At 47.1% G+C, this 975,306-nt stretch overlaps 3 protein-coding genes, 1 long non-coding RNA gene, 2 other non-coding genes and 2 pseudogenes across 7 annotated transcripts; 4 read left to right on the plus strand and 4 right to left on the minus strand.

Annotated features, from left to right (window-relative positions):
• Positions 1–7,036: 7,036 nt before the first annotated feature.
• On the plus strand, positions 7,037–11,741 carry LOC138429749 (small ribosomal subunit protein eS1-like; annotated as a pseudogene).
• Positions 11,742–42,878: 31,137 nt separating this feature from the next.
• On the plus strand, positions 42,879–46,241 carry TNFRSF17 (TNF receptor superfamily member 17). The gene is made up of 3 exons (XM_069569983.1): positions 42,879–43,167; positions 43,739–43,870; positions 45,720–46,241. Exons 1-3 carry the CDS (start codon positions 43,050–43,052, stop codon positions 46,004–46,006), a joined length of 537 nt encoding a protein of 178 aa, XP_069426084.1. The 5' UTR covers positions 42,879–43,049; the 3' UTR covers positions 46,007–46,241.
• A 1,042-nt stretch (positions 46,242–47,283) lies between these two features.
• LOC138428979 (uncharacterized) lies at positions 47,284–49,881 on the minus strand. Its single transcript, XR_011252641.1, has 2 exons — positions 49,509–49,881; positions 47,284–48,381 (listed from the first exon to the last, which is right to left on the minus strand). It is a non-coding gene; the product is annotated as an uncharacterized lncRNA (long non-coding RNA).
• A 22-nt stretch (positions 49,882–49,903) lies between these two features.
• SNX29 (sorting nexin 29) lies at positions 49,904–652,922 on the plus strand. Of its 2 annotated transcripts, XM_069569984.1 has the most exons (21): positions 49,904–50,032; positions 76,289–76,353; positions 79,227–79,279; positions 99,722–99,846; positions 121,613–121,793; positions 125,130–125,200; positions 126,762–127,010; positions 128,968–129,343; positions 139,426–139,544; positions 142,836–142,911; positions 145,243–145,325; positions 189,220–189,283; positions 191,625–191,753; positions 272,428–272,510; positions 347,051–347,157; positions 415,898–416,014; positions 452,592–452,647; positions 456,621–456,702; positions 531,462–531,602; positions 582,312–582,451; positions 647,588–652,922. In XM_069569984.1, the coding sequence occupies exons 1-21, from the start codon at positions 50,026–50,028 to the stop codon at positions 647,715–647,717; spliced, it is 2,454 nt and encodes an 817-aa protein (XP_069426085.1). In that variant the 5' UTR covers positions 49,904–50,025; the 3' UTR covers positions 647,718–652,922. The 2 variants fall into 2 exon arrangements, with proteins under 2 accessions (XP_069426085.1, XP_069426086.1); XM_069569985.1 differs by lacking the exon at positions 647,588–652,922 and having other exon boundaries at positions 49,911–50,032; positions 126,762–126,818; positions 582,312–583,660.
• On the minus strand, positions 110,563–111,518 carry LOC138429667 (large ribosomal subunit protein eL43-like; annotated as a pseudogene).
• On the minus strand, positions 627,531–627,637 carry LOC138429802 (U6 spliceosomal RNA). Its single transcript, XR_011252892.1, has one exon. It is a non-coding gene; the product is annotated as a U6 spliceosomal RNA (small nuclear RNA).
• A 93,118-nt stretch (positions 652,923–746,040) lies between the features above and the next one.
• CPPED1 (calcineurin like phosphoesterase domain containing 1) lies at positions 746,041–879,518 on the minus strand. The gene is made up of 4 exons (XM_069571290.1): positions 879,147–879,518; positions 851,962–852,180; positions 781,623–782,045; positions 746,041–749,078 (listed from the first exon to the last, which is right to left on the minus strand). The coding sequence occupies exons 1-4, from the start codon at positions 879,505–879,507 to the stop codon at positions 748,849–748,851; spliced, it is 1,233 nt and encodes a 410-aa protein (XP_069427391.1). The 5' UTR covers positions 879,508–879,518; the 3' UTR covers positions 746,041–748,848.
• TRNAC-ACA (transfer RNA cysteine (anticodon ACA)) lies at positions 830,626–830,697 on the plus strand. Its single transcript has one exon. It is a non-coding gene; the product is annotated as a tRNA-Cys (tRNA).
• Positions 879,519–975,306: the final 95,788 nt, after the last annotated feature.

Raw genomic sequence — 975,306 nt, forward strand, 5'->3', positions numbered from 1 at the left:
AGAATCACTTCTTGAGAACATGGAACCTCACCTAGGGTGACCAACTGACCCAGTTTCCCTGGGATGGAGTGGTTTCCTGGGATGCAGGACTCAAGGTACTAACACTGGGGAACTCACAAGCAAACAGAGAAGCTGGTCACCCGATGACCTCACCAAATACAATATTGAAGCGCTTCTAATGAATTGTTGAACCTTGGCATCCATGGCTACTAATGCCACAGAAAGTCAATCATTGTGTGCCTCTGATGAATACACACCCAACACCACTTCTGAAATTTTTTTTTTTGGCACAAAATCTGAACCTAAATATAAAGAAATCTGTAGATATAATCAGTTAATAGGAAATACAGAGGACCATGGATGATGTGAAATGATTGCACATAGACACTCTAGGACAAATGACAGATGACCTAAATTCTTCAGTGAATAAATTGGAAGGGGAAAAAACAGGGATGGAGGGAGGATCTGTAGGTTGAAAGACACTTAAGAAGCATGTCAACTGATTGCCTTATGCAGATCTTATTTTTTAAAATATTTTATTTATTTACTTGGCCGCACTGGGTGTTAGTTGAGCCTTGTGGTAACTTTAATCTTCATTGCAGCATGTGACTTCTCAGTTGTGGCTTGTAGGATATAGTTTCCTGGCCAGGGATTGAACCTAAGCCTGCTGCCTTTGGAGTACGGAGTCTTAGCTACTGGACCACCAGAGAAATCCCTATATCTTTTTTTTTTTTCCCTAAATATTTATTCATTTGGCTGCACTGGGTCTTAATTGCTACATGTGGGATCTTGGTTCCCTGACCAGGGATCGAACCCAGGTCCCCTGCATGGGAAGCAATGAATCTTAGCCACTAGGCCACGAGGGAGGTCCCACCCAGATCTTATTTGGATCCTGATTTGAAGAAATTAAGAGAGTGTCTGTGTGTTGTGGAATATCTAACGAGATATTTGATGATATTAAGAAATTATTGGTATATCAGTTCAGTTCAGTTCAGTCGCTCAGTCGTGTCTGACTCTTTGCGACCCCATGAACCGCAGCACGCCAGGCCTCCTGGTCCATCACCAACTCCCGGAGTCCACCCAAACCCATGTCCATCGAGTCGGTGATGCCATCCAACCATCTCATCCTCTGTTGCCCCCTTCTCTCCCTGCCCTCAATCTTTCCCATCATCAGGGAATGAGTCAGCTGTTCGCATCAGGCGGCCAAAGTATTGGAGTTTCAGTTTCAACATCAGTCCTTCCAGTGAACACCCAGGACTGATCTCCTTTAGGATGGACTGGTTGGATCTCCTTGCAGTCCAAGGGACTCTCAAGAGTCTTCTCCAACACCACAGTTCAAAAGCATCAATTCTTCGGCTCTCAGCTTTCTTTATAGTCCAACTCTCACATCCATAATAAGGATTTACTGTAGAGCACAACAAACTATATTCAATATCTTTCAATAATCTGTATTAGAGAAGAATTGGGAAAATTTTATATGTATAACTGAATCATTTTGCCGTACACCTGAAAGTAACACAATATTGTAAATCAAATATACTTCAATTTTTAAAATTATTGGTATAATACTGTATTGCGGTTAAACTTTCTCAGAAAGAATCCTTACCTGTTAGATATAAGTACTGAAATATTTGCAGTCAAAATGGTATGATGTCTGGGGATTGCTTCAAAATAATCTGGGAGGAAGTGAGTGGGGGTCACACTAAGACATGTTGGCCTGTAGTTGATAATTTCTGAAGCCACGTGATGGTATATGAGGGTTGTTATATTGTTCTCTTTACTTTTTGAATGGTTGACATGTTCCCTTTTCAGAACAATTAAAAGCAACAGCATGGTGTTCTTGTCTTGTCTATGTAACCCTCCCTGCTTGGGGGCTATTCTTAGTCACAAGTAGGTCAGGGTCTCACCAGAATTTAGAATTTCACAAAATTCTGTGAATTTTCCAACAATTTGGGTGAAGGACAAGGCCAACTTTTCCTTATGCCAAATTAAAACAAAAAAAACCCAGGAACTTCCACAGTGGTCCAGTGGCCAAGACTCTGCAGTCCCCAATGCAGAAGCCTAGGGTTCGATCCCAGGTCAGGGAACTAGATCCCACATGCCACAGCTTACACCCAGCGCAGCCAAATAAGTAAATAGAGTGGGTAGCCATTCCCTTCTCCAGGGGATCGTCCCAACCTATGGACTGAACCAGGGTCTCCCACATTGCAGGCAGATTCTTTACCATCTGAGCCATCAGGGAAGCCCAAATTAAAAATATTAGAAAACAGAAAAGAAAACCAAACAACAATTTAAAACTCCCATCTACTTTCAGCATCATTTCATTAAAGGAAGAGCATACAGACACCAAAAACATCATTTCAGAAGAGTTCAGCCTTTCACCTGGGCACAGTGAGCCTCATGGACAGCCTTGTTCTGGGTCCCCCTTGTGTCACTTCACCCTGAGACTGGCTATACGAACACCCTGGGGACAGAAAGGGAGGCTGGAGGGCCAGCTGCTCTCACTTCTTTCCTGCTAATGAGGGAAGGACTTGGAGGCTCCTGTCATTACCATATGTAGGGCTCTGAAACCTTCAGCCTCTCCAGAGGTTCAGGTGAGGGTCCCCCCCAACTGTGTCCCCTGGGACTCATGAACGCACTTCCTTTTCTATTGAATCCTAGCAGTGTGTCTGTGGGAGGAAAGGGAGTTGTAAACTCAGGGAGGGCTTTTCTGCTTAATGAAATGCTTTATACTTGAATGGAAAATAACGGCTGGGCTCAAGGCAGCAAGGGCCCTCTGTCTGTGCTCAGCTGTGGTGAGGGCTCCTCTGAGACCTCAGGAGAGTGGAGCTGGCCTTGCTGTTTGCATCCATTGGCTGTCTGGCTGTGCCCCTGAGACCCAAGCTACCACCTCATACACTGTGACTTGCTCCATTTTCCTTCTCTTCCTCCTCTCTCTAGCACCCCACCTAACAAGGGATTTTGATTTTTTTCTGAAGGCAATACATTTCGGGATCAGAGCCTCCTTTTCCTTGAAACTCAGGCACATGGAAGACAGATCTTTTTTGGGTGAAGAAATGTTCTAAAACTAGATATGGTGGTAGTCACAGCACAATGTTGTAAACGCATGACATGCCACTAATGGTAGATTATGTGTTATGTGTTTATTCATCATTCATTCAGTTGCTCAGTCGTGTCTGAATCTTTTGCAGCCCCATGGACTGTAGCCCTCCAGGCTCCTCTGCCCATGGGATATCCTGGACAAGAATACTAGAGCGGGTTGCCATTTCCTTCTCCAGGGGCTCTTCCCAACCCAGGGATCGAACCCACTTCTCCTGCATTGGCGGGCAGATTGTTTGCCACCGTGTCACCTGGGAACGAGAATCCCAGGGACGGGGAAGCCTGGTGGGCTGCCGTCTGTGGGGTCGCACAGAGTCGGACACGACTGAAGCCACTTAGCAGTAGCAGCAGCAGTTATATGTATTTTACCGCAATTAAAATAAGAAACAAACAAAAAGAAACAGACTGTCCCTTCTGTTCTCTTTGGGGAAGACTCTTAAGAAGGTCCAATATTAGAATATCAGAAATCGAAGAGATCTTAGAGGATGTCTGGTCTACCCTGGCAATTCATAGATTAAAGATTCTGAAGTTCATCCTGGAGCAGTGATGGACCTCAGGACCCTCAAAACCGCACATCAATTTAGACAGAATTTCACCCTCTACTAATGGCTCTTGGTCCTGATGACGGAGAGGCACAGGTCTTGTGTCTTTTCACAGTAATGATCTCTTGGACCTGGGCACCCTCAATTTATATGCAGCCACCAGACATGTTTTGTTTGGCTGTATTGTGTTTAATATTCAAAATTAATTGCTAGCATTTAAAGTCAGGCAAATTCTGGGATTTCCCTAGCAGTCCAGTGGTTAAGACACGACTTCCTATGCAGGGTGTGAGTTTGATCCCTGTTTAGGGAATTAAGGTCCTACAGGCTATGGGGTGTGCAGCCAAAAAAAAAAAAAAAATCAAATAAAATCAAGCAAATTCACATAAATATCCAGATTTCCAGCATCTTCTAACAGAAAGTTCTGACAGCGTTGGGCCCGTATTCCCACATGGCAGTGATGGGAGATGATAAGGACTGGGTTCTTCCCAGTTCTCAATAGTCGCCACCCCTTCCCACTGGCCACTTATCCTCAGCCATCTGTTGTTTTTCTAATGTTCAGCCTGCTTCTGTAATTTCTCCTGCCTGCCTGCCCTGGGGAGGCAGGAGGATTGGCAGCCCTGCTTCAGCCTGGACTGGAGGACTGTGGGTCTCTGAACATTTTTCCTAGGTGCATTTCAGCTGCTGGATGGAGTACAGTTGGCCCTTTGTGTCTGCAGTTTATCCGCATCTGTGGGTTCAACTAATCATGGATCAAAACTGTTGCAGGAAGGGGGACCTGTTCCAGGGACTGCAAGTGGGCTCTTGTCTAACACTCAGAAGTGTTAGTCCAAGGAGACTCACGTGCTGACAAGGCAAGAGACTTTCCTGGGAAGAGGTGCCCAGGCGGAGAACAGTAGGGGAAGGGAACTCAGGAGGACTGCTCTGCCACGTGGCTTGCAGTCTCAGGTTTTATAGTGATGGGATTAGTTTCGGGTTGTGTTTGGCCAATCATTCTGACTCATGGTCCTTCCTGGTGGTGCACGCCTTGTTCAGCCAAGATGGATACCAGAGAGGATTCTGAGAAGTGGTCGGACACGTGGCATCTCCTTTTGACTTTTCCCAAACTCTTCTGGTTGGTGATAGCATATTAGTTCCGTGTTCCTTACCAGAACCTCCTGTCGTAAAACAACTCACACAAATGGTTACTACGGTGCCTGGCCAGGGTGGGTGGTTTCAGTCAGTGTGCTTCACCTAACAAAACTATCTGGGGTGGGACTTCCCTGGTGGCCCACACTTCTAATGCAGGGGGTGTGGATTCAATCCCTGGTTGGGGAACTAAGCTCCCATACACCTCTCTGTGTGGCCAAAAGCAAGACAAAACAAAAAGCTATTTTTGGGGAAAAAAATCCAGATAGTTCCAAAAAACAAAACCAAAATTTGAATTTGCCACATGCTTTGGCAACCATTTACATAGCATTCATGTTGTATTAGGTTTTATAAGTAATCGAGAGATGATTTAAAGTATATGGGAGGATGTACGTTGGTTACATGCAAATATTACACCATTTTACATAAGGACTTAAGCATCCATGGATTTTGGTATCTGAGGGGCAGTGCCCTTTGGTCCTGGAAGCAGTCCCCCTTGGATAATGAGGGATGACTGTACACCTGGAGTTCTGTTTATCTTATCCATTTCAGCTCCACCTACACTGTGGCCCCAAGATATTGTGGACTAGCTTTGGCTGAAGAACTTGCTTCTCTGTGGTGCCTTGCCTTTAAGAAATGTTCCCATTTTACAGATGGGGAAGCTGTAAGAGAAACAAACAGGGATGTGTCCAGAGAAGAAAGTCACTTGAAGGCTTGGCACTGTGTGTGAATGGTTGCAGGCTTAGAGTGGTACCTCCACACGATGGGATATTATTCAGCCATAGAAAGGAATAAAGTTCTGATACATGCCACAGTGTGGATGCACCTTGAAAACACAACGCCAACGAAAAGACACGTTTCGTATGACTTGACTTATATGAGGTACTTAGAAGAGGCAAATTCACAGAGACAGAAAGTAGAACAGAGGTTACTAAGGACTGGAGGGAAGCGGGGATGAGAAGGTATTATTAAATGAACATAGAGTTTCTGTTAGATGTGGTGAACAATTTTGGGAAAAGAAAGTGATTATGGTTGTAGGACATGCTGAATATTATTAATGCCACAGCATGGTTCACTTAAAAATGGTTAAAATGCTACGTTTTATGTTATATACATTTTATCACAATAAACACAATAAGGAAATAACAGAGAAAAATGTTAACATCTGCAAGAAGTTACATGTGGTATTGCTGCGTCTTTCTCTAAATACAGAGGCAGAGAGTGTAATTTCTCTAAGTACAGATATGGTACTAAATACAGAGAAACAGGAATAAACATTTTTAAAAGTTTTGTTATCATCTAGGACACCCCTGAGAAGTGAGTGGCCATTCGATTCCTGCTCTTGACAACAACAACTCATTCCTCACACAGCAGTTCACCTGTTGCGCCCCTGTCCTTTGCACTCCCAGAATTTTGCATTCACAGCATTTAGTAAGTTGCAGTGTATCATCTTTCAGGGTGATGATCTGATTAATGTGTTTTCTCACTTGGTTATAAGCATCACAGCATCATGAGCGTAGGAATCGGGCCTGGTTTTTGGTTCAGCATTATATCCCCAGCGTTTAGCCCAGGGCCTGGCATATAGTTAGGATCTCAACAGATATTTCATGAATGAAAAGACTAGAAGTTTACTCTTTGTGACCCCATGGACTGCAGCCTACCAGGCTCCTCCCTCCATGGGATTCTCCAGGCAAGAGTACTGGAGTGGGTTGCCATTTCCTTCTCCAATAAAGAAGGTGTACTGAAGGTCAAAGTGTCACCAGGGAAGACACATATTCTGTAGCTGCCATGTTGCCCAGAGGGTACTTCCACTATGATTCATGAGGCTTGGGGTTATTCTCCATTTTTGCTAGCCAGAGTTTCTTTCTTCTGCTTGGAACCAAAAAACAAAACAAAACAAAAAAAACACCTTCCATTATATAATCTCCCTGAGCCTGAGTTTTCTCTACCTGTAAAATATAGGTAATAATAGCTTGCCACTGTTGGGACAATTGTGCTTAGTTGTATCTGACTCTTTGCAACCCCATAGACTATAGCCCACCAGGCTCCTCAGTTCATGGGATTGTCCTGGAAAGAATACTGGAGTGGGTTGCCATTTCCTCCTCCAGGGGATCTTCCCCACCCAAGGATCAAACCCGTGTTTCCTGCATTGCAGGCAGATTCTTTACCACTGAGCCACCAGGGAAGTCCAGTAATGGAAGGTACTAATTAGTACCTTCCATGTATTCATTTTAATAAGGATTACATCAATGAACTAAGTGTTCACCAAGATGATGAGAGAAAAGGAGGAGAAAGATGGTGCCAAGTATATTTCCTATCCTGCTGTAACAAATTACCACATATTAAATGGCTTAAAACAACCACAATTATTCTCGTATAGCTCCAGATATGGAAAGTCCGAATTGGGTCAGCAGAGCTGCCTTCCTTCTGGAGGTTCTAGAGAAGAATCCATTGCCTTACCTTTTCTAGGGTTGCCCTTTCTTTCTAAAGGTCACCCGCATTCCTTGGCCCATGATCCCCCATCATTCCAACCTCTGTTCCTGTTGGGATCCCTCCTTCTCTGCCTCTTACCCTCTTATCTCTCTCATATAAGGACGCTTGTGACTGCACTGAGCCCATCTGGAGAGTCTATGATGGTCTCTCCATCACAAGATGCTTAACTCAATCTGCAGACTCATTTTGCCAAGTGCCTTTTGTTATGTAAGGTATCACTTTTTTCTTTGGAGGGCTCTTATGCAGCCTACCACTCCATGTGTCTGAAGTTTTGATTTGTAACTGTTTATGTGGTTATAAATATTCCAAGATTCCAAGAAAAATAAGTTATCTTCCCTGACTTCAATGCTTACTATACTGTTGGGGAAACGAACCATTTACCAGTCCGTGAAGCCCCAGGCAGTGCTCAGTGCTGCCCTGAGAGGTGAAGGTGATGTTTTGAGAATATGAAGATGAATGTAAGGATCCTTTGTTTCACTGGGTATCTCCTCTGCTTAGACCTGCAGCTTACAACCTCAATAGGCTGTGCCTGCTCAGATTCTGGGGGCCACCTTCCCAGGAAAGATGATGGGAGTGTTGTCTCCTGGAAGTGTGTGACACAGCATTCCTACCTTCTCCTCACAGGAAGTGGGAGCTTTGGGAAGGGCAAGGTGGAATCTCTTCACTAGATCAGCACATGTCTTTACTTTCTACTTTTGTAGATTCCTGTGGTCTGCATGTCTGTGTTTTCCCCAAATTCACATGTTGAAATCCTAACCCTAAATGTGACAGCATCGGATGTAGGGTGTTTGGGAGGTGCGTAAGTCACGAGGGCAGAGCTCTTCTGAATGAGATTAGTGCTCTTATAAAAGAGCGCCACAGTGGATAATAACCTGTCTGCCAATGCAGGGGACACAAGTTCGATCCCTGGTCTGGGAAGATTCCATGTGCGGCGGAGCAACTAAGCCCATGGGCCACAACTACTGAGCCCTCACACATAGAGTCTGTGCTCCTCAACAAGAGAAGCCACCACAATGAGAAGCCCGTGCCCTGCAATGGATAGTAGCCTCTGTTTGCCACAACTAGAGAAAGCCTGTGGGCAGCAACAAAGACCCAGGGCAAACATAAATAAATATTTTAAAAATTAAATTAAAAAAAATAGAAGAGTTGCCAAAGAGCTCCTCTCTCCCCTTGGGCCTTGTGAGGCCACAGCAGCAACTGTGCACCACTTACCTGCTCACGCTGCTCCCCTGATCTTGGACTTACAGCCTCTAGAACTGTGAGCACTGCATTTCTGCTGTTTATAATGCACCCAGTCTGTGGTATTTTTGTTATAGCAGCCCTAACAGACTGAGACTCTGATGATTTGGTAAATTTCGTATGTACCCTACGACCCTTAGCATTAATTTTGGCTTAGGGTCAGACAGGTAAATTGATGGTTAAAAAGAGGTAAGTGTCAAGGGGAGAAGGCATGTCCCCCTCCTCCAGCTTCCCAGAGCCCTGGAGAAATTGTGTCAGTTAGAAATAGGACAGGATGATCTGAAGAGCAAGAAATTGGCTGCTGGATCACCCAGGGTGATGCAGCGTGCGTTATTCCTGGAAAGCAGGAAACCACGCCCTTCTCTCATCAAGATAGCAAAGCCCCACAGCCAACAGAGATAAAGACAGTCTGTGAGCAATTTAACGGGGGTGCTTCAAGGGGGCCTACCACCGTGCGTCCAGATAGACGTTACTCAGCTTCCAAGCCCTCAGGTAGCTGACTCTGCGTCTGGCATGTGGCTAGAATGAGTTAGGTCGTTCATTGGTGAGTTCTTAGTTTTTCAACTGGCATCTGTCCTGGGACCTGGTCCATGAACTCTGCTTTCCTGGAATAAAAATTGTGATGTGTATCTCAGTAAGGATTATTTGATATGTGTGAGCTCTGTGCCAAATACGAAGGTTTTAAAACTCACTTATATGTCAAATTTAAAAAATTTTTATTATGTGTTTATTCATTTGGCCTTGTTGGGTCTTCGTTGCTGCATGCAGACTTTTTCCCCTAATTGCAGCGAGCAGGAGCTTCTCTCTAGTTGCGGTGCGCAGGCTTCTCATTGTGGTGGCTTCTCTTGTTGCAGAGCTCAGCCTCTCGGACGCCTGGGCTTCAGTCGTTGTGGCCCACGGGCTTAGTTGCTCCGCATCAGGTGGGATCTTCCTGGAGCAGGGATCGAACCCATGTCTCCTGCATGGGCAGGTGGATTCTTTCCCATTGAGCCACCAGGGAAGCCCTTATTGTGGTTTTGATTTGCAGTTCCTTGATGGTTAATGATGTTGAGCATCTTTTCTTGTGCTTATTGGCTGTTTGTATATCTTCCTTGGAGAAATATCTGTTCAGATCCTTTGCCCATTTTGTAATGAGTATATTCAATCTTGAAGGCTCTCCTAAATGATTACATACAGCAGCCACTATAGAATAGTGATTCATTGTGGGCCCTCTGCTGTTGGTGGCCTTGGTTTGAATCTCACTTTGGCCACATATTAGTACATGACCTTGACCATTCTCTCCAGACCTCAGTTTTTCCTGTCCTATTGGGACAGAAATATTAGTGACTTCTTAAGGTTGTTGTAAGGATTAAAAAGGCAGCACATATCAAATGCTTAGTAAGAATTAATAAGGACTCAGTAAATATTATTAATACCCATAATGGAAATAATATTAACACTTACCAAGCATACAACATCTCATTTTGTCTACACAGCCATCTTGCAAAATAGTTTTAATCATCTCCATTTTACAAGCAAGGAAACTGAAGCTCAGGGAGATGAGGGAATGTGTCCCCGGCTACACAGCTGGTAAGAGACCGAGCAGATTCCTACCTGGATCTGAATGACTGCAGTGCTGTGCCGTGCTTAGTCGCTCAGTCATGTCAGGCTCTTTGTGACCCCCTGGACTGTAGCCCGCCAGGCTCCTCTGTCCATGGAGATTCTCCAGGCAAGAACATTGGAGTGGGTTGCCATTTCCTCCTCCAGGGGATCTTTCTAACCCAGGGATTGAACCCAGGTCTCCCAAATTGCCTGCGGATTCTTTACCATCTGAGCCACCAGGGAAGCCCATATTTGTATGGTGGCTTCTGATTTTCCACCTTTAATATGAGAGAGGTTGCTCCGGTTTATGGAGGGAAATGCCTCCACCGTAGTGGCCCTGATTGGAGCAGGACTTTGTGACTTCCAACACAGTAACTGACTGAAGGGCCCTCCTCAAACGTTAGTCTCTGGAAAGGTTTTAGGTTCCTGCTATCCAAGCGCAGTTGTCATTAAGCAAATACTGTCAGAAAAGAATCAGTCTTTTGGCTCTCTGAGCAGCACAAGAACAAGAGCCTTATGAAAGGTGGTGAAAAGGGAGCCAAGATGAAAGCGGTCGACCCATTTTTTAAGAAAGATTGGTATGATGTGAAAGCACCAGCTGCTTTCAGTGTAAGAAATATTGGGACAACATTTGTCATGAGACCTCAAGGAACCAAAATCGTATCTGATGGCCTCAAGGGTTGTGTTTTTGAAGTGACCCTTGTTGATCAGTAGGATGATGAAGTTGCATTGAGAAAATTCAGACTCATTACTGAGGATGTTCAGGGCAAATACTGCCTAATTTCCACGGCCTGGATCTCGTCATTGACAAAATATGCTCCATGGTTAAAAAAATGGCAGACCATGATTAAAGCTCATGTTGATGTCAAGATTATCGATGGTTATTTGCTTCATCTGTTCTGTGTGGGTTTTACTAAAAAATGCAACAATCAGATTTGGAAGGCTCCTATGCCCAGCACCAAAATGTCCACCAGACCTGCAAGAGGTTGATGGAAATCATGGCCTGAGAAGTGCAGATAAATGACTTGAAAAAGGTGGTCAATAAGTTGATTCCAGGGCTTCCTTTTTAGTGCAGTGGCTAAGAATCTGCCTGCCAATGCAGGGGCACCAGTTCAATCCCTGGTCAGGGAAGATCCCACATACCGCAGGGCAACTAAGCTCATGTCCTGCAACTACTGAGCCTGCACTCTGGAGTCCCATAAGCCGCAACTACTGAGCCCATGTGCTGCGACTCCTGAAGCCCGTGCACCTAGAGCCTGTGCTCCGCAACGAGAAGCCTCCACAGTGAGAAACTCCACGTACTGCAATGAAGAGTAGCCCCCACTCGCCGCAACTAGAGAAAGCCTGAGCGTAGCAGTGAAGACCAGCACAGCCAAAACTACCATTGAATCAAATACATTGATTCCAGACAGCATTGGAAAAAACACAGAAAATTCTTGCCAACTTTTCCACTCCATGATGTATCTGTTAGAAAAGTAAAAATGCTGAAGAAGCCCAAATTTGAATTAGAAAAACTCATGGAGCTGCACGGTGAAGGTAGGTAGCAGTTCTGGAAAAGCTGCTGGGCATGAGACAGGTAGTAAAGCTGAACAAACTGATGGATCTGAGCCACCTCTCCAATATATATTTTTTTTAATTCAGACTTTTAATGGCGACAAATAAAAGGTATTGTTTGTGACATTTTTTGCGGTCATTCTTTTTAGATAGTCTGACAGCTTGTTGAATTATGTGTTCTGATTTGATAGTAATGTGAATTTTTCTGGGAAAAAAAAAGGAATCAGAGAAGAACATAGTCATGAAATCATCACCAGCTTATTTGGACAGAGAAAAGCTATAGCATCCCATGGCCAAGGATGTGTTCATTTCACTTTGGGCAGGTTTTTGAGTCAGAGGATCTTTTCGTACAACCCTGGCAAGCTCTCCCTGTTTAGCATGGCTTCTCCTTCGAGAATCACAGAGCTAACCGGAAAAGGATGAAAGACAAGGATCTATGGAGGCTCCCTCTTTTCCCAGAACCACTATTTAAGATTCTTATGTAGTTCCCTATAGTGACATTAGGTGTCACCTTTGAGTCGTCTGAGGCCAGTCTCTGAGCAACTGACAAAATGCCTCATTTCCCAAGAGTTTCTGGCTCTCTAAAATCCAGTTTGGAGGCATTCATTACCAGCACCCCGGATCCAAAGCAGTTTTAATAACCTGGTTCTGATTTACAGAACCAAGCTTGTCCCTAGGAAGAGGCTCCCAACAGCTGGATAAGCTACAAGGGGCTCTGTGCCTGTGACTTTACAACTGATTTCTCTGTTGTTGAAAGGGGGAGGTGATGGATGAGGCGTCCCTGATGGCTCAGCAGGTAAATAATCTGTTTGCAATGCAGGAGACATAGGAGACGTGGGTTCGATCCCTGGGTTGGGAAGATCCCCTGGAGGAAGGCATGGCAACCTACACCAGTATTCTTGCCTGGAGAATCCCATGGACAGAGAAGCCTGGCAGGCTACAGTCTATGGGGTCACAAAGACTGAAGTGACTAGGCATGCATGCATGATATATGGATAAGAGACAGTTAATGCAAAGGCCCTACCAGCTCAGAGCCCTATTCTCCCAGAGTTCTCTGCTCTGCCCTGTCTCATTGGGTCACACCTGTGTCTACACTAGGCTGTGAGCAACTGTGGGCAATGGGGGAGTGGGGACTCTTTCCTTTCCTCCCTTCTTCCCTCCCTCCCTTCTTCCCTCCTTTCTTTTCTTCTTTTCTTCCCTTCCATCTTTCCTCCTTCTCTCTCTTGCTTCCTTCCATTCCATGCATGTTAAGTGCCAGACACTGGAGCTAAAACAGAGAACAAAACAGCCAGTCTCTATTCCTTCGTGGAACTGACATTCTGATTCCTTATTTGTCTGTAAGTTCTCAGCACTTAGCACGTAGTAGGCACTTAACTGCTTTCATGGCTTGGTGTATACTCTTCCAGTTTTTTCCTATGTGTATACTAACACAATACATGATATTTAAATTTTAGATGGAAATGAGATCATATATACATATATACTATATATATATACTATATATATATACTATACATATATACTATATGTATATATATTTTCTGTAACTCACTACCCCCCACCCCAGCTTAATAGTGTCTCGTGGCCATCTTTCCAGGTTAGAATATAAAAATCGACTTCAGGGTTTGAATGTCCCCAAGATGCTATTTGGGCTTCCCAGGTGGTGCTAGTGGAGGTGCTAGGGAAGATCCCCTGGAGAAGGGCATGGCAACCCACTCCAGTATTCTTGCCTAGAGAAATCCCATGGACAGAGGGGCCTGGTATGCTACAGTTCATAGGGTCACACACAGTCGGACACGTCTTAAGGGACTTAGCAAGCAAGCGAACAAGCAAGATGCTATTTGGAGTTGCTCCACCCCTTGGAGTCTAGAAAAGACTGGCTTCAGCCCAAATTAATTCCCTGTGGAATCTCAGGGTCAGGTTAAGACTGTGAATGGGCCAGGTGTTCATGTTCTCATGGCTCCTTTTAGTCCCTGTTTATGCTTCTTCTGTTAATTTCATTCAATATATTTGATTAATCTCCTACTATTAGACACTGAGATTGTTTCCAGTCTTTTCCTATCGCAAACAGTGCTGTAGTGAAAAAGCTTGTTTATCCTTTGTTTTATGTGTGTTGAATAAATTGTTGTAACTGGCATTGCTGGGTCAATTTAGCAACATATATTGCTATAGATACAGCTATTATAATATCTATGAATACTGTTCAATTCCCTTCACGAAAGCTGTACTACTTTTCATTCCCAATAGAATATGTTACAAATTGTGATCTTTGCTTAACTGTGCAAATATACACACACACCCATCTTTTCTTTCCTATTCTTTTCCTTTTTGGTTTTTTTTTTTGGAATTGTTGATCTACAGGAGCTTTTTACCTGTCAGAGAAACTATCCTTTTGTAACTTAAAGTACAGATATTTTTTCTTAGTTTATTATTTATTTTCTTATCATCCTTTTTTTAAAAAACAGCTGCTTAGTATCCCATAGATAATTTTAAGCAGTCTTTTTTTGCTAGACATCTTGGTTGTTATCAATTGTTGGCTGTTATAAATGACGCAGATCTTTCTACTAATCTGCAGTGCATCTCTTTATGCTAAATTCCTAAAGTGGAACAGCTTGGTGAAAGCAAGTGCTGTGCTGTGCTTAGTCGCTCAGTCATGTCCAGTTCTTTGTGACTGCATGGACTGTAGTCCGCCAGGCTCCTCTGTCTTTGGGGATTCTCCAGTTATGAATATTGGAGTGGGTTGCCATGCCCTCCTCCAGGGGATCTTCCCAACCCAGGAAATGAACTGAGATTTCCTGCATTACAGGCAGATTCTTAGCCAGCTGAGCTACCAGGGAAGCCGTATTGAAAGGATATGGACCATAACAAGTCTTTTGATACATATTGGGCCTTGGATGTTTTTAAAATCTTGTATTTATTTATTTGACTTCTTTGTTTGGTTGCACTGGGTCTTAGGTGCAGTACGCAGGGCCTTTAGTTTTAGCTGTGGCATGTGCGATCTAGTTCCCTGACCAGGGATTGAACCCAAGCCCCTTGCATTGGGAGCGTGCAGACTTAGCCACTAGACCACCAGGAAGTCCTTCTTTTTATTATTTAAAAACAACAATTATTTAGTAGTTAAAAAAAAAAAGCCCTATGTCCCAGTGGCCCATCCACTCAGAGTGGTGAGTCTAATCTATCCTCTCACCCCTTTTCACTTGCTCTGTATTATTTCGAACCAAATCATTTCATCTATAAAGATCAAAGGATATAGAGAGATGCTATCTTTGGATGAGAAATTCACCATCTCTCCCTCCAATTCTTCTAGGTAGTGACAATGGAAATCTACCACGAGGCTGTTTAGAGTCTTCCTCCTGGAGCCTGCTGGGGGGCGAACATTGCATCCCATTGACATACCCCTTCTCTGGAGCTCTGCTCTTGTTTTGCAGACAGGACAAAATGTTCACCCACATGGATGACTCAGCTAGCCCCAAGCCTCTTTGGTTCACTGCAGAATCCCCATAGACCCAAAAGCTTTGCTTCAACTGTGCGTTTTCACTTATTTATTTTTTATTCATTCCAGAGGCAGGCAGGAAATTGCTATTGGTCCATGAGTCATGCAGGAATCTTTCCTCTGCCCTTTCCCATTTGGATGTGGCTTCCTTGAAAAATACCCAGGTGGACGGGCGCTTCTCCCACGCAGTCTTGACCTCGTGGGCACTGACTCTGGCTGGTGGAGGGCTCTACCTGTTCACGGCTGAGCCCCAGAGCCTTGGGGTGTTGCCCAGAGCCTACCCAGGACCCTCCAGGCCATATTCTGAAAATTCCTCCTGCTTCTGACTGGCCTCCAGTCTCCTTCCTTAGTTGGCTTCACCCCAGGGGTTCTGGGCATTGAGGGGGTTGGGGTGGACACTGTCAGCCAGGCCCGCTTCCTCATTTACACAGCACCAGTTATTGCCAAGACAGCTGCTAGCTCTCAGAATTTGGGAAGCAGAGAATCAATAGGGGTGCAGCAGTATCCATAGCAGCTGCTGGCTGCCTGGCTGTCTCTGCACGAATGACCTGACCCAGTGCAGGCACCATGGTGCTGGGGCCTTCCCACCTAGCTCACTAAAGCCTCCAGTGCCCTGCAGACAGGCATTTCATTATTCTGATTTTACCCAAGAGGCTCTCAGAGAGACCAGGGGACTCAATGAAAGTTATATAGCTTGAGCAGGTCCTGGTACCGGAGTTTTGAATCCAGGTCCTTAAGCTGGAATTTTGACCCTAAGGTACTCAACCTTTTGATTCATTTTTAAAATTCATTTTATTTTTATTTGTTTATTTGGCTGTGTCAGGTCTTAGTTGTGATACTTTGGGGCGCTTAGCTGTGGCTTAAGGGTTTGGTTTCCCCTGGCATGTGGGGTTTTAGTTCCTCGACCAGGGATCAAACCCACGTTCCCTGCACTGGAAGGCAGATTCTGAACCACTGGGCCACCAGGCAAGTCCTTTGATTCATTTTTTTAAAACAAAGCAGGTATAGGTCATAGCAGAGAGGCTGTCCAATCAAATCCCACTCTGAGGCCCAACCTGGAGAAACCAAGGGCAGTGAGATCAGGTTGGGGGTGGCATGAACAGTGGCTAATGACACTTTTCTGGGTATAAGTGATTGCCAGATGAGGCTTCTAGAGGGAAAGTTTGCTTGTAAATAATGGCTTCTGACCTCTTTGGGCTACTATCTGTGTTACTGAGTGCAAGCTTCTATCGCTTGCCACGTGACAGGACAGTAAATTGAGAGATGAGTTGTTGGGGCAAGGAATAGCAGCTTATTCAGAAAGCCAGAAAACTGAAAGATGGTGGACAAGTGTCACAGAGAGTTGGACATGCCTTAACGACTGAACAAGTGTCCCAAAGAACCATCTTTCCTGAGTTAGAATTCAGGCTTCTTTTATACAAAGTGGAGGAGGTAAAGTCCTGATTCTGGTCAGATTCTGGAAGAGATGTCTTAATTTCTTCCCCCTTATAGTCGTTCACATGTGGGTCTGGTCAGGAGGTTTCTATTAGGTAACAATGGTATTTTAGCTTAACATTCATTACATGGGAGCCAGGGTTCTCAGAGATAGGGCATTACGTATGATTTAATCCTATAGGCAATATCCCTTTTGTGATTAACTTGCGGACGACAGAGAATGAGATGGTTGGATGGCATCACCGACTCAATGGACATGAGTTTGAGTAAACTCTGGGAGTTGGTGATGGACAGGGAGGCCTGGCATGCTGTAGTCCATGGGGTCGCAAAGAGTCGGACACAGCTGAGCAACTGAACTGAACTGACTGAACTGCAGCAAAAGCAATGGAAAACAAAGCATAAAGTAAAAGAAACAGATCCAATACGGAGTCAGAATTATAGCTAGAGGCGAGAGGGGGACCTCTCAGTTCAGCAATGGGCCGCATGGGGGGCTTTGGAATGTTCTCCTGTCACTCTGAATGGCCAGCCCTGTACCTCCATGCAGAGTGGAGTACTTTGCCCAAGTGGGGATGCTGGGGCTGTGGTCTTCTTTGCCCACCTCATCAAAACTCTGAGCCACCAGGGGAGCTATGGAACATCAACGTGGTAGAAATTTTCCCTTCTTATAAGGAGAGGGAAATTTGCTCACGGACAGACACCTGGGAGAATGCATCTGAGGTATCTGATAGAGGCAAATATTGGAGCCAAGGAATACCAAGGATTGCTGGCAGTGTCCAGAAGCTGGAAGGAGTGAGGAAGGTTCTAGAGCCTCCAGAAGAACCAAGCCTACCAACACCTTGATTTCAGACTGCTGACCTCTGGAACCAGGAGATATGTCTGTTGTTTCAAGCCACTCAGTTGTGAAAGTTGTTACCTAGGAAACAAACAGTCAGTTAATTATTTTGTTTGCTTCCTTGCTTATGGTTTTTCCTCCAATTGACGAGACTCTTATTGGTTTATTCTCTCTTGTATCCCTAGTGCCCAGCTGTGGGTTGAACACAGAAAGAACTCGCCACGTATTTTTAGATGAATTAAATCTCTCACGTAATCAGCCATAGCATCTTGTCAGCTGTAGCTTGTCTTGTGTTCATTGCCTTGTATTATGTTCTTTGCTCTCACTTTAGGTCATCGTCTCCCTCTGAGGTTTTTTTGGGGCAGCTGGGTGTATCTTCCTTGCTGTGCCCGGGGTTTCCCTAGCTGTGGCAAGTGGGCTTCTCATTGCAGTTGCTTCCCTTTTTGGGGAGCACAAGCTCTAGGGAGCTCAGGGTTCAGTAGTTTCAGCTCAGCAGTTGTGGCTCCAGGGCATGTGGGATCCTCCCCGAAGAGAGATTGACCCCTTGTCTCTTAACTGTTGCACCATCAGAGAAACCCTCTCCCTCTGAATTTTTGCAGGAGCCTTCCATCTTGTCTCCTTGCAGTTTAACTTTTTCTCTTCTTTTTAACACAAATCTGATCTTCTCACTTCCCCATTGTAAACCCTTTTTTCTTTCCCCGCTGTCTATATTAGCTGTTGGACCTTGGGTGTGGGTATGTGTGACCATGTGTGTGTTCAGCTGTGACCCCATGGACTGTAGCCCACCAGCTTCTTCTGTCCATGGAATTTTCCAGGCAAGAATACTGGAGTGGGTTGCCATGTCCTTCTCCAGGGGATCTTCCTGACCCAGGGATTGAATCTGCATCTCTTGCGTTGGACCTGGGGTATGCGCCATAAACTCTCAGTCTCAGTTTCCTCATCTGCGGAGTGGGAGAATAATTGCACCTACCTCCCACCAAGTTGATGTGAAGATTAGCTGAGAATCAATTGATTCTCACAGAGCACAATGGCCAGCACATCACAGGGTCCCTGTGAATGCTGGCTTTCACCATTAGGTCAGCATTTGTGTGGGACTGAGGCTAGAGACCTGAGGCCATATAAAACGAGTCCTTTGTTAAGATGGAGAAAAGCATTTTAAAAATCATGCATTCAAAATTGGCTTGCCCAACAAAGTGATTAAAAAGCAGAGTTTGTCTGGCCTTTTGGCTTGTTAAAGTTTGGAGAAGACATCTGTTTTGAAAGCATGAGTTTGCATATCATTAAACACACAATGAAAACACATTTAGTGAAAAACTTAATGTAGGCTCATGTTTATATTAAAATTATATCATTTGTACCATAGACATAATCTTAAATGTGGGAATAAAGGAATTGATTTTAATCATGGCTCAGAATTGATGCTCTCTATTTCTAAAAACCTCTTAATCAGGAAATTTCCCAAGAGAAATTGTTTAAAATACAGGGTAACACATGTGAGAGCAATTCCAAACTTTAATGTGTGCAAATTATTCATATATTCATAATTTTATTATAGCATATTGGATTTGGGGAATTAAGCCCAGGTGAAGAGAAGCTTAAAAAAGGCCCATAAGTGAAATGAATTTAAATATTGCAACTACCTTCCTGTCGACCTAGAGCGTTCACTAAAGCACTAGCAATTTTAATAAGATTGGAAGTTCTTGTTGATTTGAAAGGCTAAATTGGTGAGACCCTCTTTTTTTAAAAAAAGCTTTCTTTCAAAAAGTCAGACTTTCTGTAGAATTGAACAATTCTGTAACGTGGTCAGATGCTCTTCTCAAACTGCTTTGTTTGATTTGGCAAGTTTTAAAGATAGTGCCAGCAGGAAGAGAGTAAATGATTGAAAACAGAAATATGAACATGGCTTGCTAGTATTATTATTTACTACTTATTAAAATTAGAAATTCTCTTAAAAGTTAATAGGTGAGTGACTTCCCTGGTGGTCCAGTGGTAAAGACTTCACCTTCCATTGCAGGAGGTGTAGGTTTTGATTTCGGGTCAGGGAGTTAAGATCCCACATGCCTCGTGGCCCCCCAAATCCAAACATAAAACAGAAGTAATATTGTACCAAATTCAATGAAGACTTTATCAAATGGTCCACATCAAAAGAAAAACAATCTTAAAAAAGTTAATAGGCGAGACAGAGAGGCTTTTGGCCAAAGTATAGTAGACTGGGAGGGCACCCTCGTGTGTGTGTGTGTGTGTGTGTGGTGTGTTTAATGACCTTTCTGCCTTGTGATGCATCTATTTCTGGACCCGTCTCAGTCATTGCGGATCCTTTTCTTCCTAGAATCACTGAGAGGAGGTAAAGACTGTTTGACAAGAAGACCGGAGATTTTACTGTCTCCTGGGAGTGTATCAGGCCATGGAAAATTGAACCATGACTTGGGCCTGTGCCCAGTCATGGGAGAACTCTCTCCACTGTCTTATTTTATTCAGTTCAGTTCAGTTCAGTTCAGTTCAGTTGCTCAGTTGTGTCCGACTCTTTGCAACCCCATGGACTGCGGCACGCCAGGCTTCCCTGTTCATCACCAACTCCCGAAGCCTGATCAAACTCATGTCCATTGAGTCAGCGATGCCACCCAACCATCTCATACTCTGTCATCCCCTTCTCCTCCCACCTTCAATCTTTCCCAGCATCAGAGTCTTTTCCAGTGAGTTGGTTCTTCACATCAGGTGGTCAAAGGATTGGAGTTTCAGCTTCAGCATCAGTCCTTTGAATAAACATTCAGGACTGATTTCCTTTAGGATTGACTGGTTGGATCTCCTTGCAGTCCATGGGTCCATCACAGTTCAAAAGCATCAATTCTTCGGTGCTCAGCTTTCTTCACAGTCCAACTCTCACATCCATACATGACTACTAGAAAAACCATAGCTTTGACTAGATGGGCCTTTGTCTTATTTTGTTAAAAAGTTAAATCTAAAATGGTCTTTGCTTACACACATATACCTTCATGTTGTATACAATGAAAACAATACAGACAGAAACTTTCCTGGTGGTCCAGTGGGTAAGGCCCCATGCTCCCAATTCAGGGGGCCCAGGTTCAAGCCCTGGTCAGAAAACTAGATCCCACATCCCGCAGCTAAAAGAGCCCACATACTGCAACTAAACATCCCGTATCCCAGGACGAAGCTTGACGATCACACGTGCTGTAAGCAAGACCCAGAGCAGCCAAATAAACAGGGAAAGAAAGAAAATAGTACGGATGAAATGATAGTGTCGCTTGACCCTCTTACTCTCCCCTCCCCCCTCCACTTGGGACCCTGGTTTCTCATTCCAAGTTCAACAGCCATCGTTGTTACCATTTCCATGCATCTCCTTCCAGATATTTTCTCTGCATTTGTAAACACGTATGCATGGAGAAACCGAGTTTGTACATGGTTTCTAATGCACATTAATAAAAAATTCCAAGCTATACGTGCTCCTAGTTGAAGGCTCCAATCATTAAGCAAGTTCTGCAGGAGGAACAGCAGGCCCACCTGGCCCTGTTTCTAGTACCCTGTTCACGGTGCCCTAAAGTGAACACTTTCAACTCGTGCCTGATCCCTCTCTAACTCTCAGTAACGTGCTTAGATGTCTACTTCAGATGTTTTCAGCTTCAGGCATTGTCTTTTGACTTCCCAGGGTGGAAGAGGCTTCAGACTTCAGTTTTAGGCTATCGCCAGCAATCGCTCAACCCCCTTCTGTGCTCCTCTCATTGTGGTACCAAAATCTTGGTTAGATCAATATTTGCAGTGTTATAAACATGGATGTGCCTTTCACCCCTGAGCCATGTTGAATACCATGGAGTTCAGGGGTCTGTTTTTTATTTGCTTTCTTGACATTAGTAATGGTTAAGTTTCCCCATGTGTGTCACATTCTATATTCTCACCACTAATTAAGCTGTAAGCTCTCTCTCCAGATCATCCCCACTGCTATATGCATTAGGTTTTCCATCAGCCTTATCCTGGAGTGACTCTCCAGGAGCCTTTTGACCTGGCCCATTTGGGACTATCTTCTCTCTAAGCTCCATGTACAGATGTTGGGAACTTTCTTTCCATCACCCTGGGATTGCTTCTCCTTTCTCTTGAGCTGGATTTCCTATTGCTTGGGTATCTTCCTCTTTCTTGGTGTGTTTATTTATTACCCCCTCCAGTAGATTTCTGAGGAAAGATACATGGGTATTATGTGTAGTTTTTCTGTAAGAGAGATCTTATTAGACTGTTGTTCTATATTACTCCTTTTTTCCACTTAGCCTTGTGTTTTGACAATATCTCCCCATTGGTGTGAATAATTTCCCTCTTATTTTAATGGTTGAGTAGATCATAGAAACCCTCTTAACTGAAACAATTGGCATTCTCTGTTGGATACTTGGCTTCCCATGTGGCGCTAATGGTAAAGAATCCACCTGCCAACACAGGAGACTCCAGTTCGAACCCCGAGTGGGACATTCCATAGACAGAGGAGCCTGGCAGGTTAAAGTCTATGGGTCTGCAAAGAGTTGGACACAACTGAGCATGCACGATACTTCATTGAAAATCAGAACCATAAGAAAGACCTACAGTGGCAAAGAGTGGCTCAAAGCTCACCAATTCTATTCTAGTCTTTTCCTCCCAAGAAGACTCCCCTGCAGTTAGGGTGGGGGCCGTGTACCAGGGATTGACCAAAGATAAGTGAAATATGCAAATGTATGTATTAGGGTTCTCCAGAGGGACGGAACCAATAGGGTATATATAGAGAGATTTATTATAAGGAATTGAGCACAGAGGCTGAGAAGTCCCAAGATTTGTAGTCAGCCAGCTGGACACCCAGAAAGCCAATGGTTTGGTTCTAGTCTAAGTCTGAAGGCTGATATCCCAGCTCCAAGACAGTTGGGCACAGAGGGTGGATTTTTGAGCCTTTTTATTCTATTCAGGTCTTCAGTGAATTAGATGAGGCCCACCCACACTGGCGAGGGCCATCTGCTTTCCCTAGTCTACCAACTCATATGCTCACCTCATTCAGAAACATCTTTATAGACAGAGGCAGAATGATATTTGACCAATATCTGTGCACCCTGTGGCCCAGTCAAGTTGGCACATATGACGTATCATCGCAATGTGATAGGTCACTTGCAGACCTCGCCCTAATGCCCCTCGTGGATTCCTCCATATAGTCTTTCTTTCCTTTCTGTGGTGCTTTTGGAGGCCACATATTAGAGGTGATGGAGTCAGAGGGACGGTGCCTGGACCCCTGGTTCACCATCTGTCCATAATGATATTAACAAATGAATGAATGAATAACCGGGAAAGAAGGAAAAGCCCTTCTTTACAGAACAATGCCAACTCGCACATGTACAAGGAACGATGGAATTAGAAAGTCACCATCTGGCAGCCACCGCAGTGAGGAGTGTTTCGGGCAAAAATCTTCAATGGATGCTAAAATTAGTAGATGAAAGATTGACGAGAAACTGGATATTTGCATAGTTTCAAAATAAATCCGAGTACGATATTTATAAATCAGGAAGGTTTAAAAAGTAATAATTCAGAATGCAGAAACCTGGCTAAGACCATCTTAACCAGTAATCCAAATGGACGTCACCAGCAGTGTGTCAAATATACATCCTGTGCCTTTGACACAAAGCACTGAGAGGGACCAATATCACGTCTGTGGTGTTCTGATCATGTGTGCATCAGGGGGAAAAATGCACTGAACTCCAAGCAAGGGACCTTCTAAAAAAAGAATAGGCCTGTGCTCTTTTAAAAATTGTTTGCTTACTTATGGCTGTGCTGGGCCTTCTTTGCTGGTTGGACTCTTCTCTGTTTGTAGTAAACAGGGTCCACTCTCTAGTGGTAATGCATGGGCTTCTCATTGCAATGGCCCCTCTTGTTGCAGAGCATAGGCTCAGGAGTTGTGGAGCATGGACTTAGTTGCTCCCAGGCATGTGAGATCTTCCCGACCCAGGGATCAAACCCATGTCTCTTGCATTGGCAAGTGAATTCTTTACCACTGAGCCGCCAGGAAATCCCTGGACCTGTGCACTTTTTGGTTTTTTGTTTTTTCATTTATCTTTTGGCCATGCAGCTTGTGGGATCTTAGTTCCCCAACCAAGGATTGAACCCAGGCCCTCAGCAGTGAGTGGCTTCCCTGGTGGCTCAAATGGTAAAGAATCAGCCTGCAATGCAGGAGACCTGAGTTCGATCCCTGGGTCAGGAAGATTCCCTGGAGAAGGGAATGGCTGCCCACTCCAGTATTCTTGCCTGGAGAATTCCATGGACAGAGGAGCCTGGCAGGTTGCAGTCCATGAGGTCTCAAGGAGTCAGACACGACTGAATGACTAACACTCAGCAGTGAGAGGAAGGAATCCTAACCAAGGAGTTCCCAAGAATAAACTTTTAAAATTTATTTTTATTAGTTTTCTCTATTTTTTGTGCACATCACCCTGCATATAGGATATTAGTTCCCTGACCATGGATTGAACCCAGGTCCCCTGCAATGGAAGGGTGGTGTCTTAACCACTGGACCACCAGGGGTGTCCTAAGGGCCTGTGCTCTTTGAGGAATGCTCAGACAGTGAAAGGCAAAGACAGAGGAAGAGTTCCAGAGTCAAGGAGAATTGCTTTGTTCCTGAATTGGATTCTAGACCAGGAAAAAAAGCTGTTTTCTTTTGCTATTCGTGGGAAATTGGTGAAATCTGAATAAGGTCTTAGATGATAGTATCCATGTTCATTATCATCAATATTAATTTCCCGATTTTAACAATCATACTGTACCTGTGTTCGTCTTTGTTTTTAGGGAATACACACCGACATATTTAAGGGTGAAGAAATATTATGTCTGCAAGTTGATTCCTAAATCATTCATAAAAATGACAAAAATGACAAAATTATGTATATATAAAGAGAGACCCTGATGCTGGGAAAGACTGAAGGCAAAAGGAGAAGAGGGCGACAGAAGAGATGGTTAGATAGCATCACTGACTCTTTGGACGTGAACTTGAGCATACTCCGGGAGATAGCGAAGGACAGGGAAGCCTGGTGTCCTGCAGTCCATCGGGTCTCAAAGAGTCGGACACGACTTAGTGACTAAACAATGACAACAGAGAGAGGATGCTCTGGAGAGAGGTAGAATTACAGAGCAAGGGCAAAATGTCAGCGTTTCTGTAAGTATGAAATTTTGTCAAAACAGAGTTCAGGGAAGTTCCTGATGGTCCAATAGCTAGGATTTGGCTCTTTCATTGCCAAGTACCTGGGTTCAATCCCTGGTTAGGGAACTAAGATCCTGCCAGCTGCACAGTGTAACCAAAACCAAAAATAAATTAAAAAAAAAAAACCAAAATGAAAATTAAAAAGTTAAAAATAAATCGGCGCAATAGGGAACCCTCTGCCATCATAAATCTCAATGTTGATTTCACCACAGTGAATTTTCTGAAAACTAATTTTCAGGTAGGATGTACTTTTTGTTACATAGTGACAATTATCATTGTAATTTTCTTTATTCTATGAAGGGATCTATTAATCAAACATTAAATGTGTTTAATGTTTAATGAATGTGACGTTAAATGTGTCAAAGAAAATATATAGCAAGTTGCTTTTTAAAAATGTCTAATGCTTTTAGGTATTTTTGTGGATAGTTTGGATGGTATACTTATTTCCACTCAGCCTGAGAGGTTTGAATTCATGGGGCTTACAAAATATCCCACAATATTGACAGAAATAAAAAAATGTATAAAAACAGAAAAACTCAAGAATGTACTTCTACCAAGAGACAATATTTACCCAAGTAAAAGCTGTTGTGCTTTGGGACTTCCTTGGTGATCCAGTGGGTAAGACTCTGTTCCCAATGCAGAAGGCCCGAGTTCAATCCCTGCTCAGGGAGCGAGATCCCTCATGCTGCAACTAAGACCTGGTGCAGTTGAAAACAAGCAAACAAAAGATCATGCTTATTAAAAAAAAATTGATGTGCTATTATCAAGTCTTTCCAAAGTGTTCAAATTAGTTTTCAAATACACACTAACTCTTTTTATTTTTCACATTTTTACTGGTTTATGTGATATTTACACAAACAATGATAAGAACGAATACAAATGTAAATAGGTCTGGAAACCCAGACAATAAACTTTTGGAATAAACATGCAGTTCAACAAATGGGAACAAACGTTCACCTCTGTGTGGTAGTTCAGCGTCTCCTCCCACGCTTGCTGTGGGCCCCACATGGTTGATCTTACAGACTGGCGAATATTGATTAGTCCAGCTGGTTGGGTAATTGGAGATGATTAAAGGAAATTCGGTTTTCCCTGGTGGCTCAGTGGTAAAGAATCTGCCTGCTGATGCTGAAGATCCAGGTTCAATCCTTGGGCTAGGAAGATCCCCGGAAGAAGGAAATGGCAATGCACTCGAGTATTCTTGCCTGGGAAATCCCACGGACAGAGGAGCCTGGTGGGCTACAGTCCATGGCTCTCAGAGTTGAACACGACTAGAGACTAAACACCACCACCAACACCACCGCCAAAGGAAATTCACATTCTATTAACTAGTATGCATTTACTGTATTTGGCTTGCCTGGTGACTCAGTGGTAAAGAGTTGCCTGCTGATGCAGGAGAGGCAGGTTTGGTCCTTGGGTTAGGAAGATCTGCTGGAGAGCTTATTTGGCTTAATCATTCCCCTAGTGATGGACATTTCAAGAAGATATTCTAAGCCCTGATAATACAGTGTGTTCTAGTTATGACCCATCTCTATGGCAAAACAGATAACAAGAGAGGAAAGGGAAGCCATCCCTGATACTGTCTTGTTTAGGGGTTTTCAATGTTTCACAGCTGGCAAGAGTCGGACACGACTGAGCGACTGAACTGACAGTTGGGCAACGCCACTCCTAAATTCAGCATGATGTTTTAAAAAGCCTGATGAGGGTCTTTCCTGACAGTCCAGCTGTAAAGAATCCACCTTCCAATGTAGGGGACATTGGTTTGATCCCTGGTCAGGGAAACTAAGATCTCACATGCCTCAGGGCAACCAGAGAAAGCTTGCATACTGAAACAAAGACCCCAGACACTTCAACGAAGACCCAGTGCAGTCTAAAATAAAATAAAATAAAATAAAAAAGAGCCTTGTTGCTAGCATTTTCACATTGATGGGATTGAGTGTCTATTAGAGAAAGCCAGAAGTAGCTCATTGTATTGGTCAGGACTCTTTGAAATGCAAGACAGGGACTTGCCTGGTGGTCCAGTGGTTAAGACTCTGTGCTTAACAATGAAGGGGGCTCAGGTTTGATCCCGGGTCAGGAAAATAACATCCCACATTCCATGTGGCCAAAAAAATAAGTTAAAAATACATTTAAAAAAATGTAAGAGACAGAAAAGAAACTCATATGTGTTCAAAGGAAAGGAATTTATTGGCATATCTGAAAAATCCCTAACTTTTGGCACTGCCACCTTCAGAAGTTCAAATAGGTAAACATTTCCATTAAATTTATCTCTTCCTCCCAAATATTGAGATTCATTAAAGGGAGTGAATCATTTATTGGCTGGAGAAGTGTATCGATTAGTCATACATGCCTGTATATTTTAGTCTACGATGTATGTATCTGTAACAGCATTTCCTGAAATGGGTTCCTTAGGACATTAATTCTGTTATTAGATGTTCTGTGAAAAAGGGTCGGATATGTTTGGGAAACACTGAACTCTGTGCTATACAATAGAACCTCGCTGTTCACCCATCCTATGTAAAAGCTTACGTTCTGTATAAAAGCTTGCATCTGCTAACTCCAGCTTCTCATTCCATCCCTCCTCCGATCCCTTCTCTGGCAGCCACCTGTCAGTTCTCTGTGTCCATGGTTCTGTTTCTGGTTCATTTGTGCCATATTTTGCATTCCACACGTAAGTGGTATCATACGGTGTTGTCTTTCTCTTTCTGACTTACTTCACTCAGTATAATCATCTCTGGGTCCACTCAGATTGGGGAACATCTCATTCCTTTTTATGGCTGAGCAGTATTCTATTGTGTACACGTATCACACCCTCTTTGGCTTCCCAGGTGGCCCAGTGGTAAAGAATCCCCCTGCCAATGCTGGAGATGCAGGAGACATGGGTTCGATCTCTGGGTCAGGAATATCCCCGAGAGTAGGAAACGGCTACCGACTCCAATATCCTTGCCTGGAAAATTCCATGGACAGAGGAAACTGGGGGGCTACGGTTCATGAGGTCACAAAGAGTCGGAATGGCTGAGTGACTGAGCTCTCACGCACACCACACCTTTATGCATTTATCTGTCCATAGACGTTTAGGTTGTTTCCATGTCTTGGCTATTGTGAGTAATGCTGCTATGAACATGTGTCTTTTTGAATTATAGTTTTGTCTGATATATTCCCAGGAGTGGGATTGGTGGATCATTTTTTGTTGAACTTGACATCCTAATGGGATAGACAACTGTTAAATAATTATGCCATCTCTTTTGATAAGCCATAGGGTATTTTTTTAAGTTATTTATTTTTTAATTGAAGGATAATTGCTTTACAGAATTTTGTTGTTTTCTGTTAAACATCAACATGAATCAGTCATAGGTATACATATGTCCCCTCCCTCTTGAACCTCTCTCCTAGCTCCCTCCCCACCCCACCCCTCTAGGTTGATACAGAGCCCCCATGTGAGTTCCCTGAGACATCAGTAAATTCCCATTGGCTGTCTATTTTGCATATGGTGATGTAAGTGTCCATATTACTCTCTCCATACATTTCACCCTCATCTCCCTTCTCCCCATGTCCATAGGTCTGTTCTCTATGTCTGTTTATCCACTGCTGCCTTGCAAACAGATTCATTAGTACCATCTTTGTAGATTCCATTTATATGCAGTAGTATACAATATTTATCTTTCTCTTTCTGACTTCACTCTGTATAATAGGCTCTAGGTTCATCCACCCCATTAGAACTGATTTAAATGCGTTCCCTTTTAAGCCGTAAGTTTTTAGGCACTCAGTCATGTCCGACTCTTTGCAACATGGACTGTGGCCCTACCAGGCTCCTCTGTCCATGGATTTTCCAGGCAAGAGTACTGGAGTGGGCTGCCATTTCCTTCTCCAGAGGATCTTCCTGATCCAGGGATTGAATGCAGGTCTCCCATATTGTAGGCAGATGCTTTACCATCTGAGCTACCAGGGAAGTCATAAGGTATTTTAAGCAATAGGGTATTTATAAATAATATTCTTGGCATGTTAACTGATAATCTTTTTGAGATACAATATGTCCAGATTATTAGACTCCATGAAATATTGTTAAATATTTGTAGATGAACATTAATTGGTGACATGGAAAAAATCATGTAACAGTGTTCGTGATATTCACCTAAGTGATGTAGAAGTTGTATATTATGGAACTACTCAAACTTTAAAAATATTTATCAAACATGTATAACAAGCCCACTTGGAGACTGGTTCCTATGTTCTAGGCCCTGTAATAATTGTATTCTATAGATTGTTTTGCAATATCCTTACAACAGCCCTCTGAGGTAGACGGCTCAGTGGAGAAGGGAATAGCTATCTACTGCAGTGTTCTTACCTGAAAAATCCCATGGACAGAGGAGGCTGGCAGGCTATAGTCCATGGGGTTGCGGAGAGTCGGACACAGCTGAGCTACGGAACAGGCACACGTGCATGCATGAAGCAGGTGACTGATGAGGACCTACTGCACAGCACGGGGAATGCTCCTCAGTGCTCTGTGGTGGCCTAACTGGAAAGGAAATCCAAGGAAGAGGGGATACATGTGTATGTGTGGCTGACTCACTTTGCGGTACAGCAGAAGCTAACACAACATTGTAAAGCAGCTCTACTCCAATTAAATAATAAAAAAATAAAAGAAAGGCCCATGGAAATCATAGAGGGCTGCTTCCCAAACACACCTGGAGACTGGCAGTCATGACAGTGACCCCCGGAGGGGTGTGCCGCTGGGTTCCTGCCTTCCTGACCATCCCAGGTGCCACCGCTCATCACTGCTTCCCCACCGAGACTCCCAGTCGGGCCCAAGCACAGTCATGGGGCTAGCGCATCAAGCCCATTCCTGTGAGACCCAGGACCCCTTGTAGGAAGCTTGCGCTCAAGAACTGCTGCACTCCCCCTCCCCAATCAGCCTGGCCTTGGCTGCAGCCCGAGACATTTGCTACCCAGTGTCTTCCTTGCCTTCTTCAGTGGCATCAGATCTGCATTATGGCCTGAAGTTTCTTCCCCCTTCTCTAGCTCCTTTCTTGTGCTTTTCACAAGTGCGTGCACGCTAAGTCCCTTCAGTCGTGTCTGACTCCTTGCGACCCTGTGGACTGTAGCCCGCCAGGCTCCTCTGTCCACAGGATTCTCCAGGCAAGAATACTGGAGTAGGTTGCCATGTCCTCCTCCAGGGGATCTTCCTGACCCAGGGATCAAACCCTCATCTTTTATGTCTCCTGCATTGGCATTCTTTGCTACCAGCACCACCTGGGAAGCCCTATTCTTTACAAGCGCTTTTCTTCAAAACCTGTCGCAATCTAATTCCACTTTGGTGACTGCTTCTCAGAGGGCCTCCAACTCACAGTTGAGTTTCTTTCCACTGTACCTTCAGCCCTCACTCACCTCTTTTCAGGCTTTCTCTTAGCACCATGCTTTTCCCTTAATATCACTTTCACAATTTTAGGTAGTTAAAAAAAATTTTTTTTTCTGTGTCCTCCACTAGACTGTAAACTCTGTTAGGGCAGGAACCACATCTAAAATGAACTCACTGTTATATCCTGGTGCCTGACATAGCGCCTAGGACGAAGTGGGCACTCAGTCAGTATTTATAGAGTGGGAGGAATTTTCTCTGCTTCTCAAGTCATCTAGTGACCCAGGCCCCACTGGGTCAGCATGCTCTGTATGTTGAGGGTATTGGTATTTACAGTGGAGACAAAAAGTGTCATGGGGAGAAGTCATTAGTTTGAAAAACAAGAATTCAGATTTCTCTGCCATGATGAGTCTTAGAAATAGTCAGGACCCCCTGGAAATCAGAGTGAAGCCACTTTGAGAAATTACAAAGAGCTAATAGAAGGTGGCATTTCCAAAGAAGTTAGAGAAGGCAGGAGTTCAGAGAGGCTGGTCTTCAAAGGAAATCTTCTTGGAAAACTAGCAGACGACCTTGAGACTTGGCCCCAAATCAAATTAGCCTTTTCATGTTCACAAGCAAACAGGTGTCTGAGGGATGCAGAGATCTGAGTACGAGGGAGAGGGGGAGGAAGAAGGCCTTTGTATGGGACTCTGCCATTGCAGGATTTACCCAGCAGAGACGCTGATGCTTCACTAGATCCTGGCTCTGAGCTGTTCCATCTCCTCCAGCTCTCCTTAGCACAAGCCCAGCCTCCCCCAGGCTCTGTTTCAGGTCTAAGAAGAAACCCAATCATCTGCAATTTATGGATATATGCCAGAGGGCCAGTGTTTCTGGCTTAACGTTTGCTGTTCCTTTCTGTTCCTGTTAGTTTTGTGTTCTTTTGAAGTTTCTTTCATTTTGGACTGCAGTACACTAGCAAAGGGCTTCCTGGGTGGCTCAGTGGTAAAGAATCCACCTGCCAGTGTAGGAGACACGGGAGGTGCGGTGTTAGAACTGGCAACCCATTCCAGTATTCTTGCTTGGGAAATCCCTTGGACAGAGGAGCCTGGTGGGCTATATAGTGGATGGGGCAAAAGATTGGACACGACTTAGTGACAACACAACCACAACACTAGCAAAGGCTTGTTTGGAGATATTTAGTGCTCATAAAGAAGTTTTCAGTGGTAGTGAAGAGGCAGTGCTGCCCAATGGTTAATATCGTGGCTTTGGATGCTGTATCAGTCAGGGTACACAAGGCCATGATGCAGTAACAAACATCACCCAGGTCTCATTCACGCCACATGTCTCAGGATGCATGCATTACTATTACAGAATATCATAGGCTGGGTGGATTAAACAACAGACATTTATTTCTATTGTTTAGAAATAAATTCTAAGTCTGGGCAGTCCGAGATCAACGTGCCAGCAGGTGTGGTGTCTGAGAGCTCCCTTCCCGGCTCATAGCCAGCTGCCTTCTCCCTGTGGTCTCCCGTGGCACTTGAGTGCTCACGTTCTCTGGTGGGGACTCTGCTCAACGTCATGTGACAGTCTGGATAGGAGGGGAGTTTGGGGGAGAATGGATACATGTATACGTTTGGCTGGGTGGCTCTGCTGTGCACCTGAACCCATCACAACATTTTTCTCTTTGAATTTAGTCTTGGCTGCCCTGAGTCTTGCTGCTGCATGCGGGCTTGTCTAGTTGTGGCCAGCAGAGGCTACTCTCTAGTTGTGGTGTGCAGGCTTCTCGTGGTGGCTTCTCTTGTTGCAGAGCACAGACTCTAGGGTGTGCGGACTTCAGTAGTCGTGACTTCCATGGGCTTAGTTGTCCCATGGTATGTGGAATCTTCCTGGACCAGGGATTGAACCTGCGAACCTGGCACTGGCAGGCAGATTTTTAACCACTGGACCACCAGGGAAATGCTATCACAATATTGTCTATTGCTACGTTCCAATATAAAATAAAAAGTTTAAAACTTGTTTTAAAAAAAGAAGAAAGTTCCCTGGTATCTCTTCTTGTAAGGGCACTAATCTCATCATAATGGCCTTCCCCCTCATGACCTCATCTAAGCTTCATCACCTCCCAAAGGCCTCACCTCCAGATACCATCACATTGGGAATTCGGGCTTCAACAGATGAATCTGGGGCACAAACATTCAGCCCGTCACAGTTTCCTTCCTGGGTCATCTGGGGCTGTGCTTCTGTCATCCTCCCATTGGAATCCAGGCTCAGGAAGCTGTCAGCATCTGGGGCATTGCTATTCAGCATGGCAGAGGGAAAGAGAACATGGTTGAATTAAGCCCTGACCCCTGTCTTCAAGTGACATGTGTCTCTTCTGCCCGCATTCAAAAAAAGTCATTCATCTATGTATGACTTCAAAGAGGGGCATAGAAAGCACAATCCTGGCTTTTGCTTAGGCGAGCACTGTATTACTGGGCACAGCTCCAGCGATCGCCAGAGTCACACAGTCTAGACATTGCCATGAAAATATTTTCTAGATGTGACTAACATTCAAATCAGTGGACTGTCAATAATGCAGATTACCCTCAAGAGCAAAGACTGAAGTTTGCTTTTCCCCAAAATCATTTGGCCTCAAGCCTGCAACTTTTAAACCCTAGAATTTCCAGACTGCCTGGCTTGCTTTCTGGATTTTGGACTCAATACTGTAACATCAACTCTTCCCTGTATTTTTAGCCTGTTAGGCTGCCCTATGATTTTGGCCTTGTAGCCCCCGCAACTGCATGAGACAGTTCCTTAAAATACCTGTCTGTCTATCTATCTCTGTTTGAAATGTATGTATTTGTTGGCTATGCTGGGTCTTCGTTGCTGCAAGAGGGCTTTCTCTAGTTGAGGAGAGTGGGGGCCACTGTGATGCGTGGGCTTCTCTTGCTGCAGAGCACAGGCTCTAGGGCACTCGAGCTTCCCTCGTTGCAGCTCATGGACTCCATAGTTGCAGCTCTCAGGCATTAGAACACAGGCTCAGTAGTTGTGGTGCACGGATGTAGCTGCCTCAAAGCATCTTCCTGATCCAGGGATTGAACTCATGTCCCCTGCATTGGCAGACAGAGTCTTACCCACTGGACTACAAGGGAAGCCCTATCTATCTCCTTTTGGTTCTGTCTTTCTGGAATAACTTGGCTAATACACAGTTATACCCCGATTATACAATTAACCCCTCAACCTGTCAACGTCCAGTCCAGAGCTAAGCCTTGTTTTCTTGAACCTGCTTCCAGATCACCTAATACAAATGCAAATCCTGTAATGAGAACTGTCTAACCTTCTCTAATAAAAAGGATGCACTAAATAATAATTATCAAAATAATGTGTCATAATAAATACCATGTACATCTACCAAAGTAAATGACATTAAAAGTATCTAGCTTTTGACAGTATCGCAACAATATTTGAATTTCTAGAAGCTATTTTTCTACTTTGAGAGAAAGTAAGGGTTTTGGGCTAAACCTGTGGATTTCCTGTAGGCTATTATGCTAGCTCTGTGCTAGCAGAGTCATCAGTCATCCTATAAAAAGAGAATTCTTGGGACTTCCCTTGTGATCCCGTGGGTAGGACTCTGTGCTCCAATGCAGCAGGCCTGGGTTTGATCCCTGGTCAGGGAATTAGCTTCCACATGCTGCAACTAAAGATCCCACATGCTGTAAGGAAAATTGAAGATCCCATGTGCTGTAGCTAAGACCTGGAACAGCCAAATAAATAAATAAATATTAAAAAAGAAAAAAAGAACTCTTGCTTTTGCTCTCTACTCATTACTTTATACTAACCCCTTGCCTTAACGTATCTCTCAAACTCAAGTACATTCTGTCCTCCACCCTTGCAGTGACTCTTTCTTTCATCAGCCTTTGAAATTCTAGCATTTATATTTTTAAATAAATTAATTGATTTATTTGAAATTTCAGCAATTCATGAATGATATTGTTTTCCTGGCTTTAGTTTTGGGGAATCCCATTGGATAGCAAGGAGATCAAACCAGTCGATCCTAAAAGAAATCAACCCTGAACATTCATTGGAAGGACTGATGCTGAAGCTGAAATACTTTGGCCACCTGATGTGAAGAGCCGACTCATTGGAAAAGACCCTGATGCTTGGAAAGATTGGGGGCAAGAGGAGAAGGGGGCAACTGAGGATGAGATGGTTGGATGGCATCACTGACTCAATGGACATGAGTTTGAGCAAACTCTGGGAGATAGTGAGGGACAGGGAAGCCTGGTATGCTGCAGTCCATGGGGTTGCAAAGGGTTGGACACAACTTAGCAACTGAACAACGGCAGCATTTATGTGGGATCTCCTCCTGGTTATACTGCTCTAGCCAGCTTTGGACAAACAACCTTCCCAGAAGTTTATTAGCTCTGGGCTTCTTTTTAATAATAACAAAATCACTAAAATTTGCTGAGCACTTATTCTGGGCTTGAAACTGTGCTCATAAATTATTTGCACATAAACTTAAGTGTTCTAGAAATCATCTTACTTAATCCTTGCAACAGTTCCACAAAGTTGATATATTATCAAGGACATTTCTGTAGATAAGGAATTTGAGGCTCAGAGAGGTTAAGCTACTTGCCCAAGGTCACACATTGTGGTGGGGCTGGGCTTCAGATTTTTCTGGCTCCAAAGCTTGTGCCTTAATCATAATGTGCCACTATGCAGGCAGGATTCTGGACAGTTCTGAGAGAAACTCTCTTTCTTTTAAAACATTTATTTATTTATTTGGCTGTGTCAGGTCGTAGTTGCAACATATAGTCTTTCACTGCAGCGTGTGAGCTCCAGAACACTCAGACTGAGTAGTTGCGGGATGAGGCTTTGTTGACCCTGCAGCACGCGGAATCTGAATTTCCTCACTAAGGATCCAATCCGCATCTTCCACACTGGAAGGTGGATTTTAACCACTGGACCAGCAGGGAAGTCCCCAGGTGGATATTTCAACAGCAAGAGTAAAGAGGTATATTAGTCAGGGGTGGTCATGGGAGCTGAGCCACCGTGGGTAGTAGAGTATCTGGGACATATTATAGAAATAAGACCTTCCATAGTTGTGGAGGGAGCTGGGGAGCTGAAGACCAGCGGAATCACTGACCAGTTGATCTGAGGAGTCAGGAACGTCCAGCTGCTAACATGGCGCTGTGAGAGGGAGCTTATGGGATTTGTCTAGGTTGCCTCTGTGCAGCCCCTGCCTCTGTGAATCAGCAGGTAAGCTGATGGCAAAATGGTGGGGCTGGAGCCACTGTTGGTCAGCAGGGCGTCAGGTGGGAAGAAGAGCCAAATGCAGAGCAAAGGAGAATGAGGATGTGCCTGAACCCATGAGGCGTCTTTGTTACCATCCATCACTGCACGTGACAGTGATGCCCTTCAGAGAACAGGAAGCTGCCACTTCCTATGCTCTTTCCCAGTCTCATGCGTGCTCCTCTGTGGGTCAACTCTGCCCGGGAGCCGTGCGGGGATGCTGGGAGACACAGCTCCCAGAGAAACCTAGGGGACATAGGACTACAGAGCACAGAGCTCACTCAAGGTGGTCAACAGAAGGCAAGGACTGGGTATGCAGTTAAGGTGTTGCTGGAAGGGGGACCCCTTCCAGGGCTTGAGAGAGGGCTCTTGTCTAATACTCGGAAATGAATTGGCCAAGGAGACACATGTGCTGAAAAAGCAAGAGACTTTATTGGGAAGGGGCGCCCCAGGTGGAGAACAGGAGGGTCAGGGAACCCAGGAGAACTCCTGGGCCACGTAGCTTGCAGTCTGGGGTTTTATGGTGATGGGATTAGTTTCTGGGTTGTCTTTGGCCAATCACTCTGACTCAGGGTCTTTCCTGGTGGCGTATGCCTTGCTCAGCCAAGATAGGTTCCAACAAAAAGGATTCTGAGAGGGGGTAAGACACATGGTGTCTCCTTTTGTGCTTTCCCGAACTCATCCGGTTGGTGGTGGCTTATTAGTTCCATGTTCCTTACCAGGACCTCCTGTCGTAAAATAACCCATGGAAATAGATACTATGGTGCCTGGTCAGAGTGGGCAGTTTTAGTCAGTGTGTTTCCCCTAATGAAAGGCCCTGATTTTTGTTTTTTAAAATATTTATTATTTATTTATTTTGGCTGGGCCAGGTCTTAGTTGCAGCATGTGGGGTCTAGTTGTCTGACAAGGGGGTGAACCCCGGGCCCCTGAATTTGGTGCATGGAGTCTTAGCCACTGGACCACCAAGGAAGTCTCTTGTTCAGGGCCTTGTGATGGTGAATTTTGTGTGTCAGTTTGATGGGCCAAGGGGTACCCAGATACTTGGTCAAATGTTATTCTGGGTGGGTCTGTGTGGATGTTTTTGGATTTATTAACATCCAAATGGGGCTTCCCTGGTGGCTCAGACAGTAAAGAATCTGCTTGTAATGTGGGAGACTCGGGTTTGATCCCTGGATCAGGAAGATACCCTGGAGAAGGGAATGGCTACCCACTCCAGTATTCTTGCCTGAGAAACCCCATGGACAGAGGAGCCTGGCGAGCTACAGTCCATGGGGTTGCATAGAGTTGGACATGACTGAAGCAACTTAACACGGCACAGCATCTGAATGAATGTACTGAGTAAAGCAGATTGCCCTCGTCCAAAGAGTTGAAGGTCTGCCAGCCTGCTGAGCTGGGACCCCAGTCTTTTCCTGGCTGGACTCAAGCTGAAATATCAGCTCTGTTTGGGTCTGGAGCCTGCTGGTTCTTGAGCTGGAACTTTAAACTCAGACTGAAATGATACCATCACTGTTGATTTTCCTGGGTCCCCAGCTTGCCAACTGCACATCTTAGGACTTTTCAGCCTTCTTTTGCGAACCAATTTCTTATAGTAAATCTCTTTCTGTCTATATATACATCCTGTTCATTCTGTTTCTCTGGAGAACCCTGACAAACATAAGTCTAGAGAAATCTACTAAAACCCTTGGAAAAACTTGTGTACTGTTGGTTTGGAGTTAAGAGCTAAAGATCAGTGTGTTCTGCTGTGAAAACTTGCTAGTTGTTTCGTAATCTGGAAAAAAGATATTTTAATTGAGTGGATTTTCCTTGCAATTGGGAGCTGTTATACTAGTCGGTTATACTTACATAACACGCTAATGGCTTTGGAGTTTGAGGCAGCGTCTTTTCGCTTCTTTAGGGCGTTGAGTGACTGCTGAAGCTTGATACCAACTCAGGGATTGGTTTTCCTCCCTGTTTTCTCTGTGTAAAGTGAGGTCAGACTCAGGACTCTTTTGGTGATGTTATTATATCTACAAAATTTTTTCAGGAAACTTAAAAAAAAAATCCTTGTTGTTAAAACATGCTATTTACTTCTGTTTTATTATTTTGCTGAATCCCCAAATCACAGTCTTTGCAGACTAGAGAGAATTGTAGAGATAATCGGGCCTGACTTTTCCCAAATCGTGTTCACAAAACATTTATTCCTAAATTTTCATAGGTGATCCTTCAAAAAAGGGATTCAGTGACCATGTAGGTTTGAAAAGGCAGCATACACGCCCTCCCCCTTTTGAAGAGTCCAGCACTTTAATAAAGCTTGAGATACCTCTTTTAAAAAAATATTTATTTGTTTGGCTGTGCCGGGTCTTAGTTGCAGCACACTGCATCTTTAGTTGTTGTTGCAACATGTGGGATCTTGTTCCCCAACCAGGGATCAAACCTGGTTAGGAACACAGAGTTTTAGCCACTGGACCATCAGGGAAGTCCACCCAAATGCACTTTAGTAAAGTTTGAGATACTTCTTAAACTTTTAAATGGATGTATCAAGTAGGCAGTTGGTAGACGGGTCTGGATTTCAGGGTCAGGGTTGGAGTCGAATATACAGATTTGGAAGGTAAAATATTTAATATCATGGGAACAGAAGAGACAAGTAAGGAGGGTTTAGAAGGCATGAGTGTGTGAGGGCTGGAAGTGGTGCAGCTCCCTTGTGACCATGAGTGAAAGATCTAGGAATGGAGCCAAGATTCAGAAGATGTCATTGATGAGGCAACTGACAGAGAGAAACTTCAGCTATGATAGCTGATTCTACTATACTTTCCAGCTATAATACTAGTAAATTCTTTTTGAACTTAAGTTTTTATATTGTTTCTATGGGAAGAGTCCTGACTAACATAACATCTCCCAATCCCTTATCTCTGTCTCCTATATTTCCCCATCGCCTTTGCTGTCATGGAGGAGAATCAGCCGACCCAAAGATGCCAGAATCCATGTGTTCTGCTGTGAAAACTTGCTAGTTGTTTAGTAATTTGGGAAAAGGATCTTTTAATTGAGTGGAATTTTCCTTGCAATTGGAAGATGTTATACTAGTCCCCCTTATCCTCAGGAGCAAAGGGGAAGGCACAGCTTACCTCAGTCAGTGTCTGTTCTGGACATTTCAAGCAAGAGTGGAGGAATCAGTTAAGAATGGGTGAATATGGTTAAGGATTTTATGTTTGGATTATTAGCAATCAACCCAAACTGACTCTGGCTAACATAAGCCAAAAAGGAGCTTTATTGGAAGGATCACGGGTTTCCCCCACAAAGTCAGAGCAAGCTGAACAGCAAACCTGGGGAAGGCGAGGGACCAGAGCTGCCCTGGGGAGCCTCAGCAGGCTGGCATTACCCTCCTCTCTGGGCTGCCCATCCACTGATGGGATACAGCTGCAAGTTCTACTTTCTCTGGTTCAGGCTTGAAATGACTTGGAGAAAGATGCTTTTGGGGAGAGACTGTGAGGTAAGATGAAGATCCCCAGCCTGGTTCCCAGGCGTCCACCCAGCGCATCTGAGATGCTTGGCAACAGGTCAGGAGGCGATTGCCATGACCTCTGTGAGGATGGAGCCATTCTTGGGCTTCTCCAGGATGCTCGAGGCCTACAAGGGATTAAGAACAACCTCTGCAGGGACTTGCCTGGCAGTCCAGGGGCAAAGACTCTGTGCTCCCAATGCAGGGGACACAGGTTCAATCCCTGGTCAGGGAACTAGATCCCACATGCTGCAACTAAGAGTGCATGGCGCAACTAAAAAAGATCCTGTGTGCTGCAACTAAGACTTGGTGCAGCCGAAGAAATAAATTATTTTTGTTGTTCAATTGCCAAGTTGTGCCAGACTCTTGGTGAGCCCATGGACTGCAGCACACCAGGCCTCCTTCCCTGTCCTTCACTATCTCCCAGAGTTTGCTCAAATTCATGTCCATTGAGTCAGTGATAAATAAATACTTAAGAAAAGAAAAAGAACAAGCCCTGGAGGCCTTCATTGCTTGTAAGTCCCAGTGAGGGTGCTTTGGCCCTCACACTGTCTCAGGCTCTGCCCATCCTGGTCTGACATCTTATAATCTTTATTCTTTCCCCTTTAGACTACGATCTTCATCTTTGGGTAACTTTCCTTTTACTCTACTCTTTTACTCTACTCTCCTCCGAGCTCCCCAGCTACTATAGACAGAATTAGTGAGAAGACAGCTCGCTGTGTGTGGGCTCTCACCAGACACCAAATCTGCTGACACCTTTATCTTAGAGTGCCCAGAGCTGGGGAAAATAGAGTTCTGCTGTTCATAAGCCATCCAGTCTATGGTATTTTATATAGTAGTCTGAATGGACTAATAGAGCACGCTTTAAAAAAAATGATTCTATTGAAAAAATAATCATTACTATTAAAAATAATTATTCACATAGTACCAAAATTTTTCAATGAAAAGTAAATTTGTTTTTCCATCCTGGACTTTTTGTCTCTTGCTGGAGGCAATGATTACTGTCTCCTGAGCATCTTTTCGGATGTAGTGTATGTTTATATCTCTATATAGACCCTACCTGGAGAAGGCAATGGCACCCCCACTCCAGTACTCTTGCCTGGCAAATCCCATGGATGGAGGAGCCTGGTAGACTGCAGTCCATGGGGTCGCTAGGAGTCGAACACGACTGAGTGACTTCACTTTCACTGTTCACTTTCATGCATTGGGGAAGGAAATGGGAGCCCACTCCACTGTTTTTGCCTGGAGAATCCCAGGGATGGAGGAGCCTGGTGGGCTGCCGTCTATGGGGTCGCACAGAGTCGGACACGACTGAAGGGACTTAGCAGCAGCAGACCCTACATTTTTTTGTTTGTTTGTCTTTTTAAATTTCACTTTTAAAAATATTTAAAAAACATTACATATTTTATTTGTAAACACAACAAAGAAGATTTGAAAACACACTCTTCAGTACTTTGCATTTTCCACTTAGTGATGTACTGTTCACATCAGAGGGCATTGGTTTCATTCTTTGCATAGTATTGAATTCTTCGCATAGAACTCTGCGTGGTTGCATAGTCTTCTGCTGTGAGGTTCCCCATGATGGAGAGGCTCGTGTGACCACCAGCGACGCTGCAGTGAACATCTCTCTACATAGTACTTCAGGCACCTGAGCCAGCACATCTGTCAGAAACAGCAGTGCTTTCCACCAGACTTCCCCAGCATGGCCTAGTTTGGCCACTTCCTCTTTCTCTCTGCTCCTTAAGTACCCTCAATATGCTGACTGACCGACTCAAAGGTCACCAGTGACCCCTTCCCTAGTGCATCAACTCTGACTTTTCCACAGAATTTGATCCCACTTCCTATCCTTCTCTGAAACTCTCCTTGCTTGGCTGATGGGAGAGATAACCTTTGTCCTGGCCTGTCTCTAATCGGGCTTTTCCTGTGTCCTTTCCTGTCTCCCAGGGTCACCATTTGGCAGGAGCCTGAGGGCGTGGGACCTGCTGGGCCGGCCCTTTCAGCTCTTGGTTGTCCCACCCAGGCTGTCACACCCATTGACCTCACCTCTGGAGGAATGTGAGATTTTGATCAATCTAAGTTCAAACTTTCCTCTAGGCTCAAGCCCTTCATTAAAAAAAAAAAAAAAAAAAAAGGTGTGCTCTTTTTAATTCTTGCATTTTATTTTATTATCATTGTTTTCATATCAAAAAGTGTAAAGAATAACCAAAAGTAAAACAAAAGAATAACACAGAAAATGTCAACTTGTCTACCACTCAGCTTAATAAAATGTGACCAACATAGGTGAAGCCTCTTTTGCCCCTTTTCTGCCCCCTAGAGATATGCACTGTCCTTAATCTGAGATTTTTTTTCTGTCCTTGCGGTTTACTTGAGTCCTGTATTTCTGATTGACTTCTTTGGACATTTCCATATGGGTATCTCTCAGTATGATTAAATGCAAACACACGTGATTCCATTTATGTAAAAGGAATGTGCTACATGAATCAATCAATCGATCAATCAATCTGGCCACCTACAGAAGTCCTTCCAGAAAGATCTATATCACAAATTGGCTAAATAGAACACGTTGGCAATAGCATGGGGGACTCCACTCTATAATAACCCATATGGGAAAAGAGTATGAAAAAGAATAGATATGAGAATATGTATAACTGAATCACTTCGTATAATACAACATCATAAATCAACTATACTCCAATATAAAGTGAAAACAAACAAACAAAGAACACACTGGTAGGCCTGTTTGCAAATTCTGTTTCACACACCCCAATATTAACAGTGATTGTTTCTGTATGCTACGACTATGGATAATTTTGCTATATGCACAACTGTTTTTTCAAAGTTTTTAACAGTGGAACACAGACATTGGAACATTCAATAGACATTGGCTAGACGTCCAACAGTGGAATATAGACATGACATAGACATATGTTATAATATTATGTTAATTTATTATTGTTGTTCAGTTGCTAAGTCTTGTCCGACTCTTTTTGACCCCATGGACTGTAGCACACCAGGCTTCCCTGTCCTTCACTATCTCCCAGAGTTTGGTCAAACTCATATACATTGAGTCGGTGATGCCATCCAACCATCTCACCCTCTGTCACCCCCTTCTTCTCCTGCCTTCAGTCCTTCCCAGCATCAGGGTCTTTTCCAATGAGCTGGCTCTTCACATCAGATGGCCAAAGTGCTGGGGCTTCGGCTTCAGCATCAGTCCTTCCAGTGAATACTCAGTGTTGATTTCTTTCAGGATTGACTGGTTTGATTTCCATGCTGTCCAAGGAACTCTCGAGAGTCTTCTCCAGTACCACAATTCGAAAGCATTATATTAATAGTCATATATTATTATTATGTCCCAAATATGTCTTCCTCTAGCCCTCTTTTACCTACCTCTTTTTTTTTTAACCTATTTTACCCTAGAAGTAAAAATAGAAGTTGCCTCTTTTACCCTAGAAGTCTCTATTTGTTGGAATTCTGGGATTCTTCCTAGGTTTAAAACTTGGTAGTCATGCTTCATACTCCTTTTTTCTCACATTCTTCTTTCTTAAAAAAAAATTGTTCATCTGGCTTCATGGTCTTAGTTTCGACATGCAGAATCTTTAGTTGCAGCAAATGAATGCTCAGTGGGATCTAGTTCCCTGACCAGAGATCGAACCCGGGCCCCCTGCATTGGGCATGTGGAGTCTTAGCCACTGGATTACCAGGGAAGTCTCCCCCTCTCACATCCTCTCTTCCCACTATACTTTGTGGTTATTTGAGTGCATTTCTATCTCCTCTAAGAAATGGCAACCCACTCCAGTATTCTTGCCTGAAAAATCCTATGGACAGAGGAGCCTGGTGGGCTCCAGTCCAAAGGGTCTCAAAGAGTTTGACACAACTGAGTGACTAAACAGGCCTCCTCACTGTCTCCTCTGTTAGGTTTTAAGTTCTTCAGTGGCTCAGACCTTGTCTTATCTCTCTCCTTGGGGCCCATCACACAGGACAGCTCACAGAACAGATGCTCCAGAAATGGTTACTGAACCTTTTGCTTGATGCTTCAGGCTTGTTGACAATGCCACAATTGTCACCTGCCTGAGAAATTTCTTCTATAAATAAATAGTTTCTGTTTCAAGTATGGTTTGCTCTTGCTGCATATACCCCCTCTCTTACTCCACTCAAGCCTCAAACTTAGAAACTGGAATTAGTGTTGGTATTCAAATCCTTAGCCACAGTGCAAAGAGTCAGCCCCCTTAAGAACCAAGTCATCAGTGTGAAGTTTGTTTTCTTCCTCGACATTCCGGCTGCCGTCACTACATTTGCTGAGGAATTCTCAACAAGAGCTCACTTGTCCTTCCATGCCATTCTTTCTGCGGTTTCCTTGTTTCTTTTTGTGATCCAGTTCCAGATGGCTCAGCGGTGCTCCCCAAACGAGTATTTTGACAGATTGCTGAATTCTTGCATATCGTGTCAACTTCGGTGCCCTAATACTCCTCCCGTAATATGTCAGCATTATTGTAACACAAGTAAGTAATCCTGTTTGAATGATCACTCATTGGTGTGAAGTATTTGCTCTGTGTGTGTGTGTGCTTAGTTGCTCAGCTGTGTCTGACCCTTTGTGACACTATGGACTGTAACCCACCAGGCTCCTCTATCCATGGGGATTCTCCAGGCAAGAATACTGGAGTGGGTTGCCATGCCTTCCTCCATGGGAATCTCCCCAACCCAGGTCTCCCACGTTGCAGGCAGATTCTTTACCCTCTGAGCCACCAGGGAAGCCCAAGAATACTGGAGTTGACTGTTTATTCAAAGAAGAAACATTATGGGAAGGTGGTGAGATTTTCTGAATCAAAAAGAGAAAGAAAATAAGGCAATCATTTAAATGCCAACAGGAATGGATACTTTTTCAGAGCTCAACTCTATTTTATTCTGCAATCTTAGCAACATAGATTTTTATCATCTCTCCTAATTAAGTATTAACTTAGAATTTAAAAGTCAAAGCTGAGGAATTAGGGGAACTGGATGGCAAATAATCTTTACCTGATGTGAATATTATGTTATCAAGTTCATTCTCTCTCTGACGTTCTTTTGATTCAGTGAAAGGAACAAATACATTTCTCTGGACCTGTTTGGGCCTGAGCTTGATAGTTTCCTTGACAGTTTTCGTATTGATGTTCTTGCTAAGGAAGATGAGCTCCGAACCATTAAAGGACAAACTTAAAAACACAGGTTGGTTTGATGGTTGATCTTTGAAATCTCTTTCCAAGAGGTGGCTATTGTGAATTTCAATTCCTTTTTTTCCTTTCATGTTGTGTATCTCATCTGGTAAGTGCCCTTTTGGGTATGTTAGATGACAGTTGGGTTAAATGAACTTGGGAGAAGGGAGCTTCCTTTCTGATGTTTACACCTTCTTTGTTGATATTGTACCATGTCAACCTTCCTCAACATTCTTCCTTTGGTATTTACTCTTTTGAAGTACTGAGGCCTCTTTGGGAAATATCCATCTCTTTGACCAACGTCAGGACATTGATTAAACATCACACTATCAGAAATAGCTAGCCGGGTCTGGTACTATCCGAAAAAAATGTATTTGACAAGATTGGTGGCCGTATTTTTATACAAATACAAGTGTTGTTTGCTCAGATGAACAGTCTACTGCTGAAAAAAAGCTAGAAATGAATACCAATTGCTCCTGGATTATTTAAGCAATCATCTCAAAGATCTTTATTAAGCAGTAGAGAATCAGTCCCAGAGAAGTGAATATTCTGCGGAAGAGTTTTTTTTTTTTTGAAGAGTTTCTTAAGAGAAAAATATTTCGGCACCTTTGCCCATGATCTAATTTCTAGTCTGCTTTGCAGTCATTGCCCTATTTCTTTATGTGTGTATTTTCCATGCAGAATCTATAAGGCAACATTTCGTCTGCTTTCTAGTGCAGAAAGGGGAGGAAGATGGCTGTTTCATATCATTTACTCATTTCTCTTTTTTTGCCTGGGGCCTGAGAGACAGGTGGGGAGTGACTTTAAGTGTGACATTTTGGACGATGGAGGTATACCATGGAACGTTGGGAAAGTATTAAAACATGCCTGCGCAGGAGTGTAATGGGGACACAGCGGAGACTCCTTCCTTATGGGATCATGAAAGTTTCATTAAAAAAAAAAAGTAATCTGCCCAATGTGCTGTAAGAGAAACATCTTTACTTTGAATTGTGAAGTGTCACCCAAGACTCATTTTGGTATGCTGTAACACACGCTGAGCCGTCAGTTCACAGTTGTAAAAAGGGTCGGTATCTTAATGCATCCAAGGGCCAAGTGGGTCAGAAACGAATGTAGTGGGTCACTGGAGGTTCGGTGATAGGGGACCGCGTGCCCAGCCTGAGGAAGACAAAGGCTATGGACTTCCAAGTGTTTTCTTGTGGGAATGTCAGTTCCCACTGGCCACATTTTTTGTCTTAAAAAAAAAATAAGGTAAAAGAGGGACTTCCAGGGTGGTCCACTGGTTAAGACTCTGTGCTTCCACCGAAGAGGGTATGACTTTGATCCCTGGTGGGGGAAATTCTGCGACCCTTTGGACTTTGTGACCCTGTGAACTGTAGCCCACCAAGCTCCTCTGTCTGTGGGATTCTCCAGGCAAGAATACTGGAGTGGGTTGCCATTTCCTCCTCCAGTGGATCTTCCTGACCCAGGGATTGAAACTGTGTCTCCGTGTCTCTGCAGTGCAGGCGGATTCTTTACCGCTAAATCACCTGGGAAGCACCCCCAAGTCATGAGATGTGGCCACAAAAAAGAGAGAGAGATCAGTTGTCTAGATTTGTATGTACAATCTCTTGATTTTCAAACGCGGGCCAACATTAAACAGATAAGCAAACACTGTAAAAATACTGTGTGCCATAAAGCGAGCATGTCTTTGAACCCAACATGGTCCATGGTCTTTCAGCTCATGACTTGGGGTGTAAGGCCTGCTTCTTTTGGGGAAAGACTTTTGGCTCCTGTTGCTTTGATCCCTGATGCATGCTGCTAAGTGTGGCACAACCAAGCACCCTGAAAGCTTTAGGATAACGGTTCTGTTTTTGTGCAATCAGGAGCGGTTCTCCAGAAGAATGCTAACGCAGACCTGGATGTTAACAATAACAGCAGTATTGTGGCTGAACCTCTTCTTTTGAGAGGCCTGGGGTACACAGTAGAAGAATGTACGTGTGAAGACTGTGTCAGGAGCAAACCGAAGGTCGATTCTGACCATTTCTTCCCCCTCCCAGCCATGGAGGAAGGCGCGACCATTCTTGTCACCACGAAAACAAATGGCTACTGCGACAGTCTGCTAGCTGCCACCAGTGTCACGGGGATGGAGAAATCAATTTATACCAGATAATTAACCATGTTAAGGGTATAGAGTTACTTGGAAAATCTTTGTCCTAAGGGAAGGATGGTGTCTCAGATCTCTTTAAGATGATTGTATTTATCAGCAGATGATATGGCTTTCCGTCCTCTAATTTTGGAAAATCTTTATGTTAGCTATATTTTTCTACCTTATTGTTGGGAGCTTAACTCTGAAAACTTCCTTGGTTTCATGATTAAATTGACTCACTGAAAAAAAAAACAAAAAATCACTGCGATGTGTAGATTCCATAGTCACATATTTCTATGGTTAGGCAGCTTCTCTCCTACACATGGGCACATACATTTCAGGACAGACTAGATTTCTCTCTTTATTGTTAAAGGAAAGCAATGTATTCTCTGTATATAGGAGAAGCCTGGAGTCAGCCACCCTCTTCAGTGTGCAGGGCATGACTGGTTCCTGACTTTGGGAGCTTTCAGCTTCATGGAGTCATACAGGCATTATTATAATCATATGAATGAATGTGTAGCTGCAAACTGTGATAAAGGTGTACTCGGTATCATTTTTTGCAGTTAACACAGGAAGTAATAATGACAGACAGCATTTATTTAGCCTTTCTAATGTACCAGGGGTTGTTCCAAGTGCTTTACCTGTACTAAGGCATTTAATGTACACAACAAATCACAAGGTAAGTGGACCATTACTATCGCCCTGTTACACATGACAGAAAGGGAGTCAGGGCAAGGGTCACATAGACGGTAAATGAAGAGCCAAAGTGAAACCCAGACATTCTGATCTATCCCTTTTTCTTCTTCTCACATCAATTTAATTCCATTTCTGAGTTTCTCATCTCACTGGGTTACCCATTATTGGGAGAGGGTTGCCTTCCTTGGGTTGTGCAAAGGTCCTGGGGTGTTATGGAAACAGGCAATGCCCTCTGGTGTCTGTTGACTTTGATCATTCTTAAGATAATGCCCATTAGCACTACATCAGAGAACCTCGAGGTCTTGGGGCTTTGTGGCTTTTGTGTTGGGTTTGGGATATGGAGAAACTTGGTGAGACATTTCTACCAACTTGGGGCCCATCATGGCTCCATTCCAGGGCCTTGAGGGCCATAGATGATACAACATAGTGGTGAAGACACTGGCTCTTCGAGTTTGAATCCTGACTCTGTTACTAGGAAGTTATAGACGCTGAGTGATTGAGAAAGTTAACCACCCCGCTTCAGTTTCCCCATCTGTAAAATGGGGATCATAAGAGTATCTACTTATAACATTGTTTTGAAGATTAAACGAAAATATACACACACGTACATTTATTATTTATTTTTTCCCATGATAAGTTTCTGGGTCATGATAAGCACCTTGTGTTAGTTCCATCGCCATTGTGGTTTTTATTAGTGCTTTGAGGTCTAGTTTCTCTGAGGGCAGGCAGATGCTCCTTGTCTGTTATATGGCCTGGGAATATTCCTCCTAGCTTCTCACAGCCCTTCTTCCTTCTCTCCTTATTGCTCCATTCCCCGCAATGAGTTTAGATTTTTCCAAAAGCCCAGAAGCGCTATTGACCTGAGGCTTTTGATTCTTGGTTCTCCAGTACCGGGCTAAGTCATAGGAGGAAGGAATTACCGTACTTAAAGGGAGTAGCTGGTGGTGGAGGATGTGAAGTACACGCTACATGTTCAAAGTGCCAAGAAGACAAGGCACAGGGCACTGTAAGAAGGTGTATCACTGCCTGACAACTCCGTGAATCAGGTATGTGATGGCTCAGCAAAGTCACAGAGGCAGACAGACCTCACCTAGACTTTCGGGGGGAAGAGAAGGGATTCAGACACACTAACGCTTTAACTAGAGTAACAGATTAGCAACAAGTGTAAAGCACAATTTTGAACATGGAGAAAAAAACTACCTTAACAACCAAAGAATTTTAAAGAATTCCCCAACACAAGAATTTCTACATTCTATCACAGTCCCTACACATGACTGTATTTTGACACAAGTGTAATCATAGCGTACAGACCATTTTGCATGTGGCTTTTTAAAATTACTGTATTATCTTTGGCCTTTCCTTGTGTTTCCGTTACCTTTATAATTAGCATTTTCAAATACTGTGAGGTGGGCCATGATTTGCTTAGCTATTCTCTAACCTGGCTTTGGTGCTTTCCACTTTCTATTATAAACAGCGCTGCAGAGAGAGCATCCTTCTAAAGATCTCTCAACCTCTGCTGAGTCCACAAGGTAAATTCCCAGGGGCCAGAGATGACGTGTAGAGAAGCAAGGTAATAGCAGAAGACCACGGGCTGTAGGTCATGCACAGCTGGGCTGGCATTCTGGCTCCATTTTCCCATGCAGCCTCAGTTCAGTGTTTTGTGGATCAAGTCTTGGGAGTGGATCAATCGTTCTCAGTCAACACTGGGAAAGAAAAACAAAAAATCGAAGAGAATACATTCCCTGCAGAATTTTGTTAAATAGTTTCTTAAACGTATGCATTTGTGTGCTGAGTTGTGGTGTAAAATGTTTTCTTTTACTCTGGGTGGAGGGCTACAGTTCACAGGATTGCAAAGAGTCCCACAGGACTAAGCGATTAACACTTTGCCTTTCTTTTCCTTGGGCCAAAAGAGTTGGGAAAATGCTTCTTCACTCTTTCTGACCCCTCTTTCTCTTATCTGTAAAATGGGGCAGTAAAAACTTTTCCAACACAACCCATCCACATTAATGCCACTGCTACCACCCTAGCCTCAGGCACTCACACTTCTTGCTGAACAACTGCAGTGACCCCCTAACCAGCAGCCCTTTCTTCCACCCTGACCCACACACTACAATTCACTCTCAACCCCGGAAGAGGAATCATCTTAAAACCTCCTTGTGTCCTCTGCTTCAGTTCAGTTCAGTTCAGTTCAATCACTCAGTCCTGTCCGACTCTTTGTGACCCCATGGACTGCAGCACCCCAGGCCTCCTGTCCATCACCAACTCACGAAGCCTACTCTAACTCATGTCCATCGCCTTGGTGATGCCATCCAACCAACTCATCCTCTGTCATTTCCTTCTCCTCCTGCCTTCAATCTTTCCCAGCGTCAGGGTCTTTACCAACGAGTCAGTTTTTCGCATCAGGGGCCAAAATACTGGAGTTTCAGCTTCAACATCAGTCCTTCCAATGAATATTCAGGACTGATTTCCTTTAAGATGGACTGGTTGGATCTCCTTGCAGTCCGAGTCCTCTGCTTAAACTCCTGTAATGATTTCCCACTCCCTACCTCCCTTCCCTGGTGGTTCAGACGGTAAAGAATTCGCCTGCACTGCAGGAGAGCTAGGTTTGATCCCTGGGTTAGGAAGATCCTCTGCAGAAGGGAACAGTTACCCACTCCAGTATTTTCCCCTGGATAATCCCCATGGACAGAGGAGCCTGGCGCTAAAGTCCATGGGCTCCCAAAGAGACACGACTGAGCGGCTTTCACTTTCACCTCCTTAGAGTGAGGCAGAAAAGCCCAACCTCTTCACCCACATCTTCCATCTCTTTCAAAGCCCTTTTCTGGCTCACCCTTTGGCTCCAGGCAACCCCTCCAGGCAGGAGGTTCCTTCCGGAACACCCTTCCTGCAGATCTTCCCGGGCAGCCGTCCTCTTACCATCCCCGGACTCTAAAGTCATCTGCAAAGAGAGGCCCTCCGGGACTTCCCGCCTCCCTTGTCCCCACGCTTTGGCCCATTCCTCTTTTTTAATTTCCCCGTTCCGCTCCTAGGGCTCTCGTAGCCACCTCCCCGCCTGGCTTCCCCACAGAGGTGTGAACTCAGGCTGGCGGGTAGGCGTCCCAGCCGGTGTGTCTACGGGGCACCTGCAACCTCGGCACAGCAATCCGCGCCTCAGTCTGGCCACCTCGCTCGGGTGCCCGTGTTTACCTTCCGGGTCGGGGGGCGGGACCGCGGCGTCCGCGCTCCACTTCCGGGGCGGGGCGGCAGGCGGGGCGGGGCGCGCCGTCTCCTGGCCTGTCTGGAGCGCAGCAGCGGCAGTGGCGGCAGTGGTGGCGGCGCGGTAGGCACCGGCCGGGGGGAGCAGCACCATGAGCGGTGAGTGGCGGCCTGGCCGCTGTCACCCGCCCCGGCCGCTCCAGCTCCCGCCGCTCCAGCTACACACTCCAGCCCCCGAGTCCCTGCGTCCCGCTTGCTCGCGGACCCCGTCCTGTCGCTCCCAGTTTCCGGACCCCTGTACCCCAGGTCCTGGCCCCTGGTCACCTGCACTTTTCTGGAGTGCCGAGTCCAGGCACTCCTAGTCCCTTGACCCCTGTCCATCACTTACACAGCCTGCTGCTGGACACCTGTCCCCCGGATCCCTCAGTCCCTTCCCATCCTCCGACCCCCTTGTCCAGTTACCAGACCCCCAGTTCTCAGACCTCCTGTATCTCAGTCCCTCCTAACTCCTCCTAACTCCTCGACCCTCTGAGTTGCACTCCTGGGCCCCCCTGCTCCCCAGCCACTCCCGAGGCCTCTGTCCCCAGTCACTCCAGTCTCCGCAGGGGCAAAGAGTGTTGCTGACCATTCTGTTGCCGGTCATTCTTAGTTTGCTGACCCCTGTGCTCCGCGTTCCCCCAGCTCTCGGTTCCCAGAGGACTTTGAGTTCTCCATCCTCTTTGTCTTCCCCGACTCTGCGGTTCCCTGCTCTCCTCCTCCCCCAGTTCTTTGCTGTTCCAGTCCCCAGTTGTTCCCAGTTTCTCATTGTCCCTCTCTGAGCCTTGCTTCTTGCATTTTGGTTATTTTTTCATTTTTCAGCTCCTTCCATTTCTTCTCCTGCTCATTTGAGGTCTCACTTGACCTGCCCTGCAGCCCTTCCCCTGCTGTCCAGTGTTGAGCCCATCTGGGGGTCTCCGCCCTTCCCGTCCACTCCTCTCCCTTCCACTGGAGTGCTGGGTGGTTTTGGTGGGAGGCTGGGAGGGGTGTGTGTACAGCCTGTCCTCAGCGTTTCTGAAGTTTAGTCCCTAGGCTTGGACGGGTATTCTCAGCCGTTTCCACTCACGAGATCTGTTGTGTTTTGCTGCTAAGTCATCCCTGGGTATAGTATGTGGAGACGGGAGTGACTCAGGGAAGCCTCCCAGCTACCCTGACTGGGATCTGGATTTACTTAGGAGGACCCGCCTACCCTCCTTCTGCCTGTTTTCCCCTCACTGTGGAATTGCCTCTACAGAATCCTTGCAACCAGCGCTGCTGGCCCTGACCTTGGACCCAGGCTTTTCTGGAGGTTGAGGCAGGGCAAAGTGAAGGCCCTGTGTCTCTCTTCATCTTTAACTTTTAAGTTAACTCTGTGGATCATTTCCAACAACTTAGGTGCCTTTTGTTTTGCTATTCATGAATAATGTTTGTGAAATTGATGATGCTGTAGCGGGGAGCTTGGGAGGGGCGTTTTCCTGGGAGGTGGTCCAGCTTCTGTTGTCAGACGATTTTTGGTCTACTTAAGGGTTTCTGGTCCTTGAACTTTAGTGATACCACAACAAAGATGTGATGATTTCATCCAGGAGGTAATGTAGCCTGGGGTAAGTGCAGACCCTGGGGGCAGACAGCTTGGGTTCAAATCCCAGCTTTGCCGCAGAAAGCCATGTGATTTAGGGCAAGGTGCTTGAACATTCTCGAAGTCGCGGCAAAATGAGGATAAATAATAGCATCTGACTCTTAGGCTTGTTGCAGTGACTAAATAACATTACTCAGGTAAAGTGATTGGTACTGTGCTTCTCACATGGTAAGGAGCTTGGAGCTGCTATTATTGTTTCTGTAAGGACCCTGTGGGGTTCAGTTAGGGTTGTTTTCTGGCTTCCCTTCTGGGACAAGGGCTGGAGCTAAGTAGCGCTGGAAATCTCTTCCTTTTTATGTGAGCATGGTGTCTCCACCTTAGACTGTCAATCCTGAACCCTTCTTTCTGCTGCCTACATTGTGAGAGCCAGTGAAATTGATAAGCCAAGGGAAAGACCAATGTAGCCTTCAGGGAGCAACTTAGTATCAAAATTAAAGAAATTTTAAAATTCAGTTGAAAAACCCCATTAGGTTTAAGGTTAAACAAATTATAGAAGGGAACTAACACATGAACTTTTTTTTAGGAAAAAGCATTAAGCAAGGATGAAAGTCTTCTTTTGGAAAGATTGTAACTGAGGCAGAAAAAGTGGTTGCTGATGGTTGGGAGGGAAAGTCCAAGGTGTTTTTCGCCTATGGGATTAATTGGCACAAAAAAACTGTGGCATGGAACTGTTTCCTGTCTTCTGTTCTTTTTTCTTTTTTTAATTTAAGAAAATTTCAAGGCAAAAAAAAAAAAGTGGTGAGAATAGTCTAATGAACCGTTACTGACTCATGACCATTTCACCCATATACCTATCTACTTCCTGCCTTCCTCCCCAGTTTAATTTGAAGCAAGTCCAAGATACTGTATCATTCCATCTGTAAGTTTTTAAAAAATATGTGTCTCTAAGCTATAGGGATCCTTTTTAAAAAACACAGTTCCATTATCATACCTCTGAGAAATAAGCAGTGATTCATTAATATCAGATATTCAATGTTCAAATTTCCATGATTGTCTTATAATTTTATTTTATAGTATATTTTTTTTTGGAAAAGGGGGGCCAAGCTGCACTACTTGCGGGAATTTAGATCCCCGACCAGGGACTGAACCCACCCCCGCACTAAAAGTGCTGAGTCCTAGCTGCTCGACTACCAGAGAATTCCTTATGGTGTACTTTTAAAATCTCAGGGTCTAAATAAGGTTTAAACAATGCAGATTGGTTTGTCTTTTACTTTTTTTTAGATCTCTCTTTTTTTGTTTCTTTAAATTTTTGCCATATTCACAGAATTGTGCAAGCATCACCATAATAAATTTTAGAACATTTTCATTACTCCAAAAAGAAACTTCATGCTGATTAACAGCTGTTCTTCATTTTCCATTTCCTCAGCCCCAAGCAACCGCTGATCTACTTTTTCTCTCAATGGATTTGCCTATTCTGGATATTTTGTATAAATCAAATCATATAATAGGCGGCCTTTTGTGTCTGACTCTTTTCACTAAGTATCATGTTTTGAAGCTTCATCATGTAGCATGTATATGCATTTCATTCTTTTTAGTGACCAAATAATATTCTGTTGTGTGGGTATTCCATATTTTGTTTGTCCATTCATCATTTGATGGACGTTGACTTGTTTCCACTTTTGGGGTATTATGAATAATGCCACTGTGAACATTCACATATAAGTTTTTGTGTGGATAGTAGGTTTTCATTTCTCTTGGGTAGATATCTAAGAATAGAATTGCTGAGTGCATTTTTAAAAGTAATTAATTAATTGTGCTGGGGCTGTGTTGCTTTGTGTGGGCTTTTCCTCTAGCTGCAGCCAGTGGGGGTTACTCTTCGTTGTGGTGTGCAGGCTTCTTGTTTTGGTGGCTTGTTGCAGGGCACAGGGTCTAGGCACGTGGGCTCAATAGTTGTGGCTCACAGGCTTAATTGTTCCAAGGCATGTGGAATCTTCCTGGACTGGAGATCACCCGTGTCCCCTGCATTGGCAGGCAGATTCTTTTTATTTATTTTTTCTTTTTAATTGGAGGCTAATTACTTTACAGTATTGTGGTGGTTTTTGCCATACATTCACATGAATCACCCATGGGTGTACATGTGCTCCCCATCCTGACCCTCCCTCCTGCATCTCTCTCCATCCCATCCCTCAGGGTCATCCCACTGCACCAGCCCTGAGCACGCTGCGTCATGCATTGAACCTGGACTGGCAATCTATTTCACATATGTCAATATACATGTTTCAATGCTATTTTCTCAAATCATCCCACCCTCGCCTTCTCCCTCAGAGTCCAACAGTCTGTTCTTTACATCTGTGTCTCTTTTGCTGTCTTGCATATAGGGTCATCATTACCATCTTTCTAAATTCCATATATATGCATTAATATACTGTATTTATATAGTTTATTATATACTGGTGTTTTTCTTTCTGACTTACTTTGCTCTGTATAATAGGCTCCAGTTTCCTCCACCTCATTAGAACTGGTTCAAATGCATTCTTTGTAATAGCTGAGTAATATTCCATTGTGTATATGTACCACAGCTTTTCTTATCCATTTGTCTGCCGAGGACATAGAAGCAACCTAGATGTCCATTGGCAGGCAGATTCTTATCCACTGAGCCACTGGGGAAGTCTTGTTGAGTGCATTTGAAGAACTGTCAGACTATTTTCCAAAGTAGCTGCACCATTTTCCATTCATCCAGCACTGTAAGAAGGTTCTGGTTTCTTCATGTCCTCACCAGTGCTCTTTTTGATAATAGCCATTCTAGTGAATGTGAACTGATATCTCTTTGTGGTTTTGATTTGCATTTCCCTGATGAGATCCAACCAGCCAATCCTAAAGGAAATCAGTCCTGAATATTCATTGGAAGGACTGATGCTGAAGCCCCAATACTTTGGCCACCTGATGCGAAGAACCAACTCATTAGAAAAGACCCTGATGCTGGGAAAGATCGAAGGCAGGAGAAGGGGACGATAGAGGATGAGACGGTTGGATGGACGTGAGTTTGAGTGGGCTCCAGGGGTTGGTAATGGACAGGGAAGCCTGGCCTGCTGTAGTCCATGGGGTCGCAAAGAGTCGGATACGACTGAGCGGCTGAACTGACTGATGAGTGTGGATACTGAGCATCTTTTCATGTGCTTGTTGGCCATTTGTGTATTTTCTCTGGAGAAAAGTCTGTTCAGATTCTTTGTCCATTTTTCTTTTTTTGAACTGGGTTTTTCTTTATTGCTGAGCTGTAAGAATTCTATATGATTTCTGGCTACAAGTCCCTTATTATAGCTTTACAATGTTTTTTTCTCCCGTCTGTAGGTTGTTTTTTCACATTCTTCATGGTATCCTTTGAAGCACAAAGTCTGTTTTTAAACTATGGATTCCCCTTTCATCTCTCTCTCCCTTTTTGCCCCCCTGACATTTTTATGGAAGGAAACACTTGACTTTGGTGGGATTTTGCTGATGGCATCCTTTTGGTGTGGTTCATTGACCTGTTTCTCAGTCTCTCACATAGCCTGTAAATTGGCAATTAGAGTTTGCTGTTTTGCAGTTGAAAATGTTCCAGTAGAGGCAGAGGTCAGATGGCTACAAGGCCCAATACATTAAGTGCAAATAACCAGGAAGTGGAGTGGTTAGGTAATGCACGCACAAGATAAATGGGCATCGCGGGGCCAGAAACAGCTAAGATGAGCACTGATAGGGCAGTGGACATGTGTGTGTGGCATGGTCACATGGTGGGAGACCGCAGAGATGTTAGAAGGGATGAAACAGATTTATACACATCAGCGTGACTATGTCTTACCGTTCAGTTCAGTTCATTTCAGTCGCTCAGTCGTGTCTGACTCTTTGCAACCCCATGAACTGCAGCACGCCAGGCCTCCCTGTCCATCACCATCTCCCGGAGTTCACTCAGACTCACGTTCATCGAGTCCGTGATGCCATCCAGCCATCTCATCCTCTGTCATCCCCTTCTCCTCCTGCCCCCAATCCCTCCCAGCATCAGTCTTTTCCAATGAGTCAGCTCTTCGCATGAGGTGGCCAAAGTACTGTTAGTGTTCTCTAAAAAGAAGCAGGGTGCAGAATTACACCTAAGATATACACCTTGATGTACATTAAGACGTGCACGTAAAACAGTGTTTATGGACTCGTGTGTGTGTAGAAGGAGACAAGTTGCCAGGATGATGGCCACCTGCTGGATGTGGGTGGTTGTCTTAGCACGATAGTGTCGTGATCTGCTTGTTTCTCATTGAAGAATCTGGTAGGTGGGAATGCTTGATCACCAGCCTGTCAGCTAAGGCATTCTGATTTTCAGATAACGCTTTTGCCCTTATTGGGAAAAGTAGCACTTGTAGGGGCAGAAAGTCATTATTATGGTTCTCAGGCACTGTCTTTGTAAGACTTTATGTTTGAAGCTCCTTGGTACTCATTTCAATCAGTAATTATTCTGTCATGAATCCTTCTTACATTAGAAAGACCCTGAAATCCTGGCTTCAAGGTCTGGGGAAAGCCAGACCCAGAGAGGTCAAATAATGAGTGAAACAGACAAGCTCTAAAGGGTGGAAACACCAGAGTTTGGGGGCTTAGTGGGTAGTTTACTGCTGCGACTTGCCTGATGTTTAGGTGCGTTCTGGCAGCTTTTTCTTATTTTTCTGGAATGTTGAAGATTTTCTCTCAGATTTTCATGACTTTTTTCATGGTTGTCATGATTTTCTGTCTGGCATTTACTTCCTCATCTCCAGCAGTGGCTTGTGTTTGGAATAAAGGAGCGGCTGATGGCAGGGTTGGGGGGAGACAAATTAGGAGTTTAGGATTAACAGCTAGACACTACTATATATAAAATAGTTAACAATAAGGACCTACTGTATAGCACAGGGAGCTATATTCAATATCTCTTAATCAACTGTAATGAGCCTATAATGGAAAAGAAAATGAAAAAGAACGTGTGTGTGTGTGTGTGTGTGTGTGTGTGTGTGTATATATATATATATATAATACATATAATATAGGTTTCCCTGGTGGCTCAGATGGTTATATATATTATATATCTGAATCACTTTGTTATATACCTGAAACTAACAGAACATTGTAAGTTGCCTATACTTCAATTAAAAAAAGTGGTTTAAAAGCAAAGAATGAGCTGAAATGCATGAGTGGAGAAGAGAACAGCTGTGGTTTCCATTCAGGGCAGAAAAGGGGCTGATGGCACACCTGGAGCCCCCCACCCCAGCTGAGGGCCCTGGGCTGGTCTGTTACAGCGGGTGTGAGAAGAAGGGGTCCCGCTGTCAGCAGACATTCGACGGCCTCCCTTGTCAGCAAGTGGCACTGGGCTCGGTTCCATGGATCCCCACTCCCACTTCCCTGTTGCATGGCTGTGCCTGGGTGACCAACAGGAAGTCAAATGCTCAGAGGGCTTGCATTTTGAAACTGAATCCGCTAAATTCTGGCAACGTGAACATTCGTCGTCATCATCGTCGTTGTTCCTTCGCTAAGTTGTGTCCGACTCTTGGCAACCCAATGGACTGCAGCGTGCCAGGCTCCTTTGTCCTTCACTGTCTGTCGGAGTTTGCTCAGACTCATGTCCACTGAGTTGGTGATGCCATCCAGCCGTCTCATCCTCTGCCACCCTCTTTTCCTTTTGCCTTCTGTCTTTCCCAGCATCAGGAGTTTTCCAGTGAGTTGGCTCTTTGCATCAGGTGGCTTCAGCTTCAGCATCAGTCCTTCTCGTGAATATTCAGGGTTGATTTCCTCGAGGATCGACTGGTTGGATCTCCTTGCAGTCCAAGGGACTCTCAGGAGTCTTCTTCAGCACCACAAAATCCCAGATAAAGCAGCTCCCGTCCTGCCTGCACATCAGTTGTGAGTTTTCAGCAGGTGATATCACCCCTGTGGAGGTGAAACATCTGCTCTTGTGCCCAAGGCACAGATCTGCATGATGTACAGATTATCGGTATTGAGATTTCATGGAGGGAGTGATGAAGAAAAAATGTCTAGGAAGGATCCTAGGAGGGAAGGAGAAAAAGCTTGAGAAACACATAGGCTGAAGTAATTTTAGCACTATCACATAAATTCGTGTTTGCTTTTACCCTTAACATTTCTGAATAATACTTTATCATATTGCTATGTGGTCTTCATATGGATCACTTATATGGACTTCACAATCCGTCAGTAATCCATCATTATGCATGTGACATATTTTTAAACCACTGACTTGCAGAAACTTTTCCACCCCCTCTATTTTTTCTTTTCCCCTTTTCTGGCTGTGCTGGGTCGTCTTTGCAGCGCACAGGCTTCACTAACTGCGGCATGCAGGCTTATCTGGCTGTGGCGCATGGGCTTAGCTGCCCCATGACATGTGGGGTCTTGATTCCCTGACTAGGGATTGAACCATGTACCCTGCACTGGAAGGCAAATTCTTTACCACTGGACCACCAAGGAAGTCCTTCCCCCCGCCTCACTCCCCCGCCCCGTTCAAGGTAGTCTTCCTTTCTTTCGATGATGTCTTGAGGATAATTTCCCTAAAGTAACCTTAATGTGAAAGTTTTGATGGTTCTTGATTTCTCTTTCTGCCAAAGCCATTGCAACGTGTTTAAAATGCTACCAGTGAGAGTGAGGCGCTAGTGGCAGCAGAGTCCGGCTGGAAATTCAGGGTTCAGCATTCCGCAGGCTTTTATTGGGTGACAGTTTGGCGCATCTTCTGTCACGTAACAAAAGGTTGCACTCTCAGTGTTTGTTGAAGGGAGTTGAATGAATGTACCCAAAGTGTTAGAGTAATGTATGTGTTAGCCAGGACTCTATAATTGCACGTGGTGGAAGCTGATTCCGGACACTAGGAATTTATTTATTTTTAACTGTACATAATTCTGTATATTTAATCATTTCTGGCTGTGCTGGGTCTTTGTTGCTGTGCTCGGGCTTTCTCTAGTTGTGGCAAGCAGGGGCTACTCTAGTTGCGTGCACGGGCCCAGTAATCGCGGTTGGTGGGCTTCAGTAGTTGTGGCACATTTTAGTTACCCTGTTGCATGTGGAGTCTGCCTGGACCAGGGATCAAACCCCTGTCCTCTGCACTGGCAGGCGGATTCTTAACCACTAGACCACCAGGGGAGTCCTCAATGGGAGTTTAAAATATCTTGTGCTGGGAAGGTCTAGCATAGGCGTCTTCAGGCTCAGCTGGCGCTTAGAGAGTCATCAGGATTACCTTTCTGTCTGGCTGGCCACTATCTTCATCTCTGTTGGCTTTGCCCTCAGGCAACCTCCCCACCATGGAGGCAGGAGGGCCACCAGCAGCTCTTGGGTCACATCCTACAATGTAGCAACACCCGAGCAGGGCAGGCCTTTCCCAATTGCTCCGGCAGAAATCCTGGGGCTCACTCAGCTGTCTGGCTTGCTGTGCAGCCATCCTGGAACTGACTGGTCACCGTGGCCCTAGCTGCCCAGGCCTGGGTTCTATGCCCAGTCCAGAGCCCAAGGGTGGCATCCGTCCTACCTGTCATCTGGTTGGAGGATGAACTAAAGGGGGAGGGCTCTTGCAGTTGGGAGCGGGGTGCTCAAGGAAGACCTCGTGGGAAGGTTCCGTTTCAGCAGAGACCTGAGGGAGGGGAGAGGCTCCTGAGCTGCTAGACGGGTCAGAATTCCTTTTGCAGAGGTGGGGAGGGGTGTGGGAGAAGCAGCTGAGGCCCCAAGGGGAGGGAGGACCCTTCCTCTCCCTGACTTCAGCTCGTCCATCTGTCCATCTCGAAGCCTTCCCCTCCCTGCCCCGCCACCCTTTGCTGGCTTCCCATGAGGGGGGAAACTTGCCCTCAATATCTCGTTTCTCCCTACCCACCTTGGCATATTTTGGAATCTTCCCTTTCCTCCTTCTCCTTAAAAAAATTAAGCAAAACTCTGAAATGATACCAAAGATTACTATGATAACATAACAGACCTATAAATATATTTACCTTTCTAGCATATTAACTGTTTAGATAACTTCTCTCTGTGCATTGCAGGCAGATTATTTACCATCTGATCCACCAGGGAAGGCCTGACTATGTTCAGAGCACAGGCATTTTACCCAGTTGCATTGAGTCTACACTTGAATTAGTATTTCCATTTATTATAACATTTTCCTGTGTTCCTTCTCCTCACAATTCTTTAGAAATGTGTAACATTCCACTAAATTGATGTGCCGCAGTCATTTAACCATTCTTCTAGTGCAGGAAAAGATAGTAAATTCCGTTTTTGATGTTCTGGGATGGAGCTGGCAAATGTTTTCTGTAAAGGGCCAGATAGTAAATATTTTGTGCTTTGCGGGCCATCTGGTCTCCGTCCCAGCTACGCATTGCTGTTGTACAAAAGCAGCACAGGCGATATGTAAGTGAAAGGACGTGGCTGTGTTCCAATAAAACTTTATTTAGAAGAACTGCAGTGGTTCGGATTGGCTTGGGGGCTGTTGTTTGCTGCCCCCTGTGCTAGAACAGGGCTGGAAAAATCTGCCCCGACACCGGGTTTAGGTAGGGGTCATGGGGTCACTAAGAGTCGGACGCGACTGAGTGAATTCACTTTCATGCATTGGAGAAGGAAATGGCAACCTACTCCAGTGTTCTTGCCTGGAGAATCCCAGGGACGGCGGAGCCTGGTGGGCTGCCGTCTACGGGGTCGCACAGAGTCGGACACGACTGAAGCGACTTAGCAGCAGCAGCAGCAGCATGTTGCAGTGGAAAGTGATGTGAACTCAAGCAGTCCCGCGTTTAGCTCCCTACTTGAAGAACCTGGGCAGGTTGTTGAACTCTGGCTCTTTATTGGTTTATTTTTGTTTTATTCTGTGGCTTCCTTGCTGCACGCGGGCTTTTCCTAGTCATGGAGAGCGAGGGCTGTTCTCTCGTCGTGGTACGCGAGCTTCTCATTGCAGTGGCCTCTCTTCCTGTGGAGCACAGGCTGTAGGCACAGGGGCTTCAGGAGTTGCGGCTTGCAGGCTCTCAGGCGCTCGGGCTTCAGTGGTTGTGGCTGGTGGGCTCGCTAGTTGCAGCATGAGGGCTCTGGAGCACATGCTCGGTACTTGTGGCCCACGGGCTTAGTTGCTCTGAGGCCTGTGGGATCTTCCCAGACCTTTCTTATCTACTGTGCCACCAGGGAAGTCCATGAACTTCTCTGACTCTTAATTCCCTCATCAGAAGATGGAGATGAAAGTGAGTGATGGCGGCTTGCTTGCCTGGTGGTCCAGTGGTTAAGAATTCAACTTGCAGAGCAGGGGATGTGGGTTCTCTCCCTGGTCAGGGAAGTGAGATCCCACATTCTGCAGAGCAACTAAGCCTGTGTTAGTTGGGATCTACTAGGGTCCTGCATGCTGAAACTAAGATGCCATGTAGCCAAATAAATAAATATTAAAAAAAAAAAAGAAAGTGAGTGATGACTGTGAGTGTTGTTACTTTCCTCATCACCCACGCTACACCCCACCCCTTTCCACCCCCTCCACCCTTTCCACCTTAGTTTAGGTTCCCAGGGGTCAGGAAGGTGCTTTGATATTCTTGTAGCTTTTGGTGTTTCCTATACCTTGCTTTCCAGTCTCTGGACCACTCCTCATTACCAGTAGTTCATTCCTATTTCCCTGAAGCTTTACCTGCAGTGGGGAATTCATTTTTTTTTTTTTAATAAATTGAAGTCTAATTGATTTATGATGTTGTACTAGTTTCAGATGTATACCAAAATGATTCAGTTATATGTGTATTCTTTTTTCCATTATAGGTCATAAGATATTGAATATAGTTCCCTATGCTATACAGTAGGACCTTGTTGTTTATCTACTTTATATATAGTAGTGTGTATCTGTTAATCCCAAACTCCTAATTTATCCCCCTCTCAAATTACTGTACAATTGCACTCATCTCACACGCTAGCAAAGTAATGCTCAAAATTCTCCAAGTCAGGCTCCAACAGTACGTGAACCAAGAACTTCCAGATGTTCAAACTGGATTTAGAAAAGGCAGAGGAACCAGAGATCAAATTGCCAACATCCGTTGAATCATAGAAAAAGCAAGAGAGTTCCAGAAAAACATCTACTTCTGTTTTATTGACTACACCAAAGCCTTTGACTTTGTTGTGTGGATCACAACAAACTGTGGAAAATTCTTTAAGAGATGGGAATACCAGACTGCTTTTACCTGCCTCCTGAGAAATCTGTGTGCAGGTCAAGGAGCAACAGTTAGAACCAGACATGGAACAATGGACTGATTCCAAATTGGGAAAGGAGTATGTCAAGGCTGTGTATTGTCACCCTGCTTATTTAACTTCTATGCAGAGTACATCATGTGAAATGCCAGGCTGGATGAAGCACAAGCTGGAATAAGTTGCTGGGAGAAATATCAATAACCTCAGATATGCAGATGACACCACTCTTATGGCAGAAAGCGAAGAAGAACTGAAGAGCCTCTTGATGAAAGTGAAAGAGGAGAGTGAAAAAGCTGGCTTAAGACTCAACGTTCAAAAAATGAAGATCATGGCATCCAGACCCATCATTTCATGGCAAATAGATGGGGAAACAATGGAAATGGTGACAGACTTTATTTTCTTGGGCTCCAAAATCACTGCAGATGGTGATTGCAGCCATGAAATTAAAAGACACTTGCTTCCTGGAAGAAAAGTTATGACAAACCTAGACAGCATATTAAAAAGGAGACACATTACTTTGCCGACAAAAGTCCGTCTAGTCAAAGCTATGGTTTTTCTAGTAGTCATGTACCGGAAAGTGTACATGTGAGAGCTGGACCAGACTGCCTTACCTGCCTCCTGAGAAATCTGTATGCAGGTCAAGAAGCAACAGTTCTTGACCTGCATACAAGCAAATGTACATGTGAGATATGAGAGTTGGACCATAAAGAAAGCTGAGCACTGAAGAACTGGTGCCTTTGAACTGTGGTGTTGGAGAAGACTCTTGAGAGTCCCTTGGACTGCAAGGAGATCAAACCAGTCAATCCTAAAGGAACTCAATCGTGAATATTCATTGGAAGAACTGATGCTGAAGCTGAAGCTCCAATACTTTGGCCACCTGATGCGAAGAACTGACTCATTGGAAAAGACCCTGATGCTGGGAAAGATTGAAGGCAGGAGGAGAAGGGACAACAGAGGATGAGATGGTTGGATGGCATCACTGACTGGATGGACATGAATTTGAGCAAGCTCCGGGAGTTGGTGATGGACAGGGAGTCCTGGCGTGCTGCAGTCCATGGGATCACAAAGAGTTGGACACAACTGAGCGACTGAACGGAATTGAACTGAACCCCCTCTCTGTCCCCACTGGTAGCCATAAGTTTGTTTTCTGCCTGTGAGTCTGTTTCTGTTTTGTAAATAAGTTCATTTGCATCAGTTTTTTAGATTCCATATATAAGTGGTATCATAGGGTATTCGTCTTTCTCTGTCTTGACTTCACTTAGTATGGTAATCTCTGGGTCCATCCATATTGCTGTAAATGCCAATATTTCATTCTTCTTTATGGTTGAGTAGGATTCCATTGTATATATGTACCACATCTTCTTTTTTAAATGAATTAATTAATTTGGCTGCAATGGATGTTTGCAGCTCAGGGAATTGTCGATCTTCATTGCAGCATGCAGGATCTTTAGTTGTGGCACGTGGGATCTAGTTCCTCGACCGGGGATCGACCCCCTGCCTCCTGCATTGAGAGTGCAGAGTCTTGGCCACTGGACCACCAGGGAAGTCTGTATGAAATCTTCTTTATCCATTCATCTACCTACGGACATTTATGTTGCATATCTTGGCTGTTGTAAATAGTGCCTTTGTGAGCATAGGGGTGGCAAGTATCTTTTTGAATTAGAGTTTTTCCCAGATATGTGCCTAGGAGTAGGATTGATCCACTCTCTGTTTGTAATAGTTTACATCTGCTAATCCCACATGCCCAGTCCTTGCCTCGCCCACCTCCACCCCCTTGGCAAACACGTGTCTGTTCTCTGTGTCTGTGAATCTGTTCCTGTTTTGTAGGTATATTTAAATAAATTTTTTTTTTTTTTCTCTGGGTCTCCCTTGCTTTGCGTGGGCTTTCTCTGGCTGTGGCAAGCAGGGGCTGCTCTGCAGTGTGTGGGCTTCTCTTGTTGTGGAGCCCAAGCTCTAGGCACACGGGCTGCAGTAGTTGCAGCGCGCGGAGTCAGTAGTTGAGGCTCGCGGGCTCTAGATCGCAGGCTCGGTAGTTGTGGCTCATAGGCTTTCATTGCTCCATGGCCTGTGGAATCTTCCTGGACCAGGGATCGGGCCTGTGTACCCTGCATGGGCAGGTGGATCTCATCTACTGCACCACCAGGGAAGTCCTTTGCCACATTTTAGATTCCACATAATTAATACCGTATGGTATTTGTCTTTCTGACTTACTTCACTTAGTATGATAGTCTCTAGTTGCGTCCGTGTTGCTGCAGATGGCATTACTTCATTCTTCTTTATGGCTGAGTAGTATTCCATTGTATATACCCACCACACCTTCTTCACCCAGTCATCTGTGGATAGGGATTTAGGTTGTTCCCTTGTACTGGCAGTTGTGAATAGTGCTGCTATGAACAGAGGAGTGCATGTGTCTCTTGGAATTACGGTTTTGTCCAGGTATATGCCCAGGAGTAGGATTGTTGGATCATATAAATTTCTATTTTCAATTTTCTGAGGCACCGCCACACTGTACCAATTTACATTCCCATCAACCGTGTGGGAGGGTCCCCTTTTCTCTACATCCTCTCTGGTATTTGTTATTTGTAGACTTTCTGATGATGGCCATTCTGATCATTGTGTTTCCCTGGAGCTTCCCCTGTGGCTCAGCTGGTAAAGAATCTGTGTGTAATGCGGGAGACCTGGGTTCGATCCCTGGTTTGGGAAGATCCCCTGAAGACAGGAAAGGCTACCCACTCCAGTGTTCCGGCCTGGAGAATCCCGTGGATTGTATAGTTCACGGGGTTGCAGAGAATTGGACACGACTGAGTGACTTTCACTTCACTTGCCAGCAAATGGGGAATTTCATTTTAAATGTTTCTTGGTGAATTTACTGGGTGTACAGTGATAACAAGTAAGACAAGGCTGTGGTCCTAGTGTGATTAGATTGACTAGTTTTCTGTGAGTACCCAAGATGGGCAGGTCATGGTGGAGAGGTCTGACAGAATGTGGTCCGCTGGAGAAGGGAATGGCAGACCACTTCAGTGTTCTTGCCTTGAGAACCCCATGAACAGTATGAGAAGGCAAAATGATAGGACACTGAAAGAGGAACTCCCCAGGTCAGTAGGTGCCCAATATGCTACTGGAGATCAGTGGAGAAATAACTCCAGAAAGAAGGAAGGGATGCAGCCAAAGCAAAAACAATACCCAGCTGTGGATGTGACTGGTGATAGAAGCAAGGTCTGATGCTGTAAAGAGCAATATTGCATAGGAACCTGGAATGTCAGGTCCATGAATCAAGGCAAATTGGAAGTGGTCAAACAGGAGTTGGCAAGAGTGAACGTCGACGTTCTAGGAATCAGCGAACTAAAATGGACTGGAATGGGTGAATTTAACTCAGATGACCATTATATCTACTCCTGTGGGCAGGAATCCCTCAGAAGAAATGGAGTAGCCATCATGGTCAACAAAAGAGTCCGAAATGCAATACTTGGATGCATCTCAAAAACGACAGAATGATCTCTGTTTGTCTCCAAGGCAAACCATTCAATATCACAGTTATCCAAGTCTATGCCCCAACCGGTATGCTAAAGAAGCTAAAGTTGAACGGTTCTATGAAGCCCTACAAGACCTTTAAGAACTAACACCCAAAAAAGATGTCCTTTTCGTTATAGGGGACTAGAATGCAAAAGTAGGAAGTCAAGAAACACATGGAGTAACAGGCAAATTTGGCCTTGGAATGCGGAAGTAAGCAGGACAAAGACTAATAGAGTTTTGCCAAGAAAATGCACTGGTCATAGCAAACACCCTCTTCCAACAACACAAGAGAAGACTCTGCACATGGACATCACCAGATGGTCAACACTGAAGTCAGATTGATTATATTCTTTGCAGCCAAAGATGGAGAAGCTCTATACAGTCAACAAAAACAAGACCGGGAGCTGACTGTGGCTCAGATCATGAACTCCTTATTGCCAAATTCACACTTAAAGAAAGTAGGGAAAACTGCTAGACCTTGGTGATGGACAGGGAGGCCTGGCGTGCTGTGATTCATGGGGTTGCAAAGAGTCGGACACGACTGAGAGACTGAACTGAACTGAACAGTGATAACACGTGATGGCTGCCGTGGTAAATTTGCAGTCTGCATTTCTCTAACCGTGAAGGAAGATACACTATCTCTTCATAGAGTTTGCAGCCTCACTTTTCCTACAGCAAAGATTGGCAAGCCTGTTTTGTAAATAAAGCTTTATTGGAACCCAGCCACACCCTTTCTAGCTGTTGCCTCTGGCTGCTTTTGCACTCTGATGGCAGAATCAAGTAGCTGTAACAGGGACCAACTGGTTTGAAAAGCCAAAAATATTTACCATCTTGCTCTTTACAGAAAATATGTGGCGACCTCTGCTCTAGAGCGAATCCTTTGCCTGTTTATGAGTCCACTGTTGAGCCAGCCTTTGTTTTCAGGCATCACAAGGCCACTTGGACGGCCTGAGCCCATCTGCCTCCAGCACAGGCTGCCTCTCTCCATTGTGTGGTGGCGGACAGCCTGTCCTTTTGTCCTCGTCCACTTGCGCCACTTTGCCCAACAGTACCGGGAACCAGCGCCCTGACTCTGGGGGTGAATGTCTGTCCGTTTTATCTGTTCATGTGCTAATGCAGTCAGAGCTGGTGCTTCACTCATGCTGCGCGTTGCACACTCGAGGCTGCTGCTATGTCCGGGCGTTCGGGTGTTCTCCCTTCCTTCTTTCCCTCCCTCCTTTCTTTCCATTTCTGCCTCTCTGTCTTTCTCTCTTTCCCCCTCCCTCCCACCATTCGTTCCTTCTTCCTTCCTTTTTCTCTTTCTGTCTTTTGCCACGCTCCACGTGGGATCTTTAGTTCCCTGTCCAGGGATCAGACCCGTGCTGCCTGAAGTGGAAGCTCACTCAGAGTCTTAACCACTGGACCACCAGGGAAGTCCCGAGACTGCTCCATTTAAAGCAGGCGCTTGGGGGACCAGAGAACGGAACCCGCGTCTTTTAGAGATTATTTATGCATTTATTGGCTTTGCTGGGTCTTCGTTGCTGTGTGGGCTTTGCTCCAGTGGCAAGCGGGGCTCCTCTCCAGCTGTGTGCACAGACGTCTCCTGTGGCGGCTTCTCCTGCTGCAGAGCGTGGGCTCAAGGGTGCTTGGACTTGAGTAGTTGCGGCGTGTGGGCTCGGTCATTGCAGCTCTCGGGCTGTAGCGCATACGCTCGATGGTTGCGGTGCTCGGCTTAGTGCGCTGAGGCACGTGGGGTCTTCCTGGATCAGGAGCTGAACCTATGTCTCGTGCATTGGCGTGCAGATTCAATACCACTGAGCCGGCAGGGAAGCCTCAACCCTGGAGTCTTGATCCAGCAGCTGTTGAGTTCCTTCTGTGAGGAGGGGAACCAGAAACACAAATCGTCCACGATAACATCCCCTGCCTACAGGACTCCACAGACACACCATGTGAATTGCAGTCACAGGGTATAATATCACTGCAGGTATCTTGTGTTTGTTGTATAATATCAGTGAGTCATCTGCTGTGTTTTCATCTGTGCTTTCAGGTGTTATGGCCCCAGTGTAGATAATTTGGTGCAGAAGGACATGGGAACAAAGGAGCTTTGGGCCAGAGCGGGGAACAGCTGTTGTGGAAGCAGTGGCCCTCACCGAGGGCCTGGCCGCTGTCGTGAAGGAAGAGCTCTGCTGGACAGGGCGGCAGAGGAGTGGGGTTGCGGCTGGAACAGCATGTGGGAGCATGGTTTTTATTAAACTGTGGGCAAATATTATGACATCCCCGTATGCCGCAAGAATTGCATACATGAGAAGAGAGAATTGAAGATGTAGGAAAAAGATGCTGGAGTATCTTGTATATCTGTCTTGGAGCAGGTGAGAAGAGGTGGGGTTCAGAGCACAAGTAGAGGTTTATGTGTTTTCGCCTCTCAGAGCCTCAGTTTCGTTATCTGTGCAATGGGATAATTGAACTTACGAGACAGCAGAATTTCCCAGTTTCGGCCCTCTTGACATTGTGCTGGATAATTGTGTCAGGCTGTCCTGTACATGTGGTAAACGCCAGCAGCAGCCCCCTAGTTGTGTCAAAAATGTCTCGATGTTGCCAAGCATCCTGTTAAGGGGAGGAATCCTGGTTGATGATTGCTTCTCCCTCCCACTCCTCTGTTGTTGTTGTTGTTTAGTTGCTAAGTTGTGCCTGACTCTTTGTGACCCCGTGAACTCTAGCAGCCCGCCAGGCTCCTCTGTCCGTGGGGATTCTCCAGGCAAGAATACTGGAGTGGGTTGCCACGTCCTTCTTCAGGGGATCTTCCCAACCCAGGGACCGAACCCTCATCTCCTGCATTGGCAGGTGGATTCTTTACCACTGAGCCACCTGGGAAGCCTCCTCCTCTGCAGGGATCCCTTGTATTAAGTAAACCTCCTTGAATTCTCCTCACTTGAGAGTGCCTGCCACTTCCTGTTAGGGGCCTGACTGGTACATCAGGCAGACACTCCCTCCTCTCAGTGTAATCAGAAACATGGAAGAGACGTGAGCTGGGCTTTTCTGCCCTGTGTCTCCAGCGGGGGCTGGGCACTCTCTGGAGTCCTGTCCCACCCCCAGGGGGTGCCTGCTGTGCTGGCTCCTTTGGCCTTAAATGGGCTCAATCTGTTGTCCTTCCCACAGAATATCGTCTTATTGAGGTGAAATTCAGATACCCTCATGTCAGGGAACCTTTTCTTTGGACTTTCCTGGTGGCTCAGTTGGTAAAGAATCTGCCTGTGATGCAGGAGGCGGGTTCGAGCCCTGGGTGGGGAAGATCCTCTGGAGAAGGGAATGGCACCCCACTCCAGTGTTCTTGCCTGGGAAATCCCGTGGACAGAAGAGCCTGGCAGGCTGCAGTCCACGGGAGTCACAAAGAGTCGGACCCGACTGAGTGACTAAACCACCACCGCAGTGTGAAACCCTGTATGCTTTTAATACAGTTAAAACAGTGAACAGTTATGAAGTTAGAAATTTAAGCATTATAAAAACAATTAACCAGTTTACAATTTTTAACTGTTTAAAAATGAACAGTTCAGGGGCAATTTAGCACATGGGAAATGTCATGTACTCACCACGTCCGTCTAGTTCCTAAACACCTTCCCCACCCCCAGAGGACACCCTGTACCCATTAAGCAGTTGTGTTCTCTCAGTGTGGATTTTCCTCTTCTTTCCTGTTTTTTATTTTATTTTTTCCCAATTATTTGTTTGTTTGTTTTTGGCTGTGCTGGGTCTTAGTTGCTGCATGTGGGCTTTTTTCTTTTCTCCATGCATGTGGAGCATGGGCTCCAGGGTGCACAGGCTTCACTAGTTGTGGTGCTTGGATTTTTAGTAGTCCCAAGACATGTGGAATCTTTCTGGACCAGGGATCAAACCCAGGTCCCCGGCATGGGCAGGTGAATCCCGAGCAGGTGGACCACCAGAGAAGTTGCCTTCCTGTTTTTTTTAAAGCACAGCTCAAGTTCCTGCCTTCCCTGGTGGCTCAGTCGGTAACGAATCTGCCTGCAATCCAGGAGACCACTTGCAATGCAAGAGACCTGAGTTTGATCACTGCATTGGGAAGATTCCCTGGAGAAGGAAATAGCAACCCACTGTAATATTTTTGTCTGGGAAATCCCATGGACAGAGGAACCTGGTGAGCTACAGCCACTGGGGTCGCAAAGAGTTGGATGTGACTTAGTGACTTAAACCACCACCAAAATCCCACTCTTGCAGTCTGCTTCCCCTGGCCCCCAGCAGGCCAGCAGTGTGGTGTGGAAGGTCAGCAGACCAGGTCTCAGCAGTGCTTTGCTCCCTGGTCCCCAGAGAACCTTGCCATATTCTTTTCTTATCTCTTGTACCCACTAAGTGAATTGCCAAGGCTGATGTTGTTGTTGTTTAATCCTTAAGTTGTGTCTGACTCTTTGTGAACCCATGGATCATGGCCCACCAGGCTCCTCTGTCCATGGGATTCTCCAGGCAAGAATACTGGAGAGGGTGGCCGTTTCCTTCTCCAGGGGATCTCCCCGACCCAGGGATTGAACCCACTATTCTTTACTGCTGAGCTACCAGGGAAGCCCAAGGGTTGGCCTTAGACCAGAGAAATGACGTTCCCTCGGCTACTGCGTAGAGAGGTAAGGAAATACTGCTCTGTCAGCCTTGACCAAGTGACCTGACTCCTCTGTGGACAGGAACCGTGTTTACCTTGACCTCCTGGATTTTGACAGGGGTGGGAGAAGGAATATACACCTTGGGGGCATCTTGCTGGTTTTTCCCTCCCCAGATGCCAGAGATGCGTTTTCACCTTCATACTCCCCTGGGCCACAGCTACAGAGACCTGGATTGGATTGCTTTGGCTGTGGTCCAGATGAAAGTACTTCTTAGAACTAGAGGTCTTAGACCTCTGGGATGTAGGGCTGCCCACAACAACAACAGCAACAACAACAAGTGAAGTGAAGTAGCTCAGTTGTGTCCGACGCTTTGCGACCCCATGGACTGTAGCCCACCAGGCTCCTCTGTCCATGGGGTTTTCCAGGCAAGGATACTGGAGTGGGCTGCCAGTTCCTTCTCCAGCAACCACAGTCAGCATGTATAAAGTGCTGGGTGTCTACCAGGCGCTGTTCTAGATGCGTGATGCCTGTTCACTCATTTACTAACTGTGGGAGGTGCAGAGAAGTTAAGTAACTTGTCCATGGTCCCACAGCTGGTGACTTTCGCTACTCTTAACCCTTGCTCTGCCTCCCCGGGAGGTCCCTGAAGGCTGGGGGTTTGTGGGAAAAAATTAGAGTAGGATCTGAAGGCTTCTAAAAATGAGAGACAACAGGGAGGCGCGTGAACCGGGTTTCTGATTTTCATCGCAGGTGATTTCTAAGTCAGAGCTTCAGGGGACCACTGTGGCCCCCGGGGGCATTCCCTGGGGCGCCGCTCAGTTTCTGTTTTCCTTTTGATGGTGCTCTAACAAGAAACTGGGCTTCCCTGGCGGCTCAGACGGTGGAGTCTACGTGCAGTGCAGGAGACCCAGGTTGATCCCTGGGCTGGGAAGATCCCCGGGAGAAGGGAATGGCAACCTACTCTAGTATTCTTGCTTGGAAAATTCCATGGACAAAGGAGCCTGGCGGGCTGCAGCCCATCAGATCACGAAGAGTCGGTCATGACTGAGCGACTAACACTTTCACTTCAACAAGAAATTAAAAAGAAGCCTGTTCCGTGAATCACTTTGCTGTACACCTGAAACTCACACAGTATTGTGAATCAACTCTACTCCAGTTTTTTTTTTTTTTTTTTAGAAAAGGAAGCCTGTTCTGGCTCATCTGACTGATAGTGTTGACTCAGGGCCATTGTTGCGGAAGGAAGGAAGCAGAAAGGCTGGGCTTTTATAGAGAAATTGTTCCTGAATTGGCGCTGGGGCTGTCTCTGCAGGTTTCTTACAGGTTGAGGGTGAGCAGGATTTAACAGAGGGCCGAATCAGTGGACTTGAAGTTGAATCCCTCCGTGAGCACTGGCCACGAGTGAAGGTCTTTCCCTCTCAGCCTCAGTGCTCTGTTGAGTGGAGCCCACCTTTCCTTCTTCGTGAAGGATTAGATGCGTGTGTACCCAGTCACTCAGTCGTGTCGGACTCTGTGTGACCCTGTGGACTGTAGCACTCCAGACTCCTCTGTCAATGGGATTTCCCAGGCAAGAATACTGGAATAGGTTGCCTTTTCCTTCCAGGGGATCTTCCAACCCAGGGATCAGACCCGCATTTTCTGCATTGGCAGGTGGATTCTTTACCTCTGAGCCACCTGGCAAGCCCTGAAGGGTTAGATGCTGGCCGCTTCATGGGCTTAGCCCAGCGTGAGGCTCAGCAGGTGGGCACCTGCTCTCGCTCCTCCTGGTCCTTGGAGAAGGTAGGAAAGAGCCTGGTAGCATTGCTTGCTTTGCCTGCCGTCCCAGAACAGAGGCCCCAGGTTTGCAGACTGCAGAGCTTGGAGGGTATGATCTCATGCAGAAACCAGTGTCCTGAGAAGGGAAGTGACTGTCTCCGTCACAGGGCCAGCAAGCAGCCTGGCCGGGATGAGAACTCATGATGCCTTGTGACTTCCCTCCAGCACTCCTTCCACGGAGCCTTGTGGCCCTGGGCCTCCTGGGCACCTCCTGCCATCGGTGAATGTTGCCAAGGGCACCTGTGCTCCCCCTGCCTTGGGAGATGCGGGTCCCTTAATCCCATTTAGGGCTGGGATGGTCATGGGCACCCCTCCACGGGTCAGGATTGTCTCCTTCAAGTGCACTTCTTGTCTGGGGAGGGTGCATGGCAGGCTGTTTCTCTAGAGAGCAGGCTTTCTTCCCACCGCAGAGAAGCTTTGCAGGGTGAGGCAGGGAAGGCTGCTGGCGGCTCCAGGAAAGTAGTGTTGCAGATTCCGTAGGAAAGCTCTGGGGTCCTTGCTAGGGGTAGACACTATCCTCGCTCTTCCCTTGTGCGTCAGGAACCAGCAGCATCAGCAGCACGTGGGAGCTTCTGAGAAATGCAGAGTCCCAGGCCCCACCCAGCCCTTGAATTAGAACCTGCCTTTTAGCCAAGACCCCAGGAGATTTCTGTGCAGGTGAAAGCTTGTGAATTACTGCACTAACAATGATCAGTAAGGAGATGATGGAGATTTTTATTTTCTTTGTCAATCCTGCGCCCCTCCCACGCTATGTTGTTATTGTACTTCTTCACGTGAATTACTTTATAAAAAAATTGTGGTGAAATACAGGTAACATAAAATTTGCCATCCTCACCATTTTTGGAATATTTATGTATTTATTTACTTTTGGCTGTGCTAGAGCGTCGTCGCTGTGTCGGGCTTTTTCTCTAGTTGTGATGAGCGGGGCCTACCTACTCCCTAGTTGCGATGCGAAGGCTTCTCATTGCGGTGGCTTCTCTTGTTGCAGAGCATGGCCTTTAGGGTGCTTGGGCTTCAGTAATTGTGGTTCCCGGGCTCTAGGTCACAGGCTCGGTAGTCGTGGCACGTGGGCTTGGTTGCTCTGCGGCACGTGGGACCTTCCCGGATCAGGGAGTAAACCCCTGTCTCCTGCACTGGCAGGCGGGTACTTTACCACTGAGTTGCAGCACACGCGATCTTTAGCTGTGGTGTGACTAGTTCCCTGATTGGGGATCGCACCTGGGCCCCTGCATTGGGAGCAGGGAGTCTTAGTCTGGACCGCCAGGGAGGTCCCCATCTTAAGCATTTTTAAGTGTACAGTTTGGTGGCATTAACTACCTCTGACTGTTGTGTGGCCGTCACCACCACCCATCCCCAGGCCTCTCTTCATCTTGTAAAAGTGCAGACGTGTAGCTGTGAAACTCTAACCCCCCATTCTCTTCCCTCGCCTCCCCTGACAACCACCATTATGCTTTCTTTCTTTATGAGTTTGATTACTCTTAGTATGTCATGTAATTGGAGTCATGCAGTGTTTTCTCTGTCTGTGTCTGCTTTATTTCACTTAGTGTGACGTTCTTCAAGGCTCATTTGTGTTGCAGCATACTGCAGAGTTGCCTTGCCTTTTAAGGCTGACTAATACCCATTGTATGTGCAAGCCACATTTTGCGTCTCCATTCAGCTGTTGATGTACACAGGAGTTGCTTCCACGTCTTAGCTACTGTGAATAATGCTGCTGTGAACGTAAGCATATAAATAGCTCTTCAAGACTGTGCTCTCAATTCTTTCGAGCATATACCCAGAAGTTCTGGGTTGTGTATGATAATTCTAAAACACGAATTATTTTTATGATCAGAAAAAATAGCAAAAGCACTTCAAGGGGGAAAACCTTGTCACGTTTCCAGTTGGCATCGCCCAAGGGCAAGTAGAGTTGTTGGGTGCAGTACTTGGAAAAAGGAAGAAAGCAAGACTGCCTTCCCCATTTTGGTGTTAGAGGGAAAAGAGCAGAAACTTGCCCTCCTGCTGCCTGAGGAGCAGGGTGTGTTGATAGAGGTGTGTGTGAGGCCCTCAGGCAGGTGGGGTTTCTAGCCATCCTGAAAGACGCTTCAGGATGGCCTCTTGTCTGGTGGGAAGGGTGCGTGGGCTGACCTCTCTCAAGACCTTTTCCAGAAAAAATTACAGTGGCAGTGTTTGGGAAGTCAGTTTCATTACTGTGTGTCCATAGAGAGTCTGTGGACTGGTTTAAACTCCTGGCCTGGGATAAGGCAGGAGCCCACACGATAGTCCTGCCATAGCCCTTAAGGGGCATGGTCTCCAGTTAGGGGGATGGTTCCAATGACTAGTGTTCAAATTAGAACAAAAACCTGAACCCGGTGTCATGGTCCACCAGGCCTTTGTGACTGGCCCCTGCCTGCCTCTCTGATCTTGGCTTCCCCTTTTCTGCTTTCTGCTTAAGTCACTGGAGGCTTCCTTCAGGTCCTGGGAGACGGAAGCCAGGCTGTTTTTGCCTCTCTTCCCTGGCTGTTTGCTCCGCCTGGAACGCTGCTACTGCTAAGTCACTTCAGTCGTGTCTGACTTTGTGCGACCCCATAGACAGCAGCCCACCAGGCTCCCTCGTCCCTGGGATTCTCCAGGCAAGAACATTGGAGTGGGTTGCCATTTCCTGGAACACTAGTCTCTCATAACTTTCCGTGACTGCTCCTCCACATTATAAAGGGCTCAGCTGGGGTGTCGTGTGTGCAGGGAGACTTTCCACGACCGCCCTGGCAGACGTGGACCTCCAGCTTCCTCCTGGTCTCTTCACTTCATCTGGTTTTTCTTCCTAGTGTGACTCTCTAACACCTTCTCCTCTGTTAGTTTACTTAGGAACCATTTGTTTCTTCCTAATAGCATTTTCATTCCATGAGAAGATGGCTCTTTTATACCACTGAACTCCTGTGTCCCCAGCACTTAGAACACTGCCTGGCACCCAGTAGAAGTTCAGCAAATGTCGAGTGGGTCAGCATGTGCACTTGCTCATCCTCTGAGCTTCTGTATCCCCATGTGCGATTCAGGGATCCTAATACCTGGCTGGTAGGGTGGTCATGAAAATTACAGGACGCAGTGCATTCAGAGGACTCAGTTTGGTGCCTGGTGTACAGGAAGTGCTCAGCACATGGGCACGGTTGTTAGCAACTGGGTGGCCCTGGCATGACTTGGATGAAACCCTGACCATCTCGCTCTATCTTTAAAAACGATGTTAATCTGTCTATTTATTTGGCTATGCCGGGTCTTAGCTGCAACATGCAGGATCTTTTTGTTGTGGCATGTGAGATCCAGTTCCCTGGTTGAACCCGGGCCCCCTATACTGGGAGCCAGTGGACCACCAGGGAAGTCCCCACACTGACTTCCCTTGTGATCCTAAATTTGGGTCTCCTGTGAAGCAATTGTGTTCAGTGTCTGGGGTATCATAACACGTAGCCACATCTCTGGATTGGAGTCACTGGGCCCCCTGTGGAGCATCAGATGTGGTTCTGACAGTGTTCCACCTGGGCCTTTGAAGTGGCCTAGCATGCGTCTGTGCTCAGTTGCTCAGCTGTGTCTGATTCTGTGCAACCCCGTGGACTGTAGCCCACCAGGATCCTCTGTCCATGGGATTCTCCAGGCAAGAATACTGGAGTGGGTGGCCATTTCCTACTCCAGGGGATCTTCCTGACCCAGGGATCGAACCCGCCTCTCCTGCATCTCCTGGATTGTCAGGCAGATTCTTTACCACTGAGCCACCTGGGAAGACAGAATTGGCCTTGCCCCACACCCTCTTAAATGGGAGTTTGGTGTATGACATGTGTATTGTTTGGAAATGCTTTTGACTGTAAGTAACCACCCAGTGTACAGGGCTTGAACAAATGGAATGATTTGTTCTGTGACAGCTCTGAGATTTCTAGTTTGGTTCAGCAGCAAAATGACATCAGGGCTGGTGTCTTTGTGATTCTCTTGGGCTTCCCTGCAGATGCTGCTCTGGCTTCCCCCAATGTGTTTAGGATGCAGGCATGAGGGATGCAAGCAGGAATGAAGCCATTAGCATCTGTCCTTTTTCCCCCAGGCCCCTCCCAGCGCTCTTCTGCTTACATCTCATCAGCTGGAACTTCTTAAGGTCAGCCTTAAAAGAGAGGCTGAGTAATTAGGTTTTTCATGGGAAAATGACGTTAGAGATGATGGTGAGGTCAGCTCACCAGCAGTGCCTGCTGTGCTAGGAAACCTATGTTTTAAGTTAGACTATTGCTTCTCAACTGGGGGCAGTTTTGTTCCCCAGAGGATATCTGGCAGAATCCGGAGATTTTTGTTGCCACAACTAGGGGTGTGTGTGTGTGTGTGTGTGTGTGTGTGTGTGTGTGTGCGCGCGTGCGTGTGCGTGCGCGTGCATGCACACTAATGGTATCTCGTGGGTAGAGGCCAGGGATGCTGCCAGACATCTTAACAGTTCACAGGGCGGTTGCAGAGAGTTATCTGATCCACATGTCAGTGACACCAAGGTTGAGAAACCCTTAAGTTAGATCATTCCAGAAACATCATCCAGATTTGGGAAACACTAGTTTAGTTGCTTTCCTGTGATGTAGTGACAGGAAAGGGGTCAGACCTCATTGTATTGGTGCAGATTATTGATACCTGGTCTTGTTATTGATTTTATTAAAGAGAAAGTTGATGCTGGCTGAGAACAGCCAAGTGGTGCATGTCAGAGTCTTAGTAGAAGGCGAATGTCAAACAGACCTAATCAAGCCCCTTGCCTTCTAGGAACACAGAACAATGACATGAAAAGACAGTTTCTGCTGGAGCGACTGCTGGATGCAGTGAAACAGGTAAGAAGGAAGCACACGTTGGACTTTGAGCTCAAGTCATAGTGTTAGATGATGAACGTAGAAGTCATTTCTGCCCTTCTGTCTACACAGACCTACTTCTGCCTTGAATCTGGGAGGCTCTGTGAGGCTAACCATTTCCCCCAGCAAGTAACAGTGATCAGAGATGGGGACAGAGGGGCTCCTGTGTGATGATATCCTAAAGCCCCCGGAGGACCCACCCCCATCCTTCAGTGATGTCCCTTTGAGAAGGGCATTAATGTGGGTTTCAAAGTCTTATTTCCAAGCAGTTATTTTTGTTTGTTTTTGCTGCGTTGCATGGCTTGTAGTAAAATGCAGGAACTAAAATCCCCAGATTGAACCCAGGCCCTTGGCAGTGAGAGCAGGGTCCTGACCGCTGGACCGCTGGGGAATTTCCAAAGCAGACCTGGGTTCAATCCCTGGATTGGGAAAATCCCCTGGAGAAGGGAAGGGCTACCCGCTCCAGTATTCCGGCCTGGAGAATGCCGTGGACTGCAGTCCATGGGGTTGCAAAAAGTCGGACACGACTGAGTGACTTTCACTTTCTAAGGGTGCTGCAGTGCTGGTTGGGAGTCAGGGCCCCTGTGAGCACAAGGACAGAAATCAGGCCGTGCTCAGGGTTGAATGGCATCTCCAGATGGGCTCTGCTTGGTTTGGCTGACGCTGAATTGGTGCCTGGCTTTTGGCTGGGTGTGGAAGCGGGTGTTGACACAAGGTTGGCATCAGGCTGTCTGCTTATAACTACCCGACAGGCCGCGTTCCTTGCACGTTCATCTTGTGTCTGGTGCTCTGCTGAGTGCTTTCCATCGAATCCTTCCAGCCACCCTGTGAGATAGTTCTTGCAATTATTGCCATTTTACAGATGAAGGAATGAAGAACTGAAGCTCAGGTCCAATAACTTGCTGCCCGTGTCATAGTTAATAAGCAGCAGAGCTGGGATCCAGCCCTAGGAATTCACGTTTCAGAAGGGGTGACTGGCGGTTACCAGCGTGTCATCACAATATAGGGAGATAAGTATGTCCTTTAATGGGAGTACCTCTTAAGGGTTGATGTGAGCTCAGAGAATTTAGCATCTGTCCAAGCCTCGAGGCATCCAGTCGTGGCAGAAAGGACGCAGACTCAGGGGTAGCTGTGTTGGAAGGCCAGCTTTGTCTCCTGACAGCTGTGTGTGCTGGGGCAACTTACCCAGCCTCTCTGAGCATCCTTCTTCTCTTTAATTGGGTCCCCATCTCTATAGGGCTGTGGAGGGAATTGCTTAAAGGGGTAGAGGGCCGTGGCCAGTGCTTGGTCCCCGATAAATGCAGAGCTGACATTATTAGTTTTTTTTCTTTCTTTGTTCCAGAAATGGAACGCAAAATAAGATGAAGAGTTAACTCCAACCACTTCAAATGTAGCAGTTAAACAGAAATAACTTGGATCTTCCACCCAGAGCTATGATTACCATTTGGGAGAGTGAAAGTGTTGTATATATGCCTTTAAAAAACCAACTTTAGTTATTACAGTGCTTGGCAAATAGTAATTTCTCAATACGTAAAATTTAATAGTTTGCTACTGCTGCTGCTGCTAAGTCTCTTCAGTTGTGTCCGACTCTGTGTGACTCTGTAGATGGCAGCCCATCAGGCTCTGTCGTCCCTGGGATTCTCCAGGCAAGAACACTGGAGTGGGCTGCCATTTCCTTCTCCAATGCATGAAAGAGAAAAGTGAAAGTGAAGTCGCTCAGTCGTGTCCGACTCTTAGCGACCCCATGGACTGCAGCCTTCCAGGCTCCTCCATCCATGGATTTTCCAGGCAAGAGTACTGGAGTGGGGTGCCATTGCCTTCTCCGATTTAATAGTTTAGTTTTCTTTAATATCTTGAGTGTTGAGATTGAAACCCTATTCAATTTAGGATTAATTGGACTGGGTAACCTGCTAGTTTTTACTTCATGTTTACTATGTGTATCTTTTCATATGCATGTGGAATACACTATGATTTCTTAGCTTCATTAAGAAATTAAAATTTCTTCAAGTTGGAAAGAAAAAAAATAAAAACCAACTTTATTAAGGTGTGATTTGCATACAATAAAAATGCCAATTTTAAATGTGCAGTTCTGTGAGTTTTGAGCGAAGTATCATTTAGATTTCTATATACATACACACACACCCCCCTGCACACATATGTGATAATAAATTTAGGAATCTGGTAAACCTGCTACCCACAGTGGAGGCTCTGTACCTTTGAAAGAGAGTAGTGGAGAGTGGTAATGGCTGCTCAATATTGTGAATTGAGTTGCATGACTGAAAATGGTTGAAATGGTAAATCTTATGTTATCTACATTTCAGCACCGTTAAAGAAAAAAAAAAAAGAAAGTTTGCTTTTGTTTCCACCCTCCCTGGGTGAATTGTCATTTGGCACAACCAGAGGGCTTGTTTGAAGCTTGATTTCTGCTGTCATAACTTCACAGCAGCCATAACAACTCTGGGCCCTGTCAGAAGGGACCGTCATCATCACAGATTTGTGGCAGTTTTAATTATTGCCTGTTAAGAGCTCTGCGTTATTGACAGGCAGCTGCTGACAGATAGAAGCAGCTTCCTAGAGACTCTGCAGGCGGCTTCTGTTTTCCTCTTAGCGCTGTCTTTGCGTAGGGCTCCCTTCTGTACAAGCGAGAGGTAGAAGGGCTTCCTCCTTCAAATGGCGGCTGGAAGGCTGGGGTGCTCGCCATCCCACTTCTTGGGCTGACCCCCAGGGCTCAGGGATGCCCTGATTCGGCCACCAGGGTTTCTGGCCCTGGGTCACCCCAGACCCCAAAGGCTCCTGGGGGTGGTTTTGTGTGTCCATCCCAATGGCTGATCTCAGCGACTCTTTTTTCCCTGCAGTGCCAGATCCGCTTCGGAGGGAGAAAGGAGATCGCCTCAGATTCCGACAGCAGGTAAATAATGTAGCCTCTGAAGCCCATTACCCTCAAGGCCAAAAAGGTAGCCAGAGATTCACCAGCTTTTATATTCTGCCACTGCAGCCAAGTGGGGCGGTGATTACGTTACCAAGTTTGAGTTTGGACAGCAAGCCAATAATTGAGAGACGAGTTGTTGGGGCAGAGAATAATGGCTTGATTCAGAAAACCAGCTAACCAAAAGATGCTGGGCTTGTGTCTCCAAAGAACTGTCTTGCCTGAGTTAGCATTCAGGCCCCTTTTATAATAAAAGGGGAGGGGATAAAGTCAGACACTGCTGGTTCCCATTGGCCTCCAAAGGGATGTGTTAATTTCTCCTTCCTGTAGTCATTCCCTGGTGGTCCTGGTCAGGAGGTTTTCTATGAGCTAAACCAAAGTATTTTAGCTTAATGCTCATTAGCTGGGAAGCAGGGTTCCCAGAAATGGGCCATTATGTGTAATTTAAACTTCTAGGTAACATCCTTTTAGTGATTAACTTGTAATAGAATGCAAAAATTCTTCTCTGTCACAATTACATTTGGTGGGGGTGGGGGGCAGTGTAGATCTAGTCAGTGACTACTTGTCTAAAGTACTCCCAGCTCCCTGTCATCCTCTTTCTAGGAATCTTCTCTGAGGGAATTACTTGAAATGCCTTTCCACGTGAAGTTATTTTCACAGTAATTTATAATGATGAAAACTCAGACATCTGAAGGCTCAACAAGTGGGAAGTGGTGAATAATGAAGCATAGTGCATCAGTAGTTTGAAATGTTCTATAGCCCATTACACTGATGTCCATACAGAATTTGTTATAAGCAGAAAAATGCAAATCTAGGAATTTAAAAGAAATATATTTAGTAAAAATTAAAAGAGCAGCATTCAGAGTTAATATGGATGCAGAGTATTAAACGACTCTGGCAAAAAAAACATACCAAAATGTAAACAGAGATCATGTTGAGGTTAAGACTATTGGGATTCTGTATCCTTTCTGTTACTTTGTCACATTTTATACTGTGATCATGTGTCCCTTTTATAATTAGAAAGAGTCCTAAAAATGGCCATTGACCTTCATGACCCAGGAAAGGCTGACATGACTGAATAAGCTTGTATAAGAGATACACGCATTTGCTGGAAATGCGCAGTGACGTTCAAGGCTGCTTTGTGCTCTGCAGCTAGGGAAGAGCAGGAGGAACATTCCTGAAAAGGAAGAGATGGGAGGGAACTCACTGCTCAGCACTCGTCTCAGTCTGGAGACGTGTGTGTTCCCTCTGACCCTGACCTACCCAGCCCAGCCAGTTCCTACTCTGTCCCTCCAACCCTTGCTCTTCTGTTGGCACTTTACCAGCCATGAGCAGAGCATGCAGCGCTACCTTTACGTGGATTTATGGGGACTGTTTGAAACCAGTGCAGATTTAAAATTCTACCCCTCACCCCTACAGTCTCTGCCTCTTCTTTGCCCAGTTTTTCTCCACAGCACCGACTAATGACTGTATATTGTGCTTTGTAAATTTCTTAGTTCATTTCTTCCAGTTTCCCCATACCATAATGTCCACTCTGCAGGCAGAGAGGTTTGGTTGTCTTGTTCAAGGTGCATCCTCAGCCTGGAAGCATCTAGAAGTTGTTTAGGGAGATCCGTTGTCTGGTTGATTGTGTGCCTGGCTTCCTACCACATATGGCCAAGGGTGTAAAGATCTGTGAGCTTGGAGGGCAAAGGGGCAGCTTCTCCATTTCTTTCTGAGTATTTTGCACAGACGTTCTGTGCCTGTCACTCCTGAGGTTCTCTACATGTTTGTGGCATTAGATCATTAAATTGATTGATTGCTTCAGTTCTTCCTGAGGACCTACTATGGGGCTGCGTCTCCATCAGTGCAGGGGTCCTCCTTTTGGGACCAGGGTTACCTGCATGAGAACGGGAGTCTTTGATCTCCTGAACTAGGAGGAAGATGTGTGTGTGTGTGTTTATGGGTGCGTGGTATATGTAGTCAGGAGTTCTTTATCATTTTTTTAAATAATTATGCTTTTTATTTCCTTAGAGAAGCCATCTCTGAATGTTAGATGAACATGTTCTTATATAGTAGAGCTTACCATTATAACTTTCATTCTGTAAACTGTTGTTTATAGTGGAATTTACGAAGTTAATTCCTCCTGTGGTATTAATAACCATGGTTTCCGGCTTCCAGCAAGACCCTGCTCCATCATGATAATGATGGTTACCGTCTCTGACTGTTCCTGCCGCTCCTTGTTTGTGTCGACTCTTAGTCTCAGGGCAGCCCCAGGAGGAGCATAATTCTTTCTTCACAGATGAGAAAACAGAAGCCCGGAGAGGGAAGCTAATACAGCCTCGGTGTACCGTCTCAGCAGTGTTAGGGTTGAAGGTTGGACCCTCGTTTCTTGGGCTCCAAAATCTGTTTTTTCCGTGTTATATCACATTTAGCAATTGCATCAGTTGTGAGCTCGGTTAAATTTTTTTTTCCCCCCCAAAAGGTTCCTTCTCAATATCTGAGTCTTAGTCCCCTCTTGCCATGTGTCTGGCTAAAGGTGGCACCACCTTTGTGTAGGGAAGGCCACATCATTGTCCTTATTTGGTGAGAAAGTCTAACCTCGAGGGAAAGTCAGTAACTGTTTTAAAGCCACTGTCTTGAGGTCTGAAAAGAAAGGTGATTCGCCTCTCTCCGCATCCTTTCAGACAGCCTGGCACCAGGATGGATCTCAAATCCATTGGCTTCTCTCCAGACCCCCAGCTGTCGCCCATCACCGTCACCCCGCGGCTCACAGGGTGACCGCCGTGGACCTTCCCCCGTCTCCTTTCTTTCCCTGCCTCCTCTGCATCCAGCGGGCTCTGCAGAAGCAGATTCCTGTCTATCACCCCTCCACGGAAAACCTTCCACCGCCTTCTCTTTGCTCTTGGGCAGGCGACCCACATGCTGCATGACCTGAAGGGCCCCCTAGCTCTCCCCTGGCTCTGTGCCCTGCCACTCTGGCCTGGCCTTTTCTGGTTTTTGTTTTTTGTTCTTAAAGCCTTTCAGTCATTTTTCAGGGAAGCCGTCCAGGTCCCTGATATGAATCCTCCACACCCTTCTCCAGCCCTGGCCGCCTGGGCTGTTTCCTTGCTCTGTACCAGGGACTGGCAGACTCTTGCTGTTAAGGCTCGGATTTGTCCTCAGGCTGTACTGTGCTGACCTGGCTCTGTACCGTTCGAGGCTATAAACCTCTGTGGGATGACTGCATTACATCTGTCTGCTCAACTAGATGACCAGCTGGAGAGAAGCCTGGTTTGTTCACGCTGCTTCCACGGTACCTGACACACATAAGTGCTTGTGTGTGTGTGTGTGTGTGTGTGTGTGTGTGCTGAGTTTCTTCAGTCGTGTCTGACTCTGCAACCCTATGGATTGTAGTCTGCCAGCCTTCTCTGTCCATGGAATTCTCCAGGCAAGAATCTTGGAGTTGCCATGCCCTCCTCCAGGGGATCTTCCTGACCCAGGGTTCGAACGTGCGTCTCCTGCATTGGCAGGTGGGTTCTTTCTCCCTGAGCCACCAGGGAAGCCCAACAGTGAGTTACTGAGTGCCTGCTTGGTGTAACATTCTGTGCTTGGCACTGGGGCTTCCTGAGTATTTCTCACATGTTTCTGCCCTGAGATGACTCCGTGTCCACCAGGGAATATAGTCCAGTGAGGCAGCGATGACAGAATGTGGCACTGAGGTGACATCTTAGGGGCTGTTGGATGCCCTGCACAGCCGGGCTTTGAATGCTGTCCCTCCCCTTTCCAGCTTTGTCTCTCACCTCTCTAAGTTCAGGAGTTAGATCCACTGTCATACTGTGATTTATAATAAGAAATATGCATTATTGCCCGTTGCTTCTGGTACTACGCTCTTAAAACCCCTGAAATTTCCAAAGCAATGAGAGCCAGTAAGGTATCTTTTGTAATGTTAATATAGTGACTTTGGAAAGCACTCAAGGTTGGGGGCTGGCTGCCAGGAGGACCAACCACATGATTAAGGGGTTGGAACTTTCAGTTCTATCTCACGACCACCGGGGAGGGGAGAGGGGCTGGAGATGGAGTTCAGTTGCCAGTGGCCAATGACTTAACCAATTAAATCTGTATAATGAAGTCTCCATAAAAATCCTGGGGTTTAGAGAGCCTCTGGGTCAGTGAGCGCTTACAGGTGCAAGGAGAGCCGGCCCCTGGGGGAGTGGGTCTCTGGGGGCGGGGCCGCTGGGGGGAGTGGCCCACTGGAAGCCCTGTGCTCTCTTCCGGTGTCTTTCTTCTATCTGGCTGTTCCTGAGTTACATCCTTTAGAATAAACCGGCAATCTAGTAAATAAAAGGTTTCTCTCAGTGCTGGGAGCTGCTCTAGCAAATTAATTGAACCCAAGGAGGAGGTCATGGGAACCCCTGAGATACATAACTGGTCAGTCAGAAGCGCAGGTGACAGTCTGGACTTGTGATTGGCTTCTGAAGTGGTGGTTGGGGCAGAAGGTGCTACTCTGTCTAGGGCCCACAGTGCTGGCTTTGCACTTGCAACAGTGATTTTTCCCTTTAAAAGAGCTTTATACATGTGGAAAAAGTGAGTCGGACTCCAGACAAGTAAATAATAGAAACATCTTCAGGCCTTCCCTGGCAGCCCAGTGGCTAACACTTCCCCTTCCACTGCAGAGGGTGAGGGCTTAATTCCTGGTCGGCGAGCTAAGATCCCACATGTCTCACGGCCAAAAAAACAAAACATGAAATAGAAGCGGTGTTGCAACAAATTCACTAAAGACTTTAAAAATGGTCCAGATCCCCCCCAAAAAAAACCAGGGAAAGAAAAAGAAAAACCCTCACAAATGACAGAAGTGGCCGAGGTCTCCGTGAATGACTGAAGTTGCGGAAAGAGAGAGCTGGCCAGAGCTCCACTATGTTCAGTACTCTTTGGCTAAAATCCCGATTGCAGAGCACGTCTGTGTCTGTGTCTGTGTGAGAGATGTGTTTGGTTTTGCAAGATGACACGGCAAGGTGCAGCAGCCCTCGCATGAAGTATAAAACAACGCCGACAGGAGGCAGATGACAGTCGGGCCTCGTTTTTTCCCCTCGGGTTTTGTCCTCGGTAAACCTCTCGGGAGGAAGAGGTGGTGGTCATAAGGCTCCATCCTGCACTCATTTCTCCTCTGTTGGCCTTGTTCTCCTGCTCTGTTTTCTCCTAAGGACAAGGACACATTCTTGTGCTTCATTAAGCTGATTGCTCATTCCATCAGTCACACTGGCCTGTGGGGAGGCAGTAACATATCTTTTGAATAGTTTGCCTTCTAGAAAGAATGGCCTGAGAACTAGCTGATGCTGAAGGTCTTTGAAGATACATACGCCGGTGCTCCACAGGTGCATCTTCTTCCCATGTGGGATTATGGAACATGCTAACGTTTCCCGTGGAATTAGAAAGAGCAGCCCAAACCAGGGGGCAGCAGCGTGAGCGTGGGATATAGAGCTCAGAGCTTGAATCCTGGTGTTGCCAGTTTGCGGTTGTGTTGGACAAGTTTCTGACTTCCTTGTGCCTCAGTGTTCTCATCTGTAAATGGGGAGAGTAGTGATAATATTCACTCCATAGAGCTGTGAGTTAGTTCATGTGCAGCCCTTAGGTTAGTGCCTGGCAGCTAGTAAGCTTCTAGCAACTGTTAGCTGTTCGGCTTCCCTGGTGGCTCAGATGGTAAGGAATCTGCCTGCAATGCAGGAGACCCAGGGTTGATCCCTGGGTCAGGAAGATTCCCTGGAGGAGGGAATGGCTACCTATTCCAGTATTCTTGCCTGGGAAATTCCATGGACAGAGGAACCTGGTGGGCTACAGTCCACGGGGTCCGAAAGACTTGGACATGACTGAGCAACTAACACTTTTACTTTCAGTTTTCACTGCCATTATAATTTTCTGTGAAGTGTCTTGACACTTGGTAAATATTCTCTGCACATGGGTCTCTCCTGTTGTAGGTGGCAATGAGTTGGCTTTGGGTGTTTGTAGATTTTGTGACTTGTTCTTGTGACTTTGTCAGAAGGAATCAGAGGGAAGCATTCTCCTTCTAAAACATGCCAGGGAAGAGTTCTTGTTTTGGTGATTTTTCTTTGTTGTTATTCAGTCACTCAGTCATGTCCAACTCTTTTGCCACGTCGTGGACTGTAGCCCACCAGGCTCCTCTGTCCGTGGGATTTCCCAGGCAAGAATACTGGAGTGGGTTGCCATTTCCTTCTCCAGGGGATCTTCCAACCCAGGAATTGAATCTGCATCTTGTGCACTGGCAGGTGGATTCTTCACTGAGCCACCTGAGATTTTTCTTTACCTGTTAAGGAATTCGAAACTGTGTTGAACTTTTTAGGAAGCGAAAGAACGAAACCAGCTGCCCTTTGCTGTTCCCCAATGTTATTTCCGAGACACCATTGAAAACTGTCCTGTGTGTTCCTCTGGACACTTATGAAACTGAATGGCTTTTTCACATTCCTTTTCCTCTTTTAAATGTCTCTGGATGTTCGTCTTGTGTTTTTTTTTTTTTTTTTTAAATGTTCAGTTCGTCACAGATTTACCAGCCTCTTAGTGGTTTGAGGTGTTGACCGGGTATTCTAATTCTCATCCTGGCAAAACCCCCTGGGGTTCGTTAATTGGATTTCTTATCTCCGCTGCCTGAGCCCTTGCTTTCCACCTTGAGGCTCTAGCAGTGGATAGTTCCATATTGCATTTGCTTTCATTTTACTCTGTGGATCAAATTAATTGATTTCTTTTTGGGGAAAGATTATTTTTAGCAAATGGGGGGGCCCTAGGGCATTTAGCAAATCTGAGCACATTTCCATCTGAATTTTAATAAATATTTGTGTCTTTATATTGGTAATTGTCGAGAGCAGTGCTTGGCCCATAGGGAATCACGCGTCAGCACGGTCATCACCGTCATCGCCACCATCCTGGTGTGGAGAGAGGCCTTGAGCATGAAGGGTGAGCTTTGGAGTCAGGCATACTTACCTTCATGCTCACGCGGTCCACAGATCACCAGTCGTACCTGTGGGTTAAGTCAGGTGGTACTAGTGGTAAAGAACCTGCCTGACGGTGCAGGAGACGTAGGAGACCCAGGTTCGATCCCTGGGTCAGGAAGATTCCCTGGAAGAGGGCAGAGCAACCCAGTCCAGTACTCTTGCCTGGAGAATCCCATGGATAGAGGAGCCTGGCAGGCTACAGTCCATAGGGTTGCAAAGAGACACAATTGAAGCCTCTTAGCATGCACACACATGGCATCTCTAGACCTTTCTTGCAGCATCTGTAAAATTAGATGATGAGGGTTTTCCTGGTGGCTCAGTGGTGAAGAATCTGCCTGCCAATGCAGGAGACTCAGCTTCAGTCCCTAGTCCACGAAGATCCCACATGCCGTGGAACAGCTAAGCCAGTGCTCCATCCTGTTGAGCCTGTGCCCTAGAGACCACACTCCACAATAAGAGAAGCCACCTCAGTGAGAGTTCACAGACCACAGCTAGAGAGTGGCTCCTGTTCATGGCAACTCGAGAAAAGCCCTCGCAGCAATAAGGACCCAGCATAGCCAAAAATAAATAAAGAGATAAGTAAAATAGAATAGATAAACAGATCATTAAAAAAATTAGATGGTGATCGTGGACCCAACTTCCTGGAATTGAAGTGAGGATTAGATATAATAGTGTTTGCTCGACACACCCAGTGAGAACTTAGTAAGTGCAATACATTTTCTTCCTGTGACTAGACATACCAGTATTTTGGCTAATTTGGAAACTGAAGGCTAGAATGATTCTCGTTAATTCCTTCATTCAGCAGATACTTATTTATAGTCACTGAGTCGGCATTGGTGCTGCAAGCTGGATGAGATGGTTGACGTTCTGAAGGAACTCAGAGCTGAGCCTGGGCAGTGGGCGTGTAAATTGCACACAGTCATGGTGGCCTGTAGTAATAATTACGTAGTGTAGACTTGAGAGGTGAGTACAGGGTCTTCAGTTGTCAGATGGGCAGGATGGGGCTTCCAGGCAGCAGGAATAGCAAATGCACAGGCGTGAGAGAAGGTCTTGGGGTTGGGATGGTGTGTTGCTTGTGCCGGAAGTTTGGCTGGAAAGTCAATAGATTCTTGACTTGCTGTCATAGGGAAGCATTTGAACTTTATCCAATAGAGTGTTATTTTTTTAAGCTATGGCTATTTGTATAAGATTTTCACAATTTTTGCCACTCCCCTGTACTGTTTGTGCCAGAGATTGGCTCGAGGTGGAATTTTAAGGCCTCCCTTTTTCTACTCAGATCTTGTCAGTGAAATCAAAGATTGATGGCTGCTGAAATATTTTTCTTGACATAGTAAAATGATTAACCTGAAAACGTCATTTTGTGGTCCCCCTAAAATCGTCATGTAACCCGAGCAGAATGTGGCAAGAAGGAAAATGATGTCAGGTTTGCATTTCAGGAGGGTGGCTTCTGATCAGCAGGCCAGGAAGGTGGGCCAGGGAGATGGGGTCAGGGTTACAGTGAGAGAGGGGCTGCTCTGCACAGCGGACGAGGAAGCTGGATAGAGCTGGTGGGCCAGGGAGATGGGGTCAGGGTTACAGTGAGAGAGGGGCTGCTCTGCACAGCGGACGAGGGAGCTGGATAGAGCTGGCAGTGCTGGGAGAAGGGACAGAAAGCTTAGGGGGGCTGCTCTGCACAGCGGACGAGGAAGCTGGATAGACCTGGCGGTGCTGGGAGAAGGGACAGAAAGCTTAGGGGGGCTGCTCTGCACAGTGGACGAGGAAGCTGAATAGAGCTGGTGGTGCTGGGAGAAGGGACAGAAAGCTTAGGGTGAGCCTGGATGAGACTGACTGGCCGGGGGATGAGAACTAAACGCTCTGGCTCTAAGGTATGGCCAGAAATCAGAACAAATGTATATTGTTTTAGATTTTGTTTATTTTTTAAAAAAACTATTTTTTTTGGCTCTAATAATAGGCTGCAAATTTTATTCTGAGCCGCCTTTGCTTTCCCAAAGATTTATCTATACTGCGGGATGGTTTGCATCTTACCTGTTTCTTTGTTTCTTATTGGAGATAGTTGCTTTACAATGCTGTGTGAGTTTCAGGTGTCAGGCAAACTGATTCAGTTTTGTGAATATATGTTGTTTGTTGTTTTGTCTCCAAATTGTGTCCGACTCTTGGCAACTGCGTGGACTGTAACCTGCCGCCAGGCTCCTCTGTCCAGAGGATTTCCCAGGCAAGGATACTGAAGTGGGTTGCCATTTCCTTCTCCAGGGGATCTTCCCGACCCCAGGATTGAACCTGCATCTCCTGTACTGGCAGGCGATTCTTTACCACCGAGTCACCAGGGAAGTCTATCTATCTATCTACTCTTTTTTAGGTCCTTTTGCCATTTAGGTCATTACAGAAATATTGAGTAGAGTTCCCTGTGCTATACAATAGGTCCTTATTATTATTTCATGTAGAGTAATATAGACACCAGTTCCAATCTATCCTCCCCCACAACCCCCCACCTGCCCCCGCCCAATAATTGTAAGTTTGTTTCCTCCATCTGTGACTGTATTCTTTGTTGAAAGGAAACTTTTGGTGGGGAGTTTTCTTTCTTCCAGGTTATGGACTCTGACCAAACTGGGAGATCCATTGGCTGCTGGACCTGATGTCACGTCTCTGCTTCCTGATTTCCCGTTTACTCGGTCCTTCTGCACTGAGCGTCTCTTGGCTTTCTCCACCCTCTTTTTCCCTTTCGATTTGTCAGCTCCCTAGACTGATGCCTTCTCAGCTTTCACCTCCCATCCCTGACTTTGAAGCTCCTCATCTGCCAGAAGAATCCCAAGTGCAAGCCTGTGTTTGCATCTGGACCAAAGCTTGAGGGTCTGTCTGCCCCAGAGAAGACAGTTGCTGTGTTTTTATGTGTGTGTATTTAAATTAATAAATTAATGTTTATTTATTTGTTTGGCTACACTGAGTCCCACCAGGGAGGTTCCTATAGTTGTTTTGTGTTTCTTTTTTTTTTTCCGGCCAAGCTGTGCAGCTTGTGACATCCTAGTTCCCCAACCAAGGACTGTACCCACGCTGCCTGTATTGGAAGTGCAGAGTCTTAACCACTGGACCACCTGGGAAATCCAGTTACTGTATTTATTTTAGTAACTTTAAAAAATGGTCAGAAATGATTTAACTCATTTAAAAATAGGTTATTTTTTCGATTTCCGGTTCCTCTGGTAGAATATCCGTCTGATTTCTTTTGACATGCCCATCTGCCATCCTCAGGCCTAATAGTATCTTGAAAACTGTTGGCTTGTGAGTTTTCACTGTTACCAAGCTTGCATTTTTTTCCAGTTCTTTGTTACCTGCTTTTTTTTTTTTTTTTCCTCCCCCTCTTTTTTTCTATCCCATCTCTTCTTCCTCCCTCTGGGTAACTTATGTTAATGATTAAGAATCATTTGTTGTGTGTATTTCTCCACAGTCTTAGAAATAAAATACGAATATGTATACACACACACGTACACAGGTTTTATTGCCATTGTCTTCCACAAATTCAATTATATATAATGTTCTGCATCTGTATTTTCTCTCTTGGCACTATCCTGTCAAATCCTTTCCAAGTTAAGAGTTCTGAAAATTCTTCTTAAAAAGCTGCACTAAATTGTATTATGTGAAATGTACCAACAGTTGCCTACGAAGTAATACTGACTTTATGTCCAGTTTTTACTACTTTGGACAGTGAGACAGTAGGCATCCTTGAGCATCTTTTCTCATGTATTGAGGGTTTTATTTGTTTGACAGAGATTTCCGGGAGCTGAGTTGCTGGGCCAAAGAGAATGTGTTTATTTTTAACAGTTGTGGCCAGGTATCTTTCTAAAAAACTTCTACTGGTAGTGCGTGAAACTACCCTTTTCTTCCTTTCTAATAATAGTTTTGAGTGTTTTTGAAGTTTTGTCAGTCTGAACGGTGAAAAGAGGTGGCTCACTTGTCATTGTAACTTGCTTCTGTTGATTGCCAGTGAATTTCAGTTTTTTATTTTTTTAACATTTGTTGGCTATTTGACTTTGCTCTTTTGTGCAGAGGAGCTTCATATTCTTTGCCCTGTTTTCCGTTGGATTAGTTGTCCCCTTATCAGTTTGTGAGAGCTCTTTGTCTATTACAGTAATTAATTAACCTTTCACCTGTTTTTTGCATTGCAAATATTTTTCAGATCTGTCCATTATCTTTGTAAGTACAGATAATAGTATCTATTATAATACTACATTGAAATAAAAAAAAGTATTTTTGGCTGTTCTGGGCCTTCATTACTGCATGTGGGCTTTCTGTAGTTGCGGTGAGCGGGCTTCTCATTGCAGTGGGTTTTCTTGTTGCGGAGCGCAGGCTCTGTGTGCTCGGGCTTTAGTAGTTGTGGCGCCCAGGCTTAGTTGCCCCAAGGCACGTGGAATCTTCCTGCCCCAGGGATCGAACCTGTGTCCCTTGCATTGGCAGGCAGATTCTCAACCACTGGACCACCAGGGAAGTCCTTGAATTTTTTACACAATTAAATGTCTCTTTATTGGTCCATATATTAACCTGCCAGTTTCTGGGTTTTCAGTGTTTTATGATCTTCCTCGACGTTAGAGAGTGTGTGTGGTCTTTTACATTTTCCTGTAAGATTTTTATTGTTTACAGTTAAGCCTTTGATCCTTCTGGGATTTATCTTTGTATAGTTCCTGGGATAAAATTAAAACCAGTTTCAGTTTCTTCTAGACAGATGCTACCGTTCTCAGAGATCTTTTTGGCTCTTTACTCCTGGTCTGCTGTTTACTTGCGTCCCATTTACCTAGCACAGAGAGAGGACGCTCTGGGCCAAAGCAGGGAGGACTGATTGAGAGCACCGCGCTGATTTGGTTCACTGGCCCATGGACCCCTGGCTCAGCAAGGAGCGGGCGAGAACTTCGCATGTTGGCGCTGCCATGCTGTGGGTGAGGAGCCCAGCCTCACCTCCCAGCCCTCATTACCCTTCTCTAGATGTGCTGGCCTGAGTTTCCAAGGATGCTTCCATCCTCTCACATAGTGTAGGTGATGTGAATAACTGAGGCCCACTCCTCTTCCTCTTCCTCCTCCTTCAGACAGGAATCCTACCATTTCTATTACTCTGTAACTTCATTTTAAAAAGAAACAAACACCTGGGCATGTATTGTGGACCTTGTTCCAGGTCACCGGGTAACATAATGGTGCAGCCTGCCGTCAGTGGCTTCTTAGTAAAGAACAGCGAGTGTCAGCTTTCACTGGGTAGTTCCATCGACTGTGAGCACACCTGGATTTCCGAGGCCTTAAAATGTGGGGAGAAAGGTGCTGCTTAGGTTGTTTAGATTTGGCATCTCATTCTTTTAAAATTTCTACCTAGTATTTGGTAGTGTGGCGGTCCTGTAACTTATTAGTGTTTTCCTGTTAAGGGGCGTTCAGGCTGTGTCTAGTTTTGTTTCTGCTTTTACTGTTATAACAGTGCCACAATAGAGATGTTTGTGTATATGTCTATCTTTGCCTTCTCGTGCTTTTATATTTGTTTATTTTGGCTTTTAATTGTGAGATGATTATGGAGGCACAGGCAATTGTAAGAAATAGATCCCATTTATCTTTTACTCAGTTTTCTCCGGTGGTCTTACCTTGTAAGATTCTTGGGTGGTAGGTATTTCAAATTTTGCTAGTTTCACTTGTGTGTGTGTGTATTTAGCTCTGTGCAGTTTTATCACTCTGTAGGTTCACGTGTCCCCACCATAGTCGAGATACAGAATAACTTAATCACCACAGGGTACCTCCTGTTTTTTTTTCTGTTCTTTTTTTTTAACCATACCCACCTTCCTCCTGTCCCCTCCCTCCCTATCCCGAACTCCTGGCCACTACCACTCTCTCCTCCAGTTCTATAATTTTGTCATTCTAAGAATGTTATGTAAATAGAATCATGCAGTGTGTAACCTTTTGGGACTGGCTTTTTTTTTTTTTTTTTTTTTGCCAATCAGGGTAATTTCTTGAGATTCATCTGGACTGTTGCATGTATAAATAGTGTGTGCTTCTTTTTATTGCCAAGTAGTATTCTGTGGCCTGGATGCCCCACAGTCTGTTTATTCCCTGAAGGATGTCTGGGTTGTCAGTTTTTCGCTAGTGCAAATGATGCTTCTGGAGACATTTATGTACAGGCTATTGCTGTGAACCTAAGCTTCCATTTCTCTGAGATAAGTGCTCCAGAACACAGTTTCTGGGTTGTGTGACATTCGCATGTTCGGTTTTATAAGAAACTGCCAACCCTTTTCCATGTTGACTATGCCATTTACATTCCCTCCAGCAACGTGTGAGTGATCCAGTTCCTCTGCCTTCTTGTTGTCTTTTAATATTCTTGTGGTTTCCTGTTTTAGCCATCCTGTAGGTGTGTAGGCGCATCTCACTGTAGTGTTAACGTGCATTTCTGTAACGGCAAATGACGTTGAACATATTTTCATGTTCTTGGACATGTGTATCCTCTTTGGTGAAGTGTCTGTTCATGGTTTTTGCTCATTTCTAATTAGTAGTGCTTTTATTTTTATAGGATAAATTCCTAGAAGTAGGATTGCTGATTCAAAGGGTCTGTGCTTAGTTGCTGTCCAACTCTTGGTGACCACATAGACTATAGCCTGCCAGGTTCCTCTGTCCATGGGATTTCCCAGGCAAGGATACTGGAGTGGGTTGCTATTTCCTTCTCCAAAGGATCTTCCCGACCCAGGAATTGAAGCTGCATCTTCTGTGTCTCCTGCATTGCAGGCCGGTTCGTTACCCACTGAGCCATCTGGGACAAAAGGTGTAGGCTTTTAAAAAAAATTATATTGCCTGGTCTCTTTGTAGAGAGATGTAGCAATTCACATTCATATTCCTATCAACAGGACCCACTTGTTTGTACTTTTGCTAGATCTGTGACTGGTTTTAAATCGATAGCCCCCAGTTGGTATCTTAGTATAGATCTGTGACTGGTTTTAAATCTATAGTCCCCAGTTGGTATCTTAGTTTTGCAGCATTGAGATTGAATATTTTTTCTGTGTGTGTTTGTTGGGCAACTGTATTTCCTCCTTTCATGGTGTATTTGTTCATCTTCTTTAATAGTTTTTTTTTATTTTTGGAGTTGCTTGTCTTGTCCATCTGTAGAAACTCTCCAGGTACTCTGGCCTTTAATTTTTTTCCAGTTATGTGCATTGTAAATGTTTTCTCTAGTCTATCATTTATTGCTTTACCATATTTATCATATCTTTTGCTATGTTGAAATTTAAAACTCTTTTGTGGTTAATTCTATAAACCTTTAAAGTTCTGCTTTGAGAGTATCCTGTCCTGCAGTTCTCCTGTATTTTTCTCTATAATTTTTTACAGGTTTATTTTTCTTGTTGGTGTTGTTCAGTTGCTAATTGTGTCCAACTCTTTGCTACCCCATGGACCGCAGCATGCCAGCTTCCCTGTCCTTCCCTGTCTCTCGGATTTTGCTTAAGTTCATGTCCATTGAGTTGGTGATGCTACTTAACCATCTCATCCTCTGCTGTCCTCTTCTTCTTTTGCCTTCAGTCTTTCCCAGCAGCAGAGTCTTTTCCAATGACTCAGCTCTTTGCATCAGGTGGCCAAAGTGTTATTTTTCTGCACTTATATATATTTTCTTGATCTTGACGCACACTTATATATTTTCTTGATCTTTATGCATGTGGAATTTAGTTCTGTGGTTGTTTGAGACAAAAGTTTATTCTTAATTTTCTTTCAGCCCTGTAGCTACTTGTGTCAGTGACACTGTTAAGTAGCTCATTCTTGCCCATCTGAATTGAAGTACTTCCATTATTATATATAAAATGTTTCCATATTTATTTGGATTTTGGGGGGCAGGGAGGTTCTCTATACTGCTCTATTAATGCTTATCACTGTACCCAGAACTACACTGGACCAAATTCTTCCTGTGATTAGTATTGGAATTGTATTAAATGTATATGTTAATTTGGGAAGAATTGACATTTTTATTTAAATGAACCTTCCCATTTAGGATAGCAATGTTTCTATTTATTTTGATCTTTATACCTTTTAAGAATATTGTGGTTTTATTCATGTAAGACATGTATCTTTCTTATTAAAAATATGATTTATTTTACTTTTGTTACTATTGTGAATGTTGTTCCCCTCCACCATTTTGTTGACTTAAAAAAATCAGCTTTTAATGTTACTGTTTCTTTTATTGCAACTTTTAAAATTTGCTGGTTAAAAACATTTTTATATCTTTTTGTAGGTCTCCTTTTTTTGGCTTAACTTTATAATCTATGCTTTTAAACAATGCTATTTCAAATTCTCTGCAAATAATGATTGCATGAGTTTTTTTTTTCCTCAGTATAACTTTGATGCCATATTTTTTCATTCTTTGTAGCTCAGGGTAGCAATGTTTCTGGTTCTTGAGACATGAATACTTTTTAAATGCAAAAAAAAGAAGCTAAGTGAGAAAAACATAGAGGTAAGAAAGACATCCCCAGTAATTATTTTACCAAGTTGCTGTTAATTTTTTACATAATTCCCTTCAATTTTTTTTAGCATAGTTGAAAACATACTTAATATACAGTTGCATACCCTGCTTATGTTTCATTTCATATTATAAACCTGTTGGCTTATCATTATAAACTCTTGATAAATATTTTAAAGGCTAAATGGCATTCAATTATATGTTGTATTACCATTTAACCAATTCCCCAAATGTCAAATCTTTATGTATTTTTAACTTTCCACAGTTGTAAAGGATGTTTTGAATGTTTTCATTCTGAAATCTTTATCTGACTTGTAGATTACAGTTGAGGATTGATTGGTGCTAGTAAAATTCAGCCAGAAAGGATGTGCACTTTTCTGAAAATTTGTAACACACAAATGTAGGGCATGGCCCATTTCAAATGACTGTCATGTGGTGATGGCCTTGCTGTAGCAAGGCTGGTTGATTGCACTGTCTTAAATCTGAGATGTGGCTAATGCTGTTAATGGCTGGTTTTTATGGGTATAATCGACTGTTCTAGGTGACTTTGGAGCTTTCCACATGAGGACAGTCCAGTCCATTTTCACTATTGTACTTGCTTTTCACCAAAACATTCCAGTAAAGCTATAACATAGTGAAAGGATCTGTTTGAAGTTACGCCCTCTGTCACCAGGTTAATTTGATGTGGTTCTTAAAAGGCAGCTTTTATTACTGATCCTGTCTGTCTCAAATTCACCATAAATGTCTCATAGTTGCCATAAAAAAGTACAGGATTCTTAGGATTCTTATTAAAGATTAATGTGACAGGTTAAGCAGTCTTGAAATATAGGACGCAGCTCAGGAAAACCAGTGCCTGCAGAATTTTAGCAGTAAAGCAGTTAAGCTCGTGCAAAGTCCAGCTGTGCTGCTGGTGGTGGGAGACAGTTTTAGCAGGAGAAGGTTATTTCAGTTTTAGCAGGAGAAGGTTATTTCATTTTCCACTCGTTAACTCCTTCACTCCTTCACTGAGCACCCTGAGGGCAGGTTTTATTATTATTTTTTTAACTTAATTGAAGTCTAATTTACTTCCCATAAAAATCTACTCCTTGTACATGTACAATGCAGTGAATTTTTAAAAGTAAATTTATAGAGTTGTGCAGTCATCACCCCAGTTCAGTTTCAGAGCATTTTCATTACCCCAAAGAGTTTCTTTATGCCAGTTTACAGTTAATCCCTGATTCCAGCCTTAGGCGAGCACTAATGTAATGGCCAAAAAGTTCTTTTGGGTTTTTCCATAAGTTGTTAGAGAAAGGCTACCCACTCCAGTATTCGGGCCTGGAGAATTCCATGGACTGCAGTCCATGGGGTCGCAAAGAGCTGGGACACTACTGAGTCACTTTCACTTTCACATAAGAGGTTTTGGCCAACCCAACACTTGCAGTTTCTGTATATTTACCTTTTCTTGGCATTTCATGGAGTCATGCAGTGTGTGGCTTTTGGGCCTGATCTCTTTCCTTTAGCATAATGCTTTCAAGGCTCGTCGTTGTTGTAGCGTGTGTCAGTACTTTTTTCCTTTTTATTGCTGAATAGTATTCCATTGTATCAATATAGGGGCTTCCCAGGTAGCGCTAGTGGTAAAGAACCTGCCTGCCAGTGCAGGAAACTTAAGAGACACAGGTTCGATCCCTGGGTATGGAAGATCCCCTGGAGGAGGGCATGGCCACCCACTCCAGTGTTCTTACCTGGAGAATCCCATCGGTAGAGGAGCCTGGTGGGCTGCAGTCCATAGGGTCGCACAGAGTCGGACACGACTGAAGCAATTTAACACACACACACACACACACGCGTGTATCAACATGCCACATTTTATTTATCACTCATCTGGTAAACAGCTGCAGACATAAAAACTTGAAGTGATTTTCTTGGCTGGTGCTTTTTAAAAAAAATTAAAACATCCACTGTTTTAAGTGCCCCGCTTAATTAAAAACATGGCCAATTCATTAACTCAGATAGATGTGAGAAAATGCTGTGGAGGCAGCCAGTCCTTCCCCCAACCCTCAACATGGATCTCAGAGAACACTCAGTGGAGAGCATCCTGGAAAATAGGAGAGACTGAGCTGAGAAAACAGCTCCATGAAAGCAGGTGCCCTGTTCTGCAGGAAGTATCATCTTGCCCTCAGTCAGATGAGAAGAAATGGAACAGCTTCAGGTGACATGATTATAAGTATCCATAGCACGCCCACTACAAGATGAAGGGTGTAGATTCCTGTGGTTGGACAAGTGTGTTCTCTTTGGTTCCCTAGTCATAACTGACCTGGATTCCACCTTATACAAGATCTCCAGAGATGCCCCTCTTAGCTAAGTAGACGTCAAGTCCATGTTCTGAGTTCTTCGAGGGGAGGGACAGTTCTGGTCACATACATTGCAGAAGCCGGGTGTCTTGCCAGGTGCTGGAGCAACTAAGATGATGGAGGCGTGATCTTGGCTGTCAGGGAACTTGAGTTAGCCAGAGGAGACAGCGGTGGAGAGCAGATTGTTCACAGAGAGATTGGCCAAGTGCTGCAGCCTGAGGAAGCACTCAGGAAGGCTTCCTGGAGGAGGGGCTCCTTGAGCTAAGTCTTGAATGACCTGTAGATATAAGCTCAGGTCAAATGGGGAGGGTGAGAAATAGAATGGCCTTCAGTAAGGCAGACATTTTGTAATAAACTAATTATAGGACTACCGCCCACCTTGGTTTTCTGCTGTGTTGGTTTGATTGTGACCTAGGTGCATCTGGAAGGTAATACTGCTGACATAAACCAAACCTCAGGGGGTGGGTTAATGCTGTTCCCTTGCATTCCATTCCCCTTAGAGGCCAGGTGTTATTATAGAGTTGGTGGGGCAGTTATTGACTTGTGCATTGGAGCCAAACAACCTGACTAGGATTGTGGAGTTAATCATTGTATTTGCTGATGATTCATTTAAAGATAGAGGCTGTGGTTTAATATGGAGACCTCTAAACACAGACCAAGGTTCCCCCTCCCCCTCCTCACCCCACTGCCCCGAGACAGGGCCCTGGGTCAGGCTCCGCTTTATCATGTCTCTGTTTTGGTTTCTGTGGGATTTAACTTTGGTGGGTGTCCTAGCTTTGCAGGGAGCCCTCAGGAGTGTGCCTCTGTGGATGCACAGACAGACGAGCACATGCATATCTAATGTCTGAGTGGCATCTCCCCAGCGAGGAGGGTTGTTTCAATGTGGGGGAGTGTTCTGGGGCCGAGGTTCCTCACCCTTTTACAAACCCGCTGAAAAAGCAAATACGGAGCACACGCTGTGTGCCAGGCACTGCGTGAACTAGCTGCAGGGGAGCCAGGAGGACCAGCAGGAGTTGGAAGCCAGAAGGTGTAGGTGAGGACACATGTTAGGTTTGGGATGCAAGAAGGGACTCCTTCCTTTGGAGGGCTAACTTTGATCATTGGCAGTAGTAGCCTGGAAGGCTGGGATGGATTAGTGATGTCTGCCACAGGCACAGACTAGAGAGTCAGTGTACATGTGCTGTGTATTTGCTGATACTGTGTTAGGGTTTCCTGGAATAGACAGAACACTCGAGTAAAGGTGGCGTATGGGAGAAGGTGAACTTTTGTCTTAGAATAAAGCCTGTTTGTTGTGGTACAGAGTGTAGTGGGAACTACCTTGGATAGCATGGGGGTGGGTAGGTCTGGAGTACGGATATTACTGTTAATTATGTACTTATTATGTGCTCTTTAGGGTCTCTAAGCCTGAGTTTCCTGACATGTAAAATGCAGGTAATAATACCTGCCCCAATCATATCATCCTGGGAGTAGCTAGTGAAATCATGGATGTAAAAATGTTTACCACCCAGAGCGTGATGAATACTTGGAGTATAATTACTACATGTGTGGGGGTGGGTGGGGCAGGAAATGCCTGCAGTTAGGCAGGCATGAGCCAGGTGGTGGTGGCCTCGGGATCTTTGCACTGCACCCCTCTGCCCAGCCTGCTGCCTCTTGTCGCGTCTAGGTCATGACTCTAAGGTACCTCCTTTCAGGCCACAGCATCTAAGCCTGTTCTTGCCTTGGCTCTATCTACCACCTCATCTTGTTTTATTTTCTTCAGAGTGCTCGTCAGCTGATGGGATCTGGTTGGCTTATTTGTGAATCTCTTCCTGCTAGAACCTTATCTGTCTGACTCCCACCTTTGTATCCTCAGAGTCTAGCACAGTTCCTGGCACCTGGGACAAGTTCTGGATTTCTTAACGTTTGTTGCCTGAGTGAATGGAAGACTTTCTGAGGTCCACAGATCCAGTCGGGCTGGGGGCCCAGGAGCCCTGGGAGGACTGTTAAGAGTCCAGTGTGGTTATGGTGACCTCATCTCTGTGAACGTGTTCCTGAATCTCCCATTTCTTTGGTTATTGAGAAATAAATTCAATTAAATGCACAGTAATTGTAACAATTGAAAATTCCATCAACTCCAGATCTGCCTTCAACAATGTAATCTCTTAACAACAAAATAAAGAACTAAGAATCAGAATTCATATTATTTCTTTAGGGTATGTGGCCATGAAATTATACAGTGTTTTCAATTTGGCAGACCTGCGAATTCAATCTCTTAGAAGATAATCTTGTTTCATAAAGGACATGATATGAATTAGAGTTGAAACTTGTGAATTGGATACAAATTAACACCCAACCCCTCCCTGCACACAACTGATTTGTTTTTAAATTGTTTTGTTTTTTTTTTCTCCCCCACCCCCGCTGGCTGGCACCAATTCCATTTCCCCTTGTCTCTTGTGAATCGTTACTGTGCTTTCACCAGTCTGATGAACAGGGGCTGGACTGCATGGGGCTGCCCTGAGTTAACCTGAAAGGAGCATAGATGGGGAAAGCTAGTGAGGAGTCACTTACATGTCAGTTACCTGCCTGTAAATCCTGGCATCTAAAAATGTGTTCCTTCACTCGCTCCCCCGGGAGATGCTGACACCACCCTGGTTGTTTTTCTCCCTTCCCAGGGTGGACTGATGAGTCACTGGTTCTCTTGCAGGGTAACCTGTCTGTGTGCCCAGTTTGAAGCCGTCCTGCAGCACGGCTTGAAGAGGAGTCGAGGGTTAGCACTCACGGCGGCCGCGATCAAACAGGCAGCAGGCTTTGCCAGCAAAACCGAAACAGGTACTGCTCAGCCGGGTGAACTCCAGAGCATATCCCTTCCTCTCTGCCCTTTTAATTTTTATTTATTTTTTAGTAACAAGCAAGGCAGTCATTGTGCGGGACTGCTGGGGGCGGGAGGCCCGTGGTGATGCGGAAATCCACGGTAAGGAGGTCTCACTCGCAGTCAGTACCTGTGTTGTCTGGCATGTTAATTGAAAGGAAGCCACCGTTTGTGCAGAATTCTCAGAGCCACGTGTTGGTGGTCTCAAGGGACTCCAGGGGGGGGCCTGCTGCTGAGGTGCTTATTTCCCCAGTGTAGTGTAGCAATTGCTGAGAAGTGAATAATCTGTTCTGATTTGATGCACAAGGATGGCACGGCATTTCATAATTAAATCTGTCTTTAGTAACAGTGACAAGAATCAGGCAGATCTCTGAGCTTAGAATTCTGCCACCATCCATTTTAAAGTTGTCACAGCATTTTGCTTGTCCTGTGCTCTTGTGTCTTTGAATGACAGGAATGATGCTTGTAATAATAACTCTTAGCACCCATGGGTACTTACTGTCAGCCTGGCAGGTTGTTAGCCTTTCGCATAATTTAACTCGCTCAATTCACAGGACAGTCCTGTGAGTGCTCGGGACCTTTGTCTGTGTTCTCTGCAGTGCAGCCATCATTTGTTCAGTGGTTTGCTTTGGATCTGAACTTTTTTTGGTCTTCTTTCTTAATTTATTTATTTTTAGTTGAAGGACAGTTGCAATGCTGGTTTCTGCCTGGATCTGAACTATTTTGTTTTTAATATTTATTTATTTATTTGGCTGTGCCTGGTCTCAGTTGTGGCATGTGGGATCCAGCTCCCCGACCAGGGATCGAACCCAGGACCCACCTGCATTGGGAGCGCTGAGTCTTAGCCACTGGACCACCAGGGAAGTCCCTGGATCTGAACTTTGAAGTGTATCAAGTTGTATAAACTGCCCCCCCGCCCCGATTTTGAAGAGCAGATTCTTTAAGACCCTGCTTGTGGGTGCCACCTTGAATTCCTGAATCTTTCTGCTGGGACGTTAGTGTCCCTGCTGAATGAAATGTGTTAACTTTTGCTGGTCCAACTCCTTTCACATCGAGAAATCAGACCTGGCCATGTTTGGTAGAGCCGTCTGGAAATTCTCTGCCGACTGCCTTTCCCTCTCACCCAAGTTGGCATATCTCCCTTCCCCTTTCTCTCAGCCCTCCAGCAAGTCTTTGATCCTGTTCATCTCACCAGCTGCTCTTTTTCAAAAATGAATGTGGTTCCTCTTGGGCCTGCAAGAAGGATTCCTGTCACCATTGATTTTTCTTCCACCTTCCTGGGTCACAGTGGGCCAGTTCAGAGAAGAGCCAGCTTCATGGGCCTCAGTCTTTGTAGAAACTGCAGCTAGCTGCCTTGGCCTCCTTGAATGTCAGCCTCAATAGGCTCCGTGGCACTTAAAAAGAAAAAAAATTTGTCTGAGCCAGATCTTAGTTGTGGCACGTAACATCCTTGATCTTCGTTGCAGCATGCAGACTCTTAGTTGGGACATGCGGGATCTACTTCCTTGACTGGGACTGAACCTGGGCCCCGTACCTTCGGAGTGCAGAGTCTTAGCCACTGGACCACCGGGGAAGTCCCTTGGTGGCATCGTATGTCGAGGACGCTTCCCTGAGCTCTGTGTGGAGGTGGTTTAGGGCTGATTGATGGCTATTTGAGGACATGGCTTCTCCGAGAGTCCCCTCCAGCTTGCTGGCCCCTCTTTCTTTTTATTTCCTTCTTACTGTCTATGGGGAGCTACCTTGGAGAAACTGGTGTGGAACAGACCACAAGGCTATGGACAGTTCCTGGGCATGGCAGAGGCAACCATGGCTTTGGAGTCAAACTCCGAGGGTAAGCCTGGCATGACCCTGGGAAAATGCCCCTCCTTGCCTTCCATTTTCACTTGTAAAGACAGAGCGTCTCTCTCCCTAGGGGGTTGTCAGGCGGATTCACAAGATAACCTCATTGAAGCACCTGCTTCATTTCAGAGACATGCGCACCCCCTCCAATTGTTTAACCAGTTACCTTCTCCTAAACACCCTTTACACGTCTAATCTCTTTCTCCACCTCACCCCTTCTTGAGGCTCTGACCTTTTGACCGTGAAGAATGGCTCTTTCTATTCCCATCCAGACTAGAATTCCTGTCTTTTTGTTACTGGCCCTGATGATCACAGAAATACCTACACATTTGCGAGGCATCACCAGCCTTCGCATTCTCACTGTTTCCCTGCATCTTAGCATGATTTCTACCCTTGCGTCTTGGAGACGCTGATGAGCGAGTGACCTCTGGCTTTGTTTCTACTGGGGAGTGTGTGCTGCACCGTCTCCTGGCCGGTTAGAAGTAAAGCAAAGACCAGACTAGCTTCACCCCTGAGTGGCTGCCAGGGGCTTCTGTCATCATTGTCGGCAGCAGTAATTAACCATTCACAGGTGCAGGATGGGCCTTGGCTGATTAAAACCTCTTTCCTGCCATTGAATGTTTGATTAAAAACCTCATGGGGGTGGGCAGGTGTTTTTTCAGCTGCTAAGAGTTGGGAAGGATCAGATAAATGGCTTTTTATGGTTGTTCTTAAAGCCATTGGAATGGCCTTGCCAGGCAGAATGGAGAAAAGGAAATCCTAAGAGATGGATCAGACAGAAATGAGCCTTGTCCAGCTCCCTCGTCCCTCCTGGCTGCGGGGCTGGGCCCTCTGTGTAGCTTAGTGATCGGGAAGCAGGGTTGAAATCCCCTCTCCACGACTTGTCACACACAAGCTCTCTGGGACATCTTCTCTCTGAGCTTCTGTTTCCTCTGTGTAAAATAAAGACCGTAGCAGGATCTGCCTCGTAGGGTTGTGGCAGGGGCTTGAGGCATTGGTATTGATCTGCCTGAACTGGTGCATGGTGATAACGTTCCAGTTACTTTCCAGCGTAGGTGCTGGTGTCCTCGCTTTTCAAATGATGACACTGAGTCTCAAGTTAGTTAATAAGTTGCCTAAGTTCCCATCTACAGCTGGTAGATGGCAGAGCTGAGGATTCCAGCCCAGGTCAGACCCGTGTCAAATTCCTGGCTCTTGCCTGCTCCCCGCCTCCAGGGGCAGCCAGCCTGATGCCCTTTATTGCTCCTCTGTGGACCTCTCCAGCTCCACTAACTGAATTGAAAGTGACAGGAGAGAGTGAATAATGGTGAATTAATCCACAAGGCTGTTGCATTAGCTCTGTTTCTAAATGAAGAGAGAAAAGCTGAACTTCAGCGTAATGATTGAACAAAATGACATTGTTGGAAATCACAATAATGGGATAATACTGAGAGTCTACCAGGGGCATGCCTGCTGCGTTTGGTTCTCGGGGTTTAGGCTGCATGTAGGGCTGAATTTGGAAGTCGGTGCCCTCACAGGGTGTGATTTTTAATTGATTTGTTATGATACTACTTATTTTGTGTATGTTCTGGTTTCTTGGCCCCTGAAGCACATGGGATCTAGGCTCCCTGACTGGGCTCGAATCTGCACCACCTGCATCGGAAGGTGAAGCCTTACCCTGGACTGCCAGGGAAATCCTTTGTAGAGTGTGTTTAAAAATTTGTTTTTAAGATTCCAACATTGAATGATTATGAGATCTTATGTGGAGATACGGATTTGTAGGTGTTCTTGAACTTGGGGACCTGCGACTCTGGGCCCATGTTGACAGTTGACCCCTTGGGGGCCCCGCACCCCTGCCCTCTGTCGGTGGGCCAGAACTGCTTCATCCACCACAGTCTGCACCCCTCCCTGGGGCCCCTGAGCCTCGAGATGGCATGTTGGCTGCCACTGATTGTGGTCCTGTTAGCACTGTTCCCCCCTCCTTATCAGGAATTCAGCAGTTTTCAAGAGTAAGCCACGCCCAGGTTGGAAGCCACTGAAGCCAGTTTCTGGAGTGTCGGAGCCGTCGTTCGTGTCGGATTTGTCCAGCTTTATCACTGCTTTCAGGGCGGGGATTTGTTAACCTTCTCGCCGGCCTGTAGCCAAAAGTCCGCTATTTCTTGTTTTTGTTTTCCTTTTGAATCCGCTCTTGTCTTTGCACGGTATCTGGTTATTTTCGACTGAATGCCAGATGTTGTGTGTGAACAAGGGTAGAGATACTTTGAAGTTCGGGATGGTGCTCTCTTTCTTCAGAGAGGGTTTACTGCTGCTTCTCAGACAGTTAGGGCAGAGGGAGACCCACTTAGTCCAGTCAAGGGTCAAGCCGGTTCACACCTGGGCTTTAGTATTTATGATGGCCCATGTATTTCCAGGGTGTAGTTTTTTGGGGTTTCCAGCTTATATCAGCTTGCCGGAGCTGCCATGGCAAATCTGCACACTGTGGGTGGTTCAAGACCACAGAGAGATAATTTACCTTTTCACAGCCTGGAGGCCAGGAGTCCAAAATCCAGGTGTCCTCAGGGTTGCTTCTGGAAGGTTCTGGGGGAGGGTATGTTCCTGGCATGCAGTGCTTGTCGGCAGCCCCTTTGTCACTCCCGCCGCCGCCTCAGTCTTCACATGGCCTTGTTTCCCTCGTGTCCACATCCCTCCGTGTCCCCTCCTCTCCTTAGGTGGACTCCGGTTGTATCAGACTAGGCGCCCTCCCCGCTCCCTGGCTGCAGTATGACCGCCTCTCAACTAATGACATCGCCTAGAGCCTTCCCCCAAATAGTCACGTTCTGGGGCTCCGCGTGGACTTGAATTCTGGGGGGGACGTAGTTGACGTGCTTACCAGTGCCCCTCTGCTTCTGCAGGTCCTGACCTCTGTTTTCTTTCCTTCTTCTGTTTTCTTTTTTAAGACTGTGGGAATTCTGAAAGCTCCTCTTAAGTTCTCACCAGAGTTGCTCTGTAGTTGGAAAAAGCCTCAGAGCAAAACCTGGCTCTCCATGTAGTTAGGACTCATGTCTGTAGACGTCCCTTCTCTTTGGGATCTGAGTTCCTCATGTCTTTCCTGTCTTTGCAGAGCTCCCAGGACTTCAGTTTTGTTTTGGTTCTTTTTAAAAACAAGTCTGGCTTTTGCAGTTGCTGCTGTTTTTCTGGGGAAGTTGGTCTGGTTCAAGCGAATCTCCCATAGCTGACGGTATGTCCTTAAATGGTGCTTCCACTGTGTGCCTTTTCCCGTGGCCCAGTGTGCCTTATCTGTGCATGACCATTCTCAATTACCTTCATACCAGTCAGGTACCAGGATTTCTCCTGGGATCAGCTGTAGTCTGGGAAAGGGTGTTTGCAGGCAGTTTTCCTTAGTTTTGTGATGACTTTAATCCCTAGCTATATATTGCATATCTCCCTTTCCCTAGTTTGCTGTCTGTTAGGTGTTTTTGTCTTGTTGGTTTTTTAATTGATTTTTATTGGAGTATAATTGCTTTACAATATTGGATTAGTTTCTTCTGTACGCAGAGTGAATCAGCTATACATATTCATATAATGCGTCGTTTTTAGACTTCCTTCCCTTTTAGGTCACCACAGAGAATTGAGTAGAGTCCCCTGTGTTACACAGTAGGTTCTCGTAAGTTATCTCTTTTATTATATATAGTAGTGTATATTTGTCAATCCCAGTCTCCCAATTCATCCCACCCCCTCCCTGCTTTGATATCCATACATTTGTTCTCTATATCTGTCTCTATATGTGCTTTGCAAATAAGTTCATCTATACCATTTTCCTAGATTCCACATATAAGCGTGAATTTCGACACTTGTTTTTCTTGCTGACATACTTCACTCTGTATGACAGTCTCTAGGTCTGTCCACGTCTCTGCAGATGGTACTGTGTAGTTCTCTTTTATGGTTGAGCAGTAGTCCGTTCTCTGTAGGTACCACGTCATCTTTATCCACTCCTCTGCCGGTGGACATTTCAGTTGCTTCCATGTCTTGGCTGTTGTAAACCATGCTGCAGTGAGTGTTGGGGCGCATGTGTCTTTTGAATTATGGTTTTCTCCCAGTATGTACCCAGTAGTGGGATTACTGGGTCATATGGTAGTTCTGTTTTTCGTTTTTTAAGGAACCTCTCTAGTGTTCTCCATAGTGGCTGTAACCAATTTACATTCCCACCAACAGGGTTGGAGGGGTTGCTTTCCTCCATATCCCCTCCAGCATTTATTGTTTGTAGATTTTTTTGATAATAGCCATTCTGACCGGTGTGTCTTTTGTTTGTTTTTGATTTTGGCTTAGCATTCAGATTTCTCTTTGTTTTTGACTTGGGGAGTTTTTCCCCATTTCACCCCCTATTAGTAACCCCTGTTAGTAAGGTAAGCATTACTCTAAGCATTACTCTACACTGCCAGCTGAGCTGTGTCTTGGTGGGCATCCCAAACTGTGATCCCTTTGAATAGACTCTCCAGTGAGTTGGGTTACACAGGACCCAGAGAAACTTGGAATAAGGTCACTTGATGTGTCTCGTTTAGAATTCAGACCCCAGAAATAAGAGCCTGCCGTGCCTGGTAGAGTCGTTTCCTCTGACTTTGACAAGTGACTGGGTTTATTTGCTCAGACTGTTGATTTGCTGGTGATGAGATAGGAACCTGTGTTTTCTGAGTCTGGTCCTGCAGTTTGTTTAACTTTTGCATTGCAGTTACGCAAGTGAGCATGAATAATTAAAACAGACGGTGGTAATTCCCCACCCTGCAGTCCCTTCTTTCTTGCTAATGTAATTTGTTCTAACGTTGGGTGGCCACCAGCTTCTGCCCTGAGGCGGGCTGCAGGGGGAGTGAATCTGGGTCCGATCAGGCCAGCTGTAATGAATTCCATGCTGGCAGTAGTTGACTTAGGAGTAGGCCTGAGATGCAGTCCTGACCAAAGCGAAGGAAAGAGAGGTCTGCCAAGAGGCTTCTGAGCAGGCCTCTTGCCATTCAAATGAAGACACAGAAAGGCTTATCTTATGGCCGTGGGCTGTTGTGTGAGACCTGTGTGATGTTTGGAGCTGTGGCAGTGATCTTATGACCATGAGGATGGAACAAGTCTGAAGACGAAAGTCAGTACACTCAGGATGGGAGCTCAGAACGATGGGAAATACCTGGCCCCTGATAATGTCACTGCACTACCGAATCAACCAACCCTGGACTTAGTGTTACGTGAGATAATTAATTCTGTAATATTTTAAGGCACTTTAAATTGGATTTCTTTTTACTCATATCCAAAATCATCCTAACTTAAATGAGAGAGAAAAGCAAGACAACTTAAGAAAAGTCAGAGCCTGTGTGCCGGAAATGGGAGGAATGATGTGATTAGCACGTTCAAACACATTCATCCTAGAAATGACACCTGGGTGTTTTCCGCTCCTTTCCTTGAACCACAGGCCTGGCTTTCTTAGTGTTTGCTGGTGACTCATGCTGAGCAGCTCTGTGACCTAGGGGGTTTGTTAGGCTGTTTGTGCTCATTTTTCTATTTTATTGTTGAAATGATTATGCAGACTGAATGACAGCATCCTCATTTTACATATGAAAAAAAAATTAGGCTCAAAGAAATGAAATAATTTTATTAATGGACCAGAGCCAAAAGTGGCAGAGCTGGAGTTTCTATTCAGGCCTCCATGATTGTGATTCTGAAGCTCCTGACTTTAAACAAAGCTCTCCTGACTTCTAAATAAAGCTCCTGACTTTATTTATTTGGTTGCTCGTGGTCCTAGTCGCGGCATGTGGGATCTAGTTCCCCCACCAGGGATGGAACCTGGGCCCGTTGCATTGGGAACCTGAAGTCCTAGCCACTGGACCACAGAGAATTCCCTGAAGCTCCTGATTTTATTCTTAATGGCATATTGTTTCCAGAAAGAGCACTCTCTGAAATATCACAATCACCCAGTTTGAACTTGTGAGTAAATTAAGCAGTAAGTGTTGAGTAAGTTAGGATCACTCAGTGTAGAGGTCAGCAGACCCCGTCCCACCTCCTGCTTTTGTAAATGGAGTTCTGTTGGAACACAGTCACAAACATTCATGTGTCTACTGTCTGTGGGTGCTTTTAGGCGAAAGTTGTGACTGAGGCCATGTGGCCCATAAAGTCTTAAGCAGATATTAGCGAGTTCTTTACAGAAAAAGCGTGCCAAGTCCTGTCTTCGAGAACAAAGGTCAGAGGATGCCACCAAAACCTGTTGCCACACTGTGTTCAGATGTCCGTGGTCCATCTACCCCACTAGATGGTGTGCACTGGGCGTGCCAGGCACCGTGTCTGTTTCACTTCCTCCTGACTTCCCAGCTCTTGGCATGGTGTCTAGAAGTATATGGGTTCTTCAATAAAATTATGCTCAATAAATATCCTCTGGTGGGAAGGCAGCGCATTGTTCAGTGTGCACAGTACTGTGCTTCGTGATTCCTGAGGCACCTCGGGCCGTGGCCACTCTTGAGTCGCTTCCTTTTGCTGGTTCATAGCCTGTGCCTCTGACTGTGCTCTCATGTGTTAGAAGGAACCTCTTTTAATCCCATTCACGAGGGCGCCACCCTCATCACCAAAGTCCACTCAAAGCCCCATATCCTAATATCATCATCTTTGGGGGTTAGAATTTCAACAGATGAATTTTGAGGGGACCCACTCAATTATAAAAGTGGCATTTCAATGCAGTTACCCTGGAATTTGATGTTCTTGTAGATCACCATCAGGTTATGTGTCGGCAGGCTGTTACAAGGTGATGGGCCTGATTCTGAACACACCAGAGGCTCATTTATTACCGAGATGCCCGTCTTATAAAACTTAAATGTAATTTTCCTTATCTGCTCAGCAGCCTTTGTCACCTCCGACCTTGACACTTCGTCTTCTCTCTTCTGTAATGCCAGGGCCCAGCCTCGTGGCGCACTTGCTACTTCTCTGCAGACCCTCCCTGGCATGTCACCCTCACCCTCAGACATTAAATATTACTTATCCTTGGATTGGGCTTCCCAGAATCTGCCTGCCAAGGCAGGAGACAGAAGAGACTCAGGTTTGATCCCTGGGTTGGGAAGGTCCCCTGGAGGAGGGCATGGCCACCCACTCCAGTACTCTTGCCTAGAGACTCCCATGGACAGAGGAGCCTGGTAGGCTACAGTCCGTGGGGTCGCAAAGAGTCCGACATGACTGAAGTGACTTAGCATGTATGTATCCTTGGATTCTGTTGTTGACTCTTGTTTCTACACATTCTGTCTGAATTTCTTGGTGAAAATTGCTCTCTCTGTGTTGATTAAGTTGTGTCTCCCACAGGTCAACTCCGGGTCTTTCTCCCGAGTGTCTCCGTTTGAATGTACAAAGGCTTGTGAAAAAGTCTGCATGACTGAGTCGTCATCCCTCCCCTCACCCCCGTGTTTGCTCCTGTGTTCCCTGCTTAGTACACGGCTCTGCCCTTCACCCAGGTCCCCTGGCCAGCCCTCGGGCTTCCTCCCAGCCTCCTCCTCCCCTGCAACTGCTCAAACTTCTATTTTTTCTCTCTCTCTTTTAAAAATTGTCATAAAGTTCAGTCGCTCAGTCATGCCGACTTTTTGTGACCCCGTAGACTGCAGCATGCCAGGCTTCCCTGTCCATCACCAACTCCCGGAGCTTGCTCAAACTCATGTCCATTAAGTCGGTGATGCCATCCAACCATCTCATCCTTTGTTGTCCCCTTCTGCTCCGCCTTCAGTCTTTCCCAGCATGAGGATCTTTTCCAATCTGTCAGTTCTTCGCGTCAGATGGCCAAAGTATTGGAGCTTTAGCTTCAGCATGAGTCCTTCCAGTGAATATTCAGGACTGATTTCCTTTAGGATGGACTGGTTTTATCTCCTTGAAAAGATCAAAAAAGTATCCACACCATTGAAACGTCCATTTTAACCTTTTTTAAGTGTACAGGTAAAAGGCATTGAGTGCATTCACATTATACAGCCATCACCACCGTCCGTCTTCAGAACCTTTTCATCTTCCCAAATTGGAATCCTACCCCCATTAAGTAACAGCTCTCCATGTACCCTCCCACTAGCCCCTGGCAACCACCAATCTATGTCTCTATGAATTTGATGACTTTAGGTCCTTCATATGAGTAAAGTCATGTAGTATTTGTCCTTTTGTATTTGGCTTATTTCACTTAGCATAATGTCTCCAAGGTTCATGCATTTGTAGCATGTGTCAGAATTTTCTCCTCTTTTAAGGTTAGGTGATAATCCATTGCATGGATAGACCACACTGTGTTTATCCACTTGTCTGTCGATGGGTTACTTCTGCTTATTGGCTACTGTGAAAAGTGCAGCCGCGAACATGGGTGTACAAATAATTGTTCCAGCTCCTGCTTTCAGTTCTTTTGGGTGCCCACTCGGAAGCAGAAGGCTGGATCACATGGTAATTCTGCGTTTACTTTTCCGAAGAGCCGCCATACTGTTTCCACACTGGATGTTTCTTTTAAAATTCCCACCAGCAATGCACAAGAGTGCCAGTCTCTCCATAATACATAAGAGTTCCAATTTCTCCACGTCTTTACCAACATTGTTACTTGTGTGTTTGTATTTTAAAATTTTGTTACATAAATTAACCTATCTATTATGGGCTAAAAGTGAAAGTATTAGTTGCTCAGTTGTGTCTGATTCTTTGTGCCCCCATGGACTGTAGCCAACTAAGCTCCTCCGTCCATGGAATCCTCCTGGGAAGAATTCTTCCTCATGGGAAGAATACTGGAGTGGGTTGCCATTTCCTTCTTCAGGGGATCTTCCTGACCCAAGGATGGAACCCACCGTCTTTTGCGTCTCCTGTATTGGCAGCCGGGTCCTTTACCACTAGCGCCACCTGGGAAGCTAGCACCACTATCCAGTGGTGGTGCTTCTCCTGGTCCTCAGTTCCTTCGGGCTTCTTTCTGATGCAGCCTTCACTGTGGCGGCAGAGCTGGTGGTGAAGGTCCAGGCACCACCAGCTGCTGTTCTCACACAGGAACCGCAGTGCCAAGTGCCCACGGCTCGTCTCTTCTTGGTTTTGCCGCAGAAGGAGCAGGTGTGCTTGGCATGCTGGCTTCGGTTTTCTTCACCGTTTTCTTGAGGGAGGCATCATAATGGGTCCCATATTTGCTCATGATTCTGACCTCCTTGGTGCATTTCGCCAGGTTGCCACCACTTACATCTGAGCCCAAGAGCTATTTGTGTTCTTTCTGATGACAGCCATTCTGCCAGCTGCCAGGTGCTATCTCATGGTGGTTTTGATCTCTTCTCTCTTGAAGTTTCAGATATCTCTCAAAGTCATTCACGAGCTGCCCACCAGTTCAGCCTGACAGTGCCCCTCCTCTTGGTTCCTGCTGCCCGCCCCGCCCTCCCGTAGTCCTGAGTCCTCCTCTTGACAAACCTCAGTATGATGCCACCTGGTTTCTTGTCTCCCTTTCTCAGTGGTCTGGGGCTGGGTCCATTCTTGCTCACATTGCAGCCCCAGTGTACTAGAAGGACCTGGCCGTAGAAAGACTGCATTCAGAATGATGACTGGAGGACCCAGACTTCAGGTCTTGCTGCTCATTCTCCTGGGGTGCCAAGCCCTGCCCCTTCTGTCTGTGCATCTTCACAGTCGAAAGCATGTGGTATTAGTATACCTCCAACTCTAAAATTAGAGAAACCAACTCCCGTGATCCTTGGTGGGGATTTTTGAAAATGGTTGATTGCATTTAAATCAAATCTCAGTTTATATTTTACTTCACCACGTCACCTTGGGTAACAATTTCATTTCTGTAGAAAATTATTTGTGGAGGAAGCTGCCTGTGCCAGAAGAGCCCCGGGCCCATCCTTTTGATCGTGAGGGGAAGTCCACCCTCCCCACCCTTCCATCCCTGTCATGTTTTCAGTTCCCTGTTTTTATTTCTCTGTTGAATTCGCAAACTTGCAAATCGGCTAGGTCTGGTGAAAGAGACATTGGGAGGATGTTTGCTGAAGGGGCAGAGAAGATGTCCAGATTGGCAATAAAAATGTTCAGCAGCTGGTGGGGAAATCCTGGCTTTAGGGAGGGAGCCAGTGTGCTGTCCCCATGGGTGAGGTGTTAACCAGTGAGATGCTAGATTCGGGCAATGTCCACAGAGTCCTGGGGAGGGTCCTTGACCGCTGGGGTGGCTGAGGGCTTGGGCCAGTGGCCACTTAGAAAGGGGAACAAAACCATTTCAGGATATTAGGATCTGGGGCTTCCCAGGTGGCGCTAGTGGTAAAGAACCCGCCTGCTAATGCAAGAGTCGTAAGAAAGACGGGTTTGATTCCTGGGTCGGGAAGATCCCCTGGAGAAGGGAATGGCTACCCACTCCAATATTCTTGTCTGAAGAATCCCATGGACAGAGGGGCCTGGCAGGCTACAGACAATGGGGTCACAAAGAGCTGGACAGGACTGATAGACTTAGCACGCCCATATTAAGATCTGCTGTAACCAGACTGGTGTCTCTTGGCCGGAGGGGACCTCTGGCTGTTTCAGAGGTGTTTAATCTTGATGTCCTGTATGTTAAGTCTCAGACTCAGAGACTTCCCTGGTGGTCCAGAGGCTGGGAATCTGCCTTCCAGTGCAGGGGATGTGGGTTCGATCCCTGGTTGGGGAATTAAGATCTGACATGCCACAACCACAGAGAAGGAAATGGCAGCCCTCTCCAGTATTCTTGCCTAGAGAGTCCTGTGGACAGAGGAGCCTGGTGGGCTGCCGTCTGTGGGGTCGCACAGAGTTGAACACGACTGAAGCGACTTAGCAGCAGCAGCATACCATAACTAAGACCTGATGCTGCCAAGTAAATAATTTTTTTTTTTCCAAAAGGCTCAAACTTGGGCTCAGAGTTGTCAGTTTCGAGTTATTATCCAGCCTATTGGTTCCGTGGGTCCTTCACCCTGTCAGCGTGAAAATGGCTCTTGCACGGAGGATGGATTACACCCCTAGAGGCAAACGGGGCACAGGTTTGGGAAGCGCTGGAGGAGGTTCCCACTGGGAGCATGAAGGAGGTGCCGCGTGGACCCCTGTGTCACGTGGACGAGGGCCAGCTGTGCCGGGCTGAGGTGTTAGAGCTGGGAACCAGACGCCAGCTGCTCCCAGGACCGGACAGCCCCCAGAGGTGAGTGAGGAGGGCGCCAGGAAGAGGCGGCACCTGTTAGGCATGTGGCCCCTGTAGAGCAAGCTGGGACGTGTGGTCCGTCTGTGGGCTCAGGTGGAAGCGAGGACAGAGTTAGTTGAGCCTGCAGCAGTCTGCCATGGTGGAGGTTTTCCTCTTCTCTATAGAGTACTCAGATGGGGACATTAGAATAGAGCCCAAAGGAAGGGAAGGAGTTAGCCATCCTGTTATTGGGAGAAGGAATCCCAGGCGGTTCAACAAGTTCAGTGTATGGCAAAAACCACCACAATGTTGTAATTAGCCTCCAATTAAAATTTAAAAAAAAGAAATTTTCTTGCCTGAAAGACAGACACACACACACACACACACACGCACACACACACACAGACACACACACACACACACACACAGAATCCTGCAGAATTCAGTCATGTGTTTGCTCTCCAGTTGACTCCCTGCCCTTCCCTTCAAGCTGTTTCCCAGGCCCCCTCACCCATCCTTTCAGTAGGAGGTGGTGATGCGGGGGCCAGGTGAGAGGACAGGGAGGCAGCTTGATTGGGGGGGCATCTCTAGCAGTGACAGTGCTTCCTGTGGTCCGTGGAGGTCCCCTTCTGCTGCCGGTCAGGCCTTCCTCTTGTTTGCCTCCTTTACCCCTTGGTCCCTCTGCCACAGTCCAGCCGGTACCCACAGCCACGGTAGCGTCACCTGGCACCACCTTTGGTTCCTCTGGCTCTAGGGTTGGGTCCTTTTTTGTTTTGGCCACAACACATGGCATGCAGGATCTTCCCCGACCAGGAATCAAACCCATGTCCCCCCGCACTGGCTGTGCTCCCCCACATTGGGAGCATGGAGTTCTTAACCACTGGACCACCCGAGAAGTCCAAAATGGTTTGGATGTCTGACGTCAGTTGTCTCTGGGTTCCCTCGGTATCTCCTATTTGCTTTTTGGCTTCCACGGTCTCTGTAACAGTTGTCTTATGTGAAGTTCCTTCAGTGGGCTAGCTCTTGTGGTTTCTGTTTTTGTGGCTGGGTGGGCCCTGGGATGGAGCAAGCTTGGCTTGTTGGAAGAATGGCCAGGAGCCCCGGGGGATTGTCGCAGGGTGAGTGACAGCGAGAGTGTGATGAGGTGAGGCGGAGAGGGAGGCGGAGCAGGCAGCCAGGTCCCGTCTGGGCAGTAAGTGCCAATTCCCTCCTTTCCTTGCTTTATTCCTGTAATTTCCGTTCACCCCCACCAAGATAATTGGCACTTGTTCTTTAGAGTCAGTAGGGATATTTACGTTTAAATCTGCTGAAGTCTTCAAAAGCAATCTCAGATCATTGTGTATTTATTTATTCTTTAAAAATGCATCAAGTTCTGAATTATGCGCTTTAAAATGCTGAATTTTATATTCAGTGAATTTTACTACAATTGAAAAAAAAAACCAAAAACAGGACAGTGGCTAAGTTGCCTTTACTGGCAAGTTTGTTTTCCTAACTGAAAGGGAATTTAATAGCAGAGTTAATTTCAATTTCAGAATGTAAAATGGTATAGCTGCTGTGGAAAATGGTTTGATGGTTTCTCGAAAAATTAGCATAGATTTACCAAACAATCCTGCAATTCTATTCCTAGATGCAGACCTAAAAAACTGAAAGCAGGGAGTCACAAATATTCATAGCAGGATTATTCACAAGAGCCAAAACAAAGAAACAAGAACCCAAACATGCATCCATCGACAGGTGAATGGTAACAAAGTGTGGTGTTTACTCTGTGTGTATGTTTGCGCTCAGCCACTCAGTCATGTCTGACTCTTGCAACCCCATGGACTGTGTCCCACCAGGCTCCTCTGTCCATGGGATTTTCCAGGCAAGAATACTGGAGTGGGCTGCCATTCCCTTCTCCAGGGGATCTTTCCAACCCAGGAATCAAACCTGTATCGCCTGCATTGGCAGGCAGACTCTTTACGATGGCGCCATCTGGGAAGCCCATACTATTTATAATGAAATATTATTCAGTCATAAGAAGACATGCTGCTACTTACTATAACATGGATGAGTGTTAAAAACATACCAAGTGAAAGTTGTCAGACACAAGCGATCACATGTTGTGTGATTCCACTTACACGTAGACTCTAGAATAGTCAAATTCATGGAGAAAGTGTGTGGAATAGAGGTTTACGGGGGGCGGGATGTGGGAGGGGAGGATGGGGAGAGAGGTAGTGTTTAATGGCTGTGAGGTTTCTGTTTCGATGGTGAAAAAGTTCTGGAAATGGAGAGTGGTGGTAGTTGCATGACTCTGTGAATGTACTTCATTCACACACTGAATCACACACTTGAAATGGTTAAAGTGGTAAATTTTATTATGTATGTTTTGCCACAATTTGAGAGAGCGAAAAAAAGTTTCTCGTTTACATATTTGTATGGGTCTTTCTCATGTGTTCCTTGTGGGCAAAGCCCAGGCCCTGTGCTCCAGTCCCAGGAGGCGGCCCTGTGGCTGATCGACTCATGGACAAGTGAGAAAGCCACGGCCCCTCGTTGGAAGCTCGGCTTTGCCAGCGCACTTGTGTCTCGTCGTCAGGCTCGCCGAGGTGTGCCTGGGCTTTGAGGACACCTGTGGTCACCCAGGTCTCAGACGGAAATGTGGAAGCACTTGGCTTGCCTTTTGTTCCTGGGATGGTTGATACTGTGTATGGCTGATTCTGTTGTTGGTTTCCTACTGAAAGATCCATCCCTCTTTTCTTCTTTGGCTTATCATAGCCCTGATTGTGCTTGGGGCTGTGGAGTGTCCTTCTCTAGGTCAAAGCTCATGAGCGGTTTAGCCAGTCTTGACATGTTCTTCACGCTCTTGTGTGCATTTATCCTTGTCTGAAAAAAAACGGGGTAATAGAGCTGGCTTTATCTTAACCTCTTTCTTCTGTTCCCGTTGTGAATGCGAGGCCCAGAATGGCCACCTGATGCGAAGAGCCGACTCACTGGAAAAGACCCTGATGCTGGGAAGGATTGGGAGCAAGAGGAGGAGGGGGCGACAGAGGATGAAGTGGCTGGGTGGCATCACCGACTCAATGGGCATGAGTTTGAGCAAACTCCGGGAGATAGTGAAGGACAGGGAAGCCTGGCGTGCTGCAGTCCATGGGGTCGCAGAGAGTCGGACACGACTGAGCGACTGAACGATAGTGGAGTGGTGGCAGTGCCCTGAGACAGTGAGGTGAAGGCCAGGAGGGTGGGTGTTCTGCCATGACAGAGCCTTCCCACCGGCTGTCTGTACCTCCAGACTGAACGTGTCTTTTGTTGTTTTCAGGGAGCCCAGCTCCTTGTCTTTGTGTTTTCTGTTTCTTGTTGAGCAGTGCTTTGTTTGTTTATTTTTTATTTTAATATAATTTTTAAGGTTTTTGGTCATACCCCATAGCATGTGGACCTTAGTTCCTCGACCAGGGGTTGAACTCGCACGCCCTACATTGGAAGGCAGAGTCTTGACCACTGGACTGCTGCAAGAGGCCCTGTTTCTTGTTTAATTTTGAAGGATATCTCCCCGCCCCCAGAGCCTGCCATCTTGTGGGTCCCCCTGAAGTGACTGTCAGGTGATTGAAGAACATGCTCCCTGCATTAGGCTTCTTCTGGTTGCAAGTGACAGCCAGACCCGCAGACAGCCCGAAGCAGAAAAGGGCACTTCCTGACTGGAGTATAGGAAAACTAGGGGTGGAGCCGGATCCAGGGGCTCCGCATCCCCCACGTCTGTCCCTGGGTCTCTCTCGTCACCACTTCTCTGGGTTGGCCTCTCTCCCAGGTGGACCACTCTACATGAGAGGGGGTACAGTGGCTCCAGAAAGCTCCAGATTGACATGGCTATGAAGAGTTCCTACCTCTAGCACAGAAGTTGGCAAACTTCTTCCTTAAGGGATCGAATAGTGAGTACAGTACTTTAGGCTTTGTGGGCTGTAAGTTTTTATAACAGCTCTGCCTTTGTAGTAGGAACGCAGCCACAGACGACTTGTAAACACATGCACACAACTGCATTCCAATAAAATTTATTTGCACACACAGTGATGGGGCTGCTGAATCTGGCCCTTTGGTGGTTGTTTTCTGACTTCGCTCTGAAAAGAGACAAAGCCTGTCTTCTAGCGGTTCAGGTAGAGTCGTGGAGAGGGCCCACTGGTCCAGGGCTGGGACCAGGGTGAGGCCAGGGGAATACTCACTTTAGGCAGAGAATTGCAGGGAGTTCCAAAAACCCTCAGCAATCAAGATCAATCATATTTTTATATAATATTAAAAAATTAAAAACACAGAAAAGACTCTATCACACGAAGGTCACACAAAAGTCATACAAAATGTCAAACAGGGCCAGAACGAGGGGGCGCTGAGTAAGGCGATTTGAGGTGCCCACCCTGCTGTGGCCAGGTGGCTGCTCAGCCTGGGTCACCTGCCGAGCCCTGTGCGAGACAGTAGTTGTTAGTGCTAAGGGCACATTATAGAGAACCAAACGGAACACAGATCCCCTGGGAAAGAGAGGCACAGGGGCCAGAAGAAAGGACAAGGCTTGCTGTTTGCCTGTCTTGGCCATGAAGTACTTCATATACACATGCTTTATTTCTTCAATTTTTTCCCCCTCATCTCAAACCTCAAAGGTAGGTAGTTATCCCCATTTTACAGATGAGGAAAATGAAGGAAAGAATAAGCTGCCCAGGGTCACACAAGGCCTGAACTAGAATTTGAGCCAGGGTTTTTGTCCGCCAAAGTGCATTCTTTGAATTGGCATCAGTTAGTGTTAAAACTTTGCAAAAATCCTCTGTCATCCTCTGTCAGCAGGGACCCCCAGATAGCTCACCTTAGTGCTCCCCTCCTGGCTCTTGTTCTTGTCAGCAGATGGCTTTCAGGAGCTGGGAGAACCAGAAGCCCTCACCCCCTTTTGGAATCCGCCTCTGGTTTGAAGCAGTAAGCAATCAGTGTATGCGCCCCAATTAAATTATGGACACTGCAGGTGTTAAGTGGCAGGTGAGCTGCGCTTTAAATAGACCACGTTAATTCTGGCAGTGGGAGCGGAGCCCTGCTGGGCTATTGATGATCAGCAGCCGCATCACTCAGGCGAGCTTTAGAAGGGTTCCGGAGCGGTAAGCAATTTAGAAATGGAAAGGTGAAAACACACCTTCAAGTGTTTCATGAATTTTCAAGGTCAGAGGGAGGTGACTGCAGTTTTCAGAAGAGACAGATGCAGGTGAGAGTCTCTGGACTGAAGTTGTGCTGGATGTAGGGATGGTTGTCTGGTGGGTTACAATGCAAGTTATTGGCTGCCTGGCCGGCTGGCCCCGAGTGATACTCTCAGCAAATGTCCTGTCTTGGTTTCTGAGAGAGGCTTCAAGTAGAAGCTTTCCTTTGCTTTATTCTATCTTTATGTACAGACACTGACTCAGAGTAATTTCATGCAACACTTTGCTGCCTAGCCCAATTTTTTTTAAAAGAAAAAATTTTAACTTTTAAATAGGAAACATGTTAAAAGAAAAGTTATGCATTTGTGTGGTTTGGACTGATCTAATGGGTTTCAGGGGACTTTCCTGGTGGTCCAGTGGCTGAGACTCCATGCTGGCAATGCAGGGGGTACAGGTTCGATCTCTGGTCAGGGAACTAGATCCCACATGCTGCAAGTGAGTTAAAATTTTAAAGAAGTAACTAGTGGGTTTCAGAAGGGGGTTGGTTTGGCATCTGGGGATTGAGAGAAGGCATTCTCAGTGATCCACTTGGCCGGTGGTTTTACCAGTCCTTCTTGGGATGTTTCTTTGAAATGATTTCAGAGATTGACTTGATCCACAAATGCACATACACACTTGTACATATGTACACATTTAGATGCTGTGAAAAGAAAAAGGAAAAGAGGAAACAACCTGTATGCTCTCGGATAAGAAGGTAATTCTTCAGCAAACAGTGGTTGGCCACCATGGGCTGGACGTCACGCTCAGTGTTTTATCTCCGTTTTCTCCAGTTACCCCAGAAACCCTGGGGGAGTCTACACTTCGGGGCTTCTGTTAAGAGAGAGGGGTCTGAAGCTTAGCATGCTTGAGGGATCTGCCCAAAGGCATTCCCCCAAAGACCTCCTCACCTGTTGTCCTGCCCACGAGACCAGAAGCTTGTTAGGGACACGTCCTTCTTGTCTACCTGGGGGCCCATAGCTTTGCCCAGTTCATGGCTCCCAGGAAGAAGGCAGTCTGTGCTCCCTGAGGTGAATTGCAATCTTAGACTGAGCTTGTCAGCCTGGTGTCCAGTTTATGGAGATGTGCGTATTCACATCCTTCTAAAAGGAAGGTTCAAAGATCTTGTCACCTTCTCAGAGGGGTCAGTGAGTCTGTTTAGCTCCTGGGTTCGAATCCATCAAGCAATTGTGAACACGATCCTTTTCAAGGAGGCAGAGCCCCCCTCACTTTGCAAGATGGTGTGATGACATGGTTCACAGTGAGACAGCTCTGAGGTCCTGCTGTCCCACTTATAACTGTGTATCACTGGGCCAGTTACTTCACGTGGCTGGGTCTCAGCCTTGTCTTTGGCATGGAGACGGCCATGGTGGTTGAGAGGACTGAGATTAGATGAAAAGTGTGGAGTGCAGTGGCTGGTACATGCTTAATGCTCAGTAAGTAGCAGTGGCTGTTGCTGTTGTTGCTGTTACTATTATTGACAGCATTGAAAAGTATTGATAAACTACTATTAAGTAAAGAAAATTAGGTATATACTAGGATCACACCTATGAAAAAAATCTGTGTGTATGGACAAAAAAGGCAGGATGTGAAGTGATGTGATGACTATTTTATGGATAAAAACACACTTCCTAGCTTTCCCTTAAAGCCTTAAATCTGTTCCTATTATTAGACATACAGAAATCTCCCTGAAGGAACTAGAAATGAGGACGGTTAGTTATGCACAGGGATGTTCAAAGCACTACACAGGGAAAATTGGCATTGTATTATGTTCCCAGCAGTCATGAAATAAATTGTATTTTACTGGGGAGCCATCGAAAATCATGTTTCCGAAGATATTTAAATGTTATGGAGAAAATGTCCATGATCTAGACAAGGAAAGAAACAAGTCCAGATACAAAGCTACGTATGTGTGGTGTGTATATATATATATTTAAATGTACCCGTGTCCCCTGGAGGAGGGCATGGCAACCCACTCCAGTATTCTTGCCTGGAGAATCCCATGGACAGAGGAACCTGGTGAGCTACGGTCCATAGGGTCACAGAGAGTCAGACGTGACTGAAGTGACGGAGTGCGCACACACACACACACACAGCACACAGTATGACGATATGTTAATTTCTTACTGCTGCTCTAACAAATTGTTGCAAACTTTGTGGCTTACAACACGACGAATTAATTTTCCGACATTTATGGAGGGCAGAAGTCCAGAGTCAGTCTCACTGGGCTAAAGGCAAGGCGATGGCAGGGCTGGTGGCTTCTGGCGGCTCCCGGGCAGGATCTGTTCCTTGCCTCTTCTGGCTTCTGGCAGCTTCTGGCAGTTTCCAGCACCCCTGGGCTGCGGCTGCATCACTCCAGGCGCTGCTTCTCTGGTCATGCTGCTGCCTTCCCTTCTGCCTCAGATCTCCCTTCCTGTCCCTCTTTTCTTGTAAAACTTGTACCATTTATTTTTATATTTTTGGCTGTGCTGGGTGTTCGTTGCTGTGCACAGGCTTTCTCTAGTTGTGGAGCGCAGGGGCTACTCTGTGTTGTGGTGCATGGGATTCTCATTGCGGTGGGTTCTCTTGCTGTGGTTCCTGGGCTCTAGAGCACAGGCTCAGTGGTTGTGGCACACGGGCTTCTCATTGCCGTGGGTGCTTTTGTTGGGGGGCACGGGCTCTCGGGTGAGTGGGTTTCAGTAGCTGAAGCATGTGGGTCCACTGGTTTTGGTTCCCGGGCTCAATGGTTGTGGCGCACGGGCTTCTTATTGCTGTGGGTGCTTTTGTTGGGGGGCACGGGCTCTCGGGTGAGTGGGCTTGAGTAGCTGAAGCGTGTGGGTCCACTGGTTTTGGTTCCCGGGCTCAATGGTTGTGGCGCACGGGCTTCTTATTGCCGTGGGTGCTTTTGTTGGGGGGCACGGGCTCTCGGGTGAGTGGGCTTCAGTAGCTGAAGCATGTGGGTCCACTGGTTTTGGTTCCCAGGCTCAATGGTTGTGGCGCATGGGCTTAGTTGCTCCAAGGCATGTGGGATCTTCCCGGACCAGGGATCCAACCCATGTGTCCTGCATTGATTGACAGGTGGCTTCTTTACCCTGAGCCACCGGGGAAGCCCTCCCCCTACCTCTTTTAAAGATACCTGTGGTTATGTCAGGCCCAGAGAGACTATCCAGGGTAATCACCCCGTCTCAAGATCCTGAATTTAGTCACAGCTACAGAGTCCCTTGTGCCATGTAAGGTAAGATGTCCAGATTCCAGGGTTTATGATGTGGTTATCTTTGGGAGTCACGATTCAACTATCACAGATGTCAGTTTTGTAGAAAAAAACAAAGTGCAGGCAAAGAGATTGATTTGAAAATGTTAACAGTGATCACCTCTGGATGGTGATCAGGTCATTTTTTTTGTTTGTTTTTTTCCTGCACCAAGCAGCTTGTGGGATCTTAGGTTTCCTGACCAGGGATCGAACCCAGGCCACGGCAGTGAAAGCCCTGAATCCTAACCACTGGCCTGTCAGGGAATTCCCTGGGTAGGAGGGGTTATGTTTATTTTGGGTATACTCTCCGGTATCTTCCTTTTCCTTGCTAAGAAGTAACTCTTTTATCATCATCAACACGGCCCCTGGATGCTCCTCTGCACGCGATGTGCGTCCCACGGCGTGGTCCCCTGTCTCCACAGAGCCCGTGTTCTGGTTCTACGTGAAGGAGGTGCTCAGCAAGCACGAGCTACAGCGCTTCTACGCCCTGCGCCACATCGCCTCGGATGTGGGCCGCGGCCGCGCCTGGCTGCGCTGCGCCCTCAACGAGAACTCCCTGGAGCGCTACCTGCACATGCTCCTGGCTGACCGCGGCCGGCTCAGGTACCTGGGCAGGGCGGGGGAGCGGGTGCCCCCAGGGCAGGGGTGACCATCGCAGGATCTGCCTGCCTGCGTCCGGGACGGCCAGGTTCCCCTCTTCCAGCCCCAGCTTGTCTGGCTGGGCCGTTGGGCACAGTCCACCAGAGACCAGGTGAAGATGCCTGTCGGGCTCCGTCCACGCAGCAACTGCACGCAGCAGGCACTCAGTAGATGCCTGTTATTAATAAGGCCTGGGGTGTGGCGTGAGCTGTTGTCTTAGGACACGTGTGCCCCTCTTGGCAGAATTTTAGCTGTTGTCTTAGGACACGTGTGCCCCTCTTGGCAGAATTTTAGTCTCGGTTTCTTTCAGATTCAGGCTTTCTTGCTCTTTAGAAGTCGGGTGTTCAGTGCCCTGCCTCTTGCCGTGTATCTCCTGGCACACTCGGCACTGGATGGTTCTTCTGGCCTTTTTTCGTGTTTTTTTAAAGAGGTTTGTTGATCTCAAACTGATGGGAAGTAACGGGCGTTTTAAGTTGAGAGAAGTTGTTTGTTATTAGAAACAACCCCTCCCATCCTTTTGTTTTCTTTTTCTCTTGATCATACAGTTTATTCCATCAGTTAGTAGAGGCGCGGTTGCGCTGCCGTAACAAGCGTTTTGGAAACCTCAGTGGCTTGAGACCACTAGGTCTGTGCCTTCTGCCTGCTGCGTGTCTGTCGTGGGTTGAGGGTCTCATCTCAGAGACCCAGGCTGACAGAGGCACATCTCTGCATGTGCTTTCTGGACTGCCGAGGCAGACAGGGGGCTCTGGCTAAGGGAAACGCTGGCCCTCCAAGCTTCTGCCCACCGTGAAGCTTCACTTCCATGCATATTTTATTGGCCAGCAAGTCACACCGCCATGGGCTAGCTCAGCAGGGTGGGCGAGGTATGGTTATTCCACAGCGATAGGGAGAAGGCACTCGATATGTATCAGTGAGAGTGCAGGCGGCCACCTTCCCTTCAGGGACGTTTGATGGATGCTGTAGAACCCGCTGGGACAAGACTGAAATCACTCGCAAACTGCATAGACGAAGCCCTGCTGGCGTGTCGGTGTGTTTTCCTGTCATTGTGCCCGTGTGCCGATCTTTATGACTTCTCTCTCTGTCTCCCTCTCTCCACCCCTCCCTCCCTGTCCCTCTTCCTCCCTCCTTCTCTCACGTTATTATTTTCCCTCTGAGACGGGGGGACCAGACGTGTTGTTTTGTGTCATGTGATGGTCCACAGAGACAGTGATCAATTCCGCCCCGGCCCCTTGAGTAACTTCCACATCCAGCGGTGCCCAGGTCCTCAACAATGAAGTGTCACCTAATTCAGTAAGCTGGCATTTGTTCCATCAGTGCTGGGGCACATTCCTGTGATTTCCTACGTTGCTGTGCGTTCCCTGGCTCAGGTCTCCTCTGCTGTTTGTTCTGCTGCTCGAGGTCATCCTTCTTCCAATAGTTTAGGTGTTCCGATGTTGGGTGTTCCAGGCTTGTGCACTAAGGCTGTCAAAGATACCCTTGAAGTTCTCTTATTTGATGTGGCCTGTGATACAGCCTGTCCAGCTGTGTGTTCAGACCCTGTAGCGATGAAAAGGGAGGGATGGGGGCCAGGAAGACTGGCGATAGCAGTACCCACACGGTGCTTAGGACTACTCATGTCTGAGCTGGGAGGCTGTGCATGTCTGTGGGTACCTCTGAGCACTAACCAGCTTTCACGAAAGAAAACACACTCATGATTTTTGGTTTTCTGGCGGCTCAGCGGTAAAGAATTTGCCTGCCAATGCAGGATAGGCGGGTTCAGTCCCTGGATCAGGAAGATCCCCTGGTGAAGGAAATGGCAACCCAACTCCCGTATTCTTGCCTGGGAAATCCCACAGACAGAGGAGCCTGGTGGGCTGCATATAATCCACGGGGTCGCAAAAGAGTCAGACATAACTAAGCGACTAAACAATAGCTCATGTTTCTTAACAGTAGTTTTTTTTTTTTTTTTTTTGCGAAGCTCTTTCCAGCAGATTATTTACAAGTGCCATCTGCCATCCATATCCCCAGGTTCTGCATCTGTGGACTCAACCAGCCATGGATTGAGTGCTGTGTTTAAGACCTTTGGCTGGTTGAACCCACGGTGGCAGAATTCGCAGATTTGGAGAGCTACCTGTATGATGCTCTTGTATGTAAGCATCCTCAACTTTGGTATCCATAGTGGGTCCTGGAGCCAATCCCCCATGGATGCTGAGGGACAGGTGTCCTTCAGAGTCGTACTCTCAGTGTCAAGGTTGAATGCGACAGTGAGCAATAGATGGGAATCTGCTGTTAAGACTCACCGTCGTACTTTGCTGAATCATTAGCCTCTAAATCAGTGTGGGAAAACCAAGTTCATTTACATGCAAGAAAACTGGCTCCAGTCTAAAGAATCACAGTTTGGGGAATCAGAGGTCTGACTGCACTGCCAGCTTGAAGATACAGCCTGTGCTTCCACTGACTTCTTTGCTAGGTTGAGTCTGTTGACAATGATGTCTGTCTTTTCTTTCTCTGTTGGTTGTATTCAGTCATTTCAGCAGCTATGTATCCGATCTTTTGCTGAACTCCAGGTCACCCATCACTGCCCGTGCTTCAGTGAAATTGAATTTTGACTCCATTGGTTTAGAGTTCTCTGACCTGGTGGGGAAGTCAGAGATGAGGATATTTACTTGTTAAACAAGCTGGGGGTCGGCTAAAGAGCTGGGTCGTGGGGCTGGGAGAGCTGCCTTTGAGCCCAGGCTGTACCATTTATTGCTGAATGACCTTGGAAAATGAGATGTCCGATTGGCCTCTACAACTGCCGTTTAGGTCTGTGGGCTTTTTTAGCTTCCCAGCCCATTCCAGGGGGTAATTTGGGCTTTTGAGATTGCTGCCCAAACTGGTGTTACATACAGATGCCTCGGTTGAAGGGCCCAGGGAACTAAAATTTCATTCTGAAATCGTCTCTTCTTGTGTGTGTCCACTCGGGGGTTCCTGTGGGCTGGCTTGGATTTCCTGTCTTATTTCTTAGAAACGTTGCTTGAGGGAAAGTCACCACTGTCTGTCCCCTTTTCCTTTCTGTTTCATAAACAGTGTGTTTCCATCTCATGCCTGTCTTGGTACTCTCAGGCCCTAACGATCTCAGGGGACCCATGAGGAAGTTGTAGGGTATACATATTCAATCCTTTGTTTATAACCAAAAGACCCAGCAGCAGAGACCCTGCATGGCCACTTTGGCGTGGACAGGCACGAGCTTTCCAGGGAGCCGTATGAAGGAACTGTCTGGCTAACGGATGCTGAGAACGCCGGTTCAGAGCATTCCCTCTCTCTCTTTTCCATGTGCAGCACGTTTTATGAAGACTGGGCTTTTGTCATGGATGAAGAAAGGTCTAGCATGCTTCCCACCATGGCGGCTGGTAAGCTTGGCCAGGGTCAGGGGTGCGGGGCGGGGGGTCCTGTGAAGCTTGGTGAGCAGAGGAGCTGCCTGGGAGTGAATGTGTAACTCCACGGGGTGCTGTGGGTTCCCCGTCCCTCACTGAATGAAAGGGCCACTCATCACTCGCCACTATCCTTCCTTTAGTGGTGATGAACACTGAGGCCATTTATCTAGAATTGTGATACCCTGGCTGGGAAAGCGTGGGGTTGCAGGGTTTTGGCTGAGGCTTTGCAAGTGTGAGATAAAGATCCAGGGAACTGGGGGAGGAGACACGTCTTGGAAGCCTGGCTCTCCCTCCCTCTGGCAGGTGGCCTGAGGCAGATCCGTTGAGTTTTTTACCTTTACCTTCCACTTCTGCAAGGTGGGAATCCTGATGGCACTGCAGTCACATTGATAGGGTTGTGAACGAATCAGATGAGAGAGTCAGTATCTGATTTGTCCTGGTGAGAGCCCTGCCTTGATCCTAGTTGACGAAGTATAAAATTGTCTAACGTTTGACTCTCACTCAAAAGGGGAATGCAACAGAAGTGGGTACCTTGCTTCTTTCTTCCAAATCCTCTGTGGCCTCCCCTTTCTCTCTTTCCTGAAAGTTTTCACTGAGTCCCACCTACTGAGTTACATTAGGCTTGCCCATTGAAGAGGAAAAGTCAGATGACCTTGATGTTGTACATAGGTCATAGGAGACCAGTGCGCATTTTTGCCTGAAGATGTAATGGACATGATATTGGTGCACTTTTTTTTTTTTAATTGGAGGATAATTGCTTTACGGTGTTGTATTGGTTACTGCCATATGACAACGTGAATCAGCCATAATTTTATATATCCCCTCCTTCTTGATTGGAGAAGGAAATGGCAACCCACTCCAATATTCTTGCCTGGAGAATTCCATGGACAGAGGAGCCTGGTGGGCTCCAGTCCATGGGGTCGCAGAGAATCGGACATGACTGAGCGACTGTCACTCACTCCCTCCCTCCCTCTTGATCCTCCATCCCCCTCCTCCTATCCCACTCTGCTAGGTCATCACAGAATGCCAGGCTGGGCTTCCTGTGTTTTATAGCAGCTTCCTGCTAATTACCTATTTTGCACAATAGTGTGTATATGTCATTTTTTGATTGATTACCAAGCTGATTTTGGTGGGTGACGGTCTTTAATACTCTGTAAGAGATGCTGTTGTCCCTGTTTTATAGGTAAAGAAACTGAGGCTCAGAGAGGTCGTGAATGGCTTGACCAAGGTCTCAGAGCTACTGAGTGCCCAGGCAGTCTGACCCCAGAATTTAAGCCTTCCCCTCCCCATGACTGACTTCTTATTTGCATTTGTCTTCCTGACAGATAGGGAGAGACTTTGGAAGACTTAGCTCCCATGATAGTGGTGTCTCCTGACCCCAGTTTTGTGGGAGTTTTTTGTTTGTTTTTTTAAGTCACCGTTTGAGACAAGTGTGTACCCTCTTGTGTCCTCTAACGTCTGCAGCTTGTTTATTGTGTTGGAATGTGACTGTTGAATAGCAGACACTCCAGACTTTTCCCTTTTCGGGGGAGGGTAGGTCTGAACTCCATACTCTTCGCAATTAACATCGACAACAAGGACTTAAACGGACAGAGTAAGTTTGCTCCCACCGTCTCGGACCTCTTGAAGGAATCCACGCAGAATGTGACCTCCTTGCTGAAGGAATCCACGCAAGGAGTGAGCAGCCTTTTCAGGGAGATCACAGCGTCCTCGGCTGTCTCCATCCTCAGCAGAGCTGAGCAGGAGACCGACCCCCTGCCGGTGGTGTCCAAGCACGTTGGTGCTGGTGAGAGAGGACGGGCCGGGCGGGGTGGCGACTGGGGGTCGGGTGGGGATGAGATGAGAGCACCAGGGAAGTGGAATCCGATACACTGGTATTTTTCAGTTCACGCTTGTGTTTGTCTTTCTTACTCTTATTCACTCAGAAGGGTGCTGAGAGGCTTCCTGGGACGTGAAGATGACAGGGTAGCCAAGCCAACAGCTCAGTCAGAGCAAACCGAGAGGGAGGGCATGATGGTCACGTGAAGTCGGAGGAGGTTGCCCCTCCTGCCTTTGTCCCTGCGTCGTTCGTTTAATTATCCTTCTGATCAGTGGGATGGAAGCCCAGCGTAGGGTGCTATGGAGAACGTAGACTGTTGAGGGGGTGACGTTTAAGTGGAGGCCGGGGAAAGAGAGGAGGTGGTTGGCTTTGACTCTAGGCTCTGGGGAGGCAAAGGAAAGTGGATTCAGTTCTGATTAATTTCGTAAGAAGTTTTACAGTGCCCCTTGAACCTTCTGGGACATCCAGAAGGTTCCAGCAAAACAGGAAATTTTGGGTATAAGGGCTTAATCCTGATATTCTCAAATCCCTTAAATAAGTCAGTAATCATGATCTTCCCTTTGGAGTTATTAATGATGGGGAAGCTCAGAATTCTGTGAAGTCTTTGGTATACACTGGCTTTCTCCTTTTTTTTTTTAAATTATTAAATAATTTTTTTTGGCTGTGCTGCAGAACACGTGGGGTCTTAGTTCCCTGACCAGGGATCGAACCTATGCCCCGTGCACTGGAAGTGCAGAGTCTTAACCACTGGACCACCAGGCGGGCCCACCCTCTCCTTCTTGAGCAGAGATCTCATGCAAATGACATGGACTGTTGGTGACTGTACCAGAGATGCTGGGATTTGTACACCCAAAGGAGTATCTTTTCCATCCATTTTGGGAACTCTGCTTTTGACATTGTCTCCAAGTTGTGACACACTGGTGATACATCACCATGTCACACCTTAGTGGATGGATTTGTCTTTTTGGAATTGGCTCCAAAGTGCTTCACACCCAAGGTTGATGATTAAGATGAGTGAACAAGCTGGCTCACCTAAGTGCTAGGCACCAAGGCAGTCTTGACTTCTGTTTCAGTTTGTCTTTGCTGTGTAACAAACAGCTCCAGAATGTAGTAGCTTAAAACAGACAACCTCAGTTTATTCCTTTTTTGTGAGTCTGTGGGTTGGCGGGATGGTTCTACTGGTTTCACCTGGGCTCCCTCATGGGGCTGCATTCAGCTGATGACTGAGCTGGAAGGTCCAAGGTGGCCCCACTCACGCATCTGGAGTTGGTGCTGACTCTTGGCTGGGGCATCTCAGTTTCCCCTATGTTAGCCTCTTGTCCTCCAATAAGGTAGACTGGCTTCTTCTGTGGTAGTTTCAGGGCATTATTGCATGAGGGTAATGCCTCAGCTCTAGAACTCACACATTTGTTATTTCTGCCACCTTCTGTTCTTAAAAACACAGCACTAAGCTGGCCTAGCGTCAAGAGGGTGGAGAAGTAGGTACCACCCATGATGGGAGCAGTCCTGCTGAAAAGGGGCATCTTGCAGGGTTGGGAGAAACTGGGGCTGTTGAACAATCAGTTATTATCCCTAAACTGATTTTCTTGGTCTCATCTCCCAGCCATGAGAGTGTTTTCCAGAGTGAACGGGTAAAAATCATTTCAATTATGATTCATCTTTTGAATCAAAGTGCTTGGAAAGATTGCTTAGAAGGAATGGTTGTAATGTGTGCTCTGTGACGTATTTCAAACCAGAAGTAGAGGTCTGTATCCATTTTGCTTGGTCTTGCATAGACAGATTCCACCCCCTTCCCAAGGATTAAAAAAAAAAGATCTGAGTTTATCTTCAATTTTTTTTTTGAGTAGAATAGTAAGAGATTTTCCACAGTCTAGAGGCAGGATGGGTCAATCATCGCTTTTTCTTATCTCATATCTTTTGCCAGATGCCAAATGTAAACGGGAGCGGAAGAAGAAAAAGAAGGTGACCAACATCATCTCATTTGATGACGAGGAAGATGAGCAGAGCTCTGGGGATGTTTTTAAGAAGATCCCTGTGGCGGGGGAGAGCTCAGAGGAGAACTCCGACCGGTCCTCGATCAATATCCTGTCGGCCTTCGAAAGCCCCTTTGGGCCAAACTCTAACGGAAGTCAGGGCAGCAACTCTTGGAAAATTGATTCTCTGTCTCTGAACGGGGAGTTTGGGTACCAGAAGCTGGATGTGAAAAGCATTGATGATGAAGACGCAGACGAGAACGAGGAAGACGTGTACGGGAGCACGCCGGGAAGGAAACGTCCGGGCCACTTGGAGTCGCCAGAGAAGTAAGTTCCACCTGAGAGCTTCTACGAAAGGGTAGTAGGGGACTTCCCGGGTGGTCCAGCGGCTAAGACATCACCTTCCAGTGCAGGAGGTGTGGGTTCGATCCTTGGCCAGGGAGCTGAGATCCCATGTGCCCCAAGGTCAAAAAACCAAACGTGAAAAACAGAGGCAATATTGTGAGAAAGTCAATAAAGACTTTAAAATGGTCCGCATCTCAGGAATCTGCCTGCCAGCGCAGGTGACACGGGCGTGATCCCTGGTCTGGGAGGATTTCGCCTGCCTCGGAGCAGCTAAGCCCATGCACCACCAGTGCTGAGCCTGTGCCCTAGGGCCTGAGAGCTGCTAGCTGCAACTGAGCTGTTGGCTGCTGAGCCCGTGGACTGCAATGATTAAAGCCTGCACCCCCTGGCGCCCGTGCTCCGCAACAAGAGAAGCCACTGCAATGAGAGGCCCAGGCACCACAACTAGAGACAGTGCAGAGTAGCCCCTGCTACTAGAGAAAAAGCCCACGCAGCAACAAAGACCCAAGTAAATAAGTTAAAAAAAAAGATCCACAGCAAAAAAAAAAAAAAAAAATCAAACCTTAAAAAATGAAAAAAAAAAAAAAAGGTTGGGGGTGGTACACAGGCTGCTGGCTCTTTGTGCAGTTTTGGGTGATGTTAGACTGCAAATGTTTTATTTGTTTGCGGCATCTTTCGTTATTCAGATCTTGATTTTGGGGGAAGGAGCATGAACTTACTTTCTCCTGAGAACTAAGTGGAGGGAACCTATATATTATTGGAAGGTACTTACAGCGTTGGTGTCAAGATGTAAGACCTAAAATTCTTGCTTTGTGTTCATGTCTTTCATTTTATAACTTGAATTTTGCTCGCATGTCTTACTTGCCACCAGCCCAGGAAGTTCAGGAAAGAGGCAAGGTATTTTAGAGAACAGTCTCAGGCTGGTAATATCTGTGTTTATTTGCAGGGTAACTTGCCTGCACTTATTGCCTTAACACTGGGGCTGTAGTATGTTTATACCTTCAAGAGGGGCTTGATGCAGGTGAACGTGTGAAGCAGAAGAGCGAAGTCAGGAGATTGAACCTTAGAATCATGATGACCCGGGCTCTCATTTGCTAGCTCCGTGGCTTAGTTTAGACTAGGACGGACAAGTTTCTTCACCTCCCAGAGCCTCAGGCCTCCCCTGAGATCTGAGAGAACAACAGCACGTGCTTTGTCGAGTTGTTGTCCCGTCCGTGGGACCCTGCGAGTGAGGCCTTGGGCACTGGTGCTGGCACGTCGAGAAGGACAGCCCCGCAGCAGTGGCTGCTGTGGCGCTATAACCCTTGTAATCATTCCTGTCCTTGTTCTTACCCTCCTTCTTGACCGTGCTGGGTCTTCATTGCAGTGAGGGCTTGTCTCCAGCTGCAGAGAGCGGGGGCTGCTCTCACTTGAGGTGCACAGGTTTCTCACTGTGGTGCCTTCTCTTTTGCAAAGCATGGGCTCTGGAGAGTGGGCTCGGTAGTTGCGGCGCACGGGCTTAGCTGCCCCGTGGCCTGTGGGATCTTCCCAGACCAGGGATTGAACCCACTTCGCCTGCATTGACAGGTGGACTTTTAACCACTGAGCCACCAGGGAAGTCCTGCTCTTACTCTTGATGCTGAATCAGCTAGTGACCTCTTCACCCGAGCTCTGGAGTGTGCATGCGTCCTAGTCACGGCCGTCTTCAAAACCAGCTGCGAAAGTGCGCAGTGAAGAGACCGAGGCCCCATGGGGCGCCAAAGAGGCCAAGTGGCCTCCAGTCCTATGCTTGGCGTCTCCCTGTGTTGAGTCAGAGTTTTTCTTCTTTCTAGTGAGACTGCCTGTTTTTGTCTTCGATTTTTATTCTTATCCTCATTCACGTGCCTGCTTATGATAGGAGCGTTGCCTCTGTATCATCTAGGAGAGGCCAGATGCAGCAAGCTGCAGACATGCTGTATCCTAATACTTAGACTGGTCCCAGGGGTTCGTGGGTGTCACCCACTTGATGGATGGAAGAACCAGATTCTTTAATGCAGAGTTGAGATTTGTCAAAGCAATGGGCAAGACCAGGATTAAGGTTAGGTTGTGCTGGCTCCAGTTTTTTTCCTGCCCAAGGTTTTTCCTCCCCCTGCTGTATGTTAGGGAAGTCCCACTGTGGCATTGCTCTTGCCCATTGGGTATGGAGGATTTTGCACCTGGGTCCAGTCTTGTGAACCATGCTGTTAGAGTTCTCCAGAGAAACAGAACCGATAGCGTACGTGTGTGTGTTTCTGCATGTGTATGTTTGTATGTATTCATCTACAGAGATCTACTTTAAGAAAATTGGCTCATGTGATTGTGGAACTTAACAAGTCTAAAATCTGCAAGGTAGGCCTGCAAACTGGAGGCCCAGGGAAGGACTCAGTTCGAATCTGAAGACAGTCTGCTGACAGAATTTCTTCTTCTTTGGGGGGAGAACGTCTGTGTTTTTCTACTGAGGCTTTTAACTGATTAGGTGAGACCCCCCCCCCGACTTATGGAGGGTGATCTGCTTTACTTGCACTCTCCTGACTTACATTTTAATCTCATCTAACCAAATACCTTCCCAGAGACATCAAGAATGATGTTTGGTCAAATATTTGGGTACCGTGGCCTAGCCAGTTTGACACATAATGTTAACCATCACACCTGCCTATGGTTCTTCCCCTGGGCCTTTTAGGAAATGCCATTTGCATTTTCTGTCACTCTAGGCAAGCGCATCTCCCGAGTTGCTTCACTCCATGAGTTGGTTTTGTGGCCTCAGACAGTTTCTCTTTCTGCTGGACCAGCGCCAGTGAGGGGAGGCCAGCTTGTGAGCCGGGGCAGCCGCCGGCATTGTGATGTGTGAGCCACAAAACAGTGCAGCCTGACCTTTGCAGGCTTGGCCCTCCGATGCTGCTGGACCTCCTGTGGACTATGGACAGCTGCTCCCTGGCATAAAGAGGGGATCTCGAGCCAACATCCTGCAGAGCATCTTGGGGAAAGAGCAGTGATGAGATGGCCTACTGAGTAATGCTTTGATTTTGCTTCTAAGCTAGATTCATGTGAAAGGTCTGGGAACCTGGAGGGCCGAGACTTTGGAGTTTAATAGCGCGGCCAGGTTTGTGGGAGGAAAGGGGCCAGGCCGGGAGAAGCACGTGCTGGGTGGCAGTGGCCTCTGGCAAAGTCAAATGCTCTGATTGTTTTTCATTAATAGATGTGCTGTTGGCCAAATACTGGGTTTACACCTCCATGTGCCAGCAATTAAACCACTTCTTGGATGACTGAGGAAAGATCTTGTGCCTCCCACCTCAGTATTTATAAGTGGTTCAGTTCAGCTCAGTCACTCAGTTGTGTCTGACTCTTTGTGACCCCATGAATCGCAGCACTCCAGGCTTTCTTGTCCATCACCAACTCACGAAACTTGCACAAACTCATGTCCATCGAGTCAGTGATGCCATCCAACTATCTCATCTTCTGTTGACCCCTTCTCCTCCTGCCTTCAGTCTTTCCCAGCATCAGGGTCTTTTCCAAGGAGTCAGTTCTTCGCATCAGGTGGCCAAAGTACTAGAGCTTCAGCTTCGCATCAGTCCTTCCAGTGAATATTCAGGACTGGTTTCCTTTAGGATGGACTGGTTTGATATCTTTGCAGTCCAAGAGACTCTCAAGAGTCTTCTCCAACACTACAGTTCAAAAGCATCAATTCTGTGGTGCTCAGCTTTCTTTATAGTCCAACTCTCATATCCATACATGACTACTAAAAAAACCATAGCTTCGACTAGACCGGCCTTTGTCTTGTTTTGTTAAAAAGTTAAATGTCCTAAAATGGTCTTTGCTTACACACATAGATCTTCATGTTGTATACAATGAAAACAATAGAAACAGGAACTTTTCTGCTGGTCCAGTGGGTAAGGCCCTGTGCTCCCAAGGCAGGGAGCTCCCAATGCAGTGCTCAGCTTTCTTTATGGTCCAACTCTCACATCCATACATGACTACCGGAAAAACCATAGCTTTGACTAGATGGACCTTTGTCGGCAAAGTAATGTCTCTGCTATCTAGGTTGGTCATAGCTTTTCTTCCAGGGAGCAAGCGTCTTTTAATTTCATGGCTGTAGTCACCATCTGCAGTGATTTTGGAGCCTGAGAAATAAAGTCTGTCACTGTTTCTGTTGTTTCCCCATCTATTTGCCATGAAATGATGGGACTGGATACCATGATCTTCTTTTTTTGAATGTTGAGTTTTAAGCCAACTTTTTCACTCTCCTCTTTCACTTTCATCAAGAGGCTCTTTAGTTCTTCTTCACTTTCTGCCATAAGGGTTGTGTCATCTGCGTATCTGAGGTTATTGATATTTCTCCCGGCAGTCTTGATTCCAGCTTATGCTTCTTCCAGCCCAGCATTTCTCATGATGTACTCTGCATAGAAGTTAAATAAGCAGGGTGACAATATACAGCCTTGACGTACTCCTTTTCCTATTTGGAACCAGTCTATTGTTCCATGTCCAGTTCTAACTGTTGCTTCATGACCTGCATACAGATTTCTCAAGGGGCAGGTCAGGTGGTCTGGTATTCCCATCTCTTGAAGACTTTTCCACAGTTTGTTGTGATCCACACAGTCAAAGGCTTTGGCGTAGTCAATAAAGCAGAAAGTAGATGTTTTTCTGGAACTCTCTTACTTTTTCAATGATCCAGCAGATGTTGGCAATTTGATCTCTGGTTCCTTTGCCTTTTCTAAATCCAGCTTGAACATCTGGAAGTTCCTGGTTCATGTACTGTTGGAGCCTGGCTTGAAGAATTTTGAGCATTACTTTGCTAGTGTGTGCTGCTAAGTCACTTCAGTCGTGTCCGACTCTGTGTGACCCCATAGATGGCAGCCCACCAGGCTCCCCTGTCCCTGAGATTCTCCAGGGAAGAACACTGGAGTAGGTTGCCATTTCCTTCTCCAGTGCATGAAAGTGAAAAGTGAAAGTGAAGTCTCTCAGTCGTGTCCGACTCTTAGCAACCCCATGGACTGCAGCCTACCAGGTTCCTCCATCCATGGGATTTTCCAGGCTAGTGTGTGAGATGAGTGCAATTGTGCGGTAGTTTGAACATTGTTTGGCATTGCCCTTTGGGATTGGAATGAACACTGACCTTTTCCAGTCCTGTGGCCACTGCTGAGTTTTCCAAGTTCTCTGGCATATTGAATGCAGCACTTTCACAGCATCATCTTTCAGGATTTGAAGCAGCTCAACTGGAATTCCATCACCTCCACTAGTTTTGTTCATGGTGATGCTTTCTAAGGCCCACTTGACTTCACATTCCAGGATGTCTGGCTCTAGGTGAGTGATCATACCATTGTGATTATCTTGGTCATGAAGATCTTTTTTGTACAGTTCTGTGTATTCTTGCCACCTCTTCTTAATATCTTCTGCTTCTGTTAGGTCCATACCATTTCTGTCCTTTATCGAGCCCATCTTTGCATGAAATGTTCCCTTGGTATCTCTAATTTTCTTGAAGAGATCTCTAGTCTCTCCCATTGTATTGTTTCCTCTATTTCTTTGCACTGATCACTGAGGAAGTCTTTCTTATTTCTCCTTGCTATTCTTTGGAACTCTGCATTCAGATGGGTGTATCTTTCCTTTCTCTCCTTTGCCTTTAGCTTCTCTTCTTTCCTCAGCTGTTTGTAAGGCCTCCTCAGACAACCATTTTGCCTTTTTGCATTTCTTTTTCTTGAGGATGGTCTTGATCACTGCCTCCTGTACAATGTAACGAACCTCCGTCCTTAGTTCTTAAGACACTATATCAGATCTAATCCCTTGAATCTATTTGTCAGTTCTGCTGTGTAACTGTCAGGGATTTGGTTTAGGTGGATTTGATTGATAGGTGGTAGCTTTTCTTGTTTTTGACTGTGCTGCGTGGCATTTGGGATCCTTGACCAGGGACTGAACCCATTCCTGCAGTGGAAGCGCAGGCTTAACCACTGGACTGCCAGGGAAACCCCTGATTATTTTTCTTAAGAAAGAATAATGCCTTTATTATAAAAAGGGGTTTTCCTGTCACTTTATATGTGCTGCATGAAACCAACAGGGAAGTGCGGTGAAAACATAATTCGAAAAGAACTACAAGCCTGAAAAAAGCTGCATTTAAATAGCAATTATGTAGACGCAGAGTGAAACCAGACCCTGCACTTTGCCATCATCTTCATCACATTTGAAAAAGAGAATTAGGTGGAGGGCGGGCCTGGGTGAGTGCCCTGCCAGGACGGCTGGCTGTCTGTGCCCTCCACGGTCAGCATCTGCCAGACACACAGTAGGCATTAACTCGTACAATGATCAGGCCAACCCTCGCTCACATCATCCTGACCGAGCATCGGCCGCGTCCACAGCCTCTGGGGAGAAAGTGTGACACAACGTCAGGAGCCTTAAAAATGTTCCGTTGCTGTTCTTCAGTCACGCAGTCGTGTCCGACTCTCTGCGGCCCATGGACCGCAGCACTCCAGGCTTTTCTGTCCTTCACCATCTCCACGTCCACTGAGTCGGTGATGCCATCCAACCATCTCATCCTCTGTCGTCCCCTTCTCCTCTTGCCCTCAATGTTTAGTCCCCTTGACTTAGTGCTGTGCTGAGGACGGAAAGCTGTGCTGAGGACGGGTCTCAGGACAAAGGCTGTTGCCTCCAGATGACAACGTGCTGATTTAGAGACAGTGCAGGGGACCTGACCAAAAGGTGCAGGCACAGAGGAACCACTCACAGTGAACAGCGGAGTATTTCATAGTTCAGATCTGAAATCTTAAGGTTCAGGATCTTAAGCATCTTAAATGGCATCTGAGAGTATCCACATAGTGTGAGGATGAACTTATACATTGAATGAAAAAAGGAAATTATAAAAACCTATATTTAGTTGTGTTACAACCTCTTAAAGAGAAGTATGCAAGTCAAGAAAAAGACACTGAGGTGATCGTGTCCAGGTCAGTCATGTTTTGGATAATGTGCCTTTGGGTATGTTATTTTCCCTTTCCTCTTTGGGCTTCTCTGGTGGCTCAGATGGTGAAGAGTTTGCCTGCAATGCAGGAGACCTGGGTCCCATCCCTGAGTCAAGAAGATCCTCTGGAGAAGGGAATGGCAGCCCACTCCAGTGTTCTTGCCTGAAGGATCTCTTGGACAGAGGAGCCTAGCGGGCTGTCGTCTCTCGGGTCACAAAGAGTCAGACACGACTAAGCAACTAACACTACCCTCCTCTTCGTGGCATTTTCTAGTTTTTTTTTTTTTTTTAAAGTATCTTCTCTAATGAAAAGCAACACCCATTCTAGTGTTGGCATTGTATTCTGAATTGGTCTCTGCCTCAGGAATGACTTCAGTGTAATCCCTTTTTGAGATGGGGGTCCCTTGCCCACTTTTATGTGGATCCGAACCTCAGCTGGTGGGGCCTGACTTCACCTTGCGCTCTGCATGTGTAGTTGGAAAGTGGCAAGATGTATGTCCCCTTAGAAACAGCAGAGTAGCGTAGAAACATACCTACTGCCATATGTAAGCGAGATAGCCAGTGGGAATTGGCTGTATGACACAGGAATCTCAACCTGGTGCTCGCTGACAACCTAGAGGGATGAATTGCGGTGGGAGGTGGGAGGGAGGTTCATGAGGGAGGGACCATATATATTACCCATGGCCATTTCATGTTGATGTGTGGCAGAAACCAGCACAACATTGTAAAGCAGTTATTCTCCAGTTAAAAATAGATAAATTAAAAAAATTGCCAAAGTAAAGATTCAACAACAAGAAAAAGCAGCAGCGGGAAACCCCACCCGCCTGGAGCCGGCACAGCAGCCGAGAGAGGACTGTGGTTTCGTAGCCGTGTCCCGAGGGGCACCCTGGCTGCCTCTGGGCGTCTGTCTGGGAGCCCCCCTGGTTGCCAGCTGCTGGATCGAAGCCCCGAGCAGGCAGGCAGTTCTTTACCGATTTAGAGGCAGAGCCACGTTCACCCCAGCACCCAGCTCTGCTGCGGGGCACACAGGCAGGGCGCTTCCTCTCCCATGCCTCACGGAGTGCCTTACCTGCAGGCCTGAGTCACAGAGCTGGCGAAAGTCTGTTAAGGTCACTTCTCCCTGTGTGTCTTGCTGAATGTCACATGTGGAGAATGGCTACAGGACAGGCCTTAAAGGAAGAGTCGGCAGGGACTTCCCTGATGGCAGAGTGGTTAAGAATCTGCCTGCTAGTGCGGGGGACACAGGTTCGATCCCTGGTCCAGGAAGATCCCACACGCCATGGAGCAACTAAGCCCCGTGCCCAGCAACTACTGAAGCCCTAGCGCCCTAGAGCCCATGCTCTGCCGCGAGAAGCCACCATGTGGGCAGCCCGGCCCCTCAGTGGGGCATAGCCCCCACTCACCACAGCTAGAGAAATCCCACACATAGCAATGAAGACGCAGTGTAGCCATAAATAAAGAAATAACATTTTTAAAAAGTTTTAAAAAAGAGCTGGCAAACTAGCCTGTTGGCCAAATCTACCCCCAGGCCAAGAATGGCTGTTAAATTTTTTAAAGCTTTGTAAACCAATCAAAAAAAAAAAAGTATACTGGATGAGATGGTTAGATAGCATCACCAGCTCAGTGGACATGAATTTGAGCAAACTCCAGGGGATGGTGAAGGACAGGGGAGCCTGGCGTGCTGCAGTCCATGGGGTTGCAAAGAATTGGACACAGCTACTGAACAGCCACAATGGCCACAGAGCCTAAAGTGTTGACTGTCTGGTCCTTTTCAAAAAATTTTTGTTAATCTCTGCTCCATATGAAAGAAATATATACATCGTGTATCGTGATGGGCAGTGGCCAGGAGACTCATAGTAACTGGATCTGGAAGACCTGGGCTGAATTCTACCAGCCTTGGTCCTGGCCAGGTGATAGACTTGGACCAATCGCCTGATCTCTCTGAGTTGTTTTTGTCCCCTCTTTTTCCCTCCCCATCCTCTCCTTTTCCTTCCTCCTCCTCCTTCTCTCTGCCTCCCTCCCTCCATTAAGTAGCTATGACTATGGTCTTCTTTACATCTGATTTATGACATGAGTTTATAAACCTTCAAGTCCTGCACAGATGCATCTTGGTATTTATCAGTGTTGGCTTCTTGCCCAGAAGTAGATGCTGCAGTGGGCAGATACTTTCTCAAACCCATGTAACCGAACCAGCTTGGCGTTACAAAGGTCGAACAGGCTAGTTTGGCAATGGTGGGTAAGGTGACACTGTAACAGATCATATGAGCCTGGTTAATATTCGAGCTGACCCCCTTTCTTGGAAGTGGCCCAGACACAGTCTGGTCTGGTTCTGTCCTTTTACTCCTGAGGGTTTGAGAACCAGTGAGGCAGAGGGACACTGGCTCAAGCTTATTGCAGAACCCAGAGCCCATGGGGCCTCCTCTCGCTTCAGCCCTGGCATGTGCCGCCCCCCACTTCCATCCCTGTTCCCCCCTCCACCTCCCCTCGTGGCCCCAGCGCTTCCCTCCCCACTCACTTCAAACCTCCCTTCTTCATAGAATCTTTCCACCAGCCAGCCCCATGGACCTGAGCTGCCGTTTCTCACTTTGTTGTGGGATCATATGTTTCATGTCAGGCTTCCCAGGTGGTGCTAGTGGCAGAGAATCCACCTGCCAGTGCAGGAGATGTAAGAGACGTGGGTTCGATCCCTGGGTCGGGAAGATCCCTCTGAGAAGGGTATGGCAACGCACTCCAGTATTCTTGCCTGGAGAATCCCTGGAGTCTGGTGGGTCACAGAGTCTGGTGGTCACAGAGTCAGACATGACTTACGTGACTTAGCACGCACGCACATACTTCATGTCTGCACCCCCCAGCAGACTGTAAGCTCCGTGAGAGCAGGGTGGACCTTGCTGGCTGGCTCTTCGCCAGCACAGTGTGTGTGTGCACGCGTGTGTATGCATGCACGTGTGTGTGTTCACTGCCTGGCAGGTAGGAGGGGCTCAGTACACATGGGCTGAGAGAGCGAGCGCAGGAGGGCCGGCTCCTGGCTCCCGCCCTGGCCTCTCATGTTCTCAGCCCCTCCCGGCCTGGGGGGTTCCCTGGGGGGGCTGGGTGGGGCCCTGACCCGCAGCTGTGTTCTCTCCCCCAGGCCACGGGATGGGGGCGCCTGCCTCTCCCAGATGCACAGCTGGGCCCCGCTGCAGGTGCTACATGGCCACGCCGAGGTGCTCTTCCCGGTCAGCGGCGTGGGCTCCTACGGGCCTGCAGGTGGGTATCTCCGGTTCCTCCCTGCCTCCCGCGCGGGCTGTGGCCAGAGCAGTGGCAGGAGAGGCTGGATCAGGGGTCACATCTGTGGGCAAGGGTGGGGGGAAGGGAGGCAGGGAGGCTGGGGCTCAGGGCAGGCAGCCCCTCTCAGCAGGGGAGCCCCAGTGGCTTTGGCTTGTCTCCTCGCTGAACCAGGGTATTTTGCGGAGCTCTTGCCTGAGGGGGTGTTGGCCTGTCACCCGGGAGCCCCCAGGCCCGCTTCCTTCTTATTGGTGATCTGTTGAACTTGCAGATTACAAACGGTGACCATTATTTTTGCCTTTCAGGAGGAGGGAGGTCAGAACCTTTAGCTCTAAAGACCCTCGCGCCCTTAGCAGCTGAGGGCTTGGGGGTCAAGGGAGTAAGCGTGCCGAAAAGTGGGCAAGCCTTTCTGGCCCGTTCCTTGTGACTTAGGGGGGCGCACGTGTGGTTTGTTATTATTTTCTTTAGCTAGAGCAGGTCGGGTGGTGGGTGTCTGGGTGAAGGTGGGAGTCGTGGCTGAGCCCGGTGCTCCCGGTGGGGTGGGTGTGCATGGCGCCTGGCATGGCGGAGCGCTGGGTCGTTCCGGTGCCCCTGCAGCCCCACCGTGTCGGCGAGGCCTCCCCGCACCCGCAGTGTGGGTGCCCCTCTTGCCCTCGTGGGCCCAGGTTTAGGAAGCCGTGGACGGTTGTGAATGGGGGCCCACCGGCTGCTCAGGAAGCTGTCGACGTTCTGAGCCTGATGACAGACGGTTGTCATGGTGCCGCGTGAGGAACAGAAACCCCCTCAGACTAGCTCGGGGAGGGCGGGCCCGTGCCCGGGTGCAGTCGAGGCTGGGGGGCGCGGCGGTCACCTCGAAGTTGCCGGGGGTAGGGGGGTGGGGGCGGGGCAGGTGGCCGCCCGCGAGGCGGTGTTGCTGGTGTGAGTGACCGCCGTCCGCCAGGCTGGTCTCCTCTCTGGGGAAGTGTGGACGGCGGCGATGAACTCGCGGTGCTCGTCAGGGTTAGCTGAGTCCCTCCTGACCGCAGCCCGCGAGGAAGGGGAGGCACTGTTCAGACGTGGGGCGGAGCTCCCCCGAGGGAGCCTGAGAGGAGAGGCCGGGCACGCAGGAGGGCCCGGGCAGGCGCCCTGCTGGCTTCGTACCCGTGGGGTGACGGGGGGCGTCCTGGGGCCCGGCCTGGCCTGCAGTCCTCCTGGTCCTGTGCCCCCCTTCCTGGAGGGGGTCTGCCCCTCTGCTCTCCCCGCTGGCCGCTCTGTGTTCCTTCAGCCTTCTCCCCCTCCCATCTGGTCTGTACCTGGCTGAGGTGCCAACAAAGCACCTTCTGTACCAACCAGAGCTTCTGTCTGGGTCTCGGGTGAAGCCCGGGGCGGGCCGGTCTGGGAGCCCCTGCCCTCCTTCCGCTCGAGTGACCAGCCTGGGTCCGAGCCCCCGCAGCCTGGGGACATGGTCACCTCGCCCTTGCCCGTGCAGGGGCAGTGCAGACTCGGGCGGAGTGTCTGAGAAGTGGGGGTGGCTGGCAGGAAGTAGGTGGTCCTCACGTGTGTCTAGGACCCCTGGAGGGTTTCCAGGGCTTGTTCACAGCATCTGAGTTGGGGTCCATGCTCCTTACTCTACTCCCCACCGACGGGCCTTTTGGCCGGGTTGTGAGCTGTCACTGGGCTGGCGTGTCAGGCTGCCCCTAGGGCTTGGCTGTGTGCTGTTCATGTTGGGGTTTAGTCACCAACCCCGGTGTTCTGGCTGGCCTCTGGGATCCACGCCGGGAGGCGTCCCCCGACCTGGCAGGTTTCTCTCAATCCCTCCTCCGGCTGTCAGCCTCGCAGACCCAGAGGCTCCATCTTGTCCCTGGTGAGTGGACCCCGAGCTCCAGCTGGTCTAGACCGTCCTCACCAGGGATGCTGGGTGTGAGCCCGTCTGCCAGCTTTTTGATTTACTATAGTAATGAAGCTGCCAGAAGTCTTGGAAGCTTGTGGCAGCGGGCACACCCGCTGTTGGTGGGAGCATTGCACGGGCAGGCGTGTTATTCTCAGGCTGCTCACAGATGCTAGAATCAGAGCTGGAGGAGCCGCGGCCCGGCGGGCGTGCCACTCAGATCCCGGCTCTGCGTAGCTCAGGGAACTCAGTGCTCTGTGGTGACCCAGAGGAGAAGCAAATCCAAAAAAAGAGGGAATATATATATATATGTATCTCAGATTCACTTTGCTGTGTAGTAGAAACTAACACAGCATTGTAAAGCAACTCTAATAGAAATTAAGAAGAATAAGAGGTGGGGGTGAGTGGAGTAGCTTCATGAGGACAGCGGGTGGAAGGGAAAGCGAGAGAATGCTTTTCCTCGTAGGATTCCCTTTTTCAACCCTTTAAGAGCCGGGAATCTTGAGCAGAGCTAGGTGAAAACGGACGAGGTCACAGGACAGATGGCTTAGGGAGCGGGACGGGCTCCCTTCCGTCCCCTGTCCCGACCCAGGCCTTGACACACCAGGACTTTGTCTGGCGCGCAGATGTTCTCCTGAGTGACATTGGCCTTGATGTCCCCCAGGGGCACGGATTTTGCCCTTTTTCCCAGAAAGAGACAAGAGCAAAAGCCAGTACATCTCTGAAGGCCCGTGCTGCCTCTTGCCTGTTGATAAGATGACTTATGGCCTTCCGTCTTCCAAATGCCTTTCCCGCTTGCTGCAGGGCTCTTGAGAGAGTGGCAGTCACGCGGTTGTGACAGGGACACTGCTGCCCCCGTGTGGCCATCTCCAGACATTGCAGGCGGGAGCCCTTTTTGTCTTACAGCTGATTTATTATTCTCCGGTTCTGAGGTTGTTTCTGGATATGGACTTCATGCATAATTCCAGGTGGCTCAAGATCAGAAAGGTTAATAAATAAAGTCATAGGGAATGTAGTCAGTACTATTGTAATAACCGTGGGTGACAGATAGTTGCTGGATTTATTGCGGTGATCAATATGTAATGTAATCAGTTTCTAATATAAATGCTGAATCGCCATGCTGTACACCTGGAACTGATAAGAGCATTGTGTGGGAGCCATACTTCAGGGAAGGGAAAAAAAAACTGAAGTGGGAGAACAGGGCCTCCAGCCAGTGACTGATGCCAAGTCTGAGATGACGGCTGAAAAAAATGAAATGGGCGGCAGATGAAAGTCCAGCGTACAGATGGGGAAGGCCTTGCATGTCAGTTAGCAGGCGAGTCAGTGTCTGCCCCGTGTCCTGTCTCATGGGGGAGCTGAGGGTGAGAGCAGAACCCTGACTGTCTCTGCGGCTGCTGTCTGTGCAGATGCCCCCCTCGGGAGCCTGGAGAACGGGATGGGACCCGAGGACCACATCCTCCCGGAGCCGGGACCCCGATACAGGTGAGCGTGCAGCCCCCACCCCTGGCTGCCTCTGGGGCCGGGCTGCCCTCTTCACAGCTCCGCCTTTCTTCTTTTTGAAAGTCCCTCTGATGGGCTTGAAGGGCAGGGCCTCACTTCACAGGGATTCAGTCCAGTGTTGGTCTGACATCCAAGGGCACCAAGTGGCCAAGGGTCTCAGGCCCGAGACCTGGTGTCGGTCACATTTCATTTGCTACCACCTTTACTTTCCTTCTTTGGGGCATGACTAGGTACTTCCACTGTCGTAATTTGCTTGATTTAATATTTGGCAATAAACCATTGGACAATTTTAGTATTACACTTTACAGTTTTAGTATTATGTAATATTTAAACCTGGGGAAGGAAATGGCACCCCACTGTAGTATTCTTGCCTGGAAAATCCCATAGACAGAGGAGCCCGGTGGGCTGCAGTCCATGGAACTGCAAAGAATCAGACAGCTGAGCACACACACACACATAATATTGGAACCCCTTTGGTATCAGGTATTTGTGAAGCGCCTAGGGCTTCTCCGGTGGCTCAGTGATAGAGAATCTGCCTGCAGTGCAGGAGACAAGGGTTCGATCTCTGGGTCAGGAAGATCCCCTGGAGGAGGAAATGGCAGCCCACTCCAGTATTCTTGCCTGGAGAATCGCTTGGACAGAGGAGCCTGGCGGGCTGCTGTCTGTAAAGTCGCACAGAGTCAGATGTGACTGAAGCGACTTAGCACACACGCACCACGTCAGGTTGTTTTTTTAAATCAAATCCAAGTTTCTCAAGGGAAAGCTGAGCTGTTCACAGTCATGGACGTTAGGTGGCGGAGCTGAGATGGACCCTGAGGAGCCCCTGCAGCCACTGCGATCTTCGCTGCCCTTACAGCGCTCTCCTTCCTCCTTGGCTTTAATTTGGTGTCTCTGAGATACAGTGTCTGCGTTTTCAACCTTGGCCCCCGGGTGTGGGCGCTGTTTCCCTCCACCCGTGCTTGGTGCTCCAGTCTCGCCCTGCTTTCAGAGAGGCGCTGCCTGTAGGAGGCTTGTACAAGTTAGTGCGGTGCCAGAAAGGGTTGGTGTCAACACGCAGGAAGCATCAGTCCTCCCAGTGAATATTCACGATTGACTTCCCTTAGGATTGACTGGTTTCATCCCCTTGCTGTCCAAGGGTCTCCCAAGAGTCTTCTCCATCACTGCAGTTTGAAGGCATCAGTTCTTTGGCGCTCAGCCTTCTTTATGGTCCAACTCTCACATCTATACACGACTACTGGAAAAACCATAGCTTTGACTGTATGGGCCACTGGGTATTCCCCTAGCTGTGAAGGATTATTTTTCCATGTTGCAAATTCTTGTCACTGTACAGTCAGTGCTCGTTATTTCTGGTGGTCGTGGTCTCTCAAGACGGAGCCATTGCTCCTGGGTCCGTAGGACTGTGTCTGGTCACAACATTTTGGTCAGTGGATCACTAGGGACCTTTGTTTTCTGTCTGCTCCTGTTTAAAGACATCTCATCTAACATCTGCTGTTGATTCACTGACAGGGAACTCATGACCAACAGCATTGTCAACATGTATGTGTGTGTGCTAAGTTGCTTCAGTCTTGTCTGACTCTTTTGCGAGCCCATGGACTGTAGCCCACCAGGCTCCTCTGTGCATGGGATTCTCCGGGCAAGAATACTGGAGCGGGTTGCCGTGCCTTCCTCCGGGGGATTTTCCCATACCAGGGATCCAGCCCGCATCTCCCGCATTGGCAGGCGGGTTCTTTAGCACACGGCACCATCAGGCTGAATAGAGGCTGCCTCACACAGGTTTCTTCCAAGAGGCACCGCACAGTCCTGTGTTTAGTAGCAACAGACAGCACTTTGGGCTTCCTAGGAGGTGCTAGTGTAAAGAACTTGCCTGCAATGCAGGAGATGTAAGAGACTTTTTGGTTCTATCCCTGGGTCAGGAAGATGCCCTGGAGGAGGAAATGGCAACCCACTCCAGTATTCTTGCCTGGAGAATAATCCCATGGACAGAGGAGCCTGCCTGGCTACAGTCCATGGGGTTGCAAAGAGTTGGACACGGCTGCAGCAACTGAGCACACGTACACGTGTACGTGTTCACACATGACCATCTCAGCCCCGAGAGTGTGGAGTTCTGGGGTTACAGGTAAACTTCAGGGAGTAGGCGAATGTCCAGATACGGAATCCACACAGAGAGGATGGACTGTGACCTCAAAGGGCCGCCTTCCCTTCCTTGGAGTCGGGAAACCTGAGTGAGCTCAGTGCCGGCTGCGTTTGTTTTGAATGTCGAGGTGGCGTGTTTTAAGTGGCTGACTCTTAACTTCCCTCTTCTTGCCTTTCCAGTGTGGAAGCGAGTCCTCCAGGCCAGGAGAGTCCTCTGAGCAGCCTGTTACCTTCTGCCTCGGTGCCAGAGTCCATGACAGTTAGTAAGTACTTTCTGGGCAGTGTCCGCCATCCCTGGCTGACCCTGGGGCCTGCACATCCTGGAGGCTGTGCCTTTGTGCTGGTTCTTGCATGACCGCGCACTTTACAGAGTCTGGGAGGAAGTCAGGGGTGTGGGTGCCTGGTTGTGGACTTGAATTGTGGTGTGTGGTCCTTAAGCTCCCTGAGCTGTGAAACCTGATACCTGGGTTCATGCATCATTTTGTTAAAGCAGGAGCCCCCAACCTTTATGCCCCTAGGGGCCAGTTTCATGGAAGACAATTTTTCCATTTACCCAGGGGCAGGGATGGTTTCTGGATGATTTAGGCGCTTTACCTTTATTATGCCACTGCAGACGTGACGGGAGGCGGAGCTCTGGCAGTTACGCACGTGATGGGCAGTGGCTGTGAATGCAGATGAAGGTTCTATCACTCACTGCCTTTCCCTTCTTGCTGTGTGGCCCGGTTCCCAGCAAGTCTTGAACTGGTACCAGCTCGGGGGTTGAGGATCCCTGCTATAAAGGACACAAAGGTGGAGCAGCAGGGAGGCTGAGGGATCCGTGTCCTTCACGGTTTCAGGGTTTGCCTCCTGCCAGGAGCTACAGAGGAGGTTTCTAGTTGGGTTTCCTTTGTATCCCTGGAGGAATCACTTTTGTACGTAAGGGAGAGTGTGTCTCTCAAAGATGGGTGAAGGTTGCTAATGATCAGGTGCAACATGTTGACAACCTTACCACTCAGAAAAGGTACAGCAATTAAGGTTAGGTTTCAGTCCAGTTCAGTCGCTCAGTCGTGTCCGACTCTTTGTGACCCCATGGACTGCAGCATGCCAGGCCTGTCCATCACCAACTCCCGGAGCTTGCTCAAACTCATGTCCATAGAGTCAGTGATACCATCCAACCATCTCATCCTCTGTCGTCCCCTTCTCCTCCTGCCTTCAGTCTTTCTCAGCATCTTTCTCAGAGTCTTTTCCAGTGAGTCAGTTCTTCACATTAGATGGCCAAGAAATTGGAGTTTCAGCTATAGCATCGGTCCTTTCAGTGAATATTCAGGACTGATTTCGTTTAGGATTGACTGTTTCGATCTCCTTCCAGTCCAGGGGACTCTCAAGAGTCTTCTCCAACACTACAGTTCAAAAGCATCAATTCTTCAGTGCTCAGCTTCCTTTATGGTCCAACTCTCACATCCATACATGACTACTGGAAAAACCATAGCTTTGACTAGACTGACCTTTGTTGGCAAAGTGATGTCTCTGCTTTTTAATATGCTGCCTAGATTGGTCATAGCTTTTCTTCCAGGGAGCAAATGTCTTTTAATTTCGAGGCTGCAGTCACCGTCTGCAGTGATTTTGGAGCCCAAGACAATAAAGTCTGTCACCTTTTCCATTGTTTCCCCATCTGTTTGCCATGAAGTGATGGGACCGGATGCCAAGATCTTTGTATTTTGAATGTTAGTTTTAAGCCAGCTTTTTCACTCTCCTCTTTCACTTTCATCAAGAGGCTCTTGATGAAAGGTTAGGTTTGAGTGGCTTTATATAATAAAGAATAAACCAACCAGCTGTGGCTTAACATGATAGAAATCACCTTTCTGTCCAGAGGTAGGTAGCCTGGGCCAGTGTGTGGCACCAGAGAGTAGGGCTTCTTCTGTCTTGCCTCATTGTCCAAAATGGCTGTGTTAGGTCCAGCCGTCTCATTCTCATCCCAGGTATCAGGAATGAGGAGAGGGCAAAGGAGAAACTTCCTCCATTTCCTTAGGTAGGATTCAGGAATCTGAACTTGGAAAAGAAATTACAACTTTTCCTCTAGCCTCTGACTGAAATTTAGTATTCAGTATTGCCTTCATTTTTTATTAATTTATTTTTAAAAAATTAATTAACTTTGTTCCTGCCTGTGCTGGGCCTTCTTGCTGCATGGAGATGTTCTCTCACTGTGACGCGCAGGCTCTAGAGAGTGGGCTTAGTGGTTGTGGTGCACAGCCTCAGTTACCCTGTGGCGGGTGGACTCTTCCTGGACCAGGGATTGAACCCATGCACCCTTCACTGGCAGGAGGATTCTTAACCACTGGACCACTTGGGAAATCCTTAATTTATTTATTTTTAGTTGAAGTTTTATTTACAATATTATTAGTTCCAGGTGTCGGAGAAGGCAATGGCATCCCACTCCAGTACTCTTGCCTGGAAAATCCCATGGATGGAGGAGCCTGGTAGGCTATAGTCCTTGGGGTCGCTAAGAGTCAGACACGACTGAGCGACTTCACTTTCTCTTTTTGCCTTCATGCATTGGAGAGGGAAGTGGCAACCCACTCCAGTGTTCTTGCCTGGAGAATCCCAGGGACGGGGGAGCCTGGTGGGCTGCCGTCTATGGGGTCGCACAGAGTCGGACACGCCTGAAGCAACTTAGCAGCAGCAGCAGTTCCAGGTGTACAACGCAGTGATTCAGCGTGTTTATGGGTTATGTTGGGTACAAAGCCACTGTGATGCGTTGGCTGTGGTCTCTGTGCCCCTGTAGTTTATTTTGCCCATCGTCGTTTGTACTTCTCACCTTCCCTCCATTTTGCCCCTTCCCATTGTCTCTCCCTCCTGGTAACTGCTCGTTTGTCCTCTGTATCCATGAGTCTGTTATTCATTTGCTGTGTTCTTTTGTTTGTTTTATTTTAAGATTCCACGTATAAGTGATATCATACAGTATTTATCCTTTTCTGTATAAGTGTGGTACCTTCTGAGTCCATCTCTGTTGCTTCTGATGGCAAAATTTCATTCTTTTTCATGGCTGAATAATATTCTTCTCTGTGTGTGTGTGTCTCTGTGTGTGTTTGTGTGTTTCTGTGTATCTTCTTCATCCACTCATCTGCTGATGGATGCTTAGATTGCATTTTCTTTAAGGTTGAAAGTAGCAGCGAATCATAGAAACCTTAGGAGTCTCAGTCATGCAAGCGATAGAAGTCACTGGCTCCTGTAACAGTGATATGAAAAAGATCTCACGATGTCACTGCTGCTTGGAAATAGAGTTTTTTTAATGAGAAAATGTAAAATCCTGTGTAGTAGTCTGTCACTTGTCTTTTTTACATTTTGGTAATTCTGTTTTAGTATAATCAGTTTCCTTTGTAATCTTGAGTGTTTTATGTTATGTATTTTAAAACATTTTTCAGAGAAGAGACCCATGGGCTTCATCACCAGACAATGCAGTGGGTCTCTGGCACAAAGAAGATGAACCTTTCCCCTCCCCCAAGCAGTAAGGACCCTTCCTAGAAAGCGCACACAGGTTCCCACTTGTGTGGCTGACATCCGTCCCAAGGCCTCCCCGACCACTCAGGAGACAACGTGTCCATCCCGTTTTCTCCCCAAAATAACCCCACGGCTAAGGAAGGAAGAGGGTTTCCCTGGTAGCTTAGCTGGTAAAGAATCTGCCTGCAATGCAGAAGACCCCGGGTTGATCCCCTGGGTTGGAAAGATCCCCTGGAAAAGGGAAAGGCTACCAACTCCAGTGTTTTTCTGTGGAGAGTTCCATGGACTGTATAGTCCATGGGGTCACAAAGAGACACGACTGAGTGACTTTCACTAAGGAAGAGTGGAGTCGGAGGGGCATCCAATGGTCTTTTATTTATTTAAAAAGAAATTTTTTATTTTTGACTGCGCCGGGCCTTAGGTGTGGCATGTGGGATCCATCTCTGACCAGAGATTGAGCCCAGGCCCCCCACATTAGCAGTGCGGCGTCCTAGCCACTGAACCACCAGGGAAGTCCTAGAAATGGAGTTTTATGTGATTCCTGCACTGGAGAGAGCCACTCTTGGCTGCCTTGAGTAGCAGGTAACTGAAAATAAAGACAATGAAGAGGAGCCAGCGCTAGTGGGTTGGCCCGGACATGGTTGCCTGTCTAAGGATGAGAATGGTGCCAGCACTATCTCAGTGCCAAAGGCAGGTGTTACTGTGTTTCCAGAAGTCAGCAGGATGAGTGGAAGCGGGCAGAGGCATTGTCTCTCTGCCTGTCAGACGCCTGTCTTCTCGGCCCCTGCGGTGCTGCTGTGGGTCACACCGTGACGGGGAGGGCTGAGCCCTTACTGTGGCGCCAGGTGCATCTGCTCTGAATCACACCAGTTTTCACCTCATTTGCATTTGTTTTGAAAACAATGATGACCCTGAGATTGAGGGCAGGAAGGCCAGACTTCCTTGGTGCCTCGGCCTGGGCTCCATTAGCAAGGATACGAATGCCTCAGTGCTCCGCACCCCGCCCGGCCCCGGGGCGCCCAGCAGTGTGCTCTCGCGTGGGCCTCCTGCACCCTGGGATGTGATCTCGCCATCTCAGACACGATGGGCTTTGTCAGCTACTCTTCAGGGTCAAGAGAGATCGTGGTCTGTGGGTCTGCCTCAGACATCTTCTGACTTTGAGGAAGATGCTGGCCCGTGTTTCAATAAGGACATGCCTCTGAATGCACTTGACTTATGCTGATGGCAGGGATCTAGACCGGTTTTTTATTTTTAGTTGTACGCTTTAAATAGAAAAAGGGCTTCCCTGGTGGCTCAGATGATAAAGAATTTGCCTGCAATGCAGGAGACCTGAGTTTGATCCCCGGGTCGGGAAGATCCCCTGGAGAAGGGAAAGGCACCTTCCCTTGGACAGAGTAGCCTGGCAGGCTACAGTCCAAGGGGTCGCAAAGGGTCGAACAGCTGAGCAACTGTCACTTTTTAAAACACAGTTTTACTTGTTTTTATTTTTGGCTGTGCTCGGCCGTCATCGCCTGCGAGAATGGCACTCTGGCTGTGGTGCTGGGCTTCTCGTTTCGGTGGCTTCTCCTGGTACGGGTCCCGGGCTCTGGAGCACAGGCTCAGTAGTTGTGGCACATGGGCTTAGTTGCTCCATGGCATATGGGATCTTCCTGGACCAGGGACAGAACCCCTGTCTCCTACACTGGCAGGTGGATTCTTTACCACTGAGTCCCCCGGGAAACCCAGCCCTACACTTTTCTAACAGTGTGAATCTGGTTTTCTTATTTGGTATCTTTGGCAAATCCAGAGCTTACAGCCTGCATCTCTGAAGAAAAGCTTCACTACATCCACATTTTGACCTTTGACACCCGGTAGCAGTGTGGATTGTGGGGGATAAGGGTGTGTATGGTGGGGGTTCTGTTTCTGCGGTGGTGGCTGTAAATTTCAGGGAACCTTCACAGAAATTCTTGTCTGTCCTGTGGGTGTTCCAGACGAGAGATCAGAACCCTTAGAAGTTTTGCCAGCGTGGGTGCTTTTGACTTGTACCCTCCCCATCTCGCCCCTGCCTCCTGTGTTATTGCAAAAAAAAAAAAAAAAAAAGAGAGCTAGCCTGTCTGGGTATCCAGGGAGTATTATTGTACTTTGCTAGGGTTGCTGTTAACCAAGTACCCCGCATTGACAGCGTAAACAGCAGAAGTGTGTTTCTCGTAGTTCTGGAGGCTGGAAGTCCCCTAGGACCCAGGCGCTGGCAGTCTGGTTTCTGGTGAGGCCTCTCTCTTGGCTTGGCGCCTTCTCTCTGTGAGCGTGCATCCCTGGGTCTCTTCTTCTCATAAAGAAGCTTTAATTGCCTCTTTAAAGTTCCTACCTCCAAATGTAATCAAAACACACGAATTTGAGAGAGACGAAATTCCCAGGTGGCCCAGCGGTTAAGAACCCACCTGCCAATGCAGGAGACTTGGGTTCGATCCCTGGGTGGGGAAGATCCCCTGGAGGAGGGCATGGCAGCTCACTCCGGTATTCGCGCCTGGAGAATCCCACGGACAGAGCAGCCTGGTGGGCCGCAGTCCACGGGGTCGCAGTCGGACACGACCGAAGGGACTGAGCGTGCACGCCCACACGTACGTATGTGCAGCAGCTTGGATTCCTCTCCAGAGGAGACGCTCAACTCTCACGAGCCCCAGAGGAGCCTGGCGGGGAGCCCCAACTCTGTCCCCTGGACGTTGCCCTGATGTCCCACCAGGCGACCCCCAGCCCGCGTTGTAGCCGCGTCACCCTGTCAGAGGGTCCTCCGCTGCCCACCCTGGCGCCCCAGTCTTGGACTTCCGGCCCCAGAACGGTGAGCAGTACATTTCTGTTGTTTATCAGCCGCCCAGTCTGCTGTGTCCTGTTATTGCTGCTCAAACGTACTGAGACCCTGAGGGTCAGTGAGGTCGTGACCCTGGCCGTGCTGAGCCCACGTCGCCTCTCGGCCTCCCAGTCCATCCTTCCCTGAACGCTCCCGCAGTCGCGGCTGACACCCGCTGTCCTGGGTTCATGTGCCACCTAGTGGATGGTCCGGGAACTCGCCCTGCAGTCTCTCCCCGCACCTCTCCACCGCTCCCTGCTCAGAACCCAGGGCCTCTGCCACTCTTCTTCCTGCAGATGGCTCTCGGAATTTCACCTGAAAAGTTTAAAGCGAAAGGCGTTCAGTCGTGTCCGACTCATGTGACTCCAGTCCATGGAATTCTCCAGGCCAGAACACTGGAGTGGGTAGCCTTTCCCCTCTCCAGGGGATCTTCCTAACCCAGGAACTGAACCCAGGTCGCCCACATTGCAGGTGGATTCTTTAGCAGCTGAGCCACCAGGAAAGCCCAAGAATGCTGGAGTGGGTAGCCTGTCCCTTCTCCAGCGGGTTTTCCCGACCCAGGAATTGAACCGGGAACCTCTTGCATTGCAAGCGGATTCCTTACCGACAGAGCTACCAGGGAAGCCAGAGGCGATCATTTTCACATCTTCCTGAAATAACAAATATTTAATTTAATTATTATTCAGATCCTTTTAACTCCCGTTCTCTTTTCTCCACCTTTATTTCAGAAATCTTTGTCTCTCTTTTATGGGATCAAAGTATGACCTTATTTTGAAGGGGTAAATAGAAAAAGAGTTTGCCTAATATACTGGAATGGACACAAAAGAAAATCGTATATTTTTGAAGTGAACCTGGATGCAAGAAATCCGTGTGGTTCACCTCTAAGGCCTTTAAAAATACCCAGCAGGACTTCTCATTCTACCCTGGAATTGGCACAATATAGCTTTCCACCTTGTCATCATTTGCTGTTGAAGCTGACTTATTCCAGACACCAAATTTTATGATGAATAAAATTCCATTTTCCGTTTTGCAGTTCCGTTTAACTTTTGGTATTCTTTTAAACTGAACTTGTGGCAACAGTGTTTCAACAGAATTTTAGATTAAATAGTCCTCAGATCCTAGTCTGGGGTCCATGAGGGTCCAGATGGGGGCGGTGGGCATGAGAGTAGCCGTGCAACAGCACCGTCACGATGGAGGTTGACCCAGGCCCCACGGGTGTTTCTGGAATAGCAGGCATCTCTGTTTTGGCCAGGTGTGCGTTAGTAAGCAGGGTTAGCTAATACTGAGGACTCGCAGGCAAGCGTGGTTCACGGGAATGGCAGAGGAGGGGCTCTTGGTGGTCAGTGATAATTATGATGATGATTGCTGCTAAGTTGCTAAGTCACTTCAGTTGTGTTTGACTTTGTGCGACTTCATAGATGGCAGCCCACCAGGCTCCCCCGTCCCTGGGACTCTCCAGGCAAGAACACTGGAGTGGGTTGCCATTTCCTTCTCCAATGCATGAAAGTGAAAAGTGAAAGGGAAGTCGCTCGGTCGCATATGACTCTTCGTGACCCCATGGACTGCAGCCTACCAGGCTCCTCCATCCATGGGATTTTCCAGGCAAGAGTACTGGAGTGGGGTGCCATTGCCTTCTCCAATGACGATGATTAATACTCATTAAATGGTATCACCTCAGTCAATGCCAGAAACACAGTCCATCACTCACCAGTTTCCTTCCACCCTCTGACAGGCTGGTTGAATGATGAAGAGCGCTTAACATATGATCTTCCCTCTTGGCAAATTTTTGAAGAGTGCTTTTCTGGATGAAAAAAAAAGTGCACTTTCCTTTTGTCCCTTTCTTTCTTCTTTCTCCCATTCTTCCACTATTTGATATATTTTTTCTTTTTGCACGTTCAGAACCTTTTTATGCCACTGCTGACCGACTGGTTGACAGATACAGCGATGCTCCTTGCTTGCACTTGGCAGAGCAAGAGACCAGAGTCTTGCCCTGGGGCTCAGCAGGCCGGTGGGAGGAGACATGTGGCGGGGTGCTGGGGGGCTCAGCAGGCTGATGGGAGGAGACACGGGGGGGGGCGAGTTCTGGGGGGCTCAGCAGGCCGGTGGGAGGAGACATGGGGGGGTGCTGGGGGGCTCAGCAGGCCAATGGGAGGAGACACGGGGGGGGTGCTGGGGGGCTCAGCAGGCTGGTGGGAGGAGACACGGTGGGGGAGTGCTGGGGGGCTCAGCAGGCCGGTGGGAGAAGACACGGGGGGGGGGTGGTTCTGGGGTCTCAGCAGGCCGGTGGGAGGAGACACGGGGTGGGGGGGTGCTGGGGGGCCCAGCAGGCCGGTGGGAGGAGACACAGGGGGGTTCTGGGGGGCTTAGCAGGCTGGTGGGAGGAGACACGGGTGGGGTTCTGGGGGGCTCAGCAGGCTGGTGGGAGGAGACATGCAGGGGGGATGCTGGGGGGCTCAGCAGGCCGGTGGGAGGAGACACGGGGGGGTGCTGGGGGAATCAGCAGGCCGGTGGGAGGAGACATGGCGGGGTGCTGGGGGAATCAGCAGGCTGGTGGGAGGAGACATGCAGGGGGGATGCTGGGGGGCTCAGCAGGCCGGTGGGAGGAGACACGGGGGGGTGCTGGGGGAATCAGCAGGCTGGTGGGAGGAGACATGCAGGGGGGATGCTGGGGGGCTCAGCAGGCTGGTGGGAGGAGACATGGGGGGGTGCTGTTTTCAGGTGTGTTACTCTGGAAGGTCTCTCTCTCGGGAGTCAGGCTGCAGGACGCGGCGCCGGGGCTGGGCTTGGGGGCACCTGGGCGGAGGTGAGGGGGTGAGCTGAGCCGGAGGGCCTGGGTTTTACCCCCAGCGCAGCAGCACGTCAGTGCGGGGTCTGAAGCAGGAACCACCTGACTCTCGCCACTCGTTCTTGCAGAGCGCAGACTGTTGAGCTGCGTGCCTGCCTTTCTCCTTCCTGGAGAAGGAGAGTGGTAAGAGGCAGCCCTTCCTCTCCCGAGTGGACCCTGAAGGGCCTCCCTTGTGCCTCGCAGTTGACTCTGCCATCCTCACTTTCTCAAGCACTGACAGTGCCTAGTGGGTGCCCTGAGTGCGGGGCGCTGACACCCATAGTCCAGACAGACGTGCTAAGGGCGACGGTGGGAGAGGCTTGGGGTAGCAGGCCATTCTGGAGCCTCTGTCCTGGGGTCAAGCCCCAGCTCCAGGAACTTCCCAGCCACGTTTCTCTTTCCTAAATATTTATTTGTTTGGCTTCACCGGGTCTTAGTTGTGACATACGAACTCCCAGTTGGTGGCACGCACCCCGACCAGGAATCAAACCTGGGCCGTCCACCTTGGGAGCACGGAGTCTCAGCCTCTGGACCACCAGGGAAGTCCCTTGGTTTCTTTTCCTTTTTCCCCGGACTCTCTGGGCCCTGGTTCCTCATTGGTAAAATGAAGATACTTACATTGGCTTGTCAGGGTCGATTGGAGGGTTAAATGCTCTAACATCCCAAGGCACAAAACCTGAGGCCTGAACCAGGCGTTTTATGGGGTCAGAGCCTTCTCCTGTGTGGAGAAGCTTCCATAGATGGTGAGCGTTGCTTATCTGGTTCTTCAGAGTCGGGTCATTGCCTGTGGAGGCTGAGGACCTGGCTGAGGACGGAGAACAGTGAGAGACTCAGTGAGACGTCCAGGGTCATCTCACCGTGTGCAGGCATCAGGCAGTGGTGTCACCCCAGGCCCCAGGGAGGCCAGCTCTTCCCAAAATTTTTTCTGGGGATCCTCTTTGGGGATCAGCTCTGAGTCCATTCAGTAGCCCCAAGGGTCCACACTCTAAATCCTGTTGTTGTGGTTTAGTCCCTAAGTCATGTCCAACTGTTTCACGATCCCCATGGATCGCCCAACAACCAGGCTCCTCTGTCCGTGGGATTTCCCAGGCAAGAATACTGCAGTGGGTTGTCATTTCCTCCTCCAAGGGATCTTCCCCACCCAGGGACAGAACTGGCATCTCCTGCATTGGCAGGCAGGTTCTTTACCACTGAGCCACCTGGGAAGCCCACGCTCTCAGCCTTAGTCAGAGCTAAACCTGTAGGATTCTTGACTCTGGTCTCCTGTTTCCATGCTGGTTGTTTCCAGATGATGCCTGCTAGGCTTCAGATACCAGATCCACCTGTAAGTTCGTACTTACTACTGGGGGCAACTAGAGATCTTCTTTCACGGAGGGCCTGGAAAAGATGAATAATGTAGGTGTCTCCCCGTGTATTTTCCAGCTGTGAACCAGGCTGTGTCTAAGCTGTCACTCAATTTTCCCAGCACTCCTGCAAAGTGGGGGTGTTGGCTTCATTTTGCAGTTGGAGAAGTGGAGGCTGTGGTGAAGGTAGGTCCCACTGCGAGGACTTGGGGGAGCCTGGGTTCCTCTCCCACTGCTGTTCCTGGACACTTGCAGCTTCTGGAACGCTCTGCCCTCAAGCAAAGCATTCAGGCCTGTTGAAATGACCCCATGGGAGAGGCTTCCCTTCTCTGGCTGCCCATCTGAGGGCCTGCTACCGTCACCCGCCTCTTAACACCCACCTTTTTGTCTGCCGGCTCCTCCAGTCCCGGTGCCTAAAACCCTGCCGGCCGTGTACTTGCTGCTCAAAGACACTTTAGTTGGGACTTCCCTGGTGGTACAGTGGGTGGGAATCTGCCTGCCAGTGCAGGGGACAGGGGTTTGATCCCTGGTCGGGAAGATCCTACATGCCGCGGAGCAGCTAAGCCCGTGCACCATGACTACTGAGCCTGCAGCTGCAACCACTGAAGCCTGTGCCCCATGGCCAGAGAGGCCACCGCGCCGAGACCCCGTGCACCACAGCTAGAGAGCAGCCCCTGCTCGCCATGACTAGAGGAAGCCCGCACAGCAGTGAAGACCCGGCACAGCCGAAAACAAACAAACAATAAAAGACACTTTAGTTGAAGGCGTAAAGGAAGGAAAGCACGGATGTGTATTCTCGTTCTAACACATGAAAAATCACAAAGGCTCTGAGGAATGAGCTGAAAGTGAGCTCCCCGAGCACAAGCATACACCTGTTCTCATCACCTTGGCAGTCCTCGCCTGGTCCTCGGGAAAAACCCTAGACTATGAAGCTGTCTGCGGAGTGGAGGAGTGCGTGACTGTTTGCCCCATTCTCCGTTGCATCAGGGAGGAGGCAGCTGGGGCAGAGGGAGCACCAGCCTGTGAGTCGGGAGCACCTGGTTCTGATTCTGGCTCCAATAGCGGCAGGCCCTTGCTCCTCTCTGGGCCTCAGTTTCCCCAGCTCTAAAGCGGAGGAGCCCACCCTCAGGGGCTCCTTGCTCTTCTAGCCATCTGTTCCAAGAAAAGGCCCTGATGTTCACAACCCCCTTTGCAGCCATTCCAGCACTGTGTTGTCGAAGTCCGGATGATTCCAGCGTCAGGCCTGGTCTCCTGGGCTGTCCTGATGGTGAGGCAGGCCTGTGCATCTCCCTCTCGCTGAATGTTTCCTCTGCAAATGTGTCGACTGTTGCATTGACTTTGAGTGACCTTTGGCTGCGGGAGCTGGTATCCATGATCACACTGGGTCTGATATTTGGCCTGCAACTTTCTCGACTCTGGGCCAGGTGTTGGTCGATGTGGGAAGTGTGACTGGGCCCAGGCTCCTGGAGACTGCTTTGAAACGATGCTGTCTTCCAGAATGTGTAAAGCAGCATCAGCATTCTTTATGAGAGGCAAAGGTCACCTTCAGGTTTTCATTCTGAGAGGCCAGCAGCCTTCCCACGATCACTGCCAAGTTTCCGTCATCGGTCCTGCTAGTCCATACATGTACACCCATTGTCTCTGTGCATCCCTGTTTTTCTGGTGCCTGGTGTGGGTGGTGGTGGATGGATTGCTGTGAAGGCAGCCTTTCGGGGTGGAAGGAATGCTGGAGTCAGGCAGCCCACAGTGCTGCTGTTCGAGAGCTGTGTGACCATGGGCAAATGCCGTGCCTTCTCTGACCTCGGCTTCCCAATCCATGAAATGGAAGTCATGTTACCTGCTTGCAGGATTCTTCTGAGGTCTAGCCCAGAGCCTAGGCTATATTGTCTAGGAGCTTCTCAGAGGCCCACAGATAGTTTACGAGACCTCAGAAGCCTCTTGCAGTTGTGTGAAAAATGATGTTTGTGTATTTGTGCTCCTTTGTGAATTTTCCTGGAGAGAAGGTCCTTTGCTTTTATCACTCTCCTTCAAAGGATTGCAGACCTCAGAAAGAAGTAAGAGGACTTTGTGATAATTGCACCTGGCATCTGCCACAACCTTCAGAATCTCGGTATCGTTATTCTGCTTCCTCACGGTCCTTCCAGCCAGACTGACTGTGTTCTTACCCACCTCCTTCCTCAGATTAGCAGTGGGGAGTTATTTAACCTGTCCGGGCCTCTGTGTTCTCCTCTATATAAAATGAGTCTCTGCTAATCGCACGCGTCTGACAGGGTCGTGAGGATTCAACAAATGAATCCGTGAAAAATGCTCAAGATGGTTTATATAAATTATACCTTTATAGGAAAAACGAAACGTAACGTGACTAGGAAGAGTGCCTGGCATATTAAATGCACACTATGTCTGGAAGGTGCTATTTTGTTGTTAACATCCTGAAGGGGTACCTTGCTGGCTAGTCATCCTGCAAACAGCGTCTGGGCCTTCTCGTTGACCTGCAGGTGGACAGACCTGATTTTCAGTTTTCCCAACATCGTCCTTCCCTCAGAGGCCCCTTGGGGGTGCCTTCTTGTGGCGTCTCCTCCTCAATCTCCCCTCTCCTCTAGAGGAGATGAACCTGTGTACTCCTTCTGTGAGGCCAGTGGCCTCAAGAATGGAAGTGTGGGGCTTTCCTGGGCGTCCAGTGGTTAAGAATCCACCTGCCAACGCGGGGGACGCGGGTTTGATCCCTGGTCCGGGAAGATCCCGCATGTCGGGGCGACGAAGCCCCACACTCCTGAAGCCTGTGCACCTTGAGCCTGTGCTCTGCAACCAGGGAAGCCACCTCAAGGAGAAGCTGTGCACTGCAGTGAGGGGCAGCCCTGATCACTGCATCTAGAGAAAGCCGGTGTGCAGCAGCACAGACTCAGCACAGCCACAAGGAGATAAATCTTAACAAAGGAGAGAGGGAATGGGTGTGTGATGAGATAGGACAGTGGCTCTCAGCCGGGAGTGAGCTCAACCCCTAGGGGGCACTTGGCAATGACCGCGGACGATTTTGGTCATCACGGCTGGGATACGGATGCTGCTGGAATCTGGTGGGTGATCCCCAGGGATTGCTGCCAAATGCCCTGCAGCACATGGGCCAGGCCCCACAGTGGAGAAGTATGCAGCCCCAAATGCTGGTGCCCAGGATGAGAAACCCTGAACAGGCAGTGGGGCTATTTTCCAGGAGCCATATTTTTATTTTAGAGTTGGGTTTTTTTTTTTTTTTGGTTGTTGTTTTTAAACCACCTGCCTCCTGCATGATTCAGGGAGTGAAACAGGCTAAAAATGAACCTGAACGAAATGACAGATCCCAGAAAGCATTCGTTCTTGCCTGTGCACTGGGGAGCTGTTTAGTTCTCTCACCTCTGCACTGAAGGTGATTTAGAGGGGCTGTAGGGTGCATAAGGACGAACACCTGTAAAAGTTACCAGAATAAATGATCTCAGCCTGATGGCCGCAGTGACAGTCACACCCAGCGTGTGTAGCTCATTCGACTCTTTTGCGACCCCCTTGGACTGTGTAGCCTGCCAGGCTCCTCTGTCCGTGGGATTTCCCAGGCAAGAACACTGGAGTGAGTTGCCATTTCCTGCTCCGGGGGTCTTCCTGACCCAGGGATGAAATTGGAGCCTCCTGCACTGCAGGCGGATTCTTTACCACTGAGCCACCAGGTGCTGTTTTCCAAGAAGATAATTGAAAGTCCCTTCAGTTGATACTTACTGGCATTCATGTCAGCCTTGTGTTCCTTCACTTTCTCTTTAGAAAATGAGTTTCTGCCCTCTAATTTATTTCTTTGTTTGAATATATGATGATTTGGGAAGTTGCAAGAAACCAGGCTCAGCCTAATCTCTGTTGGTTGCAGGAAGAGCAGCTCTGGAGCCACTAGGGGGCGCTCTAGCCCTGTCTCTGCCTGCCTCTCCCTTGCTTTCCTTCTAGGGCTTGCTGCTGGCTCAATTTCTGATGTCCAGCGCCGGTGCCCTATTTTAATGGTGCGGGGGTGGTGGGGGCAATGGTCTTTTCTAGAGGAAAACATCACGCGCTCACAGAACATCCTATTTGCTGTCAGCACAGTTGTGGCGGTAGGTTGCTAGTCACTTTCTGGATTAGGTGTCTGGCTGTGTTTTTGAAATGCAATATACAGCTAATTAGAAAATATTTCTCTTTGTTGTTACTTTTCATGAGATATAATTGATTATCCAGGGATATTATTCAGCACTTGAATCCCAATCATTGCCTTCTTTTTCCTTTTTTGGGCGGCGGAGGGAGTGATAGGTAGAGGGGAGAGTTAAGCCCAGATAATCAACCTGATTGCTTCCCTTTGATTTCTCCCCACTTCTGATCTTGAGCCCAGGCAGAGGGGGCAAGAGAAACATCCTCGGTTGTCAGCAGGCCTGGCTGAGCGTGTCCTTTTTCCTCCTGGCTATTGTGGGAAGGGATTCTCAGTACTAGTGAGGAGGTCTGGCTGGTTGCCTGGCAACGCAGTTCCAAACACTGGGCAGCTTGGAGAGCCCATAGTAAATGATTCAGAGGGAGATGGCCAGGCCCCCACTGCCTGGGTGAGGGCTTGACAATGCAGTTTCAGGAGGAGGTAGTGGGCCAGCAGCCCACACGCTGGTTGTGCAACCACACGGAGTGAATCTAGTTGGTGTGTGTACATGCCAAGTCGCTTCAGTCATGTCCGACTCTTTGTGACCCCAAGGACTGTAGCCTGCCCTTGGGATTCTCCAGACAAGAATACTGGAGTGGGTTGCCATGTCCTTCGCCAGGGGATCTTCCCGACCCAGCTTTTGAACCCGCGTCTCTTATGTCTCCTGCATTGGCCCGCGGATTCTTTATCACTAGAGCCACCTGGGAAGCCCAAATTTAGTTGGTATAGTTGACACAAAGCCTCAGATTGGGCAGGTTTCTTGCAAGGGGAAATTTCCCACTGAATTTTGTCTATTAGACTTTCAGTGCCTGACTTGGTAATTGGAACATTCTAGATGGAATTTATTTCATTTATTAAAAAAAAGTTAGTTTTAAAAATCAGGAGTATAGTTGCTTTACAATGTTGTGATGGTTTCTGCTGAACTATGATGTGAATCAGCTATATCCATACATATATTCCCTCCCTCTTGAGAGGATGGAATTTAGACATATGTCTCCATTCTTTATTCATCTGTTATTCAGCCCACAAAGATTTACTGAGCACCTGTCACATGCCGGGCCCTGGGGAGTCCAGGTGACCATGACCCAGCTCTGCCCTCAGAGGCCCTGGGCCTGAGGGTCACCGTCATCCAGGTGCAGATCATAAGAGAACCAGCATCTGAGTCGTGTGGACCAGATGAATTGGTGCGGATGAAGGGCTCCATGCCCCTGCGCTCAGGACCTGGTCGATGGGAGCTCCTGCTGCACAGCCACTGCCCACCGGGAGCTGAACATTCAGGGGAAATAACAGTGGCCATTAAATACAGAAACAAAGAAAATAAAATACTGAGACAGAGAGCGATTGCACAGAGGGAAAGGAAGGCAGTTGGATCCCTCCCCCCTGGGGTGATGGGTTCTTTGTTACCTGTGTGTGACCTCCGCGGTGACCTTCCCCCACCCTTACCCTGCAAGAGTTCCCCCCCATCCCGGAAGCGGGGAATCCTGATCCGAGTTTCAGATCAGCAGCACAGCTCCAGCCTCTTACCTGGAGCCACAGAGGCCTGGAACCACGCTGGGGGCGGGGCGGGATGATCGGAAGTCACACAGACCGTGTTTCCGCGCGTTCCTTAAACAGCAAGGGGCAGATCAGTGCCAGTGGGGGAGATGAGGGTGGTGAGGGTGCGGGCTCGCTGGGGAGAGGGCAGTGGAGGAGGAGAGGGTACAGGGGTGGGAGTGAGGGAAGCCTGGACGAGGAGGAACAGGCATGCCCAGAGAGGGGCGGCTGCCAGGACCCCCGGGCGGTCGGAGGGGCTTTTCCCACCCTAGGGGCGGTGGGGGGTGGAGGAGATGGGGCCACCGCAGCTCAGTCCCTTGCCCTGTTCACTCCGCCTCCACCACGACCCCCCCCCCCCGTCTCCCCCCCCCCCCCCCCGTCTCCCCCTCCCCCGCGTCCCCCGCCTCCCCCCTGCCCCCACCGGCCCCGCCTCCCCCCCGGCACACCCCCCCCTCCCCCTGCGCCGCCCACACCCCCACTACCCCCCACCCCCCGCCATGTGCCTGCAGCCTCGCCCCAGCCCCGGCCCAACCGCTCCCCAGGGCCTTTCCAGGAAGGAGTCTCCCTTGCAGTGCTTTAGGAGGTGGCACTGCCCTTGCAGGACTTCCCTTGTGGCTAGCTGGTAAAGAATCTGCCTGCAGTGCGGGAGACCCGGGTTCAGTCCCTGGGTTGAGAAGATCCCCTGGGGAAGGAAAAGGCTACCCACTCCAGTATTCTGGCCTGGAGAATTCTGTGGACTGTATAGTCCATGGGGTTGCAAAGAGTTGGACGGGACCGAGCGACTTTCCCTTTCACTGCCCTTGCAAAGCTCCCCCCACCCACAGCAGGTAGGCAGGGGGCGGCTGTGAGCTCCTGGTCTCAGCGTCCTCTCGGTTCTTTTTTGAGCCACACATGATCTATTTTTTTCCTTTTGAGTTTTCTCCTTTCAGTAGAGGTCGGTTGATCCCCGCAAGAGTCACCCTTAATAACTCTGACTCCTCATTTGTCCACACATGTTGGAAGGAGGGAGCTCCTGGCCCCTAAGCCAGGATGACTTTGAACTTGAGCTTCCTTGTCCTCTCTCTCAGCCCGGCCTGGTTGCAGCTTATGTAACAGCTCGGTGTGGTTCACGGCGGGTCCGGGTCCGAAACAGGCTTCTTGCTCAGCTGATGAGGCACCAGTTGCACCCGTTTGAAGTGTCAGCTTTGCTGCCAGGAGAGCCAGGAGGTGGGGGCCGTTTAGAAGGTGGGGGTCGCCTGGCTGGGTGTGGATGGGACCAGTCACCCTGGGCTGTGCCTTGAAAGGAGAGGGGTGGTGAGAACACCCCAGCTCCTACAGCCCTGGCCCTGCCGGGCCCACTCATTCCACTCCGTGGGCCCCTTTTCCTTATTTCTAAAAGGAGCTAATAACACCCACCGGTGAGGAGCCACTCGTTCAGCTTGGGGGCCTGATCAGTGAACCGGAGGGGGCACCTGTGTGTCGGTTGTGCCCAAATTCTTCCAACTCTTCCTTCCTCCAACTCCACTTCCTCCCCACTTCGCCCCCCCCACCCCGATCTTAAACATCAACTTAAAAAATTACTGTTAACATTTTTTGTTTTATATATTAATACACTTATGTGGGTTGAAAAACCTCAACAGGTAACTGCTGGGCACAGCGAAGTTTCCCTTCCTGTCTCATCTCAGCCCCAGCTCCCCCTGCAGGGTTCTTAGCTTTGCAGTTCAACATCTGGGAGCCCACAGCCGTCAGGCCGAATTGGGGGTCAAAGGGACAAAGCTGGCGCTCGCCTGTGACCGTCCTCGAGTGCTTTGCAGTGATGCCCCCATGTTTTGGCGGCTCTGGGCTGCTCCGGGGCTCTGCACGCAGGGTCAGGTTCTGCCAGCCGTGCCGCCCGGCTGCCTGGGGCATCCTTCCCTCCCCAAACCCCCCACCCTTCCTTTTTTGGCCTGCGTAGCACTTCCTCATCCTTTAAGATTCGGCTCAGATGTCACCTCATCTAGACAGAGAGATGCAGATCAAAATGGTAGCTTGTTATTAAATCAAGTTGATTGTGAAACAGAGCTTTAAGCCCGTGGGCAGGTGGGCCTGTATAAGCACCATCTGAGTGCCTCCTGAGTGTACACCGTGGCGGGTGGGCCGTGGCTGTACCCCCGAGAGAGGGGGAGACCCTGCGGGTGCTGGATCTGGCCCAGTACCCCCTCTGGGCTCTGGAGTGCGACCAGTCACCTCTCTCCTGGGAGCAGAGAGTGAGGAGCGGAGAGATGGGATGGGGGCAGGGGGAGCCTTGTTCCAGGTAGAAATGGACAGTTAGGGACTTGGCAGTTCCCTTCCAAGCTCCTTGCTTGGGAAGAGACATCGAGATTTCAGGCTGTTTTTAGGTGTATGATCAGAGGTCAGTGACTTTGCTAAGGCAGTTTTTTCCTTCTGCAAAACAGGGTCACTAACCCATCCCCCCCAGATCTGCTGGGAATGTTTGGTGAGATAAAGCAGGTCAGGACAGGTGCGTGAATCTGTGGGGTGAGCGACTCCCACGAGGCATCCGTGCAGCAGACAGTTGCTGAGGGCCTCCACGTGCCAGGTGCCGTGTGGACTCTAGGGCAGGAGCCTCAGCCTCCACGTGGTTTCCTGTGAGTTAGATTACTCCCTGTCTTGTGCTCTGGAGGGTGTTGCCAGCATCCCTGGCCTCTGCCCATTAGATGCCAGCACCCCCGCCCCAGCTGTGACCCCTGAACTGTCTCTGGCGTTGCCAGGTGTTCCCTGGGGGGATGTCACTGCTCCAGCAGGAGACATGGGGCTTCCGTCCCAGAGGGGGAGCATGGACACCACAGACGTGTGTCAGGCGAGGGACTGTTGGAGCAGTGAAATGGAACGAGAGCACAGATGGAGGGGGCCAGAGGGGCTGTGGGTCCTGTTGTCTGTGAAGGTCCATCTTCACAGGGGGACTCGTGAGTCAAGGCCTGGACGGAGTGGGGAGGGGTGTTCCCAGCAGAGGGACAGCCCGTGCAAAGGCCCTGGAGTCGGAGGGTGCTAGGTGTGGCTTAAGCAGAATAAGTCTTGGACGGTAGCTGGTGAGGGTAGGGCAGGTGGGGAGGCTTTTGCTTTTACTCTGAATGAGACGGGGAACCATCAGGGGCTTTAGTGCAGGGGAGGGACTCCATCTGACCTGTGTCCACTGGGTGGAGAGTTGATCGGGGGGAGGGGCTGGAGGGCCAGGGAGACGGCAGGGGCAGCAGCTGGTCCAGGCAGGAGATGCTGGCCACACAGAGGCAGGTGTAGGACTCTCCTTGTAAGAAGGTGACCTCAGACGGTGAGTGCAGTACACGTCCATGCTCTCCACCCGGCGCACCTCTCTCCACCCCAGCCCCGCTCCTCCAGGGATTAAGAGGCTCTCCCCATCTTTTAGCTGCCATTGCCACCCTCTTCTTGACCCACCATTTCTTGAGTGAGCACTTCGTAGCTTTCTATCACTTTCTGCTAGGATGGGGAGGCGTGGTGTGTCTTGAGCCCTTTTCTGGGCTGGAGGCGGCAACCTCTTCTGTTCTCCTTGCTCAAGGCTCTTTTTCCCCTCATCTAATTGAGACATCCTAAGGTAGCTTTCCCCCCGGCTTTGTCTTTCAGGATCTTTGGTTTCTCTCTCAGTGTCTTCCTCCCTCTAATGAACAGTTGACCCCTAATTAATTTTAATCATTTTATACTGGCAACTTGAGTTAGTCACAGCTGTCCCTTGATGTCTTTTTAATGCATCCTTGTTTTTCCATTTATCATCTCTCCATGGTGTTCTTGTAATCATTAATTTATTCATTCATTCCTAGAGGCCTAACTGTGTGATTAGGGCCCTTCTAACATTTACTGGTAAAAAGATGAAATATACTTGAGAAAAATAACTTCCTCTCACTTCCTAGAATTGAAAACTCTCGTCTTGAGAGCCAGGCTCTCCCCGCAGAGGCGGCAGCCCCGAGTCAGAACTGGTCTCCTTGAAACTGTGGCTGCCCTGGTCCCGGACCATCTGACCCTTAGATGCTTTGTTTGAAAACCAAGCTGTCGTTTGATGCTTGTGGGCGCTTAGGTGACAGGAGAATCTTCTCATTGGATCCCAGACATAGACGTCACCCTCCCCCGAGATCTCTGAGGCCAGCGCTTTTGGGAATGTTCTTGTCACCTGAGTTGCCTGGCCAAGTGGCCTCACCTGTGGTCACCCGGGATCAGTTCTGGGTTTGGGATCCTTTTCGTGCGCTGTGTCCACACTGCTCTTTGTTTTGGTTTGGGCTCCGGCAGGTCTTTGTTGTGGCGCGTGGGCTTTGTCTCGTTGCGGTGCTCAGGCTCCAGAGCACAGACTCAGTAGTCGTGGTGCAGCCTGTGGCATGTGGGATCTTAATTCCCCAGCCAGGAGTTGAACCTGCGTCCCACGCACTGGAAGGCGGATTCTTAACCGCTGGACCACCGGGGAAGTCCCAGGAATGATTTTTGTAGTGCACAGAATAGGTGATGTAGCGATGGCTATGGAAATCTCTTAACTTTCTCTGTGAAGGTCTTTGATGAAAGTAGTTGGTGACCCTTGGCTTTATTGCCAGAGCCTTCTTTGCCTTGTGGAGATAGGTCCCAAGGAATGACTATGCCAAGTAGAAGGACCTAGAAAGGATGCCAGAGGCTGGTCCCGCATTCCATGTCTGCGGGAATGTGGCTGGCTCCCCTCCCGCAGGCGTGCCTGGCTGCCTCCAACCTGCCTGCACTTCATCTCCACTTCTTCGTGCCCTGTTCCTGGTCAGTCAACCCAGGGAGGAATGGAGGCTTACCCTGCGTTTCCAGGAAGTCAGCCTGCATCCTTAAAGTGTGAGAAACACCCTGCACATTTGTCTTCACAGTGAGACCCACAATCGAGCCCAGTATGAAGCCGGGCTGTATGAAGAATCCAGTTTTAACACATTATTGACCAGGGGATTTTTGCAGAAACTAATGCCTGTGGCTGGTGACTTGTTTTATAAGTGAATACTGAAACGTCTCTGATCAATAATGTTTGGGTAACAAAAGATGTATTGATAAGTCTCTAGTCAATAGATTGTTAAAAGAGTATTTCGGGAATAAGTCCATTAACGAATTTATGATGAAGTTTGACCCTTGAGTCTAAATTAGATTTTTCTTTTTTTCCCCCCTCTTCTGAGTAGCACTGATCACTTAACACAGGAGATGTCTTTTATCAGGTAATAAGTTAGCAATCCCTGGTGGCTCAGTGGTTAAGAGTCTGCCTGCCAACGCAGGAGATGCAAGAGATGTCGGTTCCATCCCTGGGTTGGGAAGATCCCCTGAAGCAGGAAGTGGCAACCCACTCCAGTGTTCCTGCCTGGAAAATCTGTGGACAGAGGAGCCTGGCGGGCTACAGTCCATGGGGTCCCAAGAGTCGGACGTGACTGAATGACTAAACAACAATAACAAAGTTAGCAATAGACTACAATGGCGACATTTTGCAGAAGCTAATGCCTGTGGCTGGCCACCTGTGTTTCCAGAGATTCCTGCACCCCCCCCCACCCCCCCAGATTCATCACCTGGTCCTGTGACGTTGCCCCAAAGTGGAGCAATCACTCTGGAGAGGCGAGTCTGGCCGAGTTCTCTTTGTGTGGGTGTTAAGTTCAGGTGACTGAGCGGAGAAGTTGGGACTGAGGGACCCCGACTGGATGTCTTTAATGCCGTTTGGTCTGTGTCAGAGGAGACAGAGCAACTGCTTTCTGGAGGGCAGCCTCCATTATCCGTCTTCACTGAGGCAGCTCCTCCCCGGGTACCGAGCGGATGTCTCCCTGTAAGTCAGGGGAGGGAGGTGGCAGAGACGCTGCAGCGAGATCAGCTCAGCTTCCTGCGAGATGCTTCCATCAGGGACCTGGGAGGCCCCGCCTCTGTGAATCTCCTCCGCTCTTCCTGGCTGGCGTGGGCTGAGAGATGGGACCAGTCACCCCGCCAGCACGTTCTTTGCTGCGTCGGGAGGTGTGACTGTCGGGCCTCGGGCAGGAAGTTGCTCTGTAACAAGGACCCAGAGTAACACTGGTCTAGACAGGCTAGAATTTGATTTCTCCCCACACAGCAGCTGGGGACCCAGTGTCCTCTCATCTGGTCGCTCTGTCGTCTCTCCCCATTGCCCTCGTCCGCCTGCACGTTTCTGCCCGAGAGGAGGCACGGTCCCTGCTCCTGAGGGTGCGGACCCCAAGTTTCTAGCCTTGCTTCCACCCACCTCGCCTCGCCTGGAGGGAGTTAGAGAGTCACTTCCAGCTGCTGCGGAAGGTGGAAGGTGTATTTATTCCACGTGGTCCTGTGGTCAGCTGTGCACATGGACGGAGGTGCGCAACACCATCAATCTGACCAGTGCATTTTCTTGGAAAATATGTATTTATAAACACACACACATGCACACACACACACATGGGCTTCCCGGGTGGCACCGTGGTAAAGCATCTGCCTGCCAATGCCAGAGACACTAGAGATTTGGGTTTGATCCCTGGGTCAGGAAGATCCCCTGGAGGAGGAAATGGCTACCCACTCAGTCTTCTTGCCTGGAAAATCCCATGAACAGAGGAGCCTGGAGGGCTACAGTCCATGGGGTCGCGAAGAGTTGGACACGACTGAGTGACTTGAGCACATGCACAGATAATATAGAAAATTTTCTGTTCAAAAGATTTTAAGCCTCACAAGAATTTATAAATTGTAGTAGAGAATTTCCACATGCCATTCCCTCAGCTTCCCTCGATAGCATCCTACAGAACAATAGCACATTGTTAGAACCAGGGAAAGGACACTGCTACAGACCTTATCTGGGTCCCGCCAGTTCTCACGTGAGCTGTTGCACGTGTTTGGAGTGGTGAGAGATGCTGTCACTTACGCTGGATCCGCGTGGCCAGCGCCATAGGTGGCCCCTTTGAAACTCCCTTCGTGGTTGCCCATCCGCGGGGGTCAAGTCTGGGGCTTCCGTGAGCAGCCCCCACCTCGTCTCCCATAGCCCTGTGCCCTTGACCTGCACACAAACAGCTGGTTCCGGCGCTTACTGTGTGGTCGCTTCACTTCGTGCCTTTGCTTATACCCATAGGTGCCAAACTAGCGGGCCACAGAGGGGTTCTGTTTGGGCTGTGCAATGATGAAAACCTTCTTAGAAATTAGTTGCTGACATTGAGTCATCAAGAGATTTTTGTGTTAGAAACAGCATCAATAAACCAGTACATTTGACCTCAGTGGAAAAACCTGAACCTTTGTGGTCCTTGGGCGTGTTTGCATAGCCGCATCCTTGTAGAAGGCCATTACTATACTCCTTCCAGCCCCATCCAGGGGTCCCCAGGGAGCTGAGTGTGCCCTTCCTGACAGAAGTAGTTTCCTCTGTTGTGGGGGTCTTACTCAATTTGGGGGTGACTCCTCCTCACTCCAAGCCTCTGTGCAGGTATCTTTCCTCCGAGGAAGGGCTCCTTGGCCCCCTTCACCCACAGGCTTTTGGGGGCCTCTGCAGTCTTTGCTGGCCTCCATCACTCAGCTCCCTGCCCACTGTTAGCCTGGCAGCTGCCCCTGCAAGTCTTCAAGCTCCTGGAGGGCAGGGGGCTGGCTCAGGCGTCGTCTCTTCTTTCCTCCTCTGTGTGTTGGCAGCGTTGTGCCTGGTGCCTGGCCCTTCGTGAGTGATTCATCACTGCTGGTCGAGTGAACAGAACAGAATCAAGGTGATTAATAGGTGATGGGTAGGTGTCAGCGCATGGGCTGCCCTCCTGCAGCAGGACTCTGCCCTGAGCCGCATGCTCGCGCTTCTTCCCCAAGATCCTGGGGGAATTTGTTCTCTTGTCCATCTTATGTGTGAAAACCTGCAGCCTGGAGAGGCCACAGAGCTGGTTTTCAATGATAGAATGAGATACTTACCGGCGAAGCTATGACATGACTTTGGCCATGGGCTTTTTTTTTTTTTTTAATGGCCACGGATTGATTGACAGCCCCAGATTGAGACATAAATATGTATTAAGAATTGCCAGAAAAGCACAGGAAAAAGGGAAAGGTCAGTGTTGAGGCAAAGAGATTTCCTGTTGATGTATCAATTGCTGTTGGAAGTCCCCAAGAGGATAATTATGCCAGTCCAGCCGAGATGGCAGACGGGCCTGGCATCGGAGGAGAGGTTCTTCCTGGACGATCCTCGGGGCATGAGAAGCCTCCTGGTGGCAGGGGACGCTGACTTTTCCTAACCTTCCCTGATTCTCTTCGAGAGGCACCGAGGGAGATGAGGAAGGGGTCGGAGCAAGGTTGGAGGAGGATGCTGCCTGGCTGTCAGGCCAGGTTTCCCGTTCCGGTGCCTCTTCAAGGAAAGTGCTGTGCCAGGCCCTGGGGAAATACACTTGGTGACTTTCGCGAGGCAGAAAGACCTGACCCCGGAGAGCTGGGAGCCCCTGGATGCTGGCTCTGGCTCCAGCCTTTTAAACCTTCGCGTGTTGGAGGTGCAGTGTCTTTTCTTTTAAAATTTTCGGCTGCCCTGGGTCTTCATTGCAGCACATGGGCTTTCTCTGGTTGCGGCATGGGATCTTAGTTCCCCAACCAGGGTTTGAACCCACGTCCCTGCATTGGAAGGCGGGTTCTTAACCACTAGATCCCCCAGGGAAGTCCTCTCTCCTTTTAGGAGAGGGTTAGAGGTGTCCAGGCTTGTGGGGCCCCTACTGTTGTATGTGGGCACTGTGTGGCAGGAGCTCTTCCGGCCTGAACTCACTCAGTTCCCCTGGCAGCCCTGTGAGTTGGGTGGTCATACCCCTGTGCCCAGAGGCCACCGCTGGGGACCAGGGAGGTCAGTTTGGCTCCTCAGAATTACCCAGCCGGTGCTTGCTGGGACAGGGACTCGACGCAGGCTCAACCCTGAGGCCTGTGCCCTGTTCGCCACGCCATGTGGTGGCCTGACTCCTGCCCTGGTCCTGACCGACTGCACGTGCGGCCCTGTCATCACGCCGTGGGGCCGCGGCGGCAGGAAGCTGTCCAGCTCAGAGGCAGCACCCGCTCTAGAAAGCTCTTGTGAGAAAGACAGGAAAATCCGTACTGAACCTGGCGTTAACCTCTCTAGCTTCTGGTGGCCTCGTCTTTGAAATGGAGTGAATCCACCTGCCCGCTTTCCTTGCAGGACACAGCGAGTGTGGTGTTTGCGGGGGTCAGCGTTGGAGGTGAGGCTTGGGCTCTGAGCTGGCGGGCTGTTCCTCAGCCTCGGCTCGTCTGTCTCAGGTGACTCTCTGCTCGGGAGGCGTTTGGCCCTCCGACAGGGTTCCCGAGGCGGGAGAGGGGTGGACATGTTATTTGTTTACTTCTGCTCAGTCAGGCCTGGCCCTCAACGGGGTTCAGCAGCCCGCCCTCCCCAGTTTAATATCTCTGGCCGCCCACCGTGGTGCCTGTGTATTCGTCTGATTAAAGACTAATTTTCTAGCTCCCAAGGTGGAACTTGGCATAGGTTTTCTTCTTGTCTCCAGATGAGTGGGTTTTACACAGATGCCTCAGACTGTAAGCTGTGAGGAGCCCAGAGGCAAGCTTGCAGGGTGCCCCACCACAAGGATGAAGATGAGGAGGGGAGGGGGTCCCGGTCACAGGGCAGCTGTGTGGGCTGGCCGGCTTAACTCCCTGGCGTCCGCAGGGCTTAGCACCGGCCCACCGTCATCTCCCCCCAGGCCTGTTAGGCACAGGCCCTGAGCCCCTGGAAGACAGGCTGGCAGCCTGGGAGAGGAAACCTGATTAGGAGTAGAAAAGAACATTTTCCCCAGGGTTTAAATAATTGGAATGTGTGCAGGGATGCCTGGAAAGAGATACTGAAGCGTCGTCCACAGCACGCTCGCCCTCTTGAGGGGACGGCGGTTTGCCTGGGCAGATGGGAAGGGGGAAGTCCACCTCCACCCCCATCCTTCCCCCACCCCTGGATCCCCTCAGTGACCTTTTTCTGCACTTGGGGCAAAAGCAAATTCCTGTCACGGCCTTTAACACCCCCATGGCCTTTCTGCCCACCCCTGCCACGTTATCTCTGTCCTGACACACGGCCCTTCGGGATGCCAGGCAGACCCTTCTGCTTGAAGTTCTCCCCACCCTCTGCCCAGCTGAGGCCTCTTACTTCATCACCTCCAGTTTCACCTTTTTCTGCCTCAGCTTCACCTAGCAACGCCCCCCCCCGCCCCCCCCCCCCCCCCCCCCCAACGAGCTTCCCTTACCCTTCCCGGCATCAGTGGTGAGGATTTCACCCAGCTGGTCGGAGCGCTGGACTCCCACACCCCATCCGCTGGGGTTTCTGCCCCTCCCCTCCTGCCTCTGGCATCAGGAGCGGCCTGGGCAGGTGAAGTGGGGCCTGAGCCAGAAGGGCATGTGCTGTGGGCTCAGGCTGAGCCTGGTTCTCTGTGTGGCTCCCGCTGTGTGACCCTGGGGTCTCCTCTTTCCTCTCGAGGGGTGCCCTGTAGGTGGGATTAGGGTGCCTGCCTGCTGCTCCTTCCAGCCTCTGGGCTCTTGCTCTGTGTTCCATCAGGAGGCCTGCTGCTGGCTCTCTCTGGCCTCCGTCTCCCACCCTTCCTTCCTCCGTTGGTTTCTGCGGGGGGTTTAGCGTCTCCGGGGGGGGAGTCGATGCAGCCCAGGAGTGTAACTCTCACCCCCAGGAGCACCCGGAGAACACCATCATCTTTCCTCACTCTGCCTCCAGGTATGAGTTCCGAGCCCAGCTGCGCTATCTGAAAGCTGGAGGGCCTGCTCTCTGCGGCTTTTTAAATCTCCAGGGGCCAGGATTCAGCACAGAAGACGGGGGCTCATCCTCCTGGACGGTATTCTGTGAGGTGCGAAGCCCCAGCTGAGTCCAGGGTGACCGTTTCTGCTGGAAGGAGGTTTTCAGCCTGTTTACCTGGGGCAGCGCTTTTCCTTCCAGACTTTGGCCCGGGCTGGGGAAGGGGGTTGAGAGGAAGTTGGCTGCACAGCCTTGGCTTTCACTAATAAAGCCAAGGTGGCCGTGTTGGCTTCCTTTGGAGGGTTTGCTCTTGGTACCGAACCAAACTTGGGTCCGCTCATCTGTGAGCAGTCAAGCCTTTCTACTGACACCGGGTTGTGGTGAAGGAAAATGCCGCGTTTAGTGCAGGGATAAGCAAGGAGACTAGGCAGGCAGTGCTCAGAAGCCCTGATGGTGACTTTCAGTGTAGGGGGGGCATGTGACCAGCTCGTGGCTGTTCTTCTGATTGGTTGGTGGTGGGGTCATCGGAAGTCAGCGTGACCCTTCTGGTTCCAACCTGCCTGGGGTCCACGGGCTTGTGGTCGTCATGCAGTTAACTTCTTCCACCTGGTGGGGGTTTCGGTCTGTGCAAAACAGTTCACAGGATTTGGCTCAGAATATTACTTCTGGCCCTTGAGAAGGAACTAAAGGTCCTTGACTTTTGTTTAATCGCTAAACTTATTATATTGTCTTGCTTGACTGTTTTCTTTTTCCTTGCATTTTTTTTTTCACTTCTCTGATTATCAGAGAAGGCCCGGGAGGCTTAAGTTTTTCTGCAAGCAAGAGGCAGAGGACATGATGGGGTGGGGTGGGGGGAGGTGTCGCGTCTGGGAAGGCCCCATAGGGTCCCCGACACTGTGAGGTGGTTCTGCCCTGAGGAGGGGGGCGGGCAGGATAGGAGGCAGGGAGGAGACCAGCTTTCTCTTCATCCTTCACTAATCCCCACAACAGCCAGTGGAGGTCAGGTGAGGAAATGGGTTCAGAGAGGTTAATTCATTTGCTTGAGGTAAAACAGCAGGTACCGGACAGAGCCAGGTGCGTAAGCTCACCTGACCACCAGGCAGGGCTGTGTTATTGGCTGCGCTGCCTCCAGGGAAGTCTGTGAGCACTTCCGTGTGTGATAGGTTGTCACACCCTGTCAAGTATTTTATCTCGTTGACTCTCCAGGACCAACCCATGGCGTGTGTGGGTAGTATGACCCCACTGTGGCAGCTGGGGATGCTGAGGCTTGGGGATGACAGGTAACCTGGCTCAGCGTGGGGTCTAGACTCTGTGTGGGGTGGTCCCAGGGAGGCCTTCAGGGACAAAGAGGGTCCACGTCACTGCTCAGGTCCAGGTGGGCCCGAGAGGGGTGCTGTGTGGAGGCGGAAAGTCAGTGAGGAACGCTCTCAGCTCCAAGTAATTGAAAACCCAGGAACAGCGGCTTAAGCAGGCATTCATCTTCCTCTAGAATGTGAAATGGGAGGGGAGGGGTTACTGGCCTGATTCTGCAGCGCAGTGCTGCCAAGGATTCAGGTTCCTTCTTGCCCCAGCCTCTTCGGTTGTTAGTTTTCATCCCAGTTTTGGTTGCCTCATGTTTGCAAGATGGTTGCTCCTGTTCTGGCGACAACACCCGTTGTCAAGCAGGAAGCAAGGGAGAAGGGGTAGCCCCTGCCGTTTCTTCCCTTCACCAGGAAAATAGAAACCTTTCCGCGAGCCCACCTGACCCTGCAAGCAGAGCTGAGCCACGTGGTCCCTCCACCTGCAGGCACAGCGCCAGGCTGTGGGTGGAGGGAAAGTCTGAGGTGACAGGCTCATTCCTGCTCACACAGAACTCGCCATGTTGCAGGGAGGTTGTGAAAGGTAAGGCTGAGGCCCTTGGGCACCCCAAGGAGAGGAATTGGCTTCATTTGATGGAGTCCAGAAGGCCTCCTTCGGGAAAGGACAGCTGAGCTGGGTTTTCAGGGTGTCGTTGGAGTGAAGTGTTATATCCTGACTGTGAAAGGCCCTGCTGGGTCAGTCTCCAGTGATATTCCTCCTCCAGTGGGGTGGCTCTGAGCTTAGCAGTCTCCTTACCTGCACTGAGGGCTTCCCCAGATAGTTCAGCGGTGAAGAATCTGCCTGCCAGTGCAGGAGATGCACGTTCAATCCCTGGGTTGGGAAGATCCCCTGGAGAAGGAAATGGCAACCCACTCCAGTATTCTTGCAGGGACAGTCCCATGGACAGAGGAGCCTGGTGGGCTGCAGTCCAGGATCACAGCTGGACACAGCTGAGTGGCTGAGCACGCACACGTACCTGCACTGAGAGCAGTGTGACAGGGCTGGGGCTGTCATATCTTGCCCACGGTTAGAGGTCACCTCTGCTCCTGAGCCACCAGGGTGCTTGGAGAGAGCGTGCGGGGCACTGGGCAGCAGTGGAGGACGCAGGACGCCCAGGGAGAGCGTGGTGGCCTCGGCACCCGGAGAGCCCGGCCACGTGCATCGTTTCTCAGCCGCTCATGTCCTGCTGTGTGTCTCGGGGTGGTCACTCTGCCTTTCTGGTCTTCACTGTGAGACTTGGGAGCATCGTTCCACCTCCCTTCCCTCCCGCTCATGATTGAGGAGGCGGCTTGAGGGGCTCAGCCAGACATCAGCTCACCTTTCACTGACCGAGCTCCGCGTGCCCCCTCCCCCTCTGTAACTTTGGAGCTGGACGAGCTGCCATCATGTCCAATTCGGGGGGTGGGGAGGCAGGTTCAGAGACGGTGACGGACATGCCCACGGCTGCACAGGAGGTTGGTGGCAGAGCTGGGACTGGAACCTGCTCCTTGGCCACAGGGAGCTGGTGTTCTGTGCAGCAGGCCTGAAAGCGTCCAAATGGGGAGCAGGGCAGAGCAGAGTCGGTGTGACTGTGTCTGGCGTGAGGTCCACCCGAGCCCTCTCAGTAGCTGTGTGCTTCTAATTAATTGCACTTTACGTGCCTGGGTCTGTTTGACAATTGCCCACACACACGATGCCACTGCCTAAGGGTAGACGGAAGCTCTGCCGCGGATGGCTCAGTTATTTATGCACATTTCACATGCGGTTAGTCTTCCTGGCTGCCAACCCCACCACCACGCTGTGCGTGAGCTGGCTCTCAGTGGGGGCTGGTATAACTGCGCCCTGGGTGGACCCGAGGGCCTTAAACAGGTCAGGGTCCTGTTTGTGCTGGTTGCAGTCCGCAGCCCAGCCACGCACAGGCAGCCAGCGGGTAGAACAGATGGAGGGGGACGCCTGGTGCTCCCCATCTGCTTGCAGGAGCCAGAAACATGCAGGAAGGCTCATCGACTCTGGCTGATGATCCCAGAGTCTCGGAGCCAGGAGGGTTCCGCAGGGTCAGCTCGTCTCACTTCCTCATCTTACAGACCGAACGTCTCAGACCCAGAGTGCGTTGATGTGCCGAACGTACCCTGCCAGCTTGCGGCTGGACCAGCCGTGGACCTGGCATCCTTATCTGTTCCTTGTCGTCACACGGCGCATCTCTGCTTATGCTGTTTTCTCGTGTTCTGTGTCTCCCAGCTTGCTGGCCGCAGGTGTGGTATGGTGGCCAGGGGCCCCTCCTGTGGGTTCCCAGGTGCAGCAGGAGAGGGGTGATTCCTTTGGTCGAAGGTGGCAGAAACCAGCTCCAACCTCTTAAGTATGGGAATGTGGTTGCCCCCAGACCTGAAGCCCCCAGGGTGCCTGTGGCATTGAGACTGCCTGGACCCCCAGACTCAGGGTGGACTCCAGGGCTCCTCCTGAGGGCAGCTAATGGAGTGATGAGGAGACACATGTCCGTGACCTCTGGCCAAGCTGACTCTGCCCAAACCCTCTGAGGCTTGGTTCTTTAATGAAAATCTTGAGAATGTTGATTTTTTGGGGGAGGTGGGTAAAATACAGGCTGGCTTGGGGCCCTGGCCTCCTCTTTCTATCCCACCGTGGGGCTGGGGGAAGAGTATAGAGTGGTAGGTATGATTAGGGGGAGGTCATGATGTCAGATGTCTTTTATTCTGATCTCTGTGTCTGTTTCTTTATGTATAAAAATAGATTTGACTCGAGCACCTGCTTTGTGGGGCTGTTTGGAGGGCTTAAGGAGACGGTTTACGAACACTTTCACCCAGTGTCTGGCACGTGGCCTGGGCCTCCTAGCAGCTGTTAGGAAAGTCATTTCACATCTTGTTTTTTCCACCTATAAAGCAGGGGGCTGACACCACCAGTTCTGTGAAATAAGAAACTTGGTTCCTTTAGTACAGCCAAGGTCAGACCCATGCTTCAAGCTTGGTAGTGGATGAAAAATTGCCACACACAGAGGGGCCCTAGACCCTGAGGCCCTGTTTTCTCTCCACTGACTTTTCCCTTTCGGGTGTTCCCATCGCCCTGAAACCCCATGTCTTCTCTGGGGGGATGTTAACACTCACGGTGCCATGGACGGGGCAAGGCTAGATTAGTTAACAGGGATTGTCTGAATGTTGGGGTATAGGTATCGGCTTCCTATACAGAGAAACCAACTGTGCTTGTTCAGGACCAAGGACAGAGGCCTCCCCCACCGCCCCCACCCCGCCCGAGCTGGCTCTGCTGCTACATGGTGAGGAACAGGCTCTAGGCCTGGCAGACGCCCTAGCTTCCTAGCTGTGTGTCTCTGAGCAGATTGTTCAGCCTCTCCGAGCCTTGATTTGTGCACCTGAAAAATAGGAACAGTGATGGCCTGTGCTTGTTGGGAGGAGTGATTGAGGTAACATCTGTGAGGCTCTCTGGACAACGCCTGGCCCTCAGTAGGAGCTTTGGAATGATAACTGCTGCCCTTTCTGCCATGCTGAGTCGCCTTCAGCCTGGGGTCTCCAACAGCAACTTCTTTTTAGTTTCTGGTTTTAGTTCTTTTGGTGAATACCTCTTTAAAGCTAAATGATGTACCAGAGCTGTTTTCTTTTTCTTCAATTTTCAGAGAATGAATGTAGATTTTTGACTCCTGGATACAGAAAAAGATGTTAAAAAGCATGAAATTATTCAATAAAGGAGATCCGCCTCTTCCCCTTTATTCCTTCTAACCTTCTGACAGTTTCGTGTGTTCTCAGGTACTCTCTTTTCTGGGCCTTTCTGGTGGGGGCAGGCGTGCCTGGATGCTTTTTGGTCCCCAGGTGAATCACTCTGAGGTTCTTGAGGAACTGCCTTTAGGGGGTTGTATGTGCAGCCCCTGCCCATTCCCTCTGTCTCCTGGCGATCTCTGCCTCCATTAGCGCCCCCTCAGATGCTACGCTTCTGACATTCTCTGATGTGGAACGTACGGCTGACTTTTCAGAAACGGCCGTGCGCTGTCGTGTGTACTCATCTTGACATTTTCAAAATGATGGGTCAGGAACTCAAACTTCCGGGTTGGGGGTCTCAAAGTGGGGTCCCAGAGCTGTCATCTGTTGGGCCAGCCTGGAAAAAAACTTTTGTAAGAATATAAAGATACATACAGATAAAGATAAGTTACATAAAATCAGATTTGTGTAAGAACATGGCTGCTGGTTTCTTGGAGCCAGGCTGCGTCCCTGTGGGGGACAGTGGGCTGGAGGCAGGGCTGCCACTTGGCTGAGCACGTCTGCCCGCTACCCAAGGTCCCTGCTCCCTGCTGAGCCCCTCATAGCATCCACTGCTATTACTTGTTGGTCCTGTGTCTACTTTGGGGACCCCTGCCTAAACAACTTGCTTTCCAAGTCACTATAAAGAAACACTGTGTGTGTGTGTGTGTGTGTGTGTGTGTGTGTGTGTATACACGTACACGTGCACTTCTGTGTGAGACCACACACAGACAAGTGAGAAAACCCACCATTGCACATATGGAGAAGTTCACAAAAATTTATCAAGTTATTGAACTTTATCAAGTACATTTTTATCTCCTGTGATTTCCTTGTAGTTCTCATTCTGTTTGCATGGGCTCCTCAAACCTTTTCTTATTTCCAGATTATGTAGAAACAATTGTTTTAAAGTGGAGTGAGGGCTTAGGGGACAGAATTTCATCAGATTCCTGATTTTCCTGGGGAGCGCAGAGGAAGGTTGGGAGAGTTGCTGGAGGCTGTACGCTGGGAGCTGGTTGAGTGTTGAGGGTGTGTGCTCCGTCCTGGGGGTGGCTAGGCCTGGTGCTGCCAGCTCAGCTTGGGGACAGGCCCCCCAGGGGACCTGACCTGGCTGGGTCCTTGCTCCACAACCTTCTGGTTGTGTGACCCGGGGCAAGACCCTTCGCTTCTCTGGGCCTCCGTTTCCTCATGCACATAACGGGCGTAGTACACTTTGCTTCTCACTGAGGTTGTGAGAATTCAGTGAGATTGTGTGATTCAAGTGCTTTTCGCCTTGCTGGGTATACAGGAAATGACGCATAGCAGCCACTGGCCATGTGAACACTGGGAACATATCCTGAGGCATTTTAATTTTTCATCATAGCCAACTGCAAAACAGAAACTCGGGTGGGCAGGGGGAAAGGGGAGGCAGGAAGGAGAAACAGAACAAAGAGCTCGAATGGGCCCGAGATCGACTTAAAAAGTTATGTTTTGGAGCTCAATATAGTTCATCCTTTCTTTTAGAGATAAAAGGAACGGGAGTGGGTAGTCAGAAAAAGATATAAAAAGCGGTTATAAGTTTGGAGAACGGTGGCGTAGGTTAAGTATATATCCACAGAAGAGCTCTCACTGTTTATTTCTGTGTATGTGCCCTCACGAGCCCTCTCTTTAAATATCACTACGTACGGGCCCCAGGGGAGTGTTTGTAAAGGCTCTTTGAGGTCTTTGAAAAAAGATGCTATATAAAGCCGAAGAATTATTACCCAGATTTATGTATATGGGAGCGAGCATGTGCGTATGCTTGCACACGTGTGCACAAGCCCAGATGTCTAGCTACAGCCTTCTAGTTTTCTCCCTTTAATCTTGAAAAGGGAATTAAAGATCAGTTGATCTCAAGACAGTTTCCCTCCTGGAAGGTCTCTGTGGGCTGCGGGTGGGAAGGCTCTCTTTAAAGCCGCTGTTTCCAGCAGCCTCTGACGCCCACCCTCACTGTGTGAGTGGGGCGTTCCCTGCAGTGCCTTTGTTTCCCTTCGGGTGCTTAGCCACTGGTGGTTGGCCCCTGCGCTGCTCGTCTGTTTCAAGTCGGGGGTTCGTGTGTCGATAGGGGCGGGGGGATGGTTTTGCAGGCTCACCTAGTTCTAGGTCACGGTCATGATATTTAAGAATCCATCTTTTCCTTCCTATGTGTATCCATTCATGAGGCTCCTATTGGAAAAAAGTGAGTCTGAATCCCCGTCACTGGGGCAGGAAATTGCAGCCGTGAACTGGTAGTTAGTTCCTCTAAGTGAAGCCTTGAACTTATTATTAAACACACTCGACATTTCTGCCCGGCCCATCCTGTGTTCGGTTCCGGGAGCTGAGGGGCAGATTCTAGCAGTGGGCGTCAGTCAGTCACTCACTCGTTGATTAATGATGCGCTTATTCATCCGGCCTTGGGTTCATTCTCCCAGTCTCATGGGTGCCGGGCCCAGGGGTCCCTGCTTTGAGGGGCCCCACAGGCTTGTGGAGGGGGGGCTCTGCCAGCCACGCCCACAGAAGGGCGAGTCCATCCTGATGGGTGGAGCGTTCATGGAGGTGAGAATGGACAAGGTGCAGTGGGGCTTAGGGAGAGTAGGGGCCACGAGCTCTCCTTGGCTTGTTGGGCTGGACTCAGAACCTCTCAGGTGAGAACCACAGTGGGGAGGTTATGGGGGCTCCTGGCGGCCTGGCTGCTGGGTGCCCGCCTGCCTGCCTCAGTCCTGGGGCGGCTCAGTCTCTCCTGGCTGATCCCAGAGAGCTGTCTTGGCAGTACTAGTGTGGCCAGAGACCAAGCCAGCCAGTGGTGAGTTCACCCCCTCAACAGGAACTCTGTTCAGAGTCTGGGTTCCCGTGTCCCATTGTCAGTCTGCAGGGCATGCGTGACATCTCCGATGCCAGCCACTTGGCAAAAACTCAGCCTTCTCTCTGCGCTGAGTGGTCTTGCCCCTCCCTGAGGGGCTCTACTGGCTTTATATCTTTGGGCTTCTGTCTGGGAATTGCATCTTACGTGTCCCTGGCCAGGCCCCTGCACCTGGCGACTAACTGGGCCCAGCGCCCTGTCCTGTCCTTGGCTAAGCTCTCAGCAGGTGGATCCTGGTGGAGCGATTTAGAACTGTTAGCGTTCGGGCCAGGTGCCTCTGCTCCCATCCTGCTGTATCCCTGATTGGAGCTGGTGGCCCATCCCAAACTTCTGGAAGTCTCTATCAGAGTCGGCCAGCCACCTTGGGTCTCAGCACTATCTTCAACCTGCGGACGCCCAAAGCGCCAAGCCCATGTGCAGCCCAGGCCCTCTGCTGGCTCACCTCCGGGGAACCGTTGTATGTAGAAGATGATGTAGGGCAGGGGGCCGAGCCGGGCCTGCCAGAGGGATGGAGGTGAAGCCAAGGGGACCGGTGAAGAGGCAAGAGGGATCTGCAGTGTCTTAAGACAGCAACGGGTCCTGGCTGTGTTGCTTCTATGAACAGTCTGGGTTCTAGCCATTGGGCCCCACCATCAACGCCATGTCTGGCAGGCCGCACACTAGCTGCAGAGGGCCCGCGTAGGAGAACGCTGTGGTGGGGAGCAGGGCCAGGAGCTCCTGGGGACCTTCTCATCTTTTCTGTAAAGCCTTGATGGCCAGTGGTTTAGGCCCTGCGGCCCTGCAGACTGCATCCCTGTGGCTCAGTTCTGCTGCTGCGGCGTGACCGCAGAACAGACAGGTTGAGAACGGACGGCAGGGCTGTGACCTAGGAAAACTGGTGCTGCGCCCCGCCCTGTCCCACGAGGCCTGCTGTACCAGTGCCAGTTTTTTTTTTTTTTCTTTTCCAGCTGAGGGGATGGAGAGGGAGAGGGGCCCAGGAGACCAGTGGGATCTGGGGCTTGATTAGAAAACCTGTGTTCTTCCTGCTCTGCCTGTTCGCTGCCTTGAAGAGCTTAGTTTCCACAATGGACCAGTTTTCTGTCAGATTGGGCTTCAAGGTACAAAAGTTAAAAAAACAAAACTATCATTTCCTTAATCGACTTGTTCTTTGCTTGCATATTGAGATGGGCCGCTGTTGCTGCAAGATGGCGTAAATGTTTGTTTCCATATTTATACTGTTTTTATTGCTGCATTTCACATATTTAAATTACGCTTTCTGAACTTTATGTTGATATATAGTACCAACAGAGATTTAAGTCTTGTTTCTTGCTCCCAAAATGGTTCCCTTCCCCGGCAACACTTATGGACCGGTTCATCCTTTTCGCTTTCCAGGTGGCTCAGTGGTTAAAGAGTTCGCCTGCCAATACAGGAGATGCAGGTTTGATCTCTGGGTCAGGAAGACGCCCTGGAGAAGGAAATGGCAACCCACTCCAGTATTCTTGCCTGGAGAATCCCAGGGACAGAGGAGCCTGGTGGGCTACAGTCCACGAGGTCGCAAAGAGTCAGACACTACTGAGTGACTAAACAGCCGTCCTTTCTGCAGTAATTTCAAATGCTCTTTAACCAGACTGATTTCCCGTGGTTAACCTTCTCCCGTGTTTTTGACTGGATTTGCTCTTCAGTTCTTCGAAGCCAAGCATGAAACCGATTTCTCAATAAATCATTCTTTGCCCTTCAGCCTTAGGAGGGAGAGCCCCTGACTCAGCCGGCTCTGCAGAGGCTGCAGAAAGACTGTGCTGCTGTCCCTCGAAACGTGCAGCGGCAGGTAATAAAGACGAAAGGAATCACCATGGTAGAGACTAAACAAATCATGGGATGCGGGTGCCTGGAGAGGAGAGAAAATTACAAGCTAGGCAGCAGTTCTGCTGAAGTGTGTCCCTGAGCCTGCAGAAAGTAGATTGTTTACATGAGGTAGGGGAATCAGCCCCTTGGCGTTACCCATCCCAGAAAAATCAGCAGAGCGAATGCATATAAAGTTGTGTGTGTGTGCGCTCATTTGCTCAGTTGTGTCTGACTCTTTGTGACCCCTTAGACTGGAGCCCACCAGTCTCCTCTGTCCATGGAGTTTTCCAGGCAAGAATACTGGAGTGGGCTGCCATTTCCTTCTCCAGTGGATCTTTCTGACCCAGGGATGGAACCCGGGTCTCTGTGTCTCCGGCATTGGCAGGTGGATTCTTTACCACTGCACCACCTGGGATGCCCATGTCAAGTTGAAGCCTGTCAAGAGGGATTTTTTTGGGGGGTGGGTGTTGGCTGGGGGAGGATACCCGCTCTTAGGCTGTTGCCTTTTTTTTACCATCGCCAGGAGTGTTCCGTTACGGTAACTCAGGGAAGGCTAAGGGCACAGTCTTCTTTGAAATATTTACAGTATCAGAGTCCTGCTGGACCTGTGTTTGTGTCCTCTGAAATTTAGATGTTGGTGCCGACACAGGCCCTGTGTCAGGGGGTACAGAGCATGCAGGGCCAGGGAGGGAAGGGTTATGATGGAGGATGCTGTGGTTCAGCAGTGGTGCTCATCCCCTGGCTTCTCTGGCTTCCGTGTGGACCAGTTGTAAGTGAAGTCGCTCAGTCGTGTCCGACTCTTTGCGACCCCGTGGACTGTAGCCCACCCAGCTCCTCCGCCCATGGGATTCTTCAGACAAGAATACTGGAGTGGGTTGCCAGGACCAGTTGTGGCCCCTGCAAAGTGCACTTGTGGCCAAGATGTCTCATTGCAGCTGGTCGTGGCTCTTCTTTGCCCCAAGGGCATCCATGTTTTCTAGGCCCTCCTGGGAAACCCTTCCTCCTCCAGTTTTCTTCCCGCACGGATTGCGCAGTTTCAGCTGCATAATTCCTAGTATTCGGGATCCCCGGATTGTTTTTGTTGTCAGTTGCTAAGTCTTGTCTGACTCTTTGCAATCCCATGGACTGTAGCCCGTCAGGCTCCTCTGTCCATGGGATTTGCCAGGCAGGAATACTGGAGTGGGTTGCTGTTTCCTGCGCCAGGGGATCTTCCCGATCCAGGGATCGAACCCGCACCTCCTACATTGGCAGGTGGATTCTTTACCACTGAGCCACCTGGTCATGCCATGCCTAAAAGCCCAGCGCCCCGACCTCACTTCTGCGGTTCCCTCTAACTGACATCTCACTCTCCAGGTCTGATTTCCCACGTTGCCCGTGCTGAGCTGGTTTGATGGCTCATAAAAGTCTATTATCTAGTCTGTTGCCCTAGGGCATAGACCACTTAAAAAAATTCCTTTTCATTTCCCAGGGTTGAGGTCTGCAGGAGCTCAGTAAACCCTGGAACTCCTGAACATGTGCCCGGCTGAGTCCAGCCGCGCTTGGGCAGCCACTGCTGCCTTGTCCTCGTCCCTGCTGTGGGAGGGACGGGTGCTCATTTATGGTGATCAGTAACATTTACTGGATGCTTTCTTTGTGCTGGGCGTCGTGTCGTTATAATGCTCATGTGAGGTAGTGACCGAAAAGATCCCATTTATAGATAAAGGAATCAATGCTCAGAGAAGGTGGGTAACTTGCCCAAGGTTACCCGGCTACAGAGGCAGAATTCGAACCTGGGACCTGACTCTAGAGGTTGTGCTCTGAACCACCTCCTTGCATTAGCTGCAGTGCGGAGCACCCCCAGGGAGCTTTAATTTACTCTTACATCCTGCAGGGAATTCCTCTTTTGTATTTCTCCGAGCTAGAAAGCCCGTCCAGGTTACCCAGCAGTTTGATGGCTGAGCTGGGGCTTGAATACAGGTCTCCCCAGGCCCAGGGTCTGGTGGTAGCAACCTTCCATGGGTCCTATTCCTGTTGTTAGAATGGAAGCTGTTGGAACCACCGCCCCCTCCACCTGGCCTTCTTGCCCCCGGCAGGTCCCTGCTGAAGCCCTTTATCTCTCTCCAGCTCTTGGACCTGCGCAGGACAGTATCCACGATCTCTGTCCTTAGAGAGGGTTTGGAAGGTGACTTGGAGCTCTGCGGGCAGCTTGACTTGTCCCACGTGGGTCCCTGCTCTGTGTTTCTGAGCATCCTCATCAGGTGAGAAATGAAACGAGGCTTCAGCCCATGTGTCAGCAGACAAAGGCGTGCCTGCCACGTGACAGCTGGTACCTTTGTTCTCCGTTTTAGTAGTGTTGTGCTCAGGTAGACGTCATCTCTCTGCATCACTTACTTTCCATAAACCTTGACCAAGCACTGGTGGGCCTCGCAGGTGGTAAAGAATGCACCTGCCAGGGCAGGAGATACGGGTTTAATCCCTGGGTGGGGAAGATCCCCTGGAGAAGGAAATGGCCGCCCACTCCAGTATTCTTGCCTGGACAAGCCCATGGGCGGAGGAGCCTGGTGGGCTGTAGTCCATGGGGTCGCAGAGAGTCAGACATGACTGAGTGGCTGAGTGTGCACACACGTGCGCAAGCGCCTGGTGTGTGAGAGCCCTGGGGACCCCAGGTGCATGGCACGCTGTGTGCCTTGACGTTGTGAGGTGATTGCAAGAGGCAGAGGCAGTTGGCTGGTGCACGCTCTGCTGCAGCTTCCTGCAGGGTAGGGGAATCATGGTGGGCTTCTTGGCCGAGGTGTCTTTTTCATCCTGGTCTGGATAGACGAGTTTCATCAGATCAGGATGAGGGGGTGGTGGTGAACACGAGGAAATCCGTGAAACAACAATGCATTGGAATGTTGTTCAGCCTTAAAAAGGAAGGCATTCCTACCACAGGTGACAACATGGATGAACCTGGAGGACTTTATGTTAAGATGAGCTGGATCCAGAAGGACAAACACTGTGTAACTCCGCTTGTGTGAGGAATCTAATGGTCGAACTCTGAAACGCAGAGTGGAAGGGTGGTTGTCAGGGGCTGGGGCAGGAGGGAGTGGGGAGATGCCCTGGGTGTCAGGCTTCAGGCCAGCCACAAGGGTCAGCTCCAGAGCCCTGGTGTGTGATGACGTTGTGCTCGGACATGGCCATTAACATCTGTGAGGAGGGGGATCGCGGGTGAAGTGTTCTCAGCACAATGGAAAACTCCGCTGGGCTTGCGTCTTATTCAGGGAGAGGCGCTCACATTTGGGGGGAGGAACAAAATAGTGCAGCCCCATCACTGAAGAGCGTCCTTAGGGAGGCTGGCTCGGAGGCCGCTGGCCCAAGGGGATCACTGTCCGCAGGTCAGGCCAGGTAAAGGGGTTGGTGACGCCAGGTGGGGGCGCGACACCGACATCTCAGCATAAGGATCGTGCCTGTGGGTGGTGAGCCGCTCCCTCTAGGAGAAGCCTGGCACGGGAGGGACCAAGGGCTCTGGAACCTGAGCCTTCTGCCCTGCTGGGTCCAGGGTGCCAGGCGCCCTGGCCGTGGGTGTGTCTGCTCCAGGCACATGTGCCCTGCTGAGCTCTCATCCCACTTATACCCAGGGCATATGTAAATCAGGCAGGCATGTGGCACACTCTGCAGATCAGAAGGCTGGCGTGATCTCTTTGATCAAGAGATTTCATCAGGGCTTGATGGGGAGGGAGATGAGCAGGCGGAGCACGGGGAGGTTTAGAGCAGTGAAACTGTGGCGATCCTGTCATGGTGGATTCATGTCGTCGTACAGATTTCCAGACGCAGGGGACATGCAACCCTACGGGCGAAGCCTGATGTGACGGTGGGGATTGTGATGTGTCAGTGTGGGTTTGTCATTTGTAACAAACGTCCGGCTCTGGTCGTGTCGGTCATGAGGGAGGCTGTGCGTGAGCAGGGGCTGCTGGTAGATGGGGGGACCTCTGTACCTTTCGCCTGATTTTGCTCTGAACCTGAAACTGCTTTATAAAATAGTTTGTTAAAAAAAAAAAAAAAGACATCACTTCTTCTAACCTCATGTTGCGACGATGAACAACATATCCAGTCTTCTGCTTCTGTAAGAAGCATGGGGCAGCTGAGACCTCCAGAAGAAGTCCTCGTAAGAAGACTCAGATGTCACTCAAGCCTTGGAGTGAAGGAGCAGCTTCCTGAGCCTGGGTCTCCAGTACCCGGCTGCAGCCTTGCCCTCTGCTCTGGGTTTCTTGAAGATAAGTGCCAGAGAGATATCACTCAGCTGGTCTTCAGTGATGTATTAAGTCTTGATTCCCACCCCCACCCCCCCCCCCACCCTTGGCTATGGTGTCACAGAATTAGATTACCGGCTTGTTTTTATTTTTACAGGTTTACCAGTGTTTTCAGTTACCATAAAAGTGTGAAATCTAGCGTCATGTCAGGTTCTTCTAAATCGTTAGTGCTCTCTGCTGCCGCCTTTGAGAGGCAGCGTCTTTACTTGGCACCGCCTTGCACCGTCTGGTTTCTCCTCTGAAGGTTACAGCGCTCTAGAGAGGTGGAAAGGTGGGTGCTGTTCACCCCCAAAAGAAAGGCTTGAAGAGGCTAGACCCTGGTACAAGGCTGAGAACCAGGGCCCTCGTTACCTGGTCACGTTCAGCATGCAGTCAGACAGACTGTCTCCTTGTGGGGGCGTGTGACTGTGTGTGTCTGTCCTCCATTAAGAAATGCTCTGTTGAGGACACTCCTCCCTTAGGTAAGTCGGGAGCCTGGCTCTCTCCTTGGGAAGGGGCCTTATAGCCAGCAGGCAGGCACTCAGTAGCTGCTTGTGTGGTTGATGTTCAGTTGCTCAGTCGTGTCCGACTCTCTGTGACCCCATGGACTGCAGCACACCAGGCCTCCCAGTCCCTCACTATCTTCCAAAGTTTGCCCAAGTTCATGTCCACTGACTTGGCGATGCTATCCAACCATCTCATCCTCTGCTGCCCTTTTCTCCTTTTGCTCTTTCCCAGAATCAGCGGCCCTGGTTCTGGACACAGCATACCATGTCCCATTGGGCCGGGGTCTCCTCCCCTGCTGGTAGGACGCTTGGCTTCCTTCCTGGCTCTGACATGGAAAGGTGCATGGTTGCACAGCTTATTTCATGACGTCTCAGGTTCTTCTGCCTTAATATCACTGTGATATTAATTGCTGCAAGTGAGTGGTGGTGATCACCACTGGTTCCTGGGGTTGAAGGCAGAGATGGGAACTGGACAGATTTGGACACCAGCTGTGACTTTACATCTTCTCTCTGAGCCCGGTTAAAGTTGCTGTAGAAGGGACTGGGAGACCACTTCCCCGAGAGTCATTCTGTGACACCAGCAAGGCTGTGTGCCCGGGGCGCTTGCCTGGTGGGCACTGGAGTTGTCATCCAGTCCTCAAGTCTCCAAGCTTGCTGGGGGCTGGGCCACGTGGCCCTTGCTGGTGTGCCCTGCCTCCTCGCGTGGCCCGGCTCGCGCCTGCCCCGGGGCCTTGGCATGTGCCCTGTGCCGCATGGAGTGTGTCCCCCCATCCAGCAGCATACTGGCTCCCTGTCTCCCTGGGGGCCCCCAGAGAGGCCTTCCCAGCACAGCCCACAAAATGACACCCTCCCACCACCTGTCTTTGCACCCCACCTGGCTTTCCTCCCAGCGTGTTTTGTCATCCCATCTGTTCCATGTTGGTTGGTGTGTCTTCCCTCCTAGGGAGGAGGCCCTGCCTCCTGCAGGCAGCGACTTTGGTTTTCTCTATTCCTTCTTTACCCACAGCGCCAAGAGCAGCTCTTGGACCTTGTAGGTGCTCAGTAAGTTTGCGTCGACCCAGTGAATTTCGAATTTTCTTTGGCAACACCTTGGTTGACCCCAGAAGAGGGACACCTCAGATCCTCCTCGTCACCAGCACCTTGCAGGGCCTGGTTCCTCACCATGTGACTTGCAGGTTTCACACGGTCACAGGTGTGATGGGGAAGCCAGGCCTCGACCTCCTAGCTGTGTCCTTGTGATGCCTACGTGGCTGTTCTGGGTCAGAAAAGACAGGGGAGGGCCTATTTTTTGACCCAGAGGCTGAGCAGGAGCCCTTGTGATTCCTCATCCTTCCCTTTCTTCCTCTGAGACCTGGATGGTGGGCTTCCGCCCCCTCTGTGGCTGCCTGTGGACAGCGTGGGTCCTGGGACCCGTTTCTTGCCTCAGAGTCTTTGGGCCTCTTTCTGCCTAGGTATCCTGAGTATAAGGGGACAGAGGGACCACCTATTTATCTTGCCCTCATCCTCCCCCATTTCTTCCTCCTTCCCAATTCATTTGTACCCCAACAACGTGGGGTAGTGTTTCTTAGGTGTGTGTAAAGGAGTAAACGAGATAACGCCAGTGTGGGCTTTGAACAGAGCTTGACGAGTAGAATTTGAATTTTAGCTAAAGAGAGGATACCAACAAACCATACTTCTTTCCAAAAGAGGACTTGAAGCAGCATATTAAAACAGTTTAAAAAACGGAGTGAACGGGTTATTTGTAAATTGGCCCCAGGTGGAAAGACAGCTTGGTGGTCAGAGGGAGGGTTAGGGCATGTTGTGGTCGCATGGCCAAGTGGTTGTGCTGGATGTGTGACTTTGGTTGTGAGACTTTGGCTGGGAGCTTCTTTGCAGCCAGTTCTAAGAGGCTTGATTAGGGGAAAAAAAAAAAACAACAAAAACTGGCTTTCCGGGGGAAATTCACAAGTTCCTGGGCTTGAGATCTGAGCGTTACGGTAAATAGTCCGCTGTGGGTAGACAATGACAACAGGTAAGCTTGCTGTAGATGGAAGACTTGGATGCTTATTGAATTTAAAGGTGTGATTCTCTATCAGTGAATTGCTGTCCCACATTGAAGATGTCAGGAGAGCTGCTTCTGCGAGTGATTATGAACTGTATGTTGGAGGGGTCCCATCCCCCTTCACAGTATTTGGGAGTCAGCCCAAGAAGACCAGATCTCTCAGTAACCTTGAGTGTGTCTGGGTCAGGATGGGCTTCCCATGTGGCTCAGTGGTAAAGAATCTGCCTGCCGATGCAGGAGATGTGGGTTCGACCCCTGGGTCAGGAAGATCCCCTGGAGGAAGAAATGGCAACCCACTCCAGTATACTTGTCTGGAGAATCCCATGGACAGAACAGCCTGGTGAGCTCCAGTCCACGGGGTCGCAAAGAGTCGGACACGACTGAACACGCAGAAGCATGAAGTCAGTTTCATGAGATCTGCTGTCTGACCGGTGGTTGATAACTGGCTCTAACTGGGAATAGATCAGGGTTCAAAGCAGATGCTGTCCGGTTAGCAGGGACTTGGAAAAACACTCAGAAGTCATCAGTCTGTAACTTCCTTAGCGGCTGGTTATGTTCACCAAGGAAACGCCTCCACATTTATTCTCATCCTGCCCTGCTTTTGGATTCTGTGTGGCTAATAAGAGTGATTGACTGAGCCCACTGGATCTCCTATTCTGTATAGGAATTATTTTTGAAAGGGAAAAGGGAACTCGTCTAGACAAGTGGCCCTAAATAGCACATAATCCAGACCGGTGAGGGGCGGTGTAGCAGGCGGGCTCTGCCGGTTAATTTGGACTTGGCTTTCTTCCCTTAGGTGACCTGCGACAAGCCATCGTGGCCATGATGAACAGGAAAGACGAGCTGGAGGAAGAGAACAGGTATCCAGCGCTGGGGCTGGAGGGGCCGCTCCTTCACAGAAGTCCTCCCTCTGGGGCAGGGAGAAGATCACCAGGAAGGAGGTTTTGCTTCAGGGGCAGAATTGTGACCAGTGATTTCTGATTTTTTGTTCTGAGATGTATTACTTTAGTTTTTTCAACTTTTTATTTTATGTTGGAGTAGAACCAACTGACAGTGTTGTGATAGCTTCTGGTGAACAGCAAAGGGACTCAGCCGTGTATATACATGTATCCATTCTGGGATGTACCACGTTAGTATATGTAACGTGGCTTGAGTGTTAATAAGGAATGAAACGATCATGCTCTATCTTAGAACAAACGAGAATTTGTAAAGCAGTCTTTTTAATTTAAAAAAAAATAGCCTTTGAGATATAATTCACATATCATATAATTCATAGATTATATAATTTAAATATCATATAAAACATAAAACAAAGTATTCAGTGGTTTTTAGCATACTCACAGATATGTGCAACCATCTCACCACAGTCAATTTTAGAACATTTTCTTTGCCTCAAAATGAAGCTCCATCCTCACAGCTGTCACCCTGAGCCCCCCTTAAGCAGCAGGTAACCTTTCATTGAGGTTCTGTCCACCACGTTCCAAGCACTATCGTACTTAACATTTTCTCAAATTGGGGTACCTATAGCAAGATGGTGTGTGGAGTCTTTTGATTTTCCCCAAAGCCCTGTTGCAGACACTGAGAGGCCAAAGGGTTTTATTCATTTTGATTCCCTGTTGAAACCAGGGCTAGATACCAGACAGCTGTTAGCTGTGTTGCCTCTGTCTAGCTGCCCAAAGGCGAACCGCTCCAGTGCCAGGACCTTGTCTGGGCTACAGGCTGGTCAGGAGAGGGGTCTGCCTGTGGTTATCTGCAGAGCCTCTGTGAGCACAAGTCGGGGGGTCGGGGAGTAGGTGTGTATGTATGCACACGCGTGCGCACGCTCATGCCACCCTCTTATGCTTGCCCCTGAGCAGGAATTGTGTCCCTGGGGATGTGCATGCTGATTCTCCTTTTTAAAACTTGCTTTGGGCGCTGCTTGACAAGCTTCTCCCTCATCCTTTATGGAAACATACAAGAGCAAACAAATGTGATTTGGAAAAACAAGTGTTTTTTTTTTTTTTTTTTTTTTTTTTTTTACAAGTGTTTTTAAAAAGGAGTCTTCAGACAGTGTGATTTTTCCAGTGAAAATAAATCTCAGTGACAGGCTGTGGACTTTGTAGGATGCTTTTTCCTTTTTTCAGCTGGGGCCATTATCTTGGAAAAAGCCACAGGTTTTGTGTTATTTTATAAAGAACCATAGTCACTGTTGGGTCATTTCTTCTCCTTCCCAGCAAGAGAAAAAAAAAACCACATCCAGTTTGTGTTGGGGGGCTGGTTTTCAGGCCCTTAAAGGGGAATTTTTTCAAAACTTTCAAGGAGCGTTGAAACACACCATGTTTATTTTTGGAGCGGAGGTTCAGTGAGCAGTGGGGGTGGGATGGTGCAGACACTACTGCTTGTGGTCTGGTGTCTCATGGCAAGTGTCCTCTAGATTTAGGAGGCAGCCGCACCAAAGTTAGTAAATGTTTTCGAGAAATAGCCATTTGAGGTCCATCGATGGTCACCAGAACCCTGCTTGGCTCAATTCTAGGTGGTAACTTGTGGTTATGTCTGGAAGAGCCGCTGTCTTTTCTGCTATTTAAGACCAAAGGTGACAGACATTCAAGCGAATTGTTTGCAGGGTGAACATGCTCCAAATACAGTATAAAGCACGCTCATTGCAATGTCAGGTTATCCATCTCCGTAAGACAGTCTGTATGCTTGTTTAACCTGGAGGTGGTGACGGAGCAAGGGTGAGGGCGTTTTGTGAGATCGTGGGCAAAGGAGAAATGAGACTCCCGTCGTCCATCAGATAACTGGAGCCTGTCTTCTGTGTTTGTGGCTCAGGTGGTTTTTTTTGGCCTGTCCTGGCAGCCCTTCCTTTGTTAAATCTCGTACGTAGTGTGGCTCCAAAAGGTCTCCGTTGAGCATGCACACCTCAGTGTGGGATGTCTGGGAGGGGGCGTGCCTGAGGTAGGCTCAACTCATTGGTTTCCCTTGGTTTAAACCACCAAACCCACAAGCTCTCAGAGCCAGGCCTCTGGTGGTCCCCAGGGCTCATCCTAATTATGACGCAGAGACTCTTGAGCAGAATTGGGTAGCTCCTCAAAGCAGTTTGTACGAGATGGACGTGAACTGCGGTTTCTGCAGAGCCTTGTGGAAGATGAATGAACTAGGACTTGACTCTGTGAACTCCGGGCTGGCAGCCTCTGAACAGGTGGGATCTCCTCCTCCTCCCAGGTCGCTGCGGAACCTGCTTGACGGCGAGATGGAGCACTCGGCCGCGCTCCGCCAGGAGGTCGACACCTTGAAGCGGAAGGTGGCTGAACAGGAGGAGCGGCACGTCACGAAGGTCCAGGCGCTGGCGAGGTAGGGGGTGGAGGGGTTGGGGGAGGCCCTGGCAAGGCAGACGGGCGGAGGGGCTGGGGGAGGCGCTGGCCAACCCTCAAGCACACCTTTCATCAGTACTTACTAATTTAAAGTGACAACTGGAAATAATACTTACATAGCTGAAATTTTAACTTATTAAATATTGAGTAAGTATTAAATAGTATACATGCACATGGTTCAAAATACAAAAGTCACGAATGGTTAAACTCTGCGATTGCTGGCTCACCCCTGGAGGGTGGGCAGCGTTACCGCCCAGAGGTGCCCCTTGTGTACTCGAGTGGATGTGAACATTCAGATACATGAACTTTCTCTTCTTCTCATCTCCCTCCTCTTCTCTCTTTCTTCCTTGACACAAATGGTCCCGTATCCTGCACCCTACTCCCTCCACGGCTTAGAGACCGTCCTGCTCTGGGTACACAGACTTGCCGTCTTTCTAACGGCTCCTGATAGCCCACCGTCCACCCGCAGTAGGACTCATTTGGCCGACGTGCCAGCAGCCAGGTGTCTGAGTCAATTCTAGCCCTTTGCTTCTGCTGATAATCTGTGCAGTTGTTGTTGTGTCCTCGTATGAGTGTATTTGCCAGAAAAGCTCTTGGAAGTAGAATTGCTGGGTCAAAGCACTGTGTTTTTCTTTTCTTTTATTACTTGTTTGTTTAATTTATTTGGCTACTCCGGGCCTTAGTTGTGGCACGTAGGATCTTTGATCTTAGTTGGGGCCTGTGGGGTCTAGTTCCCTGCCCAGGGACTGAACCTGGGCCCCCTGCGTTGGGAGTGTGGAGTTTTAGCCAGTGGAGCACCAGGGAAGTCCCCACAGTGCTTTCTGAGTTGGATAAAGGTCGTCAGCCTGCCTTTAACGAGGGCTGGGTCTCCGCCAGCACAGCCCTGCCTCTGGCGGATCCAGCTTTGGGGCTCTTTGATAAAATCACAGGGGAAAGCAGTGCTGGCGAAATATTTTTCATTTCCCTGGTTTAGAGTATGGTTGAGCCTCTTTATCGCTGAGTCATCTTATTTTCTTTTCCATGACTTTGTTTATATCTAGTTAAAGAAAACTGTAAAGCACCTCCCCCCTACCTCCAAGCTCCAGCTGCCATAATGAGATTTTACTGAATTTGTCGCGTGCAAACTTATTTTTATGGGCTCTACTTGAAATCTCCAGCCCGTCACTTCCTAGGCCGTGCCCTTCTACGTAGTAAAAGCTTCATTGCCACCATTTTTATGGGCCTGGATGTGGCATTTCATTGAGCTAGTGCACCATATGGAAGAACCATTTCAGATTGCTGGACATTTGAGTTGTTCCAGTTTTTTCCCCATTTCATGTAAGATAAGCACTTTCACTGGTTGTTCTTTGTTGTTGTTGTTCAGTCACTCAGTTATGTGTGACTTTTTGCAACCCCATGGACTGTGGCACGCCAGGCTTCCCTGTCCTTCACCATCTCCCAGAGTTTGCTGAACTCCACTGAGTTGATGATGCCGTCCAGCCGTCTCATACTCTATCATCACCTTCTCCTCCAGCCTTCAATCTTCCCCAGCATCAGGGTCTTTTCCAGTGAGTCAGCTCTCTGCATCAGGTGGCTCAAGTATTGGAGCTTCAGCCCTTCTGATGAATATTCAGGGTTGATTTCCTTTAGGATTCATGTGGCCTGATTCCCTTGCAGGCCAGGGGGCTCTCAAGAGTCTTCTCCAGTGCCACAGTTCAAAAGCATCAATTCTTTGGCGCTCAGCCTTCTTTATGGTCCAACTTTCACATCTTTACATGACTGTTGGAAAAACCATAGCTTTGACCATACGGATTCTTTAAGACTACTTTAAAAATAGACCGGGAGATGCATCTATCTTGTCGGGGGTTGTGGTGGGGGAGCCCAGGGTTAAGGAAACTCAATAGCAGCAGCATTACCATCCCCGTGCTGTCAGCTGTTGTGAATGACACTAATGTAATTGTTATGTACATGTAACGGGAAGTTGGCAGTGTGATCCCATACTTATTTATTTGTTGGCTGTGCTGGGTCTTCATTGTGGCCTGTAGGCTGAGTAGTTGTGGCACACGGGCTTAGTTGCTCCGCAACTGTGTCCCCTGCCATGGAAGGCAGTTTCTTAACCACTGGACCACCGGGAAGTTCCTCTGTGTTTAATTTCAATTTGAACTTCTCTCCTGCATTCACGTTTGAAAATGACATATCCAGAGCGTCAGAAACAAGTCCCCCCCACCCCCCCCCAAAAAAAAGAAACAAGTCCCAGGTGCCTGATACGGCATTTTCTCACCTGGCGCCCATCTTACCTGGCCATGCCAGGGTTCCGTGGTGCGATTTTGTTCTGTGTTCTCAATAAAGACTGTAGTCTGTGGAGACCCGGGTTCTGAATCATTGAAGACAGACAGACTTCCATCCTCTGTCATTTTTAATTGTGTCAGGAGCCAGCTCAGCCTCGAGTTGCTGCTCCATTGCTTGCAAATTTGGTGTTGGGTCTGAACCACTTCACTTCCACAGGTGTGCGTTTCTTCGGTTATGAAATGGATGGGATGGTCTTATCCCCCTGAGAGGGCCCACTGAGGAAAGTGTGCGAAAGTCCATAAGGCAGTGGCGAGTGATTGGAGTGTGTTTTACAGTAAATGTGTTTTGAGTATATGATAATTTTGGGATAAATTTTCTTTAGCCCATGAATGAAATAGAAAAAGGTAACTTCTTAACCACGCTATTCTGTAATCTGGTTTCCCCAGTTAAACAGTGGGGTAGCTGAGAGTTTGGGCTTCCTTGGTGGCTCAGGGGTAAGGAATCTGCCCGCCAGTGCAGGAGACGTGGGTTTGATCCCTGATTCAGGAAGATCCCCTAGAGAAGAAAATGGCAAACCCACCCCAGTATTCTTACCTGGGAAATCCCATGGACAGAGAAACCTGGCGGGCTATAATCCCTGGGGTCACAAAAGAGTTGAACACAACTTAAGTGACTAAATACACAGACAGCTGAAAGTTTAAGGTGCCTGCAAGTTTGCAGTTTGCAGGTAGAAGGAACTTGGATAAAGCGGGCAAACACTTCAGGAGGAAACGGACAGAGCAGTGGGACGTGGTTTGAAAGACTCGGCTGCTGACATTGCACACGGACTTCTGCCAGCTGTCAGAAGTTTCTCATTGCTTCTGGCCGCAGGAGGAGTGGCTGTCCTTGTTGTCAGATGGTGGGTCCCCGTGGTGAGCTGTGGTTGATGGCCTGCGGGTGCTGTCATCCATGGGTCACAGGCAGGGTGTGGAGGGTCAGGGGTGGGGGTGAGGCCCACACGCGGCACCAGGGTAGCCCTGTTCTAGGTCCCCATGTGTCCAGATGGCAGGTTTCATAATGCAGGTAGTTTAGCCTAGTGGTTGGTGGTACTGATTCTGGCACTGGATCCTGGGGGTCCATTCATGGCTGTGCTGCTTATTAGCTATGTGATCTTGAGCAAGTTACTTAACTGTCTGTTTCCTTGGTTATAAAATGAAGAGAACTCTATCTCATAGAGTAGTTAGGTGGTAAAATGAGAGACCATATGTCAGCTCCATGAATGGGCTTCATAAATGCTCCAACACATTACCTATCATTATCATTTCTCTCTAGGATAGTAATTGTATTATTACTAAGGAACCTTGCCTAATCAAAAGTTGTATTTTAACAGCAGTGGTGCAGAAAGAATTAAGAATTAGGCTATTTCAGACACAGGGCAGTGAAATTATTTTTGCTGTATTGCTGAGAAGCGTGTTCGGGTGTATGTGTGTCTTCCTGGCCCTGAGTATAGAGTTGTGAAATGAGGACATCCCTGAGCAAACGAAGTGTCGTATTACACATTCATTTTGCTCAGAATTAATGGCTTTCCTTTCATGCCATCACGGCTCAACAAAGAGCGAGGTCATATAAGCAGCCCAGTGCCTTTGTGGCGCCAAGCGTCTGCGCCTTTCCGGGCGGAGTCCTCGTGATCAGTAGTGGTTCAGGATCAGTCAGTCTCCCTCCCTGTATAATGGATTGCCTTACTTCCTGGGTAAGTAAGAAATCTCAAGCTCAACAAGGTCTTAGTGTTTAAGCACAGGGAGCTATATCCCATATCCTGTGATAAACAGGATAGGAAATGGAAAAGAACATGAAGAGAAATGTGTGTGTATATATGTGTGTGTGTGTGTATGTGTATAACTGAATCACTTTGCTGTATAGCAGAAACATTGTAAATCCACTCTATGTACTTCAATTAAAAAAAAAAAAAGCTCATCCTGTGACATAGGTGTGAGCAGAAAGAAAACACACGTTAACCGAGCAGAAGTGCCTCTGAGGGGTGCAAGCGGCCAGGGCTGTGGGGTTGTTGTGGGCATTTCTGTTTCTGCTCTATTTATTTATTTGTTTGTTTGTTTGGCGCATCAGGTCTTAGTTGTGGCACGAGGGAGCTTTGTTGTGGCACGTGGGCCCTTTCCCTGTGGTGCACGGACTCTCTGGTTAGGGAGCACTGGCTCAGTAGTCGTGACATACAGGCTTAGTTGCTCCACAGAGTGTGGGCTCTTAGTTCCCCAACCAGGGATCAAACTGGCGTCCCCTGCATTGTAGGGTGGTTTCGTAACCACTGGAACACCAGGGAGGTCCCGGGCTCTGCTTTTTTTGTTTTAGATACCCCTGGCTGTGTAACAAATGATCTCCAAACTTGACAGCTTAAAACAGGGAATGTTGAGGATCCTCCGCAATTCCCACGAGTTGGGAATGTGGGAATGGCTCAGGGTTCCTTATAAGGTTGTGGTCAAGCGTTAACCAGAGCTGTGGTCATCTGAAGGCTTGACTGCAGTGGAGGGTCCACTTTGGAGCTCGCTCGCGTGGCTGTTGGCAGAAGGCTTTGGTTCCCTGCTATGTGGACTGCTCTGTAGGGTTGCTCACAACCTGGCAGCTGGCTTCCCGGGGCGAGTAACCCAAGCGGCAAGGGAACACACCCAACACAGAAGCCACTGTGACTTTTGTGACCTAAGGCCGGAAATGACAGATGACCACATCTGCCGTATTCTGTTGTCACGCAGCTCAAGCCTGGTTCAGCGTGGAAGGGGTCTACACGTGGACGTCAGTACCAAGAAGCAGGGGTCTTGGGGGCCACCCTGGAGGCTGTCTGTCACACCTACCCGGGGACAGCACTACCCCAGTCTTCCTTGGCTGGGTCTTCCTCCTCTCCGTTCTGTCCCGGTGCTTTGGCAGGAGTAACCCCACCACTGCCCCGCCGGGGCTCCGGAGCATGGCAGATGTCACCAGCCTGGACAGTTAGCTTGTTCCATCCCGTGGCCACCATGATTGGGCTGTGAGCAGTCCCTCAAGAGCAAACTCATGTGCTGGCAGAATCGTGGAGATGAGAACTCAAGTCCCAAAGCCAGAAGGGCAGAGTCATACGTGAGACTGAAAAAGGGAGACTTCCTTTCTCATTCTTTCATGATGTCCCATCCTTCAGTTCTGTTTTCTTTCTTACAGCATTAGCATTTTATTAATATATATTTAGGTCATTATAATCTTTTTCTTCAAACTTTGAACTTTTTATTTTGTATTGGGGATATAACCAATTAACAGTGTTGTGGTAGTTTCAGGTAAACAGCGAAGGGACACAGCCATACATATATATGTATCCATTCTCCCCCAACCTTCCCCCGCTCTCCCTCCAGCTTCAGGCTGCCACATGACATTGAGTAGAGTTCCCTGTGCTTACACAGGTGGTCCTTGGTGATTGTCCATTTTGATGTTCAGTTCTACGTCATTAAAGAAACATGTTCTGGAGGACTTTTCAAGCCCATTATGTAAAGCAAAACTGCAGTCAGAGTGAGTGGAGACCAGAGTCCAGTTTTTGTCTGTATGTTTTTCAGAAGATTAGCATTTGCTTTGCTGCCTGATTCTAAAGGCCTGTGGTTGCAGCCTGAGGGTGGGGCTCCCCCATTAGAAGAGTTGCTGTAGTATCATTTCCTGAAAAGCTACCCCTTTTATTTTCCCCACGCTAGAGGATCAGCCATCAGTTCAGTTCAGTTAATCAGCCGTGTCCGACTCTTTGCGACCCCATGGACTGCAGCATGCCAGGCCTCCCTGTCCATCACCAACTCCCGGAGCGTACCCAAACTCATGTCCATTGAGTTAGTGATGCCATCTAGCCATGTCATCCTCTGTCGTCCCCTTCTCCTCCTGCCCTCAGTCTTTCCCAGCATCAGGGTCTTTTCCAATGAGTCAGTTCTTCGCATCAGGTGCCCAAAGTATAGCAGTTTCAGCTTCAACATCAGTCCTTCCGATGAACACCCAGGACTGATCTCCTTTAGGACAGACTGGCTGGATCTCCTTGCAGTCCGAGGGACTCTCAGCCTTCTCCAACACCACAGTTCAAAAGCATCAATATTTTGGCACTCAGCTTTCTTTATAGTCCAACTCTCACATCCATACATGGCTTGGTTTAAAAAAGTTTTTTCCCTCTTGGTTGGTTGTAGGGGTTGAACTCTCCCAAGCACCAAGGCATCAGCTCTGATCTGTCTAATCTGGTCAAGATAATTCCATCTCCTTTCCGAAATGATTGGTTCAGGTAACCATGGCTTGACCCAACTTGGATTTAGTTCAGGAAATGAGCATGAGGTCTAATTCTGGCCATGGAGATGTGGTTGAGGTTTGCTAGGGCTTTGGAAGAAGATGGTCCTTTGCTTGTTAGATGGCTGGAGTGGCTCCCTTTGGAACACGTGCTGTGAGGTACAGAGGCTGGAACTGCTGCAGCCATTTTACCACCATGAGGGAGACAGCTTCAGGGTAAAGCTCACACGACAACTTGGGAGGGAGAGGAGGGGTGAGAACGTTTAATGTGAAGTGATGGGAACCCACCAGGAACTGGCTTGTGAAGAAGTGCCCTTGATTGGCCTGTGTAGCTGACAAATTTCGAGAAGAGCTAGCGCTCTGCCCAGCTGGACCCAGGGACCCTGGGGGCGTCACGTGGGATCCTTATCCTTCTGTATCTCCCCTTCTTTTCCTTGGTCGTAGCTTCATTCTCAGTCCTGCTCTTCTCGCATAGTGACAAGAGGGCCCCTAGGCATTGCTAGGCATAAATCCTGTTGGCTCAGTACCCAGAGGAAGGAGAGCGTGTCTTCCTGAAAGCTCATGAGACAGTTCTGGGATTCGCTCATTTTCCTGGCAGGATGTGTTATCCTCGCTGTCCCGGCCTGTGTCACGTGCCCCCTGGAGACTTGCTTTTCCTTACCTGGCCACGTGGAGCAAGAGCAAACGACAGGGGCATTTCTTCAAGAGGACAGCTGGGGAGCTCGTTCTGTCAGATGGGGGTGAGTGGCGGTCAAGCAGAGACTGTGGGTGTCCCCTGCCACGGGGACACATTTGGAAATTGTCGGTTCCCCAGTGTAGAAACTCTGCACCCTAGAGCCAGCCCTCCCGCGAGTGATGGTGAAGTCTGGGCTTCAGGTCATCCCACTGTCCCTGCGTGTCTTTCCTTGGTGGGATGTTTACATCAGATGCAATTTGACCTTGTTAGCAAGCACCTGGTCCAGCCACTTTGGCCTCCTTAGATGTATAGGTCTCAGTACCAGCCTCAGTATCCCTTTAAAATAAAAATCAACCCTTTTATTTTACTATCCTGAAATGAAATTCATAGCTAACACACCCTGCCTGCACAAATAATTTAAAAAATCAGTATAATACCCTAACTGTAATCTGAAGGAGAAGTAATAGGGAAGTAATTTATAATACAAAGTAGATTGCAGTATACATGGGCTGGGCATGACCTTGCCCGAAAAACATGAAGTGGTAAAGTGCTCTTACCTAGTTATAATGCACATGTTTGGATTTAAAGGCGGTCAAGTCAGAAGTCACTCTTTAGAAGAAATGCAGAAAATGGAAGAATAGAGCATGGGTGGGCCCCAGGGTAAAAACTGGTATATCCAGTGTACAGTTAATTTGAGGATAGGTTCAGATTACAAACAAGCCTTTTTTTTTTTTTAATATATTTTTTTATTTGAATGCACCGGGTCTTAGTTCTAAGCAGCACTTAGGATCTTTGATCTTCACTGTGGCCTGTGGAAGCTTTTCCAGTTGTGGCCTGTGAGATCTAGTTCCCTGACCAGGGATTGAACCCAGGCGCCCTGCATTGGGAGCATGGAGTCTCAGCAACCGGACCACCAGGGAAGTCCTTACCGATAAGCTTTTCACCCACATAAAGGGCCATCAGGATGATGGAAAGCAGGGCAGGATATAGTTTGCTCTTGGTCTTTCAGGACAGTTTGTAGCCTCAGCCCCACTCTCTTAATGCTGGTAACACCGTCATCTTGGTGACCAAAGCATCTCTACACTTTGGCCTTGCTTAGCCTTTGCCATGCATTACAAGTCATCGGGGAGCTTTAAAACAGTGTCCACACCCAGTTGAGAACCACTGCTTTCGCCCTTTCTGTGTTCTTGTCTTCAAGTTTGTAAACGTACCTTTAGAATTTTGTTCCCACAGCCTTGCGGTCCACGGTCACGTGGCCTCTCTTTTGGTGTCCTTGGCCGAGGACCGAACCCTGATCACACGGATACTCTGTTGAGTCCCTGGTGTCCCCCTCCCTTCGCTACTCCCGTCCTTCACTTCTCCCTGAGCAGGAAACTGGCATCCCCAGGTCGCCGGCTCTCTCGCCCCGCTGGGTCTCATTAGCCGAGGGAGCTGTGCTCTTCCTCATTCCTCAGCACGTCCCTGTCAGGAGCTGACAGGTCCTTAGTGATGAACCCCAGAGCAGCCGAGGAGAGCTGAGTGCACGGGGTGGGACAGGGTGAAGATGGGACACACGTGTCCAGGCAGGAGACAAAGCAACGGCCCAGGAGGAGGAGCTGGCTTCCTGAATTTTAATGCTGCCGGGATCCAGTGAAGGATGGCTGGTCGGTTAATACCCATTCACTGATGAGTTGATTCACCCATCAGACACCTATTCTGAGTGAGCTGGGTCCATCAGAGAGAAACAGGATACAGCTGACTAACCTCTAGGGGCTGAACATCAGGGGAGGAACAGATAAACACAGACTTTAACCTTTTACTGATAATTCCCTGCGCTCTGGTTAAGGTGGCTGGTCTTGGAAGGAAGTGCAGGGCAAGCCTGGGCTCGAGTCCAGCCTCTTTCTTTCATTTTGGCTGCACTGGGTCCTTGTTGTGCTGCGCAGGCTTTCTCTGGTTGCGCTGCGTGGGGGCTTCTCTTGTGAAGCACGGGCTCTAGAGCACGCGGGGTCAGCAGTTGTGTGCGAGCTTCCTTGGTGGCTCAGATGGTAAAGAATCTGCCTTTAATGCAGGAGACCCAAGTTCAATCCCTGGGTTGGGAAGATCCCCTTGAGGAGGGTAGGGCTAACCTACTCCGGTATTCTTTCCTGGAGAATCCCATGGACAGAGGAGCCTGGTGGGCTGCAGTTCATGGGGTCACAAAGGGTTGGATGCCACTGAGCGACTAACACTTAATTACTTGCCCTCCGGCATGTAGGGTCTTAGTTCCCTGACCAGGGATCGAACCTGTGTCCCCTGCACTGGCAAGCGGATTCTTAACCACTGGACCACCAGGCAAGTCCTTTGAGTCCAACTTCTGTAGGACTGGACTCGAGTGAGGTGAGTGAGGCCCCTCGGTGCAGAAAAAGGGAGGCGCTTGCTCACTCTGAGGGCCCTGCGAGTGCTTCTTGCGCTTCTAGATGTTTTCTCGACTGGTCATTCCACCCCTGATGCTTCTCACCTAGAAACCCGAGACCGCGGTAGACCCTTCTTGTAGACAGCACACAAACGATACTGCAGGGCCAGTGTGGAGCACAGTGGAGCCCTGCCTAAGTCCTTAGGAAAGGCCAGCTGTGTCTGCGCTTACGAGTTCCGTGTAAGTCAATTTTTCTTCCATACAAGGCTGCACAGAGTCATTTTCTGGAGTTAATCTCACCCGCTGTTACTTAGATGTAACTAACTATCTAATTAAGAATTCTCTGGGCTGAGGAACTACATGCTTTGTTTAGTTCTGGCTGTAGATACATGGCAGTCACCAGGGGAGCTTTTAAAACTGCGACGACCAGACCACCCTCCAGACCAGTTCCATCAGGATCTCTGGAGGCAAGACCCAGACCGCTCAGGTGCAGCCAAAGTTGACAGTACATGGCTCAGAGCAGTGCGTTTCAAACCATAACATGCCCGCCCTGCCCCTGGGGGTCACAGTGGCCCTCAGACTCTGATTCCATGGGCCTGGGGGGCGGGGGGCCTGAGAGCGAGCATTTGTAGCAAGCTCCCGGGTGGTGCTGACGCTGCCGGCGTCCACACCGCACTGTGAGTGGCCCGGGCTCACACCGATGCTGGTGAGAGGAAGTTCAGTGGTTCAAAACACCTGGGCTGTTAGAATGACGTGAAGGCACTTGTGATTGTTTTTCGAATCTCAGAACCAAGTCAGGCTGTTGGCCTGTTTGAAGCGTACGGAGAATGCTGTACGATCACTACAAAATTAGCACTGTTCGCGTTTGTCGTCTCTGCTTTCAATTTTATTTTTAAGTGAACTATAAACAACATGCCATCTTGTTGTCTGTGGGTTCTGAAAGATCTGCGTGTGGGCTTTTGACTCGAGCCTATCCGTCTGCAGCTTGCCTGGCTTGACCCCGCATCAAGTGGAAGGCTTTTAAGGTTAAGATGCCCACAAGGGGGATCCTGGGCTGGAATTCAGTCGTAACTGGCCAGTGTGAGATTTCTTAAAAAAAGCTCTTGTTTTTCTGCTTACAAAAATTACATTTAAGTTGTGAAAGCACCATAACAACTTGAAATGGAGAAGAGAGTCCTCAGTCTCATGACCCTGGCATGACAGCTATTCCTATTCTTTGTCCACTTAAGTACTATTTTTACATAGGTATGCAACCGTTAGCGTGTACATGTAATTGTAAAAAGAAGTATAGTTGATTTACAATGTTGTATTAGTTTTTAGTGTGCAGCAAAGTGATCAGTTATATGTGTGTGTGTATATATTCTTTTCCAGATTCTTTTCCGTCATAAGTTTTTACAGTATATTGAGTAGAGTTCCCTGTGCTATACAGTAGCGTTTTATTGTTTATATATAGCAGTGTTTATCTGTTAATCTCCAGCTCCTAATTTATCCCTCCCCTCCCATTTCCCCTTTGGTAAGTATGAATTTGTTTTTTATGTCTGAGTCTATTTTTGTTTTGTAAACAAGCTCATTTGTGTCATGTTTTAGATTCTATGTGAAAGTGACGTGACGTGGTGTTTGTCTTTCTGACTCACTTCACTTGGTGTGAGCATCTCCAGGTCCATCCATGTTGCTGCAGATGGCATTGTTTCATTCTTTTTAAACGGCTGAGTAATACTTTATTGTGTAGCTATATCACATCTTCTTTATCCATTTATCTGTCTCTGTAAACATTTGGTTGTGTCTGTTCTTGGCTGTTACAAACACTGCTTCACTGAACACTGGAGTGCATGTATCTTTTGTTGAATTAGAGTTTTCTCCAGATATATGTCCAGGAGTTGGATTGCTGAATCATATGATAGCAATTTTTGGTTTTTAAAGGAACCTCCATGCTGTTTCTCATAGTGGCTTTAAATTTGCCACCAACAGTATGCATGTGGGCATGCTAAGTTGCTTCAATCGTGTCTGACTCTTTGTGACCCCATGGACTGTGGCCCACCAGGCTCCTCTGTCCGTGGGATTCTCCAGACAAGAATACTGGAGTGGGTTGCCATGCCCGTCTCCGGGGGATCTTCCCCCTCCAGGGATTGAATCTGCGTCTCTTATGTCTCCTGCTTCGGCAGAAAAGCTCTTTACCACTAGTGCCACCTGGGAGGCCCCACAAACAGGATAGGATTTATATATACATACAATTTATTATTCTGTTTATAATATTTTCTTATGTTTCTATGTAGGTTTCAAATGATGTTTAAGTAGAGATTTTTACCCTTGGAATAGAAAGAAAGGGTACAAATTACACAGAAGAGTTTAAAGAAGAAAATCATTTGGACACAGTTACTGTTAATGTGTTTTATTCCATTTATGTGTACATTCATTTTATACAAATCAGATCATTTTGAGTTCATAAGTTGATGGTCTGTTTTGAAAGCCACTGAAGAGTAAGTAACATGTCCTCCTCCTGTTCTCTTACATGGACGTTACTTATGATGGTCGTGTAGAATTTTGTGTTTAGATATGTCTTTGATTCTCATACCATTTCCCCCCTTCCCGTCTTTATAGCAGTAGTCCTTCTGTGAACATTTTTTGAGGGGTGGGTCAACTCTTCCTTTTATTAAAAAAGAAAAGTCTTAAGCTGGATTTCTGGAATTGGAATTCTCATTTTAGAAAGTGTGAGTATCTGTAAAGACTCTTGATTCAGAGGAAAGAGGTCTTGCTTAACCACCCCTGCGGGCACCCGCCCTTCCCATTAGCATCTGGAAGGCCTGCTCCTCCCATCAGCATCTGGAAGGCCTGCCCTTCCCATCAGCATCTGGAAGGCCTGCTCCTCCCATCAGCATCTGGAAGGCCTGCTCCTCCCATCAGCATCTGGAAGGCCTGCTCCTCCCGTCAGCATCTGGAAGGCCTGCTCCTTGTATCAGCATCTGGAAGGCCTGCTCCTCGCATCAGCATCTGGAAGTCCTGCCCTTCCCATCAGCATCTGGAAGGCCTGCTCCTCCCGTCAGCATCTGGAAGGCCCGCCCTTCCCATCAGCATCTGGAAGGCCTGCCCTTCCCATCAGCATCTGGAAGGCCTGCTCCTCCATCAGCATCTGGGAGGCCTGCTCCTCGCATCAGCATCTGGAAGGCCCGCCCTTCCCATCAGCATCTGGAAGGCCCGCCCTTCCCATCAGCATCTGGAAGGCCTGCTCCTCCATCAGCATCTGGAAGGCCTGCCCTTCCCATCAGCATCTGGAAGGCCTGCTCCTCCATCAGCATCTGGGAGGCCTGCTCCTCCATCAGCATCTGGAAGGCCTGCTCCTCCCGTCAGCATCTGGAAGGCCTGCTCCTCCATCAGCATCTGGGAGGCCTGCTCCTCCATCAGCATCTGGAAGGCCTGCTCCTCCCGTCAGCATCTGGAAGGCCTGCTCCTCCGTCAGCATCTGGGAGGCCTGCTCCTCCATCAGCATCTGGAAGGCCTGCTCCTCCGTCAGCATCTGGGGGGCCTGCTCCTCCGTCAGCATCTGGGGGGCCTGCTCCTCCGTCAGCATCTGGGGGGCCTGCTCCTCCGTCAGCATCTGGGGGGCCTGCTCCTCCGTCAGCATCTGGGGGGCCTGCTCCTCCGTCAGCATCTGGGGGGCCTGCTCCTCCGTCAGCATCTGGGGGGCCTGCTCCTCCGTCAGCATCTGGGGGGCCTGCTCCTCCGTCAGCATCTGGGGGGCCTGCTCCTCCGTCAGCATCTGGGGGGCCTGCTCCTCCGTCAGCATCTGGGGGGCCTGCTCCTTTGGCCTTGCCAGTGCCTGTGTAGCACACCGCGGTTTACTTTGCGTGTTTTCATGTGGGTCAGCGTCTAGGCTGCTTCTAGTTTCCTGAGATTGTAGGTAAAGGTTTGGGAGATATCCCTTTGTCTGTGGCTTGTTCTTGCCTCTGTCAGTTTCTTCCCTCAGTGTGTATTTCAGGGGTGAGGTCACAGGGCAAAGGATTTGAAGGTTTTACTAGCACACAGGTTGTGTGGTTCTGGCTCCAGGGTGAGGCAGGAGGACCCACCCACTAGAGCTTGAGCTGGTCCTGTCATGATTTCGTCATTGCTTGACCCCTGCTTTCCTGACCATGAAGGTGAAGGTATCCTTGGCATGACTGATTTCCCAGCTGACTTTCCTTTTGGGAGCAGAGGTGTGGGAATCCCAAGCGCATCCATTATCTGAACTTGGAACCGTGGACACTGGAGAGACATATACATCCCTTCAGGGCCTTTCAGAAGTCTGTGACCTCTGTCACTTTCCTTGATTTTTTTTTTTCCAAATGAGAATGGTGGGTAGGAACAGCTGGAGAAACAGGAGCACGGCAGCGTCTCTTAAAGCAGTCACGTGCACGGGAGAAAGCCACGTGCTAGTTTATTTTCTCTGACGCCTCTCGAATGCAATCAAAGACCCAGGTTTTGTTGCCGAACTCAAATTTTTAGGGAGTAAGCAGCAAGGTATATTTGCAGGCCCATCTGCATCTTGGAGCCCGTGCCCCCGTGGAATGGCTCGGCGTCTGAGCCATTAGCCTTCGGTGCCAGATGTTCCCCACAAAATGTGCACCAAACGCGGACTTGGGTGGCTCATCAAGATGCGAGAACCAAACAGCTGTTCAGGGAAGAGGGAGCTGCTTGTGTCTGCAACGTCGCTTGAGCCCATCGCTTTTCCCCATCAAAGCTCAGAAACAGGAGGAGATAAAAAATTACCCCAACCAATCAGTGCGATAGAACTCTCATTAAAAGGTTATGACAATTATCTACGGAGGAGGCAAATGTGTTTACCATTCATTAACGCTCCGCTTGCTGTCTTTTCTAATGAGAAGTAGGTAGAAACGTCTAGAGGAGTAAATAAAAATAAGAGAATGGCTTTGAGGGAGAATAGAAGAGCCCAGGAAAGGAGCCCAATTGAGAGAGAGAGAGAGAGAGAGGACGCTACCAAGTGAATGTCAGGGTTTGTGTTACTTGAGAGAAAATGGTTGAAATGAAACAGCCAGACCTGGGTGATCCTAGGAGCTGGAGCCCTTTGCTCCCTTGAACACCCTGGCTTCTTCCTCTTTGCCTTGGGAGAGGCAGAGTTGGCAACCTGATTCTTCACAGAAAATACTTTTTCCAGCCTTGCCTTTCCGGTGCGGTTCACAAGGTGGCAATTTCCATGTCACTGAACATGAAGGCCGGGTCTTAAATATAGCCGGCAAGTGAATGCCCTGCAGGCGGTGCCAGTGGCGGTGACATCACTGCTGAGCCGCTTCTTGTTATTTTGGAGCCGGGGAGGGGAGCAGCAGGAAGCTCAGGGAGAGGAGATATTCTCGGCAGCAGCAGTAATGCACTTTCAGGAGAGGCAGCTGTCACGTCTACTGGCTCTGGAAGTTTGCAGAGTTTATTTGTTCCGCGAGCAAACAAAAGTTCACTGAGTTCATCCCGGGTGCCAAACGTAGACAAGGTACAGACATGTGAGACACTTACCTACCGTCACGCGGCTCACGCCAAACAGCCATCACAAACACGTTTTTATTTTAGGCAGAAGAACTGTTTCTTCAAGTGCAGTCTTTCTTGGAAGCTCCAGATGTGGCCTACCTGAGAGCTGAGCTGCATGGGTTGGAGTGGAGGGCGCCCAGGTCCTGGAACACCACCTCCTGAGCCCCTAAACCCCCACATGAACCACACCTAAAAAGGCAGTTTAGAAGTGATCTGCTTGTGTGGAACAGGTTTTCCTTCGAGTTCGTTTCCCTTGTTTCTGGTAACGTGGAATAAGGAGTTGTTGGGACTGAACAAAACCCACAGAGGGTCCCTGTAGCTCCTCCGTGGTGAGGCTGATTGCTTTCCCCGGGTGGTTTTGCCGAAAGTGGAGGTAACTGTGTCTCATGAGACATTGCTGTTTACCTCCTCCGTCAGTTGCTGGTCCGTCACGTCTCAAGTTCAGTCTCTCCCTTTCTCAGGCCCTTTATTTTGCTCTTGTCCTTTTTTCTGTAGCATCGATCATCCTCTGATGTGTTACTGATTAGAATCAGGTGTTACTGCCTTGTCCTCTTATACTGTGAACCTCGTGGGGGCAGGGACCTTTGTCTCAGTCTGTTCACAGGTGGGCCTGTCTTGTGGGCTTGTGTGTTGCCTGGCGCCAGTAGAGCTAGAAATCTGTCAGATGAACAAATGAGTACTTCTGTGTTGTTGCTCTGCTGTGTTTCTTAAGTTTCTAAGTTCCTCATGGTCTAAGATGGCTGCTAGAGCCCCAGCCATTACGTCTACATTCTAGGTAGCAGGAAGAGGGAAGCAGAGGAAGGGTAAAAAGAATATGTGCCAGCTTTTTTAAGGAGGTTACCCACAACTCAGCCAAAGTATTTTCTTTCACATTTCATTGGCTGTACTGTGTTAGGGATTTTGAGAAATGCGTGTGTGTGTGAGTGTGTGTGTAGTAGAACATATTATCACCCTAATTAAAACAGAAGAAGGGGACAACAGGTATTTTGGAAGATAAACAGTGGTCTGTGTTCTGTGCCTTGAACATAGTAAATTCTCATAGAACTAAACTGAACATAGAAAAACCCACTTCTGTTGTTCCATGGAGTGATGAAACAGCTTAAGTTCTGTTCTGTGGACATTAGTATATCAGGTTGACCTCATGGTGATTAACAAAACAGCTTTTGAGTCAGAAAGACCTTGGCTCAAATTCCTGTGTGAAGCTGTGCTACCTTTGACAAGTTTCTTCACCTCTCTGAGCCTCTATTTAAAAAAATCTGTGAGACGGGGATAATATAGAACCTCTTCAAGGGTGTTCAGTTCAGTTCAGTTCAGTTCAGTCGCTTAGTCGTGTCCAACTCTTTGCAGCCCCATGAAGGTGAGGATTAAGTGAGGTGATGCAGGTAGAGAAATGGGGCCTGGTGTCGGAAGCCTGGAAAGTTCGTAAATGGAGGTTGTTATATGTTATCACTGTCCTCAGGTATATTTTCTAGATGTCATCCACAGATGACAGATGATTTCTGTGTTTCAGAAGCTCACAGAGGGCATTCTGGAAAGAGAGAACTGTTTGTGCAAAGGGAGAGAGGAAGGAAGCAGGGAGACGTGCTGAGAAAGCTGCAGGTTGCTCTCGATGGCTGTGGCTCAGGGTCCTGGAGTCCAGGGTATGTCTGGGGAGTGACTGAGGAAGGTTCTTGAAGGGCAGCTTCGGGACAGAGCCGAGAGGCCCTAGAGGCATTTGGACAGTGGGGAACTAATGAGCAAGGCCTTTAGGAAGGAGAGTAACGGATCAGATCTGTTCTATGGACTGTCCCCTCTCCAGGGCCCCACGGAGAAGTGGATGGAAGAAGGGAGGGGAGAGTCTGGGCTGGAGATGCCCTGAGCTGTTCAGGCAAGAGATGACGCTGGTCACAACTAACCAGGGCCTGTGATTCTAGAGGGAAGATGTGGTGGGTGAGAGCGAGGGAGCGTCTACACTGGCTAGCACGAGGCTACTTGTCCTTCTGGGGTCAGAGTCTGTTTTCCCAGTAGACTTGGTTACATGTGGGGTGGAAGGACGATAAACAGGATGTCAATGAAGTATTTCATATGACCAACATAAATTTCCAGGTAGAAGATCAGGTCAACCCAGGTCCTTGCTGTGCTGTGCTATGCTAAGTTGTTTAATGGTGTCGGACCTTTGTGACCCCATGGACTGCAGCCCACCAGGCTCCTCTGTCCATGGGGATTCTCCAGGCAAGAATACTGGACTGGGTAGCCATTCTCTTCTCCAGGGGATCTTCCCAACCCAGGGATCAAACCCAGGTCTCCCTCACTGAAGGTGGGTTCTTTACCAGCTGAGGCACCAGGGAAGCCCCACATTGTTGCTAGCACCAATATTTTCACTCTAGACATTTAGTTCTGAGCCTGTGCCTCTTTGTTAACCTGAGCCAAGCAGTGGCAGGTCTTTTGAAGAGCGAGTCAGCAGCGAAGCTTTAAAAACCTGCACCCGGTGCCCAGGAACGACAGCTAATGAACTAATTATTGCCCATCAGTCGCATCTTGAGATTGCATGTGCGAACCTGCATCCCTTCGTTATTACTGTGGTCACAGGGGCAGCTGGCCTCGAGCTTACAGGAAGGAAGTTGTCCCTGGGTCACCCGTGGGGTCACAGCCTATGATTTCGGTTCATTTGTGCAGATTGGGGCTAATTTGTTTAGGTTCTTTTATCTGAAATAGAAATTGCTCAGCAGAGACAAGAGATGTAGTCATTTAACAAACAGATGTGCTGGGATGGGGAGTGTGAGGTGGGATGTGACCTGGGTTTTCCTCCAGGTTCATTGCTAATAGAGGTGACCTTGGCTTTCAGAAGACCTTAACCAGGTCAAGATGCCTTTTCTCCCTCTGCATGTGACCATAGAGAGAAACTTCGAATTGTTGTTCGGTCGGCAAGTCATGTCCAACTCTTTGCCACCCCATAGACTGCAGCACACCAGGCTTCCCTGTCCTTCACCATCTCCTGGAGCTTACTCAGACTCATATCCATCACGTCAGTGATGCCATCTAACCATCTCATCCTCTGTTGTCCCCTTCTCCTCCCAGCTACAATCCTTCCCAGCATGAGGGTCTTTTCTAATGAGTTGGCTCTTTGCATCAGGTGGCAAAAGTATTGGAGCTTCAGCATTGGTCCTTCCAATGCATATTCAGGGTTAATTTCCTTAGAATTTCCTTAGTTTGATCTCCTTGCTGTCCTAGGGACTCTCAAGTATTTGCTTATGTTGCTCCTTTAACTTTTTTAAGTACATCTTTCAAATACGTACTAAAGTAGATGGAAGAAGTATAACAACCCCCATGCACTCGTCACCTAGCCTCGCAGTTATCCATATTGTATTGCTCTTGTTTGCATCCCATTCCACTCTCTCCTTTTTTTTTTTTTTTAAGAAAATATTTATTTGTTTATTTGGCAGCTCTGGGTCTTAGTTGCAGCATGTGACCCACAGGTCTGGGGAACAGAGGCTGCCTGTTAATGATGGGAAAATTGTCTTTACATTTTTTTGTCTAATTTTAATACACTTTTTAAAGGTTACCTTCCAGTTACAGTCATTATGAAATATTGGCCGTATTCCCCATGTTGTAAGTGCACCCTTGAGCCTGTCTTACACCCATGACTTTGTACCTCCCACTCCTCTGCCCCCTCCTCGCCTCCCCACTGGTTAAGCACTAGTTCTCTGTGAGTCTGCTGCTTTTATGGCAAAACATATTGTGCCAACTAGCTTGTAAGTGTTTTCTCTGTACCAGGGCTTGTTCTGTCCCCTGTATGTCTGCTCAGTTAATTTGCATAGCGCTCCCACCTGAGTGCTGAGTTTTTCTAATGGTGGATGAAGCAGCTTGAGGTCACGGGACTGGGACTTGAACTTCTGTCTGCCTCCAGACCCTGTTGTCAGCCCCCCTGGACAGCCACTCTTATTTTAAAAAAACAACAAAGTTTATTTATTGGCTGTGCTGAGTCTTCATGCTGTGTGGGCGTTTCCCTAGTTGTGGCATGCAGGGGCTACTGTCTGGTTGGGGTGCGCAGGCTTCTCGTTGCGGTGACCTCTCACTGCGGAGCACGGTCTCTAGAGTGTGTGGGCTTCAGGAGCTGCAGTTCCCGGGCCCCAGAGCACAGGCTCAGTAGCTGTGGCGCACGGGCTTCGTGGCTCCGCTGCTTGTGACTCTTCCTGGACCAGGGATCAAACCTGTGTCTCCTGCGTTGGCAGGCAGATTCTTTACCACTGAGCCACCAGGGAAGCCTGACAGCCACTCCTGATGATCGTCAGATGGTTTTGGTCCTGCGCGATTGTGACTCGTGCAGGAACTCTCTTTTCTGCCTCTCGCTGTAGGTTTTCTGGTCCCTGCCATGGCTGCTTTTAGTCAGCGAGGTTGACAGTTTAAAAAGGGGCTGAGTCCTTCATTTTTGGCTGCCAGGGGGGACATTTCATCTTCCAGAATTGTCTGATTCTGAACGCTCCATCTTGCTCCCCGTCTAAACTTCTCGGCCAGGCTCATCTCAAGTTGTAACACATGCTGAAAATGCCCCACATTTTGCCTTTCCTCTAAATCTTTATGGTGAAAGCGGCTTCTTCAGGATGTTTTATGTAGCAAGACGTTGTGACAGGAAGACAAATTGTGGAGCTTTAAATCGAAGAAAAACAGAAGGCTGTTTGTCTGATGTGTTCCAGTTCTGTTCTTCTCCCTTCCTTGAGTTTGAATCATGGAGACAATTTCCTTTCACGTTGAAGGTTAAATTGCTGGGAGGTGGTTTCTCAGGGAATGTTCTGTTAAAGCGTTAAGAACAATTGGATGTAAAGTCCTTTCCTTTCTCTGCAGATTTTGACATGGAAATCATTGAAAGTGTGGCTGTCTTTTACGTTTCTTCAAAGAATTCTAAAAGCCCCGGAATGAAATGTATTTTAGGGGGTGTCAGGCTGCAGGCTTAACCGTAGTTGCCCAGAGAGAGAAAACACATTCTTAATTTTGGAGGTTGAAGCTAAATCCCTAGGCCCGAGTGGTCTTGGTAGGGCAGGCTGTCCCTTCCTCTTGGAGGTCCCTGCAATGGAGTAGGCTGTTCTTTTCCTCCTGGTCTCACTCTGGTTTATGATTATGTATGTGTGTGCATCTGTGATTAGAGTCTGTCTCCTCTGCGAGAGACTTGAGACTTGGGGGTGGAGCGTGGAGGGGATCTTGGCTTTTGCTCTCGTCTCTGGCTCTTCATTCCCAGGTCTGAATCTAACACACAGAGGATGCTTGGTATCTTTGAAATTTGAGGAATGAGTGACCTTAAGTCAGGCTTTCCTTCTTACTCTCCACCCCTGGCCGTTCCACCTGTGCTTCTTTCTGCTAGATGCCCTCCTGCTGGCATTTCACTTGTCCACTTCCCGTTGGTGCTGGCTGACTCTCCTTTCCCCAACCCCAGGCTCCTCTGGTGTTTGTTGCTAGAGTGGTAATCCAAGGAGAAAACTCCAACCCACAGGAAATGCGTTTGGTTGGGAGGTTTGTGACAGTGTAATTAGGTAGTTGTGTGTGCTTGGAAATATTCTGAGTATGATGTTGGTAGAAAAGCATTGTATTAATTCAGGAAACTCAGAACATGTACAATTCAGCAAGCCTTTGGGAACACTAGCAAACATTGAGAAATGAGATGCTGAATGGGATACAGTCATTAGCAAGTAGAGGAAAGGGACTGACTTGGGTGGAAGGACCCCAGACCCCTCAGTGGCCTGGTAGAGACCCAGTTCTCAGTGAGAGGCAGTCCTGAGTGAGTTTGAGTAGAGGTTGGTGCCATGTGCTTCGATGAAAAATGAAAGGGCAGGCTGAGCTGGGTGGCTCCGAGCACCTTGGGCCTGAAACTGTCTCTAGTTTATCCTACTGGAGCGGCCACCCCAGCCAACAGGCCCAGTGACACGCCCTGGACAGCCAGGCTGACCTGGGTGGAGTCCTGACCCCTCGCTTCCTGCTGTGTGACTCTGGGCACGTCTGAGCCTGCGTGTGAAGTGGGAGGACAAAATGCAGCCCGAAGCCCCGTGCTCAGACCTGGTTGTTGACCACTAAGTGTAGACCCTGCCCCACGTTTCCCAGTTCAGGCCCAACTGGAAACGAAATCTTCTTGGTCCGTGGGGGTCAGTTGTTTCTCTAACGGTGGATTCAGGTGGATTCAGGATGGGATTTGCACACACTTGCTGTTGGTTTTAGTTCAGTCCTCTTGTCAGGAACACTCTGAAATTAATATGGTGTGGATGTTGGTAGAAAGCACGTCTTGTTCATTATCTTAGCAATTAGCCCAAATGGAGCTTCCAAGTGACCCCTGCCGAGGACACCAGCCTGGCAAAGGCTTTTGGCTCCAGCAGTGGCTGGTTCTTCTACAGGGCGTGATGATTCCCGCCAAATTAATCCCCAGCTTTGCCTAATCCTCATTGCCAACAGAGCCTGCAGAGTACTCCAGGGAGTTGGCTGCGTTCCCCACTCCAGCATTCTCTCAGAGCTGATGGCTCAGAAATCTATGTGTTTGGCCGCATCTCTGAACAGAGGCGGGGTCTGAATCCTGGTAATCAGAGAGCCCAGCAGTGAGCCGAGACAGGAGGATCTGAGAACTCTCACCGTTTCACTTGATAGACTTTGGCTCCAGGTGTCCTGGACTGAGCTTTTTCCTGCAAAGATGGTGAAATTTCACCAGCTATGCTGATGACATTTGAGGCCCCCTAGACGGAGAAGGCGATGGCACCCCACTCCAGTACTCCTGCCTGGAAAATCCCATGGACGGAGGAGCCTGGGAGGCTGCAGTCTATGGGGTCGCTGAGGATCTGACACGACTGAGCGACTTCACGTTCACTTTTCACTTGCATGCATTGGAGAAGGAAATGGCAATCCACTCCAGTGTTCTTGCCTGGAGAATCTCAGGGACGAGGGAGCCTGGTGAGTTGCTGTCTATGGGGTCACACAGAGTCGGACACGACTGAAGGGACTTAGCAGCAGCAGCAGACTATATCTGCTTGGAGATGGAGCACTGTATTAATTAGGAGTTTATCTCACCAGTAGGAGGAGAATAGAAATCTCTACTAAGAGAACTCACACCTGGTGGGTACAGGGTTCATGCCCCTGATGAACCTCCCTAGGAGGGAGGGAAATCAGGGGCGTTTGCTAAAGTGTTGCATCCTATGCACACAGCAGACCCTGTAATTAATCACTGCTCTCTGCTGTAACCCCATCTAAGGGCCCTGATATCTAAGTGCCCCAGTATTTCGGGTCCCTAGCATCTAAGTGCATCAGTATATAAAGTCCCAGGCGTCTAAAGAGTCCAAGTATCTAGAGTCCCTGGCATCTAAGTGTTCCAGTATCTAAGGTCCCTAGCATCTAGTGCCTCAGTATCCAGGGTCCCTAGCATCTAAGTGCGTCAGTATTGAGGGTCCTTAGCATCTATGTTCCCCAGTATCCTGTACCCCTAGGGTCTAAATATACTACTCCAAGCTTCCTAGCATCTAAGTGCTGAAGTGGCTGGGTCTCAACCATCTCTCTGCACCAGGGTATAAAGACTCTAGTATATAAGTGTCCCAGGATCTAGGGTCCGGTCCCTGGCATCTTAGTGTCCCGGTGTCTAGGGTCCTTAGCAACTAAGTGCCCCAGTACCTAGGGTCTCTAGCATCAAAGTTCTGAATTATATAGGGTCACAGCATCTTAGTGCCCTAGTATCTAGGCTCCTTAGCATCTAAGTGCTCTAGTATCTAGCCTCCTTAGCATCTAAGTGCTCAAGTATCTAGGGTCCTTACGTCTAGTGCCCCTGTATCTGGGGTCCTTAGCATCTCAGGGTCCCAGTATCCATGGTCCCAGTATCCATCTAAGTGCCCCAGTGTGTAGGGTCCTTACATCTAAGTGTCCCTGTATCTAGGGCCCTTAGCATCTAAGTATACCAGTGTCTAGGGCTTTAGCATGTCAGGGCCCCAATATCTAGGGTTTCTACTATCTGCTGCTAAGTCACCCCAGTCGTGTCCGACTCTATGCGACCCCATAGATGGCAGCCCACCAGGCTCCCCCATCCCTAGGATTCTCTAGGCAAGAACACTGGAGTGGGTTGCCATTTCCTTCTCCAATGCATGAAAGTGAAAAGTGAAAGTGAAGTCGCTCAGTCATGTCCGACCCTTAGCGACCCCATGGACTGCAGCCCACCAGGCTCCTCCGTCCATGGGATTTTCCAGGCAAGAGTACTGGAGTGGGGTGCCATCACCTTCTGCTATCTAAGTGCCCTGTATTATCTGAGGTCCTTAGCATCTATCTGCCTTAGCATCTTGGGTCTCTAGCATCTCAGTGCCTGAATATCGAGGTAGTCACTTCTGGTCAGAGTTTTTTCTTCAGTGAAAACCTATTCTTTGCCTTTCCTATTTCTGTGAACCCTAATAAGGATGCTATGGAAAGGGCAGGCTAGACAAACATCTCAAATAACGTGGTTCGAAGACCTCGGAGGATGGCAGGCTTCACCATAGCCAGGAGGAGCAGCGAGCCCATACTCACGGGCAGGCGTGGTGATGACGCCAGTGAAGCTGAGTGTCCGTGGTCTGTCCTGTTCCTGCTGGGCCCCCAGAACTTCCTCCACGCCACTTTCTCTCCATATCTGTGCTGCAGGTGGGCATCGTAGGAGTAAATGTCAAGCTGTAACGTGAAGAAGCCCTTGTCTGCATGGAGAATGCTGGGGCTGCATGTAATTTGGACCCACAGTCTTAGTCCTCTAAGCTGACCACCTGGGTGACATAACAGGGGTGAGTGTGCTCTTCTGGCAGCTCACGAGCTTTGACAGGTCACCGCCAGAAAGATGGTCTGAACACAGCGGTGAAGAATTCCGTGGTGCTGTTGTCTGACTGCGGGCATGAGTGATGGGCAGAATAGACAGATTTACTGGGATGCAAAGGTGACTGGCTGTCAGCCCAGGAATGGGCTGGAGGCAGCTAAGAAGGACTTTCTGATTGATATGGGTTTCTTTAGGGGTGGTGAAAGTGCTCTGGAATTAGTGCTAATTGTTGTAGAACCTTGGGAATATACTGAGGTCGACTGAATTGTGCATTTTAAATGAGTGAATCGTGAATTATGTATATCTCAATAAAAGTAGAAAGCAGTACATGGGGATTTTAAGCTAAACAAAATCATATGTTCATAACAGCTGTCATTAGTCAAAGAGTGGAAAACTAACTGGGCACGAGGGTCAGTACCAATTCCTGTTTGTTGATGACTTTGGAACATCAGCATGAGGCCGATGGTGACTTTCCCTTTTGGGTCCAAAGCAGTAGAGACTTGATTGCTTTCATCTCTGGCTCTGTGCTGTGAGCACCACATATGTGCATGCTTTTAAGATATGCAGTCTTTTTTTTTCTGGTTTTCCTAATTCCACTCAGAGATGCTGATGTGCTGTAATTGATCAAAGCACACACCAGTTACATTTTTGACAGAGATCCAGTAATAACATTTTCATCTTTCATTTGCTTCAGTTTTTCCCCCCCAGAGTGTCTGTCTGGTACTTCACAACAGTCTTGGGGTTGATATGATTAATCTCACTGATGGCCCTTAAAATGACACTGACCTCTTTTCTGACCTTCAGATGTACAGATATGCATGTACCTTGCTCTGTGCCCCAGGAAGCGCACCTTGATGGCCTGGGTCACCGGGCTCTGCTGCCCCCAGCTTCCGGTGGGGCTTGGCCCCTTTTGGTCCAGTGGGAGGCTCAGGCAGGAGGAAGGCAAGGTCAGAGCATTCTTCTTCCAGCCCCTACCTGCCAGGCTATGGGTTGTGTTCTCGTCCTGGAGGCCACGGCTCCTCGTCTGCCCACCTATATCCCAGTGGGTCTGGGAACTGCTTCCTCTCTCCCCCTCCAGGCCTGGAGGATTCCAGGGCGGGGTGGGGGGGGGGGCGGTTCCACCATCACCAGCCCCTGTGTCCCTCCCCATCCCTTCTTGGTTTCCCTTCGCCTCCTCTTCTTCTTGGTAGAGAGTCTCTTCATTAAGCCCCATGACCTCTGGCTCCGTGCCATGTGTTTCCTGCTGGGCTGTGACTGAAACACCAGGCCTGGTCTAGCTTCATGACTTTGCACTTGGTTATTCCCCCTCCAAGAGACGCTCTTTCCCCAGGTCTTGGCCTGGATGGGTCCTTCCCAGACTGTCACTGCTTGAGGGGCCTTGGCTGTCTACCCTCTAAGTCACTCTATCCTAGTCTCAAGGCTTCCTTTCTTCATAGTACTTTGACCTTTAAATCATCTTTGACATAGTTGACTGGCTTGCCTTGTCCAGGGCGTCCTCCTAAGTTGACCAGGAGTCAGCAGACATTTTCTGTAAAGGGCCAGAGCATAAATAGTTTCGTCTTTGCAGGCCATCGGCGCTTTTATAGTAGGAAGGTGGTCACAGATAAGGCATGAATGAATGCGTGTGTCTATATTCCAATAACAGTTTATTTACAAAAACAGTGGAGCAGAAATTTGTGGTTGTTGTTGTTCAGTCTCTAAGTCGTGTCTGACCCTTTGTGACCCCATGGACTGCAGCACGCCAGGCTTCCCTGTCCTTCCTTATCTCCTGGAGTTTGCTCAGACTCACGTCCCTTGAGTCAGTGATGCCATCTAATCATCTCATCCTCTGTCACCCTTCTCCTCTTGCCTTCAATCTTTGCCAGCATCAGGGTCTTTTCCAATGAGTCGGCTCTTCGCATCAGGTGGCCAAAGTATTGGAGCTTCAGCATCAGTCCTTCCAATGAATATTCAGGGTTGATTTCCTTGAGGATTGACTGATTTGATCTCCTTGCTGTCCAAGGGACTCTCAAGATTTGTGGTAGGTAAATTTTATCTCAGTAAAGCTATTAAAGCAGCAAAATAGGCAGCGCAATGTATTTAGCCTGTGGGTCATAGTTTGAGAACCCTGAACTAGACTGAGAACTCCGTGAGCATTAAGACCTTCCCGTCTTACTCATTTTGGGCCCCAGATTTGGATGGGGCCCTGAACGCACACATAGTGAACGCCCCTGTGTAGGTTGTTGTGTTGAGCAGTGGCAACAGTGGAAAAACAAGACAAAACCCCTTTGACCTTGCTGCCCTGGAGGACACGCAAGCATGTGTTCATTGTACAGCACAACTAGTGGTCCCGATGAAGGGGAAAGTGCCTTGTGGGAGCTCACAGCTGACTCGGCTCACCTGCTGGGAAGATCGGGAACTGGCCTTTAAGGGGAGCACCCTTGAGCTGCATTGGGTTTTGGCAGGTGGACGGGTGGGGGGATATTAGGAAGGCAGGCTTTTCGAGAAGGGTGGGAGAAGTACAGTATGTTTCAGGGCCTGGACTCTGCAAACCCAAGGCAACGCAGGACCCAGAGGAACATTCTGGACAGGGGCCAGATCCTGGAGAGTCCTGTGTGCTGTGTGGGACTTGGTGGCCAGTGTCCTGGCCTGCAGGAGGCTGAGCTGAAGAATTGTCAGCTGGCAGGTTGTCATCACGGGTGGTACAGAGGCTGGGCTGGGGGCGCAGGTGGCAGCAGAAGATAGGCTGTCTAGAGTCTCCTTGCCTAGAGGCAGGTCTTGGTCTGGGGTGGGGTCTTGAGAGGGTGTATAGTTCTTCAGGCTGTATTTTACCTTCAGCCAGGACCACGGACTGTTCCCTGCCTTGAACTTGGTGTGGGTGCGAATGGAAGGCAGGCTGTTGGGCGGCACTGCTGTTGGTTCAGGAGGATGAGTGGGTGATGGTGAGGAGGGTTCACATCTCCACATTCTGGTGGGGTGGGCTGGGGAGAAGAGACAGTCGCAACTACTCTCGACCCTTGAACAACTTGAGTTTGAACCGCATGGGTATTTTTCCGTAGTAAATACTACAGTACTACATGGTCCCTGGTTGGTGGACTCTGTAGATGCGAGGACTATACCAACTTGCATATATCAAGTTGTATGCAAATTAACCCTTGCGTTGGTCAAGGGTCAACTGTAACTGAAAAATTTCCGAGAGTATGAGTACTGAGAAGATGGTAAAAAGTGGTGGATGTGCAGCAGGTGGGGGGACGTATGCCGGCAGCTGTTTCCCTAGTTGTTGTTCAGTTGCTCAGTCGTGTCCGACTCTTTGTGACCCCGTGGACTGCAGAGGCCAGGCTTCCCTTTTTGTTGCTCAGTCGTGTCCGAATCTTTGTGACCCCGTGGACTGCAGAGGCCAGGCTTCCCTGTCCTGCGCTGTCTCCTGGAGTTTTCTCAGTCTCGTCCATTGAGTTGGTGATGCCATCCAACCATCTTACACTCTGTCACTCTCTTTTCCTCCTACCCTCAATCTTTCCCAGCATCAGGGTCTTTTCCAGTGAGTCAGTTCTTCGCATCAGGTGGCCAAAGTATTGGAGCTTCAGCATCAGTCCTTCTAATGAATATTCAGGCCTGATTTCCTTGAGGATTGACTGGTTTGATCTCCTTGCAGTCCAAGGAACTCTCAAGAGTCTTCACCAGCACCACTTGGTGGGGGTTCAGGGATGGAGGAGTTGGGATTGGAAAGTTGAGAAAGCACCAAATCTCCCATGATTGGGGCCAGATTGATCCAGATAGAGGGAATGCCCTGAGGTGACGATGAGTGTGGGGTGTGTAAGGATTGCAGAGAAGGCCAGTGTGACTAGTGCAGAAGGGGAATGAGACACAGAATTAGCCTGGTGATACTCCAGGAGCCGCGTCATGCAGGCAGCCATAAGAAGTCTGGGAAACAGAATTTCCAGTTAATTGAGATTTCTAGTGAATAGGATACTAGCTAGCTATGCCACTTTAAGAGAACTGGTACCCTAGTGGATTGGGCTGCTTCCCAGGTGGCGCTAGTGTACAGAATCTGTCTGCCAGTGCAGGAGACCTGGGCTCAATCCCTGGGTTGGAAGGATCTTCTGGAGAATGAAATGCAACCCACTCCAGTATCCTTGCCAGGAGAATCCCACGGACAGAGGAGCCTGGCGGGCTATAGTCCATGGGATCACAGAGTCGTACGCAACTTAGCAAGCGAACAACAGCAAACATAGTGACTTGCTATGTAGTGGGAGTTTATGAGACACACTTGGGAATCCCTGATAGCGCAGGTGCGAGGCTTTCAGAAGTCGAGCTGTTGCATTGTTTCTTCTGGCCCAGCGTTACAACTTTGAGACTTAGTACTGTTTACGAGTGTGTTCCTCTTCAGTTGTTAATATTAAAAAAAAAAAAAAAAACTTCTCACTTTGAAATGGGCTGGCATTCGAAAGCTGTGTGAGCAGTCTGAGCATTTGGCTTGTTTTTAATCCTGGGATTTTCTTATTTTGGGCAGTGAGATTCACATGGAGTGTGTTTATTCATGCTTCCTTGACTCGCTTCTCCCACGACTGTTCTTGAATTTGCATTGCCACTGTATGAATGAGTCAAGAATCTGTCAGGTTTAGTCTTTTGAGGAACAGATAAGGAGAGCTGATCAGAACTTTCCAAGAGGCATTAGCTTCTTATTAAGTGGAAAATACATGGTTTTCCACAGAAGCGAGTGTAAATAGCATAGGCCCGTGTTTTTGCTTTGGACTCATCGTCACTCGGTCTGCCTTGCAAAATGTGCTTTTTCTGGGTAATTGTCCTAAAGCATAGAGTAGGTTGAATGACACTCACCTGCAAACATCTTTTTCCTATCACACCGTGCTTTCTAGTTATCAGATGGTGCAATGTGACTTGTCCAGCCACTCAGCTTTTAGTGGCACGGAAAGTGGCTCCATCATTTTTTTTTGTCTCGGGTCAACTCGCTTAAGCTTAAGAAACAGCGAGAATAGTCTGTGCAGCCAAAATTGTCAATCCTTTCATTTCTCCATGCTTATTCAGCTGAACATTTTTTTTATAAGCCTACTTTATAGTCCTGGTTTTATCATTCAAATATTAAAAATAAACTGATTCCTTGAGCACTTTTGGAGGGCATGTGTATCCTTTAGGGCTCTTGGTGATAAGTGTCAGAAAATCCAATGCAAATTGACAGAAGCAGAAAGGTGATTCAGGAGCTCCCATGAGCCAGTTAGGTTTGGCTTCAGGCACAGCTGGATCCAAGTTCCATTTCTGTTCTGTCTGTCTGGGCCTCCTTTGTAGAGAGTTTCTGCTTTCCATGTTTTCCAAGCATGAGATAGCCACCACAGTGGCTCCAGACCTCCTGTCTTTTCAGTGTTACGTCCAGTGGGCAAGACAGAGTTTCTGGCCTCGGAGCAATCAAAGAGGAGACTCAGGCTTGACTCTCTCTGGCTCATATTGGGCCAAAACATACGTCCATCCCTGAGTCGGTCCCTGTTGCTGGGAAGAGTGAAGGCCAGATTAGCCTGCTCTGAATTCTGCACCCACCCTCGGAGGTGAGGTAGGTGGAGGTATCTACTCCCAGGTGGGCATCCTGGGAGAAAACCAGGTATGCAGTTGATGTTCCTGTGTGCTGCCCCCTGAGCTGTGTCCTGTCTGTGTGTATCCCCCTGGTGCCCCACGGGAGCCCAGTGCAGCGCCTCACCTGTACTGGTTAGATTCAGAAATGTCCTCCGAATCTGACTACCTGTCCCCGAGAAGCTGCAGGTGAGGCTGAGTGCAGGCTGGCCAGAGAGGGCGCTGCGGGGCAGGGCTGTGTTCCCAAGTTTGCAGACAAGGATGGTCTCTCTTGTTACACAGATGAATATTTTTATTTCCCTAATTACCTTTATTTGGCTAAGTTTTAGAAAATAGAATATAACCCGTCAAATCTGAGTTTTCATATTCCACTGTTTAGGACAAGGTGGTGTAAGAAAGTGGGTCAAGTAAAAAAATATCACAGAAACATTAGCACGGGTTCCATTGTTGTTCAGTCAGCCAGTCATGTCTGATTCTTCGTGACCCCATGGGCAGCAGCACACCAGGCCTCCCTGTGGTACAAAGCTTGAGAGTGACTGCTGTGTGCGCAGGCCTGGCCCAGGGACAGGTCAGGGGGTGGGTTTTGAGGCAGAGCGCCCAGAACCCCCTGGCTCTGCGCACATGGGCTGTGTGACCTTGGACTTCTGGCCTCCCCTCTCTGGGCCAGTCCCCCTGTGAAGTGGGGCTTCACTGGAGGGTGGTTGGGAGGATTATCTGAAGCGCTTAGGATAGTGCTAAACCCGTGGTGCAAGTTTAGTCTGTATTGGGCGTCAGGAGTCGTAGTACTCGTGGTACCAGCACTACTGCTAGTAGAGTTAGGGACGTGCCTCAGGGTTAAGCGTGTGGGTTGGAGGGTCAGTGAAGCAGGCGCGTTAGTTCATTATAGAGGTGTGCTCACTAAGCCTCTGCCCTGTGCTGGCTGTGGGGGTGAGCAGGCAGGGCTCCAGCGCCTGCGGTCGAGGAGGGGGCCTCGTTTTGGTCAGGCCTGATTATGTCCTTTGGGTCATTTCATCATCACATCCTTTCACCACCTACTTCTCAGGTGGCGGAGCAGGTGGGGGGCAAATTGTAAATCCACAGCTCCTGGCAAGTGTGAAGACCCTGTGTGTCTTTCCTCCCTTTGAGGTTCTCTGTTTAAGAACTGCCACCAGCCGCTTCACACATTAGAGGGTGTGTGCGTGTGTTTAAAATCAGTGGAACGTGATACACTTTTAAAAAAACGATTGCAGAGAATCCCTGGTCTAACCTTATGCTGTGAATTTAATAACTGTAATTACTGGTCTGCTTGGACTATTTATGTTAATTTTGCAAAGCAATATTAACTTTGGGCTGCAGCATGGACCTCCCTTTAGAGGGGTCTGCCAGTGGTCAGTGGGACCACTGGGCCAGTGGGCCAGTGGGTGGTCAGCCAGGGACGTTCTATCTCGACTCCCCACGTGGCTCATTAGCTCGATTCCTGTCTCTTTTGAATCCAGAGGAATGTTTGACTTTATGAGGGGCCCTGTAATAAAGTCTTATCTTTGCCAGCTAAACCAGGAAAACTGACTTCTGGCCAGCTCTCAGCAGGTGAGGTCCTTGTCCTCATTTGGAAATGGAAGCGCTGTGTCATTTTTTCCCCCTGCCTCTTGAGGAATCTGAGTTCAGTGACCCATGACTGTACCAGGTGGTTGGCTGACTCAGAGCTGGAGTCACCCAGTGGTCTTTGTCTGAGCTCTGCCAGGGATGCAGGTGGGTCAGCTGAGAGGTGACCGGCGGGCCACCTGTCTGGCCATCCAGACTGGCCAGACAGTCACCTCTCTCAGCTGACCCGCCTAGAGCCTCTGTGTGCCCCAGAAGAGTGCTTGAAATCTTTCATAGCTCACCTGTCAGCATTGGCTTCATCCTCCTCCTCTGCAGTAATATGGTCATTAATATTAATATGGTCTTGGCAGCCACCACTGACCAAGTGCCTAGGGTTGGGAGATCCAGTCATTTTCTCTTATCACCACCATCATTAATTATAGCTTTAATGGTTATGACAGCTCTCATACACTCACTGCTTACTTTGTTCCAGCCATTGTTTTGTTGTTGTTGTTCAGTTGCTCAGTTGTGTCCGACTCTTTGTGAGCCCATAGTCTGCAGCACAGCAGACTTCCCTGTCCATCACCAACTCCCGGAGTTTGCTCAAACTGACGTCTGTTGAGTCCGTGATGCCATCCAACCGTCTCATTCTCTGTCGCCCCTTCTCCTCCTGCCCTCAATTTTTTCAGCATCAGGGTCTTTTCCAGTGAGTCATCTCTTTGCATCAGGTGGCCAAGGTATTGGAGCTTCAGCTTCAGCATCAGTCCTTCCAATGAATAGTCAGGGTTGATTTCCTTTAGGATTGACTAGTTTGATCTCCTTGCTGTCTAAGGGACTCTCAGGAGTCTTCTCCAGTGTCACAGTTTGAAAGCATCAGTTTCTCAGTGCTCAGCTGTCTTTATGGCCATTGTTTAATCTTCCCAAAGCCCTGATCTGATACATGAAACCTTGGCACAAAGAGGTTAGGCCACTTGTCCAAGTTACCCTTGCAGGGGAGCAACCTGGGCAGGATTCAGATTCACACAGTGTGACTCTGGAGCTGAAGTTGTCAACTATGGCCTGTGGGCCCACCAGCCATTCTTGTAAGTCATGTGTTGCCTGTAGCTCAGCCATGGCCACCCGTTTAGCCCCTCATTTACAAACTGTCTCTGGTGGTTTTGCATTACAGCAGCAGAGTTGAGTGGCCTGGCCCTTTTCTGAAAATGTTTGCCAGCGCCTGCTCTGCACCCAAACTCTCAGCCACTAAGCCTCCCTGAAACTCACAAAGAAAACTAAAAGCACAGAGTTCATACCGCGTGCCAGGCACTGGGAGACAGTGATGAGTCAGTGGACACGTGTCACCTTCTGGTGGGGGGCAGGTGGTAGCCAGGCACTTACCTTATTAGTAAATGTGTGTTTATAAACAGAACTATCTGGAAGAAAAGCGTAGTCTGTGTGAAAGCAGGAAAGAGGCTCTCAGTGCTGGAACACACGTGGTAGAGGATTCTACCTGAGAGAGGAACCCCAGGGAGAAACCACAGGATGTGCAGAGGCCTGGGGGTACGCAGCAGGGTGTAGGAGAGGACCCTGCTTTGGAAAGTCTCCTTCCAAACGAGGAAACCCAGGCTCAGAAGCTGAAGGGGTCCTGCTCTAGGTCACATGGTGAGGTGAAAAGTCACACAGAGAACCGAACCCACCTTTGCTTCTCCACCCACATTGTTCCTCCTGTTCTGTTCCTCCGCTTGCAATGTCCGTCTCCTTACCTGCAGTGTCCCAGTTGGAACCATCTTCTCATAATGGAACAGGGCCCTGGGACCCCAGGATGCAGCCTGGACCCGGGCAGACAGTAGCACTGATGACCCTGGGCCACGAGAGCCTAGGGTACCTTTGGAGCCTGCCCTACTTTGCCTTCCTGGTTTCCTCCTTGAGAGCTACTTCTTCTCATCCCTCATCACAGGGATGCAATTGGAGTACCTTCCCGAGTTCCCTTTGCTGCTCGAATGTTTTGATGATAACATCTTGAGTTATTATTAGATGGTTACATAAATTCCTATCTGTTCACTTTGGTAGCATGCCCTCTGAAGTGATCCTTTAGGGGACAAAAGAAAGTCATAGGAGGAAGGTGTGAGTGAAAGTTGATTTGCATTCCCCTTGCCCCGAATCATCTCCATAAAGGGCTGAGTGGTTGGCACCTGGGGGTCAGGTGGGGAGGGGGCTGTCCCACTTCTGAACAGGACCCGTCGGGAGGACAGTCCTACGATAGGGTTTCCCTCCCGAAGATCACGGCCATAACTGAAGGTCGGCTTTGGAGGTGGCTTCAGAACTTCCTCAGCTCATGCTAAGGGCAGGCTTGATAAAACAGTGTGTGTATGAGGGGGAGGGGGATTCGTTAAACATGTTCCCAGGATATTAGTTGTGTCGTTATTGTTTTTCAGTCGCTCAGTCGTGTCCGACTCTTTGCCACCCCACGGACTGCATAATGCCAGGCTTCCCTGTCCTTCACTGTCTCCCAGAGCTTGCTCAAACTCATGTCCATTGAGTCGGTGATGCCATCCAACCATCTCATCCTTTGTTGTCCTCCTCTTCTCCTGCGTTCAACCTTTCCCAGCATCAGGGTCTTTTCCAGTGAGTCAATTCTTCGCCTCAGGTAACCAAAGTGTTGGAGCTTCAGCTTTAGCATCAGTCCTTCCAATGAGTATTCAGGGTTGATTTTCTTTAGGATTGACTGGTTTGATCTCCTTACTGTCCAGAGGGCTCTCAGGAGTCTTCTCCAACACCACAATTCTTTGGTGCTCAGCCTTCTTTATAGTCCAACTCTCAAATCCATACACGACTACTAGAAAAATGATAGCTTTGATTACACGGACCTTTGTCGGCAAAGTAATGGTATTCATTTTTAAAATAAGCTAGTGTCCCTTGCACGCAGGCACTGGAAAAAACAGAAAAGATTCTAGAGGTTTGGGCCCGTGTGTACTTGTGTGCAGGTATGTGCTTGTGTGTGAGTGTGTCCTTGTGTGCATGTACACCGCCTGCCTTTTATCAGCAAGGGAGGTCTTGGGCACATGAGCCGTAGGAATCATGCCTGGACGCCAGAGAGCTGGTGACGCATCCCAGCAGCTACTTATAGTTCAGTCTAGTGTGTCCAAGGCCTCTGTCCTCAGAGAGGACTGCACTGCTGTTGGGGAGAAAGGCTGGGGTGGCCTCAGGCTATGGGCAGGGGCCAGTGAGGAGAGGGTGGCAGAGACCCAGGCGGTCAGGGGGGCTATCCCTGAGGGCTGCTGTGAGGGTGGAGAAGGGCACCCACAGGCGAGTTTAAGAGGTGGGCTCCAGGAGGCGGGTTGGTTACAAAGAGGGAACTTGGAGGCTGATGTTCGGGTCTCTGTTTGAAGGCGCATGTGTATGAGGGGGTGGTGTGTGCTTGTGTGTGTTGATGGTGACCCCAGCTGAGGACTCGACTCTTTGCAGCACCCTGAGGCCTCCAGGAGCATTGATTCCAGGTAGACGGTGGTAGGGTTTATTCATGGCCCTGGAGAAGAATTGTGGCTGGTGCTTTACGGGTCTTGGGGAAGTGATGTGGTTTCATATCTTAGGTTACCCTGTCAGCTTGGAGGAGGGCTGGGGAGACCTTCCACGAGGGCCAGGGGTATCCCTGGTGGTCGGTAACTCCTTGTCCAGCTCCCGATGGACCCAGAGGAGGGCGCTGACCCTCCTCCCTGTTTGGCCGAGGCTCCCGGGTGGACCAGCTGAGGGGTCCTGCAGAATCATGCCGCTCCTGTGGTTAACTGGGGATTTTACACAACTGCCCACCCCGTCTTCATGTGATGACCGAGGACACCAAATTGGACCCGGCTCTGGGGTTGGCTGTTGCATAAGCCTCTCGAGAAGGCTGAAATGTATACAAAGGGAGGGAAAGTCATTCCCAGTCACTTCCGTCTTAGATCAGCCCACGTCAGGTAGCAGGGAAGGTCTGGTCTGGGTGTGTCTTCCTCTGAGCTTGAGTGTGTCAGGTGGGATCCATGGTCTCTATCGTCTTGAGCCTGCGCTGTCTCAGAGGGGCTGTTGAGGGTAGGGGGGATCACCATCCCCCCCGCCCCACACTCCCCTCTGGCTGGTGCTCGTGGTTGTCAGTCTTCACAGAGGAGAGTGTGGTTCAGGACAGTAGCCCTCCTGTAGTCTGTGGGTGTTCTCTCTAGGCATGTTGACTGTAGGGGAAGCTGTATGTGTGAGGATTCTGGGTTGCAAATCAAAGGATCCCAACTCAGATGAGTTTGTATAAAACAAACAATACCCAAACCCAAGGAATCTATGGGTGGTTTGTGGTTTAGTCACTAAATCGTGCCTGACTCTTGTGACTCCACGGACTGTAGCCTGCCAGGCTCCTCTGTCCGTGGGATTCTCCAGGCATGAATATTGGAGTGGGTTGCCTTTTCCTTCTCTTGGGGATCTTCCTGACCCAGGAATCAAGCCCAGGTTTCCTGTGCTGCAGGCAGATTCTTTACCAACTAAGCTACAAGGGAAGCCCATAGGAGTCGCCAAAAAGTTTATTTGTACTTGTTTTTATTTGTACTTGTACTTGTACTTGTACTGTATTTGTACTTGTTTATTTGTATTGTTTTTCTGTACTCTCTGAAAAGGGGACTTCCAGTCCATTGGTTAAGGCTTTGCCTTCCAGTGGAGAGAGTGTGGGTTTGATGCCTGGTCGGGGAGGGCCTGACCTGGTAGGCCAAAAAAAACCCAAAAACCCCAAAACATAAAAACAGAAGCCGTATAGTTACAAACTCAATAAAGACTTGGTCCACATGAACAAAATATCTTAAAAGCTTATGGAAAAATCTGAATGAACTTTTTGGCCAACCTAATACCAGGTTAATGTAACTGGGAGCCTCCAGGGGCTGGTGTGGGCTTCCGGTAGGTCTGGCTCCAGAGCAGTGCTCATATCACCAGCCTTCGAGTCTCCACACCCCTGCCCCCGACCCCGAGCTTGCTGTCTGGGTTGATGTCATGTTCAGGTGGGCTTTCTCCAGAGGTGGCACGCAGGGCTTTCTCAGAGCCAGGCTTCCATTCTCCTTGCAGGTCAGAGTCTCAGCAAAGCGAGCACCCCAGTCCCTTCCCCATAGGGCCCCCGGCTAGCCCCCTGTGGGTCCTAGGGCCTCCCGGGCTCAGTCTTCGGTTCTGGAGGGATGAGCCAGCTAGGGTCACGTGCCTACCCCTGGGAGGGAAGGCGGGGCTGTGTGATTGACACACCCACCAGCATCTCATGAAGGGCAGTTTCTGGAAGGAAGAGAAATGGGATGGCCCCCAAATAGAAGAGTTTCCTCCACCTGAAACCTTGGCAAGTGCCAATGGCCCCAACATCCCAGATTGCAAGTTTTTGAAACAGAATAGAGAAATTTCTCCTGGTCAGAAGGGTAGGGAGCCTTGTTTTCAGGCGTAATACAGCATTTGGGTCAAAATCATGTTTCTTGTTATAGGTCCACTTTTGAAATGGCCTCGAATTCCTTCTGTGTCCGCAGCTCAGTGCTTGGTGGGTGGCCCAGCTGTTTAATTTGGTCAAGGACTTACTCTTAATTCTCAACTCTGCTTCTTGCCGGCTGTGCGCCTTCAGGCAAGTCTCTTGACCTCTCTGGGCCTTGTTGCCAGTAAACACCAAGTCTGCCAGCCTCTCACAGTGCTTTTGTGAGGATCCCACGAGAGTCCTGACTTGGTCAACTGTGCAGTTCCTAGCCGACATCTTTGCTGTTACTTACTGGTGTTGTTGTGCTAGGACACATGTATTTGGTTGTTGTTGAAATTGCGTCCGAAACTTTGAATCTTTATTCTGGAAGTGTTGCTGCTGCTGCTGCTAAGTCACTTCAGCCATGTCCGACTCTGTGTGACCCCGTAGACGGCAGCCCACCAGGCTCCCCTGTCCCTGGGATTTTCTAGGCAAGAACACTGGAGTGGGCTGCCATTTCCTTCTCCAACGCATGAAAGTGAAAAGTGAAAGGGAAGTCGCTCAGTCATGTCCCACTTTTTGCGACCGCATGGACCGCAGCCTACCCAGGCTCCTCTGTCCATGGGATTTTCCAGGCAAGAGTATTGAAGTGGGGTGCCATTGCCTTCTCCAAAAAAACTTTTTAAACCTGCTACACAATGTGAACTGTTATATACAAATGAAATGCTCATCGAGACCCTGAGGCTTTGATCAGCAGCTGAGAAGTAGTCCGTGTCTGTTGTTAAAATAAACACAGGATGGCAAACTGTTCTTGGCAGTTTATTTATTTAAAAATATTTATTTATTTATTTGACTGCATGGAGTCTTAATTACGACATATGGGGTCTTTGTCTGCAACATGGAGGCTTCTCTAGTTGCCATTCATGAGCTTCCAGGCCCTCTGGCCTGTGAGATCTTAGTACTTCAAGGCAGATTTGTAACTGCTGGACCACCAGGGAAGACCCTTCTTGGCAGTTTAAATGGGGAGGGAGTGGAAAGGAGAAGAGGGACAGGGCTGGATGGAAAGTGTAGAGGCGGTCCAGAGGGTACTGCAGGGGCCTGAGATCTGTTACTTCATTGCTCAGGGGTCGACCCCTCCGGCGTCCTTGTCCCTGGGGTGTGAAAGAGCAGAGGGCAGGGGCCGGGCTAGGTCATCACTGTTGGTCAATATCCTTCATTTCTTGGTCAGCATCCTTCATTTCTCTGAGTCTTATTTCCTCATCTATAAAATTGTTACCTTTCTCATAGTGTTGTCGGGATTCAGTAAAACAATCCAGGCAAAGTGCTCAGAATGCTGTCTGACAGATGCTAGGGGCTCAAAGAATTGTCATCATCATTAGTATCATGTTTTAATGAATGAATATGATTTTTACAACCCTTTGAGATATGAAAGATGGATTGTCATTCTGTTCTCATTTTAGGGATAATGGACGCAGATTCAAAAATGTAAAATAACTTCTGTGAGGTGTCACATGGGATCACAGACTTTGTAAAAGACCAGGTAGTAAATATTTTCAGGTTTGTGGGCCATCTGGCCTCTGCAGCAGTGACTCAGCACTGCCATTGTAGCGTGAAAGCAGCCACGGATGACACGTCAACTGATGGTCGTGACTCTGTACCAATAAAACTTTATTTATAAGAACTTTATTTGCAAGGCTGGATTTGCTCTGTGGCTGCAGTTTCCTGACCCCTGATGGAGCTGGTGAACGTCCAGGTGCTGAGTTAGGTCTTGAGTCTGGGTCTTCTGGCTCAGAATTCTAACCCTGTCCCCTGTGACACATAGCTTCCTATGTGGCCCAGGAGAGGCTTATCCACCAACCAGGAGCCGAGCACCTGTTTCTGGAGCTGCTTAGAGCCTTCGGGAGAAGGGAAGGCTGCATTCCCAGCCTGTGAGATGCCTGCAGACACTTTCTCTCTTACGGCTTGATGTGTTGTGAATCCCCTGATACTCAGGTGGGTGTTGCCGCCCCTCTGCTGCTGGTTGACAGTTCAGCAAAAGTGAACCCTGTGAGCTGGAAGTCGTGACCTGGACTGGCAGGCCCGTCTCAGTCTGCAGGGCAGGTCAGCTGCCTCCCTGGTGCCCTGCTGCTGTTGTGCATCTCTAGGGTGGTGGCTGGGCATCTCTGTGCTCCTAAGCTGCTGGGATAACCACGTGGGAGGCATGGAGGAACAAAACCCACCAAGAGAGCCAGCGGCCCTCAGTTATCCTGTGGCCAGTCTGCTGAAAGTCAGGGCAAGAAGTCCCATCTTGGCAAGAGGAGTCATTGGCACTTTCAGCCTTGACCTCTTCTCAAAGGGAAGGGTGTACACAACCGGTTGTTGCTGCCAGCGTCAGCTCTGGGCACATGAGAGGCAGAGAGATTTATCATTGGATTTCAGCCAACCCTGCAGCAGCCTTAGCGCTGGGAGCTGGGCTGGGAGAGGGCTTGACGGTGACAGAGAGACCAGCTCATGTGTCAGTCACCAACTTTCAAGGTGGCGTTTGAACCAGCACAAAAGAATTCTGAAAGCTCATTTAAAAACTGGAGGAATAGATCTATTTTCCACATGGTAACTCAGTTGGTGCTTTATAAATAATAATAAAAAGATTAGGAGGCGACAGAATAATATGAAAATGGACCCTGTGCGGGGTGGCTTGTTGGAAAGTTGCTGTGTTCTCCCCTACCTCTGAATAATAAACCACATGTTTGATGAGAGTTTGTCTTTGGTGGTTTTGCCTTTTTGTATTTTGGGGGCAGGAAAATGATTCTGTAAATTGAAAGTGTTGTTAAGATTTCAAAATTCTCAATCCTTTTGTCCCTGAGGTAGGAGGGTTAGTACATGGCGTAGTGTTCTCTCCTGAGAAGCCTAACAAAAAAATGTTAATTATATTTCATTTACCGCTTAGGTAGTTTCTAAAGGGAGATTGGCTTGGGAGTAATTATTTGGGGATTATTCTGTTTTTAGGATTGCTGTTGAAGGATTACCTAAATTGTTGCTGATCTGTCTCTAGACTGCCTTTTTCTCACTGCCTCTGTTGTAAGTTTGCAGCGGACTTTGGCTCCCGAGGTGGGTCACTGTTTGTTATGGACTGTGTTGTGTCCTCCCAGAATTCATGTGCTAAGACCTCTGGTGCCCAGTGTGACTGTATTTGGAGACAGGGTCTTTAAGAAGGTTGATGCTGTTCAGTCGCTAAGTCATGTCTGTCTCTTTGCGATCCCATGGACTGCAGCACGTCAGGCTTCCCTGTCCTCCACCGTTCCCCAGAGTTTGCCCAGGTTCATGTCCATCGAGTCGGTGATGCTATCTAACCATCTCATCCTCTGCCGCCCCCTTCTCCTTTTGCTGTCAATCTTTCCTAGCATCATGGTCTTTTCCAGTGGGGCAGCTCTTCGCATCAAGTGGCCAAAGTATTGAAGCTTCAGCATCAGTCCTTCCAATGAATAGTCAGGGTTGATTTCCATTAGGATTGACTGGTTCGATCTCCTTGCTGTCCAAGGGGCTATCAAGAGTCCTCTCCAGCACCACAGTTCAAAAGCACCGATTCTTCAGTGCTCAGTCTTCTTTGTGGTCCAGCTGTCGTGTGTGTACATGACTGCTGGAGAAACCATCGCCTTGACTATGTGGACCTTTGTTGGCAAAGTGATGTCTTGATGTCTCTGCTTTTTAATATACTGTCTAGCAATGGCACCCCACTCCAGTCCTCTTGCCTGGAAAATCCCATGGACAGAGGAGCCTGGAAGGCTGCAGTCCATGGGGTTGCGAAGAGTCGGACACGACTGAGCAATGTCACTTTCACTTTCCACTTTAATTCATTGGAGAAGGAAATGGCACCCCACTCCAGTGTTCTTGCCTAGAGAATCCCAGGGACGGGGGAGCCTGGTGGACTACCGTCTGGGTTCCACAGAGTCAGACACGACTGAAGCGACTTAGCAGCAGCAGCTTTATCATAGTTTTCCTTCCAAGGAGCAAGCATCTTTTAATTTTATGGCTGCAGATCACTGTCTGCAATGATTTTGGAGCCCAAGAAATAAAAATCTGCCATTGCTTCCACTTTTCCGCTTCTATTTGCCATGAAATGATGGGATTGGATAATCTTAATTTTTCTAATGTTGAATTTTAAACCAGCTTTTTCACTTTCCTCTTTCACTCTCATTAAGAGGCTTGTTAGTTTCTCTTCACTGTCTGCCACTAGAGTGGTATCATCTGCATATCTGAGGTTGTTGATATTTCTCCCGGCAATAATTAAAGTTAAAATGAGGTCATGAGAGTGAGACTCAACTCTCATATGGTGGATGTTCTTATTAGAGGAAGACATGCCAAGAATGTGCACACACAGGTTCAACCGTGTGAAGACAGGGAGAGAAGGCGGCCGTCTGGAAGCCTGGGGGAGAGGTCTCAGGAGAAACCAGACCTCCTACACCTGGGTCTTGGGTTTCAGGTGCTCAGAACTCTGAGACATAAATACCTGTTGTCAAGCCACCTGGTCTGTGGCATTTGATGATGGCAGCCAGTGTACCCTTAACTGATGTCTCGTCTCCCAGCTTCTGACGGGTACAGGTTCATCCTGGGTCCACTGCTTACCTGCTGTGAGCACTTGGGACAAGCCGATTAATCTGAGTTTCGGTTTTCTTCTCTGTAAAATAAGGAGTGTGTCCTAGAAACTATGCGTTGTGTGTGTCTGTGCTGTTTCTGTGTTTGTGTGTGAATTGTGAAAGGGGCTGACCCCAGCTTAGCCTTGCTGTCTCTGGATAAGCGCACATGCCGAGGTCCAGTGTCCCTGCGGGATCCTCCTGTGTTTCCAGTGACTCGCGCTCGTTGCTGCTGGAAGCAGGCATCGCACCAGCATTGATGACGAAGGCGGGGTGCTGTGCGGGGGAGTCAGTCTGCTCAGTGTCCATCTCAGCGCTGCTGCTGCTGGCTGTGGCCATTGGCTGGCTGTGCTCCTGCTCAGCCTCAGTTTACTCAGCCGAAAATGGGAGTGGCCGTAGAGTTGGGCTGGGTTACTAGTGTTCTTATATGTGATACAAACCCTGATTCTGGAACTCCCGTTTTAGGAACCCAAACGGGACTCGGCTTTGCATGACTGTCCTTGTGGCTTCTCTTACCTTGAAAAGTATTAGCCTGTTTAAGGTCTTAAATGAAAGCCGTGTTGATCTTGAGAGGCAGACCTTGCTGGTTATATTCTCTTACATTGCCGTGACTGTCTGAGTGCCTGGTATATAGCAGATGCTCAGTTATTTTTATTTTTTTTAACAGCTTTATTGAGATACAATTCATACTAATACATATAGTTCATACTAATTCATACAAGTCACTTGTCTAGAGAATGTAGTTCGGTGATTTCCTTTTTTAAGTATATATGGAGTGCTCAATTATTTATTTATTTTTGGCTCTGCTGGGTTTTTGTTTAGTTTCCCCTTGGCATGTGGAATCTCAATTCCCTGACCAGGGATCAAACTCGTGTCCCCTGCATCGGAAGGCCAATTCTTAACCACTGGACCACCAGGGAAGTCCCCTCGGTTACTTTTTTGTCTCAATTATTTTTTAAAATAAGTGAATGGATGCTTTATCTGTTGCTCCATATGTAGTGTTTATTCATTCATTCAGTGTGGGCCAAGTGCCTGCTGAATGGAAGGTCAGCTGCTAACTGCACCACTGGGGATCCAGCAGTGGCCCCGTCAGGTGACAATCCCTGCCTTCATGGAGCTCACATTTTTGTCAGGAGGTCATCGTGAACCAAGAGTTGGTAACGTATCTATCTGTCCCATAACTTATCTCTGCTTACTGAGCAGAGCTACCTTACAATAACCCAGAGTCCACACGATCTTAGACTTCCCTGTCCCTGCCATCCCCAGCTGGCCAGTATAGGCTCTATGCCTTTGTAGTTTTCATCTGATCAGTGTTCACAAGACAAGGGGAGGGCCCAGGGACAGGAGAGTGAGGCTGGAGGTTACAGGATTCCACGAGCTGCAGAGGCTGACATGTGCCGGGGCCTCTTAGGAGCAGTGTCTTCTGGTGACGAGGTGTGGCTGCAGCGGTGGAGTCAGCTCTTAGGAGCAGCGTCTTCTGGTGGCGAGGTGTGGCTGCAGTGGCGGATTCGGCTCTTCTGGGTTTTTCTGGTCATTTTCCCCTCCCTTTGCCACGGTCTGTGGGTGGTTCTTGTGCTGGAAGGGGGCTGGTGTAAGCTGTTACTCCTGTGGGCAGAGGTGGGAGGTTGAGTCATGCTCGTTTGAGAGTGCAGCTAGAGACAGGCGTTGCTTTGGTTCCACGGAACACAGCCCTCAGTCTGGACACCAACCAGATCTCAAGATTCCACAAACCAACATCCTCTTTTAAGTCAATCCAGGACCCAAAAGGTCAGACCTCCTTCAGAAAAAGGCCTTGATGTGCTGAAAACAGTCTGAAACTCGAATAGTCAGGAAGCTTGATTTCTAGGCCTTTCTGTGTTTGTTTTGGAGCAGAGAATACTAGGTGATCGGATTTACCAAAGATGAGTCAGAATGGAACTTCCCAGTGCCCTTTACACTTGAACATCAGTCTGGTGGCCCTAAAATCCTTAGGTTGCATCATCTGGAGTATCTTAAATATGTTACTACATTTTGGAGAAGCATTGCTGCCAAAGTTGGAGGATAATTAAATTTTTTTTCCCTTCAAAGTCACTTGCCCAAAGGAGTTTTTCCCTGTGTCTGAAGTTCACTAGTTTTACTAGGATGCATCTCGGTATTAGTTACTCAGAATTAGCACTCTCAGGTACCTGGTGGGCTCCTATATGTGATTTCCGTCTATTTATTTCAGCAAAGATGATTCAAATCGTAATTTAGTGTCTGTTCCTTCCCTTTGGTTTTCCTCCCTGGGGGCTTCTGTTTCCTGTATGTTGGATCCTGTCTTTAAAATTTGTCGCTTTCTTGCTAATCTTTATTCTTTGTTCACGTCTTAGTGTTTTTTTTTTTTTTTTTTTAAAGCATAAAGGGGTTTATTACTAGCTCAAGCCAGGGCCCAGGTTTCATCCAGCACAGCGGAATCTGACAAGGGCCCCGAGTTCTGAATCACATATACTTTTTTTTTTTTTTAAATTTTATTTTATTTATTTATTTTTTTCTTTTTTAAATTTTAAAATCTTTAATTCTTACATGCATTCTCAAACATGAACCCCCCCTCCCACCTCCCTCCCCATAACATCTTTCTGGGTCATCCCCATGCTCCTAGTTTTTTTTTTTTTTTAAGCTTCCTCTCTTCACCTTCGAGGTGTTCTTTCCAGGCTGGTCGTTTCTGAAAACTTTCCTTTAATTTCCTGAGTTGTGTCGCTTCACCATTGAGCTTTTCTAATTCTGGTCCGTGTTGTTCTTTCATGTCTCGTACCATCTCCGCAGTGTCATTTAGTTTGGATTGAAATAGAAAGCTGCAGTTACGTGGGTATTTCTGGCATGCCTTCATTGTCTGTGGAAACATTCTGCTTCTTCCTCTTGTTTCCTTACAGCTTCTGTACGGGGTGCTCTCTGGCCATCTCTCTGTTGTTCTTTCTGCATGGTCAAGAAACCAAACAGTTAGAGGGAGGGGGTAAGGTTGCGGGCAGCTCTTTCTACCTTCTTGTATTCACGGAGGGACCAGGTGTGTGACAGCTTGCTTTCAGAGACTCCTAGTTTGGTTCTTCTCCCTGACTTTCTTTTTTAAAAGTTTCTTTTCTTTCTTTTTTTGATGTGGACCATTTTTACAGTCTTTATTTAATTTATTACAGTATTGCTTCTCTTTTATGTTTTGGGTTTTTTGCCAGGAGGCATGTGGATCTTAGCTCCCTGACTAGGGATTGAACCCACACCCCCTGCATTGGAAGGCAAAGTCTTCACCACTCGGTCAGCAGGGAGGTCCGTCCTCCCTGACTTGAATTTAGATCTTTGCTTCCCTTCACCTCTAGTGTCTCTGTTGTGCCCAGTGTGATTCCACTCGAGCAGTTGTTTCTTTCTTTCCCGCCCCCCTGCGTTGCCCTGACCTGACAGGGAGCCCGAGGGGGCCAGTTTGGAGGAGGGGAGGCCTGCCTGAGGTATCCCCTTGGGGTTCACCTCACGTCCCTTGCACTCACTGCTGTTGGGAGAAGGGAATCTCTTCTGGCTTTGTTAGAGTTCTCAACTTGGTCCAGCATGCTCTCCTTTCCAGGACGGCCACTGGCAGTTTGGGGGTTCTTTTCTCAGGGTGTCTCGTCAGGTGCCCGTTGCTGCTTCCTTCTCTGTCCGTCTGCACAGATGCGGATGCCCTGCAGGCCTTGAGGCTGTCAGTCTGGCCTTACCTGCTTGCATTTTGGGTTTGGGGGCTTCCTTGTCTCCTAGTTTTTTTGTGTGTGTGTATTGTCCATCAACTTTGGGTTTTGTTCTATATTATTTACAGAGATTAAAAATTAGACTGCCATCACACGTGTCTTCCCAGAATCTCTTTCTAAATAGACATTTAAAACACTACAGATAAATGCCCCCTTAATGATGATCCCACCAGACAAAGCACAAAAGAAGGAAGCTGCCTGTGAGAGTGAAACAGGGTGAGCAGGCAGGCTGGTAACAGGCCGATTGGTTAACTCATTTTGCTTCACAAAAGCGGTTGCTCTGCTGGTTCCTCGCAACCTTGGTCCATTCAGAGCAGAGCTTCCCCGCCAGGGCACTGCAGAGGCTCCCCGGGCCGAGATAGCGATGCTTTCAGCCCTCGGCGCTGTCGGAGGGACCCAGACGGCGGGACCCCTGCCTGTTGCCTCCAGCCTAAGCGGTTTTGTCTTTTCACCCTCAGTGGGATACAGAAATGTCATTTTGAGCCCTGCTTATGGATATATTTATTCATCAAACATTTCTTTTCTTTTTTTTTTTAAATTGCCTTCACTTTTAATTTTGAAGAATTTCAACTTGACAGGAAAGGGGCAAGATGAGTGTAGTGAACTTGGGTACACACAGCCTTTACCTGGGTTCACCAGTTAGTGTCTTGCACGTGTGTCTTTGTTTGCACTCTTTTTTATTACTAGATGAACAACGGAATAAGTACGTGTGTGTTTATCTATTTATTTCTGTATTTTTTCTGCCCTGTTAAAAGTTGTTTCAGGCTTTGTGATTCTTGATTCCTAAATCTTTCTACGTTTCTCTCCTAAGAACAAGGGTGGACAGCTACATTGCCACAGTATTATCATTACACCGGAGAAAATGGACAGTAATTCTACTATCTGATATGCTGTCCATATTCACAACTGCCTCATTGTTCCTTACATGTCATTTTTAACTATTTCTCCCCTGTGATTCAGGATCCAAAAAGGTTTATGCTTCATGTTTGGTTGTCAGGTCATCAGACCGTAGCCCAAGTTCCATGCCGTGTGCTATGCCAGATGTTGGGGACCTGGCAATCAGGTGGGCCCCAGATCCTTCTTTCACGGAGCTCGTGGTCTGGAAGCAGCCAGGTTAAAATAAGAGCGGTACAGAATTGGACTTCCTAGGGTCTTCATGCTAGTAGTTATATTCCTAAGAGTTTTGACTCACCTTGGTAACCAGTAACATCCAGCTCACTCCTGGTTTTCAAGTCCTCCATGCCTGCTCAGCTTCCTGGAATCTATGGGAATCCATTCATGTTTGGGCCCTTGACATGTATTAATATATAGGCATCTTAAAAGCCTTCTAGCACACTGTCTTGATCCTCTTGACATTCTATTCTACCAGGACACTGGAGACCCCAGAACATACCTTCCTTATATTTAGTGGTGTCTTCTATAGTTTCTCAATAACTTATCCCCAAGATGTGCGATGAAATGGAACCCAGAGGAAAAATGTTTTAATCAAGTGAAGGCAAGCAGCGGTGATAGACAGTTTGAAGGAGCCTCATTTTCTTTTTGCTTTGTCAGCTTGCAGTCATTAACTGTCAAGGGGGAAGTGATTGTGTTTCCTCAGCAGTGTGTTTTGTTGGCCAGATCTTTGGGGATTCTTGTTCCCTCAAGGCAGGAGTGCTGGTTGGAGCTTGCCAAAGGCAGTTTGAACCATAGTCTCCGAATTATAAGCCACCCTCCCAGGGAGGAGTGTAAGCCTGGACTTAGAACTCAGTGGTGACCTACTAATAACTTCTCTATCACGTTCATGATTTGACCCTGAAATTCCCATCCCATAGCTGCCTCTGGAATTTTGTCGGCATCCCAGTAGGGGATCTTAAACAGGAATTCCGACAAACGGCCTGGTAGTTAATGGAAGTGGATGAAGCAGGTCACCTGTGAGAGGACAAGGGCACGGGGCTCTGAAAAGCGCTTGTGTGAAGAAGCAGCCGTGCCAGCTGCAATGGCCTCAAGAGCATGTGAGTTTGGTTAGACACTTGGATTTTTGAAGAAAAGTTGGAAACATTGATTTGTAAGGGAAATATCTTGATTGCTAATGATTTGCACCTAATTAAAGAAAGACATCACACACACACTCACACACTGCTCTGGGAGGCAACAGAGCATGTCTGCCAGCCAGATGGTCCTTGCATCCAGGAGGCGTGGTAATCTGCACCCTGCTTGGGTAATCTTTGTCTCTCTCTCTGCTCTGTGGCCTCCGTTGCTGTGTTTTGTTGTTACCTTTTTATGTTTGCTTCATTCACAGTCCCTGTCTCCTGCCTGTGGTCTCAAGAGGCTGGAATTTGATGGGATTCCTGTGACTTGTTCAAGAGCCAAATTGAGTTTTCAACTTGGAATTCAGATGCAGGATGTCTCTCTCTCCTAATGCTGTATCAGTAACAATAGCTCCTCTGTGGCCCATCACAATCCCCAGACTCCACTCTGCCTCGTGGAGAGAAAGAGGCCCTTTCCTGGCCTTTACCCGCCCCCCCTTTCCTCATATGCGGGTGTGAGATAATAACAGTGATTTAACACCTTTGTTCCCAAATGTGCCTTGAATTGTTTTTCTAGGTTCTACGTGGTCCTGCCGGCATTGCCATGAAGGAGGTGGGCGGATTTCATGAGCGGCACTTTTCTGAACCACGATGTTTGTCAAAGTAATAATAGTGGCTGGGCCTTGTTGTTCCCAGACACTGTTTAATATTTAACATACTGTATTTATATTTACCAAGCAAATTTCCTTGGCTTTTCAGTGCCAGTTATGAGTTATTCACTTAATTAACCTTTGCAGCTCTAGTGTGTGGGCTGTTATGATAAGCCCCTATTTTTGTTGGTTGGGAGTTTTTCTTTCCAAAGAGTTCTTTTTTTTAAAAAAATTATTGTTTTGAAATAAATTTGCTGAAGAATTGCAAGAATTGTAAAAGAATTCTCATGTTCCCTTTCAGTTCAGTTCAGTTCAGTCGCTTAGTCGTGTCCGACTCTTTGCGACCCCATGAATCGCAGCACGCCAGGCCTCCCTGTCCATCACCAACTCCCGGAGTTCACTCAGACTCACGTCCATCGAGTCAGTGATGCCATCCAGCCATCTCATCCTCTGTCGTCCCCTTCTCCTCCTGCCCCCAATCCCTCCCAGCATCAGAGTCTTTTCCAATGAGTCAGCTCTCTTAGCATGAGGTGGTCAAAGTACTGGAGTTTCAGCTTTAGCATCGTTCCTTCCAAAGAAATCCCAGGCTGATCTCCGTTAGAATAGACTGGTTGGATCTCCTTGCACTCCTCCTCCAACACCACAGTTCAAAAGCATCAATTCTTCGGTGCTCAGCCTTCTTCACAGTCCAACTCTCACATCCATACATGACCACAGGAAAAACCATAGCCTTGACTAGACGGACCTTAGTCGGCAAAGTAATGTCTCTGCTAGGTTCAATTCAGTCCAGTCATTAACTCATGTCTGACTGTTCGTGACCCCATGGACTGCAGCACGCCAGGCTTCCATGTTCTTCACTGTCTCCCAGAATTTTCTCCAACTCGTGTCCATTGAGTTGGTGATGCCTTCCAACCATCTCATCGTTTGTCATCCTCTTCTCCTCCTATCTTTAGTCTTTCCCAGCACCAGAGTCTTTTCCAGTGAGTTGGCTCTTCATATCAGGTGTCCAAAGTTAGGTAGATTGACTAGGTGTTAATATTTTGCTATATTTGAGATAGATTTATCTATTATCTTCATCTGCATTTACCCATATAAACTTTTTTTTCTGACCCATTTAAGAGTTGATTGTGAACATTATGACCTTTTACCCTTAAGTACTTGTATTTCCTGAGAACAAGGGCCCTTTCTTACATCACTGCAGTGTGAAGATCAGATTCAGGAAATTTAACATGATGCAGTATTATTAGGTAAAGTACAGGTAATATTCAGAGAAGGCAATGGCCCCCCACTCCAGTACTCTTGCCTGGAAAATCCCATGGACGGAGGAGCTTGGTGGGCTGCAGTCCATGGGGTCGCTGGGACTTGGACATGACTGAGCGACTTCAGTTTCACTTTCCACTTTCATGCATTGGAGAAGGAAATGGCAACCCACTCCAGAGTGCTTGCCTGGACAATCCCAGGGATGGGTGAGCCTGATGGGCTACTGTCTGTGGGGTCGCACAGAGTCGGACACGACTGAAGTGACTTAGCAGCAGGTCATATTCATTTTTCTCCAACTGGGCCAGTGAGGCCCTTTGTGGCCATTTACTTTGCCTAATTCAGGAACTGGTCCAGAACCAGCCATTGCATTGAGTTGTCCCTTCGCTTTAATTGCCTTTAATCTGGAACACTTCCATAGCTTCTTTGTTTTTCCTGACCTTGACTTTTTTGCATTCCTCTCCTGACGAGTTGCTTTGTAGGGCGCTCCTCAGTTTGGATTTGTCAGCTGTTTCCTGATAATTAGATTTGCGTTATGCATTTTTGACAGGACCTCATGGGTTTAAAATCCATTTCCTCTTGGCCTAATAAAGGGACATGAACACACAGTAGACTTCTGGTCTTACAGATGGCAGAGCTTGATACGAAGAGGTGACAGTCAAGAGCAGAGTGGGACTTGGTGGCCCCAGGAGGATTTCAGCTCACAGATGTGCTTTCTTTGGCATACGATATATTTTTTAAAAATGTGAATTAGTGTTTTAAGACCTATAGACTTCACAGAGAAATCCAGACTTGCAGCTGCTCTTGAAGACTTTGACACTGGGGCTACCCTCCCATGTGCTTGGTGTTGAGCTGTGATGTGCCCTGCATACAAGCATGTGCTCTCCACTGTGACCTTCACACGATGCCTGACACGCATTGCTCCCAGCCGGATTCACTCCTTTATGTTACTTGCCTGCCTCTTGTAGCTCCCTGACTCCAAAACCTTCAGGATAGGTACGTTCTCTAAGTATTCTGCTCCTGTATGTCGTATACATTCATCTTGGGGCCCATCAGGAAACAGTTTTCCAGGTCGCGTCTACTCTCCTTGCCTATTCTTACCTCTTCTGGGGAGGGTGATTTATTGGAACACCCATTCTTACGCAGTGACCCTGTTTGCATTCACTCTTCATTAAAGTAGACTGTCACGTGGAAGACCTTTGGGCATTCCTGACTGGCTCCCGTGGATGCCCAATTCATAGAGAGACTCCTTCAGCTCCCAGTTAATGTAGGGACTGCCACATTCCAAAGAGACCTACATGAACCTGGGGAGACCACCCAAGTATTTTCTGAGGAGGTGAGGTTGACTTGGTAATGCATTGAATTAGCTAGGCAACAGGCTGAAGTAAGAGGACTGAATACTGATGCCGGACCTGGAAATCTGACCAGGAATGACTGGAGCATCACTCCAGGTTTTCCCTGCCTTTTTGATTCCATGGAGAAAACAGACCTGTTTGGATTAGAATATGATGACAGTGGAGCCCTGGCTTACAATTTATGGCTAATGATTAATAGTGATAATAAAAATAACAGCTAATTATTTAGTGCTAATTTTTTAGTACTTATTATATACCAGGGATTGAACTTATGCCTATGACAATGAGAGCATGGAGTTTTAACCACCTGAACCACCAGGGAATTCCCTGTGCCAGATACTCTGTCTGACAGCTTTGATCCTTGGGTTGGGACGGTCCCCTGTAGAAGCGAAAGGCTACCCACTGGCTTGGAGAATTCCATGGACTGTATGGTCCATCGGGTCACAAAGAGTCAGACAGACACGACTGAGCGACTTTCACTTGCCAGCAAAAGGGATTTTATTTGGGAGTAGGCAGAGGATTTGGAATTCAGAATGTGTGAACTGTGGTGGACCATAGGCAACTCTGAAGAACTTGCCTTTATGGGGAAAAGGGGCGTAGTTCAGATGGGCTCTGATAATCAAAGAGTCAGTTGAAGGAATCTAGGAGTCCAAAGTATCGAGGCTTCTCACTGCTATGCCCAAGGTCCCAATCCCCAGAACTGAGAGAACAAGACATCCACAGCAATGCAAACGCAAAAAGGGAATTTATTGCTAGCTTGAGCCAGGACCCAAGTTTCATCCAATGCCATGGAATGGAACAAGGGCCCTGAGCCCTGAATTACAGCAGTATTTATAAGGTTAAGACAAAGACAGGCGTTGGCAGGGGCGGATTGGTTGCAAGGGTTCCTTAGCATCTGCTAATTGGCTAGATTTTCGCGCGCGTGGGCTTTCTCGGGGGTTTTCGTCCTCGTCCTGATAAGCTTGAACCAGGCTACAGGGAGTATACTGATTGGTCGAGTCCTGGCGCCTGCAGAGGATGATCTCAGCTCCTCCTTGGCAATAACTCAGCCCCTCTGTGAAGGAGACTTAGGCCTGTCTTGGCCCCCTGAAGCCTGTCATGGCGCCTGTTTGGTCCTAACACTCACTGGGTGGGCTGGTACAGTCTGATTGGCTGGGCTGTCATTGGGTGGAGAGTTTTTTCCTGCTGGATAGTAAAGTCGGCAACATCTTTTTGTTTGGAGTAGTTGATGTGCTCTGGGGAGCTTTCCCTACAGGCCTGTCCTGACTCTGATTTTTACAGTCAGGTTTCTTTAATTAATTTCACATTTCCCCCTTTTGATCAAGATCTTTTTGTTTTTTGGAAGAATTGCAGATCAGGAGTCAGGACCTTTGTAGGCAGTGGTTTGTCCCTCAGTGCCAGGTGGGACCTTTCCTGGTTGACATCTCCCACTTTGTAGGGAAAGTACACAAACTAGACACTTCACGAGGCCACATTTGAGGAACAAGGAAAGGTGGTAGGGAGAACTTTCAGATGTTTCATATTTGGAGTCTGCTTCATCAGTGCTGGAGCACTAGAAATTATCTTCAAATGCTGAGCTAACATAACTTTATTAGGCCTCTCAATTTTACAAAAGTTCAATAAACAGTAGGTGCAGAACTTAACAGTAAGTATACTATATAAGAGCAGAATTAAAAACATTCCAAACCTAGTTTGCAAGATGGTTCTAAACCAGATCTGAAGGTAGTCAGCTGAGCAAAGAGAGTAGATTGCCAGGTGAAATTTGCTGTAACCAAGGTACTTGTTTTTAATTTTATGTAATTGGGTCTTTACTTCCCCAAAGGCATTTATCCACATCCAAGAGGTGTTTGCTCTTGCACAGACACTTCCTTGCTCAGCAAGTATACAATCCAGGGCTGTGTGATTACCCAGTGAGTTAAGTGGCCATTGCTGTGCTGAAACTGTGTTGGCTGTGGAGTCCACTAACTCTCCTAATGTCAGGGAGAGGTTTCTGAGTGAGTGATCTTGCTCACTTCAATTTGTGAGAAGAAAGCTCTCCCTACAGAGGCAAAGCCAGAGTCACATCCGCTGCTTGAAAGTTTTTGCTGAAGATGGTTATAGAGGTTTAATGGGATGCACCAACCTGAGGCTTCTGTTTGGTTATGTAGGAAGTACAGGAAGGGAATACAGCAAGGGCACACTGTCCTTGTATTCCCCAGTTGTCAAGGCAATGAGGGGCCCAAGAATTAAGGGCGTTCCTCAAACCTCTACCTGTGAAGTTGTGACCAAGGGGTGCACACAGGGCATAAGTCGTAGTATCTGATGGAGTGATTTCATTGGTGCACAGAAAGCCAAAGCTCAGAAGTTATATTGTTACAGCCTGAACAGTTACCTAGGTATATAGATATGTCAGCCAGTTTACAAATGCCCTGACTTGCATTACCAACTCCACAGAGCCTTTCACACCAGTATTTACTCATGGTTGGGTAAAACTGAAGTGAAGAATAATTTTAGGCAGGCTTGTCATCCTGACTCTATGTGATGGGTCTGTGGAATAATTTGGTGAGAAAAGAGTATCTTGAACCCCAGTGAAATTACCTATAGGGTGAACCAGAGGGTCATTGCTCTCTTGCAGAGCTGAGGTTTCTGATGGGAAATCCAATGATCAGAGAGTTTTCCTTTTTTTGTAAAGGGTTGGGAAATATGGATGAGGGCATTTCTCATGGGGAAAAAAAAAGAGGGAGAAAGCAAGATAACAGACAATATTGAAACAAAGGCATACAGGCCTGGTCCAGACATCTTGGGAAAGCCGTCATCCTCAGATATCATCTGCTTCTGAGCCTAGTAAGTTTTCCCTTCAGGTTACTGGATGGTGTGTAGGTTTAATGGGGTTCATTGCTTTCTTTAGGTGTGACACATGGATCCAGGGGTCTACTCCCTGGAGTTTGGTAATGCAAGGGTTAGTCAACAGGACTTGAATGGGACTCTTTTAGCGAGACTGGAGAGAGAGTGCTTTTGGAGGTGCTTTTTCAGAATACAAGAGCTCTAGGCTGTAGGGTGTGACATCTGGGATCTTTGTCTTCCGTGAATGTGCTACAAAAAGAGTGTTCTACCAGTGCGTGGTTATTTTGAATAGAAGCAGTTAGGCCTTTACAGCATAGAAAGAAGTACATGGTTTCCTTTATTATTTGTGGATCAAAAGAAGCACCTCCGAAAGGAGACTCTCTTCATCCTTATTAGAACGACCCCTGTCAGGTCTAAGTGGCTGAGTACCTTGGGCATCTTGTGATTACATCAAAGGGTGAGAGCTTATGATTCTTGAAGGGGGTAGGCCTAAGAGTCAGAAGGACAGTGGCGATGCTCTTGGCCAGGATAGCTTGAGAGCTTCTGCAGACTTCATAAAGGAATTTTATGTACTTATCCATTTTGGCTGTGCTGGGTCTTTGTTGCCGCATGGGCTTTTTTCTCTCGTTGCGGCGAGTGGGGGCTGCTGTCTGGTTTCCACATGTGACGTTCTTGTGGCTTTTAGTTGCGGATCATGGCCTCTTGGGCACGTGGGCTTCAGTCATTGTGGTGCACAGGTTCAGTAATAGTTGTGGCCCCTGGGCTGTAGGGCACAGGCTCAATAGTGTGGGGCATAGGCTTAGTTTCTCTGTGGCATGTGGGATCTTCCTGGACCAGGGATCGAGCTCAAGTCTCCTGCATTGACAGGCAGATTCTTTACCACTGAGCCACCAGAAAAGTCACCAGTTTCTTCTTAATGACATCATTAAGTGTGTTTGAGCAGCCCAGAGGATTGAGGACGATTAGCAAAAAAGTGTTGCAGAACTGGTCAAATGGCACAAACGTGCTGTAGTATTTGGCTTACAAAGTAATTACTGAAGTTAAGAAGGTATTCCCCTAGCTGGGAATGGTCTTTTCCAACAGGACTTCAGACACAGCAAAGAGATTAGCTTGTTAACAAAGGAAGGCTTCTGTCCAGTGAACAGTGTACAAACCGTGGCCAGAGCATAAAAGCCAGTTTCCCAAGCTGGGATGGTCCTTTGGGCCTTTTAAAGTGTCCAAGAGCAGGATAGCCAAGTTTCCCTGAATTAGATGCTGGGCGGGTAGGGCAAGGAAAATGAGTGCTTTCTGCAGCTTTGTTGATATTTTCCCAACAGTATTGATGCATCAAAGCTATCTTTTATTGGTTGACCAGTGATTTCAGGGCAGGGACGATGGGCAAAAATAGGAACTCTAAAGTCTTTGGTGTGACCGAGTGGTTATTTAGGCCTGAACCAGAACTGCTTTTTTTTTTTTTTAATCAAGGTGGTAAATGTTGAATTTCCCATCTTATTTTTCTTTTTCTGAAGCAAATGGTTGGTTTTCTGAAATCCGTTTTTCTAAGCTCTCATTGAGGAAAACTTCCGGGTAGATCATGACAGAGGTTTGGCTGTGATTGGCTCCCTTTTTTTGCTGAACTGTCAAGATGGTTTCCCTTATCAGTCTTTAGAGCTTTGTTTAGAATATCCTGGAATCTGAATTAACAAACAGCCAAGGCAGCAGGGACGATTATGGCAGCCGATGGTTCTGAACATAAGGACTATTCTTAGCTTTATCTCCACTGGAAGTGAGGAAGCTATGTTGTTTCTGTAGCATCTCAGCGTCTCCGGCCACCCTGAAAGCCTACCTGCTGTCGGTAAAAAGGTTGGCAGCCTTGCCCCAAGGTTACTGTACAGGCTTGAGTAAGCGCATATAATGGACCTCTTGGGCCAAAGTAGCCAAGGGCAAGGGTGCCACTTGCCATTGTCATGTTTGAAATCAGAGCCAACAGAAAACTATGAGATGTCAGCATCACTCAGAGGAGTTTCTTGTAGGTCATGGCAGTCAAGTGGGAGGGGGGAGGGTTGCTTAGAGGGTGGTTCATCCATGTTTAACAGTTGTGGGGATTTCATCAGTAACAGAGGAGATGAGTAGCAGGGTTATGGTTATTATAACGAGAGCTATATGAGAAGAGGTTAGTAAGAGAATCTCATGAGAGGTGAGATGGATAGCAGGAAGACGTGGTGCATGGTGAGAATTTAGAAAGGCTTCCACTGCCTGAGTTAGGAAAATGGGCAAAGGAGAGCCTACGACTGTTTCTTCGGATGTTGCTTAGTCACTAAGTCATGCCTGTTTGCAACCCCGTGGTCTGTACCCTGCCAGGCTCCGATGTCCATGGGATTTCCCATGCAAGAGTCCTGGAGTGGGTTGCCATTTCCTACTCCAGGGGATCTTCTCAACCCAAGGATCGAGCTCACATCTCCTGCATTGCAGGTGGTTTCTTTACCACTGAGCCACCCGGGAACACATTTCTTCAGTGGTCTTAGCCAAAAAGGCAGTGGCAGGGGATGGCTCTCAGGCAGGGAGAGTATCCTTGTGCTACAAGGTGTGGTTGTTGACTGAGGTACCCTCTGGGCCAGCGGTGATCCTTGTGTTTTTGATCCCAGGACCATTCTCTTCTTTCTTACGCATGACAAGGAAAGCTGGTAGTTGATATTTGGGATGCCTAAGAGCAGGAGTTTTCATTAAACTTTCCTTTAAGGCTTTAAAGGGTATTCATCCTATTCTCTCCACAGAATCGAGTTGGGATGGTGATTATTATTATGATTTTCTCCTAGTAAAATGAACAGGGATTTGGTTGTAACAGAAAAAATTTGGAATCCAGTTCTGACAATGGCAAACCTCTTAACTGGCATCTAGTTTTGGGTTTTGAGACCCTCAGGATGCTATGAACCTGGTCTGGATCTAGATTGTAGCCTTTGTTTCAATATCACAGTGACCTTCCCAGGTGGCGCTAGTGGTGAAGAATTGGCCTGCCGACGCATGAGATGCAGGTTTCATCCCTAGGTCAGGAAGATCCCTTGGTGGGGGAAATGGGAACCCACTCCAGTATTCGTGCCTGGGACATCCCATGGACAGAGGAGCCCGGTGGCCTATAGTCCATGGGGTCACGGAAGAGTGAGACACGACTTAGCAGCTGAGCACACACAGACACCAATCTTGGGTTTGGACATACTACAGTCTCTCTTGGCGACCTTGTGTCTTTTCAGAGCTAGAAGTCTTGGTGAATGGATGCTGTCTTCCTGTGAGGAGGCCTGGGAGGGAGAACAAAGCTGTTAAGTTGTCTACTGAGGGCCACAGAGTAGAGCCTCTGGGAGGCCGTCTGTTATTCAGGTCAGCCTTTGGGACTTGTGAAAAGTAAGGACTTTAAGTAAAGGCTTGAGGCTTTGCTGTCCAGGTAAATTGTTTTTCCCCCCTCTGTGAAAGCAAAAAGGTACCGGCTGGCTTTGTCAACCAGATTAGGGAATGAAGGCACTGCATAAATCAACTACTGTAAAGAATTTGCTTCCAGCTGGGGTGGATCCCAGTAATGTACCAGAGTTAAGAACAACTGGGTGCCTTGGGTCGACCATGTTATTTATCAGTTGGAAGTCTTGTTCAAATCTCCATCTTTAGCCACTGGATTTGTTCACAGATAAAACAGAGATGTTTGCGCAAGGGACAGTAGGCCTTGGGCCTCCATTATTAGCCTATTGCTGTAGTTGTTTAGTTGCTAGAATCCTGTCCGACTCTCTTGAAACCCCATGGGCTTTAGCCCGCCAGGCTCCTCTGTACTAGGGGGCCTCTTTATTTGTAGGGTGCTGGTTAATTTTGGGGAGAGGCTTTCCAGGCTCTCTTTGCATGTTGGTATGAGGTGCACTGTGGAGTCTGCCAGTATCTGTGCAGACTTTGCCCATGAGGAAGGAGGCAGCTGATCTAATAGGGATGAATGACTAGTGTTTGAGTTAGTTTTGCTAAGAGAACAGATAAAAGATGTTTTATGATCATTTAATTTACCCAGGTGGCTATTTTGGTTGTTGCTGCTACTGCTGTAACTAGACTCTGAAATTATTTCCCCATTTTGGAAGAAAGAACTAGCAGCATGGAATTTTTCTAAGAAATCTTGGCCCAGCAGATGAATAGGAGCACAGAGACCAAGAAGAAAAGGATGGGTGTCTCTCAGAAGGTCCAGACAGAAAGGAAAGGGTATGGAACAAGAGTTGTTGAGACCCTCCTGTCTGAACTGTCAAATGCCTCGAGGTGGGGCTGTTAACTGGCGGTGGGGTTGAACACCGGCACCTCCATGGATGGGAAAAAACGCTCAAAGATTCGTTCTCAGTCTGGAGAAGGGGTTTCCCCAAGCCGATTAGGGGGAATGATAGGAACAAGGCCCTGTGGTTCCTGGGAGCCTTGTCACTGGGGACTGGGTTGGTTGAGGGTTGAAAACACCCGGAACGCGTTAAGCTTGCGACAGTCCTTCTTTCAGTCTCCTGGCCTCTTGCAATAACGGCAGAAACCAGGAAGGTTTTGGTTCTGTTTAGGGGTCTCCTTTGGTTGTAGTGGAAAATTTACGTGTATTTGCATTTGCACCACACTTCTTTTCCTGCTCCCTAGTTTCTGAAGTAGGTGCTTTGGCCATCTCATTTTGCAGGTGCTTAAACCAGAATCAGGGAGGTCAAGGGACTTGCCTAAGGTCACACAGAAGCTAGGCCAGCCTTCACATTAGGCCTCTCTGACCTCAAAGCAAACACTTTTAATGGCACTGAGGACTGAAGTGAGCAATGAGCTGCCTGCTTGATACATAAATGCACCAAGAAGGTAACTTTAAAAAGAGTTTTGAGTGAGTGAAATGACAGTCTGATATGATTCTGGCTATTAAGTTTGGAACCCTGTGATTTTCCTGTTGTGCTCAGGATAATTTTGGGTGTGTGTCATCTGCAATTAATTACCTTCATGGGTTGCTGGAGTTGTTCGGGCTGTTTCCCTGGCTCTGGATATGAGTTTCGGGGGCCAGCGTGCCATTCTGTGGGGATTTACCAGGTGGCTAATGAGATGGGGTTTATAAAAGAAACAGAGAAGTGATGGGAACAGGGGAGCGAGCCCTAAAAATCAAACAAGCTTCTTACGGCTCCCCCATGCCCTCCAGCTGGCGGTGAGATGCTGCAGAGGCCAGGTGAGAGAACAGTCAAGGAGAAATGCCAATCCCTGGAACTTGAGTTCCCTGGCAGCCCCGGCTGAGAAAGGAGTAGTAGTCAGATATCTTGGGGTGAGGAGACCCCTCTTTTCTGAGGAGTGTTCAAAGGAGGATCCTCGCCCTTTTCTGGGTTCTTCATCTGATTGGCATGTGGTGGGTGTGCACAGGGCGGTGTGTGGTCCTTGGACTCAAGTGTGGCCTGGTAGTGTCCTGGAAACTGGTTAAAATGCATGTGCCAGGCCCACCCCAGGACCTGTCTGCTGATGGCAGGGGCCTGGGGGCCTGCTTTTTACTTTTCACTTTTTTTCAAATCACAGAATATTAGGATGTGTCTCCTACAAACAGGACATTTCTCCTTCATAACTGTGCACAACAATCAAAATTGGAAAATCCACAGCCACGTATTCCTACCGTCGAGCCCTCCCCTCCTGTTCAGCTCTCACATCTTGCCTCTGCTGGCAGATTGATTACGTCCGGACTGACTTGTGGCATGTGACTGTCAGGCTTCTTCTGTCTGGAGCAGTCTCTCTCTTTCCTGGCCTGTCGTGACCTCGACACCTTTGACGATTACAGGCCGGTTTGTTTTGTAGCCTTTTCCTCAGTTTGCTTTGTCTGCTGTTTCCTCAGAGGTGCAGCTTCTGTGTCTGTGGTGCTAATATCTCAGAGGTGATGCGTGTTCTTCTTAGAGCGTCCTGACGGGTATTGCAAGGCCTCAGTTTGTTCCTACGATCGTGTTAACTCTGATCCTTTGATTAAGGTCATGTCTGCCCCTTGCTCCTCTGTGAAGTTACCCTTTTCCCCTTTGCAATTAATGTGTGTTTTGTGGGGCAGTAGTTAGAGCCTGTGTAAACATCACTTTATATTGGCTTGGCCAGAAAGTTCGTTCAAGTTTTTTCCCATACAACGTAATGGAAGAACCCAAAGGAACTTTTTGGCCAACCTAGTGGCGGGTCAGATGGTAAAGAATCTGCCCACAGTGCGGGAGACCCTGGTTCGATCCCTGGGTCAGGAAGATCCCCTGGATAAGGGAATGGCTACCCACGCCAGGATCCTTTCCTGGAGAATTCCATGGCCAGAGAAGCCTGGCGGGCTACAGTCCATGGGGTCACGAAGAGTCAGACGTGACTGAGTGACTAACACATGCATACCTAACACATTAAATGCTCCATTTATTCATTTTTGTATTCCTGGGTTCCTATTTCATTTAGTAGCTCACAGTCGCTTACTGTCACTGTTTAGATGTTCAGCTTGCCCCAGATTTGTCCAGTGGGAACACTTCTGAACTGGCATCCAGGCCCTTCTGAAATGACCCCATGAGTTGACACCAGCATCTTGAATTGCAGTCCAACACCGTGATGTTGACTTCTGGGTTTCTCCCTGGACATATTTGTCACTCCCTCCTCAGACAGCAGGGAGCCTGTCTCCCGTTGTCTGCTGTGTGTTGAGGTATTTGCCCACCCCCCTCCCTTTTTTTTTTGAAGACTCACAATCTTGTTTGAGAAAAAAGCAAAACAAAACTCATGACTGTCCTGGGTCTTCCTTGTGGCTCATGCACTTTCTCTTGTTGTGGCGTGGCTGGGCTTCTCTAGTTACCAAGCATGGGCTCTGCAGTGTGCGAGTTCAGTAGTTCCAATGCATGGGCTTAGCCCCATGGCAGGTGGGATCTGAGTTCCCTGACTAGGGATTGAACCCATGTCCCCTCCATTGACAGGAGGATTCATAAGCACTAGATCACCAGGGAAGTCCTTTTCCCACTCGTCTTATGAGCTGGGAATAAGCTCTCCCAGCCAATTCTGCTTTAGGAGAACCTCCTTCCTCTGACCGTGTTGCCAGAACCCTGGCCTAGTGCTTGAGGGTGTGGACTTTGAAGTTGCCCAGATGCCAATCTCAACTCCACTCCCAAGTGACCTGGATGAGCCACCAGCCCCACAAGTGTGGACCATGGTGATGCATACTTCATGGTTACAGGGGCTGAAATGAGCTAAGGAAACTCCGGCTGCTCTCCCGCAGGTCTCACTGGGGAAGACCAGCCCCCACCAGGGGTAGTAAAGGCTTAGACTTGCGCCTGGAGCTTATAGGGGTGAGGTGGAGGCAGAAGGGGGGTGGTGGTCACAAACCCTGGAAGGGGGACTTGGGGTCAACCAGCAGAGCTCAGAGAGAAGATGGCCTCCAGGGAGACTCCTGCAGAGGTCATAGGCGATCACCAGGGAGCTGGAGCGGGTGGGAGAGCCTGGCTGGTTGTGAGCGCCAGTGAGGAGCTGGTGGCCAATCCCGGGGTGGGGGTGGGTTCTGCGTCAGCCCATCCCCTGAGCCACGGGGTGGGGTCAGTGGCCCTCGGGAAAGCCTGGGGCAGGCTCCCCGTACCCCACACTGTGGCCTGGGGTCATGCTCTGAAGGTATCCTCTGCTTCCTCCCCTGCCCCTCACTGCCTGGGTGGTGGTTGACTGTGCGTGCCAAGTCGCTTTAGTCGTGCCCACTCTTGGTGACCCCATGGACTGTAGGCTGCCAGGCTCCTTTGTCCATGGGATTCTCCACACTGGGTTTTACTGCTTCAAACTTCTTGTGCTTTTTTTCCTGTGGAGAGAGGAGTGGTCTGGTTCTGACTCGGAGTCACACTTCCCAGCTTGTAATCCTAGCCCGGCCTCTTGCCCAGCCGTCACTTGCCTGTGCGTCCCCTTGGAGGTGTGTGTGTGTGTGTGTCTGTAGATGGTTGAGAGCCTGCCTGAGCCACTCCCCGGCCCTCCTCGCCAGTCAGTGCTGGACAAGCCTTAGCTTCTAGTCGCTCTCATGGTGAGGTTAGCTAAAGAGGATGTGAGCACAGAAATGCCCTGCGAAGGACGATGCAGAAACACATGTGCTCATTTCAACAACGGGGGTGAGGTTGTGTGCCCTCCAAAAGGAGGTGGGACTGGAGCTGGAGGTCTGAGGAACACACACAGTTTTGGAAAAATGTGTGTTACTTTGCAGGGAGCTTGGGGGTGACTGTAAACACCACAGAGGTGGGGGATTTATGCCTCCTTCCTGTCTTTTGTTGCTGCCAGCTTGGGACATCATTTTCGGATAGCTTGGTCGCTGAGCCACATTCTTCTAGTAATCGGGTGTGGTTATGGGTTGGTTGGTACTTAGTAGACCAGCCCATTCTTTGCTACCCTGGCGCCCGTGCCTGGCTGGGGGAAGGCAGTATTCCTGTTCCTGCCTTTCTCTGTAATGCTTTGATGCCTGCAAATTACCAAATGCACTCAACAGGTTCGTTGGTTTTGTTTTGAGTAATTACCCTTTGAGTGGTGCTGTCTGGAGCTGCCGGTTGTTTGTTCCTGGGGCAGGCGTAATTGCTTTGACTTAAACACATTAATTATTGCAGTCATTGGAGGCTGTTCTAGAGGTACTTTCCCCCTCCTTGATGGTTTGCTTCCTTTCCTGATGCCTTAAAACTGCAGGGTGGCCCACAGGCGTGTTTGGGGCTGGGGGTGGGAGCTGGCAGGGCTGTTTGGAATCCTAGAGATGAGACCCCAACGCATCTCTGTCTCAGCTGCCGCCACCCCAGTGCTTGGTCCTGGCCGTCGTCATCTCTTCCCTGGATGGAGAAGCATGGCAGCTTCCTTCTGGTCTGACATTGTCCCCTCTCCACCCTGCTGTTTGTCTCTCCCACGTAGCCTGCCGTTCCCCTGCTGACCACCTTCTCTTGGCTGCCCTTGGGGCTTAGACTGAGGTTCACACCTCGAGGTCCCTCATGATCCTCACCTGCTCCAGCCTCGTTGGCTTCCCTGAGTTCCAGGAACAGGCCAGGCACCGGCCTTGTGGCTTTTCCTTGGTTTGTTTCTCTGCCCAGAACGTCAGTGCTCCAGCTGTGGTCCAAGGTCTGGTAACACTGGCGTCTTTAGAGGGCCTGGTCGAAACGCCTCCTCAGGCTCCACCCAGACAAGCTGAGTCAAAAATCTGGATTTTTGCAGGGTCCCCAGGGGCCATCTTCCCCCACTGTCACACTTTCTTGAGGTCTTGCCTCTTTGTCACCTTTTAGAAAGGCCTTCTCAGATGACCCTACCTAAAATACCCTTTGTATCTGTTTTTCTTGTTTCATTTATTTATTTTTACATTAGTAGGCTGTGGGGAGCAGTTTTAGATTTACAGGAATGTGAACAGACAGCCCAAAGGTTCCCACATGCAGCAATGCCCTCCTCCCCAGGCTCCTCTGTTATTAGCATCTTGGGTTGAGTTGGCTACATTTGTTACAATCAGTGAGCAATGTGGATCCTTGATTACCAATCAGAGTCCATGTTTACATTAGGGGTCCCCCTTGATGGTGGACATTCTGTGGGTCTGGACAGATGGTGACATGTGTCTACCGTCGCACTCTTACACAGGCCAGTTTCATCGTCCTAAAGGTCTTCTGTGCTTTACCTGTTCATCCCTGCCTTCGAATCCCTGTCAACCACTTCTGTGATCTTTTTACTGTCTCAAGTTTTGGCTTTCTCAGAGTGTCATATAGTTGGAATCATGAAGTTAGTAACCTTTTCAAACTGGCTTCTTTCACTTAGCAATATGCATTTCCGTTTCCTCCGTGTCTCTCTATAACTTGATCGCTCATTTCTTTTCACTGCTGAATGATATTCCATTGTCTGGATAGACCATTTGTTTATCCATTCACCTATCAGAGGACATCTTGATTACCTCCAAGTTTTGGCAATTATGAGTAAAACTGTTAAATATTGTGTGCAAGGTTTTGTGGGGATGCTCATTCTTAACTCCTGTGGGTAGACACCAAGCAGTGTCATTTCTGGATCATCTGGGAAGAGTGTGTTGAGTTTGTGAGAAGCTGCCAGACTGTCTTCCAGCGTGGTTGTCAGCATTTTGCATTCCCACCAGCAATGAATGGCGGTTCCTGCTGCCCCACAGCCTCGCCAGCCTTTGCACTTGTCGGTGTTCTGGGTTTTAGCCGCTCTGCCAGGTGTGGCTTTAACTCTTGATAGTTCTCATTGTTCTCCAGAGCCTGTGCCTTGGCTGGTTTGACCACCGCCCCTTCTGCGAGTGTACAGACTTAGTCTTTCTCGTTCCCGCCTCCATTTCTGTTTTCCAAACAATACCTGGTACACAGTGGGTTTCAGGAAAGCCTCTGTTGAATAAATTATATACCTCCTGCGACAATCCGGTGAGGCCCGCACTATTCTTCTGTTGTTTAGGTGAGTGGATGGAGCTGCAGAGAGAGACACTACCCTTGCACACACTTGTCTAGAGGTGAAGTCGCCCAGACTGCAGGGCTTTGACAGATGAGGGACTCGTGGGGCGGGAACGAGTCACCTTGGGCACATTATTTGTCCTGTTTGTCATTCTTACCTCTCTGTTCCTTGGCCCGAATTTGAGAATCAAAATCCCTGATAGAATAGTTCTAAGGGTTAAATGAATATAATAAGTAAAGCTATATTAATTATCAGGTGTGTAACAAAGTAACCCGAAGTTTAGTAGATTAAAACAACACGTTTATTTATTTAAAACAATTAAGGGATACATTTATTTATTTGGCTGCCCTGAGTCTTAGTTGCAGCATGCAGGATCTTTCATTGTGACCTACGAACTCTTCGCAGCATGTGGGGTCTAGCTCCCTGACCAGGGAGGGAACCTGAGCCCCTGACGTTGAGAGCATGGAGTCTTAGCCACTGGACCACCAGGGAGGTTCTCAACAACCTGGTTATTATCTCATGGTTTCTGTAGGTCAAGAATCTGGACATGGCTTAGCTGGTGCCTCTTACTCAAGGTCTAATGGTGTCGTAGTCAGGACACTGGGTGGAGTTGTGTTCATTTCAAGGCTCCGCTGGGCTTCGAAAACCTGCCTCTTAAGTTTACTCAAGTGGCTGCTGGCAGACTCCTTCCTCACTGTGTGGTCCTCTTTCAGCTGGCCTGGGTGTCCTCAAGACAGGGATCCGGTGACCAGAGGAGAGAGGGAGGAGGGGAGAGGAGGGAGGGAGGGAACGTGCAGAAGCTGGGGAGTGTCCAGGTAGCTGTCATAATCTCTCGCTCTCTCCTTTTTTCTCTACATCAGTATTATATCTTATTTATTTATTTTTGGCACTAGTGGTAAAGAACCCGCCTGCCAGTGCTGAAGTTCCAGGAGTCAAGGGTTCAGTCCCTGGGTGAGGAAGATCCCTGGGGGAGGGCATGGCTACCCACTCCAGTATTCTTGCCTGGAGAATCCCATGGACAGAGGAGCCTGGTAGGCCACAGTCCGTAGGGTTGCAAAGAGTCAGACACGACTGAAGTGATTTAGCAGGCGTGCATATTTATTTATTTTTTTTTCTTTTAAAAAGTTTATTTATTTTTTAATTGAAGGATAATTGCTTAACAGAATTTTGTTGATTTCTGCCAAACATCAACATGAATCAGCCATCAGTATAAATGTCCCCTCCCTCCGGAACCACCTTCCCATCTTTCTGCTGATCTCACCCTTGTAGGTTGATACCAAGCCCCAGTTTGAGTTCCCTGAGTCGCAGCAAATTCCTGTTGTCTTTGTATTTTACATATGGTAATGCAGTAAAGTAATGTTCAAAATTCTCCAAGCCAGGCTTCAGCAATACACGAACCGTGAACTTCCTGATGTTCAAGCTGGTTTTAGAAAAAGCAGAGGAACCAGAGATCAAATTGCCAACATCCGCTGGATCTTGAAAAAAGCAAGAGAGTTCCAGAAAAACATCTATTTCTGCTTTATTGACTATGCCAAAGCCTTTGACTGTGTGGATCACAAGAAACTGTGGAAAATTCTGAGAGAGATGGGAATACCAGACCACCTGACCTGCCTCTTGAGAAATCTGTATGCAGGTTAGGAAGCAACAGTTAGAACTGGACATGGAACAACAGGCTGGTTCCAAATAGGAAAAGGAGTACGTCAAGACTGTATATCGTCACCCTGCTTATTTAACTTATATGAGAAACTCCGGACTGGAAGAAACACAAGCTGGAATCAAGGTTTCCGGGAGAAATATCAATATCCTCAGATATGCAGATAACATCACCCTTATGGCAGAAAATGAAGAGGAACTCAAAAGCCTCTTGATGAAAGTGAAAGAGGAGAGTGAAAAAGTTGAGTTAAAGCTCAACATTCAGAAAATGAAGATCATGGCATCCAGTCCCGTCACTTCATGGGAAATAGATGGGGAAACAGTGTCAGACTTTATTTTGGGGGGCTCCAAAATCACTGTAGATGGTGATTGCAGCCATGAAATTAAAAGACGCTTACTCCTTGGAAGAAAAGTTATGACCAACCTAGATAGCATATTCAAAAGCAGAGATATTACTTTGCCGACTAAGGTCCGTCTAGTCAAGGCTGTGGTTTTTCCTGTGGTCATTTATGGATGTGAGAGTTGGACTGTGAAGAAGGCTGAGAGCCGAAGAATTATGCTCTTGAACTGTGGTGTTGGAGAAGACTCTTGAGAGTCCCTTGGACTGCAAGGAGATCCAACCAGTCCATTCTGGAGGAGATCAACCCTGGGATTTCTTTGGAAGGAATGATGCTAAAGCTGAAGCTCCAGTACTTTGGCCACCTCATGCGAAGAGTTGACTCATTGGAAAAGACTCTGATGCTGGGAGGGATTGGGGGCAGGAGGAGAAGGGGACGACAGAGGATGAGATGGCTGGATGGCATCACTGACTCGATGGACGTGAGTCTGAACTCTGGGAGTTGGTGATGGACAGGGAGGCCTGGTGTGCTGCGATTCATGGGGTCGCAAAGAGTCGGACACAACTGAGTGACTGAACTGAACTGAATGCAAGTTTCCATGTTACTCTGTCCATACATCTTCCCCCTGCATATTTATTTTTTAATCAGAAGATAACTGCTTTACAATGTTGTGTTAGTTTCTGCTGCACAGCAGTGTGGATCAGCTCTGTGTGTACATATGTCCCCTCCCCCATGAGCCTCCCTCATAGTCTGTTAATAACTGATCTCACAGCTGACAGCCCATCCCTTCTGCTATTGGAAATGAGTAGTAAGACCCATCTGAACTCAGTTCAAGGAGTGGTTATTACACACAGTTGCTAACCCTGGGGTCTCTGGGAGACAGTCCAGAGCTGGCTCGCCACAGCAGTGTGCAGGACAGCACTTGGTGCCCGGTGAGCCCCTCATCAGGGTTTCGATGGTGCTGCCGCCACCACCCCCACTGTGCCCCTCTCTTCCTTCCTCCACCACTGCTAAGGTGGCATCGAGGAGCTGGTCAGAACTGGAGCTGAGAGCCGCGCCCAGCTTTGTCTGCTTCCGGATGTTTCCAGTTTCCTCCAGTTGATCATCTGCTCTGCATCGTGGTTGCCTGAACCACCTCCCCACCCCCTGACCCCCCACATCAGCCTTTTTCAGTGGATGCTTTTTGATGACCGTGCTGGTAAAACCCTCCTCAGTGTAACCTGTGCTGGTCATGAGAACGGAGTCCCCCTTTGTGCATCCTGGGAAAAACCCACTCTTTAAAGTGCAGCCATTGGCAGGAGCCCAGGTTTTATGTGATTTGGGTCTAATGCATGTTTCTAAAGAAAAAGAGGAATGGCTGTGAGTGAGTGCCTGAGTGTTGGTCGCTGACTTTCTACCCACTGTCTCTCATTGTCTCAAGCCTGCAAGGCTCCTCACCTCCTACTTGGAAACTGAGGAGTCCTGGGCTCAGAGAACGGTTGGCCCCCATCTGGAGGGACAGGACGGGTATGTGAACCCAGACTTGGATAACGCTCTAGCCAGACAACCTGCTTCCTGTTTGGCTTTATGTGTATAAAGGATTCAGTGTTTTACAGTAAAAGCCTGCCAGGATATAAGTCCAATACTGATCAAAGAAACTAAAAGCCTGAAGCAATTGGAAACAGTGGGTATTTGGTTACTTTTTTAGGTGTGATGCTGGTGTGGGGATTAGATTCAAATAAAGACTCCATGGCACTGAGAGGTAGGTCCTGATGCTTTTATGGATGATGTTCTGTGTCTGAGATTGACTTCAGAATAAGTTGGCGAGGGGGCCGAGGGTGTATATGTGCGTGTGCTCAGTTGTGTCCAACTTTTTGTGACCGCGTGGACTGTAGCCCGACAGCCTCCTCTGTCCAGGGAATTTTCCAGGCAAGGATACAGTGAGTTGCCGTTTCCTGCTCCAGGGGATCTTCTCAAACCTGGGATTGAACCATGTCTCTCGCATCTCCTGTCCTGGCAGGCGGGTTCTTTCCCACTGTGCCACCTGGCAAGCTCTGGGGCTGTGGTAGGTGAGGCTTGAAAAGAAACATTATCAGGTGTGAATTGGAGAGCTGGGTGGTGGGTCCATGGAAAGCTGGCTAAGGCTAACCAGGAACCCAGAGTCTGGTTAGCTCCTGGAGACAGTCTTATGCATGTTTGGAATAGAGCCTTACTTCACTTTTCAACTTAAGCAGCTTGTACCTATTCAAAAGGAAAAATTAAGTTAAAAGAATTGGGGAATAAGTAAAGCTCAGAGAGGCCAGGGAATTTTTTCCTTTTTGTTTGTTTGTTCATGTGTTTTCAGCACCTCGATCAATGCCTGGTAGTCAGTAATACCTGCTGAATGAATGAGAGAATTGATCCCTTTTTGTAGCCAACACTCTAGCCCCCATCTGGCTGATGCTTTTGTTAAACTAGTGATGCATTCAGTAGAGGTTAAATCCAGTTGTCTGGCCACGTTCACACCCTGCTCTGATCTGTTTGGATTTTAAGCCATCTTATGCCCTGGATGTGAGCAGTCAATTTCCAGACGAGAGCTGGGCTGTGAAGAAGGCTGAGTGCCAAGGAATTGATGCTTTTGAACTGTGGTGTTGGAGAAGACTCTTGAGAGTCCCTTGGACTGCAAGGAGATCCAACCAGTCCATTCTGAAGGAGATCAGCCCTGGGATTTCCTTGGAAGGAATGATGCTAAAGCTGAAGCTCCAGTACTTTGGCCACCTCATGCGAAGAGTTGACTCATTGGAAAAGACTGTGATGCTGGGAGGGACTGGGGGCAGGAGGAGAAGGGGACGACAGAGGATGAGATGGCTGGATGGCATCACTGACTCGATGGACGTGAGTCTGAGTGAACTCTGGGAGTTGGTGATGGACAGGGAGGTCTGGCGTGCTGCAATTCATGGGGTCGCAAAGAGTTGGACACGACTGAGCAACTGAACTGAACTGAAAACACTTGAATCTAGAATGGAACATAAACTGATTTTTAAATATTTAATTTTATTTTTTATAATTTTCTTTCTTTTTGGCTTTGTTGGGTCTTCATTGCTGCAAGGGAGCTTTGTCTGGTTTCTGCAAGGGGGGGCTCCTCTTTAGCTGTGGTGTGTAGAGGCTTCTCATTGCAGTGGCTTCTCTTATGATACATTGGCTTAGCTGCCCTGTGGCATGTGGAATCTTCCCGGACCAGGGATTGAACCTGTGTCCCCTGCATTGGCAGGCGGGTTCTCAACCAGTGGACCACCAGGGAAGTCTTCAGCTGGTTTTTGATTCTGCAGTTGAGTCAGGATCTCCGGAAGGAAAGTTCAGGCCTCTGTTGAATCCCGCAGTCCTCACTGCCCTGAAGTTGCACGGGGCTGCTGCAGTGTACGGACCTCTGCGTGCTGGAGCAAGCCAGGCTCGGCTGTCCTCTTTGTGATGATGTCCTCGTGTGAAGCTCGTTTATGCCTCATGAGTCTTTTGGAGCCACGTCTCAAACTGAGTTTCGATTTGGCATCTCCTTTCATCAGAGCCACATTCAAAGCTGCACCCCTGTCGACGGTAACGTTTGCTTGATCGTCTTTTTTAAAAGGAGATAAACCATAGAGACAGCAAGTAGCATGGTGGCTGCCAGGGGCTGTCGGGATTGAGTGGGAATGGAGGGTTATTGTTCAGTGGGTGTGGAGTTTTTGTTTTTCAGATGAGAAACGTTCCGGAGATGGGTGGTGCTGATGGGGGCTCTGAAATGTGAAGGTGCCTAGCTCCACAGCACCGTATGCTTAAAGGTGGTTAAGATGGTAAAGTTTATGGCACGTGTACTTTATCACAATTAAAAATAAAAACTGAAGAGAGAAAAGCGGGCAAACCAAGTCTGCTCTGTCAGATGCTCGCTCTGTTACTGTTGCTCTTTTCTGTCTTCCCCCCTGCCCCACCCCTCCGCACTTGGCATGCCCGTGGCTGTGTGATGTCCTTTTCAGAGGCGTGTGATGGACCCTGGTCAGCCTCCTCCTGTCTCACTCTTTTCTTTATTCACTAAATATTTTGGGTTTAATGTCCACAGTTAAATTCAAGTTTTAAAGGTATTTAGTTGGCATGAGTTGTAAGCTATACATTGAAGAATGTAACCCCACCACTGCAGTCAGGAGACGACCATTCCATCTCCTCCAGGAGGTCTTGCCCACGGCCCCCTTGTGGTCTCTGCCCTCATGCCTAACTCTTGTCTGCCAATGGCCTATCCTTCTCCCCTGTAGTTTCAACTTTTCTAGAGTGTCAAATACATGAAATCACTGTATGTATATATATCACTATATATACTGTATAGCCTCTGGGGACTGGTTTCTTTTATTTAGATGTTTCTGAGATACATCCAAGTCGTAACATCCCTGGATAACACATTCAGTTTTATTGACCAGCAGTATCACTTTGTATGGATGGACCAGGGTTTAACCATTTGCTCATTGAAGGGCATTTGAATTGTTTGCCGTTTTTGGTGATTATGCCTGGTGCGGCTGTAAACATTCATGGAGAGATTTTTGTGTGAAAAATGAAAGGTTATTTCCCCAGGAAAAATACTCAGAAGTGAGTTTCTGGGTCATAGGACAGGTTTCTAAAAAGCTGTTTTACTGCTTTCCAGAGTCACCAAACTTTTGTGTATTCCTGCTCGGTGGAATTAAGAGTTTTAGTTGCTTCAAGATCCTGCTGGTACTTGATGTTGTCATTTGATTGTTTAAAGCGATTTTAATAGATTCATAGAGCTGTTTCGTGGGTTTTGATGCCTGACGTCTTTTCCTGTTCTTCTTTACTGTCTGTTTACCTTCTTTGGTGAATTGTTCGGGTCCTTTGCCCTCCTCTCCTGCCTTTCTTTGGTTACTCTTGTTTGTTTGTTCTGAGAGTTCTTTCAGATAGGAGTCCTTTATCTGGTTTGTAAATACTTTCTTCCCCTCTGTAGCTTGTCTTCTGCTCTTAACAATGACTTTCACAGAGCAAATCAAGTTTAACTTTTTTTTTTTTTTAAATTATGGCTCATGCTTTTGGTGTTAAATATAAGAACTCGGTGCCAACCCCCGTGTAGGCATGAAGACTTCCTCAACTTTTGTACTTTCATGTTTTACATTTATGTATCTTTCAGTTTGACTTAATATTTGTATAAGGTGTGAAGTATTAGTTGAAGTTTATTTTTTGGTGTATGAATAGCCAGCTGTTCCCAAACTGTTGAAAAGGTCATCCTTGTTTCTGAATTGCCCTTGTACCTTGGTCAAAAATTACTTGGCCATATTCGTGCGAATTTATTTCTGGGCTGTGTTCTGTTGATCTGTGTCTTTCCTTTGCCTGTGTTATGTTCCTTGATTAAAGCTTTATAGAGAGTCTTAGAATAGTATGAGTCCTTCGAATTTTGCTTCTATTTTACAGTGATGTTGGCTTCTATAGTTTCTTTGCCTTTCTGTGTGAATTTTAGAATGAGCTAATGTATATGTGTAAGATATCCTACTGGGATTTTTGTTGTACTTGCATTCAATCTATAGATCAATTTGTGGATGGACATCTTACATCTTAACGGTTTTGAGTCTTACAGCCTATGAACCTGTTATTTACATCCATTCAGTTCTGTTTTGATTTCTTACACCAGTGTTTTATGGTTTTTAGCACACAGATCCTGGATATGTTTTTATTGGATTTATGCCTGTGTCTTTCATCCTTTATTTTTTTTTTAAAAACAACAACAACAACAAACTGATTTCACTAGGTAGGACCTCCAGTACTGTGCTGAATAGGAGAGGTGAGAGAGGCTTCCTGGCTTGTTCTCAGCCGCATGGGGAAACCGTTCAGTCTTTCACCACTGAGTGTGGTGTCAGCTGTACACTTGCTCTTGTGTTTTGTAGGTCTGCTCTTAGTTGTCATATGTTGTTTTTTTCTAGTCTGCTAGTGAAGTGTGTTGATGGCATATTAAAATTCATTTCTCCTGATTTCATCGTTCGGAAACAAGCTCTGTTGATACTGTGATACTGTTGATACTGTGCGGTGTGTATACGCCTTCCTTCCGCTGTGTCTTAGTTATGGCACACAGATCTTTGTTGTTTCATGTGGAATCTTTTGTTGTGGCTCATGGACTCTCTAGCTGTGGCACGCAGGCTTCAGTATTTGCAGCACTCGGGCTTAGCTACTTGATGACATGTGGGATCTTAGTTCTCTGACCAGGGATTGAACCCACTTCTCCTGGATTTCAAGGCAGATTCTTTACCGCTGGACCACCAGGGAAGCCCCAATATCCTGGCATGTATGTTTCTAGTGCAAATGAAAAGTGAAAGTCGCTTAGTCGCGTCTGACTCTTTGTGACCTCATGGACTGTAGCCTGCCAGGCTCCTCTGTCCATGGAATTCTCTAGGCGAGAATACTGGAGTGGGTTGCTGTTTCCTTCTCCAGGGGATCTTCCCAACCCAGGGATCAAAACCACCTGATGCAGATATATGCCAGTAAATATACCTGAGGGGTTAAACATACTTTCTTTGTTCTCTGCTACATTCACGTCATCCTATATCATAAATGTTTATCTACGTTAATAGACATGTATATTCATTAGGGTTTCCCTGGTGTCTTAGTGGTGAAGAATCTGCCTACCAGTACAGGAGACATGGGTTCGATCCCTGGGTCGGGAAGATCCCCTGGAGAAGAAAATGGTAACCCACTCCAGTGTTCTTGCCTGGAAGAATTGTGTCCTCCTGGACAGAGGAACCTGGAGGGGTACAGTCCCTGGGGTTGCAAAGAGTTGGACACGACTTAGTGACTAAACAACAAGCAACAACAATGATATTCATCACACAAACAGTGTCCTGTTACAGATGGATAAACAGTATCAATGTCTTCACTCTCCCAATGTCAGCAGTTAATTTGTAACCAATTTCTTTCTGATAACATTCACAACATTGCATGTGTATGTTTTGAGACTTCGCTTCTTATTTCCTGAGCATTGTTTCCTAGAAGTGGAGCTGTTGTCTCAAAAGATATGCAGTTCTTGAGGCTGTTGATTCATATTTAGAAACAGCTCACCTCAGACCCCCTGTTTCCTTTTGTGAGCTGTCTGCTGATGGGCAGCAGAGACTTGAGCTGTGTAACCCTAGGATAGCCCCTTAACCTCGGAGCAAAGCTGGTCAGGAGACTGCTCTTAAGGTTTGCACAGCAGGCCGACCAACCAGGAGATCCTGCAGACCCATGCTCATCCTTCATCATTTCCCAGTGGACTCACTCGAAGGCTTTACATTTTCAACTTTGTCCTGTTCATTTAATTCCCTGAATTTTTATGATCCCAGCAAAAGACTTTGGAGTTAAAGGACATGGATTTGAATCCTAGGTGTATTTATGTTGTTTGACTCTCTGGGCCTCAGCTTTCCCATCTGCAAAATGGGTACAGTACAACCAACCTCATGAGGCATTGTTGATGCCCCAGCGAGAGCAAGTGTGTGGTTGAAAGGAGAAGGACATGGAGTGAGTTGGGGAGACTTGAGTGTGAATGGTGGCCCTGCCTAGTATAGCGGTGTGAATTGTTTTTTATTGACCACTGAACCTCTCTGAGCTTCAGTACCTTCAGCTATAGAAATGCGAGTAATAAAAGTCAGGGACAGTCACCCCTCTCGCAGATCTGTTGTGCAGACTGAACGAGAGCAGGCCATGTCTGCAACCCCTCGAATGTTCAGAGCCCCTCTCGGAGGGGAGCACTCTTGTGTTGCAGGTTCAATTCACTCAGTCGTGTCCGACTCTTTGTGACCCCATGGAGCACACTGGGCCTCTCTGTCCTTCACCAACTCCTGGAGCCTGCTCAAACTCATGTCCATTGAGTCGGTGATGCCATCCAACCATCTCATCTTCTGTCATCCCCTTCTCCTCCCGCTTTCAATCTTTCCCAGCATCAGGGTCTTTTTGAATGACTCAGCTCTTCACATCAGGTGGCCAAAGTATTGGAGTTTCAGCTTCAGCATCAGTCCTTGCAGTGAACACCCAGGACTGATTTCCTTTAGGGTTAACTGGTTGGAACTCCTTGCAGTCCAGGGGACTCTCCAGAGTCTTCTCCAACACCATAGTTCAAAAGCATCAATTCTTCAATGCTCAACTTTCTTCACAGTCCAACTCTCACATCCATACATGACCACTGGAAAAACCATAGCTTTGACTAGATGGACCTTTGGCAAAGTAATGTCTCTGCTTTTGAATATGCTGTCTAGGTTGGTTGTAACTTTTCTTTCAAGGAGTAAGTGTCTTAATTTCATGGCTGCAGTCACCATCTGCAGTGATTTTGGAGCCCCCCAAAATAAAATCTCTCACTGTTTCCATTGTTTCCCCATATATTTGCCATGAAGTGATGGGACTGTACGCCATAACCTTTGTTTTCTAAATGTTGAGTTTTAGCCAACTTTTTCACTCTCCTCTTTCACTTTCATCAAGAGGCTCTTTAGTTCTTCTTCACTTTCTGCCATAAAGGTGGTGTCATCCGCGTATCTGAGGTTATTTATATTTCTCCTGGTAATCTTGATTCCAGCTTGTGCTTCATCCAGCCCAGCATTTCACATGATGTACTCTGCGTATAAGTTGCAGGGTGACAATATATAGACTTGACATACTCCTTTTCCTATTTGGAACCAGTCTGTTGTTCCATGTCCAGTTCTAACTGTTGCTTCTTGACCTGCATATAGGTTTCTCAGGAGGCAGGTAAGGTAGTCTGGTATTCCCGTCTCTTTCAGAATTTTCCACAGTTTGTTGTGAACTACACAATCAAAGACTTTGGCATAGTCAATAAAGAAGAAGTAGAGATTTTTCTAAAACTCTCTTGCTTTTTCAATGATCCAACAGATGTTGGTGCTTTGATTTCTGGTTCCTCTGCCTTTTCTAATTCCAGCTTGAACATCTTGAAGTTCATGGTTCATGTAATGTTGAAGTCTGGCTTGGAGAATTTTGAGCATTACTTTGCTAGTGTATAAGATAAGTGCAGTTGTGTGGTAGTTTGAACATTCTTTGGCATTACCTTTCTTTTGGATTAGAATGAAAACTGACCTTTTCCAATCCTGTGACTGGTGCTTAGTTTTCCAAATTTGCTGACATATTGAGTACAGCACTGAAATAGTTCAACTGGAATTCCATCTCCTCCACTAGTTGTTCGTAGTGATACTTCCTAAGGCCCACTTGACTTCGCTTTCCAGGATGTCTGGCTCTAGGTGAGTGATCACTCCATCATGGTTATCTGGGTCATTGAGATCTTTTTTGTATAGTTCTTCTGTGTATTCTTGCCACCTCGTCTTAATATCTTCTGCTTCTGTTAGGTCCATACCATTTATGTCCTTTATTTTGCCCATCTTTGCATGAAATGTTCCCTTGGTATCTCAAATTTTCTTGAAGAGATCACTAGTCTTTCCCGCTCTATTGTTTTCCTCTATTTCTTTGCATTGTTCACTTAAGAAGCTTTCTTATCTCTCCTTGCTATTCTTTGAAAATTTACATCAATTTGGGTATATCTTTCCCTTTTGCTTCTCTTCTTTTCACAGCTACTTGTAAGGCCTCCTCAGACAACCATTTAGCCCTTTTGCATTTCTTTTTCTTTGGAATGGTCTTGATCACTGCCTCCTGTACAATGTCACAGACCTCTGTCCATAGTTCTTCAGGGACTCTGTCTATCAGATCTAATCCCTTGAATCTGTTTGTCACTTCCACTGTATAATCGTAAGGGATTTGATGTAGGTCATACGAGAACGGTCTAGTGGTTTTCCCTCCTTTCTTCAATTTAAGTCTGAATTTGGCAATAAGGAGTTCATGATCTGAGCCACAGTCAACTTGTGGTCTTACTTTTGCTGACTGTATAGAGCTTCTTCATCTTCGGCTGCAAAGAATATAAACAACCTAATTTCGGTATTGACCATCTGGTCATGTCCATGTGTAGAGTCTTCTCTTGTGTTGTTGAAAGAGGGTGTTTGCTATAACCAGTGCATTCTCTTGGCAAAACTCTGTTAGCCTTTGCCCTGCTTCATTTTGTTCAGGTAGAAAGTGTGTTGCAGGTAGGAAACCTGTGTTGCAGGTAGAAAGGCATATTTCCTATTTTTCATGGAGGGAGCTTCTGAATGAAGTTTTCCCCGTAGGAGGTCTTGGCACTGAGCTGCCTCTTACGTCTTAACTGGCACAGAGGGATTTCAAGGAGGTAGAAGCATCACAAATGCCCATCTCTGCCATGCCCACATGGACAGTGCTTTTCTATCAGAGACGTGGTTCTCTTGCCCTAGGATTTCTTTCCCATTCCTAGAGGGCTGTGCCCAGTATGAAAATGCAGCATTTCACAAACTATTCGGTTTGAGGAGTTAATAGACAGTCAGTGTACATAAATATATTGAGGGCTCTGAGAAGCCCTAGGGAGGAGGGGAGGAAGATGGAACTTTCCTAATGTTTCTAAACATCTCTAACTCTGTTCTCCCGTCCGTCTGTCTTGGAGTCCGTTGTCATCCCTGGGAATACAATTTGGAAAGGACTCTGTAAGCAAAGGTCTCCTTATACGCTCATTTTCTCTAAAGCGAAGGTTCTCTTCCTCAGATCTGTCACTGCCCTCGTGGTCTTTGCCACGTGGTGTACTGCCCGTTACTCATTCCATAATGTTTATCGTGCAGTCCATTCACTTTTAAAAACTTTTACATGCCTTTCCAAGGATTCTTTATATCAGGGGTTCCCAATCTCTGGGACCTAATGCCTGATGATCTGAGGTGAAGCTGATGTAAATAATAGTAGAAATAAAGTGCACAAATAAATGTAATGCACTAGAACCACCCCGAAACCGTTCCTCACCCTCTGGTCCATGGAAATACTCTTTTCACAAAACTGGTCCCTGGTGCCAAAAAGCATGGGGACTGCTGCTGCTCTATATCATTTATGTGCCATACGTGGAAAACTGGTGTTTTTGAAACATACGGGAAGAACTGCCTAGGTGTTAAAATACGAACAGTTCGGTGAAGCCCGCAGACGATCTCCAGGATGTACCGCTTTGGGAGATCCTGTTCTGGTTCATCCTCTGTTTTTTTTTTTCATTTCCCTGAACTGTGAGGAAGTTCTATTCATCCCTACCTCCCTTCAGAGTGGAAAGAACTGGGTGGTTACTAAAGAGGCGACAGGGAGGGGGATGTCTTCGGGTTTCTCTTCCCTTTCACAGGATGCGCTTAATCATTGACCCATCCTGTCATCTCATGAGGTGGCAAAGGAAACGGCATTCTTATTTGATCATCAGGATCGATACATTCTATATGCTTCCTTTGTCTACAGATTCAAGTTCTATTGTGTGTTAATCACCCAGTCATGTCTGACTCTTTGCGACCCCTCGGACTGTAGCCTACCAGGCTCTTCTGTTCATGGGATTCTCTGGGCAAGAACACTGGAGTGCGTTGCCATTTCCTCCTCCAGGGGATCTTCCCAACCCAAGGATTGAACCTAGGTCTCCTGCGTTGCAGGCAGATTCTTAACTGTCTGAACCACCCGGGAAGTCCAGAGTTCTATTGGCTGGTTGCAAATTAGTCATTCAGAGCCTAGGAACTATTTTCTCGGGCCATTGGCTTGTTAGGTGTTTGTTTGTGTGTTGGTTTGGCTGCCTCAGGTCTTAGCTGTGGTGCGCACACTCTCTAGTTGTGGCGAGGGGCTCAGTAGTCGTGGCACTAGGGCAGCTCCTGCCCCCAGACCCTCTTGTCTTATTTGTGTTACTCAAGTCTCGTCTGTCTGCCTGCTGTGGTCATTTGAGCCTGTCTCTCATCCTCAGATTGTTACGAACATCAGTTAAAATACTGGGCTGGATAGAACCACATGCACGACGTGACCATGTCAGCGTCCTGGATTTGCCATCAGAGCGCAGTTACAGGAGGTGTAACCCCCAGGGGAGGCTGGGCCGAGGGTACACAGGACCGCTCAGTAATATCTTTGCAACTTTCTGGGTCTATAAGTACTTCAAAATAAAAATTGAAACAAAGGCCTCATCTTTCCCGGAGTCAGTAGCCAGTTGCCTCCCTGGGGCAGTCGGTGTGTCCTCCCGATGTTCGTGTTTGTGTCGGGAGCAGCTCTACTGACCCGACAGTGTTCCTTTCCCACGGAAGCCAAACAAGGTCACTGAGGCAAAGTTGGCTAGGATGAATTTATGGTTCCTAAAGCTGCCCATCAATGGTGTATTCTCTACGACATCTCATCATTTTGATGAAAGTTGGATTTGTATTAAAGTTTTTGATCTTCGCCTGTTAGGTCGATCTCTGTTGTGGCATGCAGGATCTTTAGTTGGGGCATGCTATCTCTTAGTTGTGGCAGGTGGGATCTAGTTCCCTGACCAGGGGTCGAACCCAGGCCTGTTGCATTCGGAGGGTGGAGTCTTAGCTGCTGGACCACCATAGAAGCCTTGATATTTAGATAGTGTTAAGATGTTGTTAAAAGATGCCTCCAAACCAGAAGAAAAGCAGCCTCTTGAACATTTCAGTACTGGCTGCAGAATTGACAGTGAACTAGGCAGCTGAGGCGGTGGGGGGGGGGGGGGGGCTTGGATGGTGTGCTTGGGCAAACTGAGGCTTGACAGCCCGACACAACTCACCAGTTGGTGGGCCTGAGTAAACCTACCTCTTCTTGCCTCTTGCACAACATTCTGAACGTATCACTGTTAAATTAGGCCATTTGTTGTTCAACCTAAGTCTTGTCCTTGCAACCCCATGGACTGCAGTTCACCAGGCTTCCCTGTTCTTCATTATCTCCTGGAGTTTTCTCAGATTCATGTTCACTGAGTAGATGATGCCATCTAACCATCTCATCCTCTGTTGCCCCTTTCTCCTCCTGCCCTCAATCTTGTCCAGCATCAGGGTCTTTTTTAACGAGTCGGCTCTTCACATCAGGTGGCCAAAATATTGGAGCTTCAGCATCAGTCCTTCCAATGATATGCAGGACTAATTTCCCTTAGGATTGACTGATTTGATATCCTTGCAGTCCAAGGGACCCTTGAGCGTCTTCTCCAGCCCTGCAGACCGTACAGAGATGCATATCAATTTCTTTTTGTCCCTTATTTTAGGCTGTGTGCTTGGAATTCACACGAGGGGATTAGGAGTAAGCTGGGATGAGTGACAAGAGCTGGCAGGGGGATCCAGGAAAAGCAGCTGTGTCAGCATGTCCGCTGGGGAGTGTTTTCCTGCCCGCAGATCTCGAGATTCCTTAGTTGTTTATTAGCCTCAGACACTGGCTCTTTGTATCACAGAGAAAGTGCAGCTGCCAATAGAAATATTTGTGACAGGCTGTCTAGGAGGAGGACGATAATTAAGAAACTCCTTCATGTCTGACTTTCTTTCCAAGTTTCTGAGATGAATGCACAGTTTTAGGCGACACCTCAGTATATGGTCGTGTCTGCAGTTGGTACTTGTGTTCTTTCTGCCAAAACACAGTGCAGAAAAGCACAATGCAGAGTGCTGTCTCTGTGGGCTGAGGTATAGGAAGATGCATCAGAAACAGAGTCAGTGATTTACAGTCCGTAGTTTTTCCACTGAGCATATATGTGGCATATTATTACCAAGGAATGGCATCTCCATCCATAAATAGATGGAATCAGAAGCTTACCTTGGTGAATTGTTAAATGAGATAAACCAGTTGCAGAAAAATTTATAGTAGGACCCGGCTGCATAAAGTAAACTCTGTGTGTATCAGGTTTGTAGGGACCCTGTGAACATGGAGGAGACATGAAATGTGTGTACCAGAGGTTTAATGGTGGTTGCCATGGCGAAGGATGTGTGGGACAGTAAACAGAGGAAAAAAGTCTTCAAACAGAAAAATTTTGAGGCGTGTGAAAGATGTTTCACCTGTGAATAATTATATTCAGTGATGTACGTATGTGTGCATGTTCAGGTGAGAGTTCATAGGATGGAAGTAAAAATGTTGTTGTTCTTCCGTTGCTCAGTGGTGTCTGACTCTTCATGACCCCAGAGGCTGCAGCACATCCCTTTCCTTCACCATCTCCCGGACCTTGCTCAACCTCATATCCGTTGAGTTGGTGATGCTGTCAGACCATCTTGTCCTCTGTCGCCTGTCTGTCCTCCTGCCTTCTGTCTCCCCAGCCTCAGGGTCTTTTCCGAGTCGGTTTTTTGCATCAGGTGGTCAAAGTATTGGAGCTTCAGCTTTAGCATCAGTCCTTCCAGTGAATATTCAGGGTTGATTTCCTTTAGGATTGACTGCTTTGATCTCCTTGCTGGTAAGAGACTCTCAAGAGTCTTAAGAAGTTAGTGAGATTTATTTCAAGGATTTTTAGTGGAATTTTTACATTCCTTCTTAAATGTGTTCTGATTGAGTATTTTGCAATGAGTGTTTTATTTTTTATAGTCATAAGAGACACCCAGTCATAACGCTGTTTTCATCGTAAGGCAATATTCCAGCATGTGTAAGAACACTCAGGCTAAAAACCTTGTTGGATAGGGAATGCGTAGAAGCAGAAAGTGTGGAAGAGGCATTTGTCTCTGGGGCCAAGGTAAGAAACCAGTTTCAAATCCCAAGAGAGACAGAGAAGCGCTCACTGGGGCCTTGGAGACATAGACCTGGGTTTGTATCCAGACTGTGTGTCTTACGTATGACCTTGGCGTTGGCCATGTGACCTTCTCCGTGCCCCAGCTCCTCTCCTGCAGAACGACATATTGTTAGGTACTTAAGAAACATGTCTCCACTGAATGAAGAGCGGATGAATGTATATATGCGTGCTTGATTCACTGAGGTCATATTTGTAAAGTCTGAACTGTGTGGTAAGTTCTCAACAGATGGTCTTTTTCTCTCCTGACCTTCATGTCCTAGTCCTCAGCCAGGGTACCTGGAGAGTGAATTTAGTAGAGTGGGATCTTGTCACTGCCCGAGTTTCAAGCTTCATTCTACAGTCTCACATGGGGAGAGGGGTGGGGCATAACTGCTTTTCATCATTGTACCACACTTTGCTCATCTGTAAAATGGGGGTTGTTGTGTTAATATGTACCTTGGAAGGTTTGACTGAGATAATAAAGACTTTATGTGGTGCCTGGCAAATAATGTTTAATACATGTTCAGTTCAGTTGCTCAGTCGTGTCCGAATACATGTAGTAGTTACTAAAAACACTGAGTGTTCCCCAAGTAAACAATACCTATGTGTTTCTGTAAATGGACACACTGTAACTTTGTCCATTTTTAGTTTCTGTAAACACTACAGAATGCCTGACACAGCCGGCACCTAACAGGTTGTTAGACTCAAGTAACCTGGGGACAGCACATGCCAGCATCCTGACTGTGTGGATGCTGAAACCAGGTAGCGCTTATTTCCACCATGAATGAGCGGTTCTTGAAGGTGTTACACAAACGCGCCTTCGCTAACGTTGTCATTTCCAGCAATGATCTCTAAAACAGAATGTATTAATATTTACCAGACGCACACTGTGTATTTTCCTTACACAGATTCTCTTCCTTCCTTGGGTCTAAGTTGCCAATTTTAAAATACATTTTTCTGACATTCTTGTACCCACAGAGAAAATGAAGTACTCAAAGTGCAACTGAAGAAATACGTAGGCGCTGTCCAGATGCTGAAAAGAGAAGGTCAAACAGCCGAAGGTGAGGGGCAGAGGGAACCCGAGTGGGGCGGGGGCTGCACCTTTTCATCTTGATCACCCCTGTGCCTGGCCCGGCAGACACTCAGCATGGGATGAATACACCTGCAGATGAGTTAGAAAAACCGTGCTGCTTAGGATCCTGGAAAATTAATTAGATGAAAGACCCTGCTCTTCATTCTTGCAAAACTGTAAGACTTACTTGCTAGACTGTTAGCAATCATTGTATCAGTCTGTGCAGTTAGGGAGTTTTATGACTAAAGTCCTAAGATATTTGCAAGGTGGTGAACTTGTAGCATGATTAAGTCATGTCAGGCCATGGGTGAACGCAACAGAATGCCAGAGTGGCAGAGAACCAGTGGCGTTAGGCTGATCAGGCTCCAACCCCAGCTCCAGTTCTGTTTCTTAATCTCTCTGTACCTCAGTTTTCTCATCTATAAAATGGGGGCAGCTGGCAGCCCCTGTCTCATGAGGCAATCCACGTAGACGTCTTAGCATAATGCCTACCAGAGAGGGAGTACTGAGTAAGTTGTTCAGTCACTAAGTCTTGTCCAACTCGTTGCGACCCCATGGATGGCAGCACACCAGGCTTCCCTGTCCTTCACCATCTCCTGGAGTTTGCTCAGACTCATGTCCTTTGAGTCAGTGATGCCATCCAACCATCTCATTCTCTGTTTTCCCCTTCTCTTCCTGCCATCAATCTTTCCCAGCATTAAAATCTTTTCCAGTGAGTCAGTTCTTCACATTAAGTGGCCAAAGTGTTGGAGCTTCAGCATCAGCCCTTCCAATGAACATTCAGGGCTGATTTCCTTTAGGATTGACTAGTTTGATCTCCTTGCAGTCCAAGGTCCTCTCAAGTCTGCTCCAGCACAGTTTGAAAGCATCAATTCTTCGGCGCTAAGCTTTCTGTATAGTCCAACTCTCACATCTGTACATGACTCCTGGAGTAGAGTTTAGCTGCAAATAATAATAGTATTCTTGGTCAGAAATACGAGTAGATAGAAAAGTGATCACCTGGCCAAGATCCCGCTGGATAAGGTGGCGCTGTATGCTTCCTCCCTGTGTAGTCCAGCCGCACTTTAGCTGCCGTGACTCTGCTGAAGCCTTTCTGAGGTCAGCCTGAAGACAGGGTGTTTAACTTTAGCTGAAGTGTCTTGCGACCTTCAGCCAACTGACCAGAACAAGATTTTCTTATACAAAAACAAGCCCTCGGAGTGTGGACGTTTTAACAGAGGGCAGTATGCTCTATGCCCACAGGTCTTGGGAGTCAGCCAGTCCTGAATTCGAGGTCAGGCGCATCCTCCATGACTTAGGCGCATCCTCACTCCTCTTGGAGTGACTTAGCCATCTGAAAGAGGAAACGCCACACCAGTGTTAGAGGAAATCACACCAGTGGCGTGAGGGTTGTTGTGGGGATTTACCAAAACAGTGGCTGCAAAGCCTTCATTCATGTGGCAGCCAGTGTACAGTTGGTGTCCGGTACAGGTAGTTATTTTCCTGTGTCATAGAGGCAGGATTATACTCTCAGTGTGATTTGCATAAAAAGACAGGATTATACTCTCAGTGTGATTTGCATAGTAATATCATGAAAGATTGGAATTTTTTTTGAGTGTTTGTATTTATTATGGTCTCCATTTGATGAGGTTCAACACGTTGATTTTCTTTCTGCTTTTCTTTGATAGCATGCCTTGCTTTCTTCATCACTAGTTTGTAACTGCTGCCAGTCTGGGGGTTATCACTGCAGCATTAATCTTGTCTTTCTCAGGGGGACCATCACCCTTTCCATATGGGTACTGCTTGTGTGGCCCGGACTCCATCTCATTACACTGGGTTGTGTCTGCGTTGGCCTTGTGACTCCTCACTTCTCATCTTTGTTTCCCCAGCACCTGGCTTTTGCAGCCATTCATTTCATTCACTGCATGTTTGGAATGAGTCGTTTAGCCCTTTATCCTTTCCAAGCAAGTTCAAGTCTATTCACATTTGACTCAGTAATCCTGGGATGAGCAGGTGTTTCCCCTGTGTTTTAAAATATTCATTATTAGAGGTTCAGGAGAGCTTAAAAGTCTTGTCTGTGGCTTTGGGGTGGAAATGAACTCCGGTCATTTCCTTCTAAATCCCTGATTCTTTGCCTTATGAACTTCTGAACTCGTGTTCAGAGGCCTTTCCTGGGGAGCCAAGTGCCTGTGCCTCATCTCGGGATCACGGGCTGGGGGGGCTCTCGATTTGCACGTTTCGATGTCTGACTCTTGTGCAGGTGACCTGTGGACTGCGCCACCACCGTTCCTGAAAGCTATACTCTGCCCTCACAGAAATTTAATTTGATCCTGTAAGAAAATTAAACCTGGGGTGGGGAGTACCACTGGGCTTGAGTTTGGTTTAAAATCTGCAATACTATGTAGTACATTTCTGAGTAGGAGCATTTTTGGAATGAGTCGTCCCCCCCGAGCCCCCAAAACAGAAGCTACAACATACAGAAGGGTTTCTCACCGCAGCCAAAGTCAGTTTTCCAAAGACCCAGCCTGAATGTGCTGAGCCAGAGCTGGGCATGTGATAACCCTTAAGTGGAACAGAGCAGAGAGGATGAAGCATGCCTTGCCGCTCATTTGTGGTCCTTTTCTTGTTTGTTGCTCAGTTGCTTGGCTCAGTTCAGTCACTCAGTTGTGTCTGACTCTTTGTGACCCCATGGACTGCAGCACGCCAGGCCTCCATGTCCATCACCAACTTCTGGAGTTTACCCAAACTCATGTCAATTGAGTTGGTGATGCCATCCCACCATGTCATCCTCTGTTGTCCCCTTCTCCTCCTGCCTTCAATCTTTCCCAGCATCAGGGTCTTTTCCAATGAGTCAGTTCTTCACATTAGGTGGCCAAAGGATTGGAGTTTCAGCTTCATCATCAGCCCTTCCAATGAATATTCAGGACTGATTCCCTTTAGGATGGACTGCTTTGTTTTCCCTGCAGTCCAAGAGAGACTCTCAAGAGTCTTCTCCAACACCACAATTAGGAAGCATCAGTTCTTCAGCACTCAACCTTCTTTATGGCCCAACTCTAACATCAGTACATGACTACTGGAAAAATCATAGCTTTGACTATCTAGAACTTTGTCGGCAAAGTCCCTTTTGCAGTCTCTTACCACTCTATTTTCACCAGGTCACAGAAGACCATCTCCCATATCTGGGAGTCATCCTGGGTGGAAGGTCTTTAGGAAAGTCCTTCAGTGCAGGCACGAACTGAGTGATGCCCTTCTCTTCCTTGTTTAAGTCCAGCATTTTATTCTTTCTTCCACTTACGTAAAATTGTGAGCACCAGCTAACATGCCAGACACCAGCAAGCAGCCTGATTGGAAGATGTGCTTTCGGAAATTGTGTTCTGGCCTTTCCAGTGCCTTTACCTAATTTTCAAGTGATGTCATCTACTACTCAGAGAAATTGGGGCTCACTCCTCAACCCCAGCCAGCTGCTGATTCAATTTGTTGAAAACTATGGAGTATGTGCCTTGGCCAGATTGGGGTGCCTTGGGGTGCCCTTGTCAGGCTGTGGTATCTTGGGGGTGTCCTAGACAGGTTGGGGTGGGGGACTTGGTGTTTCCGGGGAGCTGGGGACAAGGGGAAGGGGGAGGTTGGCCAGGGAGAGTCTTTTCTGATCCAGGATTTGCGTGGCTCCTGATGTTAGGTGGACATAGAGGTGTGGACCAGCTTCTCAAAGTCTAGGTGAGAGTTCAGAATGCTTTTTCCACTAGAGAATCCTTTTAGGTTGAGGCTATAAAGCTTTTTCTTTTCTTTTCTTTTTTTTTTTTTAATCATTTGGACAACAAATTGTGAAACTGAGCTCATCAGTAGGGAAAAGGGTGAGAAATCACTGAAGCCCCAAATGCCTTCGGGATTGAATAGATGGCTGAGGGCTATGTTGGGATCATTATATTCATTGTTGTTGTGGGAAGTGCCTTCAAGATGAAGAAAAAAAAGGTCAACTTAAAATGGACCTTTAGAATAGATTGCTGACAATCTTTAAGATGTCAGTCGGTAACTTTATTTCAGTTCTGAGGTTATCATGACTCTCCTTCCTCCTCATGTTCTTGATGAAACATCGACGTAGGCATCTGACAAAAGTGTTCCAAATGATGTCTTTATTACTGACAGTTGGTTGGAAACTCCAGTTTGACTGAAGCCAGAATCACACTCCCCAGTGCATTGTCTCCCAAGTATAGCGCCCGGGACCCCCTTGTGAGGCATTGTTGGGTCTGCTGAATGATGCCCACCCAGTGGGGACCAAGGAGGAGGACGATCCAGGGGGGCCGCATTCTCTGTTTAACCCAGCATCTCCATTTGGCGGAGGCTCTCACAGTCATGTAGGAGGTGGGGAGTGAGGCCGAGTGTGTGTTAATGGGGGATGTCTTCTCATGGATGTGTGGCCCAAGGTGGGGGCCCTTTGGTTAAGACCTGTGATGACGGCAGATCTTTCTGGGTGCCTCCTGAGGGAGACGCCAGCAGCAGGGCTGGGTCAGCAGTGGCGTTCCCTGAGTAGGCATCTCCTCCATCACGCCTGACCATCTGGGGAAAGGCTCTGTCAACAGAAGAAGGCTTGTTTCACCTGTAGCTGTGACATTTATCTCCAAAGGAGTCACCGCATCCTAGTCCCTGTACATGTCCTGACCGAAATAGTGGTCATGGCCAAAGCGTTTGGAAATCACTGTGCATTCCACATTCTTCTTGCTCGTCGTAAATGACATTAGTGGACGAGGGACCCCTGTGCCAAAGACACTGAGGACTTCCCCAGGGCAACTGACTTAGAGGCCAGGTAAGTTTCTATGCCTCAGTTTCTTCCTCTGTAAAATGGGAACTGTAAGAATACCTTCCTTATAGGGTGTTGGGGGAAGAAGGGATAAATTAGTATATGGAAAGCACTTAGAATAATGTCTGATATGTAGCAGCCACTCAGTAAATATGACAGTTATTGTTATTGCTATTTTTACTGTCTCACTTTCTCTCTCATGGCCCCTGTGAACACTTGTAAAATTAGGATTTATTAAAATAGTATATATACTTAAGAGGTTGTTGTGAGGATTAGCTGTTAAGAGGTGTGATTCAGATGACATGCTGGGATCTAGAAAACGCTGGGGGTGGGTGGAAAGTCGGGCCTCCAGAGATGTCTGTGTCCTGATCCCTGGAATCTGTGCCCACACCGCCTTCTGTGGTGAAAGAGACTAGTTGTTGCTGTTCAGTTGCTTAGTCATGTCTGACTCTTGTGACCCCATGGACTGCAGCCCGTCAGGCTCCTCTGTCTGTGAGATTCTCCAGGCAAGAATACTGAAGTGGGTTGCCATTTCCTCCTCCAGGGAATCTTCCCAACCCAGGGATCAAACCCACATCTCTTGCATTAGCAGGAGGATGCTTTACCACTGAGCTACCAGGGAAGCCAGAGATAGACTTTCCGGATGTGATTAATATAAGGGTTTTGACAGGCAAAGGAGAAGAAGGCAGCAGAGGATGAGATGGTTAGACAGCATCACTGACTCAATGGATGTGAATTTGAGCAAACTCTAGGAGACAGTGAAGGACAGGGGAGCCTGGCGTGCTGCAGTCCATGGGGTTGTAAAGAGTCAGATACGATTTAGTGACTGAACAACCACGGGGTTGCGTCTGCATCTGGGGAGTCTGGGTTCTCTGAGTGCCCCATGGTGGGGGTGGGGCTGGTCTCATGGAGGTCTTCCCTGCAGAGCAGCCCCTTGGTGGGTGTTGGGCTTCTCCTGGGCTTTCCCAAGGAGCATTTGCCCGTGAGTTGGAGCTGGTTCTCAGTACCAAGGAAGAGGTTCTACAGGGGCAGCTGAAGGTGGGATTCCAGACGCGCCCGCGTCCTCCTGCGTCACGCGGCTCTGGCCGCCGCCCCCGGCTGGCGTGGTGGCCGTCTCTGGCTGTGTGGTGTTAGGTTGCCTGTGCTCCAGCTTCTCTGGGCCTGGCGTCCTCACTCAGAGTCAGCCCCGTGATGTCGATGAGGCCCTACCCTCCATCCTGCCTTTGACCTCAGCCGACTGGCTCCAGCTGGGCCTCAGGGCTCTGCTAGGCTGTCGGGAGGAGTTCTTTCCCGTCAGGCCTGGAAGGCTGGAGCCACTGTAGTTACCTTGTCTCCGAGTGGAGCCTGAGTGTGAGGCCGTCACACAGGGCGAGGAGCTGAGCTGAGAGGCAGAGGGGCACTGGGGGTCGATCGTGTCCTTCGAATCCCCGAATCCAGCCGTCCTGATGTGACGACGGTTCAGCCCTAAACGTACTGTTAACAAGAGCAATAATTCACTAGCTTCCCCTGCCACTGTCTTCAAGCTTGGGTTGGGTTTCCGTAGCTTGGATGCACATGCGCTCAATTGTGTCTGATGCTTTGAGAACCCATGGGCTGCAGCTCACATGAGATCCCTCTGTCCATGAACTTCTCCAGGCACGAATACCGGAGTGGGTTCCATTTCCTCCTCCAGGGGATCTTCCTGACCCAGGGAGAGAACCCTCGACTCCTGCATCTCCTGCACTGGTAATCGAATTCTTTACCATTGAGCCCCTGGGAAGCACAGTCATGGCAAACTGTTTGCTCTTTGCTGGATGCAGGGTCTGTTCTGTCTTCAGGGGGAGCTGTCGTTTCTCTGAAGCCTGTCTTTCCTAACCTGCCGTGTCTGTATGTTGTGAGGTCCTTCCTTCTGGCCCCCTCCTCTCATGAGGTCCCCTCCCCCAGAATCATCTGTCCTGGCCTCCGTAGTCAGTCCTATTCTGTGGTGATGGATTTTAAGGCTGCAAGCTCTTGTTGGCATCGCCGTTTAATTCATCAGCCACAGGCTCAGGGGCAGAGGGAGAAGCAATGGCCTGTTGCTGGTGGAAATCAGAGTAATCAGCAGTGAGAGCAGGCGATCAGGGGGAGGAACTTGATGGATGAGGGAGGCTTGGGAGCAGTTTTAAAAGTTTAAGAAATAAAAGAAGTTTAAAAAAAAAAGAAAAGGAAGCTGTCAGCCTGTGTGCCGTGTCGTGTCTCTGCCTGCGTGTGACTCGCCCAGTGACCCCTCGCTCCCACACCTGCCTGCGCTCCATGTGCTCCTCGGGGTCTCACTTCCCCGGGCTCTGGGAAGTGGGGCGGGACCGTGGAGAAGCCTGGTCCTGTAATGACGCAGCGTCAAAGGCGAGAGGATTCACGGAGCTTGGGGGCTTCAGGGTGCGTGTGGTACTGTGGGACCTTTCAACCTGCAGCTTCCCTCAGTGGCTGCAGGCACTGGGCTGTCTCCGTTGGTGGCCGCATATTCTTGTCCCCCGTGTGCACACAGGCGGAGAGGTCTTCGTTTGAGGCAGGCTGCTTTGGTTGCAACGGAAGCAAGCTTGGGAGTCGTGTGCGTGTGTCTGGTTCTAGCGCGATCAGCACTGGACCTCGTGGAGACTCTGCTAAGATCTCGTCGCTCTGCTGTTTAAAACTCAATCCACAGTTTAAAAAAAAGATTATTTTGGTTGTGCTGAGTCTTTGCTGCAGCCTGCAGGGGCTTCCTCTAGCTGTGCACCACAGGCTCTAGAGCACATAGGCTCAGTTGTTGTGGCACGTGCTCTTCGTTGCCCTGCAGGATGTGGGACCTTAGTTCCCTGACCGGGGCTCTAACCCACGCCCCCTGCAGTAAAGCACAGAGCCTTAACCACTGGGCCACCAGGGACGTCCAGTCTGGACTTTTTGATGAGGGCCTGCAGTGCTCGGCGTGGTCCGGCTCTTCCCTACTTCCCAGCCCCGTCTCCTCCTGGCCGCACTGGCCTTACCAAGTAACACCTCTAGACCTTGGCTGTTGCTCTCCTTCGGGAATGCTTCTCCCTCATCTCTGAAAGGCTGGTCCTGCCTCGTCAGGCAGTCCCTGTTCAGGTGTCACCTCCCCTGGCCACCCCGCCTCTCCTTCCTCCTTCGTCCCGTCGCTTCCTTGATCTAGCGCCTCAGCGTGTCTCGACTGTCTCTTCCCTTCCTTGTTCACTGTCCGTGTTCCGCCCTGCAGTGTACCGTTCAAGGAGCAGAGACCTTGCCTGTTCTTCCCTCTGCTGTGTTCAGAGGGTCCCGCTCAGGCTTCACCAAAGGGATGCGTTCCATAAATATATTTTTTAAAATAATTTATTCTTTAATTGGAGGGATATTGCTTTACAATGTTGTGTTGGTTTCTGCCATACAACAACGCAATTCAGCCATAATTATGCATACATCGCCTCCCTCCCCTCCTCCCATCCCTCTGGGTCATCACAGAGCACCAGGCTGGGCTGCCTGTGCTGTGTAGCAACTTCTCACCAGCTGTCTCTTTTGCTCATGGTAGTGCACATATGTTGATGCTGCCTTCTCCATTCATCCCACCCTCTCCTTCCCTTGCTGTGTCCTCAAGTCCATTATCTATATCTGTGTCTCCATTATCTATATCTGTGTCTCGATTGCTTCTCTACAAATAAGTTCATCAGTGTCATTTTTCTAGATTCAATAGATATGCATGGACTGTAGCCTGCCCGGCTCCTCCATCTGTGGCATTCTCTAGGCAAGAATTCTGGAGTGGGTTGCCATTTCCTTCTCCAGATAGATGCATCAATACACAATATTTGCTTTTCTCTTTCTGACTTAATTCACTCTGTATAGCAGGCTCTAGGTTCATCCACCTCACTGAAACCAACTCAGATTCATTCTTTTTTTATGGCTGAGTCGTACGGCATTGCCTATATGCAGCACATCTTTATCCATTCCTCTCTCAGTGGCCGTCTGGGCTGCTTCCACGTCCTAACTGTTGTAAACAGTGCTGCTGTGGACCCTGAGGCGCGTGTGTCTTTCTCAGTCATGGTCTTCTCAGGGTATATGCCCAGGAGTGGGATTGCTGGGTCTTACAGTAGGTTTATTCCTAGTTTTTGAGGAATCTCCATACCCTTCTCTATGGTGGCTGTCTCAATTTGCATTCCCACCAACAGGGCAGGAGGGTTCCCTTTTCGCCACATCCTCTCCAGCATTGATTGTTTATAGATTTTTTGATGATGGGCTTTCTGACCGGTGTGAGGTAATATTTCATTGTAGTTTTGATTTACATTCCCCTAATAATGAGCGATGTTGGTGTCTTCATGTATCTGTTGGCCATCTTCCATAAATGTTCATAACACGAATGATTAGAAATGAATAGAAATACAGGAGGAGTTGTTGTAGAACCTGATTGAAAACCCACAGCAATTAGGGAGAGCTCAGCAGTGGGCGGGAGAAGGCAGTGGCACCCCACTCCAGCACTCTTGCCTGGAAACTCCCATGGGCGGAGGAGCCTGGAGGGCTGCAGTCCATGGGGTCACTAAGAGTCGGACACGACTGAGCGACTTCACTTTCACTTTTCACTTTCATGCATTGGAGAAGGAAATGGCAACCCACTCCAGTGTTCTTGCCTGGAGAATCCCAGGGACGGGGGAGCCTGGTAGGCTGCTATTTTTGGGGTCGCACAGAGTCAGACACGACTGAAGCGACTTAGCAGCAGCAGCAGCAGCAGCAGCAGTGGGCGAGGTTGTGGGTCTTCATTCTAAGGTCACTGATAACATGCTGTACCACATGTAACTGCATTTTTCAGTTGTGCCTCCAACCAGATTCTTCTGATCACATGTAGTTTTGGCTCCTTATAACTGTACTTATTAGCACATGACTTTGACTCGTTGAGGGTTTCATCATTCAGAGCTATTTTGATTACAAGAATCATAAAAACCCAATTTAATCGGTTTTCAGTTAAACAGCAGAAATCCAGGAGTGTCTGTCTTTAGGAATGGCTTGATCCCGGGGCTCAAACAATATCATTAGGAAATGTTTCTTGTTTTTCGTTTTTTAACTCAACTCTGTCCCCCTTCCTCCCAATATCAGCAGTGTGGTGCTGCTAAATGTTGGACCACCAGCCCTCAGAGGAAAGCACTAATTTCCATGGTGTCCGTGCTCCACTGTGGTCAGTTTCAAGCTGTTCACATGACGTCACTGAACGCAAAGTTAGGAAGAGATGCACCCGTGGGCTCCCGTGACTGGTGTGCCCCAGCTTTGCAATGCCCCCTCGTTGTCGCTTCCTTTTTCAGGCAGGTGTTCTTATGGTGACAGTAAGCTCCCAGCAGCTCTTGTTTCCGTCTTCCCAGCAACCCAATCAGAGAGCGCTTCTTCCCACTAGTTTCCTTATAAACCACTCTCCCCTCCTTCCCCTCGTGGAGCAGAGCTTCTCATCTGGGCTCCATTTGAGTCACCTGGGGAGTTTTAAAGCCTCCCAGTGCTTGACCACTTGCAACCACCACGTTAGAGGATGTTGTTTCCAAGCTGATGAAGTGATGCGTGCCACTGCACCATCAAGTTATGAAGTGCTTCAAATGTGTCAGGGTCCGTTGATTCTTGGCGGTAGAAACCTTGACTCACGTGGACATAAGAAATTAATAATTGCAGTCATCCTGCTCCAGAGTGGCTGAGCCAAAATTCCTCCCCAGGTGTAAGCTGAGGCCGTGTTTCCCCTGCGCCCCTGAGTTGATTCTCCCAGAGATGTCTTAGGTGATAAACCTCAGTGTCTGGCAGGTGACTGAGAGATGCTTGTTCTGCAGGAGGCAGCCTGTGCCTGGGATGGCTGGCCCAGCTGGTTCAAATCTCCGCCTTCACTTTATCCTGAAAACCCTGCTCTATTCCCCTGTCCTCATGGGTCCCCGAAACCCGATCACGTGCTGTTGCCAACACGGGCAGCCAAGCCAGAGCATGAGGGGCTCAGAGCTGGGCGTCAGCTGGGGACAAACAGACGGGCTTCTTGGCAGCAGTGCTGGGTGTGGACCAGATGTGCTGTGGACGCAGTGAAAGCTCTTCCTTCCACTGGAAAGAGAAGCCTCTGCCTTGAGAAGGAACTCAGAAAAGGCGATAGCAGAGCTTGGAGGCCAAAGGCAGGCACACGTTTTCCATTTGAGGGGATCTGGCTTGAACCTCAGCCTCATCGTCTAGCAGCTCTGAAGTCTTGGACCAAGTTTTAATCTTGGAGCCTCAGAGTTTTTATTTGAACAGAGTGATAATAGTTTTGACTTCCTAGCATTATTGAAGTTTAAAAGAGATGATGTATGTAAAGTACCAGGCAAATGTTGACATTATTTTGGGTTATAGAAGCATTTTGAAGGGTCAGGGTCCATTAGCAGAACACCTGTTCATTAATTTCTGAAAGTGGGTGAATAATTATGGTCATAATTGTAGAGTAAACCTCTTTGAAAGCTTTTGCAGTCCATTATCCTGGTAAAACAATATTTGTGTGATTAGCCAATTTCCTGACCTTTAAATAAAAATCTGAACTGGTAGCCTCAGTCCCTGGCCCTTGCTGAGCACTCAGTACTGCCAACACCAGGAAGAGCCTCCAGGGATGGTGGCCACAGATTTTAGCTTTGATAGTTTGAAGTTAGAATTTGCTGGAAAAGTTCAGAGAGTAATGTACCCATCACCCAATGTACTCACCACCACCTAGATATAAAAGATGAATTTCCATATTGATTTCAGATTAATAAAAAGACTTAAAAGTTGCAAGTGTAGTTCAGGATGTCCTTACTGATTGTGTGCACAGATGTTTCCAGGTTAATTCTGCTTGGCCCGCTTCGGGGGGGGGGCAGGCCTCACTTAGACTAATGCTGGGTACTTGGGGGTGTATGTGTGTCAGGGAACTTAGAACTTCGGTGGGAGCAGCTCCACCCAAACATTCTGGATTGAGAAGGGAGAGGGGCAGGCCTCCAAAAGTAAGAGATGGGTTTTGCCAAGAGAGGATATTGAGGAGGAAACAGATAGGGGTTGTTGCATCTGGCGTGACAGGGGCAATTGGTAACACCAGCATCTTTAGGTAGAAGGGGTTTGGTGGTTTTGTTGGAAAGGGGGTTTGAAGGCATTTTCCGGAGACTGTATCTGCATAGCATGCTGTCCATTTTTGTTGAGTTTGTATGTTTACGTGGGATAGTGTAACTAGATTTAGCATCTTGAAGAAGGAAACCTAGGCACCACTGACTTCCGCAGGTCTTATTTCTTACCTCATGGAAGCCTAGAAGTAAATAGTTTAGCCCAGGGCTAGTGTGATCGTTTCATGGTTGTTGTTAACTCAAGCTACTCTTTTCATTCTGCTCTACTATCCTCAGTACGTGGTTTTTTGGCTTCGTGATTGCCTCATGGTATATATGTTGTGGCTAGTGCCCCAGCCATCACATCTCTATTTCAGGCCAGTAAAAGCAAAAGTGGGGAAGGGCAGAGAGTGCATTTTACAGCTGAAGTCTGTAAGGATTTAAAACTTTAGGATCATCAGCTTTCTTTAAGGAGCTTTCCCACTCCAAATGACTTCTTTAGAGCTCTTGAAGGTGTTAGTTGCTTAGTCATGTCCTATTCTTTGTCACCCTATGGACTGTAGCCCGCCAGGCCCCTCTGTCCATGGGATTCTCCAGGCAGGAATACTGGAGTGGGTAACTGTTCCTTTCTCCAGGGGATCTTTCCGACCTAGGCAATGAACCCTGGTCTCCTGCATTGCAGGCAGATTTTTTATTTTTTTTAACGTCTGAGCCACCAGGGAAGCCCTTAGAGCTCTTAGGCCCCCCCTAATTATGAGGAAACATGGTTGCCTGATTGGCACATAAGGAAACAGGGAACACGGAGATGAGGTCGGCAGCCAGCAGCCCTGGCCCCAGGTGGCTTTGAGAGAGGTGAGGCTGATGACGATGACACCGGAGTGGATGGAGGGAGGGTGTTTCTCAAGTCCCCCCAAGCCACCCCTGAGTGCCATAGCTGCGGGGGAAAAGCTTCATCAAGGATACAGGGTCAGAGCTGCAAGATCATCCATTTGCTGGTTCTGGAAGTGGCGCCTGTCTCTCTGGAGACCTCCCGTAAGAGTTCATGTTTTATTTGCTCCACCGAACTTCATTCCCTGCAAGATGCTTTCCTCTCCTAAATCACTGCAGGAGCAATTGCCTGAAAATGCCAGGGATCGATCCATGATTTTTGTTCATTTCCTTTTTATTGTTTGGCAGGAAACAAAGGCCCAGAGAGAACAGGAGCACTTGGAGTGCCTCCGCTCCCTCCTTAGAGGCCTAGCCCAGACATGCATTTATCTTTGTCATCGTGACTTTTTTCTGGCCCTGCAGGCTTTGTGCTTCTCCCAGAGCAGTTCGTCTGTCGGTGCCTCCTCTGGTGTGGGCGCCTCCCCTTCCTGGAAGCCGGCAGGTGGCTCGTTTTATTAAATGCCACTTTCATTCTGACAACTACTCTGCTTTAAGTTTCTAATTACAGTTTTCATCAGGCAACTGGTCATTTTGCTTTGCTTGAGTGGGTAATGATGCTTCTAACCTGGGCAGAGAGTGACTTGCCTAAATGTTTCTTTTGCACTTGGACTGAACAGAGAAAATAGACATCCTTCCTATAAAGAGATAAAGCCCATCTCTTGGTCTGTGGTTATTTCACTGGTTTATGGCCTCAGTTTCATTCTTTGCGTTGCAGGAGAAATGCAGCCCCTCCTCACCCCTCTCCATACCTTCTCTTCGTTCAGTTTAGAATCTATCTTCTGTCCGGTACCTCTCCTGTTTACAGGCTGATGTCGTTGCTCCAGAAGCCCAAATGGAGCTCACCATCATTTCCCCTAGTGGGTCACTCCCAGATCTATTGTGTGGCTGCGTACTTTGTGCTTTAAAATTCTGATTTCTTCCTTTCTTTAGTGACATATTCAGTAAACATTTAGCAGGATGTAAGCTCCATGAGAATGGGGACTGACTTGGTTTTTTTTAAAATTTTTTATTTTGTGTTGAGGTATGGGTGATTAACAATGTTGATAGTTTCAGGTGGACAGCGAAGGGACTCGGCCATACATACGCATGTATCCATTCTCCGCTCCCATCCAAGCTGGCACATAACATTGAGCAGAGGTCCCTCTGCTGTACTGCAGGCCCTTGTCGGTTATCCATTTAAAATATAGCAGTGTGTACATGTCCATCCCACGCTCCCTAAATATCCCTCTCTCCCAGCCTTCCCCCCGGCAACCATAAGTGGGACTGACTCGGTTTTGATATCGTTGTGCACTCAGCTTCTAAAACAGATCGCTGATCCTTGGTGGGTAGATGTTTGATAAGTGATTGACTGACTGGGTTTATAATAATAATAATAGCAACTATGGGTTAAGCACCATATGCCATACCCTCTGTTAACTACTCAATAGGCAACCTTCCTGTGAGGTGAGTACTCTTAGCAACCCCACTTTACAGGTGGGGAAACTAAGGCCAAGAAAAGTTAGATAGTATAGGAGAGCCAAACTGTCTGCTTTGAAGTCCTTCCCATATCCCGTGTGAGATCGTTGTTACTGTCAACATCAGGGTCAAGTGCTCTGCCCACGGCACACAGCGGGTGAGCCGGGGGCTGGGCCACTGATGCTCAGACACAGAAAGGCACGACACACAGTAGCTATTGCCCTGGAGCTCTCAGACGGGGTGCCTGGGTGTGTCCAGTAACCTGGGCTCCGGGAGAGTGTGTGCCTGGTCCTTCCAGTCCCAGTTTGTTCCCAGCCAGCCAAGCCTGGGCAGAGTAGGCAAGGATGTGGACAGGGGCCAGGGGATGTGGTGCCCTTGAACTGAGTTCCTGGGCGGCATTCTAGTTCGTTGTTCAGTTGCTTAGTCGTTTCTGACTCTTTGCGACCCTGTAGACTGCAGCATGCCTGGCTTCCCTGTCCTTCACTGTCATCCGGAGTTTGCTCAGACTCTTGTCCATTGAGTCAGTGATGCCATCCAACCATCTCATCCTCTGTTGCCACTTCTCCTTTTGCCTTCAGTCTTTCCCAGCATCAGGGTCTTTCCCAGTGAGTCGGCTCTTTGCATCAGGTGGCCAAAGTGTTGGAGATTCAGCTTTCAGCATCAGTCCTTCCAATGAACATTTGGGTTGATTTCCTTTAGGATTGACTGGTTTGATTTCCTTGCAGTCCAAGGGACTCTCAAGAGTCTTCTCCAGCACCACAATTCAAAATCATAAATTCTGGTCCATGCTGTACCCCAAATGGCTCACCTTGCCAGGCTCCCCCATTACCTTTTCATTTTAGACTTAGAATCTCACTGTTTCTGAGGCCCAGTCCCTCCAAAAGCACCCTCCTTTCCCCAGGTGGAGAGCCAATTAGGCTAAGCTCAACTCCACCTTTAATTACTTTTGCCCTTATTTGCATCTGATTTGTCTCATTTTAATGCTATTCACAGCATGGCAGCCAGGCACGGTGCATACACAGTTTCGAGGTCTTGGCTTCCTTCTGAGTAAAATGAAGGACTTGGAATAGACGCAGGCACACACGTACCCATTGGCCAGGAGCAGCCTGCTGAACTCACCCGGCTGGCCTGAAAATTCTTTCAACAACTTTATGTGGAAGAACAACTTGTTAAAAAATGAAACCATATTCATTGCAGAGAATTAAAAAAGATAGGGACAAAAAATAAAGGAGAAAAATCAAAATCACAAACCCTCAAGCATTATTAATACTCTGGGATAGGTCCTTCCAGATTGGTGTCACACTTCTTTCTGGGAACTCTTGGGCTAAACACATTCTGCCTGAAGAGCCTGGGGGTCCCTTATCCCCTGCTTGACACACGGACTTCATGGGCTAAGAGGAGAACTGGATCGTATTTTAAAAAAACATGCCAATAACAAAGAATTGGTAGGGATTTTAATAGGAAAATGAGGCAGTGGTCTCACAGGACTGCAAATCATGCCAAGGTCCTGTCATAACAAGCCACACGTGTGCCAGAATGACGGGACGTGTCGTTCGATGGGCTGGGAGACTGGTTACTGCTGTCTTTACCTCTTTTTCCAGAGGAAGACGGGACAGCATTCATGAAGGCTGCCCATCCTGTGTTAGAGCGTGAAGGTGTAGACCGTCCCACGGGTTTGGTCTGGAAGGCCCTAGCTCTGCCTTTTGCCAGCAGTGTGACCTTGGGCATATAGCCTGGCTTTTTTGTGTGTGCTTTCCTTTTCCTTTCTACATGTCTATTTTATTTAAAAAATAATCTTACTCGTTTGTTGGGTTACTTTCGGCTGTGCCCGCTCTTGCTGCTGCGTGTGGGCTTTCTGCAGTTGTGGGGGGCAGGAGCTCCTCCCCAGATGCAGTGCTCAGGCCTCTCAGCGTGGCTTGTCTTGCTGCGGAGCACGGCCTCTAGGCAGGCGGGCTTCAGCGTTGCAGCGCATGGGTTCTGGAGTGCGGGCTCAGTCGTTGAGGCACATGAGCTTAGTTGCTCTGAGGCCTGTGGCATCTTCACAGACCCGGGATCAGAGTGGCGTCCCCTGCACTGCAAGGTGGTCTCTTAACACTGGACCACCAGGGAAGCCTTCTGTATGTTTGTGTTTTGAGAGTCTCTGTTGCCAGGTCTTCACGTTTGCTCCGTTCTTCTGCAGTTTGCTGTGACACTTCACAGTGGCTGTACTCGGCTGTGGGGACGCTGGGGAACATTGTCTCTTCGTTTTCGGCCCGCGTGTCCAAGCGCCCAGCAGGTAGTTGATGTTTCTCTTTGTAGGGGCTTCCCTCATAGCTCAGTTGGTAAAGAATCCTGCTGCAAACGTGATGTTTTTCTTACTGCAGAAGAAAGATTGGCTATTAGGGGATACTAGCCTTAGAGGATATGCGCATTTTCAATAATTGCTACTCTGCTTTTGATGAGCAAGTGGAAGCAAAGTGCTAGCTTTTTGGGCAGCGGCACTAATGGGGATCAGTTTCAGTGGAGAAATGAGGAGAAGTGAAATGTGAAAGATGATCTCTGCTCAGCACTTGGAAACTCTCACCATTTGGTGACACAGGAGTCGTCATCTTCATTTTAAGAAGTAAGACAGTCAGCTGCTATGTGTCCCAGGTTTATTTCCCCTGTGAATCTAGAGTGCTGTTGTGGTCTGAAGGGTTAGACTTATCATGGGCGTGTGTCCTGCCGATCAGCTAGCTCAGTGCCAAGAGAATTTGGTTGAACTAGAATTGAGACCCAGGTCCGAATCTTGGCTTACTGCTCTTCCTGATCGTGCTATTTTCAGATGGTGTAAACTCATGCTTGCCACCTATACAACTCCCTGGCCCAGGGAACAGTGGATCCCAGGGTTATGAAATCAAGTTTTAAACTGTTCTTTCTATATAATTTTGTCTCCCACTGGGAGAGGAGAATAAACTTAACAGTATTTTCTTGGTTTCCCATGACGTGTTATTGTACTTTCTACCTTTCTTGGATAATTTCTATCTGGAGAGTATGACAGTTGACATTCAATTAAATATGAAATATAGAAGGTCTCTTCTGTTACTTGCAATGATAAAAATATTGGTTTAATATGTTAGAATTGATTTCAATGAAAGCAGTCACAGCATAGCTTGTTTGCCATACGTTGTTTTTTATAGTTGAGTATTTTATTGGAATTTAAAAAATGAGTTATTTTTAATGTTTCATAACAGGTCCAACAATATAAAGGAGTATAAAAAAGACGTATAAAGGAGTAATCTCCCTTAATCCTCCCTACTTAAGATAACCAGGGTAAATTGATGTACATACACTTTGGCAGATCTATACTCTACAAACATGCTCTACTTATTCCATTTTTTTCCCTTCCAAAATGGGATTACAGTCTCTTATCAGGGGTTGGCAAACTCTGACCCATGGGCATGCCACTATTTTTGTAAAGTTTTATTGGAACGCAGCCACACCCATTTGTTATGAATTGCCTGTGTGCTTTCTCTATACAACGGAGGGGTTGAGTGGTTCCAACAGAGACACGTGGCCTGAAAAACTGAAGACCACCTAGCCCTTTAAAGAAAGTTTGCTGTTCCCTGATCTAATCTGCTTTGACTTTCCCAGGCAATGGTATATAATTGAACAGTTATACCTCTTCACTCCAGATCAGTAGATACAGATCTAAGTCATTCATTTTATTTATTTATTTATTTCTATTTTTTGGCCACCCCCCAAAGCAAACAGGATCTTAGCTGCCAAACCAGGAATCGGACCCTTGTCCCCTGCAGTGGGAGCGTGGTGTCTTGACCACTGGACCGCCAGGGAGGTCCTTACGTCTCTCATTTTAACTTCATGTGCCCCTGCATGTCAGAGTTTATCATGTGACTGTGCTATGATGGTTGAAATCACTCCCCCATAGATGGCATATAGGTTGATTCCAGGATTTTGCCATAATAAACAGTATTTCATAAACCCCATATGAGTGTATTTTTATATCCCGGGGGCTTCATTTACGTGGGAAGGATTAACAGAAGTACCGTTGCTGAAGGAAAGCCTGGATTCTTCGCCCATCAGTTGCCTTTTGGTTTGAAACCCACGTGTCATGTCATCGGATGTTCTTTCTGATCTGACACCTCTTTTGGGAATCTGACACTTGTTATAAAAGTGGTTTTCAATCCCTGTTGACTCTGGCTCACAGTAATAAATCTGCTGCTGAAGCAGACATTTTCAAGTATATATATACTTGATACCCAACCTTCCTAGCATAGTACTTAAGCCTTACGACATGCAGAACAGTCTCATGTTTTATATCCTGTTTGGTTCCATCTTAACAAACATCAGTTGTAACTCTCTAAATTGTTCTCATCACCCCAGTAAAGGGACACAGCCTGTAGTTTGAGAGACTGCCCTTTTCTAGAAAGGGTACTATTCTGAATCTTGTGATCTGGTTAAGTTTGATGTTTTATCTGTTGTTCAGGGCCATTCTTCTTCCTTCCCTTCTTTATTTAAGGTAAAAACTTTGTTCTTCTTAGTGAAAATTCATGCATATTTTAATGCATAATGTCTTTGGAGTTGTGAGGTGGGATACAGGCCAGTTTCCTTTGGAAATGGGAGTCGTCCTTGGTCTTCATGTGTTTCCCCAGAGAGACCAAATACCTGGACTTTGCCATCATGCAGTGTGGATGTACCTGTTAGCTGAGCCACCTCATGGGTGATTTGTCCTCTTTTGGGTCTAGCCCAGTGGCTCACACATGGATCCTGACCACTGTCCACGCGCATCCTCGCCCCCTGCTCAGCTTCGACTCCCACCTGTCCTCTGCTCGGTGCTCTGTTGCCTTTGGTCTAGATAGATCAGTCATAAATGCTGTGATTCCATTCTTCCCTCTGAGGCTGTTGAGACCTGCAGCCTTATGTTAGTAATAGAACTTTTCCCCGCTTTTGCAAACCAAGAAACCAGTCAGAAAGGGTTTTCTCTCGCAGAACTTCTTCGGGGGCAGGTCTGGCTGGATCCAGGTGTGCACAAGCGGTTTACCAGGAAGATCTCTTCTCTCTTCCCCTTCACCCTGCTTCAGATTCTGGTAGCTTTGTTTCATTTTCAGACAGCTTATCTTTTCTGGGGGAGAAAGCGATCGGATAGCCGGAAAGACAGGCAGGGGTCAGAGCAAAGGTCACTCCACGTGACCTGCAGAGATGCTTGGACTTCATCCTCAGGCTGGGGAACCTTTGAAAAATTTAAAGTGGAGAATGACATGAGTCAATCTGTGTGTCCGCCCCTCCCCCCCGCCCCTCCCCCCCGCCCCCGCCCCCGCCCCCGCTACGAGGGTCTGCCCCATGTGTCTTACTGGTCTATGCACATCAGAAACCAGATTCTTCCTTTAGAGGGACAGTTACTTTCAGACACCTAAAATATTTTTCTTTTTCTCTCTCTCTTTTTTTTTTTTGAAATTTCTGACATTGTTTGAATTTAATGATTCATATTACGAATTATTCATGAAAATGATCTTTTAAGCTTCTTATAATAGCTGAAATTATCCTTCATTAGGAGACTGACAGTTCCTGTGATGGGTGTAATTATAAAAAAAAATATTCTTAGGCTGGCTATATTCTGCAGTGTTAAAATTACGCAAATGAGCAAGAGATAAGAATAGCAGCTGAGTAGGATGGTCAGATTTTATGGGAAAAGGGGGGATGGCAGCATTGCAACTTTTCTAAAAATGAATAAAAATGTGCCGCACACATTAAGTGCGTTTTTATTACTGTCTGCCGTGATGTTTGCCCTCTCCTCATTGGCCCGGGAGTGCATTAATTTTAGCGCCCTGAATTGTTTGTAGCTCTTGCCCATATATGAATCGCATCAAGGAGAGTTTTTTTTTTTTTTTTCTCTTTCCTCCTTCTTTCCACTCAGCATTTTCTGCAAGGCAGGCTGTAGTAATCTCTGATAGTTCCTGAGAATGGCACGCTTGTTGCTAATACAGAGAAAGCTGAGATGGGAGGGTGGGGGCAGGGAGTCAGGTGCCACGGTGAGGGGTGGGTCTCTGGGTAATGAGACTGAGAAATCAGGTCTGCATCATGTTCACGTTCCAAGGATGGCCAGGTGGGGTGTTCATGGCTGATAGGGGTCAACCTACTTCCTGGGATTAACCTTGTCAGCCTTGTAGGGACAAGAAGAATTGAGGAGCCATATAGCACATGACATCCAGGGGCCCCACACGACCTGCTCCTGCCTGACCCCCTCAGGGTCTCTGTTAATAATACCCTATTCTGCCTCTTCCCCACGTGGTCCCATCCCTTCTTGGGGCTGTACAGAACCTCCCCACCCCACCAGAGAGTGATTAGGGTGAATAGGGTACCATCAGTGGCCGTACAGCCTCAGATCAACTCACACGTAAAGCAGATGGAGTGAATTCTCCCATCTCCCTGCCTTTGAACTGGACCAATCAGTGAAATGAAAAGTAGAGGGTGATTTCAAAAAGAAAAAGGCTAAGATGTAAGTAGTGCTTACTCATCTGAAGAACTGTCCATGTACTCATTTAATCCTCACATCCATATGATGTGTTGGATGCTATTATGATCTTTAGTCTGCATGTGAGGAAACATAAACGGAGAGCTTAACTCACTTTCCCAAGATCACGCAGCAAGTCAGGAGGGTGAAACAGTGCTGGTAAATTTCCACTGATTGATGATGGCTGGGGTGGGGACCTGATCAGCTCACCCAAGAGGCTCTCCAACAGGCTTGGGTTTATTCACACAGATGTGGCTTCCAGCTCTCTCCTTACACTTTAACCTCTTGTAACCTCATCCCGCTTCTTTTCAGCTTCTGGGCGCCCACCGTGATGGCTGCTTCTGTGCCCAGTTCGGTGTGTATCACCACCCCTTGTATAGCGTGTTCCTGCAGTGATGGCTGCTTGCTGTCTTCCTCCCTTGCACCTGGGCAGCCCTCCACCTTGGTGTTTGGTTTTCTTCTAGAATGTGCACAAACCTCATTATGCCTTCAGATGACAAGAAGTAGATGCTTACTTTCCATTATGTCTTAGAGCCCAGAGGTTGGCAAACATGTTTTTTTGTAAAGACCCAGTCATAAGTATTTTAGGGATTGCAGCTGGTCTGTCTGCTTCTTCCTTTTCTCTTTCTCTCCTTGTTTGCATTTCCTCCCCTCTCTGTTCCCCCTCCTCCTCTCCTAATTATGTTCAGTTTTTACTATAACATAGACCTCAGGCTGGATTTCACTCAGGGGGTGTAGTTGGCCAACCCATCTTGTGGATATCCTTTGGTATTAAACTGCCTCTCTTAAAAAATGGAACTGTCCTTGTTCCTGTAGGTCTGATTTTTGCTTCAGCTGGTCCTTCTCGCACGTACTCTGTCTGCTGATTTCTGAAGCCTCCGGGACCCACTTGTCTGCTGTTTTCCATTCCCTGAATCTCCTCTCTCTCTTGCCTGCTCTGGTTTTGCTCCGGCCAGGCTGGTTCTCTGGACATTTTTGCAGAGCTGCAGACCCAGTGGAGTTAAGGGTGATGCTTATTTGTTCTTTCAGACTTTTTTTTTCCTTAGTTTACATGGGGAAAAGCCTGCTTGATAAAGAAGGTAAACCACCAACCTGTGTGTTTACACCTGGCTATTTCTTTGAGGTGGCTTCTCCCAGAGTGTCCGGTGTTGCAGGAGGAGGTGTGGGGCGGACGCTGTGTGCTCTGCAGGTACGGTCCTATGACCCATCCTTCACCAGCCTGCTGAGGTCACTGGCGTAGATGCCCTTCTCCTCACTTCCAAGTGAGAGAACAGGCTCCATGCAGAGTTCTGCACCCAGCCCACGACAGAGCTGGCGAGTCAGTTAGGTCTTTAGGTGGCACATCTGGGACTCCAGCTGGAGCCTCCTCTGGACATGAGTAATTCTTTTTTGTACAGTTCACTTTTTTATTTAATATATTTTTTGGCTCTGCCACATGGCTTGTGGGATCTCAGTTCCCCGACCAGGCGTTGAACCCTCGTCCAGTGCAGTGGAAGTGCAGAGTCTTAACCATCAGGGAGTCTCTGGATGTAATACTGGAATGCTCTCCTCACTGTGCTTATGGTTCAAAGCAGGGTTTCTGGAGTCAAGACCATCTGGGGGTGAGCCCAGCTCTACCCCTCAGCAACTGCGTGATATTGGGCATGGCATCACCAACCCAATGGACATGAGTTTGAGCAGGAGTTGCTGGTGGACAGGGAAGCCTGCAGTCTGTGGGGTCTCAAAGAGTCAGACACGACTGAGTGATTGAACTGACTGTCTGGACCTCAGCTTTCTTACATGTAAAACTGATCTAATAGTACCATCCTCATGAATTGTTATGACTATAGAATGAAACCATTAAAATGATGCTCAGGAAACATTAACTGTCCTTGTTTAGTCGCTCAGTCATGTCTGACTCTTTGCGACCGGGTCGACTGTAGCTCTTCCAGGCTCCTCTGCCCATGGGATTTCCCAGGCCAGAATACTGGAATGGGTTGCCATTTCCTTCTCCAGGGGATCATTCCAACCCAGGGATTGAACCTGAGTTCCCTGCTTGGCAAGCGGATTCTTTACCACTGAGCCACTTGAGAAGCCCCCAACTGTCATTGCTATTTCTTTTTTCTTAAATAAATTTTATTTTTTATTATAGTGAAATACACATAACAATTTACCGCCTTAACTGCCGATAAGCGTGCACTTGGGCAGTGTGAGTACATGCACGCTGTTGTGTGGCTGATGTCTGGCACTCCTGTGGTCTCTGAGATCTGAAGCTCTGTCCCCAGCCCCCTGCCTGGCTCTTTTAAACAAGCAGATGAGAGCAGCAGGCACTTGACTGAATTGAGCCCAGCACCTGCCATCCGTGGACAGCTGTTCTGCTCAGCCCTGTGGGTGGCCTGACTCCAGCGGTGAGGGTGGGGAGGCGTTGAGACTTGGGGATCGTCTCCCTCCCACCCGGCCCAGGCACCTGCAGTTTACTGCCCGCTTTCTCTTCTCGGGCTGTTGGCTCAGCAGTTCTCGGTCAGCACCTCTCGGAGTCCACGCCACCATGCTTTCTGGCGTGTTCTCGAGTTCCTCTGTTTTACCTAAGAAGAAACTGAGTCTCAGGGAGGCTCAGCAGTGTCTGTCAGACCACGAGGTTCAGACGCCCTCCCCGGGGCTGCTCTGCCGCCGGTGGCCTTGCCTCCCACCCCCCGGTTCTTGTTACTGTACAGCTGTGTTGAGAGTTCTTTCTCATTGCTTTCCTCAGCACATGAAATACTGATCCACTTGAGTGGGTTATTGGAGCACCCGCCTCTAACTTCAGGAGTGGACTTTTGTTGCTAGTCACCCAGTCATGTTCAACTCTTTGGGATCCCATGGACAGTAGCCCACCAGGCTCCTCCGTCCATGGGCTTCTCCAGGCAGAAATACTGGAGTGGGGTGCCATTTCCTCCTCCAGGGGATCCTCCTGACCCAGGGAGTGAACCCACATCCCCTGCCTTGGCAGGTGAGTTCTTTACTGCTGAGCTTCAAGAGTGCAATAGCTGCGGCAAATTCTGCATCTCCCCGCTGCTTCCCCTCCCCTTCCCTCTCCTCCCACCCCCTCCCTTCCTGCTTCTCCTGGGGCTGCTGCTTTCTCTAACACATCTTTATGGAGGGCCTGCCTTGGGCCAGGCCCAGTACCCGATGCCTGGATGCGAACGCGAAACAAAGTTACTGCCCTCAGAGCTCGTGGATGAGAAGGGCAGACAGATGAGCAGGAAGAAGTGGCGGTGCAGCGTGCTAATGCCCCCTGGAGCGACGCCGAGGGGAGTCCAGGTGGACACGAGTCTGGGGGAGCCCTGCTCGTTCAGGGTCCGGGGCGAGCATCAGCTTCTTAGAGAAGTACCGCCTGGTTTGAGGGTTGCGAATTGAGTAGGAATTTTCTGGGTCAAAGAAGGAAGGATGAGATGACCACAGCTTTCTGAAGAAATCTAAAGCAACCAGCTGTTCAAAAACAGTGGGTCATTGAATTTAATCTTTCTCTAATAAGATTTTTAAAACAATTTTAATTTATTTTTGGCGCTGGATCTTCGTTTCTGCGTGTGGGCTTTTCTCAGGTTATGGCCGGCGGGGGCTACTCTGCAGTTGTGGCACTCGGGCTTAGTTGCCCCGCAGCGTGTGGGACCTTCCCTGACCAGGGATCAAACCCGTTTTCCCTGCATTGGCAGCTGGATTCTTAATCTCTGGACCACCATGGAAGTCCCCCCACCCCACTCCGCCATTTTTATTTTTTTAATAGCAAGCAGAAACAAAACCAGGTAATCCACCAAGACAAGCTTGCTTAAGTCCCAGCTCAGGGTCCTGGCTCATGGAACTTCCAAGAGTACCACATAGAAGACAGATGTAACAGCATCCCAAGGCAGGATCAGTTAAGTTAACTAGGGTTTTGGATCGGTTGGCTGCATGCAAGACCAGGTTAGAATCCAGCCCTGCACCTCCCAGCATGGGAAGGCTGCTGGGCTTCCTGAATGTTACACTCTGTTCAAGCAAGGACAGAGGGTGTGCTTAGCACTCCTGACTAACCTGTGAGTCTCAGCCTCCCTGTGCCGCTGTTGTTGTTCAGTTGCTCAGTCGTGTCCGACTCGTTGTCACGCAAATGGACTGCAGCACGCCAGGCTTCCCTGTCCTTCACTGTCTCCCACAGTTCGCTCAGACTCGTGTCCATTGAGTCAATGATGCCCTCCAACCATCTCATCCTCTGTCGCCCCCTTCCATACTTGACTCTGGGTGTGCTGTAAAGTGTGCAGTAGGCGTCCAGGTCAGCTGAGGTCCAGGGTGCAGGGTCAGAAGCGGCATGGCAAGTTTAAGATTCTTTCCTGAATTGTTTGAAGAGTGGAGGAGCTGAGGTAGGAGTGTCACCACGTCTCAGCAAAGCCCAAGCAAGCCGTGGCAGTGAACTCAGCAAGCCTCTTTCTGTTAAAAAATGCATTGACTTTGCAGCCTGCAGCCCCATGTTCACTCTGCCATCCTCACTGTCGTTAACTCTACAGTAATATACCAGAGTTAATGAAGAGGCCCTCTGCCTTTAAACAAACCCCAGCTAGACAGATGAAACAGTTGAGCTCTGTGTTTTACACATGGAAACCAGGGCAGCATTCAGCCCTCATCCTCCAGGATTCCAACAAGAGGTGAATTTATCCGAGGTATGAAATCCCTCACATACAAATGACTTCTCTGCCATCCCAGTCCTTTCCTAACAGTTAATCCTGGTGATGATTAATCTTTTCATTCTTACTTTGTCTAAAGAACAGTCTTGTTCAACATTCTGGAAGCCTGAAAAGTGCTGTATGTGTTTAATATTTATATGCAACCACTCAGAAAGGTGCAGAATAAATGGAATTAATATTGTCTGGGAGTTTGGGAGGTGGTAAACCAGCAGAGGCCCCAAAGTGAGGTGTCTGCTGGTGGAAATCATGAATCACCTCCATGCAACAGGAGAATGTTCTCATGATTTTTTAATGGTCCCCCCTGAAAATGAATGTGTGCTATTAAGGTAAACTCTTTAAAAATTAAGGCTTTTGTAATTCTGTGAGTTTAAAAGGGAGAGAGAGAAAGAAAAGAATCTGTGGACTGTGTGATTCAGAGGAGGCAGCTCTTGGGACTGGCTGGGCAACAGGGAGCTGCAGGGTCTCTCTTCATCATAAAAAGGAGACTTTGGTTTCCTGGACACCCAAATGCCTTGAACTAAGGTTTCAGGTTTGAGGAATGTTTATTTAACACCCAGTCCACTGCCCACCTGATCCTATTTGCCGTCAGCAGGGTCTGGCTACAGTCCTTGATCCAGAGCTGATTTGGATCTGACCAAACTGGGAAACTGGGACTTGGCCAACTCATATTAGTTGGGAGTGTGGACCAAGAGTGTGGTGGAGTTCCAGACACAGGACGCAGTTCCCGTTTGGGGCTGAAGAGCCAGCCTTGCTGTCAACATGCAGTGCAGCCAGGTGTCCAGCAGGGGGCGCGGTGCTGTCTTCTGGGGAACCAGCTGCAGCTCTTTGTTTCCTCACTATACCCCCATCATTCCTTGGAGCTTAGAGTTCAGACAATAGCCCCGTAGTTAGAATCAGCCTGTTAAGCAGATTTCTCGCCTGTGCATTTTCATTACTTCTTACCTTTGCGTGCTAAGTCGCTTCAGTCGTGTCCGACTCTGCAACCCTATGGACTGTATCCTCTGTCCATGGGGATTCTCCAGGCAAGAATACTGGAGTGGGTTGCTATGCCCTCCTTCAGGTGATCTGCCCCACTCAGGGACCGAACCCGTGTCTCTTACATCTCCTGCACTGGCAGGTGAGTTCTTTACCTTACCCTCACCCAAATGATCTTCAGCTCAGTAAGGATGAGGTGCAGGTCCCTAGACGATGTGTAATACACATGTGTGATGTTGGTGATATTCTAGGGCGACACTTTTAATGGACAGCTACCTGGAATGTTTCAGAGTTCTCTTTACTTCAGTCGAGAGCTGAAAGTCACGCACATGCAGAAACAAACAACAACAGACCCAGCTTGGCTCAGTCAGCCTTTTTTCTTTTAAAGATTTATTTTTTATTTGTTTCTTTATATCTGTCTGCACTGGGTCCTCGTTGCTGTGCATGGGCTTTCTCTAGTTGTGGGAAGCAGGGGCCGCTCTTTGTTGCAGTGAACAGGCTTCTCACTGCAGTGGGTTCTCTTTGGTGTGGAGCCCAGGCTCCAGGGCACACAGGCTTTCAGTACTTACAGCACGAGGGCTCAGTAGCTGTGGTCCATGGGCTTAGCTGCTCTGAGGCATGTGGGATCCTTTGAAACCAGGGATCAAACCAGTGTCCCCCACATTAGCAGGCAGATTCCTAACCACTGGACCACTAGGGAAGCCCTCAACGTTTGTTGAGTGTCCTTCCGTGTGGAGCCCTGGGAGCTGCTGTTCATCCTGTACAAATCTGTGGGGGCAGAAAAGAGTACACACTCTACATTAGTGCTGTTTAAAGTGACGTCTCTGGACCAGAGGATTGGCGTCATCACCCTGGAATATGAGTGAAACGCAGAATCTCAGGCCCCATCCCGAGCCCCACTGTTTCAGAACCTGTACCTTAAGGCCCCCCATGTTACAGTGTGAGCAGCTCTGCTCCAGGTTTCTGTAGACAGAGGACGTGTATTGACATCTGTTACTATTACTCCCTGTCCTATGCCTGTGGCAGGCATCACTAATCAAACCAGATACTTTTTCTCCCAATGAGCCCCGTACGAGCTTCATAATCCTTGTCACCACAGTGGTCCAGGCAGTCACTTCCAGCTGTTTTAGAGCAGGTAGTCAAGGTGAGGTTCAGTCACTGTACCCCACCTCCATCCAGTCCACGATTACCTCTTACCTGGACAACAGTGATGTCCTGGGACCCCTTCCTTTCTCACCTCCCTCTCTTCCTGTTCTCTGTAACACAGTCATCTTTTAAAAGTCAAAGCTACCCTGCTTCAAGCCCTTTAGTGACTTTCTGTTGCAATTGAAATAAATCCGAATTCCTTACGACGACTTGCAAGACCCTGTCTGACCAGGCCCTGCTCAGCGCCTCCCTCCCCAGTCCCTCCTGCTTGCCTGCTGCTCTCCGCCGCTCTGGCCTGGTGCCAGGTCCTGTCCCCGTGAGAAGGTGGAGGACATGGAGGTTTGGTCTGCCTGAGGCCTCAAGGCCAGTCAGAGCCCCCCTGAGTGTCGGCTGAGTCTTCCTGCCCTTCTGTAACAGCAGGAAGAATGCCCCCCTTCCTAGGCTCCTCCTCGGCTAGCACGCTGTGTGGCTGGCTCCTCTTCGTCCCTCGGGGCTGGCCTGGGGCCTGTCGCCTCCTGAGAGGCCGCTGCTGGCTGTTGTGGTCAAGCAGCCCCCACATTCTCTGTCTCGGTGCTCTGGGGAGCTTGTCATCATCTGCAGTTCGTTTTCTAAACTCTTTTCTCGGAATTAGAACCACTCTGCAGTGTTGTGTTAGTTTCTGTGGTGCACCAACATGAGTCAGTCATAACCGCACACGCATACCCCCTCCTGAGGCTCACACCCGCTCCCCGACCCCAGCCCGCTAGGTCACCCCAGAGCCCGGGCTGAGCTCCCGGCGCCACACAGCAGCTTCCCGCTGGCTCTCTCCTGCACGCACGGCAGTCCGTGGATGTCAGGGCTCCTCTCCCGGTTCATCCCACCCTTGTGCGGTTAGTTTTATGTATTTGTTGTTGGGCTAGTGTTCAGTCCCTGGAGAAGATGGTAACCTTCTTGGTGACAGGATTCCTGTTTGTGTTACTGGCCCCTCACCCAAAGCACCAGCAGTGTGCCTGGCACATAGTAGGTGTTCACTAAACACAGTCTGACCATACACGGGAATGAGGGACGCAAGTGCAGGACAGTCCTCACGTTTTGGGCTTGATTTGCACTCAAGAGCACATCTGACCGGGTCTCCACTGTGTTCATAGGGTGAGGCTGAGAAATGGAGAGGTCTGATCTGCTGCAGGCCAAGTGGCCAGTCAGATCCAAGGGATTTTGTTTACCTGCATGGATGGTTTTTAAAATATTTGTTTATAATAGGCAGGCTGCGCCAGGTCTCAGCTGTGGCACAAGGGACCTTTACTTGGGGCATGTGAGCTTCTAGTTGCAGCCTGTGGGATCTAGTTCTCTGACCAGGGATCCAATTTGTGTCCCTGAATTGGGAGCATTGAGTCTTAGCCACTGGACCACCAGGGCGGTTCCTACGCAGATGCTTTTTGAAGTTATCAGATAGCTCCAAAAAAATATTTTTCATACCATTTTTATCTTATTCCCTTTGAAGATTTGCCGGGGTCCAGCCCCGGTGGATCCAGGGTGATTCGAAGGTGGGGACGGAGTCGGCGTCTTTGGGAAAATACATATTTAATTACAGATATAGAGAGATTAGAAATGGATAGTGTAGTAGGAAGATTAGTGGAGAAAAGGAGGCTGAATAACTTGGATTACGTGGAATAGCATCCATGCTCCAGATGGGAATTCAGCCAGAAAAACGGGAGCAAGAAAGAAGCGACATGGGGGAATCAGTCTTTCCGGAAACTGATCCGATTTCTTTATTTTTGGGTTTGCTTATATACCTTTTGTTACACATAGGGATGAATACAGAGTCACGTGGGAGTCAGCAGTCCTGACCTTTGTCAAAATCAGGTGCTTCACATAAATGTATAAAAAAAAGGTCTTAGGAATATTACATCATCTTCTGGCCATGAGTGAGACCTGCTGACATTTTATGATCCTTTCTTTCTGATAACCAAAAACTTATTTCTTCCAAGGGTGTTTTTTCTTAAACCAGGCACCACCCTCCAAATAAAGTTACATTCCTATAGGGTGAGGGTGTAGTGAGTTACAATCAAGAAAGGAATTTATTTAACCCAAAGTTAACATGATTAGTCTTAAAGGTTAATACTTATTTCTCCTATATGCTCAAAGGTTAATACTTATTTCTCCTATATGTTAGTTATATTCATTATAAGGGTAGGGAACATGGAGATTTAGCAGCAAACATCAGCCCAACAAATGAAAATCCTTTCACCAATGCTCCCCTTAAGATCTATTTAGTCTTAAGATATGATAAAGTTACATTCTTACATAGCAAGGACACAGTGATTTATAACAAAGTACAGTGATCTATTACAAAAGAGAAAATCCATTAACTCAAAAAGTCTAGTATTGCTAACATAAAAAACTACTATATTTCCTTTGCTATATTCCAAATATATTGATTAATATATTCCCAGGTGCCTAAGGATATAGAGGCCTGGTGGCAATCATTGACTCAACAAGAAGAAAAAGTCCTATGCTAATTAATACTCCAAAACTCTCTGTGCTGTTTACGGTTGAGAGGTAGTAAACAATCATGTGCCTAGTGGCAGCAGTATGGATAATCCTGTCACACAAGCTAGTCTGTCAGCAGAGAGGTTTGACCTGAAACATCCTTGTCCCACCCAGAGCAGGGAATTAGCAGCAATTATTGACACAACAAATGAAGAACCCTTCACCAATATAATTCCTAACCAACACACTATACTAATAATTTCCAACTCCCCAAAAGATTTTGCCTTTAGTAAGTCTAAAACATCTCGTGCCTCTCAGGTTGGGAGGCTGTAAACAATCACATGTGGCCGGACAAACCTATACAGGTGGGCTAGATAACCTTCAGAGGAGTCCGTAAGCTGAAACACTCTTGTCACGCCCAAGAATTTTTATTGCCTTGGAGCTGCACGTTTACTCCTTCTCCGAGAGAAACGGTTATGGGGGAGAGCCCCCCGTAAAGTCAGAGGTGTAGGTGAGAGCATAAAACAGACTCTGGTTTTGGGGTTAGATGCTCGGGAACAGGGGGTGTCCTGAGGCTTGATCACGCCTTTGCGTATGCCAAGCCTCCTTCCTCATGACCTTTGCCATGGGCGGAGTTCCTCACGCTGGCCCCCGGCAAAGAATGGTGTGTTTTCAGACTGTCGAGTGAATTTTTTCCCTCAGTCCAGTGAGCCCCTTTTTGCCTTCTGCAGGATCTTTTATCAGCAGAATTTAGCTAGAATCTGAAATGGGGGGTTGCTTTCCGGGGGTGGACAGCCTCCGCAGGATGGTGTCTGTGAGCCGCCTCGGAAGGGATGACCTGTGTGGCTTGGCGTGCCGTCTGTGGTCCTTCCTGTGTTGTGGCAAGGTCCCTACAGGCAGCTCAGTCCCATCTCGCGCTTGTCTGTTTGGACTCACGGGGTGACTCAACTGAATTGCCTTCATTCTTCCTAGGATAGAAGTCAGCACATTTGTTCTCTAAAGGTCCAGATATTACTATTTCTGGTTCTGTTGACCAGAGGGGTGTTTGTCACAGCTACTCAACTCTGCTCTCCTAGTGCAGAAGCAACCCTAGACATTATAATATAGGCACTGTTGAGTGCCAGTGAAACTATTTACAAAAACAGACATTAGCCCAGGTTTGGCCTGAGGGCCATAGCTTGAGGTCTTTGTTCTAAGGTGTCCACCTTAAAAACAAAGCCAAAACTTAAGTGTTAGATAGCTTTCATTTCTTGTCAAATTTGTTTGCAGAGTGCCTCAGAAGACAGATTTGAAGCTGTTCTTGGGACTCAGGAACTGATTTTTAAACTTGAGAAACCTCATTGTTTTTCACTTCCTGTTTGGGCAAAGAGTCAAGCAGTGATTTCTCAGTTGCAAAAAATACTTCTTATTTTTCAAATAAACAATCACATTCCCTTCATTAGTCACCCATCTGCTGAGCTCCCTGCTGTTTCAAGGAAAGCTTCTTTTTGTCAACAGTACAGGATTGCATTGTCTAAACTAACCTTGCTTTTTGAGTGATGGCTCTTTTGTCAAGACTGGGCTGTTCTGCATGTGGGTCTATCACCCTTGCCCAGATGCTGGGAGGGTCAGCGTTAGTGGAAATGTCAATATACTTGCAGATTGATCCAACAAAACTGCGCGTGGACAAGTTTCAGCATTTGTTTTTGACCAACGAACAGTCGATAGGCCTGGAATGTCCCAAAAGCTTATCTCTGAATTAGGTTGGGGGAAAAAGTACAAAACTAAATCTGGAAGTGAGAATGAATACTGCCTTGCCCCTTAAATAATTTGGGTTGAAAGTAGCCATTGTGGCTCTGAAGAATAAGGTTTGTTTTCCTTTGAAACAAGTCATGTAAAGGTTGAACCAGCTGATGAAGAAACTGAGTCTCTGGTTGGTTTGAAAGGGTGCGGATGTCACTCTCCTGGGCTCGGAAGCTTGGTCTCTCTTCACCCCACCGAGCCCCTTCACTGCAGAAAATGAGGAAAACAGGACTTCCTTCAGATTTTTCTGGGACTTCTCTGGTGGTCTAGTGGTTAAGAATCCATCTTGCCCTGCAGGGGATATGGGTTCGATTCAACCCATACTAATTTATTGGCTCAAACCCAGATAAAACCCACGGTACCTGGTTTCAGGACCTAATGAAGCTCAGGTTCTTGATATCTCATTGCAGAAAGAACTCAGTGAGAGACAAAGTGATAGGTGAGAAGTGGATTTACTCAGATTCAGAGAGAAGCACACTCCACAGACAGAGTGTGCGCCATCACCGAGGGTGAGTGTGGCCGCGAAATGTGGTGTGGTTGGTTTTTATAGGCTGGTTTTTAAAATTTCACATGTCAGTGAGTGGGAGGATTCAGTTCAGTTGCTCAGTTGTGTCTGACTCTTTGTGACCCCATGGACTGCAGCACGCCAGGCTTCCCTGTCTATCACCAACTCCCAGAGCTTGCCCAAACTCATATCCATCAAGTCAGTGATGCCATCCAACCATCTCATCCTCTGTCGCCCCCTTCTCCTCCCACCTTCAATCTTTCCCAGCATCAGGGACTTTTCCAGTGAGTCAATTCTTCGCATCAGGTGGCCAAAGTATTGGAATTTCAGCTTTATCATCAGTCCTTCAAATGAATATTCAGGACTGATTTCCTTTAGGATGACTGGTTGGATTTCTTTGCAGTCTAGGGGACTCTCAAGAGTCTTCCGCAACACCACAGTTCAAAAGCATTAATTCTTTGGTGCTCAGTTTTCTTTATAGTCCAACTCTCACATCCATACATGACCACTAGAAAAACCATAGCTTTGACTAGACGGACCTTTGTTGGCAAAGTGTTGTCTCTGCTTTTTAATATGCTGTCTAGGTTGGTCATAGCTTTTCTTCCAAGGAGCAAGCGTCTTTTAATTTCATGGCTTCAGTCACCATCTGTAGTGATTTTGGAGTCCAGAAAAATAAAGTGGGAGGATGATTCCAGCTGTTTCTGGGAAGAGGTAGAGACTTCTGGGATTTGGCCCACTCCCCCGCCTTGGTCTTCTAACAGTGCCTTGGAACTGTCATGGCGCCTCTGAGTGCGTCATGTCACTTGCTGGTTGAGGATCAGTGTCCAGTTGAAGTTGACTTGTCTGCCATCTTGATCCCATTTGATTCTACTTGATTTATGTTGTGTCCTCGGGCTCTGTCATTCTTTCAAAAGTTGTGCCCTGCCCCCTTCCCTCCTGGTGCAATAACTTGAGTCTGTAACAACTGCATGCCTATCCATCTAGAGGACGGCCAGAGTTTCTTTAGCCCATTTCCTATTCTTGGGCTTTAAAAAAAAAAAAAAAATAACACAACTCTTACATTACTGACAGTGCTGCAGTGAATGTCTTTTGTATCCAAAAACTTCCCGGGTTTCCAGGTTATTTGGGGAATGTGGTACCGTAAACTGGTTTGCTGGATGGTGTGTTGTGACTTTTCTGACTTCTGTTAAAAATTTCTGTGCTGCTCTGCAGAAGGACTGTATCCATCGGAATGTGTCGCCTGACCACATTCCATTCTCTCCAGCAGGAATGGGTGCTTGCCATTTGAATTCTGGTAGGCAAAAATGGATGGCTTTCCCGGTGGCTCAGTGGCAAAGAATTTGCCTGCAGTGCAGGAGCTGCGGCTTCGATCCCTGGGTCTGGAAGATCCCCTGAAGGAGGAAATGGCAGCCCACTCCAGTATCCTTGCCTGCAGAATCCCATGGACAGAGAAGCCTGGTGGGCAGCAGTCCACGGGGTCGCACAGAGTTGGACACAGCTGAAGCAACTGAGAGCACACACAAGCAAAGACGTAGCTGATTGTACTTCCCGAGTCGCTATGGAGACGAAATGCTTTTTCCCCCCTCTGTTTATGAATTGAATTTCCTTTTGGTGGATTATCAGCTCATTTCCATGGTGTTTCTGTCTTAGGGATTTTTCCTGATGGTTGTGTGAGGGTTTGGCCTCAGTCACGATGCTGGCTCTTTGCTTTAATGGGCTCACAGTTCTAGCAATGGTCAGAGGTTGTCCTCTGCTTTTGCAGTGCTCCCCGGTTGAGGTTTTCAGTGGGTGGCCTGGTTAGGGCACTTTGGCAGGCCGTTTTTCGAGACTGAAACCTTCACGCCTTTGTTTGAAGGTACTTAATGGGGGCTTATGGCCATGAAGTGGAGAAAAGCATCAGGCAGCCCCACTGAAAGCCCCTGTCATCTTTTCTATGGTATAATTACTTCGGTAGTGGATGTGTCTGAATTCTTTTCTTCTGGTAAACAAGAGAACAGCTCTGGTGTATAATCCCCCTCCGAGTCCCACAACAGGCTGGCAGGAAACTTGGGGAAATCTGGCTACACTCACAAGAGCGTAATTCTCCCTGAAAGCTGTCTTAGACACTGAGTACTGTGCACCGCCCGTGATGGCCAGAAGCACAGCAGGCTTTGGAGACCGCCAGTGTTGATGGGGGGTTCCTTGATAGCTCAGTTGGTAAAGAATCTGCCTGCAATGCAGGAGACCCCGGTTCGCTTCCTGGGTGGGGAAGATCCTCTGGAGAAGGGATAGGCTACCCACTCCAGTATCCTTGGGCTTCCATTGTGGCTCAGCTGGTAAAGAATCTGCCCGCAATGCGGGAGACCTGGATTGGGAAGATCCCCTGGAGAAGGGAAAGGCTACCCACTCCACTATTCTGGCCTGGAGAATTCTATGGACTGTATAGTCCATGTGGTCGCAAAGAGTTGGACACGACTGAGCGACTTTGACTTCATTTCAGTGTAGACGGGCATATTTAAGCCCTTGCTTAAATAAAGTTAAAGCCTTGTGCTGAGCTCTGGAGGAATAGGAGAGGGAGACTGCCTCAGGGGTGGATCGGGGCCAGACCCTTTCTTGAGCTGCCTGCCTTGTGACCTTTACATCCCTTACCTGGAAAATGGGTGTGGTGACAGGTCCCTGACTGCTGTCCTGAGATGGAGCCAGTCCAAGCCCGATCCAAGTCTCTGGTACAGGCGGGACTCCAGTGAGCAGTTTTCTTCCTTGTCCTCCATCTGACATGGATGTGCCTTGAGTTTATAAAGTGCTTTTGTATCTGTTACCTCCATTCTATGCATTTGTTAAATTTTTGGCCACCTGGGCCTTTGTTGCTGCACGTGGGCCTTGGCCACCTGGGTCTTTGTTGCTGCACGTGGGCCTTTCTCTAGTTGCGGCTTGTGGGTGCTCCTCTCTGGTTTCGGTGAGCAGACTTCTCACTGCAGGGCCTTTTCTTCTCGCGGAGCAAGGCTCTAGGACATGGGGGCTTCAGTAGTTGCAGCTTGTGGGCTCAGTGGTCGCGGCTCACAGGCTTACCTGCTCCACAGCCTGTGGGGTCTTCCCAGATCAGGGGTCAAACCCGCGTCCCCTGCACTGGCAGATGATTCTTAACCCCTGGACCACCAGGGAAGCCTGCCTCTAGTTTAATTTTGAAAATGACTGCATGGATTCTGGTCTTTTGAACATGCAAATTGAACAAGACCATTGTGTCACTGTTTAAGCCCCTTCTTTGGTCTCTCATTGCTCTCGGAGGTCAGCTCTCATCAGCATTTCCTGGCTTGAGGTCCTCCCCCCTCATTCCCTCATCTCCAGTCCCCTGCCCCACGCAGGTACCCCTTCCCCACGCAGGTACCCCTTCCCCCTTCCCTGTCTGCTCCAGCAATGTGGGCCTCTCTCTTCCTCCAGCTTCTAGGGGCCGTGCCCTTTTTCCTCTTAAGGCCTTTGCACTGATCACGTTCTCCTTTCCTTGAACCCCCTCTGGTGGGGGGAGGGGGGAAAGAGCCAATTCCTTCCCCTTGCTGACTGGCCCGCGCCTGCGTCCTTAGGCCTCGGCCCAGGGCATGAGGTCTAAGAGGCCCAGGGACCGGGGATTAAGGAGGTGCTGGGGCAGATGGCTCTAGCGCTGGAGCTGTTGGCTGGGCTTGTGTCCAGTTGCACGTGCGTCATCATTCGTGTGATTCTGCATCCAGTCTGGCTTCCCCCCTGGAAGCAGCCACTCCCAACCCTCCTCCCTCCGGCCTCTGGCAACATCTCCTCTGCTCCTTGTCTCTGGAGGTTTGCCTCCAGACATTTCAGATAGGATGGTGTAACACGTGACCTTGTGTGTCTGACTTCTTTCATTCACTGTGACGTGTGCAAGGTTCGTCCATGCAGTAGCAGGTATCAGTACTTCGTGCCTTTTTATGTTGGAATCATGGTCCCGTGTGTGGATATATTGTACCGTCTTTATTCATTCATCACTTGTAGACCTTCGGGCTGTTCCCACTGTTCGGCTCTTGTGAATAACGTTGCTGTGAACGTTCACGAATGGTCATGTTGTGTGGCCGTGTTTTTTCTCATTTCTCTTGGGTGCGTACTCAGGAGTGGCGTTGCGAGGCAAGTGGTGGCTGTGTTTCACTGTTTGAGGAACTGCCATGCTGGTTTCCGAAGTGACTGCGCCTCCCACCAGCGCTGGGTGAGGGTTCCAGTGATTCCGCCTCCTTGCCAACCTTGGCTGCCATCTGCCTTTTTATTACAGGCATCCTAGTAGGTGTGAAGTCGTATCTCATCGTGGTTTTGATTTGCATTTCCCTGATGGCAAGCGATGCTGGTGATCTTTTCCTGTGCTTACCGGCCATCTGCCTATCTTCCTTAGGGAGATGTCTCTTCAGATCCTTTGCCTATTGCTGGATTCAGCTGTCTTTTGAATTGTTGAGTTGTGAAAGTTGTTTGTATGCTCTGGACACCAGGCCCTTATCAGATATATGATGTGCAAGTATTTTCTCCCACTTCGTGGATTGTCTTTTCACCTTCTCGATGGTGTCCTTGAGGCATACACGGTTTCAGTTTTGATGAAGTTCATCTGTTTTTCCTGTTAACATGTATTTTTGGTGTCATACCAAATTTAGTGGTTTTTTTTTTAAAATCATTGGTTCTGTCAACTAATTTTATGCCCCAAGATGATGTGATATTTAGAGATTACCCTTTGGCTCTGGCCCAGTGGCCCAAGGGGGGTCTTGAATGGAGGAGCCCCGTCATGCTGCATTTACACACCCCATTATTGTCACCAGGCACCCACGACTGGAGTCACTGGTAGTAGATCTGTCTCCTGCTGGGCATCGTGGTGGGTGCTCAGATGGCAAAACAAAGCACTTCGCATCGAGGCCGGGGTCACTCTTTCTTTGGTTCTGTGTTGCTGCTTGCCTGTTCTGTTCTCTCTCCGTAAGTGTGTTTGCTGGGCGTGTGTGTGTGCCAGCATTCCCCATCCTCCTCGCCTGTGCTCTCCTTTTGATTCTCTCTCCTCTCTTTCTCTCCTTGTTTGCAGCCTCTTGGTCTCTGCTTGGGTCCCTCTGGCTCGGTCTCTTCATTTCCCTCAGAATCTCTCCCTCTCCTGCTGTCTTTTTTTTTTCCTCATTCTTCTTCTGAGCGGTTTACCCCCATCAGATGCTCTTGCAGGTGACTGACAGCAGGCCTGCTCTCTCTCTCTCTTCCTGTCTCTTCCTTTCCTCCCTTCCTCCTTTTCTCTCTCTTTGCTGTCTCTCCCCCATCCTCCCTGCGTCTCTTCTTCCTTTCCTTTCCTGTCTCTCTCCTTTCCTTTTCTTTCTGCCTCCCTCCCTGCCTGTCTCCCTCCCCCTCCCTTCCTTCTTTCCACCCTGTTTCCTTTCCTTTCCTGTCTCTCTCCTTTCCTTTTCTTTCTGCCTCCCTCCCTGCCTGTCTCCCTCCCTCTCCCTTCCTTCTTTCCACCCTCTTTCCTTTCCTTTCCTCTCTCTCTCCTCCCACCCCCCTCTCTTTCTTTCCTGTCGCTTCAGTTTTCTTGGTGTTTAATGCGTTTGGAGATGTTTTACACAAACTGTTGCTTCCTCTTTGCTGATTGGCCGGGGCTGGCAGACGTTGCTCGGGACCCTTTGGCCCCCGGGCTGCAGCGCTTGAGTTTCCAGCTCGCTGTCTGCAACTCTGTCCCCCGGGCCTGCGGTACTTAATTTGAAATTTGGTTAGCAAGCTGCCGATACACATTTTCACATTCCGAGGTACTATTTTGGCCTGTCGGATGGGATCTGTGCAGGCAGATTTTTCCCTGTGCGCTACTGCTGGCGTTTGTCAGAAGCTTTATTATGAAAATAACCATTTCTGCCTTTCTATTCTCCCAGGTTGCTCTCCTCTACTGATGTATTTTCACCTGTACAATGTTGGGCTATCCTTCAGGGTTCTTGCTTTCTGATTCAGTGGCAAGACTCAAAATAACACAGAGGAAAGAAATGGAAAAACCTCTGGGTAAAAAAGATTTGCACTCCACATTTCTTCTGTTGAAAGGAAAATTAATCAGAGTTCTGAACAGAAAACATAAATGCAATAAAAGGTGGATGAAAACATAGGTTGTAAATTTGATCTGTGTGTCTGTGTATGTTTGGAGTGCAGATTCTTATTTATAGGCTCAGTTCTTCGGGGGCATTGTACAGAAACCTGAGGGAACTGAATAGTAACAGGTAGGGATTCAGAAATAAATAACAATTGAGGGGCTATTGGGCAAGTACAGTATTCTGTTTCTGGAGAACTTGTTTCTGCCTGGAAGAGGGGCTGAAATATGTGAGCTAAAACCTGATCTCTCTCTTTAATATACGCCAGGTCTGCTTGCACAGATAACCCAGAACTGCTTTGCCTATTTATTTCCCAGTACTATAGGTTTGGATTTTATTTCTCTGATTTCTTCATGTTAATGTGACACAAATCTCATTAAATAAATATCCATCAACTGTTTTCCAACAGTTAACTGTATCCTGTTGGTTGAACCAAAAGACTGGATTGGAGAAAGGAAGATGGTCATGTTCAGATTTTGAGTATTTTATTTAATTCTAATTGAAGGATCATTGCTTTACAGTGTTGTGTTGGTTTCTGCTGTACAACAGTGTAGACCAGCTATCAGTGTATGTGTACACTCTCCCTCTCAGGCTCCCTTCCCATAGCACCTCCCCCGCCACCCCAGATCATCACAAAACAGCAAGCTTAGCTCCCTGTGCTTATAGCAGCTTCCTGCTAGCTATCTTTTTTATACGTGGTAGTGTATATATGTCAGCGCTTCCGTGGTGGCTCGGTGGTAGAGAGTCTGCCTGCAGTATAGGAGATGCAGGAGACACGGGTTTGATCCCTGGTTTCGGAAGATCCTCTGGGGAAGGCAGTGACAGCCCACTCCAGTATTGCCTAGGAAATCCATAGACAAAGGAGCCTGGCAGGCTGTAGTCCATGGGATCGCGCTAAGAGCCAGACACAACTTCAGCCACCTAACAACAGTGTATATCATTTAAAAATATGTTTCTGTTTATTTACTGAGGCTTTGTGGGGCCTTTGTTCGTGTGGGTGGGCTTTCCCTAGCTGAAGCAAGCAGGGGCTGCTCTTTTGTTGCAGAGCACACGCTTTAGCTGCCCTGCAGGATGTGAGATCTTGCTGCTCAGACCAGGGGTGGAACCCATGTCCCCGGCGGTAGCAGGTGGGTTCTTAACCACTGGACACAAGGGAAGTCCCTGTGAATATCATTCTGTGTTCTCCCATTTCACTTGGGATCGTATCATGAGCATTTTTAAAGGTGGTTAAATATTTTAACAGTCTTAAAGGCCACATTATGTCTCATACTTTCTGTGGCTGGGCACTGACCCTGTTCTTAGGTGAATTGTTTTAGTTTATGATTCTAATGGTTTCTCTGGGGTCAGCTCCTGTGAAGAGAATCACTGGGTCATTTAAGGCTCTTGACAAAGATGGCAGCTTGTTTTCTAGAAAGAGGATATCGATGGCAGGTGTGTGCATGTGTGTTGATGGCAGCTGTGTGTGTGTGCATGTGTGTGCACACATATGTGCCCGGTTGTTTCTCACTGGTAGAGTTAGGATTTTTTTTTTTATCATTAGGATTTTAACTCTTAAAATGGTTGGATTTTTTCAAGAGTGTTGACCATTTGTTGTTGTTTTGTTTTTTTGCTGAAAGAAGTAATTTACAGACTTCCCTACTATCCTCCCCCAATCTGATTTTTAGATTTTCTGGTTTTGATTTGGGCATCCTTCTTGTTTATATGAATATCACTATGTGGCCTTTATGGGCAAATATTTATTTTCCATTCATTTTTCTGTGTAATGTTTTTTTGATATATGATAGTTTTTAATTGTCACTAAATCAAATCTATTGACTTTTCTTTAGAAATTCCTTACAGATATGAAACACTAGTGTTTGCTTATTTGACTTATTTCAAACTTTTAACTCTCTTTAATACATCTGGAATTTATTTTAGTGAAAGGTTTTAGAAGAGGATGTGACCTATCCCCCTCCCACCCTCACCCACTGATGAAACAGTTATTTTGTTCTGCATCATTTAGCAATGATTCTTTTCCTTCAGTAATTTGTAATGCTTTCTGTCTTTGTTATAACATTAAAAAAGAGAGAGAGAGAACATTTTTAGGGCCTGTATCTGGCTGTCTTTTCTGTTGCAATAAATCTATTGGTGAACACTTGTTATGTTGATTATTATGTTATTTATTATGTTAATTATTATGTTTGTAGTATGTGTCACGTGTTGGACAACTCTCAACTTACTGTTCTGAGAAGTAACTGTTTATTTGATCATTTTCTTGATGGACTTTGAAATGTATTAGATTAAAAATGAATTAATTAGGATTCCAATAGTAATCTTATGAAAATGCCTGGATGGCTTATAAGAGGATTAATGATTATTGGGTAAGCTCCTCTTGTCTAGTTTGGCCTGGTGGGTCCCTCAGAAGTCATTGTTGTTGAACAGAGGAAGACCGTTGACTTAGTACTGAGACAGGGAACCCGGAAAATCACTAATCCAGTTTTATATTAAAGGGGAGTTTATTGATATAGGTAACAAAAGTTCTTTGGCTTTAGCCAGTGCTTGATCGAGGACTTGGTGTTACCAGGACCTAGTCTGTCTCTGGGTCTGTCTGTCTCTGCTTGTGTGCGTTTGTCTGTTAGTACCTCTCTGTTCCTTGTCCGTCTTGCTTGCTCTCTGTCTTTTGAAAACATTTTTTATTGGACTGTAGTTGCTTTACAGTGTTGTGTAGTTTCTGCTGTACAGCAAAGTGAATCAGCCACACATACACGTGTATCCCTGCTTCCCTGGACCTCCTTCCCGTTCAGGTCGCCACAGAGCCTTGAGCAGAGTTGCCTGTGCTGTGCAGCATGTTCTCATTAGTCGTCTGTTTTATACGTAGGATCAGTAGTGTATAGTGTCAGTCCCAATCTCCCAATTCATCCCCTCCCCTCCCTTCACGCTTGTATCCATACTTTCCTTCTCTGCCTGCCTCTCTCTATTTCTGTCTCTCGCCCATGTAGCCTCTGTTACCAGACCCATCAGTCTCCCGACATGACTGTAAGGTGACAGCAGCAGCTTGGATCCTTAGGTCGATAGTAATTTCTTGAGAGTGGTGGATTATTCTCTCCACCTTGGAGAGAGGGGAGAAGGGAGCCGTGAGGGGCTGGTGGAGGAAGCTACCAGTGCCCTGACTTCTTCCATTCAGTCCTGATCTCGAATCCTGTGAGGGTTGCTGTTTCTAGCCGCCTTCTTTTTTTTTTGTCTTGAAAGCAGCCAGTTGTCAAAGAGCTCTAGGCTACTCAATTTCAGGGGAAGAGCGTTGATCTCAGGAGTTCCGTTACGTGGGCTGTGGCTGCCTTTCATTATTACTGGAGGATCCGAGTCACACCTTCATCCACCAGAAAACGGAGGCACTGTTGTCAATTTTTTACCTCCTCAACAGGTGATTTCTCATAGGATGAAGCCAGGCAGACAGTAATTGCGTGAACATTGCTGCAAAGCAAGACGATGGTAGTGGTTCATCAAGAAGTCGCATCATGACCTTGTGGGTCAGGGATGGCTGAGAGGGGAAGCATATGAGTGCTTTGAAGAAGGCAGAGAGTACGAGTTAAAGCACCTAGGTTTAAGGAAAATGAGTTCCAGTATCAAAAAGCACAGTTAACTTTCAAGTGTTTTCCTCCTTTTTAAAAATATTGAGCGTGGCAAGTGTTTGAGTGTAACGTTTTATTAGCTGTTTGGCTGTGTTGGGTCTTCGTTGCGGCAGGTGGGATCTTTTGTCGCTGAGTGTGGGCTTAGTTGCCCCACGGCATGTGGGATCTCAGTTACCCAACCGGGGATTGATCCTGCGTCCCCTGTGTTGGAAGGTGAATTCTTAACCACTGGACCACCAGAGAATTCCCCTTCAAGTTTTTCCTTGTCGTTCGAGATTCTCTGACACATTGTTCTGTGGCCTTGGGTGGTATGCTGTGTTGCCGTGAAAGGTATTGCCAAGCTTCAAATTAAGTGGCTTTTTGATTGAGTCATTAGTGGCCTCCAGAGAGGCCTCTAATCTATCCGGGAATGCTGATAGCTTGTTTGGACCTGCCTGCTGGCTCAGACCCTTGAGAAGCATTTAACTGGGTTGAATAGCTGTTTGGTTGGGTTTCAGGCCCATCTGCTCAGATGACTCTGAAGGCTTTGGTTGCAGGCCTGGCGCAGCCCTTGTGGATCTTGGTGACTGTCAGCATCCCTGGGTACCAAGTAGTCTTGCGGCTCAAACAGAAGAGCGGCTGGTCACTGGTCACACTTGCATCAGCAGGTCATGTCGATTAAGGAGGATAAAATCCATGAAGATTCTGGGTCATCGTGGATGTGCATTCAGCGCTCCAGCGTCTTTTGTCTAATGCCGCAGAGCCCTTTGTGACCGTTGCAGAGTTTTGTTTCTCACCAGCGTGGATGGTGACAGTCACTAATAATTAGAAATACTCTGGAGAATCTCTCAGGAAGTTACCATTTTGGAGATGCTCCTTCTTCCAGCAGTGGAACAGATTGCCATTTCTGAAGTCAAACACCAGATGCAGTGGCTGGTGAGTATTTAAGAAATAGGCTGTATTATAGACGCACACACTGACACACACACTCTCTCTCTCACACATACACACACACTCTCTCTCTTTGTTAAACCCTACAGCCTCTCACTTCAGCAGGAGCCTCGTGCAGGGAGGAGCACGTGGCTGCTCAGACTCTTGGGGAGTAGCCATTCCCACACCTGCCCGAGCACGTCCCAGCTCACAAGCTAGGGGAGTGGAACTGTGGGGTGGCACTGACCTTATTTCTCTGCTTTTCCTTTCTTTATGTGTGTCTCGGTGCAGGTCTGATGGCCTTCATGTACACGCCAATCCACACACATAGTTGACTCTGAAAAAACTAAATGTGCTACAAACTAAAAACTAAACGTGGACACAGCCAGGTATTAGGCACATTGCTTGAAAATGTGTGGCTTATTTTCAAACATCTTTGATATTGATTTCTAACTGAATTCTACAGTGATAAGAGAACAGACTCTGTATGATTTCAGCACCTTTAGACCATGAAATTTTTGCAGCTTGTTTTATGTCCCTGGATATGTTCCACTGTCTCCTAGTTTATAGTCTGTGAGAACCGGAACAGAACTTTCACTCTGCTGCTGGGTGAAAATTGTATAGATCTTAGTCGTGCTGAGTTGGTTCATGGCGCTTTTCAGGCCTACTGTATCCTTCTATTTTTCTGTATGCTCACTTATTCTATTAATTTTTGAGAATTTGATATTGAAACTCAAGCTAAAAGTCTTAATTTATTGTCTTAAAGTATAATTCTAATATATCGTTGTTCAGTTGTGTCTGACTCTCTGTGACCTCACGAACCTCAGCACGCCAGGCTTCCGAGTCCCTCACTATCTCCCAGAGTTTGCTCAAACTCATGTCCATTCAGTCGGTGATGCCATCCAACCATCTCATCCTCTGTTGCCCCCTTTTCCTCCTGCCCTCAATTTTTCCCAGCATCAGGGTCTTTTCCAGTGAGTCGACTCTTGGCATCAGGTGGCCAGAGTATCGGAGCTTCAGCTTCAGCATCAGTCCTTCCAATGAATATTCAGGGTTGACTTCCTTTAGGAGTGACTGGTTTGATCTCCTTGCTGTCCAAGGGATAGTAGAACTATCTGTAACTTTGTTTTGTTATCTTCCAAGTCTCCTGTAAAGGTCTTATCATAGTTTCATAATGTGAAAAATAAGAAATAGAAAAATAAAAGAGAAAAAAAGAATGCATTGGGCAGAGGCTGTTGTGGGACATGAGGTTGTTGGGTAACTGGATCCTGGTTAGTATCCTTGTCCCCTCAGAGGGATACAGAGGGGTCTAGAATTCTGAAAGTGGAAGAGAGAATTCCTTTTTTTCCTTCATATAAGTGAACAAATGACGTGTGTTCAGTGGAGAGTTTCTTGTGCTTCCTAGAAGCAAAGCTCCCCTCTCAGTACTGACCTGGGCCCCATATGATCTACATGGAAGGTGATTTCCTTCTCTGAGGAGCCAGGGCCGCAGAGCTGATGCGAGTGGGTTAACGAGAGGCTTGTGGGTTAATGTTCCGCCGCAGATGTGTGTTGCTCCCAGAGTCACGCTTCTCACCATTTGTTACTGTTACTTAATTTGAAACTATAGTTTCGTGTTCTCAAAAGAACTGTCCCGTTTCTCCTAGAGTTGTTGTGGCAACTTATTCAGCAGATCTAATTATGTTTGTTCGAGGAGGTCACACTGTAGGGCCTACCTAAGTGTTAATAGCACCACTTTAAAAATAAGTCTGAAAGGGCATGTTTTCCTTATAATAATGGAGAACATTGTTCCCCCCCCGCCCCCCACCACCACTTACGTGAATTGCTAAGTGGTAAACTCATGCGGTCACAAAGAGTCGGAAACGACAGAGCGACTGAACTGAACTGAAACTTACTGAGAAATGGTGTCTCCCTTTCTTGTTGGATCTGTCTTGTGCCGGCTGAGCGCTTCGGCCCTGGCGTTGGTCCACATCCTGGCGCAGCTCCTTGCTTGCTGCCTGCCTGTGGGTGAGTTGTGTGATGTGGTGTAGCCTCAGTTTCACCTTGGGCGGTGAGGTTGCTAGGATACATACAGGTCTGTGATGGTGCTGTGACTGTGCGTGGCAGGCACTTAGTAGGGCAGCCCTAGAAACTGCCGAATACATGTGGTTCTCATTAGGGTTACTTTCAGTTTTTGTCATCTGTTTGGGTATTGCTTCACACTGACACCTTCTTAAGTTTCCTCAAGCATATGAGAGATGCTGACTCTTCCTAGCTGTGTTTCAGGGAAAAGTTCTCTTAAACCTGTGTAAGAGTGTAGTCCTTAAATACATTTAATTTTGTCCTTTTTAAAATTTCCTTCTTGACCCAACTAAACCCTGTGGTTGGCATTTATTATGCCTCTGCCCACACTTAGCCCTCACCCCATCCCCAACTTATGGCAGTACTCACAGGTCTTGGTTGCTGGATTCCGAAACAAATGTTCTTTGCTCCCAAAGCGTCACCTGTTTCTTGGACTAGAAACACACTTGTGCTGGGTGCTCTGGTGTAGGCCAGTTTTGTGGTTGATGTTGTGTTGTGGACAGCTGAGAAACTGCAAAAACTGGATGGCTTGATTGACAGTGGAAGTGTTACATGTTTGGACTTACCAGCCTTTTGACCTTGGGTTAGTAATTCCCTTAAGCCTTGTTTTTCTTACCTGTGGAATTAGGGATATTAACAATGTTTACTTTGTAGAGCTTTTTTTTTTTTTTTTCCTCTCTCACAGATTAAAAGAGTGCACAAAAGGTAACTAACACAGTACCTGGTATGTAGTAATAAGCGCATCATAAATGTTAACTGGTAGGTTTTTTTTTTTATTTTATTGCTTTCATTGTAAAGCACTAATGATGACCCAGAGAGTATCTACATGCATGGACTCTGTTACCTTTCTCCTTGGAGTCTGTGTATTGTATTAATACATAACTTTATACACACACACATATATACACTGAAGTAAGTTCAGTCATCAGTGAGTTAAGGTGATACCCTTACTAAAGAGATGGGCACATCTCTTCATGGCTCTGAGAACATCTAGCTTGCAGAGATTTTAACACAGGGCTTTGGATGGTCTGAAGAAGAGAAATGATGCTGGGGATGGAGGCAGAACTAACAGTATTTACAGCTAATGATCCCTCCTCCTTTTTGGATGGGTCATAGTTGAGATGAGTCTTTGGATCAAAAACAGCGCTGAGCTTGATCATTAATGATTACGTCCTAGAGTCAGAGAATAGTCTTTATGTGTGACCCGCGCAGAAGGGCCAGTTTGTGGTCTGCTGAGAACAAGGACGCCAGGCCCAGCAGTCCCTGTTCAAAGCAGCAGCTTCAGAGTGCTCAGGCCTGGGGGTTGGGCGTTTGTACGGGTTAGAGACGGCTTCTCGGGAGGAGACGGTGGAGCTCAGATCTGAAAGGAGGAGGGTGTTTGCATTTCCTCACCAGGCCTACGGCCTGAGGAAGGAGGGAAGCAAGGAGTTAGGGGGACTGAGGAGGGCCTGGTGTCATTGGAGCTTGGAGCTCGAGGGGACTGTCATGGAGCCCAGGGCGCCAGGGGCCCCATGGCTGCCAGGAAGGAGTTTGATCTTTATTCCAAGAAAAATGGAAAGTCTTTGAAGAGTCACGAATAGAAGACTGGCAGGATCAGAGCTGCATTTTGAATTTACCACATTCCCTGTGCTATGGAGAGAGAATTGATGAAACAGAGGCCTCTGTGGGGTGACCCGCTGGCCACCAGCAGTCACTCAGCCTGGCGTGCTGGTGGGCATGCAGGGTGGGGACGATGGGAATTAAGATCAGAGGAACCAGGAGAGGCGTGGGAAATAACGTGGACAGGACGAGGAGCCCACATCTTGAATTTTTTGATGGAATTCTTTCTTATCAGACTGTGTTCATTCGTTAGTCTTTCTGCCTGAACTTGGTTTTCCTCTGACCTGCATAGTCTGTTTCCTTTTGCTTTTCCTGAAAACGATTCTTTGGGGTAAAAATAAGTATCTTCCAGCTTAGAGCAGCTCCTCTTCCACATGAAGCAAATGAGAGTACCCGAAATGAGCCGTGACTTGTGCTGAGAAAGGAGCCGGTGAGCCTCGACTGACCCAGGTGCAGTGCTTCCTCCCAGAGAGCCGTCAGGTCTGTGTGCCATTCACAGAATGCACGGCGGGGCCTGCGTTTGGTGATGGCGTGACCCAGTGGGGCATCACGGCGTCATGTAGTTTATCGCCAGCCTCGGTTAAGGTTGAAACGTCCCACTTCCAGGCAGTCTCCAGACTAGGGTTGCTTTTCGTCCCGTTGGGTTCCTTACGTGGCATGCTCAGGAGGTGCTACCGAAGTGAGTCTTAACTAAGGAAACCAGCTGTGTGGCAGCCATGTACGTTTCCTGTTCCAGCCCTGAAGTTCAGGAATGACAGTCAGTCTCATTTTTATCCCGAGAAAGGCAGGTCTGCCTCTGGGCGGTGTTGACCACTGAGGGGTTACCATGGAAACATGGCTAAGGCAAGCATCCCTCAGCCCTGCCACCTCCCCGTCCAAGCCATCATCACATACCTCCTTCTCCCTGCTTCCTCTCTGGCCGACCTGCCCCTTCTCCGCTGTCAGGGTGGTGCTTCGAGAAGCATCTCTCCCCAGACTCTGACTCTCAGGCTTTCCTTCATCCTGAGGATGGTGAGGCCCTGAGGGTGGTCCTCTGGACCCCGCGCAGCCTGGCCCTGCCCTCCTTTGTCCTGTCTGTCTCCCCCCACCATCGTGTCCAGACGCCTTCCCTCCTTCCTCTCTGGCGAGGCTTGGTCTTGGGCCCCTTGCTCCTGCTGCTCCTGTGGCCTGGAATGTTCTCCTTTTGGATCTTTGTATAGCTTCCCTGTCCTCCAGGTTTCTGCTTCAACATCACACCATCAAGAGGCCATCCTGTGTGGAATAGCTCCCCCGACACGGGCATGTGCAAAAGCCTAGAAATGAGAGGAAAGTGTGGTTGATGGGGGACCCGAAAGAATTATGGTGGGGACGTCTGCCCCGCTTCTGTGGAGAGATGGACTGGTGGTTTGCCACTTGTCAGGCTGGGCAGGCACAGGGTCCCTGAGGATGAGATGTCAGTGGGAGCCCCAGGACAGGGAGCCCCGAGTGGAGTCTGGGCAGGTGGCCAGTTGGTCCTCAAGCTGGAAGAGCCTGGCAGAGAGAAGAGGGTTTCCAGCAGCAATGAAAGAGACGTCGGTTGGCCAAGAGCCGGCCTGAAGTGCACGTGTTCAGCTATAGCATGTGTGAGGTGGGGAGGGCAGAGAGACGGGCTGTAAGGGTGACTCAGGGCAGACTTCCTGGAGGAGGTGACATCGGTGCTCAGTGTAGAAAGGCAAGCATGGATTTTCTGAGAAAGCCCTGTGTACATCCGGTGATAGGACCCGTGATTGCATTCTCTTCCAGGAGCAGGCAAGGTCACTCACAGCCAGCCTAGTTTGGGGCACAGACCACTGACCCAGGAGACTCTGATACATACGGAGACTTGGGGTGCCGGGGAAAATGGCACAACAGAGGGCTGCCCGCTGCTCCTCCTCTGAGCTCCCTGAGGGTCCCTTTCTGGCCTCTGGGGCCCTGCCCTTTGGGCCACAGGCTGTCCTCACGATCTGTGTGGTGTGGTGCCCTCCCCACACCTGCCTTAGGACTGCCTCTCCCTGCTTCTGGCGGCTGTGTCTCGGGAAGCTCCACCCCTGGGGTCACACCGCTAAAACGCAGCAGCCCTTCGAAGGGCTCTAGATGCCCCACCACGCAAAGCCTCTGGGCCCCCAGCTGCCTCTCCAAGTGGCGTGGTGCCTGCAGCGAGGGAGCGGCTGCCTCTTCCAGCTGTCTACCTGCGTATCAGGTCCACTTGGGCTCCAGCTTAACAGATGTCACTCCTCACCCCAAGCCGCCTTTTCCATGATCTGCCCACCAGTCCAGGAGTGGAGTGGGTGGGGGGTCACAGGTTGGGTGGGAGGAGCGTTCAGGCCCAGATGGAGGAGCTGGTGGTGTCTGGGCCTCTGAGTCATCTCTGGGGGCCCAGTGATCCCAGAGGACTGGTACTGTTTTGCTCACTCAGCAGATGTCCTCTGCTCCCTACCACGTGCTGGGCAGATCTGGAGATGACAGAAAGGTGGAGGGACACAGTCGTCCGGGCCGTATCCCCCTGGTAATTGGGCCCTTGCCTGCACGTTGTTATGTGCTCGTTCATCCATTCATTTATTGTTTTAGTGAATACTCATTAAGCGTCTCTCATGGGCCAGGCACCCTTCTGGGCATTTGCATAAACAGTGGACAGAACAAGGATTCCTGCCCTTGTGGAGTTACAGTCCAGCTTGGGGGAGATGGATGACCGTCCCCACGGGTGACCCATACTGTGTGGCCGGTTGGAAGGTGATGGTTGCGATGGAAGAAGAGTCAAGGGTAGAGCAGGCTGAGGGGGCTCAGGAGGGCGGGGACTGCAGACATAAGAGGATGCGCTTCACTGGGAAGGCGATGCTTGAGGACAGACGTGAAAGAGGGGAGGAGTGGCCGTCAGGCGGGAGAATGTTCCAGGGGGAAGGGGCAGCCTGGCACCAGCTGGGGGAGGGGGCATGCCCGGCGTGTCTCAGGACCATCAAGCAGGTGACTTAACATTTTCAGTCACTGCCTTGGCTGCTGTCTGGGGACGGAGGTGGAGCAGGCAGGAGTAGAAGCTGTTGACTGAGCTGAGTTTTGCTTTGGGCAGAGTAGAGGCTTTGTTGGGGGCGGGGGCAACGACGAGTTGTGGTGTGGATGTGCGGAGTCTGAGATGCGTGGGCATCTGGAGGGAGACAGGTGGGAGGTGTGCGTCCTGGGAGTTTAGAGGAGATGCCGGGGCTACTACAGACTTGGAAGGTTTGGACCTATCAAGGCATTTAGACCCCAAGACTGGAAGAGGTGCCCCAAGAAGGCATGTGTAGATGGACCAGGACTGAGCCCCAGGACCTCCCCTCACGAAGAGGATGCAGGAGACAAAGAGGCACCAGCAAAGGAGATGGAGAGAGAATGTCTGAGAAGGCAGGGGGGACCCGAAGGAGTGTGGGGTCCTGGAAGCCTGAAGGATGTTGAGCAGCTGTGCCCGCGGCTGCTGGTGGGCCAAACAGGAGGGGGCAGGTAGGCTTTGGGATCATTGAGGGGTGAGCATTTGGGTGATGTTGACAGCAGATCGGTAGACTTGTGTGATTAGAGGATGTTGAAGCGAGAGCAGGAGAAGAGGAGCTGGGTACAGCAGGTGTAGACAGGGCTTCCCAAGAGGCTCAGTGGTAAGGAATCTGCCTGCAGTGCAGGAGATGCGGGTTCGATCCCTGGGTCAGGAAGATCCCCTGGAGGAGGAAATGGCAACCCACTCCAGTATCCTTGCCTGGAGAATCCCTTGGATGGAGGAGCCTGGTGGGGTCACATGGGGAGTCCATGGGGTTCATGGGGTCACAGAGAGTCAGATACGACTGAGCCTGAAGTGTAGACAGCTCCCTCGAGGAGGATGAGTGCACAGGAGAGAGAGGAAGCGTGGCAGTGAACGTCAGGGATGTGGATGACACTTATCTTTATTTATTTGGCTGTGCTGGGTCTTCCTTGTGGCACATGGAATCTTTAGTTGAGACGTGGGATCTAGTTCACTGACCAGGAATTGAACCAGGGCCCCCTGCATTGAGAGCACCGAGTCTTAGCCATTGGACCACCACGGAAGTCCTGAGCGAAGCTTTTTCTCTTTTCTAAGAGAGAACAATCATTCATTCAACAGTTGTTCATGGAGCATCTGCTTTGTGCCAGATACCGTGTTCCTGTCTGACTTACGTGATTCCTGATATATGTGGGACTTGCATCCGCTGGGGGTCGCCATGGGAGAGGCAGGTGTGACCGCTGACCTCCACACTTGCTCCGGTCATGCGTCATCAGCTGCCACCTTGCCTTCTCCTCTTGGGTTTATGGAAGCTGAAAGGGAAGGCCTGTTCTTCCTCCCAGCCCTCCTGTCTCCTCCCGAGTCCTCTCGGTTGTGTAAGTTTCTTCTCCCTACAGTAACAGGTGGTCAGAGCCTTAGTTGCTTGGAAACCACACAGATTATCTTTCGGGTCTGGAAGCCATGGACCTCTCTGGGTTTTGGCAGGATTGTGTTCTTACTGGAAGCTCCAGGGGAGAATCCCATTTCATTGCTCACTCGGGTGCTAAAGAATTCAGTTGCAGTGGCTTGTAGAGCCAAGGTCTTCATTTCTTTGCTGGCTTTCAGCAGGGGTCGCCCCTGGCTTCTATCAGCTTTTCTGCACACGGCTCTGCATCTCAGAACCAGCGGTGGCAGGCTGGGTTCTTCTCACGCTTGGACTCTGACTTGCCGTGGTCAGTGTCTCCTGCCTCCCTCTTCTGCCACCTCTCTCGTGGGCTTCCAGCCAGAGAACGTTCTCTCCTTTTAAGGACTCATGTGATCGGATTCCAAAATCATCTCCCCCCTCAAGGCCCTAATCCCATCTACACAATCCCTTTTTTCTATCTAAAGAGAATATTTCCATAGCTTCTGGGAATTAGGGCCTGGACATTTAGGGGAGGGAGCCATCCTTCCCATCCACCCATCTCAGGAAATGCTACCAGCTGGCTGCCCAAACCAAACATCTCGGCATCATCCTGTTTCTCTGGATACTTCGGCTCCCATGTCCAGCCCACCAGGAAGTCCTGTCGGCTCTGAGATTCTTCCCAAGGTGACGGATGGACCATTTCTGACCATCTCACTGTGGCTGGCCTGGATCAGGCACCACTGTCTCTTGCCGGGACCTTTCCAGTAACTCCTATCTGGTCTCCTCTCTTCCGGTCTTGCTCCTTTGTAGCCCATTCTTCACAGAGAAACCAGGGTGATGTAAAAAGAACAGAAGCTGCTCCTAGCACGCCTGTCACTCAGGAGATTACAAGGCTTTTAGAGCCCTGTGTCAGGAACCGGCTCAAAGACCTGCATATATTTCATAGTGTTTTATGATTACTTTGTCTCTCCATCTTATTAACTTAGGGGAAGAAATACTTCCCAGCTGCCCTTGTCTCATGGGACTTGTAAAGGGCTGGGAGTCGGTTCCTGAATTTGGTGTCTCCCCAGTCAGAGGTGCCAAGTGTGGAAAGAATGGTTATTTTTTATCTAATATATACAATCAGACACCCTCGAGGACTTCCAGTCTCCCTTGGGAAATTTCCTTGAATCTCAGCAGGAGGAGGACTTCTGGCTTGTGTTATCATCTGACTGTAATAGTCAAGTACAGAGAGACTTCCTTAGCGGACCAGAGCCATCCCATCAGCGCAGAGGCAGAGAAGTGGACTTAACCCTGTGGCTTGGAACGTTCCAGTTCCTTCCCCCAGGTTCCTCCTTGCCTCTCTCTCGCCTGTCCTCTGCTTCCTCCCTCCAGATCTTTTTTGCTTTGGGCTCTTAGAAATAAGGTTTTTTGGGAAGTTGTCAGAGCTGCAGAACATCTCTGTGGGCTTTTTGAAGTGGCCTCTGGTCTGTCATTTATTAGCATGTTGTTCCAGATACATCAGGGTCTCTTTGTCACGTAGGAGAGAAACACCCCAGGTGCTCAGAACGCCCAGTGGTTGTGGCTGGGCCGCTGAGTCCTTTGGCCCCGTCTTTGGGGAGGAGGCAGGGTGCACTCGCTGGCTGTTCTAACAAGCCCGAATTATGCTGGGAGCCCCGAGGAGCAAGATCGGCCCAGCCCTGGGGGAGAAACCTTGGATGGGGCTGTTCTCCCATCTCCTAGTCTCTGTAAGACATCCTCTCAATGTTTCATGCTCTGGTTCTCAAACATAGCTTGTGAATGGAAATCGAGCTGGTGTTTGTTAAAAATGCAGATTCCTGGCGCTTCTCTCGGACCCACTGAAGTAATTGCTTGGAGTTGAGGCCCAGGAACCTGCTACTGACATCTTCTCACTCCCACCCCGTCCCTCTCCAAGTCATTCCAAAGAGGGGCACCTACAGTCCACCCTTAGAGCCATGCTGACCCGGTAGGCCTCTCTGCCAGGGTCACCACCATGCCCCTGAGCGCCTGCCCCATGTCCCTGTGTCTACAGCCTCCCCCCACCCCACCCCCACCCCCGCCCCGCCTCCCAAATGGAGCCATGCAGACCTTTGCTCCTCTCTGCCAGCCGCTGCTTTTCTTGTTTTCCTGTCCCCCTAGGAGGCAGCTGCCAGGTTGAGGCTTCTCCGTGATCCCCTTTTTCTTTGCATCATGACCTGACCCCATGGCTTCTTTAGAGATGTGAGCTTTCAACATGATTTCTTTTCTAAAGCGGTCTCTTCTTACCCCTCGAAACATTAGGCTTCCCCGTGACCTTGAGTCTCAGAGATGATGGCTTTTCTTTTCCTGCCTGTGTTCTAGGCAACCTTTGACACTGCTCTCTGGTGGGTCCTTGGAGCAGGGAAAGATTTTGAATTTTCAACATTATTTTGTGAGTGTTTTTTTTTAACCTCTTCTGATAAAATCCTCTTTCTTGCCTTCTACAGTGTGGCTTTCCTCCACTGGCTTTGTCCTTTGGGCTTCCAGTGGGGAGGGTCCTCAGGTACTTGCAGGTGTTGCCTGAGGGCTGGATGAGTCATCCTGCGGAGCCCAGCCTCCTGTCCCTTGCAGCAGGGGTGGGGGTGTCCCTGCTCCGTAGCCTGAGGGTCCTGGAGACCCAAGGACGGGGTACATTTCAGCCTCATGCTGTCTGTCCACACACTTACTCCAGCCCCACAGTGACTTTGTCATGCTTCCTCTGCAGCTTAGGGTTTAAGCAATGAATATTCAAACCAAAAAAGTCCTCTGCGGGTCCCATTGGCGAGGGTGCTGAGGCCTGTGGAAGCGAAGTTGTTGTTCAAGGTCGCTGGACACTCTGTGAGAGTCTGGGGGTAGGGAACATGCATCAGCTCTCAGAATTGAAACCGTATCCCCCCCTTGACCCCCCAACTCCATCTCAAGGACTCCATCACAAAGAAAGCTTTACACACATGCAGACAGAGATGGGTATGAGGCTGCAGAGACGGCGTTGTTCAAATGGGGGATCAGTAAAAGAAGGATGGGATAGATTGTGGTTCCCTCTGGAAATGCAGCCACTGTAAAGAAAGAGGTGGGTTTGTCTGTGCCTTGGGGCATGGTCGCCCTTGGTGGTTGTGGAGGGAAAGGTAACTGTGCCCTGTGTGCCCCTTGTGGTTTATAAAGATCAGAACCTGTAAGAGAACATCAGAGTGTGTGCACATCTGTACATGCCTGGAAGAATAATCCTGGGATAGTGGTGGGGGGAATGCGATTGGAGGAGGAAAGGTGAGCCCTGGTAGAGGGTGCCCTGCACTTAAAAAAAAATTTCTGTTGAAGTATAACAGAAAGTGAAGAGGAGCTAAAGAGCCTCTTGATGAAAGTGAAAGAGGAGAATGAAAAAGTTGGCTTAAAGTTCAACATTCAGAAAACGAAGATCATGGCATCTGGTCCCATCACTTCATGGGAGATAGATGGGGAAACAGTGTCAGACTTTATTTTTTTGGCTCCAAAATCACTGCAGATGTTGATTGCAGCCATGAAATTAAAAGACGCTTACTCCTTGGAAGAAAAGTTATGACCAACCTAGATAGCATACTCAAAAGCAGAGAGACATTACTTTACCGACTAAGGTCCGTCTAGTCCAGGCTATGGTTTTTCCAGTGGTCATGTATGGATGTGAGAGTTGGACTGTGAAGAAAGCTGAGCACCAAAGAATTGATGCTCTTGAACTGTGGTGTTGGAGAAGACTCTTGAGAGTCCCTTGGACTGCAAGGAGATCCAACCAGTCCATTCTAAAGGAGACCAGCCCTGGGTGTTCTTTGGAAGGAATGATGCTAAAGCTGAAACTCCGGTACTTTGGCCATCTCATGCGAAGAGTTGACTCATTGGAAAAGACTCTGATGCTGGGAGGGATTGGGGGCAGGAGGAGAAGGGGATGACAGAGGATGAGATGGCTGGATGACATCACTGACTCGATGGATGCGAGTCTGAGTGAACTCTGGGAGTTGGTGATGGACAGGGAGGCCTGGTGTGCTGCGATTCTTGGGGTCGCAAAGAGTTGGCCACGACTGAGTGACTGAACTGATAGTTGATTTACAATGTTGTTAATTTCTGCTCATCAATCCAAAGTGATTCTTTGCTGTATATATATATATATATATATATATATATATAGAGAGAGAGAGAGAGAGAGAGAGAGAGAGAGAGATTTCTATGTTCTTTTTTTAATGTTCTGTTCCATTATGGTTTATCATAGGATACTTTTTTAGCTGGGGGATAATTGCTGTGCAGTGTTGTGTTAGTTGCTGCTGTACAGCAACGTGCCTCAGCTGTGAGTATGCATATATTCCCTCCCTCTCCAGCCTCCCTCCCACCCCGCTAGGTCATCACAGCCTTGCTCTTTCTATGCCCAATGCTTAGGCATTTGAATTTTTTATTGAGATATAATTTGCATACCATGCAGTTCGCCTGTTTTAAGTGCACGGTTCAGTGTTTTTTAGTGTGTTCACCAAGTAGTGTAACCGTTACCATTTTATCACTTCATTTTTATCACCCTGAAAGGAAACCCTGAATCCATTAACAGTCACTCCCGCCCTCTTCTACCCCAGACCACAGCAGCTATGAAATTACTTCTGTTTCTACTGATTTGCCTATTTTGACATTTCGTGTAAATGGAGTCACAGTGTATGTGTCCTTTTGTGTCTGGGTTCTTTTACTTGGTGTCATGGCCTCAGAATTCCTCCACTTTGTGGCATCTGTCCGCACTTCATTCTGTCTGCACTTCATTCTTTTAAAAGTATTTGAATATTTTAAATCGTGGTGACATAACATATAACGTGTAACTGGCCATCGTAACTGGTTTGAAATGTACAGTTTGGTGGCAGTAAGTCCATTCATGCTGCTGTGTAAGCATTGCCACCATCTGTCTCCAGAGCTCCCTCCATCTTTCTGAACTGAAACTCTGCACCGTTAGACAATCCCTCCCCGATTCTCCCGCCCCTCAGCCCCTGGCAGCCACCATTCTAGTTCCCAGCTCTGAATCTGACTGAACTTGACTAATCCAAGTACTTCTTATAAGTGGATTCATACAGTATTTGTCCTTTTATGATGGACTTACTTCGCTTAGCATAATGTCTTAAGGTTCATCCTTGTTTTTGCATGGGTCAGAATTTCTTGCCTTTTCAAGGCCCGATGACTATACATTATGTAGAGATCAGATAGTGTTCATTCCTTCCTTCATCCTTGGACACTTGGGTTGCTTTTGCCTTTGGAACCATTGAATACCAGTTTTTTTTTTTTTTTTTAATATCTTCAGTTCTTTTGGGTTGATCTTTTAAAACTACAAACTTATGCTCATGGATTGATTTTGAATTTTTAATGAAATGAGGAAAAGAAAATAAGTAGTCACCTCCACCATATCAAGGTTCCCTCACTTGTGGTATTTTCTTCTGGGATGTGGTATCACATGGGGTGGAAAAAACCAACCTCCCAGAGAAGAGCAAACCCAGTCTGTCTGAGGCTTGCTCAGGCTCTCCCTCTGGAATCAAGATTCCCATCCGTTTCTGCCAGGCCAGCACTCCCACGTTGGAGGCCGTGGGCAGAGGTGTGGCATCATGGTTCAGATTGCAGCCTCACAATGCAAAGGTGGATGCTGCGTGTCACTGCACATGAAGTGCTTACCGTCAGGTGAGCGCTTAGCAAACGTCCAGTAAATATTAGCCATTGCTATTATTGTCTCATCCTCTAGGCGGTTCCCCCAACCCCTGAATAGTTGTATGGGCCAAGTGAGAGGTGGTGTGTACACCCCTTGGCAGGAGTGTGAACCACACTGTATATGAGAGTCTAGAAATATAATGGATTATCCTATAACTTGTTGGCTGGGTTGAGATTTATGCCCGGTTAACGTCCCTTGATTTCTGTGGTCTGGTGTATGACAGGGGCCTGAACATGTTAAGAGGGATTATTTTTCCTGCAGTGAACATGTGTTACTTTTATAATTTGAGAAAGTAAACTCGTGGAAGAACAAAGAGGAGCCCTAGCCACAGGGTCTGAGAGCCACGCTAAAAAATGTGCCTCGGTGGCTTAATGCAGCTCCAGTGAGAGGGGCTGCCCGGCGTGCTTGGTACATTGGTGCGTTCCGTTTCTCAGCGGTGTCGGTCAGCCACCCAGGAAGTACTGAGAATCTAAAGTGGACCTCATCAGATTCTGGACTTTTTGTGGGTTTGGAGAAACAGGAGGAAGCTTTTGCCTTTTAGGAGTTTCTAGGGCTTCCCAGCTGACTCAGTGGTAAAGAAGCCACCTGCCAATGCAGGAAACCCAGGTTCCATCTCTGTGTCGGGAAGACTCCTTAGAGGAGGAAATGGCAACCCACTCCAGTATTCTTGCCTGGGAAATCCAAATCCCCTGGACAGAGGAGCCTGGTGGGCTACAGTCCATGGGGTCACAGAAGAGTTGAACATGATTTAGCAACCAAACAGCAGCAGTCTGGGTAGACGGTCAACGTCACCGTCTGATGTTCCATTAATCACCCTGACAGCCCCCATCACCATGACCACGTACACAGCGTGTTCTCTGCACCAGGCCTCTGCTGGTAGCTTCATCTGTTTTCTCTCTGAATCCTCCATGGTTCCCCTGCAGGATGGATGTGTTATTACATCCCCTCTTTACCAAGCAGGAGACTGAGGGGCAGCCGAGGGCCTTGCAGAAAGGGGCCGAGCTGATGTTTGAACCCACGTCCAGCAGACTCTGGCTCTTAAGCCTTTTGCACTGTCGCATCCGTCTCAGTCTTGTTGACACACGGTCTTCCTTTCTTTCTGGCCATGCCGCTTGGCTTGTGGGATCTTAGTTCCCAGCCAGGGATTGAACCCCGGCCACGGCGGTGAAAGTGCAGAGTCCTAACCGTTGGACCACCAGGGAAGTCCCAGCTCATTTCCTTTTTAAAAAAGTGCATGACCTCTGCCTGGGGGATGGCGCAGAGTCCTAGCACTGAGGCAGTCCAGAGAAATCTTCCACGCGGCCTTTTGAAATTTCAGGAGGCTCTTTTTAAAGGCAGGTCGTACGGTGATTTCCCAAGGAAGATTTGATGCCCATAAACCCCACCTTACAGACAAGCAGTTCTGCCTCTGATAAGCATGGCACTGCTGCTATAGGGATGAACAGTGGACGTTACACGTCCTTGTTCGGAATAAAATGATTGAGAGGTTTAGAGGGAAAACTCTGATTGTCATCTGCGGCTCTCCACACCCAGGTGACCAGTGTTAGCAGCTCGGGTTGGCCCTGTGTCCTCACTCAGACAACCAGGTTCAGATCCAGATCATCCTCCTCCCTCCCCCCTCCCCCTCCATCCCCCCCTCCCTCCCGACAAAATGGAACCGCATCACACACATATCTGGTACTAGTGGAATTCTGGCACTTAGACATATCTGTGTTTTGAAATGAACAGCTTTACAAATAGCATTCAGAGCCATCCGGGTCATCTTGCATCTCTGCTGACAAGCTGGCCCTCGTGGGTCCGTAGAGTGTGGTCAGGTCCAGAGCTCTGTTCAGCAAATGCTTTTGCACCACTTAGATCGTGGCAAAGAATCGCTCCTTCTGGCATGCCTTACTGCCTGTTTTTTATTCCAGCAACAGAGTGGTTCTCACTCTGAGACTGCTTTTCACTTTAAGGGGAAGAACACAACTCTCCAGTTGCTATCAAAGCCTCTGATGGACTGCATCACAGGTGCAGGTGGAGATGTGCTTGGCGATGGGCGTGATGACAGTTCTGGTTGTAGGCAGCAGTCACTCCCAGCTGTCCCTGTGCATGCGTTATATATTTAGATGATCCCTCGCACGAGAGATGCGACGTCTAAACAGGTGAGCAGATTTCTCTGGCAAGACCTGTAGGAGATGGAAACTTCTAGTGAACAGACTTTCTGATTTGAAAAAGAAGGCAGGATCTCACTTTGTATTTGCCTTTAAAAAAACTGTCCTAGGGACTTCTGTGGAGGTCCAGTGGCTGGGACTCCACACTTGGAAAGCAGATGCCTGCTCAGGCAGCCAGATCCTGCATGCTACAGCTAAAGATCCCACATGTCACAACTAAGACCTGGTGTGGTCAAATAAATAAATATTAAAAAATTATCATATCTCTAATGCATGAGGCAAGAATATAAAGTAGCTTATATTCTTCTGTTTAGTCCTCACAAGAGGTATTACCCCCTTTTACAGATGAGGAAACTGAGGCTCAGAGCCATGAAGTCATGTGCCTGTGGTTTCACTCTGCCTGGTGCCAAAGCCCGGGTTTGAACCTGGGATGCACTTGTGTCTCTGCCCACGCTTCTGTACTTCTGATATGTTTGTCGCTCAGTCGTGTCCGTCTCTTTGTGACCCCGTGGACTGCTTGGAAGCAGGAAGCCTGCCAGGTTCCTCTGTCCATGAAATTCTCCAGGCAAGAATACTGGAGTGGGTGGCCGTTCCCTTTTCCAGGGGATCTTCCTGACCCGGGGATTGAACCTGGGTCTCCTGCATTGCAAGTGGATTCTTTGCTGTCTGAGCCACAGGGGAAGCCTTCTCATCCTATATAATTACTCGTCTATTAGAAACAGTATCCCCCTCGATCCCGTAGTTCCTGGTCCTATTCTTGAAGGGTATAGATGAGTATACACCCCTTGGGGCAATGATGTGGATGTGGATGTCACATGCTAGGATGTTGTTTAGGTAACATTTTCTTGGCTTGGCTATCACGTGTCCCCTGTTTCTAACCAGAGAATCATCTATCTGTGAGGTGACTAGGTATATGTCACACTTTTGGAAAATAAGGTTTAAACTTTCTGGAGAGTTTGAAATTTACAGTTACCCACAAACAGGCAACCAGATATGCACGCATGCGTGTGTGCGTGTGTGTGTGTGTGCGTGTGTGCATGAGTGTGCGTTTGATGCATTCAGGGAGGCCGGTTTCCTCTGGGGTTTTAGCACGTGGCCTGGGAAGTCTGTCAGGTGGAAGTTAGTGACACGGTGGCCAGCGGGCTCAGGAGGTAGGGCGGCAGTGTGGTGAGTCTGGGAGAGCTTGGGGCTTTGAAGTCAGGCAGACAGTGGTTTGCAGTACCAAGTACATTGATTGCAGTGTTGTAAAAGAAGCCACACCCCCACTTCCTCATCGCTCTGCAGGAGATCCTGCGGTGGTGGTTCAGGCCATGTACAATATGATAGAAATCATTTGCTCATCAGGCTCCATGAACAGTAGCTTTCCCCCTTTCTGCTGCCTGTAGATGTTCTGTGCTGCAGCCTGAGACCCGGGCATGGAGGTGGAACCTTCTCTCGCTCCAGTCGGGAGCAGCTATTCCTTTTCAGTGCCAGGATCTCTTGTCTGTTTCACCACCTTTCCCCACAAGTACTGTGGCTTGGCTTCTCATGGAAACTCCGGGTTGAATCAAGATTTCTCAGTCTGGGTGGGCAAGTACTCCCTTCCCCAAGGTTGAAATGGGCTGACTAGCAGCCTGAGTTCATCTGGTCCCCATCCCTGAGGAGCCTGAACACGTTCAGTGATAACTCAGAAAGCCCCCAAGAGAAGCTGTCCTGAGAGATGCCGGAGGCTTGCTGCCCTGGTGACACCTGGTGCTGTGACCCTGGAGCCGTGCTGTAACCTGGGGTCAGGGAGAGGAACCAGCTCCCCTGACCCCAGCCTGTGCTTGACTTTCTGGGCTCACGAACGCCTGCTGAACAAAGGTCTGAGCCAGAGACTGGGTGTGTCCCCTCTAGTTACTCTGCTGCCGATGGAGCTGGGGCAGGAGCATGTGGGGGAGGGAACAGAGGCTTGGGTTTCATCCTGAACCTGCCCTTTGGTACCTGTCTGACCTTGGGCTCATGCTGTAACGCCATAGAAACTCATTTTTCTGGGGTTAATAATGTCTACCATGTATGTTCACTGTGAGAACAGTGTATAATATATATAGTAACATGCTCAGCAGTGTGCATGGCAAGGCAGAAGGGGTTCAAGGATGACCCCAGCGGTAATGGCATCTGGACCCCTGGCTGCACATGAACTGAGTGCTTTGCCTGCATTATGGTGTTTCATCCTGGGACTGTTTTGGAAAAGACCCTGATGCTTGGGAAGGTTGAAGGCAAAAGGAGAAGGTGGGTGGCCGAGGATGAGACGGTTAGATAGAATCACCAACTCAATGCACATGCGTTTGAGCAAACTCCAGGAGATAATGAAGGACAGGGAAGCCTGGTGTCCTGCAGTCCATGGGGTCACAAAGAATCAGGCACGACCTAGCAACTAAACAACAAAAACCAGGGTTATTATGAAAGGGCTTCCCTGGTGGCTCAGTGGTAAAGAATGTGCCTGCCAATGCAGGAGACACAGGCGACATGGGTTTGATCACTAGGTTGGGAAGATCCCCTGGAGGAGGAAATGGCAACCCACTCCAGTATTCTTGCTGGGATAATCCCATGGATAGACGAGCCTGACGGGCTGCAGTCTTTGGGGTCTCAAAGAGTCAGATGTGACTGGGAGACTTAGTGTGCGTGCGTGCCTAGTGCCTGGCATGTATTGAATTGTAAGTAGCCAGTTGTTGAGTGAGTGGATGAAAGACTTGCCCAGGGTCGCTCTCTGGTAAGCGGTGGAACCAGACTTTGCACTTGGTGTCTGTCTGATGGCGGAGCACGCGCTGTCTTCACCGTACCCTCCCCCTTCCCGCAGCAGCAAGTGCTCAGAATGGTGGATGCTGTTGTTACGAAGACTCATTCCTTTGCTGGAGCAGGTGTGGGTCCCTGCTGCCTTGTGAGGTTACTGTCACCATACCCAGGAAGAGTGGCTCTCCTTTGGAGCCTCCAGGTGTCCCTATTTCCCATCACACCACACCCGGCCGGCGGTCACAGGACCTGGCACACCTCCTCATGTCCATAAGAATGTTCAAGGGAACCATCTGAATTTTAAATGGTTCTTTATCCTCTTCCACTGCCTGCACCTCATACTGTTTGCAGCTGGGGTCATACTAAGATTGTTCATATTGAAAGGAAAACAGTAATCTTATCATACTGTTTGCCGGGCCACTCTCCGTGGTAGCCGAAGTTTGGCTTAAAATAATTTAGGCAAAAAACCCCATGTGTTCTCTGGTGCCTTGCCTGCTAGTGAGACCAGCTTAGCGTCTGCTTATTTCAGGTGACTTATCACAGATACCTCGGCAGGCTGCAAGGAAGTGAAAGACTCTCATGTTCTCTAAGTGTAAATAACAGTGGTGCTAACAAACCCACAGCTTTTCTAGAACATGAAAAATAGTTCTGATTTAAAGTGAATGTGTTTGTACCAGACACACTTTCCATGTCTCTCTGGGTGTAGAGAAGGCTTATTATTTTTGCCATTTTTTTTTCCATTTGGAATCTAACTTGGATAATTATGCCATCAAGGAAATACATACAGGAGGAAACTGCTGACTGCTCAGCGTTTGTACAAGTAAATAAAGTATAGATTTCCCCGTGACTAATGCGGATGTTAAGGAGGTCGCCTGGGTTATGAGGCGTTCTGTGCTAGACAGATAACCTAGATAGCTTCACCTCTGGCACAAACCTCAGCTGGCCAGACTGAGTCCTGTGTAGAGGTTTCTGTGAATGGTGCATTTGAAGATGCTTGGTCAACCCCAAAGTGCCGAGTAAGATGAAGCAATATCACTGTTTTATTTCTATGAAGACCCATTGTCTTCATAATTGTGCTTTCAAATTGTGTTTAACAAATTAAATCCAGCCCTTATTCCATTTTGCTTTTGGACTTATGTTTTGGCCTTTTCGACACTGTGTCCCTTACCCCATCCCCCAGCCCCTGGCTGCCATCTTCCAGGGATGTGTTCTAAGACCCCCAGTGGGTGTCTGAAACTGTGGATAATGCCAGATCCCAGATATGCTGTTCTGTCCTGTACTAATAGGCGGGTTGTATATACAGCATTGAATATACTGGACAAAGAGATGGTTCACGTCCTGAGCAGGGCAGGATGGTACAAGATTTCCCCATGCTACTCAGAATGGTATGTGATTTAAAACTGAATGAATTGTTTATTTCTGGAATTTTCCATTTAATATTTTTGGACCACAATTGACCACAGGTATCTGAAAGCATAGAAATTAAATTGCAGATGGGGGCAGGCTACTGTACAACCTAAGTTTCTCATCCACAGTTGAAATATCTAAAAATGTGGGTCAGAGTTTCTTTCAGTCCTCTTTGTGAAGCACTTGAGCAGGGCACAAGGTCAAGTTCCAAACACTGTCAAAATAACCCAAACTATGGATGGAGATTGTTAATGAGAAAGTTTAGGCTTGAGATGGCATTGCTAGCCAGTGTTTTTAAGTCTTGTATTCTAGAATTCAGAGTGATCTCTTTTGGACCCAAATTGTTTCTTCCTGGGCTGTTGAGTTGTCTTTCTGTGCCCAGATTTAATAGATCACTCTCAGGAAACGGATATCTTAAAACAGCAACCACAAACGTGAAGTGCAGTCAGTCACAGAGGTGTGTGTCTGTTGTGCAGATTTGATGTGCAGGAGTCAATGCCGGTTACCCTCTTCAGGGTGACTGGTTTGCTGGAGGATGTGCGAAGAGGAGGAAGCGGCGCTGTAAGCTGCTGTTTTTGGCTCTCACATGACTTGATGTTACTCACAGGTTTATTGTGCTGCTTTCCTTGAACACCTGCGTGTTCTCTTGCTCCCATGGCAGGTGAAATCTTTGGGACTTGAAAACACACTGATCAGATGTGATGCTTGTACAAACTTCAACTAAAGGGACAAGTGGCTTCCGGTGCCTCGCCCCAGATTCACCTTGCCAGTGGAGAGGTGGCTCCCCTCACTTTCCTAATTTTGATCTGTAAGCTGCATTCGCCTGTTGATGGATACTTAGGCTGGGTCCGTGTCTTGGCTATTGTAAATAATGTGCTGCTATGAACACTGGGGTGTATGTATTTTTTTTTTCCCAAATTAGTGTTTTAATTTTCTTTGGATATGTATCCAGGAGTGGAATTGCTGGATCATATGCTAGTTCTATTTTTAGCTTTTTGAGGAATCTCCATGCTGTTTTCCACAGAAGCTGCACCAGTTTGCTTTCCCACCAGCATTTATTGTTTGTGGGCTTTTGATGATTAGCTGTTTTGATAGGGGTGATGCCGCATTGTGGTTTTGATTTTCATTTCTCTGACGATTAGCAATGTTGAGCATCTTTCCATGTGTCTGTTTGCCATCTGTGTATCTTTTTTTTAATGTCTATTTAGGTCTTCTGACCATTTTAAAATTGGGTTGTTTGTTTTTTAGATATTGAGCTGTAGAGAGCTGTGTATATATTTTGGATATTAACCCCTTATTGGGTATGTGAAAGTCGCTCAGTTGTGTCTGATTCTTTGTCACCCCATGTACTATGCAGTCCATGGAATTCTCCAGGCCAGAATACTAGAGTGGGCAGCCTTTCCCTTCTCCAGGGGATTTTCCTAACCCAGGGATAGAACCCTGGTCTTCCACATTGTAGGAGGATTCTTTACTAGCTGAGCCACAACGAAAGCCCAAGAATACTGTAGTGGGTAGCCTATCCCTTCTCCAGCAGATCTTCCTGATCCAGGAATCGAACTGGGGTCTCCTGCATTGCAAGTGGATTCTTTACCAACTGAGCTATCAGGGAAGTCCTGATACAAATAAAAAATTGGTTATGTTATTTGCAAATATTTTCTCCTTTTGGTAGCTTGTCCTTTTTGTTGTAGCTGATGGTTTCCTTTGTTGTGCAAAAGCTCTTAAGTTTAATTAGATCCCGTTTGTTTATTTTTTGCTTTGCTTCCTTTGCCTTAGGAACATTGAAAAAATATTGCTACACTTTATGTTGAACAGTGTTCTGCCTGTGTTTTCTTTTAGGATTTTTGTACTTTCTGGTCGTAACATTTAGTTCTTTAATCCATTTTGAATTTATTTTTGTACATGGTATGAGAGAATGTTCTAATTTCATTCTTATACATGTATCTGTCCAGTTTTCCCAGCATCACTAGTTGAAAAAACTATCTTTTCCCCATTGTATATTCTCGCCTCCTTTGTTTTAGATTAATTGACCAAAAGTGTGTGGGTTTATTTCTGGGCTTTCTCTTCTGTTCTGTTGATCCTGCTGTCCTTTTTTATGTGAGTACCATACTGTTTTGATTGCTGTAGCTTTGTAGTATTGTCTGAAATCAAGGGAGTGTGATGCCTCCAGCTCTGTTCTTTCTTAAGATCGTTTTGTTTATTTGGGTCCTTTTGTATTTCCATACAAATTTTAGAAGTATTTTAGTTCTGTAAAGAATGCCATTGGTATTTTGACAGGGATTGCATTGAATCTGTAGGTTGCCTTGAGTGTTGTGGTCATTTTACCAATATTAGTTTCTCCACTCCATGGACGCAGTGTATCTTTCTACCTCTTCGTGTTGTCTTCAGTCTCTTCCATAGGTGTTTTATAGTTTTCTGAGTACAGATTTTTTTTTATCTCCTTGGCTAGATTTATTCCTAGGTATTTTATTCTTTTTTATGTGACAGTGAGTGGAATTGTTTTTTAAATTTATCTTTTTTTTATAGTTCACTAATTAATGCATAGAAATACAGTAGATTTCTGATCATTATTTTTGTCTCTTGTAGCTTTACTGAGTTCATTAATGAACTCTAGTAGTCTTTAGTGGTATCCTCTGGATTTTCTGTAGATAATATCGTGTCATCAGCAAACAGTGACCATGTTGCTTCTTCCTTTCCAATTTGGATTCCTTTTATTTCTCTTTCTTGTCTGATTGCCAAGGCTAGGACTTCCAGTGCTATGCTGAACAAACGTGGTGAGTGGCAATCCTTATTTTATTCTTGATCTTAGAGGAAATGCGTTCAGCTTTTTATTTGAAAATTAAAGGTTTTTTTCACCAAATAAAATTGAATGTAGGTTTTCAGAGAATTGAGTTTTAGTACAATATGAGCTTTGTCAATAAAAGACCTGATGCTTCCAGCCACCATCTTTCCCCATTTCCCACTGCTCACAAGCAAATGCTTTAAACCATTAAAAAAAAATTATTTATTATTTTTGGCTCTGCTGGGTCTACATTGTGGCGAGCAGGCTTTCTCTAGCTGCGGCAAGTAGGGGCTCTTCTTCATTGTGGCTTCTCATTGCAGTGGCTTCTCTTGCTGCAAAGCACGGGCTCTAGGCCCGCAGGCTACAGTACTTATGCACACGGGTTTAGTTGCTCTGAGGCATGTGGAATCTTTCCGGACCAGGGATCAAACCTGTGTTCCTTATCCACAGTTCTTATCCTCTGTGCCACCAGGGAATTCCTCCTTTAAGCTTTTTAACCGATTCAGTAGTTACCTTGATATCTCTGAATAATTTGTTTATTGTTTCTTGTTGATTTTTTTTTCTTAAGTTGTTCAGTTCAGTTCAGTTGCTCAGTCGTGTCTGACTCTTTGTGACCTCATGGACTGCAGCATGCCGGGCTTCCCTGCCCATCACCAACTCCCAGAGCTTGCTCAAACTCCTGTCCGTTGAGTTGGTGATGTCATCCAACCGTCTCATCCTCTATCGTCCCCTTCTCCTCCTGTTTATTGATTTCTTATTGTGGAAGATGAAGGGTAGCATTCTCGGGTTACTCACACCCTTGAAATATGTGTGTACATGCACATACGAACACACACAAACACACACCCTCCAGTTGTCGTATAATCTAGCACAGTCACGTAATCATTTTGGTTCAATCAGTGGTCCACGATTACATTATTATGACTCTGAAAATGCTCTCCACAGCTCAGCCATGAGATACATACCTGATTAGTATTTTTGGACAGCTTTTACATTTCTTCAAAGTTAATGCTTAACTGTTTTGAGTTTAAAATTTTTTTTGGTATTATGTGTACTTTTCACTAATTGAACTCCAGATTCTCCCTCAGTTGTATAAATCTCAGTATTTTCAAACACTTGAGTCATCAGTGTCGTCCTGAGATGGTCTCTCCTGGAAGTGCTCCGACCTTCAGCTGGAAGGAGCCTGACTCCTCTGTGCGTCTTACGCTGCAATTCACTCCTCCTTTGTCGCAGTGTGTTTTGTGTGCTGTACCAGTCAGCCCTTCACAGTGCACAGTTCAGTGCTTTTTGGTACGTTCGCAAGGTTGTCCAAGCATCATTTTCTAGAACATTTTTACTACCCCAGAAAGAAACCCAATACTCATGAGCAATCACTCCCCATCACTCCGTCCGCCCAGCTTCTGGAAACCGGTACCTGCTCTGGACGTTTCGTGATATCATACAGTGTGACGCCTCTGTGGCTGGCTTTATTCACTCAGCATCATGTTTTCAGGGTACCTCCATACTGTGACAAGGGTCAGCACCTCATTCCTTTTTAAAGCTGAATAATAATCCACTGGGCTTCCCTTGTGGCTCAGCTGGTAAAGAATCCTCCTGCGATGCGGGAGACCTGGCTTTGATCCCTGGGTTGGGAAGACCCCCTGGAGAAGGGAAAGGCTACCCACTCCAGAATTCTGGCCTGGAGAGTTCCATGGACTACAGTCCATGGGGGTGCAAAGAGTCAGACACGACTGAGCGACTTTCACTTTCACACTTTCACACAATCCATTGTGTCGGCGCACTACACTTGTCTATCCATTTATCCACGATGGCCCTGTGGGTTTCTTCCACTTTCGTTGTCATGAAGGATTGTCTCACAGCTCACTTTTGTGTTGGATCCCCGGTATCGTGGCATCTCTGTTCCTCATCTTAGATTTCTTCTCTTCTTTGGGTGGGAGATAAAAATTTTGAGACGTTGCTTGTCTGTAAACATCATTAGCATTTCTCACATGGTTCAGCTCTGTAGATAATTCTAGGTTGGAAATCATTCCTCTCAGGATGTTGAAGATATGGCCCTTTATTCGCTTCTCGCTTACACTGATGTTGTTTAGAAATCCTATGCCATTTCTAATTTTTTGTCCTTTATAAAAATTCTCCTTCCACTCTGGGCACTTACACCCCCTCATCTTCGTCTCTGGTGTTCTGGAACTTCACTGTTAGCTTGTGATCCTCTCTCGTCGCCGAGCTTGTCCTCATGGAGCTCTTTCCCACTGAGCTCTTCGACCTCAGCACTCACGTCTGGGACATTTTGGTTCTGGGACATTTCTTGAATCGTGTCTCTGACTTCCTCCTCCGCTGTTATTTTATGTTTTCTTTCTTGAGCCCTTCTCCCTTGATAACTCGTGATTGCCTCTTTGATTCCCTGTCATCCTTTGGCTCTGCTGTCTAGAGGTTTCTTTGCCTTCTGCTCCCTTGTGCCTGGTGTTGCATTTCTGTTGTCATGGTTTTGCTTTCCAAAGGGCTTTCTTGTACTCTGCGTTTTTTTTTTCCCCAAATATCCTTCTCTTCCATTTCTCAACTTGCCCCTTCTCTTCTCTCTGGGAGTGTGACACATAGCTTGCTTTTGAAGTGTTTTTCTTGCTTAATAATTTTCCTTTCCTACAGCTTGATTTCTCTGTTTGTTTATTCTAGTCCCTGTCTTTCATTCTAGGGGCTTGCCTCAAATATGAGGTGATTCCTGACCATCTGCTGACATGCAAGAGTGGGGCACTACAGCACTGATTAAAAACTATCCCTGATCGTTTCCTGGTGGGGTGGTGGGGCTGTGCCCTTTCCCTGAAAAGCCTCCCACATTGAGCCCTTTAGGTCTTTTCTCTTAGCTGGTAGATTCTTAGGATCGTGCTAAGTCCCCTTGCCTAGAGGTATATGCCTGCTCCTCTGGGAGTTGGGTGGGGGGGTTGGGCGGGCTCCCTTGGTGGCTCAGATGGTAAAGAATCTGCCTGCAATGTGGGAGACCCAGGTTCAATCCCTGGGTCAGGAAGATCTCCTGGAGAAGGGCATGGCAACCCACGCGAGTATTCTTGCCTAGAGAAGTCCACGGACAGAGGAGCCTCGTGGGCTATAGTCCATGGGGTCCCAAAGAGTTGGACACGACTGAGTGACTAACACACTGGGAGTTGGGAAGGGGAGAAAACTGGGAGAACTTTAAAAGTTTATTACGTATTACTTTAGCCTCTATTGTGAGTAAGATACCCCTACCTTCAATTCAGGCACAGCAACATTTTTTTTTTTTTTACACATTTTCCAAAGAATAAGCTCTCTAGTCATCTGCTAGTTGCTTCTTAAGACCGACTCATTAATCCCTTCTTTGGACTGTTAGCTGGTGTTTACCCTTACTCCTAGAAGTGTCTTGTTCAGCAGTTTAAACGAGTTGTTCATTTCAATCAGAGTGTATTTTGGAGTTACCCACTTGCAGCTGAGAATCAAATTTTCTCAGGTCTGTCGAATTATTCACCAGTTGCTGGTCTGTTCTTCAGCTTTTAAAATTTTGTTTTGTTTTCTTTCTGATTCTCCTTTTCTGTAAGGGTGGTGCCTTTAGAAAGACTCTTAAATAAATCAATACTTACTCTTTATTGTGTCTCTGTTGTGATGTCCTTGTTCATTCGCTAACTCGTGTCTGACCTTTGCAATCCCATGGACTGCAGCACACCAGGCTTCCCTGTCCTTCACCATCTCCTAGAATTTGCTCAAATTCAAGTCCATTGAGTCGGTGATGCTGTCTCATCCTCTGTTGCCCCCTTCTTCTCCTGCCTTTAGTCTTTCCCAGCATCAAGGTCTTTTCCAATGGGTCGACTCTTTGCATCAGGTGGCCAAAGTATTGGAGCTTCAGCATCAGTTCTTCCAAAGAATATTCAGGACTGATTTCCTTTAGAATTGACTGACTGATCTCCTTGCAGTCCAAGGGACTCTCAAGAGTCTTTTCCAACACCACCATTCAAAACCGTTAATTCTTCAGCGCTCGGCTTTGTTTATGGGTTGACCCTCATTTCCATACTTGACTACTGGAGAAACCATAGCTTTGACTAGACAGACCTTGGTCGGCAAAATAACGTCTGTGCTTTTAAATATGCTCTCTAGTTTTGTCATAGCTTTTCTTCTAAGGAGCAAGCATCTTTTAACTTCATGGCTGCAGTCACCATCTGTAGTGATTTTGGAGCCCCTCAAAATAAAGTCTCTCACTGTTTCCACTGTTTCCCCACCTACTTGCCATGAAGTGATGGGACCAGATGCCATGATCTTCCCTTTTTGAATGTTGAGCTTTAAGCCAGCTTTTTCAGTCTTCTCTTCCACTTTCATCTAAAGGGCTCTTTAGTTCCTCTTTGTCTTCTGCCACAAGGGTGGTGTCATCTGATTATCTGAGGTTATTGATATTTCTCCCAGCAAATGTCTTGATTCCAGCTTGTGCCTCATCCAGCCCAGCATTTCACATGATGTACTCTGCATATAAGTTAAATAAGCAGGGTGACAATATACAACCTTGACGTACTCCTTTCCTAATTTGGAACCAGTCCATTGTTCCATGTCCAGTTCTAACCGTTGCTTCCTGACATGCATATAGATTTTTCAGAAGGCAGGTCAGGTGGTCTGGTATTCCCGTCTCTTTCAGAATTTTCCACAGTGTATTGCGATCCACACAGTCAAAAGCATTGGCATAGTCAATAAAGCAGAAATAGATGTTTTTCTGGAACTCTCTTGCTTTTTCCATGATCCAGTGGATGTTAGCAGTTTGCTCTCTGGTTCCTCTGCCTTTTCTAAAACCAGCTTGAACATTTGGAAGTTCATGGTTCACGTATTGCTAAAGCCTGGCTTGGAGAATTTTGAGCATCACTTTACTAGCGTGTGAGATGAGTACAATTGTGCGGTAGTTTGAGCATTCTTTGCCATTGCCTTTCTTTTGGATTGGAATGACAACTGACCTTTTCCAGTCCTGTGGCCACGACTGAGTTTTCCAAATTTGCTGGCATATTGAGTGCAGCACTTTCACAGCATCATCTTTTAGGATTTGAAACAGCTCAACAGGAATTCCTTCACCTCCACTGGATTTGTTCGTAGTGATGCTTCCTAAGGCCCAGTTGACTTCGCATTCCAAGATGTCTGAGTCTAGCTGAGTGATCACTCCATCATGGTTATCTGGGTCATGAACATCTTTTTTGTATAGTTCTTCTGTGTATTCTTGCCACCTCTTCTTAATATCTTCTGGCTCTGTTAGGTCCATACCATTTCTGTCCTTTATTGTGCCTATCTCTGCATGAAATTGTTCCCTTGGTAACTCTAATTTTCTGAAAGAGATCTATAGTCTTTCCCATTCTATTGTTTTCCTTGATTTGTTTGCATTGATCACTTAGGAATGCTGTCTTATCTCTCCTTGCTATTCTTTGGAACTCTGCATTCATATAGGTATATCTTTCCTTTTCTCCTTTGCATTTTGCTTCTCTTCTTTTCTCAGCCGTTTGTAAGGCCTCCTCAGGAAACCATTTTGCCTTTTTGCATTTCTTTTTCTTGGGGATAGTCTTGATCACTGCTTCCTGTACAATGTCACGAACCTCCGTCCATAGTTCTTTAGGCACTCTGTCTATCAGATCTAATCCCTTGAATCCGTTTCTCACTTCCACTGTATAATCATAGGGGATTTGATTTAGGTCATACCAGAATGGTCTAGTGGTTTTCCTTACTTTCTTCAGTTTAACTCTGAATTTGGCAATAAAGAGTTCATGATCTGAGCCACAGTCCACTCCAGGTCTTGTTTTTGCTGACTGTACTGAGTTTCTCTATCTTTGGCTGCAAAGAATATAATCAGTCTGATTTTGGTATTGACCATCTGGTGATGTCCATGTGTAGAGTTTTCTCTTGTGTTGTTGGAAGAGGGTGTTTGCTATGATCAGTGTATTCTCTTGGCAAAAGTCTGTTAGCTTTTGCCCTGCTTCATTTTGTACTCCAGTTTCATACTTGCCTGTTACCCTAGATATCTTTTGACTTTCTACTTTTGCATTCCAGTCCTCTATGATGAAAAGGACGTGTTTTTTTTTTTTTTTTGGTGTTAGTTCTAGAAGGTCTTGTAGGTCCTCATAGAACCGTTCACCTTCAACTTCTTCAGCGTTAGTGATTGGGGCATAGACTTGGATTCCTGTGATATTGAATGGTTTGTTCTGGAAACAAGTAGAGATCATTCTGTCATTTTTGAGATGGTACCCAAGTATTGCATTTCAGACTGTTTTGTTGATTATGAGAGCTACTCCATTTCTTCTAAGGGATTCTTGCCCACAGTGGTAGATATAATGGTCATCTGAATTAAATTCACCAATTCTGGTCCATTTTAGTTCACTGGTTCCTAAAATATTGATGCTCAGTCTTGCCATCTCCTGTTTGACCACATCCAGTTTGTCTTGACTCATGGACCTGACATTCCAGGTTCCTATGCCATATTGCTCTTTATAGCATTGGACTTTACTTCCATCACCAGTCACATCCACAGCTGGGTGTTGTCTTTGCTTTGGCTCCATCTCTTCATTCTTTCCGGAGTTATTTCTCCACTCTTCTCCAGTAGCATATCTGGCACCTGTTGACCCGGGGAGTTCACCTTTCAGTGTTGTATCTTTTTGCCTTTTCATACTGTTTGTGGGGTTCTCAAGGCAAGAATCCTGAAGTGGTTTGCCATCCCCTTCTCTAGTAGACTGTGTTTTGTCAGAACTCTCCACCATGACCCGGACCATCTTGGGTGGCCCTACACAGCATGGCTCATAGTTTCATTGAGTTAGATGAGGCTGTGATCCATGTGATCAGTTTGATTAGTTTTCAGTGATTGTGGTTTTCGTTCTGTCTGCCCTCTGATGGATAAGGATAAGAGGCTTATGGATCTTCCTGATGGGAAATCCCTTACGGTTTTATTCCAGCATGTTCTATATGGTCACTCAGATGCCCGGACCAGCTGTAGCCTGATGGAGGCTCCATGAAGGGCTGAAGGCGGCGCCACTGATCAGTTCAGGCCCAGAAGCCACTCCCTTTTGGCTCAGTCTTTCCCAGTGTTGACTTCTTCCTGAGTGCCTGACCAGCATCCGTGCTTCCCACATCCCAGTGGCTGGAGGACTAGGTGTAGCTTCCTGTTTTGCCTCATTGCCATCTCATCACACTTGATTGGAGCATCCAGGAGTTTCATCTCAGGACACACAGGTGTCTGCATCCCTGATGCTTATTTTCAGACCTGGTGCTAGTCTGCAGTCTTAAATCACGCCACTGGATCTTCTTAACTGCTCATGTGGCCATTTTTCCTACTCTTGTTCTCCTACTTATCTTGGAATTATCTGGCTCTTTTCCAGGTTTTATCTTCTTCAATCGTATTTTATCAGTCTCTATTGTAGAAGCAATTTCCATGGGCATCTCCTGTGCAGATTTTTTTATTGAAGCCTAGTTGATTTACAATGTTGTGTTAACTTCAAGGATATAGCAGAGTAATTCAATTGTACATATATATCTTTCTTTTCAGATTCTTTTCCATTATAGGTCATTTTAAGATAGCGAGTGTAGCTCCTTGTATTATACGGTAGGCCCTTGTTGTTTACCTGTTTTATATACAGTCATATATATATGTTGATCCCAAACTCCTGATATACCCACCACTGAACTGCCACCTTTGGTAATCATAAGTGTTTTTTCTTTGTCAATCTATTTTTGTTTTGCTAAGAAGTTCATGTGCCTCAGTTCTTTAGATTCCACATATAAATGATACCCTATGACATTTGTCTTTCTCTGTGTGACCTACTGCACTTAGTATGACAATCTCTGGGTCCATATGTGTTGCTGCAAATGGCATTATTTCAGGCCTTTTTACGGCTGAATAGTATTTCATTTGTATATGTACCCCGTCTTCTTTACCATTCACCTGCCCGTGGACATTTAGGTTTCTTCCATGTCCTGGCTGTTGTAAATCATCCTGCTGTCAATTGGGATGCATGTATCCTTTCAAATTAAGTTTCCTCTGGGTAGATGCCCAGGGTCTAGAATTGCAGGATCCTATGATAACTCTATTTTAGCTCATACAGCTTAATATCAAAAAAACCAACCCAATCAAAAATGAGCTAAAGACCTAAACAGATAGTTCTCCAAAGAAGACGTACAGATGGTCAACAAGCACATGAAAAGAGGCTCAATATCACTAATTATTACAGAAATACAAATCAAGACTACAATGAGTCATCACCTCACAGCAGTCAAAATGGCCAGCAATAAGTCTACAGATTGTGAATGCTGAAGATGGTGTGGGAACATGGGAGCCCTCCTGCACCATTGGAGGGAGTGTAAATTGTTGCAGGCATTATGGAGGACAGTGTGAAGGTTTCTTACAATGCTGTGCTAATTCTTGTGCTGATCTGAGAGCCAGTGTCTCGTGGAGATGTCTTTGCATTATCATTGTGCACTGGCTTTGGAGTTTTTCCAGAAGCTCCCTTGATTCTAGATGCTACCTGAGCGGCCCTATTGCCATTTCCCTTCATGTTGTAGGAGGTACTACTTCCCTGAAAAACTTTTTTGTTGAAGAAAAAGAAAATTAACCAACATAGAAGATGCACATATAGGCTCTTATATCTTGCCAAAGCATCATCTGTTTCCCCTGAAATGGAAAGTAGCGACAAGATCGTTCCCTAGACTTCTGTGCGTCTATCTCGAGGACAGTTATTCCATTTTTAAATACAGCTTATCATTCACTTTATTGTACTTGTGTGAAAAATGATGCAATGTGGAAGTAGTTAGTAATTGTGATTTTTTTTTTCTTCTTTAGCAAGAGCTTTCTTTCCAAAGAAGCCATTTGGAAAAGAAGAAAAAAATTCTACAGAAAAAAAATTTAATTGAGGGAATTATAGTTGATTAAGTTAACTTATGGAAGTCTTTCTTTTCCCAAAAGTTGTCCCAAATCTTTGGAATGTTGATGGAGAAGTTACAGTCCCTGAGCAGAAACCTGGAGAAGTCGCCGAGGAACTCGCAAGCTCCTATGAAAGAAAGCTCATCGAGGTAAGGCTGATGGCGTTGATGTGTATCTGCGATGTTGGTTGCTTAGAGGACTTTTCAGACACGGTCCTAGTGTGTCAGACAGATGTTAGCAAAACAACCAGTGGACACTGCCCCACCAGCAAACAAAATGTAAAATGGTAAAACCACACTGTAATTGGTATAGAACCCTAAGACGTGGTTCTCTGAAAGGTATCATTTAATGAGAAACCTGTGGTAAGAGAGAAAACATATCATGTGAAGAATAAGAAAACGGTTGTATCCTTGGATTTGGAGAATATTTAAAACAGAAGAGAGTATCACATCCAACTTTGTGCTGAGAAATGGGGTAATATGGATGCAGTGGACTGCAAGAATCCCATGATGTGGTTCATTTCTGGGTTGTCTCTGGCCAGTCTCTCTGACTCTGGGACCTTCCTGGTGGTGTGCGCATCGCTTAGCCAAGAAGGATTCCAGTGGGAAGCCTTCTGGGAGGATGGTGGGACTTGTGGGCTGGTGTCTTCTCTTTCCTTTTGACCTTTCCTGAATTCTTCTGGTTGGTGGTAGCTTGTTAGTTCCATGTTCCTTCCCGGGGCCTCCTGCTTAGGATAATTCGTGCAGGTAAGTTACTGTGGCGCCTGGCCAGGGTGGGTGGTTTCGGTCAGTGGTTCCCCTAACACCTGGAACGTCTCTGCCACCACCACGCCCATCTGTGGACCCTCATTTTGTGGGGTCATGAGACTAGAGTTGGCTGGTGGCAGAAAGCCCAGGTGGAGAGAGGAATGAGCCCCTTACCCTCAGGAGCTGGTGGACTCTGAGTCTCTGGGTGGCAGAGGCTCTCTTGGATCTCTGTATTCTCACTGATCATTTGTTGCCAAGTGGTGACTTTAGCTGAACAGTCCTAGAATGAAAGTATTTGAAATTCTCCTGGGACAGGGACATCTGTGGCTGCTGAATGAGTGACGAGTCACTGAGCTAGGAAGGGTGAAGGGTTCTGGTCAGAGGGAAAGGGCTTGGGAGCTTCTGTCCCTTCAGGGAAACCAGGACAAGGTGTCCACTTGTATGGATGTCGACAGACCCACCAAGCATAGTGACCAGTGCTCGTGTCCCCGGATTCCTGTGGACTCTGGGCCTTGGGCGGCAATCTAGGGGGCTGACATGCTCATCGGAAGCTCAAGCTTGAAAGGCGGTCAGGAGGAAGTAACTGCCTGACCCACTGAGGAAGCACCATGGTCCATTCATGGGCTGGCCGCTCGGTTGGTTGGCTGGTTGATTCAGTGTTTATTGGGTGCCCTGTCCCCACCCACTGTGACTGTGAGAGGGTCTCACAACCTGACTGTGTTCCAGCATTGACGGGCAGGAAAGGTCTAGGTGTCTGATGTGAAGTTGGTGTCCCACCCCGTGACATCGTTGCTCTTGTTGCCTGCGAGAGAGATCAGTGTTGAACTCCTACATCAGAGGGAATGGCAGTCGGGGTGGATTCTTTGTTACCCCTGGGAGAAGAGGAGTCAGTGTCTCTGGTCAGTGAGCTCGATGAGAGGTGAGGTTGGGGTGGAGATGGTTGTCCCACGGCATTCACTACCCTGCATTGATTTTTCATTGTTTTTGTTTTTTGTTTGCAAAGTGAGGTGCTGTCAGCCATGTTTCATTTATGAATAGCCTTCGAGCTGGATTGTATCACGACTTCTGCCAAACCCTTTCTGTTGGCCTTAATCGAGCCCATTCTTCGTGGTCCTCGTCTGTCATTTTATTAATGGGTTGGTTTTTACCAAGGAAGAGTTGTAAACACACGTTGGAGTGGAGTAATGAAAGGATGTGGGGGAAGAGTCCACGCACTGCTCTTTCCATTTCAAAGGGGCAAAAGAAGCAAAAACATTTCGTTTGAAGTAATACGACTATTTAAAACACCCCAACAGTTGAATGACTCTCCTCTGATTCATCCCAGTGAAATGGGAGTTCCCGAACCTTCTTTCTGTAGGTGTCTTTCAAAGCATTAAAACCATTCCACCCACCTGCACACAGCTGCACCGAAAGCACAGAACCCAGAGCAACAGCATACATAGTGGCTGGTGAGACTCAGGGGCCCCGGGCTGGAAGGAGTGTGCAAAGATAGTTCCTGACACCCTGTGCCGGTCAACTTTTGGAATCAGGATGGAAGAGAGTCCTGGCAGGTGTAGGTTAATCTGGCAGTATCAAACATCGTGTAAGAGCCGGGATAATCCTGGCAGCCTGCTGTCAGCACGCACTTTCAGTTCTGCTTGCTGCACTGAGGCGTCACGTCTCTGCACCCTTGCGGTCCTCAGCCAAGTTCCTTGAGGAAGCTGCTGTCCACTGATGAGATTTTGAGACGTGCAGTAGCTTGTCTGGGGTTCCTCAGCTGATAAGAAGCAGGACTGAGTTCAAATCCCTCAGGCCGTCTAGCCCCAGGGCCCAGACCCGTCTTCCTGCTGTGTACTAGAAGGCTGAGCTCCCTGAGGAGAAGAGTCTTTGAAGAGACAGGCTAGGCAGTGGTCCCATTGAGCCAGGCGTGGAGGGAGACGAGGGGGGGCCCCAGCGGTAGCTGACAGACGTGTGGCCCGTCAGCCATCTTGAACCTGCTGGAGGGGCCCTTGCTCACACCCTCACTTACTGCGTGAGGAAGAAACTCGTTCTGTCTGCTCTGGTACCAACCTGCTTCTGAAGTGACTTGCAGGAGAACGCCAGGCTGGGAGCTCCTCTGGCGACCTATGGCTGTTGAGTTTTTCAGGGTATATTCATTGCCCAGTTCGGCTCCAGCACACAGTAGGAGCTTTATAGGTATTGAATGGGACGACAGCCAGTCAGGTGGGTTCAGCTACTCAGGGTCATGTTCAAAGAGTGATAGACGGACTCCTCTCACCACTGAGGGTGAGAGAGGGAGCTGTGCAGGGCGTGCCTTCCACTCAGAGCATGCCGGTGGGGGGGTCCACATCTAACAAGAGGAGTCAGGGCTCTTTGGAGGAGACACGCGTTTCTCTGGCGGTCCGTTTTAGGGGGAGTTTTGGCTTGGAGAGTCTGGAAGGGACTTTGAGTGATGGATGGGCGGTACCAACTCATCCAGCACATATTTACCGAGTCCCTCCTGAGTGTCCAGCCTTCAGCTTCCTGTTCTCTACCTTCAGTGGCTTCCCTTCCCCCAGGAGCAGTAGAATTGATAACTCTAGAAAGTGAGCCGACAGAGATGTGGGTCTGAAGCAGAGACGTTCCTCAAACGGCTTCTTCCCTAGACTGAGTTTTCCTTCATTTTTGATTGCAGAGTCATTGATGTTTCATCCATGTGAAGCATCTGAAAACCAAGGCTTATGGGTGTAGGTTACACAGATGAACAAGAAACAGTATCTGCCTCTGGGGAAGCTCGCCTGGGTGGAGGGTGAGGAAGACATGTCCATTATGATCATTAAGAAACAGGTTTGAAGGGCCAGAGGTGCAGGCGTAGAGTGACACCTGCCTCATGGGCACCTTGAGCTATGTCTTCAGCAGTTTTGCAGTTTGGGTGTCTAATTGGAGCTTCTCAAATATTCCTCCCCTTTTCTTTGGGACTGTCAAAGATGATGCTCAGAAATTTCTTTTGTCCGCTTCCCATCCCTCCTGAAGATCTCAGCATCAGAGGAAATGGATTTGTTCTCACCAAGGGTTTTGAGGATAAAAGAGACTGGACGTGTCCAAGATAGATCTGCTCTAAGATTCTTCTTTAACACTTTCAAATACAGTTCTCTTGGTTTGGACTCATTTCCCACTTTTTTCCTAGCAGTTGCCATCAAGAAAAATGGAGAATGTTGGTGGCATTCAGACTTTGGACCCACGTCGCCTCCTATAGCCTGGTGGCTTGGAGAGCACAGGTGTCCTGCGTCAGACTGAGTTCAGCTTGGCCCCCTTACCACCGTGTACCCCTGAGCAGATCACCTGACCTCTCTATACCTCAGTGTTGCTGTCAGTAAAATTGGGCAGGTAATACCTACTGGTAGGGTTGCTTTGAGAATTAAATGTAAAGAATCTACTTCAGTGCCTAGGGTGGACAGGAGGTTCCCCTGTGCTTGCTTCCTCCCTTCTATGCTGACGTTCTTCCGAGGAATGGTGGCCCCACCTTGCCGTCTCAGCTGGGGGGTAAACTCTGCCCTCCTTTGGCCCGGGGGCAGGCCTGTGAGCTGAGCCATGGCAGTTGGGGCTTTAGCTCCTGAGTCGACCAAGAATGGCAAGAATGCTTGAGAGGCCATTTATTCAACAGCCAGGTCCTGATGACTTTCTATTTGTTCCTATGGGAACTGGCCAGAGCTATTATGGCCTCATTTCTTTCTCTGGGCAAAGTTCTCCTAATTTCCTGACTGTTGACAGTAATTCCTTTGTAGCTCAGGTTAGAATCTGTCTCTGTTACTTACCTCCAAAGTACCTTAGCTCAGGGGTCCCCGAACTCAGTGATCCAATGCCTGATGATCTGAGGTGGAGCGGATGTAACAATAATAGAAATAAAGTGCACAATAAATGTAATGCACTTGAATCATCCCCAAACCATCGCCACCCCCGACCCCCAGTCTGTAGAAGAATTGTCTTCCGTGAAAACTGGTCTCTGGTGCCAGAAAGGTTGGGGGCCGCTGCCTTAGTTGATACGAAGCTTTGAAAGTGTCTGTGACGCACAGACGCCTTTCCCTTTCCCGTCTGTCCGTCCGGCCTCCTCTGTTCTGCCTTCTCCACGCTGTCCTAGGTCTTGCTCACAGCCCCCACTTCCCTGCTAACTGCCTGCCTGTGTGCTGTGTACAATGCTGCCAGTCGGTCCTCAGCAAACAGATCTTTACTTCTTCCTGTGTGGAAGGACTCAGCTAGCTGTTGATTGATTTTTCAAATTATAGGATACTTATCATTTACTGTGTGAATGCAGTTAGTCCCTGAATTTTTGCTCATGGGTGAAATAAATGTGTATTAGTGGCATTTGTTCTCATTATAAAGGCAGAGTTACTATTAATGGAAATTAAGCATCAAGCTGGTAAAAAATACATTCATAATCACATGCCGTGGATAACTGTGAATGTGATCATCATTTTAATAAAACGGAAGAGTTCCTGAAGCAGCCAGGGCCTTGGGAGGAGTTATACCAGCAGCGCTGGCTTCATAAATCGGTACCAGTGGGTTCCAGCGCTCTTGATGGATCTGCCTGGGTTCTGTGTAAGGGTTCAGAATACCAAACTCTGAGCTGAGATCTCCATTAAACTGTTCCTCAAAATGAAGCTTTTGATGTGGGTTTGTTCTTGTGTTTTAATATTCCATGTTGCTGGGTGCATTGAGACTGCTCTCACTTCCTAAGGGGAAGAAAGATTACTCACCCTTCAAAACTGGGTATTGAAGTGCAGTTGTTACGTGTGAATGAAGACTGGTGAGGAATCCTCCTTTCTGGAGGGCTAGGGATAATTCTCAATAAAGTGTAAATGACTAACAAGGCCAAATCTCCAAGGAATTCTTAAAATGGAAGAGTTCCATCAGCCTCCAAACACCCATAATCTGGCTTTGACAGTTGGTATAATAACTCCTGGCCAGTCTTGCTTCATCTCTATCTCGTCCTATTCTCCAGTTTCTCGTGGTATTTTGAGTCTTCATATCATTCCACTTCTAAGTATTTCAAGCTGTATCTATAAAAGCTGTGCTTGCCGCTTAGTCATGTCTGACTCTTTGCAATCCAATGGACTGTAGCCCACCAGGCTCCTCCATCCACGGGATTCTCCAGGCAAGAATACTGGAGTGGGTTGCCATTTCCTTCTCCAGGGGATCTTCCCAACCTGGGATTAAACCCGAGGCTCTCAAATCTCCTGCATTGGCAGGAGGATTCATTACCACTAGCGCCACCTGGGAAGCCATATCTGTAAAAGATGTGTGTTTTGTGTGTGCGCGCTAGTCACTCAGTGGTGTCTGACTCTTTGCGACCCCTTGGACTGTAGCCCACCAGGCTCCTCTGTCCATGGGATTCTCCAGGCAAGAATACTGGAGTGGGTTGCCGTCCCCTTTTCCAAGGGATTGTCCTAACCCAGGGATGGAACACGGGTCTCCTGCACTGCAGGCAGATTCTTTACCATCTGAGGCACCAGGCAAGCCCTAAGGTGCCAGAGCGGCTTACAGAACTCATACATTTTACTCACTGGGTACCTCGTTTATTGTAGAGCAGTGTAAATGAGAAACAGCCGGATGGAAGAGACACGCAGGACAAGATATGCGGAAAGAGTGTAGGGCATCCGTGCCCTCTCCAGCCGCTCTGCTCTCCCCAGACCCATGTGTTCACCACCCTGGAAGCTTTCAGAACCCTGTCCTCTCCATTAAAAACACAAGCTTCATTACAGAGCAGGAGTGATGAAATCTTTGACCGTGGATGATTGACTCAACCTCCGGCCCCTCTCCTCTCCCTGGAGGCCAGGAGGTAGGACAGGAAGTTCTAACCCTCTCCTCACGGGGTTGGTTCTTCTGGCTCCCAGCCCCCATCATTAGGTGATTCTGAAAGTCACCTCATTGACGTAACAAAAGGTGCCTTTCTAAGGCCTTCTAAGTGTTCTTTCTAAGTGTTTATTTTCAGCACTTAAGAAATTCTGCAGGTTTGGGGAACTGGGAACTGTGGCCCAAGACCAAATATATGTTCAGCCACCAAGTATATGTCATCATGTGTGTGTTCAGTCATCAAGTCGTATCCAGCTCTTTGCAACCCCACGGACTGCAGCACACCAGGCTTCCCTGCCCTTCACCAGTTCCCGAAGTTTGCTCAGAGCCATGTCCGTTGAGTCAGTGATGCCATCTAACCATCTCATCCTCTGCTGCCCACTCCTCCTCCTTTTCATATGAGTAACAGTATTGCAGGGCCTCTGGCTTTCTGTTCGCCCTCTTCACTTTGTTGAGGAAGGAACCTTAGCACCCGATTCACGGGAGACGGCTAAGCCCGGGCCTTCCTCCCCTTTGCTTGGCTTCCTACATTAGTTCCAGTTAATATCGGCCACAGCCCTGTCACCAGCACAGCTGCACTGACCCTTGGATCTGGAGCAGGTTGGAGAGAAGGAGATGTGGTTTCGAGGCTTTCCCTGTGCCCTTGTGCACGAGTGAACTGGTTCCATGATAAAGGTCATAGGCAGTCCGTTTTTTCAAAGTACTTATTTTTTTGTATTTTTTTTAAAGAATTCTATCTTTTAAAATTGAAGTATAGTTCATTCGCAGTATCTTGTTAGTTTTAGGTGTACAGCATAGCGATCCAGTTATACATACAGGTGTGTGTATATGTGTGTGTGTGAATATATGTACATATATGTATTCTTTCTTCTTCAGTTTCTCTTCCCTTATTTAAAATGTATTTTTATTATGGAAACTTCGAATGTCAGAATAGACCGAGGAGCATAATGAGCCTTCGGGTGCCTGCCGCCCAGCTGCGGCAGCGGCCGTCGCGGCCAGTCTGGCCCTGTCCGTGCCCCCTTCCCCAGCTGCTCTTCGGTGCACTGAGGCTCATCCAAGCCACAGTGTTGTTTTCCTCCCAAAGTGTTTGGGAGATTGTCTCTAATAAAGCGTAAGGGCCCTTCTACTTTTTAAAAGAAAAAAGAAAATCCTATGATGTCACTCCTAAAAATTAGCAGTAATGTCTTAACATTATCAGATATCTGGTGAGTGTTCAAATTTTCAAACACTTGAATGGGATTCCAAACCGGGCCCATCCACACGTTGTGAGTTGTTAATAGACCGCTTCAGCCTCCTTGAGTGTACAGATTTCCCAGCTGTTTTTTCTCTCCTTTCCCTGCCCTTTTTTTAAAAATTGATTTTATTTATTTTTATTTTACTTTAGCTGCCGTGGGTCGTCATTGTGATGCGCAGTTACAGTGTGCAGGCTTAGTTGCCCTGCGGCGTCTGGGGTCTCAGTTCCCCGACCAAGGAGCCGACCGCACCCCCTGCTCTAAAAGGCAGATTCTCAACCACTGGACCACTAGGGAAGTCCCCTCTCCATTTAGTCTAGTTGAAGTTTATTCATGGAAGAAATTAGATTGTTGGTCCTGGAGAATTTCTCCCCCAGTATTTTCTGAGGGTCTGTTATGTGCCTGGTACTCTGTGACCTGTCTCCGGCTTTTGGTGACGTTTTCTTAGAGAAATGCAAGCCCCGACATTGGCAGCATCAATGGTAAGAGCAGTCAGCCTGATTGAGGGCTTGCCCTCTTTCTCGGCCCTGCGCTCATTGTGTCGTGTTGGACTGTGATCTGATGTTCACTGCACCTTCCGTTGTTGTTGTTCTGTCACTGAGTTGTGTCTGACTCTTTGTGACCCCGTGGACTGCAGCACGCCAGGCTTCCCTGTCCTTCACTCTCTTCTGGAGTTTGCTCAAACTCATGTCCGTTGAGTCGGTGATGCTATCCAACCATCTGTCATCCTCTGTCACCCTCTTTTCCTCCTGCCCTCAACCTTTCCCAGCATCAGGGTCTTTTCCAGTGAGTCGGCTCTTTGCATCAGGTGGCCAAAGTCTTGGAGCTTCAGCTTCAGTCCTTCCAATGAATATTCAGGGTTATTTCCTTTAGTATTGACTGCTTGCATCTCCTTGCAGTCCAAGGGACTCTCAAGAGTCTTCTCCAACACCACAGATCGAAAGTGGCAATTCTTCACACTGAGCCTTCTTTATGGTCCAACTTTCACATTTGTACATGACTACTGGAGAACTATAGCTGTGTCTTTACAGATGAGGGAACTGGGGCGTGGAGATGACAAGCCCCCTGCCCGCGGTCACCGAGCTTCACATATTGAATGAGGTTATGGCCTTGGCTGTCTGACTCCAGAGTTAGTGCGCTTCGTCTCGTTAGCTAGAAGCAGGAACCAGGCCTTCCTAGCTGGCTGGTTCAGCTTTTCACTCTAAGGGCGATGACGGCGATGAAAGCGTTGTCCAGCATGCTAGCTCTGAGCTTGTCAAACCTGCGGGACTTAATGAAGGGATGAGGAGGGATAATAGGAAGAAATTGTGGCTGATATAGTCCCTGCTGAAAGCCCAAGTGCTGGCTTAGATGGCCTGTTCTGATGCCTCTTTTGTTCGTCGTGTGTCCCTAACCATTCCTGTGCTCAGGTAACCCTCCCAGGGTAGCAGAGGGGAAGGTTCCACTTGGGGCAGCGTGCCCTTCTCGCCGAGAAGGACCTCTTTCTTTCTTGCAGGTCCCCCAGCCCTTCATCACTCAGTGCAGTTGGTCGGGGATGTTGAGTGGGGACAGCCGGGCTCCTGAGCAGACACGCCCACATCTCAGCCTTGTTAGCTCTCTCACGTCCCTGCCCATCTCCTGGTCCCTCTCGTGGATCTTTGGACTTCTCTTCTCCATCTCGTGGTGTGGCCCCTGCCCTCCACGGATGCTGCTGCTGCAGGCCCTGCTTTCTCTCAGTGTCTCCACATGATATTGCAGGCCCTGCTTTGGCTCGGTGTCTCCACCCTGGGGTTTCTCTTTGGCTCCCTTCCTGCTACAGCCTCGTTTCTGGTGGCGTCTCTGGAGCCTGCAGCACTTGAGATGGAACAGATGAAGCTCCTTAGAGAGACACTTGGAAAATGATCTGCTACTCCTTTCTGGGCAAGGGATAAAAATACTTGTAATTATGGTGGCTGGTTTTCAGCTTTTCAGACCCACACTATTTTGGGTCTGTTTTAGACTTGCTTTCCTTCTTGAGGTGGGAAGTGGCTTCATGAAGCTGCCTCCTGGGAAGGAGTTGTGTGGTCTGGGTGGAGGGGTGCAGGAAGCACTGTGCTGTCAGGGTCGGGCTCTGTGTGGAGGAAGGGGCAGGGCTGTCCCACGTGGATCCGCCCACCAGGAGCATCTCGGGGGTGTCCTCAACAGTGGGGAGCCTTGGAAACTGGAGGTGCGGGGGTGGGGGCAGGCAGATGCTGAGTTAGCGGGGAGGGAGGTGGTGAGTAATGCATGTGGACGGAATAACGAAAAACTACCCCAGGGCTGTCCCCCGGCTTAAAATTCCAGTGGCTCCTCTTTGCCCTTTGAGGTGCTTAAATGTAGTCCACGCTCCCTTTTTAAGACTTTATTTTATATTGGACCATAGCTGATTGACAGTGTCGTGATAGTTTTAGGTGGACAGCAAAGGGACTCAGCCATACATATACATGTATCCATTTTTGTCCCAAACTTGCCTCCCATCCAGGCTGCCACATAACATTGGGCAGAGTTTCTTGTGTTAATACAGCAGGTCTTTGTTGGTTATATAGTTTAAATATAGCAGAGTATACACGTTGATCCCAAACTCCTTAAGTATCTTTGCCCCTGGGTAAACGTTCTCCGTCAGAAACATCTCTTCATAAGTTCATTTGTATCATTTCTTTTTAGATTCCACATATAAGGGATGTCATCTGATATTTCTCCTCCTCTGACTTAACTTCACCCGGTATATCAATCTCCAGGTCCATCCAGGTTGCGGTGTATGGCCTTCTTTCTTTCTTTTTAATGGCTGAGTAATATTCCATTACACGTATGTTTATATATGTATACATATGCACATACATGCCGCATCTGCTTTATCCAGCCCTCTGCCAATGCACACTTAGATTGCTGTCATGTCTTGGCTGTTGTAAACAGTGCTGCAGTGAACATCGGTGTAGCCCCTTTCCACATGTTGCCGGGAGACGCCGTATGCTGTGGCTCTTGCCCCCTCCTTTGCGCATATTTCCCAGCTCACTGTGAGCTGGTGTCAGTCTCCACATGCACGTGATCTCACTCATCTTTGGACCTTGCCACCTGCTGGTTTCTTACCTGGAGCCCTGTTCTTCCTCCTTATTCCTTCCCCTCCCCATTTCCCTGGACTGACCTCTGAGCTTTCAGAACTCACCTGAGAATCCGTCCCCAGCCACCCTCTGCACTCCCCACGGCTGAGCTGTTTCCCCAGGTGTCTTGTCTCTCCTGCCCTCTCACCCCCTGCCACCCACATCTCTGCTCCTCATCCTGACTGTGCCGGGGGGTGTGTGCTGTTGTCTGTCCTTGCTTCCCTCATCCCTCCCCCGCCTCTCACTGTGCTGTGGGTTCCGCCGTGGCAGCTCCTGCATCGTCCTGTTCACTCTTGTGGTCCCGGCGTCTCCCGTGATCCCCGGCACCCGAATGGTGCTGATGTAATTTTGGAGTCTTTGGCTGCAGGTGACAGCGTGGCTGATCCCGCGGTGGCAGAGACTGTGCCGTGTGCGCTCATCAAGCTTGTCTCACTTCGCTCTCCCTGGATGAGCAGGGCTGGTGCGTTTCCCCGTCTCCCTTAGGTTAGACTGGGGCCACGGGATGCGTTCTGGCCAGTGGGCTCTGAGTAGACGTGATGAGCGGCCTCCAAGGCTGAAGCAGAGAAAGCTGGCATGAATTCCCTTCATTCTCATTGTCCTTGCCGTGACGGCCCCGGGAGCCATGTGCTCCCTGTGGCGTAGCTACGGGGTGATGCTCCCCTGCATCCCTGCGTCACTGCCTGGAAGGGGTTGGCCCCATCATGCTGCAGACTTTGGGAGAGCAGGAATAGACCGTATCTGTGCAGCTGCTAATCAGGGTTTGCTTGTTACTACAGCAGAGCATAGCCTACCCTGATTCTGCCTAGAAGGAGAATTTCTTGATTGAAGGGAGAGTTTGGCTTTAGGTGTGGCTGAATCTTGGCATATTGGAAGATGCCAGGCTCTGTTACCAGGCTCCTGTCTCTGTCTGTCTCTCTTCCTTACCTCTGCCATGTCTGGGTTGATACCATTTTGGTGGGTTTATCCCCCTTCTGGTCACAGTTGGCTATGATAACCCCTGGGTAGATAGTTCTTCCAGGTTCACATTTCAGAGGAAAAAGGAAGAGTCTCTTTCTTGATTCCTGGGCAAAGCCTTGACTTCCTTCTGATAGAGCCAGCTTAGATTCCCTCTCCCTCTTCAACCAATGGCAGGATACCTCTCATGTGCCAAGGCCAAGGGAAGAGCCCAGTTCAGACATGAGAATGAAGGCTGGGGTGTGGGGTGGCTCCTCAGTGAACACTGAGACTGTTGCTAGACAGGAAATAGGCGCCATAGGGGCAGGTGACCAAGATCTGCCTCAGTGCTCGGTGAATTTTAAATGTGTGCGTGAACGAATTAATGAGTGAGTGCCAGATTAGTGGATACGTTGATGACTCACCCTCTCTCGTGCTCCAGGGGGCTTGCACCCTGGCAGGGGAGTCGGGATCATAAAGGAGTAGTCAATAGTAGCAGTTGATCAGGAAATCAAAAAAAGTCACCCAGGAAAGGAGGGAATTCATCAGAACTGGTCATGGAGGGGCATGGCTCAGGGTATCTCAGAGACAGTATCGTGGAACCGTTCATTTCTAAGTTGGGTTCTGAAGGTAGAAAAGGAATTTGCCAGAAAGATAAGGAAGGACAGGGCGATCTAGGTTGCAGGCACAGCATGAGCAAAGGCTTGACCAAGTTCTCAGGAGGCGATTAGCTGATACAGAATAGAGTGAGACGGAGGCAGGCGTCTTCAGGTTTTCTTTTTACCAGCACTCTCCATTTATTATTCCTCTTAGAGTCTCTTCAGGTGCTACGATTAATGTTTATTTTTCTGCACTCTGTACAGTGGGACAGCTTTATCTTTCCTTTGCCTTCTTCTGCCCGTCTGATTTCTCCCTGACACCAAGACACGTGGACTGCCACACATCCCATCCCCTCTCTGCCCTCAGCCTCTGGATAGAAATTCCTTTCTAAAGCCCAGCCAGTCATCTCTGACCTTCTCAAGAAGGTGTAGTTTTGTGGGTCAAGCAGGTGGTGCTGAGAGACTTGTTTCTCTGCAGTTGCATCCTCAGGAAAGTACCTGAAGGCTTCCAGCTTGAAGATCTGTATTAATAGCAGTTCTGCTTGGGCGTGATTGGGACATATCCTGTGAAAAGCATTGCCTGAGGGTGTCCATCATTTTAGAAGTGGCACTTCTCCAGACCTGGGACTTTGCCTCCAAATAGCTTGATGTTCTTGCTTGTTTTATTTAAAGGATCTAAAACTTTCCATTACCTGTCTGTCTCCTTGCACCTAGAGGCCAACGCATAGCACAGTGGCTCTAGTGACAGGCTTGCAAAAGCCAAGGTTCGACCAACTCTGTCCAAGCTTGTATGTGAACATTGCTGCTACCATCTATCTGAACAACTTTCTTGTGTGGAATAAGTCAGTTCCACCCAAAGTGGTTCACTCACCTGGAAGTGAATGAATGATTACTAAGTACAAAATAATTCAGTTGATACCATTTAATAAGTGCCTGTGTGTGTATGTTCAGATGCCAAGTCATATCCAACTCTCTGCAACCCAATGGGCCGTAGCACACCAGGCCTCCCTGTCCCTCACCATCTCCTGGAGTCTGCCCAAATTCATGTCTGTTGAATTGGTGATGCCGTCCAACAATGTCATCCTCTGTCACCCCCTTCTCCTCCTGCCTTCGATCTTTCCCAGCATCAGGGTCTTTCCAGGTGAGTTAGATGTTCACATCCAGTGCCTGCTGCTGCTGCTAAGTCGCTTCAGTCGTGTCTGACTCTGTGTAACTCCAGAGACAGCAGCCCACCAGGCTCCCCCATCCCTGGGATTCTCCAGGCAAGAACACTGGAGTGAGTTGCCATTTCCTTCTTCAATGCATGAAAGTGAGAAGTGAAAGTGAAGTCGCTCAGTCGTGTCCAACCCTCAGTGACTCCATGGACTGCAGCCTTCCAGGCTCCTCCGTCCATGGGATTTTCCAGGCAAGAGTACTGGAGTGGGGTGCCGTTGCCTTCTCCGATCCAATGCCTACTATGTGTCAAAAACTAGACAGGGGCATCACATGCATCCTCTCAAACACTTTTACCAAGAGATCAGAAACTAGGCTCAGAAAGGGCGAGTCAAATATCCTAAGTCACGTGGCAGAGACGTGGTAGAGTAGTTTGTTTTCAGTCGAGGTTAGTTGCAGTGTAGTCTATATGTGCATGTTGTTGTTTGTTTGTTTGCTTCGCATTAGGTCATTACGAGACCCTGAGTTAAGTTCCCCGTCCTCTACAGCAGGCCCTTGTCGTCTTCCTCTTTTATCGATACTAGTGTGTATGTGTCGATCCCACACATCTGAGTTCTCTTTCCCCACCACCTGCTCCTCTTCCTCCGTGGCTCAGATGGTGAAGAATTTGCCTGCAATGTAAGAGACCCAGGTTCGATCCCTGGGTTGGGAAGATCCCCTGGAGAAGGGCATGGCAACCCACTCCTGTATTCCTGCCTGGAGAATCACATGGACGGAGGATCCTGGTGGGGCTATAGTCTATGGGGTTACAAAAAGTCAGACACGACTGAGTGACAAACACTTTTACATCATTTTCACCACCCCCTGCAGAATTGTTTTTTGTTTTTTTTTTTTTTGAGCCCGTTCCTATGGCAGCAAGGGCTGAGATCCCGCCACCTCCCCATTCAGCCGGTGCCTTCAGGTAGAGGTGTTACTGTGAGAAGTGACGGCCCTCCTTGGAGGTTAAGCACGTGGCTTCTATTTCCTGACACATTTTATGATGGTCTTCTAGTGGAATAGTCTTCCAAAGTTTGAAATAGACTCGAAGTTGGACTCGCAGCCACTTTGGGATTTTGACGCTTTTCCCAGCTCCTGGCGGTGGAAATTAATCAAATGAATTATGTAGCCCAGCTAATAACTTGCCTTGATCCAATGACTGTGTAGAAAGAATGAGTTGAACGGTTTTTATTTAATCCACTTTGGGGGCACATTTGAGTGGATTGAAAAATCAAAAGCACAAAGAATCCTTTGTGTCAATTAATGGTGAACCATTCTGTTCTTGGGGGCAGGTGTCTTTCTCAGTGATGGTTCAGATCCTTTCAAGCTGCCTGGCTTAATGTCTGTTCTTTTTTTTTTTTTATTTATTTATTTATTTATTTATTTTTTATTTTTTATTTGTTTTTAATGTCTGTTCTGTGCTTGTACAAGCCAGGCATTTTTCTGAGCACTTTATCTCACTTGATCCTAAGTGGTCTTAACTCTTTATCTCTGCTTTTTAGAGGAGAAAGGTGAGGCATGGGGAGGTGGCTAATGTTGCAGGTCACATAGGTAACTGGTGGGAGAGCTGGGGGTGAAATTCCAGGCCTGAAGCTCATAACTGCTCCCTGTTGAAAAGCACCTTGAATTGGAACTAAAGGAGCTGGCGGAGGTGGTTTATCTCGTTGTTGGGCAGAGTGTGAGGGTCCCAGTGGTGGCCCTAGCTATGTTACCCGGCCCTGTTACCCAGCCTCTGGGACTTGTCCTCATCTGTAGCCTGGGAATGTCGATTCTGATGTTTACAGATCCATCAAGGCATCATTCACACTGCTTCCTACTGGGGGAGCGACAGTGATGCTCCTGATGAACAGCCCACGCGCCCCAGGGCCGAGACGGGCTGGTAGGAGCACGCAGGGAGGGGGGGTGAGTCGTTTTGGTTTCCGAGGACAAGCTCCTTCCACCCAAGGTCAGGGAGGTCCATGGTCCTCACTCCATTTCCGTTTGTGCAGGAACCGGGGCAGCCGTGGCCTCCTGCTGCCATGGCAACCGCAGAAGGCGTGGTCTCTGATGACTGGGCGTGGCTTCTCGCCCCCATCCTCTTCTAGGAATTGAGTCCACACTTCCTGTCTGGGCCAGCCCAGGTCCTTCCACAGCCTGTCTCCCCAGGCTGGCTCCTCGCCTCCTGTGGCTTGCTGTCACAGGCTGAGGATAGCTTCTTCCACCACTGGAACTGCTCTGGACCATGCTGGGTCCAGACCACTGCTCCCAGTGCTGTCAGAGCCCCAAGGAGACGATGTCTCTGCATCCTCCCCTTCTTGGTTCTCCAAGCCGCCTGTCCTGGGATTGACCTGACTAGGATGAGGAGCAGTGGGATCATTGATCCTCTTTAGTGAACCCCACACCCCACCACAGGACAGTGTAGTCTGCCTCCTGCCTCCCTTGGAATTTACTGTGATGCTTTCTGGTTTTTGTGGGTTTTTTTTGGCCATGCCAAAAAGGGAGAGATCTTAGTTTCCCAGCCAGGAATTGAATCCACCCCCAGCCTACCGCCCCCCAACCCCGCAAGGAGATCAAACCAGTCAATCCTAAAGGAAATCAATCCTGAATGTTCATTAGAAAGATTGAAGCTGAAGCTCGAATACTTTTGCCACCTGATGAGAAGAGCTGATCCATTGGACAAGACCCTGATGCTGGGAAGGATTGAAGGCAAGAGGAGAAGAGCACGACAGAGGATAAGATGGTTGGATGGCATCACTGACTCCATGGACATGAATTTGAGCAAGCTCTGGGAGATGGTGAGGGACAGGGAAGCCTAGTGTGCTTCAGTCTAGTGACGGAACAACATCAGCCCTCACAGTGGAAGCACAGAGTATTAACCACCGGACCCCCAGGGAAGTCCAACTGTGACACTCAGGAGGGTCCTCACTCATACTGTCTGGAGGGGCTGCCAGAGTCCCTTGCCCTTCCTCCCCCTCCTACCCATCTCAGAACTTTCGCTGGCCAAGTTGCCGACAGCTCTCTGCATTTTATCAGAAAGCAACTCTGTCTCGCAGCATCCTTCGTGGAATTTTTTTCACCATTAGCATCCTGCTTTTTCTGCCTCTTCCGTTGACGCAGGTATGTTTTACCTCCGTACCCAGCGAAACTCAGACCTGAATACACCCTGCCTTCTCGACGTGACTCACAGGCTCCATTTCCGTACTGAATACCCAGCTTCTCCAGGGCAAGCTGTCAGCCTCCTTTACACAGTGACAGGTCCTTCTTAAAAGTTTCTTTCCCCTTCACAGAACCTTTAAAATACCCGATCCAACTTCTCTGGGTCATACAGACAGCTCTGTGGCATGCTTAGGGCAAAGAATATGACTTTTTTAGCAAAGGAGATCGAAATTGGGTTCTCTTGATTCTTTTTCCCCCCATGCCCTCCAGGGTGGTTTTTTAAAAAAAGATCCATTTTTAACAGTGTAAAGAGAGAGAAGGGAGGCCAGTCTTCCAAAAACTTGGAAATTCTTTTTTCCTACAAAGACCAACTTCTGTGCCCCAGCTCTTTCATTTCCAGGTGCCTGAGATGAATGCTTCTGAAAATGAATCTTTTAAATTCCGTAATTCTCCTCTAAATGAAATGTGTAACAACCCAATTCCTACCATGTAGAAATTATTTTTCTTTTGTGGAGAAAACTGGATTCAAATGCCAAAAATATTGCCTTTTTTGTCTTCTTGAAAAATCTTTTTTGCTTTGGTAGTTAAAAGCTTTTAAAATTAATGGAAAATTCCCCAGCCCTTTGCTGCAACTCAAGAGAAGAGCAAGAAATCAGTTTCTCTGTAAATAACATAACAACTGCCTTCCTGGTGTTTGAGGTTTGAGCTGCTTTGATGGCGTGTACTTTAAAGCAAAGTGGTGGTCAATTTGGATGAAAAGTGATGAAATCAAGTGGATTAAATTGGCCATCAGTTAAAATGTCATTTTGCATCTGAAACTTTGTGTCAACAGCTTTTATATATCTAGGGAAAGAAAAGTAAATTTCTGGCAATTTTTTTGACACATCAGAATTATAACTTGCTTTTCTGGTATAAGCACTTCACAGATTTTCATCATCGGTCAGCAAATGTCTTTTTTTCCTCCCCCCATCAAATGATACGTATTTTAGGCATTGTAGAGCACATAGTCTCTGCTGTAGCTACTCACCCCTTCTGTTGTTGTGTGTAGGCAGCCTCAGACAATACACAATAAGTTGACAAATGGATGTGGCTGTGTTCCAGTAAAACTTTATTTCTCACATCAGGCAGTGGGCCAGATTTGGCCAGCAGGTAAAAATGTGCCAGCCCCTGATATAGAAGATTCTCCTACTTGATGATGACGATGGTAGTGGTGAAGAGGGAATCACCGTGCTATCAGAGTCAGCCCCAGTTCCCAGTGCCTGTCCTGTGCCAGGCGGAATGCATGTTTATCACTGGTATGAGTATTGCTACTTTGTTGTTGTTCAGTGGCTAAATCGTGTCCAACTCTTCGCAGTCATGTGGACTGCAGCACGCCAGGTTTCCATTCCCTTCACTGTGTCCTGGAGCTTGCTCACACTCGTGTCCATCGAGTCGGTGATGCCCTCCAACCACCTCGCCCTCTGCCGCCCCCTTCTCCTCCTGCCCTCAGTCTTTCCCAGCATCAGGTTGTTGTCAGATGTGTTATTTGCTCTTATGTCCTTTTGGAAGCTTTCTGTTAAGCAGGGCCTTTTACAAAGCACAGTGGACTATCTTGGCGTCACATCTGAGGATGAATATGTTTTGAAATCTCACCATGTTCCCAAAGCTTTCCTAATTCAAGAGGGTCCATTCTAGGTTCTTTAGGAGGGTGTGTGTGTGCGCATGTGTGTGCTAAGTCACTTCTGTCGTGTCCCTATGGACTGTAGCCCGCCAGGCTCCCCTGACCATGGGATTCTCCAGGCAAGAATACTGGAGTGGGTTGCCATGCCCTCCTCCAGGGGATCTTCCTGACTCAGGGACTGAACCTGCTTCTCTTATGTCTCCTGCATTGGCAGGCGGGTTCTTTACCACTAGCACCACCTGGAAAATCCCCTTAAGAAGAGTGGCCATTGCAAATCAAGGTAATTTGATTAGTCACAATCTTGTAATCACCAGGAGTGAAAGTAGCGTAGGATCGCTGAAAAAAATTACAGTTAAGTAAAACTTAAAATTCACTTGCAATTCATCCCAGAGACTATCACTGGTGACACTTTAGGATCTGTTAGGACAACATTTTGTTTCCATAATGGACATATAAATATAGATGTTATCTTGCACATTGCTTGTTTTTGGCTAGAATGTATAGAGTTGTTCAAACCTGGCATCATACTCTCTGCTGAGTTTTGTAACTTTTATCGTTGAAGCCAAGTTTCTGCTCTGGAGGTGCTGTCAGTGGCGGGAGGTTTGGCAGAGCCATCTATAGTGCGCAGTGTGCCCCACTTGTGGCTGGTCAGAGTTTCAGCGCAGCAGCCTTTGAAAGGGTACAAACCTGTCCTTGGTCAGCAGCCCGTATGTCTTCCCTCTGGGTTTGTATGAGTGAGTACCAAGTCACATGTTGTTCCATCTAAAAGACTCCAGAAGCTCATTTTAAAAAAAGTGATATTCACAGACACCTGCCTGAAGGTCAGATGATCTGTCCACTTGAGCCCTTTGACCTGGAGTTAAGCCAGTTCTCGGCAGGAGCACAGGCAGCGTTAATCGTCTTCCTGCTTAGAGTGTCATTCTTTTGCCGTTTGCCGTGGAACTGCCAGTCTCTGTTGAAGGCCGCAGACCAGCAGCCCATCAGCAGCATCTAGCCCATGAGTGTATTTTCTTTGCACATTTAGAGATGATGCAGTTTTTTTTTTAAATAATTGCCAGTGGTTTTTTTTTTTTTTTTTTTTTTTAAATTTGCCTGCACCAAGTCTTAATCATGGCACGAGGGCTTGCCTAGTTGTGTCGCTCAGATTTGGTAGTTGTGGTGGGCGGGCTTGGTGGGCCCATGGCATGTGGGATATTAGTTCCCCGACCAGGAATCAAACTTGAATCTGCTGTATTGGAAGGCAAATTCTTCACCACGGGACCACCAGGGAAGTCCCCAAATGCTGTTTCTAAATTGAATTATTTTGGCCAGTGTTAATATCCAGGTTTGAGCCGCCCCTAGTGCAACACTTGGCCACAGACACCAGGAGGGACACAGACAGCCGTGCCCATGGCGTTGCTCGTAACGACAGAGCACTTGCTGCAACTGAGATATCTATCAACAAGAGAGGAGATCTTGTAAAAGGTGTGGCACAGAGATCAATACAGCCGTTGAAACTGGACGAGCCTCAGCTGTGCACGTCAGTGTGGATGGGCCTCAGGAATATTAGGTGGCAAATAACAGGACACATTTACATAAAGGTGAGTGGAACAGGAGTGGAGTGGAAGAGGAGGCAGGTGAGGAACTCACCTATGTGGTAAGCCATCCAGAAAAACCTTCCACGGTGGCTCAGTCGGCAAAGAATCCGCCTGCAGTGCACGAGACCTGGATCCGATCCCTGGGTCGGGAAGATCCCCTGGAGTAGAAAGTGGCAACCCACTCCAGTATTCATGCCTGGGAAATCCCATGGACAGAGGAGCCTGGTGGGCTACAGTCCACGGGGTCGCAGAGTCGGACATGACGAGCATACACAGAAAACCAAAGGCATGACAGATACAGAGGTCAGTGCGGTGCCTCCAGGGGAGAGGTACTTAAAAGAACCCGATGCTGCTGTATCTTAAGTGATACAGGCAGTGAGTGGGTGCACAGGCATCTGTTTTTGTTACTTGTCTCCTCTATGTATGTAAGATACTTCTTTCTCTGTATGCTGCTTCTTTCTCTGGGCCCATATTCACACACAGCAACTGTCAGGTTGTTGCCGAAACTCGGCCTCTGTTCACTGGTGCCGAATAGAAACGCAGAGACAGAGTTTCGGGTGAAAGAGCAAACAGTAGCTTTTATTGCTTTGCCAGGCAAAGGGGGCCACAGTGGGCTAATGCCCTGAAGACCGTGTGACCCACCCTGGAGAACGGAGTTTTATAGTGTTCGAGGGGCAGGGAGTGATCAGCTCGTGGACAGCTCTTGGAGTGGTTGGCCTCAGGATGAAGCTTCGGGCGTCATCAGCCTTCTAGTTTCCACCAGTCTAGGGTCTATGCTCTGCGGTCAGCAGTTTTCATCTGCAGGGCGTCCCCATGAATTGCAGCATGCCAGGCCTCCCTATTCATCACCAACTCCCGGAGTTCACTCAGACTCACATCCATCGAGTCCGTGATGCCATCCAGCCATCTCATTCTTGGCCGTCCCCTTCTCCTCCTGCCCCCAATCCCTCCCAGCATCAGTCTTTTCCAATGAGTCAACTCTTCGCATGAGGTGGCCAAAGTACTGGAGTTTCAGCTTTAGCATCAGTCCTTCCAAAGAACACCCAGGGCTGATCTCCTTCAGAATGGACTGGTTGGATCTCCTTGCAGTCCAAGGGACTCTCAAGAGTCTTCTCCAACACCACAGTTCAAAAGCATCAATTCATTGGCGCTCAGCCTTCTTCACAGTCCAACTCTCACATCCATACGTGACCACAGGAAAAACCATAGCCTTGACTAGACTAACCTTAGTTGGCAAAATAATGTCTCTGCTTTTGAATATACTATCTTGGTCATAACTTTTCTTCCAAGGAGTAAGCGTCTTTTAATTTCCTGGCTGCAGTCACCATCTGCAGTGATTTTGGAGCCCCCAAAAAATAAAGTCTCACACTGCTTCTACTGTTTCCCCATCTATTTCCCATGAAGTGATGGGACCGGATGCCATGATCTTTGTTTTCTGAATGTTGAACTTTAAGCCAACTTTTTCACTCTCCTCTTTCACTTTCATCAAGAGGCTTTTGAATTCCTCTTCACTTTCTGCCATAAGGGTGGTGTCATCTGCGTATCTGAGGTTATTGATATTTGTCCCGGCAATCTTGATCCCAGCTTGTGTTTCTTCCAGTCCAGAGTTTCTCATGATGTACTCTGCATATAAGTTAAATAAGCAGGGTGACAATATGCAGCCTTGACGTACTCCTTTTCCTATTTGGAACCAGTCTGTTGTTCCATGTCCAGTTCTAACTGTTGCTTCCTGACCTGCATATAGGTTTCTCAAGAGGCAGGTCAGGTGGTCTGGTATTCCCATCTCTCTCAGAATTTTCCACAGTTTATTATGATCCACACAGTCAAAGGCTTTGGCATAGTCAATAAAGCAGAAATAGATGTTTTTCTGGAACTCTCTTGCTTTTTCCATGATCCAGCAGACATTGGCACTTTGATCTCTGGTTCCTCTGCCTTTTCTAAAACCACTTTGAACATCAGGAAGTTCACAGTTCACATATTGCTGAAGCCTGGCTTGGAGAATTTTGAGCATTACTTTACTAGCATGTGAGATGAGTGCAATTGTGTGATAGTTTGAGCATTCTTTGGCACTGCCTTTCTTTGGGATTGGAATGAAAACTGATCTTTTCCAGTCCTGTGGCCACTGATGAGTTTTCCACATTTGCTGGCATATTGAGTGCAGCACTTTCACAGCATCATCTTTTAGGATTTGAAGCAGCTCAATTGGAATTCCATCACCTCCACTAGCTTTGTTCATAGTGATGCTTTCTAAGGCCCACTTGACTTCACATCCCAGGATGTCTGGCTGTAGGTGAGTGATCACACCATTGTGATTATCTTGGTCATGAAGATCTTTTTTGTACAGTTCTTCTGTGTATTCTTGCCACCTCTTCTGAATATCTTTTGCTTCTGTTAGGTCCATACCATTTCTGTCCTTTATCGAGCCCATCTTTGCATGAAATGTTCCCTGGGTATCTCTAGTTTTTTTGAAGAGATCTCTAGTCTTTCCCATTCTATTGTTTTCCTCTTTTTCTGTGCATTGATCACTGAAGAAGGCTTTCTTATCTCTTCTTGCTATTCTTTGGAACTCTGCATTCAGATGCTTATGTCTTTCCTTTTCTCCTTTGCTTTTCACCTCTCTTCTTTTCACAGCTATTTGTAAGGCCTCCCCAGACTGCCATTTTGCTTTTTTGCATTTCTTTTCCATGGGGATGGTCTTGATCCCTGTCTCCTGTACAATGTCACGAACCTCTGTCCATAGTTCATCAGACACTCTGTCTGACAGATCTAGTCCCTTAAATCTATTTCTCACTTCCACTGTATAATCATAAGGGGTTTGATTTAGGTCATACCTGAATGGTCTTGCAGTTTTCCCTACTTTCTTCAATTTAAGTCTGAATTTGGTAATAAGGAGTTCATGATCTGAGCCACAGTCAGCTCCTGGTCTTGTTTTTGTTGATGGTATAGAGCTTTTGCATCTTTGGCTACAAAGAACATAATCCATCTGATTTCGGTGTTGACCATCTGGTGATGTCCATCAGGCCTTTATGTTTCAGAAAATTGGGAGTTCGTTGGTTCTGCTTTGTGGCAGAAATGCAGTCTAAATTATTACCAGTCCGCTAGCCCCAAAGCTAGTCTTTGTTTTGACATCTTCACGTTTCCCAGTCATTGACTCTTGAGTCTGCATCATCTTACTGCGAAAGACAAGGGCACAGTGGTTTGTTCACAGGTTCAAGGTGGAGCTGAGTTCCCACTGCCTCCCTTAGGTGCTCTGTGCCAACCTTCCTGCTCATTAGAGCCCTTCACCAGCCACTCCTCCCTGGTGTTCCCCTGGCTCGGCCTATCTCATGTGTTTTCAGCGGTGTTTGAGTTTCTGTCCCCCTCCCTTGGGGTTTCAGGAGCTGTAGCCTGCTGAAAATGTTTGCTGTGTTTTCTACAAGCACATAGGTGAGAATGTTGGTGACCACTTACAACACATTGTGCGTAATGTGAGAAATTTCTCGCACTTAGAATGTGAATAATTTCTTTGTGAGAGAAATATCTCAGAGTTAAAAGTCCCAGGAATGATTCTCTTGACTATGCAGTTAAGTCTTACGGATGTTACAAACACTGTCACTGATCATGTTTTCTTCTTTGCCTCGGCTGCTAGGAAGCTGAGAGGCAAATGTGGGCCCATCTGGATGGAGCCGTTGATAGTGGAGACCTTGTAGTGTGTGCTCTCTGTTTAAGCTTGCTGTTGGCTTCGCCTCTTCTCTTGCCTCTCCTCCCTCCTTTATTTCCTCACTTAATTATAAAATACTGTTCTTTAAGACACCTGTTTGTAAGTAGCCATATTATTTTTGGAAAAAGAGCGTGTAAACAATTCTCATTTACCTAGAATAGCAGAATACAAGTTCATGAGAACATTCTGGAAATCTGAGCTTTATCCAGAGTATTTTATTCACAAAGCTGTCTTGATCATCTTTTCCAGTCATGTGGGTTACTAATTTTCCAAGAATGAGAATATAATTAAAATACACTTAACGCTGAAATGCAAGTGAACATAATTTGATATTCGATAATTTAGAAGGCAGTTAAGGAGCTTGCCTTGCCTCAAGGCCATAATTATGAACATCAGTTATATAATGTGACACTATAAAAAAAAAGCTGGTTATTTCAGCTTTCTGATTATTTGAAGCCTGTAGGAACTAGACTTTAGAGTCAATGCATGCAGTGTATATATATAATGGCCTTTCCGTTCCCCCCACCTCATATGAATAGTTCATATGTGATTTCATGGCTGATGAGTGTCAGAAAAGGGCAAGCATATGGTCGGAAGAGTTTGGTTTTCCAAACATTCACCAGGTATTAGTAGTTCCTGCCATGTCCTGAGTGCTGGAGAAGTCTTTGCTGTTTCTGGCTCGATGCAAAAAATTCAGGAATAATTAGGATTTTTGTTTTTTTCCTAAGTGTTAAATGCTTTAGCAGCACAGTTTGGTCTCTTACCGGAGCATGAAGTGGGTAATGAAGGGAGTCACCGTTCCAGGAAGTAATTCTTCCACTGCGAAGCACAGTGGAAGTGGGTTGGGGCTTGGAAAGATCTCAGAAGGCCCAGAACAGCCTGGTTTAAGGGGCTCACCCATTTTTTCCATCTTTCTCCTCATGGTGATAGAGGAGGAGGTGTTAATGATGGAGGTGGTATTGACTGAGAATATATTGATGAAGTGTATTGAAGAAGGATGTGATGGTGGTGGGGCTGTTTTTGGTGGAGGAAGAGGTAGGGGTAGAGGCCTTGTTGATGGAGTAGATGATGGCGCTTGAGGTGTACTTGATGGAGATGATGGTGGAAGCGTCACTGACGGAAAATGTTGGCGGTGATGGAGATGTTGTTGATGGAGTGAGTGGTGGGGGCGCTGCTTTCAGCGTTTACGGAGCATTTCCAGGCTGGGCACTATGCTCTGCATGCTTCACCCTTACTGTCTTATTCAGTCCTCATGGCAGCGCTCAGAGGGAAGGTATTTTTTGAACTTTCCATCTTCTAGATGAGGAAGCCAAGGTACAAGGAAGTTAAATACATCCTTCAAGAGACAGGGCAGCTGTGTGGAGCCCAGCCCCATCACAGCCTGTGGCGATAGGACAAATCAATATTACTCATCTTGTCTTGATGAAAAATTGTGCTGTTCTTTTCATTATAGATTGTTTTGCATTCATCTTGCTTTTTCAGAATGTTTCGAAAAATGTGACTTAATGGACTTCTCTGACGGTCCAGTGGTTAAGACTCTGCTTTCCGTGCTAGGGCATGAGTTCGGTCCCTGTCGGGGAAGATCTCTCATGCTAATAAGCATCGAAAAACAAAACCAAACAAACAGACAAACACATAACTTATCTTGACGCCTGATTTTTTGGGTGCCTTCTTAAGTTTTTCACTGGGCTCCTAGTCACCCCAGGCTCACCCTGAAAAGCAGATTGCTCTTGATCTTGGGCGTATCCAGGCTCTGAAAACCTCAGACACTGCAATTACAGTTTCTGAACTTCACATCTCTGGGCTTTGAAGAGGAAAAGACAGTGTTTCCACTAGAATGTGGTCCAATTTCTTGCCTTTTTTATTAGTATGTGTCAAGGTAGAGTAGCTGGGCTTCCCAGGTGGCACTGGGAGGAACCAGTAAAGAACCCACCTGCTAGTTCAAGAGATATGAGAGACTTGATTTTAACCCCTGGGTCAAGAAGATCCCTTGGAGGAGGGCATGGCAACCCACTCCGGTATTCTTGCCTGGAGAATCCCCAGGGACAAAGGAGCCTGTGGGGCTACAGTTCATAGACTCGCAAAGAGTTGGACACGACTGAAGCAGCTGAACACACATACCCAAGGCAGAGTAGCTACAAGCTGTAACCTGTCAAGACTCATAACAAGCCTTTACATATATCTTGAGATTTGTTGTAACAGCAGATCTTTGGCTGGAGAATTAGAATATTACAGAGCTTTTGACATCTTCGTCCTGTTCTGGCTGAGGCTAGCGTGCGTGTAAATGTCTCTGAGCGCACGTTCTGCCGCCTTTACAACCACACTCCCTCCAGTTGGAATGGAAGGGAACCTGCGTTTGGCATTGATGGCTTGCGGCAGCGCACTGCTGATGGCGGAGCTCCCGAGGCAGCGGCCTGGCCTTTGGGGGTCGCGGCGGGATGCTCCACTCTGCTTCCCCAGCACTTTGGAGATGCTTCAAGAGTTATTAGAGATGTGACAGCAAAGGACAGACTTACCCGCCAAGCTGTCCTGTCAAGCTCACCAGGAGCCCCTGTGTCCAGAAGAGGCAGAGTGTTGGTCTTGGTGGGAGTGGCAAGAATCGCTGCTCTTCTAAACTTTGTCTTAAGACCAAGAACATAGGGGGACTTCCCTGGCTGTCCAGGGGTTAAGACTCAGCACTTCCCGTGCAGGGGGTGCAGGTTCGATCCCTGGTCAGGGAATTAAGATCCCACATGCCTTGTTGCCCAGCCAAAAATAAATAAATGATTTAAAACTGGATGACCCAGAGAGATATTATGGGGAGGGAGGTGGGAGGGGGGTTCATGTTTGGGAACGCATGTAAGAATTAAAGATTTTAAAATTTAAAAAATAAAAAACTAAAAAATAAAAAATAAAAAATAAAACTAACTAAATAAATAATAAGTTAAATAACAAACCAAGACCTAGAAAAAACCCTAGGAAAAATACAATAAAGAAGAGAAAGAGACTGAGAACATTGGGATCATGGGGACGTGGCCCCTGAGCCCCTCTGCACCCCAGCTCCCTTGCCTTTAAATAGTTGAAGAGTGGGTTTCAGAAAAGAGCTCCAGCCACTGGGATGGCTTTAACAAAAAGATGCAAGTTCGGATTTGGGGTGCTCAGAGCTGCCTCAAGTCTGAATTTTCTCCTCCGTTGAATGGCCTTGTGATGCCGGCTGCATGTTGTCTTGGGGGTGAATGGTCACACGTATCGGGGCCCAGCAGACCGAGGGTGTGGGGATTAGTGGGATGTGGCGGTGAGGGGGCAGGGGATGGGTTTGTTCTTGCAGCAGTGAGGATGCTGTGATGTCATGAACGGGAGGAGCAGCGTCATGTGGAGCTGTCACCACGCACATGTCTCACAAATGGGGAAGCCGATGCACACGTGAGGACCTGTGCTGAGACCTCACGCATCTCACAAGTGCTGGTCAGGGTCCATTTTCCTCACCGTCTTATCCCAAGTGTCTGGCACAGTGTTGTGTAGCCTGGCATCTGTAAGCGTTTGCTGGGTGCCTGTCTAGAGAGGACGAGGCAGGAGGCTGTCAGTGTAGACTCTATGGGGGCCTTCAGGCTCTTGAGCCGTCTGCCAGTATCACAGCCCAAGTGGCTCTAGGATTCCCGGGGGCCTGTCTGCACAGCGGGCAGTGCCTGGCTGCCTTCCGTCAGGACTCGGATTGAGCACCGGTGTGGCCAGGCTAGTCGTTCATACGATCAGATACGACCCCCGGTGTCGGCAGAGTGCTGCCGCCAGCCTTCCGTGTCGTCCTTCACTTCCCTGGTGATCTTGACCCTCGGGACTCTCAGACCCTCAGCCTCCACTGCTCTGAGTGTGTTGTACAGCCAGCAGCAGAGGTGACACCTGGCTGGCCTCTGGCAGGCAAGCGCCTGCTGTGGCTCATCCTCCACCGTCTGGCACTCCGCCTGGTCCCCTCTCCGGGTGGCTTCTGACACCTGCAGCCTCTGCTCCGTCTGTACTGACCATGTGGCCTTGTGACCGTTTCCCCGCAGGGCCTGGGGGGTCCCGGCCTTGATCCCTGCCTCAGGTTCGCTGGGTGATCATGGGTTGCTGCACCACGTGGGCCCAGACAGGCGCAGCTTTCAAACCTCTGCATGGCTGCCTGCCTACCCTCCACATGCATCCTGAGCACCCACTACATGCCAGCCCCTGCCATGCATCCTGAGCACCCGCTACATGCCAGCCCCTGCCATGCATCCTGAGCACCCGCTACATGCCAGCCCCTGCTCTGGGTGCCAGGGGTCCACAGTGAACAAGACAGGAGAAAAGCCTGGGCTTCCTGGGTCCAAGGCTGACGGCTGCCATGCCTGTGTAATATTCGCTGTTGCTATTTACACAGAAGTGATGTTCCTGGACAGGTACAAATTAAACACAGTTCCATCAGTTTCTCAGTTGGAGAGTCTTGACAACACCTAAGGATTTATTTATCTCGTGAGCAAAACCTACAAGGTACGGCAATTATAAGTGTAATTATGTAAGCTGTCGGTTATGTCCAGACCCATTAGAAGATCATTAACCTGCTGTGTGTGGAGAAGAGAAGAAACGCAGGTCACAGTTGGCTGGGGATAAAGGTTCAAACATGCGTGCTTATGGCAGAGATTTTGTGTAAAAGGCAGACTTGCTAGGACGGAAAGGTCGTTTCTCTTTGGGGCATTAGCATCAACAGAAACTGCTCCAAAATAAGACAATCCACCATTGTGCTTGGGAGTGCTTTTGGTTTCTGAGGCTCCACTTTGATTTCTTGCGTACCCTGCGAGAGGGGAGCCAAGTGATGGGCTCCCCGGAGAGTTTTGGGTCCACTGGAGTCATGCTCAGTTAAGACCTTCGGTATAAACAGAGCACTTGTTATCTGAAGAACAGCGAGTCTCATCCTAAGCCCAGGGTGCTCGGGTGGAGAGATGCAAAGATACACATCTAACTAGCCGTCCCCACAGCCCTGCCCTGCCTGTAGCTGATGCTATGACAGAAGCCGACAGCCTGCCAGCGTTCACTGTCCTAAAGGTTTCGTGGTCCCTGCTCAGAGATGTGTCTCTCAGGAAGACCCTTCTCCCTGATCCTCGTCTCCACGGTACCCTGCCTGCTCCCACGGTGCTCTGTGCACTGTACCCATCCTCCCCCTTAATTTTCTTCCTTGCCCCCGCACATACGCTGATGTGTGTTCCCTGTGCCTTTCTTGGCTTATTCATCCTCTCCATGAGAGCAGAGGCTGCTTCGTGCACCAAGAAATCTGTACACATGGATGTTCTGGAATCTGGTCTGGGAGCTTGGTATCCCAGAGCCTCTGTGGTTCCTGGCATGTAATGGTCCTTTGTAGCTGTGTGTTGAATGAAGGACCATCATGAGGACTGTGGAGGTGGTGACGAGGAGGCAAGGCCAACTCACAGCTTCTAATCACCCGTGTCCATCACTGCCAGGCTAGAGATGTGGTGTGGTTTGGAGAAACTGGAAGAGTATCCCTTAGAAAGGGCAGTGGAGTTGAGACTCCAGCGAGGGTGTCATGTTGCCTTTGATCATCCCCCTGCCCTTGGCGTGGAATCCACGCACACCCCTTTCATCTAAACAGCTCACATCCAGCTCAGTGCTAGGTCATAGTTTGTCCTCATACTTCTAAAGTCAGATATGCAGCAGCTGGAGTTCTGAGAAAGAAGCAGAACCGCCAAGCAATCTGTACACATGAATGTTCTAGAATCTGGTCTGGGAGCTTGAAAGTAAGTGAAAGTGAAGTCACTCAGTCGTGTCCAACTCTTTGCGACCCCATGGACCGTAGCCTACCAGGCTCTTCCATCCATGGGATTTTCCAGGCAAGAGTGTCGGTCTGACACAATTGCAGAAGCGGGCTGAACCTCTGTAGGGCTGTGGTTTTCATGTGATGCTGGAGCTTGAAGTCCTCAGGGCGGCTGCTAGAAAGGACAGACAGACCTGAAGTGTGGGGTGAAGAGCAGGCTGGCACCATGCCTGGGTCAAGGCCAGGTTCGTTCTTGTTCCTTCCCCAGGGTGCTGTGGGTGCTCCGAAGCAGCTGGGTCCTTCATCACAGAGGTAGACCCGCAGCCCTGCCCAGGAGGGGTGACCCCCAGGAGGACCAGGGAGGATGGAGGAGTTGCAGACCCAGCTGTTGCTTCCCCCAAAGTCATGAGTCACCAGTGAGCAGGAAGGCACGTGAGCTGTGAAAGGGCTGCTTGCTACATTTCTGCCCCCAGATGTCCACTGGAGTCTCTCCATGGACCACCCTCATGGAAACCTGCAGGGAAAGTTGGATGTTTCTTCAGTAACCACTGTGGAAGGAGAAGAGGAGGCATATAATGAGATGAAGCTTCCCTGGGAGGACCATCACCTAGTTATAAATTGTATTAAAAATAAAGCAAGGCTTCCTTTAGATAAGGAAGTTATAAGCCAGGGCTGGTCATTTATAATCAACTCCACAGGGCAAGGATGCAAGGATACATCATTAAAAAATCGAGCTCTTCATTTGAAATCCTATCAGGGGTTCAGAGGAGTCACTTTCTAGCTTTCTGAAATCCCCTGAGCTAGGAACCTGATGATTCTTTCCAACCCTTCAGTGCTTCTCCTCCCCAAGGTTGCTGGACCTGTGTCTGGGGGTCTTCAGCAGGTTCCATCACAGAAGGAACAGATGGGAACTGAAGATTCTGAGGGGTGCCTCCTGAGCGCCTTCTGTTAGGCAGCTCCCGCTGCTGGAAGCACACCTTCTTGCCTATGGACGTCATTTGATATCCTGCCCAGGTGTTTGTTGTTGAGTAGCAAAGAGTTGGACACGACTGAGTGACTGAACAACAACCACCAGGTGTTGTTTCCTCCAGGCAGTCCTCCTGGACTTCTGGGCTGGTTTAGGTGCCTTCCTCTGTCCTCATTTCTGGTCTCATTCTCCCCACTGCTCACTGGACAGCCCTGCACTGGCCTTCTTCTATGTCTTCCCAAAGCCACCTCTGCCTGGAAATTTCTTCCCAGGGCCGGTAGCTCTCAGCCTTCAGGTCTGAGTTCTCACTTCCTAGAGTGGGTGTTTTTGAGCACACATGATCACAGAGATGAATCTCAAACTCTTCACCTTCCTTCCTGTGGAGCAACACAGTCTGAAGTACTTGTTGATGTCTGCCTGTGGTTAGGATGTGAGCTCTGTGGGGCAGAGACTGGCTGTCACTGCTGTATTCCTGGCACCTAGGACAGATGGGCTGCCCAAACCAGTCCATCCTAAAGGAAATCGACCCTTAATACTCACTGGAAGGAATGATGCTGAAGCTGAAGCTCCAGTATTTTGGCCACCTTATGCATAAAGCCTTTTCAGGAAGAAGCACAAGCTGGAATCAAGATTGCCGGGACAAATATCAATAACCTCAGATATGCAGATGACACCACCCTTATGGCAGAAAGTGAAGAGGAGCTAAAAAGCCTCTTGATGAAAGTGAAAGAGGAGAGTGAAAAAGTTGGCTTAAAGCTCAACATTCAGAAAATGAAGATCATGGCAACTGGTCCCATCACTTCATGGGAAATAGATGGGGAAACAGTGGAAACAGTGTCAGACTTTATTTTGGGGGGCTCCAAAATCACTATAGATGGTGACTGCAGCCATGAAATTAAAAAAAGGCTTACTCCTTGGAAGAAAAGTTATGACCAACCTAGATAGCATATTGAAAAGCAGAGACATTACTTTGCCAACAAGAGTCCGTCTGGTTTTTCCAGTGGTGATGTATGGATGTGAGAGTTGGACTGTGAAGAAAGCTGAGCGCCGAAGAATTGATGCTTTTGAACTGTGGTGTTGCAGAAGACTCTTGAGAGTCCCTTGGACTGCAAGGAGATCCAACCAGTCCATTCTGAAGGAGATCAGCCCTGGGATTTCTTTGGAAGGACTGATGCTAAAGCTGAAACCCCAGTACTTTGGCCACCTCATGCGAAGAGTTGACTTATTGGAAAAGACCCTGATGCTGGGAGGGATTAGGGGCAGGAGGAGAAGGGGACGACAGAGGATGAGATGGCTGGATGGCATCACGGACTCGATGGACTTAAGTCTGAGTGAACTCCGGGAGTTGGTGATGGACAGGGAGGCCTAGCGTGCTGCAATTCATAGGGTCGTAAAGAGTCGGACATGACTGAGTGACTGAACTGAACTGAACTGAGCTGATGCATAGAGCCGACTCATTGGAAAAGACCTTGATGCTGGGAAGAATTGAAGGCAAAACGAGAAGGGGGCAGCAGAGAACGAGATGGCTGGATGGCATCACCGACTCAATAAACATAAGTTTGGGCAAACTCCAGGAGATAGTGAAGGATAGGGGAGCCTGGTGTGCTGCAGTCAAAGGGGTGGCAAAGAGGCAGACACGACTTGACAACTGAACAACATAAACGGGTGGGGCTCGCTATAAGGAGCTTAATACAGACAGATTATCTTTGGGATAATCAGAAAAAATTACTTTCCTCTTACATGAGAGCTCGAGTTGGTATGGGGTCAGGCAGGTATGCAGCTCTTCTCCATGAGATGATTTAGACACTCAGGGTCCTTCATTTTTTTATTTCAAAGACTTTAAAAAATTACTTATTTATTCATCTGACTGCTCTTTGATCTTGGTTGTGGCATGCGATGTCTTTAGTTGCAGCATGCAGAATCTAGTTTCCTGGCCAGGAATGGAATCTGGGCCCCCTGCATCGGGAGTGCGGAATCTTAGCCACTGGACCACCAGGGAAATCCCCAGGCTCCTTCTGTCTTGTTACTCTGCTGGCCCTTGAGAAGGCGAAAGGGAGAGGCAGCTCCTTGACTGCGGAGACCCAGGAGTCGCTCACATCACTTGTTTACATCTCACTGGGTGGAACTTAGTCCCTTGGCCATGTTAAGCTGCAAGGGATGCTGGGAAACGTAGTCTCTCTGGCAGCCATGTGTCTAGCACAACTTATTAGCTTTATTACTTTAAAGCAGAAAGGATATTGGGGGAAAGGGAGCAGTCTCTGTTACAGTGCTTGATCACTGTTTGTTGAATAAATGAATAAATGAGTGAATGCCCCCTCCCATCCCAGCCCCTTGAGCATCTTTCTATCATAACACTAACAGCATTGTAATTTATTTATGACTCATCTACTTCCAAATTCCCAGTGCTTGGCCAGGGGCTGGTATAGAACAGATGCAGAGCACAAGTTGAGTGAATACCCATCACCCGTGTCGTAAAGGTTTTCCCTTAGCTCTGTGCCAGTTGGTGGGAGTTGGGGGTCTGTCTTTAAGAAAGCTCTGTCAGTGAGCACAAAGAGCTTTTCCTGTGAATGCAGCTGAAAATGAAGTGCCCCATGAGGCAGGTTTTGTCCCAGGAGCAGAGGTGGGGTGTGCAGGGCAGGGGAGCCCAGGGCCTCCTGTTTCTTTGGAGCTCGGGATCTAGCGCCTTATCTTCTCGTCCTCCTCAGGAACATCCTTTGCTGCTTTCCTGGGAACCAAGGGGTGCAGGAGATGCTTCCATAGGGCTCTATTATTTAAAAAATTTATAGGCCAGATAACTTCTGTGTTACGGATGGAAACGATTTCCTAGACGTGTGTGTTATCCACTCTTAGAAAATAGGAATAGAAGGACTTTCACAAAGTTGCCCTGAGACATTCCTGTGGGATCTGAAGAATAAGAAAACCAGTAAGTGTACTGGCTTTGAAAGCCCTCTCACAGAGGATGGCATGGCCCACTGGGTACAAGATGGCCTTTGGACTCAGAAAGGTATGACTTTGTCACATAGGAGCTTGAGACCCTGAGTCTTAAACGCTCAGGTGATACCTCTGTGAAATAAGTATGATGACGCCTCCCTCATGGTCTGTGCCAGGGTAGAATGGTGGTGCCCAACCACAGGCTGACCTTAGGACCTTTGCACATGCCCTTCTGTCTTCTGGGAAAGCCCCTGCCAAGTGTGACCTGGTACATTCCCGCCGGGTGAGAAGGACCCTTCCGTGACCCACCAGTATGAACTAGGACAGCTCCTATCCTGTTTCTTGTTATCTCTGGTCTTGATTGGTGATTATTGGTGTGAGCATTTGTTTTCTGTCTGTTTCATGACTGCAAGTCCCGTGAAGGCAGGGTGGTATCATTTTTCATCACCATTATATTGTTTGTGCCTCACCCAGCGCTGGGTGTGGAGTAGCTTCCCCATTGATACTGGTTCAGAGAATGATTTCATAAGTAACAGACTCTCTGTAAATGGAATCTTGCAACAGTGGTTTCTTATGATAAAGAGAGTGTTTATGATCTTAGCTCTTTGGTGTCTAAGCTTGTCATTCTTCCTTTTAGACTTCTGTATGTAGTCTTCGTTTAGACTGCTATATATATTCCTAGGATTATATGAAATATTTTAGCATTTGTGGATGACTGAACCGCAGATGAGATCTGTCCACCTGAAAGAAGAAATACAGAGTGATGGTTGGGGGCAAACTTGAGCTGGATGGCCTGGGTTGCAGTCTCAGCTCCTTGACATTGTAGCTGTGTGATCTCACCTGAGCTACTTACCTTTTCTGAGTCTGTTTCCTTACTTGTACAATGAAGATCATAGCATCCCACCCGTCTCCCCACCATCAGTTTGTCATGAGGACTGAATGAGTTAATGGAGATGAAAGATTTAGAACCAGTGCCTGGAACATGGGAAACACTATCTAAGATATGTTTTTTTTTAAAAAGTTGTGTCTTCAGCATCTTCTTCCCCTGAGCTTTTGAAACTGAGGTTCTTTGACTCTAATTGAAATTGTGGTTGAACCGAAAGGGAGAAAAAGCCACAGGAGGAATAGAAGCCAGACGTGTCTGGGGCCCTTGGAAGCGCTTGGTGGATAAAGGTGACACCTCAAGTGTCGCTTCCTCTCCTCCTGGAACACCAGACCCCTCTGTCCTCCGAACGGTCCTCCTCGCGTGGTTTCTGAATTATACTGCAGATGCTGTTAGCAAACTGTGTATCCTCACAGATTGCCGGAGGGCTGGCATTTGACAGGTAATTCTCTTCCCTTGTTTCCTGGGTGTATCTTAATTATGGCTTTGCGGGCTTGGGTTTTTCATCTCTGGTATCATACTGCGCGATCAGAGGTGCCTCAGTCACCGACCCAGGGGCGTGATAAGACTACTGGTGGTAGTGACACAGAAGAACATGCGCCGGCCCTCTGCGCTGGGCTTCTCTGGGGTCTTCTGATGAAGGGTCTTGGGAAAAACGAGGATCACTGTGACACAATAAACACAACAGGAGCCCAGCTCTAGACCGGGAGTCAGCAAGCTTCGGTGCAGGGCTGGTTGGGAAATGTTCCAGGCTCTGCAGATGTGCTGGTCTGTGTCGCAGCCACGCTCTGCTGCTGAAGCGTGGTAGCGGCCAGGGGCCGCGTGCCAACCATGGGTGTGTTCTCTTCTCTGCTGAGTTGTGTTCCCACCTCCTGCCCCAAATTCCTGTGTTGAAGCTGCCCCACCGCAGTGTGACTGCAGTGGACACAGGGCCCGTAGGTAGATCCCTGATGGCTCAGTGAGTGGACACAGGGAATGTGAGTTTGATCCCTCCACTGGGCAAGTCCCCTGGAGTAGAAGATGCCAACCCACTCCAGTATTCATGCCCAGAGAATCCCATGGACAGGAGAGCCTGGTGGGCTACAGTCCATGGGATCGCAAAGAATCGGACACAACTGACTGAGTAAGCATGAGGTCATAAGAGTAGGTCCCCGAGCCACCAGTAAGAGTGATGTCTTTGTACGAAGAGGAAATTAGGACACACACAGAGACACCAAGGCCGTGCGCTCACAGAGGAAAGGCACACGGGGCCACAGAGAGAAGGCGGCCATCTGCAAGCCCAGGGGGGCCTCAGGAGAGGCCGGCCCCTGACACTGTGACCCTGCACTGCCAGCCTCCAGGCCTGGGAACAGAAGTTTCTGTTACTGAAGCCTCCCTGTCTGTGGCATGTTGTCATGGCAGCCCTAGGAGAGGGAGCCAATGCCGATAAAACTGTATTCACAAAAACAGACAGTGGAGGGCTGTCAGCACCAAAGGAGGCAGTGGAAGTTTTGGGTCACATATTCTGGGCCAGGTGCTGGGGCCCTAAGGGGGGCGTGGGGCACACATTCTCTGCTGGAGTGGAGGTGACATTCTCGTTGGGGAGACAGTCAACGACGGCACAGATACACAGCCAAGCTGATCCCAGCTGGAGCTCCCTACGCTGCAAGAACCGGGTAACGTGACGGGGTGACAGCTGGGTGAGGGGCGGGGCAGAATGGTCAGGGGTCCTCTGAGGAGGTGACACTTGAAGTTCAAGGTCTAGGAGTGTAGCGTCCTGGGCAGACAGCCAGCCACAGGCCAGAGGCAGGATCAAGCTTGGTAGGTCAGAGGGCCTGGCGGTAGCCGCAGGCGTGGAAGGATCCAGGGCATGTGTCCCACGGAGGGGCTGACTCGTTGTCCAGTGGGGTCACCTGCAGAAGGCGCCTCTGCCGGCGTCAGGCCTTCCTCTCTCTTACTTCAGGGCCGGCCCGCCTAGGGTTACTCCCTCCATTCCCACTGCTGAGCCCCGCCGCCACCGCCCAGTGGGCTCACACGGGCACGACCCCTTCTCTGCCTTCCGCTCCTTCCTTCTCCCGGTTTCCGTGTGTGTTCCTCCATCTTGGCTTTTCCCGCAGCCTCCAGGTGGACAGAATGATGAAGACAAGGCCACTGTGCGGTGAGCTCGGAAGGTGGCAGGAAGTGAGCGCTGCCAAGGCCACGTGCAGAGTCGTCAGAGGGCTTTGAGCAGAGGCAGGGTTTAAAGGCGCCTCTGGCTGTCAAGTGGGAAGTAGACCATGCCGTGCTGGCCAGGGCAGAAGCCCCATGTCCCTCGGGATGGGACGCATCTCGCTTTATTATGTGACTCTGTTTTTAAACTAGTAAGTGGAATTTGACCTGTACACTTCTGGCTCAGTTTGCTTCCTACCTGCTTTGTTTGGAGGAAATCTAATCACAGTCATTCCCCTCCCGCCCGCCCTTGTCCTCCAGAAGGTTCTCTCTCTACCTGTCATTCCCAGGGCATCTCCTGCACTGCAGGTGGATTCTTTACTGTCGGAGCCGCCAGGGAAGCCCTCACAGACGGTGTCAGGTATTAAACAATTAAATGTGCACTGGATTGCTCACAAGGCAAGGAGGTGTCGTTCCCAGGATCCCAGGGCCTAAATGTGCACTGGATTGCCCACAAGGCAAGGAGGTATCGTTCCCAGGACCCCAGGGCTTCTCCAGGGAAAGGACTCCATGCACAGACTGTAGGCAGGCAGGGGCTGTGCTTGGCCCCAGGCCTCCATATGTGGTGCTCCCCACCTTTCCCATCTTGGGTCCTGCCCCCTGAGCTGGCGGTCCCCTTCCTCCATCGTCTCCTCATCCCCTGACAGCTTTCTGTCATGGCTCTTTCCCACAGTCCTCATGAACAACCCATCCTTTCTTTTCCTGTCCCATTTTTTTTTTAAATTATTTTTTGCTGTGCTAGGTCTTCATTGTTGTCCCCAGGCTTTCTCTAATTGTGGTGAGCGGGGAATACTCTTTTTTGCAGTGCTTGAGCTTCTCATCACAGTGGCTTTTCCTGTTGCGGAGCATGGGCCCTTGACACGTGGACTTGAGGAGTTGCTGCCCATGGGCTCAGTTGTTGCAGCTCCTGGGCTCTAGAGCACTGGCTCATTAGTTGTGGCGCACAGGCTTAGTTGTTCCATGGCATGGGGATCAAACCTGTGTCTCCAGCATTGGCAAGTGGGTTCTTAACCACTCGACCACCAGGGAAGTCCCCCCACCCCGTCCCTTTCCTGGATGCTGGGGCTTAGTGACTCATCTAGAGATGCTGGGGAGTTTGAGCAACCGGGCCCCAGACCCAGGGACCGCTCGAGTACCTGCTGGCCTTTCCTGGGTTCTGTCTGGAGACCCACAGTGACAGCCACCCTTCCATCCCCTGAAGCTGGGAGGCACTGCTTGTCAAGCCACAGAGAGCACTTCAAGTGCTCACTTCTTCACTTTGTGAGCAATTCAGTGCACATTTAATTGTTTAATACCTGGCACCGTCTGTGAGGGCTTCCCAGGTGGCTCCGACAGTAAAGAATCCACCTGCAATGCAGGAGACGTGGGTTCGATCCCTGGGTTGGGAAGATCCCTGGAGAAGGGGATGACAACCCACTCCAGTAATCTTGCCTGGAGAATCCGATGGACAGAGGAGCCTCGCAGGCTGCAGTCCATGGGGTCACAAAGAGTCAGACACGATCAAGCGACTAACACTTTCACTGTCTGTGAAGGTAAGGTGAAGGTGCCTGTCTGTATTAGGCACCATTGTATACATGGCGGCTTGCATGCAGTGGACACTTAATAAATGTGGAATGAGTATGAAATGAATCAAATATGAATTATTAACCGGTTGACCCTGGCCACGTTCCTGAAACTCTCTCAGCCTCAGCTGCTCAGAGAAGTGGTATAGGCAGCAGTCCCAGGAAGTGTCAGCTCTGTGTTCGGCACGTGTTGGCTCAGATCCCTCCTGTAACAGCCCTGGAGGGAGGGGTTCTTCTGGCTCTGTGGACTGGGGAGGCATTTAATCAGGAAGAAGGAAGAACTGGCATTCTTTCTCTGAGAAATTTTCCTGGACGGGTAAGACTGCCTGGGCTCGGCCGGCGTGAGTTTGTCAGGGCAGGTTCCTGTAGCTTCCAGCAGGAGGTCAGGGTGCAGGCTGAAACGCCCCTCCTGCCAGCTGCGGGCTTCCCTCATCACCGGCCGCACCTGCTCCCGAGGAGTCGCTGCTTTCCCATAGCTGAGCCCAGCTCACTCGACCAGCCAGCACTGAGGAAAACTGGTGGCTCTAGGCTGACCCATTGGCTTGTCCTTTTACTCAGTGAGATACGGAGAGATTGATTTGTGAAGCAGCAGATGGAGCAGACGCAGAGGACAAGCGTTTGTCCCAGTGTTCCCACCGAGGACCTGAGCCGGAACCCGTTGTCCCAGTGCTGCTGGTGGTGGCAGTGGAGCGGGGAGTTCCCTGACTGTCTAATCCCATCATGTGTTCCACCCTGGAGCCAGGAGAGGAGCCTAAAGAGTTACATGGGGTCGCCAGTGGAAGTCAGAGGCCATCACGGAAGGACAGGGAATGGATGCTGCGGGGTGGAGGGCACCAGCTGATCACTGCGGATCCTGTGGGATCCTGCCCCTTGGGAAAGTAGAAGCCTGGTCCTGGGTAGCTGAGCTGCTTTGATGGGATACCCCAGCTGATAAAAAGAAATCTTCAGTGTACATCTTTGTTTGCAATATGCATAGATTATTTACGAGACGAAGCAAAACCCTGAAACCTTTTAAGACATCGGGTAGACCTAGATCTAAATTGAAGCACCCGTGTTTCTTTCCGCGTCCCTGGGGATTGTCTTGAGCACCCTGTTCCGACGACCCTCATGAAGATGCACTTACCTAAGGCTGAGTCATCACCCGCCACATAGCTTCGCGCCGTCACCTTGAGTTGAGTCATTCCTATTTGACTGTCAGGATTTTTGCCGTATCTGCCCACCAGTACCAATTTAATATTTCCTGTAAATTGGTTCTCAGTTTTTACCTAACGTAAATGTATTTATAAGAAAAACCAGTACTGTCCTTTGCCCTCAAGAGAAAACAATTGCAAATACCGTGATGAATACAGAACCACCGGCCAGAAACTGTTGCCTGCCCAGAGGTGAAAAGGGAGAAGAGCACCAAGCTGAGTCTTCAGAGGCTGAGAATGTATTCAGGGGAGAACTTTGTCTTTGGAGCTCAGTGTTGCTCTCTGGTGTCCAGACTCCGCAGAACATGACCCTGGGTTCTGAGTTCCCTGCTTGGGGAGATGCTAGTAGGGTAGGTGAGGGCTTGTGCTCTCAAGAGGGATGTATATGAGTTTGAATACTGTCTTTATCACTTCTCTCCCGTGCCTCAGTGTTCCCATCTGTAATATGGGCCTACCTCCTTGGTTTGCTGAGGGTAGACAGAATCGGATTTTCAGATTCTCTGCATAACAGGCAGTTGATAGATACAAGCTTGTATTATTAGTTGGTTGGTTATTTGAGCCATCCCATTTTTTCTTCAGGACTCAGTCCATTTTCTCAGCATTCCATGGATTTTTAGGCAACTCTTTAGTTTTGAGGACTGTATCTTTGGAGTCTAAGAAAACAGAGCAGCTCATCGCCAGCTGGTCCCTGGGTGCTGTGAAGGTGGCCTCAGCAGCACAGACCCCAGTGAGGTCCAGGCTGGGAATCGGATGGGTGAGGGAGGCCATGGGAGGACTGTGTGGGAGACGGGAGTGTCCAGAGAGGATGGCCCTGGGTCAGTGCCAGCTGACTCTTGCCCTGGGAAATGCTTTTGGCATTTACATGTTGGCACCTGGCTAATGTTTTCCTTCTGTAGGTTATACAGAGTGAGCAAAACCTGTTTGTAATCCCTGGCCTGAGTTCATCTGGTGAAGTAATTCTGTCTAGTACTTTTGCCCCCACGTAGTTCACCTTAAGGGGGCTTCCCAGGTGGCTCAGGAGCATAGAATCTGCCTGCCAGTGCAGGAGAGTCGGGTTTAATCCCTGGGTCGGGAAGATCCCCTGGAGAAGGAATGGCGACCACTGCAGTATTCTTGCCTGGAGAATCCCAGGGACAGAGGAGCCTGGCGGGCTGCAGTCTATAAGGTCCACGACTGAGCGCCTGAGCACACAGCACAGTTAGTTGACCTTGAAGCTTAAGTGTTGGTTCTTCGCTCATCTCCTAGCCCCTCTGATGGTAACCAGTGTGCCATGAACTCAGCTCAGAGCTGATAAATGGTTTCTCCTCACCCAGCAATCCATTTCTCTGGGAAATTGCTGAAGCCTCCCAGGCTGCCTGGTCACTCATTTTTAAAGCCCCAGTAACTCCATCAGGTAATGAAAAATGTTGAGAGAAATTAGAGAAGCAGAGAAAGCAACAGCTAAGTTTCAACCAGGACACAAGCTCTGAGTGACTTCACCCAGAAGGCTCTTTCTCTCCCTCTGGCCCCTTACATAATCCTCCCTAATGGTGAGTATGTTGCACCAACATTGCAAAGTAATTGCCTTGGGAAAGTAACAGAAACCATTTCAGCTGACTTTCCTTTGCAAAATTTTGCCCTGGGAAAAAAAGAGTCAAAATCTAAGAATGCCTCCATTTTGGCTGTCTCCACTCCAGTCGATCCCTCTGAGTGTCATTGGTAAGAACGGCAGCTTTGTTAGAATGTCACAGGCATTTATTTGCACGGTATCAAGAGCAGATCTTAATTTGACAAGGAAATCTGCCAAAAGAGGGAGGAATGGAAAGCCAGCGCAGGTGACTTGGGAAAGGTTTGCTTTGTAAAAATTAGTTATATGCATCCCAGCAGCTCTTCTTTGAAGGTTAATTGTGATACGGACTGTTAGGAAAAAACCTAATTAATAATAACACACAAAAAAAGCACTACATTTAAGTAATATCAAGGTTGTGACAAGCACTTTATAAAACCAAGCATTCAACAGTAAGGTTTAGACTTGATCTTCCAACCTGTGGCCCATTGTTCCCAGGTGGTGAAGCAGATAAAATGCATTAATTAAATATTTGGGAAGCACTTTGCTGGTTCTTCTTATTTATTATCTTGTATGAGGTTGACATCTTGGCAATGCCTGAGAACAAAAGAACCTGCAGAGAATTTGATTTGTTCTTAATTTTATCTGGAGGATTATATTATGCAGTTTTTTTCCTCTCTCTTTTTTATCTTTTCTCCTGTCAGGGTGTGAAGGGCAGTCAGAGTTGGGGAGAGACCTGGAAGGGTTGAATGGGGTGGGCTTGCTGTGAGGTCAAGAGCCAATAGCAAGGTTGGCAAGCTCCCATTAAAAAAAAAAAAATTATTATTTTTGGCTGGGCTGGGTATTTGTTTCTCTGAGGGCTTTTCTTTTTTCTTTTTACCATGAAACAGAGTTTATTATTATTTGCTACTTTATTTATCTTTTACTTGAAGGATAATTGCTTTACAGAATTTTGCTGTTTTCTGTCAAACCTCAACATGAATCAGCCATAGGTACACATATATCCCCTCCCTCCTGAACCTCCCTCCCATCTCCCTCCGCATCCCACTCCTCTAGGTTGTTACAGAGCCCCTGTTTCAGTTCCCAGAGTCAGACAGCAAATTCCAGACGGTGATGTAAGTTTCCTTGTTACTTTCTCCACATACCCCACCCTCTCCTTTCTCTGTATCTGTTTCTCCATGGCTGCCCCGCAAATAAATTGATCAGTGCCGTCTTTCTAGATTCCATATGTATGCATCAGTATATGATATTTATCGTTCTCTCTCTGACTTACTTCACACTGTATGATAGGCTCTAGGTTCGTCCACCTCATTAGAACCCAGTCAAACGGGAGCTTTTATCTAGCTGTGGCGAGTGAGGGCCACTTCATCGCAGCGCGTGGACTTCACATTGTGGTGGCTTCCCTTGTGGAGCACAGGCTCTGGGACACTTGGGCTACAGCGGTTGCAGCTCCCGGGCTCTGGAGTAGTTGCGCCTCGTGGGCCCTAGAGCAGGCTGACGGGCTTAGTGGCTCCGCAGTGTGTGCTCTCTTCCTGGGATTGAACGCTGACACCAACACTGACCGCTGGATTCTTAACCACTGGACCACCAGGGCAAGCTCTCTGTAAAGGGCCAGATGATTTGTTCAGCTTTACAGCCACGTGGTCACTGTGGCATCTGCTCATCTTTGTGGATGTCACAGAAAGGACTCGGCAGGGCTGTGTTCCAAAGAGACTTGCTGTACAAAAACAGCAAGGCTGGCTGCGGCCCACGGGCCATAGTCTGTCAACCCCAACTGCAGTCCAGAGTCAGATGGCGTGGGTTTGAAGCTAGGTCACTCGCAAGTGTGCAAGCCTGAACTGGTGCTGTCAGTATTTTGGAGTTAAATGAGGATAATAACGTACCCGGTCTCACAGTGGGACAGTGCAGGGGGCACAGGGCCTGGAAGCTGGGTGCGTACAGCAGGTGGGGTGGGGGTGTTGTGGTGATCGTGGCTGGGGTCAGTGGAGGCGACCCCATTTGGCTGGAACTTGGTGCGTGTATTACTGTGGACCATTGTCAGAGACATTTGGGAAACACTGGACTGGGCTGGAGGCAGCTGCTAAGAGTGGGGGACGTACTGAAGGCTTCCTGTAGGGTTGATGGGCCTCTGGGCTGTTGTGTTAGAAAACTAGGGGGCTCAGGATTTCATGTCTTCTGTGTGAGTCACCTGTGTGGTCAGCGTTGATGCTGAAACAGCCCTGGGCAGCTTTGTTTGCAGATCATATCTGTTGTTGTCGTGTTCGACTCTCTGTGGCCCCAGGGCTGTAGCATACCAGGCTTCCCTGTCCTTCACTGTCTCCTGGAATTTGCTCAAGCTGATGTCCATTGAGTCAGTGATGCCATACAAGCATCCCATCCTCTGCCACTCCCTTCTCCTGCCCTCAGCATCAAGCTCCTTTCCCAGCATCAAGATCTTTTCCACTTAGTCAGCTCTATGCATAAGGTAGCCAAAATACTGGAGCTTCAGCTTCAGCATCAGTCCTTCCAGTGAATATTCAGGCTTGATTTCCTTTGAGATTGACTGGTTTGATCTCCTTGCTGTCCAAGGGACTCTCAGGAGTCTTCTCCAGTGCCACAATTTGAAAGCATCAATTCTTTGATGCTCAGTCTTCCTTATGGTCCAACTCAGATCACTGGGTTCATGTTAAGCTTCTGAGCCATCAGCCTTGGCAGCAGGTTGGGAGCTCCTCTAATTTGGGGAGATTGGAGGGAATATTAATTGGCTCAGGCCACCATGACCAAATGTCACAGGCTGGGTGGCTTAAATGACACGTTTATATTTTCTCCCAACCCTGGAGGCTGGGGTGTCTGAGACTGGGGTGTCAGCAGAGTCACTTTCCTCTGGGGCCTCTCTGCTTGGCTTGTAGACAGTGGCCTTCCCCGCATGGTCTTCCCTCTGGCCCTGTCCATGTCCCCATCTCCTCTTCTAAGGACACCAGTCATATCGGCCTAGGGCCACCCTGGTGACCTCAGTCTCCAATACAGTCACATTCTGATATCCTGGGGCTTAGGATTTCATTCCACTATGTGAATTTGGTGAGAACACAGTTCAGATCCTAACAGGTGAAGTCTCTAGGCACATAAAAACTGAGTGTGTGAGTGAGAGAAAGTGTGCGGGAATCAGAGATTGCAGGGCACTGGTGGGTGCAGGGAAGACTCAGGAAGGTTGCTAAATTGGGCCACGTGCTGGGCCAGCTCCAGGGAGGTGGCTGTTTTGGTTGGGGTCCCAGCATCATCTTACTGTCAGGCAGCCAGGGCCCTTCATGCTGAGTCACGATCCTCTCGACTTCCGTAGGACCTTCCCATGGAGCTCAGCCCCACTCAGGGACCATATTCACACAGTGTCACGGCCAGACAGTGGCAAGAGCAGCATCATGAACTCGAGCTGTACCCCTGGGTACAGCTTTCCTAAGCCTCAGTCTTCTCACCTGTAAAATGGAGTTGCATATACCTGTCTTAGAGTCTTGGGACAATGTAGTGAGAATCTGCATGTAGAGTATTTATAAGCCTCTTACACGGTGTACTTTGTAAACCGAGGCTGTTCTATTATGACAGCTACAGTCATACCTCACTTTATTGAGCTTCACCGATGCTGTATTTTTACAAATCAAAGGTTGGTGGAAGCCCCGTGTCGAGCAAGCCTCTCGGTGCCCTTTTCCAACAGCATCTGCTCACTTCCTGTCTCTGTGCCACATTTGCGTAATTCCCCAAATATTTTAAACTCTTTTACCATTCTTTAAAGTTCGTTTTTGGCTGCTCTGGGTCTTCATTGCTGAGCAGACTTTCTCTGGTTGTGGCGAGCTGGGGCTGCTGCGTTGCGGTGCATGGTCTTCTCATTGTGGTGACCTCTGCTGTTGTGGAGCACAGGCCTTGGGTGTGTGGGCTTAGTATCTGTGGCACATGAGCTCAGGTGCTCCATACCATGTGGAATCTTCCTGGAGCAGGGATCGAACCTGAGTCCCTTCCATTGGCAGAGGGATTCTTAACTGCTGGACCACCAGGGAAGTCCCTATTTCAGATTTTTTCATTATTATCATATCTGTTACGGTGGTCCGTGATCAGTGCTTTTGATGGGACTGTTGCAAAAAGATTATGACTCGTTGAAGGCTCAGATGCTGGTTAGCATTTTTTAGCCATCAAGTATTTTTTAACTAAGGTGTTTTTTTTTTTTTTTTCTTTTCTCAAAGACACAGTGCTTTTGTGTTGTTTAAGTAGACTGCAGGACAATGTGAACCTAACTTTTATAAGCACCGGGGAACCAAAAACCCTGAACCCTGTGTGATTTGCTTTGTCGTGGTGGTCTGGAACCAAACCTACAATATCTCTGACGTCTGTCTGTATTGCTCTTGTTGTTTGACTACTATAATTATGAGTGAAAAGTGAAAGTGTTAGTCACTCAGTCATGTCTGACTCTTTGTGACCCCATGGACTGGAGTCTCCCAGGCTCCTCTGTCCATGGAATTTGCCAGGCAAGAATACTGGAGTGGATTGTCATTTCCAAGGGATCTTCCCAACCCAGGAATTGAACCTGTGTCTTCTGCATTGCAGGCAGACTCCTTAGGGTCTGAGCGATACCCTCAGCCAAAGATGTTTCTGCTTTCTTAGTATCTCTTAGTCTTTCAGATCAAGATGGTTTTTTAAAGTGGCTAATTCTAAAACAGACTTAATGGTGTTCTCAAGAATCTTAGAGCCAAATGGAAAGGAAATTCTTCCACAAGCTCAGTAGCAGGGTCTGGGCTGATTGACACCCGCGGTGACAGTGTTTTTCATTCTGGCAACAACTGTTGGGAAACAGAAGCACAGGCTGTGGCCCCGGCCTCAAAGCGCTTGACTCTTGGCCTGGGTGAGACTGCAGATGGTAAGACTTCCTAGAGCATGACCGATTCCTGGTGCCCGGGATTTGTGGGTCTCCGTCCCCAGAGGACCAGACTCTGACTCATCAGTCTCCTTCCTGTAATGTCACCACGGTCACGTCTTTTGTGAGGAGGAATTGTATATCCCTTCCCCTGGGCACTCCGTTTTTTGGAGTGCATTTCTATCACAGTTCCTGTGTCTTATTTTTTATGTCTGTGTCTCACTTTTCTCTTTGTTATGAGTGCCAGAAACCCATCTTAAAATGATTTAAGCATTGCTAAGCAGAGTTTCCAATGAGTCAACTCTGCATGAGGTGGCCAAAGTATTGGAGTTTTAGCTTTAGCATCACTCCTTCTAAAGAACACCCAGGACTGATCTCCTTTAGAATGGACTGGTTGGATCTCCTTGAAGTGCAAGGAACTCTCAAGAGTCTTCTCCAACACCACAGTTCAAGAGCATCAATTCTTCCGCGCTCAGCTTTCTTCACAGTCCAACTCACTCATGCGAAGAGTTGACTCATTGGAAAAGACCCTGATGCTGGGAGGGATTGGGGGCAGGAGGAAAAGGGGACAACAGAGGACGAGGTGGCTGGATGGCATCACTGACTCGATGGACGTGAGTTTGAGTGAACTCCGGGAGTTGGTGATGGACAGGGTGGCCTGGCGTGCTGCAATTCATAGGGTTGCAAAGAGTTGGACATGACTGAGCGACTGAACTGAACTGAACTGAAGCAGGGTTTACTGGCTCATGTTGCAGAGTGTTCTGAGAGAGGCGGCTTCAGGCCCGGCTGGATGTGGGCTCTGATGTGCTGCTCTCAGGCCGTGCTGCCCCTGCTGGCTCAGTGGCCTTTCCTCACTTCACTGTGTCCTCCGGGGCCTCTTCATCTGGAGAGGCAGGATCAGCACCACGACTTCAGGCTTCCATGCTAGCGGCTCAGCAACCCCAGCTGAAGACCTGCAGTGGAGTCTCCATGGCCACTTGGAGAGAACTTGGTAGGCTGGCCAGATCCAGGCACTTGGCTTAGCCCCTGGTGCTATAGGCACTGGAGGCGGGCAGATCACGGTTTCCCCAACAAAATGGTTGTGTCAGCACCAGTAGACACAGACAGGAGACCTCTTCTTAAGCTCCACAGGCTCAGGAGCTCTGACATCATGGGTTCTGTTGTCTCAGCACCTTGCAGAGTGCCTGGCAGATAAATCCAAGTCACTGAAGCAACTTGTCACCTGAAGATAATTTGTATCCTCACTTGGACTCTCCTGTTGGCTTTGGTGATTGTATCTTTCAGTGGCACAAGTGATCTGAGAGTGATTGGCACCCTGTACAGCCCCATGAAGTAAAAAGGAGATGCCCCGCAGATATGCTGTGTGATCGTGATGTTTCTTAGCCTCTCAGTTTTCTCATCTGTGAACTGGGGACAGCAGTCCCCACAGTTGTAAGACCTCACAGAAGACCTCTTACACTGTGTTTGGAGAATTAAATAATTTACAGCATAAGTGTTAGTTACTTTTGTTGTTGTTGCTGCTGCTAACATATCATTACTCTTCTACTCGCCTTAGAAAGGAAGTGGGGATCGGGGAAGACGGGCTTTTAGTCTGGCTTAGAATGGTGAGGCAGGGTGTGTGTGCGCTTGTGTACCTGTGGACGCATTTATACATGTCCTGGCCTCATTGCCAAAAGATTGCATGGGTTTTCCCCTGCTTGAAATGCCATCATTTTCCCTGGATTCTGAGCAAATTAACATTTGCTTCTCACCGAGATGGCTCATTAGTGTCACGCCTGTTATGAATGTCTTGTTAAAGCAGTTTTATTGGTGATATTTTAAAAATGGGTTACTCTCTGTGTATCCCTTTTGCCTGTTGGATGATGCCAGCAAATCTCCCCCAGTCCTGATGTGGTTTTAAAGCCATGACCACAAAGCTTGAGAAGGACCTGGTGCTTGGTGGGATGGCTGTGCCCACCAGCCTCTGGTCCTTTGGCAAATGCTTTTGGCTCATGAGAACTCCCATCTTCAGGTCCACCTTCCGAGTTTGCCCGCATCTCTAGCTCCTGGATGGACCCCCATCTCTCTGTTACTTTTGCAGCCTGATCTCTGTTGCTCCCCTGCTCCCGCCCTTGATTCTGCAGACCCTGCTCTCTTCCTCTGTGCTCACAGTAGTCCCATCTGCATTTCTACTATTTCCTCTGGGCTTCACCTGCTCTTTCCTCTTCAGGATGTCTGCCTCAGCTTCAAGCCTCTGCTCCAAGCCAGCTCCTCCCCTGGGCCAACTTTAAGGCCCCCACGTGAGCCCTGCTCAAGTTGCTGTTGGGTGCCCGCCCAAGTCGGGAGCAGATGGGCGGGGGGAGGAAGGGAGGGTGGGGTGCGGATGGTAACGCCTCTGATGCGCTGGGCGCCATGTGTGTGGTCACTGGACGGTGGTGATGGTTTTCCAGTTTGAGAGACAAGAAGCCTGAAGGTCGGAGAGAGTCAATAATGTGACCCATGACTTGTGATGATGAAGTGTTGCATTCTGAGTTTGATGGTTCAGTCATTCATTCAGCAGCTTTTTTTTTTTTCATCCAGCACCTGTGATGGCCCCAGCACCTCTGCACATAGCTGTCAACAAAAGGCTCTCTCGCTTTGGGGGTTCACAGTCCAAGCTTAAATCCAGTTCTGTCTGGCTCCAGGATGTCGGTTCTTTTTTAGGGCACTGCATCAGCCATAAGGATTTCTTTCCAAGCAGGTGATCAGGTCGTACTTGGACCACAACCCCCATCCCCCACAGAGCCTTCATTTGGGGGGTCCTGGGTGGGAGCAGGGAGCTACAACACCCACAGTGTTGAATGGCTGACTGAGAAAAGAGCAGGTTTGGCCAAGTCCTGTCCGGCTGTCCTCAGAAGTCCTGTAGAGAGTGACGGGAGCAGCTGTTGCCCCCGCTGCACGCAGCCCTCTGCATTCCCTGTGTGTTGCTGTCGTTTCACTGCTCTGCGCGCACCCTCACGGGAATCCTTGTTTCCTGCTGTAGCTGATGGGCCGATTTGTTAAATATCTCAGTTGTTTAATTTTGGGGTAGCCTTTTAGAAAGAAAAATAAAGGCTGAGGCAGACATCCTGAAGAGCAATGGCTCATTGCTTTCAACTTAAAGGAAACAAATAGGAAACCATGCTTCAAAAGACAGGGTCCCCTCGGAAGCCATCCCCTCTAGAGTTCCAAGTTTTGACTGAAGACAAGTGTAATGAAATGATGAATGTTGATTTAAAACCGTAGGCAGTCTGAAGAGCTTTGGGAGGGGGATTTTAGAAGGAAGTTGAACCCTCCCTCTTTTCTTGGAGCAGCTTCCCCTGCAGTTGCTTGTTTATGGCCTTTTGATGGAGACTCCCTGGAGACTGGAGTCTGGGCTGGGCTTCTGTGAAGTTCCCTTCTCCTCTGTAGACGGTCCCACTTCAGGGAAAAATATTACTAAGCCACATTTGGACATTACCATATGCGAGGCCCTGCATAAAGAACTCAACACAAATTATCTCATTTAATCTCGATCTGTACAGCAGATGGCTGAAAGCAGACACGGTTCTGATGACAGCAGATTCCTTCCCTAGAAGATTAATTCATTTGTGAAGTGAAAGTGAAAGTCGCTCAGTCATGTCCTACTCTTTGCAACCCCATGGACTAAACAGTCCATGGGATTCTGCAGGCCAGAATACTGGAGCAGGCCTTCATTCCAGCAGGCCACTGGAGTGGAATTCATTTGTGGGACTCCTTTAAACCAGAGATCGAAATCTGGCCAACTGGGCCGTGTCAAGCCCAAAGATCTGTTTCTTTTGGCTCCTGCCATTTTAAAGATTGAATTTATTGATGATATTGAGCAACCCCCCATTGAATTTCCCATAAAATCTGGAAAACACGGAGCAATCCAGCAGCAGCAGGTGTGTGCTCGCCCAGGGCCGAGCAGTGGCTGCCCCATATCTAAGAGCCTCCCTGGCCACAGCTCTAGCCCACCTGGCCAGTTTCTCTCTCTGATTTTGCCCCCTGATCCCTCAAGGCATTGCTCCCGTCTCCTTCTCCCCTCCCACTGTACATTATCCAGTCTTCCTAGGCTCTCTTTTAGAGAGGGGTGTGCTTTTTTCTGTTGCTGTACAGGCTTTTCTCTAGTTGTGAACGGGGCTACTCTCCAGCTGTAGCACCTGGGCTTCTCACAGCGGTGGCTTCCCTTGTTGTGAGCCCATGGGTTTCAGTAGCTGCGGCTCCCGGGCTCTAGAGCACCAGCTCAGTTGTGGCCCACAGGCTTAGTTGCTCTGAGGCATGTGGGATCTTCCTGGCTCAGGGATCGAACCTGTGGTCTTCTGCCTTGGCAGGTGGATTCTTTTACCACTGCGGCACCAGGGAAGCCCCCTGCTGCCCAGGCTTTTTAAAGCAACGCTTTCTCCAGTTTGACTTCATATGGAAACTTTCAGGCGTGCCATTCGTTCAGCAAATCTGTGCCAGAAAATGAAATCTGCCAAGATGCCTGAGAGGTTGCTTGACTGTCGCCTCACGACCTCTTCGGTGGGAAATGACTTAAATTGCAGCAGGGGAGAGGCAGCCAGGTCGGGTCAGCAGTGCTTCCCACAGGGGCGCCCCATGGAGGTGCGGCTCCTTTGGGGATTCCCGTGGTCAGTCATGCTTCTGATGGCCAGGCTATAGATCCTTGAGGACTTGGGAGTCAGTTGTGTGTGTGTGTTCCCATTGTGGAAAAGAATCATTAATTTCACCTGGAACTGTGGCTGCATGGAGTGTAAGAATTCAATTCATCCATCCAAAAAGGCTACAAGCAGTGCTGTTCAGTAGTCATAATGGTAGCAGTTAATGCTGTTTGCATTTTCACTTTGTGCCGGCCGGTGTGCTGGGCACCTCAGCCAGACCATTTCAGTGATTTCTTAGCGTAGCCCCTTAAGATGGTCACTGTGATCATGCCTCTTACTGATGAAGAAGTCCCAGCAAGATTCATTGCAAACTCATAGACCTCTCAGTGGGGAAGATCAGGAATGAACTAGCCTTCCCTGGTGGTTCATTGGTTAAGAATTTGCCTACCAATGCAGGGTTCAGTCCTTGGTCAGGGAAGATTCCATGGGCTGCGGGGCAACTAAGTCTGTGAGCCACAGCTACTGAGTCCTCACTCTAGAGTCCACTAGCCACAACTCCTGGGTCCACACGCTGCAACTACTGAAGCCTGTGTGCCCTAGAGGCTGTTCTCTGCACCAAGAGAAGCCACCGCAATGAGGAGCGCACATACCACAGCTAGAGAGTAGCCCCACTCACTGCAACAAGAGAAAAGCCTGTTTGTAGCAACGAAGACATAGGACAGCCAGAAATAATTAACTAAAAAAAAAAGAAAAAAGGTCAGGAATGAACCCAGGCTGTGGGACTCACCACCTCCACCCTCTCCTGCCTCCCGTGGACTGAGACCAACAAAGACTGTCCGTCTGGGTCTGAGTGTGTAACAGTGACCAGGGCACTGTCTGTCTTTGTTAAACCATGATTGCTTTTGAGGAAGAAAACCAGGTTGGTGTTGAGGGAGATGGAAAAGCATAATATTTTCATTTTAAATCAAATTAAATTAGACCATCGCCAGAGATCCAGAGGCACCGATTACTCCTTGAACAACTAACAGAAGGTTGGAATGACTTAATACTGTGTCCTTTAGGGAGGAAGTTCTGGCCTGGAACTCAGTGTTGCACACGTAGAGAAGGTGTTCAAAATAGAGTCTGCTCAGCATCTCGAGGCGGCATGGGAGCCATAAATAAGTCTGACTGCAGAGCCGTTCTTGGCAGGAATTAAAAAAAAAAAAAATTCCTGTAGCAGGTGACATGACATGAAGCTCTGTTCGCACCACCTGGTGTGTGTGACGCCGTCATTCAGGTTGGCCCGGCCACGCTGGCGCTTCCCATTGACTGCTCTTTGTGTTGGTGACTCTGGTATCTTAAAGCTGTCCTCTTACAGGACAGGGGTCAGTGTTAGGGGGCTTCCCAGGTGGCGCAGTGGTAAAGAATCCGCCTGCCCATGCAGGAGACACAGGTTCAATCCCTGGGTTGGGAAGATCCCCTGGAGAAAGAAACGGTAACCTACTCCAGTGTGCTTACCTGGGAAATCCCATGGACAGAGGAGCCTGGCGGGCTACAGTCCATAAGGTTGCAAAGAGTTGGACACGACTGAGCAACTGAACACGCATGCACGTCAATATTAGGAGACTCTGTCTTTCTTTATCCAGGGTTTGCATTTAAACTCCTGACGCTCGTTTTGCGTTGTGTCTTCTGGAGGGATGGCAGGAGACATGTGCTTGGATGTCCCATTTTCAAGGTGGAACATCAAGGTATGAGGAAGCCACGTCTTCCTGCAGCCGTCCCCTAGGGCTGGTACTAGAAGAGGCTGCAGAAGGCAAAGGGGCTGAGCGTTCACTTAGCACTAGCCTTGGCCAGGCCTGGGAGAATTTTTTCTCCCATTTTATCTTCTGAACTAGCCGAGGCGGCCGGTAGCATTAGACCCTTTTATAGACAAAGACACAGGACACTGAGCTTAAGTTATGTCACCTGTTCAAGGTCACCCAGCTAGCGGGGTGATGGAGCTGGGATACAAATCTATGTTTATTTACTTATTTTAAAGCTACATTTAAAATTTTCATTTTATATTGGAGTTGTTGTTCTGTCGCTCAGTCGTGTCCGACTCTTCGTGATCCCATGGACTACAGCACGCCAGGCTTCCCTGTCCTTCACTGTCTCCTGGAGTTTGCTCACTCGTGTCCCCTGAGTCGGTCATCTTGGAGTATAGTTGGTCATCAGTGTTGTGTTAGTTTCAGGTGTAGAGCACACTGATTCAGTCATGAAGCATCTATTCTTTCTCAAGTTCTTTTCCTATTTAGGTTATTACAGAATATGAGCAGAATTCCCCATGCTATACACAAGGTCCTTGTTGGTTATCTGTTTTAAATACAGTGGGGTGTACATGTCCATCCCAAGCTCCCTAACTATGGGTTGCAAATCTAGATTTGTCTTCTCTTCAAACGGCCCCTTCATGTCCCAGTGCCACATTGCTCCCAAAACTGGGAGATATCGATCTTTTAAAGTACCCAGTAAAGCTTCCCTTTCCCTAAGCCACCAATTTGACCTTTCCGCCTTTCCAAAATGTCCGGAAGAAGGCAGCTGCAGGTGAGGCATGCTCCAGCGCATGGAAGCAGTCACAAAGGACCAGAGTCCTCTCCCCTCTCCCTCCTGCTTTGCACCTTTGTCTCCTCACACTCCTCCACTGTACCTCTGGAGCCCCGAGACTGGTCCAGGAGCCAGAGGAGGCCACCAGCTTCTTTTTTCAGAAATCTCCACTCCTTTTTCCTGTAAATACCCTAAGGAGACTTTTAAAATCTCACTTTGAATAAGAAAGCTCAAGAGCATCTCCCAGCCCATTCGCCCAGGCATTTAGTGGAGATGTGATGTGTTTTGTCGGGGGGGTCCGTCCAGCAATGCAAGGACGGTGACCTCCTGGAAGAACCTGGAGTTGCCAGTCCTGACCTGGCTGCTGCCACTCATCCCACGTCTGGAACAGTCCAGCTCAAGTGCTCAGAATACGAGCACCAAGGAAGCAGACAGATCTTTCTTTAAAACCAGTGCTGAGTGACAGTCTTTGGGGCTGAGTAACAGCAGAGGGGAACTTCCACGGCCTGCCCTCAGCTGCTTCAGCTGGATGGGCTGCGTCCTGGAGCCAAAGTTGTGTTCTCTCTGCAGCCGTGTCCAGAGGAGCCTCTAAGGCTGGTGGAGAACGTTCAGTGTGTTGTCAAACCGAGTGTCTGACGGGTTTTGCTTCTTGGCATAAGTAGATTTCTACCTCAGTGTCTCCCCGGTGTTTTGGGGCTGAGTCATTTTGCAAGTGGGAGGGCAATCAATTTTTTAGGCCAGACATCACCTGTTTAACTTGCTGTCGGCAAGGACTCTGTTTCTTTGACAACGCGAGTGTTGGAGAGCAGTCCATGTCCGTCACCTTAGGAGGCGCTCCAGGTTCATCCTCCAGCACAGGTCCACACTGCCCACCTGGACTTGAGCCGCCTTCATCCTTCTGTCCAGCCATCCGTGTCCACAGTACACTGCTCGAATGAGTCTATCCTCCATTCTGGAGAAGATAGGTGGTCGCTACCTGGAGGGGCTCCTCTCAGCTTTAAGTCAGTGCTGTTCGGTATGAGAAAGAGACCATCTAGGGAGAAAAACATTTTCTGGTGCTCATAAAATTTAATGTTTTTCATTTACTGTCTTCCTTTGGAAACTTGGACGTAATTTATTGAGCCCTGTTTAAAATATTCAGGAGGGTGCTTTGTATTCCTTCCGAAGGAATGTGATTAAAAATGCACTGGCCTCCCCTGACTCCTGGAAGACGTTAGAATGTGACAAAGAGCCACATAATTTCTTGATTTACATTTTTATATGAAATCCTGCGCTTTCCAGAGCACCCTGCACCATAAATGTAAAAACAACCCTTGAGGGTGAAATATTTTCTGGAGAAAACCTCTGAATGGGGGAGCGAGTGGCAGGTCTGTGATATTATGTAACTTCTGAGGTCTGGTGTCTGGCTCTTAAGAACGAGAATAAGCTGCCTTGCCTGTGTGCAAGCCCAGGGCTCTGAGGTCAGCTCTTATCCCATCAGGGTCTCATACCCACCAGCACAGTGGGTCCCCACTTTATAGGCCAGGAGCCTGGGGCACTGGGTAGGAAATGGCAACCCACTCTAGTATTCTTACCTAGAAAATTCCATGGACAGAGGAGCTTGATGGGCTACGGTGTGTGGGGTCACAAAGAGTTGGACATGACTGAGCACAGCCCAGCCCAGCAGGGTGCACAGGAGTGCTGGGACCCAGGAGCAGCTGGGCCTGGGTGTGAACTGGCTCTCCTGCCTCCTGCTGGCTGGACTCCCACCCCGCGAGCCTCACCTTGGGTACCGTCTTTGGGATCCAGCCCCCAAGGCTGAGTGTCTTCTGTCATGCCCCCAGGACCCCAGTGTGTTCCACTGGCACATTGGTTATGCTGTGTAGGAACCATCAGCATCTTGGGAGCTCCCTGAGGGTCACCACTGATGTCCAGCACCCAGGACAGCACCTGGCACACAAGCCAATGATTGTATAGGTGAAGGAGGTCATTCCAGATGCAACTACAGACAGGAGGAGCTTTATAAATGAACCACCCCCGAGGCAAGAGGCGGTCCCTTGTGGTGGCGGTGAGTGTGGACTCGGGGTTCAGTGCCCGGGCCCTTAACTCGTGATCCTCGACTAAGACTGAACCTCCTTGTCAGGGTTGGTGGGGGTGTGCTCCTGTTAGAATGGAGACCCCCTCCAAGGCAGAGATTTCTCTCTCTTGTTTGCTACTGTGTTTGTAGTACTTGGTAGATGTACAGGGCTTGGTCAATGCAAAATAGAAATTTGTTGAATGAGTGAATTTTTGAGTGTTTTTGGATACTGAAGATGAATTTCTTTTTAAAAAGTTTTTATTTACTTATTTTTGGCTGTCTTCCCTGATATCTCAGATGGTAAAGAATCTGCCTACAATGCAGGAGGCCCAGGATCAACCCCTGGGTCGGGAAGATCCTGTGGAGAAGGAAATGGCAACCCACTCCAGGATTATTGCCTAGGAAATCCATGGATAGAGGAGCCCGGCAAGCTATACGGTCCATGGGGTCACAGAGTCAGACACGACCGAGTGACTAACATACACATCTTTTTGGCTGTGCTGGGTTTTTTTTCCTGCTCTGTGGGTTTTTCTCTAGTTGTGAGCAGTGGGACTGCTCTCTGGTTGCAGTGCACTGGTTTCTCATTGCGATGGCTTCTCTTGTTGTGGAGCAAGGGCTCTAGGGCTCGCTTCAGTAGCTGCAGCACGTGGGGACAGTGGTTGCCACTCCCGGGCTCTAGAGCACAGGCTCAGTAGTTGTGGTGCTCGGGCTTAGTTGCTCCAAGTCATGTGGGATCTTCCTAGATCAGGGATCGAACCCATGTCTCCTGCATCAGCAGGTGGATTCTTTACACTGAGTCACCAGGGAATCCCCGGTGAATTTTGAAGAAGAGAGAACACTGTGGCTGGGTCTCAAAAGGTTGCTTGTGGATGAACTCACGGAGAGACGCTGCTGGGGACTGGGTCCGTCCCAGGGTGTGTGCTCAGCAGGTGTGTGTTCTTGATGATGATGGCCTCTCCCTTTCTTCCCCCCTCTCAACACTAGAAGGCTGGAGAAGGCCCCCTGTGCTGGACAGGTAGATGAGGCCAGCACTGAGCTGCCTTCCAAGTCCACGATCCCTGGGAATCGATAGTTGTCCTCCATGAGCAAGCCTGTAACAAAGGTGCTTTTGAAAGAAGAGGCCAGCAGAGCCTTTCAAAGTAATCCTTGATCCATTTTCACAAGCCTGGCAGAGCACAGTGCTTTTGTAGTGGGGATGGGTTATAATTACAACCACTGTATGATGCCAGGTAAACAGCATTATCTGCTGTGTTTACAGAAAGGAACTTTCACCCTCTCCCCTTCTGTGGCCTCCTACCCTTCACTGATCCAGCAGAAATGAGCCCTGGAAATGTCTGGTTTTGTCAGTGGCTTTGGCCTCAGTCCCTGGGAAGATACATGGAGTTGGATGAGAGCCTGTGCTCCAGGACAGGCCTGGGGAGCTGCGTTGTGTGCTGCTGTGTGCAGAGGCTGCCCCACCAGGCCACATCTCCTCCTGGCGGCGGGGCGGAGGGTGGGGCTTATGTAACAAAATGAGTGTGGGTCGAGGTGTCCCTGAGTGCCCTCATCTCCGCGGGTCCACGAGCAAATAGTCCAGCTGCTCTGGGCCTCAGTTTCCTCTCCGGTGAAATGGAGCAGCGGTTTGCATCTGGTGAAATACCTGAGGGCCTGTGGCTCTGGGGACCACGTGGGCGCTTTGTTAGGCCCGCGTGCCCCTCACCAGGTCCCTGCGGGGCTGTGGCTGGTGTGGCCCTGAGAGCGTTTGACATGGAGTAAGTGCTCAGTTCAGTCCAGTTGCTCAGTCGTGTCCGACTCTTTGCGACCCCATGGACCGCAGCACGTCAGGCTTCGCTGGCCATTACCAACTCCCAGAACATGCTCAAACTCACATCTGTTGAGTCAGTGATGCCATCCAACCATCTCATCCTCTGTCACCCACTTCTGCTCCTGCCCTCAATCTTTGCCAGCATCAGGGGCTTTTCCAGTGAATTGGCTCTTCGCATCAAGTGGCCCAAAATATTGGAGCTTCAGCTTCAACATCAGCTCTTCCGATGAACTTTTGGGACTGATCTCCTTTAGAATTGACTGGTTGGATCTCCTGTGGTCCAAGGGACTCTCAAGAGTCTTCTCCCGCACCACAGTGCAAAAGCATCAATTCCTTGGTGCTCAGCTTTCTTTATGGTTCAACTCTCACATCCGTACTTGACTACTGGAAAAAGCATAGCTTTGACTAGGTAGACCTTTGCTGGTAAAGTAATGTCTCTGCTTTTTAATATGCTGTCTAGGTTGGTCATTGCTTTTCTTCCAAGGAGCAAGGGTCTTTTAATTTCATGGCTGCAGTCACCATCTGCAGTGATTTTGGAGCCCAAGAAAATAAGTAAGTGCTCGTGAAACCGTAACTGCTCCTATACTCTTGAGGAATCGTTTATGGAGAAGATGGATACATGTGTCAAAAGATCTGGGGAGTAAGGAGAACTGAGATGTGAGTTTGTCTTTGAAGGGTAGATAGGATCCCAGGAGATGTGCCTGGAGGGAGGTGGAGGTGCAGCATGTAATCTCATGTGGTCAGTGTCGGTTTTCCCTTTGAAATATTTCTTCCTACTCCCTTCCTCCCTTCCCTGTCTCTTCCCGCCTCTTCCCCCCTTCCCCCTTTTCCTATCACTTGTATACCATGCCAGGGAAATTCATGGGAATCCATTGAAAGACATCTTTAAACTTTGGGTTATGGAAGAATTTTAATATGGGCAGAAGAGTGTCATGTCCCTACCCCTATGAATCACATCACCTCAGGTGGCTCCAGTTCCCAAGGCCGACTGTACACCATGCCTCGACCTTCGTGTCATTTGGAAACAAATTGCAGACCTCTGGTCATTTTCTTTGTCAGCATCAGTGAGAGGTTTTAAGCAGAGAAGGGATGTGCTCAAGTTTGGGTCATAGGGAGGCCATTTGAGTGTCAGCTTGTGTGTGGGGCCGATGAGAGAGCAGTGGGAAATGGGGGGCTTCTCAACCAAGACTGGGGTGACGGAGATGACAGAGGGGACAGAGCTGAAGATCTGAGGCTGTAGATTCTGCGGGACCAGTGACACTGCGTGGCTCTCCTTGGTGCTGCTTTGTGTCAGACTCTCTTATGACCCCGTGGACTGTAGTCCGCCAGACTCCTCTGTCCATGGAATTCTTCAGGCAAGAATACTGGAGTGGGCTGCCATTCCCTTCTCCAGGGGATCTTCTCAACCCACGGATCGAACTTGGGTTTCCAGGCCAAGGCTGGTGTAAGCTATATGCCCAGAGTCACAGCTAGGAAGTGAGGGAGGGTGGTTTTTAATCCCAAGACTCTGGGCTCTGGAGTTTGTGCTTAAACACCAGGCTGTGCAGCCCCTCTGGTCATACTTCACCAGGATGAGTGACCGTGTCACTTATTTATTAATTTTTTTGGCTGCATCACTCAGGATCTTAGTTCTCCAACCAGCGATTGAACCCATGCCCCAGCAGTGGAATTGCAGAGTCCTAACCACTGGACTGTCAGGGAAGTCCCAGGGTGTGTGAAAGTTGATGGAACCTGTTTAAAAACCTCTATAGCTGTGCGATGCCTCTTGTGTTCTTCTGATGAGAACATGTCCTTCAGCAGAGTGCTAGAACTCAGCGGTTTTGTGTTTGCTTTATTTCCCTCTGTTTCGCTCATCTGTCTCAAATGACCTCCAGAAAGGGGTTGGCTACTCTTTTATTATTGTCATTTCTGTCTGTCCTGCCTTTGCTCTTTAAGGGCCGATCGTGGAAGGCAGGAAAGAGAAGGTGTCACCTGGGCAGGTTATCGGCTGCTGCTGTGTGCGACCTTTCCCCCCAGCTTGCCTGCTGTGTTCTCTGAAAGGCTGGGTGTCAGGGGAAACCAGGGCCAGTGTTGAGGACGGGGCCGCACCAGGTACATAGCATCTGTTCTCAGAGGTGTCCCATAATCTATTAGTGCTGAGTGTTCTGAGTATTTCCTTCTCCCTCAGGAAACCATAATCCCAGGCAAACGTTTTTAAGCATCCCCTCCTCAGTTTCAACTTCCTGAACACAGAGGAGATGAAGGGAGGGAGTCTCTCTTCAGTGTGAACTTATCTCAGCGGCTCTGCGGGTGGAGCCCACGTGGCGCTGTCCGGGGGGCACCTGAGGATGGAACTGGCCCTCCCCCAGCTTCCGGTGAGCCTGTCGCTTGGTGGCTTGGCAGTGTGATGTCCAGAGGTCCCAGCGCTCTGCCTTACCTGCCTGCCTTTCTGGGGCTGGCGCCACAGCAGAATCAGAGTGCAAGGCGGGCTGGAGGGCACGGGAAAACTGGGGAGACTCTGGAGATGCAAGACCCTGAGCCTACGTCGACTTTAAAAATAATCACAACCTAGAAGTTGAGAGTTAGGTTTTATTTGGTGGGAAGTTTAGGACTTCAGGCCTGGCATCCACCATCTCAAGTGACGCTGAGAGAACTGCTCTGAGGGGGCAGGAATGGGGGAGGAGTCAGGTTATATAGAAGTTTGTAATAAGGAGGAGGTAGTCTGAACATTAAAAGCTTATTGTTAATTAAGGAAAATCAGATATTTCAAGTTAAGGGATTTAGTGCCTTTCTATGGGAAGATGCAGGAGTCTGGGCTCACTGAAATAATCTGTTTTATATGTATCTCAGCTCTCTGGTTTGGTTTTTCACATCTTTAGTTCCTTGCTCACTGCTCGCTGTAGGGAGTTTCAGATGGCTGTCTGGTACCCAGAATTGTTCTCCCTGGGTGCCCTTGGGGCTCAGAAATTCACATTCGGAGGGCCAGAATCATGGATGGCTATGACATCCTTGTTTATTGGTGTGGCAGGAAATAGTCCATTTCACACCCCTCAGTCAAACTGGCTTTGAACCATCACTTTACCTTGCTGAGCCTTGCTTTCCTCATCTGTAAAATGGACATAAAGCTCAACCTTCCAGGCCATGGCACACTCTCCTGTAAAGTGCCTGGAACACTGGCTGGCCAGAGGAGGCGCCCCCTTGGGATGAATTCAGGATCACACCCTGCAGCAGGCGCCAGGTGCTGCCCATACTCTCGTCATGTTTTTGTTGCTCATGCCAACCTGGACCGCAGGGCACAAGACCCTCATTTTATAGAAGGGGTGCCAGGAGTCAGAGCTCGCCTGACAGCAGATCGATGGGGCCCGAGTTTGACCTCCACGACCCTCATCTTTCTGCGCCTGATCAGAGGCGGCCTCACTTAGATGGCTCGTTGACGCCGCACGTCCCCAAGTGTCCCTCACTGGCCCGGGAGCGTCTTCCGGTTGGATTTTCCTTTGCTGGTTTCCGCAGTGCCTGTGTATGACGCAAAGACCATGTTAAACAAGTCTCATTTTGGCTGCAGGCCAAGTTGCTGGGTTCCTCTTTGGGACCCTGAGTCCCACAGTTGGGCTGCCTCTGCTCAGGTTCTGGTTCACTCTGGGTGTTCCCTCCTGTACTGCCAGGGTCTCCTCGGGGGTGTTGGGCAGACTGGTCTGTGCTAAGCCAGACTAGGCCTCAGGCACACCCAGAGACGGTGCCTTTTCTAGGGGTGTGCACGTGTGTGGTGAGGCTCTCAGTCCTCAACCCAGGTTCCTCACCTCCTCCAGGTCCTCTGGCATCTGGAGGTGCCAGCTCAGCAGCTTGGTCACGGTGTATGCAGAGGGGCAGGGTAGAGAGCCTGCCTCAGAACCCGGACCCAGAAATCTGAAAACCAGTTCTTCTGCTTAGGGCTTCCCTGGTGGCTCAGCTGGTAAAGAATCTGCCTACCAACACAGGAGACCTGGGTTGGGAAGATCCCTTGAAGAAGAGAATGGCAACCCACTCCAGTATTCTTGCCTGGAGAATCCCATGGACAGAGGAGCCTGGCGGGCTATGGCCCATCGGGTCACAAAGAGTCGGACACGACTGAGCGACTGCCACTTTCACTTCTTTCTGTTGCTTGCTTCCTGTGTGGCCTTGAGCAGGGTGCTTGCCTTCTCCTGCCTCCCTTTTGGTTTGCTGCTGAGTTCCTGAGCCTTACCTTCCTTCTCTGGGAAATGGACGTGATCAGGTGGCTGTAGGAAACGCTCACCATCAGTCTTCGAGAGGGCAAGGGCAAGTGTGGTTTTTATTTTTACTTGTGCGGGGTCTTCGTTGCTGTGTGGGCTTTTCTCTGGCTGAGTGGGGGCCACTCACTGCGGTGCACAGGCTTCCCGTCGCAGTGCCTTCTCTTGCTGCGGAGCGCAGGCTCTAGGCACACAGGCTTCAGTCACTGCAGCATGCGGACTCAGAGGCTGCGGCTCCTGGGCTCCAGAGCGCAGGCTCTGTAGCTGTGGCGCACAGGCTCAGTTGCTCCGTGGAATGTGGGATCTTCCCAGATCAGAGATGGAACCCATGTCTCCTGCACTGGTAGGTGGATTCTTCACTACTGAGTCATCAACTGTAAGTTTTTGAGGATGCCTGTTTCCTGGGCTAGGTCTGTCCGTGTATTGTTCAGTTAACGTTTGTGATTTTCTTAGTCTTCAAGCCTACATTGACACTGTAAAAGGAAATACATCTGAAAACCAATAGATGTTGATAACATTGGTTCTTATTTTTCCCTTTCTACTCTCTTTACAGATTTTATCCAAAAATGGTCATATTTTGGCTTTTAAAAATCCTATTATTAGTCATTGTTTCTAATAATTATTAATGCAAGATGTTGTTTCAAGGATGGCATATGTGATAAAAATAGGTGTTCCTCAAACTATCTGTGAATAACCTGGGTTTTTGTTTTGTTTTTTTTTTTTTTTTAGTTTTTCTAATTCATTACAGACTGGAACTTTTGTAAAATGTGAAAAAAAAAACCCAAAACAAACAAAACCCCCCAAAACTAGAAAAACTGTGGAATTCCTGGATTTCATACCAAGATGAGATGGCTTCAAGTGTTTTGAAATGCTTACTATGAATTTCTGTGCTTACCTCAGATGGGTAGCAGACAGCTGACATCCCAGCTGCCACTCCTGGCGCCCTCAGGCAGCGCTGTTGCAGAGCTCCTGTGCCTTCGCAGGAGGAACCGTTCTGCCTGGGGCACTCTCTGCTGTCTGGCGTTGGCCGGTAGGCTAGATGAGGTTTTTCTCTGGCCATGGCTTTGTCCACCTCCTTGAGAATCCAGAAGTCGAGAGCTGACAAGTGGAGGAGCTTCCGTGACCTCCCGATTCTACAAATGCTGAACTGAAAAGCTTGTAGTTCACATCTGTGTGTGAACTCTCTTCCCCCCTTGTCTTTGCCAGTGGTTCCCAAGTCTGATTGAGCATCACGGTCACTAGGGTCTTTTAAAAGTATTTCTGTGGACTCCCCCATGTTGAATCAGCCTTTCTGGGAGTGAAACCCAGAAATCTGTATTTCTCAGAAGCCCTCCAAGCGTCTGTCAGCTTGCTTTGGGAGCCACCGGTCCACACTGGGCTGTTTCCCTTTACTCTGTGGGACTGGCTCATCTCCTTAACCCCTGAAGGGCTCGGCTGCTTGCTGTGCCCCAGGGGGGAGGGCAGAGGACACAGGCAGTGGCTCTGACTCTGATGCCTTCCTGATCTCTCTGAGCCTCAAGGCCCCATGTGTAAGAAGCCCTGCCATGCACAGGAGGGTGGCAAGGGTCAGTGAGCTGGGTGATCTAATGCCCGGAAAAGGCCCGATGTATAGTTGGTGTTCACAGGTGTGTTAAGGGACTTCCCTGGTGGTTCAGTGATTAAGACTTCACCTTTCAATTCAGGAGGGGCAAGTTCCATCTCTGGTGGGGGAGCTAGGATCCCACATGCCTCTTGGGCAAAAAGCCAAAACATGAAACAGAAGCAATATTGTAACAAGTTCAGTAAAGACTTTAAAATGGTCCACAGCAACAACAACAACAAAACCCTTGAAGACAGGTTGGCACTGGTGAGGGCTTTTTCTCTCAAAGGCGGTTGCAGTATCCTCACAACAGCAGAAGGTTCCAGGTCTCTCCCCACAGCTGTTGTCAGTGGGACTCACACACAGCCTGCACATTTTATAAAATCGAGGTAGATTCTAAGGCATCAAGTCAGTGTTCTCTGAGAGTTTGGGAATGTGGCCTGAAGAGTCTCAGTTGCTGTTAAAATTTGGGGGTGCGTGCATGCCAAGTTGCTTCAGTCTTGTCCGACTCTTTGCCACCCTGTGGACTGCAGCCCACCAGGCTCTTCTGTCCATGGGGATTCTCTAGGCAAGAATACTGGAGTGGGTTGCCATTTCCTGCTCCAGGGGATCTTCCCAACCGAGGGATAGAACCTTTACATCTCCTGCGTTGCTGGCAGCTTCTTTACCACTAGTACCACCTGGGAAACTGCAGGTATCTTGGTTTAGTTAATCAGGACATGTCTAATTCAGTAGCCAGAGGAGGGGTGAAGCAAGATTTACTTGAATGTGATTAGATAGAACATTGTGATATGAAAGGAAATGCCAAAGGCATTAAAAAAAATTATAGTCTTTTCATGATTTGGCAGGTCATTATGATAATTCCTGGGATTTTCACAGACTTAAGAGCTTTTTCACAGACACATTTTTTTTCAGAGAGCATCTTCCCTGATGCTCCAGCTGGAAGGGATTGTTCAGCCTCTTGAAGCGCCAAAGGCATCATCTTATAAACACATCTTATAAAGGCCTCATCTTTAGCCCAGCTCAGACGTCACCTTCTATGACGCCTTCCCACAGCCCCCTTCTGCCAGGAATACTAAATAGGTGTCATCCTGTAGGCTAGCACTCTGATCGATTGGTTAGGGGTGCCTGAGTGTCTTCTTGAGGAAGAAAGCCCTGATTGACTAGTGATGTCTGCCAAGCAGCAGGAAGTGGGGGATAGCAGCAGAGCCTGATAGATTTCACTAGGCCCTGTGGTTGGGCTTTTAGGTGGACTCCAGCCATTTGGAGCTAAACTGCTTGAGCACAGGTAGAGACACAGGATACTCCTTAGCAGGGGTTTGCTAAGCCACAAGGTGAGAGATTTTAAAAGTTTGACATGTATTACCAAACAGTCTTGTGACTTAAACTTCTTAAATCTTTCTCCCCTCTTCTCTCAAGCCCAAAGGGTGAAACCCAAATGATGACTGATAAGCAGTCACACGTTATTAGCTCGTGAGTTGTGCACCTTCCAGACACAGCTTGGGAGCCATGCATGGTGTTATTTTCTTTATTCATTTATATTTGGCGGCGCTGGGTCTTCGTTGCTGCACAGGCTTTTCTCCAGTCGCACCAAGCAGAGGGTCTTCTCTCTAGTTGCACCGCGTGGGGGAGTACTCTCTAGCCGTGGGGGCTTCTCGCTGCAGGGGCTTCTCTTGTGGAGCAGGGACTCTGGGGGCTTGCAGGCTTCAGTAGTTGCAGCTCGTGGGCTTAGTTGTTCTTTGTCACGTGCAGTCTTTCTGGAACGTGAACGTGAAGTCGCTCAGTCGTGTCCGACTCTTTGAGACCCCATGGACTGTAGCCTACCAGGCTCCTCTGTCCATGGGATTTTCCAGGCAATAGTACTGGAGTGGACTGCCATTTCCTTCTCCAAGGTATCTTCCCAACCCAGGGATCGAACCCTGGTCTCCCTTATCGTAGACAAACGCTTTACCGTCTGAGCCAGTCTTTCTGGACCAGGAATCACATCTATGCCCCTTGCCTTGGCAGGCGGAGTCTTAATCACTGGACCACCAGGGAAGCCCCACGGCTGACTTTTGAGGCCCTGAGCATTGATGGTCCCAGAACACAGCGAGTGCCCAACTGTGATTTAGGGCATGGATCAGCCATGGGGGGCTGCCTGGCATGTGTCAAGGCCCATCAGAGAAGTGACTCCTGAGTGTTTTCTCTGGGCGAGGCCTTTTCTGATACCCTGTCTTCCTTCCAAGTCCTCCTCTCTCCCTGCGTGCTAGTCCAGTTTGTCTGACTTCTAGGATGTGAGCCCCATGACTTCCCCGTGCCTCATCACTGAGAACAGTGCCTGGTGGGTGGTTAACAGTTCTCTGGGTGATGCTCCCGCTCTGGGGGACAGCGAGTCTCTCTCCACAGCCCTCTGAGCCGCTTGTTACGGCCCATGAGGCGCCTTTCCATTTGGCTTCCAGAAATCTGCTTGTCCTTTTCCTCCTTTCTCATGTCTCTTTGACGTGATCACCCTCCATGTCTAACCACTTCACATCCACTGAGCCTTTGCCACGCTTGGACACAGTACTGAGCCTGCTAAGGGCCGCAGCTCATTTCATCCACACTGCGGCCCTGTGAGATGAGTGTTGTTTTCTTTCTTTTTTTAAATTAGTTTATTTTTGGCTGCAGTTCATGGGGTCGCAAAGAGTCTGACACGACTGAGCGACTGAACTGAACTGAGTTTTTGGCTGCCCTGGGTCTTCATTGCTCCACACTGGCTTTCTCTAGCTTCCCGAGCAGGGGCTGCTCTTCATCGCGCCCGCAGACTTCTCACTGTGGTGGCCTCTCTTGTGGATCGCGGGCTCTAGGTAGAGTGTGCGGGCTCTGGCAGTCGCAGTGCGTGGGTCGCTAGCTGCAGCTCACAAGCTCTAGGGTATATATGGGCTCAGTAGTTGTGGCTCACTGACTTAGTTGTCCCACAGCATGTGGGCTGTTTCCAGACCAGAGAGTGAACCCCTGGCCCCTGCATCGGCAGGCAGATTCTTAACCAGTGGACCACCGGGGAAGTCCATGAGCGTGGGGCCTCGGGGTCATAGAAGTTAAGTGACTCGCGCAAGAGCACGCGCTAAGTGAGCCAGCCAAGGCTTGCCTTGCAGCAGAGTCTGAGCCTTTTCAAAGCACCTCTTTCGGCTGCTTTCCTGCCATCCTCTGGGCCTTTGCACCTGTCATTTCCTCTGCTGGTTGTGTCTTTCTCCTCTTTGTTCATAAGGTGAGCTCCCAGAGCTCAGCATGTTTATGGAACGTAGAAGCCCCGCTGGGTTGAGTGACTTTGGGGAGAAAACGCGAGAGGAAGGGGCAGGAGATGGTGTTAGGGAGAGAGGCTGAAGCCAGATCTGCAAGGAGATGGATTTTTATCTTTAGGGCAGTGGGAAGCATTGAATATTTTAAACAGCCTTTGACAGTATCAGCTGTTGCTTTGGGAAGATCTCTCTTGCTCCTTGGTAGAGAAGAATTGAGGGACATTTCTTTCTCTCTCATTCCCTGCAGCTGTTGGAAATAGGGAAGGAAGGTCTTATGCAACCTTTAAGTGCCCTCAGAGCCTCATAGAAATTCCAGCAAGCAGTGGTTGTACCTTTTATTTTGATGATAATGGGAACCATTTGTGATTTCACATTTCTCTTCTGAGGCTGGCTCTGAATCTCGAATTCATTTCTGGATATGCTATAGTTTGGAAAGAGTTATTTGAGGAATAGGAAGCTCAGTGTGGTTTATGTAAGATGAAAGCTGTTTATATCAATAACTGTTTGTGGGGATATGAAATGGAGAAATCTCGGGTTTCAGAGCTTAGCTTAGTAACAATGAGCTTTGCTGTTTTAATGACTGCTAGAAACTGTTTGTCAAATTTTGTCTCCTTGGTTCCACAGGATTTCCCCCCCGCCCCATTCTCTAGTGAGATGAAAGCTTTGTCTGATGTGGTCAAGTTACTCTCCGGCTGCAAAATAGAACCAGGGGTTTGACAGTTCATGATAAATACCACTTGCAGCTGGGATGTTCCAATGCTTTATGCATTTATGGAAAATTGTTTTAACACCCTGGCTTCCACTGCCAAACAAAACACAAACACAAAGCAAAACCCTACTTTGCTTTGGAAATGATGGTGACATGTATTTAAAGCTTGTATGTTGTGGGGGCATATTAGCAGGTATTTAGCAGCAGAATTGGCAGTTGTATGTGTTTCCTGCTTACTGTGTGGTAAATGGATTCTCAGCCCCAAGGAAGCTCGAGGAGGGTTTGTTATGATTTCTGTGTGTGTGGAGGAATCAAGTAGGTATTGTTAGTGATGTATTAGTGATGTTGTATTTGTTTGTGAAAGGCCTGATGGTCATCTTAAGCTTTTTTATACGAAAATAAGGCAACTGGGGAATACTGACTTTAGGTCTGTATGACACAAGAGGTTGGTCAAAGGCTCAGTGACTTATGCTCCGTTAGTTAATTGTGTGGCCATTTCTGTTGTGCCATTTTCACTCTGCATTTCTCACTGGCTTGAATAGGGAGGGCACCTGGGAGACAGAGGGATTGCCATCTGAGTGAAGATCCACCGAGCATGTTAACAGAAGCATCAGGATTGCAGTTGGGAACCTGATAAATTTCATGCTGATTGCACCTGGCTTCTTCCTTGAGTTGCACATGAAGAATTTTTAATTCTTTTAAAGAGCCTGAGTGGTTATTCTCTCTGATAGATGAAAGAATGCTCATTATTAACAAAGTAAGGAAAAGTAGAAAGAATGGAAGCAAAAAATATCCCTTGACTAATGTTAGTATCTTCTGTATTTCCTCCCTGTGCCTTTTACCTTTTATATATATTATATTCAGGAAAATAAAATGACAGCTTCCCTTTATTCCTTCTGAAGCATCTAGATTTAGGTTAATCTCTTTTTTGCCCAAAAACTTCTCCTTATATCCCTTCTGTATTCTAACAGTATGTTTTATATTTCACCTAGAGTACTTATACATGTTTTGATACTATTTATGCATTATACTGAATGTAGTAAGTCCCTGGCTAGTCTTGGGTGTAGGAGGGGTGATTTCTTGGGAGGGGCAGGGGGACAGGGGCTGGCTGGGGTCTGCTTGACCTCTGCATTCGGTAGGGGTGGTGTTCTCTATAAGGTACTTGCCAGAGTCATCTTTCCTGGTTTCTGATGAGCATGGCAAGATTATACCTCATGTTTCTCTAAAAATGTTTTAAAATAAATTAGCTTAACTTGATTATAGGCCCCAATAAGATCATTAAAAAAAAAAAAAACAACTATTTTTCTTTTTTTGGCTGTATCACATGGAATGTGGGATCTTAGTTCTCTGACCAGGGATCAAACGTGTATCCCCTGCAGTGGAAGTGTGGTCGTTTAACCACTGGACTGCCAGGGAAGTCCCAAGATCACTCTTACAGAGTTTGACCATGCAGGATATCCTTGTTCCCTTTGCATGTCACACGCAGAAAGATCTGTTATTGATTCTGTGCACCAGTCACAGGCTATCTTATCCCAACCTCCATTTCTTATTTGGGATCAGCCGAGGGTATTGAAATGTGGATAAATCTGCAGGCTTTCTGCAGGCCGGAGTGGAGGGGCAGGATTGTGGCACGAGGCCCAGTGATCAAGAGCCAGGACTCCGGAGTCAGCCGTAGCTGTGTGGCCTTGACCCTGCTCCTGAGACTCCTCTGACATCGTTCCTCCGTCTGTGTGGCAGAAGCAACAACACCTGCCGCAGGTGTCTTCCTGGCAGAGAGCAAGCAGGGGCCACAGGGCATCTGCGCTGCCTCAGGTGTGTCCCTCACCATCACCATCCTCAGCAAGGCTCTGGTTCTGTTGTCTCGGTTTTCAAAACCAAAGCCTCCATGAGCAGAAATGGTTCATCAGGGACTTCCCTGGGGGTCCAGTGGTTAAGAATCTACCTTCCAGTGCAGGGGATGTGAGTTCAATCCCTGGTCAGGGAACTGGGATCCCAGTTGGTACAGGGCCTCTAAGCCTGTGCACCACACCTAGAGAGAAAACCCGCACACCCCAACAGAGACCCCACATGCCACAACTAAACAAATGTTACAGCCAAATAAATGTAGTAAAAATAAATTTTACAGCCAAATAAGTTTTTTTTTTTTTTTTAAGTGGTCAGCCATTCTACTTTTGCCCTTAGCAGGGGATTCTTGACAGGCACAACTCAGATGAGAAAGAAAGCTTTTGCTAGACAAGTGTTCAGTTCCTAAGAATAAAAGCCTCAGGTCCAAAAATGACCTGATACAGTCATATTCTGGACTATAAACTGGGACCATTGATACTATAGTGTTCAGTTCCACCAAATCAAAAACATATTCAGCTTAAACGGGTGGATTTGCGTAGCTGATCCATAAGGAAGCAGCATTCATTGTTCCCAGCTCAACAACCTCTCGGTGCCAGCTGACCAGTGGTGGGCTCAGAGAAGGCGGGATGGGCCGTCGGGGGGGGGGGGTCTGCCCCCGAGCCTCACCGTCTGGTGCTTGTGTGTTGCAGGTGGCGGAGATGCACGGGGAGCTGATCGAGTTCAATGAGCGCCTGCACCGGGCCCTGGTGGCCAAGGAAGCCCTCGTCTCCCAGATGCGGCAGGAGCTCATCGACCTGCGGGGGCCGGTGAGTGCCCCAGCCTTGCCCTTCTGCCCACCGCCTCTGCTGCCCGCAGCCCTTCTGTTACATCAATGTCAAGGGCATGGAAAAGTACAGAGACTGAAAGGGAGAGCGTCCAGGTACCCCCACCCAGATGGTACCCCCATCCAGGTACCAACCACCCAGGTGGTTGGTGGGCAAGTGAGTGAAGCTTCATCTGTGTTTACAGCCACTCCCCATCACTCATGTTAGCAGCTGAGCTCCGCCTCCTGTCAGATCAGTGGTGGAATTAGATTCTCAGGAGTAGGAACCCTACTGTGAGCTGCACACAAGAGGGATCTAGGTTGTATGCTCCTTACAAGAATCATCCCCAAACCACACTCCCCTCCACGGCCCATGGGAAAATTATCTTGCATGAAACCAGTCCCTGGTGTCTAAAGGTTGGGGGCCACTGTAATAGAGGGATTTTAAACTGCAGCCCTCTTGATACTTTGAGCCATTTCCTTCTTTGTCAGGGGCCGTCCTGTGTAGCAGCATCCCCAATTCTACTCACTAGAGTCTAGTAGCACCCCCACTGCCACCCCAGTCATGGCAGCCAAACTCATCCCCAGACATTGTCAGATGTCCGCTCAGGGCCAGAATCACCCCTGGCTGAGAACTCCCCACTGAGTTTGTTCACTTTGCTAGTTCTGTAATTCTCTGTTGAACAAAATGCTGCACTAGTTTAAATCTGGTTTTGCGTTCATAAACATTGGGGTTGTTTCCATTATTTTGCTACTGCAAACCACATTGCTAAAAGCATCTTGTCCTTTTGTGCACATTTATAACAGCTTTTTCTTTGCTTTAAGACTTTCTTATGATGTCAGATGTTAATAACACCCAGTGGTCGGTGGGTGTGTGATACACTCTGATGTGACCATTGTTTGATTGAACTGTTGTCAGTCACAGTCAGTCTCATTTCAGGTTCCCAACACCTGCTTTCCCCTTCTGTATTGTTTTGAATCAAATATTAGGCATTATTTCATCTCTAGACATTTCAGAATATAGCTATAAAAATCAAGAAAACAAATCGAGCAATCAAGTATAATTGAAACAAATATCATTGTCAGCCTCTGTTTTCAATAATTCATTTATACCAACAAATATCAGTGTTAAAATTTCTTCTTGTCTCGTAATTTTCTTAGTTTTTTGAATTGTAGTGAGCTGTGACAGGTCTGGGTTTGTGTGCCGTCAAAGACTGGATTTAAAAAAAAAAAAAATTGAAAATTATCAAAATTTGGACTCTTGACAAACCTTGTTACACACATGCTAAACAGCCAAGTAGCATAAAAGGGTATGTTCAGTGAAAAAGAAATCTATTTTCTGTCCCAGAGGCAATGACAGTGACCAATCTTGGGTTTGTCTTTCCAGAGCTGAGCATGGCTTGAGGAAGCCGCGAGCACATACCTACGTGTTAATCACTAGTCGCCTGCTGTATTCACTGCTATGCATATTACTTTTCTTCCTTCTAACTAGACACGTTAGAGGTCACTTTATTTTGTCGATACTTTGCATGTAGGTCTACGTCATTCTTTTAAAGAGCTGCATCGTAATCCTTTGAATTGGCAATACCATAGTTCGTCTAATCAGGCCCTATTGATGGATATACGGTTGTTTTGTGCTTTTATCTTTAGAACAGAATTGACATAACATCCTTGTGAAATCCCACACTTAGACCGGAAGGTTGTCTGGCAGCTCACGGAGCTTGCTTTGCTGGGTGTGGATCCAGAGTTCTCATCTTCCAAGGTTCTGGGCACTGGATCTCCTTTCTGTCCTCCGTCAGAAGGGAGGACCTTTTTTTGTCCTCCTCCACCTGTTGCAGGAAAACTCTTTCTGAGCGCCAGTTATCTGTCAGGAGCTCCCAGTTGTCAGAGTTCCAACAATGTGTTGGGCACACATGGGTCTCTGCCTTCGTTATCTCATTTGATTTTTTTTTTTTAAGTCATTATTGAATTTGTTGCAGTATCACTTCTGTTTTGTTTTGGTTTTTTGGCTGGGAGGCATGTGGGATCTTAGCTCCCTGACCAGGCCAGTGAACCCCCTGCATTGGAAGGCAAAGTCCTAGCCATTGGACTGCCAGAGATGTCCCCTCTCATTTGAAGACAAGCCTGTGAGTCGAATGAAATTAGCCTCCTCTTGAGTAAGTGTGGCAGCTGAGATGCAGAGGGTTCAGGCCTCGCTGGACTTAATCATTAAGCTCCAGCACGGGGCTGGGCCCCCAGCCCATCGGGCTTCTTCAGCTCCAGGTCCTTTGCTTTCTCCCTCTGTGGGGCCTTTGCTCCCATCCCTTCTGCCTGGAATAAGGCTCTGGGCCCAGGCCACTCACCCTCAGAATCACCTCCTCAGGAGACCAGACAAGGGCAGATTTTCCTTGTGGAGTATGATGTTTGTATGTATCTCTCTGTTCTTCTCTGACTATAATTTTATGTTTATCCCTCACTAATCAGTGTCTCGAGGCACCACCACCTCTTCGAGGGTAAGTGCCCTGTCTTTTTCTGCTCCCTTTAAATTCCAGTGACTCACACAGCAGGTGCTTAATGACTAGGTTGACTTACAGAATGAGTGAGTGAATGTCGAGTAGCAAGTGGTGGGGTCCGGGTTTCCCTGGACCTGGATGAGTGGCCCATCTTCCCTCCTCGTGCCGCACTCGCTTTGGCCTCCAGTCTGGATGCTCGTGAGGGCAGTGACATCCTTTACCCAGAGGCAGCTCAAACTCTCATCAGAGACTTTCCGGCAGGCACGCTGTGATGGCCAGCAGTCAGGAGGGAGTAAGTGGTCCTGCAGGCTGTTGGAAAGAGCTGGCCTTTCTGACACTGGCCCCAGGGAAGCCCCTTGACTTTGTTGTTTTTGCCTCAGGCCTGCTCTGGTCATCTGCCTAGAGTCAGGCAGCCTGGACAGAGGAGGGAGGCAGCCGTGAGCTCAGTATCGGTTCCAGAGCCCACTCTTCCTTCCCGGGTGGTGCTGGCAGCAGAGAACCCGCCTGTCAATGCAGGAAACATAAGAGACATGAGTTCTATCCCTGGGTTGGGAAGATCCCCTGGAGGAGGGTGTGGGAACGCACTCCAGTATTTTTGCCTGGAGAATCCCCGGACAGGGGAGCCTACCGAGGCTGTGGTCCGTTGGGTCGCAAAGAGTCAGACACCACTGAAGCGACTTAGCAAGCCTGCAGGCTCCCCGCCCGTCCTGAAGGGCCTCTGTTGGGGGAGGCTCCACCCATTGCCACTCTCTACTGCCCTCAGATTAGACTTCCTCCCAGACACCAGAGTATTCAAGGGCCTCAAGGGCAGAGCGGGGCCTGCTGTGCTTGGAAGCCCTGGTTTCCTCTTCTATCAGGTGGCTTGGGATTCCACCAGATGCTGCTGGTAAAGGCAATTGTTGGTGGGCACTGGGGCTGAGTGGGGTGGCCCTGTTTTCCTCTCTGAATCTCCATGCCCAGGGCTGTGCCTGACACAGAGTAGGTGCTCCGTTAAGTGTTTGCTAGGTGAGAACTTCATTGTTGTAGAGCAGAGGACGATTCCATGGAGCAAATAATAATTTTTCTTTTGCTTGCACCTGGTGGCCTGCGGGATCTTCCCCGACCGGGGACTGAACCTGTGACCCCTGCAGTGAGTCAGAAGTCTTAACCACTGGACCGCCAGGGAAGTCCAAATGGTAATTGATTTTTTTAGAGATAGGTGCAAAGACACAGTGTCTTCTCAGTGATATTTTTTATGATATTATAGACTTTTAATTTAAGTTGTTTATTTTAAGGAGGAGTTTGGGATTAAGGATTGAATTTTTTCATTTTCTTTTCTTTTTTTGAATGTAAGTATTTTTAGGACTCTCTTCTCAGTATTGTCTCCCCACCTCTGGTATAAGGTGTGAATGAATGCTGGAGTTTTTGTTTGTTTGTTTTTTAAATCTTTCAGCAGGATTTGATTACCGCCCTGAAAATTCTCTGGGAGAACAGCTCCTGTTTTGAATAAATGGAGACAGAGTCTTGTAAGACGGCAGGCTGTGGCGGTCACTTATAGTCAGCGCACATGGAGAGAGGCTCATGAAGTGCAAGTTTGTTCCCACCAGGGATGAGGATTTGGTCTCACTTTATGTGACAGCACTTGGATTGCTCCCTTTCCTGCTGCCTCTGTGGGTCTCTGTTTCCCCATCCCATGTGCTGTTTAAGTTGATCACCTGCATTTAAACAGAAAAGACGGCTCCGCCTGGTACGGCTTGAGGTTTGTAGCATCCCTTCCCGGACTCGAAGCATCGGCCCTGTTGGCTTGTTCTCCTGTCACCTGTTCCCTCCCTTGTCTGTTTGATGAGAGCCATTTACTACATGCTTGGTGGTGGCGTGCACTTTTAGCCTTTCTCCTAGTACAGTAAATTCATTAGGTCCATTTTTCAGCTTAGCAAACTGAGGCACAGAGAAGTTTTAGGGCTCACCTCGAGGCACACAGCCCCTGCTTGCACCAGATTGCAAATCCAGGACCACGTCGTTCTTCAGCACACGCTGCTTACTCTCCTGTTTCTGTTCCTTTTTCATTTCAAGCAGGATTTAATGTCTTTTGTCCTCCAGGCACAGCCCTGCTGGGGATTTTAAAGGTTCCCATCCCTCTGTGGCGGAATTCTCAAGCATTCCACTCCCTGCCCGCAGCCTGCATCTTCCACTGCCTCATCTCCTCATCTTGCTTTTTTTACATCAAAGCAGATTATCGTTGTTGTTGTTTTCCACTTAACTGATCACTTCATCTTGACATCAGACTATACTCTTTGGAGTTTGTAATCTAGAGAAGGTGGAGTTTTCTGAGAGCAGAATAGTTTCCTGAGAGTAGAATAGTGATTCAAAGGATGCATTATAGGTGGTGGTGGTTGTTCAGTTGCTAAGTTGTGTCCAACTCTCGGTGACCCCTTGGACTGCAGCACACCAGGCTTCCCTGTCCTTCACCATCTCCCGAAGCTTGCTGAAACTCATGTCCACTGAGTCGGTGATGCCATGCAACCATCTCATCCTCTGTCATCCCATTCTCCTCCTGCCTTCAATCTTTCCCAGCATTAGGGTCTTTTCCAGTGAGTCAGTTCTTCACCTCTGTTGGCTGAAGGACTGGAGATTCAACTTCAGCATCAGTCCTTCCAATGAATATTCAGGGTTGATTTCCTTTAGAATTGATAGGTTTGATCTCCTTGCAATCTGAGGAACTCTCGAGAGTCTTCTCCAGCACCACAGTTCTAAAGGATCAATTCTTGGGCGCTCAGCCTTCTTTATGGTTCAGTTCTCACATCTGTACATGACTACTGGAAAAACCATAGCTTCAACTCTGTGGACCTTTGTCGACCAAGTGATATCTCTGCTTTTTAATATGCTGTCTAGGTTGGTCATAGCTTTTCTTCCAAGGAGCAAGCTTCTTTTAATTTAATTTAGTGGCAGCAGTCACCATCTGCAGTGACTTTGGAGCCCAAGAAAATAGTCTGTCACTAGGTGGTACATATGAAAAAGAAGGGGAATTGTGATAAATCATCTCAAACAGGGATGGTCAAGAGGCCTCTCTCTCTAGCACTTTCCACCAGGGCTGTCTGTGAAGCATAGACCTGGCACGCCTGTTACACATTTATTTCCCCAAGGACCATCTTTTCTAAGATGCTTTCCAAGGGATGCTTTTAGGAAACTTAGGGCCGAGTTACATATCACATTCGTTACCCACACATGCTGCAGGGAGATCCTGACAGCCTGGGCTGTCCCATGAAGCTGCCCCAGCCCGGGATCCACAGAGCCTGGAGGGGGAGGTGGCATTGTGTGACTGTGGGGTGCCCTGGACCTGCCCCCCGGAGGTGACTGACCAGCTGGGCATTTAGCCTTGGGTTCCACTGCCCTCCCCACCCGCCACCCCCATTGGCCTGGCTCTCAGTCATCTGAACTCCTGTGTGTCCCCGGGCACGTTGAACCTCATCCACACAGGCTCCCAGAGAGGGGGCTGTGCAGGGCTCTTAGATTCTCTGTACTCTGTTTTTCACCCTCTCATTTATTTATTTGGCTGCGTTGGGTCTTAGTTGCGGCATGCAGGGTCTTCATTGTGTTGCAGGATCTTTCATTGTGGCGTTCGGGCTTAGTTGCTCTGTGGCATTTGGGATCTTAGTTCACCATCCAGGGGTCAAACCTGCATCCCCAGCACTGCCAAACAGATTCTTGACCGCTGGACCCCAGGGAGGTCCATCCCTCTGCTTTTCAATCTCTTGTTCTGGACCCCAGGGAGGTCCATCCCTCTGCTTTTCAGTCTCTTGTTCTGTCTCTCTGTCGCTCTCTTTCTCCCTGCTTCTCCTTGTTTCTCACTCTCCGTTCCTTTCTGTCTTGGTCTTTCTCTGCCTGCCTTTCCCTCTCTCTCTCTTTCACCCACTGTGTGTGTGTTGGTCTCTCTGCCCCCGTCTGACTGACTGACTGTCTCTCCCCAGTGCTGAGTCTCTCTCTCCGAGGCTGTCATGTTCTGTCTGTCTCTCGGCTCCCCCTTCCCTTCCCATTATCTCTAGTTTCATAAACACATCCATTGCTCTACAGTGTAATGATGATGCTATTCATTGCAACTGCCTTCAAACATTTTAAACCCTTTCCATTTCAGGTCCCCCAAAGCGCCTTACAGTAGAACCACCTTCCACGACAGTCTGCACAGACCCTCCCCTCTAGCCCGCACCCCTCCCGACCACCTGGCTAAGCCCCTGATCTGTTCCAGTGACACTTTGTGGGTCAGCATCTGTCACTCTGTATTTTCACCTGGCGTTGAATTTTCCTTTTTAAATCTGAGGATGGATAGCTGCCTGGCGACAGGGGCTGTGTTCACTTTCCTCTTCTTGGAGGCTGGCGTGCACACTCAGGGAGCAGGTGCTGTGTGAGTCTGCCCACGCACCTGTGGTAGCTATGGAAACTCTCTATTAACCGCAGTGTTTGATTATCCAGAAAGGTGCCATCCTGGAGGCTGTCGGATGGCAGAGACTTCCTGTTAATTCTCGCTGTAAGCTGCTCAGTGTTTCCATGGGACCCCTTCCCTCCATTATTGGAATGATGGAGCTGATGAGAGAGAAAGACGAGGGATTTAAAATTCAGGTGTGAGATAGATGGAAGAAACTCATCCCAAGTTTTGTAATAAGGTTCACTTTGAAATAAAATGTTTCTTGGGACTTTCTTGGTATCTTTAAAACCTTCCGAGGGAGTGATCTCATTTGAGAGCTGATGCTATTTAAGTCCTGAAGCTTAATAAGAAATATATTTTTCAGCTGGGTGGCACTTGCCGAATATCTAATGATCAAGTACTAAATTGTCTATGGTCCCACGGCAGCTCTAAACAGCGTGTTCCAAATTATAAGAAGCTTTTTAATTCGGCGGTTGGACATCCGTGTTCTAATCGTCTACCGTCTTGAAGGAGATTATTTTTAAAAGTGCCATTTAAGAGAGGCTACTAAAAATATGTCTCACATAGAAGCTTAGCTCAGAAATATTAGTTTTTGACACAGAATCATCCAGAAAGATGCTTGCAGAACCCACTTTAAACAGCTCAGTGCCAGGGAATAAAAGCCCCTCTTTGAGCCCAGTCATCTGTTTCTGTCTGTGTGCAAATGGGCAGTCACACGCTCTATGACGTTAATGCTGGACTCACAGGTCTGTCTTCCCAAGGGTGCCCAGATTATACCCCTGGTTTATGCCTGGTTCACTCATCACCATTAGTAGTTTGGTTCCTGAGGGGAGCCCTGAGGGGCTTGGGTTTAGGGTTTGGGTGGACAGAGCCTGGCTAACTCAAGGCTTATGGCTGCAGAACTTTGAAATTACGTTTGCAGCAGGATTGCAAGTGTTGGCTGCTCAGTCGTGTCTCTTTACGAACCCATGGACTGTGGCCCACCAGGCTCCCCTGTCCATGGAATTCTCCAGGCAAGAATACTAGAGTGGGTTGCCATTTTCAGTTGGATGACTGAAATCCTGAGCTCATGACCCATACCAATTACTGGTGCAAACAAGGCTACTCATCTTTATTTAATAACTTAGCTCTGATCTCACTTTTTGCCTTCTACAGAAGCTGCTCCCAGCCTCCACCCCCACCTCTCAAGGGCTAAACCTCAAGGTCGTGAGTTGCTTGGCTCCTAACCGTTGTGTTTTATTGACATGTACATTTCTCAGTCTAACGTCGTTACCAGGAAGCATGGTTCTTGAGTCTCAGGAAGTCACGTGGGACTACTGTGTAGATTGGCCCCGGGTTGGACCTCTGTCTCGTGCTGGGCCACTGTCCTTGACTCATGTCATTCTTGATGTCATCCTCAGAATGTAGATTCTTCAGCCTCTTCTGTTCTGTCCGCGTGGTGCCTTGTCAATTCTACTGATCATAACGTGTCCATCTAAATTCTGAGTTAATTGACCATATTTCTGCTAAATTAACACACACTGTATTTCCAAGGATACATAATAACCACATGATTATACTTGTACATACCCTCTAACTAAACATAGGTGCTTATTTCTTAATTCAATAAATATCTTTCTTCATGATAACAGAGCTCCCTTCTGATTAGTCCTACCTTCCCTACCAATTACCCATGACTTAATTTTTTTTTTTTAAGGTTTCTATTTTTTATAATTTTTTTAAAAGGCTCATCTCTTCTCCTTTTTCTCCTGGTTCATCATAAACTTGGGGCTGATGATACGAAGTGAGGTTCAGTGATGGCTCAGTTTTGATTGAGTGGCATCAGAGCCTCAGAGGGACCATACAGTTTGTTCTGGGAGCATTACCCATCTCCTTGAAAAGTGAAAGTGTTCATCGCTCAGTCCTGTCTAACTCTTTGTGACCCCATGAACTATAGCCCACCAGGCTCCTCTGTCCATGGGTTTCTCCAGGCAAGAATACTGGAGTGGGTTGCCATTTTCTTCTCCAGTGGATCTCCCTGACCCAGGGATCAAACCTACATCTCCTGCATTGCAGGTGGATTCTTTCCTGTCTGAGCCACCAGGGAAGCCCAGTGTCCTTGAAGTGGATTTAAAAAACCTTCCAGTGGAAATAGATGCCGTTCTTACTGTGTGTGTCATGAAGGTGGGTTCCCTGGTCAGCCGGTTTGCAGGCTCTAGAGCAGACTGTGCCTAGATCTCTTGTTACTGTCTTTTCTGGGAAACCAAGCCAAACAGTTTGCTGCCATGACCTGTTCTTTTGACCTCTTCCTGAGGGACAGGTATCGTCTTGGAACTGACCCTAGGGTTCCTGAGCCTCCCTACCTGTTGGGTAGACAGAAATACTGCTGCTCTTGTTTCTGAGGAAAAAGGTTCAAGTGGTGTTCCCCTGATCCCAGAACCTGCTGGCCTCATCCACACCTAGGTGGGTGGCCGTGGTTTGAGATGTGACTGACGCAGTCAGCCAGGCATTTGAGATTGGACTTTGCCACAAGATTTTTGATAAAGTCAGAAGAGCCTTGTGTTCACTTAGATTTTTATTTCTTTCCTAGGAAAGTAGCTTTCCTTTTTCTTCCTTTTTCTTTTTTTTTTTTTTTAACCTTTTGCTGTCCAGAGTGTCATCGCCTCTGCCGGCATGAGAGCATGTGCCCCCGGTGTGAATCCCCGCCTCCCCGTTACAGTGAGGCTCCCAGCCAGCTGTGGCTCCCAGAGTCTCTGTACAGACAGATCGATATTTATTTGGCCTGTGCTGGGTCTTTGTTGCTGTGAAGGCTGCTCTCTAGTTGCGACAAGCGGGCTTCTCATTGCAGTGGCTCCTCTTGCTGTGGAGCACGACTCTCTGGTGTGAAGGCTTCAGCAGTTGCCTCTCCCGGGCTCCAGAGAAGCAAGGCTCAGGAGTTGGGGCGTATGGGCTTAGTTATCCTATAGCGTGTGGGATCTTCCCGGAACAGGGGTTGAACCCGTGTCTCCTACACTGGCAGGCGGATCCTTTACCACTGAACCAACAGGGAAGCCAACAGATCTTTTAGATTCTTCCCTCCCCCTCCACCCGCCCCCGCCCACTGAAGTAGATTTGACTTACAGTGAATGCTGTGTTCAGTTCAGTTCAGTCGCTCAGTCATGTCCGACTCTTTGTGACCCCATGAATCGCAGCACATCAGGCCTCCCTGTCCATCACCATCTCCTGGAGTTCACTCAAACTCATGTCCATTGAGTCTGTGATGCCATCGAGCCATCTCATCCTCTGTCGTCCCCTTATCCTCCTGTCCCCAATCTCTCCCAGCATCAGAATCTTCTCCAATGAGTCAACTCTTTGCATGAGGTGGCCAAAGTACTGGAGCTTCAGCTTTAGCATCAGTCCTTCCAAAGAAATCCCAGGGTTGATCTCTTTCAGAATGGACTGGTTGGATCTCCTTGCAGTCCAAGGGACCCTCAAGAGTCTTCTCCAACACCACAGTTCAAAAGCATCAATTCTTCGGCGCTCAGCCTTCTTCACGGTCCAACTCTCACATCCATACATGACCACAGGAAAAACCATAGCCTTGACTAGACGGACCTTAGTCGGCAAAGTAATGTCTCTGCTTTTGAATATGCTATCTAGGTTGGTCATAACTTTTCTTCCAAGGAGTAAGCGTCTTTTAATTACATGGCTGCAATCACCATCTGCAGTGATTTTGGAGCCGAAAAAAATAAAGTCTGACACTGTTTCTACTGTTTCCCCATCTGTTTCCTATGAAGTGATGGGACCAGATGCCATGATCTTCGTTTTCTCAATGTTGAGCTTTAAGCCAACGTTTTCGCTCTCCTCTTTCACTTTCATCAAGAGGCTTTTTAGCTCCTCTTCACTTTCTGCCATAAGAGTGGTGTCATCTGCATCTCTGAGGTTATTGATATTTCTCCTGGCAATCTTGATTCCAGCTTGTGCTTCCTCCAGCCCAGCGTTTCTCATGGTGTACTCTGTATAGAAGTTAAATAAGCAGGGTGACAATATACAGTCTTGACGTACTCCTTTTCCTATTTGCAACCAGTCTGTTGTTCCATGTCCAGTTCTAACTGTTGCTTCCTGACCTGCATACAGATTTCTCAAGAGAAGGTTAGGTGGTCTGGTATTCCCATCTCTTTCAGAATTTTCCACAGTTGATTGTGATCCACACAGTCAAAGGCTTTGGCATAGTCAATAAAGCAGAAATAGATGTTTTTCTGGAACTCTCTTGCTTTTTCCATGATCCAATGGATGTTGGCAATTTGATCTCTGGTTCCTCTGTCTTTTCTAAAACCAGCTTGAACATCAGAGAGTTCACGGTTCACATATTGCTGAAGTCTGGCTTGGAGAATTTTGAGCATTACTTTACTAGCATGTGAGATGAGTGCAATTGTGCGGTAGTTTGAACATTCTTTGGCATTGTCTTTCTTTGGAATTGGAATGGAAACTGACCTTTTCCAGTCCTGTGGCCACTGCTGAGTTTTCCAAATTTGCTGGCATATTGAGTGCAGCACTTTCACAGCATCATCTTTCAGGATTTGAAACAGCTCAACTGGAATTCTATCACCTCCACTAGCTTTGTTCATAGTGATGCTTTCTAAGGCCCACTTGACTTCACATCCCAGGATGTCTGGCTCTAGATTAGTAATCACATCATCATGATTCTCTGGGTCGTGAAGATCTTTTTTGTACAGTTTTTCTGTGTATTCTTGCCACCTCTTCTTAATATCTTCTGCTTCTGTTAGGTCCATACCATTTCTGTCCTTTATCAAGCCCATCTTTGCATGAAATGTTCCCTTGTTATCTCTAATTTTTTTGAAGAGATCTCTAGTCTTTCCCATTCTGTTGTTTTCCTCTATTTCTTCGCATTGATCGCTGAAGAAGGCTTTCTTATCTCTTTTTGCTATTCTTTGGAACTCTACATTCAGATGCTTATATCTTTCCTTTTCTCCTTTGCTTTTCGCCTCTCTTCTTTTCACAGCTATTTGTAAGGCCTCCCCAGACTGCCATTTTGCTTTTTTGCATTTCTTTTCCATGGGGATGGTCTTGATCCCTGTCTCCTATACAATGTCACCAACTTCATTCCATAGTTCGTCAGGCACTCTATCTATCAGATCTAGACCCTTAAATCTATTACTCACTTCCACTGTATAATCATAAGGGATTTGATTGAGGTCATACCTGAATGGTCTAGCGGTTTTCCCTACTTTCTTCAATTTAAGTCTGAATTTGGCAATAAGGAGTTCATGATCTAGCCATGGTCAACTCCCGGTCTTGTTTTTGTTGACTGTGTAGAGCTTCTCCATCTTTGGCTGCAAAGAATAGAATCAATCTGATTTCAGTGTTGACCATCTGGTGATGTCCATGTGTAGAGTCTTCTCTTGTGTTGTTGGAAGAGGGTGTTTGCTATGACCAGTGCATTTTCTTTGCAAAACTCAATTAGTCTTTGCCCTGCTTCATTCCGCATTCCAAGGCCAAATTTGCCTGTTAGTCCAGGTGTTTCTTGACTTCCTACTTTTGCATTCCAGTCCCCTATAATGAAAAGGACGTCTTTTTTGGGTGTTAGTCGTAAAAGGTCTTATAGGTCTTCAAAGAACTGTTCAACTTCCGCATTACTGGTTGGGGCATAGACTTGGATAACTGTGATATTGAATGGTTTGCCTTGGAGACGAACAGAGATCATTCTGTCATTTTTTAGATTGCATCCAAGTACTGCATTTTGGACTCTTTTGTTGACCATGATGGCTGCTCCATTTCCTCTGAGGGATTCCTGCCCGCAGGAGTAGATATAATGGTCATCTGAGTTAAATTCACCCATTCCAATCCATTTTAGTTCGCTGATTCCTAGAATGTCGACGTTCACCCTTGTCATCTGTTGTTTGACCACTTCCAATTTGCCTTGATTCATGGACCTGACATTCCAGGTTCCTATGCAAAATTGCTCTTTACAGCATCGGATCTTGCTTCTATCACCAGTCACATCCACAGCTGGGTATTGTTTTTGCTTTGGCTCCATCCCTCCCTTCTTTCTGGAGTTATTTCTCCACTGATCTCCAGTAGCATATTGGGCTACTGACCTGGGGAGTTCCTCTTTTGGGATCCTATCATTTTGCCTTTTCCTACTGTTCATGGGGTTCTCAAGGCAAGAATACTGAAGTGGTTTGCCATTCCCTTCTCCAGTGGACCACATTCTGTCAGACCTCTCCACCATGACCCACCCTCTTGGGTTGCCCTGCAGGCATGGCTTGGTTTCATTGAGTTAGACAAGGCTGTGGTCCTAGTGTGAATGCTGTGCTAGTTTCAGGTATACAGCAAAGTGATTCAATTGTATATTTTCTTCTTTCAGATTCTTTTCCATTATAGGTTATTACAAGATATCGAATATGGTTCCCTGTCCTATACAGTAGGTCTGTGTTGTTTATTTTTTATGTGCTATTCACTTTGTTTTAGAAAGATCTGGCTGATGCTGCAGCAGGATGTGACTCTGACCTTGCCTGGCCCCTCACTCTTGGCCCGTGGACCAGAGGCCAACCCCTCCCCTGTGCACATGACCTCCGACTTGCATTGCCTTGCTTCTCTGCTTTTTGTCTTTCAGAAGATCTGCTTTCAATTTTTTTCCTAAATGACGCAAATAATGTAAGAATCTATTTTTAAAAGAAATTAAGTATTATACAACTGAAGAGAGTATAAGATACAAGTGCCTCTCTCTCTGAGATCCTGCCTCTGAAGAGCTTGGCTTGTGTCCTTCATGAGTATGTGTCTCCTCCTCCGTGCCCACCCTCCCAGATCATCCCCACCCTTGAAACTCCAGCTCATTCTAAAGCCCGCAGTGCCTTCTTCAGTTCTAGGTTTTTTGTGTTTATTTTTAGCTTCTGAGTTCCTCTGATCCTCTTCCCCTCTGGACCACCCATTTTGTCATCTTTTCTTATGTTGTCTTTTGCTTTGCTGTTCAGTTGCTAAGTCGTGTCTGACTCTTCGCGACCTTGTGGACTGCAGCACGCCAGCCTTCCCTGTCCTTTGCTATCTCCCAGAGTTTGCTCGGGTTCATGTCCATTGAGTCGGTGATGCCATCCAACAGTCTTGTCCTCTGTCGCCCCTTCTCCCCTTGCCCTCAGTTTTTGCCAGCATCAGAGTCTTTCCAGTGAATCAGGTCCTCGTATCAGGTGGCCAGAATATTGGAGCTTCAGCATCAGTCCTTCCAGTGAATATTCAGGACTGATTTCCTTTAGGACTGACTGGTTTGGTTTGGTCTCCTTGCTGTCCAAGGGCCTCTCCAACACCATAGTTCAAAGGCATCAATTCTTCCTTGCTCAGCCTTCTTTATGGTTCAACTCTCACATCCATACATGACTGCTAAAAAAACCATAGCTTTGACTAACCCAGCCTTTGTTGGCAAAGTGAATGCTTTGCCTTTTAATACTCTGTCTAGTTTTGTCATAGCTTTCCTTCCAAGGAGCAAGTTTCTTTCAATTTCATGGCTGCAGTCATTGTCCATAGTGATTTTGGAGCCCAAGGTTAAATAAATCCGTCACTGCTTCGTCTTTTCCTCCATCATCTGTTTGCCTTGAAGTGATGGGCCCTTTTGTTTGCTTATTAATTCACTTGTTCTATGGAATTTCATCCAGTTGGTTTTTTCTTTCCTGCCACTGGACAGAAGTCTGTCTTCCAATGGAGGACACACAGAGACACAGAAACCATGTAATTGCAGGATTAAGCGAGGAGGGTCTGGCGCAGGGAAGGCGCTTGATACAAATGTGTTGAATGACCAAATTAGCAAATAAGAGAATTGCGTAGAATCAGGTGTAATGATGGCACATTGGTGGGTTAATTAACTGCTGAGATTGTTCTGGAAGTTTTAAGAGAGGAATCGTTTGACTTGGGTTTTGAAGGATGCGTCGGAGTTGGTTGGGAAGATGGGTCTGTCATGAGAAGGGACTGGTGGTGTGAATCAGCATGGCACATCCATGGATATGTTCATCACCTGGTTGCACTGGTGTGTCATTTGGCTTCTCCATCAGATAATGAAGTCCCTAAAAGTGAGAGTGGCATTTCCACTGTTGCCTTCAATGGGCAACATTTATTGAGCACTTTTTATGTACCAAATACATCCCCCAGTGGTTTACAGGAATAACAGGCCCAAGGTGGATATTCCTGATTCCATTTTAGAGATAAGAAAACTAAGGCACAAGTGAGATAGATAATGTGCCCACGTCATCAGGACTGGTAAGCATGGGGCTGATGAGTCTCACTTTTTCATTCTTCATGTCCTGTCCTTACATGGGGTGATGCCCGCAAGAGAGTTCTTTGAGGTTTGAATTAAATGAGATAATCCCTCTAAGTGATCCAAAGTTGGGGTCAAATATCAGCTTGTCAAAAGGCTGAATAAAATAGTACCCACACCCTCTGCATTATTAACGTTTTTCTTCATAGCACTTATCACTGCTTGGCATAGAGTTATTTGCTCTCTCAACCTCTGTCCATTGTAAACTTGACTGTGCCCCAGTGCCTGGCAGAGAGTATTAAGTGTTTACGGCATGAATGGATGAATGGACATTAGTTCTCACTTTCCACCATAGCATCCTGACTATGGCTGCTCAGAAAGTACTTGGTAAATTCGAAGCGAAACACTCTAAGCCTGCCCCCTACTGTGGCAAGGGATCATGGATTTATGTTTCACGATGATCAACATTTGTTGTCTTAATGTTTTATTTGTTGTTGTCATGTTCGTGGTAAATATCACGTCTCCCACCCCTTGATTCTCGTGATGTCTCTTTTAAGCATTTCCAATTTGAATATGAAATTATCTATCAATTACAGAGAGAATTTTTGCTTTTCTTGGTGGCCTGGAACCAAACCAGGGCTTAACGGGAGAAACTGTTGATGGGACAGTGAGGGCTGGCTGGAGGAAGCTCGCCACCTCTGCCCTGGGGCCCCACTGGAATATCACTTCTCCCCTGGACGGTGGTCAGATCTTGCCCATCCCCTGGGATCCAGGATAACACCTCCTCTGTTTTCTCACTGTAGACATGTTAGCATCCTCTGTGTGTCAGGAGTTGACCTGTACACCAGCAATACAGAGAACTGGCCTTGGAGTGTCGACTGGGTCCTCCCTGTCAGCAGCATGCTGGAGGAGGTGCCCATGTGAGCCAAGCTGGGTTGATGGCATCCAGGCCCTCTCCAGAGCCCATGAGCCACAAGCGTGTATTCCAGGATGTCTCAAGGTCCGGATGCAAGGGCTCAACCCCAGTTCAGTTGAAGGAGAATTTCTGCAGTGGGGCCAGGGCACCCCTCTTGTTGACACGAGTGATTCTAACACAGGTGGTGTTGAGAACCGTGACACTTTGAATTTAATGTTCTCTTTTCATTGGATTCAGTTTGCTTTCTCTATATAGCAAGTGCATTTGGTTTTCTATTTGCCAGAGTGATTTCCTGTTGAGTAAATTTTATAAGTAAAAAAGATGAGTTGATTAAAGAATGACATCAGTGAACAGTAGTGCAAGTAAACAATATGTGAGTGTGGCAGACATCACAACGGTGCCTCACTATGGGCTGAAGTGTGGGAAGTCCCCCGCTCCATTTTATCACAGGATCAGAGTGTTAGGCCTCCTGATTTTGACTCCCGTAGCATCACTGGGACTAATTGGGCAGTGTGCCAACGATTCCTGAAGGGCTAGCACCGAAAGAGTGAACAAAACTCACCGTTATACTTTTTAGGGGTTGTACCAGTTGTCTATTTCTGCATAACAAATTGTCCCAAAATGTAGGGACAGGAGTAACAGTTTGAGATAACAGCATTTATGGTCTTATGGGATCTGGGGGTCTGGAATCCATGCAGTTTAGCTGCTTCTCTCCCTGGGTCCAGGCTACAAACATCTCAGGCCTGACTGGGGAAGTCACTGGAACTCATAGAAATTTATGATCTAGAAATTCTGTGGCAGGACTTCTTGTGTACCTACTCTCTTTGTACACATGGATGTGTTAGTTGTTCAGTGGGGCCCACCTCTTTGTGACCCCATGGACTGTAACGTCTGTTTGTGGAATTCCCCAGGCAAGAATACTGGAGTTAGTAGCCATCTTCTTGGTGGGCTACAGTCCATGGGGTCACAAAGAGTCAGACACAACTGCGTGACTGACTCTCTCTGGTCTAGTCTTCAATAGTAACTTTTATTTCTTTTATCTCTTTCCTCCATTCTTTTTGCATTGTCATACTACTAATATTATTGCATGTTATATTATGCTGTATGTATTTTTATATTTCTGGACTTTTGATGTCTTGAGGTTTGGAAATTTGTTGAGTTTTGCTGTTTCGGGGTAGACTCTTGGTTTTGAGGTACAGAGGGACCAACACTTCTGCCTAGTGCCCAGATTTCCAACCAGGAGCATGTGGGCCAGGCTGACAGTGAAAGGCCTGAGTCAGCTGGTTGGGGGCAGAGATAACAACTCCTCAGAACCAGAGGAACAGGGGCCATGGCCGTTTTCTCCTGGCCTGCACGTGCCTCTCTGTTTCGGTAATGACATGGCTTGGAACAAGGCCCTGCACCTCTTTGAGCCTCAGTTTTCCCTTCTGTAAAATGGAGTTTATATATTAGTCAGGGTGGGCTGCGTTATGCTGCAGTAACAAAAAACTCCAAAATGCCGGTAAGGGAGACACAATGGTTTCGTCCATGTGGCGTGCCCTTCGTGAACTGGCTGGGCCTCTCCTGCCTCTTATCATCCTCACACCCACACCCAGGCTGTGATGGGGGACTAGACAGTCTGGCTGAGTCCACAGTCTTCTCTTCCACCCGGATGTGAGACACCTCACTGCTCTCTTGTTTCATTGCTTAAGCAGGTCCCTTGGTCACATATCACTTTGGATGGGTGGGGAAGTACAGTCCTGCCAGGCGGCTGGGAACAGTGGCGTTATTGTGGCTGGCCCTGGTGACTTCCAGCGGTGACTGCACACTTGCCTCCCAGGGTGGTGATGAGCCTCAGTCGGATGGTCTCCGCAGAGCTTCTGATGCCTGGCACCTCGGTAGCACTCCCTGACCCATGATGCTGGTGGTTATGGCAGCTGTCCTGGTGATGCTGCTTAGAGAAGTAAAGGTTGTCTAGGGGCCCGCAGCGTAGACCTCTGCTTATTGATCTGTTCCTTCAGTCCCTGTGTGTCGGGTTCTCAGTTTCCTGGATTCCGCGTACTGTTCTTTGAACTGGAGATCAAAGACAAGATCAGCATGGTCTGTGGCTTTAAGCAGCTCACAGTCTCTCCTTGGCAGCAGGGATTGAAGGATTTCCTTTGGGTTTTCACTTGGAGGACTTGGCCTTCCTGGGAAAACATATGGAATGAAATAAATGCCGGAATCGGAGAGGGTCATGGTTTCTGTATCAGTTAGGATGTGTTCAGCGGCAGAAACAGAGGACTCCAGTCAGAGCGGCAGCAGCAGAGCAAGGCATTTGTTTCAGCGGGTCACTGAAAAGTTGGGAGCGGGGTGAGCAGTGGTCCCGTCTTCTCGGTCATTGTCAGGAGAAAGAATGCAACTGTCCAGTGTTGCCAGCAAAATCTCCAGGCTTCACTCTCATTGAACCAGTTTGGTTTGTTGACCAATCTTGAACTAATCACTGTGGCCGTAAGGACGGGATGTGGTGACTGACCAGCATTATTTGGTGCTCACCCTTGGATCCGGGTGTGGGGTATGCTGCACACGAGTCTCAGCCCCTGGGTGGGCTGATCTCCCAGGAGGGGAGTGGACACCAGGCCTTAAACAGCCACAGTCCACCTCTTCATCCTGCCCTTTCCTTTCCTCGGACAGGAGATGAAGGTCCAGAACAAGGATATGACTTTGCTTGCTTCTGCTCAGCATGCTGGAAGCAGAGCAGGGGCCAGGCTGTGGACCAAGGACTGTGCTCTCAGTTCCAAAACACAGTATCTTGGGAAATCATCATTTTGAAAGGGGATTGGGGAAGCATCACACGTTGGGAGCTATGATTATAAAATAGATGCTAAATTGCACTGTCCCCAGCATCTTTAGCAAAACTTCATTATTTATTTATTATTGATAATAGGTTGAAGGTCAGGCAGATTGCTCTGTGGCAGGACTGCTTCTCATGTCTGATCTCTGCAGGGAATGGTTTGGGCTCTGAGTGAGTAAGGGTTTTGGTGACTGGCTTCCTAAGTCATCAGTGGCAGCAAGTGGAGGCTGCCCAGCTGTGATGTGACCATTGTTTAGCTGTTGTGGGAGCTGCTGTGTGTGTGTGTGTGTGTGTGTGTGTGTGTGTGTAGGGTGTGTGTGTGTAGGGTGTGTGTGTGTAGGGTGTGTGTGTGTGTGTCGGGGCTGTTAACTTTGACACATGAGCATTTCGGAAAGCACTGTTTTGAAGTTCATTGCCGGACATCACATGGCAAGTTGCCTGGGGACAAATTGTGGAATGGGCCTTTTTAGTGTTTGAGAACCAGAGCTCAGCTTTGAAAGAATTCTTTGCTCCACCAGTGCCATCATCTTTTACACTCACATGATGGAGCCCCTAAGGCAGACCAGCTGCCCGCGCTGTTCTGTGAAATTGATCGACCCATCTGCCCTCCCTCCCATCTGGTGCTTCCAGGAGCCGATCACACTGCGGGTTGGGTTGGGTGAGCGAATGTAGGAGACGGTTTGCACCTGTAGTCAGCGTGTTCCTCATGGAAGAACGTGTCTTCCAGCCATTTCCTACCCCTGACTTCTGACATGACTGTCCCTACCAGTAAATAAATAAAACCCTGGCCCATCTCCCATACCTTCAGGAGATGCTTGCCAAGGGCCCCCTCTGTGCCCAGCACAGGATACTATATCCCAGACTCTGTGTTTTCTTTCTTTTATTTAATCCATAATAAGCACAGTAGAGAAGTATTACTTGCCTGCTTTATTTTTTTTTAATTAAAAAAACATTTATTTGGCTTCACCGGGTCTTAGTTGTAGCACTCGAGATATTTGCTTCAGCCTGTGGGATCTAGTTCCCTGACCTGGGATTGTACCTGGGCCCCCTGCGTTGGGAGCACGGAGTCTTAGCCACTGGACCACCAGGGAAGTCCTGAGCCTGCTTTATGGTTGAGGAGAGTGGGGCTTGGAGAAGTTGGGGCCCTTGGTTGGGATGGCAGAGTAAGAGTATAAGCCTAGATCTGTGAACCCCCAAAGCTGTGTCCTTTCATCACGTGTTACCGTGCATTGTAGGCTCTGGAGCCCACGCCTGCGTCCACTCCTGGCTTGGCCACTTATAGCTCTGTGCCCTTGAGCATGTGAAGTCAACTCTGAGTGTCTGTTTCCTCATCTATAAAATGAGGGTGGTAACAGTATCAACCCCTTAGAGTAATGAGGCATTTAAAATGTATAACACAGAGCTGGCAGGAGATCAACGAATGTAACAAATCTCCACCAGCGTGGTGGCTTAAAACAACACACATTCATTCTCTCACAGTTCTGAAAGCCAGAAGCCTGACATCAAGGCTTTCCCTGGCAGTCCAGTGGTTAAGACTTCGCCTTCCAATGCAGGGGGTGCAGGTTCGATCCCTGGTCGGGATCCCATGCCTGGCAGCCAAAAGCCAAAACAGAAGCAACAAATTGAATTGTAACAAATTCAATAAAGACTTTTAAAAAATGGTCCACAAGACAGAAATATAGATCAATGGAACAAAATAGAAAGCCCAGAGATAAATCCACACACCTATGGACACCTTATCTTCGACAAAGGAGGCAAGAATATACAATGGATTAAAGACAGTCTCTTTAACAAGTGGTGCTGGGAAAACTGGTCAACCACTTGTAAAAGAATGAAACTAGAACACTTTCTAACACCATACACAAAAATAAACTCAAAGTGGATTAAAGATCTAAATGTAAGACCAGAAACTATAAAACTCCTAGAGGAGAATATAGGCAAAACACTCTCCAACATACATCACAGCAGGATCCTCTATGACCCACCTCCCAGAATACTGGAAACAAAAGCAAAAATAAACAAATGGGACCTAATTAAATTTAAAAGCTTCTGCACAACAAAGGAAACTATAAGCAAGGTGAAAAGACAGCCTTCGGAATGGGAGAAAATAAAAGCAAATGAAGCAACTGACAAACAACTGATCTCAAAAATATACAAGCAACTCATGCTTATTCCGGAAAAATAAACGACCCAATCAAAAAATGGGCCAAAGAACTAAAGAGACATTTCTCCAAAGAAGACATACAGATAGCTAACAAACACATGAAAAGATGCTTGACATCACTCATTATTAGAGAAATGCAAATCAAGACCACAATGAGGTACCATTTCATGCCAGTCAGAAGGGCTGTGATCTAAAAGTCTACAAGCAATAAATGCTGGAGAGGGTGTGGAGAAAAGGGAACCCTCTTATACTGTTGCTGGGAATGCAAACTAGTATAGCCACTATGGAGAACAGTGTGGAGATTCCTTAAAAAACTGGAAATAGAACTGCCTTATGACTCAGGAATTCCACTGCTGGGCATACACACCGAGGAAACCAGAATTGAAAGAGACACGTGTACCCCAATGTTCATCGCAGCACTGTTTATAATAGCCAGGACATGGAAGCAACCTAGATGTCCATCAGCAGATGAATGGATAAGAAAGCTGTGGTACATATACATAATGGAGTATTACTCAGCCATGAGAAAGAATACATTAGAATCAGTTCTAATGAGGTAGATGAAACTGGAGCCTATTATACAGAGTGAAGTAAGCCAGAAAGAAAAACACCAATACAGTATCAGTTCAGTTCAGTTCAGTCGCTCAGTTGTGTCCGACTCTTTGTGACCCCATGAATCGCAGCACGCCACATATATATGGAATTTAGAAAGATGGCAATGATAACCCTGTATGCAAGACAGCAAAAGAGATGCAGATGTACAGAACAGTCTTTTTGACTCTGTGGGAGAGGGAGAGGGTGGGATGATTTGGGAGAATGGCATTGAAACGTATAATATCATATAAGAAACGAATCACCAGTCCAGGTTCGATGCAGGATACAGGATGCTTGGGGCTGGTGTACTGGGATAACCCAGAGGGGTGATATGGGGAGGGAGGAGGGAGGGGGGTTCAGGAGTGGGAACTTATGTACACCCGTGGCGGATTCATGTTGATGTATGGCAAAACCAATACAGTATTGTAAAGTAAAAAAAAAAAGTTAAAAAAAAGAATCTTTAAAATCTTAAATAAATAATAATATCAGAGCACTGACCCTGGCCAGGGCCAGGCTTTGTCTGGAGACTCCAGGGAAAGAGCCTTCCTGCCTCTTACAGCGGCCCGAGCATTCCTTGGCTTGTGGCCACACCATTTCACTCTCTGCCTCTGCCTTCACCTGGCCTTCTGCTTCTTTCAGTGGCTCTCTCTTAAGGACATTGGTCATTGAGTTTAGGGCCCACTTGGATAATCCAGGGTAGTCTCATTTTGAGATCTTTGACTTAGTTACATCTGTAAAATTGTTTTTCCAAATAAAGTCACAGTTAGAGATTCTGGGGCTTAAGATACGGACATACCATTTGAAGTGGTGGTGCAGGGGCCGGGCAGCTGCCGTCCGCTCACTACAGCTGCTATCATTCAAACATTTTTTCGGAAAGCACCAGTATTACATGAGTGGGCTTCCCAGGTGGCACCAGTAGTAAAGAACCTACCTGCCGATGCAGGAGACATAAGAGGTGCAGGTTCGCTCCCTGGTCAGAAAGATCCCCTGGAAAAGGGCACGGCAACCCCCACCAGTATTCTTGCCTGGAGAATCCCATGGACAGAGGAGCCCAGCAGACTACAGTCCATGGGGTCGCAAAGAGTTGGACACAACTGAGCGACTGAGCATGCACGCAGTATTACCTGAGTACATTCCACATGCAAACATTCAGGCATTAAATTAAAATCTTTTTAACGATTGCCTTCAATTCCACCCCCCTCCCCCGCCAGGACCACCATCCTTATGAGTTTGGTGCTATCCTTCTAGACCTTGCTGTTAGGACAGAAAGATAGATGTTGTCACAGATCATGACCCTGTTGCTGGGCCCTATGAGAGGTCCTGGGCATCTGAGGTGGGTGAAAGCACCGCCTGGTGCCTGGTCAGCTCTCAGGCATCCAGAGAAGCAGGGAGTAAACCAGTGACCTCCAGGTATATGGGAGGGGCTGTAACAAGACAAACAGGCAAAGTGCATGGGAACAGAAAGGGGCAGCCTTCAGCTGTCTTTGCAAAAGAGGAACATCTCATTCCAAAGGCTTTACTGAGTGGGGCCACCTGAGCCTTGTCAGGTTCAGAAGATGCCAACCATGAAGGGCACACATCCGGGGAATGGGTGAGGAAGGAGCCTGGGTTGGACGTGGTTGGTGGCAGGAAGTGAATCCAGAGTTCCTGGAGGCTGTGCCTGGGGATTCTCCTCTCAGGGAATGGGAGTTTTTCTCCAGGATGGTGGGTTTCAAACTGTGTCCCCCGGTGGCCCCAGGCCTCTGAAGAGAGGACACTGGGGTCAGGGTAGGTGGCAGGACGGCCAAACTCCAGGCTCTCACCCAGCCGGGGCCCCAGAAGCCCCTCTCCTTGGTGAGTGACATGTGCAGGGGTTGCACCCAGTGGCCCATGGTCCCCTCTCACCTCGGTCTCCATCAGCTGCCCCCAAACCTCCTGAACAAACACGCAAATGAAGGAAAAGCCTCACACTTTGGACGACCGCTGTGTTGACAAGTGGCAATAATAGGTCTGGAGGGACAGTGAAGACCATAGGAGCCGCCTCTGGGTGACTTTTCAAAGTCACCTTTTTAGGGTTTTCTCATGTGAAGGACACAGAGGGTATCCTGTGCATGACAGCCAGATGGACTGTGTTCTTTCTCCAGGAGACACAGCTGCCTGGACCTGTGCCTCGCCAGCCCCTGGGCTGCTGTGGGTGTGACAAGTGAGAGGTGCTCAGACCTTCCAGAAGTGTTAGATCTGTCTCCACACCCAGCCCAGTGGACTGGCCTTGCGAGGATTCCCGTTGGGCCTCCACGTGCCAGGCCACTCTGGGTGACCACAGCCACGGCTGCACCTGAAGCCCTGGCATCTTGGACTTTCTTCCCTGCGCTTGACAGCAGTTGTCTCACTTCTTCAGGACAACCCTGTAAGGCAGGTGGAATTGATGTGTTTATTCTACAGAGAAGGAAGCAGAGGCACAGAGAGGGTGAGTCACTTGCCAGGCTGACACCGCAAGGGAGAGGGCCCCGGGGGCTGGGCGCTGGCGTCCATGCCCTTTGCTCCTGCTGCCCTGCATGCATCCCCCAGCCCTCAGCTGCCCGAGTGCTGCCCCACACAGCAGCCGGGGCACTGCTGTTAACACTGGGCCTCTTGGCAAGATGTCAATCAAGGCAAGTGGTTTGCTTAAGAAAAAATAATAAAATTGAAATCCTGAACTTACAGGGAAGGAAAAACCCACAGATGTGTTTTCAGCCTGAGCTGTATTATTTGCAGATGTGAGGCAAATACAGTGCCAGCTCATTGTTAATAGGAGAGGAGTTGAAGGGTAAGAAATGGAACAGGAAGCCTTCTGTTCCCGCAGAGGGGACAGGTCAAGTGAAAGAGACGAGCTTCTAGGTTTCTGTTACCTGTGTGCAGAAACCAAGGTGACGTTCTGTCTCTGGCGACTTAGCCCTGACTGGGCGGGACACGGGCGACATCAGTGCTCTTTGCTCCTTGTGACACAGCTGGAAGGGACTAGAAATGCGGGCCAAGGAAGAACACGGACGGCTTGCCCAGGTGCCTGTTCCTCCCTGTGGGGCCAGTGCTGCTCTGTTCAGAGTAGCTGGTGGGCGGCCCCCAAGGCAGATCAGGAGAGTTGGTGGACTCCCAGTAATAGAAAATGGGTTCTGATTTGGGAAAACAAATGAACTTCCTTAGTGGTCCCGTGGTTAAGAATCCGCCTTCCCATGCAGGGGATGTGGGTTTGATCCCTGCTCGGGGAACTAAGATCCCACGTGGCACAGAGGAGCTAAGCCCGTGCACCACAGCTACTGAGCCTGCTCTAGAGCCCATGGTCTGAAATAAGGGGAGCCCCCCACGGACTGCAACCAAGACTCACCACAGCCAAATCAACCAACCCAAGCTGAAGGCAGGCTCGCTGAAGTTCAGCACTGTCCCAAGTTCCCCTTCCCATTGACTTTTTCCTGCAGGGAGTTGACAGGGAAGGTGAGAAATGGCAGCTGAGGGCGACCACAAGAACCACATAGGCAGCGTGTTGGGTGGTTTATAACAACAGTACAGAGGTTGGGATGGGCGAGTGCTGGCCCCGTTTTACAGAAAAGGAAACTGGGCGCAGATTTCAGAGATGCCTGACTTTCAGACATCACCAGACCCTGAGGCTTTCTCTGAGGACCTGGGCATTCTCTGGGAATTGGCTGGAGAAATTGCTGAGAAACTTACCCCGCCAGCCCACTCCACAGTCCTGAAGCAGCCTCCAGGGTGTGGCTCTGTTATTTAGAAAGAATAGACATTAAATCCCCATAAAAATCCTGGGAGGAAGTATTCCAGAGTCTTTCTGCTTTTATTTGCCAGTCAGCAGTGCCCACTCATCTGCCAATGTGATCACCATACCCGTGACGGCAGAAATACAGTCCAGACGTGTCTTAGCCGCAAAGAGCAAAGGTGAATACCTCTCTGGTTTCCTGAGTGTCTTCATTTCTGTCACAGGAGCAGATTCCTGCCTTCAGAGATTAGCCTGGATTCTTGTTTTACACTCATGATTCTCGGCGGGGAGGCAGCAGGTGTCGGCAGAAGAGCGCAGCTTGAGGTTGAGCTAAACTGGGCTTTGAATTCTCACTGTGTCCATGGGCACCTCACAGAGCCTCCCTGAGCTTCTCGTGGAATAGGGCCAGACACAGAATCCTCATGGTAGGACATTGCTGTGAGGTTGAGGTAAATGAATGTATATAAGGGCCTTAAATGTCATTTGTTTTTTTAAGAAAGTGTTTTTTTGATTGGAGTATAGTTGCTTTACAATGTTGTACTGGTTTCTGTTGTACAGCAGCAGGAATCAGCTGTACGTATACGTGTATCCCCTCCCTCTGAAGCCTCCATCCCACTCCCAAACCCCTCAGATGGTAGAGAATCTGCCTGCAATGAGAGAGACCCGAGTTTGATCCCTGGGTCGGGAAGATTCCCTGGAGAAGGGCATGGCAACCCACTGCAGTATTCTGGCCTGGAGAATCCCATGGACAGAGGAGCCTGGCGGGCTGCAGTCCATGGGGGGGGTCACGAAAAGTCGGACACGACTGAGCGACTAACACTTTGACTTTGACACACATATCCCCTCCCCCTGGAGCCTCCCTCCCACTCCCCGTCCCACCCGTCTAGGTCACCACGGAGTGCCGAGCTGGGCTCCTGGTATTGTACAGCAGCTTCGCACTAGCTGTCTGTTTCACACACAGCAGTGCGTACATGTCAGTGCCACTCTCTCAGTCTGTCCCATCCTCTCTTTCCCCCTCCGTCCCCACCTCCTGATGCCTCTATTCCTGCCCTGCAAATCCGCCTGGTCCCGTTTCTCTGGATTCCATATATGTGTGTTAATACACAGTACCTTAAACGTCACTTCTTATCTCTCCCCCTCCATTAAGATCTGTGCCGTCTCTTTACTCTCAAGTCACTGAAAGTCATTTCGTGAAGCTGTGGAACTCAAACATTTGTATGAAGAAGTGTTTCCCTGAAATTGCTGATGATTGCTCTCATCTGTTCAGCCATCAGTGACAGCAGAAGTGGGCAGACTTTTCCCACAGATGCCCAGAGAGTCAGCGTTTTAGGTGTCCCGGGTCCTGGGCAGACTTTTCCCATAGATGCCCAGAGAGTCAGCGTTTTAGGTGTCCCGGGTCCTACTGTCTCTGTCACAGGGACTGGACTTTGTGGATGGAGTGACAGCAGCTGCAGGTGATACACATGTCATAGCCGTGTCACTGTGGTCCACAGGAAATTTACTTACAAACACAGGCTGGATTTGGCCTGTGGGTCATCGTGTGCTAACCCCTGATCTCGAATCTGGAGAGGCAATGGGTTTAGGGACCAGAAAAAATGAACAAGCTGGGGGTGGAGGTGAGGGGCATCTGTTGTGCTTAGAGCCTGGTGTCTCCAGCACATCAACCCAGATAGACCCAGATCGGCTCCTGTCTGCAGCCGTGAGCTCCTCAGACCTGCTGCTTAAACCTCCTTGATACATCTTAATGCTGCTAATGCGGCTGGTGGTCTGGCTGATTTCTAAGTGACAGCTTCAGTTGTTTGCTGCGTATTCAGGGAAACCCTACACCCACTCGCCAGTTACAGCGGGAGCCTGGGGAGGGCAGGTCTGGATTCTAGAGTTTGCACAGTGCCGCTTCTCCTTGGCATCTTCTGGTAGCTCTGTGCCTCTCTGTCTCCGGCTGTCCAGTGAGAGTTGAGGGTGAGATGAGGCAGTTGGCTCAGTGTGTCCTAAACTTCTGTCTTCTTGAGTAAATCATGCTTGTGTAACCTTTTCTTTGAAAGGAGGTCTGCCTTGGAAACTCAGTTTGGGAAATGCGCTGAAGTATTGTTAGAAGCTAGGATGTATATATATATATATATATTGCTGCTGTTGTTTATTTGTTTGCTTGTTTGCTTTTGCTGTTCATCATCAGGATCTTAGTTCCCTGACCAGGGATCAAACCCCTGCCCCTTGCAGTGGAAGCACAGAGTCTTAACCACTGGATCTCCAGGGAAGTCTTTAGAAGCTAAGCTGGTCTTGCCCAAGAACGGTGTGAGGGGAGGCCCTCTGGCCACTAAGCCCTTGCAGTAGCTTCTAGAAACTTTGGGGACCTGTCAGGAGCAGACAAGACCCCCTGATGTGGTGTGAGGCTGGAGAAGTATACATGGAGGACCCAGCCACTTCTCCTCTGTAGCAGGAGTGAGTTTGGATAAGTTGAATGCTCTCAGCTCCTTCCTAAGAAGCCTGAGTGTGTCTCTCAAGATTGTCTGAAAATTCATAACTGAAGAATAGCTTTCTATTAGCAATTAAGCCTAGAGAAGCTGTAGACAGTTGTGGATTTCTTCTAAGAGGTCCTCCTTAAGAAAAAGAAAAATCTGTCAATGAAAAGGTGGTGGGCAGACAGGTTGGCAAATGATCCAGCGTGCAGAATCGAGATAGTGCACGCACGCACACGTGTGTGTATGTACACACACGCTTGCTCAGCAGCCTCCTGGCTGTTCTTCTTACCTGTTGCCCATTCTTTCCTCTGCAGCCAGAGTGACTTATTTGGATGGGGTCTCTTCCAGTCTCTCTCTTGCTTAAATCTGCTTGGAGGTTTCCCTCCACTGAGCAAAGGCCAGAGCCTTGCTGTCCTCCTTCAAGCCCCAGCTCTCACCGCAGTCCCTCCAAACCCCTCTCCCTGTCGCCTTCCCAGACACCTTAGTGAGCCTGGTTGTTCTCTGTGGACTTTTCACACCATAATTGTGTTATCAGTTGTTTAAAGACTGTCTCCCTGGGTGGACTATGTGTCCCTTCATCTCCTCTGCCAACTCCCTGGTACCCAGAGTGCCAGGGCCATAAGAAGAACCTAATGTGGATTTGCCGGCTAAACGTCTAAGTAACGAGGGTGTGTACGTCTTTGCTGGAGCAGCTGGCGCTTCAGTCGTGGGTGGGGACTGCTGGGCCCCAAATGTCTGTCTGTTCTGTCCAATGCCCTTGAATTCTGTCCCTAAACAGTGAGAGTAAATGCCACTTAGTAAGCCCTTTGTACAGATGTTGTCCATGCAACTTAATCACTTGGGGAAAAAACTAGATGTCCATTCTCAGTAAATTAGATAATTCTCTCCCAACCCGACCCTCTCGTTTCTGCTCTCATCCACCATCCTGTCCCTCATCTGTTTGTTCATCTGTGTGTCTATTCATCCATGGGAAACATGCTCCAAGCGATTAGTATGTACCTGATATCATCTGGGGCCCTGAGAATATGGTTCTTGAGACCCTCAGAGTCTTTGGAGAAAAACAAACACATCCAAAAAAAGTTTACAGAAGTGTGCCAGGCTGCGTTTGTGCAGGCTTCGAGGACTACTCAGAGGACAGAAGTAAAGACTCTTTAAAGTTCTTGTTTGCCAGTTCTTTATTCCCAGCAGAGAGTCTTTGGCCTCTGCTGACGCCTCTAATTGTATATTTGTACAAACAGAAGAGCAAATTAACAGATAAGCACAGAACCCTGAAACTGGTCCAGACCAGGCAGCTGCCTCCCTCCTGGGGATGTGAGGAGAGCGTAGGGCTGTCCCCTGGCCCAGCCGACCAAGCTGGAGACGGCCGTGCATCTGATGTGTTGTTCCTTCTTGAAAAGTGAGATGAGAAAGCAGGGTATTGGTGGAATGGGAAATAGTTGTCATTTCTGGCAGTGCAAAGTGAGAGCTAATCTCTTTGGGGAAGGCTATTTGAAGAGAGGGGGTGTGAGAGAAAGCGCCTGGAAGACATAAATTATGGGTGTCATTTCATGGTTGGGACCAAGATTCACTGTCCTGTATTGTCTCCCTTTTCCCTCGTCTTCTGAGCAGTGAATCCGAGAGCCCTGTAATTAGAAGACAAAGACTGTGATTCTCTTCCTTTGGTTCCTCTTATCTCCAAACTAGCTCATCCTTCTCATGCGTGACGACTGCGGATTTGCTCCAGAGCAGTTGGAGGCTTGATTGACACTTCCATGGAAATGGAGCTTCCTTCATCATTCCCTTGCTTCCTCAGCCCAGATGCTCAGTCCGTGTCCACAGTGTGCCAGGGCCAGTGTGAACAAGAAGACATGGAGGCTGCTGTCCCCGAGCTTGCATGGAGCAACCAGTTGCAGCCTGAGCCCCGGGGACGGTACAGGGTGGCAGCAGAGGGTATGCTTCTGGTGGTCAGGAAGGTGTCTCACAGGAAGTCCTCTTTTAGCTGAATCTTGAAAGATGGGAGAAGAGCCAGCTGCACACAGGCTGGGGAAAGAAAGGAGGGCAACGTGACTTGCAGTAATACTTGCTTCATGTGTTTATTGGAGGATTAAGCGGGTGAATACATTGGTGCATAGGCATTCAGCTTTGGCCGCTGGATGCTTAGAGCTGATTCATGGGAAAAGACCCTGATACTGGGAAAGATTGAAGGCAGGAGGAGAAGGCGGTGACAGAGGATGAAATCGTTACATAGCATCACTGACTCAGTGGACATGAGTTTGAGCAAACTCTGAGAGATAGTGAAGGACAGGGAAGCCTGTCGTGCTGCAGTCCATGGGGTCACAGAGTCAGATACGACTGAGCGACTGAACATCAACAAAAGGCGTTCACCACACTTTGGCTTCCCCTCCAGCCAGCATCTCTGTTGCTTTCTAGCAGGGCCTTCAGAGAGCCATGTGACCTCTCAGGTAATCAGTGAAGGCTGCCTTGTGTACCGAGAGATGAAAAAGGGTTCTGATTGTCTGTGGGTTTTGCCTGTCCCTACACGCTAATGTGTGCAGCACCTGGGGTGTTCACTCCAGAAAGGCCCCGAAATCCTGGCTGCCCTGTGTCTCCAGCCACAGGCTCTGCCTTTCCCTGCGAACTAGCATACTGCCCCCCGACCCTCCTGCCTAGATCGCAGCCCAGATGGTGAGCCGCCTCCTCTGTGGGGCCAGGGAGAGGGAAGTGAGGATGACCATGCTTTCTCACGCTCTGTGTTGGTGGGAACTGAAGAGAAGGCTCCATCATGGAGACATGTCCTCCAAGAGTCCCGGGGCTTCAGGAAGGCATGAGGATGTTTGTGGCCAGTATCAATAGAAAGCTGATTTTTCGTACAAAATCTCTGCCCCACACTTCTTTCACGGCCAGAACTGGAAGTCAAATCAGCTTTCGGGATGATTAGTGTAACCCTCAGATGCTCCCTCTCCAGTCTCTGTAGACAGTGTGAAAAGACAGCTGGTTAAGCTGGTGAACAAGGTTTGCCATCAGCGGTCATCCTGCACTTGCTGTCGACCCAGGCCTTGTTTTCAAGATAGATCCACCAAGGTCAGAAAGTTCATGGGTTCTTTTTCCAGCCAGCCTCCCTGAAACTGAGGCTGACTCGTGTCTCCTGACTTGCTGATGCCAGTAATGCCACCAATTAGAAGAAATGCTCCTGAGTGGGAAGGATTTAACAGCTCTCAGGTTCTTACACCCACTGTCCAAGAGTGTCCCTACAAACAAGCACTTGTTTTGTTCAGTTGCTAAGTCATGTCTGACACTTTGAGACCCCGTGGACTACAGCATGCCAAGCATACCCAAAGGAAAGTTATCTGTCAGGAAAATACCTCCTTTTTTTAAAAAAAAAATTATTTTAATTGGAGGATAATTGCCTTACAATATTGTGGTGGTTTTTGCCATACATCTGCCTTCTTTTAAAAATTGATCATTTTGAAGAAGCTCTTTGTTCACATTACTGTAGAATGAATGGCATCTGTCCTTAAAGACCTCAACTTCTCTTTTGTTTTGGTCCTTCTGGTCACCCTTCCCCTCAGCCTGGTGGGACAGGTAGTCAAAACTTTTCTTTTTGTAAACGAGGTTCCCACCGTCCAAGTTTTGTTCCTGTCCAAACCGAGACAAGGCTGTACTCAAAAGGCAGTGTGAAGATGCCGCTGGTGCCTTCACTGTCTGGGAGTCCTGCCTCTGATCTGTTTGCCTGATTCACGTCGTGCCAAGGAAGCTTCTCCTAGCCTTGTTGTTGTTCAGTCGCTCAGTCCTGTCTGACTCTTTGTGACCCCATGGACTGCAGCACAACAGGCTTCCCTGTCCTTCACTGTCTCCCAGAGTTTGCTCAAACTCATATCCACTGAGTCGGTGATGCCATCCAACCATCTCATCCTCTGTCATCCCCTTCTCCTCCTGCCTTCAGTCTTTCCCAGCATTAGGGTCTTTTCCAGTGAGTCGGCTCTTTGTGTCAGGTGGCCGAAGTATTGGAACTTTAGCTTCAGCATCAGTCCTTCCAATGAAAATTCAGGACTGATTTCCTTTAGGATGGACTGGTCTGATCTCCTTGCAGTCCAAGGGAGTCTCAAGAGTCTTCTCCAGCACCAGTTTGAAAGCATCAGTTCTTTGGTGCTCAGCCTTCTTTACAGTTCAACTCTCACATCCATACATGACTATTGGAAAAACCAAAAGTCAAAAGGCTTTGACTCAATAGACTTTTGTCAGCAAAGTGATGGCTTAGGTGCAGAGGTAAACTCAGAGAAGCGCGTTCCAGAGAAGGCACTGGGTTCCATGTGGAAGCAGCAGGGGGAGTGTGGTGTTTGGAAGACGGGCTTCAGAGCTGCCCTCAGCCCTCTTGCCTCGATGCAAGGAAGACTTGAAGACATAGGCCCTCCCATCCAGTGGAGGAGGATTGGAAAGAATGTTTTTTCCTTTACACAGTAATGCGATACAGACGTATCTGTTAGTGGTTACAGGATTAATGCATCTTCCTCGTAGAAAGTAAAGAGAAGTCCAGACACGTGCTACAGATTCATCTGACTGCCCTCTCTCTGACACCCCACTGTCTTTCGGATCTCTTCCACCCGCACCCTACTGATCCACAGTCATTGCTAGTTTTATCTAGGACACATACTGGGTATTTACAGTTCATGTTAATAGCAGCTTTGAAAAAAAAAATTTTTTTTTTTTTGGTTGTGCCACACAGCTTTTGGGATCCTAGTTCCCTGACCAGGAATTCAATCCGAGTCCTGGTATCTCAGCTGGTAAAGAATCTGTCTGCAGTGCCAGAGACCCCTGTTCGATTCCTGGCTTGGGAAGATCCCCTGGAGAAGGGATAGGCTGCCCACTCCAGTGTTCTTGCTTAAGCACACTTAGCAGGGAAAGTGTGAAGTCCCAACTGCCTGGACCAGCAGGGAATTCTGTAGTAGCATTTTATTAAACAGAGAACAGGAGCTTTTATTCTGTGCCATTACAAATTGGTCAAGAGCACTCTTTGGTGGGATAATACATTTTAGTTTACATTTTTAATGGATATTAGATTATTTCAAAACTCAAATAGTAGATATAAAGGGGTGGTGAGTGAATAGCCCCGCTCCCACCCTGCTGTCCAGGCCCTGCCCCCGGGGCTGGTGCCCCTTTGGTTGGTGCCTTGAACTTCACTTCTGTACTTTCCTAATGCGAAAATAAATAGCAACAACTTGACGTTCTTCCTTCCCCATTTTTGCACCATGTATTAAACCCACCATCTGGAGCCTGCTCTCGCTTTCCTGTTACGTTTTCTCTTTTAGATGTTTTCCTAACTGCACATGGAATGCTATCTCATTCTTCAAAAGCACCTTTAAATTCTTTTAAAGCAGTTCACTCGATCATTTTTTTAAATCTTACATAAAGATAGCAAATAAAAAATAAGCATCATTTTTCTCTCCAGTCCCACTCCTAATCTTTTATCAGTGTTGCTGTTTTCTTACATACTTTCCCAGAGTTATTTTTGTGCTTGTACCCTCATGAGTGAGTGTGTGTGTGTGTATGTGTGTGTATTTATGTGTATAACTCAATTTTTAAAACCAGGCATCTCCTATGGACATGTCATAATTTCTTGAATCATTCCTCTTTAGTTGTACCGTTAGATTCTTTTTTCTTTTACTTGTCTAAGCTTGGAAAGAGGAATCATCTTCAATGTAAATTTTTGTTGACATCTTTGTTTCCTTTGGATAAATCCCGGGAGTGTGATTTCTGGGTCAAAGGATGCAGATGTGTTAGGGATCTTGGTACACACAACCTCATGGCTTCCCCCAAGGGATTGTACCTGCTCTCACCCTAAACACCCTGAGGAAAATGACAGTCCCTCTAACAAAAGGGCCACCCCAACCCCCAGCCCAGGGAGTTCCTGGTCTTTTGTTCATTGCAGCACTATTTACAATAGCCAAGACATGGAAGCAACCTAGATGTCCACTGACGGATGACTGGATAAAGAAACTGTCATATATATATATATATATATATATATATATATATATGCACTGGAATATTACTCAGCCATAAAAAGGAATGAATGTGACTCAGTTGAACTGAGGTGGATGAACCTAGAGCTTGTTATACAGAGTGAAATGAGTCAGAAAGAGAAAAGCAAGCACCATCTATTGACACATATATATGGAATCTAGAACAGTGGTACTGGTTAACCTGTTTGCAGGTCAGTAACAGAGATACAGGCATAGAAGATGGACTTGTAGACACAGCAAGGGAAGGAGAGGATGGGACGAATTGAGAGAGTAACACTGACGTATATACCCTACAGCGTGTGAAACAGACAGCTGGGGAAGCTGCTGGATAACACAGGGAGCCCAGCATGGCACTGTGACAACCTAGAGGGGTGGGATTGGTGGAGTAGGGGAAGGGAGGCTCAAGGGGGAGAGGTTATACATATATATCTCCATGGACAGAGGAGCCTGGAGGGCTACAGTCCATAGGGTCAAAAAGAGACACTACTGAGCGACTATCACACGGCTGATTGGTGGTGGTGTGTGGTGGAAACCAGCACAACATTGTAAAGCAGTGATCCTCCAATTAAAAAAGAAAAAAAAAAGGAAGAAAGAAACTGATGTTTTTCTCAAATGGTTAGGCAGTTTTCTCTTTGCTGGGTTTCAAAGACTCTCTCAGCATCAGCTCCTTAGCAAAGCTTGCTGCCCAGAGCCCAGTTGAATTGCTTATTAGCTCCAGGAACCTGGAAAGGGCTCAGCTTGGCCATCTTCCTTCTGGGCTGCCGAATAGAGGGTGAGACACCCCTAGGGTTGTCGGCAGATTAGTGTCTGGTGTCAAGGATAGCACACTGCTGTTCCCTCTCAGTAGCTGTCATGTTATTCAGTGAGTGAGCGAGTGAAAGTCGCTCAGTCGTGTCCGACTCTTTGCGTCCCAATGGACTATATCTAGTTCCCTTCTCAACCCAGGGAACAAACCCAGGTCTCCCGCATTGCAGGCGGATTCTTTACCAGCTGAGCCACAGGGAAAGCCCCATGTTGTCATATTTTAGCATACAGGTCAATCAGGGAGACCCCCCCCCCTCGCCTGCCTGGCACTGTTCCACACACACAAGACGTGTCAGCCCCTCTTGTGCTCAGAATAGCCCTGTGCCTTTGACCGTTACACCCATTTCACCGACAAGGACGGTACAACACAGAGAAGTCAAGCGACCTGCTCACGGCCACGCTGTTAGGGGCTCAGGACTCGATCAGGAGCCATGTGGTGCCAGAGCCCAGGCTGCTTAACCTTCCCTCTTCCTGCCTCCCAGAGGAGCCTGCTGTTTCTTTAGGGACTGCCTCCTCGTGTCTTCTTATCCTCTGTTCAGGCAGAGCTTTGTCAAGCCTCTCCTCCTCCCATCACCTTTGAGCTGGCTTTTCCTCTTGTTTGCTAAGGGTTGGTAGTAGAAAAGCCTTGAAAGTAGAACAGAGATGAATTTGTCTCCCCTTCCTACGTGTACGGCCTTGGACAAGTTCAGCTTCTGCGAGCCTCTGTTCCCTCATCTGGGGGACATTACCCACCCCCAGAATTTTTATCACAGTTAAAAAAAATCATTTAAAAAGTTACTCATTTGGCTGCGCTGATTCTTAGTTGCAGCATATGGGATCTAGTTCCCCAACTAGGGATTGAACTCGGGCACCCTGCCTTGCGAGCACAGAGTCTTAGTCACTGGACCACCAGGGAGGTCCTCGTTCACCACAATTAATGATGATCGAAAGTAACCTAAACGCCCTGACGGTGCACAGTGTGAAACGAAGGGCCCGTTTCCCTCATCACCTCTCCCCCTTCTCTGTTCCATTGGACTCCTCTCAGTTTTGATCCACAGTCTTAAATTCTGTCCAGTTCACATTCCTTTTCTCTTTTAAAAACAATGCATTCTCACCTTTTTGCTGTGCTGGGTGCCCACTGCTGCGTGTCGGCTCTCCCTGGCTGTGGCGAGTGGGGGCGACTCTCTAGTTGGAGTGCTGCTTCTCGCAGTGACTTCGGTTGCTGAGCACAGGCTGTTGGGCGCAAGGGCTTCAGTACTGGGGCGCGTGGGCTTAGTTGCCCCAGGACGTGTGTCCCCTGAATTGGCAGGCAGACCCTTAACCACAGGCCCACCGGGGAAGTCACCTCCAGTTCGCATACGATCCTGTCGCAAAAGGAAGCTCACTCCCAGGGTCTGGTAACATCACGACTGACTGAGCACCTGCCAGTGCTGGCTGTCTGCTGTCGGCGAGAATTACCATCCCACCAGGGGGTTTAGCGTCCTGCACCCAGTCCTGTTCTCATGGGGCCCTTCTGAGTCAGAGGAGAAGGCCATACTCAGCTGCCTTAAACTGCCCACACACGAGAGGGGAAAGGATGGAGCCATCTTGGGGGACAGAAATTGGCCTCTGTGTTTGCACACCAGGTGTGTCTGTGTATGTGACCATCATCCTGGTCGCGGTGACTGTTTTTTGCCATTGCGTGTTTGATGTCTCACCTCTCAGCTCCTAATTAGGCCTCTCTAGCTTCAAAATTATATGCTTTTTCACGCCCACAATGATCTCAGTGGGATTAACAGCCTTTTTTTTCCCGTGAAGGTAATTGAGATCTTTCATGGTGGCATATTTTTATTACTGTAACTCCGTCTCTAACCATCTTTCCACTAAGTCTCTTACTGTTTTCCAGTAACTGCTTCTTCCCCTCATTCTGAACAGGAGATGTTCAGGGACCATTGAGAGGCAGAGTTTCCCGTGATTATGCAAACCGTGGTAACCATGATGTGTTTTCTCTCTCTCTCTCCCCTCTCTCCTGATGGCAGGTGCCCGGAGATTTGAGTCAAACATCCGAAGACCAGAGTTTGTCGGATTTTGAAATGTAAGTCCACAGTGCCTGCTCATGAAGGCCCTTTTAGAAATAGGACTCTTGTTGCTTTGCTCACGTCCCAGGAGACCACAGCCAAAAAGGAAAAAAAAAAAAAAAAAGACTGTTTGAATCTGCACGGCTGATTTGGTTATTGTAGAGTTGGGGAGTTGTCCACCTGTAGCCTGCGTCCGGCCTTTTGATGTGTTTTTAGTCTCCCTCTGTGGGTGTTGAAAAACAATTTAATCTTTTTGGCTGACATTTAAGAGTTGGAAGATGCCACATGAAAATTTAAATTTCTCCATTTTCTTTAAAAGAAGAAATCCCGGCAAGGCCACCATCAGCTGGAGCTGAGCGGCAACTGCCTGTGCTGTACGGGGCGTGTGCCCCTCCACTCGCCTCAGTCCCCACTCCGGCCCACTTCACTGGTTCCATCGTCTGGGTGTCTCCTGTTCCAGTTTTGAGTTTGCAGCCCCAGGGTTTTTGGAGACACAAGAGTTCAGTACCGTGGTCTGATTTTTGATTGAATTTAATTCTTTCTGGTGCCTCTGCCGATAACCCCTAGGCTATTTGGTTGATCTTCAGACTGACTTTTTCTGATTGAGTTGCCTTGGTTTTTGGACTGAATAGTCCTGTGGGGTTGTGGAAGAGAGTGGAGTGAGTCCCGAGTCAGGGTCAAGCAGAACCTCCCTCTTCTCATTCAGATGTGCTGAGTGGTGGAAGCTTTAGCCTCCCCAGGAGATGGTGTCATCTGTCCCTCTGCTTCTGGAGAGGGAAGAGGGGGCATTGGAAGAGCACTTTGTTAGAACCAGGCTAGGCCAAGTTGAAACCTTAGCTGTGTGACCTCGGGTGAGCTGCTTAACCTCTTTGGGCCTGAGTTTGCTCATTTATAAGGTGCAGATCACAGCTGGCCTTGTGAGGTGGAGGTAGAGATTAGAGGCAGGGGGGATCAAGAGGCCCTGAGTGCTGGTGAGTGGGGTCGTGGAAGTTATAGTAAAAGACAGGTTTGTCTCTGCTGGCTCTTTGGGGGATGAGTGGAGGGGGGTATAGCATGAAAGAGGGTCATGAATGGCAGCCTGGTGGAGGGCAAGGGGGGACCAGCTGGGGAGAAAGGTGAAAGCCAAATAGGGGATCCCAGAGACGGGCCACTCATGAGGTGGAAGGGACTCATTATTGAAGCAGGAATTCATCACTGCCTGCTGTGGGAGGTGCCCTGCTAGGTCCTGGTGGAGGGGCTAAATCAGCACAGACCAGCCACATCCTCCTCCTCCTCCCCCCAGGGTGCTTGTCTCCACTAAAGCCAGAGGGAAGTGCCATTCCCTCCCTTGAGATGGAGCTGCAGATCCCACCTGTCCTTGCAGGGAAGGCCCTGGCTGACCTTGGCTCCATCCCCAGCCTCCCCCGCCCCACCCTCTCTTCATACCAGCTTCCCTGGTGGACTGGATTTCTCCAACTTATCTGGTCTTCCACACACAGGATCATGATTGTATTCACTTAACCCACACTTATAAATGTAGGAGAGAGATGGTCACGTAAACAGTCAATTCTAATACAGTGTGATACAGACTCTGAAAGGGGAACACACCTAACCAGCCTGCGTGATCTCCTGTGAGGCTGTCCAGACCTCACCCATCCTGGGAGGTTCATGAAAACAGGAGTATTAGTTACACTTCTGCACCCTTCCCCCGGCTGACAGAAATGAAGGGGGAAACAGTGATCACTAGCACAGTTTGGGGGGTCTTTCTAGGAGAGGTGTTGTAGATACCCAAGTCAATTCAGTGGATCAGAATTGCAGGTTGTACTCAGATCCCCAGGGAGGTGATCAATAGACCTTATTTTGCCCCATGAAGGGGGTCAGTGCCTTGGCTCAGAGCTTAGAAGAAATGGTGTTTCAGGAGAGAATCATTTCTTTGTGAAAACGAAATGCTCTTTACCCTGGAGGTTGTGAGGCTGTTGAGTCATGGAATCTTCCATCATCAGCGTGTCAAACCGTGTTCCAAGCACAAGAGGCTGGCGAATTTTTATGAGCTGCTCTTTAGAGAGAAGGAGAGCTTGAGGAAAAGCGTTTATCCCTGAAATGGCTCTGAATGGAAGCAAGGACTGGGACCTCCCAGCCCTTCCAGAAATGCACAATACTGTTAGGAGAGCTGGTAGGAGTGATCTGGAAGTTTCAGTGACAGCTTATCAGCTCTGCATGTTGATACAGCTGTGGAAGAGTGGTGATGGTGGGCGTGTGCACCCACGACTCAAGAGTGTGGTTAAAGTCATCCAGTAAGGCACAACTGTCATGCTACTGAAAGAACCCTTGAAGTTCTCTCAAGTAGCCTGTGAGGATCAACTGAGATGATCTGGGTGAAAGCATGGGTCTGACCACGGTACCTGTGCAGTAAATGATTCTGCATTTGAATTTAAATCTTGCTTTATTCAACCCTGACTTCAGACTATACCACAAAGCTACAGTCATCAAGACAGTGTTGTACTGGCACAAAGGCAGAAAAATCGATCAACAGACCAGAATAGAAAGCCCAGGGACAAACCCCACACACCTGTGGATACCTTATCTTTGACAGAGGAGGCAAGAATATCCAGTGGAGAAAAGACAACCTCTTCAATAAGGAGTGCTGGGAAAACCTGGGCGGGTGCATGTGAAAGAATGAAATTAGAACACTCCCTAACATCATAAACAAAAATAAACTCAAAATGGGTTAAAGGCCTAAATATAAGGCCAGACACTTATAACTCTTAGCGGTAGGCTTCCCTGGTGGCTCAGTGGTAAAGAATTCTGGAGACATGGGTTCAGTTTCCTGGTCTGGACAGATGCCACATCCCGAGGAACACCTAAGCCCAGGCACCCCAGCTACTGAGCAACTGAGCCCGTGCCCTGGAGCCCAAGAGCCGCAGCCACTGAAGCCTGAGCACCCTGGAGCCGTGCCTGCAGCTGAAGAAGCTGCTCCCGTGAGGAGTTTGCACATGGCAACCAGGGAAGAGCGCCTGCTGCGAGCGAAGCCCAGGCAACAGTGAAGACCTGACAGCTGTAAATAAGTAAAATTAAGCAAATGAAACTCTTAGGGGAAAATATAGGCAGAACACTCTTGTAAACTGCAGCAGGATCCTCTTTGACCCACCTCTTCGAGTAATGGAAATAAAAACAAAACTTCCTCTATTCAAGCCACACAGTATTTTTGGAAAAGTTGCAAGAGTGGTTATTGGTGCCTGACTTTCTGAAATTCCCTTCCCCAACCCCAAACAGCCATTGCTTGCATGGCCATGAGTGTTGTTTTCATGGAGTCTGATCTTAAAATGAGGTGATGATGCGGGTTTAGTCACTAAGTTGTGTCCAACTCTTGCGACCCCATGGACTGTAGCCCATAAGGCTCCTCTGTTCATGGAATTTTCCAGACAAGAATACTGGAATGGGTTACTGTTTCCTCCCCCAGGAGATCTTCCTGACCCAGGGATTGAACCTGGGTCTCCTGCATTAGCAGGCAGATTCTGCATACAGACAGCCACCAGAGAAGCACCGCCCCCCTTAAAATGGGGGTCAGGGTTTACAGTGGGCACTGTGAGGACACTGCACGAATCCTCCAAACACTCTAGAAACCCTGTGAGTATGAGCGCTCTTGACCCTACCTAGCCTCGTGGAGTCTTCCCGTGATCAGCCCCCTATTCAGATGAGCAAGATGAGGTTCAGATAAATTACCAGCCGCCGTCACTCAGGTAGTAGGAACTGAGGGGCAGCTGTCTCTCAGTCCAGAACGTGAACTGCATCTATAAATTTTACACACATGCACACTCAAGCATTTTAAACTAAGTCCCTTAAAAATAATCTTGGGCGACCAAGTAATGAAACTGTAAACTGCTCCTTTAGTCTCCTATCAGGTGTAATACACATTGACATACATTGTGTGCCTCTTAGAGGAGAAAATTAATAGCATCCTCCCTTTTTTGGTAAATTGAAATGACCAGTTTCGATCTTTCTTCTGTTTAGATCAAACCGAGCTCTGATCAACGTCTGGATCCCATCAGTGTTTCTCCGGGGCAAAGCTGCCAACGCCTTCCATGTGTATCAGGTAATTACCTGGTTTTCAGTTAGATGCCACTGCCAGGGCAGAGCCCACACTTGCTTGTTATTCTCTGGAGCTTTTACATCTTGGTGGTGGAGTGTGGAGTGCCATACGGAGAAGCCACGGCCTCCCAACACCAGCACCGACCTGCCCAACCTCCTCGAGGCAGCGGTCCTTCCATGAGACTGAAGGAGGCTGGGGGTGCTTCCTCGCGCTGGCCGGGCTTCCTGGTGTGGCTGTGGCCACTCAGCTCAGGCTGCTTGAGCAGAAAAGCAGGGCTTTGATGGCTTGTCCAGGCGTGGGTCTGGCCTCAGGCTTGGCTGGACTGATGGTCAGGAACCTGCCACTATTTTCTCCTCTTTCCTTTGCCAGGGCATCCTTTTTAGGCTAGTTCTCTCTGTAGGTGGACCAGGCGCTCCCAGAAGCATCACACTCTTAGCCAGTCTGGGCGTCTCTCAAGGGTCTCTCTGGGATCCCAGGCACATCCCTGAACCCTGGGGTAGAGTGATGGACTTCTGTGATGGGCCAGGTTCAAATCATGTGACCCCCCACCTCCACTGGCAAGGGGGTTGGGGTTAACCTCATCTGACCTTGTTACTGAGGGAGGGGCAAGGCAACACTGCAGATGAAAACCAGGCCGCTTGGCAAAAAGAAGGGGCAACAGACAGCTGTCGAGTGGTGCTCGGTGTGCCTCCTGGGCTAGAGCCGGCCAGCCTGCGCCCAGTTGGGGGTTGAGTGTCTGGGACAAGGGGAACCTTTGCTTTAGAGCTGATTTTGCCCCAACAATTGGGACCCTGGTTTTCCATCTTTTCTCTGATTTTCTGATGTCTTTTCCAGCCCTGCCTGCTTTCCCTCTTTTTTCTTTCTTCTTTCTCTTCTTAACTGAACTCCAGCCATTGGTGTTTTGTGCTAGGGCTGTTTGGCTTTCTGCTTTGACTCTTAACTGCTTCTGGCTCCACTGTCATCTTGTATCACAACAGCTTTCATTAGGTTTTGTTCCTGTTCCCATGAGCTCTGTGAAAAACCTTGGTCTGGTTTTGTTTTTGTCATTTTTCTTAGTGGGGAATTGACCATTGAAGAAGTTTTCTCCGCTATTAAGGCATTTCTCCAGGAGACTGGGGTAGGGCTGAAAGGATGTTGAACTTGAGAACAGGGGCCCTGGTTTCACTTTAATGGTTAGGTAAATATCAGTTTCCTTATCTGTAAAGTGGAAATCATAATAATGCTTACTTTGGAAAGCTTCTCTCAGGACGAGGAATGCATGGTACCTAGCAGGCACTTGAGATTCGTTTCTCATCTTCTGAGCTGGCCGCTGCCTTTGGTCATGGGTGATGGGACTGGCAGTGGGCATGGGTTGGGTTATGTAGGGATGGGCCTGAGCATGCTACACGCCTCTCACCTGAAATCTTCTGGACAGATGAGCTAGAGTTTGGCGAGGAAGTTTGCACTAGAATGTCATATTAGTTTGCTGTTTGGCCGGGCGACAATAGTACTTTGGTAAATGTTAGGGAATCTATGTGTTCGCGATGCTCTCAGCTCTGGCTTGAAAAGAGAATTGGAGATGACAGATTTCTGAATGTCCTGTTCTCCTTTTTATCCCAAACCAAGAAGACATGCTCTTACGTGAATGTCCTGTAATTTCTGCTTTGTGATCGTCAGAAAGTGGGGATGTTGCCTGGAGGAGGAAGAGAGGGAAGTAGACTGCTTTCAGTTCAGTTCAGTTGCTCAGTCGTATCCGACTCTTTGCGACCCCATGATCGCAGCATGCCAGGCCTCCCTGTCCATCACCAGCTGCTGGAGTTCACTAAAACTAATGTCTGTGATGCCATCCAGCCATCTCATCCTCTGTTGTCCCCTTCTCCCGCTGCCCCCAATCCCTCCCAGCATCAGGGTCTTTTCCAATGAGTCAACTCTTCGCATGAGGTGGCTCAAGTATTGGAGTTTAAGCTTTAGCATCAGTCCTTCCAAAGAACACACAGGACTGATCTCCTTTAGAATGGACTGGTTGGATCTCCTTGCAATCCAAGGGACTCTCAAGAGTCTTCTCCAACACCACAGTTCAAAAGCATCAATTCTTCAGCCCTCAGCTTTCTTCACAGTCCAACTCTCACATCCATACATGACCACTGGAAAAACCATAGTCTTGACTAGACGGACCTTTGTTGGCAAAGTAATGTCTTTGACATTATTATTTGACAGCTTTATTTTAGAGCAGAATTAAAATGTGAGCTCCCTGGAGAGGTTTCCTTGACCTTTTGTTTCTGACTCCTCCTCCACCTTCCCCTAGCAAGTCACAGGGCCGTTTTCAGTGACCAGAAGTCTGTTATGGAACGAGATCGACACAGCACATATGCCGTTGCCCGGGAGATTGTTCCCACAGTGGTGATGGCGGCGTTCGAGCTGCACTCACCCCGTGCTTGACCAGAGCTTCCAGAGCTTTCCTAGGTGTGATCCAGCCCGTTGTGCAGAGGACGAGGCCCAGATCACATGGAGCTGTGGGCCTGGCAGGCCCCGCATCACCCCTGCACCACCCCTGCATCACCCAGCAACCTCATCCCATGCTGCGGGCTCTCTGAAAATCCCCTCTGGTCTTGGAGTAGTATGGAGCAGCATTTCTGGAAGCAGCTGTCTCTCTCCTTTCAGCAAACAGTGCTTCTGGTCAGTGCTTCAAGAACAGATTCTGAGCGTGTGTCTGGAAGCTTTCACGAAAGGCTTTGTTACAGTGTGCTTTGTTTTGACTTTGTTGATTTTTAAATGATAAACGATAATTGGAGAGAGGGTGACTCATTTAAAATACTGGTACTGTTGGACTTTATTTTTACTAGCTTAAAAATGCATTTTATATAATTCCACAGAAGATTTGAGATAATTTCTAGAGAAACTCAACGAAGAGTAATAAAATAGAAATAAAATATTGGAATCAGAGTAAATGTAAACTAAGAGTGCTTTCATTAAGGGAACACTGGAAATCACACATATAGGTATACATATATATATATATATATATATATTTATAATGAGAGCCTACATGGTTCCTCTCATTAGTTTGAAAGTTTCCCTTTGTGCTTCCTGGCAGCCAGTGTGAAAATGAAAATGCAGCTATTTTGGGCAAGTCTGTCACTAATTGGAAGAAGGTATGTCAGTTCCTCAAAGAGAGCTCTGAAAGAAATGTCCCTACGGGACTTGAGACTAAACAGTGATAGACGACATGGCAGACGAAGCCCTGTTACATCCCCGCGACAGACCACCCTCAGGTTCACTTACGATCTCCCTCCAAGGAAGCTAAGTGCATAACCATGAAAAGGACCTTAAGTCCATTCGGAGAGCCCAGACGAAAGGAACAGCATGTGTAGCTTTTCCAGCAGATCTGCGCTGTCCCATCCAATAGCTGCTAGCCTCATGTGGCCATTCAAATTTGACTTAATTGAAATTTAACTCGAGTCCCTCAGACGCCATCAGCGCTTCAGGTGCTTCATAGCCACGTGTGGCTGGTGGCTGCCACGTTGGACGACATAGATACAGAACATTCCCACCATCACAGGAAGTGCCGGATGGGGACCATTTAGATCAGTCTCTCCCAGAGTGGCAGGAAGCTAGATGGTCTTCTGTGTGGTCTTCTCTGTGCTTAGTGAAGTTTTGGAGTGACAGGTTCTGCAGGGTGATGACCACTGGTCTTTCAGCTCCTCTGTCACTGGCAGTGACGTAGAAGAGGAAGTCTCCCTGTGGCCCCAGGGCCTTGAACACACTCTGGTTTTGCCTCTTAGCAGAGACGGAGGAAGACCCGGGATCAACACCTTCAACAGGCAGCAGACTCCATCTCAGTGAGCTACATTGTTTTCTTTCGTTGTAGGTATTAGAAGAATAACACAACTTTGTGCCGCCTTCTACTTATGGCTGGCATACTTGCTAAGTCACTTCAGTCATGTCTGGCTTTAGTTTGACTCTGCCACCCTATGGATTGTAGCCAGGCTCCTCTGTCCATGGGATTTCCCAGGCAAGAACACTGGAGTGGGTTGCCAAGCCCTCCTCCAGAGGATCTTCCCGACCCAGGGATCGAACCTGCATCTCTTATCTCCTGCTTTGGCAGGTGGGTTCTTTACCACTAGTGCTGCCTGCCCAGGATTCTGTTTTTCCATTTAGCATGGTGATGTGCAGTTTCCTTTTTAAGTAAACTTGAGAAAGAAAATGGTTCAGTTTAAAGAAAAATACCACATGCGTGATAGTGAAAACAGCAAGAAGTTTAGGACGGTGGCATGTGAATGAATAACACGTGGGAAATGCCATCTCTCACTGGCCTATGTGTGTTTCATAAAGCAGCTCATTCAGTCCTCACAGCAACTCTGTGGGGTAGCAAGCGCTATTCTCCCCATTTTATAGATGGGAAAACAAAACACAGAGAAGCAGCTCATTCAGAAACATGATTTCCAGATATTCCCTAGTGGTCCAGTGGTTAAGACTCTGTGCTTCTGCTGCAGGGGGCACAAGTTTGATCCCTGGTTGGGGAAGTTCCACATGCTGCATGGTGCAGCCAATAATAATTATAAAAAATAATTTAAAAAAACCCTTGATGTGCAGACCTCAAAGCATTTCTAGACAAGGTACCAGTTTGCACAGATTCTTTAAATGTGGGCAGAGTCCAGCTTTAGCAATCAGGGAGCAGATTGGCCAGTTGCCTCGGAAGGACTCAGCCTGACCAGGAACTTGCCTGTGTGGATAGCCATCTGCATCCCTGAGACGGTGGACTAAGGCCCCCCTGCGGCCAAGCCAGGGATGCCCTGTGCCTCTACTCTGAGCTTCCCGCAGCACACACATCAGAGCCCTGCAAAGCCCAGAGCAGCCTGCGGTGGGTTTGCTTTGGAAAACTGTTAAAGCGGGTGCCTATTGGCCGTGACTGCTCTTGTTTGAGCAGCAGCAGGGTCCCCAAGCCTGCCCAGATCCTTGGGAACTGGGGTACTTCTGACCGCAGAGGAGGAGCTAAACTGGTTCACCAGTTGCGTTTAGTTCCCCGGCTCTCACCACTTGTTTGTGGAAGGGGTCTGGGTGTGTATTTGCACACAGGATTCTGGCCAGAAGCACTGTAGTCCCTTGATAGGACTGAATGCAAGTTATTTGAAAGGGTTTGTGTCTCTGAACACTGCGGTTTCCATGCTATGTTCCTGTGTCCTGAGGTGGGTGCTGAGGTGTGCTCTGGCATAAAAGTAAGAAGTGGCAGCCTTTGGCCAGGTTTCAGGACAAAAGTAAAATTGATGTCCAGAACTTTCCCAGCTTAAGTTTTTCTTCCACGAAGATTTCTTACTTCTGGCCCCTGTTATAATGCTTGGCTGCCTGCAGACACATGCCAGAGGCAAAATGATGAAACAGCAACAAATAGAATGGAAAAACAAAATGAAAACCTGTTTACTAACTAGTCTTGCTTAGTTTCTGTGTGTGTGTGTTAACACACAGTTATGCTGGTGGGGTTTGACTTTCTGTCCCTTCCACGTGACATGGTTACATTTGTCATTTATCAGTTAGTTCCTAGTTTATACCTTTGCAAGTGTTTGCTCTTATTCCCCAAATACCCCAACTTCCAAACAAGTTGGAGGTCCTCTGTCTTAATATCCTACCATAGTATTTACAAAGGCACATTAGACCTTAAAACAATCCACCTATTTTTTTTTTCCTTAAACCAACATTACAGCCACCGAATTGGCATGAACTAATACGTCAATCCACTTATTCTCTGAATCCTTAGATCTTTCCCTTTGAAAAGCACCAGTAGCATAAATACAGCTGAAATCAGTCCTCTCTATGGCGTTCATTTCAGCCTTTGAATTTCACCACCAGAAGCACTGGCTACAGTACCATATTTCACTTGCCCAGATTTCCTTTGTAAAGACAGTTGCTTGGTTTCACCAAAGCTTTTTTGTTCTAGAATGAGCCCCCTTTCCTGGGGACCACAGCGGGGCTCTCTTGACTTGGAGAAGAGATGGTGTCCCAGGAAGACTCATTCAGTTTTGGGGTTCCCCCACCCCATGAAGGATATCATGCAGCATAGGCAGGAGTTTTCAAGGTTTATCCTGGCAGAGCATATTTATATATGCCATACAGGGAAGATCCGTGGTTTTTTGTATTAATAAAAGATCACAGGGTCTGGTGGGCTGCATAGGAGGATGGCGATGCTTTTGTGCCTCAGTCTTTGGGTGCTTCAGCCCTTTTCATCTCTGTACTAAGAAGGTTTACCCCTCAGGCCTTCAAGTTCGCTTTTAGCCACGGTTCCATCTTTATACTTTCTGAGTCAGTAGCTGTGCAGAGAGGGAGGAATTCATTAAGCAGAGAAAGATGAGTTGTTGGAGCCCAGCACAGAAATGGGCATGGCAGCCACAGTAACATGGGCTGATCAGAAGCCTCTGCCCTCATGGGTTACGTTCCAGGGGTGGGGGACATAGGACAAAGGGGTTCACGTCAGGGCCCTCCCCCCACACCGCCAGGAACTGGGCAGTGGGTCGTTCGATTTCTGAGTTTCCTTCCAGCCAGGCTGGTGTCTGTGCCGCGTGATAAGCGAAGCTGCGGGAGCCGTGGCCTCTGTTTTTGCTCTCTCCTTCCCGGAGAACTTTCCACACCACGAGGCAGGCACCTCTGGGGATTACAACACGTTCACCTCCTGCTGTTCTTGGGATGCTCAAGGTTTCTGGGAAAGCCTGATACAGGTGGAAAACAAAAAGCCAAACCAAAAAGGCCTGTTTTCCTCCCCTTGGATGCTCGAGTCACTATTATTCTCTGTTACTGCTTTTGTCTTCTCGAACAGGTGGAACTTTATGATTTTTCCTTTTGTAGCATAATTCCTTTATCCCAAAGCTGTGGATGGAGGGTCCGCTAGATGCCAGGCACGTGTTAAATGCTGCAGAGCAAGGCTTGACATTGCATTTACCCCCCACCCTCGCAATCTAGAGGGGACAGACGCTACCAGCTAAATATGACAATCTCGCAATAGAAGGGCTGCAGAGAGAGGTGCCGGTGGGAGGGACTGGCATCCATCCACTCACTTTACAAAGTGACAACAGAGGATGACAGGTAAAGCAGTTAGCACAGTGCCTGGCACACAGCTGCCCTCAGTGATCTAGGAACTGCTTGACTTGTGATCAGCAGTTAGACCTGAAGGTAAACATAGAAGGGTTCCCCCCTGTTGAATGTCTCTGGGCTCATCTGCGTGTTTGGAAAAGCCTTTATTTAGCATCTATTTGATCAAGGATTCCACCTCAGCCTCCTTAGAGGCTGCAAGGAGCTAGATTCCTTTTTTTCCAAGTGAGGCAGGGTGGAAATAATTACATAAAAAAGGAAGAGAGGTATGGAAGTCCTTCCCTTTACCTGTAGTGCCCTGAACACTGCTGAAGGGGCCCTCTTCAGCATGTTTGCCTTAGCCCATCTTCACCCTCACCGTTAGAGAAACAACAGAAGAAAGAAACACTTGGCTAAGATGTGAATCTGTTTTGCTGCAGTAATTCCCTTTTTCTGGTTCCCCAGTCCCAGCCAGCTGCTCCTTTTCTGTTCCCTGGTCTGAAGGGAGAATTGTGGTGAAAACAGAAATCCGGACACAGCCACTTTCCTGTCTCGCTGTTGCTTTTCAGAAGTCTGAAGTTTGTCATTTCATGAGAGACTCCTTTGCATCACTTCTGTTGGTCTTCTGAGAAGAGAGGGTGGGGTCCTAGCCTGGGCGAAAAGTCTCCCCAGCCTTGAACTGCTCGAGAGCAGAAACCAGGACCCTGCAGGCAGACAGCCCGTTCTTAGTTCTTGCTCATTCTTAGTTCTTGACTCAGAGAAGAAAGCAGTTCAGCTTTCTTCTGCTCTGGGAAGAAAAGTTCTGCCAACCACAGATCAGCTAATGTTTTCCAGCTTCAGTCACTGGACGGCTTCTTGGTGTTCCCCGTTCCCTCCATTTGGCTGCAGACTTTTCTCTGAGCTTTGGAGAAGGGCAAAATGAAAGAATCAGGTTAAGGGGGGGGGCACTTTTTCTGCTGGAGGTCCGAGTTGCATGCAAATGTGACAGCCCCAAGCTGCCTGCCAGTGGCATGTTGTTGGAAATTGGAGGATCCCTGCTGTTGGGAAAATGGTGTTTTCTGGCACAATTCCCTAGTCACTCCTCGTAATACTCACCTGCAGGTTTTTAATGACCAATTATTGTTCTGTTGCAGAGTTAATATGGTACAGAGCTAATTGGTTGGTGCTATTTTTATTCTTATGAACTTTATTGCTTTTCATCAATATCCGTAAAACCATATACCAGTGCCCCCTAAATTAACCCAAGCAAGCAAGAAAGCATCCTCCTCACCATACATATCACAGACTGTTCCTATTGACAGTGAGAACTTTTTTTTGCCAGAAAGTTGTTTTCCAAGTGGAGTGGGTAAGAACCTGTTTTTACAGGTAAAACGGGTAAGTACCTGTTTTATCTCACTGTGGCCTTGGATTTCTGGGCGTGGTTTGGCCCTCTGCACCAGTTTCTGTCCTGCTGTGTTTCTGTGGCTTGCTCCATATGGCTGAGAACAATTCTGGTCTCAAGGCTTGAGGATCTCCTACTCAGAGTCAGCTCAGATGTCTCTTCTTCCCATCACCAGGAGCCATCATTGTAAACCTGCCTGCACTTGTCTCATGCCTCTTGCTAGACGATGGAGGGGGTTGGGTGTTCGGGATGTGGCTCAACACCCTGTAACACACAGGACAGCCCCCACGACTGTGATCTGACGCAGGGTATCAGCAGTGTCACAGTTGAGAACCCCTGGCCTGTTTAATTCTGATGCTTTTGTTTGCTGGTCCCTGTGCGTGGTCCCTTGTGGACAGGTTTCCGTGGGGAGCCATGTCTTGTTACAAGGGCTTGAAGTGGAGGGTGAATCAGAGTAGTCTCAGAGAACGGGATTACAGGGTGTCCAACACAGCCACCTCTGTGGCAGGACCCAGCCCGATCGTACCATGTGAACCCGCTTCACAGCCAGGCCAGGGATCCTCAAACTGGGACAACGTGTGTGGCTCAGGTGGTTAAGAATCTGTCTGTAATTTAGGAGACCTGGGTTCCATCTCTGGGTTGGGAAGATCCCCTGGAGAAGGAAATGGCACCCGTCTCCAGTAATCTTGCCTGGAGAATCCCATGGACAGAGGAGCCTGGCGGGTTATAGTTCATCGGGTCACAAAAGTTGGACACAACTTAGTGACTAAACCACCACCACCAGCTGACCACCTGATTCTTCTAAAAAGGATATTAATTCCTGATCCCAGCACTCTCTTCCTTGTAGGAGATAGAAAGCCAGCTCCATCCAGTGTCAGAAACAAAGGACATTCATTGACTGCCTAATAGAAAAGACCAGGGACAGGCATGGCTTGAATTCCAGGAACTCATCATGGGCATGAGGGCTCCACCTCCGCTCTTTGGGGAGGGTCGTCTTGCTCTCTGTGCTGGCTCCATTCACAGCCAGGCTGTGGTGGCAGGAGGTTGGTGGGCAGCTTCAGGCTTGTGTCCCCTCAGCTCAGCTGCCCCCATAGGAAAGGCCTCTGTTCTCCCCTCCCCAGTTCTGACAAGGGTCCTAGATCTGAGTCTCTTGATGATGGTGGCCATGCCCCTTGTCTGCCAGTCTCTGTGTCCACCTGGGCGCCATGCTTATATCAGTTCATTTCAGTTGCTCAGTTGTGTCCGACTGCCTGCTACCCCATGAATCGCAGCACACCAGGCCTCGCTGTCCATCACCATCCCCCAGAGTTCACTCAAACTCACATCCATCGAGTTGGTGATGCCATCCAGCCATCTCATCCTCTGTCGTCCCCTTTTCCTCCTGCCCCGAATCCCTTCCAGCATTAGAGTCTTTTCCAATGAGTCAACGCTTCACATGAGGTGGCCAAAGTACTGGGGTTTCAGCTTTAGCATCATTCCTTCCAAAGAACACCCAGGGCTGATCTCCTTTAGAATGGACTTGTTGGATCTCCTTGCAGTCCAAGGGACTCTCAAGAGTCTTCTCTAACACCACAGTTCAAAAGCATCAATTTTTTTGGCGCTCAGCTTTCTTCATGCATGGATGAAAGTGGTCATCCATACATGACCACTGGAAAAACCATAGCCTTGAGTAGACAGACCTTTGTTGGCAAAGTAGTATCTCTGCTTTTGAATATGCTATCTAGGTTGGTCATAACTTTTCTTCCAAGGAGTAAGTGTCTTTTAATTTCATGGCTGCAGTCACCATCTGCAGTGATTTTGGAGCCCCAAAATATAAAGTCTGACACTGTGTCCACTGTTTTCCCATCTATTTCCCATGAAGTGATGGGACCAGATGCCATGATCTTTGTTTTCTGAATGGTGAGCTTTAAGCCAACCTTTTCGCTCTCTTCTTTCGCTTTCATCAAGAGGCTTTTTAGCTCCTCTTCACTTTCTGCCATAAGGGTGGTGTCATCTGCATATCTGAGGTTATTAATATTTCTCCCAGCAATCTTGATTCCAGCCTGTGCTTCTTCCAGCCCAGCGTTTCTCCTGATGTACTCTGCATATAAGTTAAATAAGCAGGGTGACAATATACAGCCTTGACGTACTCCTTTTCCTATTTGGAACCAGTCTGTTGTTCCATGTCCACTTCTAACTGTTGCTTCCTGACCTGCATTTAGTTTTCTCAAGAGGCAGGTTAGGTGGTCTAATATTCCCATCTCTTTCAGAATTTTCCACAGTTTCTTGTGATCCACACAGTCAAAGGCTTTGGCATAGTCAATAAAGCAGAAATAGATGTTTTTCTGGAACTCTCTTGCTTTTTCCATGATCCAGCGGATGTTGGCAATTTGATCTCTGGTTCCTCTGCCTTTTCTAAAACCAGCTTGAACATCTGGAAGTTCATGGTTCATGTATTGCTGAAGCCTGGCTTGGAGAATCTTGAGCATTACTTTACTAGCATGTGAGATGAGTGCAATTGTGTGGTAGTTTGAGCATTCTTTGGCATTGCCTTTCTTTGGGACTGGAATGAAAACTGACCTTTTCCAGTCCTGTGGCCACTGCTGAGTTTTCCAAACTTGCTGGCATATTGAGTGCAGCTCTTTCACAGCATCATCTTTCAGGATTTGAAATAGCTTAACTGGCATTCCATCACCTCCACTAGCTTTGTTTGTAGTGATGCTTTCTAAGGCCCACTTGACTTCACATTCCAGGATGTCTAGCTCTAGGTGAGTGATCATACCATCGTGATTATCTTGGTTGTAAAGATCTTTTTTGTACAGTTTTTCTGTGTATTCTTGCCACCTCTTCTAAATATCTTCTGCTTCTGTTAGGTCCATACCATTTCTGTCCTTTATCAAGCCCATCTTTGCATGAAATGTTCCTTGGTATCTCTCATTTTCTTGAAGAGATCTCTAGTCTTTCCCATTCTGTTTTTTCCTCTATTTCTTTGCATTTATCTGCTGAGGAAGGCTTTCTTATCTCTCCTTGCTGTTCTTTGGAACTCTGCATTCAGATGCTTATATCTTTCCTTTTCTCCTTTGTTTTTCACCTCTCGTCTTTTCATAGCTATTTGTAAGGCCTCCCCAGACTGCCATTTTGTTTTTTTGCATTTCTTTTCCATGGGGATGGTCTTGATCCCTGTCTCCTTTACAATGTCACGACCCTCCGTCCATAGTTCATCAGGCACTCTATTTATCAGATCTAGTCCCTTAAATCTATTTCTCACTTCCACTGTATCATCATAGGGGATTTGATTTAGGTCATACCTGAATGGTCTAGCGGTTTTCCCTACTTTCTTCAATTTGAGTCTGAATTTGGCAATAAGGAGTTCATGATTTGAGCCACACTCAGCTCCCGGTCTTGTTTTTGCTGACTGTATAGAGCTTCTCCATCTTTGGCTGCAAAGAATAGAATCAATCTGATTTCGGTGTTGACCATCTGGTGATGTCCATGTGTAGAGTCTTCTCTTGTGTTGTTGGAAGAGGGTGTTTGCTATGACCAGTGCGTTTTCTTGGAAAAACTCTTATTAGCCTTTGCCCTGCTTCATTCTGTATTCCAAGGCCAAATTTGCCTGTGACTCCAGGTGTTTCTTGACTTCCTACTTTTGCATTCCAGTCCCCTATAATGAAAAGGACTTCTGTTAGTTGTAAAAGGTCTTGTAGGTCTTCATAGAACTGTTCAACTTCAGCTTCTTCAGCGTTACTGGTTGGGGCATAGACTTGGATTACTGTGATATTGAATGGTTTGCCTTGGAGATGAACAGAGATCATTCTGTCATTTTTTAGATTGCATCCAAGTACTGCATTTTGGACTCTTGTTGCATGCATACCTCCTCATAAAACTGCAGGCCAGTGGGAGTGGGTGCTTCCTCCCAAAATGAGTGTGCTCTTACCAGCAGAAGAAGGATGGGGTCAGACTGGCCCAAAGAGCACGTGGTCCTCAAAGGCTACAGGCAGCTCATAGCCTGAGGTTGACTCAGGAGCCAGTTTGGTGACATTTAAGTATCTCTGCACCAGAGTTTCTCAGCTGTAGCACAGTTGGTGTTTGGGGCCAGATAATTCCTTGTTGTAGGCTTCCGTGGTAGTCCAGTGGTAAAGAATCAGCCTGCCAATGCAGCAGACGTGAGTTTGATCCCTGGTTTGGGAAGATCGCCTGGAGAAGGAAATGGCAACCCATTCCAGTATTCTTTCTTGGAAATCCCATGAACAGAGGAACCTGGCAGGCTACAGTCCGTGGGGCTGCAAAAGAGTCGGACATGACTGAGCAACTAAACAACTGTAGTTCCTTGCTGTGGGCGTCACCTGTGCGTGCAGGACGTCGAGCTGCACCCTGGCCTCTACCTAGTGTCACCTCTCCCCTCTCCCCACTTGTGATGACACAAGATGTCCCCAAACATGGCCAGTATCCCCTGGGACATAGAAGCTCTGCTTTGCATGGTGTCATTACATCCTACCCCGGTTTTTATCAGGTGTTTATTGTTCTTCTTGGGAAAAAATGGAATATAAGATACATGCTCTCCTCTCGCAGTAAATAGACCTCTCTTCTCCTCACTCTTTTTAAGCTTCCGCAGAGTTATTTTCCAGTATGAAGGAAGCATTGTTTATGTAACTGTTCTCCTGATGGACATTTAGATTGTTTTATTTCCCGACCATTGCAAACCAAACTGCCAGAATTGTCCTTGTATGGTGTAGACCTCTTCGTACCCATTGTAAGTGATTCCCTGGGATAAATAACTAGAAGTGGGTTTGCTGAGTTGAAAAGTATATACTTAAAAAAAAAAAAAATAGGCCCAGCCAAATTGCTCTCCTAAAAGGCTGAACCAATTGTCAGTCACACCAACAAAATAAAGGAATATTTTGTCCCCATGTCCTTGCCAACCTTGGGTATCATCAATCTTTAAAATTTTACCAATCTGATAGAGGAAAAAAAAATGTTTACGTGATGTTGGAACTTGTATTTTCCTAATTAGTTGTGAGTTTGTGGTTGTCTGTGCTTTAATTTGCCTTTTTTTTCCTTTTTCTTTTTCTTTCTTTTTTTTTTTTTTTTTGTGTGTGTGAATTACCTGTTTGTATCCCTGCCCCATTTTTCTGTGAAATTGCTCATCACTTTTTTGGTCAATTCATGCAAGTCCTTTGGATAGAAATTCTTCCTGGTCTCTTGCTTTTAACTTTATTATGAGAATTATTGTTTGTTCTTTTTTTTCCTGATCTCCAAATCTTGGGTATCAGGAGGGTCTTGGTTTACCTGATGAAGTGCTTATGTTTATTTCATTTCATTGTTGCAACAGTCCTAAGATCCTGTAGACTTTCTCTCCATTTTTGGGGTGGAGAAGACATGTTCAGAATGGTTAGGAAATAACTTGTCCAAGGTCCAACAAAAGATTCGCTGTTGGCCTCCCCACCCCAAGTCCCAGGTATTTACCTGGACTCCCAGCTGTCTCCAGAGGACTGAATGGAGACCAGTGAGTGGAAGTGAGAGAGAAACAGTTGTGGGCTGATCCTGCTTCTCTCCGACCGTGTATTCTTCTTTGTGTCTGTTTATCTATCCAGCTAGCCTGCATCAGGCTGGGTGCTAAGGATGTCGTTGTAAGTGACAGAGATACAGTCTTGGTCATTGACTACTTACTTACTATGAATAAGACTGGACGTGGAGAGCCCTTCGAGGCAGGGTGGTCTTACAAAATGCTGATCTTTATCCCCTAGCCGCGTTTGACGCTTGTCCCATGTAGGAGGGACCAGCTGACCTCTGAGGCCGCTTTCCATGCTTGTAAGTTTGTGAGAACTTAGCTGTCAGGTCTTGCTGGTCTGTATGGGGAAAGGCCCTTTAGCTGCTCTCTGTCATTGCTGATTTTGCTGCCCCAAATGAGGAGTGGGCACACAGGTACCCATCCGTCCGTCTTGAGGATGTGAATGCAAACAGCAGCCAGTACGCTTACTGAGCTGGAGAAGGGAAGGGCAGCCCACTCCAGTATTCTTGCCTGAGAATCACATGGACGAAGAGCCTGGCAGGCTGCAGTCCATGGGATACGGCTGAGCGACTAACACACGCATGCTGACCGACCGCCAGCCTCCACGTCTTAGGTGGAGTTCCTTCTTCTGGGCACTGTGCAACTGGCAGAGTTAAGAGAATAGCCTGAGGACTTGCCCCTCACCTGGGGGATGGGGCGAGGGTCAGAGCATCGAGGGTACCCCACTCTCTCATCCCATGTCCTGGTGGTTCAGCAGAAACCGCTCAGGTTCATAGTTGGGTGACTGTTTGGAACAGGGTCTCTGTTATCCTGTCCAAATCACGACTTTCTCCCCCTAGTAGCGCTGCTGCTTCATTCATGAGGTCTTTGTGGATTGGAAGATGTGTACGCTGTGGGTCTTGACACCCACACGTTTGCACTCACAAGTGCGCAGGGGCCCCTAGTCCTAGAAATAGCTTCCTCTGCAGCAGGGAGTCTGGAACCCAGGCCACCTCAACTTCTGTTCCAGTTGTTGGAGTCTTTGGGCACAAGTATCTTCCCCTCCCTCCTTGACTGTGAGGTTTTCCTGTGACCAGAAGACCCAGACCATTATCTGGAGCCCCCAACTGCGTGATGCTAAGCTGCGGTTTCCTCACTGGAAGATGCCACTCTGGCCCAATGCTCACGCAAGGTGAAGGGAGACAGATGTAGAAACAGTTGATCAGTCATTAGGCAGCTGTTCAGATGTCAGCTGTCATGATTTATGTTGATATGATGAATGCTTTCCCAAGGCCTGTGGTGCAGGAATGATAGCTATTTCACTCCTGTGTTTGAAACAACAACCCTGGGCATGGTGAGTCAATGCTTCTCCTAGCTTGGATGAGTTCTCGTATGATCTTTAGAACTCGAGCTGTCCTGGCGTGAGGAGGGCTTTTGCATCACCACTGCAGTATTCTGGGTTTCCCTTGTGGCTCAGCTGGTAAAGAATCCACCTGCAATGCAGGAGACCTGGATTCGATCCTTGGGTTGGGAAGATCTCCTGGAGAAGGGAAAGGCTACCCAGTGCAGTATTCTGGCCTGGAGAATTCCATGGACTATATATAGGCCATGGGATCACAAAGAGTCGGACTTGACTAAGTGACTTTCACTTTCACTTGAATCACCTTAGTACGCATTCCTCTGAACCAATGAACTTGGACCATTAAGGCTGTTGTGTTTTGGGTGTTTTCCTCCTCCCTGGTCTGGGCTTGGTGAAGCCTTTGTCTCCTAATAAAGTCAGCTGGGAGGGCTGGGGGGAGAAGAGGGGCAGTCGCTGTAAGTTTTGGATCTTTTCTTCTACCCCTTCCAGATACTGAAAAGCAGTTTGAGTCCAACCTTTAAAGGTTATCTCTTTGTGCCGCCGGCAGGCGCATCCAGAGAGACTGTGAATCCCAGCTCCGTGCCAGACGTCCCCACAGAGTGAGATTCTGCCAGACTGCTCTGTCTGGAGCCGGAGGAGGCAGCTCAAGTTGGCGGCCACGTGGAGGCTGCTTTTTTTTTTTTCAGGGGCCGCAGAGAGGAGAGTGTGAGAAGGGAGTAAGCATGCTGATTTGGGGTCTCAGGGAGTCCCGAAGGATGTTGCGATGACCGTCCCACGGGGCAGTGGAAGGGGAGAGGAGGAATCTCACCTCTAGGGCTGCTGGCCTGCTGTGGTCCGAAAACTTAGAGGGAAAAGAGGTTCAAGCACTTCAGCTCCTGGAAAGGAAAGGAAGGCAAGGTGCATTTTGCAGCAGCGGCTTTGTGCTGGACTGCGGAAGTAATTAATGGAGTCATGTTACCAAGTCTGCCCCGACCCTGTGCATTTGTACCTGAAAAAAGGACGTGGGAAAGAGATCCACAGACCACTGTTAACAGTAAACACGTAATAGTTACTGAGCCTTTCATTACACGATTCCAATTCCTTGCCACCAGCCTGTGAGGGAAAGTATTTTCCTGTTTGTTTACAGATAGGTAAACTGAGGTCAGAGAGATTTGGTAGCCTGCTCGAGGTGACACAGCTGGTGGGTAGCAGACATGACCTTCAAACCTAGGTCCAGATGACCTTTAAATTCCTGTATTCTTCAAGAGAAAAATGCTGCCTCTTTCTTTGCAGAGTTTCTCTAAGAAAGGAGAACATGAAAGTTGCTCAGTTGTGTCCAACTGTTTGCAACCCCGTGGACTATATACAGTCCATGCAATTCTCCAGGCCAGAATACTGGGACTGGGTAGCCCTTCCCTTCTCCAGGGGATCTTCCCAACCCAGGGATCGCACCCAGGTCTCCCGCATGGCAGGCGGCTTCTTTACCAGCTGGGCCACAGGGGAAGCCGTAAGGAAGGAGGGAGCCGTGAAATACAGATGAGGAGGCAGGAGGTTGAGGAGGGTGACTGATGAGGTTGAAGGTGAGGATGGTCGTGGTGATGCTGTGCAGGGGGAGGATGAGAATGGTTGATGACGAGGAGGAAGATGGTTGATGATGATGATTGATGAGGGTGCTGGTGATGATTGCTGAGAATAACTGATGAGGATAGTGATGGCTGATGAGGGGAGCAGGTCTGTTTGCCAAGCACTTCCCCGGTACCAGGCACTGTGCCAAGTTCTCTTCATGTTTTATCTCCTTTAAACTCACACAACTCCTCGATGGGAAAGTTCTGATTTCCTCTGCAGGAGTCAGAAGAGGCACACGTTTCCTTCAAATACCCCATCATATCAGGAAAGACTCAAGAATCTTTTCACTGTTAAGAGAAGATTTTCTGCACATCACAGCTGGTTTTCAGGCATTCATAGTCAAGCAGCTGGTAGAGCCTGGGGGTGGAAAGCCCAATTTAGTCCCCATACCTCCCTGGGGACCCTGGCATGTCCTGTCTCCCTGACTAGATCTTTGCTGAGACTTGCTAAAAGCACAGAGTAGCTGCTTCTGATTCCCAGCCCTCCAGCCCTGGCTTTGAGAAGTAGCAGTACCATCACTTTGGACCTCTTGCTCTTTTCATGAAAAACAAAGAAGCTGTGGCCAACTTGGCTTCTGCTAGTCTTTTTTTTTTTTTTTTTTTTACCACCTTGGTCTCTGAATCGGAAGACAAAGCCCACCTGTCTTATTTACCAGCTGTGTGTATTTACCACCTGTGTCCCTTGACTGTAAAATGCAGCTACTGACCACCTCTCATGTAGGATTGGTAGAAGAATTAAGTGAGATATGTAAGAAACGTGCCCAGCCTGGTACCTGGCACATAGTAGGTGCTTTACAGACCCATGTCTCCTGTGTGCAGCCTTGCTGTCACACTGCAGCACTTTGTGTTGTGTATTTATGTGCTTGCTTATTTACTTTCTGTCTCTTGCACTTTCTCCACGAGCACTGTTGTATTTTTCTGCTGTATCCTGCGGCCTAGACCAGTGCCTGTCGATAAATATTTATTAAATGAATGAACAGGCAGACATGCATATGCATGCATTGGGAAAACAAGGATGTGCATGAAGAGTCGAGGCATGTGGGCATAAAAGCTAGTGAGGCCGGCAGGGGTCTCGTACCAGGCTGTTCATATCTTTCACCATAGAGCGTAAGCTCTGCGGAGTGAAGTTACAAGTTCATCTTCTGAACTGGTCAGTCACAGGGGAGCAGGACCACAGGTAGCCTCACCTGTGCCTGTGACTAAAAAGACTCAGTTTTAGAAAGATGATGTGTAATATACAAATCGCAGAAGCCAAATTCTGCTCCCACGTGGTAGACGGTGACTTTGTCTTGTCAATGTCCATCAGAGGTAGAAGGAAGAGGCTGCGGTCTGCGTAAGGTGGGGTGGATGGTGGGGTCCCTCTAGGGTGTGGCCACTGCCCAAGGCTTAAGTCCTGTCCAGGAAGCCCTCTTAGCACTTTTTTTAGTTAAGAAAAGTTTAACTGGAAGATAATTGCTTTACAGTATTGTGTTAGCTTCTGCCATACATCAGCATAAATCAGCCATAGGTATACATTTGTCCCTTCCCTCTTGAACCTCCTTCCCACCTCCCATCCCATCCCTCCCATCTAGGTTGTCACAGAGCACTGGTTTTGAGCTCCCTGCGTCACACAGCAAATCCCTGCTGGTTGTCTATAATAACAAATGAAACAGCTGACAAAGGAGTAGCCTCCAGAATATACAAGCAGTTCATACAGCTCAATACCAGAGAATCGCTTTCTGTCCCCCACCTCGTGCAGGAGTTTTGTCTTGTGTTTGTTTACCTTTTTTCTCCAATCAGTGCATACTTTACAAAGAAAATTGAAAAGATAATTGTGGATGGTTTTCTGTCTTGAACGTGCTAACAACACGAGGATGATAATATTCTGTCTTAGAGCCCCTCCCCAGGCAGCTAGTAAGGAACTTTTTTTGAGAGCCAGAGACTTCTGGTGCCTGCAAATTTTTACTTAATAACATCTAAATATCTTTATTGGCAACGAGAGGCAGGAATCCTTTAAGAGCCTGGGGGCTTAATTTAGTGTGAAATATGCAAGGAAGAAAGGAGCTTATAGCAAGCAGGAACTAGGAAATTAACTGGATTGCTGAAACAGACCTTGTATTTGGGGGTAGGGTCCTGTCTTTGGACATACTAGTAACGTGTTCTTCCTACTTGCCTCCTTCCCCCTCCTTTCATGCCCCTCTTCCCTCCCGTTATGTGTCAGGCACCGTGTTAAGGATTGAATCACAGTGATGAGAATATATAAAGTAGGCTGTTCTCATTGTGGAGTTACCAGCTAGCGAGGGGAAAACAATTATTAATCAAACATATAAATAAGAGGAAAATAACAACCATGACATGCCCAGCCACAGAAAGCAGATGAGTAATCTCTGACATATTCACACACTTAGAGCACCAGACAGTAAGGAGTATGAAGATCTATAACTGTATCCAACAATATGAATGAATCTTACAAACAGTGTTGAATGAAAAGCTAGATTTAAAAAGAAAATAAAGAGGAAGGCTATATGACTGCATTATGACTGATCTGCAGAAGTACAACATTGTAATTATCCCCCAATTTAAAAAACTTAAAAATATTTGTATTATAATACTCCTCGTCCTCCTCTGAATCCACGCTGTTGGATGGGCCTGTTGTGGTCAGCAGGAGAAACAAGTGTGACCACTACACCATCATCAAGTTTCCTGTGACCACCCGGTCGGCCATGAGGAAGGCAGAAGCTCCCAGCACACTTGTGCTCACCGTGGAGGTCAGAGCCAGTGAACACCAGGTCCAACAGACTGTGTAGAAGCCCCGTGACATTTGATGTGGCCAAGGTCAACTCCCTGATCTGGTCTGATAGAAGAAGCATGCATTCAGTTGGTTTGTGACTATGGTGCTGTGGATGTTGCCAACAAAATCAGGATCATCTAAACTTAAGTGTAGCCAGCTTATTCTAAATATACTTGTTGGGTGGTTTGGTTTTTTTTTTTTGGTCATAAAAAACTCCTCCTAAAACCAGGCCCTCTGGGGGCCTAGTGATGATGGGTGGCTGATGATGGTTGCTTAGATTAATGAGGCTCAAGGTGACAGTGGGGGAGCCGGGAGAGAGGAGAAAGCTGGGTCATTCAGCATGTGTTGAGAAACCAGGATCAAAGCCCAGGCTGAACTCAGAGAGTTCTTACTCTGAAAGCGTGTATCAGAGTAAGTGTGCACACGAACCACACGAGTGTCAGGGATCTGCTTCTCCCTCGGGCACCCTTCATTGCTAAGTTCCTTTTATATTGTGAGCATCTCACCTCTTACAGCTACCTGCATTTTTTGGCTCTTTCTTCTACGCTTGGACACCACTGACACAAATAACCATCTCTGCCTTGAGAGTTGATGTTTCCTGCAGTCCATGGGGTTGCTAAGAGTCGGGCACGACTGAGCGACTTCACTTTCACTTTTGACTTTCATGCATTGGAGAAGGAAATGGCAACCCACTCCAGTGTTCTTGCCTGGAGAATCCCAGGGACAGAGAAGCCTAGTGGGCTGCTGTCTGAGGGGTCTCACAGAGTTGGACACGACTGAAGCAACTTAGCAGCAGCAGCAGGGCCAGTATGGGCCCTCCTGTCCTGGATCCAGCTGGTGCACGGGGCCTCTGCCCCAGCCACATCTTGTCAAGATCTTCAGGCCTAGGCTTGGACACTGGCTGGAGATTTTTTGTAAGATGGTTTGATCATCTTTTAATTATTTTATTTTTTAATGTTTTAATATATTGATCAGCTGAGGCTTCATTATGCTGTTGTAACAAAAAAAGCCCCAACTCTTGGCCCTGGGCAACATTAAGTGTATTACCTGTCTGTTTCCCACTCTCGCTGCACATCCATCCCGGGTCAGCTGTTTTCAGGCACCATGTTGTCTGTGTGTCAGGATCCAAAGCAAAGAAGCAGCCAGGACATCCTGCTCTTGCAGCAGAGGGAAGAGAGAGGATGGCAGACCGTGCTTGCATCTGAAAGCTTGTGCTCAGAAGTGGCACACATCACTTCCACAAGACACAGGTCAAGCCTGGTGGTAATGGACAAGGAGGAATAATCCTCTGGCAGAGAGGAGGCCCTGCAGAGGAGAGAATTGGACTGCACTGATAGACCTCACAAGTAATGCTTACTCATGGAAGAGTCAGCCAAGATAGATAAGTATTATGTAACTATTAAAAATGATGATGAAGGTCTTCTATGTTAGCTTGTGGCCAGGAAGGGAGACGCCCTTCCATGGCCCAAGAGTGGATTCTTATCTAACACTCGGAAATGAATTGTCCAAGGAGACACATGTGCTGACAGGGTGAAAGGGGCATTTGAAAAGGCTGCTCCAGTGGAGAGTATCAGGGTCAGGGAACCCAGGAAGACTGCTCTGCCTTGCGGCTCAAAATCTCAGGGTTTATCAGGTGGGGTTAGTTCCAGGTTGTCTGTGGCCAGTCATCTCGCCCTGCCCGTATTTGATGTGACTCAGGGTCCTTCCTAGGGGCACATGCCTCTCTCAGTCAGGATAGGACTGGGAGGTTGGCAGAACATATTATGGGCTATTTTCTCCTCTCTCTTTTTGGCCCCTCCCAAATTCTTCCCGTTGGTTTTGTTGGTGGTTCATCAGTTTTGTGTTCTTTATTGGGACCTCATGTTGTGAGACATATAAGCGCCTAGCAGGCAGTTTTGGTCCACAGTTCCCTAACAAGCTTGGGAGGTTATTTGTTATATGTGACAAGTCAGGGGAAAATAGGTAATTAAATAGAATATATTGTTTAATATCATTTTAAAAAGCAACCATTTTTAGATGTGTGCATTAGCATAAGAAATATAAGATAGAAAGTTCTAGAGCAGCTGTTGTAAACCTAGATGTCTATAGAGTCTAGGCAAGAAATGACCCAGGTCAGTGATCTCAGTGCTAACTTGGTATCACTATGAAGAAACTGGGACTCCATGTCTCTGATCTTTAGGCTTTTTAATTTTAAATGGAAACCTGGATTTAAACACTGCTGCTGCTGCTAAGTTGCTTCAGTCGTGTCCCACTCTGTGCGACCCCATAGACGGCAGCCCACCAGGCTCCGCCGTCCCTGAGATTCTCCAGGCCGGAACACTGGAGTGGGTTGCTATTTCCTTCTCCAGTGCATGAAAATGAAACATGAAAGTGAATTCGCTTAGCAACCCCATTGACTACAGCTTACCAGGCTCCTCTGTCCATGGGATTTTCCAGGCAAGAGTACTGGAGTGGGTTGCCATTGCCTTCTCCAGATTTGAACACTAAGATCTCTTATTTTTAAATGTTAGCAGGTAGTTAAAAACTTTAACCTACACAGGCTGCCAGGTTTATAGTCTTTGACATGAACCAAAAATGATATTCTCTGGGCAGTGAAACTTTGAATGTGCTCTTCCTTTTTCCTTATCTTTTTTCTCAAAATGGCTGTTCCTTCGTGACATGTAATGGGGAAAACAAACAAGAAAATCACTCATAAAAGGGAAAATGTGTTTTAGCTGCCAGAATCGCTCTTGACTTTGTAACTCTGTTCAGTTGATGTTTATTTGGTGGTTAATCAAAAAAGTAGTGACCTAACGAATAAGCCATATTTGGAGCTGCTTGATTAAACAGCCGAAGACCTGATCTCGGGCGGCCTTGTCCTAAAGCTGCTAGAAGCAGGGTTTTGGTTCCCGGCCAGAGACTGAAGTCAGTCCATGGCAGTCAGAATGCTGAATCCTAGCCACTAGGCTTCCAGGAACAGTGGCCAGTGATGAGGTCCTGACCTGTCAGCTGTGTAGAAATCAGTTTCCAGACAGAGATGGAAAGTAGTGAAAAAGTCAAGTGTTTATTGGGAGGAAAAAGAGTACGTGTGGATAGACACATGGGCGGGCTCAGAGAGTTGCGTCCTCGTGGTAGATTCAAGTAGACTGAATCAATTTTATGCGCATTTCTTCTGGGTTTTTCCTATGGCCAGTCATCTTGCTTTGCCAGGTTCTGAGTCTGTATTTGGTGTATCTCAGGGTGTTCTGCTGTGCGTGTATACATCCCTTAGCCAAGATGGATCCTAGCAAAGAGGCCTGTGGGTAGGTCTACATCACCTGCTGTGGGGTGGCATCCCTCCCTTTTTGACCTCCAGGGAGTCTTTCTGAGAGTGTAGTCAGGAAGGTCTCCTTGACCTGGAGAATGAGGAATGCGTGGTCTTCTATCTGGGCAGGCCTCAGCTCCTCTTTGCTCCTGCTATTACCTTCATCTTGGAGTATCTATCCACAGGCAACAGATTCCAATTGTTTGGCCCTGGGTCCACCTATCTCCTGCCTCAGACCCAAGTCTGTGATCAGGAAAGGCTAGGCCCCTGGCCTGGTCACGGGGAAGGGAGCCCAGGGGTCCTTTTTGGTATCTTGCTGACCTCAGGCATCAGGATTCTCTTGTGCTGAATGTGATGCTGTGACTGAAGAAGCAGTCAGCTCTCTTCATGAGAGAAAGACAAGCTTCTGAGGGCAAGCTCCCAGGGCAGTCTGCTTAAAGAAAGTCAGGTGGAAACATGTGGACCCCAGGTGCATTTACCAAATGCAACTTTTGTCTTTGAGGATGCAGAAGATGGTGTGGAGGGGAAATGTTTGGGGTTTGAATGTGGATGTAAGAATAGGTTTTACATTGAAGACATGCTGTTGAATATTCAGGGTTGTTGGTTTTTTTTTTTTTTCATTTCTTTTTACCCCCAACTGTAATTCCCTGCTTCATCACCCATCATGCAAATGTGATTCTTACATTTTCTGATGTTACTCTTTCCCTAAACAAGTAATCAAAACAAGGTTTTGAGCTGTATTGGAGCTGCAAATAAGTTTAGTATAAAATGCAATTATTCGCCTCCCAAAATCAAGAGAGACAATTTGGACTTTTCAAAGGCTTGAATTACCCTTAATCAGAACTCAGAATGGCGTCCATTCTGAGGATTTAAAATCATCTAGATCTCAGCCCTAGTTCATAATAGCCAGTTGCTTTAAGGGGAGGGGGGGGGGAACATTTAAAAATGCTAAAAGTAGCACACGCTCATTATAGAAAATTTGGAAAATAAAAGAAAGTTGGAACTAAGGAAAACAAATGACTCAGTCCCACTGGGTAGATACAATTACAATTAATATCTTTCATTTGCCCTTTTTCTGTGCGCTTTGCCCTGGGTGGAATCATCCTGTGGATGAACTCCTGTGTCTTCATTTGGCTTCATTTTTCCCATGTCACTCTGCACTTGATGGTAAAGTCATCTTTCGCAGCTGTATAATGTTCTCCCATAGCAATTTAATTTCTCTGCTCATTCTGATAAGAAAATAAACTCAGTCATGTTAAACATTTCAAGAGTTTCTTTGAACAAACTTGGATTCCAGTCAAACGGCACCAAACCGGAAGTGGCTCAGAGCCTTCCACAGACGGGAACTGGGCAAGACTTTTGTAGAGAAGATAGGGCAGCAGAGAAAGGAAGGAGATGGTTTGCTTGGCTGTAGCTTGAGTGAGCATGTTACCTGAGAAAGGCTCGCTGGCTGTTTCTGACGGGTGCGTCCTAGCCTTGAGGCCACTGCAGAGGCTCGCTGTGGCTTGTTTACGTAGGCTGCCTGAGGACTCAAGCTGCCACCGTCTCTGGCCTTCCTGAATGATTAGTTTTCATAAGTCCTGTCGTTCAGCATTGTTTTTTTCCAGTTTCTCACTGTCCTGGGCAATTACAGAGGACCATGATATCCTTAAGGCCTGTGCTGTATTTTGTCTTTTTTTTTTTTAAAGAAAATATCACCTTTATTGACAACATAGAGCTACCATGGACAGCTCCCTGGAACAAAAGTAAGACCCTCTCCTGGTGGATCAGACAGTAAAGAATCTGCCAGCAATTCAGGAGACTCAGGTTTGATCCCTGGGCTGGGACAATCTCCTGGTGAAGGGCATGGCAACCCACTTCAGTATTCTTCCCTGGTGAATCCCATGGACAGAGAAGCCTGGCGGGCTACAGTCCATAGGGTCGCAGAGTCAGACAGAACTGAAGCATCTCAGCATGCATGCAAGACAGGAGTGTCAAATTGCAGCAGACAGGTTAATACTCGTCACCCACATCCTCTCCCTCAGCGCTATCCGCTCCATCCTCTTCATGATTCCTCTCAAGGGCAGCCATGTCCTCACAGACCTCAGCAAACTCCTTCCTCCATGCCTTCACCCACGCACCAGTGAGCAGACACATGCTTGATGTGCCTGTGTGCATGCTAAGTCACTTCAGTGGTGTCCAACTCTGTGTGACCCTATGGACCATAGCCCTCCAGGCTTCTCTGTCCACGTTAAACCTGTGGTCCAGGTGAGCCCAGGTCTCAGCAGTGGCTGTGGTATTGTATGCTATATTTTAGATGCTTTTTCTTTTTTAAAAAAAATTAATTTATTTTTGGCTGCACTGGGTCTTTGTTGCTGTGCCTGGGCTTTTTCTAGTTGTAGCAAGCAGAGGCTGATCTCTAGTTGGGGTGTGTGGACTTCTCATTGTGGTGGCTTCTCTTGTTGTGGAGTGCAGGCTCAGTAGCTGTGGTGCTAGAACTTAGTTGCCCTGCAGCATGTGGAATCTTCCTGGCCCAGGGATCGAACCCATGTCCCCTGCACTGGCAGGCAGATTCTCAACCACTGGACCACCAGGGAAGTCCTAGATTCTTTTTATAAATTGATCTGCGGTTGGAGGAGGGGGCAGCTGTGTGATACAGTGGGAAGGGGCCTGGATTTCTGGAGTAGATGGATACGAATTCTGATCCTGACCTTACTGTTTTCTTACTCTGTGAGCATAGGTGCCTTATTTAATCGCCTGTGCCTTTCTTCATCTGCACTTTGGAGATGATATCACCAACTTAGAGGTCACGGTGAAGCTTAGAATAACGACTGTGAAGTCCCTGGCCTCCAGGGGACATGTAGATAACTTGACATGTTGTCGGCTGCCCGGAACAGATCAGACACACCAGCTTTGGAATCAGGTCATTCCTGGGTTGACATCACACCCCTACTCTGAGAGAACTGAAACCTTGGGCGAGTTGTATAACACCCTCAAGGCTCAGTTAATTCACTTGTGAAAATGGGGATGATGGTACACAGCCTGCAGAGGGATTATGAGGATCAAGTGAAATTAATAAAATGAGACTACATGTACAGCACTCCATATAGTGCCTGGGCTACATAGAGTGCACACTTAGTCCATGATGGTCATTACTGTATTATGTTAATCCCCTTCATTGTTAGCAGCACCTAAGGGAGCTCTGCAGAAGCGGCTGTGGACAAATAAGGGGAGACCCTCACTCACTTGCCAGTGGTGGCGGGAGGTCATAGAAGCTGACAGGAAGAATTGATGCCTGGACCAGTCTGTATTTTTTTTAATATTTATTTATTTGACTTTGTGGGTCTTAGTTGCAACGTGTGGGATCTTTATTTGTAGCATGCAAACTCTCAATTGTGGCATGCACGATCTAGTTCCCTGACCAAGGATTGAACCTGGGCCCCCTGCCTTGGGAGCTCAGAGTCTTAGCCACTGGGCCTCCAGGAAGGCCCTGCACCAGTCTTTCATGCTGAGCCAGGATGAGCCAGAAGGTAAGAGAGGCAGAGGGCCTCAGGCCCCCACAGAGGTGAGAGCAACTTGGAGGACGAATGACTAGCACCCCACCCCTCCCCATGCAGCTGTCCCAGGGGCAGATGCAGGTGCCTTGACTCCATTAACTGAGCCAGGGCCGTTGGGAGGAGGAGGAGAGGACTGAATCCTCCTTGCTGATTCTCTCTCTGGGGCTGGCCCTTCCTTTTGTTCTTACTTTCCTGTTATCGATCCGCAGTGTCAGAGTGATGCGTGCAGCTCTGCAGTGGAGTGAAAAACCCAATTCTGATGGAACACATCAGTGAAATACTCACTCCTCCTTTTAAAAAAATCTGACCTTTTGCAGAGTTTCAGAAAATGAATCCTTCCATATTATGTAAAATACTCTTTCATTTTCTACCTGAGTCGAACAAAGTCAAGAAACAACGACATAAACGTTTTCTACTTCAGAGTGTTGGGTTCAGGGATGCCGCTCTGCGGCCAGTGTCTCCCGAGCTCTCACTCATGCCCTCGGCTGACTGCGTGAGATCAGAGTGCAGGGAACGCTGGCTCACAAGCTTCTTTCTGGTTGTTTATTCCTTCACTCACTCACTCACTCACTCACTCACTCATTCTTTGAGCCAAGCAAGCAAAGACCCCACCAGCAAATATGTTTGGAGCACCTTCTGTGCCAGACTGTTTTCTGTGCCCCGGGGATGTACTGATGGGCCCAAATGGATACAAACTCTGTCTTCTTGGAGGAAGGCTCTCACATCCCAGTGCAGAGGCTCCAAAAATAAGCCCATGGTGTAATTTTATTCAACAGTCAGCGCTGGGAAGCAAATAAAACCGGTGGTTTGGTGAAGGGGACTGGGGTGTATTCAGGTGGAGCCGCATCTGATGGTGTCATCGGGAAGGCCTTTCTCCACTGGTTGGCATGGGAGTGAGTCCTGGGGCTCATTGGTAACCCTGACTGGGTGACGCGGTGCTCCTGATTCACACAGTCATCAGACAGATGTGCTCACTTTCAGCTCTTGGTGCTTGACCATGGGCTCTCTGCCTGGAGAGACCAGCTCCAGTGACCCCTGCGCGACCCACTAGTGTTAGCCCCTGTTGAGAGTAAAGGGACTTTGCAGAAAATGTTCCACCCTACATATCTTTCTTAAAATCCTGAGTTGTTCTCTCTCCAGCTTAGAGAAAGAGCCCATTTATTCAACTGAGGCCAGCAAGGAGGCGGTCCGGTGATTTACTTGCTCGATTAGGTCAGGAGCTGACCCCTGTGGTGTGGGAAGCACAGTGAGGCCCCAAGAATCCCCTGGCAGGAATGCTCAGCAGAGCTTCGTTCCCTTCCATTTCTTCAGATATCTGTGGACATCTTCTGTGACAGGGCTGTTTCAGAGCACAGTTTAGAAAACAGTTTTGTAGGACTTCCCCGGTTGCCCAATGGTTAGGGCTTTGCCTTCAGTGCAGTGGGTACAGATTCGATGCCTGGGTGGGGAGCTGAGATCCAGCATGCCATATGGTGAAAAAACCCAAACGAAACCAGACAAAAATCAATTTTAGTACTCGTTTTCCCTCTTATTTACCATGGTTCTGCCTAGTAGCTGAGTCTGGGGCCGCCACCTGGGTCCTCAGCATGGCGTCCCTTGCTCTGCTCCCTGACGACAGTGGAGGATCCGTGCCCCCCAGTCCTGCCCGGAGCCGCTGCCACGTCAGGAGGGTGCTGCTAGGCCAGGGCCCAGGCTGGTTTCCGAGCTTCAGGTCTGCCTCGCTTGTGGAGCAGCCTCTAGGATCGGATGAGAAAGGGATCTCTGACTCCAAGAGGGCCTCACTTGACCCCAGAGCTTTATATTGAGACATAGCATCTGTCAAGATTAATTTCCCGAAAGGTAAAGCTGTTTTCTGAGGATGCTTTCCAACGCCAGGTGCTCCACACAGCCCCCCGAGGTGGCACTGCTGTGGGCGAGGGCCATGTTGTCTGCCTGGGTCGAGCATGAGGCTGGCTACAGGAGGCAGCAGGCTCCGGAGCTCTCCGACAGACATTCTATTCAGAGAGAAGGGAGGGCACGAAGGCAGGAACACAGCACCATTTTTAGCACAAGGAGGCGCAGCAGCTTGGTGTCAGAGTGTGTGGTGTGACACCTCCATGTGTAAGGTGCGTGCCGCCTGGTGGGCTGGCGAGCCAGCACTTGCCTCCTGCCGGATGCCTCCAGGAAGACTCCTGAGTTGCTCAGACAGGTGTTCACGGCCTCCACTGCTCAGACACCAGCCATGCTCAGGATGCAAGGCAGTTAAGTGTCCTCTCTGAGCCCCACTTGTGCCTGCAAGAGAGATACTGCGTCCCTGGCCCCAGCCTGCAGAGACGTGGCCGTTCCTCCAGGGCACCCTCTGCCTGGGTGGTGGCTGACCTTGGCTGCTGGGGACCGAGCTTCCCTTGTCTGTGAACTTGAGGGTCTGGGTTAGACCAGGCTGACATCTGTGAATGTGTGAAAGGCAAGTACCAGAACTGAGATTCTGAAAGACTGTGTTCTAGCTGAGAGTAGGGCACAGGCAGACCGCATGGCCACAGAGATCTGTATTGTGTCACCAGAACCAAAATGAATGTCTTTCTTCCTTCCCTTCCTATTCTTTCTCTCTCTCTTCTCCTACTCACTCTTCACTTATGCACTAACACATCCATCCATTCTTTAACGTCCGAGTGCTGGTGGGACAATACTGGAGGTGACCCAGGGCCTGCACCCCGATATTCCAGGGCTCATGGGAGAAAGATTCACATGTTCAGGCCACCATGATGCTGAGGATCAAGGGTGGAGAGAGAGGGGCTCCTGGGGGGGTGGGTGTGCCTCTTCTTGGAGGGCAGGTATCACCTAAGTCTTGGGTCACAGACCTAAAAGAGATTAGCACAGAAAGTGAGGGGAAGAGTCAGGTGAGAAGTTAGGGCACCTCCTCTTTCCACTCTTAACCCCTGGAAACCAGTCATCTGCTTTTCTTTTTCTGTGGGTATCTCTACAGGTTTGCCTTTTTGTGACATTTCGTGTAAATGGAATCATACAGATCTTATCATACATGGCTTTTGTGTCTGGCTTCTTTCACTTAACGTGATACCTTTAAGGTTCATCCATCTTGTAGCAGATATCAGTGTTCCGCCCCTTTTTATGGCTGAATAGTATTCCATTGTATAGATACATTTTGTGTCCCCCTTCGTCCATGGATGGACATCCGCATTGTTTCTACTTTTTAGCTGTTTTGACTAATGCTGCTGTGAGTATCATGTGCAAGTTTTGTGGGGGCATTTGCTTTCAGTTCTCGTGGGTCTACACCCGAGAGTGGAACCACTGGGCCTACATCAGTTTTGTTGATTGTAAGCATCCTGGTAGTGCAAAGTAGTGTCTCATTGTGGTTTTAGTTTTCACTTCCCTATTAGCCAATTTTCCCTAATTTTCACTTCCCAGATTGCTTCCCTGGTGGCTCAGTGGTAAAGATTCTGCCTGCCAATGCAGGAGACTCAGATTTGATCCCTAGGTTGAGAAGATCCCTTGGAGAAGAAAATGGCACCCCACTCCAGTATTCTTGCCTGGGAAATCCCATGGACAGAGAAACCAGGCAGGCTACAGTTCATGGGGTCACAAAAGAGTTGGATAGGACTGAGCAAATAAACAACAACAAATGGCTAATGATGTTGAGCATCTTTTCATGTGCTTACTGGCTTTATGTATAGCTTCTCTGAAAGTGAAAGTTGAAAGTTCAGTTGCTTGGTTGCGTCCGACTCTTTGCGACTCCATGGACTGCAGCGTACCAGGCTTCCCTGTCTATCACCAGTTCCTGGAGTTCACTCAAACTCATGTCCATTGGGTTGGTGATGCCACCCAACCATCTTATCCTCTGTTGTCTCCTTCTCCTCCCTCCTTCAATCTTTCCCAGCATCAGAGTCTTTTGCAATGAGTCAGTTCTTCACAAAGTATTGAAGTTTTAGCTTCAGCATCAGCCCTTCCAATGAACATCCAGGACTGATTTCCTTTAGGATGGACTGGTTGGATCTCCTTGCAGTCCAAGAGACTCTCAAGAGTCTTCTCCAGCACCACAGTTCAAAAGCATCAATACTTTGGTGCTCAGCTTTCTTTATAGTCCAACTCTCACATCCATACATGACCACTGGAAAAACCATAGCTTTGACCTTTGTTGGCAAAGTAATATCTCTGCTTTTTAATGTGCTGTCTAGGTTGGTCATAGCTTTTCTTCCAAGGAGCAAGTGTCTTTTAATTTCAGGGCTACAGTCACCATCTGCAGTGATTTTTGGAGCCCCCCAAAATAAAGTCAGCCACTGTTTCCACTGTTTCTCCATCTATTTGCCATGAAGTGATAGGACCAGATGCCATGATCTTAGTTTTCTGAATGTTGAGTTTTAAGCCAACTTTTCCCACTCTCCTCTTTCACTTTCATCAAGAGGCTCTTTAGTCCTTCTTCGCTTTCTGCCATAAGGGTGGTGTTATCTGCATATATGAGGTTATTGATATTTCTCCCAGCAATCTTGATTCCAGCTTGTGCTTCCTCCAGCTCAGCGTTTCTCATGATGTGCTCTGCATATAAGTTAAATAAGCAGGGTGACAGTATATAGCCTTGACATACTTCTGTTCTGATTTGGAACCAGTCTGTTGTTCCATGTCCAGTTCTAACTGTTGCTTCCTGACCTGCATACAGATTTCTCAGGAGATAGGTCAGCTGGTCTGGTATTCCCATCTCTTTCAGAATTTTTCACAGTTTATTGTGATCCATACAGTCAGAGGCTTTGACATAGTCAATAAACAGAAGCAGATGTTTTCTGAAACTCTCTTGCATGATCCAATGGATATTGGCAGTTGGATCTCTGGTTCCTCTGCCTTTTCTAATCCGACTTGAACATCTAGAAGTTCCTAGTTCACGTAATGTTGAAACCTGGCTTGGAGAATTTTGATCATTACTTTGCCAGCAGGTGAGATGAGTGCAGTTGTGCAGTAGTTTGAACATTCTTTGCCATTGCCTTTCTTTGGGATTGGACTGAAAACTGCCCTTTTCCAGTCCTGTGGCCACTGCTGAGTTTTCCAAATTTGCTGGCACATTAAGTGCAAATTTGCTGGCGTCTTCTTTGAGGAATGTCTTTTCAAATCCTTTCCCCATTTTTAAATTGGATTATTTTATTTTGTTTTGTTTTTAAGTTCTGAGAGTTCTTTGCATATCCTGGATACAAATCCCGTATCAGATTTGCAGGTATTTTCTCCCATCCTGTGGTTGTCTTTTCATTTGGTTGATGGTGTCCATTGACGCATAAAAGTTTTCAGTTTTGATGACTTCCAGTTTATCTGTTTTGTTTCTTTTGTTCCTCATGCTTTTGGTATGATATCTGAAAATCCTTTGCTTAACCCAAGGGCAGTAAGATGTATTCCTATTTTCCTTCTAGGAGTTTAACAGTTTTAGCTCTTATAGTCAGGTCTTGATCCATTTTGGCTTATTTTTTATACATGGTATAAAGAAGGGTTCAGACTTCAGTCTTTTGCCCATGGACCCATTTGTCCTGACATGGTTTGTTGAAAAGACTATTCTTTCCCCCATTGAAAGGTCTTGGCACTCTTGTCAAAAATCAGTACAACGTAGATGAATAGGTTTATTTTTGGACTCTCGGTTCTATTCCGTAGATCTGTATGCCCATGCTTAGGACAGCACCACACTGTCTTGATGCCTGTGGCTTTTAATCAGTTTTGAAACTAGGCATATACCCCTCTACCATTCCTTGTCCTTTCCTCTAGTCTTCCTTCCTTTCCTTTATCTTTCTGTGCATTCTTTTTTACAAAAATAATTTATTCTGGGCTGCTCTGGGTTTTTGTTGCTGCTCGGGCTTTTCTCCAGTTCCGGTGAGTGCGGGCTGCTCTCTAGTTGGGTTTCTCACTGCAGTTGCATTGCTTCTCTTGTTGCCGAGCACAGGCTCTAGGCTCCTGGGCCTCAGTGGTTGCAGTGCGCGGGCTCAGTGGTTGCAGCTCCTGGGCCCTAGAGCGCAGGCCCAGTAGTTGTGGCGCACGGGCTTAGTTGCTCTGCAGCATGCACGATCTTCCCCGATCAAGGACCGAACCCGTGTCTCCTGCATTGGCAGGCGGGTTCGTTACCGTTGAGCCACCAGGGAAGCCCTCTTCTTGTGAATTCTTTAGAGCAAGCGCTCATAAGTGTTTTCAGTAAAGGGCTGAGCATCACAAGAGAGGATCATACCGCATATCAGCAGCCTGGGAAAAGATCAGAATTCAAAATCAGAAGAGTGGGCTCTACTGAGCGTGTATCCCTTCTGCACCATCCTAAAGTTACAGTCCTGAGTGCAACCATCGTTAGTCAGGGACCGTCTCTGCTGCACTGAGATGTCTGAGCACTGTGGCCTGTGAAGCCAAGGGAAGCTGCACTGCCGGGTACCTCTGTGGGGAAGGAAAAGAACTTTCCTCTCCCTTGTAGGTTCTTCTGGCTGGTCTAAGAATTAAATTGATATGAGGCAGGACTAACAGAAGAAAAACAAACAGAATTTGAATAACCTGTATGCCTGGAGAGACCCGGAAAGACTGAGTGACTCACCAGAGTGGCTGAACTACTGCCACATGCATGCTCTATCACGTCCAACTCTTTGCGACCCCGTGGACTGAAGCCCGCCAGGCTGCTCTGTCCACGGGATTCTCCAGGCAAGAAGACTGGAGCAGGTTGCCATTTCCTCTTCCGGGGGATCTTCCCTGCGTTAGCAGGCAGATTTTTTTTTTTTTTTTTTTTACTGCTGAGCCAGCTAGGGAAATGGCTGAAACCCTCACCCAAATACCATCTTCAGCTAAAGACAAAAGAGGATGTTGAGGGTGGGAGTTTGGGACTTCACAGGGGAGGAAGGCAATTCCCATGGAAATGGAGAAGCAAGTGTTTGGTAAACAGATGTTTGCTGGACCAGATGGAGAAGATGGGATGCCGTGGACTCCGATCTCCGGGCCCTGCCAAGCTCTCCCCACTCACCTTGCCATCTTCGCAGGGAGCTCTGGTGATAATTCTCTTCCTGGATCAGGCTCTTTATCCAAATTCTTTAGGCAGTTAAGTGAAAGTGTTAATTGCTCAGTCGTGTCTGACTCTTTGTGACCCCACCAGGCTCCTCAGTCTGTGGATTTCTCCAGGCAAGAATACTGGAGTGGGTTGCCATTTCCTTTTCCAAGAGGTTAAAAAGAAAGACTTCCTAAGTCTTCTGTTTCCTAGAAATAATCAGCCTAAAATAATCCTCCAAAGAGACATATTTCTGGGTGACAAATTTCACTTTCCAACAGTCTCACCTCTGAAATGTCTCCAAAGAAGTTTCATAGTCCAGAAGCTGAGTTTGTAGGTTGTTCCATCCCTTGGAACCAGTCTCTTAGTCCTAAGGATAATAGGTCAGTCCAGCTTAACTCATCTCAGAAGGCGGTGCTGCAGGTGGGCCCCCAAAGATGGGCCTTTGGTAGAAGCAACTATGTGTTTAATAAGAGGCACTTCTGTGCAAGCAAAAGAAAAAAAATGATTAATGATTTTCACAGTAATCCCAGTTTCTGAGTTTTGAAGGCAGCCAGTCGGGAAAATTTTTATTAATAGATGTCCTGCTGGAATCATTCTCAGTTGCAGTGAGGACAGCTAGTGACAGACTGGCAGATCTCCCAGCTTTGCTGTTCAGACGTCTCTGGTGATCTTTTCTGAGTGGTCCAACCCAACAATGGGCCAAAGAGTGTCTGTATGTGAGCTGTCATGGTGATTTCTCTGAAGTGTATATCAAGTTGTCTAGCTTTAGTCCACAGAGCTTTGGGAAAAAAGGGCAGTTTCAGTTCTTAATGATTCCAAGTCAAAAGGATGGGGGAAGTTGGAAACCTTGGTTTGGAGAGTTGCGGCCAAATATGAGGAACTCTAAGAATTCAGGATCTAGTCCAGTTTCTAGGTAGAAAACAGGTCTCAAAGACAAAGGATAGTATTAGGATCTAATAACCACAAAGGTTTATTACTGAAACAATTTTCCTCTCTAAAATCACCCTTATTTCTACCAAAGATAGCTCATGATGACTGATTTGTTTGCAAAATAAGCTTAAACTTGGCCCAATTGTTTACATAAATTCAGCAAGAACAGTGATAGGTCATCTGTGTGCTCAGTCACTTCAGCTGTCTCCGGCTCTTAAGACCCTGTGGACTGCGGCCCCCCAGGCTCCTCTGTCCATGGGATTCTCCAGGCAAGAATACTGGAGTGGGCTGCCATGCCCTTCTTCCAGAGGATCTTCCAACCCTGGGACTGAACCCTTATCATCCTGCATCTCCTGCATTGCAGGCAGATTCTTTACCCACTGAGCCACCTGGGAAACCCCCACTGATCATATAGGCTCTTTTAAAGATGCTTTGCTGGAACTTTCCGAAAGGAATTGCCAGACTGAATTTTAAATATCTCTCAAGGCCTGGAAGTCAAGCCAAATACTTGCTATCAGACTCATCTGTAATACCTATTTGTTGTCCAGTCACTCAGTCGTGTCCGACTCTGCGACCCCATGGCCTGCAGCATGCCAGGCTTCCCTGTCCTTCACTGTGTCCTGGAGTTTGCTCAAATTCATGCCTATTGAGTCAGTAATACCTATAGATTTGGGTGAATTCTCTTTTTGAGGTCCCCTAAATATCCTGAGGTTCCTGCACCTGCCAGGAAGTGACCTGCCTCACTCACCAGATGAAGCTGCTGGGATCTCTGTAAGCAGTTTCCCCCAACAGAGCTTTATTGGCTCCATAAAGTCAACCTTTAGTTCCTTAAAGCCATCTGGTCCCATCTGAATCTATATGCATGTCTCTCAAATATGGCATATAATATGGTAATATGTCCACTTTCCAGTTGTGTCCTGTTATGTGAAGAACAGATTCTTATTGAACTTACGTAAATATAACTATACTGCCATGAGAAAAAGCCATTCACTAGGAGCTTCCAAATTCTGGAGCAGTTGGTTAGAGAGAAGAAGGTATATGTTTCAATTCTGCTTATAAAGGTATAATTTACCAAATTACTTTAGTCATAGTTAGCAAAAGAGGAAAGATTTCCTTATATCTGGAAACAAAGCTTTAAGAGGCCAGCAATATTTCAGACAAAAGTCGTAAAAATTATAATGATATTTATCAGTTATAATGATATTTATCAGTTTACTCAGTACTGTGTAACTGTGCTGAATTGATTTTGACCTTTTGTTAATGGTTTTATGAAGCCATTTGTTTTTACATTTAGAGTTCTGTAATTTCTTATGTAATTCTGTGGTATGATTTCAAAGTTATTAGAAACTTGCATTTTAGAGTACTTGTTAGATTCCTTTCCATGAATTTTTCTGAAGATTAAACACATTTGTGGGAAGCTTTTGTAAAACCATCCAAGTAGAACAATAATTGTCTGTAGATGAGAAAGACTTAAAAATGGCCATTCCATTGTTAGAGTTCATTTTTTAAGGAAGTATAGTTAGTTTTATGTTGTACAGTGTTTTAAGATAACAGTTGAAATTATGATGACAACATATCAGGGTATATCAGATTTTTATTGCTTTTATAAGATTTCTGAAATATTTATAATATATACCTATCCAGACACAGCATAACGGAGCTTAGTATTACTTTGTAACAATGGTTCCCATGTAGTTTAACGTGTCAAATAAACCTAATTAGTTTAATATCTCCTTTTTATAAGAAGAGAGAACAAATCCTTTGAAATGTTTCAGGGGCCGTCTGAAAACTTCAAAATTAGTTTCATGTTTTAAAAAAGACTTCACTTAGAATTTGGTTTAGGGTCAGTTTGTCAAAAATATTCAAAAAGCTTTAAACTCTTGATTAAATATTAGGACCACAGGTTACTGTGAAACAATACGTACTCATTTAACCATGGTAACAAAGACTTTGCAAGCAAATACAGAAGCTTAAATAGTTTTAAAAACCCTTAGCTCTTTTTTTAAAAGGTTTTTTTTTTTTTTTTGCTTTGCTCTTTTAATATTGAAAAGGCTTCTTCTTCTTCTTTTTTTTTTTTTTTTCCTTCTAAGTAGTTACAGAGCTGGTACAGACAAAACAGAATCTTTTTTTCTAGACAGATTACATTAAAGGTAAAGAAAAACCTATGTTTACAGTTTCTCATTAAGAACAGACCAATAATGTAATAAAACCTTGTCTTTCTGACAGAGAGAAAACAAATTCTAATTTTGCACCAGTGTACCTTTGATAATGAAATTTGTTCACTCAATTAAATTGATTCCTATCTTAGCCAACTTGATCACTTATAAAATCCATTTACCAAAATTCCTTTTGTGCAAACCTTCTACAACTTTGTGTCCATTTTTATTAGTTCCTTGTTCCCTTTGGCATTTAGAAGTAGTCAGCTGAAGGGCAAAAATCACTTTCATTCCCTCTATAAAAATGCATCTCCACTTGTTCAGTAACTCAGTCATGTCTGACTCTTTGCAACCTCATGGACTGCAGCTCCAGGCTCCCCTGTCCTTCACCGTCTCCCAGAGTTTGCCTAAACTCACGTCCATTGAGTTGGTGATGCCATCCAACCATTTCATCCTCTGTCGTCCCCTTCTCCTCCTGCCTTCAGTATTTCCCAGCATCAGGATCCTTTCCAATTAGTCAGCTCTTTGCATCAGGTAGCCGAAGTATTGGAGCTTCAGCATCAGTCTTTTCAGTGAATATTCAGGGTTGATTTCCTTTAGGACTGACTGCATCTCTATATCTCATACGTTTTCTTAGCCCAAAATACACCTTACTTTCCTTGTATACAGAATTGTTCTCATTACTTCTAGTAGCCTTAATCACATATATTAATTGGAAGCCTTGATTTCTTGTGAAAATAAAGAAGTAAATTCTTAGGAACTGTGACTAGCATTTTTGGCTTGGTATATCTATAAATACCTTTTATAATTTCTAGAGACATGTGCCCTTTGAAATAGTGTAATCTTTGAATGTGGCACAAGACATGGTTACTGATAGACCCTACTTTTTCTTTAGATTCTCTACTAAAGAAACTAAAGTTTCTTTAGGAAGCCAGAAGTAGATAGATTTATGCTCAGTAATGCTTTTTTTTTTTTTTTTTTTGGAAATGATCTAGATGTTTAGTGTGTTCACCTGACTCATCATTTAACTCAGCTTAGCAAAACTTTGACAAGTCTGGTAACCAAAAAGATTTTGGAAGCTGTTTCTAAGTTTGCATATACCGTAACATAAAAGCATTGTTAAAAGTTTCACCTAAAAGGTTTTTATCCTCCTTGATGGTGGTGGTGATGGTGGTTTAGTCACTAAGTCATGTCCAACTCTTGTGACCCCATGGACTGTAGCCTGCCAGGCTCCTCCATCCATGGGATTCTCCAGGCAAGAATAGTGGAGTGGGTTGCCATGCACTTCTCCACTTGATCTTCCTGACCCAGGGATTCAAACCCCTGTCGTTTACATCTCCTGCATAGGCAGGTGGGTTCTTAACCACTATTACCACTTGGAAAAGCGCTTTTATCCTGTTATATCTATTTAATTTTACATGTTATTAACAAATATGTTTAGATTGCCTGTAGAAACTTCCATGAGATATTAGATAAAATCAGTCATCATCTCAAGTTATATATATATTTGTTTGTGAAAAGTTTTATAACAGAGGGAACATGAACTTATTTGATCAACAACCCAGATGAAGTGAAAAACTGCATGTCTACGTTGTATCCAGGGCTGATACACTGCATAAGGCAGCATGACATAAAATGATCTTTGGTGCAAAAGAGCATTTTATATCATGTTTACTTGAAAAAAATTGGGCCATTAGTTTCCATTATATTGTTAAGAGTTTTTATGTAAGCGCTTGTTTATTTAAGCCAATTAAATAGAACTCTTACAAATTAATTTTGGCAATGCCATTGGTGGGGGGAATCACATACCTCTGCACAAAGAGAAACAGACATGAGCAAACAGTTGAGGATATAAACACATACATGAGCATATAGAACACATATGTGAGCACACAAATACATGAGCATATATGAGCCTGTAGACACAGACATGAGCACACAAACACATCAGCACGTAGACACACACACGAGCACACAAACACACCAGCACATAGACACACACATGAGCACACAGACACACACAAGCACACAGACACATCAGCACATAGACACACACACAAACACACAAACACATCAGCACGTAGACACACACACGAGCACACAGACACATCAGCACACAGACACACACACAAACACACAAACACATCAGCACGTAGACACACACATGAGCACACAGACACATCAGCACGTAGACACAGACATGAGCACACAGACACACACGAGCACACAGACACATCAGCACATAGACACACACACGAGCACACAGACACATCAGCAGGTAGACACACACATGAGCACACAGACACATCAGCACATAGACACACACACGAGCACACAAACACGAGCACACAGACACACATGAGCACACAAACACATCAGCACGTAGACACACACGAGCACACAAACATCAGCACACAGACACATCAGCACATAGACACACACACGAGCACACAAACACATCAGCACGTAGACATAGACATGAGCACATAGATAGAAAGATCTTAGAGCTTTTTTTTTTTTTAAATTAGTCATGAGATGGGTACAATAGTAACAAAACTCACTGGTTTGTAAAAAGAACAGTTGGATCCAAATATTGTTATGGCAGCTTGAAAAAGTTAAGTTTGTCTATTCGGATGGCAAAAGCCTTTTTTACTTTTTGGAAAGTGAAAGTCACTCAGTCATGTCCAGCTCTTTGTCACCCCTTGGACTGTAGTCCATGGAATTCTCCAGGCCAGAATACTGGAGTGGGTAGCCTTTCCCTTCTCCAGGGGATCTTCCCAACTCAAGAATAGAACCCGGGTTCTCCTGCGTTGCAGGCAGATTCTTTACCAACTGAGCTATGAGGGAAGCATTTACTTTGTGCAGAGGACTTAAGATTTGTATTTGACAAGTAATCTTAAAGAGGCTATTTGGGCAAAAATGCTTTTCTTATAGTTCGTATTTTTTTAAAAAGGCTTGTTTCCTTCTTTTTTACCTGCCTTTGGTTTCAGGTTCTAACTGTTTGAATTAAACCAGCTCAGTTTCAGGAGATAGTGCCTAATGTTTACGTTTCTGAGTATGTAGCGATTTACAAGACAAAAACAGCTGTTCCTGTTAGCGCTGGGACACTGGCCTCCTGCTTACGCCTCACCTCTGTGGGTTCAGGGCAACCCTCCTGACCCCCTTTAGCACATTCAATTAACCCTGCCCCAAGAGTAGAATCTGCTTACCAGTGCAGGAGACATAGGAGTCGTGGGTTCAATCTCTGGATCAGGAAGATCCCCTGGAAGAGAAAATGGCAACCCACTCTAGTATTCTCGCCTGGAAAATTCCGCGGACAGAGGAGCCTGGCGGTCTACAGTCCATGGGGTCACATAGAGTCGGACATGACTGAACTCTCTCTTACACACGCACGCACACACACACGGGTAGATTTATGTGCCCCTGTTTTACAGTACAGGCAGGGAAAATGAGACGCAGTGCCCAGCCCCACTAAACCATCAGGCAGAAGAGACATAACCCTTCTAACAGAAAGCCCGGTTTTGCTACAAACTTTCACCTCAGTTTCATTAACTCTGTTTTAAAAATTGTATTTAGTTTCTGGTGTATGGGAAAGTGATTCTTTAATGAATGGATAAAGAAGATATGGGGTGTGTGTGTGTGTATACATACAGTGGAATATTAGTCATTAAAAAATGTCATTTGCAGCAACATGGGTGGAGCTAGAGATTATTATACTAAATGACAAAAGTCAGAGTAAGACAAATATCAGGTGAAATCACTTATATGTAGACTCTAAACTATGACACAGCGAACTGCTTACATGACAGGAAAGACTGACAGACTTAGAAAACAGTCGCAAGCCTTCCATGAACTCTTCTACCTCTGAACAAGTGCATTTTACTAGGATCCTATAAACTAGTCTGTTTTACAGTTTTGGATAAAGAAAGCGTTCCTGGCCAGACCCCAGATCCATTCCTATGAAACACTCAGGCAGAGTTGACACAGCCTCTTCACGTAACACCCGCTCAGACATTCTAGCCTTGACAACCAACCCTCGCATTTTACATTTTTTCGATATAATTATAGCCCGAGTTGATGCCCCTGCAGTGGATTTTGGTGTCACAGCCCAGGAGGCTCCCACATCAAGGGGGCCTGGAAACCTCTCTACCTCCCCGGCCACTTTACCCACTTCTGTGCAGAAGGCCTTGGCTCCCAAGTGAGGGATCCAGCCAAGGGTCCCAGGCCTTTCTGTCAGTCTTTAGCTTGCTTAATCGGCCTAACTGTTGACCCAAAAAGATTGCTGGTCAGATTTCTCAGTGTCGTTTTTGCCTTCTGGCCTTTTAAATCTCTCCAAATTGATATGACCAGAACAGACTTGTTTGGGGCCTTTTAATGTTGGGGGGAGGGATAGGAGGTCCCTTTGACCCACCCTACCTTTAGGTAGTGCTGTATTAAAACCTTTGTCTAACCCCATCAATATCAGTTTTATATATCCCATTTCTTTTTGAAAAATCTATTTATTTTATTAGGAGGATAGAAGGAAATGGCAACCCACTCCAGTGTTCTTGCCTGGAGAATCCCAGGCACAGTGGGCTGCTGTCTTTGGGGTGGCACAGAGTCAGACATGACTGAAGCGACTCAGCAGCAGCAGCAGCAGGTACTTTACAACACTGTGATGGTTTTTGCCATACGTCATTATGAATTGACCCTCGGTGTACATGCATCCCCTCTGTCTTGAGCCCACCTCCCACCTCCCTACACGCAAGGCAGCACAGGAGACACTCCGTGTAAAGAACAAACTTTTGGACTCGGTGGGAGAAGAAGAAGGTGGGTGATTTGAGAGGAAAGCATTGAAACGTGTCCATTACGATATGTAAAATAGATAAACAGTGCAAGTTTGATGTATTTCTTAATAACCATCTAAAGATTTCTATCCTGCTGGGACCAGTCTTCTTGACTCCTCTCTTCTTGATTTCCTCTGTGTTTTTTGCCTTTTTCAAATATTTGCTTTATTCACCTATTTCTTACTGACCCTTTAAAAATTTCCACCTTTGGGAAGTCCATTCACTCTCTCCTTGGCCTCTTCCCCTTCTCCTGTTGATTAATATTTCTTTGCTTTTACTTTTTAAATTTTAATTAAATTTTTAAATTGAGGTATAGTATTTAAATTTATTTACAGTATTGTAAGTTTCATGTGTGCAAAATAGTGATACACAGTTTTGAAAGGTTATACTCCATTTATAGTTATTATAAAATATTAGCTATATTCCCTTGCTGTACAGTGTATCCTTATAGCTTATTTATTTTATACGATATTTTACACCTCTTCCAATCCTCTTCCTCTGTCTTGCCCCTTACTCTCCCCTCTGGTAACCACTCATTTGTTCTCTATGTCTGTGAGTCTGTTTCTGTGTGAGTGTGTTTCTGTGTGTGTGTGTGTGTGTGTGTTGTTGTTGTTGTTATTTTCACTAGTTTATTTTGTTTTTTAGATTCTACATGTAAGTGATAACATAGAGCATCTTTCTTTCTGACTTATTTCACTAAGCATAACACTCTCCAAGTCTTTCCATGCTGTAAATGGTCAAGATTAATTCTTTTTATGGCTGAATAGTATTCTCTTGTGTGTGTGTACCATATCTTCTTTATCCATTCATCTATTGATAAACACTTAGGTTGCTTCCATAACTTGGCTATTACAGATAATGCGGCTATAAACATTGGGGTGCATGTATCTTTTCGAGTTACTGTTTTCATTTCCTTCAGATGGATACCCAGGAGTGGGATTGATGGATCCTATGGTGGTTTTTAGTTTTTGGAGGAAGCTCCATACTGTAAGTTTGTGGCTATACCAATTTACATTCCTACCACTGTGTATGAGGGTTCCCTTTTCACCACACCCCCTCACCAACATTTGCGATTTGTGTTCTTTCTGATGATAGCTGTTTTGACATGTCAGTTCTTCCGTGGTAGCTCAGCTAGTAAAGAGTCTGCCTGCAATGTAGGAGACCCTGGTTCAATTCCTGGGTCAGGAAGATCTTCTAGAGAAGGGATAAGCTACCCACTCCAGTATTCTTGGGCTTCCCTGTTGGCTCAGCTAGTGAAGAATCCGCCTGCAGAGTGTGACGTAATATCAATTGTGATTTTGAATTACATTTCTCTGATGATGGTGACATTGAGCATCTTTTCACACGTTTGTTGACTTTCTGCATGTCCTCTTTGGAAAAATGTCTATTCACGTCTTCTGCCCATTTGAAAAAAAAAATCAGTTTGTTTGTCTGTATGGAGCTGTAATAACCTAATGTTTTTATTAGCATCTGTGAGACTCATGAAGGGAAGCTGAGACCCATAAATATACTAATTTGATAAGGCTTCTTGAATGCCAGCTGGTTTTTTTTTTTTTCCTGTTTTAATTAGAGGAGTTCTTAAAACTAGACATTCATTTTCTTGGTGTCTATCTTTTAGTATAATATTTCCATCAGTTCAGCTCAGTTCAGTCGCTCAGTCATGTCCCACTCTTTGTGACCCCATGAACTGCAGCGCGCCAGGCCTTCCTGTCCATCACCAACTCCCAGAGTTTACCCAAACTCATGTCTATTGAGTCAGTGATGCCATCCAGCCATCTCTTCCTCTGTTGTCCCCTTTTCCTCCTGCCCTCAATCCTTCCTAGCATCAGGGTGTTTTCAAATGAGTCAGCTCTTCTCATTAGGTGGCCAAAGTATTGGAGTTTCAGCTTCAACATCAGTCCTTCCAATGAACACCCAGGACTGATCTCCTTTAGGATGGACTGGTTGGATCTCCTTGCAGTCCAAGGAACTCTCAAGAATCTTCTCCAACACCACAGTTCAAAAGCATCAATTCTTCAGTGCTCAGCTTTCTTAACAGTCCAATTCTCACAACCATACATGACTACCGGAAAAACTGTAGCTTTGACTAGACCGACCTTTGTTGACAAAGTAATGTCTCTGTTTTTTAATATGCTGTCTAGGTTGGTCATAACTTTCCTTTCAAGGAGCAAGTATCTTTTAATATCATGGCCGCAATCACCGTCTGCAGTGATTTTGGAGCCCAAGAAAATTAAGTCTGACACTGTTTCCACTGTTTCCCTATTGTTTACAGCTTACTCAGGAGGGTATGAGTTTTTGAGCCAGTCCAGACCTGGCTGCATGCCATCCTGTGTGACTTTGGTGGGGTTGGCCAGCCTGAGGGAGCCTCAGGTTCCTCACTTGTATAAAGGGGGCGATGACGGTACCTTCCTCAATGTTGTGAGCATTCAGTTCTTAACACAGCACCGTGTCCACAGCAGGCACTTAATAAGGTTAGTTTCTGCCTTGCTATTTGTTACCACTGCATCCCCCGCTGTGATGGGTGGTAAGGAGGGTAAAGGTGGCTGAGGCCAGCACCTGGGAGTTCCCTGAGCTCCTGAGACATGTGAATATGTATATGTGCACTCAGTCGTGTCCAGCTCTTTGTGACCTCATGGCCTGTAGCCCACCCAGGCTCCTCTGTCCATGGAATTTTCCAGGCAAGAATATTGGAGTGGGTAGCCATTCCCTTCTCCAGGAGATCTTCCCAACCCAGGGATCAAACCCATGTCTCTTGTGTCTCCTGCACTGGCAGGCAGGTTCTTTACCAGCTGAGCCACCGGAGAAGCCCCAGATACTCAAGCATTGGCTGCACACCCTGGGACAGAGCCAGTGCTGGCTTCCCTTTTTGGCCTGAGCTGGATCAGGTGGTCTGGGGGAATTCTCATCCATACTGGAGTTATTATTTAAGGGCCTCCCTGGCGTGGTTACCAAAACAGTTCTCCTGGACCTGATGAGTTGGGGGGAGCATTTTCTCCCCTGCCTCTAAGCCTGGGCTGACTCATTTGATAAGACCTTGATGCTGGAAAAGATTGAAGGTGGGAGAAGAAGGGGACGACAGAAGATGAGATGGTTGGATGGCATCACCTACTCAATGGACACAGGTTTGGGTAAACTCTGGGAGTTGGTGATGGACAGGGAGGCCTGACGTGCTATAGTCCATGGGGTCGCAAAGAGTTGGACATGACTGAGCGACTGAACTGAACTGAACTGAATTCTAAACCTGAATCCCCAAGCCACAAGCGTTTCTTTTGTCTCTTCCCCCCAGTCCTGGGTCCACTGTGCTGGCCCTGCCCATCTTATCTAGGTTACTCTAGATCAACCGTCAACAAACTATGGCCTGTGACCACATTGATCCCCAGACAGTTTTTGCAAATAAAGTTTTATTGGAATACAGTCATAACCGTCTTATATACCGCCTGTGGCTTCTTTTATGCTGCGATGGCTGAGTTGAGTCTTTGTGACAGAGCCCGTAAACTATTCTAAAGCCTGAAATATTCACTGTCTGGCCCTTTACAGAAAACGTTTGCCACCCCTGCTCTGGATGTCCCCCTTCAAGGCTCTTTCTCATCCCCAGGGGGCATCGCTGTTTTTCCACTGTTCACGCTGTGCAATGATGGGCTGATCTTCTGACTGTCTCTGCACCAGATGGGGGAGCGCCTGGAGGGCAGAGCTTCTTTATCCAGGGCCCCCGTCTCTCTCAGCACAGACACAAAGTAGGTGCTCGGTTACCTATGAAATGGATAAATGACTGATCGGTTGGCAGGCTGGATGAGATAAGCATACTAAATAGTCTGCTTGAGATAGAGTTCACCTTCCTAGGTGAACCTAAGCTGAGCTTTTTCACTTGCAGAGATGTGGCCTCAGTGTTGAGTTGGCCCAGCAATCCTGCCTGCAGTCCATCAGCTCCCTCCCCAGTCCTCATAGTGAGAAGGTGTCGCTGATCAATGTAACTGGTACTCAGTATGGCACCTGCTGCATGCCAGCCTCTTGCACTAAGTGCATTAGGGATATTAGCCAATTTCAGGCTCAGGATGACCCCCAGAGGGAGGTGCTACTTCTGCTCTCCAGATGAGGCAATCAGGTGTTGGAGAGGCGCATAGGCTTTCCCGGGGAGGGGGGCTTCATTCACACCCATGCAGCTGAGCTCCAGAGTAATGCCCCTCCCAGGACACAACCCTGCCTCACTGCAGCCCTAGGACAAGTCATTGTAACAGTAGCTTCTCATTCCATTTGCTTTAAAACTAGGAAACTCCTTTCTGTTTCTCAGCTTCAAATCCTAAAAGCACAGCACGGTCAATAATTGGGCTTTATCATCTGGTGGCGTATTTAATGCATTCACCGCCTTTAATTGAATGGGTAATTCAGGATTGATTGCACGCTCCAAGAGGCACCCCACCCGTTGTATACTCGACGAGCAGAGAAGAGCTTCGAAACAGCTCATCAAGGACTTGTCTCAGAATAGGAGCCAGCAGTACATGTTGTTGGGAAGAGCTGGCCCCGTGGAGGGAATGCCTTGAGAGGTTTCAGGGCTGTGGGGCTCTTGATAACTTCTCAAGGAGCCCAGGTTTCCCCTGCTGGAGATGGAGTGGGTCAGCTTAAACCAGGGTCAAGGGACAGGATCCTTAAGGCAAAATCAGGATGCTGTGACCGTAGAACAGAGTGTGGACATACTGGGAAGAAGCAAACAAGAAAAATGACTCTTGCTGTTATTGGCACAGATTCAACTAGATGATGATGTTTGAAGTGGGTAATGCATGCAATGAGATTGGTGTCTGGCACTTTCACTGGGAAGTGACAGGAAAGTCAACCCAAACGGGCCCAAACAGGAGGGAAATGTATTGCTCCCTGTAACTGACCAGTTCTGGGGTAGTCCAGCTTCAGGCGCAGGTAGATCAGGGCCTCACACGAGGTCCACCTGCTCTCGACAGCTCCCTGCTTTATTCTCTGGGGACACATTCTCAAACGGACTCTCGTATGGGTCGTCAGCTGTAGCAGCTCTAAATATGATCAGCTGTTAGCCAGTGAGAGAAGAGTAAGAACCGCTTTCCCGTTCATCCCAACAAAAGCCTCACTGCATCCTAGGAGGTCCTGTGCTCTTTCTTGAACCATTGTCTGTGGCCAGGGGAATGAGGGAATGAGCTGACTGGCTTAGGCCTGGGTCATAGATGCCTTCCAGAGCAGCTGCAGAATCAGGGCACCATCTTACTGGCTGGCCCAGAGCAGCCCACGTCCAGTGCAGGCTGGTGAAGCAGGCCCTTGTCTGCTGTGCTGGGAGCTCTGGCAGTGCCCAGGAGACAGGGAACCTGCCAAGTGTTTTGGAGACAGCAGTGACACATGGGGGAGTGATCCAGGCCTGTCACTGTTGCAGTGGGAAAGGTGGCACGGATTGGGGCCCCGTGGGGATCCTTGCAAGAGCTGATGAAGGACTGAGCTCAAGAGTGAAGAAGGGGGAACAAACCCAGGACACACAAGGAGGCAGGCTTGGCCACACTGGATGGCTCCTTTGCCTGGTGAGAGACGTGATTTGCACTGGACTAAGCGGTCAGTTGGAGACCCAGTCCCGGGGGAATGGCAGGGCTTTTACCTGTGATTTTAAACTGAGTGCTTACCTTCCGCAAGCCAGGGAGAAAGTCCATCTATTACCCAAGAGGTAGCTGCTTTTCTCCTTGAATAGAAGAGCTGCAGAAGTACTTAGAGCTGTTTTTATTTATTTGGCAGCAGCTGCTAAAACTCCGAGATGTGCACTTTCATTCCTCCGCGCCACACTCCCCTAAAGGACACATTAGCTTCATAACCACAGCTTCAGATTCCAGAGGCTTAGAGGAGGTCTTCATCCTAAAAAGTCTCAGAGCTCCCACTTTCTGAAAGCATGGGAGCCAGAAGGGATTCTTGGCACACCTGAGACCATCTCACTTAATGGTAGTGTGTGCCCCGCTCCCACTCTGTGCAGATGTAGACATCAGAGTGCCAGTGCAGCATTTCCATTCGTAAACTGACCACCAGAAGTCTCGAAAACAGGGCTATGAAATGCATGTCACTCGCGCCACCACTCCCCATTACTGTGTCCATGGCAGACATAGCTAATCAATCACAGCCTTTCTTGATGAGCTCAGACCCATTCTCAGAATTCTGCTCCACAGAGCCACTGCCTTCCCCAGGCAGCTACCACTAATGGACTAGAGCAGGCAAGCAACCCTCGCCTTGCAAATCTGCCATCCTTGATCTAAACCCTCACTGGCTGTGTGGCCCTGGACACATTAAACATGACCCTTCCAGGTTTCTTCTGCAAAACTGAAATAGTAATAATTCCTTTGAATGGTCGTTGTGAACCCTAAGATGTAAAAATACAGAAAGTGACTAGCATAGCACTCAGTATACAGTAAGTGCTCAATAGCTAACTACCTTCTTTTCTGCATAAAACTTACCCTGCCAAGACTGCAGCATGACTTGTGGTCCGTTTCACTCCTGCCTGATATCATCATTTATCTCTTCAACTGCATTTGTCTTAGTCTTCAATCAGACTGTGGGTACTTAGAGAGCAGAGGTGATGTCTTTAGATTCTTTCTGTCTGCTGGTCTTCCGTCAAGATGTAGCAGCTGGGTATATAGGAATGTAGCAGAATCTGCTAGTTGCTTGCCCCAGATATCCATTTTGCTTATCTTTTAGCAGTGGGGGCAATGTGCCCAAGGGGAGAACACTAAATTTCTCAGCATCCTGTGCACCTGCATAGAGAAGGCAGTGGCAACCCACTCTAGGACTCTTGCCTGGAAAATCCCATGGACGGAGGAGCCTGGAAGGCTGCAGTCCATGGGGTTGCTAAGAGTCAGGCACGACTGAGTGACTTCACTTTCACTTTTCACTTTCATGCATTGGAGAAGGAAACGGCAACCCACTCCAGTGTTTTTGCCTGGAGAATCCCAGGGATGGGGGAGCCTGATGGACTGCCATCTATGGGGTTGCACAGAGTCGGACACGACTGAAGCGACTTGGCAGCAGTAGCAGTGTGCACCTACATGTGACTATGTGACTAAACTCTGACCAGTGAGGTATAGGTAGACATGTTGGGGGTGGCCTCCCAGGAGGGCTGCTAAAGGGGGATAATTCATCTGGGTACTGCCTGCTTTGCCCTTTTTGTCTCTTTCCTAGTGTCTGAAATTCAGATGTGATAGCCAGAGCTTCAGCGTCAATTTTGGCCCTTGAGAATGGCAGCTTAAGAGTGAGGATGGCAGAGTAGGAAGATGGACAGCACTTGGTCCTCTGATTTTGTGGGGTGGCTGTACTAACCCTGGACTGCCTCCCTCCAGACTGCTTGTCCAGGAGAAAACAAACCCCAAATGACCAGGTCCCTGCTGTCTTGGAGCCAAATGCAGTTGTTCACTACTACAGAGAGTTCTTTGAAAAAAAACTAAGAGAATTGCTTTCCCAGAGCCCTAGAGGCAACAGCACATAGCATTTAAGATCTTAGAATTCCATTTGTGTTTTCTACCACCTGTTTATGAGTTCCCACACAGGTCTGGTACTGCTGGGCAATAAGATTCATGGCTAGGTTCTTAAATAGCCTAAGCGGAATAAGCAGAGAAGAATCTGAGGAAAGAGAGAGGCCAGAGAAGATCCCACTGTGCCCTTTAAGTCGGGCCCAGATTAAGATTAGACTTCACCTTGAGCCCTGGTAACTCAGACGGTAAACAATCCGCCTGCAATTCAGGAGACCTGGGTTCAATCCCTGGGTTGGGAAGATGCCCTGGAGAAGGGAATGGCTACCCATTCCAGTATTCTGGCCTGGAGAATTCCATGGACAGAGGAGCCTGGTGGCTACAGTCCATGGGGTCGCAAAGAGTCGAACGTGACTGAGCAACTTTCACTTTCTAACCTTGAGCGCCATGTGAGCTCCATTGAACGGCTTCGATTCCTGCTTTGGAACCTTTGCTCTGGCTTTGGCATGGAGAAGAGGTGGGAAGGAAGAGAGCTGCCTTCACCTATCCTAACCAGAGTTCTCCCTTCTAGAAGATCTGAGCCTGTCAGCCAGCTAGCTTTAAGACTGCCTTTTCCACAGCAGAGCCCCAAGTCTAACTTGGGCAGCCAGTCAGACCTTGGTATGTGTCTGGAGTTTTCTAAAGCACTCACAGCTCTTGATATTCTGGGCTGGGCCTTCTAGACCCTTGGTCAGCTCCTATCAAAAGCCCTTTGATGGTCTCCTCTGTTCCTGGTCAGCCACATAGCAAGCAAGCAGTGAAGGTTTGGCCAACATCCGCTGTGTCTGTGACTGACCTCTAGGTGGCGGTGGTTGCCCACTGCCGCTCTGGCTCTTGGCGCCATGGCAACTAGGAGTCTTTCCTCTACAGGAGCCAGGTGCCTTGTGTCTTTCCTCTCTGCAACTTGGACCCAGTTAACCCATCTTTTGCTGTCTCTTTTATGCTGCCCCTCTGACTTCCATGTTTTCACTGCTGTGGATGTCATGGATCATCTTTACAAAAAAGCCTTTATTTGCGCAGAGGGCTAGACTGAGATATCATGCACAGAAGTCCACACACATACACCTTGGTCATACGTGACATATACACCTGTCAAAGACATCAGTCCATTGCTCTCTGTTAGTCACCAGTGAAGTCACTTGTACCTGGGGGTGGAATTGGGGGGAGGGGCGGCTCCCTGGTGGCTCAGTGGTAAAGAATCTGCCTGCCAGTGCGGGAGATGTGGGTTCAGTCCTTGGGTGGGGAAGATTCCCTGGAGGAGGAAATGGCAACCCACTCCAGTGTTCTTGCCTGGGAAATCCCATGGGCAGAGGAGTCTGGTGGGCTACAGTCCACGGGGTTGCAAAGAGTGGGACGTGACTGAGCGACATCAGGCATTGAGTGAGCTGAGTCTTGGGAAACGTGTGGGTTTCTATCTGGCAAACGAAGGAGGAAAGGCCTGCAGACAGAGGGCCGGGTATAGACAAAAGCCACGGGGGCTGGAGCACTCATGTCAAGGAGGGAGAAGTTGGGGATTTCTGAGCAGCTCAGCACATGTGGCCCAGGCTGCAAGACGGAATGAGAGGGAGTGGGGCTGCCGAGTTAGGCAGGGAAGCGATGGGGAGGGGCCTCGGGAGCTTTGTCAGAGAGCGTGGACTTGATCTTCCAGTCCAGGGGCTTTCAGACTTGGGCTTGTCGTGACCTGGCACTTCTCCGAGTGGCCTCAGATCCACCCTCAGTATCAGGGCACAGTGGAGCCCTACCCGCCTTCTTTTACCAGAGCTACTCTGCCATCATCTTCTGTATCAATCTAACTCTCCCGGACGCAGCTGAGTGCACGCACACGCCCGTTACACAGTTGGTGCTCGGTAAACGGTGGTGGTGGTCACTGCTGTATTTCAGTAAATGGTGGTGGTGGTCACTATTATATTTCGTATTAGTTCTCATGCCTTTTGCGTTTCCTGCTTCCTCTCCGGTGTTTAGCATGGTTCTGGATACACAGTCACCTCTCTCAAAATTGTTACCAGTTGTCATTTCTCTTTTCAGTCCAGATCCTGTGGCAGTAGAGCTCGTCCCCTGATTCCTCTTTCAGGTCAAGTGCAGTGGTGGCTAGAGGAAAGACAGTTAACACAGTCACTAAAAAGTTCAAGCTCTGAAGGTCAAATAGGTTGAGGTAGAACGGTTGCTCTGTAACTTTGTACGGTGTGAGTTTAGGCAAGTCATGTAACCCTCCGATCCTTAGTTTCCCAATCTGTAAACTGCTTGGGATGATTCAATAAGATGTGTAGAAAGCAGGAGAGTGAACAACAGTGACCACATCATCAGAGCTCAGCAGAGTAGCTTCACATGCATTCAGCTTGTCCAGTTTCACCTATTCTAGCCAGGTGTATCAGACAGCTCTTGCCATAGTAATGTGGTGTAACAAACAGCTCCCAAACTCAGAGGTCTAAAATAATTTTTGCTCACATGTCTGTGGATCATTTGGAGGCTGGATGATCTAGGCCAGGTTTGGCTCTAACATGAAGTTGGTCTACTCTCCTCACGTCTCTCGTCATTCTGAAATGCAGACTGATGAGGGTGTGCCCTCCTGATGGAGGCAGAGGTGCAAAGACCAGCCAGACCATGCACATGCGTCCAAAGCCTCAGCCTGAGTTACACACGCTGATCTTCTGTTGACCAAAGCAAGTAACACAGTCAAGCCCAAAGTTAAGGGAAGTATCATCTGCCTCTAGTTGCGTGCTAAGTCACTTCAGTCATGTCCAACTCTTTGTGACCCTATGGACTGTAGCCCACCAGACTCCTCTGTCCATGGGATTCCCCAGGCAAGAACAGTGGAGTGGGTTGCCATTTCCTCCTCAAGGGGATCTTCCCAGGAGGAACTGAACCTGTGTCTCTTATGTCTCCTGCATTGGTAGGCGGTTTCTTTACCACTAGCGCCCCCTGGGAAGGCTCAGATGCAGTCACATCTGAATGACATAGAGTATGTATCAAGGAGAGAAAGGGAAGAACTGGGCCAGTAATTCAGTGGCCCACGATTGGCAAAAGAAAAAGGGAGAAAAAATTTAAATCATGTTGCCAGCCTACTTTTCTCTCATTAAGTATCCTCAGAGAAGCATAATACAGGAGACAATCTGCTGGCCCTTTTCTTGGTCTTCCGTGTAAAGTTGCTCCCAGAGTGTAGTGTTTAAAGAGCTGCTTCTTCTATAAAATTAAAAATCTTATAAAATTACATTTTGTGCATAGCCTTCATATAGCATATAACACTGTGTGCGTTATACATTTATATAGCCAAATTACCACTCAGAGTTGTACATCAGACCCAGCTCACTGTACTTTATGGGCAATTTAAGACATCTCCAGGTCGTCATTTTGACCAAGCTCACTTTTTGCCTCTGGGCTGGTTTTAATACATTAAGTTCAACTTCATTTAAAGTTGTTTTATTAAAGGTCCATAACCCATAATTCAAAACTCTAGAGATAACACAATTCAAGATTCGCGTTTTCATTTTTCTTTTCTTTTTGAACTTTAGGAAGGAATAAGGGCATAATGAGCGGGTCTGGGGCAGCACCCGTAACCAGACACTCAGTGTCCCTGCAGTGAAACAGGGGCATTCATGCTTAATGGGGTGGTCCAGGCAGGTTCCACTGCTGAATGGGTCTGCACTAAACTTAATAAGAGCCTTTTGGTTTTCAGAGCTTTTCAGATCTGGGGAGTTGAGGCGGGGTGTGTGGCTGAGGGGTTGGGCTCCTGTTGACATTGCAGTTGTTGACATGCCCCCCCCCCCCCACCGCAGGTGGCACACAGGCCAGTTGGTCCTGGGTCCTAGGAGACCCCCCACCTTCCCTGCACCAAGGGCCACTTGAGGACATGTTTTTGCCCAGGTCCCTTGATTTGGATCAGCAGGTACCAGAGATGTGGTTTTGACAGCTCCTTTCTGCAGAGAACAGTGAGCTGTTAGCTGCTGTGGGCTCAGGCACATCTCAGGAGGACCTGGAGAAGAGGTCTGCCATGCTCAGCCACTAGGTTGCCCCGGGCTGCCAGGCCATCGACTTGGGCACAGGCCTTCCCGCCTCCTCCCGCTCTGTGCACAGGGTGTGGGCCCGAGTGGGCAGCTAGGACCTAGGACATGAGGATCTCCTAGAACAGGGTGTGGGTGTCCTCAGGCACCTTCGGGCCTTAGGTGGACCCTTTTGGAGCCAGAGGTGCCAACTCATCTTTTGGAGGTTGTGTGTCCCCCTCTCTAAAGAAGAGATGTAAAGGGGTGACCGGGCGAATGCCACTGAGCTGGCCCACAGGGGGCGCTACAGCAGTGGGGGCGGGGATGTTTGGCAATTCTGTTTCTTAGACCTGCTGCTGGTGACTTCCTCACTGTGCCTGGTGGCTGGATGGGCGCCAACTGTGTTGAATGGTCTGAGATGATTTAGAAAAGCATATGCACTGTGTGTGTATATGTTTGTTTGTGTGTATACACCCACCGGGGGAGGGCTGTGGGTGCATGTGTGTGTGCCTGCATTGTGCTAAATCGCTTCAGGCGTGGCTGGCTCTTTGCGACCCCATGGAATGTAGCCTGCCAGGTACCTCTGTCCACGGGATTCTCCAGGCAAGAATACAGGAGTGGGCTGCCATGCCCCGCTCCAGGGGCTCTTCCAACCCGAGGGGTTTGAGCCTGCATCTTTTATGTCTCCTGCATTGGCAGGCGAGTTCTTTACCAATGTGTGTGCCATTGTCTTTTCGTCAAGACAGAATCCCCAGGCTTTGTGAGTTATTTCAGGGAGTCTGTGATGAGTCTGTGACCTTGGAAAGTAGGAAGGCCATGGCCAGGTTGGTAAGAACTGCTCGAGGCTCCCCTGCATATAAATTCCTAGAAGGCAGGAGACCTTCATGGTCTTTCCACCAAAGACCTCTAGAGAAAATGCTTCACACGTCTCGGTGCCAAAGGAATGTTTGAATGAAATTACCAGAGTTGACTGTGACCGCTGGGCCCGCTCTCTAGTGGGCAGTAAAGTAAGCTATGAGGCAAGCCCTTTTCAACTCTTTTTTTCCCCTTATCAAATAGCAGATCATCCCAGCATTCCCAAGTGTTCATTCCAGCCCTATCTTTGAAAAAAGCTTTTTAGGTTTCATCTCTTTATTCTTGGACATGCTGGGGTCTTCGTCGCTGTGCCTGGGCTTTCTCTAGTTGTGGCGCACGGGCTTCTTATTGCGGTGGCTTCTCTTGTTGCGGAGCTTAGGCTCCAGGCGCACGGGCTTCGGTAGTTGCAGCTCACAGGCTCTAGAGCATTCCAGTCCCATCTTGAACATCAGAAACTTAAAAAAAAAATGCTATTTTATTGGCATCATTATAAGGAAGAGATGAGTACATGGACCAAATTAACTGTATTACAATGTTTGTGGTCTGCAAACAAGCAGCTCAGTTATGTAGGGGGATAAAAAAAAGGGCTCTTCCTAATGACTAATGTGTAACGTTAAGAGAGAGGTGCACAGAGTTCTCATCTGAGATGTTCTATTGTTCTGTTTGTTTTTCATTGCTCTGAAATGATTACTGCAAAATTTCTGAAATTGGATGCTTTTCAAAGAGGGAGATTAAAGAGCGTGAGCACAGGCTCACAGCTGTGTAAGAAAGAGCGCGCATCTGGGTTGCTTTAGGATGCTTTGGGCAGCATGTCTTCAGCTTCACCTTGGGCTCTCCGACAGCCCGTGAAGGAACTTTGAGGCCTCTTGGGGGTGCATCTGCCGTGCTTCATCCATGAGTCTGCGTGGAGCCGACTTGGCAGCTGGGAGCATCTCTGGCTGAGCTTGACGCCATCTTTTTCATGTTATTTAACTAAAGCCTCCTAAATGCAGTTTGATGGGGGTGGGTTTCCATAATGCCAAGACAGAGATGCTGTGGTATTCTGAAGAAATCCAGACTGAATGAACTGAGTGAGTACACAAGAGGGAAGAGAAATCTGGTCTTGACATGCTCGCTGGAGTACTCTGCAGTGACTGCCTGAGAATTCGTAGCTATTTGATTAAGGATCAGTTCTAATTGGAGAGTTCTATATTTATTATCCACATTTTTTGGTCTGTTTGACAGTCACCACTTGTCCTGTTTCTAGACTATGCTGGGGGTAGTATTCAGACTCTTGGCTCAGCTCCAAGGTTATCTCAGCCCACAGTTGCCAGACTCACTACAAAGGGCACCAGAAGAAGCTTCGTGTTGTATAAATAAACTGAAGGCCTCTGTGGAGGAGGGATCCTCTGAGGCTTCTTCTACTTCTAGAAATTGCTCCCTCCTCCTACATAGACACTGCACAGATACACAGACACTTGCCAAGGCTAACTGACCCAGCGTGGATACTCACCCAGGGGAAAACTATGTAAATACTTGCCTAATCATCTCTCTTTTGGTCTTAATTCTTTTGATTGCAAGTGGCAGAAATGTTGTCTTAAAACAGAATTTACTGGCTTAATGAGTTCAGGTATAGCCTGATCCAGGTGCTCACTCACTCTCCCTCCCTTTTCTTTTCCCCACCTTCCTCCTTCTCCTCCTCCTCCTTCCACCCTCCCTGCCTTTCTCTTATGATTTTATTCTCTAGTAGGTTCCCCTCCTTGTGAGGTTCCCCTCCTTGTGAGGATATAAGCTCCAGCAGATCTGAGCTTACATCCTCACAGGGAAAATACAACTAAAATATCCCTCACCTCTTTCCCAGTAATGCAAGCTCCCTATTAGCCTGGCTTTGGTGACGTGCCCTTCCTGTGGTAACCCCAGGGCTTTGATTGGCCAGGCCTTGATCTCGTGCCTGCCTCTAGGATCAGAGCTCAGGTGGGGTCCGCAGGAAGCACAGGGACTGAGGCTGGGTAGACATTGGGTCCCTAGAGGAGAATTGGTGTGCTGCTGCCAGAAGGAGGGGTATGAGTGCCCGGCAGAGAGAAATGCCCAGTGTTCACTGCGGAGGCTCACCCCTGGAACATTTGGGATTGGGCAAGCCATGAATGGGTCAGTCTGAACGTTTATGGGGCTGGGTTTGAGAGGTGTCACGTTTGGACCATGAGCTCAAGAGGTAGAGAAAGCCACCATGCAGAGAGAGAACACGCAGAGTGTAGGATGCCTGGCTCCCTGTCCTGGTTCTGATGGCTCTCTGGCTCCTGGTCTAGCCTCTTGGAGAGCCCAGCAGCACTTCTGGCCCTTGGTTGTCTGAGATACCCTTGTATTTTTTCAGTAAGTCCCCGTTTCCCCAAAGCTGTCATGAATTGTTTTTGCTCCCAGCAATGAAAGGGTCCATGACTGGGCAGAGAAAAACCAGGGACGGTGTTAGGCTAGCTCACAGGGTTTCCCTCCAGGAGAGGTGTGCCTGCAGGAGATTGATGTGCCTGGAGCAGAAGCTTCGTGCGATGGACCGACGCCTGGTATGGATCGAATTCTGCACACCACGAGCAGCTCCCAGTTCTTTAAAGGACAATTAGCAGCAGCAGGAGGAGGGAGGTCACTTAATCACATTAGAAAGAGATACTCATGGTCAGCCTTGGTGAATTATCGCCTCCCTCACCCATTCATTTACACGAGAACTGCTTGCCTGAAAGATGCTTGATCACACAGCCCGGTCTTTGGAGGCCAAATGTGGCTCAATAGTCCCAAATTGTCTGAAGCTCTTCATTCAGAAAGGGAAGCCCTAAAACCATCTTTTAGGGTTAGCCGTCTCTTTGGTATCTTCAGAGTTGAGTGTACTGCTTGTTAAGACACCAGATTCTTTTATCACGAGTTCATTTTTGCTCTATCTCTATTCTTAAGAACACTTGGTTTGGAAAGGTCTCCGTGTAATCAAAGTAGAAAACTTCAGTAGCTTTGACTTGGATTGTCCTCACCCTTCCTTCCCCTCAGCCTTGAAGTCTTTGCTTAGACAGCAGCTCCTCCAGGAAGCTTGCTTCGATTGACTCCACACTGCGTTCCATGCTGCTTCTCCTTGTCTCCCAGCCTCCTGTGTCACAGCACTGATTCCACCCAGACTATAGTTTTTGTCCACTTAGTTGTCTGTGAGCCTCATTCATGCGGGACCTTTTAGAGCAGGCCAGAACTTTGGTTGCACTGGGCCTTAGTTGCAGCGCTCGAGATCTTTAGTCAAGGCGTGCAAACTCTTTATTTATTTATTTTTACTTATTTGGCTGAGTCAGATCTCAGGTGGCACCTCGCGTCTTTAGTTGTGGCTTGTGGGCTCGGGTTCCCTGACCAGGGATTGAACCTGGGCCCCCTGCATAGGGAGCTCAGGGTCTTGGCCACTGGACCACCAGGAAAGTCCCTGCCCCGACATTAAGAAATTTAAGTGATGTGGAGAGCTTTAGTCAGTTACTAAGGTTCACAGCTAATAAAGGAGGTGAATTCAAAATTCAAACCCAGGCAATCCTAGTCCCCAGACAGCTCGTAATCACTGTTCCAAACTGTTGGGTCACCTCCATCTATCTCCTTGCAGCCGGCTCAGATCCTGGCTCGTAGGTGCTCAGTAAACATTGGATGAGCTGAAGTAGATTGAATACCTCTGTGTGTGCAGCTTGGCTTAGGACTTTTTACTCTTTTTGCTTTTGGCCTTGCCATGTATCACATGGGACGTCAGTTCTCCAGTCAGGGACTGAACCCATGCCCCTTGCTGTGGAAGTGAGGGGTCTTAACCACTGGAGCTCCAGGGAAGTCCTGGCTTCCCTTCCTTCATGGCTCTGATGAGAGTTAGAGGCAGGGTTGGCTTCCCCCTTGAGCAGAGTTGTGCCGCCAGAGAGTGAGTTTTCCCCGGGACCCTTCTCTCTGAGGCTGAGAGACTTCCTCTGCTTATAAAACGTCTTTCCCATACCAGCAACCTCCTCCAGGGCTTTAGCTCTGGGGTGACAGAGTGACAAGGAGCTTCCCATCTGTCTCAGCAGTGTCACAGCTGTTTGGGACTGGGAAGCTGTTTGGAACATCAGATCTTCCAAGAGCGTTTTTCTTGCAGTTTCATTATAGTGGCAGGATTCAGGTGCATATGGAAATCCGTGTCTCAAATATCCTGGCCCTCGTTCTGCCTTCGCAGTTATGCCCAGTTGGTTTCATGCTGTGGGCAGGCCTGCATGGTCCCCGGGCCCCAGCCAGCTCTCAGGCCCTGGAGCCCAGGTCAGGGCCCGAGTCCCCACCCCCACACTCATTCGGGTTTCCTCCTAAATGACAAGGACAGTTGTTTTGTTTTGGAATGTGGCCATGCATTTCAAAGCAGCAATGAACATTTATCCAGTTGCATTTGGAGAGAAGGGGGAGAGTGACTATGCATTGTCTTCTCAAAGCTCACCAGAAGCCCCACTGACCTGAAATGTATCATTTCATTTTTCTCTCATCAAAGTCAGTATTCAACAGAAGCAAAAAAGTTGGGAAACTGGGAAAACCATAACAGTAATAAAAATTTAACAAACATTCCAACACAACCGCTGTTAATGTTTTGATTTGAAGCCTTCTGGTTATTTTCAGGGATATAATTGCACACATACACACATGTGATTGGAGTCATACTTATCGTCTCCTAAATGGTCTCTAAATTGAATTATTTGAGAGTAAACAGATATCCGACTTCTGCTTCTCCACCGCCACCCCCCACACTCCGCCCCCCAGAAGACTTGGCTGGTATTTACATCTGTGAAAAGAGAAGCAGAAGGTTTCGCTGCCTTTTGCAGTGAGTCTGAAACCCTGTTTGTAACTTCAGTGCTATGAATGGAGTAGCCAGCTTTTGGCAAGTGAACGCTGGCTGCCGTGCGCGTGGCCCAGTCACGATGTGCGTGACTCAGCTATCCAGACTGTGGCGTGTGACTGTGGGATGAAGTCATGCTTCCTTTTAAAATTCCCCAAATGTGATCCCTGGAGCCCCCGGCAGCTTGATGCCTGGAAATAAGCCCCCATCACAATGGTTCCAGCTATTTCTGAGTTTCCTGGGAACTGTCTCACGTGCGCTTGGGTACCTGCCCCTTGTGGTTTTCTCCGTGGCCCCTGACATTGCTGCTTGGCTGAGGATGACCCTCCTTAGATGGCCAGGGATCTGGGCACCTGGCCCATCTGTGGTCACCTTTGCTCTGGCTTGGGTTGGGGGAGGGAGTAGGATGCTTTCTCTAACTTTCTATGTTGTTGTTCAGTCGCTCAGTCATGTCCAGTTCTTTGCAAATTAATGGGCTGCAGCAGGCCAAGCTTCCCTGTCCTTCACTATTTCCCAGAGTTTCCTCAAACTCATTTCCGTTGAGTCAGTGATGCCATCCAACCATCTCATCCTCTGTCGTCCCCGTCTCCACCTGCTCTTAATCTTCCCCAGCAGCAGAGTTTTTTCCAGTGAGTTGGTGCTTTGCATCAGATAGCTGGGCCCGTTCCCTGTGTCCCCTCTGCAGAACCGAGATCAGGCCAGAAGTTGTAATTAAACTGGGCCAACAGTGTAGGGATCATGGCCAAGAAATACAGCACCGGGGAGAACTTGCAGTTGGGGCTGCCCTCAAGTCCAGGGGTCTCAGAAGGGTGACTCTCTGCCTTCCTTCTGGTCTCCAACTCCCTTGAAAGGGCACATGACTCTCCCAGTGGGGGAGAGTTCCACCCCAGTACAGGGTCAGATCCATGAAGTCAGAGCACAGTCAATGTCACACTTGTTTCCTCCTGGTCCTCTGGCCAAGGCTGCTGTTAGTAGTGATGGGGGCCGCAGTGGGTGTCTGGCAGAGCAGAGGGTCCTGGTGGGCCCGATTGGCCTGGAAGGTCTATTAGCATAGCAGGTTATGACATGACGTGGAGACATTCCCCATGGTTCCTCTGTCAGAGTCCGTCTGCCTCTGACTTTCACGGGAAGTGATCCCACCTGTGACTTACCTAGTCAGAGACTTGACTTTAGAGCCAAAGGGTGGCCCCCGGGTCAGGAACTCAGCACGCCAAAGGGACCTGAGTCCTGGCTTTTGTCACCGGATTGATGGGTGGTCATGGGAAGATGCGATCCCCAGAGTCAGGACGACCTGGGCCCCAGCGTTTGCTCGCTTTCTGACTAGTTCTGTGTTGGACCAGTGACTCAGCCTCCATAAGATAAGATGGCAAATGAAAGTGCAAGTGAACGGGCACTGCAGCCATGGTTTGTGGGCTATAATGTTTACCAAAAAAGAAAAAAAGTTTCCTCTTTCCTTTCCTCTTAGAGACTTAGGCCTGGAAAATTCCACAGACAGAGAAGCCTGGCAGGCTACAGGTCGAAAGAGTTGGACGTGACTGAGCACCACACAGCCAGAGACAGTAGCGCCCAGGCTGGCACGTGTGCGCAGTGATGTCGTCCCTGAAACATGGAGACTGGGCAGGTCTATTCCGCCTCTAAACTGCCCACCCTCTGTCCTTTTTTCTTTATTTATTTGTGGCTGCACGGGGTCTTGGTTGCTGCGTGGGCTTCCTCTCGCTGGCTGGCGGAGGCTACTCTTGGATGTGCTGTGCAGGCTTCTTGTGGCGGTGGCTTCTCCCGCTACAGAGCCTGGGCTCGAGGGCCAGAGGGCTTCGGTAGTTGTAGCACACGGGCTTAGCTGCCCTTTGGTATGTGGAGTCTTCCCAGACCGAGGATCAAACCCATGTCCCTGGTGTTGACAGGCAGATTCTTTACTGGACCACCAGCGAGGTCTTCCTCTCTCCTCCTTTAAAAGGCATGTGAGGGTGATGCTGGCAGGTTTTGGTAACGCATTTCCGCCTTTACAAGTCTGCCTCATCTGCATAACCCAGTGAACCAAAAAGTCGTTTTTCTCCAGCTCAGTTATTCATCTTATCCTTGGCATTTGGCTATAATAATATCACTCCATCAGCGTGATCATGCAGTAATTCAGGCATTTTGTTCTAGCAACGAGGACACTTACAGTTAATAACACATGAAGCTATTTCATTAAGAAGAAAGTTTTGTTCGGAGCCATTAACACAGGCCGCCAACCAAAACACAAATCATTTCCTTCCTTGGATATTAAGGAAGCAAAATTAATCAGGAACCTAAAGCCATTTCTCAGAGAATCTTTCTTACCCTGAAGTCATCTGACTCTCATCATTTAACACTCCTCATAAAGGGCATCTGAGCTTCCAGTTTATAGCGCTTGCTCTTCTCTGGGGCTGAGAGCACGTGGCCTGGGCTTCGGGTGTAGCAGCAACTTAAGGCCCATTTCCTGTTCTGCTCCTCACCCCCTGGGTCATATTGGGCGCGTTGCTTAGTTGCTCCAAGACTCCATTTCTCGGCGTATAAAATTGCAGGGCTCTGGTGAAAATTGTAGGTCAAATGTCTGTCCCATGGTTGGCAATACTGAATGGTACATCATCTTCTGGAGGTCTGAGGACATTCACATAAACTTAGCTTCCATTCTTGAGTATCACAACACACATGAAAAAGCATTTGGGGACCTCCCTGGTGGTCCAGTGGTTAAGAATCTGTGCTTCCAATGCTGGGGACATGGGTTCAATCCCTGGTCCAGCGAAATAAGATCCAACATACCCTGAGGCATGGCCAAAAGATGAAAGGGAAAAGAAAAAAACAACAACACACTTTTGGTTTTAAGATGGAGGACCGTGGATAAGAAGAAGTTGCCTGGAGGACTTTGCTGGTGGTGCAGTGGATAAGAATCTGCCTGCCAAGGCAGGGGACACGGATTCAGTCCCTGGCCCAGGAAGATCCCACGTGCCGGGGGGAAGCTAAGCCCGTGAGCCACAACTGCTGAGCCTGCACTCTGAGGCCCACAAACTGCCGCTGCTAAAACCCATGTGCCTAGAGCATGTGCTCCACAAGAGAAGCCACCGCAGTGAAGACCCCACGCACCACAGCTAGAGAAAGCCTTCACAAAGCAGTGAAGACCCAGCGCAGCCAAACATAAGCAGAATAAAAAGTCAATTTAAAAATGAAGTTGCCTGAAGCTGGAAACAGAGAGGCACACGCATTTGCCGGAGGTTTTCAAACAAGCAGCGTGTAAATGAGCATTAATTTCAGGGTTCCTGCTACATTCCCATCAGCAGCTTTCTCTGGAGGGTCTGGTCCTTGCAGAGGTTAGTAGCATCCATCAGCTACCGCCTATGAAGTTCCTCTCCCAAAAGAGCACCTTGTCCAGAGACCTTGGTGCTTGTGTGGCAGGAGCTGTATAAATGCCCGTGTACTGAGCTTGTTTCGAGTCAGAAGGCCCAGTAGCACTTCCCAGGTTTCATTTGCATCCTTGAAAACCCTCCCGAGAAGGTAATTTACTGAACTCTGCTGTTTCTGTTGACAGTTTTTTGGAAGCAAAGGGGGTGCTTAACTGCCCAGCCCACAGACTGTGCGTTCTGTTTGTTTCCTTGCCTGCCTGGCATTCGACAATTAATTAGGCATGGTAATTACCTGCTTTAATTTCGTGATTGCACAGCCTATAATTACCCCTAATTCTGTAATAGGGAAGTTCATGTACACAAAGGCAGATGAAGATGAAGGTGATGGGGTTACCATATGAATAGCTGCCGTCGCTTCCTTCCTGCCAGGCACAGCATCTCACAGCCACCCGACAGGATTGGTCTTGGCCCCATTTTACAGACTGAGAAGCTGAGACTTGAGGTGGAGTGTTTGAACCCAGACCTCTCTCCCTGTACAGCCCATGCACTTTCTCTGGGCCCTTCTGCCCCTCGCAGGACAGGCCTCAGACATGCCTAAGGTTCAGCATGTGGCTGGCTAAAGAATTTGTGCTTGGCAGATCTTAAAGCAGAGCTGAAACTTCAGCCCACTGATAACAAACTCTTAACTCTTCATTCTCCCTCTCCCCTTCTGACTTCTTGGCTTGCTCCCTCCCTTCTTCATATATATAAAGGTGGGGGGAGGCGGGGAGGGCTTCCCTGCTGGGGTAAAGGACCTGCCTGCAATGCAGGAGACCAGGGTTTGATCCCTGGGTTGGGAAGATCCCCTGGAGGAGGGCATGGCAACCCACTGTGGTATTCTTTCCCGGAGAACCCCATGGACAGAGGAGCCTGGCAGGCTGCAGGTCCATAGGGTTGCACAGAGTCAGACAGGACTGAGGTGACTAAGCAGTAGCAGCAGCAGCAGAGAGAGAGAGAGAGAGAGAGAGAGAGAGAGAGAGAGAGAATCGAGGCTGGAAGAGGTAAATATACATACCCAGGACAGCTTGGCTCCAAGAGCTAGAGCTGGAATTCAGGCTCAGGTCTCCCTGAGGCCAGAATCCCAAACCTGGACCCCCTCTCAGCACTGACATCTGACTGTGTCAGGCTCACAGACTAATTCAGACATCCCGCCATCATAAATTAGGGTAAAAAGCTCACCTTCCTGAGGATAGTATAGGCGTGGCTTTTTTTGACTTCCACTTTTATATCCAGGTTTAATGTAAATATCAGATGCTTAAATCTTCTTCATTGACGTATAGTTTGGTTTTTTAAGGCAATACTCATTGGTTTATTTGGCTGTGTCAGGCCTTGTGACACACAGGGTCCTCCGTTGTGGTGTGCGGGCTTCTCTCCAGTTGCAGCACACAGGCTCAGTAGTTTCGCTGTGTGGGCTTAGTTGCCCCACCAGGGACTGAACCCACGTCTCCTGCATTGGAAGGTGGATTCTTAACCGCTGGACCGTCATGGAAGTCCCTGGAAGGACTGTTGATCTATAATGCCGTCCAGTCTCTGCTGTTCAGCAAAACAATTCTATTATACACGCATATACATTCTTTTTTCTATTCGTCTCTCTTATGGTTTATCACAAGATATTGAGTATAGTTCCCTGTGCTCTACAGGAGGACCTCGTTGTTTATCCATAGATGTATAAATCTTAAGTTTATGTTCCGTTAATTTTTACTTCTGTGAGTTTCTGTGTAGCCCTGCCCAGAGACACAGGGCACCTCCAGCACCCTCAGTTGTGCCCTTCTGTGCTCCGACTGGGAATCCTCACCTACCCCCAAGGTCATGAAGCTATCCTGCTAGGCTTTCTCTTGGTAGCTTTCTGATTTTAGCTTCCACATTTAGATGTCTGATCCCAAAAGGAAAGAGCAAAAGCCATATATGCAATGGAATATTGCTCAGCCATAAAAAGGAACAAAATTGGGTCATTTGCAGAGATGTGGATGGACCTGGAGACCTTCTTATACAGTGAAAAGAGGTGAATTGGAAGCTAGGGGCTGACATATATACACAATTGATACTATATATAAAATAGATAATTCATGAGAACTTACTGTATAGCACACGGAATTCCACTCAGTGCTCTGTGGCGACTTAAATGGGAAGGAGACTCAAAAAAGCGGGAACATGTGTGGACATACAGCTGATTTGTTTTTGCTGTGCAGCAGAAAAAAACACATCATAAAGCAACTGTACCGCAATGAAAATTTAAAAACAACAACAAGAAAACAGATGCGTCAGTGCCCATAGCTGCCTTACCCGTAACAGTCCCTACTGGAAGCCGCGTCCACCCCAGCACAGAGGGTGTATAAGCTGTGGCATGGCCACGAGCAGGACACGAGAGTGCTACCCACACCACACAGAAACATCGCCCAGACACAACAGAGAGTGAAAAGAACCAGACACCCAGGGGCACACTCTGCGGGAGCCCATTGAGATGGGAGTTCAAAAGCAGGTGAACGAAGCCGGGGGAGCGCTCAGTAGAGTGGGCGGGTGGGTGGTACTGCTAGGCAGGGGGCACAGGGGGCCTGATGGGCACGCCCCTTCCCAGCAGATCGTCTTCATCTTCCAGATGAGACTGTCTGCACATGAGTCTGCTCTGGGTTCAGTTCATCCAGACTGAGGTTTTTGCCTCCTTCCCCAGCTTAACCTCTCCTTCCCCCCAGGATTATTACACACATCCCTGGGGTCATTCTTCCCCATGGAAAAGAAATCTCAAGATTCGAATTCCCTCTTAAAATAGAGAAGAGAGGATTTGCCCCATTCCCGATGACAGATATTACCCTTCTATTTTATTTTTCTTTTGCTGAGTCGAGGAGATTGGACTTGAAGTATCTTTTTATTGCTCACTTTAAAGGGAGCTTGTTTTTGCTGGGAGAGGTCAACTGTTTTTATTCCTCCAAGGAATTATTATCATTATGGCTCAAGCAGACAGAACTGGGGCCTATCAAACTTAATTTGGAGGGAGCAAGCCCTTAAAAACAAAACAAGAACAGAAACCTAATAATTTTGGACATAAGCCCTTTGAATTCTTCAGTGAAAGAAGTGCACAGTTTGGTTAAGTATAATTCAAGGACAACTTAATTTGCAGAGATCGTTTCCTGATTTCAGATGCTAAAAGCATGGCTGTTGAGGCTGGACTGTTCAGGGAATTCTGCGTGATTGTGATGGCATTTGATTCCGGAGGGAAGAGGCATGAATGAGAGAGAGCAATCGACACCGCTGGTACCAAGGAGACTGTTGTAAGGACATGTGGTCTCCCCAGCAGAGGGGCGGTTAGGCCTCAGAGCCGTTGAGCACCTTCCTTGCCAGTTGCCAGCATTGCTGGGTTGGGGTTCCTAGGGCCCTGGAGAGCCTGGGTTCTGCAGCTATGTGCTGTAATAGAAAGGGCTGGGCCTGGACTTCCCTGGCGGTCCAGTGGTTAAGACTCTGAGCTTCCACTGAGGTGCGGGTTCGATCCCTGGTCGGGGAACTTAGATCCCACATGCCGCTTGGTACAGCCAAAAAGTACAGCCAGGCCTTAGCCATGAGGCAGACCCGGGCTCAACTTTCCATTTCCCTCCCTCCTCTGGGCAGGTGGCACAGCCCCTCTGAGCCCACATCTTTATCTGGAGAAGGGGCCAGTTCCCACCATCTGCCTTGCAGACTCACGTGAGGATGCCCTGTGAGGTGCGTGGCATCCCTTACACATAGCAGGTGCTTCGTAAATGGCAAGTATTAGCGTCAAAGGCGTCTCTATGCTATCGGCATCCTGAAGAATGCCATTCCACTCTCCTGGGGCTGACTGTGCACTATCGAAGGCGTCTCTATGTTATCAGCATCCTGAAAAATGCCATCTCACTCTCTTGGGGCTGACCGTGTGCTTGCCTCTTGCTTCATGGTTTTGACTGCTAACCAGAGAGGTCTGGCTTTGATTGACATCCAGACAACAGTGGAAGCTAACAGGGATGCTTGACCGGAAGTGTGTTGTTGGTCTCCATGGGCTCCGTGACCAGCTCCCCTTGCCTTGTTATCAGATGGCCTCCAGCTAGAACAGGGGCTGGTGCCAGAAATGCCCAGTGGCCGCTCTTCGCTTCTGAGATGGCCTCAGTCTAACGATGCTGGCTGGGGCAGGGTGGTCACTAAACTCAAGGAAGCGCCTGGGCCCCTCTCTGCCCCCAGTCCCCCTGGGGCGTCAGTTCTCCCCACCCAGTGTTCCTGGGAGGCTTCTCTCCCACTTGCTGGGTGACTTAGACAGCCGATCTTTTGAGACAGAGACTCCAGGGATGGTTCTGCTGTTGCCCTACCCCTTGGGTATGAAATCCTCCTAAGTCAAGCCCAAGGTCAGACCTCCTGCCTGATTTCCATGAACCCCTCAGTCTCCGCAATGAAATGGGAGTGGAATGTGGGTGGAAGAGCCCAGTGCAGTTCTTGGGATTTGTGAATGACCTAAGGACACAGAGGCCCCCGAGGGGTCCGTGAAGGGACCTAGAGGCCCTCTAGTTCAGCTCCTGCATTTCATGCAGGAGGAAGCGAGACCTGGAAGAAGCGGGGCTGCTCCCAGGAGCGCACACAGTGGCCCAAGGACCACCCCATCCAGTCTCAGGGACAGAGCTGCTTTTACAAACTCTGGAGAAATAATGTGTTTTGGGAGTCATGTTTAGGGAGCTTTTTAGGGGAGAGGCATGAGAATTCATGTTTTTACTTGAAGTTTTTAATGACCCCAGCATGATTTGTTCTGAACTGTCAGTCTAAGGCTCAGCAGTAATCCGTATACTTGTTCTTTACTGAGCAGAGCTCCTAGGGTGGAGACCGTAGAGCTAAGACAGGGGTGACTTCAGTGGCAGTGCTTCTTCCCGTTTGCAGAATTTCATGCTTTTGATGATTATGGTGATAACAACAATAATAAGAATAGCAGCAGCAGGTAACCCTCATGGCATTTGTATAAACACTTTCAGGCACGTTCCCCACTCCCCGCCAATTATACCCATTACTCAAGTGAGTAAACAGATTCAGAAGCAGTTCGCCTAACATCACATAACTGACTGGTGGTCGAGGTCTGATCTGGGATTTCCCCCTGCAGTCCATGAGCCAGCTGTGACCACCCCCATGTCCTGGTAGAGCCCAGTTCCCATCAGCCAAACCATTGGAGGGGATAAATATTAAAGCTGATTACCAAGATCAGAGACTTACAAAATCCACACCTTTGTAAATCCCCAGTGGCAGCCTCACCAACGAGTTGCATTTTTTTTAATGTTATTTATTTATGCATTTTATTTTTGGCTGTGCTGGGTCTTTGTTGTGGCGTGTGGGCTTTCTCTCGTTGAGGGGAGCTGGGGTTACTCTAGTGGTGCGAAGGCTTCTCATTGCAGTGGCTTCTTTTGCTGCAGAACAGAGGCTCTAGAGCGCTGGCTCAGTAGCTGGCAGCCTGCAGCCTCCAAAACGGGCTCTGTTAGTGGTGGTGCACGGGCTTAGTTGCCCTGAGGCATGTCGGAGCTGAGTTCCCTGCCTAGGGATTGAACCAGTGTCCGCTGCATTGGCAGGTGGATTCTTAACTACTGGACACAGGGGAAGTCCTTATGTTACATTTTTAATTGTTTCTTTATCAAACACTTAAATGGCATCTTCTATCTACCAGGCCCTATTCTAAGCCTGTTACACGTGTGAACTCATTTACTCCTCCCAAGACCCAGCAAGGGAGGTAATACCCTCATTTCCCAAAGGAGGAAGCAGAGGCCCAGAGAAGTGAGGTGGCTTTCTCAGGGTGCGAGGCAGAGCCGGGCTCTGACCCCAGAATGTGGCTGCAGTGTCTCCGCGCTTAACTGCCTCCGTGCGTCGGGTCTGCCTACGGGTGACACTGCTGTGATGTCAGAGCCCCCATTCTCCACCACCAGAAACTTGCTTCCCTCCCTGCCCCAGCCATCATGCCCGTGACCTTCCCTCTCTCCGACGTTGCTGATTCAGATTGTCAATCCGGGTGGCTTTCCCCAAGCCATGGGCCCCCAGAGCCAGACATCAAGGAGGATATGAAATGAGCAGGGAGTATTTGTCACAGAAAGGAAGGATTGAACTAACGGTTTCTTTTTTGAAAAACAAAATGTTTTGGTTGGTGATTGTTTGGTGGCTGCACTGGGTCTTAGCTGTGGCTTGAAGGCTCTCTGGTTGTGGCGTGCCGGCTCTAGAGTGCACAGGCTCAGTGATCTCAGTTCACAGGCCTAGAAGCCCGTCGACTTCTAGTTCCCCAACCAGGGATCAAACCTGCGTCTTCTGCATTGGACCGCCAGGGAGGTTCCTGAACTAGTGGTTTCTGAGGTCCTTTCTAATGCTGCTGTTCCAAAGCTCTGAGTTCTTGAATGCCTGCTATCCCCCAGAGCAGGGGGTAACACTCTGAGCGTGGAAGGCCAAGGGATGATGCTGTTTCTAGAGCAGGATGTTTGTTCTCATCTGAACGTTTTTAAGAAGGTTTTAAAGAATGCGAGCAAATCAACACCATCCTGGTTGTTAAGACATTTTTAAGAATTTAAGAGGTGAAAGAATTTTAAAGAAAAGGCAGGCAGGTCGGCATGATCCTGGTTTGCCAAAGCGAGTGATAGAGCCTGAAGTGAAATGGTTGTAATGATGCAGGAGCCTTCCCTGCTCGATGAACCTGCCCCAGAACCTAGTCTCTGGCATGAGCATCCTTCTCGGGCAGCCGCTGAAGGAGTTTGAACAGGGGAAGGGAAAATGAATGGGGAAACATGGGAGGCTGAAGGAGCGCCTGAAGCCTGTTGTCACGGTCCCACAGGAGCGGGGCTGCCTCTGGGATGGGCTTGGCAGTCCCTGCTGCTCAGTACTTGGACATGGGGGTAACAGACAGCACTGGTCAATGCTGATGCCCAGATTTCTGACTCATGCAACTCTGCGGTCCATTCGCCGAGAGAGTGAGGTAGAGATCCTGAGTGTAGATGTAAACAAAAAGAGCTTTCTCAAGCCTGAGTCCAGAGTTCACGTCAGAGATCCAGACTAGAGATAACGACTTGAGAGCCGTTGACCTAAAAGTGAAACGTGCAGACGTGGGAGTGGACGCCTGTGTCAGGGCGAGGAGGGTCCTGGGGAGCACGGGCAGGAGAGGAAGTGCCCACGAGGAAGCCCACGAAGGGTCCGTTGGAGAGGCAGAAAGGACTCAGCGCTTCCACAGAGTGAAGCATTTGGCTCTTGAATGTGTTATGAGAAGTGCAGAATTGTAATTTATAGCGCACATTAGAGTTGCCAATTTTTATCGTTATGTGAGAGGTTTTTAAGATGTATATTGACATTCAGTGATTGCAGATTATAAGAGCTATTTATCATTGGAGGCTTTACTCTCTGGGCTGTTCTTAACTCATGTAATTTTTAAAAATGCATTGATCTCTCTGCCTCTGTCTTCCCTCACGATGCAGTTGCTGAGTGTCCCTGGGAGCTGTGAGGGCCTGTAAATGCTGATGAAACAGCCCTCGTGTGTTGTGCCCCCAGAGTGTTCTCTTGTTTAAAGAAGTTTTACGCCCCAGTTATGCTTATCCCACCTGGATGTGACTTTCCATCCAGCTGGGTCGATCTCAACTCTGGTCTCTCCCTCCTTCCCCAGATCAGTCTCCACCCACTGCGTGTGCTGGTCTCCGTGAAGCCAGGCATAGCTGGATGGCTTCTATACCTAAACACTCTCCGAACTGCCTTGGGAACAGGCTCTGTCAGTAAGGTCTCAGCTCCATTTTATAGATGAGCAAACACGTTGTCAGAGAGGAGGGAGAGTCTGTGCTTTCCATTAGAGGTTCCCCTAATTGCCCATTGTCTTAGTCCACTTAGGGTGCTCATGGTCCCCTTCGGCTGCTGTAACAACTATAGACGGGCTGCTTTCAACAGTGAACTCTTCCCCACAGTCTAAAGGCTGGGAAGTCCAAAATCAAGGCTCCACACAGCTCCCTCCTCACTGTCTTTGCATAAGGAAGGCATGAGGCAGCTCTGGGGTCTCTTTTGTAAGGGCACTAATCCTGTTCATGAGGGCCCCACCCTCATGACCTAACTGCATTGGTGGTTTGGATTTCCATATGTGCATTTTGGGGGAGGGGCACAGTCTGACTCTAACATCTCCCACTCATCGGAATCACCGGAAGGCTTTGGAACGCTAGGAATTCCTGGGTCTCAGATGGTTTCTGTGTGGTCTACCCCAAGGCTGGTGATTATTCGAAAGCACTGCCCTTCTCTGCACTAAATTTGGATATGTTTGTTGAAAAACAACAATAATGAGGACTTTCTGAGTATTTAAATCAGGGACCAGAGAAGTTTTTTTGTAAAGGACCATTTACTTTTGGAAAGTAAATGGCTTTCCAGACGGTGCTGGTGGTAAAGAACCCACCTTCCAATTTAGATGTAAGAGACTTGGGTTTGATCCCTGGGTTAGGAAGATCCCCTGGAGGAAGGCACAGCAACCCACTCCAGTATCCTTGCCTGGAGAATCCCATGGACAGAGGAGCCTGGCAGAGTCCATAGGGCCACACCGAATTGGACATGACTGAAGTGTCTTGGTGATGGACAGGGAGGCCTGGCGTGCTGCAATTCACGGGGTCACAAAGAGTCGGACACGACTGAGTGACTTAGCATGCGTGCATGCAGAGTAAATATTTTCAGCTTTGCAGGCCATGTGGTCTTCGTTACAGCCACTCAACTCTGCCATTGTAAGCAGCTATAAACAATAGGTAAACAAATGGCATCACCAACTCAGTGAACGTGAAATTTGAGCAAACTCCAGGAGACAGTGGAGGACAGGGAAGCCTGGCATGCTGCAGTCTGTGGGCTCACTAAGGGTCAGACACAGCTTAGTGACTGAACAACAGCAAGCAAATAGATGTGGCTGGATTTGACCCACAGGGCCACAGTTTACCTCCCCTGACCTAGATAATTTGTTTTGTACTTGATGATCAGATAATAGTTAAATTTGCCACTCTTAAGGGGATATTTGCACTTGTGTAAAAATACAGTACAAGTAGATACAGTCCATTCAAGATGAATCAGAGAAGAAGGGCATTCAGCCATGAGTCTGTAGACCTCTAGAACATTAGCTTGAACAGTTTAGAGGTGAATATTTCTCTCTCTCTCTCTTTTTTTTTTTTTTAAGTTTTGAATAGATCATCTAGTATTTGGTGTGGTTGCCCCATAATTTCATCAGAGACCCAAGGTCCTTCCACTTTTCATATCCATTCTCCTGATCACCTCATGATCATAAAATGACTGCTGGAGCGCCAGTCTTCACATCTGTGAGAAAGAAGAAGACAGGGAGAAGAGTAAAAAGGCACTTATCAGCTGGGTCAGATCTCTCCTAAGAGCTTTCTTTCATCTCATTGTTCAGTTGCTAAGCCATGTCCAACTCTTTGCAACTCCATGAACTGCCACACATGAGGCTTCCCTGTCCTTTGCTATCTCCCTGAGTCTGCTCAGATTCATGTCCATTGAGTCAGCGATGCCATACAACCATCTCATTCGCTGTTGCCTAATTCTCTGCTTGCATCTTTCCCAGCATCAGGGTCTTTTCCAATGAGTCTGCCAGGAGCACTGGAAAATGTAGTTAATATTTTTTTTTTTTTCTGAACTCTTTGCTCTCCCCAGAAATGGATACTGATTAGGCAGCTCGCATTTGCTGTGACTTGGGAGGGCCCAAAGAATGCCCTACAAGTGCCGCATTAAAGTCCTGTGAGCTCCTGGGTTTACTTGCCGACTGACCCATCTTGTCTCAGTCCGTGGAGACTTAATTCCTGAAGTCTCTGTTCCACAGCTAGCCAAGCCTTTCCAGATGCTTCTGGGGTCTAATTATCCTTCACTGTTACAAAGCGAATCCTGGCATAATTGTGATAACCGTCTGTCTGTCTGTTGTATCACTGCATGGGCACCTAGTGCCAAAAAAGCTCTTGAGACATATCATTTCCTCTTTAGGCAACTTTGGCTGCCATAAAGTGCCTCCCGAATGAAATTTGTCTTTCTCTAGTTTCTGTCTGCTGGAAGTTTGCCTCCTGGAATCATCCAGAACACATCATCTTGGTCTTTCCTTTTCCTCATTGCAGTCTTCAGAGATCCCTACCTCCTCCATCTTTGAGGCTCAGTTTATCATCCTCCATGTCTTCCTTCTTCCTTCTGATAATTTGGTTGCAGATCATCTCTGAGGACCTGTGCTTCTAAACTTTTAAAGTGTGTGTGAACTAGTTGGGGTTCTGGTTAAGACACAGATTCTGAGTCAGTACATCTTGGGTGGAGCCTGAGATGTTGCGTTTGTGCCACCTTACCACATGATGCTGAAGCTCCTGGTTTGCGGATCACATTTTGAGTAGCAAGTTTTATGGGCATTTCTGAACCTATTTCAGTTCATCTTTTAACAGGCAGCAGCCAAAACCTAACAAAGTTGGTGTGGTCAATTTAGAATAAAGCAAGACTCGTCAACTCCTTTTATTTAAAATATATCAGATACCTTTTAATGAGATCTAAATAGTTGGAGAAGGAAATGGCAACCCACTCCAGTATTGTTGCCTAGGAAATCTCATGGACAGAGGATCTCATGGCAGGCTACAGTCCAGGGGGTCGCAGAGAATCAGACACGGCTGAGCAAATAATACATAGGCCTTTTTTTGGTGACCCTTTCATGGTATTCACTTAACTTGAATTTACTAAAACTCGTGAGTCTTTATCCCACAGGCCATTGCTGTACCGTATCTCCCCCATCTTATCTTACAGTGCTGGCTTTTGGGGTTGTACTGCAAAGTCTGGCACTGATCTTTTTAAGTTTCATCCTGTTGTGTTAGACTCATCCCTCAAGTCGCTTGAGATCACTTGATATCTGTCATCCAGGATATTTACGGTGTCTCTTCACTTGGGGGCTTCTATCAGACTCGATAGGCCTCCATTTCTCCATCCAAGTCCACTGGAAACTTCCATCCATTGATTGGCATTCTTTGGGTTTAAATTCTCCCTCCTTCACCTCGTTCACCAGAATATTGGTGGTCACCTTCCCAGAGCTCAGATATATGAGATCTGCATTTGGGGATGCAGGGTACTCTTTAGAAAGAGGCAGAATTTATCAGTCACAGTAGAGATGCCTGCTTTTATGGTGAAAGAGGTTTTAAGACATGTACTGACATTCGCTGACCGCAGATTACAATAGCTATTTATCAGTGGAGACTTCACCCTCTGGGCTGCTCTTTTCTTTTTTTTTGTTTCTAATTTTATTTATTTTTGGCTGCGGCAGGTCTTCATTGCGGTGCACAGACTTCTCACTGCGGTGGCTTCTCTTGCTGTGGAGCATGGGCTCTAGGGCTTCAGTCGCTGTGGCCCACAGGCTTAGTTGCTCCACAGCACACGGGATCCTCCCTGGCCAGGGATCAAACCCATGCTTCCTGCTTTGGCCGGAGGATCCTTTACCACTGAGCCACCAGAAAAGCCCTGGGCTGTTCTTATTAACTCATATAATTTTTAAAAAAATTCTTTGAGCTCTCTCCCACTTCTCTGTTTTGCTTTCTGACGTAGTTGCTGTGTGTCCCTGGAAGGTGTGAGGGCATGTAAAAAAAAAAAAAAGCTGGTGAAATAGCCCTTACATTTTATACCCCTTGAATGTTACCTTGCGGATCACATCTTGATTAAAATGGAGAAGTTTCATGCCCCAGGTGTGTGTATCCCATCCTGATGTGACCTTCCATCCAGTTGTACTGATCTCAGCTCTTGCCCCCTCCCTCCCTCCTCCTTCCTGGGATTGATTTCAAACCCCGCCCCCCACCCCACCCCACCCCACCCCCTGGCCCTGGCCCCTCCCCACCGGCGTGCTGGTCTGTGTGATCCAGGCACAGCTGCACAGCTTATAAGCCTGACGGTTCTCCCCACCACCTTGGGAGGAGGTGCTGTTAGTCAGCTCCATTAACAGATGAAGACACGCAGGCCAGCGAGGATGAATGGCCTCTCCACCGCCATCTGTCACTGTCACAGCACGCCTGTGACAAAAGCATGGAAAATGCGTCTCTGAGATGAATTGGGCTGTCGGTCTCCGCTGATACTGGGAACTGATGTTCATCAGTGCACGGCCTGCCAGATGGTGCCATTCTCTCCTGTACCCATTTATGCACATGGTACACCGAGTCCCTCCTCCACGCCCAGCACTGGGCCTCCAGTGACCCGGGGGCAGACGTGGCCCTGTTGTCACAGAGCTGGTTTTCCTGGAGTGTGAGGAGGTGTTGCCAGAGCCCCACTCCCTTTGTAATGAGAATTTTTTTCACTTTAAAATTTTTTTAATTTTTACAATGTTGCATTGGTTTCTGCCATACAACGATGCAAATCAGCTGTAATGATACATATATCCCCTCCACCTCGAGCCCCTCTCCCACCCCCGTCCCACCCCTCTAGCTCATCACAGAGCACCGGCTGGGCTCCCTGTGCTGTACAGCAGCTTCTCATCAGTTGTCCATTTTACACATGATAGTATATAGGTTCATCAACATCGTTTTTCTAGATTCCACACATATGCATTAATATACAATATTTGTTTTTCTCTTTCTGACTTCTTTCACTCTGTATAATGGGCTCTAGCTAGGTTCATCCACCTCACTAGAACTGACTTAAATTCATTTTTTATGGCTGAGTCGTATTCCATTGTATAGAGGAGATGTACATCTCCTTTATCTGAGATTCCTGAAAAACCTAGGAATACACCTACCGTATACCCAGCAACCCCACTGCTGGGCATGTACTGTGAGAAAACCACAATTCTAAAAGACACATGACCCCCGGTGTTCATTGCTGCACTGTGTACAACAGCCAGGACGTGGAAGCATCCGGGGTGGAGTGAGAGTTTCAAGGGACTTGATATTTTCTCTCTCTTTCCGTTTTCTCCAAAGGTCTACATCCGGATAAAAGACGACGAGTGGAACGTCTACCGGCGGTACGCGGAGTTCAGGACTTTGCACCACAAGTTACAGAACAAATACCCTCAAGTGAGGGCCTTCAGCTTCCCGCCCAAGAAGGCCATTGGAAACAAGGTAGGTGGCACCACTGCTGTGGGCTGGGCAGCTCTCCGACTGGTGCCTCTGTCCTCTCCTTCTGCCGGCGATTTAAACATCTGGGCTCCCCTATGTAACTCAAAAAGTTGGCTGATACAAGAAAAAAGATGGGAACGAAGTAAACAGCCACCCACCATTCATCCCCCAAAAGACAGTCGAGTTACGTCTTGTCTGCGTGTCCAGCCTCTGACCTCTCTGGAGTGGGGCTGCCATACCTGTTCTGCTAAAAGGCCAGAGAGTAAGTGTCTTGGCTCTGCAGCCCCTATCACTTCAGCCAAAATACCCAGCGCTGCCCTCATGGCAGCAGCCGCAGACAGTATGTGTGCCCGTGAGCATCCCTGTGTGCCAGGAAAACTTGATTTATTAGAAGAGGTGGCAGCTGGATCTGGCCTATGGGACATAGTTTGCCAGCTCCTGTTCTGGACCAAAAAAAAACCAAAAAACAGTCTTCTGGTTTTCATCCATGGTTGTCCTAATATTTATTTGGACTTAAGAGTATGGGGTTATTTCCCAGGTAAGGCTTTCTCAGAAGAGCTTGTTTTATTACAGGATTGCTGCCTCATGAGGGTTGGTCACTGACAATTAACTAGTGTGTTTCTGAGTGTTCATCCTTGTGCCCTGGAGAAAGGAGGCACTAGCCCTCCTCTCTGGTCAGCTAGCATCCATGCATTCATCCAGCCGGCATTACTGAGCACCAGTCAGTGTCACACTGTAAGTGGCCCCAAAGATGACAGCCGAGCTTGGCATAGGGCCCCGCTGTGTTGTCTGCTTCAGCCGGTTGGCATCATTTTTGTCATCCATCACATTTGCAGCCATTCTCCATCTTGGCTGGGCTTTGGATCACTCGGGAAGCTTTCCAAACTCTGCGGCCTGCCCACCCCCCACCCCCTATCCTGGGCTGACTGGCTTGGAGTAAGGCCTGTGCGTGGAGGGGTTTCAAGTGACCCCAGGATGCAGACAAGCCAGAGAGCCCCTGGCTTCCAGCCAAGTAGGAGACAGAGACACTTCATCAATTGTACCGTATGAACTAGCTTGGCAGGGGCGGTTGAATCAGATGAGATAACATGGACTCTTCTTAGGACCTGGGAGAAACTGGGCCTTGGGTGGGAGTTGGTTTTCAGAGTGTGGCCCCTGATCCACAGCATCAACCTCACCTGGAGCTTGTGAGAAATGCAGGTTCTCAGGCTCTGCCCTGCACCTCCTGGAAGACAGGTTCTGGGGCCGGGACCCCACAGGGAGGAGGGGGTTAACAAGCTCTCTGGGTGGTGCTGACCCATAGGTAGTGTGGGAACCTCAGCGCTGTCACATGGATGAAGCCTGTGCAGGTCCCACTGGCCTTGAATTTCCTAGCAAATCCTATGGTCTTTCTCATAGAAAAACCAGAGCAAGAGTTTCCGTAACCCACTCCCCACACTCACCAGTTCCATAGAGAAAACTTACTGACCGTTGTGTTTGTATGTTCAGAGGTTTCCGCTTTTAAACCAGATTAGAAGTCTGATCACATCAGGGTCTGCTGCTGCGTCGCATCAGTCATGTCCAACTCTGCGTGACCCCATAGACGGCAGCCCGTCAGGCTCCCGTCCTGGGATTCTCCAGGCAAGAACACTGGAGTGGGTTGCCATTGCCTTCTCCGACATCAGGGTCTGCTGGAACATAATTTAAAGAGTTATAAAGCAGGTTTGTCTCAGACCCAGAATAAATCTGTTGTTCCTTTTCTTCTGTTGAAGAAAAATAGAGTTGAGCCCATAAAAAACAGAAGACTGAGAAATTCTACAGTTGTTCACAGCAAGGAGTAAAATACTTCTTATGAAAATGGGGGTGGGGACTATATTACTGATTTAATCTCATGACTTGCAGGCTCATACAAATCTTGGGACCCATCCAGAGTATCTTTAAGTGTCATAAAATGAAATCCTATGTAACCAACGTATTATCACTGTAAGATGTTCTCATCTGCAGAGAGCATTACCCTGGCGCAGCCCTTGCATGACACCTGCAGGGAACGTGGCCTGTCTGCGTCTCACTGAGGGAATTAGCACAAGGCTGGACCGGGGGCATGTCTGTCTTCCACTGTGTTTTCACTTCCTGCTGTAAGGGGGCTTCCCCGGTGGCGCAGTGGTGAAGAACCTGCCTGCCAATGCAGGAGATGCAGGTTCAATCCCTGGGTCCGGAAGAGTCCCTGGAGGAAGAAATGGCAACCCACTCCAGTGTTCTTGCCTGGGAAATCCCGTGGACAGAGGAGCCTGGTGGGCTGCAGTCCTCGGGAGCCACAAGAGCTGGGCATGACTGAGTGAGCACTCACGCATGCACATGGCTGCTGTAACCGTTTCCCACACGTTTAGTGGCCTAAAACAATTGCAGTTAATTATCTATAGCCAGCCTCAATGGGCTATGATTCTGGCATGGGTGGAGGCTCTAGAGGAGAGGCCACTTCTTGCCGTTTGCAGCTTCCAGAGGCCCCCATGTCCCTTAGCTTGTGGCCCCCGTCTGTCTTCAAGGCCACAATCTCATCGCTCTGGTGTCTCTGCTTCTGTTAGCATAGATCTCCTTCTCTGACTCCTCTTCCTCTAATAAGGACCCCTGTGATCACAGTCCCCGCCCACCCCCCAAAATCTATGATCGTCTCCTCTCACGTTCTGCAAAGCCCCTTTCGCTGTGTAAGGTGAGATGCCCTTGGACTCTGGGATGAGGATGAGGAGGGACATCTTTGGGGCCCCACTTGCTGAATTCTTCTCTGCAGCTCCAAGGGACCCTCTCTCCCACTTCATCTCTCCTCAAGCCTTATGGTTGCACAGAACTTATTTAAGACAAGACAGAGCCATCCAGAACGCCACCAGTCCTCAGTGTGCTGGTGTGCCAGGCTCAGGATTAGTGAGAGGAAATGCAGCCCTGAGGAGTCGGAGGAGCCTTCTGGAGTCACGTGACTGTAGACAGAGCGTGAGCAATCCTGCGTCTCCTGTGTCAGCACAGCTGGTGAGAGAGTTTCCCCTCTGAGTGGGCCACCTGCATCCGTGCTCTGGTCTCCCATCCCTGTCAATCTGGGCCTGACCTTCACCAGCAGTGGGCGTTGTGCCTGTGAAATCTATCAGCAGGGTACCCAGGGCAACCCTGTTTGCAAATAAATGAGCTTGGAATAAAGGTACCCTCTGGATGGGCCTGACCCAGTGATGACTGGCTTATACACACGCACTGGCTGGTTCTTCACCAGATCATCGGTTCTGTTCCCCACGGTTAGGAGTGGATCTGACAGTTCCCAGTCTTGCTTAAGAAACTCACAGCTCAGGGCCTTGGCTGCTTGTCTAGTCTGTGTGGCCCTTTAGCTTTTAATTGGCTGGTTGGGTTCTGCAAGCACGAGTGCTCAGGCGTGTCTGACTCTTTGCGACCCCATGGACTGAAGCCCGCCAGGCTCCTCTGTCCTCGGAATTCTCCAGGCAAGAATACCAGAATGGGTTGCCATTTCCTTCTCCAGGAGATCTTCTTGATGCAGGGGTCAAACCTCCGTCTCCTGCATTGGTGGGCAGATTTTTAACACTGAGCCCACCTGAGAAGCCCTGGTCAGGTTCTGACTCTAGTTTAACTCCCTCTAGTCTGTGCCGCCGCGCCCCCCCCCCCCCCGGCGCCCCAATCCCCATCTGATCTGAGGATCTGTCTGATTTTCAAGAGCAGAATGAATCAGGATTCAGGACCTCAATGCCCAACAGAAGCCGGTGATGAGCTCTTCTTATAAGACCAGGTTTTCATTGGCTACACCTGAGTCTAATAACTGCTTTGATACCCTGTGGACAGAGTTTCTAGAGAGCTTGATTCTCAATTGAGCCAGAAAAATGTACCCCACCAAAGCCTTTTCTTTGATTGGGTCACTTCACCAGTGGAACACTAGCCTGCCTGGACCATTGAACCATGTATTAATATGGAACACTTGCCTTCCCGGACCATTAAGGCATGTATTAATATGCAGACACACATCTCCAGGTGGGTTGAGTTACATGCACCTTGTTGCTGTAAGCCTTAGACCCGTTAAATGATTCACTGTAGAATCCACAGTCCTGGACAGTATTCAAGGATGTGTTAAACACATTGTAGCCTTTTAAAATTCATCAGATGAGTACCTTTCTAGCCTGAATTTCTGTTTCCCTAGAAGTAAAATGTCATCTTAACCCCAGTTTGAACTTTTAAAAAATCAATTAAGTTTACACATTTTATAGTTTCTGGATGCAAGATTTGTCTTTACCAATGCATTTCTTTTACCGCAATGTGCTGTATATGTGTTTAGTTATAAATGCGCAGGGAGCCCAGTGCACTCGATGGAGATATAGTCATGCCTTCATGTACCAATCCAGCCTATCGCATTAAAATAGTTTTCAGAGTCAATGAAATATGTATTCCTTCGTAGCCAAGTCAGGCCACAATAGTTGTGTGTTAAAGTTGGTAGTGATGGTTTAGTTGCTAAGTCGTGTCCAACTCTTGTGACTTCATGGACTGTGGCCCACCAGGTTCCTCTGTCCATGGGATTCTTCAGGCAAGAATACTGATGTGGGTTGCCATGCCCTCCTCTGGGGGATCTTCCCAACCCAGGGATCAAACCTGCGTCTCCTGTACTGAAGGCGGTTTCCTGCATTACAGTCAGATTCTTTTCCGCTGAGCACCAGGGAAGCCCATGTTAAAGTTGTTGTTCAGTCGGTAAGTTGTGTCTGACTCTGCAGTCCCATGGACTGCCACACGCCAGGCCTCCCTGTCCTTCACTATCTCTCAGAGTTTGCTCAAACTCATGTCCATTGAGTCAATGCTGCCATCTAACCATCTCATTGTCTGTTTATTAAAATACTGGAGTGGGTAGCCATTCCTTTCTCCAGGGGATATTCCCCACCCAGGGATCGAACCCAGGTCTCCTGCATTGCAGGAGGATTCTTTACCAGCTGAGCCACCAGGGAAACCCAAGAATACTGGAGTTGGTAGCCTATCCCTTCTCCAGCAGATCTTCCCAACCCAGGAATCAAACCGGGGTCTCTTGCACTGCAGGCAGATTCTTTGCCAGCTGAGTTACCAGGGAAGCCCCTGAAGTTACTTACTAATTATTAATATCTTAGGCATGGGACTGTATCATTCAGGATGGGCTTGGGTTGTTGTTGTTGTTCAGTCACTCAGTCGTGTCTGACTCTCTGCAAGCCTGTGGACTGCTGCTCGCCAGGCCTCCCTGTCCCTCACCATCTCCCAGAGTTTGCTCAAGTTCATGTCCATTGAATCAATGATGCCATCCAACCATCTCATCCTTTGTCAGCCTCCTCTTCTTCCATCTTCAGTCTTCCCTGGCATCAGAATCTTTTCCAGTGAGTCGGCTCTTCACATCAGGTAGCCAAAGTATTGAAGCTTCAGCTTCAGCATCAGTCTTCCAACGAGTATTCAGGGTTTATTTCCTTTAGGGTTGACTGGTTTGATCTCCTTGCAGTCCAAGGGACTCTCAAGAGTCTTCTCCAGCACCACAATTCAAAAGCATCAATTCTTTAGCACTCAGCCTTCTTTATGGTCTAACTCTCGACTATAAAGACCTTGAGCACGTGGACCTTTGTCAGCAAAGTGATGTCTTTCTTTTTAATACAATGTCTAGGTTTGTCTTAGCTTTCCTGCCAAGAAGCCATCATCTTCTGATTTCATGGCTGCAGTCACCGGCTGCAGTGATCTTGGAGCCCAGGAAGAGGAACTCTGTCACTGCTTCCACCTTTTCCCTTTCTGTTTGCCTTGAAGTGATGGGACCAGATGCCATGATCTTAGTGTTTTTAAGTCGGCCTTTTCACCCTCCTCTTTTACCCTTATCAGGAGGCTCTTTAGTTCCTCTTCACTTTCTGCCATTAGAGTGGTATCGTCTGCATATCTGAGGTTGTTGATATTTCTCCCAGCAGTCTTGATTCCAGTTTGTAGCTCATCCAGCCCAGAATTTCACATAATGTGCTCTGTATATAAATTAAATAAACAGCCTTCTTGTACTCCTTCCCCAATTTTGAACCAGTCAGTTGTTCCATATAAGGTTCTGACTTTTGCTTCTTGGCCGGCATACACGTTTCTCAGGAGACAGGTAAGATGATCTACTGTTCCTGTCTCTTTAAGAGTTTTCCACAGTTTCTTAAGGTTCGACTGAGGTAACAAACAGCACCGTGATCTTGGCAGCCCAGAACAACCCAGGCTCACGCTCAGGGTCCGCCACGTGTCGTTGGCGAGGCGCTCTGCCACTCGCAGCATCACGGCCCAGGCTCCCGGAGCCTCCTCTCACCACAGTTGTGGTAGCAGGGCAGGGGACAGGCAGGCCGGATGCTGGTCCTTACAGCTTCTGCCTGCAAGTGGGCGCATGTCCTTGCTGTTCTCTGGCCTCTGTACCCGCCCTTCCCTCTGCCAGGAATGACTTTCCCCCAGTCTCTGCCTGGACCGCTCCCTCGACGTGTGAGGGCTGAGCTCAGCGCCACTCCTCAGAGAGGCGTCTTCCCCAGCATCCTTGTCCCTGCCGCCCCCTCAGTCAGTCTCTAGCCCATCGCTGTTTTCATTTTCGCCCAGCCTCTCCCGGCACATACTGTGAGTGGAGATGGTTTCTTTGTGTCTTTGAGTAGCATCCTTCTCTCTGCCCTGGAATGGAAGCTCATGAAAACTGCTCTCTCCAGCTCCTAGAATAGAGCCCAACACCCCAGAGACGCTCATGGCCTGAATGAATGACTACATGAACAGAAACGAAATGGAAAAGTTTCCCTTTTTCTCTCTTTACTTCACTGGGTCTTGGCACAAATGTAGAAAAATCTGAATTCCAAAAAGGAGTAGAGTAACTTTCAGGTTATGTTCAGAGGTTGTTCCCATTCTGCTTTTGCCCGAGTGTTTCTTGGAGGATGGGCAGAAGACCGGCAGGCCCTTACAGACAGGAAAGCTGGCTGCCTAGCGACCAACGGTCGTGGCTTGAGAGCTCTCTGTCCAAATGGATTTGACTGGTACGAGGACTTAGGTGTAAGACACGTATTTTGATGATACTACTAAAAATCTCCATTATTGCTCAGTGAGCAAATGAGAATTAAGGGCCTGTCGTTCCTTCTTAGGATAATGGAGTCAGTCTCTGAGAGTTCATTTGGCACAAAGGCAAGGCAAATCGCTTTCCCCCAAGCCGCAGATAATTCAACTTGTTGGAGAAATTATGCATTAAAATTCTCATTAAAAACACACACACCAGTGTGCTGTGGAGGAACCGACAGGCACTCGCTGAGCCATGGAAAACGCCTTGCAACTCCCTAGAGGCGTACATTTCAATTCAGCCACCGGGGCCAATGGCAGGACCCCAGCAGAGGTTGGAGACAACAGCAGGGATGAGCAGGCATCTGGAGGAACACAGAGGTGAATTCTTCCACTCGGCAAACACGTCGCAAGGTCAGGACTGTCATGCTAGGTGTGCGGAGTCGAGGGTGTTTCAAAGTGTGGTCTCTGCCTTCACAAAGTTCACAGTCCTGTGGGGGGAAGAGCTAGCAAATCCTGCAGACTGGAGTGGGGCCCCAGTGAGCTCAGAGAAGAATGAAGAGGGGGAATCAGGGTTGCTCTCTGTTGGAGGGGAAGTGCTCAAAGAGCCGGCAGGCATCCTGGGGATGAGTCTCACACAAGGGAGCAGGTGGGAATGCAGGCAGTTGTGGGGAGGTCCTCCCCGTCCGTGTGCCATTTCCTCTGTGCCCTCTGTGTTAGCCTCTGATGATTGCCTTCTAACAAATACCACAGACCTGGCAGTTGAGAGCACCATGCGTGTGTTGTCTTATAGTTCAGGAGGTCAGGAGTCTGAGCCAGGTCTCACTGGGCTGAAGTCAAGGTGGGGGCACCGCTGATTCCTTCTGGTGGCTCCAGGGAAGAATGGTTTCCTGGCCTTTTGCAGCTTCTAGAGGCTTCTTGCATTCCTTTGCCTGTGACCCCTGTCTCCATCTTTAGTGCCGCATCTCTCTGACCACTTTGCCGTAGTCGCATTTTCTGCTGACCACACCAGGGGAAGGCTCTCTGCTTTTGAGATTAGTTGTGGTCCAACCAGGTAACCCAGGAACATTTCCCCGTCTCATGGTCCCTCACCACCTCTGCAAAGTCCCTGTTGCTATGTGAGGTAGTGTAGCCAGGTCCTGGAGATCAGGGTGAGAGCATCTCAGGGAAGATGATCAAATCAGTCCATCTTAAGGGAAAATCAACCCTGAATACTCATTGGAAGGACTGATGCTGAAGCTAAAACTCCAGTATTTTGGTCATCTGATGCGAACAGCTAACTCATCAGAAAAGTCCCTGATGATGGGAAAGATTGAGGGCAGAGGGAAAAGAGGGCATCAGAGGATGAGGTGGCTGGATGGCATCACCGATGCAATGGACATGAACTTGGGCCAACTTCGGAGATGGTGAGGGACAGAGAGGCCTGCCATAGGGGTGCCAAGAGTCAGACATGACTGAGTGACTGAACAACAACATCTCAAGGGAAACATTCTTCTGCCTGCCTCACACCTCCTTCCTTGCCTGGAGCGGAAAGCCATCACCATGACCTCGCTCTGCAAATGAAACAAGAGACACAGGGAGGGATAGTGACTTGCCCAAGGTCATCTTGCTCAGGGGTATCAGGGCTGCTGTGTCAGCCCAGGCAGACAGTCTGCAGGGCCCTACGCCTTCACCCTCACACTACAGATCTGCCACGCAGGATGCTGGGGAGCGGGCGAATGTAGATTATTTAGCCATTGCTCAGTTGGTGGACATTGACATTGATTTCCTAAGTCAGTTTCTTTATTTTTTAATTTTTTAGAAATTGAAGTCGTGCAGTCATGCAGTCATCCACGAGTCATGCAGGATCCTATTAATAGTTCCTCCACCTGGGGTTGAACCCAGGTCCCCTGCAGTGGAAGCACAGAGTCTTAACCACGGGAAGACTGCCAGGAAAGTCCCTTAAGTCAGGTTCTTAACCTCGCTGGTATGGAAATCAGGGAGCAGGTGAAGCCAGAGCCCTTGCTTGCCTCTCCCTTCTGCTGAACCATCTAGGTTCACCCACCACCCACCCTCACTTAGGGGCCATTTTTAGAGCTAGGAGCTGGGCCTTTATAGTCGACCCGCAGGCCTCTAAACCTCCCTGATAAACCCAAGTGCATGCAGCACCGTTCATCCACCTGTCTGTGTGTGTTCCTTCTGTAGGTCTTTGCCAGCCCTGAGAGTAAAACAAAAAGGATAAAGGTTCTCACTCACTCACGAGCCGTGTGTGCTTAGGCAAGTTTTCTGACCTCTCTGTGTCTCAGTTACCCCTTCTGTGTACCAGGGGTCGCATCAGCATTTCCTTCCTAGTGTTGTTGTGAGGGTTTGAGGTGGTAATATGTCTACAGTGCTCACAGCTGTGCCTGCACATGGTAAGCGCTGCGTGCCACCTGGTTAAAGGGGACGTATGGCTCGGTAGTGAGACGGAGCAAGTGGACACATAAGCACGCACATCTCTCCTGTAGAGGACTGTGAGACTCTGAGCCCAAGCAGTGGACAAGCCTGACATAGGTGGTCTGTCCAGAGCCCCCTCACTTTTGTGTGCATATTAATGCCAGCCATCCTGTGCCTGGCTTGTATACTGAAGGCTCTGTAGTCATTTTCTCATCCTGCGGTTCTTGCCAGGCCCTGTAAAAGGATGTCTTATAGATGAAGAAACTGGCTCGGCTGCTGTAAGCCTCCCACCCAAGGTCCCGTGGCTCCCATCAGGGATCAAGTCCGGTTCGTACTGATGGCCCTGTGACTCCTGGTCGAGAAGCCCAAGTGACCACCCCCCCACCCCGAACCCAGACCCAGGAGCCAGCACCGCAGGGAGTCACGTGGTACCACAGATTTCCCTGAAGAAAGGCAACGTCTCGGGGGATTCTCCCAGGAGCACCCTCATGTGGGGAAAAGATCCAGAAGGCAATGCAGATATCACCCAGTCAGAACCGAGACACAGGGAACGCAGACAGTGTCCCCGGAAACTCACAGTTTTCCAGAGAGAAAAGATGCTTCAGCTGAATGAAGCCATAAACGCAAGCTTGTTTCTCTTTTGACGCCCTGCCAACTGCTGTGTAAATAGTCCCGGTACTTAATGTATTAAACAAGAAGGAGAAAGAAATTGGGCTCATTATACACCACACATTTGCGTTTTCCTTTAATACAGTGAAGAGCCTCTTAAGACATTTTCCAGAGAGCAGTTGCCAAATTCATCTGGCCAGAAAAATTGTCTCGGGAGAGAAACAGTGCTGAGCCTCGGATCTAGACTATATATGCCTACGTATGGAAATATGGATTCTTGGGGGGACTGCTCTATAACATCTAATTAAAATCCAATTTTAAAAGATCAAGATCATTTTATAAACGAATAGTCCAGAGCCTCAGCTAGAGGTGTAGTTACCACTTTGTTCCCATCCCTTGCATTTCCTGTATAAGAGTTTGATTCCAGGAGGACCATCCTGGTGGTCTCAAGTCACAGACCTTGCAGGTGCCAGCTCCTCCAGGAAGCCTTCCCTGAACTCAGAGTGTCAGCTGTCTTTCCCCTGACTTCCTTTTTCAGGCTCCCTCTGGGCTGCCTGATGCACAGTCCTCTCTCTGCCCCTGTTAGCCCATGGAATTAGAGAGCAGGACCAGGCCTGCTGAATCTGTCTTCTCAGCATTTCACTCAGTGCCTGGCACATAGTAGGTGCTGTGTTAAATGTTGTTTTCTTTTTAAACGTTTATTTATTTGTGGCTGTGCTGAGTCTTCATTGCTTCGTGCAGGCTTTCCCTCTTTGTGGCAAGTGGAAGCTACCCTCTAGCTGCAGTGTGTGGGCATCTCATTGCAGCGGCTTCTCATTGCTGTGGCTCCCTCAGTAGTTGCTGCCCGTGGGCTCAGTAGTTGTGGCGCACGGGCTTAGTTGCCCTGTTGCCCCACAGCACGTGGAATCTTTCCAGACCAGGGATCAAACCCGTGTCACTTGCATTGGCAGGCAGATTCTTAAGCACTAGACCACCAGGGAAGTCCAAACGTGTTTGATGAACAAATGAACTCAAGCTCCATCGATACCCGACACTCGTGTTCTGTGGCTTCAGTTCCCTTTCTCTGTTCCCTGCATCACTGAACACGTAACAGCTCTTTTATTTATCTTCTGGGAGCATGTATCAAAGAGCTGTAAGTGTTGCAGAAGATCCCGCATGCCACAGCACTCAAAGCTCTTTGGTAATTGCGTTTAGAAAGATGCTCAGGCCCTACCTGCCCTCTGGATGTAGACCCAACAGTGAGAGTATTTGCAGGAGGGTCTGTAGAGACGTTGCTTCAGCTGTGCCTTGTGACTCCCCAGGGCCCTGGCCCCCCAGTTCACCAGCCAGCTTCCCCCTCACGCCGCTTTGGCTGAGGCCTCTGCTGCAACAGTGTGGAACCCATTGGTTTGGAAATGGCCGTGAATTATAGAACACTGGACTCGCTCCTGGGCATTAAGGGTTTCCCCACATATTTCCAGGGCTGTTAAATAACTTGTATGTCACTGTTTAATCTCCCTCCCAGCTCTGAAGGACCTTCTGAACATGCTTAATCCACATTATGTCTGCTTTCCCTGCCTCACATTTGTGGACAACTGCTTAAAATCACAACCCAGAAGAGCACCTCTCAGTTTCATTTACGTCTCCAATAAGTAAGAATAATTGCTCCCTTCCCCTTAAGTGTTCCCATTGACAGTAGGGAGCTGTGTGTTGCGATGTCGGTTCATCTTAGCAACTAGGGAGAAACATCTGTAGTTTCTGAAGTTGCCACCATCTTAGTTCTGTCCCCATTGCCAGGTTTTTGGGGTCAGAATTCCTCATGTATTCAGAGGGAGCCACCTGCTTCCCCTTGACTTTCTCTGCAGCATGTGCACTTTTATTTTATTTCTTTCAATATTTATTTATTTGGCTGCGCTGGGTCCTTGTTGCAGCATGCAGGCTCTAGTTCCCTGACCAGGAATTGAACCCTGCCTTGAGAGCATGGTGTCTTAGCTGCTGAACCACCAGGGAAGTCCACTTAGGCATTTTTAGAAGCTTGGCAATTTGGCAATTTGGCTTCTAAACTTCCAGAGGCCAAGAGGCTAAGGATGTGGGCTTTGATGTGTCATTAGCCGCAATTAGACCCTGTCTCTGATTCCCTGGTGTCTCAGATGGCAAAGTGTGTGCCCGCGATGTGGGAGATCCAGGTTTGATCCCTGTGTGGGGAAGGTTCCCTGGAGAAGGAATGGCAACCCACTGCAGTATTCTTGCCTGGAGAATCCCATGGATGACAGAGCTTGGCAGGCTACAGTCCATGGGATCGAAAAGAGGCGAACAGGACTGAGCGACTTTCCTTTCCTCTCTTTGCCTTTCTGGCATACACTGGCCACGTGACCTCAGGCCAGCCTGTGACTCGGTTGTCTCAGTGGTCACTTGGGATGAGGGCTTTTGTAATGATCCAATGAGGCGCTGCTACTTAGCTGTTAAACCAGGACCTCAAACACTAGCTTGAAATAATAGGTCTACAGAGAAGCCTCCCTAATTTGGTTGCCATTCTTCTGTAACCTCTGATGAGTCAAACAGGCATGCTGGGTTCTCTCCTCCCTTCTGTCATCTTCCTCTCCCTCTTCATTTCTCTCGTTGCTATGGTGGTGGTTTTTTGTTGTTTTTTAAACTGAGGTATAGTGTACCTCCAGTCTTAAGTGTACTGCTTGATGGATTTTAACAAAATGAACACAGCTATGCTGACAGCACAGAGACCAAAGCGTAGACTGTTGGTGGAACTCCCAGCCTCCACTTGTCGCTCTCCGCACAGGAGTCGCCACTCTCCTGATGTCTAGTACCGTCGATTCATTTTGCCTGGTTTAGAATTTGACATCAGTGGGATGATAGAGTCTGTCCTCCTCTGTGTCTGCCTTCTTTCTCTCGGCATCGCATCTGTATGGTTCATTCATGTTCTTGCAAGGAACAGTCTGTTTTTTCATTGCTGTGTAGTATTCCATTGCATGGAAAGTTGCATTGTATACATTCCGTTGGGAAGATTCCATTGTATGAGTATATCAAAATGTTTTGTTGTTGTTGTTGTTTGACTGTTGCTGGATATTTGGATGGCTCAATTATATGTAGCGCTTACTTAGCGACCTTGTACCGAGATGTCTTCCAGTGGAGATCAGCCCTGATTTCTGTGGGTCTATACTCAGGAATGGAATTGCCAGGTCAGAGAATGCACATGCTCCACTTAAGTAGAGACTGCCAGAGAGCTTCCCAGAGTGGTTATCCAATGGTGTATTATTATACAGTGATGAATTCTTAAAGGAAGGGGAAAAAATGTAAGAAAATTAGAGATTCCAAGAGAACATGTTATGCCAAGATGGGCACAGTTAAGGACAGAAATGGTATGGACCTAACAGAAGCAGAAGATATTAAGAAGAGGTGGCAAGAATACACAAAAGAGCTATACAAAAAAAGATCTTCAGGGCCCAGATAACCACGATGGTGTGATCATTCACCTAGAGCCAGACATCTTGGACTGTGAACTCAAGTAGGCCTGAGGAAGCAGCACTTTGAACAAAACTAGTGGAGACGATGGAATTCCAGCTGAGCTATTTCAAATCCTAAAAGATGGTGCTGTAAAAGTGCTGCCTTCAATATGCCACCATATTTGGAAAACTCAGCAGTGGCCACAGGACTGGAAAAGGTGGTCAGTTTTCATTCCAATCCCAAAGAAAAGCAATGCCAAAAAATGTTCAAAATACTGCACAGTTGCAGTCATCTCACATGCTAGCAGGGGCTTCCCTGGTGGCTCAGACGGTAAAGTGTCTGCCTGGAATGCGGGAGACCTGGGTTTGATTCCTGGGTCAGGAAGATCCCCTGGAGAAGGAAATGGCAACCCACTCCAGTACTCTTGCCTGGAAAATTCCATGGATGGAGAAGCCGTGTAGGCTACAGTCCATGGGGTCGCAAAGAGTCTACAACGACTGAGCAACTTCACTTCACTTCACTTCATATGCTAGCAAAGTAATGCTCAAAATTCTCTAAGCCAGGCTTCAACAGTACATGAACCAAAAACTTTCAGATGTTCAAGCTGGATTTAGAAAAGACAGAGGAACCAGAGATCAAATTGCCAGCATCTGTTGGATTATAATCCAACAAGCAAGAGAGTTCCAGTAGAACATCTATTTCTGCTTTATTGCCTATGCTAAAGCCTTTGACTGTGTGGATCACAACAAACTGTGGAACAGTTTGGAGATTAAAGAGATGAAAATACCAGACCACCTGACCTGCCTCCTGAGAAGCCTGTATGCAGGTCAAGAAGTAACAGTTAGAACTGGACATGGAACAAGGGACTGGTTCCAGATTGGGAAAGGAGTACGACAAGGCTGTATATTGTCACCCTGCTTGTTTAACTTCCATGCAGAGTACATCATGAGAAACGCTGGGCTGGAAGGAGCATAAGCTGGAGTCAAGATTGCCAGGAGAAATATCAATAACCTCAGATATGCAGAAGACACCACCCTTATGGCAGAAAGTGAAGAGGAACTAAAGAGCCTTTTGATGAAAGTGAAAGAAGAGAGTGAAAAAGTTGGCTTAAAGCTCAACAAGCAAAAAACAAAGATCATGGCATCTGGTCCCATCACTCCATGGCAAATAGATGGGGAAGCAATGGAAAGAGTGAGAAACTTTATTTCCTTGGGCTCCAAAATCGCTATAGATGGTGATGACAGACATGAAATTAAAAGATGCTTACTCATTGGAAGAAAAGCTATGACAATCCTAGGAAGCATATTAAAAAGCAGAGACATTGCTTTGCCAGCAAAAGTCCATCTAGTCAAAGCTATTGTTCCTCCAGTAGTTGGGTATGAATGTGAGAGTTGGACCATAAAGAAAGCTAGTTCAGTTCAGTCGCTCAGTCGTGTCCGACTCTTTGCGACCCCATGAATTGCAGCACGCCAGGCCTCCCTGTCTATCACCATCTCCCAGAGTTCACTCAGACTCACATCCATTGAGTCAGTGATGCCATCCAGCCATCTCATCCTCTGTCGTCCCCTTCTTCTCCTGCCCCCAATCCCTCCCAGCATGAGAGTCTTTTCCAATGAGTCAACTCTTCGCATGAGGTGGCCAAAGTACTGGAGCTTCAGCTTTAGCATCATTCCTTCCAAAGAAATCCCAGGGATGATCTTCAGAATGGACTGGTTGGATCTCTTTGCAGTCCAAGGGACCCTCAAGAGTCTTCTCCAACACCACAGTTCAAAAGCATCAATTCTTCAGCGCTCAGCCTTCTTCACAGTCCAACTCTCACATCCATATATGACCACTGGAAAAACCATAGCCTTGACTAGATGGACCTTAGTCAGCAAAGTAATGTCTCTGCTTTTGAATATACTGTCTAGGTTGGTCATAACTTTTCTTCCAAGGAGTAAGCGTCTTGTAATTTCATGGCTGCAGTCACCATCTGCTGTGATTTTGGAGCCCCCAAAAAAAGTCTGACACTGTTTCCACTGTTTCCCCATCTATTTGCCATGAAGTGATGGGACCGGATGTCATGATCTTCGTTTTCTGAATGTTAAGCTTTAAGCCAACTTTTTTGCTCTCCTCTTTCATTTTCATCAAGAGGCTTTTTAGCTCCTCTTCACTTTCTGCCATAAGGGTGGTGTCATCTGCATATCTGAGGTTATTGATATTTCTCCTGGCAATCTTGATTCCAGCTTGTGTTTCTTCCAGTCCAGCATTTCTCATGATGTACTCTGCATATAAGTTAAATAAGCAGGGTGATAATATACAGTCTTGACGTACTCCTTTTAATATTTGGAACCAGTCTGTTGTTCCATGTCCAGTTCTAAGTGTTGCTTCCTGACCTACATACAGATTTCTCAAGAGACAGGTTAGGTGGTCTGGTATTCCCATCTAAGCACCAAAGAATTTATGCTTTTGAACTGTAGTATTGTAGAAGACTCTTAAGAGTCCCTTGGACTGCAAGGAGATCCAACCAGTCAATCCTAAAGGAAATCAGTCCTGAATATTCATTGGAAGGACTGATACTGAAGGTGAAACTCCAATACTTTGGCCACCTGATATGAAGAGCTGACTCATTGGAAAAGACCCTGATGCTGGGAAAGATTGAAGGCAGAAGGAGAAGGGGATGACAGGATGAGATGGTTGGATGACATCGCCAACTTGATGGACATGAGTTTGAGCAAGCTCTGGGAGTTGGTGATGGACAGGGAAGCCTGGTGTGCTGCAGTCTGTGGGCTCGAGAAGAGCCAGACATGATTGAGCGACTGAACTGTCTAACTGAACTGACAGTAATGGGCACGCATATTCCTGCTGCCTGGAATTCACAACTGTTCCTTTTTTGCTGTATTTGCTGTTAAGCTTTTAAAATTTATTACAGAATATTTTACACGTGCCCCAGAATACATGGAAAAATATAGTGAGCATGCATGTATCATTATCCAGATTTAATAAATGTTAATGTTTAGAAATTAAACGTTTCAGATATAGCCAAGTCCTCTGTATCATTGTTCCCAAAGGAGCCCAACCTGTGGATCTCTGCATCCTTCCTGTTTGTGGTTTGACACTTTCATTATCATATATATGCTTAGGAGAGGGTTTGCCTTTTGTGACATTGCATAAATGATGGCAATCTTTTTATCTTTTCACATGTTGTGTTTTTCACCAATATTACCTTGCTGAGATGGATACATGTCCTTTTAATTCACTAACTGCTATACTTACTGGTACTCTGCTGCACAAATATTCAATGTTGTATATATTTATTGATTCTCCCTTTGATGGGCATTTACTAGGTTGTTTACAAGTTTCCTTATTCATACATTGTTAATGTGAATGTCCTTCCGCATCTCCTGGCACACACGTTTTAGACTCATCGGGGGTGTCCTCTGAGTGAGGTGCCAGCTCACAGGTCATGTTTGTCTTCAGCCTCCCTGCTGCTGCTGCTAAGTCACTTCAGTCGTGTCTGACTCTGTGCGACCCCATAGACGGCAGCCCACCAGGCTCCCCGTCCCTGGAATTCTCCAGGCAAGAACACTGGAGTGGGTTGCCATTTCCTTCTCCAGTGCAGGAAAGTGAAAAGTGAGAGTGAAGTTGCTCAGTCGTGTCCGACTCTTAGCGACCCCATGGACTGCAGCCTACCAGGCTTGCCAAATCACTCTCCCTGTTGGTGGGACCAAGTGTTCCCTCCCAACCAGGAAGATGAGAACTCCCCGTTGTTCTCAACAGTAGTTGGCAGTGTTAGACTTAAAATTTGTGTTTTGCCAACACAATGAGAACAAGATGGTACCTCATCATGGTTTTCACATATTTGCCTGATTACTGATAAGGCTGATGATGTGTTCATGACACGGCTGATGAATCATTCCTGATTTTTGACCCTTCGTATCTCTTCTTCCCTCTCTTTCTGGTCTGTGTCCTTTGGTCCTTTTTCTACCAGGATTCTTGTATCTTTCTTGTTGGTTTCTGTAATCATCTAATGTTTTCTGCATGCCACCCTTTGTGCATTCTTTTGAAAAGACATAACTCTTTTCTTCATCTGCAGTAAACCCCTCTTGCTCCCCTCCCACCACCTCTTCTTTCTTCCGTTTCCTCCACAGCCTCCAGAATGCTTTAGTGCACACGCCTTTCCATGTCTGCTTCCCTCACTGGTCCCGTTTTCCAGAAGAGCACTGACTTCTCATCAGACTCTACATTCCAAGACACTGGCATGAAGTTCACCATCACTGGGGGCTGGTCGGTGGTTACTGGCACAAAGGAACTTGAGGCCCCAGGTTGCATTTTGTAGTGTGCACTCAGGGTTCACCCCTCCATGGCTTCTCCGCTCGAGATGGAGTTCAGAAAGCCTTGTGTGTCCAAGAAGTGTTGAACACAACTTCCTCTGCTTCTTTGAGAGCTAGTCTTCTCTATCACTAAGCTTAACTGCCGCCTTGGAACTTTCTCATCATTACTTTCTCAACTCTTCTGCCTTCCCAGGGACAGCAAGGTACTTTTTATAAAGAGTTTAGAAGGCTTTTTTGAGTCAAGTGCCTGATCCTCATAAGCCCATGAGAAGAGAACTGTTTTGTATCATAAAGGAGGCTTTGATGCTGGCTTTTAGCTCTCCCTCCTGACCTGGGCAGCAGTATTCCTAGCAGCAGGAGATAAACAAGCCCTCTTTCACATCAGCACTGCCATCTTACTAAGAATAGCAGCTGTTCATTAAGCACTAACTCCATCCCAGCCTGGTGCCAAGGGCTTGCCTGCACGCTGTCACCTAATCCTCTCAGCGTTCAGGTGGCTGAGGACCCATTATCCCTGCCCCACCTCAGGCCACTGTCTATGTCTCCCTCTTAGGTCTTGAACCCTCAAGCTCTTCTATGCCTTAGGGCCTTTGCATATACAGTTCCTTCTAGAACACTCCATCCCTCACCATTCCTGTGACTTATCTTTCTCATCTGTCAGGTCTCAGCTTAAATTCTACCTCCTCAGGAAACCCTTTCCCAGCCCTCCAGAATAAGTGCTCTCTCTCCATTAGGGGCATTTATAGCTCAATGTATTTTTTTTTCTTTTTCCTTTGTAGCTTTCATACATTTCATAACTGTGGGGCTTCCCCCATGACTCAGTGATAAAGAATCCACCTGCAGTTCAGGAGACTTAGGAGATGCATGCAGATTTCATCCCTGGGTTGAAAAGATCCTCTGTAGGAGGAAATGGTAACCCACTCCAGTATTCTTGCCTGGAGAATCCCATGGACAGAGGAGCCTGGTGGGCTGCAGTCCATGGAGTCGCAAAGAGTCAGACAGAACTGAGCACGCGTGCACGCAGCATTCATACGTTTTGTAACTATAGTGGTTTGTTTAAACATGGTCTATGTGTGGAGGAGTGTGTCGTGTTGGGGGTGGGGAAGCCATTCAAGGACTTCAGGCAGAGGAATTACAGTGGTCTCATTTTTATTGTGGACTCATCACTGCCGTGCGGAGAACGGCTCAATGGGGTGAGCAGAGAGACACATGCCAGGTCACGGGCAGAACATCTCGTGGTGTTGGTGAGGTCTGGTTTGTCCAGAGGACTGAGAGGGTCATTAGCAGACCTGGAGATGTGGGGTCCAACCTGCAGAGACGAAGCCTTGTAGGAGAGACGAGCACACATAGGTGACTGTACCCTGTAGTGTTGGGGTCCCATCCCATGCCCTGGACAGAGCCCCAGCACGGAAGTTGTCAACTGATGGCACCCTGGGCACAGTCCACCTGAGACACAGTTTGTATTTGATGATGGTGGTGCTGAGGTTCACAGTGACAACCGTAATAGTAAACCCATGTCTGCAGTTCAGAGCACACAGGCTGCCCAGCTGTAAGAGGCCAGTCTTTATCTTGGGTTTTTTGGTGGCAGTGGTTGGCAGGAGCTGAGGCTGGTCTTTCGATGGGGCGGGTGCTGCCCAGGCTGCCAGGCTGCTGTGCTTCTCTCACTGCCTGTCCCCGAAGGCTTTTGAACTTATCATCTCTGGGAGTTCAGGGCCGACTTCTTGGAGGGGATAGCTTTTCAAGTAAGCTTTGAAGAATTAAGTAGAGAGAAGAGGGAAGGGCGTGTAGTCAGGGGGAAGCCTCCGCACGGGTCCAGAAGCCTGAAAAATTAACAGGTTCAGGCGTGTGTTGGATCCGTCTTGTCCCAGTGCTCCAGCCCTTCAGCCGCACAGTGTGGAGGTCCGGTGACGGCTCCGGCCTTGGGTGAAGTCCCAGTGAGCAGGAAGCACAGTTATGTTAGAACCCTGGGCCGTGTGCTTTCTCAGCAGCGTGGATCTGCCCCTTCCTGTTATCCCCAGCATGTCTGACTTTGAGGATCTGAAAAACTAGCTCTCAGGGGAGCAGAGCAGACTGAAAGCAGTCAAGGTCCCGAGAAGTCTGTGAGTTCTTGCCAGAAAGGCCCTTGAAGCAAAACCAGATCGATGGAAAGCTTCAGTGATCTCCAGATAACCTTTCCTTCACCGTTTCATTTCGCCATCTCTGCTATGTATCTGTGGTACATCAAGTCTTAACACTTCTGAGGTGAATGAGATGGGCTTCTTGCCCTCAGGGAGTTTACAGGTTAGAAGGGCAACTGGGAGATCACCCCCACCCCCAGGAAGTACTACAGGGGAGGTTCAGTCAGGATGTCTGTGGGTGCAGAGGGGAGGGTGTACCATCTAGGATGCTTTTCACTGCAAGTGACAAAAACCCAAATCAAGCTGTTTTTAATTTAAAAAGAGGATTTGTTGGCTTGTGTAGCATAGAAGTCGAGAGCTGACTTCAGGAATGGCTGGATTCAGGAACTCAGTGACATCATCAGAGGCCAATATTCTGGCCAATCATCTCTTGCTCGCTCACTCTCTTGCTTCTTATCTGTCTACCTACCTGTTTCTCTCTCCACCTGCTCTTTTTCTGAGTTGGCTGCATTTGCAGTCAGCCTCCCCTCTTGTGGCAAAATCACACAGCTCCAGGCTTTCTCTGTATCCCCTTAGCAGCTCAGGCAGAAAGAGCCAGTCTCCTTCAGTGTTCTGGTCTTGGCACTGACACTCACTGGCCCGATTTGAGTCCTATGCCTATTCCAGGGTCAATAGTAATGACTGTGATTGGCCAGGTCATGTGCTCAGCCTGGAGTCAAAGGGTGGAATCAATCCCATCCCAGCCCTGTGATCTGGGAGTGGGAAAAGGTTGATTTTTCCCCAGGGGAAGGTTATAGCACTGTCACAGGAAAGAAGGGCTTGGGGAATGTGTAGGCAAAACAGCAGGGGGACCAGCCTGGGGCAGAAGGAAAAGAGAGAGATCAGACAAGCTTCAGGACAGAGGTGGGCCCTGAAGGATGAGCAGGGTCCAGCTGCTGAGTGAGATGGGGAGTTCCAGGCAAAGGAGACTCCACTTTGGAAGCCAGAGTTCCTGGTGTAGCTCCACCCCTCTGGCTTCTTGGGAAGCCATGTGGAGGATGAACAGCAGGAGAGACTGGCCCAGAGAAATGCCCAGAGGTGTACAGACTTCTCGAGAGGAGCATCATGCATTCACTCACTTATTCATTCAACAAGTCTTTCTTGAGCACCTACTATGTGCCAGGCACTGAGGCTAAATAGATAAGGGTCCTGCTTGCACAGAGCTTACAGTTTGGGAAGAGGAGGACGTGAGCAGGGAGGACAGATGACGTCTGTGAAACAAACATATAGATAGTTTCTGATCTCTGGATATCATGCTAAGTCAAACAGATTTAAGGCTAGACAGATGATGTCTGCTTAAACAAACATATAGATAGCTTCTGATCCCTGAATAACACACTAGGTCAAACAGATTTAATTCTAGAACTGTTCTCGAACACTGTCCTGGGAAAGGTTACCCAGGTCAGAGGAGGTATTAAGTTATGAACTGAGCAGTATGGAATTTCTTCAGCCTGCAAAATACAAAAACAATTTTTTTTTTTTTTTTTGCACAGTGCTGCCAACCAAAGTAAAATTACCCAGCTCCCTTTGAAAGACAAGGGTAAAAATAGAGAGGTAGTAGGTTTTCAGCTAGCAATGGACTATCATTTGGACTTGACCTTTCTGCTGCTTGATGTTTGAAGCGGCTCCGTGTATGGGTAATGGCTCTGTAATTCGTCCTGGACAGGTGCATACATCTTTGGGGGAAGCTAGAAAAATGAGCCAGCCAGGCCACCCTGGCATCCTGCTTAATCCTCATTTCCAGCTTTTATCCTCTCCCCTTGCCCTCTGCTCATTCCTCCTCTTACAGTGGGGAATCCCTGCAGAAAGTGCAGACTGGAGTTTCACACAGGCGTTCTTCAAATCAGAGCATCAAATAAGGGATGGTTTTGCTATCTGGGGACTTCCCCTCACTGCTCAGACAGATCTGGAGAGCTGTAAATCATGTCCCTCGGCATTGCTTTGGGGGCTGTCGCAGACACCTTGAGTGCATTGATTTTGTAAATAACGGGACCTTACTGTTTTCCCTCTTCCTTAGATTAGGCATCATTGCTGTGCACCAGCTGGCTGATGGTGTGCCAGTGACACTGGTAATGGGACAGGACAAAAGATGGCTGCGTCATTTCAGATTCTCAAACAGGTTGGGAAGTTCTCACCTCCCGTACACGTGTGCTCAGTCACGTCTGACTCCTCTGAACAGAGTCCTCTGTTCATGGGATTTTCCAAGAAAGAACCCTGGAGTGAGTTGCCGTTTCCTCCTCCAGGGGATCTCCCCGCCCTAGGGGATGGACCCAAGTCTCTTTTGTTTCCTGCATTGGCAGGTGTTTTGTTTGCCACTGCACCCCCGGGAAGCCTCATCACCTCCCAGGGGTCTATGTTTAGTCCACATTGCCTGACGCTGGTCAGCACCATGGAGAGTTCCACCACTGTTGTCAGTTACCTGATGGTTTCCCACTCTGGATGTGTATCTGAATCATTGGGTTTAAACACATTCAGATACTCAGACCACACCTCAGACCTACTGAATTAGAATCTGTAAGGGTGAAGCCCGAGGATCTATGTATATATTTTTTAAATGCTTGGAAAGTGTTGACACAGCTGGTCTGCAGATCAGAGATGGGAGCCACTGGCCAGAGGCCGAGGAAGAGGAAACAGGTTGCTCGAGGTCACATGATGAGGTGTTCAGAGAGCCAGGACTGGAACGTCTGATGAGTCCACTTCTCCTTATGGTCTCAGCAGGCTCCCTTACTCTGACTCTTGTGCTTCTGGGCCATGGTCTCCAGCCAAAATCCAGTTTAAGATTAATGATATCAAATAGGACCTCAAAGGATGGTTTCAGATTCTGTGTCCTATCTATTCTTTCTAAAGATCTCACCTCTTAAGGTGTGTTTCTTGCACCATCAGCGTCGCCTCACCTGGTCACCTGTTAGAAATGTGGAAACTCAGCTCCATCCCCCCTACTAGCCCCCAGGTTCCAGTTGAATCAGAATCTGCATGTTTAACAGGCTTGCCAGGTGAGTTTGAGAAGCAGTGTCCAGGGGTTTTGTTGTTCACTGTCTGACCTGGATCCTTCCAGCAGGGCTCTTCCTCACTCCTTCCTGTTCCCCTCTAGGGGGAGAATTGCTGCTCAAGTTCTTGGGCGGTCAGACTCTGAGTCATACCTGTCAGTGGGCAGACTGACCATGTGCTAAATCAGTACATCCGGATGCATCCGTGTCCAGTCTCGACCTCCTAGGTTGAAACAGGAAGTTCCCTGGAAACAGGCTGACGCAGTCCTCATTGCTTTTTCTACTTCCCATATGGTTACCCTTTGTATTCATTAAGCAATTGTGTTTTGTTTTGTTTTTTAGGAGTTGTGTTTTAAGTCAATAGGGAAAGAGGTGGTCCCTGCTCTGGGGGCACTTGTAGACCAGCAGAGACAGACATTAACAAACAAACCTATAAAGGTACTTTCAAGTACTTTTATGAGCTCTTATGTAGGAACAGCACAGAGAGCTATAATGAACAGGGCCTCATCTAGTCAAGGGGTCCAGGCAGGGACATTTAAACTGAAATACAGGAGTTGTGTAGCAGTTAGCCAGACACAACCCAGAAAGCCTGCTCCAGGCAGAGGCAGCAGCAAATGCAGGCCTGCAGGCAGCTCTGCACCGGGTCCTGGGTCAGAGGCTCTTCTTCTCTTGGCTCATGCGGCATTTCCTGTCTTTGGGATGGAAAGATCCTAGTTCCTGGTTAAAACTTAGGGTCAGAAATGAAGACATTATTTGTCATTTAAAAAAAAAAAAACAATGAACAAGAGATGACAGCAGCCATAATAATCTTGCTTTTCCAAACTAGTAGCTTTCAGAATATTATATAAGCAATTTTTACAGTTTTAATTTAAGATTACAATCATTTTTTATTCTACCACACTGGAAATTACTTGTGAAAGTAAATGATGTATCGATTCGAGGAAAATGTCTTAAAAACTGAACTACTGCACAGCAGATCAGTGTGAGAATACTATATGCAAGTAATATAAAGATGCATTTAAATACATTCCATTGATATGTTTCATAAATCATAAATACATTTCACCTACTTACTGTTTAGAGTCTGTGTTGTCTCCAGGCTCAGGACTGCCTGACCCAGGCTGGAAATGTGTTCCTTATCGACACGCAAGGTTTAGAACCAAGGCCCCGAATTCTAAATCAAGTCTGACTTCAGCCTCTGGGTGTTATCTCCCTTGGATCTCTGGGGCTGGTGGGTGTACGAGGCGGTGGAAGAGAGCATGGGTCTGGGGTCCCCTGAGTTTGAACTTGAGTCTGAACCCTGATAACAGTGTAAACCAGCCCATCACCTTGCTGTGCCTTGGTGTCCTCAAACATTGGCATCTTTTTCTCGAGGTTGCTATAAGGATTAAGAGGGGGTAAGCAGAAAACACTTGGCCCATAGTGAGAGCTCGGAAGCTCTTGGTGGTGGCCGGTGCTCAGCCATCTCTTGGGTCTCCTGGCCACAATCTCTAAACATCATTCCTCCACCTCCTCACTCCTCTTCCTTCCCCATGGTGGGCAGGGCACCATCCCCAGCCCACTGTACTGACAGGGACCCTGGCTCAGACACTGCTCCAGGGCTCACCCTGATCTAGCCCAGGAGTTCTTACCCTGAGGTCTAAGGATAAAATCCAGCCCATCAATGAACAAGGATCACAGCTTTATTTTCACTGACACATGAAGTTAGGCTACAAACCCTAACAGTAGTTGTATCATCTGTGACTTTGTCCCCAAAAGAAGTCAAGTGTATTATCCAGTCACGTGACAGTTGTTGCAGATGGCTCACTGTCCTAAAGAGCATCACCACTTTAAAGGTAGTGATCAGACTTGCCACTCCATCTTGTCATTTATGCCCCGGCAAAGAAACACTTGGATTTCCCAGGTGGCTCAGTGGTAAAGAATCCACCTTCCAATGCAGGAGCCGAGGGTTCAATCCCTGGGTCGGGAAGATCCCCTGGAGAGGGAAATGGCACCCCACTCCAGTATTCTTGCCTGGAGAATCCCATGGACAGAGGAGCCTGGCAGACTACAGTCCATGGAGTCGCAGAGAGTCCCACATGACTTAGCGACTAAACAGTAACAAAGAGACACTTGCAGTGCTTATCCCAAATGTGACAGCTGTGCTTAAAATATATGTGCTTTTCTTTTGAATTCTGTGTATCTTGGTTCATGAATTTCAAAGCATAGTTCTGACAAGGGGATGGCAGGACTTCCCCAAGGCCTCACGGAGAGCCCTGCCAGTGTCCCTCTCATGTCCCCAGGGTCTCTCTCTCTGCCACCCCCATTGCTCCCAGTCCTGGTGGAGGGCCACTCTGCTCCTCTGCTGTTTTCAGCAGCCCCGCTCTTTCCAGGCTCTTCCCCCATCCCTTCCCCACCAAGTTCCTTTTTTGTACAAGCAGGTGCTGGCTAAATAATTAATAGGGTGGGAAAACTTGTTGGAAATAGTACAGCTCGTGTTTATTTTTAAGCAGCTGAGTTATAGAGCCCTGCTGCAGGTGCAGTGCAGGTGGGGAAAGCGTCTTTGGCTAAAAAGAGGCGCTATGAGGTTGACGGGGGCTGCTGCATGCAGAGGGCAGAGAATTTTTGGATAGGCCTGGGCCCTGGGAGAGTTGGGGGGTTTGGGGACAGGTTGGGGCTCCAGCATGAGAAGCCCAAGGAAGGAGTGACCGGAGCAGTGAGTGCAGGGTGCCCAGGAAGAACCATAGGTGCAGTGAGGAAGTAAGCGAAGACCCTCCCAGATTGGCAAAGGCATGAGAGGAATTTGGTTTATGTGGTGGGAGAGAGCAAGAATGGATCGCAGCTTCAGACATCTGGACATCTCATTCAGCCCTGGACATAGCTGGTCCAGGGCTCACAGGACCCCATCAGAACTGGTCTGTCTCTCTCCCTCCTTCCCTCTCTCCCTTGCTTTCTCTGTGCTGGCTTCTTCCCCGACAGGTGTTGTCCAAGACAGGCCTGCTGGCAGTTCTAGGCTTCTGTCATCCTGACAGCAATCCCAGAAGAAAGAGCTTCTTTTCCAGCAGTTCCAGCAAAAATTGTGAAAGTAAATTGCATTAGTCTGTCTGGATGATGTGCTCATTCGCTTTTTAAAATAGCTTTAATCTACATTTTTTGTCTGCAGGTTTGCCTGTTCTGGAAATACTATCATATATAAACGGAGACATATACTATATAGTCTTTGGTGACTTCACAGAAGCATGTTTTCAGGGTTTGTCTGTGTTATATATCAGCACTGCATTCGCTTTTTTTAAATTTATTTACGCATTTCATTTACTTGGCGGTGTTGGGTCTGAGTTGCAGCACACGGGATCTTCATTGCATCATGCAGGATCTTTCATTGCGGTGAACAGGCTTCAGTAGTTGCAGCAGGCAGGCTGTCTAGTTGTGGCTTGAGGGCTTGGTTGCTCTGGGGCAGGTGGGATCTTAGTTCCCCAACCCTGCATCTCCTGCATTTTAAGGTGGAGTCTTAACTGCTGGACCAACCGGGAAGTCCGACCCCGTTCCTTTTTACTGCCAAATACTGTTCCATTGTGTCGATATACCACATCGTGTCTGTCAACGCAACGGTTGATAGACATTTGGCTTTCCACTTTCTGGCTATGACGAATAATTCTGCTATGGACAAAGCGGAGTGTTTGTGTGGGCATACGTTTTCCTTTCTCTTTCGTTTCATAATCTTGTTTCATTTCATTCCACCCAGGAGTGGAACTGCTGGATCGTACGGTGATTCTGTGTTTCACACCTTGAAGAACTGTTTGTTTTCCAAAGTGACTGCACCATTTCATATTCACATCAGCATTATATCAGGGTTCTAATTTCTCCAGATTCTTACCAACATTTATTATTACTTGTTTTTTTTAAAACACCACCCTGTTGGGTATGAAGTGATATCACATTGTGGTTTAATTTGTTTCCCTGATGACTGATGACAATGAGCTTTTTTTTTTTTTTTTTCATGTCCTTATCTTCTTTGTATCTCTTCTTTGGAGAAATACCATTCAGACGCTTTGCATTTTAAAGTTGGGTTGTCTCTTTATTGTTGAGTTGCAGTAGGTCTTTATGTGTTTTAGATACAAGTCCCTATCAGATTGATGATTTAAAAATATTTTCTTTCATTCAGAGTTGCCTTTTCCCTTTCTTGATGATGTTCTTTCCAGAAAACAAGTTCTTAATTATGGTGAAATCCAATGTGCTTATTCTTTCTTTTGTTCCGTATGCTTTTTGATGTATATAAGAAAGCTTTGCCTAACCACACACAGATTTATTCCTGATTCCTTCTAGCGGTTTTATAGTTTTAGTGCTTACATTTAGTTTTGTGATTCATTTGGGGATAATTTATGTGGTTTAAAGAAACGGTCTAATTTCAGATGGGGAAACAATGGAAACAGTGAGAGACTTTATTTTCTTTGTTGTTCAGTCACTCAGTCATGTCTGACTCTTTGCAACCCCATGGACTGCAGCACACCAGGCTACTCTGTCCTTCACTATCTCCTGGAACGTGCTCAGACTCATGTCCTTTTGAGTCAGTGATGCCATCCTGGTTGGGTGGCACCTCATCCTCTGTTGTCCCCATCTCTTCCTGCCTTCTATCTTTTCCCAGCATCCCATCTTTTCCAATGAGTCAGTCCATGGGGTTGCCAAGATTCGGACACAACCGAGCAACTGAAGAGGAGGAACAACAGCACATTTCATTCTTTGATGAGGCTGTCCAGCGGTCCTAGTTCCATTTGCTGAAAAGATGGTTCTCCCCCGTCCAGTTGTCTTGTCACCCTTGTGGAAAATCAATTGGCTAGAAATGTGAGAGTTCATTTCTGGACTTTCAGCTTTTCTCCATTGATCTAAATACCTGTCCTCATGGCAGTACCATTCTGTCTTGATTACTGTAGCTTTTGTATTAAGTTTTAGAATGGAGAAGTGGATCCTCCAGCTTTGCTCTTCTTGTTCAAGAGAGTTTGGCCCTTCTGGGTCCCTTCAACTTCTATATGAATTATTTATCTATTTGTTTGGCCATGCCAAGTCTTAGCTGTGGCACATGGGATCTTCAGTTGCAGCATGTGGGATCTAGATCTCTGACCAGGGAATCAAACTTGGGCTCCCTGCAGTGGGAGTATGGAATCTTAGCCTCTGGGCCACCAGGGAAGTCCCTGCATATGAATTTTAGGGTAAGCTTGTCAATTCTGTCAAAAAAAAAAAAAAAGCAACTGGAATTTTCGTAAGAAATTTCATTGGATCCGTAGATGAATGTCAGGACTCATCATCGTTATATTAGTAAGCTTTCCTTTTTATGGACATGGGCTGTTTTTCATTTATTTAGGTCTTCTTTGGTGTCTTTCAACAATGTCTTGTAGTTTTTGGAGTACACGTCTTGTGCGTCTTTTCTTTCGTTTCTGAGCCAGTGTCTGTGACTAGAGGGAACTTGCAGTTGCTGGACCTGTCTCATGTGAGCCTGCCCCTGCGGCCCGAGGGGTGGGTGGTGAGGGCAGCCCTTCCCTGCCTCTGTGAACTGAAAGTGAGGAACAGGAGATCTTTGAAAGGAGTATTCTAGTCTTAACAGAGCCATGGAGGGGATGGTTGCTGGACAGGCAAAAGTAAGAAAGAAGAAAAGAAGAAAAATTACCTATTATAAATTCTTACAATCTCAGCCTCAGTAAAGCCATCTAAAGGCTATAGAGGCAGTAGAGCCAGGATTTCAAAGGCCATTGTCCACTTGATTACCCCAGGGAAGAAGAGATGAAATCACTGAAATCCAGGGCATCTTAGCATACAAAGGGTTTTTTTTTTTTTTTTAATCTTATACTTATCAAAAGCTTAAGACTCAGTGGAAAAGACCCTGATGTTGGGAAAGATTGAGGGCAGGAGGAGAAGAGGGAGACAGAGGATGAGATGGTTGGATGGTATCACCGACTTAGTGGACCTGAATTTGAGCAAGCTCTAAGAGATAGTGAAGGACAGGGAAGCCTGGCCTGCTGTAGTCCATGGGGTTGCGAGGAGTCAGACACAACCGAGCGACTGAACAACAACAAAAGACATCAAGGCTTCATCAAGGGCTCCAGACGAGGCCAGTGTAGGAACTTCCACTCTGGTCAGTGAATGGTAGTATTGAAGAGTTAGCTGGGGAGATGAGGGTTTCCTGCCTGGAAAACTTATACTAACGACACCTCCATCCCCGACATCGCACCAAATCCAGCCAAAACCCACTCATTGCTCCGGTCTCTCTCCTGAGGCTGACCATCACAACACATGTAAGTCCCTTCTAATCATCCCTCAGTTTTGCATTCATTTGTCTTTTTAGAGCATGAAGACCATATTTTGTGTGCTTTATCAGCCAGTGGGGATAATTACCATGCTGAACCCGTAGGTTATCTGTGAGAATTAAACGGCACAACGAGGATCATAACAATGGTCTCAGCTGACGCAGACTGAGTGCTCACTTTGTGCCAGGGGCTGCAGCTCCCACCATCATCATCCCTCTCTCGGAGATGATAAAACTGAAGTAACTGTTGCAAGGCCACAGATCTAGTATGTGGTAGAGCTGGGCTTCAAACCCAGGTGGTCTGACCAGCTTAAATTCTTCACCACCAATTGAAAGCACTGGTACAGCGCGTGGCACAGAGCAAACCCTCAGTTTATGCTGGATTCTTTATGTGTCAGAGGAGGAGCGTCTTTCCTACTGTGCAGAGTTGCTGGCATTTGTGCACTGGCCCCACGTCCCAGGGCTGGACACCGGTGACCAGGGTAGAACAGAGCCCACTAGCTCATCCCTTTCTCCACATGTTAGTTGGGGCAGAACTCGCTGCTGCCACAAATTTAAACCCCGGACTCTCAGTTTGTTCTTGGTTGGTCATTCATATATATGACTCTCTGGGAAGATCCCCTGGAGGAGGAAATGGCAACGCACTCCAGTATTCTTACCTGGGCAATCCCATGGGCAGAGGAGTCTGGCGGGCTACAGTCCACAGGCTCTGAAGAGTCGGACAAGACTGAGCAACTGTCACTTTTACACTTGAGGGGCTGGGAGGGTGGTGCACCCAGCGAGGGCAGGGGGGCTGGGAGGGTGGTGCACCCAGCGAGGGCAGGGGGGCTGGGAGGGTGGTGCACCCAGCCAGGGCAGGGGGGCTGGGAGGGTGGTGCACCCAGCCAGGGCAGGGGGGCTGGGAGGGTGGTGCACCCAGCCAGGGCAGGGGGGCTGGGAGGGTGGTGCACCCAGCCAGGGCAGGGGGGCTGGGAGGGTGGTGCATCCAGCGAGGGCAGGGGGGCTGGGAGGGTGGTGCACCCAGCGAGGGCAGGGGGGCTGGGAGGGTGGTGCACCCAGCGAGGGCAGGGGGGCTGGGAGGGTGGTGCACCCAGCCAGGGCAGGGGGGCTGGGAGGGTGGTGCACCCAGCCAGGGCAGGGGGGCTGGGAGGGTGGTGCACCCAGCCAGGGCAGGGGGGCTGGGAGGGTGGTGCACCCAGCGAGGGCAGGGGGGCTGGGAGGGTGGTGCACCCAGCGAGGGCAGGGGGGCTGGGAGGGTGGTGCACCCAGCGAGGGCAGGGGGGCTGGGAGGGTGGTGCACCCAGCCAGGGCAGGGGGGCTGGGAAGGTGGTGCACCCAGCCAGGGCAGGGGGGCTGGGAGGGTGGTGCACCCAGCGAGGGCAGGGGGGCTGGGAGGGTGGTGCACCCAGCCAGGGCAGGGGGGCTGGGAAGGTGGTGCACCCAGCCAGGGCCGGGGGGCTGGGAGGGTGGTGCACCCAGCCAGGGCAGGGGGGCTGGAAGGTGGTGCACCCAGCCAGGGCAGGGGGGCTGGGAGGGTGGTGCACCCAGCCAGGGCAGGGGGGCTGGAAGGGTGGTGCACCCAGCCAGGGCAGGGAAGCCTCATCCCCTCAGCAGGACCTCGTCCCCTGCGTCTGCTCCATTTGGCTATTCTTCAGTTGTATCCTTTGTAACAAACTGATAACAGTATGTAAGCTCTTTTCCTGAGATCTGTGAGCCATTCTAGCAAATTATCGAACCAGTCAAGGGTGTCATGGGAACCACCAGTTTATAGCCAGTTGGTCAGGAAATGGCAACCCACTTCAGTATCCTTGCCTGGAAAATCTCATGGACAGAGGAGCCTGGTGGGCTGCAGTCCATGGGGTCTCAAAGGGTCAGGTACGACTGAGCGATTAACACTTCACTTAACAATTAGCTTGGACTTCGACTTGGCATCTGAAGTGGGGGCAGTCTCGTGGGACTGAGCCCTTGACCTGTGAGGTCTGATGGTAATCTCAGGTTCAGTTCAGTTCAGTTCAGTCACTCAGTCGTGTCCGACTCTTTGAGGCCCCATGAATCGCAGCACGCCAGGCCTCCCTGTCCATCACCAACTCCTGGAGTTCACTCAGACTCACGTCCATCGAGTCAGTGATGCCATCCAGCCATCTCATCCTCTGTCGTCCCCTTCTCCTCCTGCCTCCAATGCCTCCCAGCATCAAAGTCTTTTCCAATGAGTCAACTCTTCGCATGAGGTGGCCAAAGTACTGGAGCTTCACCTTTAGCATCATTCCTTCCAAAGAAATCCCAGGGTTGATCTCCTTCAGAATGGACTGGTTGGATCTCCTTGCAGTCCAAGGGACCCTCAAGAGTCTTCTCCAATACCACAATTCAGAAGCATCAATTCTTCGGCGCTCAGCCTTCTTCACAGTCCAACTCTCACATCCGTACATGACTACTGGAAAAACCATAGCCTTGACCAAACGGACCTTAGTCGGCAAAGTAATGTCTCTGCTTTTGAAAATGCTATCTAGGTTGGTCATAACTTTTCTTCCAAGGAGTAAGCGTCTTGTAATTTCATGGCTGCAGTCACCATTTGCAGTGATTTTGGAGCCCCAAAAAATAAAGTCTGACACTGTTTCTACTGTTTCCCCATCTATTTCCCATGAAGTGATGGGACCGGATGCCATGATCTTCGTTTTCTGAATGTTGAGCTTTAAGCCAACTTTTTCACTCTCCTCTTTGACTTTCATCAAGAGGCTTTTCAGTTCCTCTTCACTTTCTGCCATAAGGATGGTGTCATCTGCATATCTGAGGTTATTGATATTTCTCCTGGCAATCTTGATTCCAGCTTGTGTTTCTTCCAGTCCAGCGTTTCTCATGATGTACTCTGCATAGAAGTTAAATAAGCAGGGTGACAATATACAGCCTTGACGTACTCCTTTTCGTATTTGGAACCAGTCTGTTGTTCCATGTCCAGTTCTAACTGTTGCTTCCTGGCCTGCATACAGATTTCTCAAGAGGCAGGTCAGGTGGTCTGGTATTCCCATCTCTTTCAGAATTTTCCACAGTTTCTTGGGATGCACACAGTCAAAGGCTTTGGCATAGTCAATAAAGCAGAAATGGATGTTTTTCTGGAACTCTCTTGCTTTTTCCATGATCCTGCAGATGTTGGCCATTTGATCTCTGGTTCCTCTGCCTCTTCTAAAACCAGCTTGAACATCAGGAAGTTCACGGTTCATGTATTGCTGAAGCCTGGCTTGGAGAATTTTGAGCATTAGTGTCAAAACTGAGTTGAGTTGTTGGACACTGAGTCGTTGTCCAGAAAGTCTGAGAATTGGTTGTTGATGTGGAAGAAAAACCTTCACACAATTGGTATCAGAAACATTGTAGATAAAACAGTTTCAGTTTGCCTTAAACTCAGATGGCCTGGCCCTGGCCTCTTCTTCCTCATCCCTCCAGTGCTGCAGCAGGCAGGTGGTAGAGGTCAGTCAGTTTCTGAATCGAATGGATTTTTTGTAACCTTCCCCTGTGCAGACAAAGAACAGTGTAAGACAACAGAGTGCCTGGAAGTTCGCTGGACCTGAGTTCAAATTCTATCTCTGGGACTTCCCTGGTGGTCCATTGGTTAAGAATCCGCCTGCCAATGCAGGGGACACAGGTTCAATCCCTGGTCCCAGAAGATCCCACATGTCACAAGGCAACTAAGCCCGTGCACTGTAGAGCCCACGCTCTGCAACAAGAGAAGCCGCCAGAATGAGAAGCCCTCGCTCCACAGCTAGAGTTGTCCCCACGTACTGCAACTAGAGAAAAGCCCGCTTGTAGCAGTGAAGACCCATTGCAGCTAAAAATAATAATCAACTGATTAAAAAAATTCTTCCTCTGATCATTCTGTCATGACCACAGGCAAATTCGTCTCTGTGAGTCTCCGTGCCTTTCCTGTAAATTGGAGATACCATCACCTCCCTGAGTAGTGTGTTTTGAGAGTTAAGAAAAATCCTGTTATTCTGAATGTCTAGCCCCAGGGTGGATGTGCTGGGCATTCCGTCGCTAGCAGGGTAATCAAGGGAAGGAGTCCAGAGCAGGCCATCGTGTGTAGCGTAGCCCCAACCCTGCTCCGGAGCTGGGCTCCACCCCTTCCTGGGGTGTCTGGGTTGTTTCTCTGGAAAGGCTCTTGGCCCCCAGAAGCATGGATCCATACCCCGCCCCCCGACCAATAACATAGCTTGGGGGGACTGATTTTGCAGAGATCTGTGTTTGATGACCTGGTGCTTTTTTTCCTCTGGCTTCTGGGTGGCCTGTGGATGTATTTGATTTTGTCTGCGTCATCATAGTCAAGCACGTGAATTAGCTGCCAGCTGATATGAGGGCTGAGGGATTTCCCCTAAACAGCCCAGGGTGGCAGCTTCCCCTGAAAGCTGAGGAGTGGCCCTGCAGGCCCCCAAAGCCCCCTCGCAGCGGCATGCCGAGCATCCTGCTTCTCCAGTGTCGCTGTCGCCCTTGTGTCCCACACATCAGGCTTGGGCCCTAGAGGGTGGAGCGTGCACCCCTGGTCCCTGCCTTGTGGTTGAGGCCAGGATGTTGGCATCTGTCTGCCAGCTCTCGAGAGGGACACAGCCTCCTTGCCACTTTCTCTTCCTTGGCTTTGAAGCCTGCTTGTTCCTCCCAGCCGTGTCCCCCCTGGAGAGTCCTCCCTGGGGGCGTGATGGCTGGGCCCAGCGAGAGGAAGACCAGCCCTCTAGTCAGTTCCTATCCTGACACTACTGCTCCGTAGCTGTGTTATCCTGGGCCTAGCACTTAACGTTTTTGAGCCTCATCGGTGAAATGTTGGGGTCAGAAATAACACTCATAACCGTGTCCGCTCAAGTCCTGGCATTTGACACGCACTGGCTGGCATTAACGTTTTGGCTTATTATGCCTCTGCTCAAACAGCCATTCCAGGCTGTGGCATCAGCAGTTAAGGATTTATACTGGTCGTAGAGACTACAATTAAGACAGACAGAGACGGCTCCACACAACGCTGCTGTTGCTGCCATTAAAACTTTCTCTAAATCAGACCCTGTGTGACCATCACACTTGCAATAGACTGTGAAATGGTCCAGGGCATTGCGGGGAGATGGCTGTGTGGGTGCCATCTGTCTGCCCAGCAATCGCTGTGCTAGTCTGGGGCCCCCACAGGCAAAACAGTTGCTTAGAGGGGTTGAGAGGGAGGGGAGTGAGACCCCACGGAGCCCTCAGGGAAGACTGGGACATAAAATACATGCAGGCACTCTGAATTTCTGGTCTCAGCCTCTGAAATTGCTGGAGTTTTTCAGGGCAGGACACATAGGAACCCAGGATCCCACGAGGGTCTTTGGATGTGATGGACGGAGGTCCTGGCATTAAACAGGTGCAGAATGAGGAAATACATCTCTCCTTTCTGATTCTCCTCTTTGGACCTCCCAGACAAAACAGCGAGTTCATGCTGTTGCCCAGCTCGTGATGCACAGATCTCAGCGTTCACTCTGAAGCCTGAAGTCCACCATCCCTTCCATCAGCTCTTGTCACTGCCACAAATAGCTGCTCCATTATGTTTGGCTCAGAGCTGTAAATTTGTGTGTTTCCTTCTAGAATATGTTGCGTTAGTCATGGTTTTAATTTACTTACCTGGCAAGGTCCTAGCCTCCATCCTTTCACTTTTTTGACTCAGCCTCCTGTTCAGCTCTATTCGTGTGGCTACGTCAGCCTGTACTTTGCTTCTGTGCCTGTTCAGTGTATTTTGGGGAGGACATCCACCACATTTCACTTGCCCTTTACTCCCGAGATGCCTCCCAGTGGCTCCTGACTGTTCCCCACTCAAAACAGCACGGCCATTGGTCTCCTTGTTCCTGACCCTTAGGATCCTGTGTGAGAATTTCTCAGGATAGGTACTCAGGCTGGAATTGCAGGGCTAGGTAGTGAACTATAGGACTTCCCTGGTGGCTCAGACGGTAAAGCGTCTGTATATCTTCTATTTATTTTTTCAGTTTTATTGAAGTATAGTTGATTTACAGTACAGTGGGTCATGTAGTATACTGTATTTAATTTGACCAAATTAATTTGCCAGCCTAAAGAATATGGCTGACGGACCTGAATTGTGACTGCTTCGAGAAAGGAAATGTCTGTGTGCTGAATGTCTGTCATGGGTTGAGAACAGCTGTGGTTTTGCACACGTCGTCTCATTTGGTCACATAATAATCCTCTAGGTCGTGTGTGCTAAGTCGCTTCAGTCATGTCTGACTTTTTGCAACCCCACCAGGCTCCTCTGTTCACTGTATTTTCCAGGCCAGAATGCAGGAGCGGGTTGCCATGCCCTCCTCCAGGGGATCTTTCCCACCCAGGGATCAAACCCACATTTCTTAATGTCTCCTGCATTAGCAGGTGAATTCTTTACCCACTAAGCCACCTGGGCTGTGCTGCACGAGTGGAGAAATTGAGGTCCAGAGAGGTGGAGATAGCTTGCTCAGGGGTCACCCAGCTAAGCCGCAGCTGGGGCTGAGCTCAGCTCTGAGTGATTCTTGTGGACACACCATGCTGCTTTCCTAAAGAATCCCAGGTCCTAGGTCTTCCTTCCATAAATTTGTGGAAAGCATTCTAAGTTAAGGAGCATCTCATTAGATCAGACATCTGAAATTGTGGCCTGTCTTCTGTTTTGTTTGATCCACCTGGACGTTAAATCTTTTATGATTTTCAATATTGAAAAATCTGGGATTTCACTTTAAAAAAATCTAGGCGATCTGGCAACAGTGAACCCACTTCCCCACGAGGCAACACTTACTGGGATTAAAGTTGTGGCTGTATCTTTCCTGCTGACCTTGTCCCCACTGGCACCTGTGGTTGCCCGTGTTACCCACTGATCCCTCCCACACTGGAGCTCGCAGCTCTGGGAAGAGACACTTGCACATGGATGCAGTCTGTTTTCCCCCCCACTCTTGAGTTTTTCCCAGTGAATGCATGAACCAGCCTTTCCCCCATCCCCACCTCAGCTGTCCAGCCTGCAGGTTGCCTTGGCTGCAAAGTCAATAACAGAGAAAAATGGGCTTTGACTGCGACAGAGCCTTCTGTTCTCCTGCTAGGAGATCATTTGTCACGTCCTATCTAGGACCCAGCCTGTGCCAGCGTCACGGAGGGTGGAAGAGACATTGCAGGCTGTTTCCCGCCTGTGGGCGGACAGGTCCCGGTATCCAGCGCTTCTTGAGCCACAGAGGCTGCTGTAAAGCTACTGTCCATAATCTCCCCTCCCGCTGACGGGCAGGTTCCAATGATGGAAGGATGAGACTTACCCAGCCACAATACATAGCGCTGTGCCACAAGCGGAGTTTGTAGAGCTCTGGTATCTGGCTCACCCCATGTGAACCGCAGGACTACTTTGTTTTTTCATTCCTGTGTTTAGCGAAACTGTAGCAATCCTGCTATTTATGAATACGTTGACCCTAGGAGCCAGGACAGCATCATAGTTATGAGCTGAACTCAAACAGACATGGCCCTACAGTCCCAGCTCTGTTCCTCCCTAGCTGGGTCACTTTAGGGGAGGCACTTAATTTCTGGGAGCTTCGGTTTCTTCATCTGCAAAATGGGAATATTAGTATCTACTCCATAGAGCTGTCGCAAGAGTCTCTTGAGAAAATTAAGGTGGACACTCCACGTAGTGCTCAGCACTCAGTAAGCTTGGCAATAAACAGTATTACAGTAATTATTACTATGATCATTATGAGAACTGGATGGGAGGAAAGTGTAAATGTACCTTGAGCCCTGGAGGTGGGGGTGGAGGGTTCTGTTCCTTTTGTGGAGTAGAGACTTGCTTTGTTTCTTGTGTTTGCAGTCCAGGTGTGGGGTGGAGCTCCCTTCATTGCAGGTGGGGGTCGGGATCCGCCTTCTCTTCTGACATTTAGCGTAGTTCATGGACATCATGCAAGTGCTGTGTTATGCTCTTCAAACTCTTCCACGTAGTATTCCCTCCTTGAGCTAACCAGCCCTGGGGGTCTGATCTGTTTCCCCCATTTCTGAGTGAGGTATTGTGAGCCACGAGGCTTGTCCGTAGACTCACTGGGGGCTTTCCGAACAAGAGGAGGAGTGTCTCCTGGATCAATAGGAAGTGCAAGTGTAGATTTGGTGCAGGTCCTAAGCCCCCTGGCGTTTTTCATGAAGGAAGTATGGGGAGGGCTTTGGGGTCTGTGATGTCTTCTCGAACCTGCCCTTTCTCTTCCCACCGCAGGCAGCGTCTCACCCGGAAGCCCTCAGATCCTTGGGGCTGCCGGCAGAGCCATGCATCGTGCTGTGTGTCTGGTGGAAACTCCTATTTCCACAAGAAATAGGAAATATTTTTAAAAATATTTTAAAAATAAATATTTTTATTTATTTATTTTATTTTATTTTTACACGGTGAGGGAGGCAGTTCTGTTTTCAGTAGCCCCTTGCCTTTCTGAGGGAGTGTTAGCTTGTGCCACTGATGGAGACAGAGGAGCTGACTTTACAGTCCAGGCATCTTAGCTCCTCTCCTGGGGATTAAACCTGCACCCCCTGCACTGGAAGGCGAAAGCGAAGTCTTAACCACTGGACCGCCAGGGAAGTCCTCATCAACTCCTTTCTGTTCCTTCCCCGAGTCTCGACTTCTGGGCCTCCTGAACCCCCAGTGTGTGCACTCCGTCTCCCCCAGACCCTCTGCACTGACTTCACGCCTTACCGTTGGCCTCTCTCCTTGCTTCAGTCCACACACACCCCACCCCCCTCAGGCACTCCATCCGGATTCCTTTTCTCCACCCGGCCCCCCACCGCAGACGGAGGCTGGAGGTGCCTGCCGATTCCCGGCAGCCCAGCTCAGAGGGCGGGCCACCCCCACTCCAGGAGCTCTCCTCCTGCTCTGCCAGTGTCGGCCCTGACCTCCTGGTGGTGTCTGCCGACACCAGGACTTGCCATCTCATCTCGGGGGCCCCGGCACAGGGTCTGGCCCAGCAGTGTTGGAAGAAGAGAGGGGATCTTGATGGCGACCTCCATGAGGGCAGCCGTCCTGTTCCCCTTCTCCAGCCCCTGCTCATCACGGGCCCTGGAATGAGGCGGGCGTCCAGGGTAGGTGTGGATGGGCGAGTAGAAGCTCCTCCTCTCTGCCACTTGGTGGATGCTTGAGTGTATGGATGAGTGAGAGGTGGTTCGTGCTTTTATGCCAAGAACTAGGTGTTTTTCACACGGACTAACTGGGCGTGGCAGGGGAGGCTTCAAGTAAATGTTTGCTTGGGTGGATAACTCTGTAACAACGCGGGACTCAGTAAATGTTCCGAGCAGGAGACACTGACCCCCACAGGGCCATGCCTGTTTCCTGTCTGTCTTTGTTCATCCCAGCCCATCACCAGGCTACTTGGTAAATGGTGGCCAAGCTCAGTCACTGGGGGTAAAGTAATTCAGCTAACAGGACTGTGCTCCCTGGCCCTGCAGGAGGGGCAGTGGCTCTGGTCTCTAAATTAGTGGGTGTCTGTCAGGGCTTGGAACCTGAAATTCTCAGCAAGGATGTCTTAGAGACACGTGGGCCTTTTTCACCCCTCGCCGCCCTCCCCTCTCCACCTAACTGCTCTAAATAAAGGCCTCCTCCTCCCCGCTTCATTCACATCTGGTCCTTCCAGCTGATGAAAGTGAAAGTATTTTGTAGCTCAGCCCCGTGTCCCGCTCGCTTCCCGGGGCGAGTTCTGTCTCCACCCCTCAGCAGTCACATGTCTGGACACTGCCCCTCGCCCCCACCCCTCTGAGTGTCAGCTTCTCTCTGACATGGAGATACTAAAATGTATCTATCCCAGTGGGTCTGTGTGAATCCAATAAAGCATTTAATGTACTCAGTCTTCCCCAGGTGGTGCTAATGGTAAGGAGTCCACCTGCCAGTGCAGGAGACCTGAGTTCGATCCCTGGGTCGGGAAGATCCCCTGAAGAAGGAAATGGCAACCCACTCTAGTATTCTGGCCTGGAGAATTCCATGGACAGAGAAGCCTGGTGGGCTACAGCCCATGAGGTCGCCGAGAGTCGGACATGGCTGAGCATGCATGCGCGCACTCAGAATGTTCAGTAAATGTTAATAGTAACACCTCCTCTTCCTGTTGCTGCTGATGCTACTGTAACTATTATATCACATGATCCCGGGAAAGGCCTGCCTACCCCACTGTGTGCTCTCCACACACACTCCCCCCTCCCCACAGCAGACCTTGTGTGCACCTTTATCCTGTGTGTTCCTGGCCTCATCGCACTTTCTGTAATGATCAGTTAGTCTGTCTTTTCCATCGACTGTAAGCTCTGTGAAGGCAGGATCCGAGGCTGATCTATTCCTTCCTCTAGCACCTGTTTCACAGCAGGCTATCTGTTGCATGAATGAGTGAGCTAATTTGTGGCCGGATCATTGAGTAAACAAATGAATGACACCAGCCCATCAGCACGTCCCACCTGGGCTGCCGGCTCTAAAATAGAACTTGAAGTCATTCACTGATGCTGGGCTCCTTGGGAAACTAGTTCCAGAATTGTCCTGGGATTCTCCAGCCAGTGAGGCACTGTCAGATCAGCTGACTTGCCATGGCCTCTCTCGACAGGGCCTGATGCCCTTGATGGACAAGACCTTCTATATACTGTATAAATCATGGTGATATACTTAAACGGGAATGAAGAGGCGCTCTGGAAGTGCAGACGCCTGGGGACGGTCCCCTTGGAGAGACGGGGTGTGGTTGACGCCATTGTAAGGAAGGACCCAGGAAAGAACATGCGGGAAAGTACAGGGGGCTGGGGGTCTGGTTCCAGGAATGGTGGCTCATTGTCTTGTTCACATCCTTCCATCGTTTTAAAAATAGCTCTTCATTTGATGGCGTCTTTATCTTCTTGAAGCTCAAAATAGAATTAACCTTTTCGGGAGGGAAAAAAAAAAATACCCCCATTAAAATAGTCCTGAGTATTCTTTTTTACCGAGAGGACTAACTGCCTTTGCTATTCTTAGTCCTCAACCATAACTGACAATAGTATTACGATAAGAGTGCCGGGCAAGATGACTGCAGGGCCACGGGCAGCGAGGACTCATTAAGCGGCCACCAGAGGCGTCTGGCGCATTCCGCGAGCTGGGCTGCCGTCCAGCCCACCGCCGCTGATGCTGCGTGTTGGCAGCAGCCCCAGGAGCACAACCATGATCCGTGGCCCCTTAAGTGCTGGCTCCTGTCCAGCGGGGCAGGCCCTATGTGGACACCAGTCTCTTCCCTGGGGGCCCAGCTGACCAACGGGGTCCCCAAAGGACCAGCTCCCCATCTTTGCTCTCTCCTTGTCTGCCCCTCACTCCCTACCCGGGGGGAGTTGGGGACCAGGGAGCCGGCCTGCAGCCGCTTCTCTCCATTTCTCTCCCCATCAGGGGGCTTGTCGTCTCTTGTCTGGGCTCCTTCTCTCCGGTGGCCTGCCTTGTTGCCCCTAAATCCACCCCCCCACACACACGTTTGTACGTGTTTACGGAGCTGCTGTGATCGCCTGGATGTGGGGTGTGTGTTGATGGGGTTGGGGGTAGGGTAACGTGAAGGGAGGTTGGCAGGGCAAGCTGGGCCACATCGACAAGCTTCATGTGAGCCACGCTGAGGGCTGAGATGTGCACACCTGGCAAGGGGGCAGAGTTCACCGGCGTCTCTTTGCGTCAGGCTGCCTACAGCCCATTGGCCACCAACAGTCTTTCTAAATGCACTTCCTGCATCCCACCTCCATCAGCCGCCTCTTTCACAGTCCCTGAGGCTGTATGTGATCCAACCCCGCTGCTCCAGCCTCGGCTCCCGGGAGCCACTCAGCTCAGCCCCGCCGGCCTGCCTTCTGCCGCTCCCATAAACTGCACTCCTCCTTCCTACAGCCTCCACACTGCTGTTCCCTCTGCCTGGCATGCCCTTCCTCCACTGAGGGCTCCCACGTAGACCCCCGACGGTGTCTCTCCTCCAAGAGATGCTGAAGAGCCCCTTCAGGAGTCGGCTCCTCAAGTGAGACCCCGTCTCTGTCTCTCACACGAACTTGCCTCACGCTCCCCTGCTCACCTTTGGAAGGCGGCCTCCCAGCGCTTGCCCTGTCTGGGCACTACTGTCTGCCAGTCTGTCCCCGCCCCATGCACAGAGACACTCCCTGAGGAAAGGCATCCTGGCTGAACATCCAGAGACATCAGCATCGCAGAGCCTGGCAGACGATGCTGGCCACCAGGCGCTTAGCTTAGGGTATCACAAATGACATAGACACCACCCTTACCCCATTTTGCAGATGAGGAACCGCAGCTCTGAGTGGTTTAGCCGCCACACAGTAGAGCTGGCCAGTGGCAGTGCAAGCTGTTCTGGAAGGTCACCTGGAATGTGATCACCTGGAACGTGATCGTCTCACTGGGTGGATCTTGAATGGGTCTATGGTGTCTTGGGCAATCCACAGAGCCGGGTCCCCAGAGAGGCCAGCCGGGATGGTGGCCCTGTGCTTCCCCTGTTGAGGGCCATTTCACAGGAGAGGCCAGGGGCCTGCACTGGATGCAGTGCCCTCTGTCTGTGCTCAGTGGTGTCTGACTCTGTGCGACCCCATGGACTGCAGCCCTCCAGGCCCCTTTGTCCATGGGACTCTCCAGGCAAGATACTGGAATGGGCTGCCATTTCCTTCTCCAGGGGATCCTCCCGACCCAGGGATCAAACCAGTGTTTCTGTGTCTCCTGCATTGGCAGGTGGATTCTTTACCACTGTGCCGCCTGGGAAGCCCCTACACCCTGGTTTTCACATTTTGAGGCTACACAAGCCCACTAGCAGCTTGCGGTGAAAAGGCACCACCATCGGCCCCTTTGGTCAGTTCAGTTCAGTCGCTCAGGTGTTTCCGACTCTGTGACCCCATGGACCTCAGCAGCCAGGCCTCCCTGTCCATCACCAACTCCCGGAGCTCACTCAAACTCATGTCCATTGAGTCAGTGATGCCACCCAACCATCTCATCCTCTGTTGTCCCCTTCTCCTCCCACCTTCAATCTTTACCAGTATCTGGGTCTTTTCATATGAGTCAGTTCTTCACATCAGGTGGCCAAAGTATTGGAGTTTCAGCTTCAGCATCAGTCCTTCCAGTGAATATTCAAGACTGATCTCCTTTAGGATGGACTGGTTGGATTTCCTTGCAGTCCAAGGGACTCTCAAGAGTCTTCTCCAGCACCACAGTTCAGAAGCATCAATTCTTTGGTGCTCAACTTTTTTTATAGTCCAACTGTCACATCCATACATGACCACTGGAAAAACCATAGCCTTGACTAGACGGACCTTTGCTGGCAAAGTAATGTCTCTGCTTTTCAATATGCTGTCTAGGTTGGTCATAACTTTTCTTCCAAGGAGTAAGCGTCTTTTAGTTTCATGGCTGCAGTCACCATCTATAGTGATTTTGGAGCCCAGAAAAATAAAGTCTGTCACTGTTTCCCTGTCTGTTTGCCATGAAGTGATGGGACCAGATGCAATGATCTTAGTTTCCTGAATGTGGTTTTAAGTCAGCTTTTTCACTCTCCTCTTTCACTTTCATCAGAAAGTTCTTCAGTTCTTCTTCACTTTCTGCCACAAGGGTGGTGTCCTCTGCATATCTGCGGTTATTGATATTTCTCCTGGCAATCTTGATTCCAGCTTGTGCTTCATCCAGCCCAGTGTTTTGCATGATGTACTCTGCATATAAGTTAAATAAGCAGGGTGACAATATATAGCCTTGACAAACTCCCTTTCCCAATGTGGAACCAGTTTGTTGTTCCATGTCCATTTCTAACTGTTGCTTCTTGACCTGCATTCAAATTTCTCAGGAGGCAGGTCAGATGGTCTGGTATTCCTGTCTCTTGAAGAATTTTCCACAGTTTGTTGTGATCCACACAGTCAAAGGCTTTGACATAGTCAATAAAGCAGAAGTAGATGTTTTTCTGGAACTCTCTTGCTTTTTTGATGATCTAGCAGATATTAGCAATTTGATCTCTGGTTCCTCTGCCTTTTCTAAATCCAGCTTGAACATTTGGAAGTTCACGGTTCACGTACTATTGAAGCCTGGCGTGGAGAATTTTGAGCATTACTTTGCTCGCATGTGAGATGAGTGCAATTGTGCAGTGCTTTGAACATTCTTTGGCATTCCTTTTCTTTGGGACTGGAATGAAAACTGACCTTTTCCAGTCCTGTGACCACAGGACTTTTGGTCAGAACCTCACTAATCCTGAGGGGGAATCTGATCTGAACCAGACTGCATTCAACCTGCTGAAGAATTGCCAACTTTGTTCTGGGATGGACTCCACCCTTAAAAAAAAAGTTCCATAAGCAGTAGGCACATTTGAAAATTCAGATGTTCGAATACACACTAGGTATGAGGTAACACCAACACATTATCATTCATCTTATTAGAGATGACCGCAGTATTGTGATACAATAGGAAAATGTTCTTAGTGTTTTAGAAATGCACCCTGAAGTGTTTAGGGATAAAACATCATGATAGGTATAATTTACTTTGAGACAGCTTAGCAAAAAGGTGAAAATGATGAAATATGGTAAAGGGTTAAGACTTTATTAGATAAAGGGTCTTGAGGGTTTATTATACCATGCGCTCTACTTTCTGCCATAATTTGAAACTTTCATAGTGAAAAAATGAAATGACAGTCCTGGGAAAGACTGAGGTATTCTGAGATCTTTACAGCCTCACCACATCCTGCTGAGTCGTGTGTGGCCACTCAAGGCGTCCAGACCCCCAGGATGAGATTGAGATCTGAGGACATTGTGTCCAGGCAGAGGCTCATGGTCTGATGACAGCCCCCACCGTCCTAACCCTGCCCCCATCATTCCGGTGTGACCGGCTTCCTTCTGCTGCAACCGACGGGCAGGTGCATGTTCTGTGAACTGCGTCTTGACTGGGAGGTGCCTTGGGGTTTAAAGGACCCGTAGATTTTTCTTCTGTAAATTGAAGAGTGTCTTCAGAATTGAAGGCAGCTCTCCTTTGCTCATCGGCCGATGACCTGGGACCCTACTGAACTGCCTCCAGGTCCTGAGACCTCTTACAGTTTCCCTACCCTTCCTGAGCCTCCACTGTGCTAGAAATACGCGTGCTGGGAAAGCGCTGAGCGCAGAGCATGCATGAAGACTCCACAAATACCCGTCTTTAGTTCTGAATGGCTCAGTAGAAATTGCTCAGCTGTCAAACTCAGATTGCTACCATGTTGGGTTTCATCAGAAGCTGGCTGGGGTTTCCAGGGACTGGCGAGCTCGAGGATTCAGTGCGTGGCAAGGATGTGGGATTTCTCAGGTGGTCACCTTTCTGCTAAGCCCTTGTTGGCCCTGGGACCTGGGCCAGCAGAAGCCCTAGTGGAAACAGTCAGATTCGACCCCTGGGTGGGATCCTCTGACCTTCATTTGGGGGTCCTCCTGTCCTCCCCTCCAAGGGCTGTATAGCCCAGCACTGCCCACAAGCCAGACGGGGAGCCATCCCCACCCTTCTTGGTGCTCAGAGTGTTCTGAGCATCCCTCCTCTGAAAAAGGAGAAATCCCCATGAGTTCTTCGGGGGCTGCTGAGCCCCTTTCTTGCCTTTCTGCCACAAAGCCTTTCAAGCCATCCTTGAGGGTTTCTTGCGCGGATTAAAAACCAGGCCTGAGTGGCTCCGTTCAGCATTAACCTGGCATATTAATCACCTTCCCAAGGAGGAGGATCTAATTGCTTATGATGGGTTGAAACTTGGAGTCCGCAGAGCAGATCCAGGCATCAGACAGGTGAGCGGAGCCCGAGTGGCTGAGCTTGGGGCAAGGACCCGCGGTTCTGGGGCGATGCCTCCTGCCCCCACTGACGAGATTCCAGCCCCAACCTGGGACCGAGCTGGCAATCAAGTTGGACAGCCAGCCACGGTGTTGGTGCGCCATTCCCCCCGGAGAAACATCCCGCTGAGGCACTACATCAGAGGGCGGCTCTGGGAGAAAAGACCTTGCTGTGACCTTGAAGTGGCCCCCAGGGGGCAACAGATGCTCTGTGTTCCTTCCTCCCCACTGGCATCCGGAGGAGGGTTGCAGATGAAACTCAGGGCACCCCATAAAATCTGAATTTCAGATAAACAGTGAATAATTTCCAAGTCTAAGTGAGTCCCAAATATTACATGGAAAGGTTTTATTGTATAGCCATACTTGAATACTGAAAAATTATTGAGTCATGAATTATTGAATATGGAGTTATGAATACTGAAAAATTCATTGTTTATCTGAAATTCAGATTTCACTGGGCATCATGTCTTTTTATTTGCTAAACCTGGCAGCACTTAAGAATCTCCCGGCTGTGCTTGGGTTCTTGGCAGAGCCTTGTGGGGATAGGGCTTGTCCTCAGATGTCTCTGAGCATGTGGGTGCCTTCTGCAGACTTGCAGAGCCCCAGGCTGGCTGGGGCGGTTGACGAGGGGGCAGTGAGTGTCATGATCTGGGTGTGGGGCCTCGTGGGCGAGCAGCCCAGCCTCGCTATGGGTTCCCTCATTTGTCATGTGAGACTCATCAGAGAGGACGTCTCGTGTCCCTGTGAGGATGAGTAACCCTGTTCCTCCCATCCCCTTGCTCTGCCATGCCCTGTTCACCCCACTCAGCCTCCAGTCTGGAAGAAGCATCGCTTCCTCAAAGAAGGATGTCCCCCATCCCCAACGCAGGCCCAATTTCCTTGTTCCAAGCCAGCCCCCTCTCCCCGCCACCCCCCAGCTAGTTCAGATGCATATGAGCAGGTGGGGCTCTGGGGTCTGTGGGGCCCATGGCAACAGGCAGATGGAGGGCCCCTCATGCCGAAATTATTCAGATTTTCAACATGGGGATAGCAGGTCACCACACGGGTCCAAGTTCTCACCCTGGGGCATGCCTGGAAGCCAGCCCTGCCTATGAGGGCCAGGCAGACATGGGGGTGTGAGCCAGGAGGGTTCTGGGCATGGACCTGGGGCCCTGTGCCTGCCTCGGGGCCACACCAAGCAGACCCTCACCCCCAGAGTGGCCGTGGAGTGGGGCCGTGTCACTACGTCTCCTCAGTTCAGTTCAGTCAGCTCAGTTGCTCAGTCGTGTCTGACTCTGCGACCCCATGAATCGCAGCACGCCAGGCCTCCCTGTCCATCACCATCTCCCAGAGTTCACTCAGATTCAGGTCCATCAAGTCCGTGATGCCATCCAGCCATCTCATCCTCGGTCGTCCCCTTCTCCTCCTGCCCCCCCAGTCCCTCCCAGCATCAGAGTCTTTTCCAATGAGTCAACTCTTCACATGAGGTGGCCACAGTACTGGAGCTTCAGCTTTAGCATCATTCCTTCCAAAGAAATCCCAGGGCTGATCTCCTTCAGAATGGACTGGTTGGATCTCCTTGCAGTCCAAGGGACTCTCAAGAGTCTTCTTCAACACCACAGTTCAAAAGCATCAATTCTTCAGCACTCAGCTTTCCTCACAGTACAACTCTCACATCCATGCATGACCACAGGAAAAATCATAGCCTTGACTAGATGGACCTTAGTCAGCAAAGTAATGTCTCTGCTTTTGAATATACTATCTAGGTTGGTCATAACTTTTCTTCCAAGGAGTAAGCGTCTTGTAATTTCATGGCTGCAGTCACCATCTGCAGTGATTTTGGAGCCCCCAAAAATAAAGTCTGATACTGTTTCTACTGTTTCCCCATCTATTTGCCGTGAAGTGATGGGACCGGATGGCACGATCTTCGTTTTCTGAATGTTGAGCTTTAAGCCAACTTTTTCACTCTCCTCTTTCGCTTTCATCAAGAGGCTTTTTAGCTCCTCTTCACTTTCTGCCATAAGGGTGGTGTCATCTGCATATCTGAGGCTATTAATATTTCTCCCAGCAATCTTGATTCCAGCTTGTGCTTCTTCCAGTCCAGCGTTTCTCATGATGTACTCTGCATATAAGTTAAATAAGCAGGGTGACAATATACAGCCTTGACGTACTCCTTTTCCTATTTGGAACCAATGTGTTGTTCCATGTCCACTTCTAACTGTTGCTTCCTGGCCTGCATACAGATTTCTCAAGAGGCAGGTCAGGTGGTCTAGTATTCCCATCTCTTGAAGAATTTTCCACAGTTTATTGGGATCCACACAGTCAAAGGCTTTGACATAGTCAATAAAGCAGAAATAGATGTTTTTCTGGAACTCTCTTGCTTTTTCCATGATCCAGCAGATGTTGGCACTTTGATCTCTGGTTCCTCTGCCTTTTCTAAAACCAGGTTGAACATCAGGGAGTTCACGGTTCACGTATTGCTGAAGGCTGGCTTGAAGAATTTTGAGCATTACTTTACTAGCATGTGAGATGAGTGCAATTGTGCAGTAGTTTGAGCATTCTTTGGCGTTGCCTTTCTTTGAGATTGGAATGAAAACTGACCTTTTCCAGTCCTGTGGCCACTGCTGAATTTTCCACATTTGCTGGCATATTGAATGCAGCACTTTCACAGCATCATCTTTCAGGATTTGAAATAGCTCAACTGGAATTCCATCACCTCCACTAGCTTTGTTCATAGTGATGCTTTCTAAGGCCCACTTTACTTCACATTCCAAGATGTCTGGCTCTAGATTAGTGATCACACCATCATGCTTATCTGGGTCGTGAAGATCTTTTTTTGTACAGTTCTTCTGTGTATTCTTGCCACCTCTTCTTAATATCTTCTGCTTCTGTTAGGTCCATACCATTTCTGTCCTTTATCGAGCCCATCTTTGCATGAAATGTTCCCTTGGTATCTCTAATTTTCTTGAAGAGATCTCTAGTCTTTCCCATTCTGTTGTTTTCCTCTATTTCTTTGCATTGATTGCTGAAGAAGGCTTTCTTATCTCTTCTTGCTATTCTTTGGAACTCTGCATTCAGATGCTTGTATCTTTCCTTTTCTCCTTTGCTTTTCACCTCTCTTCTTTTCACAGCTATTTGTAAGGCCTCCCCAGATAGCCATTTTGCTTTTTTGCATTTCTTTTCCATGGGGATGGTCTTGATCCCTGTCTCCTGTACAATGTCATGAACCTCATTCCATAGTTCATCAGGCACTCTATCTATCAGATCTAGGCCCTTAAACCTATTTCTCACTTCTACTGTATCATCATAAGGGATTTGATTTAGGTCATACCTGAATGGTCTAGCGGTTTTCCCTACTTTCTTCGATTTGAGTCCGAATTTGATAATAAGGAGTTCATGATCTGAGCCACAGTCAGCTCCTGGTCTTGTTTTTGTTGACTGTATAGAGCTTCTCCATCTTTGGCTGCAAAGAATAGAATCAATCTGATTTTGGTGTTGACCATCTGGTGATGTCCATGTGTAGAGTCTTCTCTTGTTTTGTTGGAAGAGGGTGTTTGCTATGACCAGTGCATTTTCTTGGCAAAACTCTATTACTCTTTGCCCTGCTTCATTCTGCATTCCAAGGCCAAATTTGCCTGTTAGTCCAGGTGTTTCTTGACTTCCTACTTTTGCATTCCAGTCCCCTATAATGAAAAGGACATCTTTTTTGGGTGTTAGTTCTTAAAGGTCTTGTAGGTCTTCATAAAACCGTTCAACTTCAGTTTCTTCAGCATTACTGGTTGGGCATAGACTTGGATAACTGTGATATTGAATGGTTTCCCTTGGAGACGAACAGAGATCATTCTGTCATTTTTTAGATTGCATCCAAGTACTGCATTTTGGACTCTTTTGTTGACCATGATGGCTACTCCATTTCTTCTGAGGGATTCCTGCCCGCAGTAGTAGGTATAATGGTCATCTGAGTTAAATTCATCCGTTCCAGTCCATTTTAGTTCACTGATTCCTAGAATGTTGATGTTCACCCTTGCCATCTCTTGTTTGACCACTTCCAATTTGCCTTGATTCATGGACCTGACATTCCAGGTTCCTTCCTGTGATCATGTATGGATGTGAGAGTTGGACTGTGAAGAAGGCTGAGTGCCAAAGAATTGATACTTTTGAACTGTGGTGTTGGAAAAGACTCTTGAGAGTCCCTTGGACTGCAAGGAGATCTGACCAGTGCATTCTGAAGGAGATCAGCCCTGGGATTTCTTTGGAAGGAATGATGCTAAAGCTGAAACTCCAGTACTTTGGCCACCGCATGAGAAGAGCTGACTCATTGGAAAGAACTCTGATGCTGGGAGGGATTGGGGGCAGGAGGAGAAGGGGACGACCAAGGATGAGATGGCTGGATGACATCACGGACTCGATGGACGTGAGTCTGAATGAACTCTGGGAGATGGTGATGGACAGGGAGGCCTGGCGTTCTGCGATTCATGGGGTTGCAAACAGTCAGACACGACTGAGCGACTGAACTGAACTGAACTGATGCAATATTGCTCTTTACAGCATCAGATCTTGCTTCTATCACCAGTCACATCCACAACTGGGTGTTGTTTTTGCTTTGGCTCCATCCCTTCATTCTTTCTGGAGTTATTTCTCCACTGATCTCCAGTAGCATATTGGGCACCTAATGACCTGAGGAGTTCCTCTTTCGGTATCCTATCATTTTGCCTTTTCATACTGTTCATGGGGTTCTCAAGGCAAGAATACTGAAGTGGCTTGCCATTCCCTTCTCCAGTGGACCACATTCTGTCAGATCTTTCCACCATGACCCACCCGTCTTGGGTTGCCCCGCAGACATGGCTTGGTTTTGTTGAGTTAGACAAGGCTGTGGTCCTAGTGTGATTAGATTGACTAGTTTTCTGTGAGTATGGTTTCAGTGTGTCTGCCCTCTGATGCCCTCTTGCAACACCTCCCATCTTACTTGGGTTTCTCTTACCTTGGGCGTGGGGTATCTCTTCCCAGGCTGCTCCAGCAAAGCACAGCTGCTGCTCCTTACCTTGGACGAGGGGTATCTCCTCACTAGTTTCTCAGAAAGGGTGGAATTTGTTTATTAATGAAATCCTTCTTAAATAGTGGTAACTGATTCCAATTTCAGAAAATTCCCGTGAAGGCAAAATTAAGCACCCCCTCTGGAGGGTGGCATACTAAGTGTGATGAATGACGCTGTGTGCTGACCTGTGTGGTCACTGGGTTTATTTATCTCCTCCATCAGGGCCACTGCAGGGACCCTTTGTGTTCATGGTCTGTCCCAGATCCCAGCGCTATGCTTGGGCATGATGCAGGTGCTGAGATTTCATCCGTTCCTGGGAATACACTGTAGGAAATTTCATGAACCTGCACTGCCCCCACTTAGTAATAGTGGGACTTCCCTCATGGCTCAGATGGTAAAGAATCTGCCTGGAGTGCAAGAGACCTGGGTTTCGATCCTTGGGTTGGGAAGATCTCCTGGAGAAGGGCGTGGCAACCCACTCCAGTATTCTTCCCTGGAGAATCCCATGGACAGTGGAGCTTGGGAGGCTACAGTCCATGGGGTCACAAAGAGTACACGGCTGAGTGACTAACACACACACACACACCAGTAGTAGTATCACGAGCATCTCCCCTGTTGCTAAGTGTGGTCACACGTGTAAAGCCTGAGGCACACTTGCACTCGATCTGGGTAAAGAAGATTGTTGGTTGTGTGTTCTCTGGGCGGTTGAGGAAAGCAGAAAGCATATCTGAGGACGCCTGTCTATCTGTCTTCCCAGGACGCCAAGTTTGTGGAGGAACGCAGGAAGCAGCTGCAGACCTACCTGCGCAGCGTCATGAACAAAGTCATCCAGGCAGTCCCTGAGTTCACCGCCAGCCCCCAGAAGGAGACCCTGACCCAGCTGATGCCCTTCTTCGTGTGAGTACTGGTCACGTGCTCCGCCCAGTGTGGCCTGCCTTCTCTCCTCTGAGGTTACGCTGCGGCACGTGTCTGTGTCCTGGACACCCCAGGAGACCTGAGGGGGTGAGCCTGCCAGTCAGCATTGTTGATTCGAGGCTCCCCAAAATTCAGAACTCTGCAGTTTCGTCCTTTGGTACATTTTGATCGCAGGAAGGATTGCAGCCCAGAGGTGTCCCGGAGTTAAAGTAGTCTCTCTCAGACTTTCTTAGCATGTCAGCAGTGAACCCAAGGAAACTTCTTGAAAGACTCCCACTGGTGCCGAGCTTAAATTACTTTCATATTTGTATGACTCAAGTATAAGCCGACTTAAAACTAGGTATATAGACCTTGTTCTTACAGGTTGTATAAAAGTAAAAGCAAAAAAGATGTTTACATATCAGACACTTAGGACATTATCACAATTCAGAATTGTTGGTTAACACAGTGACCACTGCTTTTTTGAAACCAAGTCTTTGCTCACAGTGATATGCAGAAGAAACTTGGCTTCTCCCAAGCTTGCCACATACCTTGCCAGTGATCCACGTGCTGACCCCACCTGCCCTTGACCCAACTTTCCTTGGGTCACGTTGCTGGAGAACATCTATTTGAGCCACACTTTGGGGCCGGTGGGCCTCACTGGTGTCACTGCCTTACCACTGATTATTCCCCATAGTCCTCATCCATCTCTTATCATATCAAGACGTCTGCATGCTTGGATTCAGGGAACCCAACCAATGAAGCTGCTGTTAGTTTTGATTGAGTCTTCAGATGCTAGAGAATATAATTATACTCCACCCTTGAATCACATGGAGGTAAGAAGCACCAACCTCCCTCCCAGTTGAAAATCTGTGTATAACTTTTCAGTCCCCCCAAACCTAGATGCTTATAACCTACTATTGACCTTACCAATGACATAAACAGTCAGATAACACATATTTTTGGGTGTCTACATTTATTTTATACACTTGTGACATTCCTAGCTTTCTCTTAATTTTTTAGTGTTTCTAGACTATGTAGTTTATCTGCGAGTTTTTAAATCATTGCAAATCTTCAAAAATCTTTCTAATATGTCTATTGAAAACTATCTGTGTATAAGTGGACCTGCTCAGCTCAAACCCCTGTTGTTCAAGGGTCAACTGTATATGATTTCTTTTTTTTTTTTAATTAAATTTTAAAATCTTTAATTCTTACATGCGTTCCCAAACATGAACCCCCCTCCCACCTCCCTCCCCATAACATCTCTCTGGGTCATCCCCATGCACCAGCCCCAAGCATGCTGTATCCTGCGTCAGACATAGACTGGCGATTCAATTCTTACATGATAGTATACATGTTTATATGATTTCTAAAATGTTATCATTGTAGTGGAAACGATAGACCTAAGGATCCATATAGCAAACCCATGGGCCTCTGAAAGTAGGTTGAAACTTGTCATTTGATAAAGACTGGTTTGCTGATAATGCAAGAGTTTCCTTTTCCTGGAGCTCTTCAAAATGGGTGTGCTGAGGGGTTATGGATCTGTTTTGTCCTAATGGTGATGCTGTAACTCAAAATGGGGCTTATTTCTGCTTTTTTGTGTGGGGAGTATCTTTGGCTTCACCCTTTCTGGAATTTCCAAGTTGAATTTCCAACCAGACAGACATTGGCAGGACTCAACTGCTCCATGAAATTAAAAGATGCTTGCTCTTTGGAAGAAAAGTTATGACCAACCTAGACAGCATATTAAAAAGCAGAGACATTACTTTGCCAACAAAGGCCCATGTAGTCAAAGCTATGGTTTTTCCATTAGTCATGTATGAATGTGAGAGTTGGACTATAAAGAAAGCTGAGCGCCGAAGAATTGATGCTTTTGAACTGTGGTGTTGGAGAAGACTCTTGCGAGTCCCTTGGACAGCAAGGAGATCCATTCAGTCCATCCTAAAGGAAATCAGTCCTGAATATTCATTGGAAGGACTGATCCTTAAGCTAAAACTCCAATACTTTGGTCACCTGATGTGAAGAGCTGACTCATTAGAAAAGACCCTGATGCTGGGAAAGATTGAAGGCGGGAGGAGAAGGGGACAACAAAGGATGAGATGGTTGCATGGCATTACCGACTCAATGGAAATGAGTTTGAGTGAGCTCCAGGAGTTGGTGATGGACAGGGACGCCTGGCATGCTGCCTTTCATGGGGTCACAGAGTCAGACACAACTAGGCTTTGAAACTGAAGCCAAATCTGCTTACTTGTATCCCTCTAATTGTTTTAGGACCTTTATGAGAAGATTCAGTTGTTCTCTGCTATCTCTGATAAAACAAAAGATGTCTCCCCCTCCACCCCTCCAAATAGAATACACCATATGGTACTTTTCTTTCATTTGGTAATTTGTGCCGCTAGGGGCTTGATTTTGTTTTGAAAACACCACTACAGTGCATGAGAGGAGGCCCCCTTTTCTTTTTACACATTGCGTATTGTATGTACTTGGCTGTGCTGGTTCTCAGTTGCAGAACGTGGAATCTCTTAATTGTGCTGTGTGGGATCCAGTTCCCTGACCAGGATGGAACCCAGGCTCCTGCTTTGGAAGCACAGAGTGTTAGCCACTGGACCATCAGGGAAGCCCTGCTTCTTTTAAAGGCAGCCCCCTCGCCTGTGATGAGCACTAGAAATCAACTTCTCACTGACTCGTGTGTGTCTGGATCAGATTTCCTGGTGGAAATGGAGTCCAAGACGTGGTCCTAAGACCCCGATGTGAACGGCTGCCCACCTCAAGTGTGAGAAGAATAGGCTGCCTCGTAGGGGTGAGCTGGTGCCCCCACTGCTGGGGTGGGTGGTCCAGGCAATTCTGGTGGGCCATGCACCAAACTCCAGCCTGTGGAATTGCAACAACCGCCTGTTAACATAGGAGCGTCTTAGCGTGTCGTGCAGTCCCAGCCACACTGGCTGCCATCAATCACAGCTGAGAAATAAAGCTCTGTGCCCAATTAGCATGGAGAACGTGGGGTTCCATTGCGTGGGCTGTAAAACATACAGGAGAGGCTGTGGCAAAGGACACAATATTGACATGAGACTGGACGCAACCTTGGTCTCAAATCCAGTTGATATCAAACAGCTTTCCTTGCAGTTCCACTGCTCGCCACCCTCTCCTCCTCTGTCTTTTTGAAGTCAGATGGTGCTATAGGTTGGAACTTGCAGATCATTTCATGAGGGAGTGACAGAAGGCAAGCCTTGCCCTGGTCTGTCCTTGCCAGTGACCTCCATGTAATCATGTCCTGTCTCTGCATCCTTCTAGAAAACTATCTCAGCTCAGAAGCTCACTCTGAGAGAGTCCCAGTTAAAAAGCGTCTATATCAACTAAGGAAATAACCACCCCCCAAGCATGATTATTCTCAGAATCTTGACAGATTTCCTCAGGTCTCTCCTTTTTTATTTTATTTATATATTGGCTGTTCTGGGTCTTTGTTGCAGCACGCAGGCTTCCCTAGTTATGGCGCATGGGCTTAGTTGCCCCTTGGCACATGGGATCTTAGTTCCCTGATCAGGGATCAAACCCACATCCCCTGCATTGGAAGGCGGATTCTTAAACCCTGGTGGTGGTGGTGGTGGTTCACTCTTTCAGTCACGTCCGACTCTTTGCGACCCCATGGACTGCAGCACGCCAGGCTTCCCTGTCATTCACCATCTCCCAAAGAGTGTATTCCCACTGGACCACACCTGGCTGAAGTCACAGAGTGCTGCCCTGTCCCCGCCAATGCCCCCTCATCCCTGGACACTGAGCCGACTTCCCTGCCATTTGCTGTCAGCGTTTGGCTGTTGTTTACCCACAGTCACTCGCATTACCTGCCTGGCCCGGGAGACACTCGAGTTTGCACTGCTGGCTCTGACCTGCTGCTCAGCCGTGTAGGCTCCGGCTGTGAGGCACCCACGGTGCATCGCTCACCCTCTGTGCTCTGAAGTGTGTTCCATGAGCTCGTCCACCGCTGAGCATCCGTCAAGATGGTCCCTTTCCCGTGAGGGGCAGGAGGGTGAAGGGAGGCAGGGGGTTAAACCTAGCGGGTAGAGTTTGCTCATTTTTCTTCACCGAAATCCTTCAAGCGTTCAGGGTTGTGCAGGGCTGGCATCCAGTATTCCACGGCACCTGCTTTTACACACACTTTTCCGCTTCGTCTTTCCTGTTTAACGTGTCAGTATTTCACTGTGTTCTGCAAGGGGCAGCATGACTTCCAAGGATTCTGCCATCTGCACACGTCTGAGAGCTGAGGAATCAGCAGGTTGAATTCTTTTTCTCCAGATCTCTCTGCCTCCCATTGAGTTCCTGGCTAATGCCAGCAGCAGTCAGAATTACAAAGTAGGACAGTAGGAAGTGGGCCGTTTCTTTCCATTTTGAACCCTGTGTGTGCCTGGCCCACGTGGAGAGTAGAGCCTGCCCCCCAAACCAGCGAATAGACAACATACCCTAATACCCTCTTCCTTTGGGGGACCCCACGGTGTTTGCATCCTCCTGGCTTTTTGGAGGGACAGGCAGACCCCAGGACGTGATACGTGGCAGATGTGAGCAGTTACTTCGGGAAATGTCGCGTGCTCCTTGGAAGGTGCATTAATGAAGAGGGTGGAGATCATGGATTCCAAGAAGTCATTCTGCAGAACTGGACTGCAGCTCCGTGAAGACTCCAGTGATTTGCGGTGCTGTTGTTTAGCGTATTATTAAAATGTTTTTCTGCAGAGTACCTCAGCCTTGGGAAATGCACCGTTCTGCCACTCCGTGGAGGGAGAGGAGTTCCGGGGGTGGGGGCGGGAGTAATGTAGGGCACAGCACACCCTCCCCACCGGATTCTCGGCAGAAAACACGGTCGATGTTTGCCCCACTCCCCGCCCCCATCTGCTGCCACATTTACTCTCAAAGCTGTTAAACATATTTTTTGCAGAAATAGGAGCTGCCACGTTCTCCCTGCGAGCGGGAGGTTTGACTCAGGGTTGAGATGTTTCAGCCTGGGTGCCTCCAGGATCACGCGGAGCCCAGTGGACATGCCACTCTGCCAGGGGCCACTCACAGCCACATGGTTCCTTCCCAGGACACTGGGCTCACACTGCTCTTGGGGACTGGCCCAAATCTCCCAGGCCAGAAAAGAGTGCAGACCCGGTTCAAGCCTCACTCTTGAGGCCAGATTGGCAGACTGGTAAGATGTGGGTCATGCTTAAAATGAAATATCCATGTGAGTGATTTATGATGGGCAGATGAGTCTGAGACCCCCAGTGTCCAAATGGAAAGCCTGGGGATTTGGACGTCACTGCTGTTCCCCACTAGCTCTGCCACAGAGGAGGAGGGTGATCTCGGGCCAGGATGCAGCCTCTTGAGTCTTAGGTTCCTTTCGTGTGAAATGAGAGGAGAGGTATGGATGCGGGGTGGTAGGGGAGGGCTCTGTGTGAGAGAGGAACTCAGCCGCTTCTCTATGTCGACTGCAGTTGATGACGAGACTGGTGAGAAAGACCAGAAGAGAATCCCCACAAAAACCCTACGGACATTTCTCTGTCTCTCTCTTCATCCATCTATCCATCCATCCATCCATCCATCCATCATCTATCCATGTCTACAGGTAAAAAGCTGGGTCCCAGGAAATTTAACCGGGTTGCCTAAGGTCCTGGTGAGAGCAAGTTGCAGGGCACAGCAAGAGTCCAGTGCGCTGCCCTGAGCTACAGGGACTCTGAGTGCTCGGCACATAGCGTGTGCTCGTGAAACGCTAACTGATAACATGACTTCTTCCGGAAGTCCGCCTTTCTCCCCCTCCTTCCCCGCAGGGATCTCGCATCTAGACGCAGTGGCTCAGGGAGAAAGCGTTAGCACCAGCTGGGCTCTGGCTTTCTGTGGACTCTGAGGGCCCATGGCAGCGCTCCCTCTAGGGACCAGGCCTCTCCCCCAGGAAGACACCCCATCCCTCAGCTCATTACCTGGAGGTCTCTCCCCGGGGGGACCCTCCACCCTGTCGCCTGGAGAGATGACATGCAAAATGCCGCTTGATCACCTCCATCTGCTGGCCTGTGGAGGGGCCGAGTCGAGGGATGCAGAGAAAGTGCAGTCCCCCAGGGTACCGGCCCTCCTCGTCCGCAGGACTCCCTCCCACAGAGCTCAGAACAGATGACTCTTTCTGAAGATGACGAGGGTGACAGCTATTCTTCTCTGTGAGTCAGATGCCCCCCTGCCCCACACACATCCCACCAGTGACAGTAATTATGTTTCACTCCTGCTGTTTCTTTCTGTTTGGTGGTGAAGAGGGGCGAGATCAGCTTCACAAAGCTGATGATGGTGCAGCTTTTACAAGTCCAGGAAAAGTGGGGGAGCCTGGAACACCTCCAGGGCAGGAACACAGCTGAGCAGATGCATGGAAAACCCCCGTCAAAAGGACTTCTGTTCGGCAAACACCCCTGTCATCCAGTCAGTGTTTACTGACCACCTGCTAAGGACTCGACAGGCACTGAGGGTGTAATAGTGAACAAAACAGAGATAAAGAGCGTAAACCACCTCAACGGAGTGAAGAGAGATGGAGAATGGACAAATAAACATGTCGTATGGTGCTAAACAAGAAGGTCTCTGAAGGAAACAGAGAGACAGACTAGGGAGTCCCGGGCATGTGGGTGGTGTTTCTACCAGATGGTCAGGGAAGGCCTCTCCGAGGGACGACCTTGTGGATTTCCGAGGGAAGGGTTTTCAGATAGAGGGAATAGTGAGTGCAAAGGCCCTGAGGCAGGAGGGAGCCTGGTGTGTCGGATGAGGCCTGTGTGGCCAGAACAGAGAGCAGGAGAACGAGGCTGGAGAGGCCACCAGGGTCGGGTCACGCAGGGCCTTGGAGGCTGTAATAATGATGTCAGGATTTGCTCCAGCCTGAAGGGGTCAGGGCAGGAGTGCGACGTGACCTGCTTTATGTTTTTGCATCCTCACTCTGGATGTAGATTAGAGAACAGAATCAGGGCGGGGGCGGACGGAGGCGGAGGGGAAGGCTTTTGTAGGGTCCAAGCAGGAAGAGGTGGTGGGTTGACCAGAGTGATGAGAAGAACCACATGAAGGGTGATTGGACCCCAGATACATTTGAGGGCTGGCTCTTGGGGGTGAGAGAAGAGGATTATGACACTCTTTTGAGGTCCTAACAGACCAGGCAGGTGTGGAGATGCTCTGTGTTATTACGTTCAGATAACCCTGTATTCTCTGGTGGCTTCCCTGGCTCAGATGGTAAAGACTCCACCTGCAATGCGGGAGACCTGGCTTCAGTCCCTGGATGGGGAAGATCCCCTGGAGGAAGGCATGGCTACCCACTCCAGTATTCTTGCCTGGAGAATCCCCATGGACAGAGGAGCCTGGCGGGCTACAATCCATGGGGCTGCAAAGAGCTGGACACGACTGAGCGACTAAGCACAGCACAACCCTGTATTCAGGTCACAAACACCTACGTGACTCCATGTAGGCGTCTGGGGTGGTAAGGAAGTTGGTGGGGAATATCACCGTACAGATGACTAAGACAGGCCCCCAGGCCTCAGGGTCAATAGGTGTGTGGTCATGCAGTTATTCCAAGGCAGCGTATTTTCCCTTCTTTCCCGAGCTCAGTCACCAGGAAATTTGCAGAGTGCCTGGGCAGGTGTCAGACTGTCCCATTTGTAGCCCCACTCTGCTTCGGACTAGCCATGTGGCCTTGGGCAGCTCACTGAATCCCTTCCAGCCCTCAGCGTCTTCCTCTGTACAGTGGCAATGTTCCCAGCACCTTCTCATGGGGCCAACAGGGTTCCACGTGCACGTCGAGCTCTTAGAATGGCACCTCGCACATAGTAAGCCCTGTATGTGCGTAACTATTTTTTACCAGCAGAAAGGGAGCACGGGAAAAGGAGTCTGGGGAGCAGACGTTTTGGAGGAAGTGATAAAATCATGGTATTAAAAAAAATCCTGGAGCACTCCAGAAAGATATAAGAAGGAGAAGTAAACAGCACACCCCGCTCCGCTGTGTGTCGGGCCCCCACCCTCTGCGATCACTGTCAAGCTTCTTATGTAACTTTGCGGAAAGCGTCAATACTTATGTAAGCCAAAGCCAGGCTCCAACCAGCCCTCTGTAGTTTGCCTTTTTAATTTAATAAAGCTGGCTCATTCCCTTTGAAAGCTACAGAGTACTCAGTGCAATGGCTGTTTCATAATTTATTTTACCATCGCTCCATCTGAATGCTTAAGAGGTTTCCAGATTTGGCTCCCTCAAACAGTATTGCCAGAAACGTTTCAAGTAGATGTACGTTTTGGCAGGTAGGTCTGTGGGACTGATCTTTCGAAGTGGTTCTGGCTCTGGGGACAGGCACGTGTTTGAATATTGACAGGTAACACTAACCGCTACCCACTCATACCGGTTTGATATGCACCATTCTGTTAGACATGAAGGGGAGATGTGTTCCCCCCCACCCAGATGTGCAGAACAGCTGCAAAGCTCAGAGGCCCCCTGTCCTCCACTGCAGAGAACAGGGCACTGCCCTTGTGATCAGGACGCCCTGGAAGGCAGGGCTGGGAGCTCAGAGGTCTTGAGCGAGTTGCCATGTTGGTCTCCAAGAAGGGACTCCTTGCAGGTCTCTGAGCTCAGGTCTGTGCTGCAGGAGGATCCTACTGGCAGTCGGGGATGGGGCGTGAGCGCTAGGGAGACTGGGCAGGGTGCTTTTATAAGAGCCCAGAGAAAAGGTGGGAGGGCCTACACCAGATGATGCGAAGATTTTTTTTTCCATTTTTTTTAAATCAATGAATTTATTTTAACTGGAGGATAATTACTTTACAGTGTTGTGATGGGTTTTTGCCATACATTGACATGAATCAGCCATGGGTGCACGGGTGTCCCCCCCATTCTGAACCCCCTCTCACCTCCCTCCCCACCCCATCTCTTGGAGCTGTCCCAGAACACCGGCTTTGGGTGCCCTGCTTCATGATGCCAAGATTTTGAGGCTAAATATCTGGGTGGGTGATGATCAAGGGGACAAATGGGAAACTGGTTTTGGAGTAGATGAGAGTGTGGGGTGTTGGGCATAGAGACGGTCTCTATGGGGTCTGGAAGGCAAGAGAGGAAGGTGAGTGTCTCCTCGGATGGCAGCCTCTGGACTTGGTATCAGCTGTGAATTCCTGCCTGCATTTCTCAGGAAGCATCTCTCTCTCCAGATCTCAAGAAAAACAGGAAATCAAGAAAAAGTATGATGATTCTTCTGTGAAAATTAAAGCATAACAGTCAACATCCCTGGTTGAAGGAATCCACATTAATGAGGCAAAAGCAAGAATAGGAGGAGCCACACGTGGAGTTGAGGGCCAAGGTCAGTGGTTCCAGGAACTAGGGCAGGAGCTTGTAGGAGAGAAAGGGTCACGATCTCATTAGTCATTCTTGCCTTCAGCTGATGCCGTGTCATAAGCAGTGTCTGTGGCTCTGCCCACTGCAAACAGTGAATTATTCTTGCAAATAAAATAAATACTAACAAGTTTATTGCATAAAATCACTGCAGATGATGACTACAGCCACGAAATTAAAAGATTGCTTACTCCTCGGAAGAAAGCTATGACAGACCTACATAGCATATTAAAAAGCAGAGACATCGCTTTAATGACAGAGGTTTGTATAGTCAAAGCTATGGTTTTTCCAGTAGTCATGTACAGATGTGAGAGTTGGACCACAAAGAAGGCCAAATGCCAAGGAATTGATGCTTTCAAGTTGTATTGGAGAAGATTCTTGAGAGTCCCTTGGACAGCAAGGAGATCAAACCGGTCAATCCTAAAGGAAATCAACCCTGAATATTTGTTGGAAGGACTGATGCTGAAGCTGAAGCTGTGATACTTTGGGCCACTTGATGTAAAGAGCTGACTCACTGGAAAAGACGCTGATGCTGGGGAAAGATTGAGGGCAGGAGGTGAAAGATCATGAGATGATTGGATGCCATCACCAACTTATTAGACATGAGTTTGAGCAAACTCTTGAGAAATAGTGAAGGACAGGGAAGCGTGCGGCAGTTCCTGGGGTCACAGAGAGTCGGACACTTAACGATTGTACAGCACCTTACTTGATGTGAATGGCATTCTAAGAAATAAGTTTCAGAGGCACAAAATGTCCTTAAATTGTCCTGTTTTGACGCAGGACTCTCATAGGAGATTCACACATTGCATTATTATCCGAACAGGACCCCTTAGTGTTCACTAGCATTCCCCACATTTGACTATTTGCCCTAGGCTATGATTCTTTGTGAATTACCTCTGAACTTACTGTTTCTTCCTTATTGAGCAGATCATGTTAGAGTTCCACAATAAAGAGTAAATTGTATGAAGAATGTTGGGACTCTTTTAAGAATAACTTGTGATTTGGGGAATGAATTTCCAAGAAAACACTCAGGAATTACTCTGCAATCCCTAAGACTCATCTCTTTAAGGATTTTGGAAACCCTTCTTGGGAGACAGTTTCCGGGCGTGAACTTGGGAATAGGGGTCATGGTGCCCGGGGTAGGGCCCTCAGGGAGATAGGGTGAGCAAGAGGAGGTGACAGGGAAGGAACTGCAATAGATTGGGCCAGGAGCCAGCAGAGCGGAGAAGACAGGAGGCAGAAACCTGGAGAAAGCTGGGTCAGGGTTGCCAGGGGAGAGAGCATTTCCCAAAGAAGGCTTCCTCTGCGTGAACAAGCTGCCAAATTCACACCTAGTCCCAGAGCAGTAAGAATAGCAAGCTGTCCTCCTTCCTCGCTGCCAAGTTGGCTGAGGAGCGTGGAGCATGTGGCAGAGCACAACTGTGGTGGCGTCCCTGCCACCCGCGTCGGGGGAGGGTGCCACGAGCAAAGCATCGAGGGCAGCGGGGGTGGAGCGCCTGTGAGGTCCCCAGCTGCCTGGTTGGCCTGGGGTCTTGAGGGGGTCACAGTGGGCGGTCAGTTCCACAGCTCTGCTTAGAAACGTGTGCCGTTGACCGGCAGCTCTCTCTGCAGGGACCTTTCAGGACCTGGTTGCTGTCCAAGGTCCTGGAGGACTATTGGCCTAGTCTTGTAGGTTGGGGCAGTTAATTCTGATGTGGAGCCCCTTGCAGAGTTCAAAGTCTCCACCTGGGGATTCTGCCCTGGTGGCTTTGTGGCCGGTGTCCGGCCATTATTTCAGAAATCATGACCCTTTGGGGCCCTGGATTCTCTAGTGATTCAGACACTAGAGAATCTACCTGCAATTCAGGAGACCTGGATTCAATCCCTGGGTTGGGGAAATCCCTGGAGAAGGAAACGGCAACCCACTTCAGTGTTCTTGCCTGGAAAATTCCATCAACAGAGGAGCCTGGTGGGCTACAGTCCATGGGGTCACAAAGAGCTGGGCACAACTGAGTGGCAATCACTTTCAATAACTGATCAGGTAGAGGTCAGCTGGGATTGCAGAACCTTTGACTCCTTTTCTGATATGTTCATGCTTCATTTGGATTTGGGGCTTACGAGTTGGCATTAGTGGTACAGAATCTGCCTGCTAACGCAGGAGATGCAAGAGACATGGGTTCGATCCCTGGCTCGGGAACATCCCTAGAGGAGGGCATGGCAACCCATCCCAGTATTCCTGCCTGAGAAATCCCATGGACAGAGGAGCCTGGAGGGCTACAGTCCATGGAGTCGTAAAAGGAATTGGCATGACTGGGCGACTGAGCATCTGAGCGCATCTAGATTGACGGGACAAAGCACTGATGTCTCATCTCCAGCTCAGAGACGGCTTTACTTCCATTGCTGCCTTTGTCATTGTCTCTTAGCTTCGGGCTCTTACCCTGCCGTTATTAATCAGGTGGCTATTGGGAGAGGAGGGAGTTCACCCCCCACACTGGCACCCTAATTGGGACAGATATGCCCGGTGGGAGCCACCCCCCTTGTTTCTGTGATCTTTCACCATCTTGCTTATGGACTTTGCACCTTACGTCATCTGGGATCAACAGAGCAGACAAACACCCCGAGTATATCCCTGTTGACTGGACTATGACCACAGCAAACTTGGATACCGATAGGGTCCAGGCAGGTCTTGTACGTGAATTAAGCCAGTGAGCAGTGTTAATAGGGAGGTGTGGGGAGTGGAACTCAGAGTGTCAGGCCCTCCTCAGCCTAGTTGATTATCACTGAGACCACAGGTTGGTGGTCTGCGAACTTTCCAAGAGATGGCAGATGCCCATATGAAATCTGACTCTTAAATTAGTTGGCAGCTAGTTTGTCTGTCTGTCTGCGGGCCAAACACAACAGCTATGGGCTGCATGTGGCCCACTGTATTCATGTGCCTTCTGGAGCCCAAAGGGCCTGCGTTAGACGAATCTGTTTAAAACCTGAAGAAATTTGGGGCAGGCAGTGATACTCAGGCAGTCACAGAGGACAGTGACAATAGCATAACAGCCAGGGTCGCTCTGACCCCAGATGCTCAGGACACAGCGGCCCCTGCAGTTCTGACTGAGGCCTGGTGAGTGACGAGCCCACTGGAACAGGCCTTAGGGAGTAGACATTGGCTCAGCTTCCAAGAGTAACCCGTCAGCCCTGTTGCTTCCACAGTGAAGAAGGTACTGTATTCCCAGAAAGGGGCCTTGACCAGCCAGATGTTCGGCTCCTCCAGGTAAGGTGCCTGCCAGAGCCTCCCACATCTTCTCCAGGGCTGTTCTTTTCTTATCTTTGTGTAACCACAGGCCATCCAACCCAGGTCTCCTGCATTTCAGGCAGACACTTTACCTTCTGAGCCACCTGGGAAGCCTTGTGTAACTACAGGCCATGCTTATTTACCTGTAAAAAGAACATGGCCAGTAATTATGTGGTTTTGCTCCTAGCAAGAGGAACATGGCTCCTTGGAGGACAGTTACCCTTCCAGGGAATTGGTCACAGGTTATTAGGGTTGATATGTTATTGACAGGTTGTTAGGTTCATGGACAGAGGAACCTGGTAGACTACAGTCCATGGGATTGCAAAGAGTTGGACACGACTGAGTGACTAACACTTATTAGGATTGTAAAGGAAGTCTGGCCATCTCACCTGTTAAGTTCAAGAAACATATTCTCTTCATGGGTACAATTTACCTGAAGGGCTTTTGTGCAGAGCAGCTTTTTACTAAGATTGTGTTTGTGTCTGTGTGGCTCCATTTTTTTTTTTTTTTCACTCACTGCCCCTACCCATCTAACTCTTGTTGGGTCTCCTCCTGCCTCTAACTCCATGGTTCTCAACTAGGGACATTATTGCCTTCCTCCCCAAGCCCAGGGACAGTTGGCAGTGATTAGAGACATTTTTGGTTATCACACCTGTAAGAGGCGGAGGGCTAGAGTCTAGTGGGGAGAGGGCGGGATGGTGCTCAGCATCCTACAGTGCACAGGACAGCCCCCACAGCAGAGAGCCACCTGACCCAGGTATCAACCCCACTCCAGCCCAAGAAGCTGGTCTGTCATTGGATCTTTTTTTCTTCTTTTTTTTCAAATTTTTGCTTGCACTGGGTCTTCACTGTTGTGTATGTAGGCTTTTCTCTCCAGTTGCAGCAAGGCAAGGGTGACTCCTTATTGTGGGGTGCAGGTTTTTCTCTCGTGACAGAGCACAGGCTCTAGAGCACGCAGGTTTCATGGGCTCAGTAGCTGTAGCACAAGTTGCTCTGGGGCATGGGGGGTCTTCCCAGATCAGGGATCAAACCTGTGTCCCCTGTATTGGCAGGTGGATTCTTAAACCCTGGACCTCCAGGGACGTCCCTGTCATTGAATCTTGTTTAGCAAGCTGCAGATCCCTCAGGTCCCATGGCTGCGAGAGAGGTAAGAAGACCCCAGGAAATGGGCCAGGAGTTGTTCTCTCATTAAGTCCTCACATCTCCCCTCTGAGGTTGGGGTTATTGTTCCCATTTTTCAGATGAGGAAACAGCCTCTGACAGTGACAGGACCTGCCGTAATCTCACAGCTGGAGGTGATGGAGTGAGAAGTGTAAGCTGGGTTTATGTGGTTTGACAGTCTCTGTTCTGTGTCATGATTCCATCAAAATGAAGAACTTGATAAAACATTCCTAAGTATCTTCTGATGGGCTGTTGCCAAGTTCAGGATTCTGATTGTGGGTTATCCACACCCCAGGAAGTAAGCCTGGCTTTGTCACACTCATTGCCGTCCACTTGCCTCTTCTCTCGGGGGGTCTCTGGCATGGGCTTGGGCCGCTACTTTAAACCTTTCTGCACCATCGCTTCTTACCGTGCATAATCTGGTCTAGGGCAGCTGCTTGGCGCTGTCCAAGGTCCTACCCATCTCTGCCTCTTTGGGGTTAGCTCCCAAAGTAAATGTTGTGGAAAGAAAGGGAAAATGGGGCTGAGGGTTCAGAACTCATGAGGGCTTTGACCCAGTTGAAAAAAGCGGTCTTAGATACCCGCTCCTCAAGCACTTCACACCCCCCCCCCCCCATCCCTTCCTCAACCGGTTTGCTCACAAGCCTCAGCCCTTTCTTGTTCATGAATCTAATATACCCAGGATGTTTTAACTGGGCCAGAAAGGAGAACCGAAGTTCTGCTTGGGCCCTGGGAACTCTCCTTTGAACGCAAGTCTGCTGGCTTAGCAAGCATCACTCAGAAGATAAAGCGGGTCATGGGCTGCTGAGCGAGAACAGGATGCGTTGTTTTTATTTTTCACACATGAGAACTTGCTGTGACAAAGTTTTGGATGTTTTTCTCACTAGCTTGTTCTGGGAAGGCAGGTTGAGAAATTACTAATGCAACAGGAAGCAAGCCATTCTGTCAGAGTTTGGCATGTGGTGCGTTTTATGACTTTTGCATTAAAGGTACGAGCTAACTTGGTTGTTAAGAGAAAGAGCTACAGTCATGCAGACCTGGTTCCACTCAAGGCTATCCCGTTTACTAGCTCAGTGATCTCAGATCAGACCCTTTAAGGATGTTATGCCTCAACATCCCCATCTGAAAAATGGTATTCAGACTAGGCGCCCCTCCCGCCCCCCCACCCCCGACTTCAGAAGGCTGGTTCAGAGCTTCAGCATTGCTGAAGCACTTAGACCAGGCCCATCCTAAGCATTTACTGGATGAACAGTGGCTGTAGGGGTAAAATGATTGGTTCCGTTAGCTGGAGGATACACGACTCCGTTCTGGCTTCTCAGAATCAGGGCAGACCTTGGAGAGATGGTGTTTGCAAGGCTTGATGGCCGGAGGAGCACACAGCAAGCCGTCTTGTTGGGATTTGTGGGAGATAGTATCGATTTCTCTGCAACTCTCCCAGCCGTGGTCACTCCCTTTCAAGTTAATTAACTCCCAGTCAAGTTAATCTGGGAGGCTGATGCTCTGTGATCAAGTTAGCATCAAGATGGCAATCCCATGGCCGAGCCCTACATTGCTGAGCCCAGGGACCAGGCAGCAAAGCGCCAGGTGCCCCTAAAATGTCAGACCTATTCACCCCAGTAACTCTTCACTGTGATGGATGGACCACATGAGCAGATAGGCTGAAGCTCTGTTATTAGTTTCTTACAACATTAAAATAGCAGCTTGGTGTCCAACTAATATTAAAACAGCAGCTTGTTGTCTAACTAAAAGAGCAAGACTTTGAGTCAGACAGACCTGGGTTCAGTGTCAACCACACTACCTAGCAGCCTTGGCCTCTCTGTGCCTCAGTGTCCCCAGCTGTAAAATGGGGCCAGTAGCACAGACCTTGCTGGCTTGCTAAGGGGATTACATGAAATATCACCTACTAGGAACTTCTCCAAGGGGAGCTATTTTTGTTGTAGTCACATTTCACTTCTTTGTTCAGACTCTCACTTCAGTCTCGAAATGATTTGAGTTGGCAGCTTCGATATTATTACAATTGCTTGCCCTACTTCGTGTCTTTTATTTTTAAATATTGGAGCATCTGAAAATTCAGTTTGGAGCAAGGGAAGCAGATTAAGTTATTTTGGACACAATAACCTCTATCCAATTTGGTGTTAGTAAAAAATAATAATAATAGTAGTATTAAAAGTTATCTAATATTGGGGGATAAGACCACATGCAAGAAGTTGAGTGCTTTTTGCAGACGGGATTATTCTGCTCCACTACATTATAATCAATCTCCGTGGCAGCTCTTATCTCCGTGGGTAAAACAATTTCACAGCTTTCTGCATTTCCCCCTGCTCTTTTTAAATGTTCTCTCTGAGTGGTAACTGAGAATGGTTGCTTAACTGGGTGATGTATCAGTTATTTACTGCCATGTTAATGCTGTGTAATAAACAACCTTGATACCTTGGTGGCAAACAATAATAACAACATATTGCTCACATATTAGATGATGGGCTAGGAAGTTCTGCTGATCTCGGCTACATTTGCTTCTGTGTCATTTGCTTCTATGCCAGCTGACTGTCAGCTGGTCCAGGAATGGTCCTGACTGGGAATAACGGGGCTGCTGGGACCAGCAGGCCAGCCTGGGTGTGTATGGCAGAGTGAGAATGGGGAAAACCTGATCACTGCATCACCTACCAAGCTCTGACGGTGCCATATTTGCTAACATCCCATGTTGGGCAAGGCATGCTCTGGACCACAGTGGAGACCAAGAGGCGGAGCCAGAACTCTGCAAAGTCACAGAGGGAGTGAATAACTGGGGCCGTTTGTGCACCTTGTTCTAGGTAGAAAGTGAAAGGGCATGGGAGAGGCACAGCTGTAAAGTTCTGCACCAGATAATATTTCCACCAGCAGGAAGGTGGACAGAAGCCCAGTGATCAGAGCCCCAAGTGCCTAGTAATGAACAATGGGGCTCAGAGAGGGGTCATCCCGCTGCATTCTGGGAAGGGGCCAGTTCATACCTTGTGTATATTGACCAGAGTCCCGCTTGCCTTGACTTTATAAAAAAAAAAAAATCAACTTCTTTTTAAAATCAGTATGCAGGGAATTCCTTGTGGTCCAGTGGTTCGGACACAATGCTTTTCCTGCTGGGACCTGGGTTCGATCCCTGGTTGGAGAACTAAGATCCCGCAAGCCTCATGGCAGGGTCAAAAACAAAACAAAACAAAAACCAGCATAAAGTTGATTTTGTGCGTGTGTGTTCTCAGCTCTACGAATATTACCACATGTATAGATTTGAGAGCCATCGTTGCCATCAGGATAAGGAACAATCCTATCGCCGCCCCCGCCCAGAGCTGTCAGGTGCTGTTCCCTTGCGGTCACGCGCTCCCCCATCCCTGAGCCCTGGCCACCACTGCGTGTTCTCATCACTGCAGTTTCTTTCCAAGACCGTCATCTAAATGGAATTATATAGCACCTACGCTCTGGAAACTGGATTCTCTCACTTGGCACAGCTCCTTTGAAGTTCACCCAGCTGGCAGGTGTATTGGTTGTCTGTTCCTTTTTATTGTTGAGGAGTGTTCCATCATGTGAATTTCCACAGTGTATCTGTTCACAAAAGACATTTGTGAACAACTTTTGAATGGAGCACATATAACCATTCAGGAGCAGCTTTTTATGTGAACTGAAGTTCTTATTTTTCTAGGGTAATACCTGAGAATAGGGTGGCAGGTCATAGGTTAAGGGTAAAACTGTGCCTCGGAATTGCTGTGCTGTTGTGCAGCCCAGCAACTGAACTGAACTGAACTGAACTGAACTGTGCAGTCCCACAAGCAGTGTGTGAGAGTGTCAGTGCTCTGCACCCTCCTCATTGCTTGGTGCTGTCACAGCTGTTTGAAAGGGTGCCCTGCGGTGTCCGGTCATGGTCTTCATTGGTAGCTAATAACGTGAAGCATCTCTTTATGTGCCTACTTTTCTTCATTGTGTCCTGTTTGAGGAAGTAGCTACTCGAGTCTTGTGTGCATTTTTATTTTTTTTTCTATAACATAGCACTTTTATCTTTTTAAAAAATTTTATTTATTTTAATTGGAGGCTAATTACTTTACAATATTGTATTGGTTTTGCCATACATCAACATCAATCCGCCATGGGTGTACATGTGTTCCCCATCCTGAACCCCCTTCCCACCTTCCTCCCCATACCATCCCTCTGGGTCATCCCAGTGCACCAGCCCCGAGCATCCCGTATCCTGCATTGAACCTGGACTGGCGATTCGTTTCACATATATTATATATGTTTCAATGCCATTCTCCCAAATCATCCCACCCTCTCCCTCTCCCACAGAGTCCAAAAGACTGTTCTATACATCTGTGTCTCTATTGCTGTCTCGCATACAGGGTTATCATTACCATCTTTCTAAATTCAATATATATGCATTAGTATACTGTATTGGTGTTTTTCTTTCTGGCTTACTTCACTCTGTATATTCAGCTCCAGTTTCATCCACTTCATTAGAATTGATTCAAATGTATTCTTTTTAATGGCTGAGTAATACTTCATTGTGTATATGTACCACAGCTTTCTTATCCATTCATCTGCTGATGGACCTCTAGGTTACTTCTATGTCCTGGTTATTATAAACAGTGCCGCAGTGAACATTGGGGTACATGTGTCTCTTTCAATTCTGGTTTCCTCATGTGTATGTCCATCAGTGGGATTGCTGGGTCATAAGGCAGTTCTATTTCCAGTTTTTTAAGGAATCTCCACACTGTTCTCAATGAACATGTAACCAACACTAGTGGCTGTGCTAGTTTGCATTCCCAGCAACAGTGTAAGAGGGTTCCCTTTTCTCCACACCCTCTCCAGCATTTATTGCTTGTAGACTTTTGGATCGCAGCCATTCTGACTGGCATGAAATGGTACCTCATTTTTTAAAAATTTGGTTGTTTGTTGTTTTACTATTGAGTTTCATAAAAATGTAGTTGACTTATGTACTATGACGTTGTACTAGTTTCAAGTACACAACATAGTGATTTGCTTTTTATAGATTGTGCTCCAGTTAAAGTTACTATAAAATGTTGGTTACATTCCCTGCATTGTGCATTGTATCCTCTGTTGCTGTTGTTCCATCGCTGAGTTGTGTCTGACACTTTGGGACCCCATGGACTGCAGCACACCAGGCTCCCCGGTCCTTCATTAACTCCCAGAATTTGCTCAAATTCATGTCCATTGAATCAGTGATGCTATCTAACCATCTCATCTTGTGCTGCCCCCTTCTCCTTTTGCTTTCAATCTTTCCAAGCATCAGAGTCTTTTCCAGTGAGTCATTTCTTCGTATCAGGTGGCCAAATTATTGGAGCTTCAGCCTCAGCATCAGTCCTTCCATTGACTATACAGGGTTGGTTTCTTTTAAGATTGACTGGTTTCATCTCCTTGCAGACTTTCTCCTAGAATTTCTGCTTAAAATTTTATAATTTTATGTTTCAGTCAGTGATTCATTTCGAGTTAACTTTTGTATAAGGTGTGAGGATTGGATTGAGATTCACATACCTTCCATAACTATGTCCACGTCCAAGACCAAGTGCAGGGGGACACAGAGATAAAAAGCGTGCGGGTTTGTCCTGCCCTCGTGGGGCCAAAGCTCTTTCATTTGAAGAATATTTCCCCCATATCAGTTTCTAACACCCACTATAACAAACCTCCCACAAACTCAGTGACTTAAGACAACACGACTGTAATGCCTTTGAGTTCTGGGGGTCACAAGTCCACACTCAGTCTCATGGGACTGAAGTTGAGACAGCAGGGCTGGTTTCTTCTGGAGGCTCTAGGGCAGAATCTACTTGCTCGCATTTTCCAGCTTCTAGAAGCTGCCGACGCCGTGGCCCCTTCTTTGCATCACTTCAGCCTCTACCACATCAGCTACTCTGTGACTCTGATCCCCAGTCTCCTTACAAGAACCTTGTGATCACACTGGACCCACCCTGATCATCCAAGATCACCTCCTCATCTCAAGGCCTTAAACTAACCGCATCTGCGAAAACCCTTCTGTCACATAAAGTAACAGGGAGTGAGACAGGACCTCTTTGAAAGTGAAAGTCGCTCAGTCGTGTCCAACTCTTTGCAACCCCATGGATGGTGTGGACTGTAGCCTGCCAGGCTCTTCTGTCCACGGAATTCTCCAGGCAAGAATACTGGAGGGGGTTGCCATTTCCTTCTCCAGGGGATCCTCCCCACCTGGGTCATCTGCCCTGTAGGCAGATGCTTTACCATCTGAGCTACCAGGGAGGTCCCAAGGCATCTATAGGGAGCCATTATTCACCTTTCCACACCCTCCCTGAGTTTTGGGTGATTCAGGACCAGACTGAGGCATGAGAACCAGAGGAAGGAGAGAAAAGAAACACAGGAGCCCCCCACCCAACTCTTCCTGACTGTTAGGAACCCCCTCTCCTGCCTCTGCATAGAACCAGAAGGCTGGCCTAGAGCCCTCTGTGTCCACACTCAGGTGTCTGGCTGCCTTGAGTCCAGGCTAAAAGATAGTTAACATTGTGAGCTCGCTTGAGGTTACAGTGGTCATCTTCCCCAGTCCACCTGCTATTATTGACTTCTCAGGAGCCATAGACAGCTCCCTTCATGCATTCTCTCCAGGTTTTATAGCCACACTTGGTGGGAGGCACAGAGTGGAATGGGGCTGACTCTGTTCCCCAGATCTGGATGCCTTCTTCTCTGTTTTCTACACCAAAGAATCCTGGACCAGTTGTGTATGCTAAGGAGTGTTCTGTATAAACATGTTTATGTCAGGGAGTGAATGCTCAGTGCTGGGGGATGTTCCTGGTAATTGTGATGGACAGGATGTATCCGGCACTTTCTGTCTGCCAGAATTATTAATATCTCCATCTGCTAGAGTTATCTTACTTGATGTTTACAGTATTCCCTTTGAGAGCAGGTACCATGTTAAGGCTCATTTTACAAATGAAGAAACTGAGGCTCTGGGAAGCCAATGAGTCTGCCGAAGGACCCATCCATAGTGAGCGTGGAGGATAGCATCTCAGACTCAGATACGTGTGACCCCAGTGTCCCGGGTCGTACCCACTCTGTACTGTAGGTTTTAATCGCCCTGGCCTAATAGGGACTGCCCGGGTTCTTGCCACAGCCCAGCCTCTCCCGCAAGTCCAGACCCTGGCCACATCTCTGTCTGACCCCATCAAGTCTTTCTTTAGCTGATTTGACACGCTGGTACTTTTACCAAAAGGAGTGTGTGGGGGTCTGGCTGCTCGCCGCTCAAGAGCCAGTAAACAGGCCAGGTTGATGGAAAGGAAAGTTTGCTTTCCTTCAGGTGCCGGCCACATCTGTCCAAAGGCCGACTCCCCCACCACCCCACACCCGGCAAGGAGGGGGTGAGAGCATCTATAGAGAGAGTGGGTGGGGGGCCACATGCAGAACAGCAGAGTTATCTCCAACAGTCATCCTCAGCTGGCCACCAGTGGTCTGACTAGCATCATCTCGGATGTTTTAGGTCCAGTTTATCTTCATTTCCCGGGTGCACTTGCTCCCATTTCTTTGTGGTCAATTCTCGGAATTGTGGCAGCTCATGTCCTGGGTATGGCCTGGTCACCTTGTCGTTAACTTCTCCACCTGGTGTTCCGGTGTCTATAGGACAGCTCACAGGATATGCCTCGGAACATTACTATAGCCTGTCTTGAGAAGGATCTAAAGGCCCTGGCTCTGCTTAATGACTGCGTTATTATTATTCAGTCTCCTTAGACCGTTTTCGTTTCAGCAGTTCTCACTTCTCTGATTAAACTTACTCTTTGGTTGAAGGTTTCCACAGGGAGAAGGCCAGCAGAGGCCGTGGTGTGGGGATGGGGGCGGCAGGGGCCATCGGGTCCTGCTCCATGTCAGTACCAGCTCATCAGGCAGAGCTGCTTCCCTCCACCGAGGCCGCCAGGCCTCGTGCTGACCTGTGTGGACGTGTGTCTCTCACCCCCTCCAGTGTAACCATCCAGAGGTCAGGAACCTCCCTCCCCTTTGATCTGTGCTGTGGAGCTTAAGTCAGTGTTTATTGTAATGAACCCAAAGCTCCTTTCCATTGACTCCCCACAGCAGGGACCTCCCCAGGTGGGATGTGAGATCCCTTTAAGGAGACTTGTCTGATACATCCAGAAGGGTGGAGCACTGCTTCTCTCTGTTTTTCTTTACTTTTTCTTTCTTTTTTTCCTTCTTTTTTCAAGTTAGCAGAGATAGACCTAATCCCCAGCTTTCTCAAATCCTGCAATGTGGTCTCCTCCCAGGGTGTCTCTAAAAGGAGCCGCCGTTCCCGCCTTACCCACCTTCGCCCGTGCTCCTGCCGTGGGTCGGGCCTCGTGTCACACACTTTACCGGCAGGATCTCATTTCACCTGCAGTTCTGAGAAGTGAGACCCATCCTTATTCCCACCTTATAGAGGAAGAAGTTGAGGCCTAGAGTGACTGAAGGACTTGCCTAAGATCACACAGCTTGGCAGGTTTCAGAGCTGACACTGAAGCTGAGTTTAACTCCTCAGTGTGTACTCTTTGAAGGCGAAGCGTTGGAAACATGGATTTTGGTTCCAGGCGGGTATTGACCCCTGGTCTCTGACTCTAAGGTCATTCATTGGAAACGCTATGCTCTCACTGCTTTTTACAAAAATAAATTATTAGTGAAGTGGGAGAATGAGGTAAAGGCAACGTCGTATGGCAACCCACTCCAGGATTCTTGCCTGGGAAATCCTGTGGACAGACGAGCCTGGCAGGCTACAGTCCTTGGGGTCTCAAAGAGTTGGACACGACTGAGCAACTAAGCACGGTATCCAGACCCATGATAGGCTCTCAGAATGCTAAGCGCCTGAGTCTCTAAAGGTCCCAGCAGCACGGTATGTGTCACGAAGGACTCTGGTTTGTAAAATTTCAGAAACCTGCTTTGAATTATCTTAAACTGAAAAAAAAATACTGTTTGCTCACGTAACTATAAAGCCCAAGGATAGTGATGACTTCAGTGGCTGGGTCCGGAGGTTCATATAATGTCAACAGGACTCTGTGTTGGCTTCATTTTCAAGGAAATTTTTCTTTCTCTGATGAAAGGTGGCCCCCGGTCACCTACATGCCCTTATGAACCCTCTCGAGGCAGGTCCTGAAGAAGCAGCATCCACAAGGTGTGAGGCACTCTCTATATTTGAAGGAGAGCGGTTTTGTCTGGGAAATCCTATGGACAGAGGAGCCTGGCAGACTACAGTCCATGAGGTCAAAAGAGCTGGACACGACTGAGCGCACTTTAAAAATTATTAATGCCTCTGGGCCGAGAGGTCTTATCACACTAACAGGAACCCCCGTGGCCCTTCGCCCCAGGTCACAGAGGTAGCCTGCCATGCCCTCTTGTGGATGAGGAACAGATCCAGTGAGGGGGGTGCGAGATGGAAGGGGAAGGGCTCAGCCAGGGTCACCCCACAACTGCAGAGGCCCTGGATGGCAGACCCAGCTCTGACTTGTCACATCCCAAAGCCACAGGAGTGCTTCCTGTTGCTCACGTCAGCAGGGGCAAAGGTCTTTCAGCAGTTTTGATTGCTGAAGGCTATTGCGGTGAATAAGTCCATGGTCCTCAGCTTTGTTGTTTAGAAGAACACACAGCAGGAGGGAGAGGGAGGTCTGTGCATTGATCCGGAGCCACAACACCCCGGTTCCTTAACACTCAGGCCACAGTTCACTGTCACGGGTGAACACAGCCTTAGGACTGTTCCCGAGAACAGCCTCACAGCCTCCAAGGATGGGTGTCCCCAATGCTCAGGCAAGGTTGGGGGAGGCCAACCCTGCGGTCATCAGGAAGCGAACATCAAGAGTGTTGGACAGGGGAGCTGATGTTGGGAGGGGCCCTGGGGCCTGTCTGCTGAAGCCTCATGGCTCGCATCTGCAGAGACTCTAAATTTCCTTTCTAGCCCTTGTCTTTTTTTTTTTTTTAATGTGGAACCTTTTTTTTTTTTAAGTCTTTATTGCATTTGTTACAATATCACTTCTGTTTTATGTTTTGGTGTTTTGGCTGGGAGGCTTGTGAGATTTTAGCTCCCCAATCAGGGATCAAACCCATGCCCTCTGCATTAGAAGGTGAAGTCTTAAGCACTTCAACCACCAGGAAAGTCTTCTTCTGAAGAGGCAGATCCCTTCTTGGGGCCTCTATGGAATGTTTATGTGGGGACCGTATGGGGACTGTGCGTTCTCCCAGGATATTCCATTAAATGGCTCATTTGTCCAGCAGGTGTTTATTAATCAGTTGTCATTCCTTATTCTCTGTCACACCCTGGGATTAGAGGGTTTATGGGAAATCCCATTATTTCTCCCAATAGCCCCTGAGAGAGCTGTTCTGAATTTTCACTTATCATCCTTTTCTTAGGGGCAGGAAAATTAAGCCCAGAGGGGTGGAGTCATTTGCTGTGGGTCACACTGCTGGTAAACGGCAGAGCTGAGATTCCAAAGCTCAAGCTCTTAACCCTGCTAGGGCCTGGGGCTGGGGAATTCAGCAAGAGCCCCCTGGTAGGATGCCCAGAGCTTCCTTGGGAGGGGTGATAAAAGAATTTCATGAAGCTGCATGAATCCCAACAGGTAGGTATAGCAAGGGGTGTAGATCAGGCTCAGAAATTCAGGATCTGGGGAAGGTCGCCACAGCTTGACCCTCAGAGAAGAACCCAGAAGTGTCAAGGAAATAGCACATCACCTGCCTGTGGACCGTCCATGACCCATGGTGGGTGGACCAACAACGAGCACCTGTTAGCTGTTATCATCCCCCTTCTCTGTGCACATTATTTCCAGATGTGAAAACAGGCTCAGAGAAGTTAAGCAACTTGCCTAAGATCACACAGCCAGGACGCAACAGAGCTGGGCTTTTCATGGCCACTCTGCAGCTCCATGGCCCAGCAAGCTCTTCCCACCCCACCAGCACAGTTACTCAGTGCAGACACCCTGCTGGCCCCCAGAGAAATAGGACTGATTAGGAAAGGGGTTGGGGAGAGCTGACAAAGAGACAGCCCCTGCCTCCCGAACAGCTCCGCAGAGTTATGGTGAGTAACCGGCTTGCCACATGAACCTGTTTAAATATAGAGGACCTGCAGCCCCCAGGGAGGGGGTGACGTTGACTCCCAGGGCACACAGATGGCGGCACCTCCTGGATGTCACATGCCAGAGGCACAGTCACCCTTCCAGCCTGCCCCCACCTGGCTCCGTCTCCCCAGTCTGCTCCCATCCAGCTCGTGGGCTGATAAAATACCACCTCGCTCTCTGGCTCAGTGGCTCGAGGGCCTGCCATCTCGGAGCAGGACTTTGCCCTCCTGTAGACGGCATGTCCTGAGACCAGCATTCGCTCCAGTCAGAGCAGGTGATGAGGGCCTCTGGCAGCCGGGGCTTTTTACAGAGAGCTAGTTTGAAGCAGACTGAGGAGCCTGCCTCCTCTGGGGTCTGTGCATACAGAAAGCAAAGGTCAGGCTGTTTTCTTCTATTCTCAGAGCCCAGAGTATGGCTTTTACCTGGCTTGTCGCCTCCAAATAAAGGAGAGTGGGTGGTTCAGAACTGGCCCCACTGTTGCCTAAACTAGGGCTTCCCTGGTGGCACCTGGTAAAGCATCCACCTGCTGACGCAGGAGGCGCAAGAGACGCAGGTTCGATCCCTGGGTCAGGAAGATCCCCTGGAGGAGGAAATGGCAGCCCATTCCAGTATTCGTGCCTGGGAAATCCCATGGATAGAGGAGCTTAGTGAGCTACAGGTCATGGGGTCAAAAAGAGTCAGACATGACTGAGTACGCTAGCGTGTACACACACACACACACACACAGTTTCACCAACAGTGTCTAAGATGGCTCAAAAAGAGACATGACTGAGTACGCTAGCGTGTACACAGACACACACACAGACACACACACACACACACACACACACACACACACACACACGATTGCTTTCCCCAAGCTGCATGAAATTAAAAGGACTTTTAATGGACCAGTACATTTAATGCTGCCTCGCTGGTTTTTGCTTCTGTTGTTCCAGAAAGATGTGATTGACTATGAATGGTACATCCCACCATTGCTGAAATCCAAAAATCAAGGAGGGGCTTCCCAGGTGGCTCAGTGGGTGAAAGAATCTGCCTGCAACACAGGAGATGGGGGTTCAATCCCCTGGAGAAGGGCATGGCAACCCACTCCAGTATTCCTGCCTGGAAAATCCTGTGGACAGAGGAGCCTGGTGGGCTACAGTCCATAGGGTCGCAAAGAGTCCGACGCGACTGAACGCACAGCATGCATGTTAACTAAACTAGAGGTTCACAGACTGTATAGCCCAGGGGCCAGATCTGGCTTGCTGCTTGTTGTTGTTGTTGTTGTTGTTGTTTTAACTTTGAGGAGGGCTTTGTTTATTCTATAGTCTGTAATATTATGTGCATGGAAATTAATTTTAATTTTTCTCATGTTTACCACATTTTAAAAATTAATTTAATTGGAGGCTAATTACTTTACAGTATTGTGGTGGGTTTTGCCATACACTGACATGAATCAGCCATAGGTGTACCTGTTTTCCCCCGTCCCAAACCCCCTTCCCACCTCCCTCCCCATCCCATCCCTCTGGGTCGTCCCAGCGCACCGGCTTTGAGTGCCCTGTTTCTTGCATCGAGCTTGGACTGGTCATCGATTTCAAGTATGGCAATATACATGTTTCAATGCTATTCTCTCAAATCATCCCACCGCTGCTTTTTTTCATAGATGAAGTTTTATTGGGACAGAGCCATGCGCATCTGTTATTTACCATCTGTGCCTGCTTTCACACTGCAGTGACAGAGGTGAGTGGTTGCAGAGACTGCCTGACTCTTACAGCTTAAAATACTTATCATCTGGCCCTTCACAAAAGCTTGCCGACCTCTGCACTGTACAGTGGCCAGCAGTGACCTCAGGTGCAGTTAATCCTAGAAAGGATAACTTCAGAATTCAGAGTGTAAGTTAAAGACACAGAGGTGGGGAGGAAGGAGAGGGTGGGATGTATGGAGAGAGTAACATGGAAACATACGTTGCCATACGTAAATTAGATATCCAATGGGAATTTGCTGTATGATTCGGGGAACTCAAAACCAGGGCTCTGTAACAACCTGGTGGGGTGGGGTGGGGAGGGAGGACATATACGTATACCTGTGGCTGATTCATGTTGATGTTTGGCAGAAACCAACACAATATTGTAAAGCAATTATACTTCAATTAAAAGTAAATAAAATTTAAAAGCAACAACAACAAAAAAGAACATACGCATGAAAAAAAGAGGGAGATTGGGTCCCATCTCAGCAGGCAGTGTAGGGCAGTAACCAAGAGCATGGGCCTGGGAGCCAGATCAGGTTCCAGCCTGGACCCTGCCCCCGGCCAGCCATCAGACCTTGAACAAGTTACTTCACCTCTCTGAGTCTCAGATTCCTTGTCTGTAAAGTGAAATTAATAGTAGCCCAATGCTTGTTTGGTGTTAGTCAGGGTTACACTTGGAACACTGTGTAGGCCGTGGTAAATGTGGTGCATGCTCTTGCCGTCTTCCCTGCTGCTGCTGCAGTTATCATTAGCCGGAGCATGGATGTGATGTCAGAGTGTGGACCACGCACTCTGTTTGATAATGTGTAAATCTGGGGTGAGTCACTTAACTCATTATTGACCAGGGGAGTTTTGCAGAGACTAACGCCTATGGCTGGTGATTTATTATGTAAGTGGATATTGAAACACTCCAGGCAATAATGTTCAGGTAACAAAAGACATATTAATATGTCTCTGGTCAATAATGTGTTAACATCTCCGGGCCTCAGTTGCCTCCTTTATGAAACGGGCGCAGATGTAGCTCCCTCCTCCTGCTAAGGGAGGTTGAGCGAGACTAACGCACTTAAAGTCCTTGCTGTGCAGTCAGCACAGGACTGTGCTCCAGAAGACAAGGGTGCAAGGGTATGTTGTACAAGAACGTTGAATTTGTCAGACACTTTCCCTGCATCAACTGAGATGATCTGTTTTCCACTTTATTGTGTTTGTGTGCTGTTACCGTGGTCAACTTTTGTATGCGGAGCCATCCTTGCATTCCAGGAATAAGTCTTACTTGGTCATAGTAGATGATCCTTTTAATAAACTTCTGAATTTGGTTTGCTGCTGTGCTGCTGCTAAGTCGCATCAGTCATGTCCAACTCTGCACGCTCCCATAGACGACAACCCACCAGGCTGCACCGTCCCTGGGATTCTCCAGGCAAGAACACTGGAGTGGGGTGCCGTTTCCTTCTCCAGTGCATGAGAATGAAAAGTGAAAGTGAAGTCATGTCCGACTCTTAGCGACCCCATGGACTGCAGCCCACCAGGCTCCTCCATCCATGGGATTTTCCAGGCAAGAGTACTGGAGTGGGGTGCCACTGCCTTGTCCACTGAATTTGATTTGCTAGTGTTTTGTTGAGGGTTTTTGCATTAATATTCTCCAGGGATTTGAGTCTGTAGTTTCTGTTTTGTTTCTACAGTATCTTTGTCTGGCTTTGCATCAGGATAATACAGGCCTCATAGAATGAGTTAACAAGTGTTCCCTCCTCTTCTGTTTTTTGAAAAAGTTTTAAAAGGACTGGCATTCATTCTTTTTTTTTTTTTTTTTTGGCATTCATTCTTTAAATATTTGGCAGAATTCACCAGCAAGGCGATCAGGTCCAGGCCTTTCCTTTGACAGGGAATTTTTGATTAATGACTCATTTTTCCTTACTAAGCAATGCATCTATTTGGATTTCCTATTTCTTTCATACATTCAGTCTTGGTAGGATTTTTGATTCTAAGAATTTGTCCATTTCAGTTAGGTTATCCAATGTGTTGGCATGCAGTCGTTCACACCACTCTTATAGTCCTTTTTATTTCTGTAGAATCAGTAATGATGTCCATATTTTTATCTCTGATTTTAATAATTAGAGTCATTCCTCTTTTTTCTTAGTCCGTCAAGACAAAGATTTGTCAATTTTGTTGATCTTTACAAAGAACCAATTTTTGGTTTCATTAATTTCCTCTATGAAATTTTCTCTATGTTCTCTGTTCTCATCCTCATTTTCTCCTCCCTGTTAACTCTGGATTTGGTTTTCCCTGTTTCTAGTTCCCAAAGTCATAAAATAAGGGTTCTGATTTCACATCTTCCCAGTTGTTGTTGTTGTTGTTGTTTTTAATACAAGCATTTATAGCTAGAAATTTCCACCTTAGCACTGTTTTCACTGCATCCGTAGGTTTTGCTATATTGAGATTTTGCTTTCATTCCTGTTGAAGTATGTTCTTAATTTCACTTGTGATTTTTTTTCTTTGATCCAATTGTTGTCTAAGAGTGTGTTTGATTTCCACAACAATTTGTGGGTTTTCCAGTTTTCCTTCTGTTACTGATTTCTAACTTCATCCTCTTGTGATTGGAGAAGATAGTCCATATAAAATTGATCTTTTAAAAATCTGTTGAGACTTGGTTTGTGGCCTAACGTGTGATCTGTCCTGGGTAATGTCCCTTGTGGCCTTGAGAAGCATGTGTGTACACCTGTTATCTGTAATTGGTTTATTGTGTTATGTCTTCTTTTTTCTTACTTATCTTCCCTCTGGTGCTTCTGTCCACTATTGAGAGTTGGAGTATTGAAGTCTCCATCTGTCTGTTTCTATTTCTCCCTTTGAGCCTATGGATATTTGCTTCATGTATGTGGTCCATTATTGGTAGGGGGGAGCAGTGTTTATAACTGTTATTGCTTCTTGCTGTGCTGAACCTTTGGTTAATCTCGAATGTCCTTCTCATGTGTTTTATTTAAGCCATTTTGTCAGATTTCCATGCAGCCATATCAAGGGTGCAGGGGTGGGAAGGAGACTTGCAGTCATCCTGCCTTGAGATTAAGTCCTTTATTTCAAGCTACTTGTTGAGCCTCCTCTGTGCCTCCCAGGCCTCATTCTGGGCTTGGGAAGACGTAACCAGCCATCTGTCCTCAGGGGCTTCATGTCAGCCTGGAGGCTCAGCTAGAGGTCAGGATGCCCAGTCAGTGGAGGGGTCTGACTCATTTTTACATTGTTGAGGGTGGGTGTTGTGCGGGTGGCCCCTTGGCACTGCCACCGTTAGAGTGACTGTGACCCCGTTACCCAGTGAAGGGTTCCAGTTATGCCTGTGGGTGCCACACAGGACCCAGGTGAGATCCCTAAGGCATGACATGGGAGCCTCAGCTGGTCTGGGGTTGGGGAGGTGTTTGTTCAATGAGGAGGATGACTGGGAGTCAGCCAGCCAAAGAGGACGGGAGGAAGAGAGGAGGGAGGTGTGGAGTTGGAGGGTGGAGGCCGTGGGCCAGGGTGGGCAGGTGGTAGCGATGAGGTCAGGGTCTAAGCCAGGGCTTCGGGGGTCATGGTGAGGCCTCTAGATTCCAGCCTGAGACCCAGGCACAGCCTTTGAAAACCAGCTCTCTCTCCCTCACTGGGCATGTAGGCTGTCTGGGTGGCTTCCTCATCAGACTCTGGGCCCCAACTCTGCAGGCTTCTGTGGCAGGGGAGGGACCATCATTGGCGCAGCCAGCGAGGTTGGGCAGACACCAGGTCTGAGCTTTCTCGGCTTCACGTGGCTGCCTTGGCTGGTATTTAAAATCCATACTACCTGGCCTTCGCAGGACACCCCGAGCCTTCAGTGAGTCAGAGTTTTTTTGCAACAGTAACGTGAAAGATCACTGATCACAAATCACCACAGCAGATATAATCAGCATAAAAAAGTTTGAAACATTGCGAGGCAGGGGCGGGCCTGCCCCGCTCCACTGCCATCTGTGTCTGCAGAGCTGCATGGAGGCAGCGGGAGGGGCGTGACTACCTCTAGGCACCGGAGACCCTTCTGAAAGAAGAAATACAGGCACACATTTTATTGAGCTTCACAGGTTTTGTTTTGTTTTTCCCCCCCTTGAAGGTTTGTGGCAACCCCGCCTTAGGCAAGTCAGCCTCATTTTTCCAACAGCGTTTGCTCATTTCCTGTCTCTGTGGCATATTTTGGTAGTTTTCACAATATTTCAAACTTGTTTGTGCTGCTTATATCTGCCATGGTGATTTGTGATCAGTGATCTTTCATGTTACTGTTGCTAAAAGATTGCGACTCACTGAAGGCTCAGATGGGGGTTAGCATTTTTCAGCAAGGAAGTGTTTTTTAATTAAGGTGTGCACATTGTTTTAAGACCTAGTGCTATTGCACACATAAATGGACTACGGTATTGTGTAAACATGAATTATTTATGGGCAACCACAACAGTTGCGTGACTTGCTCCATTGCGATACTTGCTTTCCTGCAGTGTCTGAAACTGAACCTGAGGTATCAGGAAAGACTGAGTCTGAGTGGGGCTGCCTCAGAGCAGCTCAGATATGGGGTGATATTTATTTATTTATCTTGTACTTTAGTGGGGACTGTAGTTTGACTATCTGAATATCCAAAAATAAAAAATAAACTGTAAAGAGTGGGGCAGTCCTGGGCTCAGATCCCCAGTCTGTCTCTTGGCTACATGACCGTGGGCAATTTATGCTTTTCTCTGCGCTCGTATTTCTTCATCCATAAAATGGAGCCAGTAACTCAGACCTCACAGCATGGCAGTGGGGACTGACGCAGTGGTTATAAAACAATCAAGTATGTAGTCGGTGCTCTACGCCATCAAGTCAAAAGTAATTTCCCTTCATTCTTTCTTTAACCCAAGAAGGATGATATGAGTCAAGTACAAATACTAACTTGATCAGTCGGTAATTATAAACAATGATTCAGAACAAAGGGGGAAAAATCTTTTTATTTCTTAATATATGTAGAACCCCTGTGATTAAAGCTGTTGTTTTGACTAGAAAACCAAAAAACATGATGAGAAAATTACAGAGACATTTAAGCAGCTACCTTCTACGCAGGTACGTTTATTATGGGAGATTTTAAATATAAGCGATTAGGATTGCTTTCAAAATAGGTGCAAATAAAGAGATTAAAATTAGTCTAAACACTAAAAGGTACACTCAGTTCTCCCCAGGATCTGTCAGAGTTCCTGGAAGAAGCTCGGCTGCCTCAGCCTCAGCTGGGCCAGGGCGGGCCCTGAATTCATGGTGGGCCTGGAGCAGCGAGAATGGGAAGGAAGAGTCCTCCGTGTATCTGTCGGTTTCATCCATCCCACCCAGCAAATTCTTACTGTGAACCTACTGCGTGCACCTTTTCAGACTCAGATGGTTCAACAGTGAACAAAACAAAGCCACTGCCCTTTGGACCGCAAATGAACATGTATGTGTGTCGTCGTTCAGTCGTCAAGTCATGTCCAGCGCTTCGCGACCCCATGGACTGCAGCACACCAGGCTTCCCTGTCCTTTACCATCTTGCGGAGTGTGCCCGAGTTCACGTCCATTGAATCGATGATGCCATCCAATCGTGTCAACCTCCGTCATCCGCTTCTCCTTCTGCCTTCAGTCTTTCCCAGCATCAGGGTCTTTTCCAGTGAGTCAGCTCTTCACATCAGGTGGCCAAATTATTAGAGCTTCAGCTTCAGCATCAGTCCTTCCAATGAATATTCACGGTTGATTTCCTCTAAGATTAACTGGTTTGATCTCCTTGCTGTCCAAGGGACTCTCAAGAGTCTTCTCCAGCCCCGCAGTTCAAAAACATCAATTCTTCAGCGCTCTGCTTTCTCTATAGTCCATCTCTCACATCCATACATGACTACTGGAAAGACCATAGCCTTGACTATATGGACCTTTGTCAACAAAGTGAAGTCTTTGCTTTCTAACACACTGTCTAGGTTTGTCATAGCTTTCCTTCCAAGAAGCAGTCATCTTCATGGCAAATAGGAGGGGAAAAGGTGTAAGCAGGGGCAGATTTCCTCCTCCTGGGCTCTAAAATCACTGAGGATGGTGACTGCAGCCGTGAAATTAGAAGATGGTTGCTTCTGGCAGGAAAGCTAAGACAAACATATATATGTCAGATGGTCATTACTCTGGAGAAAAATAAAACGGGAAAGAGCCACCCAGAGGATGTGTAGGGGAAGGGGCTTGCTGGGGTTGTGTGTGGTTTGAGAAGGCCACAGAGATAGTTTGACAGCATGGGGACCTGGGGGACTGAGTCAGGAGGCAGAAACAGCAAGTGCAAAGGTCCTGGGGCAGCACCTGCTGGAAGAGCGCCAGGGAAGCCAGTTTAGGGGGAGTGGTGTGAACGAGGGGGAGAGCCCCCGAGGTGAGGTCAGGGGGCAAGGAGGATGCTCAGAGGAGGACTCTGGCTGTGTACTTGGGATGCAGTGGGAGCCATCTGGGGCTGCTGGGAATAACGACGGGGCCGAAAAGGAAGCCATCGGGCCGGGCAATGATGGGGTCACCGAGGCGAGAGGAGATAATGGCTGGGTGGGGCCATGCTGTGAGCAGCAGTCGGATTCTGGACGTATCCCGAAAATAGAGCAGACGGGATTTGCCAGTGGGTCAGTGTGGACAGGAGGGAAAGAGAGGAGTCAGGCCGGCCCCAGGGTGGCTGGGGTGAGGAGCCAGCAGAAGAGAGTTGACATGTACGAAGTGAAAGTGGCCAAGGGCGGAGGGGGAATCAAGAGGTGGCCTTGGACGTGGTATGTTTGCCACGCCCGTCAAACATCCGGGTGGAAATGGGCGCTGAGTCTCGGAGCCTGGAGCCTAGGATGGAGGGCCGGGCGGGGGTTGGAATCTTAGGCGTCATCACACATGGGGCGCAAAATGCCACCGGCCTTGTTGCGGGAGGCAGGATGGAGCCCCGCCCACCCAGCTGGTAGAGGCTGGTAACTGAAAGGGACCAGCCAGGAAGATGGAGGAGCCTGGGAGTTCTGAGAAGGCTCCACCTGGAGACCAGAGGAGGATGAGCCCGAGGGCGGGCTCTTTCCACGGGAGCCTCCTCTGACCTTTGTCCAGGAGGCTGGGAAGACCCAGCCTGACCTGCAGTCACACACTTGCCAGCTGTGTGTGGGCTCCCTGGCAGCGGCCCTCCGAGAGCCTCGTCTGCAACAGAACACTAACATCCGTTTCTGTATGAATTTCCTGATCCTCCTGGTCCACACCCCAGAGCTGCTGTTCCCCGTTTCACCATTCCGGTGCCCAGTCTTTGACCGCTGAAAGTAACCAGTAGCTTTAGATGTTGCACAGAGCCTTTAGAGGGAAGTTGGGGGGTTGGGACGAGGTCAGCAAAGCCCTCAGCCAGGCCGGGCGGGGCTGTTCCCACAAAACCGCACACCTCGTCTTCTCTGTCAAGTGCTCTGCCTCAGCCTGGAGTCTGCCTCATCTTTTTTTTTTCTTTTTCATTGAGGTGTAGTTGAGTTGTAGTGCTGTGTTAATTACAGCTGTACAGCAGTGATTCTGTAGTTATACACACACAATATTCTTTTTTAAAAATACCCTTTTCCATCATGGTTTATCATAGGATATCGACTACATTCCCTGTGCTATGCAGTAGGACCTTGTCATTATCCATCCTATATATAGAAGCTTACGTCTGCCAATCCCACTCCATCCCTCCCCCACCTCACCTCCCCCTCAGCAGCCACCAACCAGCCTGTTCTCTGTGTCCGCAGGACTGTTTCTCTGTCATAGATTCCATATATTAATGATACCATGTGGTGTCTGTCTTTCTGACTTCTTTCACTTGGTCTGATGAATCTCTGGTTGCATCCGTGTTGCTGCAGAGGTCACTGTTTTCTTTTTATGGGTGAGTAGTATTCCACTACACACACACACACACACACACAACCACATCTTCCTCATCTAGTCACACACACAGACACACACACACAGACACACACACACACACAGACACACACAGAGACACACAGACACACATACACGGAGACACACACACATACCACCACCACCACCACCCCCCCATCTTCCTCATCTAGTCACACACACACACACACACACACACACACCTTCCTCATCTAGTCACCTGTCTACACACACACACACACACACACCTTCCTCATCTAGTCACCTGTCTACAGACACACACACACACACAACACACACACACATCTTCCTCATCTAGTCACCTGTCTACACACACACACACATCTTCCTCATCTAGTTACCTGTCTTGTCGATGGACATTTAGGTTGCTTCCGTGTCCTAGCGATTGTGAATAGTGTTGCTGTGAACATAGGGATGCGTGTGTCTTTTGAAATGGTAGTTTCGTCTGGGCATTTGTCCATCATCGTCATTCTCCTCCGAATGGAACCCTTGACTTGTGACAGAAGCAGTGCTGTCAGCACAGGTCCCCTCTCCCGGAGCCACATTCTGCCTCGTCAGCTTCCGAGACTGTAAGGTCCCTTCTTGAACCGGCGGTCTGATATCAGGCGAGGAGCCCAGGCAGGGGCAGAAAGAAGGCCCACTGGGCAGAGGAAGGGCTGGACTTGTCTTTACATAACTGGAATACAACACTTGATGCGAGGAGCCAACTCATTGGAAAAGACCCTGATGCTGGGAAAGATTGAGGGCAGGAGGAAAAGAGGGAGACAGAGGATGAGATGGTTGGATGGCGTCACCGACTCAATGGACACGAATCTGAGCAAACGCCAGGAGATGGTGAAGGACAGGGAAGCCTGGCCTCCTGCAGTCCATGGGGCCACAGAGTCAGACATGGCTTAGTGACTGAACAGCAACCACCACCCTCGATGCCTCATGTCCCCTCTCGAGTGTCTGCCCCTCGCCTCTGAAATGGATGTGTTTCACTAAACCCCTTAGTGTGGTGGTGGTGGGGCCTCTAGGTCCCTTCCTGTCCAACACCCACCTTAGTGGGTTTTCAGTGGATAAGCATTTGCTGTGTCTTCCTTGAGTCAGAAGAAGCGCAGCCACGTACGGGCTGATTTAGCTGTCTGGCAGGCTCCCTGGGGGAAGTGGCTTCCATCCCAGGCATTTTGAGTCAGAACCCAGAATGTTCATCTGTTTGGGTCCATCCAGCTGTGGGCCCCTGACGCCAGTGCCCTGGTGTGTGCCATTCCAGTCTGTCACCATGGTGATGCCCAGCATCTCTCTGGCTCAGCCCAGGGGTGGCATCAACTGCTTGTCAAGACCATGCTCGGGACAGCTGGTCCTAGTGGAACCGGGCTGGGTTTGGGAACGAAACTGGGGATCTGATTTTTGTAAAACAACAACAGTGGCAATAATAATTAATGGTAGCTATCATTCGTGGAGCTTATCTCTGAGACTGGGGGAGACACTTTCTATGCCTTCTCTAGTCTCATCCTCAATCCTGTCACTTAGTTAGCATTGTTGCCATTTTACAGGTGAGCAAGCTGAGGCTCCATAGGTTAAATGACTGGCCTGAGATTCCAGAGCAGACCCTGCTGGCTGCAGAGTCCAGGCCTTCCTGTTCCCTGCCACAGCTCCCCCTCAGAGGCTCACCCCCAGAAGGACTTGAGGGCTGCTGTGTTGCCTCACGGCTGAAAGCAGGATCCGGGCTGCAGAGAAGCCCTGACACAGAGAATACTCCTCTCTCTCCTGACCGAGAAAGTTCACCTGTGTTGGGGCTCCAGTGCAGAAAGCGTGGGAGCTTGGCGTTGGTTTGCCCTTTTTCAGGGGAGAGCGGCCGTCAGCTGCCACGGCTCCCTTCCCGTGGGCTGGGCACGGGCCAGCTGCTCTGATAACCGTCTCTCAGTTCTCACCACGGGTCCTCTCTGACCCTCCGTGTTCTCTGTGCGTGTGCGCCAGGTCACTTCAGTCATGCCCGACTCTTTGTGACCCCATGGACTGTAACCCGCCAGGCTCCTCTGTTCATGGGAGCAAGAATACTAGAGTGGGTGGCCATGCCCTCCTCCAGGGGATCTCCCCGACCCAGGGATTGAAACTCTGTCTCCTGTAGCTCCTACCCCGCAGGTGGATTCTTTACCGCTGAGCCCCCAGGAAGCCCCATCCTCCGCTATAAGACAAGCTTATTACTAACCCTCCCTCAGAGGGACGCAGCTGTGGTAACAACTCATTTTAACTTCCCTGCACCAGAGCCTGCACCCAGCACCTTCCATGTATTTACTCGTTGACCCTCTTGGCTTTGGGGCCGTCAGGTACCAGCCTCAGCCTACAGAGGATGGCACAGCAGCAAGGCGGGGGACCCGCCCTGGAGGGTCTCCTGAGGGCAGGGACGTAAGCCCGGCCTGTCCGCCTCAGAGCCGCTCAGCTGCTCAGTTAAACACAGTGCTCTAAGAGCCTGGCGTGTTGCTAGGCAAACAGTAGGTGCTCAGTGTTCGTTAGTTTTCTCCTCTTTAGTGAGTGCTCCGAAGGAATTCCTGCAGGCTCCCACAGGAGGGCTGGAAGGCCTGTCCACTGCCTAGGTTGAGCTCAAGGAGAATTTTTGTTTCTATAGAACTTCGGTCCCTCTGAGTCTTTTCAGAGCTTCCTCGAGGCCTTGGGCTGGGCCCGCTGGGCCGAAAGCCTCCTCCCCCAGCGGCCCCCCTCCAGCCGAGTGGTGCAGGGAGCGGGGGCCCAGGGCGCGGGCAGCCTTCTCTGCAGAGGTTTCCTCTCCACTCCCGAACCCCACACCCTGTGCAGGGCCCGCAGGGTGAGCATGGGGTCTCTCCTGAAGGACCGACGTGCCCACCCCCGTTAGTGGAGGCCCGCCTCACACTGTGCCCAGCTCACGCCTGCAGGTGTCTGAGATGTGGGTACACGCAGCAGTGGGTGCCTTCCTGTTGGGGAGGGCTGAGCCCCTCTTCCTCACAGAGGAGCGAGGCCACGTGGGGCTGGATGCCAGGCGAGACCTCCTCACCTGAAGCCAGTCCCCGAGCTGGACGCTCCCCTGCCTGCTGAGGCCCCATCTCCCTTGAAGGAGGGAATTCTCGCCTTTGGTTTTCCTACTCCTAGCACCTCTGGGAAGCTGGGCTCCCCCAAAAGGAGAGGGGAAGGGGGTGCAGAGGGCCCCCATTTGACACAGGTTTGGGTGAAATCAAGGACACGCTTGGGAACTGGACACCCACGATCTAACCCTGACTCTGCCAGCCCTGCAAGCCCAATGGTTAGGCTTCAGGCCAGGCTGTCCTGGCAGGGAGCCGCCTCGTGCAGAGGGCAGCGAGCCCTGCCTTGTGCCAGGGACAGAGCAGTGAGCCAGGCGCCTTGGTGCCCACTTGACCAGAACTCAAGATAAGCGCAGTGAGAGGGTGGGTGTCAGGGGTCCCAAGGTCACCCCCAGATCCAGTGAGTCACTCGGAAAACTCAAAGACCCAGCATAGACTCGCACTCTTGGCTCTGATTCATCCTGGTGAGTGGATACAGGGCAAGGTAAGCAAACAGGAAAGGTACGAAGCTGGAGTCCAGGGAGGTCCAGGTGCAGGCTTCCAAGATCCTCAGCCAGGGACTCACACCAGATCCGCTGAACACTCCCAGCGTCAGACTATGATGTGAAATGTGGCCAAGCTGGGAAGCGCTTCAGAGGCTGCACAGCCAGTCTCTTTACTGCGGTGGGGGCTGACATGCCAGGCAGCCCCAGGGGTGACTTGGGCCAGAGCTGGAGAGTACAGATCAATGGCCAAACTGCCTTTAGTCCACTCAAAGCATCTCCAGGGGCTTCCCTGGTGGCTGAGCAGTAAAGAATCCGCCTGCCAATGCAGGAGATGCAGGTTCGATCCCTGGGTCGGGAAGATGCCCTGGAGAAGGAAATGGCAACCCACTCCAGTGTTCTTGCCTGGAGAATCCCATGGAGAGAGGGGCCACTGGTAGGCTACATACAGTCTGTGTGATTGCAAAAGAGTCAGGTAAGCAACAACAGCAGCATCGCAAGATACTAAGTTTGGGACCAGAACAAGGTGTCCCTCTAAGCCTTCACTGATTCATCCATAAAATGGACTGCATACTTGTGGTCAGCAGTTTCCATCCGGTGGGGCGTCTGCTTCCTATAACAACGGCCTAGGAGTATGTGTCAGGCCTTCGTATTTTTCAGGGAACTGGAAGTTCGATGACTGTGTGGCTGGTTTGCAGTCTACATTGTTAGCAGTCTCCCAGCCCTGGAACTGTACTTTGTTTCCACATCTTCACATTTCCTAATCATTAAAAAAAAATATTTGGCTGCACCAGGTCTTGGTTATGGTACATGGGCTCTTGAGTTGTAGCATCTGAACTCTTAATTGCTGCATGTGGGATCTAGATCCCTGATCAGGGATCGAATCTGGGAACCCTGCACTGGGAATGTGGAGTTTCAGCCACTGGAGCACCAGGAAGTCCCCACCTAGCCCCATCACTAACTCCTGAGCCTTTAGAGACTCAGGGAGGCTTGGGAGACTAAAGCAAAAGCCTTTGACTTCAAAGGACAGGGACACAGGGTTTTATATGTGGTTTCAGTCCCCTCTTTTCTTTGATTCTCCTCAATGGACGTGAGTTTGAGCTAACTCCCGAGTGAGATAGTGAAGGATGAGGGAAGCTTGGCATGCTGCAGTCCATGGGGTCGCAAAGAGCTGGACACGACTAAGCAACTGAACAACAATTTTGAGGGGAACAGATTCAGGAAAAGAAGAGGAGTAAAGGTTTGGATAGAGAGAGTTAATCAGAAACTTGGCAGAGGAGCTCAGCAGGAGTACCCTGGTCTTGGCTCAGTGAGACACGTCTAGAACTTAAGGCCCCCAGAGCTCTAAGAGAATAAACACATCCGTGTTGTTGGAAGGGAGCGCGTGTTAGGCAGCTTGTTACAGCAGCTGTGGGACCCGAATGCACCGCTCTTTCCCCTCTGTCCTCAATTCTGCTCTCTGCCTTGCCGGGTCTCATTCTGAATCCCCTGCCTTCCGAGGCTCGGTCCAGATGTCGCCTTCTTTGTGACCGGCCCTTCCTGTTGCATCTCTGTGGCAGGTGAGGCACTTTTCTCTGACAGCACTGTCACCGCCTGGCTTGTATGGGGACGCAGGGACAGTTGGTGACAGCTTGTGTATCCTCTGAGCTGTGTGCCTTGAAGGTGAAGCCCTCTGGGAATCACCTCTGTCTGGCGCCTTCTATTGGCTCTCAATAAAGTAGGCTTGAATCACTCTCTTCTCCTTGAATATTCATTGGAAGGACTGATGCTGAAGCTGGAGTTCCAATACTTTGTTCACCTGATATGAAGAGCTGACTCATTGGTAAACACCCTGATGCTGGGAAAATTGAGGGCAGGAGGAGAGGGAGCAACAGAGGATGAGATGGTTGGATGGCATCACCAACCCATGGACATGGGTTTGAGAAAACTCTGGGAGATAGTGAAGGACAGGGAAGCCTGGTGTGGTGCAGTCCAAGGGGTCGCAAAGAGTCCAGCATGACTTAGTTACTGAACAACGACTACTTCCTCTTAAGCCCCATGAACTTGGCCGGCCGACCTGCTCTGCCCAGGCCGTCCGTGTGAGTCCTGCGCTCCAGCAGGAGCTGTGGGGGCCCTGGTCAGAGGGTGGACCTAATGCCATCCAGCTCTCCGTTCCGTGAGTCTCCAGCCAGGGGCCTGGGTGTGCGTTCTGCAGATGCTGGCGTTCATCTAGGCAGCTGTTGTTTTCCAGGGACGTGCAGTGGGCCAAGTGACCAGGGAAACCTCAGAAAATATGAGCACTGAGTGCCCGCTCTCCTGGTGTTTTTGGTCAGCTGAGGGCAGCAAAGAAAACTGAACAGGTGATTCTAACTACAGGCCAAGGGGTCAGGGCAGAGTTCTCCGATGAAGGGAGAGCTGGTCACATCAGGACATCTGGGCAGGGATTCTGACATGGACCATGCATCGAGGCGGGGGCGGGGGATAGGGACAGGTCATGGAACATCTTGGAACTTACTGTCATGCTTACAGCCAGCTGCTCATTGTAGCCTCTGGGTTTATGTTCAGTGATGTGGTTTCTTGAGGACACAGCAGATGGAAAATCCTGGGATCAAATTTTGACCTTTTATTTAACAATTTCATCCTCATCCTTGTATTGCTGTCTGTTCAGTGTCTACAAGTGAGGCCCCCTCACAATGCTGTGTTTTAGCGTCATTCTGGACTCTCCCGTGCCTCTGGGAAGGGTTGGAGCAGGGTTCAGGCCTTGCCCTGGGACCCAGTCCTAAGCCTAGGTCTCTTCTACGCCAGGCCTTCCATAGCCAGCCTCAGCACTCTAGACTTCTGCACATGTCCCTGAAAAGAAGACAGCACAGAACTTCCCTGGCGGTTCAGTGGTTAAGAATCCACCTTGCGATGCAGGGGACGTAGGTTCAATCCCTGGTCAGGGAACTAAGATGCCCCCATGCCATGGAGCAACCGAGCCCAAGGGCCACAACTACTGAGCGAGCCCAGGATGACCAGAGGGAGGCCACGTACCACAAGGAAAGATCCGTATGACACAGCTGAGACCCAGTGTGGCCAAAACTAAGAGAAAACAGAGCTGCCTAAACCAGCTCAAAGCAGTCCCCACGCCTGGCATTTTGGTGTCCTGGATGCTATTCAGGGGCCACTGGAGAAGCCAAGCAAAATCTGTCCCAGCATTTCGCTCAAAACGTGTCGGGTGATAAGCAGACGGCTCATTTCTGTTTGCTGTCAAGTGCTAGTAGAGGAGGAAGCCCTTTCCTGGTCCCTGCGTTTGGGCCCAGCCAGCCCTGCCTCCGTGATGCCATGCAACCACTGATGGATGAGATCCAGCTGGGATCAGACAACCAGAGAGTTTAGAACAGAACTCAGTAAACCATGGCCTATGAGCCAAGTCCCACCCACTGCCCGTTTTTATAAACAAAGATTTGTTAGGACACAGTCACTCCCATTTATTTACATGCTGTCTGTGGTGCTTGCATGCTTCATAGGCAAAGCTGAGTAGTTGCCACAGAGACCAGAGGGCCTGGGAAGCCTGAAATGTTCACTCTCAACCCCACTGGAGAGGAAGTTGGCCAGGCTCCGATTGGGGCTAATCTGTGCCTGCGTGTGTGCGTGCCTGCGTGCGTGTGTGCGTGCGTGCATGCGTGCTCAGTCGTGTCTGACTCTTTGTGACCCCACAGACTGTAGCACCCCAGGCTCCTCTGTCCATGGGATTTCCCAGGCAAGAATACTGGAGTGGTTGCCATTTCCTTCTCCAGGGGATCTTCTCGACCCAGGTATCGAACTCAGGTCTCCTGCATTGGCAGGTGGATTCCTTATCCCTGCACCACCTGGGAAGTCCCTCATCCATGTACAGTGACATAGAAAATCACCAGGATATGTCATTAAGAGGAAAAATCAAGATGTAGCACAGTGCCTACCTTTTCACTTTTAGAAATAGCAAAGAAAACATACGTATATTTTGTGTGTGAGTGTGTATGTATATACACACCTGTGTACGTGCTTTATGTCAGGAATCTGGAATCTAATGCCTGATGATCTGAGGTTGAGATGATATAATAGTAGAAATAAAGTGACAACAAATGTGATAAACTTGACCCATCTCCAAACCAGCCCACCCCCAGTCCGTGGAAGAGTTGTCTTCCGTGACACTGGTCCCTTGTGCCAAAAAGGCTGGGGACCGCTGCTGCTCTGTGTGATGGATAGCCCTGGAAAGATTAAAAAAGTCACCGTGGAGGGTGGGGGTGGGGAGATTTGCTTGTTACATGTTTCCTCTGCATATATACTTTTTCATTTTACACCACTTTCTATGTTCCTTATTCAAAACTTTCTATGTTCCTTGTTCAAAAAATGAAATAATTTTATTTAAAAGGTACATTGAAGCTAAAGAGTTAATATAAAGAAGGTGGAGGAAGGAATATCTCTTGCCTTATTTTCTTTAACTTTTTTAGGAAGACAGAGCTACTTTTTTTTTTTTTTTTTTAGTGAAGTGAAGTTGCTCAGTCGTGTCCGACTCTTTGCTACCCCGTGGAGTATAGCCCACCAGGCTCCTCTGTCCATGGGATTTTCTAGGCAAGAATACTGGAGTGGGTTGCCATTTCCTTCTCCAGGGGATCTTCCCAACTCAGGGATCAAACCCAGGTCTCCCGCATTGCAGGCAGATGCTTTAACCTCTGAGCCACTAGGGACCTCTGAATTCAAATGACATTTTCATAACAGACTCTAGGAAGAAGACTGAAAGAAACTCAGGATTGCCAGTTATATGGAAGTAAAAATAAATCTCCAGTTGACTCACAGAGGTAGAAAGGCTTAGGGCGCAGTGGAAAGTGACCTAAGTGTTTCTCCATCTCAGGACGAAGGATCTGTGCTCCTAAGTGAGTGCATCCTGGTGGGGGAAGCAAAGCTTCTTCATCTTCCGGTCATGAGGCCTGACCTGGAATGATGAAACCAGGGTCCATAGCTGCTGGAAAAGTATCAGAAACCACTGGGGACCCTCCATGAATCTCTCCCATCAGCAAAACTCCATGCACTGTGCTCACATCTGCCCTCTTCCAAGGATGGTTCAAGTCATTTTACCAGGAAGTTTTGACACTCTTCAGTGTCTCACCAGTTCGCCAACCCATCAGAAACCCGCCTTTGACCTCAGAGACAAAAGGGCATTGTTCTCTCTTTTAAAAAGTGTTTATTTATTTGGCTGCACTGGGTCTTAGTTGGGGCATATAGGATCTTTGGTTGTAGCATGTGAACTCTTAGTTGCCGTATATGGGATCTCGTTCCCTGACCAGGGATCAAACGTGGGCCCCTTGCACTGAGCGTTCAGAGTCTTAGCCGCTGGACCAGTGGGGAAGTCCCTCTTCTCTCTTAAGCTGGTCCTTATGTTTGCGGCTCTCAGCCCTGGCCCGGCACACTTCTGGATAATACAGAGGCCCTGCCTCCTGCCATGTGGTCCTGGTGGAGGGAGTGTGGCCTTAGCAGCAGGATATAGGACAGAGAACAGAGTATGGGGCTTCCCAGGTGGCGCTAGTGGTAAAGAACCTGCCTGCCAAGCAGGAGCCATAGGAGATGTGGGTTTGATCCCTAGGTGGGGAAGAACTCCTGGAGGAGGGCATGGCAACCCACTGCAGTCGTCTTGCCTGGAGAATCCCATGGACAGAGGAACCTGGTGGGCTACCGTCCATAGGGTTGCAAAGAGCAGACACAACTAGGTGCTAAGCACAGTAGCCTTGGCAGCAGGCTGTGGGGAGCGTGGGGTTTATTCAGAGTGCAGTGGACAGCCTTTGAAGGGCTATATCAGGGGAGTGAGCTACAATCAGCCTTCTGTCTTAAGAAGTTGTCTAAACCTAGTTAGAGGTGACCATTCTGACGCCATTAGCCGTCTCTCATCAGAACCACCGCGTCACGCAGGCTGGGACTAGGGGTGCAGGCTGGGGTGCCATGGACACCTGGCTCCCAGCTCTGCGATCCTTCTGGGAGTTTCTGAATCCTTAGTCAGTGCCTGAGTGCAGTTCTTCCTAGGGGCAGTGCCGGAGGACGGGGACTCTACGAGACCGCTGTTGCCTGGAGGTCGTCACTCAGGCTGTGCAGGAGGGCAAAGTCGAGAGTGGGGCAAACATGGATGGAAATGCGCCAGGGCTGGGAACTGAGCGACAGGGCAGGCAGAGGAGATGGTCCGGTCTTCCCGGAGCTTGCTGGGGGTGAGAAATTGATCAGGTTGCCGGCAGATCTGGTCGCTAAAATCTCATTTTGACACGCTCCTGCTAGTTGAGGCTGCCCCGGTTTCCCTCAGCTCTGGGGGGTCTCAGCCTGTCTCAGCTGGTGTGCACGCCATCCCCGGGTGGGAGAGTGGACCCTGGTGAAGCTGGGGGTCTCCAGGCAGCAGCTCAGGGCTTTTTCGTGGACTGTTGTGTTTTTTAATTGTGTTTTTCATTAAATGAGTGATATGTTTTATTTTTATTTTTTTTTATTTTTTATTTTTTTTAGTTTTTTATTTTTTAAATTTTAATATCTTTAATTCTTACATGCGTTCCCAAACATGAACCCCCCTCCCACCTCCCTCCCCACAACATCTCTCTGGGTCATCCCCATGCACCAGCCCCAAGCATGCTGCACCCTGCGTCAGACATAGACTGGCGATTCAATTCTTACATCATAGTATACATGTTAGAATGCCATTCTCCCAAATCATCCCACCCTCTCCCTCTCCCTCTGAGTCCAAAGATCCGTTATACACATCTGTGTCTCTTTCCCTGTCTTGCATACAGGGTCGTCATTGCCATCTTCCTAAATTCCATATATATGTGTTAGTATACTGTATTGGTGTTTTTCTTTCTGGCTTACTTCACTCTGTATAATCGGCTCCAGTTTCATCCATCTCATCAGAACTGATTCAAATGAATTCTTTTTAACGGCTGAGTAATACTCCATTGTGTATGTGTACCACAGCTTTCTTATCCATTCATCTGCTGATGGACATCTAGGTTGCTTCCATGTCCTGGCTATTATAAACAGTGCTGCGATGAACATTGGGGTACATGTGTCTCTTTCAATTCTGGTTTCCTCGGTGTGTATGCCCAGCAGTGGGATTGCTGGGTCATAAGGTAGTTCTATTTGCAAAAATATGGAACGCTTCACGAATTTGCGTGTCATCCTTGCGCAGGGGCCATGCTAATATTCTCTGTATCGTTCCAATTTTAGTATATGTGCTGCCGAAGCGAGCACTAAATGAGTGATATGTTTTAATTGAAAGGGTTTAAATAACGTGAATATACAGAACAAGCACAAATACGGCCCTTCACCACCGTCCTTCAGGGCTTCCCTGGTTCCTCAGTGGTAAAGAATCCGCCTGCCAATGCAGGAGACACAGGTTTGACCCCTGGTTTGGGAAGATCCCCTGGAGGAGGGCATGGCAACCCACTCCAGTATTCTTGCCTGGAGAATCGCATGGACGGAGGAGCCTGGTGGGCTACAGTCCATGGGGTCACAGAGTTGGACACCACTGAGAGCGTGCACGCATGCCCCCGTCCTTCTGGTCTCTGCATTAGAAGCATATTTATGTGCACATGCGTTTTGAGGTTTCATTTTTTTCATAAAAACAGCATCCTACCCTCTCTCGTTCTGTAGCCTGTTGTTGTCGCATGATCTTACCATGGAGATGTTTTCTTGCCGACGCACGTCGCATCCTTTGGGTCGGCAGCGCTGCTGCTTACACAGGTGCCATCGTGCATTTAATGTGTCTCCTGCCTCCAGGCAGGGTGTTTCCACGCTTCCTCCTTAGAAACCACACTGCCTTGACCGTCCTTACACCCAGTGCCTCTGTAGGAGTGGCCCTTAGAGGTGGCATTCCTGAGTCAGGGTTTGCACAAGTATATATTTGTGTGTGTAAACATGCATACGTGTGATCTCACACCCCGCTCAACTTCCCTAAAAACTTCCACAGGTCTGTACATTTGTGACCACAACCCCCATCCCTCACTTCTCAATATCCAAAGCAAAGCTTGCTAATGGCCATCTTTCACCTCTTGCCAGGACGACCAATGAGGGTGACTCTGGATGCGCCGGGTCCCCCAGCAGGACTCATTCATTCCCCAGGTGGTCACTGAGCGCTGCTGTGTCATTGTCTCTCTACATGCTGGGTTACAGCCAGATTCCAGACCCTTATTGACATAACACACCCCGCGAGTGTGGAGCAGGGGCGGGGGAGAGCGTGGCGGCAGGGAAGGTGGCCCTGAGAACATTCCAGAAGAGGAAAGACCTGGAGGAGGAGGGAGAGAGCCAGGCCAAGAGCCCTCCTTGCTGTTGGCAGTGAAGAGACAAAGGAACTGCAAAGGCCTGGGGCAGGCAGTGCCCAGCTCTGCTGAGGAGCCCTGGAGCGGGGGCTGGAGTCGGGAAAGGGACTGCCTGGTCAGCGATGGCCTGGGAGAGCGTCGTGTCCGCGGAAGGCAGAAGACTGGCAAGTTTGGAGCAAAAGAGTGCTGTGATCGGGCTTGTTTTTCCTGCTGGATCGCTCACACCAGAGAAGAGTAGCTGCAGGCGGAACACAGGAGGGAGGGTGGGGCGGTTCAGGCCAGAGGAGGTGGTGCCTGGGCCCGCGAGGATACCTCCCCAAGAGCAGGGGCTCTGTCTGCGACGGGGCACGTAGTAGGGCTTCAACAAATAGCAGAATTACTGAAAACCTGTTTGCTTCTCTACTGTCCAGTGCTCACAGTATCCTCTCCCCGCGTGCGCTGGGCAGTAGCCTCTTTCTGGTTGGTTCGCAGGAGCCCCGCACACACTCTGGGCATTTCAGTCCCCACCTCCTCCCAGTCCGCCTGTCGTTTAAGGCAGTCACAGCTCTGTCTTTACATATTTCCGCATATGACATTAGGTCTGTTCACACCAACTTGTATCCCAGCCCAGTATTCTCTCTGCAGCCCTCCCGTTATAACCACTGTAGCTTCTGCCTGAAGGGACAGACCTGGGTGATGCTTTGGAGGCGGTTATTTCCAAGTCTCATAAAAGTGATATCACCTCCTCTGCTTTCTATGAGAGATGTGAACACGGGTTATTACTTGTCTTTTCAAATTGAACCACAGAGCCATTAAATGACTTTTTCACAGTCACACAGCTGGTACATCACAGAATCAGGTATCAACCCAGGGCTTTCCGATTCCGAGGCCCGGGTTCTTATGGAACATGCTGCCGCCTCCTCTGGGCGAGGACAAAGCACTGTCTGACCGGAGGACAAGTCTGGTGGGGATGAGCTTGTCGTTTACAGGCCACTTTGCCATTGCCCAAATGGTTAAGTGGACCAGGCACAGTTCTAGGCATGGGGATTAGGGTGGTAAAGATGCCGCTTCAGAGAGTGACAGGTGCTGTAAAGCAACTGAAACAGGGTAACTGGCAGTGACTGAAGTGAGACTCGGAGGAGGACTTCGGAGCAATCCGGGGGGTCCCGTGCAGCTGGAGGAGGTAAGGACGAGTTGTAAGGATTTGACCCAGTGCAGAGGGAAGCCACGGAGGAGGGACGTGGCAGGGTGACTTTGAGTTGCAGAGGAATCAAGAGGAAGCAGGGAGACCACGTGGGAATCTGTCCTAACAGTCCAGACAAGAGGTGGTGGTGGCCGGACCTACGATATTAGAGCAGAGTGGACTGTTGAACGTGTCTACAGGTGGAACCCAAAGGGCCCATGCTTGAATTGGGTCAGGAGTATAAGGGAGAGGGAGAAGCCAGGGTGATGCGTTAGGTTCTGGTTTGCGCAATGAATAGGGTGGGGGAACTGCAGCAGTCACTAAAGCGAGGGCCAGAGAAGGGGAAAATCAGAATTCGCATTTGGGCCATGTTCAGGACAGAAATGCCTATCGAACATCCATGTGCAAATGCCAAAAATTCCACTGGGCCTATTAACTCTGGAGCACGAAGGCAGCGAGGCTAACGTGTAAGTCTGGGGATCTCCAGCATTTAGACACGTGTGATCCCCTAGGTCTGGATGAAATCCCACATAGGCGCTGTTGACAGAGACAAGGAGAGAACCCAGGCCCATGATGCTTGGAGAGGTTGGCCTTAAGTAGGAGCAGGGCCGCGTGATCCTGTGTCGGGGAGGAGAGGAGCCAGAGCACCCCGTTTCTGGGTGAACTGCCAGGCAGGGCGGGTTGGGGATGGTCTGGGAAGAGGGAAAAAATGAAAGTCACTTCTGTGGGTCGGGCCCGGTGGGGTTAGCTATGAACTGAAAATACAGCCAGTAGCCCCATCCTGGGCTTTTGTTCCTCCAAAAGGGATTTTGTTCTGCTGCTTGGCTTAACTGGCATGGCGTTTGGCCGGGCTTTGTGACGGGGAAGAGCAGCCATGAGGGGATGGGCAGTGATTACCATGGAGATGTGATGCGGGCTCACGTGTGAGAAGGGAACTGAGACGGGGTCAGTGGTGGGATTCAGAGAGGGGGCTTCAAGAAGGACTGAGAGAGGGGTCCTAAAGGGCAGGAGCAAGAATCGTCTAGCCCCTTTTCTGAAGAGCCTCTCAGGGTAAGATCCCCAACCTAGGACATGACATATACAGACCTTTTGAGATGTCAGTCGAGTCAGATCAGGAGCCCCGGAACCCTGACTCTGGGTAACACCCAGCTCTGGATAAAAGGAGCTGTAACTGCAGAGGCTCCCAGCCAGGCACCCAGTGCAGCCCCGTCAGCCTCAGGGCCACCTGTAGCGATCAGAATCTCATCCATCGTGGTTTTGTTCCATGAAGGGATGAAAGCTGGCATGTCTGGGCTCACAGGTAGACAGTACAGTGTGTGTGTGGACTTGTGTGATCTTCCTGGCAAACTAGGCTGAATGCATCTTTACATTTTTAATAGCATAATTTATCCCAGGTACATGCCTGCCCCCCATCCACCTGTCACTTTCTGTACCTCCCCCCACCCCCCACCCCTGACCCCAGCTCAGCCACTCCCCGGAGTCCGGTTTCCAAGCACAAATGAAACCCTCTCTCACTCCCCCATCTGATTGGTCATGGAGCCTTAGGGATGCGGTCTCTTCAGCACCTCTGGAGCATCATCGCAACCCTGCTGCTTTGCCTTGCCCCGTCTCGGCTCTTTCCTCAGGATCCTCCTCCCAGGGCAGGGTTGCACCAGCCCCAAAACAGGGGTCCCTGTCTCTGAGGCTCAGCTCTGTCCCATGGCTCCCAGCTCCATCAGGAGATCTTTAGAAGCTGTGCCTTTGAAGTAGGTTCCACCCCTCCTGCAGCCCCCCACGATCCCCTGCCCCACGAGGCAGCCCCTGCCAGTTCCGCCCCCCACCACCAGAGCCCGCATTGACGGAGAGCATCCCCCAGGTAGTCCTGTTTAACCCCACAGCCCCATTTGTGAATGGCAACCATAGGTTAAGAGCCTTTGCCTAGAACAAGACCAAGAAATTTCTTAAAATAGGTGACTATAGAGAAGATGCAGAGATGGGGGTGGGTGGAGCATGAAAAGGCTCATTCGAGGCAAGTAAATTCACAAAGTGTAGAGTCTTCCCAGAGCCTTGGAGCCTTCTCCTCACCAACCCCCCCCACCCCCACCCTACCAGCAAATACCGCCTTGTCACCTGCCACCCAGCCTAGAGGCTGAGAACACGGGCCTGGACTTCCGTCCTGCTCTGTGACATAGGATTCGCGTGACATCACACAAGTCCCTGCAGCTCAGGAAGCCACCCTCCACAGCAGCTTCTTGAGTTTTCACATGTGAAACAAGAGACCTTCCCTCCTAGGGTTGGTGGGAGGGAGAGCTTCGTAAAGTTATACTGCTGAGCCCTGCACCTGCCACACAGCAAGCCCGCCGTGAGCGGACCTGGTAGATTACACGTCGTCACTGTCGCCCGTCTTTTCCAGGACACAGCACCAACGTCTGTGGCATTCTGTGAGCAGGATGCCTTGATTTCAAAGGATGTCAGATTTCAAAGCAGGTCTCTCTAGGAAGTAACCATTTTTTATATTGAAAGCTCCACTATGAGAAATAAACATAGACAGTGGCCTGGAGAAGCTAGTCTTGCACGGACAGCTGTCGTCCACGGAGGGCAGGGTTTCAGGCTCTCTCTGCTCCCGTCTTCATGCCTGTGTGCGCTGGTTCCATTTCTCCCCTACAGTGAGCCTGGGTCGCTCCTCTTTAACCTTTGTTAATGACGGGAGGCTTCTCTACACCCTCCTCCTCCCCACTCCCCCACCCCGCCCTCTTTTAAAATCTGGCTGTGCCGGGTCTCAGTTGCCACATGTGGGCTCTAGTTCCCTGACCAGGGAGGGAACCCGGGCCTCCTGCATTGGGAGCATGGACGGAGTCTTAGCCACTGGATCACCGTGTGAATGTCCCCTCCTTCTTCCCTTTTTAACTTGTGTGTGTGCAACCCCTGGGCCAGAACTTGGAGTAGAAAAGCTGAAACCGGAAATGTTAGAAATCTATCAACAGAGAGTAGCAAATCCATCAGAGCACTACTGAAATCATGCAAGAAAGATCTTGAGAATATAATATGGGATTCGCTGAAATGGGGTGTGTGGTCCCCCGGTGATAGACATGCCCTCCCCAGTTCAAGTTGTTCCCAAAGATCAGACCATCAGTGCTGAAGGCACAGCCGCTCGGACGGCAGCTCCCAGCAAATGGAGTACTGACTGGCCCTCGAAAGCCACTTCCTAAGTGAAATGAATAGCAAATCTCTCCTTGAAATCACTTTCACTGATGAGTGGTTGAGACCATCAGATCAGTTTCACCTGTGTGCTGGGAACGGGAACACCATGCCAATGTGCCCCCAGAGGTTTATTGAAAGAAACAGTCCTCCCCTCTCCAGGGCTCCTGGCAGGGGCCACTTTCACAAGGTTGGACTCCCTCAGTGCCTTGATGGTAGCCAGCACTGGGGAGTGAGTTTCCAAACAAATGCTGAACACATCTCAGGAACGGGAGAGCAGGCAGGACGAAGGGGCTCTTGGCTCAGCTCTGGTCCCCCATCCCCGCAGGAGAGGAGAGGAAGGGGGTACCCTGGGGATGTCTCCATGGGCAGCCATCAGACCTCAGGAGGCTGTTTGTCCACCACCTTCCAGCTGAAGGCCCGGTTCTAGCTGACCTGAGTGCTACGTGTAAGGTGTCAGCCCTGGGGAAGCCACATCCCCAGAAAGGTCCCTAACCCCGTGACTGGGTCACTGCAGCTCAGGACAGCCGGCACCTTGCAGGCTTGGGGAGGGAAGCCACGGCACCATTGCCTTCCTGGTTTCCTGCCCGCTGGTTGGAACTGAGCCTCCAGGACGAACCCTTCACGGCCCCAGAAATGGCTCTAGCAGCCCCACAGGGTTGACAGGGCTTGGTGATGCCTGGGCACAGTTCCCTCCGAGAGAGAGTGAGCCACGCTGGAGGTTGGCCAAAGCCAAGTTGAGAAGCAGGTGAAGAGAGGGGACATTTACTAAGCATCCTCTCTGGCAAGCTAGCCACCCAAGCACAGAGTGCGTCCCTCAGCTGTCAGCAGCCTGCCAGAGAAGATCCTGTAATACCCTTCTTTGTTTTTTTTAACATGTGCCATTTTAAAAACAGCCTTACTGAGACAGAGTTCACATACAATTCACCTATTTAAAGTGTACACAAGTCAGTCATCTGTAGGGACTTCCCTGGTAGTCCAGTGGTTAAGAATCTGCCCTGCAGTGCAGGGGACGCAGTTCAGTCCTTGGTCAGGAAACTAAAATCCCACATCTGTGGGGCAACTAAGCCTGTGTCACAACTACTGAGCCCGAGCACCCCAACTGGAGAGTCCGTGCACTGCGGTGAAAGATCCCACATAACGCAACCAAGATCCCACTGACTGTAACTAGGACCCGATGCAGCCAAATAATTAGATTTTTTTTAATCAGTAGATTTTAGTATATTCACACATATACACAGCCATTGCCACCGTTGTTTTTAGTACGTCTTTATCACTTGGAAGAGAAAGCCCACACCTTCCTTGCTCCTGGAAACTACACACGTTTACTTGGTCTCTCGAGACTGCCCTGTTTTGGACTTTCATACAAATCGAATCATCTTTTGTGGATCTGTGCATCTGGCATCTTCACCGAGCACTGCTGCAAGGCTCATCCGAGCAGTAGCACATGGACAGGGCAATGTTTTCTCTCTCCTCTCGGGGTTTTTCACCTTTGTTGTTGTTCAGTCACTAAGTCGTGTCCAGCTCTTTGTGACCCCATAGACTGCCGCACACCGGGCTTCCCTGTCCATCACCAACTCCCAGCGCTTGCTCAAACTCCTGTCCATCGAGTCAGTAATGCCATCCAACCATCTCATCCTCTGTCGTCCCCTTCTCCTCCTGCCTGCAATTTTTCCCAGCATCAGGGTCTTTTCTAATGAGCCAGCTCTTTGCATCAGGTGGCCAAAGTATTGGAGCTTCAGCTTCAGCAGCAGTCCTTCCAGTGGCCATTCAGGGTTGATTTCCTTTAGGATTGACTGGTTTGATCTCCTTGTCTGAATCAAACCGACATAAGATGGAAGGACAGGGGAAGCTCACCCAGGTTTGTAGAAGGGTCTTGTGACAGGGGAGCCTTAGTAAGGAAGTGAAGACCCAAAGAAATGGCCTGGCCAAACCTACCTGCTAGTTCTTGAGCTGATTTTATATTATGAGAACAGGAAGGATCAATTGTGAAAAAGTGACTAAACTGTGTGAGTAGGGCCAAGGAAGACAGTAATTTTAACAAGACCTATTTGTACAGAATTCGCTCCACATCAACTTCTCATCCTCAACAGTGAGAATGTGACCTTCCTTCTGGTATGGTGAGGACATCTTTCACTTGGGAATTCTATCTCCTGCTTTAATGAAAAATGGGAAGGTCAGAGTGTTTACTTGCATTCACTTCCTTTCAAGTGCCTTTAACCCCAAAACAGTCAGTATGCAGAGCGGCCTTTTGCCGTGTGGTATATTCTGCCACCTTCAGCCGTCTCAACGATTCATGCCTCCTGTGGCTGAGTAAAATTCCATTGTGTGGATAAACTATGTTCTGTTCATCCATTCCACCGATACACATTTGAATTATTTCTAAGTTCTGGCTGTCATGAACGATGCTGTTTTCCGCATTCATGTACTAGTTTCTGCGTGGACATGTTTTCATTTCTCCAGGGTATATACCAAGAAGAATCGCCAGGTCACATGGTCATTCTGAAGAATTGCCAGACTGTTTTCCAAAGCTGCACAATTTAGTGTCCCCACCGGCAGTGTGGCTGGGCTCTGATTTCCCATCTTTGCTGGCACTTATTATCATCTGTCTTTTCAACAGTCACCATCCCAGTGGGTGTGAAGTCGTGTCTTATTTCGTTGGGGTTTTTTTAAGTGTTTATTTTTGGCTGTATCAGGTCTTAGCTGCGGCTCGTGGGGTCTTCTCTGAAGCGCGTGGCCTCACGCGGCACGCGGCTTCTCTCTCGTTAAAGCACGCAGGCTCGGTAGTTGTAGCTTTCAGGCCTAGTCGCCGCAAGGCATATGGGATCTTAGTTCCCTGACAAGGGGTCACCTTCCCCCCACACCGGAAGGCGGATTCTTAACCACTGGACCACCAGGGATGTCCCTCCCATTGTGGTCTTGATATACATTTCCTGATAAGGATGTTGAGCATCTTTTCATGTGCGTGTTGGTCCTCTGTGTATTGGCTATTCACATCCTTTGCCCGTTTGTTGATTGAGTTGTCTTTTCACTGAGATGCGATCCCTTCTTACAGGTGAGGAATCTCAGTCCCAGGGAGCGTCAGTGACCGTCCAGGCAGTCAGTTGGTAAATGACAGAGTCCGAGATTTCTGTCCCCACGGTCCCTGCCCTTCTTAGCTGTGGAAGGGGATGAGGTCACTGTCTCCTGGGAGACCCAGAGTGGATGCAAGGCGCTGCGTCATGAGGAAAAAGCAGAGATTTTTTTTTCCTTAATATATATATATTTTATTGAAGCATAGTTGCCTTATAATGTTTCAGGTGCACAGCAAGGTGATTCAGTTACACAAACACATATATTATTTTTAAAATTACTTCCATTACAGGTTATTATAAGATACTGAATGTAGTTCCCTGTGCTATCAGTAAACCTTTGTTGCTTGTTGCATATCTATTTTTTTTTGAGTATCTGTTGATTTATTTTATTTTTTATTTTTATTTTCTTTTTTTAAATTTATTTATTTTAATTGGAGGCTAATTACTTTACAATATTGTATTGGTTCTGCCACACATCACATGAATCCGCCATGGGTGTACACGTGTTCCCCATCCTGAACCCCCCTCCCACCTCCCTCCTCATACCATCCCTCCAGGTCATCCCAGGGCACCAGCCCCAAGCATCCTGTATTGAACCTGGACTGGCGATTCGTTTCTTATATTATACATGTTTCCATGCCATTCGCCCAAATCATTCCACCCTCTCCCTCTCCCACAGAGTCCAAAAGACTGTTCTATATATCTGTGTCTTTTTTGCTGTCTTGCATACAGGGTTATCATTACCATCTTTCTAAATTCCATATATATGCGTTAGAATACTGTATTGGTATTTTTCTTTCTGGCTTACTTCACTCTGTATAATAGGCTCCAGTTTCATCCACCTCATTAGAACTGATTCTAATGTATTCTTTTTCATGGCTGAGTAATACTCCATTGTGTATATGTACCACAGCTTTCTTATCCATTCATCTGCTGATGGACCTCTAGGTTGCTTCCATGTCCTGGCTATTATAAACGGTGCTGTGATGAACATTGGGGTACACGTGTCTCTTTCAATTCTGGCTTCTTCGGTGTGTATGCCCAGCAGGAGGATTGCTGGGTCATAAGGCAGTTCTGTTTCCAGTTTTTTAAGGAATCTCCACACTGTTCTCCATAGCTGTACTAGTTTGCATTCCCAGCAACAGTGTAAGAGGGTTCCCTTTTCTCCACACCCTGTCCAGCACTTATTGCTTATAGACTTTTGGATAGCAGCCATTCTGACTGGCGTGAGATGGTACCTCACTGTGGTTTTGATTTGCATTTCTCTGATAATGAGTGATGTTGAGCATCTCTTCGTGTGTTTGTTAGCCATCTGTATGTCTTCTTTGGAGAAATGTCTGTTTAGTTCTTTGGCCCATTTTTTGATTGGATCGTTTATTTTTCTGGAATTGATTTTTAAATACAGTCTTCTCAGCCAGGCTTCTTAAGACCAAAGTAAAATTTTTATGTGGTAGCATTTCCCCTTTTCGTTATATAGTTCTATGAGTTTTGAAGGATACGCAGGGTCACAGCACCACCGGAACAGCCCCCAGGACCCCCCAGTGCCTGGCTGTAGCCAGTCTCTGGCATCTGCTGCTGTGGCTTCTGTCCCTATACTTTTGCCTTTTCCAGAATGTCTTAGGAAGGAATCAGGTGGGGTGTAGCCTCTGAGTCTGGCTTCTGTCATTTAGCAGAATGCCTTTGAGATTTACCCATGTTACCAAGAATATACCTTTTTGAAGGAGGGAACAACCATTTGGGTTGGTAAATGAGCCAGTGGTGATATCTAGGAAATGTTTTTTTTGTTTTAAATTTAATGTTAATATGCTTAAATCTGTGTTTATGGATGATTTTGCATAAGCCAAAGTAACCTAAAAACAGAGGTAAAGAAAAATCTTGGGTATTATATAGGAGGTGTGCAGATAATGAGGGGTGGGAGGTTGAAAGCATCAAAGATGATAAGGAAGTATTCAGGAAACATGGGTCCATGTTCCCATCACAGCTCCGGGCAGGGTGACCCTGGTCTCCAGGATAAGAGGCCATGGCCCTGAGAATCATATCCCCGATGTGGCGTGCTCCGCCATCACTAACCCTGGTACCAGAGGAGCCTCAAGGTCATCTAGACCATTGGTTCTGACAGCCCCATGCGTGGTCTGGAACTTGTTCCAGAGGGAGTGTTGTCTTTTCGGGAGAAACCGCAAGCAAAGTGGTAAGACCTCCCCTAACCTTTGCAAATAGTTGGATTGTGCTCGTATTCTGCCTCCTTAGTTGGCAAATTGACAACCTGAGGTTGAGTTTTTAAGAAGTCATCTCGGGACTTCTTTGCTGGCAGTCCAGTGGTTAGGACTCTGCACTTCCCCTGCAGAGGGTGTAGGTTCGGTCCCTGGTGGAGGAACTAAGATCCTTCATGCTTGTGATGTGGCCCCCCAAAAAAAGTCATTGCTTGCCATGGGCTGACTAGGTCCCCAGCTTTGAAAAGGTAGTTTGTAGAACTCGTGTAGACCAGAGGTGTCTGCATCATCTGGAGGCCTTCCTGGCCCACACGGACTTGGGCAGCTGCCGGCCCCACCACCTGTCTTGCTCCCCATGGAGTCTTTTGCTGGCTGCTCTTCCTGCCCAGAAAGCCCTTTCCCTCCCCCTCTATTCCACTGAGCCTTACCGCCCCCAACCCCCCTACCTCAGTGCTCAGGCCCCCTCCAGAGACCCTCCCAGCCCCTGACTCTACCGCTGTATATATTCTTCATCTCATCATTTATTTCCCCCTCTCCCTCCGTCGCCCTTGCCCCTGTTTTGAATAACTTGAGGGTAGAAACTGACTGTTGTCTTGATGTCCCCAGAGTTTAGCGCAGGGTCTGGCCTTATCTCAAGGGAAACAGTGGTTTGACCTTCTTTACAGGAGGGTCACGATTTTTCCACCCTTGTTCCCCGATGGATCCACCTGTTTGCTCACTTACTTCCTTAAGCTGTCTCGAAACAGCCCTGCCAAATCCCAGGTCTCTTCTGTCTCTCTAAATTTCAGGGCTCCTCTTCCAGAAAACCTAGTCTGATCTCTTCAGAAAAGGTTTCTTTCTCTGTCTCCTGCCCCCAGGACAGACAGATGGAAGACTTGAGCTGTGCTGGAAAAAGGAATGGGAGGTATATTATTTTTCTTTTTTGGCCATGCCATGTGGCTTGTGGGATCTTAGTTCCCCAAGCAGGGATCTGACCCACACCCCCTACAGTGAAAGTATGGAGTCTTAACCACTGGACCACCAAGGAACTCCCTTGAAGTTTATTTCTGTCATTTGTAAAATCTTTATAAAAGCTTCTACCCATTTCCTTTGATATATTGATGCCTCAGCCATCAGAGTTCTTAAGATTTTGCTGGCCAGAATTTGCCTGTGCCTCTGAATTTTATTTCAGAGATCCTGGGGTCTTGAAGGAGCCAGTTATATTCCTATTTATAACAGACTCAATCCATGTGTATTGAATGATACATGAACAGTAGGGAGAACCAATATTATACCCATTTCACAGATCAGAAAACTGAGTCTTGGGGAGGTGATGTATCTTCCTCTAAGGTCCTGTGGGGTCTAAGTGAAGGCACCTAGGTTTTCTGCCTTTGAATATGGAGTTTCTATTATTCCATACACCTTTAGGATCTGTTCTTGTGATGGAAGTGGGGCCTTTCTTGTCCTCCATATCCCCCTTTTCTTGTCTGCAAAATTGGGGTAGACGTGTGCTCAGTCTTGTCCGACTCTTTGCAACCACTTGTACTGTAGCCCGCCAGGCTTCTCTCTCTGTCCATGGGATTTTCCGTGCAAGAGTGCTAGAGTGGGTTACCTTTGCCTCCGCCAGGGGACCGTCCCAACCCAGGGACTGAACCCACATCTCCAGCACTGGCAGGTAGGTTCTTCACCACTGAGCCTCCAGGGAAGCCCTGGGGCGACAGACCTTCTGCACTGAAGCAGACTCGGGGAGGTGAGGAATGTAACTTTGCCTTGCTCAGTGGTTCTGCTCCTGCCCAGACCCAGAGTCACCAGCCCACTTTATTACAACATGATCATCAGCAGGAGGTAAAAAGAGCTTCTTGGTGGCCTGATTTCTATTGATGGGGCCGGGTGAGAAACACACCCCTCCTTTAAATCTCAGTAGTGCAGGTGGCTCACAAAAGCTGTAAACGATGAGGAATTGAGAGACCAGCATTCGCGCACACACACACACACCAGCACCCACTGCCCCCCTCCCGGGTGTAAAACACACACACACCAGCACCCACCTCCCCCCACCCAGGTGTAAAACCCATAGCTAGTGGGAAGCTGCTGTATAACACAAGGAGCTCAGCTCCACGCTCAGATGATCCAGGAGCAGGAGGGAGGCTCAAGAGGAAGGGGATATGTGTAGCTGATTTGTGTTGTACAGCAGAAGCATTGTAAAAAAAATTATACCCAATTTAAAAAGTTAAATGCAGGACTGTTGACCCTAGGTAGTGTTGTACCAATCTCGCACTTACTCATCTTTTTTAAAATTTAAAGATTCTTTTCCCATATAAGTCGTTACAGAATATTGAGTAGAGTTTCCTGTGCTATATAGTAGGTCCTTGTTGATTACCTTACATATAGCAGTGTGTATCCATTCATCCTAAATTCCTAATTTGCCTCCCGCCCCCAAACACATTTTTCTCCTTTGGTAAGCATAAGTTTGTTTCCTCTCTTTCTGTTTTGCAAATAAGTTCATTTGTATCATTTTTTAGCTTACATGTACGTGATATGCATGATATTTGTCTGACTTCCTTCACTACGTATGATAATCTCCAGGTCTGTCCACGTTGCTGCAGATAACAGTATTTCATTCTTTATGGCTGTGTCCCATTGTGTGTGTGTGTGTACAGACACACATATTTTTATTATGTTAATATATAATATATATACATTAATGTATGCATGTACACACACTTTTCTTTTTTTTTTTTTTTGGTCCATTCCCTTCTCAGTGGACATTTAGGTGGCTTCCATGTCTTGGCTGTTGTAAACAGTGCTGCAGTGAACATTAGGGTGTATATATCTTTTCAAATTACGGTTTTGTCCAGATAAATGCCCAGAAATGGGATTGCAGGGCCATACGGTAGCTCTATTTTTATATTTTTAAGGAACCGCCCTACTGTTCTCCATTGGGATTATACCAGTTTACACTCCCACCAACAGTGTAGGAGGGCTACCTTCTCTCTCCACCCTCTCTAGCGTTTGTTTGTAGATTTTTTTGATGTTAGCCATCCTTATCAGTGTGAGGTGATACCTCATTGTCATTTTGATTTGTATTTCTCTAATAACTAGCAATATTGAACATCTTTACATGTACCTCTTGGCCATCTCTATGTCTTCTCTGGGGAAACGTCTACTTAGGTCTTCTGCCCATCTTTTGATTGGGTTTTTTTTTTGACGTAGAACTACATGAGCTGTTTGTAAGTTTTGTCGATTAATCCCTTGTTGGGTGCTTTGTTTCAAATATGTTCTCCCATTCTGTGGGTTGTCTTTTGGTTTTATTTATGGTTTCCTTTGCTGTGCAAAAAACCTTTTTAAGTTTCACTAGGTCCCATTTGTTTTTGTTTTCATTTTGATTATTCTGGGAGATAAGATACTGCTGTGATTTATGTCAGAGTGTTCTGCCTGTGTTTTCCTCTGGGAGTTTTATAGTATCTGATCTTTAGTCCATTTTGAGTTTAGAACTTATTCAACTGAGACATTTTTGCCTGTTGTTTAGTAACTCCCTACTCACCCCCTCCCCTTATCCTCTACTGTCCACCCTTAGCTCTTGGAGTCTGACTATTTCGGACACCTCCTGTAATTGGAGTCAGGCAGTTATCTGTCCTTGTGACTGCCTTATTTCATTTAGCAGGAGGACACTATACTATCACATATGTCAGCATTTCCTTTTTTCTTGTAAGGCTTGAATATTGCTTTGTATGGATGAAACTTTTTTTTTTTATCCATTCATAGAGATGTAAGTTATTAGTAATTGCACATCTTGGCTGTTGGGAGTGCAGAGAGAGCACTTCCAGATCCTGATTTCTGTTCTTTCGGATAAATATTTATTCTACCCTAGATGCCATTCCAAGCCGACGAGACTTGCCTGAGGAAGCGCAGTGCACTCTCTCCTTGCTCCCACAGTGCCATCTCTGAGTAGCAGCCCTCCCTCCCATCCCCCTCCCCTCTGCTGATCCTCACACAGTAGGTGCCTTTGGAGAAACCAAATGAAGTACCAAAGCCCTGGCCCCATGACTCAGAACTGTCCCCCACTCCGGCCTTTCTCCAGTCCTCCGAGGAGCTGGCTCCTCCAGGGACCACAGGTCCTCACCTCCCAGCCGGGCAGGAGAGTAAGAGGGAGAGAGATTTGAAGAGGCTGCACGGCTGGCTTTGAAGATAGAGGCAAGGGGCCGTGACCCTTAGAGTGACCCTTAGAGTGCCGGCAGCCTGTAGAAGCTGGAAAGGCCAGCTTCTGGCCTTTAGAATCTCCCTTGGAGCCTTCCGGGGCTTCCCAGTGATAGCTTACACTGAACCATGTCATGATCTCTGAAGGAGGAGATTGAGCTTCAAGACCAGGCTTGATCACTCGAGAGCTTTTGTGTAGCAGAGTTTTATTAAAGTAAGAAGGGACAGAGCAAGCTTCTGACACAGACATCAGAAGGGGGACGGAGAGTGCCCCGCCTCAGTAGTCTAAGCAAGGGAGTTATGTAATTTTTTAATTGGTCATTACAAGAAATAAAAGGAACGTCTCAAGGTTGTAAGTTCGGTTCAGTTCAGTCGCTCAGTCGTGTCCAACTCTTTGCAACGCCATGAGTCGCAGCACACCAGGCCTCCCTGTCCATCATCAGCTCCTGAAGTTCACCCAAACTCCTGTGCATCGAGTCAGTGATGCCATCCAGCCATCTCATCCTCGGTCGTCCCCTTCTCCTCCTGCCCCCAATCCCTCCCAGCATCAAAGTCTTTTCCAGTGAGTCAACTCTTCGCATGAGGTGGCCAAAGTATTGGAGTTTCAGCCTCAGCATCAGTCCTTCCAGTGAACACCCAGGACTGATCTCCTTTAGGATGGACTGGTTGGATCTCCTTGCAGTCCAAGGGACTCAAGAGTCCTCTCCAACACCACATTTCAAAAGCATCAATTCTTCAGCACTCAGCTTTCTTCACAGTCCAACTCTCACATCCATACATGACCACTGGAAAAACCATAGCCTTGACTAGACGGACCATTGTTGGCAAAGTAATGTCTCTGCTTTTGAAGATGCTATCTAGGTTGGTCATAACTTTTCTTCCAAGGAGTAAGCATCTTTTAATTTCATGGCTGCAATCACCATCTGCAGTAGATTTTGGAGCCCAGAAAAAGTCTGACACTGTTTTCACTGTTTCCCCATCTATTTGCCATGAAGTGATGGAATCAGATGCCACGATCTTCGTTTTCTGAATGTTGAGCTTTAAGCCACCTTTTTTACTCTCCTCTTTCACTTTCATCAAGAGGCTCTTTAGTTCCTCTTCACTTTCTGCCATAAGGGTGGTGTCATCTGCCTATCTGAGGTTATTGATATTTCTCCTGGCAACCTTGATTCCAGCTTGTGCTTTTTCCAGCCCAGTGTTTCTCATGATGTACTCTGCATAGAAGTTAAATAAGCAGGGTGACAGTATACAGCCTTGATGTACTCCTTTTCCTATTGGAACCAGTCTGTTGTTCCATGTCCAGTTTTAACTGTTGCTTTCTGACCTGCATACAGGTTTCTCAAGAGGCAGGTCAGGTGGTCTGGTATTCCCATCTCTTGAAGAATTTCCACAGTTTATTGGGATCCACACAGTCAAAGGCTTTGGCATAGTCAATAAAGCAGAAATAGATGTTTTTCTGGAACTCTCTTGCTTTTTTGATGATCCAATGGATGTTGGCAATTTGATTTCTGGTTCCTCTGCCTTTTCTAAAACCAGCTTGAACATCAGGTAGTTCATGGTTCACATATTGCTAAAGCCTGGCTTGGAGAATTTTGAGCATTACTTTACTAGCATGTGAGATGAGTGCAATTGTGTGGTAGTTTGAGCATTCTTTGGCATTGCCTTTCTTAGGGATTGGAATGAAAACTGACTTTTTCCAGTCCTGTGGCCACTGCTGAATTTTCCAAATTTGCTGGCATATTAAGTGCAGCACTTTCACAGCATCATCTTCCAGGATTTGAAACAGTTCAACTGGAATTCCATCACCTCCACTAGCTTTGTTCGTAGTGATGCTTTCTAAGGCCCACTTGACTTCACATTCCAGGATGTCTGGCTCTAGGTGAGTGATCACACCATCATGATTATCTGGGTCGTGAAGACCTTTTTTGTACAGTTCTTCTGTGTATTCTTGCCACCTCTTCTTAATATCTTCTGCTTCTGTTAGGTCCATACCATTTCTGTCCTTTATCGAGCCCATCTTTGCATGAAATGTTCCCTTGGTATCTCTAATGTTCTTGAAGAGATCGCTAGTCTTTCCCATTCTATTGTTTTCCTCTATTTCTTTGCATTGATCACTGAGGAAGGCTTATCTCTCCTTGCTATTCTTTGGAACTCTGCATTCAAATGGGAATATCTTTGCTTTTCACTGCTATTTGTAAGGCCGCCTCAGATAGCCATTTTGCTTTTTTGCATTTCTTTTCCATGGGGATGGTCTTGATCCCTGTCTCCTGTACAGTGTCATGAAACTCCATCCATAGTTTATCAGGCACTCTATCAGATTTAATCCCTTAAATCTATTTCTCACTTCCACTGTATAATCATAGTGAAAGTGAAGTCGCTCAGTCGTGTCCGACTCTTTGCGACCCTGTGAACTGTGTAGCCCACCAGGCTCCTCTGTCCATGGGATTCTCCAGGCAAGAGTACTGGAGTGGGTTGCCATTTCCTTCTCCAGGGGATCTTCCTGACCCAGGGATCGAACCCAGGTCTCCTGCACTGCAGGCAGACGCTTTAGCCTCTGTGCTACCTGGGAAGCCGTAAGGGGTTTGACTTAGGTGAAACCTGAATGGTCTAGTGATTTTCCCTACTTTCTTCAATTTAAGTCTGAATTTGGCAATAAGACCCACTCCCATAATATACATTTTAAGATAATAGGATTAGTCGGAAGCTTTTCAGGAAGGAGAAAGTGAAGTCACTCAGTCGTGTCCAACTCTTTGCGACCCCGTGGATGGTAGCCCACCAGGCTCCTCCGTCCATGGGATTCTCCAGGCAAGAATACTGGAGTGGGTAGCCATTCCCTTCTCCATCTTCCCAACCCAGGGATCGAACCCAGGTCCTCAGTATAGATTTAAGCTGAGTTGTTTGTTGTGTAATCACCAGTTCTGGGCTTAAAGAAAAAACTGTTTTACATGACTAAGATTAAGGAATGTAGAGAAAAAAAAAACGTTTGTCCTTTCCTCCTTGAGAATTCTAGACCCGGGATTTCTTATCAACCTGCCTAGGAATTGACTCTCTCACCAGGTGGCTCAGCAGTGAAGAACCCACCTGCCAATGCAGGAGATGCGGGGTACAATTCCTGGGTCGGGAAGATCCCATGGATGGAGGAGCCTGGCAGGATACAGTCCATGGGGTTGCAGAGTCAGACATGACTCAGCACACACACTGGTGGTGCATCTTGAGTGAAGTCCCTCAGTCGTGTCCCTGTGGACTGTAACCCACCAGGTTCCTCTGTCCATGGAATTCTCCGGGCCAGAATACTGGAGTGGGTAGCCATTCCCTTCTCCAGGGGATCTTCCCAACCCAGGGATCGAACCCAGGTCGCCCACATTGCAGGCAGACGCTTTAACCTCTGAGCCACCATGGAAGTCCGGTACATCTTGAACATAGCCTCTTAAGACCCACTGGGGACTGCTGGCCTCCAGAACTGTAAGACATCTCAGTGTGTTGTAATAAACCACGCAAGTGTGTGCTAATGTGTTACAGCAGCTGTGGGAAATAAGACCAAGTTTACCGCCTGTACATTCACAGCCCCAGCCCTGGCCCTGTGTACCTGGAGCAGTGACCTTGGCAGCGGCACCTCAAATGCAACCAGACCATGGACATCCACCTTCTTGAGTCCTCCAGCTGCTGCCTCCACCCACTGCTCCTGTGGCCAGAGCTCTGGGGCCCCACCCCCCATCTCAGGCCCTTCCTGCCTTGCTTGGGACACCCCACTCAGGCAGGCTTTGTACCCTAAGTCTTAGAGTGAGCACATGATGTTTTTAGCCCTCCTTCGGACTGTGAGCTCCACAGGGCCTGGGAGAATCCGTTTTGCTCACTCTTTAGCCCTAGTGTTTTGCACAGTGCTTGGCCCACGTGGGTGTGCAAAGATTCATGGAGTAAACAAGTGTATCCTTCAGATGTTTTCTGTATACCCCCTCTACTGTGCTTTAACGTGGCTTGGAATTGAGAAATGGAATATTTCCTGCCATATCAATAAACAAAGGCTGTCATAGGCATCAGTAATTATGGATGGTGACCCCCTGAGGAAACTCAGGAAGGAAAGAATACCCACCATATAGCAGCCATCAGACTGCAGGCACTCCCTACCGTAAGCCCATAGGAAACTCAGGATGAGGAAACTTGGCTGAGGTGCAATCAAAGGCATGATTTCAAAGGAAGAGTCAGCCCGGGCTCTTACATCTTCCCGTACATAGAAAAGCGCTAAATCCCTTAACTTGGGATACCTGGTTTTCTTTAAACAACAACTTTTTGACATTCAGACTACCTGCCCTTTGTTGCAAAACTTCTTTTAATATATATAACCTGGCTCCCCGCCTTGCCTCCTCGGAGCAGTTCTCTCAGGGACGCTTGAGATGCTCTCTCTCAGCTTGAAGTCCAAACATTCACAATGAATAAAACATAACTCTCAGCTTTTAGGTTGTATTTTTTAAGTCTGCAGAAGCATACGCCCTCACTGGCCCGTAAACGCACGTCTGTTCCCCTTTGTTCATGGGCTGCCGCAGTCTTGTGATGTAGGGGTTTTATACCCAGGACCAGCGAGCCCCTCACACTGCACTCGCAAGTAGTTCCCTATTTTTGGCTTGTTCACACAGTGCTGTTGTAAACGCCCTTACAATTAGACGTGGGCAGACCTCTGATTATTCTTTTAGGATCAACTCCACCGGAATTCCGTCTCCTGGGTTTTCGCATCTTTTGACTTTTAAATGCAATGTTCTCCAAAGCAGTTTTTTTCTTTTCTCTTTGACTTTGAAATGTGCCTTTGCTGGAAGATCAGTAAAAATAGTGAGAAGAAAGCCAAGACCAGAACCTTCTTTCATCAACTTAAAAGAGGATCCGGAACTGCGGCCCCACAACTGTGCTGGGCACGAGAGACAGGAGGCTTATTTCTCCAGGTTGTTCTCGCCACCCAGCCAGGCAGCAGCTGTGGCCCTGAGCCACTCCCGTTGCTCCCCTCTCCCTCCTCAGCCCCTGACGGCTGCCCTGCCTGTGACCACTTGCCCTCAGAACTCCTGACTTACCCTGATTCTCCCCACTCTGTCTTACAGCGATATCACCCCTCCCGGAGACGCGCTAACCAAGAACAGCCGGCCCAAAGCGGCTTCCCGCTTCCCCAAGCTGGCCCGAGGTCACCCCAGGGAGACGCGCAACGTGGAGCCCCAGAGCGGTGACCTCTGACCTCGACGGTACCCCGGACTTGGGCCCCACGTGCTGCGCCAGCTGTCTCCACCCCGGTCATGGCAGCTGGCCCCTGCCACCTCGGAGGGACCACCCTACCCCCACCGATGAACCCCAGAGAGCACACCTGCCCTGCCGGGCATGTGACACCCTGATTAAACTGGGCTGTGAGAGCAGGGCGGCTCCTCACTGGACGGATGCGGGCACTTGGGCTCTGCTCTCCCCGCGCCCCGCCTTGGGCCTCAAGGGCCAGGCGTTCCCCTCCCTCCAGCCCAGAGGCCAGCCAGAGGGAGGGCACCGGGTCAGGCTCAGAGCCCCCTGGTCGCGATGCACAAGTCTGTCTCATTTGGTCGGAAGGTTCATTCACCGCTTGACTCTTTCCCACGTGGGAATTTGAATGACTGTTACTTTTTCCCCCGTTTAATGTAACTGCCTGTGACAACCTATGAACCTGGAGGGGGAGCTAGTTCCTTTCCACGCATGCCCCGCCAGTGGTCAGCAGACACCCTAGTTCTTGCCACCAGGTTCCAGGGAGACAGTCCCGTGGCTTTCGTGCAGCGGAGCCATTAGGGATGAGGAACTGTGGCTCTTGGAGAACTTCCTACCTCCTCTCTGGTTGGTTCTGGAAGGACTGGCCCCTGTAGGACGCCCACGTGCACCTGGTCAGGCCAGCCGTCAGCAGCAACCTAGTGACCTCTACCAGAAAGCCCTGAGCTGTCTAGAGGCCGCAAAAGCCAAGAGGAGAGTCCTCAAGGCTTTGAGAGACTCGGTTCTGGGAAGCACTTCAGAAGCTTCTGTGGGCCTCCGGGGGTTCCATAGAGCTTAGCGTGACTCTCTGTGAACTTAGGTGAACGTGACTCACTCTGAACAAATCATGATTATCCCCTAAAGATGGCGCATGTGTTGTCGGCCAGTATGCTCTTGGTGGGAGCAGGGCCCTGGGTGCACCCCAAGATTGACCCCTCTGCTCCCCCCATTCAGAGAGCACCCCACCACCACCACCAGCAGGTGGGAGCAGGAGGAGGAGCAGCATCAGATCGCCCCCATGGGACCAGAGCTGTTTGGCCAGTTTTAACATCCAGAAGCATGGAACTCTCCCCCACCCTGGGTAGGAGTCACCCTCAGCTGCTGATACAAAGGAGGACCAAAAGGGGGCATAAATGAGTGAAGAGCAGAGGACTGAGCACACCTCAGCTCACGCCTGGGTGAGCAATGTGGGTCATAGTGGAGACCCTGGAAAGGCCACGTGCACGGCCCTGCTCACCAGAGGGAGGCTTGTCAAAGGCTCGTGACGCTCGCACACGGCCCTCCAGGGACTCAAGGAGGCTGCAGCGACTTCGGAGGGGGCATTCTACCTGGTGAGCCAGGCCCAGGGGAGCGACATGAGCCGGCTGTCCTGCGTGGATGGAGGTTGCAGTGTTTGTACATGGGGGCCCTGCTGTCAGCCTGTGGGGGTCAGAGGACCTGAGGGACGGCGTGTCCCAGAAAGGCAGCGTGGTTGGTTTCCCCTCATGTGCCCAGGGATCCACTGCACATGCACCGTGCTGAAATTCCCACACCCCAGAGCACTGCCTTGAACACAGAGCCCTCCTCCACCCAGGCTTCCGGGACCATCTGGAAGTTCCAGCTGCCCCAGAGCTCTGCCCCACACGCGGTCTCTCCACAGGGCTCACTTTGAGGCCAGTAACAGCTGCACAGCCAGATCCGAACCCAGGGTGTCTCCTCTCTGTTCACAAGACCCGGAATAGATCCAGCGCCCTGACATCCTCCAGGGCCAAGGGCTCTGATCAGCCAGGCTGTGTTGGCGCCTGACCCCAAACACATCTGAGTACGATTTATAGCCTCACCTTCTCCAGCTACCCCACCAGGAAGCAGCTTTGACGTTCTGTGCATGGAGTGAAAAAACAGCCAAAAAAAAGAAAAGGGGGGGGGGTGGCACCCAGAGCTACAGCAGACGATGCTGAGCAGGAGACACAAGAGCAGTCTCGGCCTGTATTTGGAAAGGAGCAGCTCTGCCTTCCTGTTTTTAAAGCTTAATGATTCATGGGAAGCTTGCCCTGCCCTCCCAAATGCGGGTTGTAGAGAGAACGTTCCTAGGGGCCCTGCGGGGGCCCCTCTGGGCTGCTTGCCCTCTGTGCCCCCGTTTCTGTGACCCTGCAGAGACCCCGATCTTCAGTCCGTCTGGTTTCAGCTCAGATACGTGTGTGATGTGCACATCACATCTCCTCCTCAAAGCCTTAGCTCTGGAGTCACACGGAATGTTCTGCTATGATAGAGCCCTGCTCGCCAGGGCGGTGGGATGGACTTAGAAGGGGCAGACCCCCAGCTCCTGGAGAAAGAGAACGAAACCCCGAGGTCCAGGCCGAGACCTGGGGTAACAATGCCACCCCCGAGGCCGTGTCACTGTCTGTGCACCCACCCCAATCTAAGTCAGAAGGCAGGATGTCTCCCCCCCACCCCCACCACGACCCATCAGGTGAAAGATGGCCCCCCATAAAAGACCAGCTGACATTGGCTTCTGTCTCCTTGATCAAAGATTCTTTAGCACCTAAGAAAGCGCTCCCCATTCTTCAGAAAGGAAAGGAAGGGCCCCTCTGTCTCCAGAAGGCCTTGACCCTATGGCGCCCCACCTGCCCTGTGCCCTGACCCCAGAGCACAGCCCAGCGGGCTGTTCAGGGGTGGCTTCAGCCTGGTCGGGAAGGAAGCCCAGCCAGGTCCAGTTCCGCTTGCATCTCACAGAAAAAGCAGAGACATCTCTCCTTAAGAGAAAACCAGAGCTCCCAGGGAATGAGGGCTGAGGCTGGTGTACACCTCGCCCTGAGGCGAGCTTTCTCAGCTGCTGCTCTCGCAGCCCCTGTGAAAACCACACAGATCTCTCTCCAGTCAGGCCCCAGGGGAGGAGGCAGGGCTGTTGCCCGAGAGGCTGTTGCACTGCACGGAGGTCGCTGTGAACACCATAGCCTGGCCATAGAAGGATCACCGATGGAGCTGCAGAGACAGGGTACCACCCTGTGAGTCCTGGCAAGAGGCACAAACAGTGAGGGAGAGGCCGGTGAGCCAGGGTGTGTGGACCAGGTGTGGTCACCCAGGGCAGGCCCCGTGGCCCTGCTCGGGGCCTATTAGGATGCCTTCTTTGATAACCGTTGGATTCGACAGCACTGCCAGGCTGTGTTGTACCTTTCAGAACACAGAGGCAATCAAAGTTGTTTACACTCCGGGACTGGTAACACAGCTGCAGCCAGTTCCAAGAGGCAGCGGGCACTGGAGGCCCAAGAATTCATCCCCAGGTTTTGGGCCCGGAAGCAGGAAAGAAGACCCTCTGGGCAGCTCCGGGGATCCGAAGCTGTGCTGCTTTTGTCTCCTGACACCTAGCACCCCGGGATCTGTGGCCTCTCTGCTCATGAGACAGTGTGCCCACCAGAGGGCCTGGTCACAGGGTCCCAGGCCTCAGCCCCGCCACCTCACCTGCTCATCTTCACAGGTGCAGCCTGGAGCCGCCAGCTGGCCCCACACCAGAAGCCAGAGCCCATTCTCAGGTCCCAGCAGACCTCTCCTAACCAGTCACCTTCAACATCCTTCATCCCTCAGCCCGGCAGCTTGATGCCAGCGCCCGTGCATGGGAGGCGCCTTCCTCTACAAGGAGGATCTCGCCTGGGCGAGTCACTGACTAGATCCTCAGCCTGGAGCTGGGATGGGCAGCCTCCAAGACCTATCAGAAAAAGACCCTGCCCAGGAGCATCAGATGAGCTAAGCGCTTTCGCGAAGGAGCATGCCACGCTCAAGCTGCTACCCCAAAGGCAATAATTGTCTCAACTCTGCCTCAGTGTTCCCCTTCCAGACAGTGCCATTCATGCTGGACCTCACCCCTGCACTGGATGCCCCTGGCAGGCAGGCATCTGCTCATGAGCAAGGCCTTTTGCAACGATCATTTTTCAGAATATTGCACGTTGCTTCTTTAAGTGTCTGCTGTTCAGATTGGCTTTCTGTGCTAAGTGCACAGTTGTAGCACTATATATTTTATCTAATGTTACCTTGCCAAAAATTTCATTTTTCCTGTTTCCCTAACACGTGGTCTTGATTATATGTCTTAAAGAAAACAGCTCCCGGATTGATAGGAGCGAGCAGGGAGCACTGCCCACCTCCATGCTCCGAGCAGAGCAGCTGTCTGCCCAGCCCGCGGTGGAAACGTCCCTGCTCAGTTTGTCTCGGCATTTTGGACCATCCCGTTTGCCACCCTTGCCTGTTGCCAGGGATGGGCCTGATTTTGGTAGTTCTCAGTCCTAACAACCACATTGAATAGGTTTCCTTACTTACTCAATGCATTTCTGAAGAGAAGCAAAAAAAAAAAAGATGGGTTTTTCTAAAAGATGGGTGAGCTTATAGCAAGGTTGAGCAGGCCCACTAGAAGAACAGAAGAACAGCCAGATCCACAAGGGTTCCAAGGTCCAGGGATTCAGTTGTTTCTGGCATAGGGATGATTTGCCATCCTCACCGAAGACCACTGGCTGACCTGCCAAGATGCCCCCCTTGCCCTCAGACCCCATCCCTGCCTTCACGAACTGCAAGGGGAGAAGCCATGCCCCTCTGGCAGTTCTCTCTGCCATCGCTTGAGGCCATACAAGGGGACCTTTGCAACAGCTGGGACGGAAGACAGAAACAGGATCACACATTTGCAACCAGTGTTGAGATGAGCTGGAGAATGGGCATTGCCAGGAATGAGGGGGTGGTGGAGCTAATTAGGGCTTCTTATCACGTGGGATGCATCCTAGAAAGAATGTCTTGACCTCTGTAACCTTAGCAGCACCATCTCTGGCATCCCCATTTGGTAAAACACACTGCTTAACTCATCAGATGCTGACTTGGTGGTGGAAGAATCCTTTTGACTGCAGGCTCCATGGTGACCCATGAGTGGGTCCCCCGAGCTGTCTGTTTGAGGGGGAACAGGCGACAGATCTGGAGTCTCTGGTCTGGACGTAAGTGAGGCCGAGAAGTCCACAGATGGGCTGTGAAACGCGTAGTATTATCTTAACTACCCTCTTCTGTTACAGTTTACACAATAGAATTTTTAAACAAATGTGTTTAATTTTCTAAAATCTCTTGTATTAAAATTTTCTTTTGGAATAAGCTGTGGTAATTTTGTTACAATCTAGTTGAGACACACCTCTTTACAATGACAAAATTAAAGCTGTTACATTTTCTAAATTATCTTCAGTTTATGGTCTAATTCTGTGTGTCCATTCTTTTTCAGCAGTTGGGGATTAGGTGAAGTTTCAGTATATATTAGAAAAACTCATAAGGTCCTTCACCATTTCACATGCTACCCTGAACAACATGATTTGATTGGACAAGCATCACTTTGATTTGAAGTTGAGCAGGAGCCTATTTTGAGTTATTAGGCAGATCTATATTAATTGGAGATGTAGAATCAAAATTCTATACAGAAAAAAAATTCCCTTCATTATAGGTTCCTATTCACTCAGAAACCATTTTTGGGTGCCTACTGTATACCATCATGCCAGGCCCTGGGCATACAGCAGTGGCCAGGGCAGAAAAGACCCCTGCCATCTTGGACTAAGATTCTAAGTAAGACGGATGGATAATAATGTATATTTCTGTGTATCTATCTACACACGCTTCCCTGGCGCCTTAGCAGTAAAGAATCTGCCTGCCAGTGCAGGAGACGCCAGAGACATAGGTGCAATCCATGAGTCAGGAAGATCCCCTGGAGAAGGAAATGGCAGCCTTCGCCCGTATTCCTGGGAACATCCCATGGACATAGGAGCTTGGTGGGCTACAGTCATGGGGTTGCAAAGTCAGACACGCTGAGCGTTCATGTACGCATCTATCTAAACACACAGACCCTGTTTAGAATCAGCCATGCAGACAGTTTCAGACCACCGTAAGCTCCACAATGGAAAAAGCAGGACTTGGAGAAAGATCTCCTTCCAACAGTTCAAGCCAGGCTTTCTCGGCCTCGGCACCGCTGACATTTGTGGCTGGATAGCTCTGGGGCGTGAGGACTGTCCAGTCACTGAAGTGTGATCAGCCCTGGCCTCCAACCCCTAAACGCCCTAGAACCTTTTCTGTTCTCACAGCCAGATGTGACCACACATCCTTGGAGTGAGGAATGGTCCCCTGTTGAGAACCCTGAGGCTAGACCAAGCGATTCTCTTGGCAAAAGTGACATTTAAGTTATGACCTGAAGGATGAGAAAAAATGCTAAGCAGTCCTCTGCTCCCCACCCCAAATTTACATTGGCTTAAAAAATTCACACCCTGCAACCAGGTATTTAACCTTTTTAACCAGGATAGTAAGAGGCCAGGTGGGCTTCCCTGGTGGCTCAGACGGTAGAGAATCTGCCTGCAATGCAGGAGACCCAGGTTCGATTCCTGGAATCTGGAAGAGTCCCTGGAATGGCTACCCACTCCAATATTCTTGCCTGGAGAACACCATGGACAGAGGAGCCTGGTGGGCTACAGTCCATGGGGTCACAAAGAGTTGGACGTGACTGAGTGACTAAGCACACGCTCTAATAAGATCGGTATTTAAAAGGTGTCCCCGCAAATCATGGGAAGATGCTGCCCAGGGGCCCACAAGGGAATACTGCAGACCCCTCAGCCCAGGGCCGTGGGAAGGGTACTTCCAGGCTGATACAAGAGAGGGACCAGCACTGGTTTTCGAGGGCGTGAACATGGACCACATTGTGCCTGTGCTCTCCAGCCTCCAGGTCACTTAACCCTTAGGCCACCACAGTGCATCCCCTATTTGGACAGATGAGAAAGAGAAAACTACATGCAGGCTGTGTTGGCCCTAGTCCCCCAGCCTCGAGGCGGAGGAGAAGCAGGACTGTCTGGCCACACTGTGATCGGCCCAGGCCTCCCCTCCCTCACATCCGGTGTGCATGCAGCAACCTCCCCATTCTCTCTGGCCTCTCCCAAGTGAAGTCTCAGCTCCTCAGCCATCTCCAGGCACAGCTGGCCCCCCTAACTGGAGGCTGTCTCCTTGATTATCCCTCAGTCCATATTCCCAAGGGCTTCCCTGGTGGCCCTACTGGTCAAGAATCCGCCTACAACACAGGAGACCCCGGTTCAATTCCTGGGTCAGGAAGATCTGCTGGAGAAGGGATAGGCTACCCACTCTAGTATTCATAGGTTTCCCTGGTGGCTCAGCTGCTGAAGAATCCACCTGCAGTGTGGGAGATCTAGGCTCGATCCCTGGGTTGGGGCTGAATTTACTTCCCTACTTTAAACCACTTTGCCTCCTTAAAAACCTCAGTTCCTCAGGAGCTCATGCCATCCACCTGTATCGCCCTCTATGTCTAGGCTTGGACTCATCTATTGACCTCCGAGCTGCTTCTCGTGCAATGACGATTAATTCATCCCTCCGGGCCCCTGGACCCCCGCCACACCCCACCTCTCTCTGCTCTGAGCTGCTTCTCCGGAGGCCATTCCCCTGTGCCATGTGCAGCTTTTCAAGACCAAGGGCCACTGTGGCCGTCAGCACACACCTCTGCGATCCTGACTGCAGACTCTCTGCTCGGATCCACTCTACCTCCCAGCTCTTCTCTCTAGTGGCCCCCACCCCAGCAACAGCTCTTCAGATTCTTCAAGAATGCTCTGTCATCTCAAAAAACCCTGTCCTCGGGACTTCCCTGGTGGCCCAGGCTTAAGAATCCACCTGCCAGTGCAGGGACACAGGTTTGATCCCTGGTCTGGGAAGCGTTTACATGCTGTGGAGCAACCAAGTCCATGTAACACAACTAACGAGCCAGCACTCTGGGGCCCAAAAGCCTCAGCAGCTGAGCCTGCATGCCCAGAGCCTGTACTCTGCAATCAAAGAAGCCACAGCAAGGACAAGCCCCCGCTCACCACAACTAGAGAGAAGGCTGAGCAGCAGTGAAGACCCGGTGCAGGCAAAAATAACAAAAACACAAGATCCTGCCCTCCTCTTTGCCAAGCCCCTGCCTTTCCCAGCGTTGGTTCTGCAGCCCATGCCAATCACCGCTCCCTTAGCGTCATCCCAATCTGCCCTGCATCTCCTTCCTTCTTGCTTGGTAAAAACCCAGCCCTAGTCAAGCTCAACTGACAAGCTAGTCTAGAAGCCAGTATCATTTGTAACTTTGGTTTGTAACTCCACATTTTGTTTTTGGCATAATTCAAGAGACTAATGCATTTTAAAGAATTATTTGTTTATGTTTGGGGGCACACAATATATGAAGATATATGAAGGGGGTGGGGATAGAGCTGTAAAGGAGCATAGGTTTTTTGTTACTAATTGTTATGAATTCAACTTATTATTCAAATAAACTTCAGGTTGTAATCCTCATGATAATCACAAAACAGCTGTAGGATATACACAAAAGGAGATGGAAAGGAATATTTATGACGAAAGACAGGAAGGCATAGAATGAGGGACAAAACAGCTATGAGACTTATGGAAAACAGCAATAACCGAATAAGTCCTTCCTTATCAGTAGTTACTTTAAATGTAAATGGATTAAACTTTCCAGCCAAGGCAAAGATTGGCAGAAAGAATAAAAACACATAATCCAACTATATTTTGTCTACAAAAGATTTACTTTAGACCTAAGACCACAAATAGATTGAAAGTGAAAGCATAGGATAAGATATTCCAGGAAAAGGAGTATGTCAAGACTGTATATTGTCACCCTGCTTATTTAATTTATATGCAGAGTACATCATGAGAAACACTGGACTGGAATAAACACAAGCTGGAATCAAGATTGCCAGGAGAAATATCAATAACCTTAGATATGCAGATGACACCACCATTATGGCAGAAAGTGAAGAGGAACTCAAAAGCTTCTTGATGAAAGTGAAAGAGGAGAGCGAAAAAGTTGGCTTAAAGCTCAACATTCAGAAAACGAAGATCATGGCATCCGGTCCCATCACTTCATGGGAAATAGATGGGGAAACAGTGTCAGACTTTATTTTTTTGGGCTCCAAAATCACTGCAGATGGTGACTGCAGCCATGAAATTAAAAGACGCTTACTCCTTGGAAGAAAAGTTATGACAAACCTAGATAGCATATTCAAAAGCAGAGACATTGCCGACTAAGGTCCGTCTAGTCAAGGCTATGGTTTTTCCTGTGGTCTTGTATGGATGTGAGAGTCAGACTGTGAAGAAGGCTGAGCACCGAAGAATTGATGCTTTTGAACTGTGGTATTGGAGAAGACTCTTGAGAGTCCCTTGGACTGCAAGGAGATCCAACCAGTCCATTCTGAAGGAGATCAGCCCTGGGATTTCTTTGGAAGGAATGATGCTAAAGCTGAAACTCCAGTACTTTGGCCACCTCATGCGAAGAGTTGACTCATTGGAAAAGACTTTGATGCTGGGAGGGGTTGGGGGCAGGAGGAGAAGAGGACGACAGAGGATGAGATGGCTGGATGGCATCACTGACTCGATGGACGTGAATCTGAGTGAAGTCCGGGATTTGGTGATGGACAGGGAGGCCTGGTGTGCTGCGATTCATGGGGTCGCAAAGAGTCAGACACGACTGAGCGACTGAACTGAACTGAAGTAACCAAAAGAGGCCAGAAGTGGCTATACTAATAATAAACAAAATAGATTTTAATGAAAGTGTCAGTACAGGAAGAAGCTATGACAATTATAGGCATTTACACCCCTTATAATAGATGATCAAAAATAGAAAACAAAAAAACTCACAGAATTGAAAGGAGAATCAGACAGTTCTACAGTAGTCCACGGGGTTGCAAAGAACCAGACACAACTGAGGGACTAACGCTTTCCCGATAATACCTGGTGACTTCAATACCCCACTCTCAATAGCGGACAGAACAACCAGACAGAAAATACGGAAGTAAATGTAATTGGCTTACTTGTTCAATCCTCTCACAGACACACACGGGGCACCCAACCCAGCAGCAGCAGCACATGCATGCTTCTGAAGTACACGTGGGACATTTTCCAGGGTAGACCATAGGCTAGGCCACAAGTCAAGTCTCGACAGACTTTTTTAAAAGATAAGATTTCATACAACATATCTTCTCCAACCTGATGGGGTAAAGTTAGAAATCAGGAACAGAAGGAAAACGGAAAATTCACGAATTTATGAAAAACAACATGAACAACCAATGGATCAAATAAATTGTGAAAAATTTACAGAAAATCCTCCAAGGACTTCAAGACACTGAAAACACAGCATAGCAAAACCTACAGGATACATGAAAGCAGTGACAAGGGGGAAATTTACAGCTAAAAATGCTTTTATTAAAAAACCAGGATGACCTAAAACCACCACTCTAATCTTGAGGCAGGAGGAAGATGCCCCTGCTCCTTGAGATAAGTGTTACTTTGTTCTCTGTGGCCAGAAAGTCCCAAATTTCAATAGCAGGACAATGAGAGAGGAGGCTGGGCCCAGGATATAAGAGACTGCATATTTCTCATTCTCAAAGTCAAGGAAACCCTCCCAACTAGAAAGCTCCTTGGAGGTCAAAAGGGGAGTGATGCCAAGGCTACCCATAAGCCTCTTCACGGGAATCCATCTTGGCTGAGAGATGTATGTACACAGGGGAGGACCCTGAGGCATACCAAATACAGACTCAGAACCAGGCAAAGGGAGATGACTGGCCGAAGAGAACCCAAAGAAATACCCCCTGGAAGTGATTCAAGCTACCCGAAGGCTGAGACTGACTCTGAGTCAGCCCGTATATCTATCTACACGCACTGAACTCCTCCTCCTCCTAATAAACAGTTTACTTATTTCACTACTTTCCATCTTTGTGGGAATTTTTTTCTGCAAAGCCAAAGGGCCAGGGCCCTTGCCACTGACCACTGGTCTGGTGGCTAGGATCTGGTGCTCTCACTGATGTGACCTGCCCTTAATCTCTGGCGCGGAGACCAAAACCCTGCCCCCAGCTGCTGCAGGCTAAGGCCACCTGATATTATACTTGCTGCTGAAGCTTGGGAATTCACAAAACCAAGGTAAGGCAAGGGCTTCCCCCAGCTGTGGCTTGAGGCCCTGGACTCGCTCTTGCTTGCTTTCTCTCACTCTCCCCTTTTGCTTTCAAGACCCACAGAGCATAACTTCTATCTGTCCACAGCCTTTTGGCTCCCTGCCAACACTGGGGAGGGAGATTGCAGGGGCCATGCAGGGGCCATGCAGACTCCAATAACGCTTGGGTGACAGCTGGCACTGTCCTTTGGGACATGGTGGAAATGTGATTTCTGACCACAGAGGAGCCCAAGGGGTCGCACTCTCCCTCTCTCACTGTCCCATGTGGAATGTTCCAGAGTTTTCTTTCCCACCTTACACAACAAAGTCTCCTTCTTACTTCCTATCTCTGTGTCCTTTTAGAGAAGAAATCCTGCACATTATCCCTAAACTGCATCCCTGCCACTGTCAAACCCGGTGCTGTCCATGTCAGATAAAACCATCAAGATGATTCCCAATTCTACCTTAGCTGCCAGACAGGTAGCCCAAAGGAGTTGTGGTTCTTCTGCTGTCTAGTCGCTCCCTTCACCCCGTGCCCAGAAATCTACCATGAGAGTTTCTCCCCTCCTGGCCCTCAAGGGCCTTAAATCCCATGACATCGTCCATAGCACCCAACTCCAATTCCTCCAGGGGTTCCTCTTTGCATCTATTGGACCCCCTTCACTCCAGGCCTTGGCAGCGGGCACACTGCTACGGACAGCGTATCAGGCTGGCCGCCACCCAGAAGCCCGAATCATAAACTCTGTAGATGCTTGGTCGCAAGAAACCCGCCCCAGCATAGAAAACTTGTCATGGGTCGTCAGCTCTATAGACAAAGGATCCCTCTTCAGGAACGTCTTGGCAACCCGTTTGCACTGATTCAAATGTCCTTTCCTGGCCATGTGGGGAGGCACCTTGTGCAAGATACCAAGGAAGACCAGAAATGTCTGGTCATAAATCCATGGGAGACATCCATGCTTGAAACCCCATCAGGTTTGAAGGGAATTCAGGTGATGCCCCGAACCTCTTCAGGTTGAAGCCTCCCGTAAATGTGTCCAGGACCCTGGATTCTGTACCTGGGAGCACTCTCTCATTCTTGGCTGCAGGTCACCCCACGTGGGAGGACCCATCTCCAAGCCAAAAGAAACACCTCTGGAGTATATCCCTAAGAACTGGGTATTTTTTAAATAGAAGGGCCAAGAAAGGAAAACCTTAGTTTCTACTGTACCAGTGCCTGGCCTTTGTATAAGTTGGGGAATGAAGAAAGATGGCCTGAAAACGGGTCTCTGAATGATATCACGCTGCAATTGGATCTTCGTTGCCTCAGGAAAGTAGACTGAGGTTCCCTATATTCAGATTTTCATGGTCCTTAACAAAACCCTGCCCTACATGACTCTTGTAATTTAAAACCTGGGGAAGCAGAAAACTCTCCCGACATTTTAGATGATCCCCTTCTAAGCTCTCGGGGGGAAACCAAGCTCCCGCTTCTCCCAACAGTACCCCTTCTTCTCCAGAGTCACCGACTTTTCTTGGTCCCCCTGACTGATCCCAACCTCCATCTCCCTGTGTCCATTACTCCAAAAAAAGAAAGACCAGTCCCTCTGGGGTGACCTGCAGCAACGCTCCCTATGACCCAGGATCAGGGAAATTCTGCCCTCCTAGAGAAGGGGTGAATGGCAAAGCCGCAGTCAGAGTACACGTGCCCGTCTCTTTAACTGACTTAGCCCAGTGCGCACAGAAACCGGGCTGGTGTTCTGAAGACCCCGTAAGTTTACTGAAGAGTTTCATGCCCTCTGTTCCATGATTTAACTTGGAAGGATGTCCAAGCAGTCCTCTCTGCTTGCTGTACTCCTCAGGAAACAGAATCTGGACAGTAGCCCAGGGCCACACTGACCAGAGGGACTGCCCTCAGTCCCGAAGGGGAAGCAGGGCTCCTGCTCCTGAGATGGCCCTGCTGGACGACTGAGGCGGCCGGAGATTCTGGGGGCTCCCCGCAGAGAGACAGCTATCTCCATCGAGAAACCCTGGAGAGTCTTTGACGTGGCAGGTAAGAAAACTGATTTATTAATTGATACGGGAGCCACTTGCTCTGATGGAGGTGAAAGAGGAAAGCGAAAAAGTTAGCCTAAAGCTCAACATTCAGAAAACGAAGATCATGGCATCCGGTCCCATCACTTCATGGGAAATAGACAGGGAAACAGTGGAAACAGTGTCAGACTTTATTTTTTGGGGCTCCAGAATCACTGCAGATGGTGACTGCAGCCACAAATTGAAAGATGCTCACTCCTTGGAAGAAAAGTTATGACCAACCTAGATAGCATATTCAAAAGCGGAGACATTACTTTGGCGACTAAAGTCCATCTAGTCAAGGCTATGGTTTTTCCTTTGGTCATGTATGGATGTGAGAGTTGGACTGTGAAGAAGGCTGAGCACCAAAGAATTGATGCTTTTGAACTGTGGTATTGGAGAAGACTCTTGAGAGTCCCTTGGACTGCAAGGAGATCCAACCAGTCCATTCTGAAGGAGATCAACCCTGGGATTTCTTTGGAAGGAATGATGCTAAAGCTGAAACTCCAATACTTTGGCCACCTCATGAGAAGAGTTGACTCATTGGAAAACACTCTGATGCTGGGAGGGATTGGGGGCAGGAGGAGAAGAGGACGACAGAGGATGAGATGGCTGGATGGCAACACAGACTCAATGGACGTGAGTCTGAGTGAACTCCGGGAGATGGTGATGAACAGGGAGGCCTGGCATGCTGCTATTCATGGGGTCGCAAAGAGTCGGACATGACTGAGCGACTGAACTGAACTGAACTGAATTTCTCACGCTGGACCTCTCTCCTCCAAAAGCTCTACCATGACTGGTGTTGATGGAAAACCTCACACTCATCACTTCCTGGGCTCTCACTTCCCAGTTCCAGCAGCGGTTGATTTCAGTTGCCCTTTTAGCCACACCTCAGTGGCCAACCCTTGTCCTTGGGAGGGACCTCCTGAGTTCCCTCAGGGCCATACCGAGCAGCCCCTTATCTTGACTCTAAGACAGACCAGCTGGAAGAGCAAAGTCCTATTCCCGGCTATATTCTACAAGCAGTGGACCCTTCACTGCGGGACAAGGGAATCCCTGGAAGGGTCGTAAATGCCCAACTTGTAAGAATTAGCCTTAGGCCAGAAACCACCTATTTTAATAAGAGACGATGAAGTTCCCCATAAAGTTGGAAGCAAAGAAGGGTTGTACAACCCCTCGTGGATACTTACAAATACTTACTAGTCTTTACAGATACCTTTACTGGATGGATAGAGGCTTTCCCTACTAGAACAGAGAAGGCAACTGAAGTGGCTAAGGCTCTCCTAAGGGAAAGTATTCCTAGAGTCAGGTTGCCCCTTCACCTTCAGAGTGACAATGGCCCTTCGTAGCCGAGATCCCTCACCAGGTTCTGCAGGCTTTAGGAATTAAGTCCCACCTCCATTCAGCCTCAGGAAAAGTGCAATAGGCTAATCAGACCCTAAAGAAAACCTTGGCAAACTGTCAGGAAATGTCAGCGTTGCAGTATCATCTGCTGCCAGCAGCTCTCTTAAGGGTCAGGGCAGCCCCTAAGACAACCACTAAGTTAAGCCTTTTTGAAGTGACACACAGGAAGGCCATTTCTTATTCTAGACATGCTAACTGACCCAGAAACCCAGCCTCATCTTAAATGATTATAAATCTAGGTCACGTCTAGATATGGCAACAGACTATAGTCCTCTCCAGATGACAGTCCAAGACGCTGTTGTAAGCCCTGGAGCCTGGGTGCTTCTATAGATCTGGAAGAACAGTCCCCTGGTGACCAGCTGCTCCCAAAATGGAAGGGTCCTTACCAAGTTTTGCTGAGCACCCCATAGCAGTTCAACTCCAGGGGAGTCACCAGCTGGGTTCACTGGTCCAGGATTAAGCCTGTCCCCATTGATACGTTACAGGAACCCGAAGACCCACATTTCAGCCATCCCTGTGAATCCATGCCTTTCTTTGAGTTTCCACAGGATTCAGAGGATGCAGGATAACCTGAAAATTCCAGGTGGATATTGAGCCACTCCAAGACCTGAAGCTCTTATTCAAAAAGATCAGAAAGACTTCTGAGACCCTAGGCTGGGAACCGAAATCCTGCTTCAAGCTAATGCAGGCCAGAGACATCTGAGATCAATCTTACAATTTTAGGAACCAGTGAAAGAAGAACAAGCTAAACGCAAAGTTAGCAGAAAGAAGGAAATGACAAAAATTAGAGTGGAAATGAAGCGTAGAATGGAAAGGCAACAGATAAAATTAAGGAAAGTTGTTGAATGAATCAACAAAATTGAGAAAGCTATAGCTAGATGGACTAAGGGGAAAAGTGACGCCTAAACTCACTGAAACCAGAAATTAAAATGGGGACATTACTAGTGATTCTACAGAAATAAAAAGGATTATGAGTACCATGAATAATCTTATTATTAACTGTCAATAATAATTGTTAATCCAACAAGTTGGATAACCTAGATGAAACAGATAAATTTCTAGAAACACACAATCTACCAAGACTGTATCAAAGAAATAGAAAAGCTGAATGAGCTTATATATAACTAGTAAGAAGATTGAATTCATTTTCAGTCTCCCAAGAAAGGAAAGGCCCAGACCTGATGACTGTACTGGTGAATTCTGCCAAACATTTAAAGAGCTAATGCCAGTCCTCAAACTTACTCCCCACAAAACTGAAGAGAGCAAAATTGGGGAGAACGAGATGGCAGAGGAGTAGGTGGACGTGGAGTACATCTCTCTCCGCGGATACATCAGGAATGCACCTTCAGACACAGAACACCAGCTGAGAGCGGACAGGAGAACCTGACCAGCAGAAAAGAATAGATAGAACCACGCAAAACTCGGTAGGGCGAAGAAACCAGGGGGAAGACAGGAGTGTGAGTAGGACTGGACCTGCCCTCAGCAGGCGGGGGAACTGAGGCAGGGGTCTGATCCCCATATCAGGGCAACTGTCTGAGTCAGAGGAGAGACATTTAAGGCTGAGAGTAAAACAGCTGATCTCTGGCAGCCTAAATGGAAAGACAGTCCTTGCCGCAGCCATACATACCCCGACAGGGATGCCGGTCCCCTGGAAGGCGCAGCATCTGGGAGCTGGAGTTTAGGGATTGTGGAGCAATCCCAGGGTGAGGGCTGCTGTTGACTGTGGAGAGAAGGATCAAGGGGATGTGAAGAAGATTATGGCACGAAATGCCTGTGGAGGAAAGCCAGGCAGCCCTGGAAGCAAGGTGATACTGTTGAGTCACGTGTAGTGGGTGGAACCATCACCATAGCCTCTCTCCCCCCACACAACAGCACTGGCAGCTGAACAATAGAGAGGCTAGCCCATCAAATGCCTGAGGCATAAACTCCAGAGAAGCACCCCACCCAGGATGCCCCTTCAAGTGCCTGAACTGCCGAACAAGAGAGAAGGACCCCAGGCAAGGAAGCCCTCTAAGTGCCTGAACGAGCGGAGCTGCGGAGAAAGACTGGCCAAAGAGGCCTTTTGATTGCCAGCTACAAGAGGCAATAAAAAGGACTCTGATAGGGCCATAACTCCTGGGGTGGAGGCAGTCCACGTCCCTGCACACTTGGCACCACCAGGGTCCCTGCAAGCCAAGCAGCTGCACCGCCTTCACGCTCAACTCTGCCTGGGGCACGCCCATGTCTGCAGGGTTTCTTTGGCTGTGTGCAACTCTGCGGCCCTGTAGACTGGCCTGCCAGGCTTCTCTGTCGGAGGTGGGGGGTGGGGGGGCAGGGGAGGGTGTTCTCCAGGCAAGAATACTGGAGCATATTGGCCAACACTGGTTGCCACACCCTTCTAGAGCACTGTATTTCCTGTTGCCCTAGCCGCCAACTCTCCTGAGTACCTGGTGCTGCCAGAACCCCTGAGACCCAAGCAGCTACACCACCTCCACACCTGGCAGAGGTGGAAATAAAACCACAGTTGAAACACCCAGGGGCAGTGTGGCAAAGGGAGAAGACCCAAAAGCTTCCCACCAGCTGTACAAGCTGCAGATTAAATCCGTACGATCAACTAGGCAGACTCTGGGTCTATGGAATATATAAAAGGTCATTGAGAGCTCCCACAAAAGAAAACACATTACTTCTGTTAGCTGTGGGCATTGGAGGCAAGAACACACTAGGACCAGATTAGAATCTGAGCTGCCTCAACAGCAGGTCCAGAGATCAGCACAGTGTTGGAGGGCATCCTAGGGAGGTGAGGTGGACTGTGACTCCCACAAGGAAAAAGACTCCGACAGCAGTGACTCAAGAAAAACATTTATTGTTCTTATGTTTTGACTTGTTCTATAGAATCTTTAGGAATTTCCCCCGCCCCATTGTAGTTGCTGATTTTATTAGCGCTATGAAATCTAATTAAGCTTTTGAGCTTTTTTTTCCCTCACATTTTTTATAGTTGTTATAAACCTCTGCCTCTATGCTGGGCTTTTGCAGTTCTGTGTTTTCCTTTTGCTTTTCTTCTTTCATCTTTTCTCTTTTTTATAATTTTAATTTTTTTCAAACCTACTATATTTTTTCTACATTTATTCCTTTGCCTTTCCTACTGTTCTTTCCCCCTTGCTGTTAATCTTTAATGTATGTAAATCTTCTTCATCTACCTTTATTTAACTTTGCATATCTATTCTTTTTCTCTTTTCTTTCTTACCTTTCCTCTCAACATATTTGTTAGTTTTGTTTTCATTTATTTATTCCCCACTTGGCACCTTGCTTTAGTTTTGTTTTCCGGTTTGTGCTTTAGTTAGTTTTGTTAACTGGTAAATATAATTTTTGATTTCGTTTGTTTACCAGGTGAATCTACTGTACTTTATTTAAGTTGGACTGTTTTGAGTTTGCTGGAAGTTCTAGCCAGAGCAGTTAGGCAAGAAATAGAAATAAGAAGCATCCAAATGATAAAGGAAGAAGTAAAATCCTTTCTATGCGTTGATGATAAGATCTTATATGTAGAAAACCTTAAAGATTCTGCAAAACAAAATAAACAAACTGAGATAATAACGGTTAGAGACAATAAACAATTTCAGCAAATTAGGAGACGAAGTCAACACAAAAAAATCAGTTGTACTTCTGTACATTAACAATGAACAGTTTAAAAGGAAAATTATGAAACAGTTCAACTGACAATAGCATGGAAAAAAATAAAAACTTGGGTATTAACCACAGAGGCAAAAGACTTGCAAATAAATTATAAGACACTGTTGAAAGAATGATAAGTCATAAGATAGCAGAAACACATATCATGCTCATGGTTAGAAGATTTAATATTAGGATGTCACTACCCAAAAGAATGGACTGATTCAATGCAATCCCTATCAAAATCCCAATGACTTTTTTTTTTTTTCTGCAGAAATAGAATGTGTGTGTTAGTTGCTCAGTCATGTCTGACTCTTTGTGACCCCATGGACTGTAGCCCGCCAGGCTTGTCTGTCCATGGGATTCTCCAGGAAAGAATACTGGAGTGGGTTGCCATTCCATTCTCTAAGAAATAGAATGATCCACTTTAAATTCACATGGAAGTTCAGGGGGCCCAAAATAGCTAAAACAATCTTGAAAAACAACAAGTCTGGAAGACTCACATTTCTTGATTTCAAATTTCTTAACAAATTCATCAAAACAGTGTGATAGTGACATGACGGGACTAGAATGGGGAGCCTAGAAACAAACCCTTGCATGTATGGCCAAATCACTCATTGACACTCATTGACACTCTTGAGAGTCCCTTGGACTGCAAGGAGATCCAACCAATCCATCCTAAAGGAGACCAGTCCTGGGTGTCCATTAGAAGGACTGACGTTGAAGCTGAAACTCTAATACTTTGGCCACCTGATGCAAAGAGCTGACTCATTTAAAAAGACTCAATGGTGTCAAGACCATTCACTGGGGAAAGGACAGCCTTTTAACAAATGGGAAATCTGATTGTCCATGGGTAAAAAGAAGTTGGATCCTTAACACCATGTACAAAAATTATCTCAAAAGGGATCAAAGACCTAAATAAATGTAAGACCTACAACTATAAAAGTCTTAGGAGAAAACAAAAAGGGAAAGCTTCACAACACTGGATCTGGCAATGATTTCTTAAATATGACACCAGAGGCACAGGCAACAAAAGAAACAGACAAATCAGACTTATGAAAAAATTTAAACATTTTGGACATCAAAAGACATTATGAACAGAGTAAGAAAGCAACCCAGAGAATGGAAGAAAATACTGGCAAATCAGATTTTTGATAAGTAATTAACATCTTCAGTTCAGTTGCTCTGTTGTGTCCGACTCTTTGTGACCCCATGAACTGCAGCACACCGGGCCTCCCTGTCCATCACCAACTCCCAGAGTCCACCCAAACCCATGTCCATTGAGTCGGTGATGCCATCCAGCCATCTCATCCTCTGTTGTCCCCTTCTCCTCTTGCCCTCAATCTTTCCCAGCATCAGGGTCTTTTTAAATGAGTCAGCTCTTTGCATCAGGTGGCCAAAGTATTAGAGTTTCAGCTTCAACGTCAGTCCTTCTAATGGACACCCAGGACTGGTCTCCTTTAGGATGGATTGGTTGGATCTCCTTGCAGTCCAAGGGACTCTCAAGAGTCTTCTCCAACACCACAGTTCAAAAGCATCAATTCTTCGGTGCTCAGCTTTCATCACAGTCCAACTCTCACACCCATTCAAGACCACTGGAAAAACCATAGCCTTGACTAGATGGACCTTTGTTGACAAAGTAATGTCTCTGCTTTTCAATATGCTGTCTAGGTTGGTCATAACTTTCCTTCATCTAGAATATGTAGAAAACTCCAAAACCCAACAACAACAAAACCCAATTCAAAAATGGTCAAAAAGGGGGTTTCCTGGTGATCAAGTAGTCCAGCATCTGTCCTGCATCGCAGGAGATGAGGGTTCAATCCCTAGTCCGGGAAGAGCCTGCGTGCCACAACTATTGGCCTGTGCTCTGGAGCCTGCGAGCTGTGACTACTGAGCCCACATGCATAAAGCCCAGGCTCCTACACAAGAGGAGCACCGCAGTGAGAGGCCTGCGCACCACAACAAACAGCAGGCCCTGCTCCCTGCAAATAGAGAAAGCCTGCATGCAGCAGTGCACACTCAGTGCAGCCAAACAGAATCAGTTGTTTAAAACTTGTTCAGCTTTTTTTTGAAGAATGGTCAAAGGACTCGAATAGACACTTCTCTTAAGAAGATATCCAAATAGCACATGATCCAAAGCACATGAAGAGATGCTCACTGCCAGTGATCACTAGAGAAATGCAAATCAAAACTAACAACACCGCCTACCCATTAGGCTGGCTTTCATTCTTAAAGACGCAGACAGAAAATAACGAGTGTTAGGGAAGATGTAGAGAAACGGAACTTTGTCCATTGTTGGTGGGAATGGAGAAGGGTGCAGCTGCTGTGAGAACAGCATGCTGGTGTCTCCTCAAAAACTTAAACAGAATCACCACGAAAGGAGTGAAAGTGTCCGTGGCTCAGCCATGTTCGACCCTTTGCGATCCCAGAGACTGTGGCCCCAGAGGAGTGATTAGCTTGTCTAAGTGTAGATGGCTTTTATGTATTAATATCATTGCTGAGGATTCAAACAAGTCTGTCCACACCCAAGTGATAGCTCTTTTCACTGAAGGGCATTAAAAAAAATAATGAAAAAAAAGTTGAATGAAATTTCACTAATGTGTGAGTTTTTCTATCCTATGCCACCGTGGGTCTGTCACTAATATAAACTTCAAAGTTTGAAGATTTTAAGTCAATATAATGGGAAAATTTATAACAGAACATTTACCATGGACTGTGTAAAGACTCCATGAAAGGGCTTCCGTGGTGGTCCAGTGGATAAGAATCCCCCTACCAATGCAAGGGACACAGGTTTGATCCCTGGTCCGGGAAGATCCCACGTGCTGCAGAGCAGCTAAGCTAGTGCCCCACAACTACTGAAGCACTCACATCTAGAGTCCAAGCTCCACGATTAAGAGAAGCAACCGCAGTGAGAAGACTTCACACCACGACTAAAGAGTAGCCCCCACTCGCTGCAACTTTAGAAAGCCTGAGTGCAGCCATGAAGACCTAGAACGCCCGAGTGCAGCAATGAAGACCCAGCGCAGCCAAAACTTAAACAAACAAATAGATTAAAAAAAAAAAAAAAGACTTCATGGAAAACGTAAACTTTATGCTCAAACAGAGGTGAGAGACTCGGGACTTCCCTGGGTCCACTGGACTTCCCAGTGTCCAGTGGTTAAGAATGCAGGGGCCCGGGTTTGATCCCTGATCAGGGAACTAGATCCTACATGGGATAAATAAGACCTGGCACATAATTTCTTTTTTTTTTTTTTTTAATGAAGTGAATGACTCTCTCTCAAGAAGGCTGCTGGAGAATTATTGCTCAAGCTGGGGGTTGGACCAAATGACTTCTAAAATTCAGGTATAATTCATTTTAGCACTCATCACAGATATTACTTTAAAAAAAAAAAATTGAAGGTTTCTGACCACACTGCACTGTCAGATGACAGCATTTTTTAATAATAAAATATTTTTAATTAAAGCATGTACATTGTTTTTAAGACATAATTCTATTGCACACAATAGACTAGAATATAGCATACACATAACTGTTATATGTGCTGGGAAATAAAAACCATGTGACTCACATGCTTGCCATGTTGGCTTGATTGTGGTGGCTGCCTCTATCCTAACAGTCCACAGGGAAGGGAGACAGGCAGGTACAAGGGTTGGGAGCCCTGAGGAGAGAGAAGCCCCCCTGCCGTAAAGGACCCCTGGCACTTCCCTCTTTGATGACATCACCGGCACTTACTGGTTCCCCAAGTTTGCTGCCATAAACATGATGCTCAGACCCAGAAACAATAGGTGAGTGAAGAAGGGAGCACCTGAGCACCTTGAATGAAGAGGCATCGTCCCCTGTGAGGCAGCAACCTGAATGCCAGCTCCACCACCTCTTGTGTGACTATGGGCACCTCCCTTGACCTCTCTGGGTCTCAGTATTCCCTTCTGTAAAATGGGGATAACAGCACACCTTCCTTGTAGGTCATCGTATTGAGTTAAAATAGTAAAGTCCTTAGACTACCACTCCCACTTGGGCATCCCCAGCATCCGCCAGGACGGATGCTGTTCAGCATCTCACATTCATTTATTGTAGCCTATTGATCACTTACTGATCCAGGCTGCACGTTCCAGGTGGGCACTTGTTCCTCACATTCTCTGCTCTGACCCTGGTCCCCTTCCAGGACTCCCCTGGCATGTTTCGGGAGAAAGACGTTGTAAAGTGAACGCATGAGCACATCCCCACATCCGCTGTCTTATTTAAAATCCTCACAATCTCACGAGGTGGGGATGACGATGAGCCCGTCCCACCGCCAGGGAAGGGAAGCGCCTCACGAACCCAAACACCCTGAAGAAGCGCCACTGAGATCCTAACGGACCGAGATGGAGACTCAGGCATATGCCCTCCCCTCTGCAGCCCCAGTCTGCCTGTCCGGTGGGAGCGACCTCACTCACTTCGCAGGGTGGACAGGAGAACCACGAGAGAGGATGGTGATAGTGAGAGCGCATACAGCAGGTGCTCAGTAGAAGGTCCTTTCCACCCCCCTTGCCGTGGAGGCTTGAGCTGCCCCCTTACAGCATCCCATGGAGGAAACAGGCCCAGAGAGGTGTGGTGGCTTGCCCAAGGTCACACAGCACTGAAGGCCGACTTAAGCAAGCTCCCGGCCTCGCCTTTGCCTAGACCCCTCTCTGGGGACTGTAGGTGTGTGGAAATGGCCAGATCGACCTTCCCGTGTCTTTTCCAGGAAATAGTAACAAGAATAATTTCCTCTCATTCCCCATCATTATTCCGTGGACATTCTGGCTTCCATGTTCTTGGTCCGCCTGCCGCGTTCCCGTTTCCTTTTTCTGGCGGTTACTGAGGCAGGTACTGATCACTTTGCGTTCTTTGTCTTCGTGTCATCAGAGTTCATTGTGAAAGAGCTCAGGGAGGAGTCTGAGAGACGTCCTGTGTGCACGCTTTTTAATGTGCACGCCCTCCGAGGTGGCCTGACAAGCTGTCACCTGAGACTCTTGGCTGGGGCTGTGATTCGGAGGCCACCTTCTTGCCTCAGTGACATCCGCAGTGTCGCCGTCACTTTGGGGTACGGGGCACTGGTCATGAGAACAGGACTACCCGAGGCCGACAGGTCCGGGGACCCAGATCCCGGGCCCTCAGAGGGGCACCCTGGGTGGCGGGTTTTTTGGGTATACAATTTTCAACTAATTTTTTGGCTGTGCTGGGTCTTCGTCGCTGTGCGGACTTTTTTCCAGCTGCGGCGAGCGGAGTGCGCTGCGCAGGCTTCTCCTGGCCGCGGCTCCTCTTGCTGCAGCCGAGGGGCTCTAGGGCCCGCGGGCTTCTGCAGTCGCAGCACGTGGGATCGGTGGTAGTGGCTCCTGGGCTTAGCTGCTTCACTGCACATGGGATCTTCCCAGATCAGGGATCAAACCTGTGTCTCTGGCACTGGCAGGTAGGTTCTTCACCACTGAGCCCGCAGGGAAGACCCGGGCGGTGGCTTTGTGCGGTCTTCAGTACTGCCAGCCTCTGGCCCACGGCTCCTTGTTCCCTGATGCTCAGAAACCCAGCCCCCTACCTCCGCACCCCCGTGGGTCTCACATCTGATGGTAAGTTGCCATCCCTCAGAAGGCTTGTTAAAACCCAGTCACTGGGCCCACCCCCAGGATGCTGGTTGCTGGAGGGCTAGATCAGGCCTGAGAATGTGTGTTTCTAACAAGCTCCCAGGCAACACCACCTCCCCCAGTCTGGGGACCGCCCTGGAGCACCTGGGAGCGGAGGTCACAGCAGCGGTGACAGGAAAAGAAGTGTGAGGCACAAGCGGCCACCAAACGCCTGCAGATTCCAGGCTCCAAATGGAGTCCTTCACATAAATATCTCATGGCTCCTCACCTCAACCCTGTGAGGCAGGCGCTGTTACTACCCCATTACACAGATGAGCAAACTGAGGCCCAGGGAGATTAAATGGCCTTCCTGCCTAGTCTAGGAATGTCTGCACTGGGGCTTCACAGCCTTCCAAAACCAGTGGGGAGACCTCTGAGTGGAGGGATGCTAATGGCTCCTCCCATGAGAGCACATGTTCTAAGACAGAAGACCATAGGTCACCCAGCTGTGAGAGCTGATGCCAGGGCTGAAACCCAAGCCTGTTGTCTCTGCAGTCTGTGTTTGCATTCTGGAGATGAAAGGACAGTGCCCCTGCCTCCCCCAACCCCTTCTACTCCTCTCCACCCACCTTCCCATGGCTCAAGCATGCCAAGCCCTTACCCGCCTACCCTAGTCCCTCCACACAGGCTGGTCCCCCTTGCCTTGATTGCCTCCTCTGCCTGGCTCACGCATTCTTTGGGTCCAAATTGAACATCAGATCCTCAGAGAAGCCTTTCCTGACCTCTTGGTGTACCATCATCTCCTCTCCATCAGTCTCTCATAAACTGTGTATTGTATGTACTCAGCTGCTTAGTCGTGTCCAACTCTTTACAACACCAGGAACTGGAGCCTGCTAGGCTCCTCTGTCCATGGAATTTTTCAGGCAAGAATACTGGAATCCTTGCAATTTCCTCTTCCAGGGGATCTTCCCAACCCAGGGATCATGCCCAAGTCTCCTGCATCGGCAGATGGATTCTTTACCACTGAGCCACCTGGGAGGCCCGTGTGTGTGTGCTTAGTAACTCAGTCATGTCTGACTCTTTGCAACCCCGTAGGCTGCAGCCCACCAGGCTTCTTTGTCCATGGAATTCTCCAGGCAAGAATACTGGAGTGGGTAGCCATGCCCTCTTCCAGGGGATCTTCCCAACCCAGGGATCAAACCCAGTCTCCCACATTGCAGGTGGATTCTTTACCATCTGAGCCACCAGGAAAGTTCATGAATACTGGAGTGGGTAGCCTATCCCTTCTCCAGGGGATCTTCCCGACCCAGCACTTGAACTGAGGTCTCCTACATTGCAGGCGGATTCTTTACCAGCTGATCTACCAGGGAAGCCTGGGAGGTCTGTATCTCCACTTAAATATTTATTTGCAGTTTGCTTACTAATGATGGCAGCTGCCCCTGCTCTAGGGGAAATGGACTATGTTGGTTTTATGCACCATTGCACCCCCATTGCTAGACTATAAAGGACACTCAGACACTTATTTGTTCAGTGAATGAATAGTGAAGCAAATGAATGAATGATCACTCACTTTTACAACTCTTCTCCGTATCTCCTGGTTAAAAGGCCTAATTATTTACCTTCATCTAAGAGATTTCTCCGAAAAGCTGGCCAAGATGCTGATTGGCCGTTGGCCCTAGGTGAACAAAGGCTCAAGTTTATGCCTTACTGATGCTTGTCCCCCAAGCAGGTGCTCTGTGAATGGGGGTGATGTGTTGGTCCTCTCAGGTTCACCCATCTTTAAAAACTCCACCCACGTGACTGTGAACCTTGAACTAGGGATGCAATGCATATGGGGCCCCAAACACATCACTGGGACCGTGAGAACTCAGTTTACCCTCATTCCCATTGGCTCCCCACAGACTGTCTCCAGGGATGAGGCTCCCTGTATTCTGTGATGGGGGATTCTGTGTCTGTCACAGAGGTGGGTCTCTTGAAGTGTTCTTTTTGTGTTTCCCTATCCCTGGCTAGTGAAAGTGTTAGTCGCTCAGTTGTGTCCAACTCTTTGCGACCCCATGGACACCAGGCCCCTCTGTCCATGGAATTCTCCAAGCAAGAATACTGGAGTGGGTAGCCATTCCTTCTCCAGAGGATCTTTCTGATCCAGGGATTGAACCTGAGTCTCCTACATCTCAGGCAGATTCTTTACCATCTGAGCCACCAGAGAGGACCATAAAGAGGGCTGAGCACTGCAGAATTGGTGCTTTTGAACTGTGGTGCTAGAGAAAACTCTTGAGGGTCCCTTGGACAGCAAGGAGATCAAACCAGTCCAAGCTAAAGGAAATCAACCCTGAATACTTGTTGGAAGACTGATGCTGAAGCTCTAATATTTGGACCACCTGATGCAAAGAGCTGACTCACTGGAAGACTCTGATGCTGGGAAAGATTGAAGGCAAGAGGATAGGGAACAATAGAGGATGAGATGGTTGGATGTCATCATCGACTCAATGGACATGAGTTTGAGAAAACTCTGGAAGATAGTGAAGGACAGGGAAGCCTGGCGTGCTGCAGCCCATGGGGTTGCAAAGAGCTGGACCTGATTGACTGAACATCATCATCATCCCTGGCTAAGAAGAGGAAAGCGAAGCCTGGATCACCCAGAGGCTGACAATTTACTGATGCTGAACACTGTAAAAGCTTTTTCATTCTTTACAAATCAAAAGTGTTTCCCTGTCCCACTTGAAATGAATTAGGTGAATTAGAGTGGGCTGATTTGTCAAGTTACATGCACACATGGACCATAATTCTGATTTATCTCACAGTACAACTGCAATGTCTTGAACCTCACCTTTTTTTATTGCTGTTGCCATAACCCACCTTTTTAAAAATTGCATTTCTGTTTCTGAAGATTCACAAAGGCTGCTGGTACTTCTGTTTCTTCATTTTGAAACTTCTCAGCATTAAGGCTCAAGGACAGGTACCAGCCTCTTCTTTTCTGAGGATCTCACCCGTGGCTTTGAACACCATCTGTGCACACGCATGATACCCCTAGTGTGTTCATTCAGCCTCCCACGGGAATGCCTAACGGGCATCTCAGACTAAATGTGCCCCAAACAGAGCTTTCAAGGGCTCCCCCAGAATTGCTCCCCAACCAAGGCAAACGGTGCTTCCCACAGGTTGTTCAAGCTAAAACCTGAGTCACACTGGACTCCTCTTCCATCACCCTCTTCCCTCTATGTTCAATCCATCAGCAAGTTCTTTCTGCTCTGCCTTCAAATTTTGTCCACACTGGTTGCTTTGTGTCCACCCCAAATTCATGTCTGCCTGAATCTCAGAATGTGGCCTTGTTTGGAAATAGGCTCATGCAAGTGTAATGAGCCATTAAGATGAGGTCATCGTGGTGTAGGGCATCCCAAAGCCAGTGACCAGCGTCCTTATAAGAGGAGACACAGGGAGACAAGGCTGTGTGAAGATGGATGGAGAGGCTGGAGTGATGCTGCTGCTCCAAGGGTGGACAGCCCCCACCAGAAGCTGGAAGACGCGAGAAAGGACCCTTCCCCAGAGATGTCAGAGGGAGCGTGGCCTGCTGGCACCCTGATTTGGGACTTACAACCTCGAGGATTCTCGGAGAATAAGTTTCTGTTATTTTAGGTCACCAGGTTTGTAGTGGTTTGTTACAGAAGTCACAGGAAACCAACACCAGTATCCAGATCCATCTGATTCTTCAGGTGACCATCGACCTCACCTGGAGACCCAGTCTGCCTGCTGGGCTCTGTTCACCTCCATGTGCTCATGTACACACGTGTGTACATATGTATGCACATATATACACACTCACACATATAACACATGCAAATCATATATAAGCAGGGATGTAAATGTATAGGCTGTGTGTGTGATAGACACTAGTGTATCGCATGTATGTGACAATAAGACTAAGAATAGTTCCTTCTTCCCCGAAAGTTTTCTCCTATGGATGCAGCTACAGATGACCATACTAAGTGAAGTAAGTCAGAAAAAGACAAATATCGTATGATATCACATGCGGGATCTAAAATACGGCACAAATGAACCTGTCTACAAAACAGAAATAGACTCACAGACACACAGAACAGACTTGCGGTTGCCAGATAGAGTAGGAGTCTGGGGTTAGTACATCCAAACTATTATGTATAGTGGAGAAGGCAATGGCAACCCACTCCAGTGTTCTTGCCTGGAGAATCCCAGGGACGGGGCAGCCTGGTGGGCTGCCGCCTATAGGGTTGCACAGAGTTGGACACGACTGAAGTGACTTAGCAGCAGCAGCAGCAGGTGAACATAACGATTTTTATTCCCTATGCCTGCCCACCTCTGGAGACTCCACCTTCCGGAGTGCGATTGTGTTGGAATAGGAAAAGGAACAACTGCACAGAACAGCTGGCTCAGGAAAGAAGAACCGCTGCACAAGTGGCCCAGAGGAGCAGACGCTATGGTGTCTGCATCCCCGTTGACATTCCTTCCTTCACAAAGCCTGATTTCCCATCTGAGCACATTTCTTTTGAGCCCCGTAAAGGAAAGCATTTCTGTTCCGTGGGGCATCTTAGAGCACCCCTATGAAGATGACTATCATTTGTGAAATGTTATGATTCAGTGGAATCAAATGGAACTCCTGTTGAACAAATGAAAGACATGTGGAGTAAATTTTATTATGTATAGGGTGGATAAACAACAAGATCCTACTGTAGAGCACATGAACTATGTCCAGTCTCCTAGGATAAGCCATATTGGAAAAGAATATAAAAAAGAATATATATATGTGTACAGCTGAGTTAAACATGACATTGTAAATCACTATCAGTTTAGTTCAGTTGCTCAGTCGTGTCTGACTCTTTCCGACCCCATGAATCGCAGCACGCCAGGCCTCCCTGTCCATCACCATCTCCTGGAGTTCACTCAGACTCACGTCCATTGAGTCCGTGATGCCATCCAGCCATCTCATCCTTGGTCGTCCCCTTCTCCTCCTGCCCCCAATCCCTCCCAGCATCAGAGTGTTTTCTAATGAGTCAACTCTTTGCATGAGGTGGCCAAAGTACTGGAGTTTCAGCTTTAGCATCATTCCTTCCAAAGAAATCCCAGGGTTGATCTCCTTCAGAATGGACTGGTTGGATCTCCTTGCAGCCTAAGGGACCTTCAAGAGTCTTCTCCAACACCACAGTTCAAACGCATCAATTCTTCGGCGCTCAGCCTTCTTCACAGCCCAACTGTCACATCCATACATGACCACAGGAAAAACCATAGCCTTGATTAGACGGACCTTTGTCGGCAAAGTAATGTTTCTGCTTTTGAAGATACTATCTAGGTTGGTCATAACTTTTCTTCCAAAGAGTAAGCGTCTTTTAATTTCATGGCTGCAGTCACCATCTGCGGTGATTTTGGAGCCAAAAAAAATAAAGTCTGAGACTGTTTCTACTGTTTCCCCATCTATTTCCCATGAAGTGATGGGACCAGATGCCATGATCTTCGTTTTCTGAATGTTGAGCTTTAAGCCAGCTTTTTTACTCTCCTCTTTCATTTTCATCAAGAGGCTTTTTAGCTCCTCTTCACTTTCTGCCATAAGGGTGGTGTCATCTGCATATCTGAGGTTATTGATATTTCTCCTGGCAATCTTGATTCCAGCTTGTGTTTCTTCCAGTCCGGCGTTTCTTGTGATGTACTATACAGCCTTGACCTACTCCTTTTCCTATTTGGAACCAGTCTGTTGTTCCATGTCCAGTTCTAACTGTTGCTTCCTGGCCTGCATACAGATTTCTCAAGAGGCAGGTTAGGTAGTCTGGTATTCCCATCTCTTTCAGAATTTTCCACAGTTTCTTGGGATCCACACAGTCAAAGGCTTTGGCATAGTCAATAAAGCAGAAATAGATGTTTTTCTGGAACTCTCTTGCTTTTTCCATGATCCAATGGATGTTGGCAATTTGATCTCTGGTTCTTCTGCCTTTTCTAAAACCAGCTTGAACATCAGGGAGTTCACGGTTCACGTATTGCTGAAGGCTGGCTTGGAGAATTTTGAGCATTACTTTACTAGCATGTGAGATGAGTGCAATTGTGTGGTAGTTTGAGCATTCTTTGGCATTGCCTTTCTTTGGGATTGGAATGAAAACTGACCTTTTCCAGTCCTGTGGCCACTGCTGAGTTTTCCAAACTTGCTGGCATATTGAGTGCAGCACTTTCACAGCATCATCTTTCAGGATTTGAAATAGCTCAACTGGAATTCCATCACCTCCACTAGCTTTGTTCATAGTGATGCTTTCTAAGGCCCACTTGACTTCACATTCCAAGATGTCTCGCTCTAGATTAGTGATCACATCATCATGATTATCTGGGTTGTGAAGATCTTTTTTGAAGAATACACAGTTCTTCCGTGTATTCTTGCCACCTCTTAATATCTTCTGCTTCTGTTAGGTCCATACCATTTCTGTCCTTTATTGAGCCCATCTTTGCATGAAATGTTCCCTTGGTATCTCTAATTTTCTTGAAGAGATCTCTAGTCTTTCCCATTCTGTTGCTTTCTTCTATTTCTTTGCATTGATCGCTGAAGAAGGCTTTCTTATGTCTTCTTGCTATTCTTTGGAACTCTGCATTCAGATGCTTTTATCTTTCCTTTTCTCCTTTGCTTTTCACCTCTCTTCTTTACACAGCTATCTGTAAGGCCTCCCCAGATAGCCATTTTGCTTTTTTTGCATTTCTTTTCCATGGGGATGGTCTTGATCCCTGTCTCCTGTACAATATCACCAACCTCATTCCATAGTTCATCAGGCAATCTATCTATCAGATCTAAGCCCTTAAATCTATTTCTCACTTCCACTGTATAATCAGAAGGGATTTGATTTAGGTCATACCTGAATGGTCTAGCGGTTTTCCCTACTTTCTTCAATTTAAGTCTGAATTTGGCAATAAGGAGTTCATGATCTGAGCCACACTCAGCTCCCGGTCTTGATTTTGTTGACTGTATAGAGCTTCTCCATCTTTGGCTGCAAAGAATATAATCAATCTGATTTCTGTGCTGGCCATCTGGTGATGTCCATGTGTAGAGTCTTCTCTTGTGTTGTTGGAAGAGGGTGTTTGCTATGACCAGTGCATTTTCCTGGCAAAACTCTATTAGTCTTTGCCCTGCTTCATTCCACATCAACTATACGTCAACTTAAAAAAAAAAAAAGCCTTAAATAAAACGTTCTCTCCTACCCTTTCCAGTTAATTCCTGCCCCACCCCTCCAGGCACCCACTTTCTGATTTCTATCACCATAGATTAGTTAGCCTGTTCCTTGGTGTCATATAAATCAAATTGTATAGTATCTACTCACTGTATACAGCTTCTTTCACTCAGCATAATCTTTGGGAGACTCATCCATGGTGATGTGTCTATCAATAATTCAACCTCTTATTGCAGAGTTATTCCACTGAATCAAATAATGTTTTAAAAATACACTCAGGGACTTCCCTGGTGGTTCAGTAGTTACTAATCTGACTGCCAATGCAGGGGCCATGGGTTCCATCACCGGTCCAGGAAGATTCCACATGCTGTGCGGCAACTAAGTCCGTGCGCCACAACTCTGAAGCCTATGCTCTCCGACAAGAGAACCCACTGTAATGAGCAGCCCACACACTACAGCTAGAGAGTAGCCCCCACTTGCCACAACTAGAGAAAGCCCGATCACAGCAGCAAAGATGCAGCACAGCCAAAAACAAATAAATGAAAAAACACAATCAGATATCATCACCATGCTTAAACTCACATGCCTAAAGCTCATTAAATGAAGTGATGTGCAAGAAAATTCAAAAATAGGTTATGCTTTGTGTACTATTCATTGAAAAAGTGAAAGTCACTCAGTCGTGCCCGACTCTTTGCAACCCCATGGACTGTAGCCCACCAGGCTCATGCTATTGATTGATATCCCTGGTTCCCTCCTTTTGGACACTCTTTGATGTCAGGCATAACCATGTGAGTTGCTTTCAGCTAATGAATTAGAAAGGAAGTGATATGTGTCTATTCCAGGTAGAATCTGGCATGGCTGTGCATGATTCCCTTCACTTCCTTCCTTCTGCTGACATGCAAGTTTGTGTTGAGAGAGACCCTCGACTGGCCTGGGCAACAGAGTAGCTCCAGTGACCACAGCCCTCTTGCTGACCTCTACTGAACACATAGTACAAACAAGAAATAAACTTGTCGTATGAAGACAAAGACAGTGGTAGATGTTTGTTACTGCACTGTAGCCTGACTTGTAGAGCTTTCTTCTCTGATGCATTCTCCAAATTCTTCTCCTCCCACTGCTCTTGAGACCCTCTGAGTCAGCATTTCCCAGTCACTGACCTGAAACTACTTCATTAAGATAAGAATGAAACTAGGGGAATCAACTTTCCTGACTTCAGACTATACTACAAAGCTACAGTCATCAAGAGAGTATGGTACCGGCACAAAGACAGAAATACAGATTAATGGAATGAAATAGAAAGTCCAGAGATAAATCCAAGCACCTATGGACACCTTATCTTTGACAAAGGAGGCAAAAATATACAATGGAGAAAAAACAGTCTCTTCAACAAGTGGTGCTGGGAAAACTGGTCAATGATGTAAAAGAATGAAACTAGAATACTTTCTAATATCATACACAAAAATAAAATCAAAATGGATTAAATGTAAGACCAGAAACTATAAAACCCTTAGAGGAAAACACAGGCAGAACACTTTCTGACATAAATCACAGCAAGAGCCTTTATGATCCACTTCCCAGAGTAATGGAAATAAATACAAAAATAAACAAATGGAACCTAATTAAACTTAAAAGTTTTTGCACAATGAAGGAAACTATAAGGTGAAAAGACACCCCTCAGAATGAGGTAAACTAATAGCAAATGAAACAACTGACAAAGAATTAATCTTCAAAATATATAAGCAGCTCAATATCAGAAAAATGAACAACCCAATCAAGAAATGGACAAAAGATCTAAACAGACATTTCTCCAAATATGACATATAGATGGCTAATAAACACATGAAAAGATGCTCAACTTCACTCATTATTAGAGAAATGCAAATCAAAACCACAATGAAGTTATCATCTCACACTGGTCAGAATGGCCCTCATCAAAAAGTCTACAAACAATAAATGCTGGAGAAGGTGTGGAGAAAAGGGAACCCTCTTGCACTGTTGGTGGGAATGCAAACCAGTATAGCCACTATGGAGAACAGTGTGAAAATTCCTTAAAACACTGGGAATAAAACTGCCATATAACGCAGAAATCCCACCACTGGGCATACATCCCAAAGAAACCAGAATTGAAAGAGACACATGCACCCCAGTGTTCATTGCAGCATTATTTACAATAGCTAGGATATGGAAGCAACCTAGATGTCCATCAGCAGATGAATGGATAAGGAAGTTGTGGTACATATACACAATGGAGTATTACTCAGCTATAAAAAGGAATGCATTTGAGTCAGTTCTAATGAGGTGAATGAACCTAAAGTCTATTATACAGTGAAGTTAGTCAGAAAGAAACTCTAAATTCTAAATGGAATTTAGAAAGATGGTACTGATGCTCCTACATGGGAGACCCAGATGTAATGCACAGACTTTTGGGCTCAGTGGGAGAAGGCGAGGGTGGGATGATTGAGAGAACAGCACTGAAACATGTATATTACCATATGTGAAACAGATGACCAGCGCGAGCTCGAGGCATGAAGCAGGGCACTCAAAGCCAGTGCTCTGGGACAACCCAGAGGGATGGGGTCGGAAGGGAGGTGAGAGGGGGCTTAGGATGGGGGGACATATGTATACCTGTGGCCGACTCATGTTGATGTATGGCAAAACCCGTCACAATATTGTAAAGTAATTATCCTTCAATTAAAATAAATAATTAAAAAAAAAGATTACCAGCAACCCCCCCTTCTCTATGGTGAAACCTGATAGTCAAGTCTTGGTCCTCATGGAACTTGACCGTTATGGCACCTGGTGAGGTTGCTCCGTCCTTTGTTTTCTAACCTTTTCTTCACTTGGGTGACAGGACACCACACTCCCCAGCTTCCATCCTATGCTTCTCTGGACATTCCTGTCCAGTCTGTCTTCCTGGTTCCTCCTCCCAGGATCTCCCCCACCTCCTCCTGCAGAGCACCCCAGGGCTCCTGAGATCCTGACCCTCCCATCCAGGCTAGGTCCCAGGCCTCTTCTCTCCACTCCTGAGTGGCCACATCAGCCTCCTGGCTCCCACATACTGGTGACCCCCAGGTGTGTCTGTCATGCACGCCGCTCCCTGATTCCCAGCATGTATTTTCACCTGCTCACTTGACAGCTCCACTTGACATCTCATCCACATCTCAAACTTAACATGTCCAAACATAGCTCCTGATTGTCCCTTCAAGCCTGCCCCATCCCTAACTGTTCCTCCATCAGGGTCTCTGAGTAATTATGATGAGTAGGGCAGAAACTCTGAAATAATTTTTCAGTCCTTTTTTTCATGGCTCAGGTATCCTGTTTATCAGCATTTCCTGTCAAAATGTATCCAGGATCCCACCTCATCCCACCACCTTCTCAGCTGCCACCTTGCTCCAAGCCACCTGCACCTCTCCTGGATTATTGCATTAGCCTCGTAACTGCCCCTACTCTCACCCCAGCCCCCACCGGTGATTCTCAACCCAATAGCCAAAAGAGAATCCATTTGAAAATGTCACTCTTTTTCTTAAATTCCTCCAATTGCTACTCATTTCTCACAAAATAAAACCTATGTTATAGACTCATAGATGTAGAAAACAAACTAAGGGGGATGGGAGAGGGGAGGGATAAACTGGGAGACTGACATATACACACTACAGGAAATAGATAATAAAGACCTACTGCATAGAACAGGGAATTCTACTCAATAATCTGTAATGACCTGTATAGAATCTAAAAAGTAGTGGGTATACATGTAACTGATTCACTTTGCTGTACAGCACAGACTAACACAACATTGAAAATCAACTGTACCTCAATAAAAATTAATTTTTAAAAACCCATGTTTATGTAAAAGAATGAAATTAGAACACTCTCTAACACCATACACAAAAATAAATTCAAAATGGATAAGAGACATAACTGTAAGGCCAGACATCATGAAACTTAGAGGCAAACATAGAACACTCTTTGACATAAATCACAGCAAGATCTTTTTTGACCCACCTCCTACAGTAATGAAAATGAAAACAAAAATAAACCAATGGGACCTAATTAAACTTAAAAGGTTTTGCACAACAAAGGAAACCATAAACAAGACAAAAAGACAGCCCTCAGAATGGGAGAAAACATTGGCAAATGAAGCAACTGACAAGAAGTTCATCTCCAAAATATATAAACAGCTTATGTACCTCTCTCTCTATATATATAAACCCAAATGACCCAATCAAAAAATGGGTGACTGAACAATTACAACTTACTGTGTATAGAATAGGTAACTAACGAGAACCTACTGTAGGGCACGGGGAACTCCACTCAGTGCTCTGTGGGAACCTAAATGGGAAGGAAATCTGAAAAAGATGGGATAGATACGTATCCCCCGGGGGAGGGCATAGCAGCCCACTCCAGTGTTCTCGCCTGGAGAATCCCATGGACAGAGGAGCCTGGTGGGCTACAGTCCATGGGCTCACAAAGATCAGACGCGACTGAAGCGACTTAGCACACATGCACACATATGCGTGTATAGCTGATTCAGTTTGCTGTACAGTGGAAACACAACATTGTAATGAACCACACTCTGATACAAAATTGTTTTAGGTACAAATAAATAAATACTTGGTAGGTGGAATTCTAAGTCCCCAGTGACCATCCAGAGGGGGTGTAATCTATGAAATGATGGGATATCAGTCCAGTGATTCTATTCTATACACAAGGACATAAGTGGTTTTGTAGATAAAATAATTAAGGTTACTGATCAGCTGACTTTGAGTTAATCGAAAGGGAGAGTATCAATATCCAGTGGACATGACCTAACCACATGGGCCCTTTAAATTGGGTCTAGAGATGGGAGACAGAGGAAGCCAGAAGTTCAAAGCGTGAGAAAAGTCTGGCAACTGTGGCAGGCTTTGCAGATGGAGAGGACCAGATGGGAGCAGCTCCCAACCGAGAGCCACCAAGGGAACGGGGACCTCAGGCCTACAGACACAGAACTGAATTTGCCAATGACAAGGATGAGCTTGGAACTGCATTTTCCCCAGGTCTTCCAGGTAAGAACTCAATCCCACTGACGCTGTGATTTAGGTTTGAGTAGAGCATGTAGCCCGGAGAAGACAATGGCAACCCACTCCAGTACTCTTGCCTGGAGAATCCCATGGATGGAGGAGCCTGGTGGGCTGTAGTCCATGGGGTCGCTAAGAGTCAGACATGCCTGAGCGACTTCACTTTCATGCATTGGAGAAGGAAATGGCAACCCACTCCAGCGTTCTTGCCTGGAGAATCCCAGGGACGGGGGAGCCTGGTGGGCTGCCGTCTATGGGGTCGCACAGAGTCGGACACGACTGAAGCGACTTAGCAGCAGCAGCAGAGCATGTAGCCAAACTCTGACGAACTTCCAACCTACAGACCATCTGTGCTGTGTATCGGTGGCTCTATCTGTGGTAATTTTCTGTGTGGCAACAGAAAACTAAAACAATAACAGCCTTCAAACCTCTGGCGTAGGAGAATATAGTTTTGCAATTTACATATCCCACATAACAACTCAGATCCAAAAGATAAAGAACTGCAAAAGAAGAAAAAGACAGGAAACCCATTAGAAAAATGAGCAAAACACCTGCAAAGACATTTCATGAAAGAGGATACTAAGTAGCTCAGAAAACACATGAAAACGTATTGAATGTCAGTCATCAGGGAAACAAAACTGCATATAACCAGAGAAAGCCATAATTTCAAAACATAGGTGCACCCCAGTGTTCACAGCAGCACTATTTACAATAGCCAAAGTATGGAAGCAACCTAAATGCCCACTCACAGCTGAATGGACAAAGAAGATGTGGTACATGGATACCTCGGAACACGATTTTGCCATAAAAAAGAATGAAAAAATGACATTTGCAGCAACATAGATGGGTCTAGAAATTACCCTACTAAGTAAGTCAGAGAAGATAAATGTCATACGATATCAGTCACATGTGGAATAAAAAAAAATGATACAAATGAACTTGTTTACAAAACAGAAACAGACTCACAGAGCTAGAAAGCAAAGTTATGGACACCAAAGGGAAAACGTTGGGAGGAGGGATAAACTCGGAGCTTGGAACTGTCATATACACACTACTATATATAAAACAGATAATCAATAAGGACCTACTGTATAGTACAGGGGACTCTACTCAATATTCTGTAACAACCTATGTGGTAAAATAATTCAAAAAAGAATAGATATGTGAATGCATGCTAAGCCACTCAGTCATGTCTGACTCTGAGACCCCATGGACAGTAGCCCACCAGGCTCTTCTGTCCGTAGGATTCTCCAGGCAAGACTACTGGAATAGGTTGCCGTGCTCTCCTCCAGGGGATCTTTCTGACCCAGGGATTGAACCCGTGTGAATATGTACAACTAAATCACTTTCCTGTACGTCTGAAACACAGCATTGTAAATCAACTATACTCCAATAAATAATGAAACATTTTTTAAAAACTGAAATGAGATAGTACTCCACACATATCAAAAATCCTAAAATGGAAAAAAAAATAGGAAATACCAAGTGTTGGCCAGGATGTGGTACAGCTAGAATTCTCATTCTGCTGGTGGGGGAGCAAATTAGTACACACACTTAATATATATCTCCTGATATATCTACTGAAAACTGATATATCTACTGAGATTGAACATATGTGTCCTCTATGATCAGGATTCCACTCCTGGGTCTACAAATTAGTACACATGTCCAATACACATCAGGTATAAGAATATTCATGCATGCGTTATTCATAGCGCCTTACAATGCCCGGGCTTTCCAAGGCCTCTCTGCCCTCACCTCCCAGTATGCACTCCCTTGCTCATTCTGCTCCATCCTCGTTGACTTCCTTGCTGTCTCTAGAACAGCAGAAATGCTCCTCCCCTGAGGTCTTTGCATCTTCTGTTCCATCTGCAAGGGAACCTCTTGCTTTAAAGCAGGAGTTTGCAACTGGGGTGTGACTTAGTCCCCCAGGGGACATTTGGGAATATCTGGAGATGGCTTTGATGAGCACACCTGGGGGATACTACTGTCATCTAGTGGGTGGAGGTCACGGATGCTGCTAAACACCCTACTGTGCACACAACAGCTTCAACAATGGAGAATTCCCCCCATTTAGAATGCCCAGGTTGCTGGGGTTGAGGTGTGACTTAGTCCCCCAGGGGACATTTGGGAATATCTGGAGATGGCTTTGATGAGCACACCTGGGGGATACTACTGTCATCTAGTGGGTGGAGGTCACGGATGCTGCTAAACACCCTACTGTGCACACAACAGCTTCAACAATGGAGAATTCCCCCATTTAGAATGCCCAGGTTGCTGGGGTTGAGAAAGTCCACCCTGCACACCATCGTGGCTTGATGACCAACTTGCTTGACATCTTTGCTGGAATGAATGTCACTCTCCCAGTGAGGTTTTCCCAAACAACCTTCATGAAATGACCCTCCTACAGGACACTCCTTCCACGCAGCCCTTTGTTTCTCCATAATAGTCATCATGATTATTGTAAGACGCACCATATAGTTTACTGATGAATTTGTTACTGTTTCCACTCAAAGGTACACTTTTACAAGGCAGCAATTCTTGTTTGCTCTGTGCATTCCCAGCCTCTAGAAGAGGTGCTCCATAAACATTTATTGGATGGATACCAGACTAAATGAGAGGAAAATAATCAATCTTTACAACTGTGCCCAGAAATTTCATTTACCCTCCAACACTGATGGCAAAAATTGCATTGAAAGGTTGGAGACAATGGTTGAGAAAGCACCAATAAGTACACGCAGTGATTACAAAGAATGGCTTCTCATCTGCCTATATTTTACTTGTTACATTTTGCTTTCAAGGTCTAGTGTTTTGCTGTCAAAATCAGACTCTTTGTTCAAGGCAGCTGGCCATTACTGTCAACAAAACAAACGGGGGAAAGGAAAAGTGGAGGCAAAACCCACACGTGTTTAGAAAGCAGATCCCGGCAATTGTGCTGATGCTCAGCCACTCACCCTGTCCAGATGCAAGACCTTGATGGCCAGAGGATACTTTGTGCTGGATGGTGTCCCTCCACTAGACAAATGCTTTCCTTTCTAATGCTATTCATCTTGGCTCTTTGAACAGAAGGAGTTGAATTAGCCACAACTTCAACTTTACTGCAGAAGATAAACACCTCCATCCCGTGGTTCTAATGCAAGAGCTGTAGGGAGAGGGACTCAGGAAGAACCAGGGCTGCCTCTAACAAACAGGAGGAGGAGCTGCCTGTGAGGCACCTACTATGACTTCAGCTTTGCTTTTGGTGTGTGCTCCCAGAGTTCTTGATCATGTGACCCTGCCTGCCAGTTTCTGAGCATGAGATGAGCTGGCGATAGTGTTTTCAGTCTTCTGGTTTTGTATTGGCTGCACTGGGTCTTCGCTGGAGTGCATGGGCTTCCCATCGTGGTGGCTTCTCTTGTTGCTGAGCATGGGCTCTGTGACGTGTGGGATCAGCAGCTGTGGTTTGAGGGCTTAGTTGCTCCACAGCATGTGGGATCTTCCAGAGCCAGAGATCAAACCCATGTCCCCTGAATTGGCAGGCAGATCCTTAACCACCGGGAACTCCCAAAAGAAATGTGTTTGAAGATCCTGTTTAATATATATCTCAAAAGGCTAAGCATAGTTACTATCTAACCTAGTACTTATTCTTGTAGGTATATACCCAAGGGAACTGAAACATGTGTTCAAATAAAAAATGTGTACACAAACATAGCAGCATAATTTGTTAGAGCCAAAAAGAAACAATCTAACTGTCCATCAGCTGATGAATGTATAAAAAATATGGTCTATGCATAGAGTGGAATAATAGTTGGCTATAAAAAGAATAGAGGAAAACAATAGAATGGGAAAGATTAGAGATCTCCTCAAGAAAATTAGAGATACCAAGGGAACATCTCATGCAAAGATGGGCACAATAAAGGACAAAAATGGTATGGACCTAACAGAAGCAGAAGATATTAAGAAGAGGTGGCAAGAATACACAGAAGAACTGTACAAAAAAGATCTTCACAACCCAGATAATCACATTGGTGTGGTCACTCACCTAGAGCCAGACATCCTGGAATGAGAAGTCAAGTGGGTCTTAGGAACCATCACTTCAAACAAAGCTAGTGAAGGTGATGGAATTCCAGTTGAGCTACTTCAAAAACTAAAAGATGATGCTTGAAAGTACTGCACTCAATATGCCAGCAAATTTGGAAAATTCAGTCGTGGCCACAGGACTGGAAAAGGTCAGTTTTCATTCCAATCCCAAAGAAAGGCAATGAAAAAGAATGCTCAAACTACCGCACAAATGCACTCATCTCACATGCTAGTAAAGTAATGCTCAAAATTCTCCAAGCCAGGCTTCAGCAATACATGAACCATGAACTTCCAGATGTTCAAGCTGGATTTATAAAAGGCAGAGGAACCAGAGGTCAAATTGCCAACATCTGCTGGATCATGGAAAAAGCAAGAGAGTTCCAGGAAAACATCTATTTCTGCTTTATTGACTATGCCAAAGCCTTTGACTGTGTGGATCCCAAGAAACTGTGGAAAATTCTTAAAGAGATGGGAATACCAGACCACCTGACCTGCCACATGAGATATCTATACAGGTCAGGAAGCAATAGTTAGAACTGGACATGGAACAACAGACAGGTTCCAAGTAGGAAAAGGAGTACATCAAGGCTGTATACTGTCACCCTGCTAATTTAACTTATATGCAGAGTACATCATGAGAAACGCTGGGCTGGATGAATCACAAGCTGGAATCAAGATTCCCAGGAGAAATATCAATAACCTCAGATATGCAGATGACACCACCCTTATGGCAGAAAGTGAAGAACTTAAGAGCCTCTTGATGAAAGTGAAAGAGGAGAGTGAAAACGTTGGTTTAAAACTTAACATTCAGAAAACTAAGATCATGGCATCTGGTCCCATCACTTCAAGGGAAATAGATGGGGAAACAATGGAAACAGTGAGAGACTTTATTTTGGGGGGGCTCCCAAATCACTGCAGATGCTGACTGCCGCTATGAAATTAAAAGATGCTTACTCCTTGGAAGGACAGTTGTGACCAACCTAGACAGCATATTAAAAAGCAGAGACATTAGTCAACAAAGGTCCGTCTAGTCAAGGCTATGGTTTTTCCAGTGGTCATGTATGGATGTGAGAGGTGGACTATAAAGAGGGCTGAGCACAGAAGAATTGATGCGTTTGAACTGTGGTGTTGGAGAAGAGTCTTGTTAGTCCCTTGGACTGCAAGGAGATCCAACCAGTCCATCCTAAAGGAGATCAGTCCTGGGTGTTCTTTGGAAGGACTGATGTTAAAGCTGAAACTCCAGTATTTTGGCCACCTGATGCGAAGAGCTGACTCCTTTGAAAAGACCCTGATGTTGGGAAAGATTGAAGGCAGGAGGAGAAGGGGACGACAGAAGATGAGATGGTTAGATGGCATCACTGACTCAGTGGACATGAGTTTGGGTAAACTCTGGGAGTTGGTGATGGACAGGGAGGCCTGGCGTGCTGCAGTTCATGGGGTCGCAAAGAATCAGGCACAACTGAGCGACTGAACCGAACTGAATTCCTTGGAAGGAAAGTTATGACCAACCTAGACAGCATATTAAAAAGCAGAGACATTACTTTGTCAACAAAGGTCCATCTAATCAAGGCTATGGTTTTTCCAGTAGTCATGTATGGATGTGAGAGTTGGATTTTCAAGAAAGCTGAGCACTGAAGAATTGATGTTTTTGAACTATGGTGTTGGAGAAGACTCTTGAGATCCCTTGGACTGCAAGGAGATCCAACCAGTCCATCCTAAAGGAGATCAGTCCTGAATATTCATTGCAAGGACTGATGCTGAAGCTCCAATACTTTTGCCACCTAATGAGAAGAACTGACTAATTTGGAAAGACTCTGATGTTGGAAAAGATTGAAGATGGGAGGAGAAGGGGAAAACAGAAGTTGAGATGGTTGGATGGCATCACTGACTCAATGGATATGAGTTTGAGTAAGCTCCAAAATTTGGGAATGGACAGGGAAGCCTGGCGTACTGCAGTCCATGGGATCACAAAGACTGCGTGACTGAACTGAATTGATAAAAAGGAATATGGGCTTCCCAGGTGGCTCAGTGGTAAAGAACCTGCCTTCCAGGGCAAGAGATGCAGTTTCCAGCCCTAAGTCAAGAAGATCCCCTGTAGAAGCAAATGGCAACCCACCCCAGTATTCTTGCTTGGGAAATCCCATGGACAGAGGAGCCTAGTGATCTATAGTCCATGGAGTTGCAAAAGAGTTGGACATGACATGGTGACTAAACAACAACATAAGAAATAAGGTACAATAAGTCCCCTACATACAAACCTTCAAGCTGTGAACTTTCAGAGATGCAAGCATACATTACTCCTTGGAAGGAAAGTTATGACCAACCTAGACAGCATATTCAAAAGCAGAGATATTACTTTGCCAACAAAGGTCCATCTAGTCAAGGGTATGGTTTTTCCAGTGGTCATGTATGGATGTGAGAGTTGGACTGTGAAGAAAGCTGAGCACCAAAGAATTGATGCTTTTGAACTGTGGTGTTGGAGAAGACTCTTGAGAGTCCCTTGGACTGCAAGGAGTCCATCCTAAAGGAGATCGGTCCTGGGTGTTCTTTGGAAGGACTGATGCTGAAGCTGAAATTCCAATACTTTGGCCACGTTATGGGAAGAGTTGACTCACTGGAAAAGACCCTGATGCTGGGAGGGATTGGGGGCAGGAGGAGAAGGGGATGACAGAGGATGAGATGGCTGGATGGCATCACTGACTCGATGGACATGAGTTTGAGTGAACGCCGGGAGTTGCTGATGGACAGGGAGGCCTAGCGTGCTGTGATACATGGGGTTGCAAAGATTCAGACACGACTGAGTGACTGAACTGAAGTCCCCTACATACAAACCTTCAAGCTGTGAACTTTCAGAGATGCAAGCATGCATCCCATGTCCAATCATATAAGTTGGTTGACGTGTCTGGTGTACACTATCATGTGTGGGCATCCCCTCAAGAGGCTGGGCTTTTGTGTACTTTACTGTACAGAGTGCAGTAGTACAATGTCTTTATTTCAAGCCTAGGATGTCCAGAAGCAAGCAGAAAAGCAGCAGTGGTGTAGCTGGTACTATTGTACATTCCAAGGTACTGTCCTCTAAGATTCAAAGCATTTTATTTTTTGTGTTTGTTGGTTTTTAATGTTCCATTTGTGTGAAAAGTATTATAAACCTATAATAGTACAGTACTTTATACAGCCAATTGTGTTGGTCGGGTACCTAGGCTAACTTGTTGGACTTATGAAAAATTGGACTTACAAATGGGCTCTCAGAATGGAACTCCTTCACATGTAGGGGACTTACTGTACCAATATCCTTTACAACATGGACACACGTTGAAAACGTTATGTAAAAGAACCCAGACACAATAGGACAAATACTGTATGAGTCCATTGATGTGGGATGTCCATTATGGGCAAATTCAAAGAGACAGAAGATAGGCTGGTGGTTGCCAGGGGCTACAGGGAAGAAGAGAATAGGAGAGTGATGGTCAATGGTCGTATCAGCTTTCTTTTGGGGGCAAAATGAAAACACTGTAAAGTTCGATAGTGAAGATAGTTACACCATCACTGCGAATATACTACGATTGACTTGCTTTAAAGGAACAAACGGTGTGTTGTGTGAGTTCTCTCTCAATTATGCTGCTTTAAAACCTCCTTTGGCAGCTTTCCATTACCTTACGCTATATCCATGTGCACAAGTATTGACATTTTCCTTTAAAGCCACTCAAATGTTTCACTGGATATCTTTCAGAAAAGAAAACTATTACTCTCTTAAATGAAAGGCTAATATCACTTGAGAGAAATAAGGGAGCTATTGACAAGCTCCATCTTGCTCCGATTGGTCAATGTTCATACCATCACTGCTACTAAATATTTTGCATTTAAATAAATAAAATCCATGACTAACTTCTAAGATCTGTTTTCTGAAATCTGCTCTCAATTTTTAAAGAAAAGAGAGATGGGGGAGGGGATTAGTGTTAGGTGTTAAAGACAAATTAGCATCCACGGGAGAGTTCCTCCTTGATGTGACCAGGCTAGAAAGGAAGAGGAAAAAGGAATATCTTTTCCTGTACGGGACTTGATAATTTAATGTGGCCACCATGATGATACGTGTAATATGCAGATGACACCCCTCTAATGGCAGAAAGTGAAGAGAAAACTAAAGAACCTCTTGATGAGGGTGAAAGAGGAAAGTGAAAAAGCTGGCTTAAAACTCAACCTTCAGAAAACTAAGATCATAGCATCCGGTCCTATCACTTCATGGCAAATAGATAGGGAAAAAGCAGGAGCAGTGACAGATTTTATTTTCTTGGGCTCCAAAGTCACTGTGGACAGTGACTGCAGCCATGAAATTAAAACATGCTTGCTCACTGAAAGGAAAGACGTGACAAACCGAGACAGCGTGTTAAAAAGCAGAGGCATCACTTCGCCAACAAAGGTCCATTTAGTCAAAGCTATGGTTTTCCCAGTACTCATGTATGGATGTGAGCGGTGGACCATAAAGAAGGCTGGGCACCAAAGAGTTGATGCTTTTGAATTGTGGTGCCAGAGAAGATCCTGAGAATCCCTTGGACTGCAAGAGATCAAACCAGTCTATCCCAAAGGAATCAACCTTGAATATTCACTGGAAGGGCTGATGCTGAAGTTCCAATAATTTGGCTACCTGATGCAAAGAGCCAACTCATTGGAAAGATTCCGATGCTAGGAAAGATTGAGGGAAGGAGGAGAAGGGGGCGGCAGAGGATGAGATGCTTAGATAGCATCACTGACTCAATGGACATGAATCTGAGCAAACTCTGGGAGACAGTGGTGGACAGAGGGGCCTGGCTGCAGTCCATAGGGGTGTAAATAGTTGGACATGATTTAGTGAGTTAACAATAATGACAACAATGTGATGTCTACCTGAAGGACATACCAACTCTTGGAAACACTGACCTTGATGAGAAAGGCTCACGTCTAGTCCTAAATACACTTAAACTCCTTGGGAGTCACAACAGTATCTCATTCATCCCTGGATCCCCCTGTGCCTAGAATGCTTTAGGAGACACACTTTGCATTAAACATACTCTAGCACTTGCTCTCAGTTCTCCCAGGGGTCTGCTAGGGCAGCAGTCCTCAACCTTTTTGGCACAAGGGACCAGTTTCATGGAAGATGCTTTTTCCATGGAGCAGGGAGAGAGAGATGGTTTTGGGACGATTCAAGCACATTACATTTGTTGTGCACTTTACTTCTATTATTATTACATCAGCTCTGCCTCAGATCATCAGGCATTAGATCCCAGAGGTTGGGGACCCCTGGTCTGTGGTTTGTATTACTTTAAAGGCTGTAGTTTCAGACTTATGGTTACCAAAGGGGAAAGCAAGGGCAAGGGGAGAGAGAAATTAGGAATCTGTGTTTCACATATACACACTACTATATAAAAAAAGGTAAACAACAATGACCTACAGAATAGCACAGAGGACTCTATTCAATACCTTGCAACAGAATATAGTGGAAATGAACCTGAAAGAGCATATATATGTGTGTGTTTGTGTGTACAACTGAATCACTTTGTTGTACACTTGAAACTAACAACGCTGTAAATTAATTATACTTTGATAAAAAGATCTTGGGAAAAGATAAAGGCAGGCTGTGGTTTCTCTCTTAATAAGGGTTGAGTTTGCCATCAACAAACTCTTTCCATACAGAAGTTGGACATCTTCTGTCAGGAATATGCAACAGACCCCTGGCGCAGGGTTGCCTGTGATCCTGGATAAGTCCAAAGTCTCTTCCAAGTCTAAGAAGAATGAACACACAGAAATCCACCCATGTCCGCTTCCTGCAGCAGGAAGCTGTGCTGAGTGCTGTAGTCTTGGTGGTCTCCCTCAAACTCAGTTGTCCCATCTATTAAATGGGGACACCATGCCTACCTTTCAGGGCTATTTTAAGGATTAACTATATTATTGAATGGTGTAGTGGTAAAGAATCCATCTGCCAATGCAGGAGATGCATGTTCGATCCCTGGGTCAGGAAGATTCCCTGGAGAAGGAAAAGGCAACCCACTCCAGTATTCTTGTCTGGAAAATGGATAGAGGAGTCTGGTGAGCTACAGTCCATGGGGTCCCAAAGAGTCAGGCACAACCAAGCACACACATATACATATAATTGGAAGGTGGACAATTCAGGGAAAGGAGGACAACTGAAGGCTCTGAACTGTGGCCAAGCCAGTTTTCAAGCATTGCCCTTGTCTTGAAGAAGGGAAGAGCAGAAAAAGCCAACCCCATAGCCTAGTCTCCTCACAGTGGTTCTTTGAGGTAGAGGTGAGCTAAGGTTTTGGCTCCATCTTCACTTCTCTTAGCAAGCACTACATCTCATCAGTTTGCTCAAAAGTGGAAACTTTGCCCTCTCTTCCACCTCCAGCCATGATGGGATAACTGGGACCCAAATAAACAACTGTGTAAATGACTATAATACTGGCAAAATATACGAAATAACTGGGCCCAGAGTTTGTGCAACTGACTGCAGGACTGTAATCCCCCAGACACAGGGGACAAGGGAGTACCAAGATTTCTGCTTGAGATCCCTTCTGGACACAGCAAAGGAAGCCAGAGTCCAAATAAAGCAAGGAAGCAAGAGATTGGAGATTGGAGGGGCTGAACTGCTTAGAATCTGTGGGGGATGGTCCTGGAGAGAAGTGAGCTGGTCAGAGAAGGGGCTACAGAGAATGGCATCAGGTCCCTTTGAGTATTTGGCTGAGCATGAGGCTGTGAGTGCAAAGGTCAATCTTTTGTGACATTGGCTATATACACCTGCTGCAGAAAGAATGACCCAGGAAAGAAAACACTAGGGAGTTGTGAGTTGAATAAACATCAGAGCTCACAGGTCTGGGAAGCATTCCACGTCAACCATCCAGTGTGGAGAGGCCCAGCTGAACCCATGGAACTTTCAGGAGAGACCCCAGGGAGTCGCACTTAGGAGTAGGGCTAAGCTAGCCTTAAAGGCTACTCCAGGTGCACACCAACAAATTTTTAAAGGAACAAGCTAGTTCATAAATAAGTAACTGCCTGCTGAAATAACATTCGATTATTGCCACAGAACCCTGACACTCAGGAACCAAGAATCCATACAACGAGCGAGACATACACTGCATATGCCAAAGCAGGAAAAGGTAACCACAATCCAGAGGCTCAGTCAGTATGAACACATCCAAAAATGAGACTCGTTATGCTGTGCAGCTGAAGCTAACAGCACTGCAAATTAACTTTGCTTAAATTTGTAAATAGTTAAAAAAAGAAATGCAAATTTTTTTTTTTTAAGTTGGAAACTTGAAACCCAAAACTACAAAAGTGGAGATGTTCACTGGAAGGAAATCAAAGAAGTAGACACATTGCATAGAAAAAGAGCAAGACTAGAGAACTTGAAAACAGAGCAATAGAAATTATCTAGACTGAAGCAGAGGAGAGGAAAAAAGGAGGGAAACAGAGCCTTAGAAACCTGTGGGAGAAAAATCAAGGAACCTAATATGTGTGACTGGGGTATCAGAGGAGAAAAAACATTGGGGCGGGGCTCCAGCTTTTATAGCGGAGCTTAGATTGAAGGCACGGCTTCCCTGGTGGCTCTGCCTGCAGGACAGGAGAGACCTGGGTTCAATCCCTGGGCTGGGAAGATCCTCTGGAGGGGGAAATGGCGATTCATTCCAGTATTGTTGCCTGGAGAATCCCATAGACAGAGGAGTCTGACTACAGTCCACGGGGTCACAGTCAGACATGATTGAGAGACTAACGTTTTCACTTTCACAGCTTCTAAAGGAGAAATGTGTGAATCAATGACTCAGATCTCTACCTTAGAAAGTTAGAAAAAGAAGAGCAATTTAAACCCAGAACTGGCAGAAGGAAGGAGACAATACAGGAGGAGAATTCAATGAAAGAGAAAACATATAATGTTTTAGAAAAAAATCAATAAAAAATAAAGTTGAGGAGGTATCTCATTGTGGTTTTGGTTCAGTTTCCCTGATGATTAGTGATGTTGTGTATCTTTTTGTAAGTTACCAGGATGTAAATGCACAGCCCAGGGAATAGAGCCAATCTTTTATAATCACTCTGTTTGGAGCGTAATCTGTAAAAATATCGAATTTCTATTTGTACCCCTGAAACTAATACTGTAGGTCAACTATACTTACAAAAACTAAAACAAACAAATGAAAAAAAACCTGAATCTTGGAAAAGGTTGATAAAATTGATATGCCACTAGGCTAGACTGATTGAGATATTAATATGAAGAGAGGGCTTCTCTGGTGTCTAGTGGTTAAGAATCCACCTTACAATGCAGAAGACACCGGTTCGATCCCTAGACCAGGAAAATCCCACATGCCGTGGGGCAACTAAGCTCCTGTGCCACAACTACTGAGCCCGCGTACTGCAACTATTGAAGAAGCCTGTGCCCCTTGAGCCTGTGCTCAGCAACAAGAGAAGACACCTCAATGAGAAGCCTGCACAACAAAGCCAAAAATAAATAAGTTTTAAAAACACACACATGAAGGCTAACCAATATGCTTGTGAATAACCAGCAGATCACTGAAGAAATAAAAAAGGAAATCAAAATATGACTAGAGACAAATGACAAGAAAAAACACGACAACTGAGAACCTATGGGACCCACTAACAGTGGTGCTGAGGGAAATTTACAGCAATACAAGCCCACTTCAAAACACAAGAGAGACATCAATAAACAACCTAACCTCACACCTAAAGCAACTAGCAAAAGAAGGACAACCCCCACCACACCAAAGTTAGTAGAAGGAGAGAAACTGTAAAGATTCGAGCAGAAACTGATGAAAAAGAAATGAAAGAGATAATAGCAAATCAATAAAACTAAAAACTGGCTCTTTAAGAAGGTAAACAAAACTGACAAATTGTTAGCAAGACTCATCTAGCAAAAAAAGGGAGAAGACTAAAATTAATAAAATTAGAAATGAAAAAGGAGACGTTACAACAGATAGCACAAATACAAACGCTCATAAGACTACTATGAGCAACTATATGTCCAAAATATGGACAACTTGGAAGCAATGGAAACATTCTTAGAGAAGTATAACCTTCCAAAACTCAACAAGGAAGAAATAGAAAATCTGAACAGACCAATCACAAGCACAGAAATCAAAGCTGTAATAAAAAGTCTTCCAACAAACAAAAGCCAAACAACTTCACAGGTGAATTCTACCAAACGTTCAGAGAAGAGCTAACACCTATCCTGCTCAAATTTTTCAGAAAATTGCAGAGGAAGGAAAACTCCCAAACTCATTCTACGAGGCCACCTGATACCAAAACCAGACAAAGATGCCACACACACAAAAAAAGACAATTACAGGCCCATATCACTGATGAACATAGATGCAAAAATTATCAACAAAATTCCAGCAAACAGAATCCAACAACACACTGCAAAGATCATACATCATGATCAAGTAGGCTTTATCCTAAGGGTGCAAAGATTCTTCAGCATATGCAAATTTAATCAATATACATAACAATGTGATACACCATATTAACAAATTGAAAAATAAAAACCATATAATCATCTCAACGGACGCAGAGAAAGCCTCTGACAAAATTCAATACCCATTTATGATAAAACTCTCCAGAAAGCAGGCACAGAAGGAACATATCTCAATATAATACAGGCCATATATGACAAACCCACAGCAAATATTATCTTCAATGGTGAAAAACAAAGCACTTCCTGTAAAATGAGGAACAAGACAAAGGTGCCCACTCTCACCACTATTATTCAACATAGTTTTAAAAGTCCTAACCACAGAAATCTTAGAAGATATAAAAGGAATCCAAATTAGAAAAGAAGTAAAACTCCCACTGTTTGCAGATGACATGATTCTCTACATAGAAAACCCTAAACATGTCACCAGAAAATTACTAGAGCTAATCAACGAATATAATAAAGTTGCAGGATATAAAGTTAATACACAGAAATACCTTGCATTCCTATATACTAACAATGAAAAAAATCAGAAAGAAAAATTAAGGAAACAATCCCACTCACCATTGCAACAAAAAGAATAAAATACTTAGGAATAAATTTACCTAAAGAGACAGAAGACCCATATGCCAAAAACTAGAAGACATTGATTAAACAAACTGAAGAAGACACAAACACATGGAGAGATAAACCGTGTTCTTGGATTGGAACAGCCAATATAGTGAAAACGACTATACCGCCCAAAGCAATCTATAGATTCAGTGCAATCCCTATCAAACTACCAATGTTATTTTTCACAGAACTAAAACAAATAATTTCACAACTTATATGGAAACACAAAAGACCCCAAAGAATGAAAGCAATCTTGAGAAAGAAGAATGGAGCTGGAGGAATCAACCTTCTTGTCTTCAGACTATGCTACAAAGTTACAGTCATCAAGACAGTATGGTACTGGCACAAAAACAGAAAACAAGGACCAATGGAACAAGATAGAAAGCCAAGAGATAAATTCATGAACCTTTGACAAGGGAGGTGAAAACATATGGGGAGAAAAGACAGTCTCTTTAACAAGTGGTACTGGGAAAACTGGTCAACTATATGTAAAAGGATGAAACTAGAACACTTTTTAATACAACACACAAAAATAAACTGAAAATGGATTAAAGACCTAAATGTAAGACCAGAAACTATAAAACTCTTAGAGGAAAACATAGGCAGAATACTCTGATATAAATCACAGCAAGATCCTCTGTGACCCACCTCCTAGAGTAATGAAAATAAAAACAAACAGGACCTAATTAAACTTAAAAGCGTTTGTAGAATGAAGAAAACTATAAGCAAGGTGAAAAGACAACCCTCAAATGGGAGAAAATAATAGCAAATGAAAGAACAAAGAATTAATCTCCAAAATATACAAGCAGCTCATGCAACTCAATACCAAAAAAGCAAGCAACCCAATAAAAAAGTGGGCAGAAGACCTTAACAGACATTTATCCAAGGAAGATATACAGATGGCTAATAGACACATGAAAAGATGTTTAACATTGCTCATTATTAGAGAAATGCAAATCAAAACTACAGTAACGTATCATGTCATGTCAGTCAAAATGGCCGTCATCAGAAAGCCTACAAACAATAAATGGTGGATAGTGGGTGGATAAAAGGGGACACTCTTGTGCTGTTGGTGGGAATGTAAACTGATATAGCCACTATGGAGAACAGTATGGAGACTCCTTAAAAAAACAAACAAACCAACAAAAACAAAAAAACTGGGAATAAAACTACCATCTGGCCCAGCAATCCCACTATTACACCCTGAGGAAACCACAACCGAAAAAGACACATGTACCCCAGTGTTCGCTGCAGCACTGTTTACAATAGCTAGGATGCGGAAGGGACCTAGGTGTCCATCAACAAACAACTGGAGAAGGGAGTTGTGGTCTATAAACACAATGGAATATTATTCAGCATTCTGAAGGAGACCAACCCTGGGATTTCTTTGGAAGGAATGATGCTAAAGCTAAAACTCCAGTACTTTGGCCACCTCATGGGAAGAGTTGACTCATTGGAAAAGACTCTGATGCTGGGAGGGATTGTGGGCAGGAGGAGAGGGGATGACCGAAGATGAGATGGCTGGAGGGCATCACGGACTTAATGGACATGAGTCTGAGTGAACTCCGGGAGTTGGTGATGGACAGGGAGGCCTGGTGTGCTGTGATTCATGGGGTGGCAAAGAGTCGGACACAACTGAGCGACTGAACCGAACTGAATATAAAGGAACCCATTTGAGTCAGTTCTACTGAGGCGGATGAACCTAGAGCCTATTATACAGAGTGAAGTCAGAAAGAAGACAGCTATCATATATTAACACATGTTTATGGGATCTGCAAAATCCTACCGGCAGGCAGCAAAGGAGACACAGCATAAAGAAGAAACTTTTGGACACAGTAGGGGAAGGAGAAGACGGTATGGTTTGAAGAATCGCATTGAAACATATACATTACCATATGCAAAATAGCCAGTGGGAGTTTGCTGTATGAAGCAGGGAACCCAAAGCTTTGCTCTGTGACAACCTAGAGGGGTGGGATGGAGAGAGATGGGTTCAAGAGGGACGGGACATAAGTATACTTGTGGCCAATTCATGTTGATGTATGTCAGAAACCATCACAATATTATAAAGGCATTATCCTCTGATTAAAAAATTTTTTAAGTAAATTAAAAAAGATATAAAGGGAATAAAACTAACTATCAACATTAGGAACAAAACAAAGTACATTGCAATAATCTGAGAGACATTAAAACAGTGAGAGAATTTTATGTGCAATCATTTCAATAAATTTGACAACTTAAATTTTAAAAAAAACATTCAATTCTCTGAATGAAATGAATTACCAAAACTGACGGAAGAAATAGCAAATCAAAATAGTTTTACTTAAATAATCAGATTCATAATTAAAAGCATTCCACAAAGAAAACTCCAGTCCTAGAGGGCTTCACTGGTGAATGTTAGCAAACTTTTAAGGACTTTTGTCAAGCCGGGTGAATGCTAAGGAGACCTCTGTCTCCCATAAATCTATGTCCTGAACAAAATACTGAAAAGTCAAAGCCAACAGATGAAGTTTGATTCTAGAATGCAGTGCTGGTTTAACACTTGAAGAATCAATGCAATTTGCCACAGTAAGAGGTTAAAAGGGAAAAAACATACAATCATCTCAATAGAGGCAGAAAAAGCTTTGGGGGAAAAGCCCAGGTGCATTCATGACAAAAACTCCCAGAAAACCAGATCAAGTGTATCTACAAAATATCTACAGCTAACATTGTACCTAGTGACAAACAGCTTTGCTCAAAGATCGGAATTTCTATTGAACATTTTATAGAAAGTCCTAAACATGACAATAAAAGAAAAATTGAAAGACATAGACGTTAGAAAGGAAGAGCCAAAAGTATCCTTATTTACACACTGCATAACTGTATATGTAGAAAATCCTAAGGAATCTACCAAACAAAACAAGAACCCACCAGAACCAATAAGCAAACTCAGCAATACTGTAGGATATGAAGAGAACATTAAAAAAAAGTCATTCTATTACATCAGTAATGAATAACTGAAAGTGAAATTTTAAAATACCACTTAAAATAACATCAAAAAACATTAAATACATAAGATTGAATTTCAACTTATATATAAAACCACTAAAACTTACAAAACATCACTCAGAGAAAGTAATCTAAATACATGAAGAGACATATTATGTTCACGGACTGGAAAATTCAGTGTTAAGGTGTCAATTCTTTTCAAATTCACATACAGATTTAACACAACCTCAACAAAAATTTCAGTGGGGTATTGTTTGCTAGAAATTGACATACTGAACATAAGATTTGTATGGGAATACAAATGTTTTCCAAAAACAGTTTTGGAAAAGAAGTATAGCTTTAAAAAACAGACAAATAGAACAATGGAACAGAACAGAAAGTCTTGAAATAGATTTACTTCTATGAAATCAATCCCATTTCTTTAAAAGGTACCAAAACAATTTAATGGAAAAATGAAAATCTTTTCAACAAATGATGCTGGAACAATTAGATATCCATACAGAAAAACAAAAAACTTTGACCCATCAGTCATTTCACAGACAAAACTTAGAATGAGAGGGATCAAAATTCTAATGTTATTGCTGCAACTGTAAAGATTCTAGAAAACATAGGAGTATCTCTTAGTGATCTTGGGATAAAGATTTCTTAGACAAGGCACAGAAATTATCATAAAAGTTTTTAAAATGTTAAAATATTTCATTAAAAAATTATGTAAAATGGATATCACTAAGAAAATTAAAAGCCACTGATTAGGAGAAAAATAAATATGTACAGCTGACAAAGGATTTGTACCCAGAATACAGAAATGAATTTTATATCTCAATGACAAAGTGACAACAAAATAAAAATGAACCTTCCTTTATGAAGGAAGATATAGGAATGTCCAATAAGCACACAAACAGAGCACTCAATTTCATTAGTTGCAAGGAAATGCAATTTGAAATCAATGAGAGATCACTACACACCATCGTAATGGCTAAAATTGAAAGCTGTCAACCTCATGTTGTCAAGAATGTAAAGCCAATTAACTTCTATACACAGTGGAGATGTGTAAAATGGTACAACCAGAATGACTGTTTCTAATGTTAATCATAAACCTTCTCTATGATCCAGAGATTCCACTCACAAAATAAATGAAAATATATATATATATATTTTTAAAAAGCCTTGTACAGGAATGGTGACAGCAGCTTTGTTCACTGTAGCCAAAACCCAAGAATTACCCAAATGCTCGACAACAGGTGAATACATAAATGATGCTGTGTTCCTACAGTGGAACAATGTCTAACAAGAAAAGAATTCATGCCTGCATGCAGAGTCACTTATTGTGTCTGACTCTTTGTGACCTGCCACGCTCCTCTGTCCATGCGATTTTCCAGGCAGTCCTGGAGTGGGTGGCCATGCCCTCCTCCAGGGGGTCTTCCCAACCCAGGGATCAAACCCACATCTCTTATGACTCCAGGATTGGCACGCAGGTTTTTTATCACTAGCACCACCTGGGAAGCCCAAGAAAAGAATGAACTGCTGATAAATCTCACACCATGGAAGGACCCGAAAACAGGCTGCGCGAAAAAGGCTGAACACAGAACAGGACACACTGTACGATCCGGCTACATGAAGTCCTAGGAGAGGCAAAACCAGTCCATGGCGGAAGAAGTGGGGACAACGTAGCCACTCAGCGCGGGTGGGGGGTGGCCGGAAAGGATGTGAGCCATCTTTCTGGGGATGAAAACATTCTGTGTCTTGGTAAGCGTGTGGGTTACACAGATGTGTGAATCTCATTGAACTCTATACATTTAAGATCTGTGCATTTTTCTCTAAGGATCTCAGTTTTTAAAAAGCCTTAAAAATTGGAACAACCACTGCTGCCAGTCCTGAAGTTCCTGTGCAGAGAAAGCCATATTCTAGATTGCTCCTTTCCGTCACCATCATAGACGCCTCCATTTATTGAGCATCTACTATGTACTGGGCACCCTTCTAACTGCTTTATGTAGATTAGCTACCCAACATTCCCAAATGGTCTTCATGATATTCGTCATTTTGACTTTACAGATGGGAAAGCTGACCGACACATTCCCAGTGGCGGCCTCACCTGGGAGAACTTTACAGTTGGATTTCAGTTAACGACAGGGGCAATACCATGTCCTGAGGGGATATGGCTTTGCCACTGGCTAGGTGACGTCACACTTTGCATTTAACGACATCAAGTTCACGAGTGAAGATTGTAGATCTCAGAAACAAAGCTCATCAAGACAAGACTGAAATACAGGTTTTCTGGAGCACACAAGAGCAAAGGGACTATATAGGACACTGAGGCTGGTGAGGAAGGGTACTTCTGCCTGGGGACCCCCCGAGGGGCTGTGTTTGGGTCATGCCAGGTCCTCCCATGCAGTCTTCCAACCTTTTGCATCCTTCATGCAACTTCACCCAACCCGTGAGGGACAAACCCAACAGGCAGGCTGTCATGGGAGCAATTTAGGAGCACCCCAAAGTCCCATGAAGTCACTGTGTGAATTTACCATTTCCCTGGGGAAGCAGCTGAATTATAAATGGAGTCCTTTATTTTTAATATTGACTTATTTTCCCATGTTGGGCCTTAGTTGCGGCAGGCAGAATCTTCGTTTTATCATGTGAGATCACGTTTTATCTAGGGCAAGGACTCTAGCTGTGGCACGTGGGCCTCAGTAATTGTGGTACACGGGCTTGGTGGCCCCCCTGCATGTGGGATCTTAGTACCCAACCAGGGAGAAAACCCAAGGCCCCTGCATTGGAATGTAGAGTCTTAACCACTGGACCACCAGGAAATCCCTGGAGTTCACTTTCAAGCACATCTGTGTGTCCATTGCTACATGTGGCCAAAAAGGAAGAACCATAGTGCTTTAGGGTCCCCGCTTCCTTTCTAGGTTTCTGTTGGCCATTGGGGGAAAAGGTGCCCCTCAATACCCCAAATGCATTGAGAGCTTTGGTTGCCCGGAACATGTGTTTGTGCAAATGAGAAAGCCGTGTGTCTCCCTGGGCAGAGGCAGCTCCATGCTCGTGTGCTCAAACTTGGCAAGTGGGTTATGGGTTGGGTTTTGTCTCCCACTTGCCCCATCATGGGACATCCCATGGGATTACATACGACCTGCCCAGTTACACCCAGCAGCCCTTACAGAGGACTTGGTTCTCCATCCAAGAGGAGAACCCCAAACAGTTGCTGTTTCCTACCCCGCGTACCCACAGAGCTCCGCTATGGTAAGAGAACCTCTTTGTAACCACACCTCAAACAAGAGCCCTGCTTAGACAATGAAGGAGCCACCTTTGACTGAGGTCTGTGTGCATAATTACAAGTGCCATTGCAGGGGTCTCCTGACATCACAAAACCTCATCCTTTCACAATGAGAAGAATCAAGGCAAAGTCAAACCCACAGAAATGGGCTGGCCCATGTTTTGTTGCGTCTCTCATCCTGGATTTCTTCACTCAGGCCCCTCTGTCTTCTACGCTCACTCCCTCAAAAGATCCCACCTTGATCCTGCTCACCTTCCCTGGTTTAAGTAAAAGTCATTGGGTATCTTTTTAAAATTAATTTAAAAACCACTCTGTATGGTGAGAAATGAGACTCAGAGAGGAAGAGTATGTCCATAGCCACACAGCTAGTACAGTCAGAGCCAAAGTTAGACCCAGGGCTGCCAACTCCAAATTCTGTGCTCTTTCCGTGTGTCCATCTCAATTGGGGTCCAAGCCAGGAAGGCACCCGCAAAAATATCAATATTCATGACACTTTAGAGGGTGGTATTGATGCCTCCTTAGAGGTAAATACACCTCTGTGCATGCATGCATTCCTGCTCAGTCATGTCTGCCTCTTGACCCTGCCAGGCTCTTCTGTCCATGAGACTCTCCAGGCAAGAATATTAGAGTGGGTTGCCATTTCTTCCTCCAGGGATCTTCTCAAACCAGGGATCAAACCCGTGTCTTCTGCATTGGCAGGTGGGTTCTTTACCAGCTGATCCACCAGGGAAGCCCTAAATATGCCTCTAATGAATCCAAATTAAAATCATGATGAGCCATCATTTTATGCATGCCAGGCTGGCAAAAATTAAAGTAACAAGTGGCAGGCGCAAAAATGGTTCCAGAGATGTGCTCGTCCCAATCTCTGGAACATATGAGTCTGTTCTGCTATGCGGCAAGGGTGAGTTTAGGGTACAGATGGAGATAAGGACGCCCGTCAGTTGATCGAAGATGAGATTAGCTGGGTAGGTCCAGCATCCATCAGACAGGAAGATGGAGACAGAGAAGGGGAGGGAGATGTGAGTAATCCGCTGTTACTGGCTTTGTGGGAAGGCGCCACAAGCCAAGGAAGGTGGGTAGTCTCTGGCGGCAGAAAAGACCTAGGAAATGGATTCTCCCCAGGGAGTCTCTGGAAAGAATGTGGCCCTGCTAACACCTTGATTTTTAGCCCAGTGAGACCCATTGCAGACTTCTGAACCACCGCACTGTAGGATGATTACTTTGTGTCATTAAGCCTCTAAGGAAGTAATCATTTGTTACCCCAGCAACAGGATGCCAAACAGCCAGCAGCTCTCCTGCACGCAGTAGTGCTGGGCGTTGTGGGGACACAAGATCTCCAAACCCAGCCTTGGGAGAGAGGGAAAGTGCGGAACTGAGGAGACTTTCTGGAAGAGGCAGTATCTAGAGTTATGTGATCCTGCAGTCCCACTCTGGGGCATATATCCAGAGAAAACTACAACTCCAAAAGGTATCGTGTTCTTAGCAGCACTATTCACAGTAGCCAAAACAGGGAAAAAACCTAGATGGCCCCTGACAGATGAATGGATAAAGAAGATGGGGTGCATATAGGCAATGGAATAATACTCAGCCATAAAAAGTGAAATACCATTTGCGGCAACATGGGTGCAACTAGAGATCATAGTAAGTGAAGCAAGTCAGAGAGAGAAAGACAACTATCATATGATGTCACTTATATGTGGAATCATATCACTTATAGGTGGCATCACTGATTCAATGGACATGAACCTGGGCGAACGCTGGGAGCGAGGGAGGGACAGAGAAGCCTGGTGTGCTGCAGTCCATGGAGTCGCAAAGAGTCAGACATAACGTGGCGACTGAACAACATCTGGGGAAGCTAAAATACGGCACAAATGAACCCACACAAAACAGAAACACACACACAGACATAGAGAACATACTTGTGGCTGCCAAGAAGGAAGGAGGGCAATCGAGGGATTGACTGGGAGTTTGGGGTCGATAGATGCAACTATTACATTTAGAATGGATAAACAACAAAGTCCTGCTGTGTAGCACAGGGAACTATCTTCAACATCCAGTGACAAGCCATAAAGGAAAAGAATAGTAAAAACCATGCATATATGTATGTAACCGAGTCACTTTGCTATACAGCAGAGACTGACGCATTGTAAATCAACCATACTTCACTTTTTTAAAAATTGAAGGAGAAAAAAAGAAAAAAACCTTAAGGTTCAAGTCACAGAAGGAAGGGGCTGTGGTTTCCACAGAGATCTCTAGGGAAAGGCAAGCTAGAAAGGGGTGCCTGGGGGAATAACAAGGAGTTGGTTCTCTGCACGGGAGGATGGAGCAGGCATTGAACGTGATCGTGGGTGATGGCCACTATTAAGGGTCATGGACTTCAGGGGATTCTAGTTGGGGCATCAAATTTGCCTTTTGCAAAGCCCACCCTGGCTGTGGAGAGTGGATGGGAGGGTGGCCTGGAAGGAGGTTGACTACGTGAGAGGTCACTGCAGCATCCAAGCTGAAGGTGATGGCGGCTTGGACCAGGCACTGGGCCAAATGCCCGTGGTCATGGCAGCGGACTCGCCTGGACCTGGGGATGGCGGGGAGGAGCTACCTGGGTGTCTTGTTTGAAGTTCCTGGCACGTCCCTTCCACGTTCTTTTCACCTCATCCTCTCAAGTCTCCAAAATCTGGCCTGTGCTCCTTGAAACCACCGCCAGCTCCCTCCTGTCCCTGGAGGGATGTTTGTCATGGAACAGGGGTTGTCACTTACCATCTGCTAAGAGAGCCCCCAGCGGAGGATGAGGCGTGTTAATTAGGAAGGGGCAGAGGAGAGGGAAAGACGACTGCCGTCTGCTCGGAGGCTTTGGAGGAAGGGACGGGACCAGGATGGGGAGATGGAACTGGTGACCCCAATTTAGTTAAAACTGCAGCGGCCTCAAGGTCTGAACTAGAGGGACCCAGATGTCCTTGGCAGTGCCCTTAGCAGACAGATGGAGTTTCCGCAGTCCCTGCCTCGAAAGTGGCTCTGGGCCTTCTCAGACAGAGTGGGGTCAGCAGGTGGAGGTCTGGCTACACAGGGGGTCCATGGGGGGGTACCTGGGCAGGAACCATGACCATGGTTGGGGGGATGATGGGTCTGTTGGCTACAAAAGATGGGGTGTACAGGGAAGAGGAGGAAGGAAGGGAGGGAGGGAAGCTGGCTGTAGGACAAAGAGATTCATTCTGAAAAGGATAGATACCATTTTCCAGGCAAAGTTGGGTAAGAGGTTCTTGTACAGCCCAAATACTGTGTAAGTGAAGAATTTAAAAAAAAAATCCATTTAGTCTTTACAATGATCACACAGAGAAAAGGCATGGGTCCCATAACATGGTCATCTGATAGATGGGCAAACTGAGGCCCAGACAAATTAAAAAGTCAGTGCTCGTCAGTGTGCAAGACTGCAGTTCTGGCCTGCAGCTTGCATGGGCTTTGTTTATCCACACAAGGGGACTGTAAGCTTAAGAGCAGGGCCCTGTGTGCTGGTCCTGTGAACCTCTCCCCAAACACTGAGCCACAGCAACTGGCTGACTTGGTCCCCTGACTGACCCTTGGTTAGCTCTGATGATGCAAGGTGATAATAACGTCAATCCCAGCTCAGAAAGAAATTGTTGCTCTAAACCACGGATAGGCAAGCATTTTCCTTACAGGGCCAGTTAGTATTTGGGGCATTGCAGGATGTTAGGCCTTCAAGGACTCAACTTGGAGGCCTGGGCATAGCTGTGTTCAAATCAAACTCTATAAAATGGGGGACTGGATGGATGTGACCCACAGTTTGCAGAACCCCACACACCCTCTATAGGGGATCCCCTAGTGGCTCAGTGGTGAAGAATCTGCCGGCCAGTGCAAGAGATGTAGGTTCAATCCCTGGTCTAGGAAGATGCCCTGGAGAAGAAAATGGCAACCCAATCCAGTATTCTTGCCTGGCAAATCCCATGGACAGAGGAGCCTGGGGGTGGCGGGGGGCGGGGGCGGGAGGCTATAGTCGTGGGGTCACAAAAGAGGCAGACATGATTTAGTGACTTATATTCCATAAGCTATTTACTGAAAACCCAGCTATGAGGATGTGATGTTTGATCTTAAAGAAAGAGGCTCACGTTCTTTCTTCTTCCTTTCTCCAAGAAAATGAACAAAATCTGCATGAGGACAGAATAGTGACGTTGACTCATAATTTGGTGTTTACTCCTTTCCAGTGCCTTTTAGTCATTCGATGCAGTCCCTTAAGATCATTCTGAGGAGGAAAAGTTTCACCCCATTTGCCAGGTTCAATCCCTGGGTCAGGAAGATCCTCTGGAGAAGGGAATGGCAACCCACTCAAGTACTCTTGCCTGGAGAATCCCATGGACAGAGGAGCCTAGCGGGCTACAGCCCATAGCGTTGCAACATTAGATGGAAACCACACTCCAACCAGAGGATGTAGGTGAGAGACACACACACACACTTTGGTTGTGCGCCTAGCATTAGAACTGCACCGACCAGAAGATGATAATCATTTGCTAGCCAGCAAAAACCTGGGTCTTTCTGCCCTCGAACTCAAAAACAGAGACAGATTCTTGCTTATTTCCTATCCACACCCTGCACCACTTGTTGGTTCCTGAGAAATCTTCCAACAGCCACAGGGGCTGGGATAAACTACCTAAGAAGAGACAATTTAAAAAAAAATAGTGCCCTCATGAAAAGATGCTCATCATTACTAATTATTAGAGGAATGAAAATTAAAACCATAATGCAGTACCACCTCACACAGGTCAGAATGGCCACGATTAAAACTGTACCAATAATAAATGCTGGAGAAGGGAATCATCTTACACTGTTAGTGGGAATGTAAATTGGTGCATCCACTATGGAAAATAGTATGGAGGGTCCTCAAAAAGCCAAACACTCGAGTTGCCATATGATCCAGCAATCCTACTCCTGGGCATATACCCAGACAAAATATAATTTGGAAAGATACAAATAATCCTATGTTCATAGTAGCACTATTCATAACAGTCAAAGCATGGAAACAATCTAAATGTCCCCGGACAGATGAATGGATAAAGAAAATGTGATACATATGTCCAATGGAATATTAGCCATAAAAATGAAATAATGCCATTTGCAGTAATATGAACGAACATAGAGGTCATACTATGCAAAGAAAGAAAAACAAATAGTATATCAGTTATATGTGGGATATAAAATATGACCTAAATGAACCCATCTACAAAACAGAAACAGACACACAGATGTAGGACAGACATGCGGTTGCCAAGGGGAAAGAAGGGTGGCGAGGGATGGATTGGGAGTATGGGATTAGCAGATGCAGATTACTTTAAAAATTAATTTTATTTATTTTTGGCTGTGCCGGGTCTTTGTTGCTACACCAGCTTTTCTCTAGTTGTGGCACACGGGCTTCTTATTGCAGCGCCTTCTCTTGCTGCAGAGCAGAGGTTCTAGGGTGCCCAGGCTTCAGGAGTTGCAGCTCCCAGACTCCAGAGCACAGGCTCAGTAGTTGTGGCACGTGGGCTTAGTGGTTCCGTGACATGTGGGATCTTTCCAGACCAGGGACTGAACCCATGTCTCCTGCATTGGCAGGTGGATTCTTTTCAAGTGAGCCACCAGAGAAGCCCCAGATGCAAACTATTATATAAACTGTGGAAATTTCTGAAAGAGATGGGAATACCAGACCACCTGACCTGCCTCTTGAGAAATCTGTATGCAGGTCAGGAAGCAACAGTTAGAACTGGACATGGAACAACACACTGGTTCCAAATAGGAAAAGGAGTAGGTCAAGGCTGTATATTGTCACCCTGCTTATTTAACTTCTATGCAGAGTACATCATGAGAAACACTGGACTGGAATAAACACAAGCTGGAATCAAGATTGCCGGGAGAAATCTCAAAACCTCAGATATGCAGATGACACCACCCTTATGGCAGAAAGTGAAGAGGAACTAAAAAGCCTCTTGATGAAAGTGAAAGAGGAAGGTGAAAAAGTTGGCTTAAAGCTCAACATTCAGAAAACAAAGATCATGGCATCCAGTCCCATCACTTCATGGCAAATAGATGGAGAAACAGTGAAAACAGTGGCTGACTTTATTTTTGGGGCTCCAAAATCACTGCAGATGGTGATTGCAGCCATGAAATTAAAAGACGCTTACTCCTTGGAAGGAAAGTTATGACCAACCTAGATAGCATATTCAAAAGCAGAGACATTACTTTGTCCACAAAGGTCCAACTAGTCAAAGCTATGGTTTTTCCAGTGGTCATGTATGGATGTGAGAGTTGGACTGTGAAGAAAGCTGAGCACCAAAGAATTGATGCTTTTGAACTGTGGTGTTGGAGTAGACTCTTGAGAGTCCCTTGGACTGCAAGGAGATCAAACTAGTCCATCCTAAAGGAGATCAGTCCTGGGTGTTCATTGGAAGGACTGATGCTGAAGCTCCAATATTTTGGCCACCTGATGCGAAAAACTGACTCATTAGGAAAGGCCCTGATGCTGGGAAAGATTGAGGGCAGGAGGAGAAGGGGACGACAAAGGATGAGATGGTTAGATGGCATCACCAACCCAATGGACATGAATTTGAGCAAGCTCTGGAAGATGGTGAAGAACAAGGAAGCCTGGTGTCCTGCAGTCCATGGGGTTGCAGTCGGACATGACTGAGTGACTGAACAACAACAACCACACACACACACACACACACACACACACAGACTATTTATATATAGTCAAATCAGAAAGAAAGAAAAATATCAGATTAACACATATATATGGAATCTAGAAAGTACTGATGAACCTATCTGCAAGGCAGCAGCAGAGATGCAGACAGAGAAAGGACTTATGGGCACAAGGGGGTAAGGAGAAGGTGGGAAGAATTGAGAGAGGAGCGCTGAAACGTACACATTACCATGTGTAAAATTATTAGATTGGTACAAAAGTAATCTCAGTTTTGCACTGTTGGACTTTGTCATTTGATATTGGAATACATTCTTAAATAAATGCGGTTATGTTAAAAAAATCAGATGACATATCAGAGCACTCAATCAGAAGAGATATGCAAATAGGTTATATTTTGATCCTCCATCTTGGTTTTTAAGAATTCTTCGTGCTGAGAAAGACCTTAAGAAATCATTTGTGTATACACACGTAGAGAACAAACATACGATACTGAGAGGAGATAGGGGTGAGTGAGGTGAATTTGGAGATTGGGATTAACATATATACACTATTGATACTATGTATAAAACAGATAACCTACTGTTTCCTCAGTTCACTTCTGCTGCTCAGTCATGTCCAACTCTCTGCGACCCCATGAATCGCAGCACGCCAGGCCTCTCTGTCCATCCCCAACTCCCAGAGTTCACTCAGACTCATGTCCATCGTGATGCCATCCAGCCATCTCATCCTTTGTCGTCCCCTTCTCCTCCTGCCCCCAATCCCTCCCAGCATCAGAGTCTTTTCTAGTGAGTCAATGCTTCACATGAGGTGGCCAAAGTACTGGAGTTTCAGCTTCAGCATCAGTCCTTCCAAAGAAATCCCAGGGCTGATCTCCTTCAGAATGGACTGGTTGGATCTCCTTGCAGTCCAAGGGACTCTCAAGAGTCTCCTCCAACACCACAGTTCAAAAGCATCAATTCTTCGGCGCTCAGCCTTCTTACTGTACAGCCCAGGGAACTCTACTCAGTGCTCTGTGGTGACCCAAATAGGAAGGAAACCCATGGAAGAGGGGATATAGGTACAGGTGTGACTGATTCACTTTGCTGTACAGCAGGAACTAACGCAACCTGGTAAAGCAACTATACTCCAATAAAAAAGAAAACATGATCTTACTGATATCAGGTAATTTTAAAATTTAATCTCAACTACATTTTCTCAGATTTTGTTTGCCCTGCCCCAACCCCACAAAGAAATCATTTGTGTCTAAACAGAGCCATGCCCGAAGAGTCCCTTGTTACAGAAGAGGTAAAGAAGTTGAACCAATAGCCCAACAGCATTTGAGGTAATGAGCAGAACTGACATGTCAGACAGGTCTTTGTCCTGCAAAGCAGAAGAAAGGGCCAGAAGCCAGAGAGCAAAGGAGAAAATGCTTAGGGAGGAGAAGGAAGAAGAGTGACTCTAAAATCTGTTGGTTTTCCCAAGAAATTAAAACAAAAAGGAAAAACAGAGGCATAGCTGAGGAAATGATTTGACCCTGAAGAATATTCTTAAGGTTTTAGTATCAGGAAATAAATTCTGAAAATATCCAGGAAGACAAAGATTAGCCCACAAAAAGCCAGAAATATTTCTGGGAAAACAAAAAAAATCAGAATAGAACAAAATCTAAAGAATTTTGAGAGGAAAAGCCATGATGTAGCCATTTAATGCCCAACCAAGCTGTTCATGCTTAAAGCTGAGAAAAAGACACCAGAAAAATAAAAAGGCAAGGAAAAGTGAATTGGTGGTGACTAAGCAATCTGTATGTCAAAACTGCAGTAAATAGAACAGTGCGATGCTAGCGTAAGATTAGTCCTTTCATCAATGGAACTGAAATCAACCACCTTAAAATGGACTCCATTATAATTTTGTAAAACTTAGGGACAAGGCAAGAGTCATGCTATCTTTCTGCTACTTTTAAAAACTACACTGGAGGTTGTAGTCTGTGTAAAAATGAGAAGATCTATAAATATTAGAAAAAGAAATACAAAATTAATTATTTACAAAGGATACAATAGAAAAGATAAGGGAAAAAGTTGATCCCCTGGAGGAAATGGCAACCCACTCCAGTATTCTTGCCTGTAAAATCCTATGGAGAGAGGAGCCTGGTGGGCTACAGTCCCTGGGGTCGTGAAGAGCTGGACGCAACTGAGCATGGACACACACACAGAGAAGATGTTTTAAGTCTTAACAGACTAATAAATTTGACTGATAAATTTTAAGGTTCTACATAACACAATACAACAAAGTTAAAAGTCAAGCAACACTGAAGATATTTGTAGCATATATAATAATTATCTAGAGAAATATATATATATAAAATTGGGTGGAGAAAACCCTTTTTACACTGGTTAAAGCAAATCAAAAAGAAAATTCTGAACAGTGGCTATGAATGACCAATTTACATAAGGTGACCACACAAAATGATCATGAAAAAATCATTTAACTGCATGAGCAATCAGAGAAATGCAAATTTAAACAATGAAATAATGTTTCTATCTATATTAAATTGCCCCAAAATTAAAAATGGTAATTGCTTTCATATATCGCTGGTGATAAATTGCTATAGCCCTTTGAGAATATTTTGGCAGTAAAATATTAATAAGTGCATGCCCCAGGATGGAGGTTTCACTACCACCCCCTGGAAAAGCACAAACAACAATTTGCCCATGTCAATAAGAATGCCTGAACAAGTGTGTCTAACACATGGTGTGTAACAACAAAATCAAAAGACTACCCAAATGCCCACTGCTGCATGAATGAATGGACTCTGATATATTTGTACCATAATATATTGCACAGCAGTTAGAAAGAAGGAAATCTAAGTATACTGAGAGAGCTTGAAGATACGTGTTTTTTTTTAAAGCAAATTGAAACATGATGTGTACATCATACATACATATTCCTGACTCCAAAACAAGAACAATAGATTCTAAGGTTGTGGATATGAACACGTAGGAAAAGGTCTGGAAAGGCATACTCTAAACCAGTGACAGAGATCAGGCCAGAGAAAGCAAAGGACGGGAGGCCTGGGATCATGGCTAGTGGGCCAAGGCGACTTTCCTCTTATAAGCCTCCTTTTTAAAACAGCCAGGTTGTGATGAATGTAAGTCTCTGAAAGGATCGAGACTATACATATCAACCTCTTGTGCATCAAAGTCCTGAAAATGATCTTGGGAAATAGCTGGTCGAATCCTAGCAAAACAGGCAATGGATATGAGTGGGGGCCCAGACTCAGACGTGTAAGGCGGGGTCTAGTTAACTCGAGTGAACAAATTTCAGGAGGAAAAGTTCTGCTTGTTCAAGTTCCTGGAGGATCAACCTAGTGACCTAAGAAAGGAGTAATTTTTCTGGTTCCCCGTGACAGTACACACCCAGTTACAAAAATCAGAATTCCCAAGTTCAAGTGCTAACTCCATTACTTCTAAACTGGCAATCTTTGGGCAAACATAAAACTTCTATGTGCGTAGAATGGGATGACATGGCATGCCCCATCTACCTTCTGGGATTATTTTGAATCTTACTGCTAATGAGATAATATCTCATTAGCAAAAGTGCTATGAAGGGTGACAGAACTATGAAGACATAAAATATGACACTGCCCCCCCCCAAAAAAAACCCAACACACCAGGGTAAAATATGCACATAGTCACTGAGAAATTAAAAATTTGTTTTAAAATGGCTCTTTCCAGAGGGATGGTACGGAGAGGGAGGGGGGTTCAGGATGGGGAACACGTGTATATCTGTGGCGGATTCATGTTGATGTATGACAAAACCAATACAATATTGTAAAGCAATTAACCTCCAATTAAAATAAATAAACGTATATTAAAAAAAACAAAATGGCTCTTTTCCATCCAGAATTTCTCATCCGTTCAATATCTCATACCACATTCTTTTTTAAAAGCCCAGATGAAATAATTAGTCAAATAGTAAAAACAAAACCATTAAAAAAACTTCAACCATATGATTCTTGAACATAAAGGAAATATTTGATCACATGAAGACGTTAAACTCCTTTACACCATGCAAACTATTATATATAGAACAGATGAACAACGAAATCCTGTGGTATAGTGCAGGGAACTATATTCAATATCTTGGGATAAACTATAATTGAAAATATATGAAAAATAATGTGTAGATACATATATAACCAGAATCACCTTGTTGTACAGCAGAAGTTAACACACCACAACTAAATCAACTATACTTGAATAAATTAAAAAATAAACTCCATTACATCAAATAATGTGTAAAGGATAATAGTCTTTCTTTGGAGGGGTACTAATTCTTTGATAGTGTGTATTTTACACTTTCGGCATCTTAATCCAGATGCTAAATTTTTATTGCAAATGTATTTTCAATTTCATAATATTTTCAGTTGAAAAAGGAGATTAATCTACCCAAGTGGCTCCAAACATACTTTTTAAAAAGTTTTCTAGTAACTGAATGGTGTATCAGGTTTTAAAATTGATTCTAAATTAAATCTCAGTTGCTCAGTCCCACCAACCTGAAAGCCACATGTGGCTAGTAACTACCTTACAGGATAGCATAGTCCTAGGATAAATCTGACTTTCATCAACCCATGCCCCAGCCCTAGGGCGAGCAGCCCTTCTCCCAGCCTCCTGAAGCCTGTCACAGTGGCTCTCCAATCAATATTCACGAATATTTTGAGACTTACACTCCTCCTCCGATAGATCCATCCTGGCATCCTTTCCCGGTTCTTGCTGTGACTTTTCCCATGAGGTGCACAGCCAGGCCCATCACCACTCATCTTGAGTTCTCAGGCTCTAAATGGTATAGAACAATGGGATTAATAATAATAACAAAGCACAGTGGGTTCTGGGCTTCCTAGGTGGTGCTAGTGGTAAAGAACCTGTGTGCCAATGCAGGAGATGTAAGAAACACAGGTTCAATCCCTGGGTTGGGAAGATCCCCTGGAGGAGAGCATGGCAACTCCAGTATTCTTGCCTGGAGAATCCCATGGACAGAGGAACCTGGCAGGTTACAGTCCACAGAGTCGGACATGACTGAAGTGACTTTGCACGCACGCACAGTGCGTTTGACCTGTTGAGAAGATCGTGGTGGCCAATGCTTTCCACTCTTATCAATAACATATACCCTCCCATTTACAGACAGGAGATTGGGACTTAGAACAGCAGCAAGGTAGGGTCAGGTGTAAGTGGCAGACACTCACTGCTGGGACCAGAGCTGATGGGCCCTAACCCCTTGCTCTCACCCCTTTTCCATGCTGTTCTGTGTCTTTTGTGTGTTAAGGCTTCCTCCCCACCGTGCAGTCACCCACAGGGACCCTGAACCCTCCTTGCAGCATCAAGTGCATTGGGGTCTCATCCATGGAGTTGCTTCTTCTCAGAGTAAGTCATTAGGCCAAGTCGAAGGAACCACAATACGAGAGCCTACTGGGCGGCAGGCCCTCTGCGATAGGAACCCACTTTACAGAGAATGGCCAACTTGCCCAAGAGCCAACAGCTAAGAAGGCGGGGCTGGGATTTCATATTCAGATCTGTGTGCCACGTGACTGATGATGGAAGGTGCTTCCCTCGGCGGCTCAGTCTCCACTTCTGAGTTTATTAACCCCCTTCTTTGGATCTGTCGTCATAAACTGTTATAACCCATAACATGTCCAATATTTTGGCCACCTGATGTGAAGAGCCCTCATTGGAAAAGACCCCAATGCTGCGAAAGACTGAGGGCAGGAGGAGAAAGGGTGACAGAAGACGAGATGGTTAGCTAGCATCATTGACTCAATGGACGTGGACGCTCGCGAACTCGAGGAGATGGTGAAGGACAGGGAGACTGGCATGCTGCAGTCCACGGGGTCGCAGAGTCAGACATGACTGAGCGACTCAAGAACAGCAACCCTGCAAAATGTGTAGCTGTGCCTTCCAGGAAGCTAGAGAGGCAAACTTGGGCCCTACTTCAGACCTGCTGAATCAAACCATGGGTGGGAGCTTTGTTTAATAAGCATGATGCACCCCCTCCATCTGGTGAGTGAGTGGCCCGGCCTCTTCCTGGCCATCTACATAAGCCGTGCAGAACTTCTCCACTGGGGCAAAAACCACAAGCCTACATGTGGGAAGGGGTGGTTTAAACAGTCCCCTGCTTTCTGCCTCCAGCATCTGCCTTCCCCCTCGCTGCCATTCAGAGCTGTCAGTCCCGAGGCAAATGTAACAGGAAGCTAATGATATTTCAGCCTCCCTCACTTGCAAAGGCCCCTTTCTGAGACCCAGTAACTATTTTACACCTGTGATTCCACAGTCTTTTCTTAAAGAGGCCCTGCAAGTGTAAGAGCTGCAGGCCTAGAGCACTCAGACCTGCTGTGGTCTAGACAGGCAGGTGGGATTATCTGAGTTGTGATATTTCAGTTGCTAAGAAATGACAAGACACGGCTTCTCAGGTGTTCCCGTGCATCAGTGCCACCTGGAGAGTTTGTTAAAAATCCAGATCGCTGCGCCCCGCCCTGTTTGTCAGGAGGTCTGAGAGGGGCCCTGCGTGTGTGCTAGGTCGCTTCGGTTGTGTTTCTTTGTGACCCCATGGACTGTAGCCCACTAGGCTCCTCTGTCCAGGGGATTCTCCATGCGAGAATACCGGAGTGGATTGCCAGGCCCACCTCCAGGGGATCTTCCTGACCCAGGGATTGAATCCATGTCTCTCATGTCTCCTGCATTGGCAGGCGGGCTCTTTACCACTTGCGCCACCTGGGAAGCGAATGGGCATTTCTAACATCGCCCGGGTGAGGCAGCTGTGGCTCCAGGGACCATGCTTTGAGAACCAGCACCTTTGAGGATTCTTCCCACCTCCACCTGCTCCTCATTCCCCAAAGGGTCATGGAGCTAAAGCTGTTCCCTCGGCCAGCAAACACCCTTGATTTCTGCCTTCGAGGGGCCAAACCCTGCTTGCCCACCCCACTCCAGGAGGCCCTCCCTGACCTCCCATTCTGGGCTTGGAACCCCATCTTCGGGCAGCTTTAGCTCTCTTATATCAAGCCCTATTGTGATGGTCAGGTGCTTATCGGTTTTTAATTTTTAACTGTACCCCATGACATGAAGGATCTTAGTTCTCCAAGCAGGGATTGAACACACACACCCCCTGCTTTGGAGGGTGGGGTCTTAGACACTGGACCACTGGGGAATTTTCCAGAAAAGCTCTTTTTATCTGGATTCCTGGTGCCCACCTCCACTCTGCAGATGAATGGGAAGGCACCCTCTTCTCCATGGACTATGACACCGGCTGCCTGCCCGGGGCCTCACCCCCTCCCCACCTGGAGCTTCAGCATGAAGCCTCAGGTTCCTCCTGAGAAGTCCTGCAGGTCAAGGTGACTTTCCAGAGAGTCGCCAGAGGGAGGTGGAGACCCAGGTGCTGCAGGAGCCCGACGTAGAAGTCTGTGTCTCCGGGGTTGAATTAGTAACTGTGAGGTGGCAACTCCTCCCAGCACTGCCGTCTCAGCTGCTTCCTAATTAGGTCGCAGCCAGCGGAGGGGACAAAGGGATCAGGCTATGGCTCTCCTTCCCAGGCGCCCCTCCTCTCTCTCCAAGAACAGTGCCCAGAGTGTGAAGCTTGTGGATTAAAATGCCTTCGTCTGGCACATGGTCTCTGGTCCCTCCCGCCTCTCCCCTGCCTGTCCCTGGGGTGTCACCGGTGCCAGGGGTGCTCCTCGGCTTCCCCGTCATTGGCACAGGCTGGCCTTTGTCCCCTTGGCCATTCTGCCTCTGCCTCTGCCCCATCCCCCCATGCCTGGTGTCCTCTCCTCCCGACCCTCCGGCAGTGAGTAGCATCCCAAAGTGGAGTGAAAACCCAGAGACCTGGCCCAAGGCAGGGTTCCCAGGGTTACAGAAATGGCTTGAGGTCCATGGAGCTGTCCGGGCCCCACCCCTGTCCCCCTGAGGATGGAGGGGAGCTACTCACCTCTCTGGCTTCCTGGGACATCCTCCCAGCTCTGCAGGAGATCTGAAAAGTCTGAGCCACGAGGCACTGGGGTCACGTGGGCTTTAAGCTGGGTGTGTTAATATGGTCCATACCTGGTGAGCCCTGGGCTGACCCTCAGGCAAACTCTCAGCCGGTCTCTCAGCCCCGGGGCTGAGCCTTGACCTCCATCACCTGGGTCAGATCACCTGAGCTGCTGGGCAAACATTCCCGGTCACCCCCACCCCAAACCCTCTGAGTCACTGTTGCTGCTGGTGGGGGCTGGCAGGTCTGCATTTCCACAAGCAAACCCAGTACACACACACACACCTGCATTTTCACAAGCATTCCCAACACACACACATATGCACACAGCTTTGAGGACCACTGCTCTGAGATCTCCATCATTCTTGGTGCACATTTTCAGGCTCTTTATTACCAGGCAAGCAGCCTTGGCTGCGAGAGGGTTTCTTCTTTCTTCAGGTTTTATTTATTTGCCTTATTTATTGTCTTAATGAGTGAAGGTGGGAAATGGCATTAGCTCTTACCGGGAGCCAGATGCTTCACAGACAAGGGAGAAAAGCTTTATTATTGCAAACCACCCTGTGTAAAAATAGTGGTTCCTTCTGTTTATTCAAGTCTTGCATGTCCACTATAAGGAACTTGCAAACCAGAGCAAATTATAAAATGACAGTCATGCTGAAGCTGAACCTACAATCCTTTGGCCACCTGATGTGAAGAGCTGACTCATTGGAAAAGACCCTGATGCTGGGAAAGATTGAAGACAGGAGGAGAAAGGGGGTGACAGAGGATGAGATGGCTGGATGGCATCACTGACTCGATGGACATGAGTTTGAGTAAGCTCTGGGAGCTGGTGATGGACAGGGAGGCCTGGTGTGCTGCAGTCCATGGGGTCACAAAGAGTTGGACATGACTGAGCGACTGAACTATCATCCCACTAGCTACAGAGACACCAACACCATTAAAAAAAAAAAGTTGATTGCTTTAGCACTAAGATTTCTCATTTAAAAAAATTGTGCTGAGTCTTTGTTGCTGCACGGGCTTTTCTCTAGCTGCAGAGAGCTGGGGCTACTCTCTAGTTGTGGAGCACAGGTTCTCGGGCACACAGGCTTCAGGAGTTGCAGCATGCGGGCTCAGTAGTTGCGATTCTCGGGCTCAAGAACACAGGCTCAATAGTTGTGGTGCATGGGCTTAGTCGCTCCTCAGCATGTAGGATCAGAGAGTGAACCCATGTCTTCTGGATCAGCAGGCAGATTCTTTACCACTGAGCTCTCAGAGAAGCCCCCCAACACCTTTGTGATATATTTCCATCCAGTACTTTTCCTAATGCTTGTATTTGCACATAATTGAGAGTCTACCAAAGACCGTTTTCTTTAAAAAAAAAAAAAATGAAGCTTGATCAAGGTATAATTGACATACAATAAGCTGCTCATATTTAATGTGTATAATTTAAAATGTTTTGACAATTGTATCCACTCATGAAACCATCACCACAAGTAAGATAATGAACAGATCCATCACTCCCAAGTCAATTTTTTAACTGGAGTTTTTATTTTGGAACAATTTTAGACTTGCAGGAAGGTTGCTAGGATAATAGATATAGGATAGCCCAGACCCAGTTTCCCCTAATATTAATATCCTACGTGCCATGAATGGTAAAGAACCTTACTGCAATGGGGGAGACTCAGGTTCGATCCCCGTGTCAGGAAGATCCCCTAGAGGAGGGCATGGCAACCTCCAGTATTCTTGCTCAGAGAACTCCATAGAGGAGCCTGGCAGGTACAGTCCATGGGTGGCAAAAGAGTTGGAAGCAACTGAGTGACTAACACACACACGTACCATGAAACATTTATTAAAACCAAGAATTTAATATCAGAACATTGCCATTAACTTAGCTACTGACTTAATTTGAATTTCACTAGCTTTCCCACTGACGTCCTTTTTTTTTTTCATTTTTTAAAAACTTTTTATTTTATACTGGAATGTAGCTGATTAGCAATGTTGTGATAGTTTCAGGCGTATAGCTGAGAGGACTCAGCCATACATATACATGCGTCCATTCTCCCCCAAACTCCCCTCCCACCCAGGCTGCCACATGACACTGAGCAGAGTTCCCTGTGCTATACAGGAGGGCCTTATTGGTTATCCATTTTAAATACAGTGCTGTGTACATGTCCATACCAAACTCCCTAACTATCACTTCTCCTAATCCTTCCCCGCTGGCAATCTTAAATTTGTTCTCTAAGTCTGTGAGTCTGTTTCTGTTCTGTAGAAAAGTTCATTTGTACCATTTCTTTTTAGATTCTGCTTATAAGGGATGACATCTTTTTGTGTTCTAGGATCCAAGTCAGGATATCAAATTCCTTTTAGCTAGATGTAGTTTGATACTTTACCTTCTATGACTTAGCATTCAATGGGGACACTTTCTTCAAAATCTTGCTTTAAATGAGTGCCTCCTATTTCTTGGTATCAGTTTACTACGGTGCTTGATTTTCCATTTTTGGCTCTAACTAGCAATGTTGCCATGAAAAGCTTTGTACTCATATCTTTGTTCACACCTTACATTGCTTCCTTGAGATATTTTCTCCCCCCACCCAGCTTTATTGAGATAGAATTGACATATAATATGATTTCCCTTGAAATATAACTAGTAGCTCAAGGTCCTTTGATATACACTTACTTTTCATATTCTGAACAATGCTATAAGATTCAGCAACTATTATGATACTTGTTTCAGTGAAGAATCGTCAATGGAAGCTAAAGTTAAAGAGCGAAAGTTTGATGAGAAACAGGATAGTCACGTGGTGTCAGAATAGCTCCCCACTGATTCCTGGTTGATTACAAAGGCAGGAGTAGCCACTTGATGGGAGAGAAAGCCTGCGGGCACCGCCTTAATTGAGTGATCAAAGTTAAGGACATCAGAAAGAGACGGACCACATTGTGAGCCTCCTCCTCTGACATGCAAAGGAAAACACAAGATCAAGCTGGGACATTCCTGCCAAAGACGTATTACCTGAATTTCGTGAGACGAAAACGTCAGGCAAACCCAAATGGAGGAAAATTCATAACTGGCTTGTACTCTGAAAAAACATCAAGATCCTGAAAGGCAAAGAGAGGCTGCAGATGATTCTAGAAGGAAGGAGATTAATGAGACATGCCCACCAAATGCAATATATAATACTGAATTGGATCCAGAGTAAGAAAATACAGTTAAAACTATTTTTACGTAAAAGATATTACTGGGAAAATTGATCCATGGATTAGATACTAGTACTGTATCAATGTTTATCTCCTGACTTTGACTAATATATTTTATGGCAGAAGGTGCATGGACTTCCATCGATAAGGTACTCCAGAAAGATCCATATTAGACTTTTTTTTAAGTGCTAAGAGGCATATTATGATGCTTTGTAATTCAAGCAACAGAAAAGCTTTATTATCTCACCAAGATGATGGAGAGATGCTTCCATAAAGTCGTGGAGTTTTCAATTTACATAAAAGTTGCGCAACTGTAACAAAGAATTCCCATGCACCTCTCATCCAGAGACCTCATTTGAGTTTTGATAATTTGATGATGTTTTCTAGGACAAACCCATCCAAAACAGATTAAGTGTTGTAACCAAGTTTCATGTCCCTCTAGACTCTTTCAATCTGGGCTGAATCAAGAAGGAAGGAAAGAGTAGACAGAGGGAGGAAGAGGGAGTATAGATTTTTAGAGCATCCTTTTGTCTTCTGAACAAATTTCTGAGCTGGAAAATTTGGAAAACACAGCAAAGCACAGAAAAGAAGCTAACCTCATACTCACTTCAGTCAGAGACAAGCACTATTCTCTTTGATGAGCCCCATTTTTATTCTTTGATCATATGTGAGATTATAGTGAATATATAACATTTTAAGAATGCACAGCATCTCTTGGTGAGCTTGCTAAAATGCAGATTGTTTTGTGCTGGTCCTATCCCAAGTCTACTGAGTCAGGACCTACAGGACTGGTGTCCTGGCCTCTGTATTCTTAACCAAATCCCAGGGATGCTGGAAAAGACTCGCCTTTGAGACTTCCTCTTTGTATGCTGCATTTGCTATTTAATATTAGGTCATAAACATGTCCCTTCACTGTTAGGAGGCCTATTCAATCACTTATCGGAGCATGCATTATTTATACTACCCAAATATTTTATTCAATAGAAAATCTTTTAAAGGCCAGCCAGCCTCATAATCCTGGTTAATAACTTGGGTTTGAGGACCTACGTAGAGGTGAATACCTAGCAGGGGCCAAAGGAACGTCTGTGGAATCTCAAAGGAACAAGTAGGATCCACACATCAATGAAGTCAAGTGGATCCTGTCTCAGAGACGCTCACATATTTTGGGGAGAGAATGAGTTGTGACATTGCCTTGGATGGTGGAATCTCAGTTCAGCTCAATTCAGTTTAGTCGCTCAGTCGTGTCCGATTCTTTGTGACCCCATCGACTGCAGCATGCCAGGCTTCCCTGTCCATCACCAACTCCCGGAGCTTACTCAGACTCATACACATCGAGTCGGTGATGCCATCCAACCATCTTATCCTCTGTTGTCCCCTTCTCCTCCTGCCTTCTTCAATCTTGCCCAGCATCAGGGTCTTTTCTAATGAGTCAGTTCTTTGCATCAGGTGGCCAAAGTACTGGAGTTTCAGCTTCAGCATCATTCCTTCCAAAGAAATCCCAGCGCTGATCTCCTTCAGAATGGACTGGTTGGATCTCCTTGCAGTCCAAGGGACTCTCAAGAGTCTTCTCCAACATCACAGTTCAAAAGCATCAATTCTTTAGCACTCAGCTTTCTTTATAGTCCAACTTTCACATCCATACATGACCACTGGAAAAACCATAGCTTTGACCTTTGTTGGCAAGGTAGTGTCTCTGCTTTTTAATATGCTGTCAAGATTGGTCATAGCTTTTCTTCCAAGGAGTAAGCGTCTTTTAATTTCATGGCTGCAGGCACCATCTGCATGATTTTGGAGCCCCCTTTGGAGTGGATATAAAGTATGTCACTGTTTCCATTCTTTATCGACTAAAGAAGAATCATGAAGAATTATGAAGAATCCGGTATGTTAAAAATATATATATATACATATATATATATGGGGGCTTCCCTTGTGGCTCAGCTGGTAAAGAATCTGCCTGCAGTGTGGGAGACCTGGGTTTGATTCCCGGGTTGGGAAGATCCCCTGGAGAAGGGAATGGCTACCTACTCCAGTATTCTGGCCTGGAGAATTCCATGGACTGTATAATCCATGGGGTCACAAAGAGTCAGACATAACTGAGCGACTTTCACTCAGAGAAGGCAATGGCACCCCACTCCAGCACTCTTGCCTGGAAAATCCATGGGCGGAGGAGCCTGATGGGCTGCAGTCCATGGGGTCACTAAGAGTCAGACACAACTGAGCAACTTCACTTTCACTTTTCACTTTCATGCATTGGAGAGGGAAATGGCAACCCACTCCAGTGTTCTTGCCTGGAGAATCCCAGGGACAGGGGAGCCTGGTGGGCTGCCGTCTACGGGGTTGCACAGAGTTGGACACGACTGAAGCGATTTAGCAGCAGTATATATACATATATATGGGGGCTTCCCAGGTGTCACTAGTCGTAAAGAACCTGCCTGCCAGTGCAGGAGGCATAAGAGACTCATATTCGATCCTTGGGTCAGGAAGATCCCCTGGAGGAGGAAATGGCCACTCACTCCAGTACTCCATAGTTTGCCAGAACAGTTCACAAAAACTCAAAGAAGGAGTGATGCAGGGCATCATGGAGACACAGCTCTTTTGTGGGCTTCTGGAGTGAGTGGAGGCCAGACACACATGACCCTGTGACCCTGCGAAGGCTCCCCTCTCCCTGAACCAAGTTCAGGTCATGGGCCTTCCTGAACTGGAGGGCTGCTGAGGGCATTGCCTTGGTAGTCAAGCACCCCAGCTATGTGTGTCCCCTTGGCTGACCCTCCAATTCTCTTCTCAAAAAAAGGTGCAACAGTTTGGGGCTGCAAGTCACAGAATGCCTGACTAAAAGTGGTCCAAACAGCAAGGACATTTATCCTGTCTTTGAATGAGCAGCCTGGGGATAAGTGTTTTCAAAGTTGCTTCACTCGGCCCTTTGATGATGTCTACACAGACCCTAGGACAGTTTCCCCACAATTTTTGTTTTGTTTTACCTTCCTCCATGGGTTGCACAAATGCCACAAGCTCGTGATACCCAAAAGCAGGCAAGAAGGGAAGGAGGGGTTCTTTGAGCACAAATCCTTCTTTTAACCCGAGAGGACAGTCTTTCCCTAGAGCCCTTGCAGGCTCCCCCTTACACATCATTGGCTAGAACTGGGTCACATACCCCAGGTCTGGTCATTTCAGCCTAAGCTTCTTTGCCATAGACATCTTTGCCTCAAGCATTTTTGCTGTAAACGTTTTGCCACATAACTAAATGGCAGTTTTGCCATGAAAGATAAAATAATCGGTTGACAGTGTGTTTTGACAGTTTGGTTTTCAACTGGTTGGAATTTGCTGGCATTTCTTCCAGTCAGTGATGTTATTGATGGCTTTATCAAGCTAAAGATGATGAGAATTTGCCCAAGAATTGTTTTCTTATTTTGAAACACCACTACATTGAAGGAGAAAGAGGCTGAGGGCCTTGAAGGTTTGGAGTTGAACCCACATGTCCCACAGAACTTTGGAAACCTATGGATGGACATGTGACAGTAAGTCAAGAACACAATGTGTAAGGTTTTCCTGACACATTATAAATCTCAGCTACAATTACACACCCTGTTATTGGGAAATTAACACCTCTCAATTAAGGAAGACATTTTAGTGAAAAAGTGCATTCTGAATAAGGAAACGAATCAAGAAGCAAAAAAAAACATAAAGCGTAAAAGGCACTGAAGACAATTGCTTTGGCGCGACCAAAAAATCAAATCAGTTTTTTTGCATGCTGTCGCCATGAATCCACACATATTTTAAATGCATTCAAACATTTTGTAGTTCACAATAACATCTTTTAATTTTGTTAATCATTTCTCATGTTGCATTAGGTCCTCTTTAAAGTCCCTCTTTCACTTATCATTATCTTACCTTTTACAGAAAAATTGCCTTATGGCCTATTAGTTATGTGGCAAAAAGGTCTGTGGAAAAATTGCTACAGCAAAGATGTGTATGGCAAAGATGCTCATGAACCTTCATGGCCATGCCTGGACCAATCACCGGATGCTGCCAGCCTCATCAAATGCCACTGTCCCCACAGTATTCTTTGAATGATATGGTTCCTGCCTGATATAGGACCATTACATGTCATAGTCCCTGTGCTTGGAGTAGCCCCTGTTAATACCAATGCCACCCAGTATCTCGATTAAGTTTTTCAAGGCAAGTTTTCACTGAGCCTCTGTAGGCCTCCCTATCCTCCTTGGCAAAATGCATTTATATTATTTGCTTGTGTATCTTCCACAATTCTGTGGGGAGGCTGTGCTCAGCTGGCCGGTTCTTCAGCTGTTCACACCTGGCCTCATGCAGGTACTACAGCGATTGTGACAAGATGGCCTCACTCACAGTCTGGTGCCTTGGAGGGGATGGCTGGAGGGCTGGCACTTCTCTCTCCTCATGCGGTCTTTCATGTGACTTGGGATTCTTTATGTGGTGGCTGTACTCACACAAGCGCAAAACTGCCACATTTTCTGGATGCTTGGATCCATACCAACGTATGGATCCAATAAAGCTATTATTTCTGCTTTATTCCATGTGGTTAAAATGAGTCCCAGGACCACCCCTGGTGGGAGTAAAAGTCTGGCATGGGTGTGAGAGGCAAGGTGATGGAAAGAATGCCTCTTCCTGCCCACTGCTAGACTAGATTTTCTTACAGGGTCATCCTAGCTCTAACATTCCAGAATTATACATTTTTCAGTAAACTTAGTTCCCACTTAGTTATTTGTCTAACCCAGGACATAATGGAAATATGTGTCTTTGGTCTCTTTGCTCCTTCTTTGTACTATCTGCCTCTTTCCTAATAAATGTAGAGATTATTGCCTAGAGGGAATAACTGTAAAGCATTTAGCCACATCTACAAGCTTTTGCTCCCAGAGCTAATGATTTCAGCCTTGTGAGATGTGAGTCACCTTCTCTTTTTCTCCACAAAGACATTGAAAAGCCACCTCTACAGAGGCAAGGGGTCATTAACAATGGGAGAGGGAAGGGCCCCTTCCATTTAATGTGTGGATAAAAGTGGGGTGCTGCAAATAGCCTTTTAGCATGTGATCACAGAGGTGGGACAGGCTGTCACAGGCTTCAGTTGTCTTGGAAAGGAAGCCACAGGTTCCACTGCAGAAAAGAGAGGTAGGGCGTGGAGCAGCATCCTCCCCAGGGGGTCAGGAAGGCTGACAGCTCTTCCCCAGCCCTCCACCAGAGTGTCCGCCAAGAATAGAGGGATGGGTCATGGGGCTGACCCCAGATGCCATTCTGACAGCTTTATAATTACACCATCTATTTGTCAAGTTACCGGTAATCTTTTGATCTTCTCACCGAGGAGTCTGATGTGCCTTTTATCTTAGCCTGGTAGTCTAATCATCATGTTCCTTTTTTTCCCCCTCTCTGGTCTTCTTGATCACATAGAACACAACCCAGGATTCTCAAGGCCCACTTGGATTCTCTTTCCATCTGCTTTTTTCCTATTGTTCAATTACCTTGAAAAAGTCCCATCACCTCTCTGAAGTCAGCTTCCTATTAGTGAAATAAAGCATTTTGATTGGATTGTAAGCATTGGTGACACAGAATACCAGACTCAGGCAGCCACATCTCTGACCAGGTCCTCATCCTGTGTCACAGGTGGGCCCGCTGCGGAACATCCCCAAATGGTGTTTGCATGGGCATCAGAGCTGCCCGCACAGTCCACCTCCACCTGAGCCACAGTGACCTTTTCTAACTGTAAACTGGATCATTTCACTTCCCAGTACCATCCTCACACCTTCCAAGACAAACCTTCCTGTCCTCCGAGGACCCACGTGGTCCAGGATCTGCCCACTTCTCCTCTCTTTTTCATGTCATATTCTCTCTGTCCTTCAGGCCCCCAGCCTTTCAGCTCTTCAAATGCCCCATGCTCCCTCTGGTCACATCAATTGGTCCTCTGGCCTAGAAAAGGTGACTCAGTGGTAAAGAATCCGCCTGCCAGTACAGGAGACACAAGAAACATGGGTTGACTCCCTGGGTCAGGAAGACCCCCTAGGAGAGGAAATGGCCACCCACTCCAGTATTCTTCCCAGGAGAATTTCATGGACTGGGGAGCCTGGTGGGCGACAGTCCATGGGATTGCAAAGAGTCAGATGCACCTGAGCACACAGCCTAGAACAGGGGTTCTCACATTATAATCCTGCACATTACAATCACTCTGGAAACTTAAAAAATCCCAAAGGGCAGCCAAGATGGAGAACCGAGAGTCTGGGGCATCCTGTTTCCTTTTTTCATCTCTTACTAATCATGTCCTGCCATCCCAGAGGTCATGTCAAAGTGCCATCCTTGATCCCCACCTATGTCTGACTTAGACCTCTGATTACTTTCACAGAACTGGGTTCTGTGTTTTCAGGGCACACACCTCAGTTTGCAATTGTCCACTCATGAATGTGATATTTATTACTGTCACCTGACTGTGATGGCCAGCCTTCAAGATGGGCCCCAATCCTCTCCACTTCCTGGTATTCAGACCCACTGTGGCCTCTTCCCACAATGTATTGATACCAGGATTGGATTCTGTAACATATGGCAGAAGTGATGGCAGACCACTGAAGATTAGATTTTAAGGGACGTCCTGGTGGCCAGTGGCTAGGACTCCATGCTCCCAATGCGGGGGCGCTCGGTTCCGTCTTGCTTAGGGAATTAGATCCTAGCAGCAGCAACTAAAAATCCTGCAAATAAGACCCAGCACAGCCATATAAATAAATAAATATTAAAAAGAAAAGATTAGGTTTTAAAAGACTAAGGCTTCTGTCTTGGAGATTCTCTTTGGTCACTTACTTCAGGGGACAGCAGCCACCATGTCATAAGGACCCCCTAGACAGCCTATGGAGAGACCCATGTGTTGAGGACAAGGGCCTCTGACCAACTGCCAGCAAATAAGAGTCACATGAGTGAGCTTGGAAGTGGATTCTGCAGCTTTCAGATAATTGCTGTCCCAGCCAATAGCTTGACAGCAACTTCATGACAGACTGGGCCTGAACCGCTCAGCAGAGCTGTTCCTGTACCTGCAACCTTCAGAAAATGTGAGATGATAAAATTTGTTTATTACTTTCACATTTTGGGGTGATTTTTTTTACACAGCAGTAAATTACTAATACATTCTCATAGTTCCATAAGCATGGAGACCATGGCTATGATGCTCACCACTCTATTGCCAGAGTCTATAGGAAGGCTCAACAAAGATATTTTAGAATTTGTCAATCAAAAAATGGCTCCAGGGACTTTCTTGGTGGTCCAGTGGCTAAGACTCCCTGCTGCCAATGCAGAGGGCCTGGGTTCAATCCCTTGGCACAGAACTAGATCCCGCATGCTTCAATTAAGAGTTCACATGCCACAACTAAGAATTTGCACGCTGCAACTAAGATTCGATGCAGCCAAACAAGCAAACAAATATTTGTTTAAAAACGCTTCTCGAGTACCTCCTCTGGGCTGGCGCTGGACTAGGAAAGGGAGATACAGTGGAGAAGGGGATGCTGTCCTGTCCTCAGGGCATCTACATTCCAGTGGGATTTGGTGAATAAGTGAGAAGTGGAGTCTAGAAAGAGGAAACAGTTGGAGCAAGAGTGGGGAAGTTTGGAATGCAAAGACGTGTGGTGAGTTAGAGAGGATTCAGTCATGAGCAAAGGGGCTGGGGCTTCTCTGGCTGTGCACGGGCCTCCGGGAGGTCATGAACTCATTAGCCTTGTGTGTAAAATGACGTGCAGATGTGCCTTTGGAAAACAGAGGGATTCTACATGACAGTAAAGTCTCAAAAGGAAGGGAAAGGATAATTGTTGTTGTTCAGTTGCTAATATGTCCAACTCTTTGTGACCCCATGGACTACAGGACCCCACGCTTCCCTGTCCTTCACTATTTCCTGGAGATTGTTCAAATTCATGTCCATTGAGTCAGTGATGCCATCCAACCATCTCATCCTCTGCCACCCTCTTCTTCTTTCACCTTCACTCTTTCCCAGCATCAGGGTCTTTTCCAATGAGTCGGTTCTTCACATTTGGTGGCCAAAGTATCGGAGCTTCAGCACCAGTCCTTCCAATGAATATTCAGTGTTGGTTTCCTTTAGGATTGACTGTTTTGGTTTCCTTGCTGTCCTAGGGACTCTCAAGAATCTTTTCCAACACCACAGTTTGAAAGCATCGATTCTTTGGTGCTCAGCCTCCATTATGGTCCAACTCTCACATTCTTTCATGACTTCTGGAAAAACCGTAGCTTTGACTATATGGACCTTTGCTGGCAAAGTGATGTCTCTGTTTTTGAATATGCTGCCCAAATATGTCATAGCTTTCCTTCCAAGGAGCAAGTGTCTTTTAATTTCATGGCTGCAATCACCATCTGCAATGATTTTGGAACCCCCCCCCCCCCCAGAATAAAATCTGCCACAGCTTCCACTTTTTCCCCTTCTATTTGCTGTGAAGTGATGTGACCAGATCCCATGATCTTAGTTTTTTAAGAATAATAAAGGATATTAGGCCTAGATGAATGCTATAGGTGAGTGCTGTGGACTGAAAGTTTGTGTTCCACATCCTCCCCTCCTCACATTCATAAGATGAAACCCTCACCCCCAAGGTGATGGCATTTGAAGATGGGGCCCTAGGGAGGTGATCAGATCACAGGGTGATAATTGAGATTAGTGCCCTTGTAAAAATGTAAGAGATAGCTTGCTTCCTCTTTGCTCTCTGCCATGTGAGGACCCAATAAGAAGGTTGTTGCTATTGTTCAGTCACTCAGTTGTATCCCATTCTTTGTGATCCCATGGACTGCAGCAGGCCAGGCTTCCCTGTCCTTCTCTATCTCCCAGAGTTGGTTCAAACCCATGTCCATTGATTCAGTGATGCTATCTAACTATCTCCTCTTCTGTTGTCCCCTTCTCCTCCTGTCTTCAATCTTTCCCAGCATCAGGGTCTTTTTCATTGGGTCAGCTTTTCACATCAGGTGGCCAAAGTATTGGAGCTTCAACTTCAGTCCTTCTAATGAATATTCAGGGTTGATTTCCTTTAGGATTGACTCATTTGATCTCCTCACAGTCCAAGGGGCTCTCAAGAGTCTTCTTTAGCACAATTTGAAAGCATCAGTTCTTCAGCATTCAGCCTTCTTTATGGCCAATGAGTAGGTGTGTCTTAAGTCACTTCAGTCATGCCTGACTCTTTGCAACTCCATGGACTATAACCCACCAGGCTCCTCTGTCCACAGGATTTTCCAGGCAAGAATACTGGAGTGGGTTGCCATTTCCTTCTCCTAATGAGAAGGTGCCCATCCACAAATTAGCAGACTCCAGATCTGCCGGCATCTTGATCTTGGACTTCCCAGCCTCCAGAACTGTGAGAACTAAATGTCTTTTGTTTAAACCGCCCAGTCTATGCTCATTGGTTCTATCAGCCCAGACTAAGGCAGGGAGGCAGGTGGTGGTCTTTCAGTACAGCCAGTTTCTATTCTTGTTGTGGGCAGGAAGGCAGAATGGGGAGAAAGTTGGACTTTGGGTTTAATTATGTGCTCTGACATCCACCATCTGCAGACTCTGGACAAGCTACCATCTGAAGCCTCAGATTCTGCACCTGTACACTGAGTCCTAAAGCAATGGCTTCATTTTCTCATGAAAATGAAAGAGGACATGGATGTCAAGCTCTGAGCCCAGAGCCTGCTGCCCAACAAAGGCCCACTGACAGCTGTTAAGATCCTTAATGGGGTGAAAGAGATTTGAGTTCTGATGTCTTTTTTCTCAGGGCTTCCCTGGTGGCTCAGTGGTAAAGACTCTGCCTGGAATGCAGGAGCCCCAGGTTTGATCCCTGGGTTGGGAAGATCCCCTGGAGAAGGAAATGGCAACCCACTCCAGGATTCTTGCTTAGGAAATCCCATGGACAGAGGAGCCTGGGAGTCTATAGTCCATGGGATCACAAAGAGTCAGACACAACTGAGCAACTGAGCACGCATGCCTTTTATCTCAGTATTTTTAAATGAAAAAATTTCAAATATAACCAAACATTGTAAAAACTTTGCAATGAACACAAACACACCCACCACCCAGGTCCTACCATTAAACTTTCGCTGTATCTGCTTTATCATAGAGCTATCTGCCACTGTCTAGCAGACAGCGGTGTTGCCTGACTGATGTTCTCAGACTGTAATTAAAAATCTTTACTAGTTAAGAATCCTTAATTCTTCAAAGCTCAATGGAACTCTGGCACTGAGGAATTCAAACAAGTCCCTTGCTCTTTTTCCTTTTTAAACAAAAGCACATGGTGAAATTTATCAGTATCAATGAACATTTGTACCTGCTCTAATCCTTTAGGTATTGAATGGTTTTCCTTTCTCCTGGGTTCGATTTCATGACAATAAATGGTACACAGGGCACACTGCTATACTTAAAATGGATAACCAACAGGGACCTGTTGTGTAGCACAGGGAACTGTGCTCAGTGTTATGTGGCAGCCTGGATGGAAGGGGAGTTTGGGGGAGAATGGATACATGTATATGTATGGCTGAGTCCCTTCCCTGTTCACCTGAAACTATCATAGTATTCTCGCCTGGAGAATCCCATGGACAGAGGAGCCTGGCGGACTACAGTCCATGGGGTCACAAAGAATCGGACATGACTGAGCATGCACAAACATCACAGCATTGTTCATCAGCTATACTACAACACAAGATAAAAAGTTTAAAATAAATAAATGGTACCTGGGCACACAATGATCGCATTGGTGGTTTGAGCTGAATTTCTGACACTCAGCAAACTCACCCCAAAGTAGACAACTGGCTTTTGAGCCCTTGAGGAGCCCAAGTTGAGAGGAGATCTGTGAGGTGTGTGGGACAGAGAGGCAGAGAAGTTTCTGATTCCTAGCTCTCCAGGATCTGGTGTTATCATCAGACAAACCCGTCATACACTGAAAGGGCATCACAATTATCAGCCCTGTTGGGGGGATGTTGCTGAACTGTCTACACAACATCAACAAGCTTGTTTTCTTAAATCATAATGAGAGACTCTCCACAGGGGAGCTAGTTCATAAAGATGCTCCGTATGACACTGCTCCCTACGCACAAACCAGCCAGACGGGAAACTGTGACCCGCAGGGCAAAGGCTGCCACTAATTAGACATGACATCAGCATTTAGACTCCGCTAGCCAGTGATGTTGGGAGCAGTAAATTAAGCTAATGAAGCTTTCTTTTCATCTGCACCAGGAGCCGTGGCAACTCTGTAGGTAAGCGGGGTTGGCTCAGAAACTCCCGCTGTATATCTTTGGGGGGAGGTATGATTTTATTGGGCTTCCCTGGTGTCTCAGGGGTAAAGATTCCTCCTGCAATGCAGGAGACTCAGGTTTGATCCATGAGTTGGGAAGATTCCCTGGAGGAGGGCATGGCAACCCACTCCAGTATTTTTGCCTGAAGAATCCCATGGACAGAGGAGCCTGGCGGGCTACAGTCCATAACGTTGCAAAGAGTCAGACACAACTGAGGCTACTTAGCATGAATGCATGTGACTTTATTGCTAGAATTTGTTGGGAGGGAGAAAAATACTTAACTAAGTTGTATTAATTAAATGGATAAACTTGGTTGCATGCGTCAGAGGAGACATAATTTTACAATGGGAGTTGCTTTCCAGGCTATAACTCCAAGAGGAACAGGACTTCCATGTCAGAGGACAAGCTGGGGTCCTACTTGGTGACATGTCCCCCGCTGTGCAGCTGAGGGGGGGGATCTGCGTTGTTTACACCCCTTCTACCACAGGGGGCTGGAGACTTGTCCCCTGCCAGACCCTAGGAGGACCACTTTGAGTCTTGGTTCAGTGTGGAGGTCATGGGTTCTGGAACCACAGAGCTGGATTTTGATTCCCAGCCCTGCCATTTATAAGCTGTGTGATCTTAGAAATTTCCCCCATGCCTCTGAGTCTCCATTTCCTTATTGGTAAAATAGAGATAATAAAAGTACTTACCTTGGACTTCTCTGGTGGTTCAGTGGGTGAGAGTCCATCCGCCAATGCAGGGGACACAGGTTCAATCCCTGGTTCAGGGAGATTTCACATGGTGTGGAGCAAGTAACCCCATGCGCCGCAACTACCGAGCCCATTTGCTGCAACTACTGAAGTCCATTCACCTACAGCCTGTGCACAGCAACGGAGAGTAGCCTCCATTCACCACAACTAGAGAAAGCTCGAGCGCAAAAATGAAGATCCAGTGCAGCCAAAAATACATAAATAAGTAAATAAAAATGTTTAAAAACATCAGTTTATCAGTCAACTTCTAAAAAAAAAGTACTTACCTTAGAAGGGTTGTTTCAGCATTCAGTGAGTTCAGGCTCATGGAGTAATTGATCAGAAGAGTGACAGGTCATTCTGCTGACCTCCTCGGCCTCTTTTTCCTTTTGAGCCCGAATTGTAAAAATGCCAACCGCGTGCATGTGTGTGCTGTCACTTCAGCTGTGTCTGGCCCTTTGCGACCCCAGGGACTGTAGCCCTCCAGGCTTCTTTGTCCATGGGATTCTCCAGGCAAGAATACCGGGGTGGGTCGCCATGCCCTCCTCCAGGGGTTCTTCCCGACCCAGGGTTCAAACTCAAGTCTCTTCAAGCCTGCCTTCCCTCTGCCCTGACCTCCTCTGCTGCAGCCCCTCTCACGTCTGTTACAACAATGACCAACGACGTTATCCTGGGAAGTCAGGAATACAGTGGAGAAGGCAATGGCACCCCACTCCAGTACTCTTGCCTGGAGAATCCCAGGGACGGGGGAGCCTGGTGGGCTGCAGTCCATGGGGTCGACACGACTGAGCGACTTCACTTTCACTTTTCACTTTCATGCACTGGAGAAGGAAATGGCACCCCGCTCCAGTGTTCTTGCCTGGAGAATCCCAGGGACGGGGGAGCCTGGTGGGCTGCCGTCTATGGGGTCGCACAGAGTCGGACACGACTGAAGCGACTTAGCAGCAGTAGCAGCAGCAGCAGGAATACAGATATATTTTATGAGGAACCGACCTAGGAGGCTCAACACAGGAGGGGCTGGGGGCAGTGTGGGCCTTCATGATACACTACTGGGCTTTATGTGGGGGTGGGGTGGGGAGTCCAACTGTGATGTTTGATGATTCGCATCCTTATCCTCTACACCTGCATATTCTGCATCTAATATGCTAACACATTAAAGAATAAGCTCATTTCAACTTTACAGGGAAGGTACTATACTGTACTCATTTTAAAGATCAAGAAACAAAGTCCCATCAGGAGGACCTTACCTGCCCAAGGCCACAGAGTTACTGAGTGAGTCGCAGAGCTAGGAGTCAAGCCCAAATGGGCTGACTCTGTCCCATCAACATGTTTTCCTTCTGGGCCTGGAAAGACACACTGGAGGGAGGGAGATGGGCTGGGAGGCTGCAGCAATGGTTCAGTGACCTGGACTGAAGCTGCAGCTACATGGATGCCACTTGCTGAGTGCCCACTGTGTGCCTGGCACAAGGTTAAGTGCCAAACATGCACTGCTTAGCTTAGTCCTCTCCAAGATACCCTTGTCATCCTACAGATAGGGACGTGAAAGTCTGCAGGGGCTAAAAACACGCAATGTTGGGCAACCACTAGTGACCAGATGATGTCTGGGTCCAGAGTCTGCATTGGGGGCTGTCACTACTGCGGCCCTGGGGGTCACTGTGGTGTTGGGGGTCATGAGAGATTGGACACGGGACACTGGGATGGTTTCTGATTCTTGGCAGATGGTAGGGAGTTGTTGGCACTTGTCAAGGCAGGGAACAACAGAAGGGGAAGTGGTTTGACAAGGGAATTGAGTTCTAGAGATGTCGTGCTTGAGTCCTCTCCAGGCCACTGCTATGGGTCTGGTTGGCACTTGGGAGGCTGTGAATCATGGGCTTAGAAGGTCATCACATTTTAAAAATGGTTTATGTGGGCACTGTCATCACAAAAGTGACAACTGATGCTTCCTAAGACAGAAAGGGGCAGAGAGGGCTGTCCGGGATGCAGGAAACATCAACGTTTAAATTGTCTCACTGCTCCCCATCAGTGGCCAACAAGAGGCTGTCCTGTCCCCAGGGGCTCATTACCTTTTCTGACAGACACCAGGGAAGTGCAGGCCTACACAGTAAGTATAGGACGATGTCATTGACAAGGCTCTTCAGGAAAATCATGACAGCGAAAATAGGTGGTTTAGGGACACAATGTTCCAGTTTGATAGTTTCCACAAGAAGCAAATCCAGAGAGTCTTTCAAAGACACTGTAAGAGATGAAACGGATGAATTTCTCCATGAAAGCTTGAAAGAACATCTTCAGAGCTCAAAGAGAGACTTTGATAGACCTGGGAGTAAGCCACACCTTGAATGTACCCTCCTTCAGTGTCTTCAACATCCTATAGGGTCTATCTGGGGCAGAGATCCTATGAAAGCCAGATGGTTACCAGTCTATACAGATGGTGGCCTTTGCCTAACAAGACAGAGGTGAACTGAGCATAAATCCAGAGAGTCTAACCCCCTTACAATGAAGCACAAGCAGAGAGCAACTCTGAGAAACGAATTCACAGGACACAGAATATGCCTGTCAATTAACCAACCAACCCCAGGCTCCTCCACTCTTAGCATCACCAACCTCTCCACCCTCCTCCCTCTTATCTCATGGCCAAGGCTGTGCTCCTCTTCAACGTCCCTGGCCCATCAGTTATTTCCTTTCCCACTCCCACATTTTTACCCACCTTGATTGCTGCTGCCTCTGTTAACATGCTCGACCCACACTTTCTCCACTTTACCTGTGAAACAACCATGCAGGAAGATACAGATCAAACTCTTCTCACTCCAAGTCTCCTTGTGCCCCCTTTTCAAGCCATACGTGCCGCCACCCCTATTTCCTAGCAACCACTGACGTGTTTCCTGTCACTATAGATTAGTTTGTATTTTCTAGACTTTTATGCAAATCGAACAGACTTAAATGTATGGGAAAAAATGTGGCTTCTTTCACTCAGCAAGATATCTTTGCGATTCATCTGTGTCATTGCATGCATCAGTAGTTCTTTTTAATGCTGAGTCGTACCCCGTCATAGGAATATACCACATTTTGCTCATTCATTCAGTTATTGATGGGCATTCAGGCTGTTTCTAGTTTTAGTTATTCTTATAAATAAGGTACTAAGTACAAATTTTGGCGTTTAAGTATGTCTACAACTTTCTTAGGCAAATATTAGGTTGGTGCAAAAGTAACTGTGGTTTTGTGTTGTTGAATTTGCTGCTTGATATTGGAATATATTCTTAAAGAAATGTGGGTTGTGTTGTACATCATTTTAGTGTGGATTTCTCTTTGTGTTTTTTTGGATAATAACATTACTTGCTGTTCATTTTACATTTATTTTAGACTATATAAATGATGTTGGACAAAAAGAAAATTCGGGCGACTTTTATTTGAGTTCAAAATGGGTTGTAAAGCAGCAGAGACAACTCGCAACATCAACAACGCGTTTGGCCCAGAAACTGGTAATGAATGTACAGGGCGGTGGTGGTTCGAGAAGTTTTGCAAAGGAGACGAGAGCCTTGGAGATAAGAAGCAGATTGGTCAGCCATCGGAATTTGACAGTGACCAACCGAGAGCCATCACTGAAGCTGATCCTCTTATAAAATGCACAAGAAGTTACAAAAGAACTCAACGTCAACCATTCTATAGTCGTTAGGCATTTGAAGAAAATTGGAAAGGGGAAAAAGCTCAGTTAAGTGGGTGCCTCATGAGCTGACACAAATCAAAAAAAAAGAATCATCATTTTGAAGTGTTGCCCTCTCCTATTCTACGCAACAATAATGAATCATTTTTTGATCGGATTGCAATGTGTGAAAAAAGCAGATTTTATATGACAACCAGCGATGACCATCTCAGTGGCTGGACTGAAAAGAAGCTACAAAGCACTTCTGAGAGCCAAACTTGAACCCAAAGAAGGTCATGGCCACTGTCTGGTGGCCTGCTGCCCTCCTGATCAGCTACAGCTTTCTGAATGCCGGCTAAAGCATTACATAGAAGTACACTCAGCAAATCGATGAGATGCACCAAAAACTGCCTGCAGCCAGCATTGGTCAGCAGAATGGGCCCAATTCTTTCCCATGCCTGACCGCAGGTCACACAACCCACACTTTAAAAGTTGAATGAATTTGACTACAAAGTTTTGCCTCATCTGCCATATTCACCTGACCTCTCACCAACTGACCACCACTTCTTCAGGCATCTCAACATCTCCCTGTTTGCAGGGAAAAAACATTTTCACAACCAGCAGGAGGCAAAAAGTGCTAAGGTCTGTTGAATCCCAAAGCATGGGTTTTTATGCTACAGGGACAAACAAACTTATTTCTCATTGGCAAAAAATGCATTGATTGTAACGGTTCCTATTTTGATTACTAAAGATATGTTTGAGCCTAGATACAATGTTTAAAATTCGTGGTCTGAAACTTCCATTACTTTTTAATCAGCCTAATACCTAGGAATAAAACTGCTGTGTCATATGGGGGACTTTCATTTTTTAAGAAATTGTACAGGATTGTACAAATCCTAACATTCTTGTACAGGATTTTTGTTTATTCACTACTCACAGAACACTTCTGGTACTTCTGCTCATCAGATATTAGGTTTTTTTTCTTTTCCTCCCCACATGAAACAATTCTGGGAAACACACTGGGTGTACTACAATGTTACTCAGCTCTGACATTATCTACCTAGATATCAGGTCAGATTCCAAAGGTTAAGGTTCAGTGCCACAAGCCTGCCTCACTGCACTTGAGATGCAAGTCCAGGTCCTTCTGGGCTTCCGACTGATCAGCTCTAAAGTGGAGGTTCCCACAATGCCCTTGTCGGGTTAAACGCAATTTGCTAAAGGGCTCGTAGAACTCAGGGAAACATTTCACCTACTACACCACTGGCTTATTATAAAAGGATATAACTCAAGAACAGCCAGATGAAGAGGGGCACAGAGCTTCTGTACTCTCTCAGGTGGGTCACCTCCAGCACCGTCACCTGTCCTTTGGGTTTTCATGGAAACTCTGCTACCTGGCACCATTGCTTAAAACATCGCTTGTGGTGGCTGATGGTGGTTTAGTCGCTAAGTCATGTTCCCCATGGAACATGGGGAACATGGGTCCCCTCTTTGCGACCCCATGGACTGTAGCCCACCGGGCTCCTCTGTCGGTAGGATTTCCCAGGCAAGAATACTAGAGTGCGGTGCCATTTCCTTCTCCAGGGGCTCTTCCTGATCCAGGGATTAAACCCAGGTCTCTAGCATTGCAGGCAGAGTCTTTGCTGTCTGAGCCTCAGGAAGCCCCAAAACATCACTTGCTGGTGATTAATTCAGTCTCCAGCCTCCTGGCCCTCCCCTGAGGATGGGGGATGGGCCTGAAAGTCCCCACCTTCTAATCTGGTTCCCTGGGCAACGAGTTCCAATCTATTGATTTCTAAAAGTTGCCTCATTAGACAGTTCAGTCCAGTCACTCAGTCGTGTCCAACTCTTTGAGACCCCAAGGACTGCAGTATGCCAGGCTTCCCTGTCCATCACCAACTCCCAGAGCTTGTTCAAACTCATGTCCATTGAGTTGGTGATGCCATCCAGCCATCTCATCCTCTGTCATCCCTTTCTTCTCCTGCCTTCAATCTTTCCCAGCATCAGGGTCTTTTCAAATGAATCAGTTCTTCACATAAGTTGGCCAAAGATTTGGTGCTTCAGCATCAGTCCTTCCAATGAATATTTAGGATTGATTTCCTTTAGGATTGACTCATTTGATCTCCTTGCAGTCCAATGGACTCTCAAGAGTCTTCTCCAACACCACAGTTTAAAAGCATCAATTCTTCAGCACTCAGCTTTCTTTATAGTCCAACTCTCACATCCATACATGACTACTGGAAAAACCATAGCTTTGACCAGGTGGATCTTTTTTGGCAAAGTAATATCTCTGCTTTTTAATATGCTGTCTAGGTTGGTCACAGGTTTTCTTCCAAGGAAGGAGCAAGCGTTTTTCATGGCTGCAGTCACCATCATCAATGATTTTGGAGCTCAACAAAATAAAGTCTGTCACCGTTTCCATTGTTTCCCCACCTATTTGCCAAGAACTGATGGGACTAGATGCCATGATCTTCCTTTTTTGAATGTTGAGTTTTAAGCCAACTTTTTCACTCTCCTCTTTCACTTTCATCAAGGAATCCTTAACTCTCAGCATTTAAGGAATTCCAAGGGTTTTAGGAACTTTGCTTGGGACAGGGATGAAGACCAAAAATATATTTCTTATTATGAATCACAGTATCACAGGAATTGTACCAAAGTCTCACTAACATTTGGTATTGTCAACCTTTTACCCTTTTAGCAATTTTACTTAGTGACAGATAGCACTGCACTGTAGTTTTAATTTGTACTTCCATGTGAGCATTTTTCATGTGTTAGCCTTTCATATATTTTAAGTGTCTGTTCAAATATTTCATCCATCTTTTTTAGTAACCTTTTTAAAATTAAGTTGCAATGGTTCCTTACATATTCTGGATATAGCTATGCTGCAAATATATCATTCCAGTATGTAGCTTGCCTTCTGATTTCTTAGTGATGTCTTTTGAACAGCAGAATCTTTTCAAAGTTCAATTTGGTGATATTTTGTATTTGCTGAGAGTTTGGAATTTGTAAACTTCTTTTACCAAATATGGGAATTTGCTGGCTTTAGAGCCTTCAGATATATTTTTGCTCCATGAGTCCCCTTTTGGGGACTCATATTACTTACTAGCCCGATACTGGGAAAGGCTGAGGGCAGAAGGAGAAGAGGGCATCAGAGGATAAAATGGCGGATGCATCACCAATGCAATGGACATGAACTTGGGCAAACTTCGGGAGATGGTGAGGGACAGAGAGGCCTGGCATGCTGCAGTGCAAGGGGTTGCAAAGAGTTGGACACGACTGGGTAAACGAACAATAACATTACCTGTATGGGGGCTTTCCTGGTGGCTCAGACGATAAAGAATCTGCTATATTTGCTTCCCTGGTGGCACAGAGGTAAAGAATCTGCCTGCCAATGTAGGAGACACAGGTTCAATCCTTGGGTTGGGAAGATCCCCTGGAGAAGGAAATGGCAACCCACTCTAGTATTCTTGTCTGGAAAGATTCCATGGACACAAGAGCCTGGCAGGCTATTGGACACGACTGAGCACACACACACTTTACCTGTATATTAGACCTTTTGACATTGTCCCACAGGCCCCTGAGGCTTTTTTTCCAAATTATTTTTTTCTTTTCTTTTATTCAATATTTATTTATTTACTTAGCTGTGCTGGGTCTTAGTTGCGGTATGAAGGATCTAGTTTCCTGCACAGGGATAGAACCTGGTCCCCCTGCATTGGAAGCATGGCATCTTATCGACTGGACCACGAAGCAAGTTCCGTCTTTAAGCTGGGTGATTTCTATTCACCTGTCTTCATGTTCATCCATTCCATTCTGATATTAAGCCCATTCAGGAAATTTAAAAATTTCAGATATTGTTTCTTGATTCAGAAATTTCCATTTGATAATTTTTATACATTTTTTTCTTAGATGAGCTATCCTTTATATCAATTCATTATAAGCATATTTTTCACTTCTTTGAGCATTGTCTTCACAGCTGCTTTATTGCCCCAATGTGATAATCCCAACATTTGGGATATCTTGGGATTGACTGCCTTTTCCTTTGAGAGTGACTCACATTTTCTTGTTGTTTTTGTTTGCTTTTTGTTTTCTTGTACATCACGTGATTTGGACTACATCCTGGGAATCGTGCATGTTAAACTGTGGAGACTTGAGATTCTGTTATATTCCTCTGAAGAATGTTGAGGCTTTTGCTTTAGCAGGTGGTTAACTTGATTAGACTCAAATGGTAAGTTCTTCATTGCTTGCCCTCAGCAGCAGTTCAAATAGCAGTTCAATTCTTTAAGCTTCTGCTGCTCAGTCTGTACAGTTCATGCATTCTTAGAGTTAAGCCAGAGATTTGTATGAAGTTCACTTAGAAAATCAGGAGATGACCATCCCCAGCTGCCTGGGATTCTTCACTCTCCAGTGACCTGGACTTCCTCCCGGGCGTCTCCGGTCAGATAGATGGTAGGTTTGGGAGAAACCTTTATCCATCTCAGCTGACTGCTCTACAACTGTGGTTAACCCTCAGGGCAAAGTGAAGGGGGGAGGGAAAGTTCTGAGCTCCCTGCTTCTGTTCACTCTCCAAATGACCAAGAAGGTTTTTAAATTCATAGTTATCTGCAGAAGGACTGGTCTGTGGGAACTAAACCACTCAGCTCTGAGTAAAGCTCATTCCTTTTTCTATTTCTTCAGTGTGCACCAGTCTGAACTTAAAAAAAAAAAAAAAAGAATTTCTCTTCACCCCTTCTGTGACTTCCATCTGTCTTTTCTTGTGCTGAAACAAAGATGTTCCCTAAAGGTCTATTTTAAGGTTGTGACCTTAAGGCTCTTCCAGGACTGCTAAATTTTCTCAGGAATCTGATTCATTCATGTAACCTTTCTGGGAAGCACTTCCATGATGCATTTTTCACTTCTTTTGAGGCCCTCACTTGGATTTCCAGCCCTCTCTTTTCCCATATATGCTTTGGTCTGGAATCAGTCCCTTTTCTGGGCTCACCGGTACAGTATTTGTTCAGTAAGCAGGACTTAGAATTACTAAGTCAGGGACATTTCTCTTTTTACTCCCAAATTCTTCACTTTGAGTGGAGAACCAAAGATAACACTGATGTTGTTATTCACTGGCCTGTTGTTGACAATACCTAACTTTAAGGACAATCCCAAAAGAACTACCACAAGGCTTGGGAATATGGCCTCTTCTCCTTCCTTCCTTCCCTGTGTTGAGTGTTAATGTATTACGTGAATACATTACAATATTGATGTCACCATCAGTATTGCTGGACATCTTATTCCACATTCATTGCTGAGTCCTTATTGAGCAGCTGCTCTGTCCCAGGCAGGGCTCTAAGCATTGGGAAGAGTGGCCAATGAGACGGACAAAGTCCTTCCTTGCGTTCTGGGTGGGGGTGGGTGGTACAGATCATGGAAAAACAAGCAAAGTTCTTAGTGATATGCTATGAAGAAAATAAATGAGCGGGGGAGGCGATGCCTGTGGCGGATAAGGAGCATAACGACAGACAGGTGGGGAAAGAAGGCCATTCTGAGGATTTCTGAGCTGAAGCCCCAAAGGACAGGAAGCCAGTTCCCATCAGAGAAGACAGCAAGTACGCAGGGCAGTGGGGCTGTCAGCAAGAGCAAGGGGGCGGAGCCGAGGGGTGGGGCGGGGCAGAGTGGGCGGGGCCTGGGAAGTCACAGGAAGGGGTCTGAACTTCATTCTAAAAGAGATGCAAAGTCCCTTTAAGGAAGAAAATTACTTTTTGAAGACAAATATCAGAACAGAAATATAAAAGGTAATTTCTGAATATTTACATTTAATGGAATTTATTTACAGAGTTTTTTTTTAAACTTCTATAGTTCCTTTGGGTTTTATCTAAAGAAAAAAGCCAATCTGAATATATATATATATTTGTGTGTGTGTGTGTGTGTGTGTGTGTGTGTGTGTGTAGTCACTAATGAAAATCCATTGACGGAAAAAGAGAATTTAGTCACTAAAATGTTTTCTAGAAAGATGCTAGAGGTCATTTATTAATCCAAGAAAAAAATCCCTCATTTTGTGTGTATAAAAATATACCCAAAGAGCTCTCCAATGGTATAGACAGTATTTTATGAAGTTACCAAAAAAAAATCAATATTACCTGTCAAGTACTATCTCTTGCATGTGCAACCAAAACCGCCAAGGTTATCTGAACAAGAAATCCCTGGCGTCTATTACAGAGAGCTTTTAATAGAACTTGCTTTGACAATTTATTCCTAAGTCTTTTTTCCCCTTAGCTCAATACAGTATTGCCTCTTAATTTCACAACTGCAAAAGGCTGTTTTAGACACTACTTGGGGAATAAGTACTAAGGGTTCAAGTAAATGCAAATGATGTTTTTGCTACCTTTTCTCAAAAGATTTCACATTAGAGAACAGACTGTAATATTAAATTGTATTCTGTATATATAGATTTATAACTCAGTATCTTTTGCTGGTTCAGTTCAGTCACTCAGTCATGTCCAACTCTTTGCGACCCCATGAATTACAACATGCCAGGCCTCCCTGTCCATCACCAACTCCCAGAGTTTACCCAAACTCATGTCTATCAAGTCAGTGATGCCATCCAGCCATCTCATCCTCGGTCGTCCCCTTCTCCTCTTGCCCCCAATCCCTCCCAGCATCAGGGTCTTTTCCAATGAGTCAACTCTTTGCGTGAGGTGGCCAAAGTACTGGAGTTTCAGCCTCACATCAGTCCTTCCAATGAACACCCAGGACTGATCTCCTTTAGGATGGACTGGTTGGATCTCCTTGCAGTCCTAGGGACTCTCCAGTGTCTTCTCCAACACCACAATTCAAAAGCATCAATTCTTTGGTGCTCAGCTTTCTTCACAGTCCAACTCTCACATCCATACATGACTACTGGAAAAACCATAGCCTTGACTAGATGGACCTTAGTCGGCAAGTAATGTCTCTGCTTTTGAATATGCTGTCTAGGTTGGTCATCACTTTCCTTCCAAGGAGTAAGCGTCTTTTAATTTCATGGCTGAAATCATTATCTGCAGTGATTTTGGAGCCCCCCAAAATAAAGCCTGACACTGTTTCCCCATCTATTTCCCATGAAGTGCTGGGACCAAATGCCATGATCTTCATTTTCTGAATGTTGAGCTTTAAGACAACTTTTTCACTCTCCTCTTTCACTTTCATAGAGAGGCGTCCTAGTTCCTCTTGGGGACTTCCCAGGTGGCTCAGGGGTAAAGAATCTATATGCCAGAGACGTGGGTTTGATTCCTGGATCAGGAAGATTCCCTGGACTAGGAAATGGCAATCCACTCCAGTATTCTTGCCTGGAAAATCCCGTGAACAGAGGTGCCCGGTGGACTGCAGTCCATGGGGTCACAAAGAGTCAGACACAACTGAGTGACTGAGCACGCACACAAGATAAATGGTCCTAGTTTTGTTTGTTTTTTATAGTGCTATGAACATTGTCGTTGTTCAGTCACTCAGTCGTGTCCAACTCTTTGCGACCCCATGGACTGCAGCATGCCAGGCTTCCCTGTCCTTCACCATGTATCCTTTAAAAACTTTTTTACTGGAATATAGTTGATTTACAATGTTGTGTTAGTTCCTGCCATACAGTAAAGTGAATCAGTTACATGTATACATATGTCCACTCTTTTTTAGATTCTTTTCCTAGTTATTCATCTCAATTGACATGAATTTGACCAAACTCTGGGTGACAGTGAAGGACAGGGGAGCCTGGCGTGCTGCAGCCCATAGGGGTCTTAAAGAGTCAGACACGACTTAGCAACTGAATCACAACAACAAGTTATTCAGGCTTAAAACCTGAGTCTATTAGGGACTATCTTGGAATACTGAAAATCAAGACATTATGAAATGCTCCAGGGAATTCACCACATCCCCCTGTCCCCACTCTTCCCTCCAACTGGAGAGGACACGTGGCTGAAGACTGGAGATGAGCTTATTTATTGTGAAAAGCAAATATGGGTAAGATGGTCATCTCTCCACCTGTGGTCCACAAACCCACTCCTGAGTCTTGACAACCCGATTCTAGATCACTGTAAACACTCTTCTTCCTTTAGCAGTCCCTTATTTCTTTTCCAATTAAAATCATTAATTGAAAAGGTGAGCCCTGAGAGAGCAGCTGGTTCCCTACCCCCTGGGGCAGGAACCTGAACAAGGAAGGAAGAATCACCCGCTGAAGCATCTACTGGTGTGGCCAGAGCTATGTCCTGTGGCCCATTATGGTTCAGTTCAGCTTTTCAGTTTCCTCCAGTGAAAATTCTCTGCCTAGAACAACCTGTTCCTTGGACAGGCTTTTGCCACCCTGAACCTGGTGTCAGAGAAGGGGCTTCTGGGCCCTGCTCAGGCTTTGCAAACCTTGGGATGAAGTCCCAGAGCCTCTGACTAACACTGAGTGCCAAATATTGACTACTGCCAAATGCAGGTATAAACCTCTCACTTGTGAAGAATGTTTTCCAGGAAAGACGATAGTGTTGGGGAACATAGGCTCAGCAGCTGGACTGCTTACACTTCAATCCTGACTTGCCCACTGTGACCTTGGCCAAGTGGTCCCACTACTCTAAGCCAAAGGACTTAAAACAGTACTTAGCACATAATCAACAATCAAAACCATGGCATTTATGATCATGGTATGTTTTATTATTTATCATGGCATAAGGCACTTTTAAAGAAATATATCTCTTTTTAAAAGGAAAAGGAATCGTAAGTGAACACACTGGTAATTATCAACAATCAGACTGATAACACTTTCCTAACTCCTTTCTGAACCTAACACCACTGGAAAATAATGCTGTTTGGCATACATACTGAGGAAACCAGAATTGAAAGAGACACGTGTACCCTTAATGTTCATCACAGCACTGTTCACAATAGCTAGGACATGGAAGCAACCTAGATGTCCATCAGCAGATGAATGGATAAGAAAGCTCTGGTACATATACACAATGGAGTATTACTCAGCTATTAAAAAGAATGCATTTGAATCAGTTCTAATAAGGTGGATGAAACTGGAGCCTATTATACAGAGTGAAGTAAGTCAGAAAGAAAAACACCAATACAGTATATTAATGCATATATATGGAATTTAGAAAGATGGTAATGATGACCCTGTATGCGAGACAGCAAAAGACACAGATGTAGAGAACAGACTTTTGGACTCTGCGGAAGAAAGCGAGGGTGGGATGATTTAAGAGAATAGCACTGAAACTTGTATATTATCATATGTGAAATAGATCACCATTCCAGGTTTGATGCATGAGGCAGGGTGCTCAGGGCTGGTGCAGTGGGATGACCCTGAGGGATGGGATGGAGAGAGAGGCAGGAGGGAGGGTCAGGATGGGGAACACATGTACACCCATGGCTGATTCATGTGAATGTATGGCAAAAACCACCACAATATTGTTAAGTAATTAGCCTCCAATTAAAATTAAAACAAAACAAACAAACAAAAAAACAAAGTAAAAAAAATTCAAAATAATTAAAAAAAAATGGAGAGGATTTCATGGGATTCCCTCTTAGTATATTCTTGCTGTGTATTGAGTCAATTTACCTTCCTAATTAGGTTTCTGGAAAAGGAGATCTAGAAGTTTCATTTCCATTACTTTGAATTATTTCCATATCTTTTCCCAAACCCAAGTGCCACAGTCTAGAGTATTTCTTACAGGTGACATGACAAGGCGTCTCCATTAGCCCTTGGTGATGAACTCTCCCCAATGGCCCCCAAAAACCCTGAATCTGCATTGACGATTCCAGTTCACAAGTTACGACATCCCAGGCCTCAGAAATCAAGGCTTACTGGTTAAACCTCTTCCTGAATTCCTCTCCTTGATTTCTTCTAGCCACATCTGTTGCAAAGAAAGATGAACACAAGGCAAGAATGCAGCAGAACTCTTAAATAGGAGCATACTAATTTTCAAAATTTTTAATTTTCTTGCCACATAACAATGAGCTATGGTGTGTCACCGATCTGGAGTATAATTAACTTCTTGTCTTTTGTTCCTTATGAATTTACATATCCAATTATCTTTCTCTTTAATTTCTCATGGTTTTGCTACATTGACTAAAACTTTTCAACATGAAAGTCATTTAATTTAATGGACTTTGCAGTTCATTTGTAACCAGTTTTTTTGTTTGTTTGTTTTGTTTTTAGGATGACTGAATGCTACTGTGTAACACTGTGAAGTTTTACTTCACAGGAAAACAGGCAGGATGGTGATACCCAGGTTCCTGGTCCACCAGGACATCTGCTGAAAAAGATGTGGATGGGCTAACGCAGTGGTCGGGAGCAGCAGAGGAGCAGCGGTGAGGTAGATTAAGCAAAGACAATGTTGATTTTAACTCGTCCATGCTCCTTGATCAAGGCACCAGCGAGCGCATTTAATCAAAGCTAGTGCCAATTTAGACAACGTGGCTGAAACCACTGGTTTTGCCCCAGAGTAATTTACGCTTGGTTTCTGGAGAACTCTGCATGAGCTCCCATGTTTTCTGTGAAAGCAGAGCTAAGGATCTCATAAACAGAGGATGATTCCCATCACAGGAGAACGCGGAGGGAGTTGCTGCAGCAATGAATGAGAGGGAATCAGGTGTGCCGCCCTTGACTGCAGAGATGGGCCTTCAAGGGCTCGGTTCTAGTCTCTGGGATGAGGTTTTCAAATATGGACAATCTATGGCTTCCCAGGTGGTTCTTGCCTGGACAATTCCCTGGACAGGGGAGCGTGGATGCTATGGTGCATAGGATTGTGAAGAGTCAGACGCGACTAAGTGACTGAGCACACACACTTAGGAGCAAAGGTGACTTTTCTAGCTGCCAAGAAGGTAAACTCAACATTTGACCTGTATCAACTTCATCACTGGTCCCAGACTTTAACAGCAAATGTCAGCTACTCAGCTCCTTATTAAGATGAGTCTGCAGCTCCAGTAATGGGACACGGTGATTTGTTTTGTTAGGAAGGAAAAGAGATGACCTTCATTTTGCTTAACATTTTGGGAGTCCTGACCACAGTTTATTATAATCAGATGCAGTTCGCTCAAAGGATCATCAGAGATCACACTTGGATGTCAAGGTGCAACTGAAGTTGACAGGCAGACATTTACCAAAGGCTGCCAGAAAACCATCTAATGAAGAGCAGAGTTGAGAAACACATCATTAGGAGAATGCATTTAATCACCTATGCAGGGATATTCTAACAATATCACTTATTCTTTCATTTCCAGGTTTCTCCCTCCTCTCTTTTGTAAAGGGAGGGCAGTTCCATTTGAGTGTCATATAGGGCAGGACCCAGCTCTCTGATTTAAGCAGAAGGACATAAATTCACAAATCTGCCTGGAATACTTTTTTTTTTAAATTTCAATAAGGGGTTGTTTGCAGCTACTGTGTCTAACAAAATAACAGTAGGAGTGAAAAGTAAATCAATCATAATCGGCGATTAGTTTTCCTTCAACAGATCCATCAGATCGTCTTCTATTCCCTTCTCATTCAGCTCATCTAGGCTGTAGTATCGGTGGACGATTTTCTCGGCGGTGACCACCACGACTCGGAGCCCGTGGGGATCTTTGCCCAGCTGGCACCCGATGGCGGATGACACCACCATGTCGAGGTTCCGGTAGGTGCCCCCAGCATTCCTGTGGTAGTGGCCTGAAAACACAGCCTTGATACCTGCAGGGGAGGGAGAGAGCGTTAGGGCGCCAAGGATTTCCACTGAGATAACCGGGGGGGCTTCAAGGGTTTCTTCTGTGAACAGCGGGACATTATTAGTTATAAATACATGATATTATTCAGCATTATATAATAAATATGAAGGTGGCATATGTGACATCTAGAATCTTTCCAAGGATAACTCAGTACACAATACATTATTTACCTGTTTGTCACGATTCGCACAGGAAGTACTAGGGAACCAGAAGTAGTATGTATATGTGCCTAGCCACATTCGACTCTTTATGACCCCATGGACTGTAGCCCGCCAGGCCCCTCTGTCCATGCAATTTTCCAGCAAGGATACTGGAGTGGATTGCCATTTCCTACTCCAGGGGATCTTCCCGACTCAGGGATTGAACCTGTGTCTTTTGTGTCTCCTGCACTGGCAGGCGGATTCTTTGCCACTGAGCCACCAGGAAAGCCCCAAGGAACACGGAAAGAGAGGGTGATAAGGTGAATGACTTTGAGAGAGATGAAGGAAACCTTCTGAGGCCTACATAAACAGCCACAGGAGGCGGAAGGTGCATGTCCATGAAAAATAACGTTTATGGAGTTCTAATCAAGACAGCACAGCAAGGTCAACATTTAATGTACCGCTTCCTCTCCAAACTAAGAGCCGCGATGGATAAAATACAAAAAAAGAAACCAAAGGACAGACGTAGCCTTCAAAACCAAAATAAACAGTTCTAGTGACCAGAAAAAAGCAGAAAGACAGAGTAGTGAGTGGGAGCTGAGCTCTTATAATCGAGACTGAAAGCACTTTCTCTGAGATAAGGAAATAAAGGTTGGCTCCTGGCGGAAATAGGGAAGCCTCAATACCTCCATTTATGGAAGGAGATTGAAGGAAACCTGTGCTGCCCTGGGCCAGGGCAGTGCTGAGCTGGTGTGGTTAACAAGTGCTCCAAAAAAAAAAAAAAAAGAGGCTTGACCTGTAGAGTCAGACATGACTTAGAGGCTGAACAACAACAAAATATATAGCGGAACTACGTGTAACTTTGTCCTGCATTTTCCATGTCTCTTGTTAATATGTTATCACACTTTCATAATTTTAGAAATAAGAAAAAATAGGCCAAAAAAAAAAAAAGGAAATAAAATTATGTCTTCCTTCCACCACCACACACACACAAAAGAAACTGGTAAATGTTTGTTGAGTATTACCTTTGCTCCTTAATATAATTTATTTAATGATGAGTTCATATAATTAAATTGTAGTAATGGCTTTTACCAACCAACTCATATAGCTCCTTAATATTTAATCACTGGTTTTCCTGTACTGGTAGGAGATGTCTCCAGCCCAGCACTGGGTGAAGGTTGACTGCAACCTGTGGACCTAAGGAGGGAAGATAGACACGGGCTCAGGTCAAGGAACCAAAACGTGTTTCCCCAGGATGACTGTGGGACCAGGACCTTACAGCACTATTACAAAGCCTGGTCCCAGATGGATACTTTTGGGGTGGAAGTAACCAAAACCAGTGGACAGAGAGAAGTTAGTCAAGAGAAAAGTTAGGGGGAAAACAGAACTTCAAAATACTTCTTACTCAAATTGAACCTGAAATAAAAAATCCTCCCAGCCATGAAAATCTCATGCTAAGTAATGAACTCTTCAATCAGGGACATGAATTCACGTCATGGGAAATCAATGACATCAACAGTCTGGAAACTATTTAAAATAAATATTTGGCTCTCAAATATTCTCAATAAAGGACTAATATCTGTAAAAAAGAACAAGATGTTATGCAACAAAACAGGCATGAAGTGAATAAGAATAGTTGGTAATGAAAATTTAGAAATGGTGAGCATACAAGTTAAAGTTTTAAAACAAAAGTCTCAATAACTTGGATAAGTTGTAGACTAGACACTAATCAGACAGGGCATCGGTGAGTGAAAAGGAAGAACTGAGGAGCTGAATCAGAAAACAACAGAGACCCAGACTCAAGCAATACGAACGAGCAATTCAAAGGACCCAAAGGATGGGTTAAGAGCATCGGTGAATGTGTAAGAGGAAAGGGGACCGAAGAAAGGGGGCAATAAGAGCAAGAACAGCTTGAAGAAATAATAGCTGGGGATTTTCCAGAAAGGAGGAACATATGCGTTTTGAAAAAAACAGGACTAAGTAGGATACATAAAAATCAATGCATACCGACATATGTCATGGTAAAATTACGGAGCATCAAAAAGTTTTTGAAAGATAATCATGGCAAAAATATTATAAAGGAATGACAATTAGACAGGTAGCAGGCATCCCAATCATAAAAGAACCAGGGAGTAACACCTTCAAAATGCTTAGGGCAAGTAACTGTGAACTCAGTTTTTTTACCTAGCGGAACCATCATTCAAATTTAAGGGCTTTTAAATAGATACATGTTTGTACATATAAAGACTAAGAGTCTACCACTTCTCAGAACATTATGCTAAGTTAAGAAATGTCCAGAATGGGCATATCAATAGTGAAAGAAGGCGCACTAGAAGTTGCTGGAGGAAGAGGGGAAAGAAGGAATGGGGATGACTGCTAACAAGCACAGTTTCTTGCAAAATGGTAAAAATGGTCTGGAATTAAGACAGTGGCAATGGTGGCACAGTTCTGTGAATATATCAAGACCACTGAATTTTGTAATAACATTTACTAAATGTTTTTAGTTCCTTGGACTGCAAGGAGATCAAATCTGTCAATCCTAAAGGAAATCAACCCTGAATATTCATTGGAAGGACTGATGCTGAAGCTCCAATACTTTGGCCATCTGATGTGAAGAGCTGACTCACTGGAAAAGACCCTGATGCTGGGGAAGATTGAAGGCAGGAGGAGAAGGGGACGACAGAGGATGTGATGGTTGGATAGCGTTACCAACTCAATGGACATGAATTTGAGCAAACTCTGGGAGATGGTGAAAACAGGGAAGCCTGGCATGCAGACAGGGTCGCAAAGATTCAGACATGACTTAGTGACTGAACAACAACAACATGATTGGGATTAAAACAGTAATTGACCTCTGTGATCATAATTATGGCATGAGAAAAATATCAGATAGATCCCAGTAGACCTTTTAACTTCATGGCTGCAGTCACCATCCACAGTGATTTTGGAGCCCAAGAAAAGAAAATCTGTCACTGCTTCCACTTTTTCCCCTTCTATTTGCCAATAGATGTTCTATAAAATACCTGACCGGTACTTCTCAAAACTGTAAAAGTCATCAAAAACACGGAAAGTCTAAGAAATGGTCACGGGAAGAGGCATCCACACCATGGAACACTACTCAGCAATGAAAAGGAATCAACTACTGAGAGATGCAATGTCTTGAATGGATATCAAGGAAATTTCACTGATCTAAAAAAAAGCCAATTCAAAAGGTTCCATATTGTATGATTCCATTTACCTAATTCTTTCTTTCTTTGGCTGTGCTGGGTCTTCGTTGTAGCACACGGGATCTTTAGCTGCAGCATGCAGGATCTAGTTCCCTGACCAGGGACTGAACCCAGGCCCCCGCACTGGAAGGGCAGAGTCTTAGCCACTGGACCATCAGGAAGTCCCCACTTCCATTACATTCTTAAGGTGACAATATTACGGATATGGTTGCTAGGAGTTAGGGCCAGGGGTGCAGGGGGGTTGGGTATGGGTGTGGCTACAGGAGGGATCCTCATGGTGAAGGAATTATTCTGCATTTGACAATGATTCTGGAAAGCATGACTATAACATGATCCAAATGTTGAGCCTGCTCATTAGCAGAGGTCTGGGAAACTGAACAGAGCCCTGCAGACTACAGCCACTCTCCTGCAGTAGGAACTGAGACCCACCTGGGCATAGGTGGGGCTGTCTGCCGGCCTGGGCCCGTAGCTAGGGATGGAAAGAAAGGTGACCCAGGTTTCCCTACTTAAAACAGCCAAGGGTGGGGAGACAGCTATTTCCACTGACTGTTAAGATGCAAATGGATACAACTCATTTCAGAGGGTAAATACGTGCAACTGGGTTCTCACATTTTGTTGTGCATTCCCCTAGACCAATGCCAACATTTTCACATAAACATATCCTTTGGAAATACCAGAGAAGAGCCCATAGGTGTAGGTGTGTTGTGTCTGTGGTCATAAATACAGAGTATGCACAGAGGCATTATTTATAATATTCATTTACAGGGGACTGGATAAATTATAGGGCATGTATTTTTCTTAAAAAAAAAAAAAGAGGTAGATTTACATACACCAGTGTTGAAAGGCACCAAATATATTATTAAGTATGAACAGCAAGATGTAAAAAAAAGTTGTGTGGTCTTGTTTTTGTAAAATAAAGGTAACATCCACATGTAAAACAGATACCTAGTGGGAAGTTGCTATATAACACATGGAGCTCAACCTGGTGCTCTGTGATGACCTAGAAGGGTGGGAGGGAGGCTCAAGAGAGAGAGTTCTGTATATATGTATACATACACACACACACACACACACACACACACACGGCTGACTCCTGTTGTTGTATGACAGAAACCAACACAACACTGTAAAGCAATTACTCTCTAACTAAAAAAGAAAAAGACAACATCTGTATGAGAGCGTGTGTGTGCGTGTGTTTGTATCCTCAGCTGAATGGGGGACAAAGAGACACTAAACTCACATGGGTGATTTCACAGCCAGGCTAGTGGGGGGGGGTGGGGTTAGCAAGGGAGGAGGCATCACTTTTTATGTTTTCATTACTGTAACGTTTGCAGTGATCATGAACTGACCCAAGCCAACATCGAGGTGACATGGACCAGGAAAAAAGGACAGGAGGGATGGAGTTGTGTGGCTAAAAGCTGCAGCTGGAACTGTATCACTGAGCACGTGAACGGCTCCTGACCATGCAGGCTGGAGGGCTGTGAAAACGTCTGCCTGCTCCACTGCCCTCCTGGGCTTTCCGAGCCTTATGGTCTGTTGCTGTTGGAAGTCCCAGTGGGAGCGTGTGCAATTAGACCCACCTTGGGGAGCTCCTAATGGCCAGTCAGAAAGCACTTAGTATTATTATTTTGTTGTCTGCTAAATTATGTTTATGAAATTTGGCTCTTAATGCCTAATTCATAGTTGCAAACTGTACTATTCTAGAAGGAATGCTTGGCAATTTTGAAAGTAGCTCGCATTAGCCATAATTAGCTGTAAAAACTCACTTATGTTTAAATTTCACGCTGTACTTATTGGCATTTGCAGAGACAGGAGCATTAACAGAGACTGTGCAAGTGACCAGCAGAGCTTTCAGAACGGGTATCGGCGGGCTGTGGACAGCTGGGTTTCTCCACCACCAGCAAACCCCATCCATTCTCCACCCCAGGCCCCTGAGTGCTAGCGGTTTATTGTTAATGTCCCGAGTCACAGAAAATGAGGGTTTTTAGGTGAGCAAAGATGCCAAAGGGGACCAGAAATAAGGATTTTGAAAGGGACTGTTAGCAAGCAGAGTGATTGTGTTCAGACCCTTCTCGTTTAAAAGAGATCTCATTCCATTACAATAAAGAACTCGGTATTTGCATCCTGAAAAGGCACTGAGGCAATGACCATTTTATAAATTACAAAGGGATGTCAGGCAAGAGGCTAAAGTCTGTCTCAAAGTAGGGACACACGATTGACTCTCCACTCTCCTGGGTACTGGTGTGGACTTCAAGGCTCTGGGACATTCCCGGTTGGCCCAGAGATGAGACTCAGGTGGGAAGAGCGGGAGCCTCTTCTTGGGATGGTACACTGGAAGTTTCTGGGTCTCTTTCCCACCTCCTGGGAAGTCCAGGAGTTTTGAACCCCCTCACGCCTCCCAGTCCTGTCCCAAGTAAGGGCAGACACTGAGGCAGAGTGGGTGGAGGGAAGCCTGGAAGCAGGGCAGGACTCGAAGGACTTTTCACCTACCATCTCGCTGAATCCTCCCAATAGACCTCTGTCCTGGGGGGTGGGGGGCACAGAAGTCATTCCCATTTTACAGATGAGAAGACTGAGGCACGGAGAAGTTAAGGAACTAAGGCAAAGGGACTGGGTTAGAAAATAGGGCAGCCAGGATCAGAACCCAGGTACTCAGATGCCAGAGCCCAAGCCTGCAGACTTGGGTTCTGTCCTTGGGGATCTTGGGCCACCTACTGACCTTGGTGAACCTCGACTTCCTCACCTGTAAGAGAATAATGACACTTGTCTCATCAGTGACAGAGAGGTTTGGATAAGGTCATAGATGCTGACCCTTTTGCGACCCCATGGACTGTAGCCCACCAGGCTCCTCTGTCCATGGAGCACTCAGTAAACAGTGGGTGTTCCCCATCTCCCCCGAGAGGCACCTCCTGGAGGGGGACATAGACACAACCAGCTTGGCCCGGTAACATGCAAGCTTGTCTGAGTTACTTCTGCCACCAGGACCTATATGAAGTCTGAGCCATCCCGGTTTGGTATTAGCTTTTGATGGGGACGCATTGATTCACAACTCGATGCAGGTTAAGGAATGTGTTAATAAATCATGGTTTCCCTGACAAGGGGATTGATTTTAGCGGTGTTTTCTAGAGTTGGGCAGAATTTCCATTCGGCCCGTTCATCAGTCATCTGTGGCCGACACGGCTCTGTGGTTCCTTAATTGAGTATTATGTATAGATTGTTTTTGAATTATGAACTGCTGTAAGGAGATGACAAGCATCTTCTTAAATTACCACCAGAGGAAGAATTCTTGGCCGAGACAGCCCCTACATCAGGAGGAAGCCTTCCGTGGCATTAGCTTCGTATTTATTTCTCCATGCTATCAAGTCATAAAGATGCTATAAAGGCTATTTTTAAGCTGCCCTGATTCAAGTTCATTTCAAATCAATCAGAGGATTAGGAGGCAACCTCCATATAATTTAATATTCTCATTAATATCAGAAACTTGCCTTGAATCAATCAGGAAATCAGGGATGCACCCTGGTAACAATTTTGGTATTAAAAACTGACTTCCTTAATGCCTTCGGTGTTACTTAGGCTTGGAGAGTGTAAACAGATTCTCCTTGGGCACTTTTTACTTTTATCCTGCCTGAGTACATTTACGAAAATGCTGTGCATCTTTACGTTGCCAGCTGTCACAGTGAAAATGGTGTCACAAATCATTAGTCACACTCAATTTATTCTGTCTCAGTGGTAAGGGGGAAAAAATGGGCCTCATAAAAAAAGAAAAGGGCAAGAGAAATAAAGGAAGGTTGGTTTGAACAAACAGAAGTGAAGTGAAATGAAAGTCACTCCGTCGTGTTCGACTGTGTGACACCATGGACTATGCAGCCCATGGAATTCTCCAGGCCAGAATACTGGAGCGGGTAGCCTTTTCCTTCTCCAGGGGATCTTCCCAACCCAGGGATCAAACCCAGGTCTCCCGCATTGCTGACAGATTTTTTACTAGCTGAGCCACAAGGGAAGCCCAAACATACAGAAAGCAGGTATAAATAATCCCTCTGGCAGGTAAGCAATTTCTCAGCAGGCAGCTCAGATGCAAGCCTGGAGATGAAGATCCCTGCCCTGCAGGAAGCCAGTGGCCTGGGATGGCTGAGATAGCATCAGGGGAGATATCAGAATACAAGAATACCAGAGTGGGTTGCCATTCTCTTCTACAGGGAATCTTTCCAACCAGGAATTGAAGCTGGGTCTCCCACACTGTGGGCAGATTCTTTACCGTCTGAAGAATCAGGGAAGCCCTAGCACGACATACTTCATATTAAATCATGATATTGAGTTGCCAATTTGGGAGTTCTAGATTCCAGTACAATAGCTCTCAGAATCTCACTGGCAGGTATCTTTTCAGATGCCCAAGTATCTGCAACCCAAGTCTGCTAGGGACAGTGGAGAAAGGAAACGGCCTGCTCCTGGTTCTCCGGGTGAGGTAGGATGCTGTTTCTTCAGGCGATTCAAGGCAATGAACATTTGCAGAGCTCCCTCTCAAAGCCAGGTGTTGGTGGAGCCTAGAGGGGCACCCAGATCAACCGTTTCTAGCAATCAAGAGCTTAAAGTCTACAGCTGGGTAGAGACTATGTAAAGTGCTTTCATAATAAAATGCAGAAAGTGAAAATAACACAGTTTAGCCGTTTTATTTACTGAGCATCTGCTCTGAGCTGAGCACTCTGCACGTGCACCATCTCAGTTAAGCTTCATAAGGACCCCCTCGAGGAAGATAATGTCCCCTTTTAACAGATGATGGGATCAGGCACAGAGAGGTTAAGGAACTTGCCCAGGGTCACACAGCTAGAATTTGTACCTGGATCAGACTGCCTCAGAAGTAGCTGCTCTGTCTACCACCCTGGAGGTACAAAGTGCACGGATCACGGGTGGTGCTGGGGCATAGTAAGAAGGCTTCCTGGAGGGGGTGGCTTTGACCTAAGCACATCCTCAACTTCCAGTTCTTTGGTTGTGCCTGACCTGGGACTTGAAGGCTGGTCATGATGGTGGTGGTTGTTGTTCAGATGCTTAGTTGTGTCTGACGCTTTGCGACCCCATGGACTGCAGCACGCCAGGCTTCCCTGTCCATCACCATCTCCCAGAACTTGCTCAACCTCATGTCCACTGAGCCAGGGATGCTATGCAACCATCTCACCCTCTGTTGTCCCTTCTCCTCCTGCCCGCAATCTTTCCCAGCATCAAGTTCTTTTCCAATGAGCTGGCTCTTTGCATCGGGTGGCCAAAGTATTAAGAGCTTCAGCTTTAGCATCAGTCCTTCCAGCGAACATTCAGCGTTGACTTCCTTGAAGATTGACTAGCTTGCCATTTCCTTCTCTAGGGGATCTTCCCATACCAGGGATAGAACCCGGGTCTCTTAAATCTCCTGCATTGGCAGGTGTGTTCTTTACCACTGGCACCACCTGGGAAGCGCATAATGACCATAATAGTAAAAGCTAACATTTGTTGAAGATCTACTTACTACGGGCCAGGCATGAGAAACAAGCCTCATTACACTCTTCAACATTCTCAAAGTATATTACTGTATATGGGGGATGGGAGACTTCCCCCGCCCCTCAAGGTGGGAACCCCTCTTGTGTGACTGCTGCTCTGGAGCTCCTGCTGGATCAGGCTGAAGTCTGACTCAGCTAAGCACGCACCCTTCTTGTCGACTCTGTCACCTGCCCTGACCCATTGTTACTTCCCGTTCACTCACAGGTCGTCTCAGGCTCTGCCTGGGCTGGACTCCCCCTCTACTGCTCAATGTGTGAGGCTCAAGGGCTCACCAGCCACCTGACTTCTCCCATGGCTCTACCCATTTTAAAAACACAGACTTTCTATCAGAACCTTAGCTCGCTCTCTTCAGTGGATTTAAATTTTCCATTGCACTATTCATCTTTGTTTTTCTGCTTTCAAAAGTAATGCATGCCTGAGGCGAGCAGCTGAATAAACTACGGTAAACTCACAGCTGTTAAAAAAAAGAAAAAAACACCCGAGGAAGATCTCCATGAACTGATATGGAATAACTGCAAAGAAAAATGTCATATGCAAAAAATTATATATAGGAGCCTACGTTTAGTGTAAGAAAGGGAAAATAAAACACATATGATGCAAGCAATATACCCTCAAATAGATCAGAAAAATATACTTGCAATATGTATTGCAAATAATAAAACAATTAAGCAATTGAGGATAAAATGCCAGATAAAGCTGGGTAAAACGTATATAGGAATTTCTTTTTTACTTGCAACTTTTCTGTAAGCTTGAAAATAAAAAGGCTTTCTTCAAAAAGCAATGCATGCTTGCTAAAGGTGAAATCAAATACTATAAAAATACAAGGCATTAAAAAAAAGTGGGGGGGGGAATCTCTCAAAGTCTGTCTTCCCATTTTAGGAGTTCTGTGTTATTCCGATAATTTAAATGTCTCTATTAATAAAATAGATCTCAGATATACGGGTACTGAAACACATACACAAATACACATTAATTTCATAAAAATGAGATAAGCCATCTATGGATTTGCAACTTGCTTTCATTCACTCAGCAATCTCTCTCTTAATTGTTTCCCCTCACGACACATAGCTCTATCTCAGAGCTGCCACATTATAAAATCCTGAAAACTGTATTTGCAGTGTGTAAAATCTAGGCTGTCAGACGATGGTTCTATGCTTTAAATTGGGACGTGAGGACCTTCAGAGACTTCCGGCCCTCCAGGGAATGCTCAGGTACTTGGGGACACTTGGTGTGGCTTGAGAGTCTCAGGGGGCGCCAGGGCAGCAACCCCGCAGGGAGCAGGTATCTACCCACCCAGCCCCTACGGCCAGCTCTCCAGGGAGGGGCCCATCCATTCGTGTTGGCTGCAAGCTCATCAGCACAAGAGACTCTGTCAGTTTAAAAAGCTCGCAAGCCAGCTCAACCTGGTGCTCTGGGATGATACCTAGAGGGGTCGGATGGGGTGGCAGACGGGAAGGAGATTCAGGAGGGAGGGGACATATGTGGATCTGTGGCTGACTCATGTTGATGTGTGGCAGAAAGCAGCATAATACTGTGACGCAAGTTTTGTTTTTGTTTTTTTTTAAGAAAGAAAGCAAATGTTTTTAGAAATATATTAAAACAAAAAAACAAAAAAACTCCCAAGTAGTCCTGCTTCTGTCTGAGTCAACCAGGGATGGGGATGGGAGAATTATCTCCTCCAGGAGTTGAACCCCAATTTTCTGAAGGGCATGAGCCGCCACAGAAGGCTGGGTGAGGATGACTTCACTGCCAGGGGATCAGGTGCTGGGTCACCGCTGGAAACCTGGGTTCACGCCTCCCTTTCTTTTGTGAGTGCTATGGAACATGCAAACAACATCTGGTCACTTCAGGCACTTGCTCAGATGTCTGGTCCACGTGCCAGGAAGCATCTGTTTTGTCTTGAGGATTCATAGCCTCCTCCTGGGACTCTTTTTGTTTAGTTTGGGTCAAATGTAATGGCTCAGTTATTGAAATAACCTTCACCCAAGGCCAAGGGATTTCTTTTCTCTGTAGAGCATGAGCTGGCATTAGGTGAAGAGATTTCTTCTCTTTTAGATTCCACCCCCACCCCAGGTTCATCTCCTAAAAAAAAAAAAAAAATTGCCATGTAAATTACATTCTACTTCCCCCAAATAATTATCAACAAAAATGACACTCTTCCCTCCCCAAGGCTCCTCCAGTTGAAACTACAAGATGGTGGGAGGGCTGGGGGATGAAGCCACAATTCTCAGTGGCAGAGAAATGGCTCAGAGAACACGGAGGGGCTGTGTGTTTCCAGCTCAATCAGGATGGGAGTGGTTTTGCTGAAAAAGTTCCCAAGAAGACGGGCTGGAGAGAGATTTGCTGGTCAGTCATCACGCCCACAAGGGAGGTGTTAGAGAGGTGCCTCCACCTATTCAGAGGGGAGGGCTGTATTTTTTTAAAAATTTTTTATTTCGTATTGGAGTATAAGCGATTAACAATATTAATCCAGGCTGCCGCATAACTTTGAGCAGAGTTCCCTGTGCTATACAGTAGGTCCTTGTTGGCTATCCATTTTAAACACAGCCGTGTGTACATGTCCATTCCAAACTCCCTTACTATTCCTTCGCCCCCATCCTTCTCCTTGTCCTGGAAACCATAAGTTCATTGGAGGAGGGTTGTATTTTATTAATGTTTTATTAATTTTCATATTTGGTTGCCAGAAAAGCAGTGGCAGCTTGGGGTAGGGACTCGGGGGATGCTGGCTTTAACCTCAGCCTGCCACTGCCGAGCTGTGTGAGTGTAACATGTGCACGCCCTGCTCTGAGCCTTGGCTTCCCCCCATCGGGAAGGCAGGACTAATATCAACCACTCCCGGTTCAGAGCCGTGCCCAGGGGCACACAGCAGGAAGCTGCACGTGATGTCCTCAGGCCATGCTCAGTGATTATCCCTTCTTCTCATCTCCTCCAAGTATTCCATCAGAAGTTTTTTTCTCATTCGCACAAATTACATCTTTCTCACTATTCATAATTTCCTCTTTATTTTTAAAAGAAGACAGCAGGCCTGTGTGTGAGCTGGAACCATGGGGGCACACAGTCAGGTTTCAATCCAGAATGGACAATTTTCTAGATTTCCATTACCCGGTTTCTATGCCCTATCTTAAACACAGCTGTCAGGACAAGAGGCTCATTAAAAAGACTGTTTTGACTGACGGTATGTTCATGTATCAGATTGGAAATCTGTCCAAAAATACTTGAGGGAGGTAGATGGAGGTGGCAGCAAGCCACGGGAGGGAGATGTTATGCAGACTGCTGGAGATGAAATTTACTGGGATAGAAGTCAAAGCTATGGTTTTTCCAGTGGTCATGTATGGATGTGAGAGTTGGGCTATAAAGAAAGTTGAGTGCTAAAGAATTGATGCTTTTGAATGGTGGTGTTGGAGAAGACTCTTGAGAGTTCCTTGGACTGCAAGGAGATCAAACCAGTCAATCCTAGAGGAGAACAGTACTGAATGTTCACTGGAAGGACTGAAGCTGAAGCTCTAGTACTTTGGCCGCCTGATGTGAAAAACTGACTCATTAGAAAAGTCCCTGATGCTGGGGAAGATTGAAGGCAGGAGGAGAAGGTGACGACAGAGAATGAGATGGTTGGATGGCATCACCAACTCAATGGACATGAGTTTGAGCAAGCTCCAGGAACTGGTGATGGACAGGGAAGCCTGGCATGCTGCAGCTCATGCGGTGGCAAAAAGTCAGACATGTTGAGCAACTGAACGGAACTGAAAGGGCTCTAGGTCGGACCAGGTGGGCCCAGAAGGGGAATGCTGTGCCACTGCAATGTGGGGACCTTGGGAGAGTCAGTTTCCATTTTAATAACCAGGAAAGGAAAGAATCCAGGCAGAGCTGCCTTAAACAACATGGAATTTGCCTAAGTCACGTGCTTTTCCATGGGCCCTTTAGATGGCAGCCTTCCCTGGGCTCTGCCCATGCCCTTCTCTGCTCGCTGGACAACCACAGCCTGTCGCAGCCTCTGCCACCCCTCCTGCTGACAACTGATATCATTTCCCGGCCCAGACTCAGTTCTCCCACTGCTCAGAGGACCTCTGTTCCTGGAGTCCCTGCAGGCACTGCAAGCTCACTCCTCCCACCCCGTGCCTGCTCCTCCCCATGGGCTTCCCTGGGCCAGCACACAGCCACCCGCTTCAGGGCCGTGGGCTGTGCATCTCCTGCACACCATGGGGTTTTCTGCCTGAACCTGCTCACAGTCCTTTCTGCTCTCCATCCTCAGGACGGTTTTTACGGCTCCCTGCTCGACCCTCTTCTCTGACCCAAGTGTGTCAGGATAACATTCAGCTGTCAGTGGCTTAAACCAGCAAAGAATGTGCTTGTATTTACCTCTATCTGTCCATCCCATACTGAGAAAGAAGGAGGGCAGTCAGGATGGATGCAGGTGCTCAACAATTTTCACCAAGAATCCAGCCTCCTTTTGTTCTACTCCAACCTCAGCTTGTGGCTTTGTCTAGACTGCAAGATGGCTGCAGGGCTTCCAGACATTACGTCCAAGTTCCAGGCAGGAAGAAGAGGGAAGAGCCAATGAAAAGCTTTCCAAGAAGTGCCACTTGCTGAATTTCAGGACTGGGACATGTGGCTACACTCTCCATCTGGAAAGGAGTCCTGTCGTATGGGGCCCAGAACAAAATCAGGGAAAGAAGGAAGGGAAAATGCATCCAGGACAGACAGGGCAAGGTCGTCTTTCTAAAATGCAAAACCTGATTGTGCCACTTCTCCACGTAAAATCTCCCTGTGCTTCTCCATCACCCTGGGGCTGGATCTGGCTCCTGTTTCATGTCGTCCACACCTGAGCCCTCCCCTGGTCACCGAGGAACTTCAGTGCCTGCCCGGTACCTGCCAGCTGTGCTGTGGCTCCAGGCTCAGCCTGCACTCTCCCGGTCTCTCAAGTGCCCTCTTCCTGCCCACAGGCACCTGATGACCTCGCACTCATCCTTCAGGACCCTGCCTCTCCTCTCCTGGCGGAAAACTTCCTCCTGGACGGAGCAGTCTCTCCTCCCTCCCCTTCCTGGCACCTTCCTCTGCTTTTGGCCTGTGGTTTCTTGCTCTCCCGCTGGTGGCCCCTGCTGGCCTGTGAGGACAGGAGCCAAGTCTGAATAAACATCCATCCCCGGAAAGAAGATAACAGGGCTGCTGCTCTATCAATGACTGCTGGGGATGGATGGATGGAGAGTTAAGACAGTGAGTGGATACATGGAAATTTGTGGCAGTTCACAAGCTGCGTTTTAGGAGGTGTCCTGGAGGAGACAAACCTCCCCTTTGCCAACATTATCGAAGGAAAAGTTGAGTGCCAGTACTTTCTGCTGCTACAAAGGAGTTACCAGGCTCCTTACAAGAGGAGGCCTGATGTTACAAAATGAGGGCGGAGGGCAGAGACGGTGGGTTAAGTACGATCCTGAGTCTTAGACGCCACATGAGCTCCTTTACTGTCCTGAACACTTGTTTCCTCAGTTTAAAGGAGGGGATGGTAACAGACTCCTCATGGAATTGTTGTGAGCTTCAGAGATGATGTGTCTGACCCCCCAGCGCAGGCTCACTACACACCCTGGGGACACAGCACTTTTCAGGCCTGGGTGGTTTTTTTTTTTTTTTTTTTTTTAATTTTAATTTGGCTGCACCAGGTTTTAGTTGCAGCATGTGGGATCTAGTTCCCTGAGCAGGGATTGAACCCAGGCCCTCTACCTTGGGAGTGAGGTGTCTTGGTCATAGGACTACCAGGGAAGTTCCTTAGCCCTGTTTTTGAAAGAAAGCGTGAATGCGGTTCCTCCTTCCTTGCCGTGGGAGACAGTGCTGGTTGCCTCCAGATATTCATGCCCTTCCTTTTCCCCTTTGCTACAAGGATCCTGGTTTTGCTGTGGCGGGTCGTGGGCTGCATCCCCAGAGCCAAGGAGGAGGCAGTTCTCTTACCAGGGCCCCCTGGGGGGCTGGGAAAGGGCCTGAGGTCCAAGTCTGTGGGAGGATGTCTGCTGGGGGTCCTTCCCAGGAAAGGCGGTGTTTGTTTTTTTTTTTTTTAATAAGTCCCCTTTCCTGCCTCCTGGGAGTTGCCAAGTCTGAATGTAATGCTCAGAACTACAGCAACCATCTGAGAAGGTACAAACTAGGGAAAGGGCCAACTGCGGGGAGTCAGTCGGCAGCGCGGAGGCGGCACAATCACAGCAAGATCCTGTCCCCAAGTTAGACTTGTCTGAGAGCCTGAACCACACAAGATCATAAACTCCCTTATTCTCTGAGCTGGGCAAGTTGGGGTTTCTGAGTACATACAGCCAAAAGGAATAAATACGATCCTATCCTTTTTAGACCTGTAACTCTAAAGTCTCTCGGGATGACCAGTAATCTGCTTTTAGACACGATGTAAGTTGGATTTTGAAAGCTCCCTGAAGATAATACAAGCGGTCTCAGGACTTTCTTTGGTAGGGTGCGGCTCAGTAGGATCCCAACAGAGGGCTGTTTTGTCAGAGATATTCTGACATCCTTTCCACAGCATGTGAAATTGCTTTCTCAAGAATCAAATATTCAATAAGACCAAGACGTGGACCCAGGGCAATGCCTGGCACAGAGAAGGGGGTGGGGCTCTGGGTAACCTTAGGCCTTGGTGGCTCAGATGGTAAAGAATCTGCCTGCAAAGCAGGAGACTTGGGTTCAATCCTTGGGTAGGGAAGATCCCTTGGAAAAGGGAATGGCAACCCTCTCCGGTATTCTTGCCTGGAGAATCCCATGGACAGAGGAGCCTGGTGGACTACAGTCCATGGGGTTGCAAAGAATCAGACACCATGGAGCAACTAACACTTTTCACTTACATACGACAACTTGGAGGCAATCTGGAAGTGAGAAGCTGATAACACCCATCAGAGATAGAGTGTGCTATTAAAAGACCCAAAACACGATCAACAGAAAACAAAGAAAGAAAATCTCCTCCCTTAGATTTTAGTCTCTCACTTGTGGGTAGACAAGAGGAAATGTGGAAAATGCTAAGTGGCATAATCTTTTGAAATAACTGATGGCTCTGTAACTATTATTCTTAAGTATAAGTGTCAGTGGAGAGTGATCTTAAGTACCTATACCAGGGGTTAGGAAACCGCAGCTAATTGTCTATCAGCTCATAAGAGCTGTGAATGAAGAATGCCTCTTACATTTTTAAGTAGCTTACATTTTGGTTTATATAAGCACCTATGTATTCTTTCCAATTTTACCTCTGGGCCCACAAGGTCTAAGAGATTTACTATCTGGGCCTCTATAGAAATAGTCTGCTAAACCCTGACCTTGACTTCATTACAAGAACTCTTCTTATTACTCTTTTTTTCATTTTTTTTTGAGAAACTCAGAAGATTCAGATGAGGCAAGAAAAAAAAACAACCACTAATAATAACATTTATATTCTCACCACCCACAGATAATAAATATTTCCATCTTGTAAGATCTCCTTTTCACAGCTTTTATGAAAGAAAAATTATAATGATATAATTCCTATAAAATTATAGCCCATGTATCCTTTGACCAGCCAACCCCTGCTGTCCCCAGGCACCTGGTTTCACCTCTAATGAGTGGGCACCTTTAACCAGAGGGTCAGTGACCTCAACAAGATTGAGAACAGCTGTTCCATAATCTTGATTAGAAGACAGGAAGTGGGGACATTGATCACCATGCTTCTGGGTATTGATGGATCAACTGCACAGAAAGGTTTCTTTTCCTTGAAAGCAGCCTGTGCCATGATATGTGGGCTCAGCAAACCCCACTCTAATAAATTAATTGAATGGGTGCCCCCAAAGCAAACATTTCATGGAGTGATTTCATGAAGGTACATCCTCAAAGTAAAGGTTGTTAAGAATGAAAGTAAAGGAAGGAAGGGGCATGGACAATGGAGGAAGAAGGAAAAAGAAAAGAGGAAAGAAGGAGGGATGGGATGCCCTGGGTGTGGAAGCCATCCATGGCAACAGGTAGGATGCAGCTCACACACTCTAAAGGGAAACCATCCCCCTATCAAATGGGCAGCAAGAAAGTATTTAAATATCTTCAAATGTGACTTATGGAGTTTAGTGAAAGTTGCTCAGTCATATCTGACTCTTTGTGACTGATGGACTATACAGTCCATGGAATTCTCCAGGCCAGAAAACTGGAGTGCATAGCCTCCAGGGCATCTTCCAACCCAGGGAGTGAACCCAGGTCTCCCGCACTGCAGGCAGATTCTTTACCGTCTGAGCCACCAGGGAAGCCCAAGGATACTGGAGTGGATCCCATCTTCACTGGATCTTCCTGACCCAGGAATTGAACTGGGGTCTCTTGCATTGCAGGTGGATTTTTACCAGCTGAGCTCCCAGGGAAGCCCTGATTTATGGAGAGGGGGGTTTAAATATTAAAAACAAATCTCTAACATCAGGAAGCCCTCACTCCAAGGCTTCCACATTGACTGCAATTCTCTGGTTCCCTCCCGACTTTGCCCCCGGGATTGAGCTTTGTGAGGTTAAGACCCACGCTTACTCATCTTTGTTCCTCTAGTTTCCAAATGCAGAGAACATGCACAGCGTGTTCAAGATGCAAAGGTGACCGCGACCACATGCACAGTACTGGACTGCAGTGTCCAGAGCTCCAGAACTCTTCCAATCAAAGTGTCGAACCTCCTCAGCAAAATGTGACTCCAGGTCATGGCTGATCTTACCAAGACCAATTTCAGGTGCTTGTTTCATAAATAAAAGCAAAAAGAAAAGGAGAAAAGGAAAGATATACCCATTTGAATGCAGAGTTTCAAAGAATAGCAAGGAGAGATAAGAAAGCCTTCATCAGTGATCAGTGCAAAGAAATAGAGGAAAACAATAGAATGGGAAAGACTAGAGATCTCTTCAAGAAAATTAGAGATACTAAGGGAACATTTCATGCAAAGATGGGCTCAATAAAGGATAGAAATGATATGGACATAACAGAAGCAGAAGATATTAAGAAGAGGTGGCAAGAATACACAGAAGAACCATACAAAAAAGATCTTCATGACCCAGATAATCATGATGGTGTGATCACTCACCTAGAGCCAGACATCCTGGAATGTGAAGTCCAGTGGACCTTAAGAAGCATCACTACGAACAAAGCTAGTGGAGGTGATGGAATTCCAGTTGAGCTGTTTCAAATCCTGAAAGATGATGCTGTGAAAGTGCTGCACTCAATATGCCAGGAAATTTGGAAAACTCAGCAGTGGCCACAGGACTGGAAAAGGTCAGTTTTCATTCCAATCCCAAAGAAAGGCAATGCCAAATAACACTCAAACTACCGCACAATTGCACTCATCTCACATGCTAGCAAAAGGATGCTCAAAATTCTCCGAGCCAGGCTTCAACAATATGTGAACCGGGAACTTCCAGATGTTCAAGCTGGTTTTAGAAAAGGCAGAGGAATCAGAGATCAAATTGCCAATGTCCACTGGATCACTGAAAAAGCAAGAGAGTTCCAGAAAAACATCTATTTCTGCTTTATTGCCTATGCCAAAGCCTTTGACTGTGTGGATCACAACAAACTGTGGAAAAGTCTTCAAGAGATGGGAATACCAGACCACCTGACCTGCCTCTTGAGAAATCTGCATGCAGGTCAGGAAGCAACAGTTAGAACCGGACATGGAATAGACTGGTTCCAAATAGGAAAAGGAGTACATCAAGGCTGTATATTGTCACCTTGCTTATTTAACTTATATGCAGAGTTCATCATGAGAAATGCTGGGCTGGAAGAAGCACAAGCTGGAATCAAGATTGCCGGGAGAAATACCAATAATCTCATACATGTAGATGACACCACCCATATGGCAGAAAGTGAAGAAGAACTAGAGAGCCTCTTGATGAAAATGAAAGAGGAGAGTTAAAAAGTTGGCTTAAAGCTCAACATTCAGAAAACAAAGATCATGGCATCCAGTCCCATCACTTCAAGGCAAATAGATGGAGAAACAGTGGAAACAGTGGCAGACTTTATTTTTGGGGGCTCCAAAATCACTGCAGATGGTGACTGCAGCCATGAAATTAAAAGACGCTTACTCCTTGGAAGAAAAGTTATGACCAACCTAGACAGCACATTAAAAAGCAGACACATTCCTTTGCCAACAAAGGTCTGTCTAGTCAAGGCTATGGTTTTTCCAGTGGTCATGTATGGATGTGAGAGTTGGACTATAAAGAAAGCTGAGTGCCGAAGAACTGATGCTTTTGAACTGTGGTGTTGGAGAAGACTCTTGAGAATCCCTTGGACTGCAAGGAGATCCAATCAGTCCTGAACATTCATTGGAAGGACTGATGCTAAAGCTGAAGCTCCAATACTTTGGCCACCTGCTCTGAAGAACTGATTCATTTGAAAAGACCCTGATGCTGGGAAAGATTGAAGGTGGGAGAAGGGGACGACAGAGGATGAGATGGTTGGATGGCATCACCAACTCAACGGACATGAGTTTGAGTAAACTCCGGGAGCGGTGATGGACAGGGAGGCCTGGTGTGCTGCAGTCCATGGCATTGCAAAGAGTCGGACACAACTGAGAAACTCAACTGTACTGAACTGAAGCATTTTTAAGATTTGGGCTTGTTTGAACAGAAAGAACTTCATGACAGTAGCATTTATCATAGAGAAAAACTGAAAACTGAAAACAACCTTAGGGTCCAATAATGGCAAAAGAGTTCAATGAACATGGTATGTCTACAGGGCATAAAAACATCTGTGACTTGGAGAATATTTTTAATGACATGAGATAATGCTTTGTGTGACAATCTTATGCTTCTAAAAGAATATGATCTTAGCTGTATAAAGAGCAAGAAGCTGTATAAGAGCAAGCTGTATTTACTAGCAAGAAAACATTAATGAATGAATTATTTATAATCCAAGCCTCTAGCGACTACTCTTCCATACTTGACTTGCGCCACCAGGGAGGAGAGGCACTTTTGTGTTAAATCACAAATCATGAAGGATTATATATAAAGTTGATGAAAAGTGACACCAGAGAACTGTCCGAATCATGGGAAAGTCATCAAAACCAAGGCTCTCACAGAACACACGCCCATGGGCACACACACACAAGTACCAGAGAGGGGCAATAATTGGATTATTGATAGATTCAGAAAAAGGCCCTTGGGAAAACTGATGAAACCTGCAAATATTTTTTTCTCTTATAAATTATGTTGTTGCCAATGTCAAACATAGGATGCTGACAAAGGATTCTTTTATACAATTTAGACCAAGGAAACCAAATGACACTTGATTCATTCTTTGTTCATCCTAAGGGTTGCTGTATATTTGCAGTAACAACCAACATTTTATCAAACACAAGTTGAAATAAGTTGATGGCCATAATTTGCCTCTTTTCTCAAGATAGTATCTCAAACCAACCTTTATTGTCATTTGCTCACTATTTCTATGACCTACAGTTGTCATTTTGAAAGTGAGGTTTTTCTGTTGCCCTAATCCTCAGATGAGCTTCCCCGGGGGTTCAGTGGTAAAGAATTTGCCTGCCAATGCAGGAGACCTGGGTTCAATCCCTGGTTCAGGAAGATCCCCTGGAAAAGGAAATGGCAACCCACTCCAGTATTCTTGCCTGGAAAATCCCATGGACAGAGGAGCTCGGTGGGCTATAGTCCATGGGGTTGCAAAGAGTTAGACACAACTTAGTGACTAAACAACAACAGTCCTTAGATGGGAGCCCGCCTGGACTTGTATCCCAGGGGAGTTGGTCAGAGTCTGCAGGAAAGTAGAGACCCCTTCCTGTTTCAAGCAGCATCTTTGTCAGCAGAAGGAACAGCCCACCTACTCAAGATGAAAGGATGAGCTGAGGGGCTTACTCTGGAAAAAGACTGCTGTTCACTGAAGCCAGAGGGGAATTCCACACCCTGTAGGAGTTCCTGGACCCCCACCCAGCAGGACCCCTTCAGATGCTGTGATTCTAAGCCTCCATAACTGGCTGGACCAGCTCCTTCCCTGCGGCAGCCCCTGAAGAAGTACAGGTGCAGAGTGGAGGTGGCAGGTGAGTGGCTGGGAACTGCCCCAACACACGCTAGCCTGGCTCCTCTCATCTTGCCCAACGTGCATTCTACTCATTATCCTGAAAGCACGATTAGGAGGCCAAGGGTCAGAGCCGGAGCCCTGGGACTGGAGCTGACCTGTACAAAGCTGGGCACGCAGATGTGTCTCTCTGTGCCTCGGTTTCCTCATCTATGAAATCAGAGCAATAGAAACTGTGGGAATTCGCTGGTGGCAAGTGGGTAAGAATCCGCCCGGCAACACAGAGGACATGGGTTCGATCCCTGGTCCGGGAAGATTCCACAGGCCTAGGGGCAACTAAGCTGGTGCACCACAACTCCTGAACCCTGCCCACCTAGAGCTTGTGCTCCCCAGCAAGAGAAGCCACTGCAAGGAGAAGCCTGCGCACAACACTTGCCACAACTAGAGAAACATCTGCTTCAACTAGAGAAAGCACTGAAGACCCAGTGCAATCAAAAATAAATCAATAAATGAGTAAATACATGAAAAAAATACCTGTAGTACAGAATTTAGGAAGTAGAAATTATTATGATGTTAACATAATATTGTGCTTTAAATGGCTTATGAAGTAAAACTGACACTTGAGGACCCTGTTTACCCTGGGGTCTTTAGCACTCGCTTGTGGGGGTTGACTCGGGGACACGGGAGCCCCATGTGGTGGGCATAGGAGACGTAGAAAGAACACAGAAAGACTCGGGTTCCAAGTCCGGCAACCCTCCAGCCACCCAGCAGTGGGTCAGAGCTGTGAACTTGTGTAAGGGAGAAAATAGGTTCCTTGCACATTACTTCCTCTGATGTTAAGTCACCTACAACATTTTTATCATAGTGAAAATGATGACAGTAAGATGGCTAATCCTAACTGCACATTATCACTGAATACTTACCAGCAGCCAGACACTGTGTCGAGGTGTGGGATTTACCTTATCTGATCCCCATAAAAACCCAGAGATAATCTATTCCTCTTCCCAGTTCCGTGGCCTGAGCAAGTGATTCAGCCTTTGGGACTTTGCTCATCAGTAAAATGTTGAGAAAGCCAGCACCTTGAGGGGTGCTGTGTAGGCTGCAGGGACAATGAACACAGCCACCAGCAATAACGCGAGCCATTAGAAAAAATCTGAGTATCAGCCATGGCTCGCAAGGAGCTTGTGCATCTTCTGCCTTTTTCAGGGGAAAAACGGCTCTCCTGGGTGCATTCAGTGGCATCGTTCAGTAGGCTACTCACTCCAGTATTGCTGGGCTTCCCCTTTGGCCCAGCTGGTAAAGAATCCACCTGCAATGTGGGAGACCTGGGTTAGATCCCTGGGTTGGGAAGATCCCCTGGAGAAGGGAAAGGCTACCTACTCCAATATTCTGGCCTGGAGAATTCCATGGACTGTTTAGTCCATTGGGTCATAACGAGTCAGACATGACTGAGTGACTTTCCCTTTCAGTGGCATCACGGAGGGAGCAATGTTAGGATGTAAGGTTACAGCCCCCAAGGGAGACAGACCACCACAGGCCCCACCCAGCAGGAGGCTGGAGCAGCATTATTCTGGCCAGAACTCACTCGCCTGCCTTCCCACCCAGCAAGGACCTGCAAGGACTCCTCACCTGCACTTCCCCCAGGGTGAGGGGGAGTGCCTTGAGTAAAGGCGACACTTAAGAGAAGCTCTTTTTCTTCCTCCTGCATGTCTGCAATCTAAATCTGAAACAGACCCAGGGTCCTCACTGCTGCGTGCTTGGGTTCCTCACCTGGTCTGCAGATGTGGTCACAGGACCCTAGGCTGTGACAACAGGGCAGAGGAGGCTTTTCCCAATTGGGTCCTGGTCTTTACTTCTATTTAAATCATCAACAGGCAAACACTTCCATTAAGTAAAATTATAAACCTTAACTAAAGCAATTTCCAACTTTAAAAATCTACATATAAATATGTATTTATTTGGCTATACCAGGTCTTAGCTGTGGCATGAAGGATTCTTCATCTTTCTTGTGTCTCGTGGCTTCTTTAGTTGCGGCATGTGGGATCTAGTTCCTGACTCGGGATGGAACCCGGGCCCCCTGCATTGGAAGCATGGAGTCTTAGATACTGGACCACCAGGGAAATCCCCTCCAGCTTATTTTATGTAGAAATATTCTAAATTTTCACCACATACTGTTAGTCATGGGGCTTCTCAGGTGGTGCTAGTGGTAAAAACCCTGCCTGCTGACGCAGGACACACAAGAGATGTGAGTTCGATCCCTGGGTAGGGAAGATCCCCTGAAGGAAGGAGGGCATGGCTACCCACTCCAGTATTCTTGCCTAGAGAATCCCATGGACAGAGGAGCCCAGTGGGCTACAGTCCATAGGGTCACATAGAGTCAGACATGACTGAAGCGACTTAGCATGCATGCAGTGTTAGCCACAGTGGGGGAAAGTGTCTTTTAAATGAAAGCAAGTCCAGTAAAGAAAAAATTACTTAAACTAGTATAGGAAGTAAGAGTGTTGAGCTTAAGTGAGGGACATTTCAATTTTACACAGGAATCCCACTGCTCATTTGAAAATGACACTAATTGCTATTTCAAAAACATGACTCCCCCCAAAAAACCAGCTACAATATTTTGACTTCATAAGCTTAAACAGACACAGCTGTTTCCCCTGTACTTGTGGCTCCTTTTGGAAATATCACAATGGGGTTTTCCAACAAGATTTTGAATTTTTAGTTTGAAGGTGACATACAGCACTCTGTTTTGGGTGCCCAGCACAGGGGGGCCCAAGCTATCTGCTGAGTGGATAGATGCTGACATAACTTTGGGAATCAGCAGCACATACTTACGCATGCCAGATTCGCAATTTATAAATATTTACCATCAGGATTTGATTTTAACTTTAATTAGCCCAACTGTTAAGGATACCTCCGAAGTGAGAAATGTAATCCATTACTCTGCACCAGATGTAGCTTCCGCAGTCGGTCTTTTATCTCCGTTTATAGTGAGGGAGACACAGACATCAAATGACTAAAGCATGAGGTTTTACGGTGAACTGATTAAAACACAAAGCAGACCAACCTGGAAGATGAATTCAAGACCAAATGTAAATTAGAGAGGGTGAAAATTCCCCAAGCTGATATGCCCCCAGAAACCGAATTCTACAGATGCTCAAAAGAAGGACTGCTTGTTGAGTTCTTACTTGAAAGTCAGTTAAAAAAAGAACCATTAAGAGAGCTTGTTTTTGTTTTAGGGCATTAAAAACAGAGAGCACTGTTTGATGATGGCTGTTGCCTGTGGATCCATTTCCTGGATTCAGAAAAATCTGACTATGAGAGGACACCTTCCCAGGTGTGTTTACCAGCACATTAACTGGTGGAGGTGTGTGTCTAAAAAAAACAAATGCAGAGTCAAATCCTCTCACTACATTCCATAGGAATTTACCATCTAGTTCAGTGCCTCCCAGCCTCTCCAACCAATACGCACTTACTACAAAGCTGAAAAGTGTGTACTCCTTGCTCGCTCTGAAAACTCTCCTTGAGATAGTCTACTTTCTGCACAGCCCAGAAGCCAAGAGGCTTCTCGCCTAGTTTCACTTCCTTAGTTTGTATTCTGAAGAGAGCTGCGAATTCCTCTTCTTTTCCAATAGGCGAAGTTATCTTGGGCAACTGCCGGCAAGTCCGCACACTCGACGTGCCTCGCCTTGCTTTGTACACACTCACCAACATCCTCCCAAGAAGAAGCCGCCCGCTCCTGCCAGCCCCAGGAGAGATGGGGGTGGGTAGGAAAACTCTAACAAAAGGAGGAAGCCAGACCCCCGGTACAGCTATTGCCTGCTGTGGGCGCGTACTCTGGTCCGGGTCCGATAAGGACATACCACCCTCCATCAAGCAGAGGCCGTGTCCTAACCGCAGTGCTGCGTGCTCTTACACACGCCTCCCTTTACCTGATTCTTACACCAACCCTGTGTAAGAGACACCTGTGAGGCTGGGATGAGTGGCCCCATTTAACACGGGAGTAAACTAAGCCAGAAAGATGTTCAGCAGATTACGGGAAGCCACTTTGCTGGGGAAAGGGCTTTCTTGGTGGCTCAGCAGTAAAGAACCCATCTGTCCATGCGGGAGACCTGGGTTCAAACCTGGATCGGGAAGATCCCCTGGAGAAGGAAATGGCAACCCACTCTAGTATCCTCATCTGGGAAATCCCATGGGCAGAGGAGCCTGGTGGGCTACAACCCACGGGGTCGCAAAGAGTCAGATAAGACTTAGCGACTAAACAATAGCAGCAACTGGGTTGGGAGTGGCACCAAAGGACTTGAGTGCAGGTCTGTCTGAAGCCACAGCCTGCCCGCTGACCTGCGAGGTTACAGGGCCTCGGGCACCCCACCCTGGAGAACCTGCCACCCCTTGTACCACCACCACAAATTCGGCCTTACCTGCCTATTACCCATGCTACTTGGCATGTTATTTTTCTTTCACTTGATGAGTTAGTTACAGTTTTTTCCTAACATATGTTACAAAAGCATGTAAATGCCCCAGGAACCCTCCCCCCTAACCCTGGGCCTCCAGTAGGATGAGCCACACCCAGGCAGACCCTCCATTGAGGAGTCTGGGCCCCTTCTGGGCAGACTCTTCAGTGAGCTGGCAGTTGTGACCTGAAGCAGACTGGAATTAGATGTGTGCACATTGCTGACAAGGTCTCAGGGGAGAGAAAGGGTCTCACATTGTACTGGGAACGTTTCTCTAAGCCAAGGATGGAAAATCTATGGCCTTCAGGCCCACCTCCTGTTTGTGTAAATAAAGTTTTACTGGCATCCAGTCACACTCATTTGCTGAGGTACCACTGGTGGCTATTTGCACGTTAGAGAGGCCGTTTGAGAGGTCGCTACAGAGACTGTAGGGCTTCCCTGGTGGCTCAGATGGTAAAGAATCTGCCTGCCACGCAGGAGACCTGGGTTCGATCCCTGGGTTGGAAAGATCCCTTGGAGATGGGAACGGCAACCCACTCCAGTATTCTTGTCTGGAGAATCCCATGGACAGAGGAGCCTGGCAGACTACAGTCCATGGGGTTGCAAAGAGTCAGATACAATGAACACTTTCACTTTCCAGAGACCACAGCCTAAAATGTTCACTGTCTGACCATGTGCAGGGCAAATTTGCTGGTAAATACCAGTCAAGAGATAATATGCACATTACCTATGATTCTACTGATGGATAAATGTGAATCAAGTTTAACTCAATTTCATGTTTACTTACTGAGTGGCTACTAAGTGATAATCTTGGCTAGGAGCTGGGTTTACACAGATGAACAAAGCAGGGACTCCATTTTCTGGAGGAAGCAGGATGGAAAGAAATAATTTCAATACGACCCAGTATTAGATGTCAGAGCAGGGTTTGATGTTTCATTTTTCCTGTGAAGCAGACCCTGGAAACCTGACCTTTTTGTTCTTTAAAACTCTGAAATTCTAACATCATAATATTACATGGGCTAAGATCTCTCTCTCCAGTTTTTTTTTTTTTTTTTTGCATAAATAGAGATGAAACTATAATTCTGTGAAATTACTCATTAACTTTTACAGGAAAGATCAACTTATTGAAATTTTTCATAATTGCCAAATTCGCTCTGGGCTTTCTACTACACAGTTCTAATCTCTGTGTGGAGAATGGAGAAAAGAAAAGGTATCAAGACATCAAGCGAAGCAGGGTCAGCGAAAGAGCTAGACTTTGCTTTTTTTTTTTTAAGACTGAGTTTTTAAATTAAAATCTGTTATTAACTGGGTCACACATTAACTCTCTGCTGAAAAAGGCATAAGGGATACAGACAATGGCCAAGGGTCCCGACTAAGATTCTATCATCTTCTGCCCTTGCAACTCCAACGAAGTATCAGGTGAAAGAAAGTGAAAGTCGCTCAATTGTGTCTGACTCTCTGTGAACCCATAGACTATACAGTCCACGGAATTCTCCAGGCCAGAATACTGCAGTGGGTGGCCTTTCCCTTCTCCAGGGGATCTTCCCAACCCAGGGATCCAACCCAGGTCTCCCATATTGCAGGCGGATTCTTCACCAGTGAGCCACCAGGGAAGCCCCAAGGTGAATCAAGGGGAAGACCACTTTCTACATCCCATGGAAGTGATGAAATTAACTATCCTCGGGCAGAGCGAATGAAGACGGGAAATAACAGTGCCGCTTCACACCTGTGCAACTGCCCTGCCCTGAAAACTATTTATTTGTCCTGGCTATTGACAACTTTTCCAGATCATACAAAGACTTTTTTTCTCTTTTTTTTTTTGAGCTTCAAAAGGAGAAACAGAATGCATCCGTTTCTAGGGCAACCTGAGCTCGGAAGCTCAAGGCTTTGATTCACAGAGAGCATCCCTACACACGCGGTGGCCCGTTATATAGTAACACCCCTCCTCCTCATTTACCTCATCCCATTTAGAAATTAATGCCACAATGTGAGATGATTGTTGATGCTCATTATTAAATCATTTATTCATCCCACACAATGATTCAGAATTATTCATTAAGCTTGCTGGAAGGAAGCTGGGTGTTACCTTCAAGTGGTGGTTTAAGGAGGGGTGTGCTCTTTAAAAGGATATTTTATAACAACACAATTATCATAATTAAAAACTACCCTGATATTCTGATGAGCTTTTGACATATTTTTGAGGACTGGCATTTTAGCACATGGAGATAAATGAGACTGAAATAGTATTAGGGAATAATATTGCTGTGGGGGATAAAAAAGCTGGAGGCAGTATTAAATACCATCTGTCATCATCACCCCCAATTTGATCACGGTCTTTAAGTTAATGAATTTCACAAAATGTCATTTGAACTGCTGGCTTTCCGATATGAGTTCCAGAATCACGTGGCCGTGACCTGAGCTCCTGCATCAATGAGTCGTGGGGGCCTGCATTCCCCATAGCAGCCCACCTACCTGTGCTCCCAAACCCAGTAGGCCACGCAGGCTGCCACGGAGCTGTGACTACATCTGATCTCTCTCTCTGCCCAGCGGTGCCTGCGGCTTGTTCTGAGTTTGAAAGGTCATTAGGCAAAGGGCCTGGTTTGGGAAGCCACGCCAATTGGCAGGTGGCTGCAGGAAGGGCACCCTTCTTTCTGCTTCTCCCTGGTGGAGCAGGTCTAGGGGAAGACTGCAAGGCCAGTGACCAAGAAAAGCAGCCTGTTCACACATGAAGGGGTTGCCTGGTGGAACAGCAAGGGGCCACTCGGGAAGAGAGCAATCAACTGCGAGGTGAGCCTGGAAAGTGAGTATGGGGGTCAGAACACAGTCACACGCATGGCCTCACCCAAGACGGAAGGACCAAACTTACAACACTTGCCTGACACTTGAACACACCACGCAGAGGCTGCATGCAGGAGCTCCACAGAGTGGGACCTGGCCCTCCAGCAGGCACGTCGTGGGTGCTAAACAGAGAAACGAGCTGGGTTGATCAGCTCCTGGGCCGGTCGGCCACTGAGGGAAGGAGCCTGAGGCAGAGGTTCAGTTCTTCTCTCATTCCACAAACACCAATGAAGCATTCATTACGAGCTAAGACCTGGGCCAGGCCTCCCCTGCACTCAGGGAGCTCCGAGTCTAGGGGGCTTCAACACCTACAAATGCATTGGAAACAAGGGAAGCTGGAGAAGAACCCAGTGGGTGGGGCTGGGGACTCCTTGTGCAGAAGGTGAGATGGCATTGGCCTGATGAAATGGAAGAGGCAGAGACAGTGGTGAAGGGTGAAGTCTTATCCTAAGGGTGAGGGGCCTCAGAAGGGTAGATGCTGTGGGGCTACACACCCGTCTGGCTATAGGTGGAGAATGAGCCAGGATGGAGCAAGAGTGGGCCAGGAACTCAGGACTATTGCTACAACCCAGATGCCAGGCAGTGGTGGCCTAAAGAAGCGGACAGGCTGGAGAGATATTAAAGAGGCAGGAATTAAGGCACAGGAGGTATCAGTCTTCCTGGGCAACAAGGCCCGAAACTAGAGGTGAATCCACCAGCGTTCCTGTGCCCGATGCCATTACGAGCTGATAAGATTATTAACAACAGCCAAGATGTAAGAAGCAACTCAAGTGCCCAGCAACAGATGATTCGATTAAGAAGATGGGGCATATACATACACAAATGCGCGTGCGTGCGTGCGCACACACACACACACACACAGAAACAATGAAATATTACTCAGCCATAAAAAAGAAACACTACCCTCAGCAGCAAAATGTGAATGACGCTAAAGACTATTACGCCCAGTGAAATAAGTCAGAGGAAGACAAATACAATATGATATCATGTGTACGTGGAATCGAAAAAATAATACAAATGGATGTATATGCAAAACAGGAGCAGACTTACAGACACAATAAGCAAACTTGTGTTACTTCCTGGGGAAAGAAGAGGGACAAATTAGGGGGTATGGGATTAACAGAGACAGACCACTATATGTGAAAGGAATAAGTAATGAGGATACACTGTATAGAACACGGAATTATATCCAATATCCTGCAGTAACTTATAATGCAGTATAGGCCCCCAAAATACTGAATCACAATGTTATATACCTGAAACTAACACAACATTGTAAATCAATTATACTTCAATTTTTTTTTTTTAAAAAAGCAAGTAAGAAAATTAGTTCGTCTGCTCTGTCTCGTGCTTAGCAAGATCATAACCTTGATTATGACTTGACCTTCCATGTTGTTCGGCCTACAGGGAGAGACTGCCCTGCTGGGGTGAGGGGGACGGTTTCAGCCCTGCTCCGAATTAATACAATGCTGTTCTGGTGGTGCATCAGTCTCTGTGAGCTGGGGCAATTGGAGCCCACCCCTGAGACACAGACCAGCTCTGGGTGCACCGTCAAGCCCTCCCTGAGCTCAGGGGAGCTGCAGCCCTGACGCGCGAGGAGGCTGGTGCATCCCAGACTCAGTGCCACCGTCTGGGGTTCCTGGTGGGCAGGCAGCAGGCTTTCCTCGACCTGTGAGAGTTGGGGGGCGGGGCTCCCTCTTTGGAAGTGTCTCCACTCTCAGTATCTGGGGGTGTTCGTGGGCTGCCCGTGCTCGTCCTACGAAGGATGAGAAACCCAGAACCACACGCCACTCAAGGGTGTGGGTGCCAAGGACACAGGACAAAGAGCAGCCACGGGGATGGCATTCGCATGGCTTAACATTTGATATGAGAGGGATCGTTTCAGTGGCATGAAGGGCTCTCGCTGGCATCACTCTCTGTTACAAAGCAGTTTCCGCGGGGGTGCTGCTGCCATCTTGACACTTCATTTCCTTGTCATCAGCAACGGTTCTCTGCACCAACTCAAGCATGGCAGAAAATTTCAAAGGCCTTAATAGAAGTTTTCCAACTTCATCTCCATGGAACAGTTGGAAAATGTCGCCAATTATGCAAGCTTTTTGTAAAATGTCTCGAAAAGAGAGAAGGGCCTATTGTCCTTTCTGCAAGTAAATGTGAACACATTTAATGCTCAAAGATGAAAAGAGTGTCAGGAGTTGTTTTTTTTTTTTTTCATGTCATAAAGGCTTTTATTGTGAGGTAGTGTTTTTATTTTTCCCTTCTTTCTCCTGATCTTATTTTATCTTAATTGGAACATAACTGCTTTACAATGTTGTGCTGGTTTCTGCCACACAATAATGCGAATGTGTCATAATTATATGGGCTCAGATGGTAAAGAATCCGTACGCCAACGCAGGAGACCCTGGTTCAATCCCTGGGTAGGGAAGATCCCCTGGAGAAGGGAATGGCTACCCACTCTAGCATTATTGCCTGGGAAATCCCATGAACAGAGGAGCCTGGTGAGCTACAGTTTATTGTGAGGTAGTATTTTTATTTTTTCCCTTTTTTCCTGATCTTTTTATTTTAATTGGAGGATAACTGCTTTATAATGTTGTGTTGGTTTCAGCCATACAACAAGGTGAATGAGTCATAATTATAATTCCTTCTTGAGCCTCCCACCTCTCCAGGTCATCACAAACCCCAGGCTGGGCTCCCTGTGTTATATAGCAGCTTCCCACTAGATAGGGATTTTTCTTTTTTTTTTTAATGAATGTTTGCTACTGGGTTAGACCACTTCCTTCTCCTTCAGTTCAGTTCAGTTCAGTCACTCAGTCGTGTCCAACTCTTTGCGACCCCATGAACTGCAGCATGTCAGGCCTCCCCGTCCATCACCAACTCCCGGAGTTCACCCAAACCCATGTCCATCAAGTTGGTGATGCCATCCAACCATCTCATCCTCTGTCATCCCCTTCTCCTCCTGCCCTCAATCTTTCCCAGCACCAGGGTCTTTTTCAATGAGTCAGCTCTTCTGAACACCCAGGACTGATCTCCTTTAGGATTGACTGGTTGGATCTCCTTGCAGTCCAAGGGACTCTCAAGAGTCTTCTCCAAAACCACAGTTCAAAAGCATCAATTCTTCAGCGCTCAGCTTTCTTTATAGTCCAACTCTCACATCCATACATGACCACTGGAAAAACCATAGCCTTGACTAGGTGGACCTTTGTTGGCAACGTAATGTCTCTGCTTTTTAATATGCTGTCTAGGTTGGTCATAACTTTCTTTCCAAGGAGTAAGCGCCTTTTAATTTCATGGCTGCAATCACCATCTGCAGTGATTCTGGAGCCCAGAAAAATAAAGTCAGCCACTGTTTCCACTGTTTCCCCATCTGTTTGCCATGAATCCTTCTCCCTACACTCTAGCAAATAAAAGAATGTATTTAAATTTTAGAAGGATTTGATGAAGTACACTCTTGGAAGGATCTGAAAGGAGGCATTAGGGCCAAAACAAGAGACATAACAGTTGTCACAACTGGAATCCTGCCAAGTCACTGGTGATGCAGGGAATGAGCTGAGAATGCGCCACTTCTCAGGAAAGGAAAACTGCAGGGGCTCCCGGGAGGAGAAATGAGCTGTGCGGGCTGGTGAGGCACAAGGTGCCGACGGCGCTGGAGATCGATCGTGGTAGGGCATCTTCATTTTGTGTGTGTGTGCCTGCACACGAGTACCCGTCATGTGCATGATTAGCTTGAAATTCATAGCAGGGTAAGATTAAACTAAATAGATTTCTTCACCTACTTCTGGAGGAGAACTCGGTCCACCTCATAAAGGAACAGGGATGAGGCTCCCTGACCTGCTCTGTAGCCACATCCCAGGATTTCCCTGGGTTACGTCTAATCCCGGTAGGAAGTGTGGCTCTTAAAACATCGTCTGCCCCTGGGCAAATTCCTGCTTCCCAGAGCAATAAGAAAAGATAACCCTGGCCCCTGCCTTCGCCTGGGGCACCTACAGCCACACTCACACACCCCTCCCATACCCCCAGCCTTCAGGGTCTCCATTCTCAGCAGTGAGCAGTTACAGTTCAGCCCTCCGCTAGCGGGCTGCTCTAATGCAGTCGGGGTGTCTTTTCAGCGAAGCGTCACAGCCATCCTGTGAGAACTGCCTCCGCTGTTCCTACTTGACAGACAAGGAAGCTGAAGCTCGCAGGCTAAGGTCGCGCGGGCACCAGTGGCAGAGCTGGGTGACAACCCAGTTCAGTCCAAGGCCCCGCCCTCTCTCCCCTCGGCCTGGAGAAGGATCTGGACGCCTCGTCTCCAGACCAGGCTCTCCCCCCCGCCCCGCCCCCCCCCGCCCCCTCCCCGCAGCCCTGGGCCTACCTGCCTCCACGAACTTATCCGCCATCTCCTTCCGCAGGGCCTTCGTGAGGTTGAAGTAGTCGTCGTCCTCGTCGATGCTCCGCAGGAAGAGCGGGATATGCTGGAAGACCACCGCGTGCCGGCAGGTGCGCTGTCTCGCGGTGCGCAGCTGCTGGTCCAGCCAGTGGTCATGCTCCTGCTTCAGGGCGGGGCACCTGGAGGCGTCGTACAGGAACTGGGAGTTGAGAACGAGGAACAGGACACCCCCGACCCAGAAGCTAAAGTAGTCGTCTCCCCAAGTCCGCTGGAACTCTGCGATGGTCTCGGGGGTGGGGACGTTGCCCACGTCGTGGTTGCCGCTGACCACCACCAGCGGGATGTCTCTGTCCACGGTCCTGAGCACCCGCTGCAGGTCCTCTGTCTGTTCCTTCCGCCAGGGCCTCCCTGCAAGAGAGGGCCCTGTTCTGAAACGGCTGAGGCTGTTCCTGCCTTTGCTAACATCAAATAAGAGAGTAATCTAGAAATCCACTCAATGGGACCCATGGAAACTACAAAGAGCAGTCATGCTAAAAACAAATCAATATGTGAGGTGGGGAACCTCTGTCCCCCTTCCCGTGGACATTCAGCAGCTAGGTGGCCACCCGACCCAAGGTTGCTGACTGAGCTGATGGTACAGGCTCATTCTAATTGTAAATATTAGTGAAGCTGAATTTCTATCTTTTATTTATAAAATAAATAGAAATAGTTTCTGCCCTGCTTCAAGGGGTCATCAACTGCACCCCTGAGGTGTGTGGACACAGTTGTGAATGCTAACCTCCAACAACAGGTATTTACGTTTTCTTTTTTTTTCACAATACACATGACTCTGCAGACTGTGTGACCACCTTTATGGGAAAATTTTTGAATCCAAATGGCTACATCAACTGGCTTGTGCATCCTGTCAAACCTCCCTCTTACGGAGGAAGACGTATTTTATATTCTACTGACAGTGTCTAGGGGCTTCCCAGGTAGCTCAGTGATAAAGAGTCTGCCTGCAGTGCAGGAGCCGCAGAAAGATGCAGGTTCGATCCCTGGGTTGGGAAGATCCCCTGGAGGAAGGCATGGCAACCCACTCCAGTACTCTTGCCTGGAGAATCCCATGGACAGAGGAGCCTGGCAGGCTACAGTCCACAGGGCTGCAAAGAGTTGGATACAACTGAAGTGACTTTCCACGCACACATGCACACAATAGTGTCTAAGAGTGCAGAGGCTCAGTGCCCTAAGGTGAAGCACATTCCCCCTGGGACTCCAGAGTCATCACGGAGATGACTGTTTGGACAAAGAGTGAGGTTCCCCACTTCCTCAGCTTCCTGGCTTCCACACTCCCTGCAATAATGTTTTAAAAGCCTTAATAAATGGGTTTTGAAATGACCAATTTAACCTCGGATCTGTTTCTTTTTGTGCTAATATATTCAACAAATATTTATCGAGTGTATTTATAATATACACGATGTGTAAGGTACTGACTTAGTTACCTGGGGGTGAGGTATGAGTCAGAGACATAAACCCTTCCTTTCAAACTGGTCAGTCAGATATTCTGTCAAGTAAATTACAGCAGCACATCTATCTGTATCAGATATTACTAAAAGTGATTGAGAAAACTAGAGTGGGGAAGGAACAGAATTCCTGATAGTTCTCAGGTTAAAAGACAGCAAAAGAAAAACAGTGAAAGAAAGCAACCCACCTTCACAAGGGATGATTAAAAACTCACCTGAAAAATCCTGCCACGAGCAGATGAAAATTATACCCCACATTCCATTTCCATCATGAATTATAAAGAAAGCAGAAAAATCTTTACAAAGCAATTACAGCTAAGATCATAAAGCAGAAGTATAGTCTAGAAGGTCAGAAAAAAGGCAAATGTGAAATAGGAACTGCTAGAACTCAGAGCCTGTTGGGCTACTGACCTCCATGGGGTCACAGAACAGTCAGACATGACTTAGAGACAGGCAGACAGACAGACAGACAGACAGAGAGAGAGAGAGAGAACCAACTCAGGCAAGAAAGGGAAAAGACAAAGTCATTTCAGCAATTACAACCACAAGGAGATCAGCAGTAGTGAACTTCCCTTTGCTGTTAGGTCGCTAAGTCATGTCTGACTCTTTGTGACACTATGGGATTTCCCAGGCAAGAGTACTGGAGTGGGTTATCATTTCCTCCTCCAGGGGATCTTCTCAACCCAGCGAATCAGACCCGCATCTCCTGCTTGGCAGGTGGATTCTTTACCACTAAGCCACCTGGAAGTCCTGAGATTCTCTTTACGGCCAAGTACAGGCCTGCTTTTCTAAATATCCCACGACAGTATGCAAAGAATGCGCATTCTCTAACTGTTGAACGTGGAATCCCTCGTATTTCCACTCAATCAAATGTGTCAATGGGGTGATTCAAATCTTCTATGTCATTATTCTTTGCTTTTGGCCTATTGAATCTATATCAGTTTCTGAAAGATTTGGTTAGGTCCCACTGTAATTATGGATCAATCCATTTCTCCTTATAATTTTGCCAAGTCTGGTGTTCACTTACTTTTAGCTATGTTGTTAGATGCTTCAGAGTTCAGAATTCCCATATCTCACAGAAATATTTTTATGTTTAATCCTAATAAAATACATTAAAAAAAAAAGAAACAGGTAGATCTATATTGATGTTCTGGAAAGATCTGTAATATAAATTAAATTAAACAGGAAAGACATAGAGGGGTAAAACTTACACACGTTTTAGAAAGGCTTATACATATTCATTATCTTATGGATAGAACTTTTCCAGAGATACAAAGGAAACTATTAACTCCAGTTAAAGCTAGGAAACAGAATTGGGAAGTGAAGGAAACTTTCATATTTGGTTTAAAACCCTTTATACTATATTTTGAAAGTTCCTTCCTTTCTTCCTCACTTTTTGCAAGCTTATGTATCATTTTCATTTTAAAAAAGAATTAAATTTTAGGGCTTCCCTGGTGGCTCAGGGGTAAAGAATCTGTCTGCCAATGCAGGAGACATGGACTTGATACCTGGTCTGGGAATATTCCACATGCTATGAAACAACTGAGCCTGTGCCTGACAGCTATTTAGCCTGTGCTCTAGAGGCTGGAACTGCAACCACTGAGCCCATGTGCTGCAATTACTGAAGCCTGTGTGCCCGAGAGCCTATGTTCTGCAAGAAGAGAGGCCACCACAATGAGAAACCCTCACATCACAACTAGAGAGTAGCCCCTGCTCCCCACAACTAGCAGCAAAGACCAGCACAGCCAAAAATAAGTAAATAAATTAAATTTTTTTAAAAATTAGAATTTTAAAAGCTTATTATTTTCATTTTTTTTTTTTTAAATTTTAAAAAATCCTTAGCTCCGGGATCCTAAGGAGGAAAGAAGATTCGGGGGAGGCCAGTCAGGTGGCTGTATTTCCAGTGGATCCCAATCTTGGGGTGAGTGGAATTTTCTGGAGAAAGGCTGGCTGACCCACAGTAAGAGCTCAGGTGAGGAGAAGAGCAGATCCTGCCTGGCAATGGGGACCAGGAAGCCTCTCCCTCGGTGGTGCTGGGGATTTGCCTGTAGCCAGCATCTGCCTCGTCACTAGTCTGGCCTGACCCTGAGGCTCCTGATTTGAAGAGGCCATTGACTGACGTTGCTTCCTTAGCTAACCTTGGACTGTGCTGTGTTGATTCTAATGCCCTCTAATACCCCAATGGTCAGCTCTTTTACCAAGTGAACAGACCGCTGGTTCAGTTCAGTTCAGTTCAGTCGCTTAGTCGTGTCTGACTCTTTGCGACCCCATGAATTGCAGCACGCCAGGCCTCCCTGTCCATCACCATCTCCTGGAGTTCACTCAGACTCATGCCCATCGAGTCCGTGATGCCATCCAGCCATCTCATCCTCTGTCGTCCCCTTCTCCTCCTGCCCCCAATCCCTCCCAGCATCAGAGTCTTTTCCAATAAGTCAACTCTTTGCATGAGGTGGCCAAAGTACTGGAGCTTCAGCTTTAGCATCATTCCTTCCAAAGAAATCCCAGGGTTGATCTCCTTCAGAATGGACTGGTTGGATCTCCTTGCAGTCCAAGGGACTCTCAAGAGTCTTCTCCAACACCACAGTTCAAAAGCATCAATTCTTCGGCGCTCAGCCTTCTTCACAGTCCAACTCTCACATCCATACATGACCACAGGAAAAAGGATGAATCCTTTATGACTTTGAATGGGATAAACCATCTCAAAAGGACTCTATGAATCAAGAGCAATTTATCACTACTTTTCATAACCTATTTCCTAAAAGCCTCCAAAGCCACCACAACTGTCTCCTTTCCACTGACTTGGGGATATTTTCTGATGCTCAACACTAGCCAATATTTACTGAGTGCTTACTCCAGGCCAGGCACTGTTTTAAAAACTGTTCGAGTATAAACTCAGTTGACAATCAGTGAGGGACTTGAACTTGGAGCTCCAACCATGAGTGTGGGCTCTCATTACAGCATCCTGATCCACAGGATGAGGACTTTATAAACACTGGAGTACAGAATCTCTTCCATTCTTGATTTTCAAAAGACATTTTATCACAGTGCTTTACACACAGCCTAAGCCAGACACAAAGAATGTTTAAGCAGCTAATGACCATGCACAGAGAAGTTCAAAGTGAGCACCTCAAACAAATGACTTGATTCAAAACTTGGAAAGGAGGCCTTGTCTAGAAAGCAATTTATAGTGAAGAGATTTGAGTTATATATAATAATAGGTATACTTCAATTGGAGAAGGCAATGGCACCCCACTCCAGTACTCTTGCCTGGAAAATCTCATGGATGGAAGAGCCTGAATATACATAATAATGGTGTCTGTTTGTTTCCAAACTTCAGAAGGATGCTGCTCTTGGACAATCACAAATAATCCCCAATAACCTGTTAAAACACATGAAGGCCATCTTCCCTGGATCCCCTCAATCAGAAACGAGTCCCTCAATGGATAAAGAAGACGTGGTGTGTGTATATACACACACACAATGGAGTATTACTTAGTCATAACACAGAATGAAATAATGCGATTTGTAGCAACATGGATGAAAACAGAGTGTCATACTAAACAAAACAAGTCAGACCAAGAAGGAGAAATATCGTATGACATTCCTTATACTTGCAATCTAAAAAGAAATGACACAAATGAATGTACCTTCAAAACAGAAATACTCACAGACTTAGAAAATGAACTTGTGGTTGCCAGGGGGAAGGGATGATTAGGGAGTTTGGGAAGGTCATGTACACACTGCTTCGTTAAAAATGGATAGTGAACAACGACCTATTGTATAGCACATGGAACTCTACTCAATGTTATGTGCCCGCCTGGATGAGAGGGGGGCTGGGAGGAGAATGGATACATGTCTATGTATGGCTGAGTCCTCCAGCTAGCCACCTGAAACTATCACAACATTGTTAATCAGCTATACCCCAATGCCGCCTCTTATCCTTATCCATCAGAGGACAGACATAATGAAAACCACAATCACAAAAAAATAACCAAACTAATCACATGGGTCACAGCCTTGTCTAACTCAATGAAACTATGAGCCATGCCACGTAGGGCCACCCAAGAAGGACGAGTCATGGTGGAGAGTTGTGTCAAAATGTGGTCTACTGGAGAATGGACTGGTAAAACATTTCGGTATTCCTGCCTTGAGAACCGCATGAATAGTATGAAAAGGCAAAAAGATATGACACTGAAAGATGAACTCCCCAGGTCAGTAGGTGCCCAATATACTACTGGAAAAGGGCAGAGAAATAGCTCCAGAAAGAATGAAGAGACAGAGCCAAAGCAAAAACAATGGCCAGTTGTGGATGTGACTGGTGATGAAAATAAAGTCCGATGCTGTAAAGAACAATATTCAACGGAAATCTGGAATGTTAGGTCCATGAATCAGGCAAATTGGAAGTGGCCAAACAGGAGATGACAAGAATGAACATTGAAATGTTAGGAATCAGTGAACTAAAATGGACTGGAATGGGCGAATTAAATTCAGATGACCATTATATCTACCACTGTCGGCACGAATCCTTTAGAAGAAAGGGAGTAGCCCTCATAGTCAACAAAAGAGTCTGAAATGCAGTATTTGGGTGCAATCTCAAAAATGACAGAATGATCTCTGTTTCCAAGGTAAACCATTCAATATCACAGTAATCCAGGTCTATGCCCCAACCACTAATGCTAAAGAAGCTGAACAGTTCTATGAAGACCTACAAGATCTAGAACTAACACGAAAAAAAGATGTCCTTTTCATCATAGGGGACTGGAATGCAAAAGCAAGAAGTCAAGAGATACCTGGAGTAACGGGCAAGTATGGCCTTAGAGTACAAAATGAAGCAGGGCAAAGGCTAATAGAGTTTTGCCAAGAGAACACACTGGTCATAGCAAACACCCTCTTCCAACAACACAAGAGACAGCTCTACACGTAGACATCATCAGATTGTCAATACCAAAATCAGACTGATTATATTCACTGCAGCCAAAGATGGAGAAGCTCTATACAGTCAGCAAAAACAAAACCGGGAGCTGACTGCGGCTCAGATAATGAACTCCTTATTGCTAAATTCAGACATAATTTGAAAAAAGTACGGAAAACAACAAGGATATTCCAAAGGAAAGTGAAAGCAATAGTCATTCAATTGTGTCCGACTCTTTGCAACCTGAAATTCTCTCACTTTTTCTTTGATCAAATGGATATTGGCAACTTGCTCTCTGATTCCTCTGCCTTTTCTAAATCCACCTTGAACATCTGGAAGTTCTCAGTTCACTGGAGTGGGTAGCCTTTCCCTTCTCTGGAGAATCTTCCCAACGTATTTAGGTATGACCTAAATCAAATCCATTATGATTATACAGTGGAAGTAACAAATATATTCAAGGGATTAGATTTGATAGACAAGAGTGCTTGAAGAACTACAGATGGAGGTTTATAAGACTGTACAGGAGGCAGTGATCAAAATCATCCCCAAGCAAAAGGAATGCAAAAAGGCAAAATGGTTGTCTGAGGAGGCCTTACAAGCAGTTGGGAAAAGAAGAGAAGCAAAAGGGAAAGGAGAAATGGAAAGATACCCATCTGAATGCAGAGTTCCAAAGAATAGCAAGGAGAGATAAGAAAGCCTTCTTCAGTGATCAATGCAAAGAAATAGAGGAAAACAATAGAATGGGAAAGACTAGAGATCTCTTCAAGAAAATTAGAGATACCAAGGGAACACTTCATGCAAAGATGGGCACAATAAAGGACAGAAGCAGAAGATATTAAGAAGAGGTGGCAAGAATACATGGAAGACCTTCATGACCCAGATAACCATGCTGGTGTGATTACTCAGACATTCTGGGGTGCCAAGTCAAGTGGGCCTTAGGAAGCATTACTATGAACAAAGTTAGTGGAGGTGATGGAATTCCAGTTGAGCTATTTCAAATTCTCAAAGATGATGCTGTGAAAGTGCTGTACTTAATATGTCAGCAAATTTGGAAAACTCAGCAGTGGCCACAGGACTGGAAAAGGTCAGTTGTCATTCCAGTCCCTAAGAAAGTCAATGCCAAAGAATATTCAAACTATCACACAACTGTACTCATCTCACAAACTAGCAAAGTAATGCTCAAAATTCTCCAAACTAGGCTACAACTGTACATGAACCAAGAACTTCTAGATGTTCAAGCCGGATTTTAAAAAGGCAGAGGAACCAGAGGGCAAATTGCCAACATCCACTGGATCATAGAAAAAGCAAGAGAATTTCAGAAAAAAACATCTACCTCTGCTTCATTTACTATGCTAAAGCTTTTGACTGTGTGGATCACAACAAGCTGTGGAAAATCTTTTAAAGAGATGGGAATACCAAACCACCTTACCTGCGTCCTGAGAAATTTGTATGCAAGTCAAGAAGCAACAGTCAGAACTGGACATGGAACAATGGACTGGTTCCAAATTGGGAAAGGAGTATGTCAAGACTGTATATTGTTACCCTGCTTATTTAACTTATATGCAAAGTACATCATGTGAAATACTCGGCTGGATGAAGCACAAGCTGGAATCAAGATTTCTGGAAGAAATATCAATAACCTCAGATACGTAGATGACATCACACTTACAGCAGAAAGCAAACAGGAACTGAAAAGCCTCTTGATGAAAGTAAAAGAGGAGAGTGAAGAAGTTGGCTTAAAACTCAACATTCAAAAAATAAAGATCATGGCATCTGGTTCCATCATTTCATGGCAAACTGACTGGGAAATAATGGAAACAGTGACAGACGTTATCTTGGACTCTAAAATCACTGCAGATGGTGACTGCAGCCATGAAATTAAAAGATGCTTGCTCCTTGGAAAAAGAGCTATGACCAGCCTAGACAGCATATTAAAAAGCAGAGACATTACTTTGCTGAAAAAGGTCCATCTAGTCAAAGCTATGGTTTTTCCAGTAGTCATGTATGGATGTAAGAGTTAGACCATAAAGAAAGCCGAGCACCAAAGAATGGGTGCTTTTGAACTGTGGTGTTGGAGAAGAATCTTGAGAGTTTCTTGGGCTACAAGGAGATCAAACCAGTCCATTCTAAAGGAAATCAGTCCTGAATATTCATTGGAAGGATTGATGCTGAAGCTCCAATACTTTGGCCACCTGATGCGAAGAGCTGACTCATTGGAAAAGACCCTGATGCTGGGAAAGACTGAAGACAAGGAGACGACAGAGGATGGGATGGTTGTATGGCATCACCAACTCAATGGACAAGAGTTTGAGCAAGTTCCAGGAACTGGTGATGAGCAGGGAAGCCTGGCATGCTGCAGTCCATGGGACTGTAAAGAATAGGACACGACTGAGCGACTGAACTGAAATGATACCCCAATACAAAATAAAAAGTTTAAAGTTTGAAGAAAAAAAAAGAAAAAGATGAGCCTCTCTTGTGCAGCTTTTTTAGGACTTTCTGTACCTCCACCTGGAAGCAATGTGTTGATGTGGAGCCTATGACTCTTGGGTTTGGACCTTGGCTCTTGCCCTTTACAAGAGCCTTGTGTGGCCTTGACTGAGTCACCCAGGTCCTCTGAGCCTTGGCCTCATCATGTGAGAAATAGGAATGAAAATTCCCACACCTCAGGGCAGCTGTAAGAATTCCTACCATATTGATTCCAGCCTTTGGTACAAACAGGTATGCAAAATGTTATCTGTCTTCCCTCTAGCCTCAGACCTGAATGTATTATTTCTTCCCTCTTTATCAGTAACCCAACTGTGTACACATAGCAATCAGTGTATCATTTTTTGGTACTTCCCTGGAGGTCCAGTGCTTAGGACTCCATGCTTCCACTGCACAGGGCATGGGTTCCATCCCTGGTTGGAGAACTAAGATTCCAGAAGCCAGGCAGCGTGGCCAAAAAGGGGAAAGAAAGTCATTTCTGAAGGAATGAAAACATTCTCCAGGAATGTGAATAATTTTTAGGTAAGAATTTCAAAGTGAAAGAGTAAATTCTAGATGGTAAAAACCCAAGTTGAATGAAAACATCTGCATTTTGCTAAACACGCTCATTTGTGGATGTCAGAATTTTCTTTAGGGTCAGAACAACAACAATACCTTAGAATTATAGCACACCTTAGCACAGCTTCCTAAAAAAGTCATTATATTGTAGCAAAGCCCAAAGCCAAACCTCAGGAGCACCAGGATGAGAAAAGAATGGAAGCCTGGCCAAGGATCTAGAGTGCCTGTGAGATGCTTATTAAGCAAGGCTCTGTGCTTTACCAAGAAGACAGGATGTGAGGGAGAAAAACAAAAGACGCTGGCGAAGGAAGAACTGAAACAAATGACTCAAAGAGAGAAGGAGAAGGATTGTTCTGGGCTGGAACTGGATGAGGGGCATCTGCTGAGAAGTGGGTACAGAGACCCACTGAGCGAACAAGACACCGGAGGTCAGCACACACCTGCTGCATGAGAAGGGCAACTCTGCATGGGACTGGCAAGGGCAGCGTGGAGAGCTAAAGTGCGCTTAAAATACCGTTCTTGAAAGATTAATGCGATAAATTAAAATTAAACCAGGAGGTAAAGAATGTTATAAAATTGATAACAAAATACTATTTATACCATTTATTGACTTCGAATTTTTAACATGATGTGGTACTATGACATGTTTAACTAATTATTGTCAATATTCATCAAAGAAGAGATTATCTTGCTGTCTTCAGATCAGCCTTAAAATACATTGATAAAACCTCTGAGCTGAAGAGAAATAGACATCCTTTACTGGATAAAAGACATCCATAAAAAACCTAAAGCCAACATATACTTAATGCTTTATGACTAGGAACCAAGCAAGAATGTCTGCCTTCACCACTTGTGTGCAACATCATATTGGAAGTGCTAACCAGTGTGGTATGGTAAGAAAAAATAAATAACAAGCACACAGATTGGAAAAGAAGAAATAAAACCATCTGTTCTCAGAAGATACGACTGTCTCCATAGAAGAATCCCAAGAAATCTTGAAAGAAAAAAGCCTCTCAAAATTGATAAGGGAAATTACCTTGGTTATTGTATGAAAAATCAACATATAAAAATTAACTGTATTTCTATATACTGGCAATGAAGAAATGAAGGTATAAGTAGAGGGATTTAAGAGATATTTAGGAGGTATAAACTAGAGGAATCTTTGCTGTATTGACTACACGAAGGAGAAGGATTCAAACATAATTCCCAGACATCTGAGCAAGTAGAAGGTTAGCCATGTCATTTATTGACATGGAAAAGACTAGGGAAGAAATAGATTAGAGATAAAAATCAAAAGCTTTTTTTCAATATAAAAGTTGATGTATTGGTACAGGTAACATAAGAAAAAATAGACAAATTAGACTACATGACAATTAAAAACTTTTGTACATCAAAAGACATCAACAGAGTAAAAAGGCAACCTATGGAATGGTAGAAAATATTTTCAACTTATGTATCAGATAAGGTACAATATCCACTATATATATATATATATATATATATATATATATATATATATATATATATATATATATATATAAAACTCCTAAAACTCAACCACAACAAACAACCTGACACAAGAGTAGGTAAAGGACTTAAGCAACACCTTCAAAGAGGATGTAAAAATGGGCTATAGACCTGTGAAAAGATGCTCAACGTCACTAGTCATTCAGCTCACTTGCTCAGTCATGTACAACTCTTTGTGATCCCATGGATTGCAGCACACCAGGCTTCTCTATCACCAGCACCAATTTTCATAGTGGCATTATTTGCCATAGTTAAAACATGGAAACCCAAATGTCCATCAGTGAATGAGTTCAGTTTAGTTCAGCTGCTTAGTCGTGTCCAACTCTTGGCGACCCCATGAACCACAGCATGCCAGGCCACCCTGTCCATCACCATCTCCCAGAGTTTACCCAAACTCATGTCCATTGAGTCGGTAATGCCATCCAGCCATCTCATCCTCTGTCATCCCCTTCTCTTCCTGCCTTCAATCTTTCACAACATCAGGCTCTTTTCAAATGAGTCAGCTCTTCGCATTAGGTGGCCAAAATACTGGAGTTTCAGCTTCAACATCAGTCCTTCCAAAGAACACCCAGGACTGATTTCCTTTAGGATGGACTGATTGGATCTCCTTGCAGTCCAAGGTACTCTCAAGAGTCTTCTCCAACACCACAGTTCAAAAACATCAATTCTTCAGTGCTCAGCTTTCTTTATAGTCCAGCTCTCACATCCATACATGACTACTTGAATTGGAATGTGGTATATACACACAATTCAGCTTTAAAAAGGAAGGAACTTCTAACATAAGTTACAACATGGAACAGTCTTGAGGACATTATGCTAAAGATAACTTGCCAAGGACAAAAAGACAAATATTATGATTCCATTTATATACTGGAGTTGGCATTTCAAGCCAAAGCACAGGTAGGCTCTGAATTTAGTCTGCCTCTGTGAGGGGTGCCCTTTGCGCAGAATCCCTTCTCAGCCTCAGTTCTCTAGCCCTTAAAATGGAAATTTTATCACCTCCTTCATGGAGATGCATAAGATAAGTGAGATCATGCCTTAAGTGCCCGATGTGCAGTATGAGTTCACCGGCCTATCTCTGAGCCCTAACCCTCTCCCCACCCAGCCCTCCCAGTAATAAGGCGAGGAGGAGGGGTGTGAGACCTCAGGTCATCTTATATCTCCCTGGGGTCCTCCTCATTCTCAGGCTTAGGCCCCTGGCTCTGCTGCTGTCCCCCGAGCCGTGCAGGAAAGGACAGCACACATGCGCATGCTGACACCCTGGCACATGAGTGGGGAGACCAGCCAGCTCGCTTTTACCCAGCAATTTGTGATGTCTGGAGGCCCCAAGGCACTGGTGAAAGATGGACGAATGGATGGACAATGCTAAGACCCCGGTACTGAGGGAGAGCCCTGCCAGAGACAAGAACTTCCAATGCCAGCCCCCAAGACTTGTGGAAATACCATCACAGGTGGCCCTTTGTCACATGAAGGTTAGAGCAATCACATTAGGGCATCTACTAAACAGTTAATATCATGAACCGAAACTCTATGCAGGGCCCAGTTAGAAATGAATTCATTATATCTAGTGTCCAAGCAATTCCATTTGTAAGAATTTATCATACAGAAATATACTCCTGCACAAGACATGACTATTCACTGTAGTAGCATTTGAAAAGTGAAAGTGTTAGCCCCTCAGTTGCATCTCTTTGAGATCCCATGGACTGCAGCCCACCAGGCTTCTCTGGCCGTGGAATTCACCAGGCAAGAATACGGGAGTTGGTAGCCATTGCCTCTCCAGGGGACCTTCCTGACACAGGGATCAAACCCAGGTCTCCCACACTGTAGACAGATTCTTTACCATCTGAGCCACTGGGGAGTATCATTTGAGAAGATATAAAAACGTGAAATGACTTAAATGTTCATCAACAGAGAGTGTGTCCTTATGGAATAGAGAACAGGTAAATGTGTATAATATAAATGTATATTTGTATATAAATATGTAATATAAATATATAATAAACAGGTAAGTAAATATATACTGCTAAGACTTGTGAAACTATGGCTTGGGCAGAGAAGTTAGGTGAAAACAGTTAAATTGCAAGAACTAGTATATGTAATTCTGTTTAAAATAAGTCAATAATTTGTATATTCAGAGAAAAACATTTCTGGAAAAATATGGACAAACTATTAATAGTAATTATCTGTGGAGGACTGGAATGACAGAAATCATTTCAGTTTCCTGTGAAGTCTGAATTCTTATAATGACCATGAATTACTTTTATAATCAGAAAAACAATCAAGACATTTAAAACATAACAAATGCATTAGAATTAGATCTTGTTGAGTAAACAAATATAACTTTAATGGGAACAAATATAAAACAAATGACAAGGCCAAAGTGTAAGACAAGTTCGTCACTCTCAGAAAGAAAGTAGAGAAAAGACCAGGAAGGTGCTTTATAAAAATTATTATTTTTTATTTCATATAAACAGAATCTAACAATATGTGGTCCCGAGTAGCTGCCTTCTTTCACTTATCAGTATTTCCAAGGCTCATTCATGTTCTAGCTGGACAGGACTCCATTCAGGACTCCATTCCTTTACTGCTGAATGATATTCTATTGTATGGATATACTTTGTTGACTTTATCCATTCATCAGTTGAGGAACATAAGGACTATTTCCACTTCCTGGCTAGTATGAGTAATGCTGATTTAAACGACTATAAACAAGTGTTTGTGTGGACATATGCTTTCATTTCTCTTGGGTATTTCTCTAGGAGTGAAACTGCTGGATTATATGGTAACTGTATTGTTAATCATTTAAATAACTGCCAGACTATCTCCCAAAACATCGTTTTACATTTTACATTCCTACCAGCAATGTACAAGGGTCCTAATAATTTACAATATTTACTACAGTCTATTTGGTCAGAGCCACCCTAGTGGGCATAAAGTGCAATCTCATTGTGGTTTTTATTTGCATGTACCTAAGATCATGGCATCTGGTCCCAGCACTTCATGGGAAATAGATGGGGAAACAGTGTCAGACTTCATTTTGGGGGGCTCAAAAATCACTGCAGATGGTGACTGCAGCCATGAAATTAAAAGACGCTTACTCCTTGGAAGAAAAGTTATGACCGACCTAGATAGCATATTCAAAAGCAGAGACATTACTTTGCTGACTAAGGTCCGTCTAGTCAAGGCTATGGTTTTCCCAGTGGTCATGTATGGATGTGAGAGTTGGACTGTGAAGAAGGCTGAGTGCCAAAGAATTGATGCGTTTTAACTGTGGTGTTGGAGAAGACTCTTGAGAGTCCCTTGGACTGCAAGGAGATCCAACCAGTCCATTCTGAAGGAGATCAGCCCTGGGATTTCTTTGGAAGGAATGATGCTAAAGCTGAAACTCCAGTACTTTGGCCACCTCATGCGAAGAGTTGACTCATTGGAAAAGACTCTGATGCTGGAAGGGATTGGGGGCAGGAGGAGAAGGGGACAACAGAGGATGAGATGGCTGGATGGCATCACGGACTCAATGAACGTGAGTCTGAGTGAACTCCGGGAGTTGGTGATGGACAGGGAGGCCTGGCGGGCTGCAATTCATGGGGTCACAAAGAGTCGGACATGACTGAGCGACTGAACTGAACTGAACTGAAGGACTCAGGATATGGAACACCTTTCTACGTGCTTATTGGCCATTTGTTCATCTTCTTTGAAGAAATGTTTATTGAGATCCTTTGCCCATCTTTAAGTTGCATTATTTGCCTTTTCATTACTGAATTGTCAGAGCTCTTTATATATTAAGGATACTAGCCCTTTTTCAGATATATAATTTGCAAGTATTTTCTCCTTTCCATGGGTTAACTGTTTTTCCACTTTCTTGATAATGTCCTTTGAAGTACAAAAGTTTTCAAGTTTGATAAAGTACAATTTACTTATTTTCTTTTTTTTGGTCATTTGTGCTTTTAGTATTATATCTAAGAAATCACTGTCTAATACAAAGTTATGAAGGTGTTTGCCTATGTTTTCTTCTAAGAGTTTTATGGTGTTAGCTTTTATTTGGTCTTCACTACATTTTGAGATAATTTTTGTATACGGTGTTGAGGCAGGGGTCCAAATCTAGCCTTCTGCATATGAATATTCAAGTGTATCCACCACACCATTTTAAAGATTATCCTTTCCTCCACTGAATTGTCTTGGCAACCTTGTCAGAAATCAGTTGACCCTAAATGTGAGGGCTTGCTCCTAGACTCTCAATTCTATACTTCTGATACCTATGCTTATGCCAGTGCCACACTGTTGATTACCATATGTTTCTAGTAAGTTTAAAATGAGGAAGTATGACTCCTCTGATTTTGTCCTTCTTTTTTAAGGTTGTTCTGGCTATTCTGGGTCTCCTGAGTTTCCATGTGAGTGAATCAAGGGGAGCCAAGATCAAGGTCTACATTCAGGAAACATATAGCTTTTAAGGAAAGCCTGTCTGAGTTTCTGTCACTGCAGACACACACACAGCCATACTGTTCTGAGGCTGGACTGTGACCCAGGAGGTTGGCCCATGCCCAGGAATCAAAGGTGATACGCGCTTCTAAAATAACGTCCTGACCACCTGTGCACCCGCACTACAGAAATGAGGGAGGCAGTGAGGGTGTGGGCGCCCTGATGTGTTATGGCAAGGGGGCACCACGTTAGGAGGACCATGTCCTCAAGAAGATTCATCTGCCAAAGGCAGTTGGGAAGGGCTTAGAAGGAAGCAAATGGAGGAAGGGGGGCTGACGGAGAGGTGATTTTATGGTTTTCAGTCAAGAGGTAATAAAGATTGGAACAGGGCTGTGATACTAGAAATGGTCAGAAAGGAGGCTGTAAAAATACATGTAAGCTGTATCCTGTTTGAATAAGAAAATGTGGGAGAGAAAGCCATTCTGCCATTAACTGGACTTGGAGCTGCTGACCAAGATCTTACATGAGTTACTTTTCCCTCCAAAGTGATCCTCTATCTGGTATTTGTCTTCTTTAGAGCCAATCTTGGTGCTATAAGTTCTATACATACATAAAGATAAAATACTCAGTTTAACAAAAGGCTGCGGGGCACTTGGTACATGTAAAATATTGCTTAAGGCTGATGCTGTTAAAAGACAAAACAATGCCATGTTCAAGAGCACAGAAGCTCCTGGACGGTTACAAGCAAGTCCCCTCTGAGGAAGGAATGAGCACGATTCATTTCTGCTTGCAGCTTCTGGGGTGCCAGATGCATGACAAGGTCTTACTTAGAATGAATGACTCTTTCATATTTATTTGTTTATTTTTGGCCGCACCGGGTCTTCGCTGTCGCACTTGGGACTTTCTCGAGTTGCAGAGATTGGCAACTACTCTCCAGCTGTGGAGAGTGGGCTTCTCATTGCAGTGGCTTTTCTTGTGGTACACAGGCTTAGCTGCCCCCAGGCATGTGGGATCTTCCCGGACCAGGGATTGAACCTGTTTCCCCTGCACTGGCAGGTGGATTCTTAACCACCAGACCACCAGGAAAGTCCCGAGTGCTTCTTTTTACTTCAAGATTTAACTTTATAACCTGAATTCTGGCACTGGCAGCTCTGTCCCTCAATCACTGGTTTCAATTTGGGATTTTAAATACACAACCTAATGAAAAGTTAATAGATTCACAGTGAAACTTCAAATATAGTCACTGTTCTTTCAAAGATGGAGGCAAAAATCTAAAAAGGCCCAAGCATTGCAAGGCTAGAAGAAATTATTTGTCTTCAGCTAAGTATTTCTTTGATGCACATCTGCTGTCCTACTGTGTGCTGGGTCATGGTCACACCAGAAAAAGCAAGATGTTCTTTGTTCTCATGGAGTTCAAAGGCTGGAGGGGGCCCCACATGGAAACAGGCAACAGCCATATGGCATCACGTGAGTTGTGAAGGTTGTGATGGGAGCACTGAGCCCTGGGGAAGCACAGCGTGGAGGTAACTGATTAGCCGGGAGGTATTCGAGAGCCTTCCCAAAGGAAGCAAACCAAATATCAATAGGCTTAGGAAGAATCAGTGCCTGCTAAAGGTGGGGAGGGGGCTTCCCATGTGGTGCACCTGCCAATGCAAGAGATGCGAGAGGCGTGGGTTCGCCCCCTGTGTCGGGAAGGCCCCCTGGAGTGCATGCTTGCGTGCTCAGTTGCTTCAGTCATGTCCGACTCTTTGTGACCCCATGGCCCCCATGGGGGTAGCCTGCCAGGCTCCTCTGTCCGTGGGATTTTCCAGGCAAGAATACTGGAGTGGGCTGCTATGCCCTCCCCCAGGGAATCTTCTGGACCCAAGGATTGAACCCGAGTCTCCTGTGTTTCCTGCGTTTTACAGGTTGATTCCTCCCTGCTGAGTCACAGGGGAAGCCCATCCCCTACAGTGGGAAATGGCAACTCACTCTAGTGTTCTTGCCTAGAGATTTCCGAGGCAAAGGGAAGAGCAGGGTGAAGGCAGAGGCCAGAAGGAGAATCTAGTGCCTGTTGGGAAGTTGAACAGTGAAGACTGTACAAGCCAAAGCAGATGCTGGGAGGGTCCGTTCTGTACTCAGCACTGAGCCAAGCACTTTACACGGATGATCTCATCAGCTCCTATGAGACCCATATGGGGTGGAATTAACAGAAAAAATGAGGAAACTGAGGCACAACTGACGACCTCATTCCAGGTCACAGGGTTCACAGCTGGCACAGTTGGATTTTAACCCAGGTAGGAATACCAGATAAAATACAGGTTACCCAAGTTACATGTGAATAGCAAATATGTGATTTTTTTTTTTTTTTGCGGGGGGTTGGGGGTGGTGATGGTGGTGGTATGGAGATTACGTCCCATGCAGTATTTATATTCCTGTATTTTTATTTACTAAATCTGGCAAGCCTAAACTTAGATCCCGCCTGGGTTAACCCAGCCTGACTCCAGAACCTGTGTTCTCAGCTAGGACTGGGAAAGGGTGCGAACACCATCTCCTGGTCAGTGCCAAGAGCAGATACAGGCAAACACAATCAGCGAAGAGAGAGGGAGCAGCAGTTAGAACTCCGCGTGTTTCTATGTTGAGATACAAGAAGATGATTTCAGGCCCAATCCTTGAAACAACTAGCTTGACCACATTCTTCTCAATGTGTTATTCATCCAATTAGCAACAATCAAAAAGTGTTAATACTACACTCTGTTGGTGAGGGCACAGGTAAATGGCTTCTCTTAGCGTGTTGGCTGGAGTGTAAATGGTTTCCTTTATTCAAATTTGACGACCTGCATACATGCTGACTGTAACATTTTAACACTGGAGAATTTTCCCAACACTGTGTGCAAAAAAAAAAAAAAAAGTACAAACAGTTTTACTGCAGCCTGTTTGTAAGAGCATAGCAGGGCTTGGAGCTGGAAGAGGAGAGTGAATGCAGGATTTAAGAGGGCACTCACCCCTGGGTTTGTGCAAATGTTGGCCCTGTATTAGCACAATCCTGAAAGAAGTGCCTCATTAAATTCTGTTCTCTAGATGCCTCCTTCGTTTCACAGGTCCCCCAGTCCTGCAGCCTATCACCACTGACAATCTAAGGGAACACAGACAGGAGACCCGGTAAATAAATAACAGTCAATCCATATAATGAAATACCATGTAGCCACACAAAAAATAAGATAGACTTGTCTACGCTATGGGAAAAAACAAGATCAAGACTTTGTGTGAAATTTGCTACCTTTTATGCAAAAAAGGAAAAATATATACATACATATGTGCATACGTTGTTGTTTAGTCACTAAGTCATGACTGACCCCATGGACTGTAGCCCCGCCAAGCTCCTCTGTCCGTGGGATTTCCCAGGCAAGAATACTGGAGTGGGTTGCCATTTCCTTCTCCAGGCAATCTTAGCGACCCAAGGATCGAACCTACATTTCCTACATTGCAAGTGGGTTCTTTACCACTGAGCCACCAAGGAAGACCATACATATATTATTATATCTTAAAAATTGGTTTTGTGTGTTGCCTCTAAGGAGGGAAAGTGGGTTAGGAGGGGACCTTTTATACATTCTTTGGTAACTTTTGAATGCTGGTCCATATAAATATATTCAGTGGGAGAAACCGAGGGTAGGATAATTTGAGACATCAGGATTGAAACATATATATTACCATATATAAAACAGATGACCAGTGGAAGTTCAACGAATGAAGCAGGGTGCCAAAAGGGAAAACCCAGAGGGGTAGGGTGGGGAGGGAGGTCCAGTATGGGGGGGACACATGTATACTCGTGGCTGACTTATGTTATTGTATGGCAAAACCCATCACAATATTGTAATTATCCTCCAATTAAAATGAATTAAAAAACAAAATGTAAGATTATGAAAATAAAATTAAAGTAAAAATATGCCTAGAAATGTACTTGGAAACTGACAGTTGTCTCTGGTAAGAAAACTGTCATGGGGCGGGGGGTAGGGGGGGAGATGACTAATTTATCCATTACTTACACACATACAGGATTTGATCCCCTCCCTCATATGAACATATTACCTTAAAAATTGAACATATAACAAATTGCATGTATGTTAATTACATATACTTTACACTGCCTGTGCAGAACACACACACTTGTATATGTTTCTAATCAGAAAGTCATTAGAAGCGAACAAAACTAGATGCCTTTATACAGATGCTGCTAAGTCGCTTCAGTCGTGTCCAACCCCATAGATGGCAGCCCATCAGGCTCCACCGTCCCTGGGATTCTCCAGGCAAGAAAACTGGAGCGGGTTGCCATTTCCTTCTCCAATGCATGAAAGTGAAAAGTGAAAGTGAAGTTGCTCAGTCATGTCCAACTCTTAGCAACCCCATGGACTGCAGCCTACCAGGCTCCTCCATCCATGGGATTCTCCAGGCAAGAGTACTGCAGTGGGGTGCCATTGCCTTCTCTGTATACAGATGCTAGACAAGTCCAAACAAGAGCCCAGTGTAGGTTTGGCAAGTATCTGGCATCATTTATCTCCCCGGGGGTGGCACCCAGAGCCACTGATCAGAGCAGTGTGGGACCAGGCTTTTCTCATCTGTGGAGAAGGAAGCCTTTGCCCTAAAAAACGAGAATGTTGGATTCTCTCCCGTATTCTTCTTAACTGTCCCTGATATCAGACACCCACGTGTGTCTTGGCTTCAGCCGCTAGCAAGTCCTTCTCAAAGTGGTTTTCTGTGTCTGTGTGCTCAGCGCTCTCTCCCAGGGATCTGTGTTTAGGCTAAAGAACCTCCTTCTTCTCTAAATTTCTGACATTAACTTGGGTTTTCAATTTTATGTAGGTCTATCAAAGCTCGGTTTACAGCTCAACATGATCAAACAAAATTATTGGTTGTTATTAGGACAAAACTCCCATGCCTGGTCCATTTATTCCACAATTAAATTCTTTGGGGCATGGTAGATTAAAAGTAAACGTCAGAATGTACGTGGGATAGCTATTTGTGGAATATTGCCATAATATCTCAGAGGCAATGGTAAAAACCCTTGGAAGGATGAGATGAACTCTTAGTCATGTAGCTTTTCTTAGGATTTCAATGCATTACAATTTATTGTTTATTGAGAACCCGAGTGGTTACTTCATTTCCAAGAACCCAGGTGTACACGTCACTGACACTTTTCCCCCTAGACTAGGGTTCCACCTCCTAAAGGGAAAATAATCACCATGCGTCATGTAAAGTTTATCTCAGCCATAAGTGTAGGCAGACACTGCAGAAATTTTTGTGCTTACCTGCCAAGCACAAAACATCATGACCATATACATTTCTTTTCCCCTTTGGGGGAAAAGAGAAACAGAAGCTGCTGCAAAACACTGGAGAATATAACAGGGTTACAGAAAAGACAGAACAAGAAACAAGCACTGAACCCACGTGTTTCCATTGCCTGTGAACCACCCACCCCAGCTGGCAACATGCAGCAACGCAAAATCCCACCAGCAGATTACTAACAAGAACCTTCCACCTCTGAGATTTTCAAAATACTGTCTCTCTCTGTGGGCGTCATCTAAATAAGAGATGCTGTGAAAGGATTTCAACAGGGTTATGTGCCGGGAGCCAGCATGGGGAATCCCGCCCGTGGCAAAGGTCATGAGGAAGGGGGCCTGACAAAACTCAAAGGCGGGATCAGGCCTCAGGGGTCCCTCTGGATTTTCTCAAGAATTCACCCCACCCCAAAACCAGAGTCTGCCTGCTTTACTGTGTTATGCTTTCCACCTACTCTTCTGACATTAACAGGGGGCTGTCCCCCCATCACCTTTTTCTGGAAGAAGTTAATTTAGAGCTTTTAGATAATAAGTCTCCTGGGCATAATAAGAGCGTTTCAATCCAAAACCCCTCTGATGGCTTTCTAGCCTGCCTGCCGGACTCTTACAGCTGCACATGTGATTGTTTGCAGCCTCCCGACTGGGAGAGGCACAGGAAGCTTAAAACATCCTAGGAATGTACGGGCTTCCAAGGAGTCAAAATCATTAGAATAGGACTGATTACGGGTTTCATTTGTTGAGCCAATACTTGCTGCCAAATTTTCATATCTTTTATTTGTTGATATGGTTGGCATGTAGAAAAAACAGGTAGTAGCCCTGGCATTAGCAACATTAGATCTTTGAGTTAAGTACTTTCTTTGTTATAACCCACTGCACCTTTGTTCTACAGGAATGCAACTTTATTTAGTATTTTGAGGGTGATGCAGATTGAAGAAAAAACACTTCAAGGGAAAATGAGTTTTCTGGTTGATAGACATTTATCTAGGAAAAGAGCCATAAAAATGTTAACAGGCCCCCTGGCCAGAAGATGATGTAAAACCACCTAAGACCTTTTGTATACGGGAAGGTATGCAAAAAGAAAGCCTGGTCTCAATAAGGGTCAGGACTGCTGCCCCTGCATAACTCTGCATATTCCATTATTTCTTTATGTACACCTTGGGGTATATAAGCTGCTTTTGAAAATAAAGTTGTGGGTCTGGCACCAATGCTTGGCTCCCCCATGTCGTTCTTTTCTCCCTTTTCAGGCTGAATTCCCATCTGGAGCGCGGAGGCTCGCCAAGCCTACTAATTTTGCCTGGGCTTCTAAGACCTGAACGGGGAGGCACTTTGTGTCTCCACTCCTTCGGGAGACCGGGAAGACGCCTGTGGCCTACGTAGATGGTGCAAACTCCTTGTCTCGGAGTTGTATTGGTTCTCCAAGTTATTCAGCCTCTTTTCTCCACTAATTTTCCTACTACACTATTCTTTTCTAAACTCTCTTTATATCTCTAATAAATAAGTCTCTCCTTGCTGACTCCATCCCCGCTTCGAATTCCCTGGATCCACCGGAGGGGCTGGACCCTGGCAGTTATGAGTGTATTTGGGCTCCCCTGGTGGCTCAATCAAGAATCCACCTGCAATGCAAGAGATTTGGGTTCAATCTCTGGGTCAGGAAGATCCCTTGGAGAAGGGAATGGCTACCCACTCCAGAATTCTTACCTGGAGAATTCCAAGGACAGAGGAGCCTGGAGGGCTACAGTCCAGGAGACTGCAAAGAATCGGACACAACCGAGCAACTAACACTAACAAATGAATATAGTTACTGTTTTAGTAAGAAGTTTGTCCTCTTTTTTTTTTTCAATATGAACAAGGAAACCAATGTTTTCAATAGCAAAGCGACAAGAAAGGATGTTGCTTAGTTAATGAAAATAAGACCTCTATACACCCCAGTCGCCATAGGCATGAGAACTCAAAGGAGAACTGATGATTATACACTCAACCACTGTCAGGAAAATTTAAATGAAATGGTAGAACAGGAGAGGAACAGTCAGGAGAGGTAAATGGGCTAGTCATTCAGGCAGATCTAGCATGGACTTCCCAGTTCAATACCAGCAACAGAGAAAAGAACACCACAATCAATACAGCCCTCGAGGAAGCCCACTCCGAGCAGTCACTCGCAAACCAAATGATTTCTCCAGCTGAGCCGGTGAAGAGGCGGCAGATGAGTCAGGGGAAGGATGGGGAAGGACTTCCTGGTGAGAGACCACCACTGCTGCTGCTGTGCTCTGTCCAACCCTTTAACCCCAGTCCCTCTCGCCTGCCCCAGCTTCCAGGTACTTCCTTCTGTCTGGGATCTCATGCAGACCCTGGCTTCCCCACGGCCCCCTGAGGCTGGGATGTGCAGTGTGAGCGGCCTCCAGCAGCATTTCCTCTGCATGATGAAGCTGCTCTGGTAGATGTGTATGGACTGGGTCTAACTTGGCTGAGTACCGGAATTAATGGGGTGGGGGCGAGGGCTTCCCTGGTGGTCCAGGGAAGACCACCTTAAGAATCCACCTTGCCATGCGGGGGACATCAGTTTGATCCCTGGTCTGGGAAGATTCCATGTGCTGCAGGGCAACTAATAAGCCTGTGCTCCACAACAAGAGAAGCCACCGCAATGAGAAGCCGTGCACCACAACTGGAGAGTGACCCCTGCTCGCTGCAGCTGGAGAGAGTCTGCTCACAGCAGTGAAGACCCAGCAGAGCCAAAAATAAATAAATACATGTTTTAAAAAGAAATTACTAGGAAGATTTGGGGCTTTGCATGAGACACCCATCTCTTGCCCCTCCTCTTCCTAATTTCAGCAGTAGTTTACGGGCTAGGGCAGCCTCAGAACCCGTGTTTCTCGGTCCAGACTTTCTGAGAATAGAAGTCCAGCAGCTTCTTCTCCCAGCTTCAAACCAACTTCTACATATACAAACTATTCCTCTGTCTTCTAAACTCTCTTCTCCTAACAGAGTTGTAGCCAATTCTTAGGCAACTAAAGGCACGGCGTACAGCTTGTTGCAATCTGTGAAGCTGTAACAGGTAGAAGCAGCGGCCTCTTATGGGCTGAACTGCGCCTCCCTCCCCCCAGTTCATATGCTGAAATCTTAAACCCTGTCCAGGAAAGCTAGCCCCTTGTCCTCTACTTAAATTTCTCTTGGGACATTTCCTGACGGTCCAGTTGTTAAGAATCATCTTGTAGCGCAGGGGACGTGGGCTTGATCCCTGGGTCGGGAAGATCCCCTGGAGCAGGAAACGGCAATCCACTCCTATATTCTTGTCTGGGAAATCCCACAAACAGAGGAGTTTGGCAAACTACAGTCCATTGGATTGCAAAGAGTCAGACATGATTGAGTAACTGAACATGCATGGTGGGGCTGGGATCCCACACCCAGTGGAGCAACCAGGCCCTCGTGCTGCAACTACTGAGCTGCTGTGTCATAACTGCGGAGTCCATGCACCACAACAAGGGATCCCGTGTGCTGCCAGGGAGACCCAAGTCAAATAAATGAATAATAAATATAAAAAAAAAAAATTCCTCTCCACCCATCCTTCCTGCATCACAGAAACCAGCAAGACTTTGTTTCCTCTGCCCTGGTTAGAGCTCACTGCCCAGAGGACCACCATCCTCTCCAGGCTGTGTGAGTGCCCCTGGACAATGCATCCCCCCACAGCCAGGCCACCAGCCTGTCGAATCGCTCACTCATCTCTCCAGTCACAAACTGTTCACATTTTCGTAGATTTATCCTTCTTCTATTTTATCCCATCTGATTCTCACATCATCCCTTTGATGACCCAATGGATGACCTTATGGCGTCTTATGCTAGGGACATCTGAAAACCTTGCCTAATTCACAACTTGCTTATTTCCAGAGTATTCCTGAAACAGGATGGTACTGCTTACCAGCTGAAGTGTCCCTGCTGCTTTGCAAAAGCACCAGGAGTTTTGCATTTACTCATCAATAGCTTCATCAGTTCTAAAATGACCCAATTCTTGACAAAGGTGTGATCTGAAGGGATCTGAATTACTTCAAAGCTAAAGAGAGGCATTTTTTTTTTTTGGTTTCACTATTTGGGGTTCACATAGTATTGTTCTGTTCCATCTCATTGTTCTGTTACCACTGTTTACAGAGAACCAAATCAAGGCTTACTGCGGAGAGGACCGAGGCGTGCAGACTCAGAGTTGAGCTACACGGAACCCAGGGCCCAGTCTCAGAGGTGTGGGCTGGGGATGGGCCCATCAGCGGGGCTCACCGCTGGGGCCTCAGAAATGGGGAGACCCCATGTTTTAAATCTCACACTGTAACCAACTAGCTGTGTTCTTCCGGCAATAATCAGTCTATCAACACAGCCCTCTCTACCATCATGAGGGTTTCTATCTGCCAGGGCACCAAGGAAGGCACTTCACACATGATATTTCATCAGACGACAGTGCTCTCACCGTGACACCACTGCTTCCGTAACTGTGCTGGCCTCAGTTCCCAGGTGAGAAGCAGCAACAGTAACCTCAACGTGTCTTATTTTCAGTGAATGGAAAAAGATGAAAGCAACGACAGGGGACGTCCCTGGCGGTCCCGTGGTTGAGACTCCCTGCTTCCACTGCAGCGGGCATGGGTTCGACCCCTGGTCAGGGAAGGAAGACCACATATGCCGAGTGGCATGGCCAAAACGGACAGACAGACAAAACAGTGGCACGTGGGGCCAGGTACCCGGGACAGAGCGAGGGATGAGACGGACGCATGCCTTTCCCCCTGAAGCTCAGGGTGTGAACACAGGGTGACACTGGAGCCACCAGGAGGAGGGCACTTCTCCCATGCAGTGCCAAGGACCATTCCCGCAGCATCCATCGAGTAATCACCGCCGCAGTAACAGCAAAGAACTGGCAGCCCTCACAGGCTTTCGACCATAAACAACTTGACCCTTGGGCTTATGAGGTATGGTTAGTATTTCCCAATGTGCAGAATAGAGGAGAATTCTAGAGAATTCCTGAAATATATCCAGTTTAATCAATCAGACAGGCACTCCAGGTCATGGGAATAGGGAATACATAGCAGCAAATCCTTTGACCAAGTCGTCATATCTGCCAAAGGGAGACCGCTGGAATTGCAGGGGAGATTCTGGGTACCAAAGACATTTTCTCAAGCATTCCATTCTGATGGAATAATGTCAATTCTCCAAATAAAGATAAGGTGCTACAGTTTCTGAATTCATCATAATCCTGCATTATGAACATTATAATGTGGATTTATTAACTTGCAAAATGTGTCAAGTATCCCCTTTGTAGCAACTAACAGTACTGAAAGAAAACTTTTTTAACCTGGTACAGTGGTCTTCACTCTAAAAATGTATTGGGTGCGAAAGTTCATTCATAAACTGACCATTTGAAATTCAATGAGGGTTTGTCACAGAAATAACACTGCAAATGGTGAAATCTCAGGCTAACTCACAAAAACTTACTTGCCTTTTTTTTTTTTTCCCATCACAACACAGATGAATGTACTAATTCAATCACACAAGAGTTATAATCAAGATCTTCTCCCTAGCGACAGTTTACTTTCCAGTAAACATTTGAGATTTGTTATTATTGCCAAATTTTCTGTCTTTCCTTCCCTTCAAAATTCTCTTACCAGCTAGCACAGGAACCTAACCACTATTTATACCCATAGGTAACAAATGATCATATGGGAATATAATACACTAGAGAAGAGACATGTACTATGTAAAATATTAGGTATATTAAATGCATCTGACTAGAGGGTTGGAGAAGGAAATGGCAGTCCACGGCAGTATTCTTGCCTGGAAAATCCCATGCACAGAGGAGACTGGCAGGGTCCAGTCCATGGGGTCACAAGAGTCAGACTCGACTTAGTCGTGACCAAACCACCACAGAGGGTTGGTAAAGGTATAATCATGTAGCTATTTATTCTTAGAAACACTGTTTGCAACGTTAATAGAAGTAAACTGTATGAAATTAGAGGTTTGGGGATAACATATGTGATGAAGCAAGGAAGATAAAGATGAAGGGTCTGTAGGCTGATCATACTCTTGAGATTCCAAAGAAAGAATCAGGTAAGTCAAAGCCACAGAGTCTGACTAAGTGAAGCATAGAACTCTCCTGGTTACTCAGAAGCTCACTCTATAAGAAGAAATAACAAACATATTATCAGCTCTCATTCAAGGAATCCTTCAGCTCAGTTCAGTTCAGTCGCTCAGTCGTGTCCGACTCTTTGTGACCCCATGAAATGCAGCACACCAAGCCTCCCTGTCCATCACCAACTCCCAGAGTTCACTCAGACTCACATCCATCGAGTCGGTGATGCTATCCAGCCATCTCATCCTCTGTCATCCCCTCTCCTCCTGCCTCCAATCCCTCCCAGCATCAGAGTCTTTTCCAATGAGTCAACTCTTCGCATGAGGTGGCCAAAGTACTGGAGTTTCAGCTTTAGCATCATTCCTTCCAAAGAACACCCAGGACCGATCTCCTTCAGAATGGACTGGTTGGATCTCCTTGCAGTCCAAGGGACTCTCAAGAGTCTTCTCCAACACCACAGTTCAAAAGCATCAATTCTTCGGCACTCAGCTTTCTTCACAGTCCAACTCTCACATCCATACATGACCACTGGAAAAACCATAGCCTTGACTAAATGGACCTTTGTTGGCAAAGTAATGTCTTTGCTTTTGAATATGCTATCTAGGTTACATGGAATCCTTACCGTGTGCTAATAAGCATCTGCATGACTGCACCCTAACAAGCCTGTTACTTTACTACAACTTGTGGCATGTTGGGTTGACCAGCTGACTGGGGCTCTTCCTCATGCTAATACTATTCTAATGAGTAAAACCACATTGGATAAAGTGAACTATAACCAGGGGAGAGGAAACAGTTCTGTAGTGCAAAAGGGATGGGTAAAGAGGAATTTAAGTACAGGATAAAGGGTTAGCTCTCCTGAAATACAGCTGGGTGGTAAATGGATGAGGGACATCCAGAGTCTGGGAGCTCGGAGCATCTCAGGCACTGAGGGTATCTATATCTTGTCTGCCTCACAATCACCACCACTATCAGCAAATATGTCTGGGGCTCCTTGCTGCCATCTTGACCTGCCGGCTGCCATCTCTGCACAAGAAGGAGGCCCCAGAGGGTCAGTGGGGGTCAACATATCCCACTCCTCAGGGAAACACGATCTGACGCCCAATTCACAGCTCGAGGAATTCCACTGTGCCCCCGGTCCTTGTGTACAAACCAAAACGGTGAAGAAGTTCCAGGGCAATGGGAACACCTGGGACACATACTCAGGATGTTATTTAGGTTAAATGTTGGGATGTTACAAGGTTAATGTTGGGATGTTATAAGGTTAAATGTTCAGATTTGCCTAGACTTAGACATTATTTAATCAGCTTAAAAATCCTAAATACAATAGCATACTCAAGGGTTTTACAAACTGAAGAAAAAAAATTTAAGGGAAATAATCCCATCAAACTATACCTTCAGTTTGTGATTTGTGTTCTTTATTAATCATTATATCTGATAAAGACATGGAATCATAATTATCTTATCATTGTATTCACCGTGCCGAAAACAATGTCTACAGCAGCTGTGAAAGGCTGAGAGCCACAGAACTGTTTTTATAAAACCATTAAGCAGAAATGACTCAGGAAGAAAAAAAAAACAGGGATAATTATGTTTGGTGAGACTGAGAGAGCTAAAAGCCATCTTAAAAATCATAACAGAACCTTCCAGTTAAAGATGGCAGATTGAAAACACACACTTAGCTCTGTTCTTTCCACAAGCCATACTACAAAGACAGCAAATTTCCCAGGACGGAGATAACAGGGGAAGAGAAAAGAGCCACAGATATTTGGAAACCAGAAAGTAGATGGGCAAGTGGTAATGGGCTTAGCCAGTTTAGAAAGTTAAATACTCACCTGACAGTGGGACAAGTTAAGAAGCAAATGGCTTGGTACAACCACTTTGGAAAATTCTTGGAGGGTATTTACCAAAGATAAACCTACATCTTTCTGGTGACCTGGCAATTCCATTCCCAGGAATATAAAAAATTAAATGCACAGGTCTATTAAAGACATGAACACCCTGCCTGGACTCCTGACCCACAGAAACTGTTGCCTAATAAATGTGTGTTATTTTAAGCCAAAAAAAGAGGGACATGATCAAGAAGATTCATGGAAGCTTTATTCATAAAAATCCCAAAAGATAAATGACCCAGAAATCCAATAACTGTAGAATGAGTAAATAAGCTATGATGCAATCACTAGATGGATATACTACACAGCAATAATAAAGAACTAATAGCTGCTACATGCAATAACATGGATGAACCTTAGACATTACGTAACAGTAGAAGCTAGAAGACTACGTACTGTACGGTTCCATTAAGAACAGGCAAAGCCAACGGACAGTGACAGAAAGGTTATTGACAAAGAGACACAAGGGAGGCTTCGAGTGTTGGCAAATGTTCTCCACCTCTCTGAGTGGTGGTTAAGGGTGGATTCACATTTTCAAACTCTTCACTTCAGATTAACTGCATTTCAACTTATTTATATTAAATCTCATTTTTAAAAAAAAAAATGTATGGAAAATGAATGAAAAGAAAAAAAAAAATCTGCTTCACATTACAGGCTCAGGCCCTGGAGTTTGTGGTGACAGGTATCCTTGGAAATGGGAGTGAAAGGGGGGAGAAAGAAAGCCCTAAGGACACTGGTATTGGGGATGGGGTAGGGCTTCACTGTGGTAGAGATCATGGGACACAAGCCCTCCCACAAGAAGAGTCCAATCAGCTTTCTAACGCTGCACTGGCTTCGTGTGTGTGCTACACCCTCAAACTGGAGTGGGCAGCCAGATCAACAGACACCTGAAGGAAGTGTACGACATGAAAGACACTCCCAAACGATCAAAACATGGGGAAACAGACTACCCAGAGAAAAAAAAAACATTACCAAACATTTGATACCCAGCCCAAACTGCCAACTTAATGTGAGGCTGGACTGAAGACATTTTCAGACATAATTTCTGCTCCAGAAGCTGCAAGAGGATATAATCCATCTAAAAAGGAAAGAAACAAGGACCCAACATGAGAGAGAGGTAGTCATCCCTCGAACAGGAATGGAAATCCTAAGATGACAGATGTTAAGAGAATAACCAGTCAGTGAAGCTGATACAATGCCTAATATTTTTTTTAATGTAGTGACATACCTTCCAAAGGTATGTGCACTTAAAACCTTTTGAAGAAAAGACTGACATTGATCTAGTACATTTTAAAAACTGAGAAATTTTATTTAAAAAAATGCAAATAAAATTTTCAGGAGAAATAAACACAGCATACTTCATGGACAGAGGAGCCTGGTGGGCTATAGCCCATCGGGTTGCAAAGAGTCAGATACAACTTAGCGACTAAACAACAGCAACTACATGGCTCAGTGGTGAGCAGTGTTTAAAATACCGTATAAATGGATGAATTATTAGAAATATGGAATACAATATAACCAAAATTAGGATTTAACGAAGATGCAAATTCAATCAACAACAACAAGCAGATTCAGAAACAGCAGCATACACATGTTATTTAGAATGATGGAAGTGATTATGAACAAAATTAGCTAAAATCACTGATGGTGGTGGCCACTGGGATGACCAGTGGGCAGGTGAGGAGTCGTGAGCTGCTGCTGCTTACAACATCCTGTGTACAATCTGGCTCACTAATCTGTGTGTATATATAGTACATATAACATTGACAAAGATGAAGAACTAAGCCAAAAAAGCAAAACTTTTAATCCTAACTCTTTGTTTTCTATAAAATAGCAAGTCCATAACCTACATAAACCAGTACACAGTAATTTTTGTAATTAAAAAAAATCACTTTCCTGTCCCCAAAGGTATTTAAATGTCTGGCTCCAGAAGGCAGTTCAGCTCCCTTACATGTCTGCAGGTTTCCCATGACCCTTCATCAGAGCAGATGAAGAGAGGGGTGGAAGCTGCACACGGTGGGTCATGGGTGCCGGCGTACACCCCATGAAGACCACCAGGCAAGTGGGCTTCTGGCAGTACAGAGCTCGGCCAGGGCCCAAGATTAAAGGGCTCCTCTGTCTTCCCTACGCTCAACCACTCCCTCACACCTAACCAGTCCCCCAAGCCCAGCACCAGACTTCAGAGACCAGGCATGGCAGGGAAATGCAGGACAGGAATGGGATGAGGGACTTCCCTGGTGGTCCAGCGGCTAAGACTCTGTGCTCCCAATGCATGGGGCCCGAGTTCGATTCCTGGTCAGGAAACTAGATTGTGTGTGCCACAACTAAAGATTCCACGTGCCACAACTAAGACTGGGTGTAGCCAAATACATAAATACTTTTTTTAAGAAAAGTATTAAAATAAAATAAAATGGAGTGGGCCCTGCCAATGGGCAGAGAAGCAGGGTCCCTGACTGTCTGAAGGATCAACTGGAGAGACTTGAATCACCACCATCACAAGCATACAGATGTCCAGGGAGATCCTAGGTGCAACTCCTTTTTACAGGCCTGAAAATCTGCACCTCTGACATACTCCACAGAACAATATTTATTTTTCCCTTAAAAAAAAATATATATTTATTTATGACTGCTCTGGGTCTTTCTTACTGCACAGGCTTTCTCTAGTTGTGGTGAGCAGCGGCTACTCTCTAGTTGTGATGTGTGGGCTTCTCATGGAGGTGGCTTCTCTTTAGTGGAGCACAGCCTCTAGGGTGAGGGGCCTCAGCAGTTGTGGTGCATGGGCTTAGCTGCCTGGAGGCATGTGACCAGGGATCAAACCTGTGGTGCTTGCATTGCAAGGCAGGTTCTTATTCACTGTACCACAGGGAAGTCCTAACTTTCCCTTCTCATCTCTTGCAGAAAGAGAGGCATGAGCAGCCTATGACCATAAAGCAATTTGCACCAAGATCCAGGTGCCCCTTCCCCAAGATAAATTGCACGCAGTGTAACAATATGCCTTATTATACTGCCTGCTTTAATAGGACTGTTATGAAGATGAAGTGAGTTCATCCTTGCAAAGCACTTAGAACAAAGCCTGGCACACAGTAAGCTGTATAAATGTTAGTTACATAAATGAAGTAAAACGAGGGAAGAGAATATGGTGTGTTTGCAAAGGTGTTATGAGAAGTCTCCATCCAGAAGCCGTGCTCACATGCTGATGAAGTGTTTCTATGAGAGATTAAACAGGGCCTGCCCCCTCAGAGCCCCCACGAGCAGAGAAAAGTTATATTTGGATGAAACCAAATGGTGGAAGAGAGTAGTTTGGAAGCTAAGATGCTATACAGATAATCTATCTCAAAAAATACTTTTAACAATTTTTAAAAAATTAATTTGACATAGTGATAAATATTTGGGTTTTTTTTTTTTGACCCTTCTTATACAAATGTACTTATTTACAAAACAGAAACAGACTCACAGATTTCAAAAACAAACGGTGTTACCAAAGGGGAAAGGAGGAGAGGGTGATAAATTAAGAGTTTGGGACTAACATACACACACTACTAGTTATCTGGAGAAGGGAATGGTTACCCACTCCAGTATTCTTGCCTGGAGAATTCCTTGGATAGAGGAGTCTGGTGATCTACAGTCCATGGGGTCACAAAGAGTCAGACATGCCTGAGTGACTAACTCTTTCAACACTACATATGAAATAGAAAATCAACAAGGACCCACTGTATAGCTAAAGGAACTCTAGAACTCTACTCAAAAATCATGTAATAACCTATACAATTAGAGAATCTGAAAAAAAATGAATATACGTATTGATATAACTGAATCACTTTGCTGTACACCTGAAACACAACATTGTAAATCAATGATTTGTCAATAAAATTGAAAGCAAACCAAAAAACCTTGCCAGTTGCAATGTTCTTATTGCTCACAGCTTTCCTGAAGAACAGAAAGTTAACAGAGGGTCTAAGTTTACCCCTGCCTTATCAAAGAATTCTATGAACCACATCAGGTCCGCAGAGGCCAGAGGCGCCAGCTGAGACACAAGAAGAAAAGGGACACTGGAGCTGGGCAGCAACGGGGCTCGAGGCCACCAGATGGTGGCCACAGAGGGAACAGCAGAAAGGAACACGTGAGTAATTTTCTGACTTCTTGGTATTCACCCTCTTGGTATTAGGGGACGCCTGCCTGCAAGACTAAAGGATCTGGCTGCTTTTTTTTTTTTTTTTAATGTAAAAATTACCAAGGAAAAGTCATCATGACAATAAGAATGCCTGATGCCCACCATGATCAATTGCTCAGAGGGTATGTGATGCAGTAGAGGGCCTGTATCATGAAATCCATGAGATAACCCAAACATCCATCAGTAAAGGAGGGTGTGTTCTTTCTTCTTGGGGAGGGGTGTTAGAGGGGTTCCTTAAGCCACAGATATGGAATGGCACCCTTCCATTACACATAACTTTCTACAAAGAACCAGATGTGGAGCTAAAGGCAGGAATAAAGGAGTGCACAACTCAAACACCGTGCCTGCTTTCAGTAAAGATGGCTTTGGACCACCCTATCCTCACCACTGAGCCAACCTTTATAGCACCCAAGCCAGTGAATCTCCAACCTTGTCCCCAGGATGAGAGAGCAAAGCATGGCTCGTTGGTAGTCATGTGATTCTCTAAGAGACCAGCCTCTTGGAAGAGCCCAGGCATTTCCACACCACAAGGCACGATGGAGCAAAACAGGGAGGGACCCTGAAGTTCATGTCAATGCTTGGTTAGTAACAGACCCAACAACTGGACTGCTGGGCACCAAGCTGCTGGAAGACTGCTAGTGAACATGTGAGTTACCTGCAGAGAAATCATCAGACCAAAGTCTCTATAAGGTAGCAATTATTTCTGTGTTGGGAACAACCTCCTGCAAATTCCAGCAGCACTTTAGACTATTTGATAATAGCAAGGCAAATCATATGCAGGCTCATACAGACACACAGAGAGAAAATGAAAGGTAACAGGCAGGAGCTTGGAACTAGAAGAAAAACATGAGGTACCAGTTCTTTTTCTTTTAATATTTAATATTTGTTTATTTGGCTATGTGGGTCTTAGTTGCTGCACACAGGATATTCATTGCCTCATGCAGGATCTTTCATCCATGCATATGGACTCTCTAGCTGTGGCAAGAGGGCTTAGTTGCTTCACAGCATGAAGGATCTTAGTTCCCTGACCAAGGGTTGAACCCACGTCCCCTGCATTGCAAGGCAGATTCTTAACCACTGGACCATCAGGGAGAAGTCCCTAGGTACTAGTTCTTAATTATTCTTCCTAACACAGAGTTGGGATCCACTCTGCAGATCTGTTGCTACAGTATCACTCCTTAAGTTACACATTCAATGTAGGAGGAAATGATTTCTTTCGAAGGACATACATGACATTTTTTTCTTCCTGAAAATTTTAAAATTTCTCATCTGATGGGTTCTCATATTTGGAAGCATCCATCACACCACACAGTAAATTATTTGCCAGGCCTTCCGCAAAACCAAAACACAACCAAAAATATTTCTCCATACTGCCTTTAGCATTGGCCTTGATCCCAGAAATCAGTTTCCCCCTTCCCCCAAACACACACTACAGTCACTCAGAATTCTAGCAGCTGTCAGTTGGGTATCCTGTAGCTCGGAGGGCCCTGGTCCAGATGTTCGTGAGTCACTCTACTTGGAGGTAATCTGAACAGAAAGGTTGGGAAGAGGAAGGGAAGGACAAGGACAGCCGATCAGAAGATGCATTTTTCCACTGTATCCTGGTAAATCTGGACTTGAGATCAGCACCCTCGTGCCTGCTGGGCGGGAGGAAGTCAGGATACACAAAACCGGCCAGGAATATAGGAGGCAGTTGCGGTGAACCATAAAATGAGGAAGACACCGAACATTTAAAAAGAGAACCAACACTGCCAGAGAAAAGGAGAGACTGGCAAAGAGAGGACAATACCTAGGTATGCACTACCGCAGAACACATTTTTAACAAATCTTAAAGAGGCAGATCCTGAACGAAGCAGATCTATCATGAAAAAGTTTCTATCTTGAAGCAGAAAAAGTAGTACTACTTGTGGCTGATTCATGTTGAGGTTTGACAGAAAACAACAAAATTCTGTAAAGCAATTATCCTTCAATTAAAAAAATAAATAAATTAAAAAATATACTGAAGGACTTTGCTGGTGGTCCAGTGGTTAAGAATCTGCCTTGCAATGCAGGGGATGAGCGTTTGATCCCTGGCTGGGGAACCAAGATCCCACATGCTTGGGGCAACTAAGCCCGAGAGCTGCAACAAAAGAAGCCCCTGTGCTCTGCAGCTCGTGAGCTGCAGCCACAGAGCCCGGAAGCCACAGCTAGAGAGTCTGTGCTCTGTAATGACGATCTCACACGCTGTGAGGCCCAACACAGCCGAGTAAAATGTCATCATCATCTGAACATCGAAAATATTTTTACTTAAGGGGCTCTGGTCATTCTTTTATTTTAGTGAATGTGTCAAAATTAGGAAGGATGGTGGGTTCTGAATGAAGGGACACTATGCAGCCATTCACAACGATGCTTATAATAATGAGGCTTGTTTATGTTCCATGAAAAGTCACCGGCACCCAAAACTGCAAATAATGTATGACCTCAGCTATGCAGAACACAGCTAAGATTAGGAAGGACATATGCCACAAATGTTAATAGTTACTGCCTCTGGGTACTACAGAGTTATGAGTGATTTTTCTCATTATCCTTCTTCCCAAATTTCTTTCAGTTGAGCATCTATTGCTTTAATAATCAGAAAAACCATATACACTAAAAAAACAGGTTGCAGGGATGAAATATCTCCAATATCTTAGTTCACAAACGCAGAACTGTAAGCTGTGAACATGAATATAGATGATCATTGTTTCGTTTATCCTGAAATAAGAATACTGGGGCTTTCTGGAATAATAAAGGGCAAAAGCTCCTGGCAAAGTGCCTTACCTGCTCAAACAGAAAATGATTATGCAAATTACTTAGTCTTAGGAGTAGGGACTAACCATGGGGTAAATGCTTCTTAAATAGCCTACCATCCAAGGCCCTGTACTAAAAATTATAACCCTGCTCATAGAATGAATGTCACCTCATTAGAGCCCAAATGTAAAATCACCCCTAATTATAGTTGCAATATTATTAGCAAGCTGTTTTTGTTTTTTTTTTTTTAACCAAAACATGTTTAAGGTAGAAGGTAAATTCTGTCAGGCTAATAATCATTGCGCCCTGGTAGAAAAAAAAAAAGTCAAATGTAGAGGCTTTCACGGGATCAGCTATAATCATTCTAGAGATAGTACAGCATTGTGGAAGGTGAGACCCAGAGGGAGGGAGGGAGGTTTGGGTTTGAGCCTTGGTTCTGCCACCAACAGAGATGCATGACCTCAAGCAAGTAATTTATTCTTCCTGAGATTCCATTTCTAATTGCAAAATGAGTATAATAATGTCTGCCTTGCCAGAACTGCCATGAGAATAAGGAAAATGCATCTGAGAGTGACTAATGCCCGGCTCATACTGGACAGCTGACAAATAAATGAACAAATAACCAAAGTGGGTGGATTTTTTCCTACTTGTCCACTAACACCAAAGTACTTTTCCTGGTAAATATTGGGGCAACTGTAAGCTAGCCTAACTCCCATTTCTTCCCTTTGTTTCCCTGTTCACCTCCAATATAGAGGCTAGAAAAGCTACCCACACGGTTTCCAAACTTCTTTCTAACAAGTAACAAAGTGATATAAGCAGAAATTGACTGGGTGGATTCTAGGGAAACTGATTTCTAAATGAAAGGGTCAGATGTCAGTGGTACTGTCTCCATACCTTCCTTCTCTGAAACGTGGAGGCAATGGCTGGGCTACAGCAGCCATCTTGTACTTATGAGAAAGTAACAAGAACATGGCAGAGATGCCCCATCACAATAGTGTTAATCAACTTGATTGATGCCAGGAGCTGCTTATCTTCAGATTTGTTGTTAATAGCTTCCCTAATAGCTCAGTTGGTAAAGAGTCCACCTGCAATGCAGGAGATCCTGGTTTGATTCCTGGGTTGGGAAGATCTGCTGGAGAAGGGAAAGGCTACTCACTCCAGTATTCTGGCCTAGAGAATTACATGGACTACACAGTCCAAGGGGTTGCAAAGAGTTGGACACGACTGAGCAATTTGCACTCACTGAAGAAAAATAAGCCCTACCTTATTTAAGCTACTTTAAAACAAACAAACAAACAAAACTTACAACCAAAGCATTCGTAAAGAATACAAATGATGAGTATAATTAGGCCTGGTGCTTGCTCTCATGGAGCTTATTGTCTACTGAGAATAAGAATAATAAAAAGGGACTCACAAGTAAATGTACACTTAGAATGCACAGTCAGTCCTCCATTTTCACAGGTTCTATATCTATACTCAATCAACCGCATATGGGAAAGATTTGGGGAAAAAAAATTCTAACATGTTCCCAAAATCAAAACTTGAACTTGCTGTGTGCTAGCAATTATTTATATAGCATTTACATTGTATTTACAACTATTTTCATAGTATTTACATCATATTAGGTATTATAAGTGGGGTTCCCTGGTGGCTCAGATGGTAAAGCGTCTGCCTGCAATGCAGGAGACCCAGGTTCTTGGAATTGGGAAGATCTCCTGGCATATTGTAAGTAATCTTGAGATGACCGGATGTATCCTGGAGGACATCTGCAAATTACAGGCAAATACGACATCATTTTACATAAGGAACTTGAGAATCCACAGATTTTAGCATCTGAAGAGGGGAAGGGTCCTGGAACTAATTGCCCCATGGATAATGAGGGACAACTATATTTTTAGTGTTTTAAGAAGGGGCTGCTTGAAACTCCTTCAAAGATGAGAGCCTGTGAACCAGCTGAGGGGGTCAGAGGCAGCCTCCCTGACTGCATCATGAGGTTAAGGAAGGTGGGGGTGAAGACAAGAATTCTCAGGGGAGTAAAGAGCAGGTGAAAGGCCTGTGGCAGGGAGGAAGAGTACAAAATAGGAGGATCTAAAAAAGGGCGCTGGGCAGGGACACAGAGAGCATGGAGAAGCAGTGCAGCAGCAGCCCCAGCCCTTTCGGCAGCGGAAGGCGACTGCTCCATGGACCGAGGGTGGGGAGAAGGTTTCAGATGATTCAAGCGCATGGCATCTATTGTGCACTTTATTTCTAATCTAATGCTGCCACGGATCTGAAGGAGGTACTGGTCTGCGGCCCAGAGGTTGGGGACCCCTGCAGTACAAGACCAGACGGTGGAGGTGGGCAGCGTCAGCCCTCTTTCGACCTTGTATTGAAGTGTTCAGTGTCTGGCATTTTATGTTTTTTTGTATTTTGCTTTTCCATAAGAGCAAGGGAAGCTACAGAAGTGAGTCAGGCAAAACGGTGACACTTCAGGTTGATTCTGGTGGTCATGTGACCTCTATCTGCGGGTGTGGTGTGGCGTACAAGAGGGACAGAGAGTTGGAGAATATACTCCTGTGGCCAACATACCCGCTGTGTTCCCAGGATCCACTCTCCTCCCTCCCCTTCCAAAAAAAAACCCAGTTTTGTTGGGGGCAACCATGTGCTGTGCCCAGCTGAAGAGCGGTAACTGGTCCACGCCAATGAGCACATTCCTCTTACCTGTTTTCCAAGACTCCCTAGGGTCCATGAATGGCCATGTCACCCAGATCTGGCTGATGGGACCTCAGCAGGTTTCTAAGCACTGGGGGTGAGGGGTGGGGAGGGGTGTGTGCCAAGGGCAGAGTCAGAGGGAACCAATAAAAGGCGACCCGTAGATGGCCAAAACAGCCAACGTGAGACCACAAGGCGACAAGCAGGAATTTGAAAGCTAGCGTGCTAAGGATGCAGTATATGGCAACCCACTCCAGTGTTCTTGCCTGGAGAATGTCATGGACAGAGGAGCCTGGTGGGCTACAGTCCATGGGGTCACAAAGAGTTGGACATGACTGAGCGCACACACACACAAACAATGCTAAAGGATGACTGTGCTTAAAGTCAGAAATACTCTGGGTCCCTGAGGGCACTGCTTGGGCTGCTGAACTGTAGACCCTGTTTGTTTAGGCTGGTCTAGTAATTGTAGCCAAACACTTTCCTAAGTGATGCATAGCTTTCCTCACCTAATTGAAGGAGGAAAGGCTAAGGGTCCACACTGATTCAATTCAATGTGCTCGATAAGTAATTTGCTTAACGGCTCTAAGGAGCCAGCAACGCACTAGGTAACATTCCCACTTTTACACCAGGAAAACTGCCTGACACAACAATACAAGACCCAATTAAGACAAAACACAGCAACAACTTTAGATCAACCAGCCTGACGACAATTAATAGTGGGCATCAGAAAGAACTATTCTGCCTCAGAAATGGCAGAGATGCCCAGAACAGTTTTATAACAGATTTTTTTTTTTAATGGGCAGAAAAAAATAAAGTCTCCTTTGGATGCTTTTCTGTACAATAAGTGAATTGAGACAGACATGTTTACAGGGAGCTGCAGAGAATCACACGTGATGGGAGAAGAGATGGCAGTTGTTGAGAGTGATAAAGGGATGCTATTCACTGTGGGTGTGATTTAAGGCATTAAGCTCAATTCAGAGCAGTTTCTGAAATGAGCATGAGTATTTGCTTCCCCTCATTAGGGGAAGAAATTAGTTTGGCACTATTGATCTCTTCGTAGAAGCACCAGGGAAAATCACTATCAAAAAGCAGGTCGGGTGTGTGAAGTTCTCTGAGACAAAATACACTGCATGGACTGAAAAACAAAAAAGCTATCTCCTAGAATTTTATAAGAGGGCTCACAGTTAACTGTGCCGAAGCTTACAATTTCTAGTATATAATGTCAGTCCCTGCACATGTGCTAACCTCACATCTCTGGTCTAAGTCAACGGGATCCAAAACATGACAAAACAGAGATGTTCTTAGAAACACGTGAAGAGAGAAACACGTAGAAATGGCCAGAACCCTTGTAGAAAACATATCTTAAATAACTGTACACATGCTTTTCATGTTACTGAAATCCATAAATAATGAACTACCACCTACAGAAACATCACACGAATAAAAGCAACTGGTTAGAAATACAGTGACAAGTCTTAGTTTAGCTGGTATAATAAAGTGCCACAGTCTGGATGGCCCATAAACCATAGCCATTTATCTCTCATGGTTCTGAAAGCTGGAAGTCCAAGATCAGGGTGCTGGCATGCCAGGATTCTGGTGAAAAACCTCTTCCAGGTTGCCAACTTCTGGCAATGTCCTCACATGGCAGAAAGAAGAGTAGAGAGCTCTCTGTGGGTCTCTTTTATAAGAAAGTGAAAGTGAAGTCACTCAGTCGTGTCCGACTCTTTGCGACCCCATGGACTGGAGCCTATCAGGCTCCTCCATCCATGGGATTCTCCAGGCAGGAATACTGGAGTGGGTTGCCATTTCCTTCTCCAGGAGATCTTCCCAACCCAGGGATTGAACCCGGGTCTCCCACATTGTAGGCAGACACTTAACCGTCTGAGCCACCAGGGAAGTCCCTTTTATAAGAATGCTAAGCCTAATTATGATGGCTCCACCCTCATGACCTAATCACCTCCCAAAGGTCCCACCTCCTAACACTATCACTTTAGGGGTCAGGTTTCAACCTAATAAACTTGGAGGCAACACATTCAGTCCACAGCAGTGAACAAAGGCAAAAATGTGAAGCATGTTAAATATAGGATTTTAAATTCTCAAAATTAGGAAGATAGAAAATTTCTAACATGGGACACTAAAGGAACTATAAATGCTCCAAGATGCTAAAAAAAAAAAAAAAAGAAAAGAAATTATGATTGCTAACTGTAAATAATATGAGAAGATTTCACTAATTGCAAAAAACATAAAATGTGCCCACGTGAAAGATTCATAGCTGAACATTTAATATTCCTCCAAACTACCATAGCACTTTGCCTATTTCTTTCTTATGATATTAATGATCATTTACTGAGGGATTCAGGGCTTTCCTAGTGGCTCAGATGGTAAAGAATCTGCCTGCAATGTGTGAGACCTGGGTTTGATTTCTGGGTTGGGAAAAATCCCCTGGAGAAGGGAATGGCTACCCACGCTAGTATTCTTGCCTGGAGAATTCCATGGACAGAGGAGCCTGGTGGGCTAAAGTCCATGGAGTCCCAGAGTCGGACATAACTGAGCAACTAACATTTTCACTTTCAAACAGTGACCAGGGTATATGCCCGGAATCGGCTAAAACACCTGAAAAGGAAGGAGCTTAGATGTTCAGGTGAAGAAACTAATGATCAAGAGTAGTTAAGAACACTGCCCAATATCTGCCTCTCAGGATTATTCTGATATCAGCAGGGAAAGGACAGTGTGTTGGGTCCTTAGGACCACCCCTAGGTTGGATGACTTGGGAAGGGGACTCACAGGACTCAGCACCTAGTACTCATGGTGTGATTCATCCCAGCAAATGCACACAGAGCCGGATCAGCAAAGGGATCAGGTGCACGTGCAGGGAATCAGGCGCCAGCTCCCGAGAGCCCTCTCCCAGTGACTCACACAGGCCTCCTCCAGCAGTGAGATGCTACAGCACATGAGACGTGCTGTGTATCAAAAAGCTCCTTAGAGGCCCCTCACCCAGGCTGCTCACTGGGAGCTGGTCCTGCAGGAGACTGCCTGGCATAGACCAACATCCCAGGCTCACAGAAGGAAAGGAGGACATCTATCTATGTGGTCAGAAAACATGTGAAAAGATGTTATACCATGTTATATCATGCAGTATAAACCACATGTTGATGCGGTCCAAGCACAGTGAGGCCCTCGTATCAGGTCTGGGAATAGTGGGAACCTCACCCTCCGCCCCTCCCCAGAATCCAGGTTCCCAGGCGCCAGCCAGGGGCTGGCCTTGTGAACAGGCCTTTCATACAGGAAGTCTCAGGACTGCTGGCCTGTCTTTTCTGCACAGATGGACTATTCATTAGACAGGGATGGTGCAACTGGTAATCCCAACTGGAAAAAAAATAGAGTAAGATTGGGTCACTGTCCCTACCACACACAAAAGTCAGTTCCAAACAAATTAAAGACCTGAAATATACAAGAACTTTTAAGCCTTTAGGAAAAAATTTTAGAATATCTTAATAACTTCAGGATTGAGCGTTTCTTAACTAAAACAAAACAAAATGCACTGACCTTATTAAAGGAATCTGACGCACTGGACTACATTAACACTTAAAACTTCCACTCATCAAAAAACAATGTAATTTTAAAAATGAAAAGATAATTAAATCGAAGGAAAGGTAGCAACAACCAATTTAAGCTGACAAAAGATTAATCTATAAAAGACATATATAAAGAACTATTCCAAGTTACTAGAAAAAGACATATATATCTCAATGGGAAAAAAATAGGTTGAGATGAACAGACAATTCAAAAGGAGGAAATCTATCTACGTGGTCAGAAAATATGTGAAAAGATGCTTAACCTTTCCAGTAATTACAAAAAGGAAATTGAAACCACAATGAGGACTCAACTTCTGCTTCCAGCCAAGGAGGAGGAATACACACTAGGTTTACCCTCCTGCCTGGAACGATGAAAACACTGGACAAACCATATGACCTGAGGGCATTGAAAACAGTGAACTGGGTCACGGCCATCAGCGATCATAAGAGACAGGAAGCAAGTAGGGTGAGCCCTACAGCTGCCCCGATACTAGTGCAGAGTTTCCGGGCCATGCTGAGGGAAGGAGACCCAGAGCCTGACCGTCTTCCTGAGTTAAGAAAACAGAGCTGAAGTCCAGGCATCAAGGGCATGAGGGCGGAGAACAAGCAAGGAGAGTCACTGACAAAGAACTTCAGATACTTGCTGAGTGTCTCAACCCCCTGCCCCCAGCAAGCCTCTAGTGAGAACTGATCAAGGCAGGTGAGGCAAGTACCCCAGGCCAAGGAAAGAAACTCTTCTAAGGACTAGTGGGGAACAGTCCCCAGTGCTCACACAGGGCTGGGAGCAATTCCCATCCAGAGAGGAAAACCTCCGAATTCATGAGCAATCAGGCAGAAGAGACATGAAGACATTTGCGTTAGCGGTGGGGGCAAAATTAGTCCCAAGCCCAACTCTGCACTGGTCCTGCATAACAAACTTAAAAGCAAGACTGAAAGGATTAGCTGTTTCCAAAGAACAACTGTGTCCAAGAATGCCTCCAAAACAGTTACAGGAAGAGAAAGCATCTAGCATCCAACCAGGTAAGATTCATTACATCTGGAATCCAACTAAAAACCACCAGAATTGCAAAGAAGTAGGAAAACAACACCGAGAAGAGGGAGAAAAGGTAAGCAGTTAATTGATTAATGCAACAGAAGAGAATAAGAACTGAAAACACCTTACATGTCCAACAACAAAATAATGGATAATGGTAAATTACAGTACACTCGTATGCTGGAATACTCTATAGCAGTGAAAAATAAATGAACTAGGATGATTCGTGGGACTGTGGATGACTCTGACATACAGCTGAATGAGAAAAGCAAGTTGTGCCAGAACATATATAGGATATAATACTGTTTACACAAAGTTTAAAAGCATGTAAAATAAGCCTATATGTTTCTGAGGTATACATACACATACAGCAAAAATATAGACACACAATTTTTTGAAATAAAAAAAAAAAACAACTCTTAATTTAGGATAGTGCTTATCTCTCAGGGAGAAGTTGCCAGCTGCCTACCTAATAACCATTCTTTTCTTACTTGCAGAACCTACATTTTGATAGCAGTAAAAATAGTTTCTGTCAACAGCTACAATTTCCAGTACAATTCTGGTATCTTTGGGATGAAAGTCATTGGAGGGGCCTCCCTGAAAAACCCTTTTGCCACTGGCATTTTTCTTCTTCATGGAACTATGACGTGATGGCTGTAGCTCCAGCAGCCATTCTGTAAGCATGGAAACAAGGGCCACTCCCTAAAGACAAAGGAGCACAAAGCTAGAACAGACTGGATCCCAGGAACGCCTACCCCAAAACTTCTCATTACCCAAGAAGAAAATATATATTTTCCCTTTTATTTGGATATTCTGTCACATGTCCTTAATCTCTAACTGAAACTAGCACACAGGCGGCTTCAACAGCATTGTTAATGTTTATTTTGTAAGCTGGCTGATAGATACACGTGTATTCATTATATTAATCTCTAGGCTATTTTTGGTGTTCTTTATGCTTTTTAGTTTTTCTTAAAGACTCAAACATTTAAAACTCTTAGCCCAATACTTAATCCTCAGCAAGATTTTGAAGACTCAATGATAAAATGTACAAGAAATGCCTACAGTAGGCAACTCAATAAATAAGCTGAATCAGAAATAAAATGAAAGCTTCCTAAAGTCACCAAGCTAGCAGACAGTGGTGCCAGAATTCAAACCCGATTTTGTCTGATCTCCAGCTCTAAGCAGTTCCCCAAACACCCTAAATTAACGAGTAGATAAACACAACTTTGCCTTGAAGATAAAAGTTTCTCATAATAAACTAGTTCTGGTTTAGAAAATCAAACACAACAGGAATCGAGCAGAGGTTAAAGTGCTATTTTAAAATGAAAAGCCTCATTCTTTCTTTCAGAAAACCTATTAAAAGAACATCATGTGTTGTAACTGGCAAAAAAAAAACATCCCTTGGATATTAAAAAGCCTGCTTGATGTTAGTTTATAACATACACGTGCACCTGAATTGCTGTTTGGGTTTTAATGAGCTGCCATGCTGGATAAGAAACTCTTGTGTTATGTATTACTCGACCACACAAACAGGGAAGCTTTGTTTAATCTTGACAGCTCCCACTTAATTCTCCCTAACTGCCGTCTGTTCAACCACAGTTGTCTGCAGATTGGTGAGAATAAATCAATTTGTGTCAGCCTGAGCAGATCAGATTTATTAAACTCTGAAAATTAGTTTATTGAGGGCTATCTTGGCAGGTAAACAAATGAATAAGCAGAGAGAGATTGTATGGAATGGTATGAAAAATCTATATGGTCTATCCTGCCTGGGTGGCAATACCAACTCCAAATTCGCTTGCCTTTCAGATTTACAAGCTGAAGACTGACAGAAAGGTGAAGATTTTTCTAAGCAAATTCGAAATGTCTGAACCATCATAAAGTCAGCACAGTGTGAGTTCAATTTTTTTCTTATTTTCATATTACTTCGTGTGTGTGTGCGCTCTGTGTGTGCTTAGTCGGTCAGCGGTGTCTGACTCTTTGCGAACCTTTGTACTGAAGTCCACCAGGCTTCTCTGTCCACAGGATTTTTTTAGGCAAGAATACTGGAGCAGGTTGCCATTTCCTCCTCCAGGAGATCTTCCCGATCCAGGTATTGAACCCACATCTCCTGTGTCTCCTCCACTGTAGGCAGATTCTTTACCCGCTGAGCCATCGGGGAAGTCTCCTTTATCAACCACCAAAAACATTTCTCTGATTTCTTAACATGTTGTTATGGACTGAATATGTGTGTGCCCTGCTAAATTCCTATGTTGAAATTCTAATCCCCGATGTTATGGAATTAAGAGGTGGGGGAAGGTCTGTGGGAGGTCACTAGATCATAAAGCAGCAATCTCGTGAATGGAATTAGTGCCCTGATAAGAACAGACCCAAGAGAGGTGTGCTTCCTCTCTGCTCTCCACCAAGTATGAATTCAAGGAGAAGGTGGCTATTTGCAAACTGGGAGAAAGGTCCTCACCAGACCGAAAGATCAGAAAAATGCAGAAGCGGAGGCACCTGGACAGAGAGCTATGGAAAGATCTTCCATTAAGCTCTGTTTCCCAGCCCCCCAGAGCTGGTCGGTTCCTCCAACTTTCCAGGATGCCTGTATTTTAACTTTTCCTTCAGTCCTCTGAACCACTTCTTATTCTTTCCATTGCTTTTTATTTATTTATTTCCCTCTTAAATTGGCCACTTGGTTTCCGGTGCTTGAAATCAAAGAACCCTGAGCAACAAACTAAAACGTCCTCCTCCCTCCTCTAGGCAGGTATCCTCTGGTAGACGACACCAACCCTACCTGTGCGTGTGTATGGGGACGACTGCCTGTAGCTGAGTCTGCAGTGTGACCTGAGCATCGGGCAGTGGTGGGGTGGGGTCAGGAAACACCTCACTCCAGCTGAGCTGACCATGTGATCTCTTCTGGGACCCTGAAATTGGGCCTTTGGAGATGGATGCTTCTCACTGAAGAGCTGAGGTGTGAAATACTGTGAAGGTGATCGGGGCTCATCCTGTATGTGCACCCAAAGCAAGAAAGCTGTCTTCCACAGAGTAGAGGCCAGGTGGGCCCAGGGCTGGCTCAGGTCATGGGCTGATGTCTGTCCTGTCTGTGTCCCCACACCTCCTCACCTTCCAGGGCCTCAGTGACCTTGCATCCCATGAACTCCTCCTGAGACCCATACGCTCCCCATCCCCATCCTCAGTGCTTTTTTTTTTCCCTCTCAAGCTAGTCTGAACAGGCTCCTCTTTCTTATAACAGAGTCGCCCTCTTCCACATCCTCATAACCCCCGATTTCTCCAGAATCCCCTGTGCCCACCCCACCATCCTGTCCCCATGACACAGGGTATTTTGAACATTGTTGTCATTCAGTCACTAAGTCATGTACGACTCTGCAACCCCAAGGACTGCAGCACGCCAGACTCCCTGTCCTTCACTGTCTCCTGGAGTTTGCTCAGATTCATGTCCACTGAGTCGGGGATGCCATCCAACCATCTCATCCTCTGCTGCCTTCTTCTCCTTTTGCCTTCAATCTTTCCCCGCATCAGTGTCCTTTCCAAGGAGTCAGCTCATCGCATCGGGTGGCCAAAATATTGGAGCTTCAGTTTCGGTATCAGTCCTTCCAGTGAAAATTCAGGGTTGATGTCCTTTAGGACTGACTGGTTTGATCTCCTTGCAGTCCAAGGGACTCTCAAGGGTACAGGACCTATTTTCTAAATCTGTGGCGTTTGTGTTTGCTTTGCCTGAATCACACGCCCTATGGGAGCCCTTCACCCCCACATGGTTAAGAGTCTAACCTTTGGGATTTCCAACCCTATTTGGTGACTGACACAGGAAAAGAGGAAATGCAGCTGCTTCTCCAGTGTGGATCACGGAGAACCTGGACTAGATGAACCAAAATGGCCAAGAGTGAGGCTCTGGGTTACTGGAAAGTTTATTATGGTCATTTCTTTTTTTTTTAAAGGAGGTGACCTCCCTGGTTCTTGACCCCTTTCCTCTCTGGTGTCTGTTCTTTTAGTCTCTGATTCTTTACATGGCACAGCGTTATCAGGCAGAAGAAAACAAGAGAGATATTTGATCCTTGAATTTCATCTCAATAACAAACAGCCACACCCAGGTACACTGTGCCCTCTGAATTCACCCACTTGAGGTTTCATAGTCTTGGTCTGACGACAAATGCAATAACCAATACTGGTTTTGAAACTTGCTCTGTCTCTAGATCATTTTGACAGGATGCTTTCAAGGCAGACCAAAAACAGATGAAGCCCTCTTAGTTCAAGGCAGCTGTCACAAGCAACTCCTTGTTGGTTTCCGGGTTGGGGCATAGGGGGTGGGGTGGGGGGGAGTCTTCCTTCTATAAGAAGGTCCCTTCCCACGAACAGCAGTCATATTAAATACACTGTTGGAGGAGCAGTTTTTACATCTGATCTACACAAATCTGATTAAACCAACCAAGGGCATGGGTGTACAAGCACATTCTTTGGCCTTACAAAAGGCTAAAATGCAGAGACCGTCTTGAGATCCCTGCTGCCTTCTATTTATAAAAATCCAATTTTCACCAGTGCTTCTGTACTGCCTGAGAGAAAGAGGGCAAGAGGGGGAATACCAGCTTTTCTCTGGCTTTACCAATTGACCAAATTAAAGAAAGTACGAAAGTAAGCAGGAAAAGGTGGGGTCAGAAGCTCCATAGAACTTCTGCATGCAGGAAGTGGTGGGGCAGGAGGCATATTCCACATGAGGCCGAACCAGTCCCTGTCTCTCTCTCTCTCTCTCTCTCTCTCTGTGTGTCTCTCTCCCCGGCCTGCGGCAGCAATAGTTGAGTCAAATGGTCCCCAGGAGATGTCTGCTGGCACTGGAATTCCATCATTTTTATGACCACTATCACAGTGACCCTCGTGGTTTAACCTCTGAAATTCTCTCAGGGTGACCCTTTTACGAGCACTTCAGTTCACATCTCTATGTATCTACCAGCTATGCAGTTAGACCATGTGGTGCAATAGGTATAAATACTTTGGACAAGGTTCATAGGCATATAAGCAAAACTAATTCCTTCTCTGTCGCTTCTTCCCATGAAAACGGGCTAGACACATTCAGCAACTTTGGCAGAAGTGCTTGAGACTGTGTGACGGAACACCCAGGTTAAGGGGCATGTTTGAGATGTGCACTGCGGGCTCTGCTGGGTGCCTCGAAGCAGCAGACGTGGGTTCAGATGCAGCCCCTCGGAGGCAGGTTCAACAGTACATCCACAGGACAGGCGACGGGGAAGGCACGCTGTCCATACTAGACGTGTGGACACGGGCAGCTACGGTTGTGACTAGCAGCCCCGCGTGGACAGTCTCGAGGGCAAAGGAGGCAACGAGAGGAGTGACCTGCCAGAGGGCTGCATCTCACACACGCAACGCTGTGCAAATGGCTCCTGGGGAAGCGGCAGCAGACACGTCTTTATTTAACAGCGGTTAGTGATTTGCTCGAGAAATGCCAGGAAAGCCAGCCAGCGACAAGATAAATCAGACAAGAGCAAGCAATCAAAGGGTATAGTGTTATTGCTTGGAGAATCCCAGGGACGGGGGAGCCTGGTGGCCTGCCGTATATGGGGTTGCACAGAGTCGGACACAACTGAAGCGACTTAGCAGCAGTAGCAGCATGGGAAGCTTAGGGTATAACTTTTAACTCTTGAGATCAAAGTTACAGATCTCGACTAGACCGCTCTCCCCAGACATGTCCCCAGACGCTCAGACGCTTTTCCTACTGAGAGCTGAATGTTTATATTAAATGGGTGGATCAACAATTTGCCAGGTCTCATTTTTGAAATTTTTAGCTACAATGCCCTGAAAAACGTTTTTCTTCACAAATTACCATCTGAGTCTGGGAGAATCTTTTGGTAACACGTCAAGGGTGACCAACCCACTTTGTTTGCCCAGGACCGAGGAGTTTTTCAGGATGTGAGACTTCCTAGTGCTCTTAACTGGGACAGTCCACATCAAATCAGGCTGCTTCCCTGAAACTGGAGCAATACGAAACTGGAAAAGCACCGTATTCTCCATCTGCCTATAAGGTCTGCCTACCAGAACAATATGGACTTCCCTGGTGGCTCAGACGGTAAAGCATCTGTCTACAGTGCAGGAGACCCAGGTTCGATCCCTGGGTTGGGAAGATCCCCTGGAGAAGGAAATAGCAACCCACTTCAGTACTATTGCCTGGAAAATCCCACGGACAGAGGAGCCTGGTAGGCTCCAGTCCATGGGGTCGCAAAGAGTCAGACACAACTGAGTGACTTCACTTTCACTTTCATCAGAACGATATAGGAGGAACTTAACAGACTTGAAAATAAAAACTCATAAATAAGTCTTGGGGATGTAATGTATAGCATGGTATACATTATTATATATGTATTATACATATATAATATATATTTATTATATTACATATAAGTATATATATTATTGTTATATATATTATACATGTTATATATGTGTTATATATACTACTGTATTATATACATGTATTAGTATGACAGCTAATAATGCTGTGTTGCATATTTGAAAGTTGCTAAGAAAATAGATCTTATAAGTTCTATAGGAAAAAAATTGTGTAATTATGTTTGGTGACAAATATTAACTAGACTTACTATGATTATCATTTCACAATATATACAAATATCAAATCATTATGTTGTACACCTAAAACTAATATAACATTACACATCAAGTATACCTCAATTGAAAAAAAAAGATTCAGGAATTCCCTTGTGGCACAGTGGTTAAAAATCCGCCTGCCAGTGCAGGGGACATGGGTTCGATACCTGGTCCGGGAAGACCCCACATGTGGCAGGGCAACTAAGCCCGTGCACCACAGCTACTGAAGCCCACCCTTGAGAGCCTGGGAACTGCAACTACTGAAGCCCGAGGGCCTAGAGCCTGTGCTCCTCAGCAAGAGAAGCCAGGAAGCCTGCGTACCTCAACCAGAGAGGGAGCCCTCACTCACTCACAACTAGAGAAAGCCTGCGCAAAGCAATGAAGACACATTGCAGCCGATAAATAAATAAAAAATTTTTTTAAAAATTCAAATTCAAAAAGTGAAAAAAGATACAGAAAGCTCATATGACTTAAGGCTTTGGGTTTTCAGAGCCTCAGACCCTAGGCATTGATATTCCACGTGGGGGTCTTAGCAGCGGAGGTCTAGTGAAGGAATAATGGTCTGCACCGTGACGAGCATCATTCCCTCCAGATCAAACCAGTCCTAACGGCAACCTTGTAAAAAGTCCTCCCAGCATGCTGTCAGACGATGCCTGATTAAAACACTGTGTCATTATTTACAGGAGACGGTGGTGTGTCAGACTATTTGACTGAAAAGACCATGTTTCCAAATAAATTTGGTAGCTAGCTAGGGCTGATCTAAAGCCAGCAAAACAAACAGCAAGGAAAGGCAGAAAAGGATCCAGTCATTTGGACGAGTCACGTAATCAAATGACTTCCCAGGGGGCACAATGGTGAAGAAGCTGCCTGCCAGTACAGGAGACACAAGAGACTCTGGTTCGATCCCTGGGTCGGGTAGATCCCCTGGAGTAGGAAATGGTGACCCACACTCCAGGATTCTTGCCTGGAAAATTCCATGGACGAAGGAGCCGTGTGGGCTACAGTCCACGGGGCCTCAAAGAGCGGGACGTGACTGAGCACAGACACATGTGTAATCAAATACCCTGTCTCATCACAGGGCTCCCTGCTATTTTCCTGTGTAAGCTTTTGGAATATTCTGAGTAAGAGGTGGAGGGTCAAAGAAAGAAAAAACAGAGCCCCTTTCTAAACCTCACATTTCCACTTCCTGCAGGAAAAAAGGACAAGCACCACTGCCTGGTCCGGCATAGCGTCGTAAGGATGACAGAAACCAAGCCAGGACATCACTCTCTAACGGCTCCAGCGAGGTCCGCCACTGGCCCTGTAGTTTATGACCTTGTCTGATCCTCTAAACAAGCCAGGAACATAGATACCATCTCCTCTGGCTTCCAGATAAGGAAGCAGACACTCAGTGACATCTAGGACCTTGCCCATGGCCAAATAGCTCGTAAATGACACTTAGTTTTAAATCCAGGTCTGCCTCACTCCAAAAAGCTTTATGCTTTGAGCTCCTGCCATGTGTCAGACACTGGCACGTTCTAGGATACAAATGGATGAATGGCAGAGAACCTGTCCTCAAGCGGTTCACAGCTCAGCTCAGTCGCTCAGTCGTGTCCGACTCTTTGCGACCCCATGAATCGCAGCACGCCAGGCCTCCCTGTCCATCACCAACTCCCGGAGTTCACTCAGATTCACGTCCATCGAGTCAGTGCTGCCATCCAGCCATCTCATCCTCTGTCATCCCCTTCAAGCGGTTCACAAGCTGGGAGCAAATACAAGAAGGGCCATTATAATAGTCATTAACAATGACTGACAACTCCTCTCATGGTACAGTGGACGGGCGTCCACCTGCCAAGGTAGGGGACACAGGTCTGATCCCTTGGGAGGATTCCACATGCCGCAGAGCAGCTAAACCCATGCACCACAGCTACTGAGCCCACGTGATGCAACCACTGACGCCTCCGCACCTAGAGCCCATGCTCCGACCCAGAGAAGACACTGCAATGAGAAGCCCGTGCACCGCAACAAAGATCCAGTGTGACCGTAAAAAATAAATAAAATGTTTAGAAAGAAGAAAAAAAAAATGACTGAGTGCTTACCAGGTGCCAGATACTGTGTGAAATGTTCCCCAGTCAATATTTCAGGTAATCCTCCTACATGTCCACAGGGACAGCTGCCATCTTCAATGTTGTACAGAGCCTGAGGCTTAGAGAGTTAAGTAACTCAAAGTCACAGGGTGAATCAGTCATGTCTTCTGATTCCAATACCCAGACTCTTAACTGGATAGCGCATCAGACAAATGCAGAGGGTGACACGGGTTCCAAACCACATTAGTGAAGCAGACCACTGAGTTTAAGGCAGAAAGAATCACTTTTTAAAAACCTGGTACTTTGGAAGTTTTCAAGAAGAAGAGAGGAAGGGGAGCTGAATCTCAAAGGAAGACAAGATGATGAGGAGGACAAGGATGACAATGACGGCAGAGTAATGAAGCTGGAGGGGACGGGGGGGCTGGATGGTTCAGGCATCATTTATTCCATGCCTATGTGCTGCTGGCCCTGAATGTTCATCATCTCACCTTATTTCCACAACAAGCCTCTAAAATTGGGTGCCAGGACTTCCCTGGTGGTCTAGTGGCTAAGACTCCATGCTCCCAATGCAGGGGGCTGGGTTTGATCCCTGGTCAGGGAACTAGGTCCCATGTGCCACAACTAAGAGTTTGCACACAGCAGCTAAAGATCCCAAGTGCTGCAACTAGGACCCTGCACAGCCAAACAAACATTATTTAAAAAAATAATAATAAAGTGGGCACCACTGTCAGCCTCATTTAACAGAGGAAGAGGACCAAGGCCACACGGCCCATGCCCAGCACCTCTGTGGGCACAGGGCAAAATGAACATGGGAAACACACGCCATCACTGGATAGGAGAACTGCAAAGGCAGGCTGCAGGGAGGGGAGCAGGACTGAGGTCCATCTGAAATAAGAACACTACAAGGGTGGTGGGACCAACCCTGTGGCACCGAGGGCATGGCAATGGAAGCAGCAGAGAATGCAATCGGGAGGCAGCTGCACAAGTTCTGGCATGAGTGTCTAGGGCTAAGAGGACAGAGGCAAATCAGGGTGACAGGGGGACTGGGCAGGACTGGGAAGGGGTTGCGTAAAGAGGAAAGATAGCTTAAGACAGCTCAAGACTGAATCCAAGGGCTGCCCTGGTAGCTCATGGGTAAAGAATCCACCTGCCGATGCAGAGTTGGATCCCTGGTCTGGGAGGTGTCTACATGCCTTGGAGCTACTAAGCCCGTGTCCCACAGCTGCTGAGCCTGTGCTCTAGAGCCTAGGAGCCGCAACTACTGACCCCATCTGCCACAGCTACTGAAGCCCACATGCCCAAGAGCCCATGCTCCACAACAAGAGAGACCACCGCAATGAGAAAACCGCACAGCGCAACTAGAGAGTAGCCCCGGCTCGCAGCGACGGCAGAAAAGCCCTCGAAGCAATGAAGGCCCAGTACAATGGAAAAAAAAAATGAATCCACAAAGGTCGATCCTTATAACTGAGGGAACAATGAATGAGAAGGAAGCTCTAAGAAGACAGTGGGTTTGGTTTTCACGTGATGAAACTGAGATGGAGTGGGACAGACAGACCTGGGGAGAAGCACGGAGCAGACTGTGCCCCAGGGTGGTAAGTGGGCAGCACTGGGAGAAGGGGCTGTGGCATCATCTATCGGTCAGGTTCTCTGTTGCACACAATGCACTCTGGCTGGTTTGAACAGAGAAGCAATTTATAAAGAACATTGGGTAGCTGAGGGTCTTACAGACAGCTGGAGAACCAGGTTTTAAAGCTAAGAAGGCAGAAGCAGCACCTCCAATCATGAGCAAAAATGCTTCCATGGAGAAGGGCTGGCCTGGGCTCAGACCCTCCCAGGTTACCCGCTGACACCGCTGCTGGTGATGCTGGATGCTAATAACGCTGGGACCCCATCCACTGCTGCCCCCCGGAAGTGGATATAACTGCCAACCCCTGACTGAGACAGATCCTGCTCTCTGTGTCAACAGCTGAAGATTCAAAATCTGCTTCAAGCGGTCTGGGGGGTTGAGCCTGGGTCACAAGCCCAGGTCCTAGCTGCATGGGAGGCTGGAAAGAGCATCAGGGCATCTGGCTTCAGTCACAGCAAGACACCCACGGGAGGGAAAGTGGAGTTCAAAGTAATGGAAGGTCAAGATGAAGGGTGGGACTTCCCTGACAGTCTAGTGGTTAAGACTCCATGCTTCCACTGTAGGGGGAGAGGGTTCAATCTCTGGTCAGGAAACTAACATTCCACATGCCACGTGGTACCACCAAAAAGGGGGGGGGCAGGAAAAGACGGACGATAAATGTCCACTGCAGGTGCCTTGTTCTGTCTTTTCTAAATAACTGATGGTTAAATTTGCCCCTCACAGGCAGAAACATTTTTTATGTCTCAGAATGAACAGAGTTTAAGATGGCAGCCACTTTCATCACTGGTGGAGTCCGGAGGCTGCTATAAAGATATGGTCTATTTTCCTGCGTTTGGGGGCCCAGTGGTCCCAGGGCCAGCAGGCCTGGTTACTGAGAATAACAAAACTGTCCTCTTTTCAGAAGTGTTGGCACCAGGTGTGTGGAAATCCCTGGATTAGAGACTCTGGGGACCGTTTTTAATTTACCGGTAAGTGGAGTTTTAAAATGTGACATCTTTGAGTACCGCTGCCCGGGTCTGTTAAACAAAGAGGAGCAATTCCCATGCCAGCATCATCCTAAAGCTGATAACACTAAGGGGACTCAGGGCTGGTGGGATGGCCTCGACTGTAACTAAACAGCACCCTGTTTCCAATCGCAGAAACGCGCTTCACCCTTACTACAGATGCTGCATCTGGAATACGGAGACAGGCCATTTTAGATTTTGGAGGTTTAGCTCCAAAAGCACAGCTGTGGCTGCTGCTGCTAAGTCGCTTCAGTCATGTCTGACTCTGTGCGACCCCATAGATGGCTGGGCTAGCAGTCATCAAGTTTGAGATGGGAACTCCTGTCCTCCCCCTCTAGCACTTCCTTCCCTGGACTCACGTAGCCTCAGCTTGTAGGATGGCAGCAGATAAAGGATGCTCCCTTGGACAGCTGTGACTCCTCCTCGGGGGTCCAGAGAAAGGAGTCCAGGCTCTGAGTTACTGAGCTGGGCTCAGCCCCAGGATCACCTCCCGGTGGGCAGAGCTGGGCAAGCTGTCTGACCTGACCGTTTGCTCATCTGGAAAAAGGGTGAGCACTATTCTTTCATCGTAACACAGCTACCTTAGTAGCTCTGCACTACCAAGAGCCCTACTCTTTAGAGCAACGAGCTTTTCCCGACCTCCAGAGGGTCCCTTAGTTGACCTAATGATAGGAAGGAATCAAGGAAGTCTGTTTTGTTTTGTTTTTTCTTTTTTTGAAGTGATTGCATCAGAAATAATAGGGGGCGGGGGGACATCCCTGGTGGTCCAATGGTTAAGAACCTGCCTGCCAATATGGGGGACACAGGTTCAACCCCTGGTCACAGAACTAAGATCTCATGTGCTGTGGGGCACCTAAGCCCCCTGTGCACAACTACTGAGCCTGCATGCCTAGAGCCCGTGCTCCACAACCAGAGAAGCCACTGCAATAAGGCCCGAGCCCTGCCACCAGACATCAGCCCCTGCTCGCCACAACCGAAGTAAAGCAAAGCCTAGCAATGAAGGCCCAGCATGCACAAAAGGAACGGGGAGCTCTCTCTGGTGGTCCAGTGGTTAGCACTCTTCACTGTCACTGCTGAGGGCAAGGGTTCCATCCCTGGATCCCTAGTCAGTGAACTAAGATCCCACAAGCTGTATCACACAAGCCAGCCGAAAAAAGAGAGAGGGAAAAAAAAAAAAAGAAACCAATGAAGTACTGACACCTGCTTCAATACAGATAAACCATGGAAACATCAAGCTCCGTGAAAGAAGCCAGTTACAAAAGACCGCACATTATATGATTTCATTTACACAAAATGGCCAGAACAGACAAATCCATGAACACACAAAGTAGATTAGTGGTTGCCTAGGGCTGGAGATAAGGATGGGGGGGAGGGATGCAGAGAGGAATGGTTAATCTGTGAGAAAGCAGGCTTCTTTAGGGGTTGACGAAAATGTTCTAAAATTGACGGTGGTGGTGTTTGCACAACTCTGTGGGATATACGAAAAGCCATGGAATTAGACACTTTAAGTGGGTAAATTATATGATATGAATTAGATCTCAATAAAAAAAAATAACTGGTGGAAGTAACTGTAGTTACTGGATGGTATTAAATGCCAGACAGGGTTTTGAGCACTTAAAAGTTTTATGAGACGCCTACCATAGTGGTATCGTTATTATCTGCATTTTACAGATAAGGAAGCTCAGCCACTGAGAGAGAAGTCAATTGCCCAAGGTTACCCAGTCAGTAAACAGGGGATCCCACATGTGAATCTGACTTCAGAGCCGTGTCCTTAACAGCTGCACGTGCACACAGAAGTGTACTGGTCACCACAGGACTCGGGGTGCCCCCAAGTAGGGGACCGTTCAAACTCACGCCGGAATCTCGCCCGGTGAAAAGAGCGGCACAAGTCTGAAGCCGATGCTACGGAGACAGCAGAAACGACAACAGATGCTGCGCTGCTTTTTTCTTCCTTCTGCACAAAGCACTCTAGATGCAAGTGAACATAAGCTTGACAACTTTCTGCTACTTTTCATGAAAAATTAATAACTGTGGGCTTCCACTAAGAAGCAGGTCAGCGTTGGGGTGGAACACTGATGTCCCCTCCCCCGACCTCCGAAAACCTTTTGCTTGCATGCGTGCATGCTATTTCACTTCAGTCGTGTCCGTCTCTTTGCGATCCTACAGACTGTAGCTCACCAGGCTCCTCTGTCCATGAGATTCTCCAGGCAAGAATACTGGAGTGGATGGCCACGCCCTCGTCCAGGGGATCTACCTGACCCGGGGATCGAACCCAAGTCTCTATGTCTCCTGCATTGGCAGGCGGGTTCTTTACCACTGAACCACCAAAAACCCCTGTTTGGGTTTCTGAACCACGAGCAGGGCAGGGACTATCTAATACTATGCTGATTTTAAGGCAGCCTTCTCTAACCCACCCAATCAGCACTGCATCTGTTCACGGCACCATGCCTGGAATCACCATGCCTTAAACCTGGTGGCTCAGACAGTAAAGTGTCTGTCTACAATGCGGGAGACCTGGGTTCGATCCCTGGGTCGGGAAGATCCGCTGGAGAAGGAAATGGCAATCCACTCCAGTACTATTGCCTGGAAAACCCCATGAACAGAAGAGCCTGGTAGGCTACAGTCCATGGGGTCGCAAAGAGTCGGACATGACTGAGCGACTTCACTTCACTTAAGTCACTAAGACTACTGTTTTATTTCATTTGTAGAGCTTTTCACTTCCCCCTTCTCTCCCTAACTATAAGCTTCCTGAGGACAGGCATGGAGTTTATTTCTTGCTAAGCAGTGCTGGCACACAAACAGACCCTCCACACATACTTGCTATTATTGATCAGACAAACAAATAAGTAAATGGATTAAGGCTGAATTACCTGACTTCACCTCCCAACGGTCAAGGGCACAAGGAGTGATGGATGCAACAGGAAGACACTTGGCTGGAAAGCCCCAGGATTGGGAACACACTGTCTCAAGCAGCCTTCAATGGAGCTCAAGAAAATGATTTATTCCTTCAATTAAAAACATTTGCTTTCATCTAGTCCCAGAGAATTTATGGCACCATAATCCTTTCCATCTCAAATCCTTTCCATTATCTTTTCCTAATTAATTGAGGTATGTAAATTTGTTTGATCTAAATCTTTGCCAGCATAAACATTACTCACGTGGTGATTCTGCAGCACATTGCTGGCTGATCAAGTTTAATCAGGTTCTACCGGTTTTTAAATTATACATGATATTAGACAAGATTCATTTAACTCTGTATCTAACAGCTACAACTTATTACATTGGCTGCTCCCAGACATTTATAGCAAGTCGCTGTTAAATCATTACTGTGAATCAACTTATTGTTGCTGTTTAGTCGCTAAGTCATGTCCAGCTCATTGCGACTCCACGGACTGTAGCCCGCCAGGCTCCTCCATCCATGGGATTCCCTAGGCAAGAATACTGGAGTGGGCTGCCGTTTCCTTCCCAGGGGATCTTTCTGACCCAGGGATCGAAAGCCCGTCTCCTGCATTGCAGGTGGGTTCTTTACTACTGAACCATAGAGAGAAGCCCATGAACCAACTTAGGATATAACTAAGAAACTGTTTTGACACAATAGGAGACTTTGGTATGATATAAAATATACTTTGATGTATTTTTGGCAAAAAAAAAAAAACAAAAACACAGATTAAGGAAAGTATATTATCCAAGTGAAATTCCTCAAGCTATTACCTTACAGATCAATACAAAATCTCTTCACAAAAATATTTATGGATTAGGACAGCAGTATTTCACCCAAATAACACACAAAGAAAGGAGCAGTAAATTTTTTTATACAACTCAAATAATATATGAGGGAGCAATATGTAGAATTCCAAAGCTGCAGACAATTCTGGAGGGGATGAAACACCCTTCTGCAGGGGTTTCCGCACTGAAACGTGCTCCCTTTCCCAGCCTCTTGTTATCTTTTTCCTTTCACATTCCGATCACTTGACCAATTACTTGGGAACTGAATTCCTTCAGGATCACACTTGTTTTTCATCTTTCATTTACTTGGAGATAATAGGCCCATTACGGAGGTGAAATATCCCAATTCCAGATAATGAGTGTTTAGAGCAAAAACGATAGAAGGAAAGGTTAAATATTCCAATCAGCTAAGCACAAGCTAGAAAGAGGCTGGTTTTGTCTACGCTGCACTGGTGTGCCAGGGACTCTGTACGCTCTGGGAGCACCCCCTGACCACCTCAGGAGCCCCCGAGGATGGGTGCAGTGCGGAAGTGGGCTCCGGAGCTGATCTGCTCAGTGGCCTGCGCTGCTCAGGGGGCTGGCCTGGTGTTTCGGAACAGACTACCAGGGGTGTTTGGCCTAAAAGGCCTCTGCAATCACCATCCACTACAAAGGAAAGAAGTAGGGATCCAACCTGAGAGAGAGGTATGCTCAGTTGTGTCCGGCTCTTTGTCATCCCATGGACTGTAGCCCACCAGGCTCTTGTGTCCATGGGATTCTCCCAGGCTAGAATACTGGAGAGGGTAGCCATTCCCTCCTCCAGGGGATCTCCGCGACCCAGGGACTGAACCCGAGTTTCTTATTCTTTACCACTGAGCCACCCGGGAAGAAAGGTAGTCAGTCCGTAGAACAGGGGTGGAAATCCCAAGATGACAGCTGTGAAGCTTAGGGAACAACCAACCAGGAAACAGAGGGCTCTAGGAGAAATTTCTTTAAGAAGCTGAAACCGATAGAATGCCTAATATTTTTAAAGGTACTGACATGAAATGTAAGCCATTCTAGCTCTGGGAGAAGGCACTGAGGTTGAACCAGTATATTTAAAAACTGAGAAAGCGTTCTCAGATGGCAGACAAAAATGAGAGTACTCTGATCATAAGTGATTTCTGCTCCCTGGTTCCTTATTCCTCTGTTGAATCACAGAGCCCATGAGGAAAAAAGCTTTTTTTTTTTTTTTTTTTTTAAGATCTTCTTCCCATTCCAGTCTCCAAAGCACCTGTGCAAATCCATTGGATTTTGCCCAGTCTGACAGGCTCGCTGGTCAGATAAGCCTATTCACGGACCTCACACACAGGTTACGACTCGTACTTCTAGATGTCCCCTTGTTGGACATCATATTACTTAGCGCCCCAGAAGAGACCCTCACTAAAGTTTCTTTGAAATCCAAGATTTCCCAAGGGACTTCCCTGGCAATCCAGTGGTTAAGACTCTGCGCCTCCACTGCAGAGTGGAGTTCAATCTGTGGTTGGGGAACTAACATCCCACATGCCATGCAGCACAGCCAAACAGAAAAATAAATAAATAAAAATTTAAAAAATAAAATCCACCTAAGATGTTCCAGAAAAGGCTGTGATCCTCTTAGACACAGGTATGACTTTGTTTCTTTGATACCAGTTTCTTTTCTGCCTGGCTACGTCTGTGTTCAGTTGCATCAGGTTGTGTCTGACTCTTTGCCACCCCAAGGACTGTGGCCCGCCAGGCTCCTCTGTCCATGGGATTTCCCAGGCAGGAATCCTGGAGTGGGTTGCCATGCCCTTCTCCAGGGGGATCTTCCTGAGATCTTCCAGGGATCGTACCTACTTCTCACACATTGGCAGGCAGGTTCTTTACCACTGAACCACCTGGGAAGCCCCTTTGTCTGGCTAACCCTCCATCTCATCAACCACAACAGCCCTGAGGACCTGCCTCCCTCCCTCCAGCCCTGACTTCCTATGTGAACTTATATTTTCTCTGGTCCTGATTGGTTGTTCCTTACTTATATTTTCCCATTGTCTATTTCTGTCTGCTTTAAGCCTTCTCAAATGCTTCCTGGAACAAACAAGCAAGTAAGACAAGACTCTCTCAATTTCAGTTTTTGATCCAAACACTGGAGAGAAAGCATATGAAAGGGTTTTGGGTTTTTTCCCCCCTTAATCAAAAGACGACTGTTAAGTAGCTCCTGTTATTCAGCTCATTTCAAGGACTAATCAAATGTCCACATTTTCCTAGCTACAACTAAGAAGTGTTGTAGCCCTTAATTAAAGGTACAGGTTCTGCCATCGAATTTATACTTTGGTCAATTATATGACTAGTCAGACAAGAGCGTGTTCACAAGTATACATGGATAAGGGCTCAATCTGGGATTCACAGGGATCTGTGCATCTACATGGGAAAAAAAATACAATTCCACTGACCTCTAACCGAAATTCAGCATTTCCTCCTACCATGATGTCAGGCAGAAAACCACAGAGGTATTCATGCCCCTGTGACTGTGAAACCAACAGAAATCACGAGGGCTTTTCACATCCTGTTACAGTTGTTAACGATACCTCGAAACGTTGCTTAAGCCAGCACCGCTTTGAAAGTATGGTAGTTACTAACCTCGCTATTAGACTGTGTTCTGTAATAACAGATCAACAAAGAGGCATGTATTTCTCTAGCAAATAAATTTTAAAATATTTTGAGGACTGTATTTCAAGATTATTTGTTTCTGTGAAATTCCATGCATTCTATTCTATGCACTTAGAACATTATTGTGAGAGGTGATCCAGAGGCTTCACCAAGCTGTCAAAGGGGTCTGGGCACAGCACAGGCTGAGATGTCCTGACTCTGGCAGCAGGCACAGTGCCTCTGCCATGAGGCCCCGTGGCAGACCCTGGCAGGGGTGGGAGGATGATCACATTGCTTCAGACCACAAACGGCATCAGAAGCAACTTTGCAAGTGATGATCTCAGTTTGCTAATGCGTAATATTAGGTCAGTTAGTTCAAACCACTTTCCGTTAGCTCCAGCAGAAGGAAGGCATTGCCACTGATTGCCTGGATTTTTCAGCAGCACTGATAATGGACACGAAGGATCCCGGGAGTCCTGGGCTAGCTGACTGCTCCAGGTTGCCACCATCAAATGTTCAGCCTGCATACAACCTACCAGAAGAGCTGAGGTCGGCAGCCGGGCACTCAGGGCCTGGTGGTATTTTCACCAAGACGCATCACTTTTGTACATCCAAAACAGAACCCCCCTGTAATGTTTCTATTAAGTCGTGTGGTAAATTGCCTTTAAATCATGGCATTTCTTAGAGCTTGGTATAGGCACATAAAAATAACAACGGAAGGCTAATTATACAGCCGAGGAACTAAACATGAGCTAGCTGCTGCTGCTGCTGCTGAGTTGCTTCAGTCATGTCTGACCCTGTGCGACCCCATAGATGGCAGCCCACCAGGCTCCCCGTCCCTGGGATTCTCCAGGCAAGAACACTGGAGTGGGTTGCCATTTCCTTCTCCAATGCATGAAAGTGAAAAGTGAAAAGTGAAGTTGCTCAGTCGTGTCCGACTCTTCGCGACCCCACGGACTGCAGCCCACCAGGCTCCTCTGTCCATGGGATTTGCCAGGCAAGAGTACTGGAGTGGGTCGCCATTGCCTTCTCCTTGAGTTAACTGTGCTTCTTTTAAAAAACAACAACAGGAAAAATTCCTTTTGTAAGAGGAACAAAAGGGCTCCCGTCGAGTGGAAACCTTCTGAGTATCTAGGGTGTGGTAGGCAGTGCGGTCAGAGATGATGTTGCACAGAAGAGATGCTACAGAACCAAGTGTGGCTAATCCCTGAGAGGGGTCCTCCCGGGAGCTGCAGAGCCAACTGCCTGGTGTTTACACACTGCGAGTGCTGGAGCAGGTCTCAAACCAGCCGATCCGTTTTGACTTCAAGCCTAAAGAACAGCTGATCTGAGCACACAAGAAGAACCTCTACCGGCAGCACTGTTAAGATGATCACTCCAGAGGGGAACTGAGAGGAGAGGAATGCAGTGAAATTGCATGGATGCAATGCAGTCATTAAACGCCTGACAGAAGCCTCTGTGTATCAGCGTAAAAGGATTTTCCTGGTGGATGCAAGGGGGAAAAGCAAGGCACTGAACAGTGTGTACAGAATGATGACACTTACGCAAGACCAGGTTGTTCAAAAGCATGCATACTTCAACTATGGTGACCCCAGCGGATGGATCCAGGTGGGGGTTACACAGTTTGTTATACTCACAGATACATTATAGATTTTAAATCTTTACAGAAAGAACATATTCACATATTGTTTGCGTGTTACCAGTCACTCAGTTGTGTCCGACTCTGCGACCTCATGGACCGTAGCCCGCCAGGCTCCTCTGTCCATGGAATTTTTCAGACAAGAATACTAGAGCAGGTTGCCATTTCCTACTCCAGGGGATCTCCCCGATGCAGAGATGGAACACGCGTCTCCTGCAGTTCCTGCTCTGGCAGGTGGATCCTTTACCATTACGCCATGGGAAGCCCCGTATGACTTGTGTAATTTAAAAATCTAATAAAATAACCATAAAACAGATCCACAGCTACCTGAGTTTCAATCCTTCAAAAGATGAGAATGATCCAAAATAATAAAAACTTCATGTTTCCAAGTATCCCTATTCCTTATTTCTAGGTCAAGCATAAGCTTTTGTCTGTTTTATTCACTGATGTAGCACAGGCATCCAGAACAGTGCCTGGTTCACAGCAAGCATTCAATGCTGCTGCTGCTGCTGCTGCTGCTGCTGCTGAGTCACTTCAGTCGTGTCCGACTCTGTGCGACCCCAAGATGGCAGCCCACCAGGCTCCCCCATCCCTGGGATTCTCCAGGCAAGAACACTGGAGTGGGTTGCCATTGCCTTCTCCAATGCATGAAAGTGAAAAGTGAAAGTGAAGTCGCTCAGTCGTGTCCGACTCTTCGCGACCCCACGGACTGCAGCCCACCAGGCTCCTCTGTCCATGGGATTTGCCATGCAAGAGTACTGGAGTGGGGTGCCATTACCTTCTCCGAAGCATTCAATAGAGATGTTTTAAATAAGTGAACTGATTAGTCATCTAATCCAGAAACTGGTATCTGGTACCTACCATGTGCCAGCCACTTGCTAAGGACTCTGGGAAACACAGTGATTCACTTGACCTCCGTTCATTCGATTCACACCCTTCGCATACCCACAGCGTTGGTGTTAGATAAAAAATCTGCTGCCCTTTAGGAACAAAGAACTCGGCTTGGGGAAAGGTGAACTGTGGAGGTTGGAAGGAGGCGATAAAGCCTTTTCCCAGCCCCAGCCTTAATCCTGGCTTTGGTTTTCCAAAGTGTGCCTCTAAAGCTTTACTTATCACAGTCTGTCTTGTACCAGAGTTACATTCATGTGTTTGTGCCTGCCCAGCTGGGGAAAAATGAACACCAGCCTTCCTGGACAGTGTGAACGACCGGAGGACAAATGGCTTATTCTTTGCCTGATGCCAAGCACGCCAAAGCATTCCATCTTGCTGTATTTCCCAGTTCCACCCGTTCATCACGGAATCAGAGATCTGCAGTGGGGAAGGAATCTTGACGGTCATGTGGCCAGAGCTACTTGTATCTGGACCTCGGCCCAGCCCTTCACATCTAATTTAAGATGGCGTGTGTGTGTGTGTTAGTTGCTCAGTCATATCTGACTCTTTGCAACCTCATGGACTGTAGCCCGCCAGGCTCCTCTGTCCATGGGAGTCTCCAGGCAAGAATACTGGAGTGGGTTGCCATTCCCTTCTCCAGGGGATCTTCCCAACCCAGGGATCAAACCCAGGTCTCCTGCACTGCAGGCGGATTCTTTACCACCTAAACCACCAGGAAAGCCCCTAAATTAAGGTGAGGGGCTACCAAACCAGATGAAATCGAATCTGCCAGCTCTCTTGGGAAAAGAGTTCCACGTGTCAGCAGTTCTGCTGCTCACTCGCACAGCGTCTTCCACTCCTAATCACCATGCCGCTGGTCCCTTTAACTCTCCAGCCTTTCACAGCCGTATCTGCAGAAACCCAGTTTTCTCTACCTTGAAGTGAAGACTTTTCCACCTAAGTGGATTATTCTGCCGTTACCTGTAGCATACATCATCTTTGTGCATGGACCCTCTCTTTCAATTCGTCAGAATCATTTCCAAATTCAATTTCATTTTCATATTCAGTCACTCTGGTCCCAACAGAAATGGTTGCCCAACTTCAAATATAAGTTGCCTGGGAACACTTTTAACTTTGAAAGTAAAATGTGGCCACTGTGCAATGGGTGTGCCGAGGTGAACTTGGGAAAGGACATTAAACGGGAGGGAAGAAAGAGCCTTCTGCTTCTAGTGATGAAAGGTTGCTTTATCTATAAATTCCGAAAGATCAACACTGCAAGTTCACATGTACTTATATAAAATGCTTTGGGCCAGAGCTGATTTGAAAACTAGAGTTGTTTTTTGTTTGTTTGGGATTTTTTTTTTTTTTTTGGCTGTGTGACATGTAGGATCCTACTTCCTCAACCAGGGACTGAATCAGTGCCCCCTGCATTGGAAGAGCAGAGCCCTAAACACTGGACTGCCACAGAAGTCCCCAAATCTAGTTTTTCAAACTTTAAAATGGCAATACCAGGCAGAGCGTGCTGTGCATGCTCAGTCGCATCTGACTCTTTGTGACCTCATGGACTGTAGCCCCGCCAGGCTCTTCTGTCCATGGGATTTCCCAGGCAAGAATAATAGAGTGGAGTGCCATTTTCTTCTCCAGGGAATCGTCTCAACCCAGGGATTACACCTGGGTCTCAAACCTGGGTCTCCTGCATCTCTTGCACTGGCAGGTGGATTCTTTACCACTGAGCCACCTGGGAAACTAGTAAAGCACTTATTAAACTAATGCTAAGGCAGGCTGAAAGATAATACCGAAAAAGCTGGCTTAAAACTCAACATTCAAAAAACAGAGATCAGGGCGTCCGGTCCCAACACATAATGGCAAATAGATGGGGAAACAATGAAAACAGTGACAGACTTTATTTTCTTGGGCTCCAAAATCACTGCAGATGGTGACTGCAGCCACTATATTAAAAGACACTTGTCCCTTGGAAGAAAAGCTATGATAAACCTAGAAAGCGTATCAAAAAGCAGAGACATGACTTTTCCAGCAAAGGTCTGTACAGGCAAAACAATGGTTTTTCCAGTAGTCATGTACGGATGTGAGAGTTGGACCATAAACAAACCTGAGCACCGAAGAATTGATGCTTTTGATCTGTGGTGTTGGAGAAGACTCTTTGGAGTCACCTGAACTTCAACGGGATGAAACCAGTCCATCCTAAAGGAAATCAGTCCTGAATATTCACTGGCAGGACTGATGCTGAAGCCAAAGCTTTAATACTTTGGCCACATGATGTGAAGACCCAACTCATTAGAAAACACCCTGATGCTGAGAAAGATTGAAAGCAGGAGGAGAAGGGGACGACAGAAGACGAGACAGTCGGATGGCATCACTGACTCAATGGGCACGTGTTTGAGCAAACTCTGGGAGATGCTGAAGGACAGGGAAGCCTGGCGTGCTGCAGTCCATGGGGTGGCGAAGAGTCAGACGTGACTGAGTAGCTGAACAACAACAACAACAACACAGGCTTGCCTCATTACATAAAAATGTAACAGGACTTCGGAGTCTGAATCGACTGAAGAGATATCATGTAACAGCTGCCCAAATGACATCATGTAACGGTTGCCCCAGTGAAGGTCAGTAAACAAAGAACTCTTCAAGGAGACTCTGTACTGAGGGAAGAATTCCTCCCCATTATCTGTTTCTTTGGTTAGAGCCCTTGTTACCAAACAGGGACAGACACGTGTGTTAATAACAAGTGGTTCCAAAGGCTGGAGGGGGTCTCCTGCGCTCTAACGGTATCATCACAACCCCATTTGTCGGCTTCTCACAGTAACTGCTGAAACCTAACAAGGTCTCTGGGGACTACATCAGCAGGTCGATGCCTCCACGTCAGGAGGGCCAAAGAAAGTCACCCTGGGCTCAAGAGTGAAGCACTGAAAAATCAATGGTCTCAATATTGGTACAGGTCTTCATTTGCTACTTCTAATGTGGTTTATCCCACAGAGAAGCTTTATAAAATAAGAAAAATACCAAGATAACCTAAAAGATGCCAGCAGAATGAAAACATGTTTCAAAACTAAATAGGCTTCGTCCTGCATTTCCTAGGCTTTTTCCTGCAGGTCTTGGCACTAATAGTACCTCTTAATCATCCTGGGTTTTGCACTTTCCTTGCTAGACTCCAAGCTCTTTGGAAGGGCTGGTCTCTCATTTCTAACTATTGCATCCACAGTGTCTAGTGCTATAAACTGGCACTTAGTTTGTAGACAATAAATGTTTGCAGATGAATGGATATTATGATGGATATTTAGAATGAAAAAAACATTAGGACTTCCATTAGAAAAAACATTACTTGTAAAGTTTTTTTTCCTCTGACTTGAACTTAAAACTACTTGGCCCAAGATAATATTTATGGTGGAATTAAAAGTGTGTTCTCTGATTTTATTTGCCTATTAATATATGCATTTGATAATTAACAATGGTGCTAAGCGGTCAAAGCAAATAATTACTTTTCTAGTGTCTGCCCCTGTGTACGAGCTAAATGAGGGGGAAGCCACCAACTGCATATTAAAAAATGCAATTAAATGCAAAAAAATGGTAATGAGTTTCAAAAACATTCTGTTTAAGCCTCAGACCACAATATTCAGAACAGTTACAGTCCTTTCACTGGCTCAGTTACAATTCCACAGAATAGTCCAAATCTTCAAAACAGACACGAATTCTCCTCGGGTCACACTGAATATAAAACCAGTTCTCAGAAGTTTGCCAGTTTATATTTTTGAGGTCTTCTGACCAACTGGTAGGGATGACCATAAAAATTCTATCTTTACATTTACTTATGTTCAGTATACTTTATTTAAGAAGCAATGTAATCACATAGAATGCTTTTATTTTAAACCTTATTTTGAAAAGATTGAATACATTAACATAATTCAGAAAAGTCGGTAAACATCCACAAGAACATGTTATATAATCCAAGTGAGTCTCATAATATTCTATTTTCAAAGGAAAAAAAAAACAACCACTGGACAGAAAAGCAGTAAATTTGGAATCTGTTTCAAGTGTCCAATAAAAGCAGAAGTTGACTCACTGTGTGGTCCGGACTGAGAGCTTGAGCTGATGTTACACTATATATTGGGCCAAACGGGTCTAGACAAACCAGCTGACAGCAAATCAGGCCATTTGGAAGTGGCATTTACCTTGTAAACTAAGACTCTTGAGTCCTGCTGTGATTTCTAATTCCTTTTGAAACTGCGGTGCTCTGTGGTCACTTTGGACCTGAACGATCTCAGCACAGGGGAACCCTCAGCCAAGAGTCACCAAGGGTGGTCAAGTTCATTGGCAGCTAAGAGTTTTACCTCTCTACAAAACTCAGCACCATCCTGAGAACTCATTTCTGTACCAAGCTGCTGAGATGCTCACATGCATGGAGGTATAGTGTCTCTGCCCTGTGCTGGGTTGCCCCAGACTGTTGAGGTTTTAGATTTTAACCGCCATCAGTGAGTTCTGGATTCAGAAACTGAGGCCCTAAGGAGGTGAGCAGGGGACTTCCCTGGAGGTCAAGTGGTTAAGAATCCTCCTGCCAACACAGGGCACACAGATTTGATCCCTGATCTGGGAAGATTCCACATGCCTCAGGACAACAAAGCCCATGTGCTACAACTCCTGAGCCTGCATGCCTAGAGCCCACGCTCTGCGAAAAGAGAAACCTGCACACTGTAACTAGAGATTAGTCCCTGCTCAGGGCAAGCAGAGAAAGCCCGCGTGCAGCAACGAAGACCCAGCGCAGCCAAAAGCAACAACTGAAATAAAGTTTAAAAATAATAAGGCAAGGGGTCTGGCCAAGTGTCCCCAGTGCAGCAGGGGCAGATGTGGAGCTGGCATCTCCACAGACGTGGCCACAGGAGCCCTAATGCACGCCTTGATCCAGCGTCTTGTCTTCCCCCTTTTCCACCCAGTGACTGTAGCCATGAAATTAAAAGACGCTTGCTCCTCAGAAGGAAAGCTAGGACAAACCTAGACAGCATATTAAAAAGCAAAGACACCACCCTCGACAGAGGTCTGTATGGTCAAAGCTATGGTTTTTCCAGTAGTCATGTATGGATGTGAGAGTTGGCCCACAAGGAAGGCTGAGTGCTGAAGAATAGATGTGTTTGAACTGTGGTGTTGGAGAAGACTCTTGAGAGTCCTGTGGACTGCAAGAAGATCCAACCAGTCAATCCTAAAGGAAATCAGTCCTGAATATTCATTGGAAGGACTGATGCTGAAGCTGAAGTTTTTCCAATCCTTTGGCCACCTGATGTGATAGCTGAATCATTGGAAAAGACCCTGATGCTGGGAAAAATTGAAGGCAAAAGAAGGGGGCAATAGAGTGAGAGATGGTAGGATAGCATCACCAACTCAATGGACATGAGTTTGAGCAAACTCTGGGAGATAGTGGAGGACAGAGGAGTCTGGCGCATTATAGTTCATGGGGCTGCAAAGAGTTGGACACAACTTAGCAACTAAACAACAACAACAAAGAGGACAGGCTGCTTCTCCAGGGGTGACATCACTGGGTCTTCCAGGGGGAGTCAAGGACACGAGTACGTCCATAATCATGACTTTGTGTAAAACATGAGCCAATGAAGAATGTGGGAAGGTCTGGGGGTTCTCCCTGCTGGCCACACTCCCTGGACTTCAGGGAGAGCGATTCTGGGCAGCCTCTCTTCCAGCCTCACACGTTCACCCTGGATTGCTCTGGATAGGTAGGCTGCTGGACAAGAGAGCCCTGGTGGGGAGGAATGAATGCCCCCGAGCTTTCTTTACACGACCTCAGCTTCTAAAGGCGCTAGACATCACAGCAAGACTTGGGGACTTCCCTGGAGGTCCAGTGGTTACGACTCTGTGCTTTTCACTGCAGGTGGCACAAGTTTAATCCCTGGCCGGGGAAATAAGATCCCACATGCTGCATGGGGTGACCAAAAAGAAAATAATAATAATAATAAATAAATAAATCATAGCAGGACTCAAAGAGTCTGGGTTTACAAGGTAACATTAGCCAAAAACAAACACCCACAGCAGCCGCAGCATTTTCTGCAATGGTCTTTGGGTCCACTCTGCTCAGTAAGCAGAGACCAGGACAAAGATGAGAGTGATCAGAGGTGGGCCTGCTCTGCCTCCCAGACGAGCAGGGGTGGTTTCCGCTTGCTTATTTATACATGCTCACTGGGTTTTCTCCTTGCCTGGAGAGAATGATGTCAGAGTAGGAAAGGGAAATTTAAAAAGGAGGAGAGTTCTGGAAGGGATCTGTTGTGTTCATATTCCTAGTATCTCACTTTTTCTTGAGGGGAACCATCCTGTTCTGACCACTTGGCTGCCATGGAGCTGTTCCCATACCCTGGCTTCATGGAGCTGTGTGAGCTGGATAGACACTGGTCTGGAACTTCGACTGGGCCATCAAGAACAAGGCACTTTCTTTCTGTTGTGGTTTCAGTTAGAAGGACATAAATCTAGAGCTTCAGGAACCACTACCTAGAGAGTGCCTGCAGGAGAATGAATTCAACTCAGAGGAAAGCAGGGCTGAGCGAGGAAGAGATGGAGTCCTGACAGCAACTTCTGAGCCCCTGGATTCAGCCATTCCTGAAGTCCAAATTTGCCCCTGGACTTCACAGTACCAGAAAGTAACAATCCCCTGGAGAAGGGCGAGGCAACCCACTCCAGTATTCTTGCCTGGAGAATCCCATGGACAGAGGAGCCTGGTAGGCCCCAGTCTATAGCGCTGCAAAGAGTTGGACACGACGGAAGCAACTTAGCACACGTGCAAGGTAACACAAACTTAAAAAAGAAAAAAATTAATCCAGTCCAAGTCAGCTTGTCATCTGACACTGAAAAAGCAGGAACAAAGACCGGAGAAGTAAAAGCATAAGAAGGAGGGAAACGAAAGGAGAAGATTATGTTTATGGATGTGGGATCCGAAAGCAATTCGAGTCTGTCTCCTGTAAGTGAAGAAAGGTGACACGTGGGAATCTGTCCCATTTTTCATAGGAAGCACAGATAATCAGGACCGTGGCTCTGCCTTATTACTGTGGTTAACCTTGCCATATTCTAAAACTAAAATGAGTGTGTATTTTCTGATGTTTGACGATCCTGCAACCATTAAGAGAAAGGAATGAGCTGTCACTGAGCAGAGATGTCTTTTAAGAGAGATCTTTTTTTTTAAGGGAAGGCGATAAGATCTCAGCGACAGCCCAAGTCTTACCTGGCATGGCGTGGACGAGGTCCCCGCACAGAACAAAGAATTTGGGCTTGGGGTTCAGTTTGTTGATGGCCTGGACTGCTTGCTCAGCCAGAAGGATCTCCTGTTCCCACTCATCACCACCGTTGTCACAGTCCCCAGTGGCCCAGGCCTTCATCAGTCCAAACTGGGGGTCTGCACCTTGGATGAAGTAGAACGGGCCTTTCCATTCCCTTTCCTTTTCTTAAAAAGAAAAAGGAAGAAAAAGAGAGAAGAAACATTATAAAATCTGTCAGGGAAAGCATCCAGGTTATTGTGCGAGTGGATACAATATTTTTCTTAAATTAAGTAGGTCATTTTAATAAGCTGCTGTTCAAACATACCATTTTCCTGTCATCAGCTAGAGGATTTTGATTTATACTAATTATGCCTGGGACCTGGTGATTCCCAAAAGCTGGGAGAAAAAAAAAAAACAAAACACACCACGTGGGCTATTAACAGTCACGCAACCAAGCTGTTTCTTTAAAAACTAGATGGCCAAGATGAAGCACAGAGGTATCACGGCATGCTGTATAGAGCATATTAATGTTCAATAGTTTTTTAATTACAATTTAAAATACTGCAAATTGAAAGTTGCCAGAAGTATTATGTTTAAATGACTAGGTGAAGTGCTGTCAAATCTTTTACACCAGGCTTAATGGCACAATTTGCGCTGTTTCAAGGGATGTGACAGAAATTTAATTACAAAGCTTGGAGTTCAGAAGCTCTGGCTATCTGGTTGGAAAGGCAGTGCCAAAAATGAAATCTTAGTCAATGTGGGGGGAAAAAAAAAGACGCTAACATTTCCAAGGCAGCGTGATGTGGGCATAGGTGAGGTGTGAGGCTGTGGGTCAGGGTGGGGGAACCAGAATCTTTCATTCTTTATGTTCTTGGAAAGCACTTATATCACCTGAAGGTAAGTTATCAGACTGCCCTGCCTACTGGTTTTGCCACAGCCTTGGGGGCCATAGGCCTCTATTCTAATCTGCCAGTAGTGTCTGCATTTGCAGAGCTAGAATGCCCATCAGTGGGCACAGAGATTTCAAACTGTGGTTTCAAACTTCTCTTTGGCCACAGAACACTTCCTTCAAACAAAATCACACGTGGCAGACCAATGTTGAAAACATGTGGCCTCCTCTGCCCAGATGGGCTCTGGGGACAGAGCAGCCTGAACACATTTACTCACTCATCAGCCTAGATTTGATCCTCAGCCCAGAGAGGTGACACGACCTGCTTGACGGCCACCAGCCATCAGCTGCAGGGACAGAACTACCCTGTGACCTTGAGACTGTCTTCTTCTTTTGAACAAATGACTGTATTTTGCAGGTGAGCTGCATAAATGGCATTTGCTCTGGAAGTCAAGAGGATACTAGAATCCAGAAAGCCGCCTGGCATCATTTCACATCTCTGTTCATCTCACCCATTTACTCGACATTTACTGAAAGCCCATTGTTTGCCAGGCCCTGTGTGATGTGCTGATGACACACGAAGAGGACCTAGATAGGTGAGGTCCTGGCTCTCTTGAGCTTAGTTCTCATGAGGAGTGAAGTGAAGTTGCTCAGTCATGTCCGACTCTTTGCGACCCTCTGGACTGTAGCCCACCAGGCTCCTCCATCCCTGGGATTCTCTAGGCAGGAACACTGGAGTGGGTTGCCATTTCCTTCTCCATGGGATCTTCCTGGGATCGAACCCAGGTCTCCTGCATTGCAGGCAGACACTTTAACCTCTGAGCCACCAGGGAAGCAGCAGCAAATAAGGACTTACACGGAAAGGGCAGCCAGAGGGTGCCAAGGGTTCTGCAGAGGATTAAGGGGGAAGGTGGCGCAAGTGGCAAAGAATCTACCTGCCAATGCAGGAGATGTAAGAGATAAGAGTTTGATCCCTGGGTTGGGAAGATCCCCTAGGGAAGGGCATGGCAACCCACTCCAGCATTCTTGCCTGGGAAATCCCATGGACAGAGGAGCCTGGCGGGCTACAGTTCACAGGGTCGCAAAGAGTTGGACACGACTGAATTGACTTAGCACAGCACACAATGGTTAATTTAAATTGGATGCACCAAGAAGTGGTGTCATTTAAGCTGAGATCCAGATGTCGCACACAAGCTTTTAAAAGTCCACGGTCACCCTCCCAACCCACCTTGCCTAGCTTACTATCATCTCAAGAGTGGATCTCAGGCTTTAGGTCTCCCTCCCTTTTCTTCCTTCTTTTCCAGAGCTTAAGAAGACAAGCATGTAAACAAACAAAATTACCTACACATACTTGCCAGAACAAATTGTATATGTGTGCTAATCTGCTGGTTCCTGACCTACAGCTCAGAATCCTAGCTGTTCAGTCAAATCACCACCAACCTGAACTCAAGTCTGAACAAGGACTATGAAATCCTGTTGCATGCATCCCATTGCCAAGGACAGCAGCTCAGCAATACCACAAATTTGACTCACATTCATTGAGCCTTACTACTCGTGGCAGAATGAATCCAGAATGCTCCCAAAGACCCCTGAGTCCTGATATTCACATCCTGTGTGATCTCCTCCCCTTGACTGCAGGCTGGACCTGGACCTGCTTAGCGACTTGCCTCTAATAAGCAGAATACAGTTATGGGATGAGCCTCCAGAGACTGGATGCATATCCTGGGGTATGCTATGAAAACAACCTAAATGCTCCTCGATGGACAAATGGACAAAGAAAATGTGGTGGTGACACACAGGGGAATATTATTCAGCCCTTAAAAAGGAAACCTTGCCATTTGGGACGATATAGACAGACCTGGAGGACACTAAGCTAAATGCAAGAAGCCAGACACAGAAGGACAAACACTGCATGATCTCACTTGTATGTGGAATCCAAAATAGTCAAATTCATAGAAGCAGAAAGCAGGATGGTGGTTTCCAGGGGCTGGGGGTGAGGAAAACAGGGAGATAAGCTCCAACACTTTGGCCACCTGATGCAAAGAGCTGATTCACTGGAAAAGACCCCGATGCTGGGAAAGACTGAAGGCAACACGAGAAGGGGGCAGCGTCTCTGACTCAGTGGCCATGAGTTTGAGCAAACTCCAGGAGACAGTGAAAGACAGGGAAGCCTGGCGTGCTGCAGTTCATGGGGTCGCAAAGACACAGACATGACTTAGTGACCAAACAACAACAAAGTTTCAGTCATGCAAGATGAATAAGTTCTATCTTCTATACAGGAGGGTGCCTACAGCTAGCAATACTGTACTGGAGACTTAAAATTTGCTAAGAAGGTAGATCTTAAGTGTTATCATCACACACACATAATAACAAAAACAACAAAATAAAGTGGGCAGGAAGAAACTTCAGGAGGAGATGCACGTTTATGATAGATGTCTATGGGAGTGATGGTTTCACGGGTGTAAAGTTATCCCCCAGCTCTCGGAGCTGGACACACTGAATATGTACAGCCTTTCACATGTCTTCACACCTCAATGCAGTGGTTCTGAAAAGGAGCTAGATTAAGCAAAAACAAAACAAAAGGCCCCGACTTCCATCTTGCTTGCTTTCCCTCACTCTCTCTTGGAGCACATGTCCTGAAGGGAAAAGGCTCCAAGATGAGTAGCCCAAATGTGGCCAGGGACCGAGGGAGGCCTCTGGCCAACACCCTGTGAAGACCGGAGCCCTCCCCACGCAGCAACCTGAAAGGAACGGAAACTCGCCATGGACACGTGGTGCCCCTGGAAGAGGATTCGCCCTGGCGAGCTTCTGGATGAGCCCACACCCCAGGTGACACTTGACAGAGCCCTCCTGAGACCCTGCAGCAGAAGGACACGGCTAGGCTGCACCCAGATTTCTGATGGGAAATGGGAGATAATGTGACTTAGTTGCCTCAAACTGCCAAGCTCCTGGGGTGACTTGTTAACACACATCAGGACTTCCCTGGTGGTCCAGTGGTTAAGAATCCACCTGCCAAGGCAGGGGGTCCCTGGTCCAGGAAGACCCCACTTGCCACAGAGCAACTAAGCCCGTCTGCCACAACTGTTGAGCCTGAGCTGCAGAGTCTGGGAACCGGAACTGCTGAGCCCACGTGCTGCAACTCCTGAAGCCTGTGCACCCTAGAGCTCTGCAACCAGAGAAGCCACCACAGTGAGAAGTCTGCGCACCACAACTAGAGAAAGCACCCACTCGCCGTATCTAGAGAAGGCCTGAGAGCAGCAACGAAGGCCCAGTGCAGCCAATAAGAAAAGTAATAAAACCAATTTAAAAATATCTGTTACACAGACCAGATGTAGAGGGCCAGGAAGGAGTCAGCAACACTTCTTCACAAGCTGAAGGTTGGTGTCGTGAAAAAAACTGAGATTCTGACTTGTGTTTTAAAGTTCATTGTTGGCACTGTTCATTCATTTTACTTAAATAGTAACCTTTTTGTGCTGATGAATGCCTTTCACTGCTTTTCCTATTTCTGAGGCAGTTTGCAAAGCGGTTTAAACAGGATAAATTAAACAGGGAGGGGGAAGATCGTCATCTGAAGGTTGGGGCATAAATCAATCTGCTACAACAGATAAAATTTATAAACAGTTTTCTACAGTAACATTTTAACAAACATAGTTTTCTATGACAAATAGTCATAGTCCTGGAAAGTCAGTAGTCTTTGGAGGTATTAAATCTTTCATTACTCGTTTAGTTAGTAAAAGCTTAGAATCTCAAATTTATGATGACAAGGCACAAAATAAACAGATTTGATCTAAAATAAAGGACAGCTCACATGCCACTGTTCCATCTACCTTATCCTTCTAATAAGGGCAATCTGTTGATTCAGGGCTCTGCGTTCCCAGAAGCACCTGGAGCCTCTTAAAATTCCTGCCACAGAAGTCTGTGTGGTCTTTGGTCTCGATTTTAACCAAAGCTGAATTAAAGATACTTGAGGCTGGTAAGGCTCGGTACTAGATGGAGGAATCTTTTGTACATTTATACCTTCCCTGCCCCCACAGAAGGGCAGATTTTATATTAGGAAAGCGAATTCTTAACATCTGCATTAAGTTATTTCACCAAAGTCAAGAGTTACCCCCAGGACAGGGCTCAGGTATTAGTTGACTGACACCTACAAGAGCCTGGGAAAGCTTACACCTCCCTTCCAGGGCAGAGCAAATGTCTGCCCCCCAACCCCACACACACCCAGAACAGACCAGCTTCTCTCTTTAGAATCCTGGAAAGCACTGTTCTGCCAGCTGAAACTGACAAAGTCTGGATAGTGAGGTCTATCCGTAAAGCTCCCTGATACACAATCGGGGCATTTAAAAAACGCTTATGGGAGGCTTTCCTGGTGTTCCAGTTGTTAAGAATCCACCTGCCAATGCAGGAGACAGGAGTTCGACCCCTGGTCCAGGAAGATCCCACCGGCCTTGAGGCAACTAAGCCCAAGTGCCACCACTGCTGAAGCCCGTGTGTCCCAGAGCCAACAACAGAAACCTCCACAGTGAGGAGCCGGGTTCACTGCAACTAGAGAAAGCCCACGTGCAGCACCAAAGGCCCAAAGCAAAGCAGTTAAATTAAAAACACACACACACACACACACTTCAATTTTTAAAATTTTCCTAGTCCAAAAGGGCCTAAACATGCTCTGCAACAAGAGAAAACCTCCACAATGAGAAGCCGGTTCACTGCAACTAGAGAAAGCCCACGTGCAGCACCAAAGGCCCAAAGCAAAGCAGTTAAATTAAAAACACACACACACACACACACTTCAATTTTTAAAATTTTCCTAGTCCAAAAGGGCCTAAACATGCTCTGCAACAAGAGAAAACCTCCACAATGAGAAGCCGGTTCACTGCAACTAGAGAAAGCCCACGTGCAGCACCAAAGGCCCAACATAAATAAATAAATAAAACCTTCATTAAAAAAAATTTTCCTAGTCCGAAAGAGCCTAAGTGTGAGACAGCCTGGTAAACGCCTGACAACCCAAACGAAGGAGCAGAAATACCTGGAAGCGGAGACTGAGGGAGAAGGTGAGGATGAGCGGAGAGCAGCTAGGAACTGCATGCTGTGCTTGGGCACAGGGGGCGGGGCTGAGCCTCCGCCTCAGTCCTCAAGGCCTGGTCCACGGACCAGCAACATCACCATCCCCCGGAGCTCGTGGGAAAGCCTGCCACCCCAGACCTAGAATCTGCGCTTTAACAACCCCCAGGTGATTTTATGCAGATCCAACTGTGAAAAGCACTCCCGTGCAACTAACCAAGGAACCGCTTGAACGTGTTTTATATCCAACAGAAAGAAATAGTTTCCCTAAATTGAAATAATGTCTTGGAGGGATTTTGTTGTTGCTGTTAGTGGTTACGGGTTTTGTTGCATATTTTCCTATTCCTTCTGACGTCCAGTTCAGGTTGTTCTCGTTCACTCGCTAAGTCATGTCAACCGTGACCCCATGGACTGCAACACTCCAGGCTCCTCTGTCCACCACTATCTCCTGGAGTTTGCTCAAATTCATGTCCGTTGAGTTGGTGATGCCATCTTATACCAACTCAGGCATTTGGTCCTAAACATTTCTCCGTCTTATCTATTACTATCTAATTATTTCTTCCTTTAAATCACCTTTCAAAACCAATTCAATATTCCTTATAAGAATTCTGGGCTTCCGTGGTGGGTCAGACAGTAAAGCGTCTGTCTGCAATGCTGGAGACCCGGCTTTGATCCCTGGGTTGGGAAGATCCCCTGGAGAAGGAAATGGCAACCCACTCCAGTACTCTTGCCTGGAAACTCCCATGAACAGAGGAGCCTGGTAGGCTACAGTCCATGGGGTTGCAAAGAGTCGGACACAACTGAGTGACTTTACTTACTTACTTATGGGAATTCCAAGATTCAAGATAAGAACTTAATTGGGGAATTCATTACTAATTAGTGAGATCTGACACTTCAGGCTTTCACACGACGTCAATGCAGACAATGAAAACACCCGTTAGAACTGTGTGTGTGCTGCACAAATGTGTGTTTTTAAAAGCACAACAGACAGGGTACTTTCTTTGCCCAAATTTGATATAAGTATGCAGCCGGGAACTCTAATTGATGACTATGGTAAGATCAAACTTTGAGATAAACTAAGTACTTTAGAATGAATGGATTAAAGAATAAAATGAGTTGGTTAAGATCTCATTTCTGACCCTGATAGTACCAAAACAAGGCTGTAATCTTTTAAAACATTTGACACAAACCTCTGAATAATGCCTATACAGTAACGCATACATTCATTTAACTAAAACACTTATATCTGCTATGAATGTCTACACACTTCCCAGGTGGCGCTAGAGGTAAAGAACCTTCTATCAACGCAGGAGGCTTAAGAGATGTGGGTTCAATCCCTGGGTCAGGAAGATCCCCTGGAGGAGGGCACAGCAGCCCACTCCAGTATTCTTGCCTGGAGAATCCCATGGACAGAGGAGCCTAGCAGGGATCCACGGGGTCACAAAAAGTCGGACATGACTGAGGGGACTCAGCACACACACATGAATGTCTACAGTGAATTTAATTTTTTCAATATTAACTTTTTAAATATTTATGCTCGTTTATTTGGCTGTGCCAGGTCTTAGCTGTGACATGCGGCACCTTCAATTTTCATAGCAGCACTTGAGATCTTTAGTTGCCGCATGTGGGGTCTAGTTCCCTGATCAGGGATTGAACCCAGGCCCCCTGCATTGGTAGCAGAGTCTTAGCTACTGGACCACCAGGGAAGTCTCCTCAATATTAATTTTTCAAACAAATTCAAAGAGATAGGAGATTAGCTACCTACTGCTATATGACAAGGGCTTCCCAGGTGGCTCAGTGGTAAAGAATCTGCCTCCAGTGCAGGAGCCACTGGAGACTCGGGTTCGATCCCTGGATCAGGAAGATCCCCTGGAGGAGGAAATGGCAACCCACTCCAGTATTCTTGCCTGGGAAATCCCAAGGACAGAGGATCCTGGCGGGCTACAGTCCGTGGGGTCACAAAAGAGTCTGACACAACTCAGTGACTAAAATAACAACATCCTATGAAGGCTGAAGGCTTATCTCCTACAAGCCCATCTTTCCCCCCTAAAGAACTGGAGGTTGTGCTGGAGGGATTCTTAAGGGAGTTACTTCAAGCATCCTTCTCATTTAACCAAGTGGGGAATACTGAGGCCTGTCTAGAGAGCTTAATCATGGCTCAAGTTCAAGGTTACACAGTTTACGAGCAGTGGCTTCTACTGTTCAGAATCTCCGGGCTGGCCTGGAGAGGAGAGCGCCATGCATGAAAAAGATGCAGTGTTCCCTGGGCTGCCTGCAAGCTGCCCACCTCCATAAAGACGTTTTTGTCTCCAAAGAGTTTCCTTTAAATGACACATCTTGGTGAATTAGAAGGCAGTACACAAAGCCAATGCTGGCAAGGCCCAGAGCTCTTCCCCAGGAAGCTGCGAAGCACACAGACCCTGCCAACAGCAGAGGGCTGATTCAGGGTGACAGGCTGGGGCCCAGGACTTCTTCCTTCCATAGGATGCTAACTGGTAATCTCCCCTGGAGATAACACACTCCAGGTCTCTGGAAGTGATCTGCCTAGCAGATGTGTTCTGTTTGGCCCATGTAGTGTTTATAAAATTCTGAATTTGTTGCCAATAGTTTAAGCGCATGAGTTTCATACATATACCTGGCTTCCTGGATTCTCATGGAAAATCTGGCCACAACAGGCCCAAATGGGCTGTGCCAATGAATGGCAGGGACTAAGAATAGTAACTGCTCCTTTACTGGGGTAAATGCTCTGGAATGCACCACAGTCCACACCTGGCCCCATTCACCACCTGGTCCCTGAAGCCATGTGGGATGAGAAGCCCTTATCTATGGTACCCTTTCATTTTGCTTAGAGGTACAGAAGAGGAGGCTCACGAGGTCAAGGGTAAATAACCTGCTCGAGACTAACAGAGGGTGAGGGGCAGAACCAGACCGATTATGCCACAGAGCCTTCACTTCAGTGCAGGTGATCGCAATGGTGAAATTACTCATCCGGCTAGGAGTGCTGAGCTCTGCTCAAATGACAAGCCAGAAACAGACAAGCTCCAAGCTACCAAGATAAACTGCCATAATTTAGAATGTTACCAGAGCCTACATCAAATTTTAAAATTGATTTAAAAATACTTCTTAAAGGATAAACACACCTTAGAGAGAAACCTGGTTAATCCATCAGACCTGATTCATCCATCGTATACAGAGTAACAATATTTGGCCAATTACAAATTTCTGCTAATAGAGGCCTTTTTTTTTTTTTCCAAAATCAAGGGAAAAAACTGATTCTGGGTGACACTAAAGCATGGTCAGGAAAGGCCTGCAAGCCTCCCTTGAGTGTTATTAAGTGCAAAGAGGCTCTACACAAAGAATCTTAAACACCTTTTAAAATTCACACAATTCCCTACCAAGAATCCTTCCTTTCTATGAGATTCTGTTTATGCGCCAGTATCGTGACTAAAAGACAGGTATTCAAAACGCAATCCTTCTTTGCATCTTGCACATCAGTGTCACCAACCAAATGTCTTCTTGGATTTGTCTCTGCCAATATATTTCCTTTCGTTTTTATTACACTTTGGGGGCATATTTGTCAACTGTTAATGAAAGCTGTCCTTTTAATATACAAACCAAGAATCAGAAATTTTATTGATCTTTTCATTCTTACCAGTTAATCAATTAGTAACCATAATAAACGCACCCCCCAAAAGCAAATGAATCATCCAACTAGGAAAAGGCCTACAGGAATCAGTCATGTCACTAATACCTGATACTCTAATAATTTGTTTTCACGGTGTGTTAAGCCTGCTATTTTATAGGCCACCCCAAATAATTAAAGATGGACTACAGTACAACAGATAGCTTTCTGAATTTACTTTATTTTTTCCATTTGTTTAATCTGGCTGCTCTTAGTGGTGGCACGCAGGGTCTTTTATTTGTGACATGTGAACTCTCAGTGGCAGGATGTGGGATCTAGTCCCATGACCAGGGATTAAACCCAGGCCCCCTGCACTGGGAGTGTGGAGTCTTAGCCACTGGACCACCAGGGAAGTCCCCTGAATTTTCTTTTTATAAGTGAAAGTCTCATATTCTAAATGTAGTGTGACTTTTGGAAGACAGAGTTAAAATCACAAGACAGTTGTTAAAAAACCTGAGAGCTTGGGCTTCCCTGGTGGTCCAGTGGTTGAGAATCTGTCTGCCAAGGCAGGGGTCATGGTTTCCATCCCTGGTTAAGGGAAGATTCCACACGGCGCAGAGCCACTAAGCCTGTGCGCTATGAGAGCAGCCACTGCAAAGCAGGGCCCACACACCGCCTCTACAGAGTCGCCCCCACTAGCTGCACCTAGAGAAGAGCCCTCGTAGCAATGCAGACCCAGCATGGTCAAAAATGAAAAATTATTAAAAAAGAAAAAGTCTGAGAGTGGGCGGTCTGCTTCACAAGGTTCCTATCAGTATAACACATCACTGCATTATCAGAATATTTAAGAATTCAATGCTGTGACTCCTGTTAACTGACTCAAAATAATACATAAATTGGGACTACAGGCACCACATCTCTCCAGTGGACTAGAAAGAGAATTAACTCAGCATTAACTGACAGTGCCACCACTGCAGGCCAGGTCTTCATCCTTCCCACCCGGGGGACAGCTCCACCACGACAGCTCTGTGCAGGACTCCCCACTCTGTGCCCACCACCAGACTCTTCCTAAAATGCTCACCCTGATCACCACACTCCCTCGCTAAAGGGCCACCGCCTTCCAATCTCCATGAGAGACGGTCCACATTTGCTTTTCCTTTCCAGCATACTGTCAGCATGTGTCGCATGGTTCCTGGCAGGTGGGAAGCATTCAGTAAACATTTGGTGAAAGGATAAATGAAGATGTCAGTGGATCCTCGCTCCTGCTGGCACCTGGAGCTAAAACGCTGCCTGAAACTCTTCCAGCTGCACTGATTACTGTTCCCATTAGACCAGTGGCTCTAAACCAGGGATGATTTCCATCCGTCACACCGGGAGAGGGATGGTGCTTCTGGCATCCAGTGGACAGCGGCCAGGGATGGTGCTGAACATCCCACATTTCAAGGGCAGCCCCACAAAAAGAAGGATCCAGCTCCTGTCGAGGCTAAGACCGAAGAGCCCTGCACAAGACATGCCGAAGGCTCCCACCGCGGGGATCCGTATCAGCTCCTCAAACGCAGTGCCTTCCTGCCCCTTCCTCCAGGGGCTGCGCTCCCTTCCACCAGCTCTTCCTGCTGGGATGCCATCTGTCCCTCCGGGCCCGGCTCACACGCTGACTCCCCTCCTCTGCAAGTGGATGCAGCTCTGCCCCCTCCCCTCATTCAGCTAGTCTGTTCTGAGGACAGGTGCCCCGCAAGCCACCTGCATTCAACGGTGGACAAGGCTGCAGGTCCCATTCCTAAAGACCCTACAGAACGGTGGTGAGACAGACAAGGAGCAGGTCAGCCACCGAGCTCACCACACACTGTGCTCCTTGGGACTGCAGAAGTAAGCAGGGTGAACACGGATGGAGTGACTGGTGGGTGGGAGAGCTCTGCAGTGCATGGAACAGCGAGGCAACATGGAAGATGAGATCTGAGGATGAGACAGCGTCAGGCGGGGGACAGGGGGATGCGCCCCAGGCACAGCACACAGCAAAAACCAGACCCCGAGACAAGGGGCAAATGTGAATATAGGGCAGAAGATAAGACCCATCATACCCAGACATAAGGGCTTGTGGAAGGGCTTCAAGACCTTGGACCACTTTGGGATTTCATCTCCCAAAGCCCTAATCTGGTCCCAGCACAGCCCAGACTCAGAGGCTTGAGTGGCAGAATTAAGTTCCATTTCCCCCCTTTACCAACTCTGTGACATGATGCAAGTGCCTAACCTCTCAGGGCCTCAGTTTCCTTATCGGTAAAGGAAGAATAGGGCTTCCCAGGTGGCTCAGTGGTAAAGAATTCACCTGCCACGCAGGAGACACAGGTTCGATTCCTGATTCAGGAAGATCCCCTAGAGAACTAAACGGCAACCCACTTCAGTGTTCTTGCCTGGAGAATCCCATGGACAGAGGAGCTTGGCAGGCTACAGTCCATGGGGTCGCAAAGAGTCGGGCACAACTTAGCAACTAAACAACAACAAAGAAAGAGTAACTCATGTAGTTTATAAGCGTTGCTGAGTTACTGAGTTAATATATATATGTGAAACACGCAGGCTTGGCACAGTGTAAGTCGTCAAGTATGAGCTTCTGTAACGATGACTATTACTCATGGTGACTCCTACCTCTGTCCTAGCAGAGTCCTCAAAATCTTACCCATTTCTTTGTTCCCCAGAGCACATAGCAGGGCTCAGAAAATATCTGGTGGTGTGCATATGTGTGTGTGCGCGCCTGCTTTTGTCTTAGTATCTTTTCCGTCACATACTGAGGATACTGCTTTGGTTATGAAATGGCAAACATGGGTAGCTGTACAGCTGCCTGGAAGCTTTCTGGCTAAAGAGCAAATGCCAGCGAAATGAAATTTTTGTAGCTCCTCGCAGCAGCGATCGGCACTGTGAATCACAATCTAAATGTCTTCAGTGATACCTCTCATCTTCCCTGGGGACTAATCTCATTTTAGTGGTTAAAAAAAAAAAAAATACACACACAACAGTAGCAAAATAATCTTCCCCACTTTGGGACTCTTTCTGGTTTAACAAACCAAATGTCCCAACAGGAAGACTGCCAGAACCAAATGCCGCAGTTAACAGCGTCTTTCATTAGTGGCTGCCTGGGCTTGGGGGGTAGGGTGGGGGTGCTGAGGATGGGGGGTGGGAGCTAAGCGGTGTGGGGTTTTACTTTAGGGTGGGGAAAAGGTTCTAAAATTGGCTGTGGGGATAGTGGCGCATCTCTGTGCATAGACTGAAAGCCACCAAATTGTTCGCTTTGAAATGGAGAACTGTGTGGTATGTGAAGCTGTTTTAAAGCAGTGTCCTTCAGGATCCTCTCCTCCCCCAAAATAATTAAGTGTGACAGCGAAATCCAGAGTCTCCGAATTACGTTTCCTAAGTACCAAAGTGAATTTACCCAACCTCTTTTCTTGGCCTCCACATGTCCAAAGGTAGCTTTAGAGATACACAAAAGACTGAATCACAGCTTGGCTCCCACACTTGCCATGCGGGTACAAGGGGCCTGCCAGCATCTTTATCTGCAGCTCTTCAGAGAAGTAAGAAGGCAGTCGGGCCAGGAGGCCTCAGCCAGGCGGCTCTCGGCATCAGTGCACTTGGCCGATGTTGTTTTAGACAATGACTAAGTTGGGGGCTGGGGGGACATTTTCCAAACCTCTGTCACTTTTCAGAAGCCGAACTCCACTCAGGGCCTGGCTGTGCTGGGCAGAGGTTTGCTGTGACTTTTCTGCGCCATTCTCCGTGACTCGTTGCCAAGACAGCCAGTGACCGCTGGCCCGGGCAGCACTTCAGGGAGCACTGGAAGCAGGAGCTTGCTCTGGGCAGAGGCAGTCCTGCAGGCAGAGGCTGGGTAAATGGGGGCCCTGGATGGGAAGAGACAGCCACCCTTCCCTGAGACAGACGCAGCTCCACAGGGCAGGGGCCCCTGCCTGGAAACAAGCACCACCCCCAGCAGATGCCTCTCAGTAAGGCACCAACCACCCAGGGGTGCGTGGTTTGCAAGGGTCCTGTAGATTGGCTCAGTATCCTGGTTCCTGCTGGTTTTGTCCAGAGAAAACATGGTGTGTATAAGTGGTGGGTTAGTGGATACACATACGTGGTCAGGGGGCATTATACTCATTTTCATTTGTTTATTCACATAATGAAAGGCCTCTGAAGGTCCACGGCTGCCAGACCTCCTCCCAGGCCCGGGCTTCTTGCCCTCCCAGGAATTTCTCATCTAGGGCAGGAAAGGACATCAAAGTCACAGGAGTATAGACACCATTCTATTCACTGATGCAAAGAGCTGACTGGCTGAAGGCAGGAGAAGGGGACGACAGAGGATGAGATGATTGGATGACATCACCAACTCAGTGGACATGAGTTTGAGCAAACTCCGTGAGATGCTGAAGGCCAGGGAAGCCTGGCGTGCTGCGATCCATGGGGTGGCAAAGAGCTGGACACAGCTGAGTAACTGAACAATTATCATAAAAGAATGGGTGACGGCGAATGGCAGGGGACCTGACTCAGGACGGGAGAACCAACCCAGGCCTGAAGAATGAAGAAGCAGTGAAGAGGGAGACAGAGACAAACCACGACCAGGCCTGACAGAGCTGGGTTTTGTTTCAAAGATCTGACTCTGGGTGCTGTTCAGGAAACAGACTGGAAGCAGAGAGATGGACTGACCCACTTTCCCTTTTCACTTTCATGCACTGGAGAAGGAAATGGCCACCCACCCCAGTGTTCGTTTGCGTGGAGAATCCCAGGGATAGGGGAGCCTGGTGGGCTGCCGTTTATGGGGTGGCACAGGGTTGGATACGACTGAACCAACTTAGCAGCAGCAGCAGCAGCAAGTGTGCCCGGAGGGCTGTGGGCGCTGGGACATGGAGAAGGGGGAAAAGCAGAGGTCAGAGTGACTCCTGGGCTGCCGGTGGGACAGAGCTGGGGGAGCCTGAAAAGGAGCAGACTAGGGGCTGGGGTGGGGGGACATAAATGAGGTGCTCCATCCTGCTCTGCTGGGTTCCGGTGGCGAGGCCAGAGGGCTAGGAGCCAGAAGAGCTGCGTGCTCCTCTGAACCCTCCTGCTTACGAGCCCCGGACCTGAGATCACCGAGTGCCATGGTGCCCCACACAGATCCACACACAGTGCACTCGCCACCCAGGCCGCTCCTTAACTCAGATCTAGCCACCACTCGGCTTCTATCTTACAGCTGAGGACCTGCAGCAATAGCTCCATGAGGAGTGTTCTTTTTCTTTAAATAAGGAGACATGGGGGAGTCTGGATATTCTTTTGCTCATTTCCTGGGGGTCTGATGCCATTCCAAAATCACTGCAGATGGTGACTGCAGCATGAAATTAAAAAACACTTGCTCCTTGGAAGAAAAATTATGACCAACCTAGAGGCATATTAAAAAGCAGAGACATTACTTTGCCAACAAAGGTCTGTCTAGTCAAGGCTACGGTTCTTCCAGTAGTCATGTATGGATGTGAGATTTGGACCATAAAGAAAGCTGAGCACCAAAGAAATGATGCTTTTGTGGTGTTGCAGGAGACTCTTGAGAGTCCCTTGGACTGCAAGGAGATCCAACCAGTTCATCCTAAAGAAAATCAGTCCTGAATGTTCATTGGAAGGACTGATGCTGAAGCTGAAACTCCAATCCTTTGGCCACCTGATGCGAAGAACTGACTCATTTGAAAAGACCCTGATGCTGGGGAAGATTGAAGGCAGGAGGAGAAGGGGATCACAGAGAATGAGATGGCATCCCCGCATCCAGTTGGATGGCATCACCAACTCAATGGACATGAGTCTGAGTAAACTCTGGGAGTTGGTGATGGACAGGGAGGCCTGGTGTGCTGCAGTCCATGCGGTTGCAAAGAGTTGGACACGACTGAGTGACTGAACTGAACTGACGCCACAACAGACATGGTCCTGAGAGTGGCCGGCCAGCTGGCCTGGGGCTTCTGCAGTCTCCACTTGCCTTGGCCCCATGTTACTGCCCCTTGCTCGCTGGAGGGTTTGACAAAGTTAAAAATCACACACTACACGAATATAAAAAGTCATTGCTGAGTCCTCTCCTTGAAGAAGACACTCCCTTAACAGACGTCCACTAGACCAACGTGAAGGTGTCACCAATACTCCCCATGCCCCTGCAAAGGCTCTGATCGTGGCCCAGGGCAAGCTGGTGGCCTCTCCATGCTCTGCAGACCTCTGCCCTGACCCCATGGAGTTGCCCTCAGATCTGTTCATGCCTGCACTCATTTTTAAATCATCTAATTTAATTAAAATCAGAAAAATAGGAAAAATCAGAGAAATAGGAATGTAAAAAATGTTGCTTCTGATAAAGCAAAGATGGCTGCTTTGGGAAGACTCAATAAAAGCAAGCTGGTAAAAAATAAAATACAATTGAATTAGGTACCAGGGAGGCAAGCGAAAAGATCTGATGAGTATAAACCTAAAAGAATCCTTTGCTCAGAATACTTGCTAAGTGATTTTTAACTGACTACTCCACTGGGAAAATACCCAAACTGGAAAAGATTCCTTATGAATGTTGTTTACACAAGAAAGGCTCCTTTGCAGGCCCATCCATAAACCCAAACTATTAACATAAGCTATAACCTTGGACTGACCTCAAAAGACTAGTAAATGAATGTACATTTATAATTAGAGTTTACATTAAAATGAAATGCCAAAATGTGTAATTCTTTAATAATTCCCCTCTTTAGCTAATTCTTTCTGTTCATTGAGAAACTACCAGGCTTCTACTGTAGTAAAAAAAAAACAAAACAGCAAATTGCTAATTAGACCCTTACTTCATATCATACATAAAAATTTACTCAATATGGAACCAGACCCAAATGTAACAGCATAAATTATAATACTCTTAAAAGAAAACACAGGAGTAAAAATCTTCACAGTTTGGGTTTAGGTAAAGATTTCTTGGGCTTCCACACAGTAAAGAGTCTGCCTGCAATGCAGGAGACCTGGGGTTCAATCCCTAGGTCGGGAAGATCCCCTGGAAAAGGGAATGGCTACCCACCCCAGTATTCTTGCCTGGAGAATTCCATGGACAGAGGAGCCTGGGGGGCTACAGTTCTAAGATATTGCACCAAAAGGACAAAAAGAAAAAGTTGGTAACTGGGACTTCAGAATTAAAAACTTGGGTGCTACAAATGACATCACCAAAAAAGTGAAAAACAAGCTACAGAATGGGAGAGAAGACGTGCAAATCATTCAGCTGACAAGCGACTTGCATGCAGAACATCCAGAGTCCATGACCACACCACCCGGAACTTGCCCGATCTCATCAGAACATAGAAAGAACTCTAACAAACTCAATAACAGAAACAGAAATAACCCTATTCGAAAATCAGGCAAAGGATCTGGATAGATAGTTCTTCAAAGATTACAAACAGCCAACAAGCATGTGAAAAGATATCCAACATCATTAGGCATTAGGAAAATGCAAATCAAAACCACAGTGAGATTTCACTTCACATCTGTGTGCTGGGTTATAAGTAAATGATAGTCTCCAGTATGGATGAGGGTACGGAGAAATCTGAACCACGTGCACCGTTGCTAGGAATGGAGATGGTGCAGCCGCTTTGGAGAACAGCTTGGTGGTTCCTTAAAATGCTGAACACCGCTACTTACAGCCATGTGTGCTGTCACTTCAGCTGCGTCTGACTCTGCGGCCCTGTGGACTGTCGCCCGCCAGGCTCCTCTGTCCATGGGATTCTCTAGGCAAGGATACTGGAGTGGGGCGCCATGCCCTCCTCCAGGGGATCTTCCCGACCCAGGGATCAAACCCGTATCTCTTCCACTGGCAGGCAGATTCTTTACCACTTAGCCACCAGGGAAGACCCAAAATGAAACATATGTCCCCACAGAAAGAACTCTATGTGGCTGTTCATAACAGCTTTCTTCATGATAGCCAGTGTCCAAACGGGAGAATGTCCGTCAGTGACCAAAAAATTATCCAAATGTTCACCAGTGGGTGAGTGGACAAACAAAATGTGGTAATCCATACACTGGAATATTATTATTCAGTAGAAAGGGACAAAGCGCTGATACAAACTGCAACATGGGTGAATCCTAAAAAGATTATGTTAAGGGAAAGAAGCTAGTCACAAAAGACCACAGATTATATGATTCCATTTATATGAAATGTCTAGAAAAGGCAAAGTTACAGAGGCAAATTAGTAGCTGACCGTGCTGGGAATGGAAACAGAGAGAGATTGAAAATGGACACAAAGTACCCTTTCTGGGGAGAGGACCAGTTCTAAAACTGTGATGCTGTACCACTCCACGAAATGTATTAAAAATCAGTAAAACTTAAAAAGAGTGAATGTTATGGTACCTCAACAGTCATTTAAAAACAGAAAAGCAAAGAATAAAGGCATTCAGAAACAAAAGTTCACTTGTCTTTTGGAAATGTTCTAACGGGAACTTTTTATGCACTGATTTTTACAGACAATGAGAGTGAGGAGGGAATATATCAAAACTCCTATTTTAGTCACAGGAACCCTTCTCAAATAGGGAACTGGTCTGGCCTACGTGGATGGTATAATTAAAGGTATTAATTTCGTTTTCTTCATTGATACGTTAGAATGTTTTACATAATGTTTTCAATCCTGTTCAGACTTGAACCAACATTTCCAGGTTCATTGTTCCTAGAGAAGTCCTTAGGTGAGACCTGAGGAAGTAAGTTTATTCTTTAGGAATTTCATTTATTGTCTGAAAGTGAAAGGGTTTCCAGGAGGGACCAAGAAATATTCAGAATTAGTGAACACAGTTGGCACCTCTGAAACAGCTGTGGAAGCTTAAAATGTCCAGGGAAATCATCTTTTTAGGTCAACCACTGATGATCCCTGTACTCTGAGGGGGGAAATACCCGGCGATAAAATGAGATGGAAAAACTGATTGGGACCTAAAAACAATTAAATGCAGGTAATTTTGAAGGCATGTTTTAATCTCGGTATTTCTCCCTTTGAGAATTTCTTCAAAACAGGTGTTGTAAACTTTTCAGAAAGACCATTATTTGCTAGGAGAAAGTAGTCTTAATTAGGATACGTGTTAAGGAAATATAATTATCAATTTGCCTAATTAAAATGAATATTTGAACATGCCTGAGGATTGTGAGCCTTCTCAGGTGAGACACGTACAACTTACTTTCTATAAACATCTGTTGACGGAGCCAAGCAGATTGTGTTAGCAAGGAAATGGGTGACTGAGCCAAGCTTAGCAGACAACAGAACTGCATGGGAATATCGTTCCTCAAAAATCAGCAGGAGGAAGTCTTAAAGTGCTTGCCATTGACTGTCTGTGTCCTGCCCAAATCCCTACACTGAAACCTAACTCCAAGTGTGATGCTATTTGGAGATGGGGACTCTGGGAGGTGATTAAGCCGTGAGGGCTCAGTACCGGGATTACCCGAGGACTTCCCTGGTGGTCCAGTGGTTGAGAATCCACCTGCCAGTGCAGGGGACATGGGTTCGATCCCTGGGCCAGGAAGATTCCACATGCCACAGGGGCAACTGAAGCCCGTGCACCACAACTACTGAAGCCCAGTGCCGGGAGCCCATACTTCTCAACAAAGCCCGTTGACAGCAACTCGAGAGCAGCCCCTGCTCGATGCCGCTAGAGAAAGACTTCACAGCAACAGAGACCCAGCGCAATCAAAAAGAAAGAAAATGTTTTAAGAAAAGAGAGAGACCCGAGAGAGCTCACTCCTCACTTCCTCCACGTGAGAACCCAGCAGGAGGACAACCATCTACTGTTACGATGCTTACACATCATTATACAGTACACATACATTACATAAAATGCACAGCTCCAGGAGTGAACTGTAATGCAAACTGTGGGCTCGGGCTGATCACGTGGGGTCACTGTGTGTTCCTCAAGTGTAACGAACACACCACTCTGGTGGGGGGATGTTGGCAACGGGAGAGGCTATCATGTGTGGGGGCGGGGTGGGCTATATGGGAAATTTCTGTACTTTCCTCCAACTTTGCTAGGAATGTGTAACTAAGCTAAAAAATTAAGTCTTTTTTTTTTTTTTTAAAAAAAGGAGAAGACCCATCTATGAATCAGGAAGATGGTTCTCACCAGACACTGAATCTGCAGGTTTCTTGACCCTGGATGGCCCTTGGACCAGCCTCCAGGATGTGAGCAATGCATTTCTGTTGTTTTTAAGGCACCCAGCCTATGGTGTTTTGTCATACCAGCCCCAGCTGGCTAAGAGAGCACGCCTTCATTTACTTGACAAGCTTCACTTGAGAAATAAACTGTTTAATTCTGGAGGGGGCTTCCAGTAGGGAGCATGAGGGTTATCAGGGCTGTGATTCTAGGCACAGTTACTGGAGTTCACCAAAACCTCCTTGACAGGCAATGTGTATCTTGGCAAGAGACAGAAAAAGCCAGTTCCTTTCCTTTCTCTTCCAAGCCTGCCCCTGGGGCAACTCCACCAGCTTATCCCCTGCCCACGGAGCCTGAACTGGCAATGGACCCTCCAAGGGCATGGCCCAAAGTCACCAGCAATGCTAACAGGGACCTGGGACCCAGGGAAGGCAGCCTGGGGGTGGACTAGGTGCTCAACATGCAGTGAACTGAACCCACAAGACTAGGGGTTTTAAGCCTGGCCCTCCAAAACCAGGGGTTTCCCCAGAGGCTCAGAGGTGAAGAATCTGCCTGCACTGCAGAAGACAAGCATTCATCCCTGAGTCAGGAAGATCCCTGGAGAAGGGCACGGCAACCCACTCCAGTATTCTTGCCAAGAGAATCCCATGGACGGAGTAGCCTGGCAGGCTGCAGTTCACAGAGTCAGACATGACTGAGCGACTGAACACACAGGCACGCTCCAAAGCCAGGCCTTTAGAAGCCCTGGGCTATATGGGTTCTCCATCCATGGGCTCCTCTATCCATGGGATTCTCTTGGCAAGAATACTGGAGTGGGTTGCCATGCCCTTCTCCAGGGCATCTTCCCAACTCAGGGATTGAACCTACATCTCCTGCGATGCAGGGAGATTCTTTACCTCTGAGCCACCAGGGAAACCCGTGGTTTTGGAGGGCCAGGCTTAAAACCCCTAGTCTTGTAGGTTCATTTCACTGAATTTTGAGCAGCTAGTCCAACCGCAGGCTGCCTCTCCTGCCGTCACTGCCTTCCCTGGGCCGCAGACCCCTGTACACACGTGCTAGGCAGGCCCACTGGGCTGCTCAACCGGCAGGGGAAACCAAGCTCAGGCCCCACTCCTAGCAGTCCAAGGTCATTTCCCTCCTCCTAGCTCATCAGTTTATCTTCTAAATCTCTCGCCATACCCACATCTCCGCAATTTTTTCCCAGGTGGATGTTTCTCTGGTCCTACAGTAGTCCTGGGGCAGCTCCAGTGAGCTGGGAAGCTTCATACCTGAGCACCCCATAATCTCCACCGGAAGCCCCCTACCACCTCCACATGTACCTCCAGCGACCGAGAATCAAGAGGGTCAAAGTGAGCAATGTGTGCCTTGAAATGTCGCCTCAGGACAAGTTGCTGAGCTCCGGCTTCCATTAGACTGCACCCCAAGTTCCTCGAAAGCAGAAGCTCTGTTGCTACTGCTGCAGCCAGACCGTTCTTTCCAAAATGGAAACGGCATCACCTCATACATGCAGCTTAAAAGCCCTTGGTGTGATGGGCTTCCCTGGTGGCACTAGTGGTAAAGAACCCGCCTGCCATTGCAGGAGATGTAAGAGACACGGGTTCGAACCTTGGATGGGGAAGATCCCCTGGACAAGAAAATGGCAACCCACTCAACCCACTCCAGTACTCTTGCCTAGAAAGTCCCATGGACACAGGAGCCTGGGCAGCTACAGTCTACAGGGGTCACAAGAGTCAACACGACTTAGTGACTGAATAACTACAACCATAAGATAAAAACAAAACTCCTTGATGACCCCCTTTCCCACAAGCCGGTCTCATGCCACGGCGCCCCGCTCCACACTCAGGAGCTTCCTTCTTTCAGCCTTCCCTTTCCATCCCACCAGGGCAGACTTCCACTCGAACTCTAGTCCACAGTGGCCTTCCTGCCCTTCAGGGCCCAGGTCCCTCCCACTCACCCTTCAACCAGGGGCCAACACATCCTTCCCCAGTGAAGCCTCCCTCAGGACCTTGTTCGGGTCCCCTCCCTTCCCTGACATCTGCCAAGGCTGCTATTTATGCTGGTTCATGTGGCCGGCAGGTTAGTATCGGGCTCTCCAAGTAGCTACATGTCAGAGGTGGACTGTGTGGACTGTGTGAGTCACTAGTCGTGTCCGACTCTTTGTGACCCCATGGACTGTAGCCCGCCACCAGGCAAGAATACTGGAGTGGGTTGCCATTCCCAACTAGTTTCACTCATCAATGCACTCTGGGATCTAATATAATTGCTGGGACAAGGCAGGTGCTTAGGACATTGCCTGTTGGATGAGCCAACAGACAAATGGATGGACAGACAGATGAAACGATGGACATATGACAGACAGACTGGTGAATGGATGGTCTGGGAGATAGGTGGACGGACAGAAAAGAGAGAGAGGTAAGGGAGAGAGGAGGAGGAAGAGATGGTCAAAGAGAACATTTGTTCCCAGGGCCAAGCCCTCTTCTGAGCCCTTAATCCCATCTTTTCCCATCTCCTCAGGTACTGCTCTCCAACCAGCGACCCTGCCTTGTGCATTTTTCAACCCCAGATCGATCTCAGACCAATCACGTGACCTTGGGCAAGTTGCCCAGCCTTTCCGAGACTGACTTTTTCCTCACTATAGAAAGAGAATCATAATAGCTAGTTCAACAGGACTGTTTTGAAGATTACATGAGATAGTCCACAGGTTTCCCTTGTGGCTCAGCTGGTAAAGAATCTGCCTGCAATGTGGGCAGCCTGGGTTTGATCCCCAGGTTGGGAAGATCCCCTGGAGAAAGGAACAGCTACCCACTCCAGTATTCTGGCCTGGAGAATTCCATGGACCGAACAGTCAGTCATGGGGTGGGGTCACAGAGTTGGACAGGACTGAGCGACTTTCACTTTCTTTCACTTGAGACCGTCCACACACCGCGCAGAATACAGTGCCTGGCAAGCCATAAACAGCTGACAGATGTCAGATGCTCCTATTGTTCTTACCATCTTTATTACTGTTGTAAACCCTGTAGCCTTCCAGCAGCCTTGCTCCTTCCTCAAGCTTCTAGTGTCCTATGTCAACCTTGCATCACCAAAGGGCTCCAAGCAGAATCCTATGCTTGCTGACTGCACATCCTCACTCTCTGCCATTCCTCAAGCACCATGTCCCCGGGCTTTCCCCTACAACTCTACTGAAACTGTCCTCCCAAAGGTGACAGAACAATCAAACCTGCTCAGCTACCACTCACCTAGACGTCTGCAGCATCTGAGCCTGTGCACCACCCTGCCTGAGCCCCTCTCCCTGGCTTTGCTACCAAGGCCAGTTCCTGGGTTTATCTTCCAAAATTTCTGGTTGCTTCCTGCTCTGAGACTTTCAGTGTGTCTTTCCCTGTTTCTTACCTGCTAAACGTAGGCATATCCTAAGGTTACACACACACACACACACACACACCATCCACTACTCTACACTTTTCCTCTGAGCGATGCCACTGACTCCTACAGCCATACCATCTACTTGCCTCTCTGGGGATGGCAGCACTCACACCTCCACCCCCAGCCGTACACTGCATCCTCCAGGTTGCCCCAGATTTCCTGACAGCACTTCGAAGCCACCACTTCCCAATCAATCGCATCATACCTGACCCTCCTCCTTGCTCCCCGATTTATGTTAAGAGCCTCACCAACACTCAGGACCAACACTTAAAATTCCAACTCCTACTGCAGTGGCCTATTTTTTGTGCCATAGCTTTGTGCTTAGATTATGGGTCCTTACCTTCCCCTTGCTTTGCTTTTTCCTACTCTCCACAAGATATCAGAGAACGCAGTAGGACTGCAATAAATACTTCCTGAACTGAAAAGAGACAGGGCAGAGTCACAGGGAACTCTCACAGCCTGCTAGTGGGAACATAAGTTGCTGCAAGTATTCTGGAAGGCAATGTGACAAGATCTAGTAAAGCTGGAAAGATCATATTCTGCAACCCAGAACTTTGCTCTCCTGGGTGGACACCTTGGAGAAATTTTCCCATGTGTCCACAAGACCTGTACGAGAATGCTCATAACAACAGTTATCACTGGTGAAAAACAGAAAGAACTGAATATCCATCATATCAGGATCCTTGCAGGAAATAGCTGGTGTGTTCAAATTATCACAATTAAAGGAGCGTTTAAGGGGGATTATTTGGGATGAGTTGAGTGTAGAATATCAAAGGATGGTTTAGTAGTCCAACACAGAAAAGCAGAACTCCATCTGAAAAGACGGCGGAAGTGCTACCCAAATCTGAAATGAGAGTTCCAGCAGAAAGACCATGTTGAGAGAAGCAGCGAATTTCAGGGGAGGAGTACAGCCAGGGAAAGAGAAGTGTTAAAAACCTGGCTTAAAACTCAACATTCAAAAAACTAAGATCATAGCATCCATCAGGTCCCATCACTTCATGGCAAATAGATAGGGAAACAGTGAGAGACTGTATTTCGGGGGGCTCCAAAATCACTGTAGATGGTGACTGCAGCCATGAAATTAAAAGACACTTGTTCCTTGGAATAAAAGCTATGCCCAACTGAGACAGCATATTAAAAATCAGAGACACTACTTTACTGACAAAGGTCTGTCTAGTCAAAGCTGTGGTTTTTCCAGTAGTCACGTATGGATGTAAGAGTTGGACTATAAAGAAAGCTGAGTGCCAAAGAATTGGTGCTTTTGAACTGTGGTGTTGTAGAAGACTCCTGACAGTCCCTTTGACTGCAAGGAGATCAAACCAGTCCATCCTAAAGGAAATCAGTCCTGAATATTCATTGGAAGGACTGATGCTGAAGCTGAAGCTCTAATCCTTTGGCCACCTGATATAAAGAGCCAACTCATTGGTAAAGACCCTGATGGTGGGAAAGACTGAAGGCAGGAGGAGAAGAGGACGACAGAGGATGAGATGGTTGGATGGCATCACCGACTTGATGGACATGAGTTTGAGCAAGCTCTGGGAGTTGGTGATGGACAGGGAAGCCTGGTGTGCTGAGTCCATGGGGTCGCAAAGAGTCAGACACGACTGAGTGACTGAACTGCAGCCAGAGGCAGCTCCACAGAGAAGTCAGGGGAATAAACACTTTAGCTTCCCCATTCCTCTGGTCTCCAAAGGGGACTCCCCATTGTCTCAACCCAACAGACGGCCCAAGGGCAAGGAGCCCATGGATGAAGCCCATGGATGTCAACCTTCTAGAGTTCGGTGGGGAAGGGAGGGTGTAGATTTGCAAAGCGAAGGGAAGATCCTCAGAATATCTAGCAACAGAATGTATCAAGTATTGATCTATGCTTATATAATGGAATACTGCCCAGCAAGAAAATGAGCAACGAACTATGGAAAATTCTTAAAGAGCTACTTATACCAACATGGATAAATCTCAAAAACCTCACACTGGATTGAAACAGAGAAGGAACTCGAGGGGTCCACCAGAAAACAAAAGCCTTTCTGTGTCCTTCATTTCTTGTTTGAAGAAAAGGCTTTAGTCTCCTAGACCTTCCCTGAGTTCCCAAGAACAGATTCAAGGGGTTAATAATGAGGGACTTGAGGGAATGCAGAAACGAAGGGAGAGCAGTCAAGAAACAATAGTAACAGGATAAAACAGAGTCCCAGGCCCTCTACAAGGGAGGCACATATCAATCTGATCCAGTCTTCTGAGTTCTGCGGCCCTCCCCACCCCTCCAGGTGAAGGATGATAACTAACATGGTGAAACCCCCAGACTGGTCACAACTAGAGGCTGAAGCCTGAGATTCCTGGAGCCCTACCCTGTTACCTCACCAGAAACCAATCAGAAGAAAGTTATTCACCCTGCAGCTGTCTCCCCAACTGTTGCCTTTAAATACTCTTCCCTGAGGGACTTCCCGAGCAGTCCAGTGGTTAAGACTCCCCCTTACAATGCAGGGGGTGTGGGTTCAATCCCTGGTCAGGGAGCTGAGATCCCACATGGCTCCCAGCCAAAAAATCATCCACATTAAATTAAAAAAGAAAAAAAAAAACCCCACTTAAGAACCAAAACCTCTTCCCTGAAAACCAGAGGGACCTGGAGTCTTTTGAGCATGAGTCACCTGCTCTCCTAGCTTGGCCCTGCAATAAATCCTCCTCTGCTCCAAACTCTGAAATTTTGGTTTGTTTGGCCTCACTGTGCGTCGCACACATGAACTTGGGTTCAAAAAACAATGAAAAAGGCACATTAAATCAATATTTAGAGAACGAGCACTATAACAGGTTCTATTTTAAAATCCACCTCAACCAGATCTCTGGCCCCATATACTCTTCCAGAACCCTGCCTCCTTCCCCACCCTCCCACCAACGGTTGCAGAAAATAAAAGAACAAAGCTTTAGACCAGAGAGTTACAGAAAATGAACCTACTTCAGTAAAGGTGACCAAGGGAACATTTGTCTGAGAAAGTGATCAAACTTTAATTAAGGTGCGAAGGTTTGAGGAAGAGCCAGACCCATCAGCCAGTTATCAGCCAGGCCCTACAGAGAGAAAGGACTTGGCCTTTTAAAATAGGGAGTTCAAGAAGCCCAGTGAAGCAGAATTGAGCAAGAAGAATGGCGAGGGTGAAGTAATAAAGGTGAGCACAAGCCGGATTGTACAGGGCATCTGGGGTGACTTCCCCGGGGTGACAAAAACCGGTGAGTTCATGGGAAGGAAGGCGACTCCACGCAGCAAAACCCGCAGGGAGGAGCAAGGAACAGGGAGCAGTGGTTTCTCTTGGGCCTCCGGAGTGAATATTCACTCAGCACTTAGCCTGTGTCAGGAACCGGGTTACAAAAATTCTTTGAACCTGCTAACTCTCTCCTGTGAGGTAAGCATTAACAAACCCATTCTCACAGCGAGGCGAATGAGCTAACTCCAAAGTCCAAGCACGTAACTCGAACACAACTCTTGACTGCCTCCCCGCTCTCTTAGCTCTGAAGGCACTGCCAACATTTGGGTGAATGACTCATATTGTAGAAGATAACCGTGATTACGGAGTACAAATCTACATCAAGGTCAACAACCATAATAAAAATAACCGCATCGCACGTGCACCCAGCGCTTATGCCGTGCCACATAGAACCTCGTTGCTTTATTCCCGCTTTACAGATGAGGAAACTGAGGCAAACACTCCCTGAGCCACGTATCCAAGGCAGGACTTAGAAATCAAGTCTAACTGCACAGCCCGCGCTATCAACTATGTTTTGCTGCCTCACTTTTATCTTCTTTCGGAGAACCTCGGTCAAGGCCAACGAGATTCCACGACTGTCGGACCCCTAGCCCAGGAACGCCTCTCACAGGAGCCCCTGACAGCCCCACGTGCGGGAGGTGCGGTTGCTATTGCGGTCCCCAGCCCCCGGCGTGCAGCCCCCACTCGGGTCCGGCTGGAGGTGCATACCCCAACTTAACGTTCCCCGCGCCGAATGTTCCGCAGCCCTGAAACCACCCACTCCCCAGCAGGAAGTACCTGAGGAAAAGGAGTCCAGGGTCCTGCCCCGAGCTCTGTGGAAAACACCCGCCTCCTCTGCAGCCGACATGGCTAGCGAGTATTTTGGCCTTAACTGAGTCCGCTGAGTAGCAAGGAGCTGCGAGACTCCTAACTGCCCAAGCGCCGGATGGGGCCTGCCCGGCTGGGGGCTGCGCCCTCTGCTTGGGGCGGGGCGGGGCTGGCGGGCGCGCAGGACTCGGTCTCTCGGGGCGCCACTAGTGCTGTCTGAGCGGGGCGGAAGCGTGAGCGGCCCCTCTGGAATCGACTGAGACTCCTGGCGAGCAGAGGCCACTTGCCAGTTGCCTGCGTGGGCAGGCGGAGTGAATTTGGCCTCAGGCATGTGGGTAGATCTTCGCTAAAGGTGGGGGCTCCAGGTTTAACAAGTAAATCTGAACCCCGGTCTCCCGCATTCCAGGCGAGTTCTTTACCCTCTGAGCCACCAGGGAATCCCAAGATTACAGGACACTCAGTTAAATTGGAATTTCAGATAAGCAATGAATGATAAGTATGTCGTATGTAATTTGCAAGATGCTTGTACTAAAATGTTTGTAGTTGTTTATCTGAAACAGCAGTTAAAGTGGGGACTTGTATTTTATCTGGTCCAAAGGACCCAGCCCTGTCCTTGGGGGATAAGACAGTACGGTCTACCAGCCACCTGCTGTGATCGCTGACATTTCATTGTGAAGCAGCTTCAGTTTTGCTTGTCATCAGCACCATCACCATCATTCCGTTTGAAACCAAATCCCCCTAAAATTGAGTTCTTTTACCAAATTGTGATTAATCTCACTATTAAAAATTTTTATTCACTAGTTCTGTCAGGCAGGACTGAGGACTATCAAAGAATAAGGGAGATTGAAACCAACCAGGACTGGGGCCTTTCAGGGTAGAAAAGCCCTGCCATGTCCGCTTGTTTATTTGTAGGGGAACAAAAGGCTTTAGCCTCTGAGGCCTCTGTTGAGTTCCAAAGAGCAGGCTCAAGCAGTTAATGATTAAGACAGCAGAGTCACCAGATTCTGTAGGAATGTAGATAAACAATCTGATGTATGTGAAGACACCCCCAACCCCCAACTCAGGTGGAGGGTGGTGACTACGTGCTGACCACAAGCACAAGACTCCAGACTGGCTGGAACCAGAAGGTTAAAATTTCAGAAACATCAGCCTGTTACCCCCTCAACCAATCAAAAGAAAGTCTATAAGCATTCTAGACATTCTTGCCTAACACTATCTTTTAAAAACCCTTGCTAGAAAGCCATCAGTTTATTTGTGTCTTTTGAGCATGAGCTGCTACCCCTTACAGATAAACTCTACTTTGCTGCAAACACCCAGTGTCAGAGTTTCACTTTCTGCACCATGGACACAAGAGTCCTTGCTTAGTGACACATTACTGTCATCACCCATCATTAAGCATCTGGGATTGTTAAGCACTTTGCACCAGCTCAATTAATCCACACAAAAACCTCAGGGGATGGTGCTGTCATTCGCTGCATTTATCAAAAGAGGAAACATGCCCAGAAAGATGAAATGGTGTGCACAAGGTGACACACACCCAGGAAAGTAGTGAGACAGCCGCCCACCTGTACTAGTATCTGTCCAGCAAAAGAAAAAAAATCATTAAAATGAACTACTAAGCCAGTGTTTGTCAAACCTGCTAAAGATACAAAGTCCAGACTGGAGCTGCTGTACCTGGAATTCGGCCTCTGTACCACATCACCGAATTGTGTCTTGGAGAAAGAGTTTGGAATAAAGTAGGAAAAAAGAGCTTTATTGCTTTGCTGGGCAAAGAGGGCCACAGTGGGCTAATGTCCTCAAAACTGTGTGTAAAGACCTAAAAGGGGTAGTGAGAAGTTTTATAGGAATGGTTCAAAGAAGAGGGTGTGATCAGCTCATGAAAATTCTTCTGATGGTGGGGAGGCAAGTTGAAGTCAGCATGGTCAACCTCCTGGTTCCTACTGGTGTGGGGTCTACATGCTTGTGGGCAACATGCAGTTAACATATTCCACCGGGTAGGGATTGCAGTATCTGCAAAACAACTCAAGGATATTGCTATGTGCATCCCTTGAGGGGGAGCCAGGACCCTGCCCCAAGGCTGCACTACTGTTTCTTGACTGTTCCTTCCTTGTCTCTGCATCCATCCCACCTCCCTGCCCCCTCACTGATTAGCAACTATTTGGACCTGCCCACTGGAACTCAACATTCCGAAGACTAAGATCATGGCATCCAGTCCCATCACTTTGTGGCAAATAGATGGGGAAACAGTGGAAACAGTGGCTAACTTTATTTTTCTGGGCTCCAAAATCACTGCAGATGGTGACTGCAGCCATGAAATTAAACGACGCTTGCTCCTTGGAAGAAAACCTATGACCAACCTAGACAGCATATTAAAAAGCACAGACATTACTTTGCCAACAAAGGTCCATCTAGTCAAGGCTATGGTTTTTCCATTGGTCATGTATGGATGTGAGAGTTGGACTATGAAGAAGGCTGAGTGCTGAAGAACTGATGCTTTTGCACTGTGGTGTTGGAAAAAACTCTTGAGAGTCCCTTGGACTGCAAGGAGATCCAACCAGTCCATCCTAAAGGAAATCAGTTCTGAATGTTCATTGGAAGGATTGGTGCTGAAGCTGAAGCTCCAATACTTTGGCCATCTAATGCAAAGAACTGACTCATTGGAAAAGACCCTGATGGTGGGAAAGATGGAAGGCGGGAGAAGAAAGGGATGATAGAGGATGAGATGGTTGGATGGCATCACCAACTCAATGGACATGAGTTTGATTAATCTATGGGAGTTGGTGATGGACAGGCAAGCTTGGCATGCTGTAGTCCAGGGGGTCTCAAAGAGCTGGACATGACTGAGTGACTGAACTGAACTGAACTGGAACTCAGCAAAGGTCATGGAGGAGTGAATGAAGCCTATTTCCTGTAACCAGGAAATGGGGGACACAGAAAGACTTTTGTGGACTTCCCTGGTAGTCCAGTGGTTAAGAATCTGCCAGCCAATTCAGGGGACACAGTTTCGGTCCCTCTTATAGGAAGATTCTACATGCCACAGGACAATTGGGCTCATGAGCCACAACTACTGAAGCCTGCATGCTCTATAGCTCACACGTTGCAATTAGAGAAAGCTTGTGTGCAGCAACAAAGACCCAGTGCAGCCACAAATAAATAAAATTTAAAAAAATTTTAAGAGAGGCTTTTATGCGCAGGAGCCCCCAGGGGCTGAGTGACACAGCTCAGTTTCACTACTGAGTCTAAATCTCCAGAAAAAGGGACTGCTTCTAACTCCCTAGGAGTTCTTATGACATGACAAGATTGGAAATTCTTTTAACTAGCTACCTACATCTGAAGCATTGTTTGGATGGCTGAAATGACCAGGGCAACTGCTCCCTAATCTTGGACTGCTGCTGCTGCTGCTAAGTCGCTTCAGTCGTGTCCGACTCTGTGCGACCCCATAGACGGCAGCCCGCCAGGCTCCCCTGTCCCTGGGATTCTCCAGGCAAGAATACTGGAGTGGGTTGCCATTTAATCTTGGACAAGAGGAAGTAAATGATGGCAGTTAAGAATATAAGTTCTAGAGTCAGACTCGCTGGTTGTGCTGTGCTTCATCGCTAAGTCGTGTCCGATTCTTTGTGACCCCATGGACTCTAGCCCACCAGGCTCCTCTGTCCATGGGATTCTCCAGGCAACAATACTGAAGTGGGTTGCCATACCCTCCTCCAGGGGATCTTCTCAGCCCAGGGACTGAACCCAGGTCTCCCACATTGCTGGTGGGTTCTTTACAGTCTGAGCTACCAGGGAAGTCCAAGAATAGTGGAGTGGGTAGCCTATCCCTTCTCCAAGAGATCGTCCTCACCTAGAAATCAAACCAGGGTCTCTTGCCTTGCAGGTAGATTCTTTACCAGCTGAGCTACCAGGGAAGCCCACTTTGGTTGTATGAGCTTGCAAATTACTTAGTTTCATTAAAGTGCTAGTCACTCAGTTGTGTCAAACTCTTTGCAACCCCATGGGCTGTAGCCCACCAGGCTCCTCTGTCCATGGAATTTTCCAGTCAAGAACACTGAAGGAATTGCCATTTCCTTGTCCAGAGGATCTTCCTGACCCAGGGATTGAACCCTGGTCTCCCACACTGCATGTAGACTCTTTACCATCTGACCCACCAGGGAAGCCCTCTGTCAAGCAAAAAATTGTAGGGAGAAATGGAGTTCAGTTTGGTTCAGTCACTCAGTTGTGTCTGACTTTTTGCAACCCCATGCACTGCAACTCATTGGGCTTCCCTGCCCATTACCAACTTCCGGAGCTTGCTCACATTCATGTCCACTGAGTCAGTGATGCCATCCAACCATCTCATCCTCTATCATCCCTTCTCCTCCCGCCTTCCATCTTTCCCACCATCAGGGTCTTTTCCAATGAGTCAGTTCTTCTCATCAGGTGGCCAAAGTATTGGAGCTTCAGCTTCAGCACCAATCCTTCCAATGAACATTCAGAACTGATTTCCTCTAGGGTGGACTCGTTGAATCTCCTTGCAGTCCAAGGGACTCCCAAGAGTCTTTTCCAACACCACAGTGCAAAAGCATCAGTTCTTCAGCACTCAGCCTTCTTCATAGTCCAACTCTCACATCCATACATGACTACGGGAAAAACCATAGAGAAATGAAATATTTCCTGCCATATCAGTAAATGAGGATGTCACAGTCATCAGTGATTGCAGCCCTCCAATGTGAGTTCCTGAGTCCTAAGGGCACTCAGGAAAGAAAAGAATACCTGTGAACAGCAGCCATCAGGACCACAGCCACTCAATACAGTGAGCCCCAGGGGAGCTCAGGATGTGAAAAAACACAGGATACTGGCCCCCCTGGTAGCTGAGATACATATGAAAGAAATGCTTTCAGTGAGCCCCAGACTCTTACATCTTCCCATATATAGAAAAGTATTAAATTCCTTAACTTGGGATATCTGGCTTCCTTTAATTAACAATAATCTTTTGATGTTCAGACTACCAGCCGTTTGTTGTAAAACGTCTGTATAACCTGGCTCCTCCCTTTGCCTCCTCAGAGTAGTTCTCTCAGGGTCACTTGAGATGTTGTCTCTCGGGCTGGAAGTCCTAAAAATTCCCACTGAATAAAACGTAACTCTCAACTTTTAGGTTGTGGCTAATTTTTAAGTTGACAGTACTATCTTGGTCATAGGGCTGCTTGGTACAGATGGTATAGATGAGCTTATTTTCAAAAGAGAAATAGAATCACAGAAGTAGAAAATAAACTTATGTTTTCCCCTCAAGGTGGGTGGGGCGCAGAGGTGGGATGGGTTCGGAGACTGGGGTTGACATTGAGAGCCCATGGACTATAGCCTGCCAGGCTGCTCTGTCCACGGAATTCTCCAGGCAAAAATACTGGAGTGAGTTGCCATGCCCTCCTCCAGGAAATCCTCTCAACCCAGGGATCAAAACCAGGTCTTCTACATTGCAGGCAGATTTTTTACCACTGAGCCACCAGGGAAGCCTCATATACACACTACTATATATAAACTAGATAACTAATGAGAACTATTACTAGTGTATAGCACAGGGAACTCTACTCAGTGCTCTGTAAAGAACTAAATGAGAAGGAAATCTAAACCTGATTTCCCTGGTGGTCCTGTGACTAAGACTCTGAGCTTCCAGCGCAGGTGGCCAGGTTCAGTCCCTGGTTGGAGAACTATATTCCGCATGCTGTGACAAGAGGATTATGCATGCCTCAGTGAAGACTGAATATCGTGAGTGCCACAACTAACACCCAGTACAGCCAAATAAATAAAAATAAATTTTAAAAAATTTAAAATAAAGTTAGGCATGAAATAAATAGATACACACATATATATTTTAAAATAAAATTAAAAGTGGATATATGTACAACTTTAGAGTTGATTGTAAATCAATGTTACTCCAAAAAATAAATAGATGAAGTGTACTAAGAGGAAAAGTGCTTAAAACAATTGGTCTAATAGCAAATGGGAAGTACTGAATGAATATTGGCCACTGTTATTGTAATCATTATTGAGCACTATATTCCTGGAAAAAAAAGTGAAAATGTTAGTAGGTCAGTCATGTATGATTCTTTGCGACCCCATGAACTGTAGTCTGCCAGGCTTCTCTGTCCATGGGATTCTCTAGGCAGGAATACTGGAGTGGATAGCCATTCCCTTCTCCAGGGGATCTTCCTGACCCAGGGGCTGAATCTGAGTTTCCTGCACTGCAAGCAGATCCTTTACCATCTGAGCCACCAGGGAAACCCTATTCACTGCCTATGGCCTGGTCCAGCAGAAAATTCTCAGGAACTGTTGGAGGAATGAATTGATAAATGAGGATCAAGAATCCTAACAGATGCCTCAAGCCCCTGGGAGATGCAACATGAGCCTACTTCTCACCCACTAATTGTGAGGTCACTAATTTCAGTTCCTTAAAAATGCAAATCTATTTTCCTCTTTGCCTCTGTGGTTCCTCTTGTTTACAGTGTATCTGCCCATTCAAATACCAAGGCCTCTGCTTAAATCACATTTGACCACAGTGAAGCCTTACCCTACACACTTGTACACACTCTTCAAGTTTAAAATTTTTTTTGGTCACGTCTCATGGCCTGTAGCAGGATCTCAGTTCCAACCAGTACCCCAGCAGTGGAAGCTCAGAGTCTTAACAACTGGACCACCTAGTAATCCCTCATTGTTTTCATAGCACTCTGCTCATGACCTTCATAGCCCTTTGCACAGTTGGTTATCATGTGCTTACACATGGTTGATGTATAACTATAGATGTAACTATTGATTTAATGTTGTCTCTCCCAGTTCAAATATAAGGTCTATGAGGGCAGTTACTTTGTCTTGCCCACCAAGAGGGTACATAAGCTCAAATGGCTGTTGCATGATAAATAAATGGATGATGATTATCTTGGTAGGATAACCCCGTGTAGAACTTGGGCAGTGAAGGTGAGTAACTTTAGAGCTGCGTGGGTGACACTGATAGCTCCAGCTGCAACCACACCTTGCCCACCATTCGGATGAGCACCCTCTGAGCCGCATTGCCAGCCACATCCTCCCCTGACCACTGTGCTTCCGCTCTCCCCTGACTATACTCTGTTAACTCATATGCTTCTGTTTTCAGTTGTCTGCCTGGAAGGCAAGAGAGGCAGACAGGCAGCATAAGAAGAGCATATTCCTGGACAGCAGGCTGACCTGTTCAGTCCACTTCTCAGCTGTGTGACCTTCAGCCTGTCATTGACTGTTTCTAAGCTTCCTGCTTCTAAGTCACTTCAGTCATATCTGACTCTTTCCCCAGTGTATGGACTATAGCCCACCAGGATCCTCTGTCTATGGGATTCTCCAGAAAAAATTCTCCAGACAAGTAGTGGGTTGCCATGCCCTACTCCAGGAGATCTTCCCAGCCAGGGATCGAACCCGCATCTCTTATGTCTCCTGCATTGGCAGGCAGGTTCTTTACTGCCAGCACCATCTGGGAAGCCCTCTCTTCTGAGCTTCAGGTTCTTCATCTTAAAGGAGATAATCAGAGGGTTCCCTGCCAGGCCAGTGCTTAGGACGTGGCACTTTCACTACAGAAATGGCATGGATTCAATCCCTGGTTGTGAGACTAAAATCCTGCAGCCAAAACTCTGTGCTCCCAAGGCAAGGGGCCTGAGTTCAATCCCTGGTTGGGGAACTAGATCCTGCAGGTCACAACTAAGATGGAAGATCCTGCAGGCTGCAGCTAAGATCCAGCACAGCCAAATAAATCAATATTTCTTTAAAAAAGAAAGAAAAAAAAAAGATCATGCAACCCATGTAGTATGGCAATAATAATAATAAAATAAGTAAATATGGATGATGATAGCATCATTGCTTTTTGTGAGGAGTAAGTGACACTTTCAAGTGTTAGACAAGAGCCCACTCTTGTGCCTTGGAAGGGGTCCTTCTTCCTGCAACACTAGATGTGTAGGAGGGGTGGAGATCTGGTCCACTCCAGACCTTCCATGCTTGAGTAGGCAACCCACAAGCAGCAGGATAATCACAACTGCAGAGATTCTTCCCAAGAAGTAAGGAGTCTTAGCTTCACATCAGGCTCCTGAGTCTGGGGTTCCTGCATGAGAAAGATGAGCTCCCAGAGTGTTTGACTTTAAAGGCCAGTGAGGCTTGCATACAGGAGAGTTGGAGGACCGTAGGAAAGAGTTCAGTTCAGTTCAGTCGCTCAGTTGTGTCTGACTCTTTGCGACCCCATGAATCGCAGCACGCCAGGCCTCCCTGTCCATCACCAACTCCCGGAGTTCACTCAGACTCACGTCCATAGAGTCCGTGATGCCATCCAGCCATCTCATCCTCTGTCGTCCCCTTCTCCTCCTGCCCCCAATCCCTCCCAGCATCAAAGTCTTTTCCAATGAGTCAACTCTTCGCATGAGGTAGCCAAAGTACTGGAGTTTCAGCTTTATCATCATTCCTTCCAAAGAAATCACAGGGCTGATCTCCTTCAGAATGGACTGGTTGGATCTCCTTGCAGTCCAAGGGACTCTCAAGAGTCTTCTCCAACACCACAGTTCAAAAGCATCAATTCTTCGGTGCTCAGCCTTCTTCACAGTCCAACTCTCATATCCATACGTGACCACAGGAAAAACCATAGCCTTGACTAGACGGACCTTAGTCGGCAAAGTAATGTCTCTGCTCTTGAATATACTATCTAGGTTGGTCATAACTTTTCTTCCAAGGAGTAAGCGTCTTTTAATTTCATGGCTGCAGTCACCATCTGCAGTGATTCTGGAGCCCCCCAAAATAAAGTCTGACACTGTTTCCACTGTTTCCCCATCTATTTCCCATGAAGTGATGGGACCAGATGCCATGATCTTTGTTTTCTGAATGTTGAGCTTTAAGCCAACTTTTTCGCTCTCTTTCACTTTCATCAAGAGGCTTTTTAGCTCCTCTTCACTTCCTGCCATAAGGGTGGTATCATCTGCATATCTGAGGTTATTGATATTTCTCCTGGCAATCTTTATTCCAGCTTGTGTTTCTTCCAGTCCAGCATTTCTCATGATGTACTCTGCATGTAAGTTAAATAAGCAGGGTGACAATATACAGCCTTGATGTACTCCTTTTCCTATTTGGAACCAGTCTGTTGTTCCATGTCCAGTTCTAACTGTTGCTTCCTGACCTGCATACAGATTTCTCAAGAGGCAGGTTAGGTGGTCTGGTATTCCCATCTCTTTCAGAATTTTCCACAGTTTGTTGTGATCCACACAGTCAAAGTCTTTGGCATAGTCAATAAAGCAGAAATAGATGTTTTTCTGGAACTCTCTTGCTTTTTCCTTGATCCAGCGGATGTTGGCAATTTGATCTCTGGTTCCTCTGCCTTTTCTAAAACCAGCTTGAACATCAGGGAGTTCACAGTTCACGTATTGCTGAAGCCTGGCTTGGAGAATTTTGAGCATTGCTTTACTAGCATGTGAGATGAGTGCAATTGTGTGGTAGTTTGAGCATTCTTTGGCATTGCCTTTCTTTGGGATTGGAATGAAAACTGACCTTTTCCAGTCCTGTGGCCACTGCTGAGTTTTCCACATTTGCTGGCATATTGAGTGCAGCACTTTCACAGCATCATCTTTCAGGATTTGAAACAGCTCAACTGGAATTCCATCACCTCCACTAGCTTTGTTCGTAATGATGCTTTCTAAGGCCCACTTGACTTCACATTCCAAGATGTCTGGGTCTAGATTAGTGATCACATCATCATGATTATCTGGGTCGTGAAGATCTTTTTTGTACAGTTCTTCCGTGTATTCTTGCCACCTCTTAATATCTTCTGCTTCTGTTAGGTCCATACCATTTCTGTCTTTTATCGAGCCCATCTTTGCATGAAATGTTCCCTTGGTATCTCTAATTTTCTTAAAGAGATCTCTAGTCTTTCCCATTCTGTTGTTTTCCTCTATTTCTTTGCATTGATCGCTGAAGAAGGCTTTCTTATCTCTCCTTGCTATTCTTTGGAACTCTGCATTCAGATGCTTATATCTTTCCTTTTCTCCTTGGCTTTTTGCTTCTCTTCTTTTCACAGCTATTTGTAAGGCTTCCCCAGACAGCCATTTTGCTTTTTTGCATTTCTTTTCCATGGGGATGGTCTTGATCCCTGTCTCCTGTACAATGTCACGAACCTCATTCCAAAGTTCATCAGGCACTCTATCTATCAGATCTAGGCCCTTAAATCTATTTCTCACTTCCACTGTATAGTCATAAGGGATTTGATTTAGGTCATACCTGAATGGTCTAGCGGTTTTCCCTATTTTCTTCAATTTGGGTCTGAATCTGGTAATAAGGCGTTCATGATCTGAGCCACAGTCAGCTCCTGGTCTTGTTTTTGTTGACTGTATAGAGCTTTTCCATCTTTGGCTGCAAAGAATAGAATCAATCAGATTTCGGTGTTTACCATCTGGTGATGTCCATGTGTAGAGTCTTCTCTTGTGTTGTTGGAAGAGGGTGTTTGCTATGACCAGTGCATTTTCTTGGCAAAACTCTATTAGTCTTTGCCCTGCTTCATTTTGCATTCCAAGGCCAAATTTGCCTGTTAGTCCAGGTGTTTCTTGACTTCCTACTTTTGCATTCCAGTCCCCTATAATGAAAAGGACATCTTTTTTGGGTGTTAGTTCTAAAAGGTCTTGTAGGTCTTCATAAAACCGTTCAACTTCAGTTTCTTCAGTGTCACTGGTTGGGGCATAGACTTGGATAACTGTGATATTGAATGGTTTGCCTTGGAGACGAACAGAGATCATTCTGTCATTTCTGAGATTGCATCCAAGTACTGCATTTTGGACTCTTTTGTTGACCATGATGGCTACTCCATTTCTTCTGAGGGATTCCTGCCAGCAGTAGTAGATATAATGGTCATCTGAGTTAAATTCACCCATCCCAGTCCATTTTAGTTCCCTGATTCCTAGAATGTCGACGTTCACCCTTGCCATCTCGTTTGACCACTTCCAATTTGCCTTGATTCATGGACCTGACATTCCAGGTCCCTATGCAATATTGCTCTTTACAGCATCGGATCTTGCTTCTATCACCAGTCACATCCACAACTGGGTATTGTTTCTGCTTTGGCTCCATCCCTTCATTCTTTCTGGAGTTATTTCTCCACTGATCTCCAGTAGCATATTGGGCACCTACTGACCTGGGGAGTTCCTCTTTTGGTATCCTATCATTTTGCCTTTTCATACTGTTCATGGGGTTCTCAAGGCAAGAATACTGAAGTGGTTTGCCATTCCCTTCTCCAGTGGACCACATTCTGTCAGACCTCTCTACCATGACCTGCCCGTCTTGGGTTGCCCCGCGGGCATGGCTTGGTTTCATTGAGTTAGACAAGGCTGTGTTCCTAGTGTGATTAGATTGACTAGTTTTCTGTGAGTATGGTTTCAGTGTGTCTGCCCTCTGATGCCCTCTTGCAGCACCTACCATCTTACTTGGGTTTCTCTTACCTTGGGCATGGGGTATCTCTTCCCAGGCTGCTCCAGCAAAGCACAGCCGCTGCTCCTTACCTTGGACGAGGGGTATCTCCTTACCACTGCCGTTCCTGACCTTCAACGTGGGATAGCTCCTCTAGGCCCTACTGTGCCTGCTCAGCCACTGCTCCTCGGGTTGCTCCTCCCGGCCGCCGGCCCTGGCCTCGGGCGTGGGTGGCTTCTCCCGGTGGCCTCTGACCTCGGACGTGGGGTGTCTCCTCCTGGCCGCCACTGACCTCAGACGCAGGGTAGCTCCTCTCGGCTGCCACCCCTGGCCTCAGACGTGGGGTGGCTCCTCCCGGCCGTTCCTGCATCGTCACAGCCTGGCACTCTGGGCCGCTTTCCCTGACCTCACAGGTGGGGTAGCTCTTGGCCGCGCTTAGTGCGCCGGCCCACCGCCGCCGCCTGTGCTTAGTGCACCGGCCAGAGCATGCAAAATCTCATGTGCTTTGAGTCCCAGCTCCAACAGCAACTTGAAAGGAGTCAGACCTACTCGTTGATCTTGGAGAACCTCCCTGAGAGTCAGCAGGCAAGTGGAAGCCCCTCTCCCTACTCCACCCAGGGACATAGACATGGGTGGCAGCCACCTGGGTGGGCTTGTTCTACCAGGACACTGGTGACGGCTAGAGCCAGTCTGGAGTCCTTTGTTTTTGTGACAGGGGCTTACCTGCCCACCAGTGGGCCAGCATTAGTCTCAAGCCACTGCAGGCCCTGCAGTCAGCCGACCTGGGACCCAGCCACTTCCAGCCTAGTGCCAGCCCTGGGCTCCCCTGGTCACACAGCCAGCCAGCCCAGAATCTGGTCTCTCCCACCAACTGGCAGGCACCAGCCTTGGGACTTCCTGGGCTGTGCAGCTTGTCATGCCAGGGCTCAGCCCTGCCCACAAGCAGGGTGGCAGTTTCTGTACAAGGCAGAGCCGGGCAGACAAGTGGGCTCAAGGTCAACCTTACCTACCAGCATGCCCATAGTAACTGACCCCGTCACAACAGAAGGGCCCATGCCATCCCATTAGGGGGCACCCCTAGAGCATATAGCTCCACTGACCAGAGGGGAGTGTGCTGCTGAGCAGTATATCCGCTAGTGATCATGATGCCCCTCTCCCCACCCTTTAAAATGGGCCCCTTTTCTCCCATCCTACCCCTTCTAACAGCTAATCCAAATGCATTGTTATTTAGTGGGCTTCCCTGGTGGCTCAGACGGTAAAGAATCCGCCTGCAAAGTGGGAGAACCAGGTTTGATCCCTGGGTCGGGAAGATCTCTTGGAGAGGGGCACGGCTACCCACTCCAGTATTCTTGCTTGGAGAATTCCATGGACAGAAGAGCCTGGTGGGTGAGAGTCCATGGGGTCACAAAGAGTCGGACATGACTGAGCAATTAACACTTTTTACACTCAAGACTTTTCACACGTGTTCTCTCCTTTTATTCCCTGAACAAAATGAAGTTCCACCTTTTGCTAAAAACAAGATCACAGGACTTGCCTAGTGGTCCAGAGGTTAAGAATTCGCCTGCAAGTGCAAGAAATGTGGGTCTGATTCCTGACCTGGGAAGATTCCACATGCTGTGGAGCTGCTGAGCCCGAGCCACCTACAGCCTGTGCTCCACAAGGAGAAGCCTGCATACTGCCGCTGGAGAGTAGCCCCTCTCACCGCAAGCAGAGAAAGCCTGGGTACAGCAATGAAGACGCTGCACAGCCAAAAATAAATAAGTTATGTACCCATGGAAAAAAGTGAAAGCGAAGTCATTCAGTCATGTCCCACTCTTTGCAACCCCATGGTATATAGCCTGCCAGGCTCCTCCATCCATGGGATTTTCCAGGAAATATAATCTATTATATTAAAAAAATCATAGAGCTTCAAGGAAGCTAAGTAACGCTTGGAGTTACTGAGTCAGCTCATCATTTACCAAAAGTAGCAAAGCCAGGAATCCTCTTTCCACCCTCTTTCGGCCTCCTGCGGTCAATTTCCATGTCTGCTGGGTACTCCTTGGATGCGTACAAAGCCTCCCTGTTGCCTACCATTTGATTTTAAGTTTCTTAAACCTTTGAAAACTTATGTCCGCAGCAGGTACTCATTTAGAGGCTAGGCTGGCCAGTCACATGACATGAATTTAACCATGCTTATTCCTCTCACTCCAATATTCTTGCCTGGACAATCTCATGGACAGAGGAGCCTGGCAGGCTACAGTCTCTGGGGTCACAGTCAGACGTTACTGTGCATGCACGCTGGCACATTTCACTTACTAGCTTTGTGCCCTTAGGTAAGTCACTTAACCTCTCTGAGCTTTGTTTTCCCCACCCCGTAAATGAGGATAATCACATCTACCTACAGAAGTATTGACAAGATTTCAGAACTTGGATTATTTAAAGTGTATATTATGACACATAATAATTGTTCAATAAATTGTGTATTATTATTGTCGTCAGTATTATTTCATATAAGCAATCAAAGACCTCCCAGCATAACAGCACACTTGGGCTTCTTGTGCTCTGGGGCAAGGCTTCCTGGCATTCAGAACCTGGAATGGAGAGTTGGAGCACAAAACCATCCCTTCAGGACTTCCCTGGTGGTCCAATGGTTACGAATCCACCTTTCAACGAAGGGGATGTGGGTTCAATCCCTAGTCAGGGAACTAAGATCCCACATCCGGCAGGGCAACTAAACCTGTGTGCTGCAACTACTGAGCCCACAAGCCGCAACTGGAGAGTTCGTGCACCACAACGGAAGATCCTGCGTAACGCAGCGAAGATTCCTCATGCCACAACTGAGACCCGACTCAGCCACATAAATAAATACTGAAAAAAAAAACTTGGCATGACTGTAGGGACTTACTCTTTTTAAAAATAATTTTAATTGGAGGCTAATTACTTTACAATATTGTAGTGGGTTTTGCCATACATTGACATTAATCAGCTAAGGGTGTACATGTGTTGCCCATCCTGAACCCTCTTCCCACCTCCCTCCCCATCCCATCCCTCAGGGTCATCCCAGTGCACCAGCCCCGAGCACCCTGTCTCATGCATCGAACCTGGACTGGCGATCTGTTTCACATATGATAATATACATGTTTCAGTGCTATTCGCTCAGATCATCCCACCCTCGCCCTCTCCCCCAGAGTCCAAAAGACTGCTCTATACATCTGTGTCTCTTTTGCTGTCTCACATATAGGGTCATCATTACCATCTTTCTAAATTTCATATATATGTGTTATTATACTGTATTGGTGTTTTTCTTTCTGACTTACTTCACTCTGTATAATAGGCTCCAGGTTCATCCACCTCATTAGAACTGATTCAAATGTATTCTTTTTAATGGCCAAGTAATACTCCATTGTGTATATGTACCACAGCTTTCTTATCCATTCATCTGCTGATGGACATCTAGGTTGCTTCCATGTCCTGGCTATTATAAACAGTGCTGTGATGAACATTGGGGTACACATGTAGGGACTCACTCTTAACTTCCAGTCTTCATTTCTTTATCTGAATATAGAACTCAGCTTCCTGAAGCATTTAAATATTTTATCATTACTCACTTTGGGTTGTGAAAGATCATTTTTTCCTTTTCTCAACAAGAACGAGTTCTGCTACAAGCTCCAATCCTCTCAACTAAATTGTACATTTAGTGCACAGTGTAAGCTCCTTGCAGAAGTACAAGCTGCATGGAATGTACCAATGTCCAGAATTGAACTTGACACATAGGAAGCCCTCAGTCAATCTGCTGAATTGAATTGAGTTGGCTCTAGTAGTAAAGAACCCTCCTGCCAATGCAGGAGCTGCAGGAGATGAGGGTTCAATCCCTGGGTCAGGAAGATCCCCTGGAAGAGGGCATGGCAACCCACTCCAGTATTCTTGCCTGGAGAATCCCATGGACATAAGAGCCTAGTGGGCTACAGTCCACGGGGTCTCAAAGAGTTGGACATGACTGAAGTGACTTAGCATGCATGCACACTTCTTGCACTTACTAATGCTAAGAGTCTTGAGGTCAAGTTTCAAATTCCATTCAGTTTTCCCACGTGCCTTGGTACTGGATCAGTTCATGATGAATGATAACAACAAAATGCTACATGCTTCAACGCCTACCTCTTGCATTGTGCTTTCTTTAATCTGTCCTGTGTTTACGCAAAGTAACTGCAGTTGATTCCTGGCCCTCTCTGGATGACGTTTCTACCTTTGGGGGTTCAGGACCAAATTGAAAGCCATTGGTTTCATTGGAAAACTCTATAGACACACCTGACTTTTATTCTATTTGTCTATCTTTGCCCTGCTGGGGACTGTTTAATTGAAGGCAAATCCTGTGTGTGCTAACGTCATAACAATGCTTTGTTTCACACAGGAAGGATCAACTACACACAGGTTTGAATCTGACAAGTCTTACAGTTTTTATCATTCCAAAACTCTAGCCTAGTTTTTTATGGATGGAGCTAATGTTCTGAAGAAATAATGACTGTATCTAAAGTCACTCCGACAGCACGATTCTGGAATTTTTTCTCTGACCATGTTTGTCTCAGTGAGTGGTCCTCAAGCCTGGTTACAAGTTAGAATCCATCACCCAGGGAGCTTCTTTTTTATTTTATTTTTTGGCCTCAAGGCTTGCAGGATCTTAGCTCCCTTCCAGGGATCAAAACTGTGCCCCCCTGCAGTGGAAGCACAGAGTCTTAACCACTGGACCCCCAGGGAAGTCTCAAGGGTAAGAGGGATCCTTTTTTTCCACTTTTTATTTTATACCGGAGTATAACTGATTAAGAATGTTATAATAGTTTCAGGTGGACAGCAAAGGGACTCAGCCACACATAAACATGTATCCATTCTCCTCCAAACTCCCCTCCCATGCAGGCTGCTGCATAGCATTGAGCAGAGTTTCCTGTGCTACAGAGTAGGTCCTTATTGGTTACCCATTTTTAATGCAACATTGTGCACATGTCCGTCCCAAAGTAGTTGTTGGTCAGCTGCTAGGTTGTGTCCGACTCTTTGTGACCCCACAGGCTGCAGAACACCAGGCTTCCCTATCTTTCACCATCTCCTGGAGCTTGCTCAAACTCATGTCCATTGAGTCAGTGATGCCATCCAACCATCTCATCCTCTGTCGTCCCCGTCTCTTCCTGTCTTCACTCTTTCCCAGCATCACGGTCTTTCCCAATGAGTTGCCTCTTTGCATCAGGCGGCCAAAGTCCTTTTTTTCCCCACACCGTGGCATGCAGATTAAACTCATGCCTCACATACTGGCAACCCAGAGTCTTAACCACTAGACCACTGGGGGAGCTTTTTAGGCACACCTATTCTCAGTCTTCACCCTGCATGCTACAGTCCATGGGGTCACAAAGAGTCGGACATGACTTAGCACAACCATGAGGGGGTTCTCAGACTTCACCATGGAGTTTCTGACTGGACCTGTCTTGGGTGAGACATGAGCACTGGTTTTCAAAATGTCCCAGGTGATTCTGACATGGAGTCGGGGTGCTGAATTGCTTGTTTAACTCTATGATGAGGCCATTACCTGAGGTGAATAGCAAGTGACCATCACAGCCTATCGCTGCAGGTGTGATGAGAAGGGCATATTAGAGAGTTCCTGGGGACTGGGATGTGTGCTTTTAATACAGGGCCGTGTACTAGATATAAAATAGATAAACAAGGACCTACTGCACAGCACAGGGAGCTATACTAGCCATGTTGTAATAACCTATCATGGAAAAGAATCTGAAAAAGTATATATATATATACTTTTAAAAGTATATACTGAAAAAGTATATATATGTGTGTGTGTATGTATGTATATACACACACATGTTCATTGGAAGGACTGATGTTGAAGCTGAAACTCCAATACTTTGGCCACCTAATGTGAAGAGCTGACTCATTTTAAAAGACCCTGATGCTGGGAAAGATTGAGGGCAGGAGGAGAAGGGGATGACAGAGGATGAGATGGTTGGATGGCATCACTGACTCAATGGACATGGGTTTGGGTGGACTCTGGGAATTGGTGATGGACAGGGAGGCCTGGCGTGCTGTGGTTCATGGGGTCACAAAGAGTGGACACGACTGAGCGACTGAACTGAACTGAGACATACATATGGGCTTCCCAGGCGGCACTAGTAGTAAAGAACCCTCTTGCCAATGCAGGAGACATACGAGATGTGGTTCAGTCCTTGGGGTGGAAAGATCCCCCGGAGGAGGGCAAGGCAACCCACTCCAGTATTCTTGCCTGGAGAATCCCATGGACAGAGGAGCCTGGTGGGCTACAGTCCATAGGGCCACAAAGAGTGAAGCGGGCATGACTGAAACGACTTAGCATGCATGCATGCATATGTATATGTATATATGACCAATAACTTTGTGGTAGAACTGAAACACAACATTGAAGCCAACTACATTTCAATTAAATTAAAAAAAAAAAATGCAGGGCCCCAGTGAGGTTTTACCACAATCTTGAGAGGTTGTACACTGGGTTGAATAGCGTCGCCCCAAATTCACATCCAGTGGAACCTGCGAATGAGACCTCATTTGGAAAAAGGGTCTTTGCAGATGTAACCAAGTTCATACAAGGTCATGCTGGACTAGGGTGTACCCTGAGTCCAGAAAGCGGTATCCGTATAAGAAGAGGAGAGGACACACACAGAGAGAAGATGGTCATGTGACCACAGATGAAGGGACTGGAGTGATATAGCCACAAACCGAAGAAGACAAGGGTTACCGGCAACTGTCAGAAGGTGGGGAAACAGCAAGGAGGTGTTCTTCCCTAGAGCCTTTCGAGGGAGCGTGGCCCTGCTGTAACTTCTAGGCTCTGGAGTTGAAACAGAATTTATTCAGGGACCCTGTTGTTTTAAGCCACCCAGTTGCTGGTAATCTGTTATGGTTGTCCTAGGAATCTGATACAGATGTGTAATATTGACATTCTGCTCATGAGAAGACTGAGGCAGTAGGAAAAACACAAAGAAGTTACACATCGCCCCCACTACCAGAATGTACCGGGGATGCAGGAAAGCATCACGTGCAGACGAAGAGCTTGGACTGGAGGAGACAGACTTGGGGAACACTGCGGCTCCACCGCTTACTAGCCAAATACCCACAGGCAAGTCTCTTATGTCTCTGAGCCACGGTGTCCTCCTCTCCAAATCAGAGAACTTCATTGAGTTTTAAAGAGAATGAAATGAGAAACTGCTGGAAAAACACCTTGACTTGCTCTCAAAAGCGGTACCTGTGCTGGAGCTTAGTCTCTCAGTAGCGCCTGACTCCTTGCGACCGCAGGGACTGTAGCCCGCCAGGCTCCTCTGTCCGTGGGTTTCTCCAGGCAGCAATACTGGCGTGGGTTGCCATTTCCTCCTCCAGGGGATCTTCCCTACTCACATCTCCAGAGTCTCCCGCATCAGCGGGCAGATTCTTTACCACTGAGCCACCTGGGAAGCCCTGGTACCTGCAACGACAAACGAAACAGACCAAAAAGTTACCGGTGATGATCGTCGTTATTATTAGGATTAATAATAGATGAAGCTGGCCAGGATGCTCTCCAGAGGAGGAGGAATCAGAATTTACTTCTGAGCTTGTGCTAAAACTTGATTCCTTCACGTGACCCGATTGTCTTTGGTCAACAAAGGCCCCTGGAGGAAAGGGAGGAGGGTCTTGAGCTCCCCCTAGAGGTGAGTGTGGGTAACAAACGATGTGCAGAGAGGAAGGAAAGGAGGAAATAAATCTGTGGGAAGAAGGTTCTAAGGCTGCTTAGGGGCAATCTGGGGAGAACCTCGAATGCCAAGGAGAGGGACTATTTTATGAGACAGTCCACGGTTGTGGTTGGAAGGACTGGCGTAAAGAAGACAGCTGAAACCTGGACTGACAAGGCGTAATGTTCTGGCAGTCAGAATCACGGAGGAAAAAATGATGGATGGAGATACAATGAAAGAGGGAACGTGGTGACAGAGTGGATACAGGGACTCTAAGGCCAGGATCAAAAGCTTGGGCGTCCTCTGACTCAGATGTAGAGAACAGACTTGTGATTGCTAAGGTAAAAGGGGGACGGAAGGACTGGAAATTCGGGATGTGCAGATGCAAACTATTGTATATAGACTGGATAAACAACAAAGTCCTATTGCAGAGCACAGGAAGCTATATTCAACATCCGGTGAGAAATCATAATGGAAAAGAATATGAAGAAGAATGTTCACTGAATGTTCAAGCAATCATTTTGCTGTAGCACAAATTAACACACTGTAAATCAATATAGTTTAACTTTAAAAAATTCTTTAAAAAGGCTTGCATTTCTAGCCTGACAAAACAGAAGGAAAAAGATAATAAATCTGCTTTCAGAAACAGCTTTGTTGGAAGGGAGAGCCAGTTTGATGAAGAAAAAAGATGAGTTAGTTTTTGAATAACTGGAGTTTGAGGGAGTTTGGCATGAGGAAACGTGAATTCTGGTTAGCTGAGGCACACGCTAACAATGAATCCAACACATAACCCTTCTGGGTTTTGGTCACTAGATCTTTAAAAACTGATGGCACTGCATTATACCCAAATAGGCAAATTCATGGCAGATGTAGTTGATTTATTCTGCACAAGGTTTTACAATTTAATTAGCTGCCAACATTCCAAAATTGGGAGACTTTACATAAAAGCCCAGATTTCTGCCTCTAGCAGTTGGCTAACGTATCAGTGGCCCCCTTTAGTCTGGCCATGGATATGTTCCCAGACTTGTCCACAGGCTCCACCATGCCTTATTGTCTTCCTACACTGAGGTCAAATTATTATCAATACCCAATTCCTTCCTATTCCTTCTGAGGCAGAGGGGTTTAAGATCCCTGGATTAGACACTCTCTGAAGTTACTCTCAGTTCAGTAAGTCTAAATTGTACCTCCAAATTCAGTTGGAAATACTGAATGGGAAAAGTTGGGAAACTGGAAATTTTCAGCTATTCAGTTGGAAAATTCCAGTTCAGTTGGAAGAGTCTAATGGGAAGTCAGAGTTCAAGGTACAGATCTGGGGATCACATGAGATGTTATCTAAACCCTTCAGCTATACCATGGGTGTCATCATGTAAAAAGGAGAGGAGAGGAGAGACTCCAGAGTAGAGGGTCTCCCCTCATGGCTCAGCATGGTCAAGGTTCAGGACAGGACGAAGATGAGAGGTAATAAGGAAGGCAGAAAAGGAGGGTTTAGATGGATGGAGACAGTGTAGGATGACAGAGACAAAAGAAGTCTCTAGGGTAGATATCAGAGAGATTTCAGGCAATCTAGAGACATTGCAGAACCTTAGCGATGGCTGACATATTGAGCACCATGTGTCTGTGTTATCTTTATGGCAGCTCATTGGGGCAGGTACCATAATCTTTCCTCATTCACAAAGGAACTGAGAAGCTGAAAGTGTGAGTAGCCCAAAGTCACGTGGAATGAGGCGTTTTCCATCAGTTCTTGGAAATCCAGAGCCGGTAGAACAAGCAACTCATTTTTAGGCACATAGGGGGTGCCCCCAAAGACAGAACATAAACCATCAAGTGTTAGTCGCTCAGTCATGTCTGACCCTTTGCGACCCCAAGGACTGTAGCCTACCAGGCTCCTCTGCCCATGGAATTCTCCGGGCAAGAATACTGGAGTGGGTAGCCATTCCCTTCTCCAGGGGATCTTCCTCACCCAGGAATCGAACCTAGGTCTTCTGCATTGTAGGCAGATTCTTTACTGTCTGAGCCACCAGAGAAGCCCCAAAACCATCAAGGTTTGGTGGCAAATGAAAGTGGGGAAGTCACTGGTGCATGTTGTATGTGAAGGATAACAGAGCTGAAAAAGACAACCTAAGGTAACTTTTTAAAAAGTCATCAGTTATTGACTTTCTGACCGAACTTGGGGGCAGTTTCTAAGGATGCCAGCTTTTTCTCCCCTTTTTGGTTGATAAATGATGAGATCATTCCATCTCAGAAGATCTTTGTGTCATCCAAGTGTTTACATGATTTGTTCCGTGTAACATATCACCAGTCCTGTGCAAGTTCTGGCAGCTCTATGGTGGCGTGAATGGCAACCTCCTCCAAGAGAGCTTATGCCATACCCAGGTCTGCTGCACCCAGAGCCCCTGCCCCTATGGCAGGCCACTGCTGACCTGTACCTTTGCAGGAGACACTCAGACACAGTTCTGTCTCAGGATCTGGGTCTCTGGGTCCTAGTGCACACAAGGTTTGTTTGAGACCTCTGAGTGTCTCTGGTGGGTTTAATTCTAAATGTGATTTTGCCCCTCGTACCATCTTGCTGGGGCTTCCCCTTTGCCCTTGGACGCGGGGTATCTTTTTTTGGTGGGATCCAACATTCTCCAGTTGATGGTTGTTCAGCAGCAAGTGAACAACAACAGGAAGCTTCCATTAGCCTCTTATCCTTAGCCATCAGAGGGCAGACAGACTGACAACCACAATCACAGAAACTAACCAAACTGATCACATGGACCACAGCCTTATCTAACTCAGAGAAACTATGAGCCATGCCGTGTAGGGCCATTCAAAATGGACGGGTCATGGTGGAGAGTTCTGACAAAACGTGGTCCATTGGAGAAGGGAATGGCAAACCACTTCAGTATTCTTGCCTTGAGAACCCCATGAACAGCATGAAAAGGCAAAAAGATAGGACATTGCAAGATGAACTCCCCAGGCCAGTGGGTGCTCAGTATGCTATGGGAGATCAGTGGAGAAATAACTCCAGAAAGAATGAAGAGACATGGTTGGTTGGTGGCCATAATCAGTTCCTCAATGTGGTTGGTCTCTGGAACTGTCACCTGTTGGCTGGAGACTGCCCTCAGTTCCTTGGCACATGCCCTTTCTAACGCGGCAGCTCAGAACATGGGTGCTTGCACCATCAATGATAGTAAGAAAGAGAACCTTCTAACAAGATAGAGCATGCATATTATGTGGCCTCATCCTATCACGTTTGTCATGCTCTCTCGGTCAGAAACAAGTTCCCAGGCCAGCCCACACCCAAAGGGAGAACATTACACAAGGGCACAGGTTCCAGGAAGTGAGAATCCTTGGAGAACTCTACAGACTCTACCTGCCATAACAGTTAAATAGCAGAACTAGGATTTGAAGCCAGTCATTTCAAACTCTGAGCTCCCCACAGTAAACATCTACGTTCTGTTATCTTCCCAGGCAAATTACCCTGATCACATCTTAGAAAATTAATCTGGTTATTCCAATATGGACTCTAGTATTTTTCCAAGTAGATTATCCTTTCACATTTAACCTCCAAAATGGGAAGCTGAAAGATCCATCCAAAGTGGGTGTATTAACTAGTTCCATGGGTTTTATTTTGGAGTAACTCTAGAAAGTAAAACTAATGACCATATGACTTCCGATGCTAAATCCTGACCCCTGGATATTAGACTTAGCCTTTGCATATGAACGTTTAGTATATCTGACCAATTTGCATAAGGATAAATACAAATTGGAGACATGATTAGATTCAAACAGATAAAGCCAAGTTTCCCCGGGAGAAAGAATTTATATTACTTTTTTCCCCCCTCCCATTTGGTGTCTTAATTCTGTAACTAAATTCAGAATTGAAATGACCAGCCTGAATAAACATCTTCAGACTTATCCATACATCTGTGTGTAATTTGGTTTGGGGGAGAACAGGAGAACTGGTTCACAGGGGCATCTTTGTGGGCAGAGAAATATCTTCATTTATTGAAATGTTCCTAGTGACAGAAGTTGTTTTCTTTTCGCCCCCAAATCCTCAAAGTAGAAACAGGCAAGATGATGATAAGAAATCTAGAAAATTGTAGATATATTTTGGTTCCTTTAGAGTGCAGTTGTGTGTAAGGATATCTCATAGCATTTGCTAAAATAAAGTCAAAGTCTCCTTTTAAAAAAATTGTAATGATAAATGTGGAAAATGCAGATCTTCCCCCCCAAAACTAACATATAAGATAGTAGGTAAATGCTATCATATGAAACTGCTGCAGGATTGTTTTGGCATTGCAAATGCATTTCCCTTGCATGATGATTTTTCTTTGGCTCTTTTCATATTATTCAACTCTGCAGGCATTCAGAACTTCGCCAGCTCAATGCCTTCTGGGAAGTAACAAAAACAATAATAACATTTATTTAAAAGTTTTATCGATCACTTAGAATGCTTCATACTATGCTCCTCAGTTCCCAGGCATTATTTCATTGTCTCTTCATAACAATCCTAAAAAGTAGGCATTGACCCCAATTTGACAGAAGAAGAAAATGAGGTTTCAGGTTCAGAGAACTGAACAGTGTGATCAAGCTCGCACAGCTAGTCCTTGGTGGAGCAGGATTTGAGACCATGCTCTTTGCTGATTTTTAAATTTGTACTTAATCTTTATGTTTTTAATGGCAGTATCTCTGGTTTACAATACTATATTAGTTTCAGAGACCATGCTTTTCAGTATTTGGGCAAGCGCAATGAATGAATGAGTACATGAATGACAAATGAGCTGAATTACAGCAGACCTTACCTCTCCCCTAGTGGCTGAGAAGGTAAAGAATCTGCCTGCAGTGCAGGAGACCAGGTCCGATGCCTGGGTCAGGAAGATCTCTTGAAGAAGGTAATGGCTACCCATTCCAGTATTCTTGCTGGAGAATTCCACGGACAGAGGAGCCTGGAGGGCTACAGTCCATGCGGTTGCAAAGAGTTGGAGACGACTGGACAACTGACACTTTCACCTCTGTTATATACAAGTTCTGTGACTGCAAGCAAGGTACTTACCTATCTATAAAATGGGCATACTAACATCTCCCTCGTTAGAGGGAGATTTTTTTAAAAGGGTTATAAGGCAGTGGTCCTCAAGCATCATCAAGCAATACATTTGGCATTGTCTAGAGACGGAGAAGGCAATGGCACCCCACTCCAGTACTCTTGCCTGGAAAATTCCGTGGGCGGAGGAGCCTGGTGGGCTGCAGTCCATGGGGTTGATAAGAGTCAGACACGACCGAGTGACTTCACTTTCACTTTTCACTTTCATGCATTGGAGAAGGAAATGGCAACCCACTCCAGTGTTCTTGCTTGGAGAATCCCAGGGATGAGGGAGCCTGGTGGGCTGCCATCTATGGGGCCGCACAGAGTCGGACACAACTGAAGCGACTTAGCATCAGCAGCAGCAGCAGCAGCAGCAGCAGCAGACACATTTTGGTTGTCACAACTGAGGGATGAGTAGGGGCAGGGGTTGCTATGAAATATCCTATAATGCAGAGGACAGCCCCCCACAGCAAAGAATTATCTAGCTTCAAATATCACTAGTTCTGGGACTTCCTTGGTGGCCCTATGGATAAGACTCCAGGCTCCCAATGCTGTGGGCCTGGGTTTGATTCCTATTTGGGGAACTAGATCCTGCATAGATGCTGCAGCTGAGTGTGAGCCACAACAAAGAAGCCTGCATGCCACCAGGAAGACCCCATGAGCAACAACTGAGACCCAGTGAAGCCTAAACAAACAAACATGAATAAATAAATAAAAATCAATAGCATCAAGGGTGATAAATCCTGTTGTACGGGCCCTTCAGAAAGAGCCAGGGCCCAGTAAATGCTGGATATTATTATTAATATTTCTTGCCTCTTAGAGATTCCATTTCAATCAAAGTGTTATTTCTGAGAGCCTTTTTCAGTGTTAAAATTCTCTGATTCAACACGACATAGAATCTATCTACAACTACATATGAGAGGCAAGCAGGATCTGAACATTGTTTCTGAGTGTTCTCATCAAGACCAGTTGAAAACAATGATCTATTTTGGCAAAATGGAACATTTACTTTTTGTTGTTATTTGACGTTTGATAGAAACTTTAGAGTAACAGTTGAGTATAAAAGCTCATAAAAGCTAGTTTTTTCCCCATCGTATATTAACAGAACAACTCTAGAGAGGGACTATCTATGCTAAAATCCCATCCTTATTTCCAAGGGTTTCATAAAACTCAAGGTTTTTTGAGACAAGAAATGTCTGCTTATTGCTGACTATTTTCTCTGAAAAGTTAGTTATGCTTATGGGCATATTTGTCCACTTGTGTTTTAAGAGTTAAAGTTGACATATCAGGTCATCCTATCCCTGGAGATGAGCCTTTTTTTAGATTTTTTTTTTCTCTTTATAATAGCAACATGTAAGCGTTTTGGAAAATACCCACTGTCTAAAGACATATTAAAGAGAGGGAGGAGGAGAAGAAGAAAACCAACATAATCTTATCACCCAAATACACCCAAATAAAATACTATTAATCTTTTGGCATATTTCTTCCTAGTGTTCTTTTTCTAAGCATTTCTTTAGACAATCAAAATGCTACTATATAAAAGTATTTTATCTTGCCTGTCTCACTTAAGATCACAGCATAAAAATTTCTCTATGTTATAAAAATACTTCTTAAACATTTCTAGGGCTGTAGAATACTTCATGATATTAATGGATACTTTAAAAATATTTGGGCTTCCCTGGTGGCTCAGATGGTGGAGAATCTGCCTGCAATGCAGGAGACCTGGGTTGGGAAGATCCCCTGGAGAAGGGAATGGTTACCAATTCCAGTATTCTTTGCTGGAGAACCCCATGAACAGAGGAGCCTGGTAGGCTACAGTCCATGGGGTGACCAAGAGTTGGACATGACTCGTCGACTGAGCACACACACACACACACAAATGTATACACAATTCTAAAAATATTTCATTACAGGATAAATTGGGAAAGACCCTCATTGGAAAAGACCCTGATGCTGGCAAAGATTAAAGGCAGGAGGAGAAGGCGATGACAGAGGATGAGATGGTTGGATGTCATCACTGACTCAATGGACATGAATTTGAGCAAGCTCTGGGAGTTGGTGATGGACAGGGAGGCCTGGCATGCTGCAGTCCATGGGGTCACAGTAGGACATGACTGATGGACTAAACTGATCTGAACTGATGGGCTAACACACACACACACACATACACAAATCTACACACAGTTCTAAAAATATTTCATTACAGGACAAATTAGTTTCAAAATGTCAAAAAAGATAGAAGTATACCAAATTTAAAAAATTAACCCCTCACTTCTCAAAATCTCTATCTTTAGATGTAACTGTTTTGAACAGTTACATACTCTCAATATGGTGTTTGTGGCAGCCAATAGTGTTGTTTGTCAAAATATTTTCAGTTCCAGGCACATAGCATGATTGTATTTGTTGGCTAATTTATGTTTTGGTTAGACCATGTGAATAGTTCTGGCCAATGAATTGTGAGTACTTAACTACTGTGATAAGGCCCCTCAGGGCTTTTGTTCCCTCAGCCATAATAACTGGCAGTGTCCCAGTGAGTAGCTGCTTCATCAGCCGAGTTCCAGAGAGAAGGTGACACAGGGCAGAGCCCCCAGACAACTTATGATGAACACACAGAGTGGGAAATAACACAAACTGTCTCAATTAAGAGTTGTCCATTGCACAACTTCCCTGGTGGTCCAGTGGTTAAGAATCTACCTGTCAATGCGTGGGACATGGGTTCAATCCTTGGTCCAGGAAGATCCCACATTCCATGGGGCAATTAAGACTGTCCACCACAACTACTGAACTTGCGCTCCAGATCCCACCCTCTGCAACAAGAGAAGCCACTGCAATGAGAAGCCCAAGCAGCACGACTAGAGAGAGCCCACACACGACAGGGAAGACCCAGTGCAATTCAGTTCAGTCGTGCCTGACTCTTTGCAACCCCATGGACTGCAGCACGCCAGGCTTCCCTGTCCATGGCCAACTCCTGGAGCTTGCCAAATTCATGTCCATCAAGTCAGTGACACCATCCAACCACCTCATCCTCTGTCGTCCCCTTCTCCTCCTGCCTTCAATCTTTCCCAGCATCAGGGTCTTTTCCAATGAGTCAGTTCTTCATGTCAGGTGGCCAGAGGACTGGAGTTTCAGCTTCAGCATCAGTCCTTCCAATGAATATTTAGGACTGATTTCCTTTAGGTTTGACTGGTTTGATCTCCTTGCCTTCCAAGGGACTCTCAAAAGTCTTCTCCAGCACCACAGTTCAAAAGCATCAATCCCAGCACAACCAAAATGAAAACTAATTAATTAATTAAAAAAGAGCTGTTTGTTATAGCAGCATAACTGATCCTTACTAATATTAGTGTATGTAATGTACAGTCAATGTGTTTATTTGTGTATTTATACGTGCACACATTTTGAAGGTGGGAGAAGGGGATGACAGAGGATGAGATGGTTGGATGGCATCACTGGCTCAATGGACATGATTTTGAGTGAACTCTGGGAATTGGTGATGGGCAGGGAGGCCAGGCGTGCTGTAGTCCATAGGGTCACAAAGAGTCGGACACAACTGAGCAACTGAACTGAACAGGCACACGTATACAAACTGACTGTAGCATACATTCTTTGGTAGCTTGTTTTTTCCTTTTAGCTAAGAAATATATTAATTATTCAAAAGTCATTTATTGTTCACTATGTCTTGGTGCTTTCCTAGATACTGATGCTATATCAGTGAAATAAACAGGAAAGAAAGCCTACCTTCAATGAAATTTATTTACGTGAATATCTTTTATGTTTATACATATATATTGACCTTATCATTTTTAACAGTTGCCTATTTTTCTATCGTATGGACGAACTACGCTTTATTTAACTATACTTGTATACATGAATATTTAGGTAATTCCCATTTGTCTGTTGAGAAATGAAGCTGGAGTGAGTATCGGCATACACGTATTTTGAGTCCTGAGTATCACGCGTGCACATGTGGATACAGCCTAGTTGACTTAATTGGACACATGAGCTAATATGTGTCCTACTTTGGACACATTTCCCTACAAATGAACATATGAACCATTCCAAATTTCTTTGCTATTACCCATGCACTGGTTTTACTTGGTTGTACTAAGTCTTCACCGCGGCATGTGAGATCTTTTTCTGGTTGCAGTATATGGAGCCTTATTTCCTGATCAGGGATGGAACCCAGGCCCCCTGCACTGGGAGTCTGGAATCTTAGCCACTGGACCAAGGGGGACGTCCCCATGCAGTGGTTTTAGAGCTACAATCTATTTGTTCGAAATGTTTGGGCCAGGTAGGGATGATTTCTTTAAGAGAAAGGCTCTGAGGTGATATTGCTAGATCAAAGGCTTGGGGCATTTTCAAGACTGTTGATGCATGTTGGCATGATTCTCTTTCACAGACTCCTATTTTAGCCGGAACTGCCCTGGTGTCTGTGGTTGTTACACACAGACAGTGAGGGGACCTGAATTGCCTGTTGTCCGCTATTCGTCCTCAGGGCTATCTAAGGAGCTCATTAATACAGGCATGAAAAAGTTCAGTTAATACTGTTAGGCTAGTTTTCTATTTTTTTCTAATTGGCATTTTGCTTTATCTTCTTTGGTTTTGTTCTCTGAGCATTGGTGTCTTTCTTTTATTTTTTTAATGTTTATTTGGCTGTGCCAGGTCTTAGTTGTGGCACATGGGATCTTCGTTCTTCATTGGAGCATGAGGAGTCTTTAGTTGTGGCATGTGAGGTCTAGTCTTCCCTGAGCAGGGATTGAACTCTGGCCCCTGCATTGGGAGCATGGAGTCTTAGCCACCGGACCACCAAGGAAGTCCCTGTATTGATGTATTTCCTTGTTTTAAAACAAAGTTGTTACAATGGTCACTTTACACACAAGACTTCACACCGGAATTGGCCTTGAGCCCCATAGGGTATACCTACTGGGTTTCCCTGCTGAGTTCCCTTTCTTACTAAGACAATGGTCCGTATCTTCTCCCCTCATCTTTCCTCTACCATACCTGCATCTATCACTTTCTCCCTTCCCTCCCTCCAGTGATAACGACGGCACACACTGTGATGCCCACAAAAAAGGGCCTCTACCTTGTGCCTTACATGTCTTCCCTCTTACCCTGCCCAGTGCATCTTGCTGCTCAGCCTTTCACTTTAGGACACAGTGTTGGAGGGATTTTTGTTGTAGCAAAGGTTAAGCCACAAAAGTGCTTGGTTCTCCTCCCTGGAAAGAGAAGAATAAAAATTAAAAAAAAAAAAAGATGCAAAGGGGCACATCTTGCCAGTTTTTCTAACAGAATCAGAACTCTTCTGAAATAATATGGGCTGCAGCTGCCTTCTCCTGGAGGGTTTGCCTGTGGGACAAACCAGCTGCTCCTTGCATTGCTGAATGCCCCACACAAGCTGTGAAATTCTAACTGCCCATGGTTACTCTGTTCCCAGCGCCCAGAGTTGTTGCTATGACATTTAGGATCCCCAGCTTGTGTGCGATCCTCAGAGGAGATGAAGTAGAAAAATGAAATCCTGGTGTCTCATTCTTCATACAGTACTGTTCTAGGGTTTCTCAGTTAAACAAATAAACATGCAGAACTCCAGGTTAGGTTGATGGGCACTGGGAGCGTATCTTCCTAAGGAAATTCTTTTATTTTTTCTGCAAATATCTACTGCCTGTCTACTCTGTTTCAGGCACTGCTTGGGGGCTTGGAATACAGGAGTGAATAAAACAAAGACATTTGTCCACATCAAGCTTACATTTTGGCATGGGAATTCACACAATACATATATCATAGATGACTTCCCTGACTTTCCCTTGGCTCAGACTGTAAAGCGTCTGCCGACGATGTGGGAGACCTGGGTTCAATCTCTGGGTCGAGAAGATCTCCTGGAGAAGGAAATGGCAACCCACTCCAGTATTCTTGCCTGAAAAATCCCATGGATGGAGGAGCCTGATAGGTTATAGCTCATAGGGTCGCAAAGAGTCAGACACGACTGAGTGACTTCACTTTCGCTTTTCAGATAGATGACGTAATGTGATAGGACCTCCCCTGTGGCTCAGAGGTAAAGAATTCACCTATAATGCAGGAGATTCAGGAGACTCAGGAGACTCAGGTTTGATCCCTGAGTCGGGAAGATCCCCTGGAGAGTAGGAGGAAATGGCTACCCGCTCCAGTATTCTTGTCTGCAGAATCCCATAGACAGAGGAGCCTGGCAGGCTACAGTCCATAGGGTTGCAAAGAGTTGGACATGACTGAAGCGACTTAGCAGGCATGCATGTAATGTGACAGAAGATGATATAGACAGTATGTGGGAAAAAAAGGTAGAGCAAGACGAAGAGGACTGAGCAAGCTACAGCAGGGGAGCACATGGGCTGTATTATTTAAAAGGGCGGTCAGGGTCACCTTCATTGAGAAGGTAACATTACAGCAAAGATCTGGAGGGTGAGAGTTAGCCAAGTAGGTTTCTGTGGGGAAGAGTATCTTGCTAGAAAGAAAAGCTAGAGCAAAGGCTCCAAGGAGATGGAATAGAATGCCTGGAACTTTCAGGAGCAGCAAGACCTGTGTCCTAGGAGCAGATGAACAACTGGAGGGGAGTAACAGAAGCAGTCGTGGAGATGATGGGAGTTTACCACATAAAGTCCTTTTACGCCATCGTAAGAGCTTTGGTTTTTTAGTAAAAACCATTTTGAATAAAATGGGGTGCCACTGCAAAATTCAGAGCAGAGGCATGACATAATACAACTTACTTTTTTCTAGAGCAACTGGAAGGCTTTTTTTTTCTTTTTTTTAAATTGGAACACAGTTGCTTCACAGTGTTGTACAACAAAGTGAATCACATATCATTTCAGTTCAGTTTAGTCGCTCAGTTGTGTCCAATTCTTTGCGACCCCATGGACTGCAGCACACCAAGCTTCCCTGTCCATCACCAACTCCCAGAGTCTACTCAAACTCATATCCACCGAGTCGGTGATTCCATCCAGCCGTCTCATCCTCTGTCGTCCCCTTCTCCTCCTGCCTTCAATCTTACCCAGCATCAGGGTCTTTTCAAATGAGTCAGTTCTTCTCATCAGGTGGCCAAACTATTGGAGTTTCAGCTTCAGCATCAGTCCTTCCAATGAATATTCAGGACTGATTTCCTTTAGGATGGACTGGTTGGATTTCCTTGCAGTCCAAGGGACTCTCAAGAGTCTTCTCCAACACCACAGTTCAAAAGCATCAATTCTTCAGTACTCAGCCTTCCTTACAGTCCAACTCTCACATCCATACATGACTACTGGAAACACCATAGCTGTGACTATATGGACCTTTGTCAGCAAAGGAATGTCTCTGCTTTTTAATATGCTGTCTAGGTTGGTCATAGATTTTCTTCCAAGGAGCAAGCATCTTTTAATTTCATGGCTGGACTCACCATCTGCAGTGATTTTGGAGCCCCCTAAAATAAACCCTGTCACTGTTTCCATTGTTTCCCCATCTATTTGCCATGAAGTCATGGGACTGGGTGCCATGATCTTAGCTTTCTGAATGTTGAGTTTTAAGCCAACTTTTTCACACTCCTCTTTTACTTTCATCAAGAGGTTCTTTAGGTCTTCTTAGCGTTCTGCCATAATGGTGGTGTCATCTGGGTATCTGAGGTTATTGATATTTCTCCCAGTAATCCTGATTCCAGCTTGTGCTTCTTCCAGCCTGGCATTTTGCATGATGTACTCTGCATATAAGTTAAATAAGCAGGGTGACAATGTACAGCTTTGATGTACTCCTTTCCTGATTTGGAACAAGTCTGTTGTTCCATGTCCAGTTCTAACTGTTGCTTCCTAACCAGCATACAGGTTTCTCAGGAGGCAGGACAGGTGGTTTGGCATTCCCATCTCTTGAAGAATTTTCCACAGTTTATTGTGATTCACACAGTCAAAGGCTTTGGCATAGTCAATAAAGCAGATGTTTTTCTGGAACTCTTCTTGCTTTTTCAATGAGCCAAGGGATGTTGGCAATTTGATCTCCAGTTCCTCTGCCTTTTCTAAAACCAGCTTGAACATCTGGAAGTTCACGGTTCACGTATTGCTGAAGCTTGGCTTGGAGAATCTTGAACATTACTTTTGCCAGCGTGTGAGAGTGAGTGCAATTGTGTGGTAGTTTGAGCATTCTTTGGCATTGCCTTTCTTTGGAAGCAGAATTGAAACTGACATTTTCCAGTCCTGTGGCCACTGCTGAGTTCCCCAAATTTGCTGGTATATTGAGTGCAACACTTTCACAGCATCATCTTTGAGGATTTGAAATAGCTCAACTGCAATTCCATCATCTCCACTAACTTTGTTCATAGTGATGCTTCCTAAGGCCCAATTGACTTCACATTCCAGGATGTTTGTCCCTAGGTGAGTGATCACACTATCTTGGTTATTTGGTCATGAAGATCTTTTTTTGTATAGTTCTTCTGTGTATTCTTGCCACCTTATCTTAATATCTCCTGCTTCTGTTAGGTCCATACCATTTCTGTCCTTTATTGTGCCCATCTTTGCATGAAATGTTCCCTTGGTATCAGGTATATGCATATCTATATCCCTCCCTCTTGGCCCCTCTTCCCACCTCCGCCCCCATCCCACCCTTCTAGGCCATCACAGAGCACTGAGCTGAGCCTCCCTGCACTATATACTATACAGCATCTTCCAGCCAGCTGTCTGTTTTACATATAGCAATGCATGTTCATCAACTCCAATCTCCAATTTACCCCTGCCCCTGTGTGCTCACATGTCTGTTCTCTATGCATCTCTATTCCTTCCCTGCAGGTAGGTTCATCTGTACCATTTTTCTAGACTCCTACTATATGACTCAGCAGTCTACTACAGGGTATATATCTTGAGAAAAGCATAATTCAAAAAGATACATGCACCCCAAAGTTCCTTGCAGCACTCTTTACAATAGCCAGGACATGGAAGCAACATAAATGTCCATGGACAGACGAAAGGATAAAGGAGATGCAGTACATATATATACAATGGAATATTACTCAGCTACATAAAGGAGTGAAACTGGGTCATTTGAAGAGACCTAGGTCAATCTAGGGTCTGTTGCACAGAGTGAAGTAAGTCAGAAAGAGAAAAACAAATATTGTGTATTTATGACTTGCATTTTTTAAAGGCTCACTCTGTCAGCTGCATTGAGAATTTAATGGAGGGAAGGAGAGAAGGTGGGAAGCCTGTTAAGAGGCTGTTGCTGGGATCCAGGCAAAAGTCAATGATGTCTCAGAACAGGATGCTAAAGGTGGAGACAGAGACATGTGGTTGGACTCTGAAGATATTTTGAGTATACAGTTGGCATGATTTTATGAGAGCTTGGATGTCAAAAGAAGACAAGGATACTTCTAAGATTTTGTCCCAAGCCACTGGAAGGATGGAGTTGTCAGGACACAAGATGGAAACAGTGGTGCAGCTTTGGGGAGTTTAATTTGGGGGCACGCTGAGTGTGAGATGCCTGATAGATACTCAAGTAGAGATGGCCATAGACAGTCGGATAAATGCATCGGGAATATGGCAGAAAGGTCTGGGTTGATATCTGCAAAAGGCTCATTTTTTTTTTCTATTTCTGTGAGTCAAAATTTCTATTATTCAAAAGCATGTTAACTGCATTTTTTGGTTTGTCAGTACTTTCACGTTTTTTGTGGGTTTTTTGGCTGCATTGGGTCTTTGCCACTGTGCGTGGGCTTTTCTCTAGTTGCGGTAAGCAGAGGCTACTCCTCCTTGCAGTGCTCAGGCTTCTCATTATAGTGGCTTCCCTTGTTGCAGAGCACAGTCTCTAGGGAGTGAGGCATCAGTAGTTGTGGCAAATGGGCTTAGTTGCCCCACAGCATGTGGAATCTTCCCCAACCAGGGATCGAACCTGTGTCCTCTGCACTGGAAGGCAGATTCTTAACCACTAGACCACCAGGAAAGTCCCTACTTTCACATATTTCTCATTAGTAATAATTAATGTTCAAAACTCTGAACACAAGACCTATAAGACCTTCAAATCCCTTCTGATTCATCGTTGAAATAAAATCAAGTTAGGAAGACCTTGTGGTTTAGTTTGTAGTTATATGCGGAGTATGTCATGAGAAACACTGGGCTGAATGAAGCACAAACTGGAATCAAGATTGCCGGGAGAAATATCAATAACCTCAGATATGCAGATGACACCACCCTTATGGCAGAAAGCAAATAAGAACTAAAGAGCCTCTTGATGAAAGTGAAAGAGGAGAGTGAAAAAGTTGGCTAAAGCTCAACATTCAGAAAACGAAGATCATGGCATCTGGTCCCATCACTTCATGGGAAATAGATGGGGAAACAGTGGAAACAGTGTCAGACTTTATTTTTTGGGGCTCCAAAATCACTGCAGATGGTGATTGCAGCCATGAAATTAAAAGATGCTTGCTCCCTGGAAGACAAGTTATGACTATCCTAGACAGCATATTTGGAGAAGGCAATGGCACCCCACTCCATTACTCTTGCCTGGAAAGTCCCATGGATGAAGGAGCCTGATGGGCTGCAGTCCATGGGGTCGCGAAGAGTCAGACATGATTGAGTGACTTCATTTTCACTTTTCACTTTCATGCATTGGAGAAGGAAATGTCAACCCATTCCAGTGTTCTTGCTTGAAGAATCCCAGGGACGGCAGAGCCTGGTGGGCTGCAGTCTATGGGGTCACACAGAGTTGGACACGACTGAAGCGACTTAGCAGCAGCAGTAGCAGCAGCAGACAGCACATTAAAAAGCAGAGACATTACATTGCCAACAAAGGTCTGTTTAGTCAAGGCTATGGTTTTTCCAGTAGTCATGTATGGATGTGAGAGTTGGACTGTAAAAAAGCTGAGTGCTGAAGGATTGATGCTTTTGAACTGTGGGGTTAGAGAAGACTCTTGAGAGTCTCTTGGACTGCAAGGAGATCCAACCAGTCCATCCTAAAGGAAATCAGTCCTGAATATTCACTGGAAGGACTGATGCTGAAGCTGAAACTCCAACCCTTTGGCCACCTGATGAGAAGAACTGACTCATTTGAAAAGACACTGATGCTGGGAAAGAGAAGACAGGAGGAGAAGGGCATGACAGAGGATGAGATAGTTGGATGGCATCACTGACTCGATGGATATGAGTTTGAGTAGACTCCGGGAGTTAGTGATGGACAGGGAATCCTGGTGTGTTGCAGTCCATCGGGTCACAAAAAGTCGGACATGACTGAGCTGAACTGAACTGAACGGAACGGAACGGAACTGAACTGACAGTTCAAGATCCCTTCATGGCATGTGTGGTGGCACCAAGGGTGTTTAACTCATTGATCCCTTCTCCAGTTCTGTCTGTACAGTGGTATGAGTGAAACAGCTTTAGAAGCAAACAGACCTATGGTAGATACTTGGTGCTGGAACTTTTCTTCTGTGAAGAGTATTTAAAATTTTCTGAATATCCAAATCTTCACTGTAAAATGGGAAAAACGCCCATCTTGGAGGGATATCAAGGGATAAATTAGAATCATTGTTTTTGTGATTTACACCTTGCCCACGAGGTGAGTAACCAGTAAACCATTACTCCCTCTACTCATCTTTCCACCACCCACAGAATAGCTAGCATGTAGTTAGTGTTCAGTAAATGCTTATGATCCATCACTCAGACGACCCTCCCCTCAGAGGGATCTCCATTTCTCTTTCCATTCTTCTGCAGTATGTTTGTTTCCATGCTACTATGTGGCCTGACGTGACACATTTACCTGTTTACTCTCTGCCTCACTCAGGAAATGTAAGCTCCAAGAAGGTAAGAAATTTCATTTATTCAATCCCTATATCTCTAGCTCCTAGGACTGTGTCTGGTACACTGTTAGGGTTTGGGGCTCAACAAAATTTATGGAATAAATTAGGAGATGAGAGGATGTCCCAGGTGGTCCAGTGGTTAAGAATCCATCTTGCAATGTGGGGGCCATGGGTTGGATCCCTAGTCAGGGAACTAAGATCCCACATGCAGAGCAACCGAGCCTCTATGCTGCAACTATTGAGCCTGTATACTCAGGGGCCCGAGAGGCACAGCTAGAGACTGTGTGCACCACAAGGAAAGATCCTGCATGATGCAACGAAGATCCTGCTTGCTGCAGCTAAAACCCAATGCAGCCAAATCACTTAATAAAAATCTGAAGAGATGAATGAATGATTTCAGCCAACAAACCAACTCTACCATTTCTAGACAAAGTGAAACTTCAAGGACCATCAACCAAATCACCTTAAAAATTCCTCAGCCCAGAAAAGGAACAAACCGGACATTATTGTTTCTAGCAGTAAGGGTTTACAAATTAATTGATTTTTCTGGCTCACTTAGCATGGGTTTCAACCGTTTATCTGACAGTGCCGTAATATAGTCTTTGAATTACTCTCATAAGAAGAGACACAGAAGCTGAAATAATGAGTTAAACACTTAGTGGAGCCTTCTTCACTAGACGCTCGTGTTTATTGCCTGTCAGTATCAGCTCTGCAGCGCCAGTGTCCATGCACATTTGGTTCTTCTGGGGACAGACAGCAATGAGTTTTCTCCCCATTTCCCTCCTGGCTCGTTCGAGAAAACTGCAGATCTGTCCTTTGATGACATCACCTGCTCTCAACTCAGGAGACTTTGGTGGAGGCTGGTCAGACCTTCCAAAGAAGACTACTGCTTGTTCTGGCCCTGGGGTGCCACCCACCCCTGCAGTAGCAAAGACTCAGAACAGCCAAAAGAAAAAAAACAAAAAACAAAGGAGAGTGGAAAGGGTCACATGCTAAGGATACGTGAATTGAAGAGGGACTACAGATGATAGAGTTCCCTTGCGGTAATCTGTTCTGAAACAAGACTGTAGTGGTGGTTACACAAAGCTATGCATGGGACAGAATTGCACAGAGCTATGCACGCACACACACATATAGGTGTCAAAAAACTGATGACATCTGAATAAGGTCTGTAGGCTGATAAACTACACTGCACCAGCGTCAAATTCCTGGCTTTCATATGGCACTTCAGGACACAAGATGCCACCAATGGAGGCAGCCAGGAGAAGAGTTCATGGCATTCTGCATAACTGCTCCTACAGCAACTTCCTGTGAGCCTACAATTGTTTTTAAGTTGTGCATTTTTATTATTTTAATTTTTTATTTTGTTTTTACATTCAAGTAGGAATTTTTAATTTATTTTTTAATCAGAGCAAAATTGCATCATGTTTACTAGTTGCCTTTAAGTCCTTGTTAAGCTGACCAAACGCTGACTCTCCCTCAGCTGATATTAACTGCCTCTGCTGCTGCTGCTGCTGTTAAGTTGCTTCAATCATGTCCAACTCTGTGTGATCCCATGGACGGCAGCCCACCAGGCTCCTCTGTCCCTGGGATTCTCCAGGCAAGAACACTGGAGTGGGTTGCCATTTCCTTATCCATCTACCACAAGGTAATATTTCCTTATAAGACAAAACATTGTATGTTCAAGATTCCAGGAAAAAGACGGGCTTGGGAAAACAATATTAGAAGAAAAAGAAAGTGAATGTATTAGTTTATCAAGTTTTAGATGTGCAAATTTACCACTATAGGGTTTGCTCTTGTCAACTATTAATACGTTGAAAGGAATAATAAACATTTCAAGACACTTGTTTTGTAGGCACTGTCCCAAGTCCTTTACAAATACTTTATTTAACTATTTAACTTTGTTAAACTATTCATGACAATACAAAGAGTTCAATTCAGTCTTATTGCATTGCCAGTGGGCTAAGGATGAAACAGGCACAAAGAGTAACTTCCTTACTTACAAATGGTATTTGATCAGAGGCAGGCTAAATGCAGGGTTTACATTTAAAAAACTGTACATTTTTAAAGGGGGTACTATACCCCTGTGGGGTCTGACTCTGTGTATCATCTAAACTCAACAAGTGTACTACCAGCATATATCCCACTTTGGGCAAAAATTGGTTCACCATTTTCTGGAGGTAAAAATCTAAGAAGAAGATGCATTTATCAGGCTTTTAAATCCTCACATGATATTGTAAGAAGCAAGATAGGATTGTGGTTTAGAAGCTTAGGTTCAGGGTCTCATCAGAAAGGAGGTGAGGGTGGGAGGAAAGCTCAAGAGGGAGGGGATAGATGTATACTTCTAGCTGATTCACGCTGGTGCATGGCAGAAACTAACACAACATTGTAAAGCAACTGTCGAGACTTCAGGCCACACTCTCAGCCTCTCAGAACCTACGTTTCAATGGCTGAAAACGAGGATAAGTACATGGTACCTTCATCATAGGGTTTCAAAGGGGACTGTATGAAATTATTCAGATAAAGCTCTTAGGATTCAGCATGGCACTTAATAAGGGATCAGTAATTATTTGTCTTGTGCTATCTTCTTTCAGCTTCCCAGGTGGTATTAGTGGTAAAGAACCTGCCTGTCAATGCAAGAGACACAAGCAACATGGGTTCGATCCCTGAGTTGGGAAGATCCCCTGGAGGAGGGCAAGGCAACCCACTCCAATATTCATGCCTGGAGAATCCCATGGAGCCTGGCAGGCTACAGTCCATATGGTCACAAAGAGTCAGGCATGACTGAAGTGACTTAGCATGCACAGGCCCGCCTTCTTTATCATCTTCATTCTCTTATTCTCTTTTCTCCCATCATCACCACCACTGCCACCACCATCATCATTATCATCATCATCTTTGTAGCAAGAAGAACAGCATTAGGAAAATACTAACTTTATCTCATTTCACAGTTAAGAAAACTAACAACCAGGGACTTCCTTAGTGGTCCAGTGGTTAAGAATCCACCTTCCAATGGAGGGGACTCAGGCCTGATCTCTAGTTGGGTAAGATCTCATATGCCGTGGGGTAACTAAAGCTGTGGCTGCAGTTATTGAAGCCTGTGGGCCCTAGAGCCTCTGCTCCGCAGCAAGAAAACCTCGAGCGCTGCAAGTAAGACCCAGCGCAGCCAAAAATAAATAAATATTAAATCTAAGGACTAGTGAGAGTAGTTGGCTTGTCCTGAGTCATAGCGTGAAAGTAATGTCATGCCTGGAATTAGAATCCAGTTCTGTCTGCTATTCTGTCTTAATAACAACAAAACAATGACCATTGAGCCGTGGAGTGTTAACTGTCAGGACCTCAGAGCTCATGTAGTCCAAATCCTCCCTGGGGAAACAGGCCCAAAGAGAAGTGATTTCCCAGTCACGAAGTCAGCTACTGTGATTTTCCTACATACGCAAAATATGCCCCCAAATTACCCAGCTATCAAACAAAAGTCATAGCTGATGCTGCCCCTAGTGGCCAAGATCTGCAGTACAAACCACAGTGCAGATAAGATATTTTTAAACATGGATTTTTTTTTTTTTTTAATGAAAACAAACCACAGACCACACAGCCAGATCAGGCGGAAAGTAAGGTCAATTCCTCACATATTAGATTTAAATTACTCTACCTTTGCTACAGAACATTAATCATCGGTGCCAAAATATTTCTTTTAGGTAATTTTATATCTTTTGTTTTTCCTTTTAGTATATAACATCATTGCGCATCCAGACCTAATAATTTTCTATTAGATTTCAACATACAGTAAAATGTACTTAAGTCAGCCAAAACTAATATGTTATTCTCAACAAAACTACTTTAAAATCACTTTCAGTACATGTAATACATGTAGTGCAGAATTGGGATGTATTTTATATAGCTGCATGGCTTATGTACCAGCAGAAATGGGAGTAATGAAAAAACTTTTTATTTCTTTGAGTGGGCTGGGTATTTGTTGCTGTGTGCCAGCTGTCTCTGGTTGTGGTGCTCAGGGTCCCTTCTCTTGCTGTGGAGCGCGGGCTCCGTGCACACAGGATTCAGTAGTTACCGCTCTAGTGTCAGACTCAGACAGCGAGCTTGGTAGTTGTGCGGCTTTAATTGCTCCAAAGCACGTGAGATCTTCCTGGACCAGGGGCTGATCGCGTGTCTCCTGCATTGGCTGGTGGATTCTTAGCCACTGGACGACCAGGGGAGGCTTGTTTTGTTGTTGTTGTTAATGTATGTGTCTCAGTGGGTAATCTTCTGTTATTTTCTTTAAAACCATTCTGCCTTTAACTTCCTAGTCAATGCTTATATGAATTTCAGTAAAAAGGTAATTGGCAAATAGATACTTAATCCATTCCTCCTCCCCAGCTCAGATGAACAGCTAAAGCAGACATGTCATCTACATTCTGAGGACCTTGAAAATAGAATGGGTCTGAGGAGTTGCTTTTCTGGAAAGATCAGAAAATCTTTATTGTGTCAGGTTCCTCACCCTCAAACTGTGGAAAATCCTTAAAGAGATATGAATATCAGACTCCCTTACCTGTCTCCTAAGAAACCTCTATGTGGGTCAAGTATCAGTAGATAGAACCGGACATGGAACAACTGACTGGATCCAAATTGGGAGAGGAAGTATGACAGGGCTGTATATTGTTACCCTGCTTATTTAAATGATTTCTATGCAGAGTGTATCATGCGAGATGCCAGGCTAGATGAATCACAAACTGGAATCAAGATTGCTGGCAGAAACAGCAGCAATCTCAGATATGTAAATAATACTCTAATGGCAGAGAGTGAAGGGGAACTAAACAGCTTCTTTATGAGAGTGAAAGAGGACAGTGTAAAAGCTGGCTTAAAACTCAACATTCAAAAAACTAAGATCATGGCATCTGATCCTGTCACTTCATGGCAAATAGGAAGGGAAAAGGTGGGAGGAGTGACATTTTATTTTCTTGGGCTCCAAAATCACTGAGGATGTTGACTGCAGCCATGAAATTAAAAGATGCTTTCTCCTTGGAAGGAAAGCTATGACAAACCTAGACAGCATATTAAAATGCAGAGACATCACCCTTGACAGAGGTCTGTATAGTCAAAGCTATGGTTTTTCCAGTACTCATCTATGGATGTGAGAATTGGACCATAAAGAAGGCTGAGTGCTGAAGAATTGATGCTTTCAAATTGTGGTGCTAGAGAAATTTCTTGAGAGTCCCTTGGATAGCAAGGAGATCAAGATAGTCGGTCTTAATGGAAATCAACCCTGAATATTCATTAGAAGGACTGATACTGAAACTAAAGCTCTAATACTTTGGACACCTGATGTGAAGAGCTGACTCACTGGAAAAGACTCTGATGCTGGGGAAGACTGAGGGCAGGAGAAGGAGATGGCAGAGAATGAGATGGTTAGATAGCATCATCAACTCAATGGACATGAATCTGAACAAACACTGAGGGATAGTGAAGGACAGAGGACTCTGGTACACTCCAGTCCATGGGGTTGCAAAGAGTTGGACATGACTTAGCAACTGAACAACTTTAACCATAGACAGGGTTAATCAAGATTAGTTGATCATGTTCTTGGCAAATAGCTTCAGAAATGAACACAACCCTGGGAACCTCCCTCATGGTCCAGTGGCTAGGAATCTATGCTTTCACTGCAGGGGGCATGGGTTCAATCCCTGGTCTGGAAACTAAGATCCTGCATGCCTCGAGGCAGGGGTGGGGGGAAATGAGCACAGCCCTAACTCTGGTTCTGTCCTCACAGAAATAGGATGATGATGTTATTAGGTGAAATGGGAAAGAAGAACGAGAGCTTATGGATGCTGCTTCGGGTATCTTTCTCCAAGAATAGGAGAGCTAAAGGAAACCAATTTTTGTGCTGGACAAGCACTTTAAATGTCTCATGTTTTAAAATTCTAACAGCTGATGTGTGAAAGACGCCAATCTCATTTTAAAAGTGAGGAAACTGAAGCTCAAAGAGGCTCATCTGTCCTTGGTGCTATGTTGTCAACCAGCATTTGCTGAATCCTCGCTATGTGCCAAGATCAGTACAATTCATTTCTGTGCATTATTTTCTTTCATTTTCAAAATTGGTGTGGCATTATCCATATTTCTTGGACGAGGAAATTGAGACTAGAAAATACTCAAACTTCTACAGTCTCGAGGGAGCAATAGAGAGGTTCCCCTTGAATAAATTGAAAATTGGGGGACAGGGGTCAGAAGCATGGCGAACAAAACACCAAGTGGAAAACCAGAAGCTGAGTGGATGGAGGTCCCCAGCCAACATGTCACAGGGCCAAGGTCACACAGCTTGTAAGCAGTAGTGGAGGAATTTGAACTCTGATTTGCAGGGCTCAGAAGCCCAGACTCTTTATCTACCACACCATTCTGTCCTTCCTCTTTTTTTCTTTTTGAGAGAAATATAGGATAAGAAAGACATCTTTAGGGACTTCCCTGGTGGTTCAGGGGCTAAGACTCTGAGCTCCCAATGCAGGGGGCCCAGGTTGACCCCTGGTCAGGGAACTAGGTCCCACATACCACAACTGAGAGTTTGCATGCTGCAACCAAAGATGCTGAATGCCAAACTAAGTCCCAGTGCGGCCAAATGAATAAATAAAAATAAGTAAATATATATTAAAAAAGAGAACGACATCCTACAGGGACAGGTTTCATCCATATGAATCTTGGCTACCTACAAGGGATTCTAACTATTGTCATTAACTGGTCAACTAAGTGTTCGTGAATACTTTAATTCTGCTTATAATAATCCTTGGGAATGAAAAATATATTGAAAAATGGCCCTCTGTTCAATCTAGAAATTATGATCAGGACATTTAATTGCCAGTAATAGGAGCACAGGCCTCCTAGGTGGCTCCGTGGTAAAGAACCCGCCTGCCAATGCAGGAGACATAAAAGACCCACGTTCGATCCCTGGTCAGGAAGATCCCCTGGAGGAGAGCACGGCAATGCACTCTAGTGTTCTGGCCTGGAGAATCCCCATGGACAGAGGAGCCTGGCAGGCTACAGTCCATGTGGTCACAAACAGCTGGACACAACTGAAGCCACTTAGCACAGCACGGCACAATAAGAGCACGACTTGAAGAAACTTAAACTAAAGGATATATTTGTTAAAAGGACTCTTGAGAATCAGACAAAGAAGGAAAAGGTACTCAAGCTGGGAGAAAGTAGAGATGTTTCTGAGCATCCAGTTGAGGGAAGGATCAGCCAGAAAGACTTAAGGCTTAATACAACACAAATCTATTATCTAATAGTTCTGGAGGTCAGAAGTCTGACATAGGTCTCACGGGGCTGAAAACAAGATGTTAACATAGCTGCGTTCCTTTCTGGAATCTCTGGGGTGGGTCCGTCTTCTTGCCTTTTACCAGTTTCTAGTGGCCATCTGCTTTCCTTGGCCCCCGCCCCCCTCCCTCCCCTTCCAAAGTGAAGCAAAGCTGCATCTCCTGTGAGTGTTCTACTTCTCTCAACTCCCTGACTCTCCTCCTCTGCCTCCCTCTTCCATTCTTAAGCACCCTTATGATTACACTGACCTCCACCCCTATTATCCAGCATAATCTCCCTATTTTAAGGCTGGCTGATTAGCAACCTTAGCTCCATCTGAAACTTTAATTCTCATTTGCTGTATATTGTAATATACTCATGGGGTCTGAGGGAGAAGGCAATGGCACCCCACTCCAGTCCTCTTGCCTAGAGAATCCCATGGACGGAGGAGCCTGGTGGGCTGCAGTCCATGGGGTCTCAAAGAGTTGGACACGGCTGAGTGACTTCACTTTCACTTTTCACTTTCATGCATTGGAGAAAGAAATGGCAACCCACTCCAGTGTTCTTGCCTGGGGAATCTCAGGGACAGGGGAGCCTGGTGGGCTGCTGTCTATGGGGTTGCACAGAGTTAGACATGACTGAAGCGACTTAGCAGCAGCAGCAGCATGGGGTCTAAGGATTAGGGTATGGATATGTTTGAGGAAAATCATTATTCTGTCTATTATAAGAGGTGTTGGGCAGGATTACAAGGCCTGCACTTGCCCAGCTTCAAGACCAGAAAAAGAGCCTGTGGTCAGTAACAGACATCAGTGGTTTAGTGGATGGAGGAGCTTACCGGTCTGAAGCCAGGTCCTGGCACAACACCCCACCATGTGCAGTGGACAGTGAACAGTATCTGGTGCTGGTCTTTGTTCCAGAGGGGTGGGAAGATTATCAGCTATAGGGGAACTGATCTTGGGTGGGCTCTCTTAGTTACTAGGGAAACCAGCAGAGGGATACACTCGTCTCTATCCCTTTGATAAGAACAATCACTAGCTGGGGCCTGGGGCAGGCACATAGAAAAGGCAGTCATGAGCACAGTGTACAGGTGAAGAAGGCACTGATCAGGCAGGGGATGTACGGAGAGCAAGAGGACAACCATCATGGGACTTCCCTGCTGGTCCAGTGGTTATGACCCCGTGCTTCTACTGCAGGGCAGCCCGAGTTCAGTCCCTGGTCAGGGAACTAAGACCCTGCATGCCATGGGGAACAACCAAAATACACACACAAAAATATAGCCATCTTTAAGTGGCCTGACCATACAAGAGGGCAGACACCTGGATTTACCAGAGATTCTGAACACAAGAATGAGGGGTAAACTTCCAGAAGGAAACTGGAGTTTTAAAAGAGGGGAATAATTTATAAGTGACCGAAAGCGGCAAAAGTCCTTGGTGGATGGAGAGTCATTCCAGAAGATGGAGGGGCTGCCAAGGGGACATAACCACAGCTATCTGCTACGGAGCAAAATCTCTGCACTGTGGACTGGACTCTCCCTCTGATGCTTCAGGCTCTCTCAGAGTCTCAAGACTCGCATAGGACCACCACGAGCTGCACATAACGCTCAACAGGAAACAGCAGTGAAGGTGGTTTGTACTCGCTTGTAAAATACCCTGAATTAAAAAGAAAATTCCTGCCTAAGTTGTTTCTGGTTGTTTGTCCTTGACTTAGGACTTCTTCGATAGCTCAGTTGGTAAAGAACCCACCTGCAATGCAGGAGACCCTGCTTCAACTCCTGAGTCAGGAAGATCTGCTGGAGAAGGGATAGGCTACCCACTCTGGCATTGGGCTTCCCTTGTGGCTCAGACGGTAAAGAATCCACCTGCAATGCAGGAGACCTGGGTTCGATCCCTGGAAAAGGGAACAGCTACCCACTCTGGTATTCTGGCCTGGAGAATTCCATGGATAGTCCATGGGGGTCCTTGACTTACAAAAGTGAAATGTAGAATTTATAAAAATGATTATGTGAGAGCATCAATCAGCGCACTGAAATTTTTTTTTCTGCTGGGTTTAAGACAATACTACTTTAAAATAAATGGAAAATAAGATCTTTTTCTCAATTTAAGGCATAAACTTATTCTTATCTTTATTCAGTCAAAGTTGGTGAATTTTCTTGGCCAGATAAAACACTTCATTTACATTCTGGGCTGCTGTGGAATCTCCCTATCTCATTCTATTGCCAGTAGGTAACTCTGATTTATAGCTTGATTCTTTCAGATCTTTTCCTATTGCATTTGTATGCAGAAACATGCTGGGAAAGAGTTTGACTAGCATTTTTCTCATGCAACAGTGCTCTTTAATTTTAAAAATTATTTATTTATTTTAATTGGGGATAATTACTTTACAGTATTGTGATGGTTTTTGCCATACATCAATATGAACCAGCCACAGGTGTACATGTCCCCTCCATCCTGAACACCCCCTCCCACCTCCCAACAATGTTCTTTAGAAAACATTGTGGGTCAGGCCAAATGACTCTTAACTTGCTCTTGGAAATAGATCAGGTCAAGATCTTCTGCTATATTTTTTTAGTTCCTTTGGGCTGAGTCTTTGTTGCAGCATGCGGAATCTTTACTTGTAGCATGTGGGATGCAGTTCCCTGACCAGGCATCAAGCCTGGGCCTCCAGCACTGGGAGCACAGAGCGTTAGCCACTGAACCACAAGGGAAGTTCCCTGCAAGATCTTGGGAAGATCTCCAGATGATTATGGGAGAAGTTCTGATTTTTTAAATGTTAGCAGCTAATTGAAAATGTAAAGAGTGTGAGAGCTTAACAGAGTACGCTTGTGGGATTGATTCATCCCATCGATCAATGGCCAGTCTGACCCCTCAGAATGGATATGCTCTTCGTTACAGCCCTACATGCATGGTGCCAGTAAAAGCTGCCAAGTTCTGGGAGTAAGAGGATGAAGGGGGACGGTATATTCAGACGATTGTGGTTGAGAGGACAGTAGTTCACCGGTGTAGAGAGACTGACCTTCTCAGCCTCCTTGACTTTGGCCAAGGCCACATAATTAATAGGTTGTGAACAGGAGGGACATGTGTCATTGTTTGCTCTGCTCTTCCATTAGCAACCATAGAAACACGTCCTAAAAAGGAGCCTCTAGCAACCTGGATCCCTGAGTGAGTACGTTGAGAGGAATCCTAATAAAGTACACAGTGAGTGAGAAATGAGCCTTGGTTGTTTTATGATTCTGAAATTCTGTGTTTTAAAAAAAATTTTAAAAATTATAATATAATTCTGTTTATTCTTACCAATAAAGGGCATAGTCATTTTCTATTGCTGTGTAAGGAATTACCATAAATTTAGCAGCTTAAAATAACACACTTGTATTTGCTCAGAGTTCTATTGGTCAGGAGTCTGGTGCAGGGGGGCTGGATTCTCTGCTAGAGATGCCACAGGCTGAAATCAAGGTATCTGTTGAACTGTATCTTAATCTGAAGATTTGGCCAGAGAAAAATCTGCTTCCAAGTTCCTTTGGGTCATTGGCAGAATTCATGTCCTTATGGCTGTAGGACTATGGTTCCCACTGTCTTGCTAGTTGTCAAGCTAGAAGCTGAGGGGATAATTCTCAGCTTCTAGAGGCTTATCTTGGGTTCTTACCATATAGCCCCCTCCTTTGACAAGCAAGAATCACCCTGAAATTGAATCCTTTTTTATTCTTTGAGTGTCCCTAACTTCTCTTTCAGCCAGAGAAAACTCTCTACTTTTTAAAGGCTCATGGGATTAGATTAGGATAATTGGGATTATCTCTTTACTTAAGATCAACTGCCACATAATATAACCTAATCACTGTAATAAAATCCATCATCCTATAGTTCTGGGAATTACACAGGGTAATTTACACCAAAAGGGCAGAAAACTTGGAATCCATATTAATATTATGTCAAAAACTTGTGGAAAAAGTAAGAATAAGAGTGACTGAGAAAGACTATTTGTTGTCCTATTTCTGCCTGAGGAAGAATCGATACACCTATCTCTCTCTTTTTTTTAAAATGACCCTTATTCATTCCTGAAAATTCGGTTGCTAAGTAAAATGTCATTAAATGGGAAGGTTTTTCATTGCTTTTAATGGGAAGATTATTATTCATTTCATCTCAAATAGAAAAAAATGTATCCATTGAACAATGGGAAAAAGTTCATATAAGTAGTAACTTAAAAATGGAGAGTAAATAAATGTAGTTGAACATAAGATACAATGCCAAGAAGCCTTATTCCAAAGAGGAAGGCAAGACTTAATTGAGAAAGAAATATGCAAAGGAACCATTCATTGAATGGTGTTTTCTTTCTGCACCATTTATTCAGTAATATCTGAACTGTTTGGGGCTGATAGGTTGGTTAATTTGCACTCAAATTGTACAAAAGAAGTAATACTAGAGCTCAAACAAATAACTTAAGGACAAAACAAGATGAAACATGAGCATGCTTATATAAATAGTACGTGTGCACAGCACACTGGAGTGCTATAGAAGACACCTTTTAATCCCTCACTCTTGGTATATAGATACAGGGAAAATCTAGGTTCATCAAACATGGCTTGCAATTCAAATTTGTTCTACTTGGTATTTTCTGACTTGAAACTGTTGTGTTGAGTAAATTGGAAAGTGTGTCTTTGCCTGAAACCATAGTGTCAAGCTATCACTTCTTATAGCATATTTATTTAACGTATTTTGGGACAAAAGCATTGGTGTTTAAAAAAAAGAGTGGTTGTCCAAAAAGTAGCATAAATTTTCAAGAGCCATTATGACAGAAATTGATTAAACAGCTATAATGTGATCCAGAAATTAGATCAAGTCCTAGGGTACATAGTTTAAGAACCTTCAGAAATACATAGGCCCATAGTTGGTTTCTATTTGCTAGCTGTTGTTGAAAAATCAATCTTCTTTTTCATAGCTACATTGACAATCAAAATGTAAGTCGACTATCAAAAAGGGAAAAAAAAAAGAGATTAGGTCAAGTCAAAATGACCCATTTGGGGGTCACCACTATTTAGGAATTGTTGGAAGAACCATGCTTCAGAAATGAATGTAGAGTTTAAAGTGGTTACTGGCTTCTAAAAATCTTTTAGTTTAATATTTTTAAAAGGAAATTTCAAAGTTAAATGCTAATTTCATATTTAAGGGTGCTATTTCCTGCAGCACAAAAACATGATAATGAAAACACAACTTTAAAAAGTCAGCACAAAAGCAATAATAATGAAATCCTGTATCTTCCTTGAAAACATTTCAGTAGGAACTGTCCATTTATGTTATGGTACTATAACTCTGTTTCCTAAATGCTAGGTAGGGTACTTTTTTGGGGATTTTGAATGAGGTAGACAGCCTGTAAACCTCAGCACTTCTCTTGCTGTTTTTCCAATTTAACCTTACTTTAAAAATCCCCAGACGTAAGTTTGTGTTTACCTAAAATGGACAAAAGAATATTTTTAGTAAAGTCCCTTGACTTTCTCAAGGGAAGAAAATACAGTTTTAAGTAAATACTATATAAATGTAATACATTTAAAGTAATGTTTATAAAAGACATTTTGTGTGTGCCCTCAAAACACTTATAATCCCAAACAATTTATTTTGCTCCAGTTCTGATCTTTCCTAATAGATTTATTAAGAACTAGCCCAAGCACTGCACTTGTGGAGAAGCAGGTAAAGCACTTTCTCTTGACCTCTCTTTCCCACATTCCATCTTAGCTTATTGCTTTGAGGATGAACGCTGAACCAAGTGAAGGGGAAGTCAATATTTGATTTTGGTGAGCACTGAAGCTCAATGTTTACCAAAAACAGAGCTCAACACCAATTATTTCAGGAAGAATTCCTATGCATTCCCTTTGAATGACCTATGTACTTATGGATGTTGCCTTGTGCAATCTGATTCCTCCAAGATATTTTGAGGTGAAATTGTTATTGATGATAGTTTTAGAACTTCTTTCCCAAGTGATGACAGATTTGAGGGCACTTTGTCATATAATAGCATTAAGTTCATCTGCAATAAAACTCTAATATGGTGACTTGAACAACAGAAATGTATTTTTTCCTCCTATAAATGAAGCCTAGAGGCCAGCAGTCTGAGGCAGGCACAGCAGCTCCATAGTTCTCAGGGATTCATGCTCCTCCTGTACCGAACACATGACTTTTACCTCATTGCCCAAGAAGGCTGCTGGTGTTCCAGTCAGCAGGACACAGAAAGGGAAGAAGAGGCAAAATGTACATAGTAGCTATTTTAGTAGCTCTTAGGAAGGTTTTATGGAAGCCACGATAGATTACTATATGCTGCGATTCATGGGGTAGCAAAGAGTCAGACACGACTGAGCGACTGAACTGAACTGAACTATAGATTATGTCCTCTTATACCTAGGATTTAGATTCATGGCCATACCTAATTCCAGGAGAGGCTGGGGTGGGTAATCTGCTTGTTTTTGGTGGCTATGTAAAATGCATCTCAAAAAAATTTGGGATTTCATTGGCACAACAAAAGGAGAGAAGGGGTCTTGGTCTCTGAAGTCAGACACATCTAGATTCAAATCTAGCATTTACTGATCCCGTGACCTTATGAAAGCGACACAATTAAGTCTCCTCTTTAATACAAAGATGACACCATTTAGCTCCTATGGTTATCAAGGCTTCCTTCCTAACTTCTATGAAGTATATCTATAAAATAATCAAACTATGGCCCCTGATATGTGTACCTTACATTGCTGCTGCTAAGTCGCTTCAGTTGTGTCCGACTCTGTGAGACCCCATAGATGGCAGCCCATCAGGCTCTACCGCTCCTGGGATTCTCCAGGCAAGAACACTGGAGTGGGTTGCCATTTCCTTCTCCAATGCATGAAAGTGAAAAGTGAAAGTGAAGTCGCTCAGCCGTGTCCCACTCTTCGCGACCCCATGGACTGCAGCCTTCCAGGCTCCTCCGTCCATGGGATTTCCAGGCAAGAGTACTGGAGTGGGGTGCCATTGCCTTCTCCGGTACCTTACATTATAACATTCTAAAACATTCAAACATTTTTGAAAATAACTCATTTAAAAAATTTTCCATCAGCGAATTCCCTGGCAGTCCTGTGGTTTTAGGACTCCATGCTTTCATTGGAGGACCCAGGTTCAATTCCTGGTCGGAGAGCTAAGATTCCTCAAGCCATGAAGTAGAGCAAAAAATAAATAAATAAAAATTTTCTTCCTTCAAAGTCATGTAAATCTCTTTAAATTAGAACATAGAGTGCTTTTACAGTAAATGTGGACAGAAAGAATACATACATTTGAAGGATTTTCCCATGAACCCTACCATACAAATTGGGAAAAAAATTAAAGAAAATGTAATTACTCAGATTCTTTATTTCAATCAATGATTTTGAGGAAAATTATGCAGGCTTTTGCAAGGTTAGTCCTTCCTTGATTCCATTCTTCTTGTGAAAGGAGGGTTTTTTAAAACTAATTTTTATTACAAAAGTCAGGGTTCAGAAACCAAACCAATAGGAGATAGATGGCGGAGGGGGAGAGAGGGAGAGAGATAGACCTCTCTTATGTGTACTTATATACCTGATATAGACAGAGACAGATTTTATGGGCTTCCCTGGTGGCTCAGATGGTAAAGAAACTGCCTGCAATGCAGGAGACATGAGTTTGATCCCTGGGTAGGGAAGATCCCCTGGAGAAGGGAATGATTACCCACCCCAATATTCTTGCCTGGAAGGCTCCATGGACAGAGGAGCCTGGCGGGCTGCAGTCCATGGGGTTATAAAGAGTCCAACATGACTGAGCAACTGACACACACATATGTGCGTGTGCGTGCTAAGTCGTTTTAGTTGTATCCAACTCTTTGCAATCCGTTGGACTATAGCCCTTGGGGCTCCTCTGTCCATGAGAGTCTCCAGGCAGGAATAATGGAGTGAGTGGCCGTGCCTTCCTCCAGAGCATCTTCCTAACCCAGGGATTGAACCCTTATCTCTTAGGTTTTCTGCATTGGCAGGTGGGTTCTCTACCAGTATCCCCACCTGGGAAACCCAACACACACATATAGATTTTACATATTCTACTAAAAAATTTTTTTAATGCACACACATATATTTCATATATTTTCTAAAAATATATATTTATACATATTATAAAAACCTAAATCTGTATCTATATCATCTATATCTATTTCTATATCTGTGTCTCTATGTATATGGATGTCTATATCTAAAACAAGATTTTTGATAAGGATTTAGTTCATGCAGTTCTAGAGGCTAAGAATTCCCACGCTCTGTCATCTGCAAGCTGGAGACCCAGGAAAGCCAGTGGTTTTGTTCAGAGGCCTGAAAGCTGAAAAGTCAGGGGTGCAGAATCAGTTTCAAGTCTGAAGGCCCGAGAACCAGGAATTCTGAGGGCAGGAGTGGATGGATGTCCCAGCTCAGATAGAGAATCCCTTCTTCGCCTGCCTTTTAGCTCTGTGAGACTTTCAACAGATTGACTGATGCCCACCCACAGCCATTTTACTTGGGCTCCCAGGTGAAATGTTAACCTCCTCAGCAAACATCTCACAGACACACCTGGAAATGATGTTGAACCATATATCTGGATACCCCATATCCCAGTCAAGTTGACACATAAAATTAACCATCACATAAAGTAACAAAAAAAATATTGGAGTGGATAAGAATCTATCTGCCAATGCAGGGGATGTGGGTTTGATCCCTGGTCTGGGAAGATCCCACATGCCACAGGCAACTAAGCCAGTGTGCCACAACTTCTGAGCCTGCAAATCACAACTTCTTGGCCCGTGTGCTGAAACTCCTGAAGCCTGCATGTCTAGAACCTGTGCTCTGCACCAAGAGAAACCACCACAGTGAGAGGCCTGAGCACCGCAAGAAAGAGTAGCCTCTGCTCACTGCAACTAGAGAGAGCCCTCACTCAGCAGCAAAGATCCGGAGCAACCAAAAACAGATAAAAAACAAATTTGAAAAAAAAAGTGGAGTAGAGAAATGTTTAAAATGTTGAAGTCCATCATTGTCTTCATCCTTTAGCTTCATTTTCCAACAGTAGTTGTGGTTTATAGTGGGAACTTTTTACTTCCTGACATTTCTTTTTACTATACATATTCAAATATATAAATACAGCGTAATACCAAATGTACTATTCTGCGACTTACTTTTTTCCCCCTCAATGATAGATCTTGAACACTGAGTCACATCTGCGTATAAAAGCCACCCTCATTCTTTTTAACTGCCACATACCACTCCATTTTATGGATTTCCCTTAAATTCCTTAAGTTGTGCCTGAATGCGGATGCTTTCCACATGAGGATGTCCACTTTACCTGTAGGACAATGTTTCCAGGAATATCTTCCTATAATATTTTTACTTGCATCTATGGCTAAAATCCCTAGAAATGAGATCGCTTGCCTCAGATTGTGTTCATTTGGCAGTGAAACATAGGATGACAAAATGCCAGGAGAAGAAATGTAGACATCTTTTGTTTGGCATCACTTGATTGGCATCTGGACTGAAAAAGAAATTTCCCACTGGGCAGAAATATAGAGTCCTTTGTGTTTCTAATGCCCACATCTCCTTGCCTCCTCTCTCCCCCGGCAGCCCAGTGGGTTAACCTCTTACTGGCCACTGTTATGTCAGCAAGAAAAAAACAAGTCTGTTTCTTGTGTCCCTAAATACTATAGCATTTCTTTTGGTATAATTCAAAAAGATATATGCATCCCAGTGTTCGCTGACAGCACTGTCTACAGTGGCCAAGACGTGGGAAGCAACCTAAATGTCCATTGACAGAGGAGTGGATAAAGAAGATGTGGTCCATGGACACAGTGAAATATTACTCAGGCATAAGAAAAGAAAGAAAGAACGCCATTTGCAGCAAGCTGGATGGACCCAGAGATGATCATGCTAAATAAGTCAGAAAGAGAAAGACAAATGTCATATGATACCTCTTAAATGTGGAACCTAAAAGAAAATAACACAAGCGAAACTCACAAATCAGAAACAGACTCACAGACAGAGAAAACAAACCTATGGTTACTAAAAGGGAAATGGGGAGGGAGAAAATAGGAGTTTGGGATTAGCAGATATATACTAGTATATATAAAACAAATAACAGGACCTACTTATAGCACTGGGAATTATATTCAAGATCTTGTAATAATCTGTAAGGGAAAAGAATCTGAGAAAGAATAGACATATAAATGTATAACTTAATCACTTTGATATACCCTTGAAACTAACGCAATATTTTAAACCAGTTATACATCAATTAGAAAAAAAAAAAAAAAACAACTCACAGCATTTCTGAAAGCAGAGATGATGTTTCAAATAAGCTGTTTTCTTTAGGACAGGGGTCAGCAAACTACAACCTGTGAGTCACATCCAGCTACCATTTCTATTTATACAGTCTATGAGTTAAAAATGGATTTTATACTTTTAAGTAGTTGGAAGAAATTACAAGATAATATTGGTGATGGGTAAAAATTACATGAATTTCCAATTCCATGTCTCCCTGTAAAGTTTGTTGGAACACAGTCATAGGGACCCTTTTTTTTTTTAAGATTTATTTTTGGCTGTGTTGGGTCTTTGTGGCTGCATGCAGGTTTTTCTCTGGTTACGGTGAGCAGGGGCTACTCTGTAGTTGGGGTGGGCGTGCTTCTGATCGAGGTGGCTTCTCTTGCTGTGGAGCACCAGCTCTAAGTTAGCATGAGGGCTTCAGTAGCTGTGGCTCAGAGGTTTAGTTGCTCTGTAACATGCGGGATCTTCCTGGATCAGGGATCAAACCTTGCATTGGACCTCTCGTCTCCTGCATTGGCAGGCGGATTCTTCACCACGGAGCCGCCAGGGCAGCCCCCCATATGTACTCTTTCACAAACTGTGCCTGCTTTCACAGAACAAGGATAGAGTTCAGGGGTTGCAACCAGAACCTCTATGGCTCCCAAAGCTGAAAGTATGTACTATCTGGCTTTTTACAGAAAATAGTTTCCAACTGTTCCTTTAGGTCTGCAGCATTATTTTTTCTTGCATATGTGTCTCATTTTTTCCCCCTCCAAATGTTTCTCTATAATTCTCTGTTACTTTCTTTCTTCAACACTTCTCCAGAGATTACACGGCAAATTAGCAAAGCCCACTTCAATACTGAATTGTACTTTCCTACTTGCCAAGTTTCTGAAGGTAAAATGTATTTTAGGGAAAATAAAGAATAATAATTTTTACTTCAGTCTAAAATTAATTTTGGTCACAATATTAACACAAGGCTAATGAATTTCAGAAGGAAGGGAATTTTTTTTTTTAATGAGTGAAACAATATAGCTCTGAATACTTCTAGTTTTATCTTTTTCTAGAGAAATAGATTTAATTTTATGGTAGGAACCAAAGGAATCCCTTCACATTTGGGGTCCATTGAAACAAACAAACAAAAAAATCAACTCTTTCTGGGCCAGAATTGGTCAGAGGCTAAACAGCTGCTAAAGCATCCCTGAAAAATTCTATTTCTCAGCTCAGGGATGCAGGGAAGGGCTTAGTGCTTTTAGGTGATTTTCCTGACTATCTGGTGATTGCTTGTAAGGTGACAGGGTCCCCTTTAGCATCAAAAGAGGGGATGTGAGCAGGAATTCTGGTGGCCTCTTTCCAAAGTGGACTGCTGTGTTGAGAGAGCTGTTTGGGGCAGTGGGATGGGACCATGTTGATGGTTGGCTTATGGAGCCAGAGCTTGGAAGTGAGGTGATTGCCTGAGAGATAGACAGTTAAATAGATGGCTCTAAGTGTGTTCCCAGGAACTTCCCTGGTGGTCCAGTGGTTAAGACTCTATGCTTCCACTGCAGGGGACATGAGTTTGATCCCTATTCAGGGAACTAAGATTCCATAAGCTGCACAGTGGGGTTAAAAAAAAAAAGTTGTGTTCCCAAACCTGCAACACCAGTTTCTCCTGGGACTCAATACAAATGCAAGTTATCAGGCCCCTGCCCCTGAGGGTGAGGCCCCGCTCTCTGAGTTTTAGCAAGCCTCCAGGTGATAGTGATGCGTGTTTAAACTAAGAACAGCTGCATCCAATCCATGCCTCATGGTTCAGAGTGGAGGCAGCTCTAAAGAGACCACATCTGCTCTGTTGGTGGGAATGTAGATTGGTGCAGTCACTATGGAAAAGAGAAATAGAATTCCCATATGGTCCAGAAATCTCACTCTTAGGTATATATCCAGAGAAAACTCTAATTCAAAAAGATACATGAACTCCATGGTTCATTGAGGCATTATTTACAATACCAAGGCATGTGGTGGTGGTGGTTTAGTTGCTAGGTTGTGTCCAACTCTTGTGACCCCATGTAGCCTGCCAGACTCCTCTGTTTATGGGATTCTCCAGGCAAGAATACTGGAGTGGGCTGTCATTTCCTTCTCCAGGGGATGGCAACCTAAATGTTCATTGACAGATGAATGCATAAAGATGACGAGGTGTGTATATATATATATACATATATATACACACAATATATATGTACCCAATGATGAGGTATATATATATATATACACACACGCAATGATGAGGTATATATTATATATATACACACACACACACACACACACGCACTCAGTTATAAAGAAGAATGAAATAATGTCATTTGCAACAACATAAATAGACCTAGAGATCATACTGAGTGAAGTAAGCTAGACAAAGACAAATATCATGATATCGCTTACATCTGGAATCTTAAGAAAGGATATAAACAAAGTTTTTTTTTACAAAACAGAAATAGATCTACAGACATAGAAAACAAACTTACGGCTATTGGAGAGGGAGAGATAAATTAGGAGTTTGGGGTTACCATAAAAACACTACCAAATATAAGATAAACAACGGGGAGCCCCTGTATTTTGTAACAACCTGTAAGGAAAAAGAGTCTGGAAAAGAATAGACATAAAGGTGTATAACTGAATCGCTCTGCTCTACACCTGAAACTAACACTGCTCCTGCTGCTGCTGAGCCGCTTCAGGCGTGTCCGACTGTGCGACCCTGTAGACGGCAGCCCACCAGGCTCCACCGTCCACAGGATTCTCCAGGCAAGAACGCTGGACTGGGTTGCCATTTCCCTCTCTGGAAACTAACACACAACATTGCATATCAACTATACTTCAACTAAAAAAAAGAGAGAGAGAGACCACATGCTTCCCAGGGCTGTTAAGTCTGAAGTTTCCTGTTGGTTGATCGTTTTTTTCTACCAATGATAATGGCAACAATCTAGCTAGAGCTTAGTAAGTCTCAGGGACTCTAGTACATTAAAATGATAGTGCCCTGTGCTTAGTTGCTCAGTCGTGTCTGACTGTTTATGACCCCACGGACTGTAGCGCATCAGGCACTTCTGTCCATGGGGATTCTCCAGGCAAGAATACTGGAGTGGGTTGCCATGCCCTCCTCCAGGGGATCTTCCCAATGCAGGGACTGAACCCAGGTCTCCCGCATTGCAAGTATTTACCATCTGCGCCGCCAGGGAAGCCCAGATGATAATAGCTACCACAGGTTGAGCGCTAAATGTGTTCCAAACGACTTTCTAAGCGTTTTATTCTAACATCTCACTTGATTCTGAGAACAAGCTAAAGAGGTAGGTGTTGCCATTACCTCCATAACACAGATGAGAAAAAAAGAGTACAGAGAAGTTATTGCCCTTTGGTGGAAGGTCATGAAGGCTGTGACCCATGTGTGAGCCAGGTGGTCAGGCTCCAGAGCTCTCACCTGGACCACTATGCATTGTCATAGGTGTTCTGAGAGGCATTAATGAACTGATCCAATACTCTCCAGATTACTTGGAATGTGAAATTTATTATACAAATTTTATTTGATTTAAGTATAGTTCATTCTATTGAAGTATAAAGTATAGTTGATTTATAGTGTTTCGGGCAGACAGCAGAGCGATTCAGTCATACACACGTGAGTTCTTGGTTGCTCAGTCGTGTCCAACTCTTTGTGGCTCTATGGACTGTAGCCCACCAGGTTGCTCTGTCCACGGGATTTCCCAGGCAAGAATCCTAGAATGGATTGCCATTTCCTCCTCCAGGAGATCTTTCCAACCCAGGGATCGAACCTGCATATCCTGTATTGCAGGTGGTTTCTTTACTGCTAAGTCATCCAGGAAGCCCTGTGCAAACATACACACACGTGTGTTTTTCAGATTCTTTTCCATTGTAGGTCATTATGATATTCTGAATATAGTTCCCTGTCCTAGTCGTCATTAAATAAGTTTTGCAGTGGAGGAGCCAGAGGCTCTGAGAGGTCAACTAACTTTCCTCGAATCACACAGTGCATTAAGGGCTTGCCCGGGTAGAGAAGCTGGCCATTCTTTTGTGCTGGGCTGCCTGGGCGGCCTGTGGTCTCTCTCCCGTCTATGTGTTGACACATAGGTCATCATCACCGAGTGCTGCCAGTTGCTAATCCAGAGACCATGTCCCAACCCTGTTTGGGGTCAGCCTGACCCATTCGTTATGTCGTACAAAGAACAGGCCCTATGTTTATCCCCAAACTGAGCACCACCCCAAAGAAGATTTTCCAGGAGCTTCCTTGAAGCTTGCTGTAAACCAGCAAAGGCGAGTCCTGATTCAAGCATGACTCATTTGAACAGTTTTCATTAGTAAATAAATTGGGTGGTGGGGGAGGGGGGTGTTGAGGGGGAAAGACACCAATTAGAATACGTGGTTAAATAATCAGAAAGATGCAGAAAGTCCTTGTGCCTGGAGGAAATCATCGAGTTCCATTAGCACTAATTAAGAAACACAGAATAGCCTTCCAGGCAGCATGAGGCTCCGGATTCAGGAACAGTGCGGTGGTGGAGAAAGTATGCTGCTTTCAAGTTTGAGAAATCTGGTCGCTTCAGGGTATCAGGCTCAAATCCTGACCACTTCTGTGAGCCTGGGGTTGGGGCGGGGTGGGGGGGTGGACTGTGCCATGGTGGGAGGTGAGGGAAGTGGAGTGGGAGGACGTGAATCAATCTTCAAAGTTCACTGGGGAATATCTTGGAGGCTATCTACTGAAACTGAGTAGGATTCTGTGGGCTTCTGGGCAAAAAGGCTTTTCATGTCCTGAGTTTCTTGTTTGCAGGAAATAAGCTTCATCCAGCCTCCGAGATCTTCCCTGAGTTCCAAATGGCAGATTCAAACAGTCGCTAATCAGGGAAGGGAGGGGATGCAGAAATAAGGAAAGAGACTCTTGAGAGGCCCTTGGACCTGCAAGGAGATCAAGACAGTCAGTCCTAAAGGAAATCAACCCTGAATATTCATTGAAAGGACTGATGCTGAAGCTGAAGCTCCAATACTTTGGCCACCTGATGTGAAGAGCTGACTCATTGGAAAATACCCTTACTCTGGGAAAGATTGAGGGCAGGAGGAGAAGAGGGTGACAGAGGATGAGATGGTTGGATGGCATCATCAACTCAATGGACGTTTGAGTAAACTTCAGGAGATAGTGAAGGACAGGGAAGCTTGGCATGCTGCAGTCCATGGGGCTACAAATAGTTAGACATGACTTAGCTAGTGAGTGAACAACAACAATGACAATCAAGAAACAGGCTTCCCCCATGGCGCTAGTGGTAAAGAATCTACCTGCCAATGCAGGAGATGCAAGAGAAATGGGTTCGATCCCTGGTTGGGGAGATTCTCTGAAGTAGGAAATGGCAACCCAATCCAAAATTCTTGCCTGGAAAATGACAAAGACAGAGGAGCCTGTCGGGCGGCAGTCCAGGAGAATCACAAAGATTTGGACACGACTGAGCATACACGTACACACACAGTCAAGAAACAATAGAGCAGGCTTGGGGCAGAGTCCTGGTTTCTCCTCAAGAAATACACAGGGAATTCCCTGGTGGTCCAGTGGTTAGAAGTCTGCACTTCCACTGCCGAGGGTAGCGGTTCAATCCCTGGTCAGGGAACTAAGAGCCCACAAGCCATGCAGCATGGCCAAAACAGAAAAATAATAAAAATAACAGTATCTTTGAGTTCGTCTGCTGAACTTAGGCCCCACCCAGGCTGAGCACAAGATTCCTGTAGCACCACCCTGTTACCTCACCACCAACCAATGAGTAGAAAGTCACACACCCTGTAGCCCTATAAACCAGAGATCCCCGAACTTTTTGGCATAAGGGACCGATTTCATGGAAGACAACTTTTCCAAGGACCAGGGGGATGTGAGTGATGGGGGCGGGATGTGAGTGATGGGGAGTGGCTGTAAATACAGATGAAGCTTTGCTCACTTGCCCACCGCTCACCTTTTGCTGTGCAGCTCACCATAGACTACTACCAGTCCACGGCCCAGGGGCTTGGGACCCCTGCTATAAACCATTGGAGAGTTCAGGGGTTTTGAGCATGAGCCACCTGTTGTCCCCACTTGGCTCTGCAATGAACCTTATTCTGCTCCCGACTCCCAACATTTTGGTTTGTTGGGCCTGCCTGTGCATCTGGCTTATGAACTTGAGTTCAGTCACGTTACCGCAACGAGCAACTTGTCTGATTCTAACTCCCATGAACTCACTCTGCTCTCGTTACTCTTTCTGTTTTCCTGCAATGCTGGTTCCAGACCCAGGGGCTCTGCTAGTTCTTCCTTCCACCTGGATAACCTTTCCTCTGATTCTTTGCTTCCTCATAACAGTCAGGTTTTGGCTCGAGACTTATCTCTAGAGAAGTATTTCTTTTATATATCTAATTTTATTTCTTTATGTTTGGCTGTGCTGGGTCTTCACTGCTGTGCTCAGGCTTTCCCTAGTTGCAGCGAGCAGGGGGCTACTCTTGATGCGGTGCCCAGGCTTCTCACGTGGTGGCGTCTCCTGTTGCAGAGCAAGGGCTCTAGAGCACAGGCTCAGTAATTGTGACACACGGGCTTAGCTGCCCTGGGGCATGTGGAACCTTCCCGGACCAGGGATCAAACCCCTGTCGCCTGCATTGGCAGGCAGATTCTTAACCACTGAACTACTAGAGAAGTCCAAGAAGCATTTCTTAATAATCACTCTTTAATATTGCTCTTCCTCACGGCCTCCACTCCAGGCCAATCCACATCCACTGATACATTCTCTTCACTCTCTGAAATCACCTCAGTTACTCACTGGTTCACTTAGCCTCTGTCTCCCTGCTCCAGACATCAGCATCCTGAGAGCAGAGCTCCACCATGATGCTCATTCACCTGCAAAGCACCTGGTACCCAGTAAGGGAACCACAAGTCTTAACCTGGAGCCTCCCTGGGGGGAAATCTCCAGATTCTTCACTTTTCCTCACTCCCGCCTGCTATCAGGGGCCTGTTCTGAAATCTGATCCTGGGTTGGTACTAAGCATTGTGCATTGTCCCCGGGGAGGAAGGGAGGTAAGAAGAGCCTGGGTTACTGGCTGAGCAGCTGCCTTGCTCCAGGCTTGCCTGAAACTGACAGTCTGAGCTCACCTTCTCAGCCCACAGGGCATTTTTTTGTTTGTTTGTTTCTGATGGTGATTATTTGAATGAGGCACTTTTAACTGCACAGCCCCGACATCGGCTTATCGACAGGGGGCCCATTAAGGCTGGCCTAAATGGGAGTCACCTGGAGGAAGTGAAGCCCCAGGGACCACTCAGAACGCTTTAGCAGAGCTGCGGCCTCCTCCTCCACCAAGGTTTCCCCAGGCAATTAGACGGGCTGCGACAAGATTGCTCCCTTAGCATCTCCAGCCTCTGGGGCTCAGAGCTGTCTGCAAATCAGCCATCTGCCTAGCAGGATCCCTTCTGCCCTCTCTTCATTCTTCCCTATCCTTGTCCTCCTCTTCCCCTTCCTCCCCTCCTCCCCTTCCTCCCCTCCTCCCCTTCCTCGCCTCCTCCCCTTCCTCCCCTCCTCCCCTTCCTCTCCTCCTTCCCTTCTTTCCTTTTAAGTCTAAGAAAGTTACAAAAGGTCTATGAATTCCCCAGCTCTCCACTGCTTATTCCTGGCTATTGGCTCTACTCCATCCCTTTCTCCTGTATCTCTCCTGCCTCTAAAATCTGAAATATTGAAGTGACCTACTTTCGTTTTGCAAGTGGAGACCATGGAGCTGTGGGCCAGATGAATGGGAGAACTGGGCAGAGGCTTGCAGCTGGCGAGAGCCGTGAGGTCCCACAGGTTATCTGACCAGGCTGCTGGCAGCTGTCAGATTTTCAAAGCTGGGCACCTTGGGCAGGGTTCATGCACCTGTAGTTCTTTATGTGCAGCATTTGAGGGGCAGCTCTTTTGAACAGAAGCAGGGATTTCTATAGCCAGAGTGCTATATTGGACCAAACGTTTACTGAGCGTTGCCATCACAGTGCTAAGTAAGGTGATCCAGTTACGAGTAATTGTGAGCACTTTACAAGGCAAGCACTTTGCACATACCATCCGGTTTGGATCCTCCCCAAAGCTCTGTGGGATGGGAATGATTTGCACCCATTTTTCATAAGAGGAAACTGAGACGTAGAGAGGTTAAGTTGTACTGTTTCTCAAGCTACCAGAACTCTGTGAGATGAGAATTAGAATATTCATTTTATGCATGAAAATCCTGACTCTTGAGGGTAAAGGTCACAGGGCCAGTAAGCCAGAAATCAAGCACTCCTCAGCGGTCCCCTAGGCATGCTCTGCTGAAATGCAGTGCTCAGATAAATTGTTATCATTTGCCAAATGCTAAGGCTCAGTTGTTAAGAGAATTATTTACTCATTTTATGAGTACTTCCTGCACACCAGTTAGGTATTAGACTCAGTGGTGGTGAGGTAGATTGCAAACCTCGTCTCTCATGCCTCCTTTCTCTTTATTTTTCACTTTTTGCTTTCTTTTTAAAATTTATTTTAATTGGAGGATAATTGCTTTACAATACTGTGTTGGTTTCTGTCATACATCAACATGAATTAGTCAGAGGTATACGTATGTTCCCTCCCTCTTGAACCTCCCTCCCACCTCCCACCCCATCCTACCCCTCAAGGTTGTGGCAGAGCACCATGGTGTGAGCTCCCTGTGTCGTACAGCAGATTCCCACTGGATATCTAATTTACCTATGGTAATATATACGTTTCAATGCAGCTGTCTCAGTTTGCCCCTCCCTCTCCTTCCCCTAATGGGTCCATAAGTCTGTTCTCTATGTCTATGCCTCCACTGAAGCCCTGAAAATAGGTTTATCAGTACCATCTTTCTAGATTCCATATATATATGTGTTAATACATGATGTTTGTTTTTCTCTTTCTGACTTACTTCACTCTGTATCAGTTCAGTTCAGTCGCTCAGTCGTGTCCGACTCTTTGCGACCTCATGAACCGCTGCACGCCAGGCCTTCCTGTCCATCACCAATTTCCGGAGTTCACTCAAACTCATGTCCATCAAGTCGGTGATGCCATCCAGCCATCTCACCCTCTGTCGTCCCCTTCTTTTCCTGCCCCCAATCCCTTCCAGTACCAGTCTTTTCCAATGAGTCAGCTCTTTGCATCAGGTGGCCAAAGTATTGGAGTTTCAGCTTCAACATCAGTCTTTCCAGTGAACACCCAGGACTGATTTCCTTTAGGATGGACTGGTTGGATCTCCTTGCTGTCCAAGGGACTCTCAAGAGTCTTCTCCAACACCACAGTTCAAAAGCATCAATTCTTCGCACTCAGCTTTCTTCACAGTCCAACTCTCACATCCATACATGACCACTGGAAAAACCATAGCCTTGACTGGATGGACCTTTGTTGGCAAAGTAATGTCTCTGCTTTTTAATATGCTGTTTAGGTTGGTCATAACTTTGCTTCCAAGGAGTAAGTGTCTTTTAATTTCATGGCTGCAATCACCATCTGCAGTGATTTTGGAGCCCAGAAAAACAAAGTCAGCCACTGTTTCCACTGTTTCCCTATCTATCTGCCATGAAGTGATGGGACCGGATGCCATGATCTTAGTTTTCTGAATATTGAGCTTTAAGCCAACTTTTTCACTCTCCTCTTTCACTTTCATCAAGAGGCTCTTTTGTTCTTCTTCACTTTCTGCCATAATAGGCCCTAGGTTCATCCACCTCATTAGAATGGACTCAAATGCATTCCTTTTTGGGCTGAGTAATATTCTACTGTATATATGAACCACAAATTCTTTATCCATCCATGTTTCCATGGACACCTAGGTTACCTCCTTTCTCTTTAGCCACACCCCTTTGCAACATGACAAAGTGCCAGTTTAGACCTCAAGAGGCCTTGCAGTTTCTGCTCTCTTTTATTTATTTTTGGCTGTGCTGGATCTTCACTGCTGCGTGGGCTACTCTCTAGACGTGGTGTACAGAAGCTCACTACAGTGGCCTCTCTCATTGCAGAGCATGGCTCTAGGGTGCACGAGCTTCAGCAGTTTGGGCCTGACGGCTCAGCAGTTGAGACTCCAGGGCGCTAGAGCACAGGCTCAGTAGTTGTGGCGCATGAGTTTAGTTGCTCCGTGGCAAGTGGGATCTTCCCAAATCAGGGATCTGATCCCATGTGTCCAGCATTTGCAGGCAAATTCTTCACCACTGAGCCACCAGGGAAGCCCTTCTGCCCTCTCTTGGAATGAGCTCGATGGGAACAGCTCTGGACTCAGCAGCCGAGGTGTGAGAGACACACGGCCTAGTCACACATGTCACCTTAGCTGGCAGCCAGCTGCCCCCTAGACACAGAGCTGTGTGGCTGACCAGCAGCTGACCATAGATGCATAAGCGAGCACAGCCCAGACCAGAAGGAGCGCCCCACAGAGGAGCCTGGCAGGCTACGGTCCAAAGGGTCAGAAAGAGTCAGATACGACTGAAGAGACTTAGCATGCACACAGAGGCTAACTAATACAGCCCAAATTGCCAACCCACACAATTGTGAGCTAACTCAGTGATTCTCAAAGTGTATCCTGAAGCCCAGCATTATTAGCATCACCTGGGACACCTGTTAGAAATGCAGAATTTAAGGCTCACCTTAGGAACTACTGAATCACAAGCCCTAGGAGTGGGCCCAAGTGACATTTTTAAACAAGCTGTGTGGGTGACTGTGATGCATGCTAATGTTTAAGAACCACTAAGTACATGGTGTTATATTAAGCCACTAAGTCTTGGAGTAGTTTGTTACCCAGCAGAGGCTAACTAGGGCTTCCACGTGGCTCAGTGGTAAAGAACCCACCTGCCAATGTTGGAGACATCAGAGATGCAGGTTCAACCCTTGGGTCAGGAAGATTCCCTGGAGGAGGGCATGGCAACCCACTGCATGTATTCTTGCCTGGAGAATTCTCTGGACAGAGGAACCTGGCAGGCTACAGTCCATAGGGTCGGAAAGAGACATGATTGAAGAGACTTAGCATGCATACAGAGGCTATCTAACACAGCTGGGGAAGAGAAATTCACCAGTGCCCCTGAGATGCTTAAAGTTCATTAAGAGAGACAACATATTCTCAAACACAGTCTATAATGTATGAGGCCAAATATTAAAATTATAAACCATTATCAGATTGCATAATAATAATAATGATAGGTAATATCTAAATAAGTGGTTACAGTATGTCAGCATTCATTATTTCACTTAGTCCTCATAGGAACTTCTTTGAGGTGGGTGCTCTTTTTATGTCCATTTCATAGATGAAGAAACTGAGGTCTAAAGAAGATAAGAGCTTTACCTGAGGTCACTTAACCAGTCAGAGGCAAAGCCAGGATTCTGCCCCAGGGGTCTCCCAGACTCTGAAGCACACACTCTAGTGTGATCTAAACCCTAAGTATGGTACACAGAGTGTGCTGTGGAGGACTTCCCTGGTGGTACAGTGGATGGGAATCCACCTGCCAATGCAGGGGACACAGATTCAATCCCTGGTCTGGAAAGATTACACATGCCACTGAGCAGCTAAGCCGGTGCATTACAACTACTAAGCCCATGTTCCAGAGCCCACGGGCCATAACTACTGAGCCCACATGCTGCCACTACTGAAGTCTATGTGCCTGAAGCCTGTATTCTGCAACATGAAAAGCCTGTGCACCGCAACCAAGAGTGGCCCCTGCTTGCCACAACTAAACAGGGCCCACACCCAGCAGCAAGGATCCAGAGCAACCAAGAGTAAATACATAAATCATTTTTTTTTAAAATGTTGCCGTGGACATCCAGAGGGAGAGACTTGCCATTCCACCAGGGAGTCAGGAGATGCTTTCAAGGCAGAGGGAGTCCCTGGCTTGACACAGGACTGGGACACATGGCAGCAGAAGGGAAAAAGAATCTCAGATGGAAGAGACAACTTGAGCAAATACGAGGGAACCAGTGACCCTCAGGAAGATCGAGTAGTTTCACTGACAAAAGAGAGAGTTTCAGGGAAGGACTGCAGTGCAATTTTAAATTCAGAGCCTTACAAAGACTCAGCATTAATAATCTTGTTGGACACGAGGTGTGGAAAGGTTATTTGAAATATTAAATTATTCAACCCGGCATTAACAGACTGTCTCCTGAATTTTGGGTAGTGTGGTCTCTGAATTTATTTCCCTCCACCATTTTGACTAGAAGTAGTTTGAAGATGTCAGACTTGAAAGGGTAGGGGAAATATTTAGTTGTTGTTTTAGTTGAATCTCTGGCCTGAATTTTTTATTTAGATTTTTTTTTCTTGAAACATACGCAGCAGGTAAGACCGTCCTCTTTCTGCTTTCCTCTCTATATATCAGCAACCAAAAGGGCGAAGAGCACTGAAGAGTGGTGAATGTGAGCAGGATTCTGCCAGGTTTACCATAAGTTAAGATGCGGCCCCTGCTCCCAAGGAACTTTGCAATAGAATTGAACACTAAACTGTCTGGCACAAATTCTTTGTGTTTATTTATTTATTTGTGGCTGTGCTAGGTCTTGGTTGTGGCCCACGGGCTCTTTGTTGCTGCATGCAGGCTTCTTCTAGGTGCAGTGAGTGGGGGCTATTCTCCAGTTGTGGTGTGTGGGCTTTTCAGTGTGATGGCTTCCTCTTGTTTTGGAGCCTGGGCTCTTGGGCACAAGGGCTTCAGTAGTTTTGGCACATGGGTTTAGTTGCTCTTTGGTATGTGGGATCTTAATTCCAGGACCAGGGGTCAAACCCACTGGCAGCTAGATTCTTAACCACTGGATCACCAGGGAAGTCCCATAGCACGAATTCTAAGGACCACGAACAATGAGAGAAGAGAAAGGCCAGGATAGGCTGAAGAAACCAGGAAGACTTTCAAGGAGAAGTTAGTGCCAGTGGAGGAGAAAAACATTTCAGCTTCACACTGACATTCAATGTTAGCACCATTCTTAGTGTCAACTAGAATATACTATTATCCAAACAAGAGAAACAAACAGATGACCTTTCACCTAAAACATTCTTGGAATCTTTTCAGTCTGAAATAGCAAATTTATTTCACCCATTCGGTCAGTTCTGCTTGGAGCTTTATCTTGAAAAGGATTTTGAGTCTCTGATAATCTCAGAGGAGATGAGTGCTGGAATCAATTAGTGATGTCTGCCACAGGTATCGGAGAAGGCAATGGCACCCCACTCCAGTACTCTTGCCTGGAAAATCCCATGGACAGAGGAGCCTGGTGGGCTACAGTCCATATGGTTGCTAAGAGTCGGACATGACTGAGCAACTTCACTTTCACTTTTCCCTTTCATGCATTGGAGAAGGAAATGGCAACCCACTCCACTGTTCTTGCCTGGAGAATCCCAAGGACCGGGAGCCTGATGGGCTGCCGTCTATGGGGTCACACAGAGTCGGACACGACTGAAGCGACTTAGCAGCAGCAGCAGCAGCCACAGGTATGGGAAGAGCAAGGAAGAATACCATACATGTGTGATTTCTGTCTTTCGTACTTTTCTCTACAAATTGAAATGACATTTTTGTTTTTATATACTGGACTAGCTGAAATATTTAACTGGACTTTACATCTTGCATTGATTTTTAGGACAGAAACACATAAGAAAAATTAAACAAATATTTGAAAAAAGAGTCTTCTAAAACATTTTTACTCAAATAGTTAAAATTTAAACAGATATCCTATACTTTATTTACAGGATGACAAACTGATTCCTTTATATTCTGAAAGATGACTCTGAGGCACAAAAAAATTGCTAGATAATGTAATGATTACACTATACATCTGTGTGAACATCAAGCTGTGTTCTGTTGAAAATATATATTCTAGACTTCTCTGGTGGTATAGAAGTTAAGAATCCTCCTGCCAATGCAGGGGACATGGGTTCAATCCCTGGTCCGGGAAGATCCCATATGCCAAGGGGCAACTGAGCCCATGCACATCAATTACTGAAGCCTGGGTGCCCTAGAGACCATGCTCTGCAAAGAGAGAAGTCACTGCAATGAGAAGCCCACGCTTTGCAATGAAGAGTGGTCCCAACTCAGTGAAACTAGAGAAAGTCCGCTGGCAGCAACAAAAACCTAGGGTAGCCAAAAAATAAATTATAACTTTTTTTTAAGTTAACAAAATTTAAAAAAATATCAAGAAAAAGAAAATATATGCTCTTGGTTGAGAGTTACTTGTATTAAGAAGAGAAAGTGAAAGTATTAGTTGCCCAGTTGTGTCCAACTCTTTGCATCCCCATGGACTGTGGCCTGCCATGCTCTTCCGTCCATGGAATTCTCCAGGCAAGAATACTGGAGTGGGTAGCCATTCCTTTCTTCAGGGGATCTTCCCAACCCAGGAGTTGAACCCAGGTCTGCCCACACAGCAGGCAGATTCTTTACTGTCTGAGCCATAAGGGAGGGAACACTCATTTAAGGATACAGTTACTTACTGGAGTGGTATTAGATGATTCTAAAGTGACTGACTCTAATTTACTTAGGATAGCAGCTCTAGGTGCTGGAGGATAAAAATCAGGAAGAGAAGTGGGTCACATGGAGGAAACACTTTCTTGATTAGATAACAAGAGGAATGGGCTGGAGGGACAGATCATTTGTAGCAGAGTCATTTGCGACATAGTGAATGGGACTCCCCAGCACTGTGCTGTGCATGCTCTCTTTCATCTAAGCCAAGTTCATGTTCAAATGCCAATTTCAGTTCAGCTCAGCAAATATTTATTTAGCACTTACCAAGTGTATTAAAATTCTCCAGAGAAGCAGAAACCGACTTACTTGATTATGGAGGCTAAGAAGAGGAGACCCAAGAAAGCCAGTGGTGTAACTCCAGTCCAAGTCTGAAGACCAGAGAACCAGGAGCGCCTCGGGTATAAGTCCTGATCCAAGGACAGGAGGTCAATATCTTGGCTCAAGGATTCAGGTAGAGAGAGGGCAAATTCTCCCTTCCTTGACCTCTTTGATCTATTCACACTCTCGATGGGTTGAATGAGACTCGCCCACACTGGGGAGGGCAGCCCATTTGACTCCGTCTACAGACTCAAATGCTCATCTCATGCAGAAATGCTCTCCCAGACACGCTCAGAAATCATGTCTAGCCAAATATCTGGGCCCATGGCCCAGTCAAGTTGACACATAATATTAACCATTGCAACAAGCATCTGGCATCATGTTTAATGCTGAAAATACAGAGATAAATAAGAAAAGGTTCCTCATCCCAGAAATCTTTCAGCTCTAACAAGAGATTCAGAAGAGTTGCTTTTATTCAGTCTCAAATATAGATGCATAATTAGATTCTCCAGAGGTTTTAAAATTAAAATTTGGTGAGGACATACCCTAGAGAAAGCTGTACACATGAGCTCAACATTCCTGTTCTGGAATGTTCACAGGAGCATGGTTCAAGAAAGACCCAAAGTGGAAACAGCCTAAATGTGCCTCATCAGTAGACTGGATACACACATCGTATACTCATGTAATACTGTATTATTATACGGATATAGTACATGAAGTTATTACATGAATACATATTGATGGGTTTCTCAGGTGGCGCTAGGGGTAAAAGACCCACTGCCAGTGCAGGAGACACAAGAGACTTGGGTTTGATCCCTGGGTTGGGAAGATCCTCTGGAGGAGGGCATGGCAACGCACTCCAGTATTCTTGCCTGCAAATCCCACAGACAGAGGAACCAGGCGGGTCACAGTCCATGGGGTTGCAAAGAATTGGACATGACCAAAGTGACTTAGCACATAGTATCTTCATAGAATGCCATACAGATGTGAAAATAAATAAAGTCTTTCTCATGCAACTATGAGGAAGAATCTAGAGAACATAAAACTGAGCAAAAGAAGCAAGATAAAAGAACTTCCCTGGTGACCCAGTGGCTAAGAATCTGCCTTATAATGCAGGGGACACAGGTTCGATCCATGGTCAGGAAACTAAGATCCCACGTGTTGAGGGAGCAACTAAGCCTTGCACCATGACTACTGAGCCCATGCGCCATAACTAGAGAATTCATGCCCCACAGCAAAGAGCCTGTGTGCTACAACTAAGACCTGACAAAACCAAATAAAGAAAGAAATATTTTTAAAAGAAGCAAGATATAAAAGAAAACATGCAGGATGGCTTCCGTAATGTAAAGCTCAAAAATAGGCAACATGGAACTTTACTGTTGAGGGATGTGTCTGTAGATGATAACGCTACAAAGGAAGGCAGGGGAAAACCTCAAAATCCTGGAAAGTGGGGACAGTTGGTTCCCAAACAGGCCTCATACATGGAGGGCAAGGAAAGACTGAAGATAGAGGCAGACCTTTCCAGATTGGCAGGTGGTAGGTTTAATGCGAAGGGAACTCACACACGAGGCTTATCTTGTGTGCCACAAGATGGGTAGCTCTCCCCACGTGCTCCCCAGGATCTTAATAGTTTTTATAGAGGCCATGGTGGTATTCAGTCACATTTCCCATCCAGATGGTCTCAAGGCTTACTCTCTCAATTGACCCCTTACTCTCTCAAGGCTATGTCCTTGGAACAGCTCCTAGTGTGGGAATGGGGGAGGGACATACATCACAAGACAGGGGACAGGATGGAGAGCCTCTGATTGCCCAGGTCCTGCTCAGGGGTCAACTGGTAGTCATATTCTCTGATGACCTCCTCCGACAGGGAGGTAGGGATCATGATGGGGAAATGAACTTGGGGATTCCTGGGGTGGTTGGAATCTCCTATTCTAGACCTTGTTGGTGGTGGCATGGATATTTGCTTACTATTTATGTTACACAATGTGTTCGTGGCTTTTGCTCTTTTAAGAATATATTCCATTAAAAAAAAGGTAAAAAAAAAATAAGAAAAGGAATTTTAGATAACCAACAAGGACCTAGCACGGGGAACTATACTATATATTTTGGGACAATCTATAAGGGAAATGAATCCGAACAACAAAAAATAGATATATATGTATGTATAAGCATATCACTCAGACAGTAAAGAATCCACCTGCAATACAGGAGACCTGGGTTTGATCCCCAGGAAGGGAAGATCCCTTGGAGGAGGGCATGGCTCCAGTATTCCAAAGTCTCCACTTCAGTGTTCTTGCCTGGGGAATCGCTATGGATAGAGGAGCTTGGCGGGCTACAGTCCATGGGGTCACAAAGAGATGGATAGGAGTGAGCGACTAAGCACAGCACAGCACAGCCTAAGTGAATCGCTTTGCTGTACACCCTGAACTAACACAGCACTGTGGATCAACAGTACGTCAATTAAAGAAAGATCACATGAAATGAAACAAAGTAGTAATAGGGGAAAGGTCGGGGAGGAAAGTGCGGCAATATGCCAAGACATCTCCCCCTGGTTTTACTAAGAGATAATTGACATACATCGCTGTATAAGTTTAAGGTATACAGTGTGCTGGTTTGATTTACATGCCAAAACATTGCTCAAAAATTTGTATCCTATTTGTTTATAATCAGTGATTTTGCTGTCACACTTTCTTCCTCAAGATTTAACACACAAACACGCACACACACACACACACACACCTCACATAGGAATATGGGCTCCATACTGTGTCTAGGTATGTAGTAATCTCAACTTGTTAAATTATGCACAGAAAACTAGACACCACCTGGGCTGTGGGGAACACAGCTCAATGAATTCCAAGGCATAGTGTCTAAAAACCTCTCAGAGATTGGTCCTGCAAGTTTAAACTCCCAAAGCGATGATAGATTCAGACCTATAAGAGGAAAACTTATTTATTTTGCCCTTGGGGGGCTTCCCTGGTTGTTCGGATGGTAAAGAATCTGCTTGCTATGTTGGAGAGCCGGGTTTGATTCCTGGCTTGGGAAGATCCCCTGGAGTAGGAAATGACAACCCACTCCAATATTACTGCCTAGAATATCTCTTGGACAGAGGAGACTGGTGGGCTGTAGTCCACGGGGTCGCAAGAGTCGAAAACATGACAAGAGTTAGACATGACCTAGCGGCTAAACCACTACTACTACTCTAGACCAATTCTGTTCAACATAAATATATACAATGAATACAACGTGAGCCACAAATGTGATTTTAAGCTTTCTGGTGCATGCGTGCTCAGTCGTTAAGTTGTGTCTTACTCTTTGCAACCCCGCAGACTGTACCCCGCCAAGCTCCTCTGTCCATAGGATTCTCCAGGCAAGAACACTGGAGTGGGTTGCCATGCCCTCCTCCAGGGGATCTTCCCAACCCAGGGATCAAACCCAAGTCTCCCGCCTCAGCAGGCACATTCTTTACCACTGAGCCACTCAACTGTACAGAAGCTTTCTAGTAGCCCCACTAAAAAAGTAAAAAGACAGGAGCAAGATTACTTTTAATAACATATTTTATCTGACCCAATATCTAAACTATTATCATTCTGACATGCAATCAATAGGAAAAATGGACATACCTTACACTTGAAAAAAAAAACAGTAAGTCTTGGTAAATCCTGTATTTTACACTCACAGCATATCTCAGTTTGTACTAGTGGCTTTTCAAGTTCTCAACAGCCCATGTGGCTTGTGGCTGCTGTACTGGACAGTGCATTTCCAGAACAAAAGATTATGAGGGTCTGTTTTTCACATGGCTGTATCTTTAGTGCCTAATGCCATGCACAGCACATGCTGCTGCTGCTGCTGCTGCTAGGTCGCTTCAGTCGTGTCCGACTCTGTGTGACCCCACAGATGGCAGCCCACCAGGCTCCCCCGTCCCTGGGATTCTCCAGGCAAGAACAGTGGAGTGGGTTGCCATTTCCTTCTCCAATGCATGAAAGTGAAAAGTGAAAGTGAAGTTGCTCAGTCGTATCTGACTCTTAGAGACCCCATGGACTGCAGCCTACCAGGCTCCTCCGTCCATGGGACTTCCCAGGCAAGAGTACTGGAGTAGGGTGCCATTGCCTTCTCCACATAGCACATAGTAGACCCTTAATAGATATTTTAAAATAAATGATGAAGTGCATATCCAATTCTATCCAGAAGGGAGAGGAAGGGCATTCTCATCTGGTGGAGGGTACTTTTTAAAAAATTTATTTCTCTGACTGCATCATTTGGCAGGCTCAGTAGTTGTGGCATGTAGGCTTGGTTGCTCTGCGGCCTGGAGAACTGCGGCAGATTTCTAACCAGGGATCCAACCCACATCCCTTGCATTGCAAGGTGGATTCTTTAACCACTGGACCACTAGGGAAGTCCTGAGGAGGGCACTTTAAAAGCGGCAGTGAGGGCAAGCCAAAGCAAGTCAGAGTCATAATTGCATCTGGGGAGGGTTTAAATTTTGCACAAGATGAAATTCATAAAACTGCCACAAAGGAGGCCACCTGGCTGTAAGGTGGATGAAATGTGTGGGTGGAGAGCACACACACATGCTCAACACACACACACACACACACACACACACACACACACTGATTTCCTGCTATCCCCCACACTTGCTAATAAGGTGCTGAGTTGTTTTCTTTTATGCATCCTCCCGTGTCGCAACCCACCCTGAAATGTGGTTTTATTATCCAAATCATTGCTATGTTTATTGCCACACTTTTTAATGCCTCCAATATTGTGTTAAGAACTACAGATCTCTTCCAGCTGTCTGGTATAAAAAATACTGGCTTGATCTACCTGCCTTAGAGATTAAATTTTTTTAATTGGCTAACACTATGATCTCCTGTGTATGTATAGGCAGTTAAGGGTGTTATTAAAATGAGATGGTGTTTTGCTCTTTACATATGACATGCTGATGCAAGCAAATTGACCCCCAAAAGACACAACCAGGACCTTCTCTCAGCAGCTTTTCCAGCATCTTCTCCCAATGTCTTGATGTACTTTTCAAATTAGGCTCCTAAGTCCTTTCTGGTCTTGCCTCATTTCTTTTCTTTTTTTTTTTTTCTCCAGGAATAGGAGCACCATGGGGCTTCCCTGGTGGCTCAACAGTAAAGAATCTGAGAATCCACCTGCCAATACAGGGTGCATGGGTTTGATCCCTGGATGGGGAAGATCTCCTGGAGAAATGGCAACACACTCCAGTGTTCTTGGCTGGGAAGTCCCATGGACAGAGGAGCCAGGTGGGCTCCAGCCCTTGGGGTCGCAAAGAGTCAGATACAACTTAGTGACTTAACAACAACAAGAAGCACCATAATTTTGGGCAAGCCAGTTGCAGAAAATGACACTGGATTTATTTCATGGACTTTTTTTTTCTGTCTTCCCTGGCATCAATATAAAAAAGCACATACACGTAGATTAGTTTTATTTTTTTCAGTTCAAGAAAAAGATTCTCCTCTGTTGACAAATAGCAAGGAAGAGACCTAAATGCATTAACTGAAATACAATACTTTTGCATCAGGGGACCATCTATATTACACTGGATTTTCCCTTTTCTGCAAATCTGCCATTTGGCCCCTATTCCTATGAGCACATCTGTTTGGTAGATGTTACACTAACCTGTTGTCTCCCTGGAGGCCAAGCAGACACATTTTGCTGAAGCTGCTTCTAATGCCAACCTTTTTGCTCTCTGTTAAGTGTGACAGTCCAGGCTTGCATTCTCTGGCTAACATGGTTTACAGAAAATTCACCCCCAGCTGAATCGCAGAACTCTCCAGTGAGGACAGATCAGTGGGTTTGAGATTTTCTGAGTCAATTGAAGGTAAATGCGTCCCTGAGGTTTAGCACAGCGCCTTTGTTCATTATGGTGGGGGGAGGCAGGATGGAGGCTACTACCTTAGCACCAAATACCCACACAGACACATGTCCACAAGTTTAGCTGTATTAGTACTGGGGCAAAAATAGTCAAGGACTTCCCTCATGGTTCAGTGACTAAGAATCCGCCTTGAAATGCAGGGGACACAGGTTCGACCCCTGGTTGGGGATTTTTGACCCCATGAGGTGTGGAACAACGAACCCTGCAAGCTGCAGCGACTGCCCCGCTCACTCCAGAGCCTGTGAGCCATGACTAGAGTCCATTCAGCACAATGAGAAATCCTGTGTGATGCAATGAAGATTGCAGGTGCTGCAGCTAAGATCCAATGCAGCCAAATACATATCTAAAAAAAAGAGACATACATGACATTCCCTCACTATCGGTAATAGGCACTTTCCAGCTGACCCATAAGAGCAGCCAAACTCTGGTCCCCAAATGTGGGTGATCAGCAGAACCGTTTGGGGGGGCTTTTAAAGAACACAGATTCTGGGGCTAGTGAACATAAGATCTAGTTGGGCAAAGAGCCTTCTCCCCTTCTTCTGGCAACAGGACACATTTCTTGGGTGAAACTCATTTACATGACTTTGTGCTAAGTCAATTCAGTCCACTCTTTGTGACCCTATGGACTGTAGCCCACCAGGTTCCTCTGTCCATGGGATTCTCCAGGCAAGAATACTGGAGTGGGTGCCATTTCCTCCTCCAGGGAATCTTCCTGACCCAGGGATCGAACTTGGGTCTCTTTTGTCTCCTGCATTGGCAGGCAGGTTCTTTACCACCAGTGCCACCTAGGTGGAGTCAACACTGACATCTCTGCCACAGGAATGGACACATGACTCATGCTTCACCTCTCAGAACGCTGTAACTTTCTAACTATTGATTGGTTAAAAGATGGGCATGTGACCCAAGCTAGACCAATCAGATAGTTCTCAGAGAGCTTTGCTGAAACCACCTGAAAAGAAATACACTCCTATCTTTATGGATCAATAGCATAAAGACAGGGCTGCTGGTGGCTATCATTTCATCACACGGGGAGCCCAGGAATGAAGCCAAATGACAAGATATGAGAGCCAAAAGACAGAGGAAAGAAAGAGCTTCTTAAAAAAAATTATTTATTTTTACTGGAATTTTGTTCCTACATGTGGACTTTCTCTGAGTTGTGGCTAGCAGGGGACCCTCACTGCTGTGGCTTCTCTTATTGTAGAGCACAGGCTCAGCAGCTGTGGCACATGGGCTTATTTGCTCAATGGCATGTGGGATTTTAGTTCCCAGATGGGAACCAAATGAGGAAACACCTGCATTGGCAGGTGGATTCCTATCCCCTGCAACACCAGGGAAGTCTCAGGAAAGACAGATTCCTGAAGGCAGCATTTGAGTCCTTGGATCTAGCCACACCTAAACCTAACCTTGGAGTTTTTAACTTTCAGAATAAATCTTCCCAATTCTTTTTTTTTTTTTTTTTAGCTTAAGTTAGTTTCATTTGAGTTTCTGTTATTTTCAAAGTCATACTGTTGAACACACGTGTATTCTCATGATCACTCTGTTTGAAAGCCACTGAATCAGTGATGATGATTTCTAAACTTTAGAATGAATATGATTCAGGCTCAGACAGAAGGCTTTACAAAATGCCGAGTTCTGGATATTTCCTAGAGATTCTGATTCAGAAGGATGGAGCCCAGAAATCTGCATTTGCTAAGCACTCTAGGTGATTCTCACATGCGACCATACTTTAGGAAATCACAGAACTAGAATATCTTTATAGGCTACAGCTTCAGAATGTAGGAAGGTGACTACTTGATTGGGCGCTTACTATGAGCCATATCTCTGGACCAGGTTCTGAACTTAACCTCATTTAACCCCCAGAACAATCTAGTGATGTCCCTTCAAATAGAAATCTCTCTCTCCCCCCTTAGGTGCATGAAATGATTTTGAAGTAGAACAGGTCTACTCTTTAAATAAAGACAGGTAGGTGCAAGAAATAAATGAACCCACTAAATTTTTATTGACTTTCCAGATGCAGACAATTCCAAGGATATGTGTAATTAGGAGAACTTAATTGATTTCTTCCATGGAACTACTGGTCTTATACACATGAGCAAGAAAAGATAATGAATCTTTTAATAGACAGAATCATTAGCAGGTTTAGAGTCTAAGTAGCAAATATGGGAGCTGAAGCCATGAGAAACTATCATCATATCAGCCATGTTTTGAATTATCCTGTTTTGTGAAAACTTGGAACTTAAGAAGCTGGTCCTAGATAATGGTTTTTGTGCTTTTGGCGTCTGGTTTTGACTTTAAACTTATAAGAATGATCGCCCGAGACTGTGTTCTACAGAAGACCCTGAGATGAGAATTCATAATGTAATTGATTTATGAAGGAAGCACTTCCCATAAAGGAAGGACTAGAAGCCAAGCAAAAGTGTGATTGTAGATGAAGTTCCAAGGAGGGTAACTCCAGCCTGATTCCGCAGGGGACACTGGAATGTAAGCTGTCCCTCAGAGTTTATTCTGACCCAAGTCAAGAGAGCTGGAATTTCATACTCTTGTATTCATAAGTGGGCTTCCCTGATAGCTCAGTTGGTGAAGAATCTGCCTGCAATGCAGAAGACCCTGGTTCGATTCCTGGGTTGGGAAGATCTGCCAGAGAATGGATATTCATATTTCCCTGACCAAAGGGAGGTACCCTCTGAGTACTTCTGGTTTAGAACATCCAATCAAATCTGCTCCAGTAGGCTTTTTTTTCTTCTCTGATGACTTCCTTGTGCACGGCAACAGAAGCAAAAGCACGCCAATGCAGGCAAGGGTCACAAGACATGGTCAAAGGAAACCAAGGGAATACAGGTGGACACCAGCAGCACTTGGCCCAATAACACTGGTTCTGTCGCTGACTTGATACATCTAGTCATTTGTATCCATTTTATGAATTCACCAAGGGACAACTAGTGGATGACAGACACTGGGTTTTTTAACACGGCCCTGATTTAATTTAAGAATGGTGGCTGAATGGTAAAGAATCTGCCTATAATGCAGGAGACCCAGACTCGATCCCTGCATCAGGAAGATCCCCTGGAGGAGGAAATGGCAACCCACTCCAGTGTTCTTGCCTGGAGAATCCCATGGACAGAGGAGCCTGGTGGGCCACAGTCTATGGGGTCACAAAGACTGTGGACACGCCACCTCCAGCACCACCACCACCATGATCTAACTTAAGAATTCAAGATTAGGAAGTATCCTTCAGGTGGCTATCTTTAAAACATGCCCACCTTTTAATATTTGTGTGCCTCAAATGTGCATAAAATAAACATAGACTTTGTTTTGTTATTAATGTTGTTTCACTCAATAAAGTATGAGTAAGCTAAGTTGAAGAATTCACATATTTTCCATGGGAATCAATAAAGCCATATTTGATTAAAGAAAACTTGCCAATTTATTAAATGACGAAAGTAAAGCATGCCACAAGAAATCAAGTAAGAAATGAAAAGATTATATGGAAAAATCTCCCTCTTAAGTAGCACTGCCGAGAGGTAACCAAATTTTAGTGGCCCATCCTGTTTATTTATTCTGCTATTTATTTAGCCAGTCTCCTATTTATGGACATTTATGTTGTTTCCAATTTTTCACTAATACAATGTCACAATAAACTTTTTTGTCTATAGTCTTGCATACAAGGATACTAGTATCTTGTGCACAAAGATAGATTCCTTAAAGGAGAATTGTTGACTGAAAAGATACAAGCACCCCAGTGTTCACAGCTGCACTATTTACAACAGCCAAGTCATGGAAGCTAAATGTCCATCTGGAGATGAATGGATAAAGAATATATATGCATACATACAGACACACACAATGGAGGATTACCCTGAAGATGGGTTCTAAAGAATGAGTAGGATGTCCCAGGAAAAGGATATATAATTCACCGGCTTTTCCGACCTTCACAATGCTGTACACCCATCACAGTTCTCTAGTTTCAGAACAGTTTCATCACTTCAAAAAGAGAATCATTGTTAACCACTTTTGTGTGGTACTGAGTGAGCGTCCCCTGCTTGTTGGATATTTCGGGGGAGGAACAACATACATTTTGAGTAGAAAGAATGACCCTTGTTGAAATTAGGTTCTGATAATTATTTTTCTTCTGTGTTACAGAGTTTCTAGGACTTCATGGGCTCCCTTGAGCACTCGGAGACTTGCCAAATGTGCTATTCCTTTAAAAGAATCCCTGCTGTTCTGAATAATTTAAAACCCTGGGCTGAGATCTTGGGTGAAGATACGTGGTTCACTCTTACATTTCCCTTTTACCCTTCTAGCTTCGTTTTCCATTTCATTCTAACATGTAGCCCCACAAACTGTGTGTTCCTTGGCTCCATTTCTTTCTTCAAAGTGTTCTCTCTGTCCAAGATACACTTTCCCTGGGACAGCCTACTCATTCTTCAAAGCCCATCTTCAGGATCGCCTCCTCTGTGAAGTCTTCCTTGATATTTCTCCCTTTCTCCCATTTGTACCCAGAGGACATTGTTTAAACCTCTTCTTTCAGATGATATGCTATTGGAATGACTTAACTGTGTTATCTGTCTTTCTCCATCTCATTGTGAACTTTCTGATGGTAAAGACATTGCCTTCTTCGTCTCTGAGCTGCCCCATACCTCCTAGCATAATACATGTTTATTGAACTGGATTTGAACCAGGGAACATGTTAATATGAATTTCGGTAACATTTTATTTTAAAAAGTTATCTCAGGGAAAAAAATGATCTATATTATTGGGGTGGGTTCTTCCGGATGAAGCAACCCAAAATCTAGTTAGATTAACCTAGGTGTAAGTGGGCCTTTATTTGTTTTTTTAAGTGCTCCATTTATATTTATTAATTTAGTCCCCCTATAAAATTCTTACAAATTCTCATTTTACAGATGAGGAAACCTCATCACAGGTGAGTTAGAGAGGTTTTCAGAGGTCACAGAACTAGTAAACCCAGGATCTAGCTCAAGGGTCTTGGCTGCACGCCCACATGCCACGTCCCTCCAGCCGATGTGTGCGCGTGTGTGTGCACACACGCGCGGGCTCAGTTATGTCTCTTTGCCACCCCATGGAATCTAGTCCACCAGGCTCCTCTGTCCATGGGATTTCCCAGGCAAGAATACTGGAGTGGGTTGGCATTTCCTTCTCCAGAGGTAAGTGGGCTTTTAAAGAAAGATAAAAACCCCATAAGATTCCAAGAAAAACTGGAAATTTAATTTTCAAAAGGAAAGGAGCTAGGGTGGTACCAAAAAGTCAGACATGACTGAGCGACTGAACAATAACCGCAGGGTAGTATCAGGGATCTAGAGCAGTGAGAATTCATGAAGATTTTGGCTGGTGATGATTTTTTCCTTTCACCTAATGATTAGTGAGCACCTGTTGTACTCTGGAATGGTGGCAGAGACTAGGCACATAGCAGTGAATGAGGCTGTCACAATCTCTGTCCTCATACGACTTTCAATCTAGTTCCGAAGCATTAATACAATGGGCCTTTTCACCTTCATTCTCCCTCAGTCCACGTTTCTTAGTTCAAGTTCTTGAGGGGGACTCTAAGTGACTTTAGGCAGGTTTATCATTGATTGGATCCTTCTGATCAGTCATCTGGGGCCACCTATGACCAGGTTGCAGAGGGTGGGAAAGCAGAGACTCTTCTCTGAAGAGGGTCAAGGGCTGGTTAGGCACTCAAATGTGCCTCTTGTTAAAAAAAAAAATCATCCCTTATTCTGCATGATTTGCAAATACATTGCTTATGATTCATTTTCTACCCTTTAAGGCATCTGATTCCAAAGATGACTCTAATAAAGAAAAAGCCATTTCCCATTATGATGGGAGCATCTTAGGCGGCTGGGAGAAGCCAGCACAATTACTGCTTTAATTTGAAAGTTCTGCCCGAGCAATTAGCTCGGAGCTGGGACCTTGGAGAGCATCAGGTTCTGCTGACCTGTTTTCCAGAGGAAAAAACTGAGGCCTGAAGTCGGGAAATCATTTAGTTAAGATCAAGGATCTGTATACTATCATGTAAGAATTGAATCACCAGTCTATGTCTGACGCAGGATGCAGCATGCTTGGGGCTGGTGCATGGGGATGACCCAGAGAGATGTTATGGGGAGGGAGGTGGGAGGGGGGTGCATGTTTGGGAACGCATGTAAGAATTAAAGATTTTAAAATTTAAAAAATAAAAAACTAAAAAAAAAAAAAAAGATCAAGGATCTGTGAGCATAGAGGCATTAGGAATGGAGCTCAGAAGGTTGCTGTTGTTGAGATGTTTGATGATCTTCTCTTTTCATCTGCCCTCACCCATTGCTCCTCTTTTTCTTTCCTTTCAGATTTTTGTGTTTGTGTGTGTGTGGCTGCACTTACCTGGCATTAAGATCTTAGTTCCCCAACTGAACTCGTATCCCCTGCAGTGGAAGGGTGGAGTCTTAACCACTGGACCACCAGGGAAGTCCCCATTAAACACATTTGGATTACATTTCTTAAATAGGCTAAGTGCACAGATGGTTTAAAAAACAGCACACAGAGGAATTCCCTGGCGGCCCAGTGGTTAAGAATCTGGCTTCCAGTGCAGGGGATAGAAGTTTGATCCCATGTACTGTAACTAAGACCCAATATAGCTGAATAACTAAATGCTAAAATAAAATGAAAGATAAAACTACATAAAAATACAAGGAGGAAAGTAAATTTTCCCTCCTTTCTAGTTCCTATCCTTAGAGGTCTAGTATATCTTTCCAGAAATGGTTCATATATTCTAACAATAAGTGTGTTTTTATTTTTGCCTTGCTTTATTTTACCCTATCTTGTAAAGTTTTGTGTGTATAAATATATATATTTAATATATGTATTATATTTTATATATTTAAATATATTTTATAAGATATATATTTAAAATTTTATAATATATATTTAAATATTTTAAAAATTTGAATATATTTTATATGTAGTATATATGTTCAGTTCAGTTCAGTCGCTCAGTTGTGTCCGACTCTTTGCGACCCCATGAATGGCAGCACGCCAGGCCTCCCTGTCCATCACCATCTCCTGGAGTTCACTCAGACTCACCTCCATTGAGTCCGTGATACCATCAGCCATCTCATCCTCAGTCGTCCCCTTCTCCTCCTGCCCCCAATCCCTCCCAGCATCAGAGTCTTTTCCAATGAGTCAGCTCTTCGCATGAGGTGGCCAAAGTACTGGAGCTTCAGCTTTAGCATCATTCCTTCCAAAGAAATCCCAGGGTTGATCTCCTTCAGAATGGACTGGTTGGATCTCCTTGCAGTCCAAGGGACTCTCAAGAGTATATATGTTACATATATATTAATTTACATATTTAACATCCTGGAGATCAGTAAGGCATAAATGTACAAGCAGAAGCAGGAAATCAGAGTCAGAAGAGATTAGGAGAAATAGAAATCCCTATTGATCATGAGGTGGTGTGGAAGTGGGAATTAATGCTGTATTTCCCATTACATGGAGATGGCATTTGAATTATTTTACTCAAATTACAAAGAGCATGGTGGCCCTGGTAAGCAATAGGATTTGGAAGAGAACTTCCACGGAGTAGCACTTAGGTTTCCCAGGCACTTTCCCCGTTCCTTTAGACCTTCCTATTTGCTCTCTGTCCTGAATAGGTGACTAAGCTGGTTGTAGCCTCTGAAGATACTATTGAGCATCAGAGTTGGTACAGCTGATACTGATAGAGGAGACTGCTCTTTTGCCCTTGGTCAATATTTGGAGCCTAGGCAGTTCATCACCAAGCCCTCCTGAGTCCACCTATGCATTCAATTAGTCCTCTGCCATGACCTTAGATTATGTATGCATGTGTTAGTTGCACAGTCATGTCTGACTCTTTGTGACCCCATGGACTGTAGCCCACCAGGCTCCTCTGTCCATAGGATTCTCCAGGCAAGAATACTGGAGTGGGTAGCTAGACTCTTCTCTAGGGGATCTTCCTGACCCAGGGACTGAACTCAGGTCTTCTGCATTACACTCAGATTCTTTACCATCTGAGCCACCAAGGAAGCCCCTAGATTACTGCCTTTCTACTTTTCCTCTGAAATAAAGCAAATGATTGCCTACTTCCAGCATTGATTCTCCTGGTCTGTTCTCCAAGGAACAGGCAGAGCCACCCTTCAAAAATGCAAACCTTGATCAGGTCACACTTGCTTCAAGGCTGCCCTAGTGCCCTCAGGTTAAAATTCAACCTGCCCACCAAATCCTGTTAGATCGGGGCCTTGGCTACCTCTCGGCCTTAACCTCCACCCCTCCCTGCCTTCCTGCCTTTTTGCCTAGCTCTCTAATGAGTGACCCTTATCTGGAACTCAGTGTTGGCATGACTGCCTGTATTAGTTTCCTCTTACTATTGTAACAAATTACCGCAAACTTAATGTTTTAAAACAAGAAAAATGTATTTTCTTACATTTCTGGAGGCCAGAAGTCCAAACTGAGTCTTAATGAGTGAAAATCAAGGTGTCAGCAAAACTGATTCCTTTTGGCAGCTCCAGGGGGAGAATCCATTCTTTGCCTTTTCCTCTCCAAGTGTCCTTTCTTAGTTTCCTGGACTTGTGGATCCTTCCTTCCTCTTCAAAGAGCACTACTCTAGTGCTCCCGTCATCATATTTCAGTTCCCTTTTCTGCAGTCAAATCTTCCTCTGTCTCCCTTTTATAAGAACATTGCTGATTACATTGAAGGCCTATTTGGATAATCCAGGGTAATTGCTGCATCTCAAGGTCCTTTACTTAATTATATCCACAAAGTCCCTTTTGCTAAGTACTGAGTTTCAGGGCCAGGTAGAACTTGGATAGGTAACATGGTCCTTGGCACAAAGTAATCATTCAATAAAGAATTGTTAAGTGAATGAAAGGCAGTTGGATTCAAGATAAGGACATAGGGAGTTGGATATCTTTGGGGGCCATTATTCAGCTCACCACCACACCTTCTTGAATCCCAGGATACAGTAAATGTATTCAACCTTCCCCTGGTTCCCACAGGATGCTATACTATTCCAGCTGTAGCATCTGTTAACATGCATATAATGATCTGTGAGGCAAGGACTGGTGGACACACCAACTCTCTTACCTCCTCTGAGATCACAGGGAGACTACATTTCCCAGCCTCCTTTGTGCTTAAGTTGGGACCACGGGCTCGAGTTCAGCTAACAGAATATGGTGGGAATGATGTGCCCCATTCAGCCATGGCCTTAAGTTGCCTCCCTCAATCCTTCTGTTCTTTCATCCACACGCATGGCTCCACATGGTATCCACATGGCTTCAGTTCAGTTCAGTTCAGTCGCTCAGTCGTGTCTGACTCTTTGCGACCCCACGAATTGCAGCACGCCAGGCCTCCCTGTCTATCACCAACTCTCGGAGTTCACTCAAACTCACATGGCTTAGGGTAAATGATTTCAGGATGGTGGAGCTACATGATGGGAGGAACTGGGATTCCTAAGTCATCATTCACTACAGATCTTGGGCTTGTGTTTTCTAGCAGACGTCCTATCCTGACTAATAAATATGCTCTCTTGTTTCTTTTCTTTACCAAAATATAGGCTGTATCTTATTTCCTCTTGTACCCCCCCTGTCCTTAGCGCAGTGCTTGGCACAAAGTGACCATTCAATAAAAGACTGTTAAATGAATGAGAGGCAGTTGGATTCAAGATGGGGACACAGAGGGTCAGGTGACACTAGGGGGAAGTGTAACTGTCACTGTGAGAAATGAGGTCTGAACTGAAGCCATGACAATGGAGACGAAAGGAAAGGAAGGACCTGATATTTATTTAGGAGGAAGGTCTGGAAGAATGTAGTGATTAACAGGACATGGATGTTGAAATAAAGGATGGTATCGGAGACCTTCCACTTTACCAGTATGGACACATGGCTGGACATTAATGCATTGAAATTTCAAATGTCCAAGTTCAGTTCAGTCTCTCAGTCATGTCCGACTCTTTGCAATCCCATGGACTTCAGCAAGCCAGGCTTCTATGTCCATCACAACTCCTGGAGCTTGCTCAAACTCATGTCCATCGAGTCAGTGATGCCATCCAACCATCTCATCCTCTGTTGTCCCCTACTCATCCTGCCTTCAATCTTTCCCAGCATCAGGGTCTTTTCAACTGAGTCAGCTCTTTGCATCCGGTGACCAAAGTATTGGAGCTTCAGCATCAGTCCTTCCAATGAATATTCAGGACTGATTTCCTTTAGGATTGACTGGTTTGATCTCCTTGCAGTCCAAGGGACTCTTCAAGAGTCTTCTCCAACACCACCATTCAAAAACATCAATTCTTTGGCTCTGAATATGTAGGTGAAAACACAGCTCTATGTGACTGTTGCTTCTTTGTGTATATGTGTGTGTGTTAGTCACCTAGTTGTGTCCAACTCTTTGTGACCCCATGGACTGCAGCCCACCAGGCTCCTCTGTCCATGGGATTATCCAGGCAAGAATATGGAGTGGATTCCTGATTCCTTCTCCAGGGGATCTTCCTGACCCAGGGAATGAACCTGGGTCTCCTGCATTGCAGGCAGATTCTTTACCATCTGAGCTATAGGGAAGTTCCTTCTGTTGCTTCATTGTGTAAGTTTCTCCTTGAATATTGTCAGCTGGGGACACTTGGTGATATGGAGATTTTGTTTGTTGGTTTTGGCTGTGCCACTTGGCATGTGAGATCTTAGGTCCCTGAGCAAGGAAGGAAATTGTGCCTGCTGCAGTGGAAGAATGGAGTTTTAACTGTTGGACCACCAGTAAATTCCCAGATATGGAGCTTTTTATTCTACTCTGGTTGGTAGTAATGGGATTTGAGATAAGTGGGGGTCTGAATGTTTGTACCCCTAACATATCCATAGGTAGAGATCAAAATGCTCAATGTGATGTATTAGAATGTGGGGTCTGTGGGAAGTGCTTAGGTCACAAGCCTGAAACCCTCACAATGGGAATGTAGTTCTTATAAATAAGACACCACAGGGAGCCCCTACCCCTTCTACCATGTGGGGATACAATGAAAAGGTGCTAGGTATGAACAAGGAAGAGGACTCTCAGCAGAATGTGACCATGCCCCTGCCTTGAGCTTAGACTCCCCAGCCTCGATCTTAGACTCCCCAGCCTCCAGACTATGAGAAATAACTTTTTCTTGCCTAGAAACCATCCAATCTATGGTATTTCATTACAGCAGCCCAAACAGGGGCCTTCCCTCGTGGCTCAGTGGGAAAGAACCCACCTGCCAATGCCGGAGACATAAGAGGCCCCGGTTCAATCCCTGGGTTGGGAATATCCCCTTTTGAAGGAAATGGGAACCCACTCCAGTATTCTTGCCTGGGAAATCCCATGGACAGAGAAGCCTGGTGGGCTACAGTCCATGGGGTCACAAAGAGTCAGATGAGACTTTAGTGGCTAAACAATAACAACAAAGCCCAAACACACCAAGAAACCTGATACAAAAAATGGCTGCCATCATTCACACATCCTTATGTGCAGGTCCCTCTTCAATGTGAATTTTTACAGCTTTTCCCATCAAGAGAAGAAGTCTATTTCTCTAATCCCTTGAATAGGGACTGGTTTTATGGCTTGCTTTGAGCTAACAGAATGTGGCAGAAGCGATGGTGTGATTTTTCCAACCTGGGTTTCAACTGGGCTTTCATGCTTTCTCTCAGATTCTAGGAAGCCTGCGCAGACACCATGTGAAATACCCTGGGCTAGCCTGATGGTGTATAATAAACCTCATGGGGTAGAGTGGAGCTGACCCAGCTGAAGGCTGTCCCAGACCAACCAGCACCCCGGTGACCCAGCTGCTGCTGCTGCTAAGTCGCTTCAATCATGTCTGACTCTGTGTGACCCCAGAGGTGGCAGCCCACCAGGCTCCCCTGTCCCTGGGATTCTCCAGGCAAGAACACTGGAGGGGGTTGTCATTTCCTTCTCCAATGCATGAAAGTGAAAAGTGAGAATGAAGTTGGTCAGTTGTATCTGACTCTTATAGACCCCATGGACTGCAGCCTACCAGGCTCCTCTGTCCATAGATTTTCCAGGCAAGAGTACTGGAGTGGGGTGCCATCGCCTTCTCCGGTGACCTGGCAGTTAACAGCAAATCTGTGAGTGAGCCCAGCCAAGACCAGAAGACTCATCCATGAAGCCAACTTAAAAGGTTTCAATTCACAGAACTATCAGCTAAACAAACATTACTTGTTTTAAGCCACTGTTTTGGGCTAATTTGTTACATGTTAAAAACTGATACCATCTCACGTATAGGCATTTATCTGAGCAGAGAGATATGGGCCTGGGGAGTATACAGTTGGGGCATTATCATCTAGTCTCAGTTGATTCCTAGGGATAAGCCTAGTTATTTTAATATAGCTAGCAGGAAAATTCATGACCCCCCAAACCTATTTTGGTTTCACAGTATAGTTGGAGGGACTTCAATTATTCAGATACTTGCTTCAACCTACCACTTTACTTGTAAATGGAAGCTACTGTGATGTTTTAAAATTAGTCCCAGACTCTGGGATTTCATCTATAGTAAAATAACCAAAAATTGGGAAGGGTAGGTTTGCCAATTTTTCTCTGGTAGGAAATATTTTTAAAAATAACACACACATACACACTAAATGGGCTTCCCTTGTGGCTCAGACAGTAAAGAATCTGCTTGCAATGCAGGAGACCCAGATTTGATCCCTGGGTTGGGAAGATCCTTTGGAGAAGGGGATCAAAACCCATTCCAGTATTCTTGTCTGAAGAATTCCATGGACAGAGGAGTCTGGTGGCCTACAGTTCATGGAGTGACGAAGAATCAGATACAACTGAGTGATTAACGATTTCACTTTCACACACTAAATGGAAACTAATGTGGAGTAAGTCCAACATACTTTACTTTAGAAAGTAAATTGTAATATAAAAATAATATATAACAATTAAAATGTGTTTTTTTTAACACTTATTTCAACAGTCTCACTTTTTCTCAGTTTTCTAAATGGCCCAGTGAAAACCTCAACACATATTGGTATTATTCTTCAGACTAGCTCTTGAGAACTATTCCCCGTCCCCCTGTTTTCTGGTTGCATTGCTAGGCATGCAGGATCTTAGTTCCCTGATCAGGGATCGAACCCATCCCTGCAGTGGAAGGGTGGCATCTTAACTACTGGATCACCAGGGAAGTCCTGAGGACTACTTTTAAAGAGCGTCTACCAAAATTTTTCCTGCTACATTTCTGAGAATGTTTAGATACATTTAATATAACATTCTCAAATGTCACCACCTCTGGGAAGTCCTCCTTTTCTGTATTGGTGGAGCTAAACATCCTCTTCTAAGTTTCTGTAAGATGAGAAATGACCTCTGAGAAATGGAGCATTTCTTGCCGTATCAGTAACCAAAGGATGTCACAGTCACCAAGCATTGCAGCCACCATGGATGGTGAGTGGGTAAGCCCTGCAAGAACTCAGGAAGGAAAGGATACCTGCCATCTAGCAGCCATCAGATGGCAGCCACTCCCTACAGTGAGCCCCGAGGAACTCAGGATGTGGAAACACAGGAAACTGGCCTATCAAAGGAACAATTTCAGCGAGGCAGATTTCCTGCATCTTCCCATGCATAGAAAAGCGCTAAATTCCTTAACTTGGGATACCTGGTTTCAACGTACAATAATCTTTTAAGATTTAGACTATCTGCCTTTTTGCAAAACTTTACTATATAACCTACACCTACCGCTGGATAAGGCAATGGCACCCCACGCCAGTACTCTTGCCGGGAAAATCCCATGGACGGAGGAGCCTGGTAGGCTGCAGTCCATGGGGTCGCGAAGAGTCAGACACGACTGAGCGACTTCACTTTGACTTTTCACTTTCATGCATTGGAGAAGGAAATGGCAACGCACTCCAGTATTCTTGCCTAGAGAATCCCAGGGATGGGGGAGCCTGGTGGGCTGCTGTCTCTGGGGTCGCACAGAGTCGGACACGACTGAAGCGACTTAGCAGCAGCAGCGGCACACCTACCGCTGCACTCATTCCCACCACACCCCCCGCTCCACCCCCCACCCCCCAGGGTTACTTGAGATGTTGCCTCCTGGGCTTGAAGTCCTAAATTCCCATCAAATAAAACATAATTCTCAACTTTTAGGTTGTAAATATTTTTTAAGTCAACACCTCTGTTTCTGCTGGAGTTGCATTGCTTATATACAGGACTGGTTATATAATGCGTGGGACCCTGTGTTCAAAAATCACTTGGAATTTCAAGAAGGCAACTGTAGAGCATTAAACCAAGCACGGAGCCTTCCCCAAGCACGAAGCCTTGTTGTAGGGCTGCACAGACTACATGCCCAGGAAGCCTGCCCTGCCACTATATTCTATCTCGATCTGCAGATGTTGAGATCCTGGAAAGCAAGACTCTTGTCTCTGTCATCTGTCTCCTCACTTCCGGGTGTAGTGCCTGACACACTGTGAACTTTCCAGATTTACTGTATTAAGTGATGGTTTCACTGCTAAGTGTGAAACTGAATAAAGGAAACCGCTTTTAAAATGGAGTATGGAGGCCAGAAGGGGAGAGTCTCAGGCACTACCACTTCTTTAAACCACAGACCCCAACAGGAAGAGACATACTTTGCATTTCCGGAGGATGGTGTTTCTCTTCCCTATCACCTCAGCCTGTGGAAGATTTTTCCCCGCCCAGCAACAGGCCCAGCCAATGAGAACTGTCCAAACTCAGCCAATAGGAAGCCAGCACCACCCTGGACTCTCTGGATCCTCCTTGGGGACTTTTGCTGCATGGAATGTGGTGCTACTGATAAAGAACCCACTTGCCAATGCAGGAGACATAAGACACGCGGGTCGATCCCTGGGTGGGAAAGATCCCCTGAAGGAGGAAACGGCAACCTACTCTAGTATTCTTGCCTGGAGACTCCCATGGACAGAGGGACACGGCAGGTTACTTTGTCTGCTGGACTTACATAGAATGTTTGCTTATCCCACACTGCAATTCTCTGATATTCACAAACTAACTCATTTTGCTGGTAAAATAAATGGCAGTGTGGTCAACATCAGGTTACATTCACTGTGCTTTTATCACTCTACACAAAGTATGGATTGTCTGTTACAGGTCTGAGGAGAGGCACCATTCTTATCCCCCCATTTATAGGTGAGGAAACTAAGGCTTAGAAAGCCTAAGTGATTTGAGATCATCAAACTCATTTGAGAAACTGCTGGGATTTAAACATAAGCAAGATTCAGTGTTGGTGTTTTTTTTTTTTCCCCAGGGGATGTTTTGTAAACCGTGTTTGGTTGTCATACTGGGAGGCGGGCTTCTCTGGTGGCTCAGATGATAATCTGCCTGCAATGCAGGTAACCTGGGTTCAGTCCTTGCGACGGGAAGATCTCCTGGTGAAAGGAATGGCAAGCCACTCCAGTATTCTTGCCTGGAGAATTCCATGGACAGAGGAGCCTGGTGGGCTATATAGTCCATGGGGTCCTGAAGAGTTGTGCACAACTGAGGGATGAACACTTTCACTTCTCAACTGGGAGGTACTTTTGATATCCAGTGGGTAGAATCCAGAGATGCTGCTAAACATCCTGCTATGGCTAAGTCACTTCAGTTGTGTCCAATTCTGTGCGACCCCAGAGATGGCAGCCCACCAGGCTCTCCCGTCCCTGGGATTCTCCAGGCAAGAACAGTGGAGTGGGTTGCCATTTCCTTCTCCGATGCATGAAAGTGAAAAGTGAAAGTGAAGTCGCTCAGTTGTGTCTGACTCTTCAAGACGCCATGGACTGCAGCCTACCAGGCTCCTCCATTCATGGGATTTTCCAGGCAAGAGTACTGGAGTGGAGTGCCATTGCCTTCTCCATTGCTAAATATCCTACAGAGAGTTAAATAACCATTCCAGTCATTGTGCTGAAGCTGAGAATCTCTGTCCTGATACCAAAGGCTAAGTTCCCTCAATTCTGGTTTTCAGTACCAGCCACTTCATATTCTTTTCTTTATCTGTATTTTATTAATAAAATTTTTTATTATATTTATTACTTTTCTTAAGTTGACTTTAAGTTGATATACTTGAAAGGACTACACCTTAAACATTGAAGCCATGTGTTTGATGTGACATCATTTTTTTCCCTGATATACATTGAAATAAATATGTCAATGAAAAGATGTTGCCTGCATGTCAGTCAACAAAGGATGTTGCCACCATCAAGCCACTGTAGCTGCCCACTGCCAGGCTTTTAGCCACGGCATTGACCTGCAAGGGTGCACCCAGAGGGAATTCAGGATTCAGAAAAGCAGGATACTGGCCCCAGACAGCTGAGGTGCACATCGAACGAATGAATTCAGTGAGCCCAGACTGTTGCCAAAACCTTGGCTCCCTGTCCACGGATGCCAAATAGAAATACAGAGAGAAAGTTTGGAGAAAATAGCAAAAAGTAGCTTTATTACCTTTGCCAGATGAAAGGGAAACAGCGGGCTAGTGCCTCAAGAGCTGTGCTCCCTCTTTCTCGGGAACAGGGAGAGGCTTTATATCCCCTTGAAGGTCTTGCATTTTTTTTTTCTTACAAAGTTTCAAAAAGGCTATAGCTGGCATTAGACAACTCATAGCCAGGTCTTGTGTCCCCTGAAGTTATCAACCCGTGACCTGCATATAGGGGAAAAGTATGACAGGTGCAGAGCATCATCTGTATGGAGAAAGAGAGTAATTAGCTTTGTGAAGGACAAATCCAGCTACAAGTGTTTGTTTGTTTGTAGTAACAGCTAACAGAGAAGGCGATGGTACCCCACTCCAGTATTCTTGCCTGGAAAATCCTATGGATGGAGGAGCCTGGTAGGCTGCAGTTCATGGGGTCGTAAAGCATTGGACACAACTGAAGTGACTTAGGAGCAGCAACAGCAGCAGTAACAGCTTAAAGAATAACCAAGATTGTTTAACTCTTGTAGGCCGGTTTGACTAGTATGTACCAAAGGCTGTTCACCTATTTCTGTTTTTGCTGCAACAAATGCCCCTCTGTTAGTTAGCCCCTCTGTATCAATGGAGGAAAGGAAACAGGTATCATTCCTGTCTGGCTGAAGACTAAAACTTCCGTTTTGCTCCATTTGACAAATATCAGCTGCTTGGCCCAAGGGCCCATTTATCTCCTGCATCAAGAGTCTTGTATTTTCCCAGACACAGAAAGGCACTAAATTCATTAACTTGAGATATCTGATTTTCTTTAATTAACAGTAATTTTTTTATGTTCCAATTGTTGCAGAAACCAGTAATCGAGAGACCAAGCACCGCACTCAGAGAGTTCGAGAACTCAGGTTTATTATGCAGGCAGGCCCAGAGGAGTTAACACTCCAAGCTCTGAGCCCTGAACAAAGGGATTACAGAGTTTTTATAGACAGACTATAGTGGGCAACACTAGCTACTAATAGGCTGGTTTAAACTAAGGGGTTTCATGCGCGTGAGGGAATAGCAGTCAAGATGAGGAGGGGGATGCCTGACTTTCACATGGACAGGCATGATTAAGCAGGTTTGCAGGGGCTGGGCAGTTGCAAAGAGCAGGACAAGGATGAGTGCGGTAAGCTCCAGTTCCTAGTATTGTAAGTTCCCACTTTCTGAAACTACGTGACCTATGTGATCCAGACTTTGCAAGCAGCAAGCTGAGTTACAGAGGCAGATGGAGCAGGAGGTCATGTAAAATTTTAACTTTTCCTCCTCATGATAACCTGGCTTTTGTTGCAAAACTCCTGTATATCCAGCTTCCCTCCTTACCTCTTTGGAGCAGTCCCTCAGAGTGAGCTGAGAGTCCAGTCTTTCTGTCTTCCTGACTTGAAGTCCTTAGAATGTCTGCCAATTAAAATGTAATTCTCAACTTTTCAGGTTGTGCATTTTTTCCAGCCAACAAATATAAAACTATTTAAAAAAAATCTTTGTTTGGGGGATTCCCCTAGTGGTCCAGAGTTTAAGACTCCATGCCTCCACTGTAGGGGGCACAGGTTGACGCCTAGTAGGCGAACTAAGATCCCATGTGCCCCATGGTGCATTCAAAAAATAAAAATAAGTAAATAAAAATATGCTCAAGTCACTTAAAAAATTCAAAAAAATCTTTGTTGGAGTACCACCAAAAATCATCTCACACGCTACTTCCGATCTGAGAGAACTGTATAGCAGACCGACTTTTCTTCCTCTAATAAAACTTCTTATCTTTTCAGAACAAGGGAATAAAATATATCATTTCAGTATTTCACTTGAAACTGGCAGGGTGTTAGCTACACTTTGGCTTCTGTTGGAGAAGGTCATAGAGAGGATGTGACCTGAGAGCTAGACCTGGGCAATGAGAGGCTCCTGACTCTCCTTGGCCCTTGAAATGTACATTCCAGCCACTTTTCCCACACTAGAAGCTGTTCCAAGGATGCAAAAGTCTAAATAAATGGTTAAGACTGGCAGATGGGTGCAGATCTATTCCTCTTGCAGCCACGCAAGACAAACTCATCTATAAATTCTCTTGTTTATTAATCCTGCTAATCTGAAGTGGCTGCCTCTTTCTCCTGTCTCCTCTCTCCGGAGATAGGCCAGTTTGGAATTTCACCTGGGAAGCTCCCTGAGGATTTAAACCAACAGCTTCTGTTTCAATGCTTTTTATTATTTTTTTCTTTCTCAAGGCTAACAGTTGCTTAGAGACTACTTCGAAACCCCAAGGCACCGGATGAGGACAAAGAATTAACAAAGAACTCCTGGGAGTGAGGACCACTGCACAAATCATTTGATTTGCTGAGCTGCTTCTGGACGTGGGTTACAAGTCCTGGTAAGTGAGTGTCCTTCATTACAAGTCCTGGTAAGTGAACATCCTTCGTTACAACGCTATCTCCACTAATTGTTGGGGGGGTGGGTTGTGGGGCACAGTTGCATTCTCGATGCTGCGCATACTGCAGCCTGACAGCAGTAAGGCTGGAGCAAATGAGATTCTTCTTCAGATATTAAAAGCCCCTGTGTTGTAAATGATGATAATAAGGTCATCATCTCTTTCACAGAAAGCACTTTCATTAAGAGCTACGTTTTAATTTCAACATATTTGCATGAATTCATTCGGGTAGTGGTAGGGGGTGGCGTTTAATAACGATTTTTCATCTTCCATGAACTTGCCAGGTGTTTCAATTAGGAAGTTTATAAATGTGCCCCACCCCTCATCCCCAGAAGCCCTGAAAGAAATATCTTCTCAATCACATGTCCCGAATGGGGGCACATTCCCAATAATCACACATCTGGTAGGAAGTAGTGAATCTATTTCCTGAGTTGACATACCCAGAGGAAATTGACTTTTTTCCCCTCTGAGGAGTAAAACGAAGATGACTTCCCTCTCCTCTAAGTATTTTTCCAATTCTTAGGAAATAGGCTCGGGCAGTATTCCAGGGGACACTGACAGCCGCGGCAGGTGGGAGCAGGAAGGGAATTTGGTTCGGGCAAAGCTTACAGGGTTTCAGGTTTGAATCTGGCAAATAAGCCAGGCAGAGTGGATTAGGTCTGCTTCTTCCCAAAGCCGTTCCCTGCACTCTCTTTGTCACAAACAGGGGGCAGTCTCTGTTAATTAAAGCCGGCAGCAGCCTCCAGAGCCGGTCTCCTCTGAGGATCGGACTCAAATGTCCTGGTGACAGGCAATATTTTGCAGAGATTGGAGGCTGCTTCTGAAATGGACTTTTCAGTCTAGATTTTGTCTCTTTTTGCTAAGCTTTTTCTTTTTTTAAAATCAAATTTAGGAATGCTTTCAAACCTCTTTTGCAGGAAGATATCTGTGATCCAGCCTTCTGTCCGGGTCTTGCCCTCAGCCCTCAGCCCTGATGTTTGCTGGGAAGTGTCACACGGGGTGTAGTGGGGTAGGATGGCCTGGGATTAGGGGCCTGGTGCTCTGCATGCAGCTCTGCATTTCCCATCTGCTGGCTGTGTGACCTTGGACAAAGCCCTTAACCTATCTGAGCCTCACCTTCCTGGAATGAAGCAAATGTGTTGGAGCAGCCCTTCTCAATTCTGAATTCTCGTGTGAAAATATTCCAAACCCTCTGCACGTCTATCTCAGCCCTAAGAGTTCCTTTCCTCTCTTAAAGACAGGGTGTTGCATAAAAGATCTTAATTAGTTCACTAAAACAGCCTGTAGGTATCTGGGGTGGGGGGCTTCCCCAGTGGCTCGGTGGTAAAGAACCCACTTGCCAATGCAGGAGACTGGAGTTTCATCCCTGGTCTAGGAAAAACCCCTGGAGGAGGAAATGGGAACCCACTCCCATATTTTGCCTGGGAAATCCCATGGACAGAGGAGTCTTTGGGCAAGAGTTGGACATGACTTAGTGACTAAACAACAACAACAACATGTTTTCAAAGTGTTTCCCACATCCACATTGTTCTAGATGCTGGGGGGCTCTTGCCAGAGTCAAAGCCTTTTCTGGCCTGGGCTTTATATTTCAATGTAGTCTGACAGTAAAAAAAAGAATAATATACTGCCAGCTGGATGGAGAGTGTGGAGGTCTATTTCAGGAAGGCGCTACCTGCATTGATTAGAACACAGGCTCCTGAGTCAAATTTCTTGGGTCAAATGTCAGCAGCAGCACTTCTTTGCTATGTTTCCTTGGGCACCTGGTTTAATTGCTTTGGGCCTCAGTCTCTCCCTCTGTTGTGTGGGCTTGGAAAGATTACCTAACAGGGGGGAATTAAATGAGATCAGTCACTCAATGGTTCAGCAGATATTCCCAGATTGTCTGCTAGATGCAAGGCACTGCTTTAAGCATCATGAGGAGGTGATTTTACACAAGCAAGCTTAGTGGGTATGTTACAGGCACCAGATAAATGTCAGCTGTGGTCAGCGCACACACCAATGCCTGCGTTTGCAGAGACTCATACCGTGGTGGTGGGTGTGGGTGGACACAGGTGTGGGTGGACGCTGTCTTGTTTCGGGGATCTTGTTTTGATGAACAGGAGGAGTTCAGACTACGCAATCTCATGCCTTGTCCTGAGGGTTTTGGGAATATAACACAGTTCATAATTCATTGATTCTTCCAGGGCTGGTTCACTCCTGGATATGGCTCTATCAATATGGCCCTGGTGTGTTTTTGTTGGAATCGGGTCATTCTCTGCTAGTCTTCAGCAGGAGAGGGTAGGTGACCATTTCTTCAAAGAGAAGGCTTCTTCAAAGCCAAACCCCCTCTCATGCTGAGAAAATTTGCAAAACAGTCCCATTAAAACCCCATGATTTTTCAATTAAGGAGACCCCCACCCTAGTATGTCACCTTCTCTGTGGCCCAAGCTCTTGATTCTTCGGAAATGCCCTGAGAAACCCTTGACTGCAGCCAAATGGAGAAGAGGGGTGGTGGAAACATTTGCCTGTAAATCGCCTAGCCGACTGCAAAGTGTATACTTAGTTAATGCAATTAAAAAACAAAACGCAGGGGCGTGTGGGGATCTAAATTTGGTGTAGCAGCTTTGGTACAATTCCTGTTTTAGGGGCTCCTGGAGTCAAATTCAAGCCGAGGAGAGGAAGAAGTGGGAGAAATGGGAGAGGGCCGACGGCTGGCTGGAATCGGCTGCTGTGAGCTAGGGCAGATTTGGAAACACTGACGACGGGAGACTTGGAGCCGAGGAAGCAAGGCCGGGTTCGGCAGCTCCGGTGAGGATATCCGGGGTGGTGGTGGTGGGAGTCGGTGGGAACAGGGGCCAGCCGGCTCCCGGAGAACGATGCGCGAGGGCTGCAGGTACCGGAGGGCGGCCGAGGCTGGGCGCCCAGGCCTTGCGCTGCACCAGATCTGGGCGCGCAGAGGCGGCGCCGCGGTGTGGCCCTCCTGTGGAGCGCGGGGAAGGAGGCGAAGAGGGACCAAGTGGCAGGTCCAGGGGCCTGGGAGCGCGTCCCAAGGAAAGACCTTCTGGGGCCAGGTCATCGTCTCACCTTCCCTGCATTTCTTTGACTTTATTTCATCCCGAGCCCCTCTCCTCGGGGTGCCTACGCCGGGCCCAGGCTCCCTCCCAGCTCTGCTTTGGTCCTCGCCTGGGCCCCGGGAGT

The sequence above is a fragment of the Ovis canadensis genome, chromosome 24 (genome assembly GCF_042477335.2).
Source record: "Ovis canadensis isolate MfBH-ARS-UI-01 breed Bighorn chromosome 24, ARS-UI_OviCan_v2, whole genome shotgun sequence".
NCBI classification, from domain to species: Eukaryota; Metazoa; Chordata; class Mammalia; order Artiodactyla; family Bovidae; genus Ovis; species Ovis canadensis.

What these genes read in the sequence shown, in the direction of transcription:
- SNX29 (XM_069569984.1), top strand. An exon ending in TGCCAGCAAAACCGAAACAG is followed by an intron (nt 99,847 to 121,612) that starts GTACTGCTCAGC and finishes CTGTCTCCACAG; the next exon opens with AGCCCGTGTTCTGGTTCTAC. An exon ending in ATGAAAGAAAGCTCATCGAG is followed by an intron (nt 347,158 to 415,897) that starts GTAAGGCTGATG and finishes TGTGTGTTGCAG; the next exon opens with GTGGCGGAGATGCACGGGGA.
- TNFRSF17 (XM_069569983.1), top strand. Translation starts at nt 43,050, where the DNA reads ATGGCTCAGCGGTGCTCCCCAAACGAGTATTTTGACAGATTGCTGAAT. An exon ending in TCAGCATTATTGTAACACAA is followed by an intron (nt 43,168 to 43,738) that starts GTAAGTAATCCT and finishes CTTTTGATTCAG; the next exon opens with TGAAAGGAACAAATACATTT. An exon ending in GGACAAACTTAAAAACACAG is followed by an intron (nt 43,871 to 45,719) that starts GTTGGTTTGATG and finishes TTGTGCAATCAG; the next exon opens with GAGCGGTTCTCCAGAAGAAT.
- CPPED1 (XM_069571290.1), bottom strand. Translation starts at nt 879,507, where the DNA reads ATGCCTGAGGCCAAATTCACTCCGCCTGCCCACGCAGGCAACTGGCAA. An exon ending in CCTCGTCCACGCCATGCCAG is followed by an intron (nt 782,046 to 851,961) that starts GTAAGACTTGGG and finishes CCTCTCTTGCAG; the next exon opens with GGAGGCCCTGGCGGAAGGAA. An exon ending in GGATAAGTTCGTGGAGGCAG is followed by an intron (nt 749,079 to 781,622) that starts GTAGGCCCAGGG and finishes CCTCCCCTGCAG; the next exon opens with GTATCAAGGCTGTGTTTTCA.